At 40.8% G+C, this 1,108,968-nt stretch overlaps 2 protein-coding genes across 2 annotated transcripts; both read left to right on the forward strand.

Annotated features, from left to right (window-relative positions):
• Positions 1–196,843: 196,843 nt before the first annotated feature.
• L3MBTL4 (L3MBTL histone methyl-lysine binding protein 4) lies at positions 196,844–697,168 on the forward strand. The gene is made up of 20 exons (XM_046025260.1): positions 196,844–196,940; positions 282,465–282,545; positions 282,928–283,030; positions 301,240–301,294; positions 351,863–351,954; positions 377,035–377,139; positions 378,179–378,314; positions 380,475–380,566; positions 382,344–382,498; positions 383,589–383,665; positions 428,767–428,852; positions 431,609–431,719; positions 483,321–483,435; positions 515,153–515,255; positions 578,620–578,793; positions 591,632–591,702; positions 591,805–591,873; positions 682,813–682,982; positions 692,446–692,508; positions 695,642–697,168. The coding sequence occupies exons 3-20, from the start codon at positions 282,959–282,961 to the stop codon at positions 695,807–695,809; spliced, it is 1,914 nt and encodes a 637-aa protein (XP_045881216.1). The 5' UTR covers positions 196,844–196,940; positions 282,465–282,545; positions 282,928–282,958; the 3' UTR covers positions 695,810–697,168.
• A 59,724-nt stretch (positions 697,169–756,892) lies between these two features.
• TMEM200C (transmembrane protein 200C) lies at positions 756,893–762,744 on the forward strand. Its single transcript, XM_046025807.1, has 2 exons — positions 756,893–757,028; positions 759,967–762,744. Exon 2 carries the CDS (start codon positions 760,061–760,063, stop codon positions 761,966–761,968), a length of 1,908 nt encoding a protein of 635 aa, XP_045881763.1. The 5' UTR covers positions 756,893–757,028; positions 759,967–760,060; the 3' UTR covers positions 761,969–762,744.
• Positions 762,745–1,108,968: the final 346,224 nt, after the last annotated feature.

Raw genomic sequence — 1,108,968 nt, forward strand, 5'->3', positions numbered from 1 at the left:
TCTCTCTAACAAATAAATTCTTAAAAAAAGAAAACAGAATAGGTGATGTAGAAAGACCAAGAGTAGAGTAAGTTCAATAAGAATGAATTGCTATGAGATTTAGTTGGTCTAGCTTGGTGTTCCTTGTCCTTTTTGCTGGAGAAAGGAGCAGACCCTAAAGACTTTATTTATGCAAAGACTGGGACATATTAGAATGGGCTCTGGTTTGAAGAGAAGCAAAGAGGAGGCAATGAAAGGCAAGCACAGGGGACTCAGAGTTACTGGGTCTGTCCCCCTGTCCCCTGTCCCAGCCCTTAACAAGCCCTCTGCTCGGGCTCATACTCACAGGCTGGGAATAGTCAAAGTGGCCAGCAAGGATGTGCTCCATCGAAAACAGGGTGCAGGAAAAACCTGTACCCGGGACTGTCCAGACCAAATCTGGCCCGTTCTACTCCACAGTAAAATAGATAAAGAGAAAGCTGTAAAAATTCCACCAAGATAGACTCAGTGACAATGTGCTTAACCCCAAAGCACTAATGAGGGTATGCACCACGTCCCCAGAACCGACCATGGGTTGGGCAGCGATGCCTGCATGGGGACAATATGGAGGAGAGGGAAAGAGAGGGAAAGGCACACACCAAGGGTGAAGACTATGAAAGATAGAGGGAGATGGTGGGGGCACAAGAGGAGAAGGGGTGCTTGGCTACTGGCCTTGGTTCTAATGCTGTCTGGACATGATTTCCCACACAAGTGACAATCCAGCAGTGACACGTGCACAACAGATCTGGCCAGCCCCTCAGGACTGCTGCATTCACCCACCAGATCTTTCCCAACTTCGTATATTTCTTTGTTCACGCCAACCCACTGCCCGCAACATCCTTCCCATGCTCTCCACCAGGCTGGCTCCTCCTCCATGATCTAGCTCTGGCATCTCCTTCTTCTAGAAGCCTCCACAAACCCCAGACCTGGACTCTGTCTTCCATATCAGCCTAGAGTACCAATAAGTCTTACATGGGCATTGTGTCTTTTAATGTCTGTCCCTTCTTATAAGTTGGGGAGCCCCTTGAGGCAGACACAGTCACCCTTCCATGTTTCTTCCCTAGTCCTTGATTGCATAACAAGTACTCAATAAATGTTTGCTTCTTCAAACTACATCTAGCTACATTATGTCTTCCTTTATGCAGTTTCCACTTATTCTTTGCTCGCTAGAAGAAAATTTTTCTTCCAAATGCTTCTCTTGTCCGTCATTTTCTTAAACCACACCGTTAACAATGATCATGCTATCCGTAGGCATCGATGGAAGGATCTGGGCAGAACACTTCACTCAGAGCCTGCTTCTTTCACCCGTCTCTCAGACTGGCAGAATGCTATGAAATGTCGCCCTGAAATGTTTGACAGTCACTGTGACTCCCCAGGTGCTGTCCAATTTGCAGTGACTTCGGTCAGGCACTTCATGGTTACATGAGGTGGATGACTGAGGCCCTGGGGGAGGGGGGGACATTCAGGGATCCACATCTTTAAAATTTTCTCAGATCCTTATGATGGGGAGCCACAGCTGAGCGTTACTACTTCAGTCCTGTCCCTTTGGTCTGCCCAGGACTGTCTGTCGGACTGTGAAGTGAGGCTGGTTTTCTTTACCGAAGGACTGGGGCCATCTCAGAAGGGTGCTGCCATGTTCTCACTCTTCCACATGCCCTGACGGTGAATATTCTGCCTCAGGTCCCATCAGGCACAACAGATCCTTTTCACCTCCTGAGGCAAGGGCACCCGGCCCTAATCCAATGCCAGCGGACAGACGGCCCCAGGAGCTCTTTACTGAGAAGGGTGGTGCAGGGTGTATCCCTGTTCCCCTGCGGTGTGGGAAGTCAAGGACACCACAGTGTCTTGGAGCTCCATGCAGAAACTGGGCTATGCTTCGATTCTGACAAAAGGAAACCCTGAATTACCCATTTCCCTCCTTGCTTTTTATTCTTTACTTTTTGGTAAGCATTGCTACACAGGATGCCGTTAAAATAGCTGAATTTGGGGCACCTGGGTGGCTCATTCGGTTATGTGTCTGTCTTCAGCTCAGGTCATGATCCTGGGGTCCTGGGATCGAGCCCTGCATCGGGGCTCCGGGCTCCCTGCTCAGCAGGGAAGTTGGCTTCCTCCTCTGTCCCTCATCCTGCTTCTGCTCTCTCTCTTGCTCTTACTCTCTCTCAAATAATTAAAATCTTAAAAAAACAAAAGAGGTGATTTTCGTTCTCTTATCTCTGATTTAAAAAAAAAAAATCTTAAGCTGATGTGAGTTTTTAGACTCCTTGGGTCTCCCTGTGGCTCACACAGCTGTCCTTCTCTCCTAAGCATTCCTGATTGCAAGTCTTACTGTATTTACATAGCAAATGACTGTGTGATCATCCCTGTAACTTCTAAAATGAATACAGTCTACAGAATGGAAATCCGTGTCAGATTTCTGAAAATAAATTCTGTAAGCTTCTGGGTTCCCTGTCATATCCTTTCATGTGGCTTCAGCCAAATAGTCAGATAAGGCCCAAACCGAACGATGTCTGCTGCCCTTGGGCTTTGAAAGGGAGTATGGGCTTTCAAATCACACAGACCTGGGGGGCAGGCTGGGTCTTGCCATTTACCACATACAGAAGGAAAGCTTCCTTCAGCCCTTTTAAAATGTCTGTAGGAAACGCGGTCTTACTAGTTCTCTTGGGTTTGCCCTTTTGGAGTGCACGCCTTAGCACAAGGGACCTATCCATCAGCCAGGGTTGGACTATCTTCCTCTGGTCACTGACCATGTGCTGGACTCTGATGAGTCATGGCCCACCGAAGGAACAGGCGCCCCTCCCTGCGGGCGCCTCAGAAGACAGGGAGTAGAACAAGCCTCCTGTGTTTCCTGCCTCGGGGTTCTCAACCTTGGCTGCACGTTGGAACCACCTGGGGACTTTCAAAACCTCCTGATCCCAGGTCACGTCCCAGAACAATTCAATTCTGGGGGGTGAAGGTCAGGCATCAGGAGTTCTTGTAAGTTTCTGAGGTCATTCCAGTTGGCTACAGAACGTACGTGCCTCTCCACGGATCTAGTTTCTTTGCTCTTCTCAAAATTCTTGATCAGATTATGCAGGTAAGACTTTTTCTTTACTGAAGTATTGGGACCATTTCAGAAGTGAATTGCAATCTGAAAAAAGAAAGATTAAACCTTTTGTCAATTTGTAATTCACCTGAGTCTCTCAGGAAGGCACTCAGAGACCCATCATGAGGAAGAAGTCTCCAACTCCTGACCTTATCACTCTAGCATTCATGGTCAAAGGACATCCTATCCAGAGCTCTCCATCCAGAAGTGTATGTGCTGCCCCCAGCAGAAAACCCACTCCCATTCACAGGGTGGCCCCCATGCCCTGGACCCATCCTGCCAGCCTCCACACCTCTTTGTCCCCTAGTTCTTTTAGAGAAGCTTCTCTGGTGATCCATCTGGGGACAGTGATGGATCTATGGGACACATCCTACAGCAAAAGAGAAGATTCAGGTCCCATTGTCTTTCCACTTATGTGAACTATGTAGGTGTGCTGGTCTCTGTGACCAAAGGATCCATTACGATCAGCCAATGATACCCCAAATAGGAGACATAGTATTTGGAGGAGGTTATCTAATCTAATAATAAGATGGCAATCCCAATAGTTGTAAGATGTCTTTCATGCTTTATCTGGGAACACCTACTTGCATTCGAGTAGGTTGAATTCAACTTGGTTGAATGCATACACTCCCCAGGGTGGGCGTGGCAGCTCGTCTCACATCACCAGATTAAAAAAAATTGTAATAGAATTAATTTTTTAGGGATATCTGGGTGGCTTGGTCGCTTAAGCATCTAACTCTTGATCTCAGCTCAAGTTCTGATCTCAGGGTCATGAGTTTGGGTTCAGCATGGAGCCTACTTTAAAAATATATATATTTTATAGCATTTTTAGGCTTATAGAAAAATTGCACGGCAAGTACAGTTTGCACATATCCCTTTTCCTCCCACACAGTTTCCCCCATTATTAACATCTCTTATCTATGTGGTACACTTGTTACGATTGATGAACTGTTGATGTTATTGTTTGTTGATATGTTATTATTGATATGTTGATGTTGATATGTTAATATGTTATTATTATTTTTATGTTGATATTGGTATGTTATTATTGATGCATTGATATGTTATTATTAACCGAAGTCCATGGTTTATGTTAGGGATCACTCTTCATGTTGTACATCCCATGGGTTTGGACAAATGCCAAAGGACACATATCCCCCATTACAGTATCATACAGAAGAGTTTCACTACCCTAAAAATGCCACTGGTTCCATCTCTACCTCCCTCCCCTTGTATCTCTGGTAACCACTGATCTCTTTTACTGTCTCTATAGTTTTGTCTCTTCCAGAATGTCACACGGTGGGAATCATACTCTATGTAACCTTTTCCTACTGGTTTCACCTAGCAATATACATTTAAGCTTTCTGTGTCCTTGCATAGCCTGATGGCTCATTCTTTTTCATTGCTGAGTAATATTCCATTATTATCACGGTGTGTGTATCCATTCACCTATGGGGAGACATCTTGGTCTCGTCTCAGTGTTTGGTAATTATGAATAAAGCTTCTATAAACATTTGTGTGCAGGTTTTTGTGTGACATAGCTTTCTATTCAGTTGGGTAGATACCTATGAGCATAATTGTGGATCATAAGAGAAGACTACCATCCAGTTTGTAGGAAACTACCGAACTCCCAAGGTGGCTGTACCACTTTTCATTCTGACCAGCAATGAATGAAAGTCCCTGTTGGTCTACTGTCTCACCAGCATGGGGTATGGTCAGTGTTCTAGATAGTCACCGTTCTAACTGGTGCTTAGTGCTATCTTGTTGTTTTAATTCACAACTCCCTAATGACTTATGATGTAGACCATCTTTTTACATGCTTGCTCACCACCCATGAATCTTCTTTGGTGAGGTGTCTGGTCAGGTCTTTGCCCATTTTTTAATTTAGTTGTTTGCCTTTTTTTGTTATGTTTTAGGAGCTCTTTCCATATTTTGGATACATATAGTTTGCCTTCTCATTCTCTTAATGTGTCTTTAACAGAGCTGTTCATAATCTCAATGAAGTGGAGTATAACAGTTCTTTTTTTCTATGAATTGTGCTTCTGGTGTCATATCTTAAAAAGTTATGGCCAGCTCAGTCCTTTATAACTTTCATAGTTTTATGTTTTACATGTAGGTCCATGATCCAGTTTGAATTTAATTTTGTAAAAAGTGTAAATTCTGTGTCCCAGATTCATTTGTTTGCCTGTGGATGTCCAGTTGTTTCAGCACCATTTGCTGAAAAGAGCATTTTTTTTCTCCATTGAATTGCCTTTGCTTTTTTATAAAGATTTTACTTATTTATTTCTCAGAGAGAGAGAGTGAGTACAGGCAGGCAGAGGCAGAGGGAGAAGCAGGCTCCCTGCCAAGCAAGGAGCCCCATGTGGGACATGATCCAGGATCATGACCTGAGCCAAAATCTGCTGCCAACCGACTGAGCCACCCAGGTGTCCCGAATTGCCTTTGCCTTTTATCCAATGTCTGTTGACTACCATGGTGTGTGGGTCTATTTCTGGGCTATGCTGAATCCCTTCTCCACAGCCATATAGGGAAAAGACAATTTGGTGAGATTCTATATCTTTTCACCAATTTTTGTTTTATAACACAGTTTGATCTCAGTAGATATTTAATTCTGTTCTTGTCTCACTGCTTGTTCTAAAGTCCCTCTCTTTTCTGCTTCACTGAGTTTAAGGCCGTGGGGAAGAACCGAGTTTATTTGATATTTGTTTCCTCATCTATGGAATAAGAATGATTATTCAGGCCTCATAGGGTTATCTTGGGGGAATAAATGACATAATATATCTAAAGTTCCTCCAAAAGAGATGCTGGGTCACCAGTAACGATCCTAATTCCCATTATGAGAGAGAATGAGTCATGCCACGTTCTAGTCATAGTGACACCTCATTTTACATCGAACTTGGGGATAAAATGGCATGTATGGAATCACATCACAGTCCCCAACATCTATTCGATTCTCAACAGACTTCTATTAGATTTAAATCGAATTGGAGCAAAACATTTTATCCAAGTAGCTCGTGTCCCTTCAGAATGCCCGGTGACGCCTGGTATTCATCAAAATTTGTTGGCCTTGTCAGGATGATGCAGGCTTTGGCTGGGCTAATAAATAACATCGGCAAGATCTGGGAGAAGATTTTACACTACTCCTGAATCCCTGTTCCCCTCGCCGCCAAGTGGGCTGTTCCAAATTGAAGCCACAGAGCCACGTTCCTGCTCTAGGGATATTCCTCCCATTCTCGCTCCCAGCATCCCTTCAGCATGCTTCTCTCTGATTCTACCTTCTCTTCAGTTTCTTTTTCTTTTTTAAGATTTTATTTATTTATTTGAGTGGGGGGGTGGAGAGAGAGAGAAGGAACAGGGGGAGCAGCAGAGGGAAAGGGAGAAACAGGCTTCCCGCTGAGCAGGGAGCCCGACCTGGGGCTCAACCCCAGGACCCTGGGATCATGACCTGAGCTGAAGGCAGATGCTTAACTGACTGAGCCACCCAGGTGTCCCTCCTTTGGAGTGTTTTTAGGCACCCTCTTCTCTAAGTCTTTCCTGCTTTCTCCTACACTTTCTTCACAACGAAGCTTCTTATAGAATAGGGAGCTAATATCCCTCTGTGGCTGCTAATGGTGAACTCAGGGAAGTCATAGGAAGTGATAGTCAAGGACAGAAGTTCTGGGGTTTGACTCTCTCCATCTGCATCCCAGCTCTGTCACACACTGGCTGTGTGACCTTGGGCACTTGAGCTGACCTCTCTGGGTCTCTGCATCTTCATCTGCCAATTGAAGAGTATAGTCATTGGACCTTTCCCACAGGATCAGGGGCACATTGAAAATGTTTCACAGGAGTAAAGTGCTTCCTCTCTTGCTTCAAGATCTCAGCAACCATTACTGTCATTAAGCAAAACAAGGAAAGGGCCTGTGTGGGACACCGATGCTTTCAGGCTACGCCCAGACAAGTGTCAACATTATTTGTACCTGGACAAAATGCTGGACAGACAAAATCTTTTAGGAAAATGTAACATTTTTAGCTGGAAAGGATTAGAAGATCAGGGTGTCCAATGGGTCCAATTTGGAAAAGAGCACAGGTGAGATGTTGGGGCCATGCAAGGTCACACGGGGCTAGGATGCCCACCCGGGCTCTCCCACCATTCACGTTAAGGCACAGCTAGCCTATCTCCCACCCCAGGACAGCCGGGGTTCCACACCATCACTGTTCAAACCCTTGTAAAGTCCAAGGCACAAGTATTCCCCATCTCCCCCTGATTCTAACCACAGGAGGGTCACCCCAATTGCCATGGAGTTGTTTTATACATTCAGTTACGGTGTTGACCTCATCCCCTGGAATATTCTTTGGGACAAGGACTATTTCTCATTCCTCTGTATCACTAGCCCAGTACAGGCATAAGGAAAATCACACAAATGGCACCATACCCACAAGCTGCTTAAAATCTGACAGGTGGGATGGGGGTAAGACAAGAATGTACAAACCCAACAAGCGACTCGAAGAACCGTAACCCAGCACCATTCAGGAGGTGTCCACAGAGCTCCTGAGTTCCAGGGAGGACTTAGCGGTCCCGCAAATTGCAGCTCTCCTTCTCTCTTTGGTGCTTCTGCTCGGGCGCTGAGCCCTTGGGAACTGCTGTCCTTGTCACCTCTGGATGTAGCGGAAACAAGCGGCAGCTGGCTAAGCCCTCAGCTGTCAGGGGCCAAGCAGCTGCCGCACGCGAGGCCTGCCAGGAAGGGCCTGTGCCCGGCAGGGACAGAGGGGACGCGGGCCCCACAGGAATGCGGTGTATTGAGGTGGACTTCTCGCTGGCATCTTCTCTTTGTCCACGGAAAAATATGACACTGCTTATTGCTGACCCTCTTGGAGGCCATTTGGGGCGGTTTGGTGGGAGTGGAGGGTGGGGGGGATAGGTAGTGCCATCTCGGTTAACCAACCCGGCTAGGGAGTGAGGTCTTCTGGTAACAGCATTCCTCAGCTAACGGAGGGCGCAAGCCTCCCTGCCCCGCGTCAGCAAGGCTGTCCCCTCACGCATTCACGCTTCTTCAGCCTTCCCTTCTTCACCTTCCCAGCTGCCATCTCTCCAGTCTTCTGACCAGAGGAAACCACTGCCACATCATCAGCGTATTTTGAAAGCCTCATAAAAGAACAATTTAGTTTACCTGTGGTGATTCTGATGTAACAGAATCTTCTTGAGAGAAACCTCTCCGCGGATCAGAAGAGAGCAGAGTCCTAGAGGAAAAACAGTGATTAGAAACGAAGCAGTTGGGGAGGGGAGGCGAACCATAAGAGACTATGGACTCTGAAAAACAACCTGAGGGTTTTGAAGGGTCAGGGGTGGGAGGTTGGGGGAACAGGTGGTGGGTGATGGGGAGGGCACGTTTTGCATGGAGCACTGGGTGTTGTGCAAAAAGAATGAATACTGTTACGCTGAAAAAAAAAATAAATATTATTAGTATATTAAAAAAAAAAAGAAACGAAGCAGTTGTGGTAATTCTGGAAAAACAATGGGGGAATTGTTAGCAGAATGAGCAGTTAAAATGTAAATGTCAAGTTGCCTACAAATTCCTTTGCTTAGCCTGGTTGAATAAACAAAGCTGAAAAGGTAAAATTATTTTTCCTTTTGAAATCCGAGCTTGAAAGTTAGCCAGCAGTAAAACCCCGGAAATCATCGAGAAATGTGCTGAGTATTCGGTTTGTCAACCAAATCTGCTGTCCAACACAGAGATTGGACCGTATCTACAGGAACCTCAGAAGCTGTTTACTTTCCTCTGTTGTATGTACATAAAAAGCTTTTTATGATGCCATTCTGGGGGATTCCGGCTTTCCCAAGCTTGCGTCCTGGTGGTAGGGATCAATGCAAGAATGTTCGTACGTGGCCTGTTCAGGCATGGGGCAAGTTACCAAACTATTTTTGCCACTCTGTAACAAACTCCAAATGGTCCTGTGGTTCGATCTCTGCATATATCTGTTCTTTCAACTTCTCGTGGCTTTTGGATTCTCGAAAGAACGAACAATAGGCACAAATTAAGTACTCACTGCACAGCAGCTGTCTTTCTATGATTTGGGAAGCTTTTGGACTGGTTATAGTTCTAGGAAGAAGACTGAGACTCATTCAGAGTTTTCCAGCACTGCTGAACAGTTTCTGAAATCTCCTGGCCTCTCCAGAGCCTGAACTTTATCTGTTGTTTAAATTCTGAAGGTCCTCAGTACCCCCAGTTTGCGAAGATTTGTCTTCCCTGTGGACTAGGGACGTCCAAATGGGCTACCCTTGTGAGTTGTTAATAAGAGGTGAATCCTTACTCAGGTGTCCCCCCAGCTATGTGAGTCACTGTGGGCAACTCATTCAACTCTTTCTCCTTAAAGCGCCCCAGTCTGTACATTGAGAATAACGAAATCCAGCATACAGGGTTCTTATGAGAGATAAATAAGGCAAAGTATATAAAGCCCCTGGCACACAGCAAGTGCTCAATAAATGTTCTCTTCCTTTTTATTCTCTCTGTTGATTCCTTTCCATCCTCAGTCTCACTTGTCTCCTCATGGGAGGTTGGGTTTTGGTGACTGTCCCTCTTTCTGCTAGGGCCGTAAAATGTCAGTTGTCTCAAAGGACTCTGGCTTCTCCATAACACATGGATTGAGGAGGCATGGGATGGCTCAGAGGAAAGTTTCTAGGCTTTGCAGGCAGCCAAGAGATCCAGTTACCCCGGTTTTAGTACACCATAATTACAAACCATCGCACATTTTCATGCTAGCTTGTATTCCAGAAATGATTTGTTAATAGGGAGACAAGATCCTGGCCAAACCAAACGACCGTGTTATGACTTATACATCCCCAATCTTTTTTCTAACTACAGTTCTGGTATTTCAAGAATAAATCTTACTCTCAGGAAATTTATAGCCACTTTGGAGATTTCAGAGAACAGGATCATGGCGATGAAGGGTGGGCAGGGATTGTAAACCCAGCCTCTTGGCCCAGCCTGTCCAGGACACTGGAGGGAAGGCCTGTGCTGTGAGCACCAGGTGACTGTCACACTGCCCTTCTCAACTGACACCCAAACCAACGAAGTTTTTTCCATGTCCAGCCTTTAGCTGGGAAATAGTACAAGCAGCTTCGAGTGATTTCTCCCTCCATTTTATACATTATGCTATTATTCTGTTTTTCAAAGTTCCTTAGTAACTTCAACCAATAGCTAATTATTATTATTTTTTTAGAAGGTAGAACAGAAACTGTGATGGGCTGAAAAAGAACTAATGAATGATTTGTCATTATTATCATTGTTTTTGCTTCTGGGGAGGGTTGGGCTGGGGCCGCAGACAGGTGAGGGCATTTCCGCAATTTTTGCTTTCTAGGGCCCTCTCTGAGGAAATGCCCTGCACAGCAACCACCTCTAACCACAGACACAGGACAACAGCTTGCCTTCTCAATGCATTCTGAAAATACATGGCATTTGTTCATATCTTTACGCAGGTATTACACTATTTAAAATTACACGCTCAACACTGAGAAGTATGCACTTCTTGTATTTTAAAGGACCGTCATTACGCTACACAATATCTGGTGACTATCAGGTCTCCAAATCAGCGTAGATCCTCAAAAACTCTTTCTTAAGGGGCGCCTGGGTGGCTCAGTGGGTTAAAGCCTCTGCCTTCGGATCAGGTCATGATCCCAGCGTCCTGGGATGGAGCCCCGCATCGGGCTCTCTGCTCCGCAGGGAACCTGCTTCCTCCTCTCTCCCTGCCTGCCTCTCTGCCTAGTTGTGATTTCTCTCTGTCAAATAAATAAAATATAAAAAAAAAACAAAAACCAACTCTCTCTTAATTTACACTGACAAACTGACCTCTGAAATTTTCAGGACGGCTCCAGGATTTCAGTGGAAGGGAATTTCCCAGCTGGAGTGGTAAAACCTATTTACTTTTACCTGCCACGCAGTATATATTAGCGTTCTATTTTTCTAGCGTATCAGATGCTGAGAAAAAGATGGACTCATAGTGCTCATGGAGTTTTCCGTGTGGCGCAAAAGGCCTCTACATTACCAGTTTAATGGCGAATGACAAATGTTCAAAATGAAAGTCCAATAGGATTTGTTTTATGGGGCGCTCACATATGTCTCAGCTTTGTCTGTCTTGGGACAAACACATCATAAAATATTCCCTAGTGAGCACTAATGCCGATATGATGGTGCTCGTGGTACACCGGGTGGTAATGTGTATGGTGCAATATTAGAATAATGTTTAGGGAACAACTAGCTACATAAAGTTTAATTAGTCAGAGCACAAACTTCCCAAGCTCTAAACAACGTTATTATTTGCTGGCTATCAGTGTAATAACTGTTCTCAAGCAGCACACCCTGAGGGAGACTGTGCACGAAAAGACAGTGGTGATGAACACAGCCCATCAGAATTTCAGGAGCTTTGACCCTCCTGCCCTGTCCCTTGCCTGCCCCCCTCACACTCCTTCCCTCTCCTGTGCCCTGTGCCCATTCAAGCCTACCCTTTAGGAACCATTTGCTGTCTGCACCAGACGCCCTTCACTCACCAGGCATTTACTGAGCATCGGCTTTATGCCAGCAACCTGGTTCCAAGCTCCTTGCAGTTTACTGAGCACCACTGGTCCTCTTAAGTTCTGTGCCTGATTGCTGCTTGGCTTCCCCTTCCTGCATCCATAACCAGGTCCGATGGACATGGCGCAGTCTTCCCCGTCACATGAAGAACAGATGTTCTCACACCGCTTCTCTGAGCCTGAAGCATCCGGGCCGCAGGCTTGTGTCCCCTCCCTGCTCACAACTGCCCAGCCTGCAGAGCAGGCAGGACCCGAGAGAGGTGGGCGTGGTCTCCAGTGCCAGAGGAGCCAGGCTGCCCTCCCATTTCCAAGTCAGGGTCCAGCTGGCCTTCTCAAAACTCCGAGCTTCCATGGAGGTAGAACTAACCAGCCCAAGAACGGGGATGCTCACTTGAGATATTTGCTACCTCAGCTAAAGTAGTTAGTGGGCTGTTCCTTGTATGGAGTACTTGGGAAAATTGTTTGCAACTTGGTATACCAAAAAGCTAATGATGTTAGTGGGTTCTCGCAACCTGTAGGGCAACTTTATACCCGTTAGAAAAAGGGAAAGTCTCTCCTCTGAGCAGACAAATTAGAAGCATGTGCCCTGGGGTGGCTGGGTGGCTCAGTGGGCTACGCATCTCCATTCAGCTCAGGTCATGATCCCAGGGTCGTGGGATCGAGCCCCAAGTCCGGCTCCCTGCTCAGCTTCTACCTCTCCCTCTCCCGGTGTACACTTTCTCTCTGTCTCTGACTCCCTGTCTCTCTCAAATAAATTAATAAAATCCTTAAAAAAAAAAAAAAAAGAGGAAGCCGCAGCATGTGGTCTGCTTAGGGCAAATGCAGCTTCCCATGCATCCCACGTGCTGGCCTTTAGCTCCCACTCTCCCCGTGCGGGTGCCTTCTGCAGCCCAGGAACCACACCTGCAGGAGGGCAGCTCTGGTTTCTCAGTTTAGCAGGAATGTGACTCTGGTGGACAGCTGGGTTCCAGAAGCGCTGGGCTCTCTCTACAGCAGGGCGCTCTTCCAGGAATGTCATGTTCATATGCAACCCCTACACAGCCAGCTCTCATTCGGGCTCAACTCCCATGTCACCTTGCGGGAGTGGGGGCTACCCAACACAGCTTTCCTGGTCTTCGTGGTCTTCCACATGATCCTGTGGCACCTCGGGCTTACCTCTGCTGCAGCTCCCGGAATAATCTACTGTAATGGTTAGTCTGCTTCTTGCGTATAACGTGAACCCGTGAAAACAGAGAACTTGTTTTACTTAATTTTGCTCCCACTTCCTGGTTGGGCATCACTCTCAGCTGATGAAGTTGCACCTTATTTGAAAAAAAGAGAGAAAATTAGAACAGAACTTCTACATGCCTCCACGACCAAATCTACCACCCACCTGCGTCTGTACTGTGCACCCTGCCTTCTCTCCTGATACCATGACACAATGGCCCTTGTGCTTATCTGTGGCCAACCCCTGTCATCTGCTCCAGGATAATCATTTCCAAATTGTCTCCACCTTATGAATCACTGGTTTTTCTCTCTAAACTGCATTATCCCTGTCAGAACAATACTATGCTGTAGCATTACATGTTACTAAAAAAAAATCTCCAACTATTGCACAATTTCTTGCTATTTTATAGCAAAATTACTTTAAAGAATTGCCCAGATTCTGCCTATATTTCTACCTTTGCCATTCTCTCTTGTGCCAACTCTAACCAGGCTTTTCCCCAGCCCCTCCACTCCACCGATACTGCTCTCATCCAGGCCACCGGTGGCCTCCATGTTGCCAAATCCAACGGTCCATTCCCTGTCCTCATTTATAATCTATAGCATCATTGGTTGGAGGTGATGACCCTCCTTCCAGGAATACCATGTTCATTTGAATTCCAGATCCTTATCTCCTGTCCTCCCTCACTGGAAGCTACACCTACGAGAGCATCTCCATCTTCCCAGCTTCCAAACACTGGAGCATCCCAAGGCTGAGTCCTCAGCATTTTCCTCTATCCAGACTCACATTCTCTGTGACTTTGACCTGCCCCAGGGCTTTAAATATAACCTACAGTAGACCCTTGAGTGACTTGGGTTTGAACTGCATGGATCCATTCATACAGATTTTTTTGTTGATAAATTCAGTACTATAACTGTATTTTTTCTTCCTTATGATTTTCTCAGTAACATTTTCTTTTGTCCCGCCTACTTTATTGTAAGAACACAGCACATAATACATACAACATATAAAATATGAGTTAACTGACTATGTCATTAGTAAGGCTTTCAGTCAAAAGTAGGTTATGAGTGGGGCACCTGGGTGGCTCAGTGGGTTAAAGCCTCTGCCTTCAGCTCAGGTCATGATCTCAGGGTCCTGGGGTTGAGCCCCGCATCGGGGTCTCTGCTTAGCGGGGAGCCTGCTTCCCCCTCTCTCTCTGCCTGCCTCTCTGCCTACTTGTGATCTCTCTGTGTCAAATAAATAAATTCTTAAAAAAATAAAATAAAATAAGCAATGGAGAAAACTTCCCTCACTTGTGTTTAAAAAAAAAAAAGTAGGCTATGAGCAGTTAAGCCTACTGAGTAGTTAAGTTGGGGAGGCAGAAGTTACACATAGATTTCCAACTGTGCAGTCAAGTGCCCATAACCCTTGTGTTGTTCAAGGGTCAACGGACAAGCTGGTGATCCTCAAGGTTTTATCTCAAGCCAGACCTGGTCTCTGAATTCTGGGATTATATTCCCAAATACTAACTCAATACCTTCACTGGGATTTCTAACATGCATCTCTGACTTTTATTTTTATTTTATTATTTTTTAAAGATATTATTCTCTTGCATGAACAAGAGAGCCCACACAAGGGGAACAGCAGAGGAAGAGGGAGAAGAAGACTACCCACTGAGCAGGGAGCCCAATACGGTGCTCAATCCCCAGACTCTGAGATCAAGACCTGAGCTAAAGGCAGATCCTTAACCAACTGAGTCACCCAGGTTCCCCTGGAGCAGCTCTAACTTAACATGACCAAAATTAAACTCTTGATTTTTTTTTTGACCCCCAAACCAATTTGTGCATTATCCCTTCCCCATAACTGATAATTCTGTGTTTCCAGTGTTTGCTCCCAAACATCATGAACTCTTTTCTCACCTCACCACCAGTCCGCCAACAGTTCTAATTGGTTCTTCCTTCAAAACCCACCCAGGATCTGAAGATTTCTCATCAGTTTCACCACTACCTATCATGAGTCACTATTCCATATCGGGAAGACCCTTTCTTCTCGAGACATGGTGTGTGGAGCAGCAGCACCAGCTTGCTTGGGTGCTTGTTAGACATGGAAGCTCTCCGTCTCACATCAGACAAAACGAGTTGGAACTGCATCTTATCTAGTCTCTAGGTAGTCCATTTGTTCATTAAAGTTATAAATGTTCTGATTCGGACTAGTGCAGCAGCCTAGTAATTGTCTCTCTTCTATCCCTGTGCTCTTAATCCTATTTTTCATACAGCACTCAGAATGAGTCAGGATGCCACTCAATTTTCCCAAACCAGTGATGGCTTTCCCATAGTTAATGTCCTCACTATGGGTCAGAAGCTTCTCTCTTCTTTTTTTTTTTTTTTTTTTTTTAAGATTTATTTATTTATTTATTTGACAGACAGAGATCATAAGTAGGTAGAGAGGCAGGCAGAGAGAGAGAGAGTGAGAGAGAAGTAGGTTCCCCACTGAGCAGAGAGCCCGATGCAGGGCCCAATCCCAAGACCCTGAGATCATGACCTGAGCCGAAGGCAGAGACCCAACCTACTGAGCCACCCAGGTGCCCCCAGAAGCTTCTCTTTGGTCTACACTTTCATCCCCCTACCCACTTCTGACCTTATCCCTTACTCTTCCTTTGATCACTCACTCCACCTATGGGGGCCTCCCTGATGTTCCACCCATTTGCAAGCATACATGAGATGTAGGACCTTTGCACTTGCTGCTTGAAACTCCTTGCACTGGATATGGGTAACTTGCTCCTTCACTCAGATCTCTACTTAAATGTCACCTTATTATTGGTGAGTACTTTCATGACATCATAAATAAAATAACATCCCTCCATCACCCTTTCACCTTTTTCCCTGCCTTATTTTTCTGCATATTTCTTCATATCAACACTCGCTTGTTTATTGTCTGTCTCTCCTCAGTAGAATGTAGGTTCCAGAAGGCCAGGGACTTCTGCTATCATGTTACCTGCTCTGGGAATGGTGCATGACACAGAGTGATTGCTCCTGAAATAATGACTGAGTGCACAGTTGGATCTCCAGGGTTTTGTTGGATATGAAGTTCACCTTATAAGAACAATAACATTTGTTAAATGCCTGGGGCGTTCTTAGGTCAAGTGACCCCCAGAGTAGGCCATGGTTTAGGAGAAGGCTTTAGAAAGTAGGGATTTCTTTGGAGCTTCATCAACTGATACGTTTATTCCACGTCCTTCCTCGGTGGTCGGAGCGCTGGAGACAGGATGGAGACCCAGCACCGTCGGGGAGGTGGGAGGGCTGGAACATACGCGCCCTGTTGTGTGTGACATCAGCCCAGCCTGGCTGGAGGGGTTACTCCTGGAAATGTAGTAAGAACATGGCCCAGATTCAGTGTCAGTTTTCTCAAGCGCTGACCTCATCTCCTGGCTGATTTTCCCTTCATTTTACGGGTTTGCATTCAGCAGCCTCCAGCTGAGTTTCTGTAATCAACAGTGAAGGTGAAAAGTCTGAGCAAACCTTCGGTGACAGCGGAAGGCAGGCTAACCGCGCCAGGTCTGCCGGAAGGTCGGCAGTAAGTGGAGGAGACAGCTGGATAGTAAATAACCCCCAGGTTTGCAGCGTCCGGAGAGCCGCCGAGGCGCAACCTCTTTGCCTCTCAGTCACACAAAGGACCAATGTCCAAGATGCTCTTAAAAAGTTTAACAAGGAACTGTATCCTAAAAGCATCTTAATCTTTGACGTTTATTAACCTGGAGGGAAGTAAATGCCTAGGAGGATTGTATCTAATCAGGCAGAGATATTTGGCAGGCTTACCTACATAGGAGTCAAGTTCCTCTTTGGAAGGAACTTGCTTTTTTTGGAAAAATATTTTCCCTAGTGCTTGTAACAAGCTGGTTTCAATTGCACATGACTGTTTTCAATTACCTTTTGAGTTTCTCAAAGTCACTCCGTGCTATGGATGGAAGAGGCCTGAAAAGGGTTCTTGCCCAAACCCGTTGTAGTTCCATAGATAAGGTAACAGAAGTTCAGGAGAATGAAGCAACTTGCTCTGAAGCCGTAAGCTGCAATGTTGGGAACACTTTGGGGCCTTCCCATGGGTCTGGTGGCCCATCAGCCACCCCAATGGTGAAGCCACACTTTGACAATACCAGCAGTGGTCTTGCATCAAAGCCAAGGGCAGAGTAAAATCTTCAGCACTTACCACCTTCTCTCCTTAACCCCCACCTCCAGCCCCAACACCCTGCCCACCGCCTTGGCCCCAGACCAAACAGTTCCCCTTTCCTAGCTTCTGATCCAGGTACAAAGCCTGGAATTCAATCCCTGCCCCTCTAAGTTTCACTCTGGGAAAATAACTTCATATCTCAGTTCATCCTCTGAAAAAATGGAGCCAATGCTACTAACCTTGTAGGATTGCTGTGATGTCCAGAAGAAATGGAGTGAATTTCCCACAAGTTGTGGATAAATACGAAACAGCTACTCCCGTCCACCATGGAGTCCCACTTTATTGTCTTGTCTTCAGCTTTTACTACGTAGGAAATGACTCTAGTGAAAGGCCTCAGAGCCCCTGTTTGACCTTAAGCAAGGTGCAAATAATTGATAAAGCTTAATGCAGAAAGAGCTGGCTGTCTCATCCTAGAGCCCTAAAGCCAGAGGTCCTGAGCTGCCTCTTATCTGCTAGTCACTTACCACACTCTGAAAGAGAAGTCCAGGCAATGCCAGCCAACTCCCCCTGTGAATCTCCCTCTTTAAGAGCCCATGGTGACAAACAGGCTGTCGGTGCTTCTTCTCCACACCTCCTTGCCCATTCAGTACTACACAGGGGCCAGGAAAAATGTCACGCTTTGACAAAGATATAGTAGGAAAGATTACTGGGCATGTTAGAGTTCTGCAGAGAAACAGAGCTCATAGTTATGCTACAGATATTGTCTATAATTATACATTAGACAAATAGACAAATTATACAAATAGAATAAGAAATTGGTTCATGCAATCACGGATGCTGAGAAGTTCCTGGATCTGCAGCTGGAGGGCAAGCAGGAGACCAGGGCAGCTGTGGTGTGGTTCCATTCACAAGCCAGTGAGTGGGAGGCCCACAAAGAACAGAGATATTCACTCAGGTCTGAAGACAGGAGTCAGGACGAGGAGCTCCTGTTCACTCTGCCTACTTGTTCTCGTCAGGACTTCAGCTGATTAAACGAGGCTCACCACATCACAGAGGGCAGTCTACATTATTGATGTGGGATGCTCATCTCATCCAGAAGCGGCTCACAGTCACACCCAGAATAGTTTGACCAAATACCAGGGCACCGGTCCTTCCACATTAAATTAACCGTCACACTGAATGAGCTTGCAGTGGGATACTGGGCACACCCCTTGGGATTATCTGACTCTACAGGGTCTGTGCCTTGCACTGTCCTTGAGTTCATTTGTAACTCTGTAAATTGTAGAAAACTGATAGTAATCCCAGTGATTTTTGTCCATAGAGAAGACACAGATGAATTTTGTCTTGGTGGAGAGGTAATCAATTTCCCACCTGGGGAAGAGGCCAGTTTGCATCTGTTTTGTTTATTTCTGCATTCCTAATTGCTTATATATGTTCTTGGATTCTCTCTTGACTTTTTTTTTAAACAATTGAGTGATTCACTAATAAGTGAAAAAAATCTTCGACATGTGTTCCTGAAACATCTTGAAGAGAGTTATGATTTTACCTTTTAAAAAATTATCCTTCAATGTTGGGGACTTTCCAACCTACAAAGTAAGGCTCCCATGGACCTTCCAATGAGACCCTCCTTGGCTTCTTCCATCTGAGCTCCTGGAGCACTCATCCATATAATACTTTGATCCTGTCTTCTTCCTAGTATTCTTTGCTTCTATGTCACGTCTCCAAGTAGCTTACATATCCCTTGAAAGCAAGGACCATGTCATGTTGTCTTGCATGTCCTACAACACCTGTCACCCTGCCTCACACAGGCTACGTATCTTGTCAAAAGTTTTTGCCTTCCAAGCCTCAGAAACTTGGAATACTTCAATTAGCTCCTGATTGCTAAATGTTGATGAGGCTTCCAAGTGTTAGTTTTGGTTGAAAATGAAAATAACAATAAATAATAAAAGAAAAAAATGCCTAAGGCTTGCATATTGTTTTCTATGTTGCAGAAATGTAAGCATCCTTACACATGTCTAAATGTTTAATCCTCACGATAACCTCACAAGGTTGTCCTGGTCCAATCTGCAATGTGATCAATGATGAACCGAGGCGGAGAGTATTAAAGTAACATAGCTACGTATAAATACATGTAACAGCTCTCTGGGAGCTCTTCTCGCCCTCCTTCATTCAGACCTGCAGTGCAGGTGAACACACGTTGCCCATTTACCTTCTGGCTCATCCCTCCATTATACCGTGGGACTGCTCCCTGTGCTTACAGATTCTGGGCACTTTCCTGCCTGCCATCGGAACCATCCAGATTTCCAAATGTCCTGTGGTCATTAGAGACCTTATGAATCTGGAGAAGCCCAGATTGAAGGAGCATCTGGGTCACAGGACGGGCTACAGTGCATCCCATGGAGGGTCGCCTATTGCTCCTGGTGCTTAGAAAATGATTCATGAAATATTTCTTCCATGCATTCACTCATTGAATCATCTACTCACTGTGGACTGTGTGATGGGCCTATAGCAGATGGACTTCCCCACCCTGGAGGGCCACGGCTGTGGTTCCGGTGGCTGGTGGGAAGGGAACCCAGAAGCCTCACAGGGCAGAGCCACCAGGCACCCAGAAGCTTGCACTCCCTCGGGGAATGTCCCTCTACCCACAAGAGAACACGTTAAATAACAAACAAAAACCACCATTACAGGTGAAAAGAGTCTGGAGGAGGACAGAAAGCGTGTTCTATGTTATATCTGAACTGCACCTGCTCCTGCTTTTTCAACAAGGGCCCCACGAATCCCATAGCTAACACTGACTACAGGCTCAGCTTCCCCCCGGAGGAGGGGCTTTTCTGCTCAGCCCCTCAGATCTCAGACAGTCCAGCTGCTGTGTCCCTGGCAAGCACACGGGAGGGTTTCAGGCATTTATGAATCTGAACAAGACTTGGGCTGTACTAGAATCCCAGTTAGAATAGGAATGTTCCATAAAGAGGGTTGCCACTGGTTGTTTACCAGACTGTGTCAGTGGAGGCAGAAGCCTCACCCGCACCCCCGACTCAGTCCTTTACTACCTGGGTGGCCTTGAGCAACTTCCTTAGAGTCTGTCTGTCTATTAGAATGGAAGACAAAACAGTACTTACCTCAAAGGGCTATGCCAGCAACATAGTAAGCCTTCAACAAATGTTAACTAGTTCTCTGCATTTGTGGAGAATTATTAAGTGTTGGGACCATGGAATTAAGATACGTGCACGAATCTGCAAAGATTAAACCAGGAGTGGAAGAACTCTTGTAAGAATAGGGAAAACTTGACCAGCCTAAAGGCATTTGTATTCAATATTTTAAAAGAAAACACCAAGGAGCCAAAAAAGAAAAGAGAGAAAGAAAAAAAAAAACAACCCCAAAACAAACTTACAGAACACTGTGGGCCATATTTTACCCACGGGCAACCATATAAGTGAACATGATTATGTTTTGCAAGATTGGTTTCCTGTTGCTGCTTCTTTGCCTATTTTAGCAAAATAATAATGCACTAAGGTACAGCCCCTGAATTTATCATTTTGAACAATAGAACAGACAGTATATCTCACAGCACGCTGAGATGTTTTTCTAGGGTTTGAGAGGAAGAAGAATCTATGACATTTAAAACCTTCAATAACACATAATACAGATTGTTGAATTTTGAACATGGGTTCTTTTTTGTTTTTGAATGGAGTTGCTTATTTGGAAACTAGTTACCTCTTGTGAATGATATTGTTATATCTAAGGTGATACTAGCTATACAAGACAGAGAAAAAGAATCCACCCCTAGGATCTTCAGACAGTCTAAATCCCTGAGTACCCTCCTAGAACTTCACCCAACCCGGGTGCATACCTGCAAACTACACAGACAGTCTCTGCTCAGATTAACTCTAAATTCTCTCTGTTCTTTATTTACCTTACCCCAGTTTCTTCTCCTGACTCCCCAACTTTCATGGCCACGGTATGGAGTTCCATCCCTTTTCCGTCAATTGTTAGCCCTCTCTTGGCTGGCCAACATGTATTTGCAACCACCATACCAGTATTCCCTAAACCCATACTTTCAACACATACCAAAGGTCTTTTCTTGTCAATGCAAATGAGCTTAGCTCAGATGGACACACGGTTGAAGCTGTTCCCAATCAACGCCCTGAAACAGACCAGATCAGACACACTGCCCGTTAGGTTATCCAACCAGCCATGTAGTAACCACATCCTCAAAACTTTCTCAGAAGTCCAAGTAGATATTATGAAACATTGGAGTTTTCTGGCTATAAATATTTTAAGTGAGAGGGTATGTCAACTGATGCCAAGCTGTTGATTTCCAAACAATATCATTCTAAATAAAGATCCCTTCCTTGATATCAGTATATGCATAAAGAATGTATGGTAGATAAGATAGAGGGTAAAACACGCAGTAGATTACCTTTGAAGGATGTTTCAATTCCCACAGGATATAATGGAAATTCCTGAAACTCCTAGGGAAAGAGATAAAACAATGTGTTCTCTACTTTGATGGATAGGATGCTAATGTTTTCTCTTCCGGAACACACATCCCTTAGGAAACAGAAGCCTGCGGTAATTGGTTGAATTTTCAACCAAGCTGCTGCCCCCCACTCCAGGCATATGGAGCTCTGGAAGTTCAGATTTGTTTTGGTTACCTATTTGCAAAGGAAATTGACTTTCCTGAAGATAGGAGTTTAGTTGGCCTTGAGACTTCTTTGGTTCTTCCAAAAACTGCATTAGCACATCCCTATTTTGTATGTACGCACACACACACACACACACACAGATGCTGGGAGAAACACAGACCAGCTTGGACTCCCAGTGGGAGATTGTAAAAGATATACAATACTAGGTTCCCAGCTCCTGTTTGTTAAGTGAATGAAGGAATGCGAGGTCCCATTATGTAAACCATTCACCATGGGAACAGGAGAAAGGAAGCAAGCAAAACATAAGCTTGGGCAACTGGAATTACAAGAAGGTGGTGACCTCGTAGATGGCGAGGACTGGATTCACTTAATTTCTGTTGTAAGACCCCAACCAGACAGAGAAGTAGAGTAGGTCACCCACCCACATATATTTCCCCCATGCGGCAACATGTCTTCCACCCCTCGCCTCCATCCTTGGCCCCCATGGCCTCCATTCTCACTGGCCATGAATGCCTGGACTTCCTGGAGGATTTCAGAGGCCATCATGTCATTCCCACACACCATGACCAGTTCTGAGAACAACTGCTACCATTTAGGAAACGCGAAAAAAGAGAACTGGAGAACTTCCCCTAGTCATTCATCTGTGGGTCTCAACCCCTCTCACGGCATCATGTCCTTTAACCTGGGGGAAGAAAGAGAGATCCCTGGGACTATCACAGGGTAAGATTAATCAATAAACAGCACAGTAAATATTTGGTTAGGCTTTGATAATGCTGTCCACTTATAAAGATGTGTACCTACGGTACAAATAATCCTTTGCAGGAAAGTCACTAGTGTGTAGTTTCCTATTTCAACCAGATCCGTGTGAACTGTTCAGCTTTAAAAATCAGAGTTCTATTAAATATTAAAGAATGAGACTGGGTACAACTTCTCACAAGACAACCATGAAGTTACATTAGTGGCCAAGATAACGTGTAGAAAACACAGTAGAATCTCTCTCTATTTTGAATCTCTTTCGTGTTGCGCAATAATAGCCATTTTTCCTTTTCTTCTTGCTCATGAGTATTTCTTTGTATGAAACAGTATCTACTCTACGGTAAGGAATTTTGATAGTTCCAAGAGCATCTCTGCGTTACTGCACCATTATCCTTCCTCTGTGTGTTCAGGGCAAACCACTTTTATCGATTCACTTACACACTTCACATCCGTGGAGAAGTCGATTCCAGAATGAAGGCATTTGCAGGAGTAACTGTTTACTCAGAGAGTGACTAATGGACCATTAATGTTTTCTCTGTTTCAGATTTATTCTCTCTGATTTCTTACCAAATGCTCCCAGGTACTGAGCAGCTGGGGCCGAGGCACTGCAGAGTCCTGCACAGACACAAACCCTCCAGCTGTCCAAAACTGATTAAACTGTCAAACCTATGGAAGGAAGGAAGGAAGGAAGGAAGGAAAGAAGGAAGGGGAAAAGGAAGGAAGGGAGGGAGGGAAGGAGGAAGGGAAAGAGGGAGGAAAGGATGAAGGAAGAAGGGAGGTAAGAAAGGAGGGAGGGAAGGAGGGAGAAAACGAGGGAGGGAGGCAGAAAGGGAGGCAGGAAGGAAGGGATTAAATAATAGGAAGGGCTAATAAAAGAAAATAAAATGTGTGATGTCACCCCAAATTTTGAATTTTTTTTAATTAAAAAATTGAATGTGGGCATGTCCACTTCTCCCTCTGCCTGCTGTTCCCCCTGCTCATGCTCTATCTCTCAGAAAAATAAGTAAATAAATAAAATCTTTTTAAAAAATTGGGTGTGGGGGAGGAGTCAAGATGGCGGAGAAGTAGCAGCCTGAGACTACATCAGGTAGCAGGAGATCAGCTCGATAGCTTATCTAAACATTGCAAACACCTACAAATCCAACGGGAGAGCGAAGAGAAGAAGAACAGCAACTCTAGAAACAGAAAATCAACCACTTTCTGAAAGGTAGGACTGGCGGAGAAGTGAATCTAAAACGACGGGAAGATAGACCGCGGGGGGAGGGGCTGGCTCCCGGCAAGCGGCGGAGCAACGGAGCACAAAATCAGAACTTTTAAAAGTCTGTTCCACTGAGGGACATTGCTCCAGGGGCTAAACCGGGGTGAAGCCCACGCGGGGTCACAGAAGGATCGGGGGTGTTGGAGTGTCGGAGAGCTCGCAGGTATTAGAACGGAGAAACCGGCTGCAAAGACAGAGCCGAGGACTGAACTCTCAGCTCGGGGTTACCTTGAACTGGTCGCAGGCTGGCTGAGCTCGGAGCGCGGCTAGAGGCTGGGGATACGGGAGTGATTGGGTGCTGTCCTCTGGGGGCGCACTGAGGAGTGGGGCCCCAGGCTCTCGGCTCCTCCGGGCTGGAGACTGGGAGGCCACCATTTTCATTCCCGTCCTCCGGAACCCTACGGAAAGCGTTCAGGGAACAGAAGCTCCCAAAAGCGAACCCGAGCCGATTACTTAGTCCTGCCGCCGGTAAGGGCGGTGCAATCCCGCCTCGGGCAAAGACACTTGAGAGTCACTACAACAGGCCCCTCCCCCAGAAGATCAACAAAATATCCAGCCAGGACGAAGTTCATCTATCAAGGAGAAAGCAGATTCAATTCCTAAGACAGCAGAGCAATTCCAGAGGAGGAGAAAGCAAAGCACGGAACTCATGGCTTTCTCCCCATGATTCTTTAGTCTTGTGGCTACTTCAATTTTTTTTTTCTTTTTTCAATTTTTTTTTCTTTTTTCTTTTTTCTTCTTCTGCTAAATTTTTTTTTTAAACTTTTACCCTTTTCTTTTTTAACATTTTTTGACTAGTTCATCTAAATATATATTTTTTCTTTCTTTTTTATATTTTTTATTTGTTTTATTTTTTAAATTTTTTTCTTTCTTTTTTTTTTTCTTTTTTTTTCAGAAGCTGTTTTTATCCCCTTTCTCTCCCCCCACAATTTGGGGTCTCTTCTGATTTGGTTACAGCGCATTTTTCCAGGGTCTTTGCCACCCTTTTAGTAGTTTATTTGCTCCTTCATATTCTCTTATCTGGACAAAATGACAAGGCGGAAAAAATCACCACAAACAAAAGAACAAGAGACAGTACCGAAGGCTAGGGACCTAATCAACACAGACATGGGTAATATGTCAGATCAAGAGTTCAGAATGACGATTCTGAACATTCTAGCCGGGCTCGAAAAAGGCATGGAAGATATGAGAGAAACCCTCTCTGGAGATATTAAAGCCCTTTCTGGAGAAATTAAAGAACTAAAATCTAACCAAGTTGAAATCAAAAAAGCTATTAATGAGGTGCAATCAAAAATGGAGGCTCTCACTGCTAGGATAAATGAGGCAGAAGAAAGAATTAGTGATATAGAAGACCAAATGACAGAGAATAAGGAAGCCGAGCAAAAGAGGGACAAACAGCTACTGGACCATGAGGGGAGAATTCGAGAGATAAGTGACACCATAAGATGAAACAACATTAGAATAATTGGGATTCCAGAAGAAGAAGAAACAGAGAGGGGAGCAGAAGGTCTATTGGAGAGAATCATTGGAGAGAATTTCCCTAATATGGCAAAGGGAACAAGCATCAAAATCCAGGAGATGCAGAGAACCCCCCTCAAAGTCAACAAGAATAGGTCCACACCCCGTCACCTAATAGTAAAATTTACAAGTCTTAGTGACAAAGAGAAAATCCTGAAAGCAGCCCGAGAAAAGAAGTCTGTAACATACAATGGTAAAAATATTAGATTGGCGGCAGACTTATCCACAGAGACCTGGCAGGCCAGAAAGAGCTGGCATGATATATTCAGAGCACTCAACGAGAAAAACATGCAGCCAAGAATACTCTATCCAGCTAGGCTATCATTGAAAATAGAAGGAGAGATCAAAAGCTTCCAGGACAAACAAAAACTGAAAGAATTTGCAAACACCAAACCAGCTCTACAGGAAATATTGAAAGGGGTCCTCTAAGCAAAGAGAGAGCCTAAAAGTAGTAGATCAGAAAGGTACAGAGACAATATACAGTAACAGTCACCTTACAGGCTAATAATGGCACTAAATTCATATCTCTCAATAGTTACCCTGAATGTTAATGGGCTAAATGCCCCAATCAAAAGACACAGGGTATCAGAATGGATAAAAAAACAAAACCCATCAGTATGTTGCCTACAAGAAACTCATTTTAGATGCGAAGACACCTCTAGATTTAAAGTGAGGGGTGGAAAACAATTTACCATGCTAATGGGCATCAGAAGAAAGCTGGGGTGGCAATCCTTATATCAGATCAATTAGATTTTAAGCCAAAGACTATAATAAGAGATGAGGAAGGACACTATATCCTACTCAAAGGGTCTGTCCAACAAGAAGATCTAACAATTTTAATTATCTATGCCCCTAACGTGGGAGCAGCCAACTATATCAACCAATTAATAACAAAATCAAAGAAACACATCAATAATAATACAATAATAGTAGGGGACTTTAACACTCCCCTCACTGAAATGGACAGATCATCCAAGCAAAAGATCAACAAGGAAATAAAGGCCTTAAATCACACACTGGACCAGATGGACATCACAGATATATTCAGAACATTTCATCCCAAAGCAACAGAATACACATTCTTCTCTAGTGCACATGGAACCTTCTCCAGAATAGATCACATCCTGGGTCACAAATCAGGTCTCAACCGGTATCAAAAGATTAGGATCATTCCCTGCATATTTTCAGACCACAATGCTCTGAAGCTAGAACTCAATCACAAGAGGAAAGCTGGAAAGAACCCAAATACATGGAGACTAAACAGCATCCTTCTAAAGAATGAATGGGTTAACCAGGAAATTAAAGAAGAATTGAAAAAATTCATGGAAACAAATGATAATGAAAACACAACAGTTCAAAATCTGTGGGACACAGCAAAGGCAGTCCTGAGAGGAAAATATATAGCAGTACAAGCCTTTCTCAAGAAACAAGAAAGGTCTCAAGTACACAACCTAACCCTACACGTAAAGGAGCTGGAGAAAGAACAAGAAAGAAACCCTAAACCCAGCAGGAGAAGAGAAATCATAAAGATCAGAGCAGAAATCAATGAAATAGAAACCAAAAAAACAATAGAAAAAATCAATGAAACTAGGAGCTGGTTCTTTGAAAGAATCAATAAGATTGATAAACCCCTGGCCAGACTCATCAAAAAGAAAAGAGAAAGGACCCAAATCAATAAAATCATGAATGAAAGAGGTAAGATCACAACTAACACCAAAGAAATACAGACAATTATAAAAACATACTATGAGCAACTCTACGCCAACAAATTGGACAATCTGGAAGAAATGGATGCATTCCTAGAGACATATAAACTACCACAACTGAACCAGGAAGAAATAGAAAACCTGAACAGGCCCATAACCAGTAAGGAGATTGAAACAGTCATCAAAAATCTCCAAACAAACAAAAGCCCAGGGCCAGACGGCTTCCCAGGGGAATTCTACCAAACATTTAAAGAAGAACTAATTCCTATTCTCTTGAAACTGTTCCAAAAAATAGAAATGGAAGGAAAACTTCCAAACTCATTTTATGAGGCCAGCATCACCTTGATCCCCAAACCAGACAAGGATCCCACCAAAAAAGAGAACTACAGACCAATATCCTTGATGAACACAGACGCAAAAATTCTCGCCAAAATACTAGCCAATAGGATTCAACGGTACATTAAAAGGATTATTCACCACGATCAAGTGGGATTTATTCCAGGGCTTCAGGGTTGGTTCAACATCCGCAAATCAATCAATGTGATACAACACATTAATAAAAGAAAGAACAAGAACCATATGATACTCTCAATAGATGCTGAAAAAGCATTTGACAAAGTACAGCATCCCTTCCTGATCAAAACTCTTCAAAGTGTGGAGATAGAGGGCACATACCTCAATATTTTCAAAGCCATCTATGAAAAACCCACCGCAAATATCATTCTCAATGGAGAAAAACTGAAAGCTTTTCCGTTAAGGTCAGGAACACGGCAGGGATGTCCATTATCACCACTGCTATTCAACATAGTACTAGAAGTCCTAGCCTCAGCAATCAGACAACAAAAAGAAATTAAAGGCATCCAAATTGGTAAAGAAGAAGTCAAACTATCACTCTTCGCAGATGATATGATACCATATGTGGAAAACCCAAAAGACTCCACTCCAAAACTGCTAGAACTTGTACAGGAATTCAGTAAAGTGTCGGGATATAAAATCAATGCACAGAAATCAGTTGCATTTCTGTACACCAACAACAAGACTGAAGAAAGAGAAATTAAGGAGTCAATCCCATTTACAATTGTACCCAAAACTATAAGATACCTAGGAATAAACCTAACCAAAGAGACTAAGAATCTATACACAGAAAATTATAAAGTACTCATGAAAGAAATTGAGGAAGACACAAAAAAATGGAAAAATGTTCCATGCTCCTGGATTGGAAGAATAAATATTGTGAAAATGTCTATGCTACCTAAAGCAATCTACACATTTAATGCAATCCCTATCAAAATACCATCCATTTTTTTCAAAGAAATGGAACAAATAATCCTAAAATTTATATGGAACCAGAAAAGACCTCGAATAGCCAAAGGAATATTGAAGAACAAAGCCAAAGTTGGTGGCATCACAATTCCGGACTTCAAGCTCTATTACAAAGCTGTCATCATCAAGACAGCATGGTACTGGCACAAAAACAGACACATAGATCAGTGGAACAGAATAGAGAGCCCAGAAATCGACCCTCAACTCTATGGTCAACTCATCTTCGACAAAGCAGGAAAGAATGTCCAATGGAAAAAAGACAGCCTCTTCAATAAATGGTGCTGGGAAAATTGGACAGCCACATGCAGAAAAATGAAATTGGACCACTTCCTTACACCACACACGAAAATAGACTCCAAATGGATGAAGGACCTCAATGTGAGAAAGGAATCCATCCAAATCCTTGAGGAGAATGCAGGCAGCAACCTCTTCGACCTCAGCCACAGCAACATCTTCCTAGGAACAATGGCAAAGGCAAGGGAAGCAAGGGCAAAAATGAACTATTGGGATTTCATCAAGATCAAAAGCTTTTGCACAGCAAAGGAAACAGTTCACAAAACCAAAAGACAACTGACAGAATGGGAGAAGATATTTGCAAACGACATATCAGATAAAGGGCTAGTATCCAAAATCTATAAGGAACTTAGCAAACTCAACACCCAAAGAACAAACAATCCAATCAAGAAATGGGCAGAGGACATGAACAGACATTTCTGCCAAGAAGACATCCAGATGGCCAACAGACACATGAAAAAGTGCTCCACGTCACTCGGCATCAGGGAAATACAAATCAAAACCACAATGAGATATCACCTCACACCAGTCAGAATGGCTAAAATTAACAAGTCAGGAAATGACAGATGCTGGCGAGGATGTGGAGAAAGGGGAACCCTCCTCCACTGTTGGTGGGAATGCAAGCTGGTGCAACCACTCTGGAAAACAGCATGGAGGTTCCTCAAAAGGTTGAAAATAGAACTACCCTATGACCCAGCAATTGCACTACTGGGTATTTACCCTAAAGATACAAACATGGTGATCCGAAGGGGCACGTGTACCCGAATGTTTATAGCAGCAATGTCTACAATAGCCAGACTATGGAAAGAACCTAGATGTCCATCAACAGATGAATGGATAAAGAAGAGGTGGTATATATACACAATGGAATACTATGCAGCCATCAAAAGAAATGAAATCATGCCATTTGCGACGACGTGGATGGAACTAGAGCGTATCATGCTTAGTGAAATAAGTCAATCGGAGAAAGACAACTATCATATGATCTCCCTGATATGAGGACATGGAGAAGCAACATCGGGGGGTAGGGGGATAGGAGAAGAGTAAATGAAACAAGATGGGATTGGGAGGGAGACAAACCATAAATGACTCTTAATCTCACAAAACAAACTGGGGGTTGCTGGGGGGAGGTGGGATTGGGAGAGGGGGAGCGGGCTATGGACATTGGGGAGGGGAGGCGAACCATAAGAGACTATGGACTCTGAAAAACAACCTGAGGGTTTTGAAGGGTCAGGGGTGGGAGGTTGGGGCAACCTGAGGGTTTTGAAGGGTCAGGGGTGGGAGGTTGGGGGAACAGGTGGTGGGTAATGGGGAGGGCACGTTTTGCATGGAGCACTGGGTGTTGTGCAAAAAGAATGAATACTGTTACACTGAAAAAATAAATAAAATGAAAAAGGTAAAAAAAAAAATTGGGTGTGGATTCTATGTAGAGTATAAACAAAGACAAATGCATCCTTTCGTGTATATTTGGGCAAGAAAACTGGTGGCAGGGGGTGAGCACCTCGGCAAAGGGTCCACAGGTACTCAGTTCCAGACCAAGTCTGGGCTCTATCACACCCTAGGTCCTGGGCTTTAAGCGAGTTCCATAGTCTCTTGACACCTCAGCTCTTTCCACCGTAAAAGAGGAGTATGATCCTATCTCAGAGAGTCATTGAGAGGATTCAATGAGAAAACACAGCAAAAGGCAGAGTGTGGTGTCTGGTATACAATGGGCTCTGAGCCTTCTGGAAAAAGGCAGGGAGGGAACAAGAGGAATTTGCACATAGGACATGACCCCAGAGGCCAAGGGAAGATGGGGCCACCGGGGCTGAGTACAAGCAGAGTCTTAGGACAGACGCAGGTCCCCCCAGTCATCAGACAGATGAAAATGCAAGTACCCCCAGTGACTATAGCTTAACTTGCCTAAAACCCCAATTATTAAGAAAATCACTCTGCTCTCTACTGATCTTTAGTCAAGGTTATTCTCAGTCTGGTTCCATAAGAAGACAGAGCTTCTGCCCTTTTGGAGAATCAGGTGCACCTTTAGTTGCCTGCTGTCTTAACTTTTCCCCACATCTGCTACAAAGGTGTGAGAATATTGCTAATGGCTGTGTTTTGTTCCTCTCCAATGACACGAATGGCTTTTTCACGCCTAACTTGTTATATTTTTGAGTAGGCAATTTCTGAGTTTGGATGGTCTCTTTCAGAACCAAATTAATTAAGCGTATATTGCAGAAGCGTCTCAAGTTCAATGCATGTATATTTCTACGTGACTAATACTCTTAGTGTATCTTCAACCAAAGACATGCATAAGGTGTAGACCTTTGGTGTCTACTGATAACAGCCTGGTTTAAATACTTCTTTTTTTTTTTTTCAAGATTTTATTTATTTATTTGACAGACGGAGAGAGATCCCAAGTAGGCAGAGAGGCAGGCAGAGAGAGGGGGGAAGCAGGCTCCCCACTGAGCAGAAAGTCCAATGCAGGGCTCGATCCCAGGACCCTGAGATCATGATCTGGGCCGAAGGCAAAGGCTTAACCCACTGAGCCACCCAGGCACCCCTGGTTTAAATACTTTTATAGTTTCTACTCACTGTTCACTTAAGCACTCCTATCATCAATAAGGTACTTGATGATTCCAGTTGTAAATAAATGCTAGAAAACAAACTGAAACTAAGTGGACAAAATCACAACAGAAGATTTTAGTGTTTTTGGTGTCATATCAAATTGCAATGAACTGAGTCAACATAATATTAAGCATACTTCAGAAAAAAATATTTAAGCACATATACATAGGTCAAACAGACCAGAGAAGTGAACTCCAGCTGTAGAGGCAGATTCTTCTGGGTTCTGATCTCATTTTAAACTTTTCAACGTTCCATAAGCTATGTGAACTACAGCAAATTACTTTACCTTTCTGCGTGTCTGTGACTTTGTCTGTAAATTGGGAGTGATTTTATCTACCTCAAAGAGTTGTTTTAAAAATTAAATATACTTAACATATATAAATTACGGCTCACTAAGAAAATAGTGGTTTATTCTTAACATTGTTATTATTATAAGTTCAAAAAATTCGTAAGTGGGATCTGTACTGTATTACACTTGAGGCACTTGGTCTCCAATCCAGTATTGGGGACAATCTGGTATTTTATTTCTTTGTTACACCACAGATTAGATGTTGTTGAAAATGGGAAATGTTAATAACCACCAAGAATTATTTTTTAAAAAAGATCTCTCACATATTTCTAATAAAGGCCTTAGAGTACTCCCCAAAACCAAGGGAGCTGGGCAGTGATGGGGGAGACCAGGTAGAAATGAAAAGTAAGAAAACCACAAAAGGTTAAGTCATACAAAGTCCACACAAACAAGCACCCAGACACCCCACAAGGTGAAGGGAAAACAAGACAAATCAAAGTCTCGGGGCACCTCGCTGGCTCAGTAGGTTGAATGGTCTGCATTTGGCTTAGGTAATGATCTCGTGGTCCTGGGATCAAGACCTGTGTTGGGCTCTCTGTTCAGTGGTAAGTCTGCTTCTCCCTCTCCCTCTGTGATCTCTCTTGCTCTGACTCGCTCTCAAATGGTTAAGGAACACCTTAAAAAAGAGAGAGAGAGAGAGAGAAAGAAATCAAAACCTCAGTCCCAGAAACAGGAACTGGGGTCTGTAGAAGCCAGAAGGCCCCAACCAGGAAGCTAACACCAAAACTAAGCACCTGAATCCCAAGAAGACGTCCCTCCTCACATACAACTGAGGAAAAAGGAATACTATTACTAGTGTCATCATCAACATCAACTGATGACCTTCGCTAGGTGCTCACTAAGTACCAGGTGCTACATAAAGCCCTTTGCATGCAGTATGGTTTCTCCAACAACCCTGGAGGTCATTACTGGGATTGCTGGTCCCATTTGCAGGTGAGAAGATGAAGGTGTAGCAAGTTGAAGCAACTTGGCCAGCACCGAAACACTAGGGTAGACTGTTGCCCTGTGGGTCTGACACTGAAATCCATCTTCTTAAAACAAACCAATAACAATGGCACAGCCCACAGAGAAGCAGGATTTTGAGGCATTTTTATTTGCTTCCTCTAAGTGCCTCCTGACCACACAGTGCTGGCCTGGCGTGGGAGTTGGCTCCTACCAGTTCCCAATGGTGTTCGATGACTTTACAATGGTTGCTTGAAACTGATCACAGTGGGAGTGTTTATACTCCAAAAATTGGCAAATACTGACAATTGAGGGTTGTTGGTTTTTTTTTTTTAATTTGCATATTTGGCCAGTGAATTCACTTCTCTTCTGTTCAGTGTTTCACTTCTACCCTGGGGAAAGTGAGCATCTCAAGCAAATTTCCATACTGTCATTTGTCTTTTTTGATTTAATGGATTTTTATTAATTAAAAGTAAACTTAATATTTGAGCCAAAATCCAAGTGGTATTCATACTGTAGGTGCTTACTCCACACCACACTTCCGATCAGTTATTTGTGAAAGGGTAAGCCTATTAAAAGAAATAGTCTCTTTGAAAGCAGTCACTGTTACAAAAACAGCAGACTGTTTTGACTGAGTTTTAACTCCTCAGCACATTGGGTGATTTCTTCATTAAGGCAACATATACATGCCACTCAACACCAGGGACTCTGTCATGGGCTGGTCAGAGAAAGTTCTCCCCTCTCAGTATAGTAGCAAGGAGATAGAAATGTGGACAACACTTAGAATTCAATGTGTCAGCACTGAATACAGTACTGTGTACAGTAATAGAGGTCTGTAGAGAGGACCCTGGGACACCAGAGGCCACACCCTGACTCAGGATAGGCAAGTCACCGGAAGACTTTTCACCAAGGTGAGGTAGGAATTTCCAGACTAGAGAACAGAATGAAGAAGCGCATGGAAAAGGAAGAAGTAGCGTGTAGTCAAGGTTGACTAGGCAGCATGGGGAGACTCAGCCAGTAGTCAAAGCCACTGCTAGAAGATACATGGGGCCATGGTAAGGAGGAACTGTGGAACCAGAACAAGAACGCCTTCTCAATCTGTATGAGAGAGATGGCTTTCATTGTAGTGTGTGCAGGGCTAACACAAGGAGAGACAGAAGAGACCAGATGGCAGATACTGAAATATTCCGTAGAACCAGTGCTAGACTAGATTGGAGTCTGGCACGGGGCAGAGAATGGGCCCTTATGCAGTGTGAACAAACCCCCTTTTACTAGGGGCCAGGAAGTCCTCACTGTATGGGTGGAGGTCTCAGGTCCTTGAATTCTCCAAGGGAAGATTTAGTGTGGATCCGAGCTGGAGTCAAGATAGCCAGAAAGAAAGTAGCAAGCACAAAGCAGTTTATTAAACTGAAAGCATACTCTCAATGTGGGAGATCATCAGGTTCTGCGAGGTGGAACCAGCCCCTAGCTTATCTTGAGCTTGGATATCATTGGGTCTCTCTGGGCTGGGAGGAGCTGTGATGCACAATGAGGTCATCTCTAATGGAGGCTGCTTCCAATGATTTGGGGGACTCCCAAAAGGTTTGTACCAGAACCATCATGGCAGCCTTTCTCCATGGTGAGAGGTATGGAGGGGAGCTGTCCTTGCAATGCAAATACATTATGAGTCTAGGTGTTACTCTGGGGTAGGGGTAGAAGAGGAGAGCCCATGCTCTGACCTGTGGCTCTTGATCCAAGGTCTTGGAAGCCATGGTCAGCCATGAAGTCTTCCAGGTTTTTATTTATCATCATCCTTGCCTCCAGCTCCTGTCTCTATCACTCCCCTTCAAGGACTGGGACTCTGCCTCAGGGCGTTCCTTCCACTGCTGAGGTCTAGCTCCTAGCTAACACTTCCACATGACCTGATAGGAGGTGGGGATAAAACAAGAAGTGTGGGTAGGAAGGGTCCCGGCTCCCGGCTTTCAGGCTCTTACGACTCAGTGACTAGAGTCATACAGCTGTGACTGTGCACCGTGGAAGGACGCGTGGACTTCAGCTGATGGTCTGGAGTGTCAGAGTGTCAGAGATGTACCAGCTTCATTTCCCTGCTGGGACATGGGATTCTGTAGCTGGTACCTTGCTTCTGGCTTCATATACTCTCAGTGGGTCTTTGTTCAGCTAGGAAGAAAGAGTTGTCAAGGGTTCAAAACTCAGAGGTTTTGAACAAAGAGGTCAAGTCCAAGTTCCTCAGCTTGTTCGCAGGCAAACTGTGCTTGTGTCAAGGATGAGATGTAGACTGGATGGAATACTGTCTCGGATTCTGGGATGTGGGTCCGACCGGGGCTTTCTTCAGTTTCAGCTGCTGTAGTCCTGCAGCACAGTAGTTCACAGCTGGCCTTCCCATTGCAGTGTTTGCACCAGTAAAGGCTGGCTGTTTACAGTTGTGAGGAACAACAAAACACCTATTTCTAGAAGGGGCCAAATCGTGGGGTTTTGAACCATTGATGCGGAAGGGAGCTTAGAAGTTTCAAACTTAGTTTGTGGCTATAAAATCGTCATACATTTTGGAACATGGTGAGTAAAAACATCGACTGTCTCTAGAATCATTCTTTGATGGACAGTCCCCTTCTTGTTTGGTATTCTGTGTGGAACTCAGAAAACAGAGCCATTTCTGCTAGGAGCTGCTATCATCCCTCTGCCTCCAGCCAGTCTTTTTAAAGTTGTGCATCCAAAGGAGATGGAGGGTCCCCAAAACATACTAATTGACTTTCAGGAGGTACAGAGGACAGATCAAAGTCTTAGGAAAGGGAGGAACCATGAAATAAAATCTACAATACAGGCGAAGGGGGTGTGGGCTGTCTCCTGACATTTCTAACCATTTCTAGCATATTCTCCATAAAGCCACCACACTGTACCACCATAAAATACTCCCTACAGTACACGTGCCCCTTCGGATCACCCTAAAGATACAAACATAGTGATCCGAAGGGGCACGTGTACTGTAGGGAGTATTTTATGGTGGTACAGTGTGGTGGCTTTATGGAGAATATGCTAGAAATGGTTAGAAATGTCAGGAGACAGCCCACACCCCCTTCGCCTGTATTGTAGATTTTATTTCATGGTTCCTCCCTTTCCTAAGACTTTGATCTGTCCTCTGTACCTCCTGAAAGTCAATTAGTATGTTTTGGGGACCCTCCATCTCCTTTGGATGCACAACTTTAAAAAGACTGGCTGGAGGCAGAGGGATGATAGCAGCTCCTAGCAGAAATGGCTCTGTTTTCTGAGTTCCACACAGAATACCAAACAAGAAGGGGACTGTCCATCAAAGAATGATTCTAGAGACAGTCGATGTTTTTACTCACCATGTTCCAAAATGTATGACGATTTTATACCCGAATGTTTATAGCAGCAATGTCTACAATAGCCAGACTATGGAAAGAACCTAGATGTCCATCAACAGATGAATGGATCAAGAAGATGTGGTATATATACACAATGGAATACTATGCAGCCATCAAAAGAAATGAAATCTTGCCATTTGCGACGATGTGGATGGAACTAGAGCGTATCATGCTTAGTGAAATAAGTCAATCGGAGAAAGACAACTATCATATGATCTCCCTGATATGAGGACATGGAGAAGCAACATGGGGGGGTAGGAGATAGGAGAAGAATAAATGAAACAAGATGGGATTGGGAGGGAGACAAACCATAAATGACTCTTAATCTCACAAAACAAACTGGGGGTTGCTGCGGGGAGGTGGGATTGGGGGAGGGGGAGCGGGCTATGGACATTGGGGAGGGGAAGCGAACCATAAGAGACTATGGACTCTGAAAAACAACCTGAGGGTTTTGAAGGGTCAGGGGTGGGAGGTTGGGGCAACCTGAGGGTTTTGAAGGGTCAGGGGTGGGAGGTTGGGGGAACAGGTGGTGGGTAATGGAGAGGGCACGTTTTGCATGGAGCACTGGGTGTTGTGCAAAAAGAATGAATACTGTTACGCTGAAAAAATAAATAAAATGAGAAAAAAAAAAAAAAATACTCCCTACATTCTTAAAGGCAGCCTGGACTGAAAGTTTAAACAGACTGTGTCTCCTTCTCCTCCTGCCTGCCAACCCACGTGCCCTAAGCTTTTGTTTGTAAATTATATTGTTCCTTAAGAATTAAAAAAATAAAAATAAACAGATGAAAGAACAGTCTTCCCCAGTGCATTTCAAAGGCATTTATCAGAACCTCAGCAGTAACTCTTATTTTATTTGAAGGGATATCAACTGACCAACATCCTTCCAAAACAAAAAGTGTCTTGATGGGCAGAAAGCTAAATGAACCCATAGGGTAAATTTGTAGCCCTGGACTTGTCTGCATTAACATTTTCCTCTTCATCCATTCATAAAATGTAAATGTAATGGTCTGGAAATGCTCGCAGGCTTTCTAAATGTTTCTTTGCCTGGTATTATACCAAGGCTCATTTATTCATGTCCTAAGCTATAATATAAGCTTCCTAGCAATGAATCACCCTAATTATGATCAGGGCCTACACATTTCATGTTAAAGAGCATCGAGAGTCCAACAGATCAGGAGGAAATTGCTCTTCAATGCATTCTGTCCCCTGTCTTTCTCCTCTTTCCTCGGGAACTTTCCCTGACAATTGAGTTAAGTGTTTCTATGGTTTATAATTCATATTATTTTAGCCCTGATCCCAATTCAAAAACTCTGAGACAGAATAGCCTCATTCTCACTCAGGGTGAAATTGCAGATTTCCTTCCTCCTTGATACCGGACATAGGGTTCAAAATATCTGGCCTTGGGACACTAGACCATCCTTTAACAAATAAAAACTGTTCTAAAAGAAAACGCCAGTTTCGTATACCTTGGATACTTCCACTTTGGACTGAAATCTCTTACTAAAAAATAAACTCACTGGTTTTCTTATTTCCATTTACAAATAAAGATTAAGTAAAGATTTTTATTCAATAATTTTTGCCTTTGGTAATAAAATTTCAGGCAAATTAAATGACTGCATAAAGGGAATGCATGAGCGACTGAAAGTCTGGGTTTGGGGAAAAATAATTGATATGCCAATTAAGTAGGTTTCCAACTAACTCTTTCTAAAGACAATGGGAAACCGATACGCTCCAGCAAGCTATTTTAGTTGGCTCCATCCTATTCTGCGTTGCCCAGGAGGTGGTCCCAGCCTCCCTGCCCCCTGCAAGGTGGGATGAGAGGAAGCAGTCTTCGAGTATGTCCACAGAAATGAACCTGAAAACAATCCGATTTTTCATCTTCCCTGGGCTTTCTCGGAAGGGATCACCGCCCCTCTCCTCATATCACATAGAGATAAAGGGCTTCAAAATTCTTATTACAAAAGGATTTGGCTTTTCAAGTTCATTTATTCCCCATCGCAGAAATGTTCTGCAGTGTAATGACGATACAGGAGATTTTCCGGAAAGATTAAGCTTTGTCCTGGAATTTGTACTGTTTCAGAATTTTCATAAAGAGAACAGTACTCAAAATAGAGGTTTACTCTTTCCATAAATCATCTGCTGAAATTTCCCAAGGACACCTTCCCTCTCCTTTCTGAGGAAATCAAGACGGAGCAGAACCTTCGGAAGGACAACCGTTGTGTGGCTTGTCATTTGTCTTCCCTACACAAAGTCTCTTTGGTTCTCAAAGTCCTCAGGACCCTGCTTCTTCCAGTCATGTGACTCCCTCAGGGTATCTGACAGTACTTCCTTCTGCAAGGGTCTGTCCCCTGCCCAGCCCTGTGGGGAGCAAAGCATATGCATCACATATAGCCAATCAAAAACATCTGGCTTTCCCTGGCTGGCTACTATCTTCTCATACATCCTTATGGCTTAAGACCTGTTCTTTTATTATTATTATTGAGATGCACCTCATTGGTGAGACTGTTTTGAGCATCTTCAATACAAGTATACCTTTTATAAGCTATAAATATAGATTACTCTCGGAATATATTATGCATTTCTAAGATTTTATTCATTCACTCATTCATCTATTTATATTTATTTAGAGAGAGTGGGGGAAGGGGTAGAGGGAGAAAGAATCCTGAGCAGATTCTGAGCTGAGCGTGGAGCCCAACACGGGACTCGATCTCACAGCCCTGAGAGCATGACCTGAGCCGAAATCAAGAGTCAGATGCACAACCGACTGAGTATCCCCGGTGATCCATTATGTGTATTTTGAAGTATACATGAAAACTGAACTTTAAAAGTATCAAGGTAGTCATAAGTAGAAATGCTAAGATTTTCTTTCTTTCACTCCCACTGGGATTGGGGCAGCTGACTTTGCAGGTGACTGGATGGTGCAAGGTGGAAGATGACCCTAGAGCCTGCATATAATGGGGGTGGTAGAGGTGGACGAGGGGATTGGGTGCCTGTGCGCAGACTGAAAGGAAACAGCAGTGCTCTAATTGAACCCGGGTTTTGTGACTTAACTATTGCCAGATTCATTCTGAGTCATTTTTGCTAATCCCAGCTCCCAGCAAACTCACTAGTGTCATAATCAGAAGGACTCACAGCTGAGCTAATAATACATCTATCATGTTATGGACACCTCAGAATTGTTCCCACAAAACTGAAAGAAGTTGGGAGAAATTGACAGTACTCAATTCTGTCTCCTCTTCCCCTGGCTCTTTCAAAGACACGATGCAAAGTTAGACTATGTGAACATGCAAGAGTCATTACCGGAAACGGCAAATCACATCAAACAAATTATCCTGATCTCATTGAAGAGGTCTCCTGACCCGGCATAGATAAAGATGGTGAATTTGCAGGAGTTTGTTCATCTGTATTTTAGATAAAACATTTGAAGAGGCCTATTTTGTTTTCATTCACATTGTGAAATAATTCATTAAAACATCAGGTTTTTTTTTAAACAAACAAAAAGGACACAGAGTTTTACTAGTTAAATGTTGAGTTTGTTGTTGGTTAGAAAATAAATATTATCTGGGATGTCTGGCTGGCTCAGTCAATGGGGCGTCTGACTTCAGCTTGGGTGGTGATGTTGGGGTCCTCTGATCAACACCCCCCCCCCCACAGGCTGTCTGCTCAGCAGGGAGTCTGCTTCTCCTTCTCCCTCTCTCCCTCCCCTGACTTGTGTTCTCTCTCAAACGAATAAATAAAATCTTTTTTCAAAAAAGGAAAGAAGTATTACAACAGATCTCGATTGTCTTTACCACCTCTAATATAACCCCTGATTTCTCCAAGGTGATGGCAGAGAAGGGCTCAGACAGAGGCTTACTTCAAAAAGAAATGTGAAGGAAACCACTTGCTGCTTCCTGAGTGATCAAACGGAGAGAGCTGTTTCATTGACCCACACATTTGTATGTTCCCACGTGCACCAGCTTCCTGTGAATCCTAAACTATGCTAGGCAGTCAGGGCTCAAAGCACAGAGGCAGGTTAGCTAGTTCCCAGCAGGAATTAACCCAGATGGCTCAGAGAGCGGCCTGGAAGAGCCCAGAGTTTGCAGGGTCCTCCACTCTCACTGCCTGGAGTGAATTCTAAAAAAACCGCAGTAAAGTTATGAAAAAAGGATAATAATATATAATAAACATTCACTGAGCGAGTGTTGTGTCTCCTACGCTGCTACACATTTAACGAATAGAGTTTCATGACAGGAATATAGGGAGGGCGTCTGTGAGAAAAGGCCTCGAGTCACAGTTCTTGAACTCCTATCCCAGCGTCAGCATTGACTGGCTGGTGCTATTGGGGTAAGTTTAGCTCACTTCTCTGAACATCAGTTTCCCCATAATAATAGCCTTTATCTCGGAGGTCAGTGCTAGAGTTAGGAGGCATAAACTAGGTAAACGGGTAAGCACTCGGGCCTATGCCAGACCCAGTAGAAGTCCGTACGTGTTGGCTACTACGTGAATCCTAATAACTCACACATTGGCTATGAGGTTATTGCTATTGTTTTCTTCCTTGTACAGATTAGGGAAGTAAGGCCTAGAGAGTTCTGGTCACTGGCAATAGTACCTCCATGATGCGGTGGGCCGTCAGGGGGCGGGTCCACAAAGGCCCAGGAAAGAATATAAATTTAAAACACGGTGACTGAGGGAAGAAGGGAGGAAGAGATGCTTCCACAGGAATGACGACCATGATAATTCCAAAAAGAAACTCTTCTTTTCAAAAAAAGAACACACGAATATCCTGGAGTATCAAGAAGAAGTAGATTAGAGAGATTTTTCATTATGTGGATATTAATAGATTACAGGGGTAGATGACCACATGAGCAGATGAGAAACATTATCTTGATATTTCGGAATGTTAAGTGGATTTTAGCTTTTGTCCACGAGTGAACTAGAGAGGAAGAGACTGAAGAGGTACGTACCTGTGTCAGCTGCCCAGCTGGGAGACGCCAAGGTAAAGATGGAAGATGTCAGGATTAAAAAATTAATACACAGCATGGATTGACATTTTGTTTTGTTTTTCCCACTGGTTCCATATTTTGTTGCTATTTGGCATTTAATTATCAAGAGTATATAACATACTACTTTACTTTGTCATATTAAAACATTCCTGGGGGCGCCTGGGTGCCTCAGTGGGTTAAGCCTCTGCCTTCGGCTCAGGTCATGATCTCAGGGTCCTGAGATGGAGCCTGCCATTGGCATTGGGCTCTCTGCTCAGTGGGGAGCCTGCTTCTCCCTCTCCCTCTGCCTCCCACCCCCACCTATCCCAGCTCCTGTTCTCTCTCTATCTCAAATAAATAAATAAGATCTTTAAAAATTATTTTCTTTCTTTTTCTGTTTATGAAACACTGATCCCTAGAATTTCTTCCCTTCTAGTCTTAAAACTCAATGTTCCATACTCATGTGCTATGTCCTAAGTTACAGTTCCATCTCCAGCACAGATGATGGAGACCAAGAAAAGGACATAATCCAAGGGGACGGAGCAACTAGTACCCTTTTATAAGAGGTCACTATCCGAAATAAGACTATACACCCATGTCTGTAGGGTTACTTCTGAAATGAGTACCATCTCTCGGATAGAGAGAGTTCTATCTCTGTCACTACTAGATCTCAGGGTATGGAGACACTCCTACTAACTGTGTCATTCTCAGTAGTTAATTTCTCCAACGGAGGGGGAGGGGAGCAGTATCTTACTGAAATACTAAGTGTTAGTATTTTTCTGTTTTGAATGATAGAAATAGCAACAATGAATCATTGCTTCCCTTCAAGTATTTACCAACTCACATGTCCTACGGAGACTCAGGGTTGAGAAAACAGAGAGGTCTGACTAACAAAGTTGAAATTTGATGTTATTGTGTGGCTCATGGCTGTTTTTGTCTAATAAACCAAACTTGAGGCACTTTTTGATTCCATTAATGTCCACTCAAGATAAGGAGCTTTTCCATATGCCTAGCAAGCTTTCTTTCTTTACTCTGAAGAAGAGAGGCTTTGAAAACAAAGGAGTAGCTTCTAAGGCCCCCAAGGCACAACCACAAATGAATTATAAACAAAGGAAATTTTGCTCACAACTTTTGCCATACAGATGATACAGAACGGGCTTTCTTGGACCTGTAGATTCAACAGGTCAAATTTTGCTAATACTTTCTGCCAGATTTCAAAGTCATTCAGGAAAAAGTTTGCAACATCATAGGAAACATGTACAATTTATTTCAACAAATATTGCAAATAAAATCACTAAACATAATAATTAGTTGAATATAAAATGCATGCAAACTAACTATAAGATAAGCTAATGAATAACTTTTGTTTTTATTAAGAATATGTTCATATGGATTATGTTTTTTGTTGTTGAGATTTATGAGTTCCTATCATATTTCAGATATTAACCTCTTATCAGAGATATGGTTTGTAAATATTTTCTCTCATTTCATAGGTTGCCTTTTCATTTTGTTAACTATTTCCTTTGCTGTACAGAAGCTTTTAATTTGATCTAGTCCCATTTGTTTATTTATTTATTCTTCATTGTCTATGCTTTGGGTATCGTGTCTTAAAAAAAGAAAAAAAAGGAAAGAAAGAAAGAAAGAAAAAGAAAATTCATTGCCAAGACCATTGCCAAGGAGTTTTTCCTTATATTTTCTTTTTTAAAATTTGTTTTGAAATTTTATTTATTTATTTGATAGAGAGAGAGAGAGCACAAGCAGGCAGAGTGGCAGGCAAAGGGAGAGGGAGAAGCAGACTCCCTGCTGAGCAGAGCCCAATGTGGTGCTCAGTCCCACATGACCTGAGCCAAAGGTAGACACTTAATGGACTAAGCCACCCAGTTGCTTCCCCATATTTTCTTTGAGGAGTTTTATAGTTTCAGATCTCACATTTAAGTTTTTAATTCATTTCAAATTAATTTTTGTGAATGATGTAAAATAGGGGTCCAGTTTCATTCTTCAGCATATGGAGATCCATTTTTCTCAATATCATTATTGAAAAAGTTTTAAATTAAAATTTATTTAAATGTTAAAATGAGCAAATAAACTGAATAGACAGTTTTCCAAAGAAAATATACAAATGGCCAACAGATACATGAAAGTACTCAACATCACTAAACGTCAAAGAAATGGAAATCAAAACCACACTGAAATACTACCTCACCCTTTAGTGTGGCTATTATTGAGAAAGAGAGAGAGTGAGTGGTATGGCGGGGGTGGGGGGTGAGAAGGGAGGAAATAACAAGTGGTGGAGAGGATGTGGAGAAAGGGGAACAATTGTGCACTACCGGTTAAAATGTAAATTGGTGCAACTGCTATGGATAATAGTATGGAGCTTCCTCAATAAATGAAAACTAGGGGTTGTCTGGGTGGCTCAGTCATTTGAGCAGCCAACTCTTGGTTTTGACTCAGGTCATGATCTCCAGGTCCTGGGATCAGCCCTGCATTGGGGTTTCCACACTCAGCAGGGAGTCTGCTTGAGATTTTCTTTCTCCCTCTCCCTCTCTAAAATAAATAAATAAATTTTTAAAAATTTAAAAACTGGATTTAAAAAACCAAATTTAAAACCAAAATCTTTTTTTTTAAAGATTTTATTCATTTCTTTGACAGACAGAGATCCCAAGTAGGCAGAGAGGCAGGCAGAGAGAGAGGAGGAAGCAGGCTCCCCATCGAGCAGAGAGCCTGATGCGGGGCTCGATCCCAGGACCCTGAGATCATGACCTGAGCCGAAGGCAGGGGCTTTATTTAACCCACTGAGCCACCCAGGCACCCCTAAAACCAAAATCTTAAAAAAAAATGAAAACTAGAATTACTGCATGATCCAGAAATCTTACTTCTGGATATATAAAGGAAATGAAATTAGAGTCTCAAAAATATATCTATACCCCCATATTCACTGCAGCATTATTCACAGTATGGAAAGATATGGAAGCAACCTAAGTTCTGTCAGTGGATGAATGGATAAAGACTGTATGCAATGGAATATTATTCAGGTATAAAAAAGAAGGAAATCCCACCATTTGCAACAACACAGTTGAACCTGGAGAACACCAAGGGCTATGAAATAAATAAGTGAAATAAACCAGACAGAGAAAGACAAATATTTTATCACTTATATGTAGAATCTTAAAAAAAAAAACCAGAAGCCAAACTCACAGAAGTAGAGAGTAGAATGGTGGTTTCCAGGAGTAGAGCATGGAGGAAATGGGAAAATATTGGTCAAAGAGTACAAACTTCCAGTGATAAGATGAAAAAGTTCCGAGGATCTAATGCACAGCATAGTGACTACAGTTAATAATATTGTATCATATCCTTGGCATTTGCTAAGAGAGTACCTTTTAAGCATTTTCACCACACACATTGAAAGTGGAAATTACATGAGGGATTGATATATCAATTATCTTGCTTGTGCTAATCATTTCACATTTATACAAGTATCAAATCATCACATTGTACACCTTAAATATATGTAATTTTATTTGTCAATTATACATCAACAAAGCTGGGAATGGGGGCAGAAAATACATTTATATGGTCTTAAGATGTAATAGATACATGGGATACTTGGATGGCTCAGTCAGTTAAGCATCCAACTCTTTTTTTTTTTTTAATTTTTTATTTATTTTTTTAAAATTTCTTTTCAGGGTTCCAGAATTCATTGTTTATGCACCACACCCAGTGCTTCATTCAATACGTGCCCTCCATAATACCCACCACCAGGCTCACACAACCTCCAAACCCCCTCCTCTCCGAAACCCTCAGAGTCCACAGTCTCTCATGGTTTATCTCCTCTCCAATTTCCCCCAACTCACTTCTCCTTTCCATCTCCCCATGTTCTCCATTTTAATCCTTATGCTCCACAAGTAAGCAAATCCATATGATAATTGACTCTCTCTGCTTGACTTATTTCACTCAGCATAATCTCTTCCAGTCCCATCCATGTCGATACAAAAGTTGGGTATTAATCCCCTCTGATGGCTCTGTAATATTCCATTATGTATATGGACCACATATTCCTTATCCATTTGTCTGTTGAAGGGCATCTTGGCTCTTTCCACCATTTGGCTATTGTGGCCATTGCTGCTATGAACATTGGAGTACAGATGGCGCTTCTTTTCACTACATCTGTATCTTTTTTTTTTTTTAAAGATTTTATTTATTTATTTGACAGAGAGAGAGATCCCAAGTAGGCAGAGAGGCAGGCAGAGAGAGAGGAGGAAGCAGGCTCCCTGCAGAGCAGAGAGCCTGATGCGGGGCTCGATCCCAGGACCCTGAGATCATGACCTGAGCCGAAGGCAGCGGCTTAATCCACTGAGCCACCCAAGTGCCCCTACATCTGTATCTTTAAGGTAAATACCTAGAAGTGCAGTTGCAAGGTCATAGGGTAACTCTATTTTTAATTTCTTGATGAATCTCCACACTGTTTTCCAAAGTGGCTGCACCAATTTATATTCCCACCAACAGTGTTGAGAGGGTTCCCCTTTCTCCACAGCCTCAACACTTGTTTACTGTCTTGTTGATTTTGGCCATTCTAACTGGTGTAAGATGGTATCTCAATGTGCGTTTGATTTGAATCTCCCTGATGGCTAGTGATGATGAATATTTTTTCATGTGTCTGATAGCCATTTGTATGTCTTCATTGGAGAAGTTTCTGTTCATGTCTTCTGCCCATTTTTGACATGATTGTCTATTTTGTGTGTGTTGAGTTTGAGGAGTTCTTTATAGATCTTGGATATCAGCCCTTTGTCTGTAGTGTCATCTGCGAATATCTTCTCCCATTCCATGGGTTGCCTCTTTGTTTTGTTGACTGTTTCCTTTGCTGTGCAGAAGCTTTTGATCTTGATGAAGTCCCAAAAGTTCATTTTCGTTTTTGTTTCCTTTGCCTTTGGAGACATATCTTAAAAGAAGTTGCTGTGGCCAATGTCAAAGAGATTACTGCCTATGTTCTCCTCTAAGATTCTGATGGATTACTGCCTCACGTTGAGGTCTTTGTCCATTTTGAGTTTATCTCTGTGTATGATGTAAGAAAATGGTCGAGTTTCATTCTTCTACACATAGCTGTCCAATTTTCCCAGCACCATTTATTGAAAAGACTGTCTTTTTTCCACTGGATATTTTTTCCTCCTTTGTTGAAGATTATTTGACCATAAAGTTGAGGGTCCATATCTGGGCTTTCTACTCTATTCCACTTGTCTATGTGTCTGTTTTTGTGCCAGTACCATGCTGTCTTGGTGATCACAGCTTTATAGTAAAGCTTGAAATCAGGCAACGTGATGCCCCCAGTTTTGTTTTTCTTTTTCAACATTTCCTTAGCAATTCAGGGACTCTTCTGGTTCCATACAAATTTTAGGATTGCTTGCTCCAGCTCTTTGAAAAATGCCAGTGGAATTTTGATCAGAATGACATTGAATGTATAGATTGCTCTAGGGAATATAGACATTTTAACAATGTTTATTCTTCTGATCCATGAGCATGGAATGGTCTTCCCTGTTTTTGTGTCTTCTTCAATTTCTTTCATGAATGTTCTATAGTTCCTTGAGTACAGCTCCTTTACCTCTTTGGTTAGGTTTATTCCCAGGTATCTTATGGTTCTTGGTGCTATAGTAAAGGAACTCGATTCTCTAATTTCCCTTTCTGTACTTTCATTGGTAGTGTATAAGAAAGCAACTGATTTCTGTACATTGATTTTGTATCCTGCCACATTACTGAATGCTGTATGAGTTCTAGTAGCTTGGGGGTGGAGTCTCTTGGGTTTTCCATATAAAGTATCTTGTCATCTGCGATGAGAGAGAGTTTGACTTCTTTGCCAATCTGAATAACTTTTATTTCTCCTTGTTGTCTGACTGCTGTTGCTAGGACTTCTAGTACTATGTTGAACAAGAGTGGTGAGAGTGGGCATCCTTGTGTTCCTGATCTCAAAGGGAAGGCTATCAGCTTTTCCCCATTGAGGATGATATTTACTCTGGGTTTTTCATAGATATATTTTATGAAGTTGAGGAATATTCCCTCTATCCCTATACTCTGAATTGTTTTAATCAGGAATAGAAGGCATCCAACTCTTAATTTTGCTTCAGGTCATGACGTGAGGGTAGTGAGATTAAGCCCCATGTCAGGTTCTACCCTCAGCAGGGAGTCTACTTGAGATCTCTCTCCCTCTGCCTCTACCCCTCTCAATCACCAGCCCCCCTCACGTTCTCTCTCTCTCTCTCTCTCTCAAATAACTAAATCTTTTTTAAAAAAAAATTTTTTTAAAGATGTGAAAAATACAAATAAGATCCTCTAAAGTCTTTTTGGCCTGTCTTTGGCTCAAGTCACTCTGAAGAGAAATAAAGATGTTTGCTGAAAACAACATACTCAATGTGTTCATATGAGTTTGTTTGGTTTTTTCCCCCATACTGGCTCCTTGGGGAGAAAATGGTGGCTAGCATATAGTGTTCTTATGCTCCACTGTGTTGAGTATCCCTTAAGGAACGAATTGAAACCTTTTGGAAATCACAGGGAGGTTTTACAGAGACTGACCATGACATTGAATGTTGTCACCTATAGCACCCACATGAACAACTCTCCCAGGTACAAGCAGTGTCGTTTCTGCTCTTTGTTCTGCTTTTCTCCATCTCTTTCCCTTCTGTCACTGAGGCGGTGCTGTGTTCAGAACAACTAGGTGTTTGCTCAGTAGCTTGTACTTGCATCAACTTTTCTTGGATGAAGGAAGTGAGAAACATTAGTTTGCTGCCCCTACGACTCCAACTGATGTCCTGGTCATTGTAGGCATTTGCCCAGATTCACACAAAATAACATCAACTTGTAGCAAAGGTTGCTGGGAAATTATAAAGGAGAAGATGTTTTAAACTCTTTGGGGAACAAGAAGGACCAAAGGAAAAATATGTAGCCATATAACCACAGGAAGTATTTATACAGTGCCCAGTCGATAAGCACTTTAATACATGATTTTATCAAGTCCCCATGACCTCCCTTCAGTTAATATTACCCTCTTTCTTGGGCTAACAAGGCAGGAAACAAAGACAGGTCTTTACTAGGAGTGGGTCTGGAAAGTGGAATTATTGCAAACCTTTCAGCTGGTATCTTTTCCCACATGGTTCACTCCTGGCAGGAGCTTGTCTTTCTGATTCCTCCACTTTTGTTTCCCCTCCCATGTAGCTTCATCTCTGCTCCCACTTTAGCCTTCTCATGAGCTACTTTACCTCTCCAGGAATGCACAAAAACAGGGCAACACACGGCCAAGAAATGATAAAAATGACAAGATAGTGGGATGTAGGGAGAGAGATGGCGGGATGTGGGGAGAGAGGGGTATTACATTGGATGCTGCAATCAATAGGAAATCTGGTTTCAGCCAAGACTTGAATTTGCTAGCATCTGCAGAAGTTTGGGGGCTCATGTATGTATTTACAAGGTAACACTTATATTTTCCATATACATATTCTACAGAAATATCACCTATGACCTAATGCTGTTTTGCTGGGACATCTCTGAAATTACAGCCTGACTCCAAGACTTGATGCAGCATTTATCTGGGAAGTGATCCCAGGGAGCAGAAGGGATGGGTCTGGGCAGTGAAAGTGGGGAGGAAGGAAAGCCAATACAAGACACATGGAAGGCCTAATTCACGGACTTTCTGAGGATGTACTCATGGAATTGTCTGTGCAAAGGACATAATGGGGAACTAGCGACCTTCAGTTCCCATCTTGCATTGGTCAAACATGGCCCTGTGGGCATTAAGTATCCTACCCTGTCCAGCAGGCTACCGTAGGCACCTTTAGAGAAATCCCAAGGAGGAAGCAAGAGGCATACACAAGGATTTCGTGGGTTCCACCTGCTCCAGGCCAGTCAGCGCCTCTGTGTTGTGGGTCATTTCAGTGGTGGCTGCCGGGGGAGGCAGGGTGGGAACAGAAAGGATGTGTATCTCACCTCCAAAAACTGTACATAATATTCTTAGGTATTTGTTGGAATCCATGAAATATTGATGAAGATTTCAAGAATATACATAGCCATGGCCCCTTCAGCCTCCCTTCCATCCCTCACCCGCGGTGTGGGAAATGGGTTGAGGAAGAACCCTGATTGTTTGAGCTCATTCACATTTCATCTGGGGCTCTTTTCCACAGAGACTGGTTCAAGGAATTCAGGCTGAAGTCAGTCAGAACATGATATTCTCATTGTAATTTGTCCCAGAAGCTCCAGCAGCCTCTTCCCGGGGCGGGTGTTGTGGCATACATGGATATGAGGCCTGGCATGGGTACGAGCATTTCTGTCCCTGAGTGAAGCCAACCTAGAGCAAGAACAGAAGGAGGGAGCAGCTAAAAACGTGCAGCCGCTGGATAAAGCCAGTGTTGGAGCCATCCCATCTCGCACTCCCAGCTGAATAATACTTCCCTCATCAATTAAGCCATTTTAGGCCAGATGTGCCATCAGAAGAATCTTAGCTGATACTCTGGCAGTCTGAGTCTCCCCATCTTTTATTTGTTTTTTAAAGATTTAATTTATTTATTTAACAAAGAGAGAGAGAGAGCAGAGGGCAGCGGCAGAGGGAAAGAGAGAAGCAGTCTTCCCACTGAGTGGGAAGCCCAATGCAGGGCACGATGCCAGGACCCCAGGATCATGACCCAAGCCAAAGGCAGATGCTTAACTGACTGAGCCACCCAAGCACCCCCAAGTCTCCCCATCTTTTAATCAATGATTTAATCCCACAGAGAAATTTTGATTCCAGAGGAGGAAAAGTGGCCTCTCTCTTAGGAAGAGGGTAAGCTTCTCTCTCTTAGTACATGGATTAACTTGTTTGTAGTTTCACTGGTTGGATGAGTGAGAAATAACCACTTCGTGTTATCCCATCCACAATGCCTTCAAATCATCATTGTTTTTCTTCTGGAGGAGTTTGACCAACTAAGCTGCCATGTGCCTTAAAAATATATTTCACCCATGACCTGCATAATCAGAGTGAGTTGATGGGAAAGAATTCAGGGCATTTTCCAAAGGTGGGGGGGGGGGGGCTTAGCTTATATAATACAAGGAATAGCGAATTGTTACTTATTAAAGAAATTCCTGTTGCATTAATATTTCATACCCCAAAGGATTCAGTGTGCTGGCCCCATTTTGTGTGGGTTCTGCAAGACTTTGTCCTTAACTTGCGAGCTATTCTGTGGAATAGGGATAGTGGTTAGTGGGAGGAAGACAAAGTAAAATTTTATAGGCAGATCTCTGGGGACGGGCATGGCTCTCTCTGCTTCAGAGGACGGGGCTGCCAAAACACTTCATGTGGCATCGTATCCCCAAGCATGACTCATTCTTGCAGTCCTTGCTGCCCATCCGTTAGAACTACATGAAGGACCTTTCTGTGTGACAGATACTAGGACAAACCTATTACATGTTTAAGTGTCCACGGCAGGAAAAATTCCAAATCTGTCAAATGTTTAGACAAGGTTGTTGCCTGGCCTTCCCAACTGCTGTCCATTTGGCTTTAGTGAAATATGATGTTTGACTTCACATCTTTGTCTGATGATTCACTAGGTAATTCGAGGCACCTTTGTCTTCTGACTCAGAAAAGTTAATGAAATGGGAGGCATTGCTGCCAATTTTCTGAATCTCCTAAAAGAAGAGTTATGAATATTCACTTTCCATCAATTTCTATTCAATGTCTTATCCAAATTAAAGCCTCTTTATTGTAAGGGTCTGAAAACTCTTTCAAATTATGCTTCTGAATCTTATCCTCTTATGGTCTGCTGCATGAATACATTTGGACTGTCACAATTACATATTCTGGTATTTAAAAAAGATCCTAAACTTTTAAAAATGTACCACCAAAGGCATGATCCATGAAAGAAATAATTGATAAGCCAAATTTCACTAAAATGTAAAACTTCTGCTCTGTGAAGGACACTGTCAGAAGAATGAGAAGACAAGGCACAAACTGGGATAAAATATTTGCAAAAGACAAATCTGGTAAAGGGTTGTTATCCAAAATATACAGGGAACTCATGAAACTCAGCAGGAAGACAATGTATAATCCAATCAGGAAATGGGCAAAAGATCTGAACCGACACGTCACCAGGAATATATAGCAAAAAAGGATATTTCATCAGGGAAATGCAAATGAAAACAACAGAGAGATATCACTATATGTCTATCAGAATGGCATATAGTGCCTATCAGAATAGCCCAATTCTGGAACCCTGACAACATCAGTTGCTGGTGAGGATGGGGAGCAACAGGAACTCTCATTCACTGCGGGTGGGAATGCTATCATTCTAAAATGACACAGCCACTTTGGAAGACAATTTTGTGGTTTCTTACAAAACTAAGCATATTGTTACCCTATGGTCCAACAATCTTGTTCCTTGGTGTTTGCCTCCATGATCCAAAAATTAGGTCTACACAAAAGCTCGCAGATACATATTTACAGCATATTTGCCCAAACCAGGAAGCAGCCAAGATGTCCTTGAATAGGTGAATGGAAAAGTAACTTGTGGTATATCCAGACAATGGAACATTATTCAGCACTGAGAAGAAATGAGTTATCAAGCCATGAAAAGCTATGGAGAAACTCTCAGTGCAGAGTGAAAGAAATCAATCTGACAAAGCTGTAAACACAGTGATTCCCACTATGTGACATTCTGGAAAAGGCAAAACTATGAAGACTGTAAAAAGATCAGTGGTTGCCAGGGGTCAAGAAAAGTAGGAATGAACAGGCAGAGCACAGAGGTTTCTTAAAACAGTGAAAATACTCTGTATGATACTCTAATGGCAGATACAAGCCATTCATTATACATTTGTCCAAACCCACAGAATGTCTATCACCCAAGTGAACCCTAATGTAAACTATGGATTGTCGCTGTTAATGATGTGTCAATGTAGGTTCATTGATTGAAACAAATGGACCACTCTGGGGCAAGATGTTGATACTGTGTCAGACTTTGTACATATGGAGGGTGGGAGTATATAGGAAATCCCCATCCCTTCTGCTCAATTTTGCTATGAACCTAAAGCTGCTCTAAAAACTAAAATCTGTTTAAAAGGATAAAGAAAAGACCTTGAGTTTAAAGCAAGTGTATATGGCACCAACCCATCCCCCACATAGGCAAGACTTATAATGTTGCTTTTTTCAGAGAAAAAAGGGAAAAGAGGGATAGTGATCTATACATATAGTAAAAATTTTAAGGATTTTGTTTTCAGTGCAATCAGTGGAATTATTATTCCAAAATAATATAAGTCATAATTCAGAAGGGTATTTTAAGGTTTTCGACAAACAGGAGTTTTAAAGAACATTTTCTTCTCCTGCAACTCGGGGTGTAACAGTGGATATGACTCAGCACCAAATACCAGCCCGTGCCCCAAATCATGGGTGATGAGGGCAAGTGAGTCATCTTCTCTGAGCCACCTTTGTTTAGGGAACTGAAGTAATACCCCTAAGAATGCTGAAGGAATTAAATGAGATAATAGTAAATGTTCATTTCCTTTCCCGCTTATCATCTTTTGGAAACACTTCAAGAGAAAGAAAACCCAGGTTTCTTGATTCTCAAGCTTCTTGCTCTTTCTACCATGCATTACCTCATGTTCCTCTGGCAAATTGATATCCACACAGGGAAGATTATTGCAGAATTATAAATAAGCAGCTGCAATAGCTCAGTTTTGAGATGTTTTCTGAGACAAGCAACTGGCGGCCCAAATTAGGTATGAGCAAACTGAGCCTTGTGTTTTGCAAACAGACATGCTGGAGACTAAACAGGGTGCAGGAGGATTGCCCTCCTTAATCTTGACTACATTTCTTATAAAGCTTTACCATTACAAAGACTTAAAAAAAAAATTCATCACAACCCAACTATATAACTTGTAAATATAGAAGTGCTCTAAAAGGATTATTTGTGAAAGCAGAAGGCTAGAGCTAGTTGTTTGAAACAATGATGATCTATCCCTTATTGGAATGACCTCTTCTAGATCCTTCCCTCTGTTCAGGCATGGGCTCACCTCTTGCTTTTGCTCAGCTTGAGTTTCACCTTGGGTGTTTTTGTGATTTGCAGGTGAGCTACAGGAAACAAGCATGTCAGCAGAGGATTCAAAGCCTTCTTCTAAGGTGAGAGAGTTAAAATACTCATAACCAGTCAGCTGTCAGTGGATTGTGACCCTGTACAAATGACAGTGAGCCAAGTAGTTAAGACTGCAGCATCTGCAATCAGGTGCAAAGGCTCTGTGGTCAATGTGCTCCAAACACTGATTGATTGATTGATCGATTGATTGATTGCATGTTAGCAGTAGGTCAGTTTTTTTTTTTTTTTTTTTTTAAGACCAGTGGTTTGAATACTATTCCTCAAACATTTCTGGTAGATTTTACGAAAAAGAAAACCATAGGTCCCAAATGGCATCACATAGGCCGAGTCACCAAACTAGAGTTAATACCTAAGCTAACTGATGTTTCAACCTCCCCTAGAAATGTAGTCTTTATCCATTCATCTGTCGATGGACATCTAAGCTCTTTCCAAAGTTCAGCTATTGTGGACATTGTTGCTACAAACATTGGGGTGCACGTGCCCCTTCAGAGAACTATGTTTGTATCTTTGGGATAAATACCCAGTCGTGCAATTGCTGGGTCATAGGTAGCTCTATTTTCAACTTTTTGAGGAACCTCCGTACTGTTTTCCTGAGTGGCTACACCAGCTTGCATTCCCACCTGTTGGATAGGAAGGTTCCATTTTTTTCCCACATCTTTGCCAACACCTGTCATTTCCTGACTTGTTAATTTTAGCCATTCTGACTGCTGTGAGGTGGTATCTCATTGTGGTTTTGATTTGTATTTCCTTGAATGGATAAAGAAGATGTGGTACATATATATAGTGGAATATTATGCAGCCATCAAAAATCTCGAAATCTTGCCATTTGCAACCATGTGGATGGAACTAGAGGGTATTATGCTAAGGGAAATAAGTCAATCAGAGAAAGAGGATTATCATATGAACTCACTGATATGAGGAATTTGAGAAATAAGACAGAGGATCATAGGGGAAGGGGAAAAAATGAAACAAGACGAAACCAGAGACAGAGACCAACCATAAGAGACGCTTAATCTCAGGAAACAAACTGCTGGAGGTAGGGGGGAGGGATAGGGTGGCTGGGTGATGGATATGGAGGAGGGTATGTGCTATGGTGAGTCCTGTGAATTGTGTTAAGACTGATGATTCACAGACCTGTACCCCTGAAACAAATGATACATTATATGTTAATTTAAAAAATTAAAATTAAAAAAGAAAGAAAGAAAAGAAAAGAAATGCAGTCTTAATGGGAAGTCAGGAATTTTTAGATCAGCACCAATGAGGTAATCTGTCACATGGGCCCTCTCCATCCCCCAAAGGAAGATGAGGTGCTCCACCTAATAAGACCCCTTGCCCTTCCCCTAAAGGAAAGGTGACCTTCCCTGGAATAATCCTTTCTTTTCTTTTGCTAATGACTTCCTTGCCCCACCTTCCTTCCATTTTGCACAACTCCACAGAGCTCTCCTCTGCTTCCTAGATAGAATGTTGTCCAATTCATGAATAGGTTGATGAAGTCAATTAGATCTTCATATTTTCTTGGTGGAATTTTGGTTTTTTAATAGTACAAATGTGGGCACCTAGGTGGCTCAGCTGGTAATGTGTGTGCCTTTGGGTCAGGTCACGATCCCAGGGTCTGGGATCAAGTCCTGCATCAGGCTTCCTGCCCAGCAGGGAATCTGCTTCTCTATCATGCTCTACTCCCTCCCCCTGCTTGTGTTCTCTCCCTCTCCCTCTCTCAAATAAATAAATAAAATCTTAAAAAAAAAAACAAAAAACCTCGTATAAAATGTAGTAACATCCGGAAGATTTATACACATAAACAAAGGAGATGGAGGCCTGCTCATGAAGACATATTTGATCCACAGTCAAGAGACTCTAAAAGTGCATGATGTGGGAATAACCTTATGGTTTTTTGGATCATACTCCCACCTAGAAAATGTAGATAATTGTCTCATTCACCATGTTGTCATGGGGACTATGACATGGGATGTACATGGGATCCCTAGTACAATATTCAGCCTATAAAGAGGCCTCGAAACATGCCAGTCCATGACTATGTATAAGATGGAGGTATTGCCTGTCTGTCTGGGTGCCTGGGACAGATTTATTACGTCAGGCTGGGATTGCAGGTATGGAAAATTCCAAGCAGAGTTCTCTGATAGCTGATTGCCCTTACAGACAGATACTTCAGAAGCTTGCTGAGAAATTTTCTTTCTGGTTGTTCTGGACTGGGGTCCGGGATCATTGGGGAAATTTGGAAGCTGGGCAGAATGTCCCTACAGCAAAAAATGGAAAACAACATAGGGCAACGTGGAGCAGAATGGGTGTGGGCTTCTCCTGTGTGGGTGACATAGGATAGTTATGACTAATGTTGGATCTACTTGTCCTTGGCTGAGAGCACAGTGTTTATTCAAAGCTGAGTATAGACCTGAAAGATGGTATAGGTGGATATAAAATGTTATAAGGTGAGATTTCTCTAGATTGAGTTCTCATCTCCAATTCTTGCCTAGATGTATGCCTACACAAGAAACACACAGAAATTTCTGCCCCAATCATATGCAAATATAAAAAAGAAAATGAAAACAGATTACTTCTCCTTTAGCAAAGTCCTTTTCCTTATTACTTTCCCTGCTTGGTTTATGAATTTCAATAAATGCAAAAGGCATTTTAAATCTAGAAGTCAATCAGAAAGGATGTTTAGAGTCCACAAAACTCATACAGTTCTAGAATTCAAGTTGACTTACTCTTAATTTTGCAAATGAGTAATCTGTAAACCATAGAGATGGGGCTGGTATGAGTAAGAGAAGCATCTAAAACTATTAAATGGCACAGGTGAGATTAAATCCTGGCTCACCTGATCCCCATTCAATGCTTTTCCTTTATAACATCCTACCATTCAGGAAACCTCCCTACATCATCTTCATTTCATAAGGGCAATTATGTTATGTGAAATAGCTGTCACTTATACTAGTACAGTTTGTTGAATTTAGGTGTCAATAATTGATGTTTTTTAGACAGAGGAAAGCCATCAAAAGGTAACAGTACTTTTCCTTGATCAATGCAATCTAATCACTCCCATTAACACCACCCACCAGGAGGTCTCCAGGATGATGCTGAAGGTGATACCCAGCCTTTACAGACTATGATTTTCCTACGTTTGGTATCTCAGGTAGAAAGAAAGCAACCGAGGTTTCACAACAGACTGAAATAGGAAATGAAAGTCACCTCTCCCTTAATCCACAAGAAGTGCACGTCTTGGTATTGTACGGAATCAGCATGGTCCTGTCTCAATGGTTTCTTCTACCTACACAATTAGAACAATGGAACTTGCACTAACCTGCTTCGCAAAGAGGTACCTTTTCAGGTTTGCTCCTGCGATTTAGTCAATCTTATCTTTTTTAGGATCTCCTTGGCATCTGAAAGGTAAGCACTGAAAGAAAACCCCATATGAAGTGAAAGAACCAGATTCACTTCTGGAAATCCAGGATATTATTTTCCAGTGTTATTATAGTATATCATGAAAACATACAAATTTGGTGGACCCGAACCTTTCCTTACATCTTAACCCTTGTGTTAAATTCATGACCGTCACAACTATTGTCTTTTCACCCACACAGAAGAAACCCACACCTTTTTCTGCCCCATGTGGCCTGGTACTGTTTTTCATCTTTTGCTACTGGAAAATTCTGCCCAGCTTTCATGGTTCCCAGTAATTCCCTGAGCACAGCTCAGAAGAGCCAGAAAGGACAGTTCTCCAGCCAGCTGCTGAGGTATCTGTAAGGGGTATTGACTCTAAGAGCAATCAAGTGTCAGAGAACTCTGCCTAGAAGTTTTTATAGTTATAATCCCAGCCTGACTGAAATAAATTCATTCCAGGCAATGGACAGACAGAGGGACAGATAATACCTCGACTCATATACTAGCATAAATTGACCTTTTCATGTTCTGCCCATTGTTTCAGGCATTTCAAATCCATTTCCTTCCTTAGGAGAACTTTGGAATCTTAGGTCTCCTTAAGAGTCAGGACCCTTGGGGTGTCTGGGTGGCTCAGTGGGTTGGGCCGCTGCCTTCGGCTCAGGTCATGATCTCCGGGTCCTGGGATCGAGTCCCGCATCAGTCTCTCTGCTCAGCAGGGAGCCTGCTTCCCTCTCTCTCTCTGTGCCTGCCCCTCTATCTACTAGTGATCTCTCTGTGTTAAATAAATAAATAAATAAATCTTTAAAAAAAAAAAAGAGTCATGACCCTTACCACACACACATACTAGACTACCTCTGAGTTAGAATGTTGACCTGGAGAGGACTCCTTCTTTCACTTTTACCAGCTGACTTTCAGTTGGCCACACTTTCACCTCTGTTCCTTCTGCTGGAAAACTGTTGAGCAAGGATGATGATCTTAGGTAAACATAAAGTGCGAAGAACCTTGAATACTGCTAATTTCTTAAATACTGAAGCTTTTTATTCCATTGGGGAAAATGGCCCCCTAACAATGTATTTCTAAAATTTCTGTTCAGTGTCAACCTAAATATCTCTGTGGATAAAAATTCTGTGGCTCCTCCATAGAAACTTGCTCAATCTGTTATCTCATTTTTGGTCCAATGACTGGAAGGTACGATACCAGGAATATGAAGCAATATATTCGTTGTCTAGAGCACAATGCAACTCTGTTGACTGTATGCAACTTTTCATAAGTTATGCAAGGATTGAAACCAAACACTCCTTCATGTTTGTACTAACAGTATTTGTTATCTCTGGGATATCTCTCTCAATTGGAAGGTCCTTGCCTCGCGTAGGAGATTCGTTCTAACTAAGCTTAATTTCCAGCACACTCTGTAGCATTTTCTCGCCCAGTTTGTTTATAATGAGTTGAGTACTGGGCTCTGCACAACCTTCTCTTGATAAAAACGAACTGGTTCAACCGGTTGCATTACAAGCAAGAAACACAATGCGTGTATTCACGGGGAATGTCCGTCTTTCCTGTAAAACTTTTAAAAACTAAAGCATTAAAATATTTTATTTTAGTGTTGATTTTCCTTTTATGAATCAAGAAATCGTCTGCCCTTTGGCACAGTTTGAAGATCAAACCTCTCTCAACAGGATAAACACCTGATTAGCTCATCAAATGGGGACAAAACTTATTGGGGGTGGGGTAGGGACGAGGGATGGTTCTTAGTTCATCACTTAGTTTTGGAATCAGAAGCATCCAGTGACCATGACCTTTACCCTCAGGAAAGTCATGATGTGGATGTATTTGTACAACCTCGTGTAGGAGGAATAAAGCCAATGGCTTCATTTGAGAAAAGGTTGGACTCCATAGCTTTGACTACAAAACATGGGCCTGCTACCACCCTGCATGACCCTCTTACTCAGTGGTCTTGCTCTCCTGGGTTTATTCTCAAGTCAAAGCCAGGAAGGGGTTGTCTGAGAGCATGAATTATCACCTTGCCCTTCCAAATCTACTCTTGAAAGTTTGCGCAAAATCCCAACTTTTCCATCCCGACAAGGCATGTTATCATATTGCCTCTCTCTAGAGGAAAGGTTAATATAATTTCCTTAGATGCATTAAGTGGTATGACTTGCAAATGATTCCCACTGTTCCATTTACATAATCTATGAAACGTTCACAGTATTTGTATCTCAAGGGAAAACAGAAATTCAATTATACAAAATTTCCGTCAGGGCATTATATGATAAGCTAATGATTTACCTATTGCTTTTTACTTATTTGTAGTCTGAAGTGTCAGAAAAAGCAATTCAGTGAGGATACAACCAAACTGTTATAACTGTAATGCTTTAATAAATATAATTTCTTATCCTTTAATGTAATTATTAAAATTTAGATTATATGATTTTGATGAGCTTATAAATGATATTTTAAATGGCTTACCTAAAGCTACAGGGACCAAAAATTGTAATTTAAAGCACAGAAAATCTTTGGGTATACATTTTCTCTATGACCATTAGCTTCATATCATGGTTTACAGGAGATCTGCTTTAGGTCTGTTCCTTAGGAAGTTATTTGTTATGGTTTGTGTGCTGAGATTGTGTTCTGGCACAATTAATTGAGATGTTTTCAATATTAGCACCGTGGGGACCGCAGGAAGTTTTGGGCAGAGGAAGGACTGAACTGTGACATGAGCGTCAAAAAGGTAGGAAATCTGAGTCTCTCCAGCAGGCAGCTCCAGGGGCTAAGATCAGAGTCCCCGTCCCCACCCCCCACCTTGAAGCAGGAGCACCAGAACACTACCTGCTCCCTCCTTGGCCCCCACATCCAAGCAGCCCTGCCCCACGGGGTGAGTCTTTGGGGAAGGCAGCAATCTTTAGCCTGACAATTTGCGGAGAAGGACTCAGAAGAGAGCCTGGAGCTGCTCATCTTCCAGCAGCAGGGAAATGAGGAGATCAGTTCTGAAGGTAAGATCTGGGTGAGTCACCCCAGCATCCATTACAAAATTCCAAGGAAATCAGCTAGACAGGTGGTTTGGGCCAGAAGTCCAGAGGGTTTGCTGACCTGCATTAAGCCTGTCTCAGCTTCCCCCCAGGAGCAGTGAGATCCTCTGCCAGCTCTCTTCCTCTTTTGTAATCTGGTCCCTTTCTACCATCACAAAACAGCGGGGAAGTGCACATAGTTTGGATGGAGGCAGACAGGAGTTTACTGAGCCCTTTACCAGCTGCACCTGGTTCTCTGAATTTGTTTTTACCTGCCCGCATAGGGAGTAACTGTGCATGGCAAGAGTTGTGAAGAGGGGGCGCCTGGGTGGCTCAGTGGGTTAAGCCGCTGCCTTCGGCTCAGGTCATGATCTCAGGGTCCTGGGATCGAGTCCCGCATCGGGCTCTCTGCCCAGCGGAGAGCCTGCTTCCCTTCCTCTCTCTCTGCCTGCCTCTCTTGTGATTTCTCTCTGTCAAATGAATAAAATCTTTAAAAAAAAAAAAAAGGGGGGCGCCTGGGTGGTTCAGTGGGTTAAGCCGCTGCCTTCGGCTCAGGTCATGATCTCAGGGTCCTGGGATCGAGTCCCGCATCAGGCTCCCTGCCGAGCAGAGAGCCTGCTTCCCTCTCTCTCTCTCTGCCTGCCTCTCTGCCTACTTGTGATCTCTCTCTCTCTCTCTCTCTCTCTCTCTCTCGCTGTCAAATAAATAAATAAAATCTTTAAAAAAAAAAAAAGAGTTGTGAAGAGACCTCATTTTGTCCCACTTCCAAGCTAAGTTAACTTGCCACAGTTTCATGGATTCTGGTTGAAGACACAGTGTCAAGGACTCTGTCCTTCTGGGTCTGGAGGAAAGCGAGGCGGGAAACAAAGGCAAAAGAAAAATTCAATTTCCTTATTACTTACAGCCCATTGACAAGTTCTTGAAACAGGCAGAGTGACATTCTTCTAGGAACTCAGCTGCCTCGATGTCAATACTTTGCTCAGGGCAAAAGGCAATCTTAGCCTGACACCAGCCCCTGCCCTCCCCCCCTCCCCCCGCCATGGTCCTGCGAGTCTCCTGTAACATATAAAAATTCCTTTGGAAACTTCATTTATCTCTACCTCCCAAGATACGTGTTGGCAATCATCCCCCAAGCATACGACCCACTGATACACATCTGAAGGGTCTCATGACTAAGGTTTTATTAGACGGTAATAAATGACATTTCCCAACAACAGCTAGCCCCCTCAGCATCCTGGAAACCTTGTTTCCAAATTCCTTAGAGGGTTAAGCTATCCCTAACCCCCTTCCAACTTGAAAGTACCCCAGTGTAGTTCTTTCTACCCAAGAGTCCTGTCTCTATGCTTTAATAAAACCAACTTTTTGCACCAAAGATGTCTCAAGAATTCTTTCTTAGCTGTCGGCTCTGAACCCCACCAACACTCCAAAATGACATCAAAAAGAACAGTTTATTTTTCACAGTAATACATTCACTGGAGTGTCAACATTTGCTTCTGTTCTCCAAGTCTCAGTTTCCCCAGGGTGGAACAGAGAGGGCCAGGGGCCCGTGAAAACACAGGAGGCTGTGATACAGGGATGGAATCTGGAGCCCAGGGGACACAGATCTTTGATACAAGCACTGAGTGAGTCTGTCCTTTGCTCCTCGGGTGATATTATCTCTATCTTACAAGACTGTTGGCTGTACAAAGGGTCCTTAAACAAGAAGTCTGGAACAAAGGCAGTTAGTACCTCTGCTAGAAAGGCATGCATAAACACTAGAAATCCATGAATTGTCACTCAGCAGTACCCATCTCGTTTGCTGACAGAGAGAGAGAGTGGAGTACCATAGCAGTTAAGGGTCTGACTTCTCAGTCCAACTGCTCGAGTTTAAATACAGGCTTGACCCCTTTAGAGAATGTGACTTAAGGTTCCTTAACCTCTGCCACCCTCTGTTCATTCATCTGTGAAACTGAAATGATAATAGTGCCTGAAACAAAGGGCCGTGGTAAGGATAAATTGAGAAAAGCCACATAAAACAGATGACATGTGGTAAGTAGATCCTCAATAAGTGGCAACATTATGATAGTAGCCTGGACATTGATCAACTTCCTGGTTGCTTTCCTCAAGCCATGCCGGAAATGGGAAATGAGATTTTCCTTAAGTCTTAGTGAGAAGAAGGGGTTGACCCCACATAATGTTCTCTGCAGGCTCCTCCAGACAGGATGCCTTTCAGTTCCTACTCCCATACCATACAACCATGTGTTTGTGCTCAGGTCTGGCCTGAGGAAAGAAGACAGCCCTTCACCGTGGACAGACTGTGACTTGGGCAGCTCCATAGGACTGACCTGGAATGTTTGTCCTGACAACCAGCCACATGCGCCTAACTCTCTTGCCCAGCCTCCTTTTAGCTCCCTGCCCCAGTGACCACGCTGACAGATCCCAGTCAGTGGGCTCAGCCCACCACAGCAACTTAGGCCAGTACTCACCTTGCAAAGGAGGAACACAAAGATCTCTACGGAAATCGCTCATAGCAGCAATCCTATAAGTAACCCCACTCTGCCCTCAGGGGCAGAGAGGTCCCTTTTGGCTTCATCTGAGATGAGAGACTTAGAAGGGCTAAAAGACCCAGCAGGGTTCCTGCCAACCATCAGGTACCACATCCTTGACCTTTACAACCAAAAAGGGAGATGTCTTTATGGAGGAGATGGGTCTGAGGTAGCAGATAGCACAAAAAGAAGAAAAGTTTGTAGGAAAAGTAGGCATTCAAAACCACTGGCTACACCTCTTTAATCTTCCTGACCACCAGGTATATAAACCCAACTGCCCTCTTCTCCTGTCCAGTCACAACATCCCTTCTCCTGTCCAAGGCCAATCCCCCAGAAGGTCTGGCATTCCAACCCTTCTCAGTCTCTCAGATTAGGCCCCCTCCTGTGCCCTTCTCCTCTTTCTCTTCTCGAACATTCCCATTCCCACTCAAATGTACAATGTGGCTACAAACCAGCAGCAGTAGCACCAGCAGGAAATTTACTAGGGATTTTGAACTTGTACCCCACATCTGCATTTTAACAAGCTCCAGGGGGATAGAAATGTCCATTTAGGACACTGGTTCTCAAACTTGCCTGTGCACTGGACTTACCTCTGTAGTTATAAAAAAAAATACAGTTGCCCAGACTTCCCCTTGCAAATGTTCTGATTTAATTATGACTAAAGAAGGTCTGGGCATCAGGATTTTAAAATTCTCCCCAGGTGGTTCTCTACAGTCCTGGTTAAGAACCACAATTCTAGGATACCTTATCTTTAAAAAAAAAAGAAAGAAAGAAAGAAAGAAAGAAAGAAAGAAAGAAAGAAAGAAAAGAAAAGAAAAAGGCTCTACTTGAAACTAGTTCTCCAGTTATTTATTTTTCTATTTATTCTTTCTTTGCTTCCTTTGCTTCATAGGCAATAGATGACTTTCTTTGACACTTTTTCTCAAATTCACTCCACAACCAATTCTGGTCTGACTTCTCTTCCACCAGACTACCTAGAATGCCTGTGCTAACCCACCAGTGCACTCTGGTTTGGCTAACGGGGACCTTTGAGTTCAAATCTGTATCAGTATTCTTGTTCTGCCAACTACACAGTGGACTCATTCTCTGGTTTCCTCTTTAAGCCAGACTTTTCTCTCTTCTCTTCCAACGGTCTACTTGACATCTCTGCTAGGACCTCTGTGGGCTTCTTAAACTCAACACAGTCCGAGTGGAACTTTTATTTTTCCCCACCAGAATTAGTCCCTCTTCTTGGCTTCTTCTCAATAAATGCTACCTCCTTTTTCTATCTCATTAAATGGTACTTCAATCTAACTGGTTATTCGCACCAGAAAGCCAGAGATGTTTTTCAACATCTCCTTCTATCAATCTATCACCAAACCTAACAGATTTGTCCACCAAAATTTATCCGAAAATTTGTCTCCCTTTTAGCCCCATCTGTATTGGCATCAGTTCAATCCAACCTGAACTACTGCGATGGTTTTCCAAACAACCTCCCTGTTTATTCTCCTGCCCCTTCAATCCATCGTATGCACAATCCACATCATTTCATCATTGTCTGCTTAAAACCCTTCAAGGTTTACATGTGAATTCAGATAAAATGAGTCCTTTCTTACCCCTCCAATCCTGCTATGTTTCCTGCTTAAAATGTTCTTTCCATGCAACACTGCCAAGTCTGAGGTTCTTTCTTACCGAGGAACCATCCCATCATGTGGATAGGTAGGTGCCATGGCCCAGATGGCTCCTTTGAGTACAATCTGAATTGGATGGAGATGAGACCCGATTCCTTCTCCAAACCATTTTCTTAAGGAAAGTATTTTAAAGGGACTGCCCCTTTCTCTCAATATCATCACTTTCTCCAAAGCTTACCAAACGACACATCAAAACTAAGTGTCAAGTTCAGGTTGTCTGTTTAGCTTTGTTGTGCTGTAGTAGGGATTTAATGAATCTCAGTCTTTGACCGGCTGGTAGGTAGTAAAATACATTTCACAGGGGATTTAATTATTCTTTCCCATGAAGTCTGGTCTCTTAAAATGTTGCTACAAATAATTGGTCTCTCGGGGCGCCTGGGTGGCTCAGTGGGTTAAAGCCTCTGCCTTCAGCTCAGGTCATGATCCCAGGGTCCTGAGATCGAGCCCCACATCGGGCTCTCTGCTCCGCAGGGAGTCTGCTTCCTCCTCTCTCTCTGCCTAGTTGTGATTTCTCTCTGTCAAATAAATATTTAAAAAAAAACACTTTATAAAAAAAATCGGTCTCTCAGCTTTATGATGACAACAACATATGTCAGAAAATATCTAAAGCAATTTGTTTCTCACCATCATAATGGCCTGTGATCATTCAAAAAATTTTTTAAAAAAAGAGGACATCAACAAGTAAATGGTAGGAAGGGAAGGAATAAAGGAAGAAAAGTCCTCTCTGAACCTATGAAATCAGAAGCAAACTTTAAAAATAGTTAATGCAGGGTGTGGGGTATAATTTCTGGAAAGTATGCTACGTGTTCATCAACTGTTGGTTCAGTAAAATTAAAACTAGTTTTATTAGACTTAAAAAGTAAAAGAAGACATGGTGATCTCTATGACATTGGCCTTAGCCACATTTTTCTAGATGTCTCCTGAGGCAAGGGAAATAAAAACAAAATTAAACTATTGGGACAACACCCAAATTAAAAGCTTTTGTATGGTGAAGGAAACCATCAACAAAATGAAAGGCAATCTACTGAATGAGAGAAGATATTTGCAAATGACATATCTGATAAAGGGTTAATACCTAAAACATAAAGAATTTATGTAATCCAGTGGCGAACCCCAAATAATGTGATTAAAATGAGCAGAGGACTTAAATAAACATTTTCCCAAATAAGACATACAGATGGCCAACAGACACATGAAAATGTGCTTGACCTCACTAAACATGAAGGAAAGGATATCATACCCCAATAAGATATCACCTTACACCTGTCAGAATGGCTAGAATAACAAGTGTATGTGAGGATGTGGAGAAAAAGGAACCCTTGTGCACTGTTGGTGGGAATGCAAACTGGTGCAGCCACTGTGGAAGATAGTATGGATGTTCCTCAAAAAGTTAAAAATAGAATTACCCTATGATCGAGTAATCTCACTATTGGGTATTTACCTAAAGAAAACAAAAACACTAATTCAAAAATATATACGCACCCCTATGTTTATAGTGGCATTATTTGCAGGGTATGGAAGCCATATCAGTGTCCAATAACAGAAGAATGGATAAAGAAGGTGTGCTATATATAAATGGATTATTACCCAGCCATTTTTAAAAAAGGTGTCTTACTATTTGTGACAACATAGATGGACCGAGAGGGTATTATGCTAAGTGAAAGAAGTCAGACAGAAAAACAGATACCATATGATTTTGTTTATACGTGACATTTAAAATACAAAAGAAACGAACAAACAGACAAACAAAAAACCAACAAACCAAAAAACAGACTATTAAATACAGAAGGTAACTGGTGGTTCCCCGAGGGGAGTGGGCAGAGGGATGGGTGAGATAAAGTGGATTAAGAGGTATAAATTTCCAGTTATAAAATAAATAACAACAACGATGAAAAGTACAGCATAGGGAATATAGTCAATAATATTGTAATAACATTGTATGAGGACAGATGGTGACTACACTTAATGGTGAAAAAAGCCCCTATCATTCGCCAGTGAGATAGATAGATTTGCATCACTGTCAATTTCCTGTTTGTAACCCTATGCTAGAGTTATGCAAGATGTTACCATTGGGGAAACTGAGGAAAGAGTACATGGGCTCTCTCTGTGTTAATTCTTTCGACTACATCTTATGCAGGCAATCATTATATATGTGTGTGTATACACACACATATATATTTCAGTTATCTCAAAATAAGTTTAAATCATATCATCTGAAAAAGTCAATACAGGGTTTGATACACAGATAGATAAATTGATAGGCTTTGCTTTAGTCTGACCTCTCTAGCCACAGCAATAGTCAACAGAGTTATTTAAATGGGTAACTGTTGTCTTTTCATCTCAAAGCCAGTTTCATTCTGAAGCATTAACAGCTATTCTTAGAACTCCCTCTCACCGCTGAAAAGTAGACATACTCTGTTTTTTGTACTGGCAAGGACCTTTTTGTATAGCCATTAAGGCTAATGGATTTAGGTAATTCCACTGTTTTTTCCGTCCAAAGGTACAAACTTTTCATTTCTCCTAAGATGTTGCTCATTGGGGTAAAATGCATCTTTAACATAAATTACAGAAAAATAGGTTAAAATGTACCTTTGTTTCCTCACTATAATTAAGGTTGTGGGTTTAATCCACTGAGACTATTTTAAGCTCTGAGCTAACAAATTGAATTTTACTGCGTCTGTTTTCTTTCATTTTTTAGGTGCTATGATAGGAAACAAATACTTTATAAAAGAATTAGCTTTTCAAATGCCACTTTGTCTTTCAAATGCTTTTAAATAAATTACTTTCAAAATATAAATGTGGACCATCTTTTTATTTTGAATGTAATATATAGTTGTTTGCCTTATTACTTTAAAAAATATGAACTTTTTACTTTGAGATAATCATAGATTCACAAGCAATTATGGGAATTAATACAGTAAGATCCTTATCTTACTTATAAATATATATAATATATAATATTATTATATATATATATATAAAGATCCTTATCTTACTTATAAATAAGTACTTAAAGAAAGTACTTATTTCCCAGTTTCCTTAGTGGTAACATCTTGTAAAACTGGTAGGATTTCACAACCAGGAAATTGACATTGATACAATTCACATCTTATTCACATTTCCTCAGTTTTATTTGTATCCTTTTGTTGACATATGTGTTTATTTCTGTACACAAACTTTTTTTTTTTTTTCCTTCCAGTAAGTTTTCAACCAGAAGAACATCAGACCTCATTGGTGTTTCTGCTTCTGGAAATAAGAGATAGAGATTTTAGCCACAGAAATCAGAATCTACCCTGGAGTTTGCTGTTTCCCTGTGATAGCATAAAAATGTTCCATACTGCTCCACACAGAACAATCAGTAACCACAAAAAACACATGACAGTTTGGGTGGTTTTCTGTCTTGGTCTTTTATATCAGAATTCTATATATTAAAAGGGCAGGCTTTTCTCTCATCGCTCCCCACCCACCCCTGTCACCCCATCAATCCCCCTCCTTACTTTCTATTTGTTTTTAACATATGAACTAAAAAAAAAATAATAATAATTCTGGAAAATCACAACTTAAGTAAGCAAATCTACTTTTCAAAGAGTTACAAGCAAATGGTTAACCTAAGGAAAAAACCGTTTAAGGGCAAGTACTACATAGATCTAATCTTTGTCATGAACAAGCTTGACTGTTTTGTTTTGTTTTGTTTTTTAATAGTAGATTGTTGGTGCTTAAATGCAAAACAGTGGAAGATCGGGATAATAAAAATGAAGAATTCATTCTCTATGAATAGTTGTGAGGATTTCTTACATCTCGGACAGTCTGTTTGCCTTAAATTAACACATATGCACACAGCATGTACACACACTAACAGGTACACATATAGGCACGCATCTCACGCACTCAAAGAGTTCAAGTACCAAAGGCTAAACCAGACAAACAGCCCAGCTAGGGTAGCGGCTTTCCTAAGTTGCAGATACCGTAGCTCCTATAATAAATGAAGGGGAAAAGGGTTGTTGTTGGCAAAGCATGGAGGATGGTGATTATTTTCTTAGGAAAAAAGGGTTAGATGTCATATTTTCCCCTGTTTCAACACAAATGAAAGAGCATTTAGAAAAACAAGATGCTTAAATCTTGTTAGGATAGGTAATCTAATGTTAGCTTAACAGTAAAACTGAAAATCTGTTTGCCCCAGATTTTTTTCCGCAAGGACAATGTCATTATCACTTGATAAAATTTTCCCACTGGGCTCTTTTCTCTCCACACTTCCTGAAGTAGATACACTTGAGAGGGGGGAAAATGGGAAGAAACACCGAAAAAGGGAAGTAATCTAGAATGAACTACTCTCATAAGCCATCAGCCAGCCCATTTGAACTTTGCATTCATCTTTAAACAATCTGAATTTACATGGCACAGTCTAAGAGTATTAACCACAGAAAACAAAGCAAATGGGCCATAAAAGGTGTGCAGTCTGATGGAGTTTTATGAGAGATCCAGGGCGCATTTCTACTCGTCTTGCTAGGTCATGATCTTTCTCTCCATGAGCCTTTGGTGTTTTATGCTTGAGCTTTGAGCCAAAATGAGAATGAGAGGAGCCCTCACACTTTATGAATCCCAGGTGTCTGTGAAGTGGGACTGGGAACTTCTGCATCCCCACCGTGCAAGAGCTTTCTAGCCAGAGAAGGTATTCTGAACCTTCTTTATTCAGACCCAGGCATTCTGAAACCTACAGAGAGGTTCACAGGATAGAAGCAAATGAGATCAGTGGCTTCTCTCTTCCCACTCAGAGATGAGCCCCTGCTCACAGTGTGAGCAGGAAGGGCCATGCGCTAACTCGATGCAAGCTGACCTTGAGCTCTGCCAGCGGGGAAGGACCACATCAGCAAAGCAATCTCGTGTACATCTGAGTCTGTCCGCAGGACGTCATTCTGCATTAATAACGAAAGTGATGAACCTTTCGAAAACATCCATTCCTTTTAATTCCCGAACACATTACAGAGACAGCAATTTGTAAGCCAACACAATATTTTTTCAGTTATGCAGACATGGAGGCCTTTCGGGCCATGGCCAAACCAAGCATTATCTGTCACCAGGCGGCATGTGGGAGCCCAAGGCCAAGGCTCTGTTCCTGGCCTCGTGAGAGCTGGCTAGGGAAGGGGATGGGCCTGTTGCCGATTAGTCCAGTTCACCCAGTTCCAAAAAGGAGCCTGGCTCTTGCTCAATCTGGCAACATAATCCACAAGAGACGTCAATTTTGGACAGCATCCCAGAGCTGTGCTCAGGAGGAAGGTGTCCGACGGTGACGTCTTCCTATGGGAAGGGCAGAAGGGAAAGCACCCTTTTACACACACAGCACCTCCTGCTAAGGATTTAGCCTCTGGCCTGACAGGCCAGGATTAGTGGCTCAGCTCTCAGAAAGTCCCCTCAGTCATTGACATTCATTTCCTGGACACTTAAACCAACTGATCTGCCTAATAAATCAAAGCCAGAGTCCTCCACTTCCCTGGTCACCCTGTTGAAAATGACCAGTCTCCTCAACTGATGGAAGCCTTAGCGGGTGTCAGCATCAAAGGCCAGATTGAGACTTATCTTTGGCCCGCAGACTGGACAGGCTCTCGTGATGCCAGGCCTAGAGCGGCATTCCCAGGATGGCGCATGTTTAGTGTCAGTGTGTGTGTGGTCAGTGAGCCCAGGACTCAGAGGTCGGGACACCCTGTCGGCTAAGCTATGGGTCTGTTCTCTCCTTGGGTTTCCTTTATGCTTCTGAGCAAGCTTTACCCCAGCTAGGAGCCAGTCTTCTCTCTTTGAAGTTGTACGGGTGAATCCACACCCGCAGGCTCCCCTATACCTCCACATTCAGAAAACCTACTGTGAGTCTATAAGCTTTTATTTTTTTAATTTTTTAAATGAACATATAATGTGTTACTTGCTTCAGGGGCACAGGTCTGTTAATCATCAGTTTTACACAATTCACAGCACTCACCATAGCACATACCCTCCCCCATGTCCACCCCCCAGCCACCCAATTGAGTCTAAGAGCTCTAAAGTGGATGCTTGATCCTTCCTAGCAGCGACTTGTTGATTACATTCTTGTTTCCACAAAAGTGTGCAAAAAAAAAAAAAAATGGACATAGCTTTCTTCACTGATTATTCTCAAATAAGCATTTAATTTGCAGAGATACTTAATGCTATAGCAAACTTTTTAAATGCTCCGACACATTCCTATAAAATTCTGATTTCTGTCTGAATTCAATAAGGAGTCTCATTTGGTGGTTTAAGCATTCAGGGACAAGAACAAGTGTTTCTGTGGCAAACCTAATTCTGTCTAGAGATAGAGTTTTGGTAAGCCTACTTGTTACCAAGTTAACTTTGTGCCTTGATTTTTTCATGTTCGTAAAAAGGGGCTAACGGTAACAGTCCTGACCTCATAGGGTGTTAGGAAAACCAACTGAAATAGTGCAGGGAAAGGGCTTAGAACCTGCCTGGCGTTCAGCAACTAGCCAGGAAGAGGGTTGTCCAGGCTGTTACTATTCAGTGAGTGTTATCGACTAGTGCTCTACAAACAGGTGCCTGTGGAAACACTTAAGCAGAAATTCACTGTTTACAGCATTTCACTGTTTTCAAACTAAAACCACATCCATTATGCTATTTTCCAGGCTTCATCAAGAAGCTTCCAGGTGGGTGGGCTGTCCCTTGTTACCTTCATTTACTGGCTGCAAAAATGAATCCCAGAGAAAGTATTTGTTCAAAGGATACAGAGAAAGTTCCAGAGTCTAAATAAACCCCCCAGTTTTCTAAGCTCTACAATAACAATGAGTTACTCAACCTACTTTGCCGATGATGTAAGTCATAATTACAATTTTCATTTGCTGTACAGTAAGGTGTCTTTTAGTATTCACAAAAGGAAATCATTTCTCTTTTCCATGTAAATACAAAAAAGCTCCTAGAAGAATTTTTGCATCCAAATAGAGCAGTGATTTTCAAACAGTGGGCCACAACCCTTTAGTAGATAATGAAATCAATTTAGTGAGTTGCCACCAGTAATTTTTTTTAAGGAAAATGAAACAAGATAGATTATACTAGGATAGAATGGAAAATACTGGAGTATAGTATTTATTATTTTGTGAAGCACTTATCTCATTTATATTTCATTTGTGTGTGTATATGAGTTTGTAATGTAAAGGATAAATAATTTTTAAAGTGCATTTTTCACACCCGCTAGGATGGTTATATTTAAAAACAATGGAAAATTACAAGGATTGGCAAGGATGGGAAGAAATTGGAACCCTTTTCCATAGCGGGTGGGAATGTAAAATGGTGCAGCTGCTGTGGAAAGCAGTTTGGCAGTTCCCTCAAAAAGTTAAACATAGAATTACCATAAGACCCAGCAATTTAACTCCCAGACATATAGTCCAAAAAATTGAAACTAGGTTTACAAACAAATACTTGTACACAAATGGTCACAGCATCACTTTTCACTATAGCCAGAAGATAGGAACAAATCAAAAGTCAATGGATGAATGGATAAACAAGATGTGGTATATCCATGCGATTAATATTGATTCTGCAACAAAAAAGAATGGTGTACTAATAGATGCTACAATGTAGATGAACCTCAAGAGCATTGTGCTAGAGTGAAAGAAGCCAGACATAAACGCTCACGTATCATATACGATTCCATTTATGTGGAATACCCAAAATATGTAAATCCATAGGGATAGGAAGCAGATTAGTGGTTGTTAGGGGCTTGGGAGATGGGGAGTGAGTGACTCCTTAATTGATATGAAGTGTCCTTGAGGGTGATGACTGTATTCTGGAACCAGAGGTGGGGGGTGTGGCCCAACATTGCTAGTGTGCTACATCCCACTGGATTAATAAACTTTAAAATGACTCATTTTATGTTGCATGAGTTTTGCCTCAATTTTTTAAAAAAGATTTTATGTATTTATTAGAGAGAGAGAGAGAGAAGGGGGGGGGCAGAGGAAGAGGGAGAAGCAAGCTCCTCGCTGAGCAGGGAGCCACACATAGAGCTTGATTCCAGGACCCTGAGATCATGACCTGAGCCGAAGTCAAGTTGGATGCTAAACCAACTGAGCCAAGCAGATACCCCTCAATTTTGTAGTGAAGAAACAATTTCTACTTTTGGGTCCTAGTCAAAGAATTTGTAAGCCACTGAAACGGAGGGTTATGTTTAATCCAGTGTGCCTGTCCCCCTGACACAGTACCATGACCTCTCCATCTGTTTTGACTCCACATGGGAGAGGAGAGGCACCTTCCTTCCTCAGCTTCCACACCTATCCTGCTTCTTTCTGTTCAAGGAGAGGGAATTGGACTTCAAGACAGAAACTACTACCTATCATGGATTTTCTCAAGAACTAAGAGGAATCATGGACTCCTTCCACCTTGAAAGCAACATGGAAAGACAGATAGCAATTTGGCCTTGAGGAAGGAGTATGGGATTTAAAATTAGGTCTAGATTCAAATCCCGACTCTCACATATACGTAATTCATGATCTTGGGCAATTATTGTATCCCTCTGTTTCTTCATGTGCTAACTTAGTATTTTTGTTGTGAGGATTAAATAAGATGATACATGTAACACTCATAGAATCTAGTTGATGCTTAATAGTAGCTACTCTTGGAACAGCTGGGTGGCTCAGTCGGTTGGGCATCTGCCTTCTGCTCAGGTCATGATCTCAGGGTCCTGGGATGGAGTCCTGCTTTAGGCTCCCTGCTCAGTGGAAGCCTGCTTCTTCGTCTCCCTCTGCCTGCTGCTTCTCCTGTTTGTGCTCTCTCTCTATCAAATAAATAGATGGAATCTTAAAAAAAAAAAAAAAAAAGCTGCTCTTATGATGATTGAAATTATTCTAATATTTTATCATTTTTAAGCCCTATATTTTTTCACATTTCAGTATCTCCAAAATCAGGAGGTATCTTGCAATTGAAAACCATTCATAGTTTAATAGACCTAATTTTTATATTTTAGTGGCACATCTTACAATTGATAGTATCTTTGATTTCATGAAATACAGTACTTGGAGGCAAGTAGGTTAGAACACTGAGTCTCAACCCTATAAGACCTCATGCTCCTTTAAATAATTATTCTGTATCTTCCCTTTGATTCTGAAGTAAAATCTACAGTTAACATAACCAACCTACATACATAAGATCAAAAAAGTCAATATACTCCTTCAAAGGATGTAATGAAGTGGGTTGATACCTTACCTATACAAAAAAATCACTCCAAACACAATAACTACAAAAATACAACAGTGACTAGCATGATAGAGAAAACAATTGGGGATTTTCTTTAAATACAGTAGCTTTTTTTCTTTAAGTCTAGTAACTCACTTAATCCTTGATAATATGTAGATACAAGTACTAGATGTTTCTATTGGTTTGACTTTTGCTATTAACAAACACTTCTTCCACTAGAAAGAAAAGGCACACTGCTTATGGGTGGCTAAAGGGATAGTCTTACAAGGATGGACACATTATTTCAGAAAAGCATACATATACCAATCAATCCTACAATAATTAGTAACTGCCATACATCTGCCATGAGAGTCAAGGGCAATTGTTTTCTTAAAAATTCACCCACACTGGGGTGCCTGGGTAGCTCAGTTGGTTAAGTGTCTGCCGTTGGCTCAGGTCATGATCCCCGGGGTTCCTGGGATTGAGCCCCATATCGGGCTTCCTGCGCAGTGGGAAGCTTGCTTCTCCCTCTTCTTCTCCCCCTGCTTGTGTTTCCTCTCTCCTGTGTCTCTCTGTCAAATAAATAAATAAAATCTTAAAAAAAAAAAAAGAAGAATTTACCCACAGCAAGAATTACAACTAAAAGTAAGAGACAACTATTTAAAAAATGCTTACCTTTCTAAATATCAAAAGACACCAAAAAGAGAAAGTGAATAAAACATGAAGTGTATATATTTACATTTATTATGAAAACATAAATGTAAAAATAGTGTTTACATGTATTTAGAAAACAATCAAAGAATAAGCAAAGAAATAAAACAAAAACAGTTGAAATGGTTAACTACAGGAGGAAGAGGGAGAGGGTAGAGTAGAGGGGACAAATTAACATGAAATTTCTTTAAATATGCCTTAGAATCATGTAGATATTTTGTATGCAATTAAACAACAGTTAGCTCAAAGCAAAAAAAGTAAATCCTAAAATTATATATAATATTAAACAATAAACTTAATTACCTAGTTGGTGGTATACCCTCACAAAGAACTATTCCTAGTAACTTTACTTTGAACAACTCTAATACGTTGTAACTTAAATAAAAGAAGAATAGCTAATAATAATAATATACTTTTAGAACTATTTCTAGTAATCATAATGTTTATGGGAGTGTTAGTATCATTATTCTGAGATAGCTGTGTGTGTAATGTGAGAAGGTAATTGTATTTCCATCATTATATATTCAGATTTTGGTGTGGGAGAAAGGAGATAGAGGATTGATTAATCACTGAATTTAAAGTAGAAATATTAGTATAAACACCTAATGTATTTTATCTTTAAGAAACAAAACATATTAGTTCTGTTACTGAAAGGGCTAGAAACAGTGACCAATCTAGAAGCAATGAATACCCAAATAATCCAGATTGTGGTCTCCACATACCCATCTTGCTAAGAGGAAGTAGGCTTAGAACATCTTTTCAAAGCAGATATCAAAGATCTTATCAAATATAACTAGGAATATATCAAAGGACTGAGGATCTCAATTAAATACTCTCCCATTGACTAAATATAGGACAATTAGAGCATCAGTGAGAATAATAATGCAGAAGATTGCAACACATCAACTTACGTTTGAGGACATCTGCAAACCAACTTATTTTGTCAGCAATCAAAAGATAAGAATCAAACCTTTATCCTATCTTTCCAAGGATTCAAGCAATGGTCATCAATGTAGTTAACATTATATAGAGTCAAACATACAGAATCTATCTCCTCGTGGAAGTGAATAGTACTATCCATGAAGTCTTGGGAAGGCGAAAAGGAGGGAGAAAAGAACCAAGCATCCAGATATAACTGCCACTTGACAAGAGGTACAAGTGAAGGTCTTTTAACAAACATGTTAAAGGACACCACAGGACTGTAACCTCCAAACCACACTGTATGAAACTGCAACTGAACAAGAACCCTGTTTATGAGGAAAGGGGTGGGGTTGGGAAAAGGACGAGAGTATAATTAAAGACAGGATAGAGGATATCCTGTATAGAGGACAAGTAAAGACAGACTTTAATGACTGAGAAACCAACTGTTAAGCATAAACCTTGTCTGGATCCTGATTCAAAGAAACAAAATCTATGGCACCTGGGTGGTTCAGTTGGTTAAGCATCCAACTTCTGATTTCAGCTCAGGTCGTAATAACAGTGTCCTGGGATCCAGCCCTGTGTTGGGTTCTGTGCTCAGTGGGGAGCCTGCTTGAGGATTCCTACCGCTTTTCCCTCTTCCCCTCCCCCTGCTCACACTCTCTCAGATGAATAAATAAATCTTAGGAAAAACTAAACTAAACTAAAATAAAATCTGAAACCCATATTTAGTACAATTAGGGAATATGAATACTGACCAGAGAGTCAATAAGATTGTGTCAGGGTGCCTGGATGGCTCAGTTGGCTAAGCGCCTGACTCTTGGTTTTCGGCTCAGGTCACAATCTCAGGTTCCTGGGATCGAGCTCCAAGAGGGGCTCTGCACTCAGTGCAGAGTCTGCTTGTCCTTCTCCCCCCTCTGCCCCTCCCTCCAGCATGGTTGTTTGCTCTCTCTCTTTCTCTCAAATAAATAAAAATCTTAAAAAAAAAAAAAAAAGATTGTGGAATTATTCTTTGGTGGGGGCGTGGTGGTGAGGTGGTGGTTATTGATATTGTGAGTATGTTTAAAAAGGGAAATCCTTGTTTTTTTAAAAAAGATACATAGAGAATATTCACAGATGATATAATCTGACACCTCAAATTTACTTCAAAATAAGTCAGAGGGGGCAGGTGGTGGGTGGGAGCACAGAGGAAAAAGAATGGCCAGGAGTTGATAATTACTGAAGATAGATGATGAGTACATGATGGCTTATTATCTCTACTTTTGAATGTATTTGGAATTTTCCATAATAAATATAGTTAAGTGTGTGAAAGCAAAAATATTATAAATAAAGCATTCAAAAAGAAACTACTAATAGTAGTTAACTGAAAGAGAAAAGATTTTCAAAGAACCACAGGAAAATATTATGGATTTTCAGGATAACAGTTTTGAGATTGACAAACCATATGGTGAACCAAATTTATGTACCTATGAAAGACAATGAAAACTTTCTTTATCCTGTGTGCCTGTTGGCTGCCTTTTTGAGAAAACCATTTAGAAAACTCCTGAAAAAGTAACTAGAGAATTGAATATGGTAAAAATTGTGGCAAACCACAAAGTTGGAGTTTTACCAAGTTAGATATAAGATATAGAGTTTTCACTGTAGCCAAGATTATGCTGGAAAATTAACCTAGTCATTCAAATGAATGATAAACATGACATTCTGTATTATATTTGCACAATCCCCAAACTTTTAAACAGACATATTTATTTATACTGTTTCCTTTGAAATTAATGAGAAAAACACAGAACTTAAATATAAACTCCTGACAAAGATGTGTTCTCCGAGTCAAGGGACACTTACATTTCTGCAGATACAAGGAAGTCATTGATTCACCCGTCCTCTGTCAGCCAATAGCTTGAAATATGGCCACTAGGATTGCATGAAGCTTATAAAGCAAAACCTCTGAAACAGTCCATCCCCACTGAGATTTAACAAACTAAACTCCCCTTAATAATTCTTCCACATGTCTAAATAATTCCCTCTGGAATATTAACTTACTCAGTTAAGAGAAAGAAGAGAGAAGAACATACCATATTTTATGTTTACCCACGGAGTCACTTGGAAAACCATTAAGTGGTACCACATGGGGATGTGGACATGCGAGAGCCAAGTTGTCTCTGTGCCTTTCTGTTTGTTGAAGGCCGACCTGTGCAAAGCACACTGGATTGGCAACTGGATACTTGACATACGTCCAAGATTCTACTACTTATGAGCCGTATAACCTTGAGCTGGTCCCAGCTTCCCTATATGTCAATTAGGATTCTAAGGGTAGAGGAGCAAGGTAACAAAGGGAAAGTCTTACACTTCTCTTTAAACAGTCACCACAGGTTCTATGCCAGTGAGTCAGACCATGCTTGGCTCGATTTTCATCAATAATAGCAAACACTTATTAAATGTCCATGAATCCTCAAGTACCGTGTTCAGGGCTAGGATGGAAAGATAAGGAAAAGGTCTTCCTCCCATAAAACCTGTTAGGGTTCACCAATGAGCAGATGAGTAATGCTGGGAAATTAAGATGTTTTTAAACAGAATGTGCTATGCCCCAGAAAGTCTCCTCTGGATATTTAAGTGCACAGAGTCTCAAAGAAGATTCTGTGGAGAGAAGCATGAGGTGGAGAAAAGCACATTCCAAGCAAAGGAAAGGCTCAGAGACAGAGTTTAAGAAAATCCAGGGACATGGAACAAATATCCCCAAGTGGCTTACTGATGGAAAGGTGAGACCAAGAATGGGTAGGTTGGGAAGAGACTGTGAAGGGTCATGAGTGTCCTGATAAGGAATTTGGGCTTTATCCTCTGGGCTTCTGAGGCCCATCAGAGATTTTTTTCACCCGGGGAAGCCCACGACCACTTTCTTGTTCGGTTCACTGTTGTCTGCCTCCATTGATGGCGTCCTGAGCCTCCAGGAGCAGGGCCAACATGACCTGATCACATTTTTGTTCAGAAACATCACAGGCCATTTTACACACGGTACTGCGGGCACAGTTCCCCCTGCTACTGGTTTTGATGACACATAGTTGAAATTGCTCTTAGTTTATGCTGTTGCCACTGACGATCAATTTTCATTTTAGATCCCCTGTGCATAAAATGCAGGAGAAATCGGACTCCAGATTATAGTCAGGCAGATTTGTTCGCTGTATAAGCTCTCCCTCGGGCTCTTTCAAGCCATTAAGATGAATGTCTTGCCTTGGGCTATGACGTATTTGTTTTCTGAAAGAGTTAATGCAACTCCTTAAATGTGTGTAGCTTATTCCCCGAGAATATTTGATACGAAGGAAGAATCTGTATTGCTTAGAACTACAAAAGCCAGGATTTACCTAACTGCTTCTTCAAACACAGTGCTGTACACATTATGAGATTCCTAGGGGCTACAGAGAAAGAGAAACGGGAGAAAGGCTAGTTTCTGTCCTGGAGTGTTGACAGTCTAAGAGGAGAGGCTTCGTGAGCACAGACCTAACGACTGAAAACACTTCGTTAAAAACATTAAGGAGAAATGTGACTGTGACATACTTGGAAGAGACACGCTCCCCAGAGTAAGATTTCAACAGCTTCTAGGCGATACCTTTCCTAGAACATGCCACGGTATGTCTCCATCCATGCTTTTACAGTAAGACTTGCCAGGAAGAAAAATTTTAAATATAACTTTACTTGGTAGGTGCTGTCCTTCTAATTTTGAGCTCTAAATGCCTACTCTAAGTCATTTTCTTCAAGAGTTCACATTCCCAGGTACAGAAAATTATGTCTTCTCCTTTGCTTTTTATGCAGTCATTTTGTCGGGTGCAAATGCTGAAAATGAAATTTTCTAGAGAGAGTAGTCAGCACAATAGTTTCCCCAGAACGAAGGAGGGCTGCCAGGCAATGTAAGAGACCAGCTCAGCCTTCTCCCACCCCTCCCTGAGGGCACGTAGCTGAGAGGCTCTGTAGCCTGCCTTTAGGACCAAGCAGAAATGATTTTGAAATGGATAGTTCAGGCCTGCAATCCCTTATTGACAATTCCAAAACCTCCAAAGCTCTGAAAACCAAGCATTTTTCTAACTTGTTGGTGACAAAAGCTGGCTTGCACTGATAATTGGGTTTATTATTTATTCCATTTGGTATGAACATATTTTCCTACAGACACAGAAACGTGTTTGATCATAGAATGCTGCTCGTCCCCCGCTCAGCACAAGTATATAAAATTTATGCTTTATCATTTAAAGATCTGAAAATTCTGAGGTCTAAAACAAATCTGGTCCCAACAGTTATAGATAACATATCATAGCCATGTCATGACAGCCACTTATAAAGCCCCTCTCCCATGCAAGTGCTGTACCAAATCCTCTCATTTGATCTTTACCGTGCCCTATGAATGTGGCATTAATAGTACCGTTTAAATGATGGAGAAACTGAGGCCCAGCAAAGTTAAGCGATTCGTCCCAACATCCCACATCAACCAAGTGGTGAGCAAAAGACTCAAACTTAGGTTCATCTGATTCCAAGGCTCATGCTCATTGCATTCTGCCTGAGGTTCTCATCATTGTCCCTGTTCACCGTCCCCATATAGCCATCCGCTCAATGGTGAGCCCTGGCTTCTGGGATCCTTCAAGTCTAGGCAGATGCCGAGGGAAATGAAGGTGGTAAGCGTCTACTAGAGCTGGTTTCTCTTCTTGACCCTTTGAACTATGAATGGGTGTCTTCTTGCAAGACCTGCATTTTTATGCCGATTCATTGCCATCTAGTGGTCATTTTTAAGATCAGTTTTGCATACTATGTTAGGATGAAAATGAAATTTTCTAGAGAGAGTAGTCAGCACAGTAGGATTCTTCTAACAGGCAGGGGGTTTGGTCCTTGGATGCATTGGAAAAAAATAACAAGATGTGTAGTAAAAAGGAGCCTAACCCAAGTAAATACTTATAAAATGAAATAAATGTTCATCTTCACATTCTTCAGGTGAAGGACTCGCAAGACGGGCGGGGTTTGCTAAGGCTTTATAAAATCTCACCTCTGATCCAAATAATCAGATTAAATCTCCCCGACACAGGCTACTTAGGAAAATAAAAGCTTTCTCTCAAACCATTTTATCAGCCTTTCCTCAAAGTTTGCCAGGGACGCTCTCTGTTCTAATTATAATATTTACAGTACAAATTGGCGGTTGCCATGTACATTCTCCCCATGAAATTTTAAAAAGTCATTCATGTCCTCATTTACATATGTTCCTTTCCAAAACTGACAAACTGTTCATCTTTGGTGATAATGATACAATGTAAAAACTTGAAAGTGGGTGAAAGGGAATCATAATATCACCCATCTAAAGGAAAGTTTTTAGGCATTATAAATACTTAGTGTATTTCAGTTTAATAATATCTATTGAGCTTCTGTCAAGTCCTGTGACAGATTCAAATATGGACTTAACAGTTTCTTGACCTTAAGTTGCTTAGAATCTAGAGGAGAGAGATCACCAAGTACACAGTTGAGGGAAAATACAGAATGTGATGCGGGAGAATCTGTCCAATAGATTTACAAATTGGAATAGTAGGAAAATCCTGAAGACACTCACTAGCTTGCTGGTTTCAGAGGCCAGGACCTAGGAACGTCATAACACAAAGTGTCCTTAGATGAACCGAGGTCAACCTCAATACTTAATTAATGGACCCACAGGAGAACTAAAGTGGCTGAGCAGTTAAAAATGAGTACCTTTGGTGGCAAAACACACAACCTTCCACTTCTTCTTCCAGCCTAACCCTCCAGCAGAAAAGTCATTCGAATGTCAGCATCACATGAGTCTCCCATGACATGGTACCTGTGGGTTAAACGATGAATCTTGTGAGGCGGGAACATGAAATAGTGAAGCAGATCCCCCAAATTCACTTTATTTTAACATTATGTGGCTTGCAAGGGGGAAAAAAAAGGATATAATACTGTATATAAGGATATTATATTATATTATTATAATATATTATATAAGGATATAATACTGTAAGGATAAAATGAGAAGCTTAGGTATTTTCTTTTTTGAAAGCCAGAAGTCTTGATCAGAACTTAGTACTACGCCCAGTGCCATTTGTCTCTGCTTTTTTCCCTTCTGCATGTTTCTCTCGGGTTCCTTGGTCTCTTAATTCTGAATTGTGAGAGTGTCTTGCTTTGGTACACATGTTTATTCATGGGGTCTTGTTTGCAGATTTCATTCTATCCAAGTAAGAATGCAGCAGTAATGAGCTTTTTTTTTTTTTTTTTTTTGCCTTTGGGTGTGTGATGTCATTAAGAGCAAAGGCAATAAAGGACAAGAATCAGAGACTCAGCACGGAGCGGAAGAACCCAGCAATTTGCACAAGGGCAAGGGCGGATGGAAGGTACAGGTCACGCTGGAGAAGGGCTTCTGAGCTATGGCCCAGAAACAGCACAGAGAGGAAGGGACAAGGGACCCCACCGGCACTTAACCGCCCAGTTCTTTATGAAGACTCAGGACATCCTTATTTATTCCTGAAATTGATCCAAATCCTCATTAGGAAAACAAGAGATTCTCATTTAGGGAAGGACAGCACGGAACATACTCCCTTGTCCATCTGGAAAACGAAAGTAATGAAACTCCCCAAATGATTTCCAGAGTTCCCAATATATGCACAAACTTCATCTGAGTCTTTCAAGAAGCGAGGCTTTGGATGAGAAGTACAGCTGCGCAGTGCGTTCATTGGCAACATACCCTGTTGGAAAGCGGTGCGGAAATCGTAAAGGCACCCACCAACTCTAACTTGAGGCCGCTTAGATTCAACCTCCATTAGCTACCCTGAAGCTGGGCAAGTTTTGTGACTCTTCTGTATCTAGACCCCATTATCTGCAAAGTAGGAAAATGATAGGATTTGCCTCCTGGGCCTTTTCAAAGATTGAAGAGTGAATCGGTATAAGGCACTCAGCATACCGGGTGCACTGAGAAATCCCTCAATAAACACTAGCTGTTACTATTACACGGAAGTGTTGACTTAGCTTTAAGTAATTCAATCTGAATGCACTTATCAAGTGGTTATTACAGGCAACAAATAGTAAAATGAATGTTCATAGAAAAAGAAAAGATGGTTATTATCTATATGGGAAGAGAAGTCAGCAATCGTTGACTTAGTCAACTACCATGGCAATATTCTTGAATGCAGTGTTATGAAAAAAAAAAAAGATGTGTTTTGGGTAATTGATTTTGGGGGGTAAGTTTTCCCTGTTAAATTCCACCTTACCGAAGATTTTTCTGGAGGCAGTGAACATAATGTAATGACAGACAGACAGTGCATGGCTTTCTTGTGATCTAGCTCATTTCAAGAAGTTTGGGAAAACTAAAGGGAGAAAATGCTAAGCACGTCCTTTGGACAGTTTTCCCTCGTATCTCAATTTCTGGAAAATATCTCCTCATTTATTGATTTCGTGACTGGGTTTTTCTTCAGGAGCGACTCAGTAACCAATTTAGCATTGAACTCTCAGAAAATGGCAAAAGTACTAAGGAATTAGGACATAACACTGTTCAGGATTCAGGGTAACTTTTTCCATTTTTTTTTTAAATGTATTTTTTAAATGCCAGCACTACCAACTGTGCAAAGAAGAAAGTCATAAAAACAAAACCCCCAATCCTCAGTGTGTACAGTAAATGGAGAGGCAAAAATTCAATGAAAAAAAAAAAACAATTTCAAGTTTTGGCTTCTGTGGAGTTCCATACACCATACGGATTCAGAAATCTTTTAAAATGAGAAACCAGCAAAGTGTGAGAGACCCCTAATAATTAACGGTTTATTGGAATCCCGGGACAGGGCACAAGCAGTGGTGTAATTGTCACATGGAGAACGTGATGAAAGCGTTAATGTTTGTAAAACATTTAGAAGGTGGGTGAATGCTAGAAAAATGATGGAAACAAAGCTCTAGGGTTCTGCCCGGTTTTTGTTGTTATTGTTGTTGCTTTAGCCTGGCCCCAACCTTGGAGAGAAAAGTGCTCACAGGCATGTCCTTGAAAGGCCCATCTTGGACCTCCAGCCTAATTTAACATAAAAAAGCCAAGCAACCTAATTTTTTCACAGCCTCTGCATTGCAGTAAAGAACAACCTCACGTGTCCACTTCCAATTCCTACTAAAAAAACAAAAAAAAAAACAACAACTCTGGGGTCATTTGTGGTTCTGTTCTTCCTCTCAAACCCACGTCTATTATGTCAGCAAACCCCATCAGCTCTGCCTTCACACTCTGTCCTGCATCCAGCCATGTCTTACCCACTATGTGCCACCGTGGTCCCTGCCAACCTGGTCCCTGTCCCCATCATCATTATCCCGCTCATGGCCATCATTTCCAACTGGCTCCTGGCTTCCTCTGGTCTATTTTCAAAACAGCAGTTGGAGTGATTCTGTTACAATGTTAAGACAGACCATGTCAATCTGTTGCCCCAAAACCTTCCAATAATTTCCCTTCCCACTCAGTAAAAGCTAACATCACTGTAATGGCCAAAGGCATCTCCTATCCATGGGTCCCTGCTCCTTTGGGATCTCTGACCTCATTTCTTCTGTTTCATTCCTCTCTCTCTCTCTTTCCTCTTCTTTCTCTCCCTCCCCCTCAGATGCTAGTCCCACTCAGATACTCTGAACTGGAACACATCCTTCCCTCTGACACCCACCTTGCCACGAAGCCCCTTACCTCACCCCTCCTTTCTTGGTGATATGAACTTAATAGTCTTCTCTTGTGGTATTTAAAAGTGCAAAGCCCCTTCCATACCCTTTCATTCCCTTTCCCTACTTTTCTCCTGAGCACTTATCATCATCCAACTTACTGTGTGTTTCATTTTACTTAGTTATCTAACAGCCAATGCTGTCAGAATGTAGTTCCAGAAGGGAAGGGAAGAGAAATGTTGTATTCACAGTGTCTGTCCCTGATACCACGCAAGTGATGGACAGGGTTCCATTCAGGTTTATGGGCCCTGAAACTTTAGTACACAATCTGAAGGACACGCTTTAAAAAAACAAAAGCAGAGGAGTCAAGATGGCGGAGAAGTAGCAGGCTGAGACTACATCAGGTAGCAGGAGACCAGCTTGATAGCTTATCTAAACATTGCATACACCTACAAATCCAACGGGAGAGCGAAGAGAAGAAGAACAGCAACTCTAGAAACAGAAAATCAACCACTTTCTGAAAGGTAGGACTGGCAGAGAAGTGAATCTAAAACGACGGGAAGATAGACCGAGGGGGGAGGGGCCGGCTCCTGGCAAGCAGCGGAGGAACGGAGCACAAAATCAGGACTTTTAAAAGTCTGTTCCACTGAGGGACATTGCTCCAGAGGCTAAACCAGGGTGAAGCCCATGCGGGATCAGCGTGGCCCCAGGCCCCGCAGGGTCACAGAAGGATCGGGGGTGTCAGAGTGTCGGAGAGCTTGCAGGTATTAGAACGGAGAAGCCGGCTACAGAGACAGAGCCGAGGACTGAACTCTTAGCTCGGGGTTACCTTGAACTGGTCGCGGGCTGGGTGAGCTCGGAGCGCGGCTAGAGGCTGGGGATACGGGAGTGATTGGGTGCTGTCCTCTGGGGGCGCACTGAGGAGTGGGGCCCCAGGCTCTCGGCTCCTCCGAGCAGGAGACTGGGAAGCCGCCATTTTCATTCCCGTCCTCCGGAACTCTACAGAAAGCGTTCAGGGAACAGAAGCTCCCAAAAGCGAACCCGAGCCGATTACTTAGTCCGGCCGCTGGTAAGGGCGGTGCAATCCCGCCTCGGGCAAAGACACTTGAGAGTCACTACAACAGGCCCCTCCCCCAGAAGATCAACAAAATATCCAGCCAGGACGAAGTTCATCTATCAAGAAAAGTAGGTTCAATTCCTAAGACAGCAGCGCAATTCCAGAGGAGGAGAAAGCAAAGCACGGAACTCATGGCTTTCTCCCCATGATTCTTTAGTCTTGCGGCTACTTCAATTTTTTTTTTCTTTTTTCAATTTTTTTTCTTTTTTTTTCTTCTGCTAAATTTTTTAAAACTTTTACCCCTTTCTTTTTTAACGTTTTTTGACTAGTTTATCTAAATATATATATATTTTCTTTCTTTTTTTAAATTTTTTTCATTTTTTTTTCCTGAAGCTCTTTTTATCCCCTTTCTCCCCCCCACAATTTGGGGTCTCTTCTGATTTGGTTACAGCGCATTTTTCTGGGGTCTTTGCCACCCTTTTAGTATTTTATTTGCTCCTTCATATCCTCTTATCTGGACAAAATGACAAGGCGGAAAAAATCACCACAAACAAAAGAACAAGAGACAGTACCGAAGGCTAGGGACCTAATCAACACAGACATGGGTAATATGTCAGATCAAGAGTTCAGAATGACGATTCTGAACATTCTAGCCGGGCTCGAAAAAGGCATGGAAGATATTAGAGAAACCCTCTCTGGAGATATTAAAGCCCTTTCTGGAGAAATTAAAGAACTAAAATCTAACCAAGTTGAAATAAAAAAAGCTATTAATGAGGTGCAATCAAAAATGAAGGCTCTCACTGCTAGGATAAATGAGGCAGAAGAAAGAATTAGTGATATAGAAGACCAAATGACAGAGAATAAAGAAGCCGAACAACAGAGGGACAAACAGCTACTGGACCACGAGGGGAGAATTTGAGAGATAAGTGACACCATAAGACGAAACAACATTAGAATAATTGGGATTCCAGAAGAAGAAGAAACAGAGAGGGGAGCAGAAGGTCTATTGGAGAGAATTATTGGAGAGAATTTCCCTAACATGGCAAAGGGAACAAGCATCAAAATCCAGGAGATGCAGAGAACCCCCCTCAAAGTCAACAAGAATAAGTCCACACCCCGTCACCTAATAGTAAAATTTACAAGTCTTAGTGACAAAGAGAAAATCCTGAAAGCAGCCCGAGAAAAGTCTGTAACATACAATGGTAAAAATATTAGATTGGCAGCAGACTTATCCACAGAGACCTGGCAGGCCAGGAAGAGCTGGCATGATATATTCAGAGCACTAAACGAGAAGAACATGCAGCCAAGAATACTCTATCCAGCTAGGCTATCATTGAAAATAGAAGGAGAGATCAAAAGCTTCCAGGACAAACAAAAACTGAAACCAGTTCTACAGGAAATATTGAAAGGGGTCCTCTAAGCAAAGAGAGAGCCTAAAAGTAGTAGATCGGAAAGGTACAGAGACAATATACAGTAACAGTCATCTTACAGACTAATAATGGCACTAAATTCATATCTCTCAATAGTTACCCTGAATGTTAATGGGCTAAATGCCCCAATCAAAAGACACAGGGTATCAGAATGGATAAAAAAACAAAACCCATCAGTATGTTGCCTATAAGAAACTCATTTTAGACACGAAGACACCTCCAGATTTAAAGTGAGGGGGTGGAAAACAATTTACCATGCTAATGGGCATCAGAAGAAAGCTGGGGTGGCAATCCTTATATCAGATCAATTAGATTTTAAGCCAAAGACTATAATAAGAGATGAGGAAGGACACTATATCCTACTCAAAGGCTCTGTCCAACAAGAAGATCTAACAATTTAAAATATCTATGCCCCTAACGTGGGAGCAGCCAACTATATCAACCAATTAATAACAAAATCAAAGAAACACATCAATAATAATACAATAATAGTAGGGGACTTTAACACTCCCCTCACTGAAATGGACAGATCATCCAAGCAAAAGAACAACAAGGAAATAAAGGCCTTAAATCACACACTGGACCAGATGGACATCACAGATATATTCAGAACATTTCATCCCAAAGCAAGAGAATACGCATTCTTCTCTAGTGCACATGGAACCTTCTCCAGAATAGATCACATCCTGGGTCACAAATCAGGTCTCAACCGGTATCAAAAGATTAGGATCATTCCCTGCATATTTTCAGACCACAATGCTCTGAAGCTAGAACTCAATCACAAGAGGAAAGCTGGAAAGAACCCAAATACATGGAGACTAAACAGCATCCTTCTAAAGAATGAATGGGTCAACCAGGAAATTAAAGAAGAATTGAAAAAATTCATGGAAACAAATGATAATGAAAACACAACAGTTCAAAATCTGTGGGACACAGCAAAGGCAGTCCTGAGAGGAAAATATATAGCGGTACAAGCCTTTCTCAAGAAACAAGAATGGTCTCAAGTTCACAACCTAACCCTACACGTAAAGGAGCTGGAGAAAGAACAAGAAAGAAACCCTAAACCCAGCAGGAGAAGAGAAATCATAAAGATCAGAGCAGAAATCAATGAAATAGAAACCAAAAAAAACAATAGAAAAAAATCAATGAAACTAGGAGCTGGTTCTTTGAAAGAATCAATAAGATTGATAAACCCCTGGCCAGACTCATCAAAAAGAAAAGAGAAAGGACCCAAATCAATAAAATCATGAATGAAAGAGGAGAGATCCCAACTAACACCAAAGAAATACAGACAATTATAAGAACATACTATGAGCAACTCTACGCCAACAAATTGGACAATCTGGAAGAAATGGATGCATTCCTAGAGACATATAAACTACCACAACTGAACCAGGAGGAAATAGAAAACCTGAACAGGCCCATAACCAGTAAGGAGATTGAAACAGTCATCAAAAATCTCCAAACAAACAAAAGCCCAGGGCCAGACGGCTTCCCAGGAGAATTCTACCAAACATTTAAAGAAGAACTCATTCCTATTCTCCTGAAACTGTTCCAAAAAATAGAAATGGAAGGAAAACTTCCAAACTCATTTTATGAGGCCAGCATCACCTTGATCCCAAAACGAGACAAGGATCCCACCAAAAAAGAGAACTACAGACCAATATCCTTGATGAACACAGACGCAAAAATTCTCGCCAAAATACTAGCCAATAGGATTCAACAGTACATTAAAAGGATTATTCACCACGATCAAGTGGGATTTATTCCAGGGCTGCAGGGTTGGTTCAACATCCGCAAATCAATCAATTTGATACAACACATTAATAAAAGAAAGAACAAGAACCATATGATACTCTCAATAGATGCTGAAAAAGCATTTGACAAAGTACAGCATCCCTTCCTGATCAAAACTCTTCAAAGTGTAGGGATCGAGGGCACATACCTCAATATTATCAAAGCCATCTATGAAAAACCCACCGCAAATATCATTCTCAATGGAGAAAAACTGAAAACTTTTCCGCTAAGGTCAGGAACACGGCAGGGATGTCCATTATCACCACTGCTATTCAACATAGTACTAGAAGTCCTAGCCTCAGCAATCAGACAACAAAAAGAAATTAAAGGCATCCAAATTGGTAAAGAAGAAGTCAAACTATCACTCTTCGCAGATGATATGATACCATATGTGGAAAACCCAAAAGACTCCACTCCAAAACTGCTAGAACTTGTACAGGAATTCAGTAACGTGTCAGGATATAAAATCAATGCACAGAAATCAGTTGCATTTCTGTACACCAACAACAAGACTGAAGAAAGAGAAATTAAGGAGTCAATCCCATTTACAATTGCACCCTAAACTATAAGATACCTAGGAAATAAACCTAACCAAAGAGGCTAAGAATCTATACACAGAAAATTATAAAGGACTCATGAAAGAAATTGAGGAAGACACAAAGAAATGGAAAAATGTTCCATGCTCCTGGATTGGAAGAATAAGTATTGTGAAAATGTCTATGCTACCTAAAGCAATCTACACATTTAATGCAATCCCTATCAAAATACCATCCATTTTTTTCAAAGAAATGGAACAAATAATCCTAAAATTTATATGGAACCAGAAAAGACCTCGAATATCCAAAGGAATATTGAAAAAGAAAGCCACAGTTGGTGGCATCACAATTCCGGACTTCAAGCTCTATTACAAAGCCGTCATCATCAAGACAGCATGGTACTGGCACAAAAACAGACACATAGATCAGTGGAACAGAATAGAGAGCCCAGAAATCGACCCTCAACTCTATGGTCAACTCATCTTCGACAAAGCAGGAAAGAATGTCCAATGGAAAAAAGACAGCCTCTTCAATAAATGGTGCTGGGAAAATTGGACAGCCACATGCAGAAAAATGAAATTGGACCACTTCCTTACACCACACATGAAAATAGACTCAAAATGGATGAAGGACCTCAATGTGAGAAAGGAATCCATCCAAATCCTTGAGGAGAATGCAGGCAGCAACCTCTTCGACCTCAGCCACAGCAACATCTTCCTAGGAACAACGGCAAAGGCAAGGGAAGCAAGGGCAAAAATGAACTATTGGGATTTCATCAAGATCAAAAGCTTTTGCACAGCAAAGGAAACAGTTAACAAAACCAAAAGACAACTGACAGAATGGGAGAAGATATTTGCAAACGACATATCAGATAAAGGGCTAGTATCCAAAATCTATAAGGAACATAGCAAACTCAACACCCAAAGAACAAACAATCCAATCAAGAAATGGGCAGAGGACATGAACAGACATTTCTGCAAAGAAGACATCCAGATGGCCAACAGACACATGAAAAAGTGCTCCACGTCACTCGGCATCAGGGAAATACAAATCAAAACCACAATGAGATATCACCTCACACCAGTCAGAATGGCTAAAATTAACAAGTCAGGAAATGACAGATGCTGGCGAGGATGTGGAGAAAGGGGAACCCTCCTCCACTGTTGGTGGGAATGCAAGCTGGTGCAACCGCTCTGGAAAACAGCATGGAGGTTCCTCAAAATGTTGAAAATAGAACTACCCTATGACCCAGCAATTGCACTACCGGGTATTTACCCTAAAGATACAAACATAGTGATCCGAAGGGGCACGTGTACCCGAATGTTTATAGCAGCAATGTCTACAATAGCCAAACTATGGAAAGAACCTAGATGTCCATCAACAGATGAATGGATAAAGAAGAGGTGGTATATATACACAATGGAATACTATGCAGCCATCAAAAGAAATGAAATCTTGCTATTTGCGACGACGTGGATGGAACTAGAGGGTATCATGCTTAGTGAAATAAGTCAATTGGAGAAAGACAACTATCATATGATCTCCCTGATATGAGGACATGGAGAAGCAACATGGGGGGTTAGGTGGATAGGAGAAGAATAAATGAAACAAGATGGGATTGGGAGGGAGACAAACCATAAATGACTCTTAATCTCACAAAACAAACTGGGGGTTGCTGGGGGGGGGTGGGATTGGGAGAGGGGGAGGGGGCTATGGACATTGGGGAGGGTATGTGCTATCGTGAGTGCTGTGAAGTGTGTAAACCTGGCGATTCACAGACCTGTACCCCTGGGGATAAAAATACATTATATGTTTATTAAAAAAAAAAATTTGGAAGTGGAGGCGAACCATAAGAGACTATGGACTCTGAAAAACAACCTGAGGGTTTTGAAGGGTCAGGGGTGGGAGGTTGGGGGAACAGGTGGTGGGTAATAGGGAGGGCACGTATTGCATGGAGCACTGGGTGTTGTGCAAAAACAATGAATACTGTTATGCTGAAAAAATTAATAAAATAAAAAAAAATGTTAAACTATAATAAATGTCATTTTAAAATAAAATAAATAAAACAAAAACAAAAACAAAATTACCAACACAAAATTCGGTATAAAAGTGAATATTTACTTAGAATTGGAAATCACAGTAATTATTTGTTAAATAGTCAAAATCTAACATAAGAATCACCAAGTCCAAAAAAATGACACATTTATTTAGTCTATTTATGTCTATAATACTTTTCTCTACATTTTTAGCTATTCCCTCTTTAATACCCTAATACTTCTTCTTATAACAATACTTTTAATAGATTTTGTAGAGAAAATTAAAAGGTCATTTGGTTTTTCCCCTGGTGTAGTTAACTGAAGTTTTGTTTTGCTCTTTTTAAATTGATTGCTTGGTTGATTTATTGTTTGTTTGTTTTTTAAAGGTTTATTTATTTGTTTTAGGGAGAGAAAGTATGATCCGGAGGGGCAGAGGGAAAGGAAAGGAGGGAATCCTAAACGGACCCAACACAGAACACAGAGCCTGATGTGGGGCTACCTCTCATGACCCCATGATCATGACCTGAGCCAAAACAAAGAGACTCTCAACCACCCAGGGGCCTTAATGTTTGGTTTGTATTGAAAGTTAGCTTTACAGCTTGCTGTAGATAATGTCACATAAGTTACTAGGATTGGCGTCTAATTTTCAAGAATGTTTTCAGGATTCTTTCATGTAGAGTTAGAGGGTTTCAGTTTCCTGTGCCCTGACCAATCTTAGATACTCCTTGAAACAACGACCCTCGACTGTTCATCCTCACTGGAATGGCCTGATAGGAGTTTCATGCTAATCTTTGTAAATGTCCGTGGGGATAATATTTGCAACTTAACACACAATTTCACTGTTTTTGTTTGTTGTCTTTTTACAAATTCACTGCTTTTAGTATACAGGTTTGTACCTTACAACAATAGGACATCCAATAATATCTAGTACATGTAATTCTCATCAGAAAGAAAACATTGCCTGGTGCCTTTATAATCGTATCTGCTACACTTTTAGTACATTCCTGACTGGGGATAACTTTGGTTTTAACCAGGAGAATGGAATCGACTGTTTTGAGTTTTACAAACCTAGTGATTGGAAGAGTTTTCCTCTAGAGTTCTGCCAGGTTTTTCTTGTTACTGCTGTTGCTTTAGCTTGGCCCCAACCAACTGAGCCACCGAGGTGCCCTGAATGTGGTACAGTCTTAACTGATGGGAAATTCAAGCTATACATGCAATGAGCCCTGTCCCTCTAGGTTAAAAGGAACGTTGTGAGGATTGACAGCAGGAAGGAACACTGAAGAAATGGTGGGAAAAATGTTATAAAATTAGGGAAATTCTATTGATGCTCTTGGCACTGGTCTGGAGTTAGAGAGGCCAGGAGGTAAGGGACACTATGACTTTGGACAAGTCCTCTCTCAAAGCCTCAGTTTTGCTTTCTACAAACGTTTGGCCCATAATGGGTAATTAGTAATGGTGCAACAATATTGTTGTTTTGTTGGTGGTGATGGTGTTATGTAATGACAAGACTGCTGTGATACATGAATGGGTTATTCTTTCACCTCAACTTCTTCTGGTTACTTTTCTGGATTCTGCTATTCCTTCTTCTTTAAACCACACACCAAAGTGAACAAGGTGGGAGCCCATTTCTGGCTGGTCCTTGTGCTGATACTCCTGAGCACTGATGGTAGGTAGGGCACCTCACAAAGCACAAAGTCTGTCATGAAAGTCACAGGGCTCACTATTTCTGCCTTCATTTTCTGTTTTTGCCATAGAGCTCAGAGCTTTTTCTGAAGCCAACTTCCCAGCTGGCTGCCTAAGCTTAATCCATTTTTGCCCTTTCCCAGAAGGTAGACTGGTATGAGAAGAAGAAAATATCTAGACCAATTTTTTCCCCACCCACTAGGAAGAATTTTAAAACCCCGGGATTCATGAGTTTTCACCAGATGTGACATACGCAGTGGCCCTCTAGTTGACCAGTCCCTCCTAGTTCACTGTTGAAGACTCATGTGACTATAGCCACAGACAAAATATTACAGCAATGGACACAAAAATTTGCCCCCTAAAGTAAATAATATCCTTTGTGAATTACATTTGAAAGCTAAAAGTCTATTTTAAACTAAATGTATCTAAAGTTCTTTATTCATTTTTTTCTTGTGGTAGAAAAATCCCAAGTTCATAGCCATTGCAATGAGAAGGAAGGCAAATGGCCCTTCAGTCGGCAAACGTGGGAAGGATGGCCAGCCGCAATGACAGATGGCTGGTTCCACTCTGCCATTACCAAGTTCAAGCTTTTCCAAGTACATATAGAGCTCCTGTTGTCATAGGGTGTCCATGTATACAAATCCATGGAGAAAGGGATGTGGGAGTCCAAATGGGTAAGAGTGATATGAAAATTCAATAGGAATTCAAAGAAATTATTTGGAAAATAGAAGTAAACACTCTTGGAATTGTCTCTGGAATTTATATGGCTTATAAAGCAGATACAGATATCTATTCCAATCAGTGTCGGTTTTGTGGCCCAGGAATTTAAATTGAAGTGATTTTTTTCCTTGAGAACATTTGACATCTGCACATTAAGTTTCTAATTTCCTTATCCAACAACTTTGCACCCACTTGCTGACCTATAACTGTACAGTGACTTGACACTGACAATCGGCCCTGTGTTCATTCTCAAGCCAAGTGCTTTTTTCAGGTGTGTTTTTTTTTTTTTTCTTTTTTGGTTTCTAGACAATTTCATGATAAACTTTGGCCTCAATTATATACTTTCTAAAATCAATGAGAAGGAGTTATTGCTCCTTTCTCCTTATATAGCACACAAGTTAGTGAGACAATACTCTTGTCTAATGTTATACATATTTTTTTCTTTGCAGTGATATCGATTGCCCCATTTTTCTCACTTCTCCCTGTGAAAGCCCATGGGGCAGACGGTGAAGGGAGGCTCATTTGTTAAATGACCCCATAGCAGATGAAATTAGTTCCCACTTCTTTCCAGAGGCTTTCTCTGCCAGGGTTAAAGCCATTCTTTCATAGCAAAACACCACAAATGCCAATAATGTATTTTAGATAAAATATGTCCCGAAACAAAGAATGACAACAATTACAATGGGCTTGCCCAGGATTCTGCACAATTATTTATCCTGAAGTTTGGACCTTAATATCTAGTAGATTTTTTAAATGTTGCAAAATTAGAACAGATTAATTATAACAGTATACTGTAAATAGATTAGCTCAGTGGAGGACAGGTTGGTGTTTACATAGAACTTGTTTAGTGCCTTTGATGCCTACTTTTGTTTCCTTTTTTTTTTTTTTTTTTTTAACTTCACCCCATATCCATAGGGTGGACACCTTTCTCCAGCCAGCCATGTCAGAAATGCATGGGTTTTGTCCCAGGTGAAACTGGGAAAATCAGGCCATCACAAATGCATCATCCCTTCTTGGAAAATGAACTCGAGTTGCTCAACCAGAGGTGGACCATTGACATCAACCCAAACCCTCCTTAACAGGGGAACGAAATCCACTCTGCAAGTCCTATGAGCCCTGAATTAGCACCTTTGCATTTTCACAGGAAATAAAACCTGTTTTAGTGCTTATTTGTGTACTTAGTTTTCTGTTCTGAAGCGGTGTCATCTTGATGTCTCAACATAAGGAGGGATGAGAGCAAAGATGAAAGTGTCTATGCAAATTTGAATAACCCAGTTACTGAGTTTAACATCTTTGCATTTCCACATTCAATTCCATTTGAATAAGAATGACTTATTTCTTCTTTAACATAAGAATTCACCTTCAATACTCTCATCACAAGCCAACCTTACCTATGAGTTGGGACCAAGTGGGAAGGTAGCAAAGTAGCATTATCATTCTAAAAACACCTTATTCTTTTACAAAGTTCATGGTAATTTTTATTTTATATATATATATACACACACATATATATAGTTTCACATTTGAGATTGGTAAAAATCAATTTTTCTAAATATATTTGGGGGTGAGGGGAAGAAAACGTAAGCTCAAAAAGGTCAAACAGACCTCGTAAGTTAGGTAGTCTTCATTCATTCACCCATCCATTTGATTATTCATACATTAATTTCTTCATTCATTCATTTAGTGAATATTTGTTGAGGCTACAGTTATAAAACAATTTGGTTGGGGAGTATGTGTGCCTGTATACATGAGTACAACACACTCTAAAAATGCTTTTAATTATTAATGTATCTGTTATACTCTCATGTGTGCATTACTCTTTATTCTTATACCATTAGGAATAATTAATTTAACATTCCCACACATACAAGATTAAGACCATCTCATATCCTTAGAAAGGAAGCTTCAGCCAGATACTCAATTTAAAATGTCAATTCAGTGTGTTAAAACACCAAATATTCATATTAGGATGGTGAAAGCAAATATCAAGGCAGCATAAAACAAACACTATTACAAGACAGATGAATATTTCATCAATTCTTGTTTTCTTGTTCCTTTAGACTGGCCAGTGTCTGTGTATGTGGCTGATGTTGGAACAATGGACTTAATGGAAGTCATGTTAGCACTTAAATGAAAAGTCCTACTTGAGTAGTAATTAGGGGACTGAGTTTCTTGATATTCTATCAAGATATTCTCGAGTTTCTCAAGTATCTGTTAACTGTCCTAGACTGACTTCTCTGAGCAAAGCCTTCCCCATGGTATGTACTATCATAGAAACACAATTCTCAGGGAGAAAAAGAAACTTTAAATAGGTAGCAAGGTGGAATACAGTACTTTGTTCAAACCTCAAGTTGTTAAATCAATTTCAAATGGCATAACCAGCACTGAATGGAACAGAACAGAACAGATTGGAAAGGAAAGGAAAACATCAGAATGATTCTCATGGAATGCCATAAGTTGGGTATTGGGTGAAAACGTTTTCCTTATATATAAACTTTTGCATCATCAGCTACAAATATTCCATTATAAACACGGAATTATTTCACTTTAAAACAAAATTGCTCCGAACCTACTAATCACCCTGGCTACTGCCCCAATTCTTTCCCTTCCTTTAAAGTAAATTTCCTGAAAGTAGTACCCATCCTTTCTCATTCTCTTCTTCAGTTTATCTTGACTACCCTTGCCACAGCTTTTTGAGCTCACCACTCCAACAAAACTACAGTCAAAGTCACCAGTGATGACCATATTTCCAAATTCAATGACATATTCTAAGCCCTCATTTGCTTGGCCAACCAGTAGCACAGGGTGTGTTAGTTCACGCTTAGAAACACTTCCTCTTGGGGCACCTGGGTGGCTCAGTTGGTTGAGCATCCATCCAACTCTTGATTTTGGCTCACGTCTTGATCTCAGGGTTTTGTGATCAAGCCCCACATCAGCTCCGAGCTCAGTGAGGAGTCCACTTGAGATTCTTTCCTGCCCCTCCACCCACTCTCTCACTCTCTTTCTCTCTCAAATAAATGAAGAAATCTTAAAAGAAAAAAAGAAAACTTCTTCTTACCTCTCCATTCTATCATTCTGGTCCAAGTCATCTTCTGTCTCCATGTATCTTTGTACTAGTCTCCTAGCTGGTCTCTTGGCTTCTGTCCTCATCCACTATCCCCATTCTCCCCCTGTTACAAGCTGTTCTCAATGAAATAGCCAAATCATCTAATTCTTTCGCTTAAAATCCTCCATCACTTCTCATGTTATTAAAGCTAACGTCAACATCTTTTTTTTTTAAAGGTTTTATTTATTTATTTATCAGACAGAGATCACGGGTAGGCAGAGAGGCAGCCAGAGAGAGAGGAAGGGAAGCAGGCTCCCTGCTAAGCAGAGAGCCCGATGCGGGGCTTGATCCCAGGACCTGAGCCGAAGTGACCTGAGCCGAAGGCAGAGGCTTTAACCCACTCAGCCACCCAGGTGCCCCTAACATCAACATCTTTATGGGAGCCTATGAGGCTCTACACAATTGCCCCCCATCCTGACCTTGCTGCTTACTACTCTCATTCTGATCTACCATTTCTGACCACTCTAGCCTGCTCCCTGTTTCCCAAAGCTGACCAGACATGCACATTATGGGAATCCCAAAAGAGGAAGAGAGAGAGAAAGGAAAGGAGAGCTTACTTAAAGATCTAATGGCCCAAACAACTCAAAACTGAGAGAAAAAAAAAAAAGACATGTAAATTCAAGATGCTCAAAAAAAACAAACCTAACTAAAATTAAAAAAAATCTAACTAAAATCAAAGAACCACACAGGGACACATTACAATCAAATTATCTAAAGTTAAAGACAAAGAGAGACTCTTAAAAGAATCAAGAGGGAAGAAACTTGTTATATACAAGAGAAGCTCTATAAGACTATCAGAGGATTTCTCAGTAGAAACCTCATAGGTCAAATAGGAGTTTAAAGTGTTGAAAGAAAAAGAAAATTGTTAACCAATAATACTGTATCCAACAAAACTGTCCTTTGAAAACAAAAAAGAAATGAAGACATCCCTAGATAAACAAAACCTGAAGGAATTCATAATTAATAGACTTACTCTATTAAGAAATGCTAAAGGGAGTCTTTGATGTTGAAATAAAAGGTACATAGAATGTAAAAGACAGTAAAAACCTAATCTGTATTAATGTATAATGTATGATAAAGTTGTAATTTATAATTCAAATAATATAAAATGTGGAGAGATGGAGGTACAAAATAGCGGAGTTTTTGTATGTGATTGAAATTAAATTGTTAGCAATTCAAAATAGAATGCTACAACTTTAAGGTATTTTATGCAATTGCAATGGTAATCATAGAGAAAATATCTATAGAAAATACATAAGAGAAATGAAAAAAGAATCAAAGTATGTCACTACCAAAAAATATATGAAACACCACAGAAGGCATTACAAGAGGAAAGAGGGGATGAAAATGCTACACATGATACAGAAAACAACAAAATGGCAATAGTAAGTCCTTCCCTATCAGTAGTTACCTTAAATTTAAATGGATTAAACTCCTTAATCAAAAGACACAGATTGGATGAATGGATGGTTAAAAAAATAGGATTAAAATAAAATAAAATAAAAATAAAATAAAAAAATTAAAATAAAATAAAAAAATAGGATTAAAATAAAATAAAATTAAAATAAAATAAAAAAAATTAAATAAAATTAAAAAATAGGTTAAAAAAATAGATGAAATGGATGCATTCCTGGAAAGCTACAAACTCCCAAAATTGAACCAGGAAGAAATTGACAACCTGAATAGACCGATATCTAGTAATGAGATTGAAGCAGTGATCAAAAACCTCCCAAAAAACAAGAGCCCAGGACCTGACGGATTCCCTGGGGAATTCTACCAAACTTTCAAAGAAGAAATAACACCAATTCTCCTGAAGCTGTTCCAAAAAATTGAAGCAGAAGGAAAACTTCCAGACTCTTTTTATGAAGCCAGCATTACCCTGATCCCCAAACCAGGCAAAGACCCTACCAAAAAGGAGAATTTCAGACCAATATCACTGATGAATATGGATGCAAAGATTCTCAACAAGATCCTAGCAAACAGGATCCAGCAGCACATTCAAAAGATTATCCACCATGACCAGGTGGGATTCATCCCTGGGTTGCAAGGTTGGTTCAACATTCGCAAATCAATCAGTGTGATAGAACACATCAATAAGAGAAGAGAGAAGAACCACATGGTCCTCTCAATTGATGCAGAAAAAGCATTTGACAAAATCCAGCATCCGTTCCTGATGAAAACGCTTCAAAGTATAGGGATAGAGGGAACATTCCTGAACTTCATAAAATCTATCTATGAAAGACCCACAGCAAATATCATCTTCAATGGGAAAAAGCTTGCAGCCTTCCCGTTGAGATCAGGAACACGACAAGGATGCCCACTCTCACCACTCTTGTTCAACATAGTATTAGAAGTTCTAGCAACGGCAATCAGACAACAAAGAGAAATAAAAGGTATCCAAATTGTCAAGGAAGAAGTCAAACTTTCTCTCTTTGCAGATGACATGATTCTTTATATGGAAAACCCCAAAGACTCCACCCCCAAACTACTAGAACTCATACAGCAATTCAGTAATATGGCAGGATACAAAGTCAATGTACAGAAATCAGTGGCTTTCTTATACACCAACAATGAAAATACAGAAAGGGAAATTAGAGAATCGATTCCATTTACTATAGCACCAAGGACCATAAGATACCTGGGAATAAACCTAACCAAAGAGGTAAAAGACCTGTACTCGAGGAACTACAGAACACTCATGAAAGAAATTGAAGAAGACACAAAAAGATGGAAGACTGTTCCATGCTCTTGGATTGGAAGAATAAACATTGTTAAAATGTCTATACTGCCTAGAGCAATCTATACTTTTAATGCCATTCCGATCAAAATTCCACCAGTATTTTTCAAAGAGCTGGAGCAAATAATCCTAAAATTTGTATGGAGCCAGAAGAGACCCCGAATTGCTAAGGAAATGTTGAAAAACAAAAACAAAACTGGCGGCATCACGTTACCCGATTTCAAGCTTTACTACAAAGCTGTGATCACCAAGACAGCGTGGTACTGGCATAAAAACAGACACATAGACCAGTGGAACAGAGTGGAGAGCCCAGATATGGACCCTCAACTCTATGGTCAAATAATCTTCGACAAAACAGGAAAAAATATTCAATGGAAAAAAGACAGTCTCTTCAATAAATGGTGCTGGGAAAACTGGACAGCGATATGTAGAAGAATGAAACTCGACCATTCTCTTACACCATACACAAAGATAAACTCGAAATGGATAAAAGACCTCAACGTGAGACAGGAATCTATCAGAATCCTAGAGGAGAACATAGGCAGTAACCTCTTCGATATCAGCCACAGCAACTTCTTTCAAGATATGTCTCCAAAGGCCAAGGAAACTAAAGCAAAAATGAACTTTTGGGACTTCATCAAGATCAAAAGCTTCTGCACAGCAAAGGAAACAGTCCACAAAACAAAGAGGCAACCCACGGAATGGGAGAAGATATTTGCAAATGACAGTACAGACAAAAGGTTGATATCCAGGATCTATAAAGAACTTCTCAAACTCAACACACACAAAACAGATAACCATATCAAAAAATGAGCAGAAGATATGAACAGACACTTCTCCAATGAAGACATACAAATGGCTATCATACACATGAAAAAATGTTCATCATCACTAGCCATCAGGGAGATTCAAATTAAAACAACATTGAGATACCACCTAACACCAGTTAGAATGGCCAAAATTAGCAAGACAGGAAACAACGTGTGTTGGAGAGGATGTGGAGAAAGGGGAACCCTCTTACACTGTTGGTGGGAATGCAAGTTAGTGCAGCCACTTTGGAGAACAGTGTGGAGATTCCTGAAGAAATTAAAAATAGAGCTTCCCTATGACCCTGCAATTGCACTGCTGGGTATTTACCCCAAAGATACAGATGTAGTGAAAAGAAGGGCCATCTGTACCCCAATGTTTATTGCAGCAATGGCTACGGTCGCCAAACTGTGGAAAGAACCAAGATGCCCTTCAACGGATGAATGGATAAGGAAGATGTGGTCCATATACACAATGGAGTATTATGCCTCCATCAGAAAGGACGAATACCCAACTTTTGTAGCAACATGGACGGGACTGGAAGAAATTATGCTGAGCGAAATAAGTCAAGCAGAGAGAGTCAAGTATCATATGGTCTCACTTATTTGTGGAGCATAACAAATAACATGGAGGACATGGGGAGATGGAGAGGAGAGGGAGTTGAGGGAAACTGGAAGGGGAGATGAACCATGAGAGACTATGGACTCTGAAAAACAACCAGAGGGTTATGAAGAGGCAGCAGGGGGGTGGGGGGGGGTGGGAGGTTGAGGAACCAGGTGGTGGGTAATAGGGAGGGCACGTACTGCATGGAGCATTGGGTGTGATGCCAAAACAATGAACACTGTTATGCTGTAAATAAACAAATAAAAATAAATATATAAAAAAATAAAAAAAATAGGATCCTATCATTTATAGTCTATAAGACATTCGTTTTAGATTTAAAGAGACACACAGACTGAAAGTGAAATGATGGAAAAAGATATTCCATACAAATGGTAACCAAAAGAGAGAAGTGGTTATACAAGTATCAGGCAAAATAGATTTTAATCCAATACCCATGATAGTGATAAAAGAATCAATTAACCAAGAAGACATAATTATTTAAATATTTATGCACCAAACCTCAGAGGCCCTAAATATATGAAGCAAACTTTGGTGGAACTTCTAAAGGGAGAAAGACAGAATCACAGTAATAGTAAAAGACTACAACCCTCCCCTTCATTAATGGATAGAACAACTAGATAGAAGATGAAAAATACCACACTTCAATAACTAGATCACTCTGACAAACCAGACATATACAAAACAACAACCAACACCTTTAGAATATACAGTGTCCTCAAGTACACAAGGAACATTCTTTAAGCTAGACCACAAATGAGGCCACAAAACAACAAGTTTAGAAAATTCAAGAAGACTGACCTCATACAAATTATCTTTTCTGATCACAGTGGAATGAAAATAGAAATCTGTAGTATAAGGAAAACCGGAAAATCCACAAATATGTGGAAAGTAAGCAACACACTCCTCAACAACCAAAAGAAGTTACAAGGGAAATTAGAAAATACCGTGAGGTAAACAAAAACAAAATGCAAATTATGAAAACTTATGGAACACAGTAAAAGCAGAGCTAAGAGGGAAGTTTGTAGCTGTAAATGTATACATCAAAAAATAAAAAAAGATCCCAAATCAAAAACCTGACTTTACTCCCCAAGGAACTAGTAAAAGAAAAAACTGAACTCAAAGCTAGTAGAAGAAAGGAAATAGAGGTGCCTGGGTGGCTCAGTCAGTTGAGCCTCTGCTTTTGCCTCAGGTCATGACCCCAGGGTCCTGGAATAAAGTGCTGTGTTGGGCTCCCTGCTCAGCAGGGAGTCTGCTTTCCCTCTCCTTCTGCTCTTTCTTTCCCCCTTGTGCTCTGTCTCTTTCTCAAACAAATAAATAAAATCTTTTTTAAAAAGAAAGAAAATCATAAAGATTAGAGCAGGGATAAATGGAATGGAGAATAGACACACAAAAAAATCAACAATACTAAGAATGATTTTTTAAAAGGATCAACAAAATTGACAAACCTTTAGCTAGATTAACTATAAGAGAGAAGACCCAAATAACTAAAACAGCAATGAAAGAACATTATAACCAATGCCACAGAATAAAAAGGATTATAAGAAAATACTCTCAGGGCGCCTGGGTGGCTCAGTGGTTTGAAGCCTCTGCCTTCAGCTCAGGTCATGATCCCAGGGTCCTGGGATTGAACCCTGCATCAGGCTCTCTGCTCGGCGGGGAGCTGCTTCCCTTCCTCTCTCTCTGCCTACTTGTGATCTCTGTGTGTCAAATAAATAAATAAAGTCTGTAAAAAGAAAAGAAAAGAAAAGAAAATACTCTAAACAATTGTACATCAACAAATTTGATAAGGAAGAAATGAATAAATTCGTAGAAATAAACACTCAACCCACAGTGAATTATGAAGAAATAGAAAGTCTGAACAGACCAATAAATAGTAAGGAGATGAGTCAGTAATCAAAAACCTTCCAACAACAACAACAAAAAATCCTAGGATTAGATGGCTTCGCTGGAGAATTCTAGCAAACATTTAAAGAATTAACCGCAACCCTCCTGAAACTTCTCAAAAATTGAAGAGAAAGGAACACTTCCAAGTTCATTGTTTGAGGCAAGCATTATCTTGATACCAAAGCCAAAGAAGCTACAAGAAAAGAAAACCATGGAGCAATATTCCTGATGACATTGATGCAAACATCCTCAACAAAATCCTAGTAAGCCCGATTCAACAACACATTAAAAGGATCATATACCACAACTAAGTGGGATTTATTCCTGGAGGGAAGGATGGTTCAACATATGAAAAGCAAACAATGTAAGTTACCACATTAACAGAATGAACAAAACCCCCCTCATGATCATCTCAACTGATGCAGAAAAAACATTTGACAAGATCCGACATCCTTTCCTGTGTTTCAAAAGCACTGACAAATCAGAATTAGAAGAGATTTACCACAGGGTGACTGGGTGGCTCAGTTGGTTAAACATCTGCCTTCAGCTCAGTTCTTCATCATGGGATCCTGGAATCAAGCCCTAGGTCAGGCTCCCTGCTCAGTGGGGAGTTTGCTTCTCCCTTTCCCCCTTACTCTAACCACCCCCCACCCTTGGCTTGTGCTTGCATTCATGTACACGCTTTCTCTCTCTCTCCCCTTCTCAAATAAATAAATAAAAAGTCTTAAGAAAAAGAAAAAAAAAGAATTACTTCAACATACTAAAGGTCACGCTGACATCCTACTCAATCATGAAAGACTGAAAGCTGTTTCTCTAATATCAGGAACAAGGGAGCAATGTCAGGCCCACCATTTCTATTCAACATAGTATTGGAAGTCCTAGTAAGAGCACTAGGCAAGAAAAAGAAATAAAAGTCATCCAAATTGGAAAAGAAGTAAAATCATCTGTTTGCTGATGACATGAAATTACATATAGGAAACCTAAAGATTCCACAAAAAACTGTGAGAATGAATGAATTCAACAATTTATGGGATACAAAATTAAAACACAAAAATCAGTTGTGTTTCTACACACTAACAATGAACAACTGAAAAAGTAAATAAAGGAAATAATTCCATGTATAATAACATTAGAAGAGGATAAAATATTTAAGAATAGAGTTAACCAAGGTGTGTTGAAAAACTTGTCCCCTGAAAACTATCAAACTATCTCTAAAAGAAGTGAAAGATGACACACATAAATGAAAAGATATTCCATGCTCATGGATTAGAAGATTTAATATTGTTAAGATATCTGTAATACCCAAAGTGATATAGATTCAGTACACCCCTTTTCAAAATTCCAACAGCATTTTTTGAAGAAATAGAAAATTTCAGACTAATAGCCATACGAAATCTCAAGGAACCCTGCAGAGTCAGAAGGATTTTGCCAATGAAGAAAAAAGTTGAAGAACTCACATTTCTTTATTTCAAAGCTTATTAAAAATCTGTAGTAATCCACATAACGTTGTACTGGCATAAAGAAGGACACAGAGACTTGAAGAAAGCCCATCAATAAATCCTCCCATACATGATCAAATGAGCTTTGATAAGGTCGCTAAGACTACAAGGAAAGGAGGGTCTTTTCAACAGTTGGTGTTGGGAAACTGGATATCCACATGCAAAAGTATGAATTTGGACCCTTATCTTACACCAAAAATAGAAATTAACTCAAAATAAATCAAAGACTTAAATGTAACTCCCCAAAGTGTAAGCTCTTAAAAGAAAACACAAGGGGGAAACGTCGTGACACTGGATATGGCAATGATTTCTTGGATAGGACACTAAAAACTTAGGCAACAAAACCAAAACTAGACAAATGGAACTATATGTAACTTTTAGTCATCAAAGGACATAACCAACAGAGTGAAAAGGCAACCTACAGAATGGGAGAAAATATTTGCAAACCATACACCCAATAAAGGGTTAATATCCAGAATACATAAAGAAGGCCTACCACTCAAAAACAAAAAATTAAAGAGCCCAGTTAAAATATAGGCAAAGGACTTGAGTAGATATTTCTCTGATGATATACAAATGGCTAATAATTACATGAAAAGATGCCCAACATCACTAAAAATCAAATCAAAACTGTAGTGATATAGCACCACACAGGATGACTACTATCAAAACACACACACACACACACACACAAGTATTGGTGAGGATGTGGAGGAATTGGAACCCTTATGCATACCCTGTTGGTAAGATTATAAAAGGGCGAACTTATATGGAAAACAGTTTGGGTTAAAAATTAGAAATGCCATATGATCTAGCAATCCCACATCTGGGCATAAATCCAATTCTTGAAAGCAGAGTCTCAAAGAGATATTGGTATCCCTATGTTCTTAACAGCAGTATTCAAGATAGCCAAGAAGTAGAAGCAACCTACAAGTCCATCCACAGATGAGTAGCTAACCAAAATGTGGTATATACATATAATGGAATATTATTTAGCCTTGAAAAGAAAGGGAATTCTATCACATGCTACAACACAGATTGACCTTGAGAACATTATGCTAAGTGAAATAAACCAGACTCAAAAAGACAAATACTTCAGGATTCTACTTACGTGAGATTTCTAGAGCACTGAAATCCCAGAGACAGAAGGTAGTATTGTGGGTGCCTGTGGGTATCAGGTAAGGGGAAGTTCTTGTTTAATGGGTACAGAGTTTCTGTTTTGCAAGACGAAAAAATTCTGGAAATTTGTTTCATAGCAATACGAATATGATTCACACTGCTGAACTGTGCACTTAAAAATGGCTAAGGTGGTAAATATTGCTTTATTTTTTTACTACACTCAATAAAACACCAAAAAACTAAAAGCAACTATGTGTCTTCAAGGAGTCAACACTGGTTTATAGTTTTTCTTTTGAAAACAAATGGAAGAGGCAGATATTTTCTGAAACAAGTATGTGTTTAACTCTAGTTTATCAACTTTTCAACTGCTGTTACTGAGTTTCTACACCTTTTGGGGTCACTGAGGTATCTGTCATCGACTTCCACAACCCAGCTCACAGCCTTCAGCTACTTGGAGATTTGGTGTCAATTTCGGAGAGAATATGAAAGAGCATAATGTTAATTCTGAACATGCTCTGTGCATAAAACAGAAACAGATGTTACCTTGGAGGGGCTGTGAGTTGCACTGGGGTCCATCTTGCTTCAGGTGACTTGCCTACGCAGAATCGTGGAGGGACTCAGAGCTGCCAGAAATCTGGAGGAGAGCTATATAACGAGTGCCTCAGGAATAATCCCTCAGCTCAGCAAAGGTGGGTGGCTGACGGCAAGCCGATTGTCATTTTTCTCTGCAGTCACCATCGCTATATAAATCCGTCTGCTGCGAAGGCTGCTTTAGGGGAGCCAAGGCAAACGCCACACTCTTTGCCAGATATGTCAAATGAATCCCCGTATTTCTGACCAGCAGCCCGTAGACATTTTCCTGGAGTGGGTAGGCGGGTGTACCTCGGGGCAACTGCTGTTTAATTCACTTTTTTTTCTCCTCTGGGGAAGGACAACTTTGGCAAGAACTCTAAAGTCTGAGGAGATTAAATTAGTTTGCACTAAAGGCAGACAATTTCTGGGTAATTTGTTCAGGCACCTATGTGTCCCACTTGGATTACTTCCCCAATTATGCGGAGTAGTTTTACGGTCCCCAGGGGATTGGGTTTCAATACCCTGGCTCTTCGAAGGACACTATCCTGGGGGGTCGAAGGGTCCCTCCCAAGGAAATGCTGCTTTAGCGGATTCTTAGATGAGCTCGTGAGGGTAAGAAAGTTCAGGTGTAAGCGCTTCCTTACCATGAAGGCATAGACAACACTCCCTACTTAGAATCTAATCACCACAGACTCGTGTGGCTTTGTGCTACCTGCAGATGTTGCTTACAAAACATTTTCATTAAATAAGTCTTGCTCCCCTAAATTAATCATTTACCCTTCTTTGACTCCATCTCCATTAGAAAGATGGAGTTGATCTCATCGTGGCCATGACCCATCAGCTGTGACTTCTCAGCATCACCCAGATATACATTACATAGGCTGTGGGAAATCCTAACATGAAGGTACAAGCCCTGCAGTCCCTTCCCTATCCCCTTTCCCGATTCTAGAACTCAGAGAGGACCAGGACTGACCTGACTTCTCCCCTCCCGCATTGGCTCTGAAACCAAGCCCCGCCCCTCACCCTGCACTCTGCTGTGATTGCAAACACTTCGCTCCTGGTGAGGAATGGTGAGGGCTAGGTGCTAATCAGAAGCAGAATAAAGACTGGATTTTAAATTTCAGACAGAGAAAATGGGAGAGTTTCAGGAGTGAGAGGTTGAGAGGCACATCCAGGCATAAGGTTAGGGGGTGACGGGAGTGGTGGGAGCAGGAAGTTACCAGATGTAGGAGAAATTTGAAAGCTGGGACCATAGTGTGCACAGGTGGGTCCTAGGGCTAGTTTGATGAGATTGTGGGTCCTTCCCCCAACACCTTGCCCTTTTACCACCCATCCTTCCAGGTTTCCCCCAACATCACTCTCAGCAGAGGAAGAAGATGTTGATGGGAACAGCAAAAACTGGTTAAAACAATACCCATCCCCCACTGGCGTTGCCCTGGACATACACTGTTGGAAGCTACAATTCAAAGGGTGCATATCTGAGTAGTCCCAGGGCCAGGCCAGAGCCTCTGTAAGTGAAGTGCTGGGCTCCACCCACACTGTACGGTGGAGAACTATGGCAAACTGGGGAGCGGCCCTGCCTTGCCCAAGGTCATCAATTAAAAAAAAAAAAAAAAAAGTCTGTGCTAAACCAAGTATATGTCCAATGGCCCATCTTCAGACACTCTTGAGTCCAGTTCCTCCAATATTCCCTCCAAAAAGCCAGCCAGCACTGGGGGGCCCTGAGAAGGGTTCCTCTTACCTTTAACAGAAATCCCAGTGCACCAAATGCTGTCATCAATGTTCAGGCCCCTGGAACACTGCTCAGCACATAGTAGGTTCCCAGGAAAGGTTTGTAAGAGGTCTGAAAGTCATCATCAAAGAGCAGGTGTGCGTGCTGCAGGTCAGCCCCATAAACACCTGTGCATAACAGCCCTGAACTGCGATATGAGAAATACTGAGCTCTCTTGGTCCAAGCGTACTGTTGCTGGATCCCATTGTTTCACCAAGCTTCCCGAGATCCTGGAGAAGGAAGGCCTTGCCACCTGCCTGTGTGTCATTGGGTGACGGCCACAACTGTTAGAGGGTGAGAAGGTACCATTCAACCAGTGGGCCCAGAGAGCTTTGAAATATTCATCATGATGACCGTTGGGCAAGTCTGAAAAGTCACAGCATCCCTGAGTGGTGCATGGGAAAAAAAGGAAGAACAGAAGAAACAAATTCAAGTATTCTCAGCTTATAGAGAAGCTAATTCTTCATTCATTCATTTATTCAGCAATTTGGTTTGAATTCCTGAGCGCCAGGCGTGGACAAGGATGCTGGTTCTGTGTTAAAAGTAAAATATTTCAAGGTAAGTAAGGGGAAGGAAAAGCCTCATGAAGCGCAATCTTGTTAGCTGGTCAATGATTTGCATCAGGTGTGTTGTGATGCAGCACAGGATGGGCGTTTTGCCCACAGCCCTGCTGCCCACCTCTACTCCGCAAAAACTGCTCACTGCAAACACCTGCCATGGTTTGTGACAATGCCTGAGGGAATTTTTTCCCAACTTCCGGGACATACTTGGCTCTTAGATTTCTTTCGGGGTGAGCCAGAAGTGCCAGGAAGATAAACTCTTGGGAGCATACCTCAACCAATGAGGATGGGCAACTCCTGGATGAGAAATTACCTCACAGGGGTGCCTGAGTGGCTCAATGGATTAAAGCCTCTGCCTTCACCTCAGGTCATGATACCAGGGTCCTGGGATCGAGCCCCGCATCGGGCTCTCTGCTCTGCAGGGAGCCTGCTTCCTCCTCTCTCTCTGCCTGCCTTTCTGCCTACTTGTAATCTCTGTCTGTCAAATAAATAAAATCTTTAAAAAAAAAAAGAAATTACCTCACAGTCTTGACCCTTTACTGGGATGAACGACAAGGCTGGCTTGCTCTATGCTGCTCCTCGTGGCTCAAGAACGTTATGTGCTTCCTTCCTTAGCTCCTCATTCCCCTACCAGTGCTTCCTGGCTTCACCTGGAGAATTAGCCACGTGCATTCAAATCCTTATCTTAGGGGCTGCCTCTGAGAGAGCCTCAACCAAATTACCACATTAATTACATTTTTTCCAGATAGTTTCAGTTTAAAATATTCCATCCCACCAATATATGTCACACCCTCTGGTTTAGAGAATCTATTTGCCATGCGTATGAGCCACATAAGGTATCTTCCCAAGGGTGATCTTTGTTTTGAATCAATAACTCTCCCCTACCTCTACCATTCCACCTCCAACTTTCGATGCTAGAAATGGACATAGAATAAAGAGAGAAAAAAATTTTAGTTTCTTTTTATTAAGAAATTTCTTTTTACTTTAATTTCTACAAATGGAGTCTGCTTTATTTTTCCTGACACCTGGGACTATATGAAGTTTTCTGGTGTAAAGTTCAAGTCTCACCTCCAGCCATGTTGAAGAGAATTGGGTTAACGAGCCCCATGATGCTGGCCCTGCATAGCCCTGGCTCCTGTCAATATGCCCCTTGCTCTCTGGGGTGGCATTGTCAGCAAGCACCATGCTTACAGAAGAGCCTTAAAAGCCAAATAAATAAATAAATAAATAATTTTTAAAAAATCAATTTGATTGTAGACAGTCTAGATAGGAGTACACATATGGGATCCAAAATGGAAAAGAGATAAACTGTGAGCTTCAGAATTTGTTTAGTATCATGTCACTTACCTCCCCAAAGTCTTGATTTTAGCCAGAGTTTCCTCAGGCCAGTTTTAAATAAGGATATTTTTGAACTATTGAATAATAGCCAAATTGCATAAAAGGATGATGATTTGTTTTTTCTATATATTATGCAAGGGATAGTGGGGGGGCGGGAGAAGCATTTTAAAAGCAGATCTATGTAACTGTAGCTCAAAGAAGTCATAAAACTTTATGAAAATCTGTGCAAGGTATTTGGCTGATTGCCTCGTCCTATAAGAATTTAAACATCAGAGAAAACACAGTGACAGACAGACACACACACACGTGTGTGTGTGCACACGCCAAACGCCCACCTGGCTTACCATTTTCTCAGAAGCATGTATCAACTAGTAGCACGCTGCATATTTGTTCACAAAAGACAAATTAATCTGCAACAGTCACCTGTTCGGCACCCTCACATTTGCTGGAGCATCTCAACTGGCGTTTATTGCCTTCACGGGCAATGTGAAGCCAAATCTCATGGGGCTACACTGAGAAGTGACATAAGCAGACAATTTTAACAACAGCGACTTAGTGACCTTAGTCCCTGGGAAAAACAAAAGAAAAAAGGAAATTACAGATGAAAGACTGATGTTTTTTGTTGACAATTTAACACAAAACGGAATATACTTAGAACATGGAAAAACAAGAGTGAAATTTTTTATTAATTACAATAAGCAAAACCATTAGAAAGAGAGTAAAACATTAGAAATAGTCAAATGTACACGAGTTCTATTTTGTATTAAGCCTATCATGCACCAGCCTTTAGGTAAGTATTGTAGAATATACCTTAAGTTCTGAGACAAGTAAAAAAATCAAAATAAGGATGTATTTTTATGTATATCAAGATTAGACTAAAACTCATATCACTATGTCGATTTCAAAAAAGTAAAGTTCAATTCAATTGAGAAAATATTTACCAAAAAATTACCAGGAACTGGATACTATATTTAACCTCTCCATGCATTAGTTTCCTTCTCTGTAAACTGGGGATAACCATAGTACTCACCTCTAAAAGTAGTCATGTGGGTTAAATGAGTTAATAAATGTAAAACTCTTAGAAGAATGCTTTGTAAATAGTGAGCTTTCATCATCACCACCATCATCACACATTATCATCATCACCATCATCACCACCACCATCATCATCACCACCACCATCATCACCACCACCATCATCATCGTCACCATCATCACTATCATCATCACCATCGTCCCCATTATCACCATCACCATCATCACCACCACCATCACCATCGTCACCATCATCACTATCATCATCACCATCGTCCCCATTATCACCATCACCATCATCACCACCACCATCACCATCATCACCATCATCACTATCATCATCACCATAGTCACCATCATCACTATCATCACCATCATCCCCATTATCACTATCATCATCACCACCACCATCATCATCACCATTGTCACCATCATCACTATCATCATCACCATCGTCCCCATTATCACTATCATTATCACCATCGTCACCACCACCATCATCATCACCATCATCACCATCATCACTATCATCATCACCATCATCACCATCACCATCGTCACCATCAACACCATCATCATCACCATCATCATTATCATCACCACCCCTATCATCATCACCATCATCACCACTACCATCATTATTGGCATTATTCAGTTCTGAACACCACAGGAGATAGAAAGCTGAGGTAGTCCTGCCTACATGGGATTTGACATGTTTGTGGGGGAAATATGCTAACTACACAAGTAACTATAACCCAAGGCACAGATGGAAATTTCCCTCCAAACTAATCCCAGTACACTCAGATATAGAACCCTGGTTCATTAAGAAAAAATTACATCAGAGAGCTTGCACGTGATATTGCTCATTCTAGGTATCAGAACTTTGACACCTACAATCAAAGGGTCCACCCAGTTCTGGTGTCTAACACCCAGAAACAGTCTTTAAACTTGGGACTTCATATGAATGGAAAAAGGAGTTGCTTAAAATGAATAAAGCTATAGTCTGTAATAAGAACTCCACATCCTCAGGCACAGTGAATCATAAGGATATGCTGGTTTCCCTCTCCAGGCCACCATCTGTAACACTAGTGGAAGCCATTCCCCAGAGTGCCAGTCATCCACCTGCATTCTCCTCTGCGATGTCTAGACACCAGAATGTCTGCCTCTTACGTCAGGGCACTCAGGGTTAACCACTGATAGTTTCAACTCTTGCTTTTTAACCCAGAGGTGGCCACATAATGAACGCTGCAGCTGTTTCAATGCCCTGAGCACGTTTTGAGAGCCACTGGCCACTCGTCTGTTCCATCTGCAACAATGAGCAGTGGGCCGTCCTAATCTGTGTGTTCTCTACCTGCTGTGGCCATGGGGGACATCATGAAGCCCCTACGAGAAGATCACCCATCTTTCTTTTCCCTCTCTACGGTTCCCATTCCCCTTTTCCCTTTCACTTTCATTCTTAAAATGCCTACTACATATTACTTCATTTATAAAGCACATATAATTTATAACTTATGAAAAATTAAAAATAGTCTATGCAGTAATGTATTTATTGTCATGATTTCATAAAAGATGTGACTGCCTGTTCCAAACAATGAGACAAAGATGACTCTTTTCTGGCCTTCCAATCACTGTCTTAAAGTCAGCCAAATGGAACAGGGCTCCTAGGATAGATGATCTTCAAGGTTAGAAACACGCTAACAAGTCTATGTGTCATAAATAATATTGCATTTACAGAGAGATTTGAAAAAGGTCAGTGCATTTTCTCCACTCTTTTAAAGCTGTTCTCTTTATTTATTAAAGTGTTTGGGTTACAGATTAGCTTTCTGCCTTTATTAATGTCTCTTCTACCTTGAAACCAAACTGTGCTTGGAGAAACAGTGAAGGACTGGCTTACTTTATTGCATTTGTAAGTACCTTTAAAAATCATTTCATTTGTGAATTTGATTACTGGCTTGGGGGAAAACAAGGAGAGGAATCAAAAAGAGACAGAACTTAGTGTTCACCAAGAAATGACATTTTGTCATAGGAAACTGTTAGAATTTGAACCTCATCTCTTAAAAAAAAATAGAATTCTTTACTTTTTTTTAAAGACTCGGTACTCTGGAAAAAAATTGCATTATGAATAATTAATAATAGAATTTGAAGTTTCCACTTTTTTTAAAAGCCATACTGATTAGCATACTTTTTGCAGAAACACCTTGAAAACATAAAAGGTGGCTCTATTGAGAACCTTGATGCAGGTTTTTTGCTTTCCTGGGACCACATGACTCACCCAGCATCTGAGTCACTCCAATTCTGTCCCTATATCCCTGGCCCGGAAGCATCGGTGAAGGTCAGTCACTCTTCGGGGAAGCAACGTCCTTCCCGGAAGCCTGCCTCCCTTCCCTAGATGTCCCCTCAGCACGCAGGGATTTTTTTTTCTTCTCCTCATCCTTCCATCCTTTCTTTCTTCCTTTCTTTCAAATTCTTTTCAAATGTCTTCTCTTCAAATTTACAGAATTTATTTTAGCCTCACAACAATATAAAAATATATTCTCATTGTGGAAAATTCAAAAACAACACCATAATCCGAATTTGCCTTGACCCCTAACCACCAAGGCAGTCTCTCTTTTTAGAAGTAGGCACTGTTTTCAGAGCAGAACTTCTGTTAAAGCAACCACATACTCACGGATGTATGCAGTTCTGTCTGCGTGGGTTAACCTAAAGGGTATTACCCTGTATTCTGAAATTTATTTTTTAAAAAGTGTTTTAATATATTATTAAATCTTAGATATGAACTAATCTGTAACGTGTGTGAGGTATACAGAATTGCCGGTCAACAAGCACCTATGCACTTAACACTCAGTTTAAGAAATAGAATCTTGGGGCGCCTGGGTGGCTCAGTGGGTTAAAGCCTCTGCCTTCGGCTCAGGTCAGGGTCCCAGGGTCCCAGGGTCCTGGGATCGAGACCCACATCGGGCCCTCTCCTCGGAGGAGAGCCTGCTTCCTCCTCTCTCTCTGCCTGCCTCTCTGCCTACTTGTGATCTGTCTGTTCAAATAAGTAAATAAAATCTTAAAAAAAAAAAAAGAAATAGAATCTTATGTTTGATTTTAATCCCATCCCCTACTTTTCTTCTTCACAGTAACCACTCATCATTCCTCTCCTTCTCTGGATAGTTTTTCCATGTACGTATCCTCCCTAAACGATTTGTTCTGTAGTTTTTCACATTTCTTGTACTTTACGTAAATAGGATCAAATCCATGTACATAGCTGCAGCTCATTCATTTTCATTGTTCTACAATAGCTCATTGTATGATTAGACCAGCCTCAATATATACATTCTATGACTGTCTATAATTTAGATCACTGCTCATTTGTTTCTATATATTTCCTTGGATAGATCCTTTGACATCTATGTGTGGAAGTAGGGCATGTGCCCAGGACTGGCCTGGTCAATGGGTATGCCCATTTTCAATTTAACAGATAATATTCAATTGTTTTCCATATTGGTCATGCCAATTCCCACTCCTACAAGTAGTATAGAAGTTCTGGTTACTCCACGTCCTGCCCAGCACTTGGGAATGACTGGATTTGTGAATTTTGGAGAATCAGGTGGCTATGAAATAGTGCTTCATTGCTTTCATTTTCACTTCCCTGATGGCTCATGGGATTGATCATCTTTTCCTCTTCTATGAACAGCCTATTCTTGTTTCAGGTCCATTTTTCTAGATGATTATTTGCCTTTTGGAGTGGGGGCTTGTGGGAATTATTTATATTGTTGGTTATGCATATTACAACTCTTTTCTCCCTGTTTTGGCTTATCTTCTCACTTAATTGATATCTTGTGATAAACAGATTTCTTAATTTTAGTATAGTCAAATGTGTTAATATTTCCCTTTTAAATTTATGATATTTTGTCTATTTTTAAGAACTGTGCTTCCCCTGAGATTATAAAGGGAGTTTCCTTTCTGTCTTGTGTGAATTGATGGTTTTGCCTTTTACATTTAAGTTTTTAATCTACCTAGAGTTGTTTCTGTCTGATGAAAAATAAGATTCAATTTTCACTGTTTCCATATGGATAATCATTTGACATCACTCCATTTATTGAAAAGTCCATTCTCAGTTGATTTGCAAAGCCAGCTCTGCAGTAAATCAGGTTTTCATATACATGCGAGTAGGCTCTGGGGCTTGTTACTTTCCTGCATTTGATGTTTCTTTTTTTTTTTTTGTATTTTTAAAAAAATTTATTTATTTTTTCAGCGTAACAGTATTCATTGTTTGCACAACACCCAGTGCTCCATGCAAAACGTGCCCTCCCTATTACCCACCACCTGTTCCCCCGACCTCCCACCCCTGACCCTTCAAACCCCTCAGGTTGTTTTTCAGAGTCCATAGTCTCTTATGGTTTGCCTCCCCTTCCAATTTTTTTTTTTTAAACATATAATGTATTTTTATCCCCAGGGGTACAGGTCTGTGAATCGCCAGGTTTACACACTCCACAGCACTCACGATAGCACATACCCTCCCCAATGTCCATAACCCCCTCCCCCTCTCCCAATCCCACCTCCCCCCAGCAACCCCCAGTTTGTTTTGTGAGATTAAGAGTCATTTATGGTTTGTCTCCCTCCCAATCCCATCTTGTTTCATTTATTCTTCTCCTATCCACCTAACCCCCCATGTTGCTTCTCCATGTCCTCATATCAGGGAGATCATATGATAGTTGTCTTTCTCCGATTGACTTATTTCACTAAGCATGATACCCTCTAGTTCCATCCACGTCATCGCAAATGGCAAGATTTCATTTCTTTTGATGGCTGCATAGTATTCCATTGTGTATATATACCACCTCTTCTTTATCCATTCATCTGTTGATGGACATCTAGGTTCTTTCCATAATTTGGCTATTGTAGCCATTGCTGCTATAAACATTAGGGTGCATGTGCCCCTTCGGATCACTATGTTTGTATCTTTAGGGTAAATACCCGGTAGTGCAATTGCTGGGTCATAGGGTAGTTCTATTTTCACGTTTTGAGGAAACTCCATGCTGTTTTCCAGAGTGGTTGCATGAGCTTGCATTCCCACCAACAGTGGAGGAGGGTTCCCGTTTCTCCACATCCTCGCCAGCATCTGTCATTTCCTGACTTGTTAATTTTAGCCATTCTGACTGGTGTGAGGTGATATCTCATTGTGGTTTTGATTTGTATTTCCCTGATGCCGAGTGACGTGGAGCACTTTTTCATGTGTCTGTTGGCCATCTGGATGTCCTCTTTGCAGAAATGTCTGTTCATGTCCTCTGCCCATTTCTTGATTGGATTGTTTGTTCTTTGGGTGTTGAGTTTGCTATGTTCCTTATAGATTTTGGATACTAGCCCTTTATCTGATGTGTCGTTTGCAAATATCTTCTCCCATTCTGTCAGTTGTCTTTTGGTTTTGTTAACTGTTTCCTTTGCTGTGCAAAAGCTTTTGATCTTGATGAAATCCCTATAGTTCATTTTTGCCCTTGCTTCCCTTGCCTTTGCCGTTGTTCCTAGGAAGATGTTGTTACGGCTGAGGTCGAAGAGGTTGCTGCCTGCATTCTCCTCAAGGATTTGGATGGATTCCTTTCTCACATTGAGGTCCTTCATCCATTTGGAGTCTATTTTCGTGTGTGGTGTAAGGAAGTGGTCCAATTTCATTTTTCTGCATGTGGCTGTCCAATTTTCCCAGCACCATTTATTGAAGAGGCTGTCTTTTTTCCATTGGACATTCTTTCCTGCTTTGTCAAAGATGAGTTGACCATAGAGTTGAGGGTCTATTTCTGGGCTCTCTATTCTGTTCCATTGATCTATGTGTCTGTTTTTGTGCCAGTACCATGCTGTCTTGATGATGACAGCTTTGTAATAGAGCTTGAAGTCCGGAATTGTGATGCCACCAACTGTGGCTTTCTTTTTCAATATTCCTTTGGCTATTCGAGGTCTTTTCTGGTTCCATATAAATTTTAGGATTATTTGTTTCATTTCTTTGAAAAAAATGGATGGTATTTTGATAGGGATTACATTAAATGTGTAGATTGCTTTAGATGTATGTAGCATAGCAACATGTAGCATAGACATTTTCACAATATATATTCTTCCAATCCAGGAGCATGGAACATTTTTTCATTTCTTTGTGTCTTCCTCAGTTTCTTTCATGAGTACTTTATAATTTTCTGCGTATAGATTCTTAGCCTCTTTGGTTAGGTTTATTCCTAGGTATCTTATAGTTTTGGGTACAATTGTAAATGGGATTGACTCCTTAATTTCTCTTTCTTCTGTCTTGTTGTTGGTGTACAGAAATGCAACTGATTTCTGTGCATTGATTTTATATCCTGACACTTTACTGAATTCCTGTACAAGTTCTAGCAGTTTTGGAGTGGAGTCTTTTGGGTTTTCCACATATAGTATCATATCATCTGCGAAGAGTGATACTTTGACTTCTTCTTTGCCAATTTGGATGCCTTTAATTTCTTTTTGTTGTCTGATTGCTGAGGCTAGGACTTCTAGTACTATGTTGAATAGCAGTGGTGATAATGGACATCCCTGCCGTGTTCCTGACCTTAGCGGAAAAGCTTTCAGTTTTTCTCCATTGAGAATGATATTTGCGGTGGGTTTTTCATAGATGGCTTTGATAATATTGAGGTATGTGCCCTCGATCCCTACACTTTGAAGAGTTTTGATCAGGAAGGGATGCTGTACTTTGTCAAATGCTTTTTCAGCATCTATTGAGAGTATCATATGGTTCTTGTTCTTTCTTTTATTAATGTGTTGTATCACATTGATTGATTTGCGGATGTTGAACCAACCCTGCAGCCCTGGAATAAATCCCACTTGATCCTGGTGAATAATCCTTTTAATGTACTGTTGAATCCTATTGGCTAGTATTTTGGCGAGAATTTTTGCGTCTGTGTTCATCAAGGATATTGGCCTGTAGTTCTCTTTTTTGGTGGGATCCTTGTCTCGTTTTGGGATCAAGGTGATGCTGGCCTCATAAAATGAGTTTGGAAGTTTTCCTTCCATTTCTATTTTTTGGAACAGTTTCAGGAGAATAGGAATGAGTTCTTCTTTAAATGTTTGGTAGAATTCTCCTGGGAAGCCATCTGGCCCTGGGCTTTTGTTTGTTTGGAGATTTTTGATGACTGTTTCAATCTCCTTACTGGTTATGGGCCTGTTCAGGTTTTCTATTTCTTCCTGGTTCAGTTGTGGTAGTTTATATGTCTCTAGGAATGCATCCATTTCTTCCAGATTGTCCAATTTGTTGGCGTAGAGTTGTTCATAGTATGTTCTCATAATTGTCTGTATTTCTTTGGTGTTAGTTGGGATCTCTCCTCTTTCATTCATGATTTTATTGATTTGGGTCCTTTCTCTTTTCTTTTTGATGAGTCTGGCCAGGGGTTTATCAATCTTATTGATTCTTTCAAAGAACCAGCTCCTAGTTTCATTGATTTTTTCTATTGTTTTTTTGGTTTCTATTTCATTGATTTCTGCTCTGATCTTTATGATTTCTCTTCTCCTGCTGGGTTTAGGGTTTCTTTCTTGTTCTTTCTCCAGCTCCTTTATGTGTAGGGTTAGGTTGTGTACTTGAGACCTTTCTTGTTTCTTGAGAAAGGCTTGTACCGCTATATATTTTCCTCTCAGGATTGCCTTTGCTGTGTCCCACAGATTTTGAACTGTTGTGTTTTCATTATCATTTATTTCCATGATTTTTTTCAATTCTTCTTTAATTTCCTGGTTGACCCATTCATTCTTTAGAAGGATGCTGCTTAGTCTCCATGTATTTGGGTTCTTTCCAGCTTTCCTCTTGTGATTGAGTTCTAGCTTCAGAGCATTGTGGTCTGAAAATATGCAGGGAATGATCCTAATCTTTTGATACCGGTTGAGACCTGATTTGTGACCCAGGATGTGATCTATTCTGGAGAAGGTTCCATGTGCACTAGAGAAGAATGTGTATTCTCTTGCTTTGGCATGAAATGTTCTGAATATATCTGTGATGTCCATCTGGTCCAGTGTGTGATTTAAGGCCTTTATTTCCTTGTTGATCTTTTGCTTGGATGATCTGTCCATTTCAGTGAGGGGAGTGTTAAAGTCCCCTACTATTATTGTATTATTATTGATGTGTTTCTTTGATTTTGTTATTAATTGGTTGATATAGTTGGCTGCTCCCACGTTAGGGGCATAGATATTTAAAATTGTTAGATCTTCTTGTTGGACAGACCCTTTGAGTAGGATATAGTGGTCTTCCTCATCTCTTATTATAGTCTTTGGCTTAAAATCTAATTGATCTGATATAAGGATTGCCACCCCAGCTTTCTTCTGATGCCCATTAGCATGGTAAATTGTTTTCCACCCCCTCACTTTAAATCTGGAGGTGTCTTCGTGTCTAAAATGAGTTTCTTGTAGGCAACATACTGATGGGTTTTGTTTTTTTTTTTTATCCATTCTGATACCCTGTGTCTTTTGATTGGGACATTTAGCCCATTAACATTCAGGATAACTATTGAGAGATATGAATTTAGTGTCATTATTAGCCTGTAAGATGACTGTTACTGTATATTGTCTCTGTACCTTTCTGATCTACTACTTTTAGGGTGTCTCTTTGCTTAGAGGATCGCTTTCAATATTTCCTGTAGAGCTGGTTTGGTGTTTGCAAATTCTTTCAGTTTTTGTTTGTCCTGGAAGCTTTTTATCTCTCCTTCTATTTTCAATGATAGCCTAGCTGGATAGAGTATTCTTGGCTGCATGTTTTTCTCGTTTAGTGCTCTGAATATATCATGCCAGCTCTTTCTGGCCTGCCAGGTCTCTGTGGATAAGTCTGCTGCCAATCTAATATTTTTACCATTGTATGTTATAGACTTCTTTTCCCGGGCTGCTTTCAGGATTTTCTCTTTGTCACTAAGACTTGTCAATTTTACTATTAGGTGACGGGGTGTGGACCTATTCTTGTTGACTTTGAGGGGGGTTCTCTGCATCTCCTGGATTTTGATGCTTGTTCCCTTTGCCATGTTAGGGAAATTCTCTCCAATAATTCTCTCCAATAGAACTTCTTCTCCCCTCTCTCTTTCTTCTTCATCTGGAATCCCAATTATTCTAATGTTGTTTCATCTTATGGTGTCACTTATCTCTCGAATTCTCCCCTCGTGGTCCAATAGCTGTTTGTCCCTCTTTTTTTTTTTTAACAAAGTTTTATTTTTTTTTAGATTGTATTTATTTGACAGAGAGAAATCACAAGAGAGGCAGGCAGAGAGAGAGGAAGGGAAGCAGGCTCTCCACTGAGCAGAGAGCCCAATGCGGGACTTGATCCCAGGACCCTGAGATCATGACCTGAGCCGAAGGCATTGGTTTAACCCACTGAGCCACCCAGGCGCCCCTGTTTGTCCCTCTTTTGCTCAGCTTCTTTATTCTCTGTCATTTGGTCTCCTATATCACTAATTCTTTCTTCTGCCTCATTGATCCTAGCAGTGAGAGCCTCCATTTTTGATTGCACCTCATTAATAGCTTTTTTGATTTCAACTTGGTTAGATTTTAGTTCTTTAATTTCTCCAGAAAGGGCTTTAATATCTCCAGAGAGGGTTTCTCTAATATCTTCCATGCCTTTTTTGAGTCCGGCTAGAACGTTCAGAATCGTCATTGTGAACTCTTGATCTGACATATTACCAATGTCAGTGTTGATTAGGTCCCTAGCCTTCGGTACTGTCTCTTGTTCTTTTGTTTGTGGTGATTTTTTTCCCGCCTTGTCATTTTGTCCAGATAAGAGGATATGAAGGATCAAATAAAATACTAAAAGGGTGGCAAAGTCCCCAGAAAAATGCGCTGTAACCAAATCAGAAGAGACCCCAAATTGTGGGGGGGGGGGGGCGAAAGGGGATAAAAAGAGGTTCAGAAAAAAAAAGAAAAAAATTTAAAAAAAATAAAGAAAAAATATAAAAAAGAAAGAAAGTATATATATATTTAGATAAACTAGTCAAAAAACGTTAAAAAAAGAAAAGGGTAAAAGTTTTTAAAAATTTAGCAGAAGAAGAGAAAAAAAATTGAAAAAAGAAAAAAAAGATTGAATTAGCCACAAGACTAAAGAATCATGGGGAGAAAGCCATGAGTTCCGTGCTTTGCTTTCTCCTCCTCTGGAATTGCACTGCTGTCTTAGGAATTAACCTGCTTTCCTTGATAGATGAACTTCGTCCTGGCTGGATATTTTGTTGATCTTCTGGGGGAGGGGCCTGTTGTAGTGACTCTCAACTGTCTTTGCCCGAGGCGGGATTGCACCGCCCTTACCGGTGGCCGGACTAAGTAATCGGCTCGGGTTCGCTTTTGGGAGCTTCTGTTCCCTGAACGCTTTCTGTAGAGTTCGGGAGGACGGGAATGAAAATGGCGGCCTCCTAGTCTCTGGCCCGGAGGAGCCGAGAGCCTGGGGCCCCACTCCTCAGTGCGCCCCCAGAGGACAGCACCCAATCACTCCCGTATCCCCAGCCTCTAGCTGCGCTCCGAGCTCACCCAGCCCGCGACCAGTTCAAGGTAACCCCGAGCTAAGAGTTCAGTCCTCGGCTCTGTCTCTGTAGCCGGCTTCTCTGTTCTAATACCTGCGAGCTCTGTGACACTCTGACACCCCCGATCCTTCTGTGACCCTGTGGGACCTGGGGCCACGCTGACCCCGCATGGGCTTCACCCCGGTTTAGCCTCTGGAGCAATGTCCCTCAGTGGAACAGACTTTTAAAAGTCCTGATTTTGTGCTCCGTTCCTCCGCCGCTTGCCGGGAGCCGGCCCCTCCCCCCGCGGTCTATCTTCCCGTCGTTTTAGATTCACTTCTCCGCCAGTCCTACCTTTCAGAAAGTGGTTGATTTTCTGTTTCTAGAATTGCTGTTCTTCTTCTCTTCGATCTTCTGTTGGATTTGTAGGTGTTTGCAATGTTTAGATAAGCTATTGAGCTGATCTCCTGCTACCTGATGTAGTCTCAGGCTGCTACTTCTCCGCCATCTTGACTCCTCTCCCCATTTGATGTTTCTTGTGCATGCTGATACTTAGTAGGACAAGTCTCCCACCTTCATCTTCTCTCAAGAGTGCTCTGTAATTTTGTTTGTTCTTTATTTTAGATTCCTCTCATCAAGTTCCAGTAAAAGGAGCCCTTCCCCTCTCCCAAAATTCCTATTGGGATTTTGACTGGAATGTGTGGAATCTGTAGATTATATTGGGGAGAACTGATATTCCTATGTTGTTAAGAATTCCAATTTTGGATACATAAGATGGCTCCCTTTATTTTGATCTGCTTTAACGTCTTTCAATACTATCTCAGTATACTATACTCAGTATACTTTCTCAACATACTCTCTTCATAAAATTCTTTTATACCTTTTATTAGCTTTTTTCTGTATAGTTTATATTTAATGGTTTTTATTTATTTATTTGACAGACAGAGAGCCCAACTAGGCAGAGAGGTAGGCAGAGAGAGAGGGGGAAGCAGGCTCCTCGCTGAGCAGAGAGCCCAATAAGGGGCTCAATCCCAGGACCCTGCGATCATGACCTGAGCCAAAGGCAGAGGCTTTAACCCACTGAGCCACACAGCCACCCCTATTTAATGGTTTTTAAATGGTATTTTATTATAAATTACAGTTGTCACTATAGTATAGGCATGGCATTGATTTTTCTTTTTTTGTTTTAAAGATTTATTTATTCATTTTATAGAGAAGGAGTAAGCATGATTGGGGTGGGGGGTAGGGACAGAGGGAGAGGAAGATACCTAGACTCCTTGCTGAGTAGGAAGCCAGACCTCGGGTGGATCCCACAACCCTGAAATCATGACCTGAGCCGAAATCAAGAGTCAGATGCTTAACCGACTGAGCCACCCAGGTACCCCATGCCTTTGGTTTTTACATTGATTTTAGGAAATAATCTTGTTAAACTCTTGTTTATTATAAAAAAATCTATAGATTCTTTTGAATTATCTATAGACAATGATATCATTTGAAAATGAGTATTTTTTTCCTTTTTTTTTTCATAGTACTTGTGAATTTTATTTTTTTCTGGCCTTATTATATTATTTAAGACCTCTAGTACAATGTTGAATAAAAAGGTGATAATACGCTATCTTGTCTCTGTGGTTTTAAACAGAATATATTTATGGTAATGTTTCACATTACTTCCAAGATAAAGAATTAAAATCTACCAGGCTGTGGGAGGAAATTAAATGGAGTACAAAAAATTAAGCCTAACAGCAATATGAGTGAACAACATAATCATAGTGGAAGAGGTGGAGAAAAAAGAAATAATCTAATCATTTTGGAAGAACAGTATCTTGGCTGTATAGTATGAGTTTAGGTTTACCAAAGAACCGTACCCAACTCTTGGACTTGGGATAGTAAATTTGTATTTCTCAAGGGCATGGGTTAGAGCTTCTGGAACTATTTTAGGTATTCTAGGATTGAGAAAATAATGTAATGCAGATAATGGGAGTCAGGTTTCTCATTGTCAGAGAAAGGAGTTACATATAAGGAAAGGGGGGACAGCCTAGAATGAAACTGTGGTGTTGGATTGGAATCCAAAATGTCTGCATGGACTCCAGTGTTTTAATTACATAGAGATAGACAGATACAAAAGATTGATTACTCCTTACGTGTTTCAGACCCTTCTTTGATATTTTATCATATTTTAAAACACATATTAATACTCTATATTCATCATAATATCTAAAATATTTTAGATCTGATTGTGTTGATTTGTGTGACTCTTCCTCAGTGTTTTTGTTTTCAGTTAGGCAGATAAATAGGTGATTAGATAGATAGAAAGTAGATAGGGAGAGAGAGAGGAAGAGAGAGAAAGAGCTCCCATTTTTCAGACTCTTATCTCTGGGAGTTCTTTGAAGACTTGGTTGAATGTGGATCCCACTAGAGCATTTATATTTGTATCTTAGGTTGTCTGGGTACAAGACAGAGGATCATAGGGGAAGGGAGGGAAAAATGAAACAAGATGAAATCAGAGAGCGAGACAAACAATCAGAGACTCTTAATCTCAGGAAACAAACTGGGGGTTGCTGGAGGGGTGTTGGAAGGGAATAGAACAGAGCCACACACTTGATTTTAGGTGTGTTTTGGTTTGTTAGAAGAAACTGCCTCCCAAAATTTTAAAGAAAGAAAAACTTGTGTGAAAGAAAAACACAAGTTTTTCTTTCTTTAAAATTTTGGGAGGCAGTATATATATATATATATATATATATATATACACACATATATATGTATATATATATATACACATATATGTGTATATATATATATACATATATATATGTGTATATATATATACATATATATATATATATGTATATATATATATATGTATATATATATATATATATATATACACACACACACATACATACATACACACACATATATATACACACATATATATGTTTACCCATATATATGGGTAAACATGATGAAGGGATGGAACATGACTGTAAAGATGAAAATTTTAAAAAGATTTTAAAAAAGGAATTGCTAAGATAAGAAGTTGGTAGAAAAAAGAAAAAAAAAAGGAGAGCATGTAAGAATGTGATCAGGCTGGAGACTAGAACAAAGCCATAAACCAGATTTAGGGTATATTTTGGTCTGTTAGAAGAAACTGTATCCCAAAATTTTAAAGAAAGAAAAATTTATATGTATTCAAAAAATAAGGTTAAATACAATGAAGGGATAGAATACGACTATAAAAATGAAAATTGAACAAGATTTTTAAAAAGGTATTTTAAAAAAAAAATGCCTTTAAAAAAGGTATTGAGGGGTGCCTGGGTGGCTCAGTGAGTTAAAGCCTCTGCCTTTGGCTCAGGTCATGATCCCAGGGTCCTGGGATTGAGCCCCGCATCGGGCTCCCTGCTGAGCAGAGAGCCTGCTTCCCTTCTTCTCTCTCTGCCTGCCTCTCTTCCACTCTCTCTGCCTGCCTCTCTGCCTACTTGTGATCTCTGTCTGTCAAAAAAAAAAAAAAAAGGTATTGATAAAATAGGTTAAAATAGGAAAGAGGAAAAATTAGAAGAAAAATAGAAAAAGAAACAAATAATGAAAATTTAAAAAAATTAACTTCAAAGGACTAAAGAATCATGGGGTGAAAGTCATAAATTCTATGTGCTGTATTCTGCTAGCACTTGTGATTTGCAGTTCTCATTGATCAGTAAACTTGGTCTTTTTTTTTTAATATTTTATTTATTTGACAGAGAGAAATCACAACTAGGCAGAGAGGCAGGCAGAGAGAGAGGAGGAAGCAGGCTCCCTGCGGAGTAGAGAGCCAGACACGGGGCTCCATCCCAGGACCCTGGGATCATGACCTGAGCCGAAGGCAGAGGCTTTAACCCACTGAGCCACCCAGGTGCCCCAGTAAACTTGGTCTTGACTAGATGTTCTTTCTGATCTTATGGGGCGGGGGGGGGGGGGCTATTGCCGTGATTCTCAAATGTCTTTGCCTGAGAGGGAATTAGACCATGCTTGCCAGGGGCTGGGCTAAGCAATCTGCTCAGGTTTACTCTTCTTTTTTTCTTTTTTTTAATTTTTTATTTATTTCTTATTTTTTTATAAACATATAATGTATTTTTATCCCCAGGGGTACAGGTCTGTGAATCGCCAGGTTTACACACTTCACAGCACTCTCCATAGCACATACCCTCCCTAATGTCCATAACCCCCCTCCCCCTCTCCCAACCCCACCTCCCCCCCAGCAACCCTCAGTTTGTTTTGTGAGATTAAGAGTCATTTATGGTTTGTCTCCCTCCCAATCCCATCTTGTTTCATTTCTTCTCCTATCCCCCTAACTCCCCATGTTGCAACTCCACGTCCTCATATCAGGGAGATCATATGATAGTTGTCTTTCTCCGATTGACTTATTTCACTAAGCATGATACCCTCTAGTTCCATCCACGTCGTCGCAAATGGCAAGATTTCATTTCTTTTGATGGCTGCATAGTATTCCATTGTGTATATATACCACCTCTTCTTTATCCATTCATCTGTTGATGGACATCTAGGTTCTTTCCATAGTTTGGCTATTGTAGACATTGCTGCTATAAACATTCGGGTGCACGTGCCCCTTCGGATCACTATGTTTGTATCTTTAGGGTAAATACCTGGTAGTGCAATTGCTGGCTCATAGGGTAGTTCTATTTTCAACATCTTGAGGAACCTTCTTGCTGTTTCCCAGAGTGGTTGCACCAGCTTGCATTCCCACCAACAGTGTAGGAATGTTCCCCTTTCTCCGCATCCTCACCAGCATCTGTCATTTCCTGACTTGTTAATTTTAGCCATTCGACCGGTGTGAGGTGATGTCTCATTGTGGTTTTGATATGTATTTCCCTGATGCCAAGTGACGTGGAGCACTTTTTCATGTGTCTGTTGGCCATCTGGATGTCTTCTTTGCAGAAATGTCTGTTCATGTCCTCTGCCCATTTCTTGATTGGATTATTTGTTCTTTGGGTGTTGAGTTTGCTAAGTTCCTTATAGATTTTGGATACTAGCCCTTTATCTGATATGTCATTTGCAAATATCTTCTCCCATTCTGTCAGTTGTCTTTTGGTTTTGTGAACTGTTTCCTTTGCTGTGCAAAAGCTTTTGATCTTGATGAAATCCCAATAGTTCATTTTTGCCCTTGCTTCCCTTGCCTTTGCCGTTGTTCCTAGGAAGATGTTGCTGTGGCTGAGGTCGAAGAGGTTGCTGCCTGCATTCTCCTCAAGGATTTGGATGGATTCCTTTCTCACATTGAGGTCCTTCATCCATTTGGAGTCTATTTTCATGTGTGGTGTAAGGAAGTGGTCCAATTTCATTTTTCTGCATGTGGCTGTCCAATTTTCCCAGCACCATTTATTGAAAAGGCTGTCTTTTTTCCATTGGACATTCTTTCCTGCTTTGTCGAAGATTGGTTGACCATAGAGTTGAGGGTCGATTTCTGGGCTCTCTATTCTGCTCCACTGATCTATGTGTCTGTTTTTGTGCCAGTACCATGCTGTCTTGATGATGACGGCTTTGTAATAGAGCTTGAAGTCCGGAATTGTGATGCCACCAACTGTGGCTTTCTTTTTCAATATTCCTTTGGCTATTCGAGATCTTTTCTCTTTCCATATAAATTTTAGGATTATTTGTTCCATTTCTTTGAAAAAAATGGATGGTATTTTGATAGGGATTGCATTAAATGTGTAGATTGCTTTAGGTAGCATAGACATTTTCACAATACTTATTCTTCCAATCCAGGAGCATGGAACATTTTTTCATTTCTTTGTGTCTTCCTCAATTTCTTTCATGAGTACTTTATAATTTTCTGCGTATAGATTCTTAGCCTCTTTGGTTAGGTTTATTCCTAGGTATCTTATAGTTTTGGGTGCAATTGTAAATGGGATTGACTCCTTAATTTCTCTTTCTTCTGTCTTGTTGTTGGTGTACAGAAATGCAACTGATTTCTGTGCATTGATTTTATATCCTGACACGTTACTGAATTCCTGTACAAGTTCTAGCAGTTTTGGAGTGGAGTCTTTTGGGTTTTCCACATATGGTATCATATCATCTGCGAAGAGTGATAGTTTGACTTCTTCTTTGCCAATTTGGATGCCTTTAATTTCTTTTTGTTGTCTGATTGCTGAGGCTAGGACTTCTAGTACTATGTTGAATAGCAGTGGTGATAATGGACATCCCTGCCGTGTTCCTGACCTTAACGGAAAAGCTTTCAGTTTTTCTCCATTGAGAATGATATTTGCGGTGGGTTTTTCCTAGATGGCTTTGATAATATTGAGGTATGTGCCCTCGATCCCTACACTTTGAAGAGTTTTGATCAGGAAGGGATGCTGTACTTTGTCAAATGCTTTTTCAGCATCTATTGAGAGTATCATATGGTTCTTGTTCTTTCTTTTATTAATGTGTTGTATCACATTGATTGATTTGCGGATGTTGAACCAACCCTGCAGCCCTGGAATAAATCCCACTTGATCCTGGTGAATAATCCTTTTAATGTACTGTTGAATCCTATTGGCTAGTATTTTGGCGAGAATTTTTGCGCCTGTGTTCATCAAGGATATTGGCCTGTAGTTCTCTTTTTTGGTGGGATCCTTGTCTCGTTTTGGGATCAAGGTGATGCTGGCCTCATAAAATGAGTTTGGAAGTTTTCCTTCCATTTCTATTTTTTGGAACAGTTTCAGGAGAATAGGAATGAGTTCTTCTTTAAATGTTTGGTAGAATTCTCCTGGGAAGCCATCTGGCCCTGGGCTTTTGTTGGTTTGGAGATTTTTGATGACTGTTTCAATCTCCTTACTGGTTATGGGCCTGTTCAGGTTTTCTATTTCTTCCTGGTTCAGTTGTGGTAGTTTATATGTCTCTAGGAATGCATCCATTTCTTCCAGATTGTCCAATTTGTTGGCGTAGAGTTGCTCATAGTATGTTCTCATAATTGTCTGTATTTCTTTGGTGTTAGTTGGGATCTCTCCTCTTTCATTCATGATTTTATTGATTTGGGTCCTTTCTCTTTTCTTTTTGATGAGTCTGGCCAGGGGTTTATCAATCTTATTGATTCTTTCAAAGAACCAGCTCCTAGTTTCATTGATTTTTTCTATTGTTTTTTTGGTTTCTATTTCATTGATTTCTGCTCTGATCTTTATGATTTCTCTTCTCCTGCTGGGTTTAGGGTTTCTTTCTTGTTCTTTCTCCAGCTCCTTTACATGTAGGATTAGTTTGTGTACTTGAGACCTTTCTTGTTTCTTGAGAAAGGCTTGTACTGCTATATATTTTCCTCTCAGGACTGCCTTTGCTGTGTCCCACAGATTTTGAACTGTTGTGTTTTCATTATCATTTGTTTCCATGAATTTTTTCAATTCTTCTTTAATTTCCTGGTTGACCCATTCATTCTTTAGAAGGATGCCGTTTAGCCTGCATGTATTTGGGTTCTTTCCAACCTCTTGTGATTGAGTTCTAGCTTCAGAGCATTGTGGTCTGCATGATCCCTGATCATGCAGGGAATGATCCTAATCTTTTGATACTGGTTGAGACCTGATTTGTGACCCAGGATGTGATCTATTCTGGTCAATGTTCCGCGTGCACTTGAGAAGAATGTGTATTCTGTTACTTTGGGATGAAATTCTCTGAATATATCTATGATGTCCATCTGACAGTGTGTCATTAAAGCCTTTATTTCCTTGTTGATCTTTTGCTTGGATGATCTGTCCATTTCAGTGAGGGGAGTGTTAAAGTCCCCTACTATTATTGTATTATCCTTGATGTGTTTCTTTGATTTTGTTATTAATTGGTTTATATAGTTGGCTGCTCCCACGTTAGGGGCATAGATATTTAAAATTGTTAGATCTTCTTGTTGGACAGACCCTTTGAGTAGGATATAGTGTCCTTCCTCATCTCTTATTATAGTCTTTGGCTTAAAATCTAATTGATCTGATATAAGGATTGCCACCCCAGCTTTCTTCTGATGCCCATTAGCATGGTAAATTATTTTCCACCCCCTCACTTTAAATCTGGAGGTGTCTTCGTGTCTAAAATGAGTTTCTTGTAGGCAACATACTGATGGGTTTTGTTTTTTTTTTTATCCATTCTGATACCCTGTGTCTTTTGATTGGGGCATTTAGCCCATTAACATTCAACTATTATCATAATAATAGTTATTATCATAACTATTGAGAGATATGAATTTAGTGCCATTGTATTGCCTGTAAGGTGACTGTTACTGTATATTGTCTCTGTACCTTTCTGATCTACTACTTTTAGGGTGTCTCTTTGCTTAGAGGATCGCTTTCAATATTTCCTGTAGAGCTGGTTTGGTATTTGCAAATTCTTTCAGTTTTTGTTTGTCCTGGAAGGTTTTTATCTCTCCTTCTATTTTCAATGATAGCCTAGCTGGATAGAGTATTCTTGGCTGCATGTTTTTCTCGTTTAGTGCTCTGAATATATCATGCCAGCTCTTTCTGGCCTGCCAGGTCTCTGTGGATAAGTCTGCTGCCAATCTAATATTTTTACCATTGTATGTTATAGACTTCTTTTCCCGGGCTGCTTTCAGGATTTTCTCTTTGTCACTAAGACTTGTCAATTTTACTATTAGGTGACGGGGTGTGGACCTATTCTTGTTGACTTTGAGGGGGGTTCTCTGTATCTCCTGGATTTTGATGCTTGTTCCCTTTGCCATGTTAGGGAAATTCTCTCCAATGATTCTCTCCAATAGACCTTCTGCTCCCCTCTCTCTTTCTTCTCCTTCTGGAATCCCATTTATTCTAATGTTATTTCGTCTTATGGTGTCACTTATCTCTCGAATTCTCCCCTCGTTGTCCAGTAGTTGTTTGTCCTTCTTTTGCTCAGCTTCTTTATTCTCTGTCATTTGGTCTTCTATATCACTAATTTTTCTTCTGTCTCACTTATCCTAGCATTGAGAGCCTCCATTTTTGATTGCACCTCATTAATAGCTTTTTTTATTTCAACTTGGTTAGATTTTAGTTCTTTTATTTCTCCAGAAAGGGCTTTTATTTCTCCAGAGAGGGTTTCTCTAATATCTTCCATGCCTTTTTCGAGCACAGCTAGAACCTTCAGAATTGTCATTCTGAACTCTAGATCTGACATATTACCAATGTCTGTATTGATTAGGTCCCAGCCTTTGGTACTGCCTCTCGTTCTTTTTTTGTGGTGAATTTTTCAGCCTTGTCATTTTGTCCAGATAAGAGTATATGAAGGAGCAAGTAAAATACTAAAAGGGTGGCAAAGACCCCAGAAAAATGCACTTTAAGCAAATCAGAAGAGACCCCAAATAGTGGGGGGGGGGGGAGAAAGGGGATTAAAAAGAGGTTCAGAAAAAAAAAAGAAAAAAATTAAAAACGAAAACAAATAAAGAAAAAATATAAAAAAGAAAGAAAAAATATATATTAGATAAACTAGTCAAAAAACGTTAAAAAAGAAAAGGGTAAAAGTTTAAATAAATTTAGCAGAAGAAGAAAAAAGAAAAAAATTGAAAAAAAATTAAATTAACCGCAAGACTACAGAATCATGTGGAGAAAGCCATGAGTGCCATGCTTTGCTTTCTCTTCCTTTGGAATTCCACTGCTGTCCTAGGTATTGAACCTATTTTCCTTGGTAGATGAACTTTGTCCTGGCAGGATTTTTTGTTGATCTTCTGGGGGAGGGGCATGTTGTAGTGACTCTCAAATGTCTTTGCCTAAGGCGGAATTGCACGCCCTTACCGGGGGCCGGACTAAGTAATCCTCTTGGGTTCACTTTCAGGAGCTTCTGTTCCCTGAACGCTTTCCGTAACGTTCCGGAGGACGGGAATGAAAATAGTGGCTTCCCAGTCTCTGGCCCGGAGGAGCCGAGAGCCCGGGGCTCCACTCCTCAGCGAGCCTCCAGAGAACAGCGCCCAATCACTCCCATATCCCTTTCCTCCAGCCACGCTCCGAGCTCACCCAGCCTGCAACCGGTTCAAGGTAACCCTGAGCTGAGAGTTCAGTCCTTGGCTCTGTCTCTGTAGCTGGCTTCCCCGTTCTAATACCTGCGAGCTCTGCGACACTCCGACACCCCCGATCCTTCTGTGACCCTGTGGGACCTGGGGCCATGCTGACCCCGCATGGGCTTCACTCCGGTTTAGCCTCTGGAGCAATGTCCCTCAGTGGAACAGACTTTTAAAAGTTCTGATTTTGTGCTCTGTTGCTCTGCCGCTTGCTGGGAGCCGGCCCCTCCCCCCGCGGTCTATCTTCCTGTCGCTTTGGATTCACTTCTCCTCCAGTCCTACCTTTCAGAAAGTGGTTGATTTTCTGTTTCTAGAATTGCTGTTCTTCTCTTAGGTCTCCCATTGGATTTGTAGGTGTTTGCAATGTTTACATAAGCTATTGAGCTGATCTCCTGCTACCTGATGTAGTCTCAACCTGCTACTTCTCTGCCATCTTGACTCCTCCCCTCTCAGGTTTGCTCTTGAGAGCTTTCATTCACTGAACATTTTCTGTTGAGCTCTGGAGGATGGGAATGAAAATGGCGGCCTCCCAATCTCCAGCAGGAGGAGCAGAGAGCTCGGGGCCCCACTCCTCCATGCACCCTCAGAGAAAAGCAGTCAATCCCTCCTGTCTCCCTGGTCTCTGGCCGCACTGTGAGCTCACCCAACCTGCGACCCAAGGTTTCTATCTTTGGCACACGGCCCCGTTTGGAGTCTCTAAACTCAACAGATTCTTGCCACACCCTCCCGCGAAGTTCCTCTGGGAGTAGGAAGGTGAGTCTCCCTGAATCTGCCACCTGTGGTGTCCCTGCTTGAAGAGCAGTGGCCGGAATGCGACTTGGATCATGGTTGTAGGTAGCCCCGAGCTGAGAGTCCCCTCCTCAGCTCTGTCTCTACACCCGGCTTCCCTGCTCTGATACCTGGGAGCTCTGCTACTCCCACACACCCCTGGTCTTTTTGTGTACCTGTAGGTCCTGAGACCATACTGTTCCCACAAGAATTCCACTCCCCACTGCCACTGGAGCGAAGTCTCTTCTCGGAGCTGACTTCTACAAGTTCTGCTTTTGTGCTCCACTTTGTCTCACTTGCTGGTAAGTGGCTGACAGAGGCTCCCTTCCCCCACAGTCTGTCTTCCCAAATATGACCTTGGATTCACTTCTCCACACGTCCTACCTTCCAGAAAGTCGTCGATTTTCTGTTTCTAGAGTTGTTGCTCTTCTTCTCTTCGATCTCCTGTTGAGTTTGTAGGTGTTCAGGATGGTTTGATAACTACCTAGCTGGATTCCCGGGACCAGCAAAATTTAAGTCTCCTGCTCTTCCGCCATCTTGTTTCTCCCCTGAGGATTCCTTCACTTTTGCTGGCTCATGACTACAATCTAAAACACTTACCCTTGTATTTTATGCAGAATGTGCTGCTGTTCTCTGCAGAAGGATTGGGGTCTGGCAACCTCTGGAAATACTAACAAAATTTAGTATATGTGGAGGATTTGTTTTCTGCCAGGGCTCTGGTCCATAGATTATGTCATGTAATCCTCACACTAACCCCAGGAGACAGGGACAATTGTTTTTGCTATTTTATAACTACTTTATAAGTGACATTATTTAAGGGACTCACTAATGTGGTTCTGTGGTAAAATAAGTTTAGGTAATGTAATTCTTGTACCTAATGCTCTGTTCAGGATTATCTTCCAAATCAGCACAGGAAGAGCAGTTAAAGGTGAGTTAAAATCCTGGGTGGGTATTACCTCTGAGTCATTTCATATTGCGTATTAGCTTGTAAGAATTATTTGACTAGTTGGAAAAGAAAGGTGTTCCCTGAAGAAGGAACAAGATACAGACAGCTCATCTCAGAGGGAGGCATCCAAGGCCGTCATTATGGAAGACCTTTAGAGGATTATTGTTTACACGGGGAAAATGTCTAAGGATGTGTGCACCTGGCAAAATGAAAGATTTTGCTTCGAAATTGTATCTGTTATTTTTTCCAGTTAAGGTCTGGTAGAAGGCTTGCCATAGATATTTTTGATTTATCATATTTAGAGCATTAGATTGAAATTAAAAATTATTAAAAATTCATTAAAAATTTATTACTGGGCACCTGGCCTTTCGGCTCAGGTCATGATCCCGGGGTCCTGGGATCGAGTCCTGTGTGGGGCTTCCTGTTCCACGGGGTGTCTAGTTCTCCCTCTGCCCCTCCTCTCACTCATTCTCTCAACCTCTCTTTCTCTCTCTCTCCCTCCCAATAAGTAAATAAAATCTTTACAAATTTTATTTTGGGACTTAAAAATAGCCCTGAAAAACAAAGCAAAAAACAAACAAATATATTCCTGGGAATTCTATAAAATGTCAGGAATAAATAGTCCTTTTAGCAGACACAACAAATTGAACAGTGTAACAGGCATTGTTATATTTGTTTGGGGTTGTTTTCCATAGAAACTTATTCTAAGAACAAAATTTTCAAGCAGAATATGACATATTCACTCTGATGGCATTTGAGTCCAGCCATGATTTGACAAATTTTTAGACTTCACAAAGAGATTTTTTTTTTTTAAACTCTGAGGATTTAAACATTCTTAAAATCTTCTTTGGGATAAAGCTGTTCTTGACTTACTGTCAACATGCCACAGGGATAAAACAGGTCTTGCTTTTCTGGTAGTAATTTTTCCTACGTAGTGGAAGCTGCATTTAGTACACATACCAGAGTGGTTTGCATTTTTATGTGTTTAATCTTTATAATATGTATCCATCCCAAATTGGATGAATATGTTTTAGCTCTAGGATAAAATAATATTTTAACTTCCCTTTCTCCTCTATTTTCATTCATGTCCCTGTTGCAGTCAACATAACAGAGACTTTCCTATGAGAAAAAAATAATTCATCCACGGGATTTGTCAGGGGAGGTAGAAATACATATATGACTGCACCCCCTCAAGTATGAAATGAGGAAGGACCAACAATGCTAAGTGCTTACGTCTTCAATGATGTGCTTTCCCACTGGCCAACCCAAAGACCTGGTGTCTAGCTAAAGAACCAGTTTCCTTTATAAAGATGTATAACACTAGTGCTTTGACAGTAGTAAGACTTTAAGAGTTTGGTGTAAATGCCAATGTCGCTAGCAAGTCAAATGATGTTGAGTTTGATATCATTTGGAACTCTAGTCCATCTTCTGCATATGGCCCAAGTTAGGTTATATCTGTGCCATGGGATGATGGAACCACCTGAAATCCTTTTGGGATTTGATTACACGCCAAATCCTTGTGTGTGTACCTATGCACCTATACAGACAAACAACTAGATGACGTGCTTGCATCTGAATCCAGGGAGGCAGAAGGTTTGATAGAGTGCAACAAAAGTAATATTTTTCAATCAGAATTTGTGTATTTTGATAAGAAGTTTGTAAAAATATTAATTGTAGTAAAATAACACATAACATAAAATTTATCGTCTTAGCCATTTTTAAAACATTTTATTTATTTGTTCATTTGAGAGAGAGAGGGGGAGAGAAAATGAGCACAACAGTGGGAGGCAGTGTTGGAGGGGAGCAGTAGGCAGAGGGAGAGGGAGAAGCAGACTTCCTGCAGAACAGGGACATGAGTTGGGGCTCGATCCCAGGAACCTGCGATCATGACCTGAGCTGAAGGCAAATGCCTAACTGTTTGAGCCACCTGGGTGCCCCCCCATCTTAACCATTTTTAAGTACATTCACTGTTGTGCAACCATCACCGTTTGATAAGAAATGCCGTTTTTGCTACTTTCTTGTTTTTTAATTTGTACCTAATATCATTCTTCCTTAAACTTTAATGGACTTTGGCCTTTTTAAAGGAAGTGAATAAAATAATAGTATCTTCAAGAATATGAAGAGATAGTATGTAAACTCTGGGTTGCAACGTGTGCTGTTTCCGACCCATAAAGCCAGTGCCCCTGAAACATCAATAGGGCAAATGCTATAAGTTGTCTTTTCAAAAACAGTGAGGATTTTGCTCTGATTAACCCTGTTCTCTTAGTCTCTGTTGGGATCAACAGCAGAAGTTGTTTAAATGATCGGCTGAAATTTGGGGATTTTCATTTATTCATACGGGGCTCCCATATGGTTTGATTTTTTTTTAAAGAGATAATTCTGATGAAATTCTAATAATGATTTTGATGCTGAAAGAGATCCTTTGTTTTTAGCAATGAAAAGATTTTAAAAATATAGATCACATCTTCCAATCCGTCTAACATTTACTTCTGCTTTCTCTCCACTTTATTTACCCAGAGAACTGGTCAAGATCAGAAAACAAATGCTGTCACCATTACGTAGGAAAATTTATAGAGTCAACTTGGTTAATTGATGGTTTCTAGTCCATTAGAGTGCAGTGCTGGTTTTTTTGTTTTGTTTTGTTTTGTTTTCAGGTATAAACTGTAACCTTACATCATTTTTAAACTTGCTAATTTAAAAAAACAATAAAATAAAAAAGAACATAAGGGGGAGGCTGGTTATAAAGTTTCTTACCCAGAGGAAACCAAGTCCTTTTTTGTTGTTCAAAAATGTCCATGATATTGAAAAACAAAAATAAAATTATATCAATCAGAAATTTGGGCTAATGGGGCGCCTGAGTGGCTCAGTGGTTTAAAGCCTCTGCCTTTGGCTCAGGTCATGATCCCAGGGTCCAGGGATCGAACCCCACATTGGGCTCTCTGCTTAGCAGGGAGCCTGCTTCCTCCTCTCTCTCTGTCTGCCTCTCTGCCTACTTGTGATCTCAGTCTGTCAAATAAATAAAATCTTAAAAAAAAAAAAAAAGAAATTTAGGCTAATATGTCTTATTTGGGACCAGAAAATACTCATGAATATTATGCAACCAGCTTAGTGGATAATGACATAAAATGTCTTATTTTAAGACCATAATGAAAATGGTTGTGGGAAGAAACAAACAAACAAACAAAATATATAGATCACACCCTAAATTATAATCCTAACACTGACCAATGAATTTATAACCATATGATTTTTTTTTTTTTTTAAAGGGAAGAAAGAGAAAGGAGGAGCAGGAGAGGGAAGACAAGGCAAGGAAGAAGAGGGGGGGAAGAAAAAGGCCAAATACAAACTCACTCCTATGGAAAAATCGATATATACATATAAAAGATACATATTTTTTAAACCTTCAAAAATAACTTTATGTATTTATTTTTGTTTGTTTCTTATTTCAAGTTTTTTAAAAAATTAGCTAATTAACATGTAGTATATATTCGTTTCAGGAGTATTATTTAGTGACTCATCATTATACCTGTAAAAGATAGTGATCCTCATGTGGCTACTGTGGCAAAGACTGCCAGTTGCCTACAGTACTTCCATCCTCTCTTCCTCTCTTATCAGTGGGTCTTGATTTTTAACTTAGCGCATTGCCATCTAACTATGAGACTATGTGTTCAATCCTCCTTTGCAAAAGTTAGATATGGGTGATGTGTTGTGTGGAGTTTCCACACATCTTGGCCCGTGAGGATTTCTGATGCTGTCATCTCTCCAGGTTCCTGGTACTAGAACTGTACCTACCTGGGGGCTGCGTCTTTGCAGACTTACAGGGAAAGAAATCAGCTTTTCTCTTACTGAAGTTGCTGTTGTACGGTTTCTTTTACTTGTAGCAAAACCAAATCCTAACACATAGAGCTGCTTAACTCTATCAATATTAGAAAATAGTTTCACAGTTATTACTTCTTTATAGATTGAAAGTAAACCTGTAATATAGGTAGAGAAGAGATTACAATCTCAGTTTATAGATGAGGAAATGGAGACTCAGGAGAAGTGAGTATCTTGTCCGAAGTCAGAAGGCTTTCAAGTGCAGAAGCAAATCGGGCATTCATGTCTTAATCTTACTTTCCACTCTGTCACAGAGTCTCTCTGGCCTGCAGAAATTAGCTTGCTAACATCTTCATTTTGCAAATAATATTTAATATTTAATGACCATCGCTACGTGCCAGGCATTACCGTAAGTTATTCAGCTTGGAGCCGATTAGTTCTATGGAGTAGGTACTCTTAATTGTTCTCCTTTATTTTTTTTTTAAGATTTTATTTATTTCTTTGACAGACAGAGATTACAAGTAGGCAGAGAGGCAGGCAGAGAGAGAAGAGGAAGCAGGCTCCCTGTTGAGCAGAAAGCCCGATGCGGGGACCCACTTCCTACACATCCATCTTTCTGCTCAAGGGACGATCTATCTGGGGTCTCTTTTATAAGGGAGCTAATCCCATTCATGAGGGCTGCATTCTCATGACCCAATTACCTCCCCAAACCCACACCTCTTAATAGTATCAGTGTGGGCATTAGGTTTACAACATGAGTTTGGAAATTTAGACATTTCACAGACACTCAGACCATAATATATATATATACTGCATTATAATTCCCAATATTGAGAGGGTTCATTTGGAAGGACTTTCTTACCATCGATGCCAAGAAAAAATCTAATTCTTTCAAGAGTTTTGTAATACCTCATTAATTATTCACTTGCTTGGATGGGCAGGAATCTCAGGTAAACGATGGGCTTTTTCTCCTAATCCTAGGATGTTTTAATCTTTTTTGAGCTAATGAAGTTTTTAGATCAAATAGGTAGCAATCTAGAATATAAGGAGAATGGGAAGATATGTATGTCGCTGAATTACATAGCTAGGGAGAACCAAATAGAAAAAGTATAAAGTAAAATTAAATTTATACATGTTTATATTACATAGACAATGCCTAGCCTGTAGTTGGCCCTCAGTAACCATAGCAGCAATTACCGAAATGGTCCTCATGTGTGGCATACATTTTGCTTGTTTAACTAATTTTTTTTCTGCTTAGCCCTCGTTTCAATTTCTAACAGTACTTCCAACAAGAACTACAGTGAGTTACTGAAGGACATTCAGTCAGACCACTGGTATTCAGGCCTATGTAATACACACAGTGACAGGAGCAGCTAGGAGCTCAAAGGATAGGATTCACTTCTTTTGAAAAGTAAAGTGTGGGTATTTCAATGTGACTGAGCATCATGCAGAAACGTTGCTCCCATTAGAAATGTGACTTCGTGTGTTGTATTGGCCTCCCCGTCTCTGAAGATTTGCTGCGGCATGAAGGGCCATAAAGTCTGTATGTATGATTGACTCATTTCCCCCTTATTTACATTGGAGAAGTTTCTTTCTCTGGAGAAGGGGAAAAAGAAAACCTCTTTTGTTTCATCTCCAGGATACTCCCAGGAAAAGTGCCTCTGCTTTCAGACAGAATGACAACTTTGCCATCATTTGCTGGCCATTGGCTTCAGGCTTAGTTACTGTGATAAGCTAAAATTTCTCAGTGCAGGACAGAACCCTAATTCTATTATGAGAACAGCATGAAACCAAATCTACAGACAGAAAGCCTCACTGAAAAGATGGTGTGCTTGTCTTCATGGGATAGCATCGGCCTTCACAGAAACAGATCTTTGGGGGAACTTTATCCCATGGCAATCTGAAAAGTTACAGGTGCGTCATAGCCGTTGCTATGGAGATAGCAAGGCTAAAGGAAGCCTTGACAGTCCAATCTTCCCTAGACGGCTGGCTGCCAGGTGAGTTCTCCCAAAAGGTGAGGGCTAATGTAAGGCAGGAATGCAAATTTTCTTTGGGGAAAAGAAAAGGGGTGGAATTGTATTTAGCATAGAGAATGCTTGAGTGGTTATAACCTGCTTCTCAAGGAGAACAGGAGTCTAGAAGGAGCAGACAGCCAAGAAGTTAGCAATGCAAATCAAATCTGCCTTTTTAGATTAGCTCAGGAGTAGTCATTTTAAAGAGAAACGAAGAGAGCGCTGAGGGTGGGGTGCAGGAGAGAAAGAGAGAGGAGCTCTGATGTTTTAGCAAAGAAGGCAACCCCCTCCCCAGGCAGGAGACAGACAAAGATTTTGATACAATGTGAAATCACGGAGCCTAGAGCTATACAGGTACATAGGGGTTGTTGCTAAGGCCTGAGAGATGTTGCTAAGGATTTCTTGTTTTGAAGCCATAAAGGAGGAAAAAAGGAATCCTAATACTTAAGGATTAGTGAGATAGGTACCAACTTCTGGCTCTGCCAGAGATTCTCAAGTGGTAATGTGCATACTTCCCCTGGGGGGAGAATCATGTCTTTCACAAAGCAACTTAAAAATCCTTCAGTGATATCCTATTGCTTTAGAAATAAAATCCACTCTCTATCATGGCCCCTAGGGCTGAGCATCAGCTGGTCGCAACACTCCCCTCCCCACCCCCCAGCCCCTGCCCCTTCCCTCTCCTCTCATTGTGGTCTAGAATGAGCTGGGCTGTTCATCTTCCTCCTGGACTCCCTCTTGCTGCCTCTGGCTGGATGACATGTACTGTGACATCCTCATCCCTGGGTCTGTGCTTGTCACCTCCCCCAGAAGACTGCCCCCCCCCCCCAGGGGCCTCCCTGATTACTCACTTTCTTATCATTCAGCCTGTGTTACAACCAGCAATTACTGGGTTTATTCATTTGTTTGTTTGTGCATCTTTGAATGGTTATCCACTCAAATGCTTATTCATTCAGGCAATATTTCCTGAGCCTACCAGGTGCCTAGAACAACAGGTGCTTTTAGAGTTTATCAGGGAACAAAAAACACGGAGATTCCCACCCTTGGGAACCTGACATGAGAGAGGGGAGAGCACAATAAATAAAGAAATTACCTAGTATGTCCCATGGTGACATTTGCAAGCTGTAAGGCAGGGAAGGCCTAGTGGGAGGTGGGGGGGTGGGGGGGAAGGGACTGCAATTTGAGAGATTTTGTCCTGCTTCAGGTCCAGGGCACAGAGCAGTGTGGATCAAGTGTGGGAGACAGTGTGTGAGGGAGGGAAGAGAAATAGCCGACACCCAACCCAGGCATCTTTCCAAAATTCCACCACACCTGTAATCATGGTCACATCCTACAGAATTTGCTGGGGGGGAAAAAGTAGAGAAGCACAGCCTTAAACATCCTCTGCACCTTCATGAAACACACTTGTTTAGGTGCTGTTCTTCTGCTATATAGTTCAGGATTTTCTTGTGCCTATGATGGAACGATGCCAAAGCTCACCAGGCAGCGTGATATCAAATATGGTTGTCAGTCCTAAGACGCATCTTGATTTAAGACACATTAAAATGAGAAAATGTTGATATTTTAACCAAGGAACTATTTTAATTATATCTTTAGAGGAGATGAGTGGATTTTAGAGGAGATGATTTGGATTTTAACCAAAGCACTTGCCTTGTAATTCAAGGCACCAGAAACCTATTGCCTGTAGGCTGTAAACAGTCATTATAGGAGAAAGTGCTGAAGGAGGGAGAGACAGCCTTGGTGCTTTTCATGATGATGACTCTTAGAGTGCTAATGGCAGGTGTTTGAGGTCCCGAGGTGCTACCAAACGGTCTAAGAATGCTATGCAGGAACCCTGCCACTGCAACATAACATGAAGTTTTCCAGTGGATGGGAGTTTTAGATACTAAATCATAAAGAAGAACTTGAGCAGAGAACAATGCTTATTTTGTGTTTGCATTTTTGAAAAATTTTTAATTAATTTTTAAAGATTTTTTATAAACATATAATGTATTTTTAGCCCCAGGGGTACAGGTCTGTGAATCGCCAGGTTTACAAGTGTGTTTGCATCTAATGTGTCCCTTTTGCATTTAAAATTGTGGTGATCATCTCCAGAAATGTGTGTGATAAGTAAGCCAATAACTGACTCTCCCTTCCTACCAAATGCTACCCCAACAACGAAGTGATTGATTTGCTCCCAGAGTAACGTGTCTTGCCTGCCTGGACAGGAAGCAAAGAGACCACAAAATGTATCCTTAACATGGCAGTAATGAAGAATCCAGTGTTTATTGCTCAGGGTCAAAAATTATTATAATAAGCTCTAAGAGAATGTTCACATAGTTTGCGTGTCTTGCAATTTGGTTGTATTGAATATGGTTTTTACTATACCATTGGTATTGGTCTCCAAGTCTTTCATTGTAATGGGATTCAATTTGAATTTCCTTTGGATTTTTTAATTATTCAGGCTCAATGGAGAAGGCTATTAATTATTCAATTAATCCGTCTCTCTGGTAAAATGCTCTTTGGATCCTTATTATGCATTTTGCTACCTAGTTAGACATAATTAGCCAAATAAATAATAACTCTTTGTTTTTTATGAGCCATTCATGCATAGCCTTGATTTCAAAAATGGATGTGTAAGCATAATATTATTATGTGCAGCAAGACTGCTGACGTCACAGTCTGACAGTGCACTCATCATGTGTGACCAGGGGTAGTTTTTTACAGACTATACAGGCTGAAAGGTGGCCCACACTCTTCCCAACCTAGCAAAGCTTCCACGCTTTTCCACCTACCCGATCAACCAGTAATGTTTTAATGACTTAGGGGGCTGTTACAAGTCATCCATGACATGGCCAAAATATTTTATTGTAGAGCCAAAAGAGGATCATACTTGAACCAGACACCTCTGGCACACATTTCACGATCCTCCAAGGCCATCGCTGTGGGGGCTCTGACCATGTCTTGCTGGTATTATAGTCCCACGTGTGCATGCCTCTGCAGTGTTCCCCCCTGTGCTGTGGGGCCTGCTGGAGACTGCAGTACACAATCCAGAGATGGTGTGGGAGATGCAGGCAAGGGTCCTGCCTCCACTCTGCAGAAGACAGTTTTGTCCCAGGTCACGATCTCAAAGTCAGGAGATCAAGCCCCACACTGAACTCCGCGCTATGCTTGGAGCCTGTTTGCCTGTTTAAGATGTTCTCTTTCCCTCTTCCCGTGCCCCTTCTGCCTGCTCTGTCTCTCTCTCAAAAAAAAAAAAAAAAAAAAAAAAAAGATTCAAACTGGACAGAGCTTCAGTAGTGCAAGCCCTTGGAGAAGATGTTCCATGAGATAAACTAGCCATGTGCAAGCCTTTGTCTCAGGCTCTGTTTGTGGGGGAGTCCAGGCAACTCTATATGGTTTATGTCTTTCTACAGTGGCAAACTCTTCATTTTCTCTTCAAAGTCCAAACAAAAACAATCCTGATAGAAAATCCCTAACCCCATATATAGCCTGGTAAAATGCTAAAAACAGCCCCGAGAATCAGAAAAGAGCGGCCTGGGCCCTTACTTTTCTGTGAATATATGCAGTGGGCCTCTGCCAGCCGCTGGCTCTCTGCCACGGTGGGTGCACAGGGGAGTGTGAGCTGAAGTCTGCCTTGGGCCACCCTCTCCCAGGCATCTCCTTAGAGGACTTGCATAGAGGACGACGGGAGTCAAGGGTCAAGTTTCCAGTTTCAGCTCTAAGTTATGCGATTTTACTGTTGTTACCTGTATTAGATATTATGTGCAAACAAAATAATGATTCCCCTCTTGTAGTACAGAAAGCAATCACATCGCTTTCCGTGTGCAGGTCCCACTGGGCTGGGAAGCTGTGGTAACGCCTCAGGCCTGGGGTTCCAACCGGCTTTCCCCACCACGATATCCCGCCTTCCAGCAGCATTTCCTCCAGGTGGTCCAAAGAGGCAGCGGGGAGGGGGAGCAGGCAGCTGCTCGGTTGGCTGGACCATTCTCCCAGGAGCCAGTAGGTGGTGCTGGGGCAGCATGGGACCCGGGGCTACACGGGGGCTTAGCACTTTCTAGGTAGGAAAAATGCAACTTAAGTGTTCCTTAGACATTAAACAGGGAGTGAGTTTTGTAATCCTTTGCATGTTGCAGCTAAAATCTCCAGTGCTTTTGTCTTGAACTCATTTCTTACTTTATTCATCCCAAAAGTTCAAAATAGTTTCAAGGTTCTTTGAAAGAAAACCTACCAAGCCAGAGGCCTTGTCTTATTTACCCTTGTGTGATCGAGACCTAACAACTTAGTAGAAGCTCTAGAAATGCTTCTGAAATAAACAAAGCATCTATGTAGCTAAATCATTTATAGATAAATAAGCCAGATTCTGTGGGTCAAAGTGGCTTGTTCAAGACCACACCAACAGCCTTTGACCAGCCCCAGACTAGACCCGGGGCTCCAAAAGTTCTTTCTGCTGTCCCGCTCCACCTAGCTGTCGCTTCTGAAAAGTGCTGGATTATTCTCTTTATTTTGTTATTGTTTTTGAAGCATTTTTGAAAGTTTTTAAGCATTATGAATTTAAGATCTCAATCAATGAGAACGTTTGGCTCCGTGTACAGAGAAATTCAGCTTACAGGCATATCTGTTTATTAATACATATTTAGGATATTTAATTAAAAAAGAAATCTTTGTGTCAAGGTTCAAAAACTTCAATTTCCATATATTTCAAATTATTCAGCATGGCATCATTATACTCAGCAGGAGAATTGTATGATAGCAAAACTTCATTTATTCATCTTTAGTGGGGGTACAATAAACTAATTAAAAATGTGAACTCACCAAATCTTACTTTTATAGTCCTCAAAACATTTTTGGAAAATGTTAACTATTTTGGATGGATAGATTTCTTAAATATAGTATATATTTCTTGCCAGGAAAAATATGGCATTTAATCTAAGTGATCTGTTATGGCTGAGAGTCCCCCCTGAACTTGTTTTGCCCTGTGCAAGGATGCCATCCGGGGCGTCAGAGGTCAGTTTGAACCAGCCCTCTTTGTTGTGACAATAAAAGACTCTGGGCAATCTTACCCATTTTAGTTCTTGTTTCTGCACATTTGGGTTTCTTGTCTTATGATCATTCCGTCTGTTCTGCTTCTCCCTGCTGTATTTGGCTTTCTCCTGCCTCTCTCTCTAATGGCTTTCTCCACACTGCCTACAGTCACCCAAAGCTAAACACACACACACACACACACACACACACACACACACACACACAGCTGTTTCCAATTTATTGTGGGCTGGGAAATAATTATCGTAAAACTAAAATAAAAGCAAAATCCTGAAACTGTTGCCTTGCATTAGAACACGGTACAAGAAGTCTTGATAGGTTTATTGACATGCATTGCCTTTATGTGAGTATGAGTTCTGTGCCCAATTCCAATGGTGGGGAGGGGTCCCAAACCACTAAACTATGTTCAGACATCAGCTGGGTGTCCCACAATTCAATTCAATAGGGATATCATCTATCTGGACAGAGTGTCAGATCTCTCAGGTTAAGGGCTTAGTGGTATAGGACTGCCTCCCTACACACACACTCTCTCTCTCTCTCTCTCTCTCTCTCTCTTTCTCTCTCCGGATGTCAGCTGCAAGCTCAGGTTATCACCTGGGCTCCTGACTCCCTGGTAATTGATGGGAGGCTCCAGTGACCCCTTCTTTAGGTTTAATTAATTTGCTAGAGTGGCTCACGGAATTCAGAGAAACATGGTACTTATTGGATTAACAGTCGATTCAAAAAGGATGGAACTCAGGAACATTCAGATAGAAGAGATATGCAGGGCAAGGTAAGAGTGTGGAGCTCCCAGGCTCCCATTCCAAGCAGCCACTCTCCCCACTCTCTGGCTGTTTACCAATCCAGAAGCCCTTTAAACCTTGTCCTTTGGGGGTTCTATGGAGGCCTTGTTACATAGGCATAATGGTGAAATCATTGGCCTTTGGTGGTGGAACTCAATCTCCAGCCCCTGACTCCTCAATCTCCATCCTTAGGGGCTTTCCAAAAGTCACCTCATTAACATAAACTCGGGTGTGGGTGAAAGGGGTTTGTTATAAATATTAAGACACTTTATGGCTCTTAACACTTAGGAAAATCCAAGGTTTGTTTTTTTTTCCTTTTTTAAGATTTTATGTATTTATCTGACAGTGAGAGAGATAGAGAGCATGAGCAAGGGGAAAAGAGCAAGGGTAGAGGGAAAAGCAGACTCCCCACTGAGGAGGCTACCTGATGAGGGACTTGATCCCAGGACACTGGGATCATGAACTGAGCCAAAGGCAGACACTTAACTGACTAAGCCACCCAGGCATCCCAGAATATTCCAAGGGTTTTAAGAGCCCTGCCAGAGGGGCACCTGGGTGGTTCAGTGAGTTAAAGCCTCTGCCTTCAGCTTGGGTCATGATCTCAGGTCCTGGGATCGAGCCCCGCATCGGGCTCTCTGCTCAGCATGGAGCCTGCTTCCCCCTCTCTCTCTCTGCCTGGCTCTCTGCTTACTTGTGATTTCTCTCTGGGTCAAATAAATAAATCTTTTAAAAAAAAAAAAAGAGCCCTACCAGACATAGAGAAGAAGACCAGACACAGATTTCTTATTCTACGTCACAACATCACAGATCACCTGCTTCAGAGTGCAGAGACTTTGGGGTTGACCATGCCCTATGCAGTGAGATTGCTTGCCAAACAGTTTCCAGTTTTGGGAGATTTTCACTTTTCTTGCATATGATGTTTCATGTGCTTGGCATATCCACTTAGCTCGTTTTTGACTTTGGTGAGCTCTTGCCTAAACATTTGTAAAACGCAACACACCAGTGTAGAGACAGCTTACATGCCAGCAACGACTGTGTGAGTTTTGAGACCTTAAAAGAAAGAAAATCTGACAATTTTCAAGGAAAAGAAACTAAGCAATATTTACTTGCCACAGTCTGGGAGAAAAGCCAGTATTTTAGGGGTAGCTATCTCAAGAGCCTCAATTTTAGAGAAGGAGCTGGGAGTCAAGGTTGCTGGCTGAGGACAGGATGTTCTAAAAGTATCCATACTTTCAGGAATTATGAGTAAATGTGTGGCCTGACTCCAAACACTTTCTTTCTGAGCAGGACTTTTCTTTGTCTGAAGACCTATTTGGCTGTTCTATAATTACTGGCCTTTTTATCTTAATTGTAGAACCATGTCTTATCTTCTTTATTGTGGGGCATGTCACATCCTTGGCTTAATTGCAAAAATTTCCATTTAAAAACAGCCCTATTATTAATGATATTATTCAACCAAACATGCTAAATTGAATATTGTCCGAACTGCCCTTGATTTTAAAGACTCCAGGGAGTATAAAAATCTTTAGAATGCCATGATTTCAATACCATACATACACTTAGCTTCTTTGGTCCTTCACTGACTGGTTTTCATCCAACCTCTACTTTGACTCATTGTTTAGCCTCTGCATCTTGGCTCTTCCTCCCTCCATCCTCTGAATGAGGGGTCTTCCCAAAGCATGGCCTCTGGCCCTCTGCCTTCCCTGCCCACAGCCTCTCCGGAAGTACTTTTCCCTGTTCATGACTCCACTAACAACACATGCATACAAAAGATTCCCAAACGTACATCCCATGCCAGCCACCCTCTCTCACCATCCTTTCAAGGTCAACCCAATCTTCCCAGTCACCCAATCTTAGAATCTAGAATAATCTTTGACTCCGTCAATCCTTCAGTAGTCTTGAAATATCAGGTAAACAACTTTACATCAATTTCTCCTTCAAAATGTTTCCAAATCTTTTATTCTTTGCTACACCTGTCCCCTTTCCCTCCACCCCCCTCCCCAAGCCTCTGGATAATTGTGCTTGCCTTCTAAATGATCTGTCTGACTTTACTTTTCCTCTTCTTTAATCCCAACTGCATATCATCTTCAAACAAAATTTTTAAATACACTGTTCTAATTATATTACTTCCCGACTTAATAATCCCCATTGGTTCCTTTTTTAAACTTATAATGTTGAGTATAAATTCCTCTGCCTGCCTGGCCAAGCTGTCTCCATTAGCTGGGGGATGGGCTCCAGGGTCAGCAAACACAGTTTCATATCCATTTCTGTCACTTGCTATCTGTAAAATAAGGATAATCATACCTGCCTCTGAGGATTTTGTGAACGTTAAATAAGATTTGCAACATCAAGAACAGAACTTGAAAGATAGCAAATGTTTCTTTAGAAATATGTGCCATTTCCCACCCAATTTGTTTCTTGATGAGATTGAAAACAGTAACATTATCGACACTGTAACAAACCAGGCAGAACACTTATGAAATATGCTTGAGGAATGGATACATGAGGCTGGGAATGTTCATATTAGTGAGTGTTTGGGAGATGGCACAGTTTCGGAGATAACAAGTTCTACATTAAGACAGTGGCCATGGGTGGCTGAGATGGCAGGAAGTCGGGAGGTTGGTGGTAAGGAAGACTGTGATCCAGGATGAGCACAATGATGAGACTATTATGGTCCCAACCTAGGAGTCAGTGTAAGTACCACTAATTGTAGGTATTCCAGATGTTGTGTGGCTTCTAAATTGATGCAGTGTGAGGTCCACAACATCACCAATGATCCATTCTAGCCAAACACTCTAAATTCTATCCATTAACTTTTTAGATACAGTTTCCATTTAGATACAATTTCCAGGAAACACAGATGTAACAACCATGCAACACAAGACTCAGGTCAGCTGTTGGGGGTATAGTTCACCAAGGACCTCTGGACTCGCACCGGCATGGCTGCCTTCTTTTGCTCACCTCACACCTGTAAATAGCTGGGAACTTCTGGGGTCCTAGTACAGGCCATTCCTGTGAGATGCAGGTGTCCTTTGGTCTGCAGCTTCTGGCTAAGAGCTCTCCATTAGCTCAGCTGGAACGTTCTCAGAGATGAACTGTAGTCTGTGATTATACTTCCCAATTCCTACCTTCCCCTTCTCCCTCAAAAACTCAGACCTGCATGCATCATGGTCTGACAGCTCACCAATTTCCCTTCCTCCCTACGATTTATAATTCAAAGGCATATCCATCAATAAGTATTTTACACATCTAATCCCATTTTGACATCTGCTTCTCAGGGGACCAAAACTAACACCAATGGTTCGAGGAGTTTTCCCAAAAATTGAACTGTAGGATTGGGGTTGGAGACTGGCACATTTATCTCCTAGTGGACAAAAACAATGTTATTCTGAAAGTTATATGAGATGAAGGTAGTCCCTCGTCCAAAGAATGGCTCAACTACTAAAGATTTTATGGGTAACGGCCTGGGGGGAGTGCCAGGGAAGGAGACTATCCTTGTAGGTTGAATTATTCAAGCATTTGAAAAATATGGGGGATGGGGGAACAATGTCTACAAGGATGGCAGAGTTGGCTGGTTACTGCTAGACTGTACTGCTGCCCTGCAGAGGGATAATGGGAGACTGGGACCAGTAGCAGGCTGAGTGTGAGAAGCAGATGGCCTCTTCAGTAGCTTACAAAGGGGCCCTTGTCTCTTGCAGCAGAAGAGTAGACACAGCTGCATAACAGACACAGGCCCGATAGAAGCACAGAGCTCTGGAGATGTCTAAATGCTCAGCCAAATTCTGTTATGCTAAGGGCAGGGCCCATGGTACACTGCACCCAGCTCTTCCAAGTTCTTCCCAGTTTCAAGTATTCGTGTCTCTTCAGAGCTTAACGTTCAAGGACATCATATTCATATCTGAAATTAGCCACTGTGGGATATTGATACCATGGAAATCAAGAAATACCAAGATTCAGGGGGATTTCTGCCTGAGATCTGATTGTTAAACACTTACCAGAACACCCCTAGTCAGGGCCTTGGCTGGCAGTGGCTAGGATTCTGAAACATGGGATGGAAACACCTGGATGAAAATTCTAGAAAATGCTGGCTCTGCAGACCACGTGAACCCTTAGAAGTTGCAGAGAGGGCCCACCCTTCACTAGGAAGAGCCAGCGTGTCCCTGTGCTCAAAGATGCTGTAGAGGTCTTCCCTCTGCAAACAGTAGGTATTGCTTCCACTTTCTCTTCCAGACTCCAGGCCTCTAATCAGGACTAAATGTGTCTGGGAGTGTATTGGACCAGACAAGGGAAGAAGAAGAATATACATGGAAGGAAGGTGTTGTAAGAATTACCTGCAATGCCCTGATAGGATCCGGGGAGTGGGAGGTACCCCGGCACTGGATTTTTGAAGATGCTTGATCAAGGGGAACAGAATTTAAGACTAGATAAGCAAAAATTTATTTGAGTTGGGGACACAGGATATAAAACCCTGGCAAGGACCCCAGGGAGGGCTGCCAGATAAGATAAAAGCATGTTTTGTGCAACATTTGAGATATACTTACACTGTAAAGTATTTGTTGTTTATCTGACAGTCAGCCCTAACCCCAAGAGATGGGCAAACTTGCTGCTAAGGGAGTTCTTTGGAGCCTGGAGAGAGTGATGGCCAACTCTAAGTGAAGTGGGAATGCCTGAGTTCTCCTGGCAGAAGGTGGAAAGAATAGGCTAAGGGAAGTGAGCATGCTGGAATGCATGTTATGAGGCTGGAAAACCGTCCAGGAGACTGTGTTCCACAGGTGGACTGCAGGGACGCTCCATCCATTGAGGTCATTGGCAATGCCCTTAAGCGAGGGCAGGGACATCACGAGGAATTTCAGAGGTGCTCCTCTGCTGGCTGGGGTGATGGCAGCAGAGGCGGGCCGGGAGCTGAGCTCATGCACCTCCGTGGTGTTGATGGAGCCCCAAAGTGACCAAGGCCAGGCTGCCGTCTTACAGATGGTGGGCTGCAATTTCTCTGACAACCAAGGACAGACAACCAAGGCGACTTGTGGAGATGTTGGCATAAGATGGTGAGGGAACCCAGAATTTGCATTCTCAGATGCACTCATAAATGCAGCCAGACAGACATGCACAAGAATAATACTTAGAGCATTTTTCTAACAGTAGAATAATACAAAAAGCCTAAATACCTAGGGCTAGTTACATAAATTATACGTTCAACCCTAGAATGGCTTATTACCTGGAATCAGCTTGGAGTCTATGTGTTGAAGGAAAGATCTCCACAATGCAGTATTGAGTGAAAACAGAAAGTAGTGAAAGAGTGTTGATGTGTATATTCACTTTGAGACAATTTATCTAACCGATGGGTGCACTTTTCTGTATATATGTTATACTGGGGAAAAAGTATACTAATAAACTGAAATTGCGAATAGTATGATCTCCTTTTCTAAAAACCAACATCTATGTGAGCATGCAGATACATGCGCGTATATTATTACATGTGCACAGGAGATGTCGGTTCTTGTGTGTCCATAAGTGTACATGTTAGTGTAAAGATGCAGGCAGGACATTTGTGTACGTGTGACATGTGCCTATGCAGGGACACTTACATAGATGTGCAAGTGGATGGCTGGGGGGCTGCGTTCTGGGGTATCCCTCATGTGAACTTTTGATTGACCATTTCTATTCTTCTTATATTTAGAAGATACATTTTATAATTCTCAAAAACATAGAAGGATGGAGAACTGTGGTCAGGAATTGGTACTGGAGGAATATGGAGGGGCGCTTACTCTGACTCTCAGGTTTTAGTCTGAGAATCTAAACACCCTGTGTGTGGGACAACTGAAGGACGTTACCGTCTCCAGAGGACAAGACAGGCTTCAATTAAGGCAAGGTGGCAGGGGGAATGTTTAGAGAAGGACTGGAGGAATTTGCTGATCCCTGAGTGGGAGTTCCAGAAAGCACAAGGACTGTGCTGGAAGGAGATGGGTGCAGTGAAGCATTCACTCCGCAGCAAGAATATGCAGGGTAGGACAGGGATGAGAACCTTGGGGGAACTGGAGGCTATATAAAGACTGTGCTTTGGGAAATAAGTGAAATCGTTTGAGTAGGGGGTGTTTAATTCTGATAGGTACTTGGAGGAAAGTCTAAGAGTGAGACCCAAGGGGAGGAGAGAGGGCTCTGTCACCTAGAGCAAGCATGTCACCGCTCTTGATAGCAACAAGCAAACGAATATGAAGCCAGTTCTTTCAGTTGGTACATGGCAAACATGGCGCATGTGGGTGTGGAATGTGACCTCTGTAAATCCACGTAGTGTCTGCTAGGTCACCTTCTCTGGGGGATCAGGCTTCTTTGTGACCTCCTGCTTGTTTGGCCCTGGGATGGGGGTGGGTGGGTAGAAGTTAGGTAGGGAGTACTTAGCATGTTCTAGCAGGCATAGCATGGTGGATATGGACCTGGAAACCAGGGAGAGCCTGGTGATGTGCAGATGAACACAACAGGTCGGAGAAGTCCAGGTCACGCAGGCCACTTTAGGCCTTTGCAAGGGCTTTGGCTCTTACTCTGTGAGTTAGGTGAAATGACAGATTTTAAGATCATTCTATGTCCCTTGGTTGGTAACTCCCCACTTCCCCTTCCCCTTAGCCCCTCGCAGCCAGTGTTCTACTCTCTGATCGTATGAGTTTCACTACTTCAGATTTCTCATATTCATGGAATTATACAGTATTTGTTCTGTGACGGGCTTATTTCCCTTAGCATAATATCCTTATGTTGTTGTATTCCATAGGATTTCCTTCTTTTTGAGGCTGAATAATATTCTATTGTGTGTATATGCCAAATTTGTTTATCCATTCATCTGTTAAACTTTTGGTTTTTTCCCACATCCGGGCTCTTGTGGATAGTGTTGTGATGAACATGGGAGCACTAATATCTCTTTGAGATCCCGATTTCAGGTCTTTTGAAAAAACCCCCAGACATGGGATTGATGGCTCATATGGTAGTTCCATTTTTAATATTTTGAGGAACCTCCATATGGTTTTCCACAGCAGCTGCACCGGAATTCCAGTGTTTCCACATACTTGTAAACAGAGGTCTGCTCTACCATTCTCCCTATAATTAGCAATACTGAAAGGTAAACGTCAACAGAAATAGTTAAGAGGTTTAATCTCATGTTAACGGCTCTTACTACAATAAATTTTTCTTTTTTAAAACAAGATCCCAATATGACCTAGTTTTTTTTTTTTTAAGATTTTATTTACTTATTTGACAGAGAGAGAGAGATCACAAGTAGGCAGAGAGGAAGGAGGAAGCAGGCTCCCTGCTGAGCAGACAGCCCCATGTGGGGCTCGATCCCAGAATGCTGGAATCATGACCTGAGCTGAAGGCAGAGGCTTTAACCCACTGAGCCACTCAGGCGCCCCACTACAATAAATTTTTAAGAGTTTTTTAAGAAAAGACTTTATTTATTTGAGAGAGAGAGATAGAGAGCATGAGCAGGGGAGAGACAGAGAGAGTGGGAGAAGAGGACTCCTCACTGAGCAGGGAGCCTGATATGCGGCTCTATCCCAGGACCCTGGGATCATAACCTGAGTCGAAGAAATATGCTTAAGCAACTGAGCCATTCAGGAGCCCTATTTTTTAAAAAAAGATTTTATTTATTTATTTGAGAGAAAGAGATCCTCAGAGAGAGCAGGAGCTGGGCGGGGGGGGTGGGGGTTGGGAGGGGCAGGGAGAAGGAGAACCAGGCTCCCCGCTGAACAAGGAGCCCAATGCAGGACTCCATCCCAGGACTCCAAGATCATGACCTGAGCCGAAGGCAGACACTTAACTGATTGAGCCACCCAGTGCCCCATTTGTTTACACTTTTATGTGGATTTGCTGGATTTATGCCTTTAGCTGGTGAGTTTTACCCAGAGGCTCCTGAAGAATTTGCCCTGAGCAGATACTACACCCTGTCATTTTCTAGGGGTGGCTCTGGGCACTCTGTCTCCTCAGGATCCCAAAGGGTGCTTAGTTGCTGCCTTCTTCCACATTACAGGTATTGGCATTCAGTCAGAGACTGATGATTTCAAACTGCGTATTGTCACGATGCATTTGAAACCAAATGCATTTGAAGTCTAGCATTTGAAACCTAAAGTGCGCCTAGCTTTCTTCTCTATCGGATAGGTGTACTACATAGCAATAGAAGTAGCAGATCAAGTATTTTTTAACTGGGGAAGGAGACAATCTCTATAGAGAAAAAAGCTGGAACCAGAATTCATACTTTAATAACATAGTATATGCTCAGAATTCCATCTTTCTTATTGTACAAAAGCTATTTTAAGAAAATGCCTTATGTGCCTAATTTTGACGAACGTGAGTATAGTGACATAGTTCTAATAAAAATCTGGGTATCGTTTAATTCTAACTAATTTTGTTATTGACATGTTACTTGAGATACAAAAAAATGTTTTCTTCCTAGTCTTTACATGGCTCACAAGAAAAGCCTGGAGGATTCTACCAGAGTACAGAGGTAAGTTCTGATCATATCCCAATTACACAAAATTTATTATAAAACTAGTTGGAAGGATGCTTAACAAATCATTATTAGACTCACATAAAAGACAACTAAAGATGGGATACCTGGTGGCTCAGTCAGTTAATTGTCTGCCTTTGATTCAGGTCATGATCCCAGGTCCTTGGGATCAAGTCCCACATTAGGCTCCTTGCTCAGCCGGAAGCCTGCTTCTCTCTCAGCCTGCTGCTGCTCTCTCTCTATCTGACAAATAAATAAGGAAAATCTTTAAAGAAGAAAAAAAAAGACAACTAAAAATACTCTCACAGTCTATTGTGACAAAAGCCTCAAGTTCTCTGTCCATTGATTAGTTTCTCCAATCTGATTCCATAAACCAAAAATAAATGCAATATTGAGTGTTAGCACAGTATTCTAAGAAGGCATTGTTTATAGGACATATACAACTAAAAGTCAACAGTCTAGTGATCTGGGATCATCCACATTTAATATTAAATATTAAGATTAAGGGATTATATATTTTATTTAGCCTTAGGCTGAGTCACTCTGCCTCATTCATCTCTGTTCTCATATGATGCACGAAAGAATCTAAGTTTATTCCAAAGTAACAAATCCAATGTCCTGCTCCATGAACCAGAAGCTAAGGTACACCAGCCATGACATTGAGCTTATTTCAATCCCATTAAGTAGTTGTCCCTGGATGGGCATAAAAGGAGCACTCTGATGTATCTTCAGTGTTCACAAAATTGGCTCTGCAATATTTCCTTTTAACTTGATCATCTGTATGGACTGGAAAGGTGTGCTCCCTGCCCCCGCGCCCCCTGCCCCGGGTCATACGTTCACATCTAACCCCAATGTGACAGTATTAGGAGATGAGGCCATTGGGAAGTGATTAGGTCATGAGGGTGAATCTCATGAGTGGGATTAGTGTCTTTATAGTAAGAGGCCAAAGAGTTGAGCTGAGCCATGTGAGGACATAGCAAGAAGGCAGTAATATATAAACCAGGAAGCAGGCTCTCACCAGGTACTGAATCAGCCAGCACTTTGATCTTGGACTTTCCAGCCTCCAGGTGTATGGTATTTTGTTAGAGCAGATTGAGCTAAGAGATTTTCCCTCCCTTTTCCTCTTTATTCTCATTTTGTAACCTTAGCCTATTTCTTAGTCTCGTGTGTACATAACTAAAATAGAAGACTAATTTCTATCTTTCCAGGTTTTGATCTCTGATTTGTTTTAATTGGAATACTAGCTTCATTGCTCTAACAAAGGCCAAAATAACAGTGGCTTCAACAAGATAGGACTGTGTGTCCACCTCATGTAACAGTGTGAGTGCAATGGCCCAGACCTGGTACGGTGCCTCTGTGATTTGGGGAGCTAGACTCCTTGCTCACTGTTCTGCTCTTCTCAGTGCATGACTTCCAGCTTGTGGTTTTTGATGATGCTCCTTGTTTCATCTTCTGTCCTACTTTCTAGCCAGTGGGAAAGGAAAAAGAGAAAGTGGAAAACAACAATCTTTCTTTTTAGACAATTCAGAAGTTGCGGGTGTCAGTTGGACTCATAATTCATTGGCCAGAATTTAGCTTCATGGCCACACATGGCTGCAAGAGAGCTAGGAATGTAGTCTTTACATGGGTAGCCATGGGTCCAGCAACTTAAACTGGGGTTGATGGAAGAAAAAGAGAATGGACAACAGGAGACCGACATTCTCAATCACAGATTCCATTGCCTGTTTTCATTAATAACTATGCCCTAGGACTGTTTTTCTCATGGGTGGGTTTTTCTAATTTAAGCCCCCTTTGGGTACTGCTCTGGGGATTTCTTCTATTTGTGTATTGTTCATACCTCTGGCCTCTAACAGGTATCACTGGGTCTAGGAATAGTCTGGACACAGAATTTAGTGGCGGATCACTGATATGAGAGCATGACCTAATCGTGCAGAATATCCTAACATATGCTCTGACATTTCTATCTTGGACACTTTAATATTGCTTCAGGATAAATGTGTGACAATTTTGCTGATGGGAATGCGGCCAAGCAAACATCTTTTAGCAAGCTTGCTTTGCCAGAGAATTACATCATGAGCTCTTTGGGACTAAGAGGAAAGAGAAAGGAATCAGGACCTCACCAAGTGGCCTTAGCAGGTCTTGTTAGGGTCACTAAAAGTAAATATACAAACACCTGTTTAGGAATTGGTGGCCTCAGAGGCTTTCTTTCACTTGGACTGTGCACGGCAAGAGGATAGCAGCCAATTTGATTTGTGGTTGACTGGGAATATTTGGTGTTTCTGAAATGTAAAGAGGCCTTTTCAAAAGGAAGGCTATGAGATCACCTAATTCCCAAAGTGCTTGGGCTTTGCCTGATAGCAAATCTTGAACAGTTCCAGAAAATGTAGATGTGAAAATCCCATGGACCATTTAATAAAATTAAATGTAGCTATCATATATAATTTTATTCCCAGGCCATAATCACCAGGTTGTAATCAGAACTTAATTAGACTTTCTAGAATCTCTTGGGAACCACGAGTTAGCCAATATTTTTCTTCTTAGGGATGTCTTGACATATATCAAGGATGAAGGATGGCTGGAAATAGGCCCCAAAGCTCTTTACATGGAACTATCTATGAGGCCCAAAGCCCTCACATACAAAAGAGTTCCAGAATATTCCATACACACTAAGAATTCCTCCAAGAAACTAGGTGAATAGGTTGCAAACCAACACCAACAGTCTTTTCCAAAAAAGACTGAGGTTCCTTTTTCTTCAGCAGTTACTAGTAATCATCATCAAGTGTCTCACTTGATGTAAACCCCAAAGTTTTCTTTAAGCAAATGCCTAATAGATCATTTTAATTTTTAATGAGTCAACTTAAAATATAATAGTTTGAATGTGTACTTAAGGAGTATGAGTCTTTAAAAACCATAGATCGAGCAGCTGGGATGAAACTGAAACAGAAGACTCACTGAGCATCAATACTGGAAGGAAGATTCGACTTGAAAGGAAAGAGTAACCTTTAAGAACATTTCAATGAAATGCAATTACTCTTACTAATTTCAATTTGGGATTAGTTGGAGGTATTCAATCTGGGATAAGAAAAGGTGATCCATTTGGGGAAAAAATAGTAATTAAAAGGTTCAGATAAAAATGTGGTCTCAAGACACAGATAACAGCTACAGTTAAGAACATCTAAAAATTTAAAACAATGAAATCAAAAGCAGGCTTAATGAAAATAGATCCTATGCTTGTTTTTGTGGTTAAGCTGTATAATGATCCTGTCTGTTCCCTGAATGTGCCTTTCTCCTAGCAAGCAACTTGGGAAAGAGCTAGTGAGGCAGAGCAATAATCCCTTTAAAATATGAATTCATTTTAATAAATAAAAGTAATAACCCAAGTTACAGAATGTTTGGGAAATAAAAGAAAAATAATCACTCATAATACCATTACCATAACACATTTAATGTTTTATTTCTGGTACTTTTCTATCTTTAAACTGTATGTATATTTTCTTTTATTTTTTTTCAGTCATTCAGTCATTCATTCGTTCATGTAACAGTTGAACAACACGGACTAAAAAACTCTTGCCCTCATGGAGCTTCCGTTATTAGAAGGGAGCAGCAAACAAAGAAAAGTATGATGGAGAAAATAAAGCGGAGTGAGGAGGATGGGCCCAGTGGATATGTTGTAATTTTTAATGGAATGATCAGAGTGAGGCTCAGCCAGGTAATTTTTGAGCCAAAGCCAGAAGCAGGTGGGGAGTGAGCCATGAGGATATCTGGGGATCAAAGATCTAGGCAGAAGAATGGGGAACTGCCAAAGTCTCCTGGGGAAGCTTGCCTGGCAAGTCTGAGGCGCTTCAACCCCAGCCGGGCTAGCTCAGGTCTCCTTGAGCACCTGCTTCCAGGCTGCCATGGACACGGGCAGACCCTATCTTCATGTGTATCATTTCGTTTAATCTCTCCAATGCTCCATGGTTTGCCTTTTTTCCCCATTTAGACCACGACAATTGTTTTTTTAAAGATGGTGTGCCGAGACATACTCTCTGATTGGTTACTATTAAGAGTGGAAACATTTTAAATTGTAATTTCTTTATAAGTGGTCATTGCTGCTATATATGAACAATATATGTTTTTTTTTCACTTTCATTTTATTTATTTTTTCAGTGTAACAGTATTCATTCTTTTTGCACAACACCCAGTGCTCCATGCAAAACGTGCCCTCCCCATTACCCACCACCTGTTCCCCCAACCTCCCACCCCTGACCTTTCAAAACCCTCAGGTTGCCCCAACCTCCCACCCCTGACCCTTCAAAACCCTCAGGTTGTTTTTCAGAGTCCATAGTCTCTTATGGTTCGCCTCCCCTCCCCAATGTCCATAGCCCGCTCCCCCTCTCCCAATCCCACCTCCCCCCAGCAACCCCCAGTTTGTTTTGTGAGATTAAGAGTCATTTATGGTTTGTCTCCCTCCCAATCCCATCTTGTTTCATTTACTCTTCTCCTATCCCCTTACCCCCCCATGTTGCTTCTCCATGTCCTCATATCAGGGAGATCATATGATAGTTGTCTTTCTCCGATTGACTTATTTCACTAAGCATGATACCCTCTAGTTCCATCCACATCGTTGCAAATGGCATGATTTCATTTCTTTTGATGGCTGCATAGTATTCCATTGTGTATATATACCACCTCTTCTTTATCCATTCATCTGTTGATGGACATCTAGGTTCTTTCCATAGTCTGGCTATTGTAGACATTGCTGCTATAAACATTCGGGTACACGTGCCCCTTCGGATCACCATGTTTGTATCTTTAGGGTAAATACCCAGTAGTGCAATTGCTGGGTCATAGGGTAGTTCTATTTTCAACATTTTGAGGAACCTCCATGCTGTTTTCCAGAGTGGTTGCACCAGCTTGCATTCCCACCAACAGTGGAGGAGGGTTCCCCTTTCTCCACATCCTCGCCAGCATCTGTCATTTCCGGACTTGTTAATTTTAGCCATTCTGACTGGTGTGAGGTGATATCTCATTGTGGTTTTGATTTGTATTTCCCTGATGCCGAGTGACGTGGAGCACTTTTTCATGTGTCTGTTGGCCATCTGGATGTCTTCTTGGCAGAAATGTCTGTTCATGTCCTCTGCCCATTTCTTGATTGGATTGTTTGTTCTTTGGGTGTTGAGTTTGCTAAGTTCCTTATAGATTTTGGATACTAGCCCTTTATCTGATATGTCGTTTGCAAATATCTTCTCCCATTCTGTCAGTTGTCTTTTGGTTTTGTTAACTGTTTCCTTTGCTGTGCAAAAGCTTTGGATCTTGATGAAATCCCAATAGTTCATTTTTGCCCTTGCTTCCCTTGCCTTTGCCGTTGTTCCTAGGAAGATGTTGCTACGGCTTAGGTCGAAGAGGTTGCTGCCTGCATTCTCCTCAAGGATTTTGATGGATTCCTTTCTCACATTGAGTTCCTTCATCCATTTGGAGTCTATTTTCGTGTGTGGTGTAAGGAAGTGGTCCAATTTCATTTTTCTGCATGTGGCTGTCCAATTTTCCCAGCACCATTTATTGAAGAGGCTGTCTTTTTTCCATTGGACATTCTTTCCTGCTTTGTCGAAGATGAGTTGTCCATAGAGTTGAGGGTCGATTTCTGGGCTCTCTATTCTGTTCCACTGATCTATGTGTCTGTTTTTGTGCCAGTACCATGCTGTCTTGATGATGACAGCTTTGTAATAGAGCTTGAAGTCCGGAATTGTGATGCCACCAACTTTGGCTTTGTTCTTCAATATTCCTTTGGCTATTCGAGGTCTTTTCTGGTTCCATATAAATTTTAGGATTTTTTGTTCCATTTCTTTGAAAAAAATGGATGGTATTTTGATAGGGATTGCATTAAATGTGTAGATTGCTTTAGGTAGCATAGACATTTTCACAATATTTATTCTTCCAATCCAGGAGCATGGAACATTTTTCCATTTTTTTGTGTCTTCCTCAATTTCTTTCATGAGTACTTTATAATTTTCTGTGTATAGATTCTTTGTCTCTTTGGTTAGGTTTATTCCTAGGTATCTTATAGTTTTGGGTACAATTGTAAATGGGATTGACTCCTTAATTTCTCTTTCTTCAGTCTTGTTGTTGGTGTACAGAAATGCAACTGATTTCTGTGCATTGATTTTATATCCTGACACTTTACTGAATTCCTGAACAAGTTCTAGCAGTTTTGGAGTGGAGTCTTTTGGGTTTTCCACATATAGTATCATATCATCTGCGAAGAGTGATAGTTTGACTTCTTCTTTACCAATCTGGATGCCTTTAATTTCTTTTTGTTGTCTGATTGCTGAGGCTAGGACTTCTTGTACTATGTTGAATAGCAGTGGTGATAATGGACATCCCTGCCGTGTTCCTGACCTTAACGGAAAAGCTTTCAGTTTTTCTCCATTGAGAATGATATTTGCGGTGGGTTTTTCATAGATGGCTTTGATAATATTGAGGTATGTGCCCTCTATCCCCACACTTTGAAGAGTTTTGATCAGGAAGGGATGCTGCACTTTGTCAAATGCTTTTTCAGCATCTATTGAGAGTATCATATGGTTCTTGTTCTTTCTTTTATTAATGTGTTGTATCACATTGATTGATTTGCGGATGTTGAACCAACCCTGCAGCCCTGGAATAAATCCCACTTGATCGTGGTGAATAATCCTTTTAATGTACTGTTGAATCCTATTGGCTAGTATTTTGGCGAGAATTTTTGCGTCTGTGTTCATCAAGGATATTGGTCTGTAGTTCTCTTTTTTGGTGGGATCCTTGTCTGGTTTTGGGATCAAGGTGATGCTGGCCTCATAAAATGAGTTTGGAAGTTTTCCTTCCATTTCTATTTTTGGAACAGTTTCAGGAGAATAGGAATGAGTTCTTCTTTAAATGTTTGGTAGAATTCCCCTGGGAAGCCGTCTGGCCCTGGGCTTTTGTTTGTTTGGAGATTTTTGATGACCGTTTCAATCTCCTTACTGGTTATGGGCCTGTTCAGGTTTTCTATTTCTTCCTGGTTCAGTTGTGGTAGTTTATATGTCTCTAGGAATGCATCCATTTCTTCCAGATTGTCCAATTTGTTGGCGTAGAGTTGCTCATAGTATGTTCTTATAATTGTCTGTATTTCTTTGGTGTTAGTTGTGATCTCTCCTCTTTCATTCATGATTCTATTGATTTGGGTCCTTTCTCTTTTCTTTTTGATGAGTCTGGCCAGGGGTTTATCAATCTTATTGATTCTTTCAAAGAACCAGCTCCTAGTTTCATTGATTTTTTCTATTGTTTTTTTGGTTTCTATTTCATTGATTTCTGCTCTGATCTTTATGATTTCTCTTCTCCTGCTGGGTTTAGGGTTTCTTTATTGTTCTTTCTCCAGCTCCTTTACGCGTAGGGTTAGGTTGTGTACTTGAGACCTTTCTTGTTTCTTGAGAAAGGCTTGTACCGCTATATATTTTCCTCTCAGGACTGCCTTTGCTGTGTCCCACAGATTTTGAACTGTTGTGTTTTCATTATCATTTGTTTCCATGAATTTTTTCAATTCTTCTTTAATTTCCTGGTTAACCCATTCATTCTTTAGAAGGATGCTGTTTAGTCTCCATGTATTTGGGTTCTTTCCAGCTTTCCTCTTGTGATTGAGTTCTAGCTTCAGAGCATTGTGGTCTGAAAATATGCAGGGAATAATCCTAATCTTTTGATACTGGTTGAGACCTGATTTGTGACCCAGGATGTGATCTATTCTGGAGAAGGTTCCATGTGCACTAGAGAAGAATGTGTATTCTGTTGCTTTGGGATGAAATGTTCTGAATATATCTGTGATGTCCATCTGGTCCAGTGTGTCATTTAAGGCCTTTATTTCCTTGTTGATCTTTGGCTTGGATGATCTGTCCATTTCAGTGAGGGGAGTGTTCAAGTCCCCTACTATTATTGTATTATTATTGATGTGTTTCTTTGATTTTGTTATTAATTGGTTGATATAGTTGGCTGCTCCCACGTTAGGGGCATAGATATTTAAAATTGTTAGATCTTCTTGTTGGACAGACCCTTTGAGTAGGATATAGTGTCCTTCCTCATCTCTTATTATAGTCTTTGGCTTAAAATCTAATTGATCTTATATAAGGATTGCCACCCCAGCTTTCTTCTGATGCCCATTAGCATGGTAAATTGTTTTCCACCCCCTCACTTTAAATCTGGAGGTGTCTTCGCGTCTAAAATGAGTTTCTTGTAGGCAACATACTGATGGGTTTTGTTTTTTTATCCATTCTGATACCCTGTGTCTTTTGATTGGGGCATTTAGCCCATTAACATTCAGGGTAACTATTGAGAGATATGAATTTAGTGCCATTGTATTGCCTGTAAGGTGACTGTTACTGTATATTGTCTCTGTACCTTTCTGATCTACTACTTTTAGGCTCTCTCTTTGCTTAGAGGACCCCTTTCAATATTTCCTGTAGAGCTGGTTTGGTGTTTGCAAATTCTTTCAGTTTTTGTTTGTCCTGGAAGCTTTTGATCTCTCCTTCTATTTTCAATGATAGCCTAGCTGGATAGAGTATTCTTGGCTGCATGTTTTTCTCGTTGAGTGCTCTGAATATATCATGCCAGCTCTTTCTGGCCTGCTAGGTCTCTGTGGATAAGTCTGCCGCCAATCTAATATTTTTACCATTGTATGTTACAGACTTCTTTTCTCGGGCTGCTTTCAGGATTTTCTCTTTGTCACTAAGACTTGTAAATTTTACTATTAGGTGACGGGGTGTGGACCTATTCTTGTTGACTTTGAGGGGGGTTCTCTGCATCTCCTGGATTTTGATGCTTGTTCCCTTTGCCATATTAGGGAAATTCTCTCCAATGATTCTCTCCAATAGACCTTCTGCTCCCCTCTCTGTTTCTTCTTCTTCTGGAATCCCAATTATACTAATGTTGTTTCGTCTTATGGTGTCACTTATCTCCCGAATTCTCCCCTCATGGTCCAATAGCTGTTTGTCCCTCTTTTGCTCGGCTTCCTTATTCTCTGTCATTTGGTCTTCTATATCACTAATTCTTTCTTCTGCCTCATTGATCCTAGCAGTGAGAGCCTCCATTTTTGATTGCACCTCATTAATAGCTTTTTTGATTTCAACTTGGTTAGATTTTAGTTCTTTAATTTCTCCAGAAAGGGCTTTAATATCTCCAGAGAGGGTTTCTCTAATATCTTCCATGCCTTTTTCGAGCCCGGCTAGAATGTTCAGAATCGTCATTCTGAACTCTTGATCTGACATATTACCCATGTCTGTGTTGATTAGGTCCCTAGCCTTCGGTACTGTCTCTTGTTCTTTTGTTTGTGGTGATTTCCGCCTTGTCATTTTGTCCAGATAAGAGAATATGAAGGAGCAAATAAACTACTAAAAGGGTGGCAAAGACCCCAGAAAAATACGCTGTAACCAAATCAGAAGAGACCCCAAATTGTGGGGGGGAGAAAGGGGATAAAAACAGCTTCTGAAAAAAAAAGAAAAAGAAAAAAAAAAAAGAAAGAAAAAATTTTAAAAAATAAAACAAATAAAAAATATAAAAAAGAAAGAAAAAGTATATATATTTAGATGAACTAGTCAAAAAATGTTAAAAAAAGAAAAGGGTAAAAGTTTAAAAAAAATTTAGCAGAAGAAGAAAAAAGAAAAAAGAAAAAAAATTGAAAAAAGAAAAAGAAAATTGAAGTAGCCACAAGACTAAAGAATCATGGGGAGAAAGCCATGAGTTCTGTGCTTTGCTTTCTCCTCCTCTGGAATTGCTCTGCTGTCTTAGGAATTGAATCTGCTTTCTCCTTGATAGATGAACTTCGTCCTGGCTGGATATTTTGTTGATCTTCTGGGGGAGGGGCCTGTTGTAGTGACTCTCAAGTGTCTTTGCCCGAGGCGGGATTGCACCGCCCTTACCGGCGGCAGGACTAAGTAATCGGCTCGGGTTCGCTTTTGGGAGCTTCTGTTCCCTGAACGCTTTCCGTAGAGTTCCGGAGGACGGGAATGAAAATGGCGGCCTCCCAGTCTCCAGCCCGGAGGAGCCGAGAGCCTGGGGCCCCACTCCTCAGTGCGCCCCCAGAGGACAGCACCCAATCACTCCCGTATCCCCAGCCTCTAGCCGCACTCGGAGCTCACCCAGCCCGCGACCAGTTCAAGGTAACCCCGAGCTGAGAGTTTAGTCCTCGGCTCTGTCTCTCCAGCCGGCTTCTTCGTTCTAATACCTGCGAGCTCTCCGACACTCCGACACCCCCGATCCTTCTGTGACCCTGCGGGGCCTGGGGCCATGCTGGCCCCGTGTGGGCTTCACCCCGGTTTAGCCCCTGGAGCAATGTCCCTCAGTGGAACAGACTTTTAAAAGTCCTGATTTTGTGCTCCGTTCCTCCGCCGCTTGCTGGGAGCCGGCCCCTCCCCCCGCGGTCTATCTTCCCGTCGTTTTAGATTCACTTCTCCGCCAGTCCTACCTTTCAGAAAGTGGTTGATTTTCTGTTTCTAGAGTTGCTGTTCTTCTTCTCTTCGCTCTCCCGTTGGACTTGTAGGTGTTTGCAATGTTTAGATAAGCTATCGAGCTGATCTCCTGCTACCTGATGTAGTCTCAGCCTGCTACTTCTCCGCCATCTTGACTCCTCCCCCCCAACAATATATGTTTTAATAACTTTATTTTGTAAGCACTTCATTGTATTTAAAATTCTCCTAATTTTTCATTTGATTCTTTTGCCACTTTTAGGCTTACAATTATGCCATTTACAAGGTGTAATAATTTTATCTTTTGCTTTTCTATACCTAGGCATCTAATTTTTGTTTTATGCTCTCTTGTAATTGTAAACATTGCCTATTAAATAATAATCATAATATTAGGCTCCTTTATTCTGGATTTTTTCATGAAACTGTTTCTGGTAGTTGCCTTTTTAAAAAAAAACTATTTTATTTTACCTTTTTTCAGTGATCCAAAATTAATTGTTTATGCACCACACCCAGTGCTCCATGCAATACGTGCCCTCCTTAATACTCACCACTGGGCTCATCTAACCCCCCACTCCCTTGTTCACTAAATTTTCATTTCTGTTCATGATTTTATTAGGTATAGGTCAAATTCCATCATCTATTTAGATGATTATTTTGAATAGAGAACAAATTGAGGGTTGCTGGAGGGGAGATGGGTGGGGATGGTGTAACTGGGTGATGGGCATTAAGGAGGACACTTCTAAAGAGCACAGGGTGTTATATGCAAGTGATGAATCAGTAAATTCTGCCCCTGAAACTAATAGTGCACAATATGTTAACTAACTAGAATTTAAACAAAATCTTGAAAGCAAAAACAAAAAACAAAAACAAAAACCAAAAACCAAAATTTTAATCCACTGATGGGATATACCAATAGCTAAGCATCTTTTAAAACTGAACTTCCCTTATGTTCCTTTTTTTAAGAGTGGGATTTAATTTTTATTTACATGATACTGTAAGATATGAGATTCCACATAGAAATAAGTAACCCACTGAGAGGAGGACCTTCATAGACCTTCATAAACAGTTTGGAACTGTTTAAGTAGTTTCCCTGTAAAAAGTGTGACAATTAAAAAAACACATTAAAACAGACTTCTTAGTAGAGAAAGAATAAGACAAACTTATACCAACATGATACACAACAAACTATTTTATGCCTTAGCTGTACAATCTAGAAGTTCTATGTCCTGGGAGTGCCATCTTGAACTTGGGATGTAGAACTCTCAGAGGTAGTTTCTGACCCAACATTTAGATCTTCATTTTCCACTACAGAAAAATACTTCTGTCAAGTTTGGTTTTTCAAATTTATTTATTTATGAGAGATAGAGAAAGCATGTGGGTGAGGGGTAGGAAGGGCATAGGAAGAGGGAGAGAGAGAATCTCAAGCAGACTCTCCACTGAGCATGGAATGCAACGCAGGGCTCTATCTCACGACCCTGACATCATGACCTGAGCAGAAATCCAGAGTCGGGTGCTGAACTAACTGAGCCACCCAGGTGCCTCTCAATCAAGTTTAATGAAGCTGTGTACACAGACTCATTTTCATGGTTTTATAGCCCTTCAGTTTTGTTCAGATCTCCACATTCTTCAATCATTATACCAATTTTCTCATTTTCACCTAGTTTCTCAGCAGCCTGAAAGATAATTGAAATGGCATCCTGAATAAGCAAATACCTTTGGTATCTTTCTCAGTTGAAAGGTTCCTCAATAATTCTATTATGCCACAATGAACAAGATACACAATCTGTTCAAACGTTCTGCCCCTTGTATGGTTGATCACCACCCAGACAGCTTCCTTTTGTGTCTGAAGGTCTGCCTTAGAGAGAGCACCAGCGAGGAGTGGACTAATCCATGATTCATAGCTTGCTGTATCTGCTCCTGGCGACCAGCTGTGATGTTTGACACTGTCCACCTGGCTTCCTTTTGAATATTAATTTTGGGGTTCGTTAGCAGGCTGGGAAAGACAGCAAGTGCTCCTGCATCTACTACAACGTGCATCTGTTCATCTGTCTCCATGACAGTATTTCCTACGGTTGGTTTGTCACAATGGATGATTCAGTAGCTCCTAGAAGCTTCATAAGTTGGGGCATGACTCTTGTTTTCACAGACATTTCAATCCATTCGTTTGGACCATCAGGAAGGTAGCAAATGTCCCAGCAGGTATCTGCCATTACTTCTGGATCATCAGATTCAGGAGACGAGCTAAGGTAGGAAAAATCTGCTTAACAGCTTCTAATGGAGGGCAGGACGCTTGTTGCTACAGAAGTTTGAAAGTGTCCAGGCAAGATTAGGTAAATACTACATGCTAAAGATGATGTATCGGGAATTGCAAGGAGAGCCAATGGGGGGTCAGCTGCCCATATGTGATAACAAAGTCTCTGAAAACTGAACCATCACCTGCAGTGTTTCCTAGAGCCCACACAGCTTGTTCACGGATGTGGGCATGGGGAGATGCCAACAGAGAAATGGATGTGGGGATAGCACTTGCATCTTCTGCAGCCTTGGTCAGGTCTGATGTCCTGGAAGCAAGGTTAGTGAGAGCCCAAGCAGATTCAAACTGAATGTGGCTACGATCACTTCTGCTCAAGAAGGACACACATTTTGGAATCAAACCAGCCCAGATTAAACTGTCTTTGGGGGGCTACTTTTCCTCAGAAAGGAGTTTCCTGGCAGCTTGAGTTACCCAGAGCTGGCTTTCAAATTGTTGCTATTTATGCCTTGGATGATGTCATCAACAGACCAATTCACAGCGCCCTGGTTGGTGCGGTTTTCCCTGCAGTGGAGAAGTAGCCTCATCAGGATGGGAGCTTACATTCCTCCTTATCAGCATTTGGTCATCCTTCTTAGCTTTCCTCAGCTCCACATTAACTTCTATTCAGCACCGCCTCATTTCTGTACTCTCTTTACCGGTGTTCTTGAATCTGTTAAGAGGGGCAGCTGGCGAATTAGCATTCTCATTGGTGGGCGTGCCTGTGAGGCAAAGGGAGAAAGAGGGGCAGGCTCAGGCTTCCATGGGGTGGGAGGCGGTCGGGGTGTGCAGGCTGCAGGGAAGCTGCTCTCAAAACATCCCCCAGGGCTCAGCCCAAAGATGGCCTCAAACTTTCCTCATATTCTTGAGATGACTTTGGTCATGAGGGGGCTTACACTGTGGTATTGGATGACAGTCACTGCCATTACATAGAAGGTGTTCACATCTGTATTGCTCTAGCTTTCTTGGGGGAACAGGAATTTGAGCAACGTATTAAGCAATTGGGAGTTTTGGGGGACCCCAAGCTAACCAGCGTAAGACAGGAACAACATAAAAGAAGGACTAGGTGTTGCAGCAGAAACCATGTGATGGAGCGCGGCTGAGGGAAAGGGGTGGTGTGCGCTCTCCAGAAGCCCGGGTGGGCACTGTGGGTCAGGTCTCGGCACGTGAGCATCATCGAACCAACGGCAAGATCTTGCTGTTCTGCTTGTGGGGCTACTCAAAGTTTGGTTTGGAGTCTTTGTGCTGCCTCCGGTTGTTATCAGTCTGGCTTGATACAGCTTCTGAAAGTTGATTTCTGAGCACATGTACAAATGTATCTCGTCTGTGCAGGGCCTCCTTGCGTGCAACCTTCCATAGGCTGAGCCATGATTCTTGTAGCAACAATTCTAGAGTTTCTTAAAATTGCTTGTAAAATGCTGCCCAGGGGCCAGGGGATGGGAAACGATCTCTGAGGAAGTCCCTCTAGGGAGACATTGTTTGTTCGTGGTCATTTAACAGGTTTAAAAAGTTGCTTGCAAAAACAAGCACAGAGACAACATTTCCCCTAAATTGGAATTCCAAAGCAGCTCTGGCAATTATCTGTTAAAGAATAAGGTCAGTGGGAGCTAAGGAATATGTAAAACATTCCTTACTAAAATCTTTGGAAAGCTACTATCTCAGCCTAAATTCACTTCCTGGGGACATCACGACATCTCTGTCACGTTTTGTGTAACAATAATAATATCAGAACATTACTGAGCACATATGAAATACCAATTATCTTGTTTAATTTTCATTTCAACCCATGATTCTAGAATCAAAACCAATGGATAAGTGACGATTCAGACTCAAATGTGTCAATTACATTTCCCTTAGTCATAGGGCTAGAAAGCGGGAAAATTTGCATCAAAAATGTTGCTTGCTGGGGCGTCTGGGTGGCACAGTGGGTTAAACATCTATCTCTTGGTTTAGGCTCAGGGCCTGATCTCAGGGTTGATATCAGGGTTGTAAGACCGAGCCCTGTGTCGGACTCCTTGCTCAGCAGGGAGTCTGCTTGGGATTCTCTCTCCCTCTGCTTCCCCAAACCCCTCTCTCAAATAAACAAATAAATATTTTTTAAAAATATTAGTTGCTAAGAATAACATCTTTTAAAAAATGTTATTTGCTAAGAAAGAGTTATATAGATGGTGAGAGGGTCAATTGCATTAAGTCAATTAAACAAATATCTGTTGAATATCTAACATGAATCAGGCACCATTCTGGACTTGGTGATAAATGTCTAGACTGAGTTGATGACGTAGGCAAGAATCTAAGGTCCCCACTCACTTTTGTGCCCTTTTCCTACCAACCTCTTTCCTTCTTCCCTACCATAGCCTCCCTATGACTCACTGTATTTTTAAATTCTTTTGTGTACACTGTGACTGAAAGGTAATAGTACTGAAAAGTAATAGTAGCAATAATGACAACAACAATAACAACAGAAATAATCACTAACGTTGAACACATACTTTGTACCAGCCACATACTTCTAACTGCATTAACTCGTTTACTCCCAACAGCACTGGGTTAGCACTGTGAATACTGTGCAACTTTACATCACTTGCTTAAGTTCACATGGACAGGAGAAGTACCAGAGCCAGGCTTTGAACGTGATCTCAGTTTTTCTAGTGAACAGTCCATGAGCCAGGTTCCAGCCAACGCTGGTCCATGAGCACCAGCTGGTATGTTTATGGAAGGAATGCGCAACAAACGTTAACTCAGCTGGAAAATAGCGCTCTTTTCACTCTGGCCTCCGTATTTAGGAAGCAACATGAAGAAATTTGACTGAAATCAGAGAAAAAGAATAACAGCCCAAATTAAAAAGTAATGAAAAAATTAGGTTTGTGAAAAAATATTATGAAGAGTTTGAATTATATGATGCCAAAAAAGTCAGCAGAGGGACAACCTGAGTGTTTTCATGTGTAAGATGAGCCGAATGAAAGAGTTAGGACTGGTGATTAGCCACTTCTACAGAAGGTACATCAGAAGGAATAGAGACCTTTGAGTAGAAGAGCTAAGTAAGATATAAGGTAATGCTTCCTGACAGCTTAGCAAGACCCATTGGAAAATCTGCAAAAGGGGATTCATGAGATTTAGAGAAGAGGGCATGAATTCCAGATGGTTAAATTGTCATTCTGTCAAAGCTTTGGACAAATGAGTGCTTTTCAGAGTGTTCTCTGTGCAGTTCTAGCAGCTAATTTATTCCCTAGGACTTTATTGAGTATCTACCATTTGCCTGTTACTGTGTGCGCTGCCTGGTTACAGTGGTGAAGGAAAACATGTGGGTTCAGCCTTTGTGGAATTTACAGTCTAACGGAGCAAACAGATAAAAAATCAAATCACCTCCTGATACATAGAAACCTGCCTGGCTAGATATCCTGAGGGCATCTCCCTCCTTGCCACTCCCCCACCCCAACCATGTCCTGCTTCCATAGACCTAGCCAAACTGGGAGCCCAGCCCGGCTCAAAACCTCTGGGGAGGTAGGGTGGGGCAGAAAAAACCCTAGAAGTTTCCAGGGCTGGCGGCCTCTGTAAAATAAAAACACAAACCCTCAAGGAATGAAGATTCCCTAGGGTAGAAGAAGTAGTTAGTTAGAGCAGGCTGTTCTAAGGTTTTTTTTTTTTTTTAATATTTTATTCATTTGACAGAGAGAAATTACAACTAGGCAGAGAGGCAGGCAGAGAGAGAGGAGGAAGCAGGCTCCCTGCGGAGCAGAGAGCCCGATGCGGGGCTCGATCCCAGGACCCTGGGATCATGACCTGAGCCGAAGGCAGAGGCTTTAACCCACTGAGCCACCCAGGCGCCCCAAGAGCAGGCTGTTCTAAAACTAGAAAGTGTTTTCTTCATTCTTAAGGGGAAGAAAGAGAATGGGAAAGGGGGGAAGAAAGAGAAAGTCCAGTGATTCCACGGGAGAATACCTCTAGAAGTAGAAAGATCCCTAAAGGTGTGCAGGATCCCAGGAGTTGGGAGGATCTATGATTCCTGCCCAACGTCACGGTCCCACTGGCGGGTGGTGACATCACAGGGGAGAAATCTTTTCAGACAGAGAAGATTTCAGACATGAAATCCCGATTTCATGCGGGAAAAGGATTCTGTGGCTAAAATTTGAAAACTGCTCTACAAAACCATGTCTTGATGACTTTATTCTGAGCATTTTATACTTTGAATCCAGGCTAAATAGGACCTTTATTTTTCAGCACATAGGCACGAGCAGCTGCCCCCTCCCTTCTCCCTGCCCAGCATTTATGCTCTCTAGTCTCCCCTCCCTGAGGCTGTGTGCATGAGATCCTGCCCCTGTGTGGGGGACCCTAAGATCGCTCTGCCACTCCTGGATCCTTCTTCCAGTCCTTCCCCTTTTTCCCTCGTAGTCTTTCCACACTCTTCCCTCTTTGTTTTGGTTCCACCTCTTTGCCTACATCGCACTGATGAATTAGAAAGTTAGAAAGAAATCAACAAAGTATGAGTTTAGGTAGGGGCGCCTGAGTGACTCAGTGGTTAAAGCCTCTGCCTTTGGCTCAGGTCATGATCTCAGGGTCCTGGGATCAAGCCCCGCATCGCATCGGGCTCTCTGCTCAGCGGGGAGCCTGCTTCCCCCTCTCTCTCTGCCTGCCTCTCTGCCTAATTGTGGTCTCTGTCTGTCAAATAAATAAATAAAATCTTTAAAAAAAAGTATTAGCTTAGGTAGTACTGTCACAGATTAATTTACATTTTAAGAAGGGTGATTTTTTGGGACCATCACTCTAGTCATGGCAGCGAATGTTTACCCTATGCTTGTTATTTGCTAGGTGTCAGGTTAAATATGTTCAAAGGATAACCTCACTTAATCCTCACAATAAACAATATGGGGAAGGCATTGTTATTAGCCCCTCTCTGTAGAGAGGAAAATTAAAGCACAGAGATGTTAGGTAATTTGCTCAAGTTCACGCAATTAATAAAAGCGACAGAGGTAGAATTTTAATCCAAGCAATTTGATTCCAGAAGCCTAGTTCTTCACCGCTTTGCTCTCTTGTCCCCAAACAAAAAGAGCTTATTCTCCTAATCTAATGTATTTGTTGACTTCCTTACCCAAGTACAGCACTGTTCTAGATGTGCTCCTATCACCATGTAATCCTTGTTACCTTTCTATGGAAAGATAACAGAAGGCTTCTTCAGTAAATCCTTGCAATTTCTAAAACATACGTAGAGAGTAATAGATGCTCACTACACGTCTTTCCTAAGATTGAGAAGTAACCTTGGAAGATTGAAATTGTCCAGATGTATAAGTTTATATTATATATAAAACAATAATCTACATACAGTAGACTAAAATTGCATAAAATACATATTTTCTATTTTTTCCTTTAGCCCCAGAGTCTATATGCTTATTATTTAATCATTTATAACCACTAATAAACCGATTAAATAAATCTGATTACATTTGTCAAACTATTAGCTTTATCTGCGAATTCCTTTTTTCTTTTGTCCTTCCTTTGGGAATCATTGAAACTGGGGCCAACTTTTGACATTTGGTGAATCTTAGTAATATACCACATGCTGGTAAACATTTATAAATTGATGCCTATGTGTATGAGTGTTTATGCAGGAAAACAAAACTCTGGGTGCATTGGAGGAAAGATGACATACATCAGAGTCACTCACAAGTTTCAATACATTTCTAACATGTGGGATTGCCTCCAAAATAAGATACAAAGTAAAGTTGAAAACTGGTTCAACTGCCTACTTAATTCTAATCCAAACATGTTTCATATCAAATATGTGCCTAATTAGGAATACGTATCTGAATATACAATACATAGATTCAATCTTTCACATCCCCTCAAAGAGTCTGTGCACTCTGTTGACTCCCAAAGCAGGACGAGTTTCTGTCTCTTCTTGGTAATGAAGCTAGAGCATAGTTAAATATGATGCCAAAATTATGTTACGTTTTACAGTTCACAAAAGCTTTTCATGTACACGAGTTCATTTGTGCATAAAAGCTGGGCTAAATGGCCAGCCTAAGGGCCAGAGGGCTGAGCCTCATTTTAAACCTCTTTGCTTCCTCCAAATCCATGCTTTTTCTAATATAATGCAGTCATCCTGTGTGTTGGTCCACAGCTTTCAACAAAAATTATTTTGCAGAGTCATATTTGGTTAAAAATGTCCCTTCATCTGCAGAACTATAGGACGAAATGTTCTTACCGTGAGATCCATGAGACTCCAGGGGGTTCACGCAGGGAGGCCGTTAGGGCTGCATGGCCCTTTTACTGTCAGATGCCAGTTGTTCTGTGCATATTCAGGGCAGCATTTATTTGAGGATATAGCTAGTGGTTTTTGAAACATTCTTAAATCTGTGGACCTTCTGCTTCCAAAAACATAAGAGTACTGCATTAGATGTCCCCAAGTGAGTCCCCACCTTTCTTATTTGGTTATGTGCTTCATGATTAAGCATTAAGTATGACACATATGAAAATATGTATATATATGTAGGCATGACAAGGACGCAAATAATGTTTTCTGTATGAATTTATGAAACCATGTGTCCTAAGTCTCATTGCTCTGCTTCCTGCTTGGTTAGATAGCTGGGAGGTGACATTTTGGTTCTTATCAATATTTGGTGGGGGAGAATTTTACCATCAATTCTGAAATTCCACTACTCAGTATTTTTCAAAGTAGATATTTTAAAAATAAAAATTTTCCTCATTACGTACTTCAGAACCACAACCTAGAATTAAGAGCCCAGATTCTACAGCTAGAAAATGTGGCTTCTAATTTTGGCTCTGGAATTTAACTAGGTAAAAATCTGTGAACCTCTCTATCCTTAGGTATTTTTTTTTATTGTGACATACATAACATGACATTTATGTGACCATTTTTTTTTAAAGATTTTATTTATTTATTTGACAGAGAGAAATCACAAGAGAGGCAGGCAGAGAGAGAGGAAGGGAAGCAGGCTCTCTGCTGAGCAGAGAGCCAGATGCGGGACTCGATCCCAGGACCCTGAGATCATGACCTGAGCTGAAGGCAGCGGCTTAACCCACTGAGCCACCCAGGCGCCCCATGTGACCATTTTTAAGTGTACAGTTCAGTGGCATTAAGTACATTCACAGTGTTCTGTAGTCATTGCCACCATCCATTTCCAGAACTTTCTCGTCATCTGAAACTGAAACTCTACACCCATGAAACAAGAACTCCCCTTTCCCTATTCTCCCCACCCCCAGAGAGCCACCTTTCTACTTCATGTCTATATGAATTTAGCTACTCCAGTTGTCTTACTTAAGTGGAATTGTATAGTATTTGCACTTTTGTGACTGGATTATTTTATTTAGTGTAATGTCTTCATGATTTATCCATGTTGTAGCATGTGTCAGGATTGTTTTCCTTTGGAAAGCTGAATAATATTTCATTGTATACATATACCACTTTTTGCTTATCCATTCATCATCAATGGACATTTGAACTGCTTTCATTTTTTGGCCTTTGTCAATAATGCTACAAACACATTCAAGAGTCTGTTTTCAATTCTTTTTTTTTTTAAGATTTTATTTATTTATTTGACAGACAGAGATCACAAGTAGGCGGAGAGGCAGGCGGGGGCGGGGGGGGGGGAGCAGGTCCCCTGCTGAGCAGAGAGCCTGATGTGAGACTCCATCCCAGGACCCTGAGATCGTGACCTGAGCCCAAGGCAGAGGCTCAACCCACTGAGCCACCCAGGTGCCCCAAGCCTGTTTTCAATTCTTTTGTGTACATACACAGAAGTAAAATTGTTGGATTATATAATAATTCTGCTTTCATTGTTTTGTGCAAGTGCCACACTGTTTTCCATAGTGGCTGCGCCATTTTACATTCCAACCAGCAATGCTTAGGATTCCAATTTCTTCACATCCTCATCAGCATTTAGTATTTTCTGTTTTGTTTTGTTTTTAAGGTAACCATCTTAATAGGTATGAAGTGAGATTTCACTGTGGTGTTGACTTGCTTTTCCGTAACGATTAGTGATGTTGAACATCTTTTCATGTGCATTTTTTTGCCATTTGTTTATCTTTTTTAGAGAAAAGCATACTTAAGTCCTTTGCCCATTTATTAATTAGGTTTTTATTTTTGTTTTTTGGTTGTTGTTGAGGTATAGTAGTTTACATATTGTGAATACTAATCTCTTATTAGATATATGATATGCCAACATTTTCTCCCAGCTATACTCTTCAAAATGGAGATTCTGTCAGTTCTCACTTCATAGGTATACTAATTTCCATGGCTGTTGGGAAAAATTACCACAGACTTAGTGGTTTACATGAGAAAAATTTATTTTCTTACTGTTCTGGAGACTAGAGTCTGGAGTCAATCACTTGTTCAAAAATCAAGGTATTGGCAGAGCTCTGCTCCCTCCAGAGGCTTTAGGGGAGTCTGTTCCTTCCCTCTTGCAGTTCAGGTGGCTGCAGGAGTTCCTTTCTCTCTGAGTCCATGGTCACATGCCTTTTCCTCTTCTGCCTGTCTCCCATCTTCCTCTGCCTTCCTCTCAGTACACTTATGATGGCTTTTGGGGCTCACCTTGTCAATCCAGTATAACCTCCTTATCTTAGGATCTTAAATTGAATCACACCTACAAGACTTTTTCTCCACGTAAGGCAGCATTCCCAGAATCTCGGCATCAGGACCTGATTTGTTTGGGTGACCATTATTCAACTAGGTAGAGTAGGATGGCCCTGAGGAATCATGAATGGACCCATGTTAACACCTAGCACTGTGCCAAGGCTGGGGTAAGCCATCACGAATGTGTGAGTTGTTACTATTACCTATTCAATAACAGTGGTGTCAATCACTTCAAGTGACTATGACTTGAAATCATTAATGGGGCTCTTCCTTTAAATTTTTCTCAAGATTAGTGGTGATGCCAACTGGAGGATCCCCAAGAGAGAGCAAGATGCTGCAAATCACATGGCCTGTCATCTCCACCCATCCATTTCTATAGAGATAGAGTCTGGTTAAGGCCAGTTCAGACCTTGTAAAAGAAACTTGCTTTCAAAAAGCACAGTCTGAAAGCCAACTGAAGGCATGTGACCCGGGTGATTAGGTGGGACAAGGTTGTGGCCTGATATGCCTGTGAACCTCGAGTCTCTTGTCTTCCCCTGGGACGGTGGTACATGTCAAGAACAAAAGAGTGGGGAAGAAAGAACAGTTTGTAGCAAGTTTAATCACTGAAAATTCTTCTCTACAGACAGTGCTTATATCAAGTAAACTTAGAAATATGGTCATTTTGGTGATTTTGCTCAATTTCCCTAAGTGAACATTAGTTATATCTAAATGGACAAACCATATAAAAATATTGAATTATGTACATAACATAGAATATATAATGTACATAGAAAGTATGCATGTACATAATAAATACACATACATATAGGAAATATCTATATTCCCTTTGAGATACAAAATTTATGGAATTTATTTAAAAATTCAGAAAATAAACATTGCTTTCCTCCTATGTGTCAGGCCCTTTCAGGGCTGGTGAGAATATGTGAAAAAAATTGAGCAAAGCTTTGCTTTGATGGAACCTGCATTCTAGTGGGGAGAGAAAAAGACAGAGGGAACAAAGAAGTAAACAAATACCTCGTATGTCACATGATGAAGTGGTGGGAGGGTGCTGTTTCCTACAGAATGATGATTTGAGCAGGACTAAGCCCTAAAGACTGTGAGAAGACTTCCAGGAAGGTAAAGCTACTTAGCATGTCGTAGTTCTTTCTTATTAGTACACAGATAATAGTGTAACTAAAATCCCATAGTGTCTTAGAGCCCCTGAGGTATACACAAAAACCTTTATACTGATAATCGTTTTTATTTTCAAGGCAAATTACATTAGAGATCATGCTTCTCACTTAAAATGAATTAAGCCAGAAAATAATACCATTCCCTATTGTCTTCTGTACTATTAATTTTGAGGCATCTTTGTGGAAAATATGCAGTAACAGAAATCATGGAAACCCAACAAACTTTTTCTGATAGCCTAATCTTCACCAATTAGATCATCATTGTTATGTGTCCTCTTGGAGATCAATACGTTGAAGTCCTTGACTTCAGTATCTTAGGATGTGAACTTAGTTGGAAATAGGATCATTGCAAACATAGTTAAGTTAGCATGACCTCATTACATGGGTCCTAATCCGTATGACTTTATATATAGGGAGAAATTTGGACACAGAGACAGATACACAAAGAAGAAAGACAATGGGAAGACACAAGGAGAAGAAGGGGCCGTCTCAAAGCTGAGGAGTGAGGTCTGACCCAGATCTTTCCCCAACTGCCCTCAGAAGGAACTGTCTCTGTCAACTGATGCCTTGATCTCTGACTTCTGGCCTCCAGAACTGTGAACTGACCTGTTTCTATTGTTTAAGTCACCTAGTTTGTGGTACTTTGTAACAACAGCTTTAGCAAACTAACACAATCATCATTTTAAAACTATAATTTAGAAATTCATAATGACAGAGAAATGAGTATCTAGCGATTAACCCCCCCCAAAAGAATTCCAGAATGTTCCTATGTCATGGATGTTGTTACCATTAGATAAGAATCCGTCCTTAAGCAAAACAGTCCCCCAGTTTCCAAAATTTTGGCTCCAGTGGCATATAGACAGCACACATTGTCTTCGTACCCTGTGTGTGATAATTACATAGGTCTCGACAAATGTGTAGCTTTCATTATTCGCCTAATAATGAGACACTCTAGATTTTCAGGCCTTATTCTGCCTAATGACAGAAATTGTAGTTATGTCTCTGGTGTTTCAGATTTAAACTTTAGTGAATTCATGATTTTGCCTTCTTCCCGAGGGCCATTCCGTTTTGAGGGCCGCTACGGAGTCATGGCTGTGGGTGGGTGTGTTGAGGAGGGGTGTGTTAAGAGCAGGATGACACAAGACTTCTGCTGTGCTCAGCCTGTTCTTTCATCTTGTGGCATCCGCTGAGCCATAACCATTGTGCTTGGGGCCCAGCGGGGACGCTTTCTCCCTGTTGGTATATTTGACTATTGCCACCTGCTTTGGTAGCGCGTGGCACCACTGTGGAAGCCGGTGCTGGATGTACGCCGTCTGTCCCGCGCTGATTTCTAGGCTCCTTCAAGTGCACTCATGCTCCTTCTTGGGGGGGTGGTAGGAAGATTTGGGATCGCTCTCCTGCCCTTCGGAGGTTGAACACAGCTGCCGGGACTGTCCTAGCCTGTCTTAGCTTACTTAGACCCATCATCACCACTCTATAATGGCTGCACGACAGAGGAGAATGTCACATTTGGTTTGCTCTATCGGCTTTTCTGAGCCTTACAAGTCCCCTCTATCTTGGGATTTCCAAAATTTCTGGGGGATTTTTCAATGGACCTACGCACTGAACACACTTTCTGGAGCTCAGTTGGCCTTCCTGGAGGGCAAGGAAGCACAGGGCTCCCTCAGAATCATCACCACGACCAGCCCCGGGAGCACTTCCCTCTACTTACACAGAAACTTGCTCTTCAAGTGAGCTGTCAGCTTACACCTGGATCAAGTATTTTGTTTGTCTTCCCCCTCCTGAAAACTAAGAATTATGAGATCTCTAGTCTCTGGAGCAGAAAAGACCTACATCTGGACGTCAAAAAGGTGAATTCCTAGGAAAACAGAAGAACAGCAATGCAGTGATGCCCCAGAGGGACTTAATATGTCAAACACTACTCTGTCACATGTTTTTCATTTTGATATGGTGTATTTCCAGCAGGATTTTTTTTTTCCTCACAGAAGGGGGATTGCTTCTTTTATAATATTTTTGTTGTCGATGAGAGCCTTTGTTCTCCCTAGTGTCTACATCAGACCCTATTAGTTAGTTGGGTGCTTGAGAAAGCACATTATTTTGCATATTAGAAAAATTAGTCAGTATGATGATGTTCCTGCTTTCATATCATTGTTTAGGGAATAAAGCATACAGTTAATGATTGGCTATTAAATGTAAGTTGAATATTTTCACAAAGAAAAAGTACCGTTTCAGCCCTCTTCTAGCGTATGATTTAAGATGCAGTAGAAGGGTGCCTGGTTGGCTCAGGCAATAGAGCATGTGACGCTTCATCTCCAGGTGGTGAGTTCAAGCCCCACATTGGGTGTAGAGATTACTTAAATAAATAAATAAACTTTAAAATACAGTAAAGCAACCAGTAAAAAGGACCATTAAGTAATTTTTACTTTCTTTCTGTACTGATATTTGTTTCATTCTTCAAAAATGCATGTAATTTGGGGCACCTGGGTGGCTCAGTCTGTTAGCGTCCATCTGCTTTCAGTTCAGATCATGCCCTCTGGGTCCTGAGATTGAGCCCTGTGTGGGGCTCCCTGCTCAGCGGAGAACCCGCTTCTCTCTCTCCCTCTGCCCACTCGTGTTCTCTCTCTCAAATAAATAATAAGTAAAATCTTTAAAAATGCATATAATTTATTAGCATTTCTTTAGAAGTTTAGTTTTCTTCATATTGAATCAACTTTAGAGTTAAGAGGTCTTTGAAATTTTAGTTTATAATTTTCTAATTTTATGGGATAGAGAATCAGAAAATTCACATGATTTGCCCAATCAAGATCTTCTGCCTCCCCAGACCAACCCTTTTTTTTATTAATTAAAAAAAAGGGTTTTTTTTTTAGTTATGTTAGTCACCATATAGTACATCATGAGTTTTTGATGCAGTGTTCCATGATTCATTGTTTATGCACCATACCCAGTGCTCCATGCAATCCATGCCCTCCTTAATACCCACCACCAGGCTCACCCATCCCCCATCCCCCTCTCCTCTAAAACCCTCAGTTTGTTTCTCAGAGTCCACAGTCTCTCATGGTTTGTCTCCCCCTCCAATTCCCCCCCCCCTTCGTTTTCCCCTTCCTTCTTCTCCTTTTACTATCCTGTGTACATCTTACACCAGATTTAGAATGTTATTTATGAGGAAATGTTGTTTAAGGTATGCCTGACTATACCTGCAAAAATAGTAGTGGGGTGGGGGGCATAAAATAGGGACAGAATCCAATTTGTTAATATACTTTGCCTGCCATATATTGTTCCATTAACAGAAAATTCCTCAGAAATGTAGTTCACAGCCATTCTGAAACATATTCCAGGTCTCTGTGAGTTACAAAAGATATGATCAGCACTTAAGGGTATTTTTTAAAATATAGGATATAGTAAAACAAAATTGAGTCATTTTTCCCCATACATAAAAGTAAACTAGATTGAGCTATTTTATGTTTTCATCCACTTTCAGAAATAATCAGTGATGCAGCTCTGGAGAAAGAGGAGTGGACCATGTATTACAGTATCATTATTTCTGGAAGAATTGTTAGCACATCAGATAATGCGATCCAGGGAACAGAAATTGACTTGCAAAAAGTGGGGGGGGGGGGGTGTGAAGAACTCTATTTAAATGTGTAAAAAGTGGGGATACTGTAAAGAACCAAGGATGGAGATGGACAGTAAGGCTTCTAAGATGGTAATCATATGTCCACAAGATTGTTAGTTTGAATAACAGTAACCCATATGTGATAGGAGAGAAACGATTTTAAATGCTATTAAGGATTGTCCTGCCAAAGCAACAAGTTTGAATGAGAAATGTGTCTTTTCGAAGCTGGCAAAGTCCTTTTCCCTTTGCCCAGCTGGTGAAGGAAAATCTTTGTGAAAGAGGGAATAGGGAATTCTTAACATAGATGTCTTATTTTCTGAATAATAAAGTGTTTATTATAAAATCCTAGCACAGAATTATACATAGAGTTTCATAAATTGTAGCCATCGTGTCATGATAGGAATATAGATTTATAAACTCCAAAAAATCAGTAAAAAAATCTTTAAAATAAACATGTTCAACCAGGTCGCAGGAATACAAATACACAAAAATCTATTGCATTTCTCTATAAGAGTAACACACAGCTTAAAAGTGAAAAAGAATTCATTTACAGCAAAGACAAAATATTTGATTCTTGAAAGTTTTTTCAACTTGAACATTATATTTTGTTGAACAAATTAAATCCTGGGGGGAAGAAAGAAACTTGAGAACAAAAAAGAAACAAATACAAGTAATTCATTAAATACATTAACTCAATTACCCTATGAAGTAGACTTTGTTTTTATTTGACAGAAAGAGAGAGAGTGAGCGAGTGAGCCCAAGTAGGGGGAGGGGCAGATGGAGAGGGAGAGGGAGAAGCAGACTCCCCACAGAGCGGGGAGGGCATTGTAGGGCTTGATCCCAGGACCCTGAGATCACGACCTGAGTCAAAGGCAGACGCTTAACTGACTGAGTCACCCTGGCACATGAAGTAGACAGTTTATAATATATATTATACAGAAAAGGAAACTGAAGTACAGAGAAATAAAATAACTTGCCCAAGGTCACACCCACACTAGAACTTTCTCTGTCTTGAAATGCGTGCACACAAAAACACTCAAAAATACAAAGAAATCTTCAGTGAAACAGACAAAAATCCAGTTGTTTGTTCATTCTGGTTCTGAGATGGGTATAACCATGTTTATTAGAAAACAGAGCTTAACATCAAAAATGAAGAAACTTGTCTGATAAGTTCAGTTATGCAGTCAAATGCTCTGCCACTGAGCTACACCCCCATAAGTTCAGTTATGAAGTTAAATGTAGCAAAATAAGTACATTGATACTTTCACATCCCAAATTAAAACAAAAATTTTATTCCTCACCATAATGGTACATTAACTTCATACTTTGAAGTACTCCCTCAGCTTCAAATGCTTGGCAACAAAATGAGTAAAAAATAAAAATATATAACTGAAAGAAAATCCAGGTTGGTAAAAGTAAAACAGAATTTTAGAAGCACCTCAGAGCAGTGAACAAGGATAGAGATAACCACAATCTTTGTTCCATGTCTGGAACGAGGAGGTGGTCACTATGGAGTCCAGTTACTGAGATGGGGAGAGAGGGGCCCTAGAGTTTTCACGGGGTGTGGAGTGGGGAATGAGAGCTGACTTGGGAGGGGCTCCTACATACTGAAAGGAGTTAAAAAAGGGTTGAAACCCACCACCTTAATCTGTGAATTTTAGCAAACTGTAGGTCTAAGCAGGTAGGAGGACAGAAGGCCCGGCAGCCAGGAATGGAACCATGCCAATCACTGGTTTCAGGAATGGATATGTGCTATCCCCAATGTTCCTAAGACAATCTAAGAACTCAGTTTTGAGAGTGGCCATTCTCCTTAAACTGAAGCATAAAATAAATACATTTTTTCCCCTGGAAATTGATGGACTAATTCAAAGACATCTCTTTAATATGTAGAATAAATAGACATATACATGCAAGAGCAAAGGGCCAAGAATTGACATCAGACTTTTGAGGAAGAACAAAGAAGTGGAGGATATTTCTATCAAACATCAGACTTTCATAAAGATAAAGTTTGGGGAGAGACTAATACACCAATGAATGAGAAGAAAGAGGCCTAAAGCCCAACCATATATATAGAAATCAGATAAATGACAGAAATAACAAATTAGTGGCGAAAGGAAGTGTTCAATAAATGGTACAAGGAGAACTGATCGATTCTTCTATGGAAGAAAAAATTGCTCTCTACTATATACACCATGAACAAAAATCAATCCTCAGGTGGATTCAACATCTAAGTGTGAAAATTGAAACATGCGACAATATCTTCATGATCTCAAGTTTCTTAGAGAATAAAAAAGCACAAAATATACTTAAGATGATATACTTAAGAAGGTAACTATTTTATTTTATTTTTAAAAAGATTTTATTTATTTATTTATTTGACAGAGATCACAAGTAGGCAGAGAAGCAGGCAGAGAGAGAGGAGGAAGCCGGCTCCCTGCTGAGCAGAGAGGATCCTGGCAGATTCTTTAACCCACTGAGTCACCCAGGTGCCCTGAAAGGTAACTATTTTATTTTATTTATTTATTTTTAAAGATTTTATTTATTTATTTGTCAGAGAGACAGAGAGAGAGAGAGAGAGAGAAAGAGCACAGGCAGACAGAGTGGCAGGCAGAGACAGAGAGAGAAGCAGGCTCCCTGCTGAGCAAGGAGCCCGATGTGGGACTCGATTCCAGGATGCTGGGATCATGACCCAAGACAAAGGCAGCTGCTTAACCAACTGAGCCACCCAGATGTACCAAAGGTAACTATTTTAAAAAGAAAAATTTCATGTGTGAAAAACACTATATTCTGAAGGTATAAGTCATTGATTAGTATAAAATATGTAAAATGTACATACACCACAAAGGATTTGTATCCAAAACATAAAGATCTTAAAGAAAAATGACAAACAATTCAACAGAAAAATGATCAAAGTATGTGAATAAGCAAATGACAGAGGAAGAACCCGGAAAGATGTTCAATTTCATTTGTCATCAAGGAAATGTAAAATTTATAAATTGGTAGAAAATGTAACATTTTGCAGAGCAATTGGGTAATAAGAATTCAGTCATGTTACTTCTGAGTGTGTGTGTGTGTATACTTCAACTCTATGTATATACATAGTGTGTGTATAAATATATGTACATATATTAAATGAGCAGAAAAAAGAGATACAAGAGAATTTTCATTGAGTTATAAACCAGCTTGTAATCTCAAAAAATTAAAAACTGACATTATATTCAATCAGAAAAAGATATTTGGAATAATATATAACCACTAATATAAATACACTAGATATATATGTTTTGAAGTAAATGAAATTTAAACAGCTAGAAAAAAAGTAAAACTAAAGTATGATATGCACAGAAAATACCAGTTAAATGAAGTTTTAAAACGTGAAAAACACAACTTGCATGTTTTATATCTACATATGTATGGAGGAACAGTATAAAAAGTCACATGATCATAGTAAACACTACCTTTGGAATGATGGTTAGTTCTAGCAGGGGTGGGAAGGATCCTGAGTTGAGGAAGGTTACATTGGAGGCTTTAGCTACATCAATTGTATTTCATTTCTCCCCATGTGGTGTTTTCAGGGTATATTTAATATATTTTTTATGCATTACTGTGTGCTTGATACAAGTGATGCTTTTTTTTTGGGGGGAGGGACAAGATTGCTTTCTAAGGTATGGAAGTAATGAGACAAATTTATAATGCCTAACACTCAAATTCTATTTGATGTTTGTTTAAAGGAAATGAGCATTCAATAATAGGAAACTACAAATAAATCATCACACCGATTAATCCATATCTCTATCATTTGTTAATAAATACAAATTTTGGCAACATTAAGAAACCATTTTATACATATTACCAAATAAATAAAAATTATAAAATGTTAATTTTGCACCTGTTGGATCTGAGAATGCCATAAATTTTAAATATTTCTGATCACATTTTCAATGGTTATAGATTTTTCTGGAAAAAATAAACTAAGAAACTATTGGATGTCATTTGGCACAATAATCCTACTCTTTGGATCTCTCTAGGAAAATAAACAGATTAAAAAACGATTTCATTAAGAATATTTATAGTGATGCTATTTATGATTGCAAAAACAAAAATTTAATAGGGGAAACCCAGATGTCTAAGAATAGGAGATGGCTAAGCAAAATAGGTCATATTACCGTGGAAGATCACTGCAGAGCTATAAAAATGTCAACTGTGTGGCTCATGCTGATGCATGAAAATATGAAATAAAATTAATTTTATAAAGCAGAGTTATAAACATGTCAACTGTGAAAACCATGCTGACACATGGAAATATAAATTAAAATTAATTTGAAAGAGCAAAGCAGAACACTTCCTGACTTCATGATTTCCACTGTAAAGTAAAAACAGCAATAGTTGGCAAAGACAAGAAGAGAATTTGGAGAGGAATAAATACATTACGTTGAGCTTATTGGATTATTATTCTTTCCTTTAAAGTTGTCTGTTTGACGTGTATTCATTAATGAAACAAGACCACAGGGACTCTATCATAAGTGTAATGATTTTGTGTATAAACAGACATACATGTGATTCTGTGGTATGATTAGAAAGTACCCATCGTTTTCTCTTTTGATATTGTTCATCCTCTAGGCAGAGGACATCATGATATACTAGGGAAGAACATTTTTCTTAATAGGTATGCCTAGTCTGAGCCACGTTAAGATTTTACCATGGCAATGGTCATTGATTAGTTTCTTATTTTGTAAAGGATATAGCTACTGCACAATAAGGTGTTAAACCACAGATATAATACTGACGAGAGTCGTTTATAACAATCATGTCAGCATGAGCTACAACCCTATATTTCATGCACATTTCTATATGTCATTCTGTGCCATAGCTAGGGTTAATCTTTCACTTGGATCAATGTATGTATGACTCAAAGGTACAAATAACCCCCCAAACACTCAAACACTGTAGCTTTGTCCCATGGCTAAAAATCTTTTTTTTTTTTTTTTTAACAAATGAATGTGTGAATGACATTATGGAGGAGATGAAATTCTAACAGAAAGATAATACTAGAAAATTAAAATTAGCTCTCTGGGATAGAGAAGATGTGAAATAATTTTTCTAGAAGGACAAAATTATTTTTGAAGTCTTCTGTCTTATCTTAAAAATCCACGTACTTTTGCCTCTACTCTATGATAGATCCATGTTATTTTAGTATAAAAATAATGTTTCAATGGGGCACCTGGGTGGCTTAGTGGGTTAAAGCCTCTGCCTTCAGCTCAGGTCATGATCTCAGGGTCCTGGGATCAAGTCCTGCATTGGGTTCCCTGCTCAGCGCTCAGTAGGGAGCTTGCTTCCCCCCAACTCTCTCTCTCTCTCTCTCTGCCTGCCTCTCTGCCTACTTGTGATCTCTGTCAAATAAATAAATAAAATCTTTAAAAAAATAATGTTTTAAGTCATCAGCTAGATAATTTGATTCTACCTCCTGCCAAAGCTAGAGGAAGACCAATGTCCCAGGAAGATGCCCATGGGTTTGTGTATTTCCAGCACAGGGTTGCCCACACCTAGGGAGGGTGCAAACCCTGGTTGGTGAAGCGGGACTCAAGGGTACACCCTGAGTGGGAGGATTTGAATGATAACATCAAAGTCAAAGGTGGGAGAAGAGTTGATGTTTGCTTTGCTCATAGATTATTTTTGCATTTAAGCTTCATTTATTTATTTTTAAGCTTTTTAAAATTGACACACATGTAGTTGACACACACATTTACACTTTTTTTTTTAATTTCAGAAAGAAAATGAAACCACTAAATCTTTTCCAAGATAAAGGATGTTTATACCTATTACTACAAAAAAAAGTTTGTAAATTGTTTAATAAATTGTTTTCCAAGCACTAGACTTACAGTTGGTGAAAAATAATAGTATTAACTTTGCTTCATAATATTTTTATTTGTGGATCTACAAAATAAATGCTTTACTATCAGGGATCTTGTTCTTTAACGTAGGATGTTCTCAAGGTTGTATTGTATTGTCAGAAATCAGTAAAACCTAATTAACAACACTGTAGAATAAAACTGAAGACCATAAAAATAATAATTTTTCCATTTATAAACTAAGAAGAATGATGCTAATAACTCAGTGTGGTGAGAGATGATATTAAGACTTGTGAAATACTTAGAAATAAAACATTAAAGGGGTATTGACAATGTGACAACTGAATTTGCATAATTAGCTACTTCAAATTAGCTATTCAAAGAAGCACCTGGATAAATGTCAACCAAAGCCTCTATAAAGAAGATTATTGGACAAAAGTTTTGAAAATAGTATTAGAATACGGCATAAGTATTGTAAAACATAAGTACAGTGAAAGATCTTCACTAATATGCTGAGTAAATGAGGGATTCAATGCACACAATTGACATGTGGTACTCTGGCTTATTGGTACTTGTATCGTGGAAAATTCAGTTTGGTTCTTAAGACTGTTTGTGATAAAGTAGGTGTCCCACCTTTTGATTCATGTTTGCTGTTCATTTATTGTGGTGGTGGTCCATTTCCAGGTTTAATTAGAGCCTTTGGAAGAAAGATGAGAACAGAGAACAAGCCTATGCATTGGAACTTAGAACAGAAACCAGGGTGTCATACCTATGTGCTGAGTTGGGACCCAAGGTAAGATAAGAGTTAAAAAGAACAATTGTATGGATTTTTTTTTTTTTTTGGAAGATGGAGGTTTATCAAGTTGCATATCCAAAGCTCTACTTAATAGCACCCGAGTCATTCCATATGCCAGAGTCCAAAGAGTTGGCACTAAATAGAGCAAGAACTAAAGGAAAAGGAACTAAGAGGTGGAAGGGAGGTGGACATTAGCTTAGGAAATGACAGGGATTAAAGAGTAGACTATAACCCCAGACAAATAGGCTAGTTGCTTGCATACATTTATTTCACTGTAACAATGATTAGTGAAGAGAAAGAAAAATCTGAAGCAGAATATTGAAAACATATACGAAATATCACATAGGTCCCTTGGGGTTAAATTGTAGCCGTAGCACCTCTCACACCATCCTTGTCATCCTCAGGTATATATCAAGCAGTTGGTAATCATCTCTTCTGGTAATTGTTTGAATGTGCCTATCTTCAGAGCCACTCTATTCATGTAAACAAGCGTGAAATCTTGGAATCTCCAACACAGAAAGGCTTAATAAATTTCATCTAGGTCAAGCCTGTATTGATGAATGAATTTCCTCTACGGTGCATTTCTGATGAGCATTCACCCAGCTTGCCCTGGAACAGGATCCAGTGGTTTTTTTCCCCAGAAACTTTTTTTTTTTAAGATTTTATTTATTTATTTGACAGAGAGAGAGATCACAAGTAGGCAGAGAGAGGAAGGGAAGAAGGCTCCCTGCCCAGCAGAGAGCCCGATGTGGGGCTCGATCCCAGGACCCTGGGATCATGACCCAAGCGGAAGGCAAAGACTTTAACCCACTGAGCCACCCAGGTCCCCCTGCCCCCGCCCCGAAACTTTTTGAGCATATAATGTGCAAAGAATTGTGCAAGGTCCTGAGAGGGATATAAAGTTAGATTAGACATGGAAACGTGGAGAAGTTATTGAGTTCCTCTCTGAACTCCCTATCCTGATCCAAACAAAGCCACTGAAACAAGTTAAAATGACAAGACAGTCATTCCCATGGTCTAGAAACATACAAACACAGAGACACACAGTGGACTGCAGGGGCTAAAACTATCAGAGACAAATGCAGGTACATTCCTCTCAAAAAAGCATTTCATGCCAGATGGAGGGCTGGAGCAAGACTCAGTATCTAAAACTGGGGTCAGGTACTCTCACCTGGCTCCGCAAAGGAGCCAGAAAGCAGATACTTCTGCAGGCTTCTGGCAGTACAGCCAGAGAGAGGAATGTTTAGGACCTAGGCCAAGTTTCTCCCCATCAAGACCCTCACTATCACCATAGGCTGGAAGTCTAGCACAGGACAAGCCCTGAACCTGAACAAGAAGGTGGGGACCAGGTGGAGGCAGAAAATGGGAGGCAGTAGAGAGAGGAAGGGGAGAAAACACATCTCTACTCGAAGACTCCAATGACAACTGACACTGAGAAAAACAGGCAACAAACCAAAATAGGAAGAGGAATTTACGTGCATTAGGGTACAAACAGGAAAACAACATCAAAATAACTTTGAAATAAGCATGGCTAAGATTCCGCTCCCCCGCCCCCAGAAATAAAGGAATAAAATATATGAAAGAAGTCATTACAAAAGGGAAAAACAGTGACCATCTCATTAGAAATTGAATGGGCATCTGACAATATCCAAACTTGTTCATGTAAGCAAAAACAAACAAAAAACACTAGTAACAAGAGATCCTGGAACTTCTTTAACCTGAAAAAGGATCTCTACAGGAGACTACGGTAAACACGGTAACTTTAGAAGCATCCTTATTAGAGTTAGGAGCAAAATAAGGCTGCCCCGTATCCCCTACAAGTTCATAAGTACTTGAGGCCCTAACTAATACACGGTGATTAAAAAGTATTTAAGAAATAATATCATCTTTTATAACTCAGAATAAGAAAAATCATAAGGATAGAGGCTTATAGTAAAGGATGCACCAAATTCATCCTAACAGTTGTTGTCCTTGCAAAAATAGACAGCAAGAGAGGAAGGAAGAGATGAGAAAAGAATTTAACTTTAAATATTATGTCTTACTTCTTGAAACACATCAAGTATAAAGTGTGAAATGATAGTCTTTCTAATTGGTGGATGCATGGGTGTTAATTGCATTACCTCCTACAATTTCTAAAAAAAAATTTGTCGAAAAGGACAAAAAGTAAAAGTAAAATCCCACAGATAATTAAAAACGTAAACACTAAGTTAAAAGAGAGATAGTTCCTCTTCTTCAGAAAACCATAGTTCTCAGAACCATAGTTCTCTATATGCAAACTAATAAGTAATTACAGTTAAAACCAAAATAATATAAATGCAATATAGATGTATAAACAAAATGCTATAGGTATGTAGGAGAAAGAAAAAATAAGGTAATACAGTTGATAAATGATTCATGGGAGAGATTTCATTAAGTGTTGAATCCTCAAAGGTACATCGTATTTTAATATTCAGAAAGCCTTGATAGAAGAGGGCTCCCGGATAAGGCTTTTGGGCAACTTGACAAAACTTGCAGCCATTCTGAGAACAGGGAGTGTCTTGTCTTCAGCAAGAGAATGGAGATGGAGCTGGTTGTGATGTGTGGGGTAAAGTGTGGTGACCTTGAAGCATTTCAAGTAACGTCTAAACTTGGAAATATGGGCCAAGGATAGCCATGAAGGGTTTTTGAAGCTTCTGAGAGGAGACAGCACTTGGGGCATCTGCCTATCCCTTACAACAACACATCCAGGTGTGGGCATCTATAACCTTCTGAATATGTATGCTGCCCACTTAGAAGTTAAGAGTAGACACTTGAGTCAATCTGGGCCAATTAATCTTTCCCTCCCAGGAAGGAAGAACTAGCATCCAGCAAAGGGGATCAGTCTGTCAGGTGCGTGAACTACGGAGAAAGACACCACAAGTCCAGAGGGCAGGAGAGACTTGAGAGACCAGAGTATAGACTTGAGAGACCAGAGACTTGAGAGACCAGAGTATCACCTGGAGTGATAAGGACCTGACCCCAGAGAGTCAAGCTGTTCTTCCCAACTTTGATTCTAGAAATACCTCTGATTCTGCCTGATAAAGTTGCTTTTTTTCTAAGCGACCTCCATGGGGTTTTGTCACTAACCAAGGCCAAAGGAGATGAGTAGGCTCAGTGTTGTTAGAAGTACAGGGGAGTCCAGCAGGTAAATAACCAGATGATGACATGAACTGGGACAAATTATAGGGCCATTTATGACCTTTAAGAGAACAATTTCAGCAGACTTCTGGAGTAGACTTCAGGCTTGATGGAGTTAAAGTGTAAGTATGAATAGATTTCTATAAGACTTTGGTTACTAAGGGGAGAGGGTAGTAGGGCTATCAATGAGGGAGACAGAGTCAAGGGAAGACTTCGGTTGCTATCCCTCAGGATGAAACACTTGAGCCTCTGTGTAAACGGAGGGGGGAGAATTAATGAGGTCAGAAAGGCTGAACAAGGAAGAAATTTAAAGGACAGTGATGATGATTTATACACTGACCCACATTTGTGCAAAACATAAACAGCTGCATTTGGACCCAATGACTTTGTCCCTGAAATCAACAATGCTGAACTTATGCACCATTCAAATTTTAGGGGAACAGAACACTTAGGTAGTTACTGAATTTGCTCCACAAGGAAAAAATTACATTAATACTATAATAAATAAACCCTTTGTATCACATGATTGTTGTTGCATAAAGAAACAGCCCAACACTTGGAGATTTATTTATCATTTCTCATGAGTGTATAGGTTGGCTGATGGCTCTGCTGATCTTGGCTCAGCTGGTCTTGTTGGGGTCACTCATTCATGCATCGTGGTTAGCTGGTAGGTTGGCTGAGCATTATATGCTCTTTCACACATCTAGGGCCTGAAATGCAACAATTGGACTCTGTCCCATTCAGTAGCAGGAGCACTTAATTTCAGGGAGATCACATAGGAGCAAGACAGAAATAAGGACACAGAGTTTTTGAGGGCTACACGTGGAACTGGCTCACCGTCACTACATCATATTCTCTTTTTTTTTCCCATTTTATTTATTTTTTCAGCGTAACAGTATTCATTCTTTTTGCACAACACCCAGTGCTCCATGCAAAACGTGCCCTCCCCATTACCCACCACCTGTTCCCCCAACCTCCCACCCCTGACCCTTCAAAACCCTCAGGTTGCCCCAACCTCCCACCCCTGACCCTTCAAAACCCTCAGGTTGTTTTTCAGAGTCCATAGTCTCTTATGGTTCGCCTCCCCTCCCCAGTATCCATAGCCCGCTCCCCCTCTCCCAATCCCACCTCCCCCCAGCAACCCCCAGTTTGTTTTGTGAGATTAAGAGTCATTTATGGTTTGTCTCCCTCCCAATCCCATCTTGTTTCATTTATTCTTCTCCTATCCCCCTACCCCCCCATGTTGCTTCTCCATGTCCTCATATCAGGGAGATCATATGATAGTTGTCTTTCTCCGATTGACTTATTTCACTAAGCATGATACGCTCTAGTTCCATCCACATCGTCGCAAATGGCAAGATTTCATTTCTTTTGATGGCTGCATAGTATTCCATTGTGTATATATACCACCTCTTCTTTATCCATTCATCTGTTGATGGACATCTAGGTTCTTTCCATAGTCTGGCTATTGTAGACATTGCTGCTATAAACATTCGGGTACACGTGCCCCTTCGGATCACTATGTTTGTATCTTAGGGTAAATACCCAGTAGTGCAATTGCTGGGTCATAGGGTAGTTCTATTTTCAACATTTTGAGGAACCTCCATGCTGTTTTCCAGAGTGGTTGCACCAGCTTGCATTCCCACCAACAGTGGAGGAGGGTTCCCCTTTCTCCACATCCTCGCCAGCATCTGTCATTTCCGGACTTGTTAATTTTAGCCATTCTGACTGGTGTGAGGTGATATCTCATTGTGGTTTTGATTTGTATTTCCCTGATGCCGAGTGACGTGGAGCACTTTTTCATGTGTCTGTTGGCCATCTGGATGTCTTCTTTGCAGAAATGTCTGTTCATGTCCTCTGCCCATTTCTTGATTGGATTGTTTGTTCTTTGGGTGTTGAGTTTGCTAAGTTCCTTATAGATTTTGGATACTAGCCCTTTATCTGCTATGTCGTTTGCAAATATCTTCTCCCATTCTGTCAGCTGTCTTTTGGTTTTGTGAACTGTTTCCTTTGCTGTGCAAAAGCTTTTGATCTTGATGAAATCCCAATAGTTCATTTTTGCCCTTGCTTCCCTTGCCTTTGCCGTTGTTCCTAGGAAGATGTTGCTACGGCTGAGGTCGAAGAGGTTGCTGCCTGCATTCTCCTCAAGGATTTGGATGGATTCCTTTCTCACATTGAGGTCGTTCATCCATTTGGAGTCTATTTTCGTGTGTGGTGTAAGGAAGTGGTCCAATTTCATTTTTCTGCATGTGGCTGTCCAATTTTCCCAGCACCATTTATTGAAGAGGCTGTCTTTTTTCCATTGGACATTCTTTCCTGCTTTGTCGAAGATGAGTTGACCATAGAGTTGAGGGTCGATTTCTGGGCTCTCTATTCTGTTCCACTGATCTATGTGTCTGTTTTTGTGCCAGTACCATGCTGTCTTGATGATGACAGCTTTGTAATAGAGCTTGAAGTCCGGAATTGTGATGCCACCAACTTTGGCTTTGTTCTTCAATATTCCTTTGGCTATTCGAGGTCTTTTCTGGTTCCATATAAATTTTAGGATTATTTGTTCCATTTCTTTGAAAAAAATGGATGGTATTTTGATAGGGATTGCATTAAATGTGTAGATTGCTTTAGGTAGCATAGACATTTTCACAATATTTATTCTTCCAATCCAGGAGCATGGAACATTTTTCCATTTTTTTGTGTCTTCCTCAATTTCTTTCATGAGTACTTTATAATTTTCTGTGTATAGATTCTTAGTCTCTTTGGTTAGGTTTATTCCTAGGTATCTTATAGTTTTGGGTACAATTGTAAATGGGATTGACTCCTTAATTTCTCTTTCTTCAGTCGTGTTGTTGGTGTACAGAAATGCAACTGATTTCTGTGCATTGATTTTATATCCTGACACTTTACTGAATTCCTGGACAAGTTCTAGCAGTTTTGGAGTGGAGTCTTTTGGGTTTTCCACATATAGTATCATATCATCTGCGAAGAGTGATAGTTTGACTTCTTCTTTACCAATTTGGATGCCTTTAATTTCTTTTTGTTGTCTGATTGCTGAGGCTAGGACTTCTAGTACTATGTTGAATAGCAGTGGTGATAATGGACATCCCTGCCGTGTTCCTGAACTTAACGGAAAAGCTTTCAGTTTTTCTCCATTGAGAATGATATTTGCGGTGGGTTTTTCATAGATGGCTTTGATAATATTGAGGTACGTGCCCTCTATCCCTACACTTTGAAGAGTTTTGATCAGGAAGGGATGCTGTACTTTGTCAAATGCTTTTTCAGCATCTATTGAGAGTATCATATGGTTCTTGTTCTTTCTTTTATTAATGTGTTCTATCACATTGATTGATTTGCGGATGTTGAACCAACCCTGCAGCCCTGGAATAAATCCCACTTGATCGTGGTGAATAATCCTTTTAATGTACTGTTGAATCCTATTGGCTAGTATTTTGGCGAGAATTTTTGCGTCTGTGTTCATCAAGGATATTGGTCTGTAGTTCTCTTTTTTGGTGGGATCCTTGTCTGGTTTTGGGATCAAGGTGATGCTGGCCTCATAAAATGAGTTTGGAAGTTTTCCTTCCATCTCTATTTTTTGGAACAGTTTCAGGAGAATAGGAATTAGTTCTTCTTTAAATGTTTGGTAGAATTCCCCTGGGAAGCCGTCTGGCCCTGGGCTTTTGTTTGTTTGGAGATTTTTGATGACTGTTTCAATCTCCTTACTGGTTATGGGCCTGTTCAGGTTTTCTATTTCTTCCTGGTTCAATTGTGGTAGTTTATAACTACATCATATTCTATTGGCCCAAGTAAGTCACAAGACCTCCCTGATGCAAGCAGTGGGGGATTGTTGCTGCTTCATGATGGAAACAAATACAAAGTTACATTGTAAGGGGGATGGATAAAGGTAGGCCACTACAGATTTTCCTCGATTTAGGATGGAGTTACATCCCGATAAACCTATCCTAAGTTGAAAATATCGTAAGTAGAAAATGCATTTAATACACCTAATGCACTAAACATCACAGCTCTACCTAGCCTACCTTACACGTGTTCAGAACATAATGTTAGCCTACAGCTGAGTAGACTCATCTAACACAACGTCTACTTTATAATCAAGCTTTGAGTATCTCATGTAATGTATTGAATACTGTACTAAAAATGAAAAACAATGGTTGTATGGGGACAGAATGGTTTTCTGTATATTGGTTGTTTACCCTGCGATGGCACGGCCGCCTGTGAGCTACAGCTGCTGACCAGCATCACTAAGGAGAATATTCTAGTAAATTACCAGTCTGGGGGAAGATCAAAATTCTGAATTTGAAGTATAGTTTCTACTGGGTGAGTGTGGCTTTTAGCACACCATTGTAAAGTTGAAAAGTCCTAAGTCAAACCAAAGTCCTGGGCCATCTATAATTGAAGACATTAATTTAATTAATCCACCACACTCACAAAGAAGGTTTTTTTTTCCTGTTTAGATGGAGTAGGGAAGTATCTGAAGGTCAATGGGGGGGTGGGGTTGGGTGTTTCAAGGATGTCATAAATCGCTGAGAAGTTTAGTACTGAAATAGAAGGCTTAAAATTACTTAGCAATAACTTCCTTATTTTTGTATTTTATGTTGTTGACTCAACTAGACCAACTGGTGGGCTTTGTTCCATTCAGGGATATAGATAGATAAAAACCTTATTTTCTGGGTAATATTAATAGTTCAGTAATACAGAGAAATCAACTGTCTTCAATCCAGAAACAATACACAATATTTAAGTTCAAGGTATTCACTTGGTAACTGAAAGCCTAAAGAAACATGCATCTTTTTTTCCTATGAGAATGGATAGAGTCTTTTTATTTCTTCAAGCAAATGTCACTTTAGTAGTTTTAGGTTGATTCATACTTGAAGAATTGAAGAATTTGTATTGGAGGTATTATAATGAAAAAGAATACAGGCATATTCAGTCCAGAAAAAGTGGACTCTGTATTTTTTCATGGAATCATTGATGTTAAGGTAAAGTACTAAACAAAAAACCCCTGACCTTTTAATTTTGGTTGAAGTTTTAATAAAATAGGGAAACTAAATGTAAAATGGAAATAATTCAAACACACTTTAATATAGGCAGTTAGTATGGAAGGGATCATTGATACTTTTGGATTTTTGGGGTTGGGGAAGAGAAAGTTAAGAAAAAGTCATCATTTCAGAGGGTTGAAAAGAAAAAATAAATCAGCGTATTATTCTGCAGTACCAGCCCTCACAGAAGATGCTTTGTAAATATACTGCTGATGGAGTTCTTTAAAGCACCCAAATCCAGTGAAGGTGACCCAGAATATCCCAAGGATTGGAATGCAAAAGGAAAACGGACCTCAATGAAGAGCATCATATCCAGCTGACACAGTCTTTGGGCATCTTGGCTGGAGACGTCCCTTTATGAGAATGGTTCTATCAGTCAGTGGTCAATTGTCGACACTACCCACTAAGAGCCGGCTTACCTTGTTTTGATTTCATGGCCATTGGGCATTCCTTTAACTAACTTGCCTTCCTTTGTAGGCAAGATAGGATGCCCACCACCGCCACAGTGGTGGGAATGTGGTGGTGGGAATGTACTGACCCCCAAACATCCATCATTTTGGCATTTATATCTGCCAGTTTCATTGGTATTCTTGTTTTTAACTGGTCGCCTTAGCCCAGTCACTTCTGGGAGAATTAACAGACTCAGACTTCTGGACCTATAATATTAAGAACTAGACCCAGAGCCTAAACTTGGTGATTTCGAAAGGAAGTACTCTGCCATGAGACATACCCTCTGTAGCCAGGTGGCTTCTTCCATGATGGATCAATGGTAGAGGCAGGAATAACAACCGTCTTTCCTGACACCTGCCATGTGTTCTACATATCATCCCACCTGTTATTTCTTAGAGAATGCATGTCTAGCCACTGTTATTTGGGGCATATATCTTTTTAAGAAAGTATCAACTGCCTACTCTGAATTTTCCAGGTCTCTCACCTTGGAGATGGTATGGTTGTGTCATCAATATCTTAGAAAATGCGACTAAAGGGATTCATTGCTTGCCTTCTGCAGTTTTCAGGCCTTTCTCCAAATCCTATTAGTTCATTCTGTATGGTTGTAGTGGAAATTGAAGTTTGCCTATTGATGTAAGGATCCTTATCTTGTTCAGTTTACAGATTTTAAATATCATCAGAAAGACTGTGTAGAAGTTGAATTTTTAAAAATTCAAGGGAGTGTACTTGGAAAAGTTTTTATGCTATTTTATGAGAGCTTTGCTCTACCAAAAAAAAAGTACAAGTGTAAAAATAAATAGATTTCTATATAAATTTTAAATCTTTAATTCAAAATTGTATAATGTGTATATTGTTTTATTTATGAAGCTTTTTAGTATCATCTGAAGTTAGCTTTAATTCTTCAATATTATTTACATTTCTGTCTGAACCAGTGTTTATACTGGACTACATAGATCAGAACTCTATGTAATTATTTATATCTCAACTCATTAAGAAAGTTTAAAGTTGGACAGTCTACTTAGGGAAATATTTCTGTAATAGAGAAAATGTGGTGTGGTGTGAGTAAAATTATTTTTTTTTGTGAGTAAAATTATTAACAATGGCATTAATATGAAAATAAACTTGAGGATAATAATTATTGATGATAAATGGTGACCAGTGAAATGATTTTAGCTGCTAATGGACAATTTGTGGAGTAAGCATAGAATGCTGTTAAGATAAACTCTCTTCAATTATACAGAAGTGTATAAAGGTATTTACTCTGCTTAATTCCCAAATGGTCCTAAGTATATGCTAGGAAACAGTCATGAATTTTAAAAACACTTCTGTGTCAATGGGTAATACCGTTATTGATCAAATAATAAAGCAGTGTAATTTAATTCTACTTAAAATAGCATATATACATATAAAAATAACATGTATACAACATTGACAAATAAATCCCCAATTAGAAAAAAGTAAACAAATTTAGCAAATTTTAAAATCAAGGTGTTTTTTTTTTTAAAGATTTTATTTATTTATTTGACAGAGATCACAAATAGGCAGAGAGGCAGGGGGAGGAGGGGGGAAGGAGGCAGGGGGACGGGGGAAGCAGGCTCCCTGCTGAGCAGAGAGCCCAATGCGGGGCTCGATGGGGGGCTTGATGCTGGGCTCATTCCCAGGACCCTGAGATCATGACCTGAGCCGAAAGCGGGGGCTTAGCCCACTGAGCCACCCAGGCGCCCCTAAAATGGAGTGTTATTTAAATAAAGACCATCGCTATCTCAGTAAAGGAGGAGTTTTCATTTCCACCCATGAGGTAAACATTCTAGAACTGCCATGACTCTGTTATGTCTTGATGACATGCCTAAAGGGGCTCTTCTGCCACCAGTGATTTCTATCTAACAATAAGCCATCCTTACCTCTCTGGTCAACGTTAACTTTGCCACTTAGTTTGTTAGATTCAACTGAGTTATGAATAAAAAAAATGCCTGAGAACCATCAATGTTCTAAACCCCATTGTTCACAACAGACTGTTGGTAACATTGCAATACTTAACAATGTGGCTATTTCATTTTAATGGGCAGCTGTTCAAATAAAAGGGGTTTACTACAACAGCTTTTCAAAAATTCTGTAGTAAGTGTACCAATGCTTAAACTGCTTATATTTCCATATAATTTGAATAACAGTATCGTTTAAAACAGATGTCAGCTTCTTTGAATATAATCATATGTGGTTGTCAGCATTATGCACCCATAGATTTACATATAAGTAACCCAGGATGAGGTTCTCTGCCTGTGTCACCTATCTCATTGGTGCGTTCTTCCTCTCATTTAAACCTTGCCCATGAACACAGTGTTTCCGTTTTCATCAAAGCAAGCCAAATATATTCAATAAACATAATAACTGTTTCCTCAAAAAAAATGAAGACAAGGTGATGTAAATTCACTCTATTTGGATTTCAACCCAGCTTTCTTTGATTTTCTGTAATATTAACATTGATTTGTCTAAGGTACGGGTGGAACCAGAAGTGCTTTTAACTCTTTCCGTGCTGGGAACATTTTGACATTTATAGCACTAAGATTTAGCGTCTTTAATGATAGACACTGTTGGGAGAGACCACGGTTACACTGCAGTAATCGGAACACTTGTCCTTTGCCAAAATTGTTGTCTGTGCTCCCAAAGGTAGCAGAGGGAGGGGGAACTGTCATTCATCCTCTGGATTCCATTCTAATTTCATGAAGTCAGGTGAGTATGTCAAGATAGTCTCCTGATGTGTGCCTGTTGTCACAGAAATATATCACAACTCTATAAAGTCTTAGCATAAACATGGTAAATGGGATGAAAAAAGTACACCACTTCAACAACTGTTTTAAATGCTCTCTGTATACTGATGCCCTCTGTTTCCTTTTTTTTCTCTTTGCCCCAAATCTTTTCAATTGATTAGAGCATAGAACCCAGTTTGTGTGTGTGTATACTTGTAAATTTCTATAATCATGGTTCCCAAATCGAAAACTGCATTAGCAAAGGGTTTTATATTTCTCTTTTCCGTAACAACACTAAATTATGTTTGTAACCAAGGGACCAGTCTCACCTGAAAAACAAAACAGTTTCAGGTGTTCGTTTATGGTAGTCAACAACAAAGCAAAAGATCATTTTGGAAATTATTATTGTTAATCATGTTAAATTACCGCATTTCTTGCTGGACTCAACAACATATATATATAGTACACTAACGGCTATTATTTGCGTATTAGAATTTTATACAAGACATCTTCATGAAAGAAAATTACATTTAAAAGTCACAAAATATGGTCTTCGATTGCCAGCTACTTTGAAATATAAGCCAAAATAGACGATTTAATAAATTTCTCTCCAAACCGGTAACAACGCTTTGTGAAAGCCTAACGCTAACCACTAAGACTAGAAGTTCCATGAGGACAGGAACTCCTTAGCTCCTGCTTCCTACTCAATCTCAAGCCGCTAGAACAGGGCTAGTCAACATTTGCTCTCGCCACCTGGAAAGAGTATCCTTTTATTTTGAAATGGTATCCGTCGTCCGGTGTGTAGCAAAGTCTAGAGCGGGAAAGGGGCATCGGAGACGAGGTTGCAAAATCATAAGAAGGACGGAGAGGAATCCAGAGGCGAGAGAGGGTATTTGGAAGGTGAACCCTTAGAGCGGGGTTGTGGCAGGGATGAGCGCCCCGGGACACCACTGCGCGAGCGGGGAGGGGCCAGGCAGGAAGTAGCCAAGATTTGGGGAACTCCTTCCCAGGGAGCAAATAAGAGAAAGACGCACGTGAAGAGAAAGCCGCAGCCACCTCCCTCCCACGTGAAAGCCCGAGCGGCCGCCCTGCGTCCACTGCGCTCCCGGGGGAGCGGAACCCGGAGCGAGGCAGGTGCGGCGGGAGCATGCGCGCGGGGCGGGCAGGGGAGGCTCCCGCGCCCCCACTCGGCGCGTGCACCCTCGCGCCCCTCCCGCCGGGCACCGCGGGGCCAGCGGCGCCGCAGCCTGGGCCGGCCGATCCTCGCCGCTCCGGCTCGCGCCCCGCCGGTCTGTCGCCGAGTCGGCGTTGTGGGCGGCCCGGCTCTGCTGGGGTAAGGAGGACGCCGCCGCCCGAGCCGTGTGGTCGGGGGACCGCGTGAGCGCCCACGGCCGCCACCGCCAGGGATGGCCCCGGGCCCCGCGCCCGACCAAGGGGCGTGCGCGTCGCCCGCGGCGAGGCCGGGCCAGGGGGCGGTGGCGGTTAGGAGTCACCTACGCTCGGAGCCGGCTCTTTCTCTTTCTCTTTCGCCGCTGGGCGCGCGCCGGGCTCCCCGCGCGAGGCGCTGCCCCACTTGTCGCCCACTTCGGACGGGCGTGGCGTGGCCCCGCACTGTCCCGCTCCCGGCCGCAGGGGCCACCTGGGCCGGGGGTATTGGCGCCGTTACCTGGGCGGGGAGGCGCCGGCGCAGCCCAGGGCCGCGGGACAAGGGGCCGGGGCGGTACTCCCGGAGGTCCCAAGCCGGCCTCAGGCCACCGGGCGCCCGGCGGTGGGCGTTTGGCTTTTGTTTTCTCTCGGGGCGGGCGTCCCCGGCCTCCCCGTTCTCCGCTGACAACTGTCGTGTGTGCCGGGACTCGGCTGCGGCCAAGACCCCCGCGGGCGCTTCCTTACTCCACCCCCTTTTCGTCCCCGGTCCTAGTCTCTTTAAGTTCTGCCCAGCCTGGGGCGGGAGCAGAGCAATTGCGCGCTGGGGGACGCCTAGCCACTATGTGGCAGTTTATCTAGCTCGACCCCCCTCCACTCCCCGCCCCCCAAGCCCGGAACTGCGCGGGCTCGCGCTGGCCAGGTCTCCCTCGCCTTCTCTGCCCGAGGTGGGCCGAGGGGGAGGCTAGTGGACCATACACTTGGGGCGGCTACAGTTTCGTGCGGGATTGGTGTAAGCCTTTTCCCCAGGTGGGGGAATTACGGTGGGTATGGTGCCCTGCCTTTTATATCCTGTAGTCACTGATTAAAGTCCACAGGATGTACTTAATTTTGTATATGCCTTTATCCACTTAGAGGCATAGTCTTAATCTGTCCATGCCTGGAGGTGGAAACTAAATACAAAGAAGGTCTGGACATTGTTATTGTTGAGACTCTTGCGTGTGATTACTCCATGAAGTCAGTCTGGTCGCTGTGACCCCTACTGCTGCGGTGTTTCCATGCCCAACACTCACCCTTCAGGGTTATTTGGTCTCCAGGACCAAAGTGGCATTGTCTCCTGGATCACACTGTTGGAACCGTTTCCGGAAGTTGCTCGGGGCAGCCTCCAGTTTAAGTCCTTCGCTTAAATAAGTGTGGTGGAGTCTCCGGGTGTCTTTTAGTCCCCTCAACTCCAAAAAGGTGAAAGTGACAAACAGGTGGAGTTTGTTCTTGATGCTCAGTAATAGATTTTGAATGCATTTAGCTCTTGACAAGATACTGAAAATGCCAACTTCTGTTTCTCCTCAGGATACCCTAGAATTGGGAGAAAGAGTTTTTGAAAGAGGAGAGATTTCAGGAGCATCCAAGTGGATCGGATTCTGCTGTACCCGCGTGGGGTGTGATTGTTAAATAGGAAAGATGAGCTTAAAACTGCAATTGATTATGTTCTCATATTGTGAGGTACATTGATGAGTTTGTATGGGAGGTAGCCCTTGACTTTGGAGTTCTTTTTTCAGTGCTTTTTAGGACAATATGGGTCTACCTCTACCATGACATCTCAATCTGTTTTCTGAGAAAGGATATTGGTGGGAGGATGATCTGGTGAAGGTAGAATTAAGGAAAACTAAGGAACTGTCTTTTACTGTAAGAGAATTGTGCTTTTAAGTTCATCTCAAGGATTTTAGGTGAGCTCTACCATCTACCAACATATTTCATTGCAATACTGTGTGCTTTGTATCTAAAATTACACTTCTAATTCATCTTTACTTCTCTTAAAAAATTCAATTGTCATTTGCACAATAAACCATTTACTATGTAATTTACTGTGTATGTTCATACATTTGTATGACAAACCACTAAAAAACTTGAGCTTTTAATATGTTGGGAGATCAAATATGCCCACCAAATGTTTGTGAACAAGATGATATACAGGAACTAGTAAATGGGATTTGAGACTAAAACAATCTAAAATAAAATGCTGTTAGTCTGAAATGGGGGTCAGAGGGTCTGGCAAGGAGAGGGTCTTTGGGGTCTGGTGTGATTAGAAAAGAACACAGAGTTGGGCCTTGGGCTGAGTCTTGAGGAATGTTTCTTCCACAGTTTGAAAAGGTGAAGGCCAAAGATATTGAGGGCCTAAGAAGGAGAAGGGAGTTTCATGCCTCAAAAGGGATAATTATGATTTGTTCAGGACTAAGAAAAATTGTTTGTAGTGTCCACATTGGGAAATATGATTGTGCATGCTCTTCCCACCAGCCCCTACCCACCCAAACTCGAAACCTTTTATTCTTCATGATCCAGTTTAATTCTTCCTCTGCGAGGTGTCCCTGATTTTCACAACAGACTTCTGTTCCTTGACTCCTACTTTTCCTGGTTCACCTATAAGTGCGTATGTAAAGACAGTTTTTTTTTTTTTTTCTGATGGCTCAGGCTTTAGCTTTTGCCATTTCCTGTTTATTTATTTTTAAAAATTGAGATAAAATTGACATTTGTTTTAGGTGTATGACATGATGATTTGATATATGTATTGTGAAATGATTATGACAATAATTCAAGTTAACATACATCACCACACAGTTACAACTTTTGTTTCTTGTGATGAGAACTTCTAAGATCTGTTGTCTTAGCAACTTTCATACAATACAGTGTTATTAACTACAGTCACCATTAATTGTAGTCATCAAAAAAGTTTTATATATTTTTCACAATTTAGCTTCCATCTTTAAGTAGCACATATTCCGTAAGGATATGAACAGGTCCCTAGTCGTCTTTTTATTCAGAATATTGTTTGCACTGTAGTTCTGGCCTTTTAACTTAAACGATAACCCTTCAGGGCCTGGCATGGTACTTGACAAGTGGTTAAGTGCATAGTCAGCAGATATTTGCGGGACTGAACACCGATTCAGTGTAAGCAGGCAGCTGCTGAGCGGAGGCTTGGCATGATAAAAGCAGCAGTCAGGAACATCACTCTGATGATGAAGGAAGATTTTCAGATGGAAAGCTCTGGAGTTCTTACTGCGAAGAAGAGGGAGACCTGAAGCCACTGGGGGAGAAGGGGGTATGGGAAGCGCCAAGGCCACCCAGTCTGACCAAGGAAGCAGAAGGAGCCCCAGTCTCTCTGCCCTCACCCCATTCCTTCACCTGTGTCTTTGGTTCCCTTTCTCTAGAGCTGAAGGAGAGTTTGAAAATCACAATTAGGAAAATGTTCGTTTTTTCAGCATATTTAATTCGGAAAGAATGCTGCTGTTGAAATGGGGAAATTAGCAGGAGAGCCCGGTAGGTGGTTTGGGAGCAGGGTGGAGTGGATAAATTCAGTGTTTAAAATACTGAACTGAAGGAGACACTGAAGTGATGAGTTTGGAGAGAGGAACTCTGATGTTAGGCAAGGAGAAAGCCATCTAGGAAATGCTCAGCTGGAATGGGGGTGATAGTAAAAAGCAGGAGACAGTGTGAATACATTATCACAGTGGGGAGCGGAGGACAAGAGAAGGTCCAGTGACTGTGGGGTCCAGTCAGTGATGGTGTCAGTGAGAGCTGGTGGTCAGAAGGAGGAGGAAAACCGGGCATCACAGGAACAGGGAAGCCAATGGAGGAAGTTCCACAGATAACTCCCTGTTAAGCCTCATCTGTTGCTGATGAAAAACTGAACTGAGAAGGTGTGGTTGAACTTGGCTGGCAAGAGGATATCTCAGTGGTAAGGCTTCAGTAAGAGCTGTTTGTAGCCTTTGCTTTCTGTTTTAGGTATGTAGATGTCCCCCCTTCAATTTGAATAGTGTTTTGTAGTTTACAAAGCATTTCCACCTTGTAGTATTAGTAAACATATTTTGAACATAGTGTTAGTAAACATATTTTGAACATAGTTTATTATTAACATAACTCCAAGTGAAAACTATTTAGATTCGTTAAAAAACCAACAGACTATTCACATACCCTTACAGCAAGTAGTATAAATATAGATGCTATCTTGTATTTCAGCAAAATAAAAGCAAAAACAATGAATTAGAACATAATTGGGGGAAATGAAACTCTTCGCTCACACAGGTAATACTATCTTTTGTTTAAGTATTTGCACTCATTTTTCCTTTTAGAAAAGTGCCTTAGAAGAATTTATCCCTGTTTTATTTTGCAAATACAAAAAAAAAAAAGTTTTCCACAGTAGAGATGGAAAAATGAAACATTTACTCTGATGCCATCAGTTGTCACTGCTCTACTCCCCCAGTCTGTGTGTGCCTTTCTGGGAAGATGTCACTGCAGGAGGGCCGCTGCTCAGCATCACCTGCTGAAACTTTCTTCATTTTGTATTGATTTCAGCTCATGTGTGAAGAGTTCTCTTAATGAAGCTAGCTAGAGAATGCTTATGCATCCCCTCTGAAGATGGATCTTAAATGATGAAAGTGTGGTCGCTGCCACAATTAATAATTGATTAATAGTTTGGAAAGTATCAGGTGTGGGATGTGGGCAGTGGAGCAGAAGTGCATGCATCTTTCCTTGTCACCATGACTGGCTACAGAGAACGTGTTTAACGAGGACAGATGGACAGTGCAATACTTTCATACACTGTGCTTTGGTGTGTAAGCTATTATGATAGCTTTTAGGATTATGATAGCTTTTTAGATTAAATCATTGTTGCCCTGTTCCCTGTCCTTTTGAGGGAGGAATGAGCTGAGGAACTCAAATGGGGGCAAGGCATTTTTTTCTAGTATCCACTCTGTGTCAGCTGTGTGCTCTGTGTATGGGTGTGGCTGATACAGACCTAACTCCTGCCTTCTTGGCCTGTATAGGCAGGTGAGGGGACAGATATTAAGCAACATCCCAAATAAGTGTGAAAGGGCAAACCTTCAAGTGTCCTATGAGAAAGACCAACAGGATTGCCTAATAAAGGTTTGTGGGTCACAAAATTTCTCTCTAAGGATGAGTAGCTGCTAGCCAGGTAGGAGCAGGGCAAAAAGAAATTCAGGCAGAGGTAAGCACACGTGTGACGCCCCCAAGTGGGAAAGAGCTCGTGCTCTGGAGGAAGGGAGAGGAAGGGAGAGGTGCCAAATGGTAGGAGAGCAGTTGGTGGGGTTGTTGAGGCTAAAGCATGTTGAGGCCCCCTCCTGTGTGTGGAGGCCATGCTGAGGCCGCTATTTTTCTTGCCATGAGAAGACTTTGCAGAGTCTGAGCAGAGCTTGACATAATCTGCTTTGTAGCCAGTGAGGCCCACTCTGGCTGCCATCTACAGAATACTGGCACCTGGGGAGAGCAATTAAGATACTATTGCAGGTGTCGAGGTGGGAATCCTGGTGCTTGGCCCAGGCAGTTAGGGGTGGAGATGGGTAGAAATGAAAGGGCTTCAGGAATATTCTGATGGTAGAATTTATAAAATTGCTGATAGGTTAAAGGGTAAGGGAAAGTAAGGTTAAAGGGTAAGGGAAAGTAATCCGAGGTTATTCTTTTGATCTTTAGCATGAGAAACTGAGTGAATTTTAATAGATGGGGAAGATTAGTAAGAAGCAGACTTGGTAACTTTGCGTTGACTGTTTTTTCCAGTGAAAGATATACCAGACGTAAAGTATATTTTAGGGAGATAACTGGATATCATTGTGATATGTGTTATTTATCCAGCACTGTGCTGGACACATGTTTTTGGAGTTTAGCAAATATGGGCTTTCTTTTCCCCTCTTCTGTGGCTGTAGGCTTTTTGTATTCTGCTTAGCTCACACCAGACCTAATGGACCTCCTGAATTTGAATAGCCAGTCTGTCTGCAAATGGACATACGCATCCAAATATGTGTAGTCTCAGAGCCTGCTGGCAAGCAGCTTTGGGGATAGCATTTTCAGTCCTGACCAAGGAGGTCTAAACTACTGGCTGCACCGCATGGACCATTTATTACTCAAGTTTCCTTCTACCGTGATGTCTCAGTACTGATTCTGTCACTGGGAGACACTCCAAGGCCCGAAACGCTCTCTGGTCCTGCAACTACAAACCGTCGCTTGCCTTCATGGTTCCTTCTCTTGTGAGTACATCAGACTTAAAGATGAGATTTTCTTGAGAGACATTTAAAAATTGCTTTTGGTTATTATTATTGTTGTAATCTGTTTCTAAAGAAAAACTGTGGAGCAGATGATAGACATGCTTCCATATCTGTGTAAATGGATCTGAGTTAACCTTGATACCAGTTCAAGGCCCAGTTCATAGATGAGTGTATATTCCGCTCTTGTCTTTGGCTTTCTGGATTTCACCATGCATGAGAAACTGGATGAACTGCAGGAAGACTGGCGAGAAGCAGACCTGATAGCTTTGCTTCGATCACTTTTCCAGTGAAAGACCTACTGGGTATAGGCTGATATTAGGGAGACAAGTTGATGTGGGTTGTGTTATGTCTCATGTGTATACTGACTTGGCAGTCTTTGGCAAATGGAGTTAAGACTTAAATCCAGGGTTGCCAATTTGGGCATGAAAAGGGGCTAGCAGGTAAGGGAACTGAGTGAAGTAGACAGATCGAAGAAAACTCACAAAGCGCCCTTGATTTCACTTCTATTTTCTCACCTTTGAAAACTGGGCATAGGTACTTGTCCACTCTAGGAAGTTCTTTCAGTACAGAACTGTGGGAAGGGAGAAAAATGCCCTCCGTGCTGTGCAAACAGTGGGGAGTAGTTTTATATGGTCTAACGGGGTAGCTGTTATTAAAACACACACAACAGGGGCGCCTGGGTGGCTCAGTGGATTAAGCCGCTGCCTTCGGCTCAGGTCATGATCTCGGGGTCCTGGGATCGAGTCCCGCATCGGGCTCTCTGCTCAGCAGGGAGCCTGCTTCCCTCTCTCTCTCTGCCTCCCTCTATATCTACTGGTGATCTCTCTCTGTCAAATAAATAAATAAAATCTTCAAAAACACACACACACACAACAACAACAACAACAACAACACCAACAACCAAAAAACCTCAGATTGGAAATCTGCATTTTAAAAAAATGTGAAACCTCCCTACTCAAAAATACTGGCTCACACTTTTTCGGGCACTGCTAAGGTAGACAATGTATTTGCAGACCAGACGAAGTTGTGGGCTGCCTTTTTACAACCTTTGACTGGTGGGGTCAGCTCTGTGATTCTGTTTAATCATTTTGTCTTTCTTATCATGAATGCTTTTCTTATTATGGTGGAGAATATCAGGAAAAATACCAGCTTGTTGCCCTGATTCCTGTCCATTTAAGTCTGCCTTGATTAACTCTGTGTGTGAGGAGTGGGCCGTGGGCCTGACCCTGATTCTGGAAGGCAAATACTTGTGCAGGGGGCTAGAATTTCTTAAATTTGGGTAGAATCTAGGCATTTTAAAGCTTTCTGTCATGTTTCTGTGGAATTTTTTCATGTGTCTCCATTGTTCAAGTATGTCTTTTCCACCGGTTGTCTAAGAGTTTGTGTAACTTACGGACACTACTTTCTGTGATTGGAGGGGAACAGCGTTTGCTCTCGCTTATGGACTTTTGCACATTTGTACCTGCCTTTCTTGTGAACTTTCCTGCTCCAAGAATCCTCCAAATCTCCCTAAAAGTGGATCACTCCCATCCCCCTGCCCTTTCCTCCACAATGTGCTGTTGTCTGCTATTTCACTTTGAAGGGTGGAGCCTTACTCTTCTGTGTTTCCCAGGGAAATTTTTGGATTCAGTTCACTACTCTTTCTGAAGTTTAGCAATTTCCTGACACCTGTCAAAGACCAGTAAATAAAAGTTGAATGATTTTGAGTCGATTAATGACAGGCTCATAAACCAAAGAAGTTCCACAAAATCATTAGCACATTGGGATTCTGTTGAGTACCTAGCTAAGACTTTGAGTTTGATTGAAAAGGTAAGCACTGACCTTTCAGCCACTATTTTTTTAATCATTATTATGGTCACATATCAAAGGGAATGTAAGGGTTCTTCTCTTTGTGCTTTATGGCAAAGAATATTATTTAACTGCCTATCATTATACCCTTTAGTCCTGGTCCTAGACATTATCAAGGAGAATTATTGCAGATGCCAGGATAGCACTTCCAAATCTATATTTTATGCTCTCAATTTCTGAGGATGGTTAGAACAAAGATTTTGTTCTCCTTTCTCTTCTAAAATTGTGAGCTTGCTGTGATTTTTCCCCCAGAAGATATCTGTATGTTTCTCTGGCAGCTGAACACATTTGGGTTTAGAATAGGAATTGTCAGGGCTAACAGACCAAGAATTTGAGAAGCCTTGACCAGCACAGGAGAACATCTTTTTGCTAAGAGCACATGGAAAAATCCAAGGCTTATAGGTGATTTTCAAGTTGATAGACTTCTGTGTAGGACCACGAGTGTATTTCATTTGTTTTGTTAATTGAACGTCATGGATACTTGGTACTTTTTAGAAAGATAATAGGGTAAGTCACATTGCTGGATTCTGCACCCCATGTAAATAAGCAGCTGTCAGCGTGCTGTCTTGTGCAGAGACTCTGTGTACAGTACAGACGTGTCCTCGCTTCCGGCTGTTGCCATCTTTGTGTTTTGTGTGAATGAGGGTGCTCAGCCATTTTACTGCAGTCAGTCATTAGTAATCTTTAGGGCCACTTTATTCTTCTGCTGAGGACAAGGAGAACATCATTGGCAGTCTTTTCAGAACTGGCTGGCATCTGTGTCCAAAACAAACAATGCCCATTGCTGTGGAGTAAATGGTGAGGAAAAAGAAGCTGTGGAGGGTGTAGTTATACAGCAATTACCAGTGTGATGCACAACGTGTAAGCCTAGTAGACATGGTTTTAAATTAGGCTTCCGTCCAAATAAGTTGTCTATCAAGTTTTTAGAAGTTTCAGCTCAGAGTAGCTGTGACTACTGTCACGGAACAACCACAGCTTAGGAAGAAGTTTTGGCTGTTCCACATTTAACAGTTTAGAGTCATAATTTTTTTTTTTTTTAATATTAGAGGGTTTGGAAGAAGTCTAATTCAGTTCTCTCTCAATCCCTATAATGAACAGGTAATGCTTTTGTTCTCAGGTGGCTGTCCTGTGCGCTGTGGGATGTTTAGCTGCAGTATCCCTGGCCTCTGCCCACTACAGGTCTGTAGCACCTCCTCCGGCTTAGTCTTGACAGCCCAGACTGCATTCTGACATTTCCACTTGTCCCCTGAGGAGGCGACCAAGAGGGCAGAATCACCCCCGCTGAGAACCACTTACCCAGTTCAGCCTGTTTTGTAGAGGACATATCAGAGGTCCAGTTGTATTAAGCAGTGTGCCCAAGATCGGAAGTCACTATGTGAGAGTATGAATTCAAAAACACATTATCCAATGGTAAGGGATTTCTTAGCAATTCCAAACTCATTTTTCTCATGTAAAAAACTAGTTTATGACAGTCCCTGTTGATTCTGTCTTGCCACGACTAGCCAAATACAGCTGTCACTGCTGTTAATCAAACTGTGGCAAAGACATAAATTATTAATAGTACTTCAAAAGCCAAAAAAAGTTGTAAAGTAATTGAAATTTTACCACATTGATAAGTCATGTATAAAATTACTTGGTTTTGAGATCTGTCTTCTTATGTCTTAATGTTCTTTACCCACATCATAAATTTCTACCAATAACAAGGATAAACAAATCTTGTCACATGTATTTCTAATCCAAACCCCTTATTGCAGAAAGGGGAAAATGAAAGCCCCGTGAAAGGCCTGATTTACTCAGGTTCCTCCACCTGAGTAATGGCAGAGAGTGGGAGGCTTGACTTGGCCTTGCTGAGCTCTAGCTCCGGCTGTTTGCTAGTAGAGCACATCACCTTCTGTTTCCCTTTGCCAGGCTGTGCAGCAAAGTTGTGTTCAATAGCTTGGCCAATCTTATTCTAGAGTAATAAGTAATCCTTTGTGTGCTTGCACAGTTGGGAATTATGAATCCAGTAATAGAAATATCTGCCGAGTCAGAGGACCCTCATTCAGTCCATAAATGTTTATTCAGTGTCTGCTTCGGCCAAGGATGTGCTAGGCTGTGAAATGTAAGGGAGGCAAGAAGGAGTCAGCCGTTATGATGCTGGTCCTGCCCCCAGGAAACTCACAACCAGAGACACATTCAAATTTGAGGCTTCTCTATATCACAGGAGAGAAGATGTGCTGATTTATTTATGTATTTATTCATTTAGCTGCATTTTTGAGTACCTGCTGCATGCCGGGCCAATGCCGGGCCCTGGGTACTCTGTCCTTTTTAGTCTAGGAAATATCCAGCATGAAGCTGAGAGGCGACGATGTCTGCTAATGAGTGGTCCCTCAGGCTCTACAAGAGTGGTCCCTCGGACTCTACAAGAGAGGTGTGAAAAATATCAATGCCTATGCTGACAAGGGAGTGACCAAGCTTCTCAAAGTTAGTGAGAGTGAGAATATCTTTGTCAAGTTCATAGCTGATGAGCATTACTGTTCTGCTCCACAGATGGTGCATAGAAACTGACTGTGGAAGGTCACACAGTGGCAGGGCTGAGTTACCTTCACGCCAGTTCTAGTCATTGTCAGCTAGATCACATAGCACTCCCTCCAGAGACCAGGTGTAACAGAAGGAAGAAAACTTCCAAGGTTTTAATCAACCCCTTGTAGGGATGATTGATGTCTTCAGGGTTGTGTTATTTCCATATTGTTTATGTGGCTACTGTTGGCATATGGCACAAAAGAGGAGGGAGTTCATTTTTTTTCTTGGAAGTTGACAAATCTCTGTCCTCATCTTTGAATGTGCTCCTTGAGTGTGATATCACAAATGAAGATAATAAATTCGCCAATATGTACACTTCTGCATGAACATGAGAAAAGTTCTCCACCTTTTCCCCAGGCTAAGTCACTAAAAATGTCAGTCAAAGCCAAAAATAAAAAAAGTGGTTTATAAATTATTTTGAGAGATGATTTAATTCGCTCATCTTCTTTAAATTATTCTGATTTTTTACCTAATCTACTTCAGACTTTCCGTAATGAATATTCTTATGGCTAAACAAAAGCGCAGGTCCATTTTATATCCCTCCTTAAGCTCACACTTTCCTACAGGCAATGAGGGTCTTATTCTTATGAGACTAAAAGTCAGGAAACCTTTATTTATTTATTTACTTACTTACTTTTAAACTATTTATTTGAGAGAGAGAGAGTGCGTGCACACGCGTGCCCATGCACACAGGAGGGAGGTACAGAGGGAGAGAATACCAGACTTTCCACTGAGCACAGAGTCCAACTGCACACTTAATGCCATGACCCCGAGATTGTGACCTGAGCCAAAATCAAGAGTTGGATGCTCAGTCAACGGCACCCCACCCAAGAACCCCAAAAGTGATAAAACGTTTAAAGAGGGAAAAGCAAATTGAGGGTTTTTTTTAAATTCATTTTGCTCCTAGAGTTTGTACTCCCACTCCTGGCTAGGCATAAAATAAAAACTTAAGTGAATGGCTTAGACTGTTCCTGTCACATGTATTCCTTTTTCCCTTGTTTGTTGAACTTGATAATAGGAAGAACCAAGGTCTATGAATGCTTTGGAGACAGGGGTTCCAACATTACCAACTCTTTGATAACATATATTTGTAACATCCTTCTTAGTATCTTGAAATGAAATTATTAGGTAAATAATTTACCTGCACATGCTTTCAAAAAAGTCAATATAATGTCCATATATAGTAAAATGGGAGAAATAAATGGAAGGTAATTTATAATTAAGTGATAACACCAAATGTTTGGACATGATTAGTCTAGAAAATAAAATGAAGTAGTTGGATGGCTTGTATTATATAAAAATTCGCCAATAAAGATGCTGACTGTGTATGTGGGGGGCACCTGGCATAGTCCTTTCAGCTTCCAATGAACGCGTGGTTTCAGCTCATGTTGTGATCTTAGGATCCTGAAATTGAGCCCCATGTCGGGCTCTACATTCAGCAGGCAGTTTGCTTGAGATTGTCTCTTCCTCTCCCCTGCCCCTCCCTGCTGCATGCCCTTTCTCTCTCTCATATATAAATAAATCTTTAAACAAATGCTGACAGGGGGATTGTATCAGGGAAGGGGAGTCTTTGAGCTGTCATGTGCTTAATTACATAATTTTCTAAAATGGTGGAAATAATTGTCAAAATTCTCCTTGAAACAAAGTAAAACCTTTCCTCAGTTTACATGGAATTGCATTCCTGGGAAAGGCAGGACATATTAAAACCATTGCAAAAAAGCACTTTCTGAATTTATTTAAAATGAAATTATGCTCCATGTTTAGAGAAACATGAGTAGGTTTTGCATATACATGACTGTCAGGTGAGAGATTCTGACCTTTTAAAAGTGAGAGCCTTTGCAGTACCCTGTTTCTTCCTTTTTTTTTTTTTTTTTTTTTTAAGGAATTGAGAAAGAAGATCAGTGTAGGGGGTTTATCCATGTATGGTTTGGCTAGAAGAGTCCTATATGCAAACTGTTTGTTCTACTCATTTGTACCATATCTACATTTTATAAGCTCTTCCTGCCCATGCAGTTGTTGCTCTGGGCATGTTTTGAGGTGTTGGGGAGGTAGGGGTGGGATTAGATTCCAGCACATTCTCACAGCTTGAATAAGATGTAAAAAGCCACAACAGGGACTTAAATTTCTACAAAGTAATATTTTAATGGTGTTTGACATCTAGTTAAAATTCCAAGAATGAAATATAATGTATAAAATGATTATGCAATGATATCTATAAATAGTGCTTGTAAGGATCTAAAGTTAATACGTACCATGCACTCATAAACACTGAAACACCTCCACACTCATGCTCACATTGGACGATTTTGAGTTTATTGTTTTTTTTTTCTTTTTTCTTGGCGAGGTGGTTACTGTTGATTTGGTAATCCTTACTGTCCATGAGAGGTATAAAGGTATATTCACCTATATTCAGTTTGCTTGCCACTGTATAATTACTATCAGATATAGTGTAAGATTGTGTTGAAAGGGTGGTATGTGTGATCTTCTGAGGTCTGTTTTTAATGATACAAATTAGAGGTGAGAGTAGGTGAACACATCTGGCAACCAACAGATTAAACTGTGTCCTGGTCCGACAGTGCAAATGGGGGAACATTGTAAGTATTAGCTTCTGACACTCAACAGCGAGGATGCAGGCAGCGTGGGAATCTGAGGGGATGGCTTTGTGGGTTTGGCCTCTTTCACTGTCTGCATTGAGGATACAGTTCAAAGCTTGGTGCCTCTCTGAACCTGTCTGTTCTCAAGAGATGTGTATTGATTTTGGGGGTGAGCATTAAGCCATTTTCTTGATTATTGCTTGCATGTGCAGAGCTTTTGCTGAGCTTCCCAAGTAGTTTACAAAAATCAGACCCACAGGTTTTATAGTCACTCTTCTTTGATATCATCCCTGGTCTTTCTGTGTTTTTTTTGTTTTGTTTTGTTTTTCCTCTTGTTTTACTCTGTATCTAGAGGCCAAGGTAGAAACACCTGGGCAGCGTGCATCCCATGGTTTGTCAATTAATATGGATTTAGAGCTAGACCAGATGTAGAGGAGGCAGAGAACATTGACATAATAAATTGTTTAAGAGTCACTCTTTTGAGTTTTGGAAGGTTTATGATAGTTAATTTTTTTTTCTTAGCAGAAAAATTTTTTTAAAATTTAATTTTATTTTTTCAGTGTTCCAAGAGTCATTGTTTATACACCACACCCAGTGCTCCATGCAATACGTGCCCTCCATAATACCCACCACCAGGCCACCACCCTCTAAAACCCTCAGTTTGTTTCTCAGAATCCACAGTCTCTCATGCTTCATCTCTCCCTCTGATTTCCCACAACTCACTTTTCCTTTTTTTCTCCTAATGTCCTCCATGTTATTCCTTGTGCTCCACAAGTGAAACCATGATAATTGACTTTCTCTGCTTGACTTATTTCACTCAGCATAATCTCCAGGCCCATTCATGTTGATACAAAAGTTGGCTTTTCATCCTTTCTGATGGAGGCATAATATTTGATTGTATATATGGACCATATCTTCTTTATCTGTTCATCTGTTGAAGGGCATCTTGGCTCTTTCCACAGTTTGGCAATTGTGGCCATTGCTGCTATGAACATTGGGGTACAGATGACCCTTCTTTTCACTACATCTGATCTTTGGGGTAAATACCCAGTAGTGCAATTGCAGGGTCATAGGGTAGTTCTATTTTTAATTTCTTAAGGAATCTCCACACTGTTTTCCAAAGTGGCTGCACCAACTTGCATTCCCACCAACAGTATAAGAGGGTTCCCATTTCTCCACACCTTCTCCAACACTTGTTGTTTACTGTCTTGTTCATTTTGGCCATTCTAGCTGGTGTTAGGTGGTATCTCAATGTGGTTTTGATTTGAATCTCCCTGATGGCTAGTGATGATGAACATATTTTCATGTGTCTGATAGCCATTTGTATGTCTTTTTTGAGAAGTGTCTGTTTATGTCTTCTGGTAGCTTAATTTTTGGGAGTGTGAAAGAATGTGAAAGGTCATGATGCAAAACATCTTAGGTTAATTTCTTCCCACACTTGTTTTTAGCACTATGTCAGGTGTCTTTTTAAAGTTTGTTTGGTATTTCTGTAGTATTTTATACTTTTAGAACATATCTATATGGATTTCAGTTATTACTGTTTCTAAACATGTGCTGATACTGCTACATAGTGATTTCTCAAGGTCTACTTATTGGTGGCAGTAAACTCATAGCCAAAGTATTTAAGATACCTGTTTTCGTCTTTATTTAAAATTTTTTTTTCTTTATTTTTTAAAGGATTTTATTTATTTGAGAGAGAGAGATTGAGAGAATGAGTGGGAGGAGGGTCAGAGTGAGAAGCAGACTCCCTGCTGAGCATAGAGCTGGAAGCAGGACTTGATCCCAGGACCCTGGGATCATGACCTGAGCCCAAGGTAGACGCTTAACTGGCTGAACCACCCTAAAAGGTGTCCAAAAATTTTTAATTAAATAAAAACATTTTTTTGCGGGTCATCAGCTACTCAGAATTTCTGTAATAGAAGTAATGGTTTTGTGAGAAACTAAAATGATTAGTATTCTGAATATCTCAATGTGTCATATGAAGAAAATTCATATGAAAAGTCTTCTTAAGATTGGCTGAATGAAATTTACTCTGTTAATTTCCCATTAGCTCTGTTATCTAAGAGAGTTAGAATTTGTTACTTCCTAAGAGGTAAGTATAGCGAAGCCTGACATTTTGCTGGCTTTTGAGAAGATGGCAACTGCTGTGATTTCTTTGCTGAATTATATCCAGTCATTTGTGATAAAAATGAATTGGAAATAAATGGTTATGGCTGAGGATTAATGTGCAGTAAAAAAACCCCTTAAGAACAAAGCTGCTATACAGTTAGGTGGCACTGTTTCCTTTTTCTTTTCAAAGGTTTGACTAAGTGTAATTAAATATAAAGAGGTTTCATGTGGCCTTCTTTAGATCTAGCCAGATTAAAAACAAGTAGGAAAAGTAAATTAGAAACCAGTTTGAGGTGAAGATACAGCCCCCATCTGTTACTGAAATGTATCTTCCAACCCATAGTTATTTAGAGCTGCTGAGCAAATATTGGGGTGCTGTCTCGAGCTGCTCAGGGCAGGCTATAAGGGCCAGTCACTAAAGGAGGTGAGGTGGCCCTGGGTTTAAGGCAGGAGGGCACTAGTGCCCTTCGGGAGTTTGAGCTCTTTGTTGCTGGGCCTAATGTTTTATTTGCTTGATTTGTTTGATTGTTTGCTTGATTTATTTGCTTGATTGTTTGTTTCAAAATCAGAAATCCAGTGGTATAAAATATGTATGTAATCTCTGGTCTACTGTAGAACCATCTCTCCCTTTTCTGGTCTCCAAACTCCTAACACCTAGGGTCTGAAGCAGAGGTTCTGAGCTTTGGGGCTGTTTATACACCAGTGAAACTACATGTTAGCTTAAGGGAGTTGCTGATTTTTTAAAAATTTTCACAAACAGAAAAAAACCAGCTACCATGTATATAACCTCCTCTCAGGAAGGTCACCGTAACAAAAAAATGTAGGAGAACGATCATCTCACAACACTGAATTTTTCATTCCAAGCAAGGATAGGTGGAAATTTTTATAAAACTGACCTAGCTGAAGAAACGGACTTATGAGACTTTTCATATGTGAAAGTTTTAATATTTTAAAAATGATTTTTATGATGTCACACTACGATACTGCTTCACGTTGATTTTTTTTTTAATAAGGATTTTTTTAGTCTGGACTCCTCTTTGGGCAACATTTGAAATAAAGACAGGATGCTTACTTGTTCTGGCAACTTAAAAACAATTACACAGGTATGGACAATAGGGAGCAAGGGTCACCATTGGTTTGCTCAGCTTGCTGTCATTGGCATGATATAGGATGTTGCCAGTTATAGTAGTTTTTGAAATAAAATACTGTGTTTACCTGCTGTTTTTAATGTTTGTCTCCCAGTGTCTTGCAGTGCTGTGTTCAGAGATGGGGAATGCTTTGCTCGGGACTTCCCTGTGGATGGGCTTCTGTCTGGCTCTCATCAGCCCTGCCTCCTGATGCCCTCCTCTCCTCCCCTTCTTTGTTGTCTTCGCTCTTCTGAATTTCATCTCAGTGTGGCTGGCTTAGCTGCTCATGCTTATTCAGCATTTTTTTGGTTCAGTTTCTCAGAATTCCTGAACATCAATTTTTACCCTTAAAATTTTTACCTATTTAAGGGTAAACAGATGTTTACAACATCTTGAGTAAACAGATGTTCAGAAATGCCCCCCAGCTCTGACTCCTTGCCTAGCCTTTTATGGCCATGTGAACTTATTTACTATACCTCGGCTTTCTCAGCTGTAAAATGGGAATGACAGTAGTGCTGTAGGAAGAGGAAATGACTGTAAGCATAAAACACTCAGAACGAAGTAGCAGATAGTTATTGTTCAGTAACTGTCAGAGACGGATTGTCAGTTGTTATAAACACTTACTTAAATACTGCCTCAAATGGGTGTAAATTTAGTTACACACTGCAGAATGACATGCTAATTCCCCAAAAGAATAAGTAAATGCATGCTGAGGAATGTATTCTTTTCTTTGGGAAGGTCACCGTTGGCCTTTGTCCGTCACAGGACTAGTCTGCGTGGTAACCGATGCTTCCTTGTTAGTTGGTGGCAGCACGGGTTAGGAATCCACACCTTCCTGCACCTTGCCTGCAGGGCACAGGTGGGCCTACTCCGTGGGAGAGAGGCACCGATAAAGGCGGCGGGTGGTGGCAAATGGGGAGCCCAGTGCCCAGGCTGCAGAACCAGCTGCTCCATTCCCTATTGGGTGCCACCTTGTACTCAGGCCCTCACTGTGTGACTTCAGGTGCCCATGTCCAGGTCCAGCCTCTTGCAGTCAGAGATACCTCTGGAGGCTTGTGGTGTTTGCGGGAGAGGCCCCCCTGAGGCTTTGTAATACCCCATGGCTGTATAGCAACTGTTTGCAGACTGTGTGGTTGGTATGAAAAGAATTGTGTAATCTTAAAAGAGGGGGGCTCTGTTTGATTCTTCATTTGGGAGATACTTTCTCATAACAAAACACTTAAATACCAAAAATTCAGTTTCAGAATGCGGGTCATCTACATTTACTGTAATAAACTCAAAATTGCATTCTTTTTTTTCTTAAGATTTTATTTATTTATTTGACAGAGAGAGATCACAAGTAAGCAGAGAGAGAGAGAGAGAGAGGGAGAAGCAGGCTCCCCACCAAGTGGAGAGCCCGATGAGGGCCTCGATCCCAGGACCCTGAGATCACGACCCGAGTCAAAGGCAGAGGCTTAACGCACTGAGTCACCCAGGTGCCCTACATTCTTGTTTCTTAATTCATACAAATTGGGGCTTTTTTAACCCAGAGAGGGGGAAAAATCATTGATTAATATGTATTGTGAATATGCCACTTTTAGTACTAGAAGAGCTTGGATTCAAGTCTTGGTCTTGTCCAATACTTACTCTAAGACTTTGGGGAAGAAGTAATTTTATAATGCTCTTTCCTTTTCTGCTTCTTTATTGAAGATAATATCCCTGGGGGTTAAATTATAAAAATAATCAAAAGGAAAACTGAATATGAAATACCCGTGTGATATGGTAATATATTTAGCTGTTGTGGAGTACAAATGACAGTCATGTCTCAATTTTTACTGTGTTTAATTATGATTTACTGCTCCCCAAGTGAAAGTTACCTCTGGTTTTCAAGTGTTGCTACTACTCATTATATTTTTTGAGATCTATGATTGAAATTAATGCACCAAACATATTTCAGTGCATATTTTTAGCACTGAGAACCGTAATTTGGGTATTTCAGCACACATGTCACAAATATTGTGTCAGACATGCTTTGTTAATATTACACTTTTTAAAATAAAGAGAAATTTCCCTGACTCAGGGCTGAGTTGATCTTTTGGAGTTAGGTGCATCTTCACTGTACACACATATCCTTCTTCCTTCATCTGTGTCAGTAAGGTGGGACAGTTATTTTGATCATCTTTGCCAAAAGAAACCAGAAAAATATTCGGTGAAATATGAGGAAAGCAGAATATGATGAATAGCGGTAAGACAGATGGTCATCTAACCTAATGTCATATGATGGAAGAAATAAGGCTGTTGTGCAGGAATGATAATTTTTTATTATTGAAGATAATCTTGAAAGTAGAAGTTCATATATATTTTATATAAAGTAATGGAACAGCTAAGAAGGAAAGGAAAATATATGTGTGGATTTATATATGTATATATATGGGAACAATCAGTTTTGTAAAGAATGAGCTATATCCTTCTGTATATTGAAGGGAGTATAAAATTTATTTTCATGAGATTACATTTGCAAATGATCTTTCCCTCCATTTTTTATATAGTCCCTTCTATGTGCATTAAACACTCTTGAAAATGGTATAAAAATAAGAGAATTGGAGCTAATTTGTTCTTGGTGGTAAGGTGGGATCTCTCTTTTTTTCTTCTTTCACTAGATTTAAAAAGTTAATGGATTAGGTAAATATAGTGGCATTAATTCAAATAGAATCATTCAACAGGTGGGGTATAACACCTAGTTTCTTTATTCCACAAGTAATTATTGGGGGCTTGGTGTGTAACAGGCACCGTTACAGGCGTTGGGGTGCATTAGTAAACAAAACAGGCCAAGATCCTTTGTGGAACTTACATCCATGTAGGAGGGAGACAGTCAGTAACAGATGAGCTCACTAAACAGGTAAATCATTTAGAATTTTAGAAGATGACATATTTTTTTTTTTAAAGATTTTATTTATTTATTTGACAGAGAGAGATCACAAGTAGGCAAAGAGGCAGGCAGAGAGAGAGAGAGGGAAGCAGGCTCCCCACTGAGCAGAGAGCCCGATGTGGGACTCGATCCCAGGACCCTGAGATCATGACCTGAGCCGAAGGCAGCGGCTCAATCCACTGAGCCACCCAGGCGCCCCAGAAGATGACATATTATGGAAAAGAACAAATAATGCAGGGTAAGAAGTACTGGCAGTGCTGGCTCGTCAGATACAGGCATCCATGAGGAGAGATTCCAGCCAAGTAGGTGACAGGTAGGCAAAAGTTCCAGAGAAAGGGAGCAGCTAGAGCAATGGCCCAAAGGCCCAAGGGACAGTTTGGAGACTGCTGTGAATAGGGGAGTAGTAGTTAATGAGGTCGGAGAAGCGAGGTCGGAGGTGAGGGAGGGGAGGTGAGCCCTTGTGTGGACTTGGTGTTTATGTTGACATGGGGAGCCTTGGGAAGGTGTGGTTGGAGGGTTGGCATGGATGGATTTGTGCTTTAGGACCATCACTCTGGCTGTGGAGTGGAGAACAGTGCTGACGGATACCTGCTGGGGAGGCTCTTATAAACAAGGTGTGAGACAGTGTGGCTCTGACTAGGGTGATCGCAATACAAGCGGCAAGAGGTGACTGTTCTGGATGGATGGTGAAGGTTGAGCCACGGGGCTTTCCTGAATGGGTGTGGCTGTGAGAGGAATCCATCATGGCTCCTGGCTTTTTGGCTTAAACACCTGGCATGAGAAAGTTGCCACTTGGGATGAATAAGTCTCGAGTGGGCAGATGATTGTTGTGAGAGTAACACATGCCAGCATGTGTGAAGCTCTTAGACCACGGTCTGCTCAGGGTTAGATCCTCAATTAATGTTGGCGTCTGTTGGTAGCATTAATAGTAAGTTGTAATTGAGTGGTGGTGGTGGTGGTGTTTTTCAGTCTGCTCCGAGCATATCTTCTTAATGCTCCCTATGAGGAGTAGGTAGTATAGAACAGAGTCAGCAGGGAGCTGGACTCCACAGACATTAGTCAGGTGGGTGGGTTCACCTTTGCCCACTTGCTGATTTCCAGATTAGGGCAAGTCATTTCTCCTTCTAAGCCCACAAGTATGGAAAGCTCACAAGAGAGAGCAGACAAAAAATTAGGTTGCATATCTAAGAAATTAACATATATAATACATGTAATATATGATTATATTTGGTCCATTGATTTCACAAAATTAAATATGATCTATGGTAGGCTCTATAGGGGTTTTATTTTTAAAATTTTCATTTTTTTAGCACAGTGATATACTCTATGACACATGAAAGAATTTTAAAAAGCTTCATGCCCCACTTTCCCTATCCCTAGCTCTCCCAGTTCCTAGAGGAAACCTCTTTTGTTTTAAATGCTTTTTCTGGTTGCCTCCCCCTGGTCCCCTAACCGCCCTCTTCTCTCCCCTGTTAGGGACAGCTGACACCTGGGTCTCACTGCTCTGTTACATCTCTGGGCTCAATGGCCTATTTAGGAGGACCCAGGCTGTCTCTGACCACAGGGCATGTCCAGCCTGTCCTGGACCCATACCATCAATTCTACTTCTCATTGGATTATCTAGTTCTAAAAAACCCAACAAAAATCCCCATAGTTCTTATTAGTTATACAGATAAACCCATACACAGAGTTTTGCTTGGCCAGTATAATTAGAAGGGTGTTTTTCCTTGCGTTTTTCTTTTCTCCATTTTAGCTTGTCTCTTCCCTCTTCTTCTACTTCCCTTTGACCCACCCCAGTGTCTTCTGTCTCTACTGGATCTTGCTTTCTGTGTCCTACTTTTCTCACACAGCACCTTTCCCAGTCAGGTGAGACAAGTCTACTTCATTCTTTTAAAGGCTGTTTAATATTCCATAATTATGATGTGCCATACTTTATTCTGAAATTTCCATATTGTTAGGCATCAGCATTTTTTCTCCCCAAATTTGTCTTCAAGTAATGCCATAGTAAACATCTATGAACATATTTTATTCAACCGTCTCCATATTGTTGAGGATTAATGTTTTCGTTGTATATACTGGTGCTTTCATTTTTATGACATAGATTTTGAAGAGTGGATTCTTGGGATGATGGAGATATATATATATATATATATACATATACATATACATTTATATACATATACATATATATAAATACTTAAAAGCAGTCTAAATATGCATGTGTGCATGCATGGGTATATAAATATGCATGTGTGCATGCATGGGTTTTAAGAAAATACTTTTCTTAAAACAAAAGCAGTCTAAATATGCATATATGGATATATATATAGATACCTATATATAATTTATATATACCTATATATATTCATACATGCATATATAGACTGCTTTTGTTTTAATAATTTTATTTATTTTAAAAGAGAAAAATTGTACATATTTAGGTGTATGATGTGATGTCTCTTTATATAGACACACATATATATAGTGAAATAAGTAAGTACCACAGTCAAATTAAATAACATATCCATTATCTCCCATAGTTACCTTTCTTTAGTGTGTGTGGTAAGAATCCTTGAAATTTATTCTCAGCAAATTTCAAGTACATAATATGTTATTATTAACTATGGGGACTGTACTGTACATTAGGTTTCCAGAACTTACTCATCTTGTAAATGAAATTTGTGCCCCTTTCCCCTACATCCCAGCCTCTGGTAACCACCATTCTATTTTTTATTACTATAAATTTGACTTTTTTTCTTATTTTTTAGATTTCACATATAAGTGAGATTATTCAATGTCTAGCTTATTTCATTTAGCATAATGTCCTTCAGATATATTATGTTCTCTCAAATGGCAAGATTTCCTTCTTTTTAAAGAAGGCACAATGTGTACCTGTATGTCTATCTATAGATTTAGACATAAGTGTGTGTGTATCATATTTTCTTTATCCATTCATCCATCAGTGGGCACATAGGTTGTTTCCATATCTTGTTTACTGTGAACAATGTTGCAATGAACATGGGAGTGCAGATATCTCTTCAAGATAGTGATTTTATTTCCTTTGGATATATACCCAGAAATAGGATTATTGAATCATATGATAGTTCAATTTTCAAGTTTTTGAGGAACCTCTGTACTGTTTTCCATAATGGTTGTATCAATTTACATTCTCACCAATAATGCACAAATATTCCCTTTATGCCACATAATTGCCAACCCTTACTGTCTTTTGATTTTTTGATATCAGCCACTTTAACAGGTGATAGCTCATTATGGTTGTGATTGCATTTCTCTAATGACTGGTGATATTGAGCATCTTTTCAGGTATGCATTGTACATCCATATGTCTTTACTGGAAACATGTCCATTCAGGTCCTTTGCCCATTTTTAATTTTACTTATTCTTTTTGCTGTTGGGTTTTAAGACTTTTTAAAAATATATTTTAGGTATTAATCCCTTATCAGCTATATGGTTTGAAAATATTTTTTTATCTTTCCATAGGTTGTCTTTCCATTTTGTTGATCATTTTTTGGCTGCGCAGAAGCTTATTAGCTTGATGTAGTCCCATTATTTATTTTGTTGCTTATGCTTTAGGTGTCATATCCAAAATATCATTGCTGAGTCCCAAGTCAAGGAATGTTTTCCTGTAGAAGTTTTGTAGTTTTAGATCTTATATTTAAATCTTTAATCCATTTGGAGTTAGGTTTTCTGAGTTGTATAAGAGGTCTAGTTTCATTTGTTTACATGTTAATATCTAATTTTCCCAGTATCATTTATTGAAGAGAACTTCTTTTCGTCATTAAGTCTTCTTGGCTCTCTTTACAAATATGAGTTGACCATATATGCATGATTTTTTTTCTGGGCTCTCAGTTCTGTTCCATTGGTCTATATTTGTTTTTATGCCAGTACCATAACTGTTTTGATTACTCTTGCTTTATATATAACTTGAAATTTGGAAGTTGATGTCTCCATTTTCTTTTGTCTGAAGATATATATATATATATTTATATATCTAGATATTTGTCTATATATGTGTGTTTGTGTATATGTATATGTTTGTATATATACATATTTTATTAAATTTTTAATTTTAATTTCAGTTTTGTTAACATACAGTGTTATGTTTTAGGTATATAATATATGATATATATTTTATTTTATATATTTATATTTTTATATTTTATATTTATATATTTATATTTTATATATTATATTTTATAATTAATATAAATATATATAAATAATATATTTATATATTATATTTTAGGTATATAATATATGATTCAAAAATTCATGTTTTAAAAAATTTTATTTGAGAGAGAGAGAGTGGGAAGGAGAGGGAGAATCTGAAGGAGATTCTACACTGAGCACAGAGCCTGACATAGGGCTCTATAAGACAATGAGATCGGGACCTGAACTGAAACCCAGGATCAGACACTTAACCAGCTGAGCCGCCCAGGTGCCCCTGATTCAGCAGTTCTGTACATTACTTAGTGCTCATAATGATAAGTATACTCTTAATCCCCTCACCTATTTCACCCATCCCCTCCCCCACCTCCCCTTTGGCAACCATCAGTTTTTTCTCTATAGTTAAGAGTCTGTTTCTTGATTTGTCTGTCTCTTTTTTTTTCTTTGCTTATTTTTTTGTTTCTTAAATTCCACATATGAATGAAATCATATGGTATTTGTCTTTCTCTGACTTATTATGTTTAGCATTATACCTTCTAGCTCCATTCATGTTGTTACAAATGGCAAGATCTCATTCTTTTTTATGACTGAATAATATTATATCATAAACATATACCACATCTTCTTTATCTAGATATATTTTGATTTGTCTTTTAATTTTTTTTCTTTGATCCATTGGTTATTCAGGAGAATTGTTCAGTTTATACCTGTTTCATGAATTTTCCAAGTTTCCTCTTTTTATTGATTTCTAGTTTCATACCATTGTGATTGGAAAATATACTTGATATGATTTCAGTCTTTTTAAATTGTTGAAACTTGTTTTGTGGCCTAACATATAATCTACCCTGGAGAATGATTTGTGAGCCCTTGCGAAGAATATATATAGGCTGCTGTTGGATGGAATGTTCTGCATATGTCTATCAGGTCCATTTGTGTAAAATGTAGTTCAGGTCCAATGGATGTTCAGGCCATTCTTTTTGGATGATCAGTCTATTGATGAAAGTGGGGTATTGAAGTATCTACTATTACTGTATTGCTCTCTACTTATTCCTTCAGATATGTTAAAAATTACTTTACATTCTTAGGAGTTCTGAAGTTGGAGATGTATCTATCTGTCTACATCTATATATCTATAAATGTATACACACACACACACTATTGTTATTTCTTCATGATAAATTGACCTCTTTATCATTATATAATGACATACTTGTCTCTCATAGTTTTTGACTTAAAGTCTATTTTGTCTTTATATATCTTCTCCATTCTCTTTTGGTTTCCATTGATATGGGGTATGTTTTTCTTCATTTTACTTTCAGACTATGTATTCTCAAAGTTGTAGTGAATCTTATATGTAGCATATAGTTGGGAATTGTTTTTCAATGCATTCAGCCACTCTGTGTCTTTTGATCAGAGAATTTTATCCATTTACTTTTAGAAGAATTATTGACAGGTAAGTACTGCCACTTTTAAAATTATTTTCTGGTGTCTCCCCTGCCCCCGGCTGGTAGTTTTATAAATCCTTTTGTTTTTTTCCTCTTTTGCCATCTTTCTTTGTGACTCAATGGTTTCCTGTAGTCATATGCTTTGTTTCCTTTCTCTTCATCTTTTGTGGATATGGATCACAGATCAGCTGCATTTTCCCCAGATTTTGTGGATCAGCTGCAGAGGTCTGGGTTATCATGGTGGTGTGGGTGGAAGAGGGAAGAGCAGCAAGGGAGTCAGTAGCTGGTGTCAGTGAATGTGAAAACCTGGAAGACTCTCAGCAGCAAAAGCCGCAGTGGGTTGGTGGCAGTGGTACTAGCTGTTGGTTTCCTCAGTGGTGCAAGCATGCCTGGTCTTCTGCAGAGTGGTGTGCTGGGGACCGTGAAGAAATCCTCCATGGTGAAAGCTATAGGTGTCCACAGCACCTGAAAGGGTGGGTGAGGTCCTCAGCACCTCAGAACTCAGGCTGGTATCCTCTGCAGAGCAAGACACCGGGTACTGCAGCTTCTCCTACTACATGGCTCATAAAGGTAGCCCACGTCCTTTTCCCTTGTTTCCAGCCATTTCTAGATGTCTAAACTCCACCAGTCTCTGGGTGGGGTGAAATTGAAAGGGATCATTCTTGCAGTGCCCAAAAGGTGGGGAAAGTCGGTCACTCACCCTGTTCTGCTTTTCCTGGTGAAGAGAACTCTGTCAGGCTGGGGAATTCCCTCTGGGTGCTGGGCAGTGCCAGCCTGGGAGGTGGGGTGATGCAGGCAAAGGAAGCTTTTTATTAGCCTTTTGGTGCAGTCATTCTCATTTTTTTTTTTCTCCATTGCATTCCTGAAGCTTACATGGATTCCAGAGCACTTGCAGTGATGTCTTCATTTGTGGATAGCTGTCTGATTGCTGTTACGGGAGGATGGAGACTGGTGTCTCTTACTCTTCATTTTGATCATGTCAGAAATCTCAGGTTGCTTTCAAAAATCACATCTTCGGGTGCCTGGCTGGCTTAGTCAGTTAAGTGTTTGACTTTTGATTTTGTCTCAGGCCATGGTCTCAGGGTTGTGAGATCGAGCTCCGCATCAGGCTTCATGCTCAGTGTAGTCTGCTCGAGTTCTTTCTCTCCCTCTCCCTTTGCCCTTCCCCCACTTTTGCACTCTCTTTCTCTAAAATAAATTAATGAAATCTTTAAAAACAAAACAAAATAAAACAAATCACGTTTTATGTCCAGCAACAAGTAAGAAGGTATCTTTTCCCCACATCTTTAGTCAGAGCTCTTTTTAATATTTTGTCAGATTGATGATTATAAAAGGACATTTAGTTATTATTTTAATTGTATTCTCTAGAGTCTAGCGAATTAGAGCATCTTTTCATCTGTTTGTTGGCTGTTGGGTTTGCTGTTTTTTCCATTAATCTAGATAAAATTTTTATACCTCTACATCTTGTTTTATCAATTTGCATATACTATTTGTTAACATTCAGATGGGAAGGATGGGAATTACCCTGTATTTATACTACTGCTTCTTCTTTATTTTAGTTTGTTTCTTATTCCATCAAGATACTTTTGACAGTATCTTGGCTCCCACTTTTCAGGATTAGGATATTTGCAACTTTCCTTTTCCTTCCACTTTCCCCCATTTCTCTAATTTAACTTCTGCTGGTTGCATTTGAACACTGTGAAAGATGTTGAGTTATATTTTATTCTGTAACCACAATCCTGTACACTATGTTTTGCACACTAGAAGACAGTAAAGGTTGAAAGCCAGTAAAATTTGTTTACGACACAGAATATTAAAGTATAAGGGTCCAGAGATACTATTAAACCACCCCTTCTCATATTCTTCTATCAAAGCATACCAGTGTCAGTGAGAAGAAATACAGTTCTTCTCTCATAAACTCATACTGTTAGGTACATGTTCAGGCAGTGTTTTCTCTTCTCCATAATATATCAGTTTTCTGTTTTAAGAAGTGTAATTGGTAAATACAAACCACTCCCTGGATCTGTTAATACAGTTAGCTCTCTGGCGAGATTTGTAAGTTTGTATTGGGGTTTGAGTACTCATGTGGGTACTCTAGTTTGATAAGCATAGATCTAACCCTTTGATTGATTGTATGGATGAGGGAGTGGTAGCAAGAGAGATGGCATGATCCATCCAAGTTCTTTTAGGTGAGGATCTCCTGTTTTAGATTCCCCTTGTGGCTCCCAAGACGTTAATTTGGTAAATGATATATAGTTAAGGCCTACCTGTATTTCCAGCCTTCTTTTCTTTTGAGTATGCTTAGCCCCCAATCCTTGGAGTCATTACCCTGTCTCCATAATCAAGTCAGAGATCAGATCCTGACATCTTCAGTTTTGAGATATATCCAGAATCTGGGCCCCTCATGTGACCTCTGATGCCACCATCTCTACCTATGCCATTGTTTTCTCACCTGGACCTCTGCTGCAGGTTCTTGATTGGCCTCCTGGCTTATACTCCTGCCTTTCGTAGGGCCCCATGTGGTCTTTTCTCTGTTCAGAATCCTTGAATCTCATTCACATTTCGTTAATGGTAAAATGAAAGTCCTCTCCATAAACTGCGTGATCTGGCTGTTCTCTGCTTCCCTGATCCCATCTCCCACTTTCGCCCCCATTTACTCTGCTTTAGCACATTGGCTTCCCTGCCATTTTTGGAGCCTGTCATTAGGCAACTACTGCAGGCCTTTTGCATTTCCCTTTGCTGGAAATGCTTCTCACATAGATATATCAGGCTTTTGTGCCCTCATTCCTTTCAGATTTATGTTCAAATTCTCCCTCACGGGAGAGACAGCTTGACCTTAGCACTTAACCCCTTCCTGCAGTATATATTATATGTTTTTTCATGGTCTACTTTCTGACTGGAGTGGAAGCTCCATGAAGACAGGAGCTGCCTTGTTATTGCTCACCTTCATATGTGCAGTGCCCTGAATAGTGCCATGTACATAGTAGGTGCTCAGTGAAATATTTGTTGAGTAAATGAGTGATTCTTGCTGTTAATTGCTCCTGGCCCTTAATATCTGACTTCAGTCACACAAAGGTGCATCCAGTCATTTAAATCCCAAATATTTATTATATACCATCTGTGCCAAGCATGATGTTCTCCGCCTTGTCATGCCTTTGCTCACACTGCTCACATTTTCTCAAATGATTTTGGCTTATTTTTTTTACTTGTTCAAATCTTTCCCATTCTTTAAGCTCAGTTCAGATACAATTTCTTCAATGAAACCTTCAATCCCCAAGTTGCAATTAAGTGCTTTCTCCTCTGCATGCCCAGTGTGCTATTTGTAGCTCTATTTATTACCGTCTGTCTTGTATTACAGTTATTTATATACATGACTTATCTCTCATCCTGGGTGGAAGGAGCTGTTAGGAAATCTTTGTACTCCCTGAGTGCTGGGTTCTGGTGTTTTGGCACGCCAGGTACTTGTGAAATGATCATTGAAATAAATTATATGTGATACTTAACCCATGGCATTGGCTCAGATTTAGAGATGGTTTCGCATTGTAATTGTAATTGATGTAAGGAAGACTGGGGATTTGGGTGACTTCCTGAAGATATAGTAGAAATTAAAGGGCTGGCAGATCACCATATGGGAATTGAGTCCATCTGGCCTAAGGAGGAAGATTTAGGAGTAGGAAGGTTTTTTGGAAAGGACTGCCTTGGGTAATCATTCTTGCCTTCAAAAGGATAAAAAGTTAATTTACATAGTAACTAATAATTAAGAACTAACATGTGGAACAATGTTGAACTAAGAGCTTTAAAACTCTTGGCTCCTTCCACACTTTGGCGATTGTGGACATTGCTGCAGTGAACATTGGGGATTCCGACATATTTTTTTTGAGATCTTGAGGAGTGGTTAAACCACAGTTGCTTTGAAGGAAGGTGGTAATAGGCTTAAAGGGGAGTGCACTTTTTAACCTTGTTGAACATGGATGGTGCCTCTCACTGGTAACCTTGTCACTTCTCTTTCCTGTATTTTAGCTACTCTTGCAGATCTCTACCTGTAACTAGTAGCTTTTTATCTTACTCTAACTTCACAGAAATACTGAGATCTTTTGCTTTGAATTTATTGCCAGCCTGCCTGTCTGCATCCAGATCTGTGTCTGTGTCTCTTTTTTTTTCCGTTCTCCATTCTACCTCAGAGGAAGGATATCCCTCCTCTTTCCCAAGTCTGGGGTCCTGTTGGAACTCTTCACCTCTCCTGCTTCCTGTTCAGGTGTCTTTACTGGTTGTTACTTGTCTTTAAACTTCCTACTCCTTTTCCATTCGTCCATGTGCCTCTCCATGTTCTGCACAGATAGCTTGAGGGTCCTCACAACATGGTGGCTGGCTTCCCTCAGGGGTGCTGTTGAAGAAAAGTGAGCCAGGCAGGAGCTGTCTTTTCTGTCCCAGACTTGGAATGCACGTGGCATCACTTGTGCACATTCTCTTCGGCAGAAGTGAGTCCCCAACTAGCCTTCATTCAAGGGGTGCAGGATTAGATCTGACCTCTTGAAGCAAGTAGTTATGAAAACATCTGCGGGCATATTTTAAAATCATCATGGCATTGCTGGGAATGGTGTCCCACGTTCATTGCAAGAAAAGAGAATTTTATAACTTAATTGGTTTTTCAGTAGATAAATGCGAGCGGTACACAATTTGAAGGGGAAATAAAGGTCCTTTCCACACCATACTCTCACTACCCACTTGAACTCCCTGAGGACAGCCACTGTAACCACTTTATGTCTGTCTTTCCAGAGAAATTCCAATCCTGTATGAATATAAGAAAGTGTACATGCATGTGTGTGTCTGCATAAACACATGTGTGTGTATAAAAAAGCACCTTAGATATGATTATATATTCAGGAGAGAAATCATGGGAGGGGGCTCTGGCTTTCCTACTCAAGAGGTCCTGCACATAGGACAGCAGTAGCTTCCTCCCTCTGATTGGTGAAGACCGCACCTTTCTGGGGAGGACGGCAGTTCCCAAATGTGGCCGGTCATCACAACTACAAGGAGAGCTGGTCCTAAAAAGTCAGATTTGGCCTCAACCTTCAGAGATTCTGATTCATTAAGTTTGAAGTGGGTTTGGGAATTTTAATTTTAGATAGTTACAAAGATTAATTCATATCCTCTATATGGAGGCAATTTGGTGATATCTTTTAAAAATTATACCCGATCTTAAAGTCTTACTCAAAAGTTTTTAATCCTACAGTTACAGCAGCCAATGTATGAAATGATATGTATTCAGGTTGCACAAGAAACTTATTAAGGCAAAAACCTTAGAAAACTTCCTAGAAAGGGATGTGTGTGGGGGTAGAGAATGGGGTGAATAGGGCCAGCACAGGAAGGGCGATTTCTCCATGTACACCTGTGTGTATTGTTCGGTTGTTCAAGATGAATGTATCACTCATTCAGTGTATGCATGAGTGGATACATAAATAAATGAGTAAGTACAACCAAATACAGCACAGTGTTCCTATTGGTCAGCCAGGGTTGTGACCCTGGAGATAGGAAGTTTTGAGGAGGTAGAAGAAATCCTTCACCTCTCTTTTGCCTTTCCCCATTCTGGCTCCCTTAGGAGTTTTATTTGCCTTTGTTAGAACTTATTTCTGGAATTCCCGAGATGACTAGTCAGCATTTTTAGGTTCCATGTATAGTTGACACTTTGTATCCCTTTTTGTGTTTTACAACTATTTCAGTGATAAGGCAGGAGGAGGGCAAAACCTGTGCTGATAACTTTATTCATCCATTCACATATTCATGCAATGAACTTACTGAAATATTAGCAAGGGCCAAACTCCATTGTAAGTCCTGGGAGCTATGCTGGTGGAGGACAGGGTGAGGGGCTGAACTTTTGGGAATTTACACTGTAGGTAGGATAGGCAGACAGTAAATATGCAAAACAGCAGTCTGAAGCAACTGTTAGGGAGTCAGGGAGGGCTGCTTCGGTGATTGTTCTGATTGGCAGGGAGGGCCTTCAGGAGGAGGAGAGAGCTGGGATGAGCCCTGTGTGATGAGAGTCACGTGAGAGTCTGGGCAGTGTTCCAGGCAGAAGGTCCAGTGGGTGCTGGGATGCTGAGGAGTGCCTTGCTTGGCACCTCCAAGGGACTGTGAGACCCACTGTAGCCAGAATGAGGCAGGCGGGGGAGAAGTTAGTGGAAAGGATATTGGAGGGTTAGAGAGGGCTAGACCATGCAGTGCCTCATAAGACACAGTAATGAGCTTGGAGTTGATGTAAGTGCACTGGGAAGTGATGTGCGTCTTGAGCAGAGGAATGATGTGTTTTTTTTTTTTTTTAAAGATTTTATTTATTCACTTGACAGAGAGAGAGATCACAAGTAGGCAGAGAGGCAGACAGAGAGAGAGGAGGAAGCAGGCTCGACGCGGAGCAGAGAACCCTATGCGGGGCCCGATCCCAAGACCCTGAGACCATGACCTGAGCCGAAGGCAGCGCTCAATCCACTGAGCCACCCAGGCGCCCCAGGAATGATGTGTTTTTAGCTAAGTCCTCTTGGACGTATGTCAAGGGGCACCTCACATTCAGCATGTCTAAAACTAAACTCATTACCTTGTCCCCTGAATTTGCACCTCTGTCTACTTTGTGGTGAAAGGCACTGTTTGTGTTATTGCCCAAGGTGGAAATTTGATTTCCCAGACACTCTGTCTTTATTACTGATCATGTCTGGTCTGTCACCAAGTCCTACTTGATTCCCCCGTGTTGTATTTGCTTTCTTCTCTACCTCTCCCTCTTCACTGCTGGGGTCAACCCATCAGCATTTCATGCATTACAACCATCTCCCAGGCATTATTGCTGGTGTCTGAGATACAGAACTAGGGAAGTCTCCTTGGAGTGTAGTCTATTGAAGAACAAATAGTGATGAAATGTGATAAGTGCCATGGTAGGGAAAGTGCTGATGGAAGCCTGTAGCAAATGTCCCTCACCTGGGAGGCCTTCTAGGAAATGCCATTTAAACTGAGACCCAAGGTCAAATAGGAGGTAGGAAGGGCTCTCCTGGGAGTAGGAAGTGAGAGGGAGCAGGGTAAGTTTGCTGCATGGCTGGCTAGGATACGAGGTCAGTGAGCTTTGGGGAAGTTAGGTCAGGAAGTACCTTATGAGCCAGATGAGCCTAGACTCTGCCCTAGGACAGTGATCAGCTGGGCAGAGCCAAGAGCAGAAGCAGATTTTTGGGCCACACGTGGACAGAGGATTTAGAGGGAGAAAGAGTGACAGTGATGGTCGGGGCTGCGGCAGTAATCTATCTGGCCACCAGTGAGTCAGTATTTGAATTTCTGGTGTGGACCTATAAATTAATTCATCAGATCAAATTTGAGTTATGACACAGTAGCAGCCAAGATTTCTCTCCTTTTTTTTATTTTATTTATTTGACAGAGAGAAATCACAACTAGGCAGAGAGGCAGGCAGAGAGAGAGGAGGAAGCAGGCTCCCTGTGGAGCAGAGAGCCCGATGTGGGGCTCGATCCCAGGACCCTGGGATCATGACCTGAGCCGAAGGCAGAGGCTTTAACCCACTGAGCCACCCAGGTGCCCCCAAGATTTCTCAATTATACTAAAGTGGAATCTTTTTGGAAACCAACATTTTTTCATATTATTGGGAATGTCTTCAGAATATAAAAGCTTTATTGAATTGGGTCTGAAATGAATTTCATGTAAATATTGAATTTAATTGAAAACCTTGCTTCTGAATATTTTTCCATACATTTCACGCTCCTTTAGAAACTTCATTTTGGCTCGTGGTTTAATATTGGTGATAAATACTGGTAATGGAGGAGGCGGTGTTGAGAGCAATGACAGTGGGAAGCATGGCTGATGGTCTGCTTGGAAACTCTCCCCTTTATTATAGGAAGGGAGTGGCGTGGTGGAGGGAGGCCAGCAGATGTGGTTTTATGGTTTCCACTGGGTCCAGGACTGGCGATGTAGGAACAGGTAGTATCCCTCACTGGTGAGGACAGCACTCGGTCCCCAATTTACCATCCTGATCATTTGAATTTAATGAGCTGTTTGGAATTTCAAACATAACCATGGAAGAAGGGACTGGTTTCTTCATTTGTACAGCTTTTGGGGTCCATCTGTCCCGCACATATTTGTTGATATTAAATGTGTTTTAGTCACTAGCCAACAAAAAATATGTATTTTTCACATGAGGTAGGCATCAAGCCTGCCTTTTGTCTAAAAGAGATATTTCGAGATATTTTGAGATACTTTGATTTTATTTTGTGGCTCTTTTCATAATACTTTTTAACAAACACCTGTGTGCCAGGCTTGGTTCTAAGCATTTGACCGATATTAATCCCTTTTGTCCTCATGGCAGCCCCATGTGGTCCGGTGTCATTGTTATTAGCATTCACGTGCAAGGGAGCTTAGGCACAGAAGACTTGCCTCTGTTGCCCAAATCTCAGGAGGCACAGCTAGACTCGCCCTCAATGACTGATTCCAGTGTGGTCACTGTGGGGACAGGAAGCAGGAGGATGTGACTCTTCTGCCAAGGGTCAGCAGTGTGTTCATGGGCTAAATGTGGGTGACCACGTAGGGTTTGCATTCTGCTTCTACTTTTTACGAGAACACTTCCACATGTGGACGACAAAAGATTAGAACAATTAAAAAAATCCTCCTTTACACACATATTTTTGTTTCTGCTATAAATTTCTCAGGCCCATCCTTTAAAGAAAACAATAGTTCAGCTTTGTCTCTTACCCAGAAGAAAGCAACACAGTTTCTATTTTGATTAGTCTATCACTTTCAAGTTTATTTTTATAATATTTTAGTCTCTAGAAATGATGGAATGAGTTTATCTCTTTTTATTAATTCACTTGACTTTTGGGCACATCTGAAGCAGTTTGTAAACCAAGACCTACACTGTAATTTACTTTTACTTTCTTTAGGATTATCCTGTGGCTTACTTGAAGGCATGTTTTGTACAGTCCCTGATCTGTTTAACCACATGCTTACTTTGCTGACACTGGGTCTTCTTCCTTGTTTATGACAGAGATCACCATAATTTGGGGTAGAGTGACTTCCTTTTTCCTTTCATCACATCTTCAAGATCTTCTTGTATGTGTAGGGGATGCACAGGGCTGGTAGGAGTGGGGTTTGCTAGAGAGCTGTGCTTGGCTGCTGAGCCCAAGCATATAGATGAAGAGGGAGCCATCAGGGACTCTGAGCTGAGTGATTGCCCGTGTTTCTATGTGAACAGTACATGGAGGGGACCTTGCTCCATTAAACCTGGTGGAGGACATGTAGAAAGTTGTTCAGATGCATGAAACACTTTGGCTGCTCTTTGGGAAGGTTTGAGAGAGGACTCCTCCATTTGCATTGTTTCTCTGCAGAACATGAGATGAACTGTCCAACTCCCAGCATGGATGGGACTGCAGAGACAAGGATATGGAAACTGGATGGCTTCCCAGAATCTACAAAGTCACATCTTAATGGTGCAGCCTCATTATTTTCTTGGCGGATTTTTTCCCCCCAGATTATTGTGGGTGGAGGGGCCAATGTTTAAATATTAACGTAAAATTTAATCAAATGTGTATGATTTTTGTATCATCCCCAATTTTAAATGATGATTTCCTGAAAGGAAAAAATAAAGCCCGTCTAAGTGTGCTTTGCAACAGTTAAGCTCTTAACGAGCATTCATTGTCATCTTCTGTCAGGAGGGTACTGAATATAAAACTTTCTTTCCATTATTTGCAAAATATAATTATAGTGGATCAAATTCTTGGGGAAAAATTGTTTTCAATGAAAGAATTAAAGTGAGATCATGTTTTTCCATTTTGTTTTTAATAAAAATCCCAAATAAAAAATTTAAACAATTAATATATTTGCAAAAAGTATAAATTCCTCTATTGGCTTATAAGGTGATCATATATTTTAATATACAAGCCAAGACACTTTTGAGAGGGAAAGGGGGGACTTACTGGACAGGAATTAGTAGGTCAGCAGGCGTGAGCTGGGCCATCTTTTGCAAACAAACAACTTCACTTTGATCAACCTTCAAATAAGAATTCCTTCTAAAATGAATATCAAAAAAAGGAAAATAAAATCAAGAGTTTCAAATTTTATTTAATATTGAAAAGCATTATTATTTGTTCTGAAATTTGATGTTACCCTGCTTACAAATTAATAAGTTAGCTTATTACTGTTTCACTGATGTGGGCAGAAGACAGGAGACTTTTAGGTCAGACAACAGCTTTTACACTTTTTGGCACAGCAAGCACCATGAGCATCCTCATAGGCATGCCACTTTCCCGACTTGATATGGTCCAGATGGAGGGTGTGCATATCAGGTGTCTGCATCACAGTTGAGTTCTGCACTGGGGCTGTCCCCTGCTTTTATAGCAAGCAGTAAGTAAGCCTGGTCTTTGCTGAGGGTGGGAGAGGAGGTGAAGAAAGGAGGAGAGAGATTGACTTATCTGTCAAGGGTCTCAGTTACATAAACAACCTTAAATGGCGTGGGTGGAAGGTGAAAGAGCAGGGCTTTGCAGCTATGGCACATCTGGCAAGATGTGTAGAAGGGCATGACACCAGGAACACAGTCTCACCCAATGATCTGTTATAAAATGTATTGTCTTTATGGTTTCAGGCCTGTATTCATTGTATAGAAGTAGAAGGTGAAGTAGAAGAGGAGACATTCATGGAATTCAAAGGGCTTCTTAATAGTGATGTTGATAAGCTTCCTGAGAAACCAAGCCAGACATTTGCAAACATGTGGAGTTTCTATTTCTTCATAAAATGGGAATATGATATTAATATCTGCTCCATAGGGTATGCTGAGGATTAGATGAATTTCATCCATATTTTGTGAACAAAGTTTGTGGCATCTCTTAAAAGGCAAATCATAGTCTTTTGTGACCATTAATACTGTTGACGATGTACCTTTCCAGTGATGATGGGAAATCTGGAAATGGGGTGGCATTCTAGCCAACAGCCTGGTCCTCAAAGTACTCCATCCAAAAATCTCCTGCCCTGAGGCCGGGTAGTCCCTGAAAATTTCTGCTGAACACACACGAGCTGCTACAGCTACTTGGTGAAGGGCTGTGGTGGTGAGGAGACTGCTAGCTGTCTGTCCCAACTCTAGCTTTCTTTCTTTCTTTTTTTTTTTTTTTGAAGATTTTATTTATTTATTTGACAGACAGAGATCACAAATAGGCAGAGAGGCAGGCAGAGAGAGAGGAGGAAGCAGGCTTTCCGCTGAGCAGAGAGCCCAACGTGGGGCTCGATCCCAGGACCCTGAGATCATGACCTGAGCCGAAGGCAGAGGCTTTAACCCATTGAGCCACCCAGGTGCCCCCCAACTCTAGCTTTCAAGGGGAGGCTCAGGATGCCTGTTGTACTCAGATGGGAGAGGACAAGTAAGGATCCGTCCTCTGTGGGTCCAGGACCAAGACCACCCGAGGTAGGCCATGTCATGACAGTTAACACTTAAACCTCCCAGACCTGGTGGGAAGCCTGCTTTCTCTAGGAGACCCCTCATTTTCCAGGAAGGGCACATTGCCAAACAGCTCAAGAGGGTTTAACTTGAACTGAGCTAAGCTGTCAAGGGCAGTGGGGTATCTGTGTGCTTGTTTTCCCAGCCTTCCCAGTGATTGTTTCTAAGTAAGTTTTGAAATGAGAATGCTCTGTTCTGTATTTTACTGGAGATTGAGGATTGTTCTGTGTACATATACGGAGAGTAATTTTCTTACCCTTCAGAAAAGATGTCATTTCAACTCATCAGTAGAACCTTTATGGAATGAGTTAACTCCACGGTAAAGCTCTCAGGTCGTGGACCTTAGCTCTTACTGGCTGAGCCTTCCTCATGGCTGTGCCTTCTGGTGCCTGCAGCCCAGGGTTCTGTGAGGAAATGATGTCTCTGCCCAGTCTGGGGTTTCAGTTAGGCACATCACAGCAGGTTCCTGCTGTGTCTTCTCTTTGTAATGCAGAGATCTGTTCCACAGATAGTGGTTTCTTTGGCTAGAATAAAATAAAATGTTCTGTGGTTGTAGGGGTACAAGTAATTCATGAATTTCCTTTAAAGGCAATGATTTACTTTCTTGAATCTGTTGGAAAAAGGCAGGCAAACTGTGATAGAAAAGCTAGCATTTTGATGGCTTCCCAGTATCTTGGGGGCATAAAACAAACATCTGTATTCAGCAGAATATTAATGTTACAACATAATCTAGTCAACTGGATTTTCTCTCAGTGAATATTCTTTTTGGGGACATATGAAATTAGATTCCCATTTAAAGTTGTATTCACTGTTCTGCAGCATAATAGAGATATTTAGAACTTTTGAATATTAATTCTTTTGCATCATGAACTTAATAGCTATGTGTTTCACATAGAAAGACTCCTAAATCTTACCCAGTCTCTGTTTTGTACACTTCTTTTTTTTATTCTGAAAAAACTATTTCTAATTACTAATGTCATTATATAAAAACATTGGTTTTTCTGTCTTAAGAATTCCGCGATACTATGGACAATTTCAGTTGTTGGAAGATGACCTTAACATATACTTACCATATTATGATTCTCTTGTTGAGACAAAGTAGCCACAAATCACTCTTTGATCTGAAAGTGCTTCTCTGTGTCCTAAGTATGGCTACGTTTTGGGGGGATTTGTATATTTCAGTTGTTTAATGAGGAATGGGCTAATCATTTGTGGACAGGAAATATGTTAATACTGTAAGGAGTTTATGTTATATATAATTATTAAGTTTATACATTTAGAGAAGGAAAAGACTAGAATTCTGTGGTTGAAAATCTCTTTCTTCAGTCTAGCCCATGCACATATATATATATGATTGAATTCACAAAAGCACGCTACCTCTCTGCCCTTCACACCTGCCCTCCTGACAGGATGGTCCCTATTGACGGCCTTCCGTGAGGTGCATTTGGCTTAGGCTCTGTGGCTTTTCCCAAGCTTATGCATTGACTGTCTCCTCTTTATTCAGTATAGGAGAATAATCTTGATTAATTCAATTTAGTCTAATAATTATAAAATATTAGAAAGTGAGGGCAAAATCTATTGTCCCTTGAAGAACTAGCAATGCAGGAATTTGAAGATCTCTTTATTTACAAACAATGCAGCATTTCAAGTAAAGTTTTTCAAGTTGGCATTTTTGCAGAAGGCAGAAGGGACTGAGGAGCCAATTTATATGAGGAGATAGTGATCAGGATTTTGCTTTTTCCTTGACTTTACAAGCTTGTCTTGCTCTGTGGGCCTTGTTTTCTTATCTGAAGTACGAGATCGGATGATTCAAACCATTGTTGCTGCCTTAGCTTCGTAAGAGAAGTCTGAACAATTTTCTTCATTTAGATGGCTAAAATGTCTATTTTCAAATAGGAAGGTGACAGTAGGAGAAATCCTTCATTTCTTTATTTCTCTTAGGAAGAAGCAGATAGAATAATTTCGAGCCGGTCTAAATTAGCCTAAATAGTTGTTATTATGTGCATTTATGATTAACCTACTTGTATTTCTTTTTGAGTTTATACTGTGTATCTTTATTTCAAAAGCTAAAAGGAAAATATCTCCTAAGACATCTTGGTCTTGATGGACAGTGTATTTCTTTGATCTCTTTGTCTCTTTGTCTGTGTGTGTTTCTTTTTCTCTTTTTTTCTCCTGTATAAAACATCATGTTTATACATTTGGGTTTATATACTTTGTAATCTTTATAAACTTTTTTTCTGGAAGGAAGCATGTCTGTTGCATAAAACATATTCATACATACTTTACATCTTGATATGATCATCTCTGCCTTTAATAGATGTTTTTGGCAATGATGATTGTAATTGCATTGATTGTAAGTATAAATATTCAAGCTTCAATTTTAAAAGATATATAAACATATCTTAGTAACAGCAGCATGAATTAACATTCTATTTAATTTGAGAACTTACATTATACTTATGATTTTTCTTTTTTGGTTACCTGTCTTTCTTTTTTTGTATATTGGTATGGATGTTGATAGTACCTTTTGAGGAGCTGCTTTTGTAACATACCTTATATATTGTTTGTGAATATAAGTCATCAAATTGAACTGTCTGGATGTTAAAGACATAGCTACTGAGGTCTGAGATTATAGTTATGGAGTTATTAGGTGTAATATAGAAAGCATATATGATAGATAAAATATTTTGGTATTATAATTATTCCTAATTAATTTAAATATGATTAGTCAACCACAAAAATACATTCTTTTGATTACGCTTAGATGTAAATTTATGTAAGTGTAAATTTATGGGGTAATCTAATTTGGTCAGTTTTGAAATTTATCAACTCATGTAATCATGAAGAATTGGGGGGGACAGGGAGTAAGTTCCCAGTGAGTCTTATCTTCCAGTTAGGAAGCACCACTGAAACTTTTAGGTTTGAATTATGGACTCTCTGTCCCATATAAAAGTAAAGACTTAATAAGTATATTGTTAGATGGTAGTTCTTAAACTTTTGGTCTCAGGACTGACCTTATTATACTCTAAAAAATTACTAAAGACCCCAAAATTGCTTTTATTATTATTATTATATGTTTTATATATCAATATTTATTGCATTAGAAATTAAAATAGGAAAAATTTAAAATATTTGTTCATTTAGAAATAACAAGAAAGTTGTTAACAAACAAAATTTTAATGAAAACTAGCTATTTTATAAAACAAATATTTAGTGGAATTGTTTTATGTTTTTGCAAATGTCTTTAAATGTTTGACTTCACAGATGACAGCTGGAACCTCATATCTGCTTCTGCATTCAGTTTGTTGTGATGTGTTGTGCTGGCCAAAGCATATGGGAAAAATCCAACCTCACATGGATGACTAGGGTGGAAAAGGGAAGACTCCTCTGGGAAGTGTCACGGAGACCCCCAAGGACACTCAGACCACACTTTGCGAACCACTGTGTGAAGATGTTGAAGATGTTGCTATAAACATTTGAAAGATCCCTCCCTCCCTCTCACCCTTCCTTCCTCCCTGGCTTCCTCTTCTCCCCTCCCCTCCTTCCCTGCTTCCCTCCCTTCCTCTCACTGTCCCTTCCTTCTTCCAGTGTAACTGGTTGAAGGAGTATAATGATAATGAGAAGTCATGGAAACTTCCTGGAGTAGGGTCTACTGCTGTTTCTAGTTATGTGAATTAAACATATACTGTTTTTGAAACACAGTATCTGTATTCTGTGATATGAGTTAGTATAGCCTTGTGGTCAGGCAGTGGGGGAACTCTGGATTGGGTTACCTGCATTCAAAGCTAGGCTTCTCCGCTTGCTGGCTTTATCAGCGTGGGCAGTTTCTTAGTCTCTCTAATTCTCCTTGTGTTTTTCTATAATACAGGAATAGTAAGTGTACCTGCTCTCTATATTTATGTAGGCCTTGGTGTGAAAACTATAAAGTATTTGAAAGTCTGGAATACAGTAAGCATTCAGCACGTTAGCTATTATTATTTTGATTGTTGCATTTGGGTTCTTGAAAGTAGCTTAATGGTTATGCTGGGAAGTAAACACCACTTTCTTTATCTTTGTAACTTTTCTCATCATGCTTCATTTGCTTTGGTATAATATACTTGCATATACGTTTCCTGATTGTCGACTTTCATCATATTACAGTTTGGAATATGCAGGGATTCCTGGAGCCACACGGGCTACTACTGTCAGGCCTGGGTATGGGTGGGGAAGTATAGGTAGTGAATGGTCAAGGTCTGCTTTTATAGCTGGCTTTCTGTAAATGAGTTTGTCTGAAGAAATGCTTGTGAGGTTAAACAAAGTATGAAATTCACTTATTGTTAACTGCCACAGTTTGCCAGCTGTAAAAAGGAAACTTGAACATATTTGGTGATTTTTCTTTTATTTATTTTTTCCACTAGGGATAAAGTATCTGTGTTCTGTGTTAAGCATTTAACTGTGTTCTTGATGTTTGTCCTAGACTATTATCTCTATAAGATTTCATAGAAAACAACCTCTTCATTTGCACAGGAATCAAGGGAAAAGTGCTTTAGAACAGAGGTTACTTGTGGCACCTGGGTGGCTCAGTGGGTTAAAGCCTCTGCCTTCGGCTCAGGTCATGATCCCAGGGTCCTGGGATCGAGCCCCGCATCGGGCTCTCTGCTTAGCAGGGAGCCTGCTTCCCTTCCTCTCTCTCTGGCTGCCCTCTGCCTACCTGTGATCTCTGTCTGATAAATAAATAATAAAATCTTAAAAAAAAAAAAGAACAGAGGTTACTTGCTGTAATTCACAGAGGACAAGTGCTATCATTGGGCATCAGTGTGTTAAACACATACACACCTGCTACCCCCTTGGCTCCTCCCCCCAAAGCTAGAATAACTTCGGAATTGTGATTTAACATTTCTAAAAAAAGTGCATTTATTTCCCTATACTTTATATTGCTTTTCTTTTCCCATTACTTTCTAATACCATATATAAGAAAGTGGCCTCTTAAATATTGTTCACGAGTTGATAGTAAGATGTTATAAGACACAAGGGAGGGAAAGTTGGATATGAAAAAGTACACATTTTGAAGTCAGAGATACTTGGGTTCAAATTCTGGCAGTTACGATTTGGGGCAAGATGATGGATTTCTCTCTCATTTAAAAAATAGTTATGATGGTACTTCACAGGGATGTTGTAGAGTCTGTAGATTATATAAATGAAATGTAGCCAGGATTAGGGTATCATCCCCTTCTGGAGTCACATGACTGGTAAAGTGGGGAAGGAACATTTTTCCGATAGAGAGGGAAACTGTTGCAGAAGGAGAGAAAGGTACTGAGTGGACAAGATGTAGAGACAGTGTATGTGAGGTCTCCCGGTGCGGGACTTGGCACCTGCTCATACAATGTATTTTCTACTACTTAGGCCCTTTGGTTGCTTGAAACAAAGACCCAACTAGAGGTAGCCTAAGGTAGGAGAGGACATCCACTGACAGTTTCCTGAGGTGCTCATGGAACCCAGGGATGAGATAGCAGCTGGACTGAAGAACAGACCCCAAGATTGCTACTCTGCTGAGGACTCCTCTTCTAAGTCTCCTTCCATAGTTCCTTCATTTTTTGTCTCTATAGTTTGTTTTAGTCCATTTCCACATTATGAAGATTGGGTTGGCAACAATTCCCAGTCTGTGTGTTACATTCTAGCTGGCCAGAGAAAGATTAATCCGATCTGCCAGAATTCCAGTTACAGATTTCTTGGGATGGAATCTGATGTGTCTGGCTTCGGTCCGGAAGCTACCTCTGGTCCCATCAGCTATTGCCAGGGCCTAAGTTCATGTGGTGACCACAGGGCAACTGCCGGGATAACAATATGGTTGGGAGATGGGGCAATTCCTGGAAAAGGAATGTTGGCAGGAGAGGCTGGCAGACTGTTCATTATAATTTATATGAGAAGGAGAACTGAATTTAGTGCAAGAAGCTTTGTATTTGAGTCTTGACTTGCTGTTTTGAGCCACAGTGGCCCTGAGCATTTCTCTTAATGGGAGTCTGACTCCCAGTGTCCTCATCGATGCCTTATGTATAACATATTGCAGGATGTCACTGAAAAATGAACAAGGGCTCTTGCCATTACCATTGCTGCCGTGTTTATTGCTATTGATATTGTTATAATTATCATCATTATCTAGTCCGCCCACCCAGTGTCACTCCTGAGACACAGTCAAATAAGCCAATGTATGTGAAAACAGATTAACTACACACACACACGTGCACGGGCACACACACACACACACACGAAGGTATTACTGTTTCATCACTATCTTCTAGTGAGTCCACCTTGGATTTCTCAGCTTACCTCATTAAAACGTTAAAATGATAAATCCCCTTCCAGAATTTCTTGGCTGCTGTAAAGTTTTTGGATGGTTGATATATAAGACCTTAGAAAAGTGAAAACCTCTAGAGCAGTGACTGGTTTAGTCTCCTGTCTCATCTGGCTTTCTAATATCCTCCCTAACAAGTTCTAATTCTATATTAAGTATTGTATTTATGAGACAGAGAATTACCTTTTACTTGCCAACTTGTTATTAGCATGTCATATGGTGGCTCAGAATTATCAACTCATACTTAAGTAATTATGAAACACAAAGAGAGGAAAAAGGGGAAGACCATGGTTTTCCCATGCATTCTCCCCTGGAAGCCATTGTGATTGCCACATTCTGCTTGCTACACACATGGACGGACATGGGGAGTGAGGTGCAGAGAAGGCCCGGTCTGTGTGGTTGAGAAACAAACTTGTAAGACATTCTCAAACTCTCTTTTTAAGTAAGGCTCTGTTTTGGTCATCTCATACTGTAGCGCAGCATTGGAGTTTCATTCTCTCATAACTCTGGGCCTATTTTCTGGGATTAAGGTTGATTCACTGTAAAATTCCTCTCAATATTCCTTAGAACAAACAATTTACTTAGGATGCTTTGTAAAAATAATTTCTTTTAAAAAAATATGTCATGGCCTAGCCTTCTCCTTTTGAAGGGTGATATATGTACAAATGAAAAAAAAAAGGTTTAGTGAAAATTCATTTCAACCATTTGCTCAGGAATATAGTTAGGAATTATTTGTGGTTATGCCGTATTGTTACACATTGACTTGAGAATTAAGGAAATTACACAATTTTATTTTATTTTATTTATTTATTTTTTAAAGATTTTATTTTATTTACTTGACAGAGAGAGAGCACAAGTAGGCAGAGAGGCAGGCAGAGAGAGAGGAGGAAGCAGGCTCCCTACAGAGCAGAGAGCCCGACGTGGGGCTCGATCCCAGGACCCTGAGATCATGACCTGAGCCGAAGGCAGCGGCTTAATCCACTGAGCCACCCAGGCGCCCCCACAATTTTATATGTTAAGGCAATTTCAGAATGTCTTATATATATGATTGCTGAAATAAACTTCTTATGTTGTGGGACCAGGCTGTGAAGTTGACTGGCACTATATAGAAATGTTGGATTTTCATCAGTAAATACAAAAAGACCAAAATGGTTGCCTTTTGCAAGGCATTTTCATAACCCATTCAGTTTAATTTCGTTCCATCTCCTGTGCTCTTGCACAAAGACTTTCCTGGTAGAAACCACCAGGATGCACAGTAGGGTATCTCTCTCTCCCCGTAGGCCATCTGACTTCCCTGGCACTGTCCTCTCATTTGTTGTTTGTGAATAAAGGCCAGTCTGAGCATTTGAAAAGTCAAGTTTGTTGAGTAGAGAAATTGTGAATTTATACTACCCACAGGTGCTCTGACTCTTGATCCAGGAAGGATGGTACAAGTTCTTGGATTTACCCTAGAGAGACTTACTAGGCCGATGGGCAGGGAAACAAGGGCGAGGTAGCTGATGTAGTTCGGGGTTACTTTCTTATCCCCAAAGCCTTGACTTTTGCCACTGCTTTCTTCCATGTTGGGTAAACTTTTTGATACTGTGTTCTAAACCTCTGCTGGTTTTGGAGGAATCTGCTTTGGAAATGTGGTAACATTATTCATGTGGCACCTTTTTAGAGGGTACTCTTAGCTAGGCAGCAGGGCATGGTGCAGGCAGCCCTGAAGAGGATGTTGTCCAGCAATCTAGGCCTGAGGCTCTTGTCAGCTGGCCTTTGGACCCTGTCTCTGATTTGTCTGGGCCTCAGTTTCTCTTTCTGTAAAACAAGAAGGTTGGATTGATTTGGATGGGTATTTTATGAACTTTACTTCCATCAAACACAGATTCATTTAATAAGTGCTCTGGTGGGGGAAAGGAATTATTTACAACTAAGTTTAAAAATAAGGTTTGGATTCAAGTTAACACATTTTGTTTTCAATTGCAGATCTCGCTACTTTTACTTTGTTAAAATTCATCAAGAGGAATGATTTAGTGTTCAGGTCTTCTCAACCTTATTTAGTCACAGAGGATAAATAAGGGTTAGGAGTGTGAGGTTTCCAAGATAGCTCAGTTTGAATCTGAGCCATGCCATTTGCTCGTTGTATGATCTTGGGCAAGTTATACTCAGTTTCCCCAACTGTAGAATAGGGACCTGAAGATTATATGATGTCTGAAGAACAATTTGTAAAATTTCTTTCAATTAGTAAGTGCTCAGTAAATGTTAACAAGTCTTAGAAATAGTAGATTATGATTCTATGACTGACATATCTCACCTATCACATATATTTTTATATGATGGTGGTAGATAAAATCATTTCCATTTTACAGAGAACAAGATAAAAATCTGGAGCATTTGAGTGCTTTGCTGCAGGTAAAGGTATACCAAGCTGTAGAGCCAACACTTGAATAGGGATGCTGTTTTTTTTTTTTTTTTAAAGATTTTATTTATTTGAGAGAGAGAGAGACAGAGATAGTGAGAGAGTGCTTGAGTGGGGAGGGGAGAAGCAGGCTCTCCGCTGAGCAGGGAGCCCAACTCCGTCTTCAATCCCAGGACCCTGAGATCATGACCTGAGCTAAAGGCAGAGGCCTAACCAACTGAGCCACCAGGCACCACTTGAATGGGGCTTCTGATTCTCTGTCCAGGACTCTCCTCACAGGACTGCTTCCTGTAACACAAGTAACACAAACATTTCTTAGCTTAGGAGTCTACGTTTGGAGTACCATCAGTGTGGAGACAATCTGTTACCCAGCTGGCCAGAGTCCAAGTTAAAGACATTGTCCCAAATAGAGTTACAGAAGTGTAAATTAGAATTAAGTCTTACAGGTCATCTTCTAGGGGGATCTAATGCAGTTATTCTGCAGATGAGGCCATAAACTCCCAGAGCAGCAGAGTCCTGGCTTAAGGTTGCATAATTTCTAGTGAGATCAGCTTCTCCTCCTGATGGAGGGGATGACTTTCGTGGATGAGACTGAAAGAGGACGGAATCTTCTGTGATGTTTTCCCTGCTTTATCTGTATCTGTCCATGGCTTACTTGAAATTTTTAGTGGCTACAGTTTGTGATTTCACATGAACTGCAGGAGAACAGTGAGAGAATAAGATTATGTTCTGAACTTTAAAGCACTAAATGACATCAGACTGAAGATAAAGCTTTTAATGAGGGGAGGCATGAGTAATTACATTTTGATGGTTGTATCACAGTTTATGCATCTTACATAATCCATAATGTTTAGGAAGCTGATTTATCCATCGAATAACCAGCAAATCCTGCCAGTCTCTTTCCTTTATGCCTGTGGTCTAAACTTTCTCTAATGATTTTTTCCAAAAAACCTAGAGTGTGATAACCGGGGCCCACTAGTTGAAAGGAAGTTTCATAATTGCTTTATAGCATTTTGATAAGGGAAATTTAAAATCAGGCAATCAGCATTTGGAGTATTCTAGCATTCATATTGAGAAGAAGAGCAATCTCTCTCTCTCTCTCATTTTTTTCTCTCAAATTTTAACTGTCCGGAATTAGAATAGTTCACTGGTTGAGGAGGGAGCGTAGATAGTTTAATAGAAGAGATAGCAAAGTTAAATGAGCTGCAGAATGGAAAGAAGGTACTAGTTACCTCACCTCAGGATTTCTTGTTTAGTGCTTTTATATATTACTAAACTTTATCTCTTGCAGTTCCGTTCAGTACAAACTTAGGCATTTCATATAATGGCCAAAAGTTTGACAAGAAAATAACAAAATATAAAGTAGTGTCAAAGACTAGTCTGTCATCCCCATTTCTATTTAAGAAAAATGAGGTTTCTTAATTACATTTTTTGGAGACAGACATAAGCTGGACAAAGTGAAGTTTCAAATGGGACCTAATTTGGTAAGATAGTGCTTTGAACGAGGCACTGCCAAAGTCAAATATGTTTAGAATGATCTGGAAAATCAGGAGAAGCATCGATACGTGAGGATGTGCACACAGATAATTAAGTTGTACTTTGTATAGAATTTGGAAGTATGCTGATGTATATTATGTTGATTCCTGTCCTCTCTCTGAGCCTTTGGGTTCCTTATGAGTAGAAGTAGTATCCTCTGCTTCCCCAAGGTGTTCTTTGGAGTGTAAGTATCATCTTGTACCAGGTCCTATGCAAGCACAGAACTATTTTGGATTTAAAATGTATAAAAACAGAAAGTCCAAATGACTCCTGTGATTTTTATTAGTAACTAGAAGAAGAGCTTCAAGCAGATGGCACGAGGGTGAGGTGGAAAGAATGGCATTTCACGGCTTTGGAAGACCGTGACCCAGTGACCTGAGAGTGGAGGAGCCTGAGAGGCCCTAAGCCTGCTACTAACTAATGTGGACTTAGATTTTGGTTCCACAGAAATGGGCGTGGCTGACCCCACTGGGGATAAATCAGACAAATACTGATGAATCACTGTGCATGCACATAGACCTGGCATAAATCTTATTGCTTTAATCATTATAAATTTAAATTAAGGAAAAATAATTCATATTAAGGTAAGGTGGGGCTAATGAAGTTTTAACCTTTATCTAGCTCAGTGTTTAGGCATGCATGATGTAAGTTAATGGCGTTTTAATATTGCAGGGGTTGACTTGAATACCACTGAAAGATTTTTAACTCATTGAGATTAATTTATTCAAACTAGCCCTATGTTCTTAAATTTCATCAAATGGTAATTCTTTACAACTATTGCATTTCCAGACCTTTTATGTTCAGATGGTTTTTTCTAATTGGTAGATTGTGCCTGTTGTTAACCTTCCTTACAGTAGCCCTGGGTTTTACTTGAGTTCTGAGGTGCTCTGTAGATAAAATGGAAGGGGGTTATGCTTACCTAGCACTTTGGCTTTTGGACTTAAAGGAAAAAAAAAAAAAACCCACAAATATCTTTGTGTTGTCCTAATGCTATTGCAAACATTTGAGTGACTAAAGGGTTAATTTATTAAAAATCTGTTGAGAAATGTGCTTAGTGTGCTCTTGACAGAATTCATTTTAAAAAGCCCATGCCACTCATATTTTTGTACCTTTTATTTCATCACATCTGCTTAACTGAAGTCCATAGAATTCTTGGCTTATCATGCATAATATAAAAATTCTGTAGTAAGAATGCTTATTAAAAATAATGAGTGGAATGCATATGTGATTAGTAGCAAACAAATATGCATAGCTTTTTTGCTTTAATCATGGTCTTTTGAAAGCTGAGGTTTTAGAACTGCCTCATAAACAGTCCTGTTGATTTGTATCTTACTATGAGTCATGTCAGTGGCAGCAAGCCCATATATTTTCCAACCTAATTTTTCAAGTATGTTTTTATCAGAGGTGAAATATCTGGAAAGCCTATGAAACAGAATGTGCCCATTTAAAAAGATACCGCATTAGGTTGTATTTTATAGTAACTTATAATTTATATGTTTCAGTTCAATGTATTGATAAACCATGATTTTCTTCATTTAATTTATTCTAGAAGTTCACAGGAGGCACAGTTGACCCTTGAACAACTTGTCTTTGAACTACACAGGCCCACCTGAATTTTTTTTTTGATAAACACAGCACAGTACTGTAATGTATTTTATTTTCCTTATGGTTTTCTTAACATCTTTTTTCTCTTGCTTTGTTGTAAGAACACACTGTGGAATACAAGTAACATATGAAATATATATTAGACAACCATTTATGTTATTGATAAGACTTCCAGGCAACAGTAGGGAATTACTGAGTAAGTTTTTGAGGAGTCAAAAACTTCTGTGGATTTTCGACAGCAAGGCAAGGGGGTTGGAACCTCTAACCTCTGCCTTGTTCAAGAGTTAACTGTATTTGGATTTAAAAAAAATAAAGTAAGAATTTATATAAACTCTGCATGATACATAAGTATTTCTTAGGAAGGTATGAAGAATAATTTAGGAGAAAATGAAACCTAAGAAGTAAAATATTTTTGATAATAAAGTACCTGAAAGAAGTCTACCTTCAGTTTCTTCCAGCTTTGAGGCGAGCAACTGTATCTTCTTTTCTTTAAGTCTTCAGCACATAGGAAAGGTCGGGAACAGATGGAGTAATTTTATCATCCATAATACAGCTTCCCTGTGCATTTTTCTGAAGAAGTGAGGTCACTGCCTGTATCCTACTTTCAGGGCAGTCTGTGGCTCAGGGCTTTTCAGCCTCTAGTTTGGAGAAGGCAAGATTCATAATGTTGGAAATTATTTAGATGTTAGGGAGTGATAAATGACAACTAGTTACAGTAGAATTCGTAATAATCTTATCAACCACTTTTATTGTTCCAGACCAGAAGATAGAACATGTGATATGGAAGTTTCTTAGTGTGAGAATATTTACCTTCTTCTTTATCATAATAGGTTCTTAACAAACTTTGAATGAATAGTAATATTTAAAATTTATAGAGTTCCTGTTTTTGGAATGGAGTAAATGCATTAAGTGATAGATATAAACTAAGCTAAAGATTTGACACATAATGTTGAACATATTTGATTTGGATAAAAGGATAGAATTACTAGGAAGGGGACTGATCATGGTTTTTTTGGATCTTTGGTTTTGAGCTATAAGTGCATAGGTATTCCAGACTTTAAGAGATTTCAAAGAGAATAACTAGAATGCCCCCCTTTTCAATGATTATGAGGAATGAAATGAATAAAAATTCACTTGTAATTTCATCAATTAGTACAGTGACTGGAAAAATAATGCATGCTCAATAAACCTGAAAAATCAATTAGAAAAAATTTTGGTAAAATATGTATAGCATGAAATTAATCATTTGAACCATTTTAAGTATATAGTTCAGAGGAATGAAGTATATTCACGCTGTTGTGCAGTCATTACCACCATCCATCTTTGGAACTTTCTCATTATCCTGGACTGAAACATTATGCTCATTAAACAGTAACTCCTTATTACTTTCTTCCCCAGTTGCTGGCCACCACTATCATATTTCCTATCTCTATAAACTTGATAATTATAGATACCTCATATAAGTGGAATCATACAATATTTTTTAATCTGTTTTTTTTATTTGACATAGTTTTCAAGGTTAAATAGTGTTGTAGCATGTGCCAGAATTTCACTTCTTCATAAAACTGAGTGATACTCCGTTGTATATATATATATACATGTATATACATATACATATATGTATATGTGTATATATACCACCTTTGTTTATTCATGAATCTGTCAGTGGGCATTTGGGTTGTTTCCATCTTATAGCTACGGTGAATAATGTGGCCATGAACATTGGTGCACAAATTTCTGTTCGGGCCTCTGCTTTCATTTCTTTTGGGTATGTACTTAGAAGTGGGTTGCTGGATCATAAGGTGATTCTATGTTTAATGTTTTGAGGAACCTCTATACTGTTTCCCATAGTGGCTGTATCATTTTATAAACAGTAATGTACAAATGTTCCAGTTTTTCCATATCCTTGCCAATATTTATTATGTTCTACCTTACTGGGTATGGAGTGTATCCCGTTGTGGTTTTGACATGTATTTGCCTAATGCTAAGTCATATCAAACATGTTTTCATATGTCTCTTGGCCATTATTATGTATTCATTGAAGAAATGTCTATTCAAGTCCTTTGCCCATTTAAATTTTTTGGTCATTGTTGAGTTTTATGAGTTCTTTATGTATTCTGGATATTATCCCTTATATGATTTGTAGATATTTTCTCCTTTCTATATGTTGTTTTTTCACTCTCCTGACAGTGTTTTCTGATGTACAAAAGTTTTTAATTTCACAAAGGCCAATTTATCTCTCTTCTATCAATTGTTGCCAGATCCAATGTCATGAAGCTTTTCAACTGTAGAGTTTTATAGTTGTTACATTTAGGTCTTCCATCCATTTTGAACTAATTTTTATATATGGTGTAAGATAAGGGAACACGTCATTCTTTTGCATGTGGATATCTAGTTTTCCTAGGAGCGTTTGTTGAATAAGTATACTCCCAAGTAAATTTCTTATTGAGCTACAGAATACAAAAAAAGTTCACATATCATCAGAATACAGCTCAATAGATTTTTATAAAGTGGGTACAATATGAACACTAGTACACAGGGACTCTTGCACCTCTACATGCTGGCTATGTTACGAGGACCACAGACGCCTCCTCACTCTTGCCCTGCCAGTCATTCCCCATAGTGTTCCATCTCACCAATAATGATTCCCCTGCATAAGTTAGTTTTGCCTGTTCTTGAGCTTTTATCAATCAGATCAGACAGTATGTATTCTTTTGTGTCTGTCTCCTTTTGCTTAGGGTATTATCTGTGAGAGTCATTGATGTTACTTTATGTATCAATAGTTTTAAAAATGAATGTATGTATTATTCATTATATGAATATACCACAATTTATTTATTTATTCTCCTATACATTTTGCTTGTTTCCGTTTTGAGGTATTAGGAATAGTGCTGCTGTGGATGACATTCTTGTACTAGTTCTTGGATGATTATATTCATTTTTATTGGATATATACCTAGGAGTAGAATTGCTAGGTCATGGGAGGGGTACACAATCAGGCTTATCTACTTCCAGATGGTTTTCTAAATAGTTGTACTTATTTACATGCCTACTAGCAGTAAATGAGAGCTGTAATTGCTCTACATCTTGTCTACCACTTGGTGTTCTTTTATTGTTAATTTTAACCATTTTGGTGGCTGGGTAGTGGTAGTACTTTGTGATTTTAATTTGAATTTCCCTGATGACTACTGAAATTAAGCATCTTTTCTTTTCACATGTTTACTGGCCATTTGTATATTTTCTCTTGTGAAGTGCCCATCCATTCAAAGCTTTTGGCCACTTTCCTACTGATTGCTGTTTTCTTACTGATTTGTAGGAATTCTTGGTATTTTCTGGGAGTCTTCAGTTTCACATATGTATTGCAGATACCTTCTCTTGCTCCTTGGATTGCCTTTTCACTTTCTTAACAGGACCTTTTAAAGAATAGGTATCTTAAATTTTAATGCAGTCTCTTGCATGTACCTTTTTCCTTTATGGAAAAACAGTCCCTTTTTGTGTACTGTTTAAAGAATCTTTACCTAAAGTCATGAAGATATTTCTCGTTAATTTTTCTAAAACCTTGATTATTTTTCTTTAATTACTTAACTAGATCTATAGTATCTGAAATTCCTTCTGGTGTAGGGGTAAAGTAGAGATCAAGATTCTTTTTATACCACATGGATACCCAGCGATGAAGACCATTCTTTCCCTATTGTATGCACTATTGCAATTCCTTACTTCTGACTGTGTGATCTTTGTCATAATTTGTGTCTGTTTCTGAACTCTCTGATCTGTGTGCTGGTGTCTACTTATCATTCTATTGATGTTGGCTGCCATATTTTACACTGTAGCTTTAGAAGTAGTGTAAACATAGATTTGTTGTGCTTTTTTTTTCTAAGAGAGAGAGAAGCTGGGGGAGGGGCAGAGAGAGAGAGAGAGAGACTCCTATAGGCTCCAACCCTGAGATCATGACCTGAACTGAAATCCAGAGTTGGACACTTAACCAACTGAGGCACCTACACACCCTCAATTTGTTCTTATTCTTAGCCCTCTGCATTTTTACAGAAATATTAGGATAAGTTCATCAATTTCTTTGTAAGAAAGACCACACATGTTAGGATTTAAATAGAATATATTGACTGTGTAGATTGCTTTAGGGAGAATTATTATCTTTTCAATATAGAACTTCCCATTCCATTGCACAATTAACCCTTAAACAATGCAAGGGGTAGGTGCACTAGCCCCTCATGCAGTTGAACATCCACATCTAACTTTGACTTTTCAAAAACTTAACTACTAATAACTTACTGTTGACCAGAAGCCTTACCGATAGTTAACACATATTTTGTATGTTATCTGTAGTATGTACTGTATTTTTATAAAAGGCAAGAGAAAAAAATGTTATTAAGAAAATCAAAAGGAAGAGAAAATGCATTTACAGGATTATAATGTTTCTACTGGAAAAAATCCAGTTTTAAGCAGACTTATGCAGTTCAAACATGTTGTTTGAGGGTTAATTGCATATGGCATATTTTTTCTTTATTTGAGTGTTAAAATTTATTTTCAATAATGTTTTATAGTTTTCAGTGTAGAGGTCTCACTCATCATTTGTTAGATTTAGTATTAGATTTTTAATATTAATTAATGCCACGCTAAGTAACCTTTAAACATTTTAAAATCTTGATTGGTGATTTATAGAAAAAAAATTTTTTTTACATTGACTTGTATCCAGCAATATTGGTAAATGCACTTATTTCTAGTAGTTAGTTGATTGTCTTGGATTTTTTGGTCTTTGGAATCATGTTGCCTGCAAATAAGGAGAGTTTTATTTTCTTCCTTTCCATTTCTTACACTTTTTATTTCTTTTTCTTGCATCATCACATTAGTTAGGATATCTAGTGTAATACCAATAGGAATGCTAGTGGGCATTTGTCTTTTTTTCTCTCTCAGGAGAAAAACTTTCAGTAATTCACCATTAAATATGATTTTTTAAATTTTATGTCTTTTTTTTAATTGAAGTATAGTTGACATTATATGATGTTTAAGACTTCTAGATAATATTTGTTAGAATTAGAGCACTTATATTCCTATTTTGATATGTGTTTTTTTAATCATGAATTGGTATTGAATATATCAGTTGCTTCTTTTTGTATCTATTGAGATAATCATAAGATTTTTTTCTCTCTTTAAAAATTTTTTTTTCCCTTTTTATTAATTTTTTCAGCGTAACAGTATTCATTCTTTTTGCACAACACCCAGTGCTCCATGCAAAACCTGCCCTCCCCATCACCCACCACCTGTTCCCCCAACCTCCCACCCCTGACCCTTCAAAACCCTCAGGTTGTTTTTCAGAGTCCATAGTCTCTTATGGTTCGCCTCCCCTCCCCAATGTCCATAGCCCGCTCCCCCTCTCCCAATCCCACCTCCCCCCAGCAACCCCCAGTTTGTTTTGTGAGATTAAGAGTCATTTATGGTTTGTCTCCCTCCCAATCCCATCTTGTTTCATTTATTCTTCTCCTATCCCCCTAACCCCCCATGTTGCTTCTCCATGTCCTCATATCAGGGAGATCATATGATAGTTGTCTTTCTCCGATTGACTTATTTCACTAAGCATGATACGCTCTAGTTCCATCCACGTCGTCGCAAATGGCAAGATTTCATTTCTTTTGATGGCTGCATAGTATTCCATTGTGTATATATACCACATCTTCTTGATCCATTCATCTGTTGATGGACATCTAGGTTCTTTCCATAGTCTGGCTATTGTAGACATTGCTGCTATAAACATTCGGGTACACGTGCCCCTTCGGATCACTATGTTTGTATCTTTAGGGTAAATACCCAGTAGTGCAATTGCTGGGTCATAGGGTAGTTCTATTTTCAACATTTTGAGGAACCTCCATGCTGTTTTCCAGAGTGGTTGGACCAGCTTGCATTCCCACCAACAGTGGAGGAGGGTTCCCCTTTCTCCGCATCCTCTCCAGCATCTGTCATTTCCTGACTTGTTAATTTTAGCCATTCTGACTGGTGTGAGGTGATATCTCATTGTGGTTTTGATTTGTATTTCCCTGATGCCGAGTGACGTGGAGCACTTTTTCATGTGTCTGTTGGCCATCTGGATGTCTTCTTTGCAGAAATGTCTGTTCATGTCCTCTGCCCATTTCTTGATTGGATTGTTTGTTCTTTGGGTGTTGAGTTTGCTAAGTTCCTTATAGATTTTGGATACTAGCCCTTTATCTGATATGTCGTTTGCAAATATCTTCTCCCATTCTGTCAGCTGTCTTTTGGTTTTGTTAACTGTTTCCATAGGCAGTTTTAATAAGAGATTCATTTTATTTTACAGGGAAAGTTGGATTCAGATTTAAAATTTTCTTTTCATGACCTGAGTTGAAAGTTTGATTTAACTGACTGAGCCATGGAGGCACCCTGATTTTTTTTTTTTTTAATTTTTCTTCCTCCTGCTTTCTTTGGGTTTGATTTTCCTTTCTTTTTCTAGCTTATCGATAATTCATTTAATGCTATAATTTCATTCTAATCACCCATTTTAGGTGTATCTCACAAATTCAGATATGTCATATCTTAATTATCATTCATTTAAAAATATTTTCAAATTTCTTTTGAGATACATTCTTTAGTAAATGGACTGTTTGAAGTATACTGTTCAATTTCCAGGTAGTTGAGGATTTTCTCATTAAACATTTATTATATAATTCTACTGTGTTCAGAAAATATATTCAGAGTATTATGATTACTTGAAGTTTGATTTATGCCTGAACATATAGTTACTTTTGGTAAATGTTCTATATGCTTTTTGAAATGTATTTGTATATTATTTTTGTTGGTGCAGTTTCTGTGCATGGTCATATTTGTTCATTGTATTATTCAGATTTTCTTTAGCCCTAATGATTTGATTTCTTGGAAGGACTGGGGTAGAATCTGTAGCTTGATGTAGTTCATCAATTTTGGAACTTTTTTTTTTTAAGATTTTATTTTTCTATTTGATAGAGAGATCACAAGTAGGCAGAGAGGCAGGCAGAGTGGGGAAACAGGCTCCCTGCTGAACAGAGAGCCAAATGTGGGGCTTGATCCCAGGACCCTGGGATCATGACCTGAGCTGAAGGCAGAGGCTTAACCCACTGAGCCAACCAGGTGCCCTAGTTTTGGAACATTTTTGACAATTTTGTTTTCAAACATTGTTTTTTGCTTAGTTCTCTCTTTTCCTTTTTGGGACCCAATTACATTTTACATGTTTAAACTGAGTCCAACACATCTTTTATGATCTTTTTTCTGTGTTTCCCATTCTTCATTTCTTTTGCTTCAGTTTGGATATTTTCTACTGATTTGTCATCAGATTACTGCAATATCAACTAGCTGTTAAACCCATCTGTCGGCGCATTTCATATAATGTATTGTCCAGTTTGAGAAGTTTGAGAATTTTCATTTGGTTCTATATATTCCAAATATCTGGTGACATTCTCTATCTTTACATCTTTTTTTTTCACACCTTTTCCTTAATATTTTTAACATAATCTTGGTTATTTAAAATTCTTGACTATTACCTTCAATATATATATTATCAATGAGTCTGTTGTGGTTTTTGGTCATCTCTTATCATGCATATAGTAATTTTAGATTGAATGCCAGGCATGTGTGTAAGAAGTTATAGAGGTTCTAAATGTTATAAATTGCAATTATCTTACTCTAGAGAAGGTTTACTCTTTCCTCTGCAAGGCAGAAACACTGGAGATTGATCACCTTAATCTAGCTGAGCTGATGTTGGGTCAAAATTTCTGGTTCCTTTTCCTTAAGGACACCCCTCAAGGACTTTAACTGAGATTTTGTTGTGTTTACCTCTTCTCCTTGTGGAGTCTTAAATTCTGATCTTTGTTTGCACAGTACTGTGAGACTTTAGAAAACTTTACATTGGTTATAGATGCTTATGGCTTAGCTTTTTCATTTTTCACATTGCTGTATATCAGAGTAAAATGGGTCAAATGTTTGAGGACCTACAGGTGTTTAATTTTGACCCTGTAACCCTCACAAGATCACACAATCTCCATCCTTGTCCTTTGTACATGCAGGTAAAACCAGGAAAGTGTTGATGAGGATCAACAATTAACCTTTCTGAACTTTTCTTTCTTTTTTTAATCTTAGCTTTTTTAGTTCTCATTACTTTCATACCTCTCTGATGCCTTTATCGATTTAGTATTTTATTGACATTTTCTTTTTTTTTTTTTTTTTTTTCAACACTAGTTTTATTGCCCTTCTTTTTTTTTTTTTCTCATTTTATTTATTTTTTCAGCGTAACAGTATTCATTCTTTTTGCACAACACCCAGTGCTCCATGCAAAACGTGCCCTCCCCATTACTCACCACCTGTTCCCCCAACCTCCCACCCCTGACCCTTCAAAACCCTCAGGTTGCCCCAACCTCCCACCCCTGACCCTTCAAAACCCTCAGGTTGTTTTTCAGAGTCCATAGTCTCTTATGGTTCGCTTCCCCTCCCCAATGTCCATAGCCCGCTCCCCCTCCCCCAATCCCACCTCCCCGCAGCAACCCCCAGTTTGTTTTGTGAGATTAAGAGTCATTTATGGTTTGTCTCCCTCCCAATCCCATCTTGTTTCATTGATTCTTCTCCTATCTCCTACTGACATTTTCTTGATGTTATTCAGGGAAGTATTGGTTTGATACTAAGCATGAATTCTAAGTGGATGTCCTCAATAAATGTTTATTTGCAAAAATTTATGGCTTTTAGAAGCATGTGATATCATAGGTCTGAACTATGATTGTAATTGAAGTCTTTAACTACTAAATTTGACTTAATAAATGAATGCTAAGTATTAGGAATTAAGGAATGACTATGGCCTTTGGAAAAATGGTTCAGAGTTGATAGGGGATCTTTAAGGCTTTTCATTAAAGTAAAGAAAATGAATTATTTTTAGTTTGTAAACTCTACTTATTTTAGAGCAGTCACAAAATTCTAATACCCATATAATTAGTGTGCTGTGAGATCATATTATTTTTATCTCTAAGAGAGAAATTGATTTCTGAGAGCCTTGATACCTTAGACAGATTTTGGAGAGACAAAAGTAAAACCTTAATGGTTTAGGAGAGGTATTAGTACACGCCTTTTTAGTGTTGTTGGGGATATAGTTTCTTTTCAGTGATTTTGACATATATAAAAGGGGACATTTTAGAAGAAATGACATGACCTTTTTTAACTCCAAACACAGATTTGGCAAAGCAAAGATACAAAGAGTTATGTCAATAGAGAGTTAAATTACATGAACAATATTAAAAAGAAATGAATTCATATCTTCTTGGGAATCACACATCTCCTTACCCAAAACAAGCCATAACTTCCACAAACCAGATATGCTGCTTACGACTGTTGTATAGATACAAACCACTGCATTTCATCTGTATAAGACACTATTGATTTTAAGTAATTCCATTATTTTAAGGGCCAGTAGTATGAAAAAGCAATGCCAATTAAAGTTATATGGTGTTTTCATATCACTATGAATTTATGTTTTGTTGAAAGAACTCTTCTGTACTTTCTTAAACATATACTTTTTTTAAAAATTTTTTTTAAGATTTTATTTATTTACTTGACAGAAAGAGATCACAAGTAGGCAGAGAGGCAGGCAGAGAGAGAGGGAAGCAGGCCCCCCGCTGAGCAGAGAGCCCGATGTGGGACTCGATCCCAGGACCCCGAGACCACGACCAGAGCCGAAGGCAGCGGCCCAACCCACTGAGCCACCCGGTGCCCTAAACTTTTATTTATCACTCGTACATATTCAAAAAGGAAGATATCAGTTTAATACTTTGAATTGAACTTTTCTAAACGTAATCACCTTCAGAGTACAACTCCACTGAATCACCACGACTCACTCATCATCATCTGTGTTTTCCCACACAGTATCAGCCTCTATGCCCTCAGGAATGCTAATGTTGAATCATTTCTTAAAAGAATGTTTCAATACTGTCTCTGGGATTTCTTCCAGGCTGTTGGCATACATTCTATGCATTTTGATGATATCATCAGATGGTTTATCTGACAACAACAAAGACTCAGTATTCTTTCTTCAAAGGATCTGCAAGTGGTTTGTTGACCAGAGCATCAAAGTGTTGTCATTGTTCTGTCTAGCCCCCAGGAGGCACTGCCAGGTCTATGCATGGTCAGGCAGTGTTAATTACATAAGAATTGCTACCTGGCTGGCAGCACTGCAAGACAGTCGTGGTTTCAGATTTGTTATAAATTGGGCAAGCTGTGTTTTATCATTTTGTTAATATGGCTGACATTGGTATGTATTATGGCCACTTAATTAGTATCTGGCTGCCCTGTACATGACGTGTCCTGTATTTCTGGCCACAGAGAGACATTTCTTCATGCAGACAGTATGGAAAGAAAGGATGAATTTAGCACACTGCTTGACATGAATATTTGATATTTGGGGCTTATGGGAAGATCATTTTAAGATTATTGAGTGACTAGGAACATAAAAAGGCACAAGAGGCTCTAAAAGTGGATGACAGTAAAAAGATGTGTTGTTTCTATTGATTTGCCTGGGAGACTTTTGTAGTCTCTTCTCACATAGTCTCCAAATTACATCAATACATATGTGAGCATCAGTCTCTACCCCAACCTTATCCTTCTCCTACATGCTCATCTTATTCATAAACAGTTAGGTATTTGTTCACATAAGACAATTGTGTTGGTTCAGTGCACCAAAATCTCACCAACTATTGCTTCTACATCTTCCAGAACCCAGTCATTATCATTATTATTGATTCCTATTCTTTTAAAGCTTTAATGATGTTTTTATCTTGTACCATCTCATTTCCCTAAAATTCTGAATGTCATATTTTTAAAGCTTCAAATAATTAATAATCATTTTGTTTTGAAATTGTTGTTTATAATTTTGTGAGGTCTTTTAAGGTGGTTGGAAGAGCACAGAGACATTATAAAATTAAAATTAGATTCACAGAGTAAGATTTGGCTGTTGAGTTAGAGTAATGTTGGGATTACAATCCAAATCGTTCTCAGTGATCTAAAGTGGGGAACTATTTAGAGAGCAGCTGTCCTCTTGATGTTGCTGCTGCCATTGCTGCTTCTTTGCTACTAAATGTTTTTGTTAGCCTAGACTCTTTTAGTTGCAATTGACAGAAATCCAATTCAAATTGGCTTAAGCAGAAAAGGAAAATTATTAGCTCATAAAACTAAGAAGTCCTGGTGTGGCATTGGATCAGGTATGGCTGGATCCAGGGTCTTATCATTCTCAACAGTTGGTTCTGCCTTCCTCTGTGTTGCTGTCAGTGATACTGTCTTTTACTTGGTGGCCTCTGCAGCTCCACACTTAGCTTCTACATATTTAACAGTCTCAGAAGGAAGGTTCTTTTGCCCAGTATCTCCAGTCAGAGTCCTAGAATTGGATTTCTTTGATCTTTCTTAGTTTGCATATCTATTTTGGAAGCACTAACTGTGGCCAAGAGGGTGGATTTTATCAAGTTGGCCCTTTTTTAACCTTCCTGAGTTACCTGCCTACTCTGGAGTTATGTGGACTCAGAATGGGGCTTCCAAAATTAAAAGCCAAGTAGCTGGACAAGGAGGATGTTGGGCTAGCCGAACCAATGGTTCTCTTTATTGGTGCTATTATGCAGAAGCTGGTGATGGACAGCACATGTAATGTAGTTGGCTTATGTGAACAAGTAGGGAAAGGAAAAAGTCACAGGGGAGTAGATCCCTAACCTAAGCTCTGACTCTCTCAGGCGTATAGGGTAATAGTACTTCCCCACTTCAAAATGATGTTAGTCAATCAAGTCTGAAGGGGGCTATATGATGATACACTATGGAGGTAGAGTGTTAAGATTAGAGGAGTCCTTCCCTGGGAGTCAGAGTCTCAGGTACTACTATCAGCTCTGAGAACATAGACCAATAAGTTTTTTGCTGCACTGTGAGCTCCTAGAGGGTGAAGAATGTGCTTGATCTTGCCTTTTTTTTTTTAAATATATTTTTGTTTATTTGAGACGGAGAGAATGAGAAAGAGAAAGCATGAGAGGGGAAAGGTCAGAGGAAGAAGCAGACTCCCCACTGAATAGGGAGCCAGATGCAGGACTTGATTCCGGGATCATGACCTGAGCTGAAGGCAGTCATTCAACCAACTGAGCCACCCAGGTGCCTTTGATTTTGCTTTTTAAACATTTTGAGTCTTTAAATTGTTTTCTTAATCTCTCCTTCTAGATCTGTTAGATGTATGTTGGGACCTCTCCCATTATCCTTTATATCTCTTTCATAATTTTTGTACATGCTCATCCTGTGCTTATTATTATGAGTGACTATCTTAGTTCTGGATTCTAGTTTATCAGTTTTCACTTTTAAAAAGTATATATATTTAACATAGCTTTCATACCATATTCTGCATTTCATTTCCATATTTTCTATTTATTTTTGAAATCTGATTTTTTTTTAATTTGTTTATTTACAGCATAACAGTGTTCAGTGTTTTGGCATCACACCCAGTGCTCCATGCAGTACGTGCCCTCCCTATTACCCACCACCTTGTTCCTCAACCTCCCACCCCCCCGCCCCTTCAAAACCCTCTGGTTGTTTTTCAAAGTCCATAGTCTCTCATGGTTCATCTCCCCTTCCAGTTTCCCTCAACTCCCTCTCCTCTCCATCTCCCCATGTCCTCCATGTTATTTGTTATGCTCCACAAATAAGTGAGACCATATGATACTTGACTCTCTCTGCTTGACTTATTTCGCTCAGCATAATTTCTTCCAGTCCCGTCCATGTTGCTACAAAAGTTGGGTATTCGTCCTTTCTGATGGAGGCATAATACTCCATTGTGTATATGGACCACATCTTCCTTATCCATTCATCCGTTGAAGGGCATCTTGGTTCTTTCCACAGTTTGGCGACCGTAGCCATTGCTGCAATAAACACTGGGGTACAGATGGCCCTTCTTTTCACTACATCTGTATCTTTGGGGTAAATACCCAGCAGTGCAATTGCAGGGTCATAGGGAAGCTCTATTCTTAATTTCTTCAGGAATCTCCACACTGTTCTCCAAAGTGGCTGCACTAACTTGCATTCCCACCAACAGTGTAAGAGGGTTCCCCTTTCTCCACATCCTCTCCAACACACGTTGTTTCCTGTCTTGCTAATTTTGGCCATTCTAACTGGTGTTAGGTGGTATCTCAATGTTGTTTTAATTTGAATCTCCCTGATGGCTAGTGATGATGAACATTTTTTCATGTGTCTGATAGCCATTTGTATGTCTTCGTTGGAGAAGTGTCTGTTCATATCTTCTAAACTTCCAGACTCTTTTTATGAAGCCAGCATTACCCTGATCCCCAAACCAGGCAAAGACCCTACCAAAAAGGAGAATTTCAGACCAATATCACTGATGAATATGGATGCAAAGATTCTCAACAAGATCCTAGCAAACAGGATCCAGCAGCACATTCAAAAGATTATCCACCATGACCAGTTGGGATTCATCCCTGAGTTGCAAGGTTGGTTCAACATTGGCAAATCAATCAATGTGATAGAACACATCAATAAGAGAAGAGAAGAACCACATGGTCCTCTCAATTGATGCAGAAAAAGCATTTGACAAAATCCAGCATCCGTTCCTGATGAAAACGCTTCAAAGTATAGGGATAGAGGGAACATTCCTGAACTTCATAAAATCTATCTATGAAAGACCCACAGCAAATATCATCCTCAATGGGAAAAAGCTCGCAGCCTTCCCGTTGAGATCAGGAACACGACAAGGATGCCCACTCTCACCACTCTTGTTCAACATAGTATTAGAAGTTCTAGCAATTAATGGCAATTAGACAACAAAGAGGAATAAAAGGTATCCAGATTGGCAAGGAAGAAGTCAAACTCTCTCTCTCTTCGCAGATGACATGATTCTTTATATGGAAAACCCCAAAGACTCCACCCCCAAACTACTAGAACTCATACAGCAATTCAGTAACGTGGCAGGATACAAAGTCAATGTACAGAAATCAGTGGCTTTCTTATACACTAACAATGAAAATACAGAACGGGAAATTAGAGAATCAATTCCATTTACTATAGCACCAAGAACCATAAGATACCTGGGAATAAACCTAACCAAAGAGGTAAAAGACCTGTACTCGAGGAACTACAGAACACTCATGAAAGAAATTGAAGAAGACACAAAAAGGTGGAAGACCATTCCATGTTCTTGGATTGGAAGAATAAACATTGTTAAAATGTCTATACTGCCTAGAGCAATCTATACTTTTAATGCCATTCCGATCAAAATTCCACCAATATTTTTCAAAGAGCTGGAGCAAATAATCCTAAAATTTGTATGGAATCAGAAGAGACCCCGAATTGCTAAGGAAATGTTGAAAAACAAAAACAAAACTGGCGGCATCACGTTACCCGATTTCAAGCTTTACTACAAAGCTGTGATCACCAAGACAGCGTGGTACTGGCATAAAAACAGACACATAGAGCAGTGGAACAGAGTGGAGAGCCCAGATATGGACCCTCAACTCTATGGTCAAATAATCTTCGACAAAACAGGAAAAAATATTCAATGGAAAAAAGACAGTCTCTTCAATAAATGGTGCTGGGAAAACTGGACAGCGATATGTAGAAGAATGAAACTCGACCATTCTCTTATACCGTACATAAAGATAAACTCGAAATGGATAAAAGACCTCAATGTGAGACAGGAATCTATCAGAATCCTAGAGGAGAACATAGGCAGTAACCTCTTCGATATCAGCCACAGGAACTTCTTTCAAGATATGTCTCCAAAGGCCAAGGAAACAAAAGCAAAAATGAACTTTTGGGACTTCATCAAGATCAAAAGCTTCTGCACAGCAAAGGAAACAGTCCACAAAACAAAGAGGCAACCCACGGAATGGGAGAAGATATTTGCAAATGACAATACAGACAAAAGGTTGATATCCAGGATCTATGAAATCTGCTTTTTAAAAAAAAATTGAACAATGTTCTTGTCTTAAGGAGTCAGTATTGTCATTTATTTCTTCAAGATTTTATACATTGTTATATTTAAGTCCTTCTAGTCTTTTTCTATTATGAAGACTCCCAAGGTGTTAATTCTTCTGGTTGCTTTTGCTGATCTTGTGTGTTTCCTTGTGTAGTCTGTGGTGTTAGTCTATGAGTTCATGTTCAGGGAGAGATTCGTGTGAGTTCTGAGATTGTCTTTGGTGGGTGAGATATTGCCATGGGGCACTTTTTTAATTTTTTTTTTCTTTTTTTTTTACAGATAGAGAGAGAGAGAGAGAGAGAGATTACAAGTAGGCAGAGCAGCAGCCAGAGAGGGGAGGAAGCAGGCTCCCTGCCAAGCAGAGAGCCCGATACGGGGCTCGATCCCAGAGACCCTGAGATCATGACCTGAGCTGAAGGCAGAGGCTTAACCCACTGAGCCACCCAGGCGCTGCCATGGGGCACTTTTACTGTCACTGATCTGTACTTTCTGGATACGGGGCAGTGGAACCCCACACCTGTGTATAGTACAGATCTGTGTTTCTGATTTCTTGGTGATTATATTTCCACCAGTGTTTTAGGAAAGGTGACCCTCTTAAAACCATGCTTGCATCTGTGGTTTCAGTTCTTACCCCCCAATGGGAGTAAAAATCAAAGCTCCTAATTCATATATCTGATTTCATTTCCTCAGTTTTATCTTTGTTTCTGGCATCTGAAGATTTCCCTTTTTTAACATTCTAGAGCTCAGTTGTGTAATACAAATATTTTTGTTATGTTTTCCCAGTGTATTTTTCCGCATCTGTTGTATTTCCCATCTTGATCAGAAATCACTTACTTACTTTGCATTCTGTAGCTCCTAGTATATTGTGTTTCACATAGTGGAAATTACACAGACATACATTCACACACACACACAAATGTATTTTTAAAATTTAGTTATGTACTTAGTAACTGCAAAAATGTTTTTTCAGTTAGAAGAATTACAAGGCTGACAGAAGAAACTAGATTTGTTACATAGAAAGAAAGAAATTTGAGTTTGCCATAATATTATAATAAAATGTTTATAATACCTACAAGTTTTAAAAACATGTCCAAAATACATGCATACTATGGGAAGAAGAATAATGATCCTCAAAGATGTCCATATATTAATCCTTGAAGTGTATGAATATGTATGATATAAGGCAAGGGAAGTTAAGGTTGTAGATGAAATTAAGATTGCTAATCATTAGACCTTAAAATAGGGAAATTATTCTGGACTATTCAAATGGACCCATGTAATCACAAGCATCCTTAAATGTGGCAGAGTGAAGCAGAAGAATTAGTGTCAGGGTGATGTGCTCTGAGAAAGAATTGACTGGCGATTTGGCTTTAAAGATGGAGGAAGGGGTTTCAAGCCAAGAAATGGTAGAAACAGCAACAAAGTGGATTCTTCTCTAAAGCATCCCTTAGAGCCTTACTGGCTTCTTGACTTTAACCTAATAACACCCATATAGGACTTTTGACCTCCATATATAATGTATATATGTATAATAAATTTCTGTTGTTTTAAGCAATTAAGTTAGTAGTAATTTGTTACAGTGTCAGTAGGAAAGTATTGCACATACTGTATGACTCAGCAATTCCACTCCTAGAAGAAATTTGATGAATGTACCTTTCAGCAGGAAAAATGTAGTAAAATGTTCGAGCAGCATTGTTTGTAATACTGCATACCTCAAAATTACCCAGATGCTCATCAGAAACAAAGCAGATAATTATGTTGTGACACACTGCAAAAGTGTGTAAGAGTAAGAGTGAACTATCCCCATGTGCATGCAACAATATAGATGATTATTACAAAAATGATGTTAGCAAAAGAAACAAACCCAAGAACAATGTGTACTGGGTAAGTCCATTGATATAGTGTATAGAAAATACAGAAGTTATAGACAGTATTTGAAGTTGGCATAATCATCAAGATTATCTTTGATGAATAGACTGAAAGGGAACAGGATTGTAATACTCTGTTTCTTGATTTGGGTACTAGTTACATATGTTTAGGTGTTAAAATTTACTGAGCTACATACACTTATATGTATTTTCCTTTCTTTTTTTTATTTTTTAAACATTGTATTTTTAAGTAACTCTACACTCAGACTCACAGCCCTGAGATCAAGAGTTACAGCTCCACCCACTGAGCCAGCCTGGTGCTCCTTTTACACATTTTTCTGTGTGTATGTCACACTTTCATTAAAAAAAGAACATGTTCCAATCATTGGGTCATTTTCCATAAGAACAGCAGTCTAGTCAGTGGGGCTGAGGCTTAGTGTCATTACCAGTGAGTTAAGGAATCAGACCGAGAACTTGTGATTTGATGAGTTTTCTGCTACCCTGGTCTGACTTCTTCCCTGTCAGTGTATCAGAGAAATAGACACAGAGAAAATTTCTGTAGTGCTAGTTTTTGATTTGCCTGATGAAAATTCTGAGTAATAGAATTCACATATATCTAATGCAGTCTTGAAAAGCTAGTGGTAGATACATGATCTAGTAACAAAACTACCCACCCCCTGTTTGGTTGGTTGGTTGGTTGGTCATTTATTTATTTATATTATTAACATAAAATATATTATTTGTTTCAGGGGTAAAGGTCTGTCATTCATCAGTCTTACACAATACACAGTGCTCAACACAATACATACCCTTTCCAGTGTCCATCACCCAGGCACCCCATCCTTCCCACCCCTTTCCACTCGAGCAACCCTCAGTTTGTAACAAAACTATTTGATTTTTATTTCTGTAAATAATGTATTTTCATGTCATTTAATGTGTTTTGCCATTTTAGGCAGCAGTTCCAGTTACCACATTCAAGTGCCAAAGTATTAAAGATATTCCTGGAAGGAAATTTATTTGAATGTGCTTAGTGGTGCTTAGGAAAATTTAACTTGGGCAAGGCTTCATAGTGACATTTGTTGCAAAGTCTGTTTTAATGAGTGTAGTCTGTCCTCAATAAAATATGAAGTGGTCTGTTGTCCAAGCCATATTTACACATTTTCCCATTATCTTGTCATCAAAAATGTATGTCAGTACTACTGCTGTGCACTAAACACATGCTTTGTCTCCATGTTGTAGCTAAAGGCAGCAATAGTGGTTTTTAGATATGGAGTCATTAATTAAGGTATACAATTCTGCATTAGACCTCTTCAAGCTTTGCCCTGACTGGCCGTGTCACTAGGGGCTTGTTAATTTCAACAGGGCAGGTGAGAGGGTGCCACCACATGGTTGGTGCATAGAAGAAGCTGACTTAATAAATAATAGTTACAAGGATGATGATATTTATGATTTGTTACATGTCCCAGTTGTCATTTAAGGTTCTGAATGAATGGTCGATACTGAGTGAGGATATAACTTTGTAACTTGATGGTAATATTCATGGGAAAATGAAACCTTTGTAGAAGTAAATATGAAGATGTAGCACTCCTTCTCTAAGACCACCCATGAATGCTGAATTTTCATCATAAATATTCCAAATACGTAGTGAAGAGTTGAGAATAAGCCAATGAACAGCCCTCTGCCAGCCATCTAGACTGAATAACGTCAGTGTTTTGTCGTGCTTACTTCGACGCTTTCCAGGCAGTGGAACTGCTATAGTTACAGGTGCAGCCTCTTTATCCCCATTCCTGTTTCCTTCCATGCCCTGCTGAGATGCAGCACTAAGCGGCAGTTTTGTGTCCTTCTCAGTCATGTGCTTACATTTTGAATAGACCTCTGTGTATCCGTAAGCAGACGTTACGTAGTTGGGTCTGTGGTGTGTATATCATCCTGCACCTTGACCTTTTTGTTCAAATATATTTTAGAGATTTATCTGTGATGGGATATATATTGAGCTCATTTATTTTTAAATGCTATGTAGTATTCCCTTTTAAAATATATTCCTAGTTATTCATTGACTTTCCTATTAGTGGGTATTTGGAATATTATTCAATTTTTCTTATTTCAGACAGTGTCACAGTAAACATATTCTTTTTGCATCTGTGCCAGAGTTTTCCTGTGTACCTAGAGGCATTTGGATCCAGTTGGTAGTTATGCGAGTTTACACTTCAGCAATATGTGAGAATTCCTGCTGCTTCACATTCTCTCTACAACTTGTTAAGTCCTTGCCAGTCACTTTCCTGGGTGTAAGAGGATATTTATTTTTAATATGTATTTCTTTGTTTCTACCTGATCCTGCCATAAAACATTACGTTTCTGAGCCCTGGATGTTCTTCCAGTAAATGCCCTTTTGCTTAGGAGAACCAGATTCTTTCTCTGACTTGAGATTTATATGTTTATCTTTTGTCCCTGCTGAGATTTTACTCAGTGGAACTAGAAGTGCTGGGGCTCAGCTTATGCCCTGGGTCTGACAAGCAGAATGGAGGAGGCTAATGCCCCTGGTTCAGTTAATACCCCTGGTTCTCCTCCACCTTTGAGAATAGCTGATCTAATGAAGGCATGCTCCTGGCCTATCCACCCCTTGCTAACTGCACTCAGTACATGCTCAGAAAGGGTCTAGTGAGATATTTTTTCCCCCAACATAAGAGAAAAAGGCAGCAAGTCTTGGTTAAAAAAAGGATTTAGCAATAAGAAAAATGGACTGTTCCGTTAGAAGAAAGTGCTATGTGCATTTTCTCTCTCTCTCTCTCTCTCTCTTTCTTTTTTTTTTTTTTAACCTCTGTTGGCTTTTCTTATCTTGGATGACTAGGTTAAACCATTAAAAATGGCTAAATAGGGGCACCTAGGTGGATTAGTTAGTTAAGTGTCTGCCTTCAACTCAGGTCATGATCCCAGGGTCTTGGGATCGCACCCCACATCAGACTCCCTGCTCAATGGGGAGCCTGCTTCTCCCCCTCTCTCTGCCTGCTGCCCCCTCTGCTTGTGCTCTGTCGCTCTTTCTCTGTCAATAAAAGAAAATCTTTTTTTTTAAAGTTACTAAAAAAACTCTTTGCCATTATATATATATATATAAAACATATTTTAGGATATATTAGAGAAAGAGAGATTGGGGGCTGAGGGGCAGAGGGAGAGAAAATCTTGTAAGCAGACTCTGCTCTGAGCCCAGAGCCCCATGTGGGACTTGATCTCATGACTCTGAGATCAAGACCTGAGCTGAAACCAAGAGTCAGGTGCTTAACCAACTGTACCACCCAGGTTCCCCCCCCAAAACATATATTGTATATCAGTTATGAAGCTTAGTAGAAAAATATATACCTATGAAGCCAATATCCAGCTTAAGAATGAAAACATTACAGTGCTGTTAATTTTCTTCTCTTGCTTTGCTGCATTTTATGTTTATTATTTCCTTGCTTCTTCAAAATAATTTGCCACATAAGAATGTATCTCTAAGGCACATATTGAATGCTTTTGCTTGATTTCTTGTTTTAAAACTGTAGTATACAGTCTTCTGGTTTTCTTTGTTTATCCGATGTTATTGCTAATTAAGTTCTTATATATGTAGTTGCACCTGATTCATTTTCACTATGTAACGTTAAATTGTGGGAATATTACACAAGTTATTTTTTCAGATTCCTGTTGATAGATATTTGGATTGTTTCCTGTCTTTTTCCCCCATTAATACAAACTTTTCTCGTAATGGAGTACAATTACTAGAATTCTAGTGTCATGGGATTTTCTGAAACATCTTAAACTTCAACAAAACTTCAGTTGTTTTTCAATGGTTATTCGGCTGCCAGAAGAGTATGAGAGTTCCCATTGCTCCTCATCCTTGCCAACATCTGGTATTGTCAGAGTTTTACATTTTTGACACTCTAATGGTCAGGAATTGGTATCTCGTTGTGGTTTTATTCTTAATTTCCCTGATTACTAACAGTGCTGATCAACTTCCTTAAATTTGTGAAATACTTATTCATGATTTTGTCCCCTTTCCCCCCATCTTATGGACTGTTCTGTCTGCTATTGCTACCAAAAACTACTGCATCACAAGATCTTAATAGATCTTTGTGTAATTTGTCATTGGGCTTGCCTAGGTGATTTATGAAAGACTTGAGACCATTCATATGCTGGTCTTGGCTACAGGTGGAGTCGGGTTCAAGTGTGTTCTGCCTGCATTCATTTTGGGGTCCGCTCTGAAGGATAAAAGGCCAACTGAGGCATACTTTTTTACTGGTGGGTAGTTGTAGTGTAGTAAGGTCAACAGTAATTGCACAAGCACATTTTAAGCCTCAGCTCACATTGTATTTCCCATTGGCCAAAGTGAGTCATAGGCAAGCCCAAATTTAATGTATTTGGTTCATATGGAGCCATGGCAAGAGTGAGAATGTCTCACTCTGTTACAGATCAAGAATTTAAACTGAGAAAAGTGAAGGCCTGGAAAAATATATTTTATATAAATGGAAACAAGAAGAGATCCTCTTAGCTGCTATAGCTAAGAGAAGTGGCTACACTTTTATCAGACAAAATAGACTTTAAATCAAACACTGTCACAAGAGATAAAGAAGAACATTATTTAATGATAAAAAGGTCAACCCATCAAGAAGATATGACAATTATAAACATATATGTACTTAACATTAAAGCAGTTAAGTATATGAAGTGAACATTGACTGAACCAAAGGGAGAAATGGTCAATGGTAACTGTGGGAGTAGGAGACTTCTGCACTCCACTTTTAGTGATGGATAGAAGATCTGCAGAGGATCGGTAAAGACACAGAGGACTTGAACAATTGTATAGAGCAAATGGACCTAACAGAGGAATATAGAACGTTCCACTCAACAGCAGCAGAATACCTGTTTTTCTCAAGCACACACAGGACTTTCTCCAAGATGGGTCATGTGTTATGTCTCAAATGAAGTCTTAACAAATTTAGAGTGATTGGAATCACACCAAGTATCTTTACTGATCACAATGGAGTGAAGGTAGAAATCAGTAGCAGAAGGAAAACTAGAAAACTCACAAATATTTAAAATTAAATAAACACTCTTGAACAACCAGTGGGTCAAAGAAGAAATAAGAAAGAAAATATTGAGACAAATGAAAACAAAAATACAACATAATGGAACTTATGGCATACTTAGTATGCAAAAGCAATGTGAAGCTGAAATTTGACTGTGGTAAGTGAATACATTTAAAAGAAAGATCTCAAATAAACAAGCTAACTTTACACCCCAAGAAGATAGAAAAAGAATAAACTAAACCCACAGATAGCAGGACAAAGAAAATAACAAAGTTTAGGGCAGAAATAAATGAGTTAGAAAACAGAAAAACAATAGAAGAAATAAAATAAGAATTGACTTTTTTGAAAACATAAAATTAAAAAGTCTTTAGCTAAACTAACTAGGAAACAAAGACAAAAGACTCAAAATCAAATACGTGGGGACATTACAGCTGATGCTACAGGAATAAAAAGGAACGTAAGAGACTATCATCGACAATTCTACACCAACAAACTGGATAAATCAGAAGAAATAAAAAAATTCTTAGATATATATAATCTACCAAGACTAAATCATGAATAAACAGAAAATCTGAACTGATCTGTAACTACTGTGGAGGGTGAATCAGTAATCAAAAAACTTCCAGCAAAGAAAAGCTGAGGAACAGGTGGCTTCATTGGTGAGTTCTACCAAACATTTAAGTCTATGATCCACTTTGAATTAATATTTGTATATGGTGTGAGGGAGGGCTCCAACTTCATTATTTTGCATGTGAATATCCAGTTGTCCCAGCACTATTTGTTGAAAAGAATGTTTTTACCCTAGCAAATTGTCTTGGCACCTTTTTGAAAATTAAGTGAACAATGATGTATGGGTTTATTTCTAGAAGATCAATCTATTAAATTGGTCTGTATGCCTGTCTTTATGCTGGTGCCATACTGTCTTGATTATTGTGGCCCCCCCAGTTTTTATTTAAATTACAGTTAGTTAACATACAATATAATATTAGTTTCAGGAGTACAGTATAGTAATTCAGCACTCGCATACAACACTCAGTGCTCATCACAAGTGCACTGCTCAATCCCCATCACCTATTTAACCTGTTCCCCCACCCACCTCCCCTGTGGTAATCATCAGTTTGTTCTCTGTAGTTGAGGTTCTGTTTTTCAGTTTTCCCCCCTCACTCCTTTTGCCTCCTTTGTTCACTTGTTTTGTTTCTTAAATTTCATATATGTGTGAGATCATATAATTATCTTTCTCTGATTGACTTATTTCACTTAGCATAACACACTCTAGTTCCATGCATGGCTTTGCAAATAGAAAAAATTCATTTTTTGATGGCTGAGTAATATTCCATTGTATATAGCTATCACATCTTTATCCATTCATCTGTCGGTGAACATCTGGGCTTTTTCCATAGTTTGGCTATTGTGGACATTGCTGCTATAAACATTGGGGTGCAGGTGCAGGATACATTACATTTGTATCTTTGTCCCTAATAGTGCAATTGCTGGGTGGCAGGGTAGCTCTATTTTCAACTTTTTGAGGAACCTCTGTACTGTTCTCTAGAGTGGTTACACCAGCTTGCATTCCCACCAACAGTGTAAGAGGGTTCCCCTCTCTCTGCATCCTCGCTGACACCTGTTGTTTCCTGACTTGTTAATTTTAGCCATTGTGACTGGTGTGAGGTGGTATCTCATTGTGGTTTTGATTTGTATTTCCCTGATGTCGAGTGATGTTGAGCGTTTTTCATGTGTCTGATGGCCATTTGCATGTCTTTGGAGAAATGTCTGTTCATGTCCTCTGCCCATTTCTTGACTGGATTTGGGGGGGTAGGAGTGTTGAATTTGATAAGTTCTTTATAGCTTTTGGATTCTAACCCTTTATCTAATAGGTCATTTGTGGATATCTTCTCCCATTCCATAGATTACCTTTTAGTTTGTTGATTGTTTCCCTTGCTGTGTAAAAAAGCTCAAGTCATGATCCCAGAGTCCTGGAATCAAGTCCCACATCAGGCTCCCAGCTCTGCAGGGAGTCGCTTCCCCCCTCTCATACTCTCTCTCTCTCTCTCACAAAAATAAATAAGTAAAATCTTTTTTAAAAAAATGCTTTTTATCTTGATGAGGTCCCAGTAGTTCATTTTTGTTTTTGTTTTCCTTGCCTCTGGAGACATGTTTAGTAAGAAGACGCTGCAGCTGAGGTCACAGAGGTTGCTGCTTGTGTTCTCCTCTAGGATTTTGATGGATTCCTGTCTCCCAGTTGAATTTATTTTTGTGTGTATTAAGTTTTGAAACCAGGAAGTGTGAGTCCTTTCTCATGATTGTTTAGGTGGTTCTGTGGGGTTTTGTCAGTTTGTTTTTTTTTGCATTTCCATATGAATTTTAGGATCAATTTATCAATTTCTGCAAAAAAAGCAACACTTGGGATTTTGATAGAGATTGTATTGAATATGTATATCAATTTGGAGAATATTGTTATCTAAATTGGTAAATCTTCCAATCCATGGATAAGGAATGTCTTTCCATTTATTTATTTTTACAGTGTTTTATAGTTTTCCGTTTGTAAGTCTTACACTTCTTTATTAAACATATGTTTATTTTTTGATCCTATTATGAATCAATATTTTAATTTTGTCTTGTCAATTATATTTGTATAAGAATGCAACTGATTTGTTTATGTTGATCTTATTTAACTTATCTATTAGTTCCAATAGCTTTTTAGTTGATTGCTTAGGGATTTTTTACATACTAGATCATGTCATTGTAGACAGAAACATTTTTAATTCTTCCTTTCCCATCTGGATACCTTTTATTTCTTTTTCTTGGTCAGTTGCCCTGACTGGAACCTCTCGCATACTGTTAAGTAGAAGTGTTGAAAAGCAGACATCCTTGTCTTGTTTGTGGTCATGGGAGGAAAGCTTTCAGTCTTTTACCATGGAGTATGATCTCAGGTGTAGGTGTTTGATAAACACTATCAGCTTTAGGTAATTCCTTCTATTCTTATTTTGATGAAAGTAATATTTTTTAATGACTGAAAGGTCTAAGTTTTATCAAAAGCTTTTTCTATGTTTATTTATATGATTGTGTGGTTTTTATCCTTAATTTTCTTTTTTTTTAAAGAATTTTATTTATTTATTTGACAGACAGAGATCACAAGCAGGCAGAGAGGCAGGCAGAGAGAGAAGGAGGGGAAGCAGGCTCTCTGCTCAGCAGAGACTGACATGGGGCCCGATCCCAGAATCCTGAGATCATGACCTGAGCCAAAGGCAGAGGCTTTAACCCACTGAGCCAACCAAGTGCTCCTTATCCTTAATTTTCTTAATGTGGTATTATATGTTCATTGATTTTCTAATGTTAAACTAACTTTCCATTTCTGGTCATGCTGTGCAATTCTTTTATATGTTGCTGGATTCAGTTTGTTAGCATTTTGTTAAGGACTTTTGAATCTGTGTCTGTAAGGAATGTTGGTGTATAGTTGAATTTTCTTGTGTTATTTTTGTCTGTAGACAAATTGGGGCAGTACTGAGTCTGTCTCATAAGATGAGTTGGAAGTATTGTTTCTCTTTTTTTTTTTTTCCCATTTTATTTATTTTTTCAGCGTAATAGTATTCATTCTTTTTGCACAACACCCAGTGCTCCATGCAAAACGTGCCCTCCCCATTACCCACCACCTGTTCCCCCAACCTCCCACCCCTGACTCTTCAAAACCCTCAGGTTGTTTTTCAGAGTCCATAGTCTCTTATGGTTCGCCTCCCCTTCCAAATTTTTTTTTTTTAATAAACATATAATGTATTTTTATCCCCAGGGGTACAGGTCTGTGAATCGCCAGGTTTACACACTTCACAGCACTCACGATAGCACTTACCCTCCCCAATGTCCATAGCCCCCTCCCCCTCTCCCAATCCCACCTCCCCCCCAGCAACCCCCAGTTTGTTTTGTGAGATTAAGAGTCATTTATGGTTTGTCTCCCTCCCAATCCCATCTTGTTTCATTTATTCTTCTCCTATACCCCTAACCCCCCATGTTGCTTCTCCATGTCCTCATATCAGGGAGATCATATGATAGTTGTCTTTCTCCGATTGACTTATTTCACTAAGCATGATACGCTCTAGTTCCATCCACGTCGTCGCAAATGGCATGATTTCATTTCTTTTGATGGCTGCATAGTATTCCATTGTGTATATATACCACCTCTTCTTTATCCATTCATCTGTTGATGGACATCTAGGTTCTTTCCATAGTCTGGCTATTATAGACATTGCTGCTATAAACATTCGGGTACACGTGCCCCTTCGAATCACTATGTTTTTATCTTTAGGGTAAATACCCAGTAGTGCAATTGCTGGGTCATAGGGTAGTTCTATTTTCAACATTTTGAGGAACCTCCATGCTGTTTTCCAGAGTGGTTGCACCAGCTTGCATTCCCACCAACAGTGGAGGAGGGTTCCCCTTTCTCCACATCCTCTCCAGCATCTGTCATTTCCTGACTTGTTAATTTTAGCCATCCTGACTGGTGTGAGGTGATATCTCATTGTGGTTTTGATTTGTATTTCCCTGATGCCGAGTGACGTGGAGCACTTTTTCATGTGTCTGTTGGCCATCTGGATGTCTTCTTTGCAGAAATGTCTGTTCATGTCCTCTGCCCATTTCTTGATTGGATTGTTTGTTCTTTGGGTGTTGAGTTTGCTAAGTTCCTTATAGATTTTGGATACTAGCCCTTTATCTGATATGTCGTTTGCAAATATCTTCTCCCATTCTGTCAGTTGTCTTTTGGTTTTGTGAACTGTTTCCTTTGCTGTGCAAAAGCTTTTGATCTTGATGAAATCCCAATAGTTCATTTTTGCCCTTGCTTCCCTTGCCTTTGCCGTTGTTCCTAGGAAGATGTTGCTACGGCTGAGGTCGAAGAGGTTGCTGCCTGCATTCTCCTCAAGGATTTGGATGGATTCCTTTCTCACAGTGAGGTCCTTCATCCATTTGGAGTCTATTTTCGTGTGTGGTGTAAGGAAGTGGTCCAATTTCATTTTTCTGCATGTGGCTGTCCAATTTTCCCAGCACCATTTATTGAAGAGGCTGTCTTTTTTCCATTGGACATTCTTTCCTGCTTTGTCGAAGATGAGTTGACCATAGAGTTGAGGGTCGATTTCTGGGCTCTCTATTCTGTTCCACTGATCTATGTGTCTGTTTTTGTGCCAGTACCATGCTGTCTTGATGATGACAGCTTTGAAATAGAGCTTGAAGTCCGGAATTGTGATGCCACCAACTTTGGCTTTGTTCTTCAATATTCCTTTGGCTATTCGAGGTCTTTTCTGGTTCCATATAAATTTTAGGATTATTTGTTCCATTTCTTTGAAAAAAATGGATGGTATTTTGATAGGGATTGCATTAAATGTGTAGATTGCTTTAGGTAGCATAGAAATGGATGCATTCCTAGAGACATATAAACTACCACAACTGAACCAGGAAGAAATAGAAAACCTGAACAGGCCCATAACCAGTAAGGAGATTGAAACAGTCATCAAAAATCTCCAAACAAACAAAAGCCCAGGGCCAGACGGCTTCCCAGGGGAATTCTACCAAACATTTAAAGAAGAACTCATTCCTATTCTCCTGAAACTGTTCCAAAAAATAGAAATGGAAGGAAAACTTCCAAACTCATTTTATGAGGCCAGCATCACCTTGATCCCAAAACCAGACAAGGATCCCACCAAAAAAGAGAACTACAGACCAATATCCTTGATGAACACAGACGCAAAAATTCTCGCCAAAATACTAGCCAATAGGATTCAACAGTACATTAAAAGGATTATTCACCACGATCAAGTGGGATTTATTCCAGGGCTGCAGGGTTGGTTCAACATCCGCAAATCAATCAATGTGATAGAACACATTAATAAAAGAAAGAACAAGAACCATATGATACTCTCAATAGATGCTGAAAAAGCATTTGACAAAGTACAGCATCCCTTCCTGATCAAAACTCTTCAAAGTGTGGGGATAGAGGGCACATACCTCAATATTATCAAAGCCATCTAGGAAAAACCCACCGCAAATATCATTCTCAATGGAGAAAAACTGAAAGCTTTTCTGTTTCTCTTTTTTTTTTTTTTTTGAGAAAGAGTTTGTAAAGGATAGGTATTAATTCCTTGAATATTCAGTGTAAATCTTGCAGTCCTCGCCTTTTCTTTTTGGAAAGTCTTAAAATTACTACCTCTATCTCTTTACTTGTTATAGATATATTCAGATTTTCTATTTCTTCTTGAGTCATTTTCAGTAATTTGTGCTGTAGAAATTTCACTTCTTCTTGAGTCATTCTCACTAATATGTGTCTTTGTAGAAATTTCGTGTAAGTTATCTAATTTGTCTTCATTTGGTTTTCATAGTACATTTGACCCTTGATCGACATAGGTTTGAGCTCCGTGGGTCTACTTATACATAATTTTTTCTTGATGAGTAAAGTACAGTATTGTAAATGTATTTTCTTTTCCTTATGATTTTAATAGCATTTTCTTTTCTCTATTTATTTATATAAGAATACAGTATATATAAAAAAGAATACAGTATATAATACATATAACATACAAAATATGTGTTAATCAACTATTTATGTCATTGAAGCTTTGGTCCATAGTAGGCTATTAATAGTTTTTGAGGAGTCCAAAGTTATAAGTGGATTTTTGATTGTATGGGACATCCATGACCCAACCCTTGTGTTGTTCAAGGGTCAACTGTATTCCCTTATAATCCTTTTGATTTTTGTAAGATCAGTATTGATGTAACCTCTCTTACTCTGCTTTTAGTAATTTGAATATTCTCTTTTTCTTGTTCTAGCTAAAAAATTAAATCAGGCTTGGTTATCTTGTTGACTACACTTAAAATTGGAAAGGTTTTAAACTTTTTTCATATCCAGCTCTTTTTCTTTACATGCTTGTATTACTGTTCATAATTTTTTATTTCACTTTTTAGGACTGTCTTTTCTTCATTTACGTTTTTGAGCATCCTAAACTTAATTATTTGAAGAATACCTATTAATATTTTCTTTTTTAAAAGACTTTATTTATTTGAGAGAGAGAGAGAGAGATTATGAGCAAGGGGTGGGGGGTTAGAGGGAGAAGCGGACCCCTTGCTGAGCAGGGAACCTAATGAGGGACTCCATCCCAGGAATCTGGGATCATCACCTGAGCTGAAGACAGATGCTTAACCAACTGAGTGACCCAGGTACCCTCAATATTTTCTGTAATTTAAATTTTATCAAGATGAATTCTACCTCCCAGTAGCTGATTTTACTGTCTTTCTTAGCATTTGATTTCTTTATCTATTTTTGAATTTTGATTTGCAGATACAATTGGAGTGGGATTACTTTATTTTCTTATTCTATACATGCCTTCTCTCTCCTGACTTTTTAATGTTTGTGGTTGCCTGTGTCTGGCTCCTCAGAGCCCACTTCCTTGTCAGAGTTAGCGTTTGTTCTTCCTGCCTTCTCAGACTCATAGTTATAACCCATCATTCCAGGCATTTGTGGCAGAAGTTCCATTTGACTCCCATTCACCACTGGTGGAGCCTCCTGCCACCTTTGGCTTCAAGGGGTAAACCTGGCTCCAGTACCCATCTTGTGTTGACCACTGGCTCCTAGTTTCCTCTGCCTTTCTCTTGTTCTGGAGCCCAACAGACTCAAGTCTTGCCACTTTGTTTCTGATGTACTACATGTTTACAAAGAGGGTTATTTGGGTATATTTTAATGGCTTTGTTCTTTGTTTAGAGCAATGGACTGTTTCCTCATCTGTGAAAAAAGGAGTGATAGTGGTACATATCTTGGATTGTCATAAGTATTAATTGAAAATGTATAGGTAGAGGGGTTCTAACTATTTGCCAACTATATGCTAACTATATGCCAGGCATATATGAGTATTCAGGTAATATTAGCTATTAATGCAATTAAGAGAGAGCAGGAATTCATGCATAAATTGTCAAAGTACACTCATTTGCAATTGTTTATTAATTTATTCAGACATCAACTACTGCGTATTATAATCGACATTGAGTATCAATGGATACATTTTAGCCTGGTAGCATGCACTGCAAATCAGTGCAATAATCAAATATTTGTATTTGATATTGTGGTGCTAAATTCACTTTAAATTCTGAGCAACATCCTAGAAGCAGCTGAAATGTTCCTCCACAGTGCATTTTCTAATCAATGTTAGACATACTTTCCTTTCTGGGAACAAATTGCCCACTTTAATTCTTTAATGGCATGTATTATGTTTCTTGTTAACTTATATATGTTTCTTGCCACACAGTGACCATAAAATTTGCTGTCTAAACTGGAACATTTTGGGGAGTGGAAGGTGGTGTTATTGATAATTATGCCAGTATGGGTGGCATGAGACAGAATTATCCAGGGTTATCCAGGGCAATAATGGCTACCTTCATTATCTTCCTTTCTGGAATGTCTTATGTATCATCCTTAATATTCTGTAAAGTATCTGTGACAGTCTTGATGGTAACAGGTGGTCAATAAGCATTTTGTGCAAGAATTACCAAATAGCAAATGGACATAGGCAGGCAGTGCATTATTTTTGTTATTTGCAGACTTTTAAAAATTTGAATTGAAATTATTTATAGGTTTTCTAATAAGTAATCTAATTTGTCTTCTTAATTATAAGGTCAGTAACACAAGTGTTTGGCAGTATGCAGTGTGAATATTCCACTAACTGAAGGAAAATCAAACTGATTCAAAGGATTTATTTGAAAAATCAGTGCACTATTACCAAATTTTCTACAGAAATACAGATCATTTACATATATTAGCTGTCTTGTTTTAATATACTGTTAGGAGAGTCTTTAATTAAAATCATTTAAAATCACGTCTGTTATAGTTAGTGCGTGGATATAATTACAAAGCCAGCGTGCACTGGGGAGTAGTGCCACCTGTCATTATTCTTCATTTCCTCTTGATAAGATTTCTCTGATGTGTTTTAGAGTCCAAGGTTATTCTTCCTTGGCTCTAATTTTTTTTTATTTCTTCCAGACTCAGAAAGGAGGCATGTGACTGATGTGACATTTGGGGCATTTTGGGACTGGGCATTGTTAAGACAATCAGAATAATCCATATATTTTGAAATCATGCCAAGGATAGCAGGTTAAATTTATATCAGAGGAAGTGTTCTATCTTGTTGATCAGAATATATCTTATGAATTGACATTTGAAGGGAACAAATAAAATCTCCTTGCCTTCCTGTGTGTCATCTTGTCTTCTGTCTGTCATATCATCCATCTCATTTGTTTTGCATTTTATGGAATATTATATTTGATTCTTTTTTTGTCTGGGAACAAAAACTTATATGGGATGTTAGGTATCTTTTATATTTTTGGTTGTATTATCTAAAGGGAATCCAGTTGTTACCAAATTGTATTTTGAAACTTCTCAGTGGAAAAATTTTCATCTTTTTTTCCCAATACATAATAATATGAATTCAGGCTTCTTGTTTTTTTTTAAACAAACCAGAGTTATTGAGATAATTACTAGGGATTAGCAAGACAGATCACTCTGGTGGCAGGAGAAAAGCATTAGTAGCCAGATGATTTCAGTTTGACAAGCCATGGGGTGTTATTAGTCGTGAAATGCAAGCTAGCCTTGGCAGTGCTTATGTCTTGTGCAATAATACTTTGCTAAAGGCATCAAGTCTAAGCTGTTCATTTGCATACATGTTCAGAGTATTCCTGGGAGCTGGGCATGATAAATTGTATTTACATCCTACAAAATGAATGTAATGTTATTGAATTTAATAGGTAAGTGCCTATCTTAAGGACATAAATATCAAATGACTGGAAGGAAATGGATATGAGGAAATGTGTTTTGTTTGTTTGTTTTTAATATATGAAAGAAAGAGGGGTTGTCACATTAGAGAACTACACTCACACTAGTGAAACAGTACTATAAAAGGAATAATGTATGGATCAAGGACTGTAACACTAACTTAAGGTGTTTGAAGCTTCTCTGTAATTCAGAGATGTGTTTATGCAGTTCAGGGCCACAAACACATACTGAGCCAGAAGCTATGTAGACAATAGGAAAATAAGGATCAATAATTCACAGTCCTTGTCATCGGCCACATAAGGGGAGACCTATATATAAATAAAAAATATATAGTATAAGGTGTTGAATAATGTGACAAAGATAAGCACAAGTACAATGAATTTTATGTCAGATGCACCTTGTCCTTTGGGAGCAGGAGGTGAGCAAGGAAGGCTTTTCTCAAGGCCATGAAGTCTCTTTAAGTTGAGTCATAAAGGATGAGTAAGAATTCAATTGAAAAAGGAGGGATGCATAGTAGGGAAGGTGTTCCGAGGTTGAGGGACCAGCAAAAGTGGGGGCTGAGAAGCAGCAGGGGTATAGTGTTCCAAAGAACTTGATGGGATGATAAGATTGGAGGTGGTCAGATTTAATAGGTGTAGGGGGAGAAAATAAATTCAAGAACTGTAGAGGGGCGCAGTTAAGCATCTGACTCTTCATTTTGGCTTAGGTCATAATCTCAGGGTCCTGAGATTGTGCCCCATGTTGAGCTCCACTCTGGGTCTCCCTCTCTCTTCCTCTCTCTCTGTCCTTACCTCTCCTCACTTTCTTTCATTCTCTCAAATAAATAAATAAATAAATATCTTAAAAAAAAAAAGAAATGTCAGATTAAAAATGAGCAAAACCTGATAGGGGTGATGTAATGGTTGAAATGATGCTAACTGCTATTCCTCTGGTTCTGGCAAAGTCAGGGCCACCTGTAACCCAAGAGGTGTCTTTTAAAAAAATTTTTTTAATTCATTTTTTAACATTTCTCTTCAGTGTTCCAAGAGGTATCTTTGTTTGAATCAGAAGAAGATGCATTTTCTGATACCTGTCCAGGGGGAGTGGTGTGTGTGCAGAGCCCAGAGTGGATTTCGGCCTGCACTTGCCCACTGGCTTGGTTGCTCCTGGGCAATGTCTTGTCTGAAGAACCACAAGGGGCATATGGGAGCAAACAGGTGGACCAGTCATGTCTTTAGTGCAAACAGGAAGAGAGAGTGTAGCTGGGAGGCAGTGGGAGGGACAGTGATGAGTTCAGTCGTGAGTGTGTTCGGTTTGTAGCATCCAGGGTCATTGTGCAGGAGGACAGATCAGGGAAGAAGTTTGGGTGAATGATTCTAAACACTGGGGACTATAGATGATTTAGGACTGCTAAACTCTTTTTTTTTTTTTAATTACATGTTAGTCGTAGCTAAAATTATTCAAACCAGGGTGGCTCGGTGGGTTAAAGCCTCTGCCTTCATCTCAGGTCATAATTCCAGGGTCCTGGGATCAAGCCCCGCATCGGACTCTCTGCTCAGCGGGGAGCCTGCTTCCTCCTCTTTCTCTGCCTGCCTACTTGTGTTCTCTGTCTGTCATATAAATAAATAAAATCTTAAAAAAATAAAATTATTCAAACCAAATTATTGCTTCAGTGGTACTCTGATAATGCTAAGGGCTAAGTTCTCTAAAATGATGAACCTACTTATCAAAAACTCATTCCAGATAACTATTCAAAGAATGTCTACTAGTGTTTATTCATTTTTTTAATTTTAATTTTTTATTGAACTACATTTGATGTATAATATTATGTTAGTTTCAGGAATATAACTTAGAGATTTGACAATTAGATACATTATGAAATGGTCACCACACTAATGGTGACCATTATTGTCACCATTATTATTATCATGTTATTGAGAATGATTATCATTATTATTATCATGTTACCACATTATTATCATGTTAATGATAACATGTTATCTGTCACCATACAACATTATAATATTACTGACCATATTTCACATGCTGCACTTTCATCTCCATGACATATTTGTTTTATAACTGGAAGTTTGTACCTCTTAATCACCTTCACTTGTTTCATTCATCCTTCTATCTCCCTCCCCTCTGGCAATCACCAGTTTTGTGTCTGTATCTGTGAATTTATTTTTTTGTTCATTTGTTTTATTTTTTATATTCTACATATAAGTGAATCATATATTGTCTTCTATCTGACTTATTTCACTTAGCCTAATACCCTCTAGGGCCATACATGTTGTCATGAATGCCAAGAATTCATTTCTTTATATGGCCAAGTAATGTTCCATTGTGTATATTTTATATATAGATATATATCACATTTTCTTTACCCATTCATCTGTTGATGGGCACCTTGGTTGCTTTCATATCTTGGATTTTGTGAATAATGCTGCAATAAACACAGGGGTGGGTGTAACCTTTTGAATTAGTGTGGTGTGTTATTTTTTGGGGGGAGTGAATACCTAGAAGTGGAGTTACTGGGTTGTATGGTATCTCTCTCTCTCTCTTTTTTTTTTTTTTTTGAGGAGCCTCCATACTGTTTTCTATAGTGGCTGCACCAGTTTGGATTCCCACCAACAGTGCAAGAGGGATCCCTTTTCTCTATATCCTCACCAACACTTGTTATTTATTGACTTTTTTTTAGTAAGCTCCACACCCAGCATGGAGCCCTACGTGGGACTTGAACTCATGACCCCAAGATCAAGACCTGAGCTGAGATTGAGAGTTGATGCTTAACTGACTGAGTCATCCAGGCATCCCTTTATTGATTTTTTGATACTAGCTGTTATGACAGATGTGAGGTGATATCTCATTGTGGTTTTGATTTGCATTTCTCTGATGATTAGTGATGTTGAGAATCTTTTCATGTGTCTCCTTTTCAAAGTCTCCTTTGGGAAGACTTTTCCTTTGGGAAACTGTCTATTCATGATTTCTCTCCATTTTTGATTGGATTATTTGCTTTTTTGGAGTTGTTATATGGATTAATTCTTCCTTCCTTCCTTCCTTCCTTCCTTCCTTCCTTCTTCCCTTCTATTCACATTTATTTATTATAGAGAGTGGGGAGTGGCAGAGGGAGAAAGAGAATTCTCCAGCAGACTTTGCTGAGCGTGGAGCCTGATGTGGGGTTTTATCCCATGACCCCAAGATTACAACCGGAGCCAAAACCAAGAGTCTGACACTCAAATGACTGAGACACTCAGGTGCCTTGAATTCTTTATATATTTTAGTTGCTAACCCATTATCAGATAGAGCATTTGAAAATATCTTCTCCTGTTAGTAGACCACCTTTTTGTTTTGTTGAAGGTTTCCTTTGCCGTGCAAAATCTTTTTACTTTGATGTAGTCCTATTTGTTTATTTTTGCTTTTGTTCTCCTTGCATGAGGAGACAGATTCACAAAAATAATACTAAGGCTGATATCTAAGAGATAACTGCCTACACTTTCTTTTAGAAATTTTATAGTTTCAGGTTTTACATTTAGGACTTAAATCTATTTTGAGTTGATTTATTGTGTATAATGCAAGAACGTGGTCCGTTTTCATTCTTTATTCTTTTGCATGTAGCTGTTCCAATTTTCCCAATACAATTTTTGAAGAGATTTTTCTTTTATCATTGTATTATATTCTTGTTTCCTTTGTCATACATTAACTGATCATGTATGTTTGGGCTCATTTCTGGGTTCTCTATTCTCTTCTGTTGATCTGTGTATCTGATTTTGTTCAGTAACATACTGTTTTGGTTACTATAGCTTTTTTTTTTTTTCCTAAAGGTCTTTTTTTTTTTTTTAAGATTTTAGTCATTTATTTGAAAGACAGAAATTACAAGTAGGCAGAGAGAGAGAGGGGAGGAAGCAGGCTCCCTGCTGAGCAGAGAGCCCGACGCGGGGCTCGATCCCAGGACCCTGGGATCATGACCTGAGCCGAAGGCAGAGGCTTTAACCCACTGAGCCACCCAGGCACCCCAGTTACTATAGCTTTGTAATATACTTTGAAATCTGAGAAATCCAGCTTTGTCCTTCTTTTTCAAGATTGCTTTAGTTATTCAGGGTCTTTTGTGGTTTCAAATAAATTTTAGGATTATTTGTCCTAATTACGTGGAAAAATACCATTGGTATTTTGATAAGGATTGCAGAGAATTTGTAGATTACTTTGGGCAGAATGGACCTTTTAACAATATTAATTTTTCCAATCCATGAGATTGTGTTTGTTTTATCTTTAGTTTTTTTCATTAGTATCTTATATTTTTTAGAGCACAGGTCTTTCAGTTCCTTGGTTAGATATTTTCCAAGGTATTTTATTATTTTTGATGCACTTGTAAATGGGATTGTTTTTGTAATTTTTTTCTTTGACTTTTTTAATGGTATATAGAAATATTGTATCCTGTGACTTTACTGAATCAATTATTAATTCTAACAGTTATTTTGAGTCTTTAGGGTTTTTTATATAGTTGTCCCTGAACAATGTGGGGGCACCAATTCCAGTGTCGTTGGTAATTTGTATATAAACTTTCAAACCCCCAAAACCTTAACTACTAAGATCCTACTGTTGAACAGAAGACTTACTGATAACATAAACAGTCAATTAATCCATGTTGTGTATAATATGTACTATATGTTATATTTCTACAATAAGGTAAACTAGAGAAAAGAAAATGTTATTAAGAAAATTCCATAAAGAGGAGAAAATACATTTACAGTATTTTACTATATTTATGTAAGTGAACCTGTGTAGTTCAAACTTGTGTTATTTGAGGGCCAGCTGTATATAGTATCATGTCATCTGCAAACAGTGGAAGTTTTACTTCTTCCTCATCAGTTTGGATGCCTTTTATTTCTTTTTCTTGTCTGATTGCTGTGGCTAGGACTTAACAATACGTTGAATAAAAGTGGTGAAAGTGGACATCCTTATCTTGTTTCTGATCTTAGAGAAAAAGATTTTAGCTTTTCACTGTTGAGTATGATGTAAGCTGTGGTTTTGTCATATATGACCTTTATTATGTTGAGGTATATTCTCTCTAAACCCAGTTTGTGGAGAGTTTTTATCATGAGTGGATATTGAATTTTGTCAGACAATTTTCCTACATCTTTTGAGATGATCACATGATTTTTATTCTTTGTTTTATTAATGTGGTGTGTCATGATTGACTTGCAGACATTGAACCATTCTTGCATCCTTGGAATAAATCCCGCTTAATCAGGGTGAATGATCCTTTTGATGTATTATTGGATTCAGTTTGTTAATTTTTTTTGAAGATTTTGCATCTGTACTATCAAGGATAATGGCCTGTAATTTTCTTTTTTGTGATACCTTTGTCTAGTTTGGTTTCAGGGTAACACTGGCCTTGTAGCATGAATTTGGAAGAATTCCTTCCTCTTATTTTTTGGGAAGGGGATAGTTTGAGAGAGATAGGTATTAACTCTTTACATGTGTAGTAGAATTTACCTGTGAATTCATCTGGTCCTAGACTCTTGTTTGTTGGAAGGTTTTTGATTACTGATTTAATTTTGTTACTAGTCCACTACTGTTTATTAGTATACTGAAGAATGGTCATGATAAATTGGATTCATAAATTTTTTTATTTTCTCTGTTCCAGATTTCTGTGCTATGCCTTGTATGAAAAAAGTCTTCTCACCAAGAATACTTTTGCCTTGATACTTGTGGACAGTCAGACCATGTGAGTATGGAATCTGAATAGGTAGATTGCAGTGAACCTGAATTAGTTAAATTAAGCAAAAAAGAAAACAAAAATAAATACAATCACCTCCCCAAAACTGCACAAAACAGCCAAAAATATTGTGCTAGATAGACCAAAGAAATAGTATCTATTTTCTTTATGATACAAATTCTAGGTGAAGTAGAAAACTCATCTCTTTTCCCCATTAGCTTATTATTTTAGTGGGATCTATAAGAGCAACAGTGAAATTTTTATGTCAGCTCATTTTTCAGGGTATTTATGGCAACCAGTTAGAAGTTTAATGAAAGCATTATTTGGGTTTGTTTTTGTTATTCTAAAGGGGCAAAACTCCTAAACTTTTTTATGTGGCACTATTTTGCAGAAAAACACTGCTAAGGAGTGCTAAAGTGGCAATGAAACAGCCCAACAGAAAGAGGAAGCTTAGTATGGATTCCAAAGAGCATTTGAATCAGGATGGATGCTTGGTAAGATGTCAAGTTCCTGGGCCCTTAGTTTGTGCTAACTGTGGAAATTTACAATGTAATTGTATAGTTTGTGTAACCACAGCAGAGGCTGTTTTTTCAATGAGCAGGCGCTGTCTGCTTCTGGTTGAGTTTTTTTGTTTGTTTGTTTTTTGTTTGTTTGTTTTTTTTTTTGAGACAGAGATCACAAGTAAGCAGAGAGGCAGGCAGAGGGAGAGGGGGAAGCAGGCTCCCTGCCGAGCAGAGAGCCTGATGTGGGGCTCGATCCCAGGACCCTGAGATCATGACTGGAGCCGAAGGCAGAGGCTTTAACCCACTGAGACACCCAGGCGCCCCCCGGTTGAGTTTTATATACAGAGATATAGATGTTTTATATACAGAGTTTTATATACAGAGATATAAATGTCATTAAAGCCTGACAACATTTTAAAGGGTAATAATTCATTTTAAAGTGAAAAGAGAACTTTTTTAAAAGTTTTAAAAACATTTTAATGCATATCCTTTGAGCACATTTACATGTGCATGTATTTTAAATATAACATATCGCAGAAAAGTAAATATAATATTTTACTATGTATATCTCATATGACATGGTAATTCATACAGTTATATCTTATGATATTCTGTGACTGGCCCACGTTGTCCAAGATTTTATGCTGGTATTTACAAACACAATGCATTGCTATGATAAGATAATTACTTCTGCGAAAAATACTTACAGGATTTATTTTTCTCAATAAATGTTTTGATACTTAAGATTTTATCAAATAAAATTTGTTAAATAATCTTTTCTCCTAATTCCCCACCAAATATAGCACAAATAATTTATGTCTTATCAGAAAGGGATATTTCTCCAACTGAAGGTAGTTATTTAATAATTAGTAATTAATAATCTCAAAAAATATAAAACATAAAAAGAAAAAATACCTCCCCCAGTCAGCTATTAGACATTTAAGGAGGAGCTTTAATTTGTTGTGGAGACAGACTAAAATATTGAGTAGTTATTACTAGATGATTGGATACAGGTGCTTTTTATATTGTCTTTTCTATTTTTTTTAAGATTTTATTTATTTATTTGACAGAGAGAGATCACAAGTAGGCAGAGAGGCAGGCAGAGAGAGAGGGGGAAGCAGGCTCCCCGCCAAGCAGAGAGCCCAACGTGGGGCTCGATCCCAGGACCCTGAGATCACGACACAAGCTGAAGACCAGAGGCCCAATCCACCGAGCCACCGAGGCACCCCTATATCATCTTTTCTATTCATATACTTTACCATTAACATGTGTTACTTTTTGAATTAGAGATAAAACTATACATATGTATGTGTAGGAAAATACCAGGAAGAAAATCCAAATATTAGTCATGGTACATTTTAGTGGGAATTTTAGAGACCTTCTTCTCCCCCCTCCTTCCCTCCCTCCCTTCCTTCCTTCTTTCCTTTTTAAAGATTTATTTATTTGAGAGTGAGAACGCACATGCACATGTGAGTGAAGTAGGGGGAGAGAGTGGGGGAGAGAATCCTCAAGCAGACTCCATGCTCACTGTTGAGCCTGACGCAGGGCTCAATCTCACAACCCTGAGATAATGACCTGAGTCATTATCAAGAGTCGTACATTTAACTGACTGAGCCACCCAGGCATCCCAAAGGGAATTTTCTTTGTAACAATGGAGGTAATTGATCATTATCAAGTGAGGGACAGAGACTGTGAACTGGAGGGTGTTGTGTTTGTTAGAGTCCTCCAGAAAAAGAACCAATGGTAGTAGTTGACTGTCCTGTCACATCCCTGTTCACAATCTTTGTCCCTACTTGATAATGATGAATTAGATGTATATGTGTACATATGTATATCGAAAGATTTACTCTAAGGAATTGATTCATACAATTGTGAGGGCTGACAGGTCTGAAATCTACAGGGCAGGTTGGCAGGCTGGAGAACCAAAATAGAGTTAATGTTGCAACCTTGAGTCCAGAGGCGTTCTGGAGGCAAAATTCCCTCTTTAGAGAGGTCAGACTTTTTTTCTCTTAAGGCCTTCAACTGATTAGATGAGGCCCCTCCACATTAAGGAAGATAATGTGCTTTACTCAGAGTCTACTATTTGAGTATAAATCCCATCTAAAAAATACCTCACAGTGACATCTTGACAGCTGGAGGGTATAATACGCATCTTGCTTCTAGTTACTTATGCTCTTTCCCTGTGGCAACTTTTTGTATTTCTACACATTTCAAGGTGGCAGAAGTGACCAGGATACGTCCATCATGATGGTTTTGGTGATAGTGGGGCATTAGAACATTCTCATTAGACCTCTCATGGGCTCTTACTATGTATTGGTATGGGTTTTGGGGTCTTCAAGTGGTTTGTGGTTATGCATTTACATATTGCAGCTGGTGAAGTGACACAGTGTCATACACTCTTTGGTTTGCTGTCAGGTTAGGTATGGTTTAATGAACTCCCAGCATTAAATAAGACATGCCAAGTGATGATCTTGTCCACAGTTGGTTTTCAGATATTAACTGTATGTCTGTGTCTAGTCACAGAACTGTTTCCTTCAGATCAGCCTCACTGGGAGGTGAGATGGTTAATGTGGGGCCGAGATCCAGTTCCCCCCGAGGTCCAGACTGGCTTCATCTCAGTTCTGTGAGAGTCGATCACTCTCAGTGTACCCCAGAAAGCTCGCTTCAAAGGGGTTCCTTGGACCAGACTTAGACCTGAACCATTCTCAACTTATGTGAGGATGATGCTTTTCTCAGCATTTTTGGTTTGTTGTGTCATGCCCTCTGAGGAGACAAGGTACTCAATGTGTTCACAGTTATCCTTGGATAGCGGTTCTTCAGCTGTGGTCTCTAGAACAACAGCATGGGCATCACCTGGAGGTTTGCTAGAAATGCAATTTCTTGGGCTTTACTCCAGACCTCTTGGATCAGATATGTTGGGAGTGGGGCTCAGCAGTTTGTATTTTATAAGGCCTCCCCGTGATAGAGGTATGCTCTCATGTTTGAGAACCACTGTCTGAGAGAGTTAGGACTGTCTTCCCTACTAATTGTCCTAGAGTCATTCAGTAATGGCTGCTTCATAATTCTTACATTTTTGTGTTTAATATTGGACACTACCTCTCCTGTCTAAACACATTTGCTATTTTTTCTCAGTATCATTTCTTGTCAAGCTGCTAAAATTATTACCATCCATTCTCAGCACTTGCGTTATCTTGCTCTACAACATGAGTATTCAGACTTCTGTCTTTTCTGTATCGTCACAAATCCTAGTTTTCTCTTGAAGCCGAACTTGGTTTCTAACTTGATGCCAGTAACTTTACCATTATTTCCTTTCCATGTTGGGATTTCCCCATTTTTGAACCCCAGAAGTGCTCAACACTTACATAGATGCTGTTCGAGTGTAGTGCCTTACGTGGTTGGATTTCCAAAAATATCTGTTGAATGATGTTCCTGGTGTTTAATGATATCTCTAGGCAAGTGGGCTTCTTTGATCATACTAAGATAATTATATTTCAAAGGGCCATATTATTGATTTAAGTTTTGAGGTGGTTGGAGCATACACTTATTTTAAAGAATGTTCACATAGGATAATAGAAAAGATGTGCATTTAGGATGAATTCCACATTATACTGTCAGCTAGGAGCTTGTTGTCAAAGTGTCCACTTTAATTAGTTAAATTTAATAGTTTAATATAACAAACTGATTTACATCTGTGACTGCATTCACGGCGGAGAGAAAGGGGTTCAATCATGCTTGAATTTGATTACTAAAATCATGTTTGAAATTTGCTTGAATTATCACTAACATACTTTACATTCTGTGTAACACATATAATTTTACACGTGACATTTCCTGTCAACTAAGCAAAATAGCATTTCTAGATTAAGCACATTAAACATAAAACTAATGAACAGTTGGGTACTTTCTTTTTTTTTTCCATTTTATTTATTTTTTCAGCGTAACATTTTTTTATTATTTTATTTTATTTATTTGACAGAGAGAGATCATAAGTAGGTAGAGAGGCAGTCAGAGAGAGTGAGAGGGAAGCAGGCTCCCTGCCGAGCAGAGAGCCCGATGTGGGACTCGATCCCAGGACCCTGAGATCATGACCCGAGCCGAAGGCAGCGGCTTAAACCACTGAGCCACCCAGGCGCCCAGTTGGGTACTTTCTAAACATCTGCTTTTGGGGCACCTGGGTGGCTCAGTCATTAAGCGGCCACCTTTGGCTCAGGTCCTGATCCTGGGATCTGGGATGGAGTCCTGAATCAGGCTCCCTGCTTGGCGGGAAACCTGCTTCTCCCTCTCCCACTCCCCCTGCTTGTGTTCCCTCTATCGCTGTGTCTCTCTCTGTCAAATAAATAAATAACATCTTTAAAAAAATTTAAAAAATAAACATCTGCTTTTGAGGTAGTAATTTCATATCTTCAATATCTAGTAATTTCCAGATGTTGATAATAGTATCTGCCAATGAATGTCTTCTACTAAAATTTTCTATGTATTTCTTCACAGAAATTCAGAAACATTCCTTTATATTTTTCAATATGCAGGCACAGGGTTTAAAAAAATAGTACAAATAGTATGAAAATAAGAAGTAAATTCTCTACTGTACCCACTTACACACGTGTTAAACCCCCCAATTTTATTTTTTAAGATAAGGAGAAAAAGAGCAAGGGAGGGGCAGAAGGAGAAGGAGAGAATCTTAAGCAGGCTCCATGCCTAGTGCAGAGCCTGACTCAGGGTTCAATTTCAGGACCCTGAGGTCATGAACTGAGCCAAAATCAAGAGTTGGATTAAGTTGATTAAGCCCCCCCGGCGCCCCTCACAAATCTTTATTTAAAGATGTGACCCCGTTTTTATTTTCTCATCTATCTGTATAGGAATCAAAAGCAAAAATAGGAAGCTAAAAAACCCAAAGCCCTTATGCACACATATATTCATAATACCTACTGCATGTATACATGTATCCCAATTGGGCTCATATTCTACTTCCTGGTCCGTATCTTTTTTTTTTCTTTTGCTCTTAAGCACGTATGTCTTGGAACACATGCAGAACATGTCACTGTTTTCAGTGGTGCTTAGCATTCCACTCTGTGAATGTACCATAATTCATTTAAACAGTACTCTTCCCTAAACATTTAGGGGATTTTTAGTTTTTGTTGTCGTCTATTGTGTTAAACCCAAATGTTCTTATTCACATGTTTTCATAGGCTTTTATAGTTGATTCATGGATAAAATCTTATCAGTAGACTTGTTTTACTAAAGACTACATGCATTTAACATCTTGATAAGGCTTTTATATCATCTTCTGAGGTCACCCCAGGGTATACCCTCTCTTATGCCATCTGCACGAGTGCTTTTTTTGCTAAGGTTTTATTATTGAATGTCTGATGCCTTTGTTTACTGAGATCTGTCATGTGGATGAGTTTCATTTATGGGCTGGCCCATGGTGCTGCTGCAGGTTTGAAGAGGGGCATTGCCCTGGGTCTTGTAGATTCCTTAACATGTTATGCTTCTTCATACATCCAGCATGAAGACAGGTGTCCTTTGTTATCCTTTTCCCACTCACCACCGTCAGAATTGACTGGTATAGTGTAGGTACATGATAATTGAGGAAACAAACATTTTTTTTTTTTTTTCCAAAGTGATTTCTTAGGTGTTTGGTGTGCATGTGGATGTTCTGGTCATAAGATCCCAAACCATGTGTAGGTTGTAAAATTTCAGATTTACAACATAAAAATGTAAGTTTCCTAAATAAAAAAGGAAATTTTATTTGACTCTAGAAGAATAAAATAATTGTGTGTGTAAAATATCTGATACTGCCTAAATACTGGTTTCCATTCTTTCTCTTCCTCTGTACCTCTTAAAATCTAGGCATCTATATCTGATTAGTGAACTCTAAACTTTGAGAAATAGAAATAGGAGACATCTGTTTTCTAAAGTATCTGAATAAATCTGAAAAATGAACTTATTGTTGTTGAATAGAAAAGAACTAACTTATATAGGGCAATGTGAGACAACTAACTGCTCATGCACATGAGTGCTCCTACGTGCATTCAGCCTTCAGAGAAAGGTAGAGGCATTGGAGCCTACGTCTTGGCTTTGAAGGATGAGGAGAATCTAAGATGTCTATATTTAATGCTTTATTTAATGTATTTAACAAATAAAATTTATCTAATGCATATTTAATGCTGTTGTAACAAATGGTTCATAAGTCCAACCTTATGGTAAATAAGGTAAAATAAATCCAAATTTATGGTAAAGTAAATCCAACCTGGTAAAATGCAATATGAGAGAATCTAACTTCTTTGTACTTTAATATCTGGGTGCTCTAGGAAACTAACTTTGAGAGATAAGGAAGTTGAAGGGTCAAAAGAGGGATCATCTGAGCCAAGGAAGCAGCATGACCAAAGGTATGGGGGTGGAAGCAAATATGATATATGTGATAAATGACGAGAGTATTATGACTTGTCTGACTGAGCAGATGTTGCTATTGGCAGTTTTGTAGAAAGAGTGGTAGGCCAGGGGTCAGAGTATTTGTATTTTAGTCTTTGGCTCTGGAGGTAATTAGCTCTATGACCAAGGATAGATAAGTCCTTCATCAGGCTCTGGCTCATTTTCTTTGTTTATAGAACAAAAGTCTTAGATTAAAGTATCTTAAGGGTCTTTCCCTTTCAGTGAGTCTGAGATTTGGTATGTAATGTAATAGTAAGATGACTGGAATGGACGTGAGTGGTTAAGCTTAGAGAGTCTTGACGGCAGAGCAGAGGAATTGTACTTGATATTGTGTCTGCTGACATTGATATACTAGAGGAAGGAGCCATGGTTGGCTTTGACCTAGGCATAGAGTAGTGAAATTTTTTATAATATACTCAAACAGATATTGAGAAAATATTTAGGGTAGGGTTGTATTAGTTTCTTAATCTTCAGTAGTACCTAATTTTTTTTTTTTTTATCATTTTGCTGCCCTACACTTGACTGCTATACCAGTTTACATCAGCCAGTAGAATTCATTTATATATGGGGGAACCATAGAAAGGGGATGTTCTCTCTCTCTCTCTCTCTTTTTTTTTTTTTTTTTTGGTGGAAATCTTAGCCGATACTGTTTTAAAATATACTTGGAATTTTGTTTTTATTCAGGTAGAGTGAGGCTAACAGATCTTTAGGTGATTTCTGAAAATTAGTTTGTTACTCACATTTCCCAAGGGGGGAGCACAGCACATCGTGCAGCACTGTCCCAGGAAGCCTTAGTATGTTCAGGGACAGAAAGAAGGAGGGGAAAACATGGGCAAGAGTCTTTAGTGTGTGTGTGCGTGTGTGTATGTGTGTGCATGTGTGTTTAAGGTTTTATTCATTTATTTGACAGAGAGCGAGAGCAAGAACACAAGCAGGGGAAGTGGGAGAGGGAGAAACAGGCTTGCCGCCAAGAAGGGTGCCCAGTTCAGTCTAGATCCCAGGACCCTGGGATCACGACTTGAGGGGAAGGCAGATGCTTAACAATTGAGCCACCCAGGCGCCCCCTTTATTGTGTTTTTTAAAAGGAATGAATGGATGAGGAGGGTCAGGAAACTAAGGAGGCTTAGGATTGGCTGGTTTTAATAATTTCTGTAGTTTCTGGCTTGGGGGATGTTCTTTGATTGTCCGGTACCTGACCCTGGGATGATTTAGGGGTGGAAGATAGCCTCCCAGACTGCAGGAACTCCATAAGAAGTAGTGAGTGGGGAATGGGCTCAGGGTTGGTTGGTTTGCATTTCAAAGACATGATCCAGGCAAGTTGTTGGCTATCTCTAAGAATTAATTCCCCCGCCCACAAGCCTCCAAAATGTCACAGCATTATAAAATACTAAAAAATAAAGAACACGATGAATACAAATACTAGAGAGAGATTTCTTTCAGAGATTATATTATTGAATATTTGAATAAAATGAGATCATTTCCTTCTGTCTGTCTGCATCTGAATTCCAGGAGAGCAATGGAAAGTAATCCTTTCCTGTTTTATTATTATTATTTTTTAATCTGAAAGGTTAATTTCATTTGTCTTAGTTTGTCACGTACATTGGATCAGAGACAAAGACAATTTGAAAAATGAACTTGACAACAAATGAAATTCAAATGCTAGCTTATTACTGGAGTTACTAAAGGAGATTTCAATGGTTTTCCATAGTCCATGAAACCAATAGTTGTCACCGTCTGCTTCTATGGAAGAGAAGCAATGGTGGCTGGATAGTTGTCTTGTGTTCCAGGGGCTGGTCTGAGGGTGAGAGAGGAAAGGGCAGTATATGGTAGCTCCAAAGTTAGGACTTGAAATTGCTAATCACAGATCAGTGGGTGAAAATCCTTTGTTTCGCTTCCTTAATTGGAATTTGTAGATAGGGAAATGTGGACACTGATTAATTAGAAAAATCACTGTAACTTGTAGTAAAAGTACATGATGCATCCACATCCATCAGGAGGTAACAGAACATGAAGGCTTGTTGGTTATTTTACCACCTTATAATCCTATCTTCCAAATGATGCATTTTAGGTTGGCTAATGGAAATGTACTGTAGCAAAGACTTATTTTGTGTTCCTTGAACCACTCTCTCCCCCTTTTCAGAGTGTTTTTTTTCCCCCCTAATGCTTTATTTTCAGTTTTCGGAACGGAAGTTTGAAACCTGAGAAATCACAGTAATGGTTTTATTTTTCTCAATTCATACTGATTTTCTTAAGTGTTCTGTCTGAGAAGATAAGGAAAAGTGCTCATTTTATCTTTCCTTTTTTTTAATTAACTCTCTATTCATTAATAGCAGTGTGGATTTATTACATTTATGAAATAATTAGCTCAGACAGAAGAAAAGAATGTTAAAACTAGCAGGAGCTTTGGAGAACATTTAGTCTAATTCCTTTATTTTATTTTATTTTATTTATTTTTTTAAAGATTTTTTTTTATTTCTTTGACACAGAGAGAGAGATCACAAGTAAGCAGGCAGAGAGAGAAGGGGAAACAGCCTCCCTGTTGAGCAGGGAGCCCGATGCAGAGCTCAATCCCAGGACCCTGAGATCATGACCTGAGCCGAAGGCAGAGGCTTAACCCATTGAGCCACCCAGGTGCCCCAATCCCTTTATTTTATAGACAAGAGAAATTAGGTCCAGAGAATATATATCATTTGTTCATGATTATATACTTTTGTGGGTGGGGCTGGGATTTGTCCTTATCCCAAATTCAGCATTTTTCCTGTTCTAAGGTATGATATTAAGTACTCTTTTATTTACAAAATTGTCCCAAAAATGAGGTCAGTGTATCTTTTTTTTTTTTTTAAGATTTTTTTTATTTTTATTTATTTGACAGAGAGAGATACAAGTAGGCAGAGAGGCAGGCAGAGAGAGTGAGAGGGAAGCAGGCTCCCTGCCCAGCAGAGAGCCCGATGCGGGACTCGATCCCAGGACCCTGAGACCATGACCTGAGCCGAAGGCAGCGGCCCAAACCACTGAGCCACCCAGGAGGTCAGTGTATCTTAAGAGAAACATGAATTTATTCTTAAATACAAAATTGTGATCTTTCAGGTGTATGTCTAAGTATCTATAACCTTGATTCATCCAAAAAACATATGGACAGAAGGAGCTTGGGTAATTTAATTCCGAAGTGAGAGGTAAGATTATTTTTTGGAGGAATATGATTCTTCTATCTAGGCAGAATTTCAATAGCAAATAAAGAAGTGTGAACCAAACATCCTAATCTACAAACGGAGTGACAGGCAGCATATTATATATTTCTTTTTATATTTGAATGATACAGTGATTATAAAAATGCTTCAGTAACTGTTGTGCTCACATAATCAACTCTTGAATACTATTTCTTGTTACCATTTTCAGTTTTTGCAGTAGAACTTTCATGAGAAAAGACTGGTGTTGTTTTGAATTATGTAAATTTCCTGTGTATTGAGTGGGTAAAAAGGGATGAAATTGGGGTAAGGAGCTGCCTTAGAAAATTAGACCGATTCAGTTCATCATTTTACATGCAGTCGAACAGGATTAGATTGGATTGGGTTATGGCATTTCTATTTCCACCCCCTGCCTGGTAAATGGCGTTGTGGGGCTCATGCTGTGATCCATAGGTCTTCAGGAGTGGCATCAGCAGGGGCTTATAGGAAACTGGTCATCTCAGGCCCTATCCCAGACCTATGGAATCAAGGTCTGCCTTTTAACAAGATACCCAGGTGACTCATATGCATGTTAAATTTTGAGAACCTCTGGATTATAGTTTTATCAGGTTCTATTGTTTTAATTGCATAAAGATATCCATGATACCTTTGGGTGTGAAATCAGCCAGGTAGAAAAGTACTTGAATTCATGCCATCATTCAGCAAATATTTGTTGAGCTAGATTAGGTGCCAAGTTATGTTTTGGGGATGAGAGATGGTTAAGATACTGTCTGCTTTCAGTAAGCTCATCAAAGCAGGTGAGACCAATAAGATAGATGATGGTAGTGCAATGTGATAAGCCCAATAATAGAAATTTGTATATGATATATCCAGGCTTCAGTAGGTTACCTAATTTTCTTTTTTTTTTTTTCCCATTTTATTTATTTTTTCAGCGTAACAGTATTCATTCTTTTTGCACAACACCCAGTGCTCCATGCAAAACGTGCCCTCCCCATTACCCACCACCTGTTCCCCCAACCTCCCACCCCTGAACCTTCAAAACCCTCAGGTTGCCCCAACCTCCCACCCCTGACCCTTCAAAACCCTCAGGTTGTTTTTCAGAGTCCATAGTCTCTTATGGTTCGCCTCCCCTCCCCAATGTCGATAGCCCGCTCCCCCTCTCCCAATCCCACCTCCCCCCAGCAACCCCCAGTTTGTTTTGTGAGATTAAGAGTCATTTATGGTTTGTCTCCCTCCCAATCCCATCTTGTTTCATTTATTCTTCTCCTATCCCCCTACCCCCCCATGTTGCTTCTCCATGTCCTCATATCAGGGAGATCATATGATAGTTGTCTTTCTCCAATTGACTTATTTCACTAAGCATGATACGCTCTAGTTCCATCCATGTCGTCGCAAATGGCAAGATTTCATTTCTTTTGATGGCTGCATAGTATTCCATTGTGTATATATACCACATCTTCTTTATCCATTCATCTGTTGATGGACATCTAGGTTCTTTCCATAGTCTGGCTATTGTAGACATTGCTGCTATAAACATTCGGGTACACGTGCCCCTTCGGATCACTATATTTGTATCTTTAGGGTAAATACCCAGTAGTGCAATTGCTGGGTCATAGGGTAGTTCTATTTTCAACCTTTTGAGGAACCTCCATGCTGTTTTCCAGAGTGATTGCACCAGCTTGCATTCCCACCAACAGTGGAGGAGGGTTCCCCTTTCTCCACATCCTCTCCAGCATCAGGTTACCTAATTTTCATGGGTGGAGAGGGGAGGAGGAAGTAGGAGCAAAGAAATCTCCCCGAGTTGACTCCTAAAGGAGAAGTAGGAATGTATTAGTTTTCTATTGCTGCTTAACAAATTACACCCAACTTAGTGGCTTGAAACAGCTAGTTATTATTACGTCACATTTTCTGTAGGCCAGACACCCAGGCATGACTCAAATGAATTTTCTGCTTAGGGTCTCAAAGGGTAAAAACAAAGTGTTGGCCTGGCTGAGATCTTTTTGGGAGTGGAGGGTGTGCTCAATGTCATCTTTCCAAGCTCTTGTGGTTGTCGACAGAATTCTGTTCCTTTGGTTATAGGACTGAGTGTTCTGCTTTCTGCTGGGTGTTGAGCAAGGCTCTAAGAGACCCTGTAGTTCCTTGTTACAGGCCCTTTCACAGCATGGTAGCCAGCTCTTTCAAGGCCAGCAGGAGATCCTTCTGCTTTAGTCAGCTAAGGTGGAGCCATCTGTTAAAATGCAGTCAAGGGACTTTGGATCTGCACTTTGAAACCTGGTGGAGAGAGATGTGGATCCATTGGCCATCTTGTCTGTGAGTCAGAGTGAACAGGACAGAGGTGGGCAGGAGGGAAGCTCTGGAGAGCAGCAGGGATGGTTGCATGCAAGGTGCAGGAAGGCAGGGAGGCAGAGGTGAGGTCAGAGTGGTGCAGGGAGAATGTGCCAGTACAGGGTTGTCACAGAGGAGGTGAGCATGTGATAAGGAGTGGGGGACAGCTGAGTACATTTAAGTCTTTATTCTTTCCTCCATTAGCCATTCAGTAGTAAACACCTATCAGATGATGGGTAGTCCATGTATAAACACTGGACATTGTGTTTCATTTGTGCCCCAAATCCACCATGGTTCCTGTTATATAATAATGGCTCAAAAATGTTATTTATTTATTTATTTATTATTATAATTTTAAAATATTTATTTATTTGAGAGAAAGAGAGGGAGAGAGCACAAGAAGAGTAGAGGAGTAGAGGGAGAGCAGGGAGCCCAGTGTGGGACTCAGTCCCAGGACCCTATGATCATGACCTCAGCCAAAGGTAGATGCTTAATCATCTGAACCACCCAGGCACCCTTGATAAATGTTTTTTAAATAGGTAATTAATTTGGTTAGGGTTTTGAGATTCTTTACTCTCCCCTCAGTATTCTTTCATCAGAGATTCTGTTCATTTGAGATATGTTTCTTCAGTCAGTCAACAGGAATAGGTAGGCTTACTTAATTTTTATGAAGTCTGGATATATTCTTGGCAGTTTGAAATCCAGCAGAACACTTGACAGCTACCATGGGGAGTCCACCATGTGTCATGTGCTGCAATAAGGCTTTCTCCGTGGATCTCAGTTCAGTAAAGAGGTTATGATTATCTCCAAATCACAGCCTAGAAAACAGACTCCCAGAAATGAAATCACGTGCTTAGAATTGTTACACTAGTAAGGTGGACTGGGGATTGGACTGTCAGATGCCTGACTCTAACACTGAACAGAAGAGAACTCTTCTGTGTGTGAAACACTAAATATCCTAAGGAATCCTATTAAAACACAAGGTTGTCATAATTAAAACAGTGTGTCACTGCTAACTGAAAAGATAACCCAGAGAACCTGAAGAGAAACACCAGAAGGAGGAGCAAATGCACATGTGAGTTTAGTGTATTGTATACACATGTTGGGACAGATGAATGGCCACCTGGAGAAGATGCTGGGTGCTTACTTCACATTATAGTGTGAATATATTCAGATTTATCAAAGATTCAAATGTGGGAAATCGTAAATGTAATAGAAAAACAAAGTAGAAGCTTTTTATAATTTAGGAGTAGAAAAGGATTTTTTAACTTTTATTCAAATCTAGAAGCCATGAAAGAAAAGTTTGGTAATTTCCATTCTTAAACAACAAAAATCTCTGCATATTAAAAAATATCATAAAAAAGTTAAAAAGACAAATGACAAACTGGGAAAAAAAGAATAATGCACCTCATAATGTAGACAAAAGACTAATCTTCTTAATTTATCGAGACCCAAAGATGAGTAATCATTCCAACAGAAAATAGACCAAAGATGTAAAATGATATTTGACAGAAAAGGAAAAACAAGAAGCTTTTAAATATACAAAGTGATCTTCAGTTTCGTCCTAATGAAACAAATTAAAATTACAGTAAGATATTTTTCATTCATCATCTTGGCAAAAATCCAAAAAATTGATAATACACCCTGTTGACAGGCTACAGGAACACAGGTCCTAATCCAAGATTCATGGGACTGTTGAGTGGGGCAGCTCATGTGGAAATGAACAGCAGGAAAATATGAGTCTCTGTTGACCAGCAGTTTCACTTCTTTCTTTCTTTTTTTGAAGATTTAAAAGATTGATTTCTTTATTTGAGAGAGAAATTGAGCAAGCATGAGCAGAGGGAGGAGCAGAGAGAGAATCACAAGCAGACTCCATGTTAGATGCAGAGCCCAATATCTTAAGAGCCTGAGATCATGATAGGAGCCAAAACCAAGAGTCAGATAGATGCCGAACCGACTAAGCCACCCAAGCCCCCCCCACCTCCCGGCAGTTTCAGTTCTGAGAAGCCATTCCACAGATATCCTAGCACAAATGCAAAATGACACACGTGCTAGTTTTTCACTGTAGTGTGATATGACTGGGAAGAAAGATCAAAAACAACCCAAACATCCATAAATATGGAATCAGTTAAGTAAATAATGAAATATCATTCAGTGCAATATTTGTATTTTTAAAAGTAAGTTCAAAGACCCCTGAAACCCTTCATTTGGACGATTTTTAAAAAGATTTTATTTATTTATTTTAAAGAGTGAGAAAGAGTGAGAGAGGGAACACAAACAGGGGGAGTGGGAGAGGGAGAAGCAGACTTCCCGCTGAGCAGGGAGCCTGAAGTGGGGCTGGATCCCAGGACCCTGGGATCATGACCTGAGGTGAAGGCAGACACTTAATGACTGAGCCACACAGGTACCCCAATTTGGAAGACTTCAAAATTGGGAAACTGTTCCCCAATTTTTAAGTGTATAATTGTGAGTTTGTATGTGGGCATACATTGTTTATGGCCACAAAACTATGTAAATGAAACATATTTCTCGATACCCATTAACAAATCCTCTTTGCTAGTGGGTATCTTTCTTTTTTTTAATTTTTTTGTGTTGTGTTAGTCACGATAAAATACATCTTAGTTTTTGATGCAGAGTTCCAAGATTCATTGTTTATGTACAACACCCAGTGCTCCATGCAATATGTGCTGTCCTTAATACCCACCACCAGGGTCACCCATCTCCCATCCCCTCCCCTCCAAAGCCCTCAGTTTGTTCTTCAGAGTCCACAGTCTCTCATGGTTCGTCTCCTCCTCTGAATCCCCCAATTCACTATTCCTTTCTTTCTCCTAACATCCTCTAAGTTACTCCTTATGTTTTACAAGTAAGGGAAACCATAAAATTGACTTTCTCTGCTTGACTTATTTCACTTAGCATAATCTCCTCCAGTCCCGTCCACACAAAAGTTGGATATTCATCCATATATTCGATTGTATATATGAACCACATCTTCTTTATCTACCCGTCTATCAAAGGGTATCTCAGCTCTTTCCACACTTTGGCGATTATAGACATTGCTGCTATGAACGTTGGGATACATATGGACCTTCTTTTCACTACATCTCTATCTTTGGGGTGAATACCCAGTAGTGCAATTGCAGGGTCACAGGATAGCTCTATTTTTAATTTTTTGAGGAATCTCCACACTGTTTTCAAAGTGGTTGCACCAACTTGCATTCCCACCAACAGTGTAAGAGGTTCCCCCTTCTCCACATCCTCTCCAACATTTGTTATTTCCTGCTTTGTTAATCTTTGCAATTCTAACTGGTGCAAGATGGTATCTCAATGTGGTTTTGATTTGAATTTCCCTGATGGCTAGTGATGATGAACTTTTTTTCATGTGTCTGTTAGCCATTTGTATGTCTTCATTGGAAAAGTGCCTATTCATGTCTTCTGCCCATTTTTTAACATGATTATCTATTTTTTGTGTGTTGAGTTTGAAAAGTTCTTTATAGATCTTGGATATCAACCCTTTGTCTGTAATGTCATTTGCGAATATCTTCTCCCATTCCGTGGGTTGCTTCTTTCTTTTGTTGACTGTTTCCTTGGCTGTGCAGAAGCTTTTTATCTTGATGTAGTCCCCAAAGTTCATTTTCACTTTTGTTTCCTTTGCCTTTGGAAACCTGTCTTGAAAGAAGTGCTGTGGCCAGTGTTGGAGAGGTTACTGCTTATGTTCTCCTCTAGGGTTTTGATGGATTCCTGTCTCATGTTGAGGTCTTTCATTCATTTTGAGTTCATCTTTGTATATGATGTAAGAGAATGGTCAAGTTTCATCCTTCTATATATAACTGTCCAGTTTTCCCAGCACCATTAATTGAAGAGAATTTTTTCCACTGTATATCTTTTCCTGCTTTGTTGAAGATTATTTGACCACAGAGTTGAGGGTCCATATTTGGGCTCTCTACTCTGTTCCATTGGTGTTTGTGTCTGTTTTTGTGCTAGTACCATGCAGGACCCATCCATATGCTGTCTACAAGAGACGCATTTTGAACCTAAAGTTACATCCAGACTGAAAGTGAAGATATGGAGAACCATCTTTCATGACAGTGGGCCTCAGGAGAAAGCTGGGGTAGCAATTCTCATATCAGATGAATTAGATTTTAAGCTAAAGACTGTAGTCAGAGATACAGAAGGACACTACATCATTCTTAAAGGGTCTATCCAACAAGAAGATCTAACAATTATAAATGTTTATGCCTCCACCTGAGAGCAACCAACTACATAAGCCAACTGTTAATCAAAATAGTCATATTGATAAGAATATGTTACTTGTAGGGGATCTTAACATGCCACTTTAGCAAGAGATAGATCCTCTAAGCAGAAAATCAACAAAGAAATAAGAGCTTTGAATGACACATTGGGCCAGATGGACCTCATAGATATATACAGAACATTCTACCCTAAAACAACAGAATACTCAATAATATACCATATACTGTGTCACAAATCAGGTCTCAACTAATACCAAAATATTGAGATTATTCCCTGGATATTCTCAGACCATAATGCTTTGAAACTGGAACTCAATCACAAGAAAAAGTTTGAAAGAAATTCAAACACTTGGAAGCTAAAGACCATCCTGCTCAAGAATGTTTGGTTCAGGGGGCGCCTGGGTGGCTCAGTGGGTTAAGCCGCTGCCTTCGGCTCAGGTCATGATCTCAGGGTCCTGGGATCGAGTCCCACATCGGGCTCTCTGCTCAGCAGGGAGCCTGCTTACCTCTCTCTCTCTCTCTGCCTGCCTCTCTATCTACTTGTGATCTCTCTCTGTCAAATAAATAAAAAATAAAAATCTAAAAAAAAAAAAAAAGAATGTTTGGTTCAATCAGGAAATGAAAGAAGAACTTAAACAATTCATGGAAACCAAAGAGAATGAAGACACATCGGTCCAAAACCTATGGGATATAGCAAAGGCAATCTAAAGGGGGAAATTCATAACCATCCAAGCCTCATTCAAAAACATTGAAAAATCCCAAATACATAAGCACTCTTTACACCTTAAAGAATTGGAAAATCAACAACAAATTAAGCCAACTCCACCCACAAGACAGGGAATAATTAAGATTGGAGCAGAGATCAATAAGTTAGAAACTAGAGATATAGTACAACACATCAACGAAACTAGAAGGTTGTTCTTTGATAGAATTAATAAGATTGATGAATCACTGGCCAAACTAATCCAAAAGAAAAGAGAAAAGACCCAAATTAATAAAGTTATGAATGAAAGGGGAGAGATCATGACTAATACCAAGGAAATAGAAACAATCATCAGAAATTATTATCAATGGCTATATGCCAATAAATGAAGCAAACTAGGAGAGATGGATGCATTCCTGGAAGCCTATAAACTTCCAAGAGTGAAACAGGAAGAAACTGACAACCTGAATAGACCAGTTGAAGCAGTGATCAAAAACTTCCCAAAAAACAAAAGTCCAGGACATGACAGATTCCCTGGGGAATTCTACCAAACCTTCAAAGAAGAAATAATACCTATTCTCCTAAGCCTATTTCAAAAAATAGAAACAGAAGGAAAACTTCTAGACTCTTTCTATGAAATCAGCATTACCCTGTTCCCCAAACCAGGCAAAGAACCCATCAAAAAGGAGAATTTCAGACCAATATTCCTGATTAATATAGATGTCAAGATTCTTAAAAAGATCCTAGCTAATAGGATTCAACAGTACATTAAAAAAAAAAAATTATCCACCATGACCAGGTGGGATTTATCCCTGGAATGCAAGAGTGGTTCAACATTTGCAAATCAATCAATATGATAGAACAAATCAATAAGAGAAGAGGGAAGAACTATGTGTTCCTCTCAATTGATGTAGAAAAGCATTTGACAAAATACAGCATCCTATCCTGATTAAAACTCTTCAGAGTATAGGGATAGAGGGAACATTCCACAACTTCATAAAATCCATCTATGAAAAATGCACAGCAAATATCATTCTCCACTTCAGTATTAACTATTATTAAACCTTAATCTCTCTCCTATTTTAGCCAGCAAAGAATTAAGACAGTAATAAAGGATTCCTCCCATGTCCAAATGATCATGTTGTGCCTCTGGGATTTGCATACCCACCTGAGGGCCTGGCTGCTGATGTACTGTCCCCCTTGTTACAATGCTTTTCATGGCGTGGCTTCCTGCATACAGAGGAGTTCTGGTGTGTCAAACAGTTATCCAAAAATACGGTCTAAGCCACATTTTCTGTGTTCTAGGAGCAAGCTGAGGAAGAAAAGAAGCCCAGAGATGGTGCCACTCCATTGAGTCACGGTAATCATCCCCATCATTTACAATTTTAGTACACAATGAATAACTTTTAAATGAAGTTTTTATTAGATTGCTTTTGTTGTCTTAGGTTTATTAATTAAGCTTATAATCATAGTATCATTTATTGTCATTGCTGTTACATACTGTTCTGGAGACTTTATCAGAGTCATCTAAGATTTCCAAATAGGTACAGCAAGAAAAGTGCTGAAGCTCTGGCCTCATTTATTTGCCTTTTAAAAATGTTGTAAGTTAAACAACTTCCATTTTATAAACCTTCCCTGAGAACAAGACAATAAGCAGTGCTACTTAGTTTAGTGTAATTCTTTGAGCTTTTCTCAGAGTAGTTTCATCTTCTAATGATCACATTTGTGCTCTTCCACTGAAGTCTTATTTTAGAGGAGATTGCACATTTGCTCTAAATTGAATGTCCCTCATTATGGTTAATACATCAATAGGTTTTAGATAACAGCTTATTAATATTCAGCTAATTCTCTGATGTTTTAAATTTATTTATTTAAAAGAGAAAGCACAAGTGGGGGCCATGCAGAGGGAGAGGGAGGGAGAGACCCTTTAGCAGGCTCCATGCCCACTGTGGAGCTCAACACAGGGCTTGATCTCACAATGCTGAGATCATGACCTGAGCCAAAATCAGGAGTCGGATGCTTAACTGACTGAGCCAGCCACGTTCCCCTCTGATGTTTTTCATTTAAATCAACAAATGCAGATGGTATTTTCCTGGAATATATATTCCATTATTTTATGATTATTACTATACAAGCAGATACCTGCTATTATATTTTCTGTAAAATATAGTTGAATTTTCAACATTTGTGCTCCATGGGAAGAAAGTATATACATTTGATAAATCTTTTCTAATGATCTTTTTTTTTTTTTCTCCATTTTATTTATTTTTTCAGTGTAACAGTATTCATTCTTTTTGCACAACACCCAGTGCTCCATGCAAAACGTGCCCTCCCCATTACCCACCACCTGTTCCCCCAACCTCCCACCCCTGAACCTTCAAAACCCTCAGGTTGCCCCAACCTCCCACCCCTGACCCTTCAAAACCCTCAGGTTGTTTTTCAGAGCACATAGTCTCTTGTGGTTCGCCTCCCCTCCCCAATGTCCATAGCCCGCTCCCCCTCTCCCAATCCCACCTCCCCCCAGCAACCCCCAGTTTGTTTTGTGAGATTAAGAGTCATTTATGGTTTGTCTCCCTCCCAATCCCATCTTGTTTCATTTACTCTTCTCCTATCCCCCTACCCCCCCATGTTGCTTCTCCATGTCCTCATATCAGGGAGATCATATGATAGTTGTCTTTCTCCGATTGACTTATTTCACTAAGCATGATACGCTCTAGTTCCATCCACGTCGTCGCAAATGGCATGACTTCAAGCTCTATTACAAAGCTGTCATCATCAAGACAGCATGGTACTGGCACAAAAACAGACACATAGATCAGTGGAACAGAATAGAGAGCCCAGAAATCGACCCTCAACTCTATGGTCAACTCATCTTCGACAAAGCAGGAAAGAATGTCCAATGGAAAAAAGACAGCCTCTTCAATAAATGGTGCTGGGAAAATTGGACAGCCACATGCAGAAAAATGAAATTGGACCACTTCCTTACACCACACACGAAAATAGACTCTAATGATCTTTTAAAATTATTTTTAACATTTGTTGAATAAGCTTTTTTTAAATAAACAATGGAAACAACTAAAAATACCTTGAAAAAAAATGACAAGCAAAAGTTGAGGTTTTTACTGCAATTGCATTACTGGGTATTTACCCCAAAGATACAGATGTAGTGAAAAGAAGGGCCATTTGTACCCCAGTGTTTATAGTAGCAATGGCCACGGTCGCCAAACTGTGGAAAGAACCAAGATGCCCTTCAACGGGCGAATGGATAAGGAAGATGTGGTCCATATACACGATGGAGTATTATGCCTCCATCAGAAAGGATGAATACCCAACTTTTGTAGCAACATGGACGGGACCGGAAGAGATTATGCTGAGTGAAATAAGTCAAGCAGAGAGAGTCAAGTATCATATGGTTTCACTTATTTGTGGAGCATAACAAATAACATGGAGGACAAGGGGAGATGGAGAAGAGAAGGGAGTTGAGGGAAATTGGAAGGGGAGGTGAACCTGAGAGACTATGGACCGTGAAAAACAACCTGAGGGTCTTGAAGGGGCGGGGAGTGGGAGGTTGGGGGAACAAGGTGGTGGGTATTAGTGAGGGCACGTGTTGCATGGAGCACTGGGTGTGGTGCAAAAACAATAAATACTGTTACGCTGAACAGAAATTGAAAAAAAAATTGAGGTTTTTAAAGACCATTTTATATTGTTTAGTTTGGGGACAAAATATTGAAAATTCGTGATCTTCCATCTAAATGCTTTTACAATAAATGTTGTTTTCTGTTCTAAGCAAAATATGCTGCTTTAAATTCTTTTCTTCTCTTGTTGTCAGACAGTCTCGTCATGTTCTTTGCTGAAAAAGCAAAGTAGAATACAGTATTTGATAATAGAATACAGTAATTTGATAATTATGTAACTTGATGTTTAGCTCCATCGAGATACATTTTAGTTATGCAACATTGGAATTCTAGAAATAAATTTGGACTGTACCTGGCCCTAACAGCGGGGCTTTTTTAAACATTATTTTTTTCTTTGTAAGAGAGAAGTTGTGATTTACAATGTTGTTGTTCTCCTCTGCAGGTATATTTTCACTCTAATGCAAATTGTTCTAGATTCTTCTATTCCATGTTTACAACATTTATTCTAGAAAAAGAAGATGCAGTTAGACCAACAATTTAAGAATGTTTGGTCCTCAGAATTTAGATTTTTTAGTAATATAGTATTTATAGTTTTATTATAGACAAATATATGTTTGTTGTAAATAGTATTTTCAGTTTTATTGGAAGTGCCTTTTTGCTCTTGTTCTTCCGTTGTCAGACTAGTTTTTACGGTTAGTGGTCCATTCTCAAAAGTTTCACCTGTGGTTTATTCTCAAATCTGAGGTTGTTGCTATTTGTTCCAACTATTGTCCATAGGTGCATGTTTAGAAGGATGGGATTATTTTGTGTATACAGATGCAGACTGCCTGTGGAAATGGAAATTAAATTATTTGAGGAGGCTTTTGAGGTCCTGCTTTTAGTGGGATGAAGGAAACTGTTCTCTAAATTGCCTATTGTAATATTACAGTGAGGATTTTCTTCCTCTAAGTTTTGAAAATTGTTTAATTTTTTTCTGCAGGCTTCTTGCAAGACAAAAGATTTAGTCCCTTACTTTTGTCTTAAAAATAATAACAAAAGAAAAGCAAAAAAATTGAATACATACATATTTATATGTAAACAGAAAATTGTATTAAAAAATAAACACTTAATTCTTTGTCCTGATTTTACAACAAGGAAGACATTTCTTTGGAAATCATTACAAAATAATTTACTGAGAGCACAATCTGTGCCCTAATACTGTCCTGTGTTATAGATGATGAAGCTTTGAGAGGCCCTTTGATTTTTTTTAGGGTAGACAATTAGTGAATGGTGGATCCAGGGTTTAAGCCCACATCTAGTAATTCTAAAGCTTATGTCCTTTCTGCTTTACCTGTTACTTAACATCCTCCTTTCTTTGTAGCTATTAAGACAAAAATAGAGAAAATGAATCTTGCTAAGAAATGTGATTGGAAAGATAACTGCTCATAATCAAGGTGCTAATGCTGTGTAATTCAGCCCTCTGTGTCCATGGGAACTGGCTGAACTAGATTTTTCCTGACATAGTCATGCCTTGGAATTAATTTTGTTTGGTTCTTTTGGAAACTCTCTGAGCTAGAGTATTCCTGGTGATTCAAAAATTTTAACAATTGTCTTGGATACCTCTAAGAAAAGGTTTGTTTTAGTAAGTATTATTTGTTAATAATTATTTATGACTTAAGGTATCCAGTTAGTATTATCAATCACTCCGTAATCCCAAGCCTCCACAATTGAAGTCTCCAAGATAAAAACAGCTCATTTCTTCTGCTGGATGAGTGATCTGGCTTTTTCCCTTCTAAATTTTAAGTGTTTTTTTTAACTAATGCTAATATTTTTTTGGTTGAGTGTTGGGGCAATGAGGTCTTTATAAGCATAAAAAGAGTAGAATAAATTATAAAGGAAAATGGTATATATATGTAAATTAAATAATATATAAAAATATATATAATATAGAAATATATTTATATATAATATAAAATATACGTATAAATTAAACTTTGTACATCAAAGAACATCATAATAAGAATTAAAATGGAAATAAATCAGCAAATATTTACCACAACTACTGACTGAAGGTCCATGCACACAACGGATTTAGAAGAAATAATGAGCTACACTAAGATCTCAGTGCAGAAATAGACAAAAGACATGAACAGGCAATTCATGGAAGATGGAATAAAAGTAGCTAAAGCAGAAATGTGTTAAATACATTTAATTTACTAGAAAGCAAAGAAATACACATTTAAATGTAATGATGAACATTTTTTTAGCCTCCTAATTAACAATTAAAAAACATGCTGAAAAAAAAACATGCTGACACCACTTGCTGGTGGACTAGGAGAGCTGGCTGTCCATACGCTGCTCTTGGGAGTGCAAGTTGTTCCATTGTTTTAGGGAATATATTGTTGGCATTTATTGTTAAATAAACATTTCCTTCAACTGTGGAACTCCATTTTTTGGACTTTCTCCCAGTGAAGTAAGCCATCTGCATTGAAGGTATGCATATGCTATTAGTTGTGGTACTGATTATAAATGGAGAAGAGCTGAGAATAATGTAATTGTCCTATGAATTTCGAATAGGTAAAAATTATGGTACAACTGTGTGTAGACAGTTGTGTGACCACTTAAGTGCTTTGGAAAAAAATTAAATTACATGGGAGGGAAAGCTTATGGTAACATATTAAGGAGGAAAAAAACTCAGGTGAGTAATCTCAGTGATGGTTGAAAAAAAATCACCTATATATAGCATGGAAAGAAAGATGTTAACAATTATTATCTCTAAGTTGTGAAATAAAAGAATGTTTTCTATAATTTCTAGGGTTTTGTTTTTTTTTTTTGCTATTAGTAGGTAATCATGGTACAGTCAGGTAAATATTGAAAAATTAATTTGGAAACTTCTGAACATAAAAACTTCAGTTTATGGAGTAGAGGATGCTGTTGGAATGTCTGTTTTTGGATTTCTTCTTTTTTTTGTAAGTAAACTTTTCATTTTGGAATAATTTTAGATTGAGAAAAGTTGCATAGTACAGGTAGTCTTGTATGCCCTTCATCCAGCTTCTGCTAACATCCGTATCTTATATGACTGTAGGACATTTGTCTGAACTAAGAGATGAATGTTGGTACATCACTGTCAACAAACTGCTTAGTTTATTCAAATCCTACCAATTTTTTTTACTAATGCTTTTTCTCTAGATTATAATTAGAGGCCTCTGGGCATCTGGCACTTTGACCGGCACCTGCCACTGAACGCTGCCTCTTCCCATTTTGCTTTGGCCCAACAGAATATGCTGTCTTGGGGCACCTAGTTGGCTCAGTCAGTTACGGGTCTACCTTTGGTTCAGGTCATGATCCCAGGGTTCTGGGATGGAGCCCCATGTTGGGCTCCCTGCTCAGTGGGGAATCTGCTTCTCCCTCTGATCCTTACCTTGCTAGTGCTCTCTCTCTCTCACTTTCTCTGTCTCTGAAATAAATGATAAAATCTTTAAAAAATAATAATTTGCAGTCTAGACCTTTTTCTGTCTTTTGCCTGGAGGCCTCCTTTTCTGGCTTATCCAAGTAGCTGGCTCCTTCAGAACAGTATTATCTTCTCTACTTTGTTTATTTTGTGTTTTTCTCCCTCTTCTGTTTTCTTACAGCATACCCTAGGGCATTTGGCTTTTAAAAATTAAGCTATACAATATGCTTTGTCTCCCACTTAAATTGGGTATCTTTTAAAAAGGCATGTCATCAGGTCCAATCGGCTGGTAGGATTTATCATTTAGTATACTGAGGTAATAATTTACTAGCACTCTGAAGGATTAATTAGCTCAATGGCCTGAAGAAGAATTAGCACAGCTTCCAAAAGTGCTTAACTAACTTTCAGGGAGTAGTTTTGGTACTGGGGGATATGGTTCATTAAATGATTCTGAAAGATTCAAAGATAGTCCTTTGAGCATTGTACTTTTGTTAGAGTAACTAGTTCATTTTCTGGGTGTAATGACAGAAATACTACCTTACAAAGTAATTGTATGTCAGTGGATATAATACCCAGCTTTTTAAAACTTTGTGAGCGGTCTGTTCATTTTCACCAACATAGTTCCTTACCTAAGAATGGACAGCAACACCAGCAAAGGGAAGAACCAAGTCAATCTTACTTTAGTCCATTCTTCTTTTTATAAATGGCATTTATTGTAAATAAATGGATAGCTAAATGTTTAGGTATTAGGCAACTTTGAATGTAAGGAATTACATTTTCGTTGAGCCATGTAACTGTCACTGGAGGATAAGCAGGGGACTTCTTTGTAACTAACAGACTTTTTTGGGGGGAAACTTTAGCAAAACGTGTTAAGATGCACTTTAATTTAAAAAGAAGATGTTTTCTACACACACACACACACACACACACACACACACAATACTACTCCGTAAAAAAATAGTTTTTAGTATATATTTTCAAATTATTTAGTCTTGAAGAGTGGTTTATAAGTGAGCTAATTTTTGAACTTAAATAGTCAAGTTACCAAACCTACCTATAGTATTCTGACACTTCCAGGTGAATTAGCGGTGCTGTGAATATACACTCTCACAAAGGAAAGAAGCACATTTATTTTCTTCCGGGGGTCAGTCAATAGATGATACTAATTAATAAAACTCAAAAAGTGCAAAGATAGAGGAAAGGCCTGTATTCATAGGAGTTTTTATGGGCCATGTTGAATTCTTTACTATATGAAAGGAGACATCATATTAAAATTTTTACCACATTAAATAACTTCCTGAGAAAGCCTCCAGATTATGTTCTTCAGCTGTCCTGCAGAACAGTCTCTCCTACTTCTGTTTTTGGAGGTCCCTGGTAATAAATATTGAACTCTGGAAAAGGGACTGAGGGCCCTGACTTTTGGATTGGCTTAGCAAAAGGAGTTGTCACAGAGAGTACTTAGTTCCCGTGGAGGTGTCAGGGAGGCTTTCAAGCTCTGCAGGCCTCATAGTTCTAAGGAGGGCCTGACTGCATCCGGCCACCATCTCCTCCCGAGGGTCTTCCTTGTTCTGTTCCTAAAACCAGAGACTTGTTTAACCAAAGGATTCTTTCCACTAATGTGCTTTGCTGTTTTAAAGCATATTTGATTTTTGTTCAGCATAATTATCTTTTGCTACTGAGATTAAAGCTGTTTCTTTGGGGGCATTTCAATATCCTTTTGAACCTAAACGGTTTCCCTGTGAAATATTTGATTTGGACTCTAGACTTATTTGCTGACATGCTTGTGTTTAATGACTGCTTCATCTCCCTGTGCTCTCTTAGCACTGTTGAGTGAAGCATTCTTCTTTCTTTAACTACATTTCTTAACAATTTGGAACTATTTCAAACTTACAGAAAAGTTGCAAGTACATCTCAGAGACCTTTTTTTTTTTCCTGGAATACAGAGTACATTGCCATTCTGATGCCTTCTCATGCCCAGATGCTTGGGTATGTATGTCCTACAACCAAGATCATACTCTAGGGGCGCCTGGGTGGCTCAGTGGGTTAAGCCTCTGCCTTCAGCTCGGGTCATGATCTCAGGGTCCTGGGATAGAGCCCCACATTGGGCTCTCTGCTCGGCGGGGAGGGTGCTTCCCCTTCTCTCTTTGCCTGCCTCTCTGCCTACTTGTGATCTCTCTCTGTCAAATAAATAAATAAAAATCTTAAAAAAAAAAAAAAAAAGATCATACTCTGCCCAGGCAGGAAGTTAAAGTCTATACCTTACTGCCAGGCAAGCCGCAGACCCCACCCACGTTTCCCCAGTTATCCTGACAGTGCCCTTTGTGGGAAAGGATCTGGTCCAGAACAAGACCTTCATTTAGTTATCTGCCTCTCCAGGCTCCTTCATCTGGACCAGCTCCTCAGGTTTCCCCAGACTTGAACTCGACACTCCTGAAGCTCATAGGCCAGTTATTCTGTAAATGTTCCTATTTTGGGGTGTGCCTGATATTTCCTCACAATTAGACTCAAGTTATACATCTTTGAGGAAATATCACAGAAGTGATGCTTTTTTCCCCTTTTGGCCTCCTATCAAATGGCATACAATCATGATTTGTCCCATTTCTGATAACTTACTTTGGTCTCTTGATTAAGTTGGTATCTGTCAGGTCTATCCTCTGTAAAGCTACAGTTTTTCCTTTAGAATTAGTAAGTATTATAGAGAGGAAATTAGAAGCTCTAGATATCCTATTTTTCACCTTACTTACATATTTTCTTTCTCTCTCTCTCTCCTTCCTGTTTTCTAATTTATGTATTTGAATATGGACTTATGGTTCCTTGTTTTTTTTAATTCATTTGATTTTAATCAATTTCTGTCAGTATTTTGGTGTCAAATTGACTGATATTTGGCCAGTAGGAGCCCCTTTAAGTTGGTTTTGATATCTTTTCGATAAGCCTGTATTATTCTTTGAGCCCTTGCATATTTTGTAACTCAAGATGTTTTAGGCTCATCTTATACTCTCCAATCAGTAATATCTCCAGAGGGCTCTGGTTGTTTTTCATGGCTGGGGCTAAGTGTGTTCATTGCTATTAGGCTGTCATTGCTCCCAGGCCTTCTCCCTGGACAGAGCTAAGGAATATCTCTTTGTATGTTTATACACACACATCTACATTCATACAGATTTATATGCCATGCACACACATGCTTCATGCCAGCATATACTTTTATTTATATCAGTCTCTCTCTGTATCTTGAAATCTATGAATTCACAGCTCAGGATTCGTTCTTCTTTTCCCCTTCATAGATTTGAATTTCAGCTTTTGACAGTGAGAAATGTAGCTCCCATTATCTTTAGTATATTTGCTTGCTTCTGAATCTTCTATTTATCCTTCCATTATCTTTAGTGTGTTTGCCATTTGCTAAATCAACCATTGTTGTCACTGCCCCCTCCCTTGCTTGTGTGACCACCTTACCTCACTCAGGCTCCACCATCCTGGGCTGGCCCCATTCAGATGCCATCCTCAACTTCCTTTGCTAAGACCCTCCTCTGTGGGACACCTTCCCCACCCTAATTGGCCTTGGATGCTCTGCACCAGGCTGTCTATCCAGGGGGCGCCCTCCTTGGCCCATTTGGACTCTGACTTTACACTCTGGGCCAGCTTCCCAAGTGGATGCCCTCAACACCATGTTTAGGATTCGTCCATCCCCTGCTCCGTGCTATTGCATCCTTCCGTGGTAACATCCCCTCACCCTGCCAAGTTGTCAGACTCTGCTGGACTCCCCGACTTGTGAGTATTTTCCTTATAGCCCCTCACCCTTGCATCCTCCCATGTGGATGCCTCCCTGTTCTGTCACATAGGGCTTTAGAACAGGGGAAGGGAGGGGAAGACAGGAAGGAAAGAGAAGGGGAAAAAGAAGGCCAGAAGGGTGAAAAGAAGAACATGATACCATTCGTGAAGATGAGATTGGGAGAAAATGAGTAGCATCTGAAGTGGTGAAAAAGCCAACAGACAGGGCGGTGAAGAATTCTGAGTGTGGGGGTCCTGCTTATGTCTTGAGGCTGGCTGGTTATCTGCCTCGCCCAGGTGAACACCCTCTGTAAGCAGGTCGTTCTTTTTTTTTTTTTTTTTTTAAGATTTTATTTATTTATTTGACAGAGAGAGATCACAAGTAGGATAGAGGCAGGTAGAAAGAGAGGGGGATCCCAGGACCCTGAGACCATGACCTGAGCCAAAGGCAGAGGCTTAACCCACTGAGCCACCCAGGCGCCCCTGTAAGCAGGTTGTTCTTGAAGCTCTTGTGTTTTGGGGTAAGCCAGTCATTAACAAGTCATCTGAAGGCTCCCACTTTTCTGTGTGCCTGGTACTTTCTGATCTCACGGTAGGCTTCAGATCTGCATTCAGCAGTGAACCCTCGTTCTTCCCCCAGCCCTGAGGCTGACCCTCCTCCATTGCATTTGGGCATAATTCCCAAAGTTATGAAGCACAGGGGAGTATGACAGTTGTGTTTTGAATCTCAATACATGGGATCAGTGTGGATATGACACAGAGGCTTCCAAAGAGTGCCCGTGGATTTCCTTCCATGGCCAGAAGGAGATAGGAATTGCTGGTGCATTCTTGCTGCTTTGTTTGTTAGTTGTTTCAGTATTTAAGTTCAAAGCTACATTTGTACAGTAGCTCACTTCACAGAACAGATGAATCCCTTAGAAGTTCACTTGGAATGTTCATAACTAGAATCTTATTTTTCTCTACTAATTTTCATACGTATAATAAAAAAAACTTTCTTTTAATATAGAATCTAACTGACACTGAAAATGTCATCGTGTAATACACGGAACCTTTCCTAGAGCTCAGGCCAGAGTGTGCAGGCAGGTGGGCCCAGATAGAGGGCTGGGTCCTGGGGGTCTGGCCGTGGGTTTGTGGTGAGCCCAGGGTAAATGTTATCTCTTAGAAGTCCAAACTTTTAGTTTCTCTTTTGATATGTGAAAGGAAATAAAGAGTGTGTGCTTAGAATTAAGAAGACCTCGTTTGAATTTCGGTTTTGCCACTTAACTGGCTGTGTGACTTCCAGTAATTGTTTCACTTCTCTAAGCTCTAGTTTTCTTGCTTGTGAAATGAGAGTAATAGGTAATCTCTCTTAGCCTATAATACTTCCAGGATTGAATGAGAAAGTACTTATAACGTGTTTGGCTCTTGGTAGATACTCAACAAATGCTATTTTTCTTGAATAGCTTAATAAATAGGGAATTTTTGTGTTTGTTTTCAGTAGGTTTTAGGTTCTTTTTGATATCAGTTCTCATATTTTGCTTAGGAGATTTCTTAAGGACAGTTTAAAAATTATCTACTCTAGAGAATTAGAATTAGGTGAAGCATTTTTTTGAAAAATGTTTTATCTGGCCCCCAGGGTGGCTCAGAGGGGTAGGCCTCTGCCCTCAGCTCAGGTCATGGTTTCAGGGTCCTGGGATGGAGCCCTGCATCAGGCTCTCTGTTCAGCAGGGAGCCTGCTTCCTCCCCGCCTCCCACCCCTGCTGCCTGCGTCTCTGCCTACTTGCGATCTCTGTCAAATAAATAAGTAAATTCTTTTAAAAAAAAGTTTTATTCTACTTAAGAAAGAAATTATTTTTCTTTGAGGAATAGACCAATACAAAGTTTAAACCTTTAAAGTTTATTTATTTACTTATTTATTTTAGTAATCTCTACACCCAATGTGGGCCTTGAACTCATCACCCTGAGATCAAGAGTCACATGCTCCACCAACTGCACCAGCCAGGTGCCCCTAAACCTTTTAAACTCATTTGGTTGTCTTCTCTGCTGTAACTGGAAGCAGCATAGTGTGTTTGTCACAAGTCTTTCTGAAAAGCCTCTTTGGCGGGTAGCTATGTGTAGAAAATAAGTTTTTGGAAAAACACTTTAAGTGAAAAATGAAAGATTGTTGCCAATATTTTCTGACAGTTGTGAGGAAAATGAGGAGCATGGGAAATGATAGTGCCATGGGTCTGATCTTTAGTAAGTTGAACAGATATAAAAAGCATATGGGGTTATAAAAAGATACACATTTTTGGAAAACTTGCTGAATGGGTCCATTATTTTGGGATAAAAGAGATCTTATATTTGACTTAAAGTCATCCTGTCTTAGCAGAGCCCTTGCCCAGCAGCCTTGTAGAGAAGAAGACACTGCCCAATTTGGTGACAGGCCTGCCCATCAGATGTCCAAGCTGAGACCTGGATGGACACCTTAACACCTTTTTTTTCTTTCTTTTTTTCTTCTTTTTTTTTTTGGCTTTTCCTGGGCAGTCTGTCATCAGGGGCTGTTGGTTTTGCTTCTGGAATATTTTTCTAGTCTGTCTACTCTTTTCATCTTTCCTTAACTGTGAATCATTCTTCTCCCCAGTGACCTTCCTCCATTGCATTTCAACATAAAGCCCAAAGTTGTGAAGCACAGGGGAAATCCACTTGAATCCAAGCTGTCGCCCTTGTCTGCATGCCCCAGCTCATCTCCCAGACCTGTTCTTGAGATGACCTAGTCCAGTCTACACATTGCAGCCACACTGTTCTTTTAAAACACAAGCCCAGTCTTTTGCTTTGCTTCAAACTTTTAAAATGCTTTCCATTGCCTATAAGATAGGATATGGGAAAATCTTAATAAGGATTTAGTAGAACTTTGGATACTTTGGATAATCTGGAATCTCTTCCTTCCTTGTTTCCTCAGCCTCCTTTCCAGCCAGGCTTCTGCCCATCCTTCATGCTCTGACAGCCATCTTTATTTCACGTTCTGTCGCTGGACCCTGTACCTGCTATGCTTCTTACCACAGTATCCCTCCTCTCTCTTTCCAGGTCTGTAGACCTGGTGTAGTAATAGGTGTCATACTCAAATACTCAAGTGTAGTACTCAAGTGTACTACTTGCCTAGGTGTAGTACTCAATTGTTGCTAATGCCTATAGAGCCTCATGTTTTCACCTTAGGAAAGCTTTCTCTGTTCTTCCAGACTAGGTTGAGCTGTCTGTTCTATGCCCCTAAGACCCTATATTCTATGAAAGAAAGCACTTAGTATAGTTTATAATATTTTTGAATATTTTATTCTTACCCTATTTGTTTTAAGAGAGTGCACACACATGTACGCAATCATGTGAGTGGGGTAGCAGGCATAGGGAGAAGGAGAGAGAATCCCAGGCAGTCTCTATGCTCAGTGCAGAGCCCCTCGCAGGCTCGATCTCACAGCTCTGAGATCATGACCTGAGCCAAAACCAAGAGTCGGTGACTTAACTGACTAAGCCATCCCCTAGATTAATAGCTTGTGAGTGAGGCCTCATGTCCACTGTTGTGTCCACAGAGCTTAGCACATAGTAGGTCCTCCATAAGAATTTGTTGAGTAAATGATCAGAGAAAGCAGTTGATGAGGCTGAAAGTTGATGTGGGCCATTGGAGAAGCACCTTATTTGCTGTGTGATGCTGATTGGATTTTGTCTTCTAGTTAATAAAGAGACTTTGAAGCTTTGCACAGGTGAGTGATAGCTTCTCTTGTGGAGAGGGAACTGCAGGAGAGTCTCTGGAGAAAACTGGGGAGAGGTGGTGGGTAGTAGAGGAATGGAGAGATCAATGTACTGGTGAGAGCTGGTGAGATGGGGCCGCTCAGCTACCACAGAGCCGGGGCACCTAAGAGGAGGAGATGGTTCCAAAGGTATTATTAAGAGGTGGAGCCATGGGAATGGTAAATGGGTGACTGCAGGGGCTGCAGGAAGCATCATCGGAACTAGTGTGTGGAGACCAGTCTTGGACTTGGGGAACATGGAGACTCATTGGGAACAGTGCTGGATTTTTGTGTGGTGATTGGGGCCTGTGGAACCCTCCAGTGGTTTGCATTAGAAGCTGGTGAGAGGGGTTGAGGGGCAGCTACATCAAGTGTGTAGGTAATAGAGGAACCAGTGAGTACAGGGAAGGCTGAGGATAACCGTCCGGTGTGGAGAGGAAGAGAATCCACTGCAGAACCAAGATGGAGCCCTCAGAACCATGGAAAGAGTGCTGGGTGGCCAGGCACCTTTGGGGTGTTCTTTGTGTGCCCCAGGACTGACCGTACTGCACTCTGTATGAGTAGTTGGGACATAGAATAAATCTGTCTCTGTGATAGAGATTTTGAAATAGAAACTTTTTTTTTCTTAATTAAGCATGAATTTCTATAAAGCCACATTTTAGAAGTTTATGACACCGCTATTTTAGTTTTTCTGTACATTAAAAGTATTCTAACAATATAAGCCTATGGGTTGCCATTTTCTTTGTACTTTTAATTATCTGTAGTTGTCTTCACAGTGCTTAGGATCTTATGAGAAATTATTTCACTATGGTAGTTGTTACAATCTTTTACAATGGCATATCTGAATTCAGTAGTTGAGATCTTAATTTGACAAGGAAGCCGTATTTTATTGATGATTTTAAAAGCATAGGCAGGATGCTTTGAAATTGAAAACAGTTATTTAAATGAATGCACATTTAAGGCTTATCAGGATAATAGGTCCATTGGACTAAGACAATTATGCCAAAACTAAACCTTGGGAAATTTTTTTTTTCATCTTAAAAATGATTAGCTGATTTGTTAGATACCTCACATCCCTAAAACTTTGACCTCCCATCCCTAATTAAAAAAAAAAAATTAGAGAGTTAATGCCATAAGGTTTCTGTACAAAAGAGTTCTAGGAGAGTGAAGGATTTTGCTGCTGTCTATATGTACTAATATAAATGAATTCCCTGAACATCAGAAAGGGACAGGAAAATATTAGCTATGAGTGCATTATCCTAGTTCTTTTATAGTTCCTTTATTTTATACAGTGAACCTCAGTTCAAATCAGACGATATAGTATCTACTATGTGGTAATTTTTGTCCTAAGCTAACTTACCATTTGTGGATTCCTTCTTATTTTTCAAACAAATAAAAATGATTATTTGGTCCACTTTTGTAGTACTGAGTATTTAGAAAATGTTTGGTGGTGAATTTGGACAGTTTACTGAGTATCAGTACTTACTGTTTCTGACATACAATTCTTTATTAGTTTCTCATAAATATGACTTAGCAGTTCCAGCAGCAGAAATTTATATTACAGTTCTGCACATTAGAAGTCTGACATGGGTCCCATTGGGCTAATGTGAAGGTGTGGGCAGGGCTGCATTCCTTTGGAAGCTCCTGGGGAGGATCTGGTTCCTTGTGTTTTCCAGCTTTGAGAAGCCAGCTATACTTCTTGGCTTGTGGCCCATTCCTCCATCTTTAAACTAGCAATGTAGCATCTCTCTTAACCTTCTGTCATAGTGACATCTTCCTTTGATCACAGCTGGGAAAGCTTTTCCCCCTTTTTTTTTAAAGATTTTATTTATTTATTTGAGAGAGTGAGCAAGAGAGCACACACAAGTGGGGAGAGGGGCAGAGGAAGAGAGAGAAGCCAACTTCCTGCTGAGCAGGGAGCTTGACATGGGGTTTGATCCTTGGGATCATGAGCTGAGCTGAAGGCAGATCCTTTTTTTTTTTTTAAGATTTTATTTATTTGTCAGAGAACGAGCACAAGAGGGTGGGGGGTGGGGTGGCAGGCAGAGGGAGAATCAGACTACCTGCTGAGCAAGGCCCAATGCATGCAGGACCTAATCCCAGGACCCTGGGACCATGACAAGCTGAAAGCAGATGCCCAACTGACTGAGCCACCCATGTGTCCCTGAAGGCAGATGTTTAAGTGACTGAGCCACCCAGGGACCCCAAAGATTCTCCACTTTTAAGGATCCCGATGATTACTTTGGGTCCACCTGGAAATTACATTGGGTCCACCTTATTCTTATTCTTATCAATCACTTTGAGCTTCTTCATAGAAAACGAGAATTATTTTGTACCTGTTGCTCAGGGAAAAGTGCCATTATTGTGCTTCTTAAAGCACCTTTTTAGGTGCTAAAGTTTAGGGTCTTTTACTCATTAGGTCTGCAGTTGCTGCACTTTCTTGTTGCCTTTATACAACATTGTAATTCCATTGTAATTCCAAAAAAGTCCAAAAGAACTCAGTGGAGAAAGAGGCCAGTGGGAACTAATGGAGTTTTCATTGCTGCGTTGCATGCACTTTCTAGGAATTTAATTTTATGAAACTGGTTTAGATGTTTTTAAATGAAAATTCTTTCAACAGTGCTAATTATCTTTCCACTAATAACAGTACTCTTCTTTGACCCAGATGGTCTGCTAGTGAACCGAATTTCAGTGTTCCTTCATGGATTTTAAACTTACATTCACTGAGAATGATTAGTGTTTTAAAAGGTTAGGCATCTGCAGAAAGAGCTGGCATGATATATTCAGAGCACTCAACGAGAAAAACATGTAGCCAAGAATACTCTATCCAGCTAGGCTATCATTGAAAATAGAAGGAGAGATCAAAAGCTTCCAGGACAAACAAAAACTGAAAGAATTTGCAAACACCAAACCAGCTCTACAGGAAATATTGAAAGGGGTCCTCTAAGCAAAGAGAGAGCCTAAAAGTAGTAGATCAGAAAGGTACAGAGACAATATACAGTAACAGTCACCTTACAGGCTAATAATGGCACTAAATTCATATCTCTCAATAGTTACCCTGAATGTTAATAGGCTAAATGCCCCAATCAAAAGACACAGGGTATCAGAATGGATAAAAAAACAAAACCCATCAGTATGTTGCCTACAAGAAACTCATTTTAGACGCGAAGACACCTCCAGATTTAAAGTGAGAGGGTGGAAAACAATTTACCATGCTAATGGGCATCAGAAGAAAGCTGGGGTGGCAATCCTTATATCAGATCAATTAGATTTTAAGCCAAAGACTATAATAAGAGATGAGGAAGGACACTATATCCTACTCAAAGGGTCTGTCCAACAAGAAGATCTAACAATTTTAAATATCTATGCCCCTAACGTGGGAGCAGCCAACTATATCAACCAATTAATAACAAAATCAAAGAAACACATCAATAATAATACAATAATAGTAGGGGACTTGAACACTCCCCTCACTGAAATGGACAGATCATCCAAGCCAAAGATCAACAAGGAAATAAAGGCCTTAAATGACACACTGGACCAGATGGACATCACAGATATATTCAGAACATTTCATCCCAAAGCAACAGAATACACATTCTTCTCTAGTGCACATGGAACCTTCTCCAGAATAGATCACATCCTGGGTCACAAATCAGGTCTCAACCAGTATCAAAAGATTAGGATTATTCCCTGCATATTTTCAGACCACAATGCTCTGAAGCTAGAACTCAATCACAAGAGGAAAGCTGGAAAGAACCCAAATACATGGAGACTAGACAGCATCCTTCTAAAGAATGAATGGGTTAACCAGGAAATTAAAGAAGAATTGAAAAAATTCATGGAAACAAATGATAATGAAAACACAACAGTTCAAAATCTGTGGGACACAGCAAAGGCAGTCCTGAGAGGAAAATATATAGCGGTACAAGCCTTTCTCAAGAAACAAGAAAGGTCTCAAGTACACAACTTAACCCTACGCGTAAAGGAGCTGGAGAAAGAACAAGAAGGAAACCCTAAACCCAGCAGGAGAAGAGAAATCATAAAGATCAGAGCAGAAATCAATGAAATAGAAACCAAAAAAACAATAGAAAAAATCAATGAAACTAGGAGCTGGTTCTTTGAAAGAATCAATAAGATTGATAAACCCCTGGCCAGACTCATCAAAAAGAAAAGAGAAAGGACCCAAATCAATAAAATCATGAATGAAAGAGGAGAGATCACAACTAACACCAAAGAAATACAGACAATTATAAGAACATACTATGAGCAACTCTACGCCAACAAATTGGACAATCTGGAAGAAATGGATGCCTTCCTAGAGACATATAAACTACCACAACTGAACCAGGAAGAAATAGAAAACCTGAACAGGCCCATAACCAGTAAGGAGATTGAAACAGTCATCAAAAATCTCCAAACAAACAAAAGCCCTGGGCCAGACGGCTTCCCAGGGGAATTCTACCAAACATTTAAAGAAGAACTAATTCCTATTCTCCTGAAACTGTTCCAAAAAATAGAAACGGAAGGAAAACTTCCAAACTCATTTTTTTTTTCTCCTGAAATCATCTTTTTTTTTTTATTTTCATTTTATTTATTTTTTTCAGTGTAACAGTATTCATTCTTTTTGCACAACACCCAGTGCTCCATGCAAAACGTGCCCTCCCCATTACCCACCACCTGTTCCCCCAACCTCCCACCCCTGACCCTTCAAAACCCTCAGGTTGCCCCAACCTCCCACCCCTGACCCTTCAAAACCCTCAGGTTGTTTTTCAGAGTCCATAGTCTCTTATGGTTCGCCTCCCCTCCCCAATGTCCATAGCCCGCTCCCCCTCTCCCAATCCCACCTCCCCCCAGCAACCCCCAGTTTGTTTTGTGAGATTAAGAGTCATTTATGGTTTGTCTCCCTCCCAATCCCATCTTGTTTCATTTACTCTTCTCCTATCCCCCTACCCCCCCATGTTGCTTCTCCATGTCCTCATATCAGGGAGATCATATGATAGTTGTCTTTCTCCGATTGACTTATTTCACTAAGCATGATACGCTCTAGTTCCATCCACGTCGTCGCAAATGGCATGATTTCATTTCTTTTGATGGCTGGATAGTATTCCATTGTGTATATATACAAACTCATTTTATGAGGCCAGCATCACCTTGATCCCAAAACCAGACAAGGATCCCACCAAAAAAGAGAACTACAGACCAATATCCTTGATGAACTCAGACGCAAAAATTCTCGCCAAAATACTAGCCAATAGGATTCAACAGTACATTAAAAGGATTATTCACCACGATCAAGTGGGATTTATTCCAGGGCTGCAGGGTTGGTTCAACATCCGCAAATCAATCAATGTGATAGAACACATTAATAAAAGAAAGAACAAGAACCATAGGATACTCTCAATCGATGCTGAAAAAGCATTTGACAAAGTACAGCATCCCTTCCTGATCAAAACTCTTCAAAGTGTAGGGATAGAGGGCACATACCTCAATATTATCAAAGCCATCTAGGAAAAACCCACCGCAAATATCATTCTCAATGGAGAAAAACTGAAAGCTTTTCCGTTAAGGTCAGGAACACGGCAGGGATGTCCATTATCACCACTGCTATTCAACATAGTACTAGAAGTCCTAGCCTCAGCAATCAGACAACAAAAAGAAATTAAAGGCATCCAGATTGGTAAAGAAGAAGTCAAACTATCACTCTTCACAGATGATATGATACTATATGTGGAAAACCCAAAAGACTCCACTCCAAAACTGCTAGAACTTGTACAGGAATTCAGTAAAGTGTCAGGATATAAAATCAATGCACAGAAATCAGTTGCATTTCTGTACACCAACAACACGACTGAAGAAAGAGAAATTAAGGAGTCAATCCCATTTACAATTGTACCCAAAACTATAAGATACCTAGGAATAAACCTAACCAAAGAGACTAAGAATCTATACACAGAAAATTATAAAGTACTCATGAAAGAAATTGAGGAAGACACAAAAAAATGGAAAAATGTTCCATGCTCCTGGATTGGAAGAATAAATATTGTGAAAATGTCTATGCTACCTAAAGCAATCTACACATTTAATGCAATCCCTATCAAAATACCATCCATTTTTTTCAAAGAATGGAACAAATAATCCTAAAATTTATATGGAACCAGAAAAGACCTCAAATAGCCAAAGGAATATTGAAGAACAAAGCCAAAGTTGGTGGCATCACAATTCTGGACTTCAAGCTCTATTACAAAGCTGTCATCATCAAGACAGCATGGTACTGGCACAAAAACAGACACATAGATCAGTGGAACAGAATAGAGAGCCCAGAAATCGACCCTCAACTCTATGGTCAACTCATCTTCGACAAAGCAGGAAAGAATGTCCAATGGAAAAAAGACAGCCTCTTCAATAAATGGTGCTGGGAAAATTGGACAGCCACATGCAGAAAAATGAAATTGGACCACTTCCTTACACCACACACGAAAATAGACTCCAAATGGATGAAGGACCTCACTGTGAGAAAGGAATCCATCCAAATCCTTGAGGAGAATGCAGGCAGCAACCTCTTCGACCTCAGCCGTAGCAACATCTTCCTAGGAACAACGGCAAAGGCAAGGGAAGCAAGGGCAAAAATGAACTATTGGGATTTCATCAAGATCAAAAGCTTTTGCACAGCAAAGGAAACAGTTAACAAAACCAAAAGACAACTGACAGAATGGGAGAAGATATTTGCAAACGACATATCAGATAAAGGGCTAGTATCCAAAATCTATAAGGAACTTAGCAAACTCAACACCCAAAGAACAAACAATCCAATCAAGAAATGGGCAGAGGACATGAACAGACATTTCGGCAAAGAAGACATCCAGATGGCCAACAGACACATGAAAAAGTGCTCCACGTCACTCGGCATCAGGGAAATACAAATCAAAACCACAATGAGATATCACCTCACACCAGTCAGAATGGCTAAAATTAACAAGTCCGGAAATGACAGATGCTGGCGAGGATGTGGAGAAAGGGGAACCCTCCTCCACTGTTGGTGGGAATGCAAGCTGGTGCAACCACTCTGGAAAACAGCATGGAGGTTCCTCAAAATGTTGAAAATAGAACTACCCTATGACCCAGCAATTGCACTACTGGGTATTTACCCTAAAGATACAAACATAGTGATCCGAAGGGGCACGTGTACCCGAATGTTTATAGCAGCAATGTCTACAATAGCCAGACTATGGAAAGAACCTAGATGTCCATCAACAGATGACTGGATCAAGAAGAGGTGGTATATATACACAATGGAATACTATGCAGCCATCAAAAGAAATGAAATCTTGCCATTTGCGACGACATGGATGGAGCTAGAGCGTATCATGCTTAGTGAAATAAGTCAATTGGAGAAAGACAACTATCATATGATCTCCCTGATATGAGGACATGGAGAAGCAACATGGGGGGGTAGGGGGATAGGAGAAGAATAAATGAAACAAGATGGGATTGGGAGGGAGACAAACCATATATGACTCTTAATCTCACAAAACAAACTGGGGGTTGCTGGGGGGAGGTTGGATTGGGAGAGGGGGAGCGGGCTATGGACATTGGGGAGGCGAGGTGAACCATAAGAGACTATGGACTCTGAAAAACAACCAGGGTTTTGAAGGGTCAGGGGTGAGAGGTTGGGGCAACCTGAGGGTTTTGAAGGGTCAGGGGTGGGAGGTTGGGGGAACAGGTGGTGGGTAATGGGGAGGGCACGTTTTGCATGGAGCACTGGGTGTTGTGCAAAAAGAATGAATACTGTTACGCTGAAAAAATAAATAAAATGGAAAAAAAAAAACCATGAGAAAAAAAAAATAAAGTGAATAGTATTTACATTTCAAAAAAAAAAAAAGGTTAGGCATCTGTTAGGTTAAGATATGATTTGGGAAGGAATTTATTTTAAGCACTTTTAGTATCAAGAGAAAAAATAATTTTGAATAATATTTAAAATATGTTCATTAATTGAAGCCCTGCAGGGGATATGTTGAATAGAGGAAGGTCTAAATTCTGATCAACAGAATTAATTAAATTAATGAAACTTGGAATAGCAACTGGAGCTCTGTTTTATTTAGCAGATTATATTAGATATTTCTAAGATATATCAAAGAAAAAGGTCAAGGGAATTATGCAGTTAATCACTTAATGAGGAGAATATTGCCATCTCATATAGATGGATATTAATTTGAAGATTTGTAGGTATTTAATAGGGGAGTATTTTAATACCAGTCAGTAATTATAAGGGTCTTCTTTAAGGATTCTCGGTGATGAAAAACTGCCCGCCCCACATTTACTATGTGTCAAGGGGGAGATCAGTTACCAGCAGGAAATCTACACACAAGATTTTTACACTTTACTGTGCTCTTTGCCGTTAACCGAATATTCTAGTAAGAACTTTGAAGTTCCTTAGTTCTTTATTCTCCTCTAGTGACATGACTGGCCCCACTTAGGAATCCTTATCCTCATTCAAACCTCTTGTTAAAGTGACCCTTCATCTCTGAAAGTTTCTTCTTGTCTTCATCTTGTATTCACCTACCTGTCTGACTGATCTCTCAGGTGAGGTGTTTACTATTTCTTCCTCTTCTCCACCTCCTCCTTCTTCTCCCTCTTGTCTTCCTTCCCTTATTCCCCTCTTCCCTTCTTTCTCCTCCTCTTTTTTTACATGCTCTTTCCTTGTATTCTAATACAGCAGTCTGTCCTTGTTTTCATGTCTTGGTGCTTTCTCTCTCTCTCTCTCTCTCTTTTTTAAAGATTTCATTTATTTATTTGACAGAGAGAGAGGTATCACAAGTAGGCAGAGAGGCAGGCAGAGAGAGAGAGAGAGGAGGAAGCAGGCTCCCTGCGGGGCTCGATCCAGGACCCTGAGATCATGACCTGAGCCGAAGGCAGAGGCTTTAACCCACTGAGCCACCCAGGCGCCCCTGGTGCTTCCTCTTTACCAGTTCTTTACTCTCTACCTCCACAAAGTGTTGGGATTTCCTTGTGTTTCAACTATCATACTTTTTTTCGTATTGCACTTTTTCTTTTGGTAATTTCTGTTATCTGGATGCTACCTCAGTTATTTTTGCCTAGCTGCAGATTCGTATCTCAGCTCTGCACTGGAAGTGGACTCCACCTGCTTATCCCTCACAGTATCAATTCACACCCTCCTCAATCTTCTTTTCTTTTTGTCTTTGATCTCTCTCTCTCTCTTTCTCTCTTTCTTCCTTTTTTGGGGGGGAGGTGTGGGGGACATTGTTTCAACAATGGAACAGTTTGATATTGTAAAATCATTCAACATAATTCATACCTCAACAAACTAAAAGGGAAAAACCATATAATGATCTTTAACAGTGAAAAGGCTTTTGGCAAAATTTAGCTGTCATTCCTAGCAAAAATTCATTTATGAAATAATTAATTATAATAAAAATTACCAAAGTGTGATAGTAAATATACTAAATAGCAAAACAAAACCATTTCAATTAAGATCAGGAAATAGAGATGCCCATTACATTCATTGGTACGCAATACTGTCTTGGAAATTTTAGTGAATGAAATAAAAAGCAAATTTAATGAGTAATAGAAACTTGGGAAAGAAAAGATAAAATTATGTAAATAGATCAATAGTTGCAGATATATCATCTTTATATCTAGAAAACTCAAAAGAATCTAATTATAAGCTATTAGAATTACTATAAGAATTTTGAGGTGTTTGGATAGAGAATAAATATAAAAACTCATTAGCTTTTCCATAAATTAGCCACCAGTTCCTAGAAGTTGAAAAGGGAAAAATATTGTACCCATAAAAGAGATAAAGTATACAGATTTTAGAACAAACTGAACAAGAAATTTTATATGATGAGAACTAGAACATTCTATTCATGCATATAAATTAATATCTGAAAAAATGGGAATATGTACCACAAAAATGTCAACTCCTCCAAATTAATATTTATTTATATTTGTTTTCTCTTTACATTCTTTTTTTTTTTAAAAAGATTTTATTTATTTGACACATAGAGAGAGAGCACCAGCTAGGGGAGCTGCAGGCAGAGGGAGAGGGACAAGCAGACTCCTTACTGAGCTGGGCCCTGGGATTCCTGGGATCATGCCCTGAGCTGGCTGGACATTTAACTGACTGAACCACCCAGGTGCCCCATCTTTTTACATTATTTAAAAAAAATTTAAATCCCGGGCATCTGGGTAGCTCCGTTGACTGGGCATCTGACTCTTAATTTCAGCTCAGATTGGGGTCTCAGTGTCCTGGGATCTAGCCCCGAGTAGGGCTCCATGTCTAGCAGGGAGTCTGCTGGAGATTCACTCCCTCTGCCCCTCCTGCCCCCTCTCTTAAATAATGACTAAATCTTTAAAAAAAATTTAATCCCAGTATAGTTAACATACAGTGTTGTATTAGTTTCCGGTATACAATACATTCAGGTGATTCAGCTATACATTTCTCAGTGCTCATCAAGATAATTGTACTACTCTTAATCCTCTTCACCTAGTTCACCCAACCTCCCCCACTCCTCTGGTAATCATCTGTTTGTTCTCTATAGTTAAGAGTCTGTCTTTCAGGGGCGCCTGGGTGGCTCAGTTGGTTAAGCGACTGCCTTCAGCTCAGGTCATGATCCCAGAGTCCTGGGATCAGTCCTGCATTGGCTCCCTGCTCCTTGGAGAGTCTGCTTCTCCCTCTGACTTTCTCTCCTCTCATGCTCTCTCTCACTGTCTCTCCCTCAAATAAATAAAATCTTAAAAAAAAAAAAAAGAGTCTGTCTTTCAGTTTGTCTCTTTTTTCCCCTTTGTTCATTTGTTTCTTAAATTCCACATATAAGTGAAATCATAATGGTGTTTGTTTTCCTCTGACTTATTTGGCTTAGCATTATATTCTCTAGATCCATCCATATTGCAAATGGCAAGATTTCATTCTTTTTTATGGCCATATGATATTCCATTGCATTAACACACACATACACACACACACATCCATTATATATATATTAAAAATAAATATATATCTTTTGTGGTACCATAGAATTTTAGGATTATTTGTTCTAGTTCTGTGAAAAATATTGTTGGTATTTTTTTAAAGATTTTTATTTTTTATTATTTTTTATTTTTTATTTATTTGACAGAGAGAGATCACAAGTAGATAGAGAGGCAGTCAGAGAGAGAGAGAGAGGGAAGCAGGCTCCCTGCTGAGCAGAGAGCCCGATGTGGGACTCGATCCCAGGACCCCGAGATCATGACCTGAGCCGAAGGCAGCGGCTTAACCCACTGAGCCACCCAGGCGCCCCTATTGTTGGTATTTTGATAGGGATTGCATTAAATGTGTGGATTACTTTAGGTAGCATGGACAGTCGAACAATATTTGTTCCAGTCCATGAGCACGAAATATCTTTTCATTTGTCATTTCCAGTTTCTTTCATCTGTGTCTTTCAGGTATAGGTCTTTCACCTCCTTGGTTGAGTTTACTCCTAGGTATTTTATTATTTCTGGTGCAATTGTAAATGGGATTGCTTTAATTTCTCTTTCTGCTGCTTCATTATTAGAATATAGAAATGCAATTGAATTCTGTATATTGATTTTGTATCCTACAACATTTATCATTTATTGGTTCTAATAGTTTTTTGGTGGAGCTTGTAGGGTTTTCTATGTACAGTATCTTGTCATCTGCAATTAGTAAAAGTTTTGCTTCTTCTTTATCAATTTGGATACCTTTTATTTCTTTTTTTTTAAATAGATTTTTTGTGGTTAGGACTTCCAGTACTATGTTGAATGAAAGTGGTGAGAGTGACAGCCTTGTCTTGTTTCTGATCTTAGGGGGAAAGCTCTCAGTTTTCACCACGGAGTATAACAGCTGTGAGTTTTTCCATATATGGCCTTTATATACTGAGGTTATGTTCCCTCTGAACCAACTTTGTTTAACATGGATGGATGCTGTACTTTGCCAAATGCTTTTCCTTCAGCTATTGAAATTATCTTATGGTTTTTATCCTTTGAATTATTGATATGATGTATTTTATTTATTTATTTATTTATTTGACATAGAGAGCCCAAGCCCTGAGACAGAGGGTGAGGGAGAAGCAGGCTCTCTGCTGAGAAAGGAATCCAGTTCAGGGCTCGATCCCAGGAGCCTGGGATCATGATCTGAGCTAAAGGCAGTTGCTTAACTGACTGAGCCACTCAGGTGCCTCAATATATCTCATTTATTGATTTATAAATATTGAGCTGTTCTTGTATCTCTGGAATAAATCCCACTTGATTGTGATGAGTGTTATTTTTAATGTATTGTTGGATTTGGTTTGTTAATATTTTGCTGAGGATTTTTTTCATCTGTGTTTGCCAGAGAAAATGGCCTGTAGTTCTCTTTTACTACAATGTCTTTAGCTGGTTTTGGTATCGGGGTAATTCTGGCCTTGTAGATTGAATTTAGAAATTTTTCTTCCTCTCCTATTATTTGGAACAGTTTGAGAAAAATAGTATTAACTACTCATTAAATGTTTGGTAGAATTCACCTGTGAAGCCATCTGGTCCTGGACTTTTGTGGTTTTTTGGGGAATTTTTTGATTACTGATCCAGTGTCATTGCTGGCAATCAGTTGGTCTGTTCAAGTTTTCTATTTTCTTCCTGATTCAGTTTTGGGAGGTTATATGTTTCTAGAAATTTATCTATTTCTTTTAGGCTATTAAATTTTTGGCATATAATGTTCCTATTTTTTCCCTTATAATTGTTTGTATTTTATGGTGTCAGTTGTTATTTCTCCTCTTTCATTTGTGACTTGTCTAAATTCTCTCTCCTTTTTTTTTTTTAATTTTTTGATGAGTCTGGCTAAATGTTTGTCAATTTTGTTGATCTTTTCAATGAACCAGCTCCTGTTTTCATTGGTCATTGATCTGTTCTATTGTTATTTGTTTGTTTTTAGTTTCTATTTAATTTATTTATGCTCTAATCTTTACTATTTCCGTCCTTCTAATGGTTTTGGTTTTTTGCTTGTTCTTCTTTTTCTAGCTTCTTTAAGGTATAAGGTTATATTATTTATTTGAGATTTTTCTTGCTTCTTGAGGTAGGTCTGTATTGCTATAAACGTCCCTCTTAGAATGGCTTTTGTTTGATCCCAAAGATTTGGACCATTGCATTTTCATTTTCATTTGTCTCCATATATTTTTGATTTCCTCTTCGACTTCTTGGTTGACCCATTCATTGTTTAGTAGCAAGTTATTTAACCTCTGTGTGTTTGTGCTCTTTCCAGATTTTTTTCTTGTAGTTGATTTCTAGTTTCATATCATTTGGTCAGAACAGATGCATGGTATGAGTTTGATCTTTTTGAATTTGTTGAGGTTTGTTTTGTGGCTGAATATGTGATCTCTTCTGGAGAATGTTCCATGTGCACTTGAAACGAATGTGTATTCTGCTGTTTAGGATGGAATGTTCTGAATATATCCCTTAAATCCATCTCGTTCAATGTGTCCTTCAAAGCCACTGTTTTCTTGTTGATTTTCTGTGTGGATGATCTATCCATTGATGTTAAGTGGGGGTGTTAAAGTTCACTACTATTCCCTACTATTGCTGTATTATTTTCACTTAGTTCTCTTATGTTGTTATTAACTATTTTAAGTATTTGGGTGTTCTCATGTTGTGAGCAAAAGTATTTGCAATTATTATGTCTTGTTGGATTGTTGGGTTAATGATTATATAGTGTCCTTCTTTGTCTCTTGTGACAGTCTTTGGTTTAAACTCTATTTTGTCCAATATCAGTATTGCTAACCTTTCTTTTCACATCCATTTGCATGATAAATGCTTCTTCATCCCTTCACTTTCAGTTTGCATTTGTCTTTAGTTCTGAAATGAGTCTCCTATAGGCAGAATATAGATGGGTCTTTTTTTTTTTTAATCCATTCTGTCGTCCTGTGTATTTACATTGGAGCATTTAATCCATTTATAGTCACACTTATATATATATATATAATATATATATAATAAATATATATATTAGTGTGACTATAAATGGATATTATATATATAATATATATATATATGTATTTATTCCTACTTGGTTACTTGTTTTATGGTTGTTTTTGTAGTTTTTCTCTGTTCTTTTCTTCTCTTATACTCTTCTTTCATGATTAGTTGGCTTTCTTTAGTGATATACTTGCATTATTTTCTGTTTGTTTTTTGTATCTGTTACTCGTTTTTGAATTGTGATTACCATTTGGTTTATGTGTAACATCATCTGCATATAACAGTTTATATTAAGTTGATGATGACTTAAGTTTGTGCCCATTCTTGACTCCTCTCCACATTTTAGGTATATGGTGTCATACTTTACATCTTTTTGTTTTGTGAGTCCCTTTTTAAAAAAAAAATTATGTTATGTTAGTCACCATTATTAGTTTTTGATGTAGTGTTCCATGATTCATTGTTTGTGTATAATGCCCTGTGCTCCATGCAGTACATGGCCTCCTTCATATCATCACCAGGCTTACCCATCCCTCCATCCACTTCCCTTCTAAAGCTTTCCATTTGCTTCCCAGTGTCCATAGTCTTTCATGGTTTGTCTCCCACTCCAGTTTCTCCCCCTTCATTTTTCCTTTCTCCTAATGTCCTCCATGCTATTCCTTATGTTCCACAAATAAGTGAAACCATATGCTAATTGACTTTCTCTGTTTGACTTATTTCACTTAGCATAATCTCCTCCGTTACCATCCGTATTGAGCAAAAGTTGGGTGTTCATCCTTTTTGATGATTGAGTAATATTCCACTGTGTATATGGACCACATCTTCTTTATCCATCCATCTGTTGAAGGGCACCTTGGCCCTTTCTCACATTTTGGCTCTTGTAGACATTGCTGCTATGAACATTGGGATGCATATGGCCCTTGAATGATTTTTACAGATATTTTTACTGCTCTTTTTTCCCTACTTTCCTTTTTCTTGCTTTGATCTTTCCTCCTCACTCAGAGAGGCCCCTTTAACATTTATTATTTTTTTTAAGATTTTATTTTATTTATTTGGCAGATAGATCACAAGTAGGCAGAGAGGCAGGCAGAGGGGAAGCAGGCTCCCCACTGAGCAGAGAGCCTAATGCGGGGCTTGATCCCAGGACCCTGAGATCATGACCTGAGCTGAAGTCAGAGGCTAAACCCACTGAGCCACCCAGGTGCCCCACCTTTAACATTTCTTGTAGGGCTGGTTAGTGGTCATGAATTTCTTTCCATTTTGTTTGTCTGGAAAACTCTCTATATCTCCTATTCAGAATGAAATCCTTGCTGGATAAAGTATGAGTGGCTGCATATTTTTCCTTTTCAGCACTTTGAATACTGTCATGGCACTTTCTTCTGAAAAATCCGCTGATAGCTTTATATGGTTTCCCATGTATGAAATTGTTTTCTTTTCTCTTGTTGTTTTTAATATTCTTTTATCACTACTTTTTGCCATTTTAATTGCTATAAACCTTTGTGTGAACTTCCTTGGGTTGATTTTGCTGGGGTATCTCTGTGCCTCCTGGATTTGGATTTCTTTCTTTCCCCAGATTTAAGAAATTTTCCACTATTATTTCCTCAAATAAGCTTTCTGGCCCTTTTTCTCTCTCTTCTCCCTCTGAGATTCTATAATGTGAATATTATTATGCTTGATGGTGTTGCTCTGTTCCCTAAATCTGTTTTCATTTTGCGTAATTTTTTTTCTCCCCTCGTCAGCTTACATTCCATTACTCTACTAGGTTGCTGATTTGTTCTGCTTTCTCTAATCTACGATTTATTCCATCTAGTATATTTTAATTTTCATTTATTATGTTTGTAACTTCTGACCTTTTTTAATCTTTGTTAAGGGTCTCTCTGATGTCCTCTTTTCTCATGTCCAGTAGTTATCTTTATGATCATTACTTTAAATTCTCAATCAGTCATATTACTTTTATCTGTTTCTCTTTCATGTGGGACATATTTTTCTGTCTCCTCATTTTGACTGACTCTCTGGTGTCTGTGTGTTAGGAAAATCAGCTATAATGCCTGCTCATGAAAGCAGTGACTTTAGGAAGAGAGGTCCTTTCATGCCCTGTGGTGTCTCCTGTTCAACAGAACCTGGTGTTACGGGGTATCAACTCTGTGTGTTGTGTGTGCTCTACTGTTGTGGCTGAGCTGTTTTTTCTATTGGTGCTGTCATCTGCAGTAGCTCACTTTGCCTGTTGTGGACAGTGCTGGTCCCTGTGTTGTTAGTGAGCCAGTCTGGGAATGCCTAGTGCTTAACTTGAATCAGACCGTGCATTTACCAGAGATGCAGTAGCACCAAAGACAGGGCACTTGCTCTGTGTTGTCCCCTGTGAAGCTTTCATTGGTAGGCAGGGCCTGCAGTTAAACCAGCTGTCTGCTCCCAGCCCTTTGTGGTGTCTGCAGTTTGACTGCTGTGTGTGGTTCTCTCTCCCCTTCCCTGGGGCAGGAGTCATTTTGAAGTGGCACTGGTTCTTGTTGGGGCCGCTTGCACACTGCCAGGTTTGTAGCTCAGTTTTGATGGATTCCAGCTGAGCGCACTGGAGGGATCAGGACTGCAGAAGTGTGTGGGGCTGGAGGCGCAGTGTTAGTGAGCTTTGTGCTGGCCCACGGGACTGATGCAGGCTGAGTTGAAGAGGGTGGATTTGCAGAAGTGTGAGGGAGGGCATGTGTGATTTTCACAAATTAGGTAGCAAGTGTCAGCACTACATTGGTTCCTGTAGGTGGCTGTGTGTTTATGTTGGGGAGTAGGGGAGAGAAATGGCACCCACCAGCTCCTTTGTTCCAGAAGTCTCCCAACAGTCCCTGCTCTTCCAGCACAGGCTCGGAGATGAGTAAACACATTGTTCTTCTTTATACCCCTGTTGTATTTTAAACTGTTGCTTCTATCCTATATCTCCTCAGGGACATTTGTTTGTGCTGTCTTTTTAAAGGTGGGGACCCTGTTTCCTCTCGGCCTCTTCGCTTTTCCAGAGTTGAACCTGCTGCTTGTTAATGTTCCAGATTTTAAGTCCTGCTGGTTATAAGAACTCATGAAATGTGGCTCCTCTGGTTTTCAAAGCCAAATGTTATGGGGATCTGTCTTCCCCATGGGCTCCCTGGGGTGAGAATCTCTTTCTCTCCCCTCTCCATACCCAAGGTGTCCCTCGCTCCTGAGGCCAGCCCTGCCCTCCTGTGGCCAGTCCTGCATTTGTTTAGCTCCCTACCAAGTCTTTGCCCTTTCTACCCTCTTCAGCGAGGCCTCTTCTCTACATGTAGATATGGAGAGTCTGTTCTACTAGTCTTTGGGTCTTTTTCTGGGTTATTTACACTGATGTGAATGTTACTTAGTTGTATTCAGGCATGAGGTGATCTTAGGGTCCTCCTCCTCCACCTTCTTCCCTAGAGGCACCCAGATTAATATTTAATTCAGTTCCAAAGTAGAATCCCAATAGCTGGACTCCCCAAGATTCCAGTTGTATAGTAACAGGCAAGAATCTGTAGCACTGAATAGAGAAACCAGAAAGAGGTACGAGTATGTAATATATTACATAGAGGCTAACATCCATAGTATATATGGGTAAATAAGCTCAGGAGAATAAAGCGTAGACTTTTTGACAGATTATGTGTGTCAAATTGGCCATCTGTCTATATAAAAATGAATTACAAATAGATTAAAGACAAATTTTTTTTATAAAAGGTTTTACAAGAATATTTTTAGAAGACTAAAATGAGTTCTCTTAGGAGTGAGGTGGAACTTGGTCAGGAGTGGAAACTATATTCTGTGACAGAAATGATAGACATGTCAAAATAAGTTTTTATTTAATCTGAAAATGTTGTTATTTCACTCATTTTGGAGGATGTTTTCATTGGATATATTATCTTCCTTGACAGTTTTATGGCTTTCTTTGCTTTAAAGATGCTGTTCTGTTATGTTTTTACCAGCATTGTTTCTGAAGAAAAGTCATCGTATTAAAATTACAGAGCACCGGGGCACCTGGCTGGCTCAGTGGGTTAAAGACTCTGCCTTCGGCTCAGGTCATGATCCCAGGGTTCTGGGATCAAGCCCCGCGTCGGGCTCTTTGCTCAGCAGGGAGCCTGCTTTCCCTTCCTCTCTCTCTGCCTACTTGTGATCTCTTTCTGTCAAATAAATAAATAAAATCTTAAAAAAAAATTACAGAGCACCACCTGCTGCTAATATTGTCTACCCCTTTTCTCTGTTTTATTTTCTCCTTAACCCTTACTGTCACCTGATACATTATCTCTTTTATTTATTTATCTTCTCATCTGTTTTCACTCACTAGAATTGATGGAAAAAGGAAGGGATTGTTTTTGTTTGTTTCATGCTATATTATGAGCTCCTAGCATATAGTAAGCATTCAATGAATATTTCTTGAAATCAGAAATAAAAACAGAATGGATAATGTCATCAGGACAGTGTTAATTTTCTTGTCCACTGTGTTCTCACAGCTCCTAGCTCACATCTCTGCAGTTGCGATTTTCCTTGTTCCATAATAGTTACCTTGTTCCCTGCTAAGCTGCATGCTCCTTAAGGGCAAATACTATATTTTATTCATCTTTGAATCATTAGCACTTAACAACACAGGTTCGCTGTCATAGAAGATTCTGTTTGTAGAATCATTGAGCGTACTTGTTTCACCTTGGTTTTCTCTGTCTTACAAGGCTCCTCATGACCAGAATCTCAAGGCTCTTTGAGCTTGTCACTTCTGAAGATTACTCTTTCCTGTATACATGTCCATATGCATACCTATGAACCTTGTCCTTTTCACAGAGCCTGCTTCCAGTCTTCCTTCTGGGCATCTCCAGACTTCCTTGCACCAGGGTCCATTACTGGTTTTCTGGAAGTATTTATTTCCTCCCTCATTTATCTTGTTTCTCTTGTTGTCCTTTCTCACTATCCTTTACTGATTGTTTTCTTGGGTTCACATCTTCAGTGCTGTCATTCCCTAGGATTCTGTTCTTGGTCCTATCTACTTTGTGCTCTGCACACATTCCCTGAGAATCTCCTCAGCTTTAACCCCTTATTCACTCATGGCCACTAAATCCGAGTCCTAGTCCTGATTTTTCTTCTCAAAAATTTGTGTTTTTAATCCCTCCACATAGTTTGCCCTAAATATCATTTAGACTTCTTTATATTTCAGAGATTTGTCATTTCTGAAAGTGTGTTCATGTTGCTCTCTGAGCCTATTCCTCTGAGTTTTGTCTTGCTTAGGGGCAGGCACATTCATAGACTCCTGTTTCCTCAGCTTGAGATGTCGAAGTCCTCATTTTCCCATCTTAACAGTTGTCCAGTTTAGTCAGTTGCCATTCAGATGTTCCTCTGAATTCTTTCTGCTCCTCTCAAACTCAGTCCTCTAAGCCAGAGCAGCTGTCTGACGTCCAGACCTCACCAGCTCATGCCTTCTTGTTGAGACAGCCTTCTTTCTGGCGTCTGTTACCAGTCCTCCCTTCTTGTACAATTCCATCATCTGTACAACTTCTACCAGTCGTATCTTTTGTTCATTTGTTTCAAATCTAAACAAGTATAAAACCAACAATGGGCAGGGCAGAGGAGAAATAAGGTCCAAACTTACGGCATGCTGTGCTACTGAGCTTAAAAACATTCACTGGTTTCCCAGCATATATAGGCTAAGACTGAAATTCTTCACATGGTGTTTTATTTTTTTTTTATTTTTTAAAAGATTTTATTTATTTATTTGACAGAATGAGAGAAGGAGCACAAGCAGGGGGAGTGGGAGAGGGAGAAGCCGGCCTCCCACGCAGCAGGGAGTCCGATGCGGGCCTCGATCCCAGGACGCTGGGATCATGACCTAAGCCGAAGGCAGACTCCCAATGACTGAGCCACCCAAGTGCCCAGAATCTTTCTTTTGCAAGAGAGATCACTCAAGCTTTCTCAAGTAATGGACTCTACTATAAAAGTTGGGGGAGATCATGGAGACTCATGGAAGTTGGGACAAGACTGTGGGCAGAGTACCTATCCTGCCCCTGTCTTCAGGGCCATTGGTAGCTGGAGCCTGGTCCCACTCTAGAGCAATGGTTCTCAAACGTTACCTGCATCAGAGTCCCTTCCAGGGATTGTGAAAGCAGATTGCTCGGCCCAGCCCCAGAGTTTCTGATTTAGTAGATGCCGAAATTTTAATCGATGCCCCAAATTTGTGTTTCTCACAGTTCTTCAGGTAAAACTGATGCTGCAGATCCAGGTACCACACTTTGAGAACATTTTTCCTTTAAGGCAAATGTCATGTCATCTGGAAAGTCTTCTTTGATGACATTAGTCAGAACTCGTTTTCCCTCTAATTTTCAGATTTTTACATATTATGTTAGAACAGCAATTCTTGGGGTATCCAAGTGACTCGGTTGAGCATCTGACTCTTGGTTTCATCTCGAGGTTGTGGGATGGAACCTCCACATCAGGCTTCACAGCTTGAGATTCTCTCTCTCTTTCCCTCTCACTTTGCCCATCCCCTGCTCTCTCTCTCAAATCTGTTTTTTAAAAAAAGATTTTATGTATTTGAAAGAGAGAGAGAGAGGGCGAGCGAGCACATGAGCAGGGGAGGGGGATAGGCAGAGGGACAAGCATCCTTCCCACTAGGTGGGGATATCCAATGCAGGGCTCGAGCCCAGGACCCTGAGATCATGACTTGAACCAAATACTTAATTGACTGAGCCACCAAGGCCCCCCAATAAATAAATATATCTTTTTTTTTTTAAAGCAGTACTCAAACTTTATCCTGTATCAGAATCACTTAGAAGGACTGTTAAAACACAAGTTGATGGTCTCACTTCCAGTTTCTGAATCATTAAGTCTGGGGTAAGCCTCCAAAACTTGCATTTCTGACAAGTTTCCAAGGGACACTCATACTTGGAAAAACCATGGTATTCAAATAACTTGCTTACACACCTCTCTTCTCTGCAAAACTCAGATTTCCCATGTTCATCCCTTACATTTTACTTCTGGCCACTTGCTGCAACATCTGAACATAAGGGCCAGCCATCCATGTGCACTGGAGAAACTGTTGATTTACCAGATCTTGAATCTAAAATGCTCTTCAAGATCATATCCTCAGAATCCCTACGTCTCCTCATACTTTCATTTCTGGAGAAGCTTTAAAAAATACTTACGTGCTGTATTTTAGCTTTTCTATTCCTTCTTGTTCTGTGTCTGTTGTTTTCAACCTTCCTCTGCCTCCCGGGCCAATTCGGGCCCCTTACACATTTTACCTCATGGTCACATGTTCCCCAGTCCTCTTGGCCATCTCCCTCCTCATCTGCTTCCAGCTGTACTCAAACATAACCATCTGCTCCTGCTCCCAGACTGCCAAGAGCTGATGGAGAAGGGTCTCTGATGCCCGTCGCCCCTGTGCAGAATCACCAGTTTAACAGAATGGGACTCTTAGGACTGCTCTGGGTTCCTTCCATGTGGTCCTGTTTGAATTTCTGCCATGCTCCCTTGCCCCATTAGTTCCTTGACTCCCAGCAGATGCCCTCCTGCCTCATGAAGGAGATAAGGAATGATGTCCCTCCATCGTCTTCCTTTGCGCCCTACAAGTCCTCTCTTTGATTCTCATTCATCACCAATCTGTTCCTTTAAGGGTCCTTGTGGAAATGCTTCTCTTTCTGCTTCTCTCCACTACTGCTTATCCCCTTTCCTCTAAGAGCCACACTTCTCTCAGTTCATTTTCCTCAGCTCAGGAACAGAAATGTTCTCTTCTCCCTGGAGTCCTGAAAAAAAGAGGAATTTCTTTGTCATGATTGTTGTTCCCCCTCTGGGTCTCTGATGACCTATCTCTTCCCTTTCATTTGCAAACCTCTCCAGGCATAGACCCTACTTGTGGCTTTCACCAGGCCTCCTTTTCACACTTTGGCCCCTTGAGTTTGATCTCTGCTTGCATCCTTCCACTGACATCTCTCCCCATGACATCACAGGAACACTGTGGCTGCCAATCCCGGTGGTTTCTTCTCCCTGCTTAGTCATACTTGACCTTCTCCAACATTTGATGGTGCTGATCTTCAGCCCTCAGGAAACTCTCTCCCGCCCCTGCTCCCAGCTCTTATATGGCTCCTTGGGCCCCTTCCAACTCTGAGTAGTCCTCGTGTTTTCCCTGCGCCTCATTAACCTCTGCCATGGACATTCACGTTCTGTCCTTGTTTTTTTCTTGGGATTTCTTCCATTATTGCTTCTTTCTGAAAAATTTGGAACTGCCTTTTCTTGAATTTATATACCGAGCTTATTCTAGCTACCTAAAATTCAACATCTCTGAAAATAATCCCACCTTTTCCATAACACCTAGTTTCCCTCGACTTGCGAATCTCTCGGTGCTCGGGACTGAACCGCATGATCATCTCAGCCTTCTTCCTATACCATCCCGCTCCAGGCAGTTGTTTGCTGTGGCCTGTTAGTTTCATTTCTGCATTGCCCCTTGATTCTGTCCCCATCTTTTCTTTAGGGAACATCCACAATCTCTCTTGCCAAATCTGTTACATTGTCGTTGTCGGTCTTCGCCCTCACATCTGCTTCAACATTACCTAGCCTTGCTTAGTGCATTCTGATGATACCACTCAGCGCACAGAAGTCTCGGATGCTTCTCTAAACCACAAGAATAATGATCGGGCTCCTTAGGCAGACTCTCAGGAGCTTTCCTGATTGCGATTTGCCTCTTTGCCATTTGGCAGCCCAGCCTCCTGTCCCCTGTGCCCCTGTGAGCTTTACGGTCATGCTTAGCAGACTCTGGCACCTGCAGCAGCAGCTCCTGCTTGTGGGCGTCTCTTGCTTTGCTCCCGCTGCTCCTCTTCTGGTTGCCTGCTCAGTTTCTGTTTGTCTCAGAAAGCGGTAGTCTCCAGGAAGCGTTCCCTGGTCGTCATTCATCCTCCTTCACTTTGTTCCCATACACATTGTTCGGGTTCCCTCCCCAGTGCTGATTAGAACTCAGGTCTTCTTGTTTATTCACCAAAACAACGAGTCTTGCCCTGTGCCAGGTTGGGCGTGACATTTGTCTGTCTGCATGTGTGTCTCCCCAACCCGAGTAAATGCCACGTGAGGACAGGAGTCAAGCTCCTTGTGCATCTCCCAGCACTTGGTACCTGCTTGGTCTGGGAGAGGAGCGGTAATTGATTCCCGAGTTCAATTGTACTGACACGAGAAGCAGCCTGAATGTGCAAGTGAAAAATGTTTTAGCAGAGCATGGACAAGTGACACAGCAGAGTTATTATTAAAGTGTGGGTGCTTGGGAAGTGTGGATATCTTCAGGGAGCTCCTGCTTCCAAGGTTGGTACTCAGCAGTGATAAGCCGCTAACACTTGGAAAACTGTATCATTCCGTTGGTGCCACAAAAGAAGGCATTATTTACATCCGTGTGTGATAAGATGGGTGAGTTGCTACTGAGAGCTGTTTCCTCACATATCCTAAGTTGTCACCTGACGGAATTGTATACAGCACATCTTTTTTTTTTGGATTTTTTTTTTAATTTATTTTTTCAGCGTAACAGTATTCATTCTTTTTGCACAACACCCAGTGCTCCATGCAAAACGTGCCCTCCCTGTTACCCACCACCTGTTCCCCCAACCTCCCACCCCTGACCCTTCAAAACCCTCAGGTTGTTTTTCAGAGTCCATAGTCTCTTATGGTTTGCCTCCCCCTCCAATTTTTTTTTTTATAAACATATAATGTATTTTTATCCCCAGGGGTACAGGTCTGTGAATCGCCAGGTTTACACACTTCACAGCACTCACGATAGCACATACCCTCCCCAATGTCCATAGCCCCCTCCCCCTCTCCCAATCCCACCTCCCCACAGCAACCCCCAGTTTGTTTGGTGAGATTGAGCCATTTATGGTTTGTCTCCCTCCCAATCCCATCTTGTTTCATTTATTCTTCTCCTATCCCCCTAACCCCCCATGTTGCTTCTCCATGTCCTCATATCAGGGAGATCATATGATAGTTGTCTTTCTCCGATTGACTTATTTCACTAAGCATGATACCCTCTAGTTCCATCCACGTCGTCGCAAATGGCAAGATTTCATTTCTTTTGATGGGTGCATAGTATTCCATTGTGTATATATACCACCTCTTCTTTATCCATTCATCTGTTGATGGACATCTAGGTTCTTTCCATAGTTTGGCTATTGTAGACATTGCTGCTATAAACACTCGGGTACACGTGCCCCTTCGGATCACTATGTTTGTATCTTTAGGGTATATACCCAGTAGTGCAATTGCTGGGTCATAGGGTAGTTCTATTTTCAACATTTTGAGGAACCTCCATGCTGTTTTCCAGAGTGGTTGCACCAGCTTGCATTCCCACCAACAGTGGAGGAGGGTTCCCCTTTCTCCGCATCCTCGCCAGCATCTGTCATTTCCTGACTTGTTAATTTTAGCCATTCTGACTGATGTGAGGTGATATCCCATTGTGGTTTTGATTTGTATTTCCCTGATGCCGAGTGACGTGGAGCACTTTTTCATGTGTCTGTTGGCCATCTGGATGTCTTCTTTGCAGAAATGTCTGTTCATGTCCTCTGCCCATTTCTTGATTGGATTGTTTGTTCTTTGGGTGTTGAGTTTGCTAAGTTCCTTATAGATTTTGGATACTAGCCCTTTATCTGATATGTCGTTTGCAAATATCTTCTCCCATTCTGTCAGTTGTCTTTTGGTTTTGTTAACTATTTCCTTTGTACAGCACATCTTTTGAAATGAGGTTGGAATATTGGCATGAAGGGTTGTGTTTATGGCTGTTGAAATTAAAAAGGTATTGCTCTGCCACAGGGGCCTTAGAATTTACACAGTTCTAGCCTTAAACATGATAATTAATTCATTCTTTACCCCCTGCCATTTTTAATTTTAGTTCAGAGAGTTACTAACAAATGTGCCGTTTCCTAGAACCGGATGTTCCCACTGCCAAAGTGAGGGGTTCCTCTCTCAGCTGTTTTTCAGTCTGTGATCCCTGAGGGGGATCCAGGGGAGGCTAAACAGGCAGAGTGGGGTGCAAACCCCAGTGGGGTTTCTAATCCTGGGGTCCCTAAGAGGAGGAAGATTGGGTCCTGCTAGAGAGAAATTTAAAGTTTGGAAAAATTCACATTGTTATAGGACAACTAGGGGTTCTTTCCATATTTAAATAGCATGCTATGCTTTATGGGTGATGGATTGTAATAAGAGTTGAGAACAGAAACTCAAACGCATGGATGGAAGAGTACTCATCTGAAGAATTTACATACAAAGTAAAGGCTTTTTAAAAATTGATTTTAAAGTAAACTCAATTATTCAGAACTCTAGATCTGAAATGATATAAGAGGAGACAGCTGTGGTTTATGAATTGAAAAATATTCTCAAGATTAAGGGTATCCAATCTGGGATATATCATACTCCATGCATGACCCCCTTTTTTAAAAGGGTGATATTGCTGCCGATCCTGTTAGAGGTTATGAGCATTTTAGGAAAGGAGTACTTCTAAGAGCTAGAACTCTGGTGTCTCAGTGAGCTGCTCTCTGCAAGGAATGGCCTGGTTCAGTGAAGTGCACCCATACGTGCGTGAATACCATATGAGCACACCATTCGGAAGATGAGTCACTGCACCAGCCTTTAACTTGTCCACACACTGACCCTACCTTCCCTTGAATTGCGACTTGGGTTCTGCTTAGCTCCGTTGTTTTGTCACCCTGTTAGACTTGTTTTTCTCAGCAGTTGAGCCTCCTGTTTCACTGTCCAAAGTTGAATCCTCTCTCCCAGCACTGGATTTGCCTGGACCACTATTTCTGGAGCTGACCCCCACTGTGAATGGTCTGGTGACAGCTTTGGCTGGGCTGAGTATGGTTCTTCTTATCTGCGCCTTCTTGTTGATACCTGGGGTTGCAGGCAAGAAAAATGATTGTGGTCAGTGGAGGAGGACACTGGTTCATGGCCATGAAAAAAAAAAAAAAGCCCAGGTGTGGGGACGATGGGGAGGGTGCTTGCTGTGGAAGTGTGACATGTATGCTTTGACTTCAACTCCTGTGAAGATTTTTCAGTTTGTTTCCTTGTGTTCTTTGCTTTCAACTTTTAGCTTTTGCTCTTGCTAATCTGATGAATAAGCCAACAAACCTCAAGGTGTGTGTAGAACAACAAAGCGAAATTCAGTGAGGTGGTAAAGCGTGGATGTGTCATCTCGGCAGGCACAAATTGCTGCTTGTTGTGGAGGAACTGCTGTGGTTTCTGCCGATCTGCAAATTTGGCTGAGGCCACGTCAGCCGGGTGCCACAAGTTTGCATATAAGTTGAGGGATCTTCTTTACTTTATAAGAAAGGAAACCCACACTCGACAGCATCACCTAACCCTGCCCAGAGAAAGAGAGGCAGCTTGACTTATTTCCCACACACGGTAACGGGTCGTGTTGTGTTGCTGTTTTGTAAATGCCACATCTACTCCCTTCTGTAGATGAATGACTCTGCCATGGTGTCTTGGCCACCGTGCACGTATGCAGCTGATCAGGTAGACGAGGCTTACCATGCAGATGACCTCAGTCTGACAGTGTGCCCTGTGATCCTCCGGGCACAGGAGGCTCTCAGGGAGCTGCTCCAAGAAAGCCAGCCCCCGTCATGATAGTTTCTTGTGTTCCCCTCTGCTCCTCACCGGATTCTGATGAGGCCTGAGTCCTTCTGCGTCACCTGTCCTCAGGGTCTGCCTTCAGGCTGTTGAAGCGCAGAAGGGCAGCATGGAATGGGCTTCTCAGGAACAGGGCATCTGAGCCACCCATGTGGCAGTATCTAGACAATTTGTCTCAGTGTCACCCTGTGCAGGGACATGGGAGCTGACTCCTGCGGCTGCTTTTGCTTTTTGCTGGCCATGTAAGTCATAAACTGTCTGAATATTAAAAAGATGCCTGGTTCTTTACTGACCAGATCTGTCAGCCTCTGTCTTGCATTGCTTGACAGATCTCACCACCTTAACCCAACCATTCTGCTGTGGAGGTGCTTATCAACTGTGCTCTAACCATGCTTAATCTAATATTTGCAAAAGTTATACTGTGGGGCTCTCATCACCATAATTTACTTGATCTCTGTTGTTGGATATTTGATTTTTTCCAACTGCATACTGTTGTAGAGACTGTATTTATTCCTTTTGCATTTTTTTTTTAGAATGTAATGTTAAAGTTGGGACGAATTGATCAAGTATTAGCACCTTATTCTTTGGCTATAAACACAGGGATACTTGCTTCATTGTGCTTCACATATATTGAATTTTCTGCACATTGAAGGTTTGTGGGAACCCTGCATCAAGCAAGTCTTTCAGTGCTGTTTTTCCTGCAGCATCTGCTCACTTTGTCTCAGTGTCATATCTGTCTCACAGTATTTTAAACTTTTTCAGTATTACTGTATTTGTTATAGCATTCTGTGATCAGTGGTCTTCGAGGTACTTTTATAAATGTTGTGGGGTGCCATGAGCTGTAGCCCTCTAAGATCGTGAACTTCATCAATGAATGTTGTGTGTGCTCTGATTGCTCCACTGCCAGCTGTTCCCCTAGCTCTCATTCTCTTCTTAGGCCTTTCTATTCCCTGAGGCACGACAATATTGGAATTAGGGCAATTAATAACCCGACCATGACCTCTAAGCGTTCAAGTGAAAGGAAGAGTCATTGGGTGCGGTAGACTTCATTGTTGTCTTACTTTAAGACATGGCCACAGCCACCCCAGCCTTCAGCAGCCCCTGCCTTGATCAGTCAGTAGCCACAGCAATGAGGCAAGACCCTCCACTACGCAAAAGATTATGACTCACTGGAAGCTCAGATGACAGCGTTTTCTTAATCAATACAATATATATATTTTTAAAGATTTTATTTATTTGAGGGAGAGGGAGAGAGTGAATGAGAGAGAGATGTAGGGAGAATCTGAAGAAGACTGTGCACTGAGTACAGCCCCACACAGGGCTTGAACCCGCAACCAAAAGATCATGAGCTGAGCTGAAACCCAAGAGTTTAAGCTTAACCAACTGAGCCACCCAGGCTCCCCATCAATAAAATATTTTTAAACCAAGTTATGTATGTTGTTTTTTAGGACACAACACTATTGCATACTTAATAGGCTGTAGTATAGTATAAACATAATTTTTATATACACTGGGAAGCCAGAACATTCATTTGACTTGCTTTGTTGCGTTATTTCCCTGATTATGGTGGTTTGGACCTGAACCTGCCGTATCTCCAAGGAATGCATGTATGCATTGTCAACATGACTTCCCAAGTTTGAGTCTAATTTACACAGCCACCATGAATGAGTGAGCTTGTTAATTACCCTGCAGACTTAATTTATGGTGCTTTTAACCTTAAAAGTTATTAATTTAATAGGCTTTTCATTTTCACCATGAATGCCAAAATGAGGCAGAATTGTATAATGGGAGTGCACGGGTTAGAAATTTTGTTTGAATCTAGATTTTTCCAGATGTGTGACCTCTGTAAGTCTGTTTCCTGTAATTTTAAAATGAGGCTACAAATCTGATATTTACTTTTATAAAGAATAAATGGAAACTATACCTTCATACATACACACTTACATCATGTACATGCATGCATGTACACACACACACACACACACACCACACACCCTGTAATTTGGCACCTGGCATGTAATAGGTGCATATTATGTGACAGGTCATGTATAATCACATATATGTTGTATATTAGTATGTGTGGCAGAAGAGTAATAATTGGAATGTTTTGCTGTAGCCACTGTGTATAGAGAAAAGAAGTGGAATTTAAGATTTACAAACCTGTGTGCCTGTCTAATACTCTGTGAAATGAGTGTCGTCGTATCTGTAGAACATTCAAGAAAATTACATAAAAAATAAAGAGAATTCAGTGCCTGAAGCAGTGCTGTTGGTAACTGGTTCCTTCTCTTCAGGAAATTGAGCAATGAGTTGGTCAAAATAGATTATCTTTGAATTCATTTTAAAAGCCAGAATTATTATCTTGCCTGCTTTCCTTCCCTTTAATTCATTAAATAATTATTTATGGCCAAGTATGGTTGTAGCTCCAAGGTACAGTCATAGACAAGATCAATGAGATCCTTTCTTTTTAGGCATTTCCATCACAATTCTAAATAAGCAAACTGGTTCCTTTCAGCTGGCATGAGTCCTCCTAGAGTCAGTGGTGACTCCAGGCCTGTGTGTGGCCCCAGGAGCAGAGGAACATGGTATTTCCTTGTCTCACTGGCCAGTACCATGTTGCTGAATAGTCCTCTTGCTTTACAGAAATACTGGATTCATGGAAAGTTGTTATTTTTGATACCATGTTTTCTTTTTCTGACAAAATTTCAAGGGGTTATTACAGACTTATGTGATCATAAGAGATGATCATAGATATGATTTACTTCTGGTGAAATGATGATATATAACAATGGGAAATATGATTAAATTGAGAAATTATATACAATCTTTTTAAGAACACAGATGTTGTAGAAAATGAAGTATCTATATTTGCTTTAGAGACAACACTGCCATAATGTTTTTTTGTAAAGCATATAATTGTAATGTAGTAAAATGCTTCTGTGAAAATAGGGATGTTGAATAATCTTACTAGTGAATCTTCAGGGTTTGTCAAATTGTTTTCTCTATTTAAAAAAATAAAATATCCATAGTCTGGCTATTGTAGACATTGCTGCTATAAACATTCGGGTACACGTGCCCCTTCGGATCACTATGTTTGTATCTTTAGGGTAAATACCCAGTAGTGCAATTGCTGGGTCATAGGGTAGTTCTATTTTCAACATTTTGAGGAACCTCCATGCTGTTTTCCAGAGTGGTTGCACCAGCTTGCATTCCCACCAACAGTGGAGGAGGGTTCCCCTTTCTCCACATCCTCGCCAGCATCTGTCATTTCCTGACTTGTTAATTTTAGCCATTCTGACTGGTGTGAGGTGATATCTAGATGTCCATCAACAGATGAATGGATAAAGAAGATGTGGTATATATACACAATGGAATACTATGCAGCCATCAAAAGAAATGAAATCATGCCATTTGCGACGACGTGGATGGAACTAGAGCGTATCATGCTTAGTGAAATAAGTCAATCGGAGAAAGACAACTATCATATGATCTCCCTGATATGAGGACATGGAGAAGCAACATGGGGGGTAGGGGGATAGGAGAAGAGTAAATGAAACAAGATGGGATTGGGAGGGAGACAAACCATAAATGACTCTTAATCTCACAAAACAAACAGGGGGTTGCTGGGGGGAGGTGGGATTGGGAGAGGGGGAGCGGGCTATGGACATTGGGGAGGGGAGGCGAACCATAAGAGACTATGGACTCTGAAAAACAACCTGAGGGTTTTGAAGGGTCAGGGGTGGGAGGTTGGGGCAACCTGAGGGTTTTGAAGGGTCAAGGGTGGGAGGTTGGGGGAACAGGTGGTGGGTAATGGGGAGGGCACGTTTTGCATGGAGCACTGGGTGTTGTGCAAAAAGAATGAATACTGTTACACTGAAAAAATAAATAAAATGAAAAAAAAATAAAAAAAAAAATAAAATATCTCATATTGTGGTACAAATGGCAGTAAATATGTAAGTGCTATAATGGTTGAACAGACTGTTAGCTCCTTGATAGAAATCACACTATGATGTCTCATTATTTTCAAACAAAGCAAGAAAAGCCATTGATGACAATTCTTTTAGCCTTATTTGATGATTAAAGTGTTTTTCAATACACTTTAGTAAGTGTATTTCTTAGCAAGAATAAGTATGTTGTGATTGATAAATAGTAAATATTAATGTATATACTATTTCTAAACTCTAAATTGATATGATTTCTCTTTATAATCTGAGCTTAAGTTACTCCCTTTTGGTCAGTTATGTATACATGTATGTCAAAGGATACATAGTATATATCATTTGTTTATTTTTCATCTACTGGATCAGGGACTGGGTTATATTTCTATTTCAATGGGCAGCACACTTCTTGTTACATTAAATCTCATCAAATCTTTTTTAAATGATTAGAAGTCTGTGTGATCACAGCTTTGTAGTAAAGCTTGAAATCGGGTAACGTGATGCCGCCAGTTTTGTTTTTGTTTTTCAACATTTCCTTAGCAATTCGGGGTCTCTTCTGACTCCATACAAATTTTAGGATTATTTGCTCCAGCTCTTTGAAAAATATCAGTGGAATTTTGGTCGGAATGGCATTAAAAGTATAGATTGCTCTAGGCAGCATTTTAACAATGTTTATTCTTCCAATCCAAGAGCATGGAACAGTCTTCCATCTTTTTGTGTCTTCTTCAATTTCTTTCATGAGTGTTCTGTAGTTCCTCGAGTACAGGTACTTTACTTCTTTGGTTAGGTTTATGCCCAGGTATCTTATGGTTCTTGGTGCTATAGTAAATGGAATCGATTCTCTAATTTCCCTTTCTGTATTTTCATTGTTGGTGTATAAGAAAGCCACTGATTTCTGTACATTGACTTTGTATCCTGCCACGTTACTGAATTGCTGTATGAGTTCTAGTAGTTTGGGGGTGGAGTCTTTGGGGTTTTCCATATAAAGAATCATGTCATCTGCGAAGAGAGAGAGTTTGACTTCTTCCTTGCCAATCTGGATACCTTTTATTTCTCTTTGTTGTCTGATTACCGTTGCTAGAACTTCTAATACTATGTTGAACAAGAGTGGTGAGAGTGGGCATCCTTGTCGTGTTCCTGATCTCAACGGGAAGGCTGCAAGCTTTTTCCCATTGAGGATGATATTTGCTGTGGGTCTTTCATAGATAGATTTTATGAAGTTCAGGAATGTTCCCTCTATCCCTATACTTTGAAGCGTTTTCATCAGGAACGGATGCTGGATTTTGTCAAATGCTTTTTCTGCATCAATTGAGAGGACCATGTGGTTCTTCTCTCTTCTCTTATTGATGTGTTCTATCACACTGATTGATTTGTGAATGTTGAACCAATCTTGCAACCCAGGGATGAATCCCACCTGGTCATGGTGGATAATCTTTTGAATGTGCTGCTGGATCCTGTTTGCTAGGATCTTGTTGAGAATCTTTGCATCCATATTCATCAGTGATATTGGTCTGAAATTCTCCTTTTTGGTAGGGTCTTTGCCTGGTTTGGGGATCAGGGTAATGCTGGCTTCATAAAAAGAGTCTGGAAGTTTTCCTTCTGCTTCAATTTTTTGGAACAGCTTCAGGAGAATTGGTGTTATTTCTTCTTTGAAAGTTTGGTAGAATTCCCCAGGGAATCCGTCAGGTCCTGGGCTCTTGTTTTTTGGGAGGTTTTTGATCACTGCTTCAATCTCATTACTAGATATCGGTCTATTCAGGTTGTCAATTTCTTCCTGGTTCAATTTTGGGAGTTTGTAGCTTTCCAGGAAGGCATCCATTTCATCTAGATTGCTTAGCTTATTGGCATATAACTGTTGGTAATAATTTCTGATGATTGTTTCTATTTCCTTGGTGTTAGTTGTGATCTCTCCCTTTTCATTCATAATTTTATTAATTTGGGCTTTCTCTCTTTTCTTTTGGATTAGTGTGGCCAATGGTTTATCGATCTTATTGATTCTTTCAAAAAACCAGCTTCTAGTTTCATTGATACGTTCTACTGTATCTCTCGTTTCTACCTCATTGATCTCTGCTCTAATCTTGATTATTTCCCTTCTTGCATGTGGAGTTGGTTTGATTTGTTGTTGATTCTCCAGTTCTTTAAGGTGTAGAGACAGCTGGTGTATTCTGGATTTTTCAATGTTTTTGAGGGAGGCTTGGATGGCTATGTATTTCCCCCTTAGAACCGCCTTTGCTGTATCCCATAGGTTTTGGACTGAGGTGTCTTCATTCTCATTGGTTTCCATGAATTGTTTAAGTTCATCTTTGATCTCCTGGTTGATCCAAGCATTCTTAAGCAAGGTGGTCTTTAGCTTCCAGGTGTTTGAGTTCCTTCTGAACTTTTCCTTGTGATTGAGCTCCAGTTTCAAAGCATTGTGATCGGAGAATATGCAGGGAATAATGTCAGTCTTTTGGTATCGGTTGAGTCCTGCTTTGTGACCCAGTATGTGGTCTATTCTGGAGAAGGTTCCATGTGCACTTGAGAAGAATGAGTATTCTGTTGTTTTAGGGTGGAATGTTCTGTATATGTCTATGAGGTCCATCTGGTCCAATGTTTCATTCAATGCTCTTTTTCTTTATTAATTTTCTGCTTCGATGATCTGTCTATTTCTGAGAGAGGCGTATTAAGATCTCCTACTATTATTGTATTCATATCAATATGACTCTTTATCTTGATTAATAGTTTTCTTATGTAATTGGGTGCTCCCATATTGGGGGCATAGATATTCACAATTGTTAGATCGTCTTGGCGGATAGTCCCTTTAAGAATTATGTAGTGTCCTTCTGTATCTCTGACTACAGTCTTTAGTTTAAAATCTAATTTATCTGATATGAGAATCGCTACCCCGGCCTTCTTTTGAGGCCCATTGGCATTAAAGATGCTTCTCCATCCCTTCACTTTCAGTCTGGGTGTATCCTTAGTTTCAAAATGGGTCTCTTGTAGACAACATATGGATGGGTCCTGTCGTTTTATCCAATCTGCAACCCAAAGCTGTGATCACCAAGACAGCGTGGTACTGGCATAAAAACAGACACATAGACCAGTGGAACAGAGTGGAGAGCCCAGATATGGACCCTCAACTCTATGGTCAAATAATCTTCGACAAAACAGGAAAAAAATATTCAATGGAAAAAAGACAGTCTCTTCAATAAATGGTGCTGGGAAAACTGGACAGCGATATGTAGAAGAATGAAACTCGACCATTCTCTTACACCATACACAAAGATAAACTCGAAATGGATAAAAGACCTCAACGTGAGACAGGAATCTATCAGAATCCTAGAGGAGAACATAGGCAGTAACCTCTTCGATATCAGCCACAGCAACTTCTTTCAAGATATGTCTCCAAAGGCCAAGGAAACTAAAGCAAAAATGAACTTTTGGGACTTCATCAAGATCAAAAGCTTCTGCACAGCAAAGGAAACAGTCAACAAAACAAAGAGGCAACCCACGGAATGGGAGAAGATATTTGCAAATGACAGTACAGACAAAAGGTTGATATCCAGGATCTATAAAGAACTTCTCAAACTCAACACACACAAAACAGATAATCATATCAAAAAATGGGCAGAAGATATGAACAGACACTTCTCCAACAAAGACATACAAATGGCTATCAGACACATGAAAAAATGTTCATCATCACTAGCCATCAGGGAGATTCAAATTAAAACAACATTGAGATACCACCTAACACCAGTTAGAATGGCCAAAATTAGCAAGACAGGAAACAACGTGTGTTGGAGAGGATGTGGAGAAAGGGGAACCCTCTTACACTGTTGGTGGGAATGCAAGTTAGTGCAGCCACTTTGGAGAACAGTGTGGAGATTCCTGAAGAAATTAAAAATAGAGCTTCCCTATGACCCTGCAATTGTACTACTGGGTATTTACCCCAAAGACACAGATGTAGTGAAAAGAAGGGCCATTTGTACCCCAATGTTTATTGCAGCAATGGCTATGGTCGCCAAACTGTGGAAAGAACCAAGATGCCCTTCAACGGATGAATGGATAAGGAAGATGTGGTCCATATACACAATGGAGTATTATGCCTCCATCAGAAAGGACGTATACCCAACTTTTGTAGCAACATGGACGGGACTGGAAGAAATTATGTTGAGCGAAATAAGTCAAGCAGAGAGAGTCAAGTATCATATGGTCTCACTTATTTGTGGAGCATAACAAATAACATGGAGGACATGGGGAGATGGAGAGGAGAGGGAGTTGAGGGAAACTGGAAGGGGAGATGAACCATGAGAGACTATGGACTCTGAAAAACAACCAGAGGGTTATGAAGGGGCGGCAGGGGGGCGGTGGGAGGTTGAGGAACCAGGTGGTGGGTAATAGGGAGGGCACGTACTGCATGGAGCACTGGGTGTGATGCCAAAACAATGAACACTGTTATGCTGTAAATAAACAAACAAACAAAAAAAAACTAAAAAAAAAAAGTCTATGTGAATTCTTCCTGTACAATTTATGGATTTTTATGTTTGTCACTGCATTATGTTGCTGTATTGTCTTGAGAGGTTTCAAATGTTTGACTTAGAGGTGTATCTTACCACCTGTCACTACCATTGCTTATGCAGGTCTGACCTTTTACCATCTGTCCCTTCTTCAGGAACATTCTACAGCATGATAAATGTTAAAACTCACATAGTGCTTTTTGGCCCTTCTTCTTCAGGGTGTGTGCATATGAGAGAGAGAAAGAGAGAGTGTGTGTGTGTGTATGTGTACATGTATGGTACTAATACTTGTAGAGAATCTTAAAATAGTAGAAAGTAACAAAGAATATTTACATTAATCCTACTACCCACATATAGCCACTATTCATATTTTGCTGTTCCTCTTCAGTTGCTTTTCTATGCATGTGTGTTGTATGTGTGGACATGTGCCTTGCACAAAGAAGGTGTTTTATAAATGTGTTGAATAAACAAATATCTCAATATATGTAAAAAATTATATTTTAAAACTTAGGATAATATAATCTATTTTATGTTTTATGATCTTTATCTTGATTTTACTTAACCTAGAAAATTTGCAAGATATTTTGTTACTTAAAAAATTAGTTTTCAGGGGCGCCTGTATGGCTCAGTGGGTTAAAGCCTATGTCTTTGACTCAGGTCATGATCCCAGGGTCCTGGGATCAAGCCCTGCATCGGGCTATCTGCTAAGCAGGGAGCCTGCTTCCTCCTCTCTCTCTCTGCCTGCCTCTCTGCCTACTTGTAATATCTGTCTGTCAAATAAATAAATAAAATCTTTAAAAAAATAGTTTTCAGTAACTTCAAAATCATATGTACACATGTGCCTATGTATATATGTATATGTATATAGTCTTTTTGACCTTCTTCTCATATTACTATTATTTCATGTTTTTGTTGTAATAACGTTTTGATGTATATTTTTACTATCAACTTTTATCAAGACTACTTAGCATGTTAATCCTAGAGGGGAAATTACTGGGATGTCAAAGTATAAACTTAAAAACAGTTATCAATCCTTTTCAGATTTTGAATTTTTAGAAAATTTGGAAAGCAGAAAGATAAAGTGCAGAGAAGATTGGGAAGAAGCCATAATCCTGGCAGTTAAAGATGACTTCACTTAAGATTTTGATTTACAGGGGCGCCTGGGTGGCTCAGTGGTTTAAGCCGCTGCCTTCGGCTCAGGTCATGATCTCGGGGTCCTGGGATCGAGTCCCGCATCGGGCTCTCTGCTCGGCAGGGAGCCTGCTTCCCTCTCACTCTCTCTGCCTGCCTCTCTGCCTACTTGTGATCTCTGTCTGTCAAATAAATAAATAAAATCTTAAAAAAAAAAAAGATTTTGATTTACATAATTTTAGTCTTTCACATTTCAATTACGTATTTTACCAAAAAGGATCATTTTGTTTTCTAAACTGCTATCTTTTTCCCCACTGGTAGTGTATCATTTACATAGTCTATCTCTGCCATTAATCTTCTATAATGTAATTTTACAGCTTATTATTAAAGTGACACGTCTGTATAATGCATTTAATTAACCTTCTCTTTGTAGACCAGTAGTTTGTTTCCAATGTTCCGTTATTATGAGGAGTTCTAGGATAGAAACCCTTGTGCACATTCCCTGTAATCGCATTAAGACAGATTCCTCGAAACAGAATAGCTGGTTCAAAATTATATATGAATAATTTTTAAGGCTTTTGACATATATTTCCACAATTGTCTTCCAACAAGTTGTACCACTTGATGTTCATCCCAAAAAGAGGTATGAAGACAAAAGGAGATTATACGGATATTTGCAGGTCATTCACCTTAAAATGAACCAAGTCATGTTTTAGAAAACCAGTACCTGTTTACTCTTCTTTGAGAGGAGTAAGAAACTACCCATTTTTTAAAAAAGATTTTATTTATTTATTTGACAGAGACACAGTGAGAAAGGAAACACAAGCAGGGAGCAGCAGAAGGAGAGGGAGAAGCAGGCTTCCCGCCAAGCAGGGATACTGATGTGGGGCTCCATCCCAGGACCTTGGGATCATGACCGGAGCTGAAGGCAGAAGCTTAATGACTGAGCCACCCAGGCGCCCCAAAACTACCCATTTTAAGTGTTTATCAGTGCTATTTTTGGGGAAGGGGATATATTCATAGACTTGTTCTAAAACAGGAGAAGCTGCACATGGACTGGTTAGATGATTTTACTAAATGCTCATGGAAAGTGAGAGAGAAAGTTTTTATTAGTTGCTAGTTCTCCTGATTACCTATTTGATGAATCAGGCTGCTTGTTATGTTTATCTTCAGTTAGATACTATTTTTCTGTCCCTAACTGCTTCAAGAAAAGTCACTGTGTTTTCTTTTCCAGTCCCTTCAATGGCTGCACAGGAAGCATGGTCATGGGAGCAGTATTTGACAGAACAGAAGGCTATAGCTGCACCTGTTGAACTGTTTTCCAAGGTGAACCATTAACAGTCTTATGTTTTGGCAAGAAATGGGCACTTAAGAGAAATAATCAAAAGGAAATCATTTGCGTACACAGAACACTCAACTGATTTCATTTGTAGGTTTCACTGGAAAGGAACCTAACAAAGGTAATGGAAGCCTTAGTGATTCAGAATGTGTCCTCCGGAAACCCAGTGCTACTCCCTTCCAGCTCTGTGACCTTGGGCAAGTCATTCAGTCTCTTTCTGCTTCAGTTTCCTCATCTATAATATAAGGAAATTACCATACCTACCTTCTGGGGTTGCTGGAGGATAAAATCAGTTGTTACACCTAAAGGGCATTGAATGCAATGCGCACATAATCTTTCTTTGTATTAGCAGATATTACTTGCACAGGACCACCCAAGGATTAGGTCTGAGGGGTCTGTTTTGATGTGTTGCATGGAAGTGGTCGGTCAGGTAACATGCTGGAGGAGATAGTGAAACCCCATGTTCTGCCTGATTCTAACAATGTCCAGAGCAGCCTGTGTGGGCTTGCTTGACCAAGTGACTGCTGGCACGGGGGTGGGGAGAGGTTTTACTTGAGGGGAATCATCTTTACCCAAGGTACCAAATCTCCTGCTACCCTTTCTATTCTTCTTGGTCTGTGTTTTCAACACTTCAGGGGAATTTATATTAAAAAAATCGCATCAGGTTTCATCATTATATTGCATTTTAACCAGCAGTGAGAAAGTAACGCTTTTTATTTGCTTTACTTTTCATGATATTTTGTTGAGTTACATCTAGTACTTTTTATTATGCAAAGGGGCGAGCAATATTTTAAAAGATTTAATTATTTATTTTAGAGTGAGAGAAAGAGTGCAGCTGGGAGGAGCTGAAGGAGAGGGAGAGAGAATCTCAAGCAGACTACCCACTGAGTGCAGAATCTGACACTTGGCTCGATCTCATGACCTTGATATCAGGACCCTGAGATCAGGACCTGAGCTGAAACCAAGAATTAGGTGCTCAACCGACTGAGCCACCCAGGTGCCCCAAAAGGGCTAACAATTTTAACCCTGGCCATGGCAATAGAATGGGGGAAGAAGTAATGCTAATAGGGAAAGAAAGAGAAACCAAACACTGGCAGCTTCCATTTAAGAAATACTAAATATTGCGTACTCAACCCAGTCTTCACATTGAATGCCTTTCTGGAGCTTTGGAAAACCCATGTGTATAGGTATTCCCGAAACCTGCTAAATTAGAACCTCTGCGACTGGGGCCTGGCGCCCTGGAGCTTGAGAACCTCCTTGGGCTTCTGTGTGCAGGATGGAGGTCCAAGCTGGTAGTAGCTTGTAGGAACTGTGCAGTGCCTGCTGACTCCCGATGAGTCTGTCACTTGATGAGAATTAGGGTTCAAGGTCCCTAGGGAAGGGGTATCTTCTTCTCTTTCACGTTTCCTCACAGTCTCTGTTCTTAGTGTACTCATGATCAGCCAATGTTGAATGACTTCTGGGTAAACGCTTTTCATTTCTGAGCATAGAAGGTCCTTAAAGAGAGTTGGCTTTGACTGGAGCAATCCAGGACAACCTGTAGTTACACTTTCTCTCCATCCTTGGGCCCATCTTGTGCCTGTGCCGTGTGGTCACTGCAAGACAGAGTGTAGAGTGGACTGGCCCCAAACCCAGCTAAGGCCTGTCAGAAGCTGTGAGCCCCAAGGGCACATGTAGTCCATCCGGGCCCATGGTGTGAGGTTCAACCACAGGACACCAACGAGACTTGTGACCCAGTGGGTGGGCATGGATGAGTGTCGTAGGGTCTCAAGGCAATCACGGACCACAAAAATATAAGACCAGTCAGTGATTGAAGTCAGGACTTCCAGGTAGCAGTATTGGCCATGAATGATTCAGGGTCTTGGGAATCAGACCCCCGTGGGTCCCCTGGCTGGGGTCCTCTCTTCCTTCTACTGAGAATTGAACCACTTTTTAATGTGTTTGGCTGAAATGGGCCTTTGTTTCCAGAGCAAGACAGGTTTGGGCTGATGACAGAGAGCCATTAGATTCTGGCCAGTGCCTGCATTCTTCCCTCAGCTCAGCTAGTGAGTGGATTAACACTATTTCTTGGTTTCTCCTTCAGGACACGTCAAGGTCCAATAGCTAGTGCAAGAACACCTACAGAACAGAAAATTTCTCCCCCAGATTTTCCCTTGTGACTGAGTAATAAATAAACCACCAAGAGGCAAATGTGAGATTTCTTTTCTGTTCTTGAAATAAATCCCTACATTGGTACTTATTTAATAGTAGGTTATGGGTCATAGAACTCTCTCCCTTGACTTTCTAGAGATCTGATAAGAGAGGTACTGGCAAGCGCTAAGTGAGGGGAAACATGGCATTGTGAAGGCAGTGGTGGGTTCCCTCTAGAAGGTATAAGTGAATCTGTGACTCTGTCCACAGAGGAGAGATGAGCAATGAGCAGGGAATGCAGTCTTTGAGGATTCCTTGGTTCATCATGTGACCTTTTTTTTTTTTTCATTTTATTTATTTTTTCAGTGTAACAGTATTCATTCTTTTTGCACAACACCCAGTGCTCCATGCAAAACGTGCCCTCCCCATTACCCACCACCTGTTCCCCCAACCTCCCACCCCTGACCCTTCAAAACCCGCAGGTTGCCCCAACCTCCCACCCCTGACCCTTCAAAACCCTCAGGTTGTTTTTCAGAGTCCATAGTCTCTTATGGTTCGCCTCCCCTCCCCAATGTCCATAGCCCCCTCCCCCTCTCCCAATCCCACCTCCCCCCAGCAACCCCCAGTTTGTTTTGTGAGATTAAGAGTCATTTATGGTTTGTCTCCCTCCCAATCCCATCTTGTTTCATTTATTCTTCTCCTATCCCCCTAACCCCCCATGTTGCTTCTCCATGTCCTCATATCAGGGAGATCATATGATAGTTGTCTTTCTCCGATTGACTTATTTCACTAAGCATGATACGCTCTAGTTCCATCCACGTCGTCGCAAATGGCAAGATTTCATTTCTTTTGATGGCTGCATAGTATTCCATTGTGTATATATACCACATCTTCTTTATCCAGTCATCTGTTGATGGACATCTAGGTTCTTTCCATAGTCTGGCTATTGTAGACATTGCTGCTATAAACATTCGGGTACACGTGCCCCTTCGGATCACTATGTTTGTATCTTTAGGGTATATACCCAGTAGTGCAATTGCTGGGTCATAGGGTAGTTCTATTTTCAACATTTTGAGGAACCTCCATGCTGTTTTCCAGAGTGGTTGCACCAGCTTGCATTCCCACCAACAGTGGAGGAGGGTTCCCCTTTCTCCACATCCTCGCCAGCATCTGTCATTTCCTGACTTGTTAATTTTAGCCATTCTGACTGGTGTGAGGTGATATCTCATTGTGGTTTTGATTTGTATTTCCCTGATGCCGAGTGACGTGGAGCACTTTTTCATGTGTCTGTTGGCCATCTGGATGTCTTCTTTGCCGAAATGTCTGTTCATGTCCTCTGCCCATTTCTTGATTGGATTGTTTGTTCTTTGGGTGTTGAGTTTGCTAAGTTCCTTATAGATTTTGGATACTAGCCCTTTATCTGATATGTCGTTTGCAAATATCTTCTCCCATTCTGTCAGTTGTCTTTTGGTTTTGTTAACTGTTTCCTTTGCTGTGCAAAAGCTTTTGATCTTGATGAAATCCCAATAGTTCATTTTTGCCCTTGCTTCCCTTGCCTTTGCCGTTGTTCCTAGGAAGATGTTGCTACGGCTGAGGTCGAAGAGGTTGCTGCCTGCATTCTCCTCAAGGATTTGGATGGATTCCTTTCTCACAGTGAGGTCCTTCATCCATTTGGAGTCTATTTTCGTGTGTGGTGTAAGGAAGTGGTCCAATTTCATTTTTCTGCATGTGGCTGTCCAATTTTCCCAGCACCATTTATTGAAGAGGCTGTCTTTTTTCCATTGGACATTCTTTCCTGCTTTGTCGAAGATGAGTTGACCATAGAGTTGAGGGTCGATTTCTGGGCTCTCTATTCTGTTCCACTGATCTATGTGTCTGTTTTTGTGCCAGTACCATGCTGTCTTGATGATGACAGCTTTGTAATAGAGCTTGAAGTCCGGAATTGTGATGCCACCAACTTTGGCTTTGTTCTTCAATATTCCTTTGGCTATTCGAGGTCTTTTCTGGTTCCATATAAATTTTAGGATTATTCGTTCCATTTCTTTGAAAAAAATGGATGGTATTTTGATAGGGATTGCATTAAATGTGTAGATTGCTTTAGGTAGCATAGACATTTTCACAATATTTATTCTTCCAATCCAGGAGCATGGAACATTTTTCCATTTTTTTGTGTCTTCCTCAATTTCTTTCATGAGTACTTTATAATTTTCTGTGTATAGATTCTTAGTCTCTTTGGTTAGGTTTATTCCTAGGTATCTTATAGTTTTGGGTACAATTGTAAATGGGATTGACTCCTTAATTTCTCTTTCTTCAGTCGTGTTGTTGGTGTACAGAAATGCAACTGATTTCTGTGCATTGATTTTATATCCTGACACTTTACTGAATTCCTGGACAAGTTCTAGCAGTTTTGGAGTGGAGTCTTTTGGGTTTTCCACATATAGTATCATATCATCTGCGAAGAGTGATAGTTTGACTTCTTCTTTACCAATTTGGATGCCTTTAATTTCTTTTTGTTGTCTGATTGCTGAGGCTAGGACTTCTAGTACTATGTTGAATAGCAGTGGTGATAATGGACATCCCTGCCGTGTTCCTGACCTTAACGGAAAAGCTTTCAGTTTTTCTCCATTGAGAATGATATTTGCGGTGGGTTTTTCCTAGATGGCTTTGATAATATTGAGGTATGTGCCCTCTATCCCTACACTTTGAAGAGTTTTGATCAGGAAGGGATGCTGTACTTTGTCAAATGCTTTTTCAGCATCTATTGAGAGTATCATATGGTTCTTGTTCTTTCTTTTATTAATGTGTTCTATCACATTGATTGATTTGTGGATGTTGAACCAACCCTGCAGCCCTGGAATAAATCCCACTTGATCGTGGTGAATAATCCTTTTAATGTACTGTTGAATCCTATTGGCTAGTATTTTGGCGAGAATTTTTGCATCTGTGTTCATCAAGGATATTGGTCTGTAGTTCTCTTTTTTGGTGGGATCCTTGTCTGGTTTTGGGATCAAGGTGATGCTGGCCTCATAAAATGAGTTTGGAAGTTTTCCTTCCGTTTCTATTTTTTGGAACAGTTTCAAGAGAATAGGAATTAGTTCTTCTTTAAATGTTTGGTAGAATTCCCCTGGGAAGCCGTCTGGCCCTGGGCTTTTGTTTATTTGGAGATTTTTGATGACTGTTTCAATCTCCTTACTGGTTATGGGCCTGTTCAGGTTTTCTGTTTCTTCCTGGTTCAGTTGTGGTAGTTTATATGTCTCTAGGAATGCATCCATTTCTTCCAGATTGTCCAATTTGTTGGCGTAGAGTTGCTCATAGTATGTTCTTATAATTGTCTGTATTTCTTTGGTGTTAGTTGTGATCTCTCCTCTTTCATTCATGATTTTATTGATTTGGGTCCTTTCTCTTTTCTTTTTGATGAGTCTGGCCAGGGGTTTATCAATCTTATTGATTCTTTCAAAGAACCAGCTCCTAGTTTCATTGATTTTTTCTATTGTTTTTTTGGTTTCTATTTCATTGATTTCTGCTCTGATCTTTATGATTTCTCTTCTCCTGCTGGGTTTAGGGTTTATTTCTTGTTCTTTCTCCAGCTCCTTTACGTGTAGGGTTAGGTTGTGTACTTGAGACCTTTCTTGTTTCTTGAGAAAGGCTTGTACTGCTATATATTTTCCTCTCAGGACTGCCTTTGCTGTGTCCCACAGATTTTGAACTGTTGTGTTTTCATTATCATTTGTTTCCATGAATTTTTTCAATTCTTCTTTAATTTCCTGGTTAACCCATTCATTCTTTAGAAGGATGCTGTTTAGTCTCCAGGTATTTGGGTTCTTTCCAGCTTTCCTCTTGTGATTGAGTTCTAGCTTCAGAGCATTGTGGTCTGAAAATATGCAGGGAATAATCCTAATCTTTTGATACCGGTTGAGACCTGATTTGTGACCCAGGATGTGATCTATTCTGGAGAAGGTTCCATGTGCACTAGAGAAGAATGTGTATTCTGTTGCTTTGGGATGAAATGTTCTGAATATATCTGTGATGTCCATCTGGTCCAGTGTGTCATTTAAGGCCTTTATTTCCTTGTTGATCTTTGGCTTGGATGATCTGTCCATTTCAGTGAGGGGAGTGTTCAAGTCCCCTACTATTATTGTATTATTATTGATGTGTTTCTTTGATTTTGTTATTAATTGGTTGATATAGTTGGCTGCTCCCACGTTAGGGGCATAGATATTTAAAATTGTTAGATCTTCTTGTTGGACAGACCCTTTGAGTAGGATATAGTGTCCTTCCTCATCTCTTATTATAGTCTTTGGCTTAAAATCTAATTGATCTGATATAAGGATTGCCACCCCAGCTTTCTTCTGATGCCCATTAGCATGGTAAATTGTTTTCCACCCCCTCACTTTAAATCTGGAGGTGTCTCGCGTCTAAAATGAGTTTCTTGTAGGCAACATACTGATGGGTTTTGTTTTTTTATCCATTCTGATACCCTGTGTCTTTTGATTGGGGCATTTAGCCCATTAACATTCAGGGTAACTATTGAGAGATATGAATTTAGTGCCATTAGTAGCCTGTAAGGTGACTGTTACTGTATATTGTCTCTGTACCTTTCTGATCTACTACTTTTAGGCTCTCTCTTTGCTTAGAGGACCCCTTTCAATATTTCCTTTAGAGCTGGTTTGGTGTTTGCAAATTCTTTCAGTTTTTGTTTGTCCTGGAAGCTTTTGATCTCTCCTTCTATTTTCAATGATAGCCTAGCTGGATAGAGTATTCTTGGCTGCATGTTCTTCTCGTTTAGTGCTCTGAATATATCATGCCAGCTCTTTCTGGCCTGCCAGGTCTCTGTGGATAAGTCTGCCGCCAATCTAATATTTTTACCATTGTATGTTACAGACTTCTTTTCTCGGGCTGCTTTCAGGATTTTCTCTTTGTCACTAAGACTTGTAAATTTTACTATTGGGTGACGGGGTGTGGACCTATTCTTGTTGACTTTGAGGGGGGTTCTCTGCATCTCCTGGATTTTGATGCTTGTTCCCTTTGCCATATTAGGGAAATTCTCTCCAATGATTCTCTCCAATAGACCTTCTGCTCCCCTCTCTGTTTCTTCTTCTTCTGGAATCCCAATTATTCTAATGTTGTTTCGTCTTATGGTGTCACTTATCTCTCGAATTCTCCCCTCATGGTCCAGTAGCTGTTTGTCCCTCTTTTGCTCGGCTTCCTTATTCTCTGTCATTTGGTCTTCTATATCACTAATTCTTTCTTCTGCCTCATTTATCCTAGCAGTGAGAGCCTCCATTTTTGATTGCACCTCATTAATCGCTTTTTTGATTTCAACTTGGTTAGATTTTAGTTCTTTAATTTCTCCAGAAAGGGCTTTAATATCTCCAGAGAGGGTTTCTCTCATATCTTCCATGCCTTTTTCGAGCCCGGCTAGAATGTTCAGAATCGTCATTCTGAACTCTTGATCTGACATATTACCCATGTCTGTGTTGATTAGGTCCCTAGCCTTCGGTACTGTCTCTTGTTCTTTTGTTTGTGGTGATTTTTTCCGCCTTGTCATTTTGTCCAGATAAGAGGATATGAAGGAGCAAATAAACTACTAAAAGGGTGGCAAAGACCCCGGAAAAATGCGCTGTAACCAAATCAGAAGAGACCCCAAATTGTGGGGGGGAGAAAGGGGATAAAAACAGCTTCTGAAAAAATAAGAAAAAGAAAAAAAAGAAAGAAAAAAATTTAAAAAATAAAACAAATAAAAAATATAAAAAAGAAAGAAAAAATATGTATATTAAGATGAACTAGTCAAAAAATGTTAAAAAAGAAAAGGTTAAAAGTTTAAAAAAAATTTAGCAGAAGAAGAAAAAAGAAAAAAGAAAAAAAAATTGAAAAAAGAAAAAAAAATTGAAGTAGCCGCAAGACTAAAGAATCATGGGGAGAAAGCCATGAGTTCCGTGCTTTGCTTTCTCCTCCTCTGGAATTGCTCTGCTGTCTTAGGAATTGAATCTGCTTTCTCCTTGATAGATGAATTTCGTCCTGGCTGGATATTTTGTTGATCTTCTGGGGGAGGGGCCTGTTGTAGTGACTCTCAAGTGTCTTTGCCCGAGGCGGGATTGCACCGCCCTTACCGGTGGCCGGACTAAGTAATCGGCTCGGGTTCCCTTTTGGGAGCTTCTGTTCCCTGAACGCTTTCCGTAGAGTTCCGGAGGACGGGAATGAAAATGGTGGCCTCCCAGTCTCCAGCCCGGAGGAGCCGAGAGCCTGGGGCCCCACTCCTCAGTGCGCCCCCAGAGGACAGCACCCAATCACTCCCGTATCCCCAGCCTCTAGCCGCGCTCCGAGCTCACCCAGCCCGCGACCAGTTCAAGGTAACCCCGAGCTGAGAGTTTAGTCCTCGGCTCTGTCTCTCCAGCCGGCTTCTCCGTTCTAATACCTGCGAGCTCTCCGACACTCCGACACCCCCGATCCTTCTGTGACCCTGCAGGGCCTGGGGCCACGCTGGCCCTGCGTGGGCTTCACCCCGGTTTAGCCCCTGGAGCAATGTCCCTCAGTGGAACAGACTTTTAAAAGTCCTGATTTTGTGCTCCGTTCCTCCGCCGCTTGCCGGGAGCCGGCCCCTCCCCCCGCGGTCTATCTTCCCGTCGTTTTAGATTCACTTCTCCGCCAGTCCTACCTTTCAGAAAGTGGTTGATTTTCTGTTTCTAGAGTTGCTGTTCTTCTTCTCTTCGCTCTCCCGTTGGATTTGTAGGTGTTTGCAATGTTTAGATAAGCTATCGAGCTGATCTCCTGCTACCTGATGTAGTCTCAGGCTGCTACTTCTCCGCCATCTTGACTTTCATTATGTGACTTTAAAATTTGACTTTCTAAACCTTGTGGACTCTAATTTTGGTCAGTTCTGAAACTGACCATAGAGTATGAGCACATGAGAAAGTGGACATGTCTGACCTGTAGGCATGGCTTTGTCTTCACTCAGAATTTAACAGTCAAGCTACTCACGTTTTTGAGGCTCCATCTCTACAAAGCTCCATGTAAGATGTAGACTGAGACACTAAGGGATTTATGGCATGGTTGCTTAAAATCTTGCCATCTATTGGGATATAAGATATGTTTGAAAACATGACAGTGGTGTGAGGTAGAATGTTCCTTGTGAGTCGAATGTGCATGTAATGAGCTGGGTGTCCTGAGAAGAGACAGCATCTCCTCCAGGCCTTATCGAGGAGGAAGAAGCTTACCAGTTACTAGATCTGATTTGTCCTGATGACTGAGGATGCTGTGTTCAAATAACAGTGTTACTCTGACTGGACATTTACATTCTGAGGTGAAATGACATGGCTTATAATTGAAAATAGCTTTCAGTAGAATAAAAAAGGCAAATGGGCCAGACCAGCTTTCTGAGACAGATGATCAGATTGAATTCAGTTTTGAAGTAACATTGTGCTCTTGACTCTTCCTGTCCATTTTAAATGTGTAAATATTGTAATAATGGTGTTCAGGTTAGCCTGCCGAGATGGAACTTTTCAGGACACCGAAATGTCGAAAATAAAATGAAACTGTTTGCATATCCTGATTGGAAAACTATTAAAATGTATTAAGTATTTTACTTTTAATATGTCATTTCCATCCTAACATTCAAGTTTTAGATGGTGTACCAGTGACACACACACACACGAACCGTTCCATCATGCAAATCAGACATGTATTCTATGAAAAAATGTATGTGTGTATTTTAAGAGTATGCTTATTTTATTTGCACACAAGATTTTTGCATATCTATAGGCCTATTTTGAATTTCTTTTTGTGTAAGACAAAGTAAAGTGGTTTATAATTTATGGTTTATTTTACCATCCGGGGTAGTGAGTGTACAAGGATATAAACACCTTCTGTTGACAGAAAATGTAAAAACATTTTCTCTTCATTACTGGTGAAATGTGCCTATCGTGACTTGATTCAAACTTTAAAATATTTTTTCCTTTGGTTTTGAAGTTGGTTCTAGAACTTTCTCTCATCTCTCCTTGCCAGTCATCTGACCATCCACTGGATCTTCCTGAAGCATTCTTCCTACCCTGTTGCCCATCACAAGCTCAACTATGCCAGCCTGGAATCCCAGTCGCCACAGTCTGGCCTCATCTGCAGATGCACATGAACAGCTTCTGTGCCGGTCAGCCAGTTGCTGCCCTGCTTAACTGTTCAGAGCCTTTATCCACGTGGGAGGCCTCTGTGTCTCTTCTTGTTCTCTGAACTTCCTAGGTCCCTGTCCCTCCAGGACCCTTCCCCTTCATGAAGCTGTCCCAGCCTCTGCATTCTGACCTGTGGGCTTGGCAGCCTCTGTCTGCCTGGCTCTGGCTGGTGAGAGTGAGGTTTGGGAGCAGTGTAGGACCAACATGAAGGCAGGTGCTGTCCCTCTTGTTGTCTGGCCATGAGCCAAAGGGACCCCCACCTGCACCTGTCCCAGCGTTCTAGGAGCAAGTCTGACAGAGGGGGCATAGCCCTCCCTTGCCCCAAACCGCCCTTGCCCCACAAACCACACATCCTGGTTGTCCTTAGTCACTGCCCTGAAAGCTCTACTTTTTATGCCCAGCAGATGTTCCTGTCTCCCTAGCCAGTGTTCAATGGCTGAGCAGATAGGCTAAATGTGTGCTTGGGCTCCTGAGGCCAGGGATGCTTGAATATTTTTAAAATGATTGGTATTTCAGAACAAGATGAAAGTCATCATGGAAAAGCTAATACTCCTGGACTTCTCTGTGTGTCTTTTATAGTATATGTAGTTATAGTTTGAATTTTATATAGCAAGGGGGTTGTTTTTCTTTTTCTCTCTCTCTCCTCTCTCTCTCTCTTTTGTACTTGTAACAAATTACCATGAACTTAGTGGCTTAGTATAATACAAATTTATTATCTTAAATTTCAGGAAGCCAGAAGTCTAAAATGGGTTAGCCGAGTTATGTTACTTCTGCAGGCTGTAGGGGAGAATCTCTTTCCTTGCCTTTTCTAGCTTCTGAAGGCTTCCTACATTTCTTAGCTTGTGGGACCATAACATTCCAACCTGTTTCCATGGTCACATCTCCTTCTCTGGTCCTTTGGCTTCCCTCCTACAAGGACACTTGTGATGACATTGGGCCCACCTGGATAACCTCTCCATCTCGAGATGGTCCACTTAATCACATCTGGAAAATCCCTTTCTCCACATAACATACCATATTCATAGGTTCAGGGATTTGGACATGGCTCTCTTTAGAAGCCACTGACCACAGGTGCCATCTTCTTTCCATTACTGTGCTGATCTGTCCCTGCCCCTGGCCTGAGTGGCTTCTCATGGCTGGCTCCCTCCCGTCATTCTCCTGTGACCTCTGCAGCACCCTCTGTGGTAAAACAAATGATGTACTGGGGCACCTGGGTGGCTCAGTTGGTTAAGCACCTGACTCTTGATTTTGGCTCAGGTCATGATCTCAGGGCTGTGAGATCGAGTCCCACGTCAGGCTCTATGCTTGGTGCAGAGTCTGCCTGAGATTCTCGCTCACTCTCTCAACCCCTACCACCACCTGTTCTCTCTCTCTCTCTTTCTCACAAATAAACACATAAAGAAATCTTAAAAAACCCACAAGGGATGCACCATCCTTCATAGCCCCCCTTTCTTCAGGCGGCATGCATAGCTGCTTTGCTGGAACCTCTGTGTCCCCAGAGTGCACTGTTGTCTCTTCCACACATGCTTCTCTACCCCTCAGGGTCAGGTCTCCACCACAAGCCTTCTCCTGCCTGCTCCTTAGTATTTTGTCACTCTGCACCTGGCCCTCCCTCCCATGAGGTTTATGCTATCTCCTCCCTATGGTTTTCACTCTTGTTACTTCATTGGACCGTGCCTGTGTACACCTATGTGCACGTGTACACCCACATGCTGCCTCCCCGAGCTTCCCCTCTGCTCTTGCCTGGGTCTCGTGCTCATCCCGGGACATCCTTTGCCATGGCACCTTGTACCTTACGTGCCAGACCCCCCTTCCCAGGGCTGTCACTTGCTTCCTGCCACACTTGCATCAATTAGAACTGGACCTCTCCTGCAGTGTGGAACTTTAAGACCCACATCTGATCCCATCCACTGTCTTTGCAGACCCTCTTGCTCCCATTTTCTCATAGCACCAGTTTTTCCTTTAATTAAGACCTGTGGTTGTTGAATTTGTCCTTTGCCTTCCTTCTGGCTTCATGTCTTCCCCCGGCCAGGCTAGGCCCCCTGGTTCCATCATTTCAGCCATTTTTTTTGCCAGGATCTTCAGCTGCCTGTACCCTGTCCTCCTTTCCCCATAAATGCCTGCCAAAATCCCAGCTCTGGATGGATCACGTGTGCCTTCTAACTTCTGTGCCTAACTAAGCTGCCAAGCCCTGCTACAGAAGAAGCACAAACATCAAAGCCTTGCAGCTTGATGGCACTGTAGACTAACAGTCTCTGCTAAGAGGGCAGTGCCTGGCTGTCCTTCCTGCCATCTGTCTGAGCACTCCCTACTCCCTGGGAAGACACTTCTCTCAGGCCTCTGCCCTCCCTCCCAGCAGAAGATATCACTCCTTGGATGGACTTGGTGCAACCTCCCTCCATCCCCTGCCACAGAACTTCACTCACACCAACTCAGACCTCTTTCCCAGGCTGAACTGGGAGAAGTACCCTTTCCTCCCCCTTTTCCTTTTACTTACACTCTGGAGCCTTCCCATTTTTGCTTTTCTAGAGAGAATTGATCAATGACCCATCAATCATCTCATGTCCTGCTTGCAAGTTACCTTTGCTTCTCTTCCAAGCATTTGTGTCTGGAACATCAACACATCTGTCCGTCCCATCTTTAAGAAAGCATACCAGCCCTTGGTCTTGCACTCCCCTTGATAGCTCATCTCCTTAGTCTGCTCTAGCTTCTTGAAATGTTGGCCTGCATTTTCTCTTTTCTTCATTTTCTAACCTTTTCCTCCTCCAGCTGTGCATCCTGACCTTTACTCCCATCATGACCTGAAACTGTGTCCACAGAAGTGCCCCCCACCCACTCCCTACCCTGATTTCAAAGCCACACACGTCAGGCCTTGGCTTACACTCCCTCTGCTCCAGGATGCTGTCCTCTGTTAGCTGCTCCTTTTGCTTGGTCCTAGCTACTCCTTGCCAGGCACTTCCGAAAATCCTTTTCTCCTGGGCTTCTGTCTGGGGCCGCACTCTGCATGGCCCCTGGGGCATCTCATCTACCCCCTTAACTTGAGTTCCACCTAGACCCAGTGGAGTTTGTAACATCCTAGACCTTTCTCTTGGTCTTCCTACCTCCTCATTCTGTGTGATTACACATAGTGTGTTTTGTCTCTGGGTAGAGCTGTAATCTCTGTGAAACTGACTGGGTTTCTTTCCTTTTTTAAGTTCCTCTCTGCTTTGTGATTCTCTGGGAGAGGTGCACCTTGGAGCATCTTGTTATTGGCTGGGTGCTGGTACATGTGCTGCCTCATTAAGCCCTTTCAGCTTCTTTCCCTTCACTTTATAGAAGAACCCTGTGATGCATTTCTCTGACTCTTAGTTTTTAACTGAAAGTGGCAGATTATATCACTTGCTTAGAGACTGTTGAAGAATTACATAAAATATATATACAGTGTTTAGTCCAATATAGTGTCTGACATGTAGTTCGCTTTATTAGATGCAAGAATTCTTAAGATGACACGTGTCAGATTCTAGTCCTTCACTGTCCCTGGAACCTGCCCCTTGATAGCATTCATTCAAAGCCCTAGCCAGGACCCCATCTCCCGGGACTGCGTCCTCATCGGGACTGGCCTCCCTTTGACCACAGCAGTACTCTTGGCTGCTCCCTGTGAAGCATGGCCTCCCAAATGAGGTGCTCGAGCGCAGTCTCCTGATCTCCTGTGCATCAGGGCGAGTGTCCAGTCTGAAAGCCACACATCACTGGAGCTTTGTCTGAAACCGTAGTGTCGGCAAGTCCTGCCGTTCCACACCTTCCACGCTTGCTGTGATGCCGTTCCACAGCTTGCATGCTCGCTCCTCCTGCCTTTGTGAGGGGAACAGAAATGTCTCCTTGGTTGCTCTCCTTTGTCTCCCTAAAACAAGGCAAAACAATGTTGACTTTGGCATTTCTGCTTTTCCTCCCCCTGCTTTTCTTCAGCAGCATGTTTATCTCAGACACTCCTTAACATGTTCTTGTATTGTACTGTCCCTCCACCTCTCTTAAAATCTGTAGTAATCTCCTATGATTTGGGAAAGAAATACTTTGTGTCCAGATAAGGAAATTTTAGCCATCTGTAGGATGATGTGGTGGTGGTGGTGGGGGAGGTTCATTTGGTAAGTGTTGGGAGTAGTTGGGGAACAAAGACATCTTCCTAATTTAACCCCCTAATTGCCCTAGATATGACAGCTTTATTTGAACACACTCCTGTTCTCACTCAGCCTTCCTTAGTAAAGTCCAAGTGAAAGGAATTTTAACTTTAAATTTAACTTCTGTACCCAGACCTGAATTACATTTTTAAAAATCTATTTTTTAAAATATGCCAGTACATTAAATAGAATCTGAGAGACCTGTGTCTGTGTTTTGTTTTTGATGAAGTCTGGAATTGTGTTTAGCATTGCAGGTGCAGAAAGACGCTGCCATGAAAATTCATATTTGTTATAACCCCCTGTAGAATGATTTCAGACAAGTAGGACCTTTCCAACCCAAACAATTCAGTTAGATGTCAGGTTTTTTGTGCTTTAAACATGCTTCCAAATGACTTGATAATCACTGAGAACACTATCATAGTTCTCATGTAGATCCTTCTTAGATAATACTTTAAATATTAATCCTTAGCCACATGACCATGCGTGGCTTTTTTAGTAGTTAAAGTGAAAATTAAATATCTCATTATATTATGAATTCTGATATGGTTAGAATCAGATTATTGCCTGGATCTATATCCTCTTTTTATTTACTTAAAGTGTGTGCTTGTTTGATTTTCTATTTGTTTTTGCCTTCTAATGTATTTTTGCTGCTTTTGCTGCCCCCCAGTTTTAAGATAACCTCATTGATATTTAAGAGTTCTCCCGGGAAAGAGCACATTTTGTAAAAAAAAAAAAAAAAATACTGTGTGTATTATATTCACATGTTTGATTGGGGCTTAAATCCCAAGGCCTATTGGGCAGAGAAAGACGTGCGTTTAAAAACTGGACTGTAGCCTTGGTACGTGAAGTCATTTAAGCTGATTAATGGCTGGCACTCTGAAGAACAGAGGGAATTCTCATTCATGTTCATTTCTCATGTTCTCTAAAGCTGTAAGTTCTGGGGCAAAACTGAAGATACATCCTGATCTTGCAGTTCAGATATCTTTCCTATTCTTAGAATCCACTTCTCTGTAATAGTGAGATTCAAAGTACCAGAGGCCTGGGAGATAGTTGAGCAGATCTGAAGCAGTGAGATCAGACAGTCCAATCAGGGCTGCTTTCTCCTGCTTGGAAGGGGCTTGGAGCCCCTGTGAAGGTTGCTTATCTGCAGTTCCAGCTGGAAGCTGAATGTCATGTTCCAAGTTGTTCAGAGGAAGAGAAATTAAAAGAAGAAAATAGTGGTATTCAGAATCAAGTGTAAACAGTTTCCACAGTTCTTCTCTTACAGTTGAAGCAAATTTATATTAGAAATATCTTTGTCTTTTTACCCAAGGCAGGTTTAGTCCCTTGGGGGGGGAAATACGTGGGCTTATTGCTTTAGACACTATTCTCAGAGATTTGTGGCATCTACTCATGTTGGCCAGTGAATTATCAGGCAACTTCAGAAGTTATTTTCAAAAGTTCTCTCTAGGCAGTTCTTTATTTTATACTGTGTGGGTTCTTTCTCTTTGTTCATAAAGATCTTTGTTGGTGTAAAGCTGCCTAGATCTAACAGTATTCCACCCACTCCACTGTGAGCTTTCCTTTTGTTTTTGAGACTGTAATTCAGTCAGTAGGTAGGTCAGGGTGCCTGGACACACACACACACACACACACACACACACACACACAGTGTCAGTGGGCAGGTCAGAGTGTCTGGATACACACACACACACACACACCTCCAACACACACACACACACACACAAACACACACATACCCCTCAGCCAAACTTCCTACTACCAATAAGGTCAGTAGTTCTGGTGAAATGAGAATGTTTGCATCTGAGATTACAGTAGAATAGATTCACAAAAAAGCAGGAGGAATTGCATCCACTGGCTTCTAGAGAATACTTGTGTTGTGCCATGAGTTCTTTGTTCTCTTTTTGTAGAGTGCTGCTTGGTATAATCTTGGCAACAGTTTGGGATACAGAATTAACCTATGAAAAATGTTCAAAATAACAAGGAAGTAGTCTCCAAAATGAGAGTTTAAAAATACACAACCAGCCATCCTTCACTGCCGCCTTAACTGAAGCCTTGCAGCAAGTTATGTTTAATTATGTAGGTGACGATTTTTCCCCATTAGCCTAACAAATAGATGGCAAAAATAGGCATCAGTTTGAAAAAGCAGGATTTGAAGCATGTCTTGTTGCCTGGCCTGTATATCCATGAGGACCAGCTGCAGGAACTGCTTGGGACTGCTTATTGAAGACTCCTGAATATGTTGTATAGTCAGGGGATTGATTAGTGACAGATTCCCTTAAAGGACAGCCATGTGGCTCTTAATCTTTTTTTAGATATTAGACCCTTTTGAATATCTAATGAAAGCTATTGGTAATCTCCTTAGAGAAGTGCTTATATCCATTCTCACACAAAATTTTAAAATTTAGGAGGTTTCTAGAATCCCAGAAGACATCACAGATGCCACTTCTACTCTACCATCGAAACCAAGGACCCTATACATGAGTGCGTGTGTGTATGTATTTATCTGTATCTGTATATCTATAGATACAGGTGTATTCAAGGTCTCCATTTTCTCTGTGATTGAAAGAACAGAAAGCCAGGAGGGATTCTCACATTCCTGGGAGGTTCCATTGTTAGCTCACGTGAAAATCATAAGGTCCCAGAAGAGAAAGCAAGGAAAGAGTTTCATAACCTTTCATACCCTGTCAGTATTTGCAGTGAATAGACATTTAAGATGAAAGATTCATTGCAAGATACTGTACCCAGGGGGACACTGAAGCTATAGTAATGCACTAGAAATTTGGAATTGAAAACTATGTACAAAAATGTCATTGTTCATGAGCTGTATATAGATAGAGTCCTTGAACATATCAGTCAGTACTGATAACATTATAAAAGTAAAAATCAACACATTATGGAAAATATGGGTATTTCTTCCAAGCCTGAAACCTGGGTGTCAGTTTAAAATTCCCTGCCTTGGGGCATCTGGGTGGTTCAGTTGTTAGGCGTCTGCCTTCGACTCAGGTCATGATCCCAGGGTCCTGGGATGGAGCCCCACATGGCATTGGGCTCCCTGCTCAGCAGGAAGCCTGCTTCTCCCTCTCCCACTCCCCCCTGCTTGTGTTCTCTCTCTCACTGTGTCTCTCTCTCTGTCAAATAAATAAATAAATAATCTGGAAACAAAAAATTCCCTGCCTTTTTTGTCCTCTGCATCCGGCCAGTCCTCAAGTACTCCCTGTCTTGCCTCCTCTGTAGGTACTAAATCTGCCCTTCCTACCTGTTCCCAGCTCTGGCTCCACATTGGTCACAGTCCTCTTCGTCACTTATCCAGGCCCCTGCCATGTTCTGGAATGGAATGTAACTTTGCAGTGAAGCAGGCAGACCAGGGTTTGAATTCTCTTTCCAGCTTTTTTACTGACTGATTATGCAAGTAGGATATGTGTGAGTATCTCATGCCTCAGATGCGACATGGGGATTGTAGGGTTCCAATACACGGGATTTTAAGGCTTCAGTGAGCTGAGTTAGGTACTATAGATGGCACATGGCAAATTCTCAATTATCGGTAGATATTAAAAGCCTCCGTAACCATCTTCCCTATTTTTAGTCTTGTTATTTTTTAAGTTAATTCTCTACACTGCCACTAATAAGATCTTTATAGAAGGAAGAATGTTTTTTTCTGCCCTCTGCTTAAAAGCTTTTGCTAGCATTTCATCAACCAAGAATAAACTGAAAGGTCCTTGATAAGACCTTACATAAGGCTTCTTGTGACCTGTGTCCTGTCTTCTTGCCTAGCATTGTCATCACTTAATTGCGTGTGTGTGCTGATTTTTAAATTACAATGCCATTTAAAAAGTCTGTCAAGACAGAAGAGTATGAAAGTTTTAAAAAGCGTTCCCTCTGCTGGTATCCCTCTCTAGGTGAACCACTCAGAATAATTTGATATGTATACTTCTGTGTCTGGATGTATGTAGTTACGTGGATAGGTGAATGATGGTTGTCTGAATAGTTGTGTTTTCCTCATCTGGTGATTGCTTCATATTTATGAGTACGTTACAGCTATCGTGGTACCTTTCCAGATTGAGGCCTGTATCTTGATTATTTTTTAAATTTTATTTTTAAGTCCTCTCTATACCTTTTAACTTAACCTGAGATCCAGAGTCACATGCTGCTCCGACTGAGCCAACCGGGTGCCCCTGTCTTGCTTTTGTAATAGCTGCACTGTCTTTCATTGTATTGTGTCTGTTTTCTCACCATCTGAAATTATTTTTACATACGTTGTTGTGGTAGGCATATAACTGAGTTTTTCTCCCCAAAGGATAGTCATGTGCATGTAAAAGTCCTAATGACCTTTGCCTTGATTCTCCTGACTTAAAATGCCACCTTTACTCTGTATTAAATTCTCATACGACATTGGGTGATCATTTAGTGGTCAGATAGCATATATTCAGACCATCAACTTTGATTTTTTTGTTCTTTTTAAAGCTCATTCTAAGTTTTAATTAGGAAGGTTTAAAAATGTTGAAGTCTTTAGTCAGTGAATGGGATGATGTTGATTTACTATACTGACTACTCGCTCTTAAACTAAAGCCAGATACACACTGTGGTCTCAGGCACATTACATTACCGCTTGTGCCCCAGTTTCATTCTCTGCAAAATGTACATAATGCCTATTTCATAGGACTTTTATGATGATTTAATGAGTTGGTAGTTGTAAAGTGCTTAGAACAGGATTTGGCCCAGAGTTAAGTGCTACGTACATGCTTGTTGTTTAAAAGCCATCTGTATATGGCCCAATAAAGGATAGCTCAGGCTCTATACCCATTCCTTCTTATTCCCTGTTCTTCGTTTTTGCTTATTGAGATAACTATATATTGTTATTAGAGGTTGTTGGCTATGATAGCAGGTGTTTGATGGTTCTTCAGATAGATCTCTGTGGTCCTGGATATATTGATTAAACATAAATTCAGAACATTTTGTTTTATCAACCGCTAAGCCAGCAAGAATACCACCCTTAAAACCCAGCAGATGGACTCTCTCTGCTTCTCGTAACTTCTCTTTGGTTGTATTTGTTTTAGTAAAATGCTTCTTTATGTTCCCTTTGGCAGTGTTTGAATGATTTTTTTTTATCCCATCAATAACATGATTTTTTTTTTTCCCTCACTGAGTAAAGAAAATCATCAAATGTTGACTAAAATTTAAATTTTCTCTGGTCAGGCTGTCTATATCCTAGTTTGCCTGCATAAGACTTCTTGTGATCTCACCTGTCACATTAAAATTGTGACATTTCAGCCTAGGAGATACACATGGAGACAGTTTGAGATTTTTGAAGATGTTGCTGAGATAAACCAGAGAAGAAGACCACTGGACTCATTTGCAGTGGTCTTTGGTATTATAAGGAATCTTACCTCACCATCTGCATATAAAATTTGTATGAACGTCTTTCGCTTTGACAGCCATCCCATGAAGGTTCAGAAATCAGCGGCCTGTCGTCTTGGACCGGTCGTCTCCACAGCCTGCTAGAGGTGTGTGCTTCAGCGGTTGTGACTCCCTTGCATGCCTCATTTCTCCCATTTCTCTCGATACTGAATTAAGATCAGGAAAATATTGTTGCTTGCCAGTGCTTGCCTGTGAATAAAATAGAATGCCTGTGGGCATGCAGATAGAATCTTCCATTTAGAGGATTGATACGGCTCTGTAACACACATCTAGCTGCTGTTCGGCTGGTGCTGATGGCCACCAGCCTTCTGCCGTCTCCACAGAGTGGCTCAGAAACAATCAGTACCAACATAATATCTCTGGTCCTATGATGTGGTGCTCAGTGTCAAACAGAGTGAAACGTCCAGAATTTCTCACAGATATCTACTGAGTGTCCAAGAGCTGTTTACAGGGTACGTTTGTGACTTTGGAGCAGAAATCTACTGGCACGCACATGTGATGAGTGCCTTATGCATTGTATTTCATGAAGGAATTCTGCCGGTAGCCTGTCTGCTTTGCTCTAGGCATGGCGTTTTGTTTTGTTTGGGTTGGTTTTCTTTTTTTTTTTTCCTAATGCTTGCGCTCATTTTATTTTTTAGTAATAGTATGCAATTTGTACCTGCTTTTGCTATGTGGTATAGAACTTGGAATAATTCTTTTTATCATTAGTGACAAACTTCATTATTTTGCAAATATCTGGGAAAAGAAAATGATGAAATAAAACAGCTTTACTTCTGTGCTCAAGAGTACATGGCACATCCTTGGAAATGCCTTCCATGGCCTTGAGCCGGGTTTTGTTTTGCTTGTTCTGTTTCCACATCTGTCCTCTAATGTGGAACAAACAGTTGGCTGGCTTTCAGAAGATTTGGGTCCTTAGTTACGATCTGCTACCAAACAGGTTCTGTGACCTTGAGAAAGTCTCTTCACCTCTCTGGGTTTGAGTTTATTTAACTCAAAAAATTTTTTTCAGGTCTACAGACCTTATCATTTTTTATGACTGAATTTAACAGACTATTGTTTGTTTTAGCATGTGATTCCAGTTCCCTTTTGTCACCATAAAATATAATTTTATAGCACAGCTATCAATTGTGTTAATAAAATACATGATTTTTAGAAAGAAAAAAATTAAATCTGCTATGAATAAACCATTAAACAGAAAAGAGACTGATGAAAGACAATGCTGTTTCTCACTAGAAGCTGCCTTTCAGATTGTTAAAATGAATGTTTTGTCTTTTATTTGAAACCCTCCAAAGAAGCCGTGACTGTTGTAGCCGTGTCGTGTTCCTTGCAGTGCTGCCTGAAGCTCCCAAATTTTACTTGAGAAACCTTCTGAAAATGCTGTCAAGAACAACGTTGATCATCCTAACTCCCAGCTCTGAATTATTGTCAGTGTCTTGAATTTATCATTCATATGTGAAAAGAGAGCACAGTCTGTTCCATATAATCCTGGTTCCTTCCTGTCCCCAATTTTCTATCTTTCGGTTTTGTTAAAACATGAAAAATGTCCTCTCAGTTTTTATGGCTTCTTAACTTTCCTTTCAGAACTATTGATATATTCCCTGTGGCCTGTCCTCTTCTCTTGGTTTCTTATCAGTGTTGTGTGTACGCACATGCATGTGTGTGCAGTGTTTTTGAAGTTAACCAAGAAATTTCAAAGCAGTGAACAGGAGGCAGTCACATAAAACCTGTTATATACAGTCTGCTGGGAAACAGAGTAGATGTGAGAAGAAGGCTGGGGAATTAAACACACACATGACATTTATTTTTGCAGAAATAAAATATTTCTGAGAAATCATTCATTCTTGCCATTTCATTTTTGGGTTTTGTCATCCTTTAAATTTTTCCTTGGAAGCTTCTAAAATGATCTGTGAATGTTCTTACCGACATCTTACAAGCCAATTCATAAAGATTTAAAAACAATTTCATGTTCGTATAAAAAAGGCACACACTCAACTGTAGAAGGAGGTTGAGTAAACTATGGTACTTACACAGAGTGGAGTATGATGCAGCTGTGACAAGGACTGTGGGCAGTCTCTGTGACCTGACATGGAGTGGTTTCCAGGAGGTGTTAAGAAATGAAAAAAGCCACATGCAAAATAGCATATATAGTATGCTACCTTTTGTGTGAGAAGGAAGTGGAAAATAAGGCAAAACTTTTTTTTTTTTTAAACAAAAAGAAATCCAGGAAGGATAGACCAGAAAACAGTGAGGTTGGTTACCTCTAAAGAGGTAGAATGGGGAGGATAGGATATGGGAGACAGAGAGACTCTTCTTTGAGAACCTTTTTTGTACAGCTTAAACTCATGGAAGGATATTAACATTCTACATATTAAGAAATAAAAACAACCAGGTGGTGGGTAATGGGGAGGGCACGTATTGCATCGAGCACTGGGTGTTGTGCAAAAACAATGAATACTGTTACGCTGAAAAAATAAATAAATTTAAAAATTTAAAAAAAAAGAAAAATCATCAAGAACTGAAAGCACATTTAAATCAATGAACACAACCATATTTCAAATGGATACTTTAACTGCACTAGAGAGAGAGAGAAAAATGCAAATTCAAGTAGGATATGAACATGGTTTTTAACTGCATACCCCATTCGTGGACAGCAGAGCAGGGAGGGAGAATTGCAAACAAATCCTGAAATCTTTAGATTTGTTTATCATAGTACTGTGGGTAAAACAGTCCTGAAACTATAGTAGATATGCTATAGGATTTTGTATATGAGTAAATGCTCTGACCTGGTTAGAGGAGAAAGACAAAAATGGATGGGGAAAGGCAGAACAAACCCTTTGGGGTGGTCTGGGATTTGACATATCAGTATGAACTTAGGATTTGTAAAATATACTTAAGTATGCATATACTTACATCCATGTGTAAATATTTGTGTATGTATAGGAATGTGTGTTTTGTATGTAACTGTATAGTCAATTGGGCAACACTGTCATTGTGTGATCAAAATCAACACCACCAGTGAGAGGATGCATGGGTGTCCTGTGGCTCTAGAGGAGATATCCTGAGGACTCCTTGTCACCCATGTAGCACACTGGCAGAGAATGCATAACTGAATCTAATCATGGGGAAATGTCAGACACATCCAGAATGATGAGCTTTCTGTTTAAAAAAAATGGAGGAGGGGAAAGACTGTTTTCTTTAAAAATGTTGATGTTGGGGGACGCCTGGGTGGCTCAGTTGGTTAAGCAGCTGCCTTCGGCTCAGGTCATGATCCCAGCGTCCTGGGATCGAGTCCCACATCGGGCTCCTTGCTCGGCAGGGAGCCTGCTTCGCCCTCTGCCTCTGCCTGCAACTCTGTCTTCCTGTGCTCACTCTCTCTCTCTCTCTCATAAATAAATAAAATCTTAAAAAAAAATGTTGATGTTGTAAGAGATAAAGAAGTAGTATGGAAAATGTTCCAGATTAAAGGAGACTAAAGAAACATATCAACTAAATTTGATATCTGCCCCTACCTGAATCACATTGTGGAGGGGGAAAGTCTTATAAAGTGTCTTGTTGGATAAATTGGAAACACTAGAATATGAATTGAAGATTAGTTAAAAGTTTATAAATGTTACGTTTCCAGAAATTGATAAGTGAATTGTTGTTACATAAGAGAATGTTCTCATTCTCAAGGGAACTACACTGCCTGCTCTTAAGGGAAAATCATTTAGTATTTAAGGAAAAAAGGGTCCCTAAATGATTCAGAAACAGTCATATACACATGTGGATGTATATGCGTATCTATATTATATCAGTGTACAGGTACAGATACGAGAGAGAGAGAGAGAGAGAGAGAGAACACAAATGGTAAAACAAATGAGGTTTCTACTGTTTTTAACAATAAATGAGTCCAGGCAAAGGCTATGCATGTTCTTTGTATTATTTTGTTCTTGCAGCTTCTCTTTTAAGTTTGACATTATATTCAAATGAAGATATTTTTTTCAAAAGAATAAAAGTAAACATTAATGCGTTAACCAGTAATAAAGAGTAATAAAATTAGTGATTAAAAAGCAGCTCTTATTCTAATAAAACTAGATTTTAATCATCATTTTCTATTAGCATTCTTATAACTTACTTGCAATTAAGAGTAAATTGGCTAGTAATGCTGAATCTGCTCAAAACTGCTCAAAAGTAATGATAATTTGCTAGGCTGTGGGAAACAAGGCTGGTATTAAAATAATATGAATGGGAACACATTAGAAAGTCTATTACAAAGTAGATTCCATTTACAGTAGCAGTAAATATTAAAAGGTACATAGAAATAAACATCATAAAGCATTTTTGAAGATAACCAATGATGTCCATTTGAAAATTTTAAAAACATCTTGGACAAACAAAATGATTAGATTAAATAGAGAGGGAACAAGTTCCTGAATTAGAAAATTCAATATGATAAAACTTGCTCTCCATATAGAGTCATAAGCAAATAAGACAATGTGATATAGAAAAATATACCAATGAACAGAATAGAAGGGCCAGAAGTAGACCCACAAATGTGTAGAAACATGATATAACAGAGATAACTTTGCTGATAATGGAAGTATGGACTGTACAAAAAATTTTGTTGAATACTCTTTTCTATATTAAAAAAGTAGATCCTACCTCACACTGTAGAACAAAATTAATTTCAGTTGCATTGTAGATTTAAATATGAAAAACAAGTTTTAAAAGAATGCTAGGGGAATGTCTATGTAACTTAAGGGTTGTGAGGGATTTCATAGGTTGGATATGCACACTGAACAGGAAATAATTGACATATTTTACTACATTAAAATAAAAAAAAAATCTCTACAACAAAGTCATGAAGAGCCAACTCGCATACTGGGAATAGGTAATCATTACAATCAACAAAGGATTGTTTCCAGAGTACAGGAAGAGCTTCTTCAAATCACGAAGGAAAAATGGGCAAAAAGAATAAATGGGGAGTTCACAGGACATGTAGTTTCTCATATAAACTGTTTCCTAAGTAATGATAAAATGATCAAAATGATCAAACCATCTTTGAGGCCCAAATACAGAAAAGCAGCCATTGATCTTTAGCTGTGTTACTGAGCCTCCAAGCCTGTACTGTGAGTTTTTGATTGTATGCGTAGCAACACCAAGTGTGTTTTAATATCACATTGTGAAGGTATTTCAGTAGCTAATGTTATATCATGAAATTTCATAGGACCAATCCTTTCCGGAGCATGAAAATGGTTTTCAGGTTGGAATGAGATTAGAAGGCATTGACCCCCGACATCCATCTGTATTCTGTGTGCTTTCTGTAGCTGAGGTAAGAGATAGTGTTATTGTCTTGGGCTGAGTGCACAGTGACAGAAGAGAATTTTCTAGAGAATAGTGAATTTGAGTACTTTCCATTATAAACAAGTTCTAGTACATCACAGATGTATTTTAGTCAGTGATGGGTGAAATATGTTTCTTAATGAATCTTTTTCCTTCTGTGAAGATTAATCTGTTAATAAGTCCCTCATCACTAGCAGTTACCCTTGATTAAGTTGGTAAATAGTTTTCATTTGAGGTTGATAACAATCAGAGAATCCCACAGTGTTACTTTTGTCTGTTAAGAGAGACATAATTATTCAAGTTTTAGCTGAACTGACAAGAAATATGTATGAAAAATATCCAAGCACATGAAGTATCTATTTATATAAATGTAAGCATTTTATGAAAATTACTTAGAATGAAGAGCCATTGATGAAAGTAAATGGCTTATAAAATGTAATATTTACTAAACATTTTATATTATTAAAATGATGGAAAACTTCTATATTTTTAATTACCTCATGTAAAAAACCCCATTCACTTAATTTACTGATTGATTATAGCTATTAAACTTGTATAGCATGTCTTAAGGATGTATTCTACACTGTTTTATTTCCTTAATTGAGTACGTTGGATCCATGTATTAGAGTTGAAATGAAGATATACCCATTTTGGTTTTGCTCTGTACTTTAGCTTACATACTGTCATGGGACAGCAGGAGATGGGGTTTCCAAGAGCAATATTTGAGAGGTATTGAATGAACAATCAATTGATGGAGGTGTAAACACCTCAGATTTCTAGATTGAGTAAAAGGATAATTTTTTTTTACAGAAAAATTCTGGATACTTGAAAGATCGTGTCTGTCAGCATTTTGTTTTATTCAGATATCATCTCTAAATTTGCCTTTTAATACAAGCACATTTTTGGATGGAAGGGTTGGTTCATATTATGTTGATAGCACTGACAGAATATGTGAATATTTTGTTAATTTTGTGTACCCTTCAAATGCATGACACTTAATGAAGGATTGCAAACATTCCATTTTACAGGTGTGTGGTTACCGCCTCAGACTTCACTTTGATGGTTATTTAAGCTGCTATGATTTTTGGACCAATGCCGGTTCCCCTGATATTCATCCAGTAGGGTGGTGTGAGAAGACCAAACATGAATTGCACATCCCTAAGGGTAAGCCGGGATGGAAAGAGAGTTGGTTTTATTTTAACAACATTTCATGAAATACTAACAAGAGAGCCTGGTGTGAATTGATTTTCAAAATGAAAGTTTAATCTCCCCAAAGCAGTAAGACTACAAGGATACCATTTTTAGAAATGAATAAATGTCTTTAAAAGAAAAGCACTGGGGGCCTCTGGGTGGCTCAGTCAGTTAAGCATGTTTCGAGGATCCCAGGATCGAGTCCTGCATCAGGCTCCCTATTCAGTGAGGAACCTGCTTTTCCCTCTGCTCTCTGCTCATGCTCTCTCTCTTGCTATCTCTGTCTCTCTCTCAAAGAAATAAAATCTTTAAAAAAAATAAAAGCATCAATGACTGTTTAGGTCAAATACGCTGATCAGGTACCTATGGCAGAAATAAAATCTTATGACTTCATATAAAGTTTATTACACCTTAGATGAAATGAAGAAACTTATTTTACATCACGGTTGAAATGAACTCTTTCACTTAGTCACTGATGCCCTATGGTGAGGAAACTCGATTCACTGTATATTATTTGTTTCAAACCTATTATGGAAACGACGTAACTATGAAAGAAAAGAGGATTTCACTGTTTACTTCCTTTTTTTTAAAGATTATTTATGTATTTATTTGACAGAGAAAGCAGAAGTAGGCAGAGAGGCAGGCAGAGAGAGAGGGAGAAGCAGGCTCTCTGCTGAGATGTGGGGCTCGATCCCAGGACCCTGGGATCATGACCTGAGCCGAAGGCAGAGGCTTAACCCACTGAGCCACCCAGGCGCCCCTGTCTACTTCCTTTCGTTGGGAATCAAAAATCTGATCTTTGTCTCTTGTTATGTGCGAGAGGAACCTGGGCCTGGCAGATGTGACTGAAGCCTTTTTTATTTGCTGTGTGCTGCTGAGGTGAGGATTTGATCAGTTGAGATACCCATGGACCTATTTCCTTGCACAGCAGACTTCTGTGTGCCGGCTTCTGCTTGGATGCCAGAGTACTGGATGACAGTGACACTCTGGAGTTTGTGTATGGCCATTTTACTGCCCAACTCAGAGTGGCCTTTGGGGATCCACCCCTGAGACCAATCGCAGAATCCCTAAGATTGCTGGATTTGATGAAAGCTGGTCACGGGCTCATTTTCAGTCGGTCTTTATGGAGCCCTTGCTGTGTGCTGGCACTGGGGATAGAGCCGTGAATAAAATAAACCACCTCTGTCTTCATGGGGCTTTCATTCCGGGGTGGGGGGCAACAAGTCTTAGACAAAGGTGAGGTAGGGTGGCAAACAGTGACAGGGTTGGGGGATGGGACAGACTGCATGCTGAAGAAGGGCTTGAGAACGTGATGTCAGACAGACAGGTGGATGAATGAGGGAAGTCAGCGAGGCCCCCCTTCAGAGGGCTGTCTGAGAGAGTAAATGCCCTGGGGCTAGAGGCTGCAGCCACCAGGTTGAGGAATCTCAAGGAGGTGAATTTGGCTGAAGCATAGAAGCAAGGGCAAGGTGTGGGAGATGAAGTTAGAGGTGTAGCGCTGTGCAAGAAGCCTGACTTTTCTTCTGTGTAACATTCAACCAGAACAGTTTGTTGAGCCCCTCTTGTTTGGGCCAACCCTGTGGGAGCCACTTTAGGGCACACAGAGGGGAGGATCAGTACAAAAGGCAAAACCCACAAAGATAAGCAGCAGAAAGCTGTTGCTGCCAAATGGTGTTTGAAATTTGTTTGGATGGATTACTTGAAGGCTTTCTATAATTTCCCCAAGTGCCTGGAACCCTGGATTGTTGCATCATCAGGACCTCTGATGTTCTCAGTGACATGACTTCTTCAGGAGTGACCATGAGTTCAGGAACTTTTGTCTCTTCCGTCTGCCCATTTTGGAAAGCCTCACTAAGAGATGAGACTCCCATCAGGCTATCAGCAGACTAGTTCTATATCTTAATGAATTTAAACAATTTGTAAGGGCATGATATGCATGATGGGAAATCACGTCAACAGTTTTGAATTTCATACGTTGAAAGACATTGAAACAATTCAGAGATTTTAATTTAAATCACTTGTGGTCTACTACAGGACTTTGAATTTATAGCAGAAGACTGAAGAAGACTAATATATTGAATAGGCACATGGTTATATCCTGTGGGTATTTTGAATAATCCATAGTATTTTTAGGTTATAGAAAAGATAAATTTGTTTGGATGGATTACTTGAAGGCCTGCAAATTGCAAAATGCTCCCAAGAAATTATTCAGAAACAGAAGTTCTGTAAGTATTTTCTTCTTCAGTATAAATCAGATTTCTACTTGAGCTTAAATTTCTTAAAATTCACTATATATTCTGTTGTATTTTTTCAGAATCCTTAGCTTCATATGACTTTTCTCACTTAATTTGTCCATTTCCTATAGGTGTATCCCCCCCACCTTTAAATGTACAATTAAATATTTTATTTAGATGCAGAGAGTTGAAGACTTTATATTTAAATCCTGCTAAAATTTAAAATGCCTTTTGGAATGGTTTTTCCTTCTTGATTCCAGTGAGTTATTCGTTTGAACTTAGTTTGGTGTTTTGATTGTAATTAGTTTTATTTTTTTTTTCCATTTTATTTATTTTTTCAGCGTAACAGTATTCATTCTTTTTGCACAACACCCAGTGCTCCATGCAAAACGTGCCCTCCCCATTACCCACCACCTGTTCCCCCAACCTCCCATCCCTGACCCTTCAAAACCCTCAGGTTGTTTTTCAGAGTCCATAGTCTCTTATGGTTCGCCTCCCCTCTCCAATGTCCATAGCCCGCTCCCCCTCTCCCAATCCCATCTCCCCCCAACAACCCCCAGTTTGTTTTGTGAGATTAAGAGTCATTTATGGTTTGTCTCCCTCCCAATAGTTTGGTGTTTTGAGACCAGTAGATACCACAGGTGGACTTTGAATAAACCCAGCCTAGTTGGATTTCTGTGTAACAAGAATGAGGGTGACATTTTCTACAGATTCAAGGGGGGTATGAAGATATGACGATTTGGGTGGAGCACATTTGTTATGCCATCTTTGTCTCCAATAACCTGCCAGCTCTTCAGGAGAGAATGAGAACAAGGTGCAGCCCCTGCCTCCTCTGGGCCCGTCAGCCTGTCCCCCCTCACCCCCTCCAGTGAGGGGAAGGGGGCAGGGAACCCTAGGGTTGCTCAGCCAGCAGGCTGTGTGTCCCTTTGTAGGACACTCACCCTGATCTTGAAATCAATGTTATACAACTGCTCTGTGCGTTTCATAGAATTTTATCAATGAAAGAGAGTAATAGAAATGGGAAATTGCTTTTAAAGATGTAATACGCTAAAGGAAAACAAAAAGCAGGGCTCAGTATAGACCATAAAGAGGTAGAAAAAAACCATTTTCTAGTCCCCAGATCCCAGGACTGGCTAATTACACTGGGATAAAAGTGGGGTTTTGTTATTGTAATGTTACTTTAAATCATAGTCCTTAGTGTTTTTTACTATGAAAAAATGTGTATAGATACTAAAAAAAGCATTTGGATTTCTTTCAAGTATAGGTTTATTTATGGATTCTTGCATGTGTTTCTTAAATATTGAGAAAGCCACTGTTTTCAGATATCATCAAAGTAAATGATAATTTTGGTGCTAAAGAGCCTATCTTTACTATTTCTCCAAATACTGGTATTTGGAAACTGTTCAAGTCTGTGGGGAACAGAGAAAATTATTTGATACTCCTGTATCCAGTAAACATCATATTTTTAAATTAATATAATTTCTTCTAAGAACTGAAAAGGGAAAATGATGATGAGAGAAATATAACTTACCTGCACAACAAAAGAGAAAAAATACAAGGTAAAAGCTAGTTTCCTGGGTTTTTGTTAAGAATGCTAACCTCGTAACAGTTTGTTGGAATATTTGTACTAGCATTTGCTGGCTTCATTCTGGAGGGTAAGTGTTGCCTGTAGACTGTTCTGATGCTAAACATAGACGTTCTGACAGTAGCTCAGTCCTATCTGGTGTCCTGTTTCTTTTTGTGCCTCTCCCCTCTGGTGCTGTGTTAGAATGGGCCAATGCCTAAAGAATTTCAGGTTGGAATGAAGCTGGAGGCCGTCGACAGGAAGAACCCTTCCTTGGTGTGTGTGGCAACCATAGCAGATATTGTTGAAGATCGCTTACTAGTGCATTTTGACAATTGGGATGATAGTTACGATTACTGGTGAGACACCAATGTGCATTTTACTTCTGTGTGTTCATGTTTGGTGTTAAGAATTTATTTTCCTTCCAGTCCTGTCACTGTCCTTGCTGTTCTTAGAGTAATGAACATCAGAAGTTAGTGGCCAACTTTTCATGACCTTCTCTTCCACATGAATTGTTGAATTAAAGTGCCCAAGAAACTTCTCCACTCTATGAGAGGTTACCTAATGAGGCCTCAGCTGAAATAATATGACCAGGTCAGGGCACTTCACTGTGTTGTGTCTAGTTTGTAAGGGAGGAATTCCTATGAAGAGGAAGTGAAGAACTTGCAGCTACTTTTTTTTTTCCCTGAAAAATGTCGAACTCAGCCTGTCATATTTTTGAAAGGGAAGATTCACGGGGAGAATGGAGTGAATTATTTGAGATCCTGTGGGGAGCAGAGAAAATGTGTGCTACAATACCATTAAACTAACATTGCATGGATTACAAAAGGCTTTCTGGGTAAAACCCTGAAGTATGGAAGAGGGAATGGCAAAAATAATTTTTGTAGCATTTCTTCACAGTCTGTCCTGAGAAACCCCCAAGTCTCTGCCTAAGGCTACGGTTCTTCATGTACATGAAGGGGGCCCTGTTCTCTTCTTTGAACTAAGAAGCAGAGCATGGATTAATTGTTCTGTGTGTCTTAGCTAGAATGGTCTGGGTTCCTTGAAAAGGAGAGGGAGGAAATTGGAGGCATAAGGAGTCTGGTCTGTCCTGTTAAACTTGGGCTGGCCTATTAATATTTTTTCCCTTGCTGCTAGTAGGAAGTGGTGGGAGAGGCTTATTAATATGTTCACTCTTTGGAGATAACACTGGCAGTTCAGGTTCTAGTCAAACTCTTTCTAAAAAGTACTTTTAAATTTCAAGAAAGTTAGGTAAAAGAGAAGTTTGCTCACTTAGCTTAAAAAATACAGTACTAAAAATTACTTCTAATTTTTTTTTAGCTATAAAATATTTTAGCTATGTAATTACATCTTCCATGGTGTCTCTTAGTATCTAGAATGGTCATTACTCTTGGATTATTTCTCTGGCTTTGACCTGTGTAGGATCTGAAATAGAATCCTGTTTTGCAGGTGTGATGTAAATAGTCCTTATGTTCAGCCAGTTGGTTGGTGTCAGGAGAATGGAAGAACTCTGATAGCACCCCAAGGTAAGTGGACTGGCTATATTTTCTTTGAAGGCATCTCTGTGTGAGTGGCGATGGCTGGTCTTATTTTTTGTTGATGCAAACCAGATTTTAATAAAAGTGTATGATAAAAATACTGTGCAAGGGTCTTTTGATTACCCAGTAACTCATGTGTCTGAAATCTGCTAGCCTTTCCCATAATGAAAATGGACTGGGTTTATAAAGATGCATTAGGCAGCCATTTTTAAAAATGTTGCTGTTTATTCCTGGGTTTCGGCACCAAAAAAAAAGAAATGTTGCTAAAAATTTTTATCCAATGAAATGTGTACCATTGCTGCAGATCATTACTTAAAGCTAATTTTCCCCATGTGTTATCAATCTTTAACTTATGCTATCCATTAATTGAATCATAAGTTTATTATATATATATAAACCTCTAAATATTATATATTATATATTATTATATATATAAATATATAATATTATATATATATATATATATAAGTTAAATGAAGAAATGTAGAAATCTAAAGAGTGAGAATTAAGCATGAGTCTTCAGACTTGCCAGACCTCTTTACCAAACCAACTTGATGGTTCAGCTAAACACCACAGTAGGGACTCTTTCAGTTATTTATATTTTTTTCTCATTGTAGAAATATTAAGTATTTAGAGAGTTTCTGTATCAAATTTATGTTTTCTAATTTCAAAATTAGATATAATGGTTGTTTAAGCTTAGAATTTTAAAAGTAAGTATTCTAGGAGAAACTGATTTCTTTCAATTAAAAAAATGTAAAGAATGAGGTCATATGGGTGGCACCCTCAGTGAGGGGTCCAACTCCTGATTTGGGCCTGGGTGGTGTTCTCATGGTGTTGGGATCAAGCCCTGTGTTGGGCTTTGCACTCAGTGTGGAGTCTGCTTGAGATTCTCTCTCCCTCTCCCCTCTGGCTACCCCTCCATCTACCCCCTCCCGCTTATGCTCTCTCTCTGTAAAATAAATATATAAAACTTAAAAAAAATGTGGAGTATGTAACATGCCATTCTAGAATGGAGCAGATGTTTAATGTTTTGATTTGAATGATTCTAGAAATTTGCTGTGTTTTAATTTTTTTTTCCTTGATACAGAAAAATGATTAGGATTTGTCATCAAATTTGTGAGTCCAGTGAAAAAAAAAATTCGAAACAACAAACCAAACCAAACTTGAAAAAAAAAAAACCACAACCTATTTAAACTCTCCAATTAGTCTAGAAAAGTTTTTATAAAATATATAACATCTTCTCAAATTTGATTTTGATATGCAGATAGATTTAGAGTTGTTTGTTCTTTTTTCTGTAAAACTGGCTAAAGCTAACTTTAGAATAATCTTCTTCAAGATGAGGCGAAATGTTCGTCAGATCTCAGAATATGTGGTTTGAGTTAGTGTGCTGGAGGTACAGCACACTCTGTTTCCCATTTTCCTCTGCTGGAATAGCTTCTCTGCTACCTGCAGCTTATTCTCACTACATTTTACGGATGTAATCAGTAGTTAAGTTCATCTCCTTGTCTTCTCGTGCTTTGTCAGCCTAGAAATAGTCTGTGAAGAGATTTTAAGAATTCTATGTCCAGAATCTTTCCATCATTAATATGAACCAAGGAGCGAGGGGGCAAAGCTCCCATACAACAGATAAGGCCAAAGCTTTCAGGCCCTGATTGATGGGTGCAGGAGACTATTTAGTTCATAAAGTCCACAGAATACCAATGGAACTCAGCCCAGATTTATGGTTTTTCCCATACAATTGATTGCATATATAAACGTCATCACCAGGGGCGCCTGGGTGGCTCAGTGGGTTAAGCCGCTGCCTTCGGCTCAGGTCATGATCTCAGGGTCGTGGGATCGAGTCCCGCATCGGGCTCTCTGCTCAGCAGGGGGCCTGCTTCCCTCTCTCTCTCTGCCTGCCTCTCTGCCTACTTGTGATCTCTTTCTGTCAAGTAAATAAATAAAATCTTTTTTTTTTTGAGATTTTTTTTTATTTATTTTTATTTGTTTATTTACAGCATAACAGTGTTCATTGTTTTGGCATCACACCCAGTGCTCCATGCAGTACGTGCCCTCCCTATTACCCACCACCTGGTTCCTCAACCTCCCACCCCCCCCACCCCCCCTGCCGCCCCTTCATAACCCTCTTTTTTCAGAGTCCATAGTCTCTCATGGTTCATCTCCCCTTCCAGTTTCCCTCAACTCCCTCTCCTCTCCATCTCCCCATGTCCTCCATGTTATTTGTTATACTCCACAAATAAGCAAAATCTCTTTAAAAAAACAACAACAACAAAAAAAAAAGTCATCACCATGTCGAGACTTGAGTAAGAGTTGTAGCCAAGGACCAATTTAGTGATAGAAAGTCTTCACTTTGGGGTCATATTTTCTTCCCTAAGATGTAGGTTTAAAATTCTGAAGAGATTTCGTCCTGATATACAATGTCTGAATTAGAATTTTACAGTTAACCCACCTCTAAACCTCATCTACTTGTTAATATCCTTTTAACACATTATGGAGTGTTTTTACACACTAAAATACTGCCCTCCCCCAAGCCCCAATTTGTATAATACTTTGTTTCTCTGCAGTGAATTCTTTACCTACTTTTTTTTCCCTATTGAGATATAATTCACTTATAAATTTCACCCTTTGAGTATTTATTTCAGTCATTTTAGTATATTCACAATGTGGTACAACCATCATCTCTATTTTTTTTAAAGATTTTATTTATTGTTTTGTCAGACAGAGATCACAAGCAGGCAGAGAAGCAGGCAGAGAGAGAGGAAGGGAAGCAGGCTCCCTTCTGAGCAGAGAGCCCGATGCGGGCTCGATCCCAGAATTCTGGGATCGTGACTTGAGCTGAAGGCAGAGTCTTTAACCCACTGAGCCACCCAGGCGCCCCCATCTCTATCTACTGCCAAAAACTGTCATCATTCCCAAGAGAATATCCTCTTTTACTCAGTTACTTATTCTCTCCTCCCTCTCAGGCCTAGGCAACCACTACTCTATTTTATATCTCTTTGGATTTTGCTATTCTGAACCCTTCATTCATGGAATCATACAGTATATCGCCCATTAGGTCTTGGCTTCTTTCACTTAGTATAATGTTTTCATATTGTAGCTTGTCTCAGTACATCATTCCTTTTGTTTACAAATAATATTTTAGTGTATGGATATGCCACATTTTGCTTATGAATTCATTATTTAATGGGCATTTTGTTTGTTTTCACTTTTTTGACTATTATAAGCTTTCATGCACACGTTTTTGAGTGATGTTTTCATTTCTTTTGGCTATAATTCTAGGACTAGAATTGCTAGGTCATAAGGTATTTCTGTGTTTGAGGAATTGGCAAACTATTTTCCAAAGAGCTGCACAGTATACATTCCCACTGGCAACGAATAAGAATTCCAGTTTCTCCACATCCTCACCAGCATGTTATTGTCTTCTTGATTATAACCATCCTAGTGGGTGTGAGGTTAGATCTCATTGTGCTTTGATTTTCATTTATCTAATGACTAATGATGTTGAACATCTTTTCCTGTGGTTATTGGCTATTTATATGTCTTCTTTCAAGAAATACCTGTTCATATTATTTGCCCATTTTTGAGTTAGCTTATTTATCCTTCTATTATTGAGTTGTAAGTGTTCTTTGGATATTAAACAAACTGTTGTCCTTTTCACTTTCGTGATGGCTTTTTTTTAAAGTACAAAAGTTTTTAATTTTGATGAAGTCCAGTTTATCTGTTTTTTTCTTTTGTTGTACTTTTGATGCTTAAGAAAACTGCTAGTCCATGGTCACAAGGACTTGTTATAAAAGACTTTTATTTCCCCAATTGATTGGTCTTGGCAGAATTATTGAAAAACAGTTGATTATAGACAGATGAGTTTATTTCCAGATTCTCCATTCTATTCCATTACTTTATATGTCTGTCCTTATGCCAGTACCACACTGTCTTGATTACTGTAAATATTGTGAAATTGTGAGTTCTTTAACTCTATTTTATGTTCTTTTTCAAGATTGTTTTGGCTGTTCTGAGTCACTTGCAAATATGTCCCTATGAATTCTAGAATCAGCTTGCTGATTTCTATCCAAAAAAAGCCAATGGGGATTTTGATAGGGATTGATCTCCAGATCAATTTTTGGGGTAGCCATCTCAAAAATATTAAAATTTTCAGTCCATGATCATGGGACATCTTTCCACTTATATAAGTCTTTAATTTTCTTTCAATGATGTCTTACAGTTTTTAGTCTACCAGTCTTGCATTTTTATTAAGTTTGTCCTGTAGTGTTCTATTCTATTTTTAAATTAACATATAATGTATTATTTGCCCCAGTGGTACAGGTCTGTGAATCATCAGGCTTAGACATTTCACAGCATTCACCATAGCACATACTGTTCTATTCTTTTTTAATTGAAGAGAAATTTACATGACATGTAATTAGCCATTTTAAAGTGTATGATTTAGTGGTAGTGTATTCAGAATGTTATGCCACCACCAGCTCTCTCTAATTTCAAAACCTTTTCATCACCCAATAAAAACATTCTGTACTTATTAAGTAGACACTCTCTACTCCCTGCCTCCGACCCCCTGGTAACCTTTACTCTGCTTTCTGTGGATTTTCATATTCTCAATATATTATACATGTTATATATAAAAAGAATCCTGTAATACATGACCCCTAGTGTCTGACTTCTTTCACTTAGTGTAATGGTTTCAAGTTCATCCAAGTTGTAGCGTATATCAGTAGTTCATTCCTTTTTATGATTGAATACTTTCCCATTGTATGTTCATATATTATGATTTGTTTGGCCATTTATCTGTTGATGGACATTTGTATGGACATTTGTACTTTTTTCTATTATTACCCATATTGTGAGCATTCTTGTACAGTTTTCTGTGTGGATCTGTCTTAATTCTCTTTGGTGTACACTCAGGAGTTGAATTGCTGGGTCATATGATAATTATATGTTTAGCATTTTGAGGAATGGACAGCTGTTTTCTGAAGTACCTGGGCCATTTTACATTCCCACTAGCAACATATGGCAATGATTATTTCTGAACATACATGCCAACTTGTTATTTTCTGTTTTCTTGATTATGAAGTGGTATCTTATTGTGGTTTTGATTATATTTCTCAGATGACCAGTGATGTAGCTTATGTGGCTATTGGCTATTTGCATATATTTTAAGAAATAGTTATTCAAATCCTTTGCTTATGTAAAAATATTGGGTTGTCTTTTTGTTATTTATATATTTTGAAAATATTGTATCCATTTACTATATTATCATTATTATTATTATTATCTTGAGAATTGTTTAAAGATATATTCATTTATTTGAGAGAGAGAGGGTGCACATGGAGGAGGGTGAGGGGCAAAGGGAAAAGGAGAGAGACTCTCAAGGAGAGAGAGTCTCAAGCAGACTGCATTTTGAACATATGGAGCCTGACATGGAACCATCCAAGGACCGTGAGATCAGGACCAGAGCTGAAACTGAGAGCCAGACTTCCAACCAACTGTGCCACCTAGTCACCCCTGTGACAGTTTTTTAATGTATTCTGGATATGAAACCCATATTGTATAAATGATTTGCAAATGTTTTCTCCTATTCTATCAATTGTATTTTCACATTCTTGATAATGTTTTTGGCTATAAAATAGTTTTTAATTTTGATGGTCCAGCTTATCTGATTTTTCATTTGTTCCTTGTGCTTTGATATTAAATCAAGAATCCATTGCCAAATCTGAGGTCATGAGGATTTACCCCTATGTTTTTTCTATGGATTTTATAGTTTTATCTTTTATATTTGAGTTGTTGATCCATACTGATTTAATTTTTGTGTATGGAGTGAGGTAGTGGTTCAACTTCATTCTTTTGCATTTGGTTATCCAGTTAGCCAGTACCATTTGTTAAAGAAACTATTTCTCTATCACATGGTATTGGCACCATTGTTGAAAAGTAGTTGGACCTAGATGTTTAGGTTCATTTCTGGGCCCTTCATTCTATTCCATTGGTTTATCTACTTATCCTTAAGCCAGTATTATCTTTTTTTTTTTTTTTTTGCTCTATTTTTTTAGAAAAATGAAAGTTCACAGAAAAGTTGATAGGAAGGTACAGAGATACCTTTTATACTCCTGCCTTCACACATGCACAGGCAACCTCCCGAATTACCACTGCTAACCACAATGTACATTTGTTAGAATTTATGAACCCACATTGACACGTCATTGTCACCTGAAAGTAGATAGTTTATTTAGGATTCACTTGTGGTGTTGTGCATTCTATGGTGGGTTTGGACAGTAGCTATCATTTAGGGATCATACAGAATATTTTCATTGCTCTGAAAATCCTCTGTGTTATACTTAGTCATCTCTCTCCCACCCTCAAACCCTTGGTAACCACTGATCTTTTTACTGTCTTTATTTTTTTGCCTTTTCCAGAATATTGTGTAGTTGAGACCATACTGTAGGTAGCCTTTTCAGACTAGCTTCTTTCACTTTGGAATATGCATTTGATGTTCTTCCATGTCTCCTCAGGGCTTGATAGCTCACTTCTTTTTAGTGCTGAATAATATTGCATTATCTGGGTATATCTCAGATTATTTATCCATTCATCTACTGAAATACATCTTGGTTGTTTCGAAGTTTGAGCAATTATAAATAAATCTGCTATACTCATCCATGTGCAGATTTTTGTGTGGACGTGTTTTCAGCTCCTTGGATAAATGGCAAAGAATGATATTGCTGAATAGTATGGTAAGAGGATGTTTAGTTTCGTAAGAACCTGTTAGACTTGTCTTCCAAAGTGATTGTAACACTGCATTTACACCAGCATCATATGGGAATTCCTGTTACTCTATATCCTCATCAGCATTTAGTGTTTCAGGGCTTTGGATTTTAGCCATTTGAATAGGTGTGTAGTAGTATCTTGTTTTTAATTTGTATTTCTTTGATGACATATGATGTGGAACATCTTTTCATGTGGATATTTATCATCTGTAAGTCTTCTTTGGTGAGATATCTAAAGGTTTTTAGCCCATTTTTTAATCAGGTTGTTTGTTTTCTTATTGAGTTTTAGCACTTCTTTGTATATCTTGAACATGTTTTTTATCGTATGTGTCTTTTGAAATATTTTCACCCAGTCCATGACTTATCTTTTCATTCCCTTGACAGTGTCTTTAGCAGAGCTGAAAATTTTCATTTTAATGAAGTCCATCTTATCAATTATTTTTTTCATGGATTGTGCCTTTGGTATCATGTTAAAAAATCAAGACCAAACCTGAGGCATCTAGGTTTTCTTCTATGTTATCTTGTAGGAGTTTTATTGTTTTTGCATTCCATACTTACATCCGTGATTCATTTTGAGTTAACTTTTGTGAAGGGCATTAGATCTGTGTCTAGATTCTTTTTTTTTTTTTCATGTGGATGTCCAGTTGTTCCAGCACCATTTGTTGAAAAGACTGTCTTTGCTCCATTGAATTGCCTTTGCTCCTTAGTCAAAGATCAGTTGACTCTACTTATGTTGGTCTATTTCTGGGCTCTCTGTTCTGTTCCACTGAGCTATTAGTCTATTCTTTTGCTAATACTATGATGCCTTGATTAGATATAAGCTTGATTACATCCAAGTATACTAGTTGTATAGTAAGTCTTAAAGTTATATAATTTTGGTCCTTCAGTTTTGTTCTTTTTCAATATTGTGTGCTATTCTGAATCTTTTCCCTCTCCATATAAACGTTGGAATACCTGTCAGTATTCACAAAATAACTTGCTGGATTTTTGCTGGGCCTATTTTGAATCTATATATCAAGTTGAGAACTGCCATCTTGACAATTTTGAGTCTTCCTATCCATGAACATGGAATATGGCCACATTTATTTAGTTCTTTGATTTATTTCACACATTTTTATAGCTTTCCTCATTAGACCTTGTACATAATTTATTATATTTTATACCTATTTCATTATTTTGGGTGCTAATATAAATGGTATTTTTTTAAATTTCAAATTTCACTTAATCATTGCTGATACGCAGAAGAGCACTTGGCTTTTACCTATTTATCTTATATCCTACAACCTTGGGTTTCTGTTCCTAGAGAAATGACTGTTGAGATTTTGATAAAAGTTACATTGAATATAGAGTGCTTTAGGGAGTATTGCCATCTCAGTAGTGTTAAGTTTTCTAATCTATGAACATGGGATGTCTTTTCACTTTTTAAGGTCTTTTTAAATTTTTTTTTAAGATTTCATTTATTTGAGAGAGAGAGAGAAGGAGTGGTGTGAGGTGCAGAGGGAGATGTAGGCTCTCTGCTGAGCAGGGAGACCAATGCAGGGCTTGAACACAGAACTCTAAGTTCATGATCTGAGCTGATGGCAGACACATAACCAACTGAGCCACTCAGCTCACTTTTTAAGGCCTTTAATTTACGTCAGTGGTGTGTTTTAGTTTTCAGTGTATAAGTCTTTTTTTATATACTTGGTTGAACTTATTCCTAGGTATTTTATTATGTTGGAATGTATTGTAAATGAAATTATTTATCTCTCTTCGGAATTATTTATTCCTGGAATAGAAAAACAGCTAATTTTATATCCTGCAACTTAATTAATTTATTAGCTCTACTAGTTTTTTTTTAAGTGTGGATTCAATGGGATTTTCTTACATAGAATTAAAAGGAAAAAGTTCCAAAAGATTAAAATTTCCAATTTGAATGCCTTTAATTTTGTTTCTTGCCTCGTTTTTCTGTCTAGGACTTCTAGTACATCATTGAATGTAGCGGTAAAAGTGGGAATTCTTGTTTTTTCCTAATTTGGGGACAGAAAAATCTGTCTCTTACCATTATGCATGCTGTTATCTGTAGTTTTTAATAAATGCCCTGTATCATGTTAAGAAATTTCCCTTTACTTTTAGTTTTGAGAGTTGTTATCATGAAAGGATATTGGATTTTGTCTAATGCTTTTTTTGTATCTAATAAAACATTTATGTGGTAATTTCCTGCCCACCCCATGGTTTCAGGGTGTATAATCCTTTATATGTGCTGTTGAATTCAGTTTGCTACATTGTGCAGAGGATTTTTTAAAAATTATTTATTTTTTATTTTTTTATAAACATATAATGTATTTTTATCCCCAGGGGTACAGGTCTGTGAATCGTCATGTTTACACACTTCAAAGCACTCACCATAGCACATACTCTCGCCAGTGTCCATAACCCCACCCCCCTCTCCCAATCCCCCTCCCCCCCTCTCCCAATCCCCCTCCCCCAAGCAACCCTCAGTTTGTTTTGTGAGATTAAGAGTCACTTAGGGTTTGTCTCCCTCCCAATCCCATCTTGTTTCATTTATTCTTCTCCTACCCCCTTAACCCCCCCATGTGGCATCTCCACGTCCTCATATCAGGGAGATCATATGATAGTTGTCTTTCTCCGATTGACTTATTTCACTAAGCACGATTCCTTCTAGTTCCATCCACGTCGTCGCAAATGGCAAGATTTCATTTCTTTTGATGGCTGCATAGTATTCCATTGTGTATATATACCACCTCTTCTTTATCCATTCATCTGTTGATGGACATCTAGGTTCTTTCCATAGTCTGGCTATTGTAGACATTGCTGCTATAAACATTCGGGTACACGTGCCCCTTCGGATCACTATGTTTGTATCTTTAGGGTAAATACCCAGTAGTGCAATTGCTGGGTCATAGGGTAGTTCTATTTTCAACATTTTGAGGAACCTCCATGCTGTTTTCCAGAGTGGTTGCACCAGCTTGCATTCCCACCAACAGTGGAGGAGGGTTCCCCTTTCTCCGCATCCTCGCCAGCATCTGTCATTTCCTGACTTGTTAATTTTAGCCATTCTGACTGGTGTGAGGTGATATCTCATTGTGGTTTTGATTTGTATTTCCCTGATGCTGAGTGATGTGGAGCACTTTTTCATGTGTCTGTTGGCATCTGGATGTCTTCTTTGCAGAAATGTCTCTTCATGTCTTCTGCCCATTTCTTGATTGGATTATTTGTTCTTTGGGTGTTGAGTTTGCTAAGTTCTTTATAGATTTTGGACACTAGCCCTTTATCTGATATGTCGTTTGCAAATATCTTCTCCCATTTTGTCAGTTGTGTTTTGGTTTTGTGAACTGTTTCCTTTGCTGTGTAAAAGCTTTTGATCTTGATGAAATCCCAATAGTTCATTTTTGCCCTTGCTTCCCTTGCCTTTGCCGATGTTCCTAGGAAAACGTTGCTGCGGCTGAGGTTGAAGAGGTTGCTGCCTGTGTTCTCCTCAAGGATTTTGATGGATTCCTTTCTCACATTGAGGTCCTTCATCCATTTTGAGTCTATTTTCATGTGTGGTGTAAGGAAGTGGTCCAATTTCATTTTTCTGCTTGTTGCTGTCCAATTTTCCCAGCACCATTTATTGAAGAAGCTGTCTTTTTTCCTTTGGACATTCTTTCTTGCTTTGTCGAAGATTAGTTGACCATAGAGTTGAGGGTCTATTTCTGGGCTCTCTATTCTGTTCCATTGATCTATGTGTCTGTTTTTGTGCCAGTACCATGCTGTCTTGATGATGACAGCTTTGTAATAGAGCTTGAAGTCCGGAATTGTGATGCCACCAACTTTGGCTTTCTTTTTCAATATTCCTTTGGCTATTCGAGGTCTTTTCTGGTTCCATATAAATTTTAGGATTATTTGTTCCATTTCTTTGAAAAAATGGATGGCATTTTGATAGGGATTGCACTAAATGTGTAGATTGCTTTAGGTAGCATAGACATTTTCGCAATATTTGTTCTTACAATCCAGGAGCATGGGACATTTTTTTAATTTCTTTGTGTCTTCCTCAATTTCTTTCATGAGTACTTTATAGTTTTCTGCATATAGATTCTTAGCCTCTTTGGTTAAGTTTATTCCTAGGTATCTTATAGTTTAGGGTGCAACTGTAAATGGGATTGACTCCTTAATTTCTCTTTCTTCTGTCTTGTTGTTGGTGTAGAGAAATGCAGCTGATTTCTGTGTATTGATTTTATATCCTGACACTTTACTGAATTCCTGTACAAGTTCTAGCAGTTTTGGAGTGGAGTCTTTTGGGTTTTCCACATATGGTATCATATCATCTCTGAAGAGTGATAGTTTGACTTCTTCTTTGCCAATTTGGATACCTTTAATTTCTTTTTGTTGTCTGATTGCTGAGGCTAGGACTTCTAGTACTATGTTGAATAGCTGTGGTATAATGGACATTCCTGCCGTGTTCCTTACTTAGCGGAAAAGCTTTCAGTTTTTCTCCATTGAGAATGATATTTGCGGTGGGTTTTTCATAGATGGCTTTGATAATATTGAGGTATGTGCGCTCTATCCCTACACTTTGAAGAGTTTTGATCAGGAAGGGATGCTGTACTTTGTCAAATGCTTTCTCAGCATGTATTGAGAGTATCATATGGTTCTTGTTCTTTCTTTTATTAATGTGTTGTATCACATTAATTGATTTGCGGATGTTGAACCAACCTTGCAGCCTGGGAATAAATCCCACTTGGTCGTGGTGAATAATCCTTTTAATGTACTGTTGAATCCTATTGGCTAGTATTTTGGTGAGAATTTTTCATCTGTGTTTATCAAGGATATTGGTCTGTAGTTCTCTTTTTTGATGGGATCCTTGTCTGGTTTTGGGATCAAGGTGATGCTGTCCTCATAAAATGAGTTTGGAAGTTTTCCTTCCATTTCTATTTTTTGGAACAGTTTCAGGAGAATAGGAATGAGTTCTTCTTTAAATGTTTGGTAGAATTCCCCTGGGAAGCCGTCTGGCCCTGGGCTTTTGTTTGTTTGGAGATTTTTGATGACTGTTTCAATCTCCTTACTGGTTATGGGCCTGTTTAGGTTTTCTATTTCTTCCTGGTTCAGTTGTGGTAGTTTATATGTCTCTAGGAATGGATCCATTTCTTCCAGATTGTCAAATTTGTTGGCGTAGAGTTGCTCATAATATGTTCTTATAATTGTCTGTATTTCTTTGGTGTTAGTTGTGATCTCTCCTCTTTCATTCATGATTTTATTTATTTGGGTCCTTTCTCTTTTCTTTTTGATAAGTCTGGCCAGGGGTTTATCAATATTATTAATTCCTTCAAAGAACCAGATCCTAGTTTCGTTGATATGTTCTGTTGGTTTTTTTGGCTTCTATTTCATTGATTTCTGCTCTGATCTTTTATGATTTCTCTTCTCCTGCTGGGTTTAGGGTTTCTTTCCTGTTCTTTCTCCAGCTCCTTTAGGTGTAGGGTTAGGTTGTGTACTTGAGACCTTTCTTGTTTCTTGAGAAAGGCTTGTACCGCTATATGTTTTCCTCTCAGGACTGCCTTTGTTGCGTCCCACAGATTTTGAACTGTTTTGTTTTCTTTATCATTTGTTTCCATGAATTTTTTCAATTCCTCTTTAATTTCCTGATTGACCCATTCATTCTTTAGAAGGATGCTGTTTAGCCAGCATGTTTTTGGGTTCTTTCCAAATTTCCTCTTGTGATTGAATTCTAGCTTCAGAGCTTTGTGGTCTGAAAATATGCAGGGAATGATCCCAATCTTTTGATACCAGGCGAGACTTGATTTAGGACCCAGGACGTGATTTATTCTGGAGAACGTTCCATGTGCACTAGTGAAGAATGTGTGTTCTGTTGCTTTGGGATAGAATGTCCTGAATATATCTGTGATGTCCTTCTAGTCCAGTGTGTCATTTAAGGCCTTTATTTCCTTGTTGATCTATTATTGTTGATGTGTTTCTTTGATTTTGTTATTAATTGATTTATATAGTTGGCTGCTCCCACGTTAGGGGCATAGATATTTAAAATTGTTAGATATTCTTGTTGGACAGACCCTTTGAGTAGGATATAGTGTCCTTCCTCATCTCTTATTATAGTCTTTGGCTTAAAATCTAATTGATCTAATATAAGGATTGCCACCCCAGCTTTCTTCTGATGTTCATTAGAATGGTAAATTGTTTTCCACCACCTCACTTTAAATCTGCAGGTGTCTTCGCGTCTAAAATGAGTTTCTTGTAGGCAGGATATAGATGGGTTTTGTTTGTTTTATCCATTCTGATACCCTGTGTCTTCTGACTGGGGCATTTAGCCCATTAATATTCAAGGTAACTATTGAGAGATATGAATTTAGTGCCATTGTATTGCCTGTAAGGTGACTATTACTGTATATTGTCTCTGTTCCTTTCCGACTACTACTTTTAGGCTCTCTCTTTGCTTAGAGGACTCCGTTCAATATTTCCTGTAGAGCTGGTTTGGTGTTTGCAAATTCTTTTGGTTTTTGTTTGTCCTAGAAGCTTTTTATCTCTCCTTCTATTTTCAATGATAGCCTAGCTGGATAGAGTATTCTTGGCTGCATGTTTTTCTCGTTGAGTGCTCTGAATATATCATGCCAGCTCTTTCTGGCCTGCCAGGTCTCTGTGGATAAGTCTGCTGCCAATCTAATATTTTTACCATTGTATGTTATAGACTTCTTTTCCCGGGCTGCTTTCAGGATTTTCTCTTTGTCACTAAGACTTGTCAATTTTACTATTAGGTGACTGGGTGTGGACCTATTCTTGTTGATTTTGAGGGGGGTTCTCTGCACCACCTGGATTTTGATGCTTGTTCTCTTTTCCATATTAGGAACATTCTCTCCAATAATTCTCTCCAGTAGACCTTCTGCTCCCCTCTCTCTTTCTTCTTCTTCTGGAATCCCAATTATTCTAATGTTGTTTTGTCTTATGGTGTTACTTATCTCTCGAATTCTCCCCTCATTGTCCAGTAGTTGTTTGTCCCTCTTTTGCTCAGCTTCTTTATTCTTTGTCATTTGGTCTTCTATATCACTAGTTCCTTCTTCTGCCTCACTTATCCTAGCAGTGAGAGCCTCTATTTTTTATTGCACCGCATTAATAGCTTTTTTGATCTCAACTTGGTTAGATTTTAGTTCTTTTATTTCTCCAGAAAGGGCTTTTATATCTCCAGAGAGGGTTTCTCTAATATCTTCCATGCCTTTTTCCAGCCCGGCTAGAACCTTGAGAATCATCATTCTGAACTCTAGATCTGACATATTACCAATGTCTGTATTGATTAGGTCCCTAGCCTTTGGTACTCCCTCTTGTTCTTTTTTTTTGTGGTGAATTTTTCCGCCTTGTCATTTTGTCCAGATAAGAGTATATGAAGGAGGGGGCGCCTGGATGGCTCAGTGGGTTAAAGCCTCTGCCTTCGGCTCAGGTCATGATCCCAGGGTCCTGGGATCTAGCCCCGCATCGGGCTCTCTGCTTGGCTGGGAGCCTGCTTCCTCCTCTCTCTCTCTCTGCCTGCCTCTCTGCCTACTTGCCTACTTGTAATCTCTATCTGTCAAATAAATAAATCTTAAAAAAAAAAAAAAAAGAGTATATGAAGGAGCAAGTAAAATACTAAAAGGGTGGCAAAGACCCCAGGAAAATTCGTTTTAACCAAATCAGAAGAGACCCCAAATCATGGGGGGGAGAAAGGGGATAAAAAGAGGTTCAGAAAGAAAACAAAAAAAATTTAAAAAGAAAAACAAATAAAGAAAACAAATATAAAAAAGAAATATATATATATATATAAGATAAACTAGTTAAAAAACGTTAAAAAAGAAAAGCGTAAATGTTAAAAAAAATTAGCAGAAGAAGAAAAAAAATTGAAAAAAAAATTAAATTAACCACAAGACTAAAGAATCATGGGGAGAAAGCCATGAGTTCCATGATTTGCTTTCCCCTCCTCTGGAATTCTGCTGCACTCCTTGGTATTGAACCTGCTCTCCTTGGTAGGTGAACTTGGTCGTGGCTGGATTTCTTGTTGATCTTCTGGGGGAGGGGCCTGTTGTAGTGATTCTCAAGTGTCTTTGCCCTAGATGGAATTGCACTGCTCTTACCAGGGTCCAGGCTACGTAATCCACTCAGGTTCGCTTTCGGGAGCTTTTATTCCCTGAAAGCTTTCCGTAGAGTTGCAGAGGATGGGAATGAAAATGGCAGCCTCCCAGTCTCCGGCCTGGAGAAGCCGAGAGCTTGGGGCTCCACTGCTCAGTGCACCCTCAGAGAATAGCGCCCAATCACTCCCATGTCCCTGGCCTCTGGCCATGCTCCGAGCTCACCCAGCCTGTGACCAGTTCATGGGAACCCCAAGCTGAGAGCTCACTCCTCGGCTCTGTCTCTGTAGCCAGTTTCCCCATTCTAATACTTGCAAGCTCTGCAACACTCAGACACCCCCAATCCTTTTGTGACCCTGTGGGACCTGGGGCCACGCTGACCCCGCATGGGCTTCACTCCGGTTTAGCCTCTGTAGCGATGTCCCTCAGTGGAACAGACTTTTAAAAGTTCTGATTTTGTGCTTTGTTGCTCCACCGCTTGCCGGGAGCCGGCCCCTCCCCTGCGGTCTGTCTTCCCGTCGCTTTGGATTCACTTCTCCAGCAGTCCTACCTTTCAGAAAGTGGTCGATTTTCTGTTTCTAGAATTGCTGTTCTCTTCTCTTTGATCTCCCATTTGATTTGTAGGTGTTTGCAATGTTTAGATAAGCTATTTAGCTGATCTCCTGCTTCCTGATGTAGTCTCAGCCTGCTACTTCTCCGCCATCTTGACTCCTTGAGGATTTTTGTATTAATATTCAGAAGGAGTATTGGTATTTAGTTTTCTTGTCATGTCTTTTCCTTTTTTTTTTCATTTTTATACTATTGTAAATGGAATTGTTTTCTTAATTTCTTCTTTAGATTATTCATTGCTGTTGCTGTTGTGTGGAAATAGAGTTGATTTTTGTACAATGGTCTTATATTCTGAACCTTGCTGGATTTATCAGTTCTAATAGTCTGTGTGTATGTATTCCTTAGGATTTTCTATATGCAAAATTATGTCATCTCTAAGTAGTGAAACTCTTACTTCTTCTTGTCCATTTTGGATGGCTTTTATTGCTTCCTTAAATCCTCTGGTTTTTAAATAGTAGTGGCAAGATCAGACATCCTTTTCTTGTTCCTAATATTGGGGGAATGCTCAGTCTTTCCACGTAAATTGTGGTATTTGCTGCTGTTTTTTTTAATGGATGCTCTTCATCAGATTGAGGCAGTTCCTTTCTGTTCTTGGCTTGTTTTATTCTGAAAGAGTAGTTCTTTATTCTATTGATATGGTCTTATTATATTTATTGCTTTTTATATACTGACGTAGTTTTGTATTCTTATATTTATATACAGATACAGTCTTGTATTCCATATACCCTTTTAAAATTTTTTTTAAAGATTTTATTTATTTATTTGACAGACAAAGACCACAAGTAGGCAGAGAGGCAGGCAGAGAGAAGAGAAAGCAGGCTTCCTGCCAAGCAGAGAGCCCAGTGCGGGGCTCAATCCTGGGACCCTGGGGCCATGACCTGAGCTGAAAGCAGAGGCTTTAACCCAGTGAACCCCCCAGGTGCCCCTAAAATATTTTTTATTCCTAACAGTATATCTAAGGTTGCTGAGAGTGCTGAGGAAAAATAGGATACACAATAAGTCAGATGCTTGGTTATTTAAAATGTTCATCTACAGAATGATTTCCTATCTTTAGGAGGGGCTCAATGATGTCATAAAGGAGTTTCTTCTTATGGTGTTGGAGGGGACTGACCCTTCATGGTCACAGGACCACACTGGACCACAAGAAGCTTCCCATTTGATGTAGTGACATGTAAAATAAAATTTCAAGTAGACCAGCCATTTAATCAAAATATGAACAAGAGAGTGGAGTGTAATGAAAATATATGCAGAGGAAAAGTGAACAAACATTGGGTGAAGACAGTTAAAGCTTAGCAGTAAATGAAATGGCTTTAAGCTTGTGATGAGTTATGATTATGCTGGCCTGTAGGTTATGAAAACACAAGTGCCCAAAGATCTCAGGTCCCTATTAAGAGAGGAAAGGTTTGAAACAATGGATATTAGAAGGGGCCCTGAGGAAGGATGATAGAACGCTGTGTACTCAGGTAGTCCACAAGAGGGAATTTGGACATAAGATTTTTGTTTGTTTGTTTGTTTATTTTTATTATTTCTTTTCAGCATAACAGTGTTCATTGTTTTTGCACCACACCCAGTGCTCCATGCAACACGTGCCCTCACTAATACCCACCACCTTGTTCCCCCAACCTCCCACCCCCCGCCCCTTCTAGACCCTCAGGTTATTTTTCAGAGTCCATAGTCTCTCATGGTTCACCTCCCCTTCCAATTTCCCTCAACTCCCTTCTCCTCTCCATCTCCCCATGTCCTCCATGTTATTTGTTATGCTCCACAAATAAGTGAAACCATACGATAATTGACTCTCTCTGTTTGACTTATTTCACTCAGCATAATCTCTTCCAGTCCCGTCCATGTTGCTACAAAAGTTGGGTATTCATCTTTTCTGATAGAGGCATAATGCTCCTCAGTGTATATGGACCACATCTTCCTTATCCATTCGTCCGTTGAGGGGCATCTTGGTTCTTTCCACAGTTTGGTGACCATGGCCATTGCTGCTATAAATATAGAGGTACAGATGGCCCTTCTTTTCACTACATCTGTATCTTTGGGGTAAATACCCAGTAGTACAATTGCAGGGTCATAGGGAAGCTCTATTTTTAATTTCTTGAGGAATCTCCACACTGTTCTCCAAAGCGGCTGCACCAACTTGCATTCCCACCAACAGTGTAAGAGGGTTCCCCTTTCTCCACATCCTCTCCAACACATGTTGTTTCCTGTCTTGCTCAACATAAGATTTTAAAAGACCCACCAACCAACATACATGGTCTTCACATATTCCCTCTGCTGTGACAAGGCTGGAAATAGGATGCCAGAAATATACATAATACATTAGATATCGTATATATTTTATATATGTATTTTTAGAGTTCGAACATAGTAAAAAGAAATTAATATTATCTGTATGAATGATTTATTTCTGTTAGTAATTTAACACCACAACTTGTTAGCTGTAGTTATTTTACTTTAAGTGAATTTATATTTTAAGCATCATTTATGGCTATAGAATTTTACATAAAATTTTATTTTATGGTGGTAATTACATTGTTGTCAGAAGAAAATGTATTTGCTGTATTTGTTATAGCTTCTACGTGTGTGTGTAATTGCACATCTGAGAACGATTAGGGTGCTTGAAAGTAGAACAGTGTTTGCTGATCTGTATAGTTGCCCCTGGTGTATAATCAGATTCTCATAGATTCCAGATAAAAGAGACTTTTAAGAGAGAGAAAGAGAAAAAAAGGTCAGTTTTCAAAATGTGCAAATTGTAAAACGTAAAGGTGCTTTTCACTGATATAAATTTAATACAAGGTGTTACATATTCAATGTCTTTCTACAAAGGACTGAAAAAGTATGGGCTTCTTGTTCCTTCAGAAGTAGTAGTCTGCTGAAATTTTAGCTGAAGTTACGAAATGACTAAAAGTTGTTCGGCAGACCCTTTGGTGTTTGAAGGATAGAAGCTCCTTTCCAGAAGGTTTGCTGGGTCTCGTAGTGAGCTCTTAAGCTTCACTTGGTGATGAGCTGGCTATGTCCTATGAAGAGTCACTTCCTTATAACGAGGGGCAAGTCTCATCTTTTGTTGAAGTAAAATGTGCTAGTAGCATAGTTTTAGGTGGCTCATGGTATAGCCAAGTCTGTACAGTTAAAAATTAGAGCTGTCTATTAAAGAATATTAACTAGATTATCAGGGGAAAGTTCTATTTTGCTTTTTCAGTTCCTTTGAATGGTATGGCTGAAGTAACGCTGATTGCTTTGTAGTATATGAAATTCCCAGTATTCTACATTGCTTGGTGTGGGTTGTTCACCAGTGAGAACATTATTGTGAAGATTGTTTTCTCAACAGTGGGATTACTTGTGTGAAAATCTGTGGTGCAGTCCGCAACAGGAGCTCTATGCCATCCAGCCTCCTGCTCAGGGTGGGCGGGTGGACAGGAAGCCCTGCAGGGAGATGATGGCTGTGTGGGCTCCTCTAACTGACAGCAGGACCATGTCCCCCAGGAAGGATGACAGCCCTGCTTAGAGAGCCCCTCCAATTGCAGACCGCTGTTCCCATTTGAAGCATACTCTGAATCCAAACTCAGATTCAGTTCAACAAACATCTCCAGAGTGACTTCTGCGCTCCTAGAAGGGGGGGAACCAAATAAGTGTAAAACATGATAAAGGAAGGGTTCTGTCTATTTCTATAACACACTATTGAGATGGAATTTGCACACTATACAACTTATCCATTTATTGTGTACAATTTGGTGGTTTTAAACATACTTACAGAGTTGTGTGGCCATCACTGCATTCAATTCTTCAAAAAGAAATTCTGAACCATTTTGCATTTAGGCCCCAACCTTCATTCCCTTCTACCTTCTGTCTTTATAGATGTGCCTATTCTGAATAGTTCATGAATGCAGAATTTTATAATGCAGGCTTTCAGGTCTGGCTTCTTCACTTAGCATAATGATGTTAGAGTTCATCGTGTTGTAACATGGATCAGCACGTCACTCCTTTTAATTACAAATATTATTTGTGCTCGCTTCGGCAGCACATATAATTACAAATATTATTTTGTTGTATAGGTAATCCACAATTTGTGTATCCATTTATCAGTTAATGGGTATTTGGGTTGTTAACACATTTTGGTTATTTTGAATAATACTGCTGTGAACATTTGTGCGAGAGCTTTTGCATGAATGGTTCCAATTCTCTTGGGTATATACTTTGGAGTGGAGTTGCTGGGTCGTTTAGCAATTCTGTATTTAACTTACTCAGTAATTGCCAGACTCTTTACCATAATTTTAATTCCCACGGGTAGTGAGTGAGGGCTCCAGTTTCTCTCTATCCTCGCTTCACTCACTGTCTGTGTTCTTGTCCTTCACCATCATATGGAGTGTGAAGTGGAATCTTATTTTTGAATCTCATTTTTCTTGACTGCCCAGTATGACTTCACACATTTACCTGTTTTTATGGCAATTTTATGAAGAGTTTTTCAGTTATTTCAATTTCATAGTGGAAGCCCGGAGGTTCACGGAGGTCAGATAACTGGCCCTAGCCCTTTCATGTGCTGTGAAGGGGATTAGGTGGCAGGCCCTGTGAGTGGACTTCAGGAATTCCTTTACCTTTTCCTTTCCTCTGTGCTGCTCGAAGTCCTCCTATACATGAGCTTCTGACCATAATGGAAGGGACATTTTCAATAGACCACTGGGAACACAGGAGAGGGTCATGTAAGCTCCAACTCTGCATGTGGACATCTTCCTCTGGAAGCAGTGTTGGCATTCGTTTTTGAAAGATGGGCAGACATTCACCTGAGAAGTGGAGTGGAAGGGAATATTAGGTAGAAGGAATGATATGGACATCTTTAAAAGAGAAGTTCCAAGGGGTGCCTGGGTGGCTCAGTGGGTTAAAGCCTCTGCCTTCGGCTCAGATTATGATCCCAGGGTCCTGGGATCAAGCCCTTGTTGGGCTCTCTGCTCAGCGGGGAGCCTGTTTCCTCCTCTCTCTCTGCCTGCTTCTCTGCTTACTTGTGATCTCTGTCAAATAGATAAATAAAATCTTTAACAAAAAAAGTTCCTGGAAACTTCATATTACGGGCATATGAGTAATGTACTGGGCTGCAGGATAGGGAAGAGGGGGCAGGAGGTGAGAAGTGATTTAGAATGTTAGGCTCAGAATGGATTGACCTTGTAAATGTTTCTATTTGTTTAAAGCTGGAAATAATTTTAGACATTCAGAAGTCACAATAGCAAAACTAAACTCCCTGCCAAACCATTTGAGATTAACTTGCTGAAATGAAAGTTTTACATCACTGGTTATACCCTCTGTGAAGCAGGCATGCACGGATTTCATCCAGGATCACCTGTGTTTACTTGTCCAGTCTCTCTAGTGTTCTTTAATTTGCAACAGTTCTTCATCTTTCCTCGACTTTTATGAACTTGACACTTTTGAAGAGTCCAAGCTAGTTATTTTTTTTTATCACAAGCTTCTCACTTTGGGTGTGTCTGATGTTTCCTCAGGAGTAGACGGATTATGCACCAGGGGAGGAATATCCCAGAAGCAATGCATCCGCCCAGGTGGTGCTGTCCTTTTCCTGTTATTGTTAACTTTGATCTCTTGATTGAAATGGTGTGTACCATTTCTCCACTGCAAAATTACTTTTCCTTTTTAATTAATACATACTTGGAAGTGACTTTGAGATTGTAATTCTATTTCTCACCTAACTTTCACTCACTAGTTTTTAGCATCTTTTGATGTTTATTGGATAAATTAGTAATTATTATGGTGTTTGCCAAATGGTGATTTTCTAACTACATTATTTCCTCTACATTTATTAGTTGACTTATGCTACATGTGACTTATTTATTTGTTCATTTTTTATATATAGTAACTGGAGTTGTGGATTCCTATTTTATTCATTGTGTTTTAATCTGTTAATATCATTATACAGGACCCTGGTTGGGGAAGGTGGGATAAAAGGACAGTGAGCAGACTTTTCTTGATCCTGGGGAGCTGACAGTCTACTGAATTTATAAATAACTGTTATAGATGATAGCCAGGAGATTAGTAAAAAAAAAAAAAAAAAGTAGCATTTTTTTTTCCTTATAAATATCATGCTCAAGAGTAAATACATTTTAATGTGATATTAAAAAGACACTCAAAGCAGAAAAAATAAACGTGCATATGTTACTAACCATGGGACAGTTTTCTGGGACCATCTGATAATATGTCATTTTATGTTATTGTGTCTATGCCTCAGGGAGACATTTTCCTACCAGAGGTCCCGTAAAACAATGCCACGGTTCTATTAAAGGGTAATCCTGCCACTGCAGCATATGATATCATGCGCCTCTTTTCTTTAACTTGATTGCAAATCATATCATCTTTTCCCCAAGGCTTTTCATGGAAAGCAAAATTTCTACACAATTCTACAGAAACGCTGTAAAGCGATAGTATTCTCTCCTCTGTAAAGAGTATTCAGTCAGCGCTGTTCTCCTTATGAATCCAAGTTTATTTTACCACTGAATCCTTATACGTAATCACCAATGAAGTGAAGCAGAGAAATTAGTTAAGTCAAACTTACTTAAAATAAGTGTTAGTTACATTTTTCTTTTCATAAAAGTGTAGGAAAAGAATCAAATATAAAATGTAATAATGAATAAATTAAAATATTATTCTCACTACTCTATAGAGCTTAACCATTATTATTCTGTTATTTTATTTTTTCAATCAGCTTGTGTTTTTATTTGACTATATATTTAATTTAAAAATCAAAATTATAATTTATTGTTCATACTACTTTTGTAGCCATTTTTCCCCCTTTTACTTGAAAATATAATTTGGACATACTTACTCTTCTTTAAATAGCCTTTGAAAACCAGACTATTAATGACTGCATAATTATCTATTACAATATATACCACAGTTTATTTTGTTTTTTCTTCTGGATTAAATATCAAATTTTTCTAGTTCTTAAATAACAATGGAAGACATCCTTTTAAAAATAGTTTTGTATATTTGTTATTACTTTCTTGTTGTTGTAAGTGGAATTAATGGATTACAGAGGATAGAAACAATTTTTAAGCATTTGATAAATACTTCCAGATTACCCTCTAGAAAGTTTTTTCCTTCCAGCAATAATATTAGAAAATTCAGACATGAAAAAGAAAAAAAATGGAACAAGACCCCAGATCTCTCAAAATATAGACACAAATTTTCTTTGAATGTTGTATTAACAAGGACTATTTTGTTTTGTTCAGAATTTATCCAAACATAAAATAGGCAGTAAATCACAATTAAAAATATTTAAAACAAAATAACTTATACACAGGTTGAATCAGTAATCAGAAATCTCCCAACAAAGAAAAGCCTTGGACTTGATGTCTTTGCTAGTGAATTCTACCAAACATTTAAAGAATAACTAATGCCAGTCCTTCTCAAACTTTTCCAAAAAATTGAAGAGGCAGGAATACTTCCTAACTCATTTAATGAGCCTCATATTACCTTGTTACAGCCAGAAAGAGACACTAAAAGAAGACTACAGACCAGAATCCCATTTGAGCCCTGATGCAAATATGCTCAGCAAAGCACTAAAAAACTGAATTCAGCATCATATTAAGAGGATTATATGCTATGACCAAGTGGGACTGACTTCTGGAATGCAAGGATGATTCAACATATGAAACTTGATCAATGCAATAATACCAAATTAACAAATTGAAAGACAAAAGCTTGACATAATCATCTCAATTGATGGAAAATCACGTGACAAGATTCAATACCCTTTCATGGGGAAAAAAAAAAAAAAACCAAAACAACATTTAACAGCTTAGGAACAGAAGGAAACATACTCAATATAATAAAAGCCATATATGAAAAGCCCACAGGAAACATTATAGTCAGTAGTGAAAGACTGGAAGTTTCTCTTCTAAGATCAGGAAAAAAGCAAAGATGCCTGATTTTGCCCCTTTTTTTCAACATAGTACTGAAAAACTTAGAATAATTGGCAAGAAAAAGTAATAAAAGGCATTTGTATTGGAAGGAAGAAAATAATCTCTGTTCCTGATATGGTGATATGATCTTATATGTAGAAAACCCTAACACACCCACGCACACACACATCTCTTAGAAGTAATATATGAATTCAGCAAAATAACAGGATACAAAATCAAGACTCAAAAATCAGTTACATTTCTACACACTAACAATGAGCAATCTGAAAAGGATTTTTAAAAAATTTCCATTTACAATGGCATTGAAAAGAATAAAATGCTTAGAATTAACTGAGGAGGTGAAAGACTTGTACGATGAAGTACAAAACACTGCTGAAGGAAATTGAAGAAGACATAAATAAGTGGAAAGATAGCCCATGTTTATGGATTAGAAGACTTAATAAGATGTAATAAGATGTCTGTATTACCCAAGGTGACCTACAGAATCAGTGCAGTCCCTCTCAGAATCCCAAAGATGTTTTTTGCAGAAATAGAAAAATCTGTCCTAGGATTTATGTGAAATATCAAGGGACTCTGAGTAGCTAAAAGAGTCTTGAAAAGGAATAGAGTTGAAAGACTCAGTTTCCTATTTCAACATACTATATGTGTGTGTGTGTGTGTGTGTGTGTGTGTGTGTGTGTGTGTATGTAAATACATATTACAAAGCTGCAGTTATTAAAACAGTGTGATAATGGCTTAAATGTAGACATACAGACCAATGGAAAAGAGATCCTAGAAATAAACACTAAAATATAGGATCAAATGATTTTCAAAAAGGGTCCCAAGACCATTCAATGGAGAAAGAATAGTCTCTTCAACAAAGATTTCTGAGAAAGTTGCTTAACCACATGCAGAAGAATGAAGCTGAACCCCTATTTCACTTCATATACAAAAATTGAATCAAACCAAATCAATGACCTAACATAAGGCCAAAAACATAGCAATCTTAAAAGATAGGGCAAAAGCTTCACAACATTGAATTCAGCAGTCATTTTTTGGATATGACAAAGGGACAGATAACAACAACGAAAAAACAGACAAACTGGACCTCATGAAAATTAAAAACTCCTGTATATCAAAGGACACTATCAAAAGAGTTAAAAAGCAAACTCAGATTGAGATTGAACATTTGCAAATCATATATCTGGTAAGGGGTTATTTTCTAGAATACACAGAAAACTCCTAAAACTCAAAAATAATAATAAAAAGCAACCCAAACAAAAGTGGGCAAAGGACTTGATTAAACATTTCTCTAAAGAAGATACTGGAATGGCCGGTAAGCATATGAAAAGATGCATACCGTCAGTAATTATTAGGGAACTGCAATCTAAAACCACAATGAGGGGCGCCTGGGTGGCTCAGTGGGTTAAGCCGCTGCCTTCGGCTCAGGTCATGATCTCAGGTCCTGGGATCGAGTCCTGCATCGGGCTCTCTGCTCGGCAGGGAGCCTGCTTCCCTCTCTCTCTCTCTCTGCCTGCCTCTCTATCTACCTGTGATCTCTCTCTGTCAAATAAATAAATAAAATCTTTAAAAAAAAATAAATAAAAATAAAACCACAATGAAATACTACCTCATGTAAACTGGGGTGGTTACTATTAAAACACACACACACACACACACACACACACACACACAGAAAATAAGAAGCATTGGTAAGGATGTGTAGAAATTGTAACCTGTGATCACTGTGGGAATGTAAAAAGGTATAGACGCTGTAGAAAATAGTATGACAGTTTCTCAAAAAATTGAAAATATAATTACTGTATGATCTAGTATTCCTAGTTCTTGGTATATACCCAAAAGATTTGAAAGCAGGGTCTCAAAGAGATATTTGTATACCCAATGCAGCATTATTCACAATAGCCAAAATGTGGAAGCAACCCAAGTGTCCATGAACAGATGAATGGATAAGGAAAATATGGTGCATTCATACAATGGAATATCAGTAAGCCTTAAAGGAAGGAAATTCTGACAGATGTGCATGAACCATGCTCAGTGAAATAAACTAATCACAAAAGACTGGATAATTCCACTTATATGGGTTATTTAGAGTAGTCAAAATCAGAGAGAAAAAGTGATGGTTGCCAGGACTTGTGGGGAGAGAGGTGGGAGGGATCATTGTTTATGGATATAGAGTTTCAGTTTCATCAGATGAAAGGAGTTCTGGAGATGGATGATGGTGATAGTTGTATCACACAATGAATGTATTTAGTATCACTTAACTGTACATTTAAAAATGGTTAATTTGGTAAATTTTTTTATGTGTATTTTACCACAATAAAAAACTGGAAAACAGTTCACATATGTAGTTGTATTACAAGTCCTAATAATGAAAAACATTCTTTTCCCTACCCCAGATTTTTTTAAATCTAGGGGAAAACCTGTTACTTTTGACATTTACCTCCCTGTTCTTCAAGAATGTGTTTATTGCTGCATACTACTATATTTTTCAGTTTAGATACTATCTCTTTACCTGACTCAAGCACTTTATATTTAACGTGGTTCTTTGTATGACTGGATTTAAATCCTCCATGTTGCTAGTGGCTTTCTACTTAACCCATATGTTTTTGGTAATTTTTTCCCACATTTTCTCCTTTTAAAAATTTGTATTGAGTATTATTTAATGCTTCTGTTTTATCTTTGTGGTTGGATTTTTAATTTACTTCTTTGAAAATATTTCTCAGTTCCTACAGTATTACAGGATTTACAGTATGCCTATTTACCTTACCACTGCCTATTATACCACTTTTCCTATGATGTAAGAGCCTCATAGTGGTTTCTTCCATTTTCTCTCTCCCATTCTTTCTTATCTTGTCTTTATTTCCAGATGACTTTTTGTTTTTATAAAACAAACAAGGGAAATAAGAAATGAAAACAATTTCTTCTCTGTATACATTCTGTACCTCATAAATGCTGTTTACTATTTCCAATGCCCTTCATTTCTTTGTGTAGATCCACACTTCCAATTGGTAGCATACTCCTTCTCCCTGAAGAACTTTCTTTTGAATTGAGATTATATATATATATTATTATATATAATAATATATATTATATATGATATATCATATATAATATATATGATATTATGTATATCATATCACATATATAATATATATGTGATATATTCGATATTTGTATGTATTCAATATTTGTATGTATTGCAAAATGATTACAATGACAAATCTAGTTAACATCCAGCACATAGTTATACATTTTTTCCCTTATATTGAGAACCTTTAGGATCTACTGTCTTAGCAACTTTCAAATATACAATATGGTACATTGTTAGCTATACTTACATTATATTACATTACATGCAATACATGTAGTGTATTACATCTTCATAATTTATATATTTTATAATTGGAAGTTTATGTTTTTTGACCCCTTCACCCATTTTTTGCCCTCCCCCCACCCACTGCCTCTGGTAACCACCAATCTGTTATCTGTGTCTGTGAGTTTGTTTTTCTTTGTTTCATTGTTTGTATTTATTTGTTTTTAGGTTCCTTGTGTAGGTGATATTGACTTATTTCATGTAGCATTTAATCCTTCAAGGTTCATCTGTGTTGCAAATGGCACTATTTCCCTTTTGATGACATTCATAAATAATATTCTATTTTATGACTGAATAATATCCCATTTTCTTTGTCTGTTCATCCATTTATGGACACTTAGGCAACTTCTGTATCTTGACTGTTGTAGATAATGCTGCAGTGAACATGGGGGTGCAGATATAATTTTGAGTTAGTGCTTTTGTTTCTTTCAGATAAATAACTAGAAGTGGAATTGCTGGGTCATATGGTAATTCCAATTTTCATTTTTTGAGGAAACTCCATACTGTTTTCCACCAACAGGGCGCAGGGGTTCCCTTTTCTCAATGTCCTCCTTAACACTTGTTATTTCATGACCTTTTGATAATGGTGTGAGGTGATATCTTCTTGTGGTTGTGATTTGCATTTCCCTGATCATTAGTGATATTGAACAACTTTTCATGTATTTGTGAGCCATCTGTGTCTTCTTTGGAAAAATGTCTATTCATATCTTTTGCTCATTTTTAAACCAAATTGTTTATTTATATAATTTGGTTATTAAACACTATAATGTTGGTATATATATATTTATATATATGTAAATATATAATATTGGTTCTATGTTTTGGTTATTAACCAAATATATATATTTGGTCTCTATATAATTTTGGTTATTAACCACTTATCAGATGAATGATTTGCAAATATTTTCTCTCATTCGGTAGGTCGCCTTCTCATTTTGCTGATGGCTGCCTTTGCTGTGCAGAAGGTTTTTAGCTTGATGCAGTTCCACATGTTTATTTTTGCTTTTGTTCTCTTTGATTTTTGTGTCAAATCCGAAAATTCATTGTGAGGACCAAGGTCAAGGAGATAACTGCCTACATCTTCTAGGAATTTTATGTTTCAGGTCTTATGTTCAAGTCTTTAATTAATTTTGAGTTAGTTTTTGTATATGTTGTAAGATAGTGGTCCAGTTTCATTCTCATTTGTGGCTGTCTGGTTTTCCCAGCATCATTTATTGCAGACTGTCTTTTCCCCATTGTATACTCTTGCCTCCTTTGTTGTAAATTAATTGACTATGTATGCGTGGGTTTATTTCTGGGCTCTCTATTCTGCTCCATTGATGCCAATGCCATACTGTTTTGATTAAAATAATTTTGTAGTTTGAAATTAGGAAATGTGATGGTACCAGTTTTTTTTTTAATTTTTTTTAAGATTTTATTTATTTATTTGACAGAGATCACAAGTAGGCAGAGAGGCAGGCAGAGGGAGAGGAAGGGAAGCAGTCTCCCTGCTGAACAGAGAGCCCGATGTGGGGTTCGATCCCAGAACCCTGAGATCATGACCTGAGCTGAAGGCAGAGGCTTTAACCCACTGAGCCACCCAGGTGCCCTGATGGTACCAGTTTTGTTTTTCTTTCCCATGATTGCTTTATTCATGGTGTTGTGTAGTTCCAAACAGATTTTAGGACTGTTTGTTCTATTTGGTATTTTGGGGGATTGCATTAAATTTGTAGATTGCTTTGTATGGTATGGACATTCTAACAGTATTAATTCTTCTTGTCCCTAAGCACAGACTATCTTTCCATTTATTTCTGTCTTCTTTAATTTCTTTCATGAATGTCTTACAGTTTTCAGAGTACAGGTGTTTTACCTCTTCAATTAAATTTATTCTTAGGTATTCTATTCTTTTTGATGCAATTGTAAATGGAACTGTTTCCTTAATTTCTTTTTCTAGTAGTTCATTATTAGTGTATAGAAATTCCACCTATTTTCATATCTTAATTTCATATCCTAAAACTTTACCAGATTTGTTGATTTGTTCTAATGGTTTTATTTATTCATTTATTTATTTATTTATTTATTTATTTATTTTTGGTGGAGTCTTAGGATTTTCTATGTATATAATATCATATTCTCTGCAAATAGTGACTGTTTTACTTCTTTCTTATTTGGATGCCTTTTATTTCTTTCTCTTACCTAATTGCTTTGACTAGGATTTCTAATATTATTTTGAATACAGTGAAAAGAGTGGACATTCTTGTCTTATTCCTGATCTTAGAGGCAAGGTTTTCAGCTTTTCATCTTTGAGTGTGATATTGCTGGGGGCTTGTCATATATGGCCTTTATTGTGTTGAAATATGTTCCTCTATACCCACCTTGTTGAGAGTTTTTATCGTAGTGGATGTTGAATTTTGTCTAGTGTTTTTTGCAACTATTGAGATGATCATATGATTTTTATCTTTTGTTTTGTTAATGTGATGTGTCACCTTGATTAATTGCACGTGTTGAACTATCCTTACATCCCTGAAATAAATCCCACTTGGTCACCATGTATGATTCTGTTAATATATTGTAGAGTTCAGTTTGTTACTATTTTATTGAGGATTTTGGTATCTGTGTTTGTCAGAGATATTGATGTGCATTTTTTCTTGTGGCATCCTTGTTTGGTTTTGGTATCAGGGTAATGCTGACCTCATAAGGGATTTTGGAAGTCTTCCTTCCTCTTCTATTTTTTTGGGAGAGTTTAAGATGGATTGGTAGTAATTCTTTAAATGTTTGGTAGATTTCACCAGTGAAGTCATCACAGGTTTTTGGTTACTGATTCAATCTCCTTATTGGTAACTGGTCAGTTCAGATGTTTTATTTCTTCATGGTTCAGTCTTGATGGGTTGTATGTTTTTAGGAATTAATTCATGTCTTCTAATTTGTTGAACTTGTTGGTGCATAATTGTTTGCAGTAGTTTCTTATGATCCTGTGTGTTTTTGTGGTGTTGGGTTGTAACATCTCCTCTTTCATTTCTTTCATGTTCCTTCTCCCTAAATAACTTCCTTTAGAATTTCTTCTAGCACAGATTTGCTGGAAATGCATTATCTCAGCAGTTGTTTGCCTGAAAAAGTCTTTATTTTGTCTTAGTATTTTACAGATATTTTTTGCTGGATATAGAATTATGAGTTGACACATCTTCCCCTGCCTTTATTTCATTTATGCTGTATTGTCTTTTGGCTGGCATAGTTTTTGTTTGGAAGTCTACTTTGATCCTTTCCCATGTTTCCCTGAATGTAATTTTCACTTTCCTTCTAGCTACACCTTAAAATTTTTGTCTTCAGACCTCTGGAAGGGAGGTCTTGTTAGTTTTCTGTCTCACTCCTAATCTTTCCTGTGAGCATTTGCTAAGGCCTGATATAAAGACCTCAGGAGTGAAAATGGGAACACTCTTATGTCTGGGGCCAGCTCTTCCAGAGTGATGTGCTAACCCCTGCTTGACCTTTAAGAATTTATTTATTATTTCTTCTTACTTACTTGGGTGGGATCACCTCTTCCTCTGGTGCTCTGCCACGGGTTAAATATTTGAGGTTTTTAGCTGTCCCTAGAGGAACTGTGCCTCCTTATATTTCCATTATTTTTTTCCTTGGAACTTCAGCTCTTTGATGGGTTCTAGGAAATTTATAATTTTTCAGAGTATCTGGGTATTTATCATTATTAGGGAGTGAGTAACAGTATTCTGTAGCTTTCTACATTCTACACAGAAATGGCATTCTCCCTTAGTTTCCAATAACATTCTTATTTTATGAGTCTTATCTTTCTAAGGATATAAGTTAGAGGTTCATCTATATTTTAAATCTACTGGTTTAAATCTTCTGTTCCCTAAATTGTCTCTTTTCTCAATTCTGTTTTTTATAAATTGTTTTTGCTTGTTTTAGTATCTTATTTATTGGGTTATTCAGATCTCTGGTGAATCTTAGTTGTCCTTTCATTTTTTAGAATAAAGTCCTGAGAAGCAGAATAAAATCTTCTGGGTGCTCTAATGGAACTTCTGAAATTGTGAGTGTCCCTGTGGGGTGCTGAGATGTTAGCCAGAATGTTTTAGAGGATGCCTCAAAATGTCATAACTAGGACTTTTGGGTCAGTTCACACAGGAGAGTCTCCTTCCTCCTTCTGACTGAGGTGTGTATGTGGTGGGTGGTGGGGAGTGGGATCGTGGGAGTTGTTGAGACTGGGGAAGAGGGCTACCTGCAAGTTAAGGTCCAGGTACTGCAAGTAGCCATTGTTCCATGAATAGGCTTCCTCACTGTGTAAGATCCCAAAGTCTATACCTTCTTGGTTTCAGTTTGCCCAGAGACTAAATCCTCCAGCCTTTCCTTAGTATCAGAGGGATAGTTGCTTGGTTGTATGGGGCAAGGGAGATGACCTAATGTGCCTGACAGTTTCTATTAGGAGTTTAATAAAGTTAACAGTTAGCTCCACACTGCTGCTTTCAGAAGTATCTGATGCCTGCAGTTCCTGAAGAGTTCCAGGGTTCTATAACATAAATTAACTTGCTCCATTAACAGATTTGTTTTAGCTATCTCAGTGCTGTGAAGTCAATTCTCATTCGTTTCCTTTTCACACTTCCAGGGTTTTCTGTTGACATTTCTCATCTGCTTTTGTCTTTTTACCTATTCTCAATGTGGTTTTATATCCTTGTACTGGTATTGTATTTTGTATTTATCTATTTGTAAACTATATTTTATTTTTCCTATTTTTAAAAACATTATGTTTCTCTTTCCACTCAAATTAGTTACTCCTCTGAAGGAAATCACAATTGGTGCTAAGCCTTCTGTATTAATTATCATAAGCTATCTAGCATATCAAATGACTCCAAAATTTTAGTACCTTAACATATTAAGAATTGATTTCTTGTTCCTCTAATAGTATAATTATAGTTAGTTCTGCCCCATATAATTGTCCTGGGACCGGGGATTCCCCAGGTCCTTGGAGATCTTTTGGCAAAGGCTGAAAATGGTAAAAGAACTGATGTTTGCACATGAGATAAATTTAGGGACCTAACTCAGAAGTGGCTTATTACATCATTTCCATTCACATGCATGGGCCAGAACTCAGTTACATAGCTACACTTAACATCATGGGAGTCTAGGAAATTTATTTTCCCAAGAAGAAAAGAAAAAGTGGTTGAACTATTAGCAATCCTATGCTATCTGTATTTTATTAATTCTCATATGATTGCATATACATGTACACATACATATATATCCATGTATTTGTGAACCCCTATCCTTTTAAAATAACTGCTTGCGGAAAATGGGATTATATTATATACATAGTTTCCATTGTCTTTTTATTTTGCTCATCTGTGTCTAATGGCAAATCTCTTCCAACTCATTTGGTAAAGTTCTGAATCTTTTTAAAGGCTGTATAATATTCCATTATGTGTTGCATCAAAATTAATTCAGCATTTTCTCTGTTGATAAGTATTCATTTAAAAATGCCTTTACTGAGGGAGGAGGGGCAAGATGGCAGAGAAGTAGAAGACCCTGTTCAACAGATCCCCTGAAATGAGCTAAATATCTACCAGAACACTCTGAACAGCCTGAGATGTAAGATTATACACTTCTGGATCTCTATGAGGCTAGGAGATCATCTGTGGAGAGGTTAAGTGGAGTGGGAATGCTCAAAATGTTATTGGAGAATAAACAGAAGGGAAAGGGAGCAACCAGAAGCGACTCACTAGAAAGTAATATCCCAGTACGAAAGTGCCCTGTGCTTGGGGAACAGCATTAACTTGGGGTCTGGTATAAAAGCACAAAAAAGAACAAAAAGTCTTAAGGGGCAACAGGTGGAATCAGGTGGCCATGGGCACGGTCCTAAGCCCATGGTCTGAGGACGGTCACAGCCAGTGACCACCTGTGCCTAATAGAATCCAGTGGGGGCTCCAATCCTCCTGGGCCCATGGCTTTCCACTGCTTGCACCACCACTTGGGCTGGGTGCACCCCTGCCCGCCCCTGAGAGGGCCTGGTGTGGGCACTGGCTGGTGGTCTCTGAACCTGCAGCCTTCTGTAAACTGTACCTGCTGGGTCGTGGGCATGGACCCCAGATAGCAGTCCCAACAGCCGCCAGGATTAGGTTCCCCAGACCAAAATTGCCTGCGGTTTTAGTGGCATGGGTTAGAGAGACAAGTGGGGCCTTTGGCAACCCCTGAGATGGTGGCTGGAAGTGCACACTGCCTGTGGGAGGTTGTGGTGTTCAGAGAAGATTGCCGAGGGGGGTATGTATGTTCTGGACCATCCAGGGGGAAGCAGACTGAGGCTTCTCTCTGAGGCAGAGGACTGGGTGTGGACAGTTTACTTTTTGCACTAGCCCTCTGAAAAGGGGGTGGGGGTAGCTGCCCAAGAACAAAAACCTCCAGAGAACAAAAAAACCTGAAAAACTGGTTTCCACAGAGTCCAGTCCCTTCCTAGGGGGCAGGGCGACTCAGCCCAACCAAGAATGACTGAAAAACAACAGGGCAGGCCCCTCCCCTAGAAGACAAGCCCAAAGAACAAGAGGAAAATAACCACAGGTTCCCCATAAAACTGTTAAACCCCAACATCAGGGGAAACCAATATAATAAACCCTGGTATTGCCCCCGAAACCTATATATTTCATAGATACAACATTTTAAAAATTAGTCCTCACAATTCTTATTCTTTTATTTTTTTAACCTACTCACCATTACAAATAGATATTTAATATACCATATTACATAGTAACTTTCTAACTTGAACTTTTTTAATACATATACCTGGGTTTCTTTTTCTTTTTTAATATGTATAGACATAAGCTTCAAGGTAATCCCTTTTCCCTATTCAATACTATCCCTATCTATAAACTAGTTTTAATTTCCCTGTATATCTGGAAGGTTGAGTCCTTTAACAAAGATAACAAGATACACCCAGAAAGTACTGAAATAACCTTCCTTGCCCATATCAAGGGTTTATAACCACCTTCCCATCTTACTCTTATGTCAGTGTTTCTGTGTATTTGTTTTTGTTTTTATATTGTTTTTGTTTTTATACTATATAACTCTTACTCTTGGTGTTCATTTTGACTAGTTTTTCTTTTCTTTTTCTTTTTTTCTTGTTCTTGTCTTTTCCTTTTGCTGATCTTTTTGTTTGTTCATTTTTGGTTTATGTACCTTGTAAATCTTTTGGGATTCACTTTGGCTGGGTTTTTTCTTTTTTTTTTTCCCCCTCTCTTTTTTTCTTTCTTCTTTCTTCTTGGTGGTGACTTCCAGTTGTTCTGAAACTTTCCAAGGGGCACCTTGACTGGATCGTGGTTGATATATTCAGCTATACATCCCCTTAACCACTTTTCACCAAAATGACTAGAAGGAACAACCAACAGAGGAAAAAATCAGAGACTGTGATCTCTGCCACAGAACTATTAGATATGGACATAAACAATATGTCAGAAATCGAATTCAGGGTAAAATTTGTCCAGGCAATGGCCAGGTTGGAGAAGACCATTAGTGGCAACATAGAATCTCTAAGGGCGGAAGTGAGAGCCAATCTGGCAGAAGTTAAAAAAAAAAAAGCTCTGAAAAGATCCAATCTAATCTAAATACTCTAACAGCTAGGGTAACTGAGGCAGAAGATTGAATTAGTGATCTAGAAGACAAATTGATAGAAAAGCAGGATTAGGAGGACATCTAGAAAAAACAACTTAGAAGCCATGAAAACAGAATTAGGGAAATAAATGACACCATAAAACATCCCGATGTCAGAATTATTGGGATCCCTGAGGAGGTGGAGAAAGAGAAAATACTAGAAGATACAGTTGAAAAATACTGGATGAAAATATCCCTAATCTGGGGAACAGAACAACTGTCCATGTCCTAGAGGCAGAAAGGACACCCCCACCCCAAGATCAACGAGTCTAGAAAGACATCCAGACACTTAATTGTGAAATTCACAAATCAAATTTTAGACAAGGTATCTTAAGGGCAGCTGGGGGAAGAGATTCCTTACATACAGAGGAAGGGCTATCAGAATAACGTCAGACCTGTCCACAGAAACCTGGCAAACCAGAAAGGGCTGGCAAGACATATTCAGGGCAATAAATGAGAAGAGCATGCAGCCAAGAATACTTTATCCAGCAAGGGTGACATTCAGAATGGATGAAAAGATAAAGAGCTTCCGAGACTGGCAAGGTCTAAAAGATTATGTGACCACCAAGCTGGCACTAGATGAAATATTGAGGGGGGGGTGTTCTATAAAAGAAGAAAGAACCCAAGAGTGACATAGAACAGAAATTTACAGAGACAATCTATAGAAACAAGGACTTCACAGGCAACATGATGTCAATAAAAACTTATCTTTCAATAATCAGTCTCAACATGAACAGCATAAATGCCCCCATAAAACAGCACAGGGTTGCAGACTAGATAAAAAGACAGGACCCATCCATATGCTGTCTACAAGAGACACATTTGGAACCTAAAGATTAAAGATCAACTTCATAAAATCTATCTATGAAAAACTCACAGTGAATATCATTCTCAGTGGGGAAAAACTGACAGCCTTCCCATTGAGATCAGGAACACGACAAGGATGCCCACTCCCACCACTGTTGCTCGACATAGTACTAGAAGTCCTAGCAACAGCAATCAGACAACAAAAAGAAACATAAGGTATTCAAATTAGTGACAAAGAAGTCAAACTCTCTCTCTTCACAGATGACATGATACTTTCTATGGGAAATCTAAAAGACTCCACCCCCAAACTACTAGAACTCATACAGCAATTCAGTAATGTGGCAAGTTACAGAATCAATGCAGAGAAATCAGTTGCTTTCTTATATACTAGCAATGAAAATATAGAAAAGGAAATTAGAGAATCGATTCCATTTACTATAGCACCAAGAACCATAAGATACTTTGGAGTAAACCTAACCAAAGAGCTAAAGGATCTGTACTCAAGGAACTACAGAACATTCATGAAAGTAAATGAAGAAGACACAAAAAGATGGAAAAACCTTCCATGTTCATGGGTTGGAAGAATAAACATTGTTAAAATGTCTGTACTGCCCAGAGCAATCTATACTTTCAGCATCATCCCAATCAAAATTTAACTGGCATTCTTCGAAATGCTAGAACAAACAATCCTAAAATTTGTATGGAACCAGAAAAGACTCCAAATCACTAAGGAATTGTTCAAAAAGAAAACCAAAGCTGAGGGCATCACGTTGCCTGATTTCAAGCTTTACTCCAAATCTGTGATCACCAAGACAGCATGGTACTGGCGCAAAAACAGATACATACACCAGTGTAACAGAGTAGAGAGTCCAGATATGGACCTTCAACTCTATGGTCAAATAGTCTTTGACAAAGCAGGAAAAAATTGCCAGCGGAAAAAAGACAGTCTCTTAAATAAATGGTGCTGGGAAAATTGGACAGCTATGTATAGAAGAATGAAACTCAACCATTCCCTCACACCATACACAAAGATAAACTCAAAATGGTTCAAAGACCTCAACGTGAGACAGGAATCCATCAGAACCCTAGAGGAGAACATAGGCAGTAACCTCATTGACTTTGGCCACAGCAACTTCTTTCAAGACACGTCTCCAAAGGCAAAGGAAACAAAAGCGAAAATGAACTTTTGGGACTTCATCAAGATCAAAAGCTTCTGTACAGCAAAGGAAACAGTCAACAAAACAAAGAGGCAACCCATGGAATGGGAGAAGATATTCACAAATGACACGATAGACAAAGGGGTGATATCCAAGATCTATAAAGAACTCCTCAAACTCAACACCCAAAAAACATGTAATCATGTCAAAAATGGGCAGAAGACATGAACAGACAATTCTCCAATGAAGACATACAAATGGCTAGCAGACACATGAAAAAATGTTCATCATCATTGGCCATCATGGAAATTCAAATCAAAACTACATTGAGATACTACCTTACACAAGTTAGAATGGCCAAAATCAACAGGAGAGGAAACAAATGTTGGAGAGGCTGTGGAGAAAGGGGAATCCTCTTACACTGTTGGTGGGAATGCAAGTTGGTGTAGCCACTTTGGAAAATAGTATTTTGCAGAAGCCAAGATGCCCTTCAACAGATGAATGGATAAAGAAGATGTGGTCCATATATACAATGGAATATTACACAGCCATCAGAAAGGATGAATACCCAACTTTTGCATCAACATGGATGGGACTGGAGGAGATTATGCTGAGTGAAATAAGTCAAGCAGAGAAAGTCAATTATCATATGGTTTCACTTACTTGTGGAACATAAGGAATAACATGGAGGACATTAGAAGGAAAAGAAAAGTGAGTTGTGGAATATTGAAGGGGGAGATGAAGCATGAGAAACTGTGGTCTCTGAGAAACAAACTGAAGGTTTTGGAAGTGAGGGGAGTAGAAGCATAGGTGAGACTGGTGGTGGTATTAAGGAGGGCCCATATTGCATGGAGCACTAGGTTTGGTCCATAAACAATGAGTCTTGGAACACTGAAAAAAATAAAATTAAGATGTTAAAAATAAAAATAAAAAATAAAAAATAAAAATGCCTTTACTGATATTTTAGTGACATTTAGAAGGGGAATGGAGCTTAATGTATATGAACATTTCTACATTTTTATTTGGAAGTTTAGCATTCAGATTGGTTGTGAATGTATGCTAAATGCAAGACTATTTCCAGAAATAAAACTATAATAATTTATATTTTGAGAAGTAGTGAAATGTAGTTTATAGGAGTAATGGCAGTTGGCTTCCATAGATTCTCTAGAATCATCAATTTGCTGGCTATATTATTAGCAAATATCTTAGATGTTTGAGGAGCACATAGAAATATTTTAGCAAATTATTTTTTGATACCAAATAACTAGTTTAACTTTACTTCATAATTTCTTTGCAAAGCTAAAATACATTAAAAATTTGTAGTATAAATAAATCTTGCATTTATTTGCAACATTAACTGTTAACATTTTTTTGGCACATAAAATTACTATATTCTAAAGGGCATTTTGCTCTTTCCTATGGATAGATTCTATTAGCATAAGGAATGTAAGAGTTCAGAGAAAAATGTATATTATTGATTATCTGAACAGATATTAAGTACCTACTAAGCATGAGACCCAGCTATGAGCTAAGAATATAACAAAGAACAATATAGACATAACGTGTAAAGATTTTTAGTCATGGAACATTACTCAGTGGAATCTGAGTAACATCATGTGTTACTCATCATGATGTTACTCATCATGTTAGCTGGTGAACTTGAGGGAGAAACAGAAAATAACCAGTAGGCTTTTTATAATGTGAGGTACTGAGAGAGACAAACAGAGACAGAAAGAGAGGGAGAGGCAAGGGGATAGAGAGCAACAGAAGCAATCACCCCATCTTGAACACCTGTCGATTACCAAGCACTGGGTTGGATCCGGTGCTGTAGGAGCTGTGGTCCTTTTGGAGCCAAGTTCTGCTGGGAGCTTATCCAGTATAGTCTGGATTTTTTTTTTTTTTTCTGAAAGTGATTTCACTAGACAGAGAAAGGACTGTATTACCTTGTCTATTCCTAATGGACTTCATCTCAGCTTTGAGCAAAACAATCAATTACAAAATGAGCTCCTATTGATAAATACTTGAAGTACTCATAGTTTATCTGATAGATGGAAGTTCTCTGTGCTGTAAGATCTGACGATCAAGGAATGCATCTGACATCCTGTTATAAATGTTAGGGAGTCCAACTTGTACTCTTTATTCAGAAAGGATGTTTTAATTTTGATTGTGATGAGCTGAACATGAGTCCAAGACTTCTAGAGTCTAAGGTACCATCACTGTAAGGTCAGTTTCAACCTATTTTTTGAAAACAAAATTTAGTTCACCTGAATTAGGTTTAGCAGTGATTGAGACAACTTGCTGTCCTCATGCCTTGTATTTCTTTTGTACTAAATAGTGCTCCACTGTGTAGCATGGGCTGCTAGTGGTTCCAGATCATTCTCGCAAAGAACAGCTCCATGTGTGCAGAACCTGTTGAGTGGAGTCAGTGAGAACTGTGGACAATCTGTACCACCAGGAGGCCTGGATGTTCGGAGGAGCTACTTTCCTGCCTTGTCAGAACTACTGGAAACAGAGAAATAAATAGGCAGTGTTTGAGGGGCCCTCGTAGAAAATCCACTCTCTCAAAATGACCCAAATCCTCGGAGGGCTTCAGGAGGACTGGTTCCATGGCTCTCTTTCCTCTGCCGGTGCTTCCCCGTGGTCTTTGTGCCCAGCAGTCTACAGAACACTCAGCAAACCTCAGAGCAACTCTGTAGAAGTCTTGGTTTCTGTAGCTCACTGGTCAGCAGAGCAGGGTGCTCACTTTGGCTTCGTTTTCAGTTGTCATGCCTTAGACAAGTCACTTGAAATGCCAGGTCTCACTTTCCTCATTAGTACAATGAAGAGTTAAATGAAGTGCCCTCTTAAAGCCACCAATACCCTGTCTGTGGTGACTGACCCTTCTCAGTAAGACTCTTGACACATCCTTTCTTATTGTTGGTTATTAAACAGGACTATTGTCCATTACCTAAAAACTGCTTGTCCTGGGATGCCCATGATTTTTGGTTCCTAGATTGACCACTGATATAATTATTATTGTCACGCTTCTCTGGGTTCCATGGGGCAGGTTACACAGACCAGAATGCCCGGCATTTAAGGGTTTGTACTGTTTATTCATGACCATAATTCTTTAGACTGTTCCAGTGGCAAAATTATGTTTCTATTGAGGCTGTTGTTCTGGAGGTAAAATAATGGAGAATGTTGTTATAAGGGTCTGTAACTAATCTGATGCATAAATGGTTCTTTCTGAACAAGGGGAACATACAGATGCCACAAATCAGATGCCCTTCCTTTGGTACTGTCCAGTCTCTAGAGCTATTTGGAATCTTGGCCGGTACCAGTGCCAGAACATCAGCTTATTCTAATGGCGCCTCTGAACATCTGAACAACACCAGCAGGCAAACAACTATATATCAGCGTTCCACTCATTATTTTGAGGCTAGACCAATATAATTTTGGCTCATGTATCTGTTGTTCATGGCCACTGCAATATCAAATGCAAACTTATTAAGAAATATATTTTAGTCATTCAGTAAATATTTGCCAAGTATTTATTGAGTGATAACCACATACTAGACACTGTTTTAGACTCAGAGAAAGTGGTAGTGAGGTGAACAAATCCCTGTTGTAAGGCAGTTATGTCCCTATAAAGAGAGAGAACAAATATATAAAATATTTATATAATAAGTTAATTGGTGGTATGTGCTATGGAGAAAAATAAAACAGGTAATAAGGTTAGGAAAGGCACATGTATTTGGGGGGTATATATACAGGGAGTTCAGGGAAGGACTTACTGAGGATGTGGTATATATTCGAGCAACAACTTAAAGGAGGTGAGATGGGCAGTCCAGAGTCCGTGGGGAGAACTTCCCTGTGAAAAAGAAGCAGGTACAAGTCCTTGAGGAGGGGGGAAGTTGGCTGTGTCCCTGCTGAAGCAGGAGCAGAGTGAAAGGGAGATAAGGTCAGAGTGGTAAGGACATGCTTTTCCCTGAGTGATTTAAATAGCCCTTGGAATGACATGATTTAGGTATGTTTTCACTTATATTTAACTTGGTTTGACCTTAAGTTTCTCCATTCTTGTGCCCATCCCCATGTGTTGTATCTTCTTCACGGACTTTTTCTTTTTTTTTTTTAATATTTTATTTATTTATTTGACAGAGAGAGAGAGGTCACATGTAGGCAGAGAGAGAGGGAGAAACAGAATCCCCACTGAGCAGAGAGCCTGATGCGGGGCTTGATCCCAGGACCCTGAGATCATGACCTGAGCCAAAAGCAGAGGCTTAAACCACTGAGCCACCCAGGCGCCCCACAGACTTTTTCTTGACCCCCGGTTTTTGTAACTCCAAGCACCGAGATTGACCGCCATCTCTCAGCTTTTTCACACAGGGCTTTCTCATTGCCCTCTTGGGAAGGCGCATTCTTCCTAACCCTAATAGTCCTGCTGCTTCCCCCAGAACAGCTCCCAGCTCTTTAGAGAGGCTTCTCTTCCCTGGGGGCTCGAGCTCTTCCACTCCACCACACCTCCTCCCTCCTCTGGCTGTCAGCTGGTTGCCTCGTAGCTATCTGCTAACGTTAATTGAAGATATTTGTCACCTGGGTCTTCCTCTTCAGAGAACTGCCAGTACCTGGGGGAAATCCAGGGGCTGCCTGGCAGGTGCCCTGCTTTGTAGTTCCTTGATCCCAATATCAGATACATTTCCCTTGTTTGGTTCAGCCATCTGTGCTCACAGCCACAGTGTGGACCTCATCTTTCCTCAGCTTTTGCCCATCTCAGAAGTGTTAATGTCTCAATAGTGTGGAAAGAGGTGGGATGTGAACAAATGCGTTTGTATCAACAGCCTGCATCCAATCTAGTGATGGTCCCACTCTCACCCATGCCATACTACACCTTTGCCTTCAGGGGGAGCTCACGGCTCCCAGTCCTGAGTCCTTGGAGGATGGACCTCCTTTGACCATGGAGCTCTGGGTTATGGTACTAGGGGAAGCAGTGGTTGAGTGTGTGGATAATAGAGTTAGACACAATTGTTCTGATCCTCACTTATAAAATAAGGGTGACCAGGCACACCTCACAGCATATGTGAGGAATAAATGACTTAGTGCAAATGCAATACTCAGTAGAGAGGTTACTAATAAGGGGAAACCAGTTAGGTGTTGCTTCTTGGAGACAAATGAAGAGGTTAACGGCTATTGTTCCATGGGGTGGTCTCACATATTCTTGAAACAAGAAGGAATTTAAACTTGAAAAGCTTCTGTCTCATTGCCACACAGCTGTGTGAAGGTATCTGGCTCTAGCCCCTTCCTCTGTTGCCCCAGTTCTGCCTCCCTACCCCGAGGTGGGGCAGGACTCCGGGTGGGGTCCTGGAGGAAGGCAGGAGGAGCAGGTAGCTTTTACAGGCCTCCCTAGGCAATGAGACATTCTTCTCTTCTTAGGTTCATTGAACAGGGAAGATGTAAATAATACATGTTTTCCTCTTTTTGTACAAACCTAACTCATTTCTGGAGAGTGCCATAGAAGCAGTTTTTGCTTCAGAAACATTTAAAAAAGTGACATCTTTTTTTTTTAATTTTTACTTATTGATCACAAAAAGGGTGAAAAAAATGGTTTCTTTCATAGCAACCTGCTAGATTTCTTTCTTTTTTAAGCTTTATTTATTTGTCAGAGAAAGAGAGAGAGCACAAGCAGGGAGAGCAGCAGGCAGAGGCAGAGAAAGAAGCAGGCTCCCCACTGAGCAAGGAGCCAGATGCGGGACTTGATCCCAGGACCCTGATATCATGACCTGAGCCAAAGGCAGTAGCTTCACCAACTGAGCTACCCAGGTGTCCCCTGCTAGATTTCCTTAAGGGGCTCAGGCAACCGTAATTGCTTCTTCTCTTAGTCACTTCACTTGTTCCTCAACCCACTGCACACTGCTTTCTTTAGTCACCATTCCATGGAATCTGCTGCCCAGGCCCTTGGTGGGGAACCTGGACCAGGGAGGAGGGGACCTGGTGCTGAAGGGGCAAGGTATGAACATTATTCGGAACCCATGCAGAAATGTGGAGATTCTAAATACAAGGAATGAGTTTGGACAGTCATTAAAAATATAAAAAGCTACAAAAGTAAATGAAGCATAGAAATAGTGAAACAGAAGGTATGTCACAAGGACATATAGACAAGGACAAAAATCAAAGGGAATCCTAAGAGAGCTTTTTAAAAAAAATTCCAGCTTAAACATGTTTATAGAAGTGAGATAAAGCAAACCAGTTCTGAAAGTAAATGTAAATGTTTTCCAAAATCCATTAAGAAGTTTAAAATAGATGCACCTGAAACAGAATAATTTTTAAAAGATGGGGAAAATGTTATCAAGAAAACATAAACAGAAAGTAACAGGAAGGCATACAATTTAATTTTTAATAAAAAAAGAATTTGATGCAAAATGCAATCAAGGTGTCTAAAAGGGACTTTTTTTCTGTGTTTAATAAAAAGCACAGTTACTAGTGAGCATTACATATCCTTTTCTGTGTTAAGTAATGTAACATCAAAATATGAAGCAAAATACCCCATGATCTAGCAGTTTTACTCCTGGATGCGTTCCAGCTGCAGTGTGTATTTCTGATCACTGAGAGAATGTACTAGAATGTTTGTAGCAGCACTTTCCATAATAGTTTCCACATCAAAACTACCCAAATGACCGTCACCAACAAAATGGAAAAATAAATTTTGAAACCCTCACCCAATGGACTACTACACATCAGTGAAAGTAAACGTTCTGCATACAGCAGTCCCCATGAACCTCACAGAGTGCCGAGCAAAAGCTGTCCACCGCAAATGAGCACATGCCATATGATTCCATTTATACAAAGGAAAAAATGAAACTAGCTGAACTAATCTTAGAGGATGAGAGTTTCCCTTTGTGGAGAGGGGGCAGTGACTGGGAGGGAGCACAGTGAGGAGGTGGTGTCCTGACTTCTGGTTACAGGGCTTTGTTAATTTTGTGAATAGTTTTCAAGCTCTTTACTTGATTTGTATATTTTTCCTTAAGTATATTTTATTTTAGTAAAAAGTTTAAATATGAAGAAAAAATTATCAGAAAGTAGAACACTGTGTAGAAAAACTGTTTTAGTGATTTTAGCATATTGCTTCAGGCTTTTTATTTAAATAAAAAATAGATTTTTGAACAATATAGCCATTTATACTGAATTAATGCATACTGATATTATACATTAAAACATATACGTCTGTATCTGTATATACTTAAGAAAAGTTTTGACTGTTGATCCTATATTAGGCCAAAAAGAAATCCTGAAGTCTTCAAACAGGAATTATGCAGACCATGTGACATTCTGAAACTGAAATGTGACAAACTAGATACTATTATTAATATTTCAAACAACTATAAAAATTGGGGCCCCTGGGTGGTTCAGTGGGTTAAGCCTCTGCCTTCGGCTCAGGTCATGATCTTAGGGTCCTGGGATGGAGCCCTGCACTGGGCTCTCTGCTCAGTGGGGAGCCTGCTTCCTCCTCTCTCTCTGCCTGCCTCTCTGCCTACTTGTGTTCTTTCTCTCTGTCAAATAAATAAATAAAATCTTTAAAAAATTAATTAAAAATTAAAAAATAAATAAACACCTACAAAAATTAACCTTTGAGATCTCTCTTAAATAAATATTTGGCCAGTGATTAAATGAAGGTGACAATTACAGAATGTAATAATAATTATTTTTGAGAAATAAAAGTGAGAAAACTAAATATGTCATAAAAGTTTGTCCAGGTGTCTAAAGCTGTATTCAAGGGCAACAATGATTAAGTTCATAGTCTTGAATGCTTCTATTATTTAAAAAATGAAAATAAATTAATTTTCTTTATAATTCAGTTTGACAAGTAAAAACAATCCTAAATATGAGGAAAGTAATAAGAGTAAAGGCAGCAGATAAAATAATTAGAAAAGGGAAATGAGTACAATAGAACTGGTGAATAAATCTAACTACTTATTCCTTTAAAGGGAAAAGAAAACAGCACAGTAATAGGTAACATAATATAATTAGGAATAAAATAACACTAATGTGAAGAGAAACAAGAAACCCAATTAGAAATTTTTTGAAACAGAGTGCTTTATGCCAGGTTATACCAACATATATTTTTTAATTGCAATTAAAAATGGTAAACCTGGGAAATTACAATTACAGAGATGTAATTAAGAGAATAAAACCCTAATAGAGGCAGAAGTATTGGAGGAACTGGAGGTATTGGAGGAATTAGAAAGGTGCCCAGGAGCACCTGGGTGGCTCAGTGGGTTAAAGCCTCTGCTTTTGGCTCCAGTCATGGTCCCAAGGTTCTGAGATTGAGCCCCGCATCGGGCTCTCTGCTCAGCAGGGAGCCTGCTTCCTCCTCTTTCTGCCTGCCTCTCTGTGATCTCTGTCTGTCAAATACATAAATAAAATCCTTAAAATAAAAATAGAAAGATGACCAGTTCATGGTCTGAAGTCAGACCTTGATTCTGAGTTTTTTTTCAAACTTCCAAGGAGGACTTCTGGGTGTAACCTCGCTCTGCCCAGTATGCACAGCACCATTTTACCTTGGCCTTGTTGGGTGAATGAATGAACCAATGAATGAGTGCTCCCTTTAACCTCCCCCTCAGAGGTGCAAATGGACAAGTTAGGTAATGTATGTGAGGTTCTTAGCACAGGGGCTATTAAATAGTGAGCATTCAGTTAATAGTAGGTCAGATGTCTTACAGTACATGGGAATCAAAATGTCAATGTGTAATCTTTTGATATGTGTATATATTTTTCAGGTTATCCTGATCCAGAAAATTTTTCCTGGACAGAGTATCTGGAAGCTACTCAAACGAATGCCGTTCCTGCCAAAGTTTTTAAAATGGTAAGCTTGTATCTGAGTATACTCTCACCTTTAAGCAATGTACATTTCGACTTCATTTGACAGTTTTTAAATTATTCTAGGTTTTTTCTTTTTAAAGTTGAGTGTTATGTTCATAACCAATTTGCCTTGTTTTCAGTTAAAACTGCAAAGGAAGTCATTCACTTACAATGGTTCCTCTACACAAAAGTTAACGATGGTTTCCAACTAGCCCACTCTAGTGCAGTGAAAGTCACCTGGTCAACCTCAGATGCTGGTGGGGTCCTTCATTTCTGCCTGTATTCGTCCATCAAGTGGGAACTCTGTGCTCTCACAGTCTCGGGGACTGTCTGAATGTTCAGAACACCATGATAAAATCAGTGAATTGTATGGAGCCTGTGTGTGTTCTAGTTTTATCCATTTTGAGGGAAACATTGCTTTTAGCATTTGTTAGAACACCAGTTTTTAAGTTGAAATTTGTCCTTATACATTTATTCCAGGATTGAACCAAGCATAAATTATTTGGTAAAAGACAATGCATTGATAGTATAGTTAGAGATCTTTATGTCTAAAGTGGTTTTCAAGTTGTTCCCTTTCAACTTGTGTGCTCCGGGCTTCCTGACTCATCTTTAATCAGAATTTTATATAGTGAGCTTCCACATACGATTTCATTTATGAAAAGTTTTCTAGGGATCACAAGGGGTTTGAAACAAAATGTTATTTCATTTAAAAAATGATTATACAGTAGGCTGGATTTGAAAAAGAAATGTAACCAAATTAAGAAGGCTAGAAGTCCTAGAGCGCTTGGAAGGACATTGAGAATTGCAGAAACTCAATAAGCAGAATACCAGCTGCTTGTATTATCTTTTTCTCTTTTGCTTTCTGTCAAAACTCATTTTACTTTTCCAAGAAGAAAATTACAAGAAAACAAAATTATGATTTCGTTACAAAGGCAACTTCCAGGCTCTAACAAGGGTTATTATGGCTTCACCTCAAGCTATATATCTTTGGTATCTGCACTCTGAAACTGTACCTTTCTTACCGGGACAGTGACCTTGGGGAGATCGGAAAGATTTTCAAGCATCAAGGGCCTAATTATAGTCCGTGTTCTCCATTTAGTAGGTGTAATAATGCATTTTGGAAGAAAATATGCTTCCACAAAAGCTGGAGAGAAACAGATGAGGTACCGGAGAAAGATTTAACTATTTATTACTCATGAATCATGAAGGTTTTATTTTTCTAGTGCCATTTCTAGATTTGGGGAATTCAATGCAGTTTCATTTGCAGTGAGGTCAGTTGAATACTTTCGTGTGTAATAGCTTTCGAAGTGAAACTTTTGTCAGCCTATGAACACTGTCTGAGTTGTCTTTCAACTTTGATTTTGGTATTTAAATTTCCTTGGGGTCAGTGATTTTGTATGTCCCAGTATATTTTTTACCACTGAGATTTTTTTTAGTGTTTTCTGAGTGTCCATCATTATAGACTCCTGATTCCTAGCATTTTAAGAGTTGGAAGAAAGCTTGAATTTATTAATACAGTTTTTAACATGCTTAAGTTACAAGTAAATAACAAAAGCACAGGTTATGGTTTTAAATATATGGGGGTATGCCGAATGTTTATAGCAGCAATGTCTACAATAGCCAAACTATGGAAAGAACCTAGATGTCTATCAACAGATGAATGGATAAAGAAGATGTGGATATATACACAATGGGATACTATGCAGCCATCAAAAGAAATGAAATCTTGCCATTTGCGACGACGTGGATGGAACTAGAGCGTATCATGCTTAGTGAAATAAGTCAATCGGAGAAAGACAACTATCATATGATCTCCCTGATATGAGGACATGGAGAAGCAACATGGGGGGTTAGGGGGATAGGAGAAGAATAAATGAAACAAGATGGGATTGGGAGGGAGACAAACCATAAATGACTCTTAATCTCACAAAACAAACTGGGGGTTGCTGGGGGGAGGTGGGATTGGGAGAGGGGGAGGGGGCCATGGACATTGGGGAGGGGAGGCGAACCGTAAGAGACTATGGACTCTGAAAAACAACCTGAGGGTTTTGAAGGGTCAGGGGTGGGAGGTTGGGGGAACAGGTGGTGGATAATAGGGAGGGCACGTTTTGCATGGAGCACTGGGTGTTGTGCAAAAACAATGAATACTGTTATGCTGAAAAAAATAAATAAAATGGGAAAAAAAAGGTTTCAAAAAAAAGAAAAAATTTAAAAAAGAAAACAAATAAAAAATATAAAAAAGAAATAAAAATATATATATTAAAAATAAATAAATAAATAAAAATATGGGGGTATGATTTTAAAACAGTTTAACTATGATAGTCATGCAGGTTTTATCTATTTTAAAATTTAGATTTATAAAAGATTATGTTTATCCTTTCTAATTGTTTATTAAATAATTTTGTCTCTGGGTCACACACTCCAAAACTGGGCAGTGACTATAGTCAACAGTTTCTTAATTTATTAAGTTAATTTCAGAAAAAAACTTAATCAGTTAGAAGCTTTTCCAAATCTTATGATCATTTAATGAATTTATGATTTAATCTCTTTTTAGCTATCTTGAAAATTACCAAAAAATTCTTTCTCCTCTCACAAGTTTGAATAAGATTGGATAAAATAACATGCATTAGCCCTAGGTGCCTTTCAACCTAAATTCAGTTGTATTAAGGGTCTGAATGCAAAGTCAGAACAATTGCACTTTAGAAAACCTGTGTGTCTGAGCAGTTGGGTTTTGCTCACTTTACTCTTCTGACATTCCAGCGGACACCCCACGGCTTTTTGCCGAGCATGAGACTTGAAGCAGTGGACAGAAGGAACCCCAGGCTCATTCGCGTGGCTACAGTCATCGATGTGGATGACCAGCGGGTAAAGGTATGCACTTCCAAGCAGTGCACTGCTGTCCTGGCCGGTACCTGCCCCTCCCTCGAGGCTCTGATTTTTTGGCACAGTGGGAAGAGCAGACTTCCACTGACACCATTCCCAGTCCCAGCTCCTGGGTAGAGAGATGGCCAGCTGACGTGCACCTGACAAGGGGAATGTGGAGATTGCCCACAACTGATTTTGAGAGGCGTTCTAACATGTTCCTGTTTGAGTTTGCTGTTTAGACTTTATATGCTTTTTCTTTTTTTCTTTTTTAAAGCTTTTTTTAAAGCTTTATTGCTATTATCAGCTTTTTATTTATTTTTTTTAATATACTAATAATATTTATTTTTTTTTCAGCGTAACAGTATTCATTCTTTTTGCACAACACCCAGTGCTCCATGCAAAACGTGCCCTCCCCATTACCCACCACCTGTTCCCCCAACCTCCCACCCCTGACCCTTCAAAACCCTCAGGTTGCCCCAACCTCCCACCCCTGACCCTTCAAAACCCTCAGGTTGTTTTTCAGAGTCCATAGTCTCTTATGGTTCGCCTCCCCTCCCCAATGTCCATAGCCCGCTCCCCCTCTCCCAATCCCACCTCCCCCCAGCAACCCCCAGTTTGTTTTGTGAGATTAAGAGTCATTTATGGTTTGTCTCCCTCCCAATCCCATCTTGTTTCATTTATTCTTCTCCTATCCCCCTACCCCCCCCATGTTGCTTCTCCATGTCCTCATATCAGGGAGATCATATGATAGTTGTCTTTCTCCGATTGATTTATTTCACTAAGCATGATACGCTCTAGTTCCATCCACGTCGTCGCAAATGGCAAGATTTCATTTCTTTTGATGGCTGCATAGTATTCCATTGTGTATATATACCACATCTTCTTTTTCCATTCATCTGTTGATGGACATCTAGGTTCTTTCCATAGCTTGGCTATTGTAGACATTGCTGCTATAAACATTCGGGTACACGTGCCCCTTTGGATCACTATGTTTGTATCTTTAGGGTAAATACCCAGTAGTGCAATTGCTGGGTCATAGGGTAGTTCTATTTTCAACATTTTGAGGAACCTCCATGCTGTTTTCCAGAGTGGTTGCACCAGCTTGCATTCCCACCAACAGTGGAGGAGGGTTCCCCTTTCTCCACATCCTCGCCAGCATCTGTCATTTCCTGACTTGTTAATTTTAGCCATTCTGACTGGTGTGAGGTGATATCTCATTGTGGTTTTGATTTGTATTTCCCTGATGCCGAGTGACGTGGAGCACTTTTTCATGTGTCTGTTGGCCATCTGGATGTCTTCTTTGCCGAAATGTCTGTTCATGTCCTCTGCCCATTTCTTGATTGGATTGTTTGTTCTTTGGGTGTTGAGTTTGCTAAGTTCCTTATAGATTTTGGATACTAGCCCTTTATCTGATGTGTCGTTTGCAAATATCTTCTCCCATTCTGTCAGTTGTCTTTTGGTTTTGTTAACTGTTTCCTTTGCTGTGCAAAAGCTTTGGATCTTGATGAAATCCCAATAGTTCATTTTTGCCCTTGCTTCCCTTGCCTTTGCCGTTGTTCCTAGGAAGATGTTGCTACGGCTGAGGTCGAAGAGGTTGCTGCCTGCATTCTCCTCAAGGATTTGGATGGATTCCTTTCTCACAGTGAGGTCCTTCATCCATTTGGAGTCTATTTTCGTGTGTGGTGTAAGGAAGTGGTCCAATTTCATTTTTCTGCATGTGGCTGTCCAATTTTCCCAGCACCATTTATTGAAGAGGCTGTCTTTTTTCCATTGGACATTCTTTCCTGCTTTGTCGAAGATTAGTTGACCATAGAGTTGAGGGTCGATTTCTGGGCTCTCTATTCTGTTCCACTGATCTATGTGTCTGTTTTTGTGCCAGTACCATGCTGTCTTGATGATGACAGCTTTGTAATAGAGCTTGAAGTCCGGAATTGTGATGCCACCAACTTTGGCTTTGTTCTTCAACATTCCTTTGGCTATTCGAGGTCTTTTCTGGTTCCATATAAATTTTAGGATTATTTGTTCCCTTTCTTTGAAAAAAATGGATGGTATTTTGATAGGGATTGCATTAAATGTGTAGATTGCTTTAGGTAGCGTAGACATTTTCACAATATTTATTCTTCCAATCCAGGAGCATGGAACATTTTTCCATTTTTTGGTGTCTTCCTCAATTTCTTTCATGAGTACTTTATAATTTTCTGTGTATAGATTCTTAGTCTCTTTGGTTAGGTTTATTCCTAGGTATCTTATAGTTTTGGGTACAATTGTAAATGGGATTGACTCCTTAATTTCTCTTTCTTCAGTCTTGTTGTTGGTGTACAGAAATGCAACTGATTTCTGTGCATTGATTTTATATCCTGACACTTTACTGAATTCCTGAACAAGTTCTAGCAGTTTTGGAGTGGAGTCTTTTGGGTTTTCCACATATAGTATCATATCATCTGCGAAGAGTGATAGTTTGACTTCTTCTTTACCAATTTGGATGCCTTTAATTTCTTTTTGTTGTCTGATTGCTGAGGCTAGGACTTCTAGTACTATGTTGAATAGCAGTGGTGATAATGGACATCCCTGCCGTGTTCCTGACCTTAACGGAAAAGCTTTCAGTTTTTCTCCATTGAGAATGATATTTGCGGTGGGTTTTTCATAGATGGCTTTGATAATATTGAGGTATGTGCCCTCTATCCCTACACTTTGAAGAGTTTTGATCAGGAAGGGATGCTGTACTTTGTCAAATGCTTTTTCAGCATCGATTGAGAGTATCATATGGTTCTTGTTCTTTCTTTTATTAATGTGTTGTATCACATTGATTGATTTGCGGATGTTGAACCAACCCTGCAGCCCTGGAATAAATCCCACTTGATCGTGGTGAATAATCCTTTTAATGTACTGTTGAATCCTATTGGCTAGTATTTTGGCAAGAATTTTTGCGTCTGTGTTCATCAAGGATATTGGTCTGTAGTTCTCTTTTTTGGTGGGATCCTTGTCTGGTTTTGGGATCAAGGTGATGCTGGCCTCATAAAATGAGTTTGGAAGTTTTCCTTCCATTTCTATTTTTTGGAACAGTTTCAGGAGAATAGGAATGAGTTCTTCTTTAAATGTTTGGTAGAATTCCCCTGAGAAGCCGTCTGGCCCTGGGCTTTTGTTTGTTTGGAGATTTTGGATGACTGTTTCAATCTCCTTACTGGTGATGGGCCTGTTCAGGTTTTCTATTTCTTCCTGGTTCAGTTGTGGTAGTTTATATGTCTCTAGGAATGCATCCATTTCTTCCAGATTGGCCAATTTGTTGGCGTAGAGTTGCTCATAGTATGTTCTTATAATTGTCTGTATTTCTTTGGTGTTAGTTGTGATCTCTCCTCTTTCATTCATGATTTTATTGATTTGGGTCCTTTCTCTTTTCTTTTGGATGAGTCTGGCCAGGGGTTTATCAATCTTATTGATTCTTTCAAAGAACCAGCTCCTAGTTTCATTGATTTTTTCTATTGTTTTTTTGGTTTCTATTTCATTGATTTCTGCTCTGATCTTTATGATTTCTCTTCTCCTGCTGGGTTTAGGGTTTCTTTCTTGTTCTTTCTCCAGCTCCTTTACGCGTAGGGTTAGGTTGTGTACTTGAGACCTTTCTTGTTTCTTGAGAAAGGCTTGTACTGCTATATATTTTCCTCTCAGGACTGCCTTTGCTGTGTCCCACAGATTTTGAACTGTTGTGTTTTCATTATTTGTTTCCATGAATTTTTTCAATTCTTCTTTAATTTCCTGGTTAACCCATTCATTCTTTAGAAGGATGCTGTTTAGTCTCCATGTATTTGGGTTCTTTCCAGCTTTCCTCTTGTGATTGAGTTCTAGCTTCAGAGCATTGTGGTCTGAAAATATGCAGGGAATAATCCTAATCTTTTGATACCGGTTGAGACCTGATTTGTGACCCAGGATGTGATCTATTCTGGAGAAGGTTCCATGTGCACTAGAGAAGAATGTGTATTCTGTTGCTTTGGGATGAAATGTTCTGAATATATCTGTGATGTCCATCTGGTCCAGTGTGTCATTTAAGGCCTTTATTTCCTTGTTGATCTTTGGCTTGGATGATCTGTCCATTTCAGTGAGGGGAGTGTTCAAGTCCCCTACTATTATTGTATTATTATTGATGTGTTTCTTTGATTTTGTTATTAATTGGTTGATATAGTTGGCTGCTCCCACGTTAGGGGCATAGATATTTAAAATTGTTAGATCTTCTTGTTGGACAGACCCTTTGAGTAGGATATAGTATCCTTCCTCATCTCTTATTATAGTCTTTGGCTTAAAATCTAATTGATCTGATATAAGGAATGCCACCCCAGCTTTCTTCTGATGCCCATTAGCATGGTAAATTGTTTTCCACCCCCTCACTTTAAATCTGGAGGTGTCTTCGCGTCTAAAATGAGTTTCTTGTAGGCAACATACTGATGGGTTTTGTTTTTTTATCCATTCTGATACCCTGTGTCTTTTGATTGGGGCATTTAGCCCATTAACATTCAGGGTAACTATTGAGAGATATGAATTTAGTGCCATTATTAGCCTGTAAGGTGACTGTTACTGTATATTGTCTCTGTACCTTTCTGATCTACTACTTTTAGGCTCTCTCTTTGCTTAGAGGACCCCTTTCAATATTTCCTGTAGATCTGGTTTGGTGTTTGCAAATTCTTTCAGTTTTTGTTTGTCCTGGAAGCTTTTTATCTCTCCTTCTATTTTCAATGATAGCCTAGCTGGATAGAGTGTTCTTGGCTGCATGTTTTTCTCGTTTAGTGCTCTGAATATATCATGCCAGCTCTTTCTGGCCTGCCAGGTCTCTGTGGATAAGTCTGCCGCCAGTCTAATATTTTTACCATTGTATGTTACAGACTTCTTTTCTCGGGCTGCTTTTAGGATTTTCTCTTTGTCACTAAGACTTGTAAATTTTACTATTAGGTGACGGGGTGTGGACCTATTCTTGTTGACTTTGAGGGGGGTTCTCTGCATCTCCTGGATTTTGATGCTTGTTCCCTTTGCCATATTAGGGAAATTCTCTCCAATGATTCTCTCCAATTGACCTTCTGCTCCCCTCTCTGTTTCTTCTTCTTCTGGAATCCCAATTATTCTAATGTTGTTTCGTCTTATGGTGTCACTTATCTCTCGAATTCTCCCTTCATGGTCCAGTAGCTGTTTGTCCCTCTTTTGCTCGGCTTCCTTATTCTCTGTCATTTGGTCTTCTATATCACTAATTCTTTCTTCTGCCTCATTTATCCTAGCAGTGAGAGCCTCCATTTTTGATTGCACCTCATTAATAGCTTTTTTGATTTCAACTTGGTTAGATTTTAGTTCTTTAATTTCTCCAGAAAGGGCTTTAATATCTCCAGAGAGGGTTTCTCTCATATCTTCCATGCCTTTTTCGAGCCCGGCTAGAATGTTCAGAATCGTCATTCTGAACTCTTGATCTGACATATTACCCATGTCTGTGTTGATTAGGTCCCTAGCCTTCGGTACTGTCTCTTGTTCTTTTGTTTGTGGTGATTTTTTCCGCCTTGTCATTTTGTCCAGATAAGAGGATATGAAGGAGCAAATAAACTACTAAAAGTGTGGGAAAGACCCCGGAAAAATGCGCTGTAACCAAATCAGAAGAGACCCCAAATTGTGGGGGGGAGAAAGGGGATAAAAACAGGTTCTGAAAAAAAAAGAAAAAAAAAAAAGAAAAGAAAAAAATTTAAAAAATAAAACAAATAAAAAAATATAAAAAGGAAAGAAAAAATATATATATTTAGATGAACTAGTCAAAAAACTTTAAAAAAGAAAAGGGTAAAAGTTTTAAAAAATTTAGCAGAAGAAGAAAAAAGAAAAAAGAAAAAAAATTGAAGAAAGAAAAAAAAATTGAAAAAAGAAAAAAAAAATTGAAGTAGCCGCAAGACTAAAGAATCATGGGGAGAAAGCCATGAGTTCCGTGCTTTGCTTTCTCCTCCTCTGGAATTGCTCTGCTGTCTTAGGGATTGAATCTGCTTTCTCCTTGATAAATGAACTTCGTCCTGGCTGGATATTTTGTTGATCTTCTGGGGGAGGGGCCTGTTGTAGTGACTCTCAAGTGTCTTTGCCCGAGGCAGGATTGCACCGCCCTTACCAGCGGCCGGACTAAGTAATCGGCTCGGGTTCGCTTTTGGGAGCTTCTGTTCCCTGAACGCTTTCCGTAGAGTTCCGGAGGACGGGAATGAACATGGCGGCCTCCCAGTCTCCGGCCCGGAGGAGCCGAGAGCCTGGGGCCCCACTCCTCAGTGCGCCCCCAGAGGACAGCACCCAATCACTCCCGTATCCCCAGCCTCTAGCCACGCTCCGAGCTCACCCAGCCCGCGACCAGTTCAAGGTAACCCCGAGCTGAGAGTTCAGTCCTCGGCTCTGTCTCTGCAGCCGGCTTCTCCGTTCTAATACCTGCAAGCTCTCCGACACTCCGACACCCCCGATCCTTCTGTGACCCTGCGGGGCCTGGGGCCACGCTGGCCCCGCGTGGGCTTCACCCTGGTTTAGCCTCTGGAGCAATGTCCCTCAGTGGAACAGACTTTTAAAAGTCCTGATTTTGTGCTCCGTTGCTCCGCCGCTTGCCGGGAGCCGGCCCCTCCCCCCGCGGTCTATCTTCCCGTCGTTTTAGATTCACTTCTCCGCCAGTCCTACCTTTCAGAAAGTGGTTGATTTTCTGTTTCTAGAGTTGCTGTTCTTATTATCAGCTTTTTAAAAATAGTCATTAAATACCTTAAGAACAATCAAGGCTTTGTTTTCTACTGTTCCTTGTTAGATCAAAGAGAAATGAACAAAAGGACTTTAGTCACTGTGGCTAAAACAAAAATTGAGATTTTTGAAGTAAATATCTGGTGAACAGATTTCCATACTGTCCTTATTGTGAAATCTACTTTTTTAAATGCACACATTTTCAAAATGAAATTTTCTTAAAATGGAAGCGTTTCCATTTTCTAAATGTTGTATTTAATAAATCTGCAGCATATGACAGTTCAAAATGATTTTCCATCCAAACACAGTTTGTTTCATACTATTAAAAAGATTCAAGTCAACTGCTTTTAAATAGGCACCATCAAGAAAGAGGCATTTAAGTTTGATATACAATTTGCTATGATTAAAATAAATCTTATTTGCCATATGCCAAATTTGAAAACAATTTCTGTTTCATCTCATAAAGAATAATCAGTACATACATTTTAGTTAAATTTAGAGATGAGTATTTCACCATTGGTTATCAAGAATTAAAAAATATCTTTTATTCTTCTGACAAATGAAAATAATTATGCTGAGCACTATTCAGGACTAATACATGATAGGTATTTTGTCCCACATATGTTCTTTCTGTGTTTTGTTTTATATTGAATTTTGCTTAAATTCTTATTTGTGGCTCTTTATTGCTTATGCTTGTAGCACTTACTCTGGGAATGACTTTTGAATATTATAAATACTTTATAAATTCAAGAATTTTTTTTAAAGATTTTACTTATTCAAAAGAGAGGTTGAGAAAGAGGAAGAGTGCGAGAGAGGGTAGGGAGAGGAAGAGGGAAAGAATCCCAAGCAGTCTCCATGCTGAGTGTGGAGCCCCACATGGGGCTTGATCCTATGACCCCAAGGTCATGACCTGAGCTGAAACCAAGAGTTGGAAGCTGAACCGACTGAGCCACCCAGGCACCCCAAAATTCAGGAATATTTTGTCATTGAAAATGAGCCTCAGGTTTTTTTCTCTGAATTCTCGTTTAACTTTCATTATAAAATCATGGCATTTGTAGGAAAAATTCAATCTTAATAGTATATCAAGTCTTAGAATTTCAATTGACAGATTGTTTTCTTCCGATTCATAAGATAGATATTGTGTTATTTGTTGGATATATTTTCCGCCTTATTTATGTGAACATATTGGGTTAACACATGACCTTAAAATATTTGAAAAAAACTTAAGTTCCTAAAATGAATTTAGTGTATTTCTTATTTACCATCTAAACATTGATCCTTCCAAATCTCTGAGAATTTAGCTGGTCCTTCCAAAGGAATATTTCATGTATCTACTCCTTATTCTTTCTCTTTCATGGTAATTGCCTTGTCTTTGCTATAGGGAAAGAGTTGGTGAAAGTACATGGTCCCTCTAACAGGATTAGAACCTTAAGTGTTATCTCTGTGGTTGTGAGCACAGTGGAGATATTAGGATTTTAGGACTACATTAAGATGTGTTTATGTAGCTGTCACTCTCTGCCCTGTGAAATATGCTTTATAACATGTGCAATGAATTACTTCCACATACCATTCAGTCTGTCAGAATTTTATCAGTCCTGAAATAGATACAAATGTCTTAGGGGTTGTGGCTCACTTTTGATCTCACAGACAGCCTCTGCCCTCTTGCAGCCCATTCCTGGGATGGACTCTTCTGCCATGGATCCTTCATTCTACACCCTCCCCTAGTCAATGCTCCAGTTGGGTCCATGCTTGTCCTGTCCCATGAGGTAGAAGGGGAAGGATTGTGGGCTGGAAATTTTCCAAATAGAAACAAATCATAGAGAAGACTCGGAAGCTTCAAATTCCATTCATCATTGTTCCAGAAGAGAGAAAGGCATTGAAAATGAGCATATGGTATTCTCCTCTGAATTCTTGTTTAAAGAAGTTGAGGGCTGTGGATTGGGCTAGCTCTGCCATTGGGAACGCAGTTGACACTTCCCTGATCTCCTTGTTGTCGAGCACATTCCTCTGTACATTTACTAATGTGCTGACCATATTCTATATATTTTTTTAATTTTTATTATAATTTTCTCTTTTAAAGTCTATTTCCTTCCAAGACTGTTTTTTATCATTGATACTAGCACATAATCGTTGCTTAATATATGTGTGATTGAATGGGAATTGAGTGAATGAAGAAACAAATGGCATTGCATATACTCTGGCATCTTGTTACTTGAGTGTGTGAAATAATTGTATTAGTCAATAACTACTCTTCCCTCATTCTTCATCCCTCTCCTAATTACTCTTCCATTGGAAATACAGTTCAGCGTAATGTACTGGAAAGTGTCATAAGATGCACAGATCTGAATTGGAATTTCAGCTCCGACTTCTTTAACTGATATTAACTCAGTGGTTACTCAGTGTATTTGAACTTTTCTTTATCTGTAAAGCAATGTGATTAACAATGCCTACCTTGTTGGCTGGTTGTGAACATTCAGTGAAGAACACCCGAAAATGTGCATGAGTCTACACTTCAGGTTGCTGCTGTTACCTGCCAGTGCAAATGTCCAGTGCTGCTCTCCTTGGGTGCCTTTATTGTCTGTGTTAAGGAAGAGGCCTCATCAAAGTAGTTGTCATCAGTAGATGGGGAAGGAACAAGACCATGTGCTGTGGTGAGCATGACTGGAGTTCCCTTGGGAGGGCTCATGTGTATCTATGGGATGGTGCTGCAGCCCCTCGTCTGACTTTGGAGAGTAGAGTCAGTCAGCCTGTTGCACCAAAGAACAATGCCAGTGGAGATGATAATGACGACAAGCAGTTTGTATCAGATGACACTCTTATAAGGGCTTCCTGTGCATTAGGGTACCCTTACAGTAACCCTGGGACACGAGGTGCGGTTATCAGACTCATTTTGTAGATGAGGAAACTGAAGGCCAGGGAGGTTAACTAATGGGTCCAAGGTCACAAACTAGAATGTGGGGAAATGGGTTTATACCCCAGCTTTTGCACAGAGGTTTTCAGCTCTAGAGCTTATAATCTTCCTACTCCTTCTCATCTTAGGTTCTGCTTGTTATCATAAATATCCCACTTCATGATGGGACAGCGGGTGTGGAATGTGGGGACCAAGTTCACTCCTCACCCACCCTACTTTGTCCTTTGTGCTGGGTGCACGTTGCCAGGCTTCCCAGGAGATTTGTGTGGTGCTTCTGGCACTCCCTGGCAGAGTGAAGTACATCTGGAAGACTAACTTTTTTCCTTTCTGCCACTCCCCAGATATGTAGTTGCCCTGTGTGCTTGATTAATTCTATTTTTAAAGAGATTTTATTTTTATTTTTATTTATTTATTTATTTTTGATTAATTCTATTTTTAAAGTGGCTTTTTTGAGATATAATTCACACACCATAAAATTCACTGGTTTTGAATGTATTCCCAGAGCTGTGCAACCATTACCACTATCTAAGTTTAGAACTTTGTCATCCCCCCCAGAAAGAAAGTTCATACCCCTAGCAATGACTCTGTCTACACTTCCTCCCAGCTCCTGGCAATCAGTAGTCGACTCTCTGTCTCTATGGATTTGCCCTATTCTGATCATGTCCTATAAATGGAATCACATAAGATATGATCTTTTGTACCTGGCTTCTTTCACTTAACATGATGTTTTGAGGGTTCATCCATCTTGTAGCATGTATCCATGTTTCATTATTTTTTATTTCTAATAATTTTTTTAGGATTTATTTATTTGACAGACAGAGATCACAAGTAGGCAGAGAGGCAGGCAGAGAGAGAGGAAGGGAAGCAGGCTCCCTGCCCAGCAGAAAGCTCTCATTATTTTTTATTTCTGAATAGTATTCCATTATGTAGATCTACCACATCTTGTTAATCCATTCATCTTTGATAGACATTTGAGTCATTTCCATTTTTTGGTTATTTTGAATAATGCTGCTGTGAACATTTGTGTATGTTTTTGGGTGGACATGTTTTCTTTTCTCTTGGGTATATATCTCTAGGAGTAGAGCGACTGAGAGTCAAATGGTAACTCTTTGACATAAAATGTTTTCCATAGTGATTGCCCCATTTTATACTCTCATGAGAAGTATATGAAGGATTTAGTTTCTCTACATCCTTACCAACATTAACTATTGTCCGTTTTGTTTACTTTTTTACGTTTTAGCTAGCCTAGTGGGCCTATGTGTATAGATACAAAGATTCTGAATTATTACAATTGACCATATTACAATACATATACATATACATACATATACATATACATATACATATACAATATACATATACAATACATATACATATACAATACATATACCATATTGATCATATTACAATATGACCACTAATAATACATTGGCCAAAGGAGTGGGATCCAGTGACTTCTAGTGGTTGTACTAGTGGAAGTAATAACAGCAGTAGGTGTGATGTCAGGCTCAGAAGTCACAGAAGTTTTACCAGTAGAGTAAGAAGGCCCAGTTATTGAATATGGACTTTGTTCCAGATATTTAGCTAAGTATGTGACATAGTGTACCTTTATCTACACAGCAACTCTTTTTTAAACTTACATTTTTACTGAGGTCTAACTGACATGTGACGCTGTACTAGTTTCAGGTGTACAACATAGTGATTTGCTATTTGTTCACTCTGCAAAAGGACCACCACGGTGAGTCTAGCCACACAAAACTCTCACACGTGTATGTTATTTCTTTTTTACAGTTGGCATGGAGACTTTAAGTAATTTGAGCCAGGTTTCCCAGTCAGAGGAGGAAGAACTGGGTGCAAACTTAAATATTTCTAGCTCCAAAGCCAATGCTCTCATTTCAGATACTCCCCTGTAGCTGTGATAAGCCATGGGAAGTAGAGACCATCAGTTGTCGGTGTCAGTGGGTTGGAGCAGTGGCAGCCAGATTCAAGATATTCTCCACTCTTGTGCTCTTAACTCCACTGGTACTAGTCAAGCCAGATCCTCTGATTTTCATACTGCTGGTCATGTATCGTTTGCCAGTAGCTGAGTTACGAAGCTTTTCTTGCCTTGGGAGGTTTTTCAGATGTTGTTTCCCCTTGTGTTGATTACTGTGTTTATTAATTACCATAGTTACTCTAATAAATATTTATGATGTACTCAGTGTGTATCGTGTTCAATTTATAGCCAGCTATTATGTTTAATAATTATTCTTTTGTTTGGTTGCACAGTGTACTCTGTTATATTTGAAAGCCCATTACTGTCACCTTATCAGGAAATGCACATTAAATTACAATAGATGGATGGATGCTTTTAGGAAGTTTAGCCTTTATTTGGGAAAAAAAAATCTATTCTTCTGCAAATAAATGTAAAAGGAGGACTTAAAACAGAGAAATATTTGATAAATATTTGCCCTGTGGGACCACAGCTAAGCTGTGAAATGAATTATAAATGTATTCCAAATAGATGCTTTAGGAAGTTCTCCTGAATCATTAATAAATTGAGTGTCTTCAGCAAGTCTTTTCATATTTAATGCATTAACTGGATGTATTTGTGGCATTTCTAAATGAAATAAGAGCATCATGACCAAGAGAAATTGTCATGGTAAGTTGTCTACTTGTATGACTAGAAACTATTTTGAATTTTCAGTCAAGCCAATAAGTTCAAAGCTTTTGTCTGAAAAAACCTGCAGGTGGATTAGTGCAAAGCAAAAGTCCAAATACAAGTCAGTGAATGTTCATTTTAATTAAGGGTTTCCTGTGCTTCGAGAAAGTTGCTTGACCCCTTTGAGTCCTAGTTTAATTATCTGTCAAAAAGGGAGCAGAACTGGAATATATCATCTCTCTTTCCACTGTCTCTAGCTGGGATGCATTTTTGAAAATGGTTTTGAAATATGAGGACAGAACAAGATACTAACATTAAAAATGACTGTCCTTTGAGTTAAACTTCTAATTAGTGCCCATTACAGTACCACAGTGATTGATGACTGTCTTCATTTGGGAAGGAGACTGGGACTAATTTCAAAAATATTATGACCAATTAATGAAAAGATATTTTTTAAGAGTAGGTGAGACTATAAATTAGTGTCAACCCTGATTTCCAGACAGGTTTAGGAAGATAGAATGCCCTCCCCGGTAAAGGTGCATTAGTGTAATTCTGGTAGCAACAAACAGCAGCAATAGTGAAGTGAGAGCTGACTAACTCAGACGTGGTGCCCACGTGCTGCTGTTGATGTGCTTGGCATTTTCCTATTCTCAGAATCCACACGGCAGCCCTGTAAGGGAGAGATGGGTGGAGAGACAACCCCACAGAGCTCAGGCCTCTTGCGCCAGGCTGCCCAATGACAGCCAGAGCTCTGAACCCGCAGGGCAGCATCTTCTCCTGTAAAGGGACAGCAAATAACTATTTTGACCTTTATGGGCCTTGTGGTCTCTGCCACAGCTGCTCAGTTCTGTGGATTAGCACAAAAGCAGTCACAAACAGTAGGTAAGCGGGAGTGTGGCTGGGTTCCTGTAAACTTTGTGGACATTGAAATTGGAATTCTATATCATTTTCACATGTTACAAAATATTCTTTTGAACTTTTTTAGCCATTTTTACTGGGGCACCTGGGTGGCTCAGATGGTTAAGTGTCTGCCTTCAGCTCAGTTTGTGCTCTGTGGGTCCTGGGGTTGAGCCTGTGTCAGGTTCTCTGCTCAGAAGGGAGTCTGCTTTTCCCTCTTTCTGCTCATGCTTTCTCTCTCTCTCTCTCTCTCATATAAATAAGATACTTAAAAGATCTAAAAACCATTTTTTTTTGTCCTTGGGATGAACAAAAACAGGTGATGGGTCCTGTTTGGCCTGTGGGCTATAATCTGCCAACTCCTGTCTTAACAGATACACCAGACTGATTCAGTTATGAGATGAAATTAGTAAGTTGGAACTTATAGTATAAACAGTTTTATATTCTTACCAAAAATATTTTTTAATCAAACCACATCTGTGTTTATTTTCCTATATAGTTTTAGATATTCAGTAGAAAGAGGTAGAGGAGATGAGGCCTACCTTATCATCAACAGCTTCTAGACTTAAATATATTTCTCCTACTGTCAGTTGGTTACTGTCCATTCATTTGATGATTTTCAGTGTGAACATAGTCAAGCTCCCAAGATGATGTATAACCTTTCACAGGGCAGGCTTCCCAGTTGCTGGACTTGTATTCTCCAAGTACTATAAGTAGAGACTTACTTTTAATGTTTTTAGGAAAGTCGGTATGTGCTGAACTGAACTGTACACCCAACAGCACAGCTGGGAAGAACTGCCGTGGCAGGGAGTCAGACATCCCACTCTGGAGCCATTGCTGGCACTCCTTAGGTAGCCTTCACCCAGCTGCCTTCTTACCAGCCTGACCTGTGAGATCTAATGAGATCCTGGCATGTGATTATTTGGCTGGAGGCATCAGCTTAGTCATGAGCTGGGTAGAATAGAAATAGAACATTTCACAGTTTTCTGTGCAGAACACTGTCTGTGTAGACACTTCTTAAATAAAAGATGATGATGTCGTAGCACTAGTTGTTCTTAACCCTTATTTTGGGATTATGCATTTCTTTGAGTGTCTGAGGGATGCCACAGATCATTCGGCTGCAAAACGCACATACCTGTGGATACAAATGCTGGATTAGATTTGTGTTTCAAGGGTTGCTGGACTTTTTGGTAAGGATCTTATTTAAGACTAACAGTTCTTCGGTTAAAAGAAGGTTCTCCCTTTCTCTGTACTCTGCACTTTATTCAACACTTTATATTTACTCAAAAAGTCTGAGCCCCTTCGCTGCCTTTTATTTCCCAGATACTCAGTCAGAACCTGCAATGTGGACTGACTGTCTTCCTTCAGAGTGAGCAAGAGAGTCTCTTGGATTCATCGTGGCTTTGGAGGAGACATGCACACTTTTTGCTATTTTCCCGAACAGAAGTGTACTATTTCTGACCAGCGGCAGCTTTAACATTCCACGTGCCCTTACTAATACTGATACTTAGCTAATTATGCTGAATATCATCTCTTTTTCTCACATCTTCCTTTATAAGCACTCTATTTTTACCACTGGAAGACTATCTATCAAAAATAAATAAGTGAGCAAAAACACCCCAGAATAAAGTGACTAGGCAAGATGGTGAATTAATCTCCCCTCCTTGTTCCAAAATCTGTGTCATTTCTTGTGATAGAAGAAAAGACGATAGACTCAGGAAAATGAGCTGCTTCTGTGAGAAAAGAACAAGTAGATTCTTACATTAATTTATTCCCAAAATGGAGTTGTACTATTTTCCCACTTCCACCATAACAAATTACCACAAACTTAGTGACCAAACTTTAGTGACCTAAAGTGACACAAATGCATTATATTTCTCTAGGTCAGTGGAGTCACTAGGCTCAAACCAAGATTTCAGCAGGGATTCCTCTTGGAAACTCTTGGGGAGAATCTTTGTCCTTGCCTTTTCCAGTTTCTAGGGGCCAGCTCTGCTCATTGGCTCACATTCTTTTTCTCTGTACTCGAAGCCAGCAGCATAACATTTTCAAGCCTCTCTCTGATATTCCTGCCCCCCACTCATCAGGGCAGTTGTGATTAACGTGGGCCCACCGGACAACCCAAGATCATCTTATCCAACTCAAGATTACACCTGCAAATTTCCTCTTGCCATGCAGAGTAATGCCTTCACAGGTTTCCAGGCTTAGGATGCAGACATCTTTAGGAACTATTATTCTGCCTTCTGCAGTAGTGCTGGACAACATTAAGATGCTCATTAAAGTGAGGGAGAGGGGGTGTGGCCTACTGTAAAATCAAGAGCTTCTGCCTCACTGAAGAGACTGTTCCAGGATCTATAAGCCCTGGGATGGTGTTGAGACTTGGAACTTGCCCTCACCAGCTGGTTGGGAAGGTCGTTTCAATCCCAGTTCAATAGGGGGCTGTGGCACAAGCCGTCAAGTGCTGCAAAGGCCCCTTGTAAGTGCAGCAAGCCTTGTGAGCAAAGATGCTGCCGGGCAGATGGCTTCTCTAGGAGAACAGTTTTTCTTCTCTTAGAAAAAGTATATAACATGCCTTGTTTTATTTGCATTTCCAAACACCAAATGCCTTTATTTACTATAATGTAGAGACAAAGGAAATTTCAAATTTAATCTCTCTTAACGCGTATGTGTGTGTACGCATGTGTGTGTATATATACACATTCCTTTCTTTCTTAAATTGGAAGCCCCCTGGACAGGTGGTCTCTGTGTGATCTGTGTTTGGGCCTGAGAGCAGAGGAATCACATGAAGTTGCATAGCTGTGGGAGCCATCAGAGCTCCTCTGTGGGAAAGAGGCAACAGGGGTCTGTAGCTCAAGCAGTGGCTATAGATCTTCTTTTTCTGCTACTGCTTTTTAGGGGCTTATTCCCAGCCCCTTCTATCCCAGGACTTCAGCCAGGTATGTGTGTGTCCTTGCTTCATTGACAGAAATAGTGATGAGCCACGGAAACAATGGGACCAGGCCACATTCACAGGGACTGTCTTCCCCATCCCTAAGAGGTCCTATTGGTAGAAAAAGAAGGGATGTGTAGATCCTGTAAACTCAGAGGATGGATTGTGTTCCAGGGCTGTTGAACCAACAGGGGATAATCGAAATTGAACTACAAATGGGGTTCAGAGGTGCAGGCTGGCAGGATGACAGCCCCAGTGAAGAGGTGGGCAGGCCAAGCACAGAGTGGAAACAGGCACAGTTGAAAGTATTTAGGCAAGATTCCACATACCAGCTTCAGGGCAGAACTGAGTGTGGCATTCTGAGGGTTTAATACAGAAGAGGGTTTCCAACAATAGCAGAGTACAGATCCACCTTTATCTGGAAGAGTGTTGCAAATAGAGAATCCGGGCCTTCCCAGACCTGCTTGAGAACCTGCATTTTAACAAAAGCTCCACCTGTCCTCTTCTCAAACATGAGCAAGAATACTTATTTACAGTTAGAGAAGGGCAGTCTGCTTATTCTCTGCCCTTGTTCTTAATTCTCTTCTCCACATGGGTTGAGGAGGTTGGTACATGTCTACTGCCCTCCACAGTAAGCCAGGCATGAGCAGCTGCTGTTGGACTCTGAATTCAGCAGACATCAAGATCTGGGTGGTTCTCTGGGGAGCCCTCGAGACTGTGATACTGTAGGAGAACTCAGTCTTGTAATAAACCCCTTCAGATGTCTGTTCCCTAATTAGGTGTCCACTGTGAGGCTTAATGTCAGAGGGCCATGAGATTGGCATACAGTCTTCAGATTCCTAATGGCCTGATCAGTATTTCCCTGTCATTTTCTTTTGGGGAGTGGTAATTATTATTATAGGGTCTATACAACTACATTTACCTGGTTCTCCTCTACTCTTTGCTCCTTTTGAGTCTTCTCATTGGCTTTTCTCCTAAACTTCTTGCCCAAGGCTTTGGTCCCTTTGTCTTTTCTTCCCTATACTGGTGGCTCTGAAGCCTGAGTGTGTATTTAAAATGTCCCGTCATTTGTAAGCTCCGCAGGTGATTCTCATGCACTGCCTGGGCTGAGTACCTCTGCTGGGTTCTCTCTCTGTGAGTGAACCCCTCCATTCCCCCGGTTGTCAGTAACTTTTACTAATAACTTTCAAATTTGTATCTTTTGCTTTGACCTCTTTCCCAGAACTCCAGTGTCATATATTTAACTGTTACTTGACATGTTTTATGTGTTTCATGAACTCCCCAGCATGCAGACCCAAACTTGTTTCTTCCTTAGGCATCCTTGACTTAATAATGGCAGCCTACCCACCATATTGCTTGAACCAGGCACTTGGGAGTCATTCCTAAAATTTGCACATCTTGGAACAACCACATTCAGTCAACCTCCATCTTCTATTGGTTCCAACTCCAGATACTTTATCCCTAGTCTCTATATTGCCCTCCATCTCATGACAGCCACACTACTGATGGCTGACATAATCTCTCATTTGGACCACTGAAGTTACCTCCCAGCTGGTCTCTGCCTCTACGTGAGTCCCTGTTGATTCATACTACACAAAGATGCCAGTGTGAACTTTAAAATGTGGGTTGGATCACATGACTCTCCTGAATACACCCTTCAGTGTCTTCCTATGATTACATTTAGGTAAAAAAAAGAATCAACTCTTTTAATGTGCCCCCCTAATCCTGGGAAATCTTGACTTCTCCAATCTTACTCTGTACTTTTTTACCTTTAGAGACAATTGTAAAATTTGGGGGAAAAAATGCTGGGATTTGGCTAATGACTTTGGACTTAAGTTTGAGGACTTGAGTTCAACTTCTCTTTTAAGTTGAAGGCAATGCTTCCCTCTTACCTTTACATGAATGGGTCACATGTAACCTTCTCTTCTGCTTTTAAAAAAATGCCACAATCATTTTCTTGAAGAACGGGCTATATTCAAAACCTGTGGGCAATCACAGCTATTTTGTGACCAGCTTCTCTGATAACTGGCAAAATTCTTCACAATGGATTGTAAGGTGCATCTTGATTTCATAATCACTGAACTTGTAATATAGGGGTGGGATGAGGGATGTGCATGATAGAATCAGGGAAATAGAATTCTTTTTTTTTTCCCATGCTTTTTTTCAGTAGAGATTTGTTTTATGAACTTAGCAGATGTGTTTTTTCTAATATGTGAAAGTGGGCTCAGTTTCATGTGAATGCACCAAAGTTATAAAAAAAAGTCCACCAAAAAAAAAAGCCCAAAGCAAATATGTTTAAAATTTGTACAAATGAGCTACATGCAGATGCTTTTAGGGTTGTTCAAAGTCAGTAGGTTCTGGGATGACTTCAGGTTCTGGGATGCCATAAAGAGAGACTCAGTGAAGCAGGTGTTGTCTTGTTTACCACCTGCCACATCTCTGACATTTGCCTTCGTTTTCCAAGTGGGCTGTCTTCTCCTGCTCTGAGTGTCTCTGTAGTCTCTTGGTTCACCAAGAATGTGATATTTAACCAAATGGTTGCCTGTTTGCAAATTTCTGAGTGAGACCCAATCAGTCTTGTGGCTGGGGAAAAACAGCCATTCTGAGATGTCTAACTTTAAATTTATCTCCACAAATGTCCATGCAAACCCTAAGGGCATTCTTGGGATTCTGCTCCATTTCTTTTTTTTTTTTTTTCTTTTCCATTTTATTTATTTTTTCAGCGTAACAGTATTCATTCTTTTTGCACAACACCCAGTGCTCCATGCAAAACGTGCCCTCCCCATTACCCACCACCTGTTCCCCCCAACCTCCCACCCCTGACCCTTCAAAACCCTCAGGTTGTTTTTCAGAGTCCATAGTCTCTTATGGTTCGCCTCCCCTCCCCAATGTCCATAGCCCGCTCCCCCTCTCCCAATCCCACCTCCCCCCAGCAACCCCCAGTTTGTTTTGTGAGATTAAGAGTCATTTATGGTTTGTCTCCCTCCCAATCCCATCTTGTTTCATTTATTCTTCTCCTATCCCCCTACCCCCCCATGTTGCTTCTCCATGTCCTCATATCAGGGAGATCATATGATAGTTGTCTTTCTCCGATTGACTTATTTCACTAAGCATGATACGCTCTAGTTCCATCCACGTCGTCGCAAATGGCAAGATTCTGCTCCATTTCTTGAATCAGTGTATGTCCCCATCATCCAAGAAGACTATTTCACACATCCTCTGTCCTCATACCTTTCTCCTCACTCCCCTTGTCTAATCTTGCTTCTCATTCTCGGGGAAAATAGAAGAAATGCTGAGTAAAAGTGATCCTATCTCCACGCCCAATCTACCTTTCTATCCATGTCTGAATGCACATACTCAGAATTCCTACCTGTTGCTGTGGGAGAATTATCTATGCTCTTGTCTAATTATCTCTGCTTCTGTAAAGCAATTTACTCTCCTCTTACATGAATTTAATTTTCATCATAAGACTTGTGGTTATCTGACATTAGATTATGTATTCACTTATTTCCTTTGTCATCTGTTTGAATGTAAGTTAATAGAGGAAACCCTTTTCTCTCTTGATTACTCAGGTGCTCTTGGTATCCCCAGTGTCCATAGAACAGTACCTAGCATTTCAGGGGTGGCAAATAAATACTTGCTGAATGAATGAATGTGAGCTGCAAATAAAAATGTACTGATAGAGTATTTACTATAATGAATATTGCTTATTAATGGTTACTTCTTATTCCTTATCAGAACAAATGTACATTAACTAGATGCCCTCTACATATTCCCTCACAGAAGAGTAGCTATTTATAACACCACATGGAACATTGGATTAATTGGTGGTTTGTTATTACTAATGCACCTTTGATAAGCAACATGGTAACTGTAATCATGGCTAAGAATGGTATAATATTTGAATAATTGAAGTCATGCATTATTTCATTGTATATGATGCTTTCTCCCTTGTAATATTGACATTGTGAATCATGGCAGTTGTAACAGTGTCAAAGAAGCAGAGCCCGTTATGGGGCAATTATACTAATAACACATAACAAACCATGGGACTGTGGAGTGGTAACAGATACATAATGGGTAATAAACAGTTGGGATTCTGAACAGTTATGGTTGCTCATGATTTTCTAGTAATAATAACCTTATCTTAAAATGAATGCAACTTTAATGTCAAAACTGCCAGCCACATGAAGGGTGCACATTACTTTTTGAGGGCAACTCATTTCGCTTGGCTTAAACCCCTCTTTGCTTTGCAGCTGACAAGGCCTGTTCCTGCACCAGCCTGTGTCCAGAGTGTCCACAGTATAGCTCCATCGGGGAACTGGCCTGGCAAACCCCGGCCCCCAAATTGCCGTATCCTAAAATCTACAAAATATCATTAGGTCTTCCCTTCTGCTGTGCTCCACACTTGCATCCAGTATTCCTACAGGAACGGTTTCACACTACAGTTCTTTGCGCAGCCTTGACCTCTGCAGTGTGCTCCCTGAAGCCCTGCTCAGCACTCCTTCCTGTCTTTGGGGTTCCAACAGGGCTTTCGTGGCAGCTCCCTTTTGCCAGGGAGGTCATTCATTACTCTATTGGCTTTGCTGCCTGGCATCTTCCTCCGAGGCACTCCTAAGCTCTTTAGCTGACTTGAGCTGGGGCATGGCAGTGAGGCCTCAGTGTTTTGTTCTGATTATTAATTACAATTTTTCTCTCACTATCCTGAGCCAATTCAGTGCTAAACAGTAATTCCCTTCTGTTGAAGCTCATTTTAATGTTTCCATTTCAGTTGCACCCCAAAACTACATTTATTCAACACATGGTATCATAGCAGTTCCCTTCTGACCCCAAGAGTCTACTCCTTGTCCTTCAGATTCCCCCTTCTGCTTAGGGCTCTGGGTAACATAGCTAAAGCCTCCCCTAATTCTGCCATTCCTACCATCTCATGGCAGTAGAGCTCATGGTTACTTTCTCAAGATCAGATCGCCCCTTGTCCAGGTGGTAGATTGTATGCACAGTGCCTACCAGTAGGCTCTATACAGTCATTGTGGGAACATTGCCTCCTGGCTCTCCCCAGTGAGGTGGCCACTGCCCACATGTGGCTGGCAAATGTGACTGAGGAGCTGAATTTTCAATTTCAGTTAAGTTTAAGGAATTTAAATGGAAACGGCCACACATAAGCAGCAACTCTCATATTGGACGGTGCAGCCGTGGGGCATTCAGTGGCAAGTCCAAGTGGAGGCTGGGGCACACCCACTGGAAGCAGCCCCTTGCAGGGCATGAGGGGTTGATTAGCTGCCCCAGGAAGCTCATCCTTATCAGGTTTGGGATCATGCATATGCTAGCTTTTCAGCCAGCTTGTGTCTGAAAGTCAGGCTCCTGCTGTCCCTTTAACACCACTAGGGAATATCACAGGCTTAAAAGGTAGAACATATTTTTTACCCAGTTTGGAAACCAAAAATGTAATTCAGATGAGAGGAAAGATATACTGGTTAAGCAGTAGGCCGAATCAATAATTACTCAGTGACTAATTCTCAAGACTGAACATTGTCTAAATATTTAAATTGAACTTTCGACTACCCCCTAAAATGTGTTTTCAGGATTGTGAACATCACAATAAATAAATATTTCCCTCCTAGACTATCAGAATATGTCTGCAGTTTAGCAATTTAATAATTATCCCCCAGGACTAGAGGTGACCTGTCTATCATTGTCAACATTTAAATTCCCTGTCATCGTTGAAAATTCTGAGAGACCTTCATCTGATACTTCCTATAACACAGGATCATTTCTTTTCCGTGTTCACCGATTTGTAGAATTTTAGAATTTTGGCTTTTTTTGGAATGGCACTGAATGTACTGCAGTTCAAGGCAGTTGGCTGCAAGGGAGAAACAGACCAAGACAGGGAAGAAGAAGACAGTAGAAACCAACACGTTGAGAGCCTGTTACTCATTTCTTATACAGTCAGTGGGCAGAGCATGACAAAAGCAGCAGAAATAAGGCCAAGGACTCTCTTGGAATTGCAATCTCAATAAAGATTAGAGTAAGTAAAGGACATTGAGAGGAGTGTAGAATTCCTGGGTTTTGAGGCAGTGGTTTATCTTTCCCCGCTGAATGTCGGAACCCTTATCAGATCAGCAGGTGGGGGAATGCGACACAGATGGAGCTCCAGTAACCGCTGTACTCATGCTGTGTGTGAGTGGTTGCAGTTCTGCTTTGGTGCCGGGAGTAGGTCGTGTTCAAGTTGTGTTCCTTCCATTTCCATTGTGAGGATGTGTCTTCTAGGAGCAGTGTGACCTTTCGTCAGCAATATCAGGCCTGCAAAGAGGGGCTGCAGGAAGATGAAAGCACTGTTTAGATGAGCTTGAGAGGCCGCAGTGGCATGGAGGGGGTGGGGGATCAAAGAAGCAGGCTGCATGAAGAGGCGCTGGAAGGAGAGGGGTGGGGGAGAGAGGAGGGCACTATGGGCCCAACCCAGCGCTCCACTGACCTCTGCTTAGGAGCTGCTGCTCCTGACGCATGGCCCGCAGCATCCGAGCATCTGAGCTTCTAACTGCTTCCCTCAGCGGCTTCAGAGGGTGGGGTGATTGGGAATGAGTAGACACCTGGGAAAATTTGGGTCTGGCAGTAACCCTACCTGGAAGCCCATTCAGGCACTGGAACGAGAGGATGACACAGGCCCCTGCAGTCTGAAGCTGTGCAGGGAAAGGCCACCTGAGGAAGCTGGTGGCAGCCACTGCAGACCCACAAAGAGGCCCAATGAATGGTGTCAAGACTGGTGTGAGAAGCTGGGCTTTCTGCACCAGGAGCAACTGCCCACTGCTGTTTTAGGCCCAGTTTTCTAGGTTTGTCTGTAAGTTACTCAGGGCCCTGCTTGGCCTTCCCTTTTCGGTGGAGCTTGTGATTTTGAAAGGGTTCCTTAAGGAATAGTTGTGAAGGCTCTTCTACAAGTGAGAGAAATCTAAGGCTAACCCAGCATAGGTTAAGAAAATGGGGGAGTTGGGCGCCTGGGTAACTCGGTTAGTTAAGCAGCTGACTCTTGATTTCATTCAGGTCATGATCTGAGTGTCCTGGGATTGAGCCCTGCTTGGGCTCCACACTCAGCACAGAATCTGTTTGAGATTCTCTCTCTCCCTCTGCCCCTACCCTTTGAGCACAGTCTCTCTCTCTCTGCCAAATAAATAAATTAGTCTTTAAAAAATGACGGTGGAGTGGGGCATCTGGGTGGTGCAGCCAGTTAAGTATCTAACTCTTGATTTTAGCTCAGATCATGATTCCAGGGTCATGAGATCAAGCCCTGATTGGGCTCTCCACTCAGTTGGGAGTGTGCTTAAGACTCTCTCTTCCTCTCTCTCTCTCTGCCCCTCCTGCAGAGGCGTGTGTGTATGCTCTCTCTCTCTCTCTCATAAATAAATAAATAAATAAATCTTTAAAAAATGGAAGCATGGGCGCCTGGGTGGCTCAGTGGGTTAAGCCGCTGCCTTCGGCTCAGGTCATGATCTCAGGGTCATGGGATCGAGTCCCGCGTCGGGCTCTCTGCTCGGCGGGGAGCCTGCTTCCCTCTCTCTCTCTCTGCCTGACTCTCTGTCTACTTGTGATCTCTCTCTGTCAAATAGATAAATAAAATCTTTAAAAAAAAATTTAAAAAATGGGAGCATGCCAGCAGGATTTATTGTCTCACTGAAATCGGAAGATATGTGTGGACCCGTGAATCAAGGCTTTCAAACAGCACTATCAGTCCATCCCTCCATATCTCTTTCTCTAGGCTTTTCTGTCTCTGTCTCTCAGCTCTCCTCGCTGTGTGTGTTAATCCTTCCTCCAGAGAATGGGCTGTCTCCATTTAGTTGTGAGGCCACCAGCAGGGCCATCCCTACGCCATGCCAGCACAGCGACACCTATGGCAATAGTGTTCCCTACTGCTCTAGCCGGAGAATCATGGGGGGATTCCGATGGGGTCAGGAGCCCACACCCAGACCTGTCACTGTGGCCAGGACTGAGGGTTCTCTGCTTGGCCATTGTTGACCATGCTGAGGACTGGAATGCTGTTGAGTCTGAGGCCTGTGGTTGCGGAGGCCAAACCTCAAAGGGAGGAGCTCACTGGTCAGACAGACTGCCAGACATCTGTGCAGCACCACTCACCCCAGAGTTAGCATTAGCGGTCCTTGCTATCTGTCTCCACATCTTCAGGATACAGGTCTGAAGTCAGAGCTATTTCTCCATCCACTGGGACACACTGTGGCTTAACACTGAGACCATCAGATCCTTGCAAATTTCAGGCTTTGTGTTTAAGTCTCTCAGCATCTCCTTGAGCATTTTTCACCTGCAAAGGGGGATCAGAGTTTTACACTTAAAGGCTTTGGATATTTTCTTTTGAATAGATAGGGTCCTAGGACCAAATAATTTTCATAAATGATATAACGTTTCTAGTGATTATCTATTCAGAACTTGAACTTAAGACCCCAATTTTAAGAGTAAGAATTATGTGTACTCAAAGTTAAGATCCCAAGGTTCTATTTAGGAGGAACCTAGGTTAGGGACTAGTTAGGGTATTTCTTGCTTCTTGTGGGAGAAGTAGACACATGCAAAGCCTTTGAGTCTGCCTGCGTGTACCTTGGGCACTATGGGTACTTAGAACGTGACCATGGGATGCAGACATGTGAGCCAGGGGCAGAGTGGGTCACGTCCCCCAAGTGTGCATCAGGGTTGAAGTGCACCAGCCCTCTTCTCTGTCTGCTGACTGTCCGTGGCCACCGAGGATAGTATTACCTTGTCTGCCCCGGGCTGCCTGGCAAGGAGTTCTTTAAAATTCAATTTTATTTTTCTGGCTCAGGAAAACCAGGTTTTATGGAAAAGCTAATAAGGCGAATCAGATAAGCAGTAGGCATCTGCAGAAATTAAACTGAGCAGAAGCTGGGATGGCATGGAAATTTTAAAAAATGTTTTCTTCTGGGCAACAAAATATTTATCCCTAAATAATGTTTTCATAATAAAAATCAATTTCTGCCAGTTTTCAACTACAGCAATGTTGGTGAGTCTTTCCTGGGTTTGCTGTTTGCATAAGTTTGTATGTATGTACCTCGGAGAGTCCGAGGCTTGTAGAAGATGGCTTCATCCCAGTCTGTCTGCCCCAAGTGACTTGTGTGCCTGTAGCCATATGTAACTTCGCACCTCACAGAAAACCCTGACCAACAGCTTTAGCTCTACTGGATAATTATACAAACAATCTAGTAACTAGTTGGAGGTAAGATATTAGATGTGGCATCTCCGGGTGCATGGGTACCAGGTTGGGGGGGCGCTGCCAGAGATCCATGGGGACAGCAAATTCTAAAGCCAGATGAGAATCTGGCTCCCTTTCCTTGAACCTCCCCCTAAGGGCACGGGTCTCTTAGTGCAGCCCAGGGAGGTTTGTGCTCAGTGCTAGAATAGACATTCTGTTCATCTACTAGAACCTCAGACCACAATCTCTTGATGAATTGTATCATTCCCGACCTAATGTCATTGTCACTTCCAAATATTTCTTTTCTTTTTTTTTTTTTTCCATTTTTACATACTGTCCTCAGCCACGGTCGCTACTTACCTAGCCATGCCCACTCTGCATCAGGCACTTTCATACGTTACAACCAAGAGCTAGGAAACCTTGCACTTAGGCAAATTTGGCTTCATTACCTCCGTTTTGTAGGTGAGGACATCGAAGTTCAGGCTGTGTATGTGTCTTGCTTAAGGTCACTGAGCTAGTGAAAGGTGGAAGCTGGATTCCATGTGGTCTGTATGTTTTGAAACGTCCTGTGTGGTTCTTCTGTGAAGACGGCTTCCCTGCGTCAGTCAGAACAGCCGTGAGGGCTGTTCCCTGCCCCACCGACCTGCAGGGGCTCTAGTGAGGAGCAGAGACTGGGGGTTCCTCTGGAGCTGGCCTTGCAGCCTGTGCCTGCTGCATCGGATTATAGATTTATTATCCATACCCCAGGGAGGAAGCGGTGCTGGGGGCAGGTGCTCTGTGTCCCTTACAGACAGTGACTGGGCAGTTCCAGGTTAGGGACCACCACCCAGAGGACAAGGAGGTAGAGACCTTACCATCAGGTATTCGGGCTTGGCTGGAATAACTGTGAAGTACACTGTTTAGGCTGCGTGGCACATGGGCTATAATTAATTAAATGGGCCACTTCCCACTGTGCTTGCTTTTAAATTGGTAATAGCTATGATGCCATACTTGTCACTTCACAGAAAAAATATTTTTAAAAGAAATGGTGAAGATGACTATGACGGTGGCATTTAGCAGCCTACATGTGGCATTTCCTCCAAATATGGTATTTGGGCCAGTTTGCAGAGGTGGGTGGGCAGCTGTGACCAGCACCCTGAGCCCTCTTCATGAGCACAGACTCATGCAGGTCCTCTGGCTGAGTCCCTTTCCTTACCTGGATCATGGGGTGTTAACTTGTTTTCAGGGCCAATGCGGACAGGGATACTGCTGAATTGCAGGAAAGTGTGAAACAGATCACTGTATATTGGGAATTTAACACTCGCTGATGCCTAAAATTCTTAAACGTTAAAACTGCAGAATATCTTTGATTTTTTTTTTTCCCCAGTGGGAAGGACTTAAATAGGCTCCAATCTTTTTCCCTTTTCTTAACTTAATTTTGGAGAGCTTGACTGGAGGACATTTAACGGGTCGCACTTCTCTCCTCAGTCCCACAACATACTGCTGTGAGCACCGCGGGGTCCACCTTGGTTGTCCCTGTTATTCCTTGAGGTGCTTTCAGCCAAATAGCAGGAGTTAGGGGCTGTGTATTGAATTTTTGCTGGTACCAGATGATTAAGCACACTCAAGAGTGGTCTGTTTGTTGGGCGTGTGAGGCAGTCTCCCAACTCTGCCTCACCTTCCTCCACAGACACCAGAAAGAAGACCCCGCCACCCAGACTCACAGTCATGCCACTGCCCACTCCTTTGATTCTGCCGAAAATTGTGCCCTTCATCCCTGTTTATGGCAGTTCGATTAAGAGCTTAGAACCCCCAGGCCCTTCAACTCCCCCCTCACCACAGTCCCCAGTCTTTGCCTTGTGCTCTCTGGAGTCTTTTTTTTTCTGGGCATTCTCTTCACTCCTCTACTCTAGACAAAACGTGGGTCCCCCAAGGACACAGCCTCTTCTGCAGCCCTGTCTGGTGGGAGCCCCCAGGGTCTGGAGGTGAGAAAATTGTGCTTTTCATTCTTCATCGTTATTTTCAGAACTCCTCCCTTTCCCTCCCTAAAGCCCTCCAACTTGGAAACTCATTTCCTCAGACTCTACTTACCACTACTCCTCATAGTTACAGTCGCCTACCAGTGCCCCCTCAATCCTTGGTTATTTTAGCTGCTGGCTTATGGCCACTGTTGCCAACACAACCCCAGTCTTCTTTCTTGGTGGCTTCAATATATACATATGTGGTCCTTCCAACATTCTGTCTTCTCAATTCCTTGAGCTTCTCTCTTTGGATTATCTTGTCCTCCACACTGGCCCCTATGATTCTATTTTCTACTTTAATCCTATGATCCTAGTTTCTACTTTAATTCAATATTGTTGGTGGCAATAATGCAATGCTTTTCTAATCGCCGTTTCTGACCACCACTGTATTCTTTCTTGGTGAATCTCTCGAATACCCCAATTCCGACAGTCCTTCCACCCTCACGGGACTTCTGATCCATTGATGTACCACTTTTTCACTGTTTGTCACCTTCTCCTTTTCCTCCCCCCACCCCTTTCCACAGCACGGATGCAGGAGATGAGGGGTCGAATCACACCACTGAATACACTTTCAGCTTCCTCGTTCTTTAGTTCATCTTACTGGTCAAAAGCACAGCCTTGGCAAAATCTAGCTCTGCCTACTCTGTACCTGCCTCCTGAAGCTAAACATGGCTAGAGAAACTCCCACGTTGTGCTGACTGGGCTTCCTCCCACACAAAATGCACGTGTTACCTGGACCTCAGTACTGACTGGGAATCGTTATGCTTCCTTAAACCATTGACTCTCCCATTGTCCCAGATAACTTTCATATCTGTTTTCCTCTCCTGAATTTATCACTCCTGTTGCCTCATCATTGTTCTCAGATGATGATGCTTACTTATTATTTTGTACCCCACGTAGAAAATGAAAGCAACCAGAACAGAAATTTCTCACATTCCCAATACTGTATGTACCCACCTGCCTGCTGCTGTCCCCATAGATCCTGTGTGCCTTCCTGTTATTAAAAATGACCCCTCCATGTTCTGTTGAAGGCAGTACCCCCCTTCATACACAGTCCCTCGTCTCCAGCCTCCTCAACCTCATGTCAGCAACTTTTTCCTCCTTCCTTTATCATCTATTTTTCTTTCCATGAGATAATTTCTTGTGGAATTACGAAATTTCTGTTATCTTAAAAATATCATTTCCTAGCTCCACTTCCCCATTCATTTTTCTGTTTCACTGAAGCCTCTTTGAAAGAGTTGTCTGTACTTCTGTTAACAGTTTCTTCACCTGGTTTTCTGGGCACCATATTCTGTGAGTTTTTCTCCTTACTCATTGGTAATTCCTACTCTGACTCCTTTTATTTAATTCCTCTTCATGTTCCCAAGCTCCTAATATCAGTGTGTTACCAGGGCGTGTCACTGAACCTTTTCTCTTCTTCATCTATATTTAATTCCTTTTAATTTCATCAAATGTCATGGCTTTAAATATCTATATACTGGTGAACTCCACAAACTTCTGCATCAGACTACCTACTCAGCACGTCCATTTGGTATCTAAAAGGTTATCAGGTTTGATGTGTTCAATACCACATCTTCTTTCCTAAACTTTTTCTTCCCACTGTCTTCTCCCATCCCTGGTAATGACCATTCCATCCCTCCCATTGCTCAAGTCAAAAGAATGGTGTTATCTTTGACTCCTCTCTTTCTATCACAACTAATATTCAGATCTGACAGTGAACTGTTTGGCTCTAACTTTAAAGCATGTAACACTGGCTGCCTTCTTCTGTAGATAGCCCTCTAGTCCAGGCCACTGCTGTTTGTACCTGGATATTTTTTTTTAAGATTTTATTTATTTATTGGAGAGAGAGAGCACAAGCAGGGTTAGGGGCAGAGGGAATGGAAGAGGGACAAGCAGACCCTGAGCAGGGAGCCTGATGTAGGGCTCAATCTCAGGACCCCAAGACCATGACCTGAGCTGAAGTTAAACCGACTGAGCCACCCAGACATCTCTCCCACCTGGATTATTACAGGATCCACCTACCTACTCTCCCAACTTCCAACCTAGCAACCTCTCTGCAGCCTCAGTGGTTTCAGTGCAGTAGCCACACTGATTCTCGTAAAACACAGGGCAGATATGTTGCTCTTCAGCAGAAAGCCCTCTAGTGCCTTTCTGTTTCTCCAAAGGGTGAAAGCCAAAGTCTGTAAAGCCTTACCTAACAGGGCAGAGAGGTTACCTCTCTGACTTTAACTCTTAGACTACTTCTGCACTTGCTCAGCCTGCTCCAGCTAACCGAGACTTCTTGCTGTTCTGAGCAGGCCTCAGGGTCTTTGCACTGGCTATTCCTTTTGTCTGTATGATCCCTCCTTATATATCAAAATCTCTCACTCCCTCAATTCTTCTAAGCCTCCCTTTGCCAGTTTTTTAAAAACCAGCAACAACCCTCAACTGGAACTCTCCTACTCCCTCTAACTCTGCTTTATTTTTTTCTATCTTTTCTGTCTTTTACTGCCTTTTAACTTGATGAAATTCACTTATGTGATAGTATGTGATTTTCCCTACTAGAGTGTAAGCTTTAAAAGGCAAAGATGTTTTCCCCCTCTTTTGTTCTCTGATATATTCCTACTGCATGTAGTAAGCACTCAGTATTGGTGTGTTGAATGAGTCAGTGAATGATGGTTTAGCATTCTGTCAGTTCTGAAACTGCCTCATTTTCAGGTAAGTAAGCATGCCACAATGGAGGAATTATTTGTGGACCCCTCCCTGATTTACTTTGTTAACTAAAGGATAATTTATATAGAGTCCAAGGTACATATCTGAAGTGTACAGTTCAATAAATTATTACATATGTACTATCCCAATAACTACCATCCAGGTCCAAAAAAGAGCATTTCCATGTTAATAAATTCGGATTTCATTATTAATAAAGATAATATCTTTCTTTGGTTAAAAAAAAAAGACATTTCCATCACTCAAAATTTCCTCTTGAGCTCTCCTCAATCGATGCAACAACAATCCCCTTCCTACCTCTAGAGAGGTAGCTGTTTTTCTGACTTGCATTTTACCATAGATTAATTTTTCCTATTCTTACATTTTTTAGAAAGGGAATCCTACACTGTTCCTTATAAATGGAATCAGACTATTTTGTGTCCGACTTCTTTAATATTTTTGTTTTCAAATTTTCTTTGCGGAGTTAGTCAGATTCAAAACAGGTATAAAAACAGATACAGTTGAGGCTTGTTTTTCATTTAATGTGACAATCTCTAGATCTTTTGTTTTAAGCAGTTTTAACTGATGTGCCTGAGTCAGGGATTTTTTGGTATTTCTCCTGTTTGGAATTGACTCAGTTTCTTGAGTACATAGATTTATATTAATCGTACATGTTGGAGAATATTCAGCTGTTATGTACTCAAACATTGGTTGTGCTTATTTTCTGTGTCCTGCCCATCTGGTATAATAGTTACATATGTGTCACACTGTTTGCGAGTATCCTGCATCACTCATCATCTGTTTTATCTATCCTTTTATCTTCTTTTCCTTGAATTAAGGCAATTTCGACCTACCTGTCTTTCATACCTCTTGTCCTTTCTTCTGCTATTTCCAGTGTGCTGTTAAGCTCCATCCACATTCTTAATTTCAGGAATGGACTTTTAATTCTAGAATATCCTAAAAAAACTATCTAAAAAAATGGTCTTTTTAAATTTTTATTTATTTATTTATTTATTTATTTATTTATTTTAAAGATTATTTATTTATTTATTTGATAGAGAGAAATCACAAGAGAGGCAGGCACAGAGAGAGGAAAGGAAGCAGCCTCTCTGCTGAGCAGAGAGCCCAATGTGGGACTCGATCCCAGGACTCTGAGATCATGACCTGAGCCGAAGGCAGTGGCTTAACCCACTGAGCCACCCAGGCACCCCAAAAAATGGTCTTTTTTTAGATAGGACATTGTCTTCTGTTGAATTTCTCTTTTTGTCTACTTGGCTTACCTTTTTTTCCCTCTTTCCTCTAACATATTTAAACCAACTGTTTTATAATATTTGTGACTGCTAATTTGAACATCTGGATCATTGGTTGGTTTGCCTCTATTGTCTGTATTTTCTGTTGATTACAAGTCACCTTATCCTGCTTCTTACATGTCTCATAATGTCTCACATATGCTGGATGTTGTGTATTAACGAACTCTAGATACTAAAGTAGATGTTATGTGCCCCCAGAAAGGATATGCCCTTTCTGCTCTTAGGGCAGCTAGTGAGAGAAGGGCCCCTTGTGGGTTGAATGGTAGCCCTGCCAAAGATAGAGCCACTCTGTTTCCAGAAACTTTGTGACAACCTTATTCAGGAAAAGGCTATTTGAAGATATAATTAGGTGAAACATCTTAAGGTGAGATCATCCTGGATTTTCCCAGCTGGGCCCCAAATCCAATGATGAGTGTCCTTATAAGAGGCAGAGGAGAGGATGCAGAGGAGAGTGGGATGATGCAACCTTGAGCCAAGGAAGCCTGGCAGCCCCGGATACTGGAAAAGGCAAGGGAGGATTTTCTCTTAGAGCTTTCAGGGGAGGGCTGCCTCGCCAGCCCTTTGATTCCAGACTTCTGACCTCTAGAACTGGGAGAGTTACATTTTATTTTTATTTTTTTTAAAGATTTTATTTATTTACTTGACAGACAGAGATCACAAGCAGGCAGAGAGGCAGGCAGAGAGAGAGGGGAAAGCAGGCTCCCTGCTGGGCAGAGAGCCTGATGCGGGGCTCAATCCCAGGACCTTGAGATCATGACCTGAGGTAAAGGCAGAGGCTTAAACCACTGAGCCACCCAGGTGCCCCCTACATTTTATTTTTAAACTATCAAGTTTGATTGAGGTAACTTGTTACAGCAGCTCGGGGAAACAAATTCAAGGACTGGTTACTTTGATTAGTACCCTATAAGGACTAGAACAGGCTGGTGCTTTAATTTTAGTTCATCTCTGCTTTCAAATGAATTGGGAATGAGGACTCTTGTGTGTACATTACAGATCCTCTTTCTAGTGATGGAGACCGCAAGAGATCTCCTGCTCACCAGCCCCTCCTCACAGCCTCTGGTGGCCTGGGCCTTCAGCAACTCACAGAGCTGCTCACAGCTCCAGTGCCTGCTTCTGCCTCTGGCAGAATCCTGCCCCCTGTGTCGGGGAGATCTTCGTTACCCCAGGAAGCAGCCGAAGATCTTGGCTTTCTCAGGGAGGGGCCCTGCCCTACCCAGTATTTGGAGCATTTAGACCCCTTTTGCAAATACTGCAGTTTTAAAAGTTTTGTAATTAGTTTCCAGATATTTTCTAATTGCAGTACTTCTAATTCTCTAATGTTCTACATCCCAACCAGAAGCAGAATTCCCAAATATGTCTGGTGGAGTTTAAAATTATTAATAACTAAGCATTTAATGTCAATATTATATAAATATATGGCACATATAAACATATATATAATTATTTTAAAATACATTTGTATGTAATTATACATGTAATTTAAAATATAATTACCTAATTATTAATACCTTTGTGTATGATTTATGTGGAAGTTAACAGGACTGGTGTATGATCTGCATGAGGACCTGTAGTTGCTAATTCTGGATTCTAGGCCCTAGATATTCAAGGTAGAAAAGTGGGAGAAAGGGAGTAAATAGATGAGCATAAATACTCAGGAACATATGTACTGAAATACTGGAAATCATTTTCTGGCTGGACAGTAATGATTGTATTTGGCTTTTATTTATTTACTTATATATATGTATTTTAATCTTTTTTTGAGATTTATTTATTTTAGAGAGAGAGAGAGAGCAAGAACCTGCAAGCAGGGGGAGGGTTAGAGGGAGAGAGAGAGAGAGAATCCTCAAGCAGACTCTCTGCTGAGTAATGAGTTGGGTGCAGGGCTCGATCCCAGGACCCTGAGATCATGACCTGAGCCAAAACCAAGAGTTGGATGCATTACCAACTGAGCCACCAGGGGTCTCTTGGCTTTTATTTAAAATAAAGTGGAAAACTAGCCCTAGATGATTATTTTTTTATCTTACTTTTAATCTTTTTTGTCTTATTTTATTTAAATTCAATTAATTAACATATACTGTATCATCAGCTTCAGATGTAGAGTTCAGTTAGTTATGCATCAGTTGCATACAACACCCAGAACTCATCACATCACTTGCCCTCCTTAATGCCCACCACCCAGTGACCCTATCCCCTTAACCCCTTCCCCTCAAGCAACCTTCAGTTTGTTTCCTAGGGTTAAGAGTTTCTTACGGCTTTCTCCCTCTCTGATTTCTTCTCATTTTATTGTCCCTTCCCTTCCCCTATGATTATATCTTTGTATGATATTTGAATTTACATTACATTTAGCTGTTGTGGCATGCAAAGTCTTAAAGGGCAGAAGCCAGATTGTGAATAGTTTTGTTTGTTGTTGTTGTTGTTTTTCTATACCAAGAGCTCTTTGGGCAAGAAATGTATTTCAACAGAAATAATTTAGACTTCTGATATTGAATTATGAGCAAAAATATAAGAAAACATGAACAAACATGCTAATTACAAATATTCATTCTCCTCTGTTGCTTGAAAGTTATTCACTGGTTTGAACATTATTTTTTCTCCAGAAATTTAATCCATTTTCAGAATGCATTGTTCTGGTTGAGATAATTACTCAGTTATCATGAAAAGAGAAGGCTCCTGCAGTCAACTGGATGAATTACCTGTTTCAGAGAGTGCAGCACATGTAAATATGAGCAATTTATAGAGAATTTTAAATTCATAACAGTTCTGCACTCCATCTCCTTGTTCTTTAGAAGCAATATACATTTATTTTAATGATATGGTGTAGTGCATGGGACATGAATATAATCAGTATGTAAATGAAACCTACTGAACATAGATATTATTGTTGAAATTGAGCCAAGATCTTCATTTATTTTGATTTGACTTTTTAGATGAAATCCTTTGAATTGAGTAATGTTGGAGTAAATTATAAGACTATTTTTTTTGTAAAAAGAGGCTAAACAAATCATTAAAAATGACATCTCAAGTATATTTGCTAAAAATAAGCATCTAGGTCTTACAAACGTTTACTCTGTGTGTGACTAGGCAGTTAGGCTATTTTCACCCACATGATTGGTAACCCAGGTCAGAGCAGAGAAAACAAGCATTGTTGATGCCAAGATCTCTAGCATCATTTCTTGTCTGCCTTTTGCCCCCATCCCCACACATTTGGGCTTCAGCACTGCACGTAACAGCTTCTTCTTTAAGATTTTAAACTCCAGGATCATAGTTTCTGAGTGGAGTTTTCTCTCTGTTAAGCTGTTCCCATCGCTTCTTGCTCTTCAGCCCACAGTCCTCCATGCTGCCCTCCCCCACGGCCAGGTCTGTCAGCTTCCCCAGCTCCCCTGTCCGACCAGACTGCAAGTTGACCACGTGGGGACATGCTGTGTGTCCCTACTTTTCTTCAGCCCTCATTGACTGAAGGAAGCAAACATCAACTGAAAGAATAGTGCCTTGGTGGGTTATAATTTGCTGTCCCAATTTGCCTTTCCAGTCTGCGCAGTCCTTACCTTGATCAACGACTTGCCTGGGGTTTGCCCGAGCAACTAAAAGCCACCCGTGTTTATTCCTCAGCTTCTCGCCCCTCTGGCTTTGCTATCCTCAGTCTGTCTCACATGCCTCAGCGTCCCTTTTCTGAGACTGTTCCAGTCATTTATCCCTGTCCACCCTCTCTTCATTCCCATCATTAGTCACTTGAAGCAGGGTCTTCTGCTAACATGGGATCAAATTTCTGAGGTCCTAACCACATCTTCCTGAGGAAGCCCAGCTGCTGTCCTTACCATTCAAGATTATTCAGAGTGTGTGTTACACTTGTTTTCCTTCTTCCCACTCTGTCACCTGCTAGCACTTGCTAAGCCAAGGGGTTGTAAATTCTCCCCATGCTTTTCTGGGGCCTTGACACAGCTGACCATACCTTCCTTTTTGAAACAGTCTTCCCTGGGCTTCTTCCTCACCATCTGGCTTGTTTCTCTACTTTCTTGTTCTAAGGGTTCTTTATGGCTTCTCACTGCTCTGTCAACTTTTAAATAGAATTCCTCAAGATTTCTTTGTAGATGTGCAACAATCAGGGTCCTGTTGGAAACAGGTGGCACATCATACACTTTATTTTTCATATCCAGCACTATTTCTTTCTCTGTTTTTCCCATTCTTTTTTCTGTCAGCACATACATGCTCATGGATTCACCAGCCACCTCCATGTTTATGACTCCTGAATCTATGCCTTATCTTTCCCAACCAAGATCCAGGTACTAATTTCATTTGTCTGTAAGACATTTGCACTTGAATATGCCAGGCACTCAAATTTAATGTGATTGAAATGGAATTCATTACACTCCCTAATCAACAAAATTAAATCGAACAAAACAAAAATCGGAACCTGTTTTCTGTATTCCTTCTTCAACAATGGCACAGCCTCCCGTTGTCAGTATTAAAAGTTGTTTTTATTTTTTTTATTTTTTATTTTTTTAAGATTTTTTATTTATTTATTTGACAGAGAGAGATTACAAGTAGATAGAGAGGCAGGAAGAGAGAGAGAGAGGGAAGCAGACTCCCCGCTGAGCAGAGAGCCAGATGTGGGACTCGATCCCAGGACCCTGAGATCATGACCTGAGCCGAAGGCAGCGGCTTAACCCACTGAGCCACCCAGGCGCCCAAAAGTTGTTTTTATTTTTATCAAAGTTAAAATTATACAAAGTGCCAAAAGCAGTTCTAACAAGTTTTATTATCCAATAGTTGTCCCAAGACCACCTTCTCCCAAATCTTCCCCAGTACAGAGACAACTGCTTTTGTTAACTTTAGTTGTTAGAGCATTTATGCCTGTGATTTTTTTTTTTTAATAATATATAATGTGGGGCCTCTGGGTGGCTCAGTGGGTTAAGCCTCTGCCTTCGGCTCAGGTCATGATCTCAGGGTCCTGGGATTGAACCCTGCATCAGGCTCTCTACTCAACAGGGAGCCTTCTCCCCCCCGCCACCCCTCCCTCTCTGCCTGCTTGTGATCTCTTTCTCTGTCAAATAAATAAAGAAAATCTTTTTAAAAAATAACATATAATGTATTATTTGCTTCAGGGGTAGAGGTCTGTGAATCATCAGTCTTACACAATTCATAGCACTCCCCATAGCACATACCCTCCCCAATGTCCGTCACTCAGCCACCCCATCCCTCCCACCCCACTCCCCTCCAGCAACCCTCAGTTTGTTTCCTGAGATTAAGAGTCTCTCATGGTTTGTCTCCCTCCTGATCCTATCCTGTTTCATATTTCTCTCCCTTCCCCCCAGGACCCTCTGCCCTGCCTCTCAAATTCCTCATATCACAGATCATATGATAATTGTCTTTCTCTGATACCCTCTATGCCTGTGATTCTAAATACAGTCTTGTTTTGCCACTTTTTGACTTTTATGTGGGGTTTTCACTCTGTGGCTGGAGCTCTCTTTCTTCCCCTGCTCCTGGCCATGCACACTCTTCACTCTATTCATCCTCTCCATGTAGACAGACCATAATTTTAGCTAAACCAAAATTTGTGTTTACCTATAAACAGTCACTATAACCCAGAGATATATTTGTCCACTTTTGTTTCTAAAGAATAAATAGCTTAAAAACATGTCAGTCACTTTCACATATTTTGGTGTTATTTTACTTGAAAGGGAAAAAATGTTGGTAATTCAGAAAATAGATCTGTAAAATAAATAGATCAGTAGGTTTTGATTAAACTTAAATAGATTTGTTGAGTAATGTTTACATAATTGGAACAGGCATATTTGAATCTGTACTTTTTTTTTTTAATATTTTATTTGTTTGATGGAGAGAAATCACAACTAGGCAGAGAGGCAGGCAGAGAGAGAGGAGGAAGCAGGCTCCCTGTGGAGCAGAGAGCCCGATGCGGGGCTCGATCCCAGGACCCTGGGATCATGACCTGAGCTGAAGGCAGAGGCCTTAACCCACTGAACCACCCAGGCGCCCTGAATCTGTACATTTGTTTGTTTATTCATTTTTCCAAAAAACACAGTGTTAAAATGCTTCAACAAACATGCTCCAGATATTATCTGGTGCTGATAACAAAAAATTTGGAGGAAATCTTCAGTTTTCGGTTCTGCAGGTAAGGAGTTTAGAAGTTGCCATACTGTCCTAACAACAAGTAAAAAGTTGAACAGGCTAGAAAACCAGCAACTCTTCTTGGATCTGAAAGTGAGGGGAGTCTGCAGGGCACACTGTTGTCCTGAGATTGGAGAGATGGCAAGTGGATACAGGGAGTCATGACCTCCTGGAACATGAGGAAAACCTGAACTGGAATCGACAAATTGCTGGAGGCTGTGTGTGGACAACTCAGAGTTAAAAGCTCCAGGGAACCCAGTCATGGGGGCCTCCACAGTATTGTGAAGTTTACCTCTAGGAACTTGACCAGATTCTAATAGGAGCTCAATTACATTAAATACTGGATGCAAATCTCACACATCCAGCAATGGGAGGGGAAAGGAAACCATTTTGAAATAGGCCAGAGCACTCTGTTCTTAGCAAAGCCTGTCCTCAGGGGAAGCTAGCTAACCAGAGCCTAACCTACTGAGGTGTTACCAGTAGGAACTGGTAACAGTTGATTTGAAGGAAGGGAAATACCTACCTCTAGCCTGCTGTAACCATCTTGTTCCAGCTGAGGGAGGAGAACAAACCTGAGAAATACCAGTGAAGTTCACAATCCAGAAGCTCACTAAAAAACAGACCTAATCACAATTCTCTACAATCTATACCCTCCCACTACACCTCACCCCCACAGTAATAAAGGCTTGTTTATAGTTGTTCCTTTTACCTGATATATCATGCCTGACTATCAAGAAAAAATTATAAGGCATACCAAGAGGCAAAAAAAAAATTTTTTTGAAGAGACAGAGCAAGCATCAGAACCAGACATAGCAAGGATGTTAGAATTATCAGACTAGAAATTGAAAACAACCGTGATTAATATGTTAAGCATTCTAATGGTTAAAGTAGACAGCAGGCAAGAACAGCAGGACAATATAAACTGAAGGAAATCCTAAGAAAGAACTAAAAGAAAGTGCTAGAGATAAACAACACTGTAGCAAAAATGTAGAACGCTTTTGATGGGCTTCTTAGACTGGTCATTTCTGAGGAAAGTACCTCTGTCCTAGAAGATGTCTCAATAGAAATTTCTAAAACTGAAAAGTGAAGAGAAAAAAGGAAAAAACAGAATATCCGGAGACGGTGGGACAACTACAAAAGGAATAACGTATATGTAATGAGAATACCAAAAGGAGAAAAAAAGAGGAACAGTAGAAATATTTGAAAAATAAGGATTGAGAATGTCCCCATATTAATGTTGAACATCAGGCCACATATTGAGGAAACATAGAGAACATCAAGCTGAATAAATGCCAAAAAACTACACCAAGGTGTACCACCTTGAAAACTATAGAATATTGAAGATAAAGTCCTAAAAGAAGCCAGGGAAGGGGGATGTTGTACCAGTAGAAGAACCAACGTGGGAACTACATCTGTCTTCATCTCAGAAACCAGGCAAGAAAGAAGAGAATGGAGTGAATTATTTAAAATGTTGAGAGAAAAACCCTCACCAACCTAGAATTCTGTACCCTGCATAATTATTCCTAAAAAAAGTGAAGGAAAAATAAGGACTTTCCAAGACAAACAAAAATGGAAGGAATTTGTTGCCAGTAAGTCTGTCTTACAAGAATGTTAGAAGAAATTCTTCGGAGAGAAGGAAAATGAAATAGGAAGAAACTTGGCTCTACATAAAGAAAGAGTATTGAAGGAATAAATGAAGAGAAAGTGAAAACTGTTATTTTTATTCTTAATTGATATAACAAATTACAGTTAATTCTAAATAATAAGAGCAACAATGTTTCTACTATATTTATATATATTATAGGTATATGTTTGTATGTATATGTGTATGTATGCTTATATATGTTCACTGAATGACAGCAATGATATCAGAGGCAGGAGAAAGGAATTGATATTATTTTATGACTGAAATGGTATGGTATTATTTGAAAGTATACTTTAATTAGTTGTAAATGTATATTGTAAAGTGTAGGTCAACCACTGAAAGAAGTTTTTTTTAAAAAAAGTATAATTGATGTGCTAATAATGGAAAAATAGAATAATAAAATACACATTCAGAACCATGAAAGCAGAAAAAAAGTAGAACACAAGAATGGAAACTGAGAAAAAGGACAGTGAATATTATAGATGCTAATCCAACTATGTATATTGGTAATTATTTTGAATGTCAATTGAATGAATGCACCAGCTAAGACAAAGATTGTCAGAGTATATAAAAATACATGATGCAAATATATGTTATCTCCAAGGAACCCACTTTAAATATAAAGATACATATAGATTAAAAGTAAAATGGATGGAGAAAAATATACCCTGCTAACACTAGTGAAAAAAAAAGTATCAGGAGTAGCTATATTAATTATAAGCAGAGCTGACTTCAAAGTAAGGGAAGTTATTTAGGATAAAGAAGGACAGTAGATAATGATGAAGTGGTCAGTTCTCCAAAAAATAATTCTTATGTACCTAAGAATAGATCGTCAAACTACATGAGGCAAAAACTGATAGACTTGCAAAGAGAAATAGATGAATTACTATCACAACTGGAGACCTCAGCACCCCTCTCCAAGAAATGGGCAGATCCAGGAGGTAGAAAATCAGTAAAGATCTAGCTGAACTCTACAAAACCATCACTCAACTGTATAGACTCTCTTATCCAACAACAGCAGAATACACATTCTTCTCAGACTTATATGGAACATTCACCAAGACTGACCACATTCTGACCCATAAAACACACCTTAATAGATTTTTAAAAATATATAAAACATATAGTATCTGCTCTCAGACCACAATGGAATTATAATAAAAAAACAGAAAGATAATTAGGAAACCCCAAAATACATGGAGATTAAATAACACATTCTAACTAACACACGGTTCAAAGAAGAAATCTCAAGAGAAAGTAAAAAAATATTTTGAACTAACTAAAAATATCAAAAATTGTGGGATGCCTCAAAAGCAGTGTTTAGAGGGAAATTTATAGCATTGAATGCATGTATCAGAAAATAAGAAAGATCTAAATTAATCAGTAATCTAAATTTCCACTTTAGGAAAATAGAGAAGAGTAAATTAAATCCAAAGTACACAGAAGAAAATAAATAAGAAGAATTAGAGCAAAAGTCAGTGAAATTGCAAACAGGAAATCAGTAGAGATTCAGTAAGCCAAAGTCTGGTTCTTCGAGATCAATAAAATTGATAACACTCTAACCAGGCTGACTAAAAAAATATAGAGAGGACACCAATTACTAACATCAGAAACAAAAGAGGAGACATCACTATGGATCCTCTGGATGTTAAAAGGGTAATAAAGGAATACTATAAGCAACACTGCCCACAAATTTGATAATCTAGATGAAGTGGACCAATTCTTTAAAAGACACAGTCTGCCAGAACTCACACACAAAAAAACATAGACAATCTGAATAGACCTCTGTATATTAAGCAAATTGAGTCAGAAATTAATAATCTTCCAAAAGAGAAACCACCAGGCCCAGATGGTTTAACTGGTGAATTCTATCAAACATTTAGGAAAGAAATTATACCAATTTTCTATAATCTTTTTTTAGACAATAGAAGGAGAAGAAATACTTTCTAACTCATTCTGTGAGGCCAGCATTAACCCTAAATTCAAAGCCACACAAGAATATTACTAGAAAAGGAAACTATAAACCACTATCTGCCACGAACAGGGATGCAAATATCCTCAACAAAATATTCACACATTGAATCCAGAAACATATAAAATGAATTATATACCATGACCAAGTAGGATTTATTCATGATAGGCGAGGCTGGTTCAATATCCAAAAATTAATGTATTCCATCATATCAACAGGCTAAAAAAATGACATAATCATGTCAATAGATGGAAAAAAATTTGATAAAACCAAACATACATTCATAATAAATGCATATATCCTTTATGCAAGTAATTTAGACCTGGCCACTAGTAAAATTGATGTTGTACTAATAAATATAAGGATGGATAGAAAAAATATGTAACCCACCCATGGCTTCAAAAATTTAGAAATAGTGCTCATGATACATTCAGTTCATAAGTACAGCTGCAAGTATGTGCTTTTGCTGATACTACCCATATAGATATGATAGTAGTTGCATAAATCATTATTTATGCCTTATATTGTCTATTGTGTTATTCAGTGTTCCCTATTTAAATGTACAATAAATTCTTGTCAGTGATAATATGGGAATTTAAACTAACTGGTGTAGTTTTTTTCATATTATAATCAGAGTTGTGTAATATTTCCCCTTTGCCATTATTTTTTTTGGAGGGATTATTTATTTATAGAAGTCTTCTTTAGACTACCAAAGGTAATTACGTGTTTTGGCTTACCTGGGATAATCTGGGATTATACGTGTTGTAATTGTGAACTCAGTAGTGCTCTCTCTCTTATGCTCTAAAACGTCCCATTTGGACAGTAAATCCTGTGGTCCCTCAAAATATAACCAGCTTTTCTTCTCTTTCACTTGCCTTATGTCCCACTATTCATATTTAGAAACACTACCTTCCTTTAATGTAAGTGGCTAAACTCCTTTTTGTGTTGGCGGTTTGTAAATAATGAGTATGAAGAATTTGTAGTTTAGTAGAAAAACCTTGATGATTTGATAGCAGATCCAAAGTGGGAATTCGGGTTGCCAGGACAAATAGAGAGTGCTTGTTGCAGCAGTGTCCGCTGTGAGGGCCGGTGTCCTGAATAGAAGAGGAAGGGAGCACACGTTATTCTAATGAATAACCAGAAAGGAAACGGCCTTTATGTTCATGATGGACGTGTAGCATATGTCGCTTCAGTGCTTAGCACATTTCAAATCTCCCAACAGAGCTTAAAAAGGTATTTATGTTAGTTACCACCATAAACCGATTTTGAGGTTGTGTGTCTTCACACTGCTTCTGGAGGAGGTTTTTCTTCCTAAGATAATATCCACAGACCTGTGACTGTGGGGCCCTGAATGTGGCTACAATTATGCCTAACTCTGAGAAACTATTTAGATTTCTTTTTTTTTTTTGTTATTATTGCATTTTATTTATTTTTTCAGCGTAACAGTATTCATTCTTTTTGCACAACACCCAGTGCTCCATGCAAAACGTGCCCTCCCCATTACCCACCACCTGTTCCCCCAACCTCCCACCCCTGGCCCTTCAAAACCCTCAGGTTGTTTTTCAGAGTCCATAGTCTCTTATGGTTCGCCTCCCCTCCCCAATGTCCATAGCCCGCTCCGCCTCTCCCAATCCCACCTCCCCCCAGCAACCCCCAGTTTGTTTTGTGAGATTAAGAGTCATTTATGGTTTGTCTCCCTCCCAATCCCATCTTGTTTCATTTATTCTTCTCCTATCCCCCTACCCCCCCATGTTGCTTCTCCATGTCCTCATATCAGGGAGATCATATGATAGTTGTCTTTCTCCGATTGACTTATTTCACTAAGCATGATACGCTCTAGTTCCATCTTCCCAAGAATTAAAGCCCTGAGAATTCTATCGGAAATTTGGCATTTTTATTTCTTGTGGGAATCTTATGGAGAAAATATATTTTATAGGAAAAACTAATTGTATTTGTTATAACAGTAACCATAGAAAGAAATGGAAACTTACGTAGACATAACACAGATGGAAATATTTGGAGTTGAATGTCTTCAACATTAGGCCTTCAACCAGATCCCTCTTGGACTGGTTTCTTACAGAATTAAAAAAAGATTTGTGACAATTTTAAAAAATAACCATAAATGACTCTTAATCTCACAAAACAAACTGGGGGTTGCTGGGGGGAGGTGGGATTGGGAGAGGTGGAGGGGGCTATGGACATTGGGGAGGGGAGGCGAACCATAAGAGACTATGGACTCTGAAAAACAACCTGAGGGTTTTGAAGGGTCAGGGGTGGGAGGTTGGGGGAACAGGTGGTGGGGAATAGGGAGGGCACGTTTTGCATGGAGCACTGGGTGTTGTGCAAAAACAATGAATACTGTTATGCTGAAAAAAAATAAATAAAATGGGAAAAAATAAGTTATTCTTCATTGCTTCAGATGTAACTGAGTTTAGTGGCAAGTTCAGTTGATTAACAACCTTGTTGCCATGGGGATACCCTAAGGAAGCATTTTTAAAAGTTTTATCCAAAAACCACCTTTAGCAGATAATCTAGGATGTGTGGTTAAAAAAAAAAGACAATTTCCAGGCATTGTTCCTGACATCCCCCACCCCCTGAATTAGAGTTCTGGTAGGGCAGGAGACAGTTGGTATTTTGCTAACTGAAGTTTGAAAACCACTGTCCAAGAAATATGCTGAATTTGGGTCATGGCCTTAAAAAATGACATGTAACATGGGGGGGTAGGGGGATAGGAGAAGAATAAATGAAACAAGATGGGATTGGGAGGGAGACAAACCATAAATGACTCTTAATCTCACAAAACAAACTGGGGGTTGCTGGGGGGAGGTGGGATTGGGAGAGGGGGAGCGGGCTATGGACATTGGGGAGGGGAGGCGAACCATAAGAGACTATGGACTCTGAAAAACAACCTGAGGGTTTTGAAGGGTCAGGGGTGGGAGGTTGGGGGAACAGGTGGTGGGTGATGGGGAGGGCACGTTTTGCATGGAGCACTGGGTGTTGTGCAAAAAGAATGAATACTGTTACGCTGAAAAAATTAATAAAAAGGGAAAAAAAAAGTAGGGGGAAAAGGCATTATCTTCTTCTGCGATACAAAATAAACAAGTAATGTTAAGTGTAGTAATTACTGTTTTCTCAAATCACAGCATGCAGCCAAATGCTTATAAAAGGCACAGGCAAACCAAAAAAAAAAAAAAAAAAAAAAAAAATGACATGTATTTTAGAATAGCTATTGTGAAGCTGTTAATTTTTCTATTTAATGATTACATGTCTTTCTTTATAATACTTGTTATAGGAATGTACTAAAAGGAAGATGGAAGCAATTGTATTTGTAAAAGAGAAGATGGGTTTAGGGAGAGGTTAGCAGGGAAAGGGAATTGAAGTAATTTACCGAGAGTGGGTGTGGAAGCTCTGGAAAGGACCGTAGGTAGGGGCTGCCAGTCCCAATACTATTGAACAGCAGTTCAGGCTCATGGTCAGGAGGACGAGTGAGGGTTCCATATCACAAGCAAGGACTGGAAATGCTGGGCACATTTCCTTATCCCTATGTATCTCATTGGCTTCTTATGTAAAATGGAGGTAGTAATGTGTGAGACTAATTTTAAAAGTCTATATTCTTGTTTGTTATAACATCTTTTCTTCATGTTCCCTCCCCCTCTGTTCTTTCCTGGATAGACCCCCAAACAGACTGGCTTAGTGTAGAATTAATGTTGAATGTGCAAAAGTATGCGTAGTTCTGGCCTGCAGCCCTGTATTCTTCCATGCTATTTTGTTTTCACTATGAAAATTCCTTTTTATACTTTAAAAATGCAATTTACCTCTGCTACAGTAGATTGTTAGGTATAGTAGTCCCAAATATCCTCACAATTTATATTCTTGTATGGTTCTCTCGAGAAATTGTTCTCAGCTGAAGCCTGATTTTGCTGTTTACTAGGGTGGGATCTCAGTGAACTTCTTTAAAGTCTCCTTTCCAGAATCTACGAAAACAACATATTGTAGACATTAAGTGATGATGTATATATTTTACAGCTGTGTCTGGAATATATAAGCATACAATAAAAATGAGTCCCCTGCCATACCCAGTGCTCTTGCAATTAAATGATGGTGTTATTTCTGTGAAGGTGTGATGTGAGCTTGCTTGTCCTACAGAGGAACTTAGGTCTAGACTCAGCACTCTTTCTGCAGCCCCCGCACCATCCAACAACAGACGTCTGCATCACAGGAAGCGAGATTTACTATTGCCTTATGAGCACCAATAGTTATGAGTAATAAATATCAGGAATAATATATGAAAACTCAGTTTTTCTTTCTAGAATGAAATGTAAGGTTAAGTCTAGTTAACTAAAAAATGTATTCAGTTAAAGCAAGAGGAGTTCAGGTACAGTGAAGCCTCTTTCTGAATAAATTAACATCATCTACATGCTTATAATTTGTTCACCATAGGCTTTTAAAATAGATTAGAAGCCTCTGACAATAAAGTACACATATCCAATAAGCTCATTAAATGGAAATTACAAATTTAAAAACCATATAGCAGAAGCAAAGAAGCATAGTAATATCAGTTAGGCTAGTAAAATTGTTGTGATTGAGCATTAAATTTAGCTTCCAGTGTTCCTAGACAAAAAAATGTTTATTTTCCAGCTGCCCTAAGGCACAGTGAGGAGTGATGGTTACTGCTGTGTATCTCATTCCACTGATGGCTTTTTGAGGTCTGAGAGTGTGTAAGTCATTGAAGATGGCTGAAGCATAGCGGTAAAGCTAGAGGGCTGAGGGGCAGTAATGATAAGGCAAAGCGAGAAAGTCTATGTCAGAGATGACTGGCGACTTTGGATATGCATTAAGGCGTATGGCCTTGTTTTTTAATATGCTGATCTAATTCTTAAATGTCCAAGTTATTTTACCAATCATTGAGACTATTAGGTTCAGTTATCTGACTTTTACCAAATTGAGACTCTTTGATTCAATTAGCCAACCTTTGTTTTCCAGTTTATCAAAACCCGAGGTAGAAGTATCCATGTGTTTACTCAGCTTTATATAAACCCAAATATATAAAAATCATAAATTCATGAAATGGAGATGATTTGATTTCAAAATAATTCTTTCCTTTATGAAAGAACTCTGTAAATATTCTTAAAATGCCAATCTCCTTTATTAACTTGACCATCTGGTTAGAATTCTTAAAATTGGATTTTCAACTCCAGAGATATGAAGATCCACAGATATGAAAATATCTTTCATAAAGATGTATATGGGTCAGATTTTGGTTATATGTTCCAAGTTTAGATGGCCCTTGTGGGGGAGGTGGAGCATTGCATCTTTGGATTAGGAAGGGCTCTTTTTAATCCCCATGGTTTCATTGTGAGTGATTACATACAGCACTGGAAAGGGTAATTTAATATTTCTTAGTGAAAGTAAGATAAAAAATTGAACAAAGTACTTAAAAACATTGTATCTGCTTTCAAACATTTTTTAAAAAGATACTGTCATTTCAGTTTTTCCGTTTTAGACCTGAATTCCACAGTAGGATTCCCAAGTCCAGATACAATAGCAGGAATAGAGAGACCTGACTCCTTGCAGCAAGATTTGGCCTATCTTGTTTGTGCTTAGAGGACGTGGTCTTGCTTCTGAAACATAAACAGTTGCACTGTAAACTGAAAAGAGAAGGACATTGAAAGTTGGAGGAAATATTAAAATTTGGGAAAACTTTCTATTTCTCCTTCTCTCCATTTTACATAATTTCTGCTGTTAAATCCAGAGCAACAGGCATCATTCTTTTATTTAATTATTTATATGTTACATTAGTCACCATACCGTACATTAGTTTTTGATGTCATGTTCCATGATTCACTGTTTGTGTATAACACCCAGCATTCCATTCTTGAAAGGAGAGCCAATTTTTGCTTGTCACAACTAAATATTTAGTTGTCTGGTACTGATGGTATTATGCAGTTTGGCGATGTCCAGAGTGCTGAAACATCACAATATATAAATATAGTAAAATATCAGAAGAGCCCCATTTGATAGCAGCTGCATGTAGAAATATTTTAAATAAGATAACTTTATGGAGCTATAATTTACAAACGATAAAAGGTTACAGATTTTATGTATGGATTTTGATGACTTGAAAAATGTACATCCTGTATAACCACCGCCCCAATCAAGATTTGACAGCTATCCAGTACCACAGAAGGTTCCTTTTGTGCCCCATTGGGGCAGTTCTGCCCCCTACCTTCTCCCAGACAAACATGGATCTGATTTCTGTGGCTGTTCTCAAACTTCATATAAATGGAACAATACAGTATGCATTCTTTTGTGTCTGCCTTCTTTCTTGATATGAGGTCTGTTTGATTGACGCATGATTGTGCATGTATAAACAGACTGTCCTTTTCTGTTGGTGACTACTATTCATCTTATGCCCATACTACACTTGCTTGTGAATAGATGTTCATTTGTTGCTGGCATTTGGATGGTTTTCAGCTTTTGACATTTTGAATGAAATTGAAAGGAACATTTGTTTACAAATGTATTTTCATCTTTTGGGTGGAATTGCCAGGAACCACAGAGTAGGAACATCTTAAATCTATAATAAAATAGCACAACATTTTCTAAAGTGTTTGTATAATTTTCCAACCCTGCTGACATTGTATGAATGTTCTGGGAGCTCCACAGCCTCACCAATAATTGATGTTGTCAGTCATTTAATTTAAGTCATACAAGTGTGTGTGCAGTATGTCTCATTTTGGTCTCTTTGATGAATAGTGAAGTTGAGAATTTTTTCATTTACTTATTGACAATTCATGAACCTTTTCTTCCATACAGCATGTTAAGTCTTTTGCTCATTTTTTATTGGGTTGTCAGGTCTTTTGTCAGATAAATATATTACAAATATCCTTGGCTTGGTTTTCTTTTTTATCAATGATGATTTTAAAGAATTTATTATGATTAAAATTGAGTTTATCAATTTGTCCTCTTTGGGTAATGCTGCTTATATGTTAAGAAATCCACTAATAACCCAGTATCATGAAGATTTTATCTTAAGTTTCATATTTGAGTTTGATTGTTTTAGCTTTTTTTTAGGTCTGTGGTCCATTTCAAGTTAATTTTTATGTGGGAGGTGAGGTAGAATCAGCTAGCTAGTTTGGATTTTGTTCACATATGGATATCCACTTGATGTAGTATCATTTGCTGAAAATGCTGCTCTTGCCCTATTTAATAACCTTGTCATAGCTGTTGAAAAGCAGTTGAATGTATATATGTGTGTGTGTGTGTGTGTGTGTGTGTGTGTGTGTGTGTGTATGAATTGATATAATCTTTTCTGTTCCAGTAGTGTATTTGCCTATCCTTAAGCCAAATGACACTGTCTTCATAACTGCGGCTTTACAGTAATTGTAGAAATCAGTAAAAATGGGTCTTTAAATTTGTTCATTTTTATTCCAGATTCTTGTCATTCCATCTGATAATACTAACCTTTCACTTGAAATATTTTCTAGAATATTTCTTGCAGTGCAAATCTGTAGGTGAATAATTTCTCAGTTTTATTTATCTGAAAATTAATTTTACTCCCTTTTGAGGGATATTTTTTGTAATATATAAAATCTCAGTTGACAGTTTATTTCCCTTACTACTTTAAAGATGTCATTTCATTGTCTTGTTGCCTTTTCTGTTTCTGATGAGAAGTTGGCTACATTTCTGTCATGTTCCCTGTATGTAGTATGTTATACTACTTTAGCTGCTTTCAAAGAATTTTATTTTGTCTTTCATTTTTAGTGGTTTGCATTTATTTATCAAGATTTATTTATTTATTTGAGAGAGAGACAGGAGAGAGAGAGGAGGGGTAGTGGAGGGGGAGAGAGAGAATCCACAAGAAGACTCCTTGCTGAGTGCAGAGCCCTGACTCAGAGCTTAATTCCAGGATCTAGAGATCATGACCTGAGCCAAAACCAGGAGACAGGCATTTAACCAACTGAGCAACTCAGGCACCCCATTTTCCTTTGTACTTATTATGCTTGGTTTTGCTGTTCTTCTTAAGATTGTAAATTGGCTTTTAACCAAAATAGGGAAATTTTGTTGATGTTATTTCTTCAGCTTTTGTCTGCTTTGACCATTATTCCCACTCCATTGTCTGTCTTCTCCTTCTGGACTCTAAATACATGTCTCTTAGGCCATCTGATTCTTCTTACAAGTATCTGAGGCTCTGTTTATTTTCAAAATTTTTTATTGTGTATGCTTTAGTTTAATAATTGCTATGAATCTGTTTTAATGTTCACTTATTAATTTTTCTGCCATGTCTAATCTGTTATTAAGCCTATTCAGAAACTTTTTATTTCTGCTTTTAAGTTCTAGAATTCTATTTGTTTCTATCTTACAGTTCCCATTTCCTTGCTGAGATTCCCTATCTGTTCCCTCATCAAGACCATTTTTCCTTTAGGTCCTTAAACTTTAATAGCTACTTAATAGCTTTAATAGCTGCTTAAAAAGTTCTTGTCTACTAATTACAACATCTGGGCCATCACAGGGTCTCTTTTTTAAAAAGTGAGTAAGGCTCACATTCACCTGCTTATTTGCGTGCCAAATACATTTTTATTTTATGTTGGACATTATGAATGTTGCAGTGTTTGGACTGGGGAGAACTTGTTGTGTCAGGCAGTTAATACTGATGGCTGTTCTTAAACTCGTTGAGGTTTGATTTTAGTCTTTTTTAGGGCTGGTTCAGAATACTCTAGGACATGGTTCTTACTGCAGAAGTATGGCCTTTTTGGTGTCTCAGTCAAATTCTCAAGGTGTTTTACGATCTCTGCACTCTGGTCTCTCCACTCTCCCAGTAAGTGTGACCTCTGCTATCTTCATTTTACTTGCAGCTCTGTATCAGATGTTTTCTTCTTCACTTCACCCTCTCACCTTGTGCAGGTACAGTCCAGCCCTTGACCAAGGTCTTGCAAAAAAAAACAAAACAAAACAAAAACAAACAAAACCCCAGAGATTTCTGGGGTCAGTTCTCTCTAGTGTTTGTCCTCCAGTTTCCAGCTGCTTCACCAGCACTGAACTGCAATGTGTGTCTCCTCAACACAGTAAGACTGCCTTTTCTCCACCTCTGCTGCTCTCAGGAAATTGTCCACAGGCTAACAGTGTCATAGGGCTGACAGTTGTACTTAGGAATTCTGTTTCTGCGGTGCCTGTTGGCCAGTGTCTAAAAACAGTCACTTCCTGTGTTTTGTCCAGCTTTATAGTTGTTTCTGGGAAAGGACAGTCTGTCTCAGCCAGAAGCCTACATGTGGTACAAATATGCTTTTGAAAGTTTTTCTTAAGGTATTGGTTCTCAAACTTCAGCACATATTAGATTCATCTGGAGGACTGGTTTACACACAGATTGTTAGGCCCTGTCTTTTAGAGTGTCTGATTCAATGGGTTGAGTTCAGGCCCAGCAATCTGAATTTCTAACATGTGTCCAGGTGATGCAGGTGCTGACAGTCTGGGAATCAAACTTGGAGAACCACATGTTTAGAAAGATGGACCTTGAGAAGAAGTGTTGGACTCTATTTGGGATTTACTATGCACAATTTTACCTTTTTTTCTTTTTTTTTAGTCCTATATCCTGTATAACAGACTCATGTTTCAGTTGGTTTATTATAATGCTTGAAATCTTGCTCTTTTTATAAAAATTATGATTTTCATACATCGTGGGGGTTTTTTCATTGAATAAGGGATGCACCATCTAATTGATAGAAACAGAAAATATATAAGAGAGTAAGTAGGGTTATTAAATATTGTCATTCTTATTTTTTTTGTTTGCACAAATAATTTGGATCGTTCATCCTGATAAGAAACTTACATAACATGGAGTTCGATAAGTTTCAGAAACAAGTGTGTGAATTTTGTTTCGGAAATCAAGTTTCATTTTAATTATTCTTGGACCTGTGTGTGTATATGTGGGTTATATGTATGTGTGTTTTGTAGGTAAGATGCAAAATAGTGATAACCATTTGCTGGATTGCTGGACTTGAGCCATATCTCTTCCTCAGGTTTCCTAAAAGCTCACACCATTCTTTATAGCTAGCAAGAGCGCTATTAATCCATCTACATCAGCATATTCTGCCCGCTCCTTTACCTTCATTTCCAATGGCTCTATCTCTCCTTGTTTGTCAGGATTTTGAAATTTCTTGCTTTCCTTTATTCTCTTTAAAATCCATGCATTTCCCAGTAGTATAAGGCTGTACTGATGTCAAACTGATGTCCATGAAACTGACATGATTTTTGCAATGGCAGCCAGGAGAGAAAGTGTCTTCCCACCAACATTACAGTATTTATTACTTGGTTGGGAAAATTGATTGGCATTATCCCTTCAAATTCTAACCAATCTCTGACAGATTTTTTTTTATTTATCAACTTTCATTTCTCAGAAAAATTGGTACAACAGCCTTTGGTGGTTAGATTAAAAGGGTCTTTGATGGCACATTTAAAAATATTGTTCTAGTTGTAATGTATGATTATTATAATTGCAGTCTCAAATTCAGAGGTCTGTCTTCCAATATTTAGGTATAGGCATAATGAAATACTAATTACTAAATACTAATTCCTCAACAGGTTCATTTCGATGGCTGGGACCACAAATATGACTACTGGATGGATGCAGACAGCCCTGACATTCACCCGATTGGATGGTGTGATATAACAGGGCATCCACTGGAAATCCCATATCGTGAGTATTTTGCTCTTTGTTGTTGATTTTTAAATACTCAGCCTGAATTCCTACCTGAATGCTATTTTTTATGTCATGATAAGTATTTTATAAATATCAGAGAGGTGATTTGACTAATCAGTGTTATACCTGTGCTGCAATCTAATTATTCAGTTAAGCCTCAAAGGAGATACTTTATAAAAGAAAACTCATAATAATCATTAAAGAATTATTTTGATAGCGTTGTCTAGAAGAATCTTTATTTTCTACATTTTAGTATAGAAAACTTAACCAGTCTAAATCCATCTAATTTGTATCATTGATTTTTCGCCAAAGTGCATTTTTTTAAACATTCCATCTTAATTAATTTTTTATAGATTAGATTTCAAATAGTTTTAGAAGAAACAAATATTTTAAATTTCAGCAGTAAGAAAAACTTTAGTTGAATAAAAAGTCAGCTGTTATGTTGGTATCTTCATTTCTTCTTCCTTTCTAACTACTTAAAGTTAAGGAGGAAATTAACCACTCTAAATTTTAATGAGCCTTGAACCAAAATATCTTATTCTTTTGTCTGAAGGATTTCTTTGATCAGATTAGGCTGACATGACTAATAGCGGGTTCCAGACACATGGGCAGGCACTGCAATCTTTTGTTTGTTTTGTTCCCTCACTGCCTCTGTGGCTCTCCCGTTGGCTTCTTGGGATGAAGCTAGCACATTATTCTGTTAATGAGGCTGTCTTCCATTGAGCCAGCCCGATGATGCTTGAAGCGCAGCTCTAAAAGGACTAATAGCATCTTTGAAGTAATTCCTTGACTTCTTATAGAAGTGAGAAGAGGTCCTGACTTAATAACTCAACAGACATGTTTACCTTGTGGTAGGTGCTTCAAAAACGACAAAAAATCAATAAGGTACAGGTCCTTATGTAACGTAGAGTGCATTAGCCAGCATGGCGTCTCTATATACAGAATGTAAAACCAGAGACCGTGGTCAGCCCTGTGTTGGAGGGATGGTGTTAGTATTTGTGCTTTGTGGGGTTTTCCTGATTTCACTCTTTACTCTGCCTGATTTCACTGCCTAATATGTCAAAGAGATGTTTCTCATTTTATGATAACGTCTCCTCTCCCCCCATTGACAAGCACACATCCATCCTCATCACAGTAACATTCTCAAGGAGGAATGGTCTCTGTGGAGGTGGGGATGGGTCAGCATTTCAGGGACAAGGACAGCTCTCTACACTCCCTCTCACTCGTTGCCTGCTTCTTTGTGAAGCCGCCTAATTGGTTTCTGGAACAGAATGTCTCACAAGCATCCCAAAGTCTGTGGAAGCTGAACTTTTTCCCAAGCCAAAAACAAAAACAAAACAAAACAGACAAAAAAACACAAAACTTGACTTTCTACTAAAGTTCCTACTTGATTTCAAAGTTCTTACTTTTTTTAAATTTTTTATTATGTTATGTTAGTCACCATACAGTACGTCATTAGTTTTTGATGTAGAGTTCCAAGATTTGTTGTTTGCATATAACACCCTGTGCTCCATGTGGTACATGCCCTCCTTAATACCCATCACCAGACTCATAAATCCCCCCACCCCTCTCCCCTTTAAAGTGCCTACTTCTTTTTTTTTTTTTTAAGATTTATTTATTTATTTATTTGACAGATCACAAGTAAGCACAAAGGCAGGCAGAGAGAGACAGGAGGGAAGCAGGCTCCCTGCTGAGCAGAGAGCCCGATGTGGGGCTCAATCCCAGGACCCTAAGATCATTACCTGAGCCGAAGGCAGAGGCTTAACCCACTGAGCCACCCAGGTGCCCCATAAAGTGCCTATTTCTTAAGCAGAGTCATTCTGGCCTTTGTTCCTCCTTATCCCTTCCTCACCCCACACATACAATCAGTGACCAACTCTTACTGATTTTCTTACTTAATTTCTCCAAAATCTATCTCTGACCCCTGCCTGCTCCCTCCCAATGCCATTGCTTTTGCTCTATCATTATAGTTATGCAGTCTACGAGTTAGTGAGTTACACAAATCGTCCTGACAAGTCAAAATAGATCTCAAAATTCAAGCTCTAGAGGCAATATAGCCTGCTTATTAGAAGTGTGGAATCTGGAGTCAGAATGCTTGCGTTTAAATCTCAGCTCTGCTACTTACTTAGCAGTGTGACTCTCTGTGCCCATTTCCTCATGTAGAAAATGGAGATAATATTAGTCTGTCTATCTCAAAAATTTGTAATGATTAAGTGGGATAAATACATACATAATACCTCAAAAACTACCCAACCAGTAGTATGCACTGATTTAATGTTGGCTATCAGGAAATGGAAATGATATAATATTCTATAGATTTTCATTTTTATATGAAAATATATGAATTATTAAGGATTGTGAAACTTGAAATTATGCTAAAATTAATACAAGTAGAGTTTTCCAAATATTTAAATTTCTTTCTTCTGTCCTTTCTTTCTATTCATTTATTTATATTTATTATTGAATTATAGGTGACATACAGTATTATATTAGTTTCAAGTATACAACACAGTGATTTGACATTTATATACACTACAGAATGGTCATCATAAGCCTAGTTACTGTCTGTGACTTCAGTTACAGTTATACAGTTATAAAGTTATTATAATATTATTGGCTACATACTCTATGCTGTATTTTGCATCCCTGTGACATGTTTTCTAACTGGGAATTTGTACCTCTTAATCTTCTTTACTTACTTCACCCATTCCAATTCCCTTTACTTCAGCAACCACCACTTTGTTCTCTATATTTATGAGTCTATTTCTGTTTTGTTTTGTTTGTTTAGATTCCACATATAAGTGATATTATATGGTATTTGTCTTTCTCTGAGTTATTTAACTCAGCATAGTATGTTCCAGGTCCACTCATGTTGTTATAAATGGAAAGTTTTTATTCTTTTTATAGCTGAGCAATATTCCACTATGTCTATATATACCTATACACCACATCTCTGTATCCGTTCATCTGTTCATCTGTTGATCGGTTGCTTCTGTATCTTGGCTACTGTAAATGATGCTGCTAAAAAATGTAGGGGTGCATATCACTTTTTGAATTATTGTTTCTGTTTTCTTCAGATAAATACCCAGAAGTGGAAATGCTGGCTACTATGGTAGTTCTATTTTTAATTTTTTGTGGAGCATCCATACTGTTTTCCACAGTGGCTACACTAATTTACATTCCCACCAACAGTGCAGGAGTGTTCTCTTTTCTCTACACCCTTGTCAACACTTGTTATTTCTTGTACTTTTGATACTAGCCATTCTGATTAGTGTGAGGTGACATCTCATTGTGATTTTGGTTTGCATTTCCCTGATGACTAGTGATGTTAAACATCTTTCCATGTGTCTCTTGGCCATTGGTATGTTTTCTTTGGGAAAATGTCTATTGAGGCCTTCTACCCATTTTTTAATTGGGTTGCTTGGGTTTTGTTTTTTTTTTTTGGTGTTGGTTGTCTGAGTTATATATATATTTTGGATATATATATATATATAAATATATATATATAGAGAGAGAGTATACTATTTGCATATATCTTCTCCCATTCAGTAGGCTGTCTCTTCATTTTGCTGATGATTTCCTTCCCCATGCAAAAGCTTTTTAGTTAGGTGCAATCTCATTTCTTTATTTTTGATTTGGTTGCCCTTGTCTGAGGATACAAATCCACAAATAATATTGCTAAGAACTATGTTTAAGAGTTTACTGCCTATGTTTTATAGTATTTTTATGATTTCAGGTTTATATTTAGGTCTAAATGTATAGTTTTATCCCCCTCATAATTGATTTCTAGTGTTTAGAAAAAATGCTTCTTATGATTTTAGTCTTCTTACATTCTTTGAGATTTGTTTTGTGACTTAACATGTAATCTATTTTAGACAATGTTCCATTTGCACTTAAAAAGATTATATATTCTGGATGGAATGTTCTGAATATATCTATTAGGTCTATCTGGTCTAATGTGTTTTTAAGGCTACTGTTTCCATATTGACTTTCTATCCATTGATGTAAGCAGGGTATTAAAATTTCCTACTATCATTATAATACCATCAGTTTTTCCTTTATGTCTGTTAACATTTACTTTATATATATTTAGGTGATTCTATGTCGGGTACATGCATATTTATAATTGTACTATCCTTTTATTGGTTTGAACTCAGTATTATGTAATGTGTTTTTTATCTCTTGTCATAATCTTTATTTTTTTTTAAGATTTTATTTATTCATTTGACACACACACACACAGAGAGATCACAATTAGGCAGAGAGGCAGACAGGGAGAGAGGGAGAAGCAGGCTCCCCACTGAGCAGAGAGCCTAATGTGGGGCTCGATCCCAGGACCCTGAGATCATGACCTCAGCTGAAGGCAGAGGCTTAACCCACTGAGACACCCAGGCGCCCCCATAATCTTTATTTTAAAGTTTGTTTTCTCTGATGTATGACAGGGGTATTGCTACCTCTTTTCTTTTCTACATCATTTCTTTTCTTTTCCATTTGTATGTAATATATCTTTCCATTCTTTTACTTTCATACTTTCTTTATGTGTTTTAGTAAATCTGTTATAGGCAGCATATAGATGGATCCTGTTTTATTTTGTTTTGTCCATTCAGCCCCCTTTTGTCTTATTTTTTTTTATTTTTTTAAAGGTTTTATTTATCCATTTGACAGAGAGAGGGATCACAAATAGGCAGAGAGGCAGGCAGAGGGAGAGGGGGAGGCAGTCTCCCTCCTGAACAGAGAGCCCGATGCGGGGCTCAATCCCAGGACCCTGAGACCATGACCTGAGCTGCAGACAGAGGCCCAACCCACTGAGCTACCCAGGCGCCTCCCACCTTCATCTTTTTTTTTAAAATTTTTATTTATTTCTTATTTTTTTATAAACATATAATGTATTTTTATCCCCAGGGGTACAGGTCTGTGAATCGCCAGGTTTACACACTTCACAGCACTCACCATAGCACATACCCTCCCCAATGTCCATAACCCCCCTCCCCCTCTCTAGCCCCCCCCTCCCCAGCAACCCTCAGTTTGTTTCGTGAGATTAAGAGTCACTTATGGTTTGTCTCCCTCCCAATCTTTTAATTGGGCATTTAGTCCATTTACACTTAAAAGAAATTATTGATAGATATGTACTTATTGCTCTTTCCTTAATTGTTTTTTGGTTGTTTTCATAGTTCTCTGTTTCTTTCTTCTCTTATTCTTTTCCATTGTGGCTTGATGACTTTTGTTAGTGTTATATTTGGACTTTTTTTCTTTATTTTTTTGTTTATGTATTATAGGTTTTTGTTTTGTGATTACCATGAGGTTCATATAAATACCCTGTGTATACAGCAGTCTATTTTAAGTTGATGGTCACTTAAATTTGAACACATTCTACTGATTACTCCCTCTACTTATGTTTTGTGTTTTTGACATATATTATTTTGTGTATCCCTTGACTATTATTGTAGATACAGTTTATTTTACTTCTTTTGTCTTTTAGCCTACATGGTAGCTTTATTAGTGTTTAATCAGTGACCTTTACTATGTTTGCTTTTAGCAGTATGAATTTTTCTTTCACAATTTTCTTCTACTTATGGCCTTTTGTTTTCTGCTGGAAGAAGTCCTTTTAAACATTTCTTGTAAGAAGGTTTAGTGGTGATGAACTTCTTTAACTTTTGTTTGGGAAACTCTTTCTCTTTCAATTCTGAATGATATCCTTTCTAGGTAGAGTATTCTTGGTTGTAGAATTTTTCCTTTCAGATTAACTACATTCTGCCACTCTCTTATGGTCTGCAGAGTTTCTGCTGAAAAATCAGCTCATAGTCTAATAGATGTTCCCTTGTGTGTAATTACTTGATTTCTCTTGCTGCCTTTAAGATCACCTCTTTAGGGGCGCCTGGATGGCTCAGTGGGTTAAAGCCTCTGCCTTTGGCTCAGGTCATGATCTCAGGGTCCTGGGATGGAGCCCCGCATCGGGCTCTCTGCGGGGAGCCTGCTTCCTCCTCTCTCTCTGTCTGCCTCTCTGCCTACTTGTGATCTTTGTCTGTCAAAAAATAAATAAAATATTTTTTTCCCATTTTATTTATTTTTTTCAGCATAACAGTATTCAATAAAATATTTTTTTTAAAAAAGCCATCTCTTTATTTTTAAATTTTTTACCTTAATTATTATATGTCTTGGTGCAGACCTCCTTGGGGTTCCTCTTGTTTGGGGTTCCTTGTGCTTCTTGGACCTGGGTGTCTGTTTCCTTCCCCAGGTTAGGGAAGATTTCAACTATTATTTCTTCAAGTAAGTTTTCTAGCCCCTTTTCTCTCTCTTTTCCTTCTGGGACCCCCATAATGTGAATGTTAGTTTCTTCTTACATAGGTCTCTTAAACAGTCCCTTTCTTCCCAGTTGCTGGTCCATTCTCCTGCATCCTCTAATCTGATGGTGATTCTGTCTAGTGTAATTTTCCTTTCAGTTATTTTATTCTTCAGCTCTATTTAGTTATTTTTCTATTACTTTTTTGAAATTCGAATTGTATTCATCACTTTTTTCAAGTGTGGTATCTTTATGACCATGACTTTGAACTCTTTATCAGGTAGGTTCCTTATCTCTGTTTCATTTAGTTCTTTTTTTTTTTTTTGAGGTTTTGTCTTATTCTTTTTTTTTTTTATTCTTTCTTTGTCTTTTTTTATTCTTATTCTTTGTCTTATTCTTTCACTTTTTTTTTCTCTGTCTCTTCATTTCACCTGCCTATCTGTGTTTGTTTCTATGTATTAGGTAGGTCAGCTATGTTTCTCGGTCTTAAAGGGGTGGCTGTATATAGAAGGTATCCTGTGGGGTCCAGAAACACAATCCTCCCTGCTCAGCAAAATCATGTAGTCCAGGCATGTCCCCTATGGGAAGCATGTGTCTGGACTGTGACTATTGCTGATACACGGATAGGCAGTGCTGGTGCCCTCCCGTAAGGGAGAGAGACATTTTGGGGTGCATCAGTCCAGGCTGAGGCTGCTCACCAGGTGTGGTAGGGCTGGAGATGCTTTGGAAGGACATCCCTGGATTTCCTGGTCCTGGTTCTGGTTCTGCAGTACCTGCTTCTGGGAGTTGTTTTCAGTGGATGCCAGTCCCAGTTCAAGCCACTTGCTGGGTGTGGTGGGGGTGGGAGCCACACTGGGGGGTGTGCCTTCTGGCTTGTGGGTTGTTGTGTTGGGGACCACTTCTTTGCCCCTCCCTTGATGTGGCTTTTGAAATGTATTGTCAGTTTTCTGACATCTGGGTGGCTCAGCTGGTTAAGCGTCTGTCTTCAGCTCAGGTCATGATCCCAGGGTTCTAGGATTGAGCCTTGTGCCCAGACCCCTTCTCAGTGGGGAGTCTGCTTCTGCCTATGCTCCCTTCCTACCATTGTGCTTTCTATCTCTCAAATAAATAGATAAAATCTTTAAAAATATACCTTTAGTTGTCAGTTTTTCTTAAGTTTGACCTCCATATGTTCTTGACAATATTACAAAATTCCCGTTTTGTGTTCACACTTAGGTCATTGGAATCTTTATAATTTGGGGAAATTGGTACCTTCATTTGGTCTTGATATTCTTTTACTGCTGTGCTTATTTTTCTGTTATAAATTTTTTGATAAATCATTAATATAGTTTATTATATGTTGCTTGGTTGACACTATGGTTTATATTTCTTTATATCTGGACCATTAGTATTTTAATTTTTAAATATGTAGACTTTAAAACATGGTTATAATATGAATAAATATATATCATCCATGCCTCTATTGTTAAAGCAAAAATATTTTCACACACATACACATACCCACACACACAGTACTACTCCAAAACTTATTCTGTTACTTCTTTATTTATCATTGAATTTTTCCCCCCACTGGAAACTAGAAATAGTGGTTGGTCTAGGTATCTAACAAAATGGAGTGAGAGGGTATAGTGTTGATGATTGCAAAAGAGATGACTATCTTTTCTGATTTCTTTCCTATAATTATATAAAACCCAAATCTAATGTTATTACCTCTATTCTTTTTTTATTGAAGTAAAGTTGACATTATGTTTCTCCGTTCTTTTTTTTTTTAACTCAATTTAATGAACATATAGTGTAATATTAGTTTCAGAAGTAGAATTTAGTAGTTCCATCAGTTGCATATAACACCTAAAGGTCATTCTCTTCGAGTTCATTGTTGGCATTCATTGTCTTCCAGACTCCTTTTCGTGTGCACAAGGCGCTTCACACTCTGTGCTTTGCTCACTGCCATGCTTACTCTTCCAGAAGCAGAATTACTTCATTTACACTGAATGGAATTACTCAGAGTGCCTTGAACATTGACCTTATAAGATTTTGAAGCCAAGACATCACCTTTCTATGCATTCCTCCATATCTTAGCTTTCTTTACAGAAAAATCACCTCCTCAGTTTGTGTCACATCCCTGCATGGTGAGAAGCTGGCAGGAGCACTTGCTCCACAGTATGAATTACACCGAACATCTTGGCTCTTATCCTGTCTTTTATGGATTATATTTGTACAGTCAACCACATCAAATCAACTTTTATTGCCAAATGCTACATTAAGTCAAAAGGTTGATTTTATTTACTCATATAATTCAAACTGACCTTGTTATGTCCAGGATCTTTGAAAATCAGATCAAAGTAATTATATCTTGTACATAGATCTATAAAACCACACAGAGCATTTTCTCATCTGTGAGCAAATATAAGAGACTTTATTTTTAATTTGCAAGTATTTTTAAGGTATTTTCAGATATTTGAACTGTCATTTTTTTTACACTCTTGTTTTACTTTTGTTATATTTATGTGACTCAACAATTGCCTTCAGTACTTTATTATATATGATATACTAGATTTATAGGTCAAACATTGCAAGAAATACTGAAAGTTTAGAGTTTGGGAAAAAAATCTTAGGAATCATCTGATCTACCCTACCATTTTATAGAGGCAGAATCTGACTTGAACTTTATCTATTTTATCTATTTGCTCCAGTGAAATTTTACAAAAAGTATCACTGCAGGTTGTATACTAGTAGTATTCTGTGAAAATAAGAGCAATTAAAAGAAAATATGAGGAAGACAGTTTTCTAATCTATTAATCTCATCTGTTTCTCATTATGGAGACTTTTCCTTTGACTCTTTTCCAACATATTTGTATCTCAGTATTACAATAAATGCTTTGGAAACAAAGGAAGAAAAAATATATATAACATAAATTATTTCTTTCTTCCATGAACTTCAAATTTATGTCGAGGGAACTGTAGTTTGCAGATCTATGAAACAGAATAAAATCATATAGCTGCCTAAGAATGAGTACAAACTAAATCTACATTGCTACATTTCTAAATGTGGTTTTAAATACAGAGCAGAATGACATAGGGCTACTTCAGCCAGGTCTTTTAGAATGGTGTTGATCTAGGCCCAGAAGAGAACAAAGGACCTGAACCAGTGGAGGGAGTATGGTGGCCTCTTTAGAGATAGAAATGGCACAAGCACAAGTAAGATTAATTTGTTGGCTATCATACAAATTTTATTAGAATTAAAATTGAATTTTTATATTTTAATGGTTTTCTAAGTGAGTGGTAGTCACTCTATTGTCCGTTTTTCTTCTTTTTTCTTTTTTTTTTTTTTGAGAGAAAGGGGGTGGGGGAGGGGCAAGAAGAGAGAGGATCCCAAGTAGACTCCCCACTCAGCATGGAGCCCAAAGTGGGATTCAGTCTCACAACCCTGAGATCATGACCTGAGCTGAAATCAAGAATTGGATGTTTAACCTACTGAACCACACAGGTACCCCATTTCTACTTTTGTAAAGCCATTTAATCAATTTATTTATACTTACTGAAGAAATTGAACCCAGATATAATACATGTGATAGCCCAAGCTTCTGCAAAAATGTTCATACAGTATATTCTTGCCAAGACCAAATATTCAATAATTCATAGCATTTAGTCTCTAAGACCTAATATAAGTTATTGAAAAGGTAACTGTGAAAAGCCACTTGAGAGTGAAAACTTGAAAGTTCCCATTCAGATGGCAAGAGCACCAGTTTGTACGGCTAGGGAAGGATTTCTTTTTAGCTGCCACTCCCAGCCACAGATGCTCACCTGCAGTTCACCCTGTATTCCACTGTAAGATTAAACTCTCCATTTCTCATGCCGTGAGGGCAGAATTTGTGTTTCATTTGATGTATAGTCCTTCATGGTGGACTTTTTCTACACTTAGGATCAAAATGAAATACCTAAGATATAGCACTAAGTTGTCAAGACCTTTCCATTGTGCTTTGCATTCCCTGAATGTACTTAAAAAGATATAAAAATATGGGGCGCCTGGGTGGCTCAGTGGGTTAAGCATCTGCCTTCAGCTCGGGTCATGATCTCAGGGTCCTGGGATCGAGCCCCGTATCGGGCTCTCTGCTTGGCGGGGAGCCTGCTTTCTCCCCTCTCTGGCTGCTGCTCTGCCTACTTGTAATCTCTCTCTCTCAATCTGTAAAAAAGAAAAAATAAATAAATAAATAAATAAATAAATAAAAATGATATAAAAATATCAGAACCAAAAAACCATGTCTACCTCGGTCATCGACAGAATTGCCATTTGGCAATCATTTTAGTCAGTCATATCATTTGGAAACTGTAATCCCATTCACATTTCATGCTAAATTTCTTTATATAAGTCTAATTTCTTTTATTATATTGTGAATTATGTGCCCACAGATTACCTTCTCCATTGGACAGTGGAGTGCCCAATAGTTCTTGCTTTGGAAATTCACCAAATTTGAGAAAGAAAATGATGGACTTTGGAGTTAGAAAAACTTGGATTTAAGTTTTCATTCTGTTCTGACTAGCTCTGTGTCTTTGGGCAGGTTGCTTTACCTCTGGGACTTATAGACTTGGGCACTTAAACACCTTAATGGCCACTTTCAGTTGTCTGGCACACAATGGGCCTTCAGTGAAGAGCAAGTTGGGGTGAAGAGCGTAGACATGTTTGCTTCCCCTGTCACCATTTCTCTTCATTGATCCAGAAAAATGGGAGTTGATTTTATTTCCTAAAACTTACACAACCAGTGTGTTTTTTTTTTTCTCAGTACTTGTTAAAATTGTACTATCCATAAAAGGGTTGCTGATCTCCAAGTGAATATTGACTGATGTTAAGGACAGTTCAAAACATTGAGAATTACTGATTTAGATTTAAGATTAGCAGATGACATAAGCCCCATTAAATTCAACTAAAGAATTTTGCAGTTCTTTAAAATAAAAATCTGAATACATTGCAATTCTGCACCTAATTCTGATGTCTGGGTTTTTACCCCACACCAAGGGATTTTCCGACTCTGGCTGGGTGTTCCGCAATTCAGCTCAATTCTCACAGTGTTTACCCGGAAATAGTGTAAGGGTCTGAATTTCAGGGCTCAGTTGTAGAAGATTGCACCCACCAACTTCAAATGCTAGTCAGTCTAGGTTGTCACCTGTGCTTCTGGCCATAGGTCATAGTTTCCAATGACCAATCTTTGGGTTTAATTAGTTTGCTAGAGCCTCTCACAGAACTCAGAAAAAAACATTTTACATACTAGATTATGTGTTTATTATGAAAGGGTCTAACTCAGGAATGGAAGCCAGAGGGAAGAGATGCAACGGGCAGAGCTTCCATGTTCTCTCCTGACTAGACATCTTCCCCATATCCTCATGTGTTTCCCAGTCTGATGGGAACCTCTGAACCTCATCCTTTTGGGTTTTTATGGAGGCTTCATTACATAAGCATGATTGTTTAAATCATTGGCCATTAGTGATTGAACTCTGTCCTTGACTCCTCTTCCCTCTCCAGAATTGGGGCCAGGGGAGTGGGACCCAAAAGTTCCAACCCTCTAATCACTGGTTGGCTCCACTGGCAACCAGCCTCCAGCCTTCTGTGCTTTCCAAACTCACATTGTTAACATAACAAAAGGCACCTTTATTGCTCTCATCACAGGCAATTCCAAGGGTTTTAGGAGCTCTATGCCAAGACATGGGGGAAGACTAAGTATATGTTTCTTATTATAAATCACAATATCACAATCGTAAATATATCACCAGTGAAATAAAAGTATTCTTACTGAGTTGTTCACTAGCTTTGTGGTTGTCAAACCAAATGGTTATAAACCGTTTTTCACCTGAGCCTCTGTATTAAACACAATTTTCCATTCCTTTATCCCTGATTTAGCAATGGTACTTTCTTCACCTTTCTTTCTACCTCTCTTTTCAGTCTACACTTACTGCTTCTTCCCTCTGGGTAGGCTTTGCATTCCTCATGCCTAGTGCTTATCTGCTAGCATTTGGGCAGCAGACGAAGTCCTTTGTAGTCAAGGGTCATCTCCTCTCCCAAACTTTGTGTGATGTCCCCAGGGAGATGAACTGTCCCCATCCCCACCATCCTACAGCATTTCATCCTGTCATCTTTCAGGTCAGGAACATGTTTCTTGCCTTCCCAAGCCCAGAACTTTCTACTGGCTTCTCATCTCACACAGAGTACATTCAGTTGCAGAAAGCTTACTCACTCCAACCTAGAGGCCCATCCAAAGTCTGCCCCAGCTGGCCCCAGCAGGGACCTCCACCCTTGTCTTTGCCACTCTGGCCCTTGCTGTGTCCGTGCCACACCGGCTTTACCGCCACTTCTGCCTCTGCTGTCCCCTGGGCTGGGAGCTTTGTGCCGCCACATGCCACCTGGGTTTGTTCACCTGTCCCCTCCCAGAGGGAGCTTCTTTACCCAAGCTTCCACAGACAACAGCACTGCCATTCTCTAGCTCCTTAGATGCCTTTGGATTTCCTGATGGCAGGTTTCACAGGCCAACGTGTACAGTACGCAGACATGTTTCTGTCTTTACCCCTCCTCCGTTTAGAGAGTGCCTCTCCTGTGGTGGCAGGGACATCGTGCTGCTGTTGGTCCTCAGGGCACAGTCTGTCCTGCCTCCACGCAATAAAGCAGACTTGGAGCTCAAGAGATGGTCACTGAATGACTGAGTGAGTGAATGGATGGCTTGCCTTTGAGACCACAAGTTCCCATAAGCAGGGTCTTTGTATTATTCACCTTTGCTCCTTGGAATGTTCACAGCTCTTGCGGGTGGTAAATGCATGTCAGAAATACTTGTGGGGCGCCTGGGTGGTTCAGGCAGTTAAGCGTCTGCCTTCCGCTCAGGTCATGATCTCGGGGTTCTGGGATGGAGTCCCTGCTCAGTGGTGAGTCTTCTTCTCCCTCTCTCTGTATGATCTTTCTCGCCCTTGCTCTCTCACAAATAAATAAAAATTTTAAAAATCTTTAAAGAAAAAATACTTGTAAAAGAGTCTGGAATGTAATGAGCCAATCTGCCAATAGAGCAGCTTCTTCACAGAGGCTGTGGCTCTGTGTCCTCCCCTGCCCCCTGGACTGCATGCTCCTTCATGCCATGTGCTGAGATGACTCAGCCTGTATCCTCCGTGTGGGCCCTCAGGAAATGTTTGCTGTGTTTGCTTGTTGTTTGCCTCACTCCATACATTGGATAAACGTAATCCTTCTGTACCTGCTTCACCTCCCTGCTCCTTCAGCCCTTGTTTCAAACACTCTTTTAGAAATCAGAATTAGACGGAATAAAGTATCTGATTGCGTGGAGATGCTTTCTTACTGTTTTAAGGTAGGAATAAAAAGATCAACATAGAACTATGACAAGGCCCAATGTCTCTAATTAGGCATTAGAGGTTAGAGACAAAAAAGAACCTTTTTTTTTTTTTTTTTGGTTTAACAAGTGAGGTGTGGGATGTACCACTTCATAACTAATAGACTTTTCTCACCAGGGTACATGGGAAGTATTCTTTCTTCAGTGACAAAGAACAGACACACAATGACAAGCACTGGTGGGGGTGTGGAGTGACAGGGCAGACCACCCAGTCCTCCAGGGTGGGGACCAGCAGTGCAGGTGCCCATCCCATCAGACAAACCTGGCCTCACCATTTATGCCAGGAATACGGTCCATCACAACCTTGAGGGGAACAGAGCTGCTCTCTCAACGTGGATATAAAAACATGTAGCTGCAGGACCGGGTTTGATTCATATTCTCAGGAAGTATAAGCAAACCTCAAACAAGTGCTTTATCCTTGGGAGTCACCAGAGATGTGGCTGAAGAAGATAAACCCGAAAGAATCCTCCCAGCTCACCAAGCCCCAGCATATCATGCCCAAGTGAGGATGCAGTGGTTAGCAGTACCTATTAGAGACAGGTGGGTGGGTGGCCCCAGTCAGAATGTGCTTCCTGGCTGACCCGACCCCAACAGAGTGTCCCTTTATGGTCAGAGAAGTCTCCCTTCCCCATCACCCACACTTAGACAGGAAGGTGGTCACCCCAGCTGTTGGACAGGCCTGTTGAAGAGCCGAGTTGGGTGTCCAGAAAGGGACAGTATTGTCTGCTTTGCAGCCGTAGCAGTGTTGCATGAGGCATGATGGTCTTCAAAAAGGGTGGCAAAAAGCAGAAACAGTTTACTCTGCTGCATAGCCTCATACCGGTGATAACCGCACACCATTCATGACCAGCACTCGCCGGGTGTGCAGCTGTTTCTAGAGAAAAGGCTGAGCCTTACTTTTCCTTAAGGAGGAATCCCTGTCAGGCCTGGGAGGAATCTGAGGAATCTGCCAGGTTGATGCCTCAAGACACTTCCCAGATTGTGTGGTCCCAGCTGTTTGCTCCAGTCCCCAAATCTCTGTGCAACTTTGCATCTTGATACCAGGTTCTTGCTCACCTACCAGTGCTCTCAAAGACCCCGTGCCTCCTTACTGAGGCATAGAAGAACATCTGGGTCCTTTCTGGGTCTGACACAGGGTATGTCAAAGCTGAAGTATGGCCTTCGGCTCATTAACTTGACCACAGGCCTCTGCTGTGTCATTACCTTCTGCTGTATGGGATCTTTTATTAGAGATGTGGGGCCACACTTTTGTAGACCAAAGGAAGCAAATAGCCGGCTTTTGCCCCAGCCTCATATCAAATGGGTCTTACCATTTATAAATAAATGCCCACTCCAGTGCTAGCTGAAGAGGGGGGAATGAGAACAAAAGAGGAAGAGCAAGAAGACAGAATGCGAATACACACACCTCTCACCTCCTAGTCTTTCTTTCTCCTCTCATCCATCCACTCACTCCTTTCTTTCAGTTTCTTGAACACAGTCTTTTCACCCCAGGGCCTTTGCATATGCTATTGTTTCTCTCCAGAATGTTCTATCTGCTCTTCTAATAGACTACACATTCATACCCTTTAGAATTCATTTCAGATGGACCCTTAGGAAAAAGGCCTTCCCTGACACATAATCTAAAGAATGACCACCCCTGTTTTCCATTTTATCACCACCTCTTCTCCATAGTACATATCATAATATCGTAGTACATATCATAATATGTAGTTATTTTAATGGTTTGTTTCATTGCTTTTTGTCAGTATTATACGCTTCATGAGTGGAGAGATAAAGAGTGTTGTGTCTATCAGCATTTCTCCCATGTCTGGATTCCAATAAATATTTCTTATTTTTTTTATAAACATATAATGTATTTTTATCCCCAGGGGTACAGGTCTGTGAATCGCCAGGTTTACACATTTCACAGCACTCACCATGGCACATACCCTCCCCAATGTCCATAACCCCCCTCCCCCTCTCCCAACCCCACCTCCGCCCAGCAACCCCCAGTTTGTTTTGTGAGATTAAGAGTCACTTATGGTTTGTCTCCCTCCCAATCCCATCTTGTTTCATTTATTCTTCTCCTATCCCCCTAACCCCCCATGTTGCATCTCCATGCCCTCATATCAGGGAGATCATATGACAGTTGTATTTCTCTGATTGACTTATTTCACTAAGCATGATACCCTCTAGTTCCATCCACGTCATCGCAAATGGCAAGATTTCATTTCTTTTGATGGCTGCATAGTATTCCATTGTGTTTATATACCACATCTTCTTTATCCATTCATCTGTTGATGGACATCTAGGTTCTTTCCATAGTTTGGCTATTGTACACATTGCTGCTATAAACATTCGGGTGCACGTGCCCCTTTGGATCACTACGTTTGTATCTTTAGGGTAAATACCCGGTAGTGCAATTGCTGGGTCATAGGGTAGTTCTATTTTCAACATTTTGAGGAACCTCCATGCTGTTTTCCAGAGTGGTTGCACCAGCTTGCATTCCCACCAACAGTGGAGGAGGGTTCCCCTTTCTCCACATCCTTGCCAGCATCTCTCATTTCCTGATTTGTTAATTTTAGCCATTCTGACTGGTATGAGGTGATATCTCATTGTGGTTTTGATTTGTATTTCTCTGATGCCAAGTGATGTGGAGCACTTTTTCATGTGTCTGTTGGCCATCTGGATGTCTTCTTTGCAGAAATGTCTGTTCATGTCCTCTGCCCATTTCTTGATTGGATTGTTTGTTCTTTGGGTGTTGAGTTTGTGAAGTTCCTTATAGATTTTGGACACTAGCCCTTTATCTGATATGTCGTTTGCAAATATCTTCTCCCATTCTGTTAGTTGTCTTTTGGTTTAGTTAACTGTTTCCTTTGCTGTGCAAAACTTTTGATCTTGATGAAATCCCAGTAGTTCATTTTTGCCCTTGTTTCCCTTGCCTTTGCCGATGTTCCTAGGAAGATGTTGCTGCGGCTGAGGTCGAAGAGGTTGCTGCCTGTGTTCTCCTCAAGGATTTTGATGGATTCCTTTCTCACAGTGAGGTCCTTCATCCATTTTGAGTCTATTTTCGTGTGTGGTGTAAGGAAGTGGTCCAATTTCATTTTTCTGCATGTGGCTGTCCAATTTTCCCAGCACCATTTATTGAAGAGGCTGTCTTTTTTCCATTGGACATTCTTTCCTGCTTCGTCGAAGATGAGTTGACCATAGATTTGAGGGTCTATTTTTGGGCTCTCTGTTCTGTTCCATTAATCTATGTGTCTGTTTTTGTGCCAGTACCATGCTGTCTTGATGATGACAGCTTTGTAATAGAGCTTGAAGTCCGGAATTGTGATGCCACCAACTTTGGCTTTCTTTTTCAATATTCCTTTGGCTATTCGAGGTCTTTTCTGGTTCCATATAAATTTTAGGATTATTTGTTCCATTTCTTTGAAAAAAATGGATGGTATTTTGATAGGGATTGCATTAAATGTGTAGATTGCTTTAGGTAGCATGGACATTTTCACAATATTTATTCTTCCAATCCAGGAGCATGGAACATTTTTCCATTTCTTTGTGTCTTCCTCAATTTCTTTCATGAGTACTTTATAGTTTTCTGCATATAGATCTTAGCCTCTTTGGTTAGGTTTATTCCTAGGTATCTTATAGTTTTGGGTGCAATTGTAAATGGGATTGACTCCTTAATTTCTCTTTCTTCTGTCTTGTTGTTGGTGTAGAGAAATGCAGCTGATTTCTGTGTATTGATTTTATATCCTGACACTTTACTGAATTCCTGTACAAGTTCTAGCAGTTTTGGAGTGGAGTCTTTTGGGTTTTCCACATATGGTATCATATCATCTGTGAAGAGTGATAGTTTGACTTCTTCTTTGCCAATTTGGATACCTTTAATTTCTTTTTGTTGTCTAATTGCTGAGGCTAGGACTTCTAGTACTATGTTGAAGAGCAGTGGTGATAATGGACATCCCTGCCGTGTTCCTAACCTTAGCGGAAAAGCTTTCAGTTTTTCTCCATTGAGAATGATATTTGCGGTGGGTTTTTCATAGATGGCTTTGATAATATTGAGGTATGTGCCCTCTATCCCCACACTTTGAAGAGTTTTGATCAGGAAGGGATGCTGTACTTTGTCAAATGCTTTCTCAGCATCTATTGAGAGTATCATATGGTTCTTGTTCTTTCTTTTATTAATGTGTTGTATCACATTGATTGATTTGCGGATGTTGAACCAACCTTGCAGCCCTGGAATAAATCCCACTTGGTCGTGGTGAATAATCCTTTTAATGTACTGTTGAATCCTATTAGCTAGTATTTTGGTGAGAATTTTCGCATCTGTGTTCATCAAGGATATTGGTGTGTAGTTCTCTTTTTTGGCGGAATCCTTGTCTGGTTTGGGGATCAAGGTGATGCTGGCCTCATAAAATGAGTTTGGAAGTTTCCCTTCCATTTCTATTTTTTGGAACAGTTTCAGGAGAATAGGAATGAGTTCTTCTTTAAATGTTTGGTAGAATTCCCCTGGGAAGCCATCTGGCCCTGGGCTTTTGTTTCTTTGGAGATTTTTGATGACTGTTTCAATCTCCTTACTGGTTATGGGCCTGTTCAGGTTTTCTATTTCTTCCTGGTTCAGCTGTGGTAGTTTATATGTCTCTAGGAATGCATCCGATTCCAATAAATATTTATCTGTTTTTTTTCCTCTAAGGGTTGGTTCATCACTTATGCCAAAGCATGCATCTTTAAAGGCCACCTTGGGTTCTTACCTGCAACCATTATGGAGTGAATTCTTGAGTAGCAGTTGTAGAATTAGTTCAGGCCTAGTAGCAGAGATATAGGCCAAAATACTTCCACTACCAACAAAGAGAACTTTCATGAATAGGAAGTTGACAGGAAGAAAAGGATTTCCTAGCTGACTTCCATGTCTGAATAATTTTTCATTGTTCTTTCTTTAGTTTCTGTTTGATTTATATTTGGAAGTAATTATGATGCCTGATTACAAAGTAAATTAAACATAGATAACGTTATTATGAAGTTAAATTGTATATTAATAGACTAGTTTTACAAACTATAATAATAATAGCTATAACATTTATTATAATTTATTTTAAAGACCCTGTAAACATTGCTAATTTATTTAACTGTTAAGCAAAAACAAACAAAATAGAACATAACTTGATAAAGGACATACCCATTTTCCTTTCAGTTCATTACACAGCAGATGTATAAATATAAGAGAATGATTTGTAAATATACCAAATGGTCTGGTATGTTTTTTATCCTATTGAGTAAATAAAATCCTGAAATCTGAAGTAGGAACTCAATGATTAAGAAAACTCCCTTTGATGACATTTGGGACCCTGTAGAACTAGAAAAGTTTTATTCTGGTGGAGATGAAAATTCACTTAAATTATAAAATAAAACTTAATGCAATTTTAGTCCACATCTGGAATGATAAATATGATGATGGATAGATGTCATTCTGAGAAAAAAAGGAAGATTATCTTAGCCAAGTAATAGCACAATTTCAATTTCAGTCTATTTTAAAGAGAATTTTATAAGGAGAGTTTAGTTCTTGTTCTTCCAAAATCCAGCAAGCAAGTAATCAGCAGTTTTAAGAGTCCCTAAGTACTCATTGACTTAATAGACAATTACAGCATATTGTGTTTAAAAAAAAGTTAGCTGTTTTAGAAGTCCCTAATTACAGATTTATATGATAGACTTATCAAGGAAAAATAATACATTTCAAAATGTACTTATAATCTTAATGATATTATCTGTTTTAAATGTTCCTTGTTGAAGTGCTTATCCTGTGTGCTCTATCTTCTGAAGGTGTGAGGGCAGAATTCATGTACTTTGTTCTAAAACTTGGTATTTGGGTACCTAATTCTAGCATGAAACAGTTTTGCAAATTATTTTCTCATCATAGCTAGATGACTTCCTTTGCTTCTGTTCACAGTTATTGAAATGAAATATGACAAGGTGGTCTTAGTTGTCCCATTACAGACACTATTAGATTGTCTCTCATCAAAGCACTGTTCTGTTCTCTAAGTTACTGATACTACAAATGCACACAAACTTCTAAAAGTCCTGGAATAGCTCAGTGGTTTGAAAGTAAAGCACTGTATTCCAGTCTGAGGGTCCTGTCCCAGTATGTAGGTCCTATCTGGCCATAGATTTGTGGATGTTGGCACATGGTTGTCCTGTAGAGACCCTGGGTTAGGCAGCAGACTTTTCAGGATTTCTCAGAAAGGTTTTTACCCTATCCAGAAAACCGTAACATCTTCTAAGGAAAGGGAAAGTGATAATATGCAATTGTTACACCCCTGTGTCTACGTTGCCCTACAGGTTTGGATAATGGAAACCTTGAATGATCAACAGACTGCCTGAGAATATTGTTTGAGGAAGGTTTACCATCTTAGAGGGTAATGTCAGTGTTGTCACTGAATAAAGACCTTTTTTGGTCTTTTTTTTTGGCATCTTAACTGTACTGAGCACTGTGCCAGGCTTGGAAAATCCTGTGGGACATGGTTTTACACTGGTGACCATAGTGGGTGGGGCAGCTAGGATGGACTCTGAATAGGCACCTGGCCAGGGCAGGGGAGGGCAGGTCCCACAGGAGGCGTTGCTGGGTCACTCTGCTGCTGCAGATACCAGTTCCAGTGGGAAGAGATTCAAATTTCTCCTCCTAAGATTCTAGTCACACCAACGTCATGTTTTGAGCTTGGGGGTCAGAGTGAATATGGGGAGCTTGTGAGGGCAACTCCATGTGTTGGTTTACAGACAAGCTTAGGGGTAGTAGCATCTCGGAGATGTCTTGTTCCCTTTCTTTCCTGATCTTAGAAAACCTGGCAAATACCTGTCCATTTTATTTTCTAAGTAGATCTATCCTTAAATGACACATTGGAACGAAAATAGAATCAAATATTTTTAACATAAAATAAATATTATATATTTGCATTATGAAGGAAGCTGCATCGAGATTATGGTTTGTTTTTTCACTTCACTCTGCATTCTAAACAACCAAGAATCATGAAGTTGGAAAGGTACACAAACCTAAAATTCAGTGAATAATGCGAGAGCCTTTGGCTTATATTTTACTTTTCATGTATGCTTTGATACTCATTTCAAACCAGAAAGTAAAAATTGGAGTATTTGTTTTCTTGGCAAAGCAATAAATTTTAACTTCAACACATATGAATATTGTAATTTTAAGAGATGTCAGAAGAGCCTCCCTGGGTCTTTGGGATAACAGACTCCGCACTGTCGTATCCAGCTGGGCCGCCATGGGGTTTTCCTTGCATGACCTGCCCGTGGCAGGACTGGAACATTTAGGAGCTCCTATCCTAGCCACTGCAGACCCAACGTCAGAGTTACTCTGACCCTCCAGTAGCCTCTACCTATTACATATGACATAAGCCTGTCTTCCGTTGCCACTTACTTGCCCTAGAACGTTCTTTAGAGTGCTCCTAATTTTACTTGCAGCATTCCTTCGTAAAAATGTTCTGCGTGTAATGTTTCTGTGATCACCAAATAGTGGGAAGCCGATATGAGTGAGGACATGGCTGCTCATAGCGTATCATTGCGACTCTGTTACTGACCCACTCCTTCAAGACATTATTCCCTTCGAATAATCCTACACTCCTTAACGCTGCTTTGCTTGACTCTTTTCTCTGCACATTAAAAGCTTTTATGTCCCAAGGAATGGCAGAGCAGAGTGAAAGAAGTGGCTGTGGACGTTTATAATCTTTAATGCGTAACTGGTGTTTTTTGCAGGGAAGAGAACATCTTCCATCCTTTGCTTTGAAGTCGGCACTCTCTTCTTCATATCAATGGGCCTGTTTTGTAACGGAAGTCATTAGGAGCCGACTCTTTATGTAATACCTGCCCATGAATTCCCTACCGTGTCAGGTGATCAGGGAAAACAGCAACACAGTGAAGTCTCCCATCTGATTCCAGGGTTAGCCTCCACCTTCCCCAAGTAAAGGCAGGACATGTTTTTGGTCACAATTACTGAAAGGCGTGTCTTGCTCAGCCTAGTGCAGAGGGTTAATCTTTCATCACGAACTGGACAGTCAGCATGTACTGAGCAGAAGGTGCAGTGAGTGGCCTGAGTTCAAGGTCATGCTGTATGAAAACTATACCTGGACCATTGCCAGCTCAGGAAACTACACCCCTTGTGAGGAGCGTGTGAGGATCAGGAGCAGTGGTGGTCTCTGACTTGCTCTGCGCGCTCTCGTGGTGGACTCTGACTTGCTGTGTGCGCTCCCATGGTGGTCTCCAACTCGCTCTGCATGCTCCCGTGGTGGTCTCTGACTCGTTGTGTGTGCTCCTGTGGTGGTCTCCGACTCGCTCTGTGCGCTCCCGTGGTGGTCTCAGGCTCGCTGTGCGCACTCCCGCTGTATCTGTTGCTGTCACTGCGTAGCATGGTGCAATCACCCAGACTTCACTCTGTTTATTCCAGATATTTGACTAACACGTGTGTGGTTACCCTTGCTGTCGCTTAAAGCAAGGAATAGTGGGTTCAGAAGTTTTGTGTCTATAAACCTATAGAAGTTTTGAGTACAGAGGTTGCACCTTGGGCAGCATAGCAGAGTGAAAAGAGCACAAGTTAAGAAGTTTGCAAGTTAAGTCTGCAAGTTAAGAAGCTTGAATTCTTGTCCTGACTGCCATGATATGATTTATGATCTGGCACAAAGAATTTGATCTCCCAAAGCATTATTTCCTTATTGCAAAACTTAGAGTGGTCTAGGTCAGTGGTTTTCAACCTGAGAAGGAACACCTAAGTAAGATCCACAAGCTTGGGACACCTGGGTGGCTCAGTGGGTTAAAGCCTCTGCGTTCAGCTCAGGTCATGATCCCAGGGTCCTGGGATCGAGCCCCGCATTGGGCTCTCTGCTCAGCGGGGAGCCTGCTTCCTCCTCTTTCTCTGCCAGCCCCTCTGCCTACTTGTGATCTCTGTCTGTCATGTAAATAAATAAAATCTTAAAAAAAAAAAAAAAAAGATCCACAAGCTTACCCCTGGAATTCAGATTTTTGGGGACTTAGAACTTTATATGTCCAAATATCTGAGTCCTTTCCAGCATCTCCTGATCCTCTGCGTCTGTGCCCATGGTGTCTGGCCTACGCAGAACCTGCTAGATTATTGTCCTGCTGCTTTAGAGTGGACTCAAAGGGCAGGTACCATGGACACTTACCCAGCCATCAGCAAGTTAGCATTTCATGGTCAGACGGTCTGAGGGGCGCTTTCTCTCCTTCTCAGAATGGAACATCTTCATGTCTGTGATGAAAGGGGTGTTGTTATTTGCTGTTTTGAGCAGGCAGCACAGAGCAGGTGTGGTCTCTTGCCTATCTTGCACAGAAGTCCCTCTGGGCAGCACTAACACTTTACAGGCAGAAGCGCTCATCCTTCTCCCTCAAGCCAATAATCCAAACTAACTCAAAGCCCCCAGTGAGTAAACTAGTACACAAGTCTTGGAGGAAAGGTGAGTTGCTCCTTCCATTTCATCCAAGCATGTGTTACCGACCTCAGGGTGGAGGGTTTCCTTCCCACTAAAACATGGCAATTCTGCCAAGACTAATCACAAGTTACTCAATACAAGAGTGTCATTAATTGTAGAGTTAGGTTTAGAGTAGAAGTCACAATTAATTATATACATATAAACAAGCTTCCCAAGCAACTCTCAACATTTAGAATAGCCGAGGTGTTAACTTTTGGAGGGATTGGGCATTAATGCCCAGTTCTACTTTAGGAGTTATTTGCAGGTTATTGGAAAGATGTTATCATCACCCCTTTTTAGAATCACTCCATAGTTTAATTCTTCTAAATAATTTCTTCTTTCGGTAAAAGGAGAAAAAAATCAGTTAAAGGATTGGAGATGCTCAAAAACAAACATGAATATGGTTTTAAGTCAGTTTTGTATCTCTCTTCACACAAATAAGAAAAGTTCTAGAAGTAAGGAAGGCATAGTTACCATCCTTTGGGATTCTATTTAGTTAGTGTCCTGTTGCAGGGGCAAAGTACAGGGAGAAAGAAAGGGAGGAGAGGGGACAAAGAGAGCATGAGGTCGGGGAGGGGAGAGAAACAGAAATAGTATAGAGTGAGGAGGGAAAGGGAAGGTTGCAGAGTTTTCATTTTGATTAGATGGGAGTAATTCATTTACATAAAACAAATACCAAATTAGTTTTTGCTGTTGTTGTTGTTTTTAAGAAAGCTGATATCATGAAACAAGATGGGATCAAGAAGGAGACAAACCATAAGAGACTCTTACTCTCACAAAACAAACTGAGGGTTGCTGGGGGGTGGGGGTAAGGATAGGGTGGCTGGGTGATGGACATTGGGGAGGGCATGTTCTATGGTGAGTGCTGTGAAGTGTGTAAGCCTGATGATTCACAGACCTGTACCTCTGGGGCTAATAATACATTATATGTTAATAAAAAATAAAAAATTAAATTAAAAAAAAAAGAAAGCCGATTTCATATAAAAGACAAATGAGGGGAGATGCAGCACAAAAGAAAGTAGTTTTAGCTTCTATAGTAGCTGGGGTTTTTTTTTTTAAGATTTTTATTTATTTATTTGAGAGAGAGCACAAGCCAGGGTGAGGTGAGTGGGGAGGGCAGAGGGAGAGGGAGAAGCAGAATCTCTTTGAGTAGGGAGTCTGACACAAGGTTCCATCTGGGGACCCCTGGGTCATGACGTGAGCTGAAGGCAGACTCTTAAGTGACTAAGCCACCCAGGTACCCCAGTTTTTATAATACCTTTGAAAGAATTTGTGTAAAAGTTAAGAAGACAAATGCATCTACTTTTATTTCTTTCTTAAAAGTAATGAAAACCCCCCGCCTGCCTCTCTGTCTACTTGTGATCTCTGTCAAATAAATAAATAAAATCTTAAAAAAAAAAAAAGTAAGGAAAACAATGATACAGTATAGTCTAGTGAAGTAGTTTTGTTTGACTTGCTGTTAGACACATATTGCCCCCTACCACTTGCCCCTCATCCCAGTATGGTTATGAGTTAGAGGCAGGTTTAATTCAATTTAGTTCAGTAACATGTGAACCAGATATTTCATGTGTACCAGTACACCCAAAGTTTTTTCTACTCTTAAAATTCTGTGCTTCTGCGTTATCTATGTGGACCTCTCCCAATTTTTCCATTCCATAAATCAAGAGTGTTGTTTTTCTGATTTTTTGAAAGGTTAAAAACTGGGTTACAAAACAGGTTGGCATTTTATGAAGGTCTCTGCTATTTGGTAATATGAGAAGAGCCTAGTTTTGTGTAAACAGTTGGGTACAAATTGACGCCCTCATCCTGTGCCCATACTTAAGCGCGAGATCTGATTTTTTTGGGCTCCCCTTGTTATTGACCAGTTACCCACCATGTTATTCTGTCTCTTATTTAAAACTCCACATGTGATAAATGCATTTTATATTTGCTAAGGAAATCTTTGCCCACTGTTCTGTCTCCTTTTGAATACTGAGCAGAGCCCAGTAGAACACATTTCACTTTTTACCGTAAATGTTCAGTGGGAAGCTCTGGTTGGATCCGTGGGAGGGGCTTTCAGAAGCTGCCATTGCTACTGAACTCTTCTCACCGCGGGGTGATCGTGGTGCTCGCCGCGGTAGAATAAGTATCATTGTCACCACTGGCTACAGAGCAGGACTCGGGCACATTTCTAGATGGGGTCCTGCATCAGGTGAGTGACTAGTTTGCCTTCCATTACAGCTATTGCCATGGCTATATTTTAAAGGTTTTTCTAGATCAACAGGTTAGACAAAATAGTCACATTTGTAGGAACCTTTTCTTATTCTTAGGTTGCATTTCCATTTCACAAAATTATTATTCTATTTTGCTTACATATCATGAAACCTGACAGCCTGAAACCTGGGACAAGCAAACATGGTGTTTGGTTACATTATTTTCTTCAACACTGTTTTCGTCTTCTGTTTGAGAAACTCATTATTACAGCACAATGGGTATTTGTTGTCCCTAATTTCATTAGGAGATAAAGAATAAGTATGATTAATCTATAATTTCAGTTTGAAAGGTATGCTTATTCTTTGCATTCTCTAGCATACAGGGGTAATTATTTCATTAAATCTTCTTAACAACTGTAAAATAAATTTCCTGGGGGCAGGGTGGGAGAAAAAAAACAAAATTAAGCAAAACAGGGTACTGCCCTAAAGGTTTCTTTCTAAAATAAAGACAGTGAAATCCTAATTATATGAAATGAGAACATGTGCATATCTGAATAGTTTCCTTTATTTATTTCTTTTTAGATCCAGCTTTAAATCTCCTCCTTCCCTTGCTCCATTCTTAATTTCAGCTGATGGTCTTGGGGCCTGTTTTGCTTAGAAAACTAGTGCTCTGGGTGGAGAGCAGTTAGCACCCAGGTCTGCCTCTTTTTTCTCTTCCACACTCCCTTACCTTGAGTAGGGCTCCTTGGCATCCAGTGACCAAAAACGGTCCCATTCCAGTCCTAGCAGCTCTGCGCTGCATACGCACAGCCAGGGAACAGGTGCCCTTCCTCATCATGTGGTCACAGCTCCTGACTTGCTTCCTGGTGCACTGTCTGCATGTCCTTCTCCGTGGAAGATGCATGGCTCTGCCTGGCTGTGCCTTCTCCTCCCCTTCCTCACGTTCTTTTCGTCTCTACCTACTCTGTTTCCCAGAGCTCAGTCCTCAGGCCTCTTCTCTCCTCCGCTGACACTAACTCACCATGGGATCTCACCTAGTCCATGGCCTCAAGCACCGGGTGTAGACATCCTGGCTGCAGGGTACCTCTAGACCCAGCCACAAGGCACAGCCTGCCCCATGCCCTTGCCTACTGTGCCCCTTAAAGAACAGGCTCAGTAAGTGTATTCTTAGTTATTCTTCAGCCCTTTCTATTCTCCAGAGCCCCCGCCTAACCTAGAATGTCGCTTTGGCTTGTGAGATCTCATCTCTTGTCTGCTTTCCTTTTTGGCTCCAACCACACTGGCCTTCCTGCTGTTCTTCCAGAAACATGCTCTCACTCCGTGTAGAATCGAATGTCAGGACTTCTCCCCTGACTACCAGCCTTAAGAGCATCCCCACTTCTGCCCCATGACTTTATGTCTTCCTAGCACCATCACTATCCGACATTCCATTGTGTTTCTCAATGAGTGTTTATTCTATCTTTGGCAACAGAATGTAAGCTCCAGGGATGACAGGTCTTTCTGTTTGGTCTGCTGCCATATCCTTGGCCCCCTTAAATCCTGTCTGGTACTACCAGGCACTCAGTACCTCTTTAAACGAGTAAATAACTCTCAGTGTCCATTCAAAAAAGCTATTATTTAAAAAATAGTATCAAGAAAATAAGAGTTAAAATATCTTAACTTGTTTGCTAGCAGTATCACATTGAAATCTGTTCCACTTTTCTGTGTATCCTCCAGCAGATATTACCAGGCGATGCTAAAGTCATTTCTCTGTAAAACACTTATGAAATGAATCAGGTTGAACTGAAAACTTTTCTGGCAGTGGATTATTAGCTAGGAAGCCTGCTGCTTGAGCCCTGTGCCCTGATGTGGGCCCACATCAGTGCGGAGCTCACATATATACGTAATGGACCAGAGCCCCTTCATTTGCTTTGGTGCCATTGTCATTCTGCCCCAATCCCCTCTAGACCCAATAAAACAACAGTTCGGAGAGGGGGCTGCTTCCTACTCAGAAAGAGGGCAGTGAACGCAGCAGCCTCTGACCCACACTGACTGGCCAGTAAGCCTTTTCACTCACGTCACTTGTGGTCACCACTTTTGGCCATTTTGAAATAAAGGCCGGTTCCCTTTCTCATTTTCTAGCAATGGGTGCGAGCTCTTTAGTGTACTGATTTTTCCGTTGATATCTTACATCTTCTTTACATGACAAATAGATCTAATGCTCATATTCAATTCTTGTTTTTGTCTTAGAACAATTATTTGATTTCACAAAAGGATAAACAATAAAATCGCTGTTTTCTTGTATGGACTTTTAAGATGCAAGTCACACAAAAATCTGTTTACAATGGTTTAATCAAAGAGAGGGTTATTCTTCAACACTTCCGCTTTCATCTTTGTGCTTGTCAACATTGTGAGCTCCTACGTGTGCATTCCACCAAGGTCGAAGGAGGAGGACATGGGCACAGCAGCACTGGCATCACCTTTACCCTCCTGCTGGGAAAAAGCAGTTGTGGATATCCTTATATTGCATTTTCCTTAGGTCTTATTGTCCCAGACGGTGTCAAATGACCACATCTAGATGTGAGAGGCTGGCAAAGCCAACATTTTTAGCTGGACACGTTGCTGCCTTGAACCAAATGAGGGTTCAGTCAGCGAGAAAGAGGGAATGGACGTTGGGTGGGCAACTACCGTGTCTGCCCGGGCTGCCGATGGCAGCCACATACTTCCATGTGAATGGAGGACCCACCAGGGCATTTTACTTACTGTATCATGTGAGTGTGAAGCATTGCTCCCTACTCGGATAATTTCCAGTCTACAAGGATATTTTCAATTTTGTTTTGCCTTTGCGGGAAGAACTATGCCATTAGATTGACTCCTGCCTAAGTACAATTTTCACAGAAGACTCAGAATACATTAGGAGCTATTCGTGCTGCTTGATAATAGCTCATGGTATTCAGAAATAGAAAACCAGAGATTGATTTTAGACAAGCTAAGCTCTGAAATAGGAGTAAAGTGGAGATTAGCTTCCAGCATGGTGGTCAGGATATGCCAAATAATGCCTACAGGTGTTAATTGTTGCTGTCTTTATGATTTCTGATTCATTTGTAAAATGTTTTTATTTGGTATTTATTATGTGCCAGTTGCTGCTTATAGTGGGTTCTGGGGCTCCAGTGGTGGACTCATTAGATAAGCTCAATGTCCTGATTCTAGTGAAGGGAGACAGGAGCTCAGCAGATAAACTAGGAAATCAATTTCAGTTAAAGTGGCAAAAAGCAAGCAAGGTAGGGCAAAATGTTCAGGATGGTCTCTCTGAAAAAAATGATTTCAAGTTGAGAACATTTTCTTCTTGAGACTTAATTCTTTAAATATCCAAGTTAAAAGGAAGATATTCTTGGTAAAAATGCAATTATTTTCTGAGGGAAAAATACATTCATTTCATCATAGTTTCCCTTATCCTAGAGGCAATAATATGAAGGATTATAGAATTCACAGGTTTCTTTTCCCCAACAGATGGCTGTCTAATTCACCGTTGAGTCAACCCATTAAACTTCATCATACAAAATGTACCAAGGAAAATTGTTAGATTCCATGCTTTTTTATTGCATGTTCTTCTCTACTTCTTCTTTGTTATGACCCTTGCTTGCGGTTCTTAATGTAATAACTCTTCTCATAATAGTTGAGGTCATACTTTTCCTTACATATCTAACAAGTAGAGAAATATCACCCCCATCGGGACATTTGGAGATAAGTGTGCATTGATAAATATTTAAAAGGTCACTTCAAGCCTAATTTAATCAAGTGCACTGAAATAGTCCTGAAAACCATATTAGAGAGCCTTCACTGATAGTTTACTGGAAAGTTGTCCACACAGAGCGACACCCGGACTGACTGACAGAGAGCGTTTGTTTAGTGGTTTGTTTATAGGTATAATATTCCAGGTCTTTGTGACGGTGGCCTTAGTAGTGCATTGTGAGGCGCTGTTTGGAGAAAACTCTACTTATATTCTGTGCTTCTCTCTTATAAATCTTTTTATTTACTGACTGACATAAGCATACTTCTTAATTAGAGACTTGTTTACAGTTCTTTAACTATAGTTTTCATTGAATTTGTTTAAAAGTTGTTTCTTTCTCAAGGCTGCTTCCAAAAGCTACCTTTGGATGGGGCAACATGTTTCTCTCTGTTTATCCCTCAAGGTGTTTTGCAAAATTATGAAGGCATAATAAGTGTCTAAAGACAGATTTTCTTCTCACTCAATAAACTTACCGAAAATGTCTCTGAGGTCTAAATATTTGCTGTGGTACCTTCTAATATTTGTTATACATAGGTCGTGGGCTTGTATATAGCCTGTGAGCATCTGCAGCTTGCAGGTTATAAACAAAGCTGTGGAAATGGCAGCCCAGGAACATATCTTGAGGTTCTCTGACATCTTCAGGTTAACTAAAGGAGGGAGATCTGGCAAACAGTATTCCAAGAGAATGCCCATATGCACCAAGGAAACTGTCGGCGGGGCGGTGGTGATGGTGCTGCCACCAAAGCCTGTGGACAGTAACAACTTGAGAAGGGATAGTTCGTAATCACACCAAGGCAGCAAGTGTGATGCATCCTCAATAGCCCATGATGGGCTTCATGCACAGAAGTCGTTAGTTACTTGAGAGAACTGACTTGGTTTGAGAAGCGAGATGTGGGGAAACAGAAATAACATCTCTGAGAAGTCTGACTGGGAAGGGCAAAACAGTGATTGGCTCATAAACGAGAATGTGAGTCCCAAGGAGAGCGTTAAGCTTTTGTTTGCTGTTTTGTCTTGTCTTTGTTTGTTTCTTTTTGTGACGGGGAAAATGGAATTTGTTGAAATACTGGCACAAAAGATTCAATAGTGCAGGAGTGACAAGAATATATTAGAGCCTAAAGACCCTATAGATAAGACCCAAATGGAAGGGGTGAGAGACCCACCCTGGAGGGGAGAGAGCTCCTCGTTGTGATGGAAAGGAAGGAGGGAATGCTGTACCCCACGGACAGGCTCCTGTTTTCCCAGTGAAGTACAGGCAGGGGCAGCTGTGAGAACCACAGGTAGAGGCTTGCGGAGGCCTGGGAGAGTGGGGAGGGGCTCAGGTGACACTGAAGACCAGAGTTTTGGTAACAGTGAATCTGCACTGTTGTGTAATTTTTTCTGGGAGAACTTAGTCCTGCGAAACAGAGACCAGCAGGGTGGTGCCGCTGACCCATGGCAGGCTCTTTATATCCTTCCTACAGTCACCTGTCACAGAAGGTCTTCGAGGCAAGGGGGCTTAAGTTATTTGCAACAGAGGGGGAGCTACTGGTTGGCAGAATCGAAGAAAAGGGAAGGGAGTTATGAAGGGAGAGAAGTGAGAATGGGAAAGAAGGGACTCCGTGGCCTGGAAACTCCCAGGATATTGAACCATCATCGGCAGCTGGGCTACCTCAGCAAGCAATCTGGAAGGATACGATTTTGTAGTCAGATGGCCTGTTTGCTTAGTGCTTTTGGAAGCAGTGTCATTTTGTGTGATGACAAGATCCAGAGCATTTTTTCTAGAGGGAGAACAGACTGAGGAAAATCACAGAACAGAGAAACAGGGTTGAGCTCCTGATAATCTTTAGAGATAGATTGCCCTTGGGCTTGATAGAGTTTCTTTCTGGCCTGGAGTGGTTACATACAGTACATATTAGCATTGAAATTAATATTAAGTGCATACAGCATTATAATAGTATTAATACAGCATAAGTGTTACTGTACATAGTATTAGTGTAGCGAAGTAGGAGTCAGTGCTTTTTTCAGCTAGCTTTGAAAGCTACTTAAGCATGGCTAGGGCTATGTTCACCATCTTTGGCATGTCTCATTTATTAGCTGAATTTTTTTTTTTAAGATTTTACTTATTTATTTAAGTGGGGGGGAGCGGAGGGGCAGAGTGAGAGGACCCTGGGATCATGGGATCCTGGGATCCTGACCTGAGCCAAAGGCAGACTCCTAACTGACTGAGCCACCCAGACACCCCTATTTACTGAATTTCTGTCCTATATTTGGGGGAGCCTTGTTGTGGTTGAGTGAGAGTTTCAAAGGGAACCACAAACCAGACCTCACTCTTTCACATTCTTAGCTCATGGTTATATCGCCTTTGCCACTATGATTCTCTAAAAGAAATGGGTGAATGTTCTCATATTTTTAAAACATTTCGATGCCTGTATATTTCGCTCTGCCTCAGATATCAGTTGTGTTAGTTTTATCTATGACAGCACTGATATTTTCTGCTAAATCATGTTATAAAACATCACAAGTATCCAGTAAGTGTTTTAGTGATGGTTTGTTTTAATTTGCAAAGTCTCAATGAATATCATTTACATATGTTAGTCTTTCTAGTTCTTTACTGAGGGTGTTTTCAAGGTATGTTCTTTTACTTCCTGAAGGAGCAAATGATGTGAAAATCCTTCCAGGGCAAGCTGTTTGTCCTACTCCAGGGTGCCGAGGAATAGGCCATATCCGTGGTCCACGGTATTCAGGACATCACAGGTAAAAACTTTTCTTATTTAAATTATTTTAGGGATGAATTGGAACAGTGTGCAGATTAGCAGCTATAGGTAGCATCATAAATGACTCTCTTGGAGCCAAATGCCTTCCCATCATGCTCCCTTCTCTGTGTCTCTAAGGCCCCTCTTGACATTTCCTGCTGCCTGCCCACCTCTGCCCTTCCTGGAGCTTTCTTGGACCCTTGAGGTCTTTCCTGGACCTGCATCACTTCCCAGAACCTCTGCTGTCTGACACTTTCTTTAACAAGTGCCTGTTCCATGGGACGTGCTCACCACTCTGTGTCCCACCCCAGGCCTGAATTTTCTCCACACAAATGCTGCATCCTGCTGTCTTCTAGAGAAATTCCAGAGCTTCTTGCCTCTCCCCCCTATTGTTTTCACCTTGCCCCTATTTCCCTTTCTCTATGTCTTAGTCATTTGGAGATGAGATAATTCTGTGATAGAATAGAAAGTATTAAGTATAAGTTATATTGAAGCATATACCCATGTATCCAATATTTCAGAAAAGTTTAGAGAGGATAGTGCTTTAAGAAAAAGTAAGTACAAATAAATCTGTATAAGTCCCTACTGTTTTTTCTGTTCCCATCAATTGGTAAAATAACATAGAGATGAATTATTCATATGGTGCTATAGTTACAGAATATGTAAACTAAAAAAAAATTTGTTGAAATACAAAAATGCATAAAATAAATGTCATAGATAAGTAGAAAGAAAAGAGAATAAGTTATGAAATGTGTGACGCAAGGTAATATTTGTTTGAACAAAAGAGATCCATGTGGAAGTCTTGCTTTACCAGGTGGTTGCAATCCTGGAAGCCAGCGCTGAAAACAGTTCTAAATGAACCAAAGCAAATGTTACTGTAAGGAATAATGGTAAACACTCCCAAATAGCATAAATGGATATGTTTTATGTGTAAATGTAACATTAACACTTAAAAGGATGTCATATAGAATCCATAAAAAAAGAAATAAAGATGTGTGGACATCTTGGGTACTTGGGCAAATGTGTAGGACTCATGGACTAGGAGACTGGGGAGAGATCTCTGGAGACATTGAGGTGTTATATGGGGGAAGGAGGAAAAGAGAGTAAAGGACAAAAAGTGGGAGGGAAGGGGAGTGGTCACACCATTTGGGGGACTCTGTATTAGGTGAAGACCCTGTTGAAATAGAAAGCCATTTTTCAGACATCCTTAGGGGAATATAGCTATGAAGAATCTTCCTCAGGCTTTTGCTGTGGGCTTCTTTTTGTTTTTTTTTAAATCTAGAGCTGCATACCCCTTTATGATTAGTCACGAGTCATATATGCCTGTTTAAATTAAAATTAATCAAAATTATGGGGCGACTGGATGGCTTAGTGGGTTAAGCCTCTGCCTTCGGCTCAGGTCATGATCCCAGGGTCCTGGGATCGAGCCCCGCATTGAGCTTTCTGCTCAGCGGTTAGCCTGCTTCTCCCCTCCCCTCTCTTTGCCTGCCTCTCTGCCTACTTGTGATCTCTCTTTCTCTGTCAAATAAATAAAATCTTCAAAAAATTAATCAAAATTGGGGCGCCTGGGTGGTTCAGTGGATTAAGCCGCTGCCTTCAGCTCAGGTCATGATCTCAGGGTCCTGGGATCGAGCCCCGCATCGGGCTCTCTGCTCCGTGGGGAGCCTGCTTGCTTCCTCCTCTCTCTCTGCCTGCCTCTCTGCCTACTTGTGATCTCTCTCTGTCAAATAAATAAATAAAATCTTTAAAAAAAAATTAATCAAAATTAAACAAAAACTAAATCTTCCGTTCCCTAATCACATGTAGCCAAGTTTGCCCAGTGCCCACCATACTGGATGGCACAGAAAGTAATGTAACGTAACTGTGAGAGGGTTTACCCTGTTCTGCCTTCTCCTAGTAGATTTTTGAGTGGCAGGTATTTCCAGATGAAAAGTGAGTCCTTCCTTCAAAACTTGGGTCATACCTGAAAGTTAGCAAGACAGTAACATTGTGGTTGGCCTAGTTTACCCTCCTGAGGCACTGGGGCTAAAATAACCAATATCACCCTGGACAGCTCCAGTGTGATTACCCTGGAGATAAGATTACCAGGTAGCTCAGTCAAGGTCTCTTCTTCCACTTCATCGCAGTGGACTTGGCTCCCACACTGTTCCTACATGTGGTTCACTTGCTTCTCCCTGCTTGGATTCGGAAAACATAGCGAACAGAGTCACAATGGGTGTGCTCCACTTTGTTCCAGCAGCTTCCTGGAAATTTTCTCATTCAGTATGGCACAGACAGACCCAGTTGTTGTTCATATTTGTAGTATCTAATTATGAATAATATTGAGACTGTCCGGCATGATTTCCTCCATCCACCACGCAGCTTTTAAAGGTTGGCCTCAGAACTTCTGAAGAAACTAGAAGAGTGTGGAATTAGAGTTTAAAGAAAGACATTCAGTGAAGCCTAGCAGAATAATCAAATACTGCACCTATATGACAGTCAGAAAGAAAGCACAAGGCAGTCTTTCTCCAGATCTAACGATACATAGGGCTGCTCGGGGCAATGCCTCTGTGACTGGGTCTTGGCTCTCTTCCCGCCCTAGACCTTGTTATGATAGAGCAGGGCTCCTATAAATTAAAGTCTTCAAAAGCTTAATGATTCCATTACCTCAGAAAAAAAATAACTACCTGTGATGAGCTTCTTTCTAGATTAGAAAAGACAAAAATTAGATAACTGGATGGTTCTTAAACTTGCTTTTAGAATTTATACGGGATTAAACTGTCAGACAAATTCTTACTTACGTGTGAAAAGAGATTTTATTTTATTTAATACTATTTTGTATTCATGGAATGAAGATAAGTTCTTGGGGGGTTAGTGTTGATTGTAAAGCAGTTATGGAGGGCAGAGGTTATAGGCAATATAAGGTTAGCTCCAGTAGGCACAGAACATTTCTTTCTCTTGCTTTAATCATTTTCAGTGACTGATCTTGTCTTACCAAGTTTAGCTTTGAGATGCTAGAGTTACTCATTGACTGACTGTATCAATTTTTTTTTAATTTATTTATTTTTTCAGCGTAACAGTATTCATTGTTTTTGCACAACACCCAGTGCTCCATGCAATACGTGCCCTCCCTATTACCCACCACCTGGTTCCCCCAACCTCCCACCCCCACCCCTTCAAAACCCTCAGGTTGTTTTTCAGAGTCCATAGTCTCTTATGGTTCGCCTCCCCTTCCAATTTTTTTTTTTTATAAACATATAATGTATTTTTATCCCCAGGGGTACAGGTCTGTGAATCGCCAGGTTTACACACTTCACAGCACTCACGATAGCACATACCCTTCCCAATGTCCATAACCCCCTCCCCCTCTCCCAACCCCACCTCCCCCCAGCAACCCCCAGTTTGTTTTCTGAGTTTAAGGGTCATTTATGGTTTGTCTCCCTCCCAATCCCATCTTGTTTCATTTATTCTTATGACTGTATCCATTTTTAATTAATACTTTGATTTCTTTTTAAACTAACAATTCTTGTTTTCACTTCTCTATAGGTTATCACATTCTGAATACCATTTACTGAGTTAGTCAATGTACAAATGTAATGTTGAGTATAACTTAAGAACTTGGAACTAATTGGGCAAGAACAGTTATGATAAATCATTCATATTCTTTGGGGTTTGTTTTTATGTATTCCCATTACTGTAGTATTAATTTTACATAGTTGTATAACATGAAAAATGCCATTCGTCAGTGTGTATCTTTGGTGGTATCTGTTGAGAATATTACACACACACACACACACACACACACCTAACTACACCTACTAGGAATTTGCCTTAACATACCCAAAGTTGTCATTATACATTTTCCATCTTATTTGTGAACGAGACGGTAAGCAGGAGGTGAGAATTTTAAAATGCTGCATTCTCCCAGAGCCCTGGATTTGTTGTCATAATCATCTCTAGCTTGAGTTTCCTGAAACATGTGAATTAGACTTGCATTTTCTAAAACGAAAGTTTTCTTTTCTTCTTGTCATAAATATGTACCTTTACCGAGGAGTCATCATTTTACAAAATGCTTTTTACAGTTTCTAGTCCAGAAGAGTTTTAGGCAAATATTTTTACATTTAAAAAGAGGAAGAAAATAATATAAGTAGAAACCCCTCCAGCTTCACAAAGTCCTGTACAAAACAGCTCAATTGACCTCTGCTTCCAAAGCGTTGGGGAACGCTTGGAAGTATAGTAAGACAGTGATTTTAGTTGTTCTGTAAAATACTCTGGGCAGCAAAGTGCTTGCAAGGAGTGAGTCTTGTTTTTATCATTTTATGTCAGAGTTTCTGATTCTGATATTGAAGGCATGGTGTTTTGAAAGGAAGTAAACAATGTACTTAAAATAAGTTGTCAGTGTCTTGTTTCATACAGCGGGGAAGGATAGCTGTGACATCAGGACATAGCTGACGACATCTGAAAATAATAGACCACTTTGAGAGATCAGGTGGACCTCTTGGTAGCCTTTTTAGATGGATTTCAGACAGGTTGACTCTAGTTTTCATTAAAATAGTCAAGGGGTTAACAGTAATATTCAAAGCTGTTTAGAGCTGATGTAAAATCTGCATAAGCCATTATTTAGGAAAAACTGCATCAGTTCTTATCTGTATGAAAATAGGACTTTTGGTACACAATTATCACACAATTTACATGTTATTTGAATGAATTTGCATAGTGAGTAAAATGAAGTAGGTGTGTTTGTTAACACAGAAATATTTAAAGATGACAATATTGGGACTACAAAATGTAAACTTAATTTAAGCCAGGGTCCAGGATTAGACAGGAATTTGTTCTTTCTAACTGAGTAGAACACAGATTCGGAAAGACTTGGTCGACCTCTGTGTCATAAAACATACAAAAGTGGGGCTCCTGGGTGCTCAGTCTGTTAAATGTCTGCCTCTGGCTCATTATCCCAGGGTCCTGGGCTCAAGCTCCATGTCGGGGCGGGTTTGATGGGGGGGGGGGGATGCTCAGCGGGGAGCCTGCTTCTCTCTCTGCCCCTCACCCCTCTGCTCCTGCTCTCTCTCAAATAAATAAATAAAATCTTTAAAAAATATACAAAGGTAATTAGTTAAGGAGTTAATAATGACATTCTTTACACAAAGAGCCAGATATTGTTACAAGGTAGGGACCTCTCACGCCAGTGCTCCCAGGTGAGATACAGAACACATATTGCTGGTGTCACACCATAAAGAAAACACACACACACACACACACAAATAGAAAAGGGATGTCTACTGCTCAGAAGAAAGGATATCTGATAATCTAAGACATTTGGGTGCTGTTCATGGAAATTTATGGCCCAACTTGGCCTCTATTCATGATTTATAAATCAGTTTGTCAGTGTGTGTGTGTGTATCATGGCATATATGTGTGTGTGGTATGTATGAATGTGTATGTATATGTGATGTGTGCATACGTATGTATAATGTGTGTGGGTACAGTAGGTACATCTGTGGGGTGTGTAGTGTAGTGTGCGGTGTGTGTTGGGGAAAGTGTGTGTGTGTGTGTTTGTGGTGGGGGTATTGTGGGGGGAGTATGTTGGGCTGTGTAAGAGTGTGTGTATACGTGGTGTGCAGTTGGGGCCTGTGGAACTCCTCTGGCTCTTGACCTCATCGACGAATCTCTTGGCATTCTTAGAAGTAGATTTTCATCTTTAGGGAGAGCATTTGCTGTACTGTCCCCCTACTTCTTGGGTGGGTTTCCTTCCTGGTTGCCTGGCAGGACGGCCTCTGCGCACAAACCCTTGCATCCCTTCTGATCTCTCCCAGCCCTACCTTCCAGGCCCGGACTCCTTTGACAAAGCCATTCCCCTCCAAATCCTCTCTCAGCAGCAGTTGGGCCCCTTGGATGGTCCATTCATCATTTCTCTACACTGGGAGATCATACCCAGCCCCCTGCCCTTACCGGTTTCTCTACAGGTGAGCTGCACAGCCATATTACTGGAACTCCCCTGCCTCCTGGGATTCCCTTTGCCGCCTTTCTGCCACATACTTGATTTCCTGGGTTTTAAGTCTTGGCCCCTCGTTTATTTTCTCCCAGGTTTTGGGGTAGGATTTGTGGGAGGTAGTTGGATTTTTTTTTAATATCAAAAGTATCTTTTATCTCTCCTCAACTATAGTCATTGACTTGTGGGTAGAATTCTAGTTGGAAACCTTTTTCTTCAGAATATTGAAGGCATCGCTCCATTTTTCCCTCTGCATACCAGAAGTCAGCTGCCATTCAAATTTCACTTCAGGAAAGAATTGGTCTTCCTCTTCTTCCACCCCACCCTCTGCAAGAATCTCAAGCCCTGGGCATTTTCAGGACTTTCTCTTTATCACTGGTATTCTGAAATGAGGTTTCATTCATAGGTTCAATCAGTAAGCTCACGTCTTTTTTGTTTCTGGGAAATGTTGCTATGGTAATTTTTGAGTAATGCCCTCTTTTCTATGTGCTCTGATGTTCTCCCCTAGCACTGACTTCCCTGTCTTTTGTTCTTTCCTATGGACTGTTTCTTCAACCTTGACTTATAGTCCTTTGGTTGAAATTTTTAATTGTACTGGGATTTTTTTTTCACTTTCTTGAAATGCATCCTTATTCTCTGATTTTTTTGATTGTGTGTCTCTTTTTTTTCTCTCTGACAGTATTTGAGGCTATTGTTTTCCTGCTCCCTGCATCTCCTTTCTCCCCAGATACTTGTGTTTTGACTTGGTTTGGGTGAGGTTGGTTGGCTTCTTTCTATTACATGAAGGACATTCTGGTAAGCCCAGCAGTCCTTCTCTGTGTTCACTCTTGAGAGAGAGGCACCAGAAGGCTGCTGTGGGGCCTGCCTGCTGGTGAGCTTCCTGGACTGGTCAGGCAACTGCCCAGCCAAGGCCAAGGAGCCTGTCACCAGCAGTGAGCCTCCTCCTCTGAGTAATTTCCTTCCAGCAGACATGATGTTTCCAAACGTTTCCTGGGTACTCTTATGCCATCCTCTCCCTGCAGACTCTTGGCTCTGTCCTTGTCTGATGTAGGAAAGATGCTAGGGTCTGAAGCCGACAGCTAAGAAGGAATTCTTGAGATGTCTTTGGTGCAAAAAGATGATTTTATTAAAGTACAGGGGCAGGACCCATGAGCACAAGGAGCTGCACTGAGGTCAAGAGGAGTGGCCCATTATCTAGTTCCAAGTTGGGAGGGCGTTAGGGATAGCGGAAGTTCCTAAAAAATTTTGGAAGCAAGGTTTCCAAAATTTGAGGGGGCTAGCTATTGTTGGGAAAAGATTATTTATTACTGTCTAATAAAACCTGAGTCATGAAACCCTTCAGATGTTATCAGTGGGTCATAGCTTGGGGAATGATTGCCAACATGTATCATGGGGAGTTAGAGATAAAGGAAGTTTCTAAAGGAACTTTTGTATATTAAAGTAGACTTAGAGGATCCTGGGGGTTGTGCTAAGATTGTCTTTTGCCCTTAGTGAAGTATTAACATGGAGACTGCAGAGTTCCTAGAGGAATGGCACTCTGTTTTCAAGGACTTGTCAATGGGCTATAGATAGTAAGGAAATTTAGTACTTTTTCTACTGCCTTTGTTTCCCACATCATTATCCATTTTCCACCTTCAAAAATGTGTTGATTTATCTGCTGTCATTTTTTCTTTTGTGCTTTTTGTTTATGTATTTATGCCCTCTCATTCATTTATTTGATTTTTTTAGGAATGAGAGAAGGGATTTATTACCAAGAAAGGAAAATATAATTTTCTAGTCTGCCATATTTTCTCTTACTTTTAAAACTTGGTTTACCCCTAAAGTAATCATTTAGTTAACAGTATATAATTTTATTTTTCTTTATTGTTGTTTTGCCTTATCATTATAACATTTTCTTCTTCATATCCGTAGAAAATAAAAGATTGTGGAAAATGACTTTTTATTGGCTCTGTAAATTTTATGAATGTACAATGACTGGAATACTGTGTTGAAAAGGATTCTCAAAAGCATAGTTTTAATTTTATATGCACAGTACTTCTTAATTTGTTGTCACCTGCAGTTAAAGTTTTATCATGCCAAGGGAGTACCTTTATGACATGTGTTCACGTTTATCTGATTCCTTTGTCACTTGGCCTGTCATTTTCTTTGACTTTATGTAACCACATTGTGAAATTGAACTGGGTAGAAATTTAAAAATAAACTTGTAGATGTATTTTTACTTTAATAAGAAAAAGAACAAGAGGATCTGACTTGGAATAACACTTTTAATTGTCAAAATGACATGATTAACTACCCAATTTAGTAAAAGCATTGATAAAGTAGTGAAAGATCAGCCTTGGGTCTTTAAATCATTTCTATCCATTACTTAGAATTCTTTTTTTTTTTTTTAATTTTATTTATTTATTTGACAGAGATGACAAGCAGGGGGAGCAGCCAGCAGAGAGAGAGAGGGGAGCAGGCTCCCCGCCAAGCAGATACCCCGATGCAGGACTCAATTCCAGGACCCTGGGATCATGACCTGAGCCGAAGGCAGAGGCTTTTACCCACTGAGCCACCCAGGCACCCCCATTACTTAGAATTCTTGAAGGTTAATGTGTATGTCTGATTTTGCTCACTGGGAAATAATTGTATAAGAATTCTGATTTTTCCCTTTAAGGAAGAAGATTGCATATGGGATCCTTAATTTTATAGCAACTGGGGCATTGATTTCCAAAGACACAGTATTCTTTGACATAATCTAAGGATTTTATTTTGTACAAAATTTCAAATTATGTGAACTGTCAAGGTTGTAGGAATTGCATCCTTATTATAATGAAGGTAGATGTGACTTTAGTTTATTTCTACGTAAGACCAGTTTATAGCAATTAATGGTAGGCCAAAATGATAATATCTGGTCATTTTAAATCACCTTAAAAGCCAAAATCAAGGACACCTGGGTGGCTCAGATGGTTGAGCAACTGCTTTCGGCTCCTGGAGTCCTGGGATCGAGTCCCGCATTGGGCTCTGTGCTCCACAGGGCATCTGCTTCTCCCTCTGACCTTCTGTCCTCTCATGCTCTCTCTTTCTTTCTCTCTTTCTCTCTCTTAAATAAATAAGTAAATATTTATTTATAATATAAATATATATATATAATATAATATAAATAAATATAAATAAATAAGTAAAATATTTTTTAAAAAATCAAAGTAAAATATAGACAAAGTCCATTCTCTTAAGAACTAGAAAGTTTGCCACCTATGTTACTTTTGAATTAATACCATTTTATTAAAGAACAAATCCATGGCCAATAGTAAAATTTTGGATAATATACAGAAATATTCAAGAGTAAATAAAAACCATTCATATTCCAACTATAAACTTATATGCCTTAAATATGTTTCGCTTTTCAGGTTTTTTCATATATGTGTATTTTCCATGAGTAAAATCAGACAGGATATTCAAATTTTGCCATTTGTTTCTCAGTAAAAGATCAAATAGTTTCTCATTTTGTTAAAAATTTCTCAGATACATTAATCAGATGTTATTTGGTGCAAAAGTTTTATAACTGTTGTGTCTCTGTGATGGATTCTGTATTAGTTAGAAATGATTCTTAATCTTTATTTTTCCTTGTCCTCTGCATTGTCTCATGTTAATAGTGCCAAGCAGGATTTTTTTTTTTTGAGAAAATCTTGATCTATTCTATTATTTTTAGCCCTTCATGTCAATTTATTTAGGTATTCTTTTTGTGAGAAGCATATAACTGTCTTAAAAGTAAAATCCCATCTATGAGTCTTTTCCTATTGATAACATAATTTGACCTATTTGCAGTTATTGTTATAATTATTATATATTGTACATATTCTAAATTTTTTATGTCATAAGTTTTTGTCTTTGTTTGCTTGTTTGTTTGTTTTTTAGTGACGGTTGTGGAGCAAGGAATGGGACCTTCCTTCATTCTTTTCTTCCTGTTCCAGAACATTTTGTTTGTTAATGAGTTCTAGTTTAAAGGGAGAGTTTTTAGTTTTTATAATGGTTAGTCTGAACTTTTCCAATGCATTCCTACAACTGTGTTTATGTAACTATCAAAGTCATAGAACATTAATCTGGCTTTCTTTTGTGAAACTTGAAACACTGAATGCTATTCTTTTTTCCCTAATCCAACATACCCACTTGTATTAATTGAACTTGCGATTAGATACCGTACTCTTTTTTCTAAACTTTTCAGTTTTTAAGCAATAGAGTTCAATTCTTAGAAAGAACAGAAATGGGCAAACAATTTTGCAGCCATACTTAAAACAACCATGTACCCTTACTTCTATATACTTTACTGGTTCCAGAGGTATCCTCAGCCCTTTCAGTGCAGTTATTGAATTTTTTAGTTTTTATTTCAATTGCAGTTAGTTAACATACAGTGTGATAGTAGTTCCAGGTGTACGATATCGTGATTCAACACTTGCATACATGACCTGGTGCTCATTACAACAAGTGTACTCCTTACTCCCATTCACTTATTTATTGATCTAACATCTATTATTCCTTGTTTGGCACTATTCTTTTCGAGGTTTGTTTTAATTTGTCTGTGGCACCTATATATTATATTTAAAATCTTTGTGTATCTCATGCATGAAGTCAGTCTGAGAGGAGATAAATGTCTTAAGCCCAGAACTTTTCCTTCAGAGTTCCATCAGCATTGCTCCATATCACCTTCTGGTTTCTGTGCCATGTGGGCAGAGTCTAATGCCAGCCCCGCTGATGGTGGCAGAGCTGATCTGCACTTCTTTTGTCAAGGTTTCTTACAGAATGTGTTTATGTGTTTATGTATGTTCTATGAAATTTAAAATCGCCCTGCATATGTCTAGATACGGTTCTTCCTTCTTTCTTTCTTTCTTTCTTTTTTTTTGAGTTTATCTGTAATACTGTATGTTCTTTCATAGCTTCTAGGCCAAAGTCCTCTTTTATCTCAGATCATCTTCAAGTATTTTGTATGGTATCTGTAGTCTTCTCTCCACAATTTCAATTAGATGACATTGGGTCATCTGCATCTGTCCTTCCTGTCTCTCATTCTGTCTCTTATTGTTTTCAGTTCTTCATTCTTCCCTCTGCATCCTGGGGCAGAGCTAATTTGATCTTTTGTACTGACCCTTGGCAGTCCTCTTGCACCTCCTTGCCAGCTTTCCTGGCCGCGCTCATTCATCTCTATCACCATGTACTACCACCAGTGGCTCCTCTTCAGCAGGTATTAGGAGAGACATTTCACATGAAAAATTCTTACCTGATCCTGACACATAATCATCCCTGCACTGGAAAACTTCATTTCTCCGTTTATTTTTTTCAAAATAAAAAGTTTCAAGTGCACGTAACCCTTAATTAAAAATAATTTAAGAATGTCCCTTATAATTTCGAATGGTTGGACAAGGGGTAAGTTCACATCATCTGTGGGTCTCAGTTTTTCCATCTGCAAAACAAAGTTATTGGGCTAGATGATTTGCCATTTCCCTGTTAATTACCTTACCTACTTTATTGTTACTCTAAGTGAAATTCATCAGCATAATCTTCTGAAGAGCTAGAGCATATTGCCTGGACAGAACTTATTCCATTTGCCAGGAACTCACCCAGATGTAAATTTCACTATTTGTTAAAATGTGAATATCTTGAGTTAAGGATCTATATTCCAAATATAAGGCCCATAACTACAAAACTATAGCCAATAGAAAGAACTGGGATGGAATAGCCCCCTTCCTAAAGACACTGCAAAAATCAAAATTAATGATCCTTCCATTACTGCAGGCACACCAGAAAAGAATATGATTCCCCAGTCAGTTTGTTATGACTTCCTAGAGTTACTCAAATTGTCAAAGAATTTGTCCTAGCTAATCTCAATGTGTAGGGAACTCTGTAATCTAATTTAAAATGGATTGTTTTCCCCTAAGAAGTAACATCCCTAAGACTAGGAGGTTTCACCCACTGTAGTTTCTTTCTTTTAGGTAAAGCTTCTTCTAGAGACTCTTCTCCTAATTTTTGAAGAGGTACCATTATTAAATGTAATATAGCCAGAGCCTGTCTGCCTTCCATGTGTTAGGATAATTTTGATAGTACCCCTGATTTTTGGAAATTACTTGGAGTGCAGACATTAGGGTGGACCAAGTTTGGTACAAAATTTGAATGTTGATGTTTCTCCTTTGGAAAGAGCCTGTTATACAAGATAAGAATACCATGAATAACATGTTATATTTGCACATCATTTAACCTCTCTGAGAACGTTTTCACATGCAATATCTTAATGCGCAGAGCAGCCCTACGATGTAAATTTTATTGTCTCTATTTTATGAATGAAGAAAGTGAGTTCTGGAGAAACTGTGTCTTCTCTTGCGGGCGCACAACTGGCAAGTGGCTGATGTCCACAACTCACTACTTCTGGATGCATGGGTGCTAGTTGCAATTATGTCTTTGACTTGTAGATGAGGAAGATTTAGGTCAGAAAGGGAAGTGGTAAGATTAAACTACCCACAAAATTACTCCATCTGGATAATCAGTTGTTAAGAAGACAGTCAAGAACAGTATCCTCACGAGGGAAGAGCAATACCAAATGATCTCCAGGATTCCTTCCAAACTATACATTTTTGATTCACAGTTCTGGAATACATACATAAACACATGCACACACACAGAAGGCAGGGACTCTTTAAGACAATTTCAGTTGTTGCTTATACTTTGCTCTAGACAATAAGGAAAAATATAAGCTACCTGAATGTCTGCCTCCTCTTTGGTATGTAGAGATGTTCAAGTACTCCTTGTCAAACATGAACTATCAATAAAAACTTACAAATCAGAAATCTGAAATAAAGTCTCAGGCTGTGAAAATATTAAGCTAGATATGATGATTTTAATTACCCCTTTGTCTCAGTTCTTCTCATCTTGATGATATAATAAGTACAGCATCATGCTCTAATGTCTGTTATTATAATTCAGTGCCCACATATGTCAGATTTAATATTCATTTGTTCATCTTTATGTGGAACCAGATGGTAGAGGTGAATTGCCTATTTATAAGAACTAGCTGCAATTAGTGAATTTTCTAATTCATTCAGTGATAACAGTGGGTGCATTTACGATGGTTTAGGACTGTGTTAGAAATGGCAGAGCACCAATGCGAGGTAAATAATGCGGTGCTATGTATCCCAAAAGATCATGTTGAATACTAAAATAGACACAGTGTCATTGACCTCAATTACAATGATGCATGCTGAAGAAAGTTCATGTATGAATGGAGAAGAGATAATTCCAATATAATAAACCAAACTTTGATCTCGGAGGCAAGTCATGCAATGTGGTAAACATCAATTATGAAGTAAATAACAGAATTTGTTTTAAAAGATACGACTATTCTGTGCCTGGTTTTATGCCCAACAGGAATGTGTGCACACGTCCACTAAAAGATACGTACAGGAATGTCGGGGCTCTGGTTACCCTTGGTGGTGTGACTGGAAGAATGGGAAGCAGAGGGGCTCTGTTTCTTGGTCTGGTGCTCATGTCAGGAGCATATTCAGTTGGTGAGGACAGTTTACAATCTGCTCATTCTGAACGTAAGGTCCCCTTCAATAAAAAATTGTTCACAAAAAGAGATTACCTCAACAGTATTGAAGTGACCTTCCCGGGACACATTACCCACAGGTTTCTGCACATGGATCTCGATGGTCTGATGTGTCAAGGACATCAAGCTGGAAGGAAGCTGCCTGGCCTCTCCTACCCCTCCAGAGACCTCTAATGACAGGACAGAGAGAACAGACACATCCAGGGTCAGGGCTGTTAATCAGCTCCCTGGGGCCCCTGGGCTATTGACCAACTCAGGAGGTGGGTGGTCAGCTTCTAAGGCCCACATTACCGAGGCCTGTTGTCATCCCACTGTCTAGTGACCTGGAAATGGACCTGTGTTGGCCTGAGTCTTCGTTGGAGCCCCATGGCCCACAGTGTTCGTCTTAGGTTTTCGTCTGCTTTGCATGTTTCTATCATGGGTTAAAATTAAACACAGTACAGAGTAAAATATTGAAATTTCACCGCATTGGGAATTAGGAGCCCTTGCTCTTCAGCCCTCTGTTCTGGAGGATATTACCCAGTTGCTGGCCTGGTTTTGCCTCCTTTATGCCAGACACTGAGTGGAGTAGAGAAATGACTTCTCCTTCTCTGAGACAACGGGTCTTGCAGGCAGAGATATCAGGATAATGAAAACAGTCGTAAATCCCTTCTAGTAAAATTTGTATTTTCATGGAAAACCATGGTTTCATCCTGGAATCAAGTCTTCCACACACCTGAAGTGGGCCTGAGCCTTCCATCAAGCATATCTGGCCAGGCTTCTGTGCTGTTTAAACTAGCTCGTAAAACAGATCGACAGAACCTTGGAACAAAAGAGCGTGCACCACTGCTTTGAGTATTTCCTGAGTAGGGATGCACAAGCCTGCAAGCCTGACACCCTGCCTCTTTCTCGCATCCCACACGTTTATCTAAGAATTCTTTGCTGGTAATTCACAAACACGAAAACCGTCTTTCAAAAAGGAACTAAGAACCATGTCCCATTAAACAGCAAACTGACATTCAAGCCCGCATGAGAGGAAAGCCTCCAGGACCGTTCCAGGCATTTCCGGGCCGGCTGCCTGCAGACAGCCACTTTTCGCCCCTGTGCTCACAGCAGATCCTGGCTTCTTCTGACCATCACTTCCAGCAGGCTCTAGTCTTTGTTCACAGGGATATGTGCTAAGAATTTCAGCACAGTACTCCCCAGCTACTGTATTTCTAAAACATCAAGCTAGTGGCTGGAAGCAGGAGAAACCAGGGATCTCCCTCGTGACCTGTGACTTGGTAGAATACTTGTTGTTAGTAGCTGGTGGGAATGCGGGGATGGGCTGGCTGCGGGCCACTCTGGTAGAGGTATGGGTCGGGCTTGGAAAGGAAGCTCTTGGCAGGGAAGGATATCGTTCTGGTAACAAAATAATCTGCATTATAATCATTAGGATGTACCAGATAAATATAAATACACAGCTGTGCCTTGATGTGAACATTTGTGCACAATGGTCAAAGCCCTGCTCTTCTATAATACATGAAAACAAATGGCAAGGTTTGAGAAGAACAAGGTCCACTCATTTAATCGAGTGCTTTTGGTCTTACTTAACAGTATTTAAAAATAAGGCAGTGTAAGTGGCCAATGAAATTTTTATGTGTATCAAGGGTTTATTTTGAATGGAATAGCTAGGTACTAAAGAGAAAAACACTGTAGAAATTTATGACTTAAAAAGCAGTTAAAATTTATAGATACATGTTTCATAAAAAGAATTACTTATGCCTTTAACAAAAATATATCACATGGAATGGCTTATGTTTCTCTCTTTCTCATACAGTTTTTATCCTTTCATTGAGCAAGGATTTACTGAATGTCCTTTATACGCCCAGCATTTTGCTACATATAGATCTGTTCCTGTTCTAGAAGGTCACAGTCTAGGAGAGGAGATAAATAATACCTATAATGTTAACTACATGGTATAAGAATAGTATGTTTGGGGAGCCATGTGTGGGTGGTCATGTGAGGGTCCCTTGAGCTAATCGAAGAGTTTCAAGAAAAGTGTCCCAGAAAAGAGGGTATCTTCCCTGAGTCCTGAAGGATGAGTTAGATTTAACCAAACAAAGGAGGAAAGGATAACTGAGATACAGAACAAGTGAGTGCATGTGTGCCCCTGTGTGCGGTTGCACATTATTTCAAATATTGGGAGCTTGGATTTGGGTGGTGATAATGGGGGATAAAGGGGACAGATGAGGCTAATGATGTGACCAGAGCCATGCCCACCATGCTGCTAAAGCATTCCAACCTTTGCTGGCCCTGCCTTCATAGCCTCTGAGATAAGAAGTTGAGAGTAGACATTTCACGTTGCATTCAGGTCCCAGTGGTGGTGGTTTTCCTCGGTTGCATATGTTGGTGGCTGGCTGGTCCCCTATTAAGACATCTGTATAGTAAGGGCTAGCTTGTCCTTCTCACATTACTAATACCGAGCCTCAGACAGTCTTTCCATGAGTTTATGCAGTGTTCTCCAGCTAGTTCAGGATGCCAGCATCAAGAATATTTATTTTCTAACAGTGCCATGGTAGTTTCATTGTTAATAATCCACTGAGAATTTTTTTAATACTTGACACGTCAAGATTAGGTTCCTGTTGTGTGCCAAGAATCTTGACATATGATGCTATAATCAACCGTCACAAAAAGAGTTTTATGATAGATATTATCTCCATTTCATAGATGAGGAAACCGCGGTCAGTTTCAGAGGACTGGCTTTTGGGTTATCAATCAATGGCAGAGCTAGATTTGAATATAGTGATTTGGGTCCTCACTGCCCTCAGTGCCATCTCCCTCCCCTGCTGTGAAGCCCAGGAGGCAGCTGATAAGAGGACGGAATTTCCACAGCTAGGGCCACCTGTCAGCCCAGCGCAGGCCCTGGGGCCCCTGCTCGCACTCAGCAATCTCTGGGAAGTCTGTGAACATCTCTTACTATAACTATTTCATAGAATTTCTGTGTCCTCCTGTCCCTTGCTTCACCAGCTCTTCTGCCCCCTGCCCCCGACTGACCTCAGCTCCTACTGAAAACATAACTATCCAGTCAGGCTTCCTCCTATGGGCACAAGAGAGGAGCCCTCCTACTCAGCACTGCTATGGAACACCCCCCACCCCCGCAGCTCTCATCACCTGTCTGCCTGTAGATCAGTCTCTTCTTTTCTGAGGTCATCTTCCATAAAAGATCTAAACAGATGCTTAGTACATCTGCATGACGGAACATGACGCAGCAGAGAAAATGAACAAATGACAGCCAGACACAGGGATGTGTGGGGTTCTCACAAATGTCATGTTAAATGAAGAGGCAACAGTGAAACAGTTTGTGCAGCACGATGAGATTATATACAGTTTTGCAACAGGCAAACCCAAACACTATTGAGTAGGGAACCGTTCAGAGCTGGTACAACTGTAGGCACAAGCAAAGAAATGAGGAGGGAAGAAGGTATAGACACGGGTCCACTGGGCACCTTCACAGTGCTGGCAGTGTTCTGTTGCTTGGCTGTGATGGTACATAGGTAGGGGTTTGCTTTATAATTATGTTTTAAACATAATTCACAGGTATTTTGGTTTTTTGTATATAGGAAACATCTAACAAAAAAAGAATAATAAAAATTTAAACACACCTAAATCTATTAAAAAAAAAAACACCCTTTTTTTTCTACTTACGTCCCTCTGTAACTTTCTCCATGTCCCCCCTTCAGGCTCCCCCCCCCCCCCGCCCGGATATCCAGACGGGTGCTGTGTCCCTGCCCACCTGCCCCTCCAGCACTCCTCCAGCCCTGTCATGTGGCTTCTGGCCAGGAGGCCCTTGGACACTGTTTTCCTAGGTCACCTGCTGCCCCTGTTGCTGACCCCATGGTCATTTCTGACCCTCCCCAGGTCCTGCTTTCCTGCAGTGGTTGTTACTGACCTCTCTGCCTGGTTTCCAAGACAGTACCTTTTACGTCTTTCTCTTTCTCCCAGTCTTCCTTGTTGGATTCCTCTATGACCTGCTCCTAACATGTTCTCCCTTAGAGTCCTTCCCAGGACCCCCTCTAATCACTCCACTTCAGGGACCCTTCACACCGGTTGTGGATGGAAGTGCTGGGAAAGCTTTGTATAAGCACTGATGCCCGGACCCCACCTCCCAGAGACTCTGACTTTACTGATGTGGGGTAAGACCCAGGTTGTGGGGTGCCCTACAGCTAAGTGGTTCCAGTGTGCATGGGGCCTGAAAACCACTTCTCTCCTGCCTCTTCTGCAAACTCATGGCTTGGTCATGACCATGGTTACTGTGATATCCAAGCTCTCATGACTTCCCATTTACCTCCAGCCTAAGGCACTCCTGGGCAGAGACCCGTATATCCAACTGCCCAGTGAACACCAACTTCTGGACGCTTGCTTGGCGCCTCAGTCTTGTCATGGTCAAAGCTCCATTTATTGCCCCCACCAGAATTTCAGTGCGTGGTGTGATCACTTATCCAGTTACCTGACTTGCAAAGTGAGGAACCATCCTTACCTCGTTCTGCTCCCTTACACGTGGCAGTCAGTCAGTCAGTCATCCGGTCTTCTAAGTAGATTCTGCTTCCTAAATGGTCTCAGTTGTTTCACTTCACTCTGTGCCACTCTTTCTCAATGATTCGGTCAGCCCTTTTCTGTGTGATTCCCTTGCTGCAATCAGACTGGTCTTTCTCAAACGTTAAGCAGACGGTCTCATCACTCTGCTTTCAACACCATTCCGTGGCTCCTGTTTCTTGCCAAAGCATTACCGTGGCTTCTAAGGCCCATCTCCACTGCAGCTGCATACAGGTTCCAGGCTCCCAGTGCCTGAACGTGTTTTTCCTACTTCTGGAAATCCTCTTGCAGTCCCTGTTTGTGTATATACTTCCCTTGGGTGACCCCCACTCATTGTAACACAACGTGGACATCATTCTTAAATTTCCATGACTCCCCCCATCTGTTGTGTGACTTCACACGTGCCCGCAGAGCATCCCCCCTGCCCCAGCACACCTGTCCTGTCTTGCAGCTCCGCTGACTTGTCCTTCACCCTCCGGCACCAGCCAGCGATCCTGAAGGCAGCACTGGGTGCTGATCGTCACGGGACCCAGTGTCCTCACCAAGTACCTGGCACACATGGGATGGATGAAAAGTAATAAGATAGCCTTCCTATGTTTTTTTAAAAAATATCGAAGGATTAGAGTATAAAGAATTAAGTAAGGGAAGACACTTTTCTGAGGAAATCAAATGGCACATATTTATTGAGCAGTGAGAGATGTAGTTTTCAAAATGCAATTTTGTTTCAGTGATATTTTTGTCTTCATCTGTTCAAGCTAGTATAACAAAATGCCACAGACTCAGTGGCTTATATATAACAGAAATTTAATTCTCACCATTCTGAAGGCTGGAAGTCCAGATCAGGGTATCAGCATGGTCATGTTCTGGTGAGAGCCCACCTCCTGGTTCATAGCCGACATCTTCTCATTATGTTCGCACATGGTGGGAGGGTCAAGGGAGCTCTGTAGAGTCTTTTTTAGGGGAGCACTGATCCCATGTATGAGGGTTGCACTCTCATGACCTAAGCCACCTCCCAAAGGCCCCCCTCCTAAGAATGTCACATTGGACATTAGAATTCCAACATATGAGTTGGCTTGGGGGCACAACAGTCAGTCCATTGCACTAATTATTCCAGAAACATTGGTTGAAATATTGTTGTGTCCCTGCACTATGATAGAAGCCACAAGAAGTCATAAAGGAAATATACAAACACACAAGGAGCATGTTGTCTAATAAGGGTGAGAATATATGAATACAGATGATTTAATACAAATAGAAAAGGACGAGTATCCTAGAACAAGCACAGATAAGTACTTAGAGCTTCAGTGGAGGGTGGATTAATTTGCAGCAGGTCAGTGACAGCTTCCCAGAGGAAGTGACGTCTGCACTGCACATGGTCAGCCAAATGCGGGGTGTGGAGAAGGTGGGGAGAGAAAAGAGCTTCTTAACAGGGTGGAGGGTGGTGCTGGCTCTTTTCTTCACCTCATTCCAGTTACCTCTGTGCTTTATTTGCCTTCACTGGAAATGTGTGTGTATGTCTATGTGTGTGTGTGTGTGTGTGTGTGTGTGTGTGTGTGTGTGTGTGTGGTATGTCCACCTAGAACCCTTCCTGGCACATGTTAGGGGCTGAATATTTTTGGAAGGAAGAAGGAGAGAATAAAAGGAGGAAGGAATTTGGTTTTAACCTCCAAGTAGGTATGCTATGGGTACTGCAGAGGTGATGACAGTGAGTTTCAGGTGGCGGGATCCTCTGTGCTGTGTCTAAGTGTACATTGGAGCGATTTAAAGCACTTTGTTCCACATTTATTGGGGCACCTGGGTGGCTCCATGGGTTAAAGCCTCTGCCTTCGGCTCAAGTCATGATCCTCGGGTCCTGGGATCAAGCCCTACATTGGGCTCTCTGCTCAGCGAGGAGACTGCTTCCTCCTCTCTCTCTCTGCCTGCCTCTCTGCCTCCTTGTGATCTCTGTCTGTCAAATAAATAAACAAAATCTAAAAAAAAAAAAAAAGAGGATCTATCTACCCAGGAAAAATTACAGGCAATAATGAGCAACTGGGTACAAAATGAATTTTTATAAATAAATAAATAAATAAATAAGGCACTTTGTTCTACATTTATTATTATCTCGGATTTAAATCCAGTTTTTTGAAAAAGTAATTACGACAGTGAAATTAAATTGTCTTTGAGTTGTCCCTTAGTCATAGGGCATGCCCCAAGAGCGGAGCAGAGGAAGGTAGTGGGTTAGTTCTCTTGAAGCAGGTCAGTCATTGAGTTTCTTTGAGAAATCCTTATCTGGTCCTATTATGTATATTTAGCAAATAAGGAAAAGGGAAAATAGCAATTACAGGACTCCAAGGAGCCTGTGAGAGCCACTACCAAATACTTATTTGTAATTCTTTCAGCATTTTGGAAGTGAAGTGTTCTATAAATACAAATTGCTACTCCTTGTTTCTCATTTTTCCCCACACATCCCTCCAATTACATATGTGTTATAGTTTTGCTTTAAATGCAACAAAGCTTGATCGGTTTTGTGATTATATAGCTTTTTGAACTATTTTTAATATGCTTTCTTTTTGAGTCTTTGTTCTTTTTTCTCACAGTTTCTGAAAGCAGAGGAAGCAATTCCCATTTTAGCTTATGAATATGTTAGCCGCCAATACTAATCAGATAACACTCAGACATGGGCAAAACACGGGAGAGTAATTTTCAGTTCTCCGAAGACTCTTGTCCATTTCCTTTGTTTTGATATCAGGATATACAATTCTGTAAAGTATTTCTCATCATTTTGTTTTTTCCTGAAATTGCTTTTTGGGAAACATTGAGTGAAAGATTCAGTATACAAACAAATTGAATTAAATATGGAAGATAGATGATTTGGGCTCTGTTCTTCTGATGTGCCGGGGAGTTAACCAGGCACAGTTCATTAACACTAATGGAAAAATTCATCATTTACCATGTGCATTCCCAGACATTGTAGAGGCAATTTCTCCCCCTAATTTGTTACATAACTTGATTGTTCGTAAATGTGCTAAGATCCAGAAAGGAGATATTTTTATCATTCATGCATCTTAAAGATTAGTTCTCATTAATTTAAATTTTACTTCCATTGAGAAGAGATTTCCTCTTTAGAAATCAACTTTTTTTCTTTCTGTAAATACATCTCTGACATCCTAGACAGTATATCCTTCTTTAAATTTCCAAATAATGAGAGTTTATATTTGCCATATTTTAAGTGTAACTTACATTCTTACTGTATTTTAAGTACGGTTCAAGATTTAGAACAAAATTGTTTTTATCAATTTGATTCAGCAATCTCTATGGAGTAGAGATTCCAAAATATGCACACCGTTTCATGCGGGGAGTGAGTGTTGTTAACAGCTCTGTCTCTGTCGCCCAAATCTGAGACAGGATGTAAGCAGGACAATAATGTGCATACTGTCTGTGTACCCTGTTCACAGGCTCTCGAATGTGCTATACTCAGCATAAATATTTCTAAAGACATGGTCATTCACTTTTCTGTACTAAATGGGAAGTGCCAAAGCAAAAAAAGGGAGAGGGATTTTATTGGACGTACACGAACTACAGAAAAAGATAGGTTTCTTGTTTATAAAAGAATTTAGGATTAAGATTAGTCCCTTTTTAAAAAGAGATTTAAAAGTTTAGTTCTTATTTGGAATATAAAACAAGTTTGTTTTTATAGTGACACGAAGTCAAGAATTTGGGTTCTAACATTGGTAAGCAGGTGGGCATCCCTACAAATTAATTCTCAGTTTTCCCTAATTAAAAATGTGTTCAGGAACTCGAAAGATAAGGACTGATGCTCATCACTTCAAACACAAGAAAAACAGATGACCCTGTTTCTGCAGCAGGCTGTTTCTTGTTTCCTGTATCTCTCTCTCCTGCATTTCAACTTCATCTTACAGATTCCTAGTGACAAGGAAAGGCCACCTGCCAGGGAGCCTCCATATGCCAGTGACCCTGTGGCCTGAAGTGGGGCTCTTTGCAGAGCATCTCTGCTATGTGTGAAGCTGGCCCAGGGGCTAGTGTGCCCTGAAACATTCATATGTCATTATTTTTCAAATCCTACTTCACTTTTTGCAACTATAACAGCTTCATTAAGACGTAATTCACGTACCGCTGGGAGGAGTCAAGATGGCGGAGAAGTAGCAGCCTGAGACTACATCAGGTAGCAGGAGATCAGCTCGATAGCTTATCTAAACATTGCAAACACCTACAAATCCAACGGGAGAGTGAAGAGAAGAAGAACAGCAACTCTAGAAACAGAAAATCAACCATTTTCTGAAAGAACCTGTTTTTATCCCCTTTCTCCCCCCCACAATTAGGGGTCTCTTCTGATTTGGTTACAGTGCATTTTTCTGGGGTCTTTGCCACCCTTTTAGTAGTTTATTTGCTCCTTCATATCCTCTTATCTGGACAAAATGACAAGGCAGAAAAAATCACCACAAACAAAAGAACAAGAGACAGTACCGAAGGCTAGGGACCTAATCAACACAGACATTGGTAATATGTCAGATCAAGAGTTCAGAATGACGATTCTGAACATTCTAGCTGGGCTCGAAAAAGGCATGGAAGATATTAGAGAAACCCTCTCTGGAGATATTAAAGCCCTTTCTGGAGAAATTAAAGAACTAAAATCTAACCAAGTTGAAATCAAAAAAGCGATTAATGAGGTGCAATCAAAAATGGAGGCTCTCACTGCTAGGATAAATGAGGCAGAAGAAAGAATTAGTGATATAGAAGACCAAATGACAGAGAATAAAGAAGCCGAACAACAGAGGGACAAACAGCTACTGGACCATGAGGGGAGAATTTGAGAGATAAGTGACACCATAAGACGAAACAACATTAGAATAATTGGGATTCCAGAAGAAGAAGAAACAGAGAGGGGAGCAGAAGGTCAATTGGAGAGAATCATTGGAGAGAATTTCCCTAATATGGCAAAGGGGACAAGCATCAAAATCCAGGAGATGCAAAGAACCCCCCTCAAAGTCAATAAGAATAGGTCCACACCCCGTCACCTAATAGTAAAATTTACAAGTCTTAGTGACAAAGAGAAAATCCTGAAAGCAGCCCGAGAAAAGAAGTCTGTAACATACAATGGTAAAAATATTAGATTGGCAGCAGACTTATCCTCAGAGACCTGGCAGGCCAGGAAGAGCTGGCATGATATATTCAGAGCACTAAACGAGAAGAACATGCAGCCAAGAATACTCTATCCAGCTAGGCTATCATTGAAAATAGAAGGAGAGATAAAAAGCTTCCAGGACAAACAAAAACTGAAAGAATTTGCAAACACCAAACAAGCTCTCCAGGAAATATTGAAAGGGGTCCTCTAAGCAAAGAGAGAGCCTGAAAGTAGTAGATCAGAAAGGTACAGAGACAATATACAGTAACAGTCACCTTACAGGCTAATAATGGCACTAAATTCATATCTCTCAATAGTTACCCTGAATGTTAATGGGCTAAATGCCCCAATCAAAAGACACGGGGTATCAGAATGGATAAAAAAACAAAACCCATCAGTATGTTGCTTACAAGAAACTCATTTTAGACGCGAAGACACCTCCAGATTTAAAGTGAGGGGGTGGAAAACAATTTACCATGCTAATGGGCATCAGAAGAAAGCTGGGGTGGCAATCCTTATATCAGATCAATTAGATTTTAAGCCAAAGACTATAATAAGAGATGAGGAAGGACACTATATCCTACTCAAAGGGTCTGTCCAACAAGAAGATCTAACAATTTTAAATATCTATGCCCCTAACGTGGGAGCAGCCAACTATATCAACCAATTAATAACAAAATCAAAGAAACACATCAATAATAATACAATAATAGTAGGGGACTTGAACACTCCCCTCACTGAAATGGACAGATCATCCAAGCCAAAGATCAACAAGGAAATAAAGGCCTTAAATGACACACTGGACCAGATGGACATCACAGATATATTCAGAACATTTCATCCCAAAGCAACAGAATACACATTCTTCTCTAGTGCACATGGAACCTTCTCCAGAATAGATCACATCCTGGGTCACAAATCAGGTCTCAACCGGTATCAAAAGATTAGGATTATTCCCTGCATATTTTCAGACCACAATGCTCTGAAGCTAGAACTCAATCACAAGAGGAAAGCTGGAAAGAACCCAAATACATGGAGACTAAACAGCATCCTTCTAAAGAATGAATGGGTTAACCAGGAAATTAAAGAAGAATTGAAAAAATTCATGGAAACAAATGATAATGAAAACACAACAGTTCAAAATCTGTGGGACACAGCAAAGGCAGTCCTGAGAGGAAAATATATAGCGGTACAAGCCTTTCTCAAGAAACAAGAAAGGTCTCAAGTACACAACCTAACCCTACGCGTAAAGGAGCTGGAGAAAGAACAAGAAAGAAACCCTAAACCCAGCAGGAGAAGAGAAATCATAAAGATCAGAGCAGAAATCAATGAAATAGAAACCAAAAAAACAATAGAAAAAATCAATGAAACTAGGAGCTGGTTCTTTGAAAGAATCAATAAGATTGATAAACCCCTGGCCAGACTCATCCAAAAGAAAAGAGAAAGGACCCAAATCAATAAAATCATGAATGAAAGAGGAGAGATCACAACTAACACCAAAGAAATACAGACGATTATAAGAACATACTATGAGCAACTCTACGCCAACAAATTGGACAATCTGGAAGAAATGGATGCATTCCTAGAGACATATAAACTACCACAACTGAACCAGGAAGAAATAGAAAACCTGAACAGGCCCATAACCAGTAAGGAGATTGAAACGGTCATCAAAAATCTCCAAACAAACAAAAGCCCAGGGCCAGACGGCTTCCCAGGGGAATTCTACCAAACATTTAAAGAAGAACTCATTCCTATTCTCCTGAAACTGTTCCAAAAAATAGAAATGGAAGGAAAACTTCCAAACTCATTTTATGAGGCCAGCATCACCTTGATCCCAAAACCAGACAAGGATCCCACCAAAAAAGAGAACTACAGACCAATATCCTTGATGAACACAGACGCAAAAATTCTCGCCAAAATACTAGCCAATAGGATTCAACAGTACATTAAAAGGATTATTCACCACGATCAAGTGGGATTTATTCCAGGGCTGCAGGGTTGGTTCAACATCCGCAAATCAATCAATGTGATAGAACACATTAATAAAAGAAAGAACAAGAACCATATGATACTCTCCATAGATGCTGAAAAAGCATTTGACAAAGTACAGCATCCCTTCCTGATCAAAACTCTTCAAAGTGTGGGGATAGAGGGCACATACCTCAATATTATCAAAGCCATCTATGAAAAACCCACCGCAAATATCATTCTCAATGGAGAAAAACTGAAAGCTTTTCCGTTAAGGTCAGGAACACGGCAGGGATGTCCATTATCACCACTGCTATTCAACATAGTACTAGAAGTCCTAGCCTCAGCAATCAGACAACGAAAAGAAATTAAAGGCATCCAAATTGGTAAAGAAGAAGTCAAACTATCACTCTTCGCAGATGATATGATACTATATGTGGAAAACCCAAAAGACTCCACTCCAAAACTGCTAGAACTTGTCCAGGAATTCAGTAAAGTGTCAGGATATAAAATCAATGCACAGAAATCAGTTGCATTTCTGTACACCAACAACAAGACTGAAGAAAGAGAAATTAAGGAGTCAATCCCATTTACAATTGTACCCAAAACTATAAGATACCTAGGAATAAACCTAACCAAAGAGACTAAGAATCTATACACAGAAAATTATAAAGTACTCATGAAAGAAATTGAGGAAGACACAAAAAAATGGAAAAATGTTCCATGCTCCTGGATTGGAAGAATTAATATTGTGAAAATGTCCATGCTACCTAAAGCAATCTACACATTTAATGCATTCCCTATCAAAATACGATCCATTTTTTTCAAAGAAATGGAACAAATAATCCTAAAATTTATATGGAACCAGAAAAGACCTCGAATAGCCAAAGGAATATTGAAGAACAAAGCCTAAGTTGGTGGCATCACAATTCCGGACTTCAAGCTCTATTTCAAAGCTGTCATCATCAAGACAGCATGGTACTGGCACAAAAACAGACACATAGATCAGTGGAACAGAATAGAGAGCCCAGAAATCGACCCTCAACTCTATGGTCAACTCATCTTCGACAAAGCAGGAAAGAATGTCCAATGGAAAAAAGACAGCCTCTTCAATAAATGGTGCTGGGAAAATTGGACAGCCACATGCAGAAAAATGAAATTGGACCACTTCCTTACACCACACACGAAAATAGACTCCAAATGGATGAAGGACCTCAATGTGAGAAAGGAATCCATCCAAATCCTTGAGGAGAATGCAGGCAGCAACCTCTTCGACCTCAGCCGTAGCAACATCTTCCTAGGAACAACGGCAAAGGCAAGGGAAGCAAGGGCAAAAATGAACTATTGGGATTTCATCAAGATCAAAAGCTTTTGCACAGCAAAGGAAACAGTTAACTAAACCAAAAGACAACTGACAGAATGGGAGAAGATATTTGCAAACGACATATCAGATAAAGGGCTAGTATCCAAAATCTATAAGGAACTTAGCAAACTCAACACCCAAAGAACAAACAATCCAATCAAGAAATGGGCAGAGCTACTTGTAATCTCTATCTGTCAAATAAATAAATCTTTGAAAAAAAAAAAAAAAGAAATGGGCAGAGGACATGAACAGACATTTCTGCAAAGAAGACATCCAGATGGCCAACAGACACATGAAAAAGTGCTCCACGTCACTCGGCATCAGGGAAATACAAATCAAAACCACAATGAGATATCACCTCACACCAGTCAGAATGGCTAAAATTAACAAGTCAGGAAATGACAGATGCTGGAGAGGATGTGGAGAAAGGGGAACCCTCCTCCACTGTTGGTGGGAATGCAAGCTGGTGCAACCACTCTGGAAAACAGCATGGAGGTTCCTCAAAATGTTGAAAATAGAACTACCCTATGACCCAGCAATTGCACTACTGGGTATTTACCCTAAAGATACAAACATAGTGATCCAAAGGGGCACGTGTACCCGAATGTTTATAGCAGCAATGTCTACAATAGCCAAACTATGGAAAGAACCTAGATGTCCATCAACAGATGAATGGATAAAGAAGAGGTGGTATATATACACAATGGAATACTATGCAGCCATCAAAAGAAATGAAATCATGCCATTTGCGACGACGTGGATGGAACTAGAGCGTATCATGCTTAATGAAATAAGTCAATCGGAGAAAGACAACTATCATATGATCTCCCTGATATGAGGACATGGAGAAGCAACATGGGGGGTTAGGGGGATAGGAGAAGAATCAATGAAACAAGATGGGATTGGGAGGGAGACAAACCATAAATGACTCTTAATCTCACAAAACAAACTGGGGGTTGCTGGGGGGAGTTGGGATTGGGAGAGGGGGAGGGGGCTATGGACATTGGGGAGGGTATGTGCTATGGTGAGTGCTGTGAAGTGTGTAAACCTGGCGATTCACAGACCTGTACCCCTGGGGATAAAAATACATTATATGTTTATTAAAAAAAAAAATTTGGAGGGGGAGGCGAACCATAAGAGACTATGGATTCTGAAAAACAACCTGAGGGTTTTGAAGGGTCAGGGGTGGGAGGTTGGGGGAACAGGTGGTGGGTAATGGGGAGGGCACATTTTGCATGGAGCCCTGGGTGTTGTGCAAAAACAATGAATACTGTTACGCTGAAAATGGAAAAAAAAATAAAAAAAGACGTAATTCACGTACCATGCAGTCCACCCATTAAGGAGTAAAATTTCAGTGGCTTTTAGGGAGTTCACAGAGTTGTGCAACCATCTCCACTATCAATCTTTGAAAACTTTTCAGCCTAAATACATCTTTACTCATGTGCACTGCCCTCGCATTCACTCCTCTGTGCAATGCTACTTAGCTCTTCCTTCTCTTCTACTTTCCGTCTCCACTTATCTCCCTTCTTCTCTTCATCCTCTTCCCTCTGTTTCCTTCTCTTCTTAGGTTTTCTTTCTTTTCCTTGCAAATGGCAAACACCCTCTGGGTCTCACTATGGTTCATCGCCAAGCAAGGAGGTAAGGAGAGAGAGAAAGGAGGTGAGGGCAGCAGGCACAGGGCAGGAGTGAAAGAAGAGAGAGCCGTTTGCCTGAAGGTCTGGAGCACCTGGAGATGAACAAGAGCAGACACAGAAAATAAGAACTCAGCTTCCAGCACTTTCTCCTGCTGGCACGTCACTGCTTTGAAGTTCTTTCTCATAAGCTCACTTGCTGTGACAAGACGCACTGCACTTACCTCAGTCCTGTCCTTCTATCATTCTCCAAAATAGTAACCACAGACAGATTGCTGATGTAGATAGGCTGCTCTCATGGGCCGTGCACTCGCTTGCTCTCTCTCTCTCTCTCCCTCTCTCTCGCACACACTCACCCCGCAGATACAGGGGAGAGAAAGAGATGTAAATGCAGAATGCAGTGTGTGTGCAAAAACGGACTCACCTAAATGTGACATTTCAAAAAATATTGTTTAACTGCAACACACATTTGTTCCACTACTTGAAGATTAAATTTTGAAACTTGACAGAGGTCGTGGGCATCAGTGGGAATAGAGCATATTCCCACAGGAAACAGACACACTCCAGTCTGCAAATCACTTGGTTGAATATTAAGCAATTACACTTTACCATATTAATTTCAAATAATCTCTTTTGACTTGTAGTAAATATTCATGATAAGATTTGCCCTTAGCTCTACAGCTTGACACCTAGTAGGGTCCCCCCTCCCTTCACTCTTGAGTGTGCAAATCCCCTGAGGCCCGCCTTGGTTCCAGATGCAGGCTCTGAGCAGTGGTGCCTGTGTGGTGACAGGAGACCCGGGACCAGAAAAGCACCTCAGCCTTCTGCTTTTCTTTAACAGAACAAGAAAATACTAGAAAGAGACTGCAGGAAAGTATTTTAAAAAGTCATGAAAATCTCTCTCAGTTTTAAAGAAAATGAAAAGGTCAGGAAAACTGTAGTTGTCGGACACCTTCTGTGTGTTCAGACCCTCAGTGGCCTGAGCGTTTTCGGGGGTGCACAGAGGGCTTCCAGAAGGTCCGTGGAGTCAGGAGAAGTCTGTGCCAAGGTTTGTGTATATTTGCACATGCGCACATTCAGCCAGGGAATCTGCGATGTTCAACAGATTCTCAAAAGGATTTTGTCCCCAAATAGGCTCTGGAGTAATATTGAGGAATCATTCAGAAAGGTCCTACAGAGTGAAGAGCTCACCCAAGGGAGTGAGGCCTGGATGGACAGAGGACCCTCCAGCTGGCAGAAAGCAGGGCCATCCACGGGCGGAGGCTGGCACCAACAGGGTTGTCCCAGTCCTAGAAGCGAGAATTACCAAACAGTCTGACGGCAGTGACAACAATGGTTAAATGCACCTGCATCTGCGGACACACTTGCCTCACGCCTGCACACGGGGTGTGGATAGGAAAACCAGAAGGAAATAGAGAAATAGGTTGGTGTTTTGCAGTGGGAGTAGAGCAACACTTTCTCTTCCACCAACATTCTACACTAGAAATTATATAACTTCTAAATTATATATTATAACTTTTATCATTTTTTTAAAAACGCAAGCGGGCTATGGACATTGGGGAGGGGAGGCGAACCATAAGAGACTATGGACTCTGAAAAACAACCTGAGGGTTTTGAAGGGTCAGGGGTGGGAGGTTGGGGGAACAGGTGGTGGGTGATGGGGAGGGCACGTTTTGCATGGAGCACTGGGTGTTTTGCAAAAAGAATGAATACTGTTACGCTGAAAAAAAATAAATAAATAAAAAGGGAAAAAAAAAAAAAGTTATATAATAAAAAAAAAAAACAAAAAAAAAAAACGCAATCCAGTATCAAGTAAAAGCTCAAACGAGAACACATAAAGCCTGTGCAGGTCCTAAGGTAATAAAATTCCCAAGTAATTTTCATGGTCTTAAAAAGATAAGGAAACCTTGCAGACGTGTAGATAGAAAGCATGGAGCTGAAACTGAAGTCTGTATAGAATCGGAACACTTATAAGTAATTCTCTGTCAAACTGATGAAATTTGATGAGTCAATAGAGATTTTAACAATTCTGTAAATCCAACAAACTGAACGTGTAGAGTGCTTGAACTCCCAAAGACACTTACCAACAAGGAACAGCCATTGCCATGATGGAGTCCCGTGACAAATTTCACATTTGTGTCAAGCATTGCTTTAAAAAGGTGGCCCACGACTGATCTAAGAAATTGACCATTTTTCAGGGAGACGCCAAAGCATAACGCCTATTGAGGAGATTTCACATTTTAGACAAAGAGGTAATGTTGTTAACTTCCACTTCCTTCTCTCCTCCAGAACATCACTGCATTCAGCTCTCGAAAACATACCCATCTGCACACACTCACAGCCCCCTGAAAACCTGCAGGTACCCAAACAGGTGGGGGGGCAATATTTCAAGGTGCTCCAGACCTTCAGGCTAATGGTTCTCTCTTCTGTTCCTTGGAAGGCTGGGAGGGAGGGAGGTGAGACAGCCAGGGCTGCTGTGCTCCTACAATCTTGACAAGCCCATCTGCCCTGAGACAGACTGCGTTTCCAGTCTTTCTCAAGGATGGCTTCCCAGTCAGTCACTAGCTGGGAAATCCAGCTCTGAGAGCAATTTATGGACCTGAATAATCTATGCTTCTGCAAATTGGAGCTTGTTTCAGCTTTCTCAGATTGCAAAACTTAACATATCTAGAGAGCTTGAAATGCCAGCTTATCCAGACAGATGTGCTAACAAAAACATACAACTAGAACGCTTCCATTAGGACGATTTTTGTGCAAGTGAGGTTTTAAAAGATGGTAATTGACAAAATTAAAAAACAAGAAAACTTTTTCTTCCTTGTCACATATCCTTTACCCTCTGGGCTATATCCTAGTCCCCCCTCCTCCCTGGGATCTCCCACCAGCCACAGCAGAGATGGCTTTCTCACCTGAAGAATGCTCTTGACCACTAAGCATATCTCCTTGCTCCATTTTACCCTGTTCTAAAAGCTGTTCCCCACAACCATATGCTAGACCCGGTTGTGTCTAGCATAGCAAGTGGCAATGTGAGAGGCACAAGAGTTGATCAGTTCAAAGCAGAGGAGAATCAAACACCAGGAGTGTGCGGGGAGTAAAACAGGGGTAGGAGAGGCCTGTTCACACCAGGTCCTGCCCATTGTCATGTCACGAGATGAGGTGGGTGACTCAGCATCTAATTCAGTGATTCAGAATAATTTGACATGCAGGCATGTATCCAAGGGGAAATGTGCGGAATAGGCAAAACCTTTGGAGATTCTCAGCAACTTTCAGCTGTGCAGGTGCATGAAATGAGGGCAACTGGCCAGTGCTCAGGCTGGAACTCGGAGAACGCATCTATCCTCTGCTGCAGCCATAGGTGTCTGCTGGCAGGGTGCCCCAGACGTCTTCCTGTCCGACTTCTCATTCTGTTTGGTTGTCTCTCTTAGCCACCTGTAGGAGGAGTCCAGAATTCTCCCGTCAGTCCCATGGTTTAAAATGTTAGAAACAAATCAGTGAGCCTGCCTTGCTCACCTTTGATATCACACACACTCACAAGATTCTAGCTCAATGTTTTCTTTAGCAACTCCCAAATTCAGTAAGCCCCACCGATTAATTCTCTGCGATATGTGTCAGAACCACGTTTTCCTTCTGTTCCTGCTGCTCGTATGCGGACCCTTGTGGCTGCTGTCTAGATCTCACCCCTGCCAAGCCTCAAGCTGGTCCAGTGGCCCAGAGCCACTAGAATGACCTTCTTGAGCTTTGAGTAAGCACCAGCTTTCCCAATTCATGACCTGCTGCAGCTCTGACCACTAGAAATTCTCAGCTGGGCATTCAGGGGCCCCCATATGGTGAGCAAGTGCCATCCAGTCCTGCTCCCCAGCCCACTAGGACTCTTCTCCTGGTCTTGCATCTCTGTCTCCACCCTTGGGACTGACTGAAACCCGTCCTATTTCAAGAACCTGCCCCTGAGCCCTCCCCATCCCAACTAAACCAACAACAGTAGCTGCTGCAAGAGCAGTTTCATGAAAACAGTCTCTTCCTAGATTTTATTTATTTAATTAAATGCTGCATATAATGTGTGCACTTATCATGATGTCTGGCTGTATATTAAATATTAAGTCATATTCCTATGGCTTTAATTATATCATGCGTTATTAAACATAGGCTATCCATGAAAACAATAAACCACAACAAATGCTTCTTTTGCCCTTTAGATTTCTGTTTGTTTTCCGACCCTTGAGCTAGGATCTTTGCTATACTTGGGTTACCCTGATGCCTGGTACTGTGCTGTTCACGTAGTGACACTTGGTCAGTACCAGTGGATGAAATGAATTGACAGCTGCTTTGCCTCCTTCTGCTGCCTCCACTGAAGCAGGGCACTGTTGGGACGCTCGTGTAGCCGTAGAAGGTAGAATGTTCTATTTGGTCACATAGATGCAACCTGAGTGGAGATGTATGTGGATGTGAATTATTCAAATTCTCATTTAAAAACACGCTAAGGACAGAGCTTTAAAGTCTCTTTCTGGCGGCAAATCAAGGCGATCTGCTCTCTATTTTCTTCTCCTTTCTCACAGTTTTATAAATTACAGCTTGTCCCAATAAAAAATTATCCAGATGGCCGGTTCTTCACATTACATTTCATTCCATGCAGGGGATGCGCCTTTGTTTCTAAAGAATCCCTTCTTTAGCACATGTTCTATTCTTGCAGCAGCTCAGTAAATTTCAGAATGAAATTTTAAAAACACGAAACAGCTGAAATTCTTAAAGTAGTCTAATTTCCCCACTTGCTCTCTCTATATAATCAACAATGCCAAAGATGTTATATAAATATATTAATATCATCAATATCCATTTGGCAAAGCACCTAGTATGTACAAGGCATTTTGCCAGTTGTTCCAAAATTTCTATTTTCTCTAATCCATTCAGAGAAAGATCTAATGCCAGAGGCACTTTGGCGTAGTAGTTAAAAGTCTAAGTCTTGGCATCAGTTTCCCTGGGTTTCAGTCCCTTCTCTACAGCTTCTTAGCTATGTGGCCTTTAATGACTGACACTCTCTGTGCCTCAGTTTCTTCATCTATAAAATGCAGGTAGTAAGAGGGATACTGTGAAAATTGAATGATAAAACTTGTCAAGAGAGCTTAAGTCAAGTCTGTATGACCTGTTACAAATATTAGACTAATCAAGTTGTGTTCTGGTGGTACATTTAAATTTTTGAAGAATCTTACTACCTCAATTTAATAGAAATAAAAACATCTGTGTATATATTTTAGATTAACCTGGTCATCTTTTAGAAAATATTTTATGTGTTGATTTTCAATAACAAATAGTTAAATTACTTGAGCAGTATTTTAGAACAGTTCATGGTAGAAAAAATAGTATTGATCATATTTTCTTGAAAGAAGTAGAAATTCGTTTTTAACCATGATTACATAGATGCCCCAGTGTTAAATATCTCAGGATTGTTTTATTTAAAAAAAAAAAAAAGCCAAAAACCTGTTTTTAAACAACTCCCTTCAAGATTTAATGAAAGATTTCTAATTCTACTCTTGGTTCTTATTTCTAATTAGGACAATACTGCTTTACACACACTAAATTATAGTACACATTTGCTTTGGTGTGTTAACTAATTTAGAGGGAAGAGAATTGGCAATCAAATTCCTTAATTTAATCCAAATTCCAAATATGCCTGTCTGTGCATATTTGAACCTACAGATCAGTTTTATTTGCAGAGTGTGGAATGATAAAATGTCACCTCTTAAACAGAGATCCAAAATGTATGCCTTTATAGTACTCCCAAAATATTAATGCATTGCTTACAGGGGAGAGAGGGGAAGCAGGACTTCTGTAAATTTTCCTTTATCTGTTAGTGTTTGGAACTCCTAAGCTCAGGTCACTGAAGGATGTCTTGTCCTCTGACATGGACTGGTTTGGTTTTGCTTTTTCCATCATACACACTACACTCCTAATCTTAGCTTTTATGTTTGTCAAGTTGGTGGTGAATTTATCATTCTGAGAAAGAACATCCCAAAACAACCTTTGAATGCCCTGTTCAATATTGGATCAATATTAGCATTTAACACAAGGGTTAGATGCTTGTGAGTATATATAAATAAATATAGTTATAAACATATCTTCATCCGTATCCAAATAACATTTTTATAATTTTACTTAAATTGAGTATATTAACTTTAAAACCATACTAAAGATGAAATTATTTCATTTTTATCTGTAGCCAAAGTATATACCTTTAATTTATGGATAAAAATAAATTTTTATCCATAAATTAAAGATATTTTGGAATATTTTTAAGTTGAATTATTCTTGGAACATTTTTAAGTTGAATTATTCTCCAGATGACCTTTGGACAACTGTCCTGAAAAATGTTCTCTCTTCTGAGTGAAATTTTGTTTTAAAACAATGCATATTTATAGAAAGAGGAAAAATATACTTTAAAAACCTTTGCAGAAATTAAATGTATTTCAGATTAGAATATTCCACTTGAAAATACAGTTCGACAACTTAAGCTACAAAAAATAACCTTGAAATGTTTAACACTTAACCAAAATATTAAAATTTAAAAGGTGACTGCTATATAGTATATAGTAATAATATATAGTAACATATAGTATTGGTATATAATAATAAAAACGTTCTTTGTAATAATAGAAACACAAATTTATTACTGTAATTGTTTTGATTGAATTAATAATACAGCATAGTAACCACTTATCATTCAAGAATTTACTGCTTAATGTTAACCATGTAGATAGTATTCTGTTCAAAATTTTTATATTGTAGATTCTATTCATCAGGTCTTCTCCATGCATAGATTACACAAATTATTTATTTAGTATATTAAGCTGGTTTCAGAATAAAATTTTAAATGCCCCTAGTGTGCTATTTAGCATACTATTACATTCCTTGAGAATAATTTCTACCTTGAGTGTTTATAGTAACCATCCACTAAAATACTTCGGAGGAACGAGAGTACACACACAAACACACACACCACCCTTTAGCCTTCATTGTTGATGCATCTTTCCTTCCCTGTCTAGTTTAGAGACAATATTACCTATTCTGGAATAGCTAAAACATTTTTGTACACCAACTAAAGGGTATCTCCTAATGAATACCAAGTAAATATCATATGTTATATTTGACTTTTTAGTATTAGACTTTAATGAAATTAACAAATTCATATCTAATAAAAAAAGGAAATTGCATTTAATTTTGTCTATTTCTGTATGCACCAGTGGAGTTTCTATTATTGGCATGTACTCTAGCCTTTATCAGTTTCAAATCTGTGGATATTTTAAAAACCACATTAGGAACCCAGTAGGCTAAGTTGTGATAAAGGCTAAATTCTCCTCCCAGTAAGGGCTTGTTCTCCACTTCTGCAGTTGGGCCTTTGTTGTTTCATCTGGGAAGTGGGTAGAGATGCCAGAAAGGACTAGATTAATTTTTCTCTAAGAACTGAAGAAGTTTTTAGGAGTGAAGATTCGATGTGTGAGAGCTAAATAGGGAGACTGCAAAGAGAAGAGCCAAAATGTACTGTTACAAGACACTGATTAAAGGAGTAACTTCTGGGCTGATCGAGATGGTCTTTTCTCTGGGTTTTATGTTTGAAATCCTGCATGGCCACAACTTGAGTGACATCCATAAGGAGATATAAATTATATGTATGTAAATTTTATATCTATTTATCTGTTATTTATTTAGCAACTGATATGCTGCTGAGGTGCTGAAGCACAGGATAACCCCAGTCTTATTCAGGTTACACTTATGTGAACAACTGTGGCCTCTTATTTTAAGAAACTTACAGTACAGAAGATACATATAAACAAATAACAATATAATAAAAATATTCATAAAAGTTGGAAAATTTGTGTTAAATCTAGAAAGCATTGATTTTTCTTCTTATATGACCAGAATTTAGGTTTTATGGGTACTTAAGGTGGAGATGGCTTTGCTAGGTAGTCAGATCAAGGGAGTCCTTGAATGTATGCAAAGAATTTAAATTTGGGTCTAAGAGTATACATTTATAACAAGCAATATGAAAAACAGAGGGATAAATTAAGGTTAGAATAGCCTTCATTGGATGCATATGGACCAGTTATTATGCTACATCTTCCTGTAACATGTGAAGAATCCATAACTGATAGAGGGTGAGGACTGCTGGTAGAAGGAGGATTGATACTCAGTTTGGTCTGTCTCTAAAGCCTCTTTACCCACTGCAGGATTCCTCAGGTGCTTTAGATAAGTAGAATAAATTATTCTCTTAAAAAGAGAGGTAAAGAAAAGAGGAGGCTTTAATATAGTTTCTTAACACTAAAGGGATCATTAGGATCCAGATTTTCTCTATTACTCCTGCTAAAACCTGGACATTATGTATAAAAGAAATAAGAGGGGGAAGCCTGGGTGGCTCAGTCAGTTAAGCAGCTGCCTTTGGCTCAGGTCATGATCTCAGGGCCCAGGGGTGGACTCCCACATGGGGCTCCTTGCTCAGCAGAGAGCCTGCTTCTCCCTCTGCTGGTTCTGCCTGCTCTGCCTGCCACTTCCCCTGCTTGTGTGCTTTCTCACAGATAAAGAAAATCTGACAAAAGAAATATGAAGGCTATGAGAAGTAGAGAGGACGAAGCAGACCAGTTAGAGAACTCAAGACCTGAGTAGCAACACAGCAATAAATTTCATGTTTTCTTTGTCCTTGTATATACTGGATTGGTGGTGGTTTCCATTTTTTCATTTGTTTCAGATGTGTTCGTAATTGCCTGTTGAAACTTTTTTTAAAATTATGGCTCCTTTACAATTCTTGTGAGCTAATTGTGTCATCTGTGTCATTTTAATGTTGGCAATGGCAGTGTGAAAACATGAAATTATCAAACTCACTAGTAAAATGTAGGTATAAATTGAAATTCAATATACTCTTATATTGTAATGGTGGTACATCAGTCACTTTAACTCTAGTAAAAAAAGGTTTTTTTTTGTTTTGTTTTGGTTTTTTTTTTCATTTTATTTATTTTTTCAGTGTAACAGTATTCATTCTTTTTGCACAACACCCAGTGCTCCATGCAAAACGTGCCCTCCCCATTACCCACCACCTGTTCCCCCAACCTCCCACCCCTGACCCTTCAAAACCCTCAGGTTGTTTTTCAGAGTCCATAGTCTCTTATGGTTCGCCTCCCCTCCCCAATGTCCATAGCCCGCTCCCCCTCTCCCAATCCCACCTCCCCCCAGCAACCCCCAGTTTGTTTTGTGAGATTAAGAGTCATTTATGGTTTGTCTCCCTCCCAATCCCATCTTGTTTCATTGATTCTTCTCCTATCCCCCTACCCCCCCCATGTTGCTTCTCCATGTCCTCATATCAGGGAGATCATATGATAGTTGTCTTTCTCCGATTGACTTATTTCACTAAGCATGATACGCTCTAGTTCCATCCACGTCGTCGCAAATGGCATGATTTCATTTCTTTTGATGGCTGCATAGTATTCCATTGTGTATATATACGACCTCTTCTTTTTCCATTCATCTGTTGATGGACATCTAGGTTCTTTCCATAGTCTGGCTATTGTAGACATTGCTGCTATAAACATTCGGGTACACGTGCCCCTTCGGATCACTATGTTTGTATCTTTAGGGTAAATACCCAGTAGTGCAATTGCTGGGTCATAGGGTAGTTCTATTTTCAACATTTTGAGGAACCTCCATGCTGTTTTCCAGAGTGGTTGCACCAGCTTGCATTCCCACCAACAGTGGAGGAGGGTTCCCCTTTCTCCACATCCTCGCCAGCATCTGTCATTTCCGGACTTGTTAATTTTAGCCATTCTGACTGGTGTGAGGTGATATCTCATTGTGGTTTTGATTTGTATTTCCCTGATGCCGAGCGACGTGGAGCACTTTTTCATGTGTCTGTTGGCCATCTGGATGTCTTCTTGGCAGAAATGTCTGTTCATGTCCTCTGCCCATTTCTTGATTGGATTGTTTGTTCTTTGGGTGTTGAGTTTGCTAAGTTCCTTATAGATTTTGGATACTAGCCCTTTATCTGATATGCCGTTTGCAAATATCTTCTCCCATTCTGTCAGTTGTCTTTTGGTTTTGTTAACTGTTTCCTTTGCTGTGCAAAAGCTTTTGATCTTGATGAAATCCCAATAGTTCATTTTTGCCCTTGCTTCCCTTGCCTTTGCCGTTGTTCCTAGGAAGATGTTGCTACGGCTGAGGTCGAAGAGGTTGCTGCCTGCGTTCTCCTCAAGGATTTGGATGGATTCCTTTCTCACATTGAGGTCCTTCATCCATTTGGAGTCTATTTTCGTGTGTGGTGTAAGGAAGTGGTCCAATTTCACTTTTCTGCATGTGGCTGTCCAATTTTCCCAGCACCATTTATTGAAGAGGCTGTCTTTTTTCCATTGGACATTCTTTCCTGCTTTGTCGAAGATGAGTTGACCATAGAGTTGAGGGTCGATTTCTGGGCTCTCTATTCTGTTCCACTGATCTATGTGTCTGTTTTTGTGCCAGTACCATGTTGTCTTGATGATGACAGCTTTGTAACAGAGCTTGAAGTCCGGAATTGTGATGCCACCAACTTTGGCTTTCTTTTTCAATATTCCTTTGGCTATTCGAGGTCTTTTCTGGTTCCATATAAATTTTAGGATTATTTGTTCCATTTCTTTGAAAAAAATGGATGGTATTTTGATAGGGATTGCATTAAATGTGTAGATTGCTTTAGGTAGCATGGACATTTTCACAATATTAATTCTTCCAATCCAGGAGCATGGAACATTTTTCCATTTTTTGGTGTCTTCCTCAATTTCTTTCATGAGTACTTTATAATTTTCTGTGTATAGATTCTTAGTCTCTTTGGTTAGGTTTATTCCTAGGTATCTTATAGTTTTGGGTACAATTGTAAATGGGATTGACTCCTTAATTTCTCTTTCTTCAGTCTTGTTGTTGGTGTACAGAAATGCAACTGATTTCTGTGCATTGATTTTATATCCTGACACTTTACTGAATTCCTGGACAAGTTCTAGCAGTTTTGGAGTGGAGTCTTTTGGGTTTTCCACATATAGTATCATATCATCTGCGAAGAGTGATAGTTTGACTTCTTCTTTACCAATTTGGATGCCTTTAATTTCTTTTTGTTGTCTGATTGCTGAGGCTAGGACTTCTAGTACTATGTTGAATAGCAGTGGTGATAATGGACATCCCTGCCGTGTTCCTGACCTTAACGGAAAAGCTTTCAGTTTTTCTCCATTGAGAATGATATTTGCGGTGCGTTTTTCATAGATGGCTTTGATAATATTGAGGTATGTGCCCTCTATCCCCACACTTTGAAGAGTTTTGATCAGGAAGGGATGCTGTACTTTGTCAAATGCTTTTTCAGCATCTATGGAGAGTATCATATGGTTCTTGTTCTTTCTTTTATTAATGTGTTCTATCACATTGATTGATTTGCGGATGTTGAACCAACCCTGCAGCCCTGGAATAAATCCCACTTGATCGTGGTGAATAATCCTTTTAATGTACTGTTGAATCCTATTGGCTAGTATTTTGGCGAGAATTTTTGCGTCTGTGTTCATCAAGGATATTGGTCTGTAGTTCTCTTTTTTGGTGGGATCCTTGTCTGGTTTTGGGATCAAGGTGATGCTGGCCTCATAAAATGAGTTTGGAAGTTTTCCTTCCATTTCTATTTTTTGGAACAGTTTCAGGAGAATAGGAATGAGTTCTTCTTTAAATGTTTGGTAGAATTCCCCTGGGAAGCCGTCTGGCCCTGGGCTTTTGTTTGTTTGGAGATTTTTGATGACTGTTTCAATCTCCTTACTGGTTATGGGCCTGTTCAGGTTTTCTATTTCTTCCTGGTTCAGTTGTGGTAGTTTATATGTCTCTAGGAATGCATCCATTTCTTCCAGATTGTCAAATTTGTTGGCGTAGAGTTGCTCATAGTATGTTCTTATAATTGTCTGTATTTCTTTGGTGTTAGTTGTGATCTCTCCTCTTTCATTCATGATTTTATTTATTTGGGTCCTTTCTCTTTTCTTTTGGATGAGTCTGGCCAGGGGTTTATCAATCTTATTGATTCTTTCAAAGAACCAGCTCCTAGTTTCATTGATTTTTTCTATTGTTTTTTTTGGTTTCTATTTCATTGATTTCTGCTCTGATCTTTATGATTTCTCTTCTCCTGCTGGGTTTAGGGTTTCTTTCTTGTTCTTTCTCCAGCTCCTTTACGTGTAGGGTTAGGTTGTGTACTTGAGACCTTTCTTGTTTCTTGAGAAAGGCTCGTACCGCTATATATTTTCCTCTCAGGACTGCCTTTGCTGTGTCCCACAGATTTTGAACTGTTGTGTTTTCATTATCATTTGTTTCCATGAATTTTTTCAATTCTTCTTTAATTTCCTGGTTAACCCATTCATTCTTTAGAAGGATGCTGTTTAGTCTCCATGTATTTGGGTTCTTTCCAGCTTTCCTCTTGTGATTGAGTTCTAGCTTCAGAGCATTGTGGTCTGAAAATATGCAGGGAATGATCCCAATCTTTTGATACCGGTTGAGACCTGATTTGTGACCCAGGATGTGATCTATTCTGGAGAAGGTTCCATGTGCACTAGAGAAGAATGTGTATTCTGTTGCTTTGGGATGAAATGTTCTGAATATATCTGTGATGTCCATCTGGTCCAGTGTGTCATTTAAGGCCTTTATTTCCTTGTTGATCTTTTGCTTGGATGATCTGTCCATTTCAGTGAGGGGAGTGTTCAAGTCCCCTACTATTATTGTATTATTATTGATGTGTTTCTTTAATTTTGTTATTAATTGGTTTATATAGTTGGCTGCTCCCACGTTAGGGGCATAGATATTTAAAATTGTTAGATCTTCTTGTTGGACAGACCCTTTGAGTAGGATATAGTGTCCTTCCTCATCTCTTATTATAGTCTTTGGCTTAAAATCTAATTGATCTGAAATAAGGATTGCCACCCCAGCTTTCTTCTGATGCCCATTAGCATGGTAAATTGTTTTCCACCCCCTCACTTTAAATCTGGAGGTGTCTTCGTGTCTAAAATGAGTTTCTTGTAAGCAACATACTGATGGGTTTTGTTTTTTTATCCATTCTGATACCCCGTGTCTTTTGATTGGGGCATTTAGCCCATTAACATTCAGGGTAACTATTGAGAGATATGAATTTAGTGCCATTATTAGCCTGTAAGGTGACTGTTACTGTATATTGTCTCTGTACCTTTCTGATCTACTACTTTTAGGCTCTCTCTTTGCTTAGAGGACCCCTTTCAATATTTCCTGGAGACCTGGTTTGGTGTTTGCAAATTCTTTCAGTTTTTGTTTGTCCTGGAAGCTTTTGATCTCTCCTTCTATTTTCAAGGATAGCCTAGCTGGATAGAGTATTCTTGGCTGCATGTTTTTCTCGTTGAGTGCTCTGAATATATCATGCCAGCTCTTTCTGGCCTGCCAGGTCTCTGTGGATAAGTCTGCCGCCAATCTAATATTTTTATCATTGTATGTTACAGACTTCTTTTCTCGGGCTGCTTTCAGGATTTTCTCTTTGTCACTAAGACTTGTCAATTTTACTATTAGGTGACGGGGTGTGGACCTATTCTTGTTGACTTTGAGGGGGGTTCTCTGCATCTCCTGGATTTTGATGCTTGTTCCCTTTGCCATATTAGGGAAATTCTCTCCAATGATTCTCTCCAATAGACCTTCTGCTCCCCTCTCTGTTTCTTCTTCTTCTGGAATCCCAATTATTCTAATGTTGTTTCATCTTATGGTGTCACTTATCTCTCGAATTCTCCCCTCATGGTCCAGTAGCTGTTTGTCCCTCTTTTGCTCGGCTTCCTTATTCTCTGTCATTTGGTCTTCTATATCACTAATTCTTTCTTCTGCCTCATTGATCCTAGCAGTGAGAGCCTCCATTTTTGATTGCACCCCATTAATAGCTTTTTTGATTTCAACTTGGTTAGATTTTAGTTCTTTAATTTCTCCAGAAAGGGCTTTAATATCTCCAGAGAGGGTTTCTCTCATATCTTCCATGCCTTTTTTGAGCCCGGCTAGAATGTTCAGAATCGTCATTCTGAACTCTTGATCTGACATATTACCCATGTCTGTGTTGATTAGGTCCCTAGCCTTCGGTACTGTCTCTTGTTCTTTTGTTTGTGGTGATTTTTTCTGCCTTGTCATTTTGTCCAGATAAGAGAATATGAAGGAGCAAATAAACTACTAAAAGGGTGGCAAAGACCCCGGAAAAATGCGCTGTAACCAAATCAGAAGAGACCCCAAATTGTGGGGGGGAGAAAGGGGATAAAAACAGCTTCTGAAAAAAAAAGAAAAAAAAAAAAAAGAAAGAAAAAAATTTAAAAAATAAAACAAATAAAAAATATAAAAAAGAAAGAAAAAATATATATATTTAGATGAACTAGTCAAAAAATGTTAAAAAAGAAAAGGGTAAAAGTTTAAAAAAAATTTAGCAGAAGAAGAAAAAAGAAAAAAGAAAAAAAAATTGAAAAAAGAAAAAAAAAATTGAAGTAGCCGCAAGACTAAAGAATCACGGGGAGAAAGCCATGAGTTCCGTGCTTTGCTTTCTCCTCCTCTGGAATTGCTCTGCTGTCTTAGGAATTGAATCTGCTTTCTCCTTGATAGATGAACTTCGTCCTGGCTGGATATTTTGTTGATCTTCTGCGGGAGGGGCCTGTTGTAGTGATTCTCAAGTGTCTTTGCCCGAGGCGGGATTGCACCGCCCTTACCGGCGGCCGGACTAAGTAATCGGCTCGGGTTCGCTTTTGGGAGCTTCTGTTCCCTGAACGCTTTCCGTAGAGTTCCGGAGGACGGGAATGAAAATGGCGGCCTCCCAGTCTCCGGCCCGGAGGAGCCGAGAGCCTGGGGCCCCACTCCTCAGTGCGCCCCCAGAGGACAGCACCCAATCACTCCTGTATCCCCAGCCTCTAGCCGCGTTCCGAGCTCACCCAGCCCGCGACCAGTTCAAGGTAACCCCGAGCTGAGAGTTTAGTCCTCGGCTCTGTCTCTCCAGCCGGCTTCTCCGTTCTAATACCTGCGAGCTCTCCGACACTCCGACACCCCCGATCCTTCTGTGACCCTGCGGGGCCTGGGGCCACGCTGATCCCGCGTGGGCTTCACCCCGGTTTAGCCCCTGGAGCAATGTCCCTCAGTGGAACATACTTTTAAAAGTCCTGATTTTGTGCTCCATTCCTCCGCCGCTTGCCGGGAGCCGGCCCCTCCCCCCGCGGTCTATCTTCCCGTCGTTTTAGATTCACTTCTCCGCCAGTCCTACCTTTCAGAAAGTGGTTGATTTTCTCTTTCTAGAGTTGCTGTTCTTCTTCTCTTCGCTCGCCCGTTGGATTTGTAGGTGTTTGCAATGTTTAGATAAGCTATCGAGCTGATCTCCTGCTACCTGATGTAGTCTCAGGCTGCTACTTCTCCGCCATCTTGACTCCTCCCCTCGTAAAAAAAGGTTTAATAAAAGTATAAAAATAGCTATAGCTATGATAATACATTACAGATACACAATATAAAAAGATGTGAATTGTGACATCAATAACATAAAAAGTGAGAGAAGTATAAGTGTAGAGTTTTTATATGCAGTGGAATTTGTTATTATATACTTAAAATAGATTGTTATTAGTATGTTTTATGTTAGTCTTATGGTAATCACAAAAAAAAATCTGTAATGGATACACAAACTCTAAAGAGACAAGAATCAAAGTATACTGATAAAACAAAAAAATCATCAAACTACAAAAGAAGACAACAAGAGGGAAGAAAAGAATAAAGAAACTATAAAACATTCAAAAAACATTTAACGATGGGATTGGGAGGGAGACAAACCATAAATGACTCTTAATCTCACAAAACAAACTGGGGGTTGCTGGGGGGAGGTGGGATTGGGAGAGGGGGAGCGGGCTATGGACATTGGGGAGGGGAGGCGAACCATAAGAGACTATGGACTCTGAAAAACAACCTGAGGGTTTTGAAGGGTCAGGGGTGGGAGGTTGGGGCAACCTGAGGGTTTTGAAGGGTCAGGGGTGGAAGGTTGGGGGAACAGGTGGTGGGTAATGGGGAGGGCACGTTTTGCATGGAGCACTGGGTGTTGTGCAAAAAGAATGAATACTGTTACGCTGAAAAAATAAATAAAATGGAAAAAAAAAACATTTAGCGAGATGGCATTAGTTAGTCCTTGCCTACAAATAATCATTTTAAATATAAAAGGATAAAATTCTCCAATCAAAAGACACAGACTGATTTAATAGACTTAAAAAAAAAAAGATTCAACTATGTGCTGCCTACAAAAGACTCACTTTAGCTTTAAGGACACACATAGCCTGAAAGTGAAAAACATGAAAGAAGATATCCCATGCAATTGGTTACCAAAAAAGAGCAGGGGTGCCTAGATTTATGTCAGATGAAATTACCTTAAGTCAAGAATTGTCATAAGAGGGGCACTTGGCTGGCTCAGTCAGTGGAGTGTGCAACTCTTGATCTCTGGGCTGTGAGCTTAAGCTCCATGTTGGATATAGAGATTACTTAAAAAAAATAAAAGCTTTAGGGGCAACCAGGTATCTCAGTCAGTTAAGCATCTGCCTTCTGCTCAGGTCATGATCCCACGGTCCTGGGAATGAGCCCCACAGCAGGCTTTTTGCTCAGTGGGGAGTCTGCTTCTCCCTAAGCTCCCCTCCCCACACTTGTGCTCTCTTTCTCTATCTTCTCTCTCTGTCAAATGAGTAAATGAATGAATGAATGAATAAAATCTTTTTTAAAATTGTCATAAGAGACAGAGTCATTATATAATGAGAAAGGACTCAATTTATCAAGAGGATATAACAATTATAAATATGTAGCCAGCAGTGGAGAACCCAAATATATACAGCAAACATTAACAGAAGTAAAGGGAGAATAGGTAGCAATAAAATAGTAGGAGACTTCAGTACTTCACTTTCAGCAACAGATAGATCATCCAGACAAGAACCAATAAGGAAACAGTGAATTTGAACAGTAGTATAGACCAAATGGACCTAACAGACACATACAGAACATTGTGTCCAAAAGCAACAGAATTCACTTTCTTTTCAAGCACATTTTGAACATTCTTCAGGATAGATCATATGTTACATAACAAAACAAGTCTTAACAAATTTATTAAGATTGAAATTACATAAGGTATTAATCAGGAACGGATGCTGGATTTGTCAAATGCTTTTTGTGCATCAATTGAGAGGACCATGTGGTTCTTCTCTTATTGATTTGTTCTATCACGTTGATTGATTTGCGAATGTTGAAACATCCTTGTAACAGGGATAAATCCCAACTGGTCATGGTGGATAATCTTTTTGATGTGCTGCTGGATCCTATTTGCTAGGATCTTGTTGAGAATCTTAGCATCCATATTCATCAGTGATATTAGTCTGAAATTCTCCTTTTTGGTGGGGTCTTTTCCTGGTTTGGGGATCAGGGTAATGCTGGCTTCATAAAAAAAGTCTGGAAGTTTTCCTTCTGCTTCAGTTTTTTGAAACAGCTTCAGGTGAATAGGTGTTACTTCTTCTTTGAAAGTTTGGTAGAATTCCCCAGGGAATCCGTCAGGTCCTGGGCTCTTGTTTTTTGGGAGGTTTTTGATTACAGCTTCAATCTCGTTACTAAATATCAGTCTATTCAGGTTGTCAATTTCTTCCTGGTTCAATTTTGGGAGTTTATAGTTTTCCAGGAATGCTTCCATTTCGTCTAGGTTGCTTAACTTATTGGCATATAACTGTTGATAATAACATCTGATGATTGTTTCTATTTCCTTGGTGTTAGTTGTGATCTCTCCCTTTTCATTCATAATTTTATTAATTTGTGCTTTCTCTCTTTTCTTTTGGGTTAGTGTGGCCAATGGTTTATCGATCTTATTGATTCTTTCAAAAAACCAGTTTCTAGTTTCATTGATACGTTCTACTGTATCTCTAGTTTCTATCTTATTGATCTCTGCTCTAATCTTGATTATTTCCCTTCTTGCGTGTGGAGTTGGCTTAATTTGTTGTTGATTCTCCAGTTCTTTAAGGTGTATAGACAGCTAGTGTATTCTGGATTTTTCAATTTTTTTGAGGGAGGCTTGAATGACTATGTATTTCACCCTTAGGACCACCTTTGCAGTATCCCATATGTTTTGGACCAAAGTGTCTTCATTCTCATTGGTTTCCATGAATTGTTTAAGTTCTTCTTTGATTTCCTGGTTGATCCAAGCATTCTTAAGCAAGGTGGAATTCTGTTATGCTGAAAAGAAATTTTAAAAACTTATATAAAGTATCCAAACATGATGGCATGAAACTTAGAAATCCATAATAGGAGGAAAATTCAGAACTATGTGAATGTCAACACACTCTTGAACAACAAGTAATTCAAACAAGAAATCAAAAGGGAAATTAAAAAAAAAACTTGAAACAAATGAAAATGAAACACAATATATCAAATTTATGATATGCGGCAAATGTAGTTCTAAGAGGAAAGTTCGTATTGATAAATACCTACATGGAGGAAAAAGAACAATCTCAAATAAACATCCTGACATTATAACTCAAGGAACTAGGGGAAAGAAAAGAACAAAATAAGACCAAAATTAGCAAGAGAAGGAAGTAATAAAGATTAGAAATAAATGAAATAGAGATTAGAAATACAATAAAAAGATCAATGGAACTAAGTTATCTTCTTGTAAAGATTAAAAACATTAGCATACCTTTAGCTAGATTAAGAAAAAAGGAAGAAGACTAAATAAAATTAGAAAAGAGAGAGAAGACATTACAACTACAAGCATGGGAATATGAAGGATCATAAAAGACTAATATGAATAATTACATCACAACTAATTGGCTAACCTAGAAGATAAAGTCCTAGAAATATATAGCCTTGCAAATGTGAATCATGAGGAAATAGAAAAACTGAACAGACCAATAATGAGTAAGGAGATTGAAAGAGTAATTAAAAATCCCAGAACCAAGGAAAGCCCTGGATCAGATGACTTTCTAGTGAATACTACTAAACATTTAAAGAAGAATTAATTCCAATCTTTCTCACATTCTTCCAAAAAAGTGAAAAGGAGAGAGTACTTGCTAACTCATTTTATGAGGCCAGCAATTCCCTAATACCAAAACCAAACAAGGACACTATAAGAAATTTATAGGCTAGTATCTCTAATGAATATAGATGTAAAAATCCTCAACAAAATACTAGCAGACCAAATTCAACAGCACATTAACATGATCGTATACCATGATTGGGTGGGATCTGTCTCTGGGATGCAAGGATGTTTCAACAAAAGCAAATCAACAAATGTGAAGCACATTAACAGAATGAAGAATAAAAGTCATATGATCATAACATCCAGAAAAAGCATTTGACATAATTCAGCACACTTTTGTTATAAAAACTCTCAACAACTTAGGTATAGAAGGAATGCAGCTCAACATAAATAAAGATCATACGTGAGAGGGAGGAGTCAAGATGGCGGAGAAGTAGCAGCCTGAGACTACATCAGGTAGCAGGAGATCAGCTCGATAGCTTATCTAAACATTGCAAACACCTACAAATCCAACGGGAGAGCGAAGAGAAGAAGAACAGCAACTCTAGAAACAGAAAATCAACCACTTTCTGAAAGAACCTGTTTTTATCCCCTTTCTCCCCCCCACAATTTGGGGGCTCTTCTGATTTGGTTACAGCGCATTTTTCCGGGGTCTTTGCCACCCTTTTAGTAGTTTATTTGCTCCTTCATATCCTCTTATCTGGACAAAATGACAAGGCGGAAAAAATCACCACAAACAAAAGAACAAGAGACAGTACCGAAGGCTAGGGACCTAATCAACACAGACATGGGTAATATGTCAGATCAAGAGTTCAGAATGACGATTCTGAACATTCTAGCCGGGCTCAAAAAAGGCATGGAAGATATGAGAGAAACCCTCTCTGGAGATATTAAAGCCCTTTCTGGAGAAATTAAAGAACTAAAATCTAACCAAGTTGAAATCAAAAAAGCTATTAATGGGGTGCAATCAAAAATGGAGGCTCTCACTGCTAGGATCAATGAGGCAGAAGAAAGAATTAGTGATATAGAAGACCAAATGACAGAGAATAAGGAAGCCGCGCAAAAGAGGGACAAACAGCTACTGGACCATGAGGGGAGAATTCGAGAGATAAGTGACACCATAAGATGAAACAACATTAGAATAATTGGGATTCCAGAAGAAGAAGAAACAGAGAGGGGAGCAGAAGGTCTATTGGAGAGAATCATTGGAGAGAATTTCCCTAATATGGCAAAGGGAACAAGCATCAAAATCCAGGAGATGCAGAGAACCCCCCTCAAAGTCAACAAGAATAGGTCCACACCCCGTCACCTAATAGTAAAATTGACAAGTCTTAGTGACAAAGAGAAAATCCTGAAAGCAGCCCGAGAAAAGAAGTCTGTAACATACAATGATAAAAATATTAGATTGGCGGCAGACTTATCCACAGAGACCTGGCAGGTCAGAAAGAGCTGGCATGATATATTCAGAGCACTCAACGAGAAGAACATGCAGCCAAGAATACTCTATCCAGCTAGGCTATCCTTGAAAATAGAAGGAGAGATCAAAAGCTTCCAGGACAAACAAAAACTGAAAGAATTTGCAAACACCAAACCAGCTCTCCAGGAAATATTGAAAGGGGTCCTCTAAGCAAAGAGAGAGCCTAAAAGTAGTAGATCAGAAAGGTACAGAGACAATATACAGTAACAGTCACCTTACAGGCTAATAATGGCACTAAATTCATATCTCTCAATAGTTACCCTGAATGTTAATGGCTAAATGCCCCAATCAAAAGACACGGGGTATCAGAATGGATAAAAAAACAAAACCCATCAGTATGTTGCTTACAAGAAACTCATTTTAGACGCGAAGACACCTCCAGATTTAAAGTGAGGGGGTGGAAAACAATTTACCATGCTAATGGGCATCAGAAGAAAGCTGGGGTGGCAATCCTTATTTCAGATCAATTAGATTTTAAGCCAAAGACTATAATAAGAGATGAGGAAGGACACTATATCCTACTCAAAGGGTCTGTCCAACAAGAAGATCTAACAATTTTAAATATCTATGCCCCTAACGTGGGAGCAGCCAACTATATAAACCAATTAATAACAAAATTAAAGAAACACATCAATAATAATACAATAATAGTAGGGGACTTGAACACTCCCCTCACTGAAATGGACAGATCATCCAAGCAAAAGATCAACAAGGAAATAAAGGCCTTAAATGACACACTGGACCAGATGGACATCACAGATATATTCAGAACATTTCATCCCAAAGCAACAGAATACACATTCTTCTCTAGTGCACATGGAACCTTCTCCAGAATAGATCACATCCTGGGTCACAAATCAGGTCTCAACCGGTATCAAAAGATTAGGATTATTCCCTGCATATTTTCAGACCACAATGCTCTGAAGCTAGAACTCAATCACAAGAGGAAAGCTAGAATGAACCCAAATACATGGAGACTAAACAGCATCCTTCTAAAGAATGAATGGGTTAACCAGGAAATTAAAGAAGAATTGAAAAAATTCATGGAAACAAATGATAATGAAAACACAACAGTTCAAAATCTGTGGGACACAGCAAAGGCAGTCCTGAGAGGAAAATATATAGCGGTACGAGCCTTTCTCAAGAAACAAGAAAGGTCTCAAGTACACAACCTAACCCTACGCGTAAAGGAGCTGGAGAAAGAACAAGAAAGAAACCCTAAACCCAGCAGGAGAAGAGAAATCATAAAGATCAGAGCAGAAATCAATGAAATAGAAACCAAAAAAACAATAGAAAAAATCAATGAAACTAGGAGCTGGTTCTTTGAAAGAATCAATAAGATTGATAAACCCCTGCCCAGACTCATCAAAAAGAAAAGAGAAAGGACCCAAATAAATAAAATCATGAATGAAAGAGGAGAGATCACAACTAACACCAAAGAAATACAGACAATTATAATAACATACTATGAGCAACTCTACGCCAACAAATTTGACAATCTGGAAGAAATGGATGCATTCCTAGAGACATATAAACTACCACAACTGAACCAGGAAGAAATAGAAAACCTGAACAGGCCCATAACCAGTAAGGAGATTGAAACAGTCATCAAAAATCTCCAAACAAACAAAAGCCCAGGGCCAGACGGCTTCCCAGGGGAATTCTACCAAACATTTAAAGAAGAACTCATTCCTATTCTCCTGAAACTGTTCCAAAAAATAGAAATGGAAGGAAAACTTCCAAACTCATTTTATGAGGCCAGCATCACCTTGATCCCAAAACCAGACAAGGATCCCACCAAAAAAGAGAACTACAGACCAATATCCTTGATGAACACAGACGCAAAAATTCTCGCCAAAATACTAGCCAATAGGATTCAACAGTACATTAAAAGGATTATTCACCACGATCAAGTGGGATTTATTCCAGGGCTGCAGGGTTGGTTCAACATCCGCAAATCAATCAATGTGATAGAACACATTAATAAAAGAAAGAACAAGAACCATATGATACTCTCCATAGATGCTGAAAAAGCATTTGACAAAGTACAGCATCCCTTCCTGATCAAAACTCTTCAAAGTGTGGGGATAGAGGGCACATACCTCAATATTATCAAAGCCATCTATGAAAAACCCACCACAAATATCATTCTCAATGGAGAAAAACTGAAAGCTTTTCCATTAAGGTCAGGAACACGGCAGGGATGTCCATTATCACCACTGCTATTCAACATAGTACTAGAAGTCCTAGCCTCAGCAATCAGACAACAAAAAGAAATTAAAGGCATCCAAATTGGTAAAGAAGAAGTCAAACTATCACTCTTCGCAGATGATATGATACTATATGTGGAAAACCCAAAAGACTCCACTCCAAAACTGCTAGAACTTGTCCAGGAATTCAGTAAAGTGTCAGGATATAAAATCAATGCACAGAAATCAGTTGCATTTCTGTACACCAACAACAAGACTGAAGAAAGAGAAATTAAGGAGTCAATCCCATTTACAATTGTACCCAAAACTATAAGATACCTAGGAATAAACCTAACCAAAGAGACTAAGAATCTATACACAGAAAATTATAAAGTACTCATGAAAGAAATTGAGGAAGACACCAAAAAATGGAAAAATGTTCCATGCTCCTGGATTGGAAGAATTAATATTGTGAAAATGTCCATGCTACCTAAAGCAATCTACACATTTAATGCAATCCCTATCAAAATACCATCCATTTTTTTCAAAGAAATGGAACAAATAATCCTAAAATTTATATGGAACCAGAAAAGACCTCGAATAGCCAAAGGAATATTGAAAAAGAAAGCCAAAGTTGGTGGCATCACAATTCCGGACTTCAAGCTCTGTTACAAAGCTGTCATCATCAAGACAACATGGTACTGGCACAAAAACAGACACATAGATCAGTGGAACAGAATAGAGAGCCCAGAAATCGACCCTCAACTCTATGGTCAACTCATCTTCGACAAAGCAGGAAAGAATGTCCAATGGAAAAAAGACAGCCTCTTCAATAAATGGTGCTGGGAAAATTGGACAGCCACATGCAGAAAAGTGAAATTGGACCACTTCCTTACACCACACACGAAAATAGACTCCAAATGGATGAAGGACCTCAATGTGAGAAAGGAATCCATCCAAATCCTTGAGGAGAATGCAGGCAGCAACCTCTTCGACCTCAGCCGTAGCAACATCTTCCTAGGAACAACGGCAAAGGCAAGGGAAGCAAGGGCAAAAATGAACTATTGGGATTTCATCAAGATCAAAAGCTTTTGCACAGCAAAGGAAACAGTTAACAAAACCAAAAGACAACTGACAGAATGGGAGAAGATATTTGCAAACGGCATATCAGATAAAGGGCTAGTATCCAAAATCTATAAGGAACTTAGCAAACTCAACACCCAAAGAACAAACAATCCAATCAAGAAATGGGCAGAGGACATGAACAGACATTTCTGCAAAGAAGACATCCAGATGGCCAACAGACACATGAAAAAGTGCTCCACGTCGCTCGGCATCAGGGAAATACAAATCAAAACCACAATGAGATATCATCTCACACCAGTCAGAATGGCTAAAATTAACAAGTCCGGAAATGACAGATGCTGGCGAGGATGTGGAGAAAGGGGAACCCTCCTCCACTGTTGGTGGGAATGCAAGCTGGTGCAACCACTCTGGAAAACAGCATGGAGGTTCCTCAAAATGTTGAAAATAGAACTACCCTATGACCCAGCAATTGCACTACTGGGTATTTACCCTAAAGATACAAACATAGTGATCCGAAGGGGCACGTGTACCCGAATGTTTATAGCAGCAATGTCTACAATAGCCAGACTATGGAAAGAACCTAGATGTCCATCAACAGATGAATGGATCAAGAAGAGGTGGTATATATACACAATGGAATACTATGCAGCCATCAAAAGAAATGAAATCATGCCATTTGCGACGACGTGGATGGAACTAGAGCGTATCATGCTTAGTGAAATAAGTCAATCGGAGAAAGACAACTATCATATGATCTCCCTGATATGAGGACATGGAGAAGCAACATTGGGGGGTAGGGGGATAGGAGAAGAATCAATGAAACAAGATGGGATTGGGAGGGAGACAAACCATAAATGACTCTTAATCTCACAAAACAAACTGGGGGTTGCTGGGGGGAGGTGGGATTGGGAGAGGGGGAGGGGGCTATGGACATTGGGGAGGGGAGGCGAACCATAAGAGACTATGGACTCTGAAAAACAACCTGAGGGTTTTGAAGGGTCAGGGGTGGGAGGTTGGGGCAACCTGAGGGTTTTGAAGGGTCAGGGGTGGGAGGTTGGGGGAACAGGTGGTGGGTAATGGGGAGGGCACGTTTTGCATGGAGCACTGGGTGTTGTGCAAAAAGAATGAATACTGTTACACTGAAAAAATAAATAAAATGGGGAAAAAAAAAAAAGATCATACGTGAGAAGTCCACAGGTACAGTCATGGTGAAAACCTGAACGATTTTCTTCTAAGATGAGAACAAGACAAGGAAGCCCACTCTTGCTACTTGTGTTCAACAGAGTCTTATAAGGCCTGCCCAGATAATTAGGCAAGAAAAAAATTAAAAGTCATCTAAATCAGAAATGAAGAGGGGCACCTGGGTGGCTCAGTGGGTTAAAGCCTCTGCCTTTGGCTCGGGTCATGGTCCCAGGGTCCTGGGATCAAGCCCCGCATGGAGCTCGCCACTCAGCGGGGAGCCTGCCTCCCCCCCTTCTCTCTGCCTGCCTTTCTACCTACTTGTGGTCTCTGTCTGTCAAATAAATAAATAATTCTTTTAAAAAAATCAGAAATGAAGTAGTAAAGTTATCTCTTTTTGCAGTTGACATGATCTTACCTATGGAAAACCTAAAAACTACACTGAAAAAACTGTTTCTATATACTAACAATAACTATCTGAAAAAGGAATTAAGAAAACATCACAACAGCATCAAAAAGGATAAGATACTTAGGGATAAATTTAACCGCTGAGGTGAAAGATATGTATAATGAAAATGATAAAACAATAAAGAAATTAAAGAAGATATAAATAAATGGAAAGATATCCCATGTTCATGGATTAGAAGAATTAATTTTGCTAGAATATCCATACTGCTCTGAGCTATTTATAAGTTCAATGCAATCCCTATCAAAATTCTAATATCATTTTTCAAAGGAATAGAAAAAAAATCCTAAATTTCATATGGAATTAAAAACACCCTGAGTAGACAAAACACTCCTGAGAATAACAAAGAATAACAAAGCTGTACACAGTACACTCTTCCTGACTTCAGATTATATTATAGTATCATTAAAACACAGTATTCAAGACAGTATGCCACTGGGATAAAAGCAGACACAGTATAATGGAACAGAATAGAGCCCAAAGATAAACTGACGTATATATGGTCAGCTGATCTTTGACAGGGGTGCCAAGATTACATAATGGAGAAAGGATAGTCTCTTCAAAACATGGCATTGGGAAAACTGGATATCTACATGCAGAATGAAACTGAACTCTTACACCATACACAAAATTCAACTCGAAATGAATTAGAAACTTAAATGTAAGGCTTGAAACTTTAAAACTCCTAGAAGAAAACACAGGTAAAAAGTTCTTTGACATTTGTCTTCGCAATGATATTTTGGATGTAATACTACTAACACAAGCAAAAGAAGCAAAAATAAGCAAATGGGATTACATCAAATCAAACAGCTCCTGCACAGCAAAGGAACCACAAACGAATGAAAACACAGCTTTCATAGGAGAAAATATTTGCAAACCATACATATCTGATAAGGATTAATATCCAAATGTGTAAGGAATTCATACAACTTAATCACACAGACCAAAAAAAAAAAAACCCAATTTAAAAATAAAGGACCTGAATAGACATTTCTCCAAAGAGGACTCAGAGAAGGCCAACGGGTGCATGAAAAGTGCTCAACATCACTCATCATCAGAGACATGCAGATTAAAACCGCAATGATGTATCACCTCACGTTGGTAAGGACTATAATAAAAATTAAATAACAAGTATTGATGAGGATGAGAAGTGGGAATCCTTGTACATTGTTGGACAAATGTGAAATGGTGCAGCCCCTATAGAAAATGGTATGGAATTTCCTCAAAAAATTAAAAATAATACTACCATATTACCCCGCAATCTCCCTTCAGGTGTGTATCCAAAGGAATTGAAATCAGAATCAGATTTCTATCCAAAGGAACTGAAACCAGAATCAGAGATATTTGCACTCCCTTGTTCATTGCAGCATTATTTGCAATAGCTAGGATATAGAAACAACCCGAGTGTCCATCAGTGGATGAATGGATTGAAAAAATGTGACATGTACATACAACAGAAAATTAGTCTGCCATTTACAACATGAATGGACCTGGAGGTCATTATACCAAGTGAAATAAGCCAGACTAATACGGTATGATACCACTTTTATGTGGAATCTATAATAGCCTCATAAAAGCAGAGAGTAGAATGGTGGATGCTATAGGCTGGTGGGTGGGGGAAATGGAGAGGTGAAAGGTTAAAAGGTACAAATTTCAGTTATGCAAGGTCAATCCTGCAGATCTACTATATAAAGCACAGTGCCTATAGCCAATACTGTTACGTACACTTAACATTTTCTAACAGAGTAGGTCTTACATTAAATGTTCCTACCACTGAAAAATAAACACATACTAAATGTGGCAGGAGGAGTTTGGGAGGTGATGTGTATATTTATGGCCCTGTTGGTAGTGATGGTTTCACAGGTGTATACTTACCCCAAATGGCTAGTGTTGTTTACTTGAAATATGTACAGCTTTTTATGTGTCATTCATACCTCAATAAAGTTGCTCTAAGCAATGAAGAACCAAATAAAAATTACAGAACTGAAAATATAATAAATTGGATCATTAGTATTATATTTCACATCAGAATAGACCTTTTAACATTAAAAATTCATGACCATCAAATTTGGGTTAGTTGTGATACCAGGAGCTCGCTTGATTTGTCTCATTTGGTTTTCACAAAAATCCCTGTAAGAAAGATGTCGTCACCATTTTATAGATGAAGAAGTGAAAAAAAGAGATTGAATAGCTTGCCCGAGGTTCTGACGCTGGAAACTTTAATCCAGTTTCCTCTGATTCTTAACCTGCGCTGCTCCACACTCAACTAAACCGATTACAGTGCTCCATGGGTGTAGTAATTCTCTTTCAACTTCCTAACTGCTCATTTTAGCAAGTTCATAATATCTAGCCTGACTTCGTAGGCTGCATTACCCCCCACAGAAATGTGTTTTTAGAACAAAATTTATTTATTTTTTATTTTTTTTTAATCTATATCTTTTTTTATTTACTCAAATTTTACATTCACAGAATGTGAAAATAGTATGGATAATTAAACCAAGAACACTCCCTAATTAGAACAAAATTTATTTTATCCAGCCTTTTGAACACTGAGTTCTGTAGCTGTCAGTTTCTTTTAACTCTACTTACAGAACTTTTGTTTTAAATATTTATACTTTTTGTTTACTATGTGCATTCAATTTGCTAATACTTTTAATGACAATTAAGTGATGGTATAATCTATTTTCTAGGCAAAAAACTAGTCAGAATCAGAGAAAATTTACCCATAATTTATCCTGGGCAAATTCATTTTACTTTAGTGTATTCTATTGTATTTTAGTGGGGCAACTTCATTTTAAAATCACCTGAATTTGAAGAAAATTAGCTTCAAGAACTTAGAACCTCATATCTATACCTGTTGGGTTTTGCCTGTCTCTGTGTTGGAGAACAATATAATAGAAATTGGGTTACCTCCTCAGTTGATATTAGACCATGATATTTCTTTCTTCCTGGTCTGTATTCTAACATGTATCATTTGTACTTGTTTCTTTTTTTTCTGGCCTTGAGAAATTACTTAGTTTTATTTGGTCAGCTGTAGTGATGAATATCCTGAGTATTTGTGCCTGCCTTTCATCTTCACAGAAGCAAAATCATCAACAATTTAAGTCGTTAGCTTTTAAAAGTTTCTGTAGAGACTATTAGACATATTCCATAATTTCAACAAATGCATTTCATCATTTATCATGTTTCTCAGTTCCATTTGGCCAAAATATCAGTATTTTCTTAGGAATAAAAGATGTTCAGGGCACCTGAGAGAGAACATCTCTCTCTCTGTCAAATGAATAAATAAAATCTTTAAAAAAGAGAGAATAAAAGATGTTCATTTCATTCTTATGCTGTGCAAGTTTAGAGTTACCTACATATTAAAGACTGAAAAGGAGTAGCTTCTTTTCTTTTTTTTTTTAAATTTTTAAATTTTATTTATTTGACAGAGAGATCACAAGTCAACAGAGAGGCAAGCGGGGGGGGGGGGGGGGGGGGGGGAGGGGAGGGAAGCAGGCTTTCTGCCTATCAGAGAGCCCGATGCAGGGCTTGATCCCAGGACCCTGAGATCATGACGGGGGCCAAAGGCAGAGGCTTAACCCACTGAGCCACCCAGGAGCCTCAGGAGTAGCTTATTTTCATAAAGTCAAATGACAGTGAGAACAAACCGTACTGAGTGGACTGGGAAACAGTGAGGGGGGACGCCTGGGTGGCTCAGTTGGTTGGACCACTGTCTTCGGCTCAGGTCATGATCCCGGAGTGCCGGGATCGAGTCCCGCATCGGGCTCCCAGATCCGCAGGGAGTCTGTTTCTCTCTCTGACCTTCTCGTCGTTCATGCTCTCTCTCACTGTCTCTCGCAAATAAATAAAATATTAAAAAAAAAAAAAAAACAGTGGGGGGGGGGTGTGCAGGGAGGTGCTGCTCTTCCTACGTGACCCGTGTGATGCCAGGCACCTGTCCCAGGATGGCTCTCATCGCCTCAGGGCCCAAGGGCAAATTGCAAAACAGGAAGCATTTATTTTTCTAGCTCCTTCCCATTTCCTCGCTGACCCCCATTTCTCTGCGCCTCCTTTAAGGCCTCTCATAGGATCTGACGGTGGCGGCCATTGAGAGCCTCCCCGCTGCCTGTTGTTTTGGGGAGGCAGACCCCTCAGACCGTCTCTTACATGAATGCTTCCAAATAGGAGGCCTCCACCCACTCCCACAAGTAATTCTTTGTCTTTTAAAGATAGATGAAGAGACTTAGAATCTAGTCTCCCAGCTCGGATATGATTCTTCCGTGTCATCTTTTCTAGGTCATGGTAGGAAATTGAGAATATAGTTGGCTTATAAGATAATTGAGACTAAAATCTAAAACACAATAGGCCTCGTCGAGGGGTAGGTTAGTTGCATTAGAGAACTGTCTCTAATTTTGGCCTAGCTGAGGGCTTATTCCTAGAGAAGGACTCCTCCTGGGAGCTACTGTCTGTTTCTGGCAACTTCGCTTTTCAGGATTGGGAGAAAGGTTGTCAGCGATTTGACACTCTTCCTGAAATACTGCTGACCTCTGTGTTGTTGGTGTTTATTTATGTCTGGGTGTACAGCACTGAAGGGGCTATTTCATTTTTGTTATTTTGCTGAAATTTGTCATGCTTCCCAACATTTTCATGTCTTGCCACAGAGAGAAAATGATAATCAGTACTTGGGAACTAGAAGGAATTTAGAGCTTGGAGGAGGCTGCTCGAGGCTGGAAGGACTGACCTGGGACTCTGGCCCTTCCTGGCTGCCCTGAGGGTGCAGTGGGACACTGGTTGGGAAGCTACCATTATGTAAGTGCAGACAACTCAGTTATAACCTTAGGGCCCAAACTGGCCACCGCCTAGGATCTGACGGAACATGGCCTATTATTTTCAGCAGAACAGGGTAGTCAGAGAAGCAAGAACGATATCTGCAGCTTGGGTATGAGAAGATGAACACACGGTTGATACAAGATGACGATCTAGTAGAACAAGCAGAACCGGAGTCCAGGGGGTTTGGTGATCAGTAGTCACCATCTAGACTCAGAATCAGGGCCAGATGGGAGAATCCGTGATGCAGGAAGGGACCCCAGTTAGAGAGCGACACTCAGTAATAGAAAATAACTCAGGGTGAGGAGCACGTGAAGGACTGGCCGGGTAGTATCTGCAAAGTGGAGCCTCGCTTCTGGGTTGGGATTGAGATGCAGAAATCCTGTCCTGGGAAGGAATGGAGAAGAAAATGGGAACATAGGGATTCTGTCCCAGCAGGGCCACCGAATTGTAGCTGTGGCAGCAGACAAGGCATTTAAGTGCAAGGACAGAGGCATGTGCCTCTCTAGGAGACTCAGAGCCAACGAGGCTGCATAGACTCATAAACTGAGCATGATCACAGCTGTCAGCACTGGGCACCGCTTCTGGTGGGGAACTTTGAAACACTATAATGCACAACAGGGTTTAGAAAATTATCTTTGGCCTTGGATCAGAATTGGTCCTGGGAATGTGGGGAAACTCACCAACGTGTGCACAAAAGGAAGGAAAATTCAAAGGCTAAGGGCCATCCTGGGCTGGACTCACAAAGAAGTGATTCAGCCTCAGCTGCCAAGCTCTGCTGCGTCCAGCCCTCCACCGTTGCAGCTCGAAGGCAGTCAGGAGTGCTACTCTTAAAAGGAGTACAGGACGTTTTCCTAAAGAAAAAAAAAAAATGTATATTGATAAAATTTAATTTACTTTTATGTTTATCCTCAGATATTAATATTATGCTTAAATATTCCAAAAAGAAAAACTAGTATTTTATTTTTAAAGATTTTTATTTATTTGTTAGAGAGAGAGAACAAGTAGAGGGAGTGACAGGGAGAGGAAGAAGCAGGCTTCCCACTGAGCCGGGAGCCAAATGCAGGGCTCGATCCCAGGACCTTGGGATCATGACCTGAGCCAAATGCCGATGCTCAACCAACTAAGACACCCAGGTGTCCCAAAACTAGTACTTTTTAATTGCCATTATTTTTATGTTTCTGTTTATGAGGACTGTTAGGACCTCGGTTTTAGATCTGTCAAAAGATCTCTTTTAAAACTTGTCTGCAACTGTCTGGTACTTTTTGCTGTGTTTAGTGTTTACCCTCTGTTCATATGCCTTGGTGCTATTGGTGAGCTTGGAGCTGACATTCTTTACCAATTATTCGGTCAAACCATATGAAATTCAGGTAGTTGACTGTCTTTGTCTTCTAGAAACTACACTTTCATATGGGTCAACTGACTAGTTCCTGGGCTCTCTTCCTCCTTTCCCTGCACACAGCAAATACCCCCTTCACTAAGGAGGGCCAGGGAAATAGTCCGTTCTGTCAAAGCCACGTCTCCACACAGCACCGCTGCTCAGGGCTTCCCCCTCAGCCTGCAGTTTCTACATCTGCTATCGTGGTCCTAATGAGCTCAAATTTCAATGTACTACTTTCCCATCAATCAGAAGTTGACACTTTGCCTTCACCCACAGAGCGTTAGGCCGTAGAAATTTCAGCTTATGTCAAGTTTTCTAAAGAGACTTTATCTTCAGAACCTCCTTTCTTCCTCAGTATTTAACTAAACCACAATGAGTTTTAAAAAGCTTTGTCTTGGGCCTTGACCCCAAGGTCCTGGAAACAAGTCTCACTTTGGGCCTCCTGCTCAGTGGGGAGTCTGCTTCTCCCTCTCCCTCTGCAGGTTCCCCTGCTCCTGCTCTCTTTCTCTCTCCTCTCAATTAAATAAATAAACTCCTTCAAAAAGAGAAAGATTTTTAAAAAAATAAAATAAAAAGTTTTATCACACACATGTAGGACAACCAACTCAGTGGGTTTTTTCCCTGTACACACACGCACAAGCACATGAGTAAGGTTCTGCATTCGCAGAAAGGCAGGGCGAAGTCGGGGATGCCATCTCGTTCACATAGCTGTGTTCTCTCCAAAGAGCACAAGTAAGCACGGTGTCGCAGTACGGAAATGTGTTCATAGCACAGTGGCAGATTGGAAAGGACTACTGAGATATTCACATCCCCTCTTCTCTTGTACTTCTGTCTCCCATCATCACCTTTCGACTTCTTCACCAAAGCAGGCCACACCTGGTTTTGTCATTTAATATGTTCTTTTGCACTTCACACTTCCTTCTGATCCATGTAGCCTGGAGGTGTGGTGTCACTGGGCTTGCCTGGTGGAATCAGGAGGTGTGGCACCCCGGAGACACTCCAGGTGTTCCATTCCTTACCGCTGGAGACACAGAGGGGTTGGAATGGAATTAGGAAGCAACAGGCAAGGGACAAAATGACTAGAGGGGACTGACTGATGAGTGAAGGTTGAGGGAATCCACATTTCTCTCCACTGAAGCAAGTCCTGAACAAGAGCATCTGTGACAGCTGTCTGCACTGCTGTAACAATAAGGCTGGGCGACAGAGCATCAGTGCCGTGCAGCACGAATCAGGTTGGGGGATGATACGAAATTAAGAAAATTCATGACCATAATGCACAATTTAAAAGTTTCAACTTGAGAATATGTATTAGATGGATAGCAGAGCTTCTGAATCATAGTATCTTAATGAAAATTCAGTTGTGCTTGAAATAAACACTTCGCAGTTTCTCTTAGGATAGCCTCATGCCTTTCAACTTTTATCTGCAGGGAGTTCTTTCTAGAATTTCCCTTAGATCTCGGACGCTGCAGCTTAAACAGTTCACTGCCTCTGCGCTGTTATTGGAAACAGTTCTTAATCACATCTTAGCTTCTCACACAGGACTGTAGTGGCTGCGGGCATACTCTAGCCATTAGTCACAGCGAACAGGATACTGCTCTCCCCTGTAAACACCTGCCTCGGCTTCTCTTTGCACAAGAATTATACCGCACTTCTCTCCTGTTTCTTCTTTCAGTGATGTGAAAAACCTCACATGGTGCTAATTATTAAGTGATCTATTTTGAGGTTTCACAAGAAAGTGCCAAGCAACTTTGGGGAGGTGGCTTATCCTGTGTGTGACTGTTTTCTTACCTGCACAATAAATCTATTAATATCATCTTTGAGTAGTTAGTAATAAATGTAGAAATAATATATGTTAAATCTTTATTTTTAATAGTCCTCTAGTACATGCTCAGTAGTGGTAGCTTTTTTGGTTTTATTATTATAAATTATATTTATAAATATATGTTAACTTCTTCACTGGGTTTATTTTCAATAAAACGCTTATGATGTAGCAGATGCTCAGCTAATGGATTATTGAATCGGTAACTGAATAAACCAATAAATCAGCACCAAGTATTACAGGTTACAGAACATGCATATAGAGAGGACTCTCCTGTGTGTAGCAAAGGTTATCCTCCCTGCTTATCCTCCCTACTGCCTGCTCAGATTCACTCTGTCTTGTTGGGCAGACTGATGTCATCCAGAAGATCAATTCTAGATATAGGTTGATACTAAAGGCTTCTGGGGTTAGATTGTATATGGGCTGTCCTTGGAAAACTCCATCTACTTGAAAATAAGGAAGGGGGCACCTGGGTGGCTCAGTGAGTGAAGCCTCCGCCTTTGGCTCAGGTCATGATCTCAGGATCCTGGGATCAAGCCCCACATTGGGCTCTCTGCTCAATGGGGAGTCTGCTCTCCAAACCCCCCTGCCTGCTGCTCTGCCTACTTGTGTTCTCTCTGTCTCTGCCAGATATATAAAATCTTAATAAAATAAAATAAAGGAAGAAATGCATTGATCCCTGATTTTGTCATGCCATTAAAATAAAAAAAAGAAAATGTTCATGCATCCAAAAAGAATTTATTATGCATCATATGTCAGCAAATGTACAATAAATTGAAAGCAAATTCCTCAAAAAGACCAGACTGCCTAGATATTGATGCATTTGACTCTGTGCTTCCCTAGATAGAGAGGATGATAACACTATGATAATAGTAACAACTATCATGTTGGGATGTGTGTGTGTGTGTGCATGTGTGAGATTTGTCATGGTTCCAGCACCCCTTGGAATTGAATCTGATTTTCCCATGTAACTGGAGAGAAACAGAAGCTTGAGCATGAAATACTTTCCCCCGGGCTTGCCTGCAGCTGACCCGTCACCCCTGGGCTTTCCCCGAGAGTGGTTCCCTCACTCCTAAGCAACAGCAGAGGTTTGGGGCTTCTTTAGAGACAGGGATGCAGGCACAGAAATCCGACGGAGACTACCAGTCTGTAGAAAGAATCAGATCATGTGTCCCAGTAGCTCATTGCCAGTTAGGCTCCAAACAACATCCAAGACTGAGGATTCAGCCTTTCCTATGGTCTCTCCCTTTCATCTCAGGTGTTCCTTCACATTCAAACACAACACTTTCTAGCAGATACAGTATTTCTAGATACATGAACGTTGAGAAAGAAAAGCATAATATTCTCCGATAACGGTGAATGTTTTCATGGCCCATAGTATCTGGTGATGTGGGTAATCAAATCAGAGCATACATATCAGAAGATACAAACTTTGAATCAAATGTTTATATAACATTGCCATTGCTCTCCCAAAAGCACATTATTACATTATTCTTAGATGTTTAGGTTTCCAAAATGGTAAAAACTATATGTCTATAGCAGATGACTATACCTTTCATCAGTGTCTGTCATCTGGAATGTGAGAGTTCTTTGAAGGGCAGTATGAAGGGAAGCTTATTAGGGTGTCCTCAGTGGAAGAAGAAGGCCTCCCTCCAGTTCTTAAAATTTGGATCAGTCTGTCCCTGTGATGGTGGATTCCTGGTCTACCACTGTAAACTGACAACTGTATGTTCGTTTTTATACAAACCAGTGCTTTTGGCTGCCCATATTCAGACATGAACCTGAAAAAGGAGGCAACTCTTCATGATCGTCTGAGAGAACAAACACAGGCAAATTTGGAACCCGACCCTTCACATCCGAAACCGAAGAACCTCTGTGGCTTGAACTTCAATGGAAAACATGAAATGGTGAACAGTCAGCCCAGGTAAGGAACTTTTGAAAATGTAAACCAGAAAGCGAACCACGTAGAAGAGTAAAAGAACAACATTTTTAATAATAATACCTCGTTCCTTGTATTTCTTTGAAATGGCTGTGTTTGGTTTTGGATATTATTACGTTCACTGGCTCATGGGATTCACCTAAGATTTGGTCTTCATTTAAAATAATACTTTTTATGTCTCTGTTTTCAAAAATTTAGATTCACCTCTTTCTAGATGTACATGTTACACGTGAGCAATAAGAAAGCACATCTCCTCTATAAAATTCCCTAAGATTTGCTTTTGCCTTGAGAACATCTTTGTTCTGTGGATTGGTTTCATCTCTGAAACCAATCTCTGGGCTCTCTTTAGGACGTGGAGTATGGCGTCCACGCCGTCCTACCAGGATTTCCTGTCCTGCCTGCTATCTGCCTTGTCCTTGTTAATCCAGGTGCCCCCCTGATGCGATTTCTTCTAACTCGGAACAGTTTCCCTGTTGATTCATAACTCGGAACAGTTTCCCTGTTAATTCATTGGTAACATGTTATCCTTTGGTTCTTAAATGTGAATTTACCGCTTGAAGCAACAATTTCCAATTTTCATTTACATGTTACAGTTTTCTAGGGAGCTGCAAATGCAGCCTTATTTTTGATATGTTTTAACCTATGGCAGGAATTATAAACATAGAAAAATCTGACACTCAGTAAATAATGGGAGACCAGACAGAGGAGGAGTCAAGAAAGGCTGGTCAGAGAAGCAAGGAGCGGGTGTTTTTCAGACCCTGCTGCAGGCAAAGGCACTCCTGTTCAAGCCCTTCAGAGACTGTAGACTCCCTGAGCTCTGAAGGAACGGCTACTTGAGGGGGGCGGCTGTTTCTCCCCAACCTCCAAAGCCTTGCTCTTTTCACTCAGCCCTGTGTGGAAGGAAGAAGCAGGTACCTCTCATCATGTGGGAGCCTGAGCTTCCACTGGAACAACTTTCTGCCCATTTATGCCTTCAGTCCCAGCGAGGCTGCTGCTTCCCTCTCAACAAGACACCTACCTGTTCATTGGGAGAGTTTGGTGTGAAGTGTGGGTTTTGTTTGTTTTGTTTTTTTCAAGCAAATGTTGGTATAGCGTATTTGGGTGGCATTTCCTTCTTGTTGAGTAGTTGATTTTGCTTCTGCACACCTCTGTGCAGATTACCTCTCCTTTACTGCACCATCTATTTCCTGTAAATAGGCATGCCTATTTTCGTAGCTGGGTCGTGCATTTTTTATTATTTGTTAGACGCCCACTTCTCTTGTTGAAACTTCACAGGGTCTAGCTGTTCTTTACTGCCTCTTTCCCACCCACACTGTTTACAACTGTAAGTAGTTGAGAGCTCCAGCATCCTTTCCGTGTCCTAGTTGAGGGAGAACTTTTTCCTTTCCCTTTTTTAAAAACTGTTTTCCAAGGAATGGTGTTTATTTATCCCAGAATTATAGAGATCAGTACATCCTTTTGCTCATATTCTTTCTGTCCTGTTACCTTTTTATTTCCCAAATAAAAACTTAGCTCGTGTCTCTTGTAAACATTTTAGACATTCATCCTCAATGTCAAAAGTCAGAGAGACAAAACAGATCTTTGAACTGCTTTAAAAAAAAAACACAAAAAACCCTTGGGGTGCCTGAGTGTCTCAGTGGGTTAAAGCCTCTGCCTTCCCCTCTGGTCAGGATCCCAGGGTCCTGGGATTGAGCCCCCCATCGGGCTCTTTGCTCAGCAGGGGGCCTGCTTCCTCCTCTCTCTCTCTCTCTGCCCGCCTCTCTGCCTACTTGTGATCTCTGTCTGTCAAATAAATAAACAAAATCTTTAAAAAAAAAAAAAAAAAAACCTTAAACTGCCACATTCTCTGGGGCTAGCTAAGCCTTTCTTTTCAGCAAACTCGGATATATGGCCTCTCCTCTCTTGAACTCCTCTTTGGAACTTACTCTTTTCAATACATTATTCTATGCTTTACCATTTTGAAGGGGATTTACACTGAAATAGATCAGATAAGCATAATTACTACAGATAGAAAGAAGAAGTAGAGAACAGTAGTTGATTACCACATAGAAAAATCACACATGACCCTGTCCTGTGGAATCCTATTTCATGTATGCCCTGTGCTGTGTAAGTAACTGCGTGAGGGGAGTGAGTCATACTGTACACATCTTGAATTCCTTCTTAAGCCTTCTTTTGTTTTGCAGTCTCAAGACCAAAGCCCTCCTTGTGCTCCAGTCCCAGTCCACTTCTTTTCATTTAACCAGCTATCATGACAGTGCTTGCATGGTATTGTCTGGAATGCCCACTTTGATTTTACCCCCATCTCTATGATGTCCTGCTCATGGTCCAGAATTCCAGGGAGGGGGAAAAACAGAGCAAAGAAATCATCAAGGAATCATATGTAACACTAGTTATGAGCAGAAAAAAAATATATTTTAATTCTCTTCACAGTTTACTTATAGTGGTTTCCTGAGGCTGACTTTGCTCTAACCCAAATCATTGCTCTTAAAAATCACAAGATAGTAGATATAGGTGGAGGATATTTAAATTCAATCTCTTTCTTCTATCTGTTGAGAATGATTCTCACCTGGCTCATGTCCAAGGATAAGAATGGGGGATAAATTAGTGAAAATGAGAGTTACAGTTTCCATCCCCCCTCCCATCCATCCATCCATCCATCCATCCACAAATACATCACTGAGCTACCTACAGGCCTTTTGTAATTGCTTATTCCAGCAACACTTGTCACCTTAGAATCGCCAGACTTCTGACAACTCAAGTGCAAAACGTAAAATTAATTCTTGACATTCTTCCCAAATCAATTAGATGCTGCCCAGAAATTTAGGGAATATTGTCTTTTCTCTAATTTCATTCCAGTTTTGTAATTACTTTTTAGAAGTGTATTTGTTTCCATATTAATCTTGGTAGAGGGAGTTATTATTAGTAAATCATTTGATTATGTTCACATCTTCTGAATAGAAGGTCAAGTTTTAAAATTGAGTAGATTATATACTACTAGATGTTTACAAGATTCACATTCATGGAAGTAATATTACATGTTAACACAACTCTAAAGACCCAGTCTCACAATAGGTCCTCATTACTAAGACTGTCCTTTTCCCTTTATGCTAATAGAGTGAGAAGTATTACGTTCCTCGTGCATTAAGTACAGGCAAATGATCTTGTACTTGAGTTTCTCTCATTTAGGTATGTACTTACTCTAGAGGAAAGGGGATATTTTTAATTTGACAGTTTATAATTTGCACTTATGTTACCTTTGAAGCTTCCCATAATCTTGTGATGTAAGCAAAACAGATATTATTGTCAGCATGGTATTGCCATTTACAGGTGAGGAAACTGAGATCCTTAATAATAACTGATTTGGGGGGCGCCTGGGTGGCTCAGTGGGTTAAAGCCTCTGCCTTCGGCTCAGGTCATGATCCCAGGTTCCTGGGATCGAGCCCCGCATTTGGCTCTCTGCTCAGCAGGGAGCCTGCTTCCTCCTCTCTCCCTGCCTGCCTCTCTGCCTACTTGTGATCTTTGTCTGTCAAATAAATAAATAAAATCTTAAAAAAAAAAACTGATTTGGGACCCAAATATAGGTGTTCTGGTTCAATCCAGCATATTCCTGTTTCAGTAAACTAATAAAGTAACACTAGAAGTATCAGTAATAATAACTATCTAATATTAATATCACCCTCACTTTGGGCCACAAAACACTGTGTTAAACAGTCTGTAGACATCATGTTAGTTTAATTTTATCCTTACAACAACCCTATGTGTAGTAAGTATTCTTATTCTGATTTTATAATGTGGACACTGCAGGTTCAGAGAGGTTGGGCAGAGTTGGCAGGATCGCACAGACATTTAGTAAGAAAGTTAGGATTTGGGTCTAGAATGGCCTGACTCCAAATCTTATACACGTTTCAACTACGTTAGACTAGCAAAAGAATGTCAGCTTAACGCTCTGAAGGGCTTGGCTAAATTTATGTCTAGATGACTTTCTACTGTGTCCGCGATTTTCAGGGTCATCTTGTGATGCATTTATTTCTTATTTCTTGAAAACAGAACTATTGGAAGGGAAGAATCTTACCATGATTTCCCTAAACTATTTATTTTTATTTATAATATATATAATACAATATCTTCTATCTTGAACACATTTCATTATAATAAACTAAAGGCCACTCTCTGCAACATGGGAATAAAATTATACTCATTAAAACGTTTCATTATATAGAAATTACTTTGAAATGCAACTGTCCCCTCCCCCCATATTATCTGTTAGCTGGCTTCCCTGTGTCTGAGTGGAGCATTTTTTTCCGGCATTTCCCAGCCACCTAAGTATTCTTTAATAACTTCTTTTGCCTCCCCAAAGCAGCTTAACATATTCTAATTTACATAATTTGTAGAACACCTTTGTTAATATTCAGTCATATTCATACTCATTGCTATTAAGAAAAACCTAAGAGGGACACCTCAGTGGCTTAGTCATTTAAGCATCTGACTCTTGATTTTAGCTCAGGTTATGATCTCAGGGTCAAGAGATCAAGCCACCATTAGGCTCTGTGCTGCTGAGCATGAAGCCCGCTTAAGATTCTCTCTCTTCCTCTGCCCCTCCTCCATGCATGCTCCCTCTCTCTCTCTCAAAAACAAAACAAAACAAAACAAAACTGAGAAAATGCCTAGTACATCTCATTTTTCTTTCTCCTAATGCCTTCTATATTATAAATTTTATGCACTTCCCTAAGGCCTATACTGATAATAAAAATGGCTGAGGAAGTTATGGTAATCAGAGAGAATGGCGTGTAGTGAAATAGTTCCTTAATGATCCTCATAATAAATTGTGCTGCCGTGAGCCAGCTAGTTTATTTCCACTACTCAAATTAGCTGCCCTGTAAATACCTGCTATGGGGTCCATTCTCAAAATTAAAACAGTGTTAGTCTGTTGTTTTCTATATTAACCTTCCAAGTCATTACATAGGTTTTCCTTAATCCATCAATGTTTTTCTTACAACTTCCCACATAAATTCTCTGCTTGGGGAGATAAAGCCTACTCAGTGTCCCACTCACTCCCTACACAATATTGTTTTTATTCCTGGGCCAGTGCCTTTGTTCCCATTCTTCCTACTTTATCTACTCCCACCTGCATCTTCTCCCTTCTCAGAGGCTCAGCTCTATCCTTAAAGTTTTCTACAGCAGTTCCAGCCCATATGAGCTTCTTGATGTCAGAGACCACGTCGTACACATTTCCGTATTTCTGACACCTAGTATAATGCCTGATGCTCAGTCAGCACTCAACAAATTAAATAGGTTTTGAGCAGCTGCTCTGTGCCAGGGACTTGGTAGGTTTGGGGATATGAATCCAATAAGAGATAGTCCCATTCCTTGTTCTTAACACTCCTTTGTGCTTTGGTCTATACCACACATCAACAGCTTGGGTGTTTGTGTCTACGTGGGCCTTCTTAGAACTTACTTTATATGTGTGTCTTATTTTCTCAAAAGAACAGGAAGCTGCTACAGTGTATGAACCAGTTTTCATCATGCTTTTGTTTTTTTCCTCATTCCTGGTCACATTATAGGTACTTAGTAAATCTAAGTTGATTGGTTCAGGTGTATACATTAGTTTGTGTATTAAAGTTTCAATTTCCTCCCCTGTGAAATGAATATAATGTGTGAGGTGTAGATCTTGAATATAGATACATGGAAAATATGACTGGGCCTGACACATAATAGAAACTATTGATATCTTTTTCCATTTTTATAAAACTGTTGATTTTAATGTCTTGCAACTGGGCCAGTTGTAATTTTGTATGTACAACACACCTTTGCCCCCAAAATAGAAATTTAGACCTTTATTTAGTCTGAACTATTCCTCTGCATTGGAAACTCAGTTACACCCCTTAATCAAGGGAGCAGTGGTCAAACGTCAGGATTTTTCCTGGACACCCAGGAAAACCTTCTGTACAGGTTGTGGCTAGACAGGAAATCCCCCCACCATCCAGACAAACTCCCTCCTTCTCCACACCTCCAAGCACACTCTGAGGGACCTCTAGTGGGTTATGACAATTCTGGGGTCTGCAGTGGAAAGGGACTCCCAAGATCATGTAGTCCTGCTTCCTCATCAGAGAAATAAGATTACTAGAGCCAAAGTATTGAGTTCCCTATTGATACTGTCATGAATGGCCACTCGAAGCCCTCTGACTTCTGGGTCATTGCTCTGCTCACTCTTCCGTTACTTCTTCCTCCTCTAGAATTAAGATTAGGTCAGATAGAAATGGTTTATGGAGGATGAATGCCTGAATGACACTTAACCTTGCAGAATTGGGATCCTGCCTATAGCTACTTCCTGAAATTGGATTCATTCATTCATTCATTCATTCAACATTTATCCTTTGAACAAATACTTACAAAAGTTGTATTCCAAACTCTAGTGATACAGCTAGAACAAAGCAGACTAAGATCCTTGTCTTCAGTAAGCTTTCACTTGGTGGTAAGAACATGGCCCAAGCTAGTGAAGCGGCGGGATGAGGTCTTGAACTCAGGCAGGAAGAGTTGGCAGAAGGCACATTGATTCACTCATTGTATCAACATTTATTTGTTCAGCAAATACATGTGGAGCTTCTACTGCGGCTGATGGTATGGCAGGTGCCAAGGATATGACAGGGAACACAACTGCCCCATCCCTGCATGGAGCATATTGTCAGGAAAAGGAGGGGAGGAGAGCAAACAGAAGTAAACCAGAGACTGTGGCTAAGTGCCACCAAAGTAACAAGGGAGTGAACAGGCAACATTTGCAAAGTTTCCAGCAGTTTCCTATCTTAACCTCCTAGAGACCATAAGCAGATCTACGCCATTAGGGCAAAAAGTGGGGGGTGGTGGTTCTGTTGAATATTGTGCAAATTGAGAATGGAGTTGTGTCAAGATCAGCTCAGGAACGTAGACAGTGACAGTGCTGGGGGAAAAGGACTTAGCCCTCATGGGATTCTTCATGCCGTGCTTCCTGTGGCGCCTCGTAGTAGTCTGGTGATTTGTAAACAAATTTACGCTTCTGCTGGAATGTTATAAAATACTCAATGTATGCCTTAAAAAGATCTTTAAAAATATTTCTCTGAGCTGGTTCTCACGAGACATTTTATAATTTATTGTGGATCTCTGGATTTCTGGAATCCTGCCTTGGCCCAGCTTCTTAGTAATTAAATGCTTCAGAACAGTGTGTGCTAAGATGTCCACGGTTCCTTGCATAAAGGAATACTGGTGTTCCCGCATGCCAGAAAAACAGAACTTTGTTGCCCAAGCACCAGTGGGCATTTGTTCTCAGCTACATCCTTGATATGGCTTTAAAACAGTTATTTTCCACTCATCGCAAATAATAAAATGGGGACATTTAACATGATTTTTTTCCTCATAACTAAAGCAAGTTTTTGTATTATAGGAAAGTTAGAAAATATAGAAGAGTAAAAAGAAAAAAATTAAAAATTAAAAAATTAATAATACTCAGCCTTTTTCTGGTTAAATAACCTAACATATAGGCTTGTAAAAATATGATAAAATTCCCACTGCAATCACTCAGGTAATAGAGAAGTTTTTAAAAACATACTTTCTCACTCCCCACTTCTCAGTGCATCCTGAGGTTACTTGTATGAATAATAATGTTCTCTTTTACACTTTTTCTGTGTTTATGTATGCATATGGATATTCAGATATACATTCATTTTTTTAAAAAATTAATTACAGTAATTTTATGCTAATGTTTCTCTCAAGGTTAGCTTATATCACTTTGGGTAGATTAGGATGCAATCATATTGAATGTAGGGGAAAGAGGCTACGTTCCTGACAGGTTAACATGTCAGTGACATTTTAAAGGACCACGACATTAAATGCTGAAACTTTAATAAAATGCACTCATATTTTTGTCCCAAGTTTACAATGGCACTCTGAACAAGGCACCTGAACAAGTCACAGGAAGTCAGCATTTGTGGCCAGAAGAAAAATAATCTGGTCTTGGACTTTTACTTTTATATGGCAAAGTTTTAAAGACTTAAAACAACTAAGTCTACTCACAAAGAAAAAGAAAAAAACAGATTTTCCTTGTCTCTTATGGACTGCCATATAAAAATATTGTTTGCTGGCTTAAAGTCTGACAATAAGAGATACTAGCTTAAAAATATGTTTTATTTATTTAACAGTATGTCATGGGTAATTTGTCATATTCACACAAATGGGTCCAATGCATTGTTTTAAATAATGTATCATTTTTCATAGCGTAGACATACTCTAATCTATTCAACTAACTCCCCGATCAACAGATACTCAGATTGTTTCCAGTATTTTTCCTCCTTAAATAATGCTGCAATAAACATTTTCATATGTATGTCATTTATTGATGGTTGATAATGCAGTAGTTTTAAAAGTTGAATTACATTTTATTTATAAACTAAACATACTTGTATGAATCTGTCCTTAGATTAGAGTCTCATAGGTTCTTGAGTTATTTTACATTACTATAACTAAGTTCACATATACAAACACACATACACACAAGTGTACACACACATACACACACACACACACACAGAATCCATACATACATGTGTAGAAAGCCCTTGCAGTCCTCATGACACGTCCCCAGCCTGCACATCTCACCTCATCACACACCGCACCTAGCATGCATTATTCCCCCGGCCGACCCACCACCTGTCAGTGTTTCTTCAACTTTCATCTTCACGCTTCCCTTAGTAAAACTTGCTTGGAGGCCTACACAAACTCCTCTCCTCCTGAAAGGTTTTTCTGATCTCACTGGCCTTTTAAGCAGAAAATCCACTCCTACTTTGTCATATCAAAGCAGTTTCTCATCTCTACCTGGAGCCCTTTTCTCAATCAGCTTTGTGTGAAAGTTGACGCTGCACACATCTGTATCTTCTGAGTCTCTTGGTGGCAGATACCATTTTGGTTGAATGTAATATTACCTGCATGTAGGTAAAGCTACATGAATGAGTTTGAATGAAATGAATGTAATACCTGCATGTAGGAAAACCTTAAGGAAATACCGATTGGACCTGGGCAATCTGTTTAAAAAATAAAAAAGTCAGAGCTCAATATTTGCCTTTGAAACCCTGTTCTAAGTTACTAAGACAATTTTGTGAAAATGTAGTATGTAAAACCTTCACATGTCATATGTATATTTTTGGCTTTAGGAAACTTTTCCTTTACTGCTCGAAAGGGAGTCAGCAAGCCTTTTTTCTAACGGGCCAGAGAGTAAATATTTTAGGCTCAGCCAGCCTTACGATTTCTACTGTAGTTCCTCAGCTTGCCCAGTGTAGTGGGAAAGCAGCTGCGGACAGTAAGTAATGAATGAGCAAGGCTGTGTTCTACTATAGTTCCATTCACAGAAGCGGGCGATGGGCAGGGTTTGACTCACGGGCTGCTGTTGGCAACTCCTGTTCTAGACAGCATCTGACTACATTTAGACTAACCTGACTTAATTCCAAATTTTGATTTTTCCACTTTAGGTCTTCAGCTTACTGTGTGACTTATTTAACCTCTGTGGTTTTTCAGCACATAGATATAAGAGTAATATTACCTCCTTCATGTTAGACATCTAGTTCAGGGCCTAGAAACAGCAGCCACTAACTTGCCTTGTTAAAAGTAGCAGCAGCATAGAAAGGGGGGCAGAGAGCATGCAGCCCCTTTTTTCCACTGGAAGTAGCAAAATCCAAAGGACAAGGCAAGTGGAAAATCAATGGAGTAGCAGAGACTATCGGGTGACAGACTCCAATAGAAGCAGTGATTCTCTAAGTTGTGCACTGCTATGTAGAGGGAATCAGGGATACACACACGCTAGCCTGACATTTCTGCTGCACCAACAATCACATTAATAAAAGATTTTGAAGGTTGTTTGGAGCACCTGGAACTATGATGAAAGGTATGGGCCAGGTTTCAAGCAGAATTACCGTTGAAAGAATAATACCTGGAGATCTCAATGGTATGGCCTTTTTAGCTAAAATACAAACAAATAATCTTTGGCACTTCACTGGCCTAATCATCACCAAACATTTCTGCTGCCCACCGGTGTGCAGGAGACTCGTTCCAGATGCAACACTTCAATCACTTTTCCTCTGCCAGCAAGAGGAAGTCCAATACTGGAGAACAGTGTGCAAGGCTCTCCACGACTTGGCTCCAGCTTGTTCTTTTAGCCTCGCCTCCAAGCCCTCCTTTCCCTGCACAGTGCAGGTGATTCGGCCCAGTAGGTTGATGAACCTCTTTGTGGCTGTCAAACATCCTCCCTCTTACTGTGCTGATGCCTGGTCTGCTGCAGTTCCTGCTTTTCTCCCACCTTAATTTTCTAGAACTTTATAAGCCCGCCGGTCCTGCATGTCTCCCTTCTTTTAGGATCAGACCCAATTGCATCCTCCATGGAGTTCCCCTCTCGCCTAGCTCCAGGCGGTCTCTCCCTCCAGCTGTCGGGAGTGTTCCTGACTCTCCCTTTCTTTTGCTGTGTCTTGTGACACCTTCTTGATGCCTTCCGTGAGTGCTCGGCAAGCCCTAGACAGAAATGCACAGAGTAGGGGGAACCTGGATTTGGAGTCTGCAGACTTGAGTCTGTGTCTCACCACTGACTCACCAAGATGGAAAAGTGGTTTAGTGTCTCTGAGCCTCTGTTTCTTTATTTATATCCAGGGTCCTATACCTCTACTTTATAGAGCTTTTGTGAGAATGAAATGAGGATGAACAGAGTGAAGAGTCCAGGTCCTTAGAAGGTGCCTGTCTCCCTCAAGAAATGTTACTGAGCCTGAACTGATTACAGGGTTTGACTTGGTGTATCTCCCTAGTGATGTAATCACTTTGAAAGCAAGACTGTACTGAAATACGTCTGTGGTTAATGGCAGTGCCTGGAATTTTATTTTAAAGCCACTCAGTAAATTTATTTCATTTATTTTTAAATTGCTTTTTAAAGTCCCCATCAAAGTTATATAAGGCATCCTAGATTCCATTTTTCAAATTTTGAAGATAGAATCAAGATCTTCATCAGGATCTATTGTAAAGGGATGCTTTTAAGATTGTTTGAAAATCAACACAGTTTCATCAGATTTATAAAGTTTGGGGGAATATACCCAAACAAATATTTGCCAAAATGTATAAGCAGACTAAAATGGTTCTTTCTTCCATTTTATTCTTTGCAAAATGACGACACCATGGCTATTGAGTGCGCACGCTGTGCCTCTGGCTTTCCATGTTGACCAGCTCTCTCCACCAGCTGTTCACTGCTTAAATCCAAGCCCTCTTCCTATTGCTCATATTCTTTCCTACAAGGAGATAAATAAACCCTGATGATCTGTATATATGCAGAGCATAATGAATATTAAGCATATTGATTAATGAAAGTATTCCTCACATTTTTGTACACATCAGTGCTGAATAAAAGTTTGCAAACTATTTTATAATACAGAGCTTCGCAAATTGTTCAGTCTCCATTTTGCACGTTGGGAAGCTAAGACCTAAGCTGAGAGTTTAGAGATGAGCTCCAGGGTACAAGCCTAGAGCCTAGATGCAGGTGTTCTCTGCCGAGGGTGCTGGTCTCCCCACTACACTGCAGCTTCACTACCCGGAGCAAGGGTTCCCCACAAATAGCTATCTAGGCCTTCCTTTTAAGATCTACGGTGGGATAGCAGAAGAAATTCTTCCTCTGTTTTTTTCATTTTTTATTAAAAATTGTCTAATGGGGGACAACTAGGTGACTCAGTCAGTTAAGTGTCTGCCTTTGGCTCAGGTCATGATCCTAGGGTCCTGGGATCAAGCCCCGTGTCCAGCTTCCTGCTCAGCAGAGAGCCTGCTTCTCCCCCCTCCCACTGCTTGCTGCTTCCCCTGCCAAATAAATAAGTAAAATTTTTTAAAAATGTCTAATGATAAAAATATATATGTCTAATAGATAGAATATGTTTTTACCATGACAGATATTATAAATATAATGTCATAAATAGATAAAATTACCTCCAATTATGTATAAGTCACTTAGATTCCTGTGTAAGGTTTTGGTGACTGAATTGGTGTCCTCATCTAAAACAAAAATTGAAACAGTACATGAAAACTTGTCAGTGAGGACAAAAGGAGAAAGCTGCTGTACAAGTGCAATAGAAAATGCATTTGCAAAGCAAGCTATTACAACTTTCGTGAAAATCATAAATATATACAGATAAATTAATCAACGATTTCAAGGTCTCTCTACTCAAAATGATACTTAGTAATTAACAACACTGGAAAAAGTTTCATTTTAGAAACTTCCATATTCACTACAAACCATGAGCCTCAAGTTTTTAATAAAGTTGCATGACGGAAGAGTTACAGAATTAGTCCTTACTGCATACAGGAGCATTTTAAAAGTTAATTAATTCTCTGACATTCAACTGTGTAACTAAATTACTTTATACAGTTGTTTAAGCACAATGTCTATAATCTTCTGATTAAAATAAGAGCTAAAATCGTCAGTAGCATCTACTATTTACCCTCTTGCTAACCATACCATCCATTATCATCCCTGATAGCTCCTTCTCAGAACCTGAAGGATCATCCCCCAGAGAGTTCTAGAAACTTTCTGCTGTAACAGACTGAAGGGGATTCAGAGGGGGGAGAGCTTTCAGGTTGCAGTTTCAAAGTTAGATTTTCTGACGGAAAATATCTTTTTAAAATCTTAAACTGAGAATTGTAACAAGGCTCTGTGCAGCAGAATACCTGCGAATTCACTAGTGTTTAGCCTGTGGTTTCTATTTAAATTTGTGCTTCTGTCATGATTTATTCTTACCTCACCGGATAATGAATCTAGATTTTATTTCTGTTCTTTGCCCAGACTTGTACAGCAGGCAAAGTGTTTGAAAATCAAAGGAAAAGAAGATATTGACTTGGATAATCTCTTCAGAGGTAAAAAACAAAAAAACAAAAAACACTAGCAAAAACACAGAGTATGCTTTTTTGTTGTGAAGAATGTCTGATTTGTTTGCCGGGTTGGTTTTATCATTCCAGGAGGGGATAGTGGAAAGAGCTTGACGAGACAAGAAGAGATTTGTGTTCTAGTCCCAACCCTACAGACAAGTAGGTTCCAATACTTCTCCACCCCAACCTTGATTTTCTCATTTTATTTTTTTTATTTTTTATTTTATTTTTTTTTCTTTTAAAGATTTTATTTATTTATTTGACAGAGAGAGAGAGAGAGATCACAAGTGGGCAGAGAGGCAGGCAGAGAGAGAGGGGGAAGCAAGCTCCCTGCTGAGAAGAGAGCCTGATGCAGGGCTCGATCCCAGGACCCTGGGATCATGACCTGAGCCGAAGAGGGCGCCTGGGTGGCTCAGTGATTTTCTCATTTTAAAGTGAAAGGACTAGACTGTAATTTCTGTGATCCTCATTCGTGATAAGACAAATCAAGACCTATCGAAGTAAAGGTCTCAGTGGCGGAATTTCTCTGCCATCTGCCTAGGGCATGAAGGAGTATCTCATGGCATTTTTATATGTTGAGGGACTGGGAAATGTACCTCAGTATTAAGACACCAAAGGAAGTTGTTGGGCGGCAGGGGAGTGGCGGGGGCGGGAAGCTTTGTTTTAAACTTAAAACTAAAAGCTGAAGGATTATTGGTGTAGGAAAAAGAATTGCATGTTTTCATTTGTTTCTTTCCAAATAAGTTTCACTCTTTTAGACAGAATTTCATCTATAATTTTGAGGTTATACTGTAGCAAGCTAGCTAAGGAATAAGTTTCCCCTTAGTTCTGTTCTTTTAGTGCAATAACTTTTATTCGATCAGATGAAAACATTGGTGACTGGTAATGAGTATCCTATGTCTTCAGCCATAGTAGTTCTGCATGTTTGTATCTCCCAGAACACAGCAGGAACCCTGTTTCTCCTACAAAGGAGAAGAAAATTAGTGAGTTTTTTGCTGACTTGGTCAAAAACACAGCAAATTAAAACAACTTGGTAGCACTGCATTCCTCTCCAATATGATTGCTTATTAGCCTTTTCTTAAGGAAGAAAGAGTGCTTGGCAGCCATTGTCCAAAAAGAGCTCTGACCTCTGAGCAGAGCTAACCCATTCACTCCAGGCAGGCACCAAGCTCAGCTTGCGGCTGAACGATTCCTGATTCCATCTCAGCCACAAAGGGAGGAGGAATCTTTTCCGAAGAAAATGGAAGGCGGTGAAGTTACTTTGGTTTCATTGTGCATCTACACTTTGCTCCCTAACCAGAAGCATTTCTGGGTAATATCATTAGATCTGAACGTTGCCTTAAATAAAATAAATGACTGATATTTTAGAAACTGCTCCATACAAATGTTCTAATCCATCTTACAGAGCCTCCGTTCTGTAAACAACATGTGTTTTGGAACCGTATAAGGAGCCCTTAAAAAGTGTCAGTGTTTTAATTCATATTTTGACACTTTTGAAAATATCTCCACAGAGTAATTATGTATATGTTCCTGTTAAAACAGATACACAGTCAATTTTATAATTCACATAGTAAAAGTAGTAATGAGGATCATCCTTATAAAAATAGAAAATATCACTAGCAAAATGCATTTGCATAATGTGAAAGATGAAATCTCTTCTAACTTGTTCACTGTGTACTTATTCTTTCCTGCATCACTTTTAAAAGGTTTATAATGCCGACCTTAAAAATAAAACAACCAGTTATTTTACCAGCAAAATGAGTTTACTTGGAAATAGCAAGGAATTGCAATTAGGGACAAGCCGTCTCTGGTCAAATCATGGGCAAATCCAGAGAACAAAAGAGAGGAACATTGCTTTATAGAGAAAAAAGAGGAAGTTGCTCTGAATGAAAGTTGTTGCAGAGAAGGGAGAGTCCAGGGTGTGATTGTGACATTAAACAATTAGTATTTTCCTTTTATTTTTTGCAAGCCTATAAATCTGAGCATAAATTCTAAGTTCTTACTCTTATTGTTGTCCTGGGTATAGATATGAATAAACACCCTCTTAATTCATCAGAGTACTTTTTTAAAAAGGAAAATGGGCTAAAATGTGTCCTCCATTTCTCCTATGAGGGGAAATGCTGTACTTTTGATATTTAAAGATTGTGCATACGTGTGTACACATGCATGTGCAGCTTGTGTTTTTCACATCTTGCGTGTGCTTTCAGTTTTTACTTGGAAACATCTTTGTTTCCTAAATCATCTTATTCACAATAGCTATTCCTGGCAGATATAAAATTTAAAAATCTACCCATAATTTTCAAGGATACTTCTTAGACATATGATTGTCTTTCTTTCACCATAATAATGATTAAAAGTCAGATTGGATGGTAGAAATTTTTAATTAGTCATATAAATTTATTGTCTTCCTAATCTACAGGTTTGCAGGTAAGCCTGTCGAATGTTATGCATGAGACATGGCAAATCGTAGTTCTCTTCACCATCTTTTGTTAAGTAAAATAATGCATGATGATACTGTTGCCGTATCTGCTGTGCCACATCCCTGCTTTGGACTTGAGTTGGGCATCTGCGTGGTGACCTTTCAGGGTTTTACCTTCTCTCCATGAATGTTCCACAGATAACTGCACAAAATCTGCTCCTTTGAGCACAAGTTGAGTGAAGCTAATGAAAGCTCATTTCCATCAAGTATAAAGGACCTGCTCGTCTTAGCGACCTGCCCTTTTGCTCACTTAGAAAGCCCAGAACCAGAGCAACTAAAACTTAGCTATTGGGTACCACAGATGCATGTCACTGGCTAGGCCACCGCAGTGCCCCAGGGGACATCTTTGGTATTGTAGAATGTTCAGCTAGAAAACCTGTATTTTAACTGTTTACTATCTTTTGTTCTCAAATGTGTAACTAAGGCTCACTTTTTTACAAATCCAAACATTTCATAAGGCAAAAAATAACACAATATAAGCATGAAAAAGGTAAACATTGTTAAGAAATCCCTCACAGATTTATTTTGGATCTGTAATTCACCTTTTTGTTTTGTTACTAGTGTAGAATCATGTTTGGTGAACTAGAGTTGACTTTTTTCCTCTAGCTGCATGATATACATGACTCTCATGCACACCTGTTACGTTCTTTTATTTTTTAAGTAATAATTTTAGACGAGTTCAGGAGATTATTCTCACTTAGTCGCCATTTGGGTCAAGAAATAGACTCTGAGCAGAAGCCTCCCTCGTGCGGTCCAGTTACCACCTCCAGTTAGGACATCACACTTCTGATTTCCGTCACTGTCCATGGCTTTGCCCTGTTTTGATCATTTTATCATTGCAATCACACAGTATGTATCCTTTCACGTCTGACTTTTTGCTAACATTATGTTTGTGAGATTCATTCGAATCATGGTTTGATTCTTTGCTTATTCTTAATACTGCATATTACTCAATTTTATGAGGATGCCACAGTTTATCTGTCCATTTTAATATTGGTTGCTTTCAGTTTTGCTCTCTCAGCAGTGGTGCTGCTAGAAAAGTTCTTTTATGTGATTTGGTGGATCTATGTGTGCATTTTTGTAGGGTACAGACTGAAGAGGGAAATTTCTGAGTAATTGAATGGGTTTGCATTTAGGAGCTGGTGTCAAGTATTTTTACAAAGTGGTTGCACCAACACATCCTTGCCAGCACGGTTTGGGACTTGCAGGCACTCCAAATCCTTGCCAGCAGTTAATACTCTCAGACTCTCGTCTTAGCCAGTTATTTGGGTTTGCAGTGCTAGTTAATCATGCTCTTAATTTTGCATTTCCATGAGGCCAAATAGGCTTGAACACATTTTCGTGTTTATTGGCTATTTGAACATCCTTTTTTTGTGAAATGTCTTTCCCATTTGTCTTTTAGATTTTCCTTTTCTTATTGATGTATAGGAATTCTTAATTTCTGTAAACAAGTCTATTTTTGGTTAGATATATTGCAAATACCTTCTCCAGTCTATGATTTTCCATCTCACTCTCTTAATGGGGCCTTGTGATCGATAGAAAGTCCGAAATTTAATAGGGTCCATTAATCCTTTCCATTTTGGTTAGCATTGCTAGTGTCCTGTTTAAAAAAATTTGCCTATTATATGTTCATGAAGATATTCTGCTGTTTTTTATTCTAGAATCTTTACTGTTTGATCTTTCAGATTAAAATTCACCTGGAACAGATTTTTTTATACATGACATAACAAAGGAGCCAAGAGTCACTTTTTATATGAATCTTCAGTTGACCCAGCTTCATTTAGTAAAAAAGACCTTTTCCCCATTGCTTATCATAAATCAAGTGACCGTGTATGTATGGGTCTGTTTCTGGATTGTGTTCTGTTCCTTTGGCTTGTCTGTTCTTGTGCCAATACCGTACTGGTTTAGTTATTATGACTTTTTAACTTTATATCATAAATCCTGATAGCCAAAAAGGCCACTCCTCCAATTTTGTTCTTTTTCTTTGGGATTGCTGGGCTATTCTTGTCCCTTTGCGTATCTAAAGAACTTGTCTATTTACATACATACACTGGAATTGACTGGAATTGCAGTGAATGTATAGATCAATTCCAGGTGAACTGGCATGCTCTCATTCATGAGCATGGTACATCCTTCCTTTTAATTAGGCATTCCTTAATAGTTCTCAATAATGTTAGGCAGTTTCTCTGAGCCAGGACCTCCTGTGTAATGTTGAATAGAAATGTGATAGCAGGGGCACCTGGGTGGCTCAGTGGGCTCAAGCCTCTGCCTTTGGCTCAGGTCATGATCCCAGGGTCCTGGGATCGAGCCCTGCATCAGGCTCTCTGCTCCGCAGGGAGCCTGCTTCCTCCTCTCTCTCTCTCTCTCTGCCTGCATCTCTGCCTACTTGTGATCTCTGTCTGTCAAATAAATAAATAAAATCTTTAAAAAAAAACCCAAAACAAACAAACAAACAAAAAAAGAAATGTGATAGCAAGGTATCTTTGGCTCATTCTCGTCTCAGGAAGAAAGTGTTCAGAAGTTTACTTTTAAATATGAGGTTTACTGTAGTGTTTGTAGTGCCCTTTAATAGGTTGAGAAAACTGCCTCCTCTTTTAGTTTGTCTTTTTATTTTTATGAATAGGGATTGAATTTTAGCAAATGCCTTTTTCTCCATCTATTTGGATGATCACATGGTTTTTCTCTTTATTTTGTTAATGTGGTGAGTTACAATGATTTTTTATTTAATTTCTTTTCAATGTAACAGAATTCATTGTTAATGCACCACACCCAGTGCTCCATGCAATACATGCCTTCCTCAATACCCACCACCAGGATCACCCAACCCCCCCAACCCTCAGTTTGTTTCTCAGAGTCCACAGTCTCTCATGGTTGGTTTCCCCCTCCAATTTCCCCCAACTCACTTCTCCTCTCCATCTCCCAATGTCTTCCGTGTTATTCCTTGTGCTCTACAAGTAAGTAAAACCATATGATAATTGACTCTCTCTGCTTGACTTATTTCACTGAGCAGAATCTTTTCCAGTCCCGTCCATGTTGCTACAAAAGTTGGGTATTCATCCTTTCTGATGGAGGCATAATACTCCATAGTGTATATGGACCACATCTTCTTAAGGAAATGTCTTGTTGAGGTTTACCATATTTTTTGGAAAAGTCTGGAAGTTTTATGTGTCTTACTTCAATGAATTTCAATAAATAAATATTCATGTACCAGCACCCCAGTCAGAACTTAGAACCAGTATTTCTTTACCAATACAGGTAGGCCTCACCTTGCTGAATATGCAGTGAAATAATTCCAGTCCCCTAACAACACAATTCAGCTTTCAGTTACCACAGTATGTTAACTATGGACCATTGCACAAAGTGCTAGCCCTTTAGTACACAAATCACCACATAACTCACAGATCTGCCTAATGATCAGTGACCAATAATATCTGTTCTTTCAAAGGCTGTCAGTGACTGGCCTGAGCACTTCTGTTATTCAGTTCACATACTGACAGCACAGCATGGATGGTATGGCCTTCTTGCTCCCAGAGACAAACACATGGGATGTTTTACAGAAGTGGATACTCCATTGGCTCTGACTTACGAAAGTACAGTAAAGAAACCAAGTGATAACATTGGAAGTGAAAGTCTAATCAAACGTTAACAGATTTGTAGAAAGAAGAGCCCACCCTGGAGATGCTGCCACTGCCCTCATTTGAGAGACACTAACTGTGCTGCCAGAGGGGCTCGGGGAGAACAGACTCTGGGACATTAATGAGAAGCTGCTGGGACAACCAGGTGAACATGTTCTGCAGGAAGAGCCCTTCACGTTAAAGGGACTTGCAGAGATATTCAGAGCATTGTACATGTGAAAGATACGATGGTAGAAACCAACCCAAACTCGGAAAGGAGTATGGCATTTACCAAAGCACAGAAACGATGCTTGCTCTGTATTGTACATATAGGACAAGAGGAAAACCAACACTGCTCGCCTCTGATATGTTTTTTAGAAAGAAATAGAACACTTTATCTCAATGTTTTTAATGTTTTAAATCACAGTGTACTAAAATTATTACCCCTTCTATTGTTTAAATCTTCCTGTACAACCATAATCAACAGTAAAATATTTTTAATATTTTGATCAAAATTTGCAAAGGTCATAGAGAAATCAGTTTTCCCCATTAATTATTAAGCTCACCTTGTATTTAGCTCATGCCGAGTGAGAACGTCTGTATTTTATAAAGGACATTTTCAAATATGCTCATAAGAGAAGTTGGTCTGTGAATTTTCTTTCTCATAAAGACCTCATTATGTTTTGGTATGAAGAGTCTGATGACCTCATAAACTGAATTGGGAGGGTGTACTCTTTTTCCATTTCCACAAAAAATTTATGGAAGAAAAGTGACATTTCTTTCTTAACTATTTAGATAAATTCACCAGAAAAGCTATCTGAGTCTGGACTTTTTTAATGGGAAAATTTTAATTATAGATTAAATTTCTTTAATAGATTAAATACTTTAGATTTTTAAAATTTCTTACTTTGGACTATGTTGATTTTTTCCTACTGTGCATTTGTTTTCTCTTTTATTAATTTCTGCTATTATAATTCAGTCTTCCTGATTCCCCTTTTTTTGTGGTTTATTATTATTGTTTCTTTAACTTCTTTAAATGATTGCCTGGATAATTAATTTTTAAGTATGCACTTAAAGCTATTAATATTAATCTAAGATCACTTTCCTACATTAAACTATTTTTGATTTATCAAATTTCATAACCATTTAATTCAAATTTTTTCACATTTACATTCACATAAAAATGGATCATTTTATCTATGGGTTGATTATTAATCCCTCACTTCCAGATACTTGTGGGCTTTATTATCTTATCTTTATTGGTTTCTAGCTTTATTCTACAGTGGTCAGAGAACATATTCTGAACAATGATTTTGTTTATCATGTTATTAGATCTTTATTTTTACTGATAGTACTTTTACTTTTCTTTTCTTTATTTTTTTTGTCTGCTTGTTTTTCTGCTTTTTTTTTTTCTTCTATTGGTTCCTGAGAGAACTGTGTTAAATCTCTCTTCTATGATTGTAGGATTAATGATGATTTCTCCTTTTTCTATACATATTTTTTCAGGCTATGTTATTAGGTTAATGTAACTTTAGAATTACTTTATATTCCTAATCAATTTCTCCTCCTATCATTTTGAAATGTATCTATATTTATCCTAGTATGTCTTTCCCTACAGTCTGCTCTATCTGGTATTAATGTTAGCACATTGGTTTTCTTTGGTTAACATTTGGATGGTTAGTGTTAGTCTTTCCATGCTTCTATGTTCTCATCTCTGTGTTTATATTTCAGTATGTCTCTTGGAAGTGTCATGTGATACTTACTTTGATATTCATCTGAATATAGTAGTCCTTTAATTAGAGTATTTAATATATTTATTTGCAATGTTATCACCATAATATAATTCATACATTATTTATTTATCATTTTAATAATTGTTCTCTATTTTTCTTAATAGTGTCATATTTATTTTTATATTTCTTGCTTTATTTTTTATTCACCAAGAATTTATTTTATTATACTATTTTCCCTCTATTACCTTGTTGGATATACATTTTTATTGTTCTTTTAGTAGATATCGTAGCTAGTATAATATCCATCATTGTATAGGATATTTTTCCTCTGTGAAAGTTCCTTTTTGTATTTCTTTTAGAGTGTCTCCTAGCTATGTTTTTTTTCTTTTCCATAAGTGTCTTTCTTTTGCCCTAACTTTTGAAGAATATTTTTGCTGGTTATAGAATTCTCAATTGCCAGTTGATTTTTTTTTTCAGGTTTTAAAAAGATGATATATTATTGTCTTCTGACCTCCATAGTTTTCCTCAAGAAGTCATTTGAGGTTTTATTATGTCTCCTTTGAAGAGAATGTGTGTTGGAGTGTATCTTGTTGTCTCCAGTTGCTTAGAATATTCTGTTGTCTTTGATTTTCAGAAGTTTTATTATGAAGTGCCCAGATGTAGTTCCCTCTGTCTTTGGGGGGTTCATAGTGCTTCTTAAGTCTGTAGGTATGTTTCATTATTTTGGAATTTTTTTGACTTTTATCTCTTCAAATATTGCTTATGCTCCATTTTTCTCCTCCTCTTGAGATTTGATCTACAAATATATTACACTGTTTCTTGTTTGTATGTCTTATATGCTATTTTCTGTGTTTTCCTTTCTTTTTGAACTACATGCTTCAGTTTGACTTTCTTTTTCCACTAATCTTTCTTCAGGATCACTAATGTTCTCTTCAATAGTCTCCAGACTGCTCTCCCCAATGAATTTTTAGTTAATTCTTTGCATATTTCTGTTCTAGAATTTTCACATTATGATTATTTATTTGAAAGAGAGTGAAAGAAGAGGGGGGAGGGGAAGAGGGAGAGAGAGAATTTCAAGCAGATTCCTTGCTGAGCACAAAGCCTGACATGGAGCTTAATCTCACGACCTTGAGATCATGACCTGAGCCAAAACAAAGAGGTGAACACTTAACTGAGCCACCCAGGTGCCACAACACATTATGATTTTTTAAATGGGTTATAATTCTCGAGTAAAATTCTCTATTTTGTCATCTGATTTCTTAAACACATTAGTCACAGTTATTTATTCTGTGCCTTATAATACTAATCTGAATCATCTGTGGGCCTGCTTTTCTTGTCATACTTTGTAGGAGGGTTGGTCTACTGAAGCTACTCCATCATACTGAGGGTGGAATTCCTGCCATATTCTTGCTTAACAGCCACAAAATTTCACTGGGTGATTCTACCAAAATTTATTTAATGAAATGCTCATTCATGAATATATTTATTTATTTATTGGCCTTTACATTTCAAACAAAGTCACAGTCAATACTCATACAATTATATGAGGACATTTGTGGGAATAACCACCACTGAAGGAATAAGTTGTTGCTCCTTACCCTGCATGCTACAATACAGTGTCTGAGAGAAGGAGCTTAATGGCAAATTGATATTTATATCAACTGTGGGGTCTTGGTTTTGGGGGGTGGTTTTTTGAGGTTCATCTTTGAAATTCGTGTTCTCTCTGTCCAACCATCTGTCTCACTCTGTGTGGCATGACCCTTCAGACCAGCAACGACCCTAGCTACCGCTCCACAGCCACTGATGGCTCAGTTTGGAAATGCCCTGTGATCCCTAACAGTGAATTCCATGCTTACTACATAATATTTTCGTTAGATTAGAGACTACCACATGTCCTTTAAATTTGGTGAAAATACATTCTGCCATTTTTAGTTTAGGTGAAGGATAGATAGAAACAAGTTATCAGTGTATAATACACTTTGTGTATTATATTATTTAGAAAACCAACTTATGCTATGAGCTTGGGCTTCATGCCCTGTGGGTTTTCTCTCACAGGGAACTGAGGGGAGAAGTGACTCTGCCACAGCATTCTTACTGACATTGTTGGCCTATGGAATCATCACAGGTAAAAGAAATTATTGGTTTCAGTTTTGATGTTCAAGTCATCACTCTCATCCTCACAAAAAAGAAGCTGAACAAACTGAAAATCAGCAACACTTTCAGGGCTATCAGAGAGTAGAGGTCCTGCCCTTAAGGGAAACTATTTTGCCAATGGTTAATATGTCCTGGGGGAAAGGCAGTTAAACAACTCCAATCCCCTCTAGCTGTGTGTCTCACATAAGGGAAGGGAAAAGAGAAAGTCTAATAAACTCTTCTAAGGCCACAGGCATTCATACCCATAAACAAAACAAAATAAAAAACAAAAAACTGGCTTTAATCATAGGACTCTAGACATCTTCCCCAACCAGTACGTTGACCACCACATCAATAGGATGCAGTAAAATAATAGTAGATTTATAACAGAGAATTCTGAGACACAGACTCTGTTTAAGGAGTTTCTAGAGAAACCCAAAGAAAATAGAGAGAGAAACAGGATTCTAGAGGAACCTCTGACATCCAACACATACAGATGAACCAAACATTGAACAGCCTAACTACTAGTTGTTTTAACATATAATCTCACACCAAAGACATTTTACCTAAGTTCTTATTACCTGATACATCATGTCTGGCTTTCAACAAAAATGACAAGGCATGCTAAGAGACAAAACAAACCCACAACAGACTAAAGAGATAAAGCAAGCATCTGAAACAGGCTCAGATGTGGCAGACATTTTGGAATGATCAGACTGGGGATTTAACCATGATATAGCTTTGCAATTATGTAACTATGATAAGAACGCTAATGGAAAAAAGAGAATATGCAAGAATAGAGAGGTAATATAGGCGAAGAGATGGAAACTCTAAAAAGGAATCAACAGGAAAAGCTAGAAATCAAAAACACTGGGAGAGAAATGCAGCATGCTTTGGGTAGTCCCATCAATAGACCAGATAGGGCCAAGCAAAGGATCGGTGAGCTTGAAGTGATGTCAGTAGAATTTCCCAAACTGAAAAGCAAAGAGGAAAATGAAAAGGTGCTACAGAATACCCAAACTGATGAAACATTAGAACGAGTGTAAAATATGTGTAATGGGAAGATCTGAAGAAAGATAAACAAGGGCAGAAGAAATATTTGAAATAATAATGGCTGAGAATTTTCCAAAACCAACAAGACACCAAACCCCAGATCCAGGAAACACAAAAACACTAAGGAGGATGAATATGAACAATTCTACACCTAGGTATGCCATATTCAAACCAAAAAATTTGAAGACAGAAAATCTTGAAAGAAGTCAGGAAAAAAAAACATCCTTACCTATAGGGAAGCAAGAAGAATTACACTCGACTTTCTTCAGAAGCCATCTAAGCAAAAGGAGAGTAGGGTGAAATATGTAAAGTGTTAAAAGAAAAAAAAAAACCCACAACCAACAATTCTGAACACAGGAAATTATCCTTCAAAAGTGAAGGAGGAATAAAGACTTTCTCAGACAAAGAAAAACAAAGGAAAAAGGAGATTTATCACCAGTAGACCTGTCTTGAAAGAAATGTTAAAAGAAGTACTTCAAAGAAAAAGAAAATGATATGGATCAGAAAGGCAGACCTATATAAAGAAAGGGCATTAAAGAAGGAGTAAATGGAAGTAACTTAAAATCTCCTGGTTTTCATATTTTTAACTGGTCTAATAAATCACAGTTCAAATGCTTTTTAAAATCATCATAACAACAATGTATGCTAGTTTATGGATAAGTGAAATGAACGAAATCTTAAAGAAAGTATAATTAATATGCCAAGAAAGAGAAAATCAAATTACACAAATTTTCCATTAAAATGAGAGAAGGGAGAGAGAGAGAAAAGACAAAAAAAGGAAAGACATCACAAGTGCAACAAATCCAAAATGGATCACAGACCTCAGTGTAAGACACAGCTATGAAACTTCTAGAGCGCTACGCAGGAGAAAATCTCTATGACTTTGTGTTTGGCTATGAGTTCTTAAATACAACACCAAAGGCACAATCCATGAAAGAGAAACATGAGAAGTTGGATTCCATTAAAACTTAAAACTTCTGTTCTGTGAAAGACACTGTCAAGCAAATGAAAAGACAAGCCACAGACTGGGAGAAAATATTTGGAAAACATATATCTGATAAAAGACTTGTGTCCAAAATATACAAAGAAGTGTTAAGAATTAACCATAAGAAGACAGCCCACTTTTTAAGAGGGCAAAGATAGGAACAGAAGTGTCAGCAGACACAGACCTAAATGAGCACACAAAATGACGCTCAGCGTCCTATGTCATCAGGCAACGGCAAATTACAAGGTGCCTACACACCTGTTGGGATGGCCCCAATTCCCCAATTCCCAGTGAGCAACAGGCTGTCACTCCGCGTGGCTGAGAACACGAAATAGCATGGCCACTCTGGAAAAGTCGGGCGGTTTATTTCTACAACTAAACACAGAACTATCATAGGATCCAGCATTCCTGCTCCTAGGCCTTTACCCTAATGAGCTTTAAACTCATGTTCACACAGAAACTTACACACAAATGCTTATAGAAGCTTTGTTCCTAATCACTAAAAGCTGGAAGCCACCAAGATGTCCTCCAGTAAGTAAACTGTGGTACATCCATACAGTGCAATATTATTAACATTCAAAAGAAATGAGTTAAGGGGCACCTGGGTGGCTCAGTGGGTTAAAGCCTCTGCCTTCGGCTCAGGTCATGATCCCAGGGTCCTAGGATCAAGCCCCGCATCGGGCTCTCTGCTCAGCAGAGAGCCTGCTCCCCTTCCTCTCCCTCTGCCTGTCTCTCTGCCTACTTGTGATCTCTGTCTGTCAAATAAATTTAAAAAAAAAAAAGAAAGAAATGAGTTAAAACTGGCATATTGCTAAGTGAAAAGAAGCCAATCTGAGAAGACTGTATACTCTATGATTTCAGCTATATAATATTCTATAAGAGGCAGAACTGTAGAAACAGCAAAAAAATCAGTGGTTTTTAAGAGAGGGGAACCGTAGGGAACTTCTGTACTATCAGGTCAACTTTCTATAAACTCAAAACTGCTCTCAAAAATAAAACATTTTTTTAAAAATGTGATTGTAGTACTTAGGAGCTCTGTGATGACTCAGCAGTCCTTGGTGTGATGCGGACCAGAAAGAGGGATGAATCAAATTGGAGTCCGTGGGGCAAGTTAGGGAACTATTTGCAAGGGGCTGAAAGGTGATTCTAAGGACAGGACCTTGGTACCCACAATTAAATCAAGACAGACATTCTGACAAGTGAAAAGAAACTTATGGCGTAATAGGCATAAGTAATGAATCTTCTCAGTTCTGTCTGGAAAGATGTTAACAGCCTTCACAGACATCTGTAGCCCAGTAAGACCACATACATGATACACTGGTTCTTCTGGGGCATTGATACTGTCTTTCTTCTTGCTAATGTTCTCCTGCAAGCAGTCTGCTGCTTCCTGCAGATGTCAGTTAAAATATTCATAATAAGAGCTTTCAAGGGAGAATTGAACATAATAAAAGTTTCTCATTAAAAAGGAGAGCTTTGCTTTAAAAAATAAATAGCAGAGCCCTTAGTCCCAATTCAGAGACCAGCTGAGATTAGAGGCGTTGAGATAGAGATTTTGGAGGTGCCGAGATTTGAATGATGAGTTTGTTTCTCTGCCAGATGCTCTGAAACTCCTACACTCTTGGGCTTGCTAGAGCTTCAGCATGGCCGCCAGTGAGTCTCGAAGCAGGAAGAAAATTCTTGGAAGTAGGTGGAGAGGTCTGGATGCCTCTTAGCCTTCTTTCTAGGATATCTTGAGCTTTTTTTTTTTTTTTTTTTGCTTATTTTTTTAATATGTTCTATATTATCTTTCCAAACATTCCCTTCATCCTGCTTTTCGAGAAAACTTTTCCTGTCAAGTTCTAGAAGCACATGAAAATGAGAAAGCCAGTTTTTATTTTTTTGATGGAATCTAGACATAGTTTATAGCTTATGGATTTTGAACACATAAGCATTATTGACAAAATATTTTGAAAAGTTATAGTATAAGAATAAAAGTCGGAGTAAAAATAAATCTGCCTTAATAAGTAGATATTTATTTTTAGTTATAAGGCTTGAAGGACTGACAACTCTGAAAACTCAACTCCACAGCACCAAGTCTGGTGCAGTGTGGGCAGCCATGCCATACGCTTCCTTGGAGTATTCCAAAAATAACCCTCTCAAACTGGAATCTGCCTCTGACACATCCTCTTCCCCACACTGACACCGTCCCTGGTTATGGGAGAATACAGCTCTCCCTATCCCAGTCTCTAAGCTGGCATGCTTAGCTGGTCCCATGAACATTGTCAGGGGATGGGGTGCAGACACCAGTTGTCAGCTGATGAGCCTCTACTTGTTTCTGTTGAGAGCTGTGAAGAGTGGACAACCCAGAGACAACCAGAGAAACAGAACTTTTTTTTTTTTCTAGAGTACAGTCACAGCTTGTATTCCAACACTGCACCGTAGTCTTTCTCCAGGCTCAAAATGGGATTCTTATGTTTTTAGATTCAAGTGCATCATCCCAGGCAAGGTGACGGGGGAATTCTAATAAGTTTGCCTTGTTCCCAGGTTTGGGGGATGTGAATATTCCCTTCCCAGACTCTCTGAACGTGGAAGATCCCCATGACTGTGGGTAGAGTGGATGTTCCTCACAGCAGAGCATTTATCTCTTTTGTTTGCGAGTTCTCCCTGGGCATTTACAGGCTCGTCTCCCCCATCTCTAATTTTAGTGCCAAAGGGAAATATTCCCAGGCTACAGCAAAGAAGCTTTACCTTTCCAATATATCAGGGATCAAAGAAAGAAAGCACCAGAATCCCTCCAACAGGCTGATGTTGGTTGACACTTTTTTTGCTTTGATGACAGGTGCTGAAGCTTTGAAGCAAAGCAAAAAAAAAAAAAAAAAAAACTGCCCAGATGCACTGTCTCCTTGAAGAGAACATGCCTGCTTTATAGGGAAAAGTTTTCTAAACTTGGGATTTATACCGCATAAGGATATAGTTAATAAGAGTTCGGGGCTCATTCTAAAGGATACAGCAGAAGGGTTAGAGAGGAGAGAATGTTCGAGATGCTGGAGCAGCTAAGAGAATGAGATGGTAGAATTCCTTTTCTTAAAAGCCTTTCCAAACATTGTCCTGGGTCCCTTTATGTAGACAGCACTGCTATTCTGACATTTTGTGACTGTGGAAAACATGTAAGCGGTGATGCCAAGCACCTTGTGTCTAAATAGAGAATCAGGATTCAGTATCTTGAATATATATAAATTATTCTTAACTATATCATCAGACAGTCATCACTGTAGATTTCTAAACTAAAATTCTTTGGACCTAAAAATCATTACTGAGGGGTGCCTGGGTGGCTCAGTGGGTTAAGCCTCTGCCTTCAGCTCAGGTCATGATCTCAGGGTCCTGGGATCAAGTCCCGCATCAGGCTCTCTGCTCAGCAGGGAGCCTGCTTCCCTCTCTCTGCCTGCCTCTCTGCCTACTTGTGATCTCTGTCTGTCAGATAAATTAAAAAAAAAATCTTTAAAAAAAAATCACTACTGAGAAGTACAAAATGAGAGTGTTGTTGCCGACCCCAGTACACTTAGGTTGTTTTCTCAAAAGTCGTGCTGATATTATATAAGTTGAAAGGAGAAATTTTTCTCTCTGTATAAATTGAAGGAATAGCTATTAAAATGAGTAATTTTACCTAAATAAGGGGTGTATATTACTTCAGTACCATATGAAAATATACGTGAATATGCTTAGTATGTCAATTAGGTGTTTGGTTGAGTCACTCAGAGTACATTGCATCTCTTCTTGTTGCCATAGTTACTGTTGCCTTGTGGGGGTACATCCTGTATCATTTATGTCGTAGACTTTATTTATTAGCAAAGACAACAGTTTGTTCTGTTATTTACATGATTCTCCCCCATTCACTGTTTTCTTACTCTTTTCTTTAATGATTTGTTTTCTTTTCCTTGAGTAATTTTACATGATGCCATTTTCCTTCAGATTCAGATTTTGACTGCTAAGACTTCAGTGGTTTTGATTTGCAGATTATCAGATTATAAAATAATCATAAAGTAAATAATAAAATAACAAATACTTCAGGAAACTGGACACCAAACTAAAAAAACAGAAGACAAGATGCCTGAACTATTGTAGATGATAACTCTCCTGGTGACCTTTTTATTTTCTTTTGTTTTGCCTTTAGAAAGATGAGGCTTTAAAATTTTTTCCCCCGGTGAACATAAAATTTCATTCATATACTTTACCTACTTTTTATTCTATAACTTTGAAAAACACATTCTTTTAAAAAAATTTCTTAGCAGTGGCATCAAATAATAGTTGTTTCCTTAATATGTCACTGTGATGGTGGTTGTAAGGATTGTAACAGATTCATCTGGCACTCACTTCCCATATCACAGCACATTCGTGTTTTTTGTCCCTTTTTTCCATCTAAAGGTTGTGGTTACCATTTTACTTACTGTTCAGATAACAGAGGCAGAGGACAGGTGACTTGTCCAAAGTCAGACTTACAGCTTGGATTTTCCTTGTGAGTCCACACCGCCCTTAGCGCTGACTGGCTGCCTGGCCCTGTGGGAGGTCCAATTAGGAGGAAAGCTAGGAGCACTGACTTCAAGCCCAGCCACACACTTGCTGCCTGATGCAGCTAAACCATTCAGACTGTGAGCCTTGGTTTCCTCACCTGTCAAATGGAAGGCTTTTCTCTGCCTCACAAAGTAGTAGCTGACCAGATCGAAGGAGAGTTAATATGGAAGGGCATTAAAACAAGCACTGTGTATATGAGGGTATGACCAATACTTAGACATTTCTCTGTATGCTCATCAGAGGTGAATTAATAACACTTTTGGCTGAACCCCCTACAGGGAACCTCGTGCCCAGCTGGGCTCACAGGGATGAGTGTGTTCTAGACGCCTTGTGATTTCACTTCCTCTCTGACCCTTGCTAAGTCCTCACTTAAACATAAAAGCAAACTTCTTCTGCAGAAACATGGAGGATTTTGCTTTGTGTTGAATAGATTGGCACTGAAGTCTGTGTCAAAAGCCATTTCAGTGTCTCTGACATTTTTACTCTATTTGTTGACAGGCCTTTTCTTGAGAAGAATGCTTTTCTGCTTGGTCAGAAATTTCTCCTCAGAGATGTCAGAACTGCTGTCTTACCTCTAATGCATTTTGTAGCCCAAGTCCTTTTTATTTCAAAGAAATATAGACATATCTACCCAAAGCCATGCTTTAACACAAAATAGAAGGAAAAACCCAGGTGTTGTCAGCCTTGCTGGTAAACACACCTTTAGATAATCACCTCCTGGCCATTTGCAGAAGCAATTGCTTTCACAGTTCATATTGGTCTAATTAAAAAAGAAATGCTCTATTTTCAACTTTTTGAGGAATCTCCATACTGTTTTCCAGTACGGTTGGTGGGTGCACTGTTGGTGGGAATGCAAGCTTGTAGAGCCACTCTGGAAAACTGCATGGAGGTTCCTCAAAGAGTTGAAAATAAAGCTACTTTATGACCTAGCAATTGCACTACTGGGTATTTACTCTACAGGTACAAATGTAGTGATCTGAAGGGCCACATGCACCCCAATGTTTATAGGTTTAGCCAAACTATGGAAAGAGCCTAGCTGTCCATTAACAGATGAATGGATAAAGAAGATGTGGCATCTATCTGTCTATCTATCTAACTATCTAACTATCTATCTAGATAATGGAATACTATGCAGCCATCAACCCCCCCCCCCCCCGAAATCTTGCCATTTGCAATGATGTGGATGGAACTAGAGGGTATTATGATGAGTGAAATAAATCAATCAGAGAAAGACAATTATCATATGATCTCACTGGTATGTGGAATTTGAGAAAAGAGACAGTGGATCATAAGGGAAGGGAGGGAAAAATGCAACAAGATGAAACCAGAGAAGGAGACAAACCATAAGAGACTCTTAATCTCAGGAAACAAACTGAGGGTTGCTGGAGGGGAAGGGGGTATGAGGAATGGGGTGTCTGTGTGTTGGACATTGGGGAGGGTGTGTGTTGTGGTGAGTGCTGGGAAATGTCTAAGACTGATGAATCACAGACCTGTACCCCTGAAACAAATAATACATTATATGTTAATAAAAAAAGAAAGAAATGTAAATTTGTGTATACAGGAAAGAGACTGAGAATAAAAGTTTAGTCATCTGTGTTTCACACATGTATCCTGAAGTATAGTGGAGAGATTCTTCCCTGAGATCCTGAGACTCTAGGTTCAGTCACTAACTTTTTCCTGTGGCATTGGACAAACCTCAGGGCACGTCTGTCAGAAGAGGGTTGCATTTGGCTAAATTGCAGGGGGTGGGGTTGTTTGTTTCTTCATTATGCTTATGTCAAAAGATTAATTTTTTTCACTTTTTTGAACTTAGGGGTTGGAGGATAAGTTGTTCAAATAATCTTTGTTTGACTTGTTTTACTGTTTAACCTTAAAATTAAGACTGTTCCCTGAAAAGATCTTTCTAAATCACTGCCCTAGAAGAAATTCTACATCTTGATCATGCTATCAGAGAAAGCTTTCTTTCAAATATACCTGCTCAAGCAATGGTCTTGGTGGTCATGGCAGTCTGGATTGAGCTGCTTAGAAGCCTACACCTCTATCTAGTGCATAATCACTTTTAAGCCCTGTGATTTGAGAGCTACTTGGCTATGAGTGAATTGACCATGCTAATCCCAGACATCATCTATCAGTACAAGTTAATCTTGGAAGAAATGCCAAAATATTAGAAATTTTCCTTGAGTCTCCATTCTACCTAAGGTTAAAACTCCTTTAAGTACTTCTAGAGATTTCCTTAGAGAAGTTATAGTAGCTAAAATACTTTCTCTTTTCTGTATGTTTTGGGGTGATATAACTCTTCACCAAAAATAAGTGTGTAATTTGAGTTGCTTCTTCAACAAAAGACAGCATGGAAGTACCTAGTCATAGCATAGATTCCTGCAATAAAAGCTATTAAGTTCCTGTAAAGAGTTATGAAAGCAAGGAGTTTTCAAACTATACTTTGTGTCTTCCAGTGAATTCGTTATCCAGTGGATAATCTAGAAGTGAAAAGATAAAAGCTGAGTGTCCAGGAGGGGAAAGAGGCCGGAGCCCACTCACTTTGTGCTGTCCCCTCACCAAGTAAGGGCCTTTAGGCATTTCCACAGAACTGTTTTTGTGGTGCCAGAATCCCTCATCCATCTTGTGGCCATTCAGCACATACTTTCTACACACCCAGCACAATTCTAGGCATGGAGGAGACCACAGTGAAAGAGAGCAGAGCTGGTCCCAGCTGTCACAGAGCACACAGTGTTGTGAGGGTGACTAACACAAAGCCGTGGGAGGTTATGCCAGGTAAGTGCCAGGAAAGAGCAGCACAGGCTCCAGAGGGCCAGTGAGGCTTCTCTGAGGAAGTGACTTCACATCCACTTTTGAAGGGTGAGGAGACATAAAAACTGGACATTAGAGGAGGAGCAGAGGCAGACGTCAAGGAGAGAAAAGGATGTTCACCAAGTGTTTCCCTGAACTGACAATATGAGTACCATGTGTGTTGTTTACTGGATGCTCTGAGCTGATAGTCTCAATGCTATGTAAAAGACCCTATTTCTCACCCTGTTTTACTGAGAGGAAACCAAGGTATAGGAATAACATTGTGTACCTTGGGTCCCGCTGCCAAAGATGACAGATCCAGGATTTGAACCCAGGTCTTACTGCGGAGCCTACACCCCGGGCCACCACTCTGTCCCCTCTAACGTGAGCAGACATTTCCAGGGACTAGAGTGATGGCTACGTGTGCCAACAGTCTGTTTGCCAAAATGATGGGTCAGGTGTCTCAGCCCATTACTTCTCCCACTGAGACGTGTGATGCCATAAAGATGGGGCGGTGAGAGGCTTCAGTGGGAGAGTTGTGGTCACTAAACAGGCAAGCTCACGGGAGCACCGACAGCCTGTCTGCAAGGCTAAAGTGGAGCAGGGAGCTTGAAGCATTCTCAGAAGAGAGGCAGTGTTTGCCAGCACGCTGGTCACACAGGCAGGACGCGTGAGAAGGACCGAGCTTCACGGGGCCCAGTGAGTCGGACTCTGCAATAGCATTTGCGTGCCGTGATTCGTCCTCAGTCACCTTGCAGATAACAGTGAGTTCCTCTGCCCTTGTCATACACAGTGTGTAGATGTCTCTTAGATATGTCCACTGGACTGTGACCTTGTCGTCGGCCAGGAATCTTTGCTTATTGCTGTATCTCTGGGCCTGGCCTCGTGCCAGTCCTGCAGTGGACACTCAGGGCTGAATGAATTTTGTAGCATTTCTGGAATGGAGTCTCTTTTGCCCCTTTCTTTGTAGGTATTCATTGCTTTATCAAATTTATATTTCAGCTGTGCGAGCACTTGGCTTACTAATAAACATAAACAGATTACAAATGTCTTAACTCCGTCAGCACACTGTTTTACAGAGCCAACACAGGCTGGGAATATGTAAGACACCTCCTTATCCCTTTTAAAAACAGGAAGGCATAAGAGACCAGGGCAGGCTGATCACATGTTCCAAGACTGGACTTGCTCCTCTGATATTAAATTTGTGGTTGAGAGTGTAAGTTGACAGAACATTCTATTGGAAGTCTGTGAGTTGTAAATGGTTTCTGCCTGGCCATCCACTGGGCACCATAGTTAGAGATCTGTGGCATTCAATTTGCATAGCCCACTTCCGGGCTACTGCGGCACATTTTCCAGTTTGTTGATTTGTTCTTTCTTTAAAAACTAACAATGTCAGAATTCTTTATGCACATTAGCCTACTTATTCACTGAATCTTGAAACAGAAGATTCTTCACTATTGGCAAAGTAAGAGCCCACTATTTGCAAAACTTAAATTGAGATTCTCTCTTTTACCTCAGAAGGTTGGATGGGAAAAAATACATATGAATTTTCTAACTCTCTGACCTTTCAGCTGCAAAGGTCAAGCAAGGATAGTTGAACTTTTTTTCCATTTGCTTAAATGTCTGGAAACTGGTGTTTATCATTCCACAAGAGACATATAAGGTACAGTAAGCCCTGTTGTTCACGGTATCTGGCAGGGAGAAGGCACTGATCCGTATTTATTATAATCCAGCATATTGATTAATCCAAGGTATTGATCTAAAATATGTTAACTGCCATATTCTGAAAATTGCAATTAATTTGATATTGAAAATACACTGAGCATAATTTTATTGTTTTATGATTTAAAAAATTCCACAGACTTCCTACACTTCTAAGTCATTGTTTTTTTGCTTTGTTTTTTTTTTTAACTATTAACATATAATGTATTATTTGCCCCAAGGGTACAGGTCTGTGAATCATCAAGCTTATTTCACAGCACTCATCATAGCACATACCCTCCCCAGTGTTCATAACCCAGCCACCCTATCCCTACCCTCCCCAGCAACCCTCAGTTTGTTTTGTGAGATTAAGAGCCTCTTGTGGTTTGTTTCCCTCCTGATCCTATCTTGTTTCATTTTTTCCTTCCCTACCCCTCACAACCCTCCGCCGTGTCTCTCAAATTCCTCATAACAGAGATCGCATGATAATCGTCCTTCTCTGATTGACTTATTTCACTCAGCATAATACCCTCTAGTTCCATCCACTAGTCATTGCAAATGGCAAGATTTCATTTCTTTTGATGGCTGCATATTATTCCATTGTACATATATACCACATCTTCTTTATCCATTCATCTGTTAATGGACATCTGGGTTCTTTCCATAGTTTGGCTATTGTGGACATTACTGCTATAAATATTGGGGTGCATGTGGCCCTTCGGATCACTACATTTGTATCTTTAGGGTAAATACCCAGTAGTGCGATTCCTGGGTCTTAGGGTAACTCTGTTTTCAACTCTTTGAGGAACCTCCATACTGTTTTTCAAAGTGCTGAGCCATTGTTTTAACATCACTTTAAATTACATTGATTGATGCAACAATGCCAGTTAATAGAAATTTCCAATCGATAACATTCTTTCAGTATCTGTCTACATTCATATTTTTTTAACCAAATCATTAAAGAAAAAAAAATGCTTATGAAATTGAGTTAAAGGCAGTATTTTAGTCATTACTAAGAGTTTCTCTAAGTTCTTCACAAGTCTTTCGAACAACCTCCAATTGCTTTGCAAAGAGCTCCAAAAGGGACATTTTATAATTGAACGGTGAAATATTAGAGAAGCCACAAGGGAAGCCCATCAGTAATCAAGCACTGAGCTCAGTGGCCAAATATGCACCAACAGTGTTTAATGAGACAGAATAGCTAACTGATAGAAATATTGCAAGTCCCCACTGGTTCCTGGGATGTCTGCTCCCACAGCTACAACTGCACTTTCAATTGTCCCTTCTATTAACGCTCATCCTGAAAAGCCAGGAATTTGTAATGCAACAAACTGAAAGTCATTGCTAGTGAGTAGGGTACTTATAATGCCTGGGTCCATTAATACAGTGCGGCACCCTTCCAGACCCTTTTCATCAGCACTGGTACTATGTCCTTCAGACACCCACCAAATGCAGGAGAGTGGGTGGCGTCCCAGGGCAAAGGCCAGGATCTCCATCAAAGTTACAGAATAAATTCCATCCACTGCTGAAATTTTCAAGAAACGGCTGAATTCACCCACTGAAGGAAATGCAGCAGGATGTCTACCCAATTCCTGAATGAATGAGAACACAGATGCAGGCAGCAATGTCCGCGGTGCCATCTCCTGGCTCCAGGGCCCGAAGGGTTTAATCAGAATATTTCTGATTAAGATTAAGAGGGCAGCCAAATTAGATTGGCGCTGCATGTTCTTGACTGCTGTGGGCTGAGGGCACAGAGGACCCCTCTGCTGTGTGGGAGGCCTGGAAAGAGTCGTCAGATTGACTGGAGCGTTCTCACAGCCAACTGTGACCCTCGAAGTGACTGCCACCATCACCTTCCACGTGCACTTCCCCCAGAGACCTGGAGCAGGAGGAAAACCAATCTCACAGAACAGAAGGAACCTCAATAGGTTTCCAACTTGTTCACATCACTTGCCCAGGATTATTTAATATGTACCATATTGAGAAAACATTTAAGAGCAAATCAATACATGTTCTGCAACAATATTTGCTTAACAATTTTTTCCCATTATGAGCAGATCACCTACTAGGAAAAAAAAATATTTCCTTTATTTTCCCTCCTTCTCTCCAGAACACATGACAGACCCATGTCATTGCCCTAAGAGGAAAAAAAAAATCTCCATTAAAAAACAGATGTTGTACACATCACAGCAGCAGCCCGTGGAGCTACTGGGGGACAAAGAAGATCTTCAAATAGCAAATCAGAGAGCTGCTCTGCCCACTGGACTCAGACTACATTTGCATTTTGGAAAATATTAGGCATTGATTTTGTTGAATTGCTTAAAATTAAATACTTTAGAAATTAATGTGCACAGGGATTAATAATAGAGAGCATTACCATTTATAAAGACTAAGAAACCTTGCTCTTAAATTAGAAAAACTGTGCAAGGACATTATTAATATTTTTATCATTTTGAAGACTACAAGGTTAATTGCTTTTCACAGTGGTGAGACTAACTAGTCTTACAGAGTTTCTACCTAAAGGAAAAGGCTAAGACTAGATTAGCCAGGATTTTATATGGTCGTGAAGAGTGTCTTTGACACACTATGGGGAAGTACAGACAAAAGAGGATTCGGTGAGAAGTTAGACTATACAGAGTTCTTTATCTAGAGGAAAAAAATGTACAGAGAATTAACATTGAACCCTTCCTTTGACCTCCAAAATTGCATCACTTTTTATAACATTTATTGAATAAATCCTGGCAAAACACTTTGTAATGATTTTTTTAAGTTTGGTCTCTTGACAAATGCTATACCAAATTGAGTAGCATGAGTGCTGTGGTCAGTTGCTTTTAGTACTCAAAATACTGTATTTATTGCCTTACTGAACTCACATCTATGTTTTGTGGCATTTTGGTAGCTTGTATCTTGACTGGTTAACAATTTTTATTAGCAAATGCAGAATGTAGTAGAATTGCATAGCTGTTCTGTGCAATTATAAATTGGGCTTATTGTGCAAAATTACTTTCCTGAAACCATTTTTATAGCACAAATTGAAAAGTTCCTATTTTTGTTTTTGCTCCCTCTTTTCCCAAGAAATAATCAGAACCGTGGAGGAAGGAAGGATGCAGATATTCCTGAGCTGCAATTGCGGCTGCCATCCAGCTCTCTTATGGGCCAGCGGGTGCTGTGGGGGCTTCTCAAGACCCTCATTAAGTCTCCTGGGGAGGTGTAAGTTTAACTTACAGGCAGATCTATTGTCAAGACTTAGAAAATATTAGGTAATGAGAAGCAAAGCCTTTTTGGTTATCTCTAGGACCAAAATTATTCTTCTGATGAGCCACTCAAGGACTGGAAGGAGACCGGATGAAGGTGAAGGGTGCTCACTCTGTAGCAGGCACCAGCAGGTGCTTCTCTCTTGTGTTATCTTCTTTTCTTTACTATGGAGAAACAACAGGACATAACCTTTCCAGAGATACATAATCAATAAATGGCTGACTGGCACCAGCACCCAATTTTTGGTCCTTCACCATGAAGGTAGCATGGTGGCCATGGTAGCATATGGCAACAGAGGCTGGGGTCTCCAACCTGTATTAAAGCTGCATGAGGAACACTTTTCCTGAGTGCCAGTTTGAGACAAAATGAGAGATGGATTGGCCAGCCCCGCCATGAGACAAAATGAGAGACGGATTGGCAAGCCCCCATCACATTCATTTGTGGTCATAGCATGAACATAGACTCAAATGAAGGATATGTGTTTTTTCATCAAAAGGTAATGAGTCATTGAAGTGCTTTCACTCTCCTTTGGAGAAGTAGTGCCATGAGTCAATATTAGTCTTTTACTGCATTCTTAGAGGGACTTTGCTTAAAGTAGTCATCTGGGCACTTACATTCCTAGCACAATTCAGTACCTTGCCTAGTCCGAGCATACTCTAAAAACAAAAGTAGTTATCAGTGACTGGTGCTCTTGAGAAAACAGCCATATTTAACTTTGATTCCATGAAAGTAAATTACAAAATAATGAGCCTACTAAGTGATGCTGATCCTTTTACTCTAAGATCAGCTGCTCAACAAACATTTTATGGAGCAATTACTGTGTGTCCAGCTCTATGAGTTTTCAAACAGTCAACCTAATGGTAGCCAGTCCAAGTAAAGAAATACAGAAGCACGTAATTTTTTAGTTAGCAAGCTATGGAAAATCTTGGTCATTGGAAATGAAGTTAAAACATTCATTATTCTTCAATTTAACTCAGAAATTTAGATCTCTATTTGCACTGTAGTTAAGAGCATAAGAATTAGAATTTATTCATGCATCCATTCATTCATCTATTTAATAACCATGTATAGATAAGTTACTGTTTGATAAGCTCTGTATTAGACATTGAGGTATATTGCTTGCCAAAACCAGAAACAGACTACCTTCACTAAGTATTATATTCTATCTGGGAAGATAGATTGAACAAATGACCATATTCTTTTTTAAATATCAACCTGTACCTGTGGCAAGTGCTATAAAGAAGAATTTGTGTGACTTTTTTAAAAGATTCTTATTTATCTGATAGGCAGAGATCACAAGTAGTCAAAGAGGCAGGCAGAGAGAGAGAGAGGTGGAAGCAGGCTCCCTGCTGAGCAGAAAGTCCAATGTGGGGCTCAATCCCAGGACCCTGAGATCATGACCTGAGCCGAAGGCAGAGGCTTAAACCCACTGAGCCACCCAGGCACCCCATGTGAGACTTTTATTTATTATAAGAGGACTTGACATAATTGAATGGAAATAATATGAGGTTTCTGAGAAAGAGACATTTGAGCTACAACAGAAGGGATGGACAGAATGTAATGATGAGGCACAGGGAGGAAAAGGAACATAGCAGCAGAGGGTTGTTGTTGTACAAAAGCCTCATGAAACATGGGACAGTAGAGCATCAGGGACTAAAGGAAAGGATAGCTTGGGTGGAGAGAAGGAATTGTTGTGAAGCTAACATGGTTCAGGATGAACCTGAAGAAGTAGAGTCTGGTCTTTGTACTGAACACAATGGCAAGACATTGCTGGATTTAAAGCAGAGATTTAAATCCACAGTGGATTACAGGGAAGTGGGCAGAGTAGATATGGGCTGATCAATTGGAAGACTAGCGGAGTTTCTAAGATAAAGGTGATAGAGAAGAGAATATATTCAAGATGTATTCAGAGGTAAATATCAAGAGGATATTGGGGATGTGAGGCAGGGAATATTAAGGATGACTTGGGCAACTGAAGAGTTGTAGTATCTTTCATTAAGGAAATTTGAAAATGACCAGGTTTGGGATTTGAGGGCAGTTGCGACAGGAGTGAGAATACTGAGTCAGGTTTGAATGCATGGAGTTTTGAAAAGTCTTTAAGAGAGCCAAGAGGAAATATCAGGGAGCAAGTATGTGGTCTGGAGCCAAAACTGGAACTCAAAAGTGAAGTTTGGTCTGGAGATTAACCTTTGTGGGTAGTGTGCATGGAGGTGGTAATTGAACTCCTGGGTCTAGGTATAATCAATTAGGGAGAGGGTGTGAAGGTTCTTGGCCTTTCTAGAACCAAGTCTCAAGGAACTCTAACCCTTAAAGATTGGCTCCAGGGAAATGAGTCATAGGGAGAGAGTGAATCATCTGTTCAGAAGGTAGGAGAGGCAAGGACTGCTATGTCATGAACATCTAGAGAAAAGAATCCGTTAAGAACAAAGGAGGGATGGGGCACCTGGGTGGCTCAGTGGGTTAAAGCCTCTGCCTTTCGCTCAGGTCATGATCCCAGGATCCTGGGATCGAGCCCCGCATCAGGCTCTCTGCTGGACAGGGAGCCTGCTTCCTCTCTCTCTCTCTCTCTCTCTCTGCCTGCCTCTCTCCCTACTTGTGATCTCTATCTGTCAAATAAATAAATAAAATCTTAAAAAAAAAAAAAGAACAAAGGAGGGATCTCAGCACTGAATGTACTGAGCGGTCAAGTAAAATGAGGACTGAAAACTCTATGTGGGCCTGAAAATAAATTACGTTGAATTGAGTGATGTCAGAGTCACTGAGGACATCAGTGAAAGCCATGGTAGAGCTAGGATCAGATTCAAGTGACTGAGGAGAGAGTGGCAGGTATAGACATGGAGACAGCCAGTAAGACAACTTATTCATGAAAGTCAGCTGAGAAGCTCAGGAGGGAGATAGGATGAGGCCTGGTAGCAGATGGGGCATCTAGGAGTTTGGTGTGTGTGTGTGTGTGTGTGTGTGTGTGTGTGTGTGTGAAATGAGAGGACCTCAAGAGTGTTCTAGCATCAGAGGAAGGATCCTGTGAAGCAGGTTGAATTTATACAAGATAGAGGGGCTCACTGAGGTCATAGTTTCTGAGAAGGCTCCAGAAGATGCGATTAGCCTCAGATGGGCAGAGAGACCATTTCCACAGGTTCGGTTTTAGGAAAATGCAGGCGGTCCAGTTTGTGGCTTCTATTTTTCCGAAAGGTAGGCAGCCAGATCATCTGCTGGAAGGGTTCAGAGATGGGCGGCAGGGCAGGGGGAAGGGAGGCTTGCAGCAGTGTTTGTGGAGAGTGGAAAAACAGGTGAGTCAGGGCAGTGCCGCGGGACCACTGGGTGGGTGACACTGAAAGCCCCCTTGCTTTGATGCTTGTGAATGTTCGATAGGACCAGTCTGCCCTTAAGATGCCTCCGCAGGCACAGAAAAAAGCAGTTAGGGACGTTCTTCTCAGACTGCTATGTTGGCCAGATGGTTGCAATGAGATGACAGAGAAATAAGGAAATGTGAAGTATTTGTAGGACATGAAAAAATTTCCACTGCATCTGAGCAGACAGTGGAGGGGAGTGAAGAAAGAAGGCCAAGAGGTTGGGAGCAACTACGGGAATGAATCCCCGTGAGGGGAAGATCCCCGTGAGGTCCAGCAGCTCATCAACCAGTTGGAAGCTGATAGGCGACAATGGTGGGGGCTGTCCTGGAAATCCCTGTTGCTGCTCAGGCCCAAGGCTTGTGGTTGCAGGATCCTGCATCTCCCCTGGTGTGTGACCCTGGACCCAGACATGCAGGTTTCACAGGCCTCGCCAGCAGGATGGATGGCCTAGACGGCTGAGGCCTCCAGCTTCTGCCACAGGCAGGCCACATGTACAGAGCAGACCTCTTCACCCCAAACCTAGGTTTGCTCATCAGGAAACTGGGGTTGGCCTTCTGTGGTTGTGAGCATTGAATGAGGTTGTGGTTAAACCACACCACCAAACCTGACTCTTGATTGGGAATGCACCAAAAGTGTCAGAACCTGCTGTCTATTTCTTGTGACACAGGCATTTCCTAGGCAGGCCACATGTTTCATTGTCATTATTGTTTTATTTTAACTCTTAAGAGTCAAGGGCAAAAAGACATTTTGGATTTTATAGAAACAGTGTGATTTGTAATGTGGCAATAATACGATGTCCACATACTCTTTCTTCCTCTGACTCCACCAACGAGAGTTGAGAGCCACAGGTCAGCTGCAGGGGTGCCAGGGTGAGGGGTGAGCTGACCTGAAAACAGGGTATCTTAGGTGCCTGCTGTTCTTGAGTGCCCCTCTTTTTCAGACTAGGACTAATTTAGGTTCCTTTCATAAACCATAAATTGCAAGTGTCAGGTCTGGAGGAGTTAGGCCCCTCAAAGTGTTCCTTGCCTCAAAAGAAATGTGAGTAAAAGGTTCACTCATTTAGATTTATTTGTTTCTCTGTCAATAGTCAACAAAGTTGAGCCTGGGTCTTATTTATCTTTGAATATAGACAGTCATGTAGGTGCTCAGTAATTGCTTGTTGCATGAAGTAGACCGATCGGTAAGGTTTTCAGTCCTGTAATGGATTAGGGCGGGGCTTCCCCTCACCTGAGCACTACTTAGGCCTACAGTTGGGGCCAGATAATTCTTTGCTGTTGGGACTGCCCGTGCATTGTGAGATGTTTAACAGAATCCCTGGCTTCTATTCACTTAATAAACTTAATTTTTAAAAAATCAGTCTGTAACAATCCAAATCAAAGAAAGATGAAAAAGAAAGGATCTAGGGCACCTTTACTTCACCCATTAATTTGCATTGGTTTAAGTGAGGGGGAAAACCTAAAAAGCGAAGGCTTTCTTTTAGCACAGACATTCAGAAAAGGGGACAAAAAGTCATTAGGCAAAGATAAAGAGCCAACCCTGGCATTCAGATACGTAGCAGAGTATTTTTTAAATGCAAGAAATATTTTTCCTTTTTCTTTTTCCTTCAATATTTTCATCACAACAGTGATCTTTGTTGGCTTGGACTGCCATAACAAAATAGTACACACTGGAGGCCAGAAGTCCCAAATCAAAGAGCCAGCAAGATAGTTTTCATCCTGAGTCCAGTTCTTGGCATGTTGGCAGCTGCTGTCTTGCTGTGTGCTCACACGATCATGACCTCTTCTTTGTGTGTGTGTAGGGGGGGTGATGGGGGAAAGTGGGGTGCAGCAAGAGCATAAGCTCTCTGGCATCTCCTAATAGATGGGCACTAATGCCATCATGAGGGCCCCACCTTCATAACCTAATCCAACCCTAATTACCTCCCAAAGTTCCCATCTCCAAATATTATCACTCTGGGTGTTAGAACTTCAACAATGAATTTAAGAGGGGGACACAAACATCCAGTACCTAACACACCTACTCAATAATAACATGCAGAAATGGATGATAGAATTGTTCATTATTTATGAGGCAATGATTGTTAGACCAAAAGCTCTCTCAAATAATTTTTGCTTGCTCAGTAGAACGTAGGCGTTTGTGTTGTTGACATCTTTCTGTCAGATACTCCTTCAATGTGGACACAATTGTAACACCCATCTTTTATTTACTAATGTGCCCTCTCCTCCCTTCAGTGTAACTGTATCTTAGAATTTCACCAAGTCAAGGGAATAATCAAGAAATGATTGTAGTATCCTCTAGAATCGTTTTCTAGTGTCTCTATTAAAACAATGTTTAAGTAACTTATTTTGATCTGCATTGGTATTGGTTAAATCTCATTATGACATAAAAACTTAATACAGCAAAATTTCATTACAGCAAAAGTTATTTGTTAGCCCTTTGGTCCCATTAAAATGAGATTAGAAAACCAGTGTGTTAATGCTGAAGAATTTACATTGACGAGAGCATGTAGGTTACATAAATCTATATAAAATACTGAGAAATAGGGAAGAGGTAATGATAAGACAAAAGCAGGATATTTGGAATCATTTTAAAAATGCATTTTCTACTCTGGAAAATCCTATTTTTCCTTAGTGCGCAGATGGGTCTCTTCCCCTGGAGAAGCCACCTGTGGCTATGACATACTCCTTGCATTTTCTTTACACAGAACCTTATTTTTCACAGATACTGAGAAGTAGAGTTTCTTGCTCCATCCTGGAGTCCATCTTTCCCCCAAACCCAAGGAAATATTTGGAGTCTGTCTTAGACAAAGGTCACAGTTGGCTTCCCCAGTTGGGCAGGTGGTTCGTGTCCTCTCTCCTGAACTGAGTGCAGTTACAAATGCTTCCTTTTTGCTGGATCTTTCCCATAATGGCTAAGACCAAATGAGATGCAGAAGCACAGTGTTTCTCACACGGTGCCCATTCTGCTGAAACTGACAGAGATAGAGGACAGCATGTACCTCCATATATACTTGCTCATCTGTCTTGTAAGTGTTCGTGTTCACAACTTCCCCAGTGGCGATAAGCTTTCTCTGGCAGCACTTCCCTCCACCCCACGTGGAGAGTTGTGTGTGTTATTTGTAGACTCACTAGCTCTGTAGATGCCTGTCACCAGGGCAGTGCCCCAGGAGCTAGGTCACACATTATCTTTGAGCGGTGTTAACATTTGTTATAGTGTGGTTTGCGTCAGTCTCCAACCTGGGGAGAGCGAAGCCTACTGGCCAGGCCCAAAAGATCGATACAGTCAGTAAATTCAGTGTCCTTGTCCTTCTCTCTAATCACTGGACCAGAATGGTACACAGATGCTCCACTTATCCTAACTCATTCCAGGTATTATTTCTCCTGCTTGTCTTACTCCTTGTGTCTGTTCCACGTTCTTCTATCAGATCTTTCGTCCCAGTGCCAACTACTCCTCTGGAACCAATTTTTATTTCCCTGTCCTGCACAAAACCAGCATTTTTATACATTAATTGAAGTATTATGCTGTCCTCATCTAAGAGACTGGGAGAGAGATGGGGGCTGGGGCAGGGGTGAGTTGCAGACTTGGATCTTTGGAGAACCAGGTGTTTCCTAACATTGATCATTAAGCTTCCTCTGTATGATCTCAAATAGCATTACGTGGAGGTACAGAATAAAGTTTTCCAAACCATAATCCCTCAAGCCTACGTGACCAGAGGCTAGAGTTGGCTATGCAGTTGTACGTGGTTGTTGTTAACAGATCTGCGTTCTACCAGTTATTCATTTGCAAATGGCTTAGAAGTTGGGCTTAGAGAAGTAGCATCTCTTGTATATTCTCTGCCTCTCTGAAATGAGGTGAAGGAAGGGATTCATTTTCTCAAGAGCACAGGAACACCGTGTTCATGGTTCTGTTATGCTCCTTGGAAACAGGTGGATCAGCTTGCAAACGTCCCTTAAATTGACACTAAAATAATGCTTCATCATCACCCTGGTCCTATGGGGGGAAAAACAAAACTCAGAAAAACACCTGGGCTTGAAATTCGGGTCCCATGAGTCTTTTCTCTGTGACCACAAACTCATTTCCTAGCAAGTTACAATTGGATAGAGTAAGTATTTTAATGGGTAGGTCCAGGGAAAGAGGAACTATGTAACTGAAACCGCAGAACCAGCTAGGTAAAGAGAAACATGAGATGGTAGAAATACTGGGTTTGGTAGTGCCTTGAGTAATTCACAGCACTATGCTGTTTGTATTTATAAAGGAAAAATACCATTGGGTTTGATTTAGCTGTCTGGCTGTTTATGATTTATTTAGGTCAGTTGCAGTGTATTCCGTGTTCATATGCCTGTTTTTAAATGTTTTACATGTTATTATAAGAGATTTTTTTTATTTATTTTTTCAGCGTAACAGTATTCATTGTTTCTGCACAACACCCAGTGCTCCATGCAATATGTGCCCTCCCTATTACCCACCACCTGGTTCCCCCAACCTCCCACCCCCGCCCCTTCAAAACCCTCAGGTTGTCTTTCAGAGTCCATAGTCTCTTATGGTTCGCCTCCCCTTCCAATTTCCCTCAACTTCCTTCTCCTCTCCATCTCCCACTGTCCTCCATGTCATTTGTTATGCTCCACAAATAAGTGAAACCATATGATACTTGACTCTCTCTGCTTGACTTATTTCACTCAGCATAATCACTTCCAGTCCCGTCCATGTTGCTACAAAAGTTGGGTATTCATCCTTTCTTTCTTTTTTTTTAATAAACATATAATGTATTTTTAATTGTAGTGAAATTTCAAACCAGAAAATTCTTAGAAAACTAATGAAATAAGAAAAAATCAGGATAGCAGTAAATAAGACAATTTTGAAACAGTTTATTTAGCAAAATTTGAAGTGTAGAGCAAAAGCAAATATATTAAGCCTGCTTGAATGAGATGACTGGCTAAGTTTTATCATCCTTGAGACTCTGGAATCAAAAAGATATATATTTTTTTCTTTTTTTTTTTCCTCTCTCTTCTCTGCAGTAAACTTGCAGTGCTCCAACTGATGTTAGAAACACACACAAATTTGAGAATGGAGGCCTGCTAAACCAAAAGTGAATTAGTATTGCCTCTTTCCCCCATAAAAACCTCTTCTTTCTGAACACAAACCTAATACTTCATTTGTTTTTAGTAAAACAATAAAAATTGATACTTGATAAACAGTCAGAAAACGTACATATGCATGTATTCTGTCTACTTTCACTTAACAATGTAAGTCTCCCAGACTTGGCTTTTTGCTAGCTACTGGGTCTATCAGCCAGATCTTTAGAAAGCTAAAAAGCATATTCTTGATTTTTAATAGGCATGACATGGGCAAATACTAAGTTCAAAACGTATAAAGGGGTACCCAGTGGAAACCAAGTCCTATTCCTGTGCCACAGAACCAGCTTCCCTCCCCAGGGTAATCACGCTGACCTCTTCCTGTCATCTCTCCAGAGAGAGCTCTCTACATACTTCATGTGTGTTATGTACTTATACACATGATGGCATGCTGTATATTGTTAAGGACTTCCCTCTTTTCGTTTAGCAATAAAATGTGGCAGATGGTTCATATTAGTACATATGGCACTGCCTCACCCTTTTTTACCGTGTGGATGTATTATAATTTATTTGACTGGTTCCCTGTCAACAGCCGTTAAGGTGGTTTTCAATGTTTGCTACGTAAAGAATGCTTAGCAGAGTGGTCTACATTCATCATTTTACAGTTCTGGGAGTCTATAGAATAGATTCTGGAAGTGGAGTTGTCGGTCAGTAGGGGTGTGCCTCTTTGATAATGCCATACTCTGCTTCATAAAACCTAGACCCATACACTCCCTCTGACAGTGTCTGAGAGGGCCTCTCTTGCCATATATTGTATTGGGAAATGTGTTTGTCCACTCTAATCAAATAGGCTTAAAAATAATATTAAGAGTGAGAGTGAGCATATTTTGTTTCAAATTGTTTGTAATCATTTTTCTGTGAATACTTGTTTAAATCCTGTTTCCGTTTTTCTTTTTAGTTGTGGCTCTGTGTGTATATGTAAGGAAATCAGCCATTTTTCTGTATTGCAAATTGTAACTACTATTTTTCAGTTTATCATTGTCTTCGGACTTGCTAATAGCACTTTTTATGGCTTATAAAAATTTTTATATTCAAGTACATCAATATTTTCCTTTGTGGCTTCTAAATTTGTATCACATTAAGGGGTTTTTGTTTCCTTAGAAAGAAATCTACCTTAGTTTCTTGTCATTTTACTGCTTTTTCTTTTTCTCTCTCTCCTTTTTTTTTTTTTTTTTTTTGTTAGTTGGCAGTATTGTTCCATTTGGAATTTATATCTGTGTCAGGTGTGAGATAGAGATTTAACTTTCCTTTCCCTTAGCTCCTTGTCCAGATGTCCCTACTCCCCTGGTTGAATGGGAGATCTTTCCCCCACCGGCTCAAAATCCACCTTTATCATATGTCAAATTCCCTTATGTATTTTAGTTTATTTGAATTGATGTGCCTGTCTGTTCATGTGTTAGTACCACACAGGTGATTTTAATTGCTCTAGCTTTATACAAGATCTTAAAATCTAAATAGCAACTTTGTCTCTGTTAACACTCTTCCTTTTCAGAAGTTCCCCAGCTACTCTCTGCTTACTCTCTTTTCCAAATGAACTTTAGTATCAGCTTTTCTGGTACAAAAACAAAATCCTATTAGTAATCTTACTGAGATCATATTAAATTCATTATTTAACTTTGAATTTGCTTCTTTATGGAGCTAAACATAATAAGCCTTTCCCTGCTCAGATATTTCCTGTTTCTTGATAGTGTTTTCAGTTTCCTTATGTGGAAATCACAGCCCTCTCATGAAATTTATTCCTAAACTTTTTAATATTTTCATTGCTACAACAGATGGAATAATTCCTTCCTCGATGTCCTCTAGCTAGTATTATTTGTATGTAAAGCAGTCAATTTCTATCTGTTAATTTCCACCTTACCACTGGGTCATTTTTTTCTTCTTATGTGTAGCTTTTCCGTGGAATTGTTTTGTGTTTTCCAAGTAAATGAATGTGTCATCTATAAATAATGATCGTTTTACTGGTAGAAAGCTATTTATTCTCTTTTTTCCTTTACTGAAGTAGCCTCATGACTTTTTTTTTTTTTAAGATTTTATTTATTCATTTGACAGAGAGAGAGATCACAAGTAGGCAGAGAGGCAGGCAGAGAGAGAGGAGGAAGCAGGCTCCCTGCAGAGCAGAGAGCCCGATGCGGGGCTCGATCCCAGGACCCTGAGATCATGACCTGAGCCGAAGGCAGCGGCTTAATCCACTGAGCCACCCAGGCACCCCGCCTCATGACTTTTAAACCATATAGCCAAGCATTCTCTCTGGCAAGAAAGAGGGGGTTTTCTGAGACAGCAGACCTATGTCTCCCATTTGACCAACAAGAACCCCTCCAGTGCTTACACTTAATTAATTCTACCTGTGCTTTTATTGTGATTTTTGTTTGATTAGTCCCTTACTTACTGAAAGAAATTACAATAATTCATTTCTCATATTTGTTTAGTAGTATAGAACATGGAATAAGATGTGGTCACAGCTTCAATAATTTAAACTTTGATTTTTATTGGTGTCCTTACAAATTCTGTTTAACATTCAAAGAGAAAAAAAATGTTTAAGTTGCCAAAGTTTAAAATTACCCAGTTAAAAATGTATGGAGTGTTATTTTAATACTGAGCATGTTCTACTGTCGTCTCATTATCTGAAAACTGGCAATCTTGTAAGGAACCAAATTGTTTCTTTTCTTTATAACTGCTGTCGTGGTGGTCTCCTGTGTCAGAATTCTCATAGGTCTCATCTGCACGGACATTGCCCATCCACTAGCAGGCTTGCAAGCCGCTTCAGATTCTTTCTTGCGAGAGGATTGATCATCTTCGTTTTACTGTGGTTAAATTTAACATGGGGTGAGGAAGCCATGTAAGAAGTTGTGGATAGAATCTTAGCTCAGAAATCAGTTTTTGTGCAGGCATTGGCAAATCATTTAACCTCTCTACTTTGAAATTTTCAATTTTATAATGTAAATATCATTACTCATTTAATTGGCATTTAATATTAACATAACTCTTTTTTAAAATATTTACTTATTCAAGAGAGGGAGAATGAGCAGGGTGGGAGGGACAGAGGGAGAGGGAGAAGCAAACTCCCCACTGAGCAGGGAACCCTACACAGGATCATGACCTGAGCCAAAGGCAGACGCTTACCACCTGAGCCACCCAGGCACCCCTAATATTAGCAAAATTATTAGTAGACAGTCAACTTCTTGTGTCTGTAATCATACTATTAAAGGAACTCAAGGTTCTTGTCTCACGGAGTCAAAGAGTGAATCTTGTGGACAAAGGAGAGTGAACCAAGCTATAGGGTTTATTAAGCAAGGATCCAGAAAAAGCTCTCAGAAGTGAGAGGGGTCCCGAATGGGTTGCCACTGAGGGCTATTTGTGGCAGTCTTTTATTGAGAACTGACTGGGAATCTCATGGCCTTGAGTATCTTATGCTGTCTCGGTTTGAGCATGAACTATTAATAATACCCTTAATGACTTAATTCTTTGAAGTGTGGCCATTTCTTATAATACAGTGTAGCCGCCAAAGAAAAATACTCCCTAATATTCAAGGCTACGTGATCTGTTTCCTTACCTTTTGCTCACGCTGGCTTCGCGCTTCTGCCTGCAGGGAATAGTTTTAGAGCCCAGCCAGGGGCTCCTTATCTCCCCCTGCCTATACTTTAATGCTTTTCTTATTCAGTCCTCTGTAGTTGTTATTATAGTCCTCATTAAAGAGCCCTTTGCACTGATACTGTTATTCACTGTGGTTGTTCTGATCCCAATATGGCATTTTAGCTGTGGAAACTGGGTAGGTTTTCATGTTCCTTTGGCAGATTGAAGGAGCAGCTGGGATAGAACCCACAACCTTAGGTTTTTCATAAGTTGCCGCTCTAGCACAGACCTGTACCCCTGGGGATAAAAATACATTATGTTTAGCAGACCATAAATCCATCAGACCACCTTCCTGCAGTTTGTCTACCACTTTCTCAGAAAGTAAAGGATTAACACTTACCTATTGCAAACGTCATTGTAAATGGCACATAATGTAAGTCAAGTAGACCTAGCGATAAGATGCTGGCATCAAAATCTCTGTGAAAGCTTGTAAAATATTTTAATTAAGCAAAGTGACTCTATTTGAAATAATAGTCAGTGGGGGCAATGACCCCACTTTCCTTTAAAATTATGCATACAACATCTTTTTCTTTCCTCTAATCTGCATTTGACTAAAGACTAGATAAAAGTGAGTAAAACTGGGAAAAAGTCCATTGCAGAAAGAGCCAATAAAAGGAAAATGCCACATGAAAGAGGTCAGTAAGAGTGTGATGAATCTATGAACTTCCTAAATTCTTGTTTATCTGCAGGTGACATAATGTAAGTGATGCTATGTGACCAACAGTCATTATCCTACCAGACATCAGAGAGATGACAGGCAAAATACCCACCAACACAGCGAAACATGGAGTAGGGATCTGGGAACTAAAGAGCAATATGGAACTACGAAAAGTAACGGATTTGTGAAAGTAAAAGGGAGTGAATTTCAGAAACAGCAAAAACTGGAGCTTACTCATCCACAAATGGGCTAACCCGACACCAACAGCCTGGAGAAATCCAGATTTGTCTTCGGGTTATGGTTCATTTTGAAAGATCAGATGAAGCTTGGGTTTCATTGGATAGGTGAGGACTATGGGGTAAGGGATAGGAAAGTGCATGCTCTATCTGAATTTAGAGACCATCCCCCCCCCCCCCCACCCAGAGGCAATGGGTACACTCTTCTCAACCTAGGAGCAGTGGCTTGTGAAGTTTATGCTTGTCACATTTACCTGGAAGATCAATGCTGTAGATAGCCAGTGGATGCTTAGCTAAGTATTCTGGAATGTTCTGGAATGTCATTTTTTTTCAGGATTTTGTGGCCACCAGAGCCAAACCAGAATCCTTGCTTTCTAATGCCCTCCATGTTGCTGAGGCATTTGGGGGATCTCATGTAAGTATGATCACCCTGAGGGAGAGAAGTGGTATTGATGGGCATTCATGAGTAAGCAGGGAAAAGAAAAGAACCTGCTTTGAAGAGAGGAATAGAAATTATTTTTAAACACCCTCTGTGACTATTTAGCTAAATGCGGGAGGCGTACTGAACTTTATTTTCAAGTATGTGACCTTTTCACAATCATAAACTGCATACTGGAATGTGCCAAAATGTGCAGTAGTTTTAATTAGCCACCCTATTGTGTAAAACCACCAACCAAACTGAATATGAGGGTTTCTTTTTTTTAATGCCCATTGATTTGAGTAATTAGAAAAACGGAGTCATTGTAAGCAACATTCTTCAGTTGGGTTTATCCTGGCCTTTTTAATTTTAACTAGAGTAGGACCAAAAATAAATAAATTACACTATCTGGTTACATTTATTAGTTCAGAAAAATGAATATGGCCAGCACTAATTAATTAGCAGAGGGACTATTTCTGTGATGGCATCTTTCAGCTAGCACACCTTAGAGGGGAAAAGGTAGGTGGTTTGTGTTATTTTGTTTCTGTTGGCTCTAGCAAGGCAGTATCCTGGAATATATTAGCAAATAACAATGACAGATTCATTTTGTATTTTGTGCCCTGAAAAACCATTTATGTAAATGTAAATGCTGTATTTGTAATATAAATATAGCTGGAAATTGCCATCTTCTGAGTGTTTCAGAGAGATGGCAAGAGAGGAGAAGTTAGGAACCCCCAATTGCATGGAGATTATTAACTCTTTTTAAAAAATGGATGGTAATACCCTCATTTCATTGAATTCCAATAGATGTCCATCTAGCCTTCAAAATAAATAATTACAGTGGTCCTGAACATTGCAAAAAGAGTACAGTCAGATAAGAAACCATAAGACACTCTAAATCTTAGAAAACAAACTGACGGTTGCTGGAGGGTTGCTGGGGGAGAGGGGGATAGGAGGATGGGGTAATTGGTTATGGACATTGGGGAGGCCATGTGTTGTAATGAGCACTGAGCATTATATGACTGATGAATCACAGACCTGAAACAAATAATACATTATTATATGTTAATTAATTGAATTTAAATTTAAAATATTTTAAAAAGAAATAAGGAGGAACTTGCAAGAGAGTTGTAACAGTGATAATTTTATATAAATGAGAAATTGAGAGGTTCTCATTGTAAATCTGTCGTATGCAAAAATACCAATATAACAAAAAGTAGAAATAGAAACTATTAAGAAAATGTTATTTGTGGATAACTTTTTGGAGATATGTCTATTGCATAAAGTGGGGTACATTTATTTTTAATCTCAATGTGACTTTTTCCAGTATGGGAACTGTGATATAAATAAGCCACACTCGTAGATTTTTAAAACAAGACTAACAGGCTTGTTTGTTTAAGAAGTGTGGTCACTATGTATTTGCATTGGCATTGTGCAGTAATAGAAAGCATATTGGGTTCAAATCATTAGTCTGCCCCTTTTAAACTTGGGCAGGTTTCTTAACTTCTCTGAGCCTTAATTTTTACTTGGAAAGTAAGGGATAAAAATACTCCCCAATGTGACTGAGGACCAGTGAGATGATGTGGGTGGGGCACAGCCCAGCACTAGGCAAATTGTTTGTTATTATCCTTCTTTATGAAAATGGCTTCTAGTTAAAATTACTTTAAACACTTCTTCCAAGGATTTTCAATAGATACGACCCCCTCCTTCCCCCATCCCCGCCTCATATTTAAGTGTTTCCCACAATACCTTGCATGATGCTTGGCAAAAGGTGGTACTTAATAAATGCTGGTAGTGAGTCGAGCCATTTAATACTAATTAATTTACTTTTTCCTCGTTTGAAGTATATGTGAAGTAGAGGCTAAATTTTTCCATAAGAAATCAGCCATTTCCATGCCATCAGCCTGCATTTTCCACCGGAATCTTTTGCACTCTATCAAAAGTAAAATGAAGCTGACACCTTCTGTAGATTTTTTCTTTTCCATTTGAGGTTGAAGGACTATAAAAAAAAAATAGAGCTTCCTTTTATCTTTCTGCAAATCTTGAATCAGTGCATTCGAATGCAAAGACCATTTTCCACTTTTCTCATTTTTTCCAGTTTTTATTGTCATCCCTGAAGCTAATCAGAGCACCTGTTCCAGTATATGCTCTCGCACAGAAGTCAGTATGTCTAGCCACAAAAGTGATTTCTTTAGACTCTTAGTATAGTCACAGATTTACCAGGGAGAGGAGAGTGCCCAGGAGAGTGACCTGACCACCCCCAGGCTCACCCTGAAAAGGGTTAGCCCCTATAATCTCGTTGAATCCTCACAAGCATCCCAGGTGCCCTGGTTTTGTCGGGGAGAAACCAGAAGTCTGAGGGTACTGGGAAGTGGAGGCACGGTCACCAGGTTGGAAATGAGGGTGACAAGAATCACACAGGGCAGAGTGACTCAGGAGTCACTGTTGTACATGGCTGCCTGTGGGGAGTGACAGATGTACTCTCCAGACAGAACACGCACGTGTTCAGTGATACACATGGAGTTAGGTGAAGTGAAGAACAGTAGAACATTGTGAAATGCACAAACTCTGGGTCTGACTCTGAGCTTGGTGTAGCATAGTGACCCTTGGCCAGACCGCTTCATCTCTTGGTCCTTCATTTCTGCAAAGCAACAAAAGATGATAGTGCCTACCCTCCAGCAGTGGTGTAGGGCTTCTGTGTGATAACTCATACGACGCGGGAAGCATAGGGCATGGCACACGGACGGACAATGAGGTTGTAAAGATAGATTTTTAAAGAGCTTGTGAGCAATGATCAAGAGTTTCAGCGGTCATCTGTTGACAGTAGGCATTACTGGAAGTTTATAAACTTGTCCAGGAGGCACATGATCAGACCTGTGTTTTAGAATGAAGAGTTTGAAGGCATCACAGAGGATTAATGGGTGAGCAGCATTGGACACGTGGTCAAAGGCTTTCCTGTGATCCAGGCAGGAGAGAGTGAAGCTTTGAAATAGGACAGGGCGGCAGAAATGGGTGAGCGGACCCTAGGTACGGTAGAGGATGACTCGAAGGGGTTGAGTTCCCGTTAATAGAGGGGAAAGGAAATAGAGTAGTTACACATTACCTTGAGGGCTCTAGTAACCCGATGTTGTGTGGCTGTGATGTTATTCACCAAAAACAGGGAATATTAAATGAAAAATAGATTTTATGGTGAAAATAGTAAGGCTGGTTTGCGACATGCTGAATTTTAGGTGTCCTACCAAAAAAGTCCTGAGAGAAAATGTCTATCAGAAATTGGCTTGGATTCAGAAGTTACATCTGATATGGACCAACATTTGGGGATTATAGAGGGGATGGCAGAGGTAAACCAGGAAGTGAATGACTACCAGCTCTATTGATTCCTCATTAGCAAAATAACCATCATGATGGGGCTTCTAGGGGGTGCTCAATAAATCTTCGTGGCAGGAAGGCAGGAGGTTAGTAAGATGTAGGAAGGGGATGGCTTCAGAGAGAGGGTAGAGCTCAAAGAAAGGGCCAAGGAGAGCAGAGTAAAGTAGGGTAGGGAGGGAGAGCCAGCAGAGGAGGTTGAGAAACAGAATTTACAGGAGAACCGGGGACATGATCTCCTTCCTAACCATTTGTCTGTATTGAACAAGATTTTACCGATACCCTAAAGCTGAGTGTTTTGCCCTTTGTTCACGCCTCAGAAGTAGTCTGAATACTGCTATTTAGTCACTTCAGTGCAAGGAACGCCATGAAAGGCAGGATCTCCTCCACTAGAGAGCAGCTCCTGCTCCAGGCAACAAAGGGAACAGGCACTGTAAGGAAAAACTGTGTCTTTGAAAATAGTGACTCATGGTCCTCGCTCTTTGTCTCTTTCAGTCTCTTTTTCCATTGTCCCTTTCTGATTTGTTCAAGCGTCATTCTCACCTGCAGATAGATCTTTTGGCAGCATCTCCCACAGCTACGTGGAAATTCACTGAATATAAGAAACGAACTCAAGTTTCACCATGCTCTGGATTTCGATAAGACTTGGGTTCCAGACATGCCTTTGCCACCAAGGAGCTCCTTGGCCCACAGCAGGCTGGCGTCCACTGTCCTCGGGGCCCTGGCACTGCCCCTCCTCGAGGTGAACACTGGCCACCTCCTTGAAAAATCCTTCTTGAAACCTTCTTGAAAAGGTGGCATCCTTTTCTGGCATCCTAAATATCACACCATCCTGGACTTTCTTCGCTCTGGCCTCTCCTTTCTCGGGGTTCTTTGCTGCTTCCTTTCCCCCTATTTGACTTTAAATGTGGTTCCATGGAGCTCTGTTCTCCACCAGTCTCTGGGTAATCTCATTCATTCTCATGGCTGGTAACTTCCCAAGTTCTGTTTCCGGCTCCTGTCTCACTGAATGAGCACGTCTGGTCCAGACAAAGGAAGCCAGCCTGCCCACAACTAAACCCAATATCTTCTCCTCTACACCTAAAAATGGCTCCACTGTCTATCCAATCGCCCAAGCCATAAACCTAGGATCTTCCTTATCTTCTCTCGTTCACTAATCACATATCTAGTTAGAAACCAGACCCATTGCCTCTGCACTCAGAGTCTTCCCTCCACGCACACTGGCGCTGTCCTGGGCCAGCCACTGACTTCTCAGCTCCACTACCAGACTGTGTCTTCTTACCTGGTCTTCCTGCCTCTCTGCTTCTGCCCCCACATTTCACTCTCTCCTTTGTCATTAAAATGACTTTCAAGTCCAATCATGTCACTAAGTGCTTAAGGCCCTTTCGCAGCCTTTCTAGTGGCCTTTCTAGTAGCCTTCATGGTCTGGTCCTTGCTCACATCTCCAGCCTCCCTTTCATTTTTCTTCTCACCTCTTGCCTTTGCACATACTGTTTCCTCTTCCCAGAACATTTTCCTCCTTCTCACCTCCACCAAATATTGGCTAAATTGGAACCGACCCTGTCACCTCAACCTACACGTCTTCCCTCTTTAGTCTCTGTCACCACCAGTGCCCCCCACACCCCCTTCCCCCAGCAGGATGTGGAGTCCTGCTCTTTAATCTCATAAACCCTACAATCCCTATACATCTCCCAGCATGGCATTTATAGTGCTTTATTTTATTTTGTTTTGTTTTATTTTAAGAGAGAGAGCATGAGTGGAGGTTGGAGGGGCAGAGGGAGGATCCCAAGCAGGCTCCATGCTCTGTGTGAAACCTGACATGGGGCTCGATCCCATGATCCTGGGATTGTGACCCGAGACAAAACAGGAGTTGGACACTTAACCGACTAAGTCACCCAGGTGTGCCATTACACTCTATTTTAATTGCTTGTTTAACTGCCCATTCTCCTAGAGTGTGAGCTCTGTGGGGCAAGGACTCTGCCCGTCTCATCCATTCCTCTGCCTGCAGTCTTAACTTAGTTCACAGCACACGGTAGGCATTCGGGAAACTGTCAGTGAACAAATGCTGCTCCCGCGGAATGCAGAGATAGACAAGGAGATCTGCATCTTGCCTTCAAGGAACTCGTCTTCTTGTAAAGAAGCAAAACTTATAGATAAGTATCACATAATAGGCACAGAAATAGAAACACATACACCTTCCAAATTAGCACAGAAAAGAAAATGGCTCACTTCATCTGGAAGACTTGAGTTGATCTTTAGAAAGTAGAAGGAGCTGGCATAAGGTGTTCCCACCCTGGACTTAGCTCTGCCACTAATTAGCCTTTTTATCTTGGGGAAATTACCTGTAATCTGGGAACTTCAATTTCCTTCTCCAGAAAACTGAAGATAAGAAGGCTTTGCTGCACAGAACTGGAGGATTATGTGGAGGGATTTAAATGACACATAGAAAGTGTGGCACTGAGTAGGTGCTCAAGAGATCATAGCTGTTTTAGAATTTGAATGGACTTAAGTATATTTATTCAAGGCTGCTTGAATGAATGCACCAGAAGACAAATGAGGAAAAAAAGAATCTATTTCTTAAATGTGACTAAATTTACAGCTTCGGCCTATGTCAACATAAAAGAAGGTTCTGACCTGTGGCCTAAAATGTAATTTATCATTTGCTTCCCTTAGAATTGCAGTACTCTATTAAGAACCAAAGGGGCAGCCGTTGTGCTAGAAAACTCCCTTTAATACAACCTGAGGGAATAATTTGCGCTGTTACCGTCATGCACGGAGTGATTTGCTAGGACTGGATCATCTTTATTCATCCATAGTTTTGAGTCTGCATAATATTATGTAATAAGCTCCTCGTCCTTGGACCGTGGACTTCCCAGCCTGGTATACTGAGGGATATATAATTTAAAATACAAAATCTGTGGCTCTGTGCAACAGTAGAAATAGATGCTTTTGGAGACATGTGCTGTGAAATGTAATTCTGATCCAAAGGTGTAGGCGCATTTTATTTCCTGGGGAAAAGAGCTATGTCCTGTAAGCGTTATGCTCGATGTTGCTGGTGATCTTAACTATCTGAGTACTTCATTGCTAAGAGATAATATGAAATTTCTGTCACACACTTCCACACCAATTTCAGAACATCAGCAAGTTGATTTCAGTTAGTTTGGGGTCCCGGAGATAAGGTTAATTATTAATTAATGCTCATAGCTGTGGGCGACTTTGTTGGGATCCATGTAGTTCTCACTTTCTCCTTGCTAATCAGAGTCTTCGCTCTCAGATATTTTCCAAACCTGAACTCTTTCAGAGTGCAGGTGTGGCACTGGTTTGACGTTCCCTAAAGAATTCTCCAGTTATCTGAATTAATGTTTCTGGTTGGATTCATAGAAGTGGTTTGTTTACAGGAAGAACAAATTCCAACCTGCCCTCAGAACTCAGAGTGGAGAGGAAACATTAGAGCTTTTTCCTGTCTTAGCACTTTTTAAGAATCACGTTGCATGCTCACAACACATGAGATTACCTCTCACTTTTAGATGCAGTAGATACCACTGAAGTCTTTAGTGAACAGTAAATGGTAATTGCCATTCGAGAATGTACGAACATTCTCTATGAGGATGTCCATGGATAAAAGAAGGAACTGGATATGATGCTTGACTTCAGAACCTCCAATGGTTCTACATTGTCCATGCAGGGTACTAACCCCTGCTGTAAATGGGAATCACCCGTGTAACCTTTATTTAAATGCACCTGCTCAAGCCCCACCAAAGAGATTATAATTTAGAAATTCTGGATTTTACTAACACAGGCTGTTTGGAAATACAAGTTTGGTAATCACTACTCTATGCCTGACAGGGGTCTTTATAGCTACCCCCTGGTCTAGCTTCCACCTGTCCAGGAGTCTGGCCATATCTGTCCCTTCTACATATCCTTCATGATGTCACTTCCGCTTCAAGTCCCTTTGTCCATATAATGACCTACTCATCTCCTGAAACAGTGGCTTGTAAACGTCAATGTGCATAAGGAAAATTCTAGAACATCTGAAAAATTCCAATTCCCTACTCGCCATCCCAGAGATTCAGATGCAGTAGGGTTGGGACGGGGCCCAGGTGGGGCGCCATTTATAAGCTCTCCAGTCAACTCCCAAGCAAACATGGCAGCACTTTTACACAAATACTGTAAGTTTTTCTCTGCACACCCTTTCTGGTTCCAGCACTCAGCTTCCGTTCCTCTGCTCCATAGGCTATGCTCACCCAACTCTCATCCCCACTCTGTGCAACACTAGGGGCTGCTGTCCAGGGGTCTGTGTCGGGAGGGATGGGGTTATCTTCACTTTTGTGTCCCAACCCTTAATTCCGTGCCTGGCACAGATCAGAAAATGTGTGTTGAATAGACTGTAGTGTTTTGTGACATAACATATATTTATCATTATAAATTACAGTGTAAAATCTAGAAAAAGTAAATAAAATTCCACAGCTACTGCTCCGTGACTCAGTGTCAGAATCAAGAGTAGATTGTTTTCCTCTCGCCGGGGCTACGGCCATGCCAGCATCTCCCACACTGTCACGTCTTCAGAAAGGTCTCGTCACCAGCAGGCCCAGAGCTGTCCTTTAGAATTTAAAGGCTGTCTAAATCCATTTTACACATTTCTTTAAACATCAGCTTCTGAAATATCTTTCTGGAGTGGGGGAATGCAGTCTTCTGTGAGGACATCTTGTGCTTGTAGTTGTTGTCTTCTTTATTTTGGCCCAATTTCTAGAAGACGCAGGACCAGAGTCCTGCTGCGGGTGTTCACCCTAAGAGTCTGTGGGCTTCCCCTCCCAGGCACCAGCTCAGGTGGGCCATTTGCCACCCCCTCCGCCCTGTGCTTGGGCTCTCTTCTGGGCAGGTAGAGACCCTGGGCTGGGATCCAGCCGACTGCCTCCTCTCAGATCCCCCAGGGCCCTCACCCTCTCAGCGGAGCTCCACACAGGGCTCCTCCCCTTCAGCTCTGTGCTGGGATGAAAACTGCCCTGACCCGCCTCACACTCACTCGAGGGGCCCTCGTGACTTTTACTGCTCTCCTCACTGGTGTGATCAACTAAGCACATGACAAGAAAATGGCCTCTTGTTGGCCGGAACTCGCCAGAGCCACCATTTTTTCTGTTACCTCACACTATTCCTGGCTGTAGTAAATATTCAATTAATATCCATTGAATGCTGGTAGAGCACAAGAAGCTCAGTTCAGAAGTGGTAATGGGAACAGGGTAGTGGCTCCTGAAACAGGGAGAGCTCTCAGAACTACACCCCACTGCCCTGTTAAAACCAAATGCCATGGCTGTTCTTCCACGTGCCTCCATTCCTGGCCTTCAGAGACCACAAAATCATCTCGGTGGTTTCATCCATACGAAGAATACTTGAATTAGAAGCACTGAACTAATCCCTGTGAATAAAGATGAAAAAGACACGTCTCCTACCTGCAAATTGCTTTTCAAAGAAATTAGGGCATGACCGTACATCTGAGATTAATGCAGATGAAAGCTAAATGATGTCCAAGGAGTGACCATTATACTTAGCTTCCCAGTATCTGCAGAATGAAATTCAAAATCCCAGCTGTTTTTCAAGACCCACCTCCATCTGGCCCCTTCCAAATGCTCCTGCCGGGGACAACAGTGTAGGTCAGTCAGTTAAGGTCTGCCTTCAGCTCAGCTCATAATCCCAGAGTCCTGGGATCCAGTTCAGCCTCAGACACCCTGCTCAGGGGGAGCCTACTTCTCCCTCTGTCCCTTCCCCTGTTTGTGCACTCACTCACTCTCTCTCTCTCTCTCTGTCAAATTAACTAATTAGTTAACTAATTAATTACTTAAAATTTTTTAAAAAACACAAATACTCCTGCCATGTCCCCTCTTGCTCCCCTAAAAGAGTCCTCTTCTCTGACAGTATGATCTGTTCCTTGTTCTCCAGATAAACTCTGCTTAATCCTACCTCCCCACCTTCGCGTTCCATCATAACCTTACTTAGGATATTCACTTTTCTTGGATTTTCTAAGTTATGCCCTTTAAGACCCAGCATCAAGCCCTCTGCAAAGTGGGATCTTCCCTCACAACCCCAAAAGAGCACTTACCTTCTGAAACATAAAAAGGACACTCTATAGATCACATTCAGTGCAGTTTTGACTTCTTTTTATGTAAATGCTCTCCTTTCTCAATGACCATACATCACTTTGTTTTAAATGCCCAGTACAGAAGATAGTTTCAATAAAAATTAGGAGAGGATGATCACCTCTGGCTGGAGGAGACAACAAAAAATTCAGACGACATAAAGTGAAGAAAGACATTGGGGACGGGCCTACCTCCATCACTCCTGGGATACAGAAATCTGAGTTCTGCATTTTGGGGCACAGTGTTGAGAAAACCGTCTTGCTTCAGGTCTTAGCTCCGAACAGCACTGAACATGGCTGATTTGCCTTCCTCCATGGGAGCTTCACCAGCACCGTGTTTCCCTGGTCCCCTTCCCATATCACCAGTCCCTCCTTCTTGGGTTTGCATACAGATTCTTCTTCCTCTGCCCACCATTGAAATTCAAGATCCTCAGGGCCCTGTCCTTTCTCAGGACTCACCTCTTCTTTTCTTACACACTCTTGGCTGGGAGGGGGGGATATCACTTACTCCATGACTTTAGTTAGCAATCTGCCCGCCAAGCTGAACACTTTGAGATCTACCTGTATCTCTCACCCACATCTCTTTCCTGACCTCCAGAGCCAGAAATTCAGCTGCTTGCCAGACACTCCACTGATATGTCCCCAAGCCCCTCCACGTCTGTGTGTCAGCGGATGGTATCCCTTTTCACCAAGTGAAGCCAGAAACCAGAGTAAGGGCAATGGTTTGTCCCTCTTTTCTCAACATCCTCTTACTGTGTTTGAGTTCTTTTGGTTTTTCCTGTCAATTCTTACACCCCCCACATCCATGTCTCCATTCCTCCTGTGACTTCCTGAATCCCAACCACCAATATTTCTCACTTGATTATGACAAGGGCCAACCATTGTTTGCCCTGTGTCCACTGTCACCCTCCTTAATCCATTCTTCATGCGACAAGCCAAAGTCACATGTAATCATGTCATTTTTCTGCTCGAAGCTCTTCAGGACTTCCCCATTGCTCTTAGGATAAATTCAAATTTTCTTACAAACCCCTTCATCGTCCATTCCCTCCTAGCCTTTCCTCGCACTCCATCTCCTCTCTGGCCATGTCCTGCTGTCCTTCCCCGTGCTGCATGGCGGCCACCACAGCCCTCTCCTGTTAGATTCCTCCCTGGTCCTCGGGCCGCCAGGCCTCTGCCCTTGCTGGTGCCCACCAGCGCCCCTCTCAGCATCACAGTTACGCTCAGCCTGCCTGGCGGAATCCTCCTGGCCTAGATTTAGATTGCGGTGTCAGCTTCCCTTGCCTGGCAGCCTTCTCTGACCTCAGGGTCCAGCCGGGGCTCCCGTACCTGCCACCCGAGCAGCTCTGCTTCTCTCTTCACAGATTTCATCGTGCTGTCTTGTCACTGCCACGCTGTTTATGGCTCAGTGACGTTCTGCCTGGAGGATGGATGGATGGGTAGATGATCTGTTTACCCAAAAGGTAGCTTCTGTGGAAATAAATCTTTTAAGAAGAAGGACCACATCCAAGGGATTCATTTATGGCATGGGAAATTGTCAGAGATGATAGGAGAAGTGCCACCAAGTATTTTATTTTAAAAATGCATTGTATTTGTGTGGTGTATACAGCACCATTAAAAATCAGTTTCGTCACACCAGCAGCCCAGATGAGTCGATAGCCCCACATGACAAAGAAGGGGCAGTGAATATTAAGCTTCATTCATCAAAGACAAAATTGAGGCCCAGAATAATGAAGGTAGTGGCTTAAGGTCACACTGGCTTGGGAACCACTACCAGAAGAAAGTCTCCTCACTGAGGGCCCAAGAAGCCCCCCTAGAGGCTGCCTGCCCTCAGGCCAGTCACTAGAAAACAGAGTAACTCTCTTCTCTACCAGGAAGGTCTTGGAAAAGAGAAAATGGTTGAGAAAGCATATAATGAGAAAGAACAAATATCAGGTCAATCCTATTTATTCAGTCATTCAGCAAATATTTTGGGGTGTCTACTGTGTGTCTCTGTGCCACACATTGGGGATGTAGTGGTGCATAAAAATGGACATTGTGTCTGGCTTGTGCATTGACAATGGAGAAGCAGAGAAATCAAAAACCTGGAAAGTAGTGTGAAATTTTAGTCATGGGGAGAGTTAGGAAAGCAGGCACATGTGGTACCTCAAGAACAGGGAAAGGGACATCTGACCAGATCAGGGAGGTTTTGAGGCTGTCCTAGGGAAAACGGGTATACTGGGGAGGAGCGGGGCTGGGTTGAGAGAGGCAGGAGCAGGAATCCTCTAGTTTCTTGAAAGGTTAAAGGTCAGATGAAGAACACAGAGCCTCACTTTAACGGAACAGTGAAGGAGCCAAAGTATTTAACTTAAAGGTTTTCCCACATTGCATTCTGAATTAGCACAAGACTGGTGCTCCAGCCAATTACAGCTGAAAAGTTAGGGGAAGAAAAGACAATGCAAGAAGCTGGAAGGAGAGCAAGCTGGCATGGAAAAGGAGCAGATGCATTTTCCTTTCACCGTTAATATTCCATCGTCAGAAAGCTCTCTCCCATTGCCGGGGGGCAGGTGTTTGCCTGCCAGTGCCTGCCTCTGGGAAGGACTCACTGAAGGTCCTTCTGAGTCAGGACCTTTCCCCTGGCATCAGAATTGAACCTTCAGGAGCCCTGCAGGTAGGAAACGAGGACCTGTGCTGATTTGGCTCTCTGTAGGAGAGTGAGTACGTGTGAGTGAGACACCCGGCCCCTCTGATCCCTCAGTGAGGATCCCTGGCCTTCCCTGGATCAGGAAGATGCGTGAGGAGAAGAGGGAAGGAATCAGGTGCCAGGAGAGCCGATGAGAGATGGGACAGGAGAGAAGGGCTTGCACGGCAAGTAAAGGAGCAGCATGTCTCCAGAAGTGTGTAGATCCACAAGAAACCACATGTGCAGTTCTCACAGGCTTGTGCAGAGTTCAAGGTGAGAAATGCCAGGGCTGTCAGTGTTCGCCTGTTTGCAAAATATGTTCGCACTGTCACTACGAATCCAAAGAGAAAAATGGCAAATCCAGTTAATTGCTGGCAAAACTGATGTCAAAATCGGATGCCTGTGTCTGTTTTCAGAACTTATTTTCTAGCCAAGGGCTTGAAACCTGCAATTCTTCTTTATTACCTTGGTGACAGTTTCCCTTGTTTCATGAGGGTTTCCTCCTCCCTGATCTTTATTTCATTGACAGGCAAATAAATATAACTGTAAGTTCCCCAGTGCGCCTGCTGTGTCCCTTCCCGACAGCTCTTCAGGATTGCTGTCCCTCAGCCAGTCTGCCTTCCCTCTAACCTGCTTATCCCCACAGGAGTTAGGCAGCTCTGCAATGCAGCTTCCTGAGCCAGCACTCGCAATGCCCAGCCCGCACATTGGGGTAGTGACCAAAAATTCTGTTTTAAAGAGGAAAGCAGCCCAGGCCATTGTTTAAAGAGGGAATGATGATTCTTTCTTGACTTAAAAATCCCTTTGAGAATTCTTCTTCAGCCCCAAATTCTGCTACTTTGTACTGTGTTTGTATCTGTATGTGTTTGGGTTACCCTAAGGTATTATGAACCCAGGGAAGCACTTTGGCCTCTGTCCTCTCTAAGAGGTCAGTAGCAGTCTTCAAACCCACAGTGTTTCTGTCGAGCCAGTCGGCCTGTAGCTGATGTGCACCTGCTCACCGAAGTTGGTGGAGATGGAGCAGGGTACCCCAAGGGTGTTGGTATGTTGCTGCCTTCACAGTGGTAAATGAATCCTGGCCTCAGTGGCAGGGAGGAGTCAAGTGGTTCCTTCCAAACAGATCAAGTAGGGAGTTAGAGTCTTGGTGACCAGGGAATATGGAAATAGATTAAGTAACAATTCAGATGAGGATCAGTCAAAATACAACTGGATCAGCATCTTTACACGCTGACTTGTCACCTGTCCCCTCTCCTCTTTTTCACTTGAAGTCTATAGAATGATCTTTGTCGGGTTATCAGTCTGCAGAAACTTTGACCTTACCAGCAAATACTGTAATTATTCTGAAATGACAAGAGAATCTATTTCTACCTCTTGATCTTTTTTTTATTTTTTTATGTCTTTCTAAATATGCTATTATGGCTGACAGACTGAATGAGGACTTGTCACATGCCACTTTAGCTTGTCTTTCTGTGTATTTTCAGCCAACATTAAAAACACATATAGTGGTAATTAAGTCTTCTTTAGAAATCATTTCTTACTGGTAATGTGCTTTTCAGTTCCCTCAATGAGACACCATAACTTGATAAGTTATTCTGTTGGCAGCGGTAACAACAGAGCCTGCATAATTGTAAACCCTTCCCATGCTGGTACTTAGCAGAGCAATTATGCAGCCTGATTTCCTCAGTTTGGAATAGAGGCCACCATTATTAGGGTTCCAGAAATATTCCTTCATTCGGTCTTTTGGGAGGAGTCACTAGTCACTTGACAGATGAGATTCCAAAGTGATGCTGCCTTAGAGAACGGTTTTGTTGTTTTAGAGTCTCACCTCATACTAATTTTTTATTTAATGTGGACCGGTCATGAGATCCAGTTGGGTATAAATCCAAAGAGATGATCCCAAGTTTCCCTTTGTGATGAAAAATTTTCCATTTATTTTACTTCCATTTCACCTTTTTAAAAAACTTAGAATTATCCAGGGAAAATATATTATATTATGTAAATAAAAGGAGACAGATGGGTTAAAGGGGGAAAAATATTTCCATTTTAGCTCAGCTTCGGAAATCTAGGCCAACACTGATAAAAACTAAAGAAACACAGATTGAAACCAGATCTGTCTTACGAGAGAAATGGTGCAGTATTAAGACTCCAAACACAAGTGACTCTGACTGGAGAAACCATTTACACCAGCTTCAGAGACATTGCTTTCCAATGGACTCGTTCAGATTTGCTTTTTTTTTTTTCTTTAATGATGTGAGTCATTACTGATCAAAATGAATCACAAATGATTTTTTATGTGAAATTTGGAGGGCGTTTCAAAGGCATTAAACAGATCATTTCAGAGAAGTTCCACCCCTCACATTCATCCTGTATTTCTTATTAGATTAGCAACGTTTTAAAATCTACACTCTCACTTGGTGACATTTTCATTAGCACTTCTTATTCCATGTTCTGGCTTTTAAATTTTAATGCATGTCTTAAAAAGAAAGAGAGAGCAAAGGTTCCTTAAGAGGAAATGTATTACTTTCAATTTACCATCTTCAAATGAATAAATAAACCAATGACAAGCAAGCAGACCTCGCAGAATAGCTAGTCCTAACTAGAATTCAAAGGAGTCACAGAGAACTGATGAGGGCAGGGAAGGCAGCCTGGTTCCGAAGAGCCAAAAATGCTGACTCTAAGGGAGGGCTGCCACGTGCTTTTTAAATTCTGGAGGAACAATGACTAAGGAGCGAACTGAAATGTGATTCCAAGGCCCTGGCTGACCTGCATAAGGGACAGTGGCCAATTTGGTCTTCGTTTCAATTAAGAATAGCAGTTAATTAAATAATTTTAACCTTCAAAGATGAGGGAGGCACTAAGCATCCTTGAGTATTTGTACTTGCTTTGTTTTCTAGAACGCTGGCTTGTCTATGTGCTTTGGGAACACGAGGGTTATAACGAGGCGAGTCGGAGAGGCCTGTTGAGTGCTGGGAATCGGAGGCTCCGGGGGGAGTCTCCTCGGCCCTGACCTCAAGGTCCTCACCCAGTCCATGGCATTCTTGAGCTCTGGCAGCCAGCCTCATTCTGGGCTGGTTGCTGTTCCTCCAAGGCTCGCCCTGCTGCTGACAGCCTGGTGCCACTGCTCCTGCACTCACTCTCCCACCCTAACCTGTAAGTCACCACAGACGTCCAGGCCTTCCTGCATCCCAGGGCTCTCTGTCCAGCAATCCCAGGCCTGTCCTGACCTGAAATACCTGCCTCCCCACGTGCTGCCCTGCCCTTGGACTTGTGCTGACAGTCACCTATCTATGGCTTAAAAGAAGGAAGTCCCTGCCCCCCTGAGAGCTGGTCAGCCCTGAGGGAGGCTCCTCAGGGAGGTCCGTAGAAATAGGAGAAATTCTCCTTTATCAGAAATGTTTGCTGTCAGTCAGAAAATACATAGACCAACGCGTGCCTCATCAGTGGAGTCAGTGAACCTTAGGTTTTGGAAACGCACTGGCTAAAGAGAAAGGCCAAATTGTAGAAAAGAGCTGCTAGTTTGGGAATTTATACAGAATCCAAATGCTTAGATGGAAACCTGCACCATCTTCTATCCTTCTATGGTCAAGGAGTCCACATACATCTCTCTGTCAGGTCCAGATGGACCCATGCCCCTGTTACAGCAAAAATCAAGATTAGCCTTGCTGTGGGGAAGAGAGGCCTGCATCACTGAGAGGAGGGAGGAGCAGTGCCGCCCAGGACTGCAAGGGTAGATCCTCATGACCACCTGTCCTTAGAGATAAAAAAGGATCATGTTTCCCAATGGATTTTTCTACAGCATGAAATAAGATAAGGAAAGGGCCTTATTTTACAAATCTTATGGTAAAGCAAGACACAACACATGACTATCATAGCATTTTTTTCGCCTTTTTTTAATGTAATTTTTGAATTGGTAGCCTATTCACATGATAATGAAGGTTCTAAAATATATAAAAAGGCACACAATGAGAAGTCTCCTACCCACTCCCATCGACACAGTACTCCCCCTCCTGACAGATACCCACTGTTAGTCTTGGGTGCATCCTTCTAGAGTTTTATACATACAGGAGTGAATATAAATATATTTTCTTATCCCACCTCCTTATTTTTAACACAATAAGCAGTATGCCGTATGTACTGTTCTCACTAGAAATTTTTTGGCTTGACAGTATACCCTGGGGATTGTCCCCATTTGTGCACAGAACCTTTTCCCAGTGCCTGGAGCGTGGTCTCACGACCACATACTACTGTTCCACAGAATGATGAGCCACTGTGTCACCCGACTACTTCCAGTCTTGTGTGTCATTTTGCACACGGGCTAGGAGGTCTGTATTCCCGAAGTGGGGGGAATGGCAGAATGAAAGGGAATATACCTCTCTCACTTGCTCCACAAACAAACACACTAATTTATACTCTTTCTAGCAATTTTTTGAGGATGCCCGTTTCTCCATACCAACAAAGTCTGTTCTCAAACATTTAGATTTTTTTTGTAACCATGGTAATTGAAAAATGCTATTTGTATAATTTTAATTTGCATTTTTATTGTGAGTTAGATTGAGCCTCTTTTCCTGTGTTTAAGAGTCATTCGTGTTTCCCTTTCTGTGAACTTTGCCAGTTTTTCTGTTGCCATCTTAGTCTTTTTCTTTCCAATTTCAAAGAGCCCTTTATTTTTTTATAGATTTTAGGAAATGTGCCCTGTCTCCATGTATGGGTTGCATAGATCTGTTCCAATTTCGTTTTGCTTTTTCAGTTTTTTATTTTACTTATGAGTATTGTGTTTATTTGGCTGGTTGGTTGGTTTAGGTTGACCTCGCCCTCACTCATCAATTGTTTTACTTCTCTTGAGAGGATTTAACACAGTGAAAGAGGTCTTTCCCATGCCGTGACAAGGTCCTGTTATATTTTATTCTAGTACTTTTATGGGTTTTTACTTTTTTACATTAAATCTTGCATTTATTTGGAATTTATCCCAGTGTATCATGCCAGCTATAAATCCACCTTTGTTTTATTTGGTTTTGATTCAGAAGACTACCCACTTGATTCAGCCAGGTCTGCACCATTTCCTCACTGACCTGGGAGGTCACCTTAATGTGCACTAAATTTTCGTAAGTACTTGGTCTGTTTCGGAACTTCTTACTCTGTTCCATTAGTCAGTCAGCTAATGTACTGTGCTACATCATTTTAATTATTGAGGTCTCCTAAAGTGTTCTAACATCTCGTTAGTGAGTCACATGTCATCACTATTTCTGCTTGTTTTTGTTTTGTTTTGTTTTCCATGTGAACCTCACAGTTGTCAGTATTTTCACTGAGATCATGGTAAATGTATGAGAGTAACTAGATGTGAGATCTTTATGATGTTGATTCTTCTTCTGCAGGAACATGTTGTCTCTTCATTTACTGGAATCTTTTGTGTCCCTCAGAAGTGTTTTAAATTTTTCTCTAACAGGTCTTACACGTTTCTTGTTAAATGTCTTCCTGCGTACTTGACTATTGTATATTGGCCCTTCCACCTTTTCTTCTAACTGGTGTTACCTGTGTATATGAGGGCTTTTGTTATCAGTGTTTTAATTGTATACACTGCTAATTTACTAACATTTCTTATTTTTTGCTGGAGTTTATTGACTGATTCTCATGATTTTCTGAACTAACAATGATACCATTTGCAATAATGATAGTTTGAACTTCTGCTTTGTAAATGTGACATCTCTCATATCTTTCTCTGATGTAATTGTTTTGGCCTGGGCCCCAGTAGGACAAGGATACAATAATAAGTAGTAATGGTGATAGCAGGCATCCTTCTTGTCCACAATTTTGTTTGAAATTTCTCTAGTGCTTCTGCAATAAAAGTTAGCATAAAGCTCAGTTTGAGACTAAAGTAAAGATATTTTATTGTGTTAAAAAACTATACCACTTAGCTCCTCTATTGAGTGTTTCTATCAATAATGATTATTGACTTTCAATAAATGCCTTTTAAAAATCTGTAGAGATACATGATCTCACCTTTTTCTACTTAGACTTTTTTATAATAAAATTTATAATAAAATTCCTATTGCTAAATTGTTCTTGCATTTCTGGAATAAACCTCATATTTTCATGATACATAATATTGCATGCTATTTAGATTTTGGCTTTGAAATTAATAAACAAGAATGGTCTATAGTTTTTCTTGATATATATGTGCATGCACTCTATCAAAAATTTGAGTATCAATATTATACTTGCTTCATAAAATGAATTTGGAAGTTTTCTTTTTTTCCTGCACTCTGGAGGAATAGCACTAGAATCTTTTGTTCTCAAATAGTTCGGTAGGAATCCCCTACGAATCCACGTAGACCTTTTTAAGTATACAGTTTAATGAACTGGAGCTTTGCCAGGAGTGAAGAGTGTAGATTTTTTATACTGTTGTCTGTTTCTTCTATGGGGAAAAAAAAAAACCGTTTAGATTTTCTATTTCCTCTAGGAGCAGTGTTGGTAAATTACATTTTCCCAGAAAATAATCCATTTATTCTGCTTTTCAGATGTATTACCTAGAGCTAAGCGTAAAGAGTTTAACATTTTTTGTTTTCTGTATTTTCCCTTTAGCTTACCTTATTTTCTATTATCTTTTTACATTTTTTATGTATGATCTAATTGCTCTGATATTTTTGTGTGATTCTTCTGAAATTAACAAGTTTTATTTCTTTTCAAATGGTCACCATTATAAATATCTTAACTGATATTTACCTTTGTACTGTTAATGTGTGTGCACTTCTCTTACTTGATTTGTCAACTTTCAGTAAAGAAACTTATTCTACTTTCACCTTATCCCCCTTCCTTTTCCTGCATTCTCCATTGTCAGAGTTGGTATTGTTAAACCATCCCATTCTCCATATTTTCTTTTTGTTTTAGATCGAGAGTTAAACATAGTCAGAGCTCAGCACTAATCCTTCTATTGGACTTTTCTTCTTCTGGAAGATCTTTAAGAAGGACTAATAGGAAACATAGTCTTTGAGTTCTTCCATGTTCAAAACATGTCTATAGCCTATGTATCTGAAGGACAATTCATCCAGACATAAAATCCTTTTTTAACACTTTCTTTCCTTGAATATGTTATACATGTATCTCTCCTGTCTTCTAGTTTTCTTTTTAAAAAATTAATACAGTTAAATATACATGACACGAAATTTACCATGTTAACCACTTTTAAGTGCACAGTTCAGTGGCATTAAGTATGTTCACGTTGCTGGGTGATCATCAGTGTCATGCATCTCCAGAACTTTTTCATCATTACAAACTGAAACTCAGTGTTCATTCAGTGGTAAGCCCCATTCCCACTCCCCAAAGCCCCTGGTAGCCACTGTTCTACTTCCTGTCTATATGTATTTGACTCTTCTAGATATCGCCTATAAATAGAATCATACAGTACGTACACTTTTCTATTTTAACTTCACTTAATGTCTTTAATATTCATTCATGTTGTGGAGTATATCACAATTCCATTCCTTTTTAAGGTTAAATAATATTCCACTGTATGTATATACCTCATTTTGTTTATCCATTCAGCCGGCGATATACCCTATAGGATTTCTTTAGGGTTTTATATATGTAAGATCACATCATCAGCAAAGAGACAAGCTTACTTCTTCCTTTTTAATTTGGATGCCTTCCTGTGAGTTAGGAAGTGTTCCTTCCTCTTTAATTTTATTGTAAAGATTGACAAGAACTGATGGAAGTTTTCTGAGTGGTAGCATTCACCAGTGAAGCCATCTGGTCCAGGGCATTTCCTTGTCCAGGGATTGTTGCTTACTGATTCAATCTCCTTAACTAGGTATGGGTCTATTCAGATTTTTTATTTATTCATGATTCAGTCTTGGTAAGTTTTGTATTTCTAAGAAATTTTCCACTTCATCTATGTTATCTAATTTTTGGACATACAATTATTCATAGTACTCTCTTAAAATCTGTTTTATTTCTGTAGAGCTGGTAGTAGTGTTCCCGCTTTCATTTCTGATTTTAGTAATTTGAATCTTCTCTTAAAATTTTGTCATTTTTATAAAACTTTTTGAAAATCAACTCTTGGTTTCATTGATTTTCTCTTCTCTATTTTATTTATCTCTACTCCAATCTTTGTTATTCCCTTCCTTCTGTTAGTTTTGAGTTTAGTTTGCCATTTTTCTAGTTCCTTGAACTGGAGAGAGATTGTGAACTTGACGTGGTTTTTTTTTTTTTTTTTAATGTAAGTATATACATCTATAAGTTTTCTTCTTTCCACTGTTTTTGCTGTATCCCATAACTTTTGGGATATCGTGTTTTCATTTAAATTTGTCTCTAAGTTTTGGGCACCTGGGTGGCTCAGTGGGCTAAAGCCTCTGCCTTCGGCTCAGGTCATGATGCCAGGGTCCTTGGATCGAACCCTGCATCGGGCTCTCTGCTCAGCAGGGAGCCTGCTTCCCTTCCTCTCTCTCTGCCTGTGATCTCTGTCTATCAAATAAATAAATAAAATCTTAAAAAAAAATAAAAAAATTGTCTCTAAGTTTTAATGATTTCCTTTTGATTTTCTCTTTGACTCATTGATTATTTAAGAGTGTGTTAATTCCCACACATTTGTGAATTTTTCAGTTTTCCTACTATTGACTTCCTACTATTTCCTACTATGACTTCTGATTTCATCCCGTTGTGGTCAGCAAAGATATTTTGTATGATATTTATCTTAAAATTTGTTAAGACTTGATTTTTGGTCTAGTATGATTTACCTTTGGAGAATGTTCCAGATACACTTGAGAATAATGTGTGTTCTGTTGTGGAGTAGAATGTTGTGTGTAGGGGCGCCTGGGTGGCTCAGCGGTTTAAGCCTCTGCCTTCGGCTCAGGTCATGATCTCAGGGTCCTGGGATCGAGCCCCGCATCGGGCTCTCTGCTCAGTGGGGAGCCTGTTTCTCCCTCTCTCTCTGCCTGCCTCTCTGCCTGCTTGTGATCTCTCTCTCTGTCAAATAAATAAATAAAATATTAAAAAAAAAAAAAGAATGTTGTGTGTATGTCTTTTAGATCTAGTTTGTTTATTTTGTTGTTCAAGTCTTCTGTTTCCTTACTCATCTTCTGTTTGTTGTTCTATCCATTATATGAGGGGAGTATTGAAGTCCTCAATTGTTACTGTAGAGCTATCTCTGTCTCCCTTCAATTCTGTCAGTTTCTGCTTAATATTTTGATAATCTGTTATTAGTTGCTTAACAGTTTATAATTGTTATATTTTCTTACACATTGAACATTTTATTAGCATATAATTCCATTATTTTCTCTTGTAAACTTTTTTTGATATAAAGTCTGTTTTGTCTTATATTGGTATTGCCACCTTGGCTCAAAGGGTACTCTTTGCTTGGAATGTCTTTTCCCTTCCTTTCATTTTCAACATATTTGTGTCTTTGGATCTAAAGTGAGTCTCTTGGAGACACCATATAGTTATATCATTTTTTAAAATATCTTATTTATTTATTTGACAGAGATCACAAGCAGGCAGAGAAGCAGAGAGAGAGGTAGATGCAGGCTCCCTGTTGAGCAGAGAGTCCAATGTGGGGCTCAATCCCAGGACCCTGAGATCATGACCTGAGCTGAAGGCAGAGGCTTTAACCTACTGAGCCACCCAGGCGCCCCCTTTCTCTTTTTTTTTTTTTCCAACGGTTTGATTGTAATGTATCTCAATTGTGTGTGTCTTAAAATTTATCCTATTTGGGATTCATTCTTAGGTTTGTATATCCACATCTTTCCTCAAATTTGGGAGGCTTACTCCTATTCCTTCCCATCTCTCTCTCTCCCCTCCCTTTTCTTTTGGGATTCACACAATATGTATGTTGGTCCATTTGATGCTGTACCACAAGTTCTGTTCACTTTTCTTCAGTCTTTTTTCTTTCTGTTTCTCAGACTTGATAGTTTCCATTGGCCTATCTTCAAGTTTACTACTTTTTCTGGGTGTTCAAATCTGGTTTTGAATCCCTTTAATAAACCTTTCATTTTAGCTATTGTACTTTTCAGATTCAGAATCTCTTTTTAGTTCCTTTTTTATTTCTGCCTCTTTATTGATATCTTCCTTTTCTTTATATGTTGTTTTCTTGACTTTTTATCTTTCTCCCTTTAACTCTTTGGGCACTTTTAAGAAAGTTTTTTTAATGTCTTTGTCTAGTAAATCTGTAATCTGGTCTTAGGGACACTTCCTTTTTTTTTTTCTCTCTCTCTCTAAATGGGTCACAGTTTCTTATTGTTGAAAACTAGATGTTTGAATCTCATAATATGGTATCTCTATTAATCAGAATTTTCCCCTTACCTAGAGTTTGCTATTCTGTCTTTGTTTTTAATTGCTGTAGGTTGTTTCTGTATTGGGGATCAGTCTGAGGTATCAACTTCAGGTCTTCTCAGATTTCTCTGAGCCTACATTTTAGCCTGGTCATGTGCAGTAACTTTATAAATTCTCTTTTATATGCAATTGCTTTTGGATGTCTTAATCGTTAAATATCTGGTACCAAAGGGGGAAAGGGAAGAAAATTTAAGGTACTGTTTCTTTACATGTCCTGGAAGCCACTTCAGCAAGTGCGGTTTCAACAACAGAGGCTGCCTCTGTGCCTGTGCTTACACAATCAGAAGCAGCAATCAGTGATCACAACACAGTTTCTTTTTTTTTTTTTTTAAAGATTTTATTTTATTTATTTGACAGTGAGAGAGAGAGATCATAAGTAGGCAGAGAGGCAGGCAGAGAGTGAGAGGGAAGCAGGCTCCCTGCCGAGCAGAGAGCCCGATGTGGGACTCGATCCCAGGACCCTGAGATCATGACCTGAGCCGAAGGCAGCGGCTTAATCCACTGAGCCACCCAGGCGCCCCACAACACAGTTTCTTGATATCTAGAAGACAAGGTCCTTATTGCCTACTCTGGCTCCTTCAAATCACATGCAAGCCATTCTGGGCACATGGGCTCAGCTGCCCACCATCAGGCCAGCAGGTGGGAAATGGGCAGGCACTACCCCATTAATAGCTGAAACTGACCAAAAGTCACAGGGATTTACTGTCTCAACCTTCGCTTGGAAGGTAGAAGTCTTCACATATATTCCAGAGTTCCACAACGGTTACAGAATCGGAGTCAGTCAGGGCCTGCCAGTGCAAGCACTACGTAGAGGAAGCAGTGGCCTCCTGGCACCTCCTGCCTACCCTCCTCCCTATGTTCTGTTCTTGAAGGTTTTGAGGACATACCTGAGGCTCACCTGGCACCCAAATGAGTCTTTATCTTTAAACTCCAATCATTTTACAAAGATGTACCTTGTGATTGAATTCTAATTCACCTAACATGGCAAATAGTGTACCCTTTCAGTATTTCAAGTATGTTTAAGCATATAGATCTAAGTGTTTAGAAAGCGTTGTTATTACTATTTAAATATTTGTTTTGTTTCATTGTTTTCAATTTTTCCCAATATACTAGTTACACATTTGCTAGATCTCCTCTAATCTTTTGTTTTTTAAAAGCTTTTGTTATTTCAATTTCGTTTTGCTTACATTTCTTTTTGTTTATCTTTTAGGTCCCTTATGCTGTATTATAAAAGATGTACTCTTCCTTTCTGCTCCTTCCTGTTTCATCTTCATTTCAATGATAGTTTTAATTTTTCCTTCTCCTTCTTTCTTGAGTTCTGCCTTTCCTCCTATCCACTGCCATTTCTCCTTAAATCCTTGCATTCTTTGTGTTCTTCATTCACAGAGTTAATTGCTTCACTAACCTTTGTTTTGTGTTTCTAAATGCATGTCAACATGTCGGATTACTTTTCGCATCTCCTCAGTGGCAATATTTTTCCTGCTTAGATTTTTAATTTATAATAGCTTCTGTCAGGGTCCTTGCATTTGGTCACAGCATCTTTGCACTACACTGTACCAATTCTTTTCTTTTCTTTCTGCTTTGAAAGAAACCACTCATTATTGAATGGGTTGGATTTTCCTGGACTAGCAATTTGCATGCACCCCACTCCAGAGTGATGGGAACTGGGGGTCAGGCTTCACAACTAAAGGTTTTCTTTTTCTTGGCTGACATTGAGACAAATAGCTGACTGCCGATATGGCTCCTCTGAGTTATTCTTTGTGTAGTTTTGAGTTCTCTAACTGAACCAAACTGAGCCCAGGAGGGCTTCTTCTACCACCTTTGCTGACCCCAGGTCCTGTGTCCATTTTTCAGAAACAAGGAACATTCTGTGGTTGGATGCTTATAGGGATCTCCCACCTTGGGGCCCCTCTTTTCCTTGCTGTCTCCGCACAACTTCGGCAATCCCCATTGCTTCTGACCCCTCTTACAGATATATTAGAATCTGGGGACTATGTTTATCTCTTAGTGTCCCTAAAAAAGAATCTGCACTGTTTCATTTATTTTCTTTGTTTTTCTGTATGGTTCCAGGAGGAAAAGAGAAAATGCTCACAGCCATGTGTCTTACTGATTATCATATTTGAAAAGAGAATGTGAAAAAACCACATTCTCTTTTCTTCTATTCCATTCAACACATCTTTACGAAGCATAGTACCTTCTGTTGGGACCATAGGGTGTACACAGGAGGAGAAGTTGTTCTTTAGTGGGGGTTTAGAAATGGAAACAATTGTTATAGAGATGAGGTAACATGGGACCAGTGCTGCTTTATGGGTTCAAACCAAAAAGTCTGGAAGAGAGCAAAAGATTCATTTTCTGTGGAAATCAGAGAAATTTTCAGGAGCAGATAGCAGTTAAACTGGACCCTAAATACTAGGTAAAGTTCGACAAATATACATAAGAGAAAAGAGATTCCTGATGGGCAAAATCACTAATCAGAAACACAACACTAGAACCATGCAGGCACTTTCAGGAGAGACCGGGAAACTGGATGCAGGACACATCAGAGAGAGAGTCACAGAGAGCAGGTGGATGGACCGTGAGAGCCCACAGTCTGGAGCACCGTGCTAAGGAGAGCCATCCTGGACTTTATGGGAGAGAGTGTGCCAATGCTTTGAATTCGGCCATTGTTCGTCTGTTTGTTGTTTGCTGTTTTGTTTTGATTTTGGAGAAAATGCAATGGATAATTTTTTGCCAGAGAAAAAATCTGGCTGCAGGTTGGAGAAAATTCAGAAATAGAAGAGCCTGAACATAGAGGCCATAGCATGCAAGTGGCAGCTGAGTAGGATGCTGTCATTAAGGACAGAATGAGGGGACAGGGACCAACAGTGTAGACCACTGCTTACCTGTAACAAAGGCCTTCCACATTCCCATTCTTTGCCTTATAAATGATTGACTGAACTGGGAACAAGGTGCCTCTTAACCAGTGGTTAAGTTTCTCTTCTTCCCCCAGACCCCTAAACTTCGGTCCACCCTCAGCCTGAGCCAGCAGACAGCCCCCCCACCCCACACCCTTTTAAGGGCCCTCCAGGAAACCAGACCAGCCTCTTCAAGCTGCAGACAGATCTTATTGCCCTTCGGTTCCTCTTCCCCCACACCCTGTTCTTTTTAGCCTTGTTTTCTCCCCTGTCTGAAAGAAAAGCCATTTTTGCCCAGCCCTTGAGAACTTGCTGATGTTATGGTCAGAGCAGCCACCAGTTGTGACAGCCCCTTCCCCTCTTACAAATCATCCCATGGCGTGGCGTCTCTCTTTATTTGACAGCATCAAATCAGTTAGGATGCAGGGTCAACCAAACCAACTGACTGGACAGGAAGAGTTTTTTAGAGGTGGAAGGGGGAGGAAAAATCAAGCAGAGCAAATTTGGGGCCAGAGTGGCCACCCGAGGGAGAAACACACCCATGGATTTTCAGCTGGTTTCTTTTTTTGTATCTGTGGTTTCAGTTTGGTTTATTTTTCTCTTGTGAGGAAAGGCAAATTCCTCTATTTAAACTTGTAAAAGAAAAAGAAAATAAACTTGGGGATAAGAAATCTTTGAGGTCTTTATATTTCTAAAATGCATCTGACCTAAGTTAGTTTTTCTCCTCATCTTTTAAATCCCCCAAACCAACATCCAAATGAGTTGAAATCAGGAGGGAAAAGAAAATTAAGTGCTGTTTTTACATTGATGATTTGGGCTTTATTTCCTTTTATCCATTTATAAGATCATAAATTTAGTATCCAATAATGCCTAAGTCATACCCCTTATAAGATAATGTCTGTCACCCGTCATTCCCCAACCCCTCAACAACTCTAGGACCCTTCGTGTGCTTTTTGCTGCTTTCCAGAGTCTCAGACATTGGGCTTAAAGTGCATAGGTCCTGGCATCTTCAATGTGTTTCATAATCCCCACTTATGTTACTCCGCAACCAGAAACAGTAGGAACCGTCAGGCCCAGCTCTTACCCATGGAAAGGTCACCCCTGGCTTCCATTTCCAAGATGATGAAATAGAGCAGTGCCCGGGGCCCAGACCCCAGTAAACCTGTACCCCACCGATGCCTTGCCTGGGCTTTCATCCAGCTCCGTGTCCGGCGTGGTGTTTTAGCCCCGGCCTGTTTGATACACGAAAACCTCCAGCTCTCCTTTAATGGAGGGTGAAGGTGCAGAGTAACTGAAACAGCATTGCTTGGACTAAATGGAACCCCTGCAGGGCCCCCTCCCTTTCCACGCTCCCTGCCAGCCATGGCCCTTGGGTTGACGTTTTCCTGTTTCTCAGCCTCTCTTTCATTTTATTGCGCTTGTTCTCACGATGTGAGATGTGTCTTCTGAGTCCCCTGAGCTGTCTCTGCTTAGATCTGTGTCTGCGGAAGTGTGAGGCCTTAGTAATGTGTCCCAGACGATTATTCAAACCTCAGCGAAAGCACGAAACCAGACCCTCACTGGATTGCCCACGAACGTACTTGCTTCACCTTCACCTGTGCTGAATGCTGAGTTCCTCTTCTTCTAAATAACTTTTCAAAATAACCTATCTGTAGTGTGTTGAATTGTTTGGAAGCCAGCTCTCATGTTTGGCTTCCAGCATCCTCTCCCCAGGACAATAAAGCTGGTGCCTGGTGAGAACACAATGCTGAGAAGTTGGGAGAGAATCAAATCCGGGAGCCTACTGCTGTTTTATTTTACATGTCCTTGATTGCATCTCTACCTAGCAGCACCCCTGCATGGCACGGTCCCCCCTGTGGAAGGCGCCGATGGTGGCTGTCAGGCCGTGCATCAGCCCCACAGCCCCCTGGAAGTATTCGGTTGCTCTGGCGGGTGTGGGGAGTGTAGCTATTTTCTTTTTTCTTTTTTTTTTTTTTTAAATATTTATTTATTTGACAGATAGAGATTACAAGTAGGCAGAGAGGCAGGCAGAGAGAGAGAGAGGAGGAAGCAGGCTCCCCGCTAAGCAGAGAGCCCGATGCGGGGCTTGATCCCAGGACCATGGGATCATGACCTGAGCCAAAGGCAGAGGCTTTACCCTGCTGAGCCACCCAGGCACCCCAAGTGTAGCTATTTTCTAACCATTTTAGAATTAGCCTTAAATCTGCTTTCGAAAAATCCCATTTCTACATTCACTCTCTTGTAATAATAATAAAGTCTCATAAGTCAGAATGATGTAAAGGGGGGCTTATCTGAGTAGAGGCCAAAATGCCTGAATTGTGAACTGCTTGTAAAGGCCAACAGAGGCGTGACATCCAAATGTACGATAGGAGCGTCATTTTATACGTGAAAGAGAAAACTGACTATATCAAGGGAGTTCCAGAGAGTGGAACTGGAACTGATGGAGAGAAGTTCAAGGAGGCACTGTGGCTTCAACCTGAGGAGAGCCCGGGATGTGTTCACTGCTGTGCTGGGACAGAGCAGTTTACCACGTGGAGGGGACGCTGCTGCTGGAGGCGGCAGGTCTGGGGAAACCCCGATCCCCTGCCCTCTGAGGGGCCAGCTCAGCAGAGTGGCTGCCAGAGCGGAGTCAGCCCACTCGCCAAGCTCCAGATCCTGCTCAACTCATTCAGTTTGTACCCTTGGGCAACTGACTTAACCCCTCTCTGCCTCAATTTCCTCCCCATAATGGCGTTGGTAATTCTGAGAAGTTGATATTTGGGGGGGGGGGGGGGACAAAACACCACCGATGAGTAACAAGGACATAGTAGGTGCCATGTGACTATTTGTTAAGTGTAACTAAGGAAAATATTTTCCAAGCTGTGTGAGACACACCAAAGAAGATTTTTTTTGAACGCCTCCTTAGTGCTAAGCAGTAAACAAGATGGACACAGGCCCAGAATCCACACAGCTCATAGCTCATGCTGGAGAAAGTCAGACAGGCCCCCAGCCCCCAGCCTGCAGAGGGCTCCCATGACAGACGACGTCTGAAGCAGGCCTCGCAGTGGTTCCTGGAACCCGGGGGAAGGGCTGGGAGACCAGGATCAGGGAGATGCAGGGAAGCCTAACCAGGGGCTGATCCTCTCCTGTACCCTCAGCTGATGCTGACATTCTGAGGCTCTAGTGATTTCTTTTAGAGCCATGACTCTTTACAGCCACTAACTCCGTCTGTCTGTCCATCTGTTTACTTAACTTTACCAGCACCTGAGTCTCTACAGCTTCCTAGGGCAAAAATATATTTTTTAGTTACCTAATAAGAACTTTAATCAGTTAGAAGCTTGCATAAATTTGTTCACTTGTTGCCAATTCCATTCTTGTGCCATTTGAATAAAAACTGTTAGGAAAAACAGCATTTAATTCATTTTGTATCCTTGTGGAAAATAATGGCTATAATCACAATTCCACTTGTTAATTATTTTTACTACATAGGTTGAAATAACCAAAGACATTGTATAAATGCAAAATTTTATAAATTTTTTGTTTGAAGGATCTATCGGTGGAGTTATTATTATTTTTTTCTCTTTTCTGGTGAACCATGAACAGTGAAGCTCATCTGGTATAAATGAACAGCTGTGATTATGCCTAATCCTAAGGAAACAGAAAAACAGCAAAAATACACAATCATCAGCATGCTCTGAAAGAGGCTTCCAGGTCAGCCCATCAGGTTTTAGTTGGGAAATAAAGGGTGAAATCACAACACTGCTTCACTGCCTATAAAAGGGAACATATTCTCTTTCAGATTCAGTGAAATGACTAAATCCTTGCGTATTCAGTTTGGCGAGACCTGTCAATGGGTTGATGACTTGAGAATGTAGAGTCTTGTCCCAAGATCTACCCAGAATATGCATCCCATTAGGAAAAAACATGGGGTATTCCATGTCTCCTCAACAGAGCACACGTGTTCCTCAGCCTGGAAGGTCCCAAGTTCCGCCCCCCTGGCAGCAGGCCACCCATCCCTGGCATTGCCTTCCCTGAGCCACCACCATCTTCTCCGTGCCCGTCCTTGAACTCTGTACATGACTTTGCCTTTGTGTTATTTCATTGCCACAACGAGGCCTTTGAACTTGTGCCTTTCTTACTGGATCATGAATTCCATGAGGGCAAAAAATAGGTCTTGTTGACTTTTGTCTTCCAAGCACCTGGCATCACTTTAGATGAATGGCTGTATTGTTGGCAAAGTCTAGAGCCCAAAGCCATGCCGTAGAGGATACTGGATAAGAGGGAAGAAGAGAAGTGGCAATGTGAGAGTGGGCCCACCAGTGCATGGGAGGAACCAAGCCAAGGATGCCCGTATCCAGTGTCCCTGGGGTGGCGCCATTCTACCCCAGACTGGGACACACATTTGAAATTTTCAGATGACTTAATAATTTCCAGCTAAGCAGAAGTAGTTCCCCAAAATTCCAATGTAACTAAAGTTGATATATTAAAATTTTATTACAGAGATTTTAAAGGTGGTCTAGCTAAGTAGAGGGAATTTTTTGTTAACTCTTTGCCATTTAAATTCATTCAAAATTTGACATTGCTGGTTGTGGTTTTTTCCCTGTTTTACCTCTATCATCGTCCTCTTTCCCCACTCTAGCTACAGAATAGTGTTAAGTGTGAGAATAAGTAAACAGGTAAATAGAGAAGGCAGCTCTGGTGTAGAAAGAAGGTATTTTGAAGGGTCAGGCGACTAACTTGCAGTGTGACTTGTGGCAAGTCACTGAAAGTCAGTCAACAGAACTTGGAAATGTCTATTAGCCATCAAGCCCTGTACATCTCAAGGACCAAATGAGAGAGAGACTCTGCCCCCCCAAAAGCTTACTATTCATCCAGTCCTTTGGCTGACACGTACTTGGGCCCTATGTATGCAAGGCACCGTGTGAAGCCTGTATTACGGGAGCAGAAAACACAGATAGATGCACATTTAAGTACAGTGATGCGGGGAATGAAGAAAAAGGTTAATACTGCTCCAGAGAGGATGAAAAGAATGGATGGAGGTGAGAGGATCCTAAGTCATATTTGGGAGCCAGAAAGGGTCTGTCTGTGGAAGTGCCATTGCTGCTGACTAAGGAAAGACAAGAGGGGCGGGCATCCCAGGAGGGAAGAAGTGGGAGACGCATTTGGGGGATGCACTATGGCTGGCCTGTCGGAACAGGGAGGACAGAGAAGGAGGGAGGGAAATGAGTACATTAGGGAGAAAGAAAATGTTGTTTATTCAGTCCCTGGTACCATGATTTGTACACACATATCTCATCGTTAGCACCACCCTTGACTTCCTGGCCCATGAAAGGTACTCTTGGTCAGCTCCGGAACAGAAGCATAGCCCATCTTCATTCATTGGCGAAAAAAAAAAAACAAAATAATGTGAACGATATTACAGACTGCAAGGAATTCTCAAGGTGTCTACTGGACTTTCAGGACTGAGAATGTGTAATAACGTGCTAAGTTGAGCTGATGGCTCCCTTTGCTATCTCAGATGAGATGGCATTTTACAGAAGATGAAATGTGAGTTCCAGAGTGGTTAAGTAACACGCCCAGGTCACACAGCTTCACGCTGCAGTCGTCGGATTTGGTACCCACATCTCTGTGACCTGAAAACCCATGCCTCCTCCTCCCACCACAGTATGCTTCAGGCATAATAAGATAATTCCTATAGTAGAAGTATGTAAGCTTGTGAGGAAGTGGGAGGGTACCTCCATCCAGGAAAGAACAGGGACAGTGTTGCAGGGCCTTCATTACAGTGAAGAGTGGGGCAGGGTCACTGGTGTTTTAGCTTCTTTGACCTCCAAAATGCTCTGCTTCAGTAAAACCCGCCTGTCCTCTTACAGGAAAGGGCTCTGACTTACACCATTCCTCTCTCTGTACCTTGGCTCACATGCACTTAGTAAATGTGATAGATTATGACCCATGCCCAGAAACAAGACAGAGAAGGACAAGATCTAGAGAGTCAAGTATGCTCATTTTCTTTAAAAGGTCCTTTTTTGCCACAGGGAAACATAATTCTGGGTTTGTGACTAAATTCCATTTGTTTGGAGGTGAGGTGGTTCGATTTCACCAGAGTGGAGATGCATTCTTTCCTACAAGAAGGTTCCAGTGTATTCTGTTTCTGTGGATCCCCATGTGAATTAATAGCAGGCAAACACTGCCTTCTCTTTGTTCTCTGGTTTTCTTCAGGTTTATTCCTTCTAAGGAGACACAGATTTCTCTGGGTGAAAGAGTCTCAGGAAATCCAGCAGTGGGCACTTAAGCAAGAGCAGAGCTGTAAAGCAGTTGCCATTTGAGAAGGTTTATTTTGTGTAGCAGAAAAGGGAACTTGATGACCAGCAGCCAGCAGGACCAGTAACCGTCCTACCTTGGGAAGCTTCATTTCTGAATCAGAACCCTCAAAGGACCTCGTCCTAGCAGCCCTCTGTCACATCACTATCAAAGTAGTCTTAAAATCATACTCTGATTATCTTACTTCCCTGCTTCACTGCCTCTCCTGCTCCTATGGCCAAACGAATAGAACCCATGCCCCTCTGACTGAGTGTCCGTTTATCGCTGGTGTGCATCCTCTGATGGTTCCCTGGCTAGAAACCACAGGCCCACCTCACTGGGCATTGTCCAGATGACTGCATCTTTCCCCCCTACCTGAACTGTAAGACGGGCCACCACCACCCCCACCCCCACCTTCCAGTAGCATCTACCCAAGCACTTTGCTTGGCCTGCAGGGGGAACTCTCCAAACCGATCCTTCACTCAGTCACTCCGTAAGTACTGATTGTGCTCCTGGTATGTGCCGGGCATAGTGGAAAATGACACTATGTGCCCTTAGGAGGTCACCAGTCTTCTAGTTTGATAGGCTGTGTGATTATGGCCAGCCTCTGTGCTTTAAGGCTTTGCTTTGGCATCACCTAAGAGCTTGTAATAACTATCAGATCAGAGCTCACCACCAACCATCCTGCACTAACAACATTCCCATGTGAACTGCGTTGTACAGCAGTGTGAGAATTTCTGCATTAAGAGTTGGGGCACCTAGGTGGCTTAAGTCAGTTAAGCATCTGATGCTTGGTTTGGGCTCAGGTCATGATCTCAGGGTTGTGAGATCACACCCTGTGTTGGGCTCTCTCTGTAGTCTGTTTAAGATTCTCTCTCTCCCTCTGCCCCTCTCCACCTATCTCTCTCCTCCCCTCTCTTAAAAAAAAAAAAAAAGGCTTAGAGTAAGTTTGGGTGGGCAGCTTGGTTTGTACATTTGCTTTGCTTCATGATTATATACCTATAAGTTTAAATTGTTCTTCGTTTAGCAAACTTTTTGAGGACTTGTTAATATAAGTTAAACTACTTGGTTTTGCAGAACACAACCACCTTATAAACAAGCAAATGCAGACTTACCTGTATTGTTTAAAAGATGAATATTTTCCAGATACGGTTCATGTCATATTCTGCAAATATTTGAGATATACTTACGTTCAGGGCATGGTACTAGTGCAAAGATTATAAATTAGCATCTGGAGGCCATTTTTGGTCATACACATGTTTGTGTGGTCAACATGTTTCATCAGTTTTTGATTCATTACATTCATTAGAAATGAACAGTTTTCCACATAAAAAGCCAGACCTCTGGCTTCTCTGGAAAACAGCCCTGGGCCCATTTTCCTGATGCTGTGAGCTGGCACTGGGGGTGGTCTCCTGTCAGTGGGAGATGTGCTTTCCTGTTCAGCATGGCCTCCACCCACGTCTCTGGCCCTTGTAGACAGTGGGGTCTATGCCAGGACCTACCAGCACTCCGAGTGAGCCTGCCTCGTGGAGTTTGCCCCATTATAGTTACCTTCAGAGTCTTTGTCAAGAAGTAGCCCCAGTGGGAACGTACCATGAATGAGGACAGAGACATGACTCTCGGCTAACGATTCTCAACCCGGGTGGCAGGAGCTTATAAAAACGCCAGGGCCCACTTCCCATCAGCACTGCCCAGAAATCCTGACTTAGCAGATTTTCAAATCTCCACAGCTGATTCTAACCTGACTTGAGCCCTACTGATTCAGCCCATTTATCTTACTTGCAAAATAAAACTGAAACACATGCCAAAGTCAGAAAAAAATATACACATATACTTACATGCATAAATTGAAAGGATTTATGATGAATCCTCATTACTCTGGGCATGGTAGATTCAACATGTATGACAGTTTTGTCTAGTGGCCCATCATTTACCTTTCTTATCTACAGAAAGAGCGGGTTAAGCAAATGAGCACAATAAGTGAGATTGCTTTAAAATGCCTTATAGAGACCCGATTTTTTTTTAAGGATTTGAATTCAGACACTGAGTTAGTCTAAATATAATTTGCATTCCACATTACAAAAACAAAACTTTGGAAGATGCCAGCAAGCACTGTGAATATGTCATACGGAGCCCCTTCAACAATCGTGGAATGGCTTTATCGCCTTGTCTGTTATCACCTAGTCTAAAATTCCATTTGTGCTGTAATTACTTTAAACTCATGTTTATTACAGTCAGAATTTGACCGTTTATGGCACAGCAGTGTTCATCCAAGGGTGTCATTAGAGGGAAAGTTCTGCTCATGCTGCTGCTTTAATGAAACCATTCCCCTCCCTCAGCCCCCCGATTCACTGGTGCACTCGAGGCCTGGCCAATGGAATCTCTGCCATCTGGGACAGATTCTCTTGATCAGGGGTCTGACAATCACCAGAGTAATTCATGAGATGACTTTAGGCAAGAAATTTCATTATTTCTAATAGCTTAGAGTGGTTTGATATTTTAATGTAATTATGCTTAATTATATATTGTAATATGCATGGGCCAGGCTTTGGAACTGGGTCTTGGTAAAATATAGCTAATGGAAAATTTTCCTCCTGTTTTTCTGAAACAAGGAATTAAATCCTAACGTGAAACGGAATGCAAATCCAACAAGCGGTCTCTTGCCAGAGAAAATATTGGTGTAATACATTTGAATGGCCCAGTTTCAGTTTGCTTGGCTAAATCCCCAAATCATACGCTGTTTGAGAATTGTTTCAGAAGTGCTGTTGCTCACCTTTCCACTAACCTAGTTTTAGTAATTTCTGCGTGACTTTATGAATTTTGACCAACAGACAGTCGTGGGGAGGGAGATGTCCAGAGATTCATACGGAATAATGTTATTTATTGCGATCACCGGTAAAGGCACAGAGGGAGAGAGGTGAAACTCGTGCCTGGGGCAGGTTTGGGGGTCTTGCTGATCTGCGCTGCCCATGGGTGGGTGTGAGGACAGAAGGAAGAGCAGAAACTAAAATATTGCTTGTTCCTGTTTGGCACATCCCCCAGGAGCTAAGCAGGGATGGCTGTTTTTTATTCCATTTGGCCTCTCGTTGGGTTTCTGGACATTCGGGGCTGTAACAAAGGAGGACGGTGGACAAGTGTCAGGATCCATGCGAGTTTGCTAAGGCTTAAATCTCACTCTTCCAAGAAATAAACCCATTTTAGAGTGCTCTCCCTCTCTCTGCTCTGTTGCCGCTCTCCTCTCTCTGGCACCTTCGCTCTTCCGCATGGAAGTCAGAATGCACTGAGCAGGGGCACCTGGGTGGCTCGGTGGGTTAAGGCCTCTGCCTTCAGCTCAGGTCATGATCTCAGTGTCCTGGGATCGAGCCCCGCATCGGGCTCTCTGCTCAACGTGGAGCCTGCTTCCCTTCTCTCTCTGCCTGCTTGTGATCTCTGTCTGTCAAGTAAATGAATAAAATCTTTAAAAAAAAAAAAAAAAAAAAAAGAATGCACTGAGCAGAGGGAGCATGGGTGCCCAGACCCTTCCCAGCCCGGAGCCTCTTTAGAAGTTCAGTGGCATCTACTGTGGCCGGGTCCCTTGAGGCCAGGCTACCTGGAGCCCGAACCAGACTGTAGGCCCCAACCCCAGCCGAGCGGCAGGATCTCAAAGGCACCATTAACAGACGGTTCCAGCCTTCTCATGGACGGGAGGAGATGGCTACTTGCTTTTTCCTTTGGGAGTTGCTCACTCCCTGGCCTGGAAGGAAAGGTAGAATACAAGAAAGGGGTAGTTCCTGGCATTTACATTTGTAAATGTCAGGCTTAAGGGATGGTAAGCAGTCCCATATCAGTGACTTAATTCCCTGAACACTTCCATGTTCCTAAGTCCATTTTCCAGTTGAAAACACTGAGGTTCTGGGAAGTCAGACACCTAGATGAAGCTGACACAGCGAATACGCAGTGGAGTCCGATTGTGGACTCAGGTCAGTCGCCTGAGTCCGTGGCACCCTCCCCGGCGCCGTGCCACAGATAGATGCACACATTCACGCAGCTCCCCGAATAGGACAGGCTCTGCCTGGGACAGAACTCTCGCTTCATTTTTAGCAGATTTTAATGGTGCCTATTTTGAAATCTTTGCTTAAGGGCACCTTATGATGTTTAGGAAAGGAAAAAAGAGAGAGAGAGAAACCTAGCCACCAGAGGGGAGGGAAGGAGATGAAACCTTCCTCTAGAGGCTTCCAGGGGAAGTTTATGAAAGGCTCCTTCATCATACGACAGTGCACGCAAATGCTGACTGTACACACCTGGTAGAGATGAGGAAATAGCAATAAGTTAATGGAAAGAGCCGCGAGATGGGAGTCAGGTGCTGGCTGGAGCCCTGTCTCGGCCATTTGCCAGCTCTGTGACTGTGGACAGATCTCTGGGCACCCTGTATATCCGGGACCATGGTGTCCCACAGGACTGAGGTGGAGCTCAGATGCCACAGCATACGAACCGCACAGCGGAGCCTCCGAAACACTGCACAGGGGAAAGGGATTCTCACGCGCAAGTGCTCCTGGCCTGTGGTCTGAGTGGGACAGAGCCAAGGCACGCACCTCCTTCACGGACCCCAGCACCTTCTTGTTCTCAGGGGATCAGCTGCTCTAGCAGTAACCATTTTGTGGATGGCTCATTCTCTTTGACCAGGTCACTCTAAATTGCAGACCTAAATCAAGACCTCATTACTGTCCCCTTCAGTTGCTGGCTGGTCCTAGAGAGGCATGTCAGAGTCATCCCTAAAGTATGTCCCTCTCCGAGCCTCAGCAACATTCGCTCCCTGGACCCCAGCTGCAAAATCCACCTACGGAATTAGCCTGTCTCCTGGTGTCCCATCTGCAGTGTCCTCCCTTTCTTCAACCCTCACTCAGTGCCCTGCTGTCTATATTCTATGTTTTCTAGCCCAGTGCCGGGTACATTAAACTCTGCCCCCACACACCTCACGCCTCAGGGTCTCACTACCCCCTCACCTGCCCGGGCAGGCGTCTCCCTCAACATGCTGGCTTCTGACACCCCCATATCCAGACCAATTGCTGCCTACATGTTGACAATAGTCCTTGTAACTTCAGTACTCAGAAATCGCTCAGAAATGTCTGTGTCATACAGTGGTTGAGAGCACAGACCAGGAAGCCAGACAGCCTCACTGGGGATCCCAACTCTGCCACTCTCTAGAAGGTTTCTTAGGCAAATTCCATTCCCTCTCTCTGCCCCATGTTGCTTACTTTAAAAGTTTAAAACAGTGCCTGGCACACAGAAACCACTGCATGTATGTGGGGCCTTATGGGGCGAGCCCTGCTTGGGGAGGCAGAGAGGAAAAGGCCAGGATTTTACTGCTAGGAGCAGAACAGTTTACACAGTATTTAGTAAAATATTCTCCACCTGTAACAGTAGCTGCCCTCGAAGGCCATTTCGGATCAGCCTTAACTAAGGCCGGTCCTCTGGTTGCCCACTGATTCTCCCAGAATCACCTGTCACACGCTCGCCTTTGGTTCAATATTACATACTTGGTGGCCCAGGCCGTGTGCTTTGCCTCGGTGTCTTCACTCGTTTGCCTTGTGTTCTCATTTGAACTTTGAGTAGGTAAGCACTTTCTACTTGAATTTCAGAGCCGTTTATAAATAGGCTGCTTAGTTTCAGCCAGCAGGTAAAAGCTTTCATTAAATTGTTCCTCCTTCCCATAGTGCTATTATCTGGAGATCTCAGAAAGGAAAAGTTAAGAATGATGTTTCCTATTTGTTAAGGAAGCCCAGTTTGAGGCCCGGGCTGCTGTTTTCCATTTCCCGACCTATAATTGATTGATAGGACTCTGACCTACACCTGTCAGCTTTTAACCCCCTCTGAGAAAATTCTCCTGAAGTCCCCTAGATTATTATCCATGATTCAGGACCAAAGTCCAAAAATAATTCAGAAACAAGGTTCAGGTTCACCCTGCATGCAAATTTTTTTTAGCATATCCATTAATTTTCTCACCAAGAAAGAAATGGGAACATAAGCAGCATTAGCTGCCTTTGAAAGAATAATAAATGAAAATGAGGGGTGGGAGGCTACCCAGAAGTCTCCTTTTTCTATTCAAAATCTAAAATGGAATAGCCTCTGAAATATTTTGAAAGGCAATTTCCCCCCAAATATTCAGTTCTATCAAGAATTTTTTGCATTGTTACAGTGACATAATTAAATACATGTAACATTTTCTTTGGAGTTGTATTCACTTCTCAACATCTTCAGGTTTTTGTTGTTGTTTTTAGAGATTTTATTTATTTGACAGATCACAAGTAGGCAAGGGGGGTCAGGAGGAAGCAGGCTACCCACAGATTAGAGAACCCGTTGCAGGGCTCAATCCCAGGACCCTGGGATCATGACCTGAGCCGGAGGCAGAGGCTTAACCCACTGAGTCACCCAGGCACCCCAACATCTTCAATTTTGAAGAACATACTAGAAACCTCTAAAAAGAGGAAGTCATAAAATGACGGAAGAGAAACCATTTCTTGGCGGCGCGTACAAGTTGTAACAGGAGATTTGAGCAGGAAGTGTTCTAGAATAAGACAAAATTCAGTGATGGGCTTCTGTAGCCTTGTCACACTTCAGAAATGTAGCCACGATGATTTATCTTGGCATTTCCCCCCAAATGACACTGCTATGGCCTCATAAATGTATGGGGCCTTAGAAGAGAGTTCCAGATGATTTTGCTATTCCCCAGTGAGAACAAAATTTGACACAATGCAGCCTCACTGTGTAATTGAGGTATATATTGAGTATGAATGAGGACATCAGCCCAAAAGGAAGACTGCAGAGGGGAGGGGCAGTCTCATTGCCTGAAAATCCGAGGTTACTGGGGAGGCAGGAGGGATCTTCTCGCCTCAGAAACTTGTTTCTCATTTATTTCAGGCACATGTTCCATCCCCGCTGCTGTCTTCTGCCACCATTCCATCTTGTTCTCAGTGTTTTCTCTTTCAAATGGTTTATTAGAAGCTCTGCAGAATGTCCCTAAATATCACACCTTTCAACAGACAAGGGTTGTGAGAGTGCGGTGACGCCTCCCTGAGTCAGTCTTCCTCAAACCCAGGCTGCATTAAAATGCTCTCCTTCTTTTACGCTGTTTTTAAACCCCACCCACACAAACTCCCAGGTATTAGCAGCTTACGTTATGTGGTCGATAATTAAGAACAGGATTCTGTGATTGTTTGTGGGGTTGGTGTTACCACCTTATTCTCTTAACTTATTAACAGAGATGCAGGTATCTGGTGACGGAGTAATCCCGGAGCATTCAGCTCAGTCCTTCAGACATAACATTCTCTCTTTGAGTGACAGCACTTCCACAAGATCTTCAAGAGGAAAAAAGCATTTTAGAGAAAATTACTGATTCCAAAGGCATTTGCATTTTTGACAGAGGTCCAAAGCGTGGTTTTGCAGGCAAGTATCATTTACTTGAGAAAGCGGTTTCCCTATATCAATGCAAAGCAAGCATCGCCTCCATGCTGGAAATGAAGGTCTCGATGAACAACAGGCTATTTCTTTATGAGATGGGCCACATTTGTCACGAGGCTCCCGTAACCAAGTCCTGTAAGTCTCTCATATTTCTACATACAGAAGTGAAAGACCCAAGGAAATTGTCACCTTGTTGCTGAGGCAGTGGGGCCCTCAGCCCGTTTCCTCAGTTGCCCCACGGTTGTTACTTGAATTTCTACTATGACAGGTTTGAAGTAGTTACCTAGAAGTTACCCTGAAATAGTTACTCAACATTTACTAGTAGTCATAGTTTTTATGACTTAAATACATAAAAAGTACCTGGGTGGCTCAGTGGGTTGGGCCGCTGCCTTCGGCTCGGGTCGTGGTCTCGGGGTCCTGGGATCGAGTCCCGCGTCGGGCTTTCTGCTTGGCGGGGAGCCTGCTTCTCTCTCTCTCTCTCTGCCTGCCTCTCTGCCTACTTGTGGTCTCTCTCTCCGTCAAATAAATAAAATCTTAAAAAAGAAAAAAAAGTAAAATTTTAAAATTCTACATCATTTTATATGTTCACATACATGGGAAATAATAATTAATCAATTCAGGATAAATCATACTATCTTTTATCCCACCACATTCCTGTCCCTCTAGGCATGCCTGTGATAAATGTGACAGCTTTGATCCAATCTTGTGCACTTTTTAAAAATGGAAATTAGACTGTCATTCAGCGAGGTATTATGAATGTGTCAACTAGACATCTGCCTCAAAAACCCTGTAAATACAATTGGTTCATAAACTTGACTCTTCTGAGCTATAATTTATCCTGGTTACTTTTGGAATCTGCAAAGAACATATTTTTCAGCCTGTATTTTCTAGAGGTGTGCCCACTGGCTCTGTGGTGGACATTTTCCATGACATGTTCCATGATGTCTGGGAGACTCTATGCAACCCAGGCTCCTGAATGGTTCTGTTGGTGGGTCCTCTGGTTCTGTGCTTCTGCATGGAATTCTGACTGGACAATGTGAATTTCAGGTGACAGAGACCCTGGTTCAGACTAACTGTATGTTCTTGACTCCTGTGCTAACACATCATCAAGAAATAACCTCCAACTGCGTCCACAGCTTGGTGGATCTGGGAAATCACTTCTGCACAGCACAAAGAACTCCCTGCCCCCACTGAAGGAAGAGGGCACATTGCTCTAGGCTGGCACTCAAGGGGCGTGTCAGGAAAATGTGCAATGGGCAGGGCAGCAGGAGCAGGACCAAGGTGCAGGGGGAGTGGGCAGCGTGCAAGGGAAAAGGGGGGCACAGGTGTTGCTCAGATGGAAGTGGATGTCTCCGTAGGCTGGCCTCCCGATTTTCAAAAGGAGGATGAAATGCAGACTGTAGTGGCAGATCTGGTTCCTTCATTATCTCTTTGCTTCCTAATTTGTTTTTAGCTTGTGCCAGGTACTTGTTCCTGCCAGTTAAATGTTTGGAGTTCTTTTCCTTTTGCTTCTTTCCAACACACACACACACACACACACACACACAATGTGAGAACAGTAAAAGCTTTCTGTTTACTTGAGGCTGATAAATAAAAAGAAGTCAGATATATTATCTGTGCATATTGGCATCAAGTGAGGTTCGTTTGGGGACAGACCATAAATGACGGAACGGAGCAGCTTATGTGGGGCTTAAACCCCAGTTTCTGACAACACTTGAATCATGTAATGAATGTAAGGTTATTCCATATTTTTTGCTTCTCCAGAATAAGTTGATTTTCTTAATTGCTGGTATAGTGTTTCTTTTCATACTTCTAATAATTTCGAAGGAAAAGGCTGAAGTCTATAAAATACCAAGCTTACTAATTTCTTCTTATAACTAGGAGAGCTAGACTTAAAATTATTTTCTGCTCCACCCGTATGTCTTCCAGTCTTCAGGGTCCACTGTGCCATCTGGGATGGACAGGTGAGCCTGGGGCCTAGGAGGGTGAGGACCCAAAGGGGGCAAGGGTGGTTCCTGCCACGGTGCGTGGGAAAATACGCGTGCTCTGTGAATATAGGAAAAAACAGGAAAACGGGCAGGAGGGGCTCACCGGAAAGCCAAGTAGTAGGGAAATATGGTGTGGACGCGAACACGAGCCATACTTCACGAACAGCTGCTGCCAGGGATTTCTGCCTCTCTGCCCCTTGTCTCAGTATTTACGAGGGAACCAGAACAAGGACCACAGGAGCAGCAGCCTCTCCTGGGGGCACCGTTGTGTCTTGCCTCTCTGAAAGCAGGGAATACGTTGGAAATACGCACAACTCCCAAAAAAAGAAATATCCCCTGAGCTGCTTCCTCATTGAATTTGCCCAGAAGGGAAATGTGAAAAGAAGCCCACAAACTAATGTGTCGATGTGTTTTCGACAAAAGAAAGGATCGCATGTAAAAGATGGGATGAACACCTAAGAGGCGGCGCTCAGTATGGATTCACAAGGGGCAAGCTGGCTTCTGCCAAGTGCCTCCCTCTCCCAGAGCAGAAGACAGGCGAGGGAACATGCCTCAGAATGGAAACTGCTGGGCCTCCGGGGCTGTCCCAGGCTGGAAGAGTTCCCCCAGGACCATTTGCGAAAAAGAACAGCTCCTCCACCGGGTGGATGGAGCACAGAAGCCTATGAAAACACGCCAGCTTCCAAGACACACAGACCCATCACTTGGACCTCTGAGCGCCCCCACGACACAGGCTGATTTCTCTGATTCTGTGAACACGTCAGCACCTCCATGAGGGGAGCCCTTGGCACTGCTTTGGAGGGAGCGTCTGTGCCGAGCTCCTTGCCAAGGAAGGAGGCAGCTTTTCTTGCCAGAGACGGGAAAGGATGAGCAGCCGTGCTAAATTCCCCAGCCAAGGTGGGTGGGCCCTTGGGCTCATGAACTGGGGGCTGCTGTCTTCTCCCTCCTGCCAAGCTGTCATCTCCAAGGCTCAGAGTGCTTCTTTGATCAGGTCTATACAGTTTCCAGGTAGAGTCCCGGAAAACATGTTTATTTTGAGATAAGTCTGGCAATACTCCCAAAGATGTGTCTGGAGATCTGTTGTCTTAGTGGTGCAGCACTAAGCACTTTATAAGGCTTTCCTTATAAAGGAGAGGCGCCTCTATCTTCCCCAGAATGATCAGGCCCCACAATCCCTACCTCCCCAAAATGTCACTTTTGCCTCTAACACTTTATACAGAAATCCGGAGGCAGTGACAGAAACTTCTTTCAAGGGATTGGAGGAAAGGAGTGCCCCTGCTGTGGTGGGCTCTGGGGTTGGCATCCCACCCTTGCCATTGCCTGCTGAATGTCTTCTGCCAAGTTCCCCAGGGTGTTTGAGATCCTTGATAACTAATAGAACTACCCCCACGAGGTCAGGTGAAGAAAATAAAGCCGTCAGTAAGAGGCAACCAGCAAACGTGTGTGCTCTTGGTTCCCAGCTCACTCCAAGTCCAGACTGGTGCCAGCAGAGGGCTCTGAGGCCCCCCGTGGCACTGGCAGCTCCGGGGCCCATCCCCTCAGGTGCCATTTTGCCATCCTGATGGAAAGCTCCCAGCTGGTGTGCACAGTGGCCTGCCCTGTGCTGGCTGGGCTTCACCGCGAGCCTGGCCACCATGGAGTCCTCAGGAACTGTTTGACCCGAGGTTTCCCTGAGGTTGGGCACCCAAGGACTCCTTGCCCCAGCAGTCCAGACATTAGGAATGGGGCAGCGCAGAGAGGAAGGAGGTGAAATCCAATGAGGTGTTCCCTGAGAGCACGCACATAGTGGGGATCCTCAGGCTTTCCATCAGTCAACACCGATCATCCTCCCTCCTCAGGATTTCTGCCTGTCCTGCTGCCTGTGTATCAGCAAACAGCCCTTGAGCACCTGCCCTGAGTTGGGGCCATGCTAGTATGCTGCAGGTGGCGGGGGGTGGCACAGAGAGAAAGGACAGAGGTGTCTTCCCCCTTGCAGGTGGGTTGTGTGAGATTTTCAGGTTAATGATGTATTAGCTCACTCGTTGCTCCCCACCCCTACATTACCAGAGATGAGAAACAGCCGAGGGAGTTAGGAACCCGGCACACTCACAGGCCTGGGCTCTGACACTGGTCCCACATGCTGCCACCCTAGGTGCCTCCGCCCTGCCCTCAACTCAAATCTAGCGGCCTTCTTCCAATCCCGAACCACCATCCACAGCTGGGATTAAGTGGGCAATTTAACTGTTCCTCACGCTCGGTACTGCTTTCTTTCGTGCCACACTGACACGGGTCTAAGCAGGGCAGGGCATTTCAGACTTGCTAGTGTTCGCTCAAATAGGCTGTGCTATTGTGACTGCACGCAGAGAGCAGGGATAGGAAGTGAACAGGTTGGGGAGGCAATTTGAGAAGAGAGACTCCGTTTCTTGGTCAAGTTGGCACCAGTGTTCTTTTTTTTTTTAAAGATTTTATTTATTTATTTGACAGAGAGAGATCACAAGTACATAGAGAGGCAGGCAGAGAGAGAGAGAGGGAAGCAGGCTCCCTGCTGAGCAGAGAGCCCGATGCGGGGCTCGATCCCAGGACCCTGAGATCATGACCTGAGCTGAAGGCAGCGGCTTAACCCACTGAGCCACCCAGGCGCCCTGGCACCAGTGTTCTTTCAATTATGGTCTCACGTCTGCAAGTGAAAGGAAATGGTCTTGCAGAGGATTAAAAAAAAAAAAAAATGATGAGCGATTGGGTTGTAGTATTCAATCAAAAGGAGTTAATTAATGATGTCTCAAGCTGTGTGAAGCAGATACTAAATGAAAAGGTCACCCTTTCACCATCAAAAAATATGCTGCACTGAAATCTTTTATTGGATGACTAACATGCCAAAAGTTAATACGGATTTCTCTGCATTTTCCTTGAAATGAAACCAGGGGGTGTCTGCTTCTCAAGTATCAAAATTGAGATGTAAGTTAGATTCCATACCACAAACAATTCTCAGCCTTTTCAATAATGAGTCTATTTGGCAAACGAGAGCCCACAGGATGGAAACTCATTGTTTTCCCTGGCACAGAGCGAGGTAGCATTTGCCACCGCGTTATTTGTCTCTGCGGTACAATTCCTCAGATGGCTCAGCGCTCCCATCAGGTAGGAAGCACCTGGACTCCGCCGTACCATGTGTCAGATCGGTGCCGCCCGCGGGGATGCAAGGAGGAACTGGAAAGGACTGCCCTTGAGTTTATACTCCACGAATCAAGACGGCAGAACAAACAGACAGTCTCTGTATAGGGTAGCAAGTGGTGGGGGCCTTGTGGGAGTGGCCCTGATGAGGCAGGACGCCCCCTGCTGATGGCTGAGGAGAGTGAGGAGGCCTGAGGACCTCTGTGCGGGGAATCCTGAAGGGCTGGAAACTGACAGGTAGACTCCTGGCATTGGAGACCCCTTACAAGAGAGTTTGCTGCTCTAGGATCAAAAGGAGGAGCGAAAACCCTGCCCTCGGAAATAAAAGCTGGCGGCTGAATCCTGTCACAGACGAGGGGACTGAGTCTCACTATAGGAGTTAGTATTATTTGCCACTCCCCTGCTTGTGAAATGACTTGTCCCATCGGGATCTGGTTGTGTTTGGCTATAAACTGGTCGAAGGCGCCTTTGTGAAGGCAGCAAGGCAAGAGAAGCCAGGAGACCAGCAGTCGAAGGGCAGGAGGAGCCAGCTGAGGACCAGAGGAGATGTGGAAGCCATGGAAGGAGCCATGGAAGGAGGCACAGCCTTGAGTTCCTGTGGCGGGGCTGGGGAAGAGAGAGCCGTGCGGGGGAGAAATGGAAGACTGCAGTGTCTAGCAGGGGGTGGATACAGTTTGGGTGCTTGCTGAGTAGGAGCTGCGAGGAGACGCTCAGTCAGTAGGGAAGAAGGCCAGCAGTGGGCTGTGGGACTGGATGGCCGCCCGTGAGGAGCGCTGCTTCTCGGTCTTCAGAGATGTGACAATGAGGACAGGCAGGAGGGGTGTCAAGGGGATAGGCCAGTGTGGTGGCACCTGCTCACAGGGAAGGCAATCCTGGAGGACCAGGGACTGTGAGCTGGGGCACTGGGTTTTCACTGAGGGAGCAAGGCTGAGGAGGGAAGGCCAGTTGGCTCCGAACGGAGGTAATGAATTATAAAGCCCAAAAATGGGGTCTCAGAGGATGCTGGGCTTTTCTGTGACAATCGAGGACTCTCAGAAAATGGCAATAGGAAGTCTAGAAACTTCAAAGCTCTGTGTCCGTCCTCCCCCTAGGACCCACTAACCAGGAAGGAAAGAGAGGAGCTGATTTACCACAGGATCCTTGAGAATTTGATGATTTGGGGGTGTACGGCCACACTTTTAGAGAAAGTGGCTTGAAATCTGAGTGGTTCCTGATCTGGTTTTGAAAGCTGCCATTCTTTTGCATTTGTAGTAAATGAAGTTAGTTCCTACTTGCCTGATAAATGCATTTCTTCCTTCAGTCATTTATTTACCAACTCTGGAGACACCGAGCATCCTCTGTGTGCCAGACCAGTGTACCAGTGCGCAACTCCAGCATCCCGGTCGGTTGACTGTGGAGCCAGGATGGGAGCACAGGCCGCCATCTCCAGTGACACTCCCCCACCCAGGAGGGTGGTCTCTAATCTCTAGTCTCCTGTCTTCCTCCACCCTCAGGCTTGCAGTGGCTGGGGTCGTGCAGGCCCCCCGGAGCTGTACGGTTATCACGGTGGCACAAGGAGTCATGTGGACTCTAGTCAACGCCCTGGACTCCCTGCACATGACCCAGGTGCCATGACTCTGCACTCCTCCACACGGCACTGTCCAGTGGAAATACGCTAGCGGCCTGCGAGCTCCAAGTTATCTAGCAGCCACATTTAAAATAACAAAAGAAAGAAGAAAAGTTCATTGATTGGCACTTTATTTAACCCGATATATACAAAATATCATTTCACATGTAAATCAAGATTAAAAAGTGTAAGGGTATATTTTACATTTTTTTTTATAAAAGTAATCAAAATCCAGGACGTGTCATTCACTCACAGCACATCTCAGGTTGTAGTCCAGGGCCACGTGTGGCCAGTGGCTGCTTTGTGGATAGTACACAGATCTAGAACATGCAGCATTCTTCATTCAGCTTCTGATTCTACCAATTGGCCCCCTGGGAAGTCCCAGACATTTCTGTGCTTTGTCTCCCACATTCATATAAAATCAGTGCAGGTTTGTGATGAGGAAACACAAAGACGAAGAACCACGATCATAAAGCACTCTGCAGATACAAATGTATAGGTTCCAAACAATAAGGTTATGAAAAAACAGAACATGGGACGGCAAATCACCCCACTTGCTAGCAGCAGAAGTTAGGGCTGCAAACCAGCAGTGGGCAGAGGGCCTGCTGGAAACTGACCTCCTGTTCAGGTGTATTCCTGAATGCAGATGTTGTGTGGTTGTCTCGTCTCCCAGATGCTGTTCGGGTTCCTCTTGCTCTGGGTTTCTTTTTGTTTTGAGGAGCTTGAGGGGTAAAGAAATAGAAATGAGGAGGGACTGAGTGAGTTCAGCCTGGTCAAATCAAGAGAAGATGAGGTAGCATAGAAATGACCCCACCCCCCAGGGCTCCTGGGTGGCTCAGTGGGTTAAGCCTCTGCCTTCGGCTCAGGTCATGATCCCAGGGTCCTGGGATCGAGTCCCACGTTGGCCTCTCTGCTTAGCAGGGAGCCTGCTTTCCCCTCTCTCTCTGCCTGCCTCTCTGCCTACTTACGATCTCTATCAAATAAATAAATAAAATCTTGAAAAAGAAAAAGAACTGACCCCCCCAAGTCTGTTAAGAACAAAGACCTGAAACCCAGGGATCGTGAGAAGAAACAAGTTTGCCAAGTGCAAAGCCCATCCTGAGCCTTTCCAGGCTTCCCCAGGAGAAGCTGCTACTGGGGCACAAGGCTGCAAGCAGAGTAACTCCTCAGGAAGTGATGGGTAAATTGAGGAAAGTCTGACAGTGATCGTCACGGTATACAGTAAGCAAGAAAAAACATAACAGCATACGGGGACCCATTGCCATTTTATTTTTCACTTGCTCCTCTTTAGAGCAGAGAACACAGCAGAATTGCTACCCCTTTCATTGAAGAGAGGATTGCTTGTGAAATGGGTCTCTGTAGTTAGTGGGATTAAAAATAACTCGAGGCCCAGCCGTGCAGCCTCTGGTTACCATTTATGACTCACTTGCTTCAGTTTTGTTGTGCGCGCCTTTGTGAAGAAACAACCATATTTTTAAAGAACATTTCCATAAAGGATTTTTTCCCTTTGTGGGAGAGGAGCAGAAGCTGGGAGAACGAGAGGGGCAGAGAAGAAATCAGGGACCTACTTTCATGTTATTTGCAAATGAATTGAAATCTTTTCCTCTCAAAATCCTTGAGATTTTGTTGAAGTCTGTAGGATGGGGAAGCTGACTGTGCTCCTACCATGTCCTGCATCTGTCTGGTCATGACACCCAAGAGGCAGGCCTGAGTCCCAGAGCCTCCACCACTGGGCAGGTCTGGCTCTCCCCGTGGACTTGGAGCAGAGGGCCTGTCTGTGTCCAGCTAGGGTTTCCCTTTCAGAGCAGACGGCACTTGCCGTGGAGACTCCTGTCCCATCAGAGAGTCCGCTGGATTCCAGCAACTTGTTGCCTCTGCAAGAAAGGCACTGACTGACTATTTTTGGAGGTGGAACTATTTATTTCCTCCTCTCTGAATGCTGCTGAATGGATACGATCCAAGCACCAGACCAAGTCTCCTGGTTTTCTAGTTAGGGCCTCTCCTCCCCTAGAGCTAGACACACAGCTGAACGTGCTGGCTGCAGGAACTAGTGAGTGCTCCAGATCTCAAAGTGCCTGGGCCAAAATCAGTAAACACACCGTAATATATTTTTTAAATTCATAAAGCCCAAAAGAAACACCCAGTGAGAGAAAAATAATATCCAAAAACTTGTTACAACCAACTATTCTAGAAACAGCAAACCACTGAGGTGACAAGTACTACATGCTCAGTATTTTCTGGAAGGGGAAAGACATCTTAAGTGTAGGGATAGCTTTCTTTATTGTCATTCACACGTTGATGTTAGAGGCAAAGCCAGGATTACACATGCATTTCACTTTCTGACCCAAAAGGCATTTTGACTAATTAAAATATTAAAACCTCTAGTAGGAGGGCTGCTTTCACAGGCTGAATTTTCTTGACTGACTTTTAGGGGAGTGGGTAGGAACCACTTGATGCAGTGAGCAGTGTAACTGGGAAGCATCCCATATCCCTCAGCTGTGCTAGGGGGAGACTGGGGCTGAATGCTGGGCCTCGTGGATGAAGTACATAAGTCACCCAGTTAGGAAGCCCCCTTCTGTCCTGTGTTCATGGTGGACATCCTTTTTAATCCAGAAGCCTCTGTTTACTCAAAGAGCCCCAAGACAAATGATCTGATTCTTTTCACTTGATAATAGTTTCTGAAGACAGTATATACCTTCATCACAGGCTTCTGCTTTTTAATTTATTAGCAACCATTTAGGGAGTATCTAATATGACGTGAGCTGTGCTGGGCTTGGTAAAAAGTTAAAATCAGTGCATTCACATTTCATAAAAATGTATGCAGATTTTTAAGTGGATATTTTCAAAAGCCTAATTTTATGCACAGAATTTAAAATGATGCAAATCACCCCACATTTAAAAGTCTGTCAAGAGCCACATAATTTGAAAGCTGGCAGGCTGAATGTATTTTAGCGGCATGACTCGGTTCCTGCACATTGGCACCGGTGTGCCCGGGCAAGATGCCCTAGCCGGCGTCGGCATTGGCCGTGGCTCCCACACTCCTTTCCTCCCACTAGGATTTGGCAGACGACTTTTGTGACCCCGACACTGTCATTCTGGGACCACTTGGGTGTGCAAGCTGAACATGGCCTGAAGCCCTTGAGTTTCAGACTGTATTTTAGCTTTCATAGGTTGTAGGCATATTCAGCCACACTGGCTTTGGAAATCTGTGTACAAACATTCCATTAGAAGTTAAAATGTCTTTGTATCTTATGTTAAAAAACAAAATTCAACTTTAAATTTTAAAGAGCTCATTGGCTTTCTTCAGTGATTCATGAATTGAACAACGTCCTCTCTAGCAGATAGAAAGTGATGTAGGAAAGATGTTAGGTTCAAAGTCGACAGCCGAGAAAGAATTCTTGAGACGTCTTTTGTGCAAAGGTGATTTTATTAAAGTTCGGGGGCTGGACCCATGGGCAGAAAGAGTTGCAGTGGGGTTGTGAAGAGTGGCCCATTTTATACTCTCTGGTTAGGAGGGGGTTAGGGATAGTGTAAGCCTCTAAGGAATTTTGGAAGCAAGCTTTCCAGGACTATAAAGGGTCTAGCTATTGTTGGGAAAAGGTCATTTGTTATCGTCTAATAAAACCTTAGTCCTGAGACCCTTCAGATGTATATCGGTGGACCATATGCTTGGGGAATGACTGCCAAAACTTATCTTGGGGGGGTTTAGAGATAAAGGAAGCTTCCAAAGGAATTTCTATATATGAATTTTATACATTTTTATACTTACAGGATCCTGGCGGGGGGGGGGGAGGTTCATGATTTTGGGCTAGGATTGCCTTTTGCCCTTAGCAAAGTATTAACGTTGAGGTAGTTGAGTCCCTAGAGAAATGTCACCCTGCCTATTTCGAGGACTTGTCAGGGGGATCTAGGTAGTAAGGAAATTTAATAATTTTTCTTCTGCCTTTGTTTCCCATATCAGAGAGGAGTTCCAAGGAACTGTATAAAGTAGATTTTTCAGGCAGAAGGGGGCAGGGACAAGCAAAGAATGGGTTGTTTTGGTCACCTTTGTTTGGGGGATGGCAGGGATCCAACAGTCAGATTACCTCACAAATGCTCACCAGGAAATTCCAGACTGACTGGCTAAGATTACATTCCTGGGAGAGGCTGAAACTGCAGCTAGGCCAGGTATTAATTCTGGGTTTGCTGATGTGGGGCTAAGCACATATGACTCCGTTTTGAGCTTGTCTCTTTTATAATATTTGTAACAGTAACATAATCCCTAACATGTATTGAACACTTATCATGTCCCAGGAGCTGTTGTAATGCCGACAACTCAGTGGGATGTAAGTATTATTATTACCCCTTCAAACACCTTGATATATGGAGGCTAAGTCACTCAGCAACTGCATGGGCACCGGGACTCATGAGTAGGCGAGCTGATGTGGACCCTACCCTTCCCCTATTGCCACAGTCCTCTGACACAAGACCCATCCTAGCATTCCGTGAGCCAGACATGAGGATCTCACCCCAAAATCATCAGCTTTGGAAGTAGTTGGACCCGGTAAATGATACAAAAAAAGGCAAGACAAACCACCACAAAATGCTCTCCAAAATCCATTCCCTCTTTCCTGTTACTGCTAGAAAATTAGTCTTCCACAGTGTTAATTTTGAAAAATGGATCATCCCTCCACAGGGCATCAATCCTGACCTCAAGGAACTTACAGTCAAATTTAGAGTAGCCCTTACCCTTTAATGGATTGTTAGGATATTCTGGGAACCACACTATGCCCTCATTCGCATTCTCCTTCCCCCTCCCACCAGCTCTATATGGTAAATGTTCTTGACTCCAGTCCTGCCTTTGAGTTGGCAGACTGCTTATTCCCAATTCCTGCTCTCAGACTCCCTCCCTAACCTTAACTTCATGTCTTTTTGAGCCCGAATACTCACCTTTCAGGCTTCCCATCTCATTTTATTGAGTTAATAATAGTGTAAGTACTATTTGTGCTCAGGATGTAACTAGTCTGGCAGTCATTCCCCAAAACATGAGGTTGTAGGTAAACAGACAAGAGCCCTTACACCCATGAGAACTCAAAGCCAGGCAGGAGACTGGTGACCCTGCACACTGACAGCAGACCTTTCTCGCCTGCCATGGGAGGACTTACTTTGTCATATAGAAGCTATTCTCCATTAAGTTCTGTCCATCCTTCGAGAAACCTGGCTTTCACCTCCCTTCAAGCAGATAGTTTGATTTAAATAGGAACACAGTTAACTGAATTCAAAAACTAGAGACAGCATAAAGTCTCGTGTGTTCAGGCATGCAGCACATAGCTCAAGGTCCCCACCTGTAGCTGGAACCTGAAGGCCACCTTGTTCATTGAACTGACCCACAGGCCCCATCTTCCAGGGCCCGGAATCCTGAGAAGTGGAGTACTGAGGACCCAGTGCTGTTCGGTGCTGGTATAAGCACACCTTAGACAAATTTCCAGGTGGACCCCTTGGCATTCAAGGAAGTGTAGTTCTGCTTCCAGAATTACAGTGTGGAAAATGTTCTTGCTGGGGAGCACTGTCGTTCTTTGACATTCTTAATGCCTTTGGCCTTTATTTGTGCATCACAGAAATCTATTCACCGTCCCTTCACATCTCTGTACTTCCAAAACATAAGACTCATTAACAGTGTCCTTTTAGAGTCCTTTACAGTTTGAAACAATACACAATTGGTTTACCCAGGACATGGGTTTAAGACACAGATGTGATTTTTTTTTTTAAGTCCACGTTATTTCAACAAAAAACCAAAAAGTGATTCATTTTCAGAATAAAGCCAGGCTTTAGCTCAGGTCTGAATCCCTCCGAGCGGATAGGGTTAACTCCTCATTGCCCAGGAGAGCCCTGGGTGGTCTTGACCCTGCGGCCTTGACCTCAGACACTCAGGGACGCTTCTGCCCCCTGGGTCTTCAGGGCTGGTTTTGTACATGCTCCTTGTCCAACCTGACACCTTCATTAAGGAACAGTCATATTTGTAAACATGCTGGCTTTTCCGAGAAGATGTGAAGTTCTGCTTCCAAATGGGCAGCCCTGAATACTGTTGGCTGATCTACACGGAAGGAGATAACCTATTTACATACTAAAAAGGTCAGTGTTGGACAATCAGCATTTAGAGATGAATTTGCTGCTGCTTGCAACTGGAGCATAAGAATTTGGGAGAAGGCCGCAATTTTGCTCTCTCTATCTGTGCAGACAGCAAGCATCGGGAAATACGCAGGATGTCTGTGCCCAGCACTCAGGGTGGTGATGAATGGGCTTCGTCCTGGTTTGGAACCTCTGATTATGAGAGTGTGTGTGACCGTGCGACCATGCCAGATGCAGGTCAGCCTCACCTACTGAAAACTATACAGAAATATTTGCATAATAGCTTTTCAGACTCTGTTAGTAAAACATAAACCATCATAATAGAGTTTAAATATGTGGCTACTGCTTCCTTCTCATTTGCACTGGGAAAGGTAGACTTCTAGAAGGCTCAAAACAACTTTTTATTGTCTTTTCTTCTCAAAGTATTTTAGAATAGCAGTTGCTTTATTTTGTTCATGTGTGTTGAAAGCATCTTTAAAAAAATGACAGTACAAAGGCATGAGTTGGGTTTTCTCTGAAATCTTTGTAATGTTTTTTTTTTCCTTACCCATTTATACATTCAAAGCAAAATAACTAGGGAATTGAGTTGAGATCTCTGGCTCCATCTCAATGTTGGGATATAACTTAAGAGTCAAGTCACTCTGGAAGGTGGAAAACCAGTTCCATAAGCCCGGAGACAAGTAAGAGGCAGGAGGGAGGCCTTACCCCTCCCTTAGTGAGAGCAGCCAATCCTGAGCCAGCAAGCAACCACTGCCCTCCAGGTCTTAGAACCAGAGCTCATTCAGAGCTCTTGCTCTGAAAAGAGTGTCCATTTAAGAGTTCCAATGTCGGGACAGTCACATCTCAGCTGCAGCTGCTTCCTGCAAGTCCCAAGAGGTCATAATGTCTCGGTGGGAGCTAGCTCAGCAGCTGCCACCCACATTCCCACAGAGACCCTGTGCTGCATTCCACATCAGTGTCCCCCCAGGGGACTGTGAAGCCAGATGTGGACCTGAGCTCATTGTGTCTTTGGAGGCATATGAAGCAGCTTCGAGGAAGAAGTTGTTCTTTGTGGCCACTCATGTCCCAGGTGGGTCGGTGGGCCACGTTCTGCAAGGCTCTGTGCTTCCTCTGACCTTCGATCTGGGGAGAGAGAAGCCAGTGGCAGTGACAGGCTAGCTCTGGGTTGGCATCAAACAATGTCTCCTAGAGATTACTTGACCTTGCTTCGCAAATAGCGGGAGTCATCTGGGCCTTATATAACATCTGTTTCTCCTGACAGTTGCTTTGAAACAGAACAGTGGCATGTCCTGTGCTTGGGGATGCCTCCTGGCAGTGATGCCATGGGACTGGAACACAGGGTCCCCGCTGAGTGTGCACCTGTCCTATCCTGGCCCCTGGGAAGAGGGGCTGACCTAGGTGTTACTCCCTAATTGGCCCCATGCGTGTGTTTGACCCACCCTGCCTCTCTTCCAGAATACTCGGCTGAGCAGACCCAGCAGGCGCTGCACCAGTCCATCTTCATGTCCTCCGTGTCGGCCTACCCCTTCCGGGACCTTCCCCTCGGCAGGGAGCAGCACTGCAAGCTCCTCCCAGGCGTGGCCAACATCCAGGCCAGCGAGGTGGCCCGATGGACAGTGGATGAGGTGAGCAGGGCAGCTCGGGGACCCTGGAGGGACTGGGCCCAGCTGCGGGGAATTTCTCGTGGGCACAGAATCCACGGCATCAAATTTTAGATCCACACTTTAGGGAGAAGGCAGGGCTGATTTTGAGGGAATTAGGACAGCCCAGTTGGTTTTGGCCCCCACTCCCCACGGGTACCCCAGAACCACCTCTGCTCTCTGTCACCTTCGGCCCAGCGCCACTTTCAGTAGAGCTGCCCAAGCTGCTCTGGTCCCACATCACAGATTTACTCTGGGGAAGCACACGTGTGTAAGCATCTTAGACTTGCCCCCAGGCAGCCCCCTGCCCTAAGCAGCATCTTGTCTGGGGAGCACCCCACCTAGGGGGCTTCTGCAGGGCCCCAGAGGACATACTGCTTCTCATGACGAAGTGGCTCTGGGCCGCCGTTTGTCCACTTGAAGCCACAGCTGAACAGTTAACCTTAGGTTTGTCTTTAAAGTGAATTAGAGCGCAACACAGTGTAAGATGCTGAACCCATGGGAAAACAGATCCAACTTTAATACCACCATGCCTTACAGTGTTGGCTTTTAATAAGGACCAGGTAAGTCCCATTGCTTGCTCTAATGCTGTAGAAATGCTGCATATATAAAGCAGTTTTCTCTTAAGGAATACACTCTTTGACATTTCTTTTGATAAAGGTATTATTTCCACTAGTCAGGCCTTAATTTTTTTAAATGAAGAAAAACTCTGGGTCACTCAGAGGATAAGGTAACAGCGGAGCTGGAGTTAAATTAGTCACAAAAGGTTCATTGAGCACTTTCCGTAGTCAGCTTGACTTAATGTTGGTCAGCATTAAGTTGGTCCAGCCTGGGACCAGGAGCAGGTCACAAAGGCCATGCTGAGCTGGAGGTTTGGTGCAAGCCTGCTCCATCCCCCTCCTCGCCGGCCCCTCATAGAATCTGCCGGGTGGATCACCCTGCCTGGTCCTCCTCCCCCAGAGCGACAAAGGCTGACACCCTTCCGTCAGCACAGCCCCCGGCTCCACCTCTCCTTGCCCTCTCTCCAAGTGCCCCCAGAGTCCCGGTCATGGAGCCTTGGCTGAATATGCCCGTGGTGATGAAATGTGATCCCAGGTCTGCCCCTGCCCCTCGCTGAGGAATTCTGACCAGTCTACAGAGCGTGAAGGGGCTTCATGACCAAGCCAACTGAACTAAGCCCTGATGTGTCTGTAGTCCAATCATGTACTACTTTGGCCTTTGAACAGCAGGCATATTATGGGGAGCTCAGGGGCAAGTCATTTGTTCCTGACTTTCAAGCCATTCACTCAAGGTTCTACTAACTTTTAAGTTAGACTGACAGTGGCTTCTCTTCCCTCACATCATCACCATCATGCTTAGAAAGATGTCTTGGGGGAGGCAGCCACCTGAATCCAGCCCCAGCCCTCTGTGCACAGAGCAGCTGAGTCCTGAGAGTGGATGAACGAGGTAGAGACACAGACCTCTGGGTGTGTCTCTGCCTACCTTCCCATAATCCCAGGCTCCCAGACAAAGTCCTTGGCATGCCTTAGGATCTGCACGGGCAGTCCTCCCTACCTTTCCAGCCCTACCTCCCACCATGCCCCCCATGGGCCTCCCACCCAGGGCTACAGTCCCCGCATGGGGACCTCACACTGGCACGGTTGCTACCCCGGCCTCAGATGCGATTGCTACCCCGGCCTCAGATGGCCCTGCCTGCTCTGCCCACGGCCAGTTCTGGCCATCAGCACGACACTGCCCTCCTGCAGGAGCCTCTCTGTGCTCCCATCTCCTCAAAGAGTCTTCGTCACTGACCTACACTCGCTCATCTGCCCCTCACCAGATGAGGAGAGACCTTATTTCACTCACTTGGCATGTATCTGGAGAACTTCTCACTGCACCTGGCACTTAGTAGATAACCCAGGAATGTTTGTTGAGTGATGTTGCATGACAAGGGCATCAGGGACACGTCCAAGCAGAGCAAAGAAGGGCGGCCATTGCAGTCAAAGGGAAAAATAGAAGATCGTCTGGAAGTGAGTATGACGGATACACAGATGGCAGATGTCTGGCACATCCTTTACTAACGTTGATAATGACGATGAACGTTGTTAATATACTGGGGGTAAGGCAAGCACTCTTTCGTTTTGCCCATGTTACAGTTAGGGAAGTCGAGGCACTTAGAGACTAAGCCACAGCCCCACAGGGCCCCACAGGCAGAGCCACGCACCCTGGGGCACAGACAGAAGTGTCCCAGGATGGGGAAGGTGCGTGCCGGGTGTGAAGCTGGACACCGTGCGTCCGGCGTGCGCGTCCATCAGCCGGCAGCATGAGCCACGTGAGGCGCTCACACAGAAAGTCCCCTGTGCAAATGGTGCTTTGAGGGGAGGAGAACGGCACCATCTGTGGAGGAGTATGTGTGAGAAGAGGCAGAGGCGAGGGAGCGGCCGGGGAGCACCACCACATTCCCGGTGTGGAGTCATCCGGGTCTGCACTGGGCACTGCCAGAAGAACCCCCCGACGTCGAGGTCGGCAGCCGTCTTCAAGCTGAAAGAACACAACACAGTGAACCAGCTCAGACACTGAAGGTGAAGAGTGGAAATGAGCCAAATGTGACTCCACCCGCAGTCTCAGCACCACGCAGTTTGGGACCCAGGACGGCGATATGCGAGCTAGAGCATGCATCTGGAAGAATGGGGACGTAGTGATGCCACCAAACGGAATGAAACTTTGGAGGAAAGAACCAGTTTGGGGGCAGGAGGAGAAGATGGTGAATTTCCTATGGGACTTCTTGAGGCCCCTTGAGGGATGATGTCACAGCAGTGAATGCACAACACCTGTTCCCGGGGCAGAACTACCGCCTGGGATGTCACTAATGGATGGGGGAGCTGAGTGAGCCTTCACCAAGGACACGGCTGTCCAAGGAGAGGCGCCGAGGACAGAGGTCAGAAGGGACCACAGTTGGAGAGAGAGTCCACAACAGAGATGTGTCAGCGGGAGGCAGGTGGCAAGTGTTCCATCCAGCAGGGCACAGGCCAGATGTAGCCCAGGGCTCCTGGCTGGGGCTGTGGAACTAGGTTTCCAGGGATTTGGAAAATATGTGGAAAATGTGTGTATTCCTTGCCTTAAGAGAAGGGCCAGGCCTTTTATTAATGTCTCAAGAGGACCATCGTCCAAAAAGAGCAGGACCTCTGTTTTAGGAGCATTAAGCAGTGACAAGGAAGTTTAGGGGGCCTCTGATCTGATGAGCCCCAAGCCTGGCACTGCAGGAAATCGAGGGCTTGGGGGGTGATGAAAGATAGTGGTGATCATGTTGCGAGTCTCCCTGGGACAAGGAGGGGCTCACTGTGGGGGACACTGAGGGTGCCATCAAGGACTATTGGGTGGCAAGGTCACAGTCCCTGAGTTCTCAGTAATGGATACACTTGGAACCCCAGCCCTTTATTGCTGAAAGAGGCCTTAGAATATTCTAGATTAAAAATAAGAACATCATCCCTGAGGCTGTCTTCATAAGCCACCCCGTTGTGATGCTTCCATAACCATGACTTCCTTCAAGGATGCATTCCAGAGAAAGTTTGGCTTATTCCCTCAAGTTAATATATCATAGTCTTGAAGTCTCCCTACCTAGATTCTCTTGAGGACAAGGAGCATGTCCTAAATTTCTTTCTGTATTCTCATACTCTTTTTTAATTTTTTTAAACTTTCTTTTTTTTTTTTTAAAGATTTTATTTATTTGACAGACAGAGATCACAAGTAGGCAGAGACAGGCAGAGAGAGGAGGAAGCAGGCTCCCTGCTGAGCAGAGCCGGACGTGGGGCTCGATCCCAGAACTCTGGGATCATGACCTGACTGAAGGCAGAGGCTTTAACCCACTGAGCCACCCAGGTGCCCCTGTATTCTCACACTTTTATAGCACGTTTCCTGGAATCAACATAGGCCCCTCAAGAAGAATCTTGGATGGGATGAGACTATGGTTTTTGTGGTGACTCTATTTGTATCTTTGAAGATAAGGCAGCCTTCAGATGGGGGTTTGCTTAGGGGGCATTCCAGTGAGTACCAACAATAGAGTTTGTGACTATTTTAGATGCCATTTTAAAAATGGGACTAGGGCAGCAAGGATTTGAAAAGGCCGTGCAGGGCAAGAGGAGACCAAGGGGGGTTGCTGTTCTTCTCTGCTTTGTTCTCATTAGGCAAAGTATTGGAGAGGAACCGCAGGAGCCCAAGACAGGATACATTGAAAATGGACTTGTGCATCCTTGCGTTAAGTGGCATTCAGGGAGACTCAAGGCAGTAGTCTGTCTGCAGCCAAAGAGGAAGAGCAAGAACGTTGCCTTTTGTCTGCTCTCCTGACCTGGGAGGGAGACCTGCTCTCTGCATTCTGTTACTCAGGAAGAGAAGCCAGCTCAGGGCCATGGTAACATTGCCCAGAGCATAGGAGCTGGCTTCTCACTCTTTTAAGCTGTTTCAATTGGAGCAGTGATTTTCAAAGCACAGGTAGGCTGTGAAGTCGATTTCGTGGTTCTAGAGTGAAAGACATGATGAGAGGAAAGACCATATCTGTAGTAAGGGTGATTATTTTGCGAAACCTTTGTTAGAAATGTGTGGGTGTGGGCAAACACTCCAGTCATGGTCAGTGTGAAGTGTATTTCGTACCCTGGGCCATGGAAATGTTCTATAAAAGAGTGTACGCACTAAAGAGTAGGAACTAAAATATTTTTATATTTCTTTATGTCATTATAGTAGAGTATCTTGCCCAGAGTAGGTGTGTGAGAAATGTGTGAGTGAATCAACAGGAGGAGGGGGGATTTTATCTGGTACCCTCCCGCAGGTGTGCATGGGCACGTGGTACCCTCCCGCCAGGTGTGCGCGGGCACGTGGTACCCTCCCGCCAGGTGTGCGCGGGCATGTGATACCCTCCCGCCAGGTGTGCGCGGGCATGTGGTACCTACCAGGTGTGTGTGGGCACATGGTACCCTCCCGAAGTTGTGGTACCCTCCTGCCAGGTGTGCATGGGCACGTGAAGACAGAGGCAGCGGGTTGTGTGTATGTTAGAGCCACAGGTGTGGCTCATGTATGCTTGTGGCACATATGGGTGCTTTTACTCCTTACGATCAGAAACGCTTTTTAAAGCAGCCCATATAAATTGCCAGAGCCTCAACCAATTTCTCCCCAAATGTCCATTAACTTTAAAAGATGGCGGCCGCTTTAAAAGCAATCTTTACACAGGAAGGAGTGTTTTGAAAAATTCAGGATACTGCTAACTAAGCATAGCAGCCTTATACAAGCGGGCCCTTAAGAAAGGGCAGATAACAAATTCCACTGTTAAAAAATGAGACCCAGGCTAGAAACATGGTCCCCAGTGGACTTGGAGCCAGGGCAATCAGGCACACAGCTCCAGGCTCAGCAAGATCGAGAACACCACCGTTCAGAAAGATTTAAGGGCGCAGCAGCCCCACGGAAACAAACAGGCCTGCTGAGCTCCGAGAGGATGCCAGGAAAAGTAGGTCGCTGGGGAAGTAAGTTGGGAAAAGTAATGGGCTCATCCAGGAGTTGGCACAGGGTCATTGTTCTTAGTCTTTCCAAAGTGCTGTGTCATCCCCAGGATTAACCTACTCAGTGGCTTTCCAAGACAAAGCTGGGGCTTTTGCTGTGGGACACCCTACTCCTGAGAACTCAGGGAACCGGGCATCAGGCAGCCTCCACACCAGCTGTGCCAGTGGGAGCCAAGGCAGAAGTTGGCCGCCCCCAGGCCCCAACAAAGGTGCCATCACCTGAGACCAGCAGACGCGTCCACAGAGCCATCTTGGCTGTGGGCAAACAGATGGTAGCTTCCTGCTTCCTAGAGCTCATGCCCGTCTGAACAGTTCACATTTACCACAGACTTGGAGAGAAAAACAGATTTTTATGAGGAGGATGAGAGGCAAGCTTTCGGATAGTACTACTCTATGCTGTGTTCGAGCTCACCACTTTCCATTTAAAATATGTAGCAAAATGGACTTTCTATTAAATCTCAAAATATAATTTATTCTTACAGGGAATAAATACTAACAGTACTGAATAATGACACTGAATAATGATCAAGGCCTTTAGATATTTTTAAATTCTGGCCAGAAAAGTCAACCTCAGTAGATTCCATGGAGCTTGTTTTTGACTTTGGAAAAGGACCGACTGCATAGACCCAGAACCTCTTTCCAAAGAAGCAGAGGATTTCGGGCCAGTGGTTCAGCAATGGAGATGAGGCTGCGCGGAGGGAGGTGGGACAGGGAGGGGCTGCGCCCAGGGCCCCGCTGGGGGCCACCCGACTCCCCAGTGATGCTCCATTCTGCTCTGACAAGTTCATTATTCCTGTTAAAAACCCTGTCTACCTCCACATGGACGGTGACTCCTTGGCTAACAGGAGAGGGAATGTGATTCTTTCCTGTGTGCCCAGAAAAGGACATTCTAACCCATGCAGACCATCAAAGCAACACACACCACTTTTGCTACAAATGGAAGTTCCTGGAACGTGTTATTTTTAAAAGACCCTCTCCCAAAGCTCTTCTCCTTGTGGGGAATCCGGGCTCCTCATAGCTGGCTTGGCTTTCCCACAGGAGCTGATTGAGCTATGACAAAATGTATGTCTTCCACTAATCCCTAGTCCTACTTTTTTATTTCTAATTTTCCTGCTGTGACATTCAGCCTCTTGCCCTGTGAAAGAGCCATCTCAGGAAAACCTGCCTCTAGAGCAGTGGCTTTGGACCAGGAAGACATGCGCGACAACTGGACACGTTTTTGTTGTCACAACGTGGAGGTGGGGGTGCAAGTGGCACATGGCGAATGGAGGCCAGTGTGGCTGCGAAACAGAATGCGCCACACAGGATGCCCCGCGGCAAAGAGTGCTCAGTCCACGCCAGTCGGTAGTGCCCGACACGCCTGCCCTCCAGTAGTTCTCCTGGACTCTGCTCTAATTTCTTTTGTCCCACACCCAGCCTGTGGGCAGATCTCAAGATTTGACTTTGCAGCGCCTCCTGCCTCCAGCTCTGAGCTCTGCCCCGTGCAGTGTCCAGGCCTTGGGCCCCCCCATCAGACAGATGCAAGTGTCTCCCAGTCACGTCCTATCCAGTGCCCTCCCGCTGCTAGATCACCTCTCAAGCTCTCTCTTGTGCCGGGGCCTCAGTACTGCCTGCATGTGAGCATCCCCCGGGGAATCTAGAAGTGCATGCCCAACACGTGGACCGGATCCAGCCTCGTGACTTCGGCATCCCTGTGGCCTGAGCCTCCCTGTCATTCCTGTGTAAAGCTGTCCAGGGGATTCCAAGGTGCGGCCAAGAGAGCGAACAGCCCCTCCAGGGCTCCTTGCTGCCCATACCAGGAAACCACATGGCGACACCCTCACCCCCATCTTTTTCCACAGCTCCCCTTCTGCTCTGCAGTCTAACCACGTGGGACTCCTCCCTGCCGATGCCGTGGCTGTCATGTGTCCTGCTTATGGCTTTGCCCAGACGCTCTGTGCCGAGAAGGTCTTCTCCACTCACCACCCTCCAAATCGCCCCCTGTGGAAACATGTCACCCAACAGCGCCTGTCTCAGCCTCCACCTCCCTTACGATCCCTTGCCGGGTTTGCATCTGAGATGCCATCTATCCCTGCTGGAAGCCCATAGCCTTTCCGCCTCTCTTCTAGAACGTAGCGCATCTGACAATGTATCAGTGTGGTGAGTAAGGCAGCCCTACTTGCCATTTTCCATTTATCCTCCCACCTCTGATCAAACCGTAAACGCGTTGGAAGTTCCCCCGACCTGCTCACGGATCCCGCTTCCCAGCGCACAGCAGGGGCCTCGCCCAGCAGGAGCTGGGGTGGGGGTCCCTGGCCAGAGAGCAGCCTCGGGAGCAAGGGGACTGCACCCCCCTCCTAGTGTCCCAGGCCTTAGAAGCTCTCTGTGAGCTCCTGCTGTCACCCGCCCCAGTTACATGTCTCCGCAACTTGACCAGCAGCGTTCCCACGCTTTCCTCAGCTCCGTGATTTCAGCCACCTGAAAAGAGCAAATCAGGTACCTCATCAGAAGAGCACCAGGCACTTGGGCGAAGCCGCTCGAAGCGCTAACACCTCCCAGGTGCTCCCAGGCCCAAGGATGCCATTGCGTGGTTTGGGAAGATTTTCTTTTTTTTTTTTTTTTAAATTCTCATCATCCTGCACTTTGGAAGGATGACTATCGTGACTCACGATAGAACAGACTTGCAGACACCGACGTGCTGATGGCCCCTAAGAAGTAGTTCTGGAATCCTCGTATTCAATATAGCTGTGAATCAGGGGTGTGCGCGCAGCGGGCAGGGCCCAGGTTCACGCTGCGGGTGTCGGTTCTTAGCCGCGTCGGAAGCCGGAGATCAGCGGAGGCTGCAGTGCTCTCTTCTGCCAAGTGTGGGGAGGGTGAGTGTCCACTGTCCTCTCCCTGCAGGGAGCCGGGGACTCCCAGGCCTCTTGGATTGAGGAACATGTTGATACCAGGGCCTGCACCCCCTGCCTTCCCGGGGGCCTTCTTCTTCAGAGGGGAGAGAGAAGGTTCGCGTTCTCCCTGCTCAGTTGGCACAGGACGCAGACAGCGTGTGAAGACAGTTGCTCTTACAAACATCCTCTCCCAGGTTTTGTCATTGCGGGCTCCTGGGTTGCCTTTCCTCTGCGCCACAGTGATGCCAGACCTTGCCAGAAGGGGCCGGACTCCCCTTGTCATTGGTCGTTGAGAGTCTACACTTTATCATGTTTGTTCACTCGGCTCCCTAGAAGCATCGCTGGGACATTCATGGCTTCCTGTTCATCGAGCCAGGTGCTGCTCTGGCCTCTCTAATTAGAAGGAACCTGGGCTGTGTGGCTGGGGAGAGAGGCGGGGAAAGAGCGGGAAATGAAGCTGAAGAGGTGATTCTCCAGATCTCCTGGTCTGGAGTCTGAAACCCTGAGTTTCAGAACCATCCCTGGCATTTCCCGGCCATGCATGACATTCAGAGAGTCATTGAGCCTTCTTGGGCTTCAGCTTGATTGTTATCGGTGAGGGAATTCAGTCAGCAGAGGTCCCTGGAGTCCCTGTGAGACTCAGATGGGGCCTCAGAGCCACTGAAGGGCCAGGTGCCCCGTCCTTTTCTCCGGCAGTCACTGTGGAGACTGTTACTCTTGGGCCACGCCCTCCTGCCTTCCCCGACTCCACAGGGAGGACATGAGGATCAGACGAGAGAAGATTCCAGAATGCTGGCAGGGCATCCACGGAGACTGTCATTGCCATCACAGCGGTAACCTGTGTAGGTCATCCGGGCAGTAAGAGGCCAGAAGAGAGACTGGGGCTGGGCTGATTGCTGAGCTGGGACAGGCTAATGGGCCTTGATAGTTCCTATTTCAGTTCCAAGAGTTTGAGGGATTTGCAGTATATTTTACTCAAATGTTGAGTTACTACAACCCAAGAAATTATTTCAGGTGCGTGTTGTAAATCAGGCTTTTCATCTTGCACCGTAGGTGGCTGAATTTGTACAGTCTCTCCTGGGCTGCGAGGAACATGCCAAGTGCTTCAAGAAAGAGGTAAGAAATACAAAAATTATATGTCTTTCCATAGTCTGGTCCCTGAAGAGCTTTGTTTTCATTGACTTGAGCGTAACTGAGAGTAGCTGGTGGGCCAGAGAGAGGGGTTGGGGAGGGACAGAGCCCAGCAGGGCAGTCGGGCCCAGCGGGGTCAGCCTCTGTCCTTGTCCTGCCTGTGCTGAGCTGTGCGTTGTCACAGAACACTCTGGTGCCTGGCGCATGGGGCCTGCTCGAGAAATAGACTCTTTGGGGGAAGAATAAATGAACGCGTCAGGCAACTCTTATGGGTGCTGTGCAGGCTCTGCTGTGATGACTTCAGGCTTCACTGGGAGCAGGAGGGGTGCTGCGAGGAGCCTATGCCCAGGGAGGAGAGGGGATTTGTCTACCCCAGGGTGACAGTGGGACTATCCTGTGTGTCTCTGCTCTGTACCTGCTTCAAGAGGAATGCAGAGAAGCCAAAGAGCCCTTCTATGGGGTTTCTGTTTCCTACTCCATGTTAGTTGGGAATGTCTCAAACTGCTCAATATTTGTCCTGGAATTAATAGCCATAGCTCTCGGGGCCCTAGAAGAGACTGGATCAGCTATAGAATAATAGTGAAAATATGGTGGTTCCTGTTTATTGTGGGCTGGCCCTGTGCTGGGCCATGCTGAGCACTTTACAGTTGTTGTCCTGGGTCCTCCAACAAGCAGTGAGGAGGCTAGTGCATAGCAGGAAAAGGGCAGCAGATTCCAGCCTCTGTTCATGATGACTCCATCATCATTGCTCTAGAAGTCTGCAAGAAAACACTTCCTAGAGCCTCCAGTGTGTAGCACACACCCTCCCGCTCCAGTGGTCGGGGCATGCTTGGTTCAGGGAAAGTACTTTTGGAGTTTGGGGTCCTGGGGTCCTCAGAACCCAACAAGTCCCACACCTCCAGGGAACTCAGCATCAGGGTCAGTCAGGTAGCAGTTTGGGTAGCTGCCCATTGAGACGTGACGTTCACCTGCTCTCCCCTGAGCCTGCACTGCTCAGGAGTAGCTAGCCTGGCCTCACACATTTGAGCCGCTTTTTGCTTCAAGCGGTGCCCAAGACCCACATTGTCCACAGGTGTCTGTAGGTCAGGTGGCTCCAGCTTGGCTTTTATGACCAGCAGTTCCCTGGTGGACAGAACACTTACCCTGTCTCATCCCTCCTCTGTAAAACACAGACTTCCAAGAGGGGCCTTTAAAGCTCGGGGTTAGCATGTTTCAGAACCTAAGAAAGTTCTCCAGGTATTCCATTCTCCAAATGGACGATTCTTCAACAGATGTTATCATAAATGCACAGGAAGGTGTTGCTGTTTTGTTTTGGTGTTTTTTTTTTTACTTTTTTAAAACTAACATATAATGTATTATTTGTCCCAGGGGAATGGGTCTGTGAATTGCCAGGTTTACACACTTCACAGCACTCACCATAGCACATACCCTCCCCAATGTCCATAACCCAACCACCCTCTCCCTAACCCCCTTCCCCCAGCAACCCTGTTTGTTTTGTGAGATTAAGAGTCTCTTATGGTTTGCCTCCCTCCCGATCCCATCTTGTTTTATTTTTTCCTCCCCTACCCCCCACAACCCTCCGCCCTGCCTCTGAAATTCCTCATACAGAGAGATCATGTGATAATTGTCTTTCTCTGATCGACTTATTTCACTCAGTGTAATACCCTCTAGTTCCATCCACATCATTGCAAATGGCAAGATTTTATTTCTTTTGATGGCTGCATAGTATTCCATTGTATATACAGACCACACCTTCTTTATCCATTCATCTGTTGTTAGGCATCTAGGTTCTTTCCATAGTTTGGCTATTGTGGACATTGCTGCTATAAACATTTGGGTGCACGTGTGCCCCTTCTGATCACTACATTTGTATCTTTAGGGTAAATACCCAGTAGTGCGATGGCTGGGTCATAGGGTAGCTCTTATTTTCAACTTTTTGAGGAACCTCCATGCTGTTTTCCAAAGTGGCTGCACCATCTTGCATTCCCACCGATAGTGTAACAGGGTTCCCCTTTCTCTGCCTCCTTGCCAACATCACAGGAAGCTTTTTACAACTTTATAAACACTTTAAAACTTTAACTTCCCACTTTAATTTAGACTTAATTTCAAAACTTGGGTCCATGGGGATGCTTATGTCTCAGTGAGTCATTGATATGAAGGGTCTGTACCAATTCAAAAAGGTTCAGGGAAGGAGGGTTACCATAGAAAACCCTTTCATTAGGCAACCAATTCTTGATTTCTACTTGGGTCATGATCTCAGGGTCATGAGATGGAGCCCCACATGAGTATCTGCAATCAGTGGGGAGTCTATCTGTCCTTCTCACTCTTCTGCCCCCCCTCCTGCTCACAGACTCTCTCTAAAATAAATATTTTCAAAAGTTAATAAAACATTTATTTTGTATATACTTCTGCTTATAATGGCATTTATCATAAAAAAATTTCAATGCATGTATGTTAAAAGGAGAAAATAAAAATGAAACCACTATCCCACAAGCCAAATCTGACGTCACTCGATATTTGGTATAAACACTTCAAATATCTTCATTATATGTACATATATATGTGGTCACACACGTTTAATGTTATGGAATCAAAAAGATCTTTCTATAGCATGTCATATTTTGTTGCTTAACAATTCATGAAAAATTTGCCAAATCATTGTTTCATCGAGATGTGAATTTCAGTGACTGCCTCATACCCCAACCTAGACGACACCATAATCCTGCTATATTTGAAATCATGGACTGTTTTCAATATTTCACTATTACAAATAACACTAGAGTGGATGCATTGCACTTTGTTCTCTCGGGAAAAATTCCTGGAGATTTACGTGGTGGATGAAAGTAGGGGTGTTTTTTTAAAGGTTCATGATACAAATTCAGGCAAAGATTTTTTTAAACATAACAGAAATTTCCCCTGTATGTTGAGTTCATATTTAACCGAGTCCTGGGTAAGAGCATGCGGTGGCTCAGCGGTCAGAGCTGGGTAGGAGAGGGTGCCGTCTTTTCCGTAGTTGGAGAGCTCTGCAGGGAGGCGGACACCATTCAGTGTCCATCCCCCTCCCATCAGCCCCCAGAAGTCGCCAGAGGGTAAACAGTATGTGTTTATTTACTCACAGCAGATTGATGGCAAAGCCTTCCTGCTTCTGACGCAGACAGACATCGTCAAGGTGATGAAGATCAAACTGGGTCCAGCACTGAAGATTTATAATTCTATCCTCATGTTCAGGAATTCCCAGGACCTCACTGAAGAAGACTCTCTCTCAGGCCAAGAAGCCAGAGTATAAACACACCACCTGAACGGCCATGGCACCAGGACCTTGTTCTTGCAGCAATAAAACTGGCCCACATTAATTTGATTTGAATGTCCCCATGGTCATATCCATATTTAATTTGGACTTTGAAAGCAGCTGTGGTTTTGATGTGTAGAGGGTATGATGACTTATCCAGGGCCGAGGATGCAGGGGCCCGTGTGTGGTTTGGGGCCATCTTTATCTTCGGCGGGGTCCTCCCAGCTCTGATGCGTTGCAACAAACAGACCAAAGAAGTCCACACATACACCTTCAGTTTTTCTCCTTCATCATTAACCATTCTTCAAAAAGCGGTGAAATAGTAGAAAAACAGCATTCATAAATACATTGTTCATGTTTTCACCAGAACATCTGAGCTTGGCTCAGATTTGCCATCTGGGTGCAGTGAGTCTAAGAGATAGAGGCCTGGTGCTTTAGAAAGACTTCATGTGGGATTTTTATGTACTTTACTCAGGAAAGTGCGAGTCTTTAAAAAAATAATAATAAGCACATATTTTCATGATCCATTAATTCTCCTTTTTGTTCCATTAAGTATTTCTTGTTTGTGCTCCCAGTGGCTCAAAGAGCACCTGGGGAACAGTCAGCCTGGGCAGGCAGCAGAAGCTGGCCAGACCCCCCCCCCCCCGAGGACCCCCTCACACACAGCAGCGCCTGGTGGACATCTGCGTGAACATGGGGGACCCTTGTTCTGCCACTGAGGCGGGCCCGAGGGCCAGCCACCCACCCGCACCACTGAGGCAACCTCAGGAGAATAGGTAGCTGGCCCCGCTCTCCCTCTGAGCAGGTGTGATGAGGAGCCGTGTTACATCTTCATAGAGACAAATCATGAAAAGGGAGGTTCTCTGAAGTAGGGAGCTTGGTGGCTATGATTTGTTTGAACAATTCTGATTTCTTGTCAGACCTTATTTGTTTTGTGTAAGTGACTATATCTGACACTTAAGAGGAATCAGCCCTACAATTTTGAAAGACAATCCCCTTTTTTACACCCACAAAGTTACCCAGGCCCCCACGGAAGTGGAGAGCCCTTGTTTTGAGGGGAGGGGGGTTGTGGGGGGAGAAAAGAAACAGACCTCACCCATTTGCTTCATTAAGAATCTTATGGTTGAACAAAAAAAAAAAGAATCTTATGGTTGAAGAAAGTTGATTCAGCTTGGAGAGATTCTCAAACTGTAGGTCACTGAAGAAAAACAATTCTTCTCTAAGAGGTGTGCGTGTATTTCATTTTTTTTTTTAGATCTTCACCTAAATGGAATTTTAATATATTATTGGTTCATGTAAATTTTTATTTTCTGTGTTTTGTTTGCTGTTTGTTTTCTGGTGGTTTTGTTTTTATTATTTTTTTTTAGACTGCCATGTACAATTTAATTCCTGCTTCTGCTGTGTTAAAATTTTAATATATTTTAAATGATAATAAACAGATAAAATAAAACCCCTACCTCTATGCCTTAATGAATATGTTGTTATAACCTGTTCCCACACCACAACCTGAAGGCTTTTTTCTCAGCCACGGAAGAACAGAGCATTGCGTGTGTTAGCCGACAGAGAAGTCAGCCTCGTTTGAGAACCTTATGTGTTTCCTTAGAGAAGCAGATTCAGCTGTTAATAAGTTCAGAAATTAGGGGCACCTGGGTGGTTCAGTTGGTTAAAGCATCTGACTCTCGATCTCAGCTCAGGTCTTGATCTCAGGGTCGTGAGTTCCAGCCCCGAGTTAGGCTCCATGTTAGATGTGGAGCCTACTTTAAAAAAAATAACTTGAGGGGCACCTGGGTGGCTCAGTGGGTTAAAGCCTCTGCCTTCAGCTCAGGTCATGATCCCAGTGTCCTGGGATCGAGCCCCGTGTCAGGCTCTCTGCTTGGCAGGGAGCCTGCTTCCTCCTCTCTCTCTCTCTCTGCCTGCCTCTCTCCCTACTTGTGATCTCTGTCAAATAAATAAATAAAATCTTAAAAAAAAAAAAACTTGAGAAATTAAAATGGAGAATTTTAAATTAAAAAGACCCTCACAATTGCTCATTGTATAGGCTCCATGGAAGACCTGAGATGCATGTTTTGTATATTTAATACTTGTCATTCCAACAGAAGGATCTAGAACAGACCACACAACACCAGAATAAATTGGGGTTGAAGTGTTGTGTTCCTAGAAGACAGTGTGATCAGATAGAGCTTAATCCGGTATCTAGCCACCTGCTGGACACCCTGACTTGTCACCCAACATCTTCACCTTGCCATACTGGAATGGCACCTCAGGTGGTCCCATCCTCGCCTCCTCATCTGAGTAACTACCATCATCAATGAAGCTACCTGACTCAGGAAACCAAAATATCCAACTCTGCCCATCTCTCTTACACATTCTCCTACGGGCATGGCCTCACTGAAGGTGGAGACTGATGGGATGTGGGTGAGCTCCTGAGGGCTCCCTGCTGGCCCCACGCACTGCGGGCTTCCACACCTCACCCCCCTCTTTCTCCTCGGTCCCAGCACTTCCCTCGTGCTGCCCTCCTGTGCTGGACCTCCCCTGAGCCCCTTTGTTCCTCCCAACTCGCCCTCCTAATGGGGCTCTCAGCCAGCCATAGGCTGATTCCTCTGCCCCAGGTGTTGTCTCCCTGTTAGCCCTGCCTGGGAAGACCGACTGCAGCCCACCTCCCCGTCATATGGCTCCTCACTCACCGTCCTCACCACGTGTTTGCTTCCCCCACTAGTCCACTACTCTGTGGGGACAGAGACAGAGACGGTGGCAGGCTTGCCCCTCACTTCCTCCCAGCCCTTGCTGTCATACCTGGCACTTAATCCACACATAGTAAGGGATTCTTGGTCTCTGTGAATGAGGCAAGCCCGTCAAAGTCAACTTCAGATCCCAGTTCTGTCAATTCCTAAATAGACATCACTTGTCTGTAAAAAGAAAAGAAGACCCACCCTGAGGAATGTTTTAACATCAGATTTTGTGGACATGTGGATGTGAATGTAGCCCACACAACACACCTAAGGGGCCAGACACCCAATAGAGACGGGTCACCATAAGTCAGGAAAAGAGCAGCAACAGCCATTCAGTTCTCGAGCATTCTTCCAGGAATGCCCACACATATACTCCTGAAATTTGCATCAACCCTGAGGTCCCCAAGAGGCCCCACTCTTCTCAAGGTGGTTATCTGCTAGGGGGCCCAGAAGCATGGTGAGCAGGCTCTGGGATGATCTCCGCATTACCATGCCCCACTTTGACTCCCACCTCTTCCCTCCCCTCACCCCATGCTCTCCAGACAGGCTGGAAACCTGACAAGTTGAAATCTTTCTTCCAGGAGGACTCCCCCCCGCCAGGAGTAAGACAGCATCCAGAAATGCCCCAGATGGTTTGAAGGCTTCGGCTGCCCCCAGATACCACCCCTAGTCTCTTACTGTCCTCTTTCCTGATTCTCACCTGGAATATATGTGAGTCAGGGACAAAGCAAAACATTGCCAGTAGGACTTCAAGAAATACAAACTTCTAGGTTATTAGGAAGAGTTCCCCTAAAGGACCATTTGTAAGACACCTCATAAGTACACATCATGGGGCTGGAAATTAGATCATTAGCAAGGATACTCAGGGAGCTTAGGACCTCTGAGACCATAGTGTTTGAATGCCTTTAATTTCGGATTCTTTTTCACAGAAATAAAATTCTCTACTTCCAACAACACACAGTCCTCCCAAGGAAAAAAAATCTCTCCTTAATCATCTCTGAACGACTCTTTTCTCCTAGCCTACGATTAGATCCTGACCTTGGTTAACTCAAGTCCTAAACAAATTCCAAGATTGATGAAAGACGGACCCCTGTTACCCCAGACTCTGAGTTTTGACCTCTTACCATTGTGAGGGCTGACCAGAACATCCCTGGCACTTCTTGGTGGAATTCTCTTTGTCTGTGGCATCTCCTTCTGCTGAGTGAGGGTTGGAGGCAGGGAGGTATTGGGGAAAGTACTTGGGCTTCAGAGTGAGGTCCGGCTTGTATCCTGACTCCTGTGCCCACTCCAGAAACGTTTCTTAACCACCCAGAAAATGACCAACTGGCCGCAATACTCATTCCTTTTGAAATACTGAGTTTCCATTGCATTACATTTTTTTCCTTATCATTTTAAAGAACATTCTGTTTGTCTCTGCAACTCTTAGTGCTGAAAAATATATTCTTGAATATGAAGTGTTCCTATGAATATATTTTTAATATTCAAGAACACATTCTTCATGAATACTTTTCTTGTAAGTTCTTCTTAAAAACTTACTCTCCTTTTAAATATATTCATGAAAAATATATTTGTTAATAGACTCTTGAATAGTCAGAATCTTCATAAATAAATTCTTATGAATAAATATATTAATGAATAATATATTCATAAAAACTCTTCCTTCCAAAAAATATATTCTGGCTATCCTCACCCGGTCTCCGCCCCCTCCCCACTTCCGTATGTAGCTGCAGCAGAAGCCGGGGACAGCCGCAGTCCTGAAGGAAGACCGAAGGAACCAAGCGGCTAATGCTCATGAGTTACACAGGTGACCTTGCTGACTGAGCGCTTGATTGAATGACCCATCGCAACTTGATTTCTCAGTGAGATCACCTGCTCCCCAGTCTTTGCACCAGAGATCCCTTTCAGGCAGAGGATGGATTTCGAGTCCAGTGATCCAGTAAAACACAGTCCAGCCCCACTGCTGAGTGCCCAGTGCCCAAGTGCCCAGGCTGGGATGCACAGACAAGTCCCAAGGGCCCTTCAGGGCCACGGTGAAGACTCAGTTCTTGAGTGATGTCAGCAGAAGACCACAGGCACATTGGATCAGGGCATGTCCCTTGGAGACCCCAGAACGTTGAGAGACAAAGCTGCAACGTCCCAATTCCTATTTGCCGAAGTGGCCATGGGAATGATTCGGAGATGGAAAAAAGTCAGGGAAAGAGTTGCAGGGTTAAAAAAATAAATAAAAATAACAATAATAATAATAAGAGCCACCATTAAAAAGAAAATGAAAAGTAAAAGGTGGGAGAAATAAGGCTTCAGTTTAAAATATTTTCTTCAAATTGTTCTAAGTCATGAGATGAGACTCCTTGTGTCCCCGTTTTGCCTGTAAGACAACACCCATTGTTTGCCCCCCTCGGCGGGTTTCAATTTAAAATGAGATTGTGTTCCCTTTGATGGAGGAATCTAGACATCAAGGTAAATTGATGCAGGGAGAACACAAATGCTCAGGAATCCCAGGTTAAACCCAGGCGTTCCCACAAAGGATATTTCACAGTTGTTGAATGGCGACTGATAGCAATTGTTTTAAGTATTCCTGGGGACTGTTTAGAAATGCAGGAGCCTGTATTTTACTGTGAAGTCCTGGGGCCTCAAAGGCCTTTTAGGGGGGGAAAAATACACACACACACACACACACACACACACACATACATTGAGAACTACTGCCTAGTATCAACTCAGTTGTATTTAAAAAAATAAATAAGGGGTGCCTGGGTGGCTCAGTAGGTTAAAGCCTCTGCCTTCTTCTCAGGTTATGATCCCAGGGTCCTGGGATCGAGCTCCGCATCAGATTCTCTGTTCAGCAGGGAGCCTGCTTCCTCCTCTCTCTCTCTGCCTGCCTCTCTGCCTACTTGAGATCTCTGCCTCCTCTCTCTCTCTGCCTGCCTCTCTGCCTACTTGCATCTGTCAAATAAATACATAAAATCTTTAAAAAATAAAAGATAAAAAACAAATAAATACAAAGTGTGTTTGCAAGGTCTCTTCCCAAAGAGCCTGAGTTGCTTCAGCAGTGAGCTGTGAGTGGGTAGAGCGTGTGTTGCTGATGCTTACGTGGACGGGGTTGTTTCTCTAGAAACTGTTCCATGACCTGGGGTTAGGATCTGCTCTGACAGTTTGCTTCAGGAGGCAGTGGAGAATCTGTTGTGTATGGTTTCTTGGGTTTTTTTTTCAAAAGAAGCAATTCGAATTTCATTTGCTCTGACCTCTCCAACAGAAAGAGTCAAACAAGTCAAAAATTAGTTTATTAAAGGAAAACTCACTCTGACAGGTTACTTGCTATTGGTGATTGAATTTTTTTTCTTTTATTTTTCAACCAATTTGCAAAGTTATCCTCCAGAACAACCAGCTTACTATTTCCCCCCCCTTTTCTATTTATTTTTTTTAAAGAATAGATTAGTTTTTCACATGCTATTTTTAGTATTAGTTTGAAACCTCCCTTCCTTCACAGAGATTTACCTCAGTGCCTTTGGGCCTGAAAAGTTAAGTCTAACAAGAGAAGAGACAGGATCGCAGATACACCTCCATATTGATTCAAAAATTTTCTTCAAATGAATCAGCAGACTCACCTGAACAGATGTCCTCATCTTTGTCCATTGTGGAAATGATTAAATTCATCCCATTCAACGAGTATTTACTGAGAAGCCCACTATGTCCTAGGCACTACTGGCATTCAGAATGCATCTGCGGACAAATAAATAAAAAATCTGCTTTTGTGCACCTTAAATTCAAGGGGGATAGAGACACAATAAACCACAAGCATAAAACTATGCAGATGAATAGGAGGGGAGCAAGGGGGAAAAGTCTAGGGTCTGGCAGAATGTAAATACAATCTTGCTGGGGCCCGGATCTTATACACAATATGGTCAGGGGATATGACGGGGCGAAATCCCCTGGCATTTAGGGAAGCGAGTCATAGAACACATACCTATGCAGACCCAGGTGTTACTCAATTCTTTCTAAACCTTTGTTCTCACTCTGCTGTTGTAAACTGCAGAGATGGTCTCACATGTCCCCGCGGGACCTGGAACAGTCCTCCGCACAGAGGTATCTCTCGGTACATTTTGCTAACTAGCTGGCTCAAGAGTGTGACTATTATTTCAAGTACCAGTTTGATGCTAGCAATTAAATTATCTGTTACCTGGAAATTTCTGGTCCTTTTTCTCCCCGCTCAGATCCTACGTAGCAATTAACAAGAAGTAATCAGCGACACTTGTAATGTGATTAAGTGAAAACTGTCATCAGGCGGGTGATTTTAAATACTACCATGCTTTAAATACAGACTCATTAATTTTCGCTCAGTGGTGTTCTAATATTTATTATGCATACATAAGAATTTTAAATATGAATCTGTTTTCACATTGCTATGCTTGGTAATCCTATCCCCTGAAAAAATTATCCTGCTAATAATTCTCAAGCCCTCCGGTAGGGTAGCTCAGGTTAATAATATGACTCACAAGAACAACACTGGACTACAAGGGACAAGAAATTGATGAAAGGTGTCAGATCAAAAGGTGGAAAGACTTGACACGTTCTGGGAGTCAACACTAAGTACCTTGAATAAGAGGTCCTGCTTTACGACTGTCTTCGATGCCCCCACATGGTGAATTTTTCAAACGTATCAGTTTGGTGCATGTTCATTTGAAAACTGATTAGCTTTTGAGGATGTACAATTTTCGGAAAAGTGATTAGCTAGCTAGTTAGCTAGCCAACATCTATCTGTCTATCTATCAATCATCTCTAGGCAAGTTCTCTGTACCTAGAAAGCCTCTAACAGTTTGTCAAGATATGAACTTGGGGCAGGTTACTGTTTGTGACTGAATTTGGCACGTCCGGGTGGCCTGAAGGGTCATTTGTAGCTCGTGATCACACTCAGCAGATTTCAGCGGACAGAAACTGACTTCACAATTCAATCTATAGTCAGTGCAGACAATTGGAATATTCTTGCCCTCGGAAGAAAATAATAAAGAAATAAAGAACTCACTGACTTAAAAACCTTTAACTCAAGGTTGTATACCCCATTTTTTTTGTACCAGCGTTAAGCTGGGGAAAAGGATTCCTTCCCATGAATCCATTTTGCCCTCATTTCCCTTTTCTCTGGGACAATAGATACTTACACACATCCATCCTTAGAAGTAATGTCATAGCTTTCTCAACCTTGATGAGTTTCTGAAAATAACATAACATAAATAGAACATGACTTGAATGATTGGGTCATGTGATTATTGTCATCTTCCTTCTTCTGTTTCCAAAAAACCCTAGTAAACACAGTTGTACAACCTCCTACAGGGACTCGTTCATGATAACACCTTGAAGAGAAAGATTATGTCTTGTGGAATTTTCTACCAAGCTCAGTGAGAGCACAGAGACTTACATACGCTGGGCAAACTGAATTTAATGTTTAACAAGTAGATGGTGTATAAGAGACATTCAATAGGTATTTATTGAAGAAATAAGAAAAAAAGATGTACATTTTCAGATCTACCTTCAATTATTCAAACTTCAGCTTAGATGTAAACATTCTGGGGACTCCTGGGTGGCTCAGTCAATTAAGTACCTGCCTTCAGCTCAGGTCATGATCCCAGGGTCCTGGGATGGAGCCCCATGTTGGGCTCCCTGCTCAGCGGGGAGCCTCCTTCTCCTTCTGCCTGCTGCTCCCCCTGCTTGTGCTCTGTCAAATAAATAAATAAAATCTTTTTTTAAAAAAATGATGTAAACATTTTGGTATCTCCTAGTCCTGCAAAATCATCTTTTGTATATTTTTGAAGACCCTAATGAAGTCACCCCTTAGCCTTCTCTTTCCAGATGACTAAATCCCCCTTGTTTTCACCTATTTCCATAGTATTTAACTCTGAAACTATCAGGTTTTACCTGTACTAATTTTGTTTTTTTTCCCCCTGATCTCCATCTCCACATACATTCATGGTCCTTTGAGAGATCCCTCCCATCATCCCTGAAATGGTCCTCTAGAATCCAGTTATTGTCACTCTGACTTATGTCTTATTTCTGGGAAAAGTCCAATGATGTCAGAGATAAACTCGCTCTTTGTCCCTGTCAAGTCTCGAAAAAGTGTGATCTGTGGGACATGAAGTGCAGATAGCCCAGAAAACCACTGAGTCATGAGGCCATGTGACACCTCGCTGGAAGGAACATGGCGGGCCACTGTCCTGAAGAGAATTCCCAGGGACTGTTACTTTGTTAATGGTTTGTAAAATGTTACACCAAACAAGCATCTAATGAAGAGGTGTTAGGCAAATGAGAATCCAGTGTTCAGGCTTAAGGATGTTACTTGGGTACTTCTATCGCATTTCCTATGTTTGATATCCCACGTGTCTAGTTATTTGAAGACTTTTCTGTTTGGCCATTTTATTTTCTTTCTTCCCAATCTGAATTTCTCCCTCACTTACAATTAACATCACATGATTTAAGCAACTCTAAGACTTCCTTGTATTTCCTGCAGCGCCTCACCTCTGGGCTAAGATTCTGACAACTCAACAATTTACCCAGCTACATAAAGTTGATTGTGTATTGAACTGAATTTTTTCCTGAAGACTTTACTTTTTTTTTTTTTTTTAAAGATTTATTTATTTGACAGATAGAGACCACAAGTAGGCAGAGAGGCAGGCAGAGAGAGAGAGAGGAGGAAGCAGGCTCCCAGCCAAGCAGAGAGCCCGATGCGGGGCTCGACCCCAGGACCCTGGGACCATGACCCGAGCCGAAGGCAGAGGCTCCAACCCGCCGAGCCACCCAGGCGCTCCAAGACTTTACTTTTAATCTGGGAAATGTCCATGACATAACTTGCTTCCAGTGAAAACAACACATATCAGCCACATCCTTTGTGATTCTGTCTCTCATGAGTATCTTAGGTCATGGGAAGAGACCCAGGTCAATGTGATCTATGATAACATGGATGTGACCAGAATCAGTATGGCCTAACCCAAACTAGGCATAGTCCTCCTTGGATGAGTATGTGAGCAAAGAGGAAAATCCTGCCTTGGTTATTACATTGACCTTGGGATATCCATCCAAGAAAAAAGAATTCGTGCTTTATTCCACCTAGAGTAATTACTTATTTAGTTTTCTAGGGAATAGTTTTCTATTCTTAATTTCTTAAATAGTTTAATTTCTTAAATAGTTTTCTAGGGAAAATTAGGGAAAGAATTACTATTAATTTAATCATTCATCCATTCGTTTATTCATTTTTCATTTACTGAGCATCTACTTAGGTCAGAAACTGTTCAGCATATAACGCAAGCAGTTACGTGCTTCATTTCAGTCTTTGAATTATAATGAAGGAATGATCAAATAACCACATTAATAAACAAAAGTCAGAATTACAGTATAATTGTTAAACTATAAAAAGCCTTTCATAGTTCACACAAATTCTAATAAAGTGTTTCAAAAGGTCTGAGATGTTGGAGTCAAGTACAGGCTTTCTGACTTTTTTGATTGTATCCCACAGAGAGATGCCTTAGATCACAACTTAGTCCATACACACACACACACACACACACACACACACACACACACACACACTCTCACGCACTCACTCACACACATTTCTGTTCAATTGCATTTTTTTTTTTTAATGCTGGTCCTAACCCATTAAAATTGATTTCATGCCCAACGGATTGTAACCACAAGTTTGAAAAGCACTACCATAGGATACTCAACATCAGTGGCTCTCAGCCCTAGCTGAATGAAGTAATCTCTGAAAGCATTTTTAAAAATACCAATGCCTGGGCCCTACTCCAGACCAAATCAATTCGAATCTGAAGGTGAGGTCTGAGCACAAGTTCCCCTTGTGATTCTAATGAGCACTGAGGGTTAGTAATCACTACTCTACATAATGGGAAATGTTCTTTTAAAATAAATAACTACCATTTTCACCATGTAAGTAATATGTGCATCTACTGAAAAAATTCAAGTTTATATTTATGAAATAGAAAATAAGTCTCTGGCTTAACTCCTCACCCCTCACTTTGGCTGTCTAGAGGTAAACATTATAAATAGCTTCTTGGGTATCCTCCCCCAAATTTGGGCATGTACAGGAATCTACAACCTTTTCACAAGTTTTGTGTTTCCAGAGAACTTTAATACTATGTTGACAAATTATAAAAATTACTGTTGGTGTTTGATGCAGATTACATTGGATTTATGGATTGATTTACAGTGAACTGATGTTTTCCATCTTGTATCTTATTCAAGAATATGATATATCTTGGGGCGCCTGGGTGGCTCAGTGGATTAAGCCGCTGCCTTCGGCTCAGGTCATGATCTCAGGGTCCTGGGATCGAGCCCCGCATCAGGCTCTCTGCTCCACAGGGAGCCTGCTTCCTCCTCTCTCTCTGCCTGCCTCTCTGCCTGCTTGTGATCTCTCTCTCCGTCAAATAAATAAATAAAATCTTTAAAAAAAAAAAAAAGAATATGATATATCTTTTCATTTGTTCAATTTTTTAAATGTCTTTCCAGAAAGTATTATAGTTTGTTTTTAATGTATATGTCTTATACATTCATTATTAGGTTTATACCTAGGTGTCTTATCTTTTTTATGTTATTATAAATGAGATAACTTGCCTCATTCCATTTTACAGCTACGTACTATTTTTGAAATTCTACTGAATGTGGTTAATAATTTTGAAACCAGTCCTCCTAACTGAATTATTATCTATTGCTAATAGAATTTCCCTCAATTGATTATTTTGCATTTTCTATACAATTATGCAGTCTGAAGATAGTAATAATTTGTCTCCTCAGCTGAAGTACTGACACCACATATTTTTCTCTTATCTGATTGCTTTGACTGATACTTTCAAAACAATGCATTTTAATTTGGGATGGTTCCAGAATGTTACATTATACAAATGACTTAAAACTAAAAATTATGTACATAATATATAGGCATGTTAAGACTGAGGAAAAAATAGGTAAAATCACTTCAACAATTGTTTTCAGTTCCTTTTTCCTTTAAAAGTCTGTCCAGGCTCCTGGGTGGCTCAGTCGGTCAAGCAACAAACTCTTGACTTTGACTCCGGTCATGATCTTAGGGTTGTGAGATCAAGTCCCAGGCCAGGCTCCTCACTGGGTATGGAGCTTGCTTGGGATTCTCTCTCTCCCTCTGTCCTTCTTTCCCTCCAACTCTAAATAATAATAATAATAATAATTGTCTATTTGGGACAGAAAATATGAATAGGCACTTTTCCAAAGAAGACATCCAGACCTGACGATATCTTGCCTTTTTTTTTAGCTTTTGACAAGTTCCTCATATTTTTCCACAGTAATTTATCTGTTTTAGCAGAGCTTCCAGATAAAATGTAGGACATCCAATTAAATCTGAATTTCAGAAAGACAAACAATAATTTTTTTAGTAAATATTACATGAGACATAACCCCCAAATCTTACTTATCTGAAATATAAATTTAACTAGAAGGGGGTCCTATATTTCCATTTGTTGAATCCGATGACCCTAGTTAGAAATCCTGATGTCATGTGAACTTTGGTAATATTTTTCCAAAAAATTTTTTCACTTTAGTTTTCAGAAGGATCAACATAACTTTGAGCAAAGTGATTTCTTGAAATATTTCTTCATTTCTAGTTTTATGTTTTCTCCCATTTTTTTTATTGGAACAGTTAGTGGTTTGTTTTGTTGGTCAAATGAAAAGCAGCTCTTGGAATTATCTGTTCTGTTTTTCTAATTAGTAAATTAGAAGTATTTATATGTTAATGTCTATGGATTCCTCCCTCCTCCATTCTTTGGTTAATTTTGCCATTCCTTGACTAGGAGAGCTCAGGCTAGAGAGGAAATTTTGGAATTCCCAGACAGTTGCTACTACAATTCTGAGTAAGCAGGGGATGAGAAGAGAAGAGACCCTGAAATGCCAACATTTATACCCCTAGTAGAGAAGAACAAAGTCAAAAGGAAGCCTGAGAAGGAGCAGCGTGAGACAAGAGTAGAGTAGAGTAGAGTGAGACAAGAGCCAGGAGAATATTAAATCTCAACAATTCTAAGTTTCAGCTTCCTCACTCATAAAATGGGAATAGTAGTATCTGCCTTATCATCTTAATGTGCACAACATTCCCAACACATGGTAGGTGATCTGGTATGATTACTGACAGCCAGTCCTTCCCAAGTTGGAGTGCCCCTCATTTGTCCTCACACCTCCCCTGTTCTTATTTATTGTTTTGGGGGCCCTATGACTGTGTCCTGCACCTCATGTTCCATTGTCACATCTTAAGGACCCACTACCATTGAACCAAGAGAAGTCACTGCTGCAGTCAGCACCCTACTCTTGGCCATCTGCCCATTTCTCTCCAGAACTTGTTCTCCCTGTGGCTCGTTTTTATCAGCTGTCCTCTCTTCTGGACTCAAGGCTTGACTCACCACAACTACAGAGCCTCCAGGGACTCGACCAGGAGCCTAGTCACACAGCTAGAAGATAAATAAGTCCCAGGGATGTAATGCCCAGCATGTTGACTGTCACCAACCCCACTGTGTGATACATAGCAAAGTTGTTAAAAGAATAAATCCTATGAATTCTCACCACAAGGAAAACAGTGTTTTCCTTCTTTCTTCTCTTCGTATTGTATCTACATGAGAAGATGGGTGTCAGTTGAACTTATTGTGGTAGTCACTTCACACTCTACGTAGATCACAACATCATGTACCTTAAACTTATACAGTGATACCTGTCGATTATTTCTCAAGAAAACTGGGGGGAAACCCAAATATTCCAACAGTGTGTCTGCCACGTAAATGGCTGCTGTGCCTCAAGAAACTTGCTCCCAGGACTTTCAGACCTTTTGTCTCTTTCCTTTTCCCTATTCTTTGGATGATGAACTCAACCCAGGATGGTGGCTGCTACTTGCCATTTGTTTGACAGAGCTTTTGTTTTGATATTATCATCCGGAATAGAGGTTATTTACATTTAATTATTAACGTTAAAAATTAGTTTAAATTTAATTAAAGTTAAATGAAAATAATTCCTTTTCTTGGTCACAACAGCTGGCCCTCCCGTGCACAGTAGCTCCCATGGCTCGTGGCTGCCATCTCTCCAGCATGGCTGAGAGAACACTTCCAGCACCGCACAAAGTGCTACTGGGCAATGCTGCCCTAGGCTATCGCTTGGCACACAGAGCCAGAAACTTTGCACACTTGGCCCTGGAAAGGCAGAATCAGGCAGATTAACCCCTGGGTCTTGCTCTTCTGATATCCAGGAGCCACACCCATTCACTGCTACTGGAGATTAGAAAAATCCGAAGCTGTCAACCCAGAAAACAGATATTTGATTCAAAATATTTCTGTGGGGAGAGGAAGAAATCAGGGGGTGTCACCTGGACTGTGTTTTCTGAATTCCCTCTACATTTTTAAAGAGAAAACAAAGGAGGCAATACTCCCTGCTTTCCTCTCTGTTTCTTCTGGGTCTTGGAGTTGCTGAAGCAGGTTTAAGAACAATGCTGTTGTCTCTGCATCCAGCCTGCCTCCCAGGTTCCAGGATGGGAGTGGGGGAGGAACTGGTGAAAGGGAGGACAAAGTCACCTTGTCGCTGACAAAATACTTGCTTGAAGTTCTATATGGACCCAATGTCGGGGCGGGGAAGCATGGACAGCGGCAGGAGCCGCAGGGGTGGAGGCAGTGAAGCTGGCACCAGAGGGTTCCTCCCCTCCCCTTCCCCTTGGCCTTGACTCTTGGTTTCTTTCTCATGCAGACAGAAAGCTGGCCAAGTTCCTTCTCTGCACCCAAACTCCTTCCTCAGTTGCTGGGTCTTCCCGGAGCCTGCGGGGATAGCATCACTGCACTTCGGGAAGGGCAGCCCCACAGCCTCGGGCCCTACAATAAAACAAAAATAGCCAGGTCCCTGGCTTTGCTTGGAACACAGCTCCCCCACCCCCACTGCCTGGGACCTGAGCATGCCAGAGTTCTGGGGGAAGGGCTGGCTGCGCCCAGGGCTGGACCTCCAGGGGTCTCATGGGGTCGGCTGCAGACTCCCACACAGGTGCTGCTACAGCTGCTCAGGATCATAATTTATTAGACACTTAACACATCTCACTCACCAACCTCTTTAATTCCCATAGAAACTTGTCGCCATAAGTCCTTCTACCATCCTCACCTTCCAGATGGAGAAACCTGCACAGAAAGGTTAGTTTACCTGCTCCAGTCACACAGGCAGCAGGTGGGAGCTCCAGCTAGATAATCTGGGTCTGCAGGGACCACTCTTAACCATTCTGCTTGGGGCCCAGCAGTCAAGTGGTGCTCCAGAAGCCCCCAGAGAAGTCGTCCAACGGGCTACCACCCCCACTTCTGCATTTCCCATTTTTTCTAACAATAGGGCCCAACTAATGTCTAACAAAGCCCATGGGGGCCAGTCCACCTGGCACAGAGAGACTTTGTAAAGAGAGCTCTGTCACGCTGCACTCCCAGCTTCACCCCAAGGTGGGACACAGTGGTCCAAAGCCTCAGGCTTGCAGCATCTTGCGGGAAGTGTACATAGATGAATGGCCGGTGCTTTCACAAGAGAGAGCCACGTCTGGTCCTCTGTTTGCCCAGTACTGCCTGAGGACCCAGGATGTGCTAAGTCAGGCGCTGGGCCTTACGGGTCACTGACATCCATTTCAGGCAAACTGGGGCTGGCGCTGAGCCTTATTTCAGACCCCTGCACGCCCTACGTGGATTTATTCCGTGGACATCCCCTCTGCTGGTTCTTCTGACACTGTCTCTCCTAATGACTTCCCTAGGACAAACCACATCGAGCTCAGCAGCAGCAACAGTGAATCGTACAGGGCTGGTGCTCCATGAACCGTTCCTGAATGATAGAAAGTGAACAGAAATATTTCGGTGGCCTCCACTGTAGACAATAATGCCCCAGGGTTTTTTGGTAGCTGTTGCACTGGGGTCCATCGCCATCCCGTTCCCTCTCCAGAAAGCTGCGGCTGAGCCCCTGGTTTCTGGCTTTGAGAACTGCACTGTACAACTTCTCATTCTGCCTCCCCTGTGCCACATTAAAGACAGAAAGCCAAGGGCATCCAAGTCCATTTTCAAAGGGCTGACCGAGCCGCAGGTGCATGACCCCGCAGCTTTAGAAATCATGTGACATCTGAGTCCCCCGAGCCTGCTGAGCCTGTGCTCTATCTGACAGCCCCCCTGCCTCCTCCGGGCCAGTGTCTGCCAGCACCGGGCAGGGTGAGATGAGAGTCAACGCCCGGGATGGTTTCCAGCCATGGGATCCCAGCGAGGCTTTCTTCCTGCGAGGACAAGGCTGGTTTGGCTGAGCCTGCTAGGGGCCTTCAGATAGTAATCCCTGCAGACCTGCTTCACACCGGCCCTTGGGGAATCCCACCTCGACACGTGGCTCAAAGGGCTGCCAGTGACTTTTCTGTTGAAACTCAATAATCCACTGAGTCATTTTAGAACATAAAAATACAAAACCATTTTGTATGCAACAAGCAATAACAAAATAAACCCTGGGAAAACAAATCTGCTTTCAAATACAACTGCATACCACTCTTGTTCAACATAGTATTAAAAGTCCTAGCAATGGCAATCAGACAACAAAAAGAAATAAAAGGTATCCAAATTGGCAAGGAAGAAGTCAAACTCTCTCTCTTCGCAGATGACATGATTCTTTATATGGAAAACCCCAAAGACTCCACCCCCAAACTACTAGAACTCATATAGCAATTCAGTAATGTGGCAGGATACAAAGTCAATGTACAGAAATCAGTGGCTTTCTTATACACTAACAATGAAAATACAGAAAGGGAAATTAGAGAATCGATTCCATTTACTGTAGCACCAAGAACCATAAGATATCTGGGAATAAACCTAACCAAAGAGGTAAAGGATCTGTACTCAAGGAACTACAGAACACTCATAAAAGAAATTGAAGAAGACACAAAAAGATGGAAGACCGTTCCATGCTCTTGGATCGGAAGAATAAACATTGTTAAAATGTCTATACTGCCTAGAGCAATCTATACTTTTAATGCCATTCTGATCAAAATTCCACCAGTATTTTTCAAAGAGCTGGAGCAAATAATCCTAAAATTTATATGGAATCAGAAGAAACCCCAAATAGCTAAGGAAATGCTGAAAAACAAAAACAAAACTGGCGGCATCATGTTACCCGATTTCAAGCTTTACTACAAAGCTGTGATCACCAAGACAGCATGGTACTGGCATAAAAACAGACACATAGACCAGTGAAACAGAGTAGAGAGTCCAGATATAGACCCTCAACTCTATGGTCAAATAATCTTCGACAAAACAGGAAAAAATATACAGTGGAAAAAAGACAGTCTCTTCAATAAATGGTGCTGGGAAAACTGGACAGCTATATGTAGAAGAATGAAACTCGACCATTCTCTTACACTGTACACAAAGATAAACTCGAAATGGATTAAAGACCTCAACGTGAGACAGGAATCCATCAGAATCCTAGAGGAGAACATAGGCAGTAACCTCTTTCGATATCAGCCACAGCAACTTCTTTCAAGATATGTCTCCAAAGGCAAAGGAAACAAAAGAGAAAATGAACTTTTGGGACTTCATCAAGATCAAAAGCTTCTGCACAGCAAAGGAAACAGTCAACAAAAAAAAAGGCAACCCACGGAATGGGAGAAGATATTTGCAAACAGACAAGTTTGATATCCAGGATCTATAAAGAACTTCTCAAACTCAACACACACAAAACAGATAATCGTATCAAAAAATGGGCAGAAGATATGAATAGACATTTCTCCAACGAAGACATACAAATGGCTATCAGACACATGAAAAAATGTCATCATCACTAGCCATCAGGGAGATTCAAATTAAAACCACATTGAGATACCACCTGACACCAGTTAGAATGGCCAAAATTAGCAAGACAGGAAACAACGTGTGTTGGAGAGGATGTGGAGAAAGGGGAACCCTCTTACACCGTTGGTGGGAATGCAAGTTGGTGCAGCCGCTTTGGAGAACAGTGTGGAGATTCCTCAAGAAATTAAGAATAGAGCTTCCCTATGACCCGCAATTGCACTGCTGGGTATTTACCCCAAAGATACAGATGTAGTGAAAAGAAGAGCCATCTGTACCCCAATGTTTATTGCAGCAATGGCCACGGTCGCAAACTGTGGAAAGAACCAAGATGCCCTTTAACGGACGAATGGATAAGGAAGATGTGGTACATATACACGATGGAGTATTATGCCTCCATCAGAAAGGATGAATACCCAACTTTTGTAGCAACATGGACGGGACTGGAAGAGATTATGCTGAGCGAAATAAGTCAAGCAGAGAGGGTCAAGTATCATATGGTTTCACTTATTTGTGGAGCATAACAAATAGCATGGAGGACATGGGGAGATGGAGAGGAGAGGGAGTTGAGGGAAATTGGAAGGGGAGATGAACCATGAGAGACTATGGACTCTGAAAAACAACCAGAGGGTTTTGAAGGGGCGGTGGGTGGGAGGTTGAGGAACCAGGTGGTGGGTAATAGGGAGGGCACGTACTGCATGGAGCACTGAGTGTGGTGCAAAAACAATGAGTACTGTTACGCTGAAAATAAAAAAAATACAACTGCATAGGGGTTATGATATATAAACACATCTTCAAAATGAATAAGACGATGACTCATAGGACGTATAGAGTATCGGCAACGGGCAGAAATAACAAAAGTAAAATCACACATTATCCTCAGAGAAGATAGTCCGTATCAGTCATCAGATAAACGTTGAAAGTTCAAATAAGGCCAGACCATATTTTGACACAGAAACACTTGTAAAATGAGACAATAATCCATGGGATCAGTGGACAGTGAGACAGGTTCACATTTTGTTCTCTCTCCCATAGAGGTTCAGACCTCTCAAACGATCTGTTGAACCTTTTGTCTTTCTTTTCTGCCTTCATAACACATAACACCCAGCAATACGGTGCCATCTCCACACCTGACAGAATCCGTGCTAGCACAGATGAGCAGCGAGTGAGCTCCTTGCGGCTAAACCCACTGCCAATCTTGGGTCACAATTCTTCCTCATTTTCCAGCTGCCTTGTGCACTGATAACCAGCCCCTCACTTCTACACCATTCTGCCCTCTGCCTCTTCGTTCTACCCCTTGCACCTCCCTCCTCTGTGAGGGCTTCGCGTCTGCTGCCTGTGTCTGCTCGCCTCCCTACCACTCTGACCCTAGAGATCTCGCTGGACCATCTTACTGACCTAGATGGCAGGCTGAGTCTGAGGCACGAGTTGCATGAAAGCTGATCATTTGTCACCCCTTCGAACAAAATATTCTCTAAATAATTGCTCGACATTTATTTAAAAGCAACGCATGCATGGCCCACACAGAAAAGCCAAAAGCCCTACAGTTGGTCAGACGCCCTCTTCAGAAGCAGACTATTATCTGTTGGTCCTTGAGGACCTCTCACCTCACCCCAGCTGACTTATCAGAATATTCCTCCCTGATGAGGGTTCTTGTGAATGTAATTATCACTATCTTGTTGGAGAGACGTAGCCCTCTCTCAAGGCTGGAGTCCTGGCCCATTCACTCCATCTCTGTGGATCGATGAAAAACAGACATGGTGAGTTATTTGGGGAACCCTGGAGAGGTGCCACCGACATTCCCAGTACTCTGGGGACCAGCCTTCCTCTTCCTCTCTAACTCTGCCTCCACCATTGCAGACCCTAAAACCAGCAGTCCTGCTTCCAGCACCTGCCGAAGGGTAGACTGCTGACCACAGATACACCCCACAAGACCTGCCGGGAGTGTGATGATGTCCAATGTGGAAAGGCGCTCCCATGCTGAAGGTGAGTCCCTATGTTCCTGGCCGGAGATCCAATCCTTCCTTCTTTTCAAGGCCCAGCTCTTTCACTGTTGTCTGTTCTTGGACTGTAGTCTGTTCTCCTCCCACAAGCAACACCAGTCCGTGGGACCAGTCTGATTCAGAATCCTCTGCCCCTCTGAAGTCTGCCTGGTGACCTCCATCAGTGTGTCCTGCTCAACTCTTCCTTCTCTCTGCGTGCCTTCTTCCTAGTCAAGGTTCTTCTCCCCAAGCTCATCCAGAGACCCTTTGTAGCCATAACCTTGCCACAGGACTCCGGATCCAGACATGCCTAAACCTGAAGTGATTCAAGCAAGAATGCTTGCTGCATCATTATACCTGCGATGAGCCAAAAATTCTGCGTGGGTGAGTGTCTTCAGCATCCCCCTCCCCCGAGCTCGCCCTCTCCCCCTGCTGTCTTGGGAGATTCTGCTTTTACCAGCTCCATCGATCATAACCTTGTGTGATGCCGAATAAGGAGTGGGGTGGGGAGGAACCCAGGTTGGAATTGCGAAGAATTTACTGATGGTTGAGAAAAAGAAACTTAGGAAGAGTTACTGCAGGCATTTTGAGGTATTTAAAAATTTGTTTCATGATGTGTTTCTTTTATCGGGTAATCTCTCTTGGGACTTCAACAAGAATGCATATTATTTTTGTGAAAAGTACTAGTGAATATGGCAAATGGTTTAATCTCTGTTTTTTCTTCCCATAATTTATCTATGTCAAAGAATACAGTAATATGCCACGTCTACCATAAAATACTTGGATTTGGGGGCAATGTATTAGAAACTAGGATAAAACAAATAACCTTCTTTAAAAAATCCTAACCCTTTTAGATGTTAACCATCTTAAAGATGCTATGGAACATAGCCAAGAGTGGAACCTCGAGGCCAGCTCTGGGCCAGCATGTGATTCACTGTGGTCTTGTTCTTCTCACCAACCAAGAAGCTTGAAGTCACTGAAGTATCGTCCAGGGCTTTCTAATTTCCAAGTGATTTCTTATGTATTAGCTAATCTGGATGTTCAGAACCACCTGGGATGACACGGACTATAACGTTAGCTCGATAAGAAGATGATAAATGTGAAGTTCACAAAGACATTAAGGAGCTTGTCCAAGGTCATGTGGCCAGAAGGAGCAGCTGCTGCTGCTGCTGCTGGAAAAAATTGTCCAGAATCCAGGTGAGTCAAATATCCCTGAAACTCCGTTGCGATTCAGTTGAGTGATTCAAGTATCTTTGATACTGTCAGAGAGTGGGAGTACTTATTAGTTGATTGTTAGCAGGAAAGAAGCCATTTAGATTATGATAGATGTTCAGCCCTGAAAATGAAAGAAATCAGGTTTGCTGTTCATTTAACGACTTCATACAGCGATTCTGTGGTACTAAGGACTCCCGAGGTCCCATGCTGAGAGCTCCACCGTCACAATGCCGGGGGAAGCATTAGAATCACTCAGGTAACATGGGGTCTTGACAATGATTCATTATGGTGGTACGAGATTTCAGATCTTCCAAGCAGGCTGGAGGAGGAGGCTGAAAATTCTCAAGCCAGAAACTTTGCAAAGTTGCTGACAGTAGACGTTAGCTCTACAACAAAGTCATCTGAATCTGCATTGAAGAGGAGAGGAAAAAGTGTTCCAAAAATTTCTCTAGTTGATTGGTATAAGAATATACCAAAACCATGCCAGTGAGTGCGGTAGCCCACACTCGGTGTGGGAACAGCATGGCAGGGAAACACTCTTCCACTGGTTACTGTGGTGCAGGTGCAAACAGGGCAGCAAGAGAAACTCACACTTATCTCTCCTTCAAATACGTTGACATCTTAAAAATGTTTGCAAAAATTCTTCCACTACACACAGTACCGGTGAGGCCCAAATTAGGGCCCAAGTACCCCAGGTGTGACCCTACTTCTATACTCCCATGGAGATGTCCTGAAAATCATTCTGTCCTTTCCTCAATCCACATAAAACACGGACGACTCATCCTCTTTGCGAAGAAGAGAAAAGGGTCATGGACTCAGAGTCATCTTGAGAAAGTGGAAGTACAAGATAAGATGAAAAGCAAGAGATGGGTACTTTCATACACCTGCAATGCTGACCTCTCATGGGGTGACCCTGAGCCTGCGCCAGTGACTTGCCCCCTGACAACACACTCACCGTCCCCGCCGCCACTCACTGACTCCTCTCTCCTTAAAGCTTTCTCCTTTCTGAAATGATCTTTTCATCTTTCTGTCTCCTCCTGAACTTAAAAGTACCAATGCTTTACCTCTGATTTCAAATATTCCTTATGAGACTTGTTGAACCTTTTATTTGTGGCAGACATATACAACATCCTACGAATGTACAACAGCTTCCTCCTTTCCCTTCTAAGGAGGGGTGGGTTACCCAAAAGATCCTGCTTTGGCCTGGCTCTCTTGGATATATAGAGGGCCAGGGACATACTAGCAGCACATGGTCTGAGAGGGAAGGACAAAGAAATTCAGAGAGGAAAAGAGAAAGGAGAGACATGAATGGAAGCTACGGGGATGATTTGGGGAAAGAGAAACAATATTCAAGGAGGATTTTTAGAAAGCTTCACTTCATGATGCAGGACGCAATTCCCACCTTTGTCTCCTGGGACCCACCCTTCAGAAATTTTTAGTAAGAATTTTTCACAGCATCCCCTCCGTGTGCTTATTTGGATGGAACAATACCCTGAGACTGACCTGAAGGTGGAAACTTACTGGATACATTCAAATTATAGAGTGTTCAGAAATTCCTTTACATAACGTTTCATGAGTGCATGCCTTGACTCTCTAAATTATATACTTCCTGAAAATAATAATTTGAGGTTATACAATTATATTCTGGATCTCTAGCATATTACCCACCACTGTGTCTTACATGTGATAAATACTCATTATATATTTTATTTCTTGATTGACAGGGTAAGCATGTTGGCAAGAATTATTACAATTTGGTACTGTAAGGAACCAATAGCTTACAATGTGAGAGAATCAAGAGCTTCGGCAAAAAGAGACACTTTTGTTGGGATTTTTTTTTTTAAATGATAGGCAGAGGCTAGTACAGGCTCAGTATAACTGTGTTCATATTAACCTTGGAAGAAAAATGTAGTGCTCAGTGCTAGGCTCAGAGAAATACAAATGCCTATCAGCCGCTGTGTGCTATTGGTGGTGTTACTTCTCAGGCAAATTATTTTCAGTAATTGTCAATACATACCAGATTGCTAAGCAGAGTAGTCTCTGAGAAGACCCTGCCTCAGGCTTAGAAAGGTGGTCTCAGGGGCAGAGAACTGTGGACTAAGAGGATTCTGAGCAGTTGGAACGCTGGTAAGTCTTTAATAACTTGAGTAACTGGCTGTCAGGCTATGCCAATCTCCATGGTGTAAGCGCTCTCATTGTGGCAGTTTTCATGACGTCATGGAATGCAGAGTTGGAAACAGATGTGCATAATCTGCTCTTCGGAGCCAGCACAAGCCAGCTCCAGCACACCACCGATCCTATCCTAAGGCCATCCCCTTCTGCACACCCAAACAACAAGTCTACAAACTGCAGGAGATGGGGGCGGGGTGTGTTTGTGGGAGTGTTTCTTTTAGAAACAGGAGGCTGAGACTCAGAAAAGTTACACAAGGCACCAGGAACTATGTTTAGAGCATTACAGAAAGGCAAAATACATAGAGAATACAAATATAAGTTCAGTCAACCTGCTAATAAAATACACCACCTCACAGCGAGCATTATGTTTGCAAAGACCTCTCAAATTTCATTACTGCCCTGGGCTAAAATGAGTACACCAGGAGAGCCAGAACGTCAGAATTACATACTGTTAAAACCTTAGAGGTCATCCACCTAGCTCCTTTGAGGAATGTGATTTTACTCCGATAAGCACAGAACAAGGAAAATGTCAGCATCTGAACTTAGGTCAATCACCTGAAGATTTCTCCTCTGTTGGCCCAAATTCTTTTGCTTCCAACACTCCATTAGAACTCTCTTCTGGGTCTTGTTTCCCTCAGAGCCTAACTGAGATGTGCTAACATGCACGGGTCTGGTGACCCACAAAACTGGAAACAAGCTTACAACAACCGAGACCCTGCTGTAAGTCAATTTTGTCAGTTTAAAACAATCTCATTCTCGTGTGTGTGTCAGCAGTGGTGGTAAGTGTGTGAGCAGCCATGACCCCCACACACTCTCTCCATCATCACTGCCCCGCGACCCACTGCCCAGCCCCAGCCTCATCCCTGTACCTGCCAAGGGAGAAGAGAGACGGAGAAGGGCTGGCAAAATGTTCTTCTCTATTCTGATCAACAGGCCCTTTTCTAAATAATTAATGAAAAGACCTACTCCACAGTAATTCTTGTAAAAGCTCCCAAAAAAGCTTCCTAGATTGAGTCTGTAAGCCGGAAGAGATGCAGAACAATACTCTCCCTTTTAGGCAAAAGAGGTCACGGACGGAGATGGATTGGGGAGGGTTTTGTACTTCACATGCTCGTGCTGATTCATATTTCCGACGATCTCTGTTACCTTTACCCCAGAATGTCTGTCCTTGACCCAGAGCTTGTTGGATTTTCAGAATTCAGCCTCTCAGGAAAGAGAGCCAGGATCTGAGAGCTCTGAATGAATTATTAATAAGCATTAATAACAATACAAAGGGGTCACACTGACTGAACTTCTACAGCTTACATACTTCCATTGTCCATCCCATTGATGTGAGAAATGTCAATTTTGTGCCACAAAATGATCCAAAGCAACTTTCTGCCTCTGACACGGGAACAAATAGGTACTTTGTGGAAGAGCTTGAGGATGCTCCAAAAATTTTCCCTAATTAACAAATTTGGCTTTGCATTTCATTTATCTAAATTTTTGGACCATATTTATTTTGTTCAGTCAAGATGGGCCATATCAGCCAAATTTTAACACTCTCTGTAAGAAAAACAGAATTTCCTTACCAGTCTAGCCTTTAAAATACTAAGGGAGTGTTCAGGTGGAATTTAATAAAATGTGTTGAGTTGAATAAAAATAAAGACCATGGATGTAGTTTTATAAATGCTAATGATGTCTGTCTCTCAGCTCTAATCTCTGTATCAACAAGTTCACAATTATTATAGCATCTGGTCTGATGATATATTTTGCTGCTGTTTTATTCCTGTTAGTGTTTTTTCCCCCCTTAAATTCTATTTTGCACTAGCTATCTTTTAAAATTTGGTTACTAAATAATTACCTGGTGTGCCTTTTTTCTCGTCCTTATTCCTTACAGATCTGTATCATTTTGTTTTACAGATGTTTCTTTAAAGTACAATACAGCTGAATTTTTTTTTTTAATTTAAGAGTTTAAGCAAAGTCTACACTCAACGTGGGGCTCAAACTCACAACCCCGAGGTCAAGAGTTCCACATCACTCCGACTGAGCCAGCCAGGTGTCCCAGTGGAATTTTTTTTTTTTTTTAAAGATTTTTTATTTATTTGTTTGACAGAGAGAGATCACAAATAGACAGAGAGGCAAGCAGAGAGAGAGAGAGAGAGAGAGGGAAGCAGGCTCGCTGCTGAGCACAGGGCCCAATGCGGGACTCGATCCCAGGACCCTGAGATCATGACCTGAGCCGAAGGCAGCGGCCCAACCCACTGAGCCACTCAGGCGCCCCAAGGAATTTTGTTTTTTATTCATTCTACTAGCTTCTTTCTTAAGCTAATAATAATCATGCTTACATTTGAACTAATAGATCACAGGTTGTGTTTTCTTCATCTTCATTTTAACCACTTATTTCCCTTCTCTTGTCTTCTATTGAATTTATAGAATTTTCTATATCCCAACTTTTGTCTCTCATGGAAAGTTTGGAAGATGGAGATTATATTTATATTATTTCTGTAATTTTTTAAAATATGTAACATACATACTGTTTTATGTATGTATGTATGTTACATACATACTTTGCTTTACCAAAGTTATAGCCCCTCCTTAGTTATTTGCATTTTGTAATCTACTGTTACTTACATTTAATAACATATTTTATTAATTGCTATCTTTATTACTGTGTGGCTTTTTGTCTATCTCACATCAGGTCTCCTTCTTCCTGATGAGATATAAGCTCAAACAGTGAAGGCCTCTGATTGGTGAAGGTTTGTGTCTTTATATGTCTGAAACATCTCTATTTCATATTCAGTCTTGAATGATAGTCTGGATGGGTATAAAATTAAAGGTTAAAAAGTGTTTCCCTCAGTATTTGAAGTCCATTATTTTCTGGCATCTGCTGATGGTGAGAAGTCTCTCTCACTGTCATGCCTTTGTAATAACCTGTCTTTTCCCTGGCAATTACCATGATTTTCTTTTTGTTTCTGATACTCTAGATTTTCATTCTGATGTCAAGTCAGAGATTTATTTTACTTAACTGTATTAGCATTTGTTGGTTGCTTTCAATCTGAGGATATGTCTTTCTTGGATTCTGGAAAGCTTTTAGCCATTAGATCTATCACATATCTACCACATATCTTAACTTCTCTTTCATATTTTTACTCTGATCTCCAGATGCGGTATTCTAGGTGATTCTTCAGTATGGGCCTTCAGTCCATGAATTCTCTCTTCATGTCCAATCTGGTGTTTAAATCATTCATTAAATTTTAAATGCCAATAACAACCTTTTATTTCCAAAGTTTTAAATTGATTCTTAATTGTGTCTGCATGGCCTTGTTTTATTACTGGTTGGTTTTGTTTCACAATCTTTTGTTCTTGTTATGAATATTCTTCCTGTATTTCTCTCTTTGAGCATCTAAACTTACCTAATGTTAATGTGTTTCTTGGACAGATAACCTGTTTTGACGCCTGGACTTTATTCATGTTCATTGCCAGTTTTGTTTTCTTTCTTAGCATCAACATCTTTGTGTATTTTACAAACCAAAAAAGCCTTTTGACGCCTATAGATTTGTAGGATCATTTTGAGGTGTTTGGTTGTTTGTTCTGGTTTTATGTCTCCCTTCTTCTGTGTTCCAGACTCCCTGCCCCAAAGTTTGGGGGCTGTGCTCATCCATCTGCCTGTATCCCCTGCCCGGAGTTAGGTCTCATGTCATTATTCAGACCCCTGCTCAGGAGGGGATATCCACCACATTCTTGGTCGATAGGAGGTTTCATGAGGCTCATCGCCATGCTGTGTCACATGTTCACAGCTTCCTCTTCTGAGCCTGCTGCCATCCCCCATTCAGGTGAAAGGCTGTCTCCCTTCTCCTGCAGGAGCCAAACTGTACTGCCCTCACCTGCTCCCAGTCCCAGAGATCAGCACACCCATAGCTCTGCCTAGTCACTGTTTTGCATTGTGGTTCCATTTCTAGTCTAGAGGGAGGTTTATACTAAATGTTAAGATAACTATGGTTATTCATTTTTTCCTTTTTAAAATCAATTATTGCTATATGCTTAAAGAATGTTAATACTTCAAACTGAATTTACTGCACCTTCCTGTCCACTTACAACAATAAAAATGAACATTCACTAAATACTTATGCGTCAGGCGTTGTGCTAAGTATTTTCATATCTTACCTCATTTACTTCTTTTTTTTTAAAGATTTTTTTAATTTATTTATTTGACAGACAGAGATCACAAGTAGGTGGAAAGGGAGGCAGAGAGAGAGAGGAGAAAGCAGGCTCCCCACTGAGCAGAGATCCTGATGTGGGGCTCGATCCCAGGACCCTGGGATCCATGACCTGAGCTGAAGGCAGAGGCTTTAGCCCACTGAGTCACCCAGGTGCCCCTTACCTCATTTACTTCTTAAGATACTTCTATGAGGCAGGCGCTCTTCTGTATCTCTATACCAGAAGAAATCAACACTCTGTAGAATTTAAGTCACAGGTTCTCTGACACATATTCCGGCCAGGACAAAATGGGATTTGAGTCCAGTATGTCTGACTTGAAAGCCAGAGCTACTGACTTTGATATGGTGAGGATAAGAAAACATCTCTTGATAATAATCTGACATTACTGACTTTATGACCTGGAGAAGAAGCCACAAGAAGAGGGAGAATGTGGGCTGTGGTTCTGTGGTGCTGGCTTCTAGCTAGGGTTCATTTACTAACTACCAGAGAGACCTGGGGAGTCACTGAAGCAAGCAAAGTATTCTCTCTATAAAATGAGACTATTAACAACTGATTTTTCTCCCTGTTTCCTTATGAAGGATATATATATACACACACACATATATATACACACACATACATATACACACACATATATGTGTGTGTGTGTATATATATATGCATATATATTAGATAATATATATTATATCTAAAACATTTTTAAAACATGAAATATCATATATTTTATATTTTATGTTGGTTTCAACCTTTTTTCCTGTATTGAAACCAAGAGATATCATGAGCAAAGTTTATATTATTTTCCTTGAATATATTGCCTTATGCTTGCCCACACTAAAGCTCATTTGCTGTTTTGCTACCCACTTGTGAAACCTCATGAGATCTTAACAATGGTTTATCCCTGTTTGACATTTCACTTCCATCTTTAATTTTGGAGATCTCACTGTGTACACTCTGATCCAAATCACTTATAACACTATTAAATAAACTCCTAACATTTTTTTCCATCCAGAGTAGTAACACTTTCTTCTATCTCTTATTTCTTATTAAGTTAATTCTTTATCTACAACAAAATAGATATACGCCCCCCTACACACACACCTCCTGATTGGTGGCCAATGTCTTGATGGTTCCATAGCTTTTTATCAGTATTTGTTCCCTTAGGGAAACATCCTATAATGGAAAGACCAGATTATGAAGCAAACCCACCTTGGGCATCTACAGTAGCCTGACTGGGGCGGGTTACTTAGCACCTTTGACTGACAGTTTTCTCATCTGTAAAATGAAGGTAACACCCGTCCTGAAGAAAGGATGCAATGACTTTGTAATTCCAAGTATCCCAAAGGCCAAGTAAAGTATCTGACACAGAGTAGATTTTTGTTAAATGAAGATTATCTTCATCACTCTCTGAAGCCTGAAAGTATTTCTTTGCAGCAAACTCATAGAAAAGCACATGTTGACTACATTAACCATACTCCAGTGATGCAAATAACTTGCTTCTTTCTTCATTTTTATTGCACTGTCAGGTTCAATAAAGCAGCAACACACCTCGATGTTCAATGTTGATAGATAATGATGACTCATTACAGACTCCAATAAGCATGTAGGCTTCATTTTCCACATAAGTGGTGGTCCCTTGTAAAGTGACTCTGAAGCATTTGAAAGGAAAAAAGTGCAGGATTCTGAGTAAGGTTGGTGACTGTGAGGAAGCCTACGGATGTGTCAGTTCCAAGCCCTAAAACCATCAGTGACACCCTCTATAAACTATGGACAAGTGGTTTGTGTGACTCATGGGTGGCTGCAACATGATGTACAGCCAAATGCAAATCTATCCCAGAGAAATCACTGAACTTGGCAATCATGTTTCATAACCCATGGTTCTATAGGTGGTAGACAGAAAGAGTGGAAGTCTGAATAGAACTTTTAGGAACTTTCTGGTCCAGGGTTTCCTAGGCTGAGTAAGTGCTCGCATGTGTGTGTGTGTGTGTGTGTGTGTGTGTATGCACACGCACATGTGTAGGGACTCAGGGAAACTGGAACTAACTGGGGAGAAGGGAAGAAGAGAAAACAGGAGGGAGGAAGGAGAGCAGGAAAGGGAACAACAGGGAGTCTCATTGCTGTCTCCATTTACCTTCCTCTTAAATAAGTATCCCCATCACCAATATGTGCTACTTTTCTAACTGCGTATTTCCAGAAAGTTGTACTGTCAGGTTCAATAAAGCAGAGACTTCTCTAATTTTCAATGTGGATAGCTAATGATGACTCATTTCAAACTCCAACAAATATGGAAGCTTCATTCTCCACACAAGCAATGGGACCTTTTATAGCTAACTTGCTAAGTGAATATTTCTGCATATTTCCAGAAAGTTGCACAGATTCACATTATTGTTAGTGTATACTATAGGAAATGGCATAATTTCTTCCTAGAGGAAAGGAGATATATTTGCAGGCTGTTCTTTCATAACTATATTTATTTGCACAGTAGATTTCTTTCCAAGTCACTGAGTCATATCTTCCCAGACACAAAACTGAAACCTCCTTTTATCAGGAGATTGACATTCTCATAACATTTCATAATAAAGTGTCCAAAGGTCACATTTAAAATATAAGAAATGTATATGAAATAAAGTCATTGAGAACTGGAGGTATTACAGGCCTCAAGCTAACCAGCGGCTTAATAAAAGGACCACAGTAGCTGGCAGAATAGAAATTCAGATAAAAACCCAGAATAAAGCTCTCCCTCACTTTTTATATGCTTGACTTCCAGTATTTTCAGGGGCTGCCCAAGGGAAACCTCCTTAACCAGATGAGTCCAAAACTAGTATTTTCCCACTTAAATAAAAATGTGCTGCGTGGAATAAAGAGCCTCACATTTAAAATAGGATGACTTTATATCTGTTGTAACCACCTTTCATACTACTACGGGTTTGGCACAGTGCTGAGAATTCCAGTAACTTCTTGAAAGACTGGCATCCTTCTGCTTGGCACTTACTGTTATGTCTCCAGTGTTGATGAAACCACCATCTTATATCATCTCAGGGAATTTTCTTCAGGGAAACTGAATTTATGTTTCTATTATCCCTGAAAACATGCAAAATTTTGTAAAACGAAAATGCAAAGTATTGCAGGATTGGTGAGCAGCCCTGAAATTCTGTCCTCCAAGTGAAGACGTGTGTAACAATAAGAGAAAAGCTATGGCTTCCCAGTTAAATATTACCCTCAGCTAGGAACCAACAACTTTCATTATTAGAAGGCACAAAAATAAGTCCTTCCCTACTTCTTCCCACCCACACCCCCGGAAGCTTCCAAGGAGTCATAACCCAGATGTCACTGCGGCTTTCCCAGACTCTTAGGAACTGTATTAGAATAGGTTAAACTCTCTATAGAAGCATAAAGCCAGAAACCTGTGAATTCCTGAAACTCTTAAGTTCTCAGAGCTACTTTTTCACTGGTTATCTTGCCAGACAGATGTGAAATTCAGCTTCTTCAACACACACGCGCACGGGCCTCATTATACAAAACCAGTTTTCTTGAAGGTTGAAGGATCATGAAAATGGACACATAGTCAACCTATTTCAAATGACAAAGCATCCCACTGTACATGTGGCTGTCTTTAGACATTCTTTCAGCTTTCCTCGGTCCACAGTCTCCATCACGGTGGTTCCTCATGGACCCTTTCTCTATGCTGCCTCTCCTCATTCCCTGTACTTCCCGGACCACCCTCTGAATTCTTCCCCCAGATCTCCTGTGGATGAAGAGCTGTTCCACACACACCGCCCCCACCCAGGTCCCGCTCCCAAATGCTGGGGGTGCTGGACAGACAAGACTGCCACAGGGTTACAAGGACCTCCTCCCCTAGAAAGAAAAAGCAGTCGCACACATCTTGTTCCCAATACGCAGCATACATGTCCCCTAAGGTTTTTCTGTCTTCTTAAAAATTTTAAAAAAGCATTTTACATCTTTTTCACTTTCTGTCAGAGGTCATCAAGTACATTTGTAGCTCATAAGGCTTCAGTGTCATGGTTTATTGACATAACAAATAAACTTATTTGCTCCCCCAATGGGAATCTTATAGAGGGTTTCTTTTGCTCTTTCACAATTTGACTGATAAATTGTCAGCAGTAAGCCTGATAGTAATTTTCTATATCTTATATGTCCTGATCGTGTTGCCACGAAGCTTTCTTAGGTCTTGATGAATAAATGCAGAGTCTCACGTGGCTTTGGGAGGCTTAGAAAAACAGACTCTCCCACAGTTGCAGGGCAAGTTGCTGCCATTAATCAATACTGGACTTGGTACTAGGTATTTACATCATTATGTTATTAAAGTCAGCATGTAGCTGGTTTTGAGAAATGTTCTAAATATACATGTTTAATAACTACCTCAGGATATAGTAGCATTACCATTTTTAGTATCAAGTAGATTTTTTTTTAAATTAAGTGACCCCATTTAATAGTTATTTTTTCTTTCATACTGGAATTCATCCTTTTTGTAACTTCTCAAGTATCAAGACTAAATTTTAATGTCACCCACTTTCATGGACCACTGCTAATTGGGGAAATGTGACCAAAACCTAGCACGCCTTCAGGAACATTCTCAGATTAAGGTGCATTTTGTTCATCGCAAGGCTACTTATATTAGCTATCCAGTCTCTGTAGACCGGATCGTCAGGAGAAGCCTCTCTGAGGAGGTAACATCTGAGCTGAGACATTAAAAGACTGTCGTGGAAAGATCAGAAGAAGAGCAAGTGTCAAAGGCTTGAGGGGAGAACACACCTGGGATGTTGAAAGGAAAGAAGGGGCCAGATTGGCTGGTATACTGAGTGAGGGCCAGTATTCAAGAGGCAGGCCGGGGCTAGGTGCCACAGGGCTTTGAAGTCAAGGTAAGAAGGTCGACCTTGATCGTCAGTGCAGTGGGAAGTCATGAAGGGATGGAAGCAGGGGGGAGGGGTACTGATGTCATTTCAGTCTTCACTAGATTGCTCTGGCTGCTGTGAGGAGAAAGACCGGAAGGGACTAGGGAGAAAGTTGATCTATAGGTATGCTCCTGCCCCAGGCTAGGTGAGAAATGATGGGGTTTGGCCCATAAGAGCAGATGAAGAGGGAGGAGGATGGAATGGGGACATATGCCACACAAATAACTATCACAGGACATGGGTACCAAATCAGATCACGCCACAATGATGCTCACGCATGGCAACAATGAGTGTCCATTTGAAGTCCTTGGTTATTTGTATGGAAACATAGCACCAGGTTCCCTCTTGAGAACCGCTGCTTTCGAATATTCTAGCAGGCATGGGAGGAGTCCCATTTGCTCCTTTACATCAGTTGGTGAACTTTCAGAAGGATCACATGAACTATCTTCATCTGCAGAATACTGGAGGTAATTCTCGCGCATCAGTGCCTGATGAAGCTTAATTAGTTAATGCTTACAGGGTGGTTAAAAATGAAAAATGAAAAATGTTTAAATGTCAACTCTGACTCTGCCTAATTGCATTGTAAGCACTTAGCTCAGAAGCTTGCTGAGAATTCCTCTTTGAACCGACAGCTATTCTCAAGGGATGGTAAGAAGGTAGGAGCAGCCTTTTCTAACTGCAATCAAAAGTCCATCTATCACTTCCCATTCTTCTCCAAAAAGGATACAGGAATCAAGTCCCATGCAGAGGTTCTTCATTATCTTCTAGAACACCATGCCAAAGTGTCATTTCTATGAGAAGATGATGCCCGTAGAAATACCACACTATTTAGTATTATTAGAGAATAAACATTTCCATAAACTGTCTACCTTGAAGCACCAAATTCTTCTTAGTTTAACTAATTCTGATGGATATCTCTCTTAAATGTCAGGCACACTTTCCTACATGTAGGGAGGTATTTTCCATACGACTTCATCTTTTTCCCCCCCCACATTTCAGATTCATGATTCCAACAATGAGTACCACGTCATACTGTGAGCAAGTGATACCTACAGAAGCTGTCACATTCCTGAGTCACCAGTACCACTAACTGGTCTGTCCTGTGTGGCTTTTTTGGGTACATTTTCCATCATTTGTGGTCAAGCTATCCATTGTCATTTACTGTAACTGTCATGTTTACTCTAATGATTCCTCATTTGTTTTTAGTCTGCTGCATGTGGAATCATGCATGAAATGACAAGGGAAGGGGTTTAAAGTGAGGAGATGAGGCTGCTCAGTTTTGAGTGAAAGTGTTTTGAGTTTTATCATCTCTGTTGGGACCATGTAGAAGACTGTAAAACACTGGCATTTTATAAATAGAAGAGCAAACTGCGAAGGGATTTATCATTACCACTCACGCTTGGTATTCAGTTTCCTGTTGCTACTGCAAAAACGCACTGTAGACTTACTGCCTAAGAACAACATAAATGTATTATCTACCATTCTGGAGATAAGAAGTCTGAGTGGGGCTTCCTGGATCCAGGTCAAGAGGAAAGAACGGGGCTCTTTCCTCCTGGAGTCTCTAGAGGTTAGTTACTGTGCTGCCTTGTCTTTTTCAGCTTCTAGAAGATGCCACTCTCCTTGGCTTATCGTTTCTTCCCATCTTTAAAGTCTGCAGCAAAGAGGGGCACTTTGGTAGCTCACTCAGTGAAGCATTCATTTCTTGGTTTCTGCTCAGGTTGTGATCTCAGGGTCATGAGATGGAGCTCCACATTGGGCTCTGAGCTCAACCAGGAGTTTGCTTAAGACTCCTTCTCCCTCACCCTCTGTCCCTTCTACCCCACACTCTGCCTGTGCGTGTGTGCGCTCTCTGTCTCTCTCTCTCCTTCCCTCTAAAATAAATAAGTAAATCTTTGGGTCACCTGGGTGGCTCAGCTAATTGAGCGTGGGACTCTTAAGTCCAGCTTAGGTCATGATCTGAAGGTTGTGAGATCGAGTCCCATGTCAGGCTCTGCACTCAGTGGGGAGTGTGCTTGAGATTCTGTCCCTCTCTCTCTGCCCCTTCTCCCTAAAATAACTAAATAAATAAATAAAAAATAAAGTCAGCAGCAAAGACTCTTCAAATCTCTCTCTGACTCCCACACTCTGCTTTTGTTATCACCTCTCCTTCTCTGACCCTTTTTAAGAACCCTTGTGATGGCATCAGGTACTTTCAGATAACCCAGGAGTGTGTGTCCATCCCAATGTCCCTAACTACACTTGCCTTGTCAAGTAACATCATCACAAGTCCCAGAGCGGATTAAGACATGGATATCTTTGGGGGCGCCTGGGTGGCTCAGTGGGTTAAGCCTCTGCCTTCGGCTCAGGTCATGATCTCAGGGTCCTGGGATTGAGCCCCGCATCGGGCTCTCTGCTCAGTAGGGAGCCTGCTTCCTCCTCTCTCTCTACCTCTCTGCCTACTTGCGATCTCTCTCTGTCAAATAAATAGATAAAATCTTTAATAAAAAAAAAAAAAGACATGGACATCTTTGGTGGGCCATTATCCTGCCCATCACGCTTGCCAAATGTGAGCCTCTTTAGCCTTGCATTGGACATGGAAACAGTTAGCTATTTAGCACTTTTTAAATTACCAATTTTCCTAAAGCTTCAAAGGATCTAATGATCTAAACCACTTAAGGAAACTGGAAGGTTCATTTCCTTTCTGTGTAAGTCAAGATGTAGGAATTCAACTATACCTGCCTTCAGGGCTAGGAATTCGCCTACACTTCTGGTCCTATATACACTATACACGATAGGGGCTCAGAGGAGTCCCTTATCTTGATTACATCTTTCGGTGTCCAATCAGAGAGGCTCATCTACACCCAGGTGACCCATCCCTTGTATTCAAAATACATCTGGCTCCTTGTTATACTTACATGTGGTGTGGGAGTAGAATGTATACACCTGTGTTAATAATCATCTGTGTTAAATGAATAATGAGATTCTATTAAATGATAAAAAAATTCTATTAAATGTTAAATGAAAAATGAGATTATAAAAAGTTGGGTAATTAAATAAAGAAATGTTTCTATTTACTCTGAAAGAGGACCAAAGTTCCACTATAGAAATCTGGAAATGTGCTTTCATTTATTCATACATTCGTGTGTTGAGAAATCGAGATAAACAAGAGAGATAAAGTCTCTGCCTTCCATGGGTTTCAAGTGTCATATGGAGAGGCAGATTCAAATAATCAAAACTAAAAAACTTTTTTAATGTGATTAGAGATTGTCATTAGGACCATCAAATAAACTGGGCTGGGGTGGCCAACTAGCTGAACTTCAGGGAAAACTTCTCTCAGATGGGACAGTTACTCTGAGCTCTGAACGATCAGGAGGCAACCGTGTGGAGACTGCTGTAGGCACAGGGAACAATGCAAAGACCTCCAAAGCAGAAAGAGCCAAACATGTGGAAAGATTAAAAAGTCAGATGGTGTGCAATGGGGTAAGGGGCAAGGAGACCCAGGTCAACATGGCCTGTTGGTTTCAGTTTTATTTGATGTTGAACAGGAAGCTATTAGCATTTCAAGCAGACAAATGCCTCCAAAGAATGACATCTTCTAAGACAGCTGTACGGAGATTAGATTGACAAGAATAAGAAGGGAAGCAGGAAGCCCACTTAGGTAACCAGCACAGCCCCCAGTGCAAGACAGTGGGTGGGACCCAGGGTGACAGACCAAAGGGGATGCTATATGGCAAGGTCTGGTTCTGAAGGTGGAATTGACAGGAAGTACCCAAGGGTGAGATGTGGTGGGGAGGAAAACAAAGAGTTCTGAATGATTTCTCCTTCTTTTTGGCTTATTAACTGGATGGATGGTAGTGACATTTATCAAGAAGAGGAAAAGCAGAGGGAAAACAGGTTTGTGAGAGAAAATTAAGAATTCCCTTTTGGATATTTATTATTCACAAGCCTGCTAGACACACAAGTTGAAATGTCAAGTAGGCCGCGGGATGGAGAATCTTAGCACGGGAGGAAACCGAGAGCAAAGCTGTGTACTGTAGCGTTTTCTCCTATGACAGGATTCCTCCTTCCTCAGGCACCACTCTGGGCCCTTAGTAGTTTCTAATCAAGTTATCCCCCTTTTTGGGGTGACCCAGGTTTGCTACTTGATGATGAAATATCCCAAGTGGTTAAAAATCTGACTCTTAGGATGCCTGGGTGGCTTAGTCAGTTGACGGTCTGCCTTTGGCTCAGGTCATGGTCTCGGGGTCCTGAGATCAAGTCCCACATCAGGCTTCCTGCTGAGTGGGGAACCTGCTTCTCCCTCTCCGCCTACACTTCTCCCTCTTATGCTCTCTCATTTGTGCACTCTATCAAAATAAATAAAATATTTAAACAAACAAACAAACCTCGGACTCTCAGACCTCAGAGTCTGTAGTAGTAACCAGAATTAATGACCACCCAAAGCTGTCACTGGGCATTCATCCACAAGACGTAACAAAACCAACCACTGAGTGTCTCGCTCACAGAAGCTACACAGTTTTGGTGAATGAGTGATTTCCGGTAATGTCTTTATTTTTTATTGAGGTTAGCAAGTATGAGACTAATTTTCCCTCAGATAAAACAAAAAGTTATTTATGGATCTGCATGCTAGACTTCTGTTTCTTGGACTTTAATGAATTGGAATGACTCTGTGACTCGTTGGGGGTCTTGTTAATAACAAGGCAAATTCTGATTCAATCAGTAGAGACCGTGCTTGAGATTCTGCATCTCTAAAAAGCTCCTCGGTTTTGCCGAAGCTGTGGGCTCTCAAATCACACTCTGATGCACCAGGGAATGTACTCAACCCTCCTGCTTCCATTCATCAACTTTTCCTGGGAAGGACATGAGGAAATGAGCAAGACTTCCACAGCCAAGTGGGACCATGGGTGCCATTGTCTCCCAGGGAGTGTACAGCAATTCTTTTTGATTTTATTATTTGACACCCAACATTTATCCCTGTACATTGTTAGTTATCATTCCTTGCTGTCTTAATTTAAAAAAAAGCAAACAAACTAAAAATGCATAGAGAGCAAGAACAAGTTCTGTAACTTTTTTTTTAAATCACTAGCTCCAAAACTCCATTTCCATACCTACACAAAGTAATGGCCCAAGCAATATTTGTTGACTGATTGATGGATTTCCCCAGTATGAATGGACCCATTAGCATTAACTAGACTCATACAGAAAAAGCAATGTGACATTTTCTGTGAAGCTTAAAATTGAAATCAGATAGAGTTATAAGTATACTTACATGTAATAAAGAGACAGAATGTGCATGTCTGTGTTAATAATCTGGGTTAATTGCATAACAAGATTCTTCTAAAAGTTGGATAATTGAATAAAGGAGTATTTCAGAGCACCTGGACCCTCTAACAGCTTCTCAGTTACAAAGGGAATTACACAAAACTGTACATCCATATTAAAAACAAATTAAACAATAATCATGAATATTATGCACAATAATAAAGTAACAGTGAGTAGCTGCTTGAAGTGAATTATCAGGAACATTTTCATGATTATTCCTTAATTAATTGCTCCATAATCCAAAAGCTTTCTCTCCCTCTCAGTATGCATGGCAGCATAATATTGTACTTCTTCCCCAGCACTCACCAGCAGCTGAACAGTTTGTTCGCTATACCACGGCAATGAAAAGGACATTTACTTCTGTGGGAAAACAACCTCTGTGTGGCTGCCACTTGGAATTCAGTACGGATTACATACTGTAATTAATATGAAGACCATTGTCTGAATGACGGCCGTCCCTCCCAGGGCCATCCCTTCCCCTTTGTGCTCACTGGGAACAGGGTGCCCGGTGCAGCAGCCTGGGGAAGACCGCTCTGGAACGGTAAGGATGGCCAGCTCTGATCTCTGCCCAGCGTGTTATCTCAGAGATGCTGCTCCAAGGGGTGGCCCCGTCCCAGGAACAGCTGAGAGGAAGTATGACCACAGCTGACTTTTCTTTTCATTTTTCAGAAGTGTCAATTACCCAGTCAGTCATTCTTTAATAAACACTTTAAAAGCAGCTATTCTAGGTTAAGCACTGTGCTCGGCTCTAGATAGAGCTACAAGGACAGATGCTCCCTCTTTACGAGCTCGTAATCCACTAGAACGGAGCTCTGAGAGGGCTGGAGCTTTATCTGCCTTGCTCACGCCGTAGTCCCCAAATCCAAGAGGGTGCTTGGCTTATAATAGGTCTTCAAAAAATATTTCTCAAGTGAATGGAGGGATGAATGAATGGGTTTAGTGGGGAGCTGAGATACATAAATGATGACCTTCTGCTTGATAGAGTACTTTGCATAAAATTACACCAAAGCTGCAATTTATCGAGCCTCCACTAAGCCACAGGCCAGGTACTGTCCTATCAGCTCCGCACATGACCTATTTTAATCCTCGCCATCTCCTCTGAGTAGCTGTGGTCATCACACCACTGCACACGTGGGGAGCTGGCGTGAAGAGTAGGCCCGGCTCACACCGTCAGTAATGAAGAGAGAACTTGGATTTCGGTCCGCTGGAACTCGTAACTGCTACACTATGCTGCTCTCTCTCCCAACTCCAGACAGCCAAGCGCTTCCAAATTGTGGGTCCAAATTGAAAAAGGAAAAAAGGAGAAGTGTGAGTAATTTTCTGCCATGGGAATGCTCAACGTGACAGCGAAAGGAATCTCTGTCCTCTAGTGAGACTGTTCTGCTTCCCTCCAGGTCTCCTTAAGTCTGAGCTCAAGGAAGAAGCAGGGAAAAAAAACAAGCTGACTCAAGAGCTTGCCTCCAAGAGAATTCTAATTTTCATTAAGCAGACAGAAGTCAGGTGGTCCTCCTTCTTTAAGACAAGCCACCGGGGGCACCTGGGTGGCTCAGTGGGTTAAAGCCTCTGCCTTCAGCTCAAGTCGTGATCTCAGGGTCCTGGGATCAAGCCCCATATCGGGCTCTCTGCTCAGCAGGGAGCCTGCTTCCCCCTCTCTCTCTGCCTGCCTCTCTGCCTACTTGTGATCTCTACCTGTCAAAGAAATAAATAAAATCTTAAAAAAAAAAAAAAAGACAAGCCACCGCAGAAAACTTCACTTTCAGCAGTTTCTAATACAGAGAAGCTCCTATTGACAGCACAGCTGGAAGGTGAGGGGAAAAAAACAAGTCAATTTTTTAAAAAGTGATTTTTTTCAGTGTACCAACTTCTAGATAATATTGCAACATACAATTCTGTGTTAAATGATAGAGGAAACAAGCATAGGTACCACGAATATTTGAAATCAGTCACAGACTGCAAATGCTGGAGATTTCCTCTTCAGATGACTTACCCACCACTGAAGCCTGAAGCGGGGAGCTGTTGGTAGAGCTGCAGGTGTGCTATGGAGGGAAGGTGTGTGGACAGCAGAAGTGGAGGACAGTCAGTCAGAAAACCCGCAAAGTCCACGGCTCTCAGGAGGGCAGAGAGATAAAAACTTAGAGAGGCGGAATGACACCCAAAACAAACGTCATCCCCCCTAAAATGTGCTGGGGGCTGACTATAGTCACTTTCAAATCCCTTTCCCCCCAAATTCTCAGGCATTTGCCGCATTCTGTTCGACTCCACGGCTTCCTGGCCTCGAGGAACACATGAACCCTGAGGATTGTGGGAGAAGGAGGGGTATTTAATAAAAGCAGTTTAGAGCGGTGGTTCTCAAAGTCAGCCCAGATCAGCAGCATCTGCTAGACCAGGGGGTCTGCAATTTTTTTTTTTTTTCCTATAAAGGGCCAGAGTAAATACTGTAAGCTTTGTGGCCAAGAGGCAAAAGCGAGGATATTACGTGAGTACTTACATGACAAGAGAGGAAATCAACATTCCACAGTTTTATTGATGAAAATCAACCTATAACAAGTATAATTTTTTATAATACAGATCCGCTAATGAGAAGAATGCCCTTCTCTTTGTAGGGGACAATTGACTTCATTGGGATTCAAAGCTAGGGTCCCCTATCATAGAATCAAAGGTTTCTCTGTAAGAACAATCAACCGGCTCGCTGAGCTTACTGATACAGGTTGCTGCACAGATTTGGCTCTTGGACTAATCCTGAGAATTTGTTAAAAATGCAGATCATAAGGCTGGACTCCGTACCTACTGCCTTATAAAATCTGAGGGTGGAGTGGGGCGGATGACCTGTGTCTTATCCAGCTCCGCCAGTAATTCGGATGCACCCAAGCAGTGGAGAACTACCGGTTTAAACTACCTGAGGGTCAGTTAGCCCCACCCACCCTGCTGTTACCTTGGTTACGGCCATTTCCCAGTCCTAGACTTCAGCCCTACCTTCCTACTGATATTATTTAAGGAGTTTGGGTGTATAGTGTTATTTCAAAAAAACCTTCTGAGTCTCAGGCAACTCATTTAAGAAACATGGCACGCCGATGCCTGCTCCGAAATTTCTGAGCAGAGAAGCAGGACTCCTCCGGGAAGAGACTCAAAGCCAATAAGTAGAAACCACTTGTAACCAATGTGCCAAGAAGGATAAACCCTCAGACACTTTGCTTTCCAGAGAGATTCGTAATGGAAGTCTTCCCATGATTTCCAATGATTTCACCTCTTCAGCTGCTACATCGGAGCGTGCCAGTGAAAAATTAAATGGAGTTACACCATAGATGCTGTTTCTTGACTGAATTGGTAGTCTTGGTGTTACAATCATTTCACACAATCCTAAATAAAATCTTTGTAGCAAAACCAGAGGGAAGAATTACAAAGACTGTTCCCTGGGCTAATTCTCACCCTGACTCGTCTTCTCTAATAAGCTGCCTCAGTTTCTTCATGTGTACAATGGACTTGATCAGACTGCACTGACAGGATTATCTTGAAAATAAACTGGGTTTGCGAAGGTCTCTGGAGCTGACAAATGCTGAGAATTATTATTAGGTGTTGTGTCTTAACAAACTGACAAAATGATGTTTACGCTGACAGAGTACGGAGAACCCATTATTCATGCAGAATGTCTCCTGTGGCAAAACAGACCGCTTCATTGTCCATCTGGCACCTTCGAGGCACTGGGAAATTTCTGCTTGAAATTCAGATAGCTCTTTAGACCCACTGGACCGGATTCTTCTGCAGACATTTTAAATAGGTTCCCCACTGGCCTGATCCCACCACCATCCACTATCTGAAATCGGGATTAGTGGAGTCCCTTGGGGGTTAGACATCAAAAGGAGAAGAGGAAGGGATATTGTCTCTGGAAGGGCTTATGGTAAGTCTTCTAGAAGCAGCTTCTGGGTATTTCAAATTAATATCAGGTAATTGATCACATCAAATTAGATGGGTGACTAGGAAGTTATAAGGAGCCAGACCCAAATGGTCAAGAGGTGGGATTCGAAGTTTCCTGTTTTCGAATTATGCGGGAAAAGCCAGGAAATCTGCAGTTGTTTGAGGGGAACCCTGTGTTCTCCTACTCTTAAATGTTTGCCTGAGACAAGCAAGGAACTCAACTCTGAGAGAGGCTGAGGTGAAGCTCAGTAGATGCGAAGGAAAGATACGTACACTCAGCAATGCACCCGGCTATCCAGGTGGATGGAGTGAAGGTACGTTTAAAAGAAGATGGAAATGAAGGAGGTGAGGGAGAATTTACAAAATGAATTCTTAGCCAAATATGCAGCTCTGCATCGACTTTAAAAATCTAAGACCTAATGGGGGGCACCTGGGTGGCTCAGTCATTGACCGTCTGCCTTTGGCTCAGGTCATAATCCTAGGGTCCTGGGATCAAGTCCCATATCAGGCTCTCTGCTCGGTGGGAGCCTGCTTCTCCTTCTCCTACTTCCCTTGCTTGTGTTCCCTCTCTCGCTGTGTCTCTCTCTGTCAAATGAATTAAAAAAAAAAATCTTAGAAGATAAAAATAAAAAATATATAAAAATCTAAGACCTGGGCGCCTGGGTGGCTCAGTGGGTTAAGCCGCTGCCTTCGGCTCAGGTCATGATCTCAGGGTCCTGGGATCGAGTCCCACATCAGGCTCTCTGCTCGGCAGGGAGCCTGCTTCCTCCTCTCTCTGCCTGCCTCTCTGCCTGCTTGTGATCTTTCTTTGTCAAATAAACAAATAAAATCTTAAAAAAAAAAAAAATCTAAGACCTAATAGGACAATTTGTTTAAACTAGCCCTGAAATGAAGAAGGAAATAACAGGAAAAAACATTACTGATGAAAAGAAAGCAAACCTTGTAAAGAACCCCACAGAATCAGGGTGCGTGGGTGGCTCAGTGGATTAAGCCGCTGCCTTCGGCTCAGGTCATGATCTCAGGGTCCTGGGATCGAGCCCCACATCTGGCTCTCTGCTCCGCAGGGAGCCTGCTTCCTCCTCTCTCTCTCTCTCTGCCTGCCTCTCTGCCTACTTGTGATCTCTCTGTGTCAAATAAATAAATAAAATCTTTAAAAAACAAAACAAAACAAAAAAAAAACCCACAGAATCAAGAGAACATGTAACATTTTAAAAGTAAAGATAAAATGTATACGGATTTGAGTCCACAACTGTCTCAAAAACTTTTACCTTGAGGGGCACCTGGGTGGCTCAGTCATTAAGCTTCTGCCTTCGGCTCAGGTCATGTTCCCCGGGTCCTGGGATCCAGCCCCACATTGAGCTCTCTGCTCAGCGGGAAGCCTGCTTCCCTTCCCCTCTCTCTGCCTGCCTCTCTGCCTACTTGTGATGTCTGTCAAATAAATAAATAAAATCTTTTAAAATAAATAAATAACAAAACAAAAATCTTTTACCCTGATAGAGGATACTGTCAATTGTTATTTCTAATCCCCACCTCATGCTGTGCTTGCTACTTAAATTATTTGCACAGTATGTATATTTTTTCCCTTTTGTTTTTTTGTTACGAAGCCAAGAATTCTAAAAGGCAGAGTACCTCAGTCTATTCCCATAAATAATCCAGGTGGCTTTTAGATGTTAACCTGTTGAGGCCAGTTCCATCAGGTGCTAAGTGGTCCTGAGAATTCCCAGCCCTGAGCTTCAGGTAAACAAAGTGTGACTGGTGACCCATAAGTCATGATCTTGTCTTATTTTGCTTCCTAACATGCTTTCAAGTAAGGATAGAGGCACTGGTTAGAACTTACTTCTAGAAAATTGCTTTTGCTAGAATTTACTTCTTTTCTAGAAGTTCTAGGGGCACGATAAGTAAGCTTTGTCTCTTCCCCAGCTTCAGAATACTAAAATGACATTGGCTAAACTATAAAGTTCCCTGTGCCTCCATTTCTTCTTCTTTTCTTTTCTTTCTCTTTTCGGCAGGGGGTGAGGGTGGTGAGGGAAGGGGTGGCTAAAATCCTTCCTATTTTGAAATTACAAATGCACAGGAAGTTGCAAAGCAATGTATAGACAGCAGATCCCACAAACACTTCCCCCATGTTCTCCCAGTGTTAACAGCTGCATCACTGTATCACGGTCTCAAAACCAGGAAACTAACATGGGTACAATGCACAGAGCTTACTCAAAGTTTGCCAGTTCTGTATACACTTGTGTGTGTGTGTGTGTGTGTGTGTGTGTGTGTGTGTCCGTCCGTATGCAACTTGATCACATGTGTAGCTTCATGGAACCAGCACTACAATCAACATGCTTCACTCCACCATCACCAGAATGTTCCTTTGGCAACTGCTTTGTGGCCACACCCACCTCCTCTCCACACCATCTCTGACCCCTGGAAACCATGACTCTTTTCTCCATTTCTATAATTATGTCCATTTCTTCATTTGAAAATGGGCTTGGGGGCGCCTGGGTGGCTCAGTGGTTTAAGCCGCTGCCTTCGGCTCAGGTCATGATCTCAGGGTCCTGGGATCGAGTCCCGCATCGGGCTCTCTGCTCGGCAGGGAGCCTGCTTCCCTCTCACTCTCTCTGCCTGCCTCTCTGCCTACTTGTGATCTCTATCTGTCCAATAAATAAATAAAATCTTAAAAAAAAATGAAAAGAAAAGAAAAGAAAATGGGCTTGGCATCTCCTATCTCTTCATTTATTCAAGAATTCCTTCACAAGGCCTGTTCATATCAATACTTTCCTTTTTACTGTAATTACAAAAAGTTATCCAGGTCACTATGGAAATGATGGACACAAAATAAAAATACATGCAAAGAAAAGAAGTGGAAAAAAAAATTACCTCTGGAATCCCATCATCCAAGAGATAAGAGCCATGCAATTTTGACATGTTTTTCTACACTCTCCTTGATTCTGGTCTCCATAAAATGGGCAACTAAAGTTCTCAGAACTCAGAACGTGTCTGGGGTAACATTGTTAATGTAGAATTTCCTTTCTATTTTGTATGAGTTAAGGAATGCATTCGGATGCACCTTACCAAAAAACCCAACCGATAATGGCTTAATCATATCCAGGGGTTTTGTTTCTCACATACAAGAAATAGGCAGGGCGGACATGGGGCATGGGCTCAGAGATGCACCATGAGGGACTCAGAGGGACTCAGGCTTTTCTTTGTGCTCTGCTAGTCTGAGCAAGTAGGATATCATCCCTAGGCTCATAGGTGCCCTTTTGTCCATAACATTAAAAGTTTTCTCACGAACCATCCTTTGTAGACTCTGCTTAAATCACATAGGCCAGAACTGGGTCACACAGCCGCTCCAAGCTGGGAAGCAGGATGCGATGTATATCTGTTTTCCTGGCTTCTAGAGAAAAACAGCAAGGAGAGGGAGGTTAACAAGAACTTTCAGGTAGCCAGACAGCACTATCTGTCACTTTTATCAAATTCCAAAATCATTTGTATTTGAACTTTAAAACAGGGTTACATGGACTTAAAAAAAATTCTGGTCTGCTGTTTTTACTTACTATGTCATGAATATTTCATATCAAATTCTGATCCAGTTACTGTACAGCAGGGATCAGCAAACGATGCCATTGCAGGGTAAAGCCATCCCACTCTCTGCCTGGTTTTGCAAATAAAGTCTCACTGAAGGACAGCCACGCTCATTGGTTTCCACACTGCTGAAGGCTGCTTTGGAATGTGAAGGGTGAGCGTTAGTACTCTACAGAGACCACATGGCTGGCAAGGTCTTAGGGAGTTACTATCTGGCCCTGGACATAAAATGTTTGCTAACCCTAACTGGACAGCATCTTTAACGGCTGCTGATTTTCAATACAGTGGATGGAGATCCCCTGGATTATCAAACCGGTTCTCTACTTTTCAATACTGACATTGTTCTAGTTTCCACCATTACAAAGAAAACAGTAATGAACATCCATGCAAAATTTTGCAAATATATCTATTTTTTAAAAGATTTTATTTATTTATTTGTCAGAGAGAGAGAGCATGCACAAGCAGGGGAAGCAGCAGGCAGAGGGAGAAGCAGGCTTTCCACTGAGCAGGGAACTGGATGTAGGACTTGATCCCAGGATCCCAGGACCATGACCTGAGCTGAAGGCAGACGCTTGACAGACTGAGCCACCCAGGCATCCCTAAATACCTTTATTTTTATAGGAAAGAGAAAGTATAATGTAGTCATTAACAGCATGTTCTCTGAGACTTGACTCCTGGGTTCAAATCCTAGCTTTAATAATCATTAGTTGTGTGACCTTGAGGAAATGACTTAACCTTTATATACCTCAGTTTTCTCAGTCGCAAAACCTACATCAGAACTGTTGTGACAATTATGAGTTAATACCTGAGTGGTGCTTAGAAAAATGCCTGGCATGAACTAAGTGCTATGTTTATTATCTCTTGTTGTTAGTTTTTTGTCATCATTATCATTAGCAGTAGGTTAAATCCCTAATGGTGGAATTGCTCAAAGAGGAGGCAGATTTTAAAACTTACATTACATTGTAACTATGTTTTCCTATTTCTGAGCAGCAGTGAATATTATGTTTTAGAAAGAAGGGTGTGTTTTTTTTCCATATTAGGAGGTGAATAATTGTATCAAAATGCAATTGTTGTTCACAAGTTTGTTATTTTCTCATTATTGGTGAAATTCATTGATTTTTGCCTATTTGCCATTTGAATTTCTTATCTTATGAACTGCCTTGTTTTTTTCCTTTTATCCATTGTTTCCAATTAAGATTTTTTTTTTTTTTTTAGGTATTGGAAACATTTTTATATATTATGTACTCTTTGGTGCCTACATTGAAAAATTACTCCTTGTTTTGTCTTTATTTTTTTTTCTTTTGGATATTCATTAACTAAAATAGTAAATGTTATGAGTGTAAAGTATCAACTTTTTTTCTTATGATTTTGGTTTTTGATTCCTGATTGGAAAGATTCTTACTATCCTGGGATCCAATACATAGTCACTCACATTTTCTTTAATTTTTTAACAGTCTAATTTTTTTACTTTTAAATCTTTAATCCACCTGGAATTCATTCTGGAATGTTGTGAAGCAGGAACCTAACTTTTATTTAACGAATAGCGAACTTTACAGGATTTGTTAAAAATCTTGACCTGCTAACAAGAAGTATCAGCTTGGACATATATAAAATCTCTTTCATTGTTTTACTCATCTATGTACATGTATATATTTAATTTATCTATTTTCTTTTAATTATTAGAACTTTAATAATTTACTCATTATTATAACTATAATATATTTAGGTCTTCATAGTTATTATTTCTTTACTAATCTTTCAACTTTTTATTTTTAAACAGTTACAGATTCACAAGATTCAAAGGTAGCACAGTGAGGTTCCACGTACCTTTCACCCATGGTTTCCTTGTGGTTACATCTTACATGACTATAGTACAAGATCAAAACCAGGAAACTGACACTGGTATGACATGTGTATGTAATTCACATTTATGTATGTATTCACATTTATGTAATTCTGTGCCATTTTTTATCACATGCGTAGATGTCTATAACCACCGTGGATATACAGATTCCAGTAATCAACTGCTACAATCAGGTCAAAAAGCTATCCTATCACTACAAAGATCTCCCTTGTTCTACCACTTTGTAATTATCCCCAGCTCCCTCCTTCCCCACCAGCCTGACTCTTGACCAACATCTCTGGCTTCTGAAAACCAGTAATCTGTTCTCCATTTCTATAATTTTGGCATTTAGAGAATTTTATAGAAATGGAATTATACCATATGAACCCTTTCAGACTGGCTTTTTTTCCCATTCAGCCCAATACACATAAGAATCATTCAAGTTATTGCATCTATCAGTAATTTGTTCTTTTTTATTTTTGAGTGGGTTTCCTTGGTAGGGAGGTAGCAGAGCTTAACTATTCACTTATTGAGGGACATTTTGATTGTTTCCAAATTTTGGCCATTATGTGTAAAGCTGCTATAAACAAATGTGTACAGAAATTTGTGTTAATATAAGTTTTCAGTTCTTCAGGATAAATGCCCAGACATGTGAATGCTAGGTCATATAACAAGGGTATGTTAATTTTTCTTAAAAGCAGCTAAATTACTCTTGAGTGATTATACCATTTACATACCCAGCTGCAATGCATGAGAGACCCTGTTTCTCCTCAACGTCATAGGCACTTGGTATTGTGACTATTTTTTTTTAAATTTCAGCTCTTTTAGGAGAAATGTAGTAGAAACTCTTCACAATCTTCATTTGCATTTTCCTAATGGCTAGTGATGTTGAACATCTTTTCATAGGCTTATTTGTCATCCATACATACTCTTTAGTGAAATGTCTATTCATGCCTATTGCCCATTTTCTGATTGGATTGTTTGTGCTTTTTTAAACTGTTGAGAATGAAGTGTTCTTTATGTATCATAGACGTGAGTCTTATCAGGACATATGTTTTACAGATATTTTCTTTCGGCACATAGCTTATCTTTTTATTCTCTTATTGAGTCAGTTTTCTACAGAGAAAGAAAATTAAATTTGACAAGGTCAAGTTTATTGGTTTTTTTTTTTTTTGTATGGATTGTGCTTATGCAGGAACTCTTCACCATGTCCAAATCTGTCCCAAAGAGTTTTCCCCTAAACGTTTTAAAATTTTGGATTTTACTTTAAAATTGAACATATTTTAGGTTATATCTTGTTTAAGGTGTGAAATTCTGATCCAGGTTTATTTGTTTATTCTCAATATAAACACATAAATATTTAGTTTATTCAAGTATTATTATTCCTGTTGTGTATAGACTTTACTCCAGAAATTCCCCTTCTAAGACTTTCTCAAGAGAAATGATTTTTGTCTTGTCGCCACATTTTGGTCAGAAGTGCTTTGGCTCCCCATACCTCCTTATGCTTACCTAAATACTTTGGAGTGTTCTATTTTGCTTTATGGAGATATAATTTACATAATATATAATTCATCCCTTTTTTTTTTAAAGATTTCATTTATTTCATAGAGAGAGAGAGATCAAAAGTAGGCAGAGAGTCAGGCAGAGAGAGAGGGGGAGGGAAGCAGGCTACCTGCTGAGCAGAGAGGCCGATGAAGGGCTTGATCCCAGGGTCCTGGGATCATGACCTAAGCAGAAGGCAGAGGCTTTAACCCACTGAGCCACCCAGGCGCCCCAATTCATCCCTTTTTGGTATACTATTTATTCGGTGTTTTTTATAGTATATTTACAGAGTTGTACAACCATAACCACAGTCTCATTTTAGAACATTTTTATTACCCTAAAAAGAAACCTTGTGCCCTTTTATAATCACTCCTCAATCCCACCCCAACACCAGACAACTAACTCTACTTTCTGGTTCTGTAGATTTATTTTCTCTAGACTTTTCATACAAATTGAGTGATAGATTCAAATATGTGATTTCTTGCACCTGGTTTCTTTCACTGAGTATAATGTTTTCAAGATTGTCCACATTGTAGCATGTCAGCTCTTCATTCCTTTTTTTTTTTTTTTCAAAGATTCGTTTAGGTGTTTGAGGAAGAGGAAGGGGGAGGGGCAGAGGCAGAGAGAAAGAGAATCTCAAGTAGGTTCCCCTCTGTGCATGGTGGGCTTTATCTCAAGACCCTGATCATGACCTAAGCTGAAACCAAGAGTCGGATGCTTAACCAGCTGAGCCACTCAGGCACCCCTCTTCATTCCTTTTTACTGTTCAATAGTATTTCCTTGTATGGATGCACATTTTGGTTATCCATTCACAAGCTGATGGACATTGAGTTGTTTCCACTTTTTAGCCATTATGAGTAATGCTGCTATAAATGTTCATGTACAAGTTTTATGTGGAAATAGATTTTCCTGTCTCTTGGGTAAAGCTCTAGAATAATGTTCATATGGTAAAAAGAAAACCCCAGTTAGATTTTTATTGAAATTAAAATGAGCTAAAAAAATAATTGGCATCTTTGCAAAATAAATCTTCGCAAATCTTTGTTATTATATCCAGAAAAATGGTGTTACTACATTTATTTAAATGTTAAAACCTCCTTCCAATTCTTCTGCTTATGTAGGCTTCATGATTAATGGGAGGCTGTCTAATATTTCTAATTAATTTCTGTATACCTCCCTTTTGTCCACAAATCCATTCACTGTCTTGTACATGGGCGATGCATGACAGGTACTCGCCAGTCACTTTCTTTGGTGTGCGGGATGCAGCAGGGAACAAAACCAAGTAGCTGCTCTCATTGAGCTTACTTTCTAGACAAATGAAGGGACAATTTTCCTGGAATCTTAAAATAGCTGATAGAATGGTTACCATAATTAGTGAGCCAGACTGGGAAGCGGGATGAAGCGGGGGAGGGAGGAAGTTAGTGTTCCAGGCAGAAGTCAGGCCACCTTTCCAATCCAGAAGGCCTTTGAGATGTAAAGGACCCACAGTTTTTAGATCCGCCTGAGACAGAGGTTTCCTCTTGAACTGTCAGGCCTACAGTGCTGGGAAAAGGCCCCTGATGAAGAACAGATCAGTGCAGTCTCACTGGCAGGGGAGGATGGGAGAGCCACACTCGAAGAAATAAAACAACCTGTGACAAAACCAATGGGACTTCCATTTACAATCTCACTAGCTTGTAGGATCCTGGAATCCCTGTCAATTCCTCCGGTGTATTATTTATATTCGGCTGGCTATTGGGCCATGTGATTGACAGCAAACCTCTAAAAAATGCTGGTGCGTTTGTTTGGAGGGAGAAGTGTGATAGTCAGGAAGAAACATCCCCTTCTGAGCGTGAATTTGGGGACCGCAATATCCCAAGGAGAAGAGAAGAGGGATGACGGTGGCTACTTATAGAAGAAGGCAGATGGCATCCCTGAGCCCTGCCGAGCGGATGGCCAGGAAAGCCCAGAGAGGATGTACAGATGAGGAAAGGCTTCCGGCAGAGGAAGAAGAAGAGCTTCCCTCCAGAGGCACAGGGCTTACGGTCCTTTTGCCTGGAAATCCTAGGAGAATGAGGATGGAACAAGGACCCACCCGGAAAACCACCAAGAAAATTTTGCAAATAGCTAGTCCATGAACATTAACCCTGTACAGAGATGCTATGATAAGAAGTTATTAAATAATCTACAGAATCCACACTTCTGATACAACACCTGAGAAGGAAAGGCAGAGGAGTATTTGGATGCAACGTGAGTTCATCACCTGATTTACACAGAGAAATACTTCATGAAACGTTTCTTCAAAAACAGACAAAGTGGGTTGAACTCTTGCTCCGTCTTAAAACAATATAGGTCTCTAGGTACTTATCCCTCTGAGGATCGGGAGGTTCTGAATACAAATAACCAGAGGCAAAATTCCCCTGATGATCCAGAACCTTCTGTGAGTTCACTAATGATCGGGAGAAGGGAGTAAACAGTACCCTAACTAGTCGTGAGACAAATGAAGGAAGTATTTTAGACACCCATAAGGACACAGACCCACAGCGAAAGATTTGTTTGGATAAAGAAAATATGCTAGGGCGAAAAATGTGAGGTTCAACTGGGGAAAAGTGCCAATACCTCTGGGGTGTTGTCCAGAGAAATCAGGTAGTTAATGAGCTAGAGAAACCTGAAAAGCAGCTTTGCTGAAAGGGGCCAGAACAGAGAGAATATAAGAAAGCAGGTATGTGTTTACTGTGTGATCCTGAAGGTCAATATGTTAAGTGGCAAAAGCAAACAAAAACCAAAACCAACCAAACACACACCCCCGCCAAAACCCCAAAATGACCAAAGACAAAGATCCTTGGTTATCTAACCATCAAGATAGCTAACACCAGCTCTTCAAAGTATATTCTTGAAGAATACTGGTGTTCCGTAGCTAGGTCAAGTTGTCCCCTGTTTCAAGTAAATGCTGTGCTTTTTCCCAATTTTTAGGATGTGATCACATCCTAAAGGTTTCCTTCCATATTCCTTAAAATATTTGCAGCTTACTCTATTTCTATGTGGGAATCTATGTTAGATGATTTGTGATTCAATACCAAATCATGCATTTATTTTAAGTTCAGTATCTCAAAATGTTCCCAAGAAGAACGCTGAGGTTTTCAAGTATCCCACCTCCTTAAGAAGTTTGAGAATCACTAATCCAGGTGAGGGCCAAATCCAGAGCTGTATAAAGCCAGACTCAACAGCTTCTCTATGTTTTGGGACCTTGGAAATTCTACTGTGTTTTGTACAAACCAATCTTTCTGGTCACACAGAGAAGTAGAAAGTACAGTGTCTGACTGACATTATATAAAGGACCTGTCTCCAGCTTCCACAGCTTTAAGCAAGAATATAAGGGAATGGAAGACAGGAAGGAATCTTTAAAAGCCATCTAGTACTTTCTTCATATCTCATTCAATACCAACTATTCAACATTACGCATCATTTAAATAGTGCATTAATATGTATCGTGTCCAAGAGGTTATGCAATATGCCCTTGAGATTTTTATGGCTGCAAAAGCAAAGAGGGAATCAAATTATCTAGTTGATTTTCTACATCCTTTGTATAAATAGGACATTTTCAGTCTCCACCTCACCTTGGGAGGCAAAGTATCACCCAAGAAAAGGGTATGAAAATGACCTTTTTTTTTTTTAAAGATTTTATTTATTTATTTGGCAGACAGAGATCACAAGTAGGCAGAGAGGCAGGCAGAGAGAGAGAGAAGGAAGCAGGCTCCCCACTGAGCAGAAAGCCCAATGTGGGGCTCGATCCCAGGACCTGGGATCATGACCTGAGCCGAAGGCAGAGGATTTAACCACTGAGCCACCCAGGCGCCCCTGAAAATGACCATTTTGAGGTGGTTTAGAAACCATCTTGCTCCGAGATAGGAGACTACAGTGACTTTTGATGTCTCTGCAGGCCAGTGGAGACGGGCCCAGATAATCAAAGAGCTGGTTCCACTGATGTAGGCTTAGAGCCTTTAACTTCCTCCCAGCTGAGAAGCTGGACTCCTGACCCTGCCCTGACCACTGCCCCCACCAGGTGCGCTCAGCTCTAGCAGACACTCCTGCAGAAATCCCTTCACTGCTTACAAGGGGAAATGGCAGTCTCTGAGTTCAAAGACTTCTAAAGTAAGCCATTAAATCTATGTTCTAATGTGCAAGCTCTTACAGTGATGGCTGCAAATTACCGTCTCTTCTAATTCCCCTCCCTTGGGTCGCAGATTCTCAGTCTTGATCATAATATATTTATCTCTGTAAATGGGGGAGACGTCGTTTCCTGGGGCAGGGGGGAGAAAATGGAGCTGAAGCACTGATTGGTATCAAAATCTTCTATCATTTCATTAATATTAATGTCATCAAAAGCAGAAGTTCTAAGTGATTGGGAGGAATTTGAAGGACGTGTGACACAGCTTCTTTGCTTTTGTGAGATGAATACACTAAGCTCTCAAGATTTGCTGTAAATACTCAGAACGCCACAGACCTTTCTGTAGCCAAACCCTAATCTTTGGAGGAAGTGGCTTTGGAGAATAATAAAAACCAGGTATCTTCTGAAATATTATCTCTGCTTTTTCTACATATCATTTTCCAAAATACCATACCAATATTTTACCTCTATAGAAAGCTATGTAATCACTTTACTCCGCCTGTCAAGAAGTGATGTTGGCATCTTTCTTGACAGAAAAATATTTGTGATTTTTTTCTGAGGCAAAGATCCTTCAATCTTCTTCAGTCTAAAGAAGCCCACTTAGATTGTTATCAGTTAGATGTCATAGAAATTTAGAACTAAATTTAGAGTAAAAACTGTGGTATGACTTTCATTCTTCAGGAAGAAAATTTCTATCAATATTACTTTGAGCCCATTTTAATCATTTAACATCTTTTGTGGTTCTCACAGGATCAGAAGTTTCATTGGGTACAATTACACCATCAGTGCTGATTTATTGGTTTTATGTATTAGATATATATAATGCTTTGTGATGGTAATTTGGGGGATTCAATTTTCTATTTTTGTTATGACTCTTTATACCTTCAAAGGATAAATGCATTGTAGGTGTTACTATGAGGTCATGTGGAAGGTGTGTGCAATAAAAGAGTAACTGGGTGGCACCCACTTCAACTGTGAAATTTGGGGCACCTGGGTGGCTCAGTAGTTAAGTGTCTGCCTTCGGCTGAGGTCATGATTCCAGGATCCTGGGATCGAGCCCCATGTCGGGCTCTCTGCTCAGCAGGGAGCCTGCTTTTCTCTCTCCCACTCCTGCTTTTGTTTCTGCTCTCACTCTCTCTCTCGGTCAAATAAATAAATAAAATCTTTTTTTAAAAAATTGTAATTTAATTTAGCACATGGCCCTTTGGCTCCTGATGGTCTTGAGTCCCAAACATAAAGATTCCCTGTTCAGTAACTCAGCAGTGTGGATGCTAAAACATTGGGGTGCTCAGGAAGGCCCACCGCCTGAATTCCTAATAGTGGAGCAAATTGGGGGCGCCTGGGTGGCTTAGTGGGTTAAAGCCTCTGCCTTCGGCTCGGGTCATGATCCCAGGGTCCTGGGATCGAGCCCCACATCGGGCTCTCTGCTCCGCGGGGAGCCTTCTTCCTCCTCTCTCTCTGCCTGCCTCTCTGCCTAGTTGTGATTTCTCTCTGTCGAATAAATAAAATATTTCAAAAAAAAATAGTGGAGCAAATTGTGGGACTCATGTGACGGTCAAGGTGGCACAGTTGGGAGACTGAGGAAACCCAAACTAATTTCAAAACATAATTATCCTAGGGGTGCGGAAGCTCCGAAGATAAGGCGGTGACAGAGCAGAGGCCAGAGAGCCACTGCCACCTGCCGGGGACTCAAGTGGAACCACAAAGCTATTTGAGGAACATCTCCCTGTCTTTTGGATCTGACCCAAACTTCACAGGTAGCCTTTACCCTCCGCTGCATCTCCAGTACCCAACACGTGATGAGAACTCCATCACTATTCACCATCGCGACCACACCCACTCCCATCTGCCGGCCTCGCTGCCTGTACCCCAAGAAACACCTATGGTGGCGGCTCCGAGATTTCTCTACAGCACATGCTTAGGGATGGTATGGTGTGATGAGGAACGCTGACATAGCAAGGACTCAGTTGTTGCTACTATATGTTCATTTAGGGGTGGCAGAGGGAATGGGGGACCAGGGCGCCTCTTTCCCACAACTACTCCTCCAACCTGCCACTGATGATCTCATTTCTTCCTCACAATGACCGTAAAAGAGAGGGGTCCTAAATCACTCTTTATAGACAAACAACTACATCCAGACGCTTGTCACTTGCTCAGTATCACATGGCTAGAAGGGGCCAAGTTACTGGAGTATAAGTGGTCTTAATCCAAAGGGTAATCCAAGAACAGAGTCATTTGATCTTTCAGAAAGCTGGATGCAGGACTCAGATCCAGCAGACTGGTTTTTTTTCCATAGATGCATAAACCTGCAAAGTGACCAGGTTTTAACTTGCCTCTTCTATTTGAGCCAAAGACCAGGCTAGCTGCCCGACGTAAGAAGTGCGTATTTGGCCACAGATGTTATACACCTCTGGGCTCATTACTGAAACTAACAGTTAAAAGCAGACTTCTCCGGGTGTCATGCATGTAGGCTCACATGCATGCAAAGATGGAGACGGGGTAGAATCTGGTCCCTCGTCCCTAAAGTGGGAGTCTGGACTAGCGCAGGGTTTCACAGACTTTGCTGTGCACACAGGTCATCTGGTTAAAAGGCAGAGATTCTGATTCAGCAGGTTGGGATGGAGGCCCAGATTTTACATTTCTAGCAAGCTTCCAGGTGATGCTGCTGCTGCTGGTCCACAGACCACACCTTGAGGAGCAAGAGCCCGGGGTACCTGAAGGTCCCTTCCTGTTGAAAGCGTCTCGGTAGGTCCGCCAATGGCATTCTCAGCCCCTACTCCCGGGGAGGTCGTGTCCATTACTGCTCACCTGCCCAGCTCCATGCCTTCACTCCACGTAGTCAGTTAATCCAAATCTCTCCCAGGTGCAGGGTAGGATCCACATCCGTTAAGTGTTTCTTAACTCAGGTTTGTTTGTTTTTTTTCCCCTCCCCAGTTATCATTTTCTTCTGAAGTCCACTAGCATTAGATATTTACTCTCTCTTGCCTGGCATTTCTCACTGATGATTTCTGGATGAAATCTAACTGGATTATAGGCTAGTCAGGCCACATCCTTACTTTCAAATGGTCAGCATTTTTTCAGCTCCTCAGTGTACATGTCCCTCTGTCGTGGCCCTTCCCTGAAAACCCAGTCTAAATAACCCTCTTCCAGCTCCTTCTGACCCGTCACAGAGCCTGCTTTGAATTTCTTTGTAACACTCATCAAGTTCTGAAATTCTCTCCCTTGTATGCTTATTTGCTCATTTTCTGCCCACCCCCCTCTAAGAGAGAGGAACTTTGTTCACACTGTTCCCCACTCTACCCCCTGCACCTAGAATGCTAGCTAAACATAGTAGGTGCTCAAGAAATACCTGTTAAGTGAATAAATGCAGGAATCCAAGAGCTGGGCACACAAGAGGTGTTTCAGAAAATGCTTTGTGGATGAGTCAGAGACGTGTCACCCGAGCACCGATCTTGAACTCTAATGTTTCTTTATTTTTGAAAACCACTTCTTTGTCTCTTCTTTCCTGCTGGGTACTCGCAGCAGCTCACAGCACAATTAATTCTGAAAGAAGATCAGACATGTGAGCTCCTATTAGTTCACAGTAGGACAAGTCCATCTCTCCATAGTGCTTGTAGATGATAAGAATTAACAGGAGCGACCTGAGTGTGGACATTGAGGATACCTTTGGGGAACGGAGGGCAAATTTAGCCATTGGCTGTCTTGGGCTATTCCACCGATGGAGCCCTCTCTGCCAACCCCTTTCCTAACTCAGCTTTGATCTGCTCTCAGGCCTGCCAATGCACCCCGGTTTTTCATCTGAGACCTCAATTATTTTATAAGACATACCATCTAGCTAGCTTTGATAGGGTACGTGGAAAATGGCAGAAAATGCAGGCTGTAGGGGAAAATGGAATGTACAAAAATGAACCCACTTATTAGAGAAAACAACCCTAGTTGGTCTCTAATCGAGAACATGATGATTTGTTTTTGTTTTGTTTTTGATGGAGCCTGGTGATCTGTGGTGTTAAGAATGATGGAGGCTGAATGCAGAATGCAGTCTGCTCTTGCCACGCGTCCTCTCTCCAGGACGGAGGGAGAGGCCCACATCTGACCGGCTCTAAGGAGTGCGCGGTAGACTCTGCCTCATTTCCTTTCCTCTGTAGTGAAAGCTTCTGGGCTTGAACTCTTTGACACCATTCAGAAACACAAGAAACGGGCTTGATCATGACTTTGACGCTAGCATGAGTTTACCCTGCTTCCAAGCTGAAGTTCTTCAAAGTGCTGCTGAGTTCTGTGTCTCAGATGTTCACCTGTAGACCTCCAGGAGCGGAGCTGGAGGTGAGCATCCATCCTCCTGCAGGGCGGGCTTCCACGGGCAAGGGCTAGAAACAGGAACATGGAACTTGGAACTGTGAGAAAACCCAAAGCCAAGAGCTGCCTGGCTATAGAAAAGCTGCCCTTGCACTTCCAACTGCTCTTGCTCCATCCAGGCTCTGCTCAGTGTCTTTCTGCCTCTCCTGTTCCAAAGGAAACCCAGTAAGGCTGTAATGTACTGTTGCAGCTCACATTTTCTTTCAGACTCTCTCACTCCTTACATGTGCCATGAAAACATCTGTGAGGCTACCAAAGGATGTTGTGTTGGAGTAGCAGGTAAAGGATGGGAGGCCCAGCTAAATCTGAATTTCCCATCAACAACAAATCGTTTTTAGGTTTATGCTCCATGCAATATTTTTATTTGTGAAATCTATTGCCTAGTTTATTGCCTTTTTTTTTTTTAATCATGCTTTTTCCTGTCACGTTGATTATCCTGGCAGGGTACGAAGCCACGAGAAAAGAAGAGGAATTTTATGTCCTGTGTTCAACCTTGGGATAAACAGGTTCCTTATTCTGTTGTCGAGATGCCAGAAAATGTCTTGAGAGTCCTTTCTGTGAGAGCCTCAACCCTTCAGGCTGAAGAACGTTCTCTCGGTTGTGTTTTCACAGACTTCGAATTTGACTGCAAAGTGACATGAGTTTGATAGCTGGGTTCTCCGGCAGAGTGAAATGAAAGGGCCCTGGCCAGCCCCACAGTCAGGAGAGCAGCAATGGAGAGAGTGTTCTCATCCTCCTGGGCAGTGGGCTTTGGTGAGAGGCACTGGGCCTCCGCCTCACCGACAGGCAGCACAGTTCAATCACGGCAGCTGATTCGGTGACCCCATTCCAGACAGATTCAGTGCGGGTACGGTCCCAAGTGGATCCTGATGAATAGGAACAGAATGGGAGAGTGAGGAAAACAAGCTGGGAGAGGACCTTAGGACTAACAAGATTGAATGCTAAATTTAATGAGTGTTTACCGTGCGCTAGGATAAACAATCCTCATAAGAATGCTGTGAGGTAGGGATTAGTGTTGCTGTCTCAGTTACAGATGAGGAAACGGAGGCAGGCAAGATTAAGTCATTCACTTACTTAAACGAAGTAGCTAGTTAGTGAAGGATACAAACTTGTCCCAGAACCCACTAAACTAAACTTCCTCTGTTTGCGGCCCAAGCAGTCTGTGAGAGTGGGGCTTGTGGTGAGGATGTCATTGCTGAGCTATTGAGATATGTATATGTGCTGCCGAAGCGAGTACTGAGCTATTGAGATAAGACAACCCTTTCCCCCCGAAGGCTCCTGGAGACCCGAGGAACCTGGGTGGACACCTGGCCGCTGGCCACGGGGTTCCCCCTTGGCAGCACTGGGCGCCCAGTGGGGGAGCCAGGCCATGTTGATGAAATGATCAGGGGAAGCAAATGGATTGTGAATAAATTATGAAACTGAAAAAAAATTACATAAGGATTGTTTTTAAGAAAGAGCAAAGTGTCAGGTCACAGTTTAATCCAACTAAATGAAGCTCATCTTTTACTCTTCTTTTTTCCCCCCAAGGCCTTCATTGCTCTCTTGCTACATGTTCCAAATGTTGTCCTGAGCTCCGAGTTCTCAAGATACTAATGAACGATCACGATTAGGTAGTCTTAGCCCTTAGCAGGGACTCAGTATCCCACAATCCCAGAAATCATCCCAACTGAAATGGCCAGTGAAATCAGAAGGAAAATAAGTTGGGGGGTGGGTGGAGGGTTTCAAATAAAATAACTCTACGTTACTTAGAAAGCCCTAGGAATATATGTTGAAACTGTATTATTACAGAGAGGATAAAGGACTCTGCTTTATTTGTTTTATAGAAGAAACAGAGGGGATCTGATTTCCTCTGATACCCTGAGCTAAAAACAGAGAAAATTATTGAAGGTGCTAACGCTCAGGTTAAATAGTTCAGAGTTTCAGAGAGCTCAGTTTAGAAGAAAGCCTCTAAGTAATAAACCATAAATCTTACTGTAGTCATCAACTAAAAAAAAAAACTAGCTATGTCCAAGTCCTGTTTGTCTAGAAAAGGATTCTTTTCTTCTCCAGATCCCTCAAACTAGTTTTAAACGTGCAAACGATAACTATAATTTATGCAGAAATTAGAAACTGTTAATGACTTACTCTCTCTAAAATCCTAAAGAAGTTCTGCAATATTATTATCTTTAAACAGATCTGCAAACAGAGGCCCACGAAGGAGGGAAGGTGCCACCCATGGTCCCTGGCAGCCAGCTGTGTAATGAAATGAGATCTCAGATCTGCTCTCTGTACAAAACACCAGATTATTACTGAGATTCGAGAAATCTGGAAGCTTGGAGCCAAAAATCCTTTACGGATAACAGCTAGACCTAGTTATTTCTCCTTTGCAGTGATTTCTTTAAAAGGAAACAATCCAATGTGGAATTTAAAACTTTCCCTTTATATGGTTTGTTTTCTAGCAATTATAATCTGAGCAGGAATAGAAAGGTGGAAAAAGATGGGTTCTGAACACCCTGATCATCATTCAGATTCGTTATTTGCTTGAAAAGGGTGACAGAGGTCACCTTTCCAACAGGCAGGTGCAGGGTTTCCTTTTAGGAGATATTTCTCCTTCCTCCTTTCCCATCTCCATCTCCACTTCATACAACAGGGCCCACAGTTACATCACTGCGCCTGTAAATAAATGTTTGTGTCCTTCTTGTTCTTTTTGAAAAGTGCACGCTTGTGTTTTAAAGACAAGTGAAGGATGTGTGTATTAAGGAGGAACAATCTTGTAACTGGAACTGTGGCCAGCAAAGCCCTCCTGTGTGGGTTCAGTGGATCCTTAGACAGCAAAACTCAGCACAGACAACACCCACGCCACACCACCATCACAAGATTTCCGTCGGCACCCCAAAGTTCAGACAACACTTGTTTCCTCCGCTCTTCTCTCGCTTTCTTCCTGAATCCCGGCTGCCTCACTTCAATAGATAATTAAAATCTTTCTTACTTTCTCAATACTCCGTGGGGGAAATTCCACTTTGAAATTCTCTTTGCCCTGTCATGTTTACTCGACAGTTGGGAGGACAGGGATGAGCTAGGAAACAAGATCTTTCTCTCTCTACCTCTCGCCTTTTTAAAATGACGTAGGGAGTCTGGACATCCTCCCTACCCCCACCTCCCCCTCTTTGATCTTAACCCTGATTCCTGGAGAATCATACTTTTCCTTTTAACGCTCGCTGAGGACTGCACGGGGTGGGAGAAAGAGGGGCCGCCCAAGGAAGCGCTCCGAAGCCCATTCTAATCTCCGCGGAGCCCCAGCTGCCCCGCGTGCCAGGGAGACGCCGCGGTCCCGCGGAGGCCGGTCACAAAGCCCGGCTGGGCTGGGGCGCGAGGGCATCAGACGCTGGCGGCCCCGCGGCCCGCGGTGCGCCCAGCGCGGCGGGGGCGGCTCTGCTCCGCGGGCCCGAGTTCGCTGGGGGACAACTTACTGTGCTCGCTGTGCGTCCACACCGCAAACTCCCAAGAGGGAGGGGGAGCAGCAGCCCAGGCTGCGTCGTGTCCGAGAGTGGAGGCAACAAAAGAGGAGAGGGAAGAGGGAGGACAGGAGGGCGGGAGACGCGGGCGCTGATCCCTCTCGCGCCCCAGAGCTCCCCTCGGACGCTGACGGGCAGACCCTCCGGGAGTGCCGGCCCTTGCTTTGGGCGCCCTCCGGCCCGCTGCTCAGACAGGTAGTTGGAGGGAAAAGAACAAAGCTCCCGGCCAAGGCGGGCGGCGGTCCCGGGGCGCCCCGGGGGCGGGGTAGGCCGAGGCCGAGGTGCCGTGCGCCCCGCCGGCTTCCCCGCCTCCCGCCCCCCGCCACACTCCGCCCCCCTGGTCCTCGGGGAAGCGGTTCCCCCGAAGGCACCGGCGGCGGGCTGCGGAGGAAGTGAAGGGGGGGAGCGCGGGGAGGCCGGCGCGGAGCGGGGGGAGCAGCGCCGGGGAGGAGGCGGGGGGCGGGGCGGGGGGCGGGTGCGCCCCCGAGCAGCGGAGTCGGGCCGGGTACCGACTGCCATCCTGCCGCAATTTCCCTGTGTCATGGCTCCGGTCTCTTAGCAACAGCCGCGAGTCCGGCCGCCCCGAGCCGCGCCAGCCGCCGCCGCCGCCGCCGCCACCGCGGGCTCAACTCCACCCGGCGGAGCCCGGCGCGCCGCAGCCGCACAAAAGAGGCGCTGGGGCCGGCCCGGGAGCGCCGCGGCAGGGCTCGCGGGGAGGCGCGGGAGGAGCGGCGGCGGGGAGGACGGCTCCGAGGCTGGATGCGGGCAGCGGAGGACCTGACACTTCTTGGAAACTCTTGGAAATGGCTCCCGCCACAGCCGCGGAGGGGGCTGCGAACCTGGGGCGGGCGCTCGCCCCCGCTGGGCTGCTGAGCCGCGCTCTCCTGGTGGGCCCCGAGGCGCTGTCCCTGCGCCCCGCCGTCGGCTCGGGCTGAAAAAGTTTCTCCATGGTTCCTTTGTGTCGCCCGAGCGCCCGTTCGCCGGCCCGGAGCTGCCCCAGCCTTCCCGGGTAAGTGAGCGATGTTGTTCGCTTATAGTGCTGCCATTTTGAGCACTTCTGTGAGCGCTCGGCCCCCGAGCCGCCCCTCCCCACCCCTGCGGCCCCGAGCCCCGGTCCCCCGGGCTGCTGCTGCTCCGGCAGAGTCGTTTTCCTGGGCGGGCTGCATGGGATGCGCTGCCCAGGAAAAGCGAGCCCAGGATTGCCCTCACTTCGCTCCTGCCTGTGTTCTTTCCAGAGGCGGACTCCCAGCCGCTGCACTCATGTGACTTCAACATAAATAAGCAGACCAAATAGCAGGGCAAGGGGTTCGCTGTCCTGCCCATTAGGGAGTGGGGGGTCGAGGACCTGCACTGAGTCCCTGGCAGGGCAGGGCGCTCCCAGCCAGTGGGCTGGGAGCCTCAGACGCCGAGTGGGGCTTAATCCATCATGAGCCGAGAACTTGAATGTCTCTCTTGGAAGCGGTTGTATTTTTAGACATCCCTCCTTTGCTTCCCCATCCTCCATTCCTTAACCACGGAAAGACCGCACCAGGCAGTAAATTGCGAGGGCAGCCAACCTCGACTGCTAAGTTTGTTTCCCTTCAGTATGTATAAAAAAAAGCCTCAAAGGTGGGTCTTCCTTGCCATCTGACTTTTGTCAGTATTTCAGGTCGGATGACAATACGTTATGAAGGAGTTCAGCCTTCGAGGGAGCTGAAGGAATAATAAACTAGGGAGTTAATTACTAGCTATTAAACTAATTTTAAGATCTGTAAACGATTGTTGAAATCCATTCCAGTTTTCCATACGTGCTGTCTACCGAGCGCCAAGGCTGTCTTACTGAGGAGACATACATGTGGGTGCCTTCTTTCCCAAAGATGCTCAGCACCCTGGTGCACCTTATCAGTGCCCAAGAAAATGTTAGCCCTTCTCTCTTCTGGGAGAGCTACCCTGCCAACTGAGTCTAGGTTTCTTTCTAAAATGTCTGGCTCCTGAATCCTTAAAATGACTGCAGATCTCCAAATTATTGCATTAAAGATACTACAGTCTAGGGATCACTTAAAACAGCAGTCTCTGTGTTACAACTACACAATAAATGTGCTTATTTTGGGGGATGACAGATGAACAGTAGCTACTTTTTTTTTTTTTTTTTTTTTTTTTTTTTTTTTTTTTTTTTTTTTTTTTACAATCTGTTTGTACTTACTGGTGCAGCCTCTTCTTGAAACAAAATTTTAAAGGCTTATAGATGTATTCTCTCTGTATTCCTCTCTAACCTACCTCATATTTCTCTTTACTGAAAACCAACTAAGTTCCAAGGAGACATTGATTCACAAACATTGTAAAGAGCTGATTACCGTCTGCTTCGCCACCAGTAGAGAAAAGATGCTGCCTATATTGATATAATGAAGGGGATCAAGGGCCAGAGCTCTTTACCCAGGAACCAATTAAAAGCAAAATTCTTCCTAAGTAATCCCACATTTTCAAAAGGTAATTTATTCTAAAATATGAATTATTTCATAAAGGATAAAATCCAAAAGGCTTGTGAGTGATATCTGAGCCTTTCAAATTCATACAATGCCCTTAATTTTAGCATCTCTATTATAAGAGGGAATACAACCAATGGAACAGAAAATGTTTTACTCTGGGGATCCAGCAGGACTGAAATTTTTAGAAGCTCACAGATATTCACAAAGACACATCTGTGCATTTACCTACAGGGCTTTATTATAAATGACTAAACTTCCTATAGGATAGAGCATTGATTGTTGCCACCCTCCCTTCCTAAAAATGACCTCATGAGAAAAAGATGAAGAAAACAAGCTTTCACTTGGGGGAGATGTCATTCTACAAATCATCATTATTATGTAGACTGCTATACCTAGTTAATTGCCTTCTCATTTGAATATTAGGATTCTGAAGAGTGCTGTTGGCACATTAATAAGGGGTCAGAAAACTATTATGGTAGAGTGGCTTTCCCCCCACCCCCCGCTTTTTTTTTCTTTTAAGATTGTAATTTTCCCACAGAAGGGGAGGGGGGGAAGATCTTTCTCTTAGAGATTCTTGGGGACTTCTCAAAGTCCCTGATGAGATTTAGCACATGATACCTTTAAGGGAGTTCCTCTGAGGGAGGAGAGGAGGCCAGAAGGAAGAGCTCAGTTACATAACCAGTTACCTAAAACTAAATATTCCACCCCAAGAAGCTGTCCAGATGTTGCAAAAAAGAGATGAGGGAAAATGCTGCTTGCCTTTAGCTGTAGGAACAGGAATAGGTGGGAGACAACTTTGCGAAGGGATTTATTGCCAGAAGACTGATGTAGTTCTGGTGTTCTCCCCGAAATGAACTCTCTATTAATTATCTGCAGTAAATAAGCCGTCTGCCTGCCAGTATGTGACCTTTAATTTTCATCCAGTGATGAAAATTGCTTTTGTCATTATAAAACAGTAACTTTTGTGACTGTTTTAGTGACTTTGGGCTAAACATTGACAAATTCCTCTGCTTAGAGACTTGAACCTCCTGTACAGCTCCCTTGGGCAATCTTCTGATTCCCATAGGAATAGGACAAAGGGAAAAAGACTTTTGCCAGGAAAGTCCTCAACCACCACTTTGAGTCCCCACATTTGGTTTCTACTAATGGTCAGCACTCCTTCGGCTGCCCGCTGGGAGGGTTTGAAATCAGCAATGCTGTAATATCACCTACAGAATGTGTGTGGGAAGGTGGTGGGGGAGGGGGGAGAAGGAGTTCTCTCAAATTGTTTTATGACCTCCTATCATAGACTGCAACACCGTTTCTGGGCCCTGATCCATCCACCCCCTCCCCTTGTCCCTGTGTCTGTGTCTGGCACCTCACTTAGTGGGTAGCCCTGGGGTGGCACACATGTGGTGGGACCTGGGAGCGGGACGTTTGCAGAGCGTGGGATGTTGCTGCAGCCAAGCCTATACCCTCTGACTGTCTTCCTCTGCTTTGCAGCAGGAGGAGGTGGCGGAGCAGCTAGTGGACAGCTGGCGCCCCCACTACACAAACCTCTGCCACAGAGACTAGCCCCGCAGGGCTCTGGCTCACCATGATAGCCACCGGTGGCCTCCTGAGGATTTCCGCCAGAAAGCAGGATCCCCTCCGCCCCCCAACCCAGGTCCCCAAGCGCAAGCGGAAAGCCAAGAAAAGGCGCAAGAACGATGTGGTGGTGGTGAAAGGCAAGCTAAAGCTGTGCTCCATCTCGGGGCTCATTGCCCTCTGCGGGATCCTGGTGCTGCTGGTGGGCATAGCCATGGCGGTGGTGGGCTACTGGCCCAAGGCCAACGGGACCAACAGGGAAGGGGGTAAGCAGCTGCCGCCCGCAGGCAGCGGCCACCGCGCCCCGACCACGGCCAACAGCAGCGGCAGTGGCAGCAAAAACCGGTCCAGGGGCCACCTGGGGACTCCGGGGGGTGTCAACTCGAGTTTGGTGGGCGCGCCCCGAAGCACACCTCCCGCGCGGTCCGCCGGCCCTTCGTCCTCTTCCACGTCTGTGGGTTTCTTCTTCCGCATCTTCTCCGGGTACCTGCACTCTGACAAACTCAAGGTCTTCGGGCCCCTCATCATGGGCATCGGCATCTTCCTCTTCATCTGCGCCAACGCGGTGCTCCACGAGAACCGAGACAAGAAGACCAAGATCATCAACCTGCGGGACCTCTACTCAACCGTCATCGACGTGCACAGTCTCCGCGCCAAAGACCTGGCGGCCGCCGCGGCTGCTGCCGCCGCCGCCGCCTCCTCGTCCTCCGCCCCCGCTTCGGCGCCCCCAGGGGCCCCGCCGCTCAACGGCTTCCTCAGCTACGTGCAGCCGCGGGGCCTGGAGCTGAAGCCCGGGAGCTGCGGCGGCAGCGCGGGGGACGCCTTCGGGGCGGCGGCGATGCTGGCCAGGGGCTCGTGGCCCCACCCCGCCGCGCTGGGCGGGGGCGGCGGCGGGGCCAAGGGCGCCGCGTCCCCGCCAGACCTGGCCTCGTCCCCGCGCTGCCCGCGGGAGCCCCCGAGCCTGGCGGAGGCCGTGTACAGCATCTACCGCGAGCGCTCGGGCGTGGCCAACCGTCGCCGGGCCGCCGCCGCTGCCGCCGCCGCTGTGGCCGCCGCCACCGCCACCGCGGCCGCCAGCAGCAGCAGCAGCCCGGCGCCCTGCAGCCCACCCGAGAGTTGGGGGCGCCAGAGCACCGCCAGCTCCCTCGTGGGCTCCTCGCTGAGCGCCTTCGCGCTACTACCCTTGCAAGGGGACCGCGACGGGGACGGGGACGGGGACGCGGACGGGGACGCGGAGGGCGCGAGCTGCAGCTGGCAGAGGCCTCCTGGGGAGCGTGGCTCCCGGGAGATCCCGCGGGGCGAGCTCGACCTGAGCTTGACCAACCTCCGTGGTGCCCCGGGCGGCTCGCGCTGGGCGGTCAGAGAGCTGGAGGAGCCCGAGGGCGCGGCGGCGGCGCGTACCTCCAGGGGGCAGGGTGGCCGCCTGCCCAGGACCGGCAGGTACGCGGCCCTGCGGCGCCGCAGCACCAGCGGGCTCCCGGACTACCGGGCGCCGCCGTCCCCCGAGCCCCCGCCCTCCCCGGGCAGCGCGGACCTGGACTCGAGCCTTCTGGCCAAAGCTGCCTCCCCCTCCCCGTCCCTGCGGCTGGAGGACTCGCCCCCTGCAAGACCGGACTCGCCGAGCTCCCAGTCGGATGACCCATCCTGCTGCAATAAGGGCTACACCCCCCTGCGGGAGGCTGGCACCTCTTTGGAGTCGGTTGTGGAAGCAGTAGCCAGTAAAAGTCCAGACTGTGAGGCCCCCACGGCCCCGGGGGCGCAGCAGAGGCCCCCCGAGGATCCCAGCCAAGGGCCACCCGCGGCCCAGTCACCTCAGCCGGTGCAGAGGCAGTTTACAAACAAGGAGAAACTCTTCATGATTTCCCGGTCTCACGCCATAGGGGTAGAGGATGGAGAACTGGAAAGTACTGGCATTTAGGAAAAGAAGGGACGAGGGGAGGGGGCGAGTGGTGGGCAAAGGAATCAGAGAATTGGGGAAATGCCCACTTGAATCCGTGAATTTAACGTTTCCCTGTTTCCTTGTGGACTTACCGGAGGAAATCATCCAATACCCAAAGAGCTGCAGAATGTTATCCCTGAAATGCGTTCACAAGATTCCTGTAGATAACTCCAAGCAATTTTTTTTAAAAAAGCAAACTAGTCTTTTATGTCCGATGGTGATTGTATGTTCCATGAAAACCAAATGTATTAAAAGGTCAGCAATCTAGTTCATTAGATAAAATTCTCTTAATTTTCTTAGGATCAAAATAATATATTTTTTTGACAGTAACTGTGCACTTTACTCCAACTTTTTTCTCCCCCTCCTTTCCCTAACCCTGTCCTGTGCCTCTGGTTTTGTCCATAGCTGCTTGTGAATGACAAGCTTTCCTTCTCTTGTGCTTTTGTGGAGCATGGAAGGGTTTGTCAAAGTTCTTTGAGAACTGACCTTACTAAATGAAGTCAAAGCCAGAGCAAGAGTCTGTCAGGAAAGAGCACTTTTCCTTGCCTCGCCCTATTCTGCTCCAACAGCTCAAAGGCCTCTTTATTTTTTAAAAGGGTATTTACATTTTGCTACTAGGGTATCTAATGGAGGAGGGGATGGGCATCATCTAGATGGATTGTTACATTCCTAAATTCACTATATGGAGTACACAATATTGAGTATTATCACACCTGTGTTGCAAATAGCATTATTAAAAACCTTTTTTTTTTAAATAAAAGAAGTTTCCAAACAGTTAAACATAATATCGCTTCATTTTGCCTTGGAACTAATGCTTCTAATACACATTAAACATTTAACAGTTCAGCTGGTAAATCTAAAATATTATGCTATGACACTGTACTATGATTGTAGCTATCCTCCCCCCATGTGCTCAGTGCTATCATGACTCCATCCACTTACAGTATATTTTTAACTTTTAAACATAGGGTAGTATTGAACATTTGGGAGTTTCTCTTTCAAATAGAATGAAACATTAAATAAATAGTAATTTTCTATAATACTTCTAAGTTTACCTCAAAGTATTAATTTACAGAGCACCAGGCTTAATGGCCCCTTTTCATCCTCTTGGATTCGACTTATTTGGTTTTGATTTTAAGTTCATGATCTTGAATCCATGGCCTCCATAGGCTAAAAAGGTAATGTTTTAATAATTTGGTAGCTTGGTTGCACTTGGTTTTACTGAAAGTCAATTAGTTACTCTTCCAGAACAGTAAACAACGTAACTTTTTGATGCCCTCTTCCTTTGAATGTGAGGGCTAAGCACCTCGAGCCTGCTATTACTTTCTTTTGACCATTTGGGCGTGAGGCTGTCATTGTAGGACGCTCAAATACTGATTTTAAAGGAAAACCAGCCAAAGATGTGGTCATGTCAGCCCCCATGGATGAAGCAGTGGGTCCAGTGGCAAGAGTGCAGATTCAGGAGTGAAGCTAGACCCCCCAGCTCTCAGTATTTGCTAGCTGTGTAACTTAGAACAGTCTCAAATGCTGTCTATAAAATGGGGACAACTAGACAGACCTCATAGAGATATGAGCGGGTGGGCAAGGGATTCTATGTACAAAGGGGAGCAGAGTACCTGGCTCAGTGAACTCAGTCAACGGTTATTGTAATTATTATTATTATTATTATTATTATTATAAGTTGTCTACATGCATGCTGCAGAATAACCCTTCCTTGAGCTTGAGAAAGCCTGGCTAAAACCTGGAATATCCACTTACTATCTACATGACCTTAGGCAAATCACATAATCCCTCCGGGCCTCTGGTGGATAATATAATCTCCCTGATTGCCTTCAGCTCTAGAAGCTTTACTTCATTTCGGGGTATTTGTTTTGTCCTGGATATAATCATATTTGTACATACAACTGCAAAGTGAGTATATTTTGTAATCTACCATTTAGTGTGACATGCTGTAATCAGTTTAAAAGGACCTAATTTATTTCCACATTGGATCGGCATTAAGTTATTAACTCACTTGAAAGCTGTGGATTAATTTATTTCGCTCTTCTCTAGAGCAAAAGTGAGTTTCTGCTAGTAAGAGGGACAAGCAAGTGTAATGGTACCTCCAGGTAGTGTTAAATTTCATTGGTCTCTATTGTTTTATCATACTTCCCCCAAATTTCTGATTTCCCTGGTTTCTCTTCTCCATTATCTTGCATAGCGGGCCAGGATTTATACAGGGTTTTGAGGATTAGCTAGACCTGTTGGCAGATGCAGAACCGAAATTGGCATTTCTGGAGACCATCAGAATCTTTTCTACCTTCTTAGCTGCCTGCTAGATCCTTTCCCAAAAACTGTTCTTAGAGACTTGCAGAGAAGTGTTAGGCTGCACAGCTAGTTTAAAAGCTGGAATCTGTACCTAAGTCTTCCGGCTGGCATAAACAAGTTTTTTCTCCATGCGACTTGACAGGGTTTGTGGTATCCAAATCAATAGGATTATTTGAAGGGATTTTAGAGATCACGGAATCCCTTCTCTCTATTTATAAACAAGATTGCTAAGAATCAGAAAGACGGGACAATTTGTTCAAAGACAAATAGCAGTGGCAGGACGAGAAAGCTAAAGTAATTTCAACGGTTGGCATATGCATCCGCCCTCCCCGCTACTGCCCCATACTCCTACCCTGTACTAACTAGCTGGGGGACAATGGGCAAGCAACTTAGCCTTTCTGTGTCTCAATTTCCTTTTCCATACAATGGGAATACTAATGCTCCCTACCACTCAGGACCTGACCAAAGATTCAATGAATTTCTATCTGTGGAGAGCATTTATGGCAGGCTTGGCGTGTGGAGACTGTCATAAAAAGCTTTACTTAAAATAGAAGTAAGCTGTTAAAACCATTTCGTATGACCTTCCTTTTTATGAATGGAATAATTTCAGGTTTAAAATTCTAAAGTATAAGGCAACACAGCAGAGGGGTTCCAAGCATGACTTGGAGAGGCAAAAAACATTTTACCTGGGTTTCCACATCTGTTAGAAGGAGATAATCGAGAGCCTCTGACTCATGGAATTAATTATTTAAATGAGAGCTAAATAAACTAATAGACTCAAAGAACTTAGAACCACTCCTGGCACAAATAAACCTTCAGTCAGTGTTAACTGCTATTATTAAGGCGAAACACAGAAAATTAATTAGGAGGCTAAATTTACTACTCAGTTGCTAGGGACAACCATAAACTTACTGTACTGAGAAGTCTTTAGAATTTGAGTTTTAGGAAGAAAAAAAATAGACTTTAAGAAATGAGGATCTGGGGCACCTGGGTGGCTCAGTGGGTTAAGCCTCTGCCTTCGGCTTAGGTCATGATCCCAGGGTCCTGGGATCGAGCCCCACATCCGGCTCTCCACTCAGCAGGGAGCCTGCTTCCCCCTCTCTCTCTGCCTGCCTCTCTGCCTACTTGTGATCTCTCTCTCTGTAAAATAGATAAATAAAATCTTAAAAAAAAAAAAAGAAAGAAAAGAAAAAAAAAAAAAGAAATGAGGATCTAGGTCCCTGCAATGTCCTCAGTAGCAAGGAGAGGTACTGAGAGCTAGATATGGCCCCTCAGGGTCCCATTGTCATGACATTACGTAATTACGAATGTGGCCACAAACTGCTTCCATGGCTGTATTTGGTCATGGCTGTTCCTTTTCCATGACACAGGCCGCTTGCTTCAGGAAGGCCAGACTAGGTTGAGGTCCAGGCCCCTTTCTGCCAGAGGAGTGGCCTGAGAGGAAGGCTCTGGGAAAATAGTGGGGGGCAAGTGCCTGTTGATCCATTTACATTTCTAGACAAAAGTTTTTGTTGTTATTTTGTTTTGTTTTGTTTTCCCATACTAGATTTCTCTTTAGTCATTTGATTCTTTTTAAAGATGGAGTTTTGAAAATTTCCTCTCTGAATTAGAGATCTTAAAAAAAAAACCCTCCAACAACATAAAATTAGAACAAACTAAATCTATGAATTCGTATTCTGTCAGAATAGCATTTTTGTCAAGAGACAAAATACCATTTTGCCAAGAGACAAAAATACATTTTATAGTTAAATAAAGAATAGGATGGATATTTGTGGAGCTTGTTTTCTATAGACCCAGACTATTTATTTTTTATTTTTTGGCTAAAAATCATTGGGTGAATATTTAGACTAAGTTTTTGAATGACTAACTCTGAAAAGCATTTGGAAACTTTTTTGTTGTTGTTGTTCCTCGGGAAGTCATCTTTGAGGTTTTTTTTTCTTCAAACAAGAATGAGTGTCTTTAAATGGAGGTGAAAATTATATGTGTTTCATAAAGTCACTACAAATTGGGGGGAGGGGTGGTCCATGTGCATTAACAACTTTAGTCAAACACTTCCTGCCACTCTCCAAAACCAGATGAGCTCCTTATTATGTGTGACATCTATTTCTTTATGAGGCCAGGCAAGCACTGGGCTAGTGGTAGGCCTATATATGGGCCTGAGACACAGTAAGAGTTATAAATGCCTGCCAGCCTGGGAATTTCACCTTCACCCTTGAGCTGGGGGTTGCTACCATCTGAAAATCAATTAATTAATTACTTTATTTATTCAACTTTCAACTGACTCCCAACCCTCACCCTGTCCATAATGCTAGCCTATGATATGGCCCTATATGATAAACAGGATGTTTGGCGGATTCGTTGTAAAGAGTACGGAGTTTTCCCTACTCATGATGTTGCCAGTCAAAAGACTAAAAAAAAAAAAAAAAAAAAAGACTTATGCAGATTCACCTGGAATATCATGAAGCACATGCTTGTCTCAATGAACCTGTGGGACTTGACTTTGCTTCAGACTCCACACTGCCCCCGAGCTCCACTAAGGGCAAGAAGGTTGGCTATCAGTCACAAGAGAGAAAAATGGGAAGCAGACGCAGAGATGGAAGAAAAAGAGAATCCTGCAAAAAAAAAAAAAGAAGAAGAAAAAAAAGATAAAGTTAGATTAAAGTCACAAGGAAAGCTTTTCGTTTCACAAAGGAGCCCGTGGTCATTTGGTTTGTGATCATTTGTTTATTAGACAAGTTTCTTAAAGTGAAACATGACAGTAACTTTTATTCCTTAGAAAATATTCTTTCAGCACATGCATGGTTGGACATTAATTTATATATTTTTTAATATTTAAGAAATTCAACGTAACACTGTCTTGACACAAATACACTTGATTCTAAGAATTGCTAAACATCTAATTACATTCAATAATGGAAAGGAAACTCATGGGCAACTTTACAAAGAATTGCTTTTTGCATTGGGAAATTTGAATATCTTTAAATTGTCTATACTTTCAAAGAAAGAAAATATGCCAGTTTTCAGTTATAACTGGTATATTAGGTCCACTGAAGCAAGGCAGGTCAAAAAAACACTCTGTCTTAGTGTAGGTCTTTGGCCATTTGTTTTACATGCTAATTATAACTCCATTTTTCATAGACATAACTTAAAATCATTTCACCTGTAGGAATAAACAGCTTTGTCTGAAGCGGCTGCCCTTTCAGTGAAATACATCCTTCCTTTTGGGTTAAATTGTTTTATCTCTTTTTCAAGATACATTTTTAACTGCCCATCATGAGTCAGGTAGGCATTATGCTAGGCGGAAAGGATGGAACTTTAAGACACCATCCCAGACCGCAGGATCCTGCAGATTTTGACCCAGGAACATAACCAATAATTTCAATATAATGTAAGTATCACGAGTATCATGATGTGGACCCTGCTGCTGAATCTTGAGAAATGGAAAAAATGTCAGCCAGTGCAAGAAGGTGGGAAAGGTGTGTCAAACAGTGTAACCGGCATGAGCAACGACTTGGGTGCAGAACAGAGCCCAGGGAGCTAGATTTTCATAAGACGACTTACATGTTACTTTTCCCTAGAACCCCCACAATTTCAGAGGGACATGTTTGTTTTGAAAAAAACAAAACAACAAAAACTCTCTCTCTTTTTATAGGTAGCAGAAACAATATTAAGAGGAAAGTGATTTGGGCATTAAAATACTCAAAATGTGTATCCTTTACCATTAGATATTTAATATTTAGATATTATTCTCCATTTGTAGCAGACTTCAGTGAGCGAGAATTCTTGACCCAGAAGTGTCAGTACATGGATGAACAAACCACATTCTCATTGGACCTAAACTGTCTTCATGAGTAAGAATGGTTTTTGCCAATTTTTACACTGCTTTAAAATAACAATTTAATTTCAATGTTCAAGTGCTGGAAACCATTTCTCTAGATGTGGTATAAAAGGCTAAAGCTGGGTGGGGAAGCTGCCACTTTGCCGTAGCTTGTATGTTTCCAGCCTGCTGGATAATGTTGAATTGACCCATGTGCTGTGACAACTGGAAACAGCATCAGCCTGATATTTTGGCAGACGATAGGGCACTTTACAGAATCCAGACATGATAACTGAATCTATTTCCACATCAACTGGCACCCTCACTTATATCAGATCAAAAATAATTTATCTTTGTTAATAAAGCATCCCATTTGGATTTTTTTCTCACATCCATGTTCCTAGCAAAAGTAAAGATTTACTTCAGACCTAGATGTTCTGTTACAAATGTGTATGAGAGATAAACAAGTATTCTGTATGGACTGGGACCAAAAAGACCATGCTTTCTAATTTCTAAACAGGCAATGATTTGGATATAGTTACTGGAAACCAGATTCAGCCAGAATAATGGTTTGGCACTGTATAAATGCAGCCTAATACTTCTTTACCCACAGAGCTGTCAACTAAAAGATAGTTCTCCTGCCTCAAAAAATCTACTTTTCAATACAAATATTCTATTGAAGTTAAAAAAAAAAAGTAGTATTCTTCTGTTTTTTGGAATTCCCCACATTTGTTTTCTCCAAAAATCTTTATAGTGCTTAAAAGAGTGAAGGCAAAGATATAAAGCATGTTTATTCTTTTTCCTAATGTATGAAAGTGAGAATTTTGCAAAAGCACTTTCTGTCGCACATAAAATCCAGCAGATATTATGAACTGCACTTTCATTGTCAGAGCCGCTAAATAAATCCTTCATAGAGATATAGCTATGGGTAAGAGGCTTATAATTTGGAAATACTGATAGATAAAGTACTATGGTTAATACAGCATGGTAAATGATAGCAGGAAACAAATTGAATTCTTGATAGAGCCAGAAAATTCAGAAGACTAATTTGGTGACCTAACTGCTAATCCTTCTGCTTATTTAACCACTCATCTCAACTCGTTTGGAGCCCAAACGATTACCTCAGGGCTTACACATTTGATTGTACCATTCCTTCCATTTGTATTCCTAATTTCATTTCAGTTTCATGCCTAAGAACATTTCTTGATTTATTAGTCTTGCTTGCTTGGGATTAGCACTTTAGGGGGAAAAAAAAAAAGAATGCGTTTATAGGGCGCCTGGGTGGCTCCATCTGTTAAGCCTCCGCCTTCAGCTCAGGTCATGGTTTCAGGATCCAGGGTATGAGCCCCGCATCCGGCTCTCTGCTCAGCGGGGAGTCTGCTTCTCTCTCTCTCTGCTTGCCTCTCTGCCTACTTGTGATCTCTCTCTCTCTCTCTGGCAAATAAATAAATAAAATCTTAAAAGAGAAAGAATGCGTTTATAATAATAATAGCAGCGGTAGCAATAATAATAAAAATGGGCTTAAAGGAGACCAAAAAGTAATTTGAGTACTTGACTAATAATATAGGAATTGTTTGTGCCCAATTTTTTTATATCTTCTCAAATAGACAGTAAACTGGACCATATCTTCTTGAAACATGTGCTGCCCACAAGCCTAACCACCAGGAAAGTCCATGTTTACAACCTCCTCATTTCTTAAATCTCACAAAGTTTGAACGTTAAAAAAACTTTCTTTTATTTTTACAGTGTATTCCAAGTTGGGATATGGGAGTGAATGTGTTCCAAGATTTCTTTAATACGAAGTGAATGAAAAGGAAATTTAATAATGTTATTAACTGCTTTTAAAAAAAAAGTGCCAGCTTTGATGAAGTCAGTGGCAATTAAACATAACACTTACACATTGAACAGAGCATCTGGCTAGCCTGTAAGTATGAATTGCCTCTGAAGGAAGTACCAAATACTAATAAAATAAATAAATAAAGTGATACAAAAAGAAAAAATAAAAAAAAATAAAGAACGTATTTCAGGCATGATTAGAGCCATGAGTAAAAATAGTCCAAGTTGATGTGTAGCAATTTCTAATGCAACATAATTTTAGAAAATTATTTAGTGATTGTATAAATGTGACATGCCTGGAAAATGTTAATTAAACTGGTTTACACAATGGTTGTGATGTATAATTATTTAACCATGCTCCCACAGTCATTTGCAAGGAAATTGTAAGCTCCAATTCTGAAAGGCTGTTGTGGATTGTAACCCCTGGAGCTGGTGTTTGAATGCAGAGCCTTTTCTAGCCACTGAAAATGAAGTGTCACAGGCCTGCCCCATTCTTCTCTGATTTCAATGACACGTGTTAGGAAGAACAACTTTAATGGCAATCCCAGTATCGTTTTCGCACACTTCATTCATGGAAGGACATGAAAGAAGCCATAAGATATTAGTTGGGTGTCAGAATGAATAATCCAGCCACTGGATCTTTAGATTCATAAGCACTCCATAAAATCTTAAAGACAGGAAGGAGAGATTGTTGAGAAGATGAGCCAGAGAGCCTCCTAAAATCTAGAACATTTTTACCATGATTCCTAAAGCTGATAGGAATGCCTGAGCTTGATTTCTGAATCTCAGCCTGGAATTATAGATTTGGGAAGCAGGCTTTTGAAATGAAAACTGGGATTGATGATGGAAATATCAAGTGGAAGGATACCTTGGATTTTGAGTTGCAAAAGTTACAGACCAAAGAAAATCTCCACGTGCGCACGTGTCCCTCAGTAAACTCAGGGCAGCATAAAGCAAAGTCCATCTGGGCAACTCACTGCCTTACTTTGAGGTCCATGAAAAATCACATAGTAAGAAAGTATAGCACAGCCAGAAAACCCTGGCTTCAAGCAGATCATATTTCTCTGACACAGATAGCAAACTTAAACAATCAACAAATCCTCAAACTTGGTTTCTTTGTCCCAGAATTCTGTTATAGATCAGGCTCATAGTTATACTAGCAAAGTAGATACATAAGACTCAGTGAATAATACTGTGACCGGTTTTTATATTTTGGTTTTCATACAGAAGAGTTTACATTCTCATTTTGCCTGCTATTTTCAATATTATGAGCATGAGGGAACACCCAGATAATTGAGAGCTCCGGGCCTTGTCAAGTGGGCTTCATAAGACTAGAGAAAAATCCTGAACGTGAAGTGAACAAAACATGGGTCAATTGTACAGGCACTGAAATTGATTTCACACTAAACTTGTAACCTTAACATAGGAATAATTCATCATGCAACTACGTTGCTCAATTTGAATATAGTTAGAAGACTATATTCAAGACTCTAATTAGAAAATTCAAGACTCTAATTAGAAAATTCAGATATGGCCAAAATAATTTTGAAAGAGTTTACATTTGTTCTCATGACAGCTGGGGGTATGTATAAGGGCAGATTTGCCATGGAGAGTGTTCAAAGAACTCGTCTCAGAGGGGAACACCATAAACATTCATTTGTGGCGATGTCACGCACTTGAAGTGAATTAGATTCTCTCTAGTTTAGACTTCAAAGAACTAGACTAGGAATTTCTTCTTGAATTTCAAAGCACAATATAATCCTTGTTCACAAAACAAGCAAAATATAGCAATCACAATGCAAATTTTATCTCACACTACATTATGCCTGGGGAAGCTCACTTAAATAGTAGTTTTCACTCCAATTTGGGTTTTCTGTAGACATCATAAAGAGTTCAAGGTTGGACCTAATTAGCAAAAACATGTTGGAAATTTTACCCCTGTTAAAGAATGAATCAGTTAATTTAGGTGAAGAACAATCTATTCTGTTTTATCCTTATTTGAACACCGACATTGGTCACGGCCAAATCTTCCTTAAATGGTGTATGCGTTGCAACACCAGAGCTCTGGTGAGCAATTTCAAACCATTTTAAACACAAGTCAGTATGTAAAACATATCAAGACCCCATTTTCAGACTGTTTTGTGTAGAATCACTTTCTCATGCTTTTATCCCTAGATGACTCAGATATCTTCACTGTTTTTTAATGGTCTAAAATTTTAGATTTCTCTGCATGTTGCTCCCCCTACTGTTGAGTAGATGTATGTACTCCTTAAAGCAAAATTAAACGTCCTGTTCAAGGTCCATGCTTTTTTCTATAAAATGAATGCTCTTCCTAATCGCCCTCTCCCCCTGGTTAAAATGTGAGATAATCCATATAATAAATATTTCTACCCCCATTATTCCCATCAATAGGATAATCTCACTCCATATTCTTTCTGAATTCCTTTATGTAGCTGGGCTCACATCCTAGAAATGTGAACAAATGTCCATTACAAGGCTCCCTGCCCATTTTTCTTGACCAGCACACTAATGCTGGCCACATTTCCCACCCTCATTCCTTCTATGTGTCCATTTGTTTAGCAAACATTCATCATAAACCTAATTTTCAGACCTTGTATTTAACAATGAGGATGGGGAAAGGATATATTTCTTGACCTTGAAATATCACACTCTAGTGCAGGATACTGATATGCAAAGGAATAATTTTTATGTGTGACAAATGGAGAGGAATTTGTCATAGTCATTAAGAACATGCACTTTCAGTTCTGAGCTAGCCCTAAACATTTTTTTCACCTGCAAACTAGGATGATAATTGTAGCTACTTCAGCAGATTAGTATGAGGAGTAAATAACCTAAGGTATATAAGGCCCTGTGTCTAGCTCATAGTAGATGTTCAACAAATGCCCACTAGTAGTAGTATTGGCCAAGAATGGTACCGTAATTATTAGCATTAGTTAGGTTTCCTGAAAAAGACACTTTTCTCAATCATGCACTATTCAGAAATGTCTTCATTTGGTTTGGTATATAGCATTTTGAATCAGTCAGAATTCAAACAGAAAGGAGGAACACTATGAATTACGGAGCAAGGAATTTCATACAGGAATAGGACCTTAGGAGGAGCTGGGGGAAGTGAAGTTCCAGGAAGGAAATTGGAATATCAGAGAAGGAGCCACCAGCCTGGGAAACCAAGCATGTCCAACCACCAAAGTGGGCCTCCAAATGGAAGTCTCCAGGATTGCTTTGAGAAGCTGGGCTCCTGTGTACGCGCACCTCCATGGGTTCACCACCAAGCATCTGGTGGTGGCCCTAAGGCTGCTGTTGTTTCAAAGAGTTATCAGTTCAGAGGGTGCGCTGGGCGTGAAGCAGAGGAGAGCAAAGGCCAGCTGGATCTTCCTGGGCTTCTATGCCTGCTGTAACCCCACCAAATCTTCCAAGAGTCATGACTGCTGCTTTGCTTCTTCCTTTGGCATATTGGTCTTTTGGCCAACTCTAACTCAGAACCATACGGATTAATGTATGCTGAGAAATGTAGATCCAGATTAACGAGGTTGACACAGTTTAAACAAAAAAAATCAGAGTCCATCTGTCATCAACTTGGCATCCATATACACCCCTTTAGCCATTCTTTTTTTTTTTTTTTAGATTTTATTTATTTATCTGATGGAGAGAGATAGAGCACCAGTAGGCAGAGAGGCAGGCAGAGAGAGGGGGAAGCAGGCTCCCTGCTGAGCAGAGAGCCCGATGTGGGGCTCGATCCCAGGACCCTGAGATCATGACCTGAGCTGAAGACAGAGGCTTAACCCATTGAGCCACCCACGTGCCCCCCTTTAGCCACTCTTAACTCCCAAATAAAGATATAAGAAAATCATGCTTCTACCCAACATGTTACCACAACCTCTCACACAACTGAAAACATACTAATTCTCTCTCTAAAAAAGAAAAAAAAAAGTACATAAACTCAGTGTGTTCCTTGAGGGATGTTCATTTTTCTTATAGCTAAGTCATACCCAACCCTCTGCTATCCTGAAGCTTAAATATTGAGATATGCCAAAGTTAACCACTGTTCACCTATCTTAAGTTAGACGATGAAGAGGAGTGAGGAAAAACAGGAAAAAAAAAGAAGCATTTATATTTCATAGTCCCTTCACCTTCAGCAAGCACATTGGCTGGCTGTGATTCCCTTCTCCGTGGGTGACCCAAACCTCCCCTCCTGAAACTTCTGTGCCAAGAGCATTCCTGCCTATGTCAGGTTGTTGTAATTTTTCATTAATATGAGAATTCAAACAGGCACCATCAGGATCTCCCGCATTCCAGATACCCTCGTTGCTAGCATTGGGTAATAGCAAATTTCTCCTTGACAAAATTAACAGCATCACCTAATACAATAACTCCTCCTTTGCCTCGAGGTTTACTGGCACAAAGTGCCCAAGAGGCCACAGGACAATCTTAAATTCCAGTTTACTGGAACCAAAACTGTATCCTTGGTTGAAAGCATTCCTGCCTTGGGAACTAAAATCTTTAGATTCAGCAGAACCCAAACTTGCAGCTTTTCAGAAGAAAACGTTTGTTTCGCTAGTAAGTCATTAGGGGTAAATAGTGAGAGGAATCACTCCCACCCATTTCCACCCCTTGATTATTAGGCACAATAAATCATGGCTATGGGAGAAACACCAACACATACTGGCTGCTGACTCAGAGAATACAACACATTCTAGAGAATATTCCCCAGCCCTGCGAAGTTTTGCCACTCAGCTAGTGCTGTGACCCCTGTTGTGTCAGGCCAGCTATTTAGATGACTGGAACGGGTGAATCCTGTAAGCATCAGCCTACAGCTGTATATTGTCAGAAACAAAACTATATGAAATACCATGATTGTGCAAAAGCATTCTGAAAGCCCACAGATTGTGGTTTTAGCAGGAACATTCTAGCAGGGAAGACAAATCCACAGCTAGGTTTGTGTTCTATTCTAGGGAGCGTAAAAACACTGTCCCACCCATGAAGAAATAACCCGATATAATCAACCTGCCTCCGTTGCGGGGATTCACTATTGTCTTTGCTGTCATGATCATCTATGAACACATCAGGCAACAACAGAAGGAAGGGAGATGACTGACATTATGAAATGGGTCATCTCATCTACCTGATTATTAAAACACTCTTCTCCTGAGACTGTTCTTTGGTGAGCATTAATATGGGACACAAGTATCTTCATGCTCTGTGTTCATTCAAATAGGGATATCCATGTACCTCTTTACCGAAACCTTCTTGTCACTGATTTTCCAATTGTGGTCCTTCTAAGTGCCTTAAGCTTATATTCTGAATAAATGCAGAGCCATACTTCTAGACGTTCCTCCTCCCAGGCAAAACAAACCCCCAGGCATATTGCTTGAAACTCTGTCCACGAGAGGACTTCCCTTCAGCAGTATTCTTCCAGGCCACCCTGGAGTAGAGCTGTATTGCTGCTCTTGTTCAATTTTTGTTTGTGTGTGTGGTAAAATCCACATAACAAAATTTACCATCTTGGGGCGCCTGGGTGGCTCAGTGGGTTAAAGCCTCTGCCTTCAGCTCAGGTCATGATCCCAGGGTCATGGGATCAAGCCCCGCATCGGGCTCTCTGCTCGGCAGGGAGCCTGCTTCCTCCTCTCTCTCCCTGCCTGCCTCTCCGACTAGTTGCAATCTCTATCAAATAAATAAATAAAATCTTTTTAAAAAATTACCATTTTAACCATTTGTAAATGTGCCGTTCAGTGGTATTAAATACATCCACATCATCGTGTAACCATCACCACCAACCATCTCCAGAACTTTTCATTTCATACAAGTGAAACTCTATACCCTTTAAACAACTCTGAATTCTCCTCTCCTTTCTTTTCATTTTAAGGCTGAATAATATTTCTTTGTTTATATATTCCATATCTTGCTTATCCATTCATCTATCAATGGACACGTACGTGATTTGTTTCCATGTTTTAGCTATTGTAAATAATGCTCTTATGACCATGGATGTACAAATATCTTTGAGACCCTGCTTTCAATTATTTTGGGGATGTAGCCAGAGGTGGAATTGTTGGATCATATGTTAATTCTATTTTTAATTGTTTTTGAGGAACCACCATACTGTTTCCATAGCAACTGTATCATGTTACATTCCCATCAATAGTACACAACAGTTCTACTTTTTTCTTGTACTCACTAATGCTTGTTGTTTTCTGTTTTGTTTTGTTTTTGGTGGCTATCCCCACAAATTAAAAACAAACAAAATAAAATATAGTAGCCATCCTAATGGGTGTAAGGTGGGATTTCATTGTAGTTTCGATTTGCATTTCCCTAATTATTAGTGATACTGATATCTTTTTATGTGCTTATTGGCCATTCCTATAACTTCCTTTGAGAAATTCTATTGAAGTTCTTTGCCTATTTTTGGATCAGATTGTTTGCCTTTTGTTTTGAGTTTTAGGAGTTCTCTATATATTCTAGGTATTTTTTTTAAGATTTTTATTTATTTATTTGACAGACAGAGATCACAAGTAGGCAGAGAGGCAGGCAGAGACAGAGAGAGAGAGGAGGAACCAGGCTCCCTGCAGAGCAGAGAGCCCGATGCGGGACTCGATCCCAGGACCCTGAGATCATGACCTGAGCTGAAGGCAGAGGCTTAACCCACTGAGCCACCCAGGTGCCCTATATGCTAGGTATTAATCCCTTATCAGATACATGACTTGCAAATATTTTCTCCTATCTATAAGTTGCCTTTTTACTCTGTTGATAGTGTCTTTTTTTGTGTGCAAAATTTCAAAATTTTTATAAAGTTCAATACGTCTGTTTTTTCTTTTGCTACCGGTGTCTTTGGTGTCATATCCAAAAATCACTGTAAAGCCACTGTTATGAAGATTTTTTTCTCATGTTTTCTACTAAGAATCTTACTGTTTTATGTCTTGCTTTTAAATCCTTGATCCATTTTGAATGGCTTTTTGTATATGGTATTAGGTAATTACTTAATCCAACTTAATTCTTTCGCATGTGGATATCCAGTTTTTCCAGTACCATTTGTTGAAAAGATTGTCCTTTCTCCCTTGAATGGTCTTTGGCACCTTGTCAAATATTATTTGACTGTGTATGTCGGGGTTTATTTCTGGGCTCTCTGTTCTTCCATTGGTCTACATATGCTAATATCATACTGCTTTGATTATTATAGTTTCATAATAAGTTTTAAAGTGAGGAGCATGAGTCTTCCAGCTTGTTTTTCTTTTTCAAGATTGTTTTGGCTATGTAGGGTCCCTTAAGATTCCATATTAATTTAAGGGTTAGTTTTTCTATTTCTGTAAAAAAAAGGGGGGGGGATTTTGATAGGGATTGCATTGAATCTGTAGATCACTTCAGATAATATTAACAATTTAACAATATTAAATCTTCCAATACATGAACATGGGCGGTGTTTCCATTTATTTATATATTTAATTTCAGTAATGTTTGTGATTTTTAGTTGTACAAGTTTAATTTGTGCTTGACATATGGTATATGGTATATACTTGAAACTATTCCATACCACCTGAAGAAGAATACATACTCTGTTTCTATTGGATGGAGTGTTCCGTAAGTGTCTGTCAGATCTACTTGGTCTATTATGCTATTCAAATCCTCTATTTCCTTATTTATCTTCTGTCTGGTTGTTCTAGCCAGTATTGTAAGTGGGGCAAATTCATACTTGTCTTCTCCCATTTACTGGTTGGTGACTACTCTGCTCTGCTAAGTTACCTCACAAGACTTCACTCCACCCAGCTCCTCCCACAACTGTGTATAATCTACTTTCTACATAAATATCTTATTCTATAACTCATCGAAGTTCTCCTTCTGTCATTGAACTCTGATGGACGATCATTATGGAAGTTGTTTTGGGAGAACAGAATCTAAAAGATGAGAATCTGGAATAAATTTTTTGGCTCAACTAGATTTAAAGGCATACACAACATGTTTCCAAAAGCAGGGGGCATTGGTATTCCATAGCATTCAATGTCAAAACAGTTCAATTATTACTTACAATCACCTGTGATCAATTGCCTCTACTCATTTCCCACCCCCATGCATGAGTGTGCATATTCCTGGAGCTGTTTGCACAGAGCTTGCTGGAGACATGATGAGCTCTTCTGATCATCAGAGATCTCTGTTCTGATCACTGATTGCTGCTTCTGAACACAGAGGTACTGACAAAGAGGCAGGCAGTCATGTTCCACCTCCTTGGACTATTGCAAGCCCCCACCACTCTGAGAAGCCAAGCATGCTCAGCTGTCAAAATGGTACTGAGAAGGGATGGCTCTTGGGACAATCTATGGAAAGCTGTGACCTCTTTATAGTTACTGCTTGTGTAGGTCAGTCACCAACCACCTAAGGTCATTGTTGGAAAAGAGGGACAGCAGCTAGGAAGAAGACCTGAGCAGGGAGTGGAGGAAATCAAGGACAAAACCCAGAACCTAATGGCACCCCTTTATCTGTCTGTTACCATACCTTCGATGACCTTCCAAGAGTAATGATGGATACTTTCTTCTACCTTCTACACACTGGCCTTTAGGCTACTGTAACCTGGACCCAAACATGGGAGAGGATTCTAAAATATAATTCCAGCTCTACAGAATTGACATGGTATTAATTTGTGACCATAAAGACTGTCCTTATTTCAAACCACTGAAAACTGAATATTAGAATTTCTACCAAGTTGGTATTTACGTCTTCTTGTCTTAGGACACATGTAGTTTTGTTGCCTTGTCCAGTTGAAGAAATAGTCAACATTTTCAAGTGCAATTTTGAAGGAACTAGTAAGAACTATCTCTTTTTTTGTTGTTGTTATCAAACATAGTACATAAAATGAGTCAGTGAACAGTTTGAAAATATTTCTTTGAAAGAAAATCCCTAGTAATATTTTTGTTTAATTCCCAAAGCATTTGGGAATTTAACGTGAAGAATGGCGGAGTTGGAAGAATAAGATTAATGTAGTTAAGGAAGGTGTGATGTATTTTCAGAGGGCAATTACAAATATTAGATGAAATTATTACTAGGTATCTTGATCTATTTAAATTTTTTTCTCCCTCATGCCATAACTGTAGTGAGACAAAACAAAGTCAACTACATTAAAAGTTGTGTTACCTTGTATTTTGTCGAGTGAAAGTATAGAAACAAGGAGATGTGGAATCTCCCATCTAAGAGATGGAATAGATACCAGTGGTATTATTTGACAGCAAGGGAAAGTTTAATTAGTTCATTTCCTACCCTCCACTTGTCCTGAAATTTCATAGTTAGAGATTTTCTTTGACTTATTAACATGATGCACTTAAATATATTCAGCTTCTACCTATGTTCATAGCAGCACTAGTCATGACAGCCAAAATGTGGGAGGAACCCAAGTGTCCATTAACAGATAAACAGATAAACAAAAGTGGTCTATACATATAACAGAATATGATTCAGCCTTAAAAAAGGAAGGAAATTCTGATCCTTGCTAAACATGGATGAACCTGAGGACATTGTGTTAAGTAAATAAGCCAGTCATGAAGGATAGGACATTGGCTCTGGGACATTGACTCTAGGACATTGACTCTGGACTTTGGCTCTAGGACACTGGCTCTAGGACATTGACTCTGGACTTTGGTTCTAGGACAGCCCCTTAAGAAAGATGGTAAAGTAGAAAGGATGTCTAATTCATCAAAAATTACCTGGAAACTCTTGGGATGAAACAATAAAATGGTGTGTAATAAATATAACAGTGGGTAGTGGCCTGACTTAGAATGATTCCTTCCTCCAAAGGGACACCACTAAAAATGGGAGTCCCTAGTGTCCACCCTTATGCAACATGGCTTTAATCTCCAGGCCATAGCTAATTGATCCAGGGCTAGTCACCTGTCCTGAGTTTGCCAGTCAGATTTTCTCTGCCATGAATTTAAGATGTGGAAAAGGGAGAAACAGAGCCTAGAAGCTCTTGAGTTTGGGTCCCATTATGTGACCAGCAATGCAACAAACACAGGGTCCCCAAGATGGTCCAGTCACTGAAGTTCATGGGGTTGCCCCACTCCTGTGGCGCTAAGCCTGCTTAGTTTGGGTTTGGGTTAGACATAACCGGGTTATTACAGTTCCCCTTTCCTTCATCTCCCATTTTTGTTTGTTTTTGTTTTTACTTGTTAGCTAGAGTCAGCTACTGGGTTCACAACCAGAAGACCTTAAATGAACACAGGAAGGCACAGAGTTTCTGGTCACAGAGGTCAGTGGGCATCCTCTCTCTGCCCTATGTGGCCCTCACGTTTCAATGTTGAGGAGAGCAAGTAAGTGGTACAGTCAGCGAGTTGACTCAACTCCCAATAACAAGAATTTTTGACAAATTGATACTGCTGATTCTTATAACATACATTTTTACTAATACAAACATACATTTTTACTAATACGTTAAGCATTTTCACATGCACACACACAAAACTTTCAAATCACAATCAATGGGCCCTCGGTTAGCAACTGATAAAATAACTCTCACAGAACAGAATAGTTGGAACAGTCCCTTCAATTTTCCTGTCACAACTCCGCCAAGCACTTCCTTTGTCTCAGTGGCTCCAAGTAGGTTAAACGCTTCTAATCTGAAGAATAGAAACCCTACATACATTTAATTATCGTCATTAGCTTATCAATCACTGGACTAGGTACACACTTTCCTTCCCTTAACGCTTACTTCCTTATGCTCGCCCATACAGAAACATAAATAAAGAAGGCTTAAGTTGTGCATTTTTTGCTCACTAACCTCTAAGAAAAGTTCACGCTAAATAGAATTTTAGAAGATCCTCATCTTGGATATGGCTGGCCTTCTCAGCAACTCCGTTTGAGGAAAGTGTAATCATAGCACATAACCTTTCCTGATACTCTCTATGTCAACATCAACCCCAGCAGAGGCCTGATTTAAAACACAGGCACAACACTCAAAAAAAAAAAAAAAAAGTCTATCCTATCTGCTGTGTTGAGCAAGGGTGGCGAGGCTGGAGCCAGAGAAGTAAGGACTAACGGTCTCTTTCCTTTTGTTCCAGTCCCTAGGTAGGGGTCTCAGGACAGTGGCATCACCTGGGAATTTGTTAGAGATATGAATTCTCAGGCCCCACCTTAGAAGACTGACTCAGCAGAAACTCAGGAGGCTGCCCCAGCAATCTGTGTAGTAACAAGTTTACCAAGCCCCCCCCCCCCCCCCAGCTGATTCGGGATGCCCAAGGTTGAGAACCACTGTCCCGGACTCTACCATCAAGCCCGCTTAAGCCCTTTTCAAAGACATGACCCTTTGGTTCTATGGAGGCTCAAACGAGAGAATGTGTGTGGATGGGAAAACAGTCCACTGAGAAGGCCGCAAGACAAAAGACAAAAGGGAACGTGGATACCTTCTCAGGGGTTAGGAGGGCAGTTATGAAGGACAAGGGAGAGAAATTTTGTGATGGTGGGAGACTGTCCTCAGCATCACCAGAATTCCAAGGTTCCTGGTTATTCCCAACACAAGGATTCAAGGGAAACCCAGACTTACCAGAATGGCTAGGATGCTTAAGTGATTTCAGGATCATGTAGTTCATGCCTGCCTCCTTGCTTCAAGGTTCAGAACCACAGCCTCATCATAGCCCCTGTGGTGATTGGCTTCCAAGACTCTGAGTATGAAAATATAAAAGAGACCGTTTCCGGTGTATGCGTTTGCGAGCACTGCCAGCATCGCAAAACACCAAAGCTTGGATGACTTCAGCAGCAGGTTTCTTCGGAGGCCTCTCTGTCTTTAGATGTCACGTTCTCTGTGGCATCCACACCGTCTTCCATCTGTCTGTGCCCACATTTCCTCTTCTTCTAGGGACAGTCGTCAAACTGTGTTAGGGCTCACCCTCCCGGTCTGGTTTTAACCTAATCACCTCTCTAGAAGTCCAGTCTCCAAATACAGTCACATTCTGAGGCACAATGGGTTAGGGCTTCAACTATGAATTTTGGGAGAATACCCTTCATCCCAGAACACTCAGGAATAAGTGCCTTCCGTGACACCTGCTCTTAAGCTTGTCACTCCAGACCCTGCAATCCTCCTGTCCTGCCATGCGTTTATAACAATACCTGAAGGAGCTCTGTCACTCAGGGCTTGAGAAAAGACAATTATAAGATCATAAGTGATCGATTTCATATAATTTAGCGAGAAACAGACTCTCCCATTTATATAAGTCTAGTTATACTTACATACATACGGTGGAAAGGGCTGGTGCAGTAAAGTTCTAGTACAAACACAGCCTAAGAGAAACAGGTGAATCTTTACACTCTTGGACTAAGTACATTTTTTCTCAGTGGACTCTTTTTTTTTTTTTTTTTTTAAAGACTTTGACAGAGAGAGACAGCAAGAGAAGGAACACAAGCAGGGGGAGTGGGAGAAGGAGAAGCAGGCCTCTTGCCCAACAAGGAGCCCAACATGGGGCTTGATCCCAGGACCCTGAGTTCACGACATAAGCCGAAGGCAGATGCTCAACAACTGAGCCACCCAGAGCCACCCCCTCTGGATTCTTCTCATCATCATTCAGATGGAGCATCTAACTCTTGCCTCTGTTCTGGGCCCTTCATTTGAGCTCCACTACACAATGCAAAAGACGCAAAAGCCCCTTGCCCTTCACCTCTCAGTGCTCCAAGAACAGAATGTAAATCCCCGTACCTGCTTACTGCAAGCAAGTTTTATTTGCTTTGCCAGGAAATGGCTTCTTTGAGGGGATGGAAGTCATTTACCATCTAGGAAGCATTACCACCTAAGAAGCATTCTGTTCCTTCTTAGGAAACCCTTGAACTAGAGACGGGGATTTGCCTTCTTCATGGCCTTTGGAGACCATGGCCTTGTAGCGAAATGTACTCAGGTGGCCACAGGTTAGACTCCTTCCCCATTCGACAAGCCAGGATTTCAACACTGAAAACAGGATTTCAACATCTCTAAGCAAGCCCATGCCTTGCTTAGAGATGAGGCTCCAGGTCTCCTGGGACATCCTCAAATGTTAAATTATTTTCAACCAATATACCCTCCCTTGCATTTCATCTTCAGATTCTCCGAGTACTACAAGAGGTCTGTGACTTTCAAAGAGCTAGGCTTCCCCCGCTTTGCCATCATGCATATATATCAAAGAGTGAGCGTGACCCTGAATTCCAGAGCTTACCGTTGGGGTGAATGATGTGTGACTTACCCATGAGAAGGTAAAGAACACCTGTTTGGGGATTTCAGTCCTCGGGGATGCTCCCGTCCCATAGAACTCAAGAACCTAAAGCAATGCATGATTGAAAATGAAGCTTTAAATCATACACACTGGGACCTTTGAAAGCCAAGGCCAATACTAGTCTGGTCCCGACGAACAACAGAAGTGATCAAATATTGCCTGGTCCGGGTTGCCAACCTAGATTAGGAGATCATTCTAGGTCTAAGGGAGCAGGGTCAGGAACCCACGGAAGGAGCTGAGAAGGGCTGAAGAGAGAAGAGAAAAGAAAAAAGACTTGCAGCTCTCAAAAGGAAGCTCTTATTTGCTGTAACTATTTCTATGGCTGCTACATTTCCGCTGTCGTGATTATTTATAGACCATCAAAAGAGTCTCTCTTTTTCATGTGTAGGTTCCAATTAAAAGCTGCCAGAAGCTCATCAGACCTGGGAAGGTAGCTCTGTGTCTGGTGTCACGTCGCGTCTCAGGCAGCCCGGCTTCTGCTCCCCCAGATGGGTTCCTCCTTCAGTGAACTTTCCTTTCCTGAAAATAGCAGCAGGGCACCTGCCTGGCTATGGGACAAAGCAGAGTCCTGGTCGTGATTTTCACTCCTGGCCTCTTCATGGGTTCAATCCCATAAGCAGAAAGTTCCACCTCAATTTTTTTTGTTTGTTTCTCCTTGATGGAGCAAACATATTTTTTTTCCCCCTGTGGAATATGAATTTCCTCTCGATCTCTCACAGTTCAATGATTCCTGGCAACATCAAAGAGCGGAGACAACAAAATAGGATGCTTTCTGGACAGAAAGAGGCTGGGTCCTTCAGTCTCTCATGAAATAATGGTGTCAGCAACACCTCTCAGCCAAGATAATCGTCATTGAAAACAGCTCCAAGGAGCTGGAAAAATACTGGCTTGTGAGAGCATGGGCATAGATGCCATTTTCAAACCAGAAAAGCACCAAGTCTTTGGGGATATTCCGATTTCCTGTTATTTTGTAAGGGGTACAGTACCTCAGGTGTTTGGGGGAAAGAAACAATAAAGTATAAGAAAAACCTGGAAATTAAAAGTCATTTGGGGGGTCCTGTGTGGCTCCACCAGCTAACTGTCCGACTCTTGATTTTGACTCGGGTCATGGTCTCAGGGTCTCGGGACTGAGCCCTGTGGGGGGTGTCTGGGCTCAGTGGGGAGTCTGCTTGAGGTTCTCTCTCTTTCTCTCCCCCTCTCCCTCTGCCTCTCCTCCCACTTATGTGCTCTCTTTCTCTCTCTCAAATAAATAAATAAATAAATAAATCTTTAAAAAAAATGGTTTGGGAAGACATGATTGTTGAAATAACAAAGGGCAGCCATAAGGAATACTTCTCCACAAGTAGGATTCCAAACTGGGCGATTTAGGAACGTCCCAGGTGGTAGATCTTTATCTGAGAACAAAATCAAAGTAACTCAAATCCCAAGAAGTGTACATGCCTCTCCCACTGCTGTCCATAGGCCAGTTTCTTCCCTTCTCCTCCGAAGAGGCCCACACCCAGCACACCCGGGTTCCATAAAGCCGGATGCAGGTGAGGGAACAGAACTGTGGGAAACTTGAAAAAGAAAAGCGGATGTGAGTCAGCATTGTTCTGAAATTGTAGGTGCTGATACCAAGAACTGGAGACACTTTTTTTTTTTTTTTTAAATCAACACTTGCAGTAGATCAGTGGTTCTCTGTTAGGAGTGATTTGGCCCCCCCGGGAGGGGGGGACATTTGGCCATGTCTGGGGATATTTGGGGTTGTGACAACTGCCGTGTGTGTGAGCTCCTGGCCTCTAGTGGATAGAAGCCAGGGAGGTTGCCAAACATCTTCCAATCACAGGCTGCCGCCCCCGAACTCCACTCCAGTCAACAAAGAGTTAATTGGCTCACAATGTCAATTAATGCCCACATTAAGAAATGCTGTGACATGTTAAATATGGCCCCAGATGTTCTGCCACTTCTTCCATTAAGAGATGGAGTCCATTTCCCCACCTGGGGAAATTAGTGGCTTGCCTGCACTAATTGAATGCAGGGGAAATGACGTTCCAACTCCAGAGCCAAAGGGACAAGAGGCTTTTTAGCCTGTGTTCCCTTGAGCCCATCTCACCTGAAGGAAGTCAAAGACGAAGGTCAAGTCGACAGAAAGACCCAGCTGTTCAGCTGCACCCACAAAGTCAACCTACGAACCCCCCAGCTACTCCACAGCGTGGTGAGAAACCATAAACTTTTTAAAGTCACTAAGGTTTGGGCTGTTAAGTCAGGCAGCAACAAGTTACTGAAATGAACCGAAGGAGAGAGAATTGTGGTGTGGAAAGAGCTGATTTTCCCCAGCGATCCCCAAAGCCCTGGTCCATCAGATCTTTCTAACAGGCTGGTGGGAAGTGGTCGCAGAGAGTGCCCCCTCTACAGCTCTCCAGGCTTTGCTTCCACCCACTCAACCAGACCAATGAAAGTCTGTGGGGATTTTTTGGGAAATCACCCTTTACTGGTGAAAGCATTTTGATTACCCTGGGCCTTGCTTTCCCATCTTACTCTTCACTGGGGAGTCAGGAACCAACGAAGTTTGTTGAGGGGAAGAGAAGAGGATAGGAAAACAAACAAACAATGCAGAAATGAGAATCCCACTTAAGCCATTATGCTGTCCCATGCTTCCTTCACTCCCTATGCGGTCCTCTGGGAAACCCCTGAAGAGACTGTGGTTCTATTCACAAGCAGTGGGAGAATGAGGGGCTGCTTTCCTTAGAGGGGTTATCCTCGGCACTCACATCCAGTAACCAGGGAACCTGTGCCAAGACCGCGGCCTGGCTGAAAGGCGGCAGGACCATGATTGTGAATCAAAGACCGGTGTGCTGGACTTTGTTAGGTGGTGGATTACAACCTATGTTGCTGATGAAGCTCCCCTCTGTTCTCAACCTCCTTCTCTCCCTTCCCTGCTTCCTGAGCAGCCAAGTTCTCTGAGCCAGCCGGCTTCTACCACACTGTGCAGCCCAAGAAATCAGATTGCAGGGTTCTCTCCCTGTCCTCTCCCCCAACTTCTGGTCACTGTTCTCTGAGACACAGAAGCAGGGCTGGTTGACAGGGTCCTGCCAAGGAATCTGTAGGTAAGTTTCTCTGTCTTGAACACAGCATCTTCCAGGGCTTGGGACAGGTAAGGACAAAGGAAGCCTTTGCATGGGGAAGAACTCCTTGTGGGGAGCATCTGAAGGGAGCAGGATTGACTAGGGTCTGGTGGGAGTAGGGGAGGGGGAACACCAGCCCCTTCACCTCCACACCCCTCCACCCCTGCCTGCGCCCCAGGGGCTGGTGGAGAAAGCCTTCAGCTTGTGTAGTTTCCCAGGGCAGGTTGTGCAGGGAAGAGAGAGGAGGGAAGGAGAACCAATGCCTCCTTATGCATCAAGGATTTTCCACCCTGGCTGAACATTAGAATCATCTGGGATTTTTTTTTTTTTTTTTTTTTTTTTTTAATAGTTGATGTCTGGACTCAACCCCAAAGAGTCTGATTAAAAAGTGTCTGGGATGGGATCCTGGCATTTGTAACTCCTAATGTGCAAGTATCTATTTGTATTTTGCAAGGAAACTACTATTTCTTTGTCTTCTGGGGTTGAAGCTTGTGCCTTCTTAGCCCACGTGCCTCCGTGAGAGGGCCAGAAGAAACTCACAAGCGCCAGCGCCCTCTGGTGGTGGCCAGGACACTGTACAATTCTTAAGGAAAACCTCACGCTGGTCATAACCATTGAAAAATTAGAAGACACAGATACACAGAAGAAAAAAAATACACAAATAACCTGTACTAATCCATGTTAACAACTTGTGTATATATTCACAGATTTTCTTTGAAAATTTTGTTCTTTTAAAAATAAAACTGGGCTGTGTATGCTGTCTTGTTAACCTTTTACTTAATATACTATGAATGCATTTTTATGTAAATAAAGTCAATTCTATGTTAATATGCAATTAAATTTGTTTGATTCTTATTTCACAGGCAGTAGTAGGGGAAATATTTAGCATTTATGGAGCACTTACTATATGCTAGAAACTAAGTACCTGTAATGGATAATCTCATTTTATATTCACCACACCCCTATGAAGTGGGTATTCTAACTATTCCCATTTTATAGATGATGCTATTAATGTTACAGAGGTTTGACAATTTCTGTAAGTGGTGGAACCCAGAATCAGAAATAAACATTTCACTTTATGTTGCCAGATATTAGATATTAAATCTCTCTGTCCTTTCCTGTTGTCATATTTGTGGTTTCCTTTGGGGGTCACAAATTATATTGTGTCACACACACGCACATACACATACGGTGATAAAGATTGTTTCCTTGCCCCTTATGCTGAATTCCTAGATGAATCCATGGTCAAAATGTAAGTATTTTAATTGGTTTACAACTCTTATCAAACTTTCCCCCAAAATGCAGTGCTATACTCTCAATAGAAGGTGAATGAAGCGGGCACTTATATATTCTTGTGTTTAAAATCTTCCTCAGCTTTAATTTCTAATATAGTGTGATTAAGCATGCATACACACACTTATACACAAGCTCCTTAGGGTCTTAGTAATTTGAAGAAAAGATTCCTGAAATCATCTGGGTTAGGAAAAACCACCTGGGGAAATTTCTGTGGGGGTGGTGCCCTCACCCACATCCCCCTACCCCTTTCCTCTTGGTCCAGAACTCTCCCTTGGTGGCAGGACCCATTCTCCTCCTTGCAATAGTCTTCATTTTTATGTCCATCCCTCACTCCTTCTGTCAAACCCAGACATTCTGTCAGCAGTTGGTCTAAATCACCCCATGCCACCACAGCCGGCATGCAGTCCAGCATGTCCAGAAAAAAAACAAAAACAAAGAGAAAAAACAAAAAACGAACCCTGTTCCAAGTAGTTCCCTCTATTACTCCTCGCTCTGCCGGCAAAGCTGTGATGGGCCAGCCTGCATCTTCGGAGAGGTGACGAGTCCTGTGGGAAGAGCATGGTGTCATGGAAGTTGGGTCACCACACATAACTTCTTTAACCTCTCTGAGCTTAGTGTCCTTTTCCATAAAGCATGAGAACATTTCCAGGGTTCTGCAAATTAAATAAAAGAAATGAAATAGCTAAGGACCGAGCGTGCCAGAGAATGGGGGCTCAACAGTGTCTAGTATTTCTCTGGTAGGTCTACACATCCCCTTATTCTCCATGTTTTCTGTCTTTATTTTATAAATAGATCTTATAAATAGCACATACCCTGGATTTTTAAAAAAAATCCAATATGGCAACCTCAGTCTAACTGGAAGACTGAATCTATTTAAATTTGTGATTCTAACATAGTTGGACTTGTTTCTTTAAATTTGCAGTGTGAACTATGTCACACAAAAAGAAGTAGAGAGAACAAATCCTATGGTTTAAGGACTAACTAGAATTTCTGTGTGCTAACTACTTGGGTGAGAAATAGAATTTATCATTACTCTAGATATATCAATCCCCAATTACGATTATACTTCTCACCTCCTTGAGGTGATCAATATCCTACTCTTTGTTTTAAACATTAACTTGCTATTCTTTTTAGCTTAACCACCAGCACATGTATGTGCCATATATTGTTTAGTCTTATTTTTTAAACTTATAAAAATGCAATCACATGGAATTGAGTCCTCTGTAAATTTGCTTTTTATAAGCACTTGCCGTTGTATTTTTGGGATAATCTATGCTATTGTGGGAAGCTATAGTTTATTCAGTTTCTGCTGTACATAGTCCATATTTTAAAAAAAATTTAAATTCAGTTTTATTAACATATAGTGTATTACTAGTTTCTGAGGTAGAATTTAGTGATTTGTCAGTAACACCCAGTGCTCATTCCATCACGTGCCCTCCTTAATGTCCATCACCCAGTTACCCCACCCCTTCCCCATCTTCCCTCCAGCAACCCTCAGTTTGTTTCCTTATTTAGGAGTCTCAATGTAGTTTTAATTTGAATCTCCCTGATGGCTAGTGATGATGAACGATTTGCCTCCCTCTCTGTTGTCTTATGTTATTTTTCCTTCCCTTCCCCATGCCCATTTGTTTTGTTTCTTAAATTCCACATATGCATGAAATCATATGGTATTTGTCTTTCTCTGATTATTTAGCTTAGCATAATTCCTTCTAGTTCCATCCGCATTGTTGCAAGCAGCAAGATTTTTTTTTTGATGTCTGAGGAAATATCCCATTGCATATATATGTATATATATATATATCTCACATCTTCTTTATCCATTCATCTGTCACTGGACATCTGGGCTCTTTCCATAGTTTGGCTGTTGTGGACATTGCTGCCATAAACATTGGGGTGCACGTGCCCCTTCGAATTCCTACATTTGTAGGGTAAATACCCAGTAGTACAATTGCTGGGTCGTAGGGTAGCTCTATTTTCAGCTTTTTGAGGAACCTCCATACTGTTTTCCAGAGTGGCCGCACCAGTCTGCATTCTCACCAACAGTGTAAGAGCATTACCACAGGGGAGGTGGGTGGGGGGATGGGTTAAATAGGTGACTGGATCGAGGAAGGCACTTGCGATGAACACCAGGTGTATGGAAGTATTGAATCACTATATTTACTGTACACCTGAAATTAACATCACACTATATGTTAGCTAACTGGAATTAAATAAAAACTTAAAAAGAAAAAAAGAAAAAAAAATCTGTTGCGTCTAAATTTTCAAATTAACGGGATTCCATCTGGACATAGTACATTCTTACCTGTTAAATCCTGAAGCACCTCAGGTCAAGTTCTTTCCCTTCCTTGTCTTTGCTCTCTGTTCTTGATTAACGTTTTCAGAGCTGTGTCTGTTTAATTCACCTGTTTCAAAGAACCTACTCATGACATTAATTCTTTCTTTTATGTCTATCTTCCAATTCGTTAGTGGTGCCTTTTATCTCTTTGATTACCTTCCTTTATTCTACTTCCTTTGGGATTTATTTGCTGGATGTCTTTTGTTTGTTTGTTATTTCTTACGCTGGAAGCTTAGTGCCTCACTTGGTTGGACCCGTCTTCTTTTAAATGGAAGCATTGAAGTTCACCATTTTCCCTGTAAGTCCCACTAGCATTTCACAAGTTCTTACCCAATAGTTTTGCTTCTCCTTTGACCCATGAGTTGTTTAGAAGTTTGAAAGACTTGCCAACTTAATGGAATTCTTTTAGTTTTGTTTTTATTCTTACTTGCACGTTCGTCCCAGGATGTGGTTTCTGTGACAGCATTCCTCTGTTGCAGTGGAGACTACCTCTCTGGCCTCAAAGATAATCAATTTTTGAGAATATTCCTGTGTTTGGAAGAATGTGCATTCTTCCATTGCAGTCGGCAATACCCCACATAGGGAAACTCGTTAACCGTGCTGTTGAAACCGTCGACACGGCTGCTCGGTTTTGTCTGCTTGAACTATTAATTTCTGAGAGGGATGCATTAAAATCTCCTACAGGTATGTTTTCTCCTTGAGGGTCTATTTTTTTTAAAAAAATATTTAACTCTACTCTTACGGTTGTAGAATTTCCTCTCTTCCTGCTGAATTACACTTTTTGTCATTTCAAGCAAACCTCTACTACCACCAGTGTCACGTCTCGCTTGGACTCTTTTATCAGTTTTAGCCGGCAACGTCCTCCCAGGTGCCGCGTGGTCCGTTCGCCGGAAATAGAAATCCTCCGCTTGTCCCAGTTTCTTGGCTTGTGTGCTTTGTATTCGTCCTCCTTCTATTACTCCTTTTTCACCTATTTTGCCTTTTTCTTCTTTCAAATTGTCTTGTTTATACTTTTTTCTTTTTTCCGTATCCTGATCTGGGATCCATGATTTCCATTCTTTCAAGGTTTATCCTCAAAATGTGACCCCGTACCACCGTCTTAACCTTCCCCTGCAGAACGAGAGGGTCTTCGGAGACCAAATCCAATGATTCCCCTCCCACTTATGTGGCGTTTCAAAAAGCAGTATTTCTTAGGGCGCCTGGGTGGCTCAGTGGGTTAAGCCTCTGCGTATTGGGCTCTCTGCTCTGCGGGGAGCCTGCTTCCCTCTCTCTCTCTGCCTGCCTTTCTGCCTACTTGTGATCTCTCTGTCAAATAAATAAAAAAAGTTTTTTTAAAAAAATCAGTATTTCAGCTTGTTACTTACCTCCATGATTTAGTTATTTTACTTTGCCACAGAAAATATTCAATTAGAATGATTTGCACGCTTACCATTTTTTTTTTACTAACCATGTCTTACCAAATCTCAGACCTTTCTGAGATCATTTTCCTTCCTGAAATATATCTTTTCGGGAAGTCCTCTGACAAAGTTCCGCTGTTTGTAAACTCTGGTTGTGTATGTATGAAAACGTCTTTATCTCACCCTAGTTTTTTTTTTTTTAAAGATTTTATTTATTTATTTGACAGACAGAGATCGTAAGTCGGCAGAGAGGCAGGCAGAGAGAGAGGAGGAAGCAGGCTCCCTGCCGAGCAGAGAGCCCGATGCGGGGCTCGATCCCAGGATCCTCGGATCATGACCCAAGTCGAAGGCAGAGGCTTAACCCACTGAACCACCCAGGCGCCCCTCACCCTAGTTTTTAAAAGAAAAATCTGCAAAACACACAGTGCTGTGTTGACGGTCATCTGCTCTCCGCATTTTGATCATTCTCTGCTCTTCTTGCTTCTATTATTTCTGTTAAGATTCCTGCAAATTGTTTTCCCCCTCTATCTCCTCCGCTCTATTCATTTTCTCCTCATTCCCCACGTTTATGTTAGGCCTTTTAATTCTGTCTTCCCTATGTATTAATATCTTTCTTCCCCAAATTCTATTCCTATGGCTAGATGCTGGGTAATTTCAATATCTTGATGTTTATTATTTTCCTTTTTAAAAAAATTCAAATATACTAATTATTTGTGTAAAATATGCTGTTTAGATTATTTCAAGAATACACTTTTCATTTTAGCTACATGTTATTCCTCCCCTCACTTTTTTTTAAAATTTTATTTATTTTTAAAATTTCTTTTCAGTGTACCAGAATTCATTGTTTATGCACCATACCCAGTGCTCCATGCAATACGTGCCCTCCATAATACCCACCCCCAGGCTCACCCACCCTCCCACCCCCGGCCCCTCCAAAACCCTCAGGTTGTTTTTCACAGTCCATAGTCTCTCATGGTTTGTCTCCCCCTCCAATTTCCCCCACCTCCCTTCTTCTCTCCATCTCCCCATGTCCTCCATGTTATTTCGTATGCTCCACAAATAAGCTACATGCTATTTTTGATAATCCTTTGTTCCTGACTTTAAAAAAAAAATTCTGTATTTCATTATGATGGTGCTTTCTTACTCCAAATCTGGTCATTCTAATAATCTGAGGTGTTTGTACAGGAGGTGGTCTAGATTGATTATTTTGCTAACTTACTGGTGGTGATTCATTTCCTTGGGCTTATGATGGTTAACATTTAACTTACATTTAATTTGATTATCTTTGAGCCCATAATCCATAAGAGTTCTGAGTTCTTGGGTCACTTTCCTCCATAAAGGATGTTTCTATGGGGAGTTCTTAACATCTGGAGTGTATCCATCCCACCCACTGTGGGTCCTAAGCTTAAATTCCAAATCTGCTGCTGATGTGGGCATGCTCCTCCAGGAAAAACCCAGCTTTGCAGGTTTTCCCATGCTCAAGTCCATTTTCAGCCCACCATTACATTTTTCTTGTTCGGCGAATGTGTTTTCGTTTGCTTGTTTTGGCTGTTGAAAACTCCCATTGTTTGCTTAGGAGCTCAGCAAAGTTTGGAAAAGTGTGCTTGTTGTAATCTATTCCTATTCTAGCAGCATCAGCTCATTGACCCTTCCTGATGCCTAGTCCGCCATGTTGTTGGATATTGTAGGTCCAATAAATGGGAGTTATTATTATTATTGATTTGGAAAACACAGCTTCCATACCACGGGGCAATGTGGAATCCTGTCCCGGCATGTGGAGAAATTCATAAGCAGTAATCAAAGAAACTGACAAATAGAATTGATTGCTGCTGTAACATAGGTTTTGGAATCAGCATTTTAAAACTGGAATTAGGTCTACATAATGCAAACATGTTTTGACACAGCTGCCGTTGCAGATTCAAATGACAGAATCTGGTCCAGAGGAAGCAGCCCACACTTCAAAGTTGTTCAACAGTGTTCTCCTGATGCTGCTGATACCACTGCTTCCTGGGGCAACAGCCTCCTGCCAGTTCATATCAAAATACACACTTAGCATCAGGGGGGAAAGGACCTTTTGGTTTTCCAAATTTATTTCCTTCCTTTCTTCTCCCCTCCCTTTTCTTCTCCTGCTAGTGAACACAATTCTATCTTGATCTTAAGCTCAAACTCCAAAGGAGCGGGAACCATTGGGAATTGGAGGGGCTCTTATCCAAAAATCTTAGACCCTCCAATAACAGAAATTGCTAAGACAGAAAAGAAAAGAATGTGCCTTTTTACTGGGAATGAGGATAGTGTGCGGTGTTTTCGAGGTGTTAGAATAAGTAATCCATTTGATGTCCTCATAATAAGATGTGCCCTTCTATTGTCACTCCTCTCAGATATGAATTATTAAAGACTCTTATTGTTCCTCTGTAAGTCTTCTATATAATGTAGAACTCATCTTGCAGAAAAGAAAAACGAAAACTGAAAGTAGCAAAAAAAAAAAAAATGCATCTAGAGCTTGTGATTTCTGCCAGCAGCAAAATCATTTCTTGTACTTGGATACCAAAACGTTTTTCCCCCCATTTTATTTCCATCTTGAGCTCAAGGTAATTACCCTTCAGAGACACCTACAGGGAGAGGCTATGAGAATGTCTGATAATTTTTGATGCGTTTGCCTCTCTACATTTTCTCTCCGACATTCTACTAAGTGGAGCACATCTGCCATGAGACATCAGCGGAGGATGACTTCATTAAAAATTGAATACTGTTTTCTGCCTCCGCAAGTGTTTGTCCTATACCAAACCCTCACGTGGTGAAAGTGTGCAAGAGGGCAACCCATATCCTCATGAACCCCAGACTGCTCCTTGCAAAAGGCAGTTTCTTAGGAGCAGCCAGCCACCTGCTGTGTTTCCAAGTTGAACAACTGTCACGCTAGCATCTCTAAATAACTGTTGTAAAGGAAATGTCAGGGAATATGTTTGGGGATTAGAAACAGTCTTCAAGATTTGCAACCCCTATTTGTACAACAGTCAGTAATAATTCCAAATGAGAGGAAAAGTAGCTGTTCTAATGCTTCTATTGCTTTTCCCGAACTCTAGGCCTTTTCTTTTACCTCTATGATGGAAATACAGACTTTTTAAACCAATTTACATTCACCTTGGAATTTTCGCCATCCATAATTGTAAGCCTTTGAGAAATTTCCTATTTTTCAGGAGCTGTTGATTTTCCCATTGGCGCCATCTGCTGGTCTAGATATTTCAGCCCGGTTCTGGTTTCTAAGTTTCAATACAGTCGAGAAAACTTAGAATAGATTTCTAAAGTAATGAAAAATCTCTGCTTAAATTTTGTGAAAATATTATTTTCACACATATTTGATATGTCATATTTGAATTCATAGATCTTTTTTTTTACCTTACCCCAAATTTGTAATTACCATGACTCAAATCATTCATATGTATGTTTTATGTAAGTCATAATATATTGTATGGTATATTATTATACTGAATTAAGGCTGATAGATTGGCTTTTCTGTTTCCCTTGATAGTTACACAATTTTGGAAAGTTAATATAAAGGTTTAGTTACATAATCTCTAAGAAGCAAATGTCAAGGCTGCAGGATAAAAAACTGATTCGTTGAACATTTTTATATGCGGTTTAAGTGAACTCTTCCCAACCTCAGAAAATAACACCTACACTTATTGTGAACACTATTAAGCAGGTGGATTTTTGACCTGGTGAGTCTAGAGGACTTTCTTCCAAGTATCTGGTTATATAGATTATATAGAAACGTACATCTATATTAATTCATACATCTATATTACATCAGATCCAGTTTTCAGCAATATTTTTCTTCTGATTTTCTATAGGCTGTGATTGATGTTTTGCAATATCTCAAATGTTCATTAATTTCATTTATTGTAATGTTTCAAATAGATCTCCACCCGGGATTTGTAATCCAGATGGCTTTCCAACAAAGGGCATTTCTCCACCTTTGTATTTGCATCCAGCTTCAAGAGATGCCCAGTGGTTTGCTTGCTGTGTTTTGGCATGCTCCCCTCTCCCTGGTTAGCTGAGTATTGGAACATATCCTCCCTTTCCTCTGCTCACTGATGAGATATAATTTATGTTGATTCAACTCTTCGCAAATTGCCATCTGTCAGCTTTGCTTTCTCTAATCCCTCATCTCCCTCCTTCGTTGCATTTGGTTGAACTGGCGGAAGCTCGGGTATTGGCTTGGAGCAAAGTCTCTCCATCAATAGTGAAGATCCCATTTGAAACTAACATCTCACTCATGAATTGCCTTCTTTTCAACCTCAACTGTGGCAATATTTTCATTTAGCTTTTCATCATCCTCTGCTACACAAAAAATAGAGCAGCAGCACCCCTGACATCCCTGGCTTCTGGAACCAGGTCGAGAAGCCCTTTGGCATCTGTATCTCCCCAATAAGCTGTCTTTGTTGATATTGTCTGTGCTTTCAGGAACCTGATAGATGGAATATCCCCAGCGATCATATCCAGATTCCTGTTCCCTCACTCTTGTGCCTGAAACACAGATCAGTCTTACTAGAAATTTCTATCCCGAAGAGACTGTCTTTATAGTCTCTTTATAGATCTGAACAAATCTTCTACAACCATGGAATATAGGAAAAGTTACATAATGTAATTAGAAAGTAGACAAGCATCATTTAATTAATAAGTATATTAAAGCATGATGAAAATCTCTTTGTAGACAGACTAAAATAGGCATAATTAAATAACCGGTGGTTTTAGAAGTGCTTTCCCTAAGCCAACATTTCTTAGTCTTGGTACCATTGATGCTGGAGACCAAATAATTCGTTTTGGGAGGGGGACATCCTGTGATTTGGGAATGTATAGCAACATCCCTGGTTTCTGTCCACTGGATATTAATAGCACTCCTGTCCTTTTGTTGTGACAAACAGGAGTATCTCCAGAGATTGCCATACATCCCTTGGGGGGTGTGGCAAAACTAACCCCCCTCCCCGCTTTTACATATGAATATTAACGAAAGAAAAACACTGAAATATGAGACACTACCTAGAAGTCCAGGTGGTTTTAGTTAGCTTGCAAATGACTTCACATATCAAAAATGTCAGAGGAATCCAAACATGACACAGAAACATTGAACTTAAAACTGGAGAGGAGTATGAAAATATTTCTTCCAGAAATGAAGAGCTAGAATATATATAGCTCATGATCGTGGACTCCAGATATTCTCCCGGCAAAAATCTGAGGCCTGAACACAGGACTCATTAGTCAAATGTTCGAACAGAGATGTTGCCAAGCTCGTATTTCTGATTTTCTAGGAAACCAGGAACTCGTGGAAGCCTGATGTAAATCAGTGCTGCTAACCAACTGCTTTCACAACCACTGGTCTGATGGGTAGATTCTGAGTGGGAAGAGGAGGAAAAGAGTCTCCAATGGGCTATGTTGTCATGGTTCTTGGCTGTGAGCCTTCTGAAAATATCCTCATTAAGGGGCTATCTATCTTGAACGTGAGACATTTCCTGGGAGCAGAGGCCTTTTGCTCAAAGTCTCCATCGATCTCCAGCACACCATAGCTCTGTTACAGTCTTTAGCCTCATTCTGATTAAGCAGAGAGGTTATAAATCCTTTTTAGTTCCAAGGAAGCTTTTCCAATGGGCATGTAATATACACAAAGGTACTCTATTATAACAAGGTTTCCTTACTTCATGATGTTGGAGATGCCATAGGCTAAATTATGCCCCTGTCATATGAAAGCCCATATAAAAAAACATTCAAATATCATATGGTTAGTTCTGAAACCAAAGTGTAAGTCCAATGCAAGCCCTTGTGTTACAGAGGAACTACATTTTATACAACTGTTCAGACTGTGTCATATCCTCCACCTAAAATAATGTCTGGCTCTGAAACTTTGGGTTAACGGAATCATTCATGCTCATCATAGTGAGTAGAGAAAATACCTCAGAGCAGTTAAAAAGATGGATGACAAGACTTTGCTAAACCTCAGTTACTACATCTGCAAAATGGGGAATAATAGTTCTTTTGCTTCGTAGGTTTCTTTTGAGGGTTAAATGAGATACTAGGTATGAAACGTGGTTCTGGGTCTGGTACATGGCAAGAACTCACCAACTCTGAACTGCCAGCACTTTACTATATAATTACATAATATATACTGTTGTTACGAGGGTGACCAAGTGACAGTGATACTCTCTTCCACACCACGTGTTTTCATACGGTTTCCCTAAAAAGAAAACTAGGGAAATCCATACCTAAGAAAACAAGTGAGTTTTCTTAGCAGTAACCCAAGAAACTGTAAATGCTTGGTAAAATGATTGGGGAATTCTACTTGGGATAAAAGTCATTGCAATTTTGTAAAGAAATATTATTCAAAAGAAAAGGAATCAAAAGGGACTCCTGGAGGATGTCTCAGTCGGATAAATGTCCTGCTCTTGATTTCGGCTCAGGTCATGGTCTCGGGGCCATGAGATCGAGCCCCATGTCTTGGGCTCCATGCTCAGTGGGGAGTCTGCTTGAAATTCTTTCTCTCTCCCTCCGCTCTTCCTCCTGCTTTCACTCGCCCTCTCTCTCTCAAATAAATAAACAAATCTTAAAAAATAATTAAAAAAAGAAAAGGAGTCAAAATATATCTTAGCTTCAAAGACAAACAGAACATCCAAAGTCATCTTAGAATACAAAAAAAGGAAAAGGATATTATGTGGCAAGGATTTCAGTTCCCTTTTAACAGTGACCAGGGGTCAAAGAGTCTTACCAAGCAGACAGGCCATTTCACATCCCTCTGGCTGGGAGGCTGGGAGCAGCTGCATAGGACGATCACAGCTCACTCATGGAGCTGCAAAGATCCACTGCTGTTCGGACACCTGCTTGCCAAACTACCTTTGGAGAAGACTCTGACTCCCCGTGCCAACTTCCCAGTGGGAGAATGCACATTGGCACCAGTGATATAGATGTGGTCCCTGAAAATGCCTCCTTTGCATGCTCCCAGGGTTAGGGAAGCATGCGACAGTTTGGAAAATGCCTTATGAATGAGAAGCACCCGGCATGCTAAACTAGGGAATGTGGCTTTAAAGACTTGTTCTGCCTCTGAGGACAGCAGCTTCCTATAAGACAACTGAATTTAAACAATCTCATGTCAATGACCTTGACACTTCTTCAGTGCTTACTTTGCTCTTTGCCGCTTGGTTTGGGAAGTTCCTCTGTTAGTCTAACTTAGTGCTAATTATAATCATTCACTAACTCCATGAGGATTTTAGGTTTCTGAACATGGCCGGCCCTATCTCTTAAACAGTGAGACTCTCAGTACCTATTATTAAAAATGTATAACTCTACATACAAATTCAATGTATCCCCGGAGAATTGTGGGAAATCTCTTTTTTAATCTTCAGAGGGTGAAAGGACCCAGAAGTGTCTAAAAGGTATCTGGGAGATGTCTCTAAAGCAGAATTTTACTGTGATGGAAATCAATGTAATGAAATTCAAATGTTTAACTTTGATTAACTTGAAAAGCTTACCACAGAAAGGTAGCAGAGAACATCAAAAATATTCTGAACATCTTGATAATTAGAAATGTAATACAAAATAGACACGTACGAACTCCTAGCTATTAATCCAGAAGGAAGATTCAAATTGTCCAACAGAGTATATTGTCATTAGAAACTTCCATACAGATTTGAGATTTGGGTTGGCATCCTTTCTTGTCACATAACTGCAATACTTTCTAGAAGCTTATGGTTTATTGCATAGTCTAGCATTCTAGTAAAAGTCTATTGGGTCTTAATTGTAAAAAAAAGAAACAAAAACAAAAACAAAACTTGTGTGTTCACTGGTGGCCTAAAATGGAGCCAAAATTACCTACTCTGTGGATCGAAGAGCATTTGTCTTGACTTCTGCTGAGGTGAAAGTCACTTCTGGGCTATGACCTGATGTTTTCCCTGAGGTTTCCTAGTGCCTTCATTTTTGGAAAAGTGCAGAGCCTGAAGAATAAGGTCTAGCCAAGAGGAGTTCCATCTTGGCTGCACATTAGCCATTTTCAAAAACACCAGTGTGGGCACTTGGGTGGCTCAATGGGTTAAGCATTTGCCTTCAGGTTGGGTTGTGATCTCAGGGTCCTGGGATCGAGTCCCTCATCAGGCTCCCTGCTCAGTAGGGAGTCTTATCCTCCCTCTACCCTTCCGCCTACGGCTCGTGATCTCTCACACACTCTCTCTCTCTCTCAAAAAATTAAAATCTAGGGGAAAAAAAGAAAGAAAAAACACCAGTGCCTGTAGACTCTTACATCCAATGCAGAAAGTCATTCTAACAACCAAAAAAAAGCTAGATAAAGTACAAAATTCAAGTTCAGTATTTTTAAAAAACCCAACAGAGGGGCACTTGGGTGGCTCAGTTGGTTAAGCAGCTGCCTTCGACTCCCAGGTCCTGGGGTTGAGTCCTACATCGGGCTCCCGGCTCAGTGGAGACCCTGCTGCTCCCTCTCTCTCTGCCTGCCGCTCTGCCTATTCGTGCTCTCTATCTCTCTGTCACATAAATAATCTTTAAAAAGAAAAGAAAATGTTTTAAAAAGATAATAAAATAAATAAACTAATTAATAAACCCAACAGAGAGCTGAAGGCATGATAATAACTTTTAGAAGTGATGAGCCCTTGTTGGGAGTTTTCTTCTACTTGTGGAGAAGCTCCCTGTGATCAGGAATGAGGACAGGGTAGCCACATCAATCTGCTGGTGCTGCCGTAACAAGGCTCCCTAGCCCGGGAAGTTTGAATGAAAGACATTTCCTCAGGTCTGGAAACAAGACGTCTACGATCAAGTGTCATCGGGGTTGATTTTTTTCCTGAGGCTTCTCTCCTTGGCTAGTAGATGGCTATCTACTCCCTTTGTCTTCACATGGTCTCTCCCCCTGTGCACAGACACGCCTGCATGTTGTCCTGTTGTTAGGACACCAGCCATTGGATTAGGACTCACTTTCAAGAACTCATTTTACCTATTTAAAGACCTTATCTCCAAACTTTTTGAGGTACTGAGTGTTAGGACTTCAACATGTGAATTTTGTGAGGGTACAACTCAGCCCATAACACCAGCCTGACTCTTGTGGCCCACAAGTGGGCCAGTTGACGTGATCCAGTTCGGAGCCCTGACCACAGAGCAAGACCTTCTCCACAAGTCTTCACTGGATGTGTGTGGGGTAGTACGTCAGTTTCCTGTTGTTGCAGCAACACATCACCACAGAGTTATTGGCTTAGAACAATGCAAATTTATTATCGTATAGATATTATAGATAATTCCGTAGACCGGAAGTCTGACATAACTCACTGAGCTAAAACCAAGGTGTTGGCAGGGTTGTGTTCCCTTCAGAGGCTCTAGGAGAGAGTCCATGTCCTTGCCTTTTCCAGCTTTGAGAGGCTCCCTGCATTCTTTGGCGGGTGACCCCTTCCTCCTTCTTCAAATCCAGCAACACTGTATCTGCCTGACCCTGCTTCCTTCATCACATCTGCCCAGACTGTGCTCTCCTGCCTCTTCCTTTTTAATGACCCTTGTGATGATACGATGTTTACCCAGGTAATTCAGAATAATCTTGCTTTCTTAAGGTCATCTGACTGGCAAATTTAATTCCATCTCCCACTTTCATTCCCCCTTCCTGTGAAATCTAACACCATTGTAGCTTCTGGGGATTAGGATCTGTACACCTTGAGGCGCCATAACTCTGCCTACCACCGTCGGTAGTATGTCAAAGGCTAGGGCAGCACAAGAGTTCTGAGAGCTATCTCCCTGAAGGCATGCCTCCCCTGAATGCAAGTGAAAGCTGCCCAGCAAAGGAGATGGGAGGACAGTGACGCAGAGAGAAACACCTCCGTCCCCATAGACTATAATGCAGCGCTGGTCAGCGGGGCAAGAGTGTTCTCCAACTGCGCAGAAAGTGCGTGAGGGGACAGGGCTGGGGAGCAGAATCTCCCCATGGATCCAGAGCAGCTAGCAGCTGGGATGGAAAACAGAGCAAAGTCTCCCAGAGTCTAGAAAGCTGGTGGCTCAGCAGTCAAGCAAAAGAGCGATCCAGGTCCTCACCAGTGCTTATAACCCAGGCCCTCCAGAAGAACCAGTCCTGAGCCTGCTCTAAAGCATTTCAAATTGGTGTTCAACTGAGTCCAAGTAAAGCTGCTACAAAGCTGAGACCCATGCCGAAGGACAGATGAGATTTGATTAGCCCCCACCAATCCCCCTAGGACCCTGATCCAAGTAGGAGGATGACTTTTATGAAGTGTTATTACTTCCATCTCTACCATTCTTTATTAAAAAGTGTTCAAATAAAAGCCAACATTATAAGATGCACAGAGGGAAAAGAAAATGTGACAGGGTCAAAAATCGCCAAGAGTCAATAGAAGCAGCCCCAGAGAGTCCACACATTTGAATAACAAGATGGGGCCTTAAAAATAAGTCCAAAGGAGATGCCAAAGGATAAAGACACAAAGAACTACAAACAAACACTGAACTCCACATCGTGACGTCCACTTAGTAAATTTGTTTCTCACAGGGTTAGAGATTCTGTAACTACTTCATACATGTACTAGGGCTGAACATGAAAAAATACCTTCCAGGTAATAAGAGGTTTCTCATTGTCAGGGAAAAAAGTTCCAAGTTAGGAAAGGAGGGAGGTGAGAATAAACCCTGAGGTACTGGACTGGAATTGGAGACGTGTGTGTGTGTGTGTGTGTGTGTGTGTGTGTGTGTGAGAGAGAGAGAGAGTGAGTTTGTGCGTTTGATGGATATGGAAATTAATGGAAAATATGTGTATGCACACACTAGTACATACACACATTTCCAAACTCTCTCCACTGACAGGGACTAGAAGCGATGGCATCATGGTAGCAATGAGCACACTCAGAGCCCAGATCTTGGTTTTTACATTCCATTCTCCAATAAAAGGAATCAGGGTTCTTTGAAAAACAGATTGTTTCTCAGGGTGGGGTGTGGAAAATACAAGAACGAACTGGAGCATCTTATGGAATTAAGTACTCAAAAGAAGATGGGGATATATCAAAAAGCATAGGCACCAGCATGACAAAGCTCCTGAAGACCAAAGCTGGAACAATTTGAGCAATAAAATAATGATAATTTTAGATTATCATACCCAGAATAAAATACATATGCATGAGTCCATACCGAGATAACAAAAAACTGAAAGAATAAATGAGGGAGAAGAGACAACTCTTTCTTAGAATTTGAATTAAGACGGGCGCCTGGGTGGCTCAGTCATTGTGTCTGCCTTCCACTCAGGTCGTGATCCCATGGTCCTGGGATCGAACCCAACATCCAGCTCCCTGCTCAGCAGAGAGTCTGCTTCTCCCTCTCCCACTGCCCTGCTTGTGCTCTCTCTCTTCAAATAATAAATAAAATCTTTAAAAAAATTTTGAATTAATAAATGTAGAAGAAATAAAAGAAATAGAAAATTATCTTTGAACACCACAGTTAGAATTGGTGCAGCCAAGATCCACCAATCGTTGCTAAAATTAGTGGACACAACTTTGAGAAAAATAGGGATATTTATGTAGTCTAAATGGTCTCCCCAGGAAATTTACTAACTACAAAGAGAAAAAGAATGATTTCACCATAGAGAAATCCAGAAGACACCACCTTTACAAAGTGATCAAGGTTAACATCACCAGTCATACAAAACGTATCAATGTTATATACCCTGTTAATACACTGAGAAAAGTACCTCACTTCTGTAATGTTTGTGAAAAATGCATAACCACAATCCAATCATGAGGAAATAGATGACAAACCCAAATTAAAGGACAATCAAAAAAAAAAAAAAAAACCAGTACTCTTCCAAAGCGCCAAGGCCATGAAGATAAGGAAAGATCGGAATCGTCACAGATTAGCAAGTCTAAGGCAACATGACAAGTAAATACAAGGTTGGATCCTGGACTGGATCCTGCAACAAAAAACAACATTCCTGGAAAAATCTGGAGAATATAAACAAAGTCTGTAGTTTAGGTAACAGCAATATGCCAATGTTAATGTCTTAGTTTCGATAGTTACTGATGGTTATGGAAGCTGTGGGTATCCGGGAAAACGAGGGGCAGAATATGCGGGTTCTCCCTATACCAGTTGTTCAACCTCTCTGTAAATCTAAAATGAATTCAAAGTAAAGAAAAAAAAATGTGCCGAAGGATCTAGTGGAAAATGTTGACAACCTGCTTAAAGAGAAGGAGAATTTCCAAAAAGACATAGAAACTATTAAAAAATAACAACAAATGGAAATATCAGAACTAAAAGATACTGATGACACCTGTGTCTACACAACAGAAATCCCGATTGAATTACTCTGTGGCAGGGAGCAGGCAGTTGGAAGTGTGTGTGTTTAATTTCCCAAGCAATTCTAATCGTAGCCAAGGTTAGGAACTACTCGGCCAGCCTAATTGAATTAACATTAAAATATAATGAAGCTATATACAGATTTTCCTTGACTCACTTATGTCCTAATATTTTAAGTAGAAGATGCATTTAATATACCTAACCTATAGAATATCATAGCTTAGCCTGGCTTACCTTAAATGTGCTCAAAATACTTATATATTAACCTACAGTTCAGCAAAACCATGGAACAGAAAGCCTGTTTTATAATGAAGGGTTGGGTGTCCCATGTAATTGGTTGGATACAGCACTGAAAGTGAAAGACCAGAATGGTCATCAGTGTGTGACTTGTCCACCCTTGTGATGGTGTGGCTCTCTGGGAGCGTGTTTCGCACCAACTGCTAAAAAATCGTAAGTAGAACCATTGTAGGTCAGGTGCTATCTACACTATGTGTTGGGAGGGGTCTAAGACCTTACTAGAAGGGCTTAAGGGACTCTGCATATAGTTTTCCCATGGCTAAGATGACTTACAACCAGATCGTTAAGAGAAGAGACAGTGGCGGGAAGAAATCCCCATGCAGGCGTCCATGTTTTTTCTCCCTCCCACAAGGGGGACACTTGAGAGTGCTTCTTTCTCCAGCAAGTATATGATGTTTCTTGCCCAGAGATATTGGAGAATGCATGGTTCTCATTAGAAAAGTCCAAGGTTATTTAGTGGGAGCTTGTCACCTAGGTACCCTCTGCTTAATATGCTCCAAAATCCAGACTCCAAGAAGGAATGGAAGTGTTCTGCACAAAACCGCATTGTACCAACTGCTGAGACCTAGCGAGCCACCTTATTGGTTAAGAGAAGTTTTATATCACTGTACGATCTATTTACCAATCAAGATCCCAGACACCAGGCAGAGCCGACCTTACCGGCAGGTGTGTCTCCAGACAGCAGTCTCAGACCTGCGATGGGAACTCTTCTGCACATACCATAACTCACACCATAGTTCACATTTTCCTGGACACAAGTGAGAGGACAGTCCCCGAGTTTTTTTACATACGTTGTCGCGTAGGCTGCTTGCGACAACTCCATGAGCAGGGTATTGTGTTCGTTTTATAGCTGAGATAATCTGAGGCGTAGAGATAGTTGACCCCAACAACACACAACTGGTAAATAATGATCACCAAAATTCATAAAGCAGTTCTGACACAACCTGTTCTGAATCTTTTTTTCCCTCTTGAAATTGGAGATAAATAATAGCTTCTTGCTCTTTACCCTAGAGCATATTTGCAGATAAATGATGAGGCCTCCAAAAGTACCTAGAAAGAAATAACACAAATTCTACTTTTTCCACTGTTATTGCCAATGGATGTAGTTTTAACCAAAATGGGGGTCTCAAGTAGATCAATAAGTGTGGCATTTGAAAAAATCACCCTCAGGGGTTTCCCGGATCTCTTTTCTACAGTAGGATAGTATGTGAAAATATCACTTTCCCAATCTATTGCCAGTTTGCCTCTGTGTGTGTGTGTGTGTGTGTGTGTGTGTTTAAGGTAAGTAGTCTTGCTTTTCAGATATTTCTGACTTCTTCACTTTTTGGCTCCTCCTTGGACCATGGAATTTTTTAAAAGATATTATTTATTTATCTGAGAGAGAAAGCATAAGCAGAGAATGAGGGGAGGAGCAGAGGGAGAGAGAGAGAAGCAGACTCCCTGCTAAGCAGAGAACCCAATGCCACGCCAGACCCTAGGCCCCTAAGATCATGACCTGAGCCCAGGCAGACGTTTAAGCCACTGAACTACCCAGGCTCCCCGGACTGTGGAAGTTTTGTTATAAGTGGTCGCGATGCACATTTCAAAGCTGCTGAAAATTCACCAACCTGTTACAAAACATGGCTCCATACAAAACATGGCTCTCAGGCAGTTCTAGTTCGATAAATGTTAAGTTCAATTTTATGACTGACATGCCTATGTATATTTCAGCAAGTGGAAACCAAAAGGTGACAGAGACGTCCCTTTTTCTCTTTTCAGAAAAAAACGCTCCCTTGCACTGAGCCCCAGAGAGCACCCCTGGTCTTTGAGAGAGAGCCCAAGAGCCTGCCAGCTGCGCTGATCCTTTGCCTGTGCAAACGTCAAGGAGGAGCCGCTCTTTTCTCCCTCTCTTGGCGGAGTCCTCTCACGGACAAGACAGGGCTGTTGGAAAATTTATGGCAACTGAAGCAAAGACACTGATTTAACATTTTAAGTAGAAGATCACCTTAATGAAATAAAGAGTAACTTTCTGGACAGAGGTTGACAACTTTTTCAATTTTTTCTTTTTTTGGCAACTTTTTAATGAAGGTCCAGATAATAAATGTTTTAGGCTTTTCAGGTCATTTGGTGTCTGTTTCAATGATTCCACTCTGCCTTGCTGTGTACAAGGAGCCTCAGACAATGAGTAAACAAAAGGGTATGGCCATGTTCCAATAAAACTTTATTTACAAAAACAGGGGGCAGATTGGTTCTGGTTTGCAGGCTGCACTTTACCAACGTCTGTTCTAGAACATCAGCAGAATTTGCTATATGTGTTTTTCCCTCTAAGGTACCCAGGAAACATTAACCCCTTTATTTGTAATGTAACTTATTATTCTTACCTATAACCCGAGCAGAGATTCCATACTCAAATGCTAGAATTTCCTGATGTGACATGCATGAGATTGGCTTATATACTTAACTTTGTTTATGACGAATACCAGTACTAATTATTCTTAAATATAGAAATGCAGATAGAGCCTGTGTGTGTTAACCAATAGCCCATTAGCCGTTTTGGTTGGCACAGTGCCATATTCTGCCTGGAGAACAGCTGGGATCTGACTGCTTTTGAGAAATGTTTTGAGATATGATGACAAAAGGACTATATCCAGATGCCTGGACATGATAATGCATCTGGAAAGGGGCGAGGCTGTAGAATCAATAGCAGTCAGATGGGTTCACCACACAGATATTCCTGGGAGACCACAATTTACAAATACAAGAAAAATCTACATAAGCCTTTAGGTTCACAGTAGCTTTTTTCTAAATGCAATCTGAATTTCAAAATGTAGCTATGCTTATTCAGTGATTGATTTGCACAAAGTAACTCTATGAGCGCCCTACCACACTGTTTGAATTTTAACGATACATGTCTTAATGATTTTCTCTGTGCTTTGAAAGGATGGCCAGTTGTATGAAACAGTAGTTACAACCAGTAGATGGCATCTCTCAGCTAGAGCAATATTTTAGACCTATTTTTAACATCAGACTTGCTGATTTATGAGAGCTTACCCTCTGACGTTATTTATAATAGATCATTTTAATTTTGAGCCCTACTCATCATAATTGAATTTTAAAAATTGCCATCCAATAAATTCACATACAGGACGAAAAGAGACCAAAAAAATTCCCTTAATTTGAACCTGATAGTTCTATTGCACTTCCACATAATAGGCAGACTAAATGTTCTGAATTTTTAAAGTGGATATAATTTAAAGACATTAAACACTGAACACAGGCATTTGAAATACAGTTAGTTCTTTATGATTGAATAAAGCTGCCTTGCTAATTGCTGGACCAGGACCAAAAGATATAACACCAAACATCCTCCAACTTGGATAAATTCCACGGGAGTCAAGTGAGTTTAAAAGTCCCACAAATAATTAAATTACTGACTAGGATAGATCAGAAGGAGAAAACTAATAGATTGAATTCTGTTCCTTAGAGCCTGATTTACTTTTGAGCTGACTGTATTCAGCTATCTGCAATTGCAACAAACCAAAGTCATTAAAAACCCATCCATTTTCTTACGCAACCTCGACAGAACTTCGGTGAATTTTATCCCAGATAGCACTTTGTAAAAGGAGGCAGAATCTGCGAGTTTCAACCCTTCCTTTTTCCCCTGCAGTGTTTATGGATGCTGATATCTCAGTTTGTGAGTAATCTGGGATGTGGAAGAAACAGGATGTGTCTTACTCTACATGTTCTAAGTTGCAATCCACATGTTTTGGTGTGTGAGCTGGATTGATTTCATAAATAAAATAGCATTCTTGGAAAAGTGAAGGACAGAGGTCTGTAGGGGGGAAGGAATAATCTAATCAGAGACTTGTTTCCTACTTTAATCACGAGCCATAAAAACAGCCAAATCCCATGTCATGCTGCAGCAAAGGTTACATCAGCACTTCATACAATATTTATAGTGTGAAAGAAGCCTTGCAGTCTGACTCCAATATGACATTAATCTTCCTGCTCTGTCCCTCACCCCCCCCCACGCACCCCCCCCACACACCTCCCAGTGAAATGTGTTCCCTGGTGCCATTCTGATAATGGAGATGACTAACTGGAGAATATTAATGTAACAAGAATTCTAGACCATAAAAGAAATATAGAATCATACTGGGTCCTAGGGAAGCACATTTTAAGTGCCTTTTTTAAGTAGTGGGGCTAACCATCCCTAGTTCACCCTAGATGGAGGGGATTCCTGGATGTTGAACTTCTGAACCTAGACAAGTTGGTGATCCCGTTTTTAAGAGGGTATGGCTTGAGGATATGAAGGCTTGGTTCAAAAATACGTATCTTACCCTTGGTCATATAAGACGTCGTCGTGGCCAAGACATGGCATGAGGCTGGTACTTCAAGCTCGAGCCTGAGACCAGACCTGGGGTTTCCTGGCCACAGAGCAGGGAGCTCTCCAGTCATCCTGTTTTCTTCCTTAACCTCAACCATCTAGGCTCACAGGTTTAGAGCCGGCAGGGCTTTCCGAGGCTAATAATTCAGGGAACCCCGTAGCTGTTTGGAGCAGCATCTCAGATCACGGCCCCTCCTGGCTCGCTTTCCTCCTATTACCCATGCTGTCATTCTCATCGAAAACTCATTTATACTCAGAAGAATAAATCAAAGCAGCCGAAAAGAAGCTCAGTCATAAGGATCCAATCAGCATAATTGTCACTCTTCTCCACGAAGCTGTTCTGGGTAGCTCGAGGACCGTCAGGTGGGACTTGAAGGCTTTGTTGCCTCTGAGGTCTCTGCTCATTTCACGAAAAGCTTTCTCAAGGACTTCTGGTAAACCAATGATTTACAGTTCCCGAAATGGGATGTGGGGCTGGATCGTCACCTTTATTACAAGCATTCAGGCAATGGCAACATGATTGAGTACTAGAAGAGCCAGAGGGATTAAAAGGCCCCTCGTGATGTTCACTGGAAACTCACAAGGGCAGATGGAGTGCCACACAAAATGTGCACCACGTAGACAAGGCAGCGGCTTCTACCGTGGCCAGTGACCCAGGCTGGGTATCCCACATCTGCATTCCTGCCTTATACCCCCTCAGCTCTCATCCACCATTGCCGGCGCTGCTTCTCAGCAGTTTCTTCTTCGGAGGGCAGCTTGGAGTGTCTCCATGGTTTTCTCCGGCTGCCCTGCTGGGTGCAGTGCGTACACTTCTGTGCAGGGGCCCAGCGGTAGGGAGACAGAGGATCGGCTGGGGCAGCAGCGGGGGCACAGGACCCAGAAATAAATTCTGCAGTAAATGACTGGGTATTTACCCCAAAGATACAGATGTAGTGAAAAGAAGGGCCATCTTTACCCCAATGTTTATAGCAATGGCCACGGTCGCCAAACTGTGGAAAGAACAAAGATGCCCTTCAATGGATGAATGGATAAGGAAGATGTGGTCCATATACACAATGGAGTATTATGCCTCCCTCAGAAAGGATGAATACCCAACTTTTGTATCAACATGGATGGGACTGGAAGAGATTATGCTGAATGAAATAAGTCAAGCAGAGAGAGTCAACTATATGGTTTCACTTATTTGTGGAGCATAACAAATAGCATGGAGGACATGAGGAGATGGAGAGGAGAGGAGAGTTGAGGGAAATTGGAAGGGGAGATGAACCATGAGAGACTATGGACTCTGAAAAACAACCTGAGGGTTTTGAAGGGGCGGGGGGTGAGAGGTTGGGGGAGCCAGGTGGTGGGTATTACAGAGGGCACATATTGCATGGAGCACTGGGTGTGGCACACAAACAATGAATTCTGTTACACTGAAAATAAAAATAAATAAATAAATAAATAAATATAAAAGTAAAAAAAAAATTCTGCAGTAAATGAATACTGTGATAGGGCCGCAGAAAGGTCTCTAGGTTCAAAGGCAGCAGCTCTACCCAGGAGGCCAGCATTGCTAAAAAGTAGACAGGACAAAGTCCAGAAAACGTTCTTATGAAAAATGCCTCCCTCCTCACCACTGTGATATTTCTATGGGCAGCAGGTCAATGACTTCTTAAAAAGCCTTACCTAACTTAAGAAAACAAGTTATCTTGGAAATGTGATGAGTAGCAACATACTACAGGTAGTTATTCCAGAACTCACGAGAAAGGTAGAACAGGTGGCTAAATTTGGACTTCAGGTTCAGATTAGGAGGTATTTTATTTTATTTTATTTTATTTTATTTTATTTTATTTTTAGGAGGTATTTTAAAATAGCTCAGGGTACTGACTTCCAGAAGACTGGCGACAAAGATATGGGTAATCTAACTGACAATCTTCTCAAAGGCCATTAGCATCCTTTCTTTTGCCTTCCTTCCCTATATAAGGTGGGAGGGTGTGGATCTGGTACATGTTTCCTGGCCAAGGTGTCCTAGGGCCTCTGACCAAATTGTCCCCATCACAGGTCTGAATCTATCTGAGTGCTGGCCCTTGAAGAGCAAAAGAAGTGTTTGAAAATGGCTAAGTATTACAATATATGGATTTAGCAATCGGCAAAGAAAACATTTGCAGCCTAGTAATTTTCAAACCAAACTTATCCACTTGTTATTTAATTTTTAATAAGAGAGGAGGCATTGCCATCCACCTTTTCTAGAGGTAAAATAATTTTATAAAACAGCTGTGGCGCAATGATTAAAAATTGTCTTTGAAGTCAGACAATCAAGGTTCAAACCCAAGTTTTACCACTTGGCAGTGTGTGTGACTCACAGCTATTTATAATTTAGCTTTTAAGTTGAAGATACTGGTGATTCCTACGACCTAAGGGGGTTTGAATATGAGTCAATACACACCTAGAATTAACCCCTGGCACATAGCAAATTCTTGTTTGTTGGTATTAACTGTCATCACTGAAATCATCACCTTTTCTGAATTTGGGTAGAGACAACAGGAGAAAGGAATTTTCCTTTTTGTAGGAAGAAGAAAATGAAGCTGCATTAATTGTCAACTGTGTCATCTGTCCCAATAGGAAAGAGTCTTCAGCAATGGATCTGGTACAAGTCACTGACTATATTTTTTTGCTTCAGCAATAAATATTAGATTTTCTGGGCTCATTCTAGTTAACATTGTTTTCCTATATTGCTACCCACTTCTGGAATATCTCAGAAATGCAAAATTATGGACATCTAAACAATATGTCCCAGATGGCCTTTTCATGCAAAGGAGACAAAAATTCATGTAAGTCCTTCTGTTCTGACTTTACGTTAAAAATATGACCACCTTAGAGCACTTTTCATTTGCACCTGCCTCGTCTCTGGCCAGTTCCTTCTGGGTAGTGCAACTCCAGCTCATACTAATGAGATAACTGTTCTCCTCTATTACTGGATTCGTTGGAAGTTGAAGTCTATTTCTTGCACTGAAAAAGCAGAGAATGTTGGACCTTCGTCAAGAAGCTTATAGAACTAAAAGTAACCTCAGTAGAACATTCACAAAGGCAAAGGAGTTACGTCAAAGGACACATCGTAATATGTCCATGAAGACGGTATAGTCTTTATTCAAGACACAGCTTGAATGTCAGCTACTTTGTTAACCTTTCTTAATTCCCCCAGTCATGTTCGTTCCCATATCTGAAGTCGACAGTACTCAAGTAAGGCTTTCCTTTTGGCACTTGTCATGTTGTAACTTACCTGCCTACACCTCTCACCTTTTCCCTCTTCCATGCTCTCTTTCTCCCCCAGTTTCTGCACCCTCCAATATAGAACTCCTGTTAAAGGTCTCATCAACCAGTCCAGTACACAGCATGACCCTGGTGCCCCCAAATACTTGTTAATGAGGCCAACCTTATCAGCATGCACCTACATCAGGCTCTCCTCTCTTCCTCAGTGTCAGAGGGACTGGGATCCCTAGACCACTTGCAATCTATGCCCACGTGCAGCTCTTTTTAGTGGGATGAGAACAGAAGTCTTGAAAATTGCTTCCAAGTTGACACTGAGAAGGTGTGAGATCCCAGCACTGTGGCAAATGCTCCACGTTAAGATGGTGGCACATCCAGCAGTCTTGGCTCTTGTAACCATGATGAGTGGGCTCTCTGCTGCTCACTCAAGAGATGATGGAAAACTATACCTTTGTGGTGGAAGCCACTGGGATTTGAGGGGTTTACTACCACATAGAATAGCCTACCCTATCCTGACTCATAGGCAATAGATGACAAATATCATCCCTTCATTCGATTCAGACATTAGATTGGAAGCACCGTAGTGTCCCAGGAAAAACACTCCATTCTGGGAGTCAGAAAACAAGATGTGTACCTGCACGCATGTGAGCTTGCATTTTAATTCTGACAAACTCTTGGAGTTTTTACGGCATTGGAGGGAAAATTATGGTGACCCAGAGCGATGTCAAGCCCCACATGTATGATCCACACATTTGAAGATAGGAGTTGCTACTCATTCTCTTTCTGCTGACCACATGGCCCTTCTGGGTCAAATGCTCAAATTTAAGGGATTACTACTATATGGACTACAGGTTAGAAAAGGTTATTGGTCACTACAAATCCAGGACAGAATCTCCTTTGTACTTCAGCCAATTGTTTTATAGCTCCTTAGAAAGAATACTTCCCTCTGTAAGCTGCTTCCAGAAGAAAATGGTTCCTATCCAATGATATCTGTCTGAGTAATCTGGTGATTAAAGACAAATTTTGTCTGGCACACCCTCCTAGGCAAATTGACATTATGGAAACTGGAGTTCGTAAGGGGCTCCCATGGTTAGGTGGCATGGTGTAAGCCAACACGACAGACACATCAGATTTTGAGAAGAATGAGATTGTGGGTTTAGCTCAATGGGCAGGTCTGGTGAGGCAAACTTTCATTCAGGCAGGTGGCTTTGAAGTGATGCAGGTGACCCTGTGAACTCACAACTCATGAAGGTCCACTGAATGTGATTGAGCTCTGACACATTCTCTGGATATCTCAGGGTGTTTACACTGCAGGTGGCCCAGGTTAGGGCCTCTCTTTCATTAGGAATGTGCTCACTGCTGTATTTCACCAAGTGAAAGAGTCAGGAGCTCACTCTTTCCACCTGGCTATCATGGGAGCAAAGCCTCCTCACCCAGGAAATGATCCCCAGGTTCTGAACTGTTGCAATGGTCCTTGGACTTGTTCTTTAGAAGGCAACAATGAAAAAGAAATGGAGCAATCCTCTACTTGCTTGGTATAGAAATGACCCATTGTTGTGCTAAAAATGAGGTATCATTACTGCTAGGCTTAGAGCTGATTCCTTTGGTTTCCAGCATGGGCTGCTTACTGAAGCCCTTAAGGACCCAACCTGAGAGCTGGATTGAGCAGGACCCAACAGGTCCCGGGCTTCTATGTGTCTTCCAGCATGGCAGAATTAAGGAATCTGTTAGAGAAGCAGGGATTTTCTCTAAGGTAAGTTAGAGGAACCCCTCTTATTTCCCTGCTCCAAGTTAACACCAGGGCAGGCTATGTCTGAATAAGCCAGAGGCTGTCTACACTAAGCTCTGCTCTGTTTGCAAAAAAAGTCACCTTTGGGACTTTTCATTCTCCAAGCTCCAGAGCATGGGCATATGTAGAGACAGCTGCAGCCATGAGCACAGGAGCACCTTAGTGGCCCCACATGACAACAGCTCCTGGAGAGGCCCAGGAGCTCAGGTCCCAGGTGCCTGGAAGTCCTCCTGAGCACTGAGGAACACAGACACAGTGCCTCCTATACATCTTGGTTTCTCTGACCGGCGTCTCACCATCTTGGACAAGGTCTAGGGAATTCATAAGATAATTAGGTCATTGTTTAGTTGCATAAGAATATTTATTTTTTAAATAAGAAACTTTTGTTTTACTCCCTAGGAACTTCAAAAAAGCTTTTCACATGATCCCACTATTTTGAGGAGGCCTTTTGATAACGGGATTTGCATTTTGGCCCTTTCATTATGGGTACATCTTAAGGCTAAGGGGAAAAAAATAGAACTATCTGCTTAGGATCCGGAAACACCCCCGCTGCCCCCCTCTACTCTAAAGCCTGGGCACATTCCCATCACCAGCACTTTCCTGGGGAGTCAAGTGTGGCCCTCTTCTACTAGCTCAACAGTGTGGAGACTCTTCAGTTTAATTATCATCATCATCACTGTGGGCCAGGGGCCTGTTGAGACTTTTATAATTATTCAGAGTAATCTTCACAACAACCACGATGGGAGATATCATGGCAGAGGAAGAGAATAAGGCTCAGAGAGTTTAAGTGATCTGCTCAAGGATGCTAGAGATTAGTGGGTCAAACTCACACTCATATCCTACTGAACATACCCATTGACCCAGGTGTATTCAGATGCCAGGTTTGGCATTCAAAAACTCAAGCAATAGTGCAGTGGGTACTGTAAAAACAATTCAACAGTACATGGGACTATTATCTGTTCCATTTTGGGGTAGGAAATGGTGGCAGTCAGGCACTGGGGTTGAGTGGACTCATTGGTTGATTCTTCCTAGTTCTTCTGACTTTAGGGCATTCACAGGATTGCTTGTTTCCACTTGTGACAGTGTAGTATTCCTTAATGGGTTTGGAGAAGATGCAAATAGAAAATTGCATTGTGGGGGCGCCTGGGTGGCTCAGTGGGTTAAAAGCCTCTGCCTTTGGCTCAGGTCATGATCCCAGGGTCCTGGGATCGAGCCCCGCATCGGGCTCTCTGCTCGGCAGGGAGCCTGCTTCCTCCTCTCTCTGTCTGCTTCTCTGCCTACTTGTACTCTCTGTCTGTCAAATAAATGAATAAAATCTTTAAAAAAATAGACCACTTTAAACATACATAGTGACTTCTTTTAAAAAAAAAAAAGAAAATTGCATTGTGATGCTACTCATAAATAAGGAGACTTTGGAGACACCAACACATCAACTTGAAAAGAAAATTTTAAAATGTCCAAGTCTTGGGCGCCTGGGTGGCTCAGTGAGTTAAAGCCTCTGCCTTCAGCTCAGGTCATGATCTCAGGGTCCTGGGATCGAGCCCCGCATCGGGCGCTCTGCTCAGCGGAGAGCCTGTTTCCCCCTCTCTCTCTGCCTGCCTCTCTGCCTACTTGTGATCTCTGTCAAATAAACAAATAAAATGTTTTTAAAAAATAAATAAAGTGTCCAAGTCTTGGAAAATCCTGATCATATAAGGTAAAGACATTGGAAGTTTGATTTGACAGACCCTTCTAAAGCGTCTGGGATGAGCCTCCAAAATGGCAAACTGTCTTGCCCCGGGGAGACGCAAGTCCCCCTGGGAAAAGCAGACCTGCCTCATGAGTCTCTGGGAAGTTCTGCATGACCAGCTCCTAGAATGCCTATTTGAGGACCATTGTGGAAAGCTGGAAATACTACAGCTTTCTTTAAAAATTATTCCATGATACAACTTAAATCTCATGAGTTAGAAAACCAAAAATTAGAACAATATTGTTTTTTTCTAAGAAGAAACTTAGCATGTACTTAATAGAAAAGGGAACCATAAGCACTAACTAATGAAGGAAGATGTGAAGGGGGGCCAAGAGAAATGATCTTTAATTATTTTGAAGACAAAACATGAGGGCAAAACCTTGTGGTATCTCTTGTCTTTGAGTATGTCCTTCAGTGCTAATGAGACAAAAGCAGGGAGGGCCCCTGGGAAATCAAGGCCCAGCTCTGGAGCTCAGGCCCGTGTTATAGGAGGGACAGGTAGAAGCTGGCAGACACTGTACTTGAGCCAGAACCTCATCCTTCATCTTCTCCTGCACCATGTGGGCTTAACCCTGCTGGTTGACAAGAAAGTTCCACCTTCAGTTCTTTTTTTTTTTTTTTTTTAAAGATTTTATTTATTTATTTGACAGAGAGAGAGATCACAAGTAGGCAGAGAGGCAGGCAGAGAGAGAGGAGAAAGCAGGCTCCCCGCGGAGCAGAGAGCCCGACGTGGGGCTCGATCCCAGGACCCTGAGATCATGACCCGAGCCGAAGGCAGCGGCTTAATCCACTGAGCCACCCAGGCGCCCCCCACCTTCAGTTCTTTAGGGGAAAGAAGACATAACCTCAAGAATCCTGTGAAAGTGATAGCTCACCTTCTCTCTTCCTTCTGTCCTGTGAGTTTCCATCTAGAATACAGAGCCCAGCCTGAGAAGGTGTGTAATCAGTGTAAACTGAGGACCCCAAAAGGAATGTTCTCTGCTCATCTACTTTGGAGCCACAACCTCTCCTGGGAATAAGCTTTCTGGAAATATGAGAAGTGGGTGTACAGCTAATGGAAACATAATAAGTGGCTGGACAGCTGATGATAAGCTGTCCTGTCCATGACTACCTGGGGAGTCATTGATTGGAGTCTTCTAATGGTTGTGATAGATGTCCACTATGCAGATGAGGAATCCAAAGTACCAAGCAGAACTCTAACTTATTTCTGAGGAGTATTTTAATCTTACCCAGTGCATGCTTCCTTGGACCTCAACACAAATCTACCCTGAAATTCACCTATAAGAAAAAGAAAATCACTTCCTATTCTTTGGGGCAGGTGGTTATTTAGGGAAAGCAAATGAACCATTCCAGGTTCATCTGGTGAGCCATAAACCCAAGCACTGTATAAATTGCTCACTCTCAAAATAGTAAGCAGCACTGGGAGGGTCAAACTTGAGTCATTGCACCAACTAGCAAAAGGTCTTCAACTTCTAGCTGAGCTATATAGAGACCTGTGTGCTGCAGCCTTCTGGGACAGTGACCAAAAACCTCTGGTTTTTGCTTTCTCCATGGATGGAGGCTCTGATGGATAGCCATGACCCGGAGTGGTTTCCACAAGAGGAGAGGGTAACCACTGATACATAATTAGTGGCATCTCATAGATCCTTCCCCAGAATACTCAGAAAATTCACAACTTCCTTCTGTTCCCTATAAAGTTACCTTTTCTTTTTTTCTCCAGAGTAATTATTACCTAAAGGCATGAACATCAAAAAGTATTTAAGTGGAGTTGTTTAAGATCATGGATAAACCAAGAATGATTTTATATAGATGATAGCTCAGTGTCAGGGGCTTACCCTGCAGTCCTGCCCAGGATCTCCTGTTCTTCTGCAGGAAACTTCACCCATACCACTCAGCTTGGAAAACCACCTGCCTCATAATATCATATTAGGAAGTGTACCTTACAAAAGTTTTTCTACTTTAATTTTGCTCTGTTTCAACACCAAAATGGCCCTGGGGAAATTCATAGATAAAGGAGAATCACTGGACACCAGAAGACAATCTGATTGTCTTCCTCTGTGTGGAACAATGAAAACAATGTTCATTAAGATACTGGAGACTCATAAGGAGTGCTCATCCCTAAGAATGCATGAAAATACCTACTCATGACATTGTGAACAATGTCCCCAAGATCAGCAGGTCTTCCTACATGCCTCCTACCTCCTCCCAAGTGCCTCTACAAAACACGAGTACCTTCCCAAAGCTAAGTCAGCTGCCATTTGCCTGTTAATGAAAGGTTGCACAAGTCGTTGAAGGCTGGGAGATAGACCAGAGACTAGAATTTTCTAATCAGAACTAATCCCTCCAGGCATATAGCATTTGATACATCAAAGGCTTAATATTTGATACTTCAAAGGCCTTCTCAGTAATTCTTTTGAGGAATCAAAAAACTATGCTAATGAATGTATGAGTTCTGTGGTTTTAGGTAGAAACTTTTTTTTTTTTCTGGCTTTGGATAAACTTTTTATAACTTCATTTGATTGAGGAAGCATCTGTATATGTGCAATGATTTAAGATAATCCAAGAGAACCAATTGCTCCCAAATACCTTCCCTGCCAGCTTGCCAGTGCCCCATTGGTGAATCTCTCAGGCTATGGATTTGAGGGCCTTATTAAATTACATGTTGCCCCAAATACATAATGGATAAAATGCAATCACCCATTAAAATCTTTGGATAGACTCATTTGTCCAGTTTATCTCTCTCTTAGGTGGAATTGAAAGGTTGGGCCCTACTGACAAAGAGCTGTCCACCGAATTCACTTTTGGAGGTAGGGAAACTGTTCCTTTGCAAACATATACCCCTTCTTTTCCTTGTTGGCTAATGCTGTCTATTCAATCTTTGACATCATTTGAAAAAAAAATATGCATTTACCACATATCTGTTCTCAACCTTTCACAAGCTTTAATCATACCTCTTCTTCCACCTGAAAGCCCTTCTCACTACTCTCTCAAGTGACATGAAGCTAAAAATTTGATTTAAAGTTCACTCTGTGGAAAGAAAGGACAGATAGGTGGAAAACACTTTCCATTTATCTTTCATAATAGCGTCCATAGAGATTTGGGGTATGGTGCTGAGTCAACATGGGGTTGCAGGCTTGCCTGTGCTGATAGTTGAACTCTTTGGACAATCAATTATTCCACAGCCCATTGAGAAAGTCAAAAGACCTAAGGTGGCTCAATAAAATTAGCCAAGAGTATTGAACTTACAAAGGAACACTTCTACAGTATTGGTTATCCCTTACACACCAGATGGCTTGTTTCAAACAGAAGCTTCAAGAATTTTATGGTCGCCACTTTTTCTTGGTGTTTTATCTCAGAATGAGGATTGCTAAAATCTCTAAGCTCATATGCACAACACAGACGCATTCCCACAATCTCTCCAAAATAATTAAAGAAAAATAGCAAAATTGAGTACTCATTGGTCGTTCACATTTCTATTGCATTCATCAAATTCATTGGTCACTATCCTTCCTCTTCTCAACACCACTAATCTTCATTCACATTAAGCAAGAAAGGCAAGAAAAAAAAATCTTCTCTGATATATTTTTCTTTATGGTAACTGGGTACACCCAACCTAATAAGCTAATGACAATTAACACTGACAACTGATCCCAAATGACAGGAATATTAACAAAATATTAAGAAATCCTTACTGGGACAAGCTTTTTGTAAACTAGACTAATGACCAAGGGAACACAATGTTTTGCTGAGTATTGCCCCCTAGACCCCTAATTCATTGGTCTAATTAATTATCTCTATGATAAAGGTCTACTCATATATTTCATTGACAACTCACTGATGTTAACTTAAAGCATGTAATTCAGACCCAAAGATGTAATAATACAAAGTATCTGATTTTTCTTGCTTTTCATGCTGTACTTCCTTCATGCCATGATCACATAAATACAGCTTCCTGATAGATACTCTTAGTGTGAGAATTCCTAAGGATGAGTTCCAAATGCCATACCAAAAAATGAAGACGATCAGAAGAAATCATTATGTCTGAATGTATTTCCTCAAACAATTTACTGATACAATTGAAATTGGGAAAACACAGTTGTGACAAAATCTGTAGACAGCCAATGGGTCCTCATTTTTGGACCTCATCATCACTGGTCTTGAGCTGAGGGCCGATAATGCAGCTGAGTATCATCTGCTTTGGGATCCTGATTGTATAGGAGACCCTAAAGTTCTAATTTCATCCGGAAGCCTAGTTCTAATTTTTATCTAGAAGTCACACAAAGAGAAAAAAAAAATCTGCTTTGTTCAGTCAGAGTATCTTACACTTAAGATACTCAAGAACAAATATGACTGTTTTCCAGAAGAAATGAAAATAAAAATGAAAGGGTGTCAGTTTGTTTGGGAAAAACAAATAGTACCAACAAATGGTGAGGTAATAGCAAAGAGGGCTTTGAAATCCATGATAGGAAGGTAGAACTCCCAGTAGTCTCTAACACTTGGGGACATTCTTAAAGTTAACAACTATTTTTCCTAAGAAGGAGGAGGAGAAAAGGTGGAGTCAGAATCCCATCCACTCAGGGCTTGGAAAGTTAGGGAAACATAGAGGGGCAGCCCTCCACAGTGCTTACCTGGGATGTTTTGATGGTACTCATTGGCGGCCCTGAATTTAAATTTAACTTTTAAATGGGTTGTTAATCAGCTGCCCTCCCTGATATACTGTGTGCTTCCTGTAGAAACCACAGAGTGGTTGTCATTGAGAGGAGCACAAGGGAAGAGGCCAAAGCTTGTTGCATCTCCCGCAGTATGGATCTCCCTATCTCTTCTCCTCTGCTAAGTAACAACTGTCATTTCAACTGTGTGAAGGTGGATTCCTTGACATAGCACAGATTCTAGGCACTGATTTTAATGCCTGCATGAGTCCATTTAAAGCATCTTGTTCCAAATTTGCCTGCAACCTGTGCACACAATCTTTTCCTGAGAAAAAAAATCACCCGCATTTAACATATGCACCTGTGCACACGGGCAGATGAATGGTTATCTGAAATTTGGAGAAATGGAGCTGCCTGGCTCCAAATATTACACCATTCCCCAACCTTCTGACTTTTTCAGCTCTTAGCCCTTCGTTTGGGTTAAAACAATATTTCCTAAAAGCTTAAATTAAAATGCAAATATGTTACCTAGAGGCGGAAATGTTTTAAATTGTTCAAGTTTACTGATGCATGAGCAAGGATTTGTTTCTCTGATTAGAAAAGCATCTCCTTTAAATACAGTGTCCTAGAAGACTAGATTATGCCTTTTTAATTGTTTACTTGGAGTGGAGGAGAGGGAGAGAAAAAAATCCAGTGCCCAAGACTTTAACCAGAGAGGATGAATGGACATCAGCTGAGCATGTCCTGAATGTCAAGCGCTTTACATATTTTAGTTAATCTTTAAAACAACCTTATGAGGGCGCCTGGGTGGCTCAGTGGTTTAAGCTGCTGCCTTTGGCTCAGGTCATGATCTCAGGGTCCTGGGATCGAGTCCTGCATTGGGCTCTCTGCTTGGCAGGGAGCCTGCTTCCCTCTCTCTCTCTCTGCCTGCCTCTCTCTCTCTCTGCAAATAAATAAATAAAATCTTTAAAAACAAACAAACAAGCAACCTTATGAGGTTGATTTTAGCAACCTCAGCTTACATATAAGAAAGCGAAATCTCAGACATTAAATAAGTCTAAGTAGGGGCAGAGCCAAGAGTTAGGACCTGGTTTCCTAGATTCTAAAGTCACTGCCCCAGAAAATGTCTGCAGGATCAAAGGGCTACAGTGAGTTCATAAGTCAATAATTACCTCTTCTTTTCTGTTCTCCCAAACACCGAAGAGGAAAGGACAAAGTGGTCTGCATAGAGAGAGACCTCTTATCAAGATACTATTGTAAAATGTCAAATGATTTTCTAGGGTGATACAAGTGTAGATCTTGATTTGAATGTTGTCTATACATTTGTCACAACTCATCTAACTGTACACTTAGAATCTGTGACTTTGACAGCATGTAATTATAATATGAAAATAAATTATAAGCTTTACTTAAATTACACACTTCCAGTACCAACTTCATGAACCTGGGCTGGCCTTTACTTCCCTGTTTGGTCAGAGCAAAGAAAAACAATTTTCTCACTTAAAGGAACAGGATAAAGGTGCCTGGGTGGTTGGTTGAGTTGGTTGAGTGTCCAACTCTTGATTTTGGTTCAGGGCATGATTTCTGGGTCCTGGGATCAAGCCCGGCTATGAACTCAGTGGGGAGTCCGCTGCAGATTCTCTCTGGCTCTCCCTCTCATTCACTCTTTCTCTCTCTCAAATAAATACATAAGAACTCGCTTCAAAAAATAAAGGAATAAGGTAGATCCTTAAGACTTGCACAGAACTCCCATAGATCTCAAGCAAGAACATTTTTAATAGGACTTATGACAATTAGTATTTCTTCTTTCTTACACCTGAACCTGAAACAACCATGGCAAAAATTCATGCAGAAAAATGTCTGTGATGATGGTTCTAGATTATAAAGAAAACATCAATATTAATATGATAAGCATTACTTTATATTTCAACATCCAAAGTAAATTCACGCATTCCTTGAATGTCAAATTCACTTTAAAAATAATGTTAATCATATTCTCTCCTTTTTTTAATCATATTCTCTTTTTGAAGCCTAAATATACCAAAATAAGACTTTTAGTGCAATGCTTGAAGAACAGTGTAATTATTGTGGTCTTCATCCAGTTGCCTGTTAATTGACTATTGCAGTTGAAAAGCATTTCCATAATTAATCTCATGCCATCTTCCAATTATATATTTGATAGCATGAAACTGATCCATTTTCAAAAGCCACTAATGGAATAGCTTGTTTTGCGGGGGGGGGGATGGATATTTTCTGAGACAATCCAGGACAGTTGACTGATCAATATTTAGCTTTTTGAAATCCTATGCACAGAGGGAGTAAAGCAAAAGCAGCATGAAAGCATTGTTTCAAGCTCATCTTTGAATAGCCTTAAAAAGATGAAATTTGGGAGGGAAAAAAAATATCTCGATGTGATTAGAAATACTATAGAGTCTGTTCAGACAGCTCAAGACAAGTCCTGAAGCTGAACAGTATGCCAGTTGCAATAGAAACTCTTTACTTCTCAATGTGTTAAGCTCACCAGAGACCTCCCAAGATGGCCAAGTTTTAAGAATAGATGAAAAATATGGCGAACAACTATTTGCAGTTTGGTGCAACCATGACAACTATCTGTTTTTACCTAATAACTCTGAGCCCTTTAATTTGGCTAAAAAGAACCACAGAAATTATAAGTCTTATTTTGTTCTCCAAAAATAGTTACTAGGAAACCCTGAAGTCTTCTAGAAAAGGGAGAGGAGGTTGGGGAACTGACTTATTACCATTAACATATTACCTCTCTCCTATAAAGAAACAATTAAGTTAGGTTAACACATTTTCAGTCACCATATTGGAGCTGGGCTGGGCAGTGAGACAGTGGGACAGGAAACTTGTGAAAGGAGGGATGGAGAAGCAGAGGGGCACTGTATAGCATAGAGCACTCTCCAGGCTGTAGTAGGAAACCTCAGTCTGTACCCTCAGAGTTGTATAGTCAACACAGTAAACACCAGAAGGCAGAAACTTGCAGGGTGCCCAGAGAGTACAGGCCCTTGCATTCAACCCACAGAGAATCATAGCCAATATCCGGTCTCAAGGGCAAAGCTGTTCACAATATCCTAGCTCCTGGTAAGCTGAAGGGACAGTCTAGGAGGTAAGGAGATTCAGATTCAAGTTTTGGATTTGGTGCTATTCTGTTTGATTTTGAGAACATTGTTTTACCCTTGGAGACTTCAGGTTTCTTCTCTACACCATAAGGTAGGAAATTGAACAATCTGTCAAGACCTTTCTACTCTAAAATTAAGTACTTTTTTTTTCAAAGACATAGGAAAATGGGCCTTGAGATAACACTGGAGAAATGAAAAGAAATTTTTGCATCAATGTACTATTCACTTCCTTTTCTCTGAGGTTATCTGCGATTCTCATGGATCTTGTGATGGGTTGAATTATATCCCCCCACCCAAATCCCTATGTTGAAGTCCCAACCCCCAAGACTTCAGAATGTGACTATTTGGAAAAGGGTCATGGCAGATGTCATTACTTAAGATAAGGTCATACTGAAAGAGGGTGGGATCCTTTCATGACTGGCATCCTCCCGCAAAGGGGAAACTTGGATATAGAAAAATAGGCACACAGGAGAACGTCATGTGTAAAGATGTGAATTATGCTCCTCCCAGCCAAAGAACTATATAGCCCCTCCAATACCTTGATCTTGGACTTTCAGTCTCCAGAACTGTGAGATAAATCTTATTGTTTAACTCACCAAGTGTATGGTATGGTTATGGCAGCTCTAGCAAACAAACTCATGCCTCTACCTCACTTCTATGCTCGTCACTTTCCTGATGAGTTCTAGCCAATGGTCTCTTTCAATGTCTCTTAAAACTCAGGTCTTCCATTTCTTCCTTCAGGTCGAACCCACTGTTCTTGCCAAGTCAGGAGATCTTTTCCCTAAATTTGGATGGCCTCTTGCCATTCAATTTTAGTAAGCAGTACATAGGATTAAGCCATTCGCTTTTCTATTCAATCATGAAAATGAAAATCTCCCCCCACCAACATCCATACTCTCTTCCATTACCAAAGACACAAGATTTGTTTAAAATATGACAACTAAGATGGCAGGTAAGTGTGTAGTAATAAATAAGAGATCCTGGAATAATCACAGGGCATTACAACATTTCCAGGACAAACCTTTCTTTTCTCAAAGATTGCTAAGCATTTTCTCTTAGGCTCCATGCCAACTCCATCGAAAGAATATTGAACTGGATCTGTTGAGATTTAATGTGCCTGTCCATTACATTAGATTTTGCACCAGCCCCTTACCCTCCAAGGAAGTGTCAAGTCTAACATTACTTGTAGAAATTAAGGTTGAAATCAGAGAGAAACTATGTCAGCCATGTACATCAAAAAACTCCTAAATAAAAATATAAAGCAGAAGAGTTTTGCGTGTGTCACACTGACATTTAAAGAAAACTACATGAAGTGATGGGCATGTTAATTAGCTCATTTGTGATAATTGTTTTACAATTGATGCCTATATAAAACATCACATTTATACCCTGTAAATATATACAATTTTTATTTGTCTGTTATATTTCAAGCTGGGGGGAAAAACTGATGCAGTGGGGAATCAGAAGGTTCAAGTCTTGGCCACTCAATAAGAATCTAGCAATGCTTTCATTTTATCGGAGTCTCAACTCTGTATAACATTGCCAAGTGGCTGTGATGAGAACTTTTGCATCACAGGCAGTAAGAAATGCCTGGTTGTAGAAGTCTTTTGAAAGCACATTGCCTGTGTGGACTTTCTACCCCCAACAGAGCAGCCCATGGTGTGGAAGGTCTTACTTCTGTCTGGTTCCTGCAGGCATTGGAAAAAAGCTCAGGATCAAATCAGAAAATTGGGTCCAGTCTTCAGACAGTGGCATTATTGAGCGCTCCCTCCCAAGAAGGCATGTGAATACCCAGAAGGCAGCACACTTGTTTTTCATAGGGAGGTTATAAGAAATGGCTAAAATGATTTTGGAACTGGTAGCATCTATTGTATTTCCACAGGGCTGACCAGGATGGAGCTGGAATGGGCAGGGAGTATGTGTGAGCTGACTGGAGAAAAACAGAAGAGTTTAAGAAGGACATAATTTAGCTTGTAATTATAATCTTATATAGAAGAGAACTTTTAACCTACCCTTCCTTGAGTACTCAGTCACTTCGCGGCGGGGTGGGGGGGGTCTCTCTCCTTATTACACAAAACTGGCACATACAAATACAGAGCTTGAAATATCGCATTAAATTACAGTGAGAAATCTGAAAATAAACTATCCTAAATCAGCATTTCTCAAACTTTCATATGCAAAAGAATCTCTTGAATTAGCGGTAAAAATGCAGGATTCTATATATTCTGGCATATTCTGATTCCGAACCCAAGAATCTGCATTTTAACAGGCAGCCTGGTGAATTCTGAAGCAGAAAATTCAAAGATAATCCTTTCAGAATTAGTAATCCCTATCTCATGCAAGGTTTTTCTTCCCAGTTAAAAGTGATTCCTTAACCATCACTTTTTTATAATAAAGCTTTCCTTTTAAGTAAATACTTAACTCAAAAAAAGTCCATCAGACACTATGTTTTGACTTTTGGCTTAGAATCTATGGTCGCTATCAATAGAGGCATCATCTCAATGCGAGGGGATGCACAAACGGTTCCAGCAGGACCTGAACTCACCTCTTCTCTTACTCTGGTCTGCGGAACCACCGGAAGCCTCCTCAGCGCCCTTCTCATGATGGCTTTGGGAGAATTCAGCCACTCTGTGGGGCGCACTGGCTCTTGATAGACCTCAGATCTGGCATGCTCAGTCTTCCAGAGTAATGGAGAGAAGAGGTTTCTTTTCACTCTACTTCAGCTCTATCTGCATGGAGAATTTCATCAGGTGTCCTATAACAATGATCCTGTCTAGCCAAAATAACTGTTACAAAATATCACGGCTGTATGGATCAAAAGGGGTTGAGAAGTGGGATCAGTGTGAAAGAATATGTTTTGTCCCCTGGACAAGGCTCGTCAGGGTCCTTCTGGTTCTTCTAAAGGAACTATGGGTCCTCCTATAAAGTCCTGATCAAGTAAATGCCCAACCAAGGAGAGAAATAAAGGAGGGGGAAGAAATCTAGTCATTTCCAGGATTTTTTTGTTAGTGTAAAGGATTGGCTCTGTAGAGACTGTACCAGGGAAGCATAAATAAATCATTATGATGATTATAAAGTAAGGCTAGAGAAGGCAAGAGTATGTAAGTTCATGCTTCTTGGTAGGAAGATAAAATGATGCACGGCTTAAGAATATGGGTTGTAGTGTCCAACAAACTTGAATCCAACCACAGGTGAACCTCGGAGTTACATAGAATCAGTAACTTAACTTCTTTCAGGCTCAGTCATTTCATCTGTATAATGAAGGCAATGATACTTCTTCCTCTGTGGGCTTGAGGTTAGTATTAAATTTATACAAATATAGAAATTTTTGTAGTATAGGTATGTATGTAGGATGTATACACACATATATAGACACACAATTAAATGCATACATACTACGGATACCTCAGCATACTGCTTGGTATGTAGCAAGTGTCCTGTAAGTGGCAAGGGTAGTAGAAGCTTGGAATTATTGAGATAAGAAATGAGGCATAATGACCAATTTAAATCTCTAACATTGGGAAATCGTTTTCTTACTGGTATCACATTTTGTTTGCTATGGCTATAACACTGTATGCATATTGTAAGTCATTTATTTATTATGTATTATGTGCTGGACATCATGAATACAAAACCAGTGGGGCAGAGTAGTTGGGGCTCCCTCTCTAACTCTTCAACATCACCTCTCCCAATCCCAGTTGCTTTCATCTTGTTTTGTTTTGTTTACTTCTGGGTATTTTCCTATACAGACCTTCCTGCATTTAATGGCCAGGTTCAATGGGACTATGCTTCAGTATTGTTGGGACTATTATTCTAACCACTAGGGGCTTTTCTATCCATTGTCATTTCTGTGAGAAGATGCAGTACACATTTAAAACCTTTTTTACATTTTGTTTTTGAAAACAAATGATTAGGAAGTAATTCTCCATGGGTGTCTTGGGAATCTGTATGTCTTACAACCAAGGCATGGACTGCCCTCTGTTCCAGACTATCTTTTCAAGGATGTTTGTATCATGAACTGGCCTCGAACAAAGGGATAGCATTTTCTTCTGGAGCACAGAGCAAGTTAGCTTAAAGCCTTGGAAGATAAAGATGGTGTTCCCTTTGGAGTAAGAGAAAAACATACTAACTACTCTTTATCAAAGATTACGTTTCCCCAAGTTCAAGAATCCTGTACTACTGTGTCACAATCCACTTCAAGTATAAGGTGCCCCGTGTCCCACTTCTCAGCATCCTGTAGGAATTGGGGCTTGGGAACCAATGCAGAGATGTTGTTCCTTGGGTGACTGCGATTGTTCTCAGTAGGAACAGTAGTTCATGACATGCCCTGGTCTCGTGTCTTCAACAGCATCCATGAAACCACGGCAAGCTAACTTTTAGCTTGCAAATAGGGTAACTTCTCTGACACTTCACAGTTCCAGATACAAACTATAGGGTGCAGGCACCAATATTTCAGGAAGAAGTAACTTTTCTTTCAACTCTAGTTTCTTACAAACTGTGTGGATTTATTACATATTCAACCTGGTGAACAGGATGAAGGGACAAAGTCCCCCCAAGTAAGATATCAAATTTAAAATTAAAGTGGCTTTGCCTTCTTCTTCCCTGTTTGGTTGGGGCTAAAAGGCAATTTTTTAAAAAATCACAAATTGCATTTTGTGTCTAGAGAAAGGAGATAAAAGAAAGAGGGGGAAGAGAGGGAAGAGATAGAAATAGGTAATGATAACAAATTTAAAAGCTATTTAATATAAAACTGGATACCAGGGTTAAGAAGCTTTTATAAGGAGCATATTGAAGACTTGGCAAAATTGAAAAATTCACACCTATTCACCTCTTTTCCCAAAGAAAATCCACAAAAGCTTCAAAGTGCTCTCACCTGACCTTTGGTTATTGGAATAGCTCCAAGTTAAAATGAGGCCTCTCCTTCTCTTTCTTTTTGTCATTTGGTTTTCTTTTGCCATGTTATTATCTGCACTTACAGTACTTCCTATTACTGGATGTGGAACAGCTTTAGTCTGCTGAGGTATCTCCCCTGGGCTTTCTTTATCACCTGCTTTTCAGGCTGCCATCTTGTTATCTCACCATTGGTTTTCCTCCACTTCCTCTAGATCACATTTCTATGAATCAGTCCAGTACTGGAGACTCCCACTGTCCTTGATCTTGTGGGATCTTCATAATTGCATTGGCGACCTTTGTCTCTACACACCAACTCTTGAACCAGATTCTTGTTTCTCTTGATTCTGCAGAAGCTTTACTATTGCAGAAGAACCTTTTCTGAGATTACCACTGTTGCCTCAAGACCCTCAAAATGGCTTTGCTCCTCTTGACACAGGACTCTTAGGAATGGTCCTTACAGGGCCTAGGAACCCGAAGAGACCCGAGATGTCTTCTGTAGGCATGCCTGCTGCTCTCTCAGCACTCTTGGCTGCCGCTCCAACTCTCCCAGGACTTGCTCCATCCCATACTGCACCTCACCTGCTTTGGGGAACATGTCCCTTTGAGGTTCTTATTGTAGCATTCATGGTCCTAGATTTCATAGACCCTCCTGCTGGGACCTTTATAAAGCTTCCTTTTCTTGGCTTGACTATTGAAATGGCTGTTGAACTTTGCTGCTGCAGCTTCAGACCATCTTTTGCACTTGGTCAGCAAGCCCTAGGCAATTCCTTTAAGAATCTGTGACCTGGCCCCCTCCTCATGTAAGTGAGGATACGGCCGCTCCTGTCAGAGCACCAAGTTGTGTTCCTGCTCTGTCAAAACTCTCTTCTACGTGTGCTTGCTTTGTTCCCTGTCTTACCTTTTTTAACTGAGACTGACGGCCTTTTGGTAGCATCCTGACTTCTTCCAGATTTCCCTGCTGCCATGAGTTCATTATTGTCATCATTTCCTTTTCCAAGAACATGAATTCCATTCTTAAATTCCCTTGGACCTGTTCTTGCCTTGGAACTCTTAGCTCTCTTGTATCATAAAATTTGCTGTGTTCCACTTAGGTCTTTCATTTCTTTTCTCACTTACCTTCTCCTGGGCCAACTTCTTGGTATGATTGTCTGAACACTGGATCTTCTTCCCCAGGGTCAAAATGTTTTTCAACTTCCAATTCTTTCTCTTCAGTATGAATGAGGTGAAAGTCCTGGTAAGTAGCACTGGGGCTTTCCTGGTTTGGGCATGGAACTTGCTTTAGTTTATATTGATACTTCTTAGATGGCCCTGCCATCTTGTGTTATAGCATTTGTTCAAACAAGCCTGGGAGGAGGGGTGCTCATCATGTCTTTGCAACTCAGTAACTTCTGCAGCAGATTATCTTTCCTTGAGTCATTTCTTTATCCCATCACTGTCTTTTAAATTATTTCTCCGTCTTGAATATTGAAGAAAGCTTTTATCTCTGTCACATCTTCTCACGGTGATCTTGCTGTTGCTTTGGATCCACAATATGCAAAACCTTCTGGTCCTGGCCACAGGGTTGCAGACTCATCCTATTTTTGCCTCTGACACAGTTCTTTTGCCTTGATGTCCTGAAGGCTCTCTTCCTTCTGGAAATGACACTGTTACTCCAATACAGTCAAACTAGTCATCTTGGTACTGGAGGTTTTGGCTCTTCAAAATACCCTTATCTAGGCACAGATTTTCCCCCATTTAAATAAGGCTCTTAATGTTTCAGCAGGATCTGCTTTTGACACTCCTACTTTGACTTATGGTAATACCGTTTTCTCCAAAATGATGGTTATCTCTTCCAGGCATTTTAAGTATCAACAGAAAGATAAGTCATTTTCACTAACAAAAACCTGGACCCCCAACAGCACACCAAAAATTACAGATGCCTAACATTATTATAAGCTGAAATTATGACTGATATCATAAAACGTACAATATGTCAGGTGGGACAGGGTACTCATTCTCTCATTTGTTTATTTTGAGACACTATAATTAGTATTGCAAATAAGTAGGCATTTTTAGCAAACAAAACAAAACACAAAATAACAGTCAGAAATTGAGTGCCCAGCAGTCCCATCCTCGAGGCATGGCACTAATGTAACAGGAAGGCTTAGATTTTAGTTAACACTATGCCTACTACTTCCCTTTACCTGTGCCTAGCAGTAGACACGTGCCCTCCACAGACTCCTTCTCTGTCTGCTTCACTCCCAACACACACACCAGCCTTTTCATCAACCTGTGGAAGTGAAAATAAAGATCTTGCTTTCACAGCACATTTCTCACCCAAGTATCTCCACCCAACAAATTAGTCTTCTGTAATTTCCACACCTTCAATCTTTGGTAAGGAAAAAAAAAAAAAAGAAAAAAAAAGGCATTCAAATAGGGAATTCACTTTCCCTCATATTTCTCTATTTCCCCAAGACCCAATAGAAGGCATCATGGGCTAGTGGGATTAATGATTTTGCATTCAAATTCTACTTTTATTTCTGGAATAACTTAGATCTTCCATATCTCCTAGCAGATGTAAATTCTTCAAAGGGGAGAAGTGTGTTATATTTATCTTTTATTTCCAGTGTCTGACATACAATTTCTACTTTGTAACTATACACTGAAATGTGACAGAATCTACCAAGTGACATGGTTATTTAAGTCTGTGAGTAGTTACTAATAACATGTAATAATACATGTTAATAATAACATGTAGAATACATGTGAAACTACTTTATTAACTATAACCTACTAGAGACAGAGCCACTGCCATGACAGTGTGAGTTGCTCGGTTGACTGGCTTCTTATACAACCTGGGGAAAATTATAAAATAAGAATAAATTATAATGAATATACTATATATGATACATATTATAAATATATACATATAATATAATATAAACATAATATACATATAATAAATTATTTAAAAATATAAAACAAACACATTTAAATTCTCCATTTAATTTAATTAACACATTTAAATTTCTAAATAGGAAATGGTCCTATGGGCAAACAGTAAATGAAGAAACACCTATTTCAGAAAATCATGAAAAGTCAATAAGAAACTCAAGACTGTGGTGTTTGAACCAGGATCCCTTCCTCTCTTGACCTTCCCAGCTCAGCGAGGGGAAAACTCCACACCAGATAGCTACAGCTCAGAAATGCAGGCTCCCAGCTCCTCATGGCTCCCAATTAGAGGGCTTTCTTCTGGGAGGAGCAGGACTTTAGCACTTCTCATCTGTCCCCAGTCATTTATTGTTGAGGAAAAGTCCCAGGTGAATGAATGAGAGGTAAGAGCTCCTTCCTTCCCCCAGCACCTTACTGGAAACTCCACACTGAGTGTGGCATGCAGAGATCGCTGTGGCCCTTATTGTCATTGCCTTTGCTTGTGAGATGGTGGGTCACACATGAGGTATAAACTGAGAAGGCCTCAGCCTGCTGCTCCCCTTCCTCGCACAGAGTGTTTACTTCCCAGTGGTGTCACTCAGAGAGAAGCTTGCCATTCTCTACACATCCAGCCCCAGAGCCCTGACTCAAAGATTTTTCCTGGGGGGAGAAACATGCTGTGAAATAGATAGCTCCTAATCTTTTCCCACAGGAGCTGACTTGATGTTCAACAGAATGTGGAGAAATTCAAGTCTAATGATGCTCTTAAGAATAGCGCATGTTGTGGTAGAAGGCAACTGGGGAGAGATTCATGGATTTAATAAAGATACAGCCTAGACTGTAGGCCACAAAAGTGCAGGAAAGAACAAGGGAATAGAACAGCTGGAAGGAGCCTTCATCATATTAGGACAAATATCAAACACTGACCTTGGACCCTATTGTTTCAAGGGAGTCACATTTACTTGAGTTAGTTTGTCAATTTACTATCTTAGAGTTTAGTTTACAGGGCTAAAGGAAAGCATGATTCAGAACTAAAGAAAAGTAAGTAAATGAAGGGAATTTTGGTGACAATGTCACATCAAATACAGAGAAATTATTAAAAAATAAATATTCTGGAGTTGAAAATTACTATAATTGAAAAGAAGTTCACTAAAAAGACCAAACAGTAGATTTGAACTGGCAGAAGAATTAAGCACTTCCACATCTCTCAGCATCAGGGAAATACAAATGAAAACCACAATGAGATATCACCTCACACCAGTCAGAGTGGCTAAAATTAACAAGTCAGGAAATGACAGATGCTGACGAGGATGCGGAGAAAGGGGAACCCTCCTCCACTGTTGGTGGGAATGCAAGCTGGTGCAACCACTCTGGAAAACAGCATGGAGGTTCCTCAAAATGTTGAAAATAGAACTACCCTATGACCCAGCAATTGCACTACTGAGTATTTACCCTAAAGATACAAACGTAGTGATCCGAAGGGGCACATGCACCCGAATGTTTATAGCAGCAATGTCTACAATAGCCAAACTATGGAAAGAACCTAGATGTCCTTCAACAGATGAATGGATAAAGAAGATGTGGTATATATACACAATGGAATACTATGCAGCCATCAAAAGAAATGAAATCTTGTCATTTGCGATGACGTAGATGGAACTAGAGGGTATCATGCTTAGTGAAATAAGTCAATCGGAGAAAGACAACTATCATATGATCTCCCTGATATGAGGACGTGGAGATGAAACACAGGGGGTTAGGGGGATAGGAGAATAATAAATGAAACAAGATGGGATTGGGAGGGAGACAAACCATAAATGACTCTTAATCTCACAAAACAAACTGAGGGTTACTGGGGGGTGGGGGGGTTGGGAGAGGGGGAAGGGGGTTATGGACATTGAGGAGGGTACGTGCCATGGTGAGTGCTGTGAAGTGTGTAAACCTGGTGATTCACAGACCTGTACCCCTGGGGATAAAAATACATTATATGTTTATAAAAAAATAAGAAATAAATAAAAAATGAAAAAAAAAAAGAAGAATTAAGCACTTGAAAATAGGTTGATGGAGATGATGCAAGCCAAAGGAAAGAGAAAAAGGAATAGACAATAAAAGCTAACAGAATCTCAAAGAAATGTGGGACATCATTAAGCACATGGACATATGTGTAAGCGTAATATCAGGAGAGAAGAAAGTGAGAAAAGCTCAGAAAAAAAATATTCAAAGAAATAATGATTGAAATTTTCCCAGATTTATGGAAAAATGTAAAATGCACATCCAGGAAGCTCAACAAACTAAATGGGTTAACCCTAAAAAGATCAACAGACAGATACATCGCAGTTAAAATGTTAAAAGTCAAAACAAGGAGAAAATCTGGAAAGGAATGAAAGGGGAAAAAACTTGTCAGTTACAAGGAAACCCCAATAAGATTAAAACCTGACTTCTCAGCAGTAAAAAAGAGACAACAAGGCAGTATAACATAAATGCTAAAGAAAAGAAAAATGTCAACCAAGAATCATATGCCCAGGAAATTATCATTCAAATATGAAGACAAAAATAAATATTTTCCCAAGCAAACAAAAACTGAGAGGATTTATACCTAGCAGACCCACCTTACAAGAAATGCTAAAGGAACATTTTCAGACTGAAAGTGACCATAGATAGTAATTAAAATTCACATGAAAAGCAAAGAGCAGTTATGTTCTTTGTAATAATTATTATTATCAGTAATTAATTATATAATTATATAATAATCATATAAATAATTGTATAATTAATAAATATAACAATCATATCCAATTATTAAGCACATATATTCTTAATTATATATGATTAATTATATGTTATATGATTATAAGGTAATGATATATATTATACATAATTATATAATAAAAATATATAGGTGTGCCTCAGTGGCTCAGTCATTTAAGCGTCTGTCTTCAGCTCAGGTTATGATCCCAGGGTCCTGTGATTGAGCTCCATTGGGCTCCCTGCTCAGCAGGAAGCCTGCTTCTCCCTCTCCCACTCTCCCTCTTTGTGTTCCCTCTCTCGCTGTCTCTGTCAAATAAATAAATAAAATCTAAATAAATAAAATTTTTAAAAAAGACACCATAAATGCATATTTTTCTCCTGTCTTCTCTTAACTGATTTGAAAAACAACTGTGTAAAATGATATAATGTACTGTTGGGACTATAACTTATAGAACGTAAGATATGTGTAACAGAGTTGCCAATAGGAAGGTAAATGGGAGCAAAGCCATATTGGGTTAAGGAAATCACTACAGATGACAAAGCATAATAATGTAATACTGAATTTGTAACAAAGGAGATGGACTACATATAAGAATGATACCTCAAAAGGGGGGAAAGGTACTAGAGGAGTAACATTTCTGTATAGGCCTGGAATTAAGCTAGTTTAACTGAAGCTGATTCTGGTAAGTCCTATATAATAAGTCCTACAGCAACCACTTAAGAAAAATCTCAAAAGTAAAAAAGTCATTAAAGGAATAAAAATATTACAAAAATATTCATATACTGCAAAAGAAATTAGTAAAGGAGAAATAAAGAAACAGACATGAGACAATTGGAGGACAAAAGTAGAATAGAAAACACATTCAATTATATTCAATCTTAAATGTGAATGGATTAAACAATCAAAAGGCATTGATAGACTGGATTTTAAAAGATATGATTTAACTATATGTTGTCTGCAAGAGACACACTTTAGATTCAAAGATGTGAATAGACTGGAATAAAAAGATAGCAAACAACATCAAGCAAATAAGAACCACCATAAAAGCTGGAATGGCTATACTAATATCAGACAAAACTTTAAGACAACAAATGTTATTAGATATATTGACATATTTTATAGTGATAAAAGTTTCAATCCATTGGAAGATATAGCAATTATAAACACATATACACCTAATAATAGAACACCAAAAAAAAAAAAAAATACGTGAAGCAAAGCCTGACAGAAATTAAGGGAGAAATAGACAATTGAATAATAGTTGGAGATTTCAATTCCTCATTTTTAGAATAGATAGAATAAATTTGTCAGGGGGTGCCTGGGTGGCTCAGTGGGTTAAAACCTCTGCCTTCGGCTCAGGTCATGATTCCAGGTTCCTGGGATCGAGCCCCGCACCGGGCTGTCCGCTCCGCAGGAAGCCTGCTTCCTCCCCCACCCCCCTCTCTGCCTGCCTCTCTGCCTACTTGTGATCTCTGTCAAATAAATAAATAAAAATCTTTTTAAAAATAAATAAATAAATAAATTCATCAGAAGATCAAGAAGAAATTTTGAATAATACCATAGATCAACTAGACCTAACAGACACCTACAGAATACCCCCAAACAACAGAATATATATATTCTTCTAAAGTACACATAGAACATTCTTCAGGATAGATCATATGGTAGAAATTTTTTTAACAAATCAATAAATGTGAAAGAACAGAAATAATATAAATCATGGTCTCTGATAACAATGGAATGATGTTAGGGAACAATAACAGAAAAAAGTTGGGGACAATAACAAATATGTGGATATTAAAGAATATATTCTTAACATCCGCAGAAGAAAATAAAAGGAAAGTCAGAGAATAGTTGAGATGAATGAAAATGAAACACAACACATCAAAGCTTTTGAGACTCAGCTAAAGCAATGCTTACAGGGAAATATATAGTAATAAAAGATCTCAAATCAACAATCTAAAATTCTACCTTAAGACACTGGAAAAAGAAAAGCAAACTAAACCTAAAGCAAGCAAAGAAAGGATATAATAAAGATTTGGGTGGAAATTAATGAAATATAGAGAATAGAAAAACAACAGGGACTCAATGAAACCAAAAGACATTCTTTGAAAGTATCAACAATATTTCAAAACTTTGGCTAGGTTGACAAATGAGAGAGGGAGAGAAAGAGAGAGAGAGGGAGAAAGAGAGAGAGAGAGAGAATACTCAAGGGATTGGAGGAGATTATGCTGAGTGAAATTCAAGCAGAGAGAGTCTATCATATGGTTTCACTTACTTGTGGAGCATAAGGAATAACACGGTGGACATTGGGAGATGGAGAGGAGAAGTGAGTTGGGGGAAATCAGAGGGAGAGACAAAGCATGAGAGACTGTGGACTCTGAGAAAGAAACTGAGGGTTTTGGAGGGGTCGGGGGTGAGGGGTTGGGTGAGTCTGGTGGTGGGCATTAAGGAGGGCACATATTGCATGGAACACTGGATGTGGTGCATAAACAATGAGCTTTAGAACACTGAAAAAAATTAAATTAAATTATATTTTTAAAAAATTACTAGAATGAGAAATGAAAGGACATTTCTCCCAAACTTACAAAAACACAAAGGATCATAAGAGAATGTTATGAATAATTATATGCCAACAAATTCAATAATGAAATAAATTCCTAGAAAGGCACAATCTATTGAAATTGATTCAAGTAGAAATAGAAAACCTGTATAGACCTATAATAAATGAAGAGATTCAATTAATAATAATAGTAGTAAAAGAACTACCTATGAAGAAAAGCTCAGGTCCAGATAGCTTTACAAGTGAACTCTACCAAACATTTAAAGAACAGTTAAAACCAACTTTTCATGAACTCCTGCAAAAAACGGAAGATGAAACTTTCCAACTCATTTTCTGAGGCTGGTATTACTCTGATGCTCAAACCAGACAAAGACATCAGGAAAGAATTGCAGACTGATTTCTCCTATGAATATGGATACAAAAATCTTCACTATTGCTAGCAAACTGATCCAGGTATATATTTATATTTACACAGTGTATACATGTGTGTGCACACATGTGTATGTATATATACGTGTATTTATACATATATATGTATATGTGGCAAAGAATTCTTAGATATGACAACAAAAACATTAGCAACAAATGAAAACATTAGATTTCATTAAAATTAAAAACTTAAGTGCTTCAAAGGACACTATTAGTAAAAAATAAGACATTTGCAAAATAGGAGAAAACATTTACCATACACCTAATAAAGTACTTGTATCTAGACTATACAAATAACTCTTATAACTTAATAATAAAAGACAACCCAATTTAAAAACGGACAAATGATTAGAATACACATTTCCCTAAGAAAGATATACAAATGGCCAATAAGCACATGAAGAGATGCTTGACATCATTGTAACCAAGGAGAATGCAAATCAAGACCACAATGAGATATCACTTCATACCCATTAGGTTGACTACAACCAAAAAGTCAGATAATAACAAGTTCAGTGAGAATGTGAACAAGTCAGAAACCTCATACACTGCTCATGGGAATATAAAATGGTACAGCCATTTTGGAATACACTCTAGATGTTTCTCAAATGATTAAACATACCACATTCCATATGACCCAGCAGTTCCATTCTTGGGTATGCAGCCCAGAGAAATTAAAAAAATATGTCTACACAAACATTTGTACATGGATGCTTATAACAGCATTATTTATCAATGCTGGCGACAACTCAGATGTCCAACAAACAAATGGATAAGCGAAATTCCATACAATGGAATATTTGACCAAAAAAGGGCATCATTATGATCCATGCTACCACATAGATGAATCTTGAAAACATATTAAGTGAAAGAAGCCAGGCAGAAAAGACCACATATTATATAATTCCATTCATATAAAAGTCCAGAATAGGGAAATTTATATAGACACAACATAGATTAGTGGTTGTTTAGGACTGAGGGGTTTGTGGTAGTAGCTAACGGGCACAAAGTTCCTCAATGAGGTGATCAAAATGTTCTGAAATTGACTGTGGTGCTGATTGCATGTCTGTGAATATCCTAAAAATGGTTGAACCAGACTCTTTGAACTATATGTTTTATGGATTATATCTCAGTATAGCTATTTATAAAATTATGAAAAGTACTATTTAAATGCAAGGTAAGATTATTTCTTTGTTCCTGGTTTATATGACATTTAAAGGCCATTTATGCAATATTATCATAACACTCAAAAATCACTTTTTTAATGCTTAAAGAAATCATTAAAATTGTAAATTCTCTTGAGTCCTTTGTGTGATAAGGAATTTTCTTGTATTATTGTTCTAAACAATCATCACCATATGAAAAATATGTTATTTAAAATTGAGAGATAATTGACTCTACTTTATTGAAAATCTATATTCTTCATATTAGCCTTAATGATTTCTTTTCTTAGGACAGAGATAATTTAAGGGAAAAGTATTTCAGCTTGTGGTTGGGTAGTCCTTGTAAATGTGTTTCAGTTTGTTATACTTGGCTCATGTCATCTTCTTCTAAATGTACCACATTATGTCATATTTAGAGTATCCTTTTCCAAATGTGAGATGAAATCATTTTGCAGAAACAAGGAAACTTTTACATTGAGTAGAACTGTAGTCACAACTGTAGAATAAAAACAGCTTCCTTATCACTGGCAGACTTAATGGCTTTTCCCCTTTAATCAAAAGATTTGGACTTTGTAGAAGACTTTAAGCCAAAATAAGGGCTTTTCTGTCCCCAGGAAATGTTGCCCAAAGAAGAAATGAGCAAGAGTTAGCACTGAAATAGCTGGGTGCTAACTTTTAAAGATTTCTCTATTAGCATCCGTAAAAGGAAGTTGGTTACCATTCTCCTCCTTTTTTGATGTTAGCTGAAATTGAAAAGGATAAAAAGATACCCAAAACTGATTTTTTAGAAGGATACTCAGATAGCTCCACCTAGGGAAAGCCATGTCTACATTCCCCAGGTAAGACCATTCTTTAGACAGGATTACAGTATGATACATGGGCAGAATGCTCAGAGCAGACAGGTAATAGGTAATGTTATCTACTGCTTAGAAATAAAGAGCCCAAGAGTTACTTAAAATTATTCTGTTTATATTCTCCTGCATCACGGACCAACAATGCTTAACAATCCCTGAATAGAACATTCAGAGGACTTTTTGTACTCCAGTATTCATAGCAGCACTCTTCACAATAGCCAGGAGGCAGAGACAACCCCAGTGCCTGCCGATGGTGAATGGATACACCAAATGTAGTCTATACATACTATAGAATATTATTCATCCTTAAAAAGGAAGGAAATTCTGACCGAAGCTACAACATGGATGAACCTTGAGGACATCCCGCTAAGTGAAATATGCCAGTCACGAAAGGCAAATATCGTTATGATTCTACTTACATGACATACTCGGAGTAGTCAAGTTCGTAGACACAGAAAGTAAAATGCTCGTTGCCAAGGGCTGCAGGGAGGAGGGAATGTGGAACTATGGTTTAATGGATGGAGAATTTCAGTTTGGGGAGAAGAAAACTGTGGGAGGACTGTGGCACGCCATCCATGCTTGTACATTACGCTACTGAACTGTGTGCTCGAAATGTTTAAAATGGTCAATTTGATCTCACGGTATAATTTTTTATTTATGTCAAAATTGATGTGCTTGCAAATTTACATAATGCTTAGATTTACTTAAGTTTTACACACACATGTCACTTTTGATGTATATAGAAACCTGTAACAGCAGCATTCAAAGAGCTCAAGCAACTCAGCGGTGCACTGACCCACCCCCACACTGTCCTAATAGGGCAAGGGGACTCACATTTCAAAAGTGGAGTATTTCAGATGGAGAATACTTAAGTAATATAACATAAACAGTGGCTTCTCGACTCTACCCCGGTACCTGCTGCTTTTCTGATCCTGCCTGACACATAGGATCCAGATGTGGTTGCGTTCCTTTTCCTCTGGCAAATGAGATTCCCCAGAACTTACGGCTTAGTGACTTTTAACATATGTGGCATAATCTAAAAGAAAATAATCAGTGAGCTTTCCCAGTCCCTTAGGGTCCCCAGACCAAATAGTCTTGAATCAAAGCAGCTCAGGCTAAATCAGTTGAAAAGGTCACGGACAAACTGTGTAGGCATCTGAGGATCTGGGAAAGTTTGCCTGATGGACCACAGCCCAGAGGTCTACCCTGACCTGGCAATCCATCATAGCCCATTGATTCTGAAGTTGAATGGGTGTTGATTATGAAATAATTGGCTGATAATGACAACTTAGATTTCTTTTCTCTTCAAGCATTCTATGGGAAAACATTCACTGTCAGGGAGGAGTTTCAGGAAGAATCGAAAAGTACCCTTAACCAGCACTGTTAGAATTCTCTATTTACCGGTAATTTCACATGAGAATTCAAAATATGGAGTTGCATGATGCCATCAAGTCAACCCCATGAAAACCAAGTGGCTTGACGCTGGTCATGCTGATAGATAATTAGAAGGGATTCCAGGTCCCCCAACTCCTGTTGGAGGCATTCCCCACATCATCAACCAGTTTCTTTTCTATGTAAGTGAGATTCTCAAAGGCTGGTCTTGGAACCAGCAGCTTTGGGATAACGTAGCAAATTGTTAGAAATGAACATGTTGAGGATTCAACCCAAGCCTGCTTCATCAGAAACTTGTGGGGGGCATGGGAGTAGGTTGGGTGGGCCCAGCTTTGCAGGTGATCCTAACACGCATTGATGTTTGCCAAGTATTACTATATGCCATGGTAACTAGCGTTTCCTAATAAAGGCTCCAGTGTTATGTCAAGACACAAAATACCCTCTGAAACAAAGATTCTAATTACATACCATACAGGTTTAGTATGCAAGTAAATTGTTTTGCGTTCTACTCACTTTAAAAAATGCCTCAAGGCATTTTGATTAAAGCTTCAGCAGATGGAGAAATTACTGCATTGATAACTATCACATAACCTTGGGTTTCTCAAGGTAAACAGTTAATCAGATAGTTGTCACACAGTTCACTTCCAACTCATGAACTATTGGCTCTCATCACCCCAGGAACTGAAATACTTACTTACCGTGAACATTTAATTAAGTCAGAACTCCATCTACTCCTTTTCTCCAAACCTGTGATAACCTTTTCACCAGTACATGACTGTGGGCTTTTTATTAAAAACCGTTGTGGAGAGAGAGAGAGAGAGCGCGCGCGCGCGCACCTTGCTTCATCATCTAAGATGCTGATTTCGTTATTTAACTAGTAAGCTCTGTTCTGACAACTTTGCAGATGCCAGCCCACCAGATTTCTGCCTTTAATTCCCCCACCTTAGTTCATTTGAAAAGCGCATTTTCAGCAAGTTTTCACTCAGTTTCCACATTGTCTGATTTAGCCAAATCAGCTGCTAGAAGCTTATACAGGATTAAAACATTAGCATTCTCTTACATCTTGGTCCAAGCATGAATTCTCCACGAAGCTAAGTTTAGGTGAAGCGCACACTCCTGAAATGCTAGTACTGCCCAGAAACTGATTTCCTGTGAACCTGCCCCTCTGGTATCGTGGGAGAGGGAACACAGAAAATGGCGGATCAAGCTACACAGGTTGGAAACGACAGCCATCTCTTTATCTCTTCTAACTTTAACCGTAGGAGCTTGTGTGCTTGCTTCATTCAGACAGTGAAGGGAGGTGCCTGGCAAGTCTTTTGTGAGGATGCAGGAAGACCCCAAATCCCAGGCACTTCAGGACCTCTGTTCTGCAAGCCCTCACCTCACTTGAGGTCAGCATTGTGTACCCCCTCCTTCCTCCTCAGTGTTTCCCAGGAGCGCCTGCCGCTGTTCTGTATTTATGAGGAATGAACTGGTGTCCCCTGTGAACAGAGTATGGGCTGGCTAGCAAAACTAGCGTTAAATAAAGACCTCCAAAGAGAAAATACAGTCGAAAGAGATCAGGCTTGTTTAAGGAGAGATATCTCTTTAAGGAGAGATACCTTTATTTTATCTTTTTATTTTTTATACTTTTTATTTTATCCAAGTAGAGTTGGCATACTATGTTACATTAGTTTCAGGCATACAGCATAGTGATTTGACAACTCTAGACATTATGCTATGCTCACATGTGTAGCTACCATCTGTCAGCACACAATGCTATCAAAATACCTTGGACTGTATTCTCTACACTATGCCTTTCGTCCCTGTGACTTATTCATTCCATAACTGGAAGTAGAAGCATGTATCTCCCACTCCCCTTCACTCATCCCCCCACTCTCCTCCTCTCTGGCAACCCTCAGATTGTTCTCACATTTATGAGTCTGTCTCTGTTTTTGTTTTGTTCACATATAAGTGAAATATATAGCTGTCTTTCTCTGTCTGACTTATTTCACCAAGCATAATACCCTGTAGGTCCACCCATGTTGTCACAAACAGCAAGATTTCTTTCCCTCTTATGGCTAAGTGAAATTTCTCTGTATTTATAAATGCACTCACACATATACACCACATATTTTTTATCCATTCATCCATCGATGGACAGTAAGTTCTTTCATTTTGACTATTGTACATAATGCTGCAATAAACTGAAGTGTACATATATCTTTCCAGATGAGTGTTTTTATTTTCTTTGGGTAAAATACCTAGTAATGGAATTACTGGATCATATGGTAGTTCTGTTTCCACACTGTTTTCCAGAGTGCAGCAATTTACATTCCCATCAATGTGCACAAGTGTTCCATTTTCTTCACATCTTCACCAACATCTGTTGCATCTTGACTTAAGACTCTTTTTATTTTTTTTATTTTATTTTTTTTTCAGCGTAACAGTATTCATTGTTTTTGCACAACACCCAGTTAAGACTCTTTTTAATTCCCCAAATTTAAGTGCTGTGGGCAGTCTAACTCAGCTGCTAGATACAATGTTCTGACAAGTTCAGGGAAGATGTCTAACATGGTTTTGCAAGGAGTCTTCACTGGGCCTACACAACTTTTATTTCATCCCCATTACCTACATTTGCCAGTTATCCTAGATCTTCTCTTTTGGGCCATTATCATATATTTGATAAGAATTTTTCCACATAGCTCTAATAAAGCCATATTATGATACTATTTTAGTATTATGGATTATTACTTTATTAATTTAATTTTTATTAATTATCTTATGAAGCTATATTCTGCCTTCATGCCCTATTTGTGTTCCTGAAAAACCTCATATTCTGCAAAATTACATGCTAAAAACCAACGGGACTTGGAAAAAGTGAAGTTAAAGTAGACCACTGATGGGGTGTCTGGGTCTCAGTTGAGCATCCAACTCTTGATCTTGACTCAGGTCTTGATCTTAGAGTCATGAGTTCAATCCCCATGTTGGGCTACACACAGGGTGTGAGGCCTACTTAAAAAAAAGAAAAATATACCACTGAAAATCTATGCAACTTTGTAATTGGAGAAGTATGAAAACGAGCTACAATTGCAACCATTATTAAACTACCAACACAGGTAAGTCTTCATTGACATCTGTATCTATGTTCCTGGACCAAATGTCATAGCAGCAGCCTTATATACTGAAGCTCATGTTTCCTCCAAGATTTAGATCCCTGAAGACATTTGCCTATGATAGACCAATTTCACCAACATAAAACATATAATCTGGGGGTAGGCTTCTTCATCCATCAGTTTTTATAGAAAAAAAAATATCTTTGTAAATTCTTCATCTGCATTTACAACTTCCCCAGATAGCTGGTTCTCAGAGTGTGGTCCTCAGATCAGCAGTTTCTCAGCGTTGTGCAGAAAATTGTTAACCACAAATTCTTGGGCTGTCTTCCAGACCCACTAAATCAAAAACCCTTGAGGATGGAGGTTGGGCAAGGTGAGGAGACCAGAAATCTGTATTTTAACCAATTTCCCGGATCATTCTGATGCAGATAATTTCTCAGGACAACTGAGATACTTAAAATGTAACTGTTCCAGAAGCCACTAGAGCAGCTGCTTCTTGGAGAAGACATTTTGCATGACTTCAGCTTTTTTCTTAAGGTCTTCAGTATTGCTAAGTCTTTGATTTAATTGTGAGAAAGCTAGCTGCTGATGTTGTCAGAACAGTATCACACTGGGAAAACCATAAACGTACCAACAAGGCATCTGTGTAAAACTGACATCAAGTCCCTATTGATCAGTTACATATGAACTGAATCGCATTAATGAATCTTGTGTTTCACTAAACAAATTGGTAGAACAGAAGTGTTGGGTGCGGCAAGAAGAACATAGGCTTTAGGGCCCAACTGAAGTGAGTCTGAAAAGTCACTCTCTCCTGGGACCTCTCCTCCTCCATCTGCAAAGACATGTCATGGAGAAGCACTGCATGTAAATAAGAAAGTAGAGATAAAATATCTAGCATATGCTAGATGCCTAAGTAAATTGTAATTTCCCACCCTTCATTGTTTTCCCTATAAAACAATTTTTATAGAAAGAAAATTAAAAATGGAAGCTGAATACATTTGTACAGATGCAATATCTGATTTCCTCCAAGATTATTCTATTATTTTCTTGTACATGGTTCTTGTTGGTCCTGACTTTCATAAGATGTCAAGTTGAGATGTGTCTAGTAAGTCAAATTAAAAGTAAAAGCTCCAACTCATGTTCTTGAGGGTGATTTCTTCACAGTCTACAAAATCACCAAAAGATGTTTTGGAAATGAGTGTAGTAATTTAGTAATTACTTATAAATTTTAATAATAAAATAATATTACTATACTAAAATTAAAATTAAAATGTTAATATAATATAAAATTCCATATAATTAATAATCATCTCATGCCAATGAAGATGTCCCAAATATTATCCCAACATAAGAAATGTTGATGGTTACACAAATAATAATAATTTCTTTTAAATACCTACCAATATTATAAGAGTAGTGGTAGTAGATGTTAAAGGAGTAGTTCTAATAATATTTGTAGCAATAGCTCATGTTATAGCTACAAGGGCAGAGGCATGGTCCATTATGACCACAGCAATATTCCCAGTACCTGACAGCACCAGGAACGAAGTATGTGCTCAATAAATACTTGTTGAATGAATGAATGTCATGTTTTAGGTAATTCAGAGTGACTGCATCTGTATCTCGTCTGTATCCACATAATGCCAAAACTCAGTAGACCAAGAAGATTATTAATTTGATTCTACAAATATATCAGAAGACCCAGAAAGGTAAACAGACAGGAACAGAAACTCAGCAAAGGTCTCAAAATTACTCATCGACAGAGCTTCTGAGTTTCACAACTTGGAATGTATAGAGACACAATCTGCTCTGAAATACTTAGTCTGTAGATGTGTTATCTTCCAAATGTAGCTTTCTTCCTCTTAAAGTTTATATTTAGCATTGGCAGTTGGCTGCCAACATATGCTTTGACTAAAACACTAGGTTCAGAGGTCCCTTGCAGAAGCATTCAAGAGAAGGTAGGAGAGAATGAATTTTTCCTGTGGGCTTAGAGATAAAACCTCCTGCCTAATATCACATTATTTTTATTTAAATTCAAGAATTCTAGAACCTTTAGTAAAATAGATTGTTCTAAGGGTATTTTCATGCCTTTGCTCCCATGGCTACGTCGTGGAATCGGTGATCTTCAGAGGAGCCTGCCTCCCTATGCTGAAGAGGTATCTCTGATATCATTCTTTTGTTGTTAGACAAATTGGCAGTCTAAAGAATATCAGACTCTGAACAGACATTCCACCATTTATTATTAAAGATAAGTATGGGTAACTTTCCTAATGAGAATAAGCCAATACTTATGGGCTAATGGGCAAGAATGAAACAGGAATCAGGGAACTGAGCAAAATCCATGAGATGCAAAATTCAAGAGGTATAGAGTCAAACATTACTGAGTTAAGAAAACAGGAGCTGCAATTTTTCATCACTCAACAGTATCTGAATAAGGCACAAGATATAAAACAGTTGGTTGCACCTTTGTAGATAATATAAAAAACAATGAAATACCCACATAGACATTCAAGTAAAAAGTGTGAAAATTATTTATGCAGCTTAATTTAGAATGTTCTGTTTTTCCCTGGAGCATTTGATTTTTCTTAGTCTGAGTAAAAATAGATCATAGTAACAAGTAAAACATGACTCCAGTCCACTGTAAAATTATATCTATGTGTAGAGGATGGTTTCTATGAATCTTGTGTTCAAGAATTCTCTCTTCTCCCCTCTCTCAGAGGATGCTTTATTAAAGTAATTTATCGGATTGATATTTTTATTTTTAAATTTTTTAGTTGGGCAGAGAGATGTAGTTCTAACATGGAGACCAGGAGACTCAGAGATTCTTTTGAGAGGCCCAGGCAATGTTCTGGTTTTGCTGACGCTCATGGGCTTGATTTCAACTAGATTGGAAGATCTGCAAATCTCAGTATGCCTTTCTGAGCAGTTTAAAAGAATCAGAAGTAGTTAAAATTTAGAAACTGCATTAAATGTAATGTATTTAAATCTGAAACATGAGGGAGACTTTTACAATTTTTTTGGAGCTCAGAGCCGATCTTGCTGGATAGGAAAAAAATAGAAAGCATTATTATCTCCCACTCCAATTCATTTGAAGCCGAGGAAAATCTCATTCGATTTCATTCAAATTACGCTCTGGCTCTGTGTGAATGATATATGTTATTTGAGAAAATGAGGGAGATGATCGCCTCTCAGCTAATAGCCCATGACGAGGGGTGTGTGTGTGTGTGTGTGTGTGTGTGTGTGTGTGCGCATAAGCATGCATACACTTGCACACCCCTTATAAGGGATGGCTTTTTTTTTTTTTTTTTTTTTTTTGCAGAAGACCACAATTAAGATTGTGTTGTAGGAGATATGAAGTTTTATGGTCAAGTTTAGTAGGAATAACCTTAAATAGTAATTGATTTGTGGCACAATTACCATTTTGATTAATTTAGTCTTTCCCTGTGTCAAGAGGTGGTAGGAGGGCCATGCTAATAGCCTTTTGAATTACTGTTGCGTCTTTTTGGTACTGGAGTGGAAAAGTCCTTTTAAATCACTACTGTATGTCAAAGTCAAGCATTTTATTCAGTTTGGCTTCTAATTAAAGTTAAAAGAGGGCATGTCAATCACTGGGAAGTAAGATACACATTGAACAAAAATACTTCTATCCTGAACTTTTGTCCCTGAAAATGATGCGAATTTGTCCTTAGGGAAAAGAAGAGATTCTGCAAAGATTCTGCCAATTCAAGGGGAAAAGTTTGGATGTGTAAGTGTGATGACTATTTATCTTTCCTTATCCTGATCCTCAAGGCTGGGCCATCAGCTTACAACACTGGACAGCCTTCTGTCTAACCAAGACATGCCCCTTCTGGCCTTAGAGAGACTCTGTTTGCCAGATCCCTGAAGTCCTCCAAACTCACAGAGTCCTGTCTTCCCATATGTTCTCATTCTTTCCAGTCTTGTCCTCTCTAGAGGGGCAGTCTATTGGCGTGGGGCAATTAATCAACCACTTCCCAGGTTCCCAACTAAAACCTTTGCATTTTAATCAGATCTCCAGAAAAATACTGAGAAGCATTAAAGAATGCCTGTAACTGTGGTAATATTTCCCATGTGGTTAAGTATAGGAAGCAAAGAAATAGTATAAAGCAGGGGTTCCTTTCAGAACTCTTTGAATTCATTTATACATTCACCTACTTGTAGTCATTCATTTATTTTTTCATTCAATAAAACTTTCTCCAATGCTGTATTAGTTTTTTGTTGTTTCTGTAGCAAATTGCCCTAAACTCAGTGACTTAAAACAATACACATTTATTTTTACAGTTCTGGAGGACAGAATTTCAAGGTCAACTTCACTGGGCAAAGTTCAAGATATCCGTAGGGCAGGTTCTTTCTGGATGCTCTAAAGGAGAATCTGGTTCCTTGCCGTTCTCAGCATCCAATGCCCATCTGCATTCCATGGTTCTCAGTCCCTTCCTCCAGCATTCAAGTGTATCACTCCAATCCCCGTCCTCTTCTTCACATCACTTTCTCCTTTGGCTTTGACTCCTGGCTTCCTCTGATAAGGACTGTTGTGACTACACCAGGTTCACCCAGATAATTCAAGATTATCTCATCTCAAGACTCTTAATTACAAAGTCCCTCCTGTCACATAAGCTAACATTCCCAAGTTCTAGGGATAGGCACATGGACTTATATTTTGGAGGCCATTACTCAGCAACCACAAGCACTAAGTATAAGGCATGGTGCTTGGTGCTTGCCTTAAGCAATGTGGGTCCCATCTAGGGATCATATGGTTTAGCGAGTGAAGTGAGATATATGTATGAGTAACAGATGGAAAGTGAGGATGCAACGAGATCAATGTAGACAGAAAGCCATGGATGTTCAGAAGGGGGGAAATTGCATGAAAGTAAATAGAAAGCTTCCACTCAGAGTACTATTTGAGCCTTGAAGGAGAAATAATGTGGAAGTAAAGACCAGAAAAACAAGGAAGAGGGCACACAAATAATTATTTGATGACTGGAGAAACGTGCCTAAAACTTTATGTTGAGATGAAGTGGTGGGAAATGTTTTAAAAGAGAGTAGTTGAATGTTAGGTGAGAGACTGTCACTATATTGGTAGATAGCGAGAAAGACATTGAAGCGTCATGTGTAGAAGCATGGAAAGATTATAGTGGTGACAGCAATGTGTGCCTGGGCATTTTTGCTGCCTGGTCTGCATGCAGACATGAGTCTGACATGTCCTTGCTGGGAAACACACCAAGGTAGGGTATGTCAACGGACTAGAGGTTCGGGGATGGACGCTAACACACTCCTTTTCTAGATACTTTGCTTCTCACATGTGTGTTGTGCTCCCTGAGAATAGAATCAACAGAATGGTGTAAAACCCAAGAGGACTCTACCAGCTTTTAAGACTCTCTCTGCATCAATTATTTAACTTCAGATTATTACCTACAAAATCAGATTCTCTTAAGATTTATGATTAGTGCTAGCAGTATTCAAGCTTTTTCATGATGTAGCTAAAAAGGAAAAAAAACGCAAAACCATGGCAACTCAAGTGAGAACACCACCATATTTATATTTGTAATATTGCTACTTATTAGCTTTGTGACCTTGAATGGGCCTCTTTAGCATTTTTGAATTCCAGCAATAATCATAGCACCAGTTTTACTAATTCACCAGCATGTTTTAATGAGATAATATGCAAAGATGCTTTGTACATTCAAAAGGTTATTACAAAAATTCACATTGCAAAAAATAATGTGGAGTCTATCATTTGTTGAAAACATATTTCTCATGGTGTGTTGCTGTATTGGCTATAAGGCAGGTCAAATTAGAAGAACAAAATGTGCCACCTTTGAGGTGTTGATCCCCTAAATGGGAGCACCAAAGGTTGCCTGATGTTGTCCATCTCACTGGTTTCCACTTTGGAAAGTCATGAGAACCACAGGCAATCTGACTTGAGGCAGATATTGAGAGAGACAGAAAGGGAGCTGATAAATCAAGAATTTAATTAACAGAGTGACTCAGGTGGAAAGGTTGAAGCCTAACTGGGTTTCTGTTTACATTAAACAGATGTGATTTGTAATCTGACTCAATTAGCCAGACATTAAATGCATCTTGAAGCAGAAATATCATGGATGTGAATATTCTCTTTTGGAGGACTAAGAAGCACTCAGTAAAATGACAACTTTTCGTCTCTTTCTGCAGTGTTACATTAGGGATGCTCTGCCTTCTCTCCAGGCCACAAATAGTTATCTTCTTGCCCACCCCATCCCCACCTCCACATTTGCCTTAATCAAAATTGAAGGCTCCATTCTCTTGGTGCCCCAAAGTACTCATGACAGATACTTACAGATAACATAATAAATGATTCTCTGCTAATATCTTGGCAGTTACTCCAAAGTGTTCATAACTGCTGTTTCAAGATAGGTAGAGTAAGAATCAAAGCAGGTATATTTCCTTTAAAAAAATCATACTACCAATCAACTCTTATAAGGTCATTGGAGCAGGTGCTGTTGGAGAAGTCTTCCCCCTCTGTGGTGCAAGAACAAACTAAACTTCAATTGAAACACTGAAATGTGTTCTCTTTTGTCATAAGAGAGAGTTGGTTTCTGTCAGTGTAACTGGGTTGGGGTCGGGGAGACAATACATTTTGGGAGAGGCTGATTCCAAACAAAAGTATGATTATGGAGAACTCAGGCTCTCTACCATCAGGACCCCGGTACTGCAACCCAAAGCCTTAGACCTTTTGCTCAGGATCATCCACGTGTCCTCCTACATAACATTTCTGCATCCTCACCACCACAGAGCACAACCCAAGACATTGACATATAAGCCATGACCACCAACAAGGCAGCATGTAGGCAGAGGAGGGCATTTCTGGAGATGAACTTCACTGGGTGAAGCTTGATCCAGATCCCTAGCATTAGGGTCTACAGTTCCTTTGGCAGGGGAGTGCCTCCTTTTGCCACTTCTCCTTGGATCCCAACGTCATTCCTCTGGGCTAGGAGAGAGGGAAGCAAATATTCAGGCCTATTTTTTCCAGGGTGTATATTGACATGTGGAGAAAGCTTTGCTAATTCTGAATAGTGGATACAAGAAGATAGGGACCCAGAGTAGAAGGCTGCTCAACCAGCAGGATGCCTGATGTTAGGGAGTGCACCTTGAGGAGGACTGCTCAGCCCCATGCTGGGACAGATATTGAGCATCCAGGAATGAATGCTCACAGTCCTAATCCTGACTCTGGACCAACATCTGGCTGGTCCACTGCACTCCCACCAAAGCTAAATTATTTTCCTAAGTCTCCTTTTGGTTTCTGGAGGGTAAGATTATTTTCCAAAGCACCTTTGATCCATCTGGTTTGGCTTCTGCCTCCAGTTTCTCTCACTCTCTTCCCTCTCCGCACTCTAGTTTCTATACTAGAGCGTAGTATATTCACTTCTCTTTGCCCTGGCTTCTAGTTTCCTCATTTGGTCTCTCCATTCTGCTGTGCTACATTCTCTCTGAAAAAAAGAATTTTATTAGCTTCCTCAATTCTCATCATTGTGTAACCTGTGTAACTCCATTCTCCAGAGCCCTTAACTTGGACAGATGTATTGACTTACTCTCCACTGCAGGGCTCAGTCCCATCTGAGACTCTAGAGCACATTCTGACTTGCTGTGGAGGATATATAAGTAGCCACTTTAATGTATATATCTCTAGACATAAGTCTTCCTAATAGTCTTTTCTCTAAGTCTTTCATGTGATGGCCTATATTTAGGAATATCAATAGTCATATTCTATAAGACTCTGATTGAAGATCTTTAAGAGGGGAAAGCCCATTTTTTACCTCAAGTAGAACTCTGGTCCCATCCCTTTTTAGAAATTTGGCAGAAAATTCTTATGGCACTATTTTGAGACATTTGTTCTCTATGGCTGTCTCCAAGAGGTTTCCTTATAAGGAAGAGATTATGGTTGTCAAGAGACAGTAGACATGAATTACCACCAGGAATCTCTATGACTGAACAACTACTAAACTGGCTGCAGGACTGGTATGTACTTCTTCTATGTCCTGCTGACAGTCCTTCTTCCTTGCTTAGCTAAAGCTCAGAATTTGAATGAGCCTATAAAATAAAGATATGTCTCAAATCAATAACCTAACTTTACACCTTAAGAAACTAGAAAAAGAAGAACAAATTAAAACTAAAATAAACAGAAGGAATGACATGATAGAATAAAACAGAACTAAATGAAATGAATAGGAAAACAATAGCGAAAATCAATGAAACCAAATGTTGAGTTTTTGAAAAGATCAATAATATTGACAAAGACTTAGCTAGACAGGTCAAGAAAAAAAGAAAAAGAAAAAAAAAAGGAAAGAATCCTTAGTAAAATCAGGAATGAAAGAGGGAACGTCACTACCAAATTCTAAGAAAATATATAAACAATCATATACCAGCAAATTAAATAACCTAAATGAAATAGACAACTGCATGGAAAGGCACAAACTACTGAAATTGACTCAAGAAGAAACAGAAAAATGAAATAGATTTATAACAGTTAAAAAGATTGAATTAGCAATAAAAAAAATCCCTCGGGGCACCTGGGTGGCTCAGCGGGTTAAAGCCTCTGCCTTCGGCTCAGGTCATGATCCCAGGGTCCTGGGATCGAGCTCCACGTCGGGCTCTCTGCTTAGCTGGGAGCCTGCTTCCTCCCCTCTCTCTCTCTCTCTGCCTCTCTGCCTACTTGTAATCTCTATCTGTCAAATAAATAAATCTTTAAAAAAAAAAAAATCCCTCAAAGGAAAAGCCCAGATATCTTTACAGGTGAATTCTGCCATGGGCAAAAAATCTAAAGAATTACCACCCACCCTTTACAAACCCTCCCATAAAATAGGAGAGGACCATTCCCAATTCACTAATTGAGGTCAGTACTACCCTGACATCAAGACCAGACAAAGATGTCACAAGAAAACTATATACCAATATTCCTTAGGAATATAACACAAAAATCCTCAAAAAAAATTATCAAACTGAATCCAGCATATATTGAAAAGATTATACATTGTAGCCAAATGGATTTATCCTAGGTATGTGAACGTGGTTCAACACATGAAAATCAATCATTTACCTTATAGAGTAATGGAAAAAGACCACACAATTATCTTAATCGATGAAGAAAAAACATTTGACAAAATCCAATACTCTTTCATGATAAAACATTCAACAAACTAGAAATATAAGGGAACTTCCTCAACATGATAAGAACTATCTATGAAAATCCTACATACTTATTGTTGAAAAACTGGATGCTTTCCCTCTAAGATAAAAAAAACAAGGATTCTACTTTTTCTACTTCTTTTTTAAAAATAGTTTTATTTATTTATTTATTTAAGAGAATGAGTAAGTGAGAGAGAACTAAAGAACATGCAGGTATGAGCAGTGAGGGGGCGATGCAGAGGGGGAGGGAGAAGCAGACTCCCCACTGAGAAAGAAGCCTGACTCCAGGCTGGGTCCCAGGACCCTGCATCATGACCTGAGTCGAAGGCAGACTTAACCAATGACCCACCCAGTTGCTCCCATTCTTTCCACTTCTATTTAACATTTTACTGAAGGTTTTAGCCAGAGCAATCAGACAAGAAAGAAAAATAAGTTATGCAATTGTGAAAGGAAGAAGTAAAACTATCTCTACTCACAGACAATGTAATCTTATATGTAAAAAATGCTAAGAAATTCATTAAAACACGATTAGCACTAATGAATAAGTTTAGCAAGATCAGAGGATCAATATATAACAATCATATTTCTATTCAATATATTTCTAAAATTGAGGAATCTGAAAAGGAAATTAAAGAAATAATTCCATTTACAATAGCAACAAAAAAATAAGTACTAGCAATAGATTTAACAAAAGAAGTACAAAAACTATTCTCTGAAATTTACAAAACATCATTGAAAGAAAGAAAACCCCCCAAAAATCATTAAAGAAGACCTAGATAAATGGAAAGACAACTCATGTTCATAAGTGGAAAGACTTAACATAGGTAAATGCTAATACTCCCCAAATTAATCTACAGATATAATACAATTTCTAACAAAATCCCAGCTGCATCGTCTCTTTTTTGGCCAAAAATTGATAAGCTGGATCTAAAATTCACACGGAAATACATGGAAAGGTGTACGAAATAGACAAAAATTATCTTGAAAGTGAACAAAGTGGCACGACTCACATGTCCCAGTTTTAAAACTTACTACGAAGCAACAATAATCAAGATTATGTGGTATTGACAGGAGGATGCACATATAGATCAATGGAATGGAATTGAGAGTCTAAAAATAAGCCTATATACATTTATGGTCAATTGATTTTCAACAGTACCATTCAATGAGGAAAGAATAGTCTTTTCAATAATGGTGCTGCGACAGCTGGATATTCACATGCCAAAGAAGAGATTTGGACCCTTATTGCTCACCATATACAAAAATTGACTGAAAATGGATCAGAGATCTAAATGTAGTAACTCACAGTATAAAGCTCTTAGAAGGAGAACATAGGGTTAAATCTTTGTGACCTTGGATTAGGCAGTGTCTTCTCAGATAGGACACCAGAAACATGAATGACAAAGAGATAAATTGGAGTTCAAAAAATTTTAAATATCTGTGCCTCACAGAACTCCATTAAAACTGTAAAAAGACAACCCACAGAATGGAAGAACATAGTATTTTCCAATCATGTATCTGATGAGGAACTTATATCTAGAATACATTAAGTACCTGTATAACTCAACTCAACCATAATGTATTATAAACTTTAAAAGACTTCATATTTTCCTGATGCCACAACATCTCCACAAACAAGCTTTGAGCACCCTGGTTACATGGCCAGGTACACCTGTGTGATAAGGCTAGTCCCTCTCACAAGTTCCATTCCTTGCCCATCTGTGGGCTGGAAACTGTGACCTAGTGACATTCAAACATACCAATGAAATCCCCTCATACCTTTTGCACATGTTTCATGCTAACCTCCAATAAAAACACTTGCTCCCTTGTCCTCACGCTCTCTTTGCTCCCCAGCTGTTCGGTTGCACCATAGCACATACCCTCCCCAATATCCATAACCCAGACACACTATCCCTACCCCACCCCCCACCCCACCTCCAGCAACACTCAGTTTGTGTCCTGAGATTTAGTCTCTTATGGTTTGTCTCCCTCCCTGGTCTGCCTCTCAAATACCTCATATTAGAGAGATCATATAATTGTCTTTCTCTGATTGACTTATTTCACTTAGCCTAATATCCTCCAGCCCCATTCACATCTTTGCAAATGGCAAGATTTAGTGCTTTTTATGGCTGCATAGTATTCTATGGTATATATGTATATACATATATATATACATATATACATATGTATATACATATATATATACATATGTATATATATACATATACATATGTACATATGTATACATATGTATATATATATACATATATATATATATATATATATCCCCCCCACATCTTCTTTATCCATTCATCTGTTGATGGATATCTAGGTTCTTTCCATAGTTTGGCTATTTTGAACATTGCTGCTATAAACATTCAGGTGCACATGCCCCTTCGGATCACTACATTTGTATCTTTGGGGTAAATACCCATTCATATGATTGCTGGGTCGTAGGGTAGCTCTATTTTCAACTTTTTTTTAAAAGGTTTTATTTATTTATTTGAAAGACAGAGATCACAAGAAGGCAGAGACAGGCAGAGGGAGAGAAAGGAAGCAGGCTCCCTGCTGAGCAGAGAGCCCAATGTGGGGCTCAATCCCAGGACCCTGGGATCATGACCTGAACCGAAGGCAGAGGCTTTAACCCACTGAGCCATCCAGGTGCCCCTATTTTCAACTTTTTGAGGAACTTCCATACTGTTTTCCAGAGTGGCTGCACCAGCTTGCATTCCCACCAACAGTGTAGGAGGATTCCCTTTTCTATGCATCCTGGCCAACATCTGTCATTCCCTGACTTGTTAATTTTAGCCATTCTGTCTGGTGTGATGTGGTATCTCACTGTCGTTTTCATTTGTATTTCCCTGACTCCCAGTGATGTTGAACACTTTTCCATGTGTCTGTTGGCCATTTGGATGTCTTCTTTGCAGAAATGTCTGTTCATGTCTTCTGCCCATTTCCTGATTGAATTATTTGTTCTTTGGGTGTTGAGTTTGATAAGTTATTTATAAATTTTGGATACTAGCCCTTTATCTGTCATTTGCAAATATCTTCTCCCATTCTGTCTTTTGGTTTGTTGACTATTTCCTTTACTGTGCAAAAGCTTTTTATCTTGATAAAGCCCCAATGGTTCATTTTTGCCCTTGCTTCCCTTGCCTTTGGCGATGTTTCCAGGAAGAAGTTGCTGCAGCTGAGGTTGAAGAGGTTGCTGCCTGTGTTCTCCTCCAGGATTTTGATGAATTCCTGTCTCACATTGAGGTCTTTCATCAATTTTGAGTATATTTTTATGCATGGTATAAGGAAATGGTCCAGTTGAATAGCAGTGATGATATGGGGCAGCCCTGCCATATTCCCGACTTTAGGGAGAAAACTCTCAGTTTATCCCCATGGGAACGATATTTGTTGTGGGTTTTTCATAGATGACTTTTATGATATTGAAGTGTGTACCCTCTATCCCTACACTGTGAAGAGTTTTGATCAAGAAAGGATGCTGCACTTTGTCAAATGCTTTTTCTGCATCTATTAAGAAGATCATATGGCTCTTGTTCTTTCTTTTATTAATGTATTGCATCACATTGATTGATTTGTGGATGTTGAACCAACCTTGCAACCCAGGAATAAATCCCACTTGGTAGTGGTGAATAATCATTTTAATGTACTGTTGAATCCTATTGGCTAGTATTTTGGTGAGAATTTTTGCATCCATGTTCATCAGGGATATTGGTCTGTAATTCTTCTTTCTGATGAGGTCTTTGCCTGGTTTGGGGTCAAGGTAATGCTGGCCCCATAAAATGAGTTTGGAAGTTTTCCTTCTATTTCTGTTTTTTTTTTTTCTTTTCTTTTTTTTTTTTTTTTTGGAACAGATTCAGGAGAATAGGTATCAATTCTTCTTTAAATGTTTGGTAGAATTCCCCTGGAAAGCCATCTGGCCCTGGGCTCTTGTTTGTTGGGAGACTTTTGATTGTTGCTTCAATTTCCTTACCGGTTATGGATCTTTTAAGTTTTCTATTTCTTCCTGTTTCAGTTTTGGTAGTTTCTACTCTCTAGGAATGCATCATTTCTTCCAGATGGTCTAATTTGCTGGCATATAGTTGCTCATAATACATTCTTATATTGTTTATATTTCTTTGGTGTTGGTTGTCATCACTCCTCTTTTATTAATGTTTTTATTAATTTGGGTCCTTTCTTTTTTCTTTTTGATAAGTCTGGCCAGGGGTTTATCAATCTTATTAATTCTTTCAAAGAACCAGCTCCTGGTTTCATTGATCCATTTTAATGTTCTTTTTGTTTCTATTTCATTGATTTCTGCTCTGATCTTTATTATTTCTCTTCTCCTGCTGGGTTTAGGCATTTTTTGTTGTTCTTTCTCCAGCTTCTTTAGGTATAAGGTTAGTTGTGTATTTGAGACCTTTCTTGTTTCTTTCTTTTTTTAAAAAAAGATTTTATTTATTTTATTTGACAGAGAGAGATCACAAGTAGGCAGAGAGGCAGGCAGAGAGAGAGAGAAAGGAGGAAGCAAGCTCCGAGCAGAGAGCCCGATGCGGGGCTTGATCCCAGGATCCTGAGATCATGACCTGAGCTGAAGGCAGAGGCCTTAACCCACTGAGCCACCCAGGCACCCCACCTTTCTTGTTTCTTGAGAAAGACTTGTATTGTTATATACTTTCCTTTTAGGACAGCCTTTGCTGCATCCCAAATATTTTGAACAGTTGTGTTTTCATTTTCATTTGTTTCCATGAATTTTTAAAAATTCTTCTTTAATTTCCTGGTCGACCCATTCTTTAGTAGGACGCTCTTTAGCCTCCATGTATTTGGGTTCTTTCCAACTTTCCTCTTGTGATTGTGTTCTAGTTTCAAAGCATTGTGGACTAAAAATATGCAGGGAATTATCCAAATCTTCTGGTACCAGTTGAGACCTGATTTGTGACCCAGGATGTGATCTATTCTGGAGAATGTTGCATTAGAGAAGAATGTGTATTCTCTTGCTTTGGGATGGAATGTTCTGAGTATATCTGTGATGTCCATCTGGTTCAGGGTGTCATTTAAAGCCTTTATTCCCTTATTGATCTGTTGCTTAGATGTTCTGTCTATTTCAGTGCAGAGGGTGTTACAGTCCCCAACTATTATTATATTATTGTTGATGTGTTTCTTTGATTTTGTTATCAATTGGCTTAGGTTATTGGCTGCTCTCACGTTAGGGGCATAGATATTTAAAATTGTTAGATCTTCTTGTTGAACAGACCTTTTAAGTATGATATAGTGTCCTTCCTCATCTCTTACAGTCTTTCGCTTAAAATCTAATTTATCTGATATAAGGATTGCCACCCCAGCTTTCTTTTGATGTTGATTAGCATGGTAAATTTTTTTTCCACTCCCTCAGTTTAAATCTGGAGGTGTCTTTGGGTCTAAAATGAGTTTCTTGCAGACAGCATACCAATGGGTCTTGGGTGGGTTTTTTTTTTTCTTTGTTTGTTTGTTTGTTTGTTTTCCATTCTGATACCCTGTGTCTTTTGATTGGGGCATTTATCCTATTTAAATTCAGGGTAACTATTGAAAAATATGAATTTAGTGCCATTATATTGCCAGTAAGGTGACTGTTAATATATATTGTCTTTTAAGTTCTTTCTCTCTGCTTAGGGGACCCTTTTCAATATTTCCTGTAGGGCATGTTTAATGTTTGCAAATTCTTTTAATTTTTGTTTGTCCTGGAAGATTTTTTATCTCTCATTCTATTTTCAATGACAGGCTGGTGTGATATTGTATTCTTGGCTGCATATTTTTCTCATTTAGTGCTCTGAATATATCATGCCAATCAATTCTGACCTACCAGCTCTCTGTGGCTAGGTCTGCTGCCAATATAATATTTCCACTGTTGTAGGTTACAGACCAAGTTGCTTTCAGGATTTTCTTTTTGTCACTGAGACTTGTAAGTTTTACTATTAGAGGATGGAATGTGGACCTATTTTTATTGGTTTTGAGGGGGGTTCTCTGTGCCTCCTGTATTTTGATGCTTGTTCCCTTCCCCAAATTAGGGCAGTTCCTTGTTATAATTTGCTCCAATATGCCTTCTGTCCCTCTCTTTCCTCCTTTTTCTTCTGGGATCCCAATTATTCTAATGTTGTTTCATCTTACGGTATCACTTATCTCTTAATACTTATCTTATGTATCATTTATCTCCTAATTTCATCTTATGGTATCACTTGTCTCTTAATATCTCTTAATACTGGATCCCCTTGTGATCCAGTAGTTGTTTATCTCTCTTTTTCTCAGCTCCTTTATCCTCCATCATTTGGTCTTCTATATCACTAATTCTCCCTTCTAATTTATCCTAAGAGTAAGAGCCTCCGTTTTTTATTGCACCTCATTAATAACTTTTTTATTTCAAATTGGTCAGATTTTAATTCTTTTATTTCTCCAGAAAGGGATCCTCTAGTATATTCCATGCTTTATTCAAGCCCAGCTAGTATCTTGGTACTCATCATTCTGAACTCTAGTTCTGACATTCCACTAGACATCAGTACTGCCTCTTGTTCTTTTTTTTTTAAGATTTTATTTATTTATTTGACAGAGAGAGATCACAAGTAGACAGAGAGGCAGGCAGAGAGAGAGAGAGGGAAGCAGGCTCGCTGCTGAGCAGAGAGCCCGATGCGGGACTCGATCCCAGGGCCCTGAGATCATGACCTGAGCTGAAGGCAGCGGCTTAACCCACTGAGCCACCCAGGCGCCCTTGTTCTTTTTTTTTGAGGTAAGTTTTTCTGTTTTGTAATTTTATCCAGATAAGAATAAATGAATGAGAAAACAAAATACAAAAAGAGTAGCAATGACCCCAGAAAAATATACACTAACCAAATCAGAAGACACCTGAAACTGGGGGGAGAAAAAAATAGAAATATATATATATATATATAATTGCATTATATTAATTAATTATATATAATTAATAATAGCATATTAAATATATTAATCATATATTAATTACATATATATGATTAGACTGGTGAATTTAACAGAGCACACACTTGATTTTGGGTGTATTTTGGTCTGTTAGAAGAAACTACCTCCCAGAATTTTAAAAAAAGAAATACTTATATACATAAACAAAAATAAGGGTAAACACAATGAAGGGATGGAATATGACTGTAAAGATTAAAATTAAAAAAGATTTTAAAAAAGGTATTGATAAGATAAGATGTTGGTATCAACATGGAGGGGATTGGGAGAGATTAATCTAAGTAAATTAAGTCAAGCAATGAAAGTCAATTATCGTATGACTTCACTTACTTGTGGAGCATAAGGAATAACATGGAGGACATTAGGAGAAGGCAAGGAAAAGTCAATTGGGGTAAACTGGAGTGGGAGATGAAGCATGAGAAACTGTGGACTCTGAGAAACAAACAGGGTTTTGGAAGGGAGTGGGGGTGGGGGTATGGGTGAGCCTGATGGTGGGTATTAAGGAGGGCATGCATTGCATAGAGCACTGGGTATGGTGCATAAAAAAAAAAATCTTGGGACACTGAAAAAATAAAATAAAATAAAAATTTAAAAAATTCAAATGAAAAGATAAGAAGTTGGTTGAAAAAAGAAAAAAAAAAGGGAGAGAATGTGATCCGGCTGGAGACTAGAAGAAAGCCATATACTAGATATAGGGTATATTTTAATCTGTTAGAAGAAACTGTATCCCAAAATTTTAAAGAAAGAAAAACTTATATGTATATAAAAAATAAGGTTAAATACAATGAAGGGGTAGACTATGACTATAACAATGAAATTTTTAAAAGATTTTTAAAAAGGTATTGATAAGATAAAATAGTTTAAAAGGTTAAAATAGGAAAGAAGAAAAATTTTAAAAAATAGAATAAGAAAAAAATAAAATAAAAAAAAATTGAACTTCCAAAGACTAAAGAATCATGAGGAAAAAAGCCTTGAATTCTATGTGCTATATTCCCATAGTTCTGAAGTTTTGCAGTTCTCATTGGTCAATGTACTTGGTCTTGACTGGATGTTCTTGCTGATCTTCTGGGCGAGGGACCTGTTGCTATGATTCTCAAATGTCTTTGTCCGAGGCAGGGGCTGGGCTAAGTAATCTGCTTGGATTAGCTCTCCAGAGCTTTTGTTCCCTGAACACTTTCCATAGAGCTCTGGAGGCAGAGAATGAAGACGGTGGCATCCCAATCTTTGGCCAGGAGGAGCTGAGAGCTCGGGGCCCCGCTCCTCAGTGCGTCCTCAGAGATATGCAGTCAGGCCCTCAGGTCTCCCTGGTCTTCGGCTGCACTCGGTGCTCACCAGGCACGTGACTGAGCGTTTCTATCTCTGGCACATGGCCCCATTTGGAGTCTCCAAACCCAGCAGATCCCTGTCACGTGCTCCTGTGCTACTCTTCCCAGAGGAGGAAGGTGAGTCTCCCAGGATCTACCACTTGTGGGGTCCCTGCTCAGAGAGCAGTGGACCGACTGTGCCTTGGATCATGGTTTAAGGTAACCCCGGACTGAGAGCTCACTCCTCAGCTCCGTCTTTGCAGCCGGCTTCCCGGCTCTGATACCTGGGAACTCTGCCACACCCTGACACCCCCAGGCTTTCTGTGACCCTGTGGGACCTGAGACCGCACTGTCCCCGTGAGGGTTCCACGCTCCTGCTTAGCCTCTGGAGCAACATCCCTCAGTGGAGCAGACTTCTAAAAGTTCTGATTTTGTGCTCCACCACTCCACCGCTTGCCAGGAGCCAGCTCTGCCCCCCGCAGTCTCTCTTCCCGTATATCGCCTCCAATTCACTTCTCCGTACCTCTTACCTTGCAGAAAGTGGGTGTTTTCTGTTCATAGAGTTGCTGCTCTTCTTCTCTTCGATCTCCTGTTGAGTGTGTAGGTGTTCAGAGTGGTTTGATAGCTGTCTAGCTGAACTCCTGGGGCCCAATGATATTTAGGTCTCCTCCCCCGCTGCCGTCTTGCTCTTCCCTCCAAGAATGCAGTTCAGTTACATGCTCCAATATAAATGAATGGAGGACCATGCTAAGTGAAAGGAGCCAGGTACGAAAGGCCATATATTCTATAATTCTGTATATATGAAAAGTTCAGAGAGGCAGAAAGCAAATTAGTGGTTACCATGGACTGGGAGAGTGGGGGGAAAGGAGAGAGATTGTTTATAGGACTTCAAATTGAGATGACAAAAGTGCTCTGGAATTAGTACTCTTGGGATGTACAACTCTGGATAGACCCCAAATCACTGAATTGTAAACTTTAAAAGACTGACCTTTATGGGATATGAATTGTTTCTCAATCAGGTTATTTAAGGGATTCCCGGGATGCTCAGTTGGTTAAACTTTCAACTCTTGATTTCGGTCAGGTCATGATCTCAGGGTCATGAGATGGAGTCCCACATTGGGCTCTGTGCTGGGGATGGAGCCTGCTTAAGATTTTCTCTTTCCCTCTCCCTCTGTCCTTCCCCCCTTCTCTCTCCCTCTCCAAAAATAAAAATAAAGTTGCTATTTAAAAATAAAAGCCCCCAGTGAGCCCCCTTGCCTCCAGTAAACAGCCCAAGCTCTGTAGCAGGTGTGGCCTGTCCTGCATGCCTTTTCCTTTCGGACCATCTGTGGCACTCACTTGGATTTGACCCTCCAGCAAAGTTGAGCTCCCTACAGGTCCCAGAACCCACTTTATGGACTCTCACCTCCCTGCCTTAGAGTGTTAGATTGTCCTTTCCTTTCTTGTCAAATTGCTATTTTACTCTTTAAAAATGATTAGTATAGGGGCGCCTGGGTGGCTCAGCGGGTTAAAGCCTCTGCCTTCAGCTCAGGTCATGATCCCAGGGTCCTGGGATCGAGCCCCGCATCGGGCTCTCTGCTTGGCTGGGAGCCTGCTTCCTCCTCTCTCTCTCTCTGCCTGCCTCTCTGCCTACTTGTGATCTCTATCTGTCAAATAAATAAATCTTTAAAAAAAAAAATGATTAGTATAAAAATCTCAAACACACAAAAATATAGAGACTGGTACGATGAACACCCAATGACTACATCCAACAACTGCTCTTTCCTATCGAACTCTCTGGTGTCATGTTCAGACCTCACTTTTGACTAGTCAGCCCCATGATCTTTTGTGGCTTTTCTTTTTTTTTCTAAACCAGATCCCCACATGAAGGAACACACATACATTTAGTTGTTAAGTCTCTTAAGTCTTTCCTAAATCTAGAACACCCCTACCCCCCCATCACCCTCAGTTTACGCTCTCATATTAAGTCTCTTATTTAATAGCCAAGGCCAGTTGTCTAGCAGAATGTCCCACAGTCTGGATTCATATGATTGTTTCTTTTTGGTCTGATTTAACTAGTTTCCCTGGTCTCTGAATATCCTATGAAGTACAAGTTAGATCTAGAGGTTAATGCCCTGCCAGTTGTTTGGAAAGAGCACTCCATGAGAGATATTATGTACTTCATACCACACTGCAGCAGAACACGAACTATGTTATTAGCTCCCACAGTTTGCATAACTTCCCCTTTTAGAAGATCCCTTTAATTGTTAATTAGGTTTGTTCACAGAGGTTGTGCTTTGGCATAAAGTTAATTCACGGCTATAAGTCCCGGCTTCTTTTTTCTAAGTTGGTATTATCTCTGTGACTTCATTGAGAAGAAGCCCTGTGTTAGCCAAAGTATGAGAAGAGGTAGGCACTGTCCTCCAGGGTAGCCCTGGGGACCTCTTGTGTTTCATGCGTGTTGAGTGTTGGATCACGGGTGCACACGGTGTCATGTGGCACACGCATGGACACGCATGGGCATACACCATGGTGTCAAGAAAGAAAGTGCCTTCAACAATGTTGAGCAGCTGCCTGGGGCCCAAACCATGCTCCAAACTCCAAGATCCCAAGAAGCTGCCAGCTCAGGAACTCCTGGGGTCCTCTGCTTTGCTGCCAGGCAGGAAGCCTGAAGGCCCAGGGACTAAACAGAAATTTTAAAAATCGGTAAAAGAATCTGTGACTGTTCCTTGAGCACCAAACCCGGGGTTTGGCTCCTGCCTTCTCAATGTTTGCAGTTAAAGAAACAAACAAGCAAACTGGTTCACACCCACACCAGCTAGGCTTGCGTGCTGGCATTAAGTCAAACCAGAACCCCAAACTGCTTTCAGCTCTCTAGGCTGCACCAAACCAGATTGGGAGCCAAAATGTACCTTCCACTGTGGTCACCTGGAAAGCCAGGAGGTACTGAACTCTATTCAGCACAGACCTGAGACCTGCTTCTGAGCTAGCTGACCCTTGTCACCCCACTTCTCTCCTGCGCCTGCATTTGAACCCAGGGTCCCAGTGCTCTTCCCACATGCGCGCCTCCTGCCATTTATGTACTGAGGGCTCGGCTAAGTCAGTTTGATCGGTTTCATCTCTGGTGGCCCAATCAGGATTGATTTTAGAATCATAGCCCTGTCTGGAATGGCGAAAAGGAAACGTGTGAGGAAAGAGAAGCCAGTACAGTTTGTACCATTATTGCGGCAAATAGACAAGAACATTCCAGCAGTCTCTTCAGGGGCTGCCCTTCGTCCCGAAGCGGTCAGCCGTTCCCGGGTGCACATTTCCGCGATGGCGCTGTGTTCGTTTCTCTAGGCGATCCCCCCCAGGACAGCCTGGGACACGTCCGTGAAGAAGTGAGGAAATCGATGCCAAGGGCTCTGGTCCATGGGAATGACCTAAATATTGGCTTTGCTCCTGATGAGGTAGTGCTGATTGCTTTTTGCACGTATCTTTCATCATCATTAGCCGGCCCCAGCTTCCCCTCTTCAGATAAGGACATAAAAAAACAAGAGACTGAGCAGAGAGAGCTGAAGAGGCACAATTCAGCTAGCTAACAGTCACGAGCACACAAAAAGGCAGCAAAATACAAGAAACCGAAAACAATGCCTCTGAGACCTACCATCCCAGGCAGCAGTTATTGATGGCCCCATCCCCGGAGAATTCTCCGTGCCCATCAAGGGCACCCCAAACCACCTTCTACGTCAGCAGCAAGCCTGTCGCTTCACACGCATCCCGCGAGGGTAGCCTTTCTGACATGCTTTTTCACTACCAGGTAGTGAGATAAGTGGCCCCTTGGTAAGTCAAGGAATAGAGCAACCCTAGAACATCTCTTTTAAAAATTGTAATATTCATCTCTCTGCTTCTGCTGAGAGACCTAAAATAAAGTCCAGGTTGTTTGACAAAATGCCACAAGGCTTTGAAAATGGGAGGCTGAGTCTACTGTATGGCGTGTTAGATCTATTTATTACTTGGGAGTTTGCCTTCACAACGTTAGATGGCTGCCCGTCCCTACCCCTCCTGGCAGAATTGCTCATGACTATCAGGAGGGAAAAGCCCCATGTATTACAACTTTCATTCTGTCTTCGGTCATCAAAAATGAATTTCCCCCGGCAAAGAGTTTATTTTGCAAATGAGCTGAAGTGATTCACAGGCTGCTGAAAAATAGCATCTTGAAATTTATTCTTAAACTCAGTGCTTTATAAACTTAGTTCACACATATGGTGTTTCCCAGGCAAACATTCAAAGGCATAGGGATCTGTGTGCCTGCGGCAGGGAAGAAACTGGGAAGCAGTTTGAAGGCAGGGTTTTGGTGCCTTCGAGGAGGCCTGTCGGGCCTCACCCTGATGGCTCTAGGCACGCACCAGGGGTAGCCATCAATCTGGAAATCAGTGCGGATAGAATCCATGCCATAGCAGAAAGCAGGAGAGAAGGGGTTCTTACTCTCCTTCCTCCCTCATCCCGTCTACTCCCAGTGCACAAACTAAAAGGGCCAGTTCACTGCTCTGTGCCTTGTAAGAAAACCCCTGAATCATTCCAAATGATTCACAGAGAAGGAGTCACATATCATCTGGAGCATAAAACCCTGGGGTGCAGATGGCAGAATTCAGAAATAGAACGAATTCCGTCGCTCCAAGCACAGGGCCAGACACCTGGCATGGGGAAAGCCCTGGTTATAAAACTAACATGGGACCAGACACGCAACCTGGCAAAAACATGTCCCGGGAGACAGCTGGACAGAAGTCAACCATGAATCTGCCACAGTAGGAGTGTGGCTTACCGCCTCCCGCAGACTTCACTGGCCTTGAGAGACGGGGGCAGGGGCCATGTGAAGAAACAGTTTTTCTGCTCCCACAAGACAGCATTCTGGTCCTAAGCAAGTCACTTAACTGCAGTTTGGATCTCAATATGCTCTCCTATAAAACCTGCCTTACCATGTCTTGTGGAGACCCCCAACTCCAGCCCAACAAATAAACCATCTTTCATTGCACCCAATTCAGGGATACAAGAAACCTGAAGTGAGTTCAGAGCAATCTCTGGGTTTTAGAGGCTTTAAGAAACTTACCAAGTAGTAAGAGACATAGTTGGGGCTAACACATGCCTGTCCTCACCCCTGGAACAGGGTTCTTTCTAAAGCCACAGGGAACGAGAACACAGTCCAAGAGCAGAGGTGGAAGGAACCCACCTGCATTCCACATAGATTTCCACCTTCCTTGTGCCCTGGCTGCTGAAAGAGCCTGGGTGACTCAGTGGGTTAAGCCTCTGCCTTTGGCTCAGGTCATGATCTCAGGGTCCTGGGATCGAGCCTTGCATCGGGCTCTCTGCTCAGCTGGGAGCCTGCTTCCCTCTCTCTCTGCCTGCCTCTATGCCTACTTGTGATCTCTCTCTCTCTCTCTATGTCAAATAAATAAATAAAGTCTTAAAAAAAAAAAAAAAGAAGAAGAAGAAGGATGAATCCTGGCTGGGAACTCTTCTTTTCCCCTCTGCTGTGAATGGGATGCTGAGAGGAACCGCGAATAGTGATACATTATTTACAACAATAAGAACAAAATAACAACACCCAACTTTTATTGGGAACTTGCTGTATGCTAGGTACTGAGCTAAGTGCTCTATGTGCATCATTTATTTAAGTTTTCTCCTAACACCCTCGTGGGGTAGATCAGTGCTAATAATATTATTATTTTTCTTTTGAATAGTCCAAGAAACAGTTTTAAGTAAGCTACTTGCTCAAAGTGAGACGGCTTGTTCATGAAGGAGCCAAGACCAGGATGGCATCCCATCTCCTTCCAGAGCTTAGGGTGCTCTCCTCCCAACATTCTCATCAGCGGGGAGGGGGCTGAGGATGGGGAGGTCTAGGACTCAGCTGTGCTCATGTTTCTCTCCATTCCCCATCTGCACACTGGTCTCTGCCCCGAATCTAAAGAAAAATGAGAGGGAATGGAGCCATCCAATCAGAAGAGGAAGGGTCTCTGATTCCACATTCTGGGAAATGGATGGAAGAATTTCATTGTCATTTTTAAGCATGAGGAGCGACCTTACTCAGATAGCTAGGAGGCCCTCTCCCCTGTTCTCAATAAGGAGAAAACAGGAAACAGCACATTTAAGTCACAGCCTTAGGGAACTGCCGCTGAAGAAAGCATTTCGTGACCAAGTTGTTGACCATGAGAAGAAGCTGCCCGAAAGAGAACAACATCTCCTCTGAGCTCCCGGACAGGAGGGAACATTTCTGACTGGCAGGGTGTTGCTATTCATTGCAACACTGGAAAATTTTAAATCAAAAATGAGATTTCCAGAAATGTGTTTTCCTAAATTCTTCACACGGGTATGCTATTAATATGGAAATGAGGAGAGAGTTTAATCATGTTTGACTGTTTGCTGGAAAGAAAGCAAACATGCTGGTATGCTAAGTATCATCAGGTTTGTAAAATGGGGTCAGGCTGATGTGGGATTGATGGATTTCTTGCTGCTTATTATCTCGTTGAAAGGTTGGAATAAATTCAATGCCGAGAGGGGCCACCATACCCCTGCACCTGGCACGGCAATCCTGAGAAGCAGGTGGCCTTGGCAGTGGCTTGGAGGGCTGGAAGGTGGACTTCTCCAGGCCAGCACCTGTCCCTGCCCCTGAGCCTGGCCCCAACCACATGTCCCACAGGGTGATTGTGGGGCAGGGAGGGCACAGGATGGGTGCAGGGCAGGCACAAAGCTGGAGTAGAAGATCAAAGGGCAGATCAAACAAGAATTCCTTGTCTGCATATAATTGATTCCTGTTTACAAAGTGTCTCCGTGTATATTGTTTCAATTAATCCTCCGAAGACATCAGTGAGAAAGGCAAGGTAGATATTTTTATCTGCCTGGTTTAGAGATGAATGAATGAGGCCCAAAGAGAAGGTAAGGGATTTGATTTGTTCAATGTTACTCAGATCACAAGGCACAAACAGAACGCAGGACCCTGGCCCCATTGTGCCACAGCACTGCCGCCCATGCCAGGGGGTCCCAGGCGGACTAGACTCTGTGCCTTCAACCTCTACATCCCATGTGGCTCCAGCCCCAACCGAGACACCATCAATTACATGTTCAGGGGCGAATTCTGCTCCCAGACACGGCAGAAGTAAGCACTTCAGGGTGAGTTCATTTTTTTTTTTTTTTTTTTTTTTTTTTATTTTTTTTTTTTCTCATTTTATTTATTTTTTCAGCGTAACAGTATTCATTCTTTTTGCACAACACCCAGTGCTCCATGCAAAACGTGCCCTCCCCATTACCCACCACCTGTTCCCCCAACCTCCCACCCCTGACCCTTCAAAACCCTCAGGTTGCCCCAACCTCCCACCCCTGACCCTTCAAAACCCTCAGGTTGTTTTTCAGAGTCCATAGTCTCTTATGGTTCGCTTTCAGGGTGAGTTCAGAACCAATTCCCTAAGTTAATTAATATCTTCAGGAAATGTGTATTATGCAGCCATCTCACTGTGAAGACCACAGTGAATAGGAAGGAAAAGCACCTGCTTTTGGGAGCCTGTCATCGAGGGTTGTGCTCCTGACCTTAATGCATTTGTGGTGGCCCTGTGACCTTGACCAAAGGCAAATTCCGATTCAATAGACCTGGGCTGGGGTCTGAGCTTCTGCATTTTTAATGGGTGGTGTCAGTGCTGGGGGTCCACAGACCAGCATCTGGTGGCTAAAGCCACTGTTAACAGACAACCATAGGCGGTGATAGGTAAAGGTCTTAAAACCAGACCTTTGCTTTTTCTTCGCTCCTTCCTTATGGCTAAGCTCTTGCTTACCCAGTACCGATCTTCATCATATTCTCTGAAATACGTGGAAAGTTCTCTTTTCCTCTAAGTCTTATTCCTACTTGTCTCTGTGGGAACTGAAGTCCAGCCTCAGCTACCTCTCGGCCCAGCCCCCACGACAGGATGCTTGTCGGCTTACCAGGCTGCCTGACACTCACCACCAGACATTCTTCAGGTTACCTACTGGTCCAGCTCAATGTGCTTTCATCCTGAACTTCAAGGTCCAGACCGTCCAGTCCAGCACTTTCTGCCATTGACTGGTGGGATCAGGACACGGAAATGTGTCCAATCCCCCTCCTGATAAACAAGGGAGCAAGGCACTCAATTCCCAAACAAGGAGGAGTATTTTAAGCTATGTCAACATCTTAATTAGACATTAGTTTTGTTTACTGTCAATTAGGCAGAAGAGAACCCTTGTTCCACCAAGGATAAGTGTCTCTCTGCACTCCCCTGTGAGGCGCACTTGTTTCTGCTGATGACTTTATTAAAAGGTAAGAAGATGGGGCCTGCTTATTAGCATCACAGCAGGGATCAGATCAGGGCTATAAATGAACCTCCTGAGATTCCTGAGAAGGAAGAACCAGCGAAGAAGCCAGGAATTCAACTTTCCAAGGCGGGCAATGTAGGGCCGGGATCTGAATGTTGGTATGAAAACTCATGAGCAGAAATTTCACGAGTAGAAGAAAAGCACATTGAGGTGCCATCCATGGTTACCAAAATGCACACCCTGCACATGTGTTGGAATTGGAAGACAGTCCGTGACTTCAAGATCATGGACATGAGACTTCAGAATTTTCTGGAAGTCTGCAGATTTGCATTTCACCCGAAGGCCCATGGCAACGACTCTGTGACTCCTGGTTCTGGAAACAGCTCTTGCCCATGCCGCGTCTTTAGCAGAGAAGTCTGTGTATTTCCTTCTCTAAAAGGGTCTTTGACTCTTGAGTGTGGATGAAATGAAATCCGCTTTTCTCTCTCACCCAAACTCAGCCTCCGCATTCAGTCCCCAGCCTTTGTGTGATGAGCTGCTCATGACACTGCATATTTTAAAAAATGGGCTCTCCCCAGGGCACCTGGGTGGCTCAGTTGTGAAGCGATTGCCTCCAGATCAGGTCATGGTCCCAGGGCCCTGGGATCGAGCCCAGCGTCAGGCTCCCTGCTCAGCAGGAAGGCTGCTTCTCCCTCTGCCTCTCCCCCTGCTCGTGTTCCCTCTCTCACTGTCTCTCTGTCAAATAAATAAATTAAAAATCATATATATATATATATATATATATATATATATTCTCCCCATTTTCAGACCAGAGGATAAAAGTCTTTTGATTTAAAAACACTCTCTCTGATTTCTTATTGGCAAATAGCTCTTCTTTTTGGAAACATGTCCACCTCGTCAGCTGGAAGAGAAATGACAATGTTGAGTGAAGGGCAGCCACACCGCTCAACCTTCCACCACAAGGAAAGCAGGGTTTCTTTTCCTGTAGATTCAAAGGAACTGGAGCTGTGAGAAAGGAGTTTCGGAGCAGATAGGACTCTGTGACATCATCTGTTCGCCTCCCTTGTGTGCCCTCTCGGGTGGGGCCGGGGTCTGGCCAGGGGGAACACCCCGAGGGTTACTGGAAAGGATGGCATACGCTGAATGCCTTATACCCAATACCCACCTCATTTCTCAGACTCACCAAATGCTCAGTTGGCATGACAGACTCTCACAGCACCCTTGGGGCCCCAGAAGCCAAAGCATCTCTACAGCAGGTCCTGTCATGGGTGAGACCAGGAGCAGGAAAGAGCTGAGGTGGGCAGATGAGCAGCCAGAATTGGCAAGACCGGAGGGGCCATATGTGGTGTTTTGGCAGGTGTGAGGGAATTCAACAGTGTGCATTTGGAAGCTGCCTCCTGGGGCTCAGCAGCCATGGGCTTGACCCGGCCAGAGGGAAAGGCAAGTAGACAGAAGGACCGGGAAAGGCTGACAAAAATGAAGCAGAGCCCCAGTGTCAAAGCAAATTTGGATTCTTCTTAGTACCCAGGAAGATAAGAAAGAACCCACTGACCTGAACTGAAGAAAAAGCATGAGGCTTTGTCAATAGAAAGAAGGAGCCTTGACGGCAGTCTCTGGTTCAGCCAAGACAGAACTGAAGCAAACTCCAGTGTCTGAGCCCAGGAGCTCCCCCTATGGGTCTAGAGCTCAGTCTCAGGTAGAGGCAGAGAAGCAGTGGGCACCCTGGACAGGTACCTGGCGAATAGGTCGTCACACGAAGTCACCTACAGATCACAAGAGAGAACATAAGGCAAGAAGCAGAGATGGAATCTTCTTTTTTCTTTTTCTCTTCTTCATTTTTTTTTTTTTTTTACAAAATGCAGGAATAGGCTGGTGAAGCAACTGTGTAAGGAGCATAGAATCAGAAATATCAAGTGCTCCACAATCAAGTTTATGAATGAATACGCTCGTGTGACTCTAGCCATCCACATGAGCAAAGGTATAAGTCTTTCTTGGTGGGGCTCAGAACTCCCTAGCATGGTCTAGTCCCTGGGTATCCAAAAGCCATCCTCACTTTATTTTTTAAAGATATTTTTATTTATTCATTTGACAGAGAAAGAGAAAAACAGCGTGAACAGGGAGGGGGCCTGAGGGAGAAGCAGCAAACCCCCCGCTGAGCAAGGAGCTCAATCCCTGGGATCATGACCTGATCTGAAGGCAGGTGCTTTAACCCCTGAGCCACCCAGGCATCCTGAGTCAACCCCACTTGAATTCAAAACTCACCTCTTCTAGGTAGCTTTTTTCCCTGATGAACTCCTATACCGCACACATGGATCTAAGCTCTGGCTTGTGTTCCTCTTCCCACTCTAGTGCTCCCAAGGTCAAATGCATGTACATGGCACATGTAGAAAATTATTCTTACCAGGGAATTTGCTGAGAACTTTGCTTCATAGTGACTATTAGTATGAAAAGAATATTAATTAGCATAGGCCTGTTCTAGGAATAAATGACTTGTGTAAATATTAATGATAACAATTATTATTTTAAATGAAATTTAAACATTCCTATGAAATTCAAGCTCTTTATCGTTCACTGACAAGTAGTAATGATAATATGAAACTTATGTAATCTCAGTTCAGATGAGCAAATAAAGTTGATAGTAGAATGAGTCTAATTAATGAATTTGCTAAAGGCCTTTCCCTGTTAATGGGTCTTTAGTCAAAGGTGAGTTTAGATTTAGGACATAAATTTTAGGTCTACTGGTAATAAATGTGGAAATGTGAAGGATTCAGCCCAACAAATATGTATTTCTTACTATGTATTCAGTACTGAGGGCAAACACTGATGAATCAGTCAGGACCCCTGCTTCTGAGGTGCTTACCATCTGGGGAAGATGATCTGAAAATATTTGTGAAGCAAGAGCTAACAGGAGAGAGAGAAGTTGAAAATATAAGGGAGATGAGGCAAACTTTGTGGGGGGCAGGGATCAGGATTGAAAAACAAAATTTGGCACGAGGGACTGACCTTTATCTGAAAATGAAAATGAAGAATGAAGTGTGGGTTTCAATAGAAATAGGAAAGTGTTCACCCTCTATGGTCTTAATTCGCTTAGAAAGTAAAAGGCTCACAGTTTGCTGAGGGCCAGAGAGTTGAAAGGGGTTGACCAGGGAGCTTGAGGAAAGTGGAAAAAGATGAACAGTTGACAAAGAAATAGTTTCTTAGTGTTCAAGACCCAGCCAAGACGGGGGACCAGGGACTTGTAGTGACACCAGCCAGCACAGGTTGAGGACCCTTTTCCAATACCTGGAATACAATACAATACAATACAATACAATACAATACAATACAATAGCTAATACCTGGGTGAATTAGTAGACATTTTATAGAACGAATCCATTGTGGGGAGATTCTTGGGAAGAGCAAGGGAGGGAGAGGGGTGTAAAGGCATTAAGCATGCTCCTGGACTGCGCTTGGTTGCATGTTGTGTGGGAGAGAATGAGAGGCTTCAGGGCACTAATAGGAGGGTATGGGCACTGGCGGCTTATCTCCAGAGCAGAGCAGGAGCGGTGGTGAGACACAGGAGGTGAGTTCTATAGAGAAGCAATTCTCAGCAATGACAAGCTCCTTGGTGTGACTCTGGGTGTAAGTGACAAGCGTGATGTGGAGATGAGGATGCCTGGGTGGCTCAGTCAGTCAGGCGTCCGCCTTCTGCTCAGGTCATGATCCCAGGGTCCTGGGATGGAGCCCCATGTCAGGCTCCCTGCTTAATAAGGAGTCTGCTTCTCCCTCTGCCTCTGCCCCTCCCCTCTGCTTGTGCCCAATCGCTCTCTCTCTCTGTCAAATAAATAAAATCATTAAAAAAAAAGTGACATGAAGATGGAAGTCTCTGGATTTAAGGTACCATGAACTTAGGCTCTTTGATGGACCACTTGCTTGGATACCAAAGTCACAGCTGATGGTAGCAAGACAGAGCACAGAAAATGTCTGTGATTAGGCTGCTAAGAGGTCATTGAGAAATATGGAGATGGGGAGACAGAAGTAGCAATGAGAGGAAGAGAGTGATGAGGATGGGAGTCCCCAACTCTGACAGGTGAGACTCTGTTTAGGGGAATCCCCAAGAGAAGCAGGTGAAGACAGCCTTTCATTAGGAAACCAGGGTCACTTTGGCAGACTCCCTGGAGGATGGCATAAAGGCACGTGACCAGGTTCTGCCCATCCAACACGCCTGCCCCAAACTTGCAGCAGGAAGCTCAAGTTTGTGCCCATTGTACAGGAGCCATTCTGGAAGGGGATGGCCATCAAATCCCCACGCCCAGCTGTTAGCCACACAGGCATGGAGGGATGGCAGCCTCCAGGAGTGCCTGGTGCTGAGTGGGCCAGCAATGGGTTTTCAACAGGCCAGTGGGCTTTTCTCCTGCTTTTAGAGCCTGTAAATCTGGTTCTCCAACCTGGACTCTCACCTCAACCCAAGGCAGCAGCTACTCTGTAGCTGGCTAATCCAGCATCCCATGAACACATCTGTTTTCAGCCCACCTCAACAGACCAGTTTCTGTGGCTTGCAACCCAGGGAGTCCTGACCAATGGTGGGATATAGCCAGAAGGAAAGTACCTCAAGGGAGGAAAGGTTTTCTGCAAGGGTAGAAAGGGAATGGTTTGGGAAAAGGATTTGGGGCATGGCAAATGCTGCCTCTGCCTCTCCTTGTCCTCCAACACCCTTTTCCGGACTCTCATCCTGGTACTGCTCTGTCTTTCCCAGAGAATGTAGCCCTTGGTTGGAGAAGGTTCATGCTACCACCTTCCAGTGGCCTGTCAGTAGGGTAGGGGCTCATGTTTAGGTGCCGAGCATGTCCGGGTGGTGGGTGGGGGTGCCTTGTTGGTTCCACATCAGGTCTGATCTAATATCCGGAGAGTGTTGTCTATGACTGTGGTGGCCGTGCTTCCTCAGGTGCTATGCACAGAGGATACCAGTTGCCTCCTCTGTCCATCTGAGCACCAGGAGATGTGTGCCAAATTCTTGTTGGGTCAACCTGATTCAGGAATTCTTTTTTTTTTTTTTTCGAAGATTTACTTATTTGTTTTAGAGAGAGAGACTGCACACACACACAGCAGTGGAGGGGTAGGGGGAGAGGGAGAGAGAATCTCAAGCAGACTCCATGCTGAGTGCGAGCCCAACACAGGACTTGATCTCATGACCTATAAGATCATGACCTGAGCTGAAACCAAGAGTCAGACACTCAACCAACTGAGCCACTCAGGTGAACTTTGATTCAGGAATTCTTATACAGCAAGACCTAAAGGGATCCTTGAACTTGGGACTTAAACTAGATAATAAAGGACCAGGGTTAAGAAGACTTGACTTTCAGTGCAGAATAGGGAAAATGGAGTTGACAGAATCATTTGTTACTTAAGCAGAGATGTAAGTAAAAATAGAAATAATATGCAAGCATAGGGTTTTGTGTACCAGTGTTGTTCTGGTAGGAACAACCTGAGTCATGAGTGAGTAGAGAGTATCTCAGCACTGATTCTCTTCAAATCTTTTTTCTATTAAGTCACCTGTAGAGAATTCCTTCCTGCATTTCACTCTGGTCCACACCAACTAAAATAGACAATTATTATTATATGTTCATCATCTGACAGACTCTGCGAAGTGTTGGGATATAGCACTGGCTACAATATAGTTGCCCTTGAAGGGAACTTACGGTCAGTCTGGGGACAAGGGCAATTACATCAGGGAGAGCCAAGCAAGCATCTGCCATTGTGAAGTGTCTAGGACACAGGGGTGTCGGGTCGCACGTCAAGCCAGCTGTTTTTCTGTGTCCAGGTAATACACTATGAAGAGAGTTATCAGTTAACTTCCCTGAAAGTCCATATTTTGATATGATTTCTAGTGTTCTCTCAATTTCTTTTCTTTGAATATTTCACAAGTCCATGCCAGAACAGAACCCAGAGCTGCTGAAAGGGTTCAGCCGTGCAATTCTCTCCCAATGCAAGATACCCCATTGATGTTTGCCATGAATGCCTCCTTCAAAATACACACTGGAAATAGTTTTGTAACCAGGTGGGAGGGATTTTATAGTCCTTGCTGCCTGCAAGTTGGAGAAGTACATCTTCTCTAATAATGACCACCCTGAAGCTATTTCCCCATCCTGGGTGAGGATGTCTCGTTTCTCATCAGAGACTACCCACCCAGATCTTATAGCTGGGGCTAAGAGCCATCTCTTTATATAAGACAAAATGTCACCTTGCCAGCTGTTTGCTGTTTCACTGGTTTATCTTTATGGCATATGGGTTTCAAAAGCATTTGAAAACTAAAACCTTTAAAAAATTGTATGTCTTGGGGGAGGAGTCAAGATGGCAGAGAAGTAGCAGGCTGAGACTACATCTGGTAGCAGGAGATCAGCTTGGTAGCTTATCTAAACATTGCAAACACCTACAGATCCAACGGGAGATTGAAGAGAAGAAGAACAGCAATTCTAGAAACAGAAAATCAACCACTTTCGGAAAGAACTCTACGGAAAGAGTTCAGGGAACAAAAGCTCCCAAAAGCGAACCCGAGCGGATTACTTAGTTCGGTCCCTGGTAAGGGCGGTACAATTCCGCCTCGGGCAAAGACACTTGAGAATCACTACAACAGACCCCTCCCCCAGAAGATCAACAAAATATCCAGCCAGGACGAAGTTCATCTATCAAGGAAAGCAGGTTCAATACCTAGGACAGCAGCGGAATTCCAGAGGATGAGAAAGCAAAGCACGGAACTCATGGCTTTCTCCCCATGATTCTTTAGTCTTGCGCTTAATTCAATTTTTTTTTCAATTTTTTTTTCTTTTTTTTTCCTTCTACTAAATTTTTAAAACTTTTACCCTTTTCTTTTTTAACGTTTTTGACCAGTTTAACTAAAATATATATATTTTCTCTTTTTTTATATTTTTTCTTTATTTGTTTTATTTTTAAAATTTTTTTCTTTTTTTTTTCTGAACCTCTTTTTATCCCCTTTCTCCCCCCCACAATTTGGTCTCTTCTGATTTGGTTACAGCACATTTTTCTGGGGTATTTGCCACCCTTTTAGTATTTTATTTGATCCTTCATATCCTCTTATCTGGACAAAATGACAAGGCAGAAAAAATCACCACAAACAAAAGAACAAGAGGCAGTACTGAAGGCTAGGGACCTAATCAACACAGACATTGGTAATATGTCAGATCTAGAGTTCAGAATGACGATTCTGAACGTTCTAGCCGGGCTCGAAAAAGGCATGGAAGATATTAGAGAAACCCTCCCTGGAGATATAAAAGCCCTTTCTGGAGAAATTAAAGAACTAAAATCTAACCAAGTAGAAATCAAAAAAGCTATTAATGAGGTGCAATCAAAAATGGAGGATCTCACTGCTAGGATAAATGAGGCAGAAGAAAGAATTAGTGATAAAGAAGACCAAATGACAGAGAATAAAGAAGCTGAGCAAAAGAGGGACAAACAGCTACTGGACCACGAGGGGAGAATTCGAGAGATAAGTGACACCATAAGACGAAACAACATTAGAATAATTGGGATTCCAGAAGAAGAAGAAAGAGAGAGGGGAGCAGAAGGTATATTGGAGAGAATTATTGGAGAGAATTTCCCTAATATGGCAAAGGGAACAAGCATCAAAATCCAGGAGGTGCAGAGAACCCCCCTCAAAGTCAACGAGAATAGGTCCACACCCCGTCACCTAATAGTAAAATTTACAAGTCTTAGTGACAAAGAGAAAATCCTGAAAGCAGCCCGGGAAAAGAAGTCTGTAACATACAATGGTAAAAATATTAGATTGGCAGCAGACTTATCCACAGAGACCTGGCAGGCCAGAAAGAGCTGGCATGATATATTCAGAGCACTAAACGAGAAAAACATGCAGCCAAGAATACTCTATCCAGCTAGGCTATCATTGAAAATAGAAGGAGAGATAAAAAGCTTCCAGGACAAACAAAAACTGAAAGAATTTACAAACACCAAACCAGCTCTACAGGAAATATTGAAAGGGGTCCTCTAAGCAAAGAGAGAGCCTAAAAGTAGTAGATTAGAAAGGTACAGAGACAATATACTGTAGCAGTCACCTTACAGGCAATAGAATGGCACTAAATTCATATCTCTCAATAGTTACCCTGAATGTTAATGGGCTAAATGCCCCAATCATAAGACACAGGGTATCAGAATGGATAAAAAAACAAAACCCATCAGTATGTTGCCTACAAGAAACTCATTTTAGACGTGAAGACACCTCCAGATTTAAAGTGAGGGGGTGGAAAACAATTGGGCATCAGAAGAAAGCTGGGGTGGCAATCCTTATATCAGATCAATTAGATTTTAAGCCAAAGACTATAATAAGAGATGAGGAAGGACACTATATCCTACTCAAAGGGACTGTCCAACAAGAAGATCTAATAGTTTTAAATATCTATGCCCCTAATGTGGGAGCAGCCAACTATATAAACCAATTAATAACAAAATCAAAGAAACACATCAATAATAATACAATAATAGTAGGGGACTTTAACACTCCCCTCACTGAAATGGACAGATCATCCAAGCAAAAGATCAACAAGGAAATAAAGGCCTTAAATGATACACTGGACTAGATGGACATCACAGATATATTCAGAGAATTTCATCCCAAAGCAACAGAATACACATTCTTCTCAAGTGCACATGGAACCTTCTCCAGAATAGATCACATCCTGGGTCACAAATCAGGTCTCAACTGGTATCAAAAGATTAGGATCATTCCCTGCATATTTTCAGACCACAACACTCTGAAGCTAGAACTCAATCACAAGAGGAAAGCTGGAAAGAACCCAAATACATGGAGACTAAACAGCATCCTTCTAAAGAATGAATGGGTCAACCAGGAAATTAAAGAAGAATTGAAAAAAATCATGGAAACAAATGATAACGAAAACACAATGGTTCAAAATCTGTGGGACACAGCAAAGGCAGTCCTGAGAGGAAAATATATAGCAGGACAAGCCTTTCTCAAGAAACAAGAAAGGTCTCAAGTACACAACCTAACCCTACACGTAAAGGAGCTGGAGAAAGAACAAGAAAGAAACCCTAAACCCAGCAGGAGAAGAGAAATCATAAAGATCGAGCAGAAATCAATGAAATAGAAACCAAAAAAACAATAGAACAAATCAATGAAACTAGGAGCTGGTTCTTTGAAAGAATCAATAAGATTGATAAACCCCTGGCCAGACTTATCAAAAAGAAAAGAGAAATAGGGGCGCCTGGGTGGCTCACTGGCTAAAGCCTCTGCGTTCGGCTCAGGTCATGATCCTAGGGTCCTGGGATCAAGTCCCGCATCAAGCTCTCTGTTCTGTGGGGAGACTGCTTCCTCCTCTCTCTCTGCCTGCCTCTGTAGTTGTGATTTCTCTCTGTCAAATAAATAAAATATTAAAAAAAGAGAAAGGACCCAAATCAATAAAATCATGAATGAAAGAGGAGAGATCACAACTAACACCAAAGAAATACAGACAATTATAAGAACATACTATGAGCAACTCTACGCCAACAAATTGGACAATCTGGAAGAAATGGATGCATTCCTAGAGACATATAAACTACTACAACTGAACCCAGGAAGAAATAGAAAACCTGAACAGGCCCATAACCAGTAAGGAGATTGAAACAGGCATCAAAAATCTCCAAACAAACAAAAGCCCAGGGCCTGATGGCTTCCCAGGAGAATTCTACCAAACATTTAAAGAAGAACTAATTCCTATTCTCCTGAAACTGTTCCAAAAAATAGAAATGGAAGGAAAACTTCCAAATTCATTTTATGAGGCCCACATCACCTTGATCCCCAAACCAGACAAAGATCCCACCAAAAAAGAGAACTACAGACCAATATCCTTGATGAACACAGATGCAAAAATTCTCACCAAAATACTAGCCAATAGGATTCAACAGTACATTAAAAGGATTATTCACCACGATCAAGTGGGATTTATTCCAGGGCTGCAGGGTTGGTTCAACATCCGCAAATCAATCAATGTGATAGAACACATAATAAAAGAAAGAACAAGAACCATATGATACTCTCAATAGATGCTGAAAAAGCATTTGACAAAGTACAGCATCCCTTCCTGATCAAAACTCTTCAAAGTGTAGGGATAGAGGGCACATACCTCAATATTATCAAAGCCATCTATGAAAAACCCACCGCAAATATCATTCTCAATGGAGAAAAACTGAAAGCTTTTCCGTTAAGGTCAGGAACACGGCAGGGATGTCCATTACCACCACTGCTATTCAACATAGTACTAGAAGTCCTAGCTTCAGCAATCAGACAACAAAAGGAAATTAAAGGCATCCAAATTGTCAAAGAAGAAGTCAAGCTATCACTCTTCACAGATGATATGATACTATATGTGGAAAACCCAAAAGACTCCACTCCCAACTGCTAGAACTTGTACAGGAATTCAGTAAATTGTCAGGATATAAAATCAATGCACAGAAATCAGTTGCATTTCTGTACACCAACAACAAGACAGAAGAAAGAGAAATTAAGGAGTCAATCCCATTTACAATTGCACCCAAAACTATAAGATACCTAGGAATAAACCTAACCAAAGAGACTAAGAATCTATACGCAGAAAACTATAAAGTACTCATGAAAGAAATTGAGGAAGACACAACAAAATGGAAAAATGTTCCATGCTCCTGGATTGGAAGAATAAATATTGTGAAAATGTCCATGCTACCTAAAGCAATCTACACATTTAATGCAATCCCTATCAAAATACCATCCATTTTTTTCAAAGAAATGGAACAAATAATCCTAAAATTTATATGGAACCAGAAAAGACCTCGAATAGCCAAAGGAATATAGAAAAAGAAAACCAAAGTTGGTGGCATCACAATTCCGGACTTCAAGCTCTATTACAAAGCTGTCATCATCAAGACAGCATGGTACCGGCACAAAAACAGACACATAGATCAATGGAACAGAATAGAGAGCCCAGAAATAGACCCTCAACTCTGTGGTCAACTAATCTTCGACAAAGCAGGAAAGAATGTCCAATGGAAAAAAGACAGCCTCTTCAATAAATGGTGCTGGGAAAATTGGACAGCCATATGCAGAAAAATGAAATTGGACCACTTCCTTACACCACACATGGAAACAGACTCATAATGGATGAAGGACCTCAGTGTGAGAAAGGAATACATCAAAATCTTGAGGAGAACACAGGCAGCAACCTCTTCGACCTCAGCTGCAGCAACATCTTCCTAGGAACATTGGCAAAGGCAAGGGAAGCAAGGGCAAAAATGAACTATTGGGATTTCATCAAGATCAAAATCTTTTGCACAGCAAAGGAAACAGTTAACAAAACCAAAAGACAACTGACAGAATGGGAGAAGATATTTGCAAATGACATATCAGATAAAGGGCTAGTATTCAAAATCTATAAGGAACTTAGTAAACTCAACACCCAAAGAACAAACAATCCAATCAAGAAATGGGCAGAGGATATGAACAGACATTTCTGCAAAGAAGACATCCAGATGGCCAACAGACACCTGAAAACGTGCTCCACATCACTCGGCATCAGGGAAATACAAATCAAAATCACAATGAGATATCACCTCACAGCAGTCAGAATGGCTAAAATTAACAAGTCAGGAAATGAGAGATGCTGGCGAGGATGCGGAGAAAGGGGAACCCTCCTACAATGTTGGTGGGAATGCAAGCTGGTGCAACCACTCTGGAAAATAGCATGGAGGTTCCTCAAAATGTTGAAAATAGAACTACCCTATGACCCAGCAATTGCACTACTGGGTATTTACCCTAAAGATACAAACGTAGTGATCCGAAGGGGTACGTGTACCCGAATATTTATAGCAGCAATGTCTACAATAGCCAAACTATGGAAAGAACCTAGATGTCCATCAACAGATGAATGGATAAAGAAGAAGTGGTATATATACACAATGGAATACTATGCACCCATCAAAAGAAATGAAATCTTGCCATTTGCGACGACGTGGATGGAACTAGAGGGTATTATGCTTAGTGAAATAAGTCAATCGGAGAAAGACAACTATCATATGATCTCCCTGATATGAGGACATGGAGAAGCAACATGGGGGGTTAGGGGGATAGGAGAAGAATAAATGAAACAAGATGGGATTGGGAGGGAGACAAACCATAAATGACTCTTAATCGCACAAAACAAACTGGGGGTTGCTGGGGGGAGGTGGGGTTGGGAGAGGGGGAGGGGGGTTATGGACATTGGGGAGGGTATGTGCTATCGTGAGTGCTGTGAAATGTGTAAACCTGGCGATTCACAGACCTTTACTCCTGGGGATAAAAATACATTATATGTTTATAAAGACAAAGAAATGAAGGCTCAGGGAGCTTAGTCCAAAGTCACACCAGCAGAAAATGACATTCAAGTCAGAGCCAGGTATCATTTAATTCACAAATCCATGATATGCTCACAATATTCAGCCTCATCAAGAAGAGATGATCATTTTCTGACGGAGATATAATTATATACCAAACTATTTGGTTTGGTTGAGCTACAGCTCATGTAGTATCCCCTTCAACTGCCTCTCAGAGATTACTTTTGGGAACGAGAGGCACTACTGGGAGTGATTAAGAGCAAGGGTTGTAGAATCTGAAAGCTTGCGTTTGAATGTGGGCTCTACCGTGAAGTAATCTTTCTGTGTCTTAGTTTTCTCATCTGCAGGATGCAGACACTAGTCATATTCAACTCAGCATTTGTTACTGGGAATATGGAGTAACATGAAGTTCTTAGAATGATTCTTGCCATATAGGAGATTTTCAATAAATATTAGCTAATTGAAAAAAAATTGTATGTCTTTCCCCCCTTGACTGTCATCTCCTCTGTCCATTCCTTAAATAAAAACATTGTCCCCGAGGCGCCTGGGTGGCTCAGTGGGTTAAGCCGCTGCCTTCGGCTCAGGTCATGATCTCAGGGTCCTGGGATCGAGTCCCGCATCGGGCTCTCTGCTTGGCAGGGAGCCTGCTTCCCTCTCACTCTCTCTGCCTGCCTCTCTGCCTACTTGTGATCTCTCTCTGTCAAATAAATAAATAAAATTAAAAAAAAAAAACATTGTCCCCAATTTAGTGTCTGCTTCTCTGCTCTCTCGCTCCCCATCTCTTGGGAGTCTCCTCCACCAAGTCTCATAGGATGTTGGATTTTGGTGGGACCTTGAGGATCAGCCACTGCAATGGTTCTCTACTTCCTTTGCTATCCTCAATGAAACTTCTTCAAAGCAAGTCTTGCAGAGTCCAATACCTGAAACAGACAATGGGAAGCTTCTGTTCTTTTAAGGGGGTCAGGGACCCACACCCTGCCAGCTGCCTCTTTGCCCAACCACGCAGTAGCCGCTAAAGCACTCAGTGTGTCCTACACAGTGCTTCTCAAAGTAGGACCCGAGGTGCTTGCAGGAGACTCAGACTTCCGCCTTCTGAAGAACCACCACGTCCGACCCACTGAATCAGAGTCTTAGGAGGGGCCCTGGGAATCTTCATTATACAAAACTCTTCAGCTAAAGCTCCTATTCATAAAACTTGAGAACCACTGCTTAGTACTCCAGAGGCATAGTTTAAAGCTGCTATTCTGAGACACCCCCTTATCTTACAGAGGAGGCTCTTTTTTTTTTAAGATTTTATTTATTTATTTGTTTGAGAGAGAGAGAGAGAGAGAGCAGAGGAAGGAGCGGAGGGGCAGGGACTCAAGCAGACTCCCTGCTGAGCATGGAGATGGATGATGGTCTCGATTTCACAACCCATGAGATCATGACCTGAGCTAAAATCAAGAGTCCCCCACTTATCCACCCAGGAACCCCACACAGAGGAGTCTCTTGAGTCCCAGAGGGTCAGAGCCAGACCTTCAAATAGAGCACATGGAAAGGTTCTGAGTTCATGCTGGGCTCCCAGCAACCAGTTCCAGCTGCCAACAGGGAGTCAGAATCAGCATTTCAAACTCCAGGTTCATGTGGAATTTGCACTCTGTTCCTGCCATACCCACCACCCTGGGCTCCATGGTGGCCTCCTGAAGGTCTCAAGCTTGGCCTCAGACCTGAGGTTGTGGGTCTGACCCAGGAATCTAGGGGACTCCCTGCCCTCTCTAGGCTTCCTGGTCAATGTCCTCCTCTTGGCATTGTCACCAGTGTTAATCACAGACTCTGTCCAACACCACATTGCTGTAGAAAGACACCTGACATTCCCGTTGTCCTGATACCTCCATTCTTTGTCCTCATAATGGACACAGTCATGTACCCATGGGTGGTCTCAGTATTGGTTAAACATTCGCACCACCCAGGGAGCTTTTTAAAAATACCCACCAGGTCCCACCCAAGAGATTCTTTCATCAGCCTGAGATGAGCACTGAGCATTGGTATTTTTTTAAATAGTCTTTACCCATTTCCCACCTCCCCCTTCTGTACCGCTTCCCATAAACCCAATAGGGAGCACAGGTGGAAAAGCACTGCTCTAACTGAAATAGAATTGCTTGGGGCGCCTGGGTGGCTCAGTGGGTTAAGCCTCTGCCTTCGCCTTAGGTCATGATCCCGGGGTCCTGGGATCGAGACCTGCATCGGGCTCTCTGCTCAGCAGGAGGCCTGCTTCCTCCTCTCTCTCTCTGCCTGCCTCTCTACCTACTTGCGATCTGTCAAATAAATAAATAAAGTCTTAAAAAAAATGAAATAGAATTGCTTAGGGACACATATGCCTCCCTAGCAAGACTGTGAGACCTGCCAGTGTATATACCGTGTTCTGATCACCTTTGGATTGCATTTCTTCTTTCCTTGTTATATATACTGAATGTTTATGGAGTGCCTACAGTATGCTAGATATGAAAACCACTATGCTGATGGGCCCAGAGGTATGAAATAAGTCAGACAAAGACAACTACCATATGATTTCCCTTGTATGTAGAATTTAAAACACGAAACAAAGGAACAGACAAACAAAAACAAAAACATACTCATAAATCCAGGGAACAAACGGGGGGTTGCCAGAGAGGAGGGCAAGGGGATTAAGAGGTATAGATAAGTCTCAGGGATGAAAAGTACAGCATAGGGAATATAGTCGATAATATTGTAGCAGTGTGGTATGGTGACAGACCGTGATGACATTTAACCCAGTGAGCATAGCGTGGGATTGTTGCATCGCGGCTCTACACCAGCACAAGTACAACCTTGCATGTCAACTGTGCTTTAAAAAATAAATTAAAATGACCAGACTAACATTTTAACACATCTGAAACTCTAAAAGGTAGAAGCAGCTAATATTCACAGATCACTGGGAGAGAAGGACTGTCATCAAGAACTCCTACCCAAATGAGACACCTGTCACCTGCGAAAATAAAAGAAGCATATCTCTGGATATGTAGCCCATGTATTCCCATTAGAGGAATTATATGAAAAGGTACAAAAAAAAAAAAAAAAGAAAAGAAAAGAAAAAAGAGAGAGACACTAACTGACAGATGATAGATAGATAGACAGACATGACTCTTACCATTTATCCCATTTAGACTGTAGTCTCCAGAAAGATCCACACCTAGTTTTAACATACAACCCTACACTTTCAGTGCCATATCTTGCCCCTTGAAAGAGAACCAGCATGGAATGCAAAGCACACTCGCTTTTGTCACTGGTGACCTGTGTTCAAATTCAACATCTGACACTTCCTGGCTATATGGTTGAGCAAGTTACTTAACCTCTCTCTGAACCTTAATTTCTTCATCCGCTAAAAATATTATCTGTGGAATTGTGGTAAGAACTGCAGGTGGGTGAGAAGCGGGCCGGGTGCTCCCAGTGGCTGACCAGTTGCAGAGAGCACTCCATCCTTTCTGGGTATGTCCAGAGTTACATAGATAGTGCTAGAGAAAGTCAGAGAGAAGGTGGGAGCTGCTTCTCTGCCCATAGGATTGGGCAAAACATAAAGAAAAATAGTTTACTAGTGATTTTGTTCAAGTCAAATGAAAAAATGTTGGAGTTTGTTTAAACAGGCTGCAGTTTTGGGGCACCTGGGTGGTTTAATCGCTTCTGCCTGCTTAAAAGCGTCTGCCTTCGGCTCAGGTCACAGTCCCAGTGTCCTGGGATGAGTCCTACATCAGGCGCTCTGCTCAGCGGGCTGTCTCCTTCTCCCTCTCCATTTGCCCCCTCCCCCTGTTCGTGCTCTCTCTCTCAAGTAAATAAAATCTTTTAAAAATATATAAAAAGTAAAGAAAGAAAATCTTTTTTTTAAAATATTTTATTTATTTGACAGAGAGAGATCACAACTAGGCAGAGAGGCAGGCAGAGAGAGAGAAGGAAGCAGGCTCCCCATGGAGCAGAGAGCCCGATGCAGGGCTTGATCCAGGACCCTGGGATCATGACCCGAGCCAAAGGCAGAGGCTTTAACCCACTGAGCCACCCAGGCGCCCCAAGAAAGAAAATCTTAACATGCTGCAGTTTTAAGATCCCCAGAAAAAGTTAGGTGGTGATGCTGTTCAAAAAAATGTGAAAGATGGCAGACAATCACCGAAGAAAAAAATATGTGAAATAAGAAAAGTTAGCTTAGTTTGGGTAGCAAGTAAAAACAGTAGCAGGTTGGGAAGTAGAAGACTAATCCTGGCTGAGCTACTAACTAGTTGTATAGCTTCAGACCAGTGTGTCCCACACTTTGCTCATTGATTAAGTCTTTCAAAATATAAAGCACAATAAAAATGTTACCTTGGTATATCCATTTCCTGAAAGTGAACAAAAAGTTTTAAAAACTATATCCAACTGCTAATATTGTACCACATGACACCAAATTTTCTCTCCTGGTATTTATTCCATGGTTTTCCCTCGAGATGTGAGTGTGAGAAAATCTGTTTTCTGCATTGGACATCATGAATCTCCAGATCTAGGTTAGACAATGCAACAGCAGCCTAATCCATTCTTTTACCCAAGCTCAAGGAGACAGGCGCTTACAGATTTCCAAGATGAAGACCTGTTTTAAATGGCTTCCAGCAAACCGATGTCATTTGACTTTGTAGGAAACACCATTTTTATCATTTGTCATTCCTATTATCTCCTGGAGGTGGTTCATTGTTTAAGAGCCATATAGGGAGAGTGACTTAACTGCTAGTTCTCATCTTTTTACCCTTCCTCCCTCCCTCTTTCATTCATTCTTTCTTTCTCTATCTCCCCTCCCTCTTTCTTTCCCTTCCTTCCTTCCTTTCTTCTTCTTTCTTTCTTTCTCTTTCTTTTTTTCTTTTCACCAGTAAACTAAACTGCAGAGTAATAAAGTCCTTCCCTTTTTATGAGAAGTAAAGAGATTTTGCAACTCCGCACCATTTTATAACAGAACACACGTGAAACCCATTTTTTAAAAAAGTAACAGTATTACACTGTATCCCAAGGCCATTACATTGTTCATTCTTAACCTGCCCTAAGTGAAAATGCAGAGCCATCCTCCTCATTCTTGACCCCCTGTAAAGGCTGGCTTTTTCAAAGGATAGTGAAGCAGTTAAAAAGGCAGGACGACCTTTGTAAATGACTCAAATCAGCACATCTAAGACCAAAAGTCCCTGGAGACTGGTGGTTTTTTTTCAAGATGGCCCTGCCACTTACTGCTTTCTGGCTTGGCTGAAATCAAGAAAGGGACGTGATTATCATTATTTTCCAGTCAGAAAGTTAAAACCAGACAGTGACAAATCAATTCTCAAGGCACACATTTTCACTCATGAAACTGAAAAAAAATAATCCTGAGAAAACCCATTGCTAGTCTTAAAAGTTAACAGGCCAACAAACCTCTACGTGTTAGAGATTTTTTTTTATTTATTTTTATTTGTTTATTTACAGCATAACAGTGTTCATTGTTTTGGCATCACAGATTTTTAAAATCTCTAATGCTCTTTTGTCAAAAGGAAACTGATCACCACTCGGGGCAAACCCACTGGGCATGGTGAGGCTTTCGGGGTGGGGGTGGGGAGTGCTGGGGAGTTCAGCGAGAGTCCTGAACAGTTCTATTAGCTTAAGGATTGGATCAATGTGAAACTTAATACTTTAATGACTGAGCATCTCTTGGGCCCCCCTTATTTTTCAATTCTCTGGTCCTAAGAGAATAATTTTCTACTCTCCATCGAGCCTTCTTGAGCAGAGGAGAAAAGCAAGGGTATAACTGAGTCAAGGAGGGGCTAAGGGGAAGAACTTCCAAAGGGAGAGGACAATCTACCAAACAGAGGGTGGCGGTAAGCACTCAACTTCTAGAACCAGAGTTTCCCATCCATGTAGCCTGGCTGAGGTACTTACCAGATTTAAGTTCTGTTTTCTTCTCTATTTTCCTGCCCTAGGTTGGTTCATATGAAAGGAGATCCTCCCATAAAACATTGAGTATGATGTTTGGCACATAGTGAACACTTACTAATTATGGGGAATTCTAGTGATTTCTTTTTCTCAGTGTTTAACAATTTGCAGAGTGGTTATCAGGGGCCAACACATTTTGGGTGAACGCATGATATGTGGCTGATGCTCTGAACAGTTCACTATTGGAACAAACTAATGAACTTACATTATCATCAGAGATTGCTGACATACAGAAAGCCATCTGAGTTTATAGGCAACTTTTCTACCCATATCCCCAGCACCTTGACATACACATGTATATTTCACCCATCCAGATTGGTAACAAGTATCATTGCAGCCCTGGCATTAGAAGGCCTGGGACTCAGAGAGAAGTAACATTTATAAATAAAATGTATCAGTATCCAAGGAACCATCTAAAGAAAATGACTACTACTTCTGCTCTGAAAATGATGCCAACATTTATATTATCACATACTCTCCAAGCATGTGAGACTGTTTCCCAGTTGAATTAGAGTGGTTCTTTGTCTCTGTAGAGCTAGGGAGAAGTTAGTGGAAAGTGACAGAGAGCAGACACACCTGTATACATTATGTACATAAAGTGTGTATGTGTGTGCGCGTGCGCACGCATGTGCGTGCGTGCGTTTGTGTGTGTGTCTGTGTGTCTGTGTGTGTGTGTGTGGTTGAGGGTGGAGAGGAGGTGAAGGAGCCAGTTCAGTCCTGAAGGGATTAAAATAGGCTTTTGCGGAGTCCGTGAGTCTTGAATGGACTCTTGGATGGCACACATGTACCTGGCCATTGGGGCTGAGAAGGGAAAACGGGGTTAGTCCAGACACACGGAGAGGCATAAGCAAACACACAGAAGAAAGAAATAGCCTGACTTCCATGGACATCTGCAACCAGGTTAGCTAAAATTTGCCTAAAGTGTAGGGTACATGTTGGGGATGGAGCTGTGGCTTTAGTTTTCATTCCAACCCCTTCTGTTGGTCTCCACTTCTTTTCCTTTACCATCCAGGATTCTTGGGTACAAGAAACCAGCTCTGGCCATCCTAACCACAAAAGGGGGTTACGGAGTTTCAAGTTAAACAATGTGAATTGAATACGTGTATTTTCTTATGCTTCCTACTGAAATTCCACTAGAAGCACAGTAAAACAATAAGGAATTGTCTTTTTTAAAATAGCATATATACAAAAGGAGAATGAAAATGGGGAAAGAGATAACACCAGATATTTTTTTAGAAGCTGAAAAGAAGAGTGCCTGGGTGGCTCAATGGGTTAAGTCTCTGCCTTCCGCTCAGGTAATGATCTCAGGGTTCTGGGATTGAGTCCCGCATCAGGCTCTCTGCTCAACAGGGAGTCTGCTCCCTCCTCTCTCTCTCTCTCTCTCTGCCTGCCTCTTTGCCTACTTGTGATCTCTGTCAAATAAATAAGTAAAATCATTTAAAAAAAAGAAGAGAAAGAAGAAGAAACTGAAAAGAAAATGGTTTACTAGTCACTGACTCAGTAGAGTGTCTATACATATGTGCACTCTGACACAATTTGGTTTGTGCCATGGAAGAGCCAAAGACTCAGAAATTGGTGGCACCAGGTAGCTCTGGAAGTGGCATAGAGGTAGGCTGAAAACAGCAAGGTGGACTTGAAATCCGCTCAGCAGTAATCAGACCTCTAAATCCTGGCTCTGCTCCAAAAGGTCAGGTAGTTGGTCCTTACTGCCACCCATCAGAAGACCAGGTATTTGTTCTTTGGAGAAGGCAAAACAGCAGTCTCTGGACTTGAGGCACAGGAGGCACAGATGAGAGTGGAAAAATACACTGAAAACAAGGAGTTGAATAAGCATTTATATATCGAAAGCTGGTAACCGCAGCCCTCTTCCATAATTAGCCACGTGGAGGCTGGCATTCAGGTGCATCCCTTCCAAGCAGAAGATGGAAAGCTGTAGTAGCTGTTGTTGTTTGTCAGCCTGCAAGGAAAGACCTGTAGAGGCTATCATGGTAACAATGGCCCAAGTGGAACAACTTAGGGTGAAACCCACCACTATCCAGCCCCACCCACATGGGGCTTCCAACTTCCAACTCAGCTCTTCAGTATCCTATCTTAACGTATAGGAGGACAGCTTCTTACATCATAGAGGAGACATCTGAGGAATGCTCCAACATGAAGCTCAGAGAGAGTTACGGGTTGAACCACATGCCTCCCAAATTTATATGTTGTCCTCTTATCCTAACCCTAGTATCTCAGAGTATGACCTTATTTGGAAATAGGGTGATTACAGATGCAATTAATTAAGATGGGCCCTTAATCCAATATGACTGATGTCCTTATTAAAAGAATGCCATAGGAGAGAGATCTGGAATAGAACTTTCCCTCACAACCTTCATATGGAGACAACTTGCTTGTTTGACTTCTAGCCCCCAGAACTGTTGCCTTTGTTACAAGAGCCCTGGTGAATTAATACAGAGACCAAGACAAATAATTAGGATAAAGAAAGTTGGGGGAGGAACCCAAAACAATTATATACTAAAATACAAGATTAGAAAAACCCAACTATGACTAATATCCTCAGAGAGATAATGAAAGATATTCCATCCATAAAACCAAAACAGTGAGCTCTTGAAAAAAATAACACTTGGAGAACTAAAATGAGCTATTGGAAGTTAAAAATGAAATTTAAATATTTTTAAAAGCTTAATAAAAATATCAAAAAGAAAAAGTTGAGTTAATTTTCCCCAAGACAGCCTTTAAAAAAATCAAAGTGATTTTTAAAGAGAGAAAGAAGTTAAAAAAAATAATTAGGAGAGAAATCCAGAGTCTGACATACAAATGATAAGAGTTCTAAGAAGAGAGAACAAAGAAAATGGAGAAAAGGATACCAATAATGCAACGATTCGGAGATGTTTCCCCAAACTGACACACTTATGTTTCTAAATTGAAAGAGCCCAGCAATTGCCCAACTTGGTGGACGATAGAAGACCCGCACAGAAGATTATCATCATGAGAACAGAACATAGAAGACAGAGTGACTATTTTTAAAGATGCTAGAGTTAAATAATAAATTATGTACAAAATATCAAGAATTAGAATGGTACCAGTCTTCTTAAGAGAAATTTCGAAGACAGAAGACAATGAATGAATCAATGTTTCCAAAATTCCATGCCAAGGTTTCCTAATCTCACATTCTATTCCTGAGAGCAAAAGTGGGGGGAGGGAGGAGCAGAGGGTGAGGGAGTAGGAGCCCTATGCAGGGCTAGATCCCAGGGCCCTTGGATTATGACCTGAGCCAAAGGCAAATGCTTAACCAAGTGAGCCACCAGATGCTATTTTTTATATGTATTTTAGAATATCTAACTTTTAAATGATGCACATTTGCTCAGATGAAAATGGGAGCATTTATTGGAAAGTTATAGAGGGCTCACAGCCTCTGGGAGGGACAAGCTTGGGAAAAGGGTAGGAATTAAGGGGGCTCCAGAGGCCAGGAAGTGGCCCCCCACCACAGAACCCTACCTTCGAGAGGCTGAGTGCACATTCCCTCTGTCTCTGGCTAAGTCTGGATCCCTTACCCTGGCTACCAAAGAATGGGAGGGAAGAGTTTGCCCCCTTAAGTTTTCACAGTTAGCAGTAAGTTCTAGATTCTAGCATCAAGGAACTTATTCTCACTCAGGGCAGCTAGTGGGATATAAAAAAGAGGGACAGTCAACCCATTCTTCCGTCTTTGTCAAACTGGGGGTAGCTGAGTTTACTGGCTCCCTGCCCTTATCAGTTCTCCTTTGTTAGCTCCCTCTCCTCCAACAGGTAACACTAACATGAAACCTAAGTGCTTCTACCTTCATCCAAGATATCCTTCTTGAAGGAGGAGGAGATTGGAGGGAACAAAGAAAAGGGGTGTCTATTTTTTCATCCTTCTACAGTGAAGGACAAAAGTGTAGTGGTCAGGGAGGATTCAATACGTGTTACTCACTGTGACTGCTTTAGCGACTGCTAAAAATGCTGGAACTAGAACTCAGGCCTTTGGACACCCACCCAATCCATTTGAGAACAGACTAGGAAGTCTGTTCCTAACGGGGTAGAAATATCTCAGCACCAAGGTCAGACAGACTTCATTTCTGTTAATCTCAGAACTCTGTGGAAAGGAAAGAGTTAAAGAAGGCTGGCATATACCTATGGAAAAGAAAGGAAATGTTGTTTTGTTTGAACATACTTCAGGGATGCAAAAGAAAATATCGAACTGTGAATAGATTCCTCTTATAGCATCTATTATAGCATGACTACATATATTATAGCATGACTACTGGCATGTTGTGTAGACAGCTTCTTGGACTCCCCAATGGCTATGAGATAAGTGCCCCTGAGCTGCTCAAAATGTTGGGTATGTGCCCCAAACCCACTCACAGCCTTTGCTCATCCTTACTTTTGAGCTGTTGTTAACTGGAGTGTGGAATTCAAGGAAAAGTTCTCATTTTAATTGCACTCATTTAACAGGTTATTGGAGGTGTGGGCACTTTTTCTCACTCAGGCTTCCAGGTGAAAGATGAGAAAGAAGGTGGATGCTGGGGGAATAGGAAGGTGACCCAAGGACACAGGCAGCCTGTCAGCAGTACAAGGTAGTTTCCTGTTGATCAGGAGTATCTAGGCACTGGAAAACTGTCCTGTACCCCAGTGTCAGAGAAGTAACTGGCTTGAGCTGAGTGGCTTGCTGGGGCAATAACACACCACAGTCCTGACCTTTGGGGTTCATTGTGAGAGCAGTAAAGCAAATGTGTTTGATTAAAGCACTTCATAGTCCTATGGTTCCAGGAAATGTTTAATGTAATTAATCTGTAAAATAACATTATAGCCCATTGCAGCCATGAAAAAAACAGAATTTACAACTTATACTTTCCCATATACACATACAATCAAAGCCTCACATTAACTGTCTACCATAAATTTCCTACAAATTCACCTCTAACGATCTGAAAGTGTGGTTAAGCTAACCTTCACAATGCATGGGAAGCACATTCTTTCAAAATCAAGATGGCTGTCGGGAAAATAATTTGTCATCAGTAGAGGAACCTTGAACCTGTTGTGATTGGTCCAGTTGTGATTTCTTTTGGCAACAAGGAGGCTGGGAGTGGGATTCTGGATACAGCAGAGCTCTCAGAAGAGGGCACCTTTGCAGTCTAGTTACACAGAGACAGCAGAGGTTAGACAGTTTCAAAAGTCACAGGACTCCACTCAACATCAGCTCAGTGTTCCAAGTGTTGGAACTCTGCTGACTCTAGAATTAACCAGGAAACCAATGCATCAGTCAATGAATTTGAGCAGGACAGCTTTGAAGTTTATTCAGAATGGCCCCCCAGTATTCACCTACTACAGTGTTCATGCTGTTGAGGGGTTGGTAGAGAGGGTCTTAGCCTAGATGTGAGGACTCCATGGATTATGATAGTAACTGATTCTTGTGGAAAGACAAAAAGTCTTCCAATTTGATATGGACCAAATTAATGTAAGTCTGAGGCACAATTAGGTATTTTCTTCCTGTGAAGGTGAAGCTAAGTGGAGATGTGAAGTTATTAATCAGTTAAGCAGAACCCCAAACCCATAGAAATGACTCCATACAAAACTTGGTTGAAAACTGTTTTCTGTGAACTTTCATTATAAGTGAAATTACTTTCTTAGCTGCTTGGCTCTGTGCCTATCCGCAAAGGGATGTTTCAGTATTAAAACTTTCACAAAGCCTTGAGTAGCTTTGTAGGTTGTTATTTTACCCTAACTTTTTCCCCCCTCCCTTGGGAGTGTGTCCTCCAAGATTCCAAGAGGAAAAGGAGAAAAGCTCACGCTTCACCTTCATTGGACTCTCTGGTCCAGTTCAGTAGGGTTTTTATCATTCTGGATTTGAAAATGCCCGGGTGCTTCATAAAATCAGCCAACTGTCTGAGAGGTGGAGCCAGGCACACTCAGGTATCTATACTCCATTGATATGTAACAGGGTCAAGCATCCCTATCACTCTCCTGTTACATCACCAGGTCCTCTGGTGGCCTTTTCCCCCTGTGCAGATAAACACACCTATTATAATGAAACCCCTACATCCTGAATCTATATCAGTGTCCCTATTCCACTTAAACATGACCCTGTTATCCCTTGGGTTATGAAATTGAGGGAAACCAGTGGCAGGTATGGGAAATCTGATTCTGCTAGATCTTTCTCTGGACTCTCAGGATGTGTCTACACTACCCCAGCATGGGAGAAAGTGATTTGGTCCCTTCAGCTGTGATGACACATGTCCATTCTCAATTATAGAGAAGAGATAATATGATTTATTGTTACTTGTTTACTTGGGATCTATTTCCCCTCACTACTTAAGCACTGCACAATAGGAAGTTAGCTGCCTAGGAAATTAAATTTATAACAGCTGTTAGGTCAAGAATACAAATTCCAGGGATTATTATTGTGCCAGATGTCTCCTGCTCAAACCAAACACTGATCACAGTTATGTAGGACATCATGTTTAAGTGGAATAGGAGTGATGATATGGATTTCCGCTAAGCACAACTACTACAGGGACACTTTCAGAAAGAGGACTAACTTCTGGCTTCTGCATCATGGGCCAACCAATCACAGAAAAGTTGTGATATTTCAGACTTCCGTTGTTTTTTTTTTTTAAAGGTTTTATTTATTTATTTGACAGAGAGAGAGAGAGAGAGAGATCACAAGTAGAGAGGCAGGCAGAGAGAGAGGGGGATGCAGGCTCCCTGCTGAGCAGAGAACCCAATGTGGGGCTCGATCCCAGGACCCTGAGATCATGACCTGAGCCGAAGGCAGCGGCTTAACCCACTGAGCCACCCAGGTGCCCCCAGAGACTTCCGTTGTTCTTAATTGTGTTCTTTTATTTTAAAAAATTTTGAATTTGTGGGGCGCCTGGGTGGCTCAGTGGGTTAAGCCTCTGCCTTCGGCCCAGGTCATGATCTCAGGGTCCTGGGATCGAGCCCCGCATCGGGCTCTCTGCTCTGCAGGGAGCCTGCTTCTCTCTCTCTGCCTGCCTCTCTGCCTAGTTGTGATTTCTCTCTGTCAAATAAATAAAAAAAAAAAATTTTTGAATTTGTTCATTCTCTAACACTGTCTTCTAGATTTAGGATTCTTCTCGAGAACTTAATTTTCAAGAAGGCTGGATGATGCAAGTATTTTAGTGGACTATTAATTACAATAGTGTTGACAGTGAACCAAGTGGGTTCAACTAAGTGGGTTCACCTTAGCACAATGCTATTAAAATCAATTATTAAATAACTTTGATGATTGACAAACCAAATCATTGATAAGAAACCATCACAACTATGTTCAATAATTGCTGTTATAATCCAAAAGATTAATAACTAATAACAATATTAATACAAATTTAGCAGCTTAAAACTACACACACGTATTACCTCTCATTGCAGTGGGTCAGGAATCTCACTTAGCTGAGTCCTCTGTCCAGGGTTTCTCAGAAGGCTATAACTAAGGTGTCAGCCAGGGTTAGGGTCTCATCAGAAGCTGGAATCCACTTCTGACCTCATCTGACTGTAGGAAGGATCCAGTTTCTTGTGGACTATTGGACCAAGAGCTTCAGTTCCTTCCTGGCTATTAATTGGAAATTGCCCTCAGTTCCTTGCCTTGTGGACCTCTTAACATGGAAGCCTATTTCATCAGCCATCAAGAGAAGAGTCAGGGGGTGCCTGGGTGGCTCAGTGGGTTAAAGCCTCTGCCTTCAGCTCGGGTCATGGTCTCAGGGTCCTGGCATCCAGCCCCGCATTGGGCTCTCTGCTCAGCGGGGAGCCTGCTTTCCTTCCTCTCTCTGCCTGCCTCTCTGCCTACTTGTGGTCTCTGTCTGTCAAATGAATAGGTGAAATCTTAAAAAAAAAAAAAAAAAAAAAAAAAAAGAGAGGAGCCAGAGGAGAGAGCCTACTTATAAAATGGAAGTTACAGTCTTATGTGATATAATCATGAAAGTGACACCCTGCTATCTTTGCTGTAATTTATCATTGAGAAGCAAGTCATAGGTCCCACTCATAGTTATGGAGAAGGTATTACACAGGGACAAGAATACCAGCAGGGAGAGATAATTGAGAAGATGTTTTAGAGTCTGTCCACCATAAAAATATTGAGTAAGAATGAAAGATTTGATATTGTTAAGAAAGATCCTTTAAAAGTTTAGGTCTAAGCCATAAAGGGTGAGAAAAAGACATTAGTGGCAGAAGCTCAAAATAAAATTTTCCTGCAGGAGTAAGAAATCAGTAAAATATAGATGATCTTTCATCAGAGGGAAAGAATAAGAAGAGAGCTAATAAGTCTTTGGAGGGGCGCCTGGGTGGCTCAGTCCGTTAAATATCTGCCTTTGGCTCGGGTCATGATCCTGGCATCCTGGCATAAAGCCTCTCATTGGGCTCCCTACTCAGTGGGGAGCCCACTTCTCCTCTCCCCTTTTCTCCTCACACACTCATGTCTCTCCCTCTCTCTCTCAAATAAGTAAATAAAAGCTTTAAAAAATAAGTTAGTCTTTGTAAATGAGTAAGAGCAAAGCAAACCAGAGTAATTCAATACAATTTGACACGTATCTACTGATATGTAACTTGTACTCTGCTTATGTGCTATGGAGAGTGAGGAGAATGTAGGAGTACAAAAAGATGAAAATAAATAATATAGGGCCTTTCCCCCCAAGTTGTTTATAACACTAGCAAACATTCATATTGATTTTATCCTAAGCCAGACACAAATGTAATAGCTTTACATGGATTATCTAATTTAAGCTTTAAAACAAACCTATGAAAACAATAACACATATTAAGGTGTTATTATTGTTACCATGAAGAAGGGAAAACTAAGACACTTAGTGATTTGCTCAAGGGCACAGAGCCAGTAAATGAGGCAGGGTCACTCCAAAGTTCATCAGCTCTACCAGGAGTCACCAGGGGCCAGAGTTGAAAAGTTACCTGCTTTTGTAAATAAAGTTTTGTTAGAACACAGACATGCCCATTTGAGTACATGTCCATGACTGCTTTCACATTATAATGGCAGAGTTGAGAAGTTGCCCCTATCACCTGCAATGCCTAAAATATTTACTGTCTGGCCCTTTATAGAAAAGAATTGCCAGTCCTTGCTATGAATCAATATAGCATAATACCTCTTTGGTAAAGAAACAGACATATCATGTACTCAGAATTCTAGGATATGAGATGGAATATGAACTACATAGAGGTACAAAGAGAATGGGAAAATGTTACTATGTCTTTCCTGATTGAATGGTGGTGAGTGGTGGTGGGTGGTAAGAGAATGGGGGTGTGGTTTAAGGTTCTTAAGGGCCATAAAGCTGATATAATTTCCTGAACAGTGGAAGTAAGAACAGCATAAGAGAGACTAAAGCTATGATACAGCTAGATTCGGTAGTTGTAGGGAGAAAAAAGAGAAATTGGAAGAAAGATGTGTGTCCTATGGTGTTTATAAGTAACTAGTGGCAGTTTATGCAAATAAAGTAGTAAAATCTAATTAAACATCTTGTCTTTTAGAAAAGCCAGTTTTGGGCACCTGGGTGGCTCAGTGGGTTAAGCCTCTGCCTTCAGCTCAGGTCATGGTCTCAGGGTCCTGGGATCGAGTTCCGCATCAAGCTCTCTGCTCAGCGGAGAGCCTGCTTCCCCGTCTCTCTGCCTGCCTCCCCCTCTCTCTGCCTGCCTCTCTCCGTATTTGTGATCTCTCTCTCTCTGCATCAAATAAATAAAATAAAGATCTTTTTTAAAAAAGCCAGTTTCACCTCTAAACTTCAACACTTACATGTAAAGTAGTTTTTACCAATAGAATCAAGCAAATGATAGGGAGCAGTCACATAAGCTTGAGAGTTCAGTTTGCTTTACAAACACGAAACTATCACTTGAGTCCAAAAGTGCCCCTGAAGACACTAGAATAAAGCTGGGGCGGGGGTGGGGGGGAAGCTGACAACTTGAAGCCAGCATATTCTTCATGGCATTCATCTGTACCTGCCTTGTTTGATTTCTTAAGTCTTGCTCCTGCCTAGAGTTTTCTTATTTTTCCATCATTTCGCTGATTCAATGGATACAGCAAGGGAATAGGCTTACTCAAGACATTTAAAATTGGATGAATATCTGCTTTGCTCTTTTGTTCATCTTTGTGACTTGCTAATGGTAATGATTGGATTAAGAGTTGACCTTCTGTTACGTCTGACATCAGGGTCCGCAGGTAGGTGTTAGGGGCCTCAAATAGAAATAACCACCCTTCGGTGGGTTTTCCTTGAAAATGTAACTTTTGTCTCTGACAGTAAACATCACACAGAAATAAAATGGAAAACAGAAAACATAATAAAATAAAGTCATGTTTGACTATCTTTCTCTAGAGCTTCAGAAATAGTTCAGTGTTTCATAAGCAGTATGTAGCATGGCATCGGCACAGCCGAAAGATTGATAGGCATTCCACTGCTTCAAGATTTCCCTGGGCGATCATAGCTGTGGAGTTTCACTGCTTGCCGAATTGTTATTACACGATCCCTGCCTTTCCAGCCTATTTTGCTATCACTTATGTTCTTCTAGTTTTAATTCTGATTTTGTGTTTTTGGCAAAACAGAAGTAAGTTAAATGGGGTTGAAGGTACTTGGAGTCAATTGAAGTCAACTGCTGTTAAATATGTATGAAGGTTACAGGATCAGAGCCTCACTTGCCAGGAGGAAAAAAAAAAAAAAAAAAAAACCCTCTTATTTTGCACATTTTCTGCCCGTAGGCATTTTTAAAGAAGCTCCTCAGCATGCCCCAAGCTTTGCCTCAGCTACGTTCCATTCCATTTCTGGTCACACATTTTTGTTCCTTAAATATCATCCCCATTTCCAGAGAGAAGTTCAGATTATGCCTAAAAACTTCAGGTACCCTTTCTGACAAGGCAGAGGTTAATTGAATTATATAAGTTCTGCATTCTCACCTGCTTCTAAATCTTTCAGAATCTCTGTCTATTTCACTCTAAAATGAAGAAAGCACAAGGTTTACCCAGGAGGCCTGCATTTAATTCCTTATTAGTACCTTGTTCCCCCAGAACTACATGAAAGCAGGAGTCAGAAGAGTGACTGACTGACCCACTCAGTTGAACACTTCAATTTTCTTCTAAGAAATGAGATATTAATGGTCTGTAGAAGGTGTTAAATACAGACCTTCTCCACTAGAAACAGAAGGCTGGGTTTTCTTTCCATTTGCATTTATTTCTGTCTTCCATGGAAAAGCCTAACTTTAGTATTAAGAAAATTCCTGTAAGCACAAAAACTATCAGAAATATTATAAAGCATCAGAAGATGAATCAAAGGGTCAGGCTTGGGTAAAAAGGAAATAAAACCCCACTGAGGTACAACATCATGGTGGACTAGTGAGGGCACTCACTCTCCCAGTGTGCATTCTGCCTCATCCTGTAGGGTCCTGGTTTCCCCAAGAATAAAGCAAAGAGTCATCACAATTTCTCTTAATCTGCCAGACCTTATCAGACTATGTAAGCAAGAAAATTTCCTTTTGTTTATCTACCAAAATTTTCAATGGCTATGTTCTACGTTGGAGAAAATGTTATATTTTCAAATAGTGATTTTTCTCTCCGTATGTTCCTTTCTATGGGGGGGGGGTGGCAGATGTCTCCTGTGAAAGGATTAAACATCTCTGCTGCATTGATATCATATTATTTACTTTCAAGCAGAAATGATGCTTGTTGCTTCTGAACAGAAGCTTCAAGGACCATCTCATAGTTCTGCCATGCTCTCATTTCCCTCTGCCAAGAGATAAGCAATGCTGTAATAGGGACTGTTACAAATGCCTGGGACCCAGATTGTTGTAAGTACAGCAAGAATGTAATATGGGCAAGAGATAAACCTTTATTATTGTCAGCTGTTGAAAGTCAGGGGATGTTTGTTACTGTAGTATAACTGAGCTTGAACTAATACATATTATTTGGAAAACTCCAAAGTCTTTTACTAAACCCAGCAGCAGTCTAATTTAAAGTATTTGCATTGGCCTCATCCTACACACTTTGTTAAGTGTGATCTCTTCTTAACCACTCATCCATGTATTTATTTAATCAGTCGTTCAACAAGTGTATCTTATGTCTGGAGTGCTTGCCATGTATCTTGTAGGCTTCTAAAACATTTGGACTCAAGGGTTCAGTGTGTGCCTTTGGGAGCAGACAATCTAGAGAGAAAGATGAATATTAAATAATCACACAGGGGTGCCTGGGTGACTCAGTTGGTTAAGCATCCAACTCTTGATTTAGACTCAGGTCATGATATCAGGATCCTGGGATCAAGCCCCCTGTTGGGCTCCCTGCTCAGTGGGGAGTCTGCTTCTCATTCTTTTCCTCTCCCTTTCCCTTTGTCCCTCTCCCTGCTCATGCTCGCTCTTTCAAATAAATGTAAATCTTAAAAAAATAAGCAATCACACAAATACAAAATTACTAATTGTGCAACAAATATGAAGGAAAAGTAAAGGGCTCAGCAAGAGAGGATAACAGGGCACTGAGTCAGATTGGGCAGTCAAGGAAGTGCTGTGGATCAAAAGCTGAGACCTGACGGAGGAGTAGAAGTTAGCCAGTAGAGGCACCAGTGCCCCAGGTAGAGAGAACAGAAAATGCTGAGGCTGTGCAGTGGGAAGGGATCCGATGTCTGAGGAATGGAAAGAAGGCTAACATTGTTAGAGCATGACAAGTGGTAGGGAAGAAGGCAAAAGTGGAAGGATAAGCGAGATCATAAAAGGCCCTGGAGGGTGGGTAGCCACATGCTTGTCCCAGACAGTCCTAGTAAATGCTATTGCCACATTCAGTAAGACCCTACCTTTCTCTGTCACGGTGCCTCCACTTGGATGATAAATTATATATCCACCTTATGTGTCAGGCACTGTAAACATTTAGATTTTAAGCCAGGGCATAAAGGGAAAAGCTTTTGGAGGAGAGTGAGTTAATTGTGCCTTTTAAAAAGGTAATAGGCTGCTGTATAGAAGATGGCAAGAGTGAAGAAATGGAGACCAGCGTGGAGGCTGCAGACATGGCCAGGAGAAATGTAGTGGTGGAGATGGAGAGTATGATGATACATGAGCTGTATTTGTAATGGCAAACCACCACAAAGTTCTACCATTTTCTTTGTTGCTGACCACAGGTGCACCTCAGAAAAAGAAGAGGTAAAACCATCAACTTTTGTTTTAGGTTATCCCTATGCCAAATCCTTCTGCCTTAGCTTTTGGTTTATCTGTATCCTTATGAAAAATAAATGGATGGTTTTACATAACACATCAGTATTTTATTTTCTGTGGACCATTTTGGCTGCTTGCATCTCCATGTCCTCCCTTTCTCTCATTCCACTTCTTTCCTTGGGCTCATCTTCTTCTTCCACATCAAATTCCTTTCCAAATCCCTTTCTTCCTCTCTTCTATACTTCCCTTTTCTCCTCTCCGAAAATAAGGACAAAACAGGAAATACTTTGTGCATAGAAAATCAGGGGAAATGTACCTATTACATCAGTAGTGCATTTTTTATTTAACTTAGTTTATACTTCACTAAATAGTATATAGAGCTACTTTGTATGAATAAATTATTGACATGATTTCCCCCCTATTTATTGACCAGCTTCCCATCCCATGATGCCAGAAAAGTTTGAAGCCCACCCAATATACATTGTCTAGAGGTAGATGGGAAATTAGGGCAAGATGTATCCTCTAGGAATGTGAAGACAGTTTTCTGGGTTTCAGTTTCTCCACCTGAAAGAAAATAAGCTTCAAATGTGAGGTCCACAAAATATCTAATTTCATGACTCTCTGATGTCTTTTCAATACATTACTCTGAAGGCTATCACAAAATACTCCAGAGATAGGTGAAGTTCAAGTACCAGAACATAATGACTCTGGTCATTCAGTTCAGGTCTCAAATTTTTCCATTTTTACTGAACTGTGTATTATTAGTGAAAAAAGATTATCTCGCAAAGGCAAGTCAGTCAAATGAGAATAAAATGTGCCTGTCCTTCAAACTGAAGAAAGGAAAATGCTGATTGTTTTTTGGTGGTAGTTGGAAACCATGAACACTCACTAGAACCCATTTGGTCCATGACAACTCAATTAAGCATTCTTAGGAATGTCAGCCAATCAGTGATAACCACAAGCATCTGATAGTTAACCAGTCAGCAAGACTCTCACTCTGGTACCCTTGTTCCACACAGAAGCAACCAATTAATAAACACGCCCACCTTCCCCAACCTTATATAAGATCAGACGTTCACTTTGACTGCAGACCATTCCTTCTAAGTATAGCTTTCTCTTATCTAGCAAGCAATATATTCAGGTATTAATTTATGGCTTTTTCCTTCAAGATATGGAGTTCCTGGCATTTCCTTCAAAACCTGTATCTGGAATTGCTTTAAAATTTCATGTAATTGTATTCTTCTCAGACAGAGGCTCTTAGTTAAGTACGGAACCAAGTGTGGTTTCAAAGTTTAACTAATGTTTGTTGCTATAAAGACCCACATTTAAAAATCCTCAATCAAAGCAAGTGTTTAAAGTTTTGACCCAGAAAAGACAAAAACACCATAATTGAGAGGGCAGACTTCTAGGAGTTTGGGAAATGTGGGGCAGCAACATGAATTAGCTTTGAGCAATTGTGTTATTTTTGCAAAGAAAGTATTCTGGCAATCTGTTTCTATAGGGCAGGAAACACATGGAGCCTGGGAGCTGGGAAGGAAGTAATCCACACGAGATGCGGTGTGGATTTTTGGAAAGCTCTTAAGTATTCCAAACTTCCTAGCTTAGTCTTCAGGCATATGAGTCTTTTTTTTTTTTTTAAGTATTTGTTTATTTGACAGAGAGAGAGAGAGAGAGACAGCAACAGAGGGAATACAAGCAGAGGGAGGGGGAAAAGCAGGCTTCCCACTGAGCAGGGAGCCTGATGCAGGGCTCTATCCCAGAACCCTGGGATCATGACACTTAACAACTGAGCCACCCAAATGCCCCAACATATGAGTATTTTTATGCTGTTTTAATTTTCACTATTTTTTTCTTATTTCTCTTTCATTCTGCAGTAGCATACTTTCTGGAAATGTCAGCCTGACAGAAAGGGGGATGTTGGGTGAGTCTCCCTGAGGACCAACTCCTGAAGGGGTGGGAATGGGAAGTAAAAATTCATGGGGAATGTTAAAGTAATGTGAATTTAAACAACTATGAAATGACTTCTACCTTTCAAGTTAAATAGAACGTTCCGTGTAAGCAAATGTGTTGGGAAATGGTCACTCTCATGTTCTTCTGACGCAAATATAAAATAATTAGTTTTCTAGAGGATAGTTTTGTAATATTTATCAAAAAGATTTAAAACATGCATAGCATATGAGCCAGTGAAATTTCCTGTAGGGCTGTATCCTAGGGAAATGATAATAGATATGCATAAAGTATATGTAGAAGGATGTTTTTATAAAGAATAAGGGCTTGAAAGACCTACTTCATAGGGCTAACAGTACTTATATCTGCACTGTGGAATTAATAGGATTTCCATATCATTTTTAAATTTTATTCTTGTGGTAAGGAAAAAATACATTTCAGAAAAAACAAATTCAGGGAGAGTTCATGTCCCTTTCAGGTAACATTTTCCTTCTGGAGACGATAGCCATCCCTATCCCACTGATGCTAGGGGAGTAACCTCAACATTGGGAATTTTATGTCAAATAGGAGGTGAGGGTTTGCCATGGGAGCAGATGGTAAGTGTGCTAGAAATAGCAGCTTGATCTGTTTTGTGGCCTCACTGTGCTGTTCATACCTGTTCTCAGGATTGGTGGAGGACGTCTCTGGAGAAAATAATGTCTGTAGAGGAAGTCCATAGGAACCCAAGATAAAAGACACAGAAGCTCACATTACACTCACCTAAGGCCCGGGCAGGGCCCACTTTCTATTTGGCTCTCCTGCCTGCTTTCTTTCAGGCTCCTGAGGTCTTCCAGCCTTGCGGGGTCCCACTTTCATGGTTGGGTTAACTCCCTTTCCAGTTGGGTATTTTTCTTTGCCGCCATTTCCTTGGTTCTATCTTATTTCCGAGGAGTCATTAAGCTACATGTGCAAACCATATTTAGGGGCTATGCAGCTGCAGAGGCCCATGGATATTTAGTGGTGAACAAATCTCCACATTTTTAAAGCTCAGCTGTTTGAAACATGCTGAATGCAAAAATCATTGGTGAGTTACAATATGTTAAATGACTCTAATTAAATGCCTCTATATTATGTCACAGTTCATGATATTTCATTGCAAAAATTAAAGCTGGAACACCTAGAGCGGTGAGGGCTATATTCTTTACCCCCTTATATGGCACTGAGGAAGAATGGCACAAAAGCAACATTGAAAGATAATTGCGTTACAGGAAGAGGTTTATTATTCAGATTCTTTTAGCCTCTTTATAACCTTTAGCAAATGATTTTTGTACAATGTTGTACATTGTCTCCATGGTTTTCATCTATTTGATAGAAGAATGGGGAACAAATTACATTTAAACAAAATTTCCAGCAGATGATAGTGTCTAGATAACTGGTCTGTTGTTGTTTTTGCAATTGGGTGTTTACATAAAGCAGTTGTGAAAACAAGACATGAAATCCTAAACTCTCATTGAGTTCAGCATAAAATTGGCAGCTTGGGTGAAGAGCTTCCTGGTCAGTTATTAAAGCACACTTTAACTTTCTCATTTAAAGAAAAACTTCTGGAATTTCCTCGGATCTCTTATTAGTATTTCCCTATTTTGTACCTGGAAACCTGTATTTGTTACAATTGTCTTTCTTTTGTGCATATTGGAGTTTGGCTCTATCCCCAATTAAAAACGTCAGTTGGAAGATCAGCTCTTAATAAATTCCACAAATGATTGAAATTTTCAACTTCTTCTTAAATACAAAGCACTGAGGTTGATAATTTGCTTTTCAGTGTGGCTAACTGATAATATTCTATTAAACTATAAATCATGGGGCTGATTTGACAACGTTTTTAGTGCAGTAAATTATTTATATAGTCATTCTGCTTGGGTAAGGACCATAGTGTTCAGCTATGGTGGATGGTAAATATTCTGGATTCCGGTCCTGCTGGTGCCATTGGCATTCTGAGCTAATCTTTTTATTTTTGTGTCCTCAAGGAGAAAGTATGGCTCATGAACCCAAACTTGTCATCAAGGATAGAGAAAGAATAAACATAATTATTGTAAAATGCTTTATAAATAGAGGGTGATATTGCTTGCTACATCCTGAACTTGATACACTAGTTTAATTCCAGATTGGGAACCAAAAGTTTTGCCTCAACTGAGCAAGCTGGCCCAAACCCCACTTAAAGTGGGTTCCCCACTTAGATTTCCCTGGGACACTTTTAAGATATACAAGTGCCCAGGCTCTACACTAAGTCAGGGTATCTGGGGGTAAGGGGGTTCATGACATCTCTACGTGTGATTCTTTATTTCCTTTCAATTTCCAGATCACTATCTGCCCAGAAGGGTATTACTCTTCTTTTTTAATTTTTTTTTTTAATTTATTTGACAGAGAGAAATCACAACTAGGCAGAGAGGCAGACAGCGAGAGAGGAGGAAGCAGGCTCCCCGCGGAGCAGAGAGCCTGATGCGGGGCTCGATCCCAGGACCCTGGGATCATGACCTGAGCTGAAGGCAGAGGCCTCAACCCACTGAGCCACCCAGGCGCCCCAGGGTATTACTCTTCTGTATGTGTTCTTTTGTTTACTCTTTAGAACACTTTGATTCCTATTTTACAGGTGAGAAATAAAGATTAAGGATGCAGATATTTCAAATTTGCCAGGGTCACAATTTCCAAACACACAGCCAGAATATAACCCAGCCCTCTGTGGCCCCAGACCCCAGATCTGTTCCTCTGCTCTTCTGCCTCCATTAGCAAGAGCTGGTATGCCTGGCAGAGGGAAAGAGCCTGGCAAAGAATTGGAGAAAAGCAGCAGGGTCTTCCTACTATACCAGTTCCATCTGTTTTCACCTGGGTTTCAAGCTCTTAGGGACTGACTGGTGGAGAGTTTTCCAGGAAAGGCAACCTTTGGATTGACTGTCGATGAGTCAGCTTCCCACCATTGCTTATCTTTGCTACCTTCTGCAGCTCTGGGTAGACAAACTAAAGGTTCAGAACAGATGCCATTTGAACACAAGGTTCTGTTTAAGCAAGATATTTCCATGCATGGCCAATGGTAACAATGATTTGCAGATCTGGTTTCAAAAGATTCTGCTAAAATGAAAATCCCATAGAACAGATGGAATCCTAAGTCTCTGTCCATAATGTAGTAAATATTTGTAACAAAAACTTTGTTCTGTTGCTCACATTTGTGCTGTGATGGCACTTGAAGGAAAAGAGGGATTTTTTTTTCAAAAGGCATTTATTTGGTTTTGAAAAAGATGTGCCTATAATTTTTGGCTTAATAAGTCTTCCCAAAGAAAGGAAGATGATTGTCAATAGGGGCTCAGCATTTATAGGGCAGAAGGTAAGAGTGAGTGAAAGATAAATCTTTGCTAATAAGGAAGAGAAGGAGCACTGAAGAGGAAAGCCTCAGGTAGAGAAAATGTCACACAATAAAAAGGCATGAGCTTTGTCATTAGAAAAATCTGTGTTCCAGTCCTGACTTGCCTTATATAAACATTTATTTATTAAATGAGTTCTAGTCCTGTCAAGATACAGAGTTTGGCATCTAGCCAGATACTGATTTCGGCATTAGGCATACAGAGATAAGTAAGGAATGGTTCCTGGGAGCACACAATCTAGAATATATACAAATTTTAAGACATTTAAGTTGATGATGGCTAAGCACAATGACAATGCCCTTTACTGGGTACATAATGAGGCACAGAGAAGGAACATTGAAAGTCAGAGGAAGGGGGCAGACTGGGAAATGTTGTTTACTGGTGACTTTGGGTGAGTTACTTTCAGGAAGCATCAGTTTCCTCGAGCTGATAACATTTATCTTGCTGGATTGTTGTGAGAATTAAATAAGCCACATATGATCTACCATGATACCAGGCAAACAGTAGAATTTCTATGAATAGTAGATGTTCATCATATGATTGTGGTGACAAAAAGGATATTGACATGAAGGCCAAATGGATCAAAGAACAAGAAACTCTAGTAGTGGTTAGAAGAGCGAAGTACTTTGCCCATTAAGCTAGACATCCAGGTCTCTCCTCTGTGCTCTGTAAGTACCGAACAGTACTGTTTGATTCCATGAAATCGTGGGCTTCCTGGGGATAGACACTACTCTGTCTTACGAACCACTCTGTCTCCAGGATTTAGCCTTGACCCTAGCACGTGCTAGTTTCTCCAACATGTTCATGGAGGGAAGGACATGGAAGATAAAGAAAATATGGAAAGAGAAACAAATAAAAGGAAGAAGGGAGACTTCAGGCAAAGTCATTTTTCAAGGATGCTACATGCTGTCCCCTCACCCTTATTTCATGTTTCACAACAACATCTTCCATGACCAACTCATCATTCCATTATATGTCATTCTCTAACCTGATGTCATGCACAGTCTCAATCCTGATTTCCTCAATCTTCCTTTTCCCTCCTTTCTAGGAGGTTGAAATTCTAACCATGCTACTTACTGAGCTGTACGCCCTTACATAAGCCTTTAATCTCTTTGAGTCAAGTGAGGCTAAATCCAGCTAAACATGGCAGATTGAAATATGCATTAAGTCCACTTACCTCTTCTTAATATTCTATTATAATTACAGTGAACATGTTTTAAATGGGAGAGGTGATAAACTTAAAAGAACAAAAGTGATAGGACAGAATAATGGTTAAAAGTTTTTGAAAGTTGGTGGCTCATAGAAGAAAGATAATTGGCTGAAAACTCAGCCTGCAGAGGGGAAATCAATAATGAGCAAGCTGACTCATTACACTGACTTGCAGAAATGGTCAGAAATTGTAGGTACCTCTGAAGGCAAAGGTGTGGGTAAGGCTTAAGAAGAGAGAGAGACAAACAGACAGAGACAATGGCACAGAGACATGGAGAGAGAGCCAAAACTCCAGACTTCCTCCTTGGTCTGTCTAGTCAGGCTACTATCCCTTCCATGTCCTTGACCAAAATATGAATGTTTCTTCTCTGAAGAGCTTGAACCAGAGGTGTTCTGGAATTGGAATGCCAGGAAGAGTTAAGTGAGATATAACATCATACCAAAGTTAGGAAAAATAAGTCAAAGTCTGCATATTGGTGTGTGATGGTCCCCCCAGCCTTCCCTCTCCCCTACTGCTACGAGACTCCTGGCAGCCAGGCCTGTGCCATAAGGAAGGGGATTGTAGGACTCCATTCAAGGAGACTCAGCCGATAAGAAACACCTATAGACTCTTATTAAGGTGTCCTCTAGCAAAATGGCATAGTCCCTACAGCGAATTCTCCTGGTTGACAATTCTCATTTACACACACACAAAAAAAACTCCAACCAGCATTTCAGTGCCTCACTTTTAAATAAATACAGGCATCTGAGAATCCCAAGACATTCAAGGACATCTACTAATGTGAAGGAGAAAAACAAAAGTAAGCAAATGGAAAAAAAGAAAAGAAAAGAAACTTAGGAGAAATAGATGTAATGTAGCAATCAAAAGAAAAATTCAATGACATTATTATTAATATGCCCAGAGTTATCAGAAGGATCAATGTCTACACAATTCTAAGGGAAAGTTGTATCCAATCTAGAATTTTATATTCAAGCTGTTGATCAAATACAAGAGTAGGATGAAAATATCTTCAGACATTCAAGACCCCCAAGTTTACCTCCTCCAATTTGTTCTTAGTTAGCCCCTGGCTATCTTTCCACAATAACAACATGAGGAAGGAGGTAGGAGAAGCAAAGGAAAATGAATGTGAAAATAGTGACCTTAACACAGGAGCAAAGGTCAGGGAGGATGGTAAGAAAGGTCCCAGGATGGCAGGTGTGCATCCTGCCTGGCAGGGATGTCCAATCCCAATTACAACAGAATGTAGGGCTTCACCAGGAATATCTTCAAATTTAAAAAAAAAAAAAAGGTGGGGCGCCTGGGTGGCTCAGTGGATTAAGCCGCTGCCTTCGGCTCAGGTCATGATCTCAGGGTCCTGGGGTCGAGCCCCGCATCGGGTTCTCTGCTCCGCAGGGAGCCTGCTTCCTCCTCTCTCTCTGCCTGCCTCTCTGCCTACTTGTGATCTCTCTCTCTGTCAAATAAATAAATAAAATCTTTAAAAAAAAAAAAAAGGAAATCTATATTGTCCAGTGCACTGTAATATATTGCAAAGACATTTACTGTTGTATTGGAGATGAATTTGTATTAGGTCCATAGAAAAATAGGCAAAAAAATCATGGTGTTATTGACTACAAAAAAGGAAAAAAAACTGTAAAGAAAAGAAGTAAAATTATGTTGTGTAACTCAGCTATATATAATAACATATGCATACAAGTAATTTAAGCATTACATTTTTATTTAACCAGAAACACAATCACCAGGAGAAAAGGGGTGAAAGAAAGTATGCATGGGGTGGCAGGGGAAGGCAGACAGAGAGCTAAATGCATATCATTCATAGTAAAAAAAAAAAAATCAATATATAGAAACAAAACCGAGAAAATAAACAATAATATAAGCAAAGTGTTTAGCAAGATAGAGAAAAAATGCCAGTAGAAACAGCTAAAATGCTTGAAAGGGATTGTTTCACTTGAACAGATGTTGCAGAAAAGAAGGAATAAGTATTTGTATGTATTAATTAAATAAATATTAAATATGTAATGCACAAAGTTCATAGCAATTGCATCATACACAATAGAGACTCAAAAAATAGTATTTCAAGGAATTTGATTTAATGGCCAGAGGCCTGAATAGACATTTCTCCAAAGAAGACATACAGACACATGAAAAGATGCTCACATCGTGAAGCATCAGGGAAATGCAAATCATAGCCACAAAGAAATATCACCTATACCCGTCAGAATAGCTAAAATCAGGAAGGCAAGAAATAGCGATTATTGGCAAGGATGTGGAGGAAAAAAAGGACCCTTGTGCACTGTTGGTAGAAATGCAAACTGGTGCAGCCACTGTGGAAAACAGTATGGAGTTTCCTCAATAAACCGAAAATAGAAATACCATATGGTCCAGTAATTCCACTCTTGGGCATTTATCCAAAGAAGATAAAAACACTAACTTGAAAAGATACATGCAACCCTATGTATATTGCTGCATTATTTACAACCGAGATAAGAAAGCAACTCAAGTGTCCAACAATAGGTGAACACATAAAGAATAGATGGTGTGTTTTCTCTATAATGGAATATTACTGAGCCATAAAAAAGATACAATCTTACCATTTGTGGCAACACGGATGGATCTGGAGTGTATTAATCTACGTGAAATAAGTAAGACAGAGAAAAACAAATACCATAGGATTTCATTTACATGTGGACTCTAAAAAGCAAACCAAACAAATAAGCTAACAAAAAGCAGAATGAAACCTATAACTATAGAGAAAAAAACTGATGGTTGCCAGAGGGGAAGGGATTGAAGGGATGGGCAAAATGGATGAAGGGAAGTGGGAGATACAGACTTCCAGTGTTGGAATGACTAAGTCAGGGGAATAAAAGACACAGCATAGAGAATATAGTCGATTATACTGTGATAGCAATGAATGGCGACAGATGGTAGCCATACTCGTGGTGAGCACAGCATAAAGTACAGAGAAGTTGGATCACTATGTTGTACACTTGGAACTAATGTAATACTATGTGTCAACCATATTCAAATTAAAAAATCCCCCCCAAAAAATAAATAAATAAAGGAAAGAAAGTAGAAGACAAGTTGTTCTGACTATCATTGATGTCATTGCTCGAAGCAGCTCCAACTGTTCCGTGTGAGCCTTGCTCACAGAAACCCCAGGCTGAAGTCCATGTTGACTGTGCCAGCAGCTATCCACATCCCCTCTGGAAGTACTTGGAGAGGCTGGGAGGGGAGTGAGGCAGACATCTGGCTGGAAATCGAAGCACCGTCATTTATAGGGTTCCTCTTTGGTTCTTAAAATATTACAGTATAACTATGTATGTGTTTATAATATAAAACATAAAGAATAAATACACCCCTTCTATCTGGTACCCAGTGAGTTTACCAGCTCTAAATATGGGGGCTGGGTGAACTGGCCGGAAAAAGGGACCCATTTTGGAGTGTCGCTTGCTTCCTTCAGCCTAGAAGCCATTGTTGTAGTCGTCAGGGATGGTCCACTGGAAACCAACATGATGAGGGAGTCTAAGCTATCTAGATGGAGACTCTTACCCATTTGTTTCTTTCCTGAAGATACAGGAGACTGAAGTTGAACATTTGGGAAGAACGAGGTTGTCTCCCATCATATATCACTCTTCCCAGAGAAGCAGATCAGACAGAGCCTGTGAGCCTCCTTGTCAGTCTATCCTCGATAAGCTAAACAATATTCATCACAGGGTTATTGCTCCCATCACCATTATTTTTTCCACAGATGACATCTGTTCTATACTCCGTAATTCCCCTACAAGCCTAGAGTTTTCTCTAGAAAGAAAACAACGTCTACGAAAGGCGCAAGACAAGAAAACAAACGTGCAGTAAAATGGACTACAATGTGGCACAGTGTTCTCAAGCCAAGGCATCAAAGCAAGGCATCCCCTCCGACATGGTTCCCGCTATCCTAAGGCCTGCTCTCCACACACGGGGAGAAGTGGGGACCCGGGGAGTCACTAAGACAATGAGGAGAGAAAACAAGAGCAGTCGCGTCAGGTCACAGTCCTCAGCTGACATCCTAGCTCTGCCCTTAGGAAAGTCTCTCTGGGCTTTCCCCTCTTCCTCAGGGAAGCAAGGGTGGATGCTGGCTGATTTCCTTACACCCCGACTCCAGGTCCTCTGCTCCTTTCTCTCTCCAGAGCAGCAACATCAGGGAGAAGCTGAGAAGACAGGAGGAGTCAGTCATGGCTGGCGGCTGCCTCAGCTTGTCTTATAAGCCCGCCCAGCTCTGGGGCTCTCTGAGCCTTAGTTTTCTTTATTTAAAGGGACAAACATCAGCGCCTTGCCCTCACTGTTGCCGTGAGGATTGGAGGTGGCTTAGGAGGTCTGGTGTTGGCTACAGCGCCTGGCACAGAGGAAGAGGGACTGGTGAGGCTTCCCCGGAGGAGAAGCTCGCAGACTGGTGACTAAAAGTTTGCTGACTCCTCTGAGGAGCTGGGGAGGTGGGTGCAGATGCTCATCCTTGGGGAAAACGCACCCCTGCAGACACGGGTTTAAACAACAGCAATGACAGGAAGTTCCACAAAGGCAAAAGAGATTTTTTTAAAAACCTGGTGACCTGTTCGATGGAAACCCAGAGGAGACATGATGAATTTTTCACAAGTGTTTATATGTAGCTCTCTCCCTGAGGCTGCTGTCCAGGGCTCCATGCACACCACCCTCACACACTCACACATGTTCTCTCTCTCACATACACACACATACATTCACACTCTCTCTTTCTCTCTCTCTCTCTCTCACACACACACACACACACACACACACACACACATGCACATGCGCTTGCTTGCTAGTCCTCTTTCTGGGCACCCCCACCACCACACGCACACATGCACACACACGTATGTGCACACACACGAGTGGGGATCTGTCCGCACTGGACTTATTAAGCTGCTGGTTCTGGCAAGGTTATGGTCATTGTTCATAATTCATAAAATGCCATAAATGTCTACACTGCCTTACAATGGACAAAGTTCTGCTGAGTAACAACAATAACGAGATAAAAAGACTACATTCTTGCCCTGAGGAGCATATGGTTTGAAACCCGACCCATGAAAGGTTAGGATCGAGAGAGCCCTGACAGCTTCTAGAAATGCACAGTCAGAAACTGCCGACTTGGAACAGGGAGGCACATTAGGCTACAGGTTTTCCAGGACGGTTTTGAGGTTTGGGGAGTGCAGGCTTAAACTGTGTATGGCTACTGATGTCTCAGTTAAGAAACTAAGAGAAACGTAGAGAAAGTAAGTGTTGTCCAGGGCTCAAGGCACCCCAGAGTCTGGAAATTGTTGTCCAGTCCTGGAATTCATGGCATCTGACACCCAGGTGCCTGTCTCTCATAGAGGATGGAAGTGAATGAGGACAAAACACCTAACACGGACCAGGTGTGTCCACACACACAGCACCATGTTCGCTATGCTGAGATCGAGAGTCAGGCGCTAAACCGACTGAGCCATTCAGCCGTCCCTCCATTGTGCTGTGTATGAGTCCTAAGCTCTCTGTGAGCTAGTACAGTCCCATTCTCCTCACTGTACAGCGATTAGTTACTGTGTCCGAGATCAGAGAAGGCGGCAAGTTGCAATCTGAACCAGGCCCTCTGACTCCAAGGCCTTTTCTGGTCACCACGCTACTTGCCCATCACTGGACCGTGACTTTAACAACATTTCCAACATTCATCCTGTCCTTTTTCTTGCAGTTCATCTACTTCCTCACGTAAACCCAATAGGAAGATACCTGGAAGTCCAACAGTTGTGGAGGGAAAGACGTGCAATCCAGCCCAGGTGTATTCTCTCCGCTTTGCTCACAGGCTTTCAGATGGGCCGGGGAGACAGAGGGGCATCTCAGGGCAGACTGGACTGACTTGTTCAGCCAAGAAGGCACAGTGTGTCTGAAATGATGATTTCAGGGAAAGTCTCTGGCAGCCAGGGGAGAGAGACAGTTAGCGTCAGTCTCTGCAGTATTTTAGTGGACTAAACAGCAGATAATAAAAAATATATATATATGCTTATTGATTGACTAATGGACAAACCGTAGCCTAAGCCCTTCAAATGTATGTGACATTTATCACCAGAAAGACCTGTCCCATCAAGGTGCATGCACCAAAGGCACAGACAAAATACACAGCTGCTTGGGAAGAGTTTTGGAAGTTTTGGAAGAATCAACACCTTGGCCCTCCAAATAATCATTTTTTTTTCCTGTTGGTTGATCCCCAAAACTCCATCCTTGGAGCTTTGTTTCATTAGCTCCCTTCATTCACATGGTTAATTTTGATCTTACCCTGTGCCAGGCCCTGCCTGGGCTTGGCTGGAGATCCAGGCAATGAGAAGAGAAGCTGCCCACTATCTCAGGGAGACACAGACAAATACAAAGGCATTTAACACATAGGAGTGAGCCAGTGGGAGGCAGCAAGTCACAGGTGGACAGGCCACAGGAAAGGAGATGTCAGCATCAGACGGAAGTGAGTGCGAGCATGGCCCAAGATGACAAAGGGCCCAGAGCTTGTAGCACAGCGGGGAGCCTAGTCCAAGACCCTGCTCCACCAGGTGGAGGATTCTAGAAGGGAAAGATGGTACGCTGTGGGGAGGAGGGTGATGTCATCATATTTTTATCTTAAAATACAAATCAGGACCAAAAAAAGGAGGCTGGCCTGCATAATCCATTTTGCCATTCCAGTTTTAATACTTTGAGTGTTCTTAGGAGAGATGATGACTTTTTAAATAAGTGATAGATTCTTTGGCGTGAGTAAAGGATTCACAAAGACTAATTTTTATATGAAAAGGGGCAGAACACCCACATGGGTCCGAGTACCTGTAGCAAGGGGAGCTCTGAGGAAGGGCTGGTGGAGATGTGGTGCAGAAGAGAAAAATGAGTGTCTTACTCTCCTCTGGCCAAGCCAATTAACAGGTAGGACATAAATTACATAAATGCATTCATTTTACTTAATCTACCAGAAATTATTATTTCATGAATTTAAAACCCAATTTTAATCAACAATAGGACACAGAGTCTGTGGGGCAGAATTGGCCCCATCTGAAAGATAAAATTGAAGAAGGTTCTGGTACCCTTGGCTTAGGTTCCTATTCAGTCACCTCAAAATATTATTAAGGTTGAATTTCCCCATACAAAGTAATGATTTTGAAAAGGGCAACGGACGTCTGTCAAATAATTGTTGGCCAGCCCGCAACTGTTGCCGGTAGAAGGTTCTGATGGTATTGGCTTGTACGGGAAGGACAGCCTTCACGCAGGGGTAGAGGAAACGTACGTGTCCGCAAATATCTGCCAAGTGTCTGCCACGAAGCAGGCACCATGCCAGGTCCTGGGATGGGACATTGAACAAAGAGGGACAGCCTGAGACTTTGTGGTCCTTACATTCCAATTACAGCAAGAGACAGATTCAATTCAATAAACGGGCAAGGACAAGAAGTCGTTCTGTGAAGGAAAACCGGAGGGAGAGGTTAACTAGATTACGGGATGCATTGACATCAGTTTCCCCTAGGGAGGTCAAAACAGGCTTCCAAAGGAAGGTGGTTTTTAAGTGAAGAACTGGACTTGGAAACAGCTCGTGAGGGGAGGCGTGACAGGGAGTGGTTGGGGCAGAGAAGAAAGCACACGCAAGAACGCAGTCTGTGCTGTAATTGAGACGCAGACACAGTGCAGAAGAAGGTTGGGGAAGAATGTGGTCAAAACCACGGAGGGTGAAAAGCAATAGTGAAGTCTTATCATTACCCTCACCCTAGGGCCCTGCTGCCGAGGTGATCTTTGATTCTCTCCAAGAGTAGAGAGTCAATGACTCACAAGATGCACATATCTAAAAACCTACCAACCAACCAAAAGACCATTCCCTCTCCTAGAACATAGCATTACACTGTCTTTAGTAATTTGGGGGAAACAAACAAGTGAGGAATGCTGAGAGTTCATTCCCAGCGAGCCATTAGGATTATGCAGAGAGAATAAAAGCCTATGGGGGAAAAAAGCAAGTGTGCCTGGGAAGCTTCGGTGACATGACAGATCAGCCATTTTCTTGCTGCTGAATGATGGCACTGCGATTGAATTTACTTTTATCTCTAGAGATAGAAGAATTTTGTAGTCTTTTCTTCCCCCCGCCCCCCCCCCCCCAAACAAAGGAAAAAAGAAAAAAACCCACTTTCTGGTTCCAGATTGCTTATCCCTGGGGAAATGTTGCTCTGCTGCCAGGAGGTAGGAGGTTCCAAGGAAATAAATAGAGCATGAATTGCTCCTGAGGTATAGATGTCTTTCTACATCTGACATTCAGAAAAGGAGTTCGCAAACTGTATGTGGGAGCAAAAACCCATTGCAGTTTTCAGTTTGAGGTTAATCACAGAAAGGAAAGAACTCTGAGAGTCTATCATTTTACTCTGTTTCGCTCTCCTCTTAGAAATCAAAACAGCCAACTTACTTCCATCAAGACTTCTTAACTGGCTGGAGGGGTGATTTGTTTTAGGAAGTATATTGTTCTCCAGTTAGTATCTGCAGCACTGCTCCCTAAGGCTCACAGTGAACACGAGGTCACGGTGAACACTGGTGCCGAAAGGCCTCTTTGAGATCCCACAATCCTGAGAAGAGCTTCCTGTTGACTCCATGTGGCCATAAAATTGGAAACCAGGCAGCCATTCACTATGAGTTATTAGAAGGTAGCCTAAAAAGAGTTCATCTTCCCTCCAAAAGTTTTCCTCTTGCCATCCAATATTCTTTTAATTTTTCCTTTATTATATAAGATTATGAGAGATAACTCCTCATCATCTCCTAAAACTTGGGATTTCTGCAAGTCGCCCTGAATGACAGCATAGTTGCCATTTCCAGTGGCCTTTCCTGGAAAACAAAGGGCTTCTGCTTGAGAAAGAGGGGACCATTCTCACAAAATCTCTTTAGAGCCTCCTCTGCATTTCAAGACGAAAATCTGACATTACGTCAAGAAGGAGCTTGAAACTATTTACATTTGCTCCCTCTCTACATCTTCTGTCAGAAAAATGAAAACCTCCGTGCCTCCTTGATGGAAGGCTGACATTCTGTCCTTCAAGAGCTTCTACTGGCCAGAGAGGGAACTGAAGAAATAATTTTCAGAGTCCCTATTGATCTGGCATTTCATTAGCTGTCTGCTGAGCCAAGCTATTTATTGATGAAACCCTAGCCGGCCACTTCTCGTTAGCTCAGCTTTCCCCAGCAGATTTTAAGGTGGGTGAAAAGATGCCAGAATGGGATTCTCTAAAGCTGTCACAGAGCTAACTCCATGACCCCTAAAAGTCTTCCTCAGTTTCCAGTCACATCGTAAAGGAGCCGAAAGACAACGTTTGGTTCTTATTCACAAACAATCCCTTGCATGGAGGAACATGAAGCTGTCTCTTGAAAGAAATTGCAGAATCACAGGAAGGGGAAGTTATTTCTTTCATTGAGGCAAATGGCGGAACTCATATGGTAAGACCAAGTCTTTCTTTGCCCAGGGATGTATTTCTTTCCAGTCACTGACCTCCATTAGGTAACACCCTCTGGGAAGCCACTTTTATCTACTTAGATTCAGTCTTTGAAATGCTTTAGAATCTCAGAGACAATCAGGAAACAGTTCATTTTTTTTTTTAATGAACTCAGTATTGAAATATATGTTACATACAGGAAGGTGCTTAAAACCATAAGCATACTGTTTGATATTTTTTGTATAAATTGAACCCAGCTGTGTCACCAGAACACAGGTCAAGAAAGAGAACATTTCCAGCAACCAAGGAAACCTCCTCTGTCCCTTCTTGTCACTGTCCCCCAAAAGGGTCCCCACTGCATGGGCTTCTAACAGCAGAGTTTCATTTTGCCTCCATTTTATATAAATAGAATGACATAGGTCTATAAACTTCTGTCTCTGACTTCCTTTACTCAATATACTCTTCGTAAGATTCAACCAAGGACAACACACATTTGAGGTTAAGTTACATAAGAGATGATATCTGGTCTATAGTTTAGTGCCTGATTTTGACAAGTGTTTATGAAAAGCCAAAACCAAAACGCTGAACCTTTATTAACAGAAGTTTAGCAGACAAACCAAACTTATTAGTGCAGATAATCTTGAATAGAATCCTTTGCATAAGTGGAAACAGCTATGTCAATTTACCTCAGAAATATTCAAAAGGCTGTGTGCGCTCAGGTCTAACAGAATAATAGTAAGCACTCACAAATTTCAAGTTTGACGTGAATGTATTCCTATTTATGAGTTTAGAGTGACTCCCGGCTTTAAAAACTTTGCAAAATTCTTCTAAGCTTCTTAAATTCTCTGCAGCTTAGAGCCATTATATAAATATTCACAGGATTTCCCAAAGCAAAAATTGCTGCTTTTCTTGGCCCCTGACAAGCAAACCAACAAGAGACTTTACTGGAACAAGATGCAAAGCGCAGTCATATTGAATTTGAACATTAAATTTAAAAGCAACTCTTTAGGGGCAACTGGGTAGCTCAGTGGGTTAAGCCTCTAAGGGACGGAGAATCCAAAATTGAGAAGTTTCAATGACCAGATGAGTCTCAAAAACTAGCACGGAGCACTGAACGTATCTGGAAGAGACCCAGCCACCCATTCATCTGTGTATCCCGCACAAGTGGGTAATAGTTTACTGAATGAACAAAGTGCCCTGCTGGAATAGAAAAATGCATACTTGGCACCAATTGTCTGCTGGTGAACAGGCTCTCTGGAGAAAAAAAATAACCCCTAATGTTAGTGTCTGTCTTTTCCTACGATGTAAACATTCTCTCCGTGTCCAGTGTCAAGACACCAGCGTGAAATCGCTGAACAGCAGTTGGGGTAGGATGCGGACTGGGCTCCTGTAAGCGGGAAGAAGTCAGCTTCAACCCATTGTTGCCTTGAACACACGGTTTTGGTGATGGAAAAAAAAATCCATACTTGGAACCAGATAAAGGCAATATAAACAGTATTGGACCTTCTTATCAATTAATCCAAGAACACAGAGTATATACTCTAGGAGTCTGAAAGCCCACAGAGAAGGTGTCTCATTCAAGGCTAAGAGAGCTGAAAAGCAAGAACTGATTTCCCAAGGAAAAGTGACATAAATAGAGTAATCACTGCAGGACAGTGACTTGGAGGAGTGCCAAGAGGTCTGAGGGCCAGAGTATCTCCCTGCGAAATTTCTCCTTGATGTGAAATTCCCGTGGTTAGTCTTGATTTCTTTCTTTCTTTCTTTTTTTTTTTTTTTTTGCATCAGTATTTAGAGTTAGATATTTGTGGAAAGGCCTTGTCCAGATGCCAGTGTGCCCTGAGAGAGGGGGAAGGTTGAGCCCCTGGTAAGCAAGCAGTTGGGAGAAGGGGAAGGAATGCTGACCGAGGGGTGATGGGTCAGCTCCATTCCTGGCCTGCTAGTAGGTAATTGTGTGACCTGTGGTGAGCCCCTTCAGAGTTTCGAGCTTCCGTCTGCTTGTGGACCCAATGACATCCTCTTTCATCTCCTTCGGACATGCTGCAAATCACCTCTGCATCCAGGAACCCTCTGAGCCCGGAGTCAGACAGATCGTGGTGTTTCTGTGCTAGATGATCCCATGCTTTGACAGTGTTGTATAATTGGCACAGAGAGACTAGATATGGCGGTCAAGAGAGATGTCCGTCTACATTGTACAAAGGTTATTTTCGGTAAATAATTTACACTAAATCTACCATGAAATGGAACCCTCTTAGGAGTTCCCATGAAGATCGCCAGCTCTTACTAATGCTTTCTGAAGGTTCTCGAGATTTCCAAAGAAAGATGTCATGCAACTCTGAGCATCAGACTTTCTGGAGCCTATGAAGAACCTGCACATCATAAGATTCAGTGTTCCTTGGTGAGTCAAACTAAATGAAGCGCGAGAGAAATGCCCAGAATTTTAAATACCATGAATCAAGGTTAACAGCGAGATTCAAATATTTTAAGATCCTGAACTGGGCTTGGATTTGGAGAGTGAGTTTCCTGCCCCTCCTTCATACGCCCAGGGTGTACATGAGTGTGCGTTTTTATCGTCCTCCTAAGCATCCTAAAAGTTACAGCCTAGTTACCACACACCAGAATTCACTTTGGTCAGCAGTAATTGGCGAGCAAATTTCATACTGCTCCTCATAACGGTACCCCAACTCACAACAGAGCCAGACAACGCAGAATGCTGAGCCGGAGCGGGCTCGAGCCCTCCAAGGGCCCTTCTGAACCTGGGTCGCCAGAATCCTAACACATGCCTGCCACTGCTCGGCTCCTAAACTCCTTTTTGAAGAAACACAGATATTGTCAGATCTTAATTCTTAAATACTGAGGTTTTAAAAAAAAAAAAACAAAACAAAAAACCACTGGTGGCTTGCTCTCCAGCCATTTTTAGACAAAGAAATGTGTTTTCCAAAATATTTGCTTATTCCTAGCAAGTAGGGATTTTTCTGTCCGAGAAAATTTCCATGGGCTTTAAAACACAACCAAACTAAAGCCGGGCATGGCCCTACTGCATGAGCTGACATCAGCATGTCTCTGAGAGTCAGTGGGCGTTAAGAGCCCCAGGATAAGAAGAAGGGCAGTTCTCAGTAAATCGTCAGGGGCAAAGGCCGTTTGAGGTCTTGCAACTCTGGCGGTGTCCAAGTTTTTCCAGAGATGGATCAGCTTGTGGTTCAGAGGATCCATTAATTGATGGAGAAAATGGACTTCCACAGGTGGAAAACCTTCTTCATTTATCTACTTGAATTTGCGTCATGTTCTTTTTCTGACTTTGAAAGAAACGCAAGTTTGTAAAAATGCAAATGGTAAAGAACAGGAGAAATAAAAGCAAATGTTCCCTGTAATCACAAAGCCCGGAAATCACCAGTTATTATTTTACGTGGGCTTTCCTGGGTTTCTAGGCACACATCAGTATTTACATAATAATTACCATTATTTTTAAAAAAATGGATCATAATGTGTGTGTGTGTGTGTGTGTGTGTGTGTGTGTGTACTTTTTACTACTTATTTTTCCTCCCAGTTATCCTGAACATCTTTTTAAATCAGTCCATACAGTTCTCTTTAAGGACTGGACAGAAAGGACCCTCCTTTAGGATCTATGCATCATTGGGGTTTCTTTGTGACGAGCATGGGCCAGGCAGTGAGTGTCCCATTTCACAGATGGATAAATGAAGTTGCAGGGAGAATACCTGCCCTTCCCGAGTCCAGAACCAGATGACACCCCAGCATGATGGAAAGCTTAACTCCTTGGGCTTTGAGGCACACTCCCCTTCCCTGGGCCCAGTCCATGGCCTCCCGCATCCGAAATATAAGTTAAAATGATCACTTTTGAACAAGCTAAGCTGTGCTAACCATAGATTGATTCTGCAGGTTGCTGCCGAAAGGGATACTGAAATAATCATTAAACCACAGGGGATGGTCATTCATCCCTGTAAGAACTAAAAATAAACCCACTGGGTTTTCTCTGTTCCATTTTCTAGCAGATAAAACCAATGATGTATACATTGCCTTAGAAATCTTCTGTATGTTCTCTTAAGAGAAACAAGCTTTTGGAAATTATAGTTATTTATTGTTCCCTGTTCAGATGTGGAGACCCTGATAAGCTTTCCATTCTCTCTTGATTGGGAAGACAGCTATCCTTTTGGGTTGGGGGACACTCTGGGCTGCTCTGCGTGGACAGGCTGGTGAGCTCTCTTTCTCACCCAGTCGAGGCTCCGGCTGCATGACTTCCAGGACATGTGTTCCCCGTCCTTCCCCTCCACCTGGAATGCCTGTCCCTCCCCACGCATCTATGTATAGATGCGTATATGATGCATTCTATCAGACTCTGGTCAAATCCCTTCTGCCCTTTCCAGCTTTGACCCTCTCCTTCTCCTAGCCAGCTTCCCCAGGCTCCCTCTGGCTCCTGTTTGCTCTTCTCCCTCTCGCTCACTGCTGCAGTCAGGCCATCTACCTGGACCTCATATGTGGGCCTATTGTCATTGCTCTTAGTCACGGAGTTCTGTTGATTCTCCTGCTGTGTCTAGCTCATGCCCTGTGCACCGTTCCCAGGCCCTGTGCCCAGCCCTGTGCCCACACCATCTTACCCCCCGGTCTTACTGTGACTTGTTCCATGGCTACCTGCCTTCCTGGTTCTCCTCCTTAGCAGACCACCTGTCTCCTCCTTCAGAAAACGTTCCAGAAGCAAGCTCCAATCACACCCTTCTCTCTCAAAAACGTCAGTGGAAAGCCATCACTGGTATGCATTCACTCAGCAGCTGTTTGTTGGTGCTGAGACTCTGCAGGGGAAGAAGAGCTCAGCCCCTTTCCACCGAGGTGCAGTGTCCCGGCAATGGGAAGACTCAGCGGATAAGCCATGGCAGACCCATGGGATGAGTGAAGGAAGGAAGGACACCAGGGCTGCTGGGGGCACAGCCCAGCCTGGGGCTCAGGGGAGCTCTGAGGAGGGACAACAGCTCATAGTGAGGCCTAAGGAGTGATGGAATCTATCACAGTGACAACCTTCCACAACCTGTCCTTGGCCAGGCTTCTAACCCCCTCCCCGCAGCTCCCCCATCCCTGACCCTCCCCTCCAGCATCTTTGTGCGGCTCCCTTAGCATGCCGCACCTCTCCTCTTGGGTTTTTCTCTGCTCAGAAATCCTCCTTCAGGTGTGTCCACCCCGTCTCTCACCTTCAAGTCTAACCCCTCGTACACCGCCGATAGTCAACCGTTCCTCCATACGCACCCATGCGTTCATTCTACAGTTACGGATTTTCACAGGGATGCTTTGTGTCAGGTATCATATTACAGGCTGAATATAGACATAAGGAGAAAAAAAATGACTTAGTCTCCACCCTAGGGAAGCCCCTGTTTACTGTTTAAAGCAGCTAATTCTCACACCTGGACGCTGTCATCTTGTTGCAGGTAACAAATGTTTTATGTCATTCTGGGCAACGTCTGTTTTGCTCCTTCCCCACCTCCCTCTCCCCATTCTCCTTCTCAATTCTGGTTGTCATGGAGGTCTTTATCACTCGGGGATTTACTACATTATACCTTGTGCTACTGATCCTCTTAGGTTGTGTTCTTTCTCTGACTCATCTGTAAGCTCCTATAGGTCAGAAATCTCTTCTTTTACTCCTTACAATGCCTAACGATGTTCTCATATTTACTCTAGAATATTGTAATGGGTCAGGCATTCCCCAGTTAAGGCTCTTGGCCTCTAGGGTCTCCCAGCTGAAGGGGAAGCAGAGTTGACCATGGGTAGAGGGAAGAGCCATCAGACACCATCCCACACAAGGCTCTGGCTTGGAAAGCCTTTGATGCCACGAGTCACGGAGCCAGGAAACATCATCACTACAGTGTACAACCTTGGTCTGACCCCCTCTCCCTTCCTGCCTTGGGCCTCCTCTGGATCCTCATCACTGACTGCTCATGGAGAAGAGTGCTTCCTTCCTTGGGCACACTCTCCCACCATAGAGGCACTCTGGCATTTCTGTTGTTCAAAGCCAGACTCACGAGCCCAAGGTACCCACCTAATTCAATAAATTCCTTTCATTTCTAAGCCAGAGCTGCAATGATTTATCTCAGAACCTCAAATCATTTTGACTCTAACATATACTTAAATTATAAACCATGTCAGGAAAATATCTCATTTTCCGTAAGTAACAATAGTCAGGTTTAAAAGTTACAGGATACTGTTTTATAGAGAAAAGGTTGAACTCTGCCATTTCCTGCCTAAGCCTGTAATAAGTAACACAAATATAATAGGTTTATTCTTTATTTTCCAGTGACTTTGGAAAACATCAGTGGGAACTGCTTCCTATTCCCTTCAAAGATTTAAATTCCAGAAACTTTAGGAAATATTTTTGAAAGTTTCCAGTTTGGTTTTGGTTGAGGATTGCTGATAACCTGCTGAAATCACATTTAATTGAAACAGAAATACCAAATTGAATTTCTTCTGGATGCTGTCCTATCTTGCCAAAATTTTAATGAGTTTTACATGTAAAACCTTGAGAGTGGACATATTAATAATAATTTCAGCCACAGTCATATTTTTTTGTGGAAGAGTTACCAATGCAGTGAATTGTGAGAAATGTCCCTTTACATATACAGTGAGGTAAATACATGAGTGGATAAAACAAGTGGAAATAAAACAAAAACCTAATACCAGGATGTCTTGGCAATTTCCTTCCCATATGTATTATTTTGCAATAAAATACTTACAAAATCAACTTCCGCAAATGCTTGAACATGGTAAATGTGGGACTAATGATAGACTTGGCTTGCCCTTTATACTTCTTACCTTTAGCAACAAAGGTAATTTTCAGAAAGCAGAGTTGCCGTAAGAGAAACATCTGTTTCTCTATTTATAAAGCAATTGAAAAAATAATAAAATTCAGTGGACATTATTCAAAAAATAACCTTTCCTTAAGAAAACATTTCAGTGTACCAATTTTATTTCATTACTAACGGGTCATTTCAATGGCAGAATATTAGAACTCGTTTCCCATTATCACCACTAATCGGAACACAGAGTCCCACATGCTGATGATTTTGACAAATTTATGTCGCTGGTAAAATGAAAATCATATTTGTCTGCAACTAAATCATAGGCGATCATTGCCTTCATTACTGGAGAGTTGAATTTCACTGATTTCCAAAACTCCAAAACTCAAAAGCTGGATTTCCTCTGTTACCTAGGATCTTAATCAGCGGTGGGATGTTTTATATTGATTTGTAGCACATGAGTATCACTGAACGCAGCTGAGAGCATGGAGCAAGGTTAATTGGATTGATAACATGGCAATGTACAAATGGCTGAATATTTTAGCATTACATTTACTGGAAATCCAAAAGCATTCTTCATTCCCTACCTCTTTCCTAATTGGAAGATACCCTCAAAGTTTTACTGTTTAACCTTGTGGGTCTGACCTCCTCCCTCAAGCGTTTAACTAGTCACCTTGGCACCGACCAGAGACTAATTCAGATGGAATAACAAACAGAGCCAATCTCACTGTGTTTTACGAGGAGATAGGGGAGCGAGAAAAAGAGGGTACTCCGTAGGCCAGCACTGTTTAATTTGTTTTTGCCATTGCTTTTCAAAAGCTCTGTTCTTTTACGGCCCGGGAAAAGGAAAGGTTTATTTCTGTGCCCGACAGAGAAACTCACGTGTGATGGGGAATGGGTGTTTCAGGTGCCCACGGCATGGCTGGCACCTGAAAACAGGCAGCCTGCTAGTGCCAGGCATCTGCTTATCCAGTTGATGGTTTTGAAGCATGCAAAAAGTACCCACCAGGGAAAGCTTGCAGTCAAAGTGTGGTTCTGAAGCCCATTGCTACATCCAGGCCTCCCATCCCACCATGGTCCTCTGGCCAGCAGCGCCCCTTCAGCCATGTCCGTGGAAACTCACCAGCCCCCATGGAAACTCACCCGCTCCAGGTCCATTCCTGATCCAAAGTGCAGGCACCAGACAAGTGTGTACCCTGACTGGCCAGGCGCTGACTCAACAGTTACGGAGGGGTTTTTAGGTTCTAATTCTGAAGATGCAAAAATGAACAAGCCCCAGCTCCTCCCTTCCAGGAGGTCACAGTTGGAAATGCTCAGACTGAGTTCAGACGATATAGCCCTGCATCTCACTGAGGCCACTGTGGAATACTGTCTGGATGAGCCCAGTGTCCTGGAAAGAGAGATAGAGTGGGGACAGATAAAGAAGAAACTAAAAGGAGCATAAAGAGTTTGCAGTGTAGGGGCACCTGGGTGGCTCAGTTGGTTAAGTGTCTTGGAGTCCTGGGATCAAGTCCCGCATTGGGGTCCCAGCTCAGCGGGGAGTCTGCTTCTTCCCTCTCATGCTCTCTTTCTCTCTCTCAAATAAAGAAATAAATAGAATCTTTAAAAAAAAAAAAAGAGTTTGTGGTAGAGAACAGCAACAGCCAAGCTCCTACCTCTTGCCCAGTGCCAGATATAAAGGATGACACAGGCCAATACAGTGGCCTCTGAGCTAGGAGCTTCAAAGTTTTGATAAGTAGACTGTTATCACTGTGATCATGTCACATCATATAGGTCCCAAACCACAGACTAGCTGATGTAAAAATGCTGACTGTGCACACGAGTTACATTATCTCATTTAATCATCAGAACAAATTTTCTGGTAGTTGGTACTATGATCCCACTTTACAGATTAGAGATAGATCGGTAACTTGCCTAAAGTCTCATGCCTGGTAAATGTGGGAATCAGTGTGTGACCTCAACTGTAAACATGTATTTTTGCCTGAGTTGGACTGCCTTCCAGCAACAATGCAGTAGGATCCCAGCAAGCACAGTATTTCTGCTTTGGTTACTGGGCAATGGGAGGGCCCCCTTTAGCCCTTACCCAGAACCAGAGGATCAACCCATCTGGGGTTTTCCCAAAACACTCATGACCGGGCCAGTGTTGGTGTTCTGTAGTTGGCTCTTTTCTCTGCCACATGGGGTGGGGTGTGCTTGGCTTATGGGCCATCTGCTCCTCCAGCTTCTGCCAGCCTAAAATTTCTCTCTCCCTCTGGCCACCCTGGCAGTTCTTATTCCTCTGTTCTCTTTGTCTTTCACTCCAATGGCCTTTCTCATTTCATATTTTTCCAGAAGGCTGCTGGTTCCATTTCAAATAGTCTACTTACTTGCCTTTTAAAGATGAGCCTACCAGTCCAATATTTTAAGTCCACTGAAATGCAGCATTTTGGAATCAATAGATCTACAAATTATGTCTCTGCTGCTTACCAGCTGAATGACATTGGGCAAGTGGCTTTATCTCTCTGAGCCTCGATTTTCTCATCTACAGAATGGACATAATAATTCCAATCTCATAGGGTGGTTGCAAAGATTCATTAAACTTGCTTTTGCAAAAAACACAGAGCAACATTTGCTATCAAGGCCACCACATTTCACAATGCCAAGGCAGGATGGGAACGGTGTCTTCTGGTCTAATGCAGTTGCATAGTGCACGACCTATATAACAGTATCTAACAGTCCTGCCTGGCATATAGTTAATAATTAGTAAATGTTGTTATTCTTTCCTTTCTGCCTTACTAGTCATTCCTCTGGGAAATAAATTGTAAAAGACCCTTAAATTCTCCCTTTTGGGATTGGGATTGCAGCTCAAGTCTACAGTATATGAAGTAAAATAGCTGCATTGTCCTCCTTATCCATTTAGATGTTTAGGAGAAACTTTCATGTAGAAAAGCAAGTGGCGATAGCTAACTTTTAGTCTGTCTCCTGCCCATAACATGAAATGGTTGAGGGCACTGAGTCATTCAACCACTCCTCTAGCCCAAGGGGAATGTGAAGATCCTTTTCACAAAGGCAGGAACACAGCGGCTCCTGGGTGATCTGCTCTCAGCCTGTCTGGCAGACTAGATTTTAACTCACTGCATTACTTCTATATACAGCAGTTTCACCAGTGAGGTCTTTCGTAGGGAATAGATATTTGCACAGTAAATGCATATTCCCCAGCAAGTCTCACTGGGTTCACTGTAACGCCAGAGAACATTTTCTCTGGGAGTGGTGACGTCTCCGTAAAAGGGAGATCACTTGAGCCATTCTCCACCCCAAAGCCTTTATGTTTCCAACTTAACATGATTGTTTCCTTAGCCCGTTGCCTGCTAATAAATATTCTTCTGATCTCTTGATCTGGACAAGATTGTTGAAATTACTATCCCTTTCTTACTCTTCATAGCCGAGCTTCTTGGATACATGATCTATACCTACTCTCTCTGTTGTATTTGCTTCCTGATTTAGCCTCTATAATCTGGTTTCTATTTTAAGATCCTCTCCTGTCTTTTTAAGGTCCTTCCTTCCCCTTTTCTTGGCATCTCGCCAGACTCCCCATTTTTTTTTTCCTTTGAGGTCATCAGTGACTTTTTCCTCATCAAATACTGGCCTTATGAGGCTCCACAGAAATTATGCAATGGAGAAAGTCTTCCCATAGGGATGTCAGAACAACTGGAAATCAATCTGGGAAAAAAAGAAACCTTAACTCCTACTTTATGATTGTAACTTTTTTTTAAAAGATTGATTTATTTATTTGAGAGAGAGAGAAAGTTTGTGTACAAGTGGGGGTGGGAGGGGCAGAAGGAAAGGGAGAGAAAGAACCCTCAAGCAGACTCCCCACAGATCGCAGAGCCTTCATGGGGCTCCATCCCATGACCTCAAGATCATGACCCGAGCCAAAACCAAGAATCAGCTGCTTAACCAACACGATTATACCTTTTATACCTCAAATTAATTAAGACCTAGACAATAAAAGCCAAATCTCCAAAACTGGAGGAGGAAACATAGGAGTCTTTGTGGCCTTGAAGCAAGCAAAGATTCCTTAGAGAGGACTGAAAAGTACAAATTATAGAAGAAGAAAAAAAATGATAAATCAGACTTGATCAAAATTCAAACCTTCTACTCCACAAGAAAAAATCATGAAGAAAATGAATTGGCAGGCCATACATTACCAAGAAAATACTCCTCTTAGAAATATTTGACAGGGGCACCTGGGTGGCTCAGTGGATTAAGCCACTGCCTTCGGCTCAGATCATGATCTCAGGGTCCTGGGATCGAGCCCCACGTCAGGCTCTCTGCTCCGCAGGGAGCCTGCTTCCTCCTCTCTCTCTGCCTGCCTCTCTGCCTAGTTGTGATTTCTCTCTGTTAAATAAATAAAATATTAAAAAAAAAAAATCTGGAAAGCAGCTTGTGGTTTCCTATAAAAAAAAAAAAGAAATATTTGACAAAAGACTTGTATACAAAATACATAAAGAACTCATAACAACTTAGTAGTAAGAGGGGAAAACATCAATAAAAATGGCAAAAAAAATATTCCTTGGGCAGAGAAATGGCCAACAAGCACCTGAAAAAGTATTCAACTTCATCCTTATCAGGGGAATGAAAACTGGGAAGACAGACAATGCCAGAGTTGGTGAGACACAGAATGGCCAGAACTCTCACACTTTGCTGGCTTAGGTGTAAAATGGTATGACCAGTTTGGAAAACTCTCTGGCAGTTTCTTATGACACTAAAAATATAACTGTATTATACCCAGCAATGTTGCTTCTAGGTATTGTCCAAGAGAAATAATATCATATACAAAAAAAAAAAAAGAAAGAAAGAAAGAGACTTGTATAAAAATGCTCACAATGACTTTCTTAATAGAAGCTGAAATTGGGGGGATAAAAAAGTGACCATGAGAAGTAGAATACATTTTAAAAGTGCCATAGGGCAGTACAATGGGATGCCATTCAGACAAGGAAAAAATCCAAATAACAACATATTTGCACTCAAAAACCTGCTGTGGGAAAGAAGAAAATTGTCAAAGATGCCAAATGTTCTTTTTATTTAAAAAAAATGAGATAGATCCCAGAACCCTGGGATCATGACTTGAGCCAAAGATTGATGCTTAACCCACTGAGCCACTGAAGCGCCCCAAAGACATCACACGTTCCAGGTGATTGCATTTATGTGAAGTTCAAGAACAGGCAAAAGGGAGTTACAGAGACAGAAGCCAGGACAATGGTGTGTTCTGAGGTAAGGGAAAGGAGTGGAGAGTAGGGGTTAACCAGTCAGGGACACAAGGCAGTTTTCTGGGGTGGGGGGAATGTTCTATATCTTGATAGGAATGTGATTTCCATGCATGTCAGCCTTTGTCAAAACTCACTGAACTTGTACACTTAAAATCTGTGAATTATCTGAAAATTGTCATTCATTAAAAACAAAGTTTCTCAAAAACAAAACTTTCCCCTTCTCAGACATTTTGCTATTATCTTATATCTCTTCAAACTCTAACCTCCATTTCGAGGGCTCCTCTTCTTTTTCCCACCCCTTGTTCTGTCTGCTGTTGAAGGGTCTGCACTTATTCCACCTGTCCTTCCCCTTTGTGTTCTCTCATTTTTTCATTCACTCCAAGCACACTCTCAAGACACAATACAACGAAATTCCTAGACCCAAAGATACAGATGCAGTGAAAAGAAGGACCACATATACCCCAATGTTCATAGCAGCAAAGGCCACAGTCACACAACTGTGAAGCCAAAATGCTCTTCAATAGATGAATGGATAAAGAAGATACGGTCCACATATACAATGGAATATTATGCCTCCATCAGAAAGGATGAATACCCAACTTTTGTATCAACATGGACGGGACTGGAAGAGATTATGCTGAGTGAAAGAAGTCATGAAGAGAGAGTCAATTATCATATGGTTTCACTTACTTGTGGAGCATAATAACATGGAGCACATTAGGAGATGGAGAACATGGAATAACATGGAGGACATTAGGAGATGGAGAGGAGAAGTGGGTTGGAGTAAATCAGAGGGCAAGATGAAGCATAAGAGACTGTGGACTCTGAGAAACAAACTGAGGGTTTTGGAGGGGAGAAGGGTAGGGGGATGGGTGAGCCTAGTGGTGGGTATTAAGAGGGCACGTATTGCATGAAGCACTGGGTGTGGTGCATAAACGATGAATTTTGGAACACTGAAAAAAAAATAAAATAAAATTATGGGGCGCCAGGATGGCTCAGTGGATTAAAGCCTCTGCCTTTCAGGGTCCTGGGATCGAGCCCCGCATGGGGCTCTCTGCTAACCAGGGAGCCTGCTTCTTCCTCTCTCTCTGCCTGCCTCTCTGCCTGCTTGTGATCTCTGTCTGTCAAATAAATGAATAGAAATCTTTAAAATAAAAATAAATAAAATTAAGACGTTAATTAAAAAAAAAAAAATTCCTAGAGTCAAGGCTCATTTCCCAGCAAGGCTAGAGAACATTCCCTCTGCTCCCTAAGAGAATCTATCCTCTGCGATTCACAAGCCACCCACCCTCTCCTCCCTTCAACCCACCACTTCTCACCTCCCTCTGAAACCAAGCACAACAAAATTATTTACCTGGAACTATCATAAGATCCACAAATATCAGAGCCAGCTTGGCACAAAGTACCGCCCACCCCACCAAGCCCATGTCACAATGCCATCCTTGCTTCCCTGAAATAGGCTCCTTGGGTTCGTATCCTGTTGCCTTCAGAGGCTGAATGGCCTGGAGAGTGACCGTAGCTAACTCTGGTGTCCCAGCGGCATCTAAGCACACGACTGATGTTCAGTGAATATAGATAAGTAATAACAACTGTGTTCCTGAGCCCGGGAGCCCAGTCCCAGGCATGATGCAACCAGAAAAACAGAGCCACGAACTCTGAAGCTTTGTATGGTCACTAATAGAGATTAGAAAGCTACATAAGAACAATGAAGTGATCTTTTAGAGTCAGGCCTGGCAATAACTAGGATGACTTAATTTTCCTGGGTTCTCTTTGTTTTATTTCCTTTGTGTTTGGAAGAGAACCCGAGGTATCTCACACAGCCACAAAAGAAAGTCATCAGAAACAGCAACTGAAAACACTATAGCTGCTATTTTCTTAGCTGGGTTTTATTACTCAGCTGAATACTCAGAAATCTATGACAGGGTAATGGCTTGTGGGAATATGACAAGGTGTCTGGCAAAAACATTTTTGAAAAGAATTATCCAGACCAAGTAATTTTCTTGTTCCAGAATTTTGTACCAAAGATGTTGAATGACTTGTTCCATTTGCAAGGAATACTTTTGTCTGACTTCCTGAAGCTGGTTTTCTATGATTTTGGAGTAAAGTTATAAGTAGGTATCATTGCTGCTTTTACTACTATGACTGAAGAAATGCTTAATGCCTATGTATCTTTTAATGGTTCACATGTTGCTTTTTGTGGAATTGATATCACAGAGCCTCTGGGCAGGTTCTCCAGACAGAAGGATGCATATCCTAGGGGTGAGTAAATTACCCTGTGAGTTTAAAGCTGGAAACAAACTCCTTTTAACGGGAGACAGGGGAAAGGAGAGATAGAGATCAGGGAAGGTCGCGTGGAGAAGTGCTTTTGAACTGGACCCGGCTAGTAATTAAATCTGGTTCTACAGATATTAAAGACACGTGCCTTGCATGGAAGGGCAAAAGCATTAAACTTTCAAAAGGTTTTTCATTGCCCTACATTCTTGTGAATGGCCTGTCCCCATGTTCTTCTCTGCTGCTGCTTCTCTCATCACTTTCTCCTTGTCCACTAAGCTGGACTCACTCCAAGCCTTCCCTTCCATTCCTTGACATGAGATTTGTCCCCATCTTCTCCCAGATATTTATGATTCTTCTCCTCGTCACTTGATCATTCAGCCTGCTCTGACTAACCTAGCCAACCCACTCAGACACTATCCTATCACCGTATAAAGTGGTCTTGATGGTGCACATCACTAATGAGAACAATCTTCGTTATCGTATTGCACATCTCCTATGGGCTCCGTGAGGAATGTATGCTCTCCGTCTTCATTTCTGTATCTTCAACACCTAGAGTAATGTCTGCTGTAGACCAAGCACTCGTTAAATGAATGAACGGATGTGTGGAGAAAGGTGCTCTTGTTCCTTGAAACTCCTTGAAAAATGCAGGGGAATGAATGAGGATTGAGTAAATTGTGTTTGCTTCCATTTTAGTCCGGACGAAAAAGAGTCGTGGGCACTCAGGTTGCAGAGTAAGGTCAAAGCCTGATTTTTGGTAGGTCAGTGAGCTTGCAAGCAAGGTTGGACAGATGGAAATGTGGCACCCGAAACATGAATGTTACCCCCAAGCAGGAGTCGAGGCAAAGACGACACTAATGAGGAGCAAATGCACGCTTTGGGTCTCTGTGGTGACTTGAGCAGAGCCATGTTTCAGGGAGGTGAAGGCATGGCTAGTGTGGAAGATGGATCTGAGGGAAGGGTAGGAAGAGGCAGTGAGAGTCGGGCTAATCAGCATAACTGTGGTGACTACAATGTGCTGAGGGCTTTGTGGGTGCCAAACCCATTGTTAATCGCATTTACAGCACCCCCTCAGCTGTGCTCACAGAAAGATCCGGGGGCAGAATCCTCATTCTACAGAAAAGAAACTTGAGGCATGAAGAGTGGCTAAGCAACTGGTTCAAGTTCCCAGAGCTCAAAAGAGCAAACTGGGAGACATCTGAGGGGAGTATTATCTGAAGAACGGGAGGTAGATGTTAGTGCTCCCACTAACATATTCCCCATATTCTTGGCTGCCATCATTGCAGTCATTCTCCAGTGGGGCTTAGCCATACACCTTGCTCAGGCCTGTGGAATATGAGTGGAAGTGCTAAGGGTGGCTTTTGGTTGGAGGCTGTGAGAACCAGTGTGCAATTCCCCTGAGGTTTCCTTCCTTCTGCCACAGAGACTAGTACCAAGACTGTTCCGGAGCCAGGTCCCAGAGTTCTCATGTGGAGCAGAGCCCCCAGCCAAGCTGTGATGGACACATGGCATTGGTTGTATGGAACCCCTGAGATCTGTATAATCCAGCCTACCCTGGATTCTTTATCCAGGGAGGGTCACCACAGAGTTCAGTAGGACAGGAACAGAGTATCAGCAATTGCCCTTGAAGGACACCTCTACAGAAGTTTAATTGAATAGTGCTGAAGATGGGGCATATCCTCAAATTTCGGTTCCTTCCCACAGCACATCTGGGCATAAAAGGTTGACTTAATCTCCCCCCTTGGGCATTATAACACTCCTGAGTATTATCAACATTGGTTCATGCAGGTACTTGTTTATTTTTTCCCCTTCATCCTGACCCCCAAATATATCGATCCTCAAATAAGCATGTGCCTGGGTAAGATGCTTTTGTGAGAGTGTGCTTTTAATTTACACGATTGGTATTGTCCTCTAATTCCCGTTCTGCCTCCTAAGTGGTCTTAGAATTATTTTCTTCCTGCCCCATTCTCTGCACATGGCTCTAGGCACATTTGGTTTGTTTCTTCTCCAAGCTTCAAAGTATTCCATAGCTGCAGTCCATTACCTGCCCACGGCCCTGATGGCGGACACAATGTAATCATCCACTCCCCCTTCCCACACAATGCCAAAACGAAATCCAGTATAGATTTCCCTTACGAAATCAGCAAGGATTGTTCTGGGATATGTGGGCAAGAGTCAGATGACTTGGTCATAAGTCTGTGCATACTTAATTCCATTAAATACTACCAAACTGCCATGTATTTGAAAAGGCTTGTATAAATTTACACTGTGATCAGTGGTGCTAAGGGTCCTGGTGTCCCACGTGGTATTCAGTGTTTGTTTTTATTCACATCTATAAAATGGTCTGGCCCCATCCCTCTCCAGAGCCTGTGAGCCAGCATTGTGTGATGCCCTGAACTCCCCATATGGGGACAAGCCTCTGCAAGGCCACCTCTCTGGGACTGGTGGGCTCGGCCCAGCAAGCATCGCTGCATTCCTCTATTGGTCACCTGGGGTTTGGGACCCTAGGACTTCTGTCCTTGTAGTCCCAGCGCCTGGCCTGGCCCACAGCAGGTGCTCAAGGAATATTTGCAGCTTTGTTGAATCTGCTGCAAGAGCATCAGTAACTTACCATTTCAGGACTCCACTAAATTATTCAGTTGGCCTGAAAGCCAGGATAAAACTTCCCAAGATGCCCGAGTCCCTGGGTGAATTCTCTTCACCAAGAAGTATAACAAGCCACAGATTTTAATGATTCCAAGGGCGCTGCCCGGTCAGTCGCTCTCGGCATCAGGAATATGTCCTGAGCTTGGGTTTGCAAGATGACATTTGTTTTCAGTGTGTGTGACTCACCTCTCTCCCATTTCCTTCTTTCTGCCTTTGTTCCTCAGGGGATCTGAACCAAAATTCCTCTTTTGCTTTACAACCTAGAAATGAGCAAATTTCGTGTTTCAGATTATAAAACAAACAACAGTAGCAAACACCACAACGCCAGTCTTTTGGGAACAGACTAGCTGACTCCCGGCTCCCTGAGGAGGAGCCATGACTAGTAATGGGCAGGCAGCCCAGCTCTATCCTCTCCGCAGTGCAAAGGGGAGCCTTCGTGGCAGTTCACCACAAATAAATGCGACGATGCGTGCTTCCCCGTCTTAAAGATAATTAGTGCCAATGCCAGGTCAATAATTCTGGAAGGCTAATTGGTGCTGCATTTGGCCTCTTCCCAAACCTCTCCTCCACGAGGACCTGCAGTTGACTGACTTATGTGCCCAGATGTGTGCAGCTCACAATCAGCATCAGCCTTCTCTTCCATGTTGGTCAGTGTTGCCAGAATAATGCATTTGATTTAAAACAAAACAAAACAAAACAAACAAACAAACAACAACAAAAAAAACCCAGCAAGTCTGGGAGCCCAGCAAAAGTTTGATTAAGAGAAATGTTTGGGTCATGGGGTAGTTTGATTAATTTTATGTTCTAGGTAACTGAGAGTTAAGTAAGAAATCCTTTTTCAATCCCTGTGACTGAAAACATTTCTAAAATGAACCTGTCCATTCTCTTGTCCTTGTAAGCACAGAGGAGGGACCACGGTGGAATCCTTCTTTGAGGACAGGAAATTCAACAGTAATTCTCGGCCATCGTTCCCAAATGCCAATTATAAGATTGTTCATGTTGATTTAGAAGACATAGAAGCTGGACGTGGACAAATCCTGATTCTTTCTAGGAGCTGAGATTTATAAATAAGTCTTTGCCTTTCCTTTTTGTAATTTGCCACTGAGGGTATTAAAAGAGGTCTGGTTAATGGAGGGTCCTGATTAGTTGGAACGCAGACAGTGGAAGTTTTTGTTTTTTTGGGATTCATGGTCTAATTAAGCTAATACTGTTTCAGGTTCTTGAGTCCATAGACGTGTTCTTCTGTGGATGAAAGTACCTCATAAAAGTCATAAATGGTATCCAGAGAATATTAAGTATAATTTTTGCTCAACATTGATTCATATCATACATGAGGGGAAATTGTGACTTTTTAAACACTCATGTTTTTTTAAGCAATTAACCTTAATTTATCTAAATGTGTTATAAAAACTTCTGTTTTGGAAAGGCCATATAGTATAGTGAGCTGAGTTCTTCCTTTAAGTCAGACATAATCCGAGTGAAATTTTAGTTCTGCCCCTGCTGTGTGGCCATGAAAAAAATATTTGACCTCTCTGAGCCTGAACTTCCTTCTCTGAAAAAGAAAGATAAAAATACTTCCGTCACAGGAAGGACCAGGATGGAGATTAAATGAGAGGATATGTGAAAGTGCCTAGTGCCTAGTGGTTGATGAAGAAAGTCAGATCTGTCCCCATGATTTAAAAACAAATTGGGGCACCTGGGTGGTTCAGTCTGTTAAGCAGATGACTCTTGATTTTGTCTCAGGTCATGATCTCAGAGTCCTGTGATCGAGCCTCATGCTGAGCTCCACACTGTGCATGGAGCCTGCTTGTCATTCTCCCTCTCCCTCTATTCCCCGGCCCCCACTTGCATGCTCATGCTTGCTCTCTCTCAAAACAAAACAACAACAACAAAAAAAACCCAAATTGTATCATGTATTGTCTTCATCAAAACCAAAAAATCTAGAAAACCACATATGTCCTAGAAGAGTAATATTGCCTGGTCAGGCCATACCTGCTGCAGAATTGATTAATGATGGCTAATTTTATGTGTCACATCGACTGAGCCAAAGTATACCCAGGTATCCAGTTAAACATTATTTCTGGGTGCGTCTGTGAGGGTGTTTCTGGATGAGATGAACATTCGAATCTCTGGACTCAGTAGAGCAGATCACCTTCCCGGGTGTGGGAGAGGGAGGGGCACGGTCCAATCCCTGAGTGTAATGAAAGGTGGGAGAAGAGAGAACTTGTCCCTTCTCTGCCTGGACCTGGGATATCAGTCTTCTGCCCTGGGACAGGTACCCACCCCGTTGGCTCCCCTTCTTCTCAGGCTTTCCGACTCAGACTGCGCTGTGTCCATGGCTTTCCTGGGGTCTGCCTTGTGGACGGCAGGTTGTGGGTACAGATATTAACTTCCATAATCTCATGAGCTAATTCCTTATTGCAAATCTTCATATATATCTCCTATCGCCTCTGTTTCTCTGGAGAAGCTTGACTAATGTACCATTTTGGGGAAGCAGTCACCCCTTACTGAACTGAATTAGAACCACTGATAGGGGAAATTTTTAGCCTTCCTCCCGCACTTGTTCATGACTCTCATCCTGATTCCTGTAAACAACGTGGAAGCCCACCTGCCTGGAAGGGCCCGTGAGGGAATTCTCAAGGTATTTTTACACAAAGTCTTCTCACTTTTCCTTGCTCTTGGTCTTTTTCTTTCTTTTTCTTTTTGTTTAGTTATTCCCACAGTGGCAAAACAAAATTTCAGTGTGACATTAGAAACTAAAGTCTGTGTTCACACAGGTTGGAAAGCAATAAACCATGTAAATTAAGTTTTTTTTTGTTTGGTTTTTTTTTTGCAGGTTTTCGAGACAGGGTACCTCATTCGATGTCTGACTATGGAGAGAAATGAGACCAAGCTGCTTTATGAATAGGTTTTAAATCTGTGGCCTCACACGAGTCCTCATGCCTCAGTCCCTGCCTTTGGACCAGTATGTTTAAGAGGAAGATAAAGGTGTTCTCGGAGGCCCTTGGCTGCCCCACCTCAGCTAGGAGTGCAGACTGAATGCTGGGGAGAAGCATTACTCGCTGCGAGAATGTAAGCAGTTTTAACTTTCTTCCTCTGTGAATGGAAAATACAAATACCTCCTTGGTAGGGTTGTGGTGACATTTTTTTATTTTTTTAAAAAGATTTTATTTATTTGACAGAGAGTGAGCACAAGCAGGGGGAGCAGTATGCAGAGGGAGAGGGAGAAGCAGGCTTTCCGCTTCTCTGAGCAGCGAGCCCGATGTGGGGCTTGATCCCAGGACCCTGAGATCATGACCTGAGCCAAAAGCAGAGGCTTAACCCAGTGAGCCACCCAGGTGCCCATGTTGTGACATTTAAAGTAAAATATTTAATAGGCATATAAGACACTCTCCGTAAGCGGCAAGTGTTTTCTTCAAGCACATGGAGTAAACCTAGGAAACAGACACTGGATTGATCTTTAAAATGGCTGAACTTGGGATGCCTGGGCGGCTCCATCCGTTAAGTGTTTGCCTTTGGCTCAGGTCATGATTCCAAAGTCTGAGATCAAGTCCTACCTTTGGCTCAGGTCATAATCCCAGGGTTCTGGGATCAAGTCCTACATTGGGTTTCTTGCTCAGCAGGGAGCCTGCTTCTCCCTCTGCCTACTGTTCCCTCTGTCAAATAAATAAATAAATAAATAAATAAATAAATAAATAAATAATAAGATGGCTATACTTGACCTGCCAAGGATGTGGCATGACTGGAACTGTTGTGTACAGCTGATGGGATGTCAAATGGTGTGACCATATGACCTAGCAATAACCACTCCTAGAAATGAATATGTATTTCCCCAAAAAAGGACTTATACAAGAATGTTTCCATCAGTTTTATTCACAATAGCCAAAAATTAAAAGACTGAATGCCCACCAGCTGGTAAATGGCTAAAGAAATGAAGGTGTATTCTCAACCATAAAAAGGTAGAAACCACTGATCCTTGCAACAAGATGAGTTAATCTGAAAAACATTATATTAGATACAGGAAAACAAACACAAGAGAATATATACTATATAATCCCAAAGTTCAAGAATTTAAGTGATAGATGGCAAAGCAGCAGCTACCTGGGAAGGTGGAGTGGGGGTATTGGCAGGAAAGGAAGCTGACAGAACTTTCTGAGGGGATGGACATCATCTAAATCTTTAGGTGGCGGCCGCACAGGTGGGTACAAAATCGTGCAGCTACACCATTAAGATATGTATATTTCATATTTGTAAATTATATCTTAAAAATAGACTGAAGATCCCCCTTGCCAATTAATACCTTGAATAAACCCTCAAGCCATCAATACAGCAATCCGCAGGGGTGGGAGAAGACTAAATACACCCCACGGCCCCTCCACAACTCCTCCATGGGTGCGTGCATAGGCTTTTCATGTGCTCTGATAGGAGAGATCTACAGCTCCTCAGCAGACACTGATCATATCTCTGCCACAAAATGAGACATGGGAAGAATACAGTAACCTCTCTTCCTTCTGAATTTTATAATGTGGTTACCGGAAGTCTCTCATTTGATGTTGGGACAGGGATTGGAAAATATGTATTTGCAGGTGCATATTTTGGTCCAGCTGGCATTTTCCCTGAGAGCACGAGGAATTCATCTTGTATCATTCAGGGGACAGGAACCTGGCATGCCCCCAGAAGAGGCTCGGCTCTATAAGGCAGTCCACTTATAGCCACACTCTGCTGGGGAGGGCCAGAAAGTCCTCCCACCCTGAATGCCCAAACTGTGACATGGACAGATTTTTTCCTAACACATCATTTCACTCTTTCATCTGCCTTCAGAGTTTGAAAACATGTTTCTGAATTCCTTACTTTAGTGGAATCTATTAAATTAGAAGCCTCGTTTTTTAATAACAAGTAGATTAAAACATGAGTATTTCTTGGTCTGCAGACAGTGAAATGTTTGGTTAATTCAGGAAGACATGCCGTTGGTGTTTTGAAGCAAAAGCATATTTGTTATGAACAAGGCATTACTATCTGCCAGCGGGATGGTGACAGTGGAGAGGACGCTGGGATCCCTGGCCACCCATCATGAGGCCATCTAACACTGCCCATGTGCTCCGGGGCTCGGGCAGAAGCTGTCCTGGCTTAGAGGAGCCAGGGGAACTCTACAAGAGCACATGTCCTATAGGATCAGAATCATCCAGCATTGAATTTCGCACAACCCTGTACAAATACTTTACAATCTCTCCCGGAGAGTCATGCCTAGTCATTACATCTGGTCCCTCCAAAGGGCCTCCTGTGGGCCGGGAACTGCTGGCCACTTCCTAAGCCTGATCACAGGGAATCCTCTCACAGCTCTGTGCAATGGGCTTCACTACCTTAGGAGCTACTATTTAACGTAAAAGTCCCAGGCATTAATTTGATCCTGGCAACAATTCCAAAAGAGAGAACAATCATTCTCTCCACTGTGAAGCTGAAGAGGCCACACCACACAGCTGATGATCACGCAGCCCATAAACCGCAGAAGCCAGGTGAAAATTCAGTTTGATCTGACATCAGCGTCTGAGCTCCAACCCCCACCCAGACCTCAGCCCGGGTTTGCACCACGGTGGGCAACAGGGGAAAGGAGAACACTGTAGCATGCAAAGGTCAGTGCCCTGGGTATGGGGAGGGCAGGAGCTAGAAGAATCTGATCAGCCACAGAGATGGGGTGTGGAGGAAAATAAAAGGAAGTAGCTCAACCAGCCCAGTAGTTGTGTGTGTGTGCATGTGTGTGTGTGTCTGAGTGTGTCTGTGTGTGCATGCTTTTGTGGTGGTGGCAGTGACCGTGGGGGTGGTGATGCGTGTGGGGCGGGGAGCTGTGTTGGGAGGGCTCCACAGATTCTGTCCTAATTTTGGAAACCAGTATCCTGCTTCCATGGTGGCCAGTCTCTAATGGAAGAGTCCAGAGCCAAAGGTAGGTGGCTTTCTTTCCCAGAGAATTGAAGTGTTTGGGCACAAAAACCAAACCTGACCCACGCAATGTCTCAAGATCCCAGAGGAAAGTTTTTAACATGGCAATGTAATTTAAATGTTTCATGTTTTCTGTCAGCAATTATTAAAAATTTCTGTGTGTATAATTTATCTTTCCAAATGGAATAGAAGTTACTAGAAGGTCTGTGTGATGATGCCTAGTAGTGCCCTGACCAGGGCCCTCCCATTCCTAACACCCCTGACCAATGCTTGAAGCCCCAATTCTTGGCCTACAGGTAGTTGTGCAGGCAGGAAAGGCCCCTGCCCACCAGCTCACAAGTCCCCCCATCCCCACCCTCCGAGCCAGGACAGCTTGGAGGCATGCTCACTATCTGCCACGAGCCCCCCCATGGGATTTTGCTGCGGGCGGCACCCAATGGTGACCTGTGCAGTCTCCATCTTCTTCCCTCCCTTCACTTTCTCACCCTGCATTCCCTTCCCAGGACTTCCCAAGATCAAATCCCAAATAAACCCCATGCCCCAGAAAATTTGCCTCTATTTTCAGCTCCCAAGAGAAGCCACACTAAGAGAAATATGCATTTAAATCTTCCGGGCTCAGCATTCAGATCAGTGATTCCCCAAGTGTGGGTGCCAGGCTGGCAACCTCGCCTTCGCCTGGGAATCCATTGCAAATGCAAATTCTCAGGCCTCGCCCCAGACTTGCTGAATCAGAAACCCTTGAGGGCTGGCCTAGAATTTTGTGATTTGACAAGCCTTTCAGATGATGCTTTCGTTTCTTTGCTCCCAGCTTTCTTGAGATATAATTCACATACCACATTGTGTAAGTCTAAGGTGTGCGACATCATGATTTGGTACATGTTTATGTAGCAAAATGATCAGCACGATAAGGTTAGTGAACACATCTGTCACCTCATAGAGCAAAATTGTGCATGCATGCGTGTGCGCGTGCGTGTGTGTGTGTATGTGATGAGAAGTTTTAAGATCTACGCTCTCAGAAACTTCCAAATATACAAACTTATTAACTACTGCTGTACATTCCATCCCTGTGGCTTATATTCTTCTTGTAACTGGATGTTTGGACCCTCTGACCACCTTTCCCCCACCTCCCCATCTCTGGCAACTGCCAATCTGTTCTCTGTATCTAGGAGTTTAGCTTTTTTTTTTAAGATTCTACATATAAGTGAGATCACACAGTGTTTGTCTTTCTCTCTCTGACTTATGTCACATAGCATAATGCCCTCCAGGTTCATCTGTGTTGTCACAAATGACAGAATTTCCTTCTTTTTTTTTTATGGCTGGATAATGTTCCTTTACATGAATAAACCACAACTTCTTCCTCATTCATTTGTCAATGGGAACTAATGATATTCCCATGCCTTGGCCACTGTAATTTGCAGTGAGCATGAGAGTGCAGATACCTCTTTGAGATTGTGATTTTGTTTCCTTTGAATATATTCCTAGAAGTGGGATTGCCCTTCCAGATGATTCCATCACACAATAAAATTTGAGAACCCTTGAACTTCACATAAAATAAGCAATTGTTTAATGCAAGAGTGGAGGAGGGAAGAGAACACCTCTTAGTCATGACCAGTCAGAAAGAGAACAACAGACTTCTACATCTCACTGGAGAAGCCTAGAGAGCCGTTCAAGCTGGATGAGATAAAGAAGGAAGCTGCCTCAAGGAAGACCTTTCCCTTGACTTGACTGACATGAAGCCAGTGGTGGAAATACAGTTTACACAGCCACACTGAAGCAGTTGACTCCTCCAAACACCACAGTGGCTTCAACAAGTTCTCATCTTTGCTCAGGAGTAAGGAGCCAACAGTCAAAGCCTGTGTTCATTATTAATTATCTCTTGGGGATTTACAGTGTCTAGCCTTCTAGGCCTCAAGATCTTCTTTACAACCTAGAAAATGGTGACCCTGTCAGATATCAGGTGTTATGGTTGATTGATGCAATAAGGGATCACAAATATAGCTCCCCGTGACAGGTGACAGGGGTACGCTGTGGCTGAGGGAGCCTAGGCACTGAGTCTGAGATGCACAGTGGATGCTTCTGGGTTCCCTCTGCTTGGTTTGCCCACCCCTACCTTCCCTGCCTGTCATCCATCACACTATGAAGAAGAGGTCAGAGCAAATAGTCAGGGCAGAGTTCAGGTAGGTTAGGGAGAACTGAACAAAGTGCTCAGAAGTAACTGAGATATTTGAGGAAGAATGGAGTAGATGAGGCCCTGGGGATGTCAGTAGGGCTCAAAGCCATGAGCATCGGGATTCAATCACATACTTCATGCTCACACATGGGAGAGTAGGCTCCTCTTGGAGTGCTCTCCTAAAAGGGAACAATCAACAGGATTAGTCCAGGGAGTTTTCTCAGTTGTACTCATCAACCCACAGTGTCTTGAAGTTGGACTGTCTTGCTAAAATGGAACTTGCCTGCCATGTTCACGTGATATTGGGCAAGTCACCTTCCTCTTTGGACCTCAGAGCAGGGCCAGCAGTTATCACCATATTCTTGCAGATCTAGGAGTCTTTACTTCTAAATTCCCTACCACAGAGCCTTCTTTATAAGGTAACAGGACAGCAGAACTCCCTGTGTGCCCAGAGCAAGTTCAAGAATCGGTCTTTGGCTGTGGCTTCATCCCTCTCTGTCACATCACTCTGCTCTTTAGTCTGTGTTTTTAGTCAGTGCTTTTTAGCACTGACCTTGGATGAAGTTCCAAGTGCCATCATGCTGGGATGACCTCTTGATCCTGGGTCTCATGTGTCCTGTAGCCATCAAGAATTATCAGAAACACAATCTGCCCAGGAGAGAGCCACTTGCTCAAACATGACTCCTTCTGGGACCAGGAGATCAATGATGAGCAGACCCTTGTCTCAAGCTAATGGGCTGATGGGAGAGGGCATTTTGCCTTTGGCCTTCTGACCACAGAGTCTCACATCTGTGAGCTTGTCCATCCGTCATGCTTATGGAAAGCCATACATTGGGTAAGGGTTGCAAAATACATAGGGTGGATCACCTCCTACTTTGCCCCTTTCTGAACAAAGCCAACATGGCTAGATACTATGTATATGTGGCTTCTAGGAGAGGCTGGTGCCTAGGCCAGTTGCAGGAAGGCGGTCCCAGGCTGTTAAAAATGGAAGCACATTGTTCCCTTGGTTTCGTCAAGATGCCAGGGAGGGCGACCAAAATCTTCAGAGGTTACCTCTATGTGTTTTTCCCTGGCCTTTCTTATCAGAAAGTATGTCTCCCAAACCCTGTGATCTCCGAGAAGCAGATTTTGGACTTCTCCGTGTTAACCTGAAGGCTTGTCCACTTTGGTGTGTCAAGGGCTGCCTGAGACACTTGAGCCATTTGTAATCCCTTTCCCTTCAGAGCTGATCCAGACGGTGCTCTGGAAGCCTGCATTTCTATTGCAAATTGCAACCTTTGTCACACCAACTGTCACCAGCTCTTATTATCTTCTTCTTTGAAACTCTTCTAAATTCTGACATACTTGGCTCAAATGCTTTGTTTTACCCAGTGTCTACATCTATGAATGTGTCTTTCAGACAAGACCCTTAGAAAATAATTGATGTACATCTGCTGGGGCCACAGCAATGGAAGTAGCCACACACAAAGGGGGGACATGCAATCCAATCTGTCTTAAAAGTCCACCCAAGGGGCGCCTGGGTGGCTCAGTGGTTTAAGCCTCTGCCTTCGGCTCAGGTCATGATCTCAGGGTCCTGGAATCGAGCCCCGCATCGGGCTCTCGGTTCAGTGAGGAGCCTGTTTCTCCCTCTCTCTCTGCCTGCCTCTCTGACTACTTGTGACTTCTCTCTCTCTGTCAAATAAATAAAATATTAAAAAAAAAAAAAAGTCCACCCAAGCAGGGGGTTCTGTTTGCTGAACAAATATTAATGGCTCAGTACTCATTAATGACTCAACAGTACGGTTGAGTCATTGTATTAGTTCATTTATCCTGTTACAGAGATTTCTCAAGACACACTGTACATTCACTCATTCTAACAGTTTTCCCTAATTTTTCAGCAAAGAGTGAGGGCTATTGAGTCTGCCTGGCCAAATGCTACCCCCATCACTTGGGACATACTTACTCTTCCTGTGGTTTCATTGCTTCATTAGAAATTATAAGTTTCAATTTGTTGCTTTAGAACAGAACAGAATTGGAATTCCAAAGTAATGGGGGGAACTTATGCCAAAGAAAAGTAGTGCCAGCAGGGTGCCTGGGTGGCTCAGTGAGTTAAGCTGCTGCCTTCGGCTCAGATCATGATCCCAGGGTCCTGGGATCGAGCCCTGCATCGGGCTCTTTGCTCAGCAGGAAGCCTGCTCCTCTCTCTCTCTGCCTGCCTCTCTGCCTACTTGTGATCTTTCTCTGTCAAATAAATAAATAAAATCTTTAAAAAAAAGAAAAGTAGTGCCAGGATAGTTGATTGATTAATTAAATAAGATATTTTTACATGTTAAGTGTTAAGAAAGAATGAATAAGAAAGAAGATTAACTCAAGAAAATATATTTGGAAAATATATTTGGATCATAACTATAAAAGAAACAATTGATGTGACGACGATGTCAAAACTAACTTTATCAAAACACAAAATTAAAAAGCAAATGATCATCAGAAAAAAAACAACTTTTTCAAAATAAACATATAACAAATGCTTGTTATCCCTATAGAAAGAGCTCTTCAAATCAGTAAGAAATTAACGAAAACTCTAATAGGAAATGGACAAAAGACATGAACAAGAAATTCACAATATAAGTGGCTCAAATAAAAATTAAATCTGTGATAAATATTTCATTGCACAAGAATCAGCAACATGTAAATTAAAAATAAAAATGAGATGTCCTTTTGTATCTATTAATTTAATCTTTACAAAGAACAATAATAACCCACATCGGCAGAGGTTTGGGAAAACAGGCATTCTCATGCACGACTGAAGGAGCACAAATTTAGTAAAGAAAAATTTCATTTTTAGTACAATTTTGACAAATATTTATTAAACACATGTGATGATGTGCCAAGCACAAGGTCAGACTTGGGAACAGAAGTCAGTCTGCGAAGGATTCTGCACTTCTTGGGGCCTTCAGTCTAGTTGAAGAAAGTTGGAGGAAGGGAGAAAAAGTATATTCAGAGGATAACTAGAAGAAACCTAATATATTCTAGGACTAATGACATAAGAGTATTCAAATTTCACAAACTCGATTGCCCCTGCCTGCATAGCTGTGGGACATCAGGGGAAATATCCTACCCACATTTACCCCCCACCCCACATCAGGCTGCCCTCAGGTCTTTGAAGGGCAATTCCCAGGAGATTTCTCACATATTCATAAAAAAAAAAATTGTCACTATCCTTCAATTCCTATCTCCTTGTTGTTCTCATCCTCTGAATTAGCTGTACAGCTACTTCACCATTGTCATGGCAAAGTGGCCCCTATGACAAACATTCTACACTGTCTGTGGCATTCTCGCTGACACCCTCAGAGCCATAAAAACAGTTCCAAAGAAGGCTCTTCTCTATTCAGGCCTTCCTTTCCCAGAGGACTTGTGTTCTGTTCTATAAAGAAATATAGACCCTTAGATTTATGTACCCCTAAAGCGTCTGATGCTGGTTTTCTTCTCACGATCACTCTTAGAAAACTTACAGAAGCTAGAGGGGAAGTATGGAGTCTAAAACTTTTCAAAAGCAAGCAAAGCTCTGTGGAGTTTTGAACGGATGTAAGTGGGGGTTAGGTGACCGGAGGTAGGGGTGAGACACCATGGAAAAGAAAGAATTAGGTTCTACTCTTACTTCCTCTTTGATATGTCCTGAGACAATCCTCATCTACTCCTTCTCTAATAAGTCAGCAGCAATAGTCCAGGACACTGTTATCAACAGGGTACTATCAGGAGGGACAAGTTGATAAAAAAGAGAAAATGGGAAAAAGACAATTCCCATTAAAACACACAGCTAGAATTTCAGACAATAGTAACTTGATGGAAGAGAGGGCTGGAGGAATGAGGGAACCAGAGAGATATGAGAATGTGCCCAAATCCTTACTAGTTAGTGGAAAATGAAATGTTGAATTTGTTTTTAAAAAATTAATAGGAGTAAATAATCATGAACAATTTTAAGGACACAAATGGACAAAAACAGAATGCTTAGTTTTTAAAGCATCATAAGGAAACACAACCCAAAGACAACCAGGAAAGGAGAAAACAAGAACAAAATGGAGAAAACAAACAAACAAAAAAGTACATGAAATACAGTGACAGGAACAATTTCTAATATTACAGTCCTCGACAAATATACATGGAGTAAGCACATATACTGAAGGATAGAAGTTTTCAGGCTGGAGTTAACAAACACAAAAGTTGACCAGAAATTATTTGCAAGAGAATGCTTTAAACAGAGAAGACACAGAAAAACAATGGGAACGTTGAAATAGGTAAATCTGAAGTAGAGGATGTCTTGCTCTCTGACAATAGAGTTTATAAATAAAAAACATCAAAAGGGACAAAGGAATGTCTGGTAAGTGGAACAAAGGAGTAGGGAGATGACACTCATATCCACACATATGCCTGAGTATAGCCTCCGACTGTATCAAGCAACACTGACAGAATTTCAAAAAGAAATAGAGAAAACCACAATTTTTATTTTTAATGGAGATGGAAAGATTATTTCAAAAGATACTGGCCAAAAAAATTTCTAACCTGTAAAAACATCAAGTCACAAATTCAAGAATTTCTAAGAACACTCTGAATAAACACAAAGACCTCATTCAGTTAAATCCTGAAAAGCAAAGAGCAAGAAAATAATCTCTAAACCATCTAGAGAAACAAATGACAAACAAAAACAGTAAGATCAACTCCTCACTTCCTGTTGGGAATGAGGGCAGCCTGATGAAAATGCAATATTTTCATGAAGTACTGAAAGGTCATAGCCTTCATCGAGAATACTACACTCAGTGAACATGTCCAATCCAGGTCAATAGAAAAATAGACAAAAGATCTAAATAGACATTTTGTCATAGAGGAGACATAAGTGCTCAATAAGCATGTGGAAAAAAATGTTCAATTGTAAATGGGATTATTAATCTCTTTCTGCTACTTCATTATTAGTATATAGAAATGGAACAGATTTCTGTATATTAATTGAATTTTGATCCTGCAACTATACAGAATTCATTCATCGGACCCAGATTAACATTTTACAAAGACATAGAGATGGTCAATGCACACAATGAATAAATGTTCAACACACTTATCATTAGGGAATTGCAAATTAAAATCACATGAAACATCACCTCACACCTGTCAGAATGGGTAGAATCAAAAAGACAAGAAACAGCAACGTGTTGGTGAGGATATGAAGAAAAGGAACCCTTGTGCAAATTGGTGCAGCCACTGTGGAAAACAGTATGGAGTTTACTCAAAAAATTAAAAATAGAATTAAGATATTATCCGGTAATACCACTACTGGGTATTTACCCAAAGAGAACCAAAACACTAAAATGAAAAAGTATATGCACTCCTATGTTTCTTGAGCATTATTTACAATAGCTAAGACATGGAAGTGCCCATTGATAGATGAATGGATAAAGAAGATGTGTATATAAATACAATGGAATATTACTCAGCCATAAAAAGGAATGAAATCTTGCCATTTGCAACCACATGGGTGGACATAAAGGGTAGAATGCTAAGTGAACCAAGTCAGACACAGAGAGACAAATATCATATGATTTCACTTGTATGTGGAATTTAAGAAATGAAACACATATCCACACAAAGAAAAAAAGGAGGTAAACAGAAAAACAGGCTCTTAAATACAGAAAACAATCTGTTGATCACCATAGGGGAGGTGGGTAGGGCAATGGGTGAAGTAGATAAAAGAGATTAAGAGTACACTTTGTGTGATGAGCACTGAGAAATGTATAGAATTGTTGAATCATTGTATCGTGCACATGAAACTAATGTAACACTTTATGTTAATTATACTTTAATTAAAAAAAGAAAATGTTCTGTGTGACTGGTCATCAGGAAAATGGAAAAACCACAGTTGGATACAGTGACACACTGACAGAATGGCTAATTATATATCTTTAAATGTCAAAACTAAATGTGTTGAGGTTGTAGAACAGCTGAAACTCTCATTATTTTTGGTGGGGAAATAAAATGATACAACCACTTTGGGAAAAGTTCTGGCAGTTTTTAAAAAGCATAAAACTAAACATACAATCACATCCCAGCCATTCCATGTCTAGAGAAATGAAAACATGTGTTCACCAAAAGACTTAGACAAGAATGTTCACAGCAGCTTTATTCATAAAGGCCCTAAACTGAAAACAGGCCAAGTGTCCATTAATAAGAGAATGGAAAAACAAACAAAAAAACCTAGTAAATTCATACAATGGAATAAAACACTACCATAAAAAGTAATTATGTTTAGGAGGACTTGCAATGCCATGGATGAATCTCAGAAGACATTATGCTGTGTGAAAGCAACTTTATGCAAAATGGTACACCTGTTGATTCTATTGTGATTTTTCTCATTGCAACAAGTTTCACCCATTTGGAAGTTTGTGTATAAATGGTGTCCTCCAAAGAAAAACTGCAAATAAGCTGAATTTTATTTAAGGATATTCACACTGAAATATTTATGGAGAAGTGTACTGGTGTCTATGATTTACTTTAAAATGCACCCAAAATGAGATCAATTAATGTATGGATAAGAGGGATAGATGGATAGATAGATGAGTGGATATGTGAGGGAAAAAAGTGGGATGTTAATGGTAAGATCTAAGTGGTGATTTTATAGGTGTTCACTACAGAATTGCAAAAACTTTCCTATGTTTGAAAATTTTTATAATAACACACTAGACAAAAATACACAAGACCCTTAGGACAAAGACTGCCAAATTTTACTAAAAGCTATAGAAGATTTTATTACTAAATGGAGAGCTGCTCCATGCTTTGTCATGAGATGATATAGTATTGCAAAGACATAAATTCTCCCCCAAATTAATATACAAATTAAATGTAATCCTAACAAATTTCCAGTTGCATTTTTAATTTAATTAATTTAATTTTTTTCAGTGTTCCAAAATTCATTGTTTATGCACCACACCCAGTGCTCCATGCAATACGTGCCCTCCTTAATACCCACCACCAGGCTCATCCAACCCCCCACCCCCTCCCCTCCAAAACCCTCAGTTTGTTTCTCAGAGTCCACAGTCTCTCATGCTTTTTCTCCCCCTCCGATTTCCCCCAACTCACTTCTCCTCTCCATCTCCTAATGTCCAACATGTTATTCCTTATGCTCCACAAGTAAGTGAAACCAAATGATAACTGACTCTGCTTGATTTATTTCACTCAGCATAATCTCTTCCAGTCCCGTCCAGGCTGACACAAAAGTTGGGTATTCATCCTTTCTGATGGAGGCATAATACTCCATTGTATATATGGACCATATCTTCTTTATCCGTTCGTCTGTTGAGGGGCATTTTAGCTCTTTCCACAGTTTGGCAACTGTGGCTTTTGCTGCTATGAACAATGGGAAACAGATGGCCCTTATTTCCACTACATCTGTATCTTTAGGGTAAATACCCAGTAGTGCAATTGTAGGGCCATAGGGTAGCTCTATTTTTAATTTCTTTATGAATCTTCACACTCTTTTCCAAAGTGGCTACACCAGCTTACATTTCTACCAACAGTGTAAGAGGGTTCCCCTTTCTCCACATCCTCTCCAACACATGTTGTTTACTGTCTTGTTGATTTTGGCCATTCTAACTGATATAAGGTGGTATCTCAATGTGGTTTTGATTTGAGTCTCCCTGATGGCTAGTGATGATGAACATTTTTTCATGTGTCTGTTAGCCATTTGTATGTCTTCTTTGGAGAAATGTCTGTTCATGTGTTCTGCCCATTTTTTGATGTGATTATCTGTTTTATGTGTATTGAATTTGAGGAATTCTTTATAGATCTTAGATATCAGCCCTTTGTCTGTACTGTCATTTGCGAATATCTTCTCCCATTCTGTGGGTTGCCTCTTTGTTTTGTTGACTGTTTCCTTTGCTGTGCAGAAACTTTGATCTTGATGAAGTCCCAAGAATTCATTTTTGCATTTGCGTTTTTTTATTTTTTATTTTTTTGCCTTTGGAGACATGTCTTGAAAGAAGTTGCTGTTGCTGATGTTGAAGAGGTTGCTGCCTATGTTCTCCTCTAGGATTTTGATAGATTGCTGCCTCAAGTTGAGGTCTTTTATCCATTTTGAGTTTATCTTTGTGTATGGTGTAAGAGAATGGTCGAATTTCATTCTTCTACACATAGCTGTCCAATATTGCCAGCACCATTTATTGAAGAGACTGTCTTTTTTCCTCCAGTTGTATTTTTTTAATTTAACCAACTTAGATTAAACTTTATATGAAAGAATACAGATCCGAGACCAGCTAACTCAACTCTGAAAAATGAAAGTATAAGAACTTGTCTAACAGATTCCTCAAGACATTATCAAGACATAATAATAATAACATGCAGTATTGGTATAAGAACAGACACACTGGCCAAAGATAGAGCTTAGAGGAAGATCCACATGTGTATATAGGAACATCACAGGGGACAGATGAGGCCTCATGACCATCTAGGCAAGGATGAGTTATTTAGTGGATAGTGCTTGGAGACTGGCTCCCTAAATGGGAAATAGAAAATGGAATCCCTTCTGAAACTACATACAAAATGAATACCAGATGGATTACTTGGAAAACATAAAAACTATAATGTTATTAAATGATCATTCAATAAATTATCTTGTAACCTAATGGTAGAGCACTTCTTACCCAACTTCAGAACTTCAAACAAGCTCATCCTAGATTCTCCACTCCCCTCATTTTCCTGGTTGACCCTAGTGCAGTGACTGACTCCCCCCACCCCAGTCACATCAGTTCTAAAGCACACACTGGAGGCTCAGATGCCTGTGTTTCAGTCATCACTCAGACAGAATCCCAGTTTATAATCAGCTAAAACATTCTGCCATATCCTCTATTAAAACTACAGAAAAAAAAAAACAACAACATATGGGGGTGCCTGGGTGGCTCAGTTGGTTAAGCAACTGCCTTCACCTCAGGTCATGATTCTGGAATCCTGGGATCGAGTCCCACATCGAGCTCCCTGCTTGGCGGGGAGTCTGCTCTCCCTCTGACCTCTCCACTCTCACACTTTCTATCTCTCTCAAATAAATAAATAAAAATTAAAAAAAAACTATAGAAAATAACATTAAATGAAATTGACATTATATTTAAAAACCACCAAAGCACAAACATCAATATGTAAATAACAGAAACAACAAGTTTGTTTTGGTGGTAAGACTATAGATTGTTAGTTTTACCTGTGCACTTTTATAGATTTGACAAATTGACTGGATTGAGCAGATAGTTCCTTTGTATTAAGGGGTAAAACTTGTTTTCCCCAAGGTGAATGGGAGCCTGCTTTGAGTGGGTGTGTGACCACATTGCTCTAGGGGAGAAAAGATGTTGATAGTGCCCATACAAAGAGAAACACTGGGTTTCAACTTCTTTTGCATGCTCCACATTCAAGATCATGCTGAACACTCAGTAATACTGTGTTGAAATGAAATCTCATCCACTGAGGCTACAAAAGAACAAACCTATCTGCAAGTGTATGCTTTTATTTTCAAAGTCTGGCAAATCTCACACACACACACACACACACACACACACACACACACCCCCTCTGGGTTCAGGAACGTCTGTGAATCTGTCCTGGTGAAGCATTGATTTCAAGGTTGAAAGGAGGCTTCCATTTGTATTTTCACTGGCATCTCATTCTGCCAGTTTGCTCCTAACTGGAAACAATGGGAACAGGGTTCACTGAGTTGAGAACATTCCTCTCCTTGGACAAATTTTATATGTCTTCCTCCTTAATAAATATATTCATATATTTCTGATGAAAATATTGTCAACCTTTGATTTTCAACTCTAAGATCTCATGTTTTAAAGTACTTGTTATCAAATATGAGCTCTGACAAGCAACTTTTAAATCGGTGACAATGTAGTTAACACAGGCATGAAACGTACCCCAGGCTGAGGCAGAGCTTCATTAGCTCTGGAGGGCGCAGGAATGAAGATCAGCCCGTGCACTGATGAAAGTTTTTTTTTTTTTTTTTTTCATTAAAGGCTTTGTCTTTTCGTTGGGATTGGCATCCTTATGCATTTTGGAAGTGGAGTCTGAACAGATGCTTTGTATGTGTGGAAAGGTGACGAGAACCAGAAGCAGCAGAAGTGCATTTGCAACTTTAGAACAGTTTTTGCAAGATTGAGTATTCCTCTCTATTAACCAAGCATGTATTTTGCATCTATTTTAAGACAAGCCCTGTACTAGACTCTGGGATTTCATGAAAAACATGACCTCCCTTCCATTATATTCTCGCTCCCTCCTCCTCTCTCTTCCTTATCCCGTTTCCATCTCCTTTATCTCTTACCTTCTGCAATTATTTAACTAAGAAACTTCTGTGTGAATAACGACCTGCTCCCCGTTTCGAGATATCAGGAATGACTCTCCCTCTTGCCTCCAGGAACGTGGAATCTGGCCAAAGCACAACGCACCTGCGCACAAAAAGTCAAAACCCGATAGGAAAACTGGATGCATTAAATAACAAAATAGGAGAGATGTTACAAGAAAACAGCATAAAATAGATGCAAATGAAACAGAGGGTTTCTAGACAGACCAAAGGAAAGGGAGATCACTTCGCTGGGGAAGGCTTTTTCTCTCAGGCAAGTGAGCCTTTATGGAGCAACTAGAGAGACAAACTGTGTTTATTTGAAATGGATCTTGCTGAACACCTAGACGATGTGAGAGCCGAGGTAGAGTACAAAGGAGGGTTTCTAGCAAGGTGGAGGTGAACAGGGAAGGTGCAGGTTTGGGAAGGGTGCTGGGTGGCTGGAAAAGGAGCATGGCAATTGGATTGGGACAGAAGTTCCTGCAGGGAAATGCAGGAGAAGCGCAGGTGTTCTACCTGCCTCCTTTGTCCCAGTGAATGTGAGTTCAGACAGAATTTGGACAGGAGCCCAGAGAAGTGCACTGGAACAACTCACTTAAAAGATGGCTTCAGAGCACACCTGCCAGGCAGTGTTTCCTGAATGCTTGTGAGTAGCTCCTTCCCTGCACCCGACTTCATCGGCCATCAAAATTAAGGGGAAAATAAATCTTAAAAAGATCTCCTTCTGGATCATGTTATATGAGGCCAGTTTCTTTCACCGAGTGTCTTTTGGACTCCAGGTTTGAAAAGATCCAACCGATGAATCCATGCTTTAACCTGATCATATGATTGGTATCGTTTTTCCGTAGTTGATGCAGGTTGAACATAGTAATTAGCTAACAGGAAATATGGGACAATAGACTTTCTTCGTGACTGTACCTTACACCTTTTTCTAAGAAGCCTAAGGGGAGTTTCTGGATCTATTAAGTAACAATGACTGCCTAACGAAGCTTATTAATTTTTTAAAAATCTCCCTGGTGTCCTTTCTGACCTTTGCCCCATCTTAATAATAGAAAGCAGTAATTGTATAAAAGGTCTAATTTTTAAATAAATTTTAGGGGGCCACATAAAAATTATCTGTGACTTAGACTATTGGATGGTCTTCAGATAGACAGAAAAAATCAATAAGTACAGAAATACTAGTGAAAGTTTTCCAAGTATGGTATGTAGAAGTCACTGGATACCAGTAAGTACCAGTAAGTGGCCTTCAAAGTATACATGTAAGATGATATGGCTGCTTCACAGAAACAGGGCAGCTCCTTGAGTTCTAACTGGGCAAAGGAGGCTGAGACCCTGTCCCCACCTACACTGACAAAACCTACAACATACAACAAAATTCCTTGGAGGAGGAACGACAAGTCCCTCACCCATGGAAGATTGTGCTGCTAATGAATCATGGTACTCTTTCAGGTCAGTCTGAATACAACCTCAGAATCCTTCTCAACCCACTGCATCAACGGGCAGTACCAATTTATGAGTTTTTATATGAGAGGGAATCTATTTGCTCTCCTGACATGGATTCATACCTCTATGATGGGCAGATAATACACTGGGAGAGGAAAACACGGAATAGGAGAACCCAGCCCTCTGGAAGACAACACGCCAAGCCGGTGTTACCCACTTTTTTGTTCATACACTTGACAAATTGCTGCAGAGGACCTACCAAGTGCTGGGGACACAGAAATGAAGAAGGAATGCTCAGTACCTGCCCCCTTGAAACTTACCTTCCAGTAGAATTCCTTGTTAATCTCTACATATACATGTAATTGCAAATGGAATAACATCTAGTATTTTAAAGAAAAAAATCATATCAACAGCATGGTGATGGGGTGATGGAGCATTGAGGAGAGTTATTAGGTTTAATAACATAAAACTGCCATTTTTCTAGGTCAAGAATGGCCAAATACCAACAGCTTCATGCATTTGAATCTAATTTAACAAGATGGTCAGGCAATCCTCCTCAACGGGATGGCACTTGAGCTGATTATCCAACAAGAGGAAGACACGAGCATGAAAATACCTGGAGCAGAGCTCTCCCGGCAAGGGAAGAGCAGGTGGGAAAGCAATGAGGCAGGAAATCCAGAACCGAGGGACAGGCCGTCCGAGTGGGTGAGTCACAGAGAGCCCGGCAGAGCGGGTGGGAGGCGTGGCTGAAGAGACAGACAGGAGGCCAGGGAGACCGGCAGGCCAAGATCTTAGGTAAGAAGTATGGATTTTCTTCTAGTTGCGATGGAGGTTTTCAGCAGGGGAGTCATATGATCTAATAAAAGCAAATTGTAGGAAATTGCTCTGGCTGCTGTATAGGAAATGGGTAAGAAGGAGTGGCAGCAGAAAACAGTTCAGAAGGATATTGATGTGTTCAAGGGAGGCTCGATCATGGCTTAGATGAGGCTGGCAACAGAGAGGCAAGTGGGCATGGCTGGGGTCCAGCCAGATACATTTTGAGGGTAGAGCTGCCCAGCCTCATGGTAGTAAGAATGACAGTCATGCTAATCACAAGCAAAACCCACCGACGATGATCGTCTGTAGAATACTTGCTATGTGCCAGGCCTGTTGCTAAGCATTTTGCACACGCTCTTTATTTTAATTCACACAAAAAGTCTATAAAGTAGATACTATTATTATCCACACTCTGCAAATGAGAGAACAACTCAGAAAAGTTAAATAGCTTGTCCGAGAACATATGGCCACTAAGTGCTGAAACTGGAATTTAAAATAAAAGGGTCTGATTCCCAAGGCAGAGTTCCAGACTCTTCTAGGTTCTACTCATCAAACCAGAAGTCCACAGAAAGGTAAGCATATGCAGTGGATGCCTAAGCGGGGGAGATGAGGTCGCAGAAATTTCCACAGAAGGCATTCCAGCAGTGAGGCAGGAATGGAAAAAAAGTGTCATGGAAGTGGGAAGTAAAATGAAGCTGAAGTTTTAGTAAGTGATAGCTACCTAAGCACCAAGATGTGTCTTTTCTTAAACAGCCCTTTCCCACTCTATGAAATGCACTGGTTTGCTAATCAGATGAGTATATCCTTCCCTCAGATACAGCTTCCTGCCCTATCTGCAGCTGGCCCATTTTCTACAATTCTCTACAAGGCTATAAGACTCAAACATACCCAAACATGATAGTCTTTTGCCTAGTTGCAACAGAATCTTCAAGAAGCCATGCTAAATTTTCCGAGAAGACCACAATCATCAACAATGACACGCGGGGATGCATCCCACCGACTTGGGCCTTAAATCTCTTTGTGCCTCTACACAGTTCTGGTGAGTTGGATCTAGGATCCTTCTGGATGAGCATGTTCCTTCATTCATTGGGAGAAATATTTGGAGTTTAAGCGAGTGTGCAATAAAAGTTTAAATGTGAGAAAAGGCCACTCGAAATGGGTAGTCTAGTTGCAAAGCTCATTGAGCCAAGTAATCCAACAGAATAGTTTTTCCTGAAAAAAATAAAAAACGATCAAGGCTCTTTTGTTTCAGAGACTTCAGGCCTTCTGAGGGGGAAGTAGAGCTACAAGTGTGGAAGAATGCTGAAAACAGAGCTGTGGGCGAAGACCAGGCGGGAAGTCTACACCCACGCGAGGTGTGGACAGGACCAGAAGGGCCTCTCCCTCTCGCTTGGTAATTTCATCTTTGAATTTAAATGACATATTATCGTTGGCTCTCAATAATCCATCACTGGGCTCGGTCCTAGGTAAGTCACTCACTGACACCTGCTCTGCCCCTTCCAGGAGCTGTGACAGCAGGGCCTGGCTTGCAGGGAGACGAGATTGAGGCTTCTGTAAGTACCTGAGTGCAGACCCCTGACTGTACTCATGGTCAAAGTCACCATGGATATTTCTCTCCTCCAAGTAATCAGTGTCTTTCTCCTTGAATGAAAAGACCCTCAAGAGTTATATCACATACAACTAAATACAGCACATGTTTTAGCATTTCTTCTCCAGCCTGTGCCTCTCTGTTGGGACTAGAGAGAACTGCTTTGTTAAGTTGCTTCCCTGTTGGTGTTCATCATAAAGCTTACTTAATATGAAAAAGACTGTGATTGCCAAATATTATCAAGACTCCAGGTTCCGTGTTTTATATGTTCACATCAGACAGCAAAATTAATTAACTCACAGCATTCGGAGGTCTGGGAACTTCATGAGTTAAGGGTCATAGGGAACCTGGGAAAATCTTGATTATAATGAAATGTTAACAGCTAATTATACATCTGAACAGGGACGATCAATATGACACTGCCAAGCCTTGTTCTCTAATTGACTCGTGGCGCAGCAGAACGCCTGGTAAAGGTGCCTCACAAACTTATCTGGGAATGTGAGTCCCAAAGGCAACCAGGAGGCAGACGACACTGTGGGCTGTTGAGCCCTGTGGGTTTTTACCTCTGTTCTCTAGCTCAGGCAAATCACTCAGTGTTGACTTCTTCCCATCAATTTGGTGGTCCACAACCATCGATTACGGTCATATGGCAGCAAGATCTTCCTTTCCCGGCTAATCACATGGCCTCTCTTTCAGCGGTCTATGATGTTTGTAAAATCAAGATGAACAGGTTGAGTCTGAATCCATGGAAGAATTTGCCTTTTCTCACTTAAGCAAGTACTGAAATGGGGCAGCGCCATGATGTTATCCCAAATAAAGCCTCGCCATGCAGGCAGTTGAGACCAATTAGCCTCTTGCTTTTCTGAGGACAGGACCACAGACTACAGAGAGATCCATTGTAGTAGCTCTGATTCCTTAATAGCCGTAGGTACCTGCTTTCTGCCCCAGAGTCGGCGCTGATGCAGAATGACAGAAACACATGAGGCTATGACAAACGTTGAAGATGCTGTTCTCATAGCACTGCTGGGCTTATTTCCGAGTCTCTGAATGAAATGACCAGTCCAATAAGGCTTTCACAGGTGTGTCTACACAGCAGACCTCACCGAGAGACCTCAGTTCTAGGTAGAAGAACTCTGTATTACCAGGAAGGGTAGGCTATCTGTTGAAACAAAGAACCTTCAAATCTCAATGCATTTACCCACGGAAATTAATTTCTTGTTCCTTTCACAGTTCCATGTGTATCAGCAGTTGGATTGGGGGGTGCTCTGTGGGAAGGTCTTGGCTTCTTCTGTCTAGTGTGGCTCCACCAGCCCTAGCATAGGGCTTCTCAAGCTTAGCACCAGTGGCATTTTGGGCTGAATCTCTCTGTGTCATGGGGGCTTATCCCGTGCAGTACAGGATGTTTAGCAAAATCCCTGGCTTTGACCCAGTGGACGCCAGGAGCCTCTCTTAGCTGTGACCACCTGAAATGTCTCCAGATATTGTCACATGTCACCTGAGAGCCAAAACGTTCCTACTCTCCTACCTCCCCCACCCTTGGTGAAGAAGACCCATTGCTCTAGGACTTGACAAGCTGCTACTCCATCTTCTACATTCAGCCAGCTAATTAAAGAAAACAGAGAGGGCACACCCACTCACGGATACCCAGCCCTGAGGTGACACTCCCACTTGGGTTCACATTTCACCGGTGAGAATTAATCACGTGTCTCCCTCTAGAATCGAGGCTGGGAAATGTCTTCTAACTCAAAGTCCAAGAAGAAAAGAAGAACTGAAATCTGATGAGTGCTAGTTGTTTTTGCCCCCAACTGTCTAATAAAGAGAAATACAGACACGCAGGGGCATGTGAGACACAGAGAAGGTCATTATTAGACAGGTGTTCCCAGACTTCTTGACTGCAGCCTTGGTTCCTTCACTTTCCTCCACTCCCTCTCCCTTTGGAGATTTCCATCATGGACAACTGGATTCTTTGTCCTTCTAGATGCAAAATTGAGGGAAGTGTAGGGGTAGGAGGTTAGAAAAGGAAGAAATAGACAGTCTAGGACTGCGAGAAGCAGCAGCTTTCCAGAAGTGTGAGGGAGAATGGAGAGGGAGGACTGTGGTATATAAAGAAAGTAGATGTGAGAGAAAAGGGGGATTTTTAAAAGTGTATACATTGTGCCATTTGAGAAATACAATTAAAATTTAATTTATGTTGAAATTACTAGTCGCTGAAACTGCATTCCCTTGACCTCATGATGTGCCTTCAATAGGATTAAAAATAATTAGGGTTTAGGTGTATGTAGCTAGGGAAAGAGTTCTATTAGTCAAGTAGTGGAATAAAACCAGGGAAGGCTTGGTCTGTGATTGGAAATGAATACGCTTTCTCTGCAGTTACTGGGTCCAGAGGAAACCAAGCGTGTGCTAACCAGCACATGAAGGTCTGGAGGAGAAAGTGAAGTTGAGTGTTTGTGGCCAAGATAGATAATTGTACACCATCTAGGAGCTCAAGAAGACTAGTGCTTCTCTAATTTTCAGAGGCATGTAATGTGAATCTCATTTAAATGAAGATTGTGGTCCAGTGTACCTGAGGAGCAGCCTGAGAATCTGCTTTTCTAATGAGCTCATGCATGATGCAAATGCTGCTGGTCTACAGACAATATTTGTGTATCAAAGAGGTAGTAAAACAATATGCATTCGGAATATATGCACGAAGTTGACCCTGGTGAAAAAAGTCATTTGCCCAAATAGACTTGGAAACTCCGATGCCTTTAAGAACCAGCAGGTACGTTAGCTCTTTTCAGAATTTGTGTGTATGCTGGAGGTCATACCAAGGCTTAAAAACATCTGAACTTCAGGGTATCTAAAGGGGAAAGGGAGAAGGAAGTGGGCACAGAGTCTCCAGGGAGACCGCAGAACAGTGTAAAGCAACACAGAGCATTTTTATGATTAAGTGCTGAAATGAAGTGTTCTCACATTTCCTTTTCCCAGCCAAAGAGAGGTGTTATTGTCCTTTATAGCGAGGTGGGTTTGCTCCTTAACAAGTCTGTCCGCTTCCAGCCTCTGACTGAGGACTTGTGCAGCCAGATAAGATTCTGACAATATAATTAACGTTTAATATTGTCACACCTCTACCTTGAACTCTTGCATCGCCAGGACCTGAACCTTTGAAAATTTGCCATTAAGGACAAAAATTTGCCTGCCATTTCTAATATCTTTAACCATTAAGAAGGATTTCAAGCAGTTAGAGTTTTTCACAGCTATATACATTTGCTCAGGTTAATCCTCCCTTTATTAATAAAAGTCTATTTAGTTGCAAAACAATTATAAAACAAACATTGAGGTCCTTGGGATGTTTTCCCAAATGTACTCTGAAATTGCTCATGTTCAGAACTATTAAAAGAATTCCTATTGTAAATATTATACTTTTTAACATGCCAGTTCTTTATTTGCCTCTCAATATCAAGGGCTGTGATGCCTATTCCCTCCTATGCTAATAACAGATTCATTTGTGGAGATGGTAAATTGTAATTATTCTTGTCTATATACACCCTTATTGCTGTGCAAACGTCCCTCGTACTTATTTTCAGGTTCTGGCAGTTGCCTGGACAACACGGTGGAGATAATACCATTGTCACTTACCGGTACCAAATAATGTTAACAATATGTCCTATAAAATCAATAGAATACTAAACAATTAGAAGGCCCTATTGAAAAATAGAAATTCAACACTAAGGTGCTTTGTGAAAAATGAAAGCTAGCCCCCAGTATAAGCGATTAGACACTTTGGAGACAGATCAGCAATAGTTTGTGCCCTGAGGATGTTCCCTCCTGTTCCATGACAGCCACTCAAATAAGCAGAGATTGGGTTGCGAGCTCTCCGAAGATTACACAGTTAGAGAAGGGAAATACACAACCTGCAATTGATGTTAAATCATTCTGCTTCTCCTTCTTTCTCCTTTGATTGCCTTGGAGAATACACATTTGTGGTGGCCTCCCACCTGAGAGTTACAGAAACCCGACCTCGGAATTCAGAGATGTTTCTCATATTTGTGCATAGGGGAAATCACAGAGAACTGAGTTCATGTTGGTTTAACCAAGAAGCAGAGGACATTGGTTTGTGGCCATGTGCAGTGTGATTCGTAATTTGCCATTCTGTCAACTGACATAGTCTTGCTAACTATCTACTTTGATTATTTTATTTTATTAATGTGTAATGAACACTTTAGGATAAAGACCTCTAGATATACAATGATCATTAAAATAAACCCTTAGATGTTTATGTCAATTTTGATATCATCTTAGAGAAACAGAATTTGTTTTTAAAATTTTTTTTAAATCCTTAGTTATTAAAAAAAAAAAAAAAAAAAAAAAATCCTTAGTTATTTAGGACTCTACTAAGAAAAATCAATCCCAGGATTTTGTAATACCTTTAGCTTTTGTATGTATAAGTACAATTTAATCTAAGAAATAAAGTATCTTGTTTGATTTATTTGCAAAATATATAAAAGGAGAGAGTAGCATCAATTGGTACATTATCGGGACAAAATAAGAACCAAAGCAATCTTTGTGATGAATATTAATAAAAGCATAAGTCCCCCAACTTTTGGACAGATTCCTTTTTTGTAAGCAGATAAAACCCATAGGAAATTACATGCTACCAGATACTCCTCAAGACATTATAGTGCAATCCCAGATCTCTTTAGGAAATTGAGGATTTTGATTACCAAAGATTTTTTCCACCCAATGTTAGATGGATAGATAGATAGATAGATAGATATACATGAAGAAAAGGGGAAGGAGGCAGGCAGGCAGGCCAAAGGAAAGAAGGTAGGAAGGAAGGAAGGAAGATAGATGTGTATATGCATGAAAGTATTTTATATATATATATATTTTTTTTTTTTTTCCATCTCAGCAACTTGAGAAGAGCTACATGGAGAGGGAAAGACAAGTAGTTGCAAAATAATTGGCTCAATGATTATTTTATGCTTTCATTTTAATGACGGTTCCTTCTAGTGATCTCCATGTATTCCAATCCACAATTCTTCCATTCTATTTCAGAAAGCCGTTCAATAACAATAGTAAATAAAAGCTCTCTAAATGTACTGTTAATACCCTTTACTCTCCGAATTCTGGGCTTCACTGTCTTCAGTAAGAAGTCAGGATCTCATGATCTCATCAACTCCAAGACTGTACTTAGGTTTGAAGCTATAGACGGGTGGGGGATGGGGAGTGAAAACTTAGCTCATATGTAAGCTGGCTTCCGCTTCACATGATGGAGAATACCTTGGCCTTGCAGTGCCCAGTGCTCTGAGTGACCGGGAGAGCCAGGGAGAAGCTATGCCCCTGGTCCTCTCCGATAAGCTACCAGCCAGAGGTAGGCAAGGGTGGAGAGTTTTCAGGCACTAGCATCCTGAATAAAACATTATAAAATATTTATCGCATTTTTATGTTGCTGTTCTGGTTAGTGCGGGAGCAACCTCAAGGAGTACACATTCCAAGGAGAGACACACATAAAATATTTAACTTTGTTTTTTTTTTAACAACTAAGAATTTAACCATAAAGAAAAAATACTTAAGGACACTTTCCTAATGCCCGTCACAGGTCCCTTATTTCTTCTGGCTGATTCCAGATTATTTTTTTAGCTAGTGCTTTTTCAACACTTACCTATACCTGGCATAGCCCTCCGAGGCTCCAGGGGGCGGCGAACCAACAGGAGTGCAGATTTCTTCCTTGCAGGCAGAGAGATTTCTCCAGAGCTCCATCCTCATCAGATCATCCCCTGTTTAAGTCTTTATGACTCCCTTCCACCTGTAGTATAAAAGTCTGAACTCTAATATCAACCTGGCCTAGAAGAACCTGGGTGATGAACCCATGTGACCTCTCAAGACTCCATTCCCACCCCGGATTCTCCACTCCAAGCCATCTGAAATTTCATGCAGTCCCTCAATCCCCAAACTATCTGCACTGTGTCCTGAGCCCTCTTCTCTGCTAGGGTGGTTGCTTCGCCACCCATCGCCCCCTTCATCGATTGAGGCCACACCAATCCTCACCTACAGCAGTGCTCAGATGTAGCACCCATCACCTGACCTAATGACCCTTTTGCTTGCCTGTCTCCTTCCAACTGGGGACTCCTGAAGAACAAGGCTTATTGTCTCTCTGTTGTACACCACCCACACCCCATGCCCCAGCATGGAATCAACACTGGGTCTGCATTTTTCAGGTGCTTGCTGAGTTGAAACAAGGAGTTCTTGGTCCCATGTACCTTCCTACTGGATGGCAGATGATCTCGTGTAGTGGAAAAGGGTGCTGGGTCTGGAATCATGAGACTCAGACCTGATCTTGTCTTGCTTATATGCCTATGATGAACTTGTGTGTGTCAGCCGCCCTGAGTCCCATTTCCCCCCAGACCTGAACACAATCATGGCAACAGTGAAATGAATAAACGCGACAGCACTCTAGATCTTTAACTGATAACAAGCTTGTGATTTCCATGGGGGACAACCCCCTCAGACCAAGGCTGTTCTTTTTCACCTCTCCAGGGCTCATGTAGGCACAGAGGGCTGTGTTCAGTGGTGCTGGCCCCTATTGCCTAGCCCTATGAGGGAGCGTGGCACTCTTTGTCCCTCTCAGATCCCTTATGGGGTATATAAAAATAGGAAAAACAGTTGTGACTTATTTTTAAAGGAGCAATATAACATTTGCTCTCTGGAAGACAAACACGCAGAACATCAAGCCCTATTCATCCAATCCACACATCCCTTAGACCAGCTGGCTTGGAGTTTTGGAGTCAGGAGCTATTGTGAGTTTGCCTCAGTCTAGGTGTATTGATTATTTGGTGGCTTATTTCCTTATTCAGAGGCCTGGTCAATAAAAACTTACAAGGAAGGTTTGAAATCCCTTTATGGATCTGAATGGGATTGGAAAAGAAATGAGAACAGGACCAAGAGATATCCTTCCTTGAGTTCATTTTGAGGTCTAGATTTTGGGATGCAGGCCGAGATGGTGGCCATGACATATACCCTGGGGAGTGGGGGGGTGGGGGTGGGGAAGAGCGGGGAACAATGAATCCTCACACATCTGCAGGAATAACAAGGAAAAGTAAGAAACAATCAAGCTTCGGGTGAAAATTAGGAGAGAAACCAAGGTCTTTCTACTTTGCACGAGTCTATATTACGATTAGCACAGTCAATGCATGGTATAAGACTGGAACTGACATCTTTATCTGCAAAGTACATCAAGCAATTTGTGAACTAAATCTGCTCTTCCCTAACCCAATGTGGGTCTTAGGGCAGTTTGTCTGCTTGGGTGAGTACTAGTGGGAAAGGAAGCTTGTTAAATGGAAAGTCATCAGTGCATTATATGACAGTGTTCTCAGTACCTTGGGTACCCTGGCAGCTCATACCAAGGAACAAAATGCATTGTGAAGCTGCACTGGCCAGCAAGAATTTCCAGTTTCACAGGGTCTTGATTATCCTGTAAATTTCCCTTGGAAGAGAGCTGACTTCAGAAGCACCCATCAACCCAAGGCTTACCAGCGGAAAACTCTACATTTCTTTTTGATCACGACACTCTCGCTTATGCAAATCTTGGTAATCACTGTCACTCTCTACCCTAATCTTATCCCTCCAATCCTCCAAATTTCTATTCTGTATGATTAAGTCTTCACAATATCCATATTGCCAAATATGTTGATGAGCTTTTTCTTGCAAATGGGTCATGTTTGTGAGCCCTCGGATTCTCCAATGATACCCCTTTCTAGCCTCTTCATAGGTGAGGTGGCCCTCAGCCCCACAAAGGCACAGCGCCTCGGGTGGGTGGGGGAAGGCCCCCAGCAGACTGCATGGTGCTTCATGACTTCATTACCGCTCCTCTAAGCCAGCCCAGAGCCTGTGCTGGTCCCGGAGTGCAAACCCAGAACCTCCACTGAGAAGTCATTCTTCCCCCAATTAGGAACTCAGTACAGTGCAGCTGGCAACAAAGCCTCCATAATCACTAGATCGTAGTCTGAGCATAAACACACTTGGGGACTCTAGGATGAGGGCTTTTTTCCCTCCCCAACCCAGAAGGCATATTAAGTGCACCAGACTCCAAGGGGGAAATGAGGGCAATTTATCTGCAAGGAGAAAGTGAGAGAAAACTCTTTTTAGAAATTGGTCTCTGGGGGCGCCTGGGTGGCTCAGTGAATTAAGCCGCTGCCTTCGGCTCAGGTCATGATCTCAGGGTCCTGGGATCGAGCCCCGCGCATCGGGATCTCTGCTCCGCAGGGAGCCTGCTTCCTCCTCTCTCTCTGCCTGCCTCTCTGCCTACTTGTGATCTCTCTCTCTGTCAAATAAATAAATAAAATCTTTAAAAAAAAAAAAAAGAAATTGGTCTCTGTTCTCTTTTCCATTTTCCCTCATTTCCTCCCCTCAGCCTTCCTTCCCAGGGAAGGCTTCCCTCACCCCTTCTCAGCCTTCCTTCCTCCTTTCCTTCCTTCTTTTCTCTCTTCCTTCTTGTTTCTTTTTTCCTTTAAGCTGCAGAGCTGTGAATTCAAATAAAAGTGCATCTTTCAACTAAATATGTGAAATGACCAAATGCAATAGCTCTGATGAATTCAGGGAGTGGCATCGTGCTCAGGTTCCTTCCCTTCCCGGTCCCCCCACCGCAGGGCACCCACCACACCTGTGCACACACCCACACAGACGCACATCTGTGCACACATGCAGACATGCACACACGTGCACATGCCTGCACACCCCTGTGCACACACCCACACTGATACTCACACAAGCACACGCCTGTGTACACATGTGCACAGACCCATCCGGACACACATCTGTACATACATGTGCCCGCATCCACACAGACACACTCCCACATGCATTCACACCTACACACATGAACACACACCTGTACACATATGTGTGAACAGACACACACACAGTCACACTGCACAGCAGGCTGTGTGGCTTCTGAAGGCCTGAGGGTTCCTTGGAGTCTACTCTGGAAACCGCTGTTTCAGTACATTTTGGAAACACCATGCGGGGTCAGCCCCACTGGAATTTTGGAATAAAAATTTTGAATGAACTTGCTTCAAGCCAGAGAGCTTACACTCCATTCATGAAATCCACTCTCCCCTTAAACTTGCAAAGGAAAATCCCCATGCAGCCTCACGGAGTAGCTGCAGCCATAGTTCCCCCTTCCAGATTCTGCAGGACAGGTGGGCACTGCACAAAAGCACACAGCTGGGTGATCACTGGCAAGGGCTCACCATCGTGATGGTTTTCGGGGGTTACCAGGTCAACCCCGGGTGGCTGAGGGCAAGGGTTGGTTCCATTGTAGAATCAGGCATGACTTTTTCCCTCCTGTCCTCTCAGACCTGCCCTTTGTGTCCGTGAGCTGGGCAAGGTGTTCATCATCGCAGTCCCCCTCTATGCCCAGCCCCGGGGCATGGCTACCTACCAGGACCCTGCTACATGGACATGTGTCTCCCTATTGGTGTTTAAAGGCTCCAGCTCCAGCCTTTGGGACAGTTAATTTAGCATTAAAAATGCCACATGTAACATACAGTGAACTTGGCTCCCTGGAAAAGCTCATAAAGTTGAGTCCAGCTCCTCTCCTTCCTCCGCAGCGGAGAGAGCTCTGTAGGGACCATCTCTTACACTCTGGGCTCAAAGCAACAGCTAGCCTGAGGCCAAAACATGAGTTGTGTCCTGGTCCATTAGGCCAGGTTTGAAAACAATTCACAGAATTTTCAGAAAAGTGACTTAAGGTCTTATTTTCATTTCACAAGAATAGAGGGCTCTGGATCTGCCCTAGCTGAAAGGTGCGAAGATAAATTTATGAGGATGACTGAGATGGAGGCAACATAATGGGTCACCCCCAAGTGTCTCCAGCCCCACTGACGTCATTCGCAGCTCCTATACCACCGTTACCTGGATCCCCATGCTTCCAAAAAGCAGTAGCAGCCACCAATCTCTCTGGTTTCCCCCACTCTTGTCTTTAGACCACCTATTTCCCTAGTTCACCACCAGACACCGTGCCCTCTGCCCAACTCAGATTCTGAATCTCAGATGGCAGAGCTGGGGTGGTAGGGGATGTGAGTTGGAGCCTGGCTGGGGACAGAGTGGAGCCAAAATGCAAGGACACTCCTGGAAGAATCTGCAGGACATTCTTGTTGACATTTATCCCAGAGGTGAGTGAGGGGTTGGGGGAGGAATGGGCTTGGGGAGAAGGGAACAAGGCAGAAGAGAATTTAGTAAGCACATACATAAAAACACTCTTTTCTATGTTTCTTACTGCCAAGCTGACATTTAAGAGATAAAAATTTAAGAAATAATTGGGGTTTATTTCTTGCTTGTGGCAAGCGTTTTCTCAAGGCCTGCAATGTATAGCATGGTAAAAATATTTTTAAAACTATCCAAGAACCATGAGAGAGGGCAGGGCCACCATTTAGAGTTGTAACTGTACCCTGCAGGGATTTAGGTGGTCGGTCTAGATTTCAAAGAATGGGTTTCTCAGGGGGACCAAAGGGCAGGGAAGTTTGTGCATGAAAGAACACCGTGCATTTGGGGATCACAGCATTCAGAGATGAAGGTAGTGGCAGAAAATATAAGTATCAAGGTAAGAAAGCTTTTAAAATCCTGCTGAGTAATTTGAACTCATCATGAATAAAGTGGGTCTAATGATCCAGTGCATTAGAAATGTAATTCTTGATAACTCCATAGTAAACATATGAGTGGGAGCAGCCAGTGGAAAGAAGGCCATTGAGGAGGCTGCTGGGGAAGGTCATGCAAGGGATGATAAGGGCCTGAATCTAAGGCAATGGCAAGGTGGAGAGGGAGGTTTGCATCTGAGAGAAACTTGGGAGGAGAAATGAGAGCCTGTAGGACTTGGTGAGTGGGAGGCTTACAGTGGAGGGAAAGTCAGGGGTGATGACAAGCCGTGTAATATGATCAGTCAGTTGTGTTTTCTCTTCCAAGGCCTATGGAAAGGAGAACTGAGGGAGCCCCATTTCCAGTCATGGGTTTTTGAAAGAGGTCATGATAGGATACTCCCCTTGCTCACCCTTCCAGAGAGGAAGACAAACCTTTCCAGAACTCTCAAGAGACTCATTATCTTATTCATTCATTATCTTATTTCCAGGTGGGAAGCCAGTTTAGGCTGGGGAATTAGCTTTAGTTTTATCAGATGAGAATGGCTATGTAGTGAAGTAGATGTTACTGGCTCAGCCTTCTTCAGCCTGTCATTTCATTTCTGAGATGGGGGAAATGAACCAGAATCTTTTTCTGCTTGAAATAGATGCTACCTCTTCTCTTGGAAATAGCTGATCAATAAACATTTAAAGATCAAGACCTTGTTCCCATCAACATCACACCACTGGTGAAGTTGGCACTCCAAAGGGAAAGGGCCCTTCCTTCTCTGGGAGGCTGGGAGCCCACATTTTCCAGTAATGCAGCCCTGTGCAGTCAAATGTGTCCCTTTTTGGTTTAATTTTATTCTGTGGCCAAGAAATCCCACATTGCCTGGTACAGTCCTGGCTCATCACCAATTACTAATGGATAGTCCTATGGCTGTGAGCCCATCATTGGCTGGTATGACTGGTCAAATTTTTAAGAGTTGACTTGCAAATAGGTAGAAGGGGATGCTGGGACTTGGGGTATGGCCCAAGTCAAGTATCATGAGCTATTTCTGTACAGCAGAAATACATTTTTGGGTGGTTTTGAAAGTCTTTAAATCATTGGTTTGTAAAAATTCTATTAGTCCCTCAACTGTTCCATTTACCACAAATTTCTACATCTAATAAAACCATCTTCCCCATTTAAAAATCATTCTATCCTCTTTCTAGTTCATTATGCAACTCTAGGCTAATAGAACAGAAACATCTGTCTTCAGTAGTTGTGCTCAGAGTTAGTCCACAAGTGCAGATTTTCCATAAAAATAAGAGGAAATAGAATCTAGACCAATTCTTTCAAGTCTGCTACCTGATTTTTATTGCACTTAGTCTGGATATTATTTTTAGTACTGGGGGCATATTTATTTTTATCCACTGCACTCTAATTTTCAGCTACTTGAAAAAAGAGCTTTTATATTTAAATTGATACAGAAGTCATGTCCAGCTACAGTTTTGTGTTTCAATCAATAAAACATAGTTTAGATGACCATAATATTTTGTGAGAGCCTCTTAGATAATAAATCCCCTTCTCTTAAGAGTTCTGATGTTTTTGAAACTGAACGAATCTACTATATAGTTTTATACTAGTCTATTCAAGGTTGCCAGATTAAGCAAATAAAAATACAGTATGTCCATGGGGGAGGAGCAAGATGGCAGAGGAGCAGGAGACCTAAGTTTTGTCTGCTCTCAGGAATTCAGCTAGATAGCTATCAAACCATTGTGAATACCTATGAACTCAATAGGAGATCGAAGAGAAGAAAAGCAGCAATTCTAGGAACAGAAAAGTGGCCACTTTCTGTAAGGTAAAAGATGTGGAGAAGCAAATCTGAGGCGATATATGGGAAGAGAGACCACCGGGGGAGGGGCCGGCTCCTGGCAAGTGGTGGAGCAGCGGAGCACAGAATCGGAACTTTTAGAAGTGGGCTCCACTGAGGGACGTCACTCCAGAGGCTAAGTGGGGGGGTGGAGGTTGGGGTGAACACTCGCTAGGACAGTGCAGTCTCAGGACCTGTGGAGTCACAGAAAGGTTGCCTGAGTGTGGCAGAGCTCCCAGGTATCAGACAGAGCAGGGAAGCTGGTCTCAAAGAGAGAGCCAAGCAGTGGGCTTTCAGCTCACGGTTGCCATAAACTGTGATCCATGGCACAGTCCGACCATTGCTCTTTGTGCAGGGACCTCACAAGCGGCAGAACTGGGAGACTCTCTTAGGAGGAGTGGAACAGAAGCGCATGGCAGGAATCTGCTGGGTTTGGAGACTCCCACTAGGGTTGTGTGCCAAAGATAGAAATGTTTGGTCACAGGCTGGGTGAGCACGGAGTGCAGCCAGAGACCAGGGAGATGGGAGGGAGTGACTGCTTTTCTCTGAGGGTGCACTGAAGAGCGGGGACCTGAGTTCTCGGCTTCTCTGAGGCTGGAGATTGGGAGGAGGCCGCCATCTTCATTCCCATCCTCCAAACCTGTATGGAAAGCATTCAAAGAACAAAAGCTTCTGAGAGCAAACCTGAGCAGATTACTTAGCCCCGCCCCTGGCAAGGACAGTGAAATTCCACCTCTGGCAAAGACATTTGAGAATCACTGCAACAGGCCCCTCTTCCAGAAGATCAGCAAGAACATCCAGCCAAGACCGAGCTCACTGATCAATGAGAACTGCAAAACTTCAGAGTTACAGGAATACAGCATATAGAATTCATGGCTTTTCCCCCAAGAATCTTTGGTCTTTCAAAGGTGCTTTTTAAAATTTTCTTTTTCTTTATTTTTTTAAAGTCTGTATATATTTATTTATTTGTGAGAGAGAGAGTGAGAGAGAGCACAAGCAGGCAGAGGCAGAGAGAGAAGCAGGCTCCCCACTGAACAAGGAGCCCGATGCTTGACTCGATCTGAGGACCCTGGGATCATGACCTGAGCTGAAGGCAGCAGCTTAACCGACTGAGCCACCCAGGCATCCTTTTTTTTTTTTTTTTTTTAATTTTTCCTCTTTCCTGTTTTAAATATTTTATCAAAACCTTTTTTAAAAATCTTTTTTAATTTCCATTTTTACAGTCATGCTCTATCCCTTCATTGTATTTAACCTTATTTTGTGTGTGTGTGTGTGTTTGCATCTTTTCTTTCCTTCTTTAAAATTTTGGGATACAGTTTCTTCTAACAGACCAAAATATATTCTAAATCTAGTGTATGGCTTTGTTCCAGTCTCCTGTCTGATCACATTCTCTCCCCTTTTTAAATTTTTTTTCTTTTTTCAACCAACTTCTTATCAATTCCTTTTTTAAAATCTTTTTTAATTTTCATCTTTATATTCATATTCCATATTATATATGTATTATATACACACACACACACATATATAAGTTATACATATATATATATATATATATATATATATATATTCTTTAAAATTTTGGGAGGCAGTTTCTTCTAACAGACCAAAATACACCCAAAATCGACTGGGTGCTCTGTTCTATTTACCATCCTAACCATATTCTTTTTTTTTCTTTCTTTTTTTCCTTTCTTCTCCCTCTGTTTGTGGGTCTCTTCTGATTCATCTAGTGTATACTTCTTCTGGAGTTGTTTTTACCCTTTTAGGATTTTGTTCTCTCATTCATCTATTCTCTGGACAAAATGACAAAATGGAAAAACTCTCCTCAAAAAATAAAATAAAATAAAATAAAAGAACAAGAGGCAGTACCAACTGCCAGGGACCTAATCAATATGGACATCAGGAAGATGTAGGAACTAGAGTTCAGGATGACATTTATAAAGATACAAGACGGGCTTCAGAAAAAGCAAAAAAGCATAGAGGATACTAGAGAATCCCTTTCTGGAAAAAAAAATGAACTAACATCTAACCAATTTGAAGTAAAAAAGGCTATTAATGAGATGCAATAAAAAATGAGGACTCTTAGTGGGAGGATAAATGAGGCAGAAGAGAGAATTAGTGATATAGAAGACTAATGATGGAGAATAAAGAAGCTGAGAAAAAGAGAGAGAGAAACAACTACTGGATAATGAGGGGAGGATTGAAGAGATAAGTGATATCATAAGATTAAACAATTATAGAACAATTAGGATCCCAGAAGAAGAGGAAAGAGAGAGGGGGGCAGAAGGAATATTGGAACAAATTACAGAGGAGAATATCCTAATTTGGGGAAGGAAACAGACATCAAAATCCAGGAAGCACAGAGAACACCCCTCAAAATCAATAAAAATAAGTCAACACCTGATCATCTAATAGTAAAACATACAAGTCTCAGTGACAAAAAGAAAATCCTGAAAGCACCTTGGGACAAGAGGTCTGTAACCTACCATGGTAGAAATATTATATTGGCAGCAGACCTATCCACAGAGACCTACCTGGCCAGAAAGGGCTGGCATGATATATTCAGAGCACTAAACAAGGAAAATATGCAGGCAAGAATACCATTTCCAGCTAGGCTGTCACTGAAAATAGAAGGAGAGATAAAAAGCTTCCAGAGCAAACAAAAAATAAAAGAATTTGCAAACACCAAACCAGCCCTACAGGAAATATTGAAAGGGGTACTCTAAGCAAAGAGAGAACCTAAAAGTAACATAGACCAGAACGGAACAGAGACAATATACATTAATGGTCACCTTACAGGCAATACAATGGTACTAAATTCATATCTTTTAATAGTTACCCTGAGGGGGATAGGAGAAAAATAAATGAAACAAGATGGGATTGGGAGGGAGACAAACCATAAATGACTCTTAATCTCACAAAACAAACTGGGGGTTGCTGGGGGAGGTGGGATTGGGAGAGGGGGAGGGGGCTATGGACATTGGGAAGGGGAGGCGAACCATAAGAGACTATGGACTCTGAAAAACAACCTGAGGGTTTTGAAGGGTCAGGGGTGGGAGGTTGGGGGAACAGGTGGTGGGTAATAGGGAGGGCACATTTTGCATGGAGCACTGGGTGTTGTGCAAAAACAATGAATACTGTTACGCTGAAAAAAACAAATAAAATGGAAAAAAAAATAGTTACCCTGAATTTAAATGGGCTAAATGCCCCAATCAAAAGACACAGGGTATCAGAGTGGATAAAAAACAAAAACAAAAACAAACAAAAAAAACAAAAAACAAAAAAACAAGACCCATTGGTATACTGTCTGCAGGAAACTCATTTTAGACCCAAGACACCTCCAGATTTAAAGTGAGTGGGTGGAAAACCATTTACCATGCTAATGGACATCAAAAGAAAGTGGCAATCCCTATATCAGACCAATTAGATTTTAAACCAAAAATGATAATAATATCATACTTAAAGGGTCTGTCCAACAAGAAGATCTAACAATTTTAAATATCTATGCCCCTAACATGGGAGCAGCCAATTATATAAGCCAATTAATAACAAAATCAAAGAAACACTTTGATAATTATACAATAATAGTAGGGGATTTTAACACACCGCCCTCACTGAAATACACAGAACATCTAAGCAAAAGATCAACAAGGAAATAAAGGCTTTAAAGATGTTATTTATTTATTTGACAGATAGAGATCACAAGTAGGGAGAGATGCAGGAGGCAGGCAGAGAGAGAGAGAGGAGGAAGCAGGCTCCCTGCCAAGCAGAGAGCCCGATGCGGGTCTCGATCCCAGGACCCTGGGATCATGACCTGAGCAAAAGGCAGAGGCTTTAACCCACTGAGTCACCCAGGCGCCCCGGAAATAAAGGCTTATATAAATGACACACTGGACCAGATGGACTTCACAAACATGTTCAGAACATTCCATCCCAAAGCAACAGAATACACATTCTTCTCTAGTGCACATGCAACATTCTCCAGAATAGATCACATCCTGGGTCACAAATCAGGTCTCAGCTGGTACCAAAAGATTGAGATCATTCCCTGCATATTTTCAGACCACAGTGTTTTGAAACTTGAACTCAATCACAAGAGAAAATTTTTAAAGAATTCAAGTACATGGAGGCTAAAGAGCATCCTACTAAAGAATGGATGGGTCAACCAGGAAATTAAAGAAGAATTTTAAAAATTCATGGAAACATATGAAAATGAAAACACAACAAAGTCTTTGGGATGCAGCAATGATGGGCCTAAGAGGAAAGTATATAGCAATACAAGCCCTTCTCAAGAAACAAGAAAGTTCTCAAATCCACAATCTAACTTTACACCTAAAGGAGCTGGAGAAAGAACAGAAAAGAAAGCCTAAACCCAGCAGGAGAAGAGAAATAATAAAGATCAGAGCAGAAATCAATGAAATAGAAACCGAAAGAATAGTAAAACAGATCAACGAAACTAGGAGCTGGTTCTTTGAAAGAATAAGATTGATAAACCCCTGGCCAGACTGATCCAAAAGAAAAGAGAGAGGACCCAAATTAATAAAATCATGAATGAAAGAGGAGAGATGACAACCAACACCAAAGAAATACAAACAATTTTAAGAATGTATTATGAGCAACTATATGCCAGCAAATTAGACCATCTGGAAGAAATGATACATTCCTAGAGAGTATAAACTACCAAAACTGAACCAGGAAGAAATAGAAAACCTCAACAGACCCATAACCCATTGAAACAGTCATCAAAAACCTCCCAAAAACCAAGAGCTCAGGGCCAGACAGCTTTCCAGGGGAATTCTACCCAACATTTGAAGAAGAGTTAATACCTATTCTCCTGAAACTGTTCCAAAAAACAGAAATGGAAGGAAAACTTCCAAACTCATTTTACGAGGCCAGCATTACCTTGAGCCAAAACCAGACAAAGACCCTATTAAAAAGAAGAATTACAGACCAATATCTCTGATGAACATGGATGCTAAAATTCTCACCAAAATACTAGCCAGTAGGATCCAACAGTACATTAAAGGGATTATTCACCATGACTAAGGGGATTTATTCAACTTCAAGGTTGATTCAACATCCACAAATCAATCAGTGTGATACAATACATTAATAAAAGAAAGAACAAGAACCATATGAGCCTCTCAATAGATGTAGAAAAAGCAATTAGCAAAGTATAACATCCTTTCTTGATCAAAACTCTTCACAATATAGGGATAGAGGGTATATACCTCAATATCATAAAAGGCATCTATGAAAAACCCTCAGTGAATATCATTTTCAATGGGGAAAAACTGAGAGCTTTCCCCCTAAGGTCAGGAACATGGCAGGGCTGCCCACTATCACCACTGCTATTCAACATAGTACTAGAAATCCTAGCCTCAGCAATCAGACAACAAAAAGATATTAAAAGCATCAGAATTGGCAAAGAAGAAGTCAAACTCTCACTCTTTGCAGATGATATGATACCTTATGTGGAAAACCAAAAGACCACCCCAAATTGCTAGAACTCATACAGGAACTCAGTAAAGTGTCAGGATATAAAACCAATGCACAGAAATCAGTTGCATTTCTATACATCAAAAACAAGACAGAAGAAAAGAAATTAAGGCGTTGATCCCATTTACAATTACACCTCAAACCTTAAGATACCTAGGAATAAATCTAACTAAAGAGACAAAGAATCTGTACTTGGAAAACTGCAGAATACTCATGAAAGAAATTGAAGAAGACACATAGAAATGGAAAAAAGGTTCCATGATCATGGATTGGAAGAACAAGTATTGTGAAAATGTCTGTGCTACCTAGAGCAATCTACACATTTAATGCCATCTCTACCAAAATACCATCAACTTTTTTCAAAGAAATGGAACAAATAATCTTAAAATTTATATGGAACCAGAAAAGACCTGAATAGCCAGAGGAATGTTGAAAAGGAAAAGCAAAGCTGGTGGCATCACAATTCCGGATTTCAAGCTCTATTGCTATAATCAAGACAGTATGGTACTGGCACAAAAACAGACACATAGATCAATGTAACAGAATAGAGAGCCCAGAAATTGACCTTCAACTCTATGGTCTACTAATCTTCGACAAAGCAGGAAAAAATGCCCAATGGAAAAAAGACAGTCTCTTCAACAAATGGTGTTGGGAAAATTGGACAGCCACATGCAAAAGAATGAAACTGACCATTTCCTTACACCATGTAAAAAATATACTCAAAATGGATGAAAGACCTCAATGTGAGACAGGAATTCATCAAAATCCTGGAGGAGAACACAGGCAGCAACCTCTTCAACCTCAGCTGCAGCAACTTCTTCCTAGAAACATCACCAAAGGCAAGGTAAACAAGGGCAAAAATGAACCATTGGGACTTTATCAAGATAAAAAGCTTTTGCACAGCAAAGGAAATGATCAACAAACCAAAAGACAACAGACAGAATGGGAGAAGATATTTGCAAATGACATTATCAGATAAAGGGCTAGTATCCAAAATTTATAAAGAACTTATCAAACTCAGCACTCAAAGAATAAATATTCCAATCAGGAAATGGGCAGAAGACATGAACAGACATTTCTGCAAAGAAGACATCCAAATGGTCAACAGACACATGGAAAAGTGCTCAGCATCACTGGGGATCAGGGAAATACAAATGAAAACGACAGTGAGATACCACCTCACACAAGTCAGAATGGCTAAAATTAACAAGTCAGTAAATGACAGATGTTGGTGAGGATGCACAGAAAGGGGCACCCTCCTACACTGTTAGTGGAAATGAAAGCTGGTGCAGCCACTCTGGGAAACAGTATGGAGGTTCCACAGAAAGTTGAAAATAGAGCTACCCTACAACCCAGCAATTGCACAACTGGTTATTTACCCCAAAGGTACTGATGTAGTGATCCAAAAAGTCACATGCACCCAAATGTTTATAGCAGCAATGTCCACAATAGCCAAACTATGGAAAAAGCATAGATGTCCATCAATATATGAATAGATAAAGAAAATGTGGTGTATATATATACCATGGAATACTATGCAGCCATTAAAAAAAACAGGAAATCTTGCCATTTGCAATGACATGGATGGAACTAGAGGGTATTAGGCTAAGCGAAATAAGTTAATCAGAGAAAGACACTTACCATATGCTCTCTCGGATATGAGGAATTTGAGAGGCAGGGTGGGGTGTCGTGAGAGGGAAGGGAGGGACAAATGAAACAAGATAGGACCAGGGAGGGAGACAAACCTTAAGAGATTCTTGGTCTCAGGAAAGAAACTGAAGGTTGCTGGAGTGGAGGGGGGGTGAGAGGGATGGGCTGAATAGGTGATGGACATTGGGGTGGGTATATGCTATGGTGAGTGCTATGAATTGCATGAGACTGATGAATCACAGACCTGTACTCCTGAAACAAATAATACATAGTATTAAAATAAATTTTAATAAAAATTTTTAAAAATACAGGATGTCTAGTTAAAGTTGAATTTCAGATAAACTTTTTTGGTGTAATTATGTTCTGTACACTCTTTGGGGCATTCTTACACTAAGACAGTAATCATTATTCATATGATATTCACATTGGGTGTTCACCAGCTTATTTGGTAAACCAAAACTTTCCATAAACCAAGGGTTAACATTCAAACCAAATAACCCTGGCTTCCTTGACCTTTCACATCTTTGCAGAAGACAGTGTCAACCATTGGAATATTTTCTCTTGAAAAAAGCCCCTCTTTATGTGTATTTACAGAGTGCTTTTGACAGGAAACTGTCATGCCAGATTCTTAGTAAATGAGCATATAGACTCTCTTTAAGGGATAAATGCTAAAAAAAGAAAAGAAAAGAAAAGACAAAATAGGAGTTTCTGGGGACATGTGGAAAGATGGTTTGCTCTGTATTTCACTTATAACATGTGAAAAGGGATGGAGAGCCAATATCCTGGGTCATGAGGGAGGTTAGGTTTAGGTTTTTACGATCATTCAAATGTTCAGGCAGTATTTCACACAATTCTGAGGCGAGGAAGATCCTAGCTGGGACTACAGCTAGGACTGTAATGTGCTTGAAATACGGGCTTTTTGTAGCCATTTCCCTAAATTGCATTTGACAGAGACAAAGGATTCCACTTATATTCCAATGAAAATTGCTTTACTATTAGACAGACCCTCTTAAGCGTGTGTCACTTCACAAGGGGAAGCTAAGGAGAGCACTTAGCATTCTTTTCATAGGTTTCCACACAGAAAAAGCCTCCTATTTTTTTCCTTCCAAATTCCTTTGGAAAGTTGCTGACCTTAATTTCCCCTTCTCTTTCAGGATGAGAAGATTAAGTATGAAACTCCACATGTGCATGAGGCTGCTTAAAGATCTAGGACAGTGCAATTAATAAAATATATTATATGGCATCCATATTAATCCAACCCTTAATTTGCTCCCAGCATAGGAGGCCTTCCCAGTGGTGGTGAAGATCTCGTGCAAGCCTTAGAGATGGAGGACAACCCTGTTCTTTCATAGTGGGGAAACAAATGCCCAAAGATGGACAGGTCTTGCCCAAAGTTACACTAAGACCAGATACAGTTTTATCTCACACTCATGTTTCCTGAGTCTCTTCACCCACAATTATTTCTCTTATCCTTTTATACATACAGGTGAAAAATCACTCCAGCTTATTACCATTTAAAAACCACAGCCAGTCTACCTACTTTCATAGCAGCATTATTCACAAAAGCCAAGAGGTGGAAGAAACCCAGAAGCCCAGAGAGAGATGAACAGATAAACAAAATGGGGTCTAGATACCAACAATGAAATACTAGTCAGCCTTCCAAAGGAGTCAATTTCTGATACATGCTGCAGCAGGTAAGCTAAGTTCGCCAGCTAAGTGAAACAGGTCAGTCAGGAAAGGACAAATACTTTATGATTCCACTTCCATGAGGGACCTCCGGGAGTGAAATTCATAGAGGCAGAAAGTAGAATGGTGGTCGCCAGGGGGTGGGGGAGGGGGAGTGGGAAGTTCTTATTTAATGGAGACAGAGTTTCGTTTTCCCCGGGATGGAAAGCCTTCTGGAGATTTGTCATCATCAATGTACGTGTACTTATACTACTGAACTGTGCACTTAAAATGGTTAGCACGGTAAATTCTATGTTAGTTTTTTTTTTTTTTTTTTTTTTTTTTTTAGCCACAATGAGAAATAAGCCTCACCAGAAAAAAGAAATCTGATATTGTGAGATTCCACAGTCCTCCCTTCAATGCTTTTCCCAGTAACAATTCAGTCTAATACTGAAAACAGACCTTCAGCATCCAAATATGTAAAGGATATAAAAGTGATTTTTTAAAAAAATCTGGGTCTAGAGCAGACTAGGGTGACCTTTAGATGGGCAGATGCAATGCTTTTCGGGTGGCCTGAGGGGGTAGGATAGAGACCTGTGGGCAAGAGTACAGAGAGAAGGCTGTTCTGTCCTGGGGTACCTCCCAGCCTCTGCCTTTCCATTCAGGAGATTAACCTTAAAGATGCGAACAGCTCGAGAAGAGTTATATTCCAAAACCTTTAACACAACACATTGGCCTTCTTTCCTGGGCTTCCCAACTGGTGTTCACTGTCCAGTCCATTCTCTGCACTGGACAACCCTGCTTTTGACTTCCGTAGCGCCCCAAACTCTTCTTGCAAAGCACTTAACAAAGGGTGTGATTTCAATGCTCTGGTTATTTGCTTAATATCTGTCCACCCCTAGCTCCCCAGGGCAGGCAAGGTTCCTCCTCTGTTCTTCTTATGTTCATTCAGCATAGTGTTTAGTACAGAGCAAGTTCACAATAAATAATTTTAAGTGGCTGGCCAATCAACAAGCAGTTTAGAAGACCACGAGTTCTGTGAGGTTCGCCCAGGCAGTGGCTACACGAGGCTGCACCACGGATGCCCTCCCTCCCATGGGCTCAGTAGTTATTAAAAGGATTGTTCTAGCTAGACCCCCAGTGAAGTACGATGTGAAGGAAGCACTAAAGATGCAAAATCAACCTAAGGGTGAAATTCCAACTTTTTAAGGTGGAATAGGCAAAAAAACAACAACAATCCTTCATTTAATCCTTCATTTTTCGATTTAACTTGATGACTGCAAGTAAAACATGGTGAATGTTTTCCATTTGATGCTTAATGAGAACTGGCACTAACTACCCAAAACAGAAACCAGCACCCCTTTCTTCTAGTATTTTAGCAGAACAGAACTGGTGTGCTGACGAATATACATATTACAAAACACGTTTTGCCAATACCTTAGTACTTAGCCTATTTAATACTCTGTTTGCATCTCTGAGAATTAAAATGTCAAATAAAAATCCTTTGTGAAATCTCTCTCGGTGACCACCAATGTCCCATAGATCTTCTCTGCAGAAAAGAAACTGCCAGGAGAGATGATGGGGCTGTGCACGTTCTGGGGCTGAGTTTTGAGATTCTGCATCAACGTTGTGAGTGATGGTATTATAGATCTGGTGAGCCACTAAAAACTGAATGTAAGCCCACATTGCAACCAAAATTTTTCACTGATGTCTTCCTCCATCCAGAACCTAAGCAAGCTAATGGCTTATTGTATTACAAGGCATTTTAACAGAAACATTTTCCATTTGGTCATTTTTCTCCTATGAAAAATTAATTCTAAAGGTCTTTGTCTAAGGTCAAAGGGTTGCAAAGCCATTCATTCGTTTGTTTTAAAAGTTGGAAGTTGGGATTTTAAAAATATATATTCACCAGAAACTGGGAAAGGTTTCACCCTCTACCTTCTTCTTTTCCTCAGAATAAAATATCCAAGGAGTTAACAAAACTTGATGCGAACCTAAAATTCCCCGGTAGGTGTAGGAAACCACTAAGGAGGGTGAAACTCACCAGTCTTTCTTTGTAGGCAGTACCTCACTTCAATGGTATGATGAAATTTCAGATCAATTTCTGATGCAAGATAATAAAGTGGTGGATTTTCGTTATCAATTGGCTTCATCCCTGATGGACATAGGGTGTTTTCCCCATGAACTCAAAAACACCTCCTCTCTATGGACTTTGTGTTTCTGTGCCTTCCCATTAACACATGCTTCTCATTAGGCTATGTGTCACCATGAGACCCCAGGTGGTAGAGCTTTCCCCTTGGAATTAAGCTTGAGAACAAAGCTGGCGTGCTGTGCCTGGATTATCACAATTTGATAACATAATACAAAACTTTCCAGTCTGGTATTTAAGAAATGAAAGCTAACATCTGCTCTCCTTGGGGTCTAAGCTAATTACGCTTTACTCAGCAAAACTACCTTTTCATTCCTTCTCCCAGATAGCTAGTTTTTATAACTAACAAGGAATACTCATAGCAATATTTGTAAGGCAACAATTTCTTGATTGATGCTAATGATTTCCAGATGTCCTAGTGGCTCCTCTCTTCTTGATGCAGCATTTTAATATTTCCTTCAGCGTATTTAGGTTTTTATGACCAAAATTCTTCCATCATGAAATGATCATGAAAATTAAAATTAAAATTAAGGTGGAGCTCAAGTATTGGCATCTAAGCTGAAATCTGGATGGTAGGAATAAATTTGTAGTTCTACAACTCATATCAAAGAGAAACATGGAATAAAATAACTCAAAGATAACCTTTACGAAAAAAAGTTCTCCCTCAAATACAGGATGGCAGCTTTTCAAAAAATTAAAAACAGAATCACTATATGATTCAGCAAGTTCACTTTTGGATGTATACCCAAAAGAATTAAAAGCAGGGTCTTGAAGAAATATCTGTACACCCATGTTCATAATAGCATTATTCACAATAACCAAGAGGTGAAAGCAACCAAAGTGTCCATCAACAAATGAATGGGTAAAGAAAATATGGCATATACATACACGGGATTGTACAAATATATAATGGGATATTACTCAACCTTTAAAAAGGAGGGAAATCCTAACATGCTACTACATGGATGAGCCTTGGAGACATTATGCTAAGTGAAATAGGCCAGTCACATAATGACAAATACCGTATGATTCCATGTATATGAGAGATCTAAGATAATCAAATTCATAGACAGAAAGTAGAAGGGTGGTACCAGAGGCTAGGGGAAGGGGAGAAATGAGCAGTTGTTTCATGGGTATAGCGTTTCAGTTTTGCAAAATGGGTCTGGAGTTGGGTGGTGGTGATATTTGTACAACAACGTGAATGCACACAATCCCACTGAACTGTATCCTTAAAAATTGTTCAGGTGGCATATTGCCTTATTTTTCTGGCTGGAATTGTACTATATCAAGGGAGTGTGCCTGCAGGGTGTGCTGGGATGGAAGAGGAAGGCTGGTGGAGGAAGATCTGCAAGGCTGGTTTAGCTGGGTCAGAGAGGAGATATCTGTGTGTCCTTGGCCAGGGAGGTCTGCACCATCCAAACCACAAAGTTCAAACATAGGTATAGCAAACTTAACATTGATACAAACAAGCATCAACATACAAGTGGATGGGGAGGAGAGAGTGGGACACAGTAGCAGAATCTTGAGATATAGACAGCCCCAAAGTTTGGCAGGGGGAAGTAAGTACTGTGGCTCTGGGGTCTCCAGGTACTGTTTGGGGCAGGGTTGAGCCTCTAGGAAGGGATCAGGAAGAGGGAGTATGATTATCAGAGCCCACTCCCAGCTTGCTGGGATTGGTAGAGAGCTATAGACCCCCAACAGGAGCTGCAACGACATCAGGATCCAAAACAGAAGCTCAAGCAATTAACATTTCGAACGTTCATGGTCTGCTTTATATTCCTTATTTTACTTAATCCCTCACACCATTAACAATAGCTATCACTTATGTTGTATTTAACATGCACTATGCATATTTAATGGTTGGGCTCATTTAATACTCACATGACCTGAGACATAAAGTCCTATTAACACCATTTTACAAAGAAGGAAACTGAAGCATAAGATGGCCATAATCCCGTAGATCAGGAAAAGGAACTACACTTATCTGCACCCAGATAGAGAAACTGAGTGCTGAAGAAGTGGAGTAAATTGCCCAGGTCACACAGTAACAAGAAGAGTTGAGCTTTAGAGCTGGGATTCTGATTCCAGAGGCTGGATTGTAATCACTGGTTTATCCTGACTCATGGGCAAAAGCCAAGGAGACTCAGAAAATGACCACAGGTCAGTGCACACAGAGTCACCCCAGGGATGCTCCAGCACTGGACTGATGGCTCCAGAACAGACGCGCCATTTCCATCCTCCCCTCCTCACCCATCCAGCCCCCCTCGTGGCTTAGAGAGAGTCTGGCTGATTGGGCCAGGATTGACTCAGCATCTGGGTAAGCTGAGCACACCAAGTGGAGCTGGAGGGATGGAAACTCACCAAAACTCACCATTACTGCTACCACACCCAGAAAGAAATGCTGTGCACACGTTCCGGGTAGATAATAGCATTAACTAGCTGTAGCAACAACATGAACTATGGATTTTAATTTGTTTTATTCCCTCTGGTCTAGGAATGGTTTTCATTCCAGGAAGAGGATGCGTTGAAGCTGAAGCAGACGGTATTCTGCATTCTACTCCATTCATAAACTGTCCAACTGTAAGCATATATTCATCCAGTTAACTTGAGAGCATGAATCAGATGATAGAATATGCTAAATCTTGCTATGAAATCATTCTTAACACTATGTCATGTCCTTCTGAGCCTAATGAAAAAAGTCTCTGGACCTGGATTTTTGGCGAATCCCATATGATAAGGCCTCACTCAGATCATTGCCATAGACTGTAAGTCAAGAGAGAGCATTAATGATAAGCAGATAATTCCTGGTCAATGTAAAAATGACAAGGTGTTCCTCATTTCCCTTATTTATCATTTTAAGGGTTATGGGTTCAAATCTCTGAGAACGTGTGACCTAACCCTTCTAAGATTATGACTGAAATTCAGTTTAAACAGAATGAGTTCAATATAGAGAATGTTAGTTTGCCATGTTTAACATTTGGGGGGAATATCCACTTTTAGTGGACAACCTATAGCAGTTTAAAGTATTTTGTTTTATTTCCCTAGATGTCATGAGTACTGATTTAATATTAGAAATGCCTCACAAATATCATAATAACATTGTTAATGTTGGGGCGCCTGGGTGGCTCAGTGGGTTAAAGCCTCTGCCTTCGGCTCAGGTCATGATCCCGGGGTCCTGGGATCGAGCCCCGCATCGGGCTCTCTGCTCCGCAGGGAGCCTGCTTCCTCCTCTCTCTCGGCCTGCCTCTCTGCCTAGTTGTGATTTCTCTCTGTCAAATAAATTTAAAAAAAAAATTAAAAAAAAAAACATTGTTAATGTCATTTTGGTTATGAAAGATAACATCTTTTATCTTTTCATAGATGTTGTCTACAGAGGACTATTAACCATTGCACAATTAGAATCAAACTCAGGCCTGAAAGACATTAATTCAGCTTCACGAAGTTGTATGGAGATTTTGGTGGAAGTTTATGTAATACCTTTCAATATCAATTCAGTACTCAACAACATCTGATAACAAATTTACCAGACACTCTTAACACTGGAAAAATGTAAGTTTGCTAGGGAAAAGTTGCAGGCTGAGGAAAAACTATAAGGTAAGATTTTTCATACTGTAAAATATTTGAAAGCTATATTATTCTACACTTGTGAAGTTTCTGGGAATTACCTGTGTTTCTGATTTTTCCAGTAATCTTAGCTTTAGAATATTTTCCAAATTCATTACATTGAAAAGCTCATTCATCTCAAGCACTGAATGAATATAAAAAATATTAGTCTTTGTTTTCATTGGGGAAGCGCTTTGTCAGGCACAATCATTTGCGCTGATGACTTTGTTAGGAAGCTGTAATGAGAGCAACAGAAATGAAAAGCTTGGAACATGAGTGCATCATTATTGCCCCTAAGAACATCACCCTTCCTCTCTGCACCTTGGTGTCCATTTGACTATCTACAAACGGGCCAGTAACAAATGTGCCAACTCATGTAGCTGGTTCTTATACTCAAAAAACTTAGAGCACTATTCTACAAATGTTTAAACTAAAAATGAGATCCAGAAGAAGGTATATGGGAAATAGGTCAAGAGTTGGTGTTCGTCTTCATTTTTCACAAGGGCTTTTTCTACCTCTATGATTTTTGTCTGAATGAGATTCAGTTCTTAAGGACCCTATTTTAGAATCTACCATCATGGCAAGAGCTCCTTCAATAAGCAGAACAGGAACAGCTACAATGGGGACATGATTTCAACCAGAAACTAGATTTGCCTCCAGGGAGTGAAGGCAGCTCTGTGCATATTAAATTCTGTATGTGGTTGAAATCTGCTTCCCATTTACTGGGTCTGAAAGGGAATAAAATGCATGTTTGGATTTTTAAGACCTTTATCTGTCATCAGAAGAATATTGTAATGCACCTTATGTAATTCTTTAAAGATGACACCAAGAATAACCCATAAAACTTATGCTCTTAGATTTGCTCAATTTCATTAAATCTAGCATATAGCATCACTGTATCTATTTTTTATATCCTGAAATATTCCAAATTTGACTTCAGTGAAACAGTGAATGTTCCTCTTTTTTATGATTCTCTTACTTGTGAGCAACTATTTTTCACTAGGTCCTTATTGGTGAGAATTTTCTTTGCAGTTCCTGAAGGGTGTTCACAGAATCCCCAAAGGGCTCTTTTCAAAACACAGGTGCTGCTCACCTATAGATAGTCAACTGATCTTTGACAAAGGAGCAAAGGCAAAACAATGGAGCAAAGACAGTCTTTTCAATAAATGGTGCTCAAGCAATTGGAGCAATTTGAAAAAAGAAAGAAAGAAAGAAAGAAAGAAGATAAGCAGTCTGGACACAGACCATCCAGTTATCACAAAAATTAGCTCAAAATGAATCTAAATGTAAAATGCAAAACTTTAAAACTCTTACAGGACAACAAAGGAGAGTGCCTAGATGACCTTTGCTGTGGCAATGACCTTTGACTGGTCCATGAAAGAAATAATCGATAAGCTGGGCTTCATGGAAATTAAAAACAGCTCCCTTGAAAAATACACAACTTTGGAGAAGTCAAGATGGTGAAGAAGTAGCAGGCTGAGACTACATCAGGTAGCAGGAGATCAGCTCGATAGCTTATCTAAACATTGCAAACACCTACAAATCCAACGGGAGATCGAAGAGAAGAAGAACAGCAATTCTAGAAACAGAAAATCAACCACTTTCTGAAAGGTAGGACTGGCGGAGAAGTGAATCTAAAACGACGGGAAGATAGACCACGGGGGAGGGGCTGGGCCCGGCAAGCGGCGGAGCAACGTAGCACAAAATCAGGACTTTTAGAAGTCTGTTCCGGGGAGCCTGGGTGGCTCAGTGGGTTGAGCCGCTGCCTTCGGCTCAGGTCATGATCTCGGGGTCCTGGATCGAGTCCCGCATCGGGCTCTCTGCTCAGTGGAGAGCCTGCTTCCCTTCCTCTCTCTCTGCCTGCCTCTCTTGTGATTTCTCTCTGTCAAATAAATAAATAAAATCTTTAAAAATAAATAAATAAATAAAAGTCTGTTCCACTGAGGGACAGTGCTCCAAAGGCTAAACCGGGGTGAAGCCCATGAGGGTCAGCGTGGCCCCGGTCCTGCAGGGTCACAGAAGGATCGGGGGTGTCGGAGTGTCGCAGAGCTCGCAGGTATTAGAACAGAGAAGCCGGCTACAGAGACAGAGCCGAGGACTGAACTCTCAGCTCGGACTTACCTTGAACTGGTCGCGGGCTGGGTGAGCTCGGAGCGCAGCTAGAGGCTGGGGATACGGGAGTGATTGGGTGCTGTTCTCTGGGGGCACACTGAGGAGTGGGGCCCCGGGCTCTCTGCTCCTCCGGGCCGGAGACTGGGAAGCCGCCATTTTCATTCCCATCCTCCGGAACTCTATGGAAAGCGTTCAGGGAACAGAAACTCCCAAAAGCGAACCCGAGCGGATTACTTAGTCCCACCCAGGTAAGGGCGGTGCAATCCCGCCTCGGGCAAAGACACTTGAGAGTCACTACAACAGGTTCCTCCCCCAGAAGATCAACAAAATATCCAGCCAGGACGAAGTTCATCTATCAAGGAAAGCAGGTTCAATTCCTAAGACAGCAGCGGAATTCCAGAGGAGGAGAAAGCAAAGCACGGAACTCAAGGCTTTCTCCCCATGATTCTTTAGTCTTGTGGTTAATACAATTTTTTTTTCTTTTTTCAATTTTTTTTCTTTCTTTTTTATTCTCCTGCTAATTTTTTAAATTTTTTATTTAAATTTTTTATTTAAATTTTTAAATTTAAATTTAAATTTAAATTATTTAATTTATAAATTAAATATAAATATAAATATAAATATAATATTATATAAATTATTATATAATTATATATATATAAAATTATATAAATTATATAAATATAAATATAAATATAAAATTAAATTAAATTTAAATTTAAATTAAATTTAAATTAAATTTTAAATTTAATTTTAAATTTTAAATTTTTATTTAAATTATTAAAATTTTATTAAATTTTATTTAAATTTATTTTTTTATTTAAATTTTTAAATTTTTTAAAACATTTACCCTTTTCTTTTTTAACGTTTTTTGACTAGTTTATCTAAGTATATATATTTTTTCTTTCTTTTTTATATTTTTTCTTTATTTGTTTAATTTCTTAAATTTTTTTATTTTTTTTCTGACCCTCTTTTTATCCCCTTTCTCCCCCCACAATTTGGGGTCTCTTCTGATTTGGTTAGAGCACATTTTTCTGCGGTCTTTGCCACCCTTTTAGCATTTTATTTGATCCTTCATATCCTCTTATCTGGACAAAATGACAAGGGGGGAAAAATCACCACAAACAAAAGAACAAGAGGCAGTACCGAAGGCTAGGGACCTAATCAACACGGACATTGGTAACATGTCAGATAAGAGTTCAGAATGATGATTCTGAACGTTTTAGCTGGGCTCGAAAAAGGCATGGAAGATATTAGAGAAACCCTCTCTGGAGATATAAAAGCCCTTTCTGGAGAAATTAAAGAACTAAAATCAAACCAAGTAGAAATCAAAAAAGCTATTAATGAGGTGCAATCAAAAATGGAGGCTCTCACTGCTAGGATAAATGAGGCAGAAGAAAGAATTAGTGATATAGAAGACCAAATGACAGAGAATAAAGAAGCCGAGCAAAAGAGGGACAAACAGCTACTGGACCACGAGGGGAGAATTTGAGAGATAAGTGACACCATAAGACGAAACAACATTAGAATAATTGGGATTCCAGAAGAAGAAGAAAGAGAGAGGGGAGCAGAAGGTCTATTGGAGAGAATTATTGGAGAGAATTTCCCTAATATGGCAAAGGGAACAAGCATCAAAATCCAGGAGATGCAGAGAACCCCCCTCAAAGTCAACAAGAATAGGTCCACACCCCGCCACCTAATAGTAAAATTGACAAGTCTTAGTGACAAAGAGAAAATCCTGAAAGCAGCCCGGGAAAAGAATTCTGTAGCATACAATGGTAAAAATATTAGATTACCACAGAGACCTGGCAGGCCAGAAAGAGCTGGCATGATATATTCAGAGCACTAAACGAGAAAAACATGCAGCCAAGAATACTCTATCCAGCTAGGCTATCATTGAAAATAGAAGGAGAGATAAAAAGCTTCCAGGACAAACAAAAACTGAAAGAATTTGCAAACACCAAACCAGCTCTACAGAAAATATTGAAAGGGGTCCTCTAAGCAAAGAGAGAGCCTAAAAGTAGTAGATCAGAAAGATACAGAGACAATATACAGTAACAGTCACCTTACAGACTAATAATGGCACTAAATTCATATCTCTCAATAGTTACCCTGAATGTTAATGGGCTAAATGCCCAAATCAAAAGACACAGGGTATCAGAATGGATAAAAAAACAAAACCCATCAGTATGTTGCCTACAAGAAACTCATTTTAGACACGAAGACACCTCCAGATTTAAAGTGAGGGGGTGGAAAACAATTTACTATGCTAATGGGCATCAGAAGAAAGCTGGGGTGGCAATCCTTATATCAGATAAATTAGATTTTAAGCCAAAGACTATAATAAGAGATGACGAAGGATACTATATCCTACTCAAAGGGTCTGTCCAACAAGAAGATCTAACAATTTTAAATATCTATGCCCCTAACATGGGAGGAGCAACCTATATAAACCAATTAATAACAAAATCAAAGAAACACATCAATAATAATACAATAATAGTAGGGGACTTTAACACTTCCTTCACTGAAATGGACAGATCATCCAAGCAAAAGATCAACAAGGAAATAAAGGATTAAATGACACACTGGACCAGATGGACATCTGGTCCAGAACATTTCATCCCAAAGCAACAGAATACACATTCTTCTCTAGTGCACATGGAACCTTCTCCAGAATAGATTACATCCTGGTTCACAAATCAGGTCTCAACCAGTATCAAAAGTTTAGGATCATTCCCTGCATATTTTCAGACCACAATGCTCTGAAGCTAGAACTCAATCACAAGAGGAAAGCTGGAAAGAACCCAAATACATGGAGACTAAACAGCATCCTTCTGAAGAATGAATGGGTTAACCAGGAAATTAAAGAAGAATTGAAAAAATTCATGGAAACAAATGATAATGAAAACACAACGGTTCAAAATCTGTGGGACACAGCAAAGGCAGTCCTGAGAGGAAAATATATAGCGGTACAAGCCTTTCTCAAGAAACAAGAAAGGTCTCAAGTACACAACCTAACCCTACATGTAAAGGAGCTGGAGAAAGAACAAGAAAGAAACCCTAAACCCAGCAGGAGAAGAGAAATCATAAAGATCAGAGCAGAAATCAATGAAATAGAAACCAAAAAAAAAAAAAAAACAATAGAAAAAATCAATGAAACTAGGAGCTGGTTCTTTGAAAGAATCAATAAGATTGATAAACCCCTGGCCAGACTCATCAAAAAGAAAAGAGAAAGGACCCAAATAAATAAAATCATGAATGAAAGAGGAGAGATCACAACTAACACCAAAGAAATACAGACAATTATAAGAACATACTATGAGCAACTCTACACCAATAAATTTGACAATCTGGAAGAAATGGATACATTCCTAGAGAAATATAAACTACCACAACTGAACCAGGAAGAAATAGAAAACCTGAACAGGCTCATAACCAGTAAGGAGATTGAAACAGTCATCAAAAATCTCCAAACAAACAAAAGCCCAGGGCCAGATGGCTTCCCAGGAGAATTCTACCAAACATTTAAAGAAGAACTAATTCCTATTCTCCTGAAACTGTTCCAAAAAATAGAAATGGAAGGAAAACTTCCAAACTCATTTTATGAGGCCAGCATCACCTTGATCCCAAAACCAGACAAGGATCCCACCAAAAAAGAGAACTACAGACCAATATCCTTGATGAACACAGATGCAAAAATTCTCACCAAAATACTAGCCAATAGGATTCAACAGTACATTAAAAGGATCATTCACCACGATCAAGTGGGATTTATTCCAGGGCTGCAGGGTTGGTTCAACATCTGCAAATCAATCAATGTGATAGAACACATTAATAAAAGAAAGAACAAGAACCATATGATACTCTCAATCGATGCTGAAAAAGCACTTGACAAAGTACAGCATCCCTTCCTGATCAAAACTCTTCAAAGTGTAGGGATAGAGGGCACATACCTCAATATTATCAAAGCCATCTATGAAAAACCCACCGCAAATATCATTCTCAATGGAGAAAAACTGAAAGCTTTTCCGTTAAGGTCAGGAACACGGCAGGGATGTCCATTACCACCACTGCTATTCAACATAGTACTAGAAGTCCTAGCCTCAGCAATCAGACAACAAAAGGAAATTAAAGGCATCCAAATTGTCAAAGAAGAAGTCAAACTATCACTCTTCACAGATGATATGATACTGTATGTGGAAAACCCAAAAGACTCCACTCCCAACTGCTAGAACTTGTACAGGAATTCAGTAAATTGTCAGGATATAAAATCAATGCACAGAAATCAGTTGCATTTCTGTACACCAACAACAAGACAGAAGAAAGAGAAATTAAGGAGTCAATCCCATTTACAATTGCACCCAAAACTATAAGATACCTAGGAATAAACCTAACCAAAGAGGCTAAGAATCTATATACAGAAAACTATAAAGTACTCATGAAAGAAATTGAGGAAGACACAACGAAATGGAAAAATGTTCCATGCTCCTGGATTGGAAGAATAAATATTGTGAAAATGTCCATGCTACCTAAAGCAATCTACACATTTAATGCAATCCCTATCAAAATACCACCCATTTTTTTCAAAGAAATGGAACAAATAATCCTAAAATTTATATGGAACCAGAAAAGACCTCGAATAGCCAAAGGAATATTGAAAAAGAAAGCCAAAGTTGGTGGCATCACAATTCCGGACTTCAAGCTCTATTACAAAGCTGTCATCATCAAGACAGCATGGTACCGGCACAAAAACAGACACATAGATCAATGGAACAGAATAGAGAGCCCAGAAATAGACCCTCAACTTTATGGTCAACTAATCTTCGACAAAGCAGGAAAGAATGTCCAATGGAAAAAAGACAGCCTCTTCAATAAATGGTGCTGGAAAAATTGGACAATCACATGCAGAAAAATGAAATTGGACCACTTCCTTATACCACATACGAAAATAGACTCAAAATGGATGAAGGACCTCAATGTGAGAAAGGAATCCATCAAAATCCTTGAGGAGAACGCAGGCAGCAACCTCTTTGACCTCAACGAGGATGTGGAGAAAGGGGAACCCTCCTACACTGTTGGTGGGAATGCAAGCTGGTGCAACCACTCTGGAAAACAGCATGGAGGTTCCTCAAAATGTTGAAAATAGAACTACCCTATGACCCAGCAATTGCACTACTGGGTATTTACCCTAAAGATACAAACGCAGTGATCCGAAGGGGCACGTGTACCCGAATGTTTATAGCAGCAATGTCTACAATAGCCAAACTATGGAAAGAACCTAGATGTCCATCATCAGATGAATCGATAAAGAAGAAGTGGTATATATATACACAATGGAATACTATGCAGCCATCAAAAGAAATGAAATCTTGCCATTTGCGACGACGTGGATGGAACTAGAGGGTATCATGCTTAGTGAAATAAGTCAATTGGAGAAAGACAACTATCATATGATCTCCCTGATATGAGGACATGGAGATGCAACATGGGGGATTAGGGGGATAGGAGAAGAATAAATGAAACAAGATGGGATTGGGAGGGAGACAAACCATAAATGACTCTTAATCTCACAAAACAAACTGGGGGTTGCTGGGGGGAGGTGGGGTTGGGAGAGGGGGAGGGGGTTATGGACATTGGGGAGGGTATGTGCTATGGTGAGTGCTGTGAAGTGTGTAAACCTGGCGATTCACAGACCTGTACCCCTGGGGATAAAAATACATTATATGTTTATTAAAAAAAAATTGGAAGGGGAGGCAAACCATAAGAGACTATGGACTCTGAAAAACAACCTGAGGGTTTTGAAGGGTCAGGGGTGGGAGGTTGGGGGAACAGGTGGTGGGTAATATGGAGGGCACGTATTGCATGGAGCACTGGATGTTGTGCAAAAACAATGAATACTGTTATGCTGAAAAAAATAAATAAATTAAAAACAGCTCCCTCAAAGACAGTGTTAATAGAATAAGAAAAGAAGTCACCAACTAGGAGGAAATATTTGTAAAAGACACATCTGATGAGGAATTGTTCCCTAAAATGTACATAAAACTTTTAAATCTCAACAGTAAGACAAAAAACCCAGTTTAAAAATAAACAGACCAAAAACCTTAATAGACACCTCACCAAAGAATATACACAGAAGGCAAACAAGCATATGAAAAGATGTGCCACATCATTCATCCTCAGGGAATTCCAAATTAAGACAATAATGAGACACTATTACACAACTATTAGAATGGCCAAAATCCAGACCACCGACACCATCAAATGCTGGCAAAGCTGTGGAACAACAGAAACTCTCATCTGTTGCTGGTTGGAATGTAAAATGGTACAAGCCACTTTGGATGACAGTTTGGCAGCTTCTTACAAAACCGAACATACTCTCAATATATGATCCAGCAATGTCCCTCCATGGTGTTTATCCAAAAGAGTTGAAAACCATGTCCACACAAAAGCCTACACATGGATGTTTATAGCAGTTTTATTCATGATTGCCAAAACTCGGAATCAACCAAGATGTGCTTCGGAAGGTGAGCGGATAAATAGACCCTACTACATCCAGACAATGGAATACTATTCAGTGCTAAAAAGAAATGAGCTATTAGGCCATGAAGAAGACATAGAAGAGCCTTAAATGCATATTATTAAGTGAAAGAAGCCAATCTAAAAAGGCTACATAATGTGTGATTCCAATTATAGACATTCTGGAACAGGCAAAACTATGGAGACAGTTAAAAAATCAGTGGCTGCCAGATGGAGGGTGGGGGAGCTGATGATAGGAATGAATAGATGGAACACAGAGGATTTTTAGGGCAGCGAAAATACTCTGTATGACACCAAAATGATGGCTGCATGCCAATATACACTTGTTCAGACCCATAGAATGTACAGCACCAACTCAAATGTAACCTATAGACTTTGCGTAATTATGATGTGTCAGTGTTAAGTTCATCAGTTGTTAACAAATGTACCATTCTAGTGGGGGATGTTGACAGTGGAAGAGGCTGTGCCTGTGGGGGTAGGGAGTAAATGGGAAATCTCTGTACCATCTCCTCAATTTTCCTGTGAACCTAAAACTACTCTAAAGAAGCAAGATCTTAATTTTAAAAAAATTAAAAATACATCAGAACACAACAGATGCCCAAATCCCTACTTGAGTTCTACTGACTCCATATCCCAGGAGGTGAAGTTCAGGCCTTTATATTTGAAAAAGGACCCAAAATAATTCTGATGAACATCCTGGTTGAAATCATTGGCATTTATAAACACCTTTTAATCAGAGTGAATTTAATAATAAGACATTTTTTAAAAAACCTTTACCATGGCACATCATCTGATGAGCATTGAGTATTACACACAACTAATGAATCATTGAACAGTACATCAAAAACTAATAAAAAAATTAAAAATTAAAATATTTTAGAAAAGAAATGTTGGGGGATGATGGAAAAATGGTAAGATTATATTTCACCTCTTTCACTTAAAGCATGCCTCTTCTGTTGGCATGTGAAAATAAACAACAATGTGGGAATTCTATTGCAATCATGTATCTGCTTCCTTAGCGCTCTAGTTCAAGGTGTGACGCCATTTTTAAAAGCCCAGTACTGCTTTTCAGTATGACTAAATGAACTCTTTTCACTTGTATCCTCAATGTCTCTTTTCCCATTTCTGACTCTGTTTGAGTTAGACATACAATATATTCTTAAAATCTTCTTAAAAACTGTTTTGAGACTCTCTGAACAGGACCCTAGAGAAATATTACAAAATGTGCATCACAAGTTCTATATGATATAGATTTTCTTTTTAATTCCATATTACATCATTGGCTTTTGAAGCAGCTCTCTTAAAAGAAATACTTTTCCTTTTCCCATTTCAAACAAGTAATGCTTGCAAACTGTCAAAGATGCTCAGAGATCTGAGGAAATAGGAATCGTAGGAGCCTTTGGCCTCCCAACAGTGTAGACTTTCTTAAAAGTAGGATAGATAATTCAGTTTTTAGAGAGGTTTAGGCATTGCAGACCACCCCAGTCACTCATGGCCCCCACCTCACATAGAATCCTATCATAAATCATAGATATAAATATCATAGAATATTTAGCTTTGAGTATCACAATGAGATAAAAAGCATAAAGTAAGCTTAACACATGAGCATAATAATTGAAAATTCTAAGGTATTTATTGTCTACCTATACCATACTAGAGGATTAGGAAGCTAAGAAAATATTTGCCAGAAATCTCAGTCCTTACAGCACTAAAATGAATTGAAATGCACAATCCTTACACAAGCTAAGAAAAATCTTTATTAAATCCAGTATTATATGGACTCTGGGTTCCAGCTTCTGTTAACGGTGAAGTAACTTGATCAGACTTACCCTCCTTGAGATAACAACTACAAATCTGGACAAGTAGAAATGAAAACAACTCTCTGAACTATTTGAAATGACCAAAAGCAGGCAGAAACCAGAAGGGAATCTACTCCTGAAAGAGTAACTACAGCAGTGGTATCTACAAATTTGTGATTTTTTTTTTTTTTGCTTGAGTATACTTCTCAATCTCTATGTACTTGGCAGCAGAAATCTGCAACCTTACAGACTTAAGGTGACAGAGGACAGACTGAGAGCTCACAGAGAAGCCAGCAAGTTTCCAGTTCCTGGAAGAAAGGGAATCTGAGAAGGTGAAGACAAAAACTTACTGTTCAAAAATCTGATTAAATTCTTGGCAGAATTCTAAATGAAATATGTATGGAGGAGATCACAGGAAGGCCCAACCAAAAAGAGGTAGAAATTGAAAGGACTGAACAGAAGTTTCATCTACTGCCTACCATATGAGAGTCAGTCAGGAATTCAAATCCAGCCAAGTCAACTGTCAACTAGAACAAAATCTACTCTTCAGAAGAATGCTACAGAATCCAGAGTCTCTACAATGTCATTCATAATGTCCATTATCTAATAAAAACTCATCAGACCTTGATAAACAGGAAAACGTGACACACATTTTTTTAAGTAATCAATAGAAACAGACACTGAGGTGACCCAGATATTTCAGTTAACAGAGAAGGATTTTAGAGTGGCAAATATAAATCTGTTCAGTCTTTTTTTTTTAAGATTTTATTCATTTATTTGACAGACAGAGGTCACAAGTAGGCAGAGAGGCAGGCAGAGAGGGGGGTGGGAAGCAGGCTCCCTACTGAGCAGAGAGCCTGATGTGGGACTTGATCCCAGGACCCTGGGATCATGACCTGAGCTGAAGGCAGAGGCTTAACCCACTGAGCCACCCAGGCGCTCCATGTTTAGAGTCTTAAAGGAGGATATATTGGGGCGTCTGGGTGGCTCAGTTGGTTAAATGTCTGACTCTTGATTTCAGCTCAGATCATGACCTCAGTGTTATGAGACTGAGTCCCCTATTGGGCTCCACACAGTAGGTGGAGCCTGCTTAAGATTCTCTCTCTCCTTTTCCCTCTGCCCCTCCCCACTGCTTGCATGCATTCTCTTTCCTAAAAAACAAAAGAAAGATATATTAATAATGAATTAAAAAGATGTGGAATCTTAGCAAAGAAATAGAAAGATAAAACAGAATAAAATGGAAATTCTAGAAGTGAAATTAATAACGATGACACAAAAATTCATTGGATGGACATAATGGCAATAAAAGAGTTAATGGTTTTGAAGAAAATATTCATTGTAAGCAACAGAGAGAAAAAGATTGAAGAAAAATGAACAAAATTGCATAGACCAGTGAGATCATAAAACATTAAAGTAGGAAAAGGCAGAGACAATGAGGGTGAAAAAAAATCTGAGAATATAATGGCTAAAAATGTTCTAAATTTTATAACTGTATCAAATGACAGGTCTAAGAATCTCCACAAACCCCAAATAGAGTATGTACAAAGAAAACTCTATTCAGCACATGATCAAACTGCTAACATCCACACATGAGGAGAAAATCTTGATAGTAGCCAAAGAAAAATGATAATGAGGGAACAATGATAAGAATCATAGTGATTTATTATCAGCAACAATGGAGGTCAGAAATGATGGAAGGATATCTTTGAAGTATTGGAGGCAAAAAAAAAAAAAAGTCAACCCATAATTCTATATACAGCAAAACTGTCCATCAAAAGTGACTACAAAGTACATATTTTTATATAAAAACTGAGAATTCATTACCAGCAGACACCATTATAAAACATACTGAATAAATTTTTTCAGGCTACAGAAAAATGATACCAGATGGTGATGGAGATTTAAGGAAGGATCATTGTAAATTATCAATATGTGAGTAATAAGAAAATACCATTTCTCTATATATCTGTAGCTATACACACATATATACATTCTTATTTCTTCTTTCTTTAAAATACATACAAATATGCTCAGCAAGACTTGTGACATGATTTGTTATTCTCTCAGTTGGCTAGATCCAAAGGGTCTTTCCATAAAGCTTTATAGCACATTAAATGGATGTCATGAAGTTTCTACCTCTAGGTGAATATTTTGTACTTTGCAATTTGCCATTCATTTGATGTCCATATATATAGTAGGGTCTCTGAGAACTAATTCAATTTTTTGGCATAAAGAAATGATAGTGAATATTGTAGTCTTGGTTCTACTCGGGAATTAGTAAAATAGAGAAATTCCTTACATTTCTGGTCTTACTATAGAATTAGATGTTCCACATACCTAAGTTTTCAGTAACTGAAACTTTACTTATAAAACAGCAATGCTTCTAAAATATCTTTCTTACCATCCAGATAAGAATTTGATGACTTATGTTCATCTTTAAGGACATCATGCCCTGAAGCTGCTCAGGTGTGGTTTTTGACCCTTTCAAGTAATGCCATCAGGCTGCTGTGCTTTTTTAGTTCATAGGTTTTATTCACTTATTCATCCCTCTATCTATTAATTCATTCACTGAACAAAAATCATTCACTCTGCTAGATGATAAAGATACAATAATGAATAAGACTTCTCTTGCCTTCAAACGAAAATCTCATAGTGGAATGAGGAAGATGAACAAGTGAAAAGAGAGTTTTGCTATACTTCGCATGATCTTTGCAATCAAAGAGTTGTGCTATTTTTAAATATGATTTTGTCCCTTCTTAGCTGTGTGGTCTTGCATAAGTTACTTACCCTTTCTGAATCTAAATTTCTTCCTCTCTGGGAATGGAAACTGGTAGCTCCTTGTAGAATCCTTAGGAGGCAAAGGTTAGATCCTGTAACATTCTAGGTGTTTAAAAATGCAGACATTGTTATCGAGTGTGATAATAACATGGAATACTATAAAAGTACTCAAAGGAAACAGAAAATTTCTTAGAGATTGCAAAATCGTGTGTTTCTTTGTAACTTGTCTGTCCTTCTCTTGGTCAATGGGCAATTCTTGTTGTTGTCAATACATCCACCTCTGAAATTTCATTCTTGACCTGTCCTTAGGACTCCAGTGAGATGAGGTACATGAGGCTATCAGTATTGACACAGGTTAGAGCAAGTTAAAATCTTTTCTTTGCACTAACACAGGGTGTCTGGTAGTGGAATATTTTCTTGGCCTGCTATAGTTCCAAGAGGCAGAGGAAACAGAGATACTAAGAAGTTACATTGATGTGTCATGTTTGCAAGTATCATTCTCTTGATAAGACTGGAGGAGAAACTATTTTCTGCATTGTCTTCGAGGGGAAGAAATACAGTCTGAACAAATACCTCATACAAACAGACACATGGCCATGGCCCGGATTCTTCCCCTACATGAACCCAGGGCATATATACACATGGATGAGGATACTAAGACTCAAGTGAGAATCATGTCCATGCTTAGGTGGAAAAATTGGATTTCATGCTCCAGGCAAGTTTGTGAAACAGAGGGATCATATGATCAAATGATGTTTGAGAAATATTCCTCCCATGGTGGATGATGGAGCAATTTATGAAACTGTAAATTGCTGTTATAATCTTTTATAAAGGAGTAGTAAAATGCTCCAGGAAGCAATCTGGTTTCACCACATTTCAAGTCAGCTCAGGTGTCAATAAGAGATTTCAAACTTTGGATGATAATACTGGTGTTAATATTAGTTGAAAGTTATTGAGCACTAAATATATCTTCATCTGTACTGTCAAATGAATTTCAATGAGGATGTCAAGACCATTCAAAAGGAAAAGAAGCGTTTTTTCAACAAATAGTGTTGAGAAAGCTAGATATCCACATGCAAAAGGCTGAAGTTAGGACGCCTGGGTGGCTCAGTGGATTAAGCCAATGCCTTCGGCTCAGGTCATGATCTCAGGGTCCTGGGATCGAGTCCTGCATCGGGCTCTCTGCTCAGCAGGGAGCTTCCCTCCCTCTCTCTCTGCCTGCTTCTCTGTATACTTGTGATCTCTCTCTGTCAAATAGCTAAATAAAATCTTAAAAAAAAAAAAAGGCTGAAGTTAAACCTTTATCTTAAACCATATACCCTAATTAAAATGGATCAAAGACCTAAATGCAAGGGCTACATCTATAAAGCTACTAAAAGAAAACACAGGGAGAAAGTTTTATGATGTAGGATTTGGTCATGATTTCTTGGATATGATATGAAAAGTGCAGGCACCAAAAGGAAAAATAGATAAATGGGGCGACATAAAATTTAAAACTGTGCATCAAAGGATACAGTTAATAGACTGTAAAGTCAAGCCTTTACATTTTGGAAATGGGAGAAACTATTTGCAAACCATATGTCTGATAAGGTGTTAATATCCAGAATATATAAAGAACTCTTATAATTCAACCACAAAAACTCCAAATCATGCTATTTTTAGAATGGGCAAAAGACTTGAACAGACAGTTCTCCAAATAAATATACAAATGGCCAAGAAGCATGTGAAAAGATGCTCATCATGACTCATCATCAGGGAAATGCCAATCAAAATCACAAGATACCCCCTCACAGCCATTAGGATGGCTACTGTGAGAACAAAATAAAACAGAAAAGGAAGTGCTGGTAAGAATGCAGAGAAATTGGAATCTTTGCACGATATTGGTACAAATACAAAGGCTCAGCTGCTAAAGAAAACAGTATGGCAATTACCCCTGAGATTTAAAAGTAGAATTATCAGGGGCACCTGGGTGGCTCAGTAGGTTAAGCCTCTGCCTTCAGCTCAGGTCATGATCTCAGGGTCCTGGGATCGAGCCCCGCATTGCGCTCTCTGCTCAGCAGGGAGCCTGCTTCCCCCTTTTCTCTCTCTGCCTGCCTCTCTGCCTACTTGTGATCTCTCTCTCTCTCTGTCTCTGCCAAATAAATAAAATCTTTAAAAAAAAAGAAAGTGTTTAAAAGTAGAATTATCATAAGTATCATATAATTCAGCAATTCTGTTTCTGGGTATATACCCAAAAGAACTGAAAGCAGAGTCTCAGAGAGATATGTACATACCCATGGTGGAAGCAAACCGAATGTTCACTGACAGATGAATGAATAAAAGAAATGTGGTTTATATAAATAGTGGAAAATTATTCAGCCTTATATAGGAAGGGTATTCTAATAATACATGCCACAACGTGACCCTTGGAGACATTATGCTATGTGAAGTAAGCCTGTCATACACGCACATACATACACGAGTACTGTAAGATTCCACTTACAGGAGATATTTGAAATAGCCAAACTCCTAGAAACAGAAAGTAAATTGTAGTTGCCAGGGACTGAGGAAGGAAGGAATAGGAATTATAGTTTAATGGGCATAGAGTTTCAGTTGGGGAAAATGCAAAAGCTCTGGAGATTTGTTGCACAAGATGAATATATTTAACATCACTGTGCTGTACCCTTAAGTATAGTGAAGATGGTAAATTTCATATTCTGTGCATTATACCACAATTTTAAAAAATTAAATCTTGAAAGATTCATGTTCTAGCATAAGCTCAGACTTGTAAACGAAATCTCCGTATGGGAACACATTTTTTGTTTGACCCAAGGGTCTGAGTTAGAGCCAGTGCCAAGGGAACCACTGTCATTAAATCTCATTACAGAAACATCCAATCACCCACACTAAAGGATTTAGGAAGAGAGGGGCTGGGGACATTTTGACTTTTCTTCCCACATGGCCCAGAGAAAAACTCTAAGATGGCTTTCTAATGGAAGAACCAAGCTTTGTTGTATCTTTCTGGAGATGCAAAGTCTATATGCATTTCTGTCTGGGTTTTTTTTTTTTTTTTCTCACTTGTAAGAAACAGCAGCTAAGCTAAGACCAAGGAAATAAAAACAATACAGCAAATTTCCATCCCTATGCCACACCACCACCACCAACTTGTCTCCAGCTGATAGAATGAGAGTTACTGCAGGGCCAAAGATCCAACCTTGGGGTGGACTTGGGAAGTAAACCTAGGGACTGTGTTTTCTTTAAAAAGCTGTGGTTCTCAAAGAAGTGATCTAGACCAGCAACACTGCATCACATGGGATCAGATTAGAACCCTGAGTGGAACTCAGCAATCTATGTTTTAAGAACTCTGCTAAAGTTTGAGATCATGGTAAGTATGAATGCCATCACCACTCACGGAATATGATTTTATGAAGGAAGGGGGAGGGGTGGAATTTTCAAACAAGAAAGAATGGCTGAAAATTAAATTCTTACTTTTAGAGGCATGAAATGCTAAGTACAAATATACCCAGGAAACAAAAAGCTGTATCAATAGAAAATTGTTATCTATATATTTTTCTTCAAAGTTCATTTTCAAAGAGCATCTAATCCCATTAATATTTATATTTTGTTGCTGTTTCAATTAAATTGAATTTTTATTAATTTTTTAAATCTTCCTGAGTTTTAACTATCTTTAGTCCTTTGCAAAAGACACTATAGTGCATTATCCTACTCAGTTCTCACAATAAACCCACATTACAGGGATTATAAAACCCCATTTTACAGATGAGAAAACATTAAAAAAATTGAAGTATCTTTCTTTTGGTCACACAACTGGAGTAAGTAGCAAAGCTTTAATTTTAAATTTAGTCTCTCTAATTCAGAATCTGGACTTACTTAGCATTTACTCTTCTCTGTTGGGTAGACCTTCCTGGACAAGGAATTTGTGGACAATCTTAGTCCCTCATCTAGAAACATGTGTGACTCACCTTGTCCCTTTACCATTTAAATACAATCTGCTTTCACTTTCTATCCATTATTTCTACTGAAAAATCCCTACCTCATGCCTCCCTCTGTTCAACCCAGGTCTCATTCTGCTGGCAAGTGAGCTTTCTTTAAACATGACTCTCAGAGTTTCCTTAAACGTGATCTGTCAGAGCTCAGGTTGAAAACTCCTAAACATCAAATCTCTTTTCTTTATGTCCTCTGCCCCTCACGTCCCACAAATGTACTACTTTATGGATATTGTAAATGTGCATTTTAAAGCTTCACAAAAATAGAAATGAAAACATTCTGGTATTTCCTCCCCTCTCCTCAGAAGATCATCGTGAAGGGTCATAAGGCACAAACCTGCCTCCACTGTGAAGTCTCTAGGCCCTCCCTTCTGTGGCCACTTCATCTAATGCTGCCAGCTTTCCATGTCAGTTTGTCGTGTACCTCTAATTTGTCTTCTTAAAAAATATATTGTATGTTCTTTAAGGGGAACAAACTCTGCTTTCACTAACTAAAATGGAATGCCACATAGTGGGCGCCCAATTCATTACTGATACAAGTTCCTTGATGTTCACTGCACTCAGCTGACATGCTAAACTCTGAAGGCTGCTGGTAATTGTTAGATCATAGCTCCTGGTCATTGTGTAAAACAAGATGGTAGTGGCTTAGGTTTCTCTAACATCAAAGGAAAGCCAGGCAGCTAATGGGTCTGGTGTCACTGGGCCAGTTCCTGTGAAACTGGAGATTTTCAAAAGAATAGTCCGACTTCTGGTAACCACCTTTCTACTCTCCATTGCTCTGAGCTCGGCTTTTTTAGATGCCATATATATATATATATATATATATATGTAATATCATAGAGTATTTGTCTTTTTCTCTCTGACTTAATTCACTTAGCATAATGCCCTCGAGTTCCATCCAAGTTGTTGCAAAGAGCGGGATATTTCCCTCCCTCGTGACCAAATAACACTCCATTATGTATGTATCCCATCTTTATCCATTCATCCATCCATGGACACTTAATGTCATTTCCATGTATTGACTGTTGTGAATAATGCTGCAATGAACATAGGAATGCAGCCATCGCTAGAAGACTCTGATTTCAATTCCGTTAGATACATAATCAGGAGTAGGGTCGTTGGATGATTGTATGGTTGTTCTATTTTTAGGTTTTCGAGGAAACTCCATGCTGTTTTCCATGGTGGCCCCACTAACTTAACATTCCTACTAGCATGCCTAAGTTCCTTTTTCTCCACATCCTCATCAACACTGTTATCTCTTCCCTGCCTCTTTTTGAATCCTGTGTAGATGTCCCTGGATTACCTCGAGGGTAGGCAGCATCTCCTGAAGCACCTAGCAAAGTGAAAGGTGACACCGTGCACCACGATCAACATTTGGTGAACAATACAATGTTTTAAAATCATCTTTCTCTCTATTAAAGTTTCAGTCTGTCACTGCTCAGAAAAATCATCTTGGTTGGGAAGGGTGGAGAATCCTATTACTAAGGTGGTTTTTTTTTTCTTAAATGTCAATTTCACAACTTTAAATGTAGTCTTATGTTATTAAAAACTTCTGAAACATGTCTTGTTCTTTTCTGTTCTCCCCTTATCTTTTACACCTTTGTTAATTATCTGAGAGATGGAGAAAGTAGCACATAAGTGAAATTTGCCAATGCTGAGAAATTAGATTGTTGCAAAGGGTTCAAAGAGAGAGAGGGAAGTTGGGTAGGACATAAAAAGTCACACCATTCTTAATAAATAATGAGAAAATGTCTAGCCATTGCCATGAGTGATTCATCTGAAGCATTAACACTCTAACTTACACATGCAATAATACTGGCAGGGAAGACAAAACTCATCAGCAAGACCTATTTTCCATACTCCTTAGTATAATATGCCAGCACGACCACCATGTTTCACTTTCAGTGGACGACAATGGATGCCTTTATTGACCTTTGATGAAAGAAAGTTACCAAACAATACTGTGATCTTGCATATGATTTTGGAAAGCACAGTCTGGCCAGGAAAGAACTACTCTCCTGGCCCCTGTGGAGCTGGTCTTGGAGCAATTCCACAGTGTAAGCCTTCCCTGATAATCCTCTAGTCTGTTGTCCTGCTAAGCACAGAACTCAGCTGCACCTGCAGGACAATGTGAGGATCTCAGGTGGCCAAGGCCAAATTGGAGACTTAGGTGGCAGCAAAGTTGTTGATGCACCCCTTTCCCTCAGACCTTGGGGGAGGGGCAGGGGGGAGGTTCGTGGGGGCATAGAGTGTGCAATCATCCTCATTGTCGTTATCATGCTGTGACTTTTTGTTTCCTAACAATCTTCTGTGCTATCACTTATTAATTACGTGTGCAGAAACTACTATCTCACCTCCTCATGATCATCTGGCAAAGCAGGTATTAAGTATGCCCCAGAGGAGAAAATACACTCAGAGAGATGAAGTCATTCTCCCAGATTCACACCGTTAGTAGTAAGTAGATGTCATGACAGTCTGACTTCTAAACCCAGACTTTCCCACTTCACTGGGCTCTTTCTTGCCTGCCTTGCGGGGTGACTGCTAATTATTATATGCTCACTGTATATAAATATAGGTCTATGTACACATCTCACCAAATGCTAGCCCGACCCCTCTCATTCTTAAATCATGACCTGTCCTTTCTGTTTTGTTTTTGTTGCTGTGACAGTTCAGTCTCCTCTGGTTCCCTGTGGCTTCCCCTTAAATCTCCAGCAGCAAGTAGCTTTGCTAACATTTTCCCAAAATGCCATCAAGGTCCTCCCACCCCCATGCTCAAAATCCATTCCTTGCAGAATGAGCATCCAAGGGAAACATTTTTTTGTCCTTATTTTAACTGCATTTCAAACACAGGGCTCAACGAGCCTCAAAGTCCGTTAACTGAAATTCAACACAGTGGTTGAAAGAAGTTTGGTTTTATGAACATTCTTATCTATTTCTATACTAGAGTTCTTTAACCATAACTGAAGATTCTAGTCTTGACAGAGGACTAACTTTCTGAGATGTAGGATATGGGAAAAAATAGACTTAATCTAACTAGGAGGAAAGTATCTCAGAGTTAAAAAAAAAAAAATTTCCCAAGCACCTTGCCCACCTACATTCCAAGTCAAGAAGAATGCTACCAAATATCTCCTCCTAAAATATGCCCTTTGGGCTCTGTGTAATAGTAATGTGTTAAAGAGTATGGAGATCTTCTTTTAAAAATTTCTTCTAGGGGCGCCTGGGTGGCTCAGTGGGTTAAGCCTCTGCCTTCAGGGCAGGTCATGATCTCAGGGTCCTGGGATCAAGCCCCGCATCGGGCTCTCTGCTCAGCAAGGAGCCTGTTTCCCCCTCTCTCTCTGCCTGCCTCTCTGCCTACTTGTGATCTCTGTCAAATAAATAAATAAAAATTAAAAAAATAAATAAATAAAAATAAAAATTTCTTCTAAGAGAATAGTTTTCAAAGTGTTGTCCTGGGAACCCTGGACAGTACATGAGATCCTTACAGGAGTGCTGCAAAGTTAAAACTATTTCCACAACAAAATGAAGACATTATTGCCTTTTTTCATCTTATTCTGTCATAAGAATACAGTGTAGTTTTCTGGAGGCTATGTGGCATGTTATGATATCATTGATCTGACAGCTTTTATTATGATAGTTTAAAAATCTCACTTTCACTTTTAATGCAACAAATATTAATATAATCTACATGATCAAAAGCTCTATGAGGTCCCCCATAACTTTTCAGAATGTAAAAAAAAAAATCATGAAATCAAAAAGTCTGAGAGCTTCTATTCCAAGAAATGCTTGGTCATCTGAAATTAGTATCTCATGAAATATGCAGAAAGAAGGTCCCACATTACCAGGATGGTTACAATAATGGAGGAGGTAACAAGAAGAAAAGAAATGAGTTCCAGTATTCCCAAAGACTGCTCTGAGGACATCAGGCTGGGACACACATCTGCAAACTACATTTACGGTAGCAAAATGAAGGGAGAGTAACAAAAGAGCAGTGGCCTAGCCATGCTTTGTGCACTCATTCAGAATTAACACAGCAAAAATGAGTGGATCTAGATGGGGAATTCAAAAGAAAAATTCAAGTCAGAATTGGTGTTCCCATGTTCGGTCACCTGCTCGGGTCCTTCTGATCAAGCACAGGTACGTGGACAGTGATCTGAGACAAGCTGGTCTAATCTACAACATCTACCTGCACTCTTTGAAGAGTATGGAAATGAAATCAGAGACAAACGCCATGCCTGCTTAGCATGGACTCTCCTTGGAACCAAATGACAGATACAGAGAAACACTGGCGTTACAGAGAGCCCATCTGTTCAATCTTGCCAAGGATGGAACTCCTAGAACCAGTGATTGGGTGCAGTCTCAAAGCTGTCTCATTGTGAGCCTTGCAAAAGCAGTCTGATTAGTTATTCTTTGTGTAATCAAACCACACAAATACCATGTTGTGTGGTTTTCTCTGCACCCAAGTTTGCAATTATCTGATAAAATAAGAAGAAGTAGCTCTGATATCCTTCAGAACTTTGGGAAGTTGAGAGGGAATGAAATGTCCACTTTTGAAGGCCAAGTTCTGAGAAAGTCAGGTCTTGGTATTGATTGATGTACATAATACTAGCAGATTTCTACAAAGCTCTCTACTTTTAAGTAATAGCTAAAAAAAACTGGAAATCATTCTAAACAGTCATTCAAGATAATATCAGGAAGCACTTTATGTATAGCAAAATCTCAAGTACCCAGAAATTCCAGGTACTTCCAATTAGCTATATGTTCTCATCAATCACTGCTGAACAGAGAAGGGCATCCAAAGAAGAGTATAGTCTATCTTGCTGCTTAACTCCAAAGAGCTCAAGCAATGGTTGCACAACGATGTGAATCTACTTAATGTCACCGACCTGTACATTTAAATATTAAGATGGTAACGTTTATGTTATGTGCAAGGCATACTTTGGAGATATTGTGGATTTGGTTCCAGACTACCATAATAAAGTAAATATCACAATAGAGTGAGTCAAATGAGTTTTTTGGTTTCCCAGTGCACATAAAAGTTATGTTTACACTATCCTATAGTCTAGTAAGTATGCAATAGCATTATGCCTAAGAAATATACATATCTTAATTTAAAAAATGCCTTATTGCTTAAAAATGCTGTCATCTAATCTTTTGGTGAGTTGTAATCTTTTTGCTGGGGAAGGGTCTTGCCTCAGGGTTGATGGCTGCTTGGGTGGCTCTGGCAATCTTTTAAGAGAAGACAACGATCAAGTTGGCCCCACCATTGACTCTTCCTTTCACAAATGATTTCTCTGTAGCATGAATGCTGTTTGATAGCATTTTGCCCAATGTAGAACTTCTTTCAATATTGGAATCAATCCTCTCAAACCCTGACACTGCTTTCTCAACCAAAATATAGCTGATCTTCTAAATACTTTGCTGTCATTTCAACAATCTCCATAAAATTTTCAGCAGGAGTAGTTTCCATCTCAAGAAACCAGTTTCTTGGCTCATCTGTAAGAAGCAACGTTTCACCTGTGGAAGTTTTATCATGAAATCACTGTAATTCGGTCATGTCTTCGGGCTTCACTTGTAAATCTAGTTCTCTTGCTGTTTCTACCACATCTGCCATGACTTCCTCCACTGAAGTCCTGAACTCCTCAAAGTCAACCATAAGGGATGGAACCAACTTCTTCTAAACTCCTCTTAATGGTGATATTTTGACCTCTTCCCATGAATCATGAATGGCATCTAGAATGGCAAATCCTTTCCAGAAGGTTTCCTTTTCTTTTCTTAAGATTTGTTTATTTTGGGTGCCTAGGTGGCACAGTTCGTTAAGCCTCTAACTCTTGGTTTTGGCTCGGGTCATGATATCAGGGTTCTGAGATTAAGCCCTACATGGGGCTCCATGCTCAGTGCAGAGTCTACTTGAGATTCTCCCTCCCTGTCCCTCTGCCCCTCCCACTCAAACAAAATAAATGAGAGAAAGAGAGTGTGTGTCAGCAGGATTATCCTGAGTCATCCTAGTCAGATCTGCACATATCTAACTGCACCTTCTACATCAACACTTGCTGCTTGACCTTGCACTTCGATGTCATGGAGATGGCTTCTTTCCTTAGAGCTTATGAACCTTCATAGAGTTGAAGAGAGTTAGGGCTTTGCTCTGGAGTAGGCTTTTGCTTAAGAGAATATTGTGGCTGGTTTGATCTTGTATCCAAACCACTAAACTTTTTCCATACACCAATGAGGCTGTTTTGCTTTCTTATCATTCATGTATTCAGTGGAGTAGCCCTTCTAATTTCTTTCAAGAACTTTTCCTTTGCATTCACAACTTGGCTAACTGTTTGGCACAAGAGGCCGAGCTTTCAGGCTATCTTGGATTTTGACATGCCTTCCTCACTAAGCTTAATTATTTCTAATTTTTGATTTAAAGTGAGAGACCTGTGACTTCTCCTGTGAACACTTAGAGGCCATTGTAAGGTTATTCACTGGCCTAATTTCAATAATGTTGTGTCTCAAGAGGGCAGGAAGTCTGTGGAAAAGAGAGATGGGAGAAAGGCTGATTGGTTATTAGAGCAGTAGAACACACAGTATATCTATTAAGTTTGTTATGTTATATGGGCATGGTTTGCACTGCCACAAAATAATCACAATAGTAACGTCCAAGATCACTGATCACAGATAACTTTAACAGACGTAATAATGGAAACGTTTCAAATACTGCAAGAATTACCAAAATGTGACCCAGAGACAAGAAGAGAGTAAATGCTGTTGGAAAAATGGCAAAAACCTTGCTTGATGGAGAGTTACCACAAATCTTCAATTTGTTTAAAAAAGAAAAAGAAAAAAATATATATACACAAATATTCACACACATACAATATATGTGAAGCACAGTGAAGTGAAGTACAATAAAACAAGAGGAGTTTTTAATATCACAATAAAAAAGTGGGGTTGGGAGGGTGTTCAAGCTGCAGTAAATTTGCTCTCCAAATCAAGATGATTTCCGGGGTTGGGCAGAGAGAATATACCAAACTACATTTGATATAGCCTGATCTCAGCAAGTGGGAATCTATACTTGGGCAGTAAAGTGGATATACAGCTGTACTTTGAACAAGAAGATTATTTTAATCACTATATATGTAGGTGTTATAAAATTGATCAAATTATGAACAACAGACTTTTGCACCCTGGACTGCCCTTGGCTACTGAGGAGCTATTTGCAAAACCTAGCACTTTGCAAGACTAATACTTAGTATCCCTGTTTGACGGCCACATTTGTGCAGCTGTTTGAACTGTTTGGACTCATACCTAGATATTGATTTGCAAAGTCAGTATTTTAACACTTGAGCCCTTGAGAAAGATGACCTCAGAAACAGGGCTATAGTTTTAAAAAATAAGTAAAAATAGTACTTACTGAGTGGCAAGATTTTCACGATACTTATTAAGTGAAAAGAATCAGGTTATCAAGCAGTATATGCAATAGGACTCTCTTTTTATATTTAAATATGTATATACAAGCATAAACTTGTCAGAAATTTAAAATAGTGAATTTAGATAGTAGGAAATGGGGAGTGGGAAGCTGTAGAAAGATATACAGGCTTATTTTATTTTTTTAAAAAGATTTTTATTTATTTATTTGAGAGAGAGAGAGAAAACACAAGTGGGAGAGGGTTTGAGGGAGAGGAAAAAGCAGGCTCCCCACTGAAGAGGAAATTGCCAAGGCTCCATCCCAGGACCCTGAGATCATGACCTGAGCCTGAGGCAAAGGAAGATGCTTAATGGACTGAGACCCCCAAGGTGCCCCCAAGATGTACAGGCTTGTTTTAAATAAAAAATGGGACTTATCAAATAGCAAATAAAATGGCCTTTAGTACAAAATGGCTCTAGGCATCTAAATTTAGTCTGCCAAGGACAAAACAGCCAACAACTCAAGATATTAATTATGTTCCAATCTTCTAACCAAAATAGGTACAGGTTTGATTCACTAAGTTAAGGTGTAATTTTATGTACAAAAGCCTTTTTAACACTTAGTAAAGCAGGCAACTAAATCATGACCTGGGAGAATTTGTAAACTGTTTGCCTTCAAAAACCAGGGATATTATTCTTCAATATTCAGTGTGAAGTCTACACATACTTACATTTTTTTTTTCATAAAATAATAAAAAAGAGTCTAGGATATGGTAAACTGGCATTTACAAAATTCTCTATTATTTTTCCCAATTCTAAGGTAATGATTACATATCCATATCATGGCTCAGTATATTATTAGAAAAGCCACTCTAACATAATAGGCTATATTAGCATAAGGGTCACAATTATTTTTCTAAACTTGGTGAAGCACAAAATGGTAAATCTGTTAGGATGAATGATGGGCTCATATGGAAAATAACCATAAAGATGCAGTGACTTAAAAAGAGGTATTACAACCACAGAGAGGTAAGGTTTGAGTAGAAACAAACATTATTTGTCACTGTTCTTTCAATTCATATAATGGGTGCATTCATTTAAAGAAGAGAGACCAAACATATAAGTAGCTAATATTACTTGAGGTAAGTTTTCCTGACATCAGTCAGGAAGTTGGCAACTCTTACATTTTCTCTATGGTCAGATCCCTAATAAATACATTGTGATTATAATAAAAATATACTTGATATTACTGGAAAAAAAGAACAAAATATCTCGTCTTTATTAACAGAGGTTTTCCAGATTTTTATTCAATTATTCCTTCAAATAAGTGCCAAGTTTGATTTACTGATTTCAAATGTCATGACAAATCTATAATAATCAAAACAACATTGTTATTATCATAAAAACAGACACATAGACCAATGGGACAACACTGAGAGCCCAGAAATAAACCCACCCATACATGGCCAACAAATTTGACAAGGAATCCAAGAATACTCAATGGGAAAAAAGCAATCTCCTCAGTAAATGGTGGGGAAATCCGATATCCACATGTAAAAGAGTGAAACTAGACCACTCACAAAAATTAACTCAAAATAGATTAAGGACATGAATACAAGACCTGAAACCAGAAAACTCATAGAATAAAGTAAAGGAAAAAATCTTCTTGACATAAGTCTTGGCAATAATTCTTTTAATTATGATACTAAAAGCAAAGACAATAGGCAAAAATCAAGTGGGACCACATCAAATTAAAAAGCTTCTGCACAGAAAAAAAAAGTCAACAAAAATGAGAAAGCAATTTATGTAATGGGAGTAAGCATTTGCAAACCATACATCTGATAAGGGGGTTAATATCCAAAATATATAAAGAACTCCTACAACTCAAAAGCAAAACATAAATAAATAAATAAATATTCTGATTAAAATATGACCAGAGGACTTGAATTGACCTTTCTGCAAAGAAGTCATACAAATGGCCAACAAGTACATAAAGAGGTGTCACACATCACTCATCATCAGGGAAACTCACACCTGTTAGAATGGCTGTTATCAAAAATAGGGGAGATAACAAATGTCAGCAGGGATGTGGAGAAAAGGGAGCCCTCGTGCACTGTGCACTGCTGGTGGGAATATAAATCGGTGCAGCCATTGTGGAAAACAGTATGGAAGCTTCCCAAAAAGTTAAAAGTAAAACTACTATACTATCCAACAATCTTATTTCGAGGTATATATTCAAAGAAAGTGAAATTATTATCTTGAAGAGATAGCTGCCCTCCGGTGTGGTGTTCACTGTAGTATTATTCACAATAGCAGAAACACAAAAATAACCTGTGTCCATTGACAGTTGGATGGATAAGTAAATAAATATATGTCATATTATGTATATATATATGATATCTTATAATATAAATATATGTATATTTTGTTGTATTCCATATTTATAGACATTGAAATATTATTCTAGTAATTTAAAAAGAAGGAAATCTTATCTGTGACAACATGGATGGACTACGAGGGCACTATGCTAAGTGAAGTACATCAGACAGAAAGGCAAATACTATATGATCTCACTTATACGTAGACTCTAAAAGATTGAACTAATAGAAAACAGAAACAGAGTAGAATGAGGGTTGCCAGGAGCTGAGGGGTGGGGGAAATGGGAAGGTGTTGATCAAAGGTCACAAACTTGCAGTTAGAAGTTGAATAAGTTCCAGGAATTTAAGGCACAGCCCGGTGACTATAGTTAGCAGTACTGAACTGTATACTTGAAAGTTGCTATGAGGGTAGAGCTTTAATGTTCTCACCATGACAACAATAAATGGTAATTCTGTGAAGTGAAGGATATGTTAACTAATCTTATTGTGGTAAATATTTCACAGTTATGTACCTCTATCACATCATCACGTTATACACCCTAAATTTGCATAATGTTATATGTCAATTATATTTCAATAAAGCTTAGGGGAGAAAAAAGAATTGCCAAATCTGGGATCCTGCCTGAGTCATCATTATGGGCCTGGATCGTGAAGGAAAGGCAAAGAAAGTATCAAAAAATATCCATTTCAACTTCTGAATATGCATATGTTGCAGATTTGGCACTTTCTGTATTGTTTGTGATATCTTTCTTGATGAAGGGAAAGTTGTCATTCTTAATTATGTTAAGCGAGAGAATTTTATTTTCTCAGTATTGTTTTACATCTGTTTTACATTTTAAATCAAGGACAAATTGTCCAAAATGAGGAGGAAATCTGTGACCAAAGCTTTATGAATTAATTAATTCTGTCAAAAATATTAACTGAGTTGCCTGCTAAAATAACTAACATTGTTTTCTTAATTACTTCTTTTTTTTAATTTTTTATTTTAATTTTTATTTATTTATTTATTTTTGGGTCAGAGAGAGAGACAGAGTGAGCACAAGCAGGGGGAAGGGCAGGCAGAGGGAGAAGCAGACTCCCCACTGAGCAGGGAGCCTGAGGCGGGACTGGATCCCAGGACCCCGGGATCATGACCTGAGCTGAAGGCAGATGGTTAACCACCGACAGAGCCACCCAGGCATCCCTAACACGGTTTATCATAGAATTTTTCTAGTACTTTGCACTATGAAATAAGGAAAGCCTCCCAATTTCCCCCTGTGGAAAGAACCTACCAGAATTTCCATTTACAGATAAGGAAATCCAATGAAGTACTGCTTCAGGGGCCCCTTTTTGCAGACAAGGAAGTTGACAAACAAGAGTGCTGGTCACATATCCCAGGTCAGAAGGACAGATCTAGAATCCACCCCAGGCAATCTGGCTCCAGATCTCGGCAACAGAACCACGCAGAATAGCTTCTGTCTAGATTGTGGATAGAGTCAAAGAAACCCTCCCAGTCCTTGCCCTCAGGGAACTTACAGTCTCTTCAGGGAAGTACATCAGTCAACATCAATCAATCAATACTGAATGATAACTGCGGGTTGGGGGTGTGTCCCCAAGGTTGTGTGGAATCTCATTTAAATGGAGAGGTACAAAGAAAGGCAAGTCTTCTCAGAGAAAGTCTATGTTAAGTTGGATCTTGCAGGATGAATAAGCTCTGGCAAGATGAAGAGCTGGGAAAAGAGGGGTCTGGGAAGGAAAACAGAGGGTGAGGAAGGCCTAGAGGTGGGAGCGCTCATGGCAATCCTGAAAGGCAGAGCGAGGCACCACTGGGGCAAAGCGACGTGGGAGGGGGTGCAGTGGGTAGGTTGGCAAGTGGCCATCCCAGATGGGTTTCCCTGAGGCTTTTTTAAAATGTTATCTGAGGTGAATGGAAGGTCATTGAAAAGTATTAAGCGAAGGAGAGATTCCTCAGGTTGGTATGAGAGGAATGTGCCAGAAGGCAGTAGGGCTGGAAAGGAAAGCAGGACAGCATTTAGGAGGCTCTGAAAGCCTGGAGAAGGCAGATGGGGGTTTGGAAACTAGAGGTGATGAAAGAGGTGGGTGCACTGAAAGTGGATCTGGAGGTAGGTCTGGTCTTACCTGACAGGTCTCCAGGTGACTCAGGATCCCCCAGGAATCCTTGCTGTGTGTCAACACAGGTTTAAAAGTTGAAATCCTGGGAGCAATGTCCCTTTTTTTACACATTTTGAATCCTGGTTTATACTTTAAAGTAGCATGGTTCTTTTATGGATCAATGGCATGGGAAGCAAGACAACACTAATAAGTTTGCTTTAAAACTGATGATGGAGCAAATCTCTGGGGCAAATCCTTCCCTTGGAAGTGTCACTTGTACAGTATCTACTTAGGAACTACTCGTAACTTGGGTCCTGGCAGTTCCAAAGAATCCCTTCATAGTTCAGAGACCTGTGAGCCACACCTCTACCAAATCCCTTCTTGTGACGTCTCAGGTCTGGCAAAGTTCTGTGTGAGCCCATACTCCGAGGGACAACCTCACCACCTGAACAACTTTCTAGATCATCAAAGCTAGTGTTAGACCAGAGATGGAGACTAGCACAGTCCTGGAGCCTTGCAGTCAAGATTATAGAATTCTGTCCAAACAACACTGGCCAGTCATTTGCCTTGGCCTAAATGGACCATGGCTGATTTTATGAGAGGATTCTAGTGATGCATTGAATAGGTAATAATTCCACCCAGAGAATATCTGGTTTTGATCTACGCCAAGTCTACCCAGCCACAAAGCCTTGTTCTAGCCCATTCTGTTTTGCTAAGGTTTTCCTCTTCTTTCTCTTCCCTGAACATGACTTCAGGGAGAGGAAGTTCAAGCTGCTGTTACCACAAACAGATTCAGGGGCTATTAGACAGGATGGAGTTCCTGAAGACAATCAAAGCAGAGACCTGTCAAGCATAATTCACTTCTTTTAGATTTCACTAGGACGTGAGCATACAGATACTAACTTTTCAGGCCCTGAGCAGCACGAGGTGGCCAGTGATTGCTAGGATTCAGCCAACTTCCTGCCCTGGTACAAAGGAGAAGTGTGTTTGCAGGGATGGGTTCTGCTAGAAGCCTTGTCTTTTCCTAGATTTTAGGAAAGGCAACCTTTGGGTTAGCAGCAGCCTTGCGCTTAAACCTCAAATACAGTAAACGGTAAGATCATTACCCATCACCTTAACAAAAACGGAGCCAGTAGACTCCAAGTTAATCGAAGAAAGTGGTCACTTTCTTTAGAAACTGGGACTCTGGTCCTAGTGTTCAGCTGACTGAAGGATGCTTAGTAATCCCATATAATAAAACATAAAAATTCACTAAATCTCAGTTAATGAAAATAAATATCACTAATCACCAGTAGGTGCATCTTCATGGCAGAGAATGTGGTTCTGGTTTTAAAGAAAAAAAAAATAGAAATCAGATTAATATTCCGTCCAGTTATCAGCATTGGTTTAAGGTGATATGGATGTTAACAGTCAACTTTAAATCAGTCCTACACTGTATTTTGAAAACTTCTTGCTTTACAAAATTTGGCAAAGAATTCACTTTTCAGATAATTAACTTCTGCTTATTGCTGAGTTTGCATACTTCGCCCCAGATCAGAAATAACCTAAACAGTTTCTGCATCTAGAGTGTTCTTTTTCATGGGCTGGCATGCATCAAGCAAAGAACAAGGAAACGTCAAGCCCTAAATCTTTACAATGAGTTTATGATCTGCAGTTATGTGGAAGGTTTATTGATCAGTCATTGTTGTTTGATATTTTGCTGCAAAGGGCAGAGCTTACTCTGGAACTTTCTGCTCTCAGCAACTTAGTTAAACTTTCATTATAATTTAGAGATACAGATAGAAAGAAAGAAAGAAAGATCATTCTGGGGCTAGTTCATGTCACAGCAACCGTAGTAAGTTCGGGAGTACAGAGAAATCACTGAAGATTGAATAGTTTTAAGGATTAGAATAGGGCTTCACTTAAGAGAAAGCTGGTTAGAATTATAGGAGTATCTGAATGAAAATTTTAAAAAAGGACAGGCTTCACATCAACACCATTTTTTTAACCTACTGCCATCATGCTGTGTAAGTAGCTTGATGAGGACATTGATGGTGGCACTGTCATTCTGATGGCTCTTTATCATTTTAAAGCCCTTCTGTCAAATTATTTCACTTAATCTGACCTATTCCATGCCATTCCCAATTTATGTAAGGAAATTGAGATTCGAAGAGCTTAATGTTGAGATCACACAGCAAGTAAAGAAACAGCACTAGAGAGGAACTTGGAAAGCATTTCAAGAAATCATAACTTTATTTGACTTTTTTGCTTAACATTTTGAAGTTTCAGCAGCAGAACAGCAGCATCAGGAAGACAAGATTTATGCTTGCAAAGAGAAGTCTCCAGGTCTTGCATCAGTGGGCATGGGATGCCAGCGATGGGTTTTGCCAGCTATTGTGTTAGCATTGATGGCTCCTTCGAGAAAACATGGAAAGGTCTTCCTTTCAAAAGAAACTTAATGCATAAACCAGATAGCTATTTTTGCAGAGTCCAAAAATTCATTTTGAAAGCTATACACTAATGAGATAAATTTAAGAGAAATAACTCTCTTTCCTACTGTCTCCTTTTTCCAGTCAGGATGTGCTGAAAACTTTTAAAAATTAGAACACCTAGGAAGGGGAGGTGAACCATGAGAGACTATGGACTCTGAAAAAGAACCTGAGGGTTTTGAAGGGGCGGGGGGGGGGGGGGTGGAGGTTGGGGAACCAGATGGTGAGTAATAGGGAGGGCACGTATTACATGGAGCACTGGGTGTTGTGCAAAAACAATAAATACTGTTATGCTGAAAAAATAAATAAATTAAAAAAATTCTAACCCCAAATACATAGAAAAAGGTAAAAAAAAAAAATTAGAACACCTAACATTTCTATCAGAATTATCTATTTCATTCAACCCACTGAGTTTTATGGAACTAGCTACCTAGAAATTGTGTGGGGGTGGGATTTATGGAAAATGAAAACAATTATTTCTGCAATTCCAAATATAAATCACTATATCTTATGTGTTGTCTCCAAGCTCAGTCATTAAATAATCGTAGGACTGGCCTCAAGTGAAAGTGCTTTCTAAACAGTTCTCAAATGTGCACTGAGTCTTCCCAAGCATGCAGAATAAGGTACATTGAAAATATGAGGACAAATCAATGCTGAAAGTTTGTCCCATGTGTATAGGGTTCCATTTCATTTTGCATAAACATTTTCTAAGAACTTTTGGCTTATCAAGGACCAAGCTAGACACAGGGCTTAAAAAATACAAGAAGGGCATTAATTTCCTTTGTGAGCAAAACTGCCACCAGAAGAAGAAGAAGAAAAAGAAAGAGGAGGAGGAGAAGGAGAAGAAGAGAAGGAAGGGGAAGAAGGAGGAGGAGGAGGAGAAGGAGAAAGAGAAGGTGTTAAGTTTGAATTATTGTGAGCCCCTTTAATGTTAATGAGTTCTTTTTGCTCCAAGAGGCTTTCATTTCCCAAGAGGAAGTGTCTAAAATCCTTTTAATAGACTACATGATTTTATTAAAGAATATGTTTGGAAATATTTGTAGAATTTTAATTTTAAGGCCTAGTGGAATGTAATCTGGTCATTTGCTCAATAAATGGTCAATTGAAACCTAACAACACTTTTTTTCCAGGTTACCTACTCTATTTCATAGTCATCAAACACAGAGACTTTTCTCTGTCTTTACGTTTTTGGTAACCTATTACTACACTCTGCCTTTATGTCTGTGAAACCTTTTCAGTTAAGCTATTTACCTTCGATCTCTTCAGTTGCATTGGCAACCACTTAGCATGTAGGCGTATCTGTAGTCGGTCGTAAATATATTTATGTGTTTTTGTCATTTCATCCATTCATTTAACAAATATTTGTGGATGGCCTATTGTATATACCAGGTCCTGATATAGGTACTAGAGATGGAGCAGTAAAGAAAGAGGTGAAAATGCCCCTTTTCATGGAGTTCCTAGTCAAGGCAGTGGGAAGGGGAAGACTGTATACAAGTAGAGACAACACATACTATGTTGGACTGTAATCCACACAGTGGGAGAGAGAATGTGAGTGGGAAGAAGGAAGTGCAATGTTAAATATGGTACCCAAAGAAGTCTTCATGGAAGAAGACACATTTGAGAAAAGACCTGGGGGTGGTAGCAGTTACAGAGACACCTAAGGAAGAGTGGCTCAGGTAGAGGGAGTGGGGGGATGCCTGCTGTGTTCTAGGAGCAAGATGGAGTGGGGGCTGAAGGTGGAGAACAGCAGGAGATGAGGAAAGGGAGATACCAAAGCCAAAGGGAAGGATCTGTTGGGATTTGGGCTTTTTATTTCTATAAGGTAGAAACCATTGAGCAAGGAAGCAAAATATGACTTATATTTTTGAAAATTATTATTGAGGCCACTGGGCTGCTGGTAGTCTTTAGGAAAGCCAGGATCAACACAGGGGCACTGGTTAGGGACTTATTATAATAATCAAGACAGAGATAATATTGACCTGAGCCAGGGTAGTAATGGCAGAGGTGGTGAAAAGGAGTTGGATTTTGGACCTAGCTGAAGGTAGAACAAACACAATTTACTACAGATTAGATATGGGATGTGAGAGGAAGGGTATCATTAAGGCTGACTTCAGGATTTGACCCAAACAGCTGCAAGGGGAGAAATGTCATTGTCCTGGCGAGTTATGGTCAGGAGCTGCCAGCAACACCAGGGACCCGGGAGACGGAGATAAAAAAGACTCCAGTGGACCCAGGGACCCAGGGGGCAGAAGTGCTGTGGGGCAGCTACAACGCGAGGCTGGTTGAGGTGGCCAATGTGGTCAGAAGATTGTTACATAATGCAAGCCGGAGCATATAAGTCAATATTCTGAGGGTAATGGGAGTCAGGTTTCTAACAGAGAAAAGATTTGTAAATATAGAAAGGATGAGGGCTATAAAGAATCCTGGTGTGTTGGGTTGGAACTGAAGGTATTAACTCATGACACAGATCTAGATACAGGTATAGACACAGATATAGAGGTAGAGATCTATCTCTATATGTTTACATGGATATATATTTATAGATGGTTCCATAGAGAAAAGAATACATGGATGTACACACAGAAACAGACCTGTGTGTGTGTGTGTGTGTGTGCTTGTGTATGAACATGTATGATTTATTTCCTTGTTCTTTCCACTAAGAGAGCCTAGAGGTTATGACAGGTTGGTGGCAGTGAGTACGCTGGGTGCCCAGGTCTTGTTTCTAAATGTCATCTTCCATTAAAAGGAGCCAGGGCTCCTTGGAGAGCTGGCTCATCCCAGGGCTGGGGCAAGGAGAGTACAAAATGAGCCTGGAACATTTTGATGCGCCAGAAAGTAAGAAGGTGCCCAAGAATAATGGGGACAGAGGGACCTAAGAATCAGGCAGAAAAGACACCCTCTGGCCAAATCTGGGACCCTGAGAGCATCAAAATAAATAATGAAGGTAGCAGAATACAACTCACTGAATAAAATAAAAATTGATGGGGGCGCCTGGGTGGCTCAGTGGGTTAAGCCGCTGCCTTCGGCTCAGGTCATGATCTCAGGGTCCTGGGATCGAGTCCCGCATCGGGCTCTCTGCTCAGCAGCGAGCCTGCTTCCCTCTCTCTCTCTCTCTGCCTGCCTTTCTGTCTACTTGTGATCTCTCTCTGTCAAATAAATAAATAAAATCTTAAAAATTAAATAAATAAAATAAAAATTGATGAGTCTGCACTGACATAACTAATGCAGAGAAGGGAAGATTTCTACAGAAGAATGCCAATTCATAAATGCTAAGGGAATGATGCAAATGGAAGACTGTCATTTGACAATCATCATAGTGGAGGCTTATTTGGGTGGGAGTCATCAATGTCTCCAAAGAAGGCTCAGTGAAGATTAGATGAGGAACAGAATATTGGTATAGCCTTGGAGTATATTCTTACAAAATGCCAAGGTGGCAATATTGATTGCCAAGGTGGAAAATGGTGACTTGATCTGGGAGAATTCCAGTGCCTGCCAATCTAGGTGATCAAGGTTAAATTAATATCACAGTGGCGGGATGGTTTGACATCATTTGCCTTTTAATGGAAATGTACATCTGAGCACAGCATCATCCTTTCTTTGATAGTCCTGACAAGAATGCAGGACCTGCTTTGGACAGGAAGAACCATCAGGCAGACCCAGCTTGAGATCCATGAAATCTATAGAATGAAGATCATATGGTTTTTAAAACTCTCAAGGAAGGGCAAGGAAGACAAGAAAAGACTGCAGAACTGTAGCAGATTAAAGGAGAAAAAGACATGTCAACTAAATGTAATGTGTGATCTTGGATTGCGTTCTGAACCAGAAATGAAAAAGGAACATCTTGGAAAATTTGGTGAAATTTGAATAGGTTCTATGGATTGGTTGCACACATTGTGCTTATGCAGGAGAGAATCCTGTTTTGGGAGAAATATGTATATACTGGAGTATTTAAGGATGATGGGAATCGTGTCTGCACTTGCTCCTACATGGCTTAGTAAAAGAACATAGATGGTGAGTATCTGTCTTTTCTACCTATGGAGAGAAAGTGAGAGATATCAAATGCAAAATGATAATAGGGGAAATGAGGAGAGGAAGACATAGGAGTTCTCTGTACCATTTTCCCCCATATTTTTGTAGATTTGGAATTATTTCAAGATCAATTATTAAAAAGGGACTTCAAAGGAAAAAGTGAAGGACAACACTATGACCCCCCCAAAGTTCTGAACAAACAGTAACATCTGAAAAAGATTTATGAGTTTTAGTTAACAGGCAACTCGATAGGTCCCAAGAGTTAATTGCCCATTCAAAATGTGTACAAAAATGAAAAAAAAAATGTGTACAAAAATGCAGGCTGTACTACCAGCAGCACATTGAAAGGAGGGGTTTTTTGTAGGGCTTTTATTTTGTTGTTGTTGGTTGTTGTTCATTGTTTTTGTTTTGTTCTGTTTTGTTTTTTGTTTTTGTTTTTTTGTTTGTTTGCTTTTTGGGTTTGTTTGTTTTGCTGGAAAGACTGGGGTGAGAGCTGTGTTTTTATTTTAAAGAGGTCATAGGCAATGGGGGGGGTAAGATGGTGAAAAATTATGAAACTACAGCAAGGGAGAGGCTGAAGGGCGGGACATGTTTGGCTTGGACAAAAGAAGGCACACAGTGCATCTATTATTTGTCTTAAGCAATTTGGAGGGATTTCTTGTGGGATAGGTTTTAGACATCTGTATGACTACCCTGGATAAGAACAGAACCAACCAGTGGGGAAAAAAAAGGTATTTGTCACTCATCTCATCTTCAGCAAGGAAAATGAAATTGAACTCGGGGTTAGTGAGGTTCTTATCACAGGGAATGCACAAGCAGGAGGAGCACTTGATAGAAATATTCAATCAGAAACAAATATCTAAAGGATTAGGGGATTGTGCTTTTTCATAACACAGTTTAGAAAAATAGCTACTATTTATTGAATGATTACTAGATGCAAAGCACTACAGATGTGATCTTGGTTCATCCTTACCACGGCTCTATCGGGTAGACACACTTATCCCCTAGGATAATGAAGGAAAACGAAGCTCAAACCACGTGTCCCACATACAAAGCAGAATATCACATACAGAAGTGCTGGGACCAGGTTTCAACCCTCTGTCTGCTAAAACCATAAAGCTACTCAGCCATCAGTATGCCCATTGATTTCTCTCACTGTCCCTAGACTCTCCAACTGTCTCTTTCAATTCTTTCTCATTCCTCCCCTCTTTCCTTCATAAACTTTCTCATTCACTTCAGTCATAGCTCCTTCCCTACTCTTAGGAGAATGCATCTTATCCAGCCGTGTGTGCTTCACCCCGCTGAAAACACATCAGATGCATATCTGGGTCCAGGACCACTATTGACTTCCCTATCACCACGCCCCACCCCACCCCCAACTTGATCAGGTAATCCTCCATTTACTGAGTCAACCTGCACTCAAATCTGAGTGAGCCACACCTCCATTCTACTCCTTGTTTCACCCAGTCCAGGTCAAAGTGCAATTCATTCTGCAAGCACTTAATCTGGAGTATTGAAATATCTCTGTGATTGTTTTGCCTCTGAATAGTGCTACCTGGCTACAGACAGAAATTTTTTTTTTTTTTTTTGCTATTCATTCCCAGAGTGGATCCAAGATGTTACATCTGGACTGGTGCTATAAAACAGCATCCCAACTTAGTTAGCAACAGTTGGCAGGGAATGGCCTCTTGACTGGTTCCAGCTGTCCCCAGCATGTATTCCCTGTGAAGATTCACCTTCTGACTTCCTTTAGGAAAGCCCCTCTCCTCCTCCCTCTCCCTGCTGAGAATTCTACAAAGCACAGTTAGAAGTGATTTTGCGTGTGCATGCTTTGTCACACTTAACAGTGCCACCCCTGCACTGACAAAACATAGATGCTTCCCCAATGGACTATATAAAACGTCCAATTTGGGAAGTTCATTTTGAAATGTTGTCAAACAAAAAGGTACTTGGCAATGTACCTCTTTCACATAGATTCACCAGGAGTGAGACGTTTCTGGGTGATTGGACTGCTTTCCAGACTGGTACTTTCCCTATTTTTATAGTTTTTCTCCTCTGGAACACTTGGCCAAATCAGCTTTCCAGAAAGCATAACTTCAGGTGGTATTCAGAGGCAGAGGGAAGAGCGCGCTTGAAAACAAGAGGAAGGAGAAAGAAAAATAATGTTTCCTTTGTTTACTTAAAAGGCCCAAGGGTTGTGCAAAACAGGGTTCATATATGCCCGGGCGTGAGCTGTCATTGCCTGTACTCCCAGCCTCCGGATCCCGTAAGCTGGCACCCGTGCCCTTCAGGACTGCAGGCAACAGCAGAGGTAGATGGCTTTTTAGGTGCTGAAACCAAAGGGGACTCCAGGACTTACCTTTACATTTGAAAGCTTCGAGTGAACTTTGTGTGAAGCTTAAGCGAAAACAACCCCCAAACCACTTTCTAGTTCACATCCCCGCGCACTGATTGCCGGGGAAATTGCACAAATTTCACACCAGCAAAAATAAAAACAAAAAACCAACCACCGAGTAACAACCAGGTCCCCCTTAAGGCACACGAAGGGCGTTTCTTAAAATGCTCTCTCTTTCCTCCAATCCCCAACCTACACAAAACTGTGTCTGTGTTCGTGCGTGTGACGGATTCTTCCCCCGCTTGCAAAGCCTGAGCAGCTCCCCAAACTCGCTGGCTATAAAGCCCGGGCAGGCATGGAAGGAGACAGACTCCGCGAACTGGTCGCTCGGCGGCGGGGAGCGGGGCGGGGCCGAGCGCCGGGACCGCCCAGGAACGGGGCGCAGCCAATCAGCGGGCGGGGAGGGCCGGCCGGCGCGGGCAGAGCGGCGCGGGCTGTCACAAGCGCCCGAAGCGCGCTGCAGGTGGCAACTTGGAGGTGCCGCCGCCACCGCTGCGGGAGGAGCCCGGGTCTGGCGGCCCCTTCCAGCCTCCGACAGCCCTTTCCCGCCGCCCGCCCCGAGACTGGATCCGGGAGAATCCGAAGGAAAAAGCCGCTGCGCAGGGACCTGTGAGCCGCCCTACCTCTCTTGTGCCCTTGCGCTACTTTTTTTCTTGGAGGAAGGTTGTGCCTGGGGGCTGCGAACAGGCTCCTGGAGGGGCTGGAGAGGAAGGCTTCGGGTGACCCAGGTGAGCGCCTCTCCTTAGCGGTGCCTCGTCCCTCTTCGCAGCCGGGCGCAGACCGGGACACCAGCTCGCCCAGTGGACAGGGGCCGGGGCGCGGGCGCCTGCCCTTGGCTCGAGGTCGATGAGGTAGAAAGCGAGGAAGGGGCGAGGCTGGCCCGGCCGGGGTCTGCCTTCCCCCGGCCCGCCTAGAATCGGCAGGGACTCTCGGGCGGGCGCCCCAAGGCGAGGAACAGGCAGAGAGGTGCTCTGCGATGGCCAGAGGGCTTGCATCCCTGGTTCAAGCTGGCCGGGATCGCCCCCACGCGCGCGGTTCGGGAGCCGCAGCGAAGCCGGGCGCGGCGCCTCTGCGAAGCCCTGGAGAGAGCGCGCTGGGCCGGGCGAGAGCAGGAATCTTCAGTCCCTGTGAGCCCGAGGCGCTGGAGGACGTCATCCCTCTCGGCCCCAGCAACTCCTCCTCCGCCCCTCGCGCCTCCACCCCTCTGCGCCCGCGGTTCAGCCTATTCGGAGATTCCGTGCCTTTGCAACGCGCGAAGCGGCTGCTGCTGTCGCTACTCTCCCTGCCCTCGCCGGAGTTGGAGCGCCCCGGGGTCTGGCTGTCCGGCCTTGGCCGCCTAGTTGTGCTCCAAAGGCGAGTGGGGCTGGCCAGTTCCCCTCGAAGAGGGCGGAGGTGAGCGCGGGCTCCCTTTCCAGTGCTCCCTCAATCCATCCCCGCCCCTGCAGCTTGAACCGCTAGCTCAGGGAGGGGAATCTCAGAAGCCAGAGCTTTTTTGCTCTGGGAAATTAGGGGGTGCCTGTGGTGGCAGTGGAGGGGAGCTCCTAGGATGGTGAAAGCTTGGAGGAGAGGGAAGAGCCTCTGCCTCTATCTGGGCGTTTCAGCCCCTGCCTTAAAGTGGCCAGTGGCTCCGACCTCCGCGTCCAGGCTCGCGGGGTGAGGGTGCTGGCGGCAGTGTGTGCGTGTGCGTGTGTGTGTGTGAGGGTAAGCGTGTGCGGTTCTCCGCGAGGCAGAGGCACAGAAGCCCGCTCCCCCTGCTCAGTGGAGCCGCAGGGCCGTCAGCCCCTCGCCGCAAGAGGCGCGCAGCTGCATCCCGGCAACTCAACGCTGCTGCCTCCTTTGCTCCCGCCCCAGCTCCCAAGCCCCTCCACCTGGGCGCGTCCCAGGGTGAAAATCATCTGGCCAGAGGTTTCGGGTGGAGGATGAAGACGCTCGCGGAGCGAATGAAGCGGTTTTTCAAAATCCGGGGGAGCGCCCCTTGCAGGGCATTTCATTTTCCCGCGGCTGGGCTGTGAGGACCTCGGGTGGAGGCTGGCGGAGGCTGGCGCGCGCCCGAGGGAGGGCGGCGTGTCACTTGGGAAGCCGAAGTTGGGGCTGCTGAGCAGCCGAACTCCCTGGGGCGCGTCTTGCTCCGAGGCTGGGGAGCTAGGCCGGCGGGCCAGCTGGAGGCGCGCTGCGCGGGAGGTGGGGTGGCCGGAGACCCACTGCGGGAGGGCGCCACCGGGCCGCGGAGCCAGAGGGCTCTGGGCCGGCAGGGGAGGGCGCGTCGGGGCTGCGGCGGCCTCCGGGGTAGCCGACTTGAGCTGAAAGTTGAGGACGGGGTCCTCACTATGCGGTGACAGTTTTCACGGGCACTGCGGATTCAGAAGCAGCGGGCACGCCGCATGTTCGGCCGCCCCCTCGGCCCGCCTGCCACGGCTTTCGCTTTTCATTCTGCCTATGCGCGGGGAAAGCCTGAGGTGCTGGTGGCGAAGTCCTCTCCTGAGCGAGGGGCGGCGTCCAATGAACGCGAGAAGGGCAAACGCCAGGATCCGGCGGCTAGTGCAGTCGCTGTAGGGTGGCGGTGAGTGCCGAAGATCCCGAAGCAAGTCAAGATTGACCCAGTCGGGAGGTTTTCGGAGGGTCCCAGGCTTTAGAGCCCCGTCCACTGCCACCCCAGGCTCATGGGCAACTCCTGTGTAATTCCTTCCGAAGTGCATTGGATTAAAGCTAGGCCGAGAGAGGGCTGGTATCCACGAAATGAATGAAAGTAGAAATGACTGTAAATCCCAGATCTAATTCCGGTTTAAATCCAAATCCCATGTGATTAGAAACAGACTCTAATCTGGTAGAACAGGGTCTAAGTGGAGGCCCTATATCGCATTTCTCCAAAGGACAGTCACTAAGGGGCGGAGCAAGGTTTACCCTTTCTTCGCTGGATTGTGCTGCGTGTGGAGGTGCGAGCGAGATGGGGTTAGGGTGAAGGTGTATGTATATCTACACTGAATCTATAGCAAGGAAGGGTGCAGGTTCAGGTTGGTTTTGAAGTGACCTTGCAGGCCTCCTTCTTCTTCCTTTTTCTGCCATAGGCTTTTTCCAGCCGGATCAATTACAGTAGAGACTTGAGTGACCTCAGAAGTTAAAGATCCTCTCTCCTAACATTAGTTTCCAAAGAGGACTTCTACATAGGCCTCCTAGAACCCATAGTAACCCCAGGAAAACATTCTCTGTTCTGAGGAACAGAAGCACAAAATGAAATTATGTAACTAGACTGTGACCCCTCAGTCCCAATAATGGAGACATCCCCCTCGCTAGAATGTAAATTATTGAGGACAGGCTCTGTGTTTCTCATCCTTTTATCCCTGGGTTCTGACATACAGTAGGTGTTCGATTAACACGTATAGACTGGTGCTTGTAATGAAAAACAATGACCTGAAGACATTTAATAATTTTTAGGATCAATCATTATTAAAATCAGAATATTAAACTAATCATAACAGTCACTTGATGACTAGCATGCATTATTTAGTCACCTATATTTTTAAACTATTTGGGATTGGTGCAATTGCTTTGAATAAGAATGCCCTTAAAATATTGGGAAATTTAGAAATAATACAATGAATGACAGTTGCATGGTCAAAGACCCTCCATACTGGTTTGGTTGAATAACTCTAGAAACAAGGATATCACTACTTTTACAAGTATCCTATCTATTTTTTTAAAGATTTTATTTATTTGACAGAGGGAGAGAGATCACAAGTAGGCAGAGCAGCAGGCAGAGAGAGAAGAGGAAGCAGGCTCCCTGCTGAGCAGAGAACCTGATGCGGGGCTCCATCCCAGGACCCTGAGATCATGACCTGAGCCAAAGGCAGAGGCTTACCCCACTGAGCCACCCAGGTGCCCCCCTATCTATTTTAGATACATTCATTATTCGAATGTTAGGATCACACATGTGAACATAACGTGGCCTCTGCCTACATATTCGGTTTGGTGGGCCAGAAAGAAAATATGTTTTTGTTGCTATTGTATAGGCAGGCGAGAAAGGTAAGAGGTCTCCGCAAAGCAAGCCCCAGCTTTGAGCAGCAACAGCAAAAGAATTCACCAAAGAACAGTCCTGTGGTTTGGATTTGAAGAAGAAGTTCTCCCCCAGGACTATATGTAAACAGACTAATAGAAAATTCCTGAAGGTCAGCCTGCCTAGCTTTTCATTCCTTCCAGGTCCATCTCTTGAGCTGTAGCACTCCTTCTTCTCTCTCTCTCCCACATGCCCACTGTTCTTACTTAAGAAGTCTGCATGTCTCTGTTTCTTCTCTACTGGAGGCCAGGGAGGTTGGCTGTGAATGGTTCATTAAAAAGATCCAGAGAGCTGAATGAGTCACAGTCCACTCTGGGCAGCTGCTTCCTCATCTGGAAGGAGAATAATAATTTTCACCTGCCACACTGTGAGAATTCTTTTATGACTTCAGAGTTAGCAGAGGTACTGGGAAATAAAGTGTGAGACCTAGCGCATGGAGCATAGAATTTTCTGATTCAGAACTAGTTAACCAAGAATCGCAAGACACACGATTAATTAGAAAATATAACTTTACATGGAGAGCTAGAGGCTGGAAATCGAAAAGCCACTTTAGCATGATTTCCATAGTAAAGATGGAGAAATATAGATAGCTGTTTTATGGCTTGTCATTTTGCCAGAGTGTCAAAGAAATTGAAAAAAAAAAATCAAAGGTAGCCACCAAATTGCTGACGAGAAGAAAATTGTTTCTTTTTAGTTGACTAGCATGGGAGGCTTCTGATTGGGAGCATTTGGTGCCATGATGACGTGTCCCATTAGGAAGAGCAGTTCTGCTAGACACCCACCATGTGTTCTGATGTGCGAGGGCCACATGGCCCAAAGCTCATCCAAAGGATCATACCCTGTGTGCTTGTGGACAGAACTCACAACACAAGAGCTGAAATTATACTATCTTGGGATCCTCTGTAATGAGCAAGTGAGCGGCTAACTAGGTTAAGAGCAGTGATGGGATGGGGAATGGCACTAAATATAACTGGGGCTGAGCAGGAGAGATTTGAGTCAAGTAGAATGAATGAAGATCAGAAGAGGAGAATAGATATTGATGGACAAAGGAACGCATGGTACTACTGAAATAAAAGGAGGGAAAGAGCTATCCTTTCTTAGTGTGGATGTGAAATGTGCAAATAATGGTGTGAATCAGAGCTCCGCCACCTCACTGCTGACTCCATGCTATGCAAAGTCTCTGAGCTGCAGCATCCCCACCAAGAAAATGGGAATGGGAATGCTTCCTGGGGAGGGGTCAGGAACAGGTAAAACTCTTAGCACCCAGCCTGGTTTTTAGGTTAGCTGCCCGGGCAACAAGCTTCTGTTTGTAGAAGTAGGAGTAGAGGTTGACTGAATGGAGTAGTACCAGATCTTAACTTTTCAGCATCTGTTAGAAATCTAGACTTGCATTGCTACCTGCCAAGTGGATATCTACCCAGTTTTTCCGTGGTCATCTTAATCTCAAGATGTCTAAAACTCATTCAGCACTTCCATACTTTCCTCCCTTATCTCTGGGTAACATACCCTGAATCACTGGGTTGGGGAACTGGGTCTTCATCTGTTTATGCTTTCCTTTACTCACACTGCTCCCCCCCACAGACACACACCACAGAAATGGTAGTGGCCATGTTGTGGTGGCTCCCACTGTCACTTCCCACCCTTCAGATCGCTACCCATTCTGCCCCAGGCCCTTGTCACCTCCTGCTTAGACCATTGTCCTAATCAGCCTAACCCTTCTCCCTTGGATCTTCCACTTCCCCTAATTTCTGCTTGCACTTCAGTCCTTCATAGTACAGTTTTGGTCATATCCTTCCCAGCTCCAAACCTCAAGTCTTTCCTATTTCCTAAAACGTTTAGATCCACATTCAGAACCCTTCATGTTCAGTGTTAAATCCCACTGGATCCAACAGGAAACCCGTCACACCTGTCCCATTTCTGATGCATTTCTTTAGATTTTATTTTAGCGTTCTTTACTCACAGGTCTCTCTCCCTCACCTTTCCTACTGTAGCTCTTTGCTCATCCCATGTATTTCTTCTCCAGTGTGTTCCTATTGATTGAGAACTTACTCATCTTTGTACTCACTGCTAAGTGATGCCCAAAGTGGGGGCTCAATGACTTTTCACTGACTAAACCATCACATAGCGTTGCCTGAAAAGTGCAGAGACTGGGGAAAGATGTTCTAAACCCAAGTCAAGGCAGTATAGCCAATACCCAACCCTTGATCAGGTCTTTATCTGGAAATGTCACAAACCACCCTCTACCTCATTTTTGTTTAATTACACAAATAATTTAAGCCTTGGTGGCTGGAAGGATCCATATAATTCTTAATATTCTTCATAGTCGAGGTGAGGAAATGACATGACAAAGCAGACTTGCATGTGGAGAGCCAAGCCCATAGTAATTGGGCTGAAAGAAAAATGAGGCTTTCTGGGCAAGATGCCCATCAAGCGCTGAAGCATCCAGAATTATGTGCGAGAATTCTTGGTTCTGAGCTCATGAGTTTGTCTGATCTAGAATCTTTTGTAGGAAGCTTTTCATCTGATTCCTATCATGGCTCCTTGGTTCAAAAAGTGTAATCATGCCTTATTAATTAGCCTGGGTAGTTTTTCCACCGTTTCTGATCCAGAAGAAGGAAAAGATAGCCATTCCTCTTGCATGTTTGGGGACAGGTGGAGAAACAAATTATCGAAAAAAGCTTGCCAGCTTCCGTGTTCCAGGAACGGAAATGCTTCCAAACAGTCTTAAATATACAGCCTTCAAACTTGAGGGTATAAATCCAACCTAAGCAAATAGTTATAAAGTGCCTATTGCCCTGGAGGAATGAGCCCGTAGAACAAACAGGGCACGACTAGGTACCACGGTTTTGAAGAGCTGGGAATTACACACTTAATTATGATGTTACAGTTACATACCCAGATCTCTTCTGGAATATGAGAAATTGGATAGGTCTAAGTGAACAAGAGCTCTTGGGTCTATGTGTTATTGATTTGGATACATCCTGTTTATAAAGTTTACAGAAATACGTTTCAAAGTGGAAAAAGACACTGGTCATGCACTATGTGAAAACATTTGGCCACACTCATGCGATTCCTATCAGGACAGATTTCCCAAACCCACCTCCACTGACAGCTTGTTTAGCCTTTCTCTGCTGCAGCTTCCTCACTGGAAAATGGACGTAATAGAGAATTATTATCTCTACATTCCACAGAAGATTTAAAAAAAAAAACTAAATAACATCATAAAGCGAGATAGAATATTTTTCATTACTAGCCAGATAGTTTTGTTTTGTTTTTTTTAATTCAGCAAATCTCTCCATCTCTGTAATCTTTTCAACATAAAAGTACATCGTGGAAGATTCATGAGAACAAATTCAAATACAAGCAAATATTTAACTGGCGAGTCCCATTCACCTTTATCTGGAGAACTTATTTTCCTCCCCCCCAATAGCCACAAAATTCTGCAAAGCTAAATCATCAAACCAGGAGTCCGTGTGGGCAAAGACCACCAGGATAAGCCAGAGATCTGGTATAAAACAGATTAAGATATATTTGCATTCCACCTAAAATAGTTGTTTCTTTGAATGCTGGCACCCTTCTTAATTTGCATTGTAAATAAGAAAATATCTATACAACGTGAGAATGTTTAAAAAGATGTAGCCTGCAAACCCTAATGAGGATATGATACACAATGAGCATAGTACCTGATAACGATGTTCCAACGTGGAAGGAGTCTAAGGGAAGTATCTTTTGGAGCAAAGAGGAAAACATTCATATACGGGTAGCTGCAGGGGTGGGAACGAATAAAACGTGCCACCTTTTGCCTATTTCTTTCCCATGTCTCAGTGTTTCCCTTTCATGCCATTTTCACAAATTCCCTTTCATCTGATCTTAACAATGACATTTAACCTGGATCCTTAAAAAATTGTTGAAATATTGTCATTTTGGGAGAGTGTCCTCTCTACCTTCACCTACCTTTACTCTCTTCTGAGCTAAGCTAAGCTTCTGTCTCCCACCCCTATACACACATCCGTGTCTGTGCTATTCTAGTTTACATTCTCTCGGAAGCAGACCCTGAGATAAGAATCTGGGAGCAAGTGGGAGGCAGTCACACTACCACAATCATCCAGCTGCCAGTGGGTTCTCCATGAGCATCTGGGGACAAATCACCTAGGTTTTCTGAGTCTTAGTTTCTTCTTCTGCAAAATGAGTTGAGTAATACTTCCCTAGCAGCGTTGCTATAAAAAGTGGAAATAATACTGATAATATGTCTGGCACATAGTAAGTGCTTAAACAAATATAGCCATTCCTGTGTCATGTGATGCATATTTCTTAACACTTAATTCAGTGTGAAAATTTATATTTAACCAATTGGCTTCTACTGTCAATATTTATGTCTCAGGCTTTTGGTCCTGACTACAGTTACTTATTTTTTAATCATTTTAAAAAATAAACCTTAACCCTGAGGATATTTAAATGTAGTTTTCTCTTTGCCACTTTTCGTGTTGTTGGGTTTTTCTTTTTAACAGCAACATGCAGTTAGGAAGATAAACTTGATAATCCTACTGCAAAATTCTGCATTTCAAAATCAAATAGAGATTATTATTTTGTTAAGCTACCCCTCTATAGCTGCATCATTCAAGTTGGAAAAATAATGAGTATCATGGACGTTTATCTCTGTCTGCATTAAAATAATCTGTGGCAAATTCATTTAGGCCCCTTGATCTTGAAATGATCTACATTGGTCATTTAATTACCAAGATAATTAGGTAAAACTGCTGTGCTTCATTTTTTTTTTCAAATGGACAGGGCTGATCTATTTTATTTTTTTATTTTTTTTCCATTTTATTTATTTTTTCAGCGTAACAGTATTCAGTGTTTTTGCACAGCACCCAGTGCTCCATGCAAAACGTGCCCTCCCCATTACCCACCACCTGTTCCCCCAACCTCCCACCCCTGACCCTTCAAAACCCTCAGGTTGTTTTTCAGAGTCCATAGTCTCTTATGGTTCGCCTCCCCTTCCAAATTTTTTTTTTTAATAAACATATAATGTATTTTATTTTTAAGAGCATTTTAATTTATAGTGGATACAAGAGTAACCCATGTTTCCAAGGCCAGACTGCTTAATAACTATAATACGAATGTATTTCTTTGACTTTGTTGCCGCCTGCAACAATGGTAGTTCTAACCATAGATTTTTCCTGATGGGCCCTTAGGAACACTGTGGCATCTTCTGCTTAGAAAAACCAAGCCTTCTCTGTGCTGTCTGAACTCTTCTATTTTTATTTGCTTTTTTTTTTTTTTTTTAAGATTTTATTTGTTTATTTGAGAGAGAGAGAGAACATGAGGTAGGTTGCACAGGGAGGAGAAACAGACTCCCTGCTGATCAGGGAGCCCAATGCAGGGCCAGAGCCCAAGAGCCCGGGATCATGACCTGAGCCAAAGGCAGCAGCTTAACCGACTGAGTCACCCAGGGACCCTTTTTTACTTGCTTTTATTCTGGCCACCATACCTACATCAAAGACACAAATGGATGCTGCTAAACTTGCCATGGCCTGAGCCTAATACGAGTGAGTGACGAGTGCCATGGCCTTCCTGAAGTTTGGACTGGGTGCAGGTTGTGGATCACTGCTCAGTGTGCTGCCATCCCTTTGGCCCCATGAGGTCCAGGATTCACCTCTTGCCTTAGCAACACCACCATACAGTGATGCCTCTCAGTGGATTTTGATTACTGCAGAGAAGGAGCCCTTTCACCCAGGACTTAGACAAGCATCTGGGTGCTAGGATGGAGGGTGTTGCAAGACATAGTCTGTATCACACTCCGCGTCTGTTACGGCTTCTGTGTTTTCATGTAAAATGCTTGGTGCATGGGAAGTGCTTGCACAAGTATATCCAGCTTGTAAGCATATGAAATTTTGGAATTTACCAGCTAGGCATTGGGGAAGCAAGGAAGGATTTTACGCAGAAGAGGAAGATGAGGAGGTTAGATATAGAAAGATTACCATGGCTGTGAGTGAACAAAGTTTAATGGCACAAGAGGACAGGAAGTACAATGGGCAGCTGGGAGGCTTTTCACCTACCAGTGCAACCATACTGACCTTAGACTGAGGTTTGTATTGATTCTTTCCTCCCTTGACCTGGCTACTTTATCAGGAGATTTCACTTTTTCTCTACTGGTTAGGTATTGGAAAAACAGAAGATCCTCTTTTTTAAAAGGCTGATGACTTAGATATTTTCTGTCACCAAATTTATGAATCCTGGGAATATTATCATGTTACAACATCATCTGCATTGTATTTATAAAGGATGAGTAATCTGTGCTATTCTTAGCTATTGAAAAACATATTAAAAATGAAAATGATTAGGTAATGCAACAATGAGTAATGCTGTATGTGTGACCCAGTTGTCAGACCTTCTCTCTAAGTAAAAAAGTATCCTTAAGTCTTATTTTTTGTTTTATGTCCTGTACTTTTAACGTATGACTGTACTCTTTTTTAAAAGATTTTTATTTATTTGAGAGAGAGAGAGAGAACGTAAGTGGAGGTGGGGATGGTGGAGAAGGAAAGGGAGACTCAGACTCCCTGCTGAGCAGGGAGCCTGACACTGGATCCCAGGACCCCGAGATCATGACCTGAGTCAAAGGCTGATGTTTAACTGATGGGGACACCCACATATGAATATATTCTTATGTTCCAGGTTACTTCATGTCTTATTTTGTCTCGTTTTATTTAATTGATTTATTATTATTATTATTGTTGTTTTGAGAGAGAGAGAAAGAGAGCAAGTACACATTGGGGAGGGGTGGAGGGTGAGGGAGAGAATCTTAAGCAGGCTCCAAGCTCAGTGCGGAGCCCTCTGTGCAGACCTCAGTGTGGAGCTCGATCACATGACCTTGAGATTATGACCTGAGCCAAAAGCAAGAGTTGAACATGTAACCGACTGAGCCACCCAGGTGCCCTGGTGTCCTATTTTGTCTTAAGTGTAGCTTTGGTCTCCCTAGAATACGGTTAGGGATAACCAAATGTGTTTCAGGAAAAATAAGCACTGGTGTAATTTTCCAGATTGTGGGTTCATCGTCACTTAATTTCCCTGGATAACAGTTTACTCTCTTTATGATGGAGTTACAGCTGCTTCAGCTTTCAAATCTACAATCCTAAAACATCATGATAGATTAAAAACCTTTTGTTTTTTAAACCCGATAACACAGCCTAAGCATAAGCACCATGACCGTTCTTACAGGTCAGCGTTATTGAAACACAATTGGACACAAGGAAAGAAAGAGAGCACTTTGCTATGTGAACATCCTAAAGAATTCCTTAACAAGAATGGTTCTTTATTATGAGCACAAGTAATACAATTTTAATTCTCTAGATAATTGATAATATTAGCCTCATGACAGTTAACCTGTTTTTTGTTTTTGTTTTTGTTTTTTTTTTCTGAACTGGCTCAGCACTTTCCCTGTTTGACCACGTTACTTAGAATTTCATTTTATTTTCCTCTTATTTTACCTCTCCAAACAAATCTGGGTGATTTTAAAGGTATTCTGGGTAGGACTTTGTCCCACTCTGTCAGAAGAATTCCAGGGCTGGGAATAGGAGGCCAGAGAGTGCAAGGTGGGCAGAAGGGTTCAGGGTGCTGCAATCTGGGTACTCGGGCTGTGGGGAACAGCAAGGAATCAGTCACAGGATCAAAACCTCCTTCTGGTTTTCTCCTCTGAACGTTAGCTTCGGCCGTTTGCTTGACAGCATTTTTCAGATTGCGGGCTGTTAGCAGACAGAGCATATGTAGAAGAGGCAAAGTGGCTTCAGGGGAAGCGCTCCAGGCACAGGAAGGAAAGGACAGGGGGCTTTTAAATAAATTTAAAAAAAAATAAAAATGAAGTTACTCTGAGTAATCTTTCCAAAGCCTAGCAAGATGCTTTGTGTGTGTCGTTTCCATTAAAATTTATTGATGACATAAATATAGGCTAACGTATAGCCCGTGTTTCAAAACACTTTCTCCCCGCCTCCACTTGGCATAGGGAGAGGGAGTGTTGGTTATATCTGACTGGCTGTTCGTCTAGTGGAAGATGAAAGTCCTCCAGCCAGGGCTGGAGGAATGTGGCAAAGGGCTTTTCACTGTGAGCAGCATATAGGATGCTACAAAGAACAGCTGGGCTGAACCCCTAGTGGCTTTCCACGGGAATGCAGGTAACTTACGACTTGGAAATGAGTTGGCTTGAGAAAAATTGTCTGAGCCCTAAAATTCTTGCTCTGACCAAGAGCATAATTGCAGCAAGATTGAGGGAAAGAGTTGAGAATTGAAAAACAAATGAAAGGGGGAAAAGCTTCATTTCCTCACATTATACTTCACTGTGCTGAATGTGGATGAAAGTGAATGCCCAGTACCATCGGCTCAAGAGAGCAAGTTGGGTTGGGTTTACAGAAAATTAGTCATTGTCAGATAAATGTGCTCTTCCTCTTTTTCTACCCATTGTCCCTGAACAGCATCCTAGCACCCCACCCCTACCCCCAAGACCCCAAACTCTCGTTATAGTCAAGACAGATTTTGTGACACGGTAGGTGTTGAGTAAATGCAAAACATTACTGTGGCTTAGCACGGGGAACTAGGATGGAAATTCAAACACAACTGTCCATGGACTGTCAAAACAGTTGAAGTGTCAGAGTTAATCTGACTAATATTTTAAAGACTTTTGTCTCTGTTAAACCTTTCCCTCTAACTTCAGCAAGCATTGGCTGTCCCTTTAAACACCCGACAGAGGGCTGTGAGCACATGTGTTCTACCAGGGCTGAAAACACCGAGTTCTGTTCCAGATGTATTCTCTTTTTGATGGTTGGATGGTTTTGTGGTTGTAGAGACAAGCTGAATCTGTCCAAGCGGGGTTGCTTGCTCGAGATTTATAGTGCAGTTCTTACCCACTTTTTGTTGACTCTTCTCTATTCGCAGAGAGACACACTGAAGTCAGGAATTTGTGTTTAGGCATTGACCTACTAAAGCATCAGTTTGCACGTAATGTAAAAGCCAGGATCAAAGATGTGGGCAGGACCAGGTCAATGACCTCTGAATGTTTTGAAGCCTTTTATTTTCGACTGCATTCACGTGGGGAGTTTCAGGAGTGCCTTGTGCCCTTTACACACGGGTTGAGCAATGTTGCTGACATAGTCTTCCTCTTCTTTGGGCCAGTGGTCTTCTGTTAAACTTCTGACATCTCTCCCTATCAGGAATGCCTGCCTGTCTCAGACTTTGGGAGGTTTGGTCACCCCCTTTCTGAGTTACCTTTTAAAGTGGAAGACAAGCAATGATCAAAGAGCAGTTTCATGGATGTTACGCGTTTTTGTTTTTAAGAGCATGGGAATGCTTGTTTTCTTTAGCCTCTGGCTTTTTCAGCCCTAGGGGTGAAAAGATTGGAGTGATAAAAGGCAGAGACCTACTTTCTAAACATAGGTCTTCCCCGTTTTACAGAGAAGTCATTTTTCCTAGAGTGTATTTGTCAGGAGTTGTTCAGAATTTTGAGTTCTTTACCCTGAGAGAAAATGTTAAAAATTATGGTTAGGTTTCCAGACCAGCCCAGACAACTATATTCAATCTATACGATTAAAAAAACAAACAAACAAAACATTGGAACTACTAGCGTCAGTAGTGAGACTTTGGAGCAGGAAGCCACATAGAGAGCCTAAGGTGAAAACCTTCGGATGAGTATAAAGGGCTTTGTGATTCCCATCCCATAAATAAAAATTCTCTTATTTATCTTCCAGAGCCCATTTGTCTGGGCTCTCGGGTCCACATCCTGAGTCACGCTTTTATGTTTATAGGCAGGCCTTCTTCTCTCCTTGCTTCAAATTTATTACCTTTTCTCTCAAATGAAACTATCATTTTCTTCACTCTGCTGATCTAATAGGAAAGCAATCTGATTGAATTAATCATTTTTGCACAAAGGATTGATAACACCATAATCCTTCTATGCTGTTTGCATTAAAAGGCAGAAAGTCTTGTAACTCAAATCAAATACAGGTTGTTATATTTATTTCAGTTTGGTATTCATTTATCATTTTTATAAACATTTTTTAATAACTGATGTAGACCATGGGAATAAACAGGTGAATCAGATATGATGTTTATCATCTTATCAGGAGATGACTATGTAAATACCAATAGACATGCTACAAAGTATGATAATGATGAGTTTCAAGAGAATTTTAAAAAAATGTCCAATCTTCTACGTTGGGAGAAGTGGGTAAACTGATACAACGATATTGAAAAACAATTATGCATTATCTTATAAAGATATGCACACTGTACAATGTAGTACTTCTGCATATCATTAAATATATTAATTTAATTTAATATTAAATTGATATGACATTAAATATCTCTATAAACCATGGAAAAATTGTCACACACATGCACCGTGAAATGTTTCAAAAATATCCATAATAGCAAGAGATTGGAAACAACACAAGTGTGTGTGGACAGGAGACTAGATACATAGATGTGGCATATTCACAAAATAAGATATGATGCAGCCACAAAAATGAATGAATGACAGGTGCCAATCAACCCCATCCATGAATCTTTAACACAGGTCATAAAAAAGAAAGTTACAGGAGATTGAATGATATAATACCGCTTTTATAAGTCTCACACCAGGCAAAACTTAACAGCACTCTTTAGGAAAACCTCAGGGGGGAGGCAAGAGGACTGAATAAGTAGATGCAATAATATTGGTAGTATTCTTGTTATTAAGATACGTGATGGGTTCATGGATACGCGTTTTATTGTTATGCTTCAGCACTGACACTATGTATGAAGTGATTGCATAGTAAACATTTTATGCACATTTTTTAAGTGGTCACCTCAGTTACGGGGAAACACAGAAGAGGAGCAAGTTAATTCTGACAGGGAGGCTGAGAAGGCTTCACAGGGGAGGTGGTGTTTACCCTGGATGTTTAGGAATAGTAAGGCTTTGGGGGTCAGACAAATGTCGAATGGTGGAAACTGATGAGGGAGAAAGGGAGGAAGAGGTACACCCATGCACAGTGGGCTTGCGTCAGAGCCACGCGGTGGGCTGTATGGGAGCTTAGGGTATAAGAGATGTTATAAGAGGATGGGGTGAGGAAAGGATATGTCACAGTATTTTATGCAAGGCAACCAGGTGGCCATGATGCCTTTCATCCTTCTCAAAAATCTATGAGATCAGGGCCCCGGGTGGCTCAGTTGTTAAGCATCTGCCTTTGGCTCAGGTCATGATTTCAGGGTCCTGGGATTGAGCCGAGTATCAAGGGTCCCTGCTCAGCAGGAAGCCTGCTTCTCCCTCTCCCACTCCCCCTGCTTGTGTTCCCTTTATTGCTGTGTCTCTCTCTGTCAAATAAATAAATGAAATCTTAAAAAGAAAAAAAAAAAGAACCCATGCCTGAAATGAAAAAAGAAGCCACAGATAGAATAGGCGTTTGGGGAGGATCGTGTGGAGAGGGCAGGAAACCCAGGTAAAGGAAACCAGGAAGACCCCTGGAAGGCAGGGTTGAGATGCTGGAGGAGAACCAGAGGGCACAGAACCAGGACATCCCCGGCAGAAGGGGATTTTGACCCATGGAGGGAAGGATTCCATAGCACAGAAAACAGGTTGTCTTTGTGTAGAAAAGGAGTAAGGAAAAACCATCAGAAGAGGGGGTGTATTGGACATCTGGGTGGTTCAGTTGGTTAAGCATCTGCCTTCAGCTCAGGTCATAATTCCTGGGTGCTGGGATCGAGTCCCACATCGGGCTCTCTGCTCAGCAGAGGACCTGCTTCTCCCTCTGCCTCTGCTGCTCCCCATGCTTGTGCTCTCTCTCTGTGTCAAATAAATAAATAAAATCTTTTAAAAAGAAAGGGAAGAAGAGTAGGGTGTATGAAATCTCAGAAAGATTCTAGACAAACATTAACATTAAAGAAGTCCATACAATCTACACTTACCACATCCAGTGTCAGACATCAGTGGATACAGGATTCTATTTTTAATATATTCATCAACTACAAGCATTTATCTTCTCAATATACACATTTGCTCTCTATTTTCCTGTCTGTTAGAAAATATCTCTGTGTATACATATACATCATAGTGATCTTGGATGCCAGCTGAGATAGGAAAAACAAAAGGGAAAAGATGAGGAAAAAGAGCTGCCACTTACTGGGCACCTACTATGCGCCAAGCATTTTGCTCTCAGGGCTTGCTGTGTCTCTATTCCTGCTTTCACTACACCTCTGTGGTATGTGATGTGAAGAGACAGCAAAATTGAGGCCGACGTGGAGAGAATGACTCACCTAAACCAAAGTCGATTCGAAAAAGACAGACCGCCTCTATGAATTCAGTTTCCCTCCTTCTTCACAAACCACCGCCCACCAAAAAAAAAAAAAAAAAAAAAAAAAAAAAAGAAAGAAAAGAAAGGGGGGGACAAAGAGAACAAAAACAGGGGGGAAAAGCACATTTAAAAATTTGTTTGCAATTAGATATACTGCAATTTAATTGCATGCATTTTTTTTTTTTTTTTGCTCAGATGGTTAACATTTTTAAAGATTTGCCCCCCAGTCTGGATGATTTACTGTCCCAGTCTTGATGGACGTTCCAATACCTTATTTACTTCCTTTAAGGTAGAGGCTGTCCCTTCAGTCATGCTTTTCCAGCAGAAGTCCCTGGAGAATGTACCTTAGATAAAAATGTTTTGTGGTAACGAGCCTTGTCCCCTGGCTACATTCCATAGTCCCTTTTCACACACATTCCCTTACCTTGACATGGCTCGGATCTGTCTTTTCTCACTGATTTTACTAATCTACAATTATTTTCTTGTTACTGAAAATCATAATCACGCTTTCCATTGCTATTTATTCCTGGAAACTGCATATTAAGATAATTATTTTTATCTTCCCAACACTAAAGTTACAACTCATAAATTTTATACTCTTGGTGCATGGATATTAACTCCATAGTGTCCTGCCTGTAGCTTCTTGGTGAAGAGAGTCATAAGGTTGTTTCCTAAGAGTGAACGGAATGCAGAATGGACTTGGCAATGGATTAGGTTTCCACCTGCTTCTGAGGGGGAGAGGGACAAAAGAGCCCCACGAGGCAGAGCAGAGAGGGTTGCAAGCAGCATGGGAGGGCCTCCCCATGTTAGAAAGGGCTGTCTACCCCGGCCCCATGGAGCATCCACAGAACGCAAGCTCTGCCCCTGATTCTCGCTCCACTGGAACTTGGGCTACCTGCCACTATTGGGAGATAAAAGTCAGCTCATCTATTAACATTTCCCACTTCCAGAGGAAACATAAGGTTGGTTTTAAATGGTAAGCAAAGCGCAGACATTGCATCTGACCAGGTAGGAGAAACAGTTATTCTCGTAGAAAGCAACCTGGAGATTCATTGTACGGTGATGAAGCTTTCGGTTGGAGCTTTATAAATTCATTTTGTACAACAAATCATCATAGGGTGGAAAAGTAATTTGAACAAGGAGTAATTCCGTACAGCTATCCCATAGAGAGAAGGGGACGTCAGCCGCAGCCTCCACTATGTGTGGAATAGCCGTACATGGCTCTGACATAAAGACCGGAATCCTGCACATGTGCTGGGGTCTGTTCCCACTCCTTGGTCTGCTCCTCTGTCCTTCTGCAGCCCACCTCATACTATTTGCCCTCCTGCTGTCTGCTCCAGACACAGAGATGCTCAAATGGTTCCATCTCAGGACCTCTGCACATTCTTTAAAATGACTGAAAAATACAAAGACCTTCTCTTTATGCATGTTATGCTCTTGACATGTATTACATTAGAAATGACAACTGAAACACTTTTAGATATTTTAATGCACTTGAAAATAACAATAAAATTAGTCCATTCCGTGTTAACATAAATATTTTTATGAAAGTTAACAGTATTTTCCAAAGCAAAAATAATTTAAGGTAGGGGTGCCTGGGCCACTCGGTCAGTGAAGCATCAGAATGTTGGTTTTGGCTCAGGTCTCGTGGGTTGTGAGATTGAGCCCCATGTAGGGATCCTGGCTCAGGGGGTAGTCGTCTTGAGATTCTCTCTTCCTCTCTCTCTGCCCCTCCCTGTCCTCGCATGCATGTGCACTCTCTCTCTCTAAAATAATTAAATAAATCTTTTTAAAAAATGAAAAAAAATTAGGGTAGAGTGCCACTGCAAACCTGTTTAATGTCTGGCTTAAGACAAGAGAGTAGATTCTTATGTCTAGTTCTATATGAGAAACTGAGGGTGTGATATACATCATGTAGCTTCTGGAAACTTCTATTCACTCCTGAGAGAATGAGAGTGAAAAGGCCAATAATGTCTTGGTATGACTAGGTAAAGGTTTTGACCTCATCAGCCTCCTCTAAGAGTCTTAGGGGCCTCCCAGGAACCCTGGACTACAATTTAAGAACCATATCTCCAGACTCATGAGCCTCCATTTGGTTGGAAATAAGTCAATAGGGTGATTGCTAGATAACAGAAAATGAGGTTGAAGAATTGAGTTGAGGCTAAAGCATATCCTACCTTATTTGGACATTCCCCATCTTCTGGGAAGGACCTGAGCATTCCTGCCCAAGAGGCAAACAAAAATTAGGGACATCCCAAAGACACCCCACCACCACCACCAAATTCACACAGCTTTGTATTTCTGAAAGGTCTTTCTCAAGCATCATTTTGTTTGATCTCTACCATAACTCTGTGAGGAAACCAATACAACTGTTAACCTCCTTTTCCACTCAAGGAAAGAGATATTTCATGGCCTTCTCAAGGTCATCCAGTTCCTTCAAAGACTACCAAACCCACTCCTTGATTCCCTAAGACCTTCCCTATGCAAGTTGTCTTCCCTCATTGAGAGGTCAACCCAGGTACATAAGAGTCTGGTGACAGAAATCATGGCTAGAAAGTGATTGCAAGCAGATATTGAAGCTTACTTCAATTACAGTGACTCACAGATGCACCATTGTATTCTCTTTTCTGAATCTTTAACAAACAAAAATAGTTCATGTGTGTAAGAGGATCATCTAGATCCTTTGGTGGGTACTATGTCTATAATGAGAAGAAAATTCACCATTCATTACCAGGACCAGTGAGAGCAGATTAAACAAATGCTACCCACAAGCCAAGTTACTAAACTTTTAAAATATCTGAAGAACATTAGGAAGACCTTCCATGAACTCTTTCCAAGGTGTCCTGGACTTGAATGCTAAGAAAAGGGGTTTCAGACTGAGTGCTGACTGCCTGGTTCATCTCTGGTCTTTGCAGGCCTATCTGTCATGATTTCTACCATAACTCTATGAGAAGACCAGTGCCCTTTAAGTAGATACTCCCATCTTATCATCTGCTGAGAGGAAGACCAAATTTCTTCAAGAAACATTTCTTCAGCAACCTAGGCTGCTTTTGTTCTATTACAAACTGCAATCTTTTTAACACTTGACACCAAGAGTTAACTTACATCCTTGTATTCATTCTTTCTTTTGAAGATTGGGTCTATACAGGGTAACCAAGTGGTCCCAAAGAACCATTCTGACATGAGATTTTTGTTTTGAATTGTAATAAAATACACATCACCTAAGATGTGCCATCTTAACCATTTTTAAGTGTGAGTTCACTTATTTTTTGCACACATTCACATTGTGGTGCAACGAACCTCCAGAACTCTTTTCATCCTCTCACTGGCCAGCAACCCCAAATTTCCTCATCACCACCAGTATCTGGCAACCACCTTTCTACTTTCTGTCTCTATGAACTTCACTACTCTAAGTACCTCATAGAAGTGGAATCACACAATATTTGTTGTCTTGTGTCTAGTCTATTTCCTTTAGCACGATGCCCTCAAGGTTCATCCATGTTGTGGCACGTGTCAGAATTTCATTCTTTTTAAAGGCTGAATAGTATTCCACTACATGGATAGATCCTATTCTGTTTATCCATTCATGCATCAGGGTACTTTTGGGTTGCTTCCACCTCTTGGCTATTGTGTACAATACTGCTATGAACATTGGTATACAAATACCTCTTTGAGATCTTGCTTTCAATTCTTTTGAGTTAAGAGTAGCTTTTGATGGAATGGATTAGAAGTCTAAGGCAGAGGCCTGGGAAGCCCCAGAATACCCAAGGATCACAGAATTCCTCCAGCCTGACCTTGGCACAGCCTGGTTTTCCAAGGTGACTGCTCATGTGGAAAGCCTGTGACAGATGAGCTGTTTTCAATGAAGGCTTAGTTTGGGGAGTTTTATCTACTTGAAACTATGTTTTATGTGATTTTATACTGTAAAATTTCTTCCCTAATAAAGCAACTGTCACGGCTTATAGGATTGAAAAGCAATGTATGCTAGAATTGTTATGCCATGTAAAAAATTTTCTCTGTGCCTTTATAAAAAGAAATGAAGAACTTATTTCCTTGGTCCTTTCTCTGAAGAATTCAAATTCTGGTCTATGGCTCTGACCTGTAGCACATCTACAATGGGTTATAATTGATGTTCTTTGGGAATGTATAATCAGAATGATTTTAGCCAAATGCTTGTTGGCATGTGTAAATAATTTTACTGGGTTTTCCGATTATGATTTTGAGTCAGCTAAGTCTTTACCTTGCAGCAGTCCTCCTTGCCACCCCCCCACCCCCATTCTTGTTCAGACTTGCTTTAATTATTTTTATGTCCCTATGTGTTCATACAACTCTTTTATAGTCTCTTTCTGGAAACATCTATTACATATTCAAAAGTGGCTTGCATGTGTTTTCTCTTATTTGCAACTGCTAAATGAAAATGTTAATGAGAGATCCCTTTGGCTCTCTCATGAATTATCTACCTTGTTTTTCTACAGCAACTTTCTCCTTAATCCACAGCGTCTTGGCAATGGGGCAGTTTCAGGAAAGGGGGGAACTCTAATTATCATGCTTAGTATGGGGGTAAGTTACCAGCAGTTTTTGAATTATTCCTAAACAATTTTTCTTCTCTTTTCCGCCCACCCTTCCTGTCTCACTGCCTCTGGAACATGGAATGTGGATCTGGCCATCATCTGGGAAAATGTCGTTATCTCGCTGCCATGGGACATTGATTATGTGGGTGAGTCCTGAAATTAATGTTTAAGTTGTTGGTTTCTCTCTTTGTGGAAGACGAAAATTGCCAGATGAAATTGTTTGAGGGGAAAAATACCTTCAGCATCCTGGTGTGTGTACCCCCATGGGCCTGTAGTTAATCTTCCTGCATTAAAGGAGGAGAAATCCTGATGTGTATTATTAGAAGCACCCAAATTCAAATGACACAAGGATGAATCATATTCAGTGACAAAAGTTGATATTTAAACTCTTGCTGTTTGTATTCTTTTTTTGTGTGTGGAGTTAATATAATGTTGAATAATAGGTCTTTATAACAGAGCAACTCATAAAGATCGCAGGTGGTTTGACATGGAATTTTCTAAGGCTCTTGTCCAGTTGTCTCTACACATTACACACCTCAGATATTCATTGGTACCAATTATGGCTGATAGAAATGTATTCATTTTTGTGGTGCTGGCTTTGTTTCTAATGCAAATGCATTGGAAAACAACACAGTGGAAATTGTTCATTGTCAATGTATTTACATTTAATGATTGATGAGATTTTGATGTGAAAAATTCCCACTTATGTTGGTTCTTAGTAGATGAACAAAGTCAAGTTAGCAAAGCTGTTAAATATCAAACTTCAACTTCCATGGTCCAAAACTGGATGATGAAAATATAGCAGGCACTCAGCTTTTCTGCATGGAGACCAGGGCTGGAAGAGAGGGTTTAAGTCTCTTGGTGGATTTCTTGCTATGGAATGGAGACTAAAAAGCAGGCAGATTTTAAACACAAAAAATAGATTCTTAAATACGTTTTTTCCCCCCTACTTCTCAAGCATGTGGGAAGCAGGATTCTGAGAAAAGTCCTTGATTAGCATGGTATTATAGAAATGGCTGGTCCAGTAGTAGCTTCTACACCTATCTTAAAGTACTTAGCATGGCTGATTCTTGGAAAAAAGAAATCAATTGAGGTATACCTCCATAGAAAAATCATTGTCTTGGTTATCAATTCCACTTCTATGCTGAGTCTCCCACTAAGCAAATTTCAAATTGCCATGTCATTGTCTTAGCCAGTTGAAGTAGCAGGATTTCACTTGCTGGGAGCAAACACATTTGTTGTTGCAATCTGTTATTTCTGAAATTTCTAAAATTATATTGAGTGTTAGCATGAATTTTGGCATCAAGGTTTGTAAGATTTTCTATTCTGGTGTAAGTAATTTGTGAATCTTTATCTTAGATGATTTTGTTGCCCATAAATATCCTTAGGAATATGTGTCATTTGAGTTTAATCTGTGAGCTGTGAGTAGTTGATTTGACACAATTACCACCTAATCAGCTGTTTTGCCTATTGGGTTATGTTTAATTCTTTGCTCCATATTAAAATCTCCTTCCAGGGGTGCCTGGGTGGCTCAGTCAGTTAAACATCCGACTCTTGGTTTTGGCTCAGGTCGTGGTCTCAGGGTCCTAAGGTGGAGCCTTGTATTGGGCTTTGCACTCAGCAGGGAGTCTGCTTGAGATTCTCTCCCTCTGCCTCTCCCAGCATTCATGCCTTCTCAGTTTCTTTTTCTCTCTGTGTGTCTCAAATACATAAATAAATCTAAAAAAAAAAAAAAAAAAAAAAAAAACTCCTTCCAGGATTCACATTGTATGTGCTCCTCTTTGTATCTCTCCACGTCTTTTCGTCTCTCTCCTTCCCAAAAACAATAACTGGCTAGACAATCGTCCTTAAAATCTCATTTTCTCTTCCAGTAATGAATGATCAGGAGCCAGAACCTCCTTATTTTAAACTGATCATGAGCTAAATCTTGTGAATTCTTTTGTCTGGGACCTTGAAAGCCTTCTGAAGATAATGCACTATTTGTGAGAGGCTCAGAAAATCTTCAGAAATCTCTGATCCTAAGCAAAGTACAAGCAAGGCTGTTTTCTTACTATTTTTCAACTGACTCTGTAGCAGTATACACGATTCTCCCCACCAGCCTCTCCCTCTCCTTATTCTAAGACCTCCTTCTGAGGGAGTCATTCCCTCAGGGAGTCTACTGGAGGGTCATTCGGGATTTTTAATTTGTTTTTGTTCTACTTATGGGGAGGGAAATAGGCTGGTTCTGCAGCCTAAATGGTTACTAGTTTGGTCCATTAGGGACCATTCTCTAAAACAAAAACAAAAACAAAACACATACACAGAACAGCTGATAGATTTGGACATGGACACAGTTCACTTTCCATGATACGTGTGATCACATATCATCACCACCTTCACACTGAGCAGCACATTCTGACGTCCTCTCCCTCAGGCACTGGGTTATGGATGTCACACGAGTCCCATTTAATTTTCCTAACAACCTTATGACACAGGGACATTCTATCACCTAATTTTAAGAGGTTGAGCAAACTGAGGGCCAATCTAACCTGTCAAAAACCACCAGGGTCATTGATTCATAAAATGTTTTCGTGAGACACGTTGTCTTTTAACCAGTTTAATATACTTCTTAACTCTTCTCTGCCCCTGAATATAGAATTTTGGTGCATCTTGGACAATAATTTGTCATGTACAACTAAATTTGTCTTTTATCTGGCAGTTAGCTAAAGCTCTTTCCTGAGTCAAAAACTGACAGTCCTGTGGTGGCAGGGTCCAGAGGGGCAAGAGTGATTATAGCAAAAGACCTCTTAGCAGAGTGTTTTGCCCTGAGGAAGTGATTTTTTTTTTCTAGAGAAGTTGATATTTTTGCATCTGACAGGATAATCATATTTTGATATAACTAAGAGTAGTTTTGGAGGAAAATCAGAGGCTAACACTTTTCCAAATTCACATAAGCCTTGTACCCGCAAATTCCATTTGGATTTCCAACTCTTGTTTTTGAGTGTTATTGAACGCCTTAATCCAATCACGGGTACATCTCTAATAGCTAATTTTCTGCTTTATTAGTCGGGGTAATAGGGCCTTCTCAAAATCAGAGAGACATGAAAAGCAAAAAGTTATCTTGGTCAGCTAGTTCACCTTGCTTGTACCATTTAGAATGTAAGAGTTAATGGACCCAAGCTATGGAAGTGTTTGGCCGGAACGCCGATATTTCCAGTTGCTGAAGGTGTGCTGCTCCCCATCTTATCTTACTTGGGTTTTGCAACAGCTTGCTGAGCCTTTCTTTTCGTCTTTATTCTATCCTCCATCTGGCTTCAGAGACACGTATCCAAACTATAAGTCTCTTGCTTGAAACACTCCGGCCGTTCCATATTGCTTCTCATAGAGCTTCTCCATAGGCTTGCCACACCCTGCTGAGTATTGATCACTGGTGTGACACAGCTAAGGTGACTCATAAATCAAGTATTAAAGTTTAAAAGAGATAGATAGATAGATAGATAGATAGATGGATTTTTTTTCCCTTTCAAGATTTTCATGAAATTCAAGTTAGTTAATGTATAGTGGAATATTAGTTTCAAGGGTAAACTCAGTAATTTTTCACTTGCATGTAACACCCAGGGCTCATTATGACAAATGCCCTCCTTAATGCCCATCACCCTTACATACCCCCACCCACCTTCCTTCCAGCAGCCCTCAGTTTGTTTCCTGTAGTTGAGTCCATAGTTGAGTTGGTCTGCCTCCCTCTCTGTTTTTATCTTATTTTATTTTTCCTTCCCTTCCCTATATTCTTCTGTTTTGTTTCTTAACTTCCACGTATCAGCGAAATCATATGGTATATGCCTTTCTCTGACTGACTTCTTTTGCTCAGCATAATACACTCTAGTTCCATTCACAACATTGCAAATAGCAAGATTTCATTCTTTTTGATGGCTGAGTAATATTTCATTATATATACCGCATCATCTTTAATCATTCATCAGTCTATGGACATCTGAGCTCTTTCCATAATTTGACTATGGTTGATAATGCCACTATAAACATTGGGAAGCATGTGCCTCTTCGAATTGTTATGTTTGTAGCCTTTGGATAAATACCTAGTAGTGCAGTTGCTGGGTCACAGGGTAATTTTATTTTTAACTTTTTGAGGAACCTCCATACTGTTTTCCAGAGTGGCCGCACCAGTTTGCATTCCCACCAACATTGTAGGAGTGTTGCCCTTTCTTGGTATCCTTGCCAACACCTATTGTTTCCTGAGTTGTTAATTTTAGACATTTGACAGGTGTGAAGTGATGTCTTATCATGGTTTTGATTTGTTTTCCCTGATGATGAATGAGGTTGAGCGTTTTTCCATGTGTCTGTTAGTCATCTGTATGCCTTCTTTGGAGAAATATCTGTTCATGTCTTCTGCCCATTTCTGAACTGGATTTTTTGTTTTTGGGTGTTGAGTTTGATGAGTTCTTTATAAATTTGGATATCAGCCCTTTATCTGATATTATCATTTGCAAATATTTTCTCCCATTTGTAGGTTGCCTTTTAGTCTCATTGATTGTTTCTTTTGCTGGGAAGAAGCCTTTTGTCTTGATGAAGTCCCAGTGGTTCATTTCTGCTTTTCTTTCCCTTACCTCCAGGGTTATCTAGCAAGAAGCTGCTGCAGCCAGGGTCACAGAGGTGGCTACCTGTGTCCTCCTCTAGGATTTTGATGGTTTCCTGTCTCACATTTAGGTCTTTCATCCATTTTGAATCTATTTTTGTGTATTGGTGTATGTAAGTGGTCTAGTTTCATTCTTCTGCATGTGACTGTCCAATTTTCCCAACAACATTTGCTGAAGAGGCTCTTTTTTTCATAGGATGTTCTTTCCTGCTTTGTAGAAGATGAGTTGACCATAGAGTTGAGGCCCATTTCTGGGTCTTTCTATTCTGTTTCATTTATCTATGTGTCTGTTTTTGTGCTAATACCATCCTGTCTTGATGGTTATAGCTTTGTAATACATCTTGAAGTCTGGAATTGCAATGCCTTCAGTTTTGGTTTTCTATTTCATTACTTTGGCTATTTAGGGTCTTTTCTGGTTCTATACAAATTTTAGAGATGTTTGTTCTAGCCCTGTGAAAAATGCTGGTGTTATTTTGATAGGAATTGCATTGAGTATGTAGATTGCTTTAGGTAGTATAGACATTTTAACAATATTTCTTCCTCTAATCCATGATCATGGAATATTTTTCCATTTCGTTGTGCCATCTTCAGTTTCTTTCATAAGTGTTCTATAGTTTTCAGAGTAGAGATCTTTTAAGTCTTTGGTTAAGTGTATTCCTATGTATCTTGTGGTTTTTGGTGCAATTATAAACGGGTTTGATTCCTTGACTTCTCTTTCTGCTGCTTCATTATTAGTGAGTAGAAATGCACAAAAGATATACATTTTTGAAAGTAGACAGTAGAAATAGACTGGATTCAAGTCTACCTCTATGGCAATATTGTTTTCACTTGCCCTTATTCTGTATTATTTTTTACTATTGTATTTTATTTTTATTATTCCTTTTTCTATATTTTTTTTTGTGGGCAGGAGGGGGGGCAAGGAAGGAGGATGCCCTTGCTGACTAGGTCCTGGGGGTTGTGTAAAATCATCAGCCTTGCTTATCAGTCCTATCACCTAATGGTTCCTGGTGTACAGCTAATAATTCCACTTATCAAGAGTTTTCTGTAGCACTTGTGAGTTGTGATTTTGTAGTTATTAACATTGTCTATGTAATTTTACTCATGAGCAATTTCTAGGTAAGAAAGAAGGCAGGCAAGGACAGATGAGGAAAGCTCCAACATTGGTATTATGTAAGTAATAATGTTATGACTACTCTTACCCATAATAACAATAGTTTATGATTATGAAATAAGCAGCTAAATGGTGATAAATGTAAACCTTACAAAAGGATGAGTCCAATAAATAAAAGGTTAAAATATATACAGTTCATTTGTTTTAATAACAATAAATAACAATTCTTCTTTGATGGTCCATACTTATTTACCTTTTTGATATTACCCATATAATAAAGGACTGAAAAAACGTTTTCAAAATAAAGCAAAGTATTTTGAAACATTTTATGCACTGAAGATTTTTCTTTTAAAATGACTGATTTAGTGTATCATAGATAATGTTGTTTCTTACGTATTGACACGAAGGTGTTATCAGTATTGTGCTTATTCTCCCAAAATGTCTATGCTGTTTTTTGCCTTGGTTTCCCAAATAATTTTGGTAGAGGCGAGGATTTGGAAAAATCTGGAAATATAGCTTACATGGAAAAGACATTTGTCTTGTGTCTCAGTCTGAAAAGGAAAAGTCAAAACTGAAGTTAGGATTTTTGGCAAGTTCTTCCCTGACGTGATTACTGCTGCATTTGCAGTTTCACTTGTGACCCTACCCTTGTCCCTCCTGCTGTGCTCACTGGTGTGACCTGCCTTTAGCATCCCAGAAACCTTCATGTATCCATGGTTTTTCTCCTATCTTCTTTCTGACTCGAACTCCTTACCCCATTTTTATCTGGCACCTCCTGCTTCTCTTTTACACACAACTCTCTAAGAAGTCTATCCTGATAACTTTTCTCTCCCCTTACCCTACTGGGTGTAAGTAAGAACCCTTCAGACTCGGACAACACCCTGCATGTGCCTCCCTCACATTTTTCCATATTGTCAGGGAATGATGGATTTACCTGCGTATCTCCCCTGGTGTTTTCTAAAATCAGAAAGAACTGGGACTTCATTCTTTTAATAATTTCTTTATGCCTAACACCTGCACTTTGGTAGGCTGTCCCAGGTTGTCTTTCTTGAGAAAGTAGAAATAGACTGTGAAATGGACATTCGTTGGCCAATGTGTTTATTCCAAGTTCCCCTGAGACCAACACCCAGCAAGAAAGCAGGACTGGGAAGAGGGAGAAGCTGGCTTGGCTATGTTTCCCAGAAATGCATCAGCCCACCCTGTGGGGAGTTTGGAGTTGGGGTGACCTTTGGGTTGTTTCTGGTTAGAGCAGGTGGGGCCTCAGCATTTTTACCTCCACATAGACTAGGCATTTGGGTTTTTGGCTTCTCTTGGTAGAAAGTGTGACATGAGCAGGGCAATTGTCTTCAGTAGAGACAGTCCCCAAAGAGGACTGACAGCTGGGGGCTGCCCTGTGGCAGCACTTCCAGTGGCTGGAGGATTATAAATTCTTCACTCCTGAAGGGGATCTAGGCAGTATACCATAGTGTCCACCATATTACAAAAATTTTATCCTAATATCAGGTCCTAATAATAGGACACCGTAACTATTTTTGTGAAATTAACTGATGAACAGAATGCCTGTGAATTAGGGGAATTGGGGATGAGAGAAGGAAATGAAACAGTGGGCAACGTCTATCTGCCCTATTAATAGAAGTGGTTTTAATAAAATGGATTTCTCTCTGGACTGTAGTTAATAACAATGTATCATCTTTGGTTCATTAATTATAATGATGTCCTATAATAATAAGAGATGGTATTAAGATTGGAAACTGATGTGGTCTACTTGTGAGATCCTGTACCATCTTTGCTGATTTTCTAAAACCCTAAACTATTTCAAAATAAAAGTATATGAAACACCACTTTGTACTTTTAATACATATTATTTTTAAATTGTCTGCTAAAAATTACTATTGATTCCCCTGCCACCTGGTTCTGTTTATTTGTTTTTTTAAAGTTAGGATTTATGACACAGAGATATAAATAACCCAGGATAATACACAATTTCCAATAATACCATGTAAAATCAGTGCACACACATATTTATTTATTGTATGTTATGTTATTTTATACCATTTTTTAGTTTTTGTCATTTTATTGATATGACTATGACTTGGGTTCTTTTTCTAAAAAGCTTGTCATCATAGATACAGTCAAGATTTAGACTTTAGTGAGTTTATTACCTCACCTTAAGGGTAAACATATTCAAAAGATTGGTTTGTTAAAAAAATAAATAAATAATAAAAAGACTACTGATTTTTAAAAAATGGATTTCATTCTCAATAAAGAAATATGATTTTTTAATTTTTTTTAAGGAATATGATTTTTTAAAGACCTCTTCAACTTTAAGCCCTCCAGCCTTAAAGCAGCAAATACATTGTTCGTGACTATTCCAAGTATTTCAACTTTGGCTACTCTCTCTGTAAACATTTACTGACTCCCCAGAAAGCATACAGCACTGTGGTAGTCGGTATGGGACCAGAAAATTTCTTTAAAAGTCAGATATCAGGGTACCTGGGTGGCTCAGTGGGTTAAAGCATCTGCCTTAGGCACAGGTCATGATCTCAGGGTCCTGGGATGGAGCCCCGCATCTCTGCTGAGCAGAGAGCCTGCTTCCTCCTCTCTCTGCCTGCTTGTGATCTCTGTCTGTCAAATAAATAAATAAAATCTTAAAAAAAAAAAAGTCAGATATCAAGGAGATTTCAAATCCTTGGTAGATGAGGACATGGAGGCAATTGAGCATAATACAGAGTCGAAGGAAACTTTGGAACGTGATGTCATGTGAGCTGAGTTTTGAAACCTCCAGAGACTTGAGTCCACCTCTTCCAGGAAATGTTAGCTTTTACTCTTCTGCCCGAAATAATATCTCATTCAACTTTTATAGCTCTGCAACCACTGACCTCTATGTAGTGGAGGGAGGAGCACTCTTATCAAACCCAACAGTGGCCTCTGAAATCAGAGTCATGGCCGTTCCTTCTCTCTTTCACCCCAAGATTCCAAAAAAATGACCCTCATGCCTTTTGGTAGGATTCCTATAGGGGAACAATGTCCCCAAACATGGGCTGTATTTCAATTCCAGGAGTGGGCCTATAGTCTCCCATGGATCTTGCCTTCTGACATGGTCTTGTCCTCACTTCCCCAGGCCCAACATGGGCCTTTGTCCCCTGTGTGACTCGGAGCCTTCTGCAGCCTAAAGTTGTGTCTCAGCTCATTTCCACTGTACCTATAAGCAAGTGCCTTTGCTCACTTTCCACTCTCTTGAGGAGGGCTCCTCCTTCCTTTGAGTGGCTTCTGTATATATGTGGTTCCTTTGTTTTCTCTACCTTATCTTTAATTGCCAGGGTGATGACAGTACTGATTAATAAAACATTATGTCTCTCTCTCTCATAGGTTTAGCAACAAGGGGGAAAAATGAAACATACTGCATTACAATAGCAAAGTCCTAAATTATGCTTATGAGGCAGGGTTGATGATAAGGAAGTGGTTAAACATTACTTTGCTTAGAAAGAAATTGTTCTCAGGACCAATACGGAGTGTCAGCAAAATGAAAAACAATTGATTCATCAAATTCTTTTCTCTCTGGCTTATAGAGAATGAGATTATTACCTAGACAAAGTTATTCTAAAATCTATTTTAGTCGGTTCCTTTATCAACCATTTTTCCTGTCAGTCCTAAAATCCCATTTTTAAGAATGTTTAAAAACTTGCTTACCCATTCTCCTCTTCTGACTCTTCTGGAGATAAAGAGGGGAGGGCAGAGAACTGTAAATCTGGTGGGTCTGTACTGAAGCTTCCCACTAGACTGGACATCCCTCTCTTGCATCATTGCAGAAGTAGAGATGTGGCACCTTGGTCCCCTTTATCTGTTAGAGAACAATTTGAATATAAGCTTTAGTCTGGAAGACTCTATTACCATATTATCAGTGCAGGCTACAAGGCTGGCAGGAGGAATGGAGGAAGCGTAGTGTTGAGGGGGAAATGGGTAAGTGTGTATTTTCTGTGCTACAGGACAGGTGCTAGCTCTCATCACACTGCCTCCCCATTTAAAAAAAACTGTTTGGAAAATTCCATTATATTGTAGCAGAACAAACTTCTTTATTGTAGCAGAACAAACTTCTTTAACTTCAGTATGAGAAGCCCCTATAAAATGTATAACATTTAATGACAAATGTTACATGAGAACTTCTGTTCATTTTACAGGTTACCAAGGCTCTCTTTTAAATACAGTTTGTCAATTCGCTTGGTCTTTGTTTTAGCCAAATGGCTTGGGAACCCAAAGCTCAATTTCTTTTCTTTTTTAAAAATTACCTCTGTCATCAAAGAAGATTGTCCCCTCCTAAGTGTTACTCTTCTTTACCCCTATTAGTTTTGTTTCTAGAAATCATTTATGGTAGCAGAGCAGTAATTTGAATTTAATGAAAAGCTCACAAAGGAAAAAAAATCAGCTTGTGTATGGAAAATATGAGGCAGACATCAAAAAATATTTGTTTTTCATAATTGGTTTGGTTAAACAGGTGTCAATCCCACTATGTTAGAACTGGATTCTTGCAATAGCACTAACTGCCTTCATGCCTATCTGACCATGATTCAACCTGTTTCTTGGACTTTCTGGGGAAGAATTTATGGGAGGTCAGTGATTTGTACTCATTCAAAGGTTACACTGCCACATAATTCAGTTGTCAGCAGAACTAGGTCTTGCCTGGTCCAAGATTTCATATAAATCTAAAGGGGGAAAAAAAAGAGTCCACAAAATTTATTGTCCAGGAAACTGACAGATCCCTGTCGGCTATGTCAGCATAAGCATTTGGGAATTAGGCAAAGGTTCTCCTTGCTGGTGATCTGAACTTTGCATTTCAAGCATTTTTGGGTTGGAAGGACAGCCCTGAGATAGCACAGAGCAAGCCAAGCGTCCTAGCAACAGTGGAGGGAGATAGTTGTCTGGAGATAGTGGTGCTTTTAACCTGCAGCCAAGAGTGATCACTAAGTTTGGCAGGTTATCTCGCAAGGCTTATCTCCCCCCAGCGAGAGAGTCCACTGTGAGGGAGTATAGTTAGAGACTATTTTTAACTGCAAGTCCTATGAACCCATAATTAAACAAACCTTTTTGTTCAGTTCAGAAACCCCTCTGTCTGCAGACACCCTGAAATATCTGATCAGGGATTCCTATATTTCTGCCTCATGGAAAACCTCAGGGTTTGAACTTATTTGGGATATTTTGTCTTTTACTAGGGTTCTGGCATTTTTAAGTCTTTCCTTTGCTTTTAATAACAGTGTATCTCTAATTGGAATGTCATAAAGTGTTGAGTAACATGTCTGTCTGCTTCAGACCCAGGAGAACATTAACCTTGCTTAAATATATTTCCAAGCACCCAGAAACGATTTGATTCCTCATTCCCTCCATGCCTCCTTTGCAAATGAAAGGTAGTATTTGCGTTGAATTCAGAAACTTACAGCTGTTGACAGTGTATGTAGAAGTACCTCTGCAACTCTCTGTAGCAAGTGTTAATGGTCCAATCCATTGTCAAGGTTTTAATTATTAGAAAGAAACATTCTTTTCTCGTGTTACTGTAGATTTTGAGCATACATTTAAAAATGAAAGAGTAAGGGCACCTGGATGGCTTAGTCGGTTAAGCAGTGGGCTTAGGTCATGATCTCTGGGTGGTCAGATCAAGCCCCACCTTGGGCTCCCTGCTCAGCACAGAATCTGCTTGAGAGTCTCTGACTCTGCCCCTCCCCCTGCTTGTGCTCTCGCTCATTCTCTCTCTCTGAAATAAATAAAATCTTTAAAAGAAATGAAAGGATAAAAATGCCTTTTTGGTTTTGCTTTCAACTGGTAATTTTTTTCCTTTCCTTTTTCAAAAAATCACTCCAAATCTTGGACAAGGGGCTCCACCTAGTGTTAAGTTTTAGGTTAAAAAAGTAGGCTAGAGCTAGAGAAAGGGCAAAAATTACTGCTTTTAAAAAGAATATACTCTATGATAAGAATGCAAAACAAAAGAGTGATACTTCATAAAATGCTGTTGTGGCTCAGATAGTTCATGTAACTTAGGGAAATAGAGACATTCTTTCTCATTCTGTCATCTTCCACAAGTTCTTACTTTTGTACCTGATTTTTAAAGGCAAAATTACATTTCATATGTGTGTAAATACAGTTTGAGATTGTAAACATTCTCTCGACCAATGGTAAATGGATTTAGATCCAATTTTCTGGTGGTATAACAACACAAGAATCTTAAATGAAATGGTTTGGGTTGCCTTCACAGTTCGTAAACCTAGAGTTACAGCCTGAAATTGCATTTTTCAATTTTTTTTTTTGGTTTTTGCCTTTTTGTTTTGCTAGGCAGGGGCTTAAATGTTAGATTGAGATTTTTATTTAATACTTTTCATACCATCATCTAGTCACACCTCTCAAAATATTTCTATTGCATCCAACTCGAAGAGTCACATTTTCTACTCAGCAGCCACTAAGTGGAGTTGTACTACTGTTGATAATGTAATTTTTTTTTTTTACAACTTTGAAAATATCACTATAGTGTGGTTTTCGGTTTCTTTATTTCTGTTCTCATAGGGGGGTATTTCCGGTGCTTATACCTATTGCCAGTGAGTTCAAGAACAGATGTACGTGTATCTCTAAAGGACTAAATGCTAGACTGAGTTGATGTGTACAGGAAAATGAGTAAACTTAATGATGACATCAGTAGCCAGGAGATACAGAAAGTTGAGAAATTCAACCCTTTTTGGATGTGCAGCCTGTGTTCTGGAACTGACCCATCATCGTTCCAACTAGAGTAGTTATCACTTCTGCTCCTGCTGCCTGACGCTGTTGTATGTAAGGATACATTTACTCCTCCTAACACCCTGTGAATTAGGGACTCTAAGATAAGGAAACTGAGGCTCAGAGAAATCCAGTAGTTCATCAGCACTGTGTCTGGATTTGAACTAAAGTCTGTCTCTCCATTGTATTTGCTTTTTTTCCCCTCTACATCATGTTACTCACCTACATAAGACTTCTCCCTCATAATACCAACTCCTCTTTCCGTTTCCAGTTAATCACTATTTTTATTTAAGTCTCAATCTGTGCTAAATTCCAAGGGAGTTAGTACTATCGATGCTCTCAAGAAAATTTCAGTTTAACAAAGGAAGAGACTGAACACAAGTGTGTTTTCTAAGATCACCTATTTATTTGCTTGTACATTTGGCTAAGTACCATGTATATGGTATAAATAATTGGTACAAAAGAGTTCTGCTTTCTAAAAGCAAGGAGAAAAAGAAAAAAAAAAAAAGGCAAGGAGTTCTCCTTTCCACCTGCCCATCTCCAGCAATGAGAACTTTCCTTCCGGAATGGAAGGGATACAATGAATCAAAGTTGTATTACCTAAGAAGGGCTTTTGAGGTTTACAGTCCTTTGTGCTCTTGAAAATTATTAAGGATCCACAAAGCTTTCGTTTAGGTAAGCTATAGCTATGGTATTTACCATTTTAGAAATCAAAACCATTCATATTTTAAAATACGCATTAATCCATTTAAAGATTTTATTTATTTATTTGACAGAGAGATCACAAGTAGACAGAGGCAGGCAGAGAGAGAGAGAGAGAGAGAGAGAGAGAAGCAGGCTCCCTGCTGAGCAGAGAGCCCAATGTGGGACTCGATCCCAGGACCCTGAGATCATGACCTGAGCCAAAGGCAGCAGCTTAACCCACTGAGCCACCCAGGCACCCTAAATGGCATATTTTTTATGAAAAAAGAAAACAAACCATGTTTTCCAAGACAAAACAATTTAGTGAGAAGAGTAACATTGCTTTATATATTTTTTCAAATCTTCCTAATGTCTGACTGAATTGAAGACATCTGGATTGTCCTCTGTGTCTGCTTTCAGTTTGTGGCCATGTGTTGTTTTGGTTGAAATACAGGAAAAAAAAATCCAGCTCTAGGGGTGCCTAGGTGGCTCAGTCAGTTGAGCAACTGCCTTCAGCTTGGGTCATGATCACAGGGTCCTGGGATCGAGTCCTGCATCAGGCTCCTTGCTCAGTAGGGAGCCTGCTTCTCCCTCTCCCTATGCTGTTCCCCCTGCTTGTGCTTACTCTCACACACACTCTCTCTGACAAATAAGTAAATAATATCTTAAAAACAAAAAGAAAGAAAATCCAGCTTTACCCCAAAATATTGTTGGAAAAAGGAGGAACATTTCAGTCACCTTTTCAGATAATTCTTTGACTTTGGTGAGCCATGAAAGAGGTTTGAGGAACATCAGGGGTTCCTGGACCTCTCTTTGAGAACTACTAGACTATAAGCTGGGACCCAGTTTCAAATCTCAGCTCTTTCATTTCATACACTGTGAAGCCCTGGGAAGTGACTAAACCTTTGGCAGAACTGTTGCAAAAATTAGAAAGAATTCATGTGCAGGACCTGGCACTGAGAAGGTCCTCAAATAAACGCTCATGATGCCAACATGATAAAATGCTGCTGTTCCATTGGTCTTGAGTGCTGTGAAGGTCAGAGTCAGAAAATGAAGTCCCATCTATCTTGTAAAAGACACTTGATGGTGTCTAGGAATAAAACTGTTAACAAGGCAGGATTCATCTCCATCCTACTTTGTATGGCTTGGTTCCATCACATGTTCTGTCCTTCCCACCCAGAATTAAGTGGATTTGCAGGTTTGTACAGTCTTCCTCAGTTTTGACTACACTATACAAGAGAACCAATTATGGTGGTTATTATGGGAAAAAATGTAATAGCTACGGGGCTTTATATTTTATATTTATATTTAATATAAAACTTTAAACATTTTTTAAAAAGATTTTATTTATTTATTTGACAGACAGATCACAAGTAGGCAGAGAGGCAGGCAGAGAGAGAGCAGGAAGCAGGCTCCGTGGCGAGCAGAGAGCCCAATGCGGGGCTCGATCCCAGGACCCTGGGATCATAACCAGAGCCGAAGACAGAGGCTTTAACACACTGAACCACCCAGGAACCCCTGAAACTTTAAAATATAATTAATAATGGTGATCTTTCATTTAAAAAGTAGAAAATTATTTCCATGATATTGAAAATGTTTAAAAACCCCACAAATTCTAGGAAGTCTTTCTAAATGCTTTTAAATAATTTAATGCATTGTGATGTTGAGTAAGCACGTATCATCTCTAAACTGGGTTGTGCTCACTTTTTCTAGAATATTTTGGCCACAGTTGGGTCAGTCTGACACGTGACACAAAAGGCTTTTAGTCAGGATGAAGTAGGAAAATGGAGGCCCTTTCTAAGGGAGGGTCCTGAACCCAAGTCATACTACAGGGTGATGAATTTTCATGTTCTGAGTCAGAAAGGAGGTTATGAGACAGGTCCAGAATATAGGTCCGAGATCTGAGAAGCAGGAATATCAATGTGTGGAAACCCAAAGGTTCTTGGAGAAAGTCTGATATCATGGGAGGGGAGGTCAGGAAGAAACAGAAGACTGAAGCGAGACCCTGAGTAGTCTCATGGGGCAAGTAAGAGTATAAAGAGCTTTGGTTGAGGCCAAATCTTGTAGACTCTGCTTTTATCTAGGGTCTTGCTTAGTTGTAGAGCTAGCCAGGAGAGAGATTCCAAAATGCAGAAAAATACACTCTTTCAAAATAACTTTTAAACACTTATTCAACATGTTTATGGAAAAAATATGTCTTTATTAGAACACTATGGACCTGACCCCATGAAAAGAATCTTCTTATTGCATTGTCAGAAGGATGACATAATGTTTTTGTTTCAAAAGAACATTTTAGCCACAACAATAAAACTGCCACAGGAGATTTATCATTTGAATGAAGGTGGAAAAAAAAATACCTCTTTCTCAACTCTCTGCTTGGGATGAGCAGAATGAGAGATTCCTTTCTCTTCATATCAGGTATCAGGTTAAACTAGCATTGCCATGTAGTTTGAATGTCACCAACTGAGACATTTTTGTGTCTGTGGTAGTCATCTACAAGTTTTGGAGACTCAAATGGGACCCTGCTGAGCAGAGTGCAGTTAGAACCCAGGGCTCTGACTCACACCCACCTTCCAAAAGTCTCGGTCTACTCATTTATAACATGAGGAAGTAATATTAGGGCAGTGGTTCTCAAAGTGTGGTCTGCGGACCAGCAGCATCAACTTCACCTGGAATCGCTTAGGAATATGTTCCTGGGCCCCTGTCCCAGACCTACAGAAGCATAAACAAACAGGAGGAGTGGGAACCAGCAGTCAGTATCCTGATGTGCCCTCCATGTGATTCTGTGTATTCTGCAGTCTGAGAGCCACTGGACTAGATGATCTCTGATCACTTTCTGGTTTCAATGCTTTCATATTCTCAGAGTCATGTGGCTCATTCTGACTCTCAGGCAAGTTGTTGTCTAGAGTAATCAGAACAGAGAGCTGTTCTTTTGTAAATATCTAGAGGATAGAGACTGCCTTAGGTGGCTCATTTCACTGTTTAACCATTTCAGGAAGCTCTCATACCTATTGTTTATACAAAAATATATTTATAGCAGTGACATTTTCAAATTGACTTTTACATTACAGTTACCTCAAAAGACTTAAAAAGAGCCGTCAAGATTCTCCAGGGTCTGTGTAGTTGTGGGGTGGGGTGGAGGGGGAAATGTATTTTAAATTTTTTTTTTTAAAGATTTTATTTTTATTTATTTGACAGAGAGAAATCACAAGAGAGGCAGGCAGAGAGAGAGGAAGGGAAGCAGGCTCTCCGCCAAGCAGAGAGCCCGATGTGGGACTCGATCCCAGGACCCTGAGATCATGACCTGAGCCGAAGGCAGCGGCTTAACCCACTGAGCCACCCAGGCGCCCTGTATTTTAAATTTATATACAATTTTAAGAGGTTCTTAGATTCTGTAATGGTCCTCATGGACTTGGTTAAGAAGAACAAAGAAATTTGTTGGTAGATTGTTAAAAGAAAGTAAGCACATTCCTAGGGCTTCTAAAGCATCCTAGAAATTTTTTCCAGTTTCCATTTGTTCACACACTCATTGTTGGGAAAGATGCTGGGTTTGGTCCCAGGGTGGGATATGGCCTACTTTCTGTGACCTTTCACACAATTGTTTGTGAAAGTGGACAGAACAAGTACCAATTGAGCCAGAAGATTTCTTTTGCCAAAAATATTTTGAGGAAAATTCTTCAAAGAGATTGGTCTTTGGGGATGAGCTGGAGGAGCATTTGCAAGCTAAGAGGGTGATGTTAGGAAAGCTAGAGGTGAAAGGCTGTTCAGGAGGCCCAAGTGATGGAGGAGTTTCCCATGAGGAACCTGTGTCTTCCTCCAGGCTTTCTTCAAGAGCCACACACAGCAGAAGTCTTTAGAAGGAGATAAAGTGGATCCCTTTCTTCCACACTTACGCTAACATGCAGAGTTCTCAGGTGTTTTAGCTTTATCTCTGAGGATTCTCAGAAATGAAAAATTTCTTCCAACTAAGGGTATTGAATCTTAAACAATTAGGCTGTTCTTACAGAGCAGGTTAAAACTTTTTGCCCACAAGATATTTCCTAGTGTTCAAGCTATATTTTTTCTTAAACTTCTAAAGAAGCAAAGGATGGGTCATTTTAGAGAGCTAGTAATGAGGTTGCTTGCTCTCAATGGGCCTGGTGTGAATTGATTAGTTCTGTAGACTTAATAGGTGATCATAAGACATTGTATTTTAGTGTTTTAACAAGACTCTTAATTAATTCTTATAAAAGAGATAATTTTCTAGACCTTTACATTTATAATTACAATAGTTCTGTCTTTACTCCTTGTAGCCCGACATTTTTTCTTGGTTGTTTAATTTAGAAGAAAGAAGGCCATGTGAAAGCATTTCCTGACCCAGTAGAATCTTTTCTTCATATTCATTGCTAGACCTTATCAGGACATCACTATCAACAGAGGCTGCTTCTGTTCATCGTGAGGGCGACCAGCAATTCACAAGCTGGTTTTTGATACCTTCTAAAAAGTTGAGTGAAGGAAAATAGAGCTGTTGCCTAGTCTGAAGGTAGAAGATATACAATCCATGATCATCATTCAGGATGACGTAATCAACAGTGAAATAGCCCATGTTAAAAATCACCTATGAAATGAATTTTTATGAAGAATAAAAATTATATATTGTACATTTTATGACAGTATGAGGCCTTAAGAGAAAAGGTTTTCCTCTCTGTTTAATAGTACTAGGTCAGAGAAAATGCACACAGCAAGTCCAGCGATCTTCCTTTGTGTGCATTAAAAAGTAATCAAAAGGCCTTCCCTAGGGAAGAATTAGCACCAACTAGGAACAGTGGGTAACAGATGTTTAAAATGTAGTGGGGGCAAATTATGCCTTGAAGCCATATCTATACAATGCTGAAATGTCAGCTAAACAGTGAAAGGTCTGTGGTGTTGTCAGTGGTTCCTATCATTATAGTCACCAGGAGAGTTAGGATATTGCTGCTGGACCCCCTCAACTAAGTCCGTATCTCTGGAGAATGGGCCTTAATGTTGGTTTTCGAAGGCTTCCAGGTGATTCTCAAGTGCCATTAGAATTGAGGCACCCTGGTCTTCATGACATCTTCATGGTTGTGACGTTTGGCAGAGACATGATTGATGAAAAGACGTCAACAGACACAGCTAGAAGATATGGATATCGATCTTACCAGAGACATAAATTTCCAGGCCCCCAAAGTTCCCCCTGGTGATTTGCAGCTGTGGTTGATGATGTCTGGGTGGCGTGAGGGTCTCCCAGAGGGAGATGGCATCAATGGCCACTCTGAATTCTGTCCGTGCTCCTGCCTTCTCATCCCTCTGCCTGGCCCCTCTGCCTCTGGTCTGAGGAGCCCCGTTATTTGTTTGCCACTCACGGGAAGCAAGCAGCCTGTGTGACACCATCTCCTGCCCCCACACATTCTTGAGTGTGTACTGCAGGATTGTGGGAGGAACTCCTGGAGGCATCCTACCCAGGATCCCCAGTCACCTAAGGGCCATTCATTCCTACAAAGGCCAATTAGCAGTTTATCTAAGTTCTATTTTAAGGCTTGGGGTAATTTTTCTAATTGGTTTTTTTGTGGCATGTGTTTTTAGGTGAGTTATTTATCATAATTGTAGATTAGCTCATTGTTTTTTCCTGTTTTTCAAAGATAAGACTCACTAAGAGAATTCAGCATTGTCGAAAGCACTTTGGTCCAAGTCCAGAGCGTGCTTAACTTAGTGTCCTTTCGTAGGAAAGAAATCCAGAGTGCCCTTCAGACAGCAGTTGGCCTGGCCTTCCGTGACAACTCTTTCCCTTTTCTGGGAAGGGTGTGGCTATAAAGGATCACTTTCCACATCTATTTTGCGATGATTGCCCTTTCCTGAAAACTGTATATTGAAATACTCTGAAAGTTTTTGTTGATTTCACTTTTCTTTCACTCCTGACGTTTCTTTTTTCACCCTCTACTCAGGGGTCAGAATAAAGGTGAGTTCCCGTGCAAGTTTTATTAAAAAAAAAAAAAAAGGCATACCCCAAATTTTAGCCATCATTGAAATGCTGTTGGAAATTTTATTTTCCTAATGTTTCTTCCCTCTACCCACCCTCAACCTAGCAAATGATATCCCCCTCCCAACCCTGAAAAGTAAGGTATTAGAGTATAGAGACTCTATGAATGTTTACGGAATGGAAAAGAGCAGGAAGAGGATGGATGCATAGTGTTTTCATTTTTGATTTTTTATTGATTCCAGGCGTGGGTTTTTTTTCTCTCTCTCTCTGTTTCTGTCTCCCCCTCTCTTTGTTTGTCTTTAAAGCTCCTTTTATTTATTTTATTTTTAAATAAATAAATATTTATATGCATATATATACATACACAATAAATCTGAATTTTCATATGTGCCCTTTGAGTATGTATAGATTCATGTAACCAATACCACAATCAGGATCTGGGACAGTGCCACCACTATAAAAATCTCCCTTGTGCTGTCCCTTAGGTAGTCACATTCCTCCTCCACCCATTGCCCTGGCAACCTCTGATCTTTTCTCTATCCCTCTATTTTCATGTTTTCTAGAATGTCTTATAAATGAAGTCATTTGTATGATATCATACGTAACCATATGAACGTGGCTTCTTTCACGCGGCATAATGTCTTTGAAATTCATCCAAGTTGTTGCATGGTGTTGGATGTTGTTTTTTAGTATATGTGCTGCCGAAGTGAGCACTTGGATGTTGTTTTTTATTGCTGAGCATTATTTCGTTGCGTGGATAGAATTCATACAATGTGTTTATCCATTTCCCTCTGGAAGGATATTTAAATTGTTTCTAGCTTTTGGTGATTATAAACATTTGTGTGTAATTTTTTTGGGTGTGTGAACATAAATTTTCACTTCTTTGGGTAAATGCACAGGAGTGTAAGATTGCTGGGTCATATGGTAAAAACTTCGTAAGAAGCTGTTAAGCTTCCAGAGAGGCTCCATCATTTTGCACCTCCACCAGCAATTCATGAACGTTCCGTTGTTCCGCATCTTTGTCAGTCTTGGTGTGGTGAGTACTTTTGATTTAGCCATTCCAATAGACGTGAGGTGGCCCAGCTGTGGGTTTTATGGGGGTGGGGAGGGGGGGGAGGAGTGGGCCCTTGATACATCCTGAGCTCTGCATGACTCTACAGAGTCAGAGAGATACATTGGGACCTCAAACGATGTCTTTGGGAACTGCTCTCCCTCCATCAGGGCTGTCTGCCCTGGTCTCCTGGCCAAGCCCAAGAAGAGTGGGAATGAGAATGGGAGGGGTAGTGTGAGAGACAGCTTCAAAGGAATGGAACAGTTTGCATTAGCCTCCTCCTTCTCTGTACTTCTGTGCCTTCTTTCTCCTACTCCTCCCCGACTCCTTGCTCCACAGAGGAAAATAAATGGGTCTTGCAAGTTGCTCCTTTTAATTCAAATCGATGCCTACCCCGAGGAAGACAAAACACATTTTACTTAAGTGACCAGTGATGGAAGAAAAAATTCTAGCAAAAATAAGTTGAAATAATCAAAGGATCTCAGTGTTTTTAATCCAGATCACTGTGCCACCAGCTGTGAATCTGATTAATGTCCTTGAAGCATCAGAGAGTCACTCTCCTGGCAGGAATCCTCATTTAGAACAGCAGCAGCCCCCCTCCCCCGCCAAAACCCTCAAACCAAACAAAGTGTACATAGACTTGAGGAGAGATATACCTATTTTGCAAAAACATTTTTCCCAAAACATTGGAAGAGGGGCATCTGGGTGGCTAAGTGTCTGCCTTCAGCTCAGGTCATGATCTCAGTGTCCTGGGATCAGGCCCCTTATAGGGCTCCCTGCTCAGTGGGGAGTCTGCTTCTCTCTCTTCCTCTGCCCCTGTCCCCAGCTTGTGCTCTCTGTTGCTCTTGCTTTCTCTCTCTCTCTAGTTAGTTAGTTAATTAATTAATTTTTTAAAAATTGGCAAAATTTAGGATTCAGGGAGGCGCCTGGGTGTCTCAGTAAAGCCTCTGCCTTCAGCCCAGGTTATGATCTCAGGGTTCTGGGGTTGAGCCCCACATCCGGCTCTCTGCTAGGCAGGGAGCCTGCTTACTGCCCCGACCCCCGCCCACTGTCTCTCTCTGCCTGCCTCTCTGCCTACTTGTGTTCTCTTTCTCTCTGTCAAATAAATAAATAAATAAATAAAATCTTTTTTTAAAAAAATTGGGATTCACGAAATTGGTAATTAAAACTCAGAGAAAATTGGGGAGTATACAAACTCTAGAAAGTTTTTGTTGCAGTTGTTCAAATGCATTTTCTTTTTATAACAACTTCGGACGAGACTCCACAGAGCTGAAGAGTCATCTAATCATTATTAAATGTGCCTAATGGAGCTCCTTATCTTTGTATGTTTTACAACCACATGATCAAAAAATTTTTATTACATTACTTGCCGCATAGCTATATTTTATGTTGTCATGATCACCTTGAATAAGAGATAAATAACAATCGTACTATAAACCAAATACCATTCTTACTAGTCTTTTACAAGAGACACTCTAGTAAGGTTTTTTATGGGTGGGAGAAGCTGGGAGGGTTTGACAAGGAAGGAAATCTGATATGTGTTGCTGAATATTTTAATGGTTTCCTAGAATCGTTAGCATTTATAAGAGTACACTGTGTAATGAGTTGACACCATAAAGACAGCTTTGAATTCTCCTCCATGGATAGAGGAAATTATGATCCCTTTTTTTTTAATGTCTTTAGTTATAGTTCTCATTTAATTATTTATGGGAACATAGTGTGCCTACATCCCTCTAAGTGCTGTATAGTGCAAGTATTTAAATACTCATCACTCAGATTAAAAATACATTTTCTTGTCTACAGAGTAATACATTTTTTATTGAGCTGAGAAGTCATAAATAGTTGGGTGTCTAGAAGTGCATCTTTTAATGAACCTTCATTGTTCTTCAGAAAATAAAATCATCATATTTGTTAATGAATTCTACTTTGCAAGTCTCAAGATTTTATTTGGCTAATTTTTTTTCCCAACTTATCACAAAGCCTATGGAAATAGGACTCTATCGCTTTAATTCTAGTGGAGAGACAGTATTTTCTCCTAAAGGCTTAGTAGCAGTAACAGACGCCTGACATTTGCTCACCACTAAAACCTTTGTGACCTTGGCTGGTGTACTTAACTTGGAAATGTTCATGACAAATGAACATGGGATGAGTACTTAAATCTCAGGGATGTGAGCAAGCAGTAAGCATTTAACAGATACTTATTGAATACGTGAACGGATCTACTATTTTATGTCTACTTTTTTCACTCAAGATTGCTTTAGAGATACTTAACCAGGATGTGTGGAATTTGTGTATTTCAAATTTCAAAGTATTTTATTTGGTCTTACTGCCATATCATTTTTTGCTTACTCACTTATAACTGGGAAAAGGCTATTTCCACATTATGGAAGGCGTGTTAAAAAAACAGACATAACAATTTACACGAATGACTTTCTTTTCTTTCAAGTTGCATCTGTGGGTCCTGATTCTGAAGTTGGAATTATTAGGTCCCAGGCTGAGATCAGTGTTTTGACTCTTGCTGACTGTTGTGTGGTTGTTCTCCAAGTTCATTGCCCTCATTTACAGGAATTTGTATGAATCCTTGTCACTCCTGCCAACATTAGGTTATTTTCATTTGTGTTTCCTAGGTCAGTAAGTGGGAGATGGTACTTTATATTCATTTAAATGTGTGTTTCGTTCATTGTCTGTAAAGCTGAATATTGTTTCAAAGTGTGTAATTTTAGTGCTCCTTTGTGGGAACCGCATTTTACTCTTGTCAGGTTGAGGGTGGGTATTTTCTTACGGTATTTCTAATAGGCTTGCGTTTAGAATATGGGGGGGTAGGGGAATTGTGATCATTGTAGCTGTTTTTCTTTTCACCTTTGTTCTCATTTTCATGTCACATGGAAATTTATTTCACAGATTTATTTCGTTACATTAAGGGCATTAACAGATAATAAGCAATGAACAAGCTCTAAGTCCTCTCCAGAATTAAAATTCCCTGTGTCTCTCTCTCCCTCCATTTTCTCTCTTCTCCCTCCCTTTCTTTCTCTCCCTCATCCTTTGAAGCTTTTTTTTTTTTTTTTTGGTTGCTTTTATATCATATGGAAATTTCTGTGGATGTCATGAGGAACCAGAAGCAGGAAGGGACAGGAATAGAATACTGTGTCTGTTCTAGGCCTGTGTTGCCAGGACACTTTGTCTGGGATGATCTTTTTCCAATTATAAGGCCCTTGGTCATGTAATTAATTTCTATCCTTCCCTGCTTCTTCCTGATCATTGCTATCTCCTCAAAGTTGCATGAAATTATTCTCCTTAATTAATTTCTGATAGGGGTAATGACTTATATGGGTTAAGTTTCATTTCCAAGATACATATTGAAACCTATTTTAATGAAATCTTTAAGTGTTCTAAACCAAAATATGTAATTTATTCATACCTACTCAGGGTATTTTAATGAGTTAAGGTCTTAACTGCTGCTCCCTATGCAGGTACAGGACAAAATCATTGTGAGGGTTCTGAACAGATTACAAAATGATCACTATAACTACCTGTGACACCAAGAGTTTGAATATCAGCTGTTTTTCCAACACCTGCCTATAAATGTGTCATGTTGTCAGACTTGATGGAGCACACTGAATAACCAAGCTGCCAAATCATTATCTTTGGAAATAACTTAAATTACCATATACAACACCCTGTTTATCTGAAACAGTACCACACACTGAGAAACATAATGCAATAAGATTCACTGATTTTTTTAAAAATATGTAGACAATTTCCCCATACTGTACGATCCTTCGGTCTTTCTGCTTCTCTGTCTAGTGTGGCTTGGTCAACTAAATGAATTAAAAAAAACAACAACAACAACAGCATATGCTAAAATATAGGATTTTGCTTTACTTGAATTATTGGAAGTAAAGAACAAATTTTAGTATCCATGAGCTTCTTTGTGGACGTATCAGTCAGGACCATCACAGGAAGCAGGAAGCATGTTCAGCCATGAGTTTCGGAAAATGTAAGGTAGGGAATTTCACAGAAGCAACAAGGAATGTTGAGTCACTAGGACCAGAATAGAAGGAAGCCATCACCACCCTTAGGCTGAAATGGTAAGGGGAGGAAACTTTTAACAGAGCCCACTATGGGCTGAAATAGGGGGAGGGATACCATCTAACAAGAATTGTCCTGGAGACAGATATGGCCAGTGACAGACACTAAAGAGGGGAGGAAGCCTGGAGAAAATACCCCCACCTCCCCTCCCCCTCTTTTCTCTACTGCTTTCCTCCTAATGGCCAAAGCCAACCCCAGTGAGAGGGTCAGGCAGCCTGAATGATGCAATTCACAGAGGTAAACCCTCCCATCCAACTCCCTAGGATCGAGCTGAGCAAAGTGGAAAATGGATCTGGGTTCCTAATGGACAATAGCTAGCATGATAGAATTTTGAGGTTCCATTTGAGGATAAACATGATCAGAAGAGAGTATACAACAGAATCATTAATATTTTAAATAGATCTGTATTTGCATTACTTGTTGCAAAGACATGTATTCAGTATCTTTCAGTATGATTTCAGTGGCAGGAATAAGTAGAGAGATGATCACACGTTGGCAACATTTTCACCACAACCAATATGCAGATTCTCTTTTCTGTAACTGACAACTGCATGCTCTAATCAGGCAAAATTATTAGGAGCCCCCAAAAAAGAAAAAAAACTAAAATGTAACCACTGCAACTAGCCTATATACTTATTTTCCTCTTTTAATTTCCCTTGGTGAGCCTTGTTTCTTGAAAAGTTACACACAATTCCTGAAGGCATGAAAGGATCATTCTATTAATTTGGGAAAATCTCACCCTTCCCTACACAAGGCAGCCATTGACTGGTACAGTAAGAATCACACGGTAGTGGAGTCCAATTTTCTGAGTCATCGTCTCATGCTGGACTTAGGGTTATATTCATTTTTTTTCCCCATTCAAGTCAGCCTTCTCTTTGAAGCTGTGTACCTTTTGTTTTAATTCACTACTCATTTTCACTTCACAGCTTTTGAAGCAGATGAAATACTTTGGTGTTTTGGGGTGTCTCACCATTGGTGGTTGCAAGTTATTTTCATAAATGTATTATTTAGAATGGTGAGATTCTCCTCTTTATGATAGGAAGAAGCATAAATATTACTCAGGGAAGGTAACTAACATTTACTGAACATCTATTACATGCCACAATCTTTTTACTTTTCATTTTATTTCACAAAGAGGTTTGGAATAATTTTTATTAACAGGCAACAATCTTTATAGTAGCGATCTGCTGTTGGTGCTATTAATTCTGCTTTATAGATGGAATTATGTAAGAGAGCTTAATTTTGCAGAACTATGAAATGGACCAAATATTTATGTTGAATTTTGATGTTTCCCTAGCAAAAATGAGATTATCTGCTAATCTTAAACTCAATACCATGCCAACAAAGCATGCCTCACCCCCATATTGGATGCCTTCTGATCGCACCTATATTAAATGCAATGACATTCTGCTGCCACTGGACCTTTCAAGGAATTTTAGATCTGCTACAGATACGCCTAAGCTGATCCTTAGTGATTGAGTCTAGGAAATAAAGACCCCAGATTTTCCCCCACCTTTTGCTGTACCCTCATTTCCTTGCATTATGGCTAGAAAGCCTACATAGAAAAGGAATGGTTCAGGCCAGAAACATGTCAGGTAAGCATTTAAAAATTACTTTCTAGGACCACACCTCTTAAAATTGTTCATCTGTGCTTTTCAAAGGTATTTATCCCCCTAAAAATAAATAAGATCATTCTTGGAGACCCAGATGCTGTATAGTTACCCCATCAAATTAATAGCAGCTTTTCAAGGGAGAAAACACAGTCACATTGAGACTATGAATCTGTTTCACATCCTGATTTCAGAAATGTTGAACTGTTCAGAGAAAAGCGTGGGTTAGAAATGAGGGCATAAAGAGTTACTTGGGACATAATTTTCTGGAAATAAACTTCTCCTCTTTCAGTTGTATCCAGATGATGTTCTGAAAACAAGGAGGAAGAAAACACCTGTAGAGTTTGAATGGTGCTCTTCAGGATGACCCATTTAGATAGTGATTTGGGAAAATGGGTCATGACGGAGCCAGTGCCCGGGGTAGTTCCCACATTAGTAGACCTGGAATAAAACTGTAACTCTGCCACGGGTCTCGGAACTTCCACGGCGTTCTCTGATGCAGTGGGTAGATGAAGGCTTAGCGGGTGAGGCTGTGGAAGTTCTGAAGGATGGGTGCGGGCTGCCTTGCCTGGTGTCAGGCTCGTGGTCAAGACTATTGCTGTGTGTTTGCTATGATGGTTGTATGAGCTGTTGGTCTCAGCTGTCCTGCCTGGGAGTTAAACAATGGACTAAAATTTGTCAGAAAATAGTATTTCCCTGACTCTTCTCTCTGGCAGAATCTCAGGAATTCCAGAATCCTTCAAGGCTCTCCTCTATTCACCAGGTTGTCTCTGGAGGATGCCAGGTGTGTCTCATTGGTGTGGTGTCCTTTGTTACCTTACAGTGTCTCTGCCTTCCTCTCTGCTGCTCTGACTCCCTGCCAGGATATCCACAGTGGCGCCCTCTTCCTGGGAGAGGCCAGCGATTTCTGCAGGGAACCCTTTCCTGGCCCTGCTGAAATTGGGGCATCAGTGTGGTGCAAGCCCATGTCCCTCAGGGATTCCCGGGAAATGCTTTGGGTCAGCACTTACACTTTCTTAACAGCTCCTGTTAGTCTGCGGGATGTGTAGGGTTTTTATGAGCTTCAAATATTTAAAGTGAAAATCACCATTAAGGTCCTCCTTCCAGGTCGGTCGCAGGCTACTTGTGTCGAATCAATAAGTCACTTAACTGTCTGGGACTCAGTTTCTTCCTTCCTAAAAATGAGGATGACGAGAGCTCATTTCTTTGGTCCTTTCTGGTGCTAATATCCTATTAGAACAACTTTGGCCATTGTAAAAAAAAAAAAGAGTTACATTTGTTGTATTTAGAAAACGTTAGGTTAGAATATATTTAAGCATACACTGTTTAGCATCTGAAAAGTAAGCATCTGTTTAGTATTGGGAGAAATTTAATGGTGGGCTCCAGATGTGATGCTGTTCTCTGTGGAAATATATATTTAAATCATAGATCTCATAGCTGCCTTGAGGCAGCTGCCAAGACTCTGTCCTCCCCACCTGTTTCCCTCTACCTGCTTTCTACTCTTCATGGGATGAAGATTTGTGAAGTTGTTCTGGTCTCTTCTGTGTTTAGCACTTCTTCTAGCCTGGTATCCCATTACGGCCTCCCCCTGCATCTCTTTTCTGATGGGTGAGCAAAATTTAGTGACTCTGAAGCCCCGTTGCCTTGGGATTCAATTTGACAGCCAACCCTGATGGTCCTTGGATTTGAAATCACTGAGGGGCTTTCCACCGAGACACCAAAAAAACAAAAAACAAAACAAAAAAAACAAAAAAAAAATCTCAACCTTCTAAATCTTTATTCTGTTTCTCCGTTCCTTTTCTCCCTTTTATTGGAAAGTTATTGATGAACCCACAATGTCTTAGACTTTTAAAAAGGGAACTTTTTTGTGCTTGGAGGATCTTAGTGGTGTTTGATGGAATGTGTCAGAACTAAATCACGGAACGTAGGTTTGAGTAGGGGAAAGGGAGTCCTGTTCACTTTTCCCCTAGTAATAAATACACCTGGGTCTCACGTATTTGAGAGGTTCAATGGGTTCTGTATCCCACTTCTCACTGTCACTTATACATCAACAGAAGATGCTGAGCATTGTAACTTATTAACTGTTTCATCATTCTCCAGAGTCCCTGGCCTCTGAAAATCCAATCTGAGAGAATGTTCTTGTAACCAACCCTTACACTTACTGGAGAGTGTCATATTTAGACACTTTCTAAGCCCCAGAATTAAGACATCAAAAGCCAAATTTAGAAAAACTTGATTCTTTGTTGTTGTTGTTGCTAAAGATTTTATTTATTTACTTTGACGGAGAGAGAGAGAGAGCACAAGTAGGCAGAGAGGCAGGCAAAGAGGGGGAAGCAGGCTCCTTGCTGAGCAGAGAGCCCGATGCAGGGCTCGATCCCAGGACTCTGAGATCATGACCAGAGCCAAAGGCAGAGGCTTAACCCACTGAGCCACCCAGGCACGCAAGAAAACTTGATTCTTTGTAAGTAATAATAGTGAGTCTTATTTTTTTATCATAGCGGTTGCTACCATTCATTAAACACTGGTTACATTCCAGACTCCGTCCACTACAGGTCAATCTAAGTAAAACTGGATTTTTTTGTTCACCTGGTTGTGTCACATACACACACACACATCACACAAACAGGCTTGATGGATTTTTCCAAATTTAGAGAGATCTGATGACAAATATTGACAAGTTAACTTCCACCTGGCTCACTCTGTGAGGCCGGACATTGGTGTGGGCCTTTCCCTCCAGAGGAGCAGGAAGTGAGGTGAAGCCAGACACTCGCATGTCTGCTGGTACAGATGGACAGGCAGGCCATGCTAGGAAACATAGGCGGAAAGGGCGAAATCTAGGAGCCCCTGGATGAAAGTCATGGGGCAAGGTGCTCCAAAGGAAATACATCTATTTGAAGTCAAGTTGCTTCTCACACAGACAACTGTATGGGATGAATGCTGGGGGGAGCAGGGACAGGAAGTTTTTAATGATAGTTAAGGAAGGGGCACCTGGGTGGCTCAGTGGGCTAAGCCTCTGCCTTTGGCTCTGGTCATGATCTCAGGGTCCTGGGATTGAGCCCCGCATCGGGCTCTCCGCTCAGCGGGGAGCCTGCTTCTCTCTCTCTCTCTCTCTCTCTGCCTGCCTCTCTGCGTACTTGTGATCTCTCCTTCAAATAAATAAATAAAATATTTTAAAAAAACAAAAACAATAGTTAATAAGTCTCTCCAGCAGTGCTGGATAACCTAGGCAGCATTTTGTGTGGGTGTGTTTGTATATTGTGTGTGTGTATCTACATATATGTGTGCCCGAGTGTGTATCTCTGTATTATGGGTTACATATGTGCGTCTGTACCTGTGTGTTGGAGTATGTAGGTCCATATAGAGATGTGTGTATGAGTGTGTGTCTATACTTCTGTGTGATGAATGTGTGTATGCCTGTGTGTATAAATGTATCTATATACACGTATGTCCACACACGAGTATAAATCTGTGTGTATCTGTGCATATTTATTTGTGTATGGGTTTTGTGTTTATATATATGTGGTGCCGTCTATGTGTTTGTGTATATATGTATAATTTAGCTGTTAAGAACTTGGGTGACCGAACAGGAAGACTTGGTTTCAGTTCTCTTCCATCATAGTTGTAGGATGATCTTGGGGAAGTTTCTTAGTGTTTGTTTTTTTTTTTTTTTTCTTAAATTGAGATATAATGGATCTATGGGAGGAAATTTCTTAACCTATTTTTCTTCTAATTACTTCATCTTTAAATTGGGAATAATAATAATTCATGCCTCATAGACTATAGTGAGGATCATATTAAATGATGTTGGTAAAACTATGGCTGATAAGCAACTAAAAGTATGAGTCACGATGATCTCAAGTTTGTTGTCATCTCCAGTCCTCATTTGCCGAGGAACCTGAGGTTGGGAGGATAAAGCACTCCCCTCTGGGGACATTGGCAGTACGGAGTAGGTCCAGCGTTCCAGCCTAGGTCAGGCTGTATATTGCCCAGAAGTATCTGTGAAACTGGTAATATCTTTCCTGCCTTTCTACACTATTTGCCCAATTTTCCCAGTGCCATTTGTTGAAGGGATTGTCTTGTTTCATAGAATATTCTTTCCTGCTTTGCCGAAGATTAGTTGGTTGAGGGTCCTTTTCTGGGTTCTCTGTTCTGTTCGATTGATCTGTGTGTCTGTTTTTGTGTCAGTACCACACTGTCTTGATGATTACAGATTTGTAATAGAGTTTGAAGTCTGGAATTGTGATGCCACCAACTTTGCTTTTCTTTTTCAACATTACTTTGGCTATTAGGGGTCTTTTCTGGTTCCATACAAACTTTAGGATTATTTGTCCCATTTCTATGAAAAAAAAAAAAAAGGTGATGTTATTTTCATAGGGATTGCATTGAATGTACATATTGCTCTAGGTAGTATAGACATTTTAACAATACTTGTTCTTCCAATCCATGAGCATGGAACATTTTTCCATTTCTTTTTGTCTTCCTCAATTTCTTCCGTGAGTATTCTATAGTTGTCTGAGTACAGATTCTTTGCCTCTTTGGTTAGGTTTATTCCTAAGTATCTTATGGTTTGTGGTGCAATTGTAAATGGGATCAATTCCTTAATTTCTCTTTCTTCAGTCTCATTGTTAGTATATAGAAATGCAGCTGATTTCTGTGCATTCATTTTATATCCTGCCACTTAGTTGAATTCCTATATGGTTCTAGCAGATTTGGGGTGGAGTCTTTTGGGTTTTCCACATGGAGGATCGTGTCATCTGTAAAGAGTAAGAGTTTGACTTCTTTCCCAATTTGGATGTCTTTTATTTCTTTTTGTTGTCTGATAAACGAGGCTGGTACTTCTAGTGCTATGTTGAACAATGGTGATGACATTGGACATCCCTGTCGTGTTCCTGACCTTAGGGGAAAAGTTCTCAGTTTTTCCCCATCGAGATTGATATTCGCTGTGGGATTTTCATATATGGCTTTTATGATATTGAGGTATGTTCCCTCTATCCCTACACTGTGTAGAGTTTTAATCAAGAAAGGATGCTGTAGGGACACCTGGGTGGTTCAGTTGGTTAAGCGTCTGCCTTCAGCTCAGGTCATGATCCCAGGGGTCTGGGATTGAGTCCTAATTTGAGCTCCCTGCTCAGTGGGGAGCCTGCTTATCTCTCTACCCCATTCTCTCTCTCTCTCTCTCTCTGTACTGTCTCTCTCTAGCTCTCACTCTCTTTAAAATAAGTAAATAATATAAAATTAAAGAAAGGATGCTGTACTTTGTCAAAAGCTTTTTCTTCATCTATTGAGAAGACCATGTGGTTCTTGTCCTTTCTTATATTAATGTAGTATATCACATTGATTGATTTGTGGATGTTGACTGACCCTTGCCTCCCAGGAATAAACCCCACTTTGAATAATCCTTTTAATGTACTTTTGGATCCTATTGACTGGTGTCGTGGTAAAAATCTTTGCATTTACATTCATCAGGGATATTGGTCTGTAATTCTCCTTTTTGGTGGGGTCTTTATCTAGCCCATAGAAAGAGTTTGGAAGTTTTCCTTCCATTTCTATTTTTTTATAACAGCTTCAGAAGAATAGGTATTCATTCATCTTTAAATGTTTGGTAGAATTCCCCTGGGAAGCCATCTAGCCCTGGGCTTTTGTTTTTTGGAGATTTTTGATTACTGCTTCAATTTCCTTGCTGGTTATGGGTCTGTTCAGGTTTTCTCTTTCTTCTTGTTTCAGTTTTGGTAGTTTATATGTCTCTAGGGTTGCATCTATTTCTTCAGATTGCCTCATTTGTTGGCATGTGGTTGCTCATAATATGTTCTTGTAATTGTTTGTATTTCTTCGATGTTGCTTCTGATAGCTCCTTTTTCATTGAAGATTTTATTTATTTGGGTCCTTTCTCTTTTCTTTTTGATATGTCTGGCCCTTCTTAATTCTCTAAAAGAACCAGCTCCTAGTTTCATTGATCTGGTCTACTATTCTTTTTGATTCTATTTCACTGATTTCTGCTCTAATCTTTATTACTTCTCTTCTCCTGCTGGGTTTAGCGTTTATTTGCTGTTCTTTTTCCAGGCCCTTTAGGTATAAGGCCAGGTTATACACTTGAGACCTTTCTTATTTCTTGAGAAAGCTTATGTTGCTATATACTTCCCCCTTAGGATCACCTTTGCTGCATCACAAAGGTTTTGAACAATTGTGTTTTCATTTTCATTTGTTTCCATGAATTTCTAAAATTCTTTAATTTCCTATTTGACCCATTCATTCTTTTGTAGGATGCTCTTTAGCCTTCAGGTATTTGAGTTCTTTCCAGATTTCCTCTGTGATTGAGTTCAAGTTTGAAAGTATTATGATCAGAAAATATGCAGGGAACGATCCCAGTCTTTTGGTACCAGTTAAGGCCTGATTTGTGACCCAGTATGTGATCTATTTTGGAGAGTAGTCCATGTGCAGTTGAGAAGAATGTGTATTCTGTTGCTTTAGGATGGAATGCTCTGAATATATCTATGAAATCCATCTGGTCCTGTGTTTCATTCAAAGCCCTTGTTTCCTTGTTAGTATTCTGCTTAGGTCATCTGTCCATTGCAGTGAGTGTGGTATTAAAGTCCCCTACTATTACTGTGTTATTATCAATGTGTTTCTTTAATTTTGTTATTAATTGGTTTATATAATTGGCTACTCCCATGTTAGGGGCATAAATATTTATAATTGTTAGAACCTCTTGTTGGATAGACCCTTTTAAGTATGATATAGTATCCTTCCTCATCTCTTATTCCAGTTTTTGGTTTAAAATCTAATTTGTCTGACATAAAGATTGCCATTCCAGTTTTCTTTTGTTGTCCATTAGTATGATAAATGCTTTTCCACCCCCTCAGTTTCAATCTAGAGGTGTCGTTGGATCAAAATGAGTCTTAACTGATAAATTATTGAACACTACATCCAAAACTAATGATGTACTATATGTTGGCTAATTGAATTAAAATGAAAAAAATGAATAAAAAGCAAAATGAGTCTCTTGCAGACAGGATTTTGATGGGTCTCACTTTTTTATCCAATCTGATACAGTGTGTCTTTTGATTGGCGCATTTAGCCCATTTACACTCAAGGTAACTATTGAAAGATAGGAATTCAGTGCCATTGTATTACCCATAAAGTCACTGTTTGTGTATATTGTCTCTGTTCTTTTGCGGTCTATGTTACTTTTGGGCTCTCTCTTCACTTATAGGATCCCTTTAATATTTCTTGCAGGGCTGGTTTAGTAATCACAATTCTTTCAGTTTCTGTTTGTCCGGAAAGCTTCTTATCTCTATTTTGAATGACAGCTTTGCTGGATAAAGTATTCTTGGTGCATATTTTTCTCATTTAGCACCCTGAGTATATCATGCCGGTCTTTTCTGGCCTGCCAGGTCTCTGTGGATGAGTCTTCTGCAAGTCTAATATTTTCATTCTTACAGATTATGGGCCTCTTGTCCTGAGCTGTTTTTAGGATTTTCTCTTTGTCTCCAAGATTTGCAAGTTTCACTATTATATGTTGAGGTGTCACCTATTTTTATTGATTTTGATGAAGGTTCTCTGTGCCTCCTTGTCTTGAATGTCCTTTTCTTCCCCAGATTAGGGAAGTTCTCCACTATAACTTGCTCCAGTATTCCTTCTGCTCCCCTTTCTCTCTCCTCTTCTTCTGGGAAATACTCTAATATTGTTTCACTTTATGGTATCACTTATCTCTTGAATTTTTCTCTTGTGATCCAGTAGTTGTTTATCTCCCTTTTTCTGAGCTGCTTTATCCTCCATCATTTGGTCTTCTATATCACTAATTCTCTCTTCTGCCTCATTTGTCTAGCGTTACAGACTCCATTTTTCATTGCATCTCATTAATAACCTTTTTAATTTTGACTTAATTAGATTTTAGTTCTTTTTTTTTTCTTTCTCCAAAAGGGATTTTCTAGGGTCTCCTGTGCTTTTATCAAGCCCAGCTAGTATCTTTATAATCATTATTCTGAACTCTAGTTCCAACATCTTTTTTTTTTTTTAAAGATTTTATTTATTTATTTGACAGACAGAGATCACAAGTAGGTGGAGAGGCAGGCAGAGAGAGGAAGGGAAGCAGGCTCCCTGCTGAGCAGAGAGCCCGATGTGGGGCTCGATCCCAGGACCCTGGGATCATGACCTGAGCCGAAGGCAGCGGCTTACTCCACTGAGCCACCCAGGCGCCCCTAGTTCCAACATCTTATGTCAGTATGGATATACTGATTTGGTCCCTGGCAGTCAGTACTACTTTTTGTTCTCTTTTTTGGGAGTGAGTTTTTCCATCTTGTCCTTCTGTCCAGAGAAGAATAGGTGAATGAGAGAACAAAATGCTAAAATAGCATCAACAAACCCAGAGAAATATAACTAAACAAATCAGAAGAGACCCAAAACAAAACAAAGAGAGAGAGAGAGAGAGAGAGAGAGAGAAAGAGCGAGTATAATCAGAAAGGTGAACAAAACAGAGTAATACACTGGATCCTGTGTGTATTTTGTTCGTTTTTTTTTAGAAAAGTAGATCCCAAAATTGTAAAGAAAGAAAAACTTATCTATGTACAAAAATAAAATTAAATACAATGAAAAGATAGAAAGTATTTTTTTTAAGATTTTATTTATTTATTTGACAGAGAGATCACAAGTAGGCAGAGAGGCAGTCAGAGAGTGAGAGGGACACAGGCTCCCCACTGAGCAGAGAGCCCAATGCGGGGCTTGATCCCAGGACCCTGGGATCATGACCTGAGCCAAAGGCAGAGGCTTTAACCCACTGAGCCACCCAGGCACCCCAGAATTTATTTTAAAAATGAAAATTAAAAGACAAAAAGGAAGGAATATAAACAGACAGGTGAAAAGAACAGAGCAATAAGCTATATCCTGAGTGTATTTTGGTACATTTGTTAAAAGAAACTACATCCCAAAATTGTAAAGAAAAAAGACTTGACATATATGTGAAAAAATTAAATATTTGAAAGGGTAGAATGTAACTGTAAAAATGGAAATTAAAAGGAGACTTCAAAAAGAGTTGATAAAATAAGAAATTGGTTGATAAAGGAAAGAGAAAAATAATTAAAATTGAAAGAATAAAGAATCATGGGGGGAAAAAACCATGAACTCAATATACTATTTTCTCCTAGCACTGGAGTTTTATAGTTCTGTGTGATCAGTAATCTTGGTCTTGGCTGGATGTTCTTGCTGATCTTCTAGGGGAGGGGCCTATTGCACTGATTCTCAAATGTCTTTGCCTATGGCAGAATTGCATTGCCTTTGCAGGAGGCCAGGCCAAGTGTAAGTTATTCTGGATTGTTCTACGTGGCTTTTGTTCCCTGAAAGCTTTCTGTACAGCTTTAGAAGTTGAGAATAAACATGGCGGCCTCCCAATCCCTAGCCCTGGAGGAGCTGAGAGCTTGGGGCCCGACTCCTCAATGCACCCTCAGAGAAAAGCAGTCAATCACTGCTGTCTCCCTGGTCTCTGGTCACACTCCATCCTCACCTTGCCTGTGACTGAGCATTTCTATCTCAGGCACATAACCTTGTGACCCATTTCGAGTCTCCAGTCTCTGCAGACTGCTGTGGTGCACACCCATGCCACTACTCCCGAGGGAGGAAGTGGGAATCTCTCTGGTTCTGCTGCTTGATGGGCCCCTGCTCAGAGAGCGGTTGCCTGAGCAGGCTATGGTTCATGGTTTATGGCAACCCAGACCTGAGAGCCCACTCCTGGGCTCACTTTTTGCAGCCAGCTTCCCTGCTCCCATACCTGGGAGTTCTGCTGCACTCAGGCACTCCTAGTCTAACTGTGACTCCATGGATCCCGAGACCACACTATCCCGCCTAGGATTCTGCCCTCCTTCACCACCTGGGCACTGTTCAGACAGAGTTCCCTCAGACTTCTAAAAGTTCTAAAAGAAGGAGCAGACTTCTAAAAGTTCTGATTCTGTGCTCCAGTGCTATAATGCTGTCTGGCCAACCTCTGGAGTCTCCCTCCCCCTCATGGTCTGTCTTTCCATATATTGCTTTGGATTCACCTCTCCGCACCTCCTACCTTGCAGAAAGTAGTCACTTTTCTATTGGTAGAGTTGCAGCAGTTCTTTTCTTAGATCTCCAATTGAGTTTGCAGGTGTTCAGAATGATTTGATGCCTATCTAACTGAATTCCTGGGGCCAGATGAAACTAAGATCTCCTACTCCTCCACCATCTTGGAATGTATCTCAAAGCTGGAATTTTGACAGTAACCTTCATCTAACCATTTGGGTCCCCCCACATTTCATCCCATCACCACCTACATTGACCTCATCCTGAGTCTCATGTTTGTCATTCCTTTACTTTCCTTTATATGTAATTTTATTCCGTTCATTAGTATTCTGAAAAGGAAACTTTTAGTTAGAATTTGTTTTTGACTTTCTAATATTGTGTGTAATCCTCTGAGACTTTTTATTGAGAAGATTGATCTATGTTGTGATATGCTGTCCTACGTGTTCTATTTAATATTCTAATGTGTAAAATATACTGTATTTATATCCTACTTGCATTTGGGTGTTTTCAGGATTTTAGTGTTGTGAAGAGCTGTTTTGGCATTGTTGGGCATAACTCTTCATGCCATGTACAAGACTCTCTCTTGGGTAGGAGTAGAATGAGTGGATCATAGAGTGTGTGAATGTTTGATATTAGGAGATAGTTCCAAAATGTTCTTCAAAGTTGGTTGCCCCAATTTTAACTCTCATTGGAATGTGGATAACACTATCTTTCAACACTTGGTATTGTTAGATTTTTCATTTTTTCTAGTTGAATGGGTATAAGATGGTTATTTCATTGGGGGTTTAATTTGCACTGCTCTGACCACGAATGATGCCAAATGCCTGTTCTCGCGATTATTGGTGCACGTGTTTGTTCTGCCATGAAGTGTATATCCACATCTTTTGATCACTTTTCTGTTAGGTTGCTTGTGATTTTCTTAGTGGTTTGTAAGAGATGTTGAGCAGATTACTTGATCATTTGGGGATCATTCCTACATCTATAAAAGTGGGGATGATAATAAAGTGTTTATAGCATTGATTTTAGGGTGAAATTGATGTTTATGCATGGTACTGTGAATATGGGCATATAACAGAATAGACACTCAAAAAAAAATGTTAGTTCTGACTCCCTACTCAGCCTCACTTGTTCTGAAAACTTCTATTTGGTGGATGAACTTTGTCAGACTTTGCCCTTGTTGCTTAGTGGAGAATCTTTGCTTATTTGTGTGGCCAGTGTGGTCCTGCTAATGTTGTTGTACCTTCAGGAATAAAGCAAGAGACTCTCAAGGTGAACTCACACTCTTTGGGAGGAAATCTAGGAAAAGACCGTGGAAGTAAAGAACTTGAATGGGGTCCTTGACAAAATGAAGGGGAAAAAAAGTCAGTATAATTATGATGTTGGTCTCCATAGCTCTGCTTATAGATGTTTGAATTTGTGTATTAGCAGGGCAATCAGGAAAATGAAGGAGTTAAAAACTCTCCATAAGTATAATTAAACTGAAAATTTGCTACCAAGCAGAAGATTCTCTGATGATGATGATGGGGAGTCAGGGGTCAAGAAGCCCTACGCCACTCGAGGCTTTCATCTCGCTCGAGGCTTTCGTCTCCCTGCTGCTGGAAGCTACTTCCACAGCACTTTTGAGACTGCTGCCTGGTCACGCGGAGAAGCTACACTGGGAAGCAGGGAAACTATTAGGGGAAGAGCCTGAAGGACACCAGAAGATGCTATGCAGTTATTGCCTCCTGTTCCTGCCTTTGTGTTTTTGAGTTTTTGAGTGTTGAATTCAAAGAGAGTATCTGGACGCAGTAGTAGAGGAATCACTTTTAGCGTCCTGGATCTTGCTGTGTCTCATTGAGATTATTCCTGGAGGAATGGAAGCCGGAATGTCAGTGCTCCCGTACCTTTGAAATAGCTGCATTGCAGCATGCCATCTTTCATCTGTCTCTATCTGTGTTCAAAGTCCCTCTTAGGATTTGGAGGTAACATTTCTGTATTCCTAACGTTAATGATACCTAGAAGAAGTGACCATCTTTAGTGATTATAACTCTGAATTTGATAAATATTGAAGCAATGCCATGTGTAAATTCAACCGGGGAAATGTGGAAATGATTCTCTGTGCAGGATGCTTCTTAAAATGTTTGTTCATTCAATGCTGTGTAATTGTTCTCTGGGTTTTTTTTTTGTTTGTTTGTTGGGTTCTTTTGTTTTGTTTTGCTTTGTTGTTGTTGTAGTTTTTGTTGTTTTCTGGTTTGAAAGCTCTGCTTTGCAGTTTTTAGTAGGAAAATCTGGAATTGAGAACAGATGCAAGTTAGCTACAATGTCATCTCACCTTTCCCTCTGTCCTTAGTACCTGCCTCTGACTGAATGATTCTCTGGAATTCTGTGCCCTAAGGACACATGCTTAAGAGTTTGGAAATAGTTTTTAGCTGTGATGGCAGCTTCAATTTAGGAAGTGGTTAAAAGAAAAGTTTGAATGCTCCCGGAAGACAGGAATGCCCAGTACTTATGCTTAGCCTTTGCAATTCACGAATGATAATGTGTTTTTCCTTTGTGCCAAGAATTCACAGAAGAATACTGAACCATAAATATATTTTGTAAGTAACTGCAAAAACAGCTTTATTAACACATAACAGAGATAAGAAGATTAGAAGAGATTAGAAGAAGGGAGCTGCCCATTAGTCAACCTGGGAACCTATCTCAGGCTCAAGATTCTGATGTGTGGCTCCTCCACTGCTTTGTAGGCCTTTTGTTGATTGTTGGGAAATGACTTTTAGTCATCGGTGCTGGCAGTGAGTAATGAGCAAGATGTATATACAGGGGCACCTGGGTGGTTCAGTGGGTTAAAGCCTCTGCCTTCAGCTCAGGTCATGATCCCAGAGTCCTGGGATCGAGCCCCGCATGGGGCTCTCTGCTCAGCAGGGAGCCTGCTTCCTCCACTCTCCTCTCTCTCTGCCTGCCTCTCTGCCTACTTGTGATCTCTGTCTGTCAAATAAATAAATAAAATCTTAAAAAAAAAAGATGTATATACAGACACAGCGGTAAGCTCAGAGATTTTTCAGTGGGCTCTTGTTGAAACTTTCTGATCTTGATGTTTTCACACAAGGAGTCCCTAATGTTTCAGGAGGCTGTTTCCTCATGTCACGTGTCTCAACTTTGATACAATGTACCTTTGAGTTGCAAATCAGTAAGGAACTATTTGTCCAGAAAGCCCAAATCTTGCACCTGATATGAGATGGATCTGTAGTTTTAGTCACATTTTATGTGTAAGGATGTTAAGACCTAGAGACGTTGTGAACTGTTCCAAATTCAATAGGAAATGGCAGAACAAACAGAGGGAACTAAGAACAGAAACCAGGTGTCTCCCCAGTGGCTGGGAACTTCCCCTACAAACCGTAATCCTTCCTGTGCTGGTGGTGATCTTCCCGACTTAGGGGGCTGCATTGGATCCAGTGGGAGCGCCTGGAGACGTAATGGCAAAGGCAGGTTCTGAAGAGCTTTTACAAGGTAGGCAGAAGAGGGTAGAAATGATGTATCAGACCATATGAGTCATGTCACAGGTGCTATTCAGTGGTTTGCTAAGAGGACTCGGGATTCAGCATACAGTTGTGCTCACTGCTAAGATTTATTGCAGTAAAATGACACAAGGCAAAATCAGCAAAGGGAAAAAGTACCTAGGGCAACATCCTGGGAAAACCAGGTGCAAGCTTTCAAATGTCCTTTCCCAGTGTAGTCACATAGGATTGTGCTTCATTCCTCTAGCAAGACCATGACAACACATGTAAGATGCTGTCTACCTGGGAAGCTTATTACAGACTCAGTGTCCAGGATTTGTACTGGGGGCTGGTCACATAGCTAGCCTCTGCCGTGCACATAGCAAAATTCCAGACTTGCAAAGGAAAAGTACACATTTGGCATAGACTGCATCATTTTGTACTAACAGTTTGGGCACAGTGAGCCACCCTCATCAGTTGGGAAGCAGTGGAACCTCTCCACAAATCGCAATTTCCAGACAGCAGCCAATGGTCAACCTTGCAAGGGGGACTCTCCAAGGACAGCATCTCAGGCCTGCTGTGGTAACTGTCCCACAGGAGCAAAGATAGTTAAATTCTTCCAAAGATTTTATCAGAGATAGCTGAAGGAAGCATGAACAGATTGGAGGCAAGGAATGAAGGAATAGGAAGATAATTTGCAAGTCCAGGAGATGAACTACATGGGAAGGTCTTTTGGGGTGTAAGTGTGTGTGTCTGTATATGTATGTGTGTGTTTCGCCTGACAGAAGAGGATTATTTAGGAAGAGTGGCTGGATGGGAAGGGGAAATGTTCTACATTGTGACTATACTAACTCTGAGATGGCAGAGGAATCAAATTAGAACTTTTTTTAACCACAAATGAAATACACTCAAGATATTGGTAAATTACATTAACAAATTGATCTTTTTTTTTAAAGGTTTTATTCATTAATTCATGAGAGACAGAGAGAGAGGGGGGCAGAGGGAGAAGCAGACTCTCCACTGAGCAGGGAGCCCAATGTGGGACTTGATCCCAGGACCCTGGGATCATGACCTGAGCTGAAGGCAGACTCTCAACCTACTGAGCCAGCCAGGAACCCAGAAAAACTGATTCTAATATGACATTCATGTCGTGGCACATTGCTATATCATACTTATGAAATTAGAATAAGTCACATAATTAAGGAATTACTGTCAAGAGGGAATTTTGACTTTGTATTAGCTGTGAAGAACACGCTGTTAAAAGATAAAATTTTAACATGAAAATATTATTAATGTTATTAAAAATTATATATTGGGCAATTTTTTCTAAGGACCTGAATTAGCTTCTACTTACCACTCATCAAAATTGTAATTCTTTACCCGAGTTGTCTAACCTAGTCTTGATTTTAAAAAAACCAACAACATATAAGTAGCTAATTTTTCCTTATTTGTTTGTAAGTATTATGTGAATAATAAGAATTATAATAAGAATTCCATAGAGCTCCCCCCTCTCCACCATGGGAGAAAGGTCCTGATGGGTATAGATTTAGAACGAGAACATTGGAAATGTCATCTTTGGGGGTAACATGAAATACTGCGGAGCCTGTTAGTCTTTGTACCAAAGTGAAACAATGTGTGTGTAGGGGCTTCTAAACATTCTAACATAAAATCTCTTTCTTACTGATTATCTACATAATCTGGGCAAATGTCGGCCATATCTCTTAGTGGCTTCTAAGAGTTCATAGTTATATTTCCTTCCTGTAGTTATTAAAGTAAATATTCAAATCCTGATTTTGCTTTTGATCAGAACTGGCACTATTTTATTTAGCCAAAGCAGCTTCTCTATATTCTTCACGGCTGTGTGTTTTTTAGAAGAAGCTTCTCTCTTATTTGTGGGGGTAGACAATTGAGTAACTGGTTTGGGGTACTTTTTTTTTTTCCTTTAAGTAGGCTCCACACCCTGTGTGGAGTCCAATGCAGGGCTTGAACTCATGACCCCATCAAGACTTGAGCTGAGATCAAGGGTCAGGTGCTTAAGAACTAAGCCATCCAGGCGTCTCTTAGGTAATTTTTAAAATTGCATATGTGTGTGGGACATATGGGGATGAAGTGGGTTTACAGTAATATGAACAGAACTACTTCATAAATATGTATCGTGGAGATGACATTCTTATGTTACACAAATTGGATGTGTCAGGATTATAAATGTCACCTTTGGATTTAATGCAAGAAGTTCCTGACAGGCATTTTCCTGACTTTCCTTAGAAGGGACCCTATAGCTACAGAAACTTGTTTTCAGTTACTTGCTGCCAAAGAGGGTGGTTTCTCTCCTTCCCTTGTCTGTGTGCTCCTAGTTCCCACCTGCTCCAGTTCCCCTGAGCTTGTGCCCTCTCTTCTAGATGTCAGGACTCATGGCGGAAACAAGTGGGGGGATGGCATGGGGGAACACCTCATGCCACGTGGTCTCACAGAATGGAAGACCAAGGACATGATTGGAGGATTATCTTCTTTATCTTCCATTGACTCTCTTATGCGTTGCGGGTTGTTAAACCTCATTTCCTGCTTTGCTCTAAAGCACACTTAAGGTAGGCATCCCCATTATTAAAATAGAATAAATGGTGGAGAAAGTCAGGGTTCAAAGGCAATATGGGAGAGAAAAATAAAGCCAGGGCAAGCTGCGTGGGACAGATGGATTCCTCAGGGCCTGGTGCTGTGGACAGAGGTGGGCTGTGGATTTGGTTCTTAGGTTCCTAGAAGTGAAAGTGAAGAGGGAGACATGATCAGTTACAGATTTGAGACATCTGTAAGATAAAAACCCAAGTTTCTCTTTCCTTTTTTTTTTTAAAGATTTTATGAATTTCTTTGACAGAGATGACAAGTAGGCAGAGAGGCAGGTGGAGAGAGAGGAAGGGAAGCAGGCTCCCTGCTTAGCAGAGTGCCCGATGTGGGGCTCGATCCCAGGACCCTGAGATCATCACCTGAGCTGAAGGCAGAGGCTTTAATCCACTGAGCCACTCAGGCACCCCCCAAAATCCAAACTTTTCTAATACTAAAACCTAAGAAGAGTTTCTTCCATGGATGCTTTTACAAGGTAGCATAAAAGACAATGATCTCAGGGGCAACCTTGTAACAGAGGTAGGGAAACTCACATATGCTAATGACCTCATCAGTATGTACTTATTTACATGCTGCACAAGCCTCATTGAGTAGCTGCAGTTCTAAAATACAGTGATTCCAAATACACAGTTCTGTCCAAAAGGAAATTTAGAAGGCTAGGCTGTCCCCATATCCTTAGGCAATGATATTCATGGACGTATTTCTCCCAACTGGGCTTTTGATAAGAATTATTCAACTCAGGGTTTATAATCTCTGACTAAAACAGCGGTGTTGACAAAGTATCTGGGACTCGAGGAAGGATTGAGTTCATTTTATGAACTCCTAACGAAATTTAAGGACATGTCCCTGAATGGATGGACACTGTGGCTTTGCTCAGAGATGGGGGAGGACCCACAAGCAGGGATAAAAAAATCTTCTTCTGGAAATAATTCTGGATCCACTTCAAACCAACATGCATTGTGATTCTAATTCACGTTTTCTTACCTTTATAGTAGTAATTTGGAAAAATTAGAAACTGGGGCTGGGAGTCATGGAACAACCATGTTGCCTAGAAAGGAAATATCACTAAAGCATATGTGTTATGCCCACTGGAAAAGAAATCTTAAAATGCATCATGCTGAAATGTAATTAACTATCCACGAGCTATGAATGAATCCTTAGGGGCCTAACATTTGGTACACAATGGACTGAAAGATACAAACCCCACAGATGATGCTTAAATTTTGATCACATTCCTTCTCCTTTCAGAACTGAGACAAACAAACCTATAGAACATTTTGCATTCCCTTCTTTAAAGAATAGTTTTTTAATAAGCAGGCTACTGTAGTTGAAAATGGAATTTTATTCAACATGAACTAGTGGTTCAAAGTATATTTCTGATTCCTCTTGGAATGCTTCCAAATGTGTCCATGACCACTTTCTGCACAGTACATGATTTCAGAATGGCAGAAATTTTTCACTTTAACCTTTAAAGTGTGCTAACGTAATAGAGAAGCCCGTTACAGAGCAGTGTACATATTAAAATTCTCCCTAGTACTGGACTTATATTCAGAAAGGAAAGTCTTTTAAAAACTTGGCATTTGATAAGAAACAAAATACAGACTCTTCAATACAATGGAACCTATTTTATTTCAAGGATTACAAAATTAGATGGAAAATGCTGATAAGGCTCGCTTTCCATAATGACTTTAGTCTGCTCCTTAACCTTTGACATTGCCTGCCACATCTCTGTTGCCAGACAACGGCAGAGCAGTAAGACCTGTGTGAGTAAAGAAAGTTCCCAACATAAGAATGAGTTGTATTCTAGAAGCTAGTGAGCCACTTATGTAGAATTTCAAATACATTATTTTTCATGTTAAAATGTTAATGCTGGTTGAGTATCCAGACCAGTGGCCTTAACCCTACCCGTCTTGCTCTCGAAGTATCAAAAGGCTGCACCTTTCCTATCCAGAATGAAAAAGTGCATGATTCTCGTCTCCAAAATGCCAAATTCCAGGAAATGAGAAAAATGCCATTCAGCAACCAAAATAGATGTTACAAAGTCCTTGTATTAGAGTGTGATCTTAGAGAAAGTTAAATGAATGTATAACCATGCCCAAGAATACCATGTATTCTTTTTTTCAGTATAATTTTAAAAGATTTTGTTATTTGATTTGAAGAGTGAGAAAGAATGATAGAAGGAGGAGCAGGGACAAACTTAAGCAGTGATTGCTGACCACCTGAATGCAGAAGAAGACAGAATCTGAGACAACTCAAAGGAACCTCGCTGTCCCCGGGTGCGATGAGGTCCTAAGCTTCAGCATCTCTAGGCATCTCGCACTGTGTTTTGCCTCCTTGTAAGAATCACAGTAACCGTCCCATCACCAACAGAACAACACCCCTTTTCAAGACAAATCTATGCACTTTAGAAAGTTGCAATCATAAATAGCTTACATTTTCAAGAAAACAGCACTGACTCGAAGTTTTGAAGTGCTACCTCTTCAGCTCTAGTTTAGAAAAGCAAAAACCTGAGACTTCGGTATAGCTGGCTGTACTATAGAAATGCGGCAGCTTAGTTAGACACGATGTGTGAGATGTTGCCACGGGGAAACATATGAATTCCAACTACGGACACCAAATAAACATCCCCCACTTGGAGGCATTGAAATTTAGTTAAAGAAAACTATCTGCTCTGAGAAATAGACAGAAAAGAGAAGTGTTTCCACCTTTCCGTAAGAGAAATACACATCTCTAGGTTAGTCACCAGGATGTTGTGAACTGTGTAGAAAACCCATTTGCCCCTGAAGGGGCCAAAAGCATGCTTCCCCTCTCATCCCTCAGGTGGACTGTTCACTCACAATGGGACTATCCCTAATCTGAGGAGTAATTTATATATTACACCTCAGCAACATTTTAATCTACTTGTTCGTGAGCCCTGCTGGTTCTTAATTGCTGTTTTGGTCATGTACACAGCAGTGCCAGTAATTCCAAATTAAAAGGTGAGTGATTGGTATTAAGCTTTGGGTTAACTTCACACAGCAATGGCCAATACTTGCTAAAAATATCTGGAGGCCGCCATTGCCTCTTTAAGATGCTGCCGTCTGACTAAAAATGTTCTGCTTACCAAAATGGAGCCTGCTGTTACTGTTCTGTTTCATTATTGCTTCCTCTAGCGTGCTTCTATATCTGTAGGACTAATTTTGAGTATCCCCCTTCCAGAGGACTGAAAATTGTTCCAAAATGCTATGCAGGCTTGTTGAAAGGAAATGTTGCCCAATCAAATCTACAGATTATAATCAAGATACATTTTGTAAAACTGTATTTATGGAAATGTGCCTTAGGAGATTCCATAGCCAGCAATGAACTTAATCTTCACACGGTTCCTCAAGTCTGAATAACCCAAAGATTTTATTTCCTTTCCTGTTTTTCAGTTTTGAGTTTCTTAGAGAATTCCTTAAGTTCAGGGGATGTTGGGGCTATGCCAGGGCTCTTGGAAGTGTCTGATAAGAAGGGGATAGTGCATGACATTCAATAACAACTTCTTAATTTGGGAATTAAGGGGTGAAAATATGGATGTCAAGTGTGAACTATTTAACATGCTTCCACCATTGCGGAGCCTGGGAATGATTTGAATGTGTACTGCTGGAAGATGCCTTGGGGAAAGTTGCAGCTTCGTTAGTCTCTCCTGTTGACAAACAATCCGTATTACCCACAGATGTTGTGCATTTAATCAAGGTTTGAACATGGGGGGGAGCTAGCAAATGGAACTACACCTCTGGGAAATCTGGATCCATATTTCACATTTAATGTTTCAGAAACATTCTTTGATATGTCAACAAAGCCTTTCCTTTCTCATACCTGGTTTTTGTTTGTTTGTTTGTTGTTAAACTATTCAGAGAACTTGGCAGAAGTCACAGTGGAGAGATAAGGGAAGCTCTTGGGTATGGATGGGATGGTATTCCATTAAGGACCAGTGGTCTTCACGCTTTTTGCTCTGTATCACCTAAAACAGTTTGAAAACTAGGAGTCCCTTGCACATTTACAAGCTCACACCTAAAATCTTCATCTTTAAATGGTTTCAGATATAATTTCTAATATCATGCTTATATTGTGCTTAAATCAAATAAATACAACACTTATTAATGTGTACCTTCTAAACGCCACAGCAGCTGGCTATCCATCATCGTCCAGTTCACAAGTACAGGAACAGACTTTTCTTTTACAGATATTTTGTGTCATTGCTTTTCCTCTTTAGACTTTTATTTCTATTCTACTTCCTGCACAGAATCCTACCCTAATGTATTATTTTTATGCTTGAAAGTATCTTATTGATTACCTATCAAAATTCTCTGCAATGAAATGGGTGCATAAATTGAAATTTGAGCGTCGTTTTTCATTTTATGTGGCCATAATGTTCTGAGTCTGAGAACTATTTTCTGGACTAAGCAATCAGTATAGTTATTAGCAGCAAATACTTTAGTGTGAACAACACACATGTCTTACGAACTATGATAAATACTAAACATAAAAAGTAATCTGTTACTGCAAATTAATCTCTTAGGAAGACAAAGAGAACATTTTTTCCATTAGTTCATGTATTCATGGGTAAATATTACGTATTGCCAAAATGGCACAAGGCTCAGCAACATTTTCCTTCCTCCTCCTCTTCCTTCCTGTCTTCCTCCCACCTTCCCGCTCACCTTCCCTTCTTTCTTCTTTGTTCTCTTCTCTTTTTCTCCCCTTCCTTCCCTCCTTCCTTCTTTCTTTCAACCAATCTATCTTATTTCTTAGATAAGCACAGACAAAATTATTGACATATAAAAGTGGATGCAAATGTCAAAAACTCCATATGGCAAATAATCCCTCAATTCTTGGGATTAATTAGCTACTTCATTCTGTCCTTCAGTTTGGTTGAAGGGAGAAAATTAGAATTTACTTGAATTATAGAATATTTGTTAATCCGTTACTGAAGCAATTCGAATCACTGAAGAAATTTCTTTTGTCCATCTTTTAGTGCTCCCCCTTTTTTTTTTTCTTGCAAAAATTTGCTATCCTATAGCCCTGTGGAGATTGGGCCTGGGGGTTGGTTTGCCTTTATACTCACTGGTAATAGGAGGAAGGGGTTGATAACTGGGAGAACTTCAGATGGCTGTTGCTTTCTCAGGCAGATCAGTTTTAGGATCTAGAAGCTGAGAATCTGGAAACCGAGTCCCTTAAAACAAGACAAGTGCCAGTATAATCCTTAAAAAAAAAAAAGTCTCCATATTCCAGGTTAAAGACCATTATTGCAGATAATGAATATTTTGCTATAAGATGGGTTTGGGGAGGGGGGAATTCAGATTATCAATTTAGTTGTCCTATAAATGTCACCATTATTTGAAGAAAAAACAAAACCCTATTAGGTAGAGTTCTGATGCCTGTGTCCCACCCCACATTGTCCGATGTCTCTCCCCTTCCCTTAGTATCCAAAGCCTTGAGAGGGGCTGTGGGGGGCTGCAGGGGATCGGGGTGCCACTGGCAGCAGGAAATTCAGTAGGAATGGAGCAGCTGGGGAAAGAAGGGAGAATTTTTATTTCCTTGGGAACTTAGATGAAAAACTGAGGTGATCAAAGTGGACTATCTCTACTTTATGACCCATTACTTCCCAGCTTATTGTTACATAGTTAGCGGGAGGAGGGGCAGAGGGAGAGAATATCTTAATGATTATAATCAATGATTATAATGATTTATGATTATACTCAAGTCTCTTTCCATCCTTTGTTAATAAAAACCTTTTCCCTCATCAATTTCTTGCTAGCATTTTGTCTCTCTCCTTCCCTCATCTATTTCCTCATCTCTAAAATGGCAGGGATCATAGTAGCTCCATTACACAGTAACTGAGAGAATGATACAGGCAAGATATAGAGCCCTGTTTTCCCCTGCAAGATGGCAGTAAGTTAGTAATTATTATCATCAACCATGTTTATTGATATTTCAATAATGCATTTTTTGACCTCTCTTCAATCCACTGAATTATTTATCCCCAAAGCTCAACTGAAAGAGCTCTGGCAAGGCCTCTTGTGATGGTTATCTTATAAATCTAGCAGACTCTTCTCAGTCCTTATTTTCTGGATGATTTAGCTAGCTCTACGCAGTCTTTCTGACAGCTCCTTCTTGGTTTTCCTCCTGGCAGCCCTCCCTCTACCCAACCCTAACCAAGGGCTCGATCTTTGGCCCAAGTCCTTGTTTTTACCCATGTTGCCTCTGGATGGGGATTTTATACAGACTCGTGTTCTTAACTTCTCTATAATTCCAACCTCCCTGAGCTTCAAGCAGGTATTCCACTAATTGTTAGAAATATGAACTAAATGTCCCCTACGCCACTGAGAGTCAACATGTATGCAACAAAATCTGTCATTTATCTGACACTGTTTCCTGTCTTTCCCCACAACATAGGTCTTTGCCCCATGTCTGCTTGATCGGTAAATGGCACTACTACTCAGTGAGGTATTATCTAAGCTAGAAATCTAGATCCATTATAGACAATACCTTTCATAGCAAGTTAACTCAGTCAACCTTTGTACATTGAGTGCCAACTGTCAAGAAATGGGACATCACGTCCTGCCAGGGTTTTTTCTGTATATTTCTAAATCCCTCTCATTTTTTCCATCCCCACTCTTAAGAATAATAACTGATTTATTGGTATCAAGTGTTTTTATTTCTTGTTTAAAGGATAACAAAACTCTTCTCCTTGGTGGTGCTGGCACTAAGCCATCCTCTGTCTCTCCAGTCGTTTCTCCCACATGTTGTCAGAACAGTAACTCTAAAATACAGATCTAACCATGTTGCTCCCATGACTACGAACCAGCATCCACAGGTTAAAATTCAAGGACTTACCTTGAATTTAGTCATCAGTCACTTCAGCCTTACCTGCTTCTGTTCATGTTTTCCCCATCTTCTCTTTTCACAGAGTTCCCTATACTGCTGGGTATTTCAAAGATCCTGTGCCTTTTCTAATTGTTCCTTCTGCCTGGAATCCCCTTCCCTATCCTCATCTCATCCTTCTTTGCTGTCTAAATTCCTGTCCATCCAGAAACACTCAGCTCAGGCTGTGTTAAGGGCTCTTATAACAGTAGTATCTTGGCCTACCTCCAGCAGAGCATTCCCTGTATTAAATGATCTGTTCATGTCTGTTCCCCCATTAGACAAGTAACATGTCTGTTTTTCCCTCCAAAGCCAGAGACCAGCTGTCCTTCATTTGTTTTTGCTACCCTAATGAGTGCTAAGTCACACAATGAGTGCTCAATAAACATCAGAAAACAACTGGGTAGGAATAGGGCCAGGAAGGTATCAGGGGGTCCCTGAAAGAACCCATTTTGGTGGTATGCACACCAGAGCTTTAAATGACTTCTGTAAGATTTATTTATGAAGGGAGAAGGTTTGTGCAAGTGGCCCATCAGGCCTGTTCATCATCATCATTTCCGATGTTGCCATCATCACCATCAGCATGGTTAACCCTGATTGGGTTCATATAATATGCCAGGCATGTTACTCTCCTCCTATGGTTTATTTCATTTAGTCATTCCTTCCAGCACCATGAGGTAGGTATCTTGCCTTGTCCCTCACTTACTGATGAAGAAATTGAGCTTCAGAAAAATTGAGTACCTTGCCCAAGGTCACCCAGAGTGAGAAATGGAACTAGGTTATACAATTCGTTCTTCTTTTATCTAAGTTGGCTACATTTCCTATTTTTGTTACTGAATCCCAAGTTCAGCTACCCATCACCAGAAAGACCAATACTCAAGAGATGAGTGTTGACTGGAAAGGAATATAAACTTTATTTAGGAGGCTGGCCACCTGGGGGCAAGGCTGACTCTTGTCCAAAGCCAACGCTGTGGTTTCTGCCTCACCAAGAGAGCTTTATTTTTTTTTCATTTTATTATTTTAAATATTTATTCATTTGACAGAGAGAATGAGACAGCGAGAGAGGGAACACAAGCAGGGGGAGTGGGAGAGGGAGAAGCAGGCTTCCTCCCTAGCAGAGAGCCCGATGTGGGGCTCATTCTTAGGACCCTGGCATCATGACCTGAGCCGAAGGCAGACACTTAACAACTGAGCCACCCAGGTGCCCCAACCAAGAAGGCTTTAAAGGGTGAGAGGGTCATTGATCAGTAAAGGGACACAGTGGCCTCTAACATTTGCTGATTCTGTATAGGTTTACTGGTTCCCATTTACAGCTTCCAGTGCTAGAGGATTGTGCAAGAGATAGAATTCCTGTTCTGTGATGGGCAAGGACTTTCTAGTCTCCTCCTAGAATGGAATGTAGGATTTCTAGATACACCAGGAAGGCTAGCAAGTCAATGAACTTAAGAACACCTATTAACGGGCGCCTGGGTGGCTCAGTGGTTTAAGCTGCTGCCTTCCGCTCAGGTCATGATCTCAGGGTCCTGGGATCGAGTCCCGCATCCGGCTCTCTGCTCGGCAGGGAGCCTGCTTCCCTCTCACTCTCTCTGCCTGCCTCTCTGCCTACTTGTGATCTCTCTCTGTCATAAATAAAAAAATGAAAAAAATAAAATCTTAAAAAAAAAAAAGAACACCTATTAACAATCACTAGGCTGGCTAGGAAGATGAAGGTGGCCTCACTTTCATTGTTTAATAACTTTTGTTCATCCTTCAAGATACAGCTCAGTGTGGATACAGAGCAAGAAGCTCAGCCATTTCTCAATCAGTTATTTGGTTTTTAACTTTCTATTTTGAAACAATTTTCAAATGAACAGAGGAGTTGTAGAGGTAATACAGGAAGGATAACAATCACCCAGCTGCCCCTGAGGTTAACAGCTTACATAGTCATGGGATAATGATCAAAAACTAAGAAAATGACATTGACACGATACTGTCAACCACAGACTTTGTTTATATTTAGCAATCTTCCCACCCGTGTCTTTTTTCTGTTCCAAGATCCACTCTGAGATCCCACCTTGCATGTTAGTTGACTTTCTGGGAGCTCCTTAGTGTCTTCTAATCTTGTGTTTCTTGGCACTGACACTTTTAAAGAATAATGCATCAAGTGTTATGTAGAACGCCCCTCAATCTGGGTTTGTCTCATGTTTCCCTATGATTGGATTGGGGTTATGCATTCGGGGGAAGAATCCCATAGGTGATGTGTCCTCTCTGTGCCTGCGCAGACGCGCAGAGCTATGTGACTTTTCACTGATGATGCCAACTTTCTTGGTTTCTGCTGGGTTTCTCTGCTGGAGATATTACTTTTTTTTTTTTTGTAATTAAGTAACATTTCAGGGGAGATATTTTGAAACCATGCAACTTAAACTTTGACCCACCAACTTGAACATTCTCCAGGGAATCTTGGCCACAGCAATTATTCCTGTGGTTTTGTAATGGTGCGTTTTCTCTTTCCTTCACTCATCCTACAGTCATTAGTTGGAATTCTTCTGTAGAGAACAGTTGTTCCTTTTCCTCCTTTTATTTATTTATCCAGTCATTTATTTATAGCAATATGGTCTTGTGGATATTTACTTTATTCTTTGGGTTATAATCCAATACTACCCTTATTTAATTTTTTGCCTAAAATGTTCCAGCGTGGCCAGCAGGAGCTCTTTTAGACTGGCTCCTGTGTTCTTTCTACGCACGCCTACCCCGTCTTCAGTGCTTTCTCGCTGTCTGGCACTGCAGGGTGCTCCAGGCTAATCACATGAAGCAAATTTTAAAAAGTTATTTACAACTATGTATCCTATTTGAAAAATAAAATTTCTCTTTGGACCGCTCCTTCAGTCTACCACTGGCCTTTCGGAAGCTTGGCACTTCTTATGAAGGATTTGCCTTATATGGCCCTAAAAAACCCCACAGAAGATAGTAAGTTCTTTGTTTTTCTTTTCCCCCCAATATAAAGTCTTGGAAATTACCATGTAAAGTATGGAATGTAACAGTCAAGTCACATAACAACGCCTGCCATTTAATTTCCTTTCAATAAATGTGCAAATGTTCTTTTTCCTGATCAGTGTACCCGAACAAATGGAGACTTTTGGAATGGTGTAGCAGGGCATCCTGTGGTGTTCTCTAGAACTTTTAGGATCTGTGTGCTTAATTCCCCTATTTAGGTGAACTTGTGCTTTACCTGAGGCTCTGCCTTAGTTCAGGAACTGGCTGTCTCTTCCTTCAGAGTGATTAGGTTTGAAAAAGTTAAAATTGCAAAGTTGCTCTTATCAGGTAGATCATGCTTCCAGAAGTGCGTAGTCTTTCTAAATGTTTCCCTGGGGGAGCTTTTTCTGAAAAGTGTAATTTTAAGGTAGGGATGAAAGTTTACTCTCGGATCTCGGGAATCTAGATGAGTGTGGATTGGAATGGTCTCCACCTATCAGTCATCACTGTTGCTATGCCATTAATCAAGGGAACCCATCTAATTTTAAATTTAGCTTTAATCAGCTCTTGTGCTATTTCCATTTTTATATCACCCATTTATACAAACACCTTAGATTACTTTCAGCATTTCTGCAACTCAGAGTTGCAGAAAAACCTAATCCAGTGCACAGATTCTGGGAGGATTTGTAGGAAGAGGAACATTGGGGAAGCCAGTGTTATACATTTTATTCATATATATATATATATATATAGATAGATAGATAGATAGAGAGATAGATATGCACACATACATACATATACTTATTATTTCACATTGGGATTGTATTAGTGTATTTGAGCCAAAGATCAAAATAAGATGAAAAGAAACATTGGGGGTGCCTGGGTGGCTCAGTTGCTAACCACCTAAACCTTTGGCTCAGGTCATGGTCCCAGGGTCCTGGGATTGAGTCCTGCAACAGGCTTCCTGCTCAGTGGGGAGCCTGCTTCTCCCTCTGCTTCTGCTCTCTCTTTGTCAAATAAATCAATAAAATCTTTAAAAAAAAAGAAAAAGGAAAGAAAAGAAACATTGATGTAAAGTTAGGCTAAATAACATACTCATTCTTTAAAGTGCATAAAGGCAAAATTTTAAATATAATAACCATTGTCATAATACAGGTGTAGTATAATGAATTTTTTCTGGTCTTACCAGAAAAGCTGTCACTTATGTGGCCAATGAAAAATATTTTATTTAGATCACATAGAAAGAATCTGAGAGAGTAATAAAACCATCAGTAATTTTGTTTAGTCTTTACAGGTTTTCCTGGAGAGGTAACCGAGTAAAAGCTACATGATTGGCATGAACCAAATTCAACCAAATAACCACGTATTTATAAACACATGTATCCGGAAGTTCATTTGCAGGTTGATTATTTGGAACTCAGCAGACACTGTTCCACAGAAAGACCATTTTAGTGGTTGGCTTCCCAGGTAATTGGACAGAAACCTATTTCATCCACAATTCACTTAACGTTGGATAAACTGTGGTAGGTTAATGATACCCAACTGCCATTCTTTTGCATTGGTGCTGTGAAGCTCTGCCGTTAGGGTCCTACCTCTGGTGGCTGTTGAGTTAACCAGGAGTTTACAGAAAGCCCCAGTAGAACATTCTCTGGCCTCACTCTCATCGGAAGATAGGGGCAAAGGCAGGGCTCTGGTGGCAAAAGGTTCCCATTGTTGGTACATACTCTAGGGTCCCCATCATGTTGTCACTCTCATTTTGTATAAAACTGGCATTCTAAATTAGGAAACCAGGGAAAATGTCCCTCTCCATTAATTGTAAATAGGGCTGTTAATAAGTCTAGACTTAATGATATGAGAACATTCCATGGTGAAAAACATTATAATCTATTCTATTGATCTGCAAATTTAGACTGACTGGCTGCCTCAACGTCATAAAAATAAAACTGTAGGCAAATATTTTGAAGATCATGAAGTTCTCTACCAGGAAAAAAAGTGTTTATTCATCTTCATAAGGAGTATATGCCAAATTATTCTTTTTGAGGGATATACAGAAATGATCCTGGAAACTTTCCACTTTAGCATCTATCATTTAATTAATTTCAGACACTGTGTAATGTTGGCAAGGAAAATCCTCCTAAAGCTCAAAATACTCATACCTGATGTAGTCCAATTGAATTAAAGCCCCACTGTCAGAGACCAAGAACACTTGTAGAATATGAATGTCTCTGTCCTACTGTGCCCTCTCCCAGATAATGACCCTTAGAAAATTAATGTATTTGTACATAAATGTTAGTAACAATAACTAACATTTAAAAAGTTTTTAGAGATTTTATTTATTTGACACAAAGAAAGAGCTAGAGAGCCCAGGTGGGGGGAATGGCAGAGGGAGAGGGAGAAGCAGGCTCCTCGTTGAGCAAGGAGCCTGGCATGGGGCTCGATCCGGGGACCCTGAGATCATGCCCTGAGCCAAAGTCAGACGCTTAACCGACTGAGCCACCCAGGTGCCCCTAATAATAGCTAATTTTTATAATGTGCTTACTATGTGCTGGGCACAGCTGGAATAGCGTAACATATTTGTTTGATTCTTGTGTGACCCCATAAAGAGGGCGATGTGGTCATCTCCACTTTGCAGCTAAGATACTGAGGCCCTGAAGGATAACTCACTACTCAGCCAGCAGATTCCAGAACCAGGTTTAAACTCAGCTCTTAAACACCTAGGCTGGGCAGCTTCTATATAATTAAATATAATACATAATTATTCTATATTTCACCAGCTTAAATTTTCCACACAAGCATAATGATATCTGGATACAAATGCCATTATCTGTTGCTCATTTCCAGGTTTTTATGAGGCTCATTTCTGTTTCCTATTTGAAAGGGTCTCAGAATGGTTCCCCTAGGCACTGGGGATTTGTACATTTGCAAAACCCTGTTCCTACTGGTTTAGGCCCCAGGTTCCATTGATCCTGCACATTTGTTACGGTGGTCTGTTTTGTATTGATTAAAAGAAGCTTGAGTATTATATGATAAATTTCAAAAAACCCAAGTATACCGGAGTGCATTTGTTCAAAGGAATGCTGACTTTTTGGAGAGGAGAGAGATTCCAGTAAATGCCTCTATGCAGATAAGTATAGTTCTACTGTTTACCCGGTTATGACCATGGGCAGTTACCTAACCTCTCATCTGTAAGATGGGTATAATAGGCTTAAGGATATTTTGAATCCAGAGTGAGAAAATGTGTGTCAAGTACTGAAGCATGCCTGGCAGATAGTAAGCACTCAATAAATGATAGTTGTTTTTTGTGGGTAGAGATGGTTCTGGTGCTCAAGATCTTTTTGGAAGTACTTTGGCAGCTTTCTTCCAAATTAGCACATTAAACTATCCTAAGAATTCTGTTGACTGTGTTTATAGTTAAAACTCAGGGTTTTGTTTTGGTTTGTTTTTCACACCCAATGACTCTGACTCCAGTCAACCCCTTATTCATTAGCCTGTGCGAATCATCGTGTCTCCTTCAAAAAACCCAATCCATCTTCGACAACATGGGCGCTTAGAGTTTTTGAAGTGATTCCCAAATAATGAGGCATATGTTCTTCAAATGCCTCAAATAATGAGGCATATAAGAACTTCTCAAATGAGTACCTTAAAAATGCTTCTAGCCATGGCTGCAAGACTGGAAAAGAAAAACAAACAAACAAACAAAAAACCCAACCTATTAGGACCAGCACATTAACATAGAAGATCTTTATTTAAAAATAGGAGGTCTGTTCCCTTCGAGCAGATGGGAGTTCCTGCACTTACCCCATTTCCATCGGACAGTGTAACCAAGTCAGCAGCCCCAGCAGATCAGCTGTTAAGGGCTCCTGGATGCTTCTTTCCCAGCCCATCTGGGAAGCAGATCTGTAAGTTCGCAGCCCCCGCCTCCCCCGGCCCCCCAGGGTTGAGAGCCATCCTCCTTCACTTTGTCAAGTGGGTTGGTTCTCCAAGGACTCCCCTGCTCAGCTTCTGCATCCTGGAGTCCCCTGAGGTGAGATGGAGGGGGGTGGCCTCAGGGCCCCACCAGGCTGTGGCGGCTGAGGAGAGTGGCCAACCGTGTTATTGTGAGCTGCCCTCCTAAGGGCAACACCATCATATGACACGCTTACTAAGTGCTTCTTAAATCAATTATTTCATTTAATCCTCTCAATAGTCCTTGAAGCGGGTTTCGTCATTCAGTTTAGAAATGAGAAAGGAGATAAATGGAGATGAAGCAACGTGGCCCAAGCCAAGAATCAGGCGCTGGTGCTGGGAAGGGCCAGTGGGCTGATTCCAAGCCTCATGCTCTGTCCCCGATGTGGGACCTCGGGCAGACAGAGACACTCCCTGTCTGCCTGGCTTTCCCTCAGCCAGTCCCTGATGTCTGAGGTAGGAACATCTCATTTTTCTTCCCTTTAATTTCTCTAATGGATTAATCACTGACATCCAGAGAGCAAATGGGGCTCAGTGGTGATGTCCAGAGGTGGAGGTTCTGCTCTGGGGGACAGTTGGGTCATTCTCCTTCCTATGCTGGTAGCATTTTTGGTGTCAGAGGTCCCGAATCCAGCTATACCACTAGAAAAATGGCAAGGTTTTGGTTTCTCCTCAGTCCCTGTTCACAAATGAGACGGATAAACATTAGAGTGCCCTCTGTGAGCCTGACTTGTGTCCAAAGTAGAAAAGCCTTTTTGAGTTGGGGTCTATGCTCTTCCTCTCTGTCCAGCAGGAGTAGAGAGCATCTTGCCACCAGCTGTGTAGGCAAACACTTAAGCAGGTGACAGTCCCCGGGTGTTTATTTTTCATAGATGTTCACCGAGTGTCTCCTGAGTGCCAGACAGTGTGCTAGCTGGGGACACACTAGTGAGCAGAAGCAACCCTAGTCTCAGTCTCATGGTGGGAGATGGGGGTTCCTCCAATAATCACATACACACATGCGGCGCATGGCAGGTATGGTGGTGGTGCTGGAAAACAGAGGGACTGTGGCCACCAGAGCCCCTAATGAGGATGTGTGACCAGTCTGCCAGAGCAGGGGGTGAGGTTCAGGATCCCAGAGAGATCTCAGGGTATTGAAACTTCATTAGAGGTTATTGTTCTCACCCGCGGAACAGTGGGAAGGGAGTGTGCTAAGCCGGAGGTCACAGCATTGGTCTTACATCTCTGGTTGTTTACGCATGTCCCATATCCCCATGTCCAGGCAGGGCATGGAGTGAGGTGGGGGAGGCGAGGCTGGATTAGAGACCTGATAGGAGTTTATTATAGAATTGAGGGCAAGGAGGGAACAATGTGGACAGATCCGGGAGATTAAGGTAGAATGCAAAGGACTTGGTATTAGATCCAATAAAGGGGTTGAAGGAAAGGAAGGGGCCAGGAAGATACCAGGGTTTCTAACTTTCATGACTGAGGATTGGTAGTGTCATTCACTAAGCTGTCTAGTACCTAGTACTAGGGACTGTTTTCTTGTTTTTCTTTTTTAAGGATTAATGGGCATGCTACTCATTCTGGAATACACTAATATGAGTCAGAGATAACTTGTTGCCCTCAAGAACCTGCAGTCCAGCAGTGCCGGGGAGGGGGGCGGAGGGAGTGGTTTAGATATTCTGTCTCCTTAATTTGTTTAAATTATGGCTGTTGCATAAAGTTGGCAGTGGTAATACACACAGATACTCTTTCCAGGGGGTGGAAGGCCTTAGAACTTGGGTGCTCTGGCAGAGGAAGAGGCTGGCTGGGGATGAGGAGACATTCTTGGCAGATGAGGGAATGGCCTGGTGACCTTGGAAAGGCACCATGAATCACTGAATAAAACCTTAATGCAGACCAAATGGAAAAACACAGCACAGCCTTCAAGCTTGGAATTACAGAATCGAAAACTCATCTTTCATGGGCATGCCAAGTGCAATCAAAAGAAGTGAGCCATTTATTGGGCACAAGTGGGATGAGGGTGATTTGTGAAGACAGAGGGTACACTGCAACTTCTTTTTCTCCAGCCGCCTCTTAAATTCACTGCCTGATTGTTGCTAAATTTTTATAAGTATCACCATGGCAACCATTGATATGAAAAATAATATTAGCCTGGACACTTCCGCTTCGGTGGATCTGACATTTTCCGCCGCAGTGGTCAATTTCATTGTTTGTGCGGATGACTAAAGAGGGTCCTGCTTGGATCCCGTCATATTTTCTTTTGTCCTGAGAAGATGAGGGCTCATTAAATCCACCCTGATGTTAAGAAATGACCCAGTGGCATTTTGGGAGGGGTGGCTTTGCCATTGTTTCATCTCCGAGGACGCGGTGGGAGATGTGCCCAGCTGGCGTCATGTGTGTTGGTTCATGGGTGAAGCTGGGGAGTCCTTTAGGGTGGTTTGGAGACTTTGCCCAAATCAGTTCCACCAGTGGCCATGGAGGAGGTATACGGCATAGAACAAGGCACGTTTTTAAAATTACAGTCCCACCATTCTTAGACTTTCTTCTTTAGGGATTTCTTCCTTCTGGTGTCTCATCCCAATCCTGGTCACCTAACTGCTCAATTCTGTATTTTCTCAGGGTCTCACATTTTATTTTTTTAACTTTATTTAAAAGAGTATCACATTTTATAATCCCTGCTGCTTTCTTCATTCTTTCATCCAACAAATGTACCGTGAATCATGAATGCCTTCCCATTGCCAGGCACTGTTTTAGGCAGCTGGGTCACCAGCGATTAGGAGCCCAGAAGCCCTGCCTTTGTGGGACTTAAGCTGAATGGCAGGAGACAGACCATAAGCATGATAAATAAGGAACTGACCAGTATGTTAGGTGATAAGGAGGCAGGAGTGCTGGGGTAGCCCGGTCACAGGTTTCCTAAGGTTACCAGGGTAAGCCCCTTGGAGGAGGGGACACGTGAGCAGACATGAGGAAGATGAGGATGTTGGTATGAGAGAAGCCGGGCTGGTCTGAGGAGCTGCAAGGCGAGAATGAGAGAGACAGAGAGTATGGAGATGTCTCCAAAGAGTGGGGTCAGAGGCCCTGAGGCCGGAAGATGTAGGTGGGGAGGCCTTTAGGGGCTTTAAACATAGATGACTGATGTGATCTGGCTCATTCTACTAGGGTCACAACACCTGTCTGGCAAATGACTAGAAAGGAGTCAGAATGGCAGAAGAGAGAAACGTGATGAGGCTGTTGGAGGAATCAGGCAGGGGATGGTCATGGCTTATGGTTTATACCAGAATGCTAGTGGCGGTTATGAAGGGAAGTAGCCGTATTCTGGATCTATGCTGAAATCCCAGGGCCACTGGGACTTACCAGTGGGTCAGAGCATTCCCCTTTAGTCTTTTTCTCAAACTGTAAATGGTAGTAGAATAGTCTCCCTTGTAAAACAGACACTTATCTATACAAGGATTCTATGCATGCTACCACTTTTTAATGTACTATTTCCTTTCCTGTAGAGGACATTCCAAGTGAACATACGGAATTCTGTAAGAACCACTTGGCATCGTGGTTAAGAGTACAGGTTGCAGAATAAAACTGACTGGTCCTGGGGTGCCTGGGTGGCTCAGTGGGTTAAGTCTCTGCCTTCAGCTCAGGTCATGATCTCAGGGTCCTGGGATCGAGCCCTGCATAGGACTCCCTGCTCAGCGGGGAGCCTGCTTCCCTTCCTCTCTCTCTGCCTGCCTCTCTGCCTGCTTGTGATCTCTGTCTGTCAAATAAATAAATAAAATCTTTAAAAAAAACAAAACAAAACTGACTGGTCCTGGTTGTGTGACCAGGGACAAGTTAGTTAGCTCCTCAGTGGCCTCAGTTTTATCCTCTCTAAAATGGGGATCATAAGAGTTCCTGCCTCAGAAGACACTGAGGAAAAGAGAAAATATACAGAAGAAGCACTTAAAAATCTGTGGCACACGGTGTATTAAAGAAAAATTAATAATAACGATGATGATTTTATTAGCGTTTGCCTTACATTCTTCCAGTGGCTTCTTAAACTATAAACAACCTGAGTGTATTTTTCTATATTCGTATTCTTTGAGACTTTGTAGTTCTCCAAATGCCCCTGGTAATGGAAAGTCATTCCTTAACTTAGTGCTACTCTGTATGCACAGCTGATGCAATGTTTCCTCACTGCAATGCACTACTGTATTGTAAAATTACCATTCTTGAAAGCCAAAAATAACCCCCCCAAACAAACAAAAAAAACCCACAACTGAATACTGGCGATTTCGTGAAATTTAACCAAATATCTCTGTGTGTGTGTGTGTGTGTGTGTGTGTGTTTGGCTCTCTAGTGAGAGATCATCCATCCAGCTGAGGAGTCAGATCACCCCAGACCATCCTAGCTCCATAGTCATCGCGTCTCCTTGGATACATTGTTGAACCTGCTTCTGCCTCATTTCCCCATTCTGTAAAATAGTGGTGATCCTAGAATCTGTGTCACAAAGTTCTTGTGATGGTAAAATGAGGTAGTCTCATAGAATAAGAGCTTGTAAAACAGCCTGTTGCACAAAGTAAATGATCAATACAGTTTGACTCTAGGTAGAAATAATGTTCCCTGGGCTGGGCACCATGATTCAGTATCCCTGTGGCCTGAACACTGCTGGGAGAAAATAGCTAGCTCCCATTCATAAAGCATTAAGATTATATATGATTTAGACATGACTCCCTATAGAGCCCCTCTAATTTTTCAAGTATTCTCATCTGTTTTATCAAAAAGTACATGCTGGAACCTTCTATTATTTATCACTCAAGATAAAAGTGAGTGTGTATGTGTATTTTCTCTATTTCACACAAGAACTTGGAATAAAACCATGAATGATATTTTTTTCCTCTGGAGTGTTTGAAGAGCTGTTGAAATCCTAGACATGATATTTAGTGTGTTATGAGTTCTTTATGCCTGTCGTTAAATATGCCATCACTTTATTGACACTTTACAATGAAGTGGGCAGCCAGCTATAGTAATAGGCTTCCCCTAAGGAGTGTGAGTACTAACAAATCTGATGGCAGGGACCGCCCGGGAAATCAAACGTGTGTTCAAACACCAGCTACCTTTATAGAGGATGATGGGTACACGCACATGGTTAATCCATTGGCTGCTGTCAAGTAGCCAATTCAGGTAATTTGTTTTAAGGATATAAATATGTAGTTAATATCTATGAATTGGTTAATTTTTATTAAGAATTTATATTAATTCTATTAACATTTACTTTTATAGCGTCTTGCTTTCAGGAGTAATTAACATTCAGTTTTGTGATTTGTACTCCTGTTTTTCCACTCTACCTACACATAAGAACCACTTGGAAAAGGTCACAAAATACTGATACCTGGGCCTCACGTTATAAAGGTTGTGCTCTAATTGGGTTGGGGTAGATCTCAAGCATCAGCATTTCATTTTATTATTTATTTATTTTTAAAGATTTTATTTATTTATTTGAGAGACAGAAATCACAAGTAGGCAGAGAGGCAGGCACAGTGGGGATGGGGGGGGTTTGGCACAGAGCAGGCTCCCTGCTGAACAGAGATGTGGGCTCGATCCCAGGACTCTGGGATCATGACCTGAGCTGAAGACAGAGGCTTTAACCCACTGAGCCACCCAGGTACCCCAAGCATCAGCATTTTAAAATTATATTTTAATTTGTCAAATAAAATTTACAGAGTAAAGAGAATTATAATAATCCCATATATATCTATCACCCAGGCATGATACTGACCTTCAGTTGCTGTTTTTTTAAGCGTTCCCTTAAGTGATTCTTCAAATGTATAGCCATGGTTGAGAACCATCACTTTATTCTAGTAAAACAGAAAATGGGAGGAATATTTCAATGGATATTGATAACAAGCAAAGCTGAAATTTGCAATTTGCCCAAGGCCACATAACAATTTTCAGGTATCATCTAGTACTCTGTTCATTGGGCTCTAATGGTGTTCATGAATGTATGTGTAATACCATAGATCTATGCCTGCTTGATTTTGTTGAACTGTGGAATAATTTGGGAATGGGCATTGGCACACCTGGAAAAAATTTAGGAAAAGGCTTTCAAGTATAATGGTTTCCTATTTAGAATCATTGCTTTGACTCAACATGATTCTTAGTGACCGAAGGCCATTCAGTGACACCTGACTCAGAGATAAGAAAGGTCTGATCAGCAAGGGTGGGACAAGTAGATTAGAAAGATGAATCAGAGAAGCATCTGGGAGGGGAATAGGTGGTGCATATTGTCAACATATTTACAGAGAAAAAGCACTAAACTAGTGGCAAATCAGTCTCAACCTATGACGAAGTTTGGTAAGCTGTTTCATACATGTAAATACACATCTATCAGAGTATCTTAATGAAGTCAACATTTGAGTTTCTACCTCAACAGTGAAGAATTGTAGGCAATTCCTGGTTCCTGAGTGGCACACTCATGGAAAGCAATCTGATCTCAGAGTTGGACACAACTTTAAATATGATGTTGCCTAAGTGCCCACCTGATTGAGGACTCTCTCTGGGGCCATACTGATGTATGGTATCTCCTTGAACATTCTAGTTAGACAGCCCAAGCCCATAAGACAACCTGGTCCATATTACAATAGCAGTCCTTCCATTGAGCTGAAATCTCGTTCTTAAACAGCCTTTTAACAAAAGAGACTATTTCTGATGCCCCCATGTCGTCTTGCCACTTAAACATATAATAAATATGTATAAATATAAATAAATAATGTAATGCTAGAATAAAATTTGTCATGCTTAAAAGTCTCATCAACTTTAAAATTAAAAGAACCTTATAAATCCATATAAAAATATAAGACCCTTACAATAAAATTATCATTAATTTACTGGGATTATTGATATTGTTTTTCTGAACAAAATTCCTTGTTATACCTAAGGGTAGAAAGATATATAGCCTCTGTTCAATTTCTTTATTTAATTTTGTTCATTAGTTTTCACTGATCAGTGCAGGGGGTATCTGTTTGCATGTGTATGTCATACCAAAAGGTATTAATATTTCAAAGTCTCTATTTGTAGGGTTTGAGATCGTCAGATCTCCCATTCAACCAAAACTGTTAGCAATTAGTTCTCCATTTCCTGTTTTAATGAGACATCCCTTGGCAACTTTGTAAAGATGTTTTGTGCACTTGGAAATTAAGGTCAGAGTTGTAGTTTTACTGAAGTCTTCAGCAAATGGGCATCTAATCCAATTATTGCTGGAATTGGGTACAGAGCAATCTTTCATTGTTATTTATTACTATACTTACTGCTAATGAACCACTATTGCAAACTGATGCATGCGACAGGATCCAAGCAATAACTCTTCTTGCAAAATGTGTGCTGACTTGTAGTGTAGACACCCTTCAGTTCTGTGACCTATATGGCTCACTGAGGCTAACGTCCTACCACTTGTCTCTGTTCCAGCTTCTCAGGTTCATCTGTCTGAGCACACTAACTTTGTCACCTGTGGGATTACTGGTGTACGCTGGTCTCCTGGATCCTGGGAACCTTGTTAAAAGTGCGGGCTCTCTGAACCCCAGAGGTTCTGATTAGCTTAGTCTAGGGCTGGACCCAAGAATGTGTTATATTATCAAGCACTCTGAGTGATTCTGATGTAAATGGTGTGAATACTTCTATCACTTTCCAAGATGATTGTTGACATGGAAATGTAAAATTTAAGCTCTTTACAAACAACCTGGATTGAGAAACTCTGGCATCCTTCTCAGATTTGTATCATCTGCAAATAAGCCTACCTTGCATGTTTCAAGTTCCTGATAAATATCTTGAACAGGAAAACAGTCAATAGAGGAAGCTTTTTTAAAAAATGGCTTTGACTTATTAAATGCCATATTTATTTCAAGGACACAGATATTCTAGATGGTATTTTCATTGATTCCCAGAACATTTTGGAAGCTGCGGACTAATCCTAAACCACACTGTTAAAGTAAGCAAGTACAGTGAGGTAATTGGTAAGAGGGGGGAAAAAGTGCTGTAGAGCAGGGATCAAATTAAGAAGCAAAGCTGACATTTTCTTTTTGGTGTAGTTATAACTGTACATTTCTTAGTTTGTAGGTTAGCTATGGCATGTTTGCCTGAGAGAGAGTTAGCAAGTTAATAAATTGGACATCTGAATGTGTCTTACTACCCGTTTTTTTTTTTTCCCTCTCAGCTAATTATTATTTTTTTCTTCTTAAGCTCTTTCTTGTTGATTGCTGTTAAAACAAAATATAATAGCTGGTTAGGATTATTTACAACTTTATAGGAAAGTGAGAGGCATTTGTGTCTTTTGGGGGAAAGTGATTGAAATGTTAAGTGTCTTAGTATAACCCAATACTGATCATGTTTGGGATATCATTGTGGTCTCAGACAGTGAACAGTTTGGGAATTGAATTTAGTAATTTTATAGATTACCAACTTCCATTCTTTGTATTTTGCCATTATATATAAACTGGCCAAACATAAAATAGTCTTGATTTTTTTTTTTTTTTACTTAAGGGGAGAAGAGAATTGAGCATTTAAATTGATAAACTGAGGATTAGAGTAACCTTAATGTTTTTTTATTAAATTATTCTATTTGAAAGTGCTGAGCTTTCTAAAATTTACTTGAAATGGAAAAAGTTAAAAAAAAAAACAAAACAAAACCCAGGGGCGCCTGGGTGGCTCAGTGGGTTAAAGCCTCTGCCTTCAGCTCAGGTCATGATCCCAGGGTGCTGGGATTGAGTCCCGCATCAGGCTCTCTGCTCAGCAGGGAGCCTGCTTCCTCCTCTCTCTCTGCCTGCCTCTCTGCCTACTTGTGATCTCTGTCAAACAAATAAAATCTTAAAAACAAACAAACAAACAAACAAAAAAAACCCCAGCAAGTGTATATTTTAATACTGTGGAATTTATACAATATGTATTGGCCCCACCATTATGACCAGTATTTTTTTACAAGAGTATAACCTAAAGAGAGAAAGGAGGTAAATAGGAAATTCTGATGAATAGGAATGATTTTTTAAAATGATGTGTAGGCATGTCTAAACTTGTTCCCTCTCATGTGTACATATTTTTGTACACTTTATGCTGCATTTATAATTATGAGTGGTTTTTTACTTCATTTTGCATCTGTGCTCTGCATGTATACAGACCCCTGAAATGATGTATACAAACCCTGAATGAAGAGAGCATCTGGAAGCCTTAATGAGCTATAAACTTGACAGTATTCTCAAACCCTAGAAACTCTTAAACATATTTTTATTTCATAAGAATAAGCTTGCTACATTTGAATTAGGCATTCATCCCCATAGTTCTCTTATTTATGGTCCCTGGTAATGCCTGGCTAAAGACTTTGTGTCCTGATTTCAAGGACTTAATGTGCAAAGGAGGTGCCTGACATGATCCTGAGCATACAAGATGCCTCAACTAGCTACTACAAGTGTTGGTAACGTCTTACTAAGGCATCTGAGACTGAAAAACAGTGAACTTAATGCTGGAGAATATGCACATTTTTAAAAACATCACAGTGCTTTATGTGACAGTAGTCTGAGGTTGTCAAAGAGGGCAAGTGAGTGTTGCATGCCTATTAGAGTAGCCACCTTTGTAGGTGGCTTCCATATTCTTTGGTTAGACTTCTCTAGTCTTCCAATCCTCATGCTGAAGGGCAAAGTTCCAACATATTCCCTGGCCAGATTCTTCACCATTTCTTTCTAGAGTCCTGTCGATGAGACTGACAATATGATACAGTCTGCAAAGTCTGCCATTGCCTTGGCTGTCCGGTTGGAATTATGTCGCTGTACAGGTAGCAGAGTACCAGCATCAATGAGTCTATATGCTGGTGGCACCCGGGGTTCAGTGGAAGTTTGGGGGACATCCTGTCTCTATGGTTTGGAATAAAGTTCCACACACTTATTATCTCGCCCCTTTCTCTGTACCATGGCTAGAATTCTAGATGGCTTGTTGTCCTTCAGTAATTATTCTGTATACAACAGAATAATGTCAGGAAGCCCATACATAAGATGTTAACGTTGTAGGGTAAGCCTTAGACCTATGATTGAGACCAGAATGGGCATTGTGAGACCTAGACTGGAGTCATGGAATCCTTCCCCACATTTCATGGATTATTTCAGTATTTGCCATGTAGATATAGTAAACTAGAAAACTGATGAACTAGGTTCTCAGAACGAATTTGCACTGGCTCTGGGACTGTGTGAAAAGCACTCCCTTGACCCAAGGACTACTTTTCTGTAACTTACTGAAAAAGCACCAGTAAGAATAAAGAATTTTCTGGGACTGTAGGAGGCTTCATTTTTTGGTAGTGAGAGGAATGCAGGGAGAAATTAGTCTTTATGAAAGAAAGCAAATCCAACTGTATTGGGATCATCACCTTGCCTTCTACTTAATTTGGTTACTTTTCTTCTTTTTTCCATGTAGAAAAGCTCATCGTTTCCTGATAAGAGTTAAAAAGGTTTTTCATTATTGCTTTTACTCAGCAGGTAGAGGTGTGATAATGTCTTTTTATTTCATAGACCCCCTAGTATTTTTGAAGCATAAGGAATATTTGGAAATAATCTCTTATTTTTATACACAAGGAAACTCAACTCTCAAATACAGTGAACTTAGTTCATTAGTCTACATCCATTAATTTAGTGAAAATGTTCGGTGCCTGGCTTGCAGTGTTCTCAGTGAGGCACTGTGGGGAGACAGAGATGACTATGAGGGGCTCCTGCAGGATATTAATAAGGTAGAAGGAAAAGGCTTTATTACAGAGACACGAGCAAGTTACTGGTAGGGCTCTGTGCCACTCACAAGCTTTTGTTTGGCATTTCTTTTCTCCATATCTGTGCCAGGAAAATCAAAAAATCAAAAAAGAAGAGCTGAGAGGCTTGGTCAAACCCAAACATTTTTGTAGTAATTACTTCCCAGATTTACTATTAAACTATGAAGCAATAGGGTTTGTACTCCAAGTTTTGAATTCATGGAATGTTCAGATAAATAAGTAGGTACTTCTAACTTGTAAAAAATAATATTTAGTACTCTAATATTTTCTCCCAAGAAAAGAGACATCTGTACATTTTTGCTGATTTTCTCCATTACCAGAAAGATTAAGATTCGTGAATCAGGAGAAAACAATTTGCTTTCAATTAAAAAATAATAGCAAAAATATGACAATAAAATGAATGAAAATATGAAACCATCTGTGTCTGAAATGATAATGCCAATGTTGTAAACATTGCAATTTGTTCAAGTCCCTTTTTAAAGAAGCGTGTTTACATGTGCACACAAACAAGGAAAAAACTCTTCATTCACAGATCTTATATGCCACACACACAGCCATATAGGTACAAATGTGAGATGTGTATATATGTCTGTAATATTCCTATGGCCTGATAGAAACTTAATATAGGTAATCCCCAGATACATCTTCCAGTATTTGAACTATCACCGTTTTCTATCACATGACAGTTCAGGTCCTTGTTCCCCCTGGTACTTGGATCAATGCCACAATCACTTCATCTCAGCTCCTTGTATTTGCCCATCTCTGTGTCACCAGATTATTTTTCCTTTAACAAAACTTCAGCCACATTTTCTTGTTTAAAAATTCCCAAAGTTGGGGGCACCTGGGTGGCTCATTGGGTTAAAACCTCTGCCTTCTACTCAGGTCATGATACTAGGGTCCTGGGATTGAGCCCTGCACTGGGTTCTCTGCTCAGCCTGGAGCCTGCTTCCCCCCCACCCCCTCTTTGCCTGCCTCTCTGCCTACTTGTGTTCTCTGTCAAAAAAAAAAAAAAAAAAAAAAGAATGAAAAAAGAAAAAGAAATTCCCAAAGTTGCACATCTTCTACTGAATACAGGCTCAAAAATTCCATAGCAACATAGTCACCATGATTTTCCAGTCGTCTCTCCCATGCAACCAGAAAAATGCCCCCTCCCCCCGCCTTTTTTTTTTTTTTAAAGATTTTATTTATTTA

Source organism: Meles meles, chromosome 12 (genome assembly GCF_922984935.1).
Source record: "Meles meles chromosome 12, mMelMel3.1 paternal haplotype, whole genome shotgun sequence".
Classification (NCBI taxonomy): domain Eukaryota; kingdom Metazoa; phylum Chordata; class Mammalia; order Carnivora; family Mustelidae; genus Meles; species Meles meles.

Excerpts from the sequence above, each read along its gene's own strand:
- L3MBTL4 (XM_046025260.1), top strand. The coding sequence starts at position 282,959 with ATGAAACAGCCCAACAGAAAGAGGAAGCTTAGTATGGATTCCAAAGAG. Across the intron at positions 428,853-431,608 it reads CTGCCAAAGTTTTTAAAATG|CGGACACCCCACGGCTTTTT; the intron begins GTAAGCTTGTAT and ends CTGACATTCCAG. Across the intron at positions 578,794-591,631 it reads ATGGTGAACAGTCAGCCCAG|ACTTGTACAGCAGGCAAAGT; the intron begins GTAAGGAACTTT and ends TTCTTTGCCCAG.
- TMEM200C (XM_046025807.1), top strand. The coding sequence starts at position 760,061 with ATGATAGCCACCGGTGGCCTCCTGAGGATTTCCGCCAGAAAGCAGGAT.